The following is a 1,097,606-nucleotide window of genomic DNA, read 5'->3' on the forward strand; positions in this document are numbered from 1 at the left end:
AGAATAAGGGGTAGGTCATTTAGGACAGAGTTAAGGAAGAACAACTTCTCCCAGAGAGTTGTCGGGGTCTGGAATACACTGCCTTGGAAGGTAGTGGAGGCCAATTCTCTGGATGCTTTCAAGAAGGAGCTAGATAGGTATCTTATGGATAGGGGAATCAAGGGATATGGGGACAAGGCAGGAACCGGGTATTGATAGTAGTTGATCAGCCATGATCTCAAAATGGTGCAGGCTCGAAGGGCCGAATGTTCTACTTCTGCACCTATTGTCTATTGTCTTTTGTCTTCCCCACCAGTGATGTCAGGCAGACTGGCCTGTATTTCCCTGGCTTGTTCTTGTTACTCTTCTTAAACAACAGAATAATATTAGCTACCTTCCAGTCTTCAGAAACCTCATCAGTGGCTAATGATGAAGCAGATATCTCTGCCAGGGCCTCTGCAGTTTCTTTTCTAGCCTGTCACAAAGTCTGAGAACAAAATCAGTCAGGGTCTAGGAATTTATCCAGCTTAAAGGATTGTAAGACTGCAAAAGCCTCTGCCCCTCCCCCCGTTAATATGAATGTTATCGAAAACATCTCCATTTGCTATACTTGTCTAATTAACACTGAGGAAAAGTATTTGATAACAAACTCACCCATCTCCTGTGGCTTGAGACACTGCTGGGTCTACTGATCTCTAAAGGGACCTACTCTCTCTCTAGACCCTGAAGCAGACTGAAGGAATTGTGTTGCACGATTAATTTGTGTCTTTGAAAGGAAGACGGACACCATTTTTTATCATTTATTGCATCCAGCAAAGCTAATCATGCTTTTCAATATTTAGATATATCTCAAGCATAAATATTCTGGACTCTTTAGACTTGTGCAGAGTCATAAATTAATCCACAACTACATCCTACCAGGAGATGTACAACTGGCATAACACAGGAGGGAGCAGGCTCCAAGGTTTTGACAGTTGCACTGGAGGAGGAGGAAGAAAGTAAGGAAGGTGCTCAGTTTTGCAGCCTGAAAATCTTGTATACATGATTAAAATGACATAGAAACATATGAATACGGAAGCAAATGCCAGGATCTGGATGGAGAATAGTTTAACTGTTTAATATAGTTGTTTAGAGATAGGAGATGCACTATCAACTGTAACCTACCAAATATATCTTTAAACTTGGAAATTTCTCAATTCAATATGCCCACACCACTCATTACGAATCTTTACCAATCAGGAAACATAACTAATGAGGCTATGCTCACATTTAGCATTGCTGTATTCCAATACCACCCTTCAAACATGCATCTCTCTCTCTCTCATACAGATGGCACAGAACCAGACAAATTGACATGAATTGCAGAGAATTAAATGCAGGAGGCTCCCTTTTAACTGGTAATGTCAGTTCCAGCCTGCATAATGGACTAATGAACATGGTCAATGGCAATGTGGACTTTTTCTCTGATCCTGTTCCGCAACCAGTGAATGTTTTTGGTGGTCTTAAAGATCTTGAGATGTTTCACCCCGTTTGAGAGAATTGCTTTTAGGGATTGTGGCTAGTTATGGTCTCTACCTCAGAGCCACACATAGCTTTCTGCTCTTCCTAACTTTGCCGGTTTTGCACAGTGGCCCTCTGATCATCACCCTTAACTCTTTTCATATTGCAATCTGACAGCAAGTAGCTACGGAGAAAATTTGCCATCAGCAGTAGCTCCTTCAGCACTTGACATACAGATTTCTTCAATCGGTAAACAAAAACGAAGACAGCCCTGTATATTCCTACAACTATAATAACAATCAAAAGAATTTGACCAGCTACTAACCTGTGATCACTCACAGATGACTTTAAATAGCACTGGACATTTGGTCCTTCCTGCTGTGTTCAGCTGTGTAAGATTAAGAGAAGACCTTAATTGGAGTGTTGAATTTCAAAACAGCAATGCTGGTGCTAGATCTATTATATCACAGTCTGCTGACTTTGTATATTACTGAGGAGAAGATGAACTAAGAGATAATATAAATCTAATTTAGCTAAGTATAGATTAACAAGATTAGTCAGCGTGAGTTTGTTAACAGAAGGTCAAATCTTAACTTAAAATGTTTGAGGAGATAGTAAGGAGGACCTGTGAGGGAAATGCATTTGATTAAGTTCACATAGTGATGCACCATCAATAACTCACACTGAGACGTAAGGCGAGATATCGGCTTTTATTGACTGGAAGAAGGAACCAGGAGTGAGTGTCCATCATACTATGACCTGGAGACTGAGGCCGAGCGTCAGGCCTCAGATCGCCTTTATACAGGGGCCTGTGGGAGGAGCAGGGGCGTGTCCAGACAGGCACATAGTTCATCACACATAGGTTTTAGTAAGAGGCATGGCAGATTGATAAAAAGGTTCGTAGAGTTATACAGCACAGAAACAGCCCTTTGGCTGAACTTACCCTTGGCATTGAAGGTCCCTGTCTGATCTAACCCCATTTGCCCATGTTTGGCCCAGATTCCTCCAGATCTTCCCTATCTATGTACCTGTCCAGGAACCCAGTACTTGTATCCCCAAATCTTTCTACAACATTCTCCAGTTTTTTTAAATTTGATATCTATGGTTTTTAGGAATTCCAAAAAATATGGATTTATGTAGAAAAATGGACATGAGACAACTATCAATTATCAACTTATTGAACTTTGGAGAAATATCCAGTAGTCATAAATAAAGTGTCTACATATAAAGTGTTTGGACTTAATTGTTGAGATCATAATTAAGAATGTTCAGCTGATGCCAAATTAGTGATGAGGTTAATGGCAGGGAAGAAAATTATAGTGACAGGAAGATGATAATGTACTGGTCAGGTGGGAAAATCTGGAAAATGCAGTTAATACAGAAATGGGAAGGTATGGATATGGGTAGGACGTGTATGGCAAGATAATACAGTTCAATGTAGGGTGCCGCAGTCAAATAGAAAGATTTGAGGTGCATGTTGTGAAGCCAGTAAAACTGGTAATTAAGAAGGTGCATGAGAAACCTGCCTTTGCAGCCAGAGGCACAGAACAAGACAGGACGAATCAACTGTATAAAACACAAGCTGTGTCGTTTTCATCACCACACAACAGGAGGCTTAGGGAGGTAAAGAGCTTCAGAAGGATTTAGCAAGAGGTGGAAAAAGGAGTGAGTAGGTTCTGGTTGCTTCCTTATAACTAAAGGAGACTGAGCAAAGATTTAAACAAGATGTATCAAGTTATGAAGGGCCAAGGGAAGATGAACAGTAAAGCAAAGGAACCTCTGCAGATAAGACACTGGATATAAAGGACGTCTATGATTTCAACTCCCTGAACAGCCTCACATGGAATGTACCTCAGGGCCAAAGTATTCAGTCACTACTGCAGAAGCAAGACCTAGGAGGAGGGATTGCTGGACAAGTAGCTGAGCCCACAGTAGGGGAAGTCACCAGCGAAGCACACATCCCATTGTTGGGTCACTTCTGGCCAAAACCTTTCTCTGAGTTGGAATTGATTAAGGGTTCAATAATCAGAGAACGTATTAAAATCACAGACTGTCATCTCCTGACATTTCTTGGCTTGCACACAACTCGGGATTTTTAACTGCTTACCCACATGGTGCCAGCAGCTGCCAGGCAGGACTCAAAGTGGCTCCATATACATTTGAAAGGAGATGTTGTACTTACAGGCATGTGAAAGTGCAATTCCCAGATGTCAGAACAGTCATCAAATTGCTGCCGTACTGTTCTTCAATTAAACAAAATCATTGCAAATGCATCTAATTTGCATTCAAATGATCCGGGACAGCAAATTGATAAATATTAAGAAAGTGATCATCTTAAAGTGATGCCTTAGCAATGTTGTAACCCTGCTCATTAAGGTGAGTTGGCTAAGCACTCAAGTTACTCAGAGGGAATTGCTCTTTATTCAGTTGTTTCAGTTTTGTTCAGTGGCTGAATTCCTTTGGCACATGAAAAGCAAGCCAAATTCTTGGCTCCCACAATCCTGCGCACCCATTTCCCCTCACACGGATTGATGTGGTATCCCTGACACGAGGATCTTCGGAGCACTTGAGAGGGTGGTGTTGAACTGCACTGACTTCCCATCGGAAGTGAGAATAAAGGCAAGCTATTTATTAAACAAGTTAAAATGCTTTGGACTTCTTCCCTGATTTTCAGCTGGACAGCTCTGGTGTAAGTGGGTTGCAACAAATTAATCATAGTGAAACAATTGTCTGTTTTTTCTATTTCATCCATTTAAAAAATGTTGATTTAATTATCAGTCACTTTATTTTACCCCGCACAAGGGCAAGATCAAACCCCAAACCAATTAAAATCATAGACAATGGGTCTGCTCTCAGTTGTGTTGGCGAGCTTCAATCAAATCAAGGGCTGGGTATTTAAGAGAAGTAAGGAAGTGAATGGTCATGTTCCACCAGCTGGGAAACCCAAAATACTGGGAAAGGATGGTGCTGCTGGGTTTAATAGCACTGTGTTATGACACTGCTTTACTTTTTCTTGGCTGACAATATCCACTTTGAGGGTGTGTGCAGCTGCCAGATGGGGAAGCCCAGGGTAAGGGTTCCAGCTGCTGGAGGCCATCTCAAGCAGTGTAAATGATTGAGGTTATTACAGGATAGGGTTTGGAGCATGGCAGATAGAGGGGAGAGGTCATGAAAGAGATGTTGGGTCAGAGAATGATCTCGGCAGATACTGAGTGCGATTTTGAAGAGGTTTCCTTGCCCCACAGAGCTAAAAGGGTGCATACTGATGGACCTAATGTTTCTGTCTGTGTTTAACTGTTCATGGCACCTGAGCCAGAAATGCTCATTCAAAAGACCTGGTCACAGTCTGAGGACATTGCTATTAACTAACAATTAATGACCCACTTCACAGAGCTGACTTCTCAGACTCCCACCGACCATTTTTGAACAGGAAACAGTGGATGAAAGCAATATTAAACATTCCATACTCCCCAAAACTCACCTACTCTAAAGTGGCCAGGAATTAAAATCTTCATTTTGACTGGACTGGTGCATTGCTTTCTTCCCTCTTCTATTATTTTACGGCCTAATTCAAAGTTATTGAAATATCCCCTCCTTCCTTAGTCTATCACCAAGTCAGCTTCTCCACCCAGGAAGCCGAACCATCTCAATAGTTTTGACTCACTACCAAACAATCCAGTCCTATAAGCCCAATCTTCTTCTCTGTCAGCTGTTTCCCAAAGCCCTGAATCATGGACAACTGAAGCCTCTTCCATTCCCATCCCAACTCTACTGGTCCCTCCAACCTTTCATCCTAATGCCCATCTGCCTTCGTTTCATTGTTAATTCAGTTGCAAATTTACCAAGTACAACATTTCTACAGTGACTGTAACTAAAAGAACTAATTCACTTTTAAAGCATCTGGGAATTTTGAAGTTCTTAAAAGTGTTCTTTAAATGCATTTACTTTTTGTTGCCAGTGATAAGGAATTTAGATTGGGTCTGACAGAAAAACTGAGCCTGTATACCAGAGTTCTGCTATGGAGTGCAAAAATAAGACAGCTTGCTGCCAACAACCGGCCCAGCGGGTGAGCAGTGTGTCTCTGGCAGGTGATAGTGGAACATGGAATGTGAAAAGTGAAGCATTGACTTCAGCTGCCTGCAGCATGAAGGTACAGCCTGTGTACCAGGTCAACTGACAGCCAACATTCCTGTTTACATCTCAAGCAAATGCTAGGAGGGTCATTACTATAACGTGTTAAAATTTCATTATTATTAAAATGCCCAAAAGGCCTTCAAAGCTTCACTCTGTATGCATTTACCTTGCAATTTCAATGATGCCTTGATTATAATGCATCAATCAAAAATTATGGGAAGCAGAGATTATGTTTGAATATTGGAAAAGTGGACCATGAGCCTTGGTATAACTGAAGCAATAAACATCAGTAGCAAATAGTCCAATGAGTTGAACCATACATCGACAAAGGAAGATGGGAGGTGTTTTCTGGGGCTGAATCCTCCAGTCCCAGAACACAACTGCTGGAGTTCATTGGGACTACACTTCAGGCTGTTTCATCATTGACCTTCCTTCCATCATAAAGTCAAACGTGGGGATCTTTACTGATGATCACACCATGTTCAATTCTGTTCACAATTCTTCAACAAATTTGAGTAGGCCATGCCTGCATGCAGTAAGACCCAGACAAAGATTCCAGTAGTAGCAAACAACATCCATTCTGCAAAAGACTGTAACCACTTCCAACAAGAGAACTTAGTCATCTATCCTTGATATTCAATGGCACTGCCATTGCCAAGTACCCACTCATCAATATCTTGGGGGGGCATCACTATTGACCTGAAATTCAACTGCACAGAATCACTATAGGAGCACAATTAGTAATAGACTAGGACAACTTCGCTGCTCCAAAGAGTGCTATATCAGGTCATTCTTACCCTCAGCCATTAGGCTCTATAATGAGTCAACCTATAGCCAGGGAAGCCATGACCTCCTTCTGTTAGGTTGTTTGTGGTAACTTATTTTTTATTTTTTCTACTTCTCTTCTAATATTTATATCTGTGCACTTGTCATGCTACTGTGACACTATAATTTCCTTTGGGATCACTAAAATATCTATCTATCTACAAAAGGCACAAGTCAGGGGAGTGACTGACTATTCTCCACCTGAAAGATTGAAAGCCTCAAGACAAGCTAGGTCAAAACAACCTGCTTTAACCCACTTTCTACCTGTCAGCGTTAATTTATTGAACAGATAACCTTGTTTACTGTTTATCTCCATAGTCATCCCAGCTTTACCCTGCCAGAAACACCCCTGCCCATGTCCCTGCACTTCTTTTGATTCCATGTTTTGATGAATGGCCCTGGACCTAAAACATTAGCCCTGTTGCTTTTACCACAGGTGCAGTCTGACTTGAGCATTTCCAGCTTTCTCTACCTTACTTCAAATTTCCAGTATCTACAGATGTCTTTTTATATAATTTTCAAAATGGATTGCTTTATTTGCACTTCATCTCTCACCTTAAAGCATTTGATTCTTCCACCACCTGTTTGTAGAAGCACAGTATGACCATTTATAAAATGCACTACCATTAAGTTGCTGTGGTTACTTGAACATCACCTCTTAAAGCTATGATCTCCATCTTCAGGAAGAACAAGAACATTAGGTGTATGAAAACACCACATGGACCATGTTATCCTCCAAGCTGCAAACCTTTCTGCCATGGGAATACAGTATATTACCTCTCCATCACTCAGTCTAAATCCTGGAGCTCCTTCCATTGCAGAATTATGCAAGTCCCTTCAGCAGATTAGGAAGTCAGCCCCTCAGCACCTTCCTAGGGCAATTATTGGTGTGTATTAACTGCAGTGTTTGGGCAGCGAAGCCTATTTCCACAAGCCATCCATATTTAAGCTACTCAGTTAAGGATTTTACAGCATGAATATGTTCCTCTAGAGCAGGTGTTCCCAGTATGGATCCATGGACCCCCCTCAGACAATGGCATACAGAAGATTGGGAACCCCTGCTCTAGATTTAGAAGAAACTTGACATCATCAAGCCAATCACCACAATAATTTATCAACCATCAGACCCAGTATGTTCAGTCTGTGCTGTTGCTCTTTCAACCTGTCTTCTTTACACTATTTCTGAGGACCATTGAGTCCAAATTAATATTTGAACATTTCAACCTCCATCTATTCTCAATTGCAAATGCTGTTCCAAACTGCATTTGTGAGGCAGGGCTGCTTCACAACGAGAAAGCCTCAGACTCTATTTAATGGTTTGAAAATACATTTTACTAACATTGCTGTGCATTTACTCAGTATATCTGATTCTAATGCCGAGCAATAAATCTGTTCAGCAGCAAAAGCAACATCATCTGGATTCTGTCAAACAGATGGGAGCGTCACAATAAATGCCAGACTCCAGTGTTTCTTCCAAGCACTTACAGATCCCAAGATAATACGTACTGAAGATGGAAAAGTATTTTTGTTAATGATATTACAAAAGGAATGGGGTCAGTTGTAGGAAATACATCATTTTTCAAGTCTGACTAATCTAAAGCCATGGAACAAGAAATGAGTTCCATGTAAGGAAAGTATGTTACTTGGAGTCTGTTGTGATGGTATGATTTTTTTTAAACAGTTGCTTTTTCATCAGCCCTTTTCTTGGAATGTAAAACAGAATCTAAAGTTACATTTCTACAAATCTACATTTCAAGGTTTAGCAGCTGAAAATCAATGCTCATCTGGTTTTCTTCCATGGGTTTTCACTGTGGCATTTTAATTTTCCCAAGAAGTTAATGAAGGTAACACATGCACTGTGAAGTAAATAAGTCACATGAAAAATGGCATGCGCTGGAGAATGGGAAACAGACATCTCCAATGTAAGACTTTGCATTCCATACTGTTTTCACAGATGATCTCATGCAATATGCAGGCATGTCTGAAATGTAGATTTGGGCTTTTAGAAACTTTAGATTCTTTCTTTCATTCCAAGATAATGGCCGATGAATCAGAATCAGAATCAGCTTTAATATCATCGGCATATGTCATGAAATCTGTTAACTTAGCAGCAGCAGTAGCATGCAATATATAATAATAGAGAAAAAAACTGTGAATTGTAGTATGAATATATACATATAAACTAGTAAAATTAGATAAGGAAACAAAAGTAGTGAAATAGTGTTCGTGTGTTCAATGCCCATTCAGAAATCGATGGCAGAGGGGAAGAAGCTGCTCCTGAATCATTGACTGTGGTGTGCCATCAGGCTTTTGTACCTCCTTCCTGATGGTAGCAATGAGAAGAGGGCATGTCCTGGGTGAGGGGTGAACTTAATGATGGAGGTGCCTTTCTGAGGCACCATTCCTTGAAGATGTCTTGGATACTATGGAGGCTAATGGTCATGCTGAAGCAGACTAAGTTTACAACTCACAGCAGCTTACTTCGACCTTGTGCAGTAGCCCCCCACCCCCCCCCCATCCCAGACAGTGATGTAGCCAGTTAGAATGCCCCTCATGGTACATCTGTAGAAATTTACAAGTGTTTTTGATGATATACCAAATCTCCTCAAACTCTCCTGAAATACAGCCGCTGTATTACGTTGGGTTGGGTCCAGGTTAGTTCAATGGTTGAATGGGCAGCTGTTAAAAATTTATAGTATCAAACCTCCTGTCAGTAAAGTACATCTTTGCATGGAACTCATTTCTGGGCTATGTAGATTTCTATTAACTTGGCTTGAAAATTGATGTATTTCTCACAACTGGCCTCATTCCTTTTCTGAAGTTTCTGATGAACTATTGCTAAAAAGTTGGCAAAGCCCAGAAATCATTGGACTTGTTTCACACTGGATGATTGTGGCCAATCTCCAATGATTGTGGCCTCTGTCTTACTGGGGTCCATCTTGAGCTTGCCATTGCAGATGATGAAGCCCAAAAATGAAATAGTGGTTACGTGAAATTTGGACTTCCCCAGCTTTAGGTAAAGTCCATGATCAAGAAGTCTCTTTAGGATGCCTCTGATTTGAGTGATGTGCTTCTCCATGGACTTGGATAAAATTAGGATGTTATCCAAGTAGACGAAGGTGTAATTATGGAGAGCATCCTGGAGCACGTCATTTATAAATGTCTGGAAAACTGCCGGTGCAATCACAGGACGAAAGGTGGTTGGATGTGGTCTTCCACTCATCAACCTCCTTTATATGAATCAGGTTGTATGCACTCTGCAAGTCTAGCTTCGAGAATACTCCTGCCCCTTGGAGAGTCTTGAAGGCGGTGTTCATGGGTGGAAGAGGGTAACGATTCTCGATCGTTATGTGATTCTGTCCTCTATAATCAATGCAGGGCTGCAGGCTCCTATTCCTTTCTGCACGAGGAAGAAGCCAGCACCAGCTGGAGAGGTGGAGGGCCAAATGAGTCCCAAGGCGACAGCCTCCTTTAGGTACTCCTCCGTAGCACTTCTCTCTCAGCCTGAGAGTGTGTATAATCGACCCTGTGGAGGATAAGTACCTGGCATTGATCTATTGGGTCAGTGTGGTGGAAGAGTTGAGGCCTTTCCCTTTATGAATATCTCTTCCTAATCCTTGTAGACAGAAGGGATTTTGTGCTGATTTGGGCTGCGGCATTTACCCTCAAACCTTCCTTGAGGATGACTCCTAAGACTCCATTGGTAGTGGGAATCTCTCTCATTGGTCCACAACAGTCTTTAGTGAAAACAGAGACCAAATCAGAGTCCAAATCTTTATCCATCTCCTCAGACACCAGCAGCGAGGCGTGATAAATGGCCCCTGTGCTCCTGGGACTAGGCCTCAAGGGTCTCCATTTTGTAGCCTTCCCCTTAGATGGGACCTGGCAACTGGAGCCCTTTGGCTTAGCTGCTAGAGTTCCAGACTGCTTGGACACCTCCTTGGCATGCTCCTGTACTAGAGATTTAGTTCCTGTGCACCCCTGACTGGACAGGGTTGGGACTCACACAGACTTATTGGCTGGGGCCTGTTGGTCTTCCCTTGTAGGCAGGACAGGGTTTCCTAAAGGCTCCAGGTTACACTGAGCAGAAGTCTGATCCCTTGTTGGCTGCTGGTCTGGGGAGGATCTGGGAGTCGGAACACCTAGCCAAAAATACAACTTCTTGCAGCGACTGGACAATGCAATGATCCTCCCTTCCTTCCTTCCAGTTCACAGAAGGGTTAGGCTGGGTCAGCCAAGGGTGCCTAAGGATCAGGGATATGTGAGGAGACTCAATGATATAGAAACTAATGTCCTCCACATGATCCTCTATCCTCATCTGCAAGACCAACGTCTGCTGTTGGATCTTCCTGGAACCATGTGGATGGCCGTCTAAGACAATTACAAGCATGGGTTGACTCAACACCTGCCATGGTGTTTTGAGCTGATGGGTGGTTCCCAAGTCCAGGAAATTTCCCGCTGCCCCAGAGTCCAAAAAAGCATTTACCTCTTGTCAGTTCATCCCTAGAAGATCTCTGCACTCAGTATGACACCAAATTCAGTGAGCAAACATGAGGAAATCTGCAGATGCTGGAAATTCAAACAACACACACAAAATGCTGGTGGAACACAGCAGGCCAGGCAGCATCTATAGGGAGAAGCACTGTCGATGAAGGGTCTTGACGAAGGGTCTCGGCCTGAAACATCGACAGTGCTTCTCCTTGTAGATGCTGCCTGGCCTGCTGTGTCCCACCAGCATTTTGTGTGTGTTGTCCAAATTCAGTGAGGTTGGGGGTAGTGGCTACTACTGTCACAGTCATTCTGACTCTGGACGGTCTGAACAGCTCTCCCAACAGCTGCAGCTTTGGGCGATCAGCCCACATGTGACCTGCTTCCCCGAAGTAAAGGCAGCAACGTCATCTCTGACGCTGGAACCTCTCCTCGGCAGAGATTCTTATGCAGCCAGGTTGCATGGGCTCGACAGGATCCTGAGCAGGAGATGGGCTGGGCATGCTTGGGATCAGTTGGGGAGGTGGAACAATGAGGTCAGCTAGCCCTCTTCAACCTCTTGATGTTATCCCACTTACACTCTGCCAGATGATTATTGAGACAAATGGATTGGTTCATCAGAACCTCTAAGTCCTTGGCTGGTTCTTCCAAGGTGAGGGCCTTCTTCATTTTATCTTGGAGTCCGTGGCGGTACAGTGTGGTCAGGACTGTTCCAGCTATTCTCTTGAGCCAAAGTTTGAAATTCAATCGCTTAGTCAGCTGTTTTCTTCCACCCTGTCGAATCTTCATCAGACAGTCCGAGGCTCGGCTGGCTCCGGCAGAATGATGGAATGCCTTCTTCATAGCGGCCATGAATTCCTCTGAATCCTCTGACCTCCATTTCCAATGCCCGGTGGCCCAGGCCAGGGCTTTTCCAGTCAGAAACGAGATAATGAAGGCCGCCTTTCCTGCTCCGAAGGGAACCGGGTCAGCTGGAGTTGAAATACTAATGAACATCGAATGAGGACACTGCAGCACGAACCCAGATCACCATCAAATCTCTCCAGGGTTGGAAGATGGACTGGCTCTGCAGAGTGACCGGCAGCCTCACCTGAGGGACTTTGGCTTTTTCCCTGCAGAAGTTGGCACATGGTGGGCTGGAGGTCATGTATCTCCATGCTTTCTGTCTAAAATATTTTTGCTGTGGCTGGCCACAGCAGACAGAAGTCTCCGATACCCTGCTGAGTCCATGTTGGCTCAATTGTACGATGACGGGAGTCGCTTGGTCCCAAATGCTGGAGTACCTAAGGCTAAGATCGAGACATGGTTTCAAACTGGTTCGAGAACCAGGGCAGAAAACACATGCTAGACGAGTAGGCTTACGATTGAGCTCTGAACCTCAGTGTTCAATCCTCGGCACCCAGTTAGTGGGACTCTCCTGAATCTTTAAAGGGGCCTCACCAGCTATCCATACTCCAGAGAGTTAGAGCAACTGAACCTCAGAAGCTGGCGCAGATGGGTATATCTTGGAACATAAAGTGTCTGAAAAGTAATTGTGCCATGTCTGATTGTTTCCATTGCATCACAAGCAAAAAGCACCCAAAATCTGTATCAGACAGTGGAAGTGCTCAGTGGATGTCACTATCCTCCATCAGGTTTGCTGAGGTACTATGTGGGTCTTCCAGCAATTTCATGGAAAATGAATCAGCAAATTTTCCTCGAGTGACCTTTCTCCCTTGCCACTCTGCCCATGACCTTGTTTTAACCCTCTGACAACCAACTCAGACTACTACCTCCTTGCTGGAAAGTATTGTGAAGTTGAGCCTTCCAGGTCTTCTAGACCTGCATATGGTCTTATCAACTATGCTGCAGGCATAGCAAGACACTATACAGGAGCACTGGAATAAGAAGTGTCAAGCATGAAATGAATGCACAGTGGTAATGACTTGATGATCCTATGGATGTTGTCATGGTTGGGTAAATTCAGTAGATACGGTTTGGAAGGTTGATTTGGTATTGCATTGTAAAGTGTGCTTGTCTGCAACTGCAAGAAGGCAAGGTGGGAACTGTAATAATTTAGATCAGGGCAATTTAGATTATAGGGCATAATTGTCTCTATAAATTAGGAAGAAATTAAAACTTTGCTCACTTTGTTACGTATCCCGTAACTGGATAACTTACCAGCAAAGATAGAAAGGTCTGTTGAAGTCTGATGTCACTATTTTCAAATGTTTTTATTTATAAGGGGGCACAAAAGTAAGGTTAATACAAACATTCAGATAACTCACGTCGTCAATACTCAATCTAAAGCGCGGGTATAGTACTAATCATCATTAAGAAGTGAGCTCTACTGTTGTCTAGGGGTTAATATATTGTCCGTTGGAAATATAAAAGTCACTCAGAAGTCTGCAGACTTCAGTCTTTTGGGAATCGCTGGGTTTCACGTGAGGCGACCGAGAGAGAGAGATTGGGGGAGAAGAGGAAAAACTTGCCGTGTCTTTATGAAGCTTCCGTGGAATTGGGGGAGCGTTGGTTCCCTTTCCCCGATGTTAGTTAAAAGCGGTTTTCCGTGATTCCAGCCACAAATTCCAATCCCGGAATCTAACACACGTGGCTTCCTTCAAAATGGCTTCCCGCTACTGTGGGATTACTCTCGTGTCTTCTGGGTGCGTCTGAGGGGGCTGTCCCCCTGAGACCCTCCTTTATACTTCCTCACGGGGTCGCAGGTGTCAATCAGGTTGGGATGATGCAATCTCTCTCTCAACCAGCCCACCTTGCCCGAGGGCTTTTCATGTGGTCTCCATGAGACAATAGTCACTGTCGCCTTATTTTGCATCTCGGGTGGAACGTGCAATTCGGCACATTTCTCTCTCTCTCTCTCTCTCTCTCTTCCTGGGTCTACTGACCCCCCCCCCCCCCCCCCGGACGGGTGCTCTTGCGATTTTCTCAAAGGAGGGGGCTGGGATCATAACAACATTGGCTAAAACAGAGTACTTAATTTGGAGCCAAACTATAGTATAGTTTTATTCATCCAAGTACAGAAGTTGCAGTGGACACTCACAAGAAGAGTGAATCATAATTCGTCTGTGTACTAGGTATTGGTCACCATAATTTTCTGCCCTAAGGTTGAAGACAGCCAGAAATTCAAGATGTGAAATCTTTGTGTTTCCTGAACATCTGTATATCCCAATGTGGGATGTTGGGTAGTCATTGCTGATTTACATCACCAGGAAGACTCACATTCTGGAACCACTATCGCGATTTGGTGAAGAAGATAAATTTGGATTTGCTGGAAGGAAGGATCATCTTTTTAATGTTTGATGGTCCATTTTGAAAAAATGTGATCGCAATTCTTCAGCGGTTTGATCGGGGCAAGACTGTGCTAGCACGCGGACATCTGCCAGTGAGGACAGTGAGAAGAATTTAAAAGGAGATGGTTATTTCTTCAGCGGTTTGATTGGGGCATAACTGCACAAGTGTGTGGACGTCGAGACCAGTTTTCAAGCGAGAAGAGTTTAAAAGGAGACAGATTTATAGAGCAGGTGACAGAGTACAGGGAGACAGGGTAGGAAGGCTTTAGCTCAATGGGTCTTCAGTAATAACGGGTCAAGGTGAGGTAGGTCTCCTGTGTAGAGTACAGACAGGAAGAATGTGTGTGAGGCCTGTGTTCCGTGCTTGACGTCAGATGTGGGAAGTCCAGGAGACTCCCAGCCTCCCGGATGGCCACATCTGTGCCAGGTGTGTCGAGCTGCAGCTCCTTAGGGACCGTGGTAGGGAACTGGAGATGCAGCTCGATGACTTTCATCTGGTCAGGGAAAGTGAGGAATTGATAGAGAGGAACTATAGGCAGGTAGTCACACCGGGGCCTGGGGATACCGATAACTGGGTAACAGTCAGGAGAGGGAGGGGCAGGAGTCTGACACTAGAGAGCACCCCTGTGGCAGTACCTCTGGGGGAAGAAACAGTGGCCGTGCCTCTGGCACAGAGTCTGGCCCTGTGGCTCAGAAGGATAGGGAAAGGAAGAGAATGGCAGAAATGATAGGGAACTTTATAGTTAGGGGGTCAGACGGTGAATTCTGTGGATGCAGGAAAGAAGTACGGATGGTAGTTTGCCTCCCAGGTGCCAGGTCTGGGAAGTTTCTGATCGTGTCCACGATATCCTGAAGTGGGAAGGAGAACAGCCAGAGGTCGGGGTACATATTGGTACCAATGACATAGGCAAGAAAAGGGAGGAGGTCCTGAAAGCAGACTACAGGGAGTTAGGAAGGAAGTTGAGAAGCAGGACAACAAAGGTAGTAATCTCGGGATTACTGCCCGTGCTACATGGCAGTGAGTATAGGAATAGAATGAGGTGGAGGATAAATGAGTGGCTGAGGGATTGGAGCAGGGGGCAGGGATTCAGATTTCTGGATCATTGGGGTCTCTTTTGTGGCAGGAATGACCTGTACAAAAAGGACGGGTTGCACTTGAATCCCAAGGGGACCAATATCCTGGCGGGGAGGTTTGCTAAGGCTCTTGGGGAGAGTTTAAACTGGGACTGCTGTGGGTGGGAACCAAACTGAAGAGACAGAGGAAGAGATGGTTGGCTCACAAATAGAGAAAGCTTGGAGACAGTGCGAGAGGGGAGGATAGGCAGGTGATAGAGAAGGGATGCAATCAGACTGATGGTTTGAGATGTGTCTGTTTTAGTGCAAGGAGTATTATGAACAAAGCAGATGAGCTTAGAGCGTGGATCAGTACTTGGAGCTATGATGTTGTCACCATTATAGAGACTTGGATGGCTCAGGGGCAGGAATGGTTACTTTGAGTGCCAGGCTTCAGATGTTTCAGAAAGGATAGGGGGGGAGGCAAAAGAGGTGGGGGCATGGCACTGTTGATCATGGCTGCAGAAAAGGAGGAAGACACGGAGGGATTGTCTGCGGAGTGTCTGTGGGTGGAAGTTAGGTACAGGAAGGGGTCAATAACTCTACTGGGTGTTTGTTATAGACTACCCAATAGTAACAGGGACATTGAGGAGCAGATGGGGAGACAGATTCAGGAAAGGTGTAATAATAACAGGGTTGTCGTGGTGGAAGATTTTAATTTCTCAAATATCAAATGGCCTGTCCCTAGAGTGAGGGGTTTAGGTGGAATGGAGTTTGTTAAGTGTGTTCAGGAAAGTTTCTGGACACAATATGTAGATAACGCTGTAAGAGGAGAGGCAGCACTTGATTGAGTATTGGAAAATTAACTTGGTCAGGTGTCAGATATCTCAGTGGGAGAGCATTTTGGAGATAGTGATCACGATTCTATCTCCTTTACCATAGCATTGGAGAGGGGTAGGAACAGACAAGTTAGGAAAGTGCTTAATTGGAGTAAGGGGAAATATGAGGCTATCAGACAGGAACTTGGAAGCATAAATTGGGAACAGATGTTCTTAGGGATATCTATGGAAGAAATGTGGCAAATGTTCAGGGGATATTTGCATTGCATTCTGCATAGGTATGTTCCAAAGAGACAGGGGAAGGATGGTAGGGTACAGGAACCATGGTGTACAAAGGCTGTTGTAAATATAGTCAAGAAGAAAAGAAAAGCATACAGAAGGGTCAAAAAGCTAGGTAATGATAGAGATCTAGAAAATTATAAGGCTAAGCAGGAAGGAGCTTAAGAATAAAATTAGGAGAGCCAGAAGGGGCCATGAGAAGGCCTTAGTGAACAGGATTAAGGAAAACCCTAAGGAATTCTACAAATATGTGAAGAACAAGAGGATAAGACATGCAAGAATAGGACCAATCAAGTGTGACAGTGGAACCAGGGGAGGTAGTGGAGGTACCTGATGAATACATTGCTTCAGTATTCACCATGGAAAAGGATCTTGGTGAATGTAGGGATGACTTACAGTGGACTGAAAAGCTTGAGCATGTAGATATTAAGAAAGGGAATGTACTGGAGCTTTTGGAAAGCATCAAGTTGGATAAGTCACCAGGACCGGACGAGATGTACCCCAGGCTACTGTGGGAGGCGAGGAAGGAAATTGCCGAGTCTCTGGCGATGATCTTTGCATCATCATTGGGGATGGGAGAGGTTCCAGAGGATTGGAGGGTTGCAGATGTTGTTTCATTATTCAAGAAAGGGAATAGAGATAGCCCAGGAAATTACAGGCCAGTGAGTCTTACTTCTGTTGTTGGTAACTTGATGGAGAAGAACCTGACAGGCAGGATTTATGAACATTTGGAGAGGCATAATATGATTAGGAATCATCAGAATGGCTTTGTGAAAGGCAGGTCGTGCCTTATGAGCTTGACTGAATTTTTTGAGGATGTGACTAAACACGTTGATGAAGGAAGAGCAGTAGATGTAGTGTATATGGATTTCAGCAAGGCATTTGATAAGGTACCCCATGCAAGGCTTATTGAGAAAGTAAGGAGGCATGGGATCCAAGGGGACATTACTTTGTGGATCCAGAATTGGCTTGTTCAAAGAAGGCAAAGAGTGGTTGTAGACGGGTCATATTCTGCATGGAGGCCGGTCACCAGTGGTGTGTCTCAGGCACCTGTTCTGGGACCCCTGCTCTTTGTGATTTTTATAAATGACCTAGGTGAAGCAGTGGAGGGATGGGTTAGTAAATTTGCTGATGACACAAAGGTTGGAGGTGTTGTGGATAGTGTGGAAAGCTGTCAGAGTTTACAGCAGGACATTGATAGGATGCAAAACTGGATTGAGAAGCGATAGATGGAGTTCAACCCAGATAAGTGTGAGGTGGTTCATTTTGGTAGGTCAAATATGATGGTAGAATATAGTATTAATGGTAAGACTGTTGGCAGTGTGGAGGATTAGAGGGATCTTGGGGTCCGAGTCCATAGGACACTCAAAGCTGCTGCGCAGGTTGATTCTGTGGTTAAGAAAGGATATGGTGCATTGGCCTTCATCAATTGTGGGATTGAGTTTAGGAGCTGAGAGGTAATGTTGCAGCTACATAGGACCCTGGTCAGACCCCACTTGGTGTACTGTGCTCAGTTCTGGTCGCCTCACTACAGGAAGGACGTGGAAGCCATAGAAAGGGTGCAGAGGAGATTTACAAGGATGTTGCCTGGATTGGGGAGCATGCCTTATGAGAATAGTTGAGTGAACTCAGCCTTTTCTCCTTGGAGCAACAGAGGATGAGAGGTGACCTGATAGAGGTGTACAAGATGATGAAAGGCATTGATTGTGTGGATAGTCAGAGGCTTTTTTCCAGGGCTGAAATGGCTAGCACAAGTGGGCACAGTTTTATGGTGCTTGGAAGTGGGTTCAGAGGAGATGTCAGGGATAAGTTTCTTTACGCAGACAGTGGTGAGTGCATGGGATGGGCTGCCGGCGATGGTGGTGGAGGCGGATACAATAGGGTCTTTTAAGAGACTCCTGGACAGGTACATGGAGCTTAGAAAAATAGAGGGCTATGGGTAACCCTGTGTAATTTCTAAGGTAAGGACGTGTTTGGCACAACTTTGAGGGTCAAAGCGCCTGTATTATGCTCTAGGTTTTCTATGCTTCTATGTAGCTCCGTATCGGAACCCCGTCCTCCTAAAACAACATCAAAAGACATACCCATCTGCTACACTCAGCTTCTATATCATTGGCAAAGCCATTCAGGCCCTGCAACATGCCGACAGCCATGGTTGCATTTCTGGCATTTGTCTCTCAGCAAGTAGAAGTTGACTTCTTCTTGGATATGTCTTGCTGGACAAGTTACTGAAGTGGATGCCTGAGAATGCTATCTGAACTCCATTGTATCTGCACTAAATATTCGTGCAAATAAGCTGGCAACATAAATGTACTGTAACTTGTACAAAACAGTGAGATTGTATTTTATGATCCTTTCATCTCTCTCTGGTGGTCTCAGTTACTCAGCCCTCCATTTGCTCAAACTGCATGTAGAGAATCTCTATATTGCTTAGCTGACTTGATTTGCATGGAACAATAAGAAAGGAAAATCCTGAGGATGTCTTGAAACTGATTTGGATGCTAAGCCTTTTGTGTCTGCAGACAACAGATTTTTCTGGGGCAGTGGCAAAAGCCTTGTTGATGCTTGATGAGAGAATTTCTCCTTCTTATCAGTCCTCGTTTAGATCTTGTTTTAGTTTTGATGTAGTCTGATGGCGAAAATCACTTTGTTGCAGTCTTCCCTCTTCAAATCTCACTTCGGATATTGCAAAGCCATTGAATTTTCTTATTTTCGAGCAGTAGGTCCATTCCTTCTAACAAAAAATCTTGTAGAGAGCCTAATCTACATAACTAATGATCCCATATTGAAGTTAATAATTTATGGGGTTGGTTCACAGACCATAATTCATTGTAACTCTTTCACACGGGAACAACTACCCCACAAAGAATTCTATTTTCTATGCCTTATTTTTTCACTCAAAGTTTCAGTTAGCTTTGAACGTTCTGCTTACAAACACGGGAATGCTGCTAAATAAATCAAAACTGATGATTCTGTGTTTGGAGATGTATATTTCAAAAAAAGATGACATTTCCCTTTACATATTTTCTCTGCCATGCAGTCTGCTGAGTAGGTTATATTTAGCATTCAGACACCTAAGATGTATATTCTGAAGTAATTTAAGTAACACGTGCAAACTTAAAGTTTATTGGTTAAATTCAAAAGAAACCTGAAGTGAAAGCGGAAGGTGTTGGAAAGACTCAGGAGATATTTGTGGGTCAGTCATTGTTAGCTTGCTAAGTTCTTTCTATCACTGTCTGTTTTTATTTCAGATTTCCAGCATCTGTGGTTGAGTTGTTTGCTTATATGGTCTGGATGGTACCATTCAATGAATAAGTTTACAAACTTACTATCTGATTCAATAACCATTGTTTTCTAACAGTTTAAGAAGATAAGAATATTTCATAGTCAGTCTCAAAGGTGCAACATTATGCAGCTCTTGACTCTAGGTCAAACGATTGTAAGTCTCTATTCTATTAACTTCAGTGTGAAGTTGATTTCTGGAATTACTTTAAAATAATTAAGTTTTTCTTTGTGCTGTATCATCCTATGTTCATTCCACACTGTGAGTGGAATGAAAGTGAATTTACCTCTTTTTCTTTTCTGTGTACCTCACTTAAAGGGAGTTTCAGTTCATCCTGTATAGCTTGACGTATAGTCACCTTATGCACTGTTAGTCATATTACACAACATTTAATTCTCAAGCTTTTTTTCTTAGAACTGTTGAAAGAATTTTTTTTCTGGAAATGGTCTGCTGCAGGGGAAACAAAGATCTTGAAAACTCATGGATAAATTGCAAAATCTGTTTCTCATTAGATCTGCTATGCTTTGCAAATCAGGGTCAAGTTTCCCAGTAAAAATGGGCCCAGCTGGAATATATTAACTGAGTCTTGCACCACAAACTGGTGATACTGTTAATTGGTGATCAGTTGATCACTGCAATTAAGTACCCTGAAAACAAACCCACCTGACATAATCTTAAAGCAGGAAATGTGAACAAAATGATCTAAGTTGGAGAAGCAAAATGACAGCTCACCATCTGGGTGGCAAGAAATGTGATTTCCTTTAACATGTGAGGATGTACTGAATGGAGAAAAAAGCTACTGATGAACACACTTTGAAATATATTGCTCCCAATGGAAGCATTTATTTTCAGCACCTCCGTCAGAGGCAATATTCACTCGCAATAACATAAGCAAGGAGTCAGAAATGCTCCTGGAGAATTAGATAACTTGAAAGGTTGTTTCTCCCCATGTGGTTGGAGGAAAACTCTCAAATGTTGCGGAAAAAAAATGCTTTGGTAACAGGAATGTTGTATTTCTAGGCCAAGAATATACAAGTTAACAATCCAGATTTTTCAATGCTGACCTCCAGACCTCTCTCAATATTAGATCAAGCCGATAGGCTTGTCACATTCTTATTTACAGTATGTGCGATTCAGTTAGTGTTGTCACTTGTCTTCTGTACCTGACAATCAGTTGAACTACAGCAAATCTAGAGTGGCCGGACCACTTTCAAATTGAGGATCCCCATCCATAATAGACTGTAAATTCCACAAAAAGGTGCAGTAATCCTTAACTCCCATATGTGCCCATTCCTTGCTCATGTAATCACGCGAGCAATACAATGAAACTGCTTCCAGTGCAACTGGTAGTGCGTGACTAATCCAGGTACACAATTAAATGTATTTGACAGACAGTTGTACGGGCCTGTGGACTAGAAAAAGGCTCTTGTTTGTGTGCCCGCGCTGCTCTGTTTAGTGGAAACAGATGGGTAAAAATGGCTTTAGGCCAGTGGTAAAAATACTAGAGATGAGAAGTCATTGCAGCTTAAACAGAGATTGTCAGTTTAGAACTGAATGTATGAAAGCTGATGGAAGTGCTTTCTGTTAAAATACTACATTGCATAACAACAAACTTGTTATGGTTAAATGTTTTTTAACTATTTGCTAACAAATGTCATTTTAACATACTATTCATCTAATTTTTAAATGGCCAAGATATTCATTGACTACGATTATATAACAGAAAATAAACAGTAGGTGCAGGAGTAGGCCATTCGGCTCTTCTAGCCAGCACCGCCATTCACTGTGATCAGGGCTGATCATACACAAACAGAACCCCGTTCCTGCCCTCTCCCCATATCCCTTGACCCCGCTATCTATAAGAGCTCTATCTAACTCTCTCTTGAATGCATCCAGAGACTTGGCCTCCACTGCTTTCTTGGGCAGAGCATTCCACATATCCACCACTCTCTGGGTGAAAAAGTTTTTCTGCATCTTTGTACTAAATGGCCTACCCCTTATTCTTAAACTGTGGCCTCTATTTCTGGACTCACCCATCAGCGGGAACATGCTTCCTGCCTCCAGTGTGTCCAATCCCTTAATAATCTTATATGTTTCAATCAGATCCCCTCTCATCCTTCTAAATTCCAGTGTATACAAGCCCAGTCGCTCCAATCTTTCAACATATGACAGTCCCGCCATTCCGTGAATTAACCTTGTGAGCCTATGCTGCACTCCCTCAATAGCAAGAATGTCCTTCCTCAAATTTGGAGACAAAACTGCACACAATACTCCAGGTGGGGTCTCACCAGGAATATTAAATGTTACTTATATTAAAATGATAGCCTAGTTACTTTAGTAGTACTTATGCTGGTTTACAAATTCTGACATGGATTTAATACATAAATAAATTTCAGCATGGGTCCTTGCCACTGAATAGTTCTGGAAAGACATGTGCAGTTATAAATCAGAACCTTCATCCAAAAGCAAGTTTCTGGAGATGCTGGAAATTTGAAATAAAACCCAGAAACTGCTGGAATTACTCTGTAGGTAAAGTGAAAGAAGAAAAAGTAATTAATGATTTTTTTCTCAGAACTTTCATAAGATGATATGAAGCTGGGTAGTCATGTGAACTGTAAGGAGGATACAATGAGGTTTCAGGAGCATATTAACAGGCTAATTAAATAGGTTAGGACACGGGAAATGCAATATAATATGGGAAAACAGGAAGGAATCCACTATGGAATGAAAAATAGAAAAACAGATCATATATTAAATGGTGACAGATTAAAAATAGTGAGATTTCAAAGGGACCAAACTGTTCCTGAACAGCAGAACTAGAAGTTAAAATGAAGTTAAGAAAGCAAGCAGAATATTAGACTGAACTACAATAATTTATATAGGAGCTTGTGAGAACACTATGAATATTGTTTGCAGATCTTGCTTCCCTTCTGAAGGAAGATATAATTTCAGCAAAGAGAGGAGAGAGTAATGAAAGCTCACCAGGTTATCAGAAAGGATAGTCTGGCAGGACGTGTACTCAGTAGAATCCAGGAAAATAAGAATTGACCTCTGAAACACATAAACTTCCCATGGGACCTGACTGCGTAGATGCAAGATTGGTGTTTTCTCTGGCTGGTGTGTCTAGAATTAGGAAACACAGTTTAAAATAAAAGGTTGGCTGTCATGTTTGAGAGCAAAAAAAAAATAACTTCACCAGTTTGGTAGTAAATCTTTGGAACTTTTTTTTAACCCAAGAAAGCAATGGAAGCTCAGTCACTGAGGATATTTATAACAAGTTTTTCTAAACCAAGCTATCATGGGATATGAGGGATATGGGAATGCACAGAATCAATAATAAGTTATGAAAAGTAAATTATGTTTGACTATAGATAGGCATCCGTTAGTCTTGTGAGATCATGGATTTGCGCCTTGGAAGGTTTCCAGGTGCAGGCCTGGGCAGGGTTGTATGGGAGATCGGCAGTTGCCCAAGCTGCAGGCCTTCCCCTCTCCATGCCACCAATGTTGTCCAAGGGAAGGGCACTAGGACCCATGCAGCTTGGCACCAGTGTTGTCGCAGAGCAATGTGTTGTTAAGTGCCTTGCTCAAGGACACATTGTGCTGCCTCAGCTGAGGCTCGAACCAGTGACCTTCAGATCACTAGACCGATGCCTTATCCACTAGGCCACGTGCCAACACATGTTTGACTAACTTACTGGAATTTATGACAAGGTGACTAACAGAATAGATAAAGGGAAACAGAGACTGCAGCATATTTGGATTTTCAGGAAGGACTTTGATAAAATCCCATAGGGTACTTGTCTTGATGATAATATATTGACATGCTCATTGGACAGACAACAAAGAATGTGAATAGAAACATAGAAACATAGAAAACCTGCATCATTTTACAGGGCCTTCGGCCCATAAAGTTGTGCTGAACATGTCCCTATCTTAGAAATCACTAGGCTTACCCATAGCCCTCTATTTTACTAAGCTCCATGTACCTATCTAAAAGTCTCTTAAAAGACCCTATTGTATCCACCTCCACCACCATTGTCAGCAGCCCATTCCATGTACTCACCACCCTTTGAGTAAAAAACTTGCCCCCGACATCTCCTCAGCACCTTTAACCTATGTCCTCTTGTGGCAGTCATTTCATCCCTGAGAAAAAGCCTCTGATTATCCACACAATCAATGCCTCTCAGCATCTTATACACCTCTATCAGGTCACCTCTCACCCTCTGTTGCTCCAAGGAGAAAAGGCTGAGTGCACTCAACCTATTCTCATAAGGCATGCACCCCAATCCAGGCAACATCCTTGTAAATCTCCTCTGCACCATTTCTATGGCTTCCACATCCTTCCTGTAGTGAGGTGACCAGAACTGAGCACAGTACTCCAAGTGGGGTCTGATCAGGGTCCTATATAGCTGCAACATTACCTCTCGGCTCCTAAATTCAATTCCATGATTGATGAAGGCCAATACACCATATGCCTTCTTAACCACAGAGTCAACCTGCGCAGCTGCTTTGAGTGTCCTATGGATTTAGACCCCAAGATTCCACTGATCCTCCACACTGCCAAGAGTCTTACCATTAATACTATATTCTGCCATCATATTTGACCTATCAAAATGAACCATTTCACATTTGTCTGGGTTGACATCCATCTGCCACTTCTCAGCCCAGATTTGCATCCTATCAATGTCCCGTTGTAACCTCTGACAGCCCTCCACAGTATCCACAACACCTCCAACACTTGTGTCATCAGCAAACTTACTAACCCATCCCTCCACTTCCTCATCCAGGCTATTTATGAAAATGACGAAGAGTAAAGGTCCTAGAACAGATCCCTGAGGCACACCACTGGTCACTGACTTCCATCCATTTTGATTGGCAGACTGTGTTGAATGGCATACCACTGAGAGCGGCTCTCAAGCCGTTAAACTCAGAATTAAAAGCAACAATTTGGTTGAAGAGATCAATATTACATTTCTAAACTTGCTGTTGATACTAAAGTAGTGGAATTGTAAGTGGGGAACAGAATATAATGTGTCTTAATGGACATAGAGATAAGCTGAGTGAGGAGGGGTGAACATGATCTGGGAATACTGGTCCATGATACATTGAAAGTTGCATCACAGGTTGATAGGGTTGTAAAGAAAGCTTTTGGAACATTGGCCTTCATAAATCAAAGTATTGAGTACAGGAGATGGGATATTATATTGAGGTTCTATAAGACATTGGAGAAGCCTAATTTGTAGTATTATGTGCAATTTTGATCACCTACCTACAAGAAAGATGTATATAAGTTTGAAAGAGCAGAGATAAAATGTTGCTGAGTCTGTAGGACTTGAGTTATAAGGAAATATTGAATTGATTAGGACTTTATTCCTAGGATGTAGAAGATTGAGAGGAGATTTGATAGGGGCACACAAAATTATGAAGGGTATAGATAGGGTAAATGAAAGCAGGCTTTTTCCACTGCGGGTGGGTGGGACTACAACTAGAGGTCATGAGCTAAGGGTAAAAGGTAAAAAGTTTAAGGGGAGATGTCTTCGCTCAGAGGGTTATGAGAGGATAGAACAAGTTGCCAGTGGAAGTGGTGGAAGCAAGCTTGATTTCAATACTTAAAACAGTTTGGATAGGTACATCGATGTTAGGGTTATGGAGGGCTAGGGTCCTGGTGAAGGTTGATGGGAGCAGCCTGTATAGATGGTTCAGCATGAACTAATGGGCTGAAAGGCCTGTTTCTGTGCTGTACTTCTCTATGACTCAAGGACTTTATGACTGATGCAAATTAATATGGAAAAATATGAAGTTATCCTCTTTTGAATACAAAACATAAAAGTAGAGTTTGTTTTAATAGTGAAAGCGGGAAAGTAATGTGGGTGTACAAAGGAACTTGGATGTCTTTGCACATAAGGTATTGAAAATCAGCAGAGAAACCATGTGGTTACACAACATGGAAAGCCCTTCACCTTTCTGACACTGTGATGACCATGGAGGACCTTTATAATAATTTACTAACTTGATACACTCAATATTTAAAAAATATGTTTGCCTCTAATTTAAATATACTCAGCAACTGAATCTCCACAAGTTACTTGGGTAGAAAATTCTAAGGATTTGCTACCATTTGATCAAAATGGTTGTCATCATATTTTGAGTCTATGACTTTGACACATATGCATCTGTGCTGCCAAGCCCAACAAGAAAATATCAATGGAGAACAGAATGGAGGGCAACTTGGAAAGAAAATCTTTCTAACAATTGGTATCAGTAGCATTGCACTTTGTGATGTCTGTCCAAGTTTTGTATGTTTATACGGATGGGACACAGGCCAAACAGGAGTGAAATCAGGAAGCACATTTTCACACACATGCCAGAGTAAATGTGAAACTTGTCTCCCAAAACACTGCAGCTGTAGTGTGGAAATGAACAAGATAATATCCATTCCCTCCTCCATCTGGCTCCATTTACCCATCATCCCCTGCATTGTTGTTTCCATACCAGGCCATAGAGCAACCAGTTAAGATACTCTCCACTGTGTATCTGCAGAAGCACAGTAGAATATATATTCAGTTCAGTGCTGTCATCTATATACTAGCACAATAGCATAACGGTCAGCTCAACACTATTACAGCTCAGGCTGTTGGAGTTTGGAGTTTCTGTATGTCTTTCCCATGGAATAGACCATAAAACCATATAATATAGGAGCAGAATTAGGCGGCTTGGCCCATGGAGTTTGCTCTGCCATTTCATCATGGCTGATCCAATTTTCCTCTCAACCCCAGTCTCCTGCCTTCTCCCAATATTACCTTATGCCCTGACCAATCAAGAACCTAATGACCTCTGCCTTAAATATACTTAAAAACTTGGCTTCCATAGCTGCCCATGGCAAATAATTCCACAGATTCACTACTCTCTGGCTTAAGAAATTCCTCCTCATCTCTGTTGTAAAAGGATGCCCCTCTCTTCTGAGTCTGTGTCTTCTGGTCTTGGACTCTCCAACCATAGGAAACATCCCCTCCACATCCAATCTAGCAAGGCCTTTCACTATTTGATAGGTTTCAATGAAGCTACCCCCCTATTTTCCTGAATTCCAGTGAATATAGGCCTGGAGCCATCAAATACTCTTCACCTGACAATTATTCAATACTGGAATTATTTTCATGAACCTCCTTTGAACACTTTCCAGTTTCAGGACATCCTTTCTGAGATAAGGGGCCCAAAATTGCTCACAATTCTCCAAGTGAGGCCTCATCAGTGCTTTATAAACTCTTAACATTATATCCTTGCTTTTATATTTTAGTCCTCTTGTAATGAATGCTAACATTGCATTTGCCTTCCTCACCACAGACTGCAAATTAACCTTTAGGGAATCTTGCACAATGACTCCCAATCCCCTTTGTGCCTCAGCTTTCTGTATTTTCTCTCCATTTAGAAAATGGTCAACCTTTTCATTTCTTCTACCAAAGTGCATGACTATACACTTCCTAACACTGTATTCCATCTGCCATTTCTTTGCCCATTCTCCAAATCTGTCTAAGTCCTTCTGTGGCCTTTCTACTTCCTTAATCCTACGTGCCCTTCCACCTATCTTCATATCGTCTGCAAATTTTACAACAAAGCCATCAGTTCCATCATCCAAGTAATTGACATAGAATGTAAATAGACATGGTTTCAACCCAAACTCCTTTGGAACACCACTAGTCACCTCAGCCAACCAGAAAAGGCTCTCTTTATTCCCACTCTTTTTCCCCTGCCAATCAGCCACTGCTTTATCCATGCTAGAATCTTTTCTGTAATACTCTAGGCTCGTAACTTGTAAAGCAGCCTCATGAGTGGCACCTTGTCAAAGGCCTTTTGAAAATCCAAGAACACAACATCAGCCAATGCTCCTTTGTCTATCCTGCTTGTTAGTTCTTCAAAGAATTCTAACACATTTATTAGGCAAGATTTTCCCTTGAGGAAACAATGCTGACCACAGCCTATTTTATCATGTGTCACCAAGTCCCCTGAGACTTCATCCTTAATAAACAACTTCAATACTTTCCCATCCATTGAGGTCAGACTAACTGGCCTATAGTTTCCTTTCTTCTGCTTCTCTCACTTCTTGAAGAGCGGAGTGACATTTGTGATTTTGCAGTCTACCGGAACCATTTCAGAATCCAGTGATTCTTGAAAGATCATCACTAATGCCTCCACAATCTCTTCAGCCACCACTTTCAGAACCCTGGGGTGTACACCATCTGGTCCTTATAACTTATCTATCTTCACACCTTTCAGTTTCCCAAGAACCTTCTCTCTAATTACCTGGAATTTCCATCATACTGCTCGTGTCTTCCATGGTGAAGACCGATGCAAAGTGTGGATTCAGTACATCTACTATTTCATTGTCCTCCATTCCTACCTCTCCAGCATCATTTTCCAGTTGCTTGATATCCACTTTCACCTCTCTGTTACACTCCATGTATCTGAAGAAACTTCTGTTATCCTTTTTAATATTATTAGCTAGCTTATTTTCGTATTCCTTCTGAATGACTTTTTTAGTTGCCTCCTGTTGGTTTTTAAAAGCTTTCCAATCCTTTAACTTCCCACTAAGTTTTGCTCTATTATGTGCTTTCTCTTTGGTTTTTTTTGTTGGTTTTGACTTCTCTTGTTAACCATGGTTGTGTCATCTTGACTTTAGAATACTTCTTCCTCTTTGGGACGTATATATCCTCTGCTTGTCAAATTTCTTCCAGAAGTTCCAGCCATTGCTGCTCTGCTGTCATCCCTGCCAGTGTTCTTTTCCAATCAATTCTGGCCACCTCCTCATTGTACAACACCCAGTCCAGAATAGCCGATCCCCTAGTGGTCTCAACCACGAACTGCTCTGAAAAGCCGTCTCATAGGCATTCTAGAAATTACCCCTCTCGGAATCCAGCACCAATCTGACTTTTCCAATCTACCTGCATATTGAAATCCCCATGACTTTTGTACCATTGCCCTTATAACATGCATTTTCTATCTCCTGTTGCAATTTGTGGACCAAATCTTACCACTGTTTGGGTGTCTGTATACTACTCCCATCAGGGTCTTTTTACCCTTGCAGTTCCTCAGCTCTATTCACAATGATTCAACACCTTCCAACCCTTTGTCACCTCTTTCTAATGATTTGATTTCATACTTTATCAACAGAGCAACGCCATCCCCTCTGCCTTCCTGCCTGTCTTTTCGATAGAATGTGTATCCTCCCGAACATTAATCTCCCAGCTGTAATCTTCTTTCAGCTATGATCCAGTGATGCTTACAACATCATACCTGCCAATCTGCAACTGTGCTGCAAGTTCATCTACCTTATACTGCACATATTCAAATAGAACACTATTATATTTGATAGCCTCAGGAGTCCTGTATTCACCCTTTTCGACCTTGTTCACCTTTTACATTGCAACTCATCCTGTTAACTACAGTTTTTCCTCACTACACATTGCCCCTGTTTGTAAACCAACTTAGGACATTAGTTGCACCACATCCAACCTTTTGATTCCTGACTTTGTCTGATATCTTACCAAAATCTGCCTCCTCAATCTCGCCATTAATTGCTCTGGCACACTGGTTCCCATCCCCCCGGAACTCTAGTTTAAACCGCACCTTGCTGCATTAATAAATCTTCCTGCTAGGATATTAGTTCCCGCTCCAATTCAGAAGCAAGCCACCCATTCTGTACAGGTCCCACCTTCCCTGGAAGAGAGCTAAGGATCCAAAAATCTTATGTCCTCCCTCCTATACCAAATCCTCAGCCACGTATTAAACTGTATAATCTTCTTAGATCTGGCCTTACTAGCACATGGCATGGGTAGCAATCCTGAGATCACAACCCTGGAGGTCCTGCTCTCCCATTTTAAGAAAGCTGAGGATTCTGTCTGGGATGTCCCAGATCCAGGCAGCTGTGAGGCATCATACAATTCGGGGATCTCATCCTCGTCCACAGAACCTCCTTCCCGTTCCTCTAATTAACAAATCACTTATCACCACAATGTGCCTTTTCTCCAATCTTTCCTTTTGAGTAACAGAGACAGACTCAGTGCCAGAGATAGGGCAACAGTATGCCCCAACAGTATTCAAAGTGATATATCCGTTGTTGAGAGGAATGGACACAAGGGCACTCTGCACTGGCTCCTTAACCCTTTTTCCCTTCCTGACCTTGGAAGGTCCTTTCCTATCCTGCACCTTGGGTGTAACTACCTCTCTCTATGTCCTGTCTATTACCCCTTCAGCCTCCTCAGTGATCCAGAGTTTATCCAGTTCAAGCTCTAACTCCTTAACGTGGGTTGTTAGAAGCTGCAGCTGGATGCACTTCTCGCAGTTGTAGTCATCAGAGAAGCTGGAGGTCTCCTTGCCTTCCAAATCCCACAAGAAGAGCATTGCACTATCCTGACTGGCATCTCTACAGTCCTAGCTGAGCAACTATAAAGAAGGGAAGGAGAAAAAAAACTTAACCTTGAGCTTTTCTTTTCATGCTTTCTCTGACTGAAGTCTCAAAGAGCTAAAGTTAGCCACTCTGACTGTCAACTCAGATGATGACCGCTGCGACGATAGGCAGACAATGATGGCGGGTTTCACCCCTGATTTCTGTGTTAAACTGCAATTAGCATAGTTCCTGCAGAGGTTCGACCTGCCATGTCACAGCCTTGAACAGCACTCCACTCTTCTTGGACAGCCACAGTGCAGCTGCATTAGAAACTGCCATAGAAGTAAGGGGAAATACATAAGAGATAACACCTCTCTATGTGTGTGTGTGTGTGTGTGTGTGTGTGGCCATCCAAACCATCTCCGCTGTCATCATTATCACAGGTTGAATCCCAACCTGAGCAGTTCCACATCAATGGCACACATTATTCAGGTAGAGACTACAGAGCGTACGATTTTAAAGTCTGCCCTCAGCTCCGTGAGATCTATGTAATCAATGTATTAAATATGTATAACAGAGAAATCAGGCATCAGTGCACCTGCACAGGCTTTAATTTACACCTCCAGTCTTTACTAGACTGGCTCTTCTGCATGTCTCACCCAGATTAAGACAGGATTCTGTTCCTGAGAACTGTTCATGACCCTAACAGTTTGCAAGTCACAAATGTAACTGCCTGGCAATACATTAAAAAAATATCATTGGCTAACCAAGGGCATTTAACTCAACCATTCAGATATTGCCATGAGCCGAAATCCCACAAGGCTGAAGAGGCCTGCAGCCATGCTGCAGCTGGCAAATCCATTTTGCATCTCCAAAATGCTTGTTCGTATAAGCAAGCGATATATAAATCAGGAGAAGACATATTAGACATTGGGTTTGCCAGTGCTGCAGACCAAAATCTCATGCTGGCTCTCTCAGAAGGATTTTGGCAAAAACTACCTCTGAACTTTCTAATAATTCATGAGACATGTATCTAATTTCAGATGCTGGTGTAAGATGGATAATAACAAACTACAGTGGATTCTTGGTTTTATTTACTCTTTGCCTGATTTTTTTTTTTGCAATTCATTTTCAATGGAAAAGAAATTAGGAGAGGTGTAGCACAGGCTGCTGACTCATGATCATCCAGATGATATTATGACACTATTACATCACTAAGAAATGTAAAATTAGACTTTATCTCTGCCCCACTTGCAACCCCCTGCTCTTCCCACCCCACATCTGTAGCCAAGGACCAGAAGGTCTTAATTAACATCCAAAATTAATCAGAGTAAGAGTATATCCTTCAATGATCTGTAGTTCAATGGCAAATTGCGTCTTGACAATATAATTTCACTCCTGGTGAAATAATACCCCTGATGTTATTACCACAGATTCCAAAGAGCTTTTCTACAAAGTTTATTCACAGTATATCCAGGAACAATTTGTTCTGCGTTACTTTGAAGCTGACAATTCATTCTCACTAATATGTTGTGAATACTTTCAGTTAAAAATAATCCACTTGTACTATTCTGGAGGACATTAACATTTCTAATACATACTATTGATATTAATTTTGTGTTAAAACTTAAATACCTTATAGCCACCATCAACCAGATTTTAACTCGTATTTATTAATGCTAGTTGATTATTCTAGTATTAAAGTGTTGCCTTGAGAAGTAATGAATTATGCAGTGTTGTTTCATGCTCTCTGTTGGTTACCTTGTGATCATCAGCCCAACCTTTACTGCTTTCAGTCATTGAGCTGCACAGCACAGAAATGGGTCCTTTGCCCGACCTTGTCCATGCTAACCTTTTTTTTAATCTACCTACACTAACCCATTTGCCCATATTAGAATTGTATTCTTCAATGTTGTGGACATTTAAGTGTTTGTCTAAACATTTCTTAAATGTAGTTACTTCATCTGAATCCGCCACCTCATTTGGCAACATGTTCCAAATATCAAAGCTCCTCTGCTTTAAAAAAAAACTTCTCTTCAAATCCCCTTCCTCTGACCTTAAACCTATGCCAACATATTTTAATACTTTTACCACAAGAAAGAGATTCTGACTATGCACCCTATTTATGTCCCTCTTAATCTTACACATATTTTTCAATTCACCACTTAGTCTCCTTTGCTCCAGGGAAAACCACCATCATTCTGGTAATGATAACTGACCCAATTGATAACCACTTTGCAGCACTGACTTCAACAATCATAAAATGCTTTGAGCGGTTGGTAATGGATCATATAAAATCCCACCTTCCACCTACTTTAGACCCTTTCCTGTTTGCCTACCACTCAAACTGGCCCACTGATGATGCCATAGCCTCAGCGCTTCACTCCGTCCTGTCCCACCTCAAAAATGATGCCTCATAACCCAAGATGTTGTTCATCAACTTCAGCTCAGCATTTAACATGATCATCCCCCTAAGAGGCTGGTGGGTAAATTGTCCTCGTTGGGACTCAATGCCCCTCTCTACAACTGGATCTTGCTCTTCTTGATGGGAAGACCCCGGTCAGTCTGAGTTGGCACCAACATCTCAAGTTGCATCATGCTGAGCACTGGTGCCCCCCTAGGCTGTGCACGCTGCTGACTCACGACTGCACTGCCGGATCCAGCTAAAACTGCATTATCAGTTTCATTGATGATATAGCAGTGGTTGGCTTCATCAGCAACAATGATGAGTCAGCACACAGAGCGAAGGCAGAGAGGTAGAGCAAAACAACCTGAGTCCAAACATGGACAAGACAAGAGAGATGATTGTGGACTTCATTGCATGTCAATGGCTCTGCCAAGGAGAAAGTGAAGAGCACAAAGGTCCTTGGTGTGCACATTACAGACGACCTAACTGGGACCCACAACACCTCCTCACTAGTCACTAGGAAGGTACGGTAGAATTCACACTTCCTAAGGAGACTGAGGTATGGAAGGCTCCCTGCCCCCATTCTAACACTATCTACAGAAACACCATCGATAGTGTCCTGTCTGGCCGTATCATTGTGCAATACAGAAGCTGCAAGGCATTGGTCCACAAGACTCTACATAAGGTACTAAGAACAGCGAAGACAATCAGCAGGGTCTCCCCCCCCCCCCCCCCACCTCACCTTCTATTTGTTTCATGAATCCGGAGCATTGTATATGAAGGGCTAGATCATTGTTGAGGATCCCTACCACACATCCCACCAAAATCTTGGACCCATTACCATCAGGAAGAAGGTACAGGAACATTAGAACTAGGATTGTTTACTGGTAACAGCTTCTTTCCACATGCTACAAGAGTAATGAATACCCTTGCCACCACTGTGCAAAGTCTAAACCTTTTCCCTGTATCCTCTGGCAGCTAGGATCTCCCAATGGCTATCTAGTAGTCTTGGTAGACTCCAACTTGACGGTATCAATATGAAACTTACTATCTTCTGGTAATTATTTCCCTCAGCTCCTCCTCCCCACCCCATTTGTTATACCTTTATCTCTCTGGCCTCATTACCCTTTCTCTTTCCTCTTCCCCACCATCACTCCCATCTTCCTCTCACTTCTTCTTGAACTCCAGGTCTACAGTCCACTCCCTTCAGATATCATCATTTTTTAGTTCTTTGCCTCTTCCAGCTATCACCTCCCAGCTTCTTGTATTGTTCCAAAACCCCACCCTCACCCAGCTCCCCATCTTACCCCTCTCACTTGAGTCCACTTATCCACCAATTTGTTCTCCTCACCATCCCTCCATCCTTTTATTCTGTCTTCTGTGCCCTTTGTTTCCAGCCCAGATGTAGGGTCTCAGCCCAAAATATCAATTGTCCACTTCCCTCAATATGTGCTGCCTGAGCTGCTGAGTTCCCCAGCAACTTCTGTGTTTGTTGCTCCAGTCTTTCTTGTGAAACAAAATCAAAATTGTAAATAATTCTACCTGGAATTTGAATTATAATCAATTTTGTAGAAAGCTGAAAGTACTCACATAGAATATGATGGGGGGGGGGGGGGTCAAATTAATTAGATTCAACAAATCAAGGATTTTGTTGCTATGCTCTGGATGGAATTAATAATAACGGCAAGACACAAGAGAAAATCTGCAGATGCTGGAAATCCAAGTAACACACAAAAAATGCTGGAGGAAGTTTGCAAACCAGGCAGCATCTATAGAAAAAAAACAGTTGACATTTTGGGCCAATACACTTCGGCAGGACCTTAGCCAAGATGTTGACTGTACTCCTTTCCATAGATGCTGTCTGGCCTGCTGAGCTCCTCCAGCATTTTGTGTGTGTTGCTTTAATTATAAACATTATGTTTTCTCTGATATATTATTTCAGCAAATTCAAAATAAAAGTAAGGACTACTTCATCTCTGAAAATGGAAAGAAAATAATCACAGACGTTTGGAATACTGTTTGCACATTGCAACACATTCTGCCATCTCACACTTCTGCCTTTGCCTTCTGTCTCATTTTTAAAAAATTCATCACTTTCTCTAAAGTGTATTTCCCCAGCAGTAGGAGTTTTTGGATATCCTCACAGTGTTTTCACATGTAATCTTTTTCTTAAACATATCTGCAATGTGCCCTTAAGATTGTGCAGCTGGAACTCCACAGTCAAGTACAATTTAACAGTTGTGCAGTGTAATTCTTATTTCTATCGTAAAAGTCAGGGCTACTGAAGACTCCAGTAATTCACTGTCCAACAGTAAGTAGTCAGTCAGCTTCCAGGTTTTTACCATTGCTTGCCTGTAACTGGATGTTAATGGATGAAAGTGGTCCAGAACGAGTGTGCTGCCAATTCTTCTACTTTCTTCTAGTTAGTCTGGCCACACTCGGTAGCTCAACATGTGTGAAATTCACACCCTATCATTCCATAAGTCTCCATTTGGTTTGGCAAGTACAGTGAGTTTTTAGTTGTCTTGTTTATTATTAGGACTTGTTAGGGTTATACAGTGATTCGAGTTTCCCCAAAGTAGTTCTGACTGCAGGAGAGAAAAATAAACACAACAAGGTGCATTATTTTCCTGCAAAGTCACAAAGGTAAAATGGAAAAATAATGCAATCAGACTGATGAAATTCAGGTTGGGTAGGAATGTCAAGCAGGTTAAAGGAAGTTGGCTATCTATTACATATCTAATTGATTAGTCCAAATGGAATGGAAAATCTGATAGAATCTATAGATGACAGATGATCAGTTTCTACGCTGAGTTCACCTCAGTTGTGTTGAGTTTCATAACTCTTCTCTTCAGGTGCCATACAGCTAATATTCTGGTAGTTTTGGGAAATGATAAATTAGCGATGCATGATGCAATGAGAGTGAAAATGTTCACCAATTTCAGGGACTTAATATCAGTTTGAAACAATCTTGCATTTTAGATGAGTTCAATAGACATGCAGACCCATTTAATTTGGCAAAATGTTGTGAATCTGTTGGTGTTTTGTTCAATGCATTTCTTCTAACTGCAGGACTTAGCAAAGCTAGAAGGGGACATGAGATCCTTAGCGAGCAGAATTAAGGAAAACCTTAAGGCATTCTACACATACTTGAAGAACAGGAGGATGACTAGAGTGAGTGTAGAATTGATCAGAAATAAAAGAGTAAACACATGCCTGGAGTCTGAGGAGATAGGGAAGGTCCTTAATAAATATTTTGCTTCAGTATTCACCAGTGAGAAGGGCTTTGGTGAATGTGATGCCAAAGTAAAACAACCTCATGTGCTGGAAATGTTGATGTTTAGGAACTTTTGAAAGATGTGAGGATAGATAGGTCCCTGGGGGTTGATGGGGAGTTTCAGGAAACGAGGAAAGAGATTGCTGTGCCATTGCTAATGACCTTTGTGAACTCACTGGCAACAGGACTAGTACCAGAAGACTGGAAAGCAAATATAATTCTTTCGTTCAAGAAAGGGACAAGGGATAAATCTGGGAATCATAGACCAGTGAGCTTTACATTAGTACTGGGCAAACTACTGCAGTGATTTCCTAGAGAGAGGACTTATGAGCATTTGGAGAAGCAAAGTATGATTAGGGATAGTCAGCATGGCTTTGTGAGGAGCCGGCCCTGATCCAAGAGTTTGATTGACTCATTGAGGAAGTCAGGAGGAATGGGATCAACAGAAACGATCCCATCCTTCAAGATGGAATCTGTTGTTCATTGGTGCCATTGTGGGTGCACTAAGCAGTATCTTAAGGTCCAGTTGCTTGAACTCTAAACACTTGTGCAAATTCCTTAACAATTTTTTGCCAAGACTTAAAGGTTCCCTTGACTATTTATTTCTGACATCTGAGATGCTCATGGAGCTGTAAGCACTGAGGACCTCTATATTAATCAAATTAAAATTTTGAGTATGGAGGGAATCAGAGTACTCATCCTTGTGCCAGGTTTGCCAGAGGTTCAGTAAACCTTCCTAAAGTAATGACTTCCAGCAATTGTTCTCAGTAATATATACTTAATTTTCAGAAGATGCAGGCATGGCTTCAGTGCCAGTTAGATACAGATGCTGCTAATCACTTCTGAAATTATACCATGTGGATATGTACTGCGAAGCCAAACAGCCCAATTGTTGGTTGTTGAATGAACAGTCAATATAATGGATAAATCTCAGGTGTGAGTAATAGCAGATCAATCTGGTGAGGACCCCCTGTTCATTGGAATTTCAATGCATAGGTTCCAGCACAATTGAATTTATTCCTAATGCTATTTTATCAGGGAGCACTTGGTATGCTATTCAAGACAGTTCCATGTAGATGCAACTGAGCCTGTGAGTAAATGTCTATTGATAAAGATACCTGTATCCTACTGGATGAAATAGTTTTAAAGTAGATTTATTACTTACCAGCTTGGTGTCAAACTAAATGCTATAATTTTACCACTTTAAAAAAAATACTGATCACCATGATGAAGCTGGCAATGTTCTTTCCAAGAACTTTAAAACTTATGTCATAAGATGTCACTATGGCTTGAAAGAGACTTCAAATCTGGTGAACAGTAATTGATTTGAAAACATTTCAGAACAATATTTTCAATAGAAATTTCCACTTGTACTCTGAATTTATAATGTTAACAGCTGATTTTTTGGCATTGTATGTGCTTTGAGGGTGGTGTGGAGGAGATTCACTAACTTGAGTTTGGAGGATTGGAGTGGTGGTTTATGAGTAGTCTAGGATTATGCTCACTGGAATTCAGGAAAATGAGAGGGAATCTTCAAGTTCAACTTTGTTTAATTTTCATTCTTATAAAAACACAAAATTATAAAAGGGATAGATGATGGAGGAAAGTTTTTTTTCACTAGTAAGTGAGACCAGAACTAGGAGACATAAGCTCAAGATTTGTAGGAATGGGTTTAGGATGGATATGAGAAATTGCTTTTCTCAGAGAGTAGTGAAATTGTCTGCCCGGTGAAGCAGTAGAGGCTATCATTAAAAGTATTTAAGACACAATTAGATTTTTTTGCAAAATGGGGAATTAAAGGTTACAGAGAAAGATATTTGGGTGTAATTGAATTGTAGGTGAGCCCAGCTATGACATTGTTGAATGGTGGAGTAGGTTCACCAGGCTTGTGTTTTTATAATGGATGGTATAAATGAAAGAAACAGCTGGAACATAAATGGTACAGGAACACATTCCATCTATTTAGCCAAGAAGGTTATTCTTTTAAAATGTGAGTCTGATATGACTTTGTAATATCTTTTGAGGGATTTCTCTAGTGTTAAAACTCCTTTGTTAGAACTCCTTCCAAAGCTGTTCAACTGTAAATTATAAAACAGATATTCAAATAGCTGGGAACTCTATCAACAAATTTGGAGCATTTGATAAGTTGATGAAAATCATTATAGGGAATTCTTTCAGTCCCCAGCCTGTCAATTTCTTTCACTCTGTCTTTTGCTATTTGTTTCAAACATAATTAAAAAAAATTGGAACTATTTTGAATGTGCTGAAGCAGAGACAGCTCTTGCTTGTTGCTAAGCAACCAAGCATACTGTGAATAGTATTGAGCTTTTGCTTTCTTTGTTTTGGGTTTGGTCTTGGATGGAAGGAATGTCAATGTGAAACTGATTTCTCACCCGAGAAACTGTCAACCCTCACCATTTGAGAATGAGGCTGTAATCTATAAAGTTACAGCAATGTATTTTGTCATGCCAATTCTATAATACTAAAATATCAACCATGACTAGTTTCCTGTTCAGTAGTGGAAATCTCCACTCAGTTATAATTGTTTTGAAGCAACTTTTTCCAATGTTTGATTTTAAAAAAAAGACAAAAATGAATGGATGAGGACCATTAGATTGACCACCTTTTCAAAAGGAATAAAAGGAGAATGCCTGATTTTGTTTGAGATCAGTGAGTGTAGTCCAAATTCCTCGTGGAAAGCAACAATAGATTTGAAAATTATACAATTCCGCAGCTAAACCGATTCTCCTGCCATTGTTAAAATATTTTGGCCCAAGAGACACTGTGATGTGCATAGCCTGATAGGAGAAGTGAGAACACGATCACATGAAGATCATAGATAGCATCAGAAACTATTGCCCACTCCCACTTTCAATTCGTCATCACTATCCTAAGGCCTCAAGTGCAGTCATAATATTGGCACTCTTGTGGCAGACTCTAGAACACTAGTATGAACTTGCTATAACTACAAATCTAAAACCATAGATGTGCTAAAGCTCTCAGCATGAAACCAGTCTGCATTTACTTATTCAAGTGCTCAAGTCTTTTGTTTGTTGAATGGCAGATTACAAAATGTAACCATACTGTTCAAAATGAATGTTACTGAACTACCTCAAGGTGAAATATTTGAGGCAAATGCCATTGTTTCTACAGAATTGCCACTAAATTCCTTCTCCCAATATACAAAAAAAGCAATGTACTGTGTTATTCTTGCTAATGAATACCCAAAGGATAAGTCTGGTATAAATCAAAGTTGGCTGAAGTTCCTTCCTTGACCAAAACAATTCTACAAAGTTCACGATCCCCAAATGAGACTGTTTATAGACTGCCTGAAAGCCAGAATGACTAACATTTTTATCCAACAGCTGTTCAAATGATAGATGAGAGACAGCCTATACAGTTTAGTAAATGCGTATAGGTTACCCAAAATGTGTGTATGTGGCAAACTTCTAGGAAGATTAAGAGTAGAGGTTCATCCTTTATTTTAAAAAAAGTGAACCTGACAAGTAGTGAGAAGAATAAAAATAGCATGGTGGTGTGTATTTAAGTTAAGTTACAGGCTGATATTTTCTTTAGAAAAGAGCAGTATATAAGAGATGGAGGCTTTATGGTCAATGTACTTTGACAATAGTTCTTGTGGTAGGTTCCTGGGGTGTAAATCTCAGGATTGTCTTGACTACAAAACAGATGAGCTGGAATTCCCTCTCTGAGAAGCCTGTGAATATTTGAAGATTTCTACCCCAGAAGGATGTATATTCGGAGTAATTAGATATATTTATGCCTAAACTAGATAGAATTTTGGACTCACACGAGGACTCACTCAGAATCTGCAGATGCTGGAAATTCAAACAACAATTCAAACAACAAAGTTTAGTCCTGACGAAGGGTCTCGGCCCAAAACGTCGACAGTGCTTCTCCTTATAGATGTTGCCTGGCCTGCTGTGTTCCACCAGCATTTTGTGTGTGTAGAATTTTGGACTACAGGGGAAATAAAGATTATGGGAGTTGGTCTTAAAAGTACAATTGAGTCTGTAAGCCAGATCAACAATAATTACGTTGGAAAATGGAACAAGTTGACATGAGAAGGTGCTCTGATCTCTTGCGTTCTTAGTAAAATATATTCTTCAGATTTCCATGTTGGTTCTTTTCAAGCGAGCATGCGTTTAACACTTAATTGTGACATCATCAGAATATTTATGTATCATTACTGTATTGTTACAAGAATCAGTTTATTTGGATTTTCAGCTGCTTTACAAACCTTCTCCTTGATTCTATCGATCATATAATTGGAAGAAGGACAACTTTTACTCTGCTTTGATAGTTCATTTGCAGTGTGAACAGAACAGTTTAAAAGAGACCTGTTACCTACAAAAGCAAATGATTCCATCCAGATAGTCGACACCACAGAAATACATAAGTAATATTAGTGTCAATTCTTTTTATCTAGTAATAGTTAATACATCAAAACAAACATTTTAATCTATTTTTTCTAGAACCTCCATTATAAGCTATTAGAAGTGCTGATTGGTTTCAAGAGTAGAATAAAAATTATAGAATTACTGAGGAATTATTTCTTGATATTATGATATCCAATAATTTCCTGAAATCCTATGTTTTCTGTCTCTGAGGTTGACGTGAGAGCATCCCTCAGGAGGGTGAATCCACGAAGAGCATCCGGGCCAGACAGGGTACCTAACCAAGTATGAAAGACCTGTGTTGACCAACTGACTGGAGTTTTCACTGACACCTATAACCCCTTGGTTTGGCAGTGTGTGTTACCCAATGACATAGCTACTCCTGTTAGAGGGGCACCTTGGACCTGCTCCAATTTGTCTACTGGAGCAATGGGTCCACAGCAGATGTTGTCTCATTTGCTCCTCACTCTACTCTGGAACATCTGGACAGCAAAGATGCATACACCAGGATGCTCTTTACCAACTACCATCATCCCCTCAAAAGTAATCAATAAGCTCCAAGACCTTGGTCTCAATAGCTCCGTATGCAATTGGATACTGGATTTCCTCACTTGCAGACCCCAGTCAGTTCAGATTGGCAAAAAATCTCCTCACGATCTCCATCAATACAGGTTCACCACAGGGCTGTGTACTTCATTCACTGCTCTACTTGCTTTATACTTGTGTGGCTAAACACAGCTCCAAAGGCAAATTCAAGTTTGCTGATGAGACAACTGCTCTAGGCCAAATCAAAGGTAACAATGAATCAGTATGCAGGAGGGAGATTGAAAATCTGGCTGAATGGTGCCGTGACAACAATCTCTTACTCAATATCAGCAAGATCAAGGAGTTGATTATTGACTTCAGGAGAGGGAAACTGGAGGTCCATGAGCTAGTCCTGATTGAAGGATCAGAGGTGGAGAGGGTCAGCAACTTAAAATTCCTCAGTGTTATTATTTCAGAGGACCTGTTCTGTGCCCAGCACACAAGTGCAATTACAAAGAAAGCATCTCAGTGCCTCTGGTTCCTTGGGAATTTGCGGAGATTCAACATGACATCTAATACTTTGACAAAGTCCTATAGATGTGTAATGCAGAGTATATTGACTGATTGCATCACAGCCTGGAATGGAAACACCAATGGCCCTAAAGGAAAATCCTACAAAGAGAAGTAGATTTGGCCCAGTCTGTCAAGGGTAAAGCCCTCCCAACCATTGAGCACGTCTACATAACGTGCTGCCTCAGGAAAGCAACATCCACCATCAGGTACTCCACCACCAGGACATGTTCTCTTCTCACTGCTGCCATCAGGAAAAAGGTACAGGAGCCTCAACCATCAAGCTCTTGAACCAAAAAGGATAGCTTCACTTGCCCCATCATTGAAATGTTCCTACAACCAATGGACAAATTTTCAGGGACTCATCATCTGTTGAAAGGCATGGACAGAGTGGATGTGGCAAAGTTCTTTCCCATGGTGGGGGAATCTAGTACAAGAGGACATGACTTGAAGATTGCAGGGTGCCCATTCAGAACAGAGGTGCAAAAGATTTTTTTGCCAGAGGGTGGTGAATCAATGGAATTTGTTGCCATGGGTGGTAGTGGAAGCCAAGTCATTGAGTGTATTTAAGGCAGAGATTGATAAGTATCTGAGTAGTCAGGGCACCAAAGGTTATGCTGAGAAGGTGGGGGAATGGGACTAAAGGGGAGATTGGATCAGCTCATGATGAAATGGCGGAGCAGACTCGATGGGCTGAATGGCCGACTTCTGCTCCTTTGCTTTTAAAAAAAACTCATGTTCTGGATATTTGTTGTTTCTTCATATTTGTACAGTTCATCTTCTGTACACTGAAAGCTCAAGTTGATGTAGTCTTTCATTGATTCTGTTATGGTATTATTTTAAAGTTATTGCTGTGTGCATACATCTACTGATGCTTCTGGACACATCAGTGATGTTGCTGGAATCATCGGGTGTTTTGGGTCCTTCAATATCATACACCCTCCTCCAGGTGACCCAGCCGGGGCTGATCAGACCCCAGCTTGTGTCCAGATGGCTAGCTACACATGACTCCATGGCTCCCCTCTCTTGAGCCACAGCCACCTTGAGGCCCTCTCTGCCGCATCGGTGGTACTGCGGATGGCTCTCCTCTTCCTCTCTCCCTCGATGCCCAACTTGCTGAAGGCTCTGGCTAAGGAATGGGCTGTGAATCCCGTACATCCAACCTCCAATGGGAGACACTTCACTCTCCATCCAGCCTGCTGGCAGTTTTTGACCAGTCCTGTGTACTTGGAGAGCTTCCTTTCAAAGGCCTCTTCCAAGTGATCTTCCCAAGGGACTGTCAACTCCAGCATCACCACCTGCTTCGTAGACTCAGACACAACGACAATGTCTGGTCTCGGGGTGGCTGCAATTGGGGAAATTCAGCTATCGTTTGAGGTCCACCAACAGCTGCCAGTCCCTTGCACAGGTCAGGATACCTGCAGATGTTCTTTTGGCAGGTATTGGCTGCTCCCCAGCTCTGACAAAGGCAATGGTCTGCTTGGAGGATCGGGACCACTTCACCTACTTAACTCCTGTGCTGATGGCTTCAGCGATAGTCTTCAGGACCTGATCATGCCCCCATTGGTACCGTCCCTCACCAAATGCCCTTGTGCAGCTGCTGAGGATGTGCTCCAGGATTCCTCACTTGGAGCACAGTGGGCACGCTGATGACTCTGCTTTGCCCCAAGTGTGCAGGTTTGATGGGCTTGGAAGCACATCGTACACTGCCAGGATGAGAAATTGGATGCGGTGTGGCTCGGCTTTCCAAAGCTCAGCCCAGGTCACTTTCCACTGCATTTTCCCATCTTGTCCAAGCTCCCTGTTGCTTCATTCCCACCGCCTTGCAGGTTCTCGTCTCCTCCACTGCTGCTCTCACCTCCTCCTGAACTAGGTGATGCCTTTCCTTCCCTCTGAGGGTGTCTATTTGGGGAGTTGGAAAGGATCGTAGCCCAGCTTGGCCTCGTGACCACTCCCACTGGCCTCCTGTGATGCAGCCTTTCCTCTGCTTCCTGCCCACTTCCTGCCAGTCCTCACCTGGATCCCTGCTCTAGCCTCCTTCGGATCACTTGAGTCCCTGTACTGTATCACTTCTCTGGCTCTTGTTACCTTGAATTCCTCCTCCAGGGATTTGAAGGGCAGTTGTAGTTTGTTGTGGTGTCCATACAGTGCGATGCTGCTCAGGCTCTTTGGCAGCCCCAGCCATCTCCTGAGGTGCTTGCTGACCCTCCTCTCTAAGGTTTTGACTATCGAGATCGGAACTGCATAGATGAGGAGGGGCCGCAGGGTTCTGGGAAGAATGCCATGTTGACACACCCAGGCTTTGAACTTCCCAGGTAGGCCAGACTTTTCCACAGATTTCAGCCAGCCATCCAACTCAGAGCAGGTCACCCGAATGGATGCCATGTCCCTTAGAGAGCGGTCAAAAACCTCACCCGAGCTCTTGACTGGCTTTTCTGTGATGGTTAGGATGGCTGTGCCTGCGATGCTGAACCGGAACTTGTTCTCCACCTTCCCTTTCCTCAGCACCATTGATCTAGATCTGGCTGGTTTGAAACGCATCCGGGCCCACTCCACCAGCTTTAAGTCCCTGTAGAATCCATCGGCAGCCTGGGGCTGATTCTGTGGTGACTGTGAGGTCATCCATGAATGCCCTGATGGGTGGTTGCCATTGAGTGGAATTCATTCTGGGCCCTCTGCACTCTGGCTCAGCAGACTTGGTGAGCATGTTCATGGCTAGGGAGAACAGTGTCACTGAGAGTGCACCCTGTGATGATGCCGACCTCCACCCTGCGCAGCTTGAGTATACCAACAAGAAAATAAACATCTGGGTTGTATATGGTGACATGCATGTACTTTGATAATAAATTATTGAACTTTGTTTAATAGTTCAATAAGATGTTTTAATAAAATTCATTCAATGTTTCTATCCTGGGGATAAGGCAATTATTATTGAAATAAAGTGGTCATGTATGTGCTATACTACAGCCAATCATGTCCATCAATATTTGAAGATTGACATTCCATGTGTCACTGGGTCCTTAATGAATAGTAGGGCAATAAAATAATCAATTGTGTATGATTCTTCTTATATTAAAAAAAAATCCAAATTGCAGATTTAATTGATCTCTGGAAGGTCAAAGGGAGGTCCAAAAGACACTATGCTTTCAATTTTACAGACAGGCATACTTTATTGATCCTGAGGGAAATTGGGTTTCGTTACAGCCGCGCCAACCAAAAATAATGAAGAAATAGAGCAATATAAAACCATAAATAATTAAATAATAATAAGTTAATTATGCCAAGTGGAAATAAGTCCAGGACCAACCTTATTGGCTCAGGGTGTCTGACACTCCGAGGGAGGAGTTGTAAAGTTTGATGGCCACAGGCAGTAATGACTTCCTATGACGTTCAGTGTTACATCTCGGTGGAATGAGTCTCTGGCTGAACGTACTCCTGTGCCTAACCAGTACATTATGGAGTGGATGGGAGTCATTGTCCAAGATGGCATGCAACTTGGACAGCATCCTCTTTTTAGACACCACCATCAGAGAGTCCAGTTCCACCCCCACGACATCACTGGCCTTATGAATGAGTTTGTTGATTTTGTTGGTGTCTGCTACCCTCAGCCTGCTGCCCCAGCACACAACAGCAAACATGATAGCAGTGGCCACCATAGCCTCGTAGAACATCCTCAGCATCATCAGGCAGATGTTAAAGGACCTCAGTCTCCTCAGGAAATACAGGGTTCTGCCCCTTCTTGTAGACAGCCTCAGTGTTCTTTTACCAATCCAGTTTATTGTCAATTCATATCCCCAGGTATTTGTAATCCTCCACCATGTCCACACTGACCCCTTGAATGGAAACAGGGGTCACTGGTACCTTAGCCCTCCTCAGGTCCACCACCAGCTCCTTAGTCTTTTTCACATTTTCACGTTAATAGGCTAAAAGAAATACTTATAATTGTAGTATAACAATATTTTCATTGTTCCAAACTCCTCATACACTTGTCCTTCCAAATCGTAAATTCTTTTAGTCCTATCAGCCTCAGATATCTGTATTCCTCCAATTACAACTTCTTGAACATCTTTCCCCCCCCCCCCCCCACCCCACCCCATTTTCTTCACTGCTTTAGGTGACAGTGTGGCTTCTGACTTCTCTTCCTAACATCAGACAGTAAGGTCAGATAACACAAGAGAAGAACAGGGAGATGGGCAAATAGTTTTGGATTTAGTCCTAACTTGACTGTTTGCTATCCATTTGCTTTCTTTCTCATTTTCCCTCTTTCATGATCTCTCTTCTTGAACTCTTTCCTTACTCTTCCCTTTTTCTCCTCCGGCTCCCTACTTTTGATGTCTTGTCTATCTCTTTCAGTTTCTTGTTCTGTCTTTTTTCCCTAGTGTCCTCCCCCTCATACCTTTCCCACTTCATGTCTCCACCTGGTAGGTTCAATTTCATTCTTACACCACGTGGCAGTTTAGTAACTGGGAAGTCTGGCAGTCTGAGCAATTGGATTGCAGGGGGTTTGGTGTAGGGTGGTGCTGGTCCTAACTTTTGATGTCCTAATAATTACTGGGGGACCTGGGGTGAATGGGGATTGGTGGTGGGCTAGTTAGGAAGTGGGTTGGAATGGTTGGGGTGTGGAGTTTGCAGGGAAGGGGAAGATTCCGAGGCTCATTAGTTTCCCATGTGTCCGGGTAAAGTGATTACGAAGAATAATGTCAAGCTGGTTTATTTTTGGAAATCCTCTATGAAACCTTCCTTCCCAGCAGCAAAGATAATTCGCACTTTAAAAATGTTAACCTGTTAATATGTAATTACATTAACTGCACTTAATGTGATTGGTTGTAACAGAGGTTGTATATTGAAAATATTACTGGTGTGACTGCTGAGACTCCACTTAATTTGGTGTTGTGACAACTAAACTCAATTCCTCAACTCACGCAAAGGGGATTTTCAAACTGTCTGTCCACCACCCCACCCCAAACATGTCTGTTTGCCTTAATTTCTTATTGACTGTTCTGCTCTGTTTGAATTTTGAAGTTTTAGGATTAACTGTTGTTGATTCTATTGCTCAATGGAGATCTGTTTGCATTAGCAACTTGATATAGAAGTGATTCATGAGAATGGAAGCTTGGAAATGATCATGGGAGTCTACAGAATGTCTTCCAGAGTCCAATTTCTTATCTTGCTCAGTACACAGGTAATTCCAATGTTTAAACTGTACTTGTTACAAAATCAATAAACCAGAGGATAAAGAAAAAACATAGAAACTTGTTGAACAGGAGAATCCATAGATGTCAAACTCCTTACAGAGCTTGATAACGTGAAAATCATGCTTAATATAACAGATGCATGACAGACAGAGCTTCTCAGAACTATATGATGTGGAGGAGGATAATCATCTTTCCAATGTCCTCACTAAGATGGGTGACATAATTGATCGTGCAATCAGCCAGTCTGGCTCTCCTGGGAAAACCAAAGGACAGGATGTACTTTAGAATGGAAGAACACAGATTGTTTCTGACAGTTCTGGATAAATAAATCAAACTACAGAAATTTGATGTAGAGGAGCACAATCTCTTATGTAGGGGTGCTAATCTTCGGATTCTTCTGAACAGGAGTGAGTAAAATCCCCTTGAAGTTGATGAGTGAATTTATTGAATGGGAATCATTTTGTTGTTGGACGGACTGGGGAGGGGAGAAGGTGCTGCTTGTGCATGTAAAATGTATAATTTCCTAATCTCTTTAAAGAATAGCAGTGCAGGAAAAACTGGGAAACGTGGCACTCTAGCTGTAGACATTTTACTTGCAGCAGTAGTTCTGACATTCAAATGAAGTCAAGTTTATTGTCACCTTTGCACGTACAGTGAAACATGGGTGCCATGGAAAAACCTGAGTCAGCATTGCGGGCTAATAGGTACAGACAACATGTTGGACAGAAATTATACAAGAAAGTGAAGAGGAAAGAAGATCTTGGTGCAAAAAAGCATTTATTATTGCTTAAGAATAACCAACTGCCTTTAAATTGAACCTGCTTTGAAGGGGGTCAAAACATCAATTAACTCAACACCAAATGACAAGATGCAGACTATAAAGCTCATGTAACTTTGCAAATAACCCTCAATAGGGGAAAAGATAAAATGCCCATAACAATGTTTGGCTTTGGTCAAGTTTGCTAGGATCCCAGTCCACTTTATATCCACCTACTACTATTCAAAATAAGTTTTAATACCTAATTCTCACTAACTCCACATCTACCACTTATCTCCAATTTCTCCTGAAGTAACTAAGTGCTGATTGACTTCAGAGGGTAATCACATTAATGTTCAACAGGAGTCACATACAGTATATTTGCACCGTATAGGGGGATTTATTTTGTTAACTGATTTTAGTGAATGGATTATTTTCTTTAATAATTCATCAGGTTTACTTTGACTAATTCCAGCTTTTTACTATCTAATTAAATGGTTGGTAACATTACATCAACACGTGGTATGTGACTGATGGAATGATCAGTTTTGACTTGTAGTGGAAATTGAGATTGTCCTTTTCCACTCGTCAGGATATTCAATGAGATGAATGTTTCTTCTATACACTTCTCAAGTATTAACTGTCATATTGAAGGTTTTTCAGTTGTATTGACATGAATTGGGCTGTACAGAATTCTGACAGTTTCTATTCTTTACACATGTGAACATAACTAAGGTATGCTGAATGTCATACTTTCAATAGTACATAGAAATGTTACTGAATGTTAATGTACATTACTTAAAATAAAGATAAATACTATTGAGAAATATTTCAGAAATATCTTGCTTTATAATTTGCACAACAAATTTATAATCAAATCAAAAATGTTTAATTTTACTGGAAAACAGTGTGGCTTCAGAGATGGTCTGTAAGAGTAAAACCAGGCTTGTGAATCAGTTATCTGCCATAAACCCTTGATAAATCCTGCACAAAATTACAAATGACGCAGAGAATGCAGAATCTACTTTGTAACACAACACACATAAAGGTCATCATGTTATGAAGCAATAACATTTTAAGCTTAAAGTTTTGACTTGTCGTGCAGCTTGATATGGTGCCATAGTATCAAGGGACAGGATCAGTTTTAGAATCAATGTGGGTGGTGCTTAGAAGGTGTTGGATATATTGATGGTCTGCTACACTGGATCCTTATCAATATTTTTGGATGACTATAATGCAAGTCTGACCTTATTGCTTGCAAACTTGTAACTTGAAATCTGTTCATCATCCTTCCAGATACTGTACTCTGAAGCAGGTTTCCGACAGTTTTTATGCCATGGACTACCATTAACGGAGGAGTCCATTGACCCCAGGTTGGGAAACCCTGCTCTGAAGTTGCATGTGGAGAATTGTTTTGCAAATATAACTATATCTTCAAAGATTCTACAAGAGTATTTAGATACAAGTGCATTTGTAGATTAATAAAATGAGTTGACTGCTGGTTTAAAAGTCCAGTACCTTCCTCCTTTGAAGAGCAGGGGAACCTTGAACTAAATTGAGTTTTGATCTAAGAAACTTGCAGCAGTGGGTGACACTCATAGTAATCCTTATAGTACAGGTAAGACTGTTATGAGTGCTGAAAAGAGCTGATGGAAATGGGGTGCAGAGTTAACCACTCCCCCCCCCCACCCTTTGAGAACTATGAACTATTGCTATTGCCATGCTGCTAAAGAAAGAGAGAGAGGGAGGAAGCACAGAGGCAGGAACATCTGCTACAGATAAGAGAGAGAGAGACACACACATTTGATTTATGTATTATGGCTTCACTGTTTACCTTTCGCTACAAGGACGTTACTTTGCTTGTTAACATTCCTGAGGAGACAGCAGGAGTGGCCTAGTTTGATGGACATGGTCATTTTGAGCTGATGGATGACTGGTACCTTGTCAGTGGGGATAAAAGACAAGTGTGGGGAGACACTCTCAGACACACCAGTGGACACTGACAGAGTGTTGTGCACCCACAGGAAGGTGGGGGCTTCGAGGACCGAACCAGGAGATCGGTCAATAAAGCTCTGCAGCTGCTCAATCTCTTGCTTGCTCTCTCTCTCTCCATCAAATTACAATACAACTGCAACTACCTCAGCACACATGAACTGAACTCTATATTCTCTTATGACAATTCATTTACCCCTAGACATTGATAGAGCTTGTTTGTTATTGTTAATTATTATTCCTACACTTCTAGGTTTATTGTTGCCAACCTGTTTTATATGTATGTTTGCATTTGTGAAACTGTATTGTGTAGTTTTACTAATAAACACCTTTAGTTTTCGGTACCACCGGACTCCAATGGATTCTTCTATTTCTGCTGGTCTGTAAACCCAGTTACGGGGTACGTAACAAGACATTTGAAAAATGCAAGATGATTTAAATCAGACAAATGATGTACGGTATTCTTCACTGATGTACCAGAACTTGAATGAATGGATAGCAAGCACCTAATTTATTAGTAACCTCAATTTGTCACATTCAGTAGATAGATGCAAGATGGCGGCGTGACGCAGCGCGCAGCGGCCACTCCAAGAATGAATATCTGTTATCTGTAAGTAGGGGCCGTGTACAATCCTGATTTGATGGAGACGGACGGGTGAAGCACGGAGGAACATCTGGTGAAACTTTTGAAATGCCTGTTTCGCTGCCGCTGCTACTGTGCAATCGGAAAAAATCTCCGGGAGGAAGGCCCCGAATCCTCGGCTTTGCCTGTTGCTTGGCGGCCGGGGCCGGGGTCGAAGCGCTCGGCAGAGATGGTGCTCAGGGTCGGAGGGCTGGTCGGAGGCTCGAAGTTTTTGGACGGACTCGGAGTTGGCTGTGGTCGGAGCTCCCAAAGTGCCGTATCGGCAAGCTGCGGCGCTGGAGGTTCATGGCAGGAAGAGTTTTTCTTCCTTCTACCGTCTGCGTGAGATGATGGGCTGTCAGGACTTTGAGACTTTATTTTAAACTGTGCCATGGACTGCTCTTTATCAGAGTATGGTATTTGCACTGTTGAAACTGTTAACTATAACTATATGTAACTATATGATTTTGTGTAGGTCCTGTAGCTTTAGGTTTGTCTTTGGGTTTGTAGTTTCTTTCTGGGGAATGTGCTAAAATGATAGCGTGATATTGATACCCAGCAGCCTCTCCAGACTCTGGATTGGGGATTACCAAACGTTATGTGGTTTTTCTTGTGTGGTCTCTTTTGTGCTTTTTCGTGATATCATTCCAGAGAATGTTGTCTCATTTTTTTAACTGCATTGTACTTGTGGTTTATAAATGACAATAAACTGAATCTGAATCCTACGGAGTTGGATCTTGCCAAATAGTTTTCAGTTCATCATGGACATAGGTAATTATCTGTGTAGTCAAGTTGATCTTCCTGTCACCACAGCTGTTAAAGAGATTAATTGATGTACCAAAACACTTCCATTAAAATGTGAAGTTGAAATTTGTCTAAGTGTAGCTTTATAAATCCATTCTATTCTCTATCCTTTCACCATTGCAGCTGCTTAGGAAAAGAGATGGAAGAGGGGACCAGCACTAAATAAACATTTGATCAATGAGATAGAATTTGAGCAGAGAAACTCGGTTGGTTCTTTGCGATACAAAATTCTCAGTCCCATGTGGCAAATCCAAAATGGCAGCCTCCAATGTACTTTTGTAATTTCTGTATTTTCAGGCAGGTAGCAACAAAAAAAAAACAAGCAGCTTTTCTCCCAGTTTGACAATGTGGCAGAATATCACTTGTCCAAGCAAATATAATTGCTGTTATTCTATTTAGATGATATTAATGAAACTTAAGGTGTAGGTAGTGAGAGTTTGAATTTCACGGTATAACTCGGATGAGGACTTCCTAGCTATCACCACGGTGATTGATCAGATGACTCTGGAAGATGAAGAAGCAGATCTACATACAGACTCTGATAAAATGAACTTGCAGTCTAGTTTAAAGGAGACATGACAAAGTGGCAATTAAAGGAAAATGCCCTAGTAAAAATTAAAGAAAATTCAGACAAAGTAAAATCCAAAGTTACGACTGTACACAAGTGTGAGACTCGGCAATGGGATCTCGGTGAAAAAGTGTGTGTCCAAAATTGTATTTTCTACATGTAGAAGATGGAACAGTACAACACAGGAATAGGCCTGTCAGTCCAGTGTTGTGCCAAACCTGTTGTGTCTGCTCAACTACGTATATATTGAATAAATGCATGTACACAGGAGACGGCATCAGCCGGTGTATTCACATTGCATTGAGGGAGGGAAAACTATGCACAGACAACAGAACAATATGTAGTTCTGAGGGAGGGTATCACTATTCTAAAAGAAATGGATCCATATGTTACACTTCCTTCCCCTTTAGATTAATGCAACATAAAACTGCATGCACAAAACATTCAATTTCCCTTTTTATTAAACCCATATTGAAATAAACATGCTTGCACAATAACAGTTCATAACTAACTGCACAGTTCTAAAGGTTTAGTCCTTTGGGTGGCACTCTATTGCTTTCAGGATAGTGCCTTTGGAGCTAAGCAGTGGCATCAGGTTTGGTAGATGTCTTGTCTCGGACAACATTCTTGGTTTCTGGTGTAACATTGCTGTCAGTGATATCCTCACAGGTAAGTCTGGTGACTGTCTTGTAGGATGCATTCAACTCGGGTCTGTTCTTCGGTTGAACATTCAGTATTTGGTCCACAGGACATCTCCATGTCTGATCAACATATATAAGATCCTGGTCAGACCCCACTTGGAGTACTTAGCTCAATTCTATTCGCCTCACGACAAGAAAGACATGGAAACTATAGAAAGGGTGCAGAGGAGATTTACAAGGATGTGGCCTGGAATGGGGAGCATGCCTTATGAGAATAGGTTGAGTGAACTTGGCCTTCTCTCCTTGGAGTGATGGAGGATGAGAGGTGACCTGATCGAGGTGTACAAGATGATGAGAGGCATTGATCATGTGGATAGACAGAGGCTTTTTCCCAGGGCTGAAATGGCTAGCACAAGAGGGCAGAGTTTTAAGGTGCTTGGAAGTGGTTACAGAGGAGATATCAGGGGTAAGTTTTTTTTTTACACAGAGTGGTGAGCACATGGAATGGGCAGCCGGCGGCAGTGGTAGAGTCAGAAACGATAGGGTCTTTTAAGAGACTCCTGGATGGCTACATGGAGCTTAGAAAAATAGAGGGCTATAGGTAGAGCCCAGATAGTTCTAAGGTATGGACATGTTTGGTACAGCTTTGTGGGCCGAAGGGCCTGGATTGTGCAGTATATTTTCTATGTTTCTATCCACTGTGTACATTAGTACTCCAGTTCTTGTAGCTATCCTACCAGATGCCCACTTATCACCTTGGTAATAATACGCAAGGACTTCCTGTCACCAATTTGTTGTGTCTGTGCACTACATTTATATTAAATAAAAGCATGCATGTGGGAGATGGCTTGAACTGGTGTAGTCACAGTGCAGCGAGAGGGAGAGCAATAAGTATGCGCAGACAACAGATGTATGTATGTATGTATGTAGTGCTAAGTGGGGAGGGGGTCATTGCTCTAAAAGAAATAGATCCATACATTAGAAAACTAATTAAATTAGTAATCATACACATGAGTTGGGTGGGAAAAGGGAAGGAGTATAAACTAGAAGATGATGGGTGAAGCTGAGTGGGGGAGGGGAAGGTATAAACAGAGTTGGAAAGGGCTGGAGAAGAAGGGATCGGATAGTAGAGGAGAGTGGACCATGGGAGAAAGGGAAGGAGGAGAGCTGGGAGGGGGGGGGAAGGTGAGAAGAGTTGAGAGGGGAGCCAGAGTGGGGAATGAATACTAGAGGAGGGGGAGGAAAAATTATTGGAGAAATTAATGTTCATGACAACAGTTTGGAACCTACCTGGACAGAATATCATATCCAATTGAATTAATCCCTTCCATTTTCCTCATTCATGTGCCTATCTAAATGTCTCTTGAAAGTCTATAATGTATCTGCCTCTACCACCATCCTGAGCAGCACATTCCGGGCACCTGTCACACAGTTTTTATCATTTAAAAAACAATTGCCCCTCACATCTCCTTTGAACTTGCCCCTTTTCACCTTAAATGCATGTCCTCTGATATCAGACATTTCAATCCTGGGAGAGAGATGCCTTTTGTCTGCTCTACCTATGCCCCTCATAATCTTATACATGTCTAATGGGTCTCCCCTCAGCCTCTGCCAGTCCAGAGGAAATAGCCCAAGTTTGTCCAATCTCTCATTGTAGAACACACCCTCTAATCCAGGCAGCATCCTGGTAAACCTCTTCTGCAGCCTCTCCAAAGCCTCAACACCCTTCCCAAAATAGGAAGGCCAGAACTGCATGCAATTCTCCAGATGCAGCCTGGCTAGTGTTTTATAAATCTGCAACACAACTTCCTGATTTTTGAACACTCTGCCTCAACTAATAAAGGCAAGAATGCCATATGCATTTTCAACCACCTATGTGTAGCCATTTTCAGGGATCTATGAACTTGGACACAAAGGTCTGTCTGTTGACAGTCCTGCCTACAAACATGGGAAATGAGGTTGGAATGTCCATGTCGAACAGATGATCAGAATTAGAAATATACCTGAATGACAAATGCAATCCTGTAAGGGGTCCACATGTACATCTTTGTAATAGTGCAGAGGGGATGAGGAAGCGCAGAAGAATTGGCTAAGTTGCAGCATATAATAATGAACAGTGACCTTGATTAGTTTTTGTTACTACCTGCCTGAAAATATAGAACTCTATTTACAACTGTACAATCCTGGCCAAAAATATTTATTTTAATAGCTATCCATTACTGAAGATGCATTGAATTTGTTAAGAAATATAATTGTGGACTCATTGGTAGATAATCATCTATATTTACTTTGTTATTTTTAGCATAGTGGTATATCAATGTTGGACTAATGCTAAGGAAACAAAATGTGTGACACATTCATAATTTGCTTAGGGTGTTTGTGACTAGACAAATGTGATTTTTGATTGTGATTTTTAAATTAATGGGTTAGTTCAAAGATAACACTTAAATGTGTCTTTTGGAATAATCTCTTTTTTATATTTCATGTATTTACTTAAAACTAATATCCTTCTTACAAAAATAATTTTGAACTAATTGATGATTATTTTGAGGAATATTACCTTGTGATAGACGTGAACAGTTCTGACCTTATTTCCAATGCATACCAAATACCTGAGGGAATGCGCATTCTAGTCCTTTGTTTAGTTATTAAGCCTAAATCCTTTATAAATTGAAACAAAACTTATGAACCCTTAAGCTACGTTCATTGCATTCACTTTCTGTGTATTAACATGATACCAATTGGAGAAAACGTATAAAATCACAACTGGGATATTTTACGTAATGTATAATCATAATGTATTTTTGTTGCTTGTGCTTTTACAGATTTTCTAGTCTTGTGTTTTCCATTTTTTTTAAGGGATACCCAAGGTAAACAATAATATGAACATACGGTGTAACAGGAAGTGCAACCACTGCTTTAGACTGCCAAAACATGTTTACAATTGCTAATTTTGGTGATGAATTCAGATAACTGCAGATACTGTCAATGCTGGTGCAAGTTTATTTTTCCAAAGATTCAGATTCTTATAGGACATGCATGCTGATTGACCTGGTGAGTTCCTTCAACAGTTTGTTTTATTTCCTCGGACATGCTGACTGGTTATATTTGGCTGGCATTCCTTTCTAGAATAAAGGTACAGCAAGTTATTATTAATGCATAAATGGTAGATTACATTCAGACCACAAACAAATATGTGGTTAAACTAGAATTCCCTAAGTTGCTGCATCTTTAGTTTAAGTTAAAGTAAGTACTCTCTCATCACCTGACTCTCAATTAACTAATATTGAATAGAAGGAAGTTCTTGTGTAAGGGTTAGGAAATATATAAACATTTGTCCTTAAGATATAGGAGCAGAATTAGGCCTCTTGGCCTATTGAATTTGCTCCATCATGGCTGATTTATTATCCCTCTCAACCCCATTCTCCTGCCTTCTCTCTGTAACCCTTGACATCCTGTCTAAGAAATTGTGCTCTAAATATATTCAATGATTTGACTTCTACATCTATCATTGGCAATGAATTCCACAGATTCACCACCTTCTGGCTAAAGAAATTCCTTCTCATTTCTGTTCTAAAAGACCATCCTTCTATTCTGATACTGTCTCCTCTGATCTAGAGTCATCCACTATAGGAACCATCCTGCCCTAACCAACTCTGGCTAGGTCTTTCAATATCTGATGGGTTTCAAAGAGAATCTTTCCCCCCCCCCGCTTCCTCCCCACCCCCCCCCATTCGTCTGGACTCTAGTACGTAAAAGCCCAGAGCCATCAAACACTTCTCGTACATTAACTTTCATTCCCAGAATCATTCTTGTGAACCTCCTCTAGATCCTCTACAGAGCCAGTGTATCTTTCCTTACATAAGGGGCCCAAAACTCTTCGCAATACTGCAAGTGCAATCTGGTCAATGCTGTAGCAAGCTTCAGCATCACATCATTGCTTGTATTCTAGTCCTCAAAGTGATTGCTAACATTGCATTTGCCTGCCTTACCACCTACTGAACCTGCAAATTGAATTCTTTATTTCTCACAACTTTTTTTTTAAAATTTTTTTTATTAGTTTTTCAAAACATTTTACAAATTAAAAACCCCAAATCCCAATGAGGAACATTAAAACAGTACAAAATTAAGCATACAATAACAATATGTTACAAAGGAAGAGAATTTAGCAAAAAAAAAGCACCTAAATTAAAGACAAGTAAGCTTAGTGTCCTCCCCAAGCCCCACAACACAAGAAAAAACAACAGCAACTCCAGACCAACTACATCACAAATACTCTCCCAGACTGTGAATACACTCAGCAACAGAGGATAATAATGCCTTCTACCAGAAAAAAAAGGAGCTGAAAGCAAGGGACCAAAGAGAAAAAAAACCCTAGTCAAGAGGAAGGTTATGAAAGTACTCGATAAAAGGTCCCCAGACCTTATGGAACTTTAGATCCGAATTGAGAACTGAATAATGAATTTTTTCGAGGTCCAAACAGGCCATGATGTCGTTAAGCCATTGAGCATGAGTGGGCGGGGCAGCATCTCTCCATCTGAGGAGGATCAAGCGTCTAGCCAGAAGAGAGGCAAAGGGTAATATTCGGCATTTGATCTGACCCAGACATAAATCTGTCTCGCCCCAAAAACTGAACAGAGCAATTAAGGGGTTTGGTTCTAGGTGCTGATTCAGAATACACGATAACGTAGTGAAGACATCTTTCCAGAATTTCTCCAAGCTAGAACAGAACCAGTACATATGGATGAGAGAGGCCACGCCCCTCTTGCATTTATCACAGAGTGGACTAACGCTAGGGTAGAATCGAGATAGTTTAGATTTAGACATATGGGCTCTATGAACAATCTTAAACTGTAAAAGGCAGTGGCGAGCACAAAGAGAGGTTGAGTTAACCGATTTGAGAACTGAATCCCAGCTCTCCTCAGATAAGGAGATATTTAAATCCTGCTCCCAGGCCATTTTGATTTTATCCATGGGGGCCCATCGTAAGGCCGCTAGTTTATCTCGGATGATTGATATTAAGCCTTTACCTAGTGGATTCATGGAAAGAAATAGGTCCATAGCATTTTTCGCAGGCATTTCAGGGAAGTTAGGAATTAAAGAAGCAATAAAGTGTCGGATTTGGAGATATCTGAAAAAATGAGCATTGGGCAGATCGAACTTAACAGAGAGCTGCTGAAAAGAAGCGAAGCGATTATCAATGAAAAGATCTTCAAAATGTCTAATGCCCTTCCTATACCAAACCTGGAATGCTGAATCGTATGTAGTAGGTAAAAAAAGGTGATTATGAGCAATAGGGCTGGAAACGGAAAACCCCTGGAAACCATAGCATTTCCTGATCTGAGCCCATATACGCCAAGTGTGTCTAACAAGAGGATTAGCTATTGATCTGGGCAGACTACTAGGGAGTGCAGAGCCAAGAGGTGCAGAGATAGATAATTCTTTAGTGGAGCTCAGCTCCATCGCCACCCAGTTAGAGCACTCGGGTTGGCCATGGAAGAAAGACCAGAAGGTAGCACAACGTAAATTAGCTGCCCAATAATATAAACGAAAGTTAGGTAAAGCCATGCCACCCTCTTTTTTAGATTTTTGGAGATGGATTTTATTAATTCTAGAGCGCTTATTCTGCCACAGATATGACAAAATAATAGAGTCTAAGGAATCAAAAAAAGATTTAGGAATAAAAATTGGGATAGATTGAAATAGGTATAAAAATTTGGGGAGAACATACATTTTAACGACATTAATATGACCTACCAAAGACATAGAGGTGACCATTGTACCAGTCTCTGTTTTATAGCATATGAAAGATTGGCAAAGTTTTCATGAAAGAGATCTTTAAACTTCCTTGTGACTGTAATTCCAAGATAAGTAAATTGATTATGGACTACTTTAAAAGGGAGATCACGAAATGTTAGTTCTTGTGCTTATTTCTCACAACCTTTACATACATGAGGAGTAAAAAATCTTTGTGGTACGTCTCTGTTTAAATGTGCAATTTGTAGTAATTTGTAATAAATAGTATGTTCAACAGGACAGTCAATATAGTATAGAATTACAATTGTATCAGCATGAATTATTCAGTCTGATGGCTTGGTAGAAGAAGCTGTCCCGGAGCATGTTGGTCTTGGCTTTTATGTTGCGGTACCATTTCACGGATGGTAGCAGCTGGAACAGTTTGTGGTTGGGCTGACTCAGGTCCCCAGTGATCTTTCTGGCCTTTCTACACAACTGTGTCTGTAAATGTCCTGAATAGTGGGAAGTTCACATCTACAGATGTGCTGGGCTGTCTGCACCACTCTCTGCAGAGTCCTGCAACTGGAGGAGGTACAGTTCCCATACCAGGTCGTGATGCAGTCAGTCAGGATACTCTCAGTTGTACCCCTGTAGAAAGTTCTTAGGATTTGGGAACGCATACCAAAATCTTCGGTGAAGTGTATGCTGAGGAATTTAAAGCTGTTCACCCTCTCAACCCCAGATCCATTGATATCTATAGGGGTTAGCCTGTCTCCATTCCTCCTGTAATCCACAACCAGCTCCTTTGTTTTTGTGACACTGAGGGAGAGGCTGTTTTCTTGACACCACTGCCTCAGGGTGATGATTTCTCTGAAGGCTGCCTCATTATTATTTGAGATGAGGCCAATCAGTGCAGCATCATCAGCAAATTTAATTAGCAGATTGGAGCTGTGGGTGGCGCCATAGTCATGGGTATACAGAGAGTGAAGGAGGGGGCTTAGGACACAACCCTGAGGGGCTCCTGTATTGAGAGTCAGAGGGGCAGAGGTGAGGGAGCACACTCTTTCCACCTGCTGGTGATATGACAGGAAGTCCAGGATCCAGCTGCACAAGGCAGGGTCAAGGCCGAGGTCTCTGAGTTTCTTGTCAAGCCTGGAGGGAATTATAGTGTTGAATGCTGAACTGTAGTCCAAGAAGAGCATTCTCACATAAGCATCCTTCCCCAGATGGGTAAGCCAGCGTGTAGAGCATTGGCTATTGTATCGTCTGTCGCACTTAAGCTTCAGGGAATCCTGCATGAGGTTTCCCAAGTTCCTTTGCACCCCTGATTTTTGAATTTTCTCCTAAGTTAGAACATGCCTTTATTCTCCAGCAAAGTGCATGACCATACACTTCCCAACACTGTATTCCATCTGCCACTTCTTTGCCCATTCTCCCAAATTTTCCAAGTACTTCTTCAGACTCTGCTTTCCTCAGTGCTACATACCCCTCCACCTGTCTTTGATTTGTCTGAAAAGTTGCCCACAATACTATCAATTCCATCATCCAAGACGTCAACACATAGTGCGAAAGGAAGTGGTCTCAAGATCCTTGTGGAATGCCACTTGTCACCGGCAGTCAACCAGAATTGGCCCACTTTATTCCATCTCTTTGCCTCCTGTCAATTAGCCTACCATGGGCTCTTATCTTGTGTAGCACCCTCGTGCAGCACCTTGTTAAAGGCTTTCTGAAAATCCAAGTAAACAACATCCACTGAGTCTCGTTTGTATATCCTGCTTATTATTTCCTCAAACAATTCCAAGTGGTTTGTTCGGTATGATTTCCCCTTGAGGAAACCATGCTAACTTTGACTTTATCATATGCTTCCAAGTACCCAGAAACCTCAGCCTTCCCAACCACTGATGTCAAGCTAACTGGCCTACAAGTTTCCTTTCTTCTGCCTCCCTCCCTTAAAGAGAGGAATGACATTTGCAATTTTCCAGTCCTCCAGAACCATTCCAGAATCTAATGATTCTTGAAAGATCATTGCTAGTGCCTCCATAATCTCTTCAGCTAGCTCTTTCAGAACCCTGGGGAGTCATCCATCTGATCCAGGTGACTTGTCTACCTTCAGACCATTCGGCTTCCCAAGCACCTTTTTAGTAATAGCAGCTACACTCACTTCTGCACTCCCTAACACTCAAGTTTATGACATACTGCTGGTGTCCTCCACAGTGAAGACTGGTGCAAAATACTTGCGTTTGGCTGTCATTTTTGTCCCTATTACTAGCTCTCCATTATAATTTTCCAGCTAAAAAATATCCATTCTTGCCTCTTTCACTCTTTATACACCTGTGGGGGTGAGGGGGGGACTTTTGGTATCTTTTACCTTAATGTTGTCATAGTATTAAACATTAATTTACTTCTCTTGGTATTAAACAATTATGTGATGACTACTCAGTAAACCTTCTAGCACTGAGATCAATCATCACAAATGCAAAGACTTATTCCTTCAGCTATCACTTATCACAAGAAATATTAAACGTGTAATATTTTATATTACAGTCCTGACGAAGGGTCTTGGCCTGAAATGTCGACAGTGCTTCTCCCTATAGATGCTGCCTGGCTTGTTGCTTTCCACCAGCGTTTTGTGTGTTGTTTGAATTTCCAGCATCTGCAGATTTCCTCGTGTTTTATATTTTATATTTGCTTTTTCTGAAAATGTTATTATTTTCTCTCCCTAAATCTTTCCTTCACCTTTTCATACCTCTTCTGACATTGAATTCTGCATTCTAATTTTAGATTCTATGGCTAAGGGCAGCTCCAATGCCACCTTCAAATTGGCCAATGACACGATTGTTGCTGGACAAATCACAGGTGCTGATGAGAGGACGTCTGGTTGACTGGCACTGCAGAGACCTCTCACTCAATATCAGCAACACTAAAGAGCTGACTGTTGACTTCAGGAAATGGAAGGAGGATGATTGTGCACCAGTCAACATGGGGGTGGGGGAATTGGCAGTATAAAGAATCAGCGCTTTAAATCCCTGTGAGTTAACATATCGGATGGTCTGTCCTGGGCTCAGCACATATATGAAATCATAAGGACAGCACACTCGCATCCTTTGTTTTGAGGTTTAGCTTATCAACAGATGCTATTGAACCTGCACAGATATCCAGTAGAAAGTGTAATGAGGGCATTACTGTGATTAAACAGCACACTGACAGGGTAAACCAGAAACCATGGCTGATGGCAGAGGTTCATACACTGCTTAGTGATTGGGATGCAGCCTTCAGATTGGAGGGACAGGGTGACTCTAAGGTAGCAAGAGCCTCGGCTCCTGAGCCATTAGGAGTGCAAAGTGTGAGTATGTGAATACACACAGAAAATTCAGACACCTCCATGATACCAGGGGCACGTGGTACATTTGGCAAGATCGTGAGTCCATGTTGCACATCATCCTTTCCTGATGGACTGAATGCTTGCTATGCATGATTTGACCAATTGAATGATGTGCCATAAAGGAAAGCCCTCTCTCTTCCAGAGAAACAGGCACCCTGTCTGGCTGCAGCTGAGCCAAGGAGGACCCTAGCCAGGGTAAACCCACGCAAAGCTGCGGGGCTGAACAAGAAGCTGGCCAGGTCCCGAGAGACTGTGCAGTTCAGCTAATGAAGGTCTTGAAAGGCATCTCTAATATCTGTCCTCCAAGAGAACCACAGCATTATCGTGGTTTGGAGGCTTGTGTGACTCAATGACCCAAAGAGCTCTGTTGGCTGGAGTCAGGGCTATATGCTTTGGCTCTTGGTAGGGTCACCAAACAGATCGAAGGGTAGAGGACACGAATGGTCTACTGATCCTCCGGGTTCAGGAGTTCAGCTCAACAAAATCATTAAGGAAATGGCAATGAAGGTTCCTTCCACATCCGAGGCTTTCCTGAGTCTTCACACAGGACCTCAGGATTTGTATGACTGACAGTAGTGAAAACTGAGAGGAAGCAGCTGACATGATGAGGGAAGCCTGGAAAACTGCCAGAGATGTAGGACCTTCATTGCTGCCCGAAACACCAGTGGCTTTACAGGCAGTAAGCTATTATCTCCCTGAAACATTCTACTGTCCGTGCAGGCTTCAAGACAGCCACCATCATTCTGGTGCCCAAGAGAGCAATGGTAACTGTCCCATTGGCAGTAACTTCAGCAATCATGAAGTGCTTTGAGTGGATAGCAATAGCTCAGATAAAATCTCACCTTCCGGCTACATTGGACCCTGTCCCGTTCGCTTACCACTCAAACTGGTCCATCAGTGATGACATAGCCTCAGCCCTCCAATCCATCCTCCCACCTAGAAAATGGGATGTTTTTCAACTTCAGCTCAGCATTTTAACATGATCGTCCCTCGGAGGAAGGTGGGTAAACTATCCTGTCGGGACTCGACACCTCTCTGTAACTGGATCTTGGACTTCTTGATGGACGGACTCTGGCCTGTCGGCATGAGCAGCAACATCTCGTGCTGCTCCATTAGTCCCCCTGGGCTGTGAGCTCAGCCCACTACTGTTCACGCTACTGACTCAGGACTGCACTGCCAGATTCAGCTCAAATTTCATCAAGTTCGCTGATGATACCACAGTGGTTAGCCTTATCAGCAACAATGATGAATTGAGAGGCTTCTCACATGGTGTGAGAACAACAACCTGATTCTCAGCGTGGGCAAGGCAAGAGAGATGATAATGGGCTTCAGGAAGGCACAGTTCAACTATTCTCCATTACATATTAATAACTCTAACCTGGACCCACAACACTGCTTATCAAGAATAATGAACACCCTGCTACCACTGAGGTCTGTCACTGGGTCAGCAAGCTGTTTGCTTGTGTTACACTTCACTACATGAATTGCATTTTATTAACTTATTTGCAGTACAATATTTTTGGTTTATATGCTGTGTGTGATATGTTTGGGTGCACAGTGTTCTGGAGGTACATTGTTTCATTTGGTTCCGGTCAAATCATTTTTTATTGTTATTTTGACCATAACTGCTGTTACAGTACACAGTAAAAACGAGACAACGTTTTTCAGGACCATGGTGCTACATGAAACAGTACAAAAACTAGACTGAACTACATAAAAACAATACAGAAAAAACTAAACTAGACAACAGACCTAGGACTGCATAAAGTGCACAAAACAGTGCAGGCATTACAATAAATAATAAACAAGACAATAGGCACAGTAGAGGGCAGTAAGTTGGTGTAAGTTGTATGTACATCTACAGTCAGTTGACAATGAATTTGAAGGTGAACTTGCATACTGGTCTGGTACAACAATTCAAATTCATAGGGATGTCTGAAGCCGCAGAATGTAGAGGACTCTGCCTAACACATCATAAGCACATCTCATCCCACCATCCAGGTCATGCCATTATTTTGTAGCTGTCATCGGAAAGGAGGTACAGAAGTCCTACACTAGCAACTTCAAAAGCAGCTACTTCCCTTCAACTATTTGGTCTTTGAATCAACGAGCAAAATCCTAATCATGGCAATTGTGTTTTTTCTTGTTTAAAAACTATGATTTTTTTCTTGTGAATGTCCCTTAACAGTAGTATTGCAGGCAAATATCATTTAAGTTTTTCATTGCACCTGTGCATGTGTGTATCTGACAATAAACTCGACTTTTGCCTTTAGTTTGCCAACTTCGTATCGCCTTTGACCTGTTGATTTCAGAACCCTTCAGATGGATTGATTAAGGAGGTTCAAAGTCCGGTTCCTTGTCATAATCGTGTGTTCATGTATGCACAGGGAGAATGATGAACTCATTTGCAGCAGCATCAAAGGCATACAAAGCAGAATTCACAAATGAAACAAATTTTACAGTAAAAATAAAACTGGAATGAAAGAAAACAAGCTCCATTTTAGTGCAAAGTTGTTGGTGGTCATAGTTTTACTCAATTTTGCTAAGCCTTTATGATTAGAGTCTTGCCAGTTAATTCAAGAACCAGATAATTAAAGGGAAGTAGCTGTTCTTGAAAGTGGTGGTCTGAAACTTTAGGCCTCTATACCTCCTGCCAGATGGGACGGCAAAAAGAAAAAAAGCATGGTGGGATTCTTTGATGGATATGGCCTTCTTGAGGCAGTGCCTCCTGTAGATACTACCAGTGCTGGGGAAGGATATGCCTGTAGATATTACTGGTGGTGGGGAAGGATATGCCTGCTGTATTGGGTAAAGGTCACCCCACTACTCTGCACATTTGTATTGCCATACCAGACCATGAGGCAACCAGTCTGGGTACTTGCAACAGTACATCTACAGAGGTTTGTAGAATGTTTGATAAGATAAACCTCCTTAATTTCATAAAAGATGCTGGTGCACTTTTATGATTGTCTCTGTTTGCTAGCCTGGGATAGGTTGTCCAACATGTTAACACCCAGGAATTTAAAGCTGCTGACTGTCTCCACTGCCAATTCACCAACATAGACTGGCACATGTTCTCTCTTCTTCCCCTTCCTAGAGTCAAACAACAGCTGTTTTAGTTTTGCTGATGTTGAGCAGATGTGTGTGGCATTCTTTCAGATACAAGATGCAATTTTCGTTCCTCAGTTCTGTTTAGCTCAGACTTCCTATTCAAAAAAATATTTAAATTCCAAGTGTACAAAGGCAAGTTTAATTAATGACAAATATAATTAGTTTCTATAGCAAAATGTGGTTTGTAATATGTACTGAAGATGAATTGTTCTCTTCCCTCAGTATCATTACATTAACCAAATAACCTTCATCTCCTAAGTACATAGACGCTCCCTGTTCAGCCGAAGCTGGAAAACCGCATACTTTCACAAAATACGTAATAGTCATCAGTGATCTTTAATCATATCATTTCCATTCTGCGATGACTCAGTTAGAAGTTGAGCCATGCAGAGTATAAGGCAAGTACAGAGAATGCTAGAAATGCTTGGCCTGTCAGGCCATATCTGTGGGAAGAGAAACAGGGCTAGTGGTTCAGCATTTCCAGCAAATTCTATTTTTAATTTAGATTTCCAGATCAAGATAGAAACTTAGAAAACCTAAAGCACAATACAGGCCCTTCGGCCCACAATGCTGTGCCGAACATGTATGTACTTTAGAAATTATGTCGGATTACCTATAGCCCTCTATTTTTCTAAGCTCCATGTACCTATCCAGGAGTCTCTTAAAGGACCCTATCGTATCCGCCTCTACCACCATCGCCAGCAGCCCATTCCACGCACTCACCATTCTCTGCATCTGTTTTTTTAAAAAGAACTTACCCCTGACATCTCTTCTGAACCTACTTCTAAGCACCTTAAAACTGTGCCCTCTCGTGTTAGCTATTTCAGCCCCGGGAAAAAGCCTCTGACTATCCACACAATCAATGTCTCTCATCAATGCAGATTTTACTTTGATTTTCAGAAAATAATGTAAATGTTTTGAATCTTGGATTGAGCTGAGCTAGTTGAACTTGTAGAATAACGGTAGGAAAGTTATTAACATGGAATTAACTCCAGCTCTGCTGAATTGGGGTAAGAATGAAATGCCCACAGGGTAATTGGGTGGCTGATGGAAGTGGAGTGTGAGATAATTTGATTTATACTTTGAGTTTAGAACTCATGTGTTTTACAATGAATTGTTCCAACTCTAAGCAAAGAAAATGGAAGATTGAAAGCAAGTGTATTAAATTATCATTTATTGTGGTTGGCATCTTTTTTGCTCCAACTGGTTAATTCTAATCTTGCCTCTTTCCCTCTATTCTAACTTCAAAGAGCTGAAAATATTATTCAAATGTTGGTCCTCAGTTTGAGTGAATAAACTTGCATTCATCTTAGAAATGTTGCACAATGTCATAATTTGAATGGAGAGAGAGAGAGGTTTATTTCATTCTACAAGATTTGTTCTGCAGGAACAAATAAATGCAGGTGGATGTTTAGAAGTGGGTAAGTTGCTCACGTGCTTCACAAGTTGTCTCAAAGTAATGATACCAGTTTGGGAATAATCTTCAGGTACCTTTTATATTGCACCCATGTAGTTAGTGGGATATACATGAGAAAGTCTGCAGACGCTGGAAATCTGGAGCAACACACAAGCTGCTGGAGAAACTCAGCAGGTCAGGCAGCATCAATGGAAATGAATAAACTTCTGATGTTTCAGTCCGAGAGCCACTTTCAGGTTTGAAAAGGCAGAGGCAAGTTGCCATTATAAAAAGGTGAGAGGAGGGGAAGGAGGATGGCTGGAAGGTGATAGGTCAAGCCAGCTGGGTGGGAAAGGACTGGAGAAGGAGGAATCTGATAGGAGAGAGAGGAGAGTGGATCACAGGAGAAGGGGACCCAGGAGGAGGAGACAGGCAGGTGAAAAGAGGCAAGAGTGGGAATAGCAGAGACCAGAGGAAGGGATTTTTTTTTAAACTGGAAGGAGAAATTGATATGCCATCCAGTTAAAGGCTACCCAGACAGAATATAAGCTGTTGCTCCTCCACCCTGAGGGTAGACTCTTCTTGGCATGAGAAGACGGACCAACATGTCAGAACATGAATGGGAATTGAAATTAAAATGTTTTACAGCTGCCAAGTTCTGCTTTTGGTGGAAGGAGCGGAGGTGATGAAGGATCGAGTGTGTGTGTGTGTACCATCTCTCTGCCACTTTTTGGCTTGCTTCCCTTTGATCTGGTTTCATCCTGCATTCCAAATGTGTGCTTGTTAATTGACTAACACAAGTTACCGTTGTGCGGGCTCAGAGCAAAGGAATAAAAAGCACTTGACAAGTATGTGTGAGCAAAGGTATGTTGCAGGGCACAGGAAAATTGAGCAAGGAGACTAATCAAAATTGTTCTCTGGAAAGTGGTGTGGATCTGATGGGCTGAGTGGCCCCTTTCTGTATTATTATAAACAAATTGCCTGCTATTCTGATTTTGGTGTTCTTAACACTGAATGAATTCCTGTACAATTGTTTCCATATCATCTGAGGATGGGAACCATGTTTGCTCCTTTGGTCACCTGCCCTTTGTTTTGTGGATGTTTAATAGATGGGGCACGTGGAGAATCAATATCTTTTTACCACTATTGGGAAGACTGACTTTCTTAACTCTCTCCAAATATTACTTGTTACATTAGGTCGGCAAGAAAAAAATGCTTTCAAAGCAAGATTGCAGGAACACTTTAAAGGACTGTTACATCTGATGGATTTTGTATGCATATACAGTATATATTTCCATAACAATGGTGCTCCCTGGAGTTGTTTTTCTATATTCAATTGTGTAAAACATGGTGACAAGTTGACATCTTGTTTTGTATTTCAGCCAGTTTTTGCCTCATCAACAAATAAAAATGGGAGAGAAATAAATGCTGGGTCCATTGTTGTTTATCATTTATAATGATTTAGATGTAGTAAACTGGATCGGCAAATTTACAGGTACTAAAACTGGGAGTAAAAGGGACAGTGAGGAAGGCAATCAAAGCTGAAAAATAGTAGCGGAAATTTAATGTGGACAAGTGTGAGGTGTTGCTCTTTGGAAAGACAAAGGTGAACAGAAGGGCACTCAGGAGTGTGCACTAACAAAGGATTCTGGGAATACAGATCCACAATTCCTTGAAAATGGCATCACAGGTACAACATGGTCAAAGTGAAAGCGCTTGGCACATTGGCCTTCATTAATGAGGGCGATGAATATAGAATTTGGAATATTGTGTTCACCTATCTACAAGAGGGGTATAAATAAGCTTTCTAGAGCACAGAAAATTGTTGTTGGGACTTGATCTGTGTTTATAGGAAAAGGTTGAATAGGTTGTATATGGTGACATGTACTTTGATACTTTACTTTGAAGAGGGCAGAGCTTAGTGATGATGGTGCTAAATGGCGACATCCTTGACAATAAGATATAGGAGATATTCAGTCATGAGCTGATCCTGTTCTTCCAGTCATCCCCACTCCCCTGCTTTCTCCCCATAATCTTTCTTGCCCTAGCTAATCAAGAACCTATGTATCTCTGCCTTAAATTCACCCAGTGACTTGGCCTCCACGTCTGCTTGTGGTAACAAATTCCACAGATTTACCACCCTCTGACTAAAGTAACTTCTCCACATCTCTGTTCTAAATGGATCTCTGTTCTTCAATCCTGAAGTTGTGCCCTCTTGTCCTAGACTCCCCATGGGAAATAACTTTGTCATATCTAATCTGTTTAGATCTTTTAACATTCAGAATGTTTCTGTGATCCCCCCTCATTCTCCTGAACTCCAGGGAATACAGCCCAAGAGCTGCCAGATGTTCGTCATAAGGTAACCCTCTCATTCCTGGAATCATTCTCGTGAATCTTCTCTGAACCCTCTCCAATGTCTGTCTATCCTTTCTAAAATAAGGAGCCCAAAACTGCACACAATACTTCAAGTGTGGTCTCACGAGTGCCTTATAGAGCCTCAACATCACATCCCGGCTCTTATATTCTATACCTGTAGAAATGAATGCCAACATTGCATTCGCCTTCTTCACCACCGACTCAACCTGCAGGTTAACCTTTAGGGTATCCTGCATCAGGACTCCCAAGTCTCTTTGCATCTCTGCATTTTGAATTCTCTCCCCATCTAAATAATAGTCTGCTCGTATATTTCTTCCATCAAAGTGCATGACCATACACTTTCCAACATTGTATTTCACTTGCTACTTCTTTGCCCATTCCCCTAAACTATCTCAGTCTCTCTGCAGGCTCTCTGTTTCCTCAGCAGTACCTGTTCCTCCACCCATCTTTGTATCATTGGTAAATTTAGTTACAAATCCATTAATATTGTAATCCAAATCATTGACATACATCGTAAAAAGCAGCAGTCCCAACACCAACCCCTGTGGAACTCCACTGGTAACCAGCAGCCAGCCAGAATAGGATCCCTGTATTCCCATTCTCTATTTTCTGCTGATCAGCCAGTGCTCCACTCATGCTAGTTACTTCCCTGTAATCCCATGGGCTCTTATCTTGCTAAGCAGCCTCATGTGCAGCACCTTGTCAAAGGTCTTCTGAAAACCAAATACAGCACATCTTCTGCATCTCCTTTGTTTACCCTGCTTGTAATTTCCTCAAAAAATTGCAGTAGGTTAGTTAGGCAGGATTTTCCTTTCAGGAAACCATGCTGGCTTTGGCTTAACTTGTCATGTGCCTCCAGGTATTCCGTAATCTCATCCCTAACAATCGATTCCACCAACTTCCCAACCACTGATATAAGGCTAACTGGTCTTAGTTTCCTTTCTGCTGCCTACCACCCTTCTTAAATAGCAGAGAAACATTTGCAATTTTCCAGTCATCCAGTACAATGCCAGAATCTATCGATTCTTGAAAGATCATTGTTAATCCCTCCGCAGTCTCTCCAGCTACTTCTTTCAGAACCCAAGAGTGCATTGAATCAGGTCCAGGAGATTTATCCACCCTCAGACCATTAAGCTCCCTGAGCACATTCTCAGTCGTAATTTTCACTGCACAAACTTCACTTCCCTGACACTCTTGAATATCTGGTATACTGTGGATGTCTTCCACTGTGAAGAGTAATGCAAAATACACATTCAGTTCCTCTGCCATCTGTGTCTCTCACTACAATATCTCCAGCATCATTTGTATTGGTCCTATATCTACCCTTGTCTCTTTAACCCTTTATATACTTAAAAAGGCTTTTAGTATCTTCCCAATCCTTTATCTTCCCAATTCTCTATCATGCTTTTTTTTTGCTGGTGGGGCAGGGGATCATTGTCTTGCTGCTGCTGGGGGTTGATTTCGGGTTCTAATGTTTTAACTGTCATTCTTTCTTTGGGGCACTCCTCTTCTTGTGGATGTTTGTGAAAGAAAAGAACTTCAGAATGTATATTGTACACATTCCCCTGGCATAAATGTATCTATTGAAACTTTATTTCCTGGAGGGCAGCAGAATGGAGGGGAGATCTCAGATTTGTACAAAACTGAGGGGTATAGATAGGGTGAATGCCTCCAGGTAGGATGAGACTAGAACTAGGGATAACACATTTGGGTTGAAATGTGAAACATTAAAGGGGCATCTGAGGGTGAACTTCTACACTCAGACTATGATGCAAGGGTACAACGACCTGCCAGCGGAAGTGGTAGATATGGGTTTAATTGAAACATTTAATTGGAGTGATGCAAATCTTGTGTAACAGAGTTAAATAGATGGTAAGTATTAAGAGTCATAGAGCACTACAGCACAAACACAGGCCCTTTGGCCCATTTAGTCCATGGTGATCAGATTTCTGCCAATTCCAGGATTATGATCCAGTTGCAGGTAGGTGGGAATTGGCAGAAATCTGATCACCATGGACTAGATGGGCCAAAGGGCCTGTGTTTGTGCTGTAGTGCTCTATGACTCTTAATACTTACCATCTATTTAACTCTGTTACACAAAATTTGCATCACTCCAGTCCTCCTCCATGTTACCTTACCACACCCCACCCTTCTGCTTCTAATTCAACCTGTAGTCAGTTACATGGAGAAATTGGATAACCGTGCAATATCTTAGCTCTGGTCAATGGTTGGAAAATCTACTGAAACTAATATCCATTACCTCACTCCTTATTTTATCTACTGCAGTTTGGACAATTTGCAAAGTGGGCCAGTAATCTTGCTTTTTTTAATGCGATGTTTGCCTATTAGAAAACTGCCTGAGCACTGAAGAAATAAGCAATTACTTTGTGAGTACAATCACACTGCATGTTCGTGGAAGTTTTTCTTGAAAGAATACTTATTTCTGCTTTGAGTGATTTTTCTCCTGGAGACTGCAAAACTCTGCTGGAACTCATTATCAGATCCCTGTGGACATGAAAGAAAAATTGTAAATTCTGAGAAGTCCTGAAGAAATGGGATACTGGGTATAGGGTTACAAACTAACAATGGTGGCTAAATCCAGTTGTATCCTCCCCTTTTCCCACAGTGGACTAACTCGCAGAAGTCTTTTGTTTATTATACATTGACTGAGAGGTTGGAGAAAAAACCCAGCAGTGCAGGGGGTGAAGTAACTGCTTGGCACTGAACTCAAAACCGCACGGGGATTACAGTACTGATGAAAAGTTCCAGTAAAAACAAAAAAGGAGCTTTTTTTTCTTCTTCAAGCCATGCATTTCCTTTATGGCAATTTTATTTAAAGAATGTGTTTTTGGTACTGCCTTGGCTGTCTGACTAACCCTCACGGGGTGTGTCTGCGGTTTGCTCCACACAGTAACTCTTTTGTTTATGAACTGCCGCCAAAAATACAAAGGTGAAGTGTTTGTATAAACAACACGTTTGACCATACTAAAAAAAAATGCTAGTGCGGGGTGCTCAATCAAAACAAAGTTCTTAATCACATCGTGTCCCAACAATATTTAAAAATAATGTTTTATTTTTTAAATTTAGAGATATAGCATGGTAACAGGAACCTCTGGTCCAACGAGCCCATGTTGCCAAATTATATCCATGTGACCAATTAACCTAGTAGCCCATATGTCTTTGGAGAGTGGCAGGAAGCCCTAGCACCTGGAAGACACCCAAGTAGTCACAGGGAGAACACACAAACTCCTGACAGACAGGGGTGGGAAGTGAACCCAGGTTGCTGGCACTGTGCTAACATTACACTAACCGCTATTCTACCATGCCAGTACTGTCAGTATGCAGACTGCTATCCACTGCCAATGTTTTCAGAGCACTACAGAGCGACACCCCAGCCTTGTCCTGTTGATCCAGCAGAGTGATACAGGGAGCAAAATGTATTTAGCAATACAGCATGATAACAGGTCCTTCTGGCCCAATGGGCCCATGTCACCCAATTACACCCCCCTAACTGCTCAACCTGTCACACTGTATGGCTTTGATGTGGGAGGAAACTGATGCACATGAGCGTGCAAACTCCTTGCAGACAGCAGTGGGAAGTCAACCCAGGTTTCTGATGCTGTATGCTATGCAACCATTCCACCCCTGCTTCATGTCAAGTAGTCCATTCTTAATATATGGTCCCCACATAAGGGATGTATCAGATAAGAACAGATATTACAGTTGATCTTAGCCAAAGGCCGAGAAGCGATCTCCTTCGCTGCCTTGCAGTCATACCCACCCACGGGGAAAGGGTTCGGGAGTAAACTCCGAGGAAGAAATCCAGAGTCGGGGTTTCTGAGGCAGTTTGATGTTTACAACTTCACTCTAGCAACCTCAGTGACGACACTGGTGCCAAGCTGTATCGGTGCTTGCCCTCCCCTTGGACTTATATCAGTGACGTGGAGAGGGGGAACCACTGCATGGGCAACAGCTGGTTCTTCAAATCTTCCTGTCCAGGTTTGTACCCTGGAGAGGACACAATCCATCAGAGGCACGAACCCACGATTCCCTGGGATTGACGGCTGCCTGCTAGTCACCAAGCTCCTGTTAGCCGTGTGGCTGTGACCGTGGTCTTGTTCAGCTGGTGCGTTGGCACTTGGAGCCAGAATGAGCAGCTCATAGTGCCGAGGGATTTCATCATCTCCCAGAAAACATTCTTCAGGGCACTGTGGGCTCCAAAGGTTAGAGACAGCTTAGACTGGCCAATACCTGGATTGTGAGAAAGGTCCACTGGTGATCTACTATCAAGTGTATGTTGAGAAAATGCACTTCCTTTCTTTTGAACCACAGTTGTGCATTGGCAGTGGGAATTCTATCAATTGAATGAGTGCAACCTACGACTCTGCAATTCAGGGAAGCCTACATGAGCAGAAAAAGCTGATGACTGCTCTGCTGTCTTTTGTAGGCTCGAGACAATAGACAAAATCTCTTTTTGAAATGAAAGCATCAACAGCCCCCTTAATGTAGAGGTTAGAGACTAGCTCAATTCTCAGGCTTATTTCAGCAGCTGCTGACTGAATAATCCTGAGGCTAGGAAGTTAATAGTGACAGCAGAAATCGAGGCACTTTTGAGTTTGTATTCATGATTTTCTGAGGTCACTCTGCCTTGCGGAAGCATCATTATTTCTCGAAGAAGAGTAGAGAAGTCATCCTTTTAGCATCACCCTTTTGACTTTTAGCACTTTCATCATGACTATAAGAAACTGCAGAATGTTATGAACACAGCTCAGTCCATCACAGGAACCAGCCTCCCCTACATAGACTCTGTACTTCTCAATGCTTCATTTAAAACAGCCAATATAATAAAAGACCCCACCTGGCTCACATTGTCTCTTCTAACTCCTCCGATCAGGCAGAAGCTATAAAAGGCTTGAAACTATGAGCTACCAGGCTCAAGAACAGTTTCTCTCTCACTGTTATCATTCTTTTGAATAGACTTGTTCAGTATGTCGTGGCCTCATAATCTATCTTGTTAAGAACTTATACTTTATTGGTTGACTGCACAGCAGTTTTTGGTAGCTTTTACACTTTATTCTGCATTTTTATTGTATTATCTTATTCCAGTTAAATGCACTGCAAAATGATTTGATCTGTATAAACAGTATGCAAGATAAGTTTTTCACCGGATCTTGGTACAAGAACTTTGTTCCCACTGAAACTTGTGATTGAGTATTGGGTGCTGATTGCTTCAAAAGGATGCATCCTCAAGAGGCCCTGGAAAATGTCTTTTGTACACCTGTGTTATCTATGAACAGAAATGTTGGCATTGTGTATTGAATATTTCAGTAATATTTGAGTAATACTGTAACTATATTGCTTGTTGTTTAACATAGCTAGACAAATAAAGTATGTGAACATTATAGGTCATCACACCATGTAATAGCGTGTTAGAAGAATGTGAATGGCATGTGTCATCACACCATGTGATAAGTGTGTGCCTCGCTTAACGTAAACAGAGTTTGAAAATGCAACAACGTGGGCACATACAAGGATGATGTCAGGCAGGTAAAAATTGCACAGGGATACAAAGATCAGGTCGGACATACAAGGATCATATCGGCAGAGAAAAGTAATTGCACGGGGAAGAGATAAAAGACAAAAAGTCAAGTTAGTTTCGAAAAGAGCACTAATCTGCATTCTGTTGATGAAAAATCTGATAATGGTGAGAGTGACACAGGACTGGGTAGCCAATGTGGAAACTAACAATAGACAAGCAACATGGCTTACACCAGAAGTGAGCGGTAAATTAATTAAAATGGGATTGGACACTGGTTCAGCTGTTTCAGTCATTCCACAACATGAGTTTGAAAGGCATTTCAATGATACTAAGTCCAATGGGAATGACATTCATAACAGTGAAATACAGCAGCCAACAAGCCATGCTGAGCTAAAGACAGGACGACTAGCGTTGTGGGGACATGATTGGCTGAGACAACAGCAACTGGATTAGAAATCCAATTGCATGCCACATCCCCGGCAATTAAGTCATATGACAGAAAACTAAGAAACAAACTGGATGATTCCACAACAGTCTCCCTGCTGATTACCATGAACCGCTGCCCTAAGTGGTACAAACAGGTGTTGGTGCCAACCTCTGTGCCCCAGTTGGGAAGAATGTTGGACCAAGGAAGGACTGTGCCACTCAGAGGAATTGAGAAAGTGACAAAAGCAGTAGTCCGGCTACAAAAGTTTTTGTAGCCAACATATCTGAGAAAGCTTCTGATGTGCTGATCAGGCAGTGACTTGCGAAATGTGGCTTGGATTTAAGCTGGAAGAAAGTTCAAGGAGTTTCAAGAAATTTGCAAGCATTTGGCTCTTGTAGGTATAAAGAAGCACAAACTACACTGTGTGCATTAAAGTTAATGCATGAACTTCAAGTGGGAGTCAAACAGCTACTTATAAAACTAGATATAAAGACTGAAGCCCAGGTGGAGGAATAGAAGACCAAAAAGAAAGGAGCCAATGGGAATACAAAAACAAAGGATTCATCAGAGGATATTGATGATGAGGATCCAAGGAAAGAGATCAGATCATAAAAGAAACAATTAGTGAGAAAATACTCCAGTGACCTAAATGAACCTTCCTGAGATCAAGATGCACATCCTAGAAAGATGAAAAAGGAAAAGAAAGAGGAAGACAACATAAGTGCTATGGAAATAGAAAAAGATAAGTGACACCTAATTTCTTGAAATTAGAAAATTAAGGGATACTCACAAGAAACTAGAAGAGGAAAAAGAAAGGCAAGAAAGAGAGCAGAAATGAAAGCATGAGTGGAATCAGGACAGTGGGAGAGAACCAAATATAAGGAAAGGCAGTGTGATGGAAAGGGATCAAGAGCAGGCAAAAGACAGACAAAGAAGCCGAGACCAGGAGAGAAGCAAGGATCAAAGTAGATCAAGAGAAAAGCTGAGAAAAGGAGAGGAAAGGTGTCCAGAGCTGTCAGAACCACTTCCAGCAGTTTTAGTGTCAACTCCTCGAGCCACCATGGAGCAAGGCCTCAGAACCAGAGAATGTTTTCACAGCTGCAAGCCTCAGCTTCAAAGCAGAGTGATCTCCCTTGTCAGGAAAGATGTCATCCCACAAGAGTAAGAAAGCCTGCACTGCAGTTAAATCTTTCGCAACACACAAAATGCTGGAGGAATTCATCAGGCCAGGCAGCATCTGTAGAAGAGTACAGTCAACGTTTTGGGCCGAGACCTTTCGGCAGGACTGGAGAGAAAAAGCTGAGGAGTAGATTTAAAAGGTGGGCAGAGGGGAGAGAGAAACATAAGGTGATGGGTGAAACCTGAAGGGGGAGGGATGAAGTAAAGAGCTGGGAAGTTGATTGATGAAAGAGATAGAAAACCATGGAAGAAAGAAAGTGGGGGAGGAGCACCAGAGAGGAGGCGATGGGCGGGCAAGGAGATGAGGCGAGAGAGGGAAAAGAGGATGGGGAATGGTGAAAGAGTGGTGGCGGGGGCACGACCAGAAGTTTGAAAAATCGATGTTTATGCCAGCAGGTTGGAGACTACCCATACAGAATATAAGGCATTGTTCCTCCAGCCTAAGTGTGGCCTCATCATGACAGAGGAGGAGGCCATGTATAGGTATATCGGAATGGGAAGTGGAATTAAAATGGGTGGCCACTGGGAGATCCTTTTGTTTCTGGTGGAATTAAATCTTTTGGCCTGAATGGGACATTAATATTTACTACACCCCGGATGTCTATATAATAGTTGTATTATATAGTTAGCATATATAGTAATGGTATACAAGTTGAGATGCATTCTATTTTGAGTTGGAGTTTATAGCTGAGCAAGGAGGAGTGTGGTGTATTGAAAAATTCAGTAATATTTGAGCAATATTGTAAATGTATTGTTTGATTAAGCATTCTTTGTTTAAACAATTAAAGTAAAAACAAAGTTAGACTGTTATTCCTGGATATATATTTTGCTTTTAATTGGTTTTATGTTTTGGAGTTACAAATTATAAACATTACAGAAGGTCCTGACAAATATCCATTGTAAGTCAGTAATGGAAGCAGCCAAGTGCTTGACGATGTGAGAAAGGGTCAGCATGTAATGCAAATCAGGAGACTTCAAAATGGTACTTTTAGCAGTTTGACCACAATTGGAAGGTTAGTGTGATTGACTAAGTAACATTTCTGGGATTCAGTTTTAGTAAAATCTGATTGTTCCACAAATGAAGAAACTTGCCATGGTTCAGACCAATGTGGTTGAAGTATTCCTAATGACAAATTTTGATTGTTGTACCATTGGTGTCATCTGGATGAGTTACACACTGGAAAAAAAATTGCAATTCAACATGAAAATTTTGATATTAAAGGAGAATATGTTGTCATTTCCAAAAATTGACATTCAAAAGCACAATTATTTTAACATGATTCTCAAAAGAAAAACATTGTTTGCAGTTGTATATATGAATTTTTAGTGGATGGACTTTTCTCTCTTTCGGGTCAGAAAGTAAATCTACTTTAAATTGGCAAAAATACTTTAAATTCATGAGACAACTGTTGTCTCCAGTTGTAATATTCAGTTCCATAATTAGATACAGACTATTTTAGTCATGGAGTGTAAAAATTTATAAGGACTGATTGAAAGATTGTGTTACCATGTTTTATTCATTTACTCTGGTTATGCTCATAGTTAACAATCATCGCTTCCTTTTTGACTCAGCAAAGAAATGCCTTGAATGCTGTAATCCTTATGTACATACACCAGATTTAACCTTTGGTCTATACTGAATTAATTGATCTCATCAGTGAAATAGTTGGATACTTCAAATTCTGACACAGTGAGGGTGAAAAATGATCTAGAATGTCCTCCTTTGTCTATTTTGCGGGGAAGTAAAATTACAGAGATGTCTGAATAATGATTTTGTTTCCTGCTGTCTTGCTGTTCTCTGAACTCGTAGCCAAAAAAAACATAGACACTGGAGGTTTGAGTTCTATGAATCTGCATTATCAGGTGAAACCCTTTTCACTGGTAAATATCAGAAAGGCATAGTTCATAATTGGAAAATGCCAATAAATGACATGGATTTCTTGTGGTGGATTACAAGTGAGCACTGTTTGAGCCTGTCGAAGATGTCATAGGAAAAGAATACTGCAAGGTGAGAAAGATTGAGTTCGTACAAAAAAACCCGATCTAACCTCAGGACATCTGGAAGTGCTTTGCAGCTAACGTAAGAAGTTTGACAGCTAATGGTAGACAACAAGATCTTGCTGAAATGAATTGTAGTCATCCTCACTCAGTGCTGAGACCAGTAAATGAGTAATGGGAGATAAATGGGGGTGGTTTATTTTGATCCTCAATGCCGGATCTGTAGAGAACCATTGGCAAACTGAAGTGCATGGACTAACTTGATTTGATTTCCATATCTGTGCATTGCAGCATGGAAAATGGGATTGAGCTGACATCTGCTCAAAACTTCAGGCAGCACACTAACATCCTGAGCAGAGGGCCAGAGCATTTTGTATCTGATCTCTGTTTTACAGCTGCTGGGGTGGTTTGTACACAACTCCATTCATTTGAAAAGAGTCACTGCTTTTGATAGCAATAGTACAGTTAACATACTCTAATTTCTTTTTCTTACATGTATCTTGATGTTTTAAACTCAGTTATGGTAATTTAATATGCTTTTAAACAAATTAAAGGTTTCAAAGTACATTTAAAGTCAGAGGAAAGGGTTAACTCAACCTCTCTTTGTGCTCGCCATTGCCTTTTACAGTTTAAGATTGTTCATAGAGCCCATTTGTCTAAATCTAAACTATCTCAATTCTACCCTAACATTAGTCCGCTTTGTGATAAATGCAAGGGGGCGAGGCCTCTCTCATTCATATGTACTGGTTCTGTCCTAGCTTGGAGAAATTTTGGAAAGATGTCTTCACTACGTTATCGTATATTCTGAATCAGCACCTAGAACCAAACCCCTTAATTGCTTTGTTCAGTTTCTGGGGTGAGGCAGATTTACGTCTGAGTCCGACCAAATGCCGAATATTTTCCTTTGCCTCTCTCCTGGCTAGACGCTTGATCCTCCTTAGATAGAGAGATGTTGCCCCGCCCACTCATGCTCAATGGCTTAATGACAATATGGCCTGCTTGGACCTTGAAAAAATCCATTATTCAGTTCTTAATTCGGATTTAAAGTTCCATAAGGTCTGGGGACCTTTTATCGAGTACTTTCATAACCTTCCTCTTGACTAGGGTTTTTTTTTCTTTTTTTCGGTCCCTTGCTTTCAGCTCCTTTTTTTTTCTGGTAGTAGGCATTATTATCCTCGGTTGCTAAGTGTATTCACAGTCTGGGAGTTTGGCTGTCCTGATTTATATTCTCTATATTGTGTAGTTGGTCTGGAGTTTTTTTTATTGTGTTGTGGGGTTGGGGGAGGATATAAGTTTACTTGTCTTCAATTTAGGTGCTTTTTTAAAAAAAATTCTCTTTCTTTGTATCATATTGTCATTGTATGCTTAATTTTGCACTGTATTAATGTTCCTCATTCTGATTTGGGGTTTTTTAAATTTGTAAAATGTATAAAAAAACTAATAAAAAAAAGTCAGAGGAATGTATACAATATACATCCTGAAATTCTTTTTCTTCGCAGATATCCACGAAAACAAAAGAGTGCCCCCAAAGAATGAACGACAGTTAAACGTTAGAACCCCAAAGTCCCACGAGCTCCCCCCCCCCTCATGCGCACAATCAGTAGCAAGCAACGATCCCCCTCCCCCCACTGGGAAACACAAGGATCGGCACCCGCCACCAAGCACTCAAGCATGAGCAAGGCAACAGCAAAGACAGACTTGCAGTACTTCAAAGACCACATTGTTCACCTGGCATTCGACATTCCACAGGCTCTCTCTCCCTAGTAAAGGAGAGAGCTGTCTCTGTTTCACAGCAAGAGGGGAGACATAGCAAACAACTCGTTGGGGGCTTACGATGTCCATTGTGTAGCTTTTTCCGGGCCCCATGCCCAAAGATCTTAGGTCTCCGGGCACACAGCCTTAGATCTTCCATCTCCCATGACACACCAGTCTTCTGTTCGTACACTGACCTCTAATTTCCCACCCCCCCATTTCCAGAGCCACGAATACTTGGTCCTCCGAAAGTGAGCAGAGCTCTTAAGCTGAGCCCTAGGCATGCCAAACAATGGTTAGTTGTGAAACTCTGAGAGTGGGCCCCATTCCCACAAGCAACCATAGTCAGCGTGTAACTCCAGGCCAGGGTCTTCAAAACAACCCTGAAAGGGAAAAATAGAGATATGAAAGATGGAAATAGAGCTGTTTCTGAAGTTGCAAGCAAAGGAGTCGCCGTTAGGCACCATTAATTCTCCTAAGCTCTGCCTTCCATATACAAGTACATTATATTTTAATTGAACTTTTTTTTGAAAGGCTAAAGAACTTGGTTGGAAAGCTGGGGAGGATGCAGAATAGATTCATGGGAATGTTACCCAGACTGGAGGGCTTAAGATATAAGAAAACATTGTATAAAATGGGAAAGTTTTTCCTGAAGTGACAGAGGATGTCCTGGTAGGGAAAAGTTGCTAAATAATATCAGGGGCATTGTAGGCTAGGTAGCTGCAGTCTTTTATCCAAGGCAGGGGAATCTATAACTAGGCAGATACATTTTAAAGGGGTTCTGAGAGAAAAGATTTTCACATAGAAGTTGGTGGGCAGGTATATGGATTAAGATGCCAGAGAAGGTTGTACAAACAGGTACAACTATAGCCCTTAAAAAATCATTTGGGCACAGATACATGGACAGGACTTGGTTAGAGGGATATAGGCGAAAGTCTTGCATATAGATTGGAGTGGATAGGCACTTTGGTTGGCTTGGATGAGTTGGGCCAAAGGGATGTTTTATGCTCTATAACTCTGGGAAAGTGTGAATCTAAAAACCATTAAAACATTAAGAAATAATATTTAGGAAAGATTAGAACAAAGTAAATAAGAAAATAATACGTGACTAAACTTAACATCTTCAAAATCTGCAGGTCTGGAGACACCATTTAAAAGAATCCTACATCAGACCTGGTTGCTAGGGGACTTTCAGAATCTCAGCACATCTGGGCTCTGCTGTTAGACTCCACGAGGACTTGGCTACTGTAGTGGAGTGGCAGATGCCTTGTACGGAACAGGGAACAGCTGAACATCAACCGTTCCCCCGACTCATTGTCTGCAGCATGCACAGTTTGGCTCGACATCTTCTGAGACGTCTTTACCACCTGATCTGTTGATCTGTGAATTCTTAAAGACTGTGACTCTTGCCACAATTGTCATGATTTGTTTGCTGAATCGGTTACTAGGAGCCTGAGTGGCTTTTATTTGCCTTACTGGGTCCCATTTGAGAAATCTTTGTTTTGATGAAGGATCTTCAATGTAACTGGTTAATTCCATTGCCTTTCCACAAATGATGCTGAATGTAGAACATTGGGACAACATAATGCAGGACCACTCCCTTTAGCACAGACTCCACTGGAGTCTGTGCTTACCATGACGTTGGTTTAAACTACGCATCTGATTGCACTTGTTCTATATTTCTCCATTGCCTACTTGTTCATATGTCTGTCAAAATACTTCTTAAAAGTTGCTATTGTATATATTTTCACTTCTTCCCCGGCAGCACATTCCTGGCAACTAATACTCTCAGTAAAGTGAAATTTGATTCCTAAAGCTTCTTCAAACTTCCCCCTCTCATCTTAAAGCTGTGTCCTCTAACATTTAATATATCTGCTCAGGGTAAACTGCTGTATCTACCCATATGAGGGTTACCCTATGAGGAATGCCTGGCAGCTCTTGGGCTGTATTCCCTCTTGTTCAGGAATGTAAAAAGGCCTGAACAGATTAGATATGGCTAAGTTATTTCCTATGGTAGGGGAGTCTAGGACAAGAGGGCACGACTTCAGGATTGAAGGACATCCATTTAGAACAGATGCAGAGAAATTACTTTAGTTAGAGGGTGGTAAATCTGTGGAATTTGTTGCCACGAGCGGCTGTGGAAGTCAAGTCATTGGGTGCATTTAAGGCAGAAATAGATAGGTTCTTGATTAGCCAGGGCATCAAAGAGTATGGGGAGAAGGCAGGGGAATGGGGATGACTGGAAGAATTGGATCAGCCCAAAGTTGAATGGCAGAGTAGACTCGAGTAGATTCTGTATCTTATCAAAGGAGTCGCCATTTAGTGCCATCATCACTAAGCTCCACCCTCTTCAAAATTCAAAGTAAATTTATTAACAAAGTACATATATGTCACCATATACAACCTATGTCTTACTGAATTATTTGACAAACCTCCCCACTATCCACAACTCTGCCAATTTCTGCCAACTGATGCGTTTTGGATGTGGATGTCATAAAAGCCTCTCTCAATCTTCTCTCACAAGCTCCTGCTTTAATTTGTTGCAATTAACCTTCCCCCAAGTTAGCACTCCCCCCGCCCCCATGTCTAGTCTTATCTTTATTCGTAACTATATAAAAATGTACAGTGTTATGATAATTGATCCCAAAACACTGAAATGCTGATCACTTGGCCAGGCTCATTCCTTAAGGTCTAATATGACCCTTTCCCTGGCTGGTTGCAAGCAACTCCCCTGGATGCATCTAAAAAATTCCACCTCATTTCAGCCACTGGACCGAAGGGAGTCCACAGTCAACATTGGGGAAATTAAAGTCATCCTCTGCAAACTATCCTGTTGTTTTTACATCAAGCCAAATTTGTCTAAATATATGTTCCTCTATAAGTTTTCGGGTGGCCTATGGGATAACTCTGTCATAGTGACTGCGCCTTTCTTATTCCTGAGCTCTACCCATATTGCCTCACAGGATGAGCCCTCTAGAACGTCCTCTCTAAGCACAACTGTGACATTTTTCCTGATCAGTAGGGCAAGTCCCCCTCCTCTTTTTATCCCTCTTTAACATATCAGAAAATTGTGAACCCTGAAATGTTGAGCTGCCAGTCCTGCCCTTCTACGCCTTTGTTCATTCTTGATAAGGTATAGGGATTGATTGATTGATCGATATGGTCTCCCCAGGATCATAAGATTGTCACTCACGGAGGATCTTCTAATTTCATTTTAGATCTCTTGGATGGATGCATAAATAAAACATTTCAAATTTCAAGTTCAAGCACGCCAATGTCTTCTGTTGAGTTAATGATTGTGAAAGCATGAAATCCCTAATTTTTTTCTCAGCTACCCACACACCTCCCATGGCTCGTCAACATGCTCCTGTCTGTTTTAGTGATCTGAACTGGTTGCTAGGAGCCTTGGTTTTTTTTTTGCCACACTTGATCTCCTATAGGAATCATGAGGTTTTACCTGGAAGCTCCTCCCATTGATGTTGCTGAGATAAAAATATGCACAAACATAAGCACATATATTTCATCTGTAATGTTTATCGAAGGTTATGGTTAAAATTTGTTGCAGTTATAACTGCTGCAATGGGGGTCAGTAATGTAGAGTGGTGACTGAAAGACTGCAATCACAGCTGGAGTAGTGGACCATTGATCTTGAAACATGACCTCAAATCTCACCATGGCAACTGGGGAATGTAAATTTAAGTAATTCATAACTATGGTATTAAAGTGAAAACCAGTCTCATTTATAATAAATATAAAATTACCAGATTATTGGAAAATAAAGCATCTAATTCACTAATGTCCTTCAGGGAAGAAATTCTTTTAGCATTACTTGCTCTGGCTTGTATGTGACTCCAAATACACAACAATCTGTTTGATATGTAACATTTTCTCAGTTTGGGAATGATTAAGAATGAAAATAAATGCTGGAATTGCCAGCAATATCCAATTCTGTAAAAGATTAAGTAAGATTTCTATTTCAACACCATTTATGGCATAAAACATAATTTAAATATAACTTGGGCTCCTATTTTTGCTACTAGCTTTAGAACTTTGCAGACTTTCTCCTTGAGGATCTCCCTTAGACGTAGATAATTCTGCTGTTTGAACAGAATTCTAAATGTACTAGGAGAACTCAAAATATTCTGTGAAATGCTTCAATAATGCCTGATAAGTTTGATCAAGCAGACATGAAATAAGTTAAATTTTGATATTATCATAAATTGAAGAGCACAACCAATATTTAGGCATAGACCCTGAATTTGAAACTTTATTGAATACAATCTCCAAGCTTATCACTACTCTGAGAGAAAAGCAAAATTAATATTTCCAATGAAAAGATATTGGTCTGAAAAGTTAATACTGTGTCTGCCCCTCTGGATGCTGCTTGGGTATAATTTGCATTATCGGTTTTAATTTTATATTTCCATGCAGCTATGATAATTAGGCTTTGAAAAGATCTTGTTTCATTTTTTGAGGAAGCCCAGTCCATTTCCAATTCACATCAATATGAAAATACAGGGCCAGTTCAGAATCCCCATGCTTTGTTGCAGATTTATTATCTACACTAATGGCTAAATTAGTTGGGTTTTGAATTGAGTGTCAAGTTTCCCAGGTTGTCCACCTATATAAAAGGGCAAGCAAGCACTTTATAGTCCTTGAGTGATTCAGTGTGCTAAGAAGCTCTTTGGTCGAGTTTACCTACACTGACCAGGTGGCTCACCTGAGTTATTCCCAGTTTAGCTAGTTTATTTATTTCAATTAAAGATTAATTATCTGGAGACATGACAATGTATAGAAACTGGTATACTATTAATATCCATAATCTTAATGTGGGTAAATAAGAAAGAGGAATTTTATTTTAAGTTGTGAACAACTTTGGAAAGAAATGTTATTAAATTAAACCTGATTTTTAAGAACAGGGGGTTCAAACAAGTTCTCCAAGTTTCCCCAGTTTAAATCATTTGAAGTTCAATGTCTGTTCAAAAATTAATGAAATTAAATCTTACTAAAATTCCAATTTACTGCTCCAAATCTCTGCAATCATTGCGCCTGGTTGTAGGTGCTCAGTTACTAGGATACAACAAAATTTCAAGTCTCTCTCATTACTCCAACCATGGATGTTAATTTACCATAATTAATGACAAACAATTCATTTTCAAAAGAAAGCAGCTAAGATTAGACATTATTAAAGTGAGAAAGTCAAAATATATTATTGACACATACAAATTATTATTTCAATTTCAGACATGTTCACTGCAAAATGTGTTTGTTTTCAAAATTATTCAATGTTTTTTCCTCCAGCAATCTGTTTCTCTCTGTTGCTTTTAAGTGTTTATCATAAGTAATTCATAGTTATAATAGAGTATGCAAGACAACTGCCCTTGTTGAAACTTCTAACTGTATGGAAAGCTTATTCTTTCAATGCTATGTTGTACTACTTTAACTTTTGGCAAAATGGTAGTCATTTACACTCAATATATAAAGCAACTAAAGACCATTTCATTACATTTTTCAAGAAGCAAGTGATAGAAAGCAAAGTTGATGGATAAATTGTTGATTTGAAACAAAATTCTATTGCATGCATATCCCTTTTGAAACTAATGGTGGAGATAGCAATGCAGTGAGTTAGAATATTATTTTTCAATTATAACCCCTCTGTTTCAATCCAGTCAGACAGATGGAATTAAAGTCTCTTCACTCTTGACAGCTGTTACAAATTCTATGTGAAATTAGTTTTGGCACTCTGAAACTGATTCCCCATGAACAGGAAGCTACAAAACAAAATTGGCAAAACTTTCAAACTAAAGTGCTCTTAAGGGTGCCTGCTGGATTAATGAAAATATCTCATGCGCTTATTCAGACTTTTCCTAAAGTTGGGGTAGGGTGGTCAATGTTAATGGAATCTAGTCCAAACAACAACACAGAACACTTCCTTTCTTTTTTAAGTCTTGGTTTTAGTCATTCCTGAGAGCATATTGAAAATAGTTGTAATCAAAGCTCAAAGTAAATTTATTATCAAAGTACTTATGTCACCATAAACAAACCCAATGTTTGTTTTCTTGTGGACATAATTCAATAGCCATAATAGAATCAATGAAAGACTCCACCCAACAGAATGGACATCCAGTGTGCAAAAGACAACTGTGCAAATACAAAAAAGCAAGTTATTGCTGCCACAGATCTTTACCAAGATTTGCAAGAATGAAATTGTATTGAAGACATCCAGCAAAAAATGACTGTTTCAATTGTATGGTTTTAAATGACTACATGAGTACTTTTCTAGTTCTAGTTATTGAAACAAAGGTATTATTAATAAGTAGGGAAATTCCTTAAGAATAAAATGCCATGTATAAAATAGAATACCAGAATGGAAATCTCTGGGCAACACATAGCATCTGCATCCAGCATCAGAAGATTTTCTCTTGTTTGTGATGGAAGTCACTGATAAAGCATCATTGATGGAAACCTCGTTTTGGGAAATTCTGTTACATATGTTGTGAATTCTTATGAAATAATTTTTTTTAGATTTTTGGGAAGGTTTGTGATATTAAAAGGTACCATGTAAAATTTGACAGGTATAATTATTTGGTGAAATTTTTAAATATTATAAATTTCAGTAGTTAAGGGTTTGTAAGTTTTTAATTTGGTTCTTGAACAAATCATGATGAATAAATGTATTAGAATTTATTCAATGCTACATTTGACATCTGCAGTTTCATTATAAAAAATGGTACATGCATACAAAATGCACTTTGAACATAGAACAGTACAGCAAAGCAACAGGTCCTTTGGTTCATGATGTCTGTGCTGACCACGATGCCAATTTAAAATGCATGTCTATCCACACAAGGTTATGTTCCTCATGTTTCCTGCCTGTTTCCCTATAGTATCTGTTTAAATGTCTCTTAAGTTGATGCTATCTTATCTGCTTTCATCACTTCTTTTGGCAATGCATTCCAAGCACCAACCGCTCTTACTTGTGTAAAGAAATGCCTCCTAAATCTCATTAAAATTTCCCTCTTTCACCTTAAGCCTATATCCACTAGTATTTGAAGTTTCAGCTCTCTAATCCAGATAACATCCTGACAAACCACTTTTGCACCCTCTACAAAACCTCGGCATTCTTCCTGTAATGCAAAGACCAGAACTGCAGCTACACCATGAGTTCCTGAATTCTTATCCCCTCAACACCTTGAGAAAGGTTATTTTGAAGATATCAGTAAATAGCTTTTGACAGAATTCAGAGGAAGACCTTGGAAATTGACTCCATTGTGCAATTAACAGCCAGTGTCTGCAAGTCCATTACAGAAAGTTGACTACAGGCTAATGGCAGGGGGAAATATTGGCACAGGCATTTACAACATGAAGAATGACCAAAAATAGTGAAAACAGAATGCATTCTTTATAGACAGGAATTATGCAGCAATATGTAAAATGTTAAGGGAGCATATTACGGCACATGATCACACAAGATTCTACAGATGATGGAATTCTCGAGCAACAAACACACAGGGCTGGAGGAACTCAGCAGGTCAGGCAGCATCTATGGAGAGGAATACACAGATGATGTTTTAGGCTCAGGTCCTTCATCCAGACTGGAAAGGAAGAAGACAAAATAAGAAGATTAGTGGGAGGAGAAGGGATACAAGCTGACAGGTGATGGGTGAAACCAGATGAGGGGGAAGGTGGGTGGATGTGGGAGGGGTTGTGAAGTAAGAAGCATGGAGGGAAGAGGGAAAGGCGGAAGAAGAAGGGATCTGATAGGAATGGATCATGGAAGAAAGGGAAGGGAGAGGGGAACTAGAGAGAAGTGATGGGCAGGAGAGAGAAGAGAAGAGATGAGAGTGTAAACAATGGGAAATGAATAAAGAGAGTGGGGTGTGGGTGAAATGACCAGAAGCTGGAGAAATCAGTCTTCATGCAGTCAGGTTGGAAGTTAACCAAATGGAATCCTCAGTGGATTCCATCTGGCCTTATTATGGCAGGAGAGCAGGCCATGGGTACGGTAGAGCAGAGGCATGCCGGAACGGAGTGTGGAATTGAAATGTGTGGCCACTAGGACGGTTTGATTTAAGAGTATTTCCAGCAGTTTCTCTTTATTATGTAAAAGTCGGATTGCTTATAATTAGATTATCCATTTAAACAGCATTCATGCCTTCTACAGTGCATGACAGTGATTTGTACAGTAGTTCAGAATCATAATCCATTTAGTTAATTCATTACATAGCTGAAGTATTAAAATAGCCAACAGCTTCTCTGATTATTACATTTACTGTAATTCATATTTGTTTTACTGTAATCAACATATATTAAGAAATAGAATCATAGAGTCCTTACAGACCCTCAGACTATTGAGTCAAATACTTCACATTTTTAAACACACATCTGCATTGCATATGGTTGTGTCATATTTTAAACACAAACAGTATATTACAGATTTTGGTAGTTTTTTTTTAAAGTTTGTCTCAGATATTCAATTCCATATCAGTTGTATATTGTATCTGTATTTTAGTGGGTGTCTTTGGATGGTCATGTAGTATTTCTGTGTTGACATTAAAATCCAAAAATTATTTTTTCCCAAATGAAAAACAACCATAGAAAATCCAGCTTGTGATTAAAAAAAAAATGAACAGAATAAATGGGGTCATAGGCAAGAATGCAAATGACCATAACTTGTTCATGCAGCATGGAAAAGAACTGAATTGCATGGTTATAAATGGAAGTCATAAACATTCTAAATCTTTCAAGCATTGTGAATGATGCTGCATTTTTAGTGTAATTCTTTTTTTGTAACGTATTTTTTATTGAAGTTCATCAAACATTTCCATGAGATGTATTTCGGATATTGTATATATATATCATATATTCATATTTGCCACAAATCTCCACATAATATTTGTCTGAGGCATACACTTAGAGAAAAGAGAGGAAATAAAGAACAAGTGAAAGGAGAAAACTATGTACAAGTAGGGGGTGACTTTTTTAATAACATTCATTAATTTGTGAGAATAAAAACTGGCCTATGAGGTGTTATGTAGTTAAACCATTTTTCCCAGTATGAATCAAATTGTTCCAACTTGTGATTAGCAGATGCTGCTGTCTTCTCCATTTTGTAAATGTTCATTGTAATTTCCATCCATGTATTTAAAGTTGGGCTCTCCTGTGATAACCATTTCCTAGTAAGAGTCTTTTTACCTGCCACCAACAGTATATCCATTAAATATTTATCTCTTTTCAACCATTCTTGAGGTATATACCCAAAATATATGGTTTTACTTTCTAAGGGTATTTCACATTTAAAAACGTCTTGTAGGGCATTGTGTATCCCACTCCAATAGTCTTTGATAATGAGGCAATTCCAGAAAATATGATAATGGTTTGCATTTTGATTTAAACAATTTCTCCAGCAAACAGGGAGCTTACTATCATAATGGGATTTCTGAGAGGGTGTAATAAAATATTTTATCAAAATTTTCCATCCAAACTCCCTCCATTTCTGTGAACTGGTACACTTCCATTGATATCTCCATATTATTGTCCATTCTTCCTCATATAATTATCCCTCCTGCCTTCTCCCATTTTGTGTTAATGTATGGTCGAATGTGTTTTAAGATTCGACAAACCCTTATACATGCTTGAAATGATTCTACTACCATTATCTGAATTATATGCTTTTCTAAATAGCTCTATCAAACATGTACTTGACTTGTTTACATTTTAAACCCTCCTATTAACATACTGTCGCATCTGCAAATACCAATAAGTCTTATTTTTCTAATAAGTGATTCTCTTTAAGCATTTCAAAACTTAAAGAGTGTTCCTTCTTCCATTATATTGCAAAGAACTGTTATTCCTTTAGCTGTCCAGTCCTTAAATCTAGCATCCAGTTTATTCGGTGTAAAATCCAAGTCATTTGCACACCATTTAAGAATTGCATTAACTCCCTCTAGTTTATATCTTTTTGTAGTAGTTTTCCATATTTTAAGAGTCCATTTCACCCATGGGTTATCAGTAGTATTTATGTAACTTTGTAGGTTGTCAGCCAAAATTGCCTGTATGGGGATGGAAAGTATCCTCTCTTCAATATTTTTCCATTGAGTGTCATATGATGGGTTGCACCAGCATATCACAGCTCTCAACTGTGCTGAAAAATAATAATCTCTAAGAGAAGGTAGGCCCCATTCCTCCTTTTCCTTGGCTAATTGCAAAGTTTTGGGACAAACTCTAGGCCTTTTACCCTACCATATATATCTTGATAACATCTTGTTCCATTCATTGAATTGATTTTGGTTAATCTCTATTAGTATGGTCTGAAAGAGATATAATAGTCTGGGCAATATATTCACTTTAATGGATTCAATCCTTGAACTGAGACTAAAAAAAAAGGCATTAGGTTTCATCTTGTTATATCTTCCTTAATTTTTTATATATAGGCTGATAATTACATTCTGATAATTTTGCTGAATCTTTTGGCATAATGATGCCCAAATATTTGAAAGACTCTGTTTGCCATGCCCAGGGATATCTATTTCCAATTTCTCTTAGTGGGCTATAGTTATATGAAAGTAATTGGGTTTTATCTATTTTGATTTTGTATCCTGATAATTGACCATGTTGTTCAAAGGATTACATCAATTTAGGTAAAGAGTATGTTGGTTGCCTTAGATAGATCAGAATGTCATCCACGTAACAGGCCAATTTATGCTCTGTCCCTTTAATAGTAATCCCCTGATATCTTCATTTTGTCTGATGAATTGAGCTAATGGTTCCAGATATAATGCGAAGAATAGTGGTGACCATGCACAACCCTTTCCAGGGTAAAACTATTTGATAAATATCTATCGATTTTAATCCTAGCAGAAGGATTGTCATATAGTGCCAGTTTAGTTTTAATAATTGTGTCATGTAGAACAAACGTATATAAAACTCTGTAAAGGAAATTCCAATTAACCGAATCAAATGCCTTTTTAGCAACCATGCTAATCACTATTGCTTCAATTTAATTTTTTTGTATATGATCCATAATGTGAAGTGTTTTTTGTATATTGTCTTGTGTTTGGAGTTGTTGTATAAAACCTGTCTGATCAGTATGTATCAGTATGGGTAGAAACTCTTCTATTCGTTTGGCCACGATGGGAGGTAAATATTCTATAGTCTATATTAAGAATGGACATTGTTCTAAATGACCCACATTGCATTTTAGCCTTGCGTTCTTTCGGTATAGCTGAGATTATCGCCTCCTTCCAGCTGGGTGGCATTTGTGCCTTTTTCTTAGAGCCCAGTTCAGTGTGGAGAGTAGAACAGGAATTAACTCATTTTAAAATTCTTTATACCACTCTGCTGTATACCCATCTGATCCTGGTGACCTACTAATATGTAGTTTTTAGTTCAGCTTCAGTAATGTCAGCAGTCATCGTTCTATTTTGTTCTTCACTTAAAGTGAGTAACTCAAGAGAATTCAAGAAGGTGTCAATTTGGGTTATGCTTCCCCCTGGAACTTTGGAATATGGAGTTTCGCAAAGCACTTCAAAAGCTTATTGAATTTCACTTAGCTTATTTATTTTTATCACTTTTGTTCTTGGATCCCTAATTCTATGAATTGTATTTTCTGCTATTTTTTTTCCAGTTTCCACGCCAGTATTTTAATAGATTTAGATCCAATTTCATAGTGTCTCTGTTTCAGAAACATTAATTTTTCCCTGATTTCTTGTGTAGCCAAACTATAAATTTCATTCCTAATTTTTATAATTTCCTCTAATGTATCCTGTGCCAAACTCTATTTGTGTTTTTTTCTCTTCCTTCAGCTTATTTTGTAATTCCTCTCATGTTTTATACCCTTTTTTTATATGAAGATATTGCAAAAATTTTCCCTCTTAAGACAGCCTTCAGAGTATCCCATAGAATGGGAAGTGAAACCTCTCCATTATCATTGAATTCTAAGTAAAGACCAATTTCTTTTTTAACTTGTTCCTTAAAATAGGGATCATTGAGTAGACTTGAATTTAGTTTCCAAATAGGACTCTTTGGTTGTAGGTCAAAATCAACAGATAAATATATAGGTGCATGGTCACTTACATCTATTGCAATTGCACAGGTGTTTATTTTGTCTTTATCATTTCCAAATGTTATGAAATAGTCTATTCTTGTATATAAAGAATGGTGAGCAGAATAATGAGTGTAATCCCTTCTGTCGGGGAAAAGGTCCCTCCATATATCAATTAGACCAACATCCTCAAAAAGTGTATTAACTTTCTTATGTAAGGATTTTGTTTCATAGGTTTTTCTATTGGAAGAGTCTAACTTTAGTTGTGATTGTAAATTTAAGTCTCTCCCACATATCAAGAGACCTTCTGTTTCCGTTACCATAATATTAGTTATTTTCTGGAAGAAACTAATATCACTTACTGGGGGTGCATATATATTCAATAGAATAACTGAATTTCCGTCTATATTCCCCCTTACCAGAATATATCTGCCCTCCTTATCTTCCATTTCAAATACTTTTTCAAAATTTATTGACACTTTCGAAATTAGTCAGACCTTATGGCTCTTCTGGATGGGGTGAGGTCTGTCTTTCTGAAAACTCACAGTCTCTTCCTGATGTTCTCCTCTCACCCTCGTCCCATCCCCTGCTTTCTCGATTCTCTCACTATTTCCCAAGCAGAGCGGGATAGCTGCTCAGCTATGCTTTCCCTCGGTTTGATCACACTGACAGGGAACCCTCTGTCTATCATGTCTGCAGTCATCACTTTCACTGTCTGACACAGCTGCATCCCGTCTTCATAAAACATTCACGGTTTAGCAGGGTATGGAATTTGGAAACAATTTTTTTTTTTGTTTTAATACTCACTTCCCTTCAGAATATTCCTTATGTTTCTGCAAGACCGCTGGGGGGCGGGGCGGGTAATCTTGATCAAAATATGTTAATTTCCCATTCAAAAATACCACCTTCTTTCCCCAGGCCTTGTGCCGAATCTCTGCTTTGGTTTTGTACTGAAGGAATCTGATTATTATTGACCCTGGCTTATCTACCGTGTCTCCAGAAGGGCTCGGGACGAGTGCATGGTGTGCTTGCTCATTGTCAAGTTCTGTAGTTGGGAGAATCTCCAGCGTGTCCCATAGTAACTTTTCTACAAACTCCACCATAGATAACCCCTCTGCTCCTTTGGGAACATTATATATCCTGATATTCTTCTGTCGTGACCTTCATTCTTGGTCGAGTAGTTCATTTTCTTGTTGATTTAACACTTTTATCATCTTTCTTAGCATCTGTTCCATGTTTTGAATGCGATCTTCCACCTTTTCAATTCGTGTCTCTGCCACCGCTATTTTTTGATTAACGTTGGTGAGCTCTGACTTGATATAATTTAATTGCTGTTTTATTTCTTTTTGGAATACCCATACCTCTTCCAGAACTTTTACTAAATTTGCTGCTTCGCCTGAACGAGGCCCAGCGTCAGCCTCACTACCACGTGCTTGTGTAAGAGAGACGCTCATTGCACTACCCCTTGTCCACAGGCTCCGCAGTGATGTTTTTTTTTTAATCTCCATTCCTTTTCCCCATTCTTGTCCCCCTTACCAGTTCAGATATCTTGTATTTTCTGGATTAACAAGGCAAAATGAGCGTTTTTCAAGAGGAGCTGTTATTTTAGACTGCCATTCTGGACAATGACGTCACCAGAACCTGTTTAGTGTAATTCTAAGTTGCTCTGAGTAGACGGACTGTTCTTTTGACTATCTGTAGATTCTGTGTTGTTGCAAATACCATAATGCTGTGATGAAAGAAAATGTTGGAAATCTGAAATAAAAATAGAAATATTTGGAAAGTCAGGCAACACTTGTGTCTTTGAGCAGAAATATTGACTCTTGTTTTACTTCCCAAAGATGTTGTCTGAGCTTTTCCTACATTTTGTGTATCTGTTGTCATGGTGATGGTTATAAAGCATGGGAACAGGCCCTTCAGCCTAACTCATCTAGGACAAGCAGGATATTTACCTGAACTAGTCCCATCTGCCTGCCTTTTTCCTATATCCTTCTATGTTTTCCCATACACGTATTTCCTTATGTCTTTTAAACATTATAACTGTATACAGCTCTGAAGCTTCATCTGGCACCTTGTTCCATCTACCCTCCACTCTGTGTGAAAAAGTTTCCCTTCATCTCCTTTTCAAATTTTTACCCTCAACTTATATCTACAGTATATCCTCTAATTTTAGTCTTTCCAACTGTGAGAGAAAGACTGAATATCCAACTTATCTCAACCTATCTATTCCTCTTTTGATTCTATTTACATACATGAGGTCACTCAACAACCTCCATGGGAAAAAAAAAACAACAGCTTATTGGACCTCACCTTAAGTTCTCCCAGTTCTGGTAACATCCTTGTGAATCCTTTCTGTCCCCTAATGATATACCTTCCATAGCTGGGCAACTGGAACTGCACACAGTACTGTGTGTGTTCTCATCAACAACTTGTCCAGTTCTAATTTGACATCCCAAACATAAGATAATCTGTGAATACTGGAAATCTTGAGCAATGTACACAAAATAGTGGAGGAACTCAACAAGTCAGGCAGCATCTATAGAGGGGAATAAACGTTTTGAGCCAAAACCCTTCATCAGTGTCTTAGTCCAAACTCTCGTATTCAGAGCCTTGACTAACGAATATAAGCATGTTTCTCCACTTTTAGGCAACTAGGTATCAGTACTTCTTGGTCTCAATTTTCTACCACACTCTCTGGCGTCCTACCATCTACACTGTAAGTTCTGCCCTGGCTTAACCGATCAAAATGTAACACATTGCACTTGTCCAAGTTACATTTCAATTGCCATCTCTTGGCCTGATTCCCCAGTTCAAACTGATTCTGTTATAATCTTGGATATCCTTCTTTACTGTTCTCACCACCAGCAGTTTTGGTGTAATCTGCAAACTTGCTAAGCTTGCTAAAATATTGTCATTAAAATCAAGAATATGGATGACAAACAACAATGGACACTATAGTCTCAGGTCTCCAATCTGATTAATAACAATCCTCTACTTCTACCTTCTTGACTCCTCAATGAAACCATTTTTGGATCCATTGGGATAGTTCACCCTGAATCCCTTGTGATTTAACATTCCAAACTAGCCTACCATGAGGGACCTTGTCAAAAGCCTTGCTAACATCTGTGTAGACAATGGCTAATCCCACCTATTGTGCCCGTCCTGATCAACCTTCCTTGTCACATTTTCAAAAACTCATATTCATAAGATACAATTTTCCACATACAGAGCTATGTTGACTGTTCCTAATCAGTCTTTGTCTTTCCAAATGCTGGTAGATCCTGTCCACCTGAACCTCCTCCAGTAATTTTCCCTCTACTGGCCCATGGATCCATGGTTCCTCCCTGTAGCCCTTCTTAAACAAGAACACAATGGTAGTGACCCTACGGTTCTCCAGTACCTCACCCATGGCTAAAGATGATGCAAATAACTCTATCTGGACCCTTACAATTTCTTCCCCATCTCCCTACAATACGTTAGACTACATTTGATCGGGCACTAGGATTTATCGCATTAACTTACCCTGACACCATCAGCACCTTTTCATTTGTAAAGTGGATTTGTTCAAATCCAACCGCTTTGGGCTGTTGCTGATATTCTGGGTACAATATAAGTGGGAATTGTTTTGGTTGCAATATTCTCTGTAAACTCCAGAGACTGTTACATGTGAAAATCCCAGGAGATCAGCAGTTTCTGAAACCACTCAAACCACCCTGTCTGGCAGCAACAATTCTAATGTTTGGTCTGAACAACAGCTGAAACTTTTGATCACGTGTATGCTTTATGCATTGAGTTGCTGCCACATGATTGGCTGATTAGATATTTGCATTAATGAGCAGGTGTACGTGTACCTTATAAGTGGGCCCCTGAGTGTATATAGTATCCTGTGGCAAACCAGTCTAAAACCCAGCAACAGGTTTGTTATGCATGCTGATGATTGCCAGCTCTTCCTCATCACCACCCCACTTGACCATTTCTCTGCTTTTAAGTCTGTCATGCAGTACTATATGAGCAGAAATGTCTCCAACCACATATTATTTTGACTTGCTATTGGTCATAAACTCTCCAGGTGAATAGTTATACACCTACCCATTGCAGATTCATTGTTGACATCTTGGGCTTGTACACTAGTTTTGAACCTCAGTGGGAAGGCCTTGTGCTGGAGGAGATGCCATGTCATGATGTCACATCGGGGAGATAGAATAAACTTTGTGAGTGAACGCTGTGAAGAATTAACAGTCCCAATCTCCTGCCATCATTTTCAAAGTAATCTGTAATTTCTTTCTGCCTGACAACCTTTAGACATTTCCATGGTTCTGCTAATTCTGACTCCTGGCTTCTCTCTGAGTTTTAATTGCCCTGCTATAGATGGCCACAACTTCAGCTGGCAGCACTCAAAGCTCTGAAGTTTCTGCTTAATCTTCTCTTCTTCATTACCTCTATTTTAATCTCTCAGCATCATCTTTGACCAAGCTTCACACGCCATTAAGCCATCATGTTTTGTGTGAATCTCTGCCTTGGGCTGTTTTGCTGTTAATGGTAATGTAATTTTTAGTTGGACTGTGGTTTGCTTTAGGAATAACCAACCACCTTTGAGACAATGGGAATGCCCTGGCAGCATCGGAAATATTCTGGTCTTTGGGGCCACCTGCTGGTCAATTGCTGAAAGTGAATCAACTTGTCAAAAATATTTACAGTAGTATGAAAAGTAATGGGCCAGAACTAGCTGCCAGCATGTGCCTGCCATTAACATATGTGTTAAGTACAGACTTACCTCGTGATTTTATTAACACTAGCAGGGTTACTACTCATAACAGACATTGCAGGGTTTTGCACAACATTAAAATGAAGATGTGATGTGCCATCCTAGTGATGTTGCAGTACTTTGATGCAGCACAGTGAAGAAAAACAGCAAGCAATAGAAAGAACTAAACAATCTCACAACCAATAGATCAGATAGAAGTTAACAAGTTTCACGACATATGCCGATGATATTAATTCTGATTCTGATCCTTAGTCCTACCACATCTAACTGTAAATGATGTTGGAAAATTTAAACAGCTAACAGACAAAGAGGCTCCAATAAAATCCCCTTTCTCAGGGATTGTAGAACCATGCATTTAGGTGCTTATGAAAAGGCTGGAGCCATTCAGAATCATTTACAGCCTGGAGAGAGAAGAGATAATCCATCTAGGCTTCCTCTTGCTATCCCACATCACAGAAGCCATTATTAAGCCAATATGATTCACTCCATGTGATATCGAGAAGTGATTGAGATTAGAGATTAAGGCAAACATCACAGGACTGGACCAAATCTCCACATGAGTACTTAAGGCCTGCTTTAGAACTACCTGCACTTGCAGCTAACAAGTTCAGCACAGTTAGAACATTACCCAATAATGTGGCTATGTCCTAGTTCACAAGAAAAAAGAACAAAACCAATCTGACCAAATGCTACTCAATCATTCCACTCTCAATGATCTACAATGGGCGGAAATCTTTGTCAAGACATTTATTAAGTGGCAATTGTTTACCAATAACTTACTCAGCAATGCCCCATTTGGATTTGCCTTTGAACTCCAGAATTCAGAAGTGCTGAACTCAAGATGAAATGGGAGTCATTGCAGATGATGGGATTAAAGTGGCTTTGTAAAGATGAATTCAGTGGGCATCAAAGAGGAAACATTCCAGTAGTCTGCGTGAGGATCAGTGTAACCCTATTGTTGCTCTGACTGACTTTTTGATCTCTTTCTGCCCTGTTGAGTGCTCCCAAGAATAGGTTTTAATTGATCAGTTTCAAAATTGTTAAAAAAAGTCAATGAAACGATCAATAAAATGTAAGTGATTAATATGTTAACATTTAAAATAATTGCATTTTTAAAACATTCAACCTAACTCAACTAATTCAAAACTCAGTTTGTGGACGACTGACTTCCACACCAGATCACTAGGATGGAGACACCTGTCTGTGAATTTTGACAATGGGGTGGTCTTCGCCTGTCCCTATTACATGGTATGAGCAAATGAAGTCCTGGTGCAGGGGCAAGGAGGTCCAGAATAAATTATCACCGGACTTCACTGCCTGCAGTCAGCATGGAGATGTGCATGAACACACATGCAATCGTTGCGCATGTACAAAGTCTCACCATCTCTGTCTGTACAGAGTCAGCATTCACACAAACATGGACATGCATGTACCTGCAAGTTACACACAAAGTTTTTAGGAATACTTTGCCTCTGCATCCTTATATTTATTCTATCCTTTACAGCAATTCATCTACATTCAAATGAATGGATTTTATGATTTGATCCTAGCAATTTTCTGGTGTGATTTCTAGATTATTGCAACAAATTTATGGACTGCTTTTGGACTCCAAGGGGAACTGAAAGCCACAGTGCGACTGAGAAACCGTGAGGAAAGTTTGGCCAATATGCTTCTGAGATCAGTGTCAATACGGAAGTCTACATTTTCTGATGCTTACAAAGGTGAATAATGGAAATTCTGTGCAGGTTGTGGTTCAGTGGAAAATCGCAATATTCTTAAATCTGAAGTGGAGTGTGGGAGTTGGTGAGAATGGTTGATGGAGTCAATTATCTTTTCAACCAGGAAATTAAAATCAAATTTCACTTAACATCTTAAATGCGTTAAAATGCTGAAAAAGATCAGAACGTACAAGAATAATGTTAAAACTGAAGGACCAATAGCACTGGAAAAAATATATACACTGTATACAATTAATATACTTTTTATTATATTCAAAATAGGTTTTGAAATAAGTGTATAAGTAATAACGCATAAAAGTTAGATCTTTCAATTTAATTAAATTATTAGATTGTAAGAGTCACTCCACTCTTTAAGAAAAGAGGAAATCAAAGGACAGAGGCCATTTAGCTTAGTGGTTGGTTAGATGCTTGCTTCCATTATTAAGGATGAGGTTTCAGTGTACTTGGAGACAGATGATATTATCGGTCAAAGTTAGCATGGTTTTCTTAAGGGGAAATCTTGCCTGACAAATGCGTTAGAAATTTTTTTTGGTGGTAATAACATAAAGGATTGACAAAGATGTTGTTTACTTGGACTTTCAAAAGGGCTTGGACAACGTGCCGCATATGAGGCAGCTGAACAAGTTAAGAGCCCTTGGCGCTACAGAGAAGATACTAGCATGGGTAGAAGACTGGCTGACTGGCAGAAGGCAAAGAGTAGGAATAAAAGGGAGCTTTTCTGCTGGGCTACATGAATAATTGAGTTCTGCATGGGTCAGTGTTGGGGCCACTTTTCACGTTTTATATTAATGAACTAGATGACAGAATTGATGGCTTTGTGGCTAAGTTTGTGGTTGATATAAAGATAGATGGAAGGGACAGGTGGTGTTGAAGAAACAGGGAGTCTGCAGAGAAACTTGGACAGATCGGTTGTGCACTTTGGTAGAAGGAATACAGGCATAGACTATTTTCTAAACAGAAAATTCAGAAATCAGGTCTGCAGAGAGACCTGGGAGTCCTCATGCAGGACTCCCTAAAGGTTGTAAATTCAATGATAGTATTCATTTTGAGAGGACCAGTATATAAAAGCAAAGCTGAAGCTTTGTAAGGCATCGTTCGTACCACATTTGGAGTATTGTTAGCAGTTTCGGGCATCATAGCTAAGAAAGTATGTTCTGGCATTGGATCGAGGTCAGAGAAGTTTACGAGAATGATTCTTGGCTGCAGTGATAAACATATGAGGAACATTTGATGGCACTGGGCCTGTACTCTCCGGAGTTTATAAGAATGATGGGGTGGGGGGGATGGAATCTCATTGAAACACTGAATTTCAGTGAGGCCTATGTTTCAATTGAAAATTTCAATGAATTTTCAAAAGGCCTAGATAGAGTTGACGTGGATAGGATGTATCAAAGACAATAGACAATAGGTGCAGAAGTAGACCCTCGAGTCTGCACCGCCATTCTGAGATCATGGCTGATCATTCACTATCAATACCCAGTCCCTGCCTTGTCCCCATATCCCTTGATTCCCCTATCCATCAGATATCTATCTAGCTCCTTCTTGAAAGCATCCAGAGAATTGGCCTCCACCATCTTCCGAGGCAGTGCATTCCACACCTCCACAACTCTCTGGGAGAAGAAGTTCTTCCTCAACTCTGTTTTAAATAACTGACCTGTTATTCTCAATCCATGCCCTCTGGTACTGGACTCTCCCAACATCTGGAACATATTTCCTGCCTCAATCCTATCAAATCCTTTAATTATCTTAAACGTTTCAATCAGATCCCCTCTCAATCTCCTCAATTCCAGCGTGTACAAGCCCAATCTCTCCAATCTCTCTGCGTAAGACAGCCCTGCCATCCCAGGAATCAACCTAGTGAATCTACACTGCACTTCCTCAATTGCCAGAATGTCCTTCCTTAAACCTGGAGACCAAAACTGTACACAATATTCCAGGTGTGGTCTCACCAGGGCCCTGTAAAAATGCAAAAGGACATCCTTGCTCTTGTACTCAATTCCCCTTGTAATAAAGGCCAACATTCCATTTGCCCTCTTCACTGCCTGTTGCACTTGCTCATTCACCTTCATTGACTGATGAACGAGGACTCCTAGGTCTCTTTGCATTTCTCCCTTACCTAACTCTACACCGTTCAGACAATACTCTGCCCTCTTGTTCCTGCTTCCAAAGTGGATAACTTCACATTTATTCACATTGAATGACATCTGCCAAGTATCTGCCCACTCACCCAGCCTATCCAAGTCTCCCTGTATTCTCCTAACGTCCTCTTCGCATGTCACACTGCCACCCAGTTTAGTATCATCAGCAAACTTGCTGATATAGTTTTCAATGCCCTCATCTAAATCATTGACATAAATCGTAAAGAGCTGTGGTCCCAATACAGAGCCCTGTGGTACCCCACTAGTCACCTCCAGCCAGTCCGAGAAACACCCTTCACTGCTACCTTTTGCTTTCTATCTGCCAACCAGTTTTCTATCCATGTTGAAACCCTACCCCCAATGCCATGAGCTCGGATTTTACTCACCAATCTCCTATGTGGCACCTTATCGAATGCCTTCTGAAAATAAGAGTTGGAGAAAAGAGAGTTGCAGAGTCTGAGACCAGAGGGCACAGCCTCAGAATGTCCCTTCAGAACAGAAATGAAGAGGATTTCTTCAGCCATCATGTGGTGAATATGTAGTATTCATTTCCACAGGTATCTGTGGAGGTCAAAGGTCGATAGGTTCTTGCTTGATAAGGTTGTCAAAGGTTATGGGGAGAAGGTAAGAGACTGGGGTTTAGAGGGAAGATAAATCAGCCATAATTATATGGTGGAACAGACTCGATGGGCAGAATGGCCTATTTCTTGTTCAATATCTCATAGTCTTACTTTTTGGGGGTTGGAATGGATAGTAAAATGTCATTGTAAACTCACCTAATGCACATTTTCAGGATATTTTACAGCAGGAATAGGTCATGTGTTTCTCGGGGTTGAAATGGGACAATATATTAAGGTATGTATAGTGTATTCATTTCTATTGTTCGCACTGCACTTTATTACATAATGCATAGCGGGTTTAGTGCGTGTAACCAACAATGAATCGGCACTCTCCCTAGTTCTTGATTTCTGACAATTACTCTGGAAATGGCTCTGAAAGGAGAAGGTACAAACATCGCACAGCAACTTCTGAATTCCTCGTTTCACTGCGCACATCGCATTGTTACTGCCGTCCTGACGTTAAGTGCTTAAACTATTCGTAGCAGGCATGTCCGGAAGTTGTGGGCATGTTAAGGTATGAATGAGACGGATCCAGACTTTATACTTAGATCTCTGACAAATAAACTATCCCAGCCCCTTAGATTTGGAATAGAAATTTCTGGCAAAATGCAATTACAATAGAGTCATAAAAATATTATTTTATAGTGTTTCGGCCCTTTAGTCGTGCCCTATAATCTATAAAGTTGCTAGGTCCCGGCTTGAGGCGTTGGGTCATTAAGTCAATGTTATCAAACGTTCAGATTTCGAACAAATTCGAGTAAAACGACTGAAAGCAGGAGAACTTTCCTGGAACGCATGTCGTTTCCCTCCAGGACCTAATATCGGCTGGAACAGCCGATTTGCAATGGTGCAGCCGTCCTCAGGTTTCGGAAAGAAACATTGTCCTGTTAATGCAACCGCACGGTGAGCCGCCAGGACGGAGCCGGGAGCTGCGGTGAGGCCTGGGGTAGAAGCGGCGCATTCGTGCGCTCTCCGGGGGTCACCTTTAACTCAGCTGCTTCTCGGCGTGAGCGTCGCCCCCAGAAAGATGTGCCGCAGCGGAGCCGCTGGGCGACTGCAGAGCGCACCCCTGCCGACCTATGAACTCGCCTTCTACCTTGCCATCACTGTTGGATGCCACCTGTACTCATTCTACCAGCTGTTCGAAGTCTCCAGAAGTAAGGGCACTTCATTTTTCTGTAGGGGGAACGCTCCCTGTTATAACTCCTATGCTACATTAAAGTTGCAGAAGTTGTACCTTCTTTGTAACAACACCCACAAAATGCTGGTGGAACACAGTGGGCCAGGCAGCATCTACCTTCTTTGTAGTATGGGTTAAGTTTTTCCTAAGTACTCTATCTGTTACTATCAGAACACTAGAGTAGAGAGGAAGGATTGAATTAAAGGCTTGGGAATTTGAAATAACAGAAAATGGAGCATGTACACAAACTGTCAAATTCTGTAAGAAGTAACTCGGGAGGGTACTCACCGGAATGTTCCCTCTTTGCCTGCTGACTCGTGTTCTGATTGCAGAATCAGATTTCATATCACCGGCATGTGTTGTGGAATTTGTGGCAGCAGTACATTGCTGTACACAATAATACAAACTGTGAATTACTCTCTCTGTATAAAATATATTTAAAAGAATAATGAGGGGGTGTTCATGGGTTCAACGTCCATTCAGAAATCGGATGGCAGAGGGGAAGAAGCTGTTCCTGAATCATTGAGTGTTTGCCTTCAGGCTCCTGTACCTCCTCCCTGATGATAGCAATGGGAAGAGCGTATGTCCTAGGTGATGGGCGTCCTTAATGATGGATACCTCCTTTGAGGCTCAGCTCTTTGAGGATGACCTTGATGCTGGGGAGGCGAGTGCTCATGATGGAGCTGACTGAGTTTACTGTTTTCTGCAGCTTATTTTGATCCAGCTCAGTGTTGATGCAGCCAGTTAGGATGCTCTCCAGGGTACATCTGTAGAAATTTACAAGCATGTTCGGTGACATATCAGATCTGAAAATCCAAATGAAATATAGCCACTGTTGTGCCTTCTTTTGAATCTTTTAATCAACTCATTTCTCAATTATATCTCCCCTTTATGCATAAAAGGGAAGTGCAGGTTCATTTTGCTTCTTTATTTAGTCATTTTTGTTTCAGTGGGATAAAAGCAAAATTGTTAGTGTTTAATTGTGTCTTAAGTTTAATCAAAGTGTCTTCAAAAACATACAGAGTCTTCCCAAACCAGAAGCTCTGGATGAATCAGGATTTAAGCAGTCTGCTGAGAGCTAGATCTGCGGTGTCGAATCCAGAACCCTGCGAGAAGTTCAGATAGGCCATCGTTAGAGCGAAAAGACGATTCTGTGTGAAGTTCGAGATACAATCGGATGTTGTGCCGGGGTTTGTGCGTTACTTCCTCCAAGGCAAACCCTGACTGCAGAAATGGCAGTGATGCTTCATTCCCTGATGAGCTCAATGCTTTTTATGCATACTTTGGAAGGGAGAATAACACGGCGCCTGTGCGAATCCCCACAGCCTCTGGCAAACTTGTGATCTCTGTCTTGGAAGCTGACGACAGACCATCTTTCAAGAGGGTTAACCTTTGCGAGTTGTCTGGCCCCAATGGTGCACCTGCTAGTGTACTGAAAATCTGTGCTGCTCAACCAGTTGGAGGGTTCAAAGACATCTTTGACCTCTCACTGTTCCACGCTGCTTCAAAAGGGCATCGATCATACCAGTACCCAGGAAGAACAGGGTGAGCTGCCTCAAGAACTATCATCGGGTAGCACTCACTTATACTGTGAGTACGTGCATCGAGAGGTTGGTCTTGCCTAGAATTAACTCCTGCCTGAGCAAGAATCTGGACCTGCTGCAGTTTGCCTGCCCTGATAACAGGTCTACAGTGGATGCAAACTCACTGGCTTTCCACTTGACTCTGGAACATGCAGACAGCAGCAAAACATGCATCAGGCTGCAGTTTATTGATTACATCTGGGTGTATAAACGCACAGTATTAATCAACAAGCTTCTAAACCTGGGCCTCTACACCACCCTCTGCAATTGGATCTTTGACTTCCTTATTGGAGACAACAGTCAATACGGATTATTGATAATATCTCCTCCTCGTTGACTCTGTGGGTACACTTCAGGAACGTGTGCTTAACCTACTGCAGTATTCTCTCTATACTCATGACTGTGTCGCTAGGTTTCGCTCAAACACCAACTATGAATTTGCTGATGACACCACTGTTGTTGGCAGAATCTCAGGTGGTTTTGGAGTGAGATTGGTTGGTTGAGTGGTGTTGCAACAACAACCTCACACTCAACATCAGCAGGACCTAGGAACTAATTGTGGAGTTCAGGAAGGAGAAGTTGAGAGAACACACGTCAGTCCTTATTCAGGGCTCAGCAGAGAGCAGCGTTAAGTTCTTGGATGTGTCAGCATCTCAGAGGATCTGCTCTGGCCCAACACGTTGATGTACTCGTGAAGAAGATACTCCGGTGACTATATTCTTCAAGAGTTTGAGGAGATTTGGAATGTCACCAAGGACTTGTAGCAAATTTCTGTAGATGTTCGGTGAAACACATTCTGAGTGGTCTTTTTGCAGCCTGGTATGGAAGCTGCAGTGCACAGGGTTGCAGGATGATTGTAGACTTGCCCAGTTCCATCACAAGCACAGCTCTTCCTGCCGTTGAGGACACTTTCAAGAGGCACTGCCTCCAGAAGTTGGCATCCGTCATCAAGGACACTCACCATCTGGGACATGCCCTCTTCACATTACCTAACTTTGGGGAGGAGGTGCAGGAGGCTGAAGTTCACTTTTAATTACCATTCAGCCATGCGTGAATACAGGCAAACAAACCCTTGTTCTTCTGGGGCCAAGGTGCAAAACACAGTACCAACAGCCATACACTGTACAAGACACAGGTCGCACACATATCACACACAAAAAGGCAAGTAAACATACAGTCGGGCAGAAACTTAGCCCAAATCCCTGAGTGGCATGTCCTGTAAATTGATGGTGCGTGGGTGTAATTGGCAAGAACAAGCAGTTCTCAGCAGTCTGCAGATGAACATATGCTTGCATGCAATCCAGCTTGTCATTCCACCGATCGAACATTGGAGGGCAGCACTGATGGGAGAGGCCAGCACCCAACCCAGCATGGATGCCACGCTACACCACCTTTGCCATCTCCTCTCCTGGGCTGCTGCAACAGGCCAGCCCGTGATTTGATGCCTGGGCCTCACTGCAACCAAGTCCGTGCAGCTCGCCCTCCTTCTGTCTCACCAATAAGCAAGGGAAATGGACTTGCAGCATTTTACATTATCAATGTTCTGCAGGATCTTGCGATCGCAAGAGAAATGTCACTGTTGGACTGCACGCTGCCTTTGTGCATCGACTTTGATGCCTTCCTGCAACAAGCAGTAACGTGGTCCATATCAAGTTCAGCTCCTTCAGCTCCATGAGCAGTTTGCTGATGAAGTTGACTTGCAGTACAGGCAGTCCCCGGGTTACAAACGAGATCCGTTCCTAAGTCTGTCTTTAAGTCAAATTTGTAGGTAAGTCAGAACAGGTACATACAGTTCTTATTTATGGTCAGTTAGTCAAATGTTTGTCTTAAGATATAGTATATATTTTACCTTTCAATGCAGAGCTTTTCCTTTTCTCGTCATAAATGGCCCTGTAGCAGCTGAGGTCCTCGGTAACTGTATGGTAAACTTTGGTGAACCTCTCTGTATTAGGATCTTGCTCCTCTAACTTTGCCATCCCTGCTTCAATGTGACGAAAGGCTTCAGCTAACTCTTTCATCAAAAACATTTTCCGTTCTGGAGTTTTTAAGTCCCAGTCTTCTTCCTCAAATGCTATCATCACTTTATCCTTTAAAATTGTTCCGATCGTTGACTGACGTAGCCTAACGCTTTTCCAATGACTGATGGCATTTCACCTCTTTCCGATCGCTTTATTATTTCCACTTTTATTTTCAATTGTCAACGTTTTTCTTTGATGCATCACCAGCACTTGCATCGGATTTATGCTTTGGAAGCATGGTTACAAGGGTAAATAAGAGAAAAATTTAAGCCAAATACAAAGTTACACGCTCAACACAGTGTTAACGGCAGCATGATCTGACAAAATGGCGGACAGCGTTCTTCCTTGAGCTGACGAACTGCTGAAGCCGCGCAATGTTTTCATGAGTGTCACAAAGTAGTGTGTGCATTCGTTACTACGAACCATTGTATTTAACTCTAATTTTTAATGTAATAGGCTCTTTGGCAGTCCATTCATGAGTACGAGTTGTCCGAAAGTCGGACGTTCGTAACCCGGGGACTACCTGTATCTGAACGTCCAGCATTGTCTTACAATCATAAAAAAAATGTTTAAGAGCCACACTCAAAGTTTCAAGAACAGCTTCTTCCCCTCTGCCCCCAGTTTTCAGAAAGATGCATGAACACTACCACTTTATTCATCATTTGCTTTATTTATTTGTTTATTTTTAAACTTATAGTAATTTGTCTGTCTTGCTGCTGCGAATCGATAAATTTCACAACAAATGACCGTGATAATAAACCTGATTCTGATCATGATAAATTATACAGTTGTTATTATGCAAAGTTGAATTTATAGATCTGACATTAGTGCTACTCCCATTGGAAAGGAGACAAATCTCAAATTTGTGTATAGTATATATGTGCATGAATGACAAGTTGTGTGGAGTAATTCTAAAATATGTCACTAGAGGGCAGATCTTGACTGCACTATACTAAAATTTTATTGCTAATTGCACTGATTTAACTTTTTGTCTTAATTGGCTGGATTAATGTTTGTCGGTGTTGTTTCAGGATTTCTCAGATCTATTTCCTATATTTATGTTTAAAAGGAACCCTTTTCATCAGTGGACCAGTTTCTATTCATTCTGCATTCGAGGTGTTTCTTTTTCTTGCTGCTCCCTCAACCACTTCCCCTGCCATTCCTGGTTAAAAGACAGATTTAATACTGCATTGCATTTCTTTGTTGAGGCATAGCTAGAGGCAGCACTTAGGGTTATCACAGTGCCACAGACTTAAAATATTTTGTTTTTTTATCAATTATTTATTTAGTTTTTTAGAAAATACAACCGAGATATCATTGTGTACATTTAAGGCTGTTCCTGGGGAACAAATGGGTGGTTTAATGTTAAATGCATGCTGAGTAAATTATTACTCTCATTTGTTCCAGCAATCTGGACGTATTGATCTACTTTCCTCAGGTTGGCCAGTGTTTTAAATCAATCAGGAGGTTTCTTGGAAGGGGGCCAGTCCAGTCCCTCCATTGCAGCCATACTGATGGATTGTTTGCATTACACTTGGCATCTATATGCGTTGGACAAATGCCAATTGAACCATCAATTACTAACTTCGATATGTATTTTTAAGAAATACCTGTACTGCAGAGCTATGTTTGTCTCTCTCCCTCGTGCTGTTGTGTGTAAGAATGGACACAGCATGCATTTCTGAGGAAATCTGCAGATACTGGAAATTCAAGCAACACACACAAAATGCTGGTGGAATGTGGCATGCATTTACTGGTTTCAGTGAAGAAAGTAAGCAAAGTTCTTATTGATGACTTAATTGTGTTAGCACTGCGATCCTGTAGAAAAGATGCTAAATCAGAATAAAGCTGGAAAATGGCAAATTGTTTGTTGTTATCCTGTATAATAGGCTGCAAGACTGATTAAGCAGACAAATAGTGGATGAACATTTAATTTAGAGAACTGTGAAAATATATGCTCCCTCTGAGGTGTCAGGGAAGGCAATGTTGTCCAAATTACTCTCTTCTCAAGGGTTTGCAGGAAGTCATGGACCTGGATGCAGAAGCAAATGGAAGCAGTATTTGGCTAGCAGGCCCTACTACACTTCAATATGATCAGAGCTGACCTATACAGGCCTTAATTCCCGTTTTAGTTCCCTATGACTCTATGTCCTTGATCTTTCAAATATTTATCTATCTCCACCTCAGATATATCTCATGATCCGGCCCCCACCTTTCTTGGTACAGAGAATTCCACAGATTTCCTACACTCTGAGAGACACTTGAATTGGCAAGGCATAGAAGGATATGGAGTAGGTTAAAAGATCAGCACAACATAGTGGGCCGAAGGGCCTGTGCAGTGCTGTGACATCCTGTGTTCTTTCTAATGTAGGTAAGTTACTGGAGAACATTCTGAGGAACATAATAATAAATCACTTGGAAAGATAGGAGATGGTTAGGAACAGTCAGCATGGCTCATCAATATGATCAAGCTTTTTGAAGAAATAACCAAAAAGGAAAGGATAGTGTACATAGAATGTTGCTTGAATTTCCAGCATCTGCAGATTTCCTCGTGTGTACATAGTATGTGTACATTTTTGTAAGGCCTTTGATAAGGAGACACACAACACTGCAGATGATGGAATCTGGAGCAACAGTTTTGCATGGCAAGCTCAATGGAAAGTTAGATTGCACGTAATCCAGGGAAAGCCATCAAATTGGATACACAATCAGCTTGATGGTAGAAAGCAGAAGGTGGTGGTGAAGGCTGCTTTTTGAACTGGAGGCCTGTTAACTAACGTTATGCCTTGGGTCAGTGCTAGGCCCATTGTTACTTGTCATCTGTATCAATGATTTGGATGAGAATGTACTGAGCATACAGAAATCACGACGATTCTAAAATAGCTTGCGTCGCAAACGTTGAGGTTAGTTATCAAGAATTACAATGAGATCTTGATCACAGGGAAAGTGAGCCAAGGAATGGCAAGTGGACAAATCCCGGTAAGACTTTCACAGTGAATGGGCAGGCCCTGGAGGGTATTGTAGAACAGGGATGTAGCTGTTATAAAAGCATTATTCCTTTAAAGAGGTGTCACAGCAGAACGGGGTGGTGAGAAGGCTTTTGGCACACCAGCCGTCATAAGTCAGGGAGTGTAGAGAAATGATTGTGATGCATTTGCACTTTAGTAAGACATCTGACGGCATTCCCCATGGTAGGGTCATTCAGAAAGGCACTTGGACAGGAAAAGTTTTGAGGTATATGCATGAAACTCAGGCAGATTGGACTAGCTTAGTTGGGAATCTTGGCTGGTATGGACCAGTTGGGTTGAAAGGCATGACTTTTATACCTGTGCAGGCAAAAAGATGGTTGATATTTTGGGGTGATACTCTGCACATTCCTGATGCAAGATTTTGACCTAAAATGTTGACCATCCCTTTGTCCCCACAGATACTACTTCACTCACATTTTTTTTTGTTCTGGATTCCAGCATCTGTAGTCTCTTGTGTCTCCATAGATGTTAATCTAATTGACCTATAGTTCTCCCTATGCCCTGTAATATTAGACTCTCCTAGTCTGGGAAAAGGATTGTGACTATCCACCTGATCATGATTTTATTAACCTCATGAAGATCTCCCCTCAGGCTCCTTGGACCTAGGGTAAACAGTCCCAGCCTTTCTGGCCTTGCCATTCTTCCTTTATTGGGCAAAGGGGTCACATTTGTTAGTTTCAAATCTTCTGTTACCCTGCCAGAATTTAGCAAGTTAGAAAATTTTCAATCAGTTGGTGCACTACCTCCACGGCCACTTCCTTTAAAATCCTTGGGAGCAGATCACTGTCTTGAGGTGATTTGTCTGCCTTTAGCATTGTGAGTTTCTCTGATACTTTATCTAATTGTGAAGCTCCTCCTTGTTATACGAGATTAGCTCATCTGCTTTGTTAAGGGTATTTGCAAAATCCTTGATAGTAAAGACAGATGCAAAAAGTTGATGTAATCTCCCTGTCTCTCTCTCTCTCTCTCTCTCTCTCTCTGTCTTTCTCCCCCTCTCTCTGTCTCCCTCTCCCTCTCTATCTCTGTATCACTCTCTCACTCTCTCTCTTTCTCTCTCTCTTACTCTCATATACAAACCGTAGTTTCTTTGCTTCTTTAATTCAACAGCCTTGTTCTCTCAAGGTCCTCCATTTCTCAGCCATCATCTTCTTATTTATCTATCCATGGTAATTCTTACTGTTTGTTTTGATGTTACATACAAGCTTTCTCTCAAAATCAATTTTCTGCTTTCACGCAAGCTTTTTAATTTCTTGCTCTGGGAATACTAAATCAAATCAATTTAAAATTATCTTTGACCTTCTTTGTTAACCACAGATTGTGCCTCTTTCTTATAGAATCCCTCTTTCTAAATGAGATAACTTCTTGCTAAGCATGAAGGAACTGCCACTGTAAATCTACTGACCTCTGTCAGCTTATTTTTTCTCAGTTCACTGTAGATAACTTCACCTTCAAACTAATTATTAATTGAGTAAAGCAAGTGGTTTTGGTCGTGTAGTATTCACCCTCAAACTCGATTTTGAATTCTATGATATTGTGGTCACTGCCTCCCGAGGGAGCTTTAACCACAAAATCTCTTATTAATACCTCTCCATTTCTCCTAACCAAGTCTGAAATAGCCTGATTCTTGGTAGGGTCCTTATCATACCACTCTATAAGAAACAATCCCTGATACTTTCTGCATATTTTTCTTTGATAAAGACAGTGCTAGTTTGGTTTGTCAATATAACGTGTAGGTTCGGATCTCCCATTACAATTGCAGTTCTCTTCAAACATGCTGTCCATGTTTTCCCAGTTATTCTTTTCTCTTTCAAGAGGTCACATTTTGGAGGCCTGCCACCTGTGTACCTTTCCCTTGCTATTCATGATTTCAACCCAAACCAATTCCACATTAAGATACACTGCCTCTGCGTTGTGACTCAACACCACTTTGATACATTCCTTGATTAACAACACTAAACTGCCTCGTTTTTCTTTGGCCTGCTCTTTTGGAACATTTTACCCTGAAATATTGAGTTCCCAGTCCTGGTCATGCTGCAGTCACACGGCCATAATAGCTGTTAGATCACAATCATATGGTGATATTTTATCCGATGCTTGCATTCAATTAAAGACTATAAAGAGCATAGAAAAGTATAGCACAGAACGGGCTTTTGGCCCACAGTGTTGTGCTGTGCAGGCCTATATAAATTACTTCATGTCCATAACCTATTTTTTCTTACATCCACCTGCCTATCTATGAGTCTTTAAAATGTCCCTGTTTGTGTCTGCCTCTACCAAAGCCCCAGCAGTACATTCCAGGCACCCACCACTCTGTGTAGATAACTGATCTCTGACGTTTCCCCTAAACTTTTGTTTGCTCACCTGGAGCAAATATCCTCTGGTTTTGGAGACTGCCGTCCTAGGAGAAAGGTGGTGGCTGTCTGCTCTATCTCAGCCCTTCGTAAACTTATACACCTTTGCAAAGTCACTTTGCATCCTCTGTCACTCCAAAGGAAAGCCCCAGGTCACACAACTATTCTTCAATATGACATGCTCTCTAATCAGACAGCATCCTGGTAAATATCCTCTGCATCGTTTCTAACGTTATAGGAGTCTGCTACAGTTCACTTGTAACCTCTGTTTTATTTACCCTTTCCAAGTGGTTCAGGTGATTATATTAGATAATTGAACGTGCATAAACTGTTTAAAGTATCAGGGCTTGCTGAGGGAATACTCAGCAAGCTTTGAGTACAAAGCCGGGAAGTTGTGTTGAAACTTTGTGTAATAGCAGTGATTATACTTTAGGAAGGATATGACAATCCAAGGGAGTGTTTTTTTTAAATTTATTCGTTTACGGGATGTGGGCATCGCCAGCTAAGCCAGCATTTATTGCCCCTCCCCGGTTGCCCTTGAGAAGGTGGTGATGAGTGTGCAGTATTCAAGACTGGTTCTCCTTGGTTCTGTTCTGTAACCAGTTCCCTTCCTGGATAGTTTGCAGGTTGGCTGTGATTAAGCTACCCACACTGCAGAAAGAAGAAGCCGGCAGCCCGGCAGCTGGCAGGTTTATACTGCTGGTGTCCCAGGTGCTCGATTCTATGTATGGGTGGACATAACTCCAATGTTCAGTAGTTGGAAAGCAGCCGTGTAACCAAAGTGCAAGCAGGATCAATCTGTGGCTCCGGAAGGAAGTTATTTGGTACTCGAAGGAGAACAGTTTCCAGGATTGTGGGGAAAGAGCAGAGGAGGGGGACTCTCCTCACCATAGGAGGGGGCAGCATGGCCTCCTTCTGTACTGGGTCAATATGCTGATTTGATTTCTGTAATAGAAAGTAGAAGTTAATTGGTATGTCTCGGTAAGCACATTCCTTTTTTATCCTCATTGACTACACTAGGGTTTTTTTTGGTTAGGATGGGTTTTATTTCAGATCTAGAGGTGAGGCTAGCACAATTTGTAATTTCAACCATGAATTTCAGCACCTGCCCATGGAATATTGGGTACTGAAGGATGAAAATTGCTGCCCGATTTGGAATGCTTTTCTAGAAACTGGTATCTCATTAATGGCTATTCCTTTTTAATGGCAAGGAAGTTCTTAACTACCGTCAAAGAGCTCTGGGCACTGAAATTTAACAGTAAACAATGTGGGAATTCTTTAGATTATTGTTTCTTTTGATATTTAAAAATATACACTTTCTCTCTTAACCCATTTATTCCATTTCTATATTTATTTTGCTTTGCATACTTGATTTGAACAAATTATTCTGGGTGACTTTCTCAGTTGGACTTTGTGCTACTTTTCATTTCTGGTTAAAAAGACATGATTGATTATAATTCACATAGAAACATAGAAAATAGGTGAAGGAGTAGGCCGTTTGGCCCTTCGAGCCTGCACCGCCATTCAGTATGATCATGGCTGATCATCCAACTCAGAACCCTGTACCTGCTTTCTCTCCATACCCCCTGATCCCTTTAGCCACAAGGGCCATATCTAACTTCCTCTTAAATATAGCCAATGAACTGGCCTCAACTGTTTCCTGTGGCAGAGAATTCCACAGATTCACCACTCTCTGTGTGAAGAAATTTTTCCTCATCTCGGTCCTAAAAGGCTTCCCCTTTATCCTTAAACTGTGACCCCTCATTCTGGACTTCCCCAACATCGGAAACAATCTTCCTGTATCTAGCCTGTCCAATCCCTTTAGAATTTTATACGTTTCAATAAGATCCCCCCTCAATCTTCTAAATTCCAGTGAGTATAAGCCTAGTCGATCCAGTCTTTCTTCATATGAAAGTCCTGCCATCCCAGGAATCAATTTGGTGAACCTTCTCTGTATTCCCTGTATGGCAAGAATGTCTTTCCTCAGATTAGGGGACCAAAACTGCACACAATACTCTAGGTGCGGTCTCACCAAGGCCTTGTACAACTGCAGTAGAACCTTCCTGCTCCTATACTCAAATCCTTTTGCTATTAATGCCAACATACCATTTGCCTTTTTCACCGCCTGCTGTACCTGCATGCCCACCTTCAATGACTGGTGTACAATGACACCCAGGTCTCGTTGCACCTCCCCTTTTCCTAATCTGCCAGCGTTCAGATAATAATCTGTTTTCCTGTTCTTGCAACCAAAGTGGATAAACTCACATTTATCCACATTAAATTGCATCTGCCATGAATTTTCCCACTCACCTAACCTATCCAAGTCACCCTGCATCCTCTTAGCATCCTCCTCACAGCTAACACCGCTGCCCAGCTTCGTGTCATCCGCAAACTTGGAGATGCTGCATTTAATTCCCTCGTCTAAATCATTAGTATATTGTAAACAACTGGGGTCCCAGCACTGAGCCTTGCGGTAACCCACTAGTCACTGCCTGCCATTCTGAAAAGGTCCCGTTTACTCCCACTCTTTGCTTCCTGTCTGCCAACCAATTCTCTATCCACATCAATACCATACCCGCAATACCGTGTGCTTTAAGTTTGCACACTAATCTCCTGTGTGGGACCTTGTCAATAGCCTTTTGAAAATCTAAATATATCACAACCACTGGCTCTCCCCTATCCACCCTACTAGTTCCATCTTCAAAAAATTCTATAAGATTCGTCAGACATGATTTTCCTTTCACAAATCCATGCTGACTTTGTCCGATGATTTCACCTCTTTCCAAATGCTCTGGCGTGGTGTTATTTTCCATTGTGACTTCTCTGGACATCAATGAATTCTGATAAAACTGATCAATACGCAACAAAAGGCAAACACAGCTACCGGTGAAATTCATGCCTTGAACAGAGGGATATGATGTGGATTTTGGCCATCAATCATTCCAGCTGTTACTGCAAGAGTTTCTCTAGGTAGTGTCCTTGACCCACCAGTGCTTCAACAAAGGTATTCTTTCTGTCACAAGGTGAGAAGTGGAACTGGAGAACTGATTGCATAAAGTGCAGTTCCATTCTCAATTCCTCAGCTATTGTCACAGACCATGCCCACAGGCCGCACGATGTAGACACCAAATGGGCATGAGTGCTAAGAGACAAGTAACATTTGTGCTGCAGAAGTGTAAGACAATGGCCATTTCCAAAAGAAGGGAGTTCAACCGCCTACCTTTGACATTACAGTGTTATATGGTCAACTCATTCTCCAGGTTTACTCTGACCCAGGTCAACTGGACCGACTATAAGAAAGATAGCAGCTACAAGAATAGGACAGAAGATTATTATCTTATGATGAGTGACTCCTTGTGATACCCTAAGGTGTAAGACATTCATATTTTCCACTACCAGTGTGGTTGTATTATGTGCCATCTATGCTGCAGTTAGCATCCAAACTACTCTGACAGCACTTGAGACTTTACCACCAAGAAACTCGTCTGACATGAAAATATTATGTCCTGGTTTGGAAATGTATTGCAGGCTGTGATCTGGAATGGAAATACATTGCTGGGTATAAATCCTGACGTGTCATTCATAGCACAACAGTGGGAATACCGCCACCAGGGGGTTGCCGCTGTTCAAAATAACGGCTCACCACCACTCCTTTGCTAATGGGCGATAAATGCTGTTCATACCAGTGATATCCGATCTCAAATAATGAATGCAATGACAGAAAGGACCATCTAGCGTAAGGGCTCTGAAATGTCCCATCAAATCCAGGCCACTATTCCTGCATAATCGTGGCATGTATCATTCATAAAAGAATTGATGTTGAATATTTTGATGTGAAGTAGTTGGGGTGTACTCTGGAGTTATGGAATATAGGCAATATTAATTTGGACGGCAACCAGTCTGAAGATTTGAATGTGGATTGTAGATTGATTTTGAAGTACAGCTCAGAACAATGGCATTCTTGGAGCTGCAGAATTCAAACCAAGAAATACTCATTGAACTGAGATGTCTGCATGAATGCAGATCAGAGACAAAGGTGATTCGCAGTCATTTTGGATGTCTGGAATGTTGCTGTGAAGATGGAGCTGTTTGAAAATCATCTGTAATTCAAAGGAAGCATTATGGATACATTGTAACTATAGAATTGTCCTGCTGTTACCTTTGATCTTTAGCATATTAAAAATGTCATGCAATATTAGATCAGGGAGCTTCTTCTAGGAGTGTCTCTGGGATGATGCCTTCTCGTGTTCTGAATAAATACAGGGATCTGTTCTGGGACCCTTACTCTGTGTGATTTTTATAAGTGACCTGGATAAGGAAGTGGAGGGATGGTTTAGTAAGTTTGCTGATGACACATAGGGTGGAGATGTTGTGGATAATGTAGAGTGCTGTCAGAGGTTACAGCGGGACATTGATAGAATGCAAAACTGGGCTGAGAAGTGGCAGATGGAGTTCAACCCAGAGAAGTGTGAGGTGATTCATTTTGGTAGGTCAAATGTGATGGGAGAATATAGTGGTAATACTCTTGGCAGTGTGGAGGATCAGAGGGACCTTGGGGTCTGAGTCCATAGGGCGCTCAAAGCAGCTGCACAGGTTGACTCTGTGGTTAAGAAGGCATACGGTGTATTGGCCTTCATCAATTGTGGAATTGAATTTAGGAGCCGAGAGGTAATGTTGCAGCTATATAGGACCCTGGTCAGACACCACTTGGAGTACTGTGCTCAGTTCTGGTTGCCTCACTACAGGAAGGATGTGGAAGCCATAGAAATGGTGCAGAGGAGATTTACAAGGATGTTGCCTGGATTGGGGAGCATGCCTTATGAGAATAGGTTGAAGTGATGGAGGATGAGAGGTGACTTGATAGAGGTTTATAAGATGATGAGAGGCATTGATCATGTGGATAGTCAAGAGGCTTTTTCCCAGGGCTGAAATGGTTGCCACAAGAGGACACAGGTTTAAGGTGTTTGGGAGTAGGTACAGAGGAGATGTCAGGGGTAAGTTTTTTACGCAGAGAGTGGTGAGTGTGTGGAATGGGCTGCCGGCAACAGTGGTGGAGGCGGATACGATAGGGTCTTTTAAGAGACTTTTGGATAGGTACATGGAGCTTAGAAAAATAGAGGGCTTTGGGTAAGCCTAGTAATTTCTGAGGTAGGGCACAACTTTGTGGGCCGAAGGGCCTGTATTGTGCTGTAGGTTTTCTACATTTCTATGTTTCTATATCACCAGCTTCAGTGTCTCCCAGTGACTTTGATCACAGTCACTACAAAATGAAATGAAAATGATCAGGATAGAAGCTTAAGAGCTAGGAGCCTTTGGAAATGTTGCACGCAGCAGTAAATTCTGTCCAAATATTTCAGTCTACTTTCTGAATTGTAATAATTTACTATCAACTTTATATCTTTCAAAAAATCAATGTTCTTTTTTAAACTCTGCTGTATCACTCACTCCCTCTCCTCATGTCCCATATTTCCTAAGAGGAATTGCCTTCCTCGGGACAGCATTTCATAACTGCTGGTGAAAGGCTGATAATCTGGGCTACAGAATACTTTATATTCTTAGCAGAAGCCAGTGAATAGTTTGACTTGCATGTTCATTGCCGTGTCCTTTGATAATTATTTATTCTCCTTAACGTGCATAGCGACTACCAAGCTACAGAGGCAACAAAGCATTGTTACTTTGAACGCACATTAAATATGACAGGTTAATTGAAAATTTAAATTTTTGAGAAAAACTGGCAGGCAGTGCTTTATTTCAAGTAACGATTCTGGTGTTAATAATTCAAAATTATTCTTAAAGTGTTATAACTGTGAAATACTACAGATGCTGAAAATCTGAAATCCTGTTCGAAGCGCTGAGCAGATTAAGCAGCACCTACAGAAAATAGAAACATTTAAGATTGACTACCCACTTTCATCAGGATTTTGTATATCCTTAGTCTCACTTAATACATATATTCAGAATCAGCTCAGAATGAAAAGTTGTTAAATCTTCATTGGATGTATTATAAGAGTTTTGGACAAGGTTTCTACACATTTGTAAGGCAACATTTTAAAAGAATCATGAACGGTGTACTTTTTTCTGTTACAGATTCTGAATAACAGCAGGATTTAAAATCTCATTGAGTACAGTCTCACTGCACACAACGTAGGAACTCCTTTCATGCTTACCCTTTGTGAAGATTATTTCTGCACAGTAATTTTTGTTTAAAACCATGCTCTCTTCTCAGACTTTAATTCTGTATGAAATTTTCAAACACTTCATATTTGTATGTATCCTGAAAATCTAGCGATTAATTGAAGGTCACATCTTATTGTAAAAAGACAATTCTGACAGATTATTTCCTAAACTTGTTCATCAAGCAGGTGACTATGCACCTGTGTATACAGTAAACTTATTCCAGAGTGAGGGAATCATTAAACCTTAGCTTGAATCATGTCAGAGTGAATTATTGGAGTCACCTGTATTTTTTGTGGGTGATGAACCAGCTTTTCTTGACAACATCTGTTGAGTCTGTTGCAAGCTTCCTCCGGATCAGCTGTATGTCTGGTCTATTAAACTCAAGAGTCTTGTTATTTGATTATGTGTATTTCAATGAGTTGGGGTAAATTTGCCCTTGGTAACTATGTCAAAAACATTTTTCTGACAGAAGAGTGAGGAAGTTCTCCCTGATACCTTGGCCAATACTTATTTCTCAACCATTATCTCTGAAACCAGATTATCTGTCATTACCCCTTGCTCTTTGGTGGTTCGTGCTGATTATAAGTTAGTCAGCTTTTGTGTTTATAAGAAAATGTATACAAGAGGATACCACCTGCCTCACTATTCAAATAAACATGGTTGATAAGCCTCAGACTTAAACTCCTCTTCTGTGTCCATTTCCCTTAATACCCTGAACTTTCAAAAACTTATTTAAAGTGGAGGTAGATGCCTCCAGTGATCTGACTTTCACACATTCAGGGCAAAGAATTTCAGAAATTTACCTCTTTTTATAAGAAGAATTGGCTACCTCTTAATTGTGTAGATGTCTGCTTGTTTGGACACACTAGTGGAAACATGTCAACAGGTATCTCGTCACATCACTTGGGATCTGGTGTATTTCAATCCCCCCTCATTTTTCTGAACCCCAAAGACTACATTTCAAACTTCTTTAGCCTCTTCTGATAAATCATCCCTCTCATTCCAGGAATTAGACCGTGACTCTCTCTTGAATTTCTTCCAGTGCTGCTGAATCCTTTCAGTAAAATAAAGGGAACAGAATTGTCCATAGTACTCCCTCCAGATGTGGCCTCACTAAGTCTCTTTACAATTGTAATAATAAACTATTTCTTAACTGCACCCCATCCCCCACTATAAAGTCTAATTCACTATAGCACTTATCTTCTTAATCACCTGCTGAATATCTGTTGAACTTCTGTGATTGAAGCACCTATATGTTGTAATCTTGATTTTATTTTATGATCTGTGGGACTTGTGACAATGTGAATGACATGACGCCCACGCGACACACAAAGGGCTGGAGGAGGCTCAAGCAGCATCTATGAAGGGAAATGTATAGTTGAGTTTTTTGGGGGGGAAGAGCTTTAATCTGAACTTGCACAAATGCATGTTTATCTATGTTTTCACCATTACTACGATTATGAATATCCCAAATAACAGACAGGAAAGTACGTTACATAAAATACTGACATGATTTGCTACAGAATATATACAATCATAATTACCCAATTTCCACTGAATCGACACAAGGCACTTCCCTAGAGCATGAAAAGAAAATATCAAGAAATGACTTGTTTTAAAAACTGGATTTACTCAACATCCACTGACAAATGGTTTTAGTTATGGACTACACTTTATTGTCACCAAACAATTGATACTAGAGTGTACAATCATCACAGTGATATTTGATTTTGCACTTCGCACTCCCTGAAGTACCAAACGAACAATAATAAAATAGAATATAATAAAAATATAAATTATAAATCATAATTAGAAAAAGTAAGGTAGTGCAAGTCAGGTCCAGATATTTGGAAGGTACGGCCCAGATCCGGGTCAGGATCCATTCAGCAGTCTTATCACAGTTGGAAAGAAACTGTTCCCAAATCTGGTTGTCCTTCAAGCTCCTGAACCTTCTCCCGGAGAGAAGAGGGACAAAAAGTGTGTTGGCTGGGTGGGTTGTGTTCTTGATTATCCTGGCAGCGTGCGATGTAAAGTGAGTCCAAGGTTGGAAGATTGGTTTGTGTGATATACTGGGCTATGTTCACGATCTTCTGCAGCTTCTTCCGGTCTTGGACAGGACAACTTCCATACCAGGTTGTGATGCACCCTAGAAGAATGCTTTTTACGGTGCACCTATAAAAATTAGTGAGGGTCTTAGGGGACAGGCCAAATTTCTTCAGCTTTCTCAGGAAGTAAAGGCGCTAGTGAGCCTTCTTGTCAGTGGACTCTGATTGGTTAGACCAAGTCAGGTCATCTGTGATATTCACCCTGAGGAACTTAAAGCTTTTGACCTGTTCCATCTGCGCACCACTGATATAGATAGGGTTGTGCGGTCCGCTACTCCTTCTGAAGTCAACAACCAATTCCTTTGTTTTGCTGACGTTGAGGGACAGATTATTGTCTTCACACCATGCCACCAGGTTCTTAATTTCCTCTCTATATGCAGGCTCATCATTACCCAAGATACGGCCTACAATTGTGGTGTCATCAGCAAACTTTTCTATCGAGTTTGATGGAAACTTGGCTACACAATCTTGGGTGTACAGTGAGTACAGCAGGGGGCTGAGTACACAGCCTTGTGGGGCACCAGTGCTCAGAGTGATTGTAGAGGAGAGCTTGTCCCCTATTTTTACAGCCGGGGTCCTGTCTGTGAGGAAGTTGAAGATCCAGCTGCAGATCTGAGTGCTAAGACCCAGGTTCCGGAGCTTAGGAATCAGTTTATTAATGAACCAGATCTTAGTTATGGACAATTATTATTGACACTAGCTGTCTGATGATATGTAAATTTGAACATATTTGTTGTATCACGGTCATTTATTGTCTAAAGAGATTAAATTTGTTTGTTGCTTTGACTCGTGTTATTCTATTGAAATTCAAATAAACAGCCTGATGTTATAAATGAGGCATTAGAAGGAGTCCTGAATTTGTTATTTAGAAATTCATTTTAAGTAATAAGTTCACAACTTCTTATAAAGCCTCACTGTTGGTCCACTTGGTTACATTACTGAATGACTTGTACTGTGTCTATTTATCTTTTCAAGAGAAAGCCAAGTTGGATGGGCTAAATGTTTTTCAAAAATAATCATCTTTATGATCACAGGAATTATTTTAAATATCTAATATACCCCTGTGTATTGCTGTTTAGAGAACTGCTGGTTTGCTCTCCTTTGAATTTTCATATACTGTACTGTACTATACTGTAAATTGATGAGATTCTTGTCAAGAATTCACACCATTGGCCCACCAGCATCTGTGTTTTGCCTACTACGATTCTTTGTCGTCCTTCTGATGTATCGATGGTTTTTTAACATGTATCACCTGTGGACAACTTGTGTTTAAAACAACCCAATTATACGCATATTTACTTAATGCTCCACCAGAGTTGTTTCAAGGTTAATTCAGACATATTTATTTTAGGAACAATATTTACAGTTGGATATTTATTGTGGAAAAAGTTTGATAATAAACTTGGGAAGTAACGACGATAGTTTTCTCCTTGCTTTCGCTGACGGTCGAATATCCTTCCGGAAGTACAGCTTTCACAAGACCAGTAAAGCATTTACAGTGACGGGCAACTTCACAGCTGCATGATGGGTAGCAGCTTGACTTCAGAGACACTGTCAATGTTGAATAAAGAATGAAGGAACTGAAATCAACTATAATGATTTTAGTGAAAAATTATATGTGAAATGTTGTGTCACATTAGAGTTTTATTGGAATTAATTACCAGTGATGGCAAGAGATAGGTGTAGTGCAAACTAGTAAACCAAGTTTATTGTCTTATGTATTTTATGTGATAATAACAGTCAATAGTACTCCTTGTTCCTCTGTGATCTTATAATATGCTCATAACAGGCTTGGCTATGAGCTAATGAAAACTTGGTTAATGCTGCTGGGTCTGTCTTCCTACATTGCCGTCTATTCCTTCATAATGTGCTATTTGTTTCTTGCTTCAACTGCTCGTTGCCAAGAAGTAGGTCGAGCACTGACTCAGTGATCTGATACTTTATGAACCAGCTTTCTTAACTATTTTTGTCTCTGAATTCCAGATATACTGATTACAACAAAAAAGTTCAGCAGCTAGATTTATTTATGTTCGCATTGTTCTTTATTTCAGACTGTTAATTAAGACTCAAGCCAAGAAACAAATTTTATAATTGGCTTGGAATTTTCTCACATTGGATTCTGAACATGCGTTTTATTTCTAACAGTTTATGAGAAAGACCTTGACTCTGAATTTGGATTTGAAAATGGATTCTTCATTTGGGGTTTTAAGAAGGTAATTGGACCCATTTAATAATTATGTTGGCTTGTCTTTGCAGAATCTGTTTTGATTGTAACTCAAGCTATACAGGTGTCCCCCACTTTATGCATGTTCACTTTACGCCGCTTCAGTTTTACGAAAGACCTGCATTAGTAACCTGTTTTCGCATTACAGTTGGCCCTCCTTATCCGCGGGGGATTGGTTCCGGGACCCCTCACGGATACCAAAATTTGCGGATGCTCAAGTCCCTTATTCAACCTGTCTCAATCCGGTGGATCTTAGGACCCAGTGGAACCCCAGACCTTATTTAACCTGTCTGAGTGCGGTGGACATTAGGACCCAGCGCCAGAGCTCTGAATGTGCAGTGTTTCTGTTCGCGAAAATAATCACGATCATGATTGAAAATAAAGTGGAAATAATAAAGTGATTGGAAAGAGGTGAAACACCATCGGTCATTGGAAAAGCGCTAGGCTACGTAGGTCAAAGATTGGAACAATTTTAAAGTGAGAAAGGCTCTGCTCCAATGAAAGCTACAATTATTACGAAGCAACGCAGTGGTTTAATTATTGGGTTTTGGGTTTTTGGATTTTTGATCTTCTACATCAACCCGGCATGATGGAGAGTGCACTCCATAGCGATCTGTCACTAGATCGAACTCGGAAACTTCCCGAGCCTGGCGCTGAAACATATGTTCTTAAGTGTTTTATATGCATAGAAAGGTAAAATATATACTATATGCAAATGCAAACGTTTGACTAACTGACACTAAATAATACCAGATGTATGTGTTCCGACTTACTTAGTAAGAGAACTTCCAATTTTTTTCAATCCCGATGCACGATAACCCACGCACATCCTCCTGTATACTTTAAATTATCTCTAGATTACTTATAATACCTAATACAATGTAAATGCTATGTAAAATAGTTGTTATACTGCATTGTTTAGGGAATAATGACAGGAAAAAAAAATCTGTACATGCTCGAACAACAAGTGCTGGAAGAGCACTTCTGGGTTTTTGCGATTCATGGTTGGTTGAATTTGTGCATGCGGAATCTGCAGATAAGGAGGGCCAATTGTACAAAGAGGATTTTCGCATTTACGAAAATTTTTCCCATATAAATTAAAGGTTTTTCGCTTTACACTATTTCAGCTTAAGAAAGGTTTCATAGGAATGCTCCACCTTTGTAAGAGGAGGGGGAACACCTGTACTAACAAACTTGGGATACTCAATAACAGATATACATTTCTTCCAAAGTGTGTTGATTGGTTTATTTAAATGCATTGTTCAGTCATATTCTTTTGGCATTAATAAGACTACTGTCACTTGTAGCTTTTGGTTAGGACACTTGCCTTTGACTATGAGTTTTGCAGATTTAAGACCTGCTTCAGAGATTTGAGCATTGACTAAAGGGTGACTGTGCAGTTCCAGGAGACTTTTGCATCACTGCTGCTACTCTCATTTAGCTAAAAGGCTCCATGTTCTCTCTCCTGTGATATTAAGAATGCCTTGTCCTATGTTAAAGAAGAATAGATAAGGGCCAAATGCAGTGTTTATCCATCAACCAACATTGTCTGCACTTTGGGATCTTGGCTCCTGCTACCCTTAAGTATCACTTTGTATCTTTATAAATGCAAGATTAAATTCTACTTTATCTACACTTTGGATATGACTTTATGTTACACAAAAGACTTGCTCATAACATTAATTAAACAAAGCACAAAATATAATGATTAGAAGTGTGAAAAAACTTGTCGGGGTGGAAAGGTGGACATCCTCTTCTGAATTTTCAGAATTGGAAAATATATTTAGCCAATACTGAGGTGAAATAATTTAGAAAGTTTAGACAGGTTTTCAAACACACATGTTCTGAAAAGAACATGAAAGAAATCCATATTAACGTGCTAAGAGGAAATAATCAATGTATGCTAAATGGATTCAGCAACAGCAAGACAGACATTCATTTTGTGCTGTTAATTAAGGAAATATATCCTAAGATGTTACCAGAGAAGGAATCAAGCATTGATAGACACTGAGCCAAAAGGGAAGTATTAAGGAGTTGACTAAAAGCTTGGTCATTAAGATAGGTTTTGGAAAGAAAGTGGTGGAACATGTAGTCTAGGAAGTTGAAGGCACATATGTCTAGTGGGATCAGTGTTTGGAAAATATTGTGAATAAAAACTAATAAATAGTAGTTGATGGACAGTTATATTAAAAAATTCTTCCATTAATCCAATTAAAGCTCCTACAAAAATCTATCCTTGGGAAATCTCAAGAAAACCTGGCTCACATTAATTCCATTTATTTGCAGATTTGATGCCTAATTGACCCTGTACTCTCTGTAGAGCACATGCAGTTGTGGAGGAAGGAAACCAAAATGGGTCAATATCCAGTATTTATTCTCTGTACTTACTAATAGCTGCTGATGAAAAGTGTGCATGTGCTCAAGAAATTTGTGTGGAAATGGAATATACCTTGTCTGTGATGCTGATTATTATTTCCTTTCTGCTGTTCTGGCAAAGAAACAAAAATATATTGGTTGTTGCATTTGTTAAGATATTTTAGAGAACTCATCCTTGCTTTTCAGGACCCAACAGACTTTGAATGGAGCTTTTGGACAGAGTGGGTAAAGAAGTTGTTGCTGTGGACTCTCCTTGGTCACATAATCGTTTCACAAGTGTCCAATGCCTTCTTTCCAAAGGTTTGTATTATTAAAGTGGTATTACTGGGGAGCTCAGTGATCGGGTAGGGTGGTGCCTTTCTGAGAAAAAAAAACCTTATCTAGCTTTGTATATTTTTTCTACTGGCACATATGCCTTCTTTTTAACAAAACATAGTGTGTATAATGAATTTCAATGTACTATTTCAAAGTGTAAAAATTTATATTAGATTAAGCTCAAAGGAAATGAGTTATGTGCTGTTAATTTGCTAGTAGTTATGAAAATATGCAAATGCACAGGGGGTATGCTTAAAATATGTGTGTGTGTGTATGTATGTATGTATGAACGCACATATATTTTAATACGGCATTTGTTTTTGAAATTATAGAGTCATAGCAAAGTACAGCCCAGAAACAGGTCCTTTGGCTCATCTAGTCCATACCAAAACCATTTAAACTGACTACTCCCATCGCCCTGCACCGGGGTCATAGTACTCCATATCTCTACTATCCGTGTACCTATTCAAACTTCTCTCAGATAGTGAAATCAAGATTGCGTGTGCCTCTTGTGCTGGCAGCTCATTCCAAGCTCTCATGACCCTCTGAGTGAAGAAGTTTCCCCTCATGTTCCCCTTAAATTTTTCACCTTTCACCCCTAACACATGACCTCTGGTTGAAGTCCCACCCAAAGTCAGTGGAAAAAGCCTGCTTGCATTAACCCTATCTATATCCCTCATAATATTATATACCTCTATCAAATATGCTCTCAAACTTCTGCTTTATAAGGAATACAGTCCAAACTATTCAATCATTCCTTATAACTCAGGTCCTCCAGACCTGGCAACATCCTTGTAAATTTTTTCTGTACTCTTTCAACCTTGTTTATGATTATGAATTCCAAAATGGATATCATTACATTGAAAAATCATGCAGTTAACTACTTCTAAGGACTGAATAGAGTGAAACTACCATATAATTTTGTAATCCAATTTCCAATTGCTTATTTCTTATATTGTGACATTATTATTTTAATAATTTATGCTCTTTCACTTCATAAACTGACAATTAGTATTTTATATATTTAACAAATTCTACTAAAACAAATTTGAATCTTAAGGTTGCTATCTTTCAGAAGTATTAAAATACAACTTGCTTGCACCAACGCACAAGAGAAGCAGGGCTATGAGGAAAGGTTGAAGGTATTTTCACAATAGTAATATAAGAATTCTTTCTCTTCAGTTTAGGATGTGGTTGTTTATGATCTATGGGATGTTGGCCTGTTTCATTACAGTTGGCTATAAAGGTCAGGCAGTAATAATGCTGCACTTGCTCATCTCCTTTGCTGTGGCCCAGTTGCGAGTGCCTGTGTTTTCCTGGCTCTGCTCAGTTTTACTGCTGTACAGCTTACAAATTGACTCTCTTGGAAGAATTCTGGTAAGAATGTGAAATATAAATGTGCAGAAAAGCTGATAAATCTTGATTTTATAGACTTTCTGAAATCAATAATAAAACTAGTGAACGACTACTTAATTACTAATTATGCTTCACTTATTTTGCAGATAATTCTGCAGCTTATAAACTGCTTCTAGAATCAGCTGGCCTACTTTGCCATTGTTAATTATAAGCATGCGCATAAAACAACAAATTACTTAGAATATCACATGGTGTATTGTTATTGGCTTCTTATTGTCGCAAGAACCAAGCCTGTCTTGCATGCTGTTATACAGATCAAATCATTGCACAGAGCATTAGACCATAAGATATAGGAACAGAATTAGGCCATTTGGCCCATCGAGTCTGCTCCGCCATTTCATCATGCAGTGAGCTAGAACAAGTTAATAACAATGCAAACTGAAGTGTAAGAGCTTTCAGAAGAAACTGCAGTGCAGGTAAGGGATAAAGTGCAAGGTCGTAACGAGGTAGCTCAGAAGAGTCCATCTTATTATACGAGAAGTCCAATTTCATGAGAGTGATATGAAGTGGAAGAGGTGATTGACAGATTTAGGTAACGTGCTATTAAATAGGTAATCACAAGGCTTCATGATAACATTCACTAAAAACAAAATACAAAAATAACAGACTATTCTATCCCTTGGACCTATTCCACCACCTTTGTCTTCAATTTTTAACTGACTCTAAGTGACGACATTTATTTGTATCTCTATCTGAATATTTTGCAATAGAGTAATGCACACAGTGTGCTGGAGGAACTCAGTGGGTCAGGCAGCATCTATGGATGGGAATAAACAGTCAACATTTCAGGCTGAGACCCTTCATCAGGATAGAGAACTTCATCTCAGCCCGAACCACAGGCTGTTTATTCCCATCCAGAGATGATGCTTGAGCTGCTGAGTTGCTCTGGCACATTGTGTGTATTGCTCTAGATTTCCAGTATCCTCAGTACCCTTTGTGTCTTTTGAGGCAGTGACCTATGATTCTAGTTATGCCACCAGCAGAATTATCAAGCCTCATAAAGATTTTTCTATGTGTCAATGAGACCTTTGTTCATTCTTATAACTTAAAACGGAATAAGCCCAGTCTGCTTAATTCTCCTCATAGTGAAGCCACTTGTATCAGGAGAGATCTGGTTCCCCTTGTTTGTGTATCTCTTAATCCGAGTCTGTTCAGGCCAAGCAGTCCTGCAGAAAATATTCCACTTGAAGTGTGACCAGGAGCCCACATATATCAAGAAGAGATCTTTATTTTTGTATCAAAACACACTTCGTAATAAATGCAAGTGTAACTTTTGCCTTATCTGTCAGTGATTTGGGTAGAAGGGCATCCAGGTGCCTCTGAGTGCCAGCGACTTTCAATCTCCTTTTGTCACTTTGGTCTTAATGTACATTAAGTTTATTTTAATGTAATGTATATATTGGTTCCAGCCAGGTTCCTGACAATATCTTTAAAACATTATTTAATAATTGTAAAATATTAAAAATATTATAAAATATTTGAAGTTAGATAACAACACTTTCTTGTTTCAAAGTATGTGAGGTTTTGTTTTTCTTGAAAACATTATGCAATTTGACAATCTGTTAAGGTGCACAATTTGTCTGTCTTATTCAGAAAGACAGTTGTTATTGATCTGGCTGAGGACACCGTTCTTTAATAATTTACCTTTCTGCTTCTTGGCAGTGTTCTTTATAGAGTAAACTTCATTTCGCATTTCCTGCCATAGTAGAAGGAATCCCTGTCATAAGCCCGAGAGTTTACCTTCAGCTGTGCATCCAGGTTTGCTGACATTATAAACTAAGCTGTGAAATGTTTGCGAAATGTTTGGGTGCAAGTAGTGGCAGATTGGATCATGATCCAAATTAATTTATCTATTACGGTAAAAAGAATAGTAAAATAGAAAGTGAGACAAATTTGTCATTAATTGGATTGTAGGGATCATAAATACTTATTAGAAAATGAATATGCAAATACATATCAAGTGATTGGGAAAACAGTAGTCTGTTGGCCTTTACTCAAGAGGCTTGGTTATTAAGGGTAAGGAAAATTTGTTACACTATATATGACTTCGGGCCCATAGATAAGTATAGCACATAGTTTTTTCTCACCCTGCCCGAGGAAGAATATGGAGTGGATGGTGCTGGGAGTGTGAGCCAGAAGTTTTTTAGATGATTCCTGGAATGCTAGGCTATTTAGTGAGAGGAGGTTGAGTTGAATGAGTCTTTATTTTCCTCAAGTTTAAATTCAAGTTTATTGTCATTCAACCATATGTGAGTATACCGCCAAACAAAACACCATTTCTGCAGACGGAGCTGCTCAGTACAGTACGTATAACCCACACACAATGCATAAAGTAATAGTAACATGAATTAACAAATAATAAGCTGTATTTATGGCACAAGGTATACATGTTAGTAGTGTAGTGCTACTGGTGCTTCAGACGTGGTAAGATCTGGATGGTGGCAGAGAGTTCAGTCATATCACAGCCTTGGGGAAGAAGCTGTTTCCCATCCTAGCAATCCTAATGCGACGGTACCTCCTGCCTGATGGTAGGGAATTAAACAGATTGTTGGACGGATGGGAGGGTTTTCTGTGATTTAACTTTAAAAAGTGATCTCACTAAAACAAAATTTTTGGTAGGTAGGGTTGGTTCATAACAACCCTTTTTCTGGTTGAAGAATCTGTAATTACGATTACTAGCTTCACAGTAAGGGGATAACTGTTGAGTACTATTTGGGTACTAAGAAAATCGGGATATAGCTAGAATGGCTGAGTGGAATGCGTATGGAGTTACATCCATGGACTAATTGAATGAAGGACCAAGTTTAGTGAGGTTATGGACCATTGTTCCTTTTAGGTGCTTGTGTTTTATGTGAGCAGTAATTTATAATTAATTTGTGTATGGAACTACTTTGAAGAATGCAGATAGATTATAAGTGCATTCCCAGTTCATATTAGACATAATCTATATAGGTTATATATAATAATAGTAATTTTAATTGGGTATTTCTGTATATTCAGAATTAGATGGAATGGAGGCCTAGTGATGTGGCTTTCACTATTTTCACAGGATGTCTGAAGTTCATTTTATTACAGTGGTTGCATTGTGAGTAGTTTTTGCCCCATATCTAAGAAAGGGTGTGCTGGCATTGGAGACGGTTTAGAGGAGGTTCACAAGAATGATTCCTTGGAATTAAAGGGTTAATTTGATGGCTCTGGGCCTGTACTCACTGGATTTTTGAAGAATGAAGGGGGATCTCTTTGAAACCTATTGAATATTGAAAAATTGAGTGGACGTGGAGAGGATGTTTCCTATAGTGGGGCAGTTTAGGAATAGAGGGCACAGCCTCAGAATGCAGAGATGAGAAGGAATTGCTTTAGCCAGAGAGTGATAAATCTCCGGAATTCCTTGCCACAGATGTAGAGGCAAGTCATTGGGTTTATTTAAAGCAGAGTTTGCTTGATTAGTCAGGGCATCAAAGCTTACTAGGAAAAGGCAGAAGAATGGAATTGAGAGGGATAATAATTCAGCAATGGTGGAGCAGACTCAATGGGCTGAATAGCTTAATTCTGCTCCAATGTTTTATGCATTAACAGAAGAATCTTTGTCTAAATATGTTCGAATTTCTATTTCCAGTTTGCATAATTTGGAGATAACTGTATTTGTGTCCAGGCCTCAGAAGGGTATTGTGGCCAATTATTTTAATTTTAAAGAAATTGATAACAGAATGTTCTTGATCAATAAAATAAATGTTTAAACTCCACTTCATATACAACAATATCCTTTCACATAGTTTAAAAATGGGAAAAAACCATTGTGAAAAAGAAAACACTTGTTTCTTCTTTCTGGCAAGATACAGCACCTCTGAGATTATACATTCTACTCTTGGTGCTTAGGATTCCATGAGATACTCACTGATCTTCACATTGTGAAGGACCTCGCAGATATACTTTTCCTTCTAACGCTGATCATCGTGTCTCACATACACTGTGAAACTTGGTTCACATAATGAGGACATTGTATAATATTGTCTGCCATAATAATGGCTTTGGCCGTTATGCATAGTTGCTTGTTCATTCTGTAAGTGGGGTGTTGTACAGTTTTCCTATTGACCAGAAGATTTTTAAAAGACTGATTGCACATGCTTCAAAATACTGACAGGTTAGGTAAACCCGTTCCGACTGAGAGTTCTGTGATTGAAGCAAAGAGCAGAGGCATGAAATATAAATGGACCTTGATTGAGAATAAAGACAAGGAATGGCAATTACTTTTGCTGTTTCCAAAATTGAAATCTGGAGGCAAATTAGTGGCACACTCGAACTGGCTGTAATTGAAGGAGAGCAAAGGTAAATGTGCTCATCAGTACTGCACACACACATGCCTTGCAGAGCTCAACAAGTATGTAATCCTCAGCAGTGACGGACCCACACATCCTGGGAGTACCATTTCATGCTTGATGTTAAAAATGCATGGTGATTGCAAATGAAGGTGGTGGATGTGGGACAGCAACCAGTAACTGTAGCTCCCAGCTTAGAGATTTCTTTCAGCCTTTGCAGCCAGGGATGTATAGTTTCCAAAAATCATGTGTGTTCTTTTGCACTAAATGAGTTACTGCACTGCCACAGTGCTTTTCCCTGTGATCAGAAACCATATGAGCACCAGTTGAGGCAACATTTTTTCTCTTGAACACTGCCAGATTAATAGGGGGATGATTTGACCATTGTCTGTTGTAGCTGAAGTCTATCAGCCCCCCAAGCTCCGTATCTTTTTTGGGTGAAGATATTGCCGCCAGCTCCTTTATGATTCCTTGTCCTTCACATCCATTCAGTGTGCTGTTACCAGGAAAAAAATGCCCATGTATCGCAATAACTGAGATTAAAATAATTTCTTAGCTACAGAGAGAAGTAAAAGTGCTAATGCAGCATAAACAACCAACGCATAAAATAAGATGTTGCAAGCAGAAATGAAAATGCAAACAAGCAAAAATCTCCCGAGGCAAACGATGGCTTGGATTTCAGGTTTTATAATGGACAAGCAGTATATAGTAGTCATGCCCGAAGGCAGCAATTGTGGCATCATAATCAATTCATTGGCCTTATTCATCCTAAAAGTTGCTAGTTATCTCCACCTCCTACTGCTAGTGTGATTTTCAGCTGTTGACAGACCCTTGGAAGTGGGTGTAGCTGAGACACAGGAACTGATTTATTAAAGCTATCATCATGGATATGAATGTTGCAAATTCAAAATCCAACTTAAAGAATTGTGTGAAATTTAAATAGAGCATTTGCCAAGATTTTCTTTCTATTCATGTTGAGTCCAGTAGGTGGGGATGGAGTTCATTACAGTTTCATTCAAGGAGACTGGGGTGCTGGTCCTCCTCCACTGAAGCTAAAGTATTTCTCATTAACTATTAGTGCAGTTTGGAAAACTAGACAAAGGATGCTGTAATAATTGAAGAGACATTATGATTATAGAAAAGATCTATTACTTACAGTATAAATCAGTAATTCTTTAGGAAACATTTGAGCTTATAGTTCTGGGTAGTACTGACTTTCTAAGCGGGCAAGATTAGTTTCTTTTTTAGGATTCAGCAGTCTATTTGTAATCTTAACTTTTACAGAATCCAGCACAGATCCAGAAGAACAGTTAGTATTTCATCTAGAAATGTATGCATAATTTATGTTCCTATTGGCCGGCTGGTTTGGAAGATCTAATTAAAATGCCCTGCAAGTTCTATCATCTACAGCAATGGTTTTTTTGTGGCTACTGATAGTTTTACCAGGAACCTGATCACTTGCTGCATTGTCAGGGATATCACGGTTTTCTTCTTAGACTTTGGTGGCACATCGATGAAAGCACGAGTTGCATACAATGCCATACAATGGTTTTCAACATATGTTTGGACACTAACTAGTTGCCATTACTTTAGGTCCTTGCCTTGACAACACGCATAAGTCTCATCGATGCAATTTATAGGGAGTTTTGAAAACTTGCTTTCCGTTTTCATTCTGCAAGCCGAGCATCCCATTTACTACTAAATTACTCGTGCAGTACAGCAAAAATTCTGTTGTTCTTTGTAAAACATATAAGCTAAACCTACACACTCAAGTTTAAATCTGCCTTTACTTTAATACTCATCTGGCCTTGGTTTAGCAATCAGGATTATCTTTGAGCGGGGAAGTAGAGTTCTGCTGGAAGCCCACATTGGCTACGTGGCTCTTCAGTTGGGGACTATACATGGGGATTGTCCTAAGTCGCCTGTGTCTAGCTGAGATAAATATGAAGGTGAGCCCTGCTTGTCCAGGGTCAGTGCCTCTGACCAGAATTGCTGGTGTTCAGCTGATAAAACTCCACTGAATTTTGACTTCTCTGTGTATGCTGCTGAATCCCCGGAATCCAGTTATAAAGAACAGTGACTGGTTTTTCGATTACTTCATTATAACTTGGTTGCAAGTAATAAGTAACACAGTTCTATTCAAAATCTCATTGCCTTTCCGGATTATGAATAGGACTGTGCTTTTAAAGTTTTATGTTCATGGTAGCTAACTGATACTTGCTTTTTGATTCAGAAACGCTGGTATGAGACAGAGAATGAATATTTCCTGCTGTTATTCTGCTTGGCTCTTTGCAATCTACGTTACACAAGCTTTTGTCTGGAGTATTGCTGGGACCATGGCTCTCCTCAGAGGCATTGTCGATCCTTCTGTTGGCTGCTGGCTTACGTTTTCTATTATCCTGTATTTCACAATGGACCCATCATATGCTATGATGACTTTAATAAACAGGTGAGTTCACCTATTCACACATTTTTGGAAGCAGATCAAAACACAAAAATACAACTGCAGATGCTGTGGATCAAAGAATACGTACACGACACTGGAAGAACTCAGCGCTGCCTGACCTGCTGAGTTCTTCCAGCGTCGTGTACATATTCTTTGGAAGCAGATCACCTGCTTTAAAATATAAAGCTGGAACTTATGGTATCAAATATTGTGGTGTGTTGTAGCCAAAGTGTTTTCAAATATACCAAAGGGACCATGTTGATATTAGCCAGTTTTTAGTAAATCGTTTTTACAATGTTGCTCAAACATTTTGTTTTAAATAGCTCATTTGGGATGCTGGTTGTTAAATTGGCCATATAGCAATAGTTACTAGACTTGAAATGCATTACATAAATGCAGTTTATATTTGTATTTAATTGGGAACAGTAACCATGGCTGGCGGTGCTGCTACCATTTTGGACTTTTCTAGCTTTCTGTCTTTACTTTTGAAACTCCCTGACTTGTGACACAGCTACAACATTTTAAATGCTACTTCAAAACTTCAGTGTGTTTGTTTCCCACTGGTAATTCGGGTATTTGTGAAAGAGAAATACCATGGAAGCATAACAGAAGCATATGAATAAATACAGTTTATTGAATTCTGACGGCAACTAAGCTACGTTTCTGGGGAATGGAAGGGTATTCAGCTCAGGGCCTCCAGGAACAATACTGTTTAATCTTCTCTATCATTGCAAAATGAAACACATGTGCTTAACTACAACAAGCTTGTGGACAGTTTTATAAACTTCTCTCTGAAGATGGAAGAATATCCAAATAGAGCAGAAGACCTCAACACCTAAAAGTAAAGGAATTGAGTATTATCTCTGATTTCAAGATGAGTTAGCTGTTCCTAAACTGTTCTCACTTGTCTGAATGAATTGCTAGAGCTTGCTTTTCAGCAGAGGGCTTGTTTTTCTTTCTGGTGTACGTGAATTAAAAAAACAAATCAGAATTTGGGCACTCTACAGCACTGTGGGGGAACTTGACAGTCAAATGAACCTACATACCCAAAATGCTGGTGGAACGCAGCAGGCCAGGCAGCATCTATAGGGAGAAGCGCTGGCGACATTTCGGGCCGAGACCCTTCATCAGGACTAACTGAAAGGAAAGATCACCAGTCAAATTAACCTGATGGTTGAAGATCTATGATAATAAACAAGTGGACAGCTTACAAATCATTAATGTAAGACTGGTTAACAAGTGTAGGAGGCACACTAGAAGTTGGCCTAGTAATCAGACAAAGCAATTGGGAATTTTTTAAACATAGGAAAACATACCATTGCCTCACTTTCAGAGGAGACTGAAGAGTGTTGGGCTTTGCACATCCATACTCACATCATTCTACAGACGTGCAGTTGAGAGCATCCCAAAGAGCAGTATCTCTGCATGGTATGGAAAATGCACTGTGTCAGACAGGAAGACTCCACAACTGGTAGTCAAAACTGCCCAGCTCGTCACTGGTACCAGTGTACCTGCCATCAAGGACGTGTAGACAGAAAGGCAGCGGTAAAGGGCCTGTAACATCATGAAGGATTCCACTCATCCTGCTCATTGACTGTTTGTGGCACTCCCATCAGGAAGGAGGCTGCATAGCATCCACACCAGGACCAACAGACTCAAAACAATTACTTTCCCCAGGCAGTAAGGCTGAACAACACCTACACCCAGTAACTTACCCCTTCAGTTTCCCAACTACTACTAACTTCATCATTTCCTATCTATCACCTGATGTACAGACAATCCTGTGCCTAGTGTCACTTTATGGACATACAGTCAATCTACGTATATTTATAAGCTATCATGTCTTTATATTTATTGTATATTATTATTATAGAACATAGTAGTCTACAGCACATTACAAGTCCTTCAGCCACAATATTGTGCCAACCAAGTAATCTACTCTAGAAATTGCCTAGAATTACCCTGCCGCATAGCCCTCTATTTCTCCAACTTCTATGTATCTATCCAAGGGTCTCTTAAAAGACCCTATTGCATCCACCTCCACCACCATGGCCAGCAATGTATTCCACATACCCACCACTCTTTGTGTGAGAAACTTAAACCCTTGACATCCCCTCTACCTTCTTCCAAGCACCTTAAAACTATGCTCTCTCGTTCTAGCCATTTCAGCCCTGGGAAAAAGCCTCTGACTATCCACATGATCAATGCCTCTCATCATCTGGTCACCTCTATCAGGTCACCTCTCATCCTCTGTCACTCTAAGGAGAAAAGGCCGAGTTCACTCAACCTATTCTCATAAGGCATGCTCCCCAATCCAGGCAACATCCTTGTAAATCTCCTCTGCACACTTTCTATAGCTTCCACATCCTTCCTGTAGTGAGGTGACTAGAACTAAGCACAGTACTCCAAGTGGGGTCTGACCAAGGTCTTGTATAGCTGTAATATTACTTCATGGCTCTTGAAATCAATCCCATGGTGTTCCTTATCTTATTGAGTTGTTTTGTTGTGTGCATCGGATCCGGTGTAACAATTATTTTGTTTTCCTTTACACTTGTGTACTGGAAATAACATTAAACAATCTTGAATGTTAAACAATCTTCTTGTTGTTTGAATCATTGTTCAATGCCAGAATTTTCTAGTTACAATGGGTTTATAAGGCATGTTTTCAGAATAAAGGAGGTATAATAAACTGCAAAACATCTGAAACGATGCACAAACACATTTCTTTAAATGTGTTGCACTTTTTATACATGGGTACTACTTGTCCAGATTAAAGGGAAATACAGATGTCAAAAGCAAAACAATTTACTTGATTGCTTTTCTACGCTTGTATTTGGAATCACTCATTTTTATCTTTCAAATGGCAGATGCAGAGAACAGAGACATCTGTGCCAAAAGCAGATCTTGTGCGCTTGTTCCTGGGTGCAGTGCGCATTTTCTTCTGGTGGTGGCTCACCGAGTCCATGCTTCACTTCATGTACATTCACGCCATCCAGCATCAAGAAATGATACTGGAATCTGCTTCTTATTGGACATTAGGTTAGTGTAATGCTTCTATTTAATGAAAAGGGCAATAAATTTTCTTAGCAAAAAAGCTGCATTTTATAATATTTGTAATCCTGAGTATTGGCTCTTTTTGTATTATGGGTATCTGGTGGTTTGAAAGTAAATGATTCTATGTGATTCTGAATTGAAAATCTATGGCTTGACAACAGGATGCTGGAGTGGAATTGTTAAATTCAAAAATTGACAGCGTCGTTTATTTAGTAACTTTGTAGTGAAGCATCATAAAATGCTTCATAGCTCCATGATCGGGCAAGAATGAGTGAGTCAAAGCTGGAGACATCGGGAGTGGGTGACCAAAGTGATGATTTTGTAAGGGTTTGTCACATTTTGTAATTGTATGAAGCAGAAAAACTCTACCTAAATGTGACAGGGAGAAAATAACGTGATTGGTGTCAAAGGGATTAGCTAGATCTATGGCTTTGACATATTTATTGCTGTGGTTTGCAAGGAAAGGAAATTTATTTCTTTAATTTATACATGTTCAAATACCACTATATCTCAGCATAATAGTTATGAACTGAAGCAGTCCAAATAAAGAGAGAAATAATGGAGGAAGAAATTGATAGATATTTATTTACCTCAGCTTATCACCTGAACAGAGGCATGTTATAGAGGCAATTCGTTCGTTCATTATGTGCCATGTTTTCTGATGTAGGTGATCACGGTCTTTCCATTTTTCTACACAAGTGGTTTGCCATTGCCTTCTTCTGGGCAGTGTCTTGGCAAGATAGGTAACCGCATCTACCATCTGCACTTTTCAGAGACTGTCTGTGGTGTCAGTGGTCGCAAAACCAGGACTTGTGATATGAACCAGCTGCTCATACAACCATCCACTACCTGCTCCCATGGCTTCACGTGACCCTTACCTGGGGGGGCTAAGCAGGTGATGCATCTTGCCCAATAGTGTCAACTCCTTTGATAGAGACATATCTCCATCCCGACACCCTATATACATAGTATTCTATATAATACAACTTCTAAATAGACATCCACAGCATAATAAATTTTAAATTGTCCCATTCAGGCCTAAATTTTTAACCACTGTAGATGTACCACCACCCTTCCATGGTGGAGACTATTATACATGTGAAATAAAATGCCATGGTTTTGAAGAAATGTTTTGTACTAGGTGTTGATGTACAGTCCAACAAAATATGATGTATATAATGCCCCTGTTTATAATGAAGGCAAAAGTTAAACCAAAGGCAAGAGTGTAGTAACATCTGCGAGAGGGCAATGTGATTTTTCTTAGACCATAAGTCATGTGAGCAGAATTAGACCACTTGGCCTATTGAGTCTTCTCTGCCATTCAATCATGGTGGATACTTTTTTTTCTCTCCTCTGTCCAACTCCCTGTAACCTTTGATGCCATGAACATATCAATCTCTGTTTTAAGTACACCCAGTGACCTGGCCTCCATAGCTGCCTGTGGTAACAAATTCCACATATTTACCACTGCTGGCTAAAGAAATTTCTCCGTATTTGTGTTTTAAGTGGATGTCCCTCTACCCTGAGACTGTGCCCTCTTGTCCTAGACTCGCTCACCATGGGAAACATCCTTTCCACATCTACTCTGTTAAGGCCTTTCAACATGCGAAAGGTTTCAATGAGATCCCCTCCTCATGCTTCTAAATTCCAGTTACTACAGGCCCACAGCCATCAAACTTTCTTCATATGTTAAGCCTTTCATTCCTGGAATCATCCTTGTGAACCTCCTTTGAACCCTCTCCAATGCCAGTGAGTGTTTTCTTAGATGTAACCCCAAACTGCTCAAGATACTCAAGGTGAGGCCTCACCAGTGCCTTATAAAGCCTCAGCATCACATCATTGCTCTTATATTCTAGACCTCTTGAAATGAATGCTAACATGGCATTTGCCTTCCTCACCACTGACTCAACCTGCACGTTAACCTTCATGGTGTGCTGCACAAGGACTCCCAAGTCCCTTTGCATCTCAGATTTTGGTATTTTCTCTCTGCTTAGAACATAGTCTGCTCATTTATTTCTTCTACCAAAGTGTATGACCATGCATTTTCCAACATTGTATTTCATTTGACACTTTCTTGCCCATTCTCCTAATCTGAGTCAAAGGTCCAAAGGTCAAATTTAATGTCAGAGAAATGTATACATCTTGAAATGCTTTTTCTTTACAAACATCCACAAAAACAGAGAAGTGCCCCAAAGAATGAACGACAGTTAAACGTGAGAACCCCAGAGTACCCCCCCAGTTCCCCCCTCCCACACATAAGCGGCAGCAAGCAACGATCCCCCCTCACCCCCACCAGCAAAAATAAATGCACATCGGTACCATCACTGAGCCCAAGCATGTGTTAAGCCATAGCAAAAACACAGACCAAAGTTACCCCAAAAGCTTCGAATTTCATCCGACAATTGACAAACCAAAGGTTCTCTCTCTCCCTGGCAAGGGAGAGGGAAGTGTCCTGCATTTTTATAACAACAACCGACTAGTTTACAATCTTAAAAGGCCGTTTCATCGCTTTTTTTGTAAAGTCCTTCTGCATCCTACCTGTTTCCTGAACGCTACCTGCCCCTCCACCAATCATCGTATCATCTGTAAACTTGGCATCAAAGCCATCTATTCCATCATCTAAATCATTTATATACTGCATAAAGAGAACTGGTCCCAACACCGACCCCTGCAGAACACCACTCGTCACTGGCAGCCAACCAGAAAAGGATCCTTTTATTCCTTCTTGCTGCCTCTTACTGATCAGCCAGTGCTCTTGCTGTGCTGGTAACTTTCCAGTAATACCATGGGCTCTTAACTTGGTAAGCAGCCTCATGTGTGACATCTTGTCAAACGCCTTTTCAGCATCGAAATATACAACATCCACTGCACTCCCGTTATCCATCCTACTTGCAATCTCCTCAAAGAATTCCAACAGGTTCATCAGGCAGGATTTTCCCCTAAGAAAACCAGACTGACTTCGCTCTATCTTGTCCTGTGTCACCAAGTACTCCATAACCTCCTCCTTAACAATTGACACCAACATGTTCTCAACCACTGAGGTCAAATGATGATTTTTGAAACATTGTCTGAAAGCTGATTGTTGATAGAATTTACAATGCCAAGCAACAAAGCGTGAGATGGGAGATATTTAAAATGTGATTGGTTCAAATGCTCTTTTGATTTTGGGTTTATAAGATACTGTACAGACATTTCTGGCTTTATGATATACCAGTCCAACAGTATAATATTGAAGTACCTTATTTATGCAGGTAACTTCAAGTTTAAATGATCTAAAAGAGGATCATTTAACTGATGTGAGCAATGATCAACAAGTTGGATACTGTATATGAGTTTGTTAATACACATAATTGTTGAGTCTAGTTCAGGAAATTCATTACTTTTATGGTTTCTTATTGAAAGTTTAAAAAGTGTTGTTTGTGCTCTTTTGGGTGAGTGGTTAGTACAAGAGAATGCAATGTACCATTAAAGGCATCTGATCTGGTGTTGAATGTGTATATCGGGGACAGGCAACCCATGAGTAGATGTAGAGTAAAGCTCCCTTTAATCACAGAATAACATACTTTTAGTACAATCTCGGAAGAGCAGTCTGCTGTGCCAATGAAGCTCTGCTTAATTTAAAATATCTTTCACCCCGTGGCTTCTTTATGAGTTGTCAGTTAATTACAAGTGCAGGACAAATTTTTTTTAAACAAGCTGTCAGTTATACTAAGATGCACTTTAACCTCAGTAATTTGGTTTTATTTCAATCCCTGAAGCCATTAACTTTGAAGCAAGAAAAGCATGGAATGAATTATACAATTAGGTAATGCAAATAATGATTTTTGAAAGGCACACGAGTAAATCTGCAGATGCTGGAAATAAATAAAAACACAAAATGCTGGCAGAACTCAGCAGACCAGACAGCATCTACGGAAGGAGGTAGTGACGACATTTCAGGCCGAAACCCTTCATCAAGAGTGAAGTATCATGGGGTGGTCGAGGGGGGATAAGAAGTGGGGGGAGGGATGAAATAGAGAGCTGGGAAGTGATAGGCTGGAGGGAAATGGGTTAGGGGGAAGGTGGAGAATTATGGGAAGTAAAAGAGAAAGAAAGGTAGGGCTGGGGGGAGATTATAGTGAGGGGAGAAAAGATAGAGAAAGAGAACCAGACTAAAATAATAGATATGGATGTGGTAAGGGGGGTCAGGGGTATCAACGGAGATCTGTGATTTGGATGTTCATGCCGGCAGGTAGGAGGCTACCTAGGCGGGAGATAAGGTATTGCTCCATCGACCTGCATGTGGCCTCATCTTGACGGTAGAGGAGGCCATGGACAGGCATGTCGGAGTGGGAGTGGTCTGTGGAATTGAAGTGTGTGGCCACAGGGAGATCCCGCCACTGCTGGAGGACTGAGCGCCGGTGCTCCCGATGTGGCCATTTATACATTGGGGAGACCCGCCGCAGACTGGGAGACCATTTCGCCGAACACTGGCACTCAGTCCTCCAGCAGTGGCGGGATCTCCCTGTGGCCACACACTTCAATTCCACAGACCACTCCCACTCCGACATGTCTGTCTATGGCCTCCTCTCCCATCAAGATGAGGCCACACGCAGGTCGATGGAGCAATACCTTATCTCCCACCTAGGTAGCCTCCTACCTGCCGGCATGAACATCCAACTCACAGACCTCTGTTGATACCCCTGTCCCCCCTTACCCCCATCCCTATATTATTTTAGTCTGGTTCTCTTTCTCTCTCTTCCCCCCCCCCCACTATAATCTCCCCCCAGCCCTACCTTTCTTTCTCTTTTATTTCCCATAATTCTCCACCTTCCCCCTAGCCCATTTCCCTCCAGCCTATCACTTCCCAGCTCTCTACTTCATCCCTCCCCCCACTTCTTATCCCCTCTCTGCCGTCCCATGTTACTTCACTCCTGATGAAGGGTTTCGGCCCGAAACATCATCACTGCCTCCTCCCATAGATGCCGTCTGGCCTGCTGAGTTCTGCCAGCATTTTGTGTTTTTATTTAATGATTTTTGAAACATTGGATTACAGATAATTAACCTGATTGAGCACCTGAGCATGACTGATTTGCTCAGCAAACAATCTATTAGTTTTAATTTGGCATTCCTGATGGAAGCAATTCTACGGTGTGGAAGTAGTGAAGCCTTAATTGATGAAGTTGATTTTGTTCCTTTTCCCTACTGGAAAAATAAATATATTTTTCTGGCATTACTGGAGTTAGATCCTCCATTTTGAATGTCCTTTGATCATGTTCCTTCTGCAGACAATGGAAGCTGCTTATTATAACAAAAGGAAAGATGCTACTCTTCCCTGGCATGTATGGTCTCTGGAAAATAAAACTGAAGACTTCAGAGCAAGATTGTGGTACCAGCGGGACAGTGCTTCACAGAAAGATGGCTAGCCCCAGCCATTTCGGACAAAAGCTACAGCTCGGATGCTTCACCATCCACTGATAAGACAGGACAGATTACTCTTTTAAAGGTAGAGGAGTATGTTTCATGTTAACTCATCATCATGCTCAGTCATGGCACTTCTGCCTCAATCCTGCTCACCTGATCTAGAACATCTAGCTGTCAAGTGTTGAGTATTTTATCTGTCGAGGGAGATCTCTCCCGTTAACTTGGTAGTAGTGAACTGTCCTTCTCAGACCAATATCAGGCAGGCATTGCAGGAGCTGAGTACCATGATCAGCAATCATGAAACAACAAACCTAATTTCAACCAGGCCAGCTCGAAGAAGTATCTAAACACTTACCACCAACATATCGCCTGTGGAACCAGAGCTGCCAACCCACTTGATTACTGTTATACCACCATTAAGATCACTTACTGTGCCATTCCATGCTCACACTTTAGGAGGTCTGATCATCTGACTGTACTTCTACTCCCAGCGTACTGGTGGTGACAGCACTGTGGTATGGACAAAGAAGTTATGGTCAATGGAGGCAGTGGAGCAACTTGCAGAACTGCTTTGCATCAGTGGACTGGACAATATTCAGGGATTCATCTTGGAATCTGAATGAATACACTGCAGTTGCTAGTGACTTCATCAAGACCTGTATGGATGAGTGTGTGCTTCAAGAACTTACCAAACATATCCAAACCAGAAGCTGTGGATGAACTATGAGATTTATAGTCTGCTGAGGTCTAGATCTGTGGCATTCAAGACCGGTGATCCAGAACTCTACAAGGTGCAGGTACAACCTACAAAAGACTATTTTGAGAGCTATAAGACAATTCTGATTAAAGTTGGATCAACATGGATTTGTGCGTGGAAGGTCATGTTTGACAAATCTTATCGAAATTTTTGAAAAGGTTACCAGGAAAGTTGACGAGGGTAAAGCAGTGGATGTTATCTATATGGACTTCAGTAAGGCCTTTGTCAAGGTTCCACACGGAAGGTTAGTTAGGAAGGTTGAATTGTTAGGTATTGATATTGAAGTAGTAAAATGGATTCAACAGTGGCTGGATGGGAGATGCCAGAGAGTAGTGGTGGATAACTGTTTGTCAGGTTGGAGGCCGGTGACCAGTGATGTGCCTCAGGAATCTGTATTGGGTCCAATGTTGTTTGTCATATACATTAATGATCTGGATGATGGGGTGATAAATTGGATTAGTAAGTATGCAGATGATACTAAGATAGGTGGTGTTGTGGATAATGAAGTAGGTTTTCAAAGTTTGCAGAGAGATTTAGGCCAGTTAGAAGAGTGGGCTGAAAGACAGCAGATGGAGTTTAATGCTGATAAGTGTCAGGTGCTACATTTTGATAGGACTAATCAAAATAGGACATATATGGTAAATGGTAGGGCATTGAGGAATGCAGTAGGACAGAGTGATCTAGGAATAATGGTGCATAGTTCACTGAAGGTGGAATCACATGTGGGTAGGGTGGTGAAGAGAGCTTTTGGTATGCTGGCCTTTATAAATCAGAGCATTGAGTATAGGAGTTGGGATGTAATGTTAAAATTGTACAAGGCATTGGTGAGGCCGAATTTGGAGTATTGTGTACAGTTCTGGTCACCAAATTATAAGAAAGATGTCAACAAAATAGAGAGAGTACAGAGGAGATTTACTAGAATGTTACCTGGGTTTTAGCACCTTAGTTACAGAGAAAGGTTAAACAGGTTAGGTCTTTATACTTTGGAGCGTAGAAGGTTGAGGGGGGACTTGATAAGAGGTATTTAAAATCATGAGGGGGATAGATAGAGTTGATATGGATAGGCTTTTCCCATTGAGAGTAGGGGAGATTCAAACAAGAGGACCTGAGAGTTAAGGGGCAAAAGTTTAAGGGTAACACGAGGGGGAACTTCTTTACTCAGAGAGTGGTAGCTGTGTGGAACGAGCTTCCAGTAGAAGTGGTAGAGGCAAGTTCGATTTTGTCATTTAAAAAAAATTGGATAGGTATACAGACAGGAAAGGAATGGAGGGTTATGGGCTGAGTGCAGGTTGGTGGGTCTAGGTGAGAGTAAGCATTCGGCACGGACTAGAAGGGCCGAGATGGCCTGTTTCCGTGCTGTAATTGTTCTATGATTATATGGAAGTTGGAGATGGAATCAAAGCAAGTTAGCTCTGGCAGGGTTTGCAGGCCATAATTCCTACAAAGTGAAATCTAAAATCATGAAGGGCTGTGATGCCTTAGTCCCAGATGAGCGCAAAGCTTTTAAGGACACTTTTGAAAGGGAGAATAAAACTGCACCTCTGCGAATCTCTGCAGCATCTGATGACCCTGTGATCTCGGTCTTGGAGCACTTTTCAAGGGGGTGAACCCTTACATGGTCCTGATTGTACAGCTACAAGATTATTCTTGGAATAGCCCAAAAGTTGAAAATAACAAGTGGATTCCAGCCTCATGTTCATTCCTAGTATTTTATAGCAGAGTGAGTTGTGTGGAGATGGTAATTTTCCATTTTTCTAGGCATTGAGAAATAAGCAAATAAAAATGACAAAAGTTTTCTGAAAATCCTTCAAAATATGATAAATAATAGTATTGCACTCAACACAGTGAAAACATTCTGGAGATGCTTCCAGTTATCAGTGGTGTTATTGGAATCTTACGTTTTCAAGCTGGAGACTGGGCAAGTTTTATTCGTATTTGGAAAATAGCTCAAAGCAAATTGAATTTTCCAACCTTTGACATTGATTCCTGAAATTATAAATTATGTTAATGATTCTTTTTTTTTGATACATTTTCCAATTCTGCCCTGATTGCATTGACAGAACTGACGAAAACCTGGATCTTGTGCATTGAACTATAGTGGCAATGGTTTTGTACAACTCATTTACCTCTCCTATCCTTTATAAAATTGGAAATTATCTAGTGGGGGAAAAGGTATAATCCACAAATATTGCATTTCAGAGCTGTTGTTATAGAAACATAGAAAACTTACAGCACAATACAGGCCTTTCAGCCCACAATGCTGTGCCAAACATGTACTTACTTTAGAAATTACCTTAGGTTACCCATGGCCCTCTATTTTTCTAAGCTCCATGTATATTTAGGATTATGAAATGTGGATTACAAGTTCATTACTTGTTCCAGAATATTTAAATGTCTCCTGTCATACCTGTAAAATGATACTAAATATATTGCTATCTAAATGGCAATGAAATATTGACAAGGAAAATGGAACTACTATGAAGCTTAAAAGTTGAAAGTGCAGTGCTTCTGGAATTAGCATTCAGAGAGCATTTGTGGGAATGAATGTACTCGTTGAATCATCTCCAGAAGGGTCAGTATGTGCTGTTTTTGAAAGGTGACAATGGCATAATGCGCTCTTGGTGGCTGAATGAATGTGAGCAATATGGCCATGTCAGGCAGGCTGCCTGGATGTCTTTATAAACTGGGAACTTTTGATTACTTTTTTTTATGATTGGGCTTTGACTATTGTAACGGATCAGCACTTTTTGGGGAATTAGCACTCTGTGAGCACTACCAGGGGCCAATATAGAGGAGCCCAGTAACAGAAAGTGTTCATTGTTGCCTGAACAAGTTACACTGTAGTCCAGACTGAGTTAGCACTTTCTATTAGTAATTGTTGCCTGTGGTTATCCCCTGCCTTTTATTTCCTGACATGTGTGGATTTCTGCTTAGCTGCCTGAGCATATTGGAAACCCTCAGCAATGCAGGGCTTCTAATGACCCACTGGATAAATCCAGCCCTGGAAGTTTTTTGATGGCTTATAAAGCCCAGACCCAGCTTTGCCAGCTGTCAAGACAAACAGACAGGCCATTATAGATTTTTTTAAAATGAATTAAAAATTATGATCTAGGTTTACTTTACTGTGAAAGTATTGGAGACTTGGAGAACTGGTGAATAAAGCATCAATAGACTTCAAGAATATAGGGCCAAGCTGATAGACGCGACAACATAATTCAAATTTAATGCAGAAAGTTGTCACAAACACCAGAAAATCTACAAATGTTGGAAATCCAAGCAACACACACAAAATGCTGGAGAAACTAAGCAGGCCAGGCAGCATCTTTGGAGAAGAGTAAACAGTTGATGTTTCAGCCCCTCATCAGAACCGACATACTGTAGCTCATGTAACAAAAAGTGTTCAGAGTTGCCCGGACAAGTTACACGGCCCTGCTGAAGGGTCTCGGCCTGAAACATTGACTGTACTCTTTACCACAGATGCTGCCTAGCCTGCGGAGTTCCTCCAGAATTTTGTGTGTGTTGCAGAAAATGTGTAGTTTTATATTTTGGCAGAATGAACGAGAGCAGTGAAAGCAGGAGAGCACAACCAAACATTTTACAAGCACAGATGCATCTGGGGATATTAATCAATAAAAATGGCAGGGCAGCACAATTGTGAAAGCATTTTAAAAATATGGAACTATGGGCTTTATAGGTATATGCATAGATTAAAAGGACAAGAATATTTTGCCTATTTCTAGGCATCACACTTAAGCAAAGTAAGAGGGTGTGATAGATATGCATTGTTTTTTTTTCTCTCTGCTAAGCTTAGTTTGCTAACACAGTACCTGAATCTTCAAGGGATAGTTTCAAAGAGTTGTTTTTGAGTAACTTAAATTCCCAACCAGTTTTCCTTTGTTCAGTTTCTTGTCATAAACAAGAGCCTGTCATTAATTCTTAATGTAAGTTGCAAGAAATAATCAATCTGTACATAAAAGAACAGCTTTGCGAACAGACAGCACTGTCTATAGAGCACAAACTGCTGGCCATCAGCACAGGGTTGGGTTTTCAAGAGATGTAGTGTAAGACAATGGGGTTATGTTCATTGGGCCTGCATCAAACCAGACAACATTGGATAAGTTACTTTATTCAAGGAAGCGTGCAGGCCAGTCTGATACTATCACTTAGCACATCAAATAGCTGATCCATTAATAGTTGGGAGATCTGTGTACTCAGAGTGCGAGCACTCACAGCATTAATTTTAGGGTGTCTAGGACTCTTTCCCCAGAAGTTTTTAGACCATATGTGTGAACTTCTCAGCAAAATTATCTGAAAAAATGTCACGTGTGAAGTTACCAATTATAAGTGTAAGAGAGTGGTTAGGCTTGTTAGAAATAGTCAAGGAATGACAAGAAAAATGACTGAAAGATGGAGTAACTGGAATCAAATCCTCTGCCTTTGATTTCTGTGATAGATTATTCATTTGTCCACAACTCATTGTTATCTCTTTTTATTTTATAGGAAACCCTGTGTGTTTTAGAAATTGTTTGAAATTTGGAAGACTTTTATAGAATAGAAATCCTCTGAGTTTTAAATGTGTTTTGACAATTTTATGTAAATTTAAACATGTATCACTAAAATGAACTGTGTTAAATGCTACTTTGTTAGCTGGGAGTATCTCCTCCTTAGTAAGGAGTGGTGCCCCATGCTCAAATGTGGGTATTGGCAGCTGAACTCGGTGTAGAAAATGAAATTATCTAGCCTTTGAAGAACAGGTGGCTGTGGCACTTTAGTAAGGCCACCCAGAGCTATCTACTGTATATCAGATTGGGTGTTAAGATCTTTGAGTTCAGAACTTCACGGACAGCAAACCCAATACCATCACAAGAGATAAATGACCTGGGTTGTGTAGTCAGACTGGAATTGTGTACAAGAGTGAGATATGCCAACTAGTGGAATGGCGCCACAGCAACAATCTGGCACTCAATGTCAGTAAGACAAAAGAACTGATTGTGGATTTCAGGAAGGGCAAGACGAAGGAACACATACCAATCCTCATAGAGGGATCAGAAGTGGAGAGAGTGAGCAGCTTCAAGTTCCTGGGTGTCAAGATCTTTGAGGATCTAACTTGGTCCCAACGTGTCGATGTAGTTAGGAGGCAAGACAGTGGCTATACTTTATTAGGAGTTTGAAGAGATTTGGCAAGTTAACAAATACACTCAAAAACTTCTATAGACGTACCGTGGAGAGCATTCTGACAGGCTGCACCACTGTCTGGTATGGAGGGGCTACTGCACGGGACTAAAAGAAGCTGCAGAGGGTTGTAAATCTAGTCAGCTCCATCTTGGGTACTAGCTTACGAAGTACCCAGGTCATCTTTAGGAAGCGGTGTCTCAAAAAGGCAACGTCCATTATTAAGGACCTCCAGCACCCAGAACGTGCCCTTTTCTCACTGTTACCATCAGGTAGGAGATACAGAAGCCTGAAGGCACACCATCAGCAATTCAGGAACAGCTTCTTCCCCTCTGCCATCCAATTCCTAAATGGACATTGAAACTTTGGGCACTGCCTCACTTTTTTTTAATATACAGTATTTCTGTTTATGCACTTTTTAAAATCTATTCAATACACGTAATTGGTTTACTTGTTTATTTATTATTATTTTAATTTTATTTATTACTGTTATTTTTTTCTCTGCTAGATTAAGTATTGCATTGAACTACTGCTGCTAAATTAACAAATTTCACATCACATGTCGATGATAATACTGTAAATCTGATTCTGAATTGTAAGTGCTTCTCGTTAAAGATGCTGCATGGCCTGCTGTGTTCCACCAGCATTTTGTGTGTGTTGTCTGAATTGTAAGGGTTGGTTTTGGAATAGATGACATTGGAAGACAATTTAAAATTACATACTTCATGTTCTACACAAATACACTGTGAAAAACTGTTTGCGTTGGTGAAAGGTTTAGAGCACATAAAATAACATGGCTAAAATCTACAATGTGTTGGCAGGGTAGCATAGGGGGCTGATTCAATCATAACATTTAAGAAAGAAATGGACAGGTATAACATATATATGTATAAGATGATGAGATGCATTGATTTTGTGGATAGTCAGAGGCTTTTTCCCAGGGCTGAAATGACTAACATGAGAGGGCACACTTTTAAGGTGCTGGGGAGTAGGTACAGAGAAGGTGTCAGGGGTATGTTTTTTACGCAGAGAGTGGTGAGTGTGTGGAATGGGCTGCCTGCTACAGTGGTAGAGGCACCTTAGGTAATTTCTAAAGTAAGTTCATGTTTGGCACAGCATTGTGGGCCAAAGGTCCTGTATGGTGCTGTAGGTTTTCTATGTTTCTAAGTACACAAAAAAGAAACAAAATAAAGGAGATATTAGGAAAGAATAGGTCTTGCTTGCTGTTTCATCAAGCTGGTACATATTTGATGGAACCAATGGCATCTTATGATGTGCCTCCTGCAATTCTGTGAAATAATCAACAAAATATTCAGAAGGTTCCTTTAAATCATTAGAAGCATTGAACAAACCACAATTAATTAAATTGAAGGATCTTCCTTTATAGCCTGCAGCCACTTTACCTCAGTGATATCAATTAGGTCATGGATCCTGAACCAATTCCAGACTGGCACATGCTGGGAGAGTAACCTATGTTTTTTCACACTGGTAAACACTGGGAATTGCAGCAAGAACGAGCTCTGCAGCTATAATCCTTGGGGAGGTCAAGTATTTAGAAAGTTGCAATTTGGTAGCAAAATCTTGGCCATTGGCATTATTTGTTAGGTAAAACTAATTTGCTTTTTGCTTACTTCAGACTTAAATTTAAATACATTCTTGTTCTAACCCGAATAAGTACATACGCTGTCACCTTATGCTAACCTCACTGAGATAGATAACATCATTTGCGGCCCTAATCTTCAACTGGATATGTTTCCAAGGGTATCATGTTGATCATTTGGAGATGGAAAAGACTCATTTTTATACATTTCATAACCTAAGAATATCTTCAAAATGCATTTCTGAAAATTAAATAAATGCTCTTGAACAGTAGTCCTTGAAAATAGTTCCTTAAATATGTAGATAGGAATGCAATGACTTCGAGAGGCTTTGGTTGCAGTTCTAATTGCAAACTGAATAGTGAATATATTTATGAAGCTGGAGGAGATTTCAGGATAGGAAGAGTTTGTTGAAGTTTATTGTGAACAGCAGTACAACTCTGACTTTTAAAAGTTCAGTAACCACTACAACTAATACAATATAAGGCACTGAAAGTTTTACAAGGAATTACAAAAATATGTAAAATAACAGAAAATGAAATTTCTCTTTGCTCTTAGCAATCTTAACTTAATTTCATCTGCAAACTTGTTGACCAAGCCTTGGTGTGCATTTGCATCCAAGTCATTGATATAAATAATGAATAACGAGGATTGAAACACTGACCACTGCAGACCCCTCTCGTCACTGGCCTCCAGTCTGAGAAACAACCTTCAACTACTGCCCTCTGTTTCCTACCTCTGACTAATTTTGAATTCACCTAACTCTCCCCGGATTCCATGGGACCTAACCTTCCAGACCAGCCTACCAGGCAGCACCTAGACAAAGGCCTTGCCAAAGTCCAGATAAACAACATCTACCGCCCTACCTCATCTATGTTTTTAGTTACATCTTCAAAACAATTCTCTGAGGGATTTGTCAAAAATGACTTTTGGTCATGCTGACCCTCTGAATCAGTCTGTCTGTCCATGGGCTGTCAGATCCTGTTCTTCAGAATTCTCTCCAGTAAAGGTGGCGCTGGCATACATCAGCGACTCTCTATGGGCTACAGAAAATTTTTTTAAATATACTTCTTTTGAACTAATTTCACTGCAATCTGCAGCATGTAAATTTCCTCTTAATTATTATAAAATTACATCAATGATCTTCAGATCTCACGATTGATGATCGAATGCGGAGAAGAAGTAATGAGCTCCAGCGGAGCGAGAGCGGTGCCTTTAAGGGTCAACTACGGCAGGAGAGGCAGTATTCAAGCCAGGTTGAAGCACAGAGGGATGAGGCCTCCTCTACCCAACATCTTGTTGGCGACTGTGCAATCGCTGGAAAATAAGATTGATGGCAAGGCTGCTGTATCAGAGTCAGATCTCAATTGAAACTTGATTAGCAGTGAATATACCGGATGTAGCAATCCGGCTGGAAGGTTTTACAATTTTCAGGATGGATTGAACTGTGGATCTGATGAGGAAAAGTGGCGACATGTGCTTTTTAGTCAATTCTCGTTGGTGTATGAACATTGGGGTTATGTTGACTCCTTGTTCCCCTGACTTAGAACACCTAATGATTAATTGTAGACCATTCTATTTGCCTCAGGAATTCCCATCCATGATTCTGACCGCAGTTTCCATACCACCAGCGGACAATTATAAGCAAGCACTTGTGAAACTACATGATGTCATCGACAGGCAAGAAATAGCCCAACCCCATGCATTTTAAATTATAGTGAGTGACTCCAACCAGGCATGTTTGAAGAAAATCCTGCCCAATTATCACCAGCATATAATCAGCATGCAAATCTAGTTCCAACACACTAGACCATGATAAGGAATGCCTGTTGTTCCTTCCTGAGACTGCATTTTGGCAAATCAGATCATTTGGCTGTACTCCTGCTACCTACATACATGCAGAGCATAAAGATCAAGGCTTCAGAGATCAAGACAACTAAAAGGTGGTTGCAGGAGGCAGAAGGAGAATTACAAGATTGTCTTGAATCAGTGGACTTCGCTATGTTCAAGAATTCATCTGAAGATCTGAATGACTACACCAGGATTGTAACAGACATTATTAAAACAGGTGTAGATGAGTGTGTTCCCATGAAATTGTTCAGGCTTTACCACAATCAGAAGCTCTGCATGAACCATGATATTCAAAATTTGCTGAGAGCCAGATCAGAAGCATTCAAGTCTGGAGATCAAGAATGCTATAAGAGATGTGGGTATAATTTCCAGAAAGCCATCTTTTGGGCAAAGTGGAGATTCTGGACTGGACTTGAATGCCATAACCTCCCACAAAGTTAAATCTTGTGACATAGGGGACAGCAGTGTGCTGCTTCCAGATGAGCTCAGTGCCTTCTATGCTTGTTTCAACAGCCAGATCAGGGAGGATCCATTGTCTACTGATGATCCTTTGCTCTCAGTATCTGAAGATGACATGTCGGCTGGCTTCAAGAGATTGAATCCAAGAAGGCATTAAATCTAGATAGAGTACCTGGCCAAGAACTGAAGACCTGTGCTGACAAACTGGCTGGTGTCTTCACAGATATCTTCAACCTCTTGCTCTGGAAGAGTGTGAATCATACCGGTGCTAAGGAAGAGCATGGGAACCTGCGTCAATGACTATCACCCAGTGGCATTTACATCCATGGTGATAAAGTGTTTTGAGAGGCTGGTGTTGAAGCATGTCAGCTCCTAGCTGAGTGGTGACTTGGATTCACTCCAGTTTGTTGACTGAAACACCAGGTTTACAACAGATGCCATCTCATTAGCTCTTCACTCAACCCTGGAACATCTGGACAACAAAGGTGCATACATTAAGATGCTCTTTATCGATTACAACTCAACATTTAATATTAGCATCATACCGTGGTCTCACTTTAAAGGACTCTTTATTTTGTTATTTCATGCTCTTGCTATTTATTGCTATTTATTTATATTTGCCTTTGCTCAGTTTGTTGTTCATTGATCCTGTTTACAGTTATTGTTCTATAGATTTGCTAAATATGCTCACAGGAAAAAGTATCTCCAGGTTGTATGTGGTGACATGTATGTACTCGTAATAAATTTTTCTTTGAACTTCCCAACACTGATGTCAGGTTGACTGGCCTGAAGTTTCCTGGCTTGTCCTTGTTACCCTTCTTAAACAAAAGAACAAGATTAAGCACCTTCCACTCTTCCGGAACTTCATCAGTGACTAATAATATAATAAATCTTTGCAAGAGCCTCTGAAATTTCTTCTCTAGCTTCCATCAAAATTGAAAGATGCACTCAGTCTGCCCTTGAGGATTTCTCTATCGTAACACATGTTAAGGCTGCGTATGCTTCCTCCCTGGTATAATGAATGGCCTCTAAAACTTCTCCACTTGTTTGCCTTATCTCTTCAGCAAACATGGTTTTCTCCTCAGTAAGCACAGAGGAGATGTATATTTTTAAAATATCCTGCCCATCTCCTGTGGCTCTAGACAGAGACAATCCCTGGTGGTCTTTAAAGAAACCTACCAGCCACCCTTTTACTCTTAATAGCTATGGAACCTCTTGGGATTTTCCTTAACCTTATGTGCTAGATCTATCTTGTACCTTTTCTTTCCTCTCCTTATTTATTTCTTAAGAAAATTTTTAATCTTTTTTATTGTCATCAAGGGATTCACTTCCCCCAATATTCCAAACCCAATGTATGTTCCCATCTTTTTCTTCACCAGATCAGATCCGATCTTTTTCTTGATCAGCTAAAATCCGTTAAACTTTTCAGGTTTACTCCTCACCCAAACGGTATCATGTTGTCTCTCAATGCTTGATGTCACGCTCTTTTAAGCTGCCCACTTGCCTTTCAATCCCTTCAAATGGGCCAACCTAGTTGACCCCTGCTGGACCCTGCCCAGCTCCCCCAGTTCAGTTCAGGAAGCCGTAGACCTGTCCTATCCTTTTCCAGCACTGTCTGCCTTGCTCCCAAAGAGGAGGACAGTTCCTTTGTTTTGCTGACTTTGAGGTGAAGGTTGATATCTTGACACGTTGACATAACACTTTCTGTCTCCTTCCTCCCAAAAGTATTTTTAAAGATGCACACCAAGATTAATTTTTAAATGGCATTTGTTTTCTAGGAGTTAATTGCATTCCTTTATTTGGGTTTTGGTTGCTGTATTATTTGATCAAAGTCCTTTATTTTAACCCTACAGCAAGCTGTTGCTTTCATCTTATTTCAACTGAAAATTTGAATGACATTTTGCAAGATAAGCTCCAATGTCCTTGTGGAGTGGTCATAGCTAATATTAAACATTCATTTTACTTCATTGATAATATCGAGGCTTAGCTGTTTTTTATGTCATAAGGTGTTTCCTTGCTGGGTTTTAAAAAGTTTCATGGAAAATAAGTAATTATCCATTTCAGATCACAAGAAGACACCAATATGAAAGGCCCAAGCTTTGCTCTGTTAACTTGAAATGATCAAAATCTCTGTTCTCTCCATTGATTCTACTATGCTTTGAGGCCAAATGTTGTTTGATAACATTTGACTACTATATTTTGAAATATATTGCTTTATTAAAGGTGCCATTTAAGTGAAATGTTGCATTTGTCTAACTGGATTTTGAGAGAGGAACAGTTGAAATAAAAATAATTTGTATATTTTTTTTCCAAGGTGGCCTTGGGTTTGCTCATACATTATTCTTCTATCTGAAGTATCTGCTGCTTTATGGCATTCCATCAATTATCATGTATCTGGATGGTATTGAAGCACCAAGATTGCCAAGGTGCACCAGCAGCCTGTACAGTTTTACAGGAACATGGAGGTAAATTATATACAGCACTTTTTTTTTGTTGAAAGTGAAGATTAGGAATGAAATGATGTTCTTGTTGAGGCAGTGCTTCATTCACTCTATCGTCCTTTAACGCAAGGCTGGACCTTGCTGATGGAAGGTACAAATGAGAGTCCTCAGATGTATCTGAAGTATTGTCCAGTGATGATGTGATGTTGACTCTGAACGAGATGAGGAGATATTAGGGAAAATTGCTAAAATATTAATAGGGGAAGAGGCTTTAAGGAATTGAAGGAAGAACCAGTTAAAGAGGTAGATATTGAGAGGGGAATCCCATAGCTTAGGGTCTCATCAACAAAAAGCATGACTGGTGATGGTGAAGGAATTAAATTCTGCAGATGTCAATGTTCAGAGGTGGAACAGATTACAGAAGTAGGGATAGGTGAAACTAGGAAAGAGTTTGGAAAACAAATATTTTGAGAATTTCTAATTCCAGGCAAGAAAAGTGAATCAACTGTTTTGAATGGGGAGCTGTAAGGAGAGTAGGAACCTATTAGTCGTCATTGATAAGATCAATGATAGTATTGGATGGGGAGATAATTGGAGAGGTGTTTATGATCATGGATTGTTAAGAATTGTATAGTTCTATCAGGTGTCCTTTAGCCTCCAATATTCCAGAGCAGGGGTTCCCATCCTTTTTTCTGCCATGGACCAATGTCATTAAGCAAGTGGTCTGTGGACCCCAGGTTGGGGACCCCTGCTCTTGAGTAAATATCCCAAGTTTTTCCAATTAACACATGCTGACTAATCCAGCCAGCTTCCTGGTAAATGTCTTCTGTGCCCTTCTAATGCCACCGTTTCCTAATGGGATTACCAAAGTTTTGTTCAATACTCCAGATGTGGCCAACTGGAACTTTATAAATCTGAAACAAAGCTTCCTGACTCTTGACATCAAAGCAGACATAATTCAATTAGAATTCTCTCTCTCTCTCTCTCTCTCTCTCTCTCTCTCCCTCTCACAACATGGGATCACACTAGCTATTCCCCAATCTGCAGGGACCATTTTTGAAGATAATAGTGGCAGCATCCACTCTTGCGATAACTAGCCTCTTTCAAAAAGGTAGAACATCGGGTCCTCAGGAATCAGTGGAATTTTGGAAAAAGGTGTCTATCCCAAGCGATGATGGTGACTTCAGAATGAATATTTCCTTGCTTATAAGCAGCAAGTTGTAATTTCAACATAATTTATTGAAGGCATTGCTTGAAAAGGAAAATTTGTGCATTTGTCAGTTCAAACTAGTTATCACAATGCTCCGTGCTAGCCCAGTATCAGTTGCCTGCATTCAAAAGCAGTCTCCTGATGATCACTCCTCAGCCGACACAGGTGGGCTGTGAATACCTCATCGCAGCTGCAGCCCCTTTGAGTCAATGACCCTTAGAAAGAGAGAGATCTTGATTGCCTGTTCATTGTGCAATTGCAGCTGTAGCTGCTTCTGCTGAAAATGCAAGTACATTTCAGAGTGGTGTGCTCTCCACTCAAGTAGTTGGTAGCCTTCTGTGTAACCAACAGTGTTTTGTTCTTTCAAAGTGTCTCTTTTTGGTCGCAACTTCAAAGGAAGCTGTGTAAGTAGAATCTGCTAACTGCCAAAGCGGTATGAGTGCACGTATTCACATGTAAGGACTCATGCAAATTTGATAATTCCTACCTAATGCTCTGAATGTGAAATTAATTGATTTTAATTTAAATATATTCATCCCCACTCTGTCAGCCCAGCATATTTCTCTGAACTCTACCTCCTCAACTCCCCACATTTTTTTTGCTATCCCCTCATGTTTTCTCACATGCCTTCTCTGTCTTTTCCCGTTTCTTCCACACTGCCTTTCTGTCCATTTGGCCTTTTAACCCATCTTCTTGTTCTCCCAGCATTCTGTCCCTCCCTCTCCATTGTCTTTCTGTGTAGTTGGACTGCTAGTCTCAGCAATTATGAAAGGGTAAGAAAGTAAAAAAAAAAGTTAGAGTGCAGTCAGTTGTTTTGTGTTGTTTCCAGGTAGTCTGCTTACTCCTAATGCCCACAGATCTTGGTTTCACTCTTCTACTATTTCTATGAGTCTGTAAACTATTTACCATTAGCCAGAGAATTTGTTCTAACTCTAGATTCTGCAGACAGAATAGCAGAGGTGTTCAGCAGGGAAGTCTCCAGTTTATGCATAATCCTCTTTGGAGAACTCTATACATTAGCATAGGCACAGCTGTCAGGTCCAATAATGGCAACTTTAGGTGTAATGTACGCTTCAGACAGTGCCAGTTCTGCATTCTGGGACATCTGGATGCAAGTAATTCCCATTAACAACCGTACATTGCCACTTAAATTGTAGGCTAGTTGTTTCATCCTTAAAGATTTAATGGAACTATAGGAGTTTGAATAATTTAACAAAACATCTTGAGAGTGACTCTTGAAGTTCATTCTATTCTAAATTTATCTTAATTGTTGTTTTTCCCACTCCAGGGAGTTCGATGTTGGACTACACCGCTGGCTGGTTAGGTAAAGTACAACTTTTTAATTTGTATTATCTGTCAACTGACAAATTTCTTGTCCTTTTCAATTAGTGGGTTCTGGAAAATGTGGATTCACATCATACAAGTCTTTTTCTTTCAGTTTTATGTAATGCATTGTGATGCTCAATCAAGTGAAAATTAACTGTCTAATTTTCAAATCAGAAAGCTGAAAACTGTCTTTTTAATGTAATGCAGCAAGTCATTATTTGAATTGTATAATGTTGAATTTCCTGTGAATGTAGTTTCAGGTACGTTATTTTTTGAATGTGCAGCCCTATTAGCCAAGATGTTTTCTCAGTCACATTGCATTTCACTCACAATAAAGTTGATTTTGCAGGGTCAAACGCTGATACTTTGGCCTGTGCCCCTGTGCTGATGTTGTCTTTTTCTATTGGAATGTTTGTCAGTTTATTCCCTGTGAAGTCCATCCTTTGCAATTACTTGACATGCCAAATTTGCCCTTGTACATTCAAGGAATGCGGTGAACGCACAAGCTGATTTTGACCTTTATTTGAATATTTCTTGTATTGCTGTGAGGTGTTCAATATTTCGAAGCTTCTATAAATTGGATGGGATGCAGTGCAGATTTAAGTGTTTGTATATTCAAGGAGTACTGGTCAAAAGCCTACGTGATGCAATCTGCTCTTCTAAACTGAAATGTTCAGCTAATTTTTAATTTTTTTTAAAGAAAATTACATAAAATGAATAGAATAATAGAGTAATGAAAATTAATATTAGCCCTCCCCCCTTCCCTTAACCCTCCCCTCCTTAACATCCCTGTCGAAAGAAAAGAGAGAAGAAAGAAAGAAGGATTGCCTGGTTATCAGAGGATCCCCACATGCTCCATGGAGTTCAAAATAACTTTAGTATATATCTTTATTTTTTCCCCAAATAACTAATAATTTTATCTTCAAAGGACCTATATATTTAATCCTATCTTTTGTAGATAAGGGTGCCAAATTTTCAAAAATACATCCGTTACGTACCCCATAACTGGGTCACTTACCAGCAAAGATAGAGAGGTCCGTTGAAGTCTGATGATACTATTTTTAACAGTATTTATTGATAAAAATACACAAATAATATCAATGCAAACATACAGATAATATACATCGTCAATACTAAGTCTAAAAGCGCGGGTATAAAAATAATCACTAAGAAATAGCTCTGTTGTTGTCTAGGGGATGATGTATTGTCCGATGGAAATATAAAAGTCACTCAAGTTCATGCAGGCTGCAGCCTTTGGTTGGAGTCGAGAGAGAGTTTAAAACTTGCCCATTCCTTTTATGATGTCAATCCTTCGAGAGTCGTTGGGGCTGATTTCTCCTTTGTTTTAGCTAAAGCTGTTCTTCTGTGGTAAGGCCCACCAATTCCGAGGCAAATGGAAAAGGACGCACGTGGGCTTTTCCGCCGGCTGTCGCTATTACGGGATTTCTAGTGTTTCTTCTGGTGCGTCTAAAGGGGCCGTTCCCCAGACCCTCTTTTATCCTGACTCACAGGGTCTCAGATGTCAATCAGGTTGGGAGGACGCCACCCCTCAACCAGCCCACTTTTGGTCATTCCCTGAGGGCTTCAAATAAATAGCACAGTACTCAATACACAATTCCGTCTCCAAGAGACAATGGCCGTTTCCCGTGGCTTTGTATCGCTGAGGGGTCAGGACATTCCAAACCCCTTTGTGGATTCTGCGTGTCTTTCCCTCATTTCCTGGGTCTCCTGACCCGAATTAATAGCGATCTTGCGATTCTCAAAAAGGAGGGGGGCTACTTTGGACCCTTCAGCCACTCAGAGTTGGGGCACAGGCGTAACACATCATATTCATTTCTTAAATTATAAGTAATTTTTTCAAGTGGAATGCAGCTATATATTTCATTATTCCAACGGTCCATAGTTAAGTATGAATCTGCTAGCTTTTTGGGCTACTGCCAATGTAATTTTTATAATTTTTTTCTGATATTTATTCAATTTAGCTTTCGGTATTATCCCTTCAATATCGCCTAATAAAAATAATATTGGGCTCTGTGGAAGTTGTATTCCAATAATTTGTTCCAGTAAAAGTCTTAGATTTATCCAAAAAGGTTTAATTTTAAAACAAGACCAAGTAGAGTGTAAAAAAAAAGTACCGATTTCTTGATTACATCGGAAACATTGGTCAGATAAATTTGGTTTTAATCTATTTATTTTTTGTGGTGTAATATATAATTGATGTAAAAAATTGTATTGTACCTATCTAAGTCGGACATTTATTGTATTTGTCATACTTTCAAGACAGTTTTGACCAATTTTTTCATCAATCTTAATATTCAAATCAGTTTCCCACTTTTGTCTTGACATGAATTCCTGCTTTAATTGTCTGTTTTTGAATCAAATTATACATACAAGACGTAAATTTTTAAATTTTTCCTTTTTGAATTAAGCTAATGTGAAGTACATTGTGCATTGGCTGAATGCAAAAGCTGGACTCCAACAGTAATGTAGAGTAAAATCTAGATTGCTGCTCAAAGCTGACTGGAAATTAACAGGTTTTGTATTTCCAGGAGTCCTGAAGGCAATCAAGACACCTGGGAGTAGTGGAGTGTAACTTTAATGACTTGGTTGCAATGTTACATGTTTGGTGAACATGTGCAAGTGGTATACTGTATTGGTTTATCATTATCACATGTAATGAGGAACAGTGCATGCCATCCATGCAGATTATTTCATTACAACAGTGCACTGCTGTAATTCAGGGGAAAACTATTACAGAATGCAGAATGTAGTGTTATAAACACAGTGCAATTGAGGGAGACGATAAAGTGCAAGGCCATCTTATTGTCATAGAAATAAGGTGTAAAAGAGGAAGAAGTTTATAGTAGAATTAATGAGTAGATCTGCAGAGAAAAGCTTGCAAGCTCCAGTGCCATTGATTCTTATTAATGTTAAAGCTATAGAAAACAAGCAGCTTGCCACTGTTTTGAAGGAGTTCTAGATCAGTAAATACCTTTTCAAATACCATGACTCTTCAAACTGTAATCTCTTTAACCTCGAGCAATCTTTAATTCACCATTTGAGCAGTGAACTATGAATAAGGACTCTCACCTTACATCCATTTGACCTACATCACATTTCACTGTTTTAACACTTAATACAGTCTCAACCATAAAACACAGCAAACATGCAATACCAGGGAGCCATATTGTCTATATTGATCACACAGCATACATAGATACAATTCTTAGCTCTTTCAGGACTAGATGATGCAAAATCAGAAAAAGCAGCAGTTACGCAGAGTCCATAAAGAAACTGGTTTTGACAATTATTAGGATACCTGTAGAGAATATGGCCAGAAGTGAGGCTAAGGATGACATAATCTCCTTCCTCATCTTGCTTCTCACATTTTGTCTTGCTCATCCCACTTTTCCCCCATCACTCCCACCATCCAATCTTGCATTTGACACCTTCAAACTCCACAATGGCCAGATAGGGCAGGAATACAAGGAGGTCAACATTCTATTCCAAACTGTCGCACCATGAAGAGTTGGCACTTAAAGAATAACACAAAGATAAGCTCTGGACATGGGTTGCCAACAGCCTGGCTGGTGGTGAAGTGAGTCAGTCATCAGCTTCCTAGACAGTATGTTAGCTTATGTGTTCTCTTGCGGAAAACTCTGTTGATGGTTTGATTAGTGTTGGCAATGAGGTTCTTGGTGTATTCGAAAACCTGCTAGAGAGCTTGCCTTCGTTTACAGATTCTGGCACTAATTTTAGATTCAGATTTACTTATCACATGTACATCAAAGCGTACAGTGAAATTGGTTGTTTGCATTTATAATCAGCACACCCAAGGATGTGTCTGGGGGCAACTTAAGAGTGTCATCACACATTCAGTGCCAAAGTAGCACACTGACAATATTCCACAGACCATAAAACATCAGAGCAGAATTTGACCTTCTAGCCAATGAGTCTGCTCTGCCATTCCACTGTGGCTGATTATTTTCCCTCTCAACCCCATTCTCGTGCCTTTTCCCCATAACGTGTGATGTTCTCACTAATTAAGAACTCATCAACTCATTAATATTCCCGATGACTTGGCATCCACAGCCATTTGTGGCAATGAATCCCACAGAGTCACCACATCCTGGCTAAGGAAATTCCTCAAGGGATATCCATCTATTCTGAGGTTGTGCCCTCTGGTCCTATACTCACCCACTACTGGAAGCATCCTCTCCACATCTCCCTAGGCTTGGACACTTGAATTTCGCATCCTGCTTCTATGCAGTCAACCAACTTTCTGCTCAGGGCTGCAGGTTAGCTCAGTTTGGTCCACTTTGTCTGAAATCTATCTGATGTTTGCAAATCCTACATGTATGTAGAATCGTAATATACAAACCTGAAGCACTGGTCAGTGGCACACCACAGAACCATTCCTTTTGGTCCACCCACCATGTCTGCACTAACCAGATAGCCAGTTGAAACAATTCCTATCTGACCATACATGATCAGTCTATGTGTCTCTTAAATTCCCTGCTTGTTCATATCTGTCTAATTGCCTTTTAAATATTAACACTGTCCTCACCCGCGTCTCTTCCATTTCGCACACACCACTTCCTCCCACCTCCCCACCAGGGATAGGGTTCCTCTTGCCCTTACTTACCTCCCTACTAGCTTCTGCATCCAGCACATAATTCTCCATAACTTCTCCCATCTCCACTGGGATCCCACCACCAAGCACGTGTCTCCCTCTTCCCCATTTTCCGCTTTCCACTGGAATTGCTCCTGAAGTGACTCCCTTGTCCATCCGTCCCTCCCCACTGGTCTCCCTCCTGGTACTTATCCTTGCAAGCAGAACAAGTGCCCTACCTGCCCCTACACCTCCTCCCTCACTGCCATTCTCGGCCCCAAACTGTCTTTCCAGGTGAGTGGACACCTCACCTGTGAGTCTGTTGGGAGCATTACTGTATCTGGTGCTCCCGGTATGGCCTCCTGTATATATCAGTTAGACCTGACATAGATTGGGAGACTGTTTCACCGAGCACCTATGCTCCATCCGTCAGAAAGAGTGAGATTTCCCGGTGGCCACCGATTTCAATTCTACTTCCCACTCCCATTCTGACATGTCAGTCCATGGCCTTCTCTACTGCTACGATGAAGCCACACTTAGGTTGGAGGAACAACACCTTATATTCTGTTTGGGTAGCCTCCAACCTGATGGCATGAACATTGCGTTCTCAAACTTACAGCAATTCTGCCCCGCACCCGCCCCCCCATCCTTACACCATTCCCAATTCTTATTTCCTGCTCTTACCTTATCTCCTTGCCTGCCCATGACTTCCCTCTGGTGTTCCTACCTCTTCCCTTTCTTCCATGGTCTTCTACCCTCTTCTATCAGATTCCCCCTCCTCCAGCTCTTTTATCTCTTTCACCTATCAACTTCCCAGCTCCATTCTTCATGCCTCCCCCTCTCCCGGTTTCACCTGTCACCTATCACCTTGTACGACTTTCCCTCTCCTCACCACCTTGCTCTGATCTCATCTTTTTTATCCCCCGGTCCTGATGAAGGGTCTTGTCCTGATACGTCAACTGTTTGCTCTTCCATAGGTGCTGCCTGGCCTGCTGAATTCCTTCAGCATTTTGTGTGTGTTGCTTAAACATTACTGTTGTTTTTTGATTTTATGACTTTCTCAGGTTTTACTTTATTCAAAATAAAATTATTTACAATAAACCATTCAATGACTCTCAATCCTTTACAGACATTACCATTACATTCTATACATTCCACACTTCCAGCAACTCACCTGCCACTCTGTTGGTTCACCTTTACCTACCATTGTAGAGGAGTGTATTCCCTACCACCCAACCCCTCCCACTCCCACGGGAGAAGAGCCCTAAACCGTCCTTCCCCACCGGGCCCTTGCGGTGGCTGCACCAATTTTCAGTGCGTCCCTCAGCACGTACTTCTGCAGCTGAGAATGTGCCAGTCGGCAGCATTCTGCCACGGACATCTCCATGTGCTGGTAGACCATCAAGTTTCGGGCTGACCAAAGAGCGTCTTTCACTGAGTTGATCTGCCAGCAGCACCGGATGTTTGTCTCTGTGTGCATCCCCGGGAACAGCCCATAGATCAGCGAGTCCTCTGTTACACAGCTGCTGAGGATGAAGTGTGACACCATCCCTCCTATCCTCCTCCATGCCTTCTCTGCGAACCCACAGTGTGCAAAGAGGTGGGTGCGTTCTAAGTGCCATCTATTCTTTGTAAATAAAAAAATCTTGTCTCACACATCTTCTTTAAATTTTTCCCCTGTCACCTTAAAGTTGTGCCTTCTAGTTTTAGACATTTCCACAATGGGATAAGGACTTTATCCACCTTATCTATGTCTCTCATAATTGTATCTACTACCATGGTCTGAAACCTTATCGCTACACAGCTAATTGCTTTTCATAGGATCAACATCTTGCGAACCTGCACAAATTTCTATTGGAGATTATAATTGCTTTTATCCTCAGCCAACCCACCATCTTTTGCTTTTTGACCTTGATGCAATGTTCACAGGTTGATAATCCTACCCTACTTGAGTAGCACTGAGACAGTGGGAGACGGGAATCCTGTTCAAACAACGTTCAAGTGTCTGGACCACCGTGCGATTGTTGAAGACTTTAATAAGCCTCAGGCAGAGTGTCAGATATTGTTGAGTTCTGCTTCAGTTGCACAGAGTTGCATTCCGGAATCTGCATCTGGAGGTGGAAAAGCAATAGTTATTTGATGAGGTAGCCATGGGAAAATCAGGTTATACAGCAGAAAGAAAAGCTGCTTTAGCATCTGATATCAGGATGAATTAGGTACAATGTTATTGGCATATGTTGTGAAATTTGTTGTTTTGCAGCAGTAGTACATTGCAATACATAATAATAAACTGTAAATTACAATAAGTAATATATTTTTAAAAAATAATAATTGGTTTAAAAAGAGCAAAAAAATTGAGGTGGTGGTCATGGATTCATTGTCCGTTCAGAAATCTGATGGCAGAGGGGAAGAAACTGTCCCTAAAGTGTTGAGTGGGTGTCATTAGGCTCCAGCACCACCATCTTGATGGTAGCAATGAGAAGAGGATATGTCCTGAATGATGGGGGTCCTGAATAATGGATGCTGCCATTTTGAGGCATTAACTTTTGAAGATCTCTTTCTGCTGGGGAGTCGAGTGCCCATAATTGAGTTGGCTGAGTTCATGACTTTCTGCCACTTGTTCCAATCCTGTGCAGTCACCCCTCCACACCCAATGGTTATACATGCCCTCCATGGTATATCTGTGGAAATTTGCATGAGTCTTTGGCAATGTACCAAGTCTGCTCAAACCCCTAATTGAAATATAGCTGCTGTCATACATTTTTTTTGTAATTGCATCATTATGCTGGGCCCAGGATAGATCTTCAGAGATGTTGACACCAAGGAACTTTAAACTGCTCACCCTTTCCACTGCCGAAGCCTCAATGAGGACTGGTGGGTGTCCTCTCGACTTTTCCTTCTTGAAGTCCACAATTAATTCCTTGGGCTTGGTGGTGAAGGTTGTTGCTACACCATAAGAGATCTGTTCACACTTCAACAATTTTCACAACTTGGTCTGACTTTCTTCAGAGCCCCTCCAAGTAAGGATGTCATAGATCAGTATGATCTCCAATGATTATCAGTGATAAGTATTCTACATTGCTCAAGTGATTTTTTTTAAAACAGGTTTAAAATCACAAACAAGGGAAAATCTGCAAATGCTGGAAATCTAAGCAACACACACAAAATGCTGGAGGAACAGCACATTACAGCCCCTTCAGCCCACAATGTTGTGCCAACCATGAAACTGCCTAGAATTTCCCTACCCCATAGACTTCTATTTTTCTAAGGCCCATGTACCTAAGAGTCTCATCAAAGACCCTATGCAAGCATCTATGTAAAAGGGCATGTGAATGTTTCAGGCTGAGACCCTTTAGCAGGACTGGTTTAAAATCATATCATTGCCATATCACCATCCAAATGGTGACAGCACTATCACAAAATAAAGCAAAAATTGCCATTTTTTAAAATTGAGGACAGCTATAAATAGCAACTTTTCAATCCTGAGTAGTTGTGGAGTAATACAAATATAGTAGGAAATGTATAGAGTGGCAATAATAACTACATAATTTGCTCTTTTTGTATTAACTATTCCGCATGAAGATCGGCTAAAATTGATTTAGTTTTTGTTACATTGAAAGTTGAAACTTAACAAGGCTTAATGATCTTGCTGCACTGCATGGAATTATAAAATAATCAAAGAGGCCACTTGGCCCATTATGTCTATGCCAGCTTTCGGCCAAAAGCAAGTTTCTAGTTCCCCCCCATCCCCAACTTTTCCTTCACAGAGCTCCATCATATTTCCATTTAACATTTCTGCTGGTAGTGCATTCCAAATTCCATACATGGGCTATGTTTAAAAAAAAAACCCTGTTTCTCCCAATGCCATTCTTAGTCTTCTTCCCTTTTATGTTTGTGACCTTTAATCCTTGAACCGTTCACCACAGGAAATGGTTTCTGACGGTTGACACTGTCCAGGCCTCTCATCATTTTATGCACTTCTGTAAGATCTCCCTTCAGAGACAAGTACCTCTTCCACTCAACCATTGTAACTTCCTGCCTCATCCCAAGAACCATCATTGTAAATCTTTTCTGGAACTTTCTAATGTTTTCAAGTCCTCTTATGGACATAATAATGTAGTTGAGGCCAGGCCAGTTTTAGGGAGATTTAGCATAACGTCACTGTATAAATGGATGTATCATGGTTACAAAGTGGTAGTACTTATGGGAAAAGGCAGTAATCATCAGAACATGTGAGCCATGAAGTATAAATTTCTGTTGTAGACTTGATTATTGACATCAGTATTTATTGGTCACCACTTAGATATATCAAGTCTCAGTGACGACAAACTGAATATATTTGAATTGTAATGAAAGAGAATTGATTTCTCTTGATTTAAAAGGGGAATTACCTTCATTAGATTGTGTATTACAGAAATTTCCTTTGATATTCTCCCTGTAAACCAATCTGAATAATAGAGAAATATGCACAGGAAAATCACTTTCACTCTGCCAGTCTCTTCAACAGAGCTATGAAGAATTTTATGATGATCGAAGTAAAGGAATATACTCTACTTAGTATCTCTAATCTCTTATTTTTCTACTGCTGTCATCCAAACCCCTCTGGTGCTTACGTGCACTGTTTTGCTCCCATGCAGTAACCAGTTCTCATGAGTTTCATCCGATATTGGAACGGGCTTAGTCGACAAAATTAACACCATTATCCAAAGCTCAATTCTGGTGTTTATAAGTGAATTTATTTCTATGGCTCCATAATTTAAAAAATATTTGCAATAAAGTTAGTCAAATGTGACCAATGTTTATTGAAGTATGAGATGCTTGAAGGTTTCAATTGATCTATCTTAAAGTGCTCTGACATTTTAACATTGTTGGAAGGTTTATTGCTGACAATGTACTCTCTACCTCATTCATTGCCTCGTATTCAAAAGATACTATAAGCTACTTGATTAATATCAAATAATGGCTAAATGTATTTATAGTGTTTGTTTCACTGAGGAAATGTCTCAGTGATTTGTACACCAAAAATTATTTTGGTAAGTTATAAACTAGGCAAATGCGATAGCTGTTCTTAATCATATACATTCTACTATTAATGACCCAGATCAACTCAGCTGATCTTAATTATAACCTTTTGTCCCTGTACAGTGACACTTAAAACTTAAGCATCCTTCTCTGGTTATCTTCCTGATACATCTTTGAGTTCAGTAAATGGATCTGGATGATGACTTGGTGAAGCCTTGAATGTTCCCTCATTAAAGGCAAACCAGGATAGAGAACTAAAGCGCTCACTATTTTTCATGTTCGAGTTTTTCTGCATTCAGAACCATTTAAAATATTAAAATGAAAGTTTTAATTTTTAAATTAAGTTAATTAAAGCATAGACACACTTTTTGTGTTTAATTTTCAAGCAAAATTGTTTGTGAAGATAAGACAGCTAAGTTGATCGTATCCCAGACCTTCACCAGAGAAACATACTGATATTTTCAAGACAGATATTTGATCTGGGGCAATAACTAATTGTAAAAATAATGCGAAATGGAAGATAATGCATGATAGGAGAAGCTTAAATGACCAGATGTTACATGTCTGCTCTTTTTGTTGTTATTGCATTGCTCCTAATGAGAGTTAAATAACAGCTTCACAAGAGCAAAATCAGGTTTCACACGTATCTGAAGAAAGTTGCTTACTAGATTTGATGATTTTTTAAAAATGAGTGTTCGCAGATCAAGGCAGACAAAATCAACTCTTGTCATTTGATAATCAGCATGAACACTAGTTTATTTGGTGTTTGTTAATCTAACAGCAAATGCTTTTGCAAAGCATGGATATGCAAAAATGTCAGCTATACTGTAATGCTGCCACATAATCTTTGTTCTGAAATGCACAAATGAACCCATATTACTGTTCATTAACACCTGTCTAATTTGTCCAAACAAATGTTTTTAGTCTGATTTTAAGTTGTTCAATCCAGACTCAGAATTGCATTTAGGCTTCAAGTAAAGCTATTCCATTATGTCTTCAAAGCATTGAATTTATATAATGTACATCCTGCCATTTCTATTAATGGAAATACGCATAAAATACCCCAGCTTTCTGTAAATGTGCTAACAGAAGACTGATAACCATGGTAAAAAAAAAACCTCCTCTGAATTGAGAGAAGTGCAGTGCAGGAATCCTTGTCAACCTCTGTTTTTGTTTCATCTTTTGAGTGAATGAAACTGATTCACTTATTGCCAATCAAATCTACTATGTCTCTTTTGAACCCTCTCCAGTTTTTATCAATGCACACAGAGAAAGCATCCTGTTCAGATGCTGCATGGCTTACTGTGGCAACTGCTCTGCCCATGACCACAAGAAACTACAGAGAATTGTGGATGCAGCTCAGCCTATCACAGTCCTCCATGGACTCCCCCTGCACTTCTCACTGCTTCAGTAAAGCAGCCAGCATATTTAAAGATCCCGCCCAAGCTCACTATTCTCTCTCCCACCCCTACACTCCCCACCACCCTGATCCGGCAGAAGATTAAAAAAAACCTCGAAGCACATTCCACCAGGCTCAAGACAGTTCTAACCTGCTGTTATAAGCCTGTTGAATGGTTCATTAATAAGGCAGGTTAGACTCTTGACCTCACAATGTACCTTGTTGTGATCTTGCACCTTATTGCACTGAACTTTCTCGATACTGTCACATTTTATATTTTACCTTGTACTACCTCAATGCACATAATGAATTGATCTGAAAGGATGTTATGCAAAACAGGTTTTTCACTGTATCTTGGTACATGTGACAGTAATAAACCAATTTACCAATTTAATCTTTAGCTTTTCTTGTTTCCCTTTTTGCTTTCTTGCCTTCTAAAGGCCTTGTTGATTGGTTCATTGGTGTTTATCTGTCACATTAAAGGAAATTTTTGTTGTCTTTGGTATGTCATTGTGTTGACCTTTAACACTTGAAGCTTTTTTTTAATGTAGTCTTCTGTTCATAAATTCTTAAGAGTGCCATGTTTTTTGAAATAAAACTCAATAGAAATAAAGGCTAAACATAAAAGGAGCCTTGTTTTATCAGATGTTATCCAAGCACAATCTCAATTTTATATCTAATGGTTTTACCTGGTGCTGGATAATGCAAATTTCATGCAAAGTTCTCTTGGACCGGAGCATCCATGCCAATCACTTCTGTTCCTTTTGAGACTGTTCTGTCTTCAGCTTATTTACTGTAGGTTATGAGAAGGACAATCTTTTACCTTTCTGAGCAAGAGCTGGTGGTACATACAGTATGTCTCTGATAATACATGCTGGGAAATAACATTTTAATTCAGATTTAAAGGACCGACTGTGGGGTTGGGTGGAACACAACTCTTTCTGTTTTATTTTTCTATTTTGTAAATAATATTTTGTTAGAAGTGGTCTTTGATTTTTGATCCAATATTAAGAACTGAACTGTTTTTTGCACCTAATGAAGATTTGTGTGATGGAAGTTCAAAGTAAATTTTTTTTCAAAGTACAGTTACATCACCATAAATAGTACAACCCTGAGATTCGCTTTCTTGTGTATAAGAAACACAGTAGAATCAATGAAAGAGCACACCAACAGGATGGACAAACAATCAATGTGCAAAGGACAACAAACCCTGCAAAAACAAAAGAGAAGAAACAATAAATAAGCAATAAATATTGAGAACATGAGATGAAGAGTCCTTGGAAGTGAGTTGATAGGTTGTGGGACAGTTCAGTGATTCGTTGAGTAAAGGTAACCCCTCTGGTTCAAGAGCTAACGGATGAGGGGTAATAACTGTTCCTGAACCTGGTGTTGTGAGTTCTGAGGCTCCTGTACCACCTGCCTGATGGCAGCAGCAAGAAGAGAACATGACCAGAGTGGTGGGGTCCCTGATGATGAATGCTGCTTTCCTGCAACACTTCTCCGTGTAGGTGTGCTTGTTGGTGGGGAGGCTTTACCTGTGATTGACTGGGCCATATTCCCTACTTCTTTTAGAATTTTCCATTCAAGGGCTGAGGCAACCAGTCAGTAAATTCTCCACCACACATCTATAGAAGTTTATCATATTTTTAGATGTCATGCTGAATGTTCGCAAACTTCTAAGGAAATAGAGGTGCTGCCATGCTGTTTTTGTAATTGCACTTGCATGTTGAACCAAGGACAGTTCCTCTGAAATGGTAACACCGAAGATTTTAAAGTTGCTGATCTCTTCACTTCTGATCCCCTGATTGGCTCTTTGTCTTCTGGTTTCCTCCTCCTGAAGCCAATAGTCAGCAAGACCAAGGAGCTGATATTGAGTGAGAGGTTTTTGTTGTGGCACCACTCAGCTAGATTTTCGGTCTTCCTTCTATATGCTGATTCGTTACCACCTTTGATTCAGCCAATGGCAGTGGTGTCATCAGCAAACTTAAATATGACATTGGAGCTTTGCTTAGCCTCACAGTCATAACGGTAAAGTGAGTAGAGCAGGGGACTAAGCGCACAGCGTTGTGGTGTATCTGTGCTGGTGGAGATTGGGGAAGAGATGTTTTTGCCAATCTAACTGACTGGGGTCTGCAAGTGAGGAAATTGAAGATCCAATTGCATAAGGACGTATTGAGGCCAAGATCTTGAAGCTTATTAATTAGTTTTGAGGGGATGATAGTGTTGAATTCTGAGCTGGAGTCAATAAGGAGCATCCTGATGTATGTACCTTTTCTGTCTAGATGCTCCAGGTTTGAGTGAAGAGCCAATGAAATGGCATCTGCTGATGTGCTTTTCACAAAAATAAGCAGTACAATTATGATTATTTTTATTAAAAATGAATAATAAATTTAAATTAAAAATTAATAATAAGATCAACAGGGAATCTTGAACAATATGCAGGAAAGTGATGAAGGGTGGTGGGCTGAAACATTGACTCTTTATTTCTTTCCATAGATGCTGCCTGACCTGAGTTCCTTCAGCATTTTGTTTTTGTTGCTCTGGATTTCTAGCATCTGCAGAAACTCTTGTGTTCTTAAAAAACTGTTTTCTCTAATTGTTAGTTCTCTAGTTTGGCCTTGCAGGAACTCCAAAGCATTTGTATAATTAGAAGTGACAGTATGAAATTTTCAAATTCGTCTCGGGCTTTCCAGGGTATATTCAGGGCAGATGACTCCATTGGCTGAGCTGTTGAGCACTGGCTCTGAAATGGATGTATGGATTTGGTTCAGTAATGTAGTGCTGAGGCCAATGATAGTGGTCTTGTTATATGGTGAAGCAGATATGATGGGCTGAATGAACTACTCATGTTATCTCTTAAACATGTTTTCCACTAGACATGAAATAAATACCTTTTTGCAGATCACAGTTGGCTTTCTTGTTCAAAATTTTACTGCCAGCTATATTATTTAAGGAGATCTTAACCTACTACTTTGGGCTCTTTCCCCTCAGTATCTTCCTTTGCCTCTCTCCAACAAAACATTCAGCTGCATTGCATTGTGCTTTTATTCATGTGCAGTTCAATGTCATTGTAAAATAAAATATTCAGGAGAATTGCAGACTTCATGCAACTCATGTTAAATCTGTGACTTTTTTGTTGTGCCCTTCATCTGAAGTGCAAACAGAGAGCCAAACCTTGCAAGGGCATCCACAATTTGAATGCAAGCATAAGCTCTACTGCTTGAAGCTCACTTTCCGTGGGTCACAGTGCTTATGAAGCATGCTTCATTATTTATTATCTTCACATCTTTCAGATGCTGCTGTAAAAAGGCTTTCTCCTTACAAGTCACAAAAAAATGTGTAGATAATGCTCTCAAACCTTTCATTACTTGTAACTGATTTGTTACCTTTTATCATCCCGAACATATTTTTAATATATTTTTTGTGGTCGTTGCATTTTATTTTTGGACAGTTCCTGCATTATGAGAAGCAGGATAATGGGGTATCCCTTGAGCAGGATAATTTGTAAAGCTCCATTTGTCAACTGTAAAGCTCTTGTATATCAGTCAGAGTTGTCCCATCTTCTGTTTTTAGATTTGCAGTCCATTATAAAGCTGCCGTATATTAAAAGTAGATCTGAATCTCTTTGTAAATTTCTTGCTCGTACTTGTGAATAGTCTTTCTGTACTGCTGCCTTACTCACTGAAATTAAGAGTGCTGAACCTTTCAAAATAATATGAGCTAGTAAGCTTGTTTGCATTTCTATGAACAGATGTTCATATTGTTATGAAACAGCTGGGTTATTTTTGATTTGTTGTTTCAAAGTCAACCTTGGCAATAGCCAGTGCCCTTGAAAAGTTCCCTTGCACAAATCTGGCATGTCAACTTGATCAATTTTTTAAATGTAGAGAGGATTCCAACAGATTGGGACCAGGGCATTTTTGCCCAGTTAAGCAGCTGCCAAAGTTTCATGAAAATAATTAAAAAGGTACAAAAAATACAAGCTACAGTTTGACTGAGTAACAATTGTCTTTAAATGAAACACAGAACAAATTAGAACACTATCAAGATGACTGTGGTACTATAAAACTGTTTACTTATTCCTAATTGTTATCGATGGAGGAATTCATCCAGTGTACACTGCTGCAGTCTTTTGAATGACTAAATGAACAAAACCAGCATGGTGTAATGGATAGTCTTCATACAATGCATCCTTCAAATCTTCATTTTCATTGTAAGATTCAAGATAATTGTCAATACCTTCAAATTCTTTGTAGTTCCAAATTTATTAAAGTACTGAAATGGTTTTGATATGAAAATCAGGTTTATTATCACCAGCATGTGTTGTGACATTTGTTAACTTAGCAGCAGCAGTTCAATGTAAGACATAATATTGAAGAATAAATAGATAAGTAAATCAATTGCAGTATAGTGAATAGATTAAAAATTGAGCAAAAACAGAAATAATATATATTAAAACAGTGAGGTAGTGTTCATGGGTTCAGTGTCCATTTAGGAATCGGGTGGCAGAGAGGAAGAAGCTGTTTCCTGAATTGCTGAGTGTGTGCCTTCAAGCTTCTATACTTCCTACCTGATGGTAACAGTGGGAAAAGAGCATGCCCTGGGTGCTGGGAGTCCTCAATAATGGACGCTGCATTTCTGAGACCCGGCTTCTTGAAGGCATCCTGGGTACTTTGTAGGCTAGTACCTAAGATGGAGTCAAATAAATCTACGACCCTCTGCAGCTTCTTTCAGTCCTGTGCAGTAACACCCCCCCCCCATACCATACAGTAATGCATCCTGTCAGAATGCTCTCCATGTTACATCTATAGAAGTTTTTGAATTTTTTGGTGACATACCAAATCTCTTCAAACCCCTAATGAAGTATAGTCGCTGTCTTGCCTTCATCATAGCTGCATCAATATGTTGTGACCAGTTAGATCCTCCGAGATCTTGACATCCGGGAACTTGAAACTGCTCACTCTCTCCACTTCTGATCCTTTCATGAGGATTGGTATGTGTTCCTTCATCTTACCCTTCCTGAAGTCCACAATCAGTTTTTTAGTCTTACTGACGTTGAGTGTAAGTTTGTTGTTGCGACACCACTCCACCAGTTGGTATATCTTGCTCCTGCGCGCCTTTTCATCTCCATCTGAGATTCTGCCAGCAATGATTGTGTCATCAGCAAATTTATAGATGTATTTCACCTTCACTCACGGCCTCCTGTTATCTCCAAGCCTAAATGCTTGAAACCACAATAAGCAAAACAATTCTGAATTGTCTTGCTGCTTATTTCTTGAAAACTGACAGTGACAAAGATCACTGGAGTTTGAAAGACATTTAGACAGATACATGGCTACATAGTGATCTTTAAAGTGATATGGGCTGAATGCATACAAATTTAATGGACAGGCACGCGCAATTGATGCTATTTAAAAACTGTTCCCTCTAAGCATGGTGTAATGTCTAATAGCCACACAAGTGCACATGACTGAAGCTAGTTAGAAACTTGGGCAACTGTCTCCTGTCCCAATTAAGTGGCCAAGTGTCCCAAATGAAGAAAGGGATTCCTGGCTATTTTCTCTAATAGTTTTTGTTCTTTAAAAGTGGTCCCAAATAATTGACTGCACTGATTAACCGATGGCCCAATTATGCAATGTACATGAAAGCACACATTAAAATCTAAACAACACACACAAAATGCTGGAGCAAATCAGCAGGCCAGTCAGCATCTATGGAAAAGAGTACAGTCGATGTTTTGGGCTGAGACCCTTCAGCAGGACTGGAGGAAAAAAAATGAGTTGATTCAAAAGATGGGGGAGTGGAGGGAGAAATACAAGGTGGTAGATGAAATCGGGTGGGGGAGGGGATGAAGTAAAGAGCTGAGGAGTGGACTGGTGAAAGAGAACAGGGATGGAGAAGGGGTAATCTGATAGGAGAGGACAGAAAATCACGGAAGGAAGAAAGGTGGGTAGGAGCACCAGAGGGTGTTGATGGGTAGACAAGGAGATAAGGTAAGAGAGGGAAAAGGGAATAGTGAAGAGTGGGAAGTTCAAGAAATCGATGTTTATGCCATCAGTTTGGAGGCTATCCAGATGGAATATAAGGAGTTGTTCCTCCAACGTGAGTGTGGCCTTGTCGTGATAGTAGAGGAGGCAAAGGATTGACATATGGGAATGGGAAGTGGAATTAAAATGGGTGGCAACTGGGAAATTCTGCATCTTCTGGCAGACAGAGCGTAGGTGTTTGGCCAAGTAGTCTCCCAACCTAAGTTGCGTCTCACCGACGTACAGGAGGAGCACCAGACACAGTATATGACCCCTACAGACTCGCAGGCAAAGTGTCACCTGGAGGAACTGTCTGGGGCCCTGGATGGTATTGAGGAAGGATGTGTAGGGGCAGGTGTAGCACTTGTTCTGTTTGTGAGGGTAAGTGCAAGGAGGGAGATCAGCGGGGAGGGACGAATAGACAAGGGAGTCATGCAGGGAGCGATCACTGTGGAAAGCAGATAGTGGCAGGGAGGGAAAGATGTGCTTGGTAGTGGGATCCAGTTGGGGGTGACAGAAGTTACGGAAAAATTTAAAGTTAAGTATTAAGGTCCTAGTGCTTTAGGATATCTTAAATCTCACCTCTTTGGCTAATCCTTTAGTCATCTGACCTACTTTAGAGTTTTCAAGTCATAGAGTTGTACAGCATACAAGCAGGCCTTCGGCCATCATGTGTATCTATACAAGAGTTAGATGACATGTAAGCAGGTTCTTCATCCAACTTGTTGACCTGAATTGTCTATCAAATATGCTTGCATTCAGCCCATATCATTTTGTAGCCATGAATCTGGCTAAATGTCTTTCAAACTGTGATTGCACACACCTATACAGCTTCCTTCGGCAAACTGTTCTATATATTCGCCACCCATTTTATGGACAAGTTTTCCTTTGTGTATTTTCAAATCTTTCTCCTATCACTATAAATTTACGTTCCTCGAGTTTTAGACATTCCTACCCTTGGGGGGAAAAAGGCTTTATGCAGTTTTTCTACATGTGTCTCACCAATGACTTGAATGGTTGCAACATGACATCTCGACTCTTGTACTCAGAGCACTGACTGATAAAAACAAACATGTCAATTCTTTCACCATCCTGTCTACCTGTGTACCTTCAGTCTCTGCTAGAATATGAAAGGACTATAAAATTCATGGTGTACAATGACAGCTTGCAGACCTTCACTTGTCATTGATGTGATTTCTGAAAGAAAGCTTGAGAAAAACTCTTTTGAATCCTTAGGAATTTTAATTTAAAACTAATGCAGATGTATTTTTAACTGTGAAAACATGATAAGCCCAATCATATTTTGGGCAGTATTCACTTTTATCCAAATATATTTTTATTACTGAATTTCCTCCTGGGATTCTTCAATAGGAAAGCTCACATATCATAAAGAAAAATATGTCTTGTGAATTTTCATAAAGCAAATCCTTTTTTCCATTGAGTTCCCGAATTACAAGTGAATATATTGGAAAATTTTCTTATTCTCAGCAATGACATCCAGGTGTTTTGTACTTTAATGAAGGAATTCTTGATCATATTGTTGGCAGAAATGAAGGGGATCTTGTTTTAATTCATACATTCATTTATAGACACATTTGTTGGTTATATCACATTTTTGTATTTATTATTTACCCTCCTCCCCTCCTCCACCCACACACCAAAAAATGAGTGAATTTTAGTCCATATTTCAAATATTTGGGTACTGACTGACTTGTGAATTCTTTAAGGATGAATTTTCTTTAGCTGAATTGATGTTATGGGTGGGAGGTACTTTTCTGAAGTTTAATTAATACCTATTTTCTTACTCTGCAGGCCTTTTGCAAATGAATGAACTGAAAAGCAGTAATGTGGTTAATGCAAAATTTTAATTTGTCAAAAAGAGAAATATAAGTCCAAAACGTCTCCCTAGAGATGCTGCCTGGCCTGCTGAGTTCCACCAGCATTTTGTGTGTGTAGCATATTAATTTGTTTGTGACATGACAATGCTAACTGATTAGTTTATTTTTCAATGTTATGATTATTTATATACGTTTGAGAGTTCAGAATACCATGAACTGAATATTTGAATGGCAAAGCAGTAAAGTAGTAGGAATAGTTGAGACTTAATATGAATATATGCTTTAGTTAATCTGTCATTAGTTAACTATTTTTTGATAGTCTTATTTTGTCTATACTGTATATCCTCTGTCAGTTGAAATTGTTTCCTGCATAAAGGTATAGTCTGTTTCAAACTGGGTAGGCCTGGTAGGTTGATTTGGAACTTATGTGGTTAATATTTTTAAAAGAAATAGTTTTGACATCCTTCAAAAACTTAAAAGATACAAGAGCTAGTTATTCCGATGTAAGAATGGGAAGCAGATGTCGTCCAAAGGGATCTCTTTGTCATTATACCATCATCTGCACTGCACTAACTGTGTTAATACATGTAACTTGCTTGAAGAAGTATTTTGAGCTATTCACTGCAATTGTGTAGATAATTACCTCTGACGAAGCTTTCCTAGTCTATGGCAGCCAAACAGTGACAATAGATTGTTGTTCTTGATAGCTGCCTTAGCTCTGCAGATGTTGCTGTCCATCCATATTTTGGGTTTTTAAAGGCATTCACTTTGATGAGAAGACATTTCCACTTGGTCTTTAATGTACAGCACAGGAACTGGCCCTTCAGTTAAATTAGTACAGTAACCAAATGGGCAACCTAACTAATCCCCTCTGTCTACTCAGTGACCATCTCCTTCCACTTAGATTCATGTGCCTATCCAAATGTCTCTTCAAAGTCGCATGCATCTGCCTCTACCACTACTCCAGACAACGCATTCCATGACCCACCATTTTGTTTTTCTTTAAAAAAAAACCTGCCCCTCCTATCTCCTTTGAAATGACCTCCTCTCACCTTAAATGTATGCCCTCTGGTATTAGACATTTCAACGCTGGGAAAATGATACTGTCTCCCTACTATATCCATGCCTCCTATAATCTTATAAACCTCTACTAGATCTCCCCTTAGCCTCCTCCAGTCAGGCGGAAAACAACCCAAGTACACGCCCTCTAATCCAGGCAGCATGATGGAAAACATCTTCCGCACCCTCTGCAAAGCCTCAACATTCTTCGTATAACAGGACGACCAGAACTGTATGCAATACTCCACATCTGGCTTAATTAGAGTTTAATAAAGCTGCAATATAACTTCCTGACTTTTGAATTCAGTGCCTCGACTAATAGAGGCAAGAATGCCACTTCAACCACCGTATCAATCTGTGTGGCTACTTTCTGGAAGCTATGAACCAAGGTTTCTCTGCTCATCAACACTGTTAAGGGTCTTGCCCCTAACTGTGCACTGTCTTTTTACATTTGACCTACAAAGGTGTAGCATTTCACATTTGTTTGGATTAAACTCCATCTGCCATTTCTCCTCCCATAACTGCAGCTGATCTATTTCCCACTGTGTTCTTTGCCAGTCATCTACACTATCCACAACACCACCACACTTTGTATCATCTGCAAACTTACTAACACACCCACTTATGTTTACATCCAGGTTATTTATATATGTCACAAACTGCAGAGGTTCCAGTACAGATCCTTGTGAAACACCACTAATCACAGACCTCCAGCGAGCAGCGCTCCCTTCAACTGCCACTCTCTGACTTTTGTTGGCATGCCAGTTCTGAATCCAAGCAGCCAACAAACCTTGGAGCCCACACATCTTAATCTTCTGGATGAATCTCCCATGAGGGACCTTGTCAAATGTTTTACTAAAATCCATGCAAACAATATGTACAGCTCTTCCTTCATCGATCACCCTCATCACCTCATCAAAAAAACTCAATCGACCCACCCCGCACAATGCCATTCTGGTTCTCCCTAATTAGGCCATGGGTCTCCAAATGCTCATTAATCCTACCACTAATAATTCTCTTCAGTAATTTCCCTACCACTGATGTGAGACTCACCAGTCTATAGTTTCCAGGATTAATCCTGGTTAACTTCTTGAATAATGGAGCAATTAGTACCTTGCCTGTGGCTAGAGAGGACATGATGATATTGGTCAAGGTCCCAGCAATCTATTCCCTCTCTCCCCCCTCTCTCCCCCCTCTCTCCCCCCCCACTCCCCCCCCACTCTCCCCCCACTCTCCCCCCACTCTCCCCCCACTCTCCCCCCCTCTCTCCCCCCCTCTCTCCCCCCCTCTCTCCCCCCCTCTCTCCCCCCCTCTCTCCCCCCCTCTCTCCCCCCCTCTCTCCCCCCCTCTCTCCCCCCCTCTCTCCCCCCCTCTCTCCCCCCCTCTCTCCCCCCCTCTCTCCCCCCCTCTCTCCCCCCCTCTCTCCCCCCCTCTCTCCCCCCCTCCCCCCCCCCTCCCCCCCCCTCTCCCCCCCCATCAGACTCTGGGGACTTATCCACCTTAATGCTTTTTAAGGGAGCCACATCATCCTCCTCCTGTACTTCAAAATGCCCTACCATATTAATACGTTTGACACAGATATCCCTATCCTCTGCACCCTTCTTCTTGGAAAATATTGATGTACAGTGCTTATTAATGACCTCACCCACCCACATCTTCCATCTCCAAGAAAATGTCCCTCCCTTTAACCTTAAGTGGTCCTACCCTCTCCCAAGTTACCCTCTTGCTCTTGATGTATGTATAGAATGCCATGGTGTTCTCTTTAATCCTACCTGCCAAGGACATTTCATGGCTCCTCTTGGCTTTCTTCTTGGCTTTCCTAATTTCCTTGAGTTCTTTTCTGGCTTCCTTATAATTCTCAAGAGCTCTGTTGGAAACTGGCTTCCTAAGCTTTACATACTTTACCTTTTTCCTCCTGACTAAATTCATCACCTCTCTCTCAAGGTTGTCTTAGTTTGTCATTCTTGTCCTTCCTTCTGAGAGGAATATATCTGTCCTGTACTCTTTGCAGTTAGCTTTTAAACATCCTCCACATGTTGGACATGGACTTGCCCAAGAACAGCTGTTCCAGATTAACTCTCTCCAATTCCTGCCTAACACTCTCATAATTTGTTCTGCTCCAATTTAATAATTTCCCGCAAGGTCCAAATTTTCCTTTGTCTATAGCTATCTTATAACTTCAGCAGTTGTAGTCACTATTTTCTAACAGCTCATCACCTGGCCAAGCTCATTACACTAGCTCCCGTACAGCCCCTTCTCCAAGAAGCACCTAACACATTCTACTCCATGTAAACCTCTTGTACTCAGAAGCTCTCAATTCATATTAGGAAAGTTGAAGTCCCCCATGACAACAATCCTATTGTTTTTACACTTTTCTTTAATCTGCCTGCATATCTGTTCCTCAATACTCTGGTGGCTATTGGGGGATGGAGGTCTGTAGAACAGTCCCACCAAAGTAATTGCACCCTTCCTATTTTTCAGTTCTACCTATATAGACTCAGTGAATGTGCCTTTCATTATGTCTCCTCTGAGTGTAGCTGTGATATTGTTTAGTAATTCAATTCTCCCACCCCCCTTTAACTCCCTCTCTAATTTTTCTCGAAACCTTCGAAACTCTGGGACGTAAAGCACCCATTCCTGTCCCTGTCCCAACTAAGTCTGTAATGGCCACAACATCATAATTCCATGTACCGATCCATGCTCTTAAGTTTATCACCTTTACCCATAATACTCCTAGCATTAAAAGCTATCTGTCCTTTCATATCTATTACTTTGCTCCTGCCTGTTTTTACTGACCATGATGTCTAGCTTCCCCTGTATCCCTTCACTTTCTGACCTGGTGCTCTGGTTCTGATCTCCTTGCCAAACTGATTTAAACCTCTCGGCCAGGATTTTAGTTTCAGGTGCAACTTGTCACTCTTCTACAGGTCTCCCTTGCCCCAGAAGAAGTTCCAATAATTCATGAAACTGAAACCTGCACCAGTTCCTCAGCCACCTATTCATCTGTGCTGTCATTCTATTCCTGCCCTGAGTAGCACCTGCCACTGGGAGTAATCCTGAGCGTAATACCTTGGATATCCTACAGCTGGCAGCTTCTTTTCTAACTCCTTATACTCGCTGTGCAGGATTTCTTCTCCCTTCCTACCTGTATCATTAGAGCTATTGTGCACCACAAATTCTGGCAGCTCATCCTCCCCCTTGAGAATATTCTGCAGCCGCTCTGAGACATCCTGGGAGGCAACATGCCGTCCTAGCTTCCCTGTATTGGCTGTGGGTTCTCTTCTTCGTTTCCCTAATTATCAAGTCTCCTTTCACTATTGCTCTGCCTGACAATATTCTTTGTTAACCTTCTAAATTCTTTCAGTTTCCTCAGTTAATTCAGCATATTTCTGGTGTTTTTCACTTATTATTAATTTATGTATCTTACGTGTGTTTGGAATGGCAGACTCTTTTTTTTTTACTTGTTTATCCTGTAATATTATATGGAGCCGGTTATTATAGATTGTCCTATCTGTAGTAGCAGATCAGCCGTAGTATAATTTGTAGGACTCTGACTCTAAAACTGGATCAGGCTCGAATTTATAGCAAGATATGGTGTCTTTTATGAGTTTGTATCTGAAAGCAAGAGTTTAGTGAATGAGGTTTGGCATTTGATTGGGCTTATGTAAGTAATCAGATTGAATTAAACTGCTGCAGTATCCTGTAATGTGTTGAATTCTTGTTTCTCTTGGCATTTTCTTCATTTACTATCTTGAATTTGTTGGTCCTTTATTATGTATTTTAGATGATTATTTTCTGTTAACCATCTGGTCCTGTATTGCCACAAGGAACCCTCTGTTTCTGAGAAGATCTCTCCAACTCTGAGCCAGGCATTCAATGTTTCCTTGTCGATATCCAGTCTGCTCATTGCTGATTTATTTATTATTATTGTTATTTCTTCTTTCTTTGTGTATTTGCAAAATTTGTTGTCTTTTGCACAGTTTGTCAGCCTGTTAGTGCGGTCTATTGTTGTTTCTATTATGGTAACTGGATTTATTGCGTATGTCCACATGAAAATTAATTTCAGGGTTGTGTACGGTGACTTATATTTACTTTGAACTTTGAAGAAATGATTTACAAGCTTACATAATCCTACCCTTTAAAAGTAAAAAGACAAATTGATAATTACAATATCCTTCCTCAGAAAAATTCTAAATTAAATTACGCTGTGAAATCTGGTGTTTTGGTCAGTATGTGGTGACCCATTTTCCAGCGCACTCAAACCGGCTCACAAAATGGCAGAGAGGCCAGCCCCAAAAAGGGTGCCAGGCCTTCTTCACCAGCAAGGGGAAAAGCCTGCGTGTGGGAAGGGACTGTGAATATGCGCCCCCCCCACAGCATTCCCGCCCGGGGAGGATGGAAACGGGAAGGCTTAAAAGTGAGGCCATGAAGTTTGAATAAATCTTTTATGCAACTGCAACTCACCGTCAGCGTGTCGTTATTCCAGCGCTGTGTGTAGCATACCACTACAATTGGTGACCCTGACGGCCCAAACGATATTTGGACTGAAGAGGAACGACGCCGCATCTGTTCATGCGGTTTCATTAAAACTGCCAAGCTTCTGGACGCTGCGACCTCACCTAAGGTTCTAACAAGCAGAAGCCCCATTCCACATTCGGCAGATAACCTTGGATGCCACACGTTACTACTACGTGGTGAGCTCCCTCGACCAGGGGACAGCCACCCAGGTTGAGGAGTTCATACAGTTGCCCCCGGAGGACGGCAAATACACAGCATTCAAAGCCCTGCTCATAAGGACTGTCACGGTGCGAGCGAGCCACCCGCTTACTGCACCTGGATGGTTTGGGAGACAGGCTGCCGTCGGCATTAATGAGCGAGATGTTGGCCCTGGCAGAAGGACACAAGCCCTGCCTCATGTTTGAGCAGGCATTCCTGGAGCAGCTGCCCGAGGACATACGCCTGCTGCTGTCTGACGCGGATTTCAGTGACCCCCGAAAGGTGGCAGCCCAGGCAGATGTGCTGTGGAAAGCCAAGAAGGAGAGTGGGGCGTCCGTCGCACAGATCACCAAGCCATGCACCCAGCAGCAGACCAGACCAGGCCCGGCAGCAGAGCCCACAAAACCCAGAGGCAGGAGTACAGAGGCCAATGAACAATGGTGCTTCTACCACCAAAGGTGGGGCGCAGAAGCCCGCTGCTGTAGCCCGCCCTGCAACTTCCCAGGAAATACCAGGGCCAGCCGCCGCTGATGGCTACAGCGGCTGGCCATCAGGATAACCTCCTGTATGTCTGGGACAAACAGTCGGGACGCTGCTTTTAGGTCGACACCAGAGCTGAGATCAGTGTCTTACCTCCGACGAGTTTCGGCACTTCACCAGCAAGGGGAAAAGCCCGTGCGCGGGAAGGGACTGTGAATATGCGGGGAGGGTGGAAACGGGAAGGCTTAAAAGTGAGGCCGCAAAATTTGAATAAATCTTTTATGCAACTGCAACTCACTGTCTGCGTGTTGTTATTTCCAGCGCTGTGTGTAGCACACCGTTACAAGTATTGTATTTATAAAGTAAGTAATGTTTAGCGCTTTAGATTCATGTCCTGACAGAAGCAGAATTGACTGCAACTGGTGTAATTTGAAGTGAATTGTCTCCATTAAGTCTATTACTGTAATGTTATCAAATAATGTTGAGTATGAAATGTTAATTTGTCCCACAATTTTTGAATGTTTGATACCATCATGTTTTGAATTGTACTGCTGCTGTAAAGCTAACAAATTTCACGACATATGCCGGTGACGTTAAACCTGGTTCTGATTCTTTTATGAAGGTGATTACGTAGTTTTTACCTAATTGCCAGTGGTGGTGTGATCTTTGCACCAATTGGCTGTTGAATTATGATCATAATCACATTTAAGAAGCTTTTCTTTCGGTGTATTTTCAATTCTGGATGTCCCAGGGTGGTGAAAACCTATGATTTAAAGTCAAAAATTCAAACTTTCTCTTTAAGCCAACCATTAGTTCATAAAATTGTTTTTTTTTAAATCATTTGTCCCACTGTATTCCAAACTATGTTATTCAACACCAGGATTATTATAATTATTGATACAAAAGGTACCAAAGTTGAATTTTCATAAATATTCTGTAAATTTTATGATGCTTTATTTAACTGTGGTTAAACAGTACAAGTGCTGTTTGCACATCTCTCTGAGGTTTGGATTGTATTTCCAATAAGTTACAACTGACAAGAAGAGAGATTCAGTCCCATCATTTTAATTTCTTGCACTTATATAATTTTCTTTTCATACAGGATTTTTTGTTATAAGATATTTTTAAAAATGCTTGGCTTTGTCCTCCTATCAAGCATCTCTGAATTATAGGTTATCACTATCCTAGTTTATAACTGAGGTTATCCTTATTATCTGCATCTCAGCAGGTGACAAGATATTGTGTCAGAATAACACAAAATGTCTGAAACCCAGATCTTTCACAAAGTCTGTTAAGCATTCAAATGTGTTGTTTTCAATGAAGAATTTTTGCTTAAATTAAACAGAAAACAATAGAAAGTTTCAGCAGAAACATGAATGTCTTAATGAGGTAGGTTAATATTTATAAAACCTCAGTGTCATGCATACTTTGTAAGACTTTCTGCTTTAGTGCTTGCTGTGACTTTTTAACACGATGCTGCAGGTTTTGCATGATGTCTCACTGCAGTTTTTGGTTTAAAATGAAATTAATGCAACTTACTTCATAACCACAATGAACCTTGCAGTAGCGGTTGCAAGGGTTCTCCATGATGAGGCCCTGCAAATCAAAAGAACCTTCCGTACCATGGGGAGGCAAAGCAAGTCCTGGTAACAAAATTAATACAAAACATGTTGATTGCTGGCTAAATTATGCACCAGGATTCTTAATTTTTATAAATAATTTTGAGTAATTTTTAAATATTCAAAACCATTCAAAGATTTATTTAAGCAAGGTATAAATCAGTTTTCGCTGAACTATATAAACTCCAGTTTTGAACAGTTTGGTGTGTGTATGTGTGTGTGTGTGTGTGTGTGTGTGTGTGTGTGTGTGTGTGTGTGTGTGTGTGATACACACACAACCAAATGGAACAACTTTTTATCTGAAAACAGTGCACCCACAAAACATGTATTATATACAGCACAGAAATCAAAATATTACCATAAACAAGTTAATAAAATATAATTCAAAATGTGTGTAGTGCACATCACAGGTAGAAAATAAACTGAACACGAGACAGTAAAACACCTCCAAGAGGACTACAGCCTTCTCATGTTTTGGAGGCTTGTGTGCCTTAATGACCCGGAAAGATGTGTTGGCTGGAGTCAGGGCCTTATGCTTTGGCTCTTGGTAGGGTCACCCATACCAAACAGGTCAAAGGGCAGAGGCCAGACTAAAAGTGGCCCACCAGTCCTCCAGGTCCAGGGGTTCAGCTAACAACTCTAACTGATCAAACAAAACTGTTACAGAAACAGCAGTGAAGAATCCTTCTACATTTGTGTACGACGGTATTCCTGAATCTCTACTCAGGACCTGCATGGCTGATAGTAGTAAAAATGAGAGGAAGCTATTGACACTATGAAGGAAGCCTTGAACACTGCCAAGACCAAGACCAAAACTGGTTTCTGGAATGTACGAACCATGTACAACAGTTGCAAGCTAGCACAAGTAACTGCAGAAATACGTTGTTCCAACCTACTATAGTGGGTGTCAGTGAAAGCAGTTGGGGTCTGGCAAACAAAAGGCAGCAACTGCTGAAACAGCTATAAACTCGGGAAGCGAAGAGGTCAGCGTCATGATGGCATTGCTGTCATTTTGAAGAAAGGCATTAAGAAGTGTTTGCTGGAGTGGAAACCAAATAACATTACACTGATGTGAATCAGACTGAAAGGGAAGCAAGTAAACAGGACTGGTCCAGTGTTATGCTCCAACTAACGATAGTGACATGGAAGAGAAGGATATCTTCCACAAACAGCTGGTAGAAGACATCCTTTTCTTCTGTCACTATCTTGAGGTAGAATTAACACCATACCATGAAATAATCATCGTCTTGGGAGATCTAAAGGTCAAAGCGGGAAATAACAACTCACACTTCACTAGGGTCAGGGGCACGATGAATAACAATGGTGAAAGACTGGTGGAATTCTGTACTGTGAACAATCTGGTCAGAGAAGGATACATGCCGTGAAATCCACAAACTGACATGGTGCATACCCAAAGGACACAGCCAGATTGGCTATTTGATGATCAATGGTGTGTGGAGACTAGCCTTGCAGGATGTAAAGGTGAAATGAGACACAGAAACAGGAAGTGGTCACCACCTTGTTGCGGCAGTGATGAAACTCAAGCTGAGAAGCACTGGGACCGTTGCGCGTGTACAGAGATGTTTTGAGGTCGAGAAGCTGAAGGGCAGCAGTGTGAGATCTGCATTCTTCATTCAACTTGAGAATAGGTTTCAAGCCTTGCAAGACCTTGAAGAGGATGTGTCAGTAGACAAGATTGATGGTTGCCTCAGTCGTCAAGGAGAACACTGAAGCTTGTCTATTATACAGAGCTGGAAAGAAGAACAAAGAATGGATAGAGCAGGAAACATGGACAGCCTTAGAAGAAAGGCAGAAAATTAAGAAGCAAAAAGTGCGAAATACAAAGTTAACACAACTTAAGGAGAAACTTCAACCAGCATACGCTGAAGCTAACAAAAATGTGAAGAGTCTTGTGAGAAAGGGTGAGAGAGGCTACATGGAAGGCATTGCAGTGCAGGCCAATTGAGGTGATCGGGGAAATATAAACACAATTTCACAATGTGGTAAATTCCAGGCCAGAATGGTCTGTTTTTGACAACTGAGAAAAAGCAAGACACATGATGGACAGAATATTGTGGAGAATCTCTGAAAAGAGCACCACCAGATGAAGAACCTGGCATATAAGAGGCAGCAGGGGAACTTATCATCAACACAGATCCGCCCAAGAAAGGAGATTATTGGTGTGATTTAATCACTAAAGAACACCAAAGCTCTAGGACTTGACAATTTGAACACTGAACTGTTCAAAGCTGATCAAGAAGTTGCAATAGCCAGTCTGCAACCACTGCTTAGTATAATCTGGGAATGGGGACAAGTATCCAAGAACTGGACAAAGGGAGCCATTGTTAGGATGCCCATGAAAGGAGCACTAAGTGAATGTAACAACTGGCATGGCATCAGATTTTTGTCAGTGCCCAGATTGTTAGATTCTTACCAAAGACATTGATCAAAGGAATACAGATGCTGCTGATGTGTGCTTAAGGAATGAGCAAGCTGGCCTCTGGAAGAAGAGGCTGTGTCGACTAGGTCTTCATGTTGCGTAACATCATAGAGCAGTGCACAGAGTGGCAGTGATAAATGTCTGTGAGATGGGTGGTAGGGATCCTCAACAATGCTTGAGTGCTCCATCTGCAACACTCCCAATAAGTGTCACACGTAGGAGCGAGGAAGACCCCGGCAGACCTCTCACTGGTTATTACAATCCTCTGTAGGGTCCTATGGTGCAATACCTTAGTGTCTGAAGTATGTACTTAAATTTATACATGCAGTATGCGCATTATCAAGCCAAATACAGATCTTTTAAAAATATCAATAACACATTGTTCTGTATCTGAAAGTCTTTTTAATTTCTAAACTTTTCATTGGGTTGATTATGTCTATCTTCCATTTATATACAAGGATAAGTGGTGTTTGAGTCGCTTGCACACGTAATAGAAGTTTGGGCATTTACTCAATGTTTCCTCTTGGATATCAGTGAAATGTAAATACTGAACGTATTACTATAATTTTCTCATAATGATTAGGCCATTGAGTTGGAAAGTGTACATTGCAAATGATGTGCTAATATGTATTTGGGGTTGGGGCTGCTCTCAGGTTGGTATTGAAGAAACATGTCCAAAACCTATTATGCTTTGAAGTTTTAAAGAAGATTGATGGAATTATATGGTTGGTTTGGAGTGATTTGTTATGAAATGTGCTGGCATGTCCAAGAGAGTGCCCCCACCCCAGTACTTTGGTATTGGCTTGGATACCTAGAACGAGGATCAGAGAATAGAGAACCAGCTCCACCTCCTCACCCTCCAAACATACTAGAGAGAGAAGTCAAGGACGTAATAGCAGAACACTTAGATAACCAACCCACTGTAAAAAGGAGCAGTTGAATGTGTCTGCTTTACACCCATTGAAACCTCTTCCAGGTCCATATCCAAGCTGTTTACTGGCATTTAATTGTGGTCTAGTGTTGCAGCACCACCATCAAACATGTTTAGCTTGAGTCATTGACAGATGCTAAAAGTCACTTGTACATAGGTTTGCCTTTCTTAATTTTAGACCTTGCACCTAAATTCGGTTGCATAGCTCATTAACAAATCTCTCTGGCGATCCATCCCATAGGGTGATGATGGTTCCTTTCAGTCAGTTAGTGGGGTTTGATATGTGCGTCCTGGAGTGGCCGTACAGGCCAATCCTTGACAGCCACTGCTTGCCACGTGCTTGGCAGGTGAAGCCTGGAGGGGCAGCAGGGGCAGAAGCTCTGTTGTGGGGCTTCCTGTGCCTTTCCTCTGTTGCCTCTATGAGCTTGTTCTCAGCAGCGTCCACACCTTTTCTGATGGCATCCCTCCACTGTGAGCGATCTTGAGCCAGATCCTCCCATGTTGATGGGGCAATGTCAGCTTTCTTGAGGCTCCTGTGCAGAACATCCTTGTACCACAGTTGCTGGCCTCTTCGTTTTCGGGTACCACTGGACAGTTGGCTGTACAAGACGTCCTTGGGCAGACTTCCGTCAGGCATTCTGACAACATGTCCTGCCCAGAGCGGATGGGCTGACATCACCAAGGTTTAAACTGCTGGCATTCCAGCTTAGGAGAAGACCGTGGTACTGGAGACCTTGTCTTGCCAGGTGATCTTCATCAGAGAACATAGGTGACACTGCTGCAGTTGGTCAAGCTGGCTTGAGTGACTCTGATATGGGCACCACGTCTCACATCCATATAGCAAGGCTGATATGACAGCAGCCCTGTATACCTTGCACCTGGTGGCCAACCTGATGTTCTGTGACCAAACTCAATCTTTCAGCTGACCAAAGGCAAAGCAGGCTTTTCTGGTTCTTGACTCAATCTCTACATCCAGGGAAGCTGAGGATGTTATTATGCTGCCCAGGTGACAAAACTTGTTGACAGCATTGAGACGGGTGTCATCAATGAGGACAGTTTGTTCTTCGTAGCTTGAGCCAGGAGCTGGTTGGTACAAAACTTGTGGCTTTTTCAGACTGATTGTCAGTCCAAAGCTCTTGGCTGCACTGACAAAGCGACTGGTGATCTCCTGAAAGAGAGTGGGCAACCAGTGCACAGTCATCAGCAAACTTTAGCTCATGCGCCACGATGTCCTTGACTTTTGTTTCTGCTCTCAGTCTTGCGAGGTTGAGGAGCCGCTATCAACCCTCATTTGTAGGAAGACCCCCTGACTTCAGGTCTGATGTGGCATCTGGAAGAACAGCAGCGAAGGATAGTCCAGAGTAGGAGCCAAAACACAACCCTATTTATGCCATTCCTGATGGGAAATGGGTCTGACTTGTTGATGCGGCCTTCCATGCCTTCATGGAACTGATGGATGATGTTGGTTAGGCGTGGGGGGGGGGGGGGGGAACCGAATTTTGGTAGAAGCTTCCACAGGCCATCTCTACCAACAGTGTCAAACACTTTGGTTAGATCAACAGATGTCATGTCAAATCAAGTCAAGTCGCTTTTATTGTCGTTTCAACCATAACTGCTGGTACAGTACACAGTAAAAATGAAACAACGTTCCGCCAGGACCATGGTGCTACGTGAAACAACACAAAACTATACTAGACTACGTGAAACAACACAAAACTATACTAGACTACGTGAAACAACACAAAACTATACTAGACTACGTGAAACAACACAAAACTATACTAGACTACCTGAAACAACACAATACTACACTGGACTACGTGAAACAACACAAAACTATACTAGACTACCTGAAACAACACAATACTACACTAGACTACGTGAAACAACACAAAAGGTACATTAGACTTCAGACCTACACAGGACTACATAAAGTGCACAAAACAGTGCAAGACAATACAATGATTAATAAACAAGACAATAAGCACAATAAAGGGCAAATTATAATATAAATGATGTAAATGTAAACAATGTTTTAGCAGGAATTGAGAAAGAAATGAGCAAAAATTGCAAAGGGAGTGGAGTGGTGTTCAGTTGAGTGTGTGTGTGTAAGTTGGTGTGGCATAGGGACTTCTCTGCTGCTCAACACATCTCTCTTGGAGCTGCCTCAGTGAGAAGATCACGTCCACTGTACTACGCCCTGTTGGAAAACCACATTGGCTTTCTGGAGGGATGTTGTCACTGATGTTGGACACCAAGCGTCTAAGGATGATCTATATGAGGCATTTTCCCGCAACTGACAGAAGAGAGATGCCATGATGATTGTAGCATTTTCTCTTGTCTCCCTTGTTCTTGTAGATGGTCACGTCTGATGCGTCTTTAACATCTTGTGGTAGTTCTGCAGCTCCCCACAACTTTGAACAGCTGATGCAGGCATGATGTCAGGGTGTTACCACCATACTGGTAGATCTTGGCTGCAATACCACCAGACCCTGGTGCTTTGTTGGGTTTTAGCTGTTTGATGGCTTTGATGACCTCGCGAAGAGGAGGGGGAGCATCTAGCTCAAACAGTATGTGTTGAGGGTGTACTCTGCCCAGTGCTTCATCGGTGATGGTTCCTGGTCTGTTCAGCAGCTCGTGGAAGTGTTCTTGCTGTCTTTTCATGTGCTCTGACTTCTCAGTGAAGATGGATGTACTGTCCTTGATCAGCAATTGTGCGGTGCCTTCTTTTGATGGACAATACACAACATTGATTGCTTCATAGAAGCTTCTTGAGTCATTACAGCCAGTGAAGGCTTGTAACTCCTTGGCCTTGTTTGCCCACCACTGGTCTTTCACAGCTCTGAGCTGCCTCTGCAAAGTTGATTTTTCACTCAAAAAGGCACGTTTATTGGAACTTGAGTTTGGGTGTGGAAGAAGAGCCTGGTGTGCAGCTGCCTAAGCTCTTAGAAGGTCTTGCACAGATTGGTTGCTCTCATCAAACCAGTTCTGATGCTTGTGCTTGACTTTCCCCAAGGTGTCCTGGGCAGCACTGTAGACCATTTCTTTGAAGGCGTTCCAGCGCTCAGTAATATCGTCTGGTAGATTCTCAACCAGTCTGCTTAGAGCAGTTTCCATAGAGGATTTCACGGTGTCAGCACACTCAGTGTTTCAGTTTGGTGGTGTTCAGCTTTTTGGGTGGTTTGGCAGCATTCAGTCTGCATGGAGGTTTGATCAATAGACAGAGATCCTACCACACCATTTGATGATCAGTTGAGCACTCAGCTCCACGCTTAACTCTGGTGATACCAACGTCAGAGATGTCTCTTTGTCGGGTGATGACATAGTCAATGAGATGCCTGCTTTTAGATCGTGGATGCACCCATGTGCATTTGAGCTTGTCTGGCAATCTGAACAGTGTGTTAGTGATGTACAGTTTGAATCCTGTGCACATCGAGAGGAGCAGTAGACTGTTACCATTACTCTTGCCAACCCCTTGGCGTCCAATCACACCAGGCCACACAGTGGACTCCTTGCCAACCCGAGCATTAAAGTCTCCCAGCAACTGCAGTTTATCAGAAGTTGCCACGCTACTGATGGTGGTTTTTGGCACACTGTAGAATACCTCCTTGATTTCACTGGGATTAGTCAGAGTTGGGGCGTAAACGTTGACTATGGTGAGGTGGCGCTTTCCTTGCAGAGGTGTACGCAAGGTCTGGATTCGGTCATTTACAGCCACAGGCAGGGTTGGTAGCTTTGCTGTGAAGCAGTTCTTGATAGCCAAGCACACACCAGATTCTCTTCATTCTTCTTTCAGCCTGCCAGACCAGAAGAATGTGTACCCTACTTTCTCTTCACAAAGCGCACCCTCTCCAGCAAGTCGGGACTCAAGGAGAGCCACAATGTCCACGTTATAGTTCTCGAGCGCACGAGCAACAAGTGCAGTGCGTCTGTCTGGGCGATCAGAGTTAGCGTTGTCCAACAGAGTTTGTCTGTTCCATGAGGCGACGATCAGATTCTGTTTGTGATTCTTACCGCTAGAGTTGGACGACCCGCCAGCCGCGGCAGGCTGGCCAGGTTGGTGTGAGTGGGCTTTGTTTGAGCCACCTTTTCTAGGCCCTTCCCTAATTGTAGGGTGAGCAGAGCCTCCCTAACAGGGCTGCTCAGACGCAGAGGGTGCTGCCTCACCGGATCTCCGCTCTGTCATCCACGTGCGACGCCTCACCGGACCTCCGCTCTGTCATCCACGTGCGACGCCTCACCGGACCTCCGCTCTGTCATCCACGTGCGACGCCTCGCCGGACCTCCGCTCTGTCATCCACGTGCGACGCCTCGCCGGACCTCCGCTCTGTCATCCACGTGCGACGCCTCGCCGGACCTCCGCTCTGTCATCCACGTGCGACGCCTCGCCGGACCTCCGCTCTGTCATCCACGTGCGACGCCTCGCCGGACCTCCGCTCTGTGATCCATGTGCAACCACTCTCCCCCTGTCGTCTGCATGCAGGCCGGTGATTACGGCTCCTGGCTGGTCAAGACTACCGCTTCGCCACTTGTCCGTTGCTGCAAGACTGGGGTGTGTTGAGGGTACCCCACTCTTCAGAACGGAACAGCGTGCGTGTGAATGGATTTTAGGTGAGTAGGGGGTTGCACAGTCCAGACCCACCCTCTCGACATCCCCTCTGGATCCAGCAGCATGGTGGGGTCCAAGACTGCTGGGGGAAGTTCTGTTGCAGTGAATGGCCAGACCAAGCTTCAATGCCCCTTCTGCGCTTCACAGCACTTGTTTGCTCGATGGCCGTTGACCCTACGAGAGGGTTCATCTTCTCTTTGACAGGTCTTGTTTTTGGTCTTGCAGGGTGTCTAGCCACCCTCCTCTCCAGGCAAGCCTGGTGAGGGAGCCGGCTTAGTCTCCAGGGGCGACAGGTAGTACTGGGTCACATGTTACCAGTGGCACTCAGACGAGATATGGGGTTAGTGCAGAAAGGTAAACTTCTGATTTGCCGAGCTTGCACACAAAGAGTTAATGGACTTGTTTAATACTGGTTGAGCATATCTTTGGGTGAGTGGAATCGCCACTTTCATATTACAACCTTCATACTGTGTTGATCTTTGTCTTCTGGAAGGTCCAATATCCTTGTGAAATTGCTTGGGTTGGTTTAATCCAATAAGGCAGGGGCATGGGAACCAGAGTGATAGTGCTGAAGATGGGATAGTTGGTTTATAAACAGAGGCAGTGTATAGTGAGACTGCTAGCAAGGAGAGGCTAATGATAGAGCAGATTTGCAGTTAACAGGATGACTTGCAACGTAAAAGGCAGACAAAATTGAAAAGGACTGTACAGGACTGAAGGTGTTATATTTGAATGCATACAGTATATGGATTAAGCTTGATAAGTTTGCAGCACGGTTGCAGATTGACATTTATTATTATGTTGTGGGCATCGCTGAATCATAGCTGAAAGAAGATTGTAGCTGAGAGCTTAATGTCCAAGGATATACATTTATTGAAAGGACAGGCAGGAAGGCAGAGGAGGTGGTGTTGCTCTTTGGTAAAAATGAAATCAAATCATTAGAAAGAAGTAACAGAGGGCCGGAAGGTATCAAGGTGGAGTGAATAGAATTACAGAGGCTTGGGATAGCCAGAGCAGTAATGGCTGGAATTTCTGGAAGCAATTCAGAAGGCACAGGATATACATCCCAAAAAGGGGGGTATTCTAAAGGCAAGATGATACAACTGTGGCTAACAAGAGAAGTCAAGGCTAACATAAAAGCAAAGAACAGAGGGCCAGAAGGTATTACAATGGAGTGAATGGAATTACAGAGGCTAATAGAGTGAAAATTAGTGGGAAGTTAGAAGATTGGGGAGCTTTTAAAAACCAACAGAAGACAACTTTAAAAAAGTCATTAAAAAGGTAAAGATGGAATACAAAAGTAAGCTAGCCAATGATATTAAAGAAGATACTAAAAGTTTTTTCAGATAGATAAAGTGTAAAAGAGAGGCGTGAGTGGATATTGTACCACTGAAAAACAATGATAGAGAAGTGGTAGTGGGGAACAAGGAACAAAATATTTTTAGTCCTGATGAAGGGTCTCGGCCTGAAACGTCGACAGTGCTTCTCATTATAGATGCTGCCTGGCCTGCTGTGTTCCACCAGCATTTTGTGTGTGTTGTTTGAATTCCAGCATCTGCAGATTTCCTCGTGTTTGCTCACAAAATATTTTGCATAAGTTTTCATTGTGGAAGACACTAGCAATGTAGTGGGAGTTCCTGGGGTCGTGAAATATGTGAAGTTAGCATTGCTTTGAAGAAGGTTCTCAGGAAGCTGGAAGGTCTGAAGGTGGTAAGTCACCTGGACCAGATGGTGTGCACCCCATGGTTCTGAAAGAGGTGGTTGAAGAGATTGTGGAGGCATTAATAATTCTATTTTGAGAATGACTAGATTCTGGAAGACTGGAAAGTTGCAAATGTCACTCCACTCTTCAAGAAGGGAGAGAGGCAGAAGAAAGGAAATTATAGAGCAGTTATTCTGACCTTAGTGGTTGGGAAGATTTTGGAGTCGATTGTCAAGGATGTCGTTGCAGGGTACTTGGAGGCACATGATAAAGTAAGATGTAGATAGCTTGGATTCTTCAGGGGAAAATCATGCCTGACAAACCTGTTGTATTCTTTGAAGAAATAACAAGCAGGATAGACAAAGGAATTCAGTTGATGTGTGTTTGGATTTTCAGAAAGCCTTTGACAAGGTGCCACATGTGAAGCGGTTTAACAAGTTAAGCGCCCACGGTATTATAGAAGTGATTCTAGCGTAGAGAAAGCAGTGGCTAATTGGCAGGAGGGAAAGAGTGGGAATAAAGGGATCCTTTTCTGGTTGGCTGCCAGTGACTAGTGGTTTTAAAGAGCAAACACGAGAAAATCTGCAGATGCTGAAAATTCAAACAACACACACAAAATGCTGGTGACAAAGGGTCTCGGCCCGAAACGTTGACAGTGCTTCTCCTTATAGATGCTGCCTGGCCTGCTGTGTTCCACCAGCATTTTGTGTGTGTTGAGTGACTAGTGGTGTTCCACAGGGGTCTGTGTTAGAACCGATTCTTTTAATTCCATCATTTGGATGATGGATTTAATGGCTTTGTTGCAAAGTTTGCAGGCAATACAAAAGATAGCTGAAGGAGCAGGTAGTTTTGAGAAAGTAGAGTGGTTACAAAGGGACTTGGATAGATTAGGGCAGGGGTCAGCAACCTTTACCACTGAAAGAGCCACTTGGACCCGTTTCCCACAGAAAAGAAAACACTGGGAGCCGCAAAACCCGTTTGACATTTAAAATGAAATAACACTGCATACAACGTTTTTTTTGCCTTTATGCTATGTATAAACAAACTATAATGTGTTGCATTTATGAAATTGATGAACTCCTGCAGAGAAAACGAAATTACATTTCTGCATGCAACAAAAACATTTTGAACTCCGAAAAAAAGACGTTGGGTTGAAAGTTACTTTTAAGTAAAATATTCAATGTCTATTTGAGTCCTTCTTGTATTTATGAAAAACGCCGAACTTAAATTTTCCGCCAGCAGCAAACCAAAAATAACGTCAGCCAGCTGTCATCCTGAAAAATGAACGGACTATTTCACTGAACAATGAAAAAATATGAATATAAGTAAAATAATAGGCAATTAAAATATTTATCATACTTGGTTAATGGGATTTCTGCTCCTGGACCTCAGCGCACAGCGTCTGCACATCAGGGCTGTATGATGTCACCTTCATCTTTACACAGGATCGCAAGCTGTCATCTGTGAGGTTTTCAATATCACTCCATTTGTGTTTCTGAGCAAGAACGGCCTTCTGACGGGCAACATCTTCAAGGTCTGCTGTCAAGCGTCTAAACCTGGACACCCATATGTCTTTGTCGGCTATGTCGGCCAGTTCCATCTCAAGATCAGGTTGACTCACACCTGCCAATGCAGTCGTATTCAGTAGGGAAGGATCGATGCTTAAGGGAGTGACCGGGAAGGATAATGTGTTTTTTTTCCTCTCTGAACTCACAGAAGCGTTTCCCAAACGATGTTTGCATTGCGATGATTGCAGAATGTAAATACTCCGAAATTATCATGTCGTGACCTTGTTTGAACTCTCTCAAATTGGGGAAGTGAGACAAAGTGCCTTTCTGTAAATCTCTGGCAAGCACTGTCAACTTGCGCTCGAATGCCAAAACATCCTCCAACATGTGCAGGGCTGTACGTCCTTTCCCCTGAAGAGCTGTGTTCAGCGTGTTCAGGTGCGCTGTCATGTCTACCATGAAGTGTAGCTTTTCCAGCCACTCTGGCTGTTCCAGCTCAGGAAAGGTGAGCCCTTTGCTGCCCAGGAAAGTTTTCACTTCTTCCAGACACGCAACAAAGCGTTTCAGCACCTTCCGTCTGGACAGCCAGCGATAAAAACACGTTGTAGCGGTGTCAGTAAACTGCAGTCAAAGATAGCTTTATTTGAACTAAACAGCCTTGCTTTTAAGCCTCCCTCAACCCAGCCCCCATGGACGCAGATGCTGCAAAAGACGCGTACTCACAAACCCCCGTAGGCTATCTCCCTTAGCCGGAATGCTGGCTAATTGTGAGCCGTTTCGGATGTCGCTACACTTAGGTTGTACAAGATCACCATAATTACATTTCAAAAGCTAACAAACTAACATAAAATACATTTTAATTAAATACTGACCAATTATTTCCCAAAGCCACAGGGAGCCGCAGCACAGAGGTGAAAGAGCCACAAATGGCTCGGGAGCCGCAGGTTGCCGACCCCCGGATTAGGGGAAGTGGCAGGTGGAATACCGTGTCGAGAAGTGTGTGGTCATGCACTTTGGTAAAAGAAATGAAAGGTTTGACTATTTTCTAAATGGAGAGAAATTACAAAAAAAAAAGAGGTGCAAAGGAATTGAGAGTTGTGCAGGATTCCCTAAAGGTTCATTTGCAGGTTGAGTTTGTGGTGAGGAAGGCAAGTGCAATGTTAGCCTTCATTTCAGAAGGACTTGAATATAAAAGTAAGGATGTAATGTTGAAGCTTTAATAAGTACTGGTGAGGCCTCACTTGGAGTATTGTGAGCGTTTTTGGACCCCTTATCTTAGAAAGGATGTGCTGAAACTGGAGAGTGTTCAAAGGGGGCTCACAAAAATGATGTCAGGATTGAATGGCGTGCCGTATGAAGAGCATTTGATGGGTCTGGGTCTGTATTTACTAGAATTCAGAAGAATGTGAGGTGCCCTCATGGGAACCTATTGAATGGTGAAAGGCCTTAATAAAGTGGATGTGAAGAGGATGTTTCCTTTAGTGAGAAGAGTCTAAATAAGACTAGAGGACAGAGCCTCCGAATAGAGGAGTGTCCTTTTAGAATAGAGTTGAGGAATTTCTTTAACCAGAGAGTGGTGAATCGGTGGATTTCTTTGCCACAGGCAGTTGTGAAAACCAGGTCTTTATGTATATTTAAGGCAAAGGTTCATCGATTCTTGACTGGTCAGGGCATGCAGAGATACAGGGAGAAGGCAGGAGATTAGGGCTGAGAGGAAAATTTGATGAGCTGTGATGAAATGGCAGCACAGACTCAATGGGACCCAATGGCCTAATTCTGCTCCTACATCATTGGGCTAGTATAGTGAGATAGCAAGTAAAGCCAAGCTCTTGCTGCTCCAGTGACCTGGATTCAATCTTGACTTCTGATACCCTGTGTGTGTTTTCCAAGATCTTCCTTCAACTGTATGGGAGTTACCTGAGTGTTTTGGTTTCCTTCCACTTCCCAAAGACATGGAAGTTGACAGGTTAATTAGCCACTGCAAATTGCCCCTGTTGTGTGGATGACTGGTAGAATTCAGGCTGGGAGACAGGAAGAGAACTGGTGGGATTATGGGATGAATAAATAAAGAATAGGATAAAAATTGATTGACTATACCTCTTCCTACCCTGTCTCCTGTGTTATAAAAAAAGCTATTCCGTTTTCTCAGTTCCTTCATGCCCACCACATCTGTTCCCAGGATGAGGCTTACCTTTCCAAGACATCAAGGATGTTCCTCTCCTTCAAAAAATGAGGTTTCCCTTCCTCCACCATTGTTGTTGCCCTCACCTGCATCTCCTCCTTTTCCCTGGTATCCATTTTCATCCCATCTTCCCAATGCCTTCACAGCGATGGAATTCATCTTTTCTGTTACCTACCACCCCATGAGCATCCACAACTTATGCCATCTTAAATGGTATCCTTCCACAAAGCACATCTTAACCTCCCTCCCTCTCCTCACTTTCTGCAGGGATTGCTCCCTCTGTGATTCCCTGGTCCACGCTAATTTCCCTCCTGGCACAGACCTGCAAGCAGCCAAAGTGCTCCACCTGCTCATTTACTTCCTCCCTCACTTCCATTCCTGCCTTCGAACGGTTCTTCCATGTGAGACAGCACTTCACCTGCGAATCTGCTGGGTCACCTTTTGTATCTGATGCTCTCAATTCCTCTACTTTGTTGAGACCCATTGTAATTTGGGGGACTGCTTCATTGAGAAACTCTGTTTTGTCTGCCAAAAGCAAAATCTCCTGGTGACCCAACACTTTACCTCTGATTCCCATTCCTGATCCAACATGACAGCCCGTGTCTTCTGCCTCTTGTGCCATGATGCGTCTACCCTAAGGGTGGAGGAGCAACACCTTATATTCTGTTTGCATAGCCGCTAATCTGATGGCGTGAATATTGATTTCTCTTTGTAAAAAAAAATCATTTTCCTTCCCCTCTTCTTTTATTCTCCACTCTGGCCTCTTAACTCTCATCACCTGCCTATCACATCTCCCTCAAGCCCCTCCTCCCCTTTCCCCTTTGGTCCACTCTCATCTATCATTCCTTCACCTCCAGCCCTTTACCTTTCCCACCCACCTGGCTATCTCACCTCTCATCATCTGGCTATCTTCCTTCCTCTCCCCCACCTTTGAAATCTGGTGTCTTCCTCTGAAGGGAAACCATTTGTTCATTCCCAACCTGCTGAGTTCCTCCTGCATTTTGTGTAGGTTGCTTTGGATTTCCAGCATCTGCAGAAATTTCTTGTGTTTACGATTTTAAAAATGGTTGATGGTCAGAATGGACTCCAGGCTTAAAGATGAAAATTTAAACAGCACAACTGTCTGCACATGTTCTAAATCAGAATCTGATTTATTATCACTGACTTGAGTGACATAAAATTTGTTGTGCTCAGGCAGCAGTAGAGTGCAAAGTCAAGATTGCTCTAAATTATAGAAACAAATAGTGCATAAAAAAAGGAATAATGAGTTAGTGTCTGCATTCATGGATTGTTCAGAAACCTGATGGCAGAAGGGAAGAAACTGTGTCTGGATCATCGAGTGTCATTCTTCAGTCTCTTGTACCTCCTCCATGACGGTAGTGACAAGAAGAGGGCATGTCTGGGATAGTGAGGGGCGTTAGTGAGAGATACTGATACTGCCTTCTAAAGGAACCACCCCTGGAAGATCTTGATGATGGGGAAGATTGTACCTAGATCTTCCAAGCTATTGATTAATTCCTTGCCTGTTGAAATGCCTCTCGTATCTGCTTCCACAACCTTTCCTAGCAGCATGTTCCAGGCAACTTCCACTGTGTAAGGAAAAAAAAAACATGCAGTTAGCAACTTGCCACAATAATCTCTTTTCCCTCTTACCTTAAAATGTTGCCCTTTAGTATTTGGCATATCGATCCTGGACACAGCTAACAAATTCTGCCCCATTTGAGCCTCTTGCATTAATAGAGTCCCAGTTGATACTGAGGGCATTAGTCACCCACCAACTACCCCCCTTGTTTGTACCTCTTTCCATTATTTGTCTACATACTGTTTCTCTATCTCATTGAGAGGCTAGAAGTATAATCCCAATGTAGTGATTGTTCTAAATAAAATACTTTATGGGAACAGTTACTTTCATTTTCCTGAACAATATGATGTTCATGAAAGTACAGCAGGAGAAAATTAGAAGTGAAATTTCTGTGGCACAGTGAAGGCTGCCAGTTTTTTATATAACAAAGTTTTTGTTGTACCATAACTATGGCAGTAATTACGGAAGCTAGATGAAGAGGGGAAAAGGGGGAAATGGCAGCCATGGACAGACTAGAGGGAATGGTTCAAGATGGATCTGTGTGGTTCACAATTTCTAAATGTTTGCAGAAGCAGTTTTTTTCAAAGTTTAAGAAAATTATCATGATGGAAAATTCTTAAGATACATGGATAAATCAGGTATCCTAACTCAAAACAGCAACAGCTCCTATTAAATCTCTTAAGTACCAGACCATGTGCATATTTGTGCACACATGCTTTGAATGCCTTTTCTTCTCCCTAGATGGGCATCATTTTGGAACAGCTTCCCACAAGGGTGGCGTTAAATTCACTTAAATGTTTGCAGGACTGAATAATCATACAGCATTAAACAACACAAATTTCTTGCTATAAGGTATTTATGTTCTTAAAACGCCCCGCTATTAAGACATTGGGTAATATTTTAAGTGTGCCAGAGGATAAATAACATTACTTTGCTTCACCATTCCATTTCCACTTTGACCTAATTGGCCTCTTACAATTTTGTAATGAAGCCCAGTGTTCTGGCCACCTCACTACAGGAAGGATGTGGATGCTATAGAGAGAGAGTGCAGAGGAGATTTACAAGCATATTGCCTGCAATGGTGGGTGTACCTTATGTGAATAGTTGAGCGAACTTGGCCTTTTTTTCCTTGGAGTGACGGAGGATTAGAGGTGACCTGATAGAGGTGTATGAGATGATGAGGGGCATTGATCGTGTGGATAGTCAGAGGCTTTTTGCCAGGGCTGAAATGGCTAACATGAGGGGTCATAGTTTTAATGTGCTTGGAAGTAGCTACAGGGGTAAGTTTTTCACACAGAGAATGGTGGGTGCAACGAATGCACTACCAGCGACAGTGGTGGAGGTGGATACAATAGGGTCTTTTAAGAGACTCTTGGATATGTACATGGAGCTTAGAAAAATAGAGGGCTATGGGGTAGGAAAATTCCAGGCAGTTTCTAGAGTTGGTTACGTGTTTGGCACAACATTGTGGGCCAAAGGGCCTGTAATGTGCTGTAGAGTTCTATGTTCTAAACACAAAAAACAGTATCTCAGATTGTCCGGAGTTGCTATGTTTCCTCTCTTCCATTCAATTCACCTCTCTTTGTGTTTACTGTTCCTCTGGATGTTTACAGTCCTTCATGTTTCCTTGGCAGATGCCAATCTGTACCATTCTTTTTTTTTCTTGGCTTTTGCCCAATCATGGGCATCCTCTTTCTGTCTCTGCCCTTTCTCTGTAGATTAAAACATGCCTGTTTTTCAACTTTTCATAGATCTGAAGAAAAAGAATTGACCTGAAGCATTAACGTAGTACTTCTAAACCAATAGACTATTCTGTTAATTAAGCATGCATACATTTGAAAATGTAGCATTCCATATTACAGACTTGCTGGATAATGACAAAATAGTCTACTTGGTCTTAAAAAAAAATATTTTTAGATTTCTTCTTAAGCAAAATATACCCCTCAAAGCACGAGTCACGTGGGTGTCTCCTGTCTCATTTTGATTTTGTCTGCAAGCTGGAGCTGAACATGTACAATACTAAAAATAGATTGTTCTGGAACAGGGTGCAGCAAGCATTTGGAAACTGGAAATCCACAGAATAAAATGTAAATAGTTTTGTTGTACACACTAATGTATTATTTTGCATGATTCATGTAATACAGTGCATTGTTACATGCTGCTACAAATTGCACTATTTTGAGAATCTGGGTTTGAAGATAAATGAATGCACTTTGTTTAAATTGGAAATCAGGGTTTCATAAAGTCTGCGTTTAAGGCATAAAAATGATGCTGTCAGAAAATTAAAAATAAGTAATTTATTCTGTCTTGTAAACTAGAATGAGAAACACTGAAATGGTGTAGATTTGAATGTATTTTAGCTATATATGTGCAAAGATTTGTTTCATTAAATGTGTAGTGACCTGCTGGAACAGATTTCTTGCTCATTAAAAAGACCTCCACGGTTTTTGTGCAATTAGTGGATAGTCTCCTTTATTCATAATATCTGCTGTTAATGATTTTATTAAAGCTTCTTTTAAGTTATCTGTCATACTGCAAATTCCTACTGGTTTACAAATGCAACTGTATCTTTTGCTAATGTCTCACCTACATCAGAGATTCCATGATTGTACCTCATTATCCTTTTCAGTTGCTTTCCTCCTCCCATTTTTTTCCCCTTTAATGCTAGAGCTTAAATGCAACCAAGTAATACAAGAGATTCTGCGGATGCTGGAAATCTAGACCAACACACACAAAATGCTGAAGGAACTCAGCAGGTCAGGCAGAATCTCTCCAAATGAATAACTAGTCAACGGTTTGGGCTGGGTCCCTTCATCAGGACTGGAAAGGAAGAGGGAAGATATTAGAATAAAAAGGTGGGGGGAGGGGAAGGAGGACAAGCTAGAAGTTGAAGCCAGGTGGGTGGGAGAGGGGGATGAAGTATGAAGCTGGGTGGTGATAGGTGGAAAAGGCAAAGTGCTGGAGATGAAGGAATCTGATGGGCAGAGGAGAGTGGATCATGGGAGAGAGGGGAGGAAGAGGGGCACCAGGGGGAGGAGATAAGCAGGTAAGAAAAAGAGGTAAAAGGCTGGAGAAGGAAAGGGCTCAAAATGTATTACCAGAAGGTGAAATCAATGTTCATGCCAACAGATTGGAGGCTACCTGGATGGTATGAGGTGATGCTTGTCCACCCTGAGAGTGACCTCTTTGTGGCTGAAGAGGAGGTCACGGACCAACACATGGAGTGGGAATACAATTCAAATGGTTGACCACGGGGAAATTTTGCTTTTTGTAGATGGAGTAGAGGTGCTCGATAAAGCGGACCCCTAATTTATGTCGGATTTCACCAATGTAGAGAAGGCTGCATAAGGAGTACCAGATACAGTGAAAAATAGGGAGTTATCATCAACAGACTCGACCGAGATATACAGTTCTTTGTCATCAGCGTAACTGTGGAAATTGTCTTGCGAAGCACACAGCCTGCCCAGTGTAGACAACCAGGTGTAGCAATGTCTCAGTACTGGATTCTTTGGCCTGGGAAATGTCATAGATTGTTGTGTACTTATCCTTATGCTGAATTTAGTGAACTTTGTAAAGATGGCATAAACAATCGGCTAAGTGCATGTACACCCAGCTGCAATACTGGTGGAAATGTGTGTCTCATTGATTATGTGTATTACTGATATCAAAGATACTTTTACACTGTATCTCATGGTTACAACCTTAGAACAGAATTTACTTCAGTGTGAAGCTGTTTATTCTTTTTTTGATATTTGCATTTATGTCAAAAGATTCAGGTGCTTTATCCCCTTTGAAACTCAGATAAAGGGAAATCCAGCAAGAGTAGTTTAAAAGAAATTGCAAAACCATGCTTGGCTGTTTGAAGTGTTGAACCCTGAAAATGGGTAACACTATTTGCTGCTTGAAAGTTAATTATTGGTGGGAATGAGACCGTCATCAAGGACTTTACCCAGTTTTACTCCAGGAATTAATGTCAGAGAAAGATCAAAGTAAGTTTATTCTCAAAGTACATGTATGTCACCTGATACGATCCTGAGATTTGTTTTCTTGTGGCATACTCAATCAATCCAATAACTACAATAGGGTCAAGGCAGGACCACACCCACTAGGACAGTCATCCAGTGTACAAAACACAACAAATTCTGCAAATACAAACAAAAATAATGATAATAAATATCAAGAACATGAAGTGAAGAGACCTTGAAAGTGAGGCCATAGGTTGTACAAACAGTTCCGTGACGGGGCAAGAGGAGTGAAGTTATCCCCTCTGGTTCAAAGGGCTGATAGTAGAGGAGTAATAACTGTTTCTGAATCTGGTGGTGTGAGTCATGAAACTCCTGTACCTTCTTGATGGCAGCGTCGAGATGAGAGCATGACCTGTCATGCAGTGGTCCCTGTTGATGGACGCCACTTTCCTGCAATAACACTCAATGGTGGGGACGGCTTTACCTGTGATACACTGGCACATATCCACTACTTTTTATTGTAGGACACAGTAGATGACCCAACTGATTTGCAGGTGAAATTTTACCTCACCTGGGGCACTGAATGGACCTGAGGGAGGAGGTGAATAAGCAGCTGTAGTATTTCACACAAAATGCTGGAGGAACTCAGCAGGCCAGGCAGCATCTATGTAAAAGAGTAAGTAGTCAATTTTTCAGGCCAAGATCCTTCATGGGGAATGGAAAGGAAGAGGAGAAGTCTAAATAAGAAGGTGGGGGTGGAGAGAAAAAAGTACAAGGTAGTAACTGGAAGAGGGGGAGGGGTGAAGCAAAGAGCAGGGAAGTTGATTGGTGAAAGAGATAAAGGGCTGGACATGGGGGAATCTGATAGGAGAGGACAGAAGATTATGGAAGAAAGGGAAGAGGGAGGTGTACCAGAGGGGAGTGATGGGCAGGCAAGGAGACAAGGTGAGATAGGGAGACAGGAGAATGGCGAGGGGTGGGGGGGGGGGGAACCATGGGTATCTGAGAAATTGATGTTCATGCCATCAGGCCTGAGGCTACCCAGAAGGAATATCAGATGCCACTTCTCCAACTCAAGTGTGGCCCCATCACAGCAGAAGAGGATTGACAAGTTGGAGTCGGAATGGGAAGCAGAATTAAAATGGAGGGCTACTGGGAGGTCCCGCTTTTTGTGGCGTACGGACTGAAGGTGCTCGGCTTCAGGCCTGATGCATGAACACAAGAGCCATCCCTTCCGTGTTCGGTTGCAGCATGACGCAAACCTGTGGCCTTTTTCATGGAGCTTGTGCAGTGAGTGCACCCGGCTTCTGTACTACTTTCAGCATATACTCAATGTGGGATGTGCAGTGAATGCACCCGGCTTCTGTACTACTTTCAGCGTATGCTCAATGTGGGATGTGCAGTGAATGCACCCGGCTTCTGTACTACTTTCAGCGTATGCTCAATGTGGGATGTGCAGTGAATGCACCCGGCTTCTGTACTACTTTCAGCGTATGCTCAATGTGGGATGTGCCAATTGGCAGCAATTACTTGTAGACATCTCAGTTTTCAGGAAAACCAGAATTAAACTTTCAGTCAGTTGACCTTTCATCACAAATTGATGTTTGTATCAATACGTGCCCCTTGGAGCAGCCGTAGAGCACAAAGTTCTGTGTTACGCAATCACTCAGGACAAGCCTTGACAAAGGCCACTGCACCCCTCTTCATACCTTTTATGTAAGCACAGGTCCAGAAAGAGACAGCCAGCCATCTCATCAGCTGCTTCAGGAGCTGATGATCTGAGAATCTGACTGTGTAGGAAGGATGTGCTCCTCTCACCACCATGCATGTGAAGTCTTAGAGCTGGTGTTTTGACACTTTGCTGGTCAGCTCAAGGAACTATACCGGTTGATTCACCGTCTCCTTCATCTCTGGACGATTGTGCTGACCATACCTGATGGATTTGTGGTCAAAAGTGTTTTTCTGCAGGATCTTTAAGGAATAGCACACGCAGAATGAAACATTGCTCAGTTACAAGGGCAAATTCATGCTTTGTAACAACAGGGACAGGCAGAAGTACAGCACACAGTAATACTTGGTATTTGCATGCTTGGATTAAACAACAATGATTCCACCTGATTTGAAGAGGATGTGTGTTATCAAGCTGATTAACCTCAGGGCATTTGTGAATTGTATCTTGCTGGGTCATTCCTTGTCCTTCTACCTTACAAGCAAACATTTAAAAAGAATTTTTTTGCAAAAATATAACAAATTGTTGAACTTTCCCAAGCATTCATCTGGCCAAATTATGCCAATGGTTTCCAATCTTTAAGTATTAATTAACAGCTGTGAAACCCAACCTCTAGACTCTCAGATTAAAATGACAAAGGATATGGGAATATGGAAATAAAATTCAGCACAAGAGCCTTGTCATCTTCCAGTAGAGTAGGCAGGATTAATATCGAGATTGTTTTTTGTTATCAATGCAGTCATACTTTCACTTGCCCTATTTCTTTCAGTATATCTCCTTAATTTAACAATGAAGGGCCCTTATTTTAATGTATTGTGGTTGTATTAATTACAAATGCATATCTTGTTCCTATAGGTACATATATGTTCCTTTGGGAGGCTCTCGACATGGCTTAATAAGAATGATGTTCTCCTCTGCATTGGCCTTCAGCTTTGTATGCTACTGGCATGGTGGCCACAGCTTCATGATAAACTGGGCAACCATGAACTGGGTTGGAGTAATGATGGAAAATCTACTGAAGATGATCTGTTTTCTTTCACCTGCTCAAGAAATCATTGTAAGTGCTAACTCTGTGTATTCACTAAAATAACTGGGGCACAAATTTAACTTCCATTTTAAAATGCTTGTAATTTGAATTTAGAAATGCTTTTATCATTTTCACACTGATGTGGAATTGTAAGGGTAGTTAATTACCTAATATATCAGTATCTCAATTAACCAATCTTTCTCCATATCAATGCGATGTAAAACATCTTTTATGAGATAAATTTGAGTTAATTGCAAAGTAATGAATATTGATCCTTGCTGTGCTTATTAAGTTAAAAATTGCTTAGTAATCATCACCACAGCAGCACTTGAAATCTTAATCTCAAATGTATACAGATATTGAAAATCTAATTTAGCTGAGGAGAGAAGATAATTTTATATTGTACTTAATGATAATTATTGTACTTACTGCCTCTAGTGTGCATGTTTTGGACCTTGAGTTCCAAAGTTGTGTTGACAGTGCTTGCATATACATGATCGTATTAATGTGGATGTTAGTATGTGCAATGAATGTTCTGTGGAATTTTGTAGAGCTGGTAGATCGGAATACAGGTTGAATACCTCTTATCCGAACTCCTAAAATCCGAAATTTAATTCTTTTTATTTAACACTGACATGACATCAGAACTGGAAAATTCCACAAAACACCAGGCAGTTTCCCAGGTGATGCACAGGTCTCTGAACAGCACAGACGGTTCAGAGAAGTGACCTCACACAAGTTAATACAAATAGAAAAACACTGCATAAAGCAAAAAATGAAGATCTCAGTCATGTATCATCAGTGTCAGAGTGATATGCCTCTTAACGATACGCTGATCATGAAACAAGTAAAGATCTATCATGACGAACTGAAAACTGAAGGTAATTGTGAATATTCAGCAGGCATAAATTTAAGAAAAGGCACAGCATTAATTTTTTAAAGTGACTGCTGATCGCAAAAATTTAACACCGGAGCAAGTCTATGATGCTGATTGTTTTTATATCTTACATAATGACATTAAATTTTTAAAGCATCACGATGAAAATTGAACATGGGAACAAGTCTACAATGTTGATTGTTTTTTATACCTTACATAAATCCTTAAAAAAAATACTGTAACCATTTTAATCAATTCACCCCATCGTAGGTAGAGACTGAAAGCCTGATATTGTTTGCTATTGTTCAACCAGCTGGTTCAGTAATTCTGATGCTGATTTTGTTACCCTTCACACATTATATTTTTATTATATGACTGGTATGTGATCATTTTTACTGGTAAATACATAAGGGTGATGAACAAGCATACTGGTAGTACATAAATTTGGAGTCATAAGTTTTGGTGATCCCAAATGATCTCATTTTACTGTATATTCCAAAATCCGAAAAATTCCAAAACATTTCCGGACCCAAGCATCTTGGATAAGGGTTATTCAGTCAATTTGCAGTCCTGCATTTCTTGAGCTATGATCCAGCCAATGGGAACTCTTGATCTGACCAAGCCCATTCAGTATACTGAAAGGACCCTGCCAAATGACTTACTTATCAATGACTTAGTTACTTGATTTCTTTCCAGTAGCAGAATGATTGGCCAGGATTCCTCACTTAAAGGCATCTGCACATCTAAAGTGTGGATGTATGTCAGTCTGGGTTCAATTGCTCAACTACTTTGTTTTGTGGCGATTTGGAGCTGCCATATAACACTGTAATTTAATACTTTGCACTTGTTAGTGTTAAATAAACCTCCCCTCCAGTGACTGCATCCATACTACCTGGTGCCTCTGGAAAACAGTTCACAATCAAGGACGCCCAATGTCCAGTCATTCTTTTCCCCAGTCTCCCAGAACAATCCAGAATTGTGCAGTCTCCATACCCCTTTGATGGCAGCCCACACAGTGGGATGCAGAGGGAGAGTGGATAGGTGGTACATCTATGGTACTGCATAAGACAGTAACAGCAACCCCTCCACAGTTTTGGTTCAGATCAAGGATCCCATTTTAGAAAGGGTATACCCCTTGCAGCCAGTGATTTGCCTGACGACCACATACCCGGTAAGTACCATGAACAGGATTGAGAGGATCACTGGTAGTATAGGCATTGCATGTACTGTTACTGAAGTCTAGTCCCGTTCATGAGTTACAGTACCATACTTCACCCCTATCTACAAAGCAGCTTCAGGGCTGGGTGGGTGGAGGTGGGTTATGCAATCATTGCAAGTATTTTGATGCCATTCCTCAAAGCAGTTGAATTGGCAAGTGTCGTTCCACTGGGCAGTGCTCCCTTTACAGTTCTAATTTCATTATCAAAGTAAAACACAAAATCAAACTCACTACGACCCAGGGGTATAAACACATCGGCAATCCTTCTTTCAAATGCAGTGGTCCTCTAAAGTACACCCATCAACCTGACTGGTTAGCATGTGACGCACCTTCACATCCAAGGCAAAGGAAAGTGTTGGGATACTTCTGCATTTAGGCAGGAAAAAAGGGTTTCCCTGGTCCGGTGGCACCATTGCCTTAACATGTGAGGTGTTTAACCACGTCGACTCTCTTTGGATCCTTGAAGCAGGAAATGTGGTCAACAACACTTGGAATGGACCTTTCCTGCAGTGCTCCAGGCAGTTCTTTCGTAGTCTGCAGCCAGCTTGATCTTCTTGATTTCAAGTACCTGTTGATGAGAACCTTTATGATCTTATGATAATGCTAAGTAATACTGCAGTGTGCTTTTGCTCATAATATGGATGTCCATCTGTTTAATTAAAAAGGGAGGGGTGACTGGCAAGTGCATGGGACATCCCATAATTTTCTCATGCAGAGATAGGCCTGATACACAGTGCAGTGCAGTGTTGTGGGAGCCACTGGAATTGCGTTTGGTCAATTTAACTTGGCCTTGTTGTGCAATTTAACTAACCTGCATTCCAGAGCCCCATTCTGTCTTTCAGCTGCCCCACAAGACGGAGGGTGGAAAGGGCATGTGACATGATTTTTACACAACAAGTCTTTTGTCAACTGCTGTATAACTTTACTGGTAAAGTGAGGACTGATTTTACTTGAGACTTTCACAGAGATCCCAAACCTAGTAATAAATTCTGGTAATCACAGTTAGTTACAGCATCATTTCTATAAGTTTGATAAGCTTCAGACAAGAGTGGCGTCTCAATATCTTCCACCTTTGCAGCCTGAGATGCACACTTGACATCAAGTGGACTGACCGAGTCACCAACAATGAAGACCTGGCCCGCGCCCAGATACCCAGCCTCTTCACCCTGCTCCAACAATGCCGTCTCCGCTGGCTGGGCCACGTACACCGCATGTCAGACGGGAAGATCCCGAAAGACCTGCTATACAGGGAACTGGCCTCCGGCAAGAGAGCACAAGGGCGGCCCCATCTTCGTTTCAAAGATGTCTGCAAGACAGACATGAAGTCACTGAATATGAACATTGAGAGGTGGGAGGACATTCTCACTGGAGGCTGGAACTACTCAGAGGTCTAAAAAGAGAAGAGAAGCTGAGTCTTGCTGCTGAAGAAAAGCGCACTTGTGGGAAAAACAGCACCAAGACAACACCGGAGTACAGCACCTTCAAGTGCAGTCGCTGCAGAGGAGACTGTCACTCCCGTGTGGGCCTCTACAGCCACAACAGACACTGCTCTACCAACACAGACTGAAGCAAGACTTTCCAGGTGCAGATCCATGGTCTTGCAAGACTAACAGATGCCATCATCATCATCAATAAGCTTTTACCCATGGGCATAACAAACAATAACTAGTGCATAATCACAACTTGTACGTTTAGGCAACTGCATAAAGGCCATTTGGAGATGCACAGATGAATTCGGGGGAGGGCCCAGCTGTGGCAGATACCAACAGTGTCATTCAAGATTATGACTCTTGCAAATCAAACAGTTGCTGCTACTTTTCTTACTATGGTCGAGAATCTCTCATTTTCGATTATACCCATTATCCTTTATAGTTTTGCAAATAGTGTTCTTTAGTCCATAAAGTCCTTTCAGCCACTGACACATCACATTGTAATTGTATCAGTTCATCAAAGAATTTGGAAAGTATAGGCAGCCTGATCACATTGGAGTGCTGGGTGGCCATAAACGTTTGCTGTTGCTGCTTTCGCAAGAGAGTCTGCTTGTTTCTTCCCTCTAGTTATTTCATCCTTCCCGCAGTATGAGCCGCATAATTTATAATTACAGCAATAGTAGAGTGGATTCTGATTAATTGGACCATCAGTTAATTTGGACAGCCACTTATTTGGGACAACTCTTAAAGATCAAAAACTAATTGAGAAAATAGCCGTGATTCCCTTCATTTATTTGGGACACCATTGCACTTAATAGGGGCAGGAGACTTGCCAAACAGGTTCTGACTAGCATCAGTTGTGTGAACTTGTGTGACCATCAGACTGTGCGTAAGGTGCATCTGTTGTGTGTGTTTGTATTCAAAAAGCAGTTATTTTTGTCACTGACCATTAGTAAGAAACAAGCAGTAAGACAATTCAGAACTGTTTTGCTCTCTGCGGTTTCAAGCACTCAGGCTTGGAGGTGTCAGAAACACCGGGAGTGAAAATGAAATGATTTCACTAATTCAGCAAATTTGGAACTATGAGGAATTTGAAGATGTCGACAGTCATCTTGAATATTACAATGAAAATGAAGATTTGGAGAATACGATATTCGATAGTATTGTATGAAGACAATCCATTATCTGCACTATGTACACTGGATGAATTCCTCTGATAACTATTAGGAACTAATACACAATAGTGGTACTATTCGTGGACTAATTAGTTCTTTGTTTCTTTAAATATATAATTTGTTACTCAGCTTGCACTTTTTTAATATGCTTTTTAACTATTTCCATGAAACGTTGGCTAATTGAGAAAGCTGTTTAGCAGGATAGAACCAGACTACAGCGCACAGTGAGGACTGCCGAGCGCATCATTGGAGCCTCCCTGCCCTCTATTGTGGACCTGTACTCTTCCAGGTTGAAGAAGAGGGCGGGGAACATCATAAAGGACTCCTCCCATCCTGCGCACGGACTGTTTGAACTGCTTCTGTCTGGTAGGCGCTTCAGATCCCTCCAGACTAAGACTAATAGGCACTGGAGAAGTTTTTTCCCTACTGCGGTCACTTTGCTGAACAGTTAACTGCTGGTTAACTGTTGGCTAATTATTACTTGGATTGCACTACCTGTATGTATAATCTATATTTTCATTTATATTTATCATTATTATTGTTATGAGCAGAGAGACAACATCTGCTGGAAGTAAATTCCTTGTATGTACTTGGCGATTAAATTCTGATTCTGTTTAATTAGGCCAAAGTGTACCCTATGTGTCCCAGTTAATCAGAGTCCACTGTAATTGAAAAACAGGAAAAGGTTCATAGTTAATTCATCGTGTTTTATCAGAGTTCTGAAGAGGTGCGTAATCTACATATTGTCCATTGTCATGTGCTGCTCATAAATATTTACACAACTTCATCTGCAAGGAGGCAGACTTTTGTTCAGGTAAGAAGGTTCAGGTGCTTGAGCAAACAGGAAGGAATGTTAACACTCACAAAACACAGGAGGAATTCAGCAGGTCAGGCAGCATCTATGGAAATAAATAAACAGTCGATGTTTTGGGCCAATATCCTTTCTCAGGTCTGGAAAGGAAGGGGGAAGATGCCAGAATAAAATGGTGGATGGTGGTAAGGAGGATAGCTAGAAGGTGATAGGTGAAGCCAGGTGGGTGGGAAAAATAAAAGGCTGGAGAGGAAGGAATCTGATAGGAGAGGAAGGTGGAACATAGCAGAAAGAGGAGGAGGGGCGTTTCCAGGAGAAGAAGATAGGCAGGTGATATGACAAGCAACTCATACAAAATGCAGGAGTAACTCAGCAGCCCATGCAGTTCTACCGAAGTGTTTTGGCCTGAAACGTTGACTGTACTCTTTTCCATAGATGCTGCCTGGCCTGCTGAGTCCCTCCAGCATTTTGTCTGTGTTGCTCTTTCATGTCAAAGTGAAAACAGATCCCTACAAAATGAACTAATCTAATTACAAATATAAAACACAAAATAATTGATTGCATAAGTATTAACCCCCTCCCCCTTTTAATATGACACATCGAATCATCATTGGTGCAGCCAATTGGTTTTGGAAGTCACATAATTAGTTAAATTGAGATCACCTGTGTGCAGTGAAGGTGTTTCGATTGATTGCAGTGAAAATACACCTGTGTCTGGAAGGTCCAACGTCTGTACCCTGGCAAAAGCTATACCATGAAGACAACAGAACACTCTAAGCAACTCTGCAAAAAGGTTTTTGAGGAGATGGATACAAGAAAATTTCCAAGTCTCTGAATATCCGTTGGAGTACAGTTAAGTCAATCATCAAGAAAGAAAATGGTACAGCTGTAAATCTGCTTTGGGCAGGCCGTCCTCAAAAACTGAGTGACCATGCAAGAAGGGGACTAATGAGGGAGGCCACCAAGAGACCTGTGACAACTCAGGAGGAGTTACAAGCTTCAGTGGCTGAGATGAGAGAGACTGTGCAAACAACTGTTGCCCAGATGCTTTATGGGAGAAAGGCAACTGTTGAGACAAACTCACATGAAATCTCAGCTAGAGCTTGCCAGAAGGCACGTGGGAGACTCTGAAGCCAGCAGGAAGAAGGTTCTATGGCTTGCTGAAACCGAAATTGAACTTTCTGGCCATCAGACTAAATGCTATGTTTGGCATAAGCCAAACACCGCACAAAATCAAAAATACACCATCCCTATCAGGAAGTATGATGGCTACATCATGGCTATGGAGATGCTTTACTGCAGCAGGCCCTTGAAGGCTTGTGAAGGTTGAGGGTAAAATGAATGCAGCAAAATCCAGGGAAATCCTGATGCAGTCTGCAAGAGAACTGTGACTTGGGCAAAGATTTGTTTTCCAGCAAGACAATGGCCCCAAGTCTTAAAGATAAAATTTCACATTAATGGCTTAAAAACAGTGAAGTTAATGTCCTGGAGTGGTTGTCAGAGTCCAGAACTCAACCCAATTGAGAATTTGTGGCTGGACTTAAAATGGGCTGTTCACTCACAATCCCCATGCAACGTGAGAGAGCTTGAGCAGTTTTGTAAAGAAAAAAGGGGAAAAATACAGTGTCCAGATGTTCAAAGCTGATAGAGACCTATCCACACAGGCACAAGGTGCATCCAGTAAATACTGACTTGAAGGGGGTGAGTAATTATGCAATTAATTATTTGTTTAATAATAGTAATAAATTTAAATCAACTTGTAGAAATTTGTTTTCGCTTTGACACAAAAAAAGTCTTTTCTGTTAATCAGTGTCAAAAAGCCAAATTAAATCCACTTTAAATCACTGCTGTAAAACAATAAAACGTGAAAACTTCTGGGGGGGGGGGGGGTGAATACTTTTTTTAGGCACTGTACATTGGTGGCATTTTACAACGGGCAGAGTTAAATTTGTACAAATTCTTAAGTACAGTTTGGGAACAGATTATTACTTAAAGTAATCGTGGTCTGTGGTGGAGGTGGAAGCTCGGCATGATGGAGCTTGAGATGTTGCTGCAAACTTGGACTGACACGAGTCTTTCCATCAAGGTGTCCAAGATCCAGTAACGGAGAGGGGTGTTGGGTCCCAACGAGGACAGAGTATCCAACAGCCTCTGACGGATGAGTGAAGTCGGTGAACATCATCCTGGTGCTTGAGGCATTGTTTTCGAGCTGGGACAAAATGGAGAGCCCAAGCCTATGGCATCATCAGTGGACTGGTTTGAGTGGCAGGCAAACTAGAAAGGGCCCAATGTAGTTGGAAGGTGGGATTTTAATACAATGTATTCCCAGCCGCTCAAAGCAATTCACGATAACCCAGTGGCACTTTTTTTAATATGCTAATCTACTGCGCGAGGAAAACATTTTCTTAGATCTCCTGCTGCTTCAGTTCAAGGTACATTTAAATAAACATTTCCCTCGTGCCCTCTGCATCCCTCCACCTCCCATCTCACGTTGGGCAACTGGGAACAGTCATGTTTGGCAGGGTGCTGGTTAACACTGGCCTCACCAAGTGATCGAAGGAGGATTACTTGGCGTGGGCCTTGTTGAAACCATGCCTGGGGAAAGCAGGGGTATAGCAGGTTATAGTCATCTTGTTCATTCTCAGACTCTGGTGTCAGTGTTTCTTTTCAAACACTTCTTCCTCCCCTCTTTCTCCCAACCCCCCCACCCCCCACACACTTTCTTACTCCGTGTCTTCATCTTTTTTTGCAGTCCTGATGAGGGGTCTCAGCCTGAAACATGGACTGTACTCTTTCCCATAGATGCTGCCTGGCCTGCTGAGTTCCTCCAGCATTTTGTGTGTGTTGCTTGGATTCCCAGCATCTGCAGGTTTTCTCTTGTTTGTGATTGTACTTTGCGTCTCTTCTTTCTGTGCCTTTTCCTTCTTTAACTTTGATTCATTTTCACATTCAGGGTGCACACAGACGCCCACATGTTGTAATTAACTTTTTTTAAAACCAGATTCTTCCTGCGGGACCCAAACCAGACCAGTGCGACTTCATCATTCGTGCAGGACCAAACTTATTCTTGTGCTTCCTGCAGGACCTGACCCGGACCAGGGCATTCCTTTTTTAACGTGCTCGAGTGACACTCTGTCTGGACTGTGGCATTCCCCATTTAATGTTACAGCTTTCCTGTGTTGGCAACTAAGGTGCTGGCTTAACTTGACTGCGCCACGCAGCAGCAGACTCAGTCCCTTGCTCAAATACGAGCAGCCAGGATTTAGATCTGATCGGCAATCAGGGCTGAATTTCTTTGTCCCAGACTAGTCGTCTTAGTGGAATCGTCAAGTAACTGTCGTCACGGATGATAAAATAAAGCACACACACTCTTACGACTCAAACATACTTTATTTTACGTGCACAAGGAGAACAGCATGCCCCCTGTCACTACTACACTGTTCTTGATTCTAAACAGATAAATGCTATTTTTGTGTAGGATTGACTAGCAGTTATGGATAGAGGTGCTAAAATCAATCGAAACTACGAGGTCAGAACCCATGACACTTTGAGTTAACAAAGCAATTGTCCTGGGTGTGTTTGCATCCTTCCATTATTCCTATCTCATCTGTACTGAGCAGGGTGTCTCCAGTGACTTCACTTCCAAGGTCTCTCTTGTCTGGGTTTGACTATATATTGCCACTATATCCTTGCCTGGACGTTGTCCATAACTCTCGCTTTACTCCAACTCCCATAGCCTGAATCAGATTCAGGCCAGCTTCTAGTCCATTGTTATCAGATCATTCAGCAGACCTCCTGTAAACTAAAAGATGAACTTTTGAACTCGGAATCTACCTCCTCATGACCCATTAGTACATTGAAGATGAGTGATATGACTTGTGGCCCGAGCAGCTGGTAGTGAGGTAGCTGCCAAAATTTCAGGAATTCTGATAAGAGTTTGTAAGTTGGGAAGAGCATTGTTAGGAACAAAACAACAGCTGAACGACAGTGGTGGGGCTCATCACTAGCAACAGTCAGACAGCCTATAGAGAGGAGGTGGGAGAGCTTTGAGGTTTGGTACCAGGTAAATAACCTCTTCCTCAATGTCAACAAGGCACAGAAGGTAGTTGACTTAAGGAGAATTCACACCTCTCTACACTGGCGGCACAGTAGTGGATACTGTGAGGCATTTCAAATGCCTGGGAGGGCACTTCTCACAACCTCGCATGGTCCCAGAATACGTCCTGCACAATCAAGAAAGCTCACCGATACCTCTACTTTCTGAGAAGGCTGAAGACAGCTGGACCGTGCACATTATGACCTTCTACAAACGCACAGCGGAGAGCATCCTAACATGCTGCATTACTACACTGCACTGCTGTGGAAAGGAGGGCTCGACAGCAGGTAGTCAAAATTTGCCCAATGTATCAGCGGCACCAGCAGACCTGCCTGCCACCAGGGACGTGTGAACAGAAAGGTGCTGGAAAATAGGCCAGCAATATCATGAGGCATCTCACCCACCCTGCTCATGGACTCTTTGTTCCTCTCCCATCAGGGAGGAGACTGCAGAGCATCCACACCAGGACCATCAGACACGAAAACAGTTACTTTCTCCAAGCAGAAAAGGTCAAAACCTCCACACACTAGCCCACCCCACCACCATTACTTTATCATTTCCTGTCACAGTCATCTTAGGTACTCACACTCTGTACCTAATGTCACTTTGTGTACATGTGATATGTACTTACATTTATTACTTTTTATTATTGTATTATTTATCTTTTTGTGGGGTTTTTTTGTCCTGCATCAGATTCGAAGTAGCAATTATTTAGTTTTCCTTCATACTTGTGTGTACTTGAAATGACATTAAACAATCTTGAACCTTTGATATTTTGGATTAGCTTTGTTAGGCTCTTTCTTTGTTTATTTACAGTCATGGTGAATTTTCAGTAAATTTCTACTGGACATGTGAAGAAAAGACATATTGTATATTCCTATCCAGGGAGTCCCTGTGTTATGAATATTTGAGTTGCATCCATATGAGCTTCTAGAATAAATTCAAAAGCTATAAGTTCATTCTGACAAATGGCTCAACTAATATTCTTTCTGCACTTTTAGTAAACTTTCTTATCATTCTTGTCTTATTTTGATGCATTATTACTTATGGTTATGATATCACATGATTTTTTAATGTGTATTTTCTGGCTTGTGGACAAAATCAACTTTTAAGGAAGACTGCAAGACCAGAATCTCTTATCAGGGGTGGCTTGTATGTGTTCAGAACACTAAGGATTTTAGAAAATTATCAAATCAATCTCATTAATGAATTAGAAGTCTTGAGGTGGTTTTAAAATATCCAAGTCTATTGCCTGCCTTTGAAAGGAAAGTAAACTTGATAAATTATTCATTTTTTGTGAATTTAATGAGTAAGGGAGTGTTAAAGTAACTCGTTGTGCATTGGTGCTGGTTAAAGTGGTTTGTTTTGCATATTTGTGCTGATTTTGATGTAAGAATCAGTACCATGGAATTAGCAGGAGTAGCTGCTTGCTACACATGCATCCTGTAGGCTTAGGATAGTATTGTCAACTATCAGAAGGTTGTTGGTTCAGTTCCCATTCCAGAGACTTGAGCACAAATATCTAGCTCACCAAAGTGCTGTTGAGTAAGCATTGCCCTGAAAAAGTATCATCTCTTATGTGGGACAGTAAACCTAATCTCAACATGTTAATGGAATATATGTAAGCGATGTGTTCTATACTATTATTAAATGCTGTTCATTTATTTATTATCAAAGCAGGTATCCAGATTTGTTTTTCTCCAGATAGCCACAAAGCAAAGAAAGAACATGAAAGACATTCAGAGAGGAACATCAAACCCACCCTCCCACTCCCCCATATAAAAAAAGAACGGCATCAACCTCCTAAAACCCCCCTCTCCCTGCATGAAACAGAACAGGAACAACCCCTGCCCTGCATAAAAACTGCCAGAACATCAACCCCCAAGCACCCTCCCCTGACACAACCAAACAGGAAAGGAACAGATGATGTCAAAAAAAAAACACAATATGAAAACCATAAGTCTGGAAAAGTACACAGTCCATAAATGCAATATTCTAGTCCATAAGTGCAGAACCACCGTACCATCCTACAATATCATTGACATTCATCAGAAGAGAGGAGCACCAGACGAGACAGAGGCTTACCTGCCCACCACAGTGCAAGTCCGCTCACAGACTCCACCTTCAGCAGCGATCAAAAGGCAAGCAGGCAGGCGGCACGAAAACAAGTGCACACATCTGTTGTGTTTTTATGTGTAAATTACTCAGAGTTTTGCACTTTCTTATGACCATTAGGAAACTGGACCAGGCATTTACAGCCATAATTCATTGTCTCTTTTATTACAAACACATGACAAACTTGAGTATATGACTTATGAGGGGTGATTGAAATATTTGTGTCCTAAGATAGAAGAGGTCAATTTTAGAAAACCTAGCACATTTATTTTTCAACATCGTCCCCTACATAGTCTCCTACATTTACACACTTAGTCCTGTGGTCTTGGAGCATACGGACCTCCAGAAAGTGTCCACAGATGGGTGATTGATAAGTTTGTGGCCTAAGGTAGGAGGAGATGAGTTATACAGCTCTCATTACATGCACATGCAGGTCAACTCTGAGTGATTATGCAGAAAGTTTGAAGTTAATAACTCATGTCCTTCTACCTTAGGACACAAACTTATCAATCATCCTTATTGAAGAACTTAAGTATATGACTTACGGGGGTGATTGATATATTGATATATATCTGATATTAACTGATGAGTTATTAATCTCAAACTGTTGAAAAATAAATGTGCTAAGTTTTCTAAAATTGACTCCTTCTGCCTTAGGCCATGAACTTATCAATCATCCTTATTGAAGTTTAATCATAGAATATTTATAGCTAAAGGGCCGTCATGTCAATGCCAGTTGACCAAAAGCTCTACAGCCAAATCTCAGCTCCCTCAGAATCATTTGGTTCATAGCCCTGTAGGTTATGACTCTTCAAATACGTATATAAATACAGTACAGTGAGTTCCAGATGTTTGCTACCCTCTGAGAAATGCTTTCCTTGTCTCTCCTCTAATACTTCCACTTGTATTTTACCTTTTTAGTCTGCTTGAGCTGTCCTAATACTTTACACTTCAATTGCAGCTCCTCTTGGATCAGTAGGTCATGCCTTAAAACCTGTGTAAATATATCACTATAAAAAGATCATGTCAAGCTGAAAGAGGAAGGGAAATGCACATGATTTAAGGTCTAGGATATTGTATTAATGTTGCAAAAATACCTCCTATGAAATTTTTATCAGGTGTTGTCATGCCTTTGTAAAGACTGTCTTCCATAACCTGATGAGTGGTGCTCCTAGATCTCTAGTCTAGGCTCTGACGATGAGACTTAGTGCCACCAAATCATGGTGCACTATTGGATCTGCTCCATATTTGACAGGGACTTGAGAAACTGAGTTACAGAGAAAGGTTGTATAGGTTAGGACTTTATTCCCTGGAGCACAGAAGAATGAAGGGAGATTTGACAGAGGTATATAAAATTATGATGGGTATAGATCAGGGGTCGGCAACCCGCGGCTCCGGAGCTGCATGCGACTCTTTCAGTTCTGTGCTGCGGCTCCCCGTGGTTTGTTAGTTTTTGAAATGTAATTCGAAATTTGAAGATTATGGTGATCTTGTACAATCTAAAAACGTTGTGGAGACCCCATTTCCTGGCACATCCGAACCGGCTCACAATTAGCCACCGTTCCGGCTAAGGGAGATAGCCTACGGGGGTTTGTGAGTACGTGTCTTTTGGAGCATCCGCACCCACGGGGACGGGTTGAGGGAGGCTTTAAAGCAAGGCTGTTTAGTTCGAATAAAGTTACCTTTGACTGCAGTGTCTTTATTTTAGCGCTGCGTGTAGCACACCTCTACAACGTGTTTTTTATCGCTATTAATATACATCACCACTGCCAATGCCTGACACCCGCCAGTGCGCGCTTTCTTTTAATTCTTCGATCCAAGGTAGGCTAACTATGGAGTAACCTTCAACCCAACGTCTTTTTTTCGGAGTTCAAAATGTTTTTGTTGCATGCAGAAATGTAATTTCGTTTTCTCTGCAGGAGTTCATCAATTTCATAAATGCAACACATTATAGTTTGTTTATACATAGCATGAAGGCAAAAAAAAAACCGTTGTATGCAGTGTTATTTCATTTTAAATGTCAAACGGGTTTTGTGGCTCCCAGTGTTTTCTTTTCTGTGGGAAATGGGTCCATATTGGCTCTTTCAGTGGTAAACATTGCCGACCCCTGGTATAGATAGAGTGAATGCAAGCAGGCTTTTTCCACTGAGGCTAGGGGAGACATGGGTTAAGGGTGAAGGGGATTAAGTTTAAAGGGAAATTGGGGGGGGGGGGCGCTTCTTCACACAGCAAGTGGTGGGAGTGTGGAATGAGCTGCCAGATAAAGTCGTAAATGCGGGCTCATTTTTAACATTTAAGAAAATCTTGGACAGGTACGTGGATGAGAGGTGTATGGAGGGATATGGTCCAGGTGCAGGTCAGTGGGACTAGGCAGAAAAATGGTTCGGCACAGCCAAGAAGGGCCAAAAGGCCTGTTTCTGTAAAGGCCTGTAATGTTCTCTGGTTCTAAGTCTGCTCCAGGGAACCACGCACCGTTATCCCTCCTCCTTCCTGTGAAGTGCTGTTTCAGTAACATCTACCGACCTTCCCCATTGGCTATTGGCTTCCATGGGGAGGTCATTACATCCATTTCCAACGTTCAGGTTTTGAATGAAGTAACACCTGCTGTTTCAGGATGAATGCGAAATTCGCAGTTCAAGCTTTCATGCTCAGGAGAGGAGCATGGACCTGAACTGTGCATTTTCTATTTTGCAACTGCTCACTGGAACCCAGGTGCTGGTTCTTCAAAAGCAAGAATGTCCATTTTTTTTTCTTTGTTTCTTCTTATTTGTCCTTGATATGAAATGCAATGCCTATGAAAATTGCCTGGGATCTAGTTCCGAGGCAGCAGTGCATAAATTTTGTGAATGCAATGTTTGATTCATCAATAAGCATGAAAGAAGAATTTAAGTCCATGTTTGAGCCATAATTGCCAGTTTTATAAATATTAGTATTCTCCTTATGACAGTGTTCATGTTGAGCTGGCGGTCAAGCTGGAATGTAATGGCAGGAACAGTTTTCTCTATTATAATAGTGTTACGAGCCCCGTAACTAGGTCACTTACCAGCAAAGATAGAGAGGTCTGTTGAAGTCTGATGGTAATATTTTAACAGTATTTATTGATAAAAATACACAAAAATAATATCAATGCAAACATACGGATAATATACTTCGTCAATACTAAATCTAAAAGTGCGGGTATAATAATAATCAATAAGAAATAGCTCTTATCGTTGTCTAGGGGATAACGTATTGTCCGATGGAAATATAAAAGTCACTAGCTCATTCAGGCTGCAGCTGTTGGTTGGAGTCAAGAGAGAGATGTTTTAAACTTGCCAGCTTGTCCTTTTTATGATGTCGATCCTTCGAGAGTTCCGTTTTTGGTAGTCGGTCCTTTAGCTAAGCCGTTCCGTGGAACACTCGTCATCCGGGCAAGGATGGACACACACACACACACGAGTCTCCACCGGCTGTCGCTATTAAACGCTGTCACAGGATTTCTAGCGTTTCTCCTGGTGCGTCTGAAGGGGTTGTTCCCCAGACCCTCTTTTATCCTTACTCACGGGGTCTCAGATGTCAATCAGGTTGGGATGATGCAATCCCTCAACCAGCCCACTCTGGTCATTGCCTGTGGGCTTCAATGAAAAGTACAGTACTCAATACACAAACCGTCTCCAAGAGATAATGGCCACTATCCGTGGCTTTGTCTCTCGGAGGCCCAGGACACATTCCAAACCTTGAGGATTCTGTGTGTCTCTCTATCATTTCCTGGATCCCAGACCCGAATTAGTAGCGATCTTGCGATTCTCAAAAAGGAGGGGGCTACTTTGTACCCTTCGGCCCCTCAGAGTTGTGGCACGTTCGTAACAATGGATTTTCTCTGTCACTGCTCACAAAATTAAGTGAGATTGTAAAATTAACCCAGTGGTACACTAGTAGACTAACAAAATTTAAAAAGGCTGGACCAACATAATGGATGAATAAAAGAATAAAGTATGAATGAATCAGCTTGAAATTTAAATCAGTTGGCTAGATGGAGGGAAAATATTGATTTGGAATAGATTCTGAGTGGAAAATGTATGAGAAAATGACTAAGGATGGCTGAACCCTGATTTCTCATTGTTTTAATGTTTGTTTGTCTTAAGGGAAGATTTTTATCAAGCAGAATGCAGCGTCGAGCTCATGGAGTCTTGGGAAGTGTTGCTACTACCCTACTCATATTATCCAATTTGGTATTTCTTTGTGGCAATGAAGTGGGGAAGATCTATTGGAACAGAACATTCATACAAGGTAACCAGAACCAAAGAAGTGGTATTTGCTAAGACATTTTGTTTTCTTAAGCTAAAGGGGACTTCAATTCGGAAATAATTAATTCCAAATGTATTGATACAGTAGAAGACCTGTGTTAATTATTTGGAGGAAAGGGTGTTATATGCTTTTTGATCATAATTGTTAGCTCTAAACATGTTATTAAAGCAGAGAACATTGATAGTCTTTCTTAGATTCAGCTAATTTGCATCAAACAGTTAAACAATAAGATTTTTAAATTAGTCTTACAATGCAAACAGCACATACCAAAAAGGGTGCGAGAAAAGTTGATGGAATTATTGATTGAATATTTTCAGCTATTAAGTTTTATTCTAAGCAGATATATAATTTCAATTTCTTGATAATTTGGCTTTATTTCTTAAATCCTTCACATACATGAGCAGTAAAAATCTTTGTTATGTCTCTGTCTGAATGTGCAATGTGTCAATTATAATAATTTGTAATAAATAGTATGTACGGTAAGATGTACAACAGAGCAGTCATTATAGCTTCGAAATACAATTGTGTCAGCGTGAGTTAATCAGTCTGATGACCTGGTGGAAGAAGCTGTCTCGAAGCCTGTTGGTCCTGGCTTTTAATGCTGCGGTACTGTTTCCCGGATAGTGACAGCTGAAACAGTTGTTATTGGGGTGACTTGGGTCCCAAATGATCCTTTGGGCCCTTTTTATGCACCTTTCACTGTAAATGTCCTGAATAGTGGAAAGTTCACATCCGTGGATACACTGGGCTGTCTGCACCACTCTCTGCAGAGTCCTGCGATTGAGGGAAGTACAGTTCCCATACCAGGCAGTGATGCAGCCAGTCGGAGCACTCTCAATTGTAATGGTTGTTTGTTTGCTGTTTCCATTTTTTTTGTTCTGCTTCTGTATAGGACCAAATATTTAAAAGAACACTTGTATAGAGGATTGTTGAACTGAAGTTGTTTTATAGGGATCTTTTGCTCTTTGGATGTGTTTCTAAAATGCTGGTCAATGTAAAATGTATTTGAGATATCAAACCATAAGTAGGAGGAATGGTTCACTCTGTCATTCAAGTAGGTAATTGCTCCTCTTCTCAACTCCATCCATCATGGCATAATCCCATATTTTTGTATATTTTTACTGGGTAAGAGTGCCAAATCTCAGGCTAGAGAGCTCCAAATGTCTCATTTTATTTTGGTTAGTGATAGTCGAATAGTATTCATTGATCATTGAGCAATGTGAATAAGGGATATGTGATCACAGCAGTTTGGAAATACTCTTTAGAGAACGTGTATAATGTGATTGTAGCTGAAGAGTGCAATAACTCACTCTACTGCTACAATTGCATTTTCTAGATGATTGATTGTTTAGCTACAGAATAATCTACTGAATATTAATTTGTTACCAATGCAAAGTGGATATAGCTAGTAGTAAAATGAAGTCTACATTCGAGCAGATGACTGAATTACTTTGGTCAATAATCAAATTTTTGTGAATTTTTTTTTAACAAAAAGCTTCTCAATTGCAGTATCTTTTCTACTTATGGATATTGTTACCAAAACGTTAACTTACAAATGCTGCATGTGGTAGTATATCATCCAGCTGATGGCAATGTAACAGGTCCAATGAAGTTCCGGGAATTAGTTTAGTACTAAATGCAATCCTCTCAACAGTGATCAAATGGTTGCGGCATCTTAAGCAAATCAATTAAGCATGGCAGACGCTGTCATTCAAATGTTTTGCTTTTGAGGTAAGTGGAAGTTATTTATGAATGTGACTAAGTGTGAAGTGGGACATAGCATCTCCTGGATTTTCAGAGAGATTGAATTGCCAGCAATCCAGTAATCTTCCCACCATTTGACATTGGTTCATTAGCTCTGCTGTTCATGCTGTTCTGATCTATCATCTTAACTTCAACATTGTTTCAACGTTTTAAAGTAGTTGATATATTTTAATGCTAAACTTATTGAGTTCACTGAAATGATAATGTTATATACATAAATATCTGGACAGTTGCCATGGATTTTGGAAAGGAGAAATTTCTTTTTAAACAGCATGTTTCATAATGTCGGAGACCCATGACACTTCAGTTATAAATTGCTTGTGCATGGATGGTCACTTTTCTAAAATCTGTAACATACTCTTCTAGATAAGAAATCTTGAAATAGAAGCAGTGGTCCCCAACCATCAGGCCGCGGACCACTGTAGTAAAGCATAGATGTAAGGTTTAAAGGCTTAAATATTATACATATAAAATGTTGCCTGTTAACTGCTGTTTAACATGAAACTTCTTTTGAAAGTTATTTCAAAAAGTTATCTAAAGTTTTGGATGTGCTGGCATTTGAGCCGGTGCACTCCACTGGGGGCAGCGTAGCTCAGTTGTGGTTAACTGAAGATTTCCATAGACTGAAGAGTCCAGACTATATACATATATTGTATATTTTGTTATTTGTATTTTACTCATTTTCTATTTGTGCTTGTATATGCGAAGACTGAGCCTGAGGCCATGGTGTTGCCTGGCATGAGTTGGGGCTAGTGCATTCCATTGTGGTTGACTGATATACATGCATATTCTGTGTCGTCGTGTTTTTTCTGATACTCTGTATGTGCTTGTTTTCTTGTATGTGTGAGGATTGGGCCTCAGGCCGTGGTGTCGTGTGGGGGGGGGGGGGGAATGCATTGGACCGGTGTGTGCAATGTTGCTGCTGCCCTGCAGTATTTGCTTATTGTGGTCGACTGTGGATTGATGGTGCTGGTAGTCGGACTGTTTCATTGTGTGGTTGTGATACCATTTGTGCTTGCTATCTTGTGTGTGCTTTGTGCAATATGTGACTTTTGGTACTGTGTTTTGCACCTTGACCCCGTCTCATGTTGTGCTATCTCATTTGGCTGTATTCATGGGTATCTACATATGGTTGAATGAGAGTTAAACTTGAATTGAATTCAATTAGGTTTTTAGTTCAGTTGCTGTCTCTCCCCCTCTTTCCATAACTCCCACTCCACTCCAGAAATGAAGGGATCATTAAATTGTCAAAGCAGTACTTTAAAAAAAAAACTCCACCACTTGAAAAAGGTTTAATTGGTAGGGTCTTGTTTAAGAAAGGAAATAGGAATAAATAGGAATGGAAATTATTGACCAGCGAGTCTTACTTCAGTGGTGAGCAATCTATTGGAGAGAATTCTTAGAAACAGTATTTACGAGCATCTGGAGAAGCATAGTCTTATAAGCGATAGTCAGCATGGCTTTGTGGTTTGCAGGTAATGCCTCATGAGCCCAATTGAGGTGTTTGAGGATGACAAATGATCCTTAAAACAAATTAATGAAGTGGTGTACTGTATATAGATTTTAATTTTAGTAAGGCGAAAGGCCAGGATCTCCATGGTGGGCTCATCCAGAAAGTTGAGGCATGTGATCCATAGAAACTTGGCTGTGTGGATTCACAGTCAGCTTGTCCACAGATGGCAGGGTGCACTAGTAATTCTGCCTGAAAGTTGGTGACCACTGGTGTTCCACAGGATCTGTTCTGAAACTCCGGCTCTTTGTGATCGTTATAAATGAAGTGGAAGGGTAGGCTAGTAGGCTTGCCGATGACTTGGAGATTGTAGGTGTTATGAGTACAAAAAAAGTTTGTCTTCAGTTCCGACAGGATAGAGATCGGATGAATAGTTGTGCAGAGATGTGGCAGATGGAATTCTATGTAGAAAAGTTTTAAGTGCTACACTGTGGAAGGTCAAACTTGAAGGCTAAGTAGAAGGTTAATGGCAGGATTCCTAGCAGTGTTGAGGAACAGAGGAGTCTTGGGGTCCAAGTTGATAGATCCCTCAAAGTTATCATGCAAGTCGACAGGATGGTTGAGAAGGCCTAAGGAGTGCTGGCCCTCATTGGTTGGGGGACTGAGCCACTCAGGGATGTGGGTATATTATGCTTTTTGTGACTGTTTTTCTGCTGTTGTAATTATATGTGCTGTGTGTGACTGTTGGTACTGTGTTTGCACCTTGGCCCTGGAGGAGCGCAGTTCTCTTTGGCTGCCCTTTCTTGGGTACTAGCCGACAAAGTACCCAGGACATCTTCAAGGAGTGGTATCTCAGAAGGGCAATGTCCATGATTAAGGACCTCCAGCACCCAGGGCATGCCCTTTTCTCACTGTTACCACCAGGTAGGAGGTACAGGAGTCTGAAGGCATACATTCAGCGATTCAGGAACAGTTTCTTCCCCTCTGCCATCTGATTCCTAAATGGATATTGAACCATTCGACACTACCTCACTTTTTTAAAATATATAGTATTTCTGCTTTTTGCATAATTTTTAATCTATTGAATATATGTATACTGTATAAATTATACTGAGTAAGATGTACTTATTTATTATTTATATTTTTCTATATTATGTATTGCATTGAACTGCTGCTACTAAGTTAACAAATTTCACGTAACTTGAACTTAACATGAAAATGCTATAAAACTCTGGTTCGACCACACTTTGAGTATTGTGTTCAGTTGTGATTGTCTCATTGTAGGAAAGATCTGGGAGCTTAAAAGGTAGTGAAGAGGAGAGTGGCGAAAATGTCTTATCAAGAAAGGTTGAGAGGCATACAGCTTTTCTCTTTGGAATGACAGTCATCCCTTTAAAGTGAGTGGAGGGAAGTTTCATGGAGATGTCAAAGGTAGTTTTATTTTTTTAACAGGCTGATGGGTTCTGACGGTGGTGGTAGAGGCTGATACAATAGGAACTCTTTTAAAGGCTCTTTGGGCACATGGGTGTAGGGAAAATGGAGGGTTATGGGCTCTGTAAGATTCATAATGGGTAGGTGTATATAGGTCAGCACAGCATCGTGGGCTGAAGGGACTGTACTGTACTGATCGCTAACCTGGGAATTACGATGCATGTGGAAGATGTTATCAGCTGAACCATACAAGTGGCCTTTGGTCACAGCTAACCTGCACACTTGATGCCCAGTTTGTTTTTGCTATGACCACTTCTCTATAAACCTCCTGATAGCTTTGGTTCAAACATGAACAAAAACATTACATTCGAGATGAGAGTGACGGCTCTTGGTTGCATATGACTGTATTTCCAAGTGGCCTTGTCAAACTGAAGTCATAGACATCAAGGAGGAGGCTCTCCAGTGGTTGGAATACACAGTGGAAGATGCTGGTGATTGTTGAGCCTAGTCCCAGGACAATACTGAAGGAGTGGCTCAGAGCAGTGTCCTAGATGCAACCATCTGCAACTGCTTTGTCAATAATCTTACAGCTTCAATTGTGCATTAATTGGCAAACATCACTAGTTCTTATCCTATATTCAATTCCAATTGCAATGCTTCAGTCCATGATCCATGTAGAGACAACATTTAGTCATGCCCTGAAAATTGGCAAGTAGAATACACAGTACAAGTGCTAGCCAATGACAGTTCTCAATAACGTTGAATCTTACCATCTGTCTTTGACATTGACTAGTACTATTATCAGTTAACGCTTCTGCATTGTTTGTGGCTGTAGTGTATGTCGTCTACAAAATGAGTAATTATTAATCACCATGGCTCCTACTTCCCATTGGAAAGTATAAAGGGTTATTCATTCAGGGCCCCAAACAGGTGAGGCAACACTTCACCCATGAATCTGTTGGGGACATATACTGTGTCCGGTGCTCCTGTATATCGGTGATACCCGACATAGATTGGGAGACAGTTTTGGCGAGCACCTTTGCTCTGTCAGCCAGAAGAAGTGGGATCTCCCAGTAGCCACCCATTTTAATCCCACTTCCCACTCCCATTCCTGTATGTCAATCTATGACTTCCTCTACCATCATGATTAGGCCATACTCTGGCTGGAGAAACAACACCTTGAGCCTGGGTAGCCTCCAACTGATGGCATGAACATTGATTTCTCGAACTTCCGGTTATGCCCCCCACCCCTTCACCATAACCCATCCCTTTTCCCTCTCTCTCACCTCATTGCCTCCCTCTGGTGCTCCGCCGTGCTTTTCTTTCCTCCTTGGCCTTCTGTCCTCTCCAATCAGACTCCCCATTCTCTAGCCCTGTATCTCTTTCACCAACTAACTTCCCAGATCTTGATTTCATTCCTCCCCCCTTGGTTTTACATATCACCTTATGTTTTTCTCTCTTCCCTCCCCCACCTTTTAAATTTACTTCTCATCTTTTTTTCTCCAGTCCTGATGAAGGGTCTCAGCCCGAAACGTCGACTGTATTCTTTTCCATAGATGCAGCCTGGCCTGCTGAGTTCTTCCAGCATTTTGTGTGTGTTGCTCGGATTTCCAGCATCTGCAGATTTTCTTTTGTTAATCATCACTAGTGCTATTTCCTGTATGACTTAGAAACGTATAATTATTCCTTCATTTGTGTCAGACCTAAATCGTGGAACATCGACCAAACTCTAACATGAGAGCATATTCACCAGAAAGAATACAACTGCAAAGGGAAGCTTGCCATTTCTTTCATGAGGGCTATTAAGGGAGGGCATTAAATGCTGGCTCTGCATCCTGAAAAACATTTTAAAGTAGTTTTTTTCCATTCAATAATCAAAATTAATAACTTGTATCTATCCTTAGCCAGTATTTTATCCAGAACTGTTTACACCAATCCAACAAAAGTTATTTAGTTCTTGGGGATTGGCAGCATAATTGTTGAGGCCATATTTGTGTCTGTTGAGAAATCTTTTCTAACTTGATTAAGTTAAAAAGGGCTTGATGTCAGGATTGAAGCACGTCCTTTTAGAACTTTAGTCAGAGGGTGGTAAATCTGTGGAATTTGTTGCCACGAGTGGCTGTGGAGGTCAAGGGTTTGGGTGTATTTAAGGCAGAGATGGATAGGTTATTGATTAGCCAGGACATCAAAGGGTATGGGGTGAAGGCAAGAGAGTGGGGATAACTGGTTGAAGTGGATCAGCCCATGATTGAATAGCAGAGCAGACCTGATGGGCCAAATGGGCCTAAATCTTAGGGTCATATGGTCAACAGACAGCATTGGGTATTGAGGTAGAACTCATAACCGCATCGAATGATTTGGAGGCTTGTGATCATGCCTAAATGTTACCAGGTTGAAACCCACCCCACTTCAACCAGTCACCAACTCCTTTTCTTCAATATCCTAAGTTCGGTCTAGTGCTATTGAAAATATCAATCAAAGTAATTATGTGAGCAAATATGTTTTTATGCACAATACTGTTTTGTTGACTATTGTTGTATTGAGTATTTGTTGTAGTCAATTAAGTTATACAAAGAATGTCCTCTGTACTCTGATAATTGAATCATTTTTGGAAATAGCAGGCAGGATAGATAAAGAATAGTCAGAGGATGTTGTCTCCTTAGGTTTTAAGAAGGCCTTTGGCAAGGTGCCACACATGAGACTCCTAAACAAGATAAGAGGCCATGGTGATGCAGGAAAGATACTAGGCTGGACAAAAGATTGGGTGATTGGCAGAAGAAAAGAATAGGAATGAGCAGGGCCTTTTTTTGGTTCGCTGCCAGTGACTAGCGTTCGCAGGTGAGGGTGTTGGGTCTGCTACTTTTCAAGTGACACATTAATAATACAGGTAATGGAATTGATATCTTTGTGGGCAAGTATGCAGTTGATATAAAGATAGGTGATGGAGAAGGTAGTGTTGAGGATTGGGGGTCTGCAGAGGGACAGATTAAGATAATGGACAAAGAAGTGGCAGATAAGAGTACAGTGTAATGTAGGAAAATGTATGGTCATGCACGTTGGTCAAAGGAATAAAGGTGTACACTATTTTCTAAACGGAGAGCAAATTCAGAAATCAGAAGTGCAAAGAGACTTGGTAGCCATAGTGCAGGAAAGTTGTCCTTTAGAACTGAGATGGGGAGTAATTTCTTCGGCCACTGGGTGGTGAATCTGTGGAATTTGTTGCCACAGATGGCTATGGAGATGTCCTCTTTTGTATTATTGGCTAGCTTACTTTAACATTTCATCTTATCTCTCATTGTTTTTTTTAATTGCCCTCTGTTTGTTTTTAAAAGCTTCCCAATCTTCTAGCTTCCCACTAATTTTTGCTATGTTGTCTGCCCTATCTTTTATTTTGATGTTGTATTTGACTTCCCTTGTCAGCCACGATTGCCCTGTCCTCCCTTTAGAATGTTTCTTCTTCCTTGAGTGATTTCCAGATTACTCCCAGAAACTCCAATGACTGCTGTTCTATTGTCATCCCTGCTATTGTCACCTTCCAATCAACTTGGCCAGAAACTCTTTCATGCCTCTATTGTTCCATTTATTCCACTGAAATATTGATACACCAATTTTAGCTTCTCCCTCTCAACTGTAAGGTGAGTTCAATCATATCATGATCACTACCTCCTAAGGGTTCCGTTACCTTTAGCGCCCAAAGCAAATTAGTTTCATTATATAGCACCCAATCCAAAATTGGTTTTTCCCTCGTGGGCTTGACCCCGCTGCTCTAAAGAATTCTACAAATTATTTCTCTTGAGATCCAGCACCAACCTGATTTTCCCACTCTACCTGCATATTGAAATTTCCCATGACCATTGTAACATTGCCCTTTTTTACATGCCTTTTCTGTCTCCTGTTGACATTTTTCTACCCCATGTTCTGCCCACATTTCAATGGCCTGAATATACTGTAACCCCCATCAGGGTCTTATTTCTCTTGCAGTAAAGATCTTTGATAACGATGCCTGTAATAGTTGTCATTTCATTGATGATAGCGTTTAATCCTAGACCCAAAAATGAACTAAGCTTCTGACATTGAAATTTGTCTTTGCACTTGCCTCAGATGTTAATTCTCAGAAACATTCAAAGGCTGAGTAACTGACACTGGAAATTTGACAGGAGCTTTTGGGAGCCGTAGCCTAGTTGTGAACTTCAGTGCAATTTACAGAACACTTTACGAAATAGAAAAAAATGTCAAATCATTCAAAACAAATCTGTCACAGCTCTAAAAGCTGACAAATCAAGAGGTAGCTGACATGAATGTAAACTGTTGTAAGGCAATAATGTTCACACTAATTCGTTCATGAGATGGCAATCTGCTGTCCCATCTGTATTTGTGCATAAGTGCGAGATTCCCTGATCCTATGAAAAAGAGCAAAAAGGTTAGCCAGGTATCCTGAATAATATTTACCTCTAAATCAATAAAACTAAATGATAGAGCAGTTTTTTTAAACGTTTGCTGTGTTCAAATTAGCTGCTGTGTTTTTCCACATCATAATAGTGATTATATTTCTTAAACATAAGAAACCAAGGACTGGGATATACTATTCAACTCCCAGTATGATCTCACTGGATACCATGTCCTGCTGTCTCACCATACCCTGGGATGCCTTTTGTGTTTAGAAATCTATCTACCTCCAAATATTTTTAGCAACTTGGACTCCTTTCGTGGCAGAGAACTCTCCAGGTTCTGAGGGACCAAGTTGCTCACATTGATGAAGTGTGAAGAGATTCACTTTGGAATGTCATACTTGAAGGGAGGATTCCTAGCAGTGAGGGGAGGATGAGAGGGAAATTGGGGTCCACACGCATAGATCCTTCAAAGCTGCTGCACAAGTTGATAAGTTTATTAAGAAGGTGTATTGTTTTGTTTGCTTTCATTAGTCAGAGGATTGAGATCAAGAGCTGCAACATAATATTGCAGTTCCATAAAACTCTGGTTGGACTACATGGAGTATTATTTTCAGTTCTGATCAACTCATTACAGGAAGGAGGTGGAAGCATTAGAGAGGTGATTTACCAGGATGCTGCCATGTCGCATGAGTATAGGTTGAGTGAGCTATTGCTTTTCCCTTTGGAGCGACGGGGGATGAAAGTTGACTTGACGGAGGTGTATAAGAAAATAAAGCATAGATAGACTGGACAGCCAGTGCCTTTTTCCCAGGGTGATAGTGGCTAATATGAGTGGGCATAATTTTAAAGTGATTGGAGGTAAGTTTCAAGGGGCTGTCACAGCAAGTTTGTTTACTTTTACAGTTACATTGGTATGTACGTGGAACACTGCCAGGAGTGGTGGTAGAGGCAGGTACATTCAGAACTCTTATGAGATTCTTAGGTAGGTATGTGGATGATTGAGTAATAGGCAGTCTGTGGGAGTGAAGGGTTAGATTGATCTTAGAGCAGGTTAAATGGTTGGCACAACACTGTAGGCCAAAGTGCCTGTACTGTCCCTTCCTCCATTGATGCTGCCCTCATCTGCATCTCCTCCATTTCCCGGATATCCTTGTTAACCCCTTCTTCGCACTGCCTTAAAAAGGTAGAGGTCCTCTTATCTTCACCTATCACCACATGAGCCTCCAATTAAACACATCATTCTCCACAAATTCCACAATCTTCCATGGGATCCTACCACCAATCACATTTTTATATTCTCCCCATCTCCACTTTCTGCAGGGATAACTCCCTCTGTGACTCACGTGTCCAATCATCCCGACCCACTAATCTCCCTCCTGGCACATTTCCCTACACCTGCCCATTCACTTCCTACCTCACCTCTACTCAGCACCCCAAACAGTCCTTCCAGGTGAGGTAAGACTTCACCTGTAAATCTGCTGGGGTTGTCTATTGTATCTAGTGCTCCTGATGAAGCCTCCTCTACATTAGTGCGGCCAGATGGAAAATGGGGTCCACTCTGTCAAGCATCTCTACTCCATCTGCCAAAAGCAGAATTCCCTGCTGGCCAACCATTTTGATTCCTATCCCCATTCCTGTTCTGAAATGTCAGTCCATGGCCTCCTCTTCTGCCATGCTGAGGCCACTTTCGGGGTGGAGGAACAACACTTCATATTCCAGCTAGGTACTCTCCAAGTTAATGGCATGAACATTGATTTCTTTTGGTAATTTTTGTTTCTCTTTTAATTCCCTCCCACTTCCCTCATCTATTCCCCACTCTGGCCTCTTGCCTGTTTTCCTTACCTGCCTATCACCTCCTCCTGGTGCCCCTTCTTCTTTTTCTCCCATGGTCCACTCTCCGCTCTTGTCAGATGCTGCCTTCTCCAGCTCTTTACCTTTCTCAACCACCTGTCTTCACCTATCACCTTTTAGCCTGCCCCCTTTCCCCTCACACACCTTTTTATTCTGGCGCCTTCCACCATCCTTTGCAATCCTGATGAAGGGTCCTGGCCCAAAACATTGACTATTTATTCACTTTCATAGATACTGCCTGATCTGCAGAGCTCTTCCAGCATTTGGTGTGTGTTATGCTGGAATTCTAGCATCTGCAGAATCTCTTGTGTTTGTGCTGTATGGTTCCATGTTCTGCCAGAATCCTGAATGTCCGACACCATATTCTGTGACTGTGAGCCTCTCTGCATCCAGCCTGTCAAAACGTGTTTCACTCTTTGAAATGTATGGCCCTGTGGAATCTTTCTTAATAGTAAGGATATGTTTCCTTTTGTGGGTGGCTAATTTAAGATTGAAAGGGTGTGTAATGTTTACTGGGAGTCATGGTTCTTTGAAATTCTCTTCCTTGAGGGATGATAAATGTAGAGTTGAATACTTTTAATTCAAGGTACATCAACCTTTGATAAGCTAAGGGGAGATGGGTTATTAAAGGTAGGCTGGTTGCAGTCAGATGATTCATGATTTAACTGAATGGATGACTAGGCTGGGGACTTGAGTGCCCAACTCTTGCTCATAATTTGTATAGTCATATATGTCATTGTTTCCATCCTTTATAACTTTGCAACAGAGGAATTCCTTGGCCCAATGGGCTGAGAGAATAGATCAAGAGGTAATCTTGTTTGCTCAAGATAGAAGATCAATGTAAGACACCATTATTGGCAATGTGTGAGGATCACTAGCTGTGTCGTAAGAAAGAGGCTTTCTTTGAAATGTATGTAAAGGCAATTTAATTGATCTCATGAGAACCAGACTCCACAGCCTAGTCGTCAGTTGTGCACGTACACTAGTGTGATTGGTGATGCAATCTCGCAGCTGAAAAGACTCTGTGACAATGTTACAGTGTTGTGAGCACAGTTTCCATAATGTCCAGTGGACTTCCTATATTGAACCCAAAGGAATCTTGTTTAATTGGTAGAGCCAGAATTTTCAAAGACGAATTAGGACTTTAAATGACTGGGGTGTTGTTTTCATTTGTGCATTTGTCATTATTGTGCCCTGATGCCAAAACAGCTCGTAAAAACCAGAAGCCAGCAGTCCTTAAAAGTGCTCAAAATATCATTTGCCTTGGCTGAGGCACTACCTTCTGAAATAACTGCAAAAAGGCCCAGTTATTGCTGATCTTCATGACAATTTTTTGGCACCTTTCAGGAATTAATTCATATTGGGTCTTAGGGTTAAGTTGGTGCTGTAGAGAATTCTTCTGTTAGTTTTTCTCTGTTTTATTTTAGGCAAATACAGTATGAGTTCGGGAGGTTGTTATATCTGCGTTATCAACTGCATTTGTATTCTGGCGTTATTAATTATGTACTCTCAAGCTCTCTGTATTTTTTCTATGTTCTGTTTGAAAATTAATAAAAAGTTTTAAAAGCAATAAGGAGTACTCTACCATTCCAATTAATTAATCAGCTGAGGAGGACCTTGTTTGATCGTACGGTAGCAGAATGCCATAATAGCTTATTGCTTATAAAATGGATCTTGAGATTCTCTCAAGTATGAAACTCAGTTTATGCAAGTTGTAAACATAGTGAAAAATTGTCCAGTTAAAGGACCAATCTTAATGGAAATTATGTATTTTTAAGCAGCTTGTGTGGAACACTGTATTGTGAAGACAATTGTAAAGAATGTAAGGAGGTTTCTATTGAACTTCCCTATTCTGGCTATCGAGGAACAAACAATCTGCTTAAGGAACTCAACAGGCTAACAACATCAGAGGTGGGGGGGAGAAGTCAAAACCCTGCATCAGTACTGAAGGGAAGATGGTCAATACAGAGAGAAGGGGATTGGTGAGCAGGCGCCGGAAGTGCTTTGTGGACAACTGACAGGAAAAGTGCACCTTGGGCAATGGGAGAGAAGATTGGATACAGCTATTGAAAAGTGAGAAGCAGGCATATATGTTTATCTGATAAGTTAAAGGATGTGGTCACTAGGGGATAGGTGAAGTTGTATCTTCTGATCTCTCTTGGCCATTGAGCTCCATATTGAGCAGCCCCAGGACAAGAAATCCCATGAAACAATCAATACTTTGCTCAGAGATTTGCAGTGTACTTTTGTAGCCAGCCACTAAATCTGATGAGCCATTTGTTCTGAATCATCTATACCCATGCAATGAGTGGCCAGCTTTGAATAAATTACACTGCCTCAATTCACATGACATTTCTCACATCAAGTCCTGTTAGAATCCCAATCACTATTGACCAATTCACTGTTATGTGGCCTTTTCATCATGTGGCAAAAAGTTAAAGTTTGTCCCAAGTCTTATTCCGTGGCGTGAAGTGACCGAGAGTATGAGACTACCCCCGACCCCCCACCCCGGATAGGACGCCAGTCTATCGTGAGGTTAACCCCCAGCATTTTGCTGTTACCCATTTTCAGCTGGGACTGGAGCAATGTGTGGTTAAGTGCCTTGCTCAAGGATACAACACGCTACCTCGGCTGGGGCTCGAACTCACGACCTATCATGTAGACTGGTAATAAAATATCCTCATTGCAACATATTCTCAGAGTACTTATTGCACCTGATCCCCTTCAACAAAGCAGGTTGGACTACATATATAATGCAGAAAATAAGATCCATTCTCTGTTTTGTCTCAGTAATTTTGCAAAATTCTTTGTGCTTTTTAATCTCTGACCATAAATAATTAAATGGGGGGGGGGGTGGTTAATGGCTTAAGGAACAAATAAACAAAATGGCACACTACATTATTTCATAACTTTGTCAAAGTAGGTTCCTGCTGACTGTGACAAACCTGCTACCCATTTCTTTTGCAAGCTTAAACTGTTGTCCAGCCTTAATTAATCTGGTCCTAATGTGGAGGTCCCTTTTTATTTGTTCTGGGCTCCATAGAATCCCGAGGCATGGTCTGGGTGGTAACAAGGCCACGGGTGATTCAGTGAAAATGACCTGTCCTGAAACATCCCCAGCTCTCTGTGACAAGCTGAGGGAGTGGCTTTACTGGTTGCTGTGAACCTGAAAAGGTTTAACATGTTCCTATTACTATAACCCTGAATTCTGTGTTGCCTCCTTGATCATCGCTCTTTCGGACCCTGATATCACCTTATCATCAAGTTCTATTTGCTAATACTGCTTTTATACAGATGTTTTATGCATGTACTAAATTTTATTTTTCTTCTCATCCAATCCTCTACTGTATTACCATAATTTCACCTTTATTATTATGGTTGCTGTTCTCCCGTGGCCTTTAAATTCCCGTTGACTGCTTTGTTCCATTTTGTAGTAATTCTGGTCAATAATGACAGAGATTAAATTTTAACATACAGTACTGGAGATAGCATAATTTCCTTTTATAATATGGTTTTATTAATGTTTTTCTTGTGAATGTTTGTGTATCTCCTCATGGTTATCTAAATTAATCACGAGGGTGACGGGTAAGTAGAACAAGCTGCTGGAGGAAGTGGGCAGAGAGTGGATACAGTTTAAACATTTTGAAGGGTGTTTGAAGAAGTTCATGGACAGGATAGATATAGAAGGATATGGGCCACGTGCAGTTAAATTAAATCAAATTGAGTTTATAGTAATATGCACAATGACACTGGGCTGCAGGTAGAACGGATAACTTGCAGGCAGGTTGAAATGGGACAAGTTCAGAAGGGCAGCTTGGTTGGACGAGACAAGTTAAGCCAAAAGGCGTGTTTCTGTGATGTATATTCTGTGACTCAAACAGGTGTAGATTATGGAAGCCAAAGGTATTGGATACTTTTTGGGTTTTGTATGCTGTTATTAATGGATTGACTGCATAAGTACTTCATAGGAAATATTATGAGGTAAATGTATTCCCAACCTGTAATCAAATTCAGCAATAAAAAAAATGTAGAGAATATTTTTTTAATACGAAGAGAGGTGAATAAAGAGGAACAGTAGGGATGCTTCTGCCCTTCAGAAGGATAGTTTGAGAGTGAAAATTCAGCAATGAATTCCTAATTCTCTATCTGTTGGAAACATGGGATCCCAAAGGGGAGCACAAAAATTTAATATCATACTACAAAACTGCGAAAAGAGAGAATAGTATAAATACAGCATATAAAACATGATGTGAATTGGTTGCCTATGAGAAGAATGAGTTTCCAATGGACAGTTTAATTTCCACACCTATCAATCAACAGATTAATTTTGATTTCACAGTAGGAATTTTACTTTCATAACAAGGTATTATTTCTGACTTTTAAAAAAATTTTTATACAAAAATTATATTCCAAGTTAATGACTATCCATCTTTATCAATAACACCTTCTGTTTATAGCTAAGGTAACAACAAAGGAAATTGAAATATGGTATTTAAGATTCTTTTTTAGCCTGGAGGTGAGCTTTATGTTGAACCATGTGATAACTACTTCTGTGTCTCCCTGCTGACCTGCAGCTTTTTGCCTGCATGACTTTTAGTAGGGTTTTGTCCAGATGCAGCCTAGCTGACAAATTCACAATCTTCAATTCCATTTGCAATTCTGCAATAAAAAGTGACCCAATCGTGACTGCAGGTGGCAAATCGAGACACTCAGTACAGGGGCTGGATGACCCTCTATTCGGAGACTGTGCCCTCTGGTCTTAGACTCCCCCACTATAAGAAACTTCCTTTCTATATCCATTCTATGCCTTTCAATCTTCAATAGGTTTCAATGAGATTCCCCCTTCATTCTTCTAAATTCCAGCGAGTACAGGATCAGTACAATCAAGCGCTCCTCATACGATAACCCTTTCATTCCTGGAATTATTCTCGTGAACTTCCTCTGAACCCTTTCCAATGTGTACACATCATTTCTTAGATAAGGTGCCCACAACTGCTGTCAGTGCTCTGTGATGCCTCACCAGTGCCTTAAGAGCACTGTACTCAACATTATATCCTTGCATTTATATTCTAGTCCTCTTAAAATGAATGACATCATTGCATTTGCCTTCCTTATCACTGACTCACCCTTTAGGAAATTATGCACAAGGACTCCCAAGTCTCTTTGCACTCAAAGTTTTGAGTTTTCTGCCCATTTAGAAAATATGCCAAGCTTTTGTTCCTTTTAAGGAAGTTATCATTTCACAGAGATATACAGCATGGAAACAGGCCATTCAGCACAACAAATCCATGCTGAACAAGATGCCTATCTATGTTCATCCCATTTGCTTGCATTTGGCCCGTATCCCTTTAAGACTTTACCATGTACTGTACTGTGCAAAAGTCAGGCATATATATAGAGTTAAGGTGCCTAAGACTTTTGACAGTACTGTAGTAATTTTCTACCAAAGTGAATGACTGTACGATTTCTGATACTGTATTCCATCTGCCGCTTTTTTGCTCATTCCCTTAATCTGTTTGTCCTTCTGTAGTCTTCCTGCTCCCTCAACATGACCTTCCCCTCCAATTGCTCTTAGACCTCATCCTTAACAATCAACTCCATCATCTTCCCAACCACTGAGTTCAGGCTAACTAGCCTGTTGTTTCCTTTCTTCTACCTCCCTCCCTTCTTGAAGAGTGGAGTGACACTTGCAATTTTCCAGTCATCTGGAATCGTGATTCAAGTCATTCTTGAAAACTTATTACTTGTGCCTCCACAATTTTATCAGCTACCTCTTTCAGAACCCTGGGATGTCAGACATCTGATCCAGATGACTTGCATACCTTCTGATCTTTCAGCTTCCCAAGTACCTTCTTCCCAATAGCATTGCACTCACTTCTGCCTCCAACACTCTTGAACTTCATGTATACCGCTCGTGCCTTCCATAGTGAAGGCAGATGCAAAGCACTTATTCAGTTCATCTGCCATTTCCTTGTCCCCCATTACTACCTCTCCAACATCTTTTGTAGCAATATGATATCTACTGTTGACTCTCTTTTATTCTTTATATGTCTGAAAGTATTTTTGGTATCCTCTTTGATATTATTGGCTAGCTTAACTTCATATTTCATCTTTTCTCTTTAGTTGCCTTCTGTTGCTTTTTAAAAGATTCCCAATTCTCTAACACCCCACTAACTTTTGCTCTACTGTATGTCCTCTCGATTGCTATAATGTTATCTTTGACTTCCCTTGTAAGTCAAAGTTGTGTCATCATGCTTTAATAATACTTCTGCTTTGGGATGTATTTATCCTGTGCCTTCTGAATTTCACCCAGAAACTCCAACCACTGTCGTCCCTGCTTGTGTCCAATCTACTTTGGCCAGCTCCTCTCTCATGCCTAAATAAAACTGATACATCTGACTTTAGCTTCTCCCTCTCAAGCTGCAGGGTGAAGTCATATTATGATCACTGTCTTCTTGGGGTTTCTTTCGATTAGGCCCCTTAATCACACCCGTTACAGAACAGCTGGTGAATTCAACCACAAGCTGCTTTAAAAAAAAGTTTCATAGGCACTATACAAATTTTCTCTCTTGGGATCCAACACCAACCGTATTTTCCCAATCTACCTGCAAATTGAAATCCCCCATGACTATTGTAATATTGCCCTTTTGACATGTGTGTTCTACCTCCCATTGTAGTTTGTAGCCCACATCCTGGATCCTGTTTGGAGGCTGGTATACAACTCCCATCAGGGGCTTTTTACCCTTGAAGTTTCTAAATTCCACTCACAAGGATTTTACATCTTCCGATTCTACTTTACAGTGTATCACCTCTTTCTAAGGATTTGATTTCAGTTTTTACCAACAGAGCCACGCCAGCCCTCTGTCTACCATCCTGTCTTTTCGATACAATGTGTATCCCTGAATGTTAAGCTACGAACTATGACCTTTCAGCCACGGCTCAGTATTGGCCACAACCTCATACCTACCGATCTCGAACAGAGCTTCAAGGTGATCTATTCTGTTTACTGCATGCATTCATATATAACACTTTTAGTCCTGTATTCGTCACCCTTTTTGATTTTATCCCCATGTTACGCTGCAGCTTATCCCACTGACTGCAATTCTGCCCCATCATCTGCCTGTCCTTCCTGACAGTCTTACTGCACACTGTATCTAGTTGTATATGAACTGCCCCATTCTCAGCTCCAGAGGAGATCACAATGATCCAGAAATCTGAAGCCCTGGCACATGGCACAGGCAGCAATCCTGGAGGTCCTGCATTTCAGCTTTCTACCTAACTCTCTAACTGTTCTCTTCAGTCTACGCTTACAGTACAGAAGGAAACAATTTGGATATTCATGTCAGCCAGCTCTTTACTAAAGCCTATCCTTAAACTGATCCCATTGGCCTGGGTTCTCATCCTCATTCTGGATCTTCCTGTCCTTCAACTCATTCTTCCCTACAAATGGTCCTTGCCTCAATAACTCGCTGTAGGAATTCACTCCATTCTTTGAGACCACTTCAAATAATTAAAGTTAAATGATAAAATTACTGTAAATTTAGTTCCATGTTTCACAGTAGTGATATTAACTGAATATTGTACTGCATTTGGACAGTTTGATAACATGGTGGAGATGACTTTGCACATGGATAAATCAGATCTTTTGCTGCATGCCTTTTACTTCAATTGTTCACTAAAGCAAGTAATTTGGAGTTTGTATGTATAAGATTAGCACACTGTAGCCTGCCAATTATAAAACATTCCTCTCATGCCAGCACATTGAAAAATGGACTTTTTTTCCATAATTAATTAGTCTGAAGAACTGATCTCTCTAATGTGCCATATTTTTGTTTGTAAACAAAGTTTTAATTGTCATTATTTAATTGGTTTAGCAGATCAAAGTGAACTGTTTGCAATTCTGCAAATCACTTCTTATGATTCAAATCTGCCGTGGGAGTTGAATAAAAGTTAATGTTCTACTGGTTTCCTGTTCAAATTTAACAAAAGATAAACCATTATATAGCTGACTTAACTTCAAAAACATATGGAAAACTTTATTACAATGCAGGTCCCAAAGCAAATAATTCCTGCTCCCAAAAGTGAAAGCTTGCAGAAATTGATGAACAGTGACTATATAGTTCTGACTGGTATCTCTCAGGAATGGAAATTGATAGATTGTTCTCACTGTCGTGTTTCTTGAAGGACCTCATTTGAAGAACCTTGCTGCACCTTGTGCAATGTGCTTTTTAATTATGAGAGACTGAGTTTGCTGGTGCAAAGAGTTAGCTTAGCCTGTGATGACCATCTTGTATTGAGCTAAATCCATTTATGGTATCAAACTAATTTTCTTTGGTTTGCCATTTGGTTCTTTCCATTAAAATAGATTTAGCCTTGGAACTTTCCTGTGTGTCTTATCACAATTATGTCTGCCCTGTCTACTAGACAGACTTATTTTTCCTTATATATTTGATCTCATCTCCCTACTCCATTTCTATCACTACAAACCAACTTGGTCTCCCCATTCCCTTACCAAATTTCTTTAAACCTTCCCCAATAACATTTGCAATCCTCTGCAAGGATGTTGGACCCATTCAACATTGAGGATTTGTATACTTGGCTATAGTGCAACAGATTGTGGAAGGCTAACTCGTCTACTGGTAACCGCACAGAGTCCGCGTGTTGTTTAGCCGCGGTGCCAGATCTGCTCTTGATGTATTCCATTTAACTGAAGGTTTGTTCCCACAAGGGGTCTGTGGTGGGAATACTGTCATGACAGGAAATAGGACAGTACAGCACAAAGCAATGCTTTTTGCCTGCAATGAATCATTTGGGGAGGGTGAGATCAGGTTTTTGCTGGTCATGTTTCTAAACTGACCATCTACTGCAGATCCAGGTCAGCTCAGAATGAAGTGGCACATCAATCTCTTTCTTATGGGTCTGTGGAGTGACATAAAGGCAAAATTGATCAAGGATAGCAGATTTTATATGCTGAAGGACTGCTTCAAATAGATGGTTACCACTGGGGAATCTGCTTATTTTTTTATTTCCAGAATACTTAATGGAGTGCACTCTAGATAATAGAGTGCGTCTTTGATTTGTGAATAAAATTCAATAGTTCTGTTTGTAATAAATGTTCCAATAAAAATCATCAAATGTGCAATATCTTCTTGAGTGTATTTTCAACATGACATCCTAGGCCCTAGGGATGAAGTAAACATACATTAAAAGCTTCTTGAAAAAACTAACAACGTTAGATTAAATCCAGCTACGTTTTCCTTTCTTTAATTTACAACTATTTGAAAATCTTAGTTGTATTCATCTACTTTACTATTGCTCCAGTCTCTGATGGATATTGCCAGTAATTATCAAAAGTAAATTGCGTGTTTAATTTTTAAAGAGACTTCTTTCCAGTGAATTGTGTCAGGGTAAAATTCTTGCTTACTGAGTTAGTAGCATAAGGGCTAACCTGTCCACCTAATCCAAGAGCAAGGTTGGTTCGATTTCAGTGCTGGCCAGTTTGGTGATGTCGTGTACAGGTAACATATCGATGTGACAGGGCCCAGGTCCTAGTGCGGGGAACCACCCAGTGTTTGAACAATTTAAACGCTGGGACACATGGACTGAACAGGCAGGGTATTGGGACCAGAAGCAAGGGTTGGGCCAGTTCTGCTCACTCCTCCGCGATGTTTACCCCACTCCCCATGGCACTAAGGCTGTGAGACTACTCCTTATGTTCCCTGTTTTGTGACAGACGAATCTCAGGGTTGTATAATTTTTGCATACTTTGATAATAAATGTACCTTGAACTTATTATTGTCACATGTACTGAAGTGCAGTGCAAAATATTTTGCATGGTATCCATAAAGATCACTGCATCAGTTTGATAAATTTAATAAAGCAAGTGAAATTAGCTTGTTGATTTTCATTGCATTGTTCAAAATAATTCTTTCTAAATAATAACAAAGATTAACTTAACCACCACAAGCCAGACTTCCCAGTGGCCAAACATTTTAATTCCCATTCCCATTCCTGTTCCAATGTGTAAATCCATTGCCTCCTCTTGTGCCAAGATGAGGACACCCACAGGGTGGAGGAGCAATGTGTTATATTCTGTCTGAGTAGACTCCAATCTGATGATATGAATATCAATTTCTCCTTCCAGTGAACAAATATTCCCACCTCCCACTCCCTATTCCCCACTCTGACTTTTTACTTCTTCTCACTTGCCTAACACTTCCCCCTGGGTCCCCTTCTCCTTCCCTTTCTCCTATTGTGCACTCTCCTATCAGATTTCTTCTCCAGCCCTTAACCTTTCCCACCCACATGGCTTCATCTACCTTCTAGCTAGCCTCTTTCCCTCCCCATTTTTTAATTCAGACATTCACTCCTTCCCTCTCAGTCCTAAGGGAGAATCATGGCCTGACACATCGACTGTTTACCCTTTTCCATAGATGCTGCCTGACATGCTGAGTTCCTCCAGCATTTTGTGTGTGTTGCTTTATATTATAACACCCTGTCTACCCTTTATCTGTGAAAGCCTTTCTGTTTTGGGTTCTCTATGTTGAATGTCTCAGATATTTTTGTTCTGAAGATTAAGGATTCAATTTAGATCCTGTTGTGTTTCAAATTAGATCCTGTTGCTGAGTGTCCCACACTTTACTAGAATTTTTCTGGCAAAGGAAGCCACTGTGAAGGTCTTTAAGTAAATAGTCACATTGAAACATCTCTTACACATGACCCATTTGTGCTGCGAACAAAAACAGAAAAGTTCCCAGAAAGTGTGAGAAGTGGCAAAGTAATTCTAATTGATTTAGGGTTTCCCATGATAGCTGAAACCCTTAAATTATGTATAAGACAGAAAAATTCCAAGATAGTAACATTCATTGTCTTATCGGTAAACATCAAAAGGCATATTGGTTTCTGGGAAGAGGACTGGGAATACTACATAAACATTTTTTATGCTACATAATTATCTTTTCTACTTTGGTAAAAATTATTTATTTTTTAATACACTTCTTTTGGGTCTCAGCCGCTCACTATTCTAGTTTAGGGATGTCGTCGATTCAGCTTAGAGCAGATGATCTGCTGCAAAAGTGGGTGAGCTTGTGGTGTATGATTAGATAGATGGATTGAAATTAGCTAAGGTGAAGACAAAGTGGAGTGTTTTGGGCAATCCAGCCTGTCGCAATCAAAGTCCGATCTTATGAAATCCTCAATTTTTGCAATATTGCAGGTTTGTGAGACTTAGTGTTACTTGTAGTGATGACATTGATCGTAATGTCATTTTACTATAAATAATTCTCAGAAAGCTTACCATTTCACATAGATGGGCACAGCTTTCCAAATTGAGTACTAGTTTTATATGGTGGACTGTTCCCACTTTTGGCTCACCACATTGATAAGGTTAGATTCAATTTCTGGCATGTGTGATTAATGATCTCCAATTATCTCTTGATTGAAGATTGATCCCTTTAGATACATTTCCTTTATTTCCTTCTCCTCACTTTAATACTCTTGTTCCTCCCTGGTGTATAATACTCTGTACTATGAGGTCTTTTGTTGTATAAAAATCATGCTGACTAGATAAATACTTCCCCATGATGCCTGAATACATTATTCGATCGATACTTCATCTGTTCTCAATCCAAACCAAACGTCGGTAAAAATTTGTAAATGAAGTTGAGTCTCCTGAGCAATCACATGACGGAGAAAATAATTCAAGAGCTAAAGGAAGGTAAAATACTCCAAGGACAACCCATCTTCATATAGATTATTTTCCCTACGTCTAATATACCAGATATATTCCCAACGAACTCTAGATTAGCCAAGCATGATTCGGTTTTGTAGGTCCATGCTGGTTTCACTCAGTCATACTGCTATTTGAATTGTCTTAATATCACAACCTTATAATAAGTTTCTGTTTTTAGCCTGCTGTTGACATTTGGCTTACAAGTCAGCAAATCCTCATGTTCTGCCTTCCTTTTTTTTTTGAAATAATGGTGATCTCACTTTCTATTGTTTAATCTCTGTGAGCAATTCCAACACAATATTTATTGAATTTTAGGAGCTGGTAATAACTGTAGCAACCATCTTTTAAATTCTGTAGAGTTGATTATAGGTACTTGGGATTTATCGGTTTTTCAGCTCATTAACTCCTTTCAGCATCTTTCGAAAAACGAGTTTAGATAACTTCCACAAAGTTCCTGAGGCATAATGTGGCACAGATTTGTGGTGTTAGTCAGATAATGAACCCTAGGATGTGTTCATTCTCTGCACAGACAGCCCCATGCCAGACCAAGACCACCACCTTGCCTTTTCTTTCAGCTCCAACATTAGCATCTTATATTCATATGAGCATGATAAAAGGGGACAGGGCAAAGCACGGGATACGTCTTGAAAAATATTTCTTTATCTTCAGCACATCATTTGTGCTGAATTATCACTGCATTGTACTGCCATAAAACAACAAATTTCATGACCAGTTAGTGGATAATGAACCTGATTCTGATTGAACAATGGGCTGAAGCCAGTATAATTCTTAAAAATAAGAGATGGTACAAATGAAGTAGCAGTTTAGCTGACCAACTAGAACTGATTAATTTTAATTTCACTGAACACGATGATGGACACATCGATGTATCATATTCAAATTAAGCACAGAAAGTGTAGCTCTATCATGTCCATTTGAGGTGCCAGTCTACAATAATGTGGATTTCTATTTGCATAACTTCAATCTGTGATGTAAAAAAGGGTCATAGTTTCAGATGCTTATAACTATAAATTCATATTATAAAGTGGAATTTATGCTTGCCAGTTTTATTACATTAATGTATGATGTTTGTTAGTTATTGCCTCTGGGCTTTAATTTGGTACATAGAAAATGCATTTTGAATGCAATTATTTTCTCATACAATTTTTAATGATATTTTTGAACAACAAAGGGGACAGAATTTTCTCTCTATAGAAAACATTCAGTCCTGAGAACGATTCATCTGCTGCCAACACAAGCTTTCTGCACTGTACAATCATTTCAGAAAGACATCTTCTTAGTTGCCTAATTTTGAAACTGATGTCAAATTATGTTGAATTTTTTGGAGGAGGCACTTGAACACTTTTCCATTTAACACGGGTTGTCAAAGCAACCTCTGCACTGCTTGTCTGTGCTACATAGCTCTTTGTCTCCTTGTTCTGAAGGTCTATTAGGGCCAGTGTTGAATGTTCAAGATGCCCTTATACACATCTGATTTTTGCAATAAATATGTAATTTTACAAAATGCCATGTATTGAAAACAAACAAAACATGAATGGTTTTGAACTGTTTTTGGAAGTTGGCTAGCTGGCAGGAAGAGCAGTCTGTTTTTAAATTCAGAAGACATCTCTTTTACTTTCATCAGTGACTGAGCATTCAACTCAAAATGACAAAATCAGGTAAATCAGATTTTACAATCCATATTGTGTGCTCAGTTGCTTTAAGATGCATCATTAATATTTCAAAAGAATGAAATCTTGAAAAAGTATGAATGACAATAGCTTTTGGGATTATTTTGTGATGGTAGAATAGCATACCAGAATAGGTATATTTTGTGTAAATTATGGATGGAGTTAGCCATGTAAAATAGTAAGAAGGATTGTCTGTGAAAAGAAGCATTTCCTAATGGATTAGAATTTTTTTTTTCATTGCAAAGGTGAAACTTTATTTTGTAATCATCAATTCCTAGGAAACGCTTACTATTCTGTACTACCTATTAACAAATATTTTGTTATTTTAGGCTGATGAGCTAGTGATGCATTCTGAAATTTCCTTGTTTTATCGAGATACAGCATGAGCAGGCCCCTCAAGACACACTGCCCAGCACCCCCTGATTTAACCTTCCCTAATCACAGGACTATTGACAATGGCCGGGTAAGCTACCAACCAGGAAACACACACAGAATGCTGGAGGAACTTAGCAAGCCAGGCAGCATCTATGGGAAAAAAAAGTACAGTTTCGTGCCAAGCCCCTTTGGCAGGACCTACCAACCAGAATGCTTTTGGACTGTGGGAGCAAATTGGAGCACGTGGTCACTGGGAGAACGTACAAACTCCTTACAGCCAGTGGTGGGAGTTGAACCTGGGTCGCCCCTACTGTAAAATGTTGTGCTAAACTACCATACCAGCCACACCCCTGCCATCTTATGAAAGCAGAACTCATTTGTAAATTTAGTTTATAAAATTGTAAATGCCCATTTTTCTTTATATTTCCTCCTTTACCTTTTTGTCACTTCGTGTGGCTCAATTAATTTCAGAAGTTTGGATAATATATTTGGAAATTCTTTTCAGCAAGTGGAGAAGGCAGAGCTTTCAAATGGGGCTTTAATTGTCGTCAAAGTGTTGCAGAGTAACTGATGGTAATGAAGCAGTTAGAGATAACTTGCTGTCTGAGGATGAATTAAGGTTAGCTGCTCCAGCAGTGATCCTCAGCTAGTGGTTGGAAAGGAACAGATGGTCAAGTATACATGAACAAGAGTTACCATTTTGGGAATAATTGATTTAATGCCAATGTTTCATGACACTTGATTATTTAAACTTAGTGAAGATATTAGCAATCATCCTGCCTCAAGTAGTTCAAGTTTCTGCTTTCAGCCACGAATCTTGGCCAGGTGGTATCTGCAGAATGCCATGAAGCATTGTCATAAAATCAGCCAGGGCCCTTGTTCTAATATGGATAGCTGATGGTTCACTAGGCCACATTCCTACCCAGTAAGAGCCTGCCTTAAAATAACATTGAGTGCTATCACATAGATTTGCAGCACACTACAGCTCAAAAACAGGCCCTTCAGCCCATCTAGTCTGTGCCAAACCATTAATCTGCCTAGTCCCATTGACGTGCACATGGACCGTAGGCTTCAATACCTGTCCAATTATCTCAATCAAACTTGCATCTACCACTTGCTTTTGTAGCTCATTCCACACTCTTACCACCCCGAGTGAAGAAGTTGCCCCTTGTGTTCCTCTTAAATGTTTCATCTTTCACTCTTAACCCATGACCTCCAGCTGTAGTCTCACACAACTTCAATGGAAAAAGTTTGTTTGCATTTACCATATCTATACCACTCATAATTTTGTATACCTCTATCAAATCCCCTCTCAATCTTCTACACTCTAGGAAATAAAGTCCTAAACTATTCAATCTTTCCCTGTAACTCAGGTCCTTAAGAACTGGCAACATCCTTATAAATTTTCTCTGCACTCTTTCAATCTTATTTACATCTTTCCTAGAGGTAGCTGACCAAAACGGAACACAAATAAGGCCTAACCAATGTCCTGTACAATTTCAACATTACATCCCAACTCCAGTACTCAAAACATTAAGTTATGAAAGGCAATGTGCCATTAGCCTACTTTATGACCCCATCTACCTGTGCACCACTTTTAAGGAATTATGGATCTCTGTTACCAGAACCCTCTGTTCTACAGCATTCCTCAGTGCCTTACCCTGGTTATTCCTCCCAGAGTGCCAACACTTCATACTTGACTGCGTTAAATTCTGCCTGTATTTTATCAGCCCATTTTCCTAGCATGTCCGTCCGCTCCGGCTGCAAGCTTTGATAGTCTTCCTCGCTATCTATTACACCCCTAATTTTGGTGTCATTCGCAAATTTGCTGATCGATTTTACCACATTACCATCCAGATCATTGATATATATGACAGGCAACAATGGACCCTGCATCGACTTTGCAGCACTCCACTAGTCACAGGCTTCCAATCAGAGAGCTAACCATGTTTCTGGCTTCTCCTGTGAAGCCAATGTCTCATTCAGTTTACTACTTCATCTTGAATGCCAAGCAACTGAAAATCCTTGAACAACCTCCCATGTGGGGCCTTGTAAAATGCCTTTCTAATTTCCATGTAGACAACATCCGCAGCTTTGCCTTCAGCAACTTTCCTGGTAGCTTCCTCAAAAAACTCTAATATTGTTTAGACATGATCTACCATGCACAAAGTCATGTTGACAATCCCTAATTGGTCCCAGTCTATCCAAATAATTGTATATCCAGTCCCTTGGAATACCTTCTAATAACTTTCCCATAATTGATGGCAGGCTCACGGGCCTAAAATTTCCTGTTTTATTCCTAGGGCCTTTCTTAAACAATGGAACAACATGAGCTATTCTCCAGTCCTCCAGCGCCTCACCCGTGGCTGAGAATGCTTTAAGTAACTCTGCTAGGGCCGCTGCAATTTCTGCACTAGCCTCCCGCAGGATCTGAGGGAACACCTTGTCAGGTTCTAGGGATTTATCGACCCAATCTTGCCTCAAGACAGCAAACACCGCCTCCTCTGTAATCTGTATCGGGTCCATTCACTTGCTGCTGCTTTGCCTCACTCTGACTCTGTGTCCATCTCCCGAGTAAATACTGTTGCAAAAAATCCTTTCAAGATCTCGCCCATCTCTTTCAACTCCACCAGTAGATGACCACTCTGATCTTCCCAAGGATTAATTTTGTCCCTTGCCATCCTTTTACTCTTGATATATCTGTAGAAGGCCTTGGAACCTTCTTTACCTTGTCTGCTAGAGCAACCTCACGATTTCCTCAAGTGTTCTGTTGTGTTTTTTATGCTTCTCAATTACCTCGTGTGTTCCTCTCTGCCTATACCAGCTACACACTTACTTTTTCTTAAACGGGTCCTTAATATCTCTCGAAAACCAGATTTCCCTAAACCTGTTATCCTTGCAGTTTATTCTGACAGGAACATACAAACTCTATCGCTCTCAAAATTTCGCTTTAGAAGGCCTTCCACTTTCCAAGTATTCCTTTCCCAGAAAACAACCTGTCCCAATCCACACATGCCACATCCTTTCTGATACCATCAAAATTAACCTTTCTCCAAATTAGAATCTCAACCAAGGACCAGATAACCTTTTTCAATAATAACCTTGAAACTAATGGCATTGTGGTCACCAGGTGCAAAGTGTTCCCCTGCACAAGCTTCTGTCACTTGCCCAGTCTCATTCCCTAATAGGAGATCTAGTACCGCACAGTCTCCAGTTAGGCTTCTTTGTACTGAATAAGGAAACTTTCCTGAACACAATTGACAAACTCTTTCCCATTCAGTCTTTTGCAGTATGGGAGTCCCAGTCAATACGTGGAAAGTTAAAATCACCTACTATTTCAAACCTTTGTTTCTTACAAGAGTCTGTGATCTCCCTGTAAACTTGCCCCTTTAAATCCTGTGGACTGCAGGGTGGTCTATAATATAATCTCATTAATGTGGTCATGCCTTTCTTGTTTCTCGTTTCTACCCATAAAGTCTCACCTAGATGAGTTCTCCGGTCTGTCCTAACTGAGCACTGCTGTGACATTTTTCCTGACTAGTAATCCTTCCTGCTCTATCACGTCTAAAATGAAGGAATCCTGGAACATTGAGCTGCCAGCAAGTCTTAATAATGGCAACAATGTCTTAATTCCACGTGCCCAAGTTCATCCACCTTTTTTAGAGTACTCCTTATGATGTCATATACGTAGCTCAGAATATTAGTCCCACCATGCTCAACCTTTTGATTCCTGACTTTGTATGTAGGCTTATCAACATCTTTCTGCACAGCCACTCCACTGTCTGATCTGGTGCTCTGGTTCCCATCCCCCTGCAACTCTAGTTGAAATCCCTCTGTGCAGCAAGATCAAACCTTCCCTCTAGGAAATTAGTCCCTCTCAAGTCCACATGCAAACTATCCTTTCTGTACAAATCTCATCTTCCCTGGAAGAGAGCCTAATGATCCAAAAATATGAAGCCTGCCCTCCCTCCTGCATCTTCTTCTTAACTGTATGATCTTCCTATTCCTGGCCTCACTAGCATGTGGCTTGGGTATCAATACTGAGACCCTGGGGGTCCTGTCCTTTAAGGTAGCACTTAACTCACTTTTCAGGATGTTGTCACTATACTACCCATGACATTGATACCAACAAGGACCACAATCTCTGGCTGCTCACCCTCCCACTTAAGAATCTGGGGAGTCGAACCAAGATGTCCTTGACCCTGGCACCCAGGAAGCCACATAACACATGTGAATCTTGTTCTCGTCGACAGAGCCTCCTTTCTGTTCCACTCGTCCATGAGTCCACTATCACTAACTGTCATCTCTTCTTTCCCCCACTTTATTCCTTCTGAGCCACAGAGCCAGGGAGCTTGCCTCTGATTGGTCATCTCCACCCTCCTCTCCCCCCCCCCCCCCCCACCTGCTCAGATTTTTAAAAAACTCTCTCTCCCTCTGTGCAATCCAATGTCTCCTCAGGAAATGTGTCATGTAAAACGCTGCACCCTTTCTTGGTATCATGCAGGACTTAGGAATGATGCTGTGATCCTTTGAAAACAAACCTCAGGATCCTCTCTTAAGCTACATGACAGCTGTGCACTCCACAAAACTGAAAGAAAATCTCAAAAGAATGAGTGGCACTTTTAATTCAAGGAGTAAATGTGTCTCTGTCTTGCTCCCAGTTACTCCCACATTACACAGGAGTTATACACTTGATCTTACCTACTCCCCTCGCATCCCTGGGAGCTGACCTCACAGCCTCCAGAAAGTCAGGGACGACAGAAGGATAGTACACATCAGTAGCATCATGAATTTCTGTAGTATCTATAGTTTTGAGTTTTTATTTTGGGGAAAAAAGAAATTTGAGGATACTGAGTTGCAAAAATATGTTTTCATTGTTCATGAAGTTTTACCATTTGACCTCACATTTAACGGTAATTGGTCTGAAATTTCAGAATTGTAATATAGAATCAGAGAAATTAGATCAATTATGTCAAATGAAAGTCAAAAGCTCTGAGAGTTTAATTGTGAAAATTACTAAGTGACTGAACAAATATTATGTTTTTGTTTCTTGGCCCATGCAATCTATTTAATTTTAGTAATTGTCATTATTGTTGCAGACAATATTTCCTTGATGTTTTGATTTTGTCAAGTGGCTTTCTGGAGCTTAGAGAATTTGTATCACTTCTGAGAACAGTTGACAGTCTCTTAAAAAGACTCCCTGGATACTGCTATCTGTACATGGATGTCTGAATATCTGATGTTTTGTGTCACTGTTTGAAAACAAGCTATGGGTATCTGCGCTCTTCCTCCCCTGCCTGGCATCTCTTTGGAACTGAATACATTTTCTTTATTCCCTCATGGTTTAATTAGTTAACTGATTGCATTCATACAAAATACAGAGAAAGAAGCTGTAATACAGAATTGTGATTATTTTACTGCTTCAATTAACAGTGCTTTCCATTTTCAAGATCATGCCTTGTAGTTAATGAACAACAGAAAGATCTTGCAGTCTTTAATAGTCCTAACTTAATAAACATTGTAAGGATTGAGATTTGATGGTGATGTTAGATTATAACTTTTTTTGTTATACCTTTTCCATTCGTAACAAGGTGGATGAATTCAATGTGCAGATAGTTATTAATGAATATGATATTGTTGGGATCACAGAGACATGGCTCCAGGGTGACCAAGGATGGGAGCTCAACATCCAGGGATACTCAATATTCAGGAGGGATAGACAGGAAAGGGGTAGCATTGCTGGTTAGAGAGGAGATTAATGCAATAGAAAGGAAGGACATTAGCCTGGAGGATGTGGAATCGATATGGGTAGAGCTGCATAACACTAAGGGGCAGAAAACACTGGTGGGAGTTGTATACAGGCCACCTAACAGTAGTAGTGAGGTTGGGGGTGGCATTAAACAGGAAATTAGAAATGCGTGCAATAAAGGAACAGTAGTTATAATGGGTGACTTCTATCTACATATAGATTGGGTGAACCAAATTGGTAAGGGTGCTGAGGAAGAGGATTTCTTGGAAGGTATGCGGGATGGTTTTCTGAACCAACATGTCGAGGAACCAACTAGAGAGCAGGCCATTCTAGATTGGGTATTGAGCAATGAGGAAGGGTTAGTTAGCAATCTTGTCGTGTGAGGCCCCTTGGGTAAGAGTGACCATAATATGGTGGAATTCTTCATTAAGATGGAGAGTGACATAGTTAATTCAGAAACAAAGGTTCTGAACTTAAAGAAGGGTAACTTTGAAGGTATGAGACGTGAATTAGCTAAGATAGACTGGCAAATGATACTTAAAGGCTTGACGGTGGATATGCAATGGCAAGCATTTAAAGATTGCATGGATGAACTACAACAATTGTTCATCCCAGTTTGGCAAAAGAATAAACCAGGGAAGGTAGTGCACCCATGGCTGACAAGGGAAATTAGGGATAGTATCAAGTCCAAAGAAGAAACATATAAATTTGCAAAAAAAAAAGTGGCACACCTGAGGACTGGGAGAAATTCAGAGACCAGCAGAGGAGGACAAAGGGCTTAATTAAGAAAGGGAAAAAAGATTATGAGAGAAAGCTGGCAGGGAACATAAAAACTGACCGTAAAAGCTTTTATAGATATGTGAAAAGAAAAAGATTGGTCAAGACAAATGTAGGTCCTTTACAGTCAGAAGCAGGTGAATTGATCATAGGGAACAAAGACATGGCAGACCTATTGACTAACTACTTTGGTTCTGTCTTCACTAAGGAGGACATAAATAATCTTTAGGAAATAGTAAGGGACCTAGGATCTAGTGAGATGGAGGAACTGAGGGAAATGCATGTTAGTAGGGAAGTGGTGTTAGGTAAATTGAAGGAATTAAAGGCAGATAAATCCCCAGGGCCAGATGGTCTGCATCCCAGAGTGCTTAAGTAAGTACCCCAAGAAATAGTGGATGCATTAGTGATAATTTTTCAAAACTCCTTAGATTCTGGATTAGTTCCTGAGGATTGGAGGGTGGCTAATGTAACCCCACTTTTTAAAAAAGGAAGGAGAGAGAAACCGGGGAATTATAGACTGGTGAGTCTGACATCGGTGGTGGGGAAAATGCTAGAGTCGGTTATCAAACATGTGATAACAGCACATTTGGAAAGAGGTGAAATCGTCGGACAAAGTCAGCATGGATTTGTGAAAGGAAAATCATGTCTGACGAATCTTATAGAATTTTTTGAAGATGTAACTAGTAGAGTGGATGGGGAGAGCCAGTGGATGTGATATATTTAGATTTTCAAAAGGCTTTTGACAAGGTCCCACACAGGAGATTAGTGTGCAAACTTAAAGCACATGGTATTGGGGGTATGGTATTGATGTGGATAGAGAATTGGTTGGCAGACAGGAGGCAAAGAGTGGGAGTAAACGGGACCTTTTCAGAATGGCAGGCAGTGACTAGTGGGGTACCGCAAGGCTCAGTGCTGGGACACCAGTTGTTTACAATATATATTAATGATTTAGACGAGGGAATTAAATGCAGCATCTCCAAGTTTGCGGATGACACGAAGCTGGGTGGCGGTGTTAGCTGTGAGGAGGATGCTAAGAGGATGCAGGGTGACTTGGATAGGTTAGGTGAGTGGGCAAATTCATGGCAGGTGCAATTTAATGTGGATAAATGTGAGGTTATCCACTTTGGTTGCAAGAACAGGAAAACATTATTATCTGAATGGTGGCCGATTAGGAACAGGGGAGATGCAATGAGACCTGGATATCATTGTACACCAGTCATTGAAGGTGAGCATGCAGATACAGCAGGTGGTGAAAAAGGCAAATGGTATGTTGGCATTCATAGCAAAAGGATTTGAGTACAGGAGCAGGGAGGTTCTACTGCAGTTGTACAAGGCCTTGGTGAGACCGCACCGAGTATTATGTGCAGTTTTGGTCCCCTAATCTGAGGACAGACATTCTTGCCATAGAGGGAGTACAAAGAAGGTTCACCAGATTGATTCCTGGGATGGCAGGACTTTCATATGAAGAAAGACTGGATCGACTAGGCTTATACTCACTGGAATTTAGAAGATTGAGGGGGGATCTTATTGAAACGTATAAAATTCTAAAGGGACTGGACAGGCTAGATGCAGGAAGATTGTTTCTGATGTTGGGGAAGTCCAGAATGAGGGGTCACAGTTTAAGGATAAAGGGGAGTCCTTTTAGGACCGAGATGAGGAAAAACTTCTTCACACAGAGAGTGGTGAACCTGTGGAATTCTCTGCCACAGGAAACCGTTGAGGCCGGTTCATTGGCTATATTTAAGAGGAAGAGATATGGCCCTTGTGGCTAAAGGGATCAGGGGGTATGGAGAGAAAGCAGGTACAGGGTTCTGAGTTGGATGATCAGCCATGATCATACTGAATGGCGGTGCAGGCTCGAAGCGCCAGATGGCCTACTCCTGCACCTATTTTATATGTTTCTATGAGATTAAAATGCCTATTATCGCGTGCCCAACCTCATGTTCTCTGAGCAAACTCTTCATGTACAACTCAAATTAGTGGACGACACTTCTGCCAGCTGCTGACAGAGGTGAATCTATGTCAGAGACAAGTTTAAATCATTTGGGGGGAAAGGTGAATACTTGGATTACAGAAACATAAACTATGTACAGAAAGAAGGCACTTAACTCCATGCTAGTACAGGCTCTTTGAAAGCCATTTAATTTCCTCCTACAACCTACCCTTTTCTCCATAAATTGTAGATGTTCTCTTCAATTATAACTGAAGTATATACTTATATAACTGATAATTAATTGCTTGTCCAACTGCGTTTTGCAATATTGTTTGTAACCTGATCCTCAGGTTGTTACAGGGTTCCATTCCTGAGAACTGTTTGAAACCTGCACTATTGATAAGTCAGAAATGAACAAAAACAGTGTGTGAGAGAGGATCACAGATACAACTGAGATGGGAGAGTGAGCAGATGTGGGAACAGCACCTGCTAGATGGCCTCACAGTTGTGGTGAATGAGCAAATCCCTTTGGAGCTCCCAGTTCTGCTTGGCTTGCCTCAGCCTGGCATGAGTGATGGGGGGAGGGGGAGGATGGGTGGAAGGGTGAGGATGGGTGGGGGCTGCATGTGCAACAGAGTGTACTGCCAATGGCGAAGTGGGTGATGAGAGAAGATGTGCAGGAATGCCTGGTGATAAGTGCTTTCAGGCTTTTGTACCTTCTGGCCAAAGGAGATGATGGGGTAAGAAGGGAGAATGTCTGGGCTGGCTTGGGTCTTCGATTATACTGGTGCTTTACTGAAACAATGAGAGCTGTAGACAAATTTCATAGAAGAGAAGCTGGGTCCCATGATGTGCTGAGCTGTGTTCACAATTCTCTACAGTTTCTTGAGGTTGCATGAAGAAAATAGTTCCCATGCAAAGCCATTATGCATCCAGACAGAGTGATTTCTATGCTGCAACAAAAAAAAAATGTTTTCTGTTGACGGGGATGTGCCAAATTTCTGGAGTCTCCTGAGGAAGTGGAGGCACTGCTGAGCTTTCTTGTCCATAACGTCAACGTAGTTACACCAGGAGTTACACTGCTGATCAAAATAAACCGGAGTTGTGCCAAGCGTCTCATCTGGCACTTTGTTGAACTGTATGAGCAACTGAGCAGCCACCCCTGTTTACTGGTCCCATTGTCAAAGGGAGCAGTTCCTTCCTCCTTGGTCAACAACACACACAAAATGCTGGTGGAACACAGCAGGCCAGGCAGCATCAATAGGGAGAGGCGCTGTCGACGTTTCAGTCCGAGACCCTTCATCAGGACTAACTGAAAGGAAAGATCGTAAGATTTTTGAAAGTAGTGGGGGGAGGGGGAAATGCGAAATGACAGGAGAAGACCGGAAGGGGTGGGATGAAGCTAAGAGCTGGAAAGGTGATTGGCGAAAGTGATACAGAGCTGGAGAAGGGAAAGGATCATGGGACGGGAGGCCTCGGGAGAAGTGGGGGGGGGGGGGGGGAAGCACCAGAGGGAGATGGAGAACAGGCAAACAACTAAATATGTCAGGGATGGGGTAAGAAGGGGAAGAGAGGCATTAACAGAAGTTAGGGAAATCAATGTTCATGCCATCAGGTTGGAGGCTACCCAGCCGGTATATAAGGTTGTTGTTCTTCCAACCTGAGTTTGGATTCATTTTGACAATAGAGGAGGCCATGGATAGACATATCAGAATGGGAATGGGACGTGGAATTAAAATGTGTGGCCACTGGGAGATCCTGCTTTTTCTGGCGGACCAAGTGTATGTGTTCAGTGAAACGGTCTCCCAGTCTGCGTCAGGTCTCACCAATATATAAAAGACTACATCGGGAGCACTGGATGCAGTATACCACACCAGCCGACTCACAGGTGAAGTGTCGCCTCACCTGGAAGGACTGTCTGGGGCCCTGAATGGTGGTGAGGGAGGAAGTGTAAGGGCAGGTGTAGCACTTGTTTTGTTTACAAGGATAAGTGCCAGGAGGGAAATTGGTGGGAAGGGATGGGGGGGACGAGTGGACAAGGGAGTCGCGTAGGGAGTGATCCCTGCGAAAAGCAGAAAAGGGGGGAGGGAAAAATGTGCTTAGTAGTGGGATCCCTTTGGAGGTGGCGGAAGTTATGGAGAATTAAATGTTGGACCTGGAGGCTGGTGGGGTGGTAGGTAAGGACAAAGGGAACTCTATCCCGAGTGGGCTGGCGGGTGGATGGGGTGAAGGCAGATGTGTGGGAAATGGGAGAGATGCGTTTGAGAGCAGAGTTGATGGTGGACGAAGGGAAGCCCCTCATCCTGAGGCTTTTCATTCCAGGATGAAGGAGATGTCTTCTTTTTTTAAACAAAGGGGCTTCCCCTTCTGATTAGATTAGCATTAATTGGGGTTGTGTGGGGCAGTGTGGCTCGAGGGGCCACAAGGGCCTATACCGTGCTGCGTTGTGAAATTAATAAATAAAGGAACAGAGTCAGTTGTAATTACACAGCACTATCGGTTAATTAAAGGTACGATGATAGAATACAGAAACAGCAGACAAATCAAAAGCAAAGTCTTCACTGTGAGGAGGTTGGAGTCCAAAAATAAGGAAGAACTGCTTCAATTCTGGACTACTGAATTGGTAGCTACGAAACCTGGGCATGATAGTATAGAGTAAAAGAGGCTTGAAGAGACATTTCTTTAAGCTGTGCCAGCAATCTGAAATTAGATGATTTCCTACAAAAGAGCATGTGAGCCAGTGCCCATGTTGTTGTTAGTACTGCATTGCAACACCGTGTCACACATTGCTTAAATAAAAGCGCTTTCATGTATCAGAGAAATATAGTTTTCCTCTTGCACTCCTCTGATGCTAACTGTGTCTGCCTATGCCTTGGAAAGGGTTTGATGCATTGGGGGTGGGGGGGGGGTGAGTCAATTGCTTTAGTTATCTTGAGCTCATTCATATTTTTGGTATTTAAATGACTTATCCAGCTGAATTTTTGGTTGAAGCTGGATTCCATATTGACAGTATGGGATTGTGTAATGCCTAAGGTAAGTGTTTAGATTCTTTCCTGTTGGAGATGATCATTGTTTGGCATCTTTCTGGTGCAGATGTTACTTGCCCAATATCAGCTCCTGTGTGCAAATGTGGAGGAATTGGAAAAAAATTGTGTAGCGCAGTTATCAGCGAACATTCTCACTTCGAGCCTCACAATCGAACAAAGCCACTGATAAAATAGTTAAAAATGGTAGGGCTTATGACACTTCAGGAGAAATGTCTGCCATGGTGCCTGTAAGACCATAAGACATAGGAGAAGAATTGGGGTATTCGGCTCATTGAGTCTGCTCCACCATTCCATCATGGCTAATTTATTATTCCTCTCAACCCCAATCTCCTGCCTTCTCCAGAAATGATCAACCTTTACTGTGATTGTGTCACTAAAAAGACACCGAAGCTGGTGATATGGAAGACTTTGTTTATTTTGACAAGCAAGCAATCTCATGGAGACACTCTCAGTAGAGGCTCATAAACCCAAGGGTAAGGCAAGCTGAGATTATTTGTATAGCACTTTTCAAACACAAGGCAGTTCTAAGTGCTTATATAAAAATCAAACATCAAATTTCAGACAATAAAAACGAGAATAAAATCACACAAAAAATAGATGTGATAAAGATTTAAAAAAAGGAATAAAAGTTACAATGCAGGAGATCCTAACTAAAAGCTACAGTGAAAAAAAGATTTAAGCCTCGATTTAAAAGAGCTTAGAGTTGGGGCAGACTTCAGATTCTGTGGAATTTTATTATGTGGAGTGTAGTAACTAAGAGTTGCTGCAGCATGTTTAGTTTTGACTGTGGGGATGGTAAGCAGAACTACCCCAGATGTAGCAAGAGATCGGAGATGTATTTTGACCCTACACCATTTGGTGTTTTATAAACCAGTAGTAATACTTTAAAAGTTAATCTTCTGATGGACAGGAAGCCAGTGAGAAATGGGTGATGTGTTCTACTTTCTTGTTCTCAGTGAGGACTCCAGTAGCAGTGTTCTGAATGAGCTGCAGCTGTCTGAGGGATTTTTACAGAGAACGGTGAAAGCATGATTACTGTAGTCAAGCCTACTAAAAATGTATGGACAAATTTTTCTAGACCTTGCTGAGACATAAGCCCTTTAATTCTCACTAAATTTTTAAGATGGTAGTAGGCTGACTTTGTAATTGTCTTAATGTGGCAATTAAAATTTAATTTGGAGTCCATCACAAAGGACTCTGGCTTGGTTTGTGGTCTGTAATGCCAGAGATTCTAAGTAAGCACTGACTTTTAATCATTTTTTTTGGCACCAAAAACAATTATTTCTTTGTTTAACTGGAGCAAATCTTGGCTCTTCCAATCAGTGATTTGTTCAATACAGTTTTTTTAATGACACTGTTGTATAAATCTGAGTGTCCGCTGCTTAATTAAGGTGTGATATTTTGTTGCTTACCATGATTTGAGCTAGAGGAAGCATGTGTATGTTAAACAGAAGAGGCGCTAGTACGGACCCTTATGCCACTCCACATGTCATTTTTGTTCGGTCAGATATGTAGCTACTAATCGATACAAAATAGTTCCTGTCCTGTAAATATGATTTAATCCACTGTTTGTACAGATTTCCAGTCTGTCCAGTAATATGCTGTGGTCAACTCTGTCAAAAGCAGCATTAAGATCCAGTAAAACCAAAACTGAAGTTTTACCATCATTATGGTACATCACATTTTTATACCTTTAAAATTAAAGTTAACAATGGGTGATTCAATACAATTTCAATAGTTATAATGACATTGTTTACTTCAGTACCTTGGGTTGACAAATGGTTCCTTCGACGTACGTATTTACCGTAGAAGCACATTGGAATTGTTAAAGCGCCTATGTAGGTTCACCTTTGTTGGGAGAAAATAATTAGGACAGATAATTATTTATTTATTATATTCTAAAAACTTCAGATGACAGAGAGCCAGAAACTCAAAAGTAATATTATCGGGACTGTGCCTGAGTGCATAGATATCCTGAGTACACAAAAACTATTGATTGCCTATACCTATGGCCATGTTTGATACGCTAAATGATAACAACAGTCTGGTCTACCACCTTGAACTCAAATCAAAATGTGCAAATTACTTAGTGCATGTTGCCTGGTTTGATGGAGGACAGTTAGCACAACCCCTTTGACTTAACGTTTGACTCATGCATATGCAAACATCTCATGGTCAACATTCTGCAAACTATATCTCTTAGTCAGTGGCCTTGTAAACTGCAAGCAGTACACTGAAGTTAAAATAAAAGCTGACGACTGGGTCTTGCTTGAATTAATACCTGCTGTAGTCGTATAACTCATGAATACTATCTAATAGGCTCCACAGCCGTCCAAGGTAATGAATTCCGCAGATTCACCATCCTTTGGCTAAAGAAATTCCTCCTCACCTCTGTTCTGAAAGAACATTCTTGTATACAGAGTCTGTGCTCTCTAGAACTAGACTCTTCCACTATATTGGAGTTTCCTTTCCACATCGACTCTACCTAGGCCTTTCAAAATTCAAAGAGATCACTGCTTATTCTTCTAAGCTCCAGTGAGTACAGGCCTAGAGCCATCAGACACTCCTCATAAGTTTACCCTTTCATTCAGGAATTATTCTCATAAGCCTCCTGTGGACCCTATGCAAGCATATATTTTCTTAGATAAGCTGCCCAATATGTTCACAGTACTCCAGGTGCAGTCTGACCAATGCTTTAGTACTACATCTTTACTTTTATAACCTAGTCTGTTCGGAATGAATTCTAACTTTGCATTTGCCTTCCTTACCATCGACTCAACCTGCAATTTAACCTTTTGGCAATCCTGCACGAAGGCTCTTCTGAATCCTGAACTTTCTCCCCATTTAGAAAATAGCCCACATCTTTATTTAAAACCACCGTATCCTTACTGAGTCCAGTCAGCAATAAAGCACAGGAGAGTTTGGTACCATCTCTGGTGGGAATGTCATCAAACAAAAAAACAATAGTGGATTCGGCCCAGTCTATCTGAATGCAAACTTGTAATTCACCCTAGATCCCATTCTCCTTTATCTTCTGAATCAACCAGCTATTCAGTACTTCATTAAATGCCTTACTAAAGTCCATGAAGGTAACATTTATTGTCTTCCCATCATCAAGCACCTTTGTCACCTCCTCAAAAAAACTCAGTCAAGTTTGAAAGTCTTGATCTACTCTGTGCAAAGCCATGCTGACTGTCAAAGTTCAGAGCAGAGTTATTATCAAAGTACGTATACGTCACCACATACATCCTTGAGTTTCATTTCAATGTGTGCGATTATGGGCAATCACAGTAAATACAAGAAAAACAATAGAATCAATGGAAGTTCACACACAACAGGATGGACAAACAACCAATGTGCAAAAGACAACAAACTGTGCAAATACAAAAGGAAAGAGAAAAAAAAATAGGCAATAAATATCAAGAGCATCAGATGAAGAGTCCTTGGGAGTGAGTCCTTGGGTTGTGGGAACAGTTTCTTGATGGGGTGAGTGAAGTTAACCCCTCTGGTTCAAGAGTCTGATGGTTGAGGGGTAATAACTTCCTGAACCAAGTGATGTGGGTCCTGAAGCTCCTGTTCCCTCCACCTGATTACAACAGAGAGCTTTGCCAGGATGGTTGGGTCCTTGATGATCAATGCTGCTTTCCTGCAACAGCCCTCCATGTAGATGTGCTGAATGGTGGGGAGGATTTTACTTGTGATGGACTGGACCGTATCCACTACTTTTTGTAGGATTTTCCATTCAAGGGCACTGGTGTTTCCATAGCAAGCTGTACATAGGCTGTATGCTTATGAGGCATATTCTCTCCCTCAACTCATCTATACTGTCTGGCAGAAGTCTTGCATACACACAAGGCTATACACATTATAGCTTGGGAACCTCAGCCATAAGTACAAAGTGAGTAGAGCAGTGGGCTAAGCACACGGTCTCATGGTCCATTTGTGTTGATGAAGATAGTGGAGGAGATGTTGCCATTCTGAACTAATTGGGGTCTGCATATGAGAGGATTGAAGATCCAGTTCCTCGAGGAGGTATTGAGGTCTGGGTCCTGATTAGTTTTGAGGGGATGGTAGTATTGAATGCCGATCTGTAATCAATGAAGACCATCCTGCAGTTTGAATCTTCACTGTCCTCATGTTCCCGGGTTATGTGAAGAGCCAATGAAATGGCATCTGCTGTTGACTTGTTGTGACAGTAAACAAATTGTTAAGTTTCATTGCCAACCTCTCAGAGCACTTCGTCACTGTGGATGTAAGTGCTACTGGATGAGAGTCAATAAGACAGGCCATGCTTTGCCAAATGTGCATAAATTCTACTCCTCAGTACCCTCTCCAATAGCTTCCTTACGACTGACATGAGGCTCCCAATCCTATAGTTACCTGGATTATCCCCCTTTCGCTTTTTGGACAAAAGCACAATATTTGCTACTCTCTGGTGCTCCAGTACCCCGCCTGTTGCCAGTGAGAGCACAAAGACCTTTGTTAAAGATGTAGCTATCTCCTCACTTGCTTCTTTCAGTATTCTGGGAATATATGCCATCAGGCTTTGAGGAAGTCCTCAAAGGATCTTCTGAATGTTTTTCAGAAGACCCAGCACTAGCTCCTCCTTAATCTCAAAATGTCCCAGCACATTAGCGTGACCTACTCTGCCTTCACTATTCTCCAAATCCAAGAGAATCTGCAGATACTGGAAATCTTGAGGAAAATAGGCAAAGTGCTGGAGGAACTCGGCAGGTCAGGAAGCATCTATGAAGAGGAATAAAAATGCAGACTGTTTATTCCTCTCTACAGATGCTGTCTGGCATCACCATCCTCCAAATCCTTCTCTTTAGTAAATGCTGGCACAAAAGTACTCATTGAGTACTCCAGCCACTTGCTGTGACTCCAGGCACAGAAAACTCCTTTATCCCTCAGTGGGCCTATCCTTGCCTGTTACCCTCTTTTTTTTCTAATATAGATATAAAATGCCTTTGAATTCCCCTGATTCTACTCACCAAGGATGTTTTGGCCTTCCTAATTGCCTGCAGTAGCATTTTGAGACGTTTCAAGGACCCAGTCTAAGTTTAGTTTTGTAAATCTTGCATATGCTTCCTTTTCCTTCCCCATCTCTCAGGTCATCTGGGGTTCCCTTGCCTTATCATCATTGTCTTACTCTTAAACTGATCCTGAACTCTGATCAGCTGGTATTTAAACAATATTGAAGTTCGACATGGACTTGTCTGACAGCAGCTGATCCCAATCAAATCCTGTTTTATCCTGTCATAATTTGCCCTTCCCTAATTTAGCACCTTTCGATAAACTGTCTACGTATCTGTATCTCTCCTTCTCGGTGTCTATTGGGGGTTTTATAGTATAATCCTATCAGTGTAATTAGCCCTTTCTTATTTCAAGCTCTACCCATACTGTTCCTGTGGATGAATCATCCGGTCGTCTCTCTTTCTTGAATACTGCTGTGAGGTTCTCCCTTATTGGTAGTGCAACACCCCCACCTCTTTTACCCCACTCTCCATCATGTCTAAAACAATGAAGCTCAGGAATGTTGAGCTGCCTGGTCTTTCCCTCCCGGGAGCAACATCACATGTTTTTAGAGAGTTCTGGGCGAGAGAGAAAAGTGAATTGATGATAGTTTTGTAATGTTTCTTTGTGGTATCCCTATTGTTGTAGAATAACAGACAGGATATAGAAATTGAAATGTGTTTTGACCAATGCAGTAATAGTACATCTTGAGATGTGTTGTAAGCTATAAAAAAAAATTAGGTAGTTGTCCTGATTAACACAGATTGTAAATAGTTTTCCTGATAGTTATGTGTTTAATGGATCAGGACATGAAACTTTTGATACAATTGTTAAGAGTTGGGATGGTGTATTTATCGATCTTGTGGCATTGTATCCATGACTTGCAATTTTCTCTTTCTCCCATGAATGGTCAAGTTCAAATTTATTGTCATGGCTTCTTTGCTGATGGTTGACTTTGCCTGCTTGTGTGAATCCTTGCTGACACAGCAGAGTGATGCCAGGTGCCTGCTGAGACAGGAGGGAGTGGCCAGTTTGATGGACATGGACATGATCAATTGATACTGGTACCCCGGCTGGGGAGATAAAAGACGAGTCTGCTGGGACACAAGCAGATACGCCACTGGACACTGAACGAGTGTTGTGCACCCACAGGAAGGTGGGGGCTTGGAGGATCGATTTGGGGGAATCGGTCCAAAGCTCACAGTGTGCAAAGGCAGGCTGGTGGGGGCTTGTGTGTGTGTCCATCCTCACCTAGGTGACGAGTCTACCACTGAAGAATGGTCTGGCCTGGAACAGAGGGGTCATAATCGGTGACCACAATGGTGCAACGGAACAAGAAGACAATGGAAGGTTTGCCTGCTGCAGCTGCTCATCTCTCTCTCTCTCTCCAACATCACAACAGCAACTACCTCAACCCAAACTGAACTGAACTCTGCTTTATCTTAAGATTATTCATTTAACCCTAGACTACGATAGACCTTGGTTTTGATTCTTATTCCTACACTCCTGTGTTTATCATTGCTAACCTTTTTTAATATGTATATTTGCATTTTTGATACTGTATAACTTAGTTTACTAATAAACACCTTTAGTTACAGTACCACCAGACTCCAACGTATCATTCCATTTCTGCTGGTTTGGTAAACCGGTCATGGGGTATGTAACATCACAAACAGCACTAAAACAAAATATTACCATAAGTAAGTTAATCAAATGTAAATCTGTTGCTTGAGGTTGTCTTGATACTCTCTGCACTTCCTATTAATGTCTCCACAGTGTCTTAAGATCAGAGTTAGCAATTTTTACCAAGACTTGTAGAAAGCTCTCAACCTTTGGAATGATTCCCACTGCTATTTGCAGATGAGATTTCCTAGCATGGGCTAAAATCATCTTAAGCAAGTGTGAATTACAGCTCGCCATTCAGAACATGGAATGTGTATGTGGACTGTGTCAATAAACAATGCATTTTTATTGTCTGAACAATGAAATGGCAACAATGAAGGCAAGGGATATGTTTGTATGGACTGCACCAAATTCCAAGTCACTTCTTTAATTACACTTTGTGGCGCATACTATATTCTTTAGTGCTATGCAGTTGCTTATACAGTATGTTCTAATTATGGCCTCCTTGACTGCTCAAACTTAATCCATTAGAACAATGTCCTATATTGTGAATAGTGGTATTCCACAGGGATCTGTAACATGATCTCTGCGGTTTGTGATGTATGTAAATGACCTGGATGAAAGTGAAGGTAGATGGGTTATTCAAGTCTGCAGTTGATGCAAAGATTGGTGTTGTGGATGGTGTACAAAGACTGGCAAAAGATACGGTGGGTATAGATCTGTTGCAGATATGCATGAAGAAATGGAGAGATCAAATGTAAGGGGATAATACACTGTCAGTGGCAAAGGACTCAGCAGTGTTGTTGTGCAGAGGGATCCTAGTCCAGAGCTCCCTGAGACTGGCTGCTCTGAGGATGGTGTATGGCACGTTGCTATTTCAATTAGGAGTCGGGAAACTAGACTGCAGCTTTATAAAACTCTAGTTCGGCCACAACTAGAGAATTGCATTCAAATCTGATTAGCCCAGTATAGAAAGGACATGGAGGCTTTGGAGAGGGTGCAGAAGAGGCTTATGAGGATACTGCCAGGATTAGTGGACAATGCTATGAGGAGAGGTTGGACAAACAACTGGAGCTTATGGAACATCTAAAAGAGATTGACAGGAGTACAAGGAGCAGAGACAGGTCAGACAGTCTCTTTTTTCCAGAGTTGATATGTCTTAGACTAGAAGGCATGTACTTATGGTGAGCAGAGCAAGCTTTTATTTAGAGATTGGTGGATGCATGGAGTGCACTGCCAGGGATGGTGGTGGAGGCAAATACCGTAGCACAGGGGTTCCCAACCATTTTTATCCCATGGACCCCTGCTGTTAACTGAGGGTTCCATGGACCCCAGGTTGGGAACCCCTGTGATAGAGGCTTTCAAAGCGCTCTTAGATAGGCCCGTGACTGTGCAAAGGATGGAGGAATATGGGTATTGTATAGACAAAAGGGATCAGTTCAGACATTTCAATACTTATTAGTTCAGTGCAATATCATGGGGCAAAGGGCCTATTCCTGTGCTATGTCCAAAAGAACAGTACAGCATACAAACAGGTTATTTGACCAAACATGCTGTCAAATTAAAATAAGTGTCTGTGTTCTCCACGCTATTAATATTTTGTGTAGAATGCCACATTATGCTAAAAAAATAATTAATAGTTGTTGTATTTACATTCCACTCTGAAAGTAAATGCTCGATATTCTTCCAGAGATGTGGAATCTACGAGTACACAGACACTCCAGCTGTGATCTATCAATGTTTACTATTGAATCATCATTGTTTTGCCTTTATATCCTTTTAATGCTAAATTCCTATGACTTTTTTTGCATCTATATTATCCTATGCTGCCTCAATTTTTTGCTAACTTGCTTTCCTCAAATTCTGAAGGTTCAAAAGTAAATTTTATTGTCAAAGTATGCATGTACAATACATCTCTGATATGTCTCCTCCAGATATCCATGAAATACAGATAGAACATGAGTGTTGATGAAAGAAAAGACATCTACGACTTACCCCCCAAAAAAAATCCCAAAAGAAACAAAACTTGCAGGACCCAAAACTTCCCCCCTCCAGCAGCAAGAAACAGGCACAGTAGCAATCACTTATCCCTGCACATAACAATCCCCAATCCTTGAAACCTTCACTTGCAGAAAAGATTTGCGGCAGACCACCAAACCCCCAACCCCCTCCTCTTACACACAGAGCATCCACTTGCCAACCAGCCACAAGAAAGAAAACACTGAAAAGTTGAAGGAAACCAGTATAGTGTAGTCTAAAATTCTCTGCTCTTTGATAGTACTGTATGTGGTACTTTTGAATTATGATTTCAATAGTAATGCTTCTTTAAAGATGCATCACTTTGCAAGAAGAATTATTCATTCTATCAATTTTTTCCTCAATTTTCAGATCTTAATTGTTTTTTAATTTCCTTCGGTTTTCTAAATTATTATTTATCTGTCCAATTTTAGTATTATCAATAGGTTTCAGTGGTATCTTTGGGGATGTATCCAAGCTACAGGTATGTGAAGTAAACAGCATTAGTCTAAAACTTCCATCTTGATGCACACTACATTAGATAATTGTACAGTATATTTTTCCCTTTTCACATCTTCTAGGTCTAATCTACCCCACTAAATCCATATTTCATCTTCCATTAATATTCTTCCAAGAAGAAGCATGTCAAATGCTCTCTTAAACTTAATACAACTATAATGAAATTCTCCACTTTGTTTTCATAATTTTATCAAAGAATTCAAAGGTTATAAAGTGCAGTTTTCTACTGAGAAGTTCACACTGCCACCTCTCATCTATTTTTTGGTCTCAAAGCAACAGTGAAGTATTCGCATTCTGTTATTTATGCTTGGTCACTTGTGGAATTATTCAAGGACCACAGACTTGGTTAAAGCCAAGTTTATGTCAGGCAAGTTATGGTATTCACCATTAGCTTTGTGTAATTTAATCTGTTATCTGAGTCAGCATTGAAATGCACCAAAGGTTATTTTTATGCAGTAAATTTGAACTAAACTCACCTCAGATAGGTCAACTTTGGCATTACGAGCATCAATAACATTTAACTGTGAAAATCAAAAAGGTTTTTGAAGCCTCATCGATTCTTGTTCCACATCATTCATCCATTTATAACATTGTTTTATTTTCCCTGTTTTTCTGTCTCTTTATGCAAGTCTTGATCTGCTCTGCAGTTCACAGCTCCTACATTCTTTTGTCTATGGTTTAGTTTTACCTTATCAGAACCATCTCACTCTTCTGTTCTCTCTGCAGCTTTCCAAACTTATTTTACCTCTCCATTTCTGATGAAGGGCCTCTGAAGTGAAATATAGGCTCTGGTTCTCTTCCTACAGATACGGCCTCATCTGCTGAGTATATCTAGCATTTTATGTTTTTTTTACTTTAAGCAGCATGGTTGTTAATAATCAACCTTCTTTGTACTGAACATTGATATTTACATTTGGGATAGCTGCTTATTCAGTTATTGTCTTTAGAGATTTTAATTCGTCAAATGCAAAATCATATTTTTTGTGTTTCTATTTCATTTTCCTGTATCTCTCAATTCAATCTCCTAATTTATTTCTCTTTTTTTTTACCTGATTTTGAATTGCATTCACTCATTCCAATGTACAGTTCATTCTCCACCCTTTTGCCATTAAATCACAGTTCATCAATCTGAGGAAATGTGCATTTCTGTGTCCTGTTCATTGAAGTTCAGGTACTGCCATTTCTTAGTGGTGCACTTATAGTAGTTTAGTGGGTGAATTGTTCTTTCTTTCTTTTTCAATCTTTTTATTAAATTTCATATATAAAAAAAAACAACACATAATAATGAATAGATTACAGATTCAATAAACTTGAGATTACATTAGTAATAGGATAATAATATCCTATTAAAACATCCATCAACAAAAGGTACATAAATCAATCAAGTCTATATAAATATATATGAAAAAAAAATAATCATCAAAAAAAGAAAAAAAAATTGAGATTATATATGAGAAAAAATATATATTGAAAAAAAAATACTAAACTATAACTAGCATGGGCAATAATAGTACTTTATAAATATATGAAGGTGTCAAGAAAAGAACTCCGGAACTCCATACCTGAACAAGGATAAGTAGAGAAAAGGATCTGAAATAGGCCAAATTAATTCATATGAAAGTGTCGAATAAATGGTCCCCAGGTTTCTTCAAATTTAATTGAAGAATCAAAGATAGTGCTTCTGATTTTTTCCAAACTCAAATAAGAAATAGTTTGGGAGAACCACTGAAATGTAGTAGGAGGATTTACTTCTTTCCAGTTTTGTAATATAGACCTTCTGGCCATTAATGTTACAAAGGCAATCATTCGTCTGATTGAAGGGGAAAGCTGATTGCCATCTTCATTTGGTATACCGAAAATTGCAGTAATAAAATGGGGTTGTAAATCGATATTCCATACTGAGGAAATGACATCAAAAATGTCCTTCCAATAGTTATGTAAAGTGGGACATGTCCAAAACATGTGAATCAATGAAGCCACTTCTAAGTGACATCTGTCACATTGAGGATTAATATGCGAATAAAATCGGGCAAGCTTATCTTTAGACATATAAGCTCTATGTACAATTTTAAATTGTATTAAAGCATGTTTAGCACAAATAGAGGAGGAATTAACCATTTGTAAAATTTTTTCCCATTTATCTGTTGATATATTACATCGAAGTTCTTTTTCCCATTCTTGTCTAATTCTATCCGATATTTCTGGCTGTATCTTCATAATCATGTTAAGGGTGAATTGTTTGTAGCTGTAGGGTGGTGAAACAAATTTTACTAAGTAGGCATTATTAGATCTTCTGCTATAGCAATATCAGGCCCATGAGGATTATTTTAACCTGAGCAACAGGAGGCTACAGATTGAGAGAAAGTAGTTAAAAAAAAAATAAACCTAAGAATGCAGGAACTGGTCTACTTTGCCATTCAGCATCACAGCTAATCCAGCCCTCATCATCAGATCTCTTCTTCTTTTGGACTGCTCCCAGGACAACCATCAGCTTCACTATTCTTACTAACCTTCTCTCTTCCCCACACCCATCACTGGACCTTGCTGTCAACCAGTGCCAGAATTTTTGGGTTCTAGCAAAGCAAAGTTGGAAAAAACTGAGAACAACATTATCAGACTTGCTATAAAGAGACGGTACAGGAGTGGTGCCAGACATACCCATCACCTGCTGATGCTGAAGGCTGCAACAGTATTTGCACACACAGCAGACAATACCTGTAGTAAAGTGGACTGATATCACAATTAACAGATCATATCAAAGCTGTGCAGTCCTATCACAATTGTGAGCCTCGTACAAACAAAATGCCAACAGCGAAATCATTTATTCTCCAACAGTAGGAAACTCTTGCAGAACATAAGTAATTTCCATGTTGACCTATTCCTGAGGTTCAAGCTTTTGCTGAAGATGGCCTTGAACTTGAGTCACAGCTCTCGTTGCCAGTAGGCAACAGGGAATATCTGGAGCAACACACAGAATGTTTGAGGAACATAGCATCTATGAAGGGGAAGGAATAGTTGACTTTGCAGGCTGAGGCCCTTCATCAGGACCCAAAAGGAAGAGTGCATAAGCCAGAATAAAAAGGTAGGGGGAGGGATAGGAGCACCAGCTGGCATCCTGCATATTCATATGTAATAAGTGAGTCCAAATGGATGGGGTGGTGGGAAATGAAAGGAAATCTAAGACTGTGTGAAATTAAATGTGCAAAGGTGGAAGAGATAAAGGGCTGAAGAAGGAGTTTAATAGGAGAAGACACTAGACCATGGAATAAAGGAAAGGAGAATGGGAATGCTGGGTACAAGAAAGGTCATGGGTGCAACATCAGTAGAGTCATCCTTCAGAACTGACCAACCTGTAGGTAAATTTTTCCAGTACAGCTGCAAGACTATATTCTTCCTTGAAATGTGGAAAATTAGCTAATTGGGTGCTGTCCATAAAACAGCAATCTAACCCTGCTAATTACTTCCCTTTTAGTATAAGCTCATTCAGTAACAAAGCAATGAATGATGTCACAGACAGTATTATCATCCTGCACACTCACATGTGAACTTCGTTAGTTTTAGTCCAACAGAACCACTCAGCTCCAAACATCATGAACTGGGCCTGAGGAGTTCCAATATAAAAATGAGATCAGACTGATAGCCTTTATCTCAATTTCGGTGGAGGAATTGGTTAATTTTTCATAGTTTTTGTTTTATGAATTCTCTCCTTCCCCTTTCACATCAACTTTTTTGAGCATTCATTAACATCACCATCTTGTTCAAACTTTGTAGCTAATTTTATATTCTGGATATTCCATAGTCCTCAAGAGTTTGAGTTTTTCAGGATCAGCTATTGCCTGCCCACCCTCAAAATATTCCCTCCCCATTGCCTCTCCTACATCATCTCAGAAACACATGTCCCATTATGTCTAGATGCCTTGATCTGCTGTTTTATCACCCCCACCTTCCAATTACCTTTCAATTCTTTATCCACCTCACTCCCCCGAACAGCTTCCACTTCCACATTTTAGATCTGTTAACTCCTTCTTAAAGATACGATGGACCTTAAATTTAATCAGCGTATCCCTCATTCCCTCTAATATTCTTCTGATATTTCAGGATTACCCTGAGGGATAATGAAACTCTACACCCTCCTCCTCAATTACAGTGCAAGGAGAACTTGGACTTTTTCCACATTTAATTTATTGTTCTAGTATATTTAATGATATTTGAGAGTCTATCTGTGTTGTGGATAAAGCTTAGTAGAATCAGCTTATGATCTTAAACAATAGCCTTTGGAAACTGATGACAACATAGGATTACAGTCATGGAGCATTTTGATGATGAGAAATGATTCACTACAGACACAGATCTTATTTTAAATGGAGGTAAGCTAACCACTTCTAAGTAGCTTGACTCGAGAATAAAACCCCGGAAAAAACATTATAGATTATTATCTGGGTACTAATATAACTGGAAGCAAAAAATGGAAATGTTGTGTCTGTGCAAGATTGCAAATCAATTAAATAAAATCATGCATGTGGTAGATAGCTTTAACTGGTGTATTCACATTGCAGTGAGAGCAAGAGGGAACAATGCACATGCGTACATGACAGCACATGCGCAGACAATAGATCAGTAGTAATGCTGGGGGGACACGTCATCGCTATAAAAGAAAAGGATCCATATTTTACACTTCTTTCCCCTTTAGGTTAATACACCATGAAGCTGTATATGTACAAACCATTCTATTTCCCTTTCAAAAATCCATATTCAAAATTTCACAATAACAGTCCGTAACTAACTTCACAGTTCTGAAGGTTTGGTGCCTTGGGTGGTGCTCTGATTCTTCCAGGATCGTTCCTCTGGACTTGTGGACTGGTATCAGGTTTGGCAGGTCCTTGTTGCACTTCTGGACCAGTGGTGTGGCATCAGGTTTGATAGGTGTCTTCTCGGCTTCCGGTGTCATGTTGCTGCCAGTGACATGATCATCACTGAGAGGTAAATCTGGTGACTGTAATGCATCCATCTTATTGGATGCCTTTGACTCACGTGTGTTCTTCGGTTGAGCGTCTAGTATCTGGTCCACGTGATGTCAGCACGTCTGATCTCCAACATCAGTGGTTCAGTTCTAGTTGCTGTCCTACTGGGTGTCCACTTGTCTTTTCAGTGATCACGCACTAGGACTTCCTCTTCAATCTCAAAGCTTCTTGCTGCTTCACTTGAAACTGGTTGAACTATTGATTCTGCACTTCCCTCCATAGGTCTGGTTTCAGGAGGTCTATGCAAGATCTCAGATTCATGTTCGTGAACAGCATTGCAGGAGTTTGATTTGTCGTCAGATGAACAGAGTTCTGATACACAAAAAGGAAGTTGTCTACCTTGTGCTATAGAGAAATGTCCTCCTTGTCTATCACTTTAATGGACCTTGAAGGTTTGCATAAACCTTCCAGCTAACCCATTCATTGTTGGGTGGTGAGGAGCTGACTTGAAATGTCTGATGCCATTTTTTCTTCATGAACAGTTGGAATTCTTCTGATGTATATTGTGGTCCGTTGTCGCGCACAATTTTTTTCTGTTAAGGAATTTTTGGTGAAGATAGTCCTCAGAGCAGAGACAGTCGCTGCTGACATGGTTGACTTCATTGGTATAACCTCCGGCCACTTTGAATGAGCCTCCACGGCAATCAGATTCATGGAGTCCATGAATGGCCCAGCAAAGTCAGTATATACTTTTTGCCATGATGACGACAGCCACTCCCAGGGCTGTGGGAGTGCACTTTGAACTTTTTGGCAGCCCAAACAGCTTTTGGTCAAGTCTTCAATCTGTCTGTCTATTCTGGGCCTCCACATGTGGCTCCAGGCAAGACTCTTCATCTCGACTGTACCCAGCTATCCTTCATGCAGATTTTCTCTCACCATGGTGTGCAGTTAAGAGGGAAGCACAACCTGAGATCCACATATCAGCGTTCTTTGACATCCCAACAGTTGGTCTTGTCTCACTGAGAACTCTGGAAACGTAGGGTTACTGTGAGCTGGCCATCGTTGCATGCTGATAGCATTAACTTCTGACATTCCTGGTTTCTCTTTGTTTTTTAGAATTTGTTACCAGCGTCTGGTCCACCAATACGGTGTGGAACACCTCTGCTGGGTCGCAGGATGAAGACTTTTCTTCTTCAGTTGCCAGTCGTGGAAAATGTGACAAGCTGACAGCGTTGCTGTGTTGTTTGGTACCCTTGCACTCTATGTCCTAAGAGTGGGCTCCTAGGAACAGTGCCCAACATTGTAACAGGTAGCAGGCAGCACTGGAATTCCCTTCCTGGGATTGAAAATGAACACAAGAGGCTGCTGATCTGTCTCTAGCGTAAACTTTTGTCCATAGAGGTAGTAGTGGAACTTCTTTATTCCCCAATCTAAACTAAGGGTCTCTCAGTTGATCTGTGCATAGTTGAGTTCTACACTCGCCAGTGATCTTGCAGTGAATTCAATCAGGCATTCAGATACAACTTTCATAACGTGACAAAACTGTTCCGATGCCATAAGGGGGTGCATGGCACGCCAGTCTGATGGACAGAGAGGGGTCATAATGGGTGAGCAGTTCATCTGATGTTATTGATCTCTTTATTTCCTTGAATGCTCTTTCACATCTTTCTGACCGTTCCCACCTTGCTCCTGTCTGCAACAGTGTGTTCAATGGGTACAGCACTCTAGCAATGTTTGGGAGAAGCCGGTGGTAGTAGTTTACAAAGCCCAAGTATGACCTCAGTTGTGATATGTTTTTTGGTTTGGGTGCCTGTAGCACTGCTTCATTGTTCTCTTGTGAATTACGTAAACCATGTTTGTCAATGGCATGTTTACAATATGAGATTTCATTCTTGAGAAACTTTCATTTCTTGCTGCACACAGACCACACTCACTCAGCCTGGTAAGCACTTTACCAGGATTCTGGAGATGCTCTTGCCAGTCACAATGATGCCATCAAGGTAACACTGTGTTCCTGGGGTGTCTTGGAGCACTTGGTCCATTGCTCTTTGCCAAATTACTGGAGCTGCTGAGTGTTGATTGTGAGGAACTCCTCAGTCTCCATTTGCAGATAGGCTTCTGACAAGTTGATCTTTGAAAACTTCTCCCCACCAGCCAAAGATGTCTTATATTCATGGCAGGGGATACTGCAGAATATGCGGCACCGGGTTGATGCTGACCTTGAAATCCCACATATGCAAACAACTCCGGCCTTCCCCTTCTTGATCACTGGGACAATGGGCGTGGACCAATCACTCTGAAGTTGAGCAGCCACTTTAGGGCGTAGTGCTTGAAGCACTCGACGTGCGTTATGGAATCTTGGTGTTACTGTTTCATCCAGTTCAATTCTGGCCTTCATGCCTTTGAGTTTACCAATCCCCTTCTCAAACACCTTCTCACTAGCATTAAGCTGCTGGGCCAGTGTCTGGTTAGTGCTATCATTTGGACTACTGTTGCCTGTTGATGTCACACTGAGAGCTTTGATTGAGTGCTTGTCTAGCTGGATTTTTCTTAACCATTCATGTTTGAAAAGTGCTGACCCTCCACTTTTCAATACTGTTATGGACCCCGTAACTGGGTTACTTACCAGCAAAGATAGAGGCGTCTGGTGATGCTATTCTTAACAGTATTTATTAGTAAAAATACACAAAAATAATATCAATGCAAATATACAGATAATATACGTCGTCAATACTAAACCTAAAAGTGGGGGTATAATAATAATCAATAAGAAATAAGCTCTATCATTGTCTAGGGGATAATGAATTGTCCAATGGAAATCTAAAGTTCATTTCAGTTCATACAGGCTCCCGTTGTTTGTTTGTCGCTGTGTTGCAATTGTTTGAGAGAAAGAGAGATAGAAGAATGGGAACAGTTACTGCTAAGTGTTTTGCCAACCTTTATGACTTCGATCTGTTGGTGTCTCGTTGTTGTGGCCGTTCAAGTGTGACCTCTCCTTTAGCTAAACCGTTCTTCCGTGATGAGCCCGCCACCCAGGCAAGGGAGGACACACACGAGCTCTCACCGGCTTCACTATAAAACGCTGTCACGGGATTTCTAGCGTTTCTCCTGGTGTGTCTAAGGGGTGTTCCCCAGACTCGTCTTTTATCCTCACTCTCGGGGTCTCAGATGTCAATCAGGTTGGGATGATGCAATCCCTCAACCAGACCACTCTGGTTGTCCCCTGAGGGGTTTCAATAAATAGTACAGTACTCAATACACAATTCCTTCTCCAAGAGACAATAGCAGTAATCAGTGGTTCCATTCCACTTTTGTTAGGAGGCATTCCCCTACCTTGCGTATTCGGCGTTGTCTATGGTAACTGCCTTTGCTGTGATCCTGCATCTCGCTCTCTCATTATTGACATGATATGTGTATCTCTCATTTCCTGGGTCTCATACCCGAAATACTAGCGATCCTGCGATTCTCAAAAAGGAGGTGGGGGGTGTCTTTGCACCCTTTGGCCCCTCAGAGCTGCTCCACATTCGTAACAATACATAAAGCTCTTGCTGCTGTGTTTGCCTCCATATGTCACATTTACTTTCATTTTATCTTTGACAGAAATTTTTTCACTGTGTAAGTCTTTAGCATCACTGAGGTCTTCTCTAATGGTATCTTACAAAACAGACTGTTGTAGTCAGCCTTTAGAATTATGGACAAAGCTGACCCTGTATCCAGCCAGCTCTATTTTCAGTTTTACACCAGACATATCTATTGTGATCCAGATGATTTTGTGATTTGCAGTTCTCGGCATGAAAGTTCATCTTTGTTGTCTGATTCTGTTTTAAAGTCGGTAACTTCATGCATTTGCTTAGTTTTGTGTTTGAGACTTTTCACTGGGTTGTGCTTCCTGTCTGCCTTGCACAACATTTTCTCTATGTGATTCTTTCTGCAGACTCTTTCTTTGAACTAACAGTCATGGGAAGATTTGCACCATTCAGGGACAAACTGTGCATTTCACATTCTGACCTTTTCTGTAGATCTGCTGCATCCTTTGCTGCTGTTTCTAATGCTATTGCAATGCCTGTTCTAAGGTGAGGTCTCTTTTGGACAGTATCCTCTTTTGAGTGCTTTGACTATGCATGCCACATACAAGCTTGTCCTTTAATGCATCAGAAAATTCAAGTCTAAAGTCACAGTACTGGGAAAGTTTGTGCAGTTCTGCAATGCATTCAGAAACGCTTTTTCACCTTTTGACTGGTTCCTTTTGAAAAATATAAATCTCTTAACCATTACCAGAGGTTTAGGGCTCAAGTGATTTTGCAAAATAGTCACAGTTTCATTAAACATCTTGCTGGCTTTGCAGGAGTTACTTGGTTGCATAAGAGACTGTACCTCCTTGAGCCTATTAAGCTATGAAGTGTAGGAGCTTACATTTGCTCCTCCACGTTGTTCACATTGCAGTTCAGCACAGCCCTCTCAATATACGATGCCCAGCCTTTAGGGCTATCACACTCATCAACTTTCCTGACTGAAGCCATCACCACATTATTTTCACTTTAAATTCAGCGTCTTTCTCTGTTACTATGCACTGTACTCACACCTTTATGAGTAACTGCTTTCTCTGTGCTGTCTAACCGTCAGTGTTTTGTCCTGTAATTGTGCCATAACTGTTGGTGCAGTTCATGATAATTTCTGACATTCTGGTTCATACTCATTGCTAATTTGTTGTGCCTGTGCACAACTACATATCAATTAAATAACAGCACGCACATGGGAGATGGCTTTAACTGGAGCGAGAGAAATGGATCCATATATTAGAAGAAATTCTGCAAAAGGCCAGGCAGCATTTGTGGAGAGTAACGGGTAATGTTTTAGCTCTGAAATCCTTCATCATGTTCAGTAGGTCATGCACACAGATGCTGCCTGACTTGCTGAGTGTTTTCTCAGAAGCACAGAAAACCTACAGCACAATACAGGTCCTTCGGCCCACAAAGCTGTGCCGAACATGTCTTTACCTTAGAAATTACCTAGGGTTACCCATAGCCCCCTATTTTTCTAAGTTCCATGTACCTATCCAGGAGTCTCTTAAAAGACCCTATAGTCGCCAGCAGCCCTTTTCACACACTTACCACTCTTTGTGTAAAACAACAACTTTTTAGTACTTTTAGTATTAAAAGTACTTTTTTAAGTACTTTAAAGGATGATTTAGCACTTTTAGTACTTTAGTACTTACTTTAAGGATTATATAGGTTGGCACAACATGGAGGGCTGAAGGGTCTGTACTGTGCTGTAGTGTTCTATGGTTTAACTTACCCCTGACATCTCCTCTGAACCTACTTCCAAGCACTTTAAAACTATGCCCTCTCATGCTAGCCGTTTCAGCCCTGGGAAAAAGCCTCTGACTATCCACACAATCAATGCCTCTCATCATCTTGTACACCTCTATCAGGTCACCTCTCATCCTCCGTTGCTCTATGGAGAAAAGACCAAGTTCACTCAACCTATTCTCAAAAGGCATGCTCCCCAATCCAGGCAACATCCTTGTAAATCTCCTCTACACCCTTTCTATGGCTTCCACATCCTTCCTGTAGTGAGGCGACCAGAACTGAGCATAGTACTCCAAGTTGGGTCTGACCAGGGCCCTATATAGCTGCAGCATTACCTGTCTGCTCTTAAACTCAATCCCATGATTGATGAAGGTCAATGCACTGTATGCCTTCTTAACCACAGAGTTAACTTGCGCAGCAGCTTTGAGTGTCCTATGGACCCGATCCCAAGATCCCTCTGATCTTCCACACTGCCAAGCGTCTTGCCATTAATACTATACTCTGCCATCATATTTGACCTACCAAAATGAACCACTTCACACTTATCTGGGTTGAACTCCATCTGCCACTTCTCAGCCCAGTTTTGCATCCTATCAATGTCCCGCTGTAACCTCTGACAGCCCTCCACACTCTGCACAGCACCCCCAACCTTTATGTCATCAACAAATTTGCTAACCCATTCCTCCACTTCCTCATCCAGGTCATTTATTAAAAATCTCGAAGAGTAGGGGTTCTAGAGCAGACCCCTGAGGCACATCACTAGTGACCGACCTCCATGCAGAATATGGACCCGTCTACAACCACTCTTTGCCTTCTGTTGGCAAGCCAATTCCAGATCCACAAAGCAATGTCCCTTGGATTCCATGCCTCCTTACTTTCTCAATAAGCCTTGCATGGGGTACCTTATCAAATGCCTTGTTGAAATCCATATGCACTTCTTGCTTCAGATTTCCAGTACCCTCAGTTCCTGTGATCTGCAAGTGCAACTTTGAAGTACCAGTCTGGAACTTGTGCTGTTATAAAGAACATGAATTACATGGCTTCCCAGAATTAGATACCCATGCCACCGGAGCTATATTGATAATATTCACCAAGCTGCTGAAGTCAGAGGTTCAGAAAAAAAGCTACAAAGTTAAGGGAAAATTTTTTGTACATCTTTATGAATTAAGTGAAAGTCTGCATTCATATTTCTCTCGGGCTTGGATTTGGCCTTTTAGGCTGATTCCAGGTTTGCTATCAGATGCCAGAAGTATCTGGTCTGATGGCTGCTGATCTGCCTTTTGATATTTGGGATGGAGGTTCTCTAAATACTGACTTTCGTGATTATCTTCTTTTTTGCCCTTGACCTTTTAATGGGGTCAGAAAATTCATAGCAGGATTTCCCATTAAATGTTGACACATAACATATCCAGGTCTTGACCAAATTTACAATGTATTGACTGACTATTGCCCAAATTAGCATGGGAGAATGGAAGCTTATCACAAGATTTTAGAGATCACAATCTTTATCTTTCACATCTGAGATTGAACTTTACTATTCAGTGCAATTAACATGAAGGTCAGCACTTGAAATATCAAAACTGCCATCTCCATCCTTTTCCTGTGTCCACTGAGCTCTGTTTAATATCTAATTATCCAGTTGTACTACTTGGTTAATGAAACTTAACAGCTAACTTCAAAGATCATATCTTGGAATCCTGTGCAACGACAGTGTTGTCTCCAAAAATCAAGCCCTTCCATTTCCTCCCAGGAGTGTATCTTGAAGGGTGAATGAATCATCTGGTTAATTTGTGACATTTTGAATGCTGCTGAAAGAAAAGCACAAGGAACTCATCATAATAGGATGCAAAACTGGGCTGAGAAGTGATAGAGGGAGTTCAACGCAGGTAAGTGTGAGGTGGTTCATTTTGGTAGGTCAAATATGATGACAGAATATAGTATTAATGGTAAGACTCGTGGCAATGTGGAGGATCAGAGGGATCTTGGGGTCCAAGTCCATAAGATGCACAAAGTTGCTGTGCAGGTTGACTCTGTGGTTAAGAAAACATATTGGCCTTCATCAATCATGGGATTGAGTTCAGGAGCCAAGAGGTAATGTTGCAGCTGTATAGGACCCTGGTCAAACCCCATTAAGAGTACTGTGCTCAGTTCTGGTCGCCTCACTATAGAAAGGATGCGGAAACCATAGAAAGAGTTCAGAGAAAATTTACGTGGATGTTGCCTGGATTGGGGAGCATGCTTTATGAGAATAGGTTGAGTGAACCCAGCCTTTTTTCCTTGGAACAACGGAGGATGAGAGGTGACCTGATGGAGGTGTAAAAGATGATAAGCATTGATCATGCGGAGAGTCAGAGACTTTTTCCTAGGGCTGAAATGACTAGCATGAGAGGGCACAGTTTTAAGGTGCTTGGAAGTAGGTACAGAGGAGATGTCAGGGTAGGTTTTCTTGCGCAGAGAGTGATGGGTGCGTGGAATGGGCTGCCAGCGATGGTGTTGGAGGTGGAAACGGTAGTGTCTTCAAAGAGACTCCTGGACAGGTACATGGAGCTCAGAAAAATAGAGGGCTTTGGGTATCTCTAGGTAATATCTAAGGTAAGGGCATGTTCGGCACAGCTTTGTGGGCTGAAGGGCCTGTTTTGAGCCATTGGTTTTCTATGTTTCTATGAAATTAAAGCATCATTAAACTTTTAACAGCTCAAACCTGAATTTGGGTGCAAGAGTTTGCACATTCTCCATGTGATCACATGGGTTCCTCCAGATGCTTCACTTCTTCCCACATTCCAAAGATGTCTGGATCGGTAGGTTTATTTTGGCCACTGTAAATTGCCTTCGGTGGTTAATATGAGGCGGCACACCTTTAAGGTGATTGGAAAGAAAGTAAAGGTGGTCATGGCAGAAGTATTTGTTTTTACACAGAGAGTGCTGGGTGCATGGAACAACCTGTCAGGGTTACAGATACATTGGGGATATTAAAGAGAACCTTGGATAGGCACATGAACGATAGAAAAATGGAGGGCAATATAGGACGGAAGGATTCGATTGATCTTAGAGTAGGTTGAAAGATTAGCACAACATAGTGTGCCGAAGTGCCTTTACTGTGCTGTAATGTTTTATGTTTGATTGTGTAGGTGAGTAAGTTTGGATAACATTGGTGGGGCTATAGGAGGCAGCCTACACTTGATAGGCTAAAATTGCCTACTTCTATGAGGTAAAGAAATATAGAACCATGGAATAATTGTCCATAAATATTGTATTGTTCAAAGCTGGCAAGAGTTAAAATCCACAGGAAACAGATATTTCTGTAAAAGATTCACTAGAGTTACAATGAGAAGCTAGGAGAGCACCTGGGGAATTTCAGCATGCATGATAGTTTCTGCCTTTCCTAATTGCTTGATTTCTGTTTTCTCCTGCCTATTTCTATGTCCCTCTACATCCAGTTAAGTGTCTGTTCTGCTCTACAAGCCTTTCAGTTCTTTGGATTTCACCATATTTCCCCTAATGCACCTAATGCACATCCCAGTGTTAATTGCTTTATCAGTGGAAGCAACACCTCCAGTTGTCTACTCCTAAACCTCTGAGTTTGCCTGATGTTCCTCCACCTTTTTTGTCTTTAAAGATTCTCCTTAAAATTTACCTGCATGACCTGGTTAGGGGGAATCGGAGCTTGCTACCGCTATTTCTGACAGCTCTTGGGAACTGCATTGTTTAAGATTAGAGATGTCACATGAATGTAAATTTTCACTGTCACACGAAAGGAAAACAGCAAATATTGACTAGCTGCCAGTCATACACTTGACAGGTCATAAAAGTTCCACAAGTAGAAAATGTGTCTTCATGATTTTCAGAGTTAATCGGGGACTTCAGAAGCAGACAGACAGGGAGAAGGACAATAAGAAATTCTACTTAAATCCTAACAAAACTATTTCAATTACAGTTTAACTTTTTGAAATACAGTGGATTCTGGTTAATTGGCCATCAGGGCAGCTGCTTATTTTGGACAACTCTGAAAGAACAAAAATTAATCAGGCAAATAGCTGGATTCCCTTCGTTTTTTGGGAACATTGTCTCTTAATTGGGGCAGGCGACTTGTTGAACTGGTTCTAACTAGCGTCAGCCTTGAGCACTTGTGTGGTTGTCAGACTCTACCCTGTCCTTCGAGCCAGCTGTTTTTAACTAGCTTCAGTTGCATGCATTGTGTTCAAAGAGCAGTGATTTTTGTCACCAAGAGATGGCAAGAAATAAGCAGTAAGACACTTCAGAACTCTTTTGTTCACTGCGGTTTCAAACGATGAGGCTTGGAGATGCCAAAAATGGCTGGGTGTGAAAATGAAACGATTTCACTGCTTCAACGAGTTAGGAACTACAAGGAATTTAAAGTCATTGCCAATCGTCTTGAATGTTACAGTAAAAATGAATAGTATTGTACGAAGGCAGTCCATTTTCTACACCAGGTGTCGATGCTGATTTTGTTCATTGCGTACATAATAAATTCCTCTGTCAATAACGAATACAGTACACAGTTTTATAGTACTGTAGTACTATTGATGTTGTTCTAATTTGTTCTGTATCTCATTTAAGTGCATAATTTGTTACTCAGTTTGTCTTTTTTATTCCTGTTTAATTATTTCCAGGAAACGTCAGCTAATTGGGGCAGCTGTTTAAATGGCCCAAAATGTACTGCTCCTGATGTTCCCAATTAACGGAAATCCACTGTATACCTAAAAGGAGTTTGAGATTTTGTGAGCTGTTGCTAATGATGATTTTAAAAAGAGAGGTCGTTTGCTAGACTTTAAGGTTGTTGGGTAATTAGGCACTTGGCAAGGACCAATAGAAACAAGTGAGGTTTGAGTGGAGCAGCCATTGTGTGAGTTGTCCAGCATTGGAATGCGTAGCTGAGGCTTTACCGCAAGAAACTGCAGCGGGTATTTTTCTGGTAGATATCTAGTTCACACTGTTAAAGCAATAGAAATAACATAGTGGAGTGTCCCTCTTACAGGATGTGAGAAGTCCCCTGTATTCCTGAACACTGCAATTACAAGAAGTACATCCAACTGAAAGTTTTTACTGACTGCTATAGAGAGCTGGAGCTGGATGATCTCTGGATATTTTGGGATGCTGAAGTGTTGATTGATAGGAGATACAGGAAGGTAGTTACGTTTAAGGTGCAGGGCACAGGTATCTGGGTGGACTGTCAGGAGAGGGAAAGGGGATAGGCAACCAGTGCAAGATATTGCTGTGTCTGTTCCCCTCAGTAGCAAGTCAATGTGTTCATAAAATGCTAGTGAATGAAAATCAGATATCCTGCAGATCCTGGAAATCCTAAATAAAAATTTAAAGAATTCTGAAATAAAAGTTCAGCAGGACATGTAGTGCCTGTGGAAAGAGGAACAGTCAAACTTTTGGGTCTGTGATCCTTTGTTAGAATCCTAGTGTTTGGTAGATATTGAATAAGCTGATTGATGCAGTTTTTAAGTTCATAGACTTGCTATAAAGCAATCAGTGTCCACAAATGATAGAGAAATAATGAAAAAGAATCTGATTAAGGATTTCCTAACCTGGGTAATCTCTGAAGAACATTATTTGAAAATGAATGTGAATCATCTGTAATGAGTAAATACATGAAAATTTTATACAGAAGTATAATTACAATGAAATGCCAACATTGTATGATGGAAGTTACTGATAAAATGTGAACCGAACCTTGGATTTGAGAAACCTAAAATAAGCAAATGGAAAAGGATATGAGGATTTCATTGTGAAATGTGCTTGTGTGGATTAATCTAGATTCAATCAGTTTACAAATGTTAACACTGTAGATGAAGGCCTTTGATTATGAGGGTTTGAAGATAAATCTACACATTATTTTGCAAGTCTATCTTGTAACTTTAGTGGCAGCTCTTTCAATTGACAGTATCATGATCACATCTAATTTATGAAGCATCTTTTTCACCCTGTAACATGCTATATATTTGTTAGTATTTGGTTTATTTGGAATAGGACAGTCATTATGATTGAAGTAATTTCTTGTAAAGTTGTAATTGTTTTTATTCACAGTTCAATTTTTAAAAAGTTATTGTAATGAATAATAAAGCATATTTAATAGTATAAAAGATAATTATTGATACCAGTACTGTATTTTTTAAAAAAAACAAATATCAGAATCAGGTTTATTATCACCAGCATGTGTCGTGAAATTAGTTAACTTAGCAGCAGCAGTTCAATGCAATACATAATACAGAAGAAGAAGAAAAAAATAGTAATAAATAAATCAATCAATTGCAATATATGTATATTGAATCGATTAAAAATTTGCAAAAAACAGAAATAATATATATTTTTAATATAGTGAGGTAGTGTTCACGGGTTCAATGTCCATTTAGGAACCGGATGGCAGAGGGGAAGAATCTGTTCCTGAATTGCTGAGCGTGTGCCTTCGGGCTTCTGTACCTCCTACCTGATGGCAACAGTGAGAAAAGGGCATGTCCTGAGTGCTGGAGGTCTTTAATAATGGATGCTGTCTTTCTGAGACACCGCTCCCTAAAGATGTCCTGGGTATTTTGTAGGCTCGTACCCAAGATGGAGCTGACAAGATTTACAACGTTCTGCATCCTTTTTTTGGTCCTGTGCAGTAGTCTCCCCATACTAGACAGTGATGCAGTTGTCAGAATGCTCTCCACGGTACATCTGTAGAAGTTTTTGAGTGTATTTGTTGACATACCAAATCTTTTCAAACTCCAAATGAAGTATAGTCACTGTCTTGCCTTCTTTATAACTGCATCGATATGTTGGGGCCAGGTTAGGTCCTCAGAGATCTTGACACCCAGGAACTTGAAACTGCTCACTCACTCCACACCTGATTCCTCTGTGAGGATTGGTATGTGCTCCTTTTTCTTACCCTTCCTGAAGTCCACAACATCTTACTGATGTTGAATGCCAGGTTGTTGCTGCACCACTCCACTAGTTGGCATATCTAGCTCTTGTACACCCTCTCGTCTCCATCTGAGATTCTACCAACAATGGTTGTATTGTCAGCAAATTTACAGATGGTATTTGAACTATGCCTAGCCACACAGTGATGGGTATAGAGAGAGTAGAGCAGTGAGCTAAGCACACACTCCTGAGGTGCGCCAGTGTTGATCATCAGCGAGGAGGAGATATTATCATCAACCTGCACAGATTGTGGTCTTCCAGATATTAGAAACTAGATCTGTTAAGGAATATTAACTGAACTGTTAAGGAATGTTTTTTGTTATAAGCAGATTACTTTCAATGCATGTGTGCCCATTGATTATGTATGCAGTTCCCAAGCTATTTTAATATCTTTAACCCCATCAGATATTGTAATATGTTGTGTTTCTTAGGAATTTAAAAAGCATTGTTGAACTGAGCAAAATACGCCAAACCAGCTTCTAAGAGGAAATTTAATACAATTTATTTTTATCAAGATGAGGTGTCCATGCATGACTGCTAACTGAAATAACAGCTTGGTGCAGAATGATGAAGGAAGGCAACAGAAATTCGCCATTAGTTAAATTCATGTAGAAACACATTTTTATATTTACTCTATAGCTAACTCTGGTTCCTCCCTCTGCTGAACTTTAGTGGACTGCTTTTATGTACAGTTGTAAATTAGAAATCAAATCAAATTGAGTTTAATTATCATTCAGCCATACATAGATACAGCCGAACGAAGCAGTGTTCCTCTGGGGCCAAGGTGCACATTCAAAATATCGTGCAAAGAAAGCATATTTGCGTGAATAAAAACGTTTATAGCTTCTCTGGAGACTATATCACTCTGTAATTAATGTATATTCTTATACATGCTCGGAGGAATTAATATTAATTAAAGTGCTTGATTCAAGAACATTCTCCTAAGTCAAATTGGGGAGTTTAATTACTTTTCTAAAAGTAGATTAAACTGAAGGGACTAATGGCATCTAAATGACTTATCTAGCACAGATCAATCCTGCTATAGCAGTCCTATGTGCTTCATGAGTATGTATGCTTTTAACAGCAATGTTTTAGTTTTGCCAAACATTTCTAATTCATGTCATCTGATGAAATATAGCCTCAAAACATTTACTAGAATAGTCTCTTTCAATTCTAATGTTTTTATGTTTTTATGTTTTTAACAATATTACAATTTTTTTTATCTGTTACTGCTATTTGCAGTCCTAGTCTCACACTTTTAAAATGCATGCTTGCTATCCAGGATTAACTAATGCTCAAGGACAGTTCCATGCATGCTCAGAACCACTTTTAGTCTCAGTGCTGTGAGGAGTTGTTGACCCGAGGACATTTATCTCCTATCACTGTTCACTTCAGATGTTGAAGAAAGTCAGATATATCAATGTGCTGTTGTCTATCAACTCTGGAGTAATGTACCTGCTGCTTAGCTTCACCTTATCATGAATTGAAATTAGTATGGCCATTGCCTTAATGGCAATAATGAGATTTACAACAGTTTGGTTTCTTTGAACAAACCTTTTGAAATAGAGAGTTTGGACCAGTGAGAGAAATCCAGGCTGTTCTGTAACATGATAGAAAATACCTCCATTGTTGCTACGTGCTCCGTCATAGTGCTCAGTGTTCCAAACATATCTTGCAAAACTGATATACTTGCTGAAATCTTCAGCAAATGCAGAGAGTACAATCTCAGGACGTGGACATGACAAAAGAAATAGACTTTTGAGGAATCTAAATGCACTAGTGATTTTACATTCTCCTGATATCCCTGAGGATTTGGTAAGATTCAACCTTATGGCATGAAGAGTCAGGCATAAACTGGACTCTGTTCCACTGCACTCGGAATAATATCTAAATGGATAATCTATGAACTGTCTCCACATTCCTCAGTAACAAGTAAATGAGCAAGTCGAAAATGTAGACAAGCTGCCAGTGGAAATAGACCCTTACAGCTGAAGAAAGTTATTTGATGCGTAGGCCGGATTTGTCTCATGCAGTGTAAACTCAATTATCTTTCTAAAGAGCTTGTTGCAGACAGACTAGCTCAAGTGCAAACAACGCACTCACAAAGAGCATTGTAGATCATTTGTCTTGTGGAGATTGAGACAATATCTGTCAAGGTGCAAAACTATCATTGTAATTGTCCTCGATGTTAAGGTGTGTGATACACTTTGATTTTATCTGAATTCTTAAAGATCCAGTTCATCAGTTATTTAAAAAATTACACATCATTGTATGGGTTTTATTAGTTAAAGGTTTTCATCATGTTGGTGAGGGATTGATTATGGGGAAATGTTTAATTTGTTTTAATTAAAGGTTCTGGTATTTTTAACCAGGTGATGAGTATGTAGCAATCGAACCAAGACATTTCTGTTAGTGCCCTCCAGTACTGACCCTGCTTTATTTTGAAAGTGAGAATTTATTTTATATTGAAACATCCATTGGAATCAGATATTCTGGAAGATTTATTTGTTATTTCCTGTTTGGCCCTGCTGTTGTGCCCTGGAGAGCTTTCTATTTTGATACAGCAAGCAATAAAACTCTGACATCCATAGAGATATAAAACATGCCATTATCCCAAGCTTTCTAGTCCTTTGATATGAAGGAAGGCCTTCCCCACTCCCCTAGAGATGGAAGAATTGGATCAGCCCAAGACTGAATGGCAGAGCAGACTTGTTGGGCCAAACGTCCTACTTCTGCTCCTATATCTCCTGATCTTAAACTTTTTGCCCATTAGGCTGTTTGGGCATTGAAAATGCAGTTCAGAGAAATGTGTGAGGCAAAGAATATAGATTTTAAGTGAAAATGTTAACAATATTTGAACCATACAGATTTGATTGTGAAGCAACACACACAGCAGGTCAGGCAACATCCAGGGAAATGAATAGATAGTCAACATTTCAGGCCTGGACCTTTCTTCCGCACTGAAAAGGAAGGGGGAAGGTGCCAGTATTTAAAAGGGTGGGGGAGGGATAGGAGGCTAGCTAGCAGGTGATAGGTGAAGCCAGGTGGGAAAGGTCAAGGAATGAAAATAAGAAGTGTGATAGGAGAGAAGAGTGGACCTTAAGAGAAAGGGAAGGAGGAGGAGACCCAAAGGGAAGTCGTAAGCAGGTGAGAAGAGGTGAACAGTCAGAATGGGGAATTTGTTTACTAGATATTCCTGACATCAGGTTGGAGACTACCCAGACGGAATGCAATGTGTTACTCCTCCACCCTGGGAGTGGCCACATCGTGGCACAAAAGAGGAGGCCATGGAACAACCCATCTGAATGGGAATCGGAATTAAAATATTTGGCCACTGGGAAGACCCAGTTGTGGTGGATGATACGCAGGTGCTCAACGAAGAGGCCCCCAATTTACGCTGGGTCTCACCAATGTCGGAGGCACCACCAGGACTCCAGGAGTTTCACAGGTGAAGTGTTGCCTCACCTGGAAGAATTGCCTGGGGCCTTGAATGGAGGTGAGGGAGGAGATGAATGGGCAGGTGTAGCACTTAAGCCACTAGCGGAAATGAGTGCTGGGAGGGAAATTTTTGGGAAGGGAATCACAGAGAGAGCAATTCCTGTGGAAAGTGTCGGGTCAGAGGGTAAAGATATGTTTAGTGGTAGGATCCCTTCAGAGATGGCGGAAACTGTGGAGGATGATGTGTTGGATACGGAGGCTGATGGGGTGGTAGGTAAGGACAAGGGGAACTCTATCACTGTTGAGGATGTGAGAAGGTGGGGTGAGCATGGATACATGGGAAATGGAGGAGATGCAAGTGAGGGCAACATCATTAGTAGAGGGAGAGAAACCCTGTTCTTTAAATAAGGAGGACCTCTCTGATGTCCTGGAATGGAAAGCTGAGTCCTGGAAACAGATGCGATGGAGGGAAAGAAACTGAGAAAAAGGAATCACATTTTTACAGGAGATGGGATAGGAAGAGATATAGTCGAGATAACTGGGAGAATTGGTAGGTTCATAAAAAAAAGTTGGCTGACAGTTTGTCTCCAGAGATGGAAACAGATTAGGAAAGGGGAGAAATGGACCTAGTGAATGTAAGGGCAGGGTGGAAGTTCAGGTTCAGGTTTATTATCACCGGCACGTGACATGAAATTTGTTAACTTGGCAGCAGCAGCAGTTCAATGCAATACATAATCTAGAAGAGAAAAATAATAAATAAAAAACCCCAACAATAATAAATAAATAAATAAATAAATCGATTGCAGTGTACATGTATTGAAGTTGGGGGTAAAGTTGATAAAATTGATAAGCTAGTATGTGTGTGTGAAACAGCATCTGTCAAAGCAGTCATTGATGTAGTGGAGGAAGAGCTGGGAAGTACAACCGGGGAAGGCTTTGAACATGGACTGTTCTACTTAGCCATTGAAAAGGAAATGGAGCCCATGCAGGCGCCCATGGCTACCCCTCAAGTCTGGAGAAAGTGTGAAGAACTGAAGGACAAATTGTTCAGGATGATGACCAGTTCTGCCAGACTAAGGAGGGTGGTGGTGGACGGGGATTGATTGGTTATTTCATCAAGAAAGGAGTGGAGTGCTTGGAGGCCCTGATGGGGGATAGAAGTGTATAGGGACTGAACATTCATGGGGAAGGTGTGGCTGCCAGGGTCAGGGAATTGAAAGGTACTAAAGAAATAGAGGGCATGAGAAGCGTTGCGGATATAGGTGGGATGGGACTAAACCAAATGGGACAGAATAGAACCGAGTCATGGGGATATGCGTTCAGTGGGGCAGGAGCAAGCAGAGACTATAGACCTATCCAGACAGCTGTTTTTGGATCTTGGGTAGGATGTAAAAGCAAGCAGTGCAGGGTAAAGTAAGTATGAGTTTAGTGGCAGTGGATGAGAGTCCAATGGAGGGGGTGAGGTCAGTGATAGTGTTGGAGACAAATTTCTGATGGTCTGGAGTGGGGTCCTTTTTGAGAAGGAGGTATGAGGGAGGGCCTCAGCAAAGTAGAGGTCACTGCGCCACATGACAACGGCACCCTCTTTTTTTATGGGTTTGATGGTGAAGTTGGGATTGGCACAGAGAGAGCAGAGAACAGTGTTCAGAGAGGGCAAGGTTGGAGGAGGGGAGAGGAGTGCTGAAGTCAAAATCTGTTGTCGGCAATTCGAGATGAAAAGATCCAGAGCAGGCAGAGAACTAGTGCGGGTGCTGATGAGGAGTAGGGTTGAAGATGGGAGAAGGGTCATCAGCAAGAGGTGTGGAATTCTTGCCAGAGAAGTTGGCTTGGAGACAGAGGTGACTGCAGAATAGCTCAACGTTATAGCAGGGGTGGAACTCACCGAGGTACAGGCGAAGGGGGTCAAAGGTGAGGCCCTTATTGAGGACAGAATGTCCTCTTTAGTGAGGGGGAGTTCCGAGGGATTTGTGAAGACATGGCAAGGATTTGAGTTGGGATCAAATGGGGGAAGAGAGAGCTGGTAGCACCAGAGGGAAAAGCAAGGTTGGGATGTTCAGGGAAGGTGGGGTGGGAGGAAGATCTCCAAAGCCATCCTCCCCTTCCTTGATCTCTCTGTCTCCATCCCTAGAGACAAACTATCAACCAACATCTTTTATGAGCCTACTAATTCCCGTGGCAATCTTGACTATGTCTCTTCCCACCCTAGCGAGCTTCATTCCCCTCGCCCAACCTTTTTATTCTGACACCTTTCCCTTTCCTTCTCAGTCCTGAAGAAAGGTCTCAGCCCAAAACATCAACTGTTCATTCATTTCCATAGATACTGCCTGAACTGCTGAGCTCCTCCAGCGTTTTGTGTGTGTTGCTTTGGATTTCCAGCATCTGCAGATTTTCTCTTGTTCATGATCTGGTTGTGAAGATGTTTTTTAAATTGCGCTTCAAATTTGGGGAAGATTTGTGAGGACAATTATTGATTATATCTGATTGACTTTCTTACTCACGAGAGAGTTGAAGAAAGGATGCTTGCATATTTAGAGGTTTTTTTCCAGATTTTTGTAAGAAGACATTTTTCTGTTATGTGAACTCTGTATCCATGATATCTGTATCAAAACCAAACATGATGTCATCTCTGCAATGATCAAGAGCAATGTCCACAAGAAGGTCAAATAAATATCTCTTTCAGGGTTTGGTGGAAATCCCAGGAGATAAGTACGTGGTAATTTATATTACATTATGTGCTTGCAATCAAATTACAGTCGGCTTTAAGCTTCCATTAGAAGAATATTGCAAATGCACAAGAAAGAATTGTGTTCCACATGGCAACACAATTAATTGGCAAAGCAATAAAATGTGATTGTTTAATTTTTTTCTAGAAAATGTTTTGTATTGTGATAATCTCATGAACATTTATTAACATATCTGAAAATAGGATTGCATGCAAAGTTAACATTAACAAGGATGTCCAGTCACTGATTAAAACTTTTTAAAATCCATACGGAAGCATTTAATCACTTCTTTCATTATCATAGTGTGTGAGTCAATTAAATTGATTTAAAAATACCAAAACTCATGTACACCTGAGAATTAATGCAATTAAAAACAGCATTCCTGAGTTGTTGATATCAGCAAAACCTGACATGCAAGTGTTAAATGCACCGCTTAAATCTGAGATGGATTTGGAAACAGACTGCATGTATCTCAGAGAATTGAGAACGAAAACTTCATTCTAGAGTAGAATATTTTCACATCTAGATAGCAGAGAACAATACTGATAGTCATTGCCGTACTAACAGTATCTATCACTAGTAAAGCAAAAAAGAGCAGAAAAGGATAAAACCCTTATTTATTATAAACAATATCAGATAGCGAGAGATTCAAACGAGCGCTGCTTATAATTTACAGTGAAAGCTGAACTCGATTCTGTTTTTAGAATATAATCACTCAATGTACACAGTACTCTGTGTCATTGCTATTATTGCCATATCAGTCCTGTTGCAAGGGTTTGTGGGATGACTTTAAACATTTTGAATCTGACCTGTAAGGTGATGTGTCAAGTTTATGATCATGGTGCCACAGATGAACCATTTCTGGAGATTAATACAGTTTTCATTTTAACAAGAGTAGCCTGTGTTAAATTGTTAACAATAATTCACAAGTGACATGATTGCAGTATTCTTACGAATGAAATTTTGGATTTGAGAAATTGACTTCTTCATTGTGACTCATTTGTATTTGCAGAGCATCATTAATCATTGTGAAATATGAAGGGACTTGTTTCTATTGATCATTCTGGCAGATCTTTACTCTTAGTTACAGTGCCAAATAGCTATTTTGGTGGATGCAATTCAGCAAAGCCAGCTTTCACATAGTTTGTATTAGTGTTTAGCAGAAAACACATAAGCTCTGTGAAATGCTAATCCACATCTTAGCCTCATCAATTATTCCGTTAAACTAAGATCTATTACAGTTTTCAGAATCCTACTGAACCTCATCATAAAGCAGTCATGGAGTTTTGGATATACCTACTCAAAAGCTTCTAGTTTTCCTACAGATTCTTCAACAGTGTTGCCTTATAGTTAGCCTCTCTGATCCCTTTTTCTGAACAGGTTGAGTACCTTTTATCCAAGATGTTTGCGGCTAGACGTGTCTTGGATTTCAGATTTCAGAATATATAATGAGATAGCATGACTCTGACTCTGAATTTCTGTACTGACCATAAGCAATCTTTGCCTTGCACTTGCTCATCACACATAGAGTAAAAAATTATTACATACCTTAAATAGAATGTGGGCAGCATTGTAGGAATACCTGAATCAGCTGTTAAACAACAACAGAAGCAAGCTTTCAGTATCCATCTACAATGCCATGAATTGATTACAAGGTTGCAGTACACTGTATTTATATTGTCCTTTTTAGTTTAGGATTTATGTAAGGTGTAAGACAGTTGTTCTGGTGTTAGAGTTTCATTAACAATGCTTTAAAAATTTAATGCTGTTAAGTAAGGTATAAAAATAATCAGCTTCATAAACTTGTTCTGGTACTAGATTTTCATCATCAGCAAACACTTTAAAAATTTAATGCCGTGCCTTTTCTTAAATTTCTGCAACCAGCCTGCTGAATTTTCACAATTACCTTCAGTTTTCAGTTTGTCATGATAGATCTTTCCTTGTTTCATAATCAGCATATCATTAAGTAGTATACGTTCATTCCAACAATAATACACGATTGAAATCTTAACTTTTAATTTTATGGAGTGTTTTTCTATTTTCCATTGACTTCAGATCATTAACACGTGAGGTTTCTTCTCATAACTGTTTATGATGCGCAGAGTCCTGGACGTTGTCTGGGTAACTTCCCAGTGTCCTGTGGAATTTTCCATTTGCAACATCATGTCAGTGCTAAAAAAAAATCAGATTTCAGAGGTTTTTTAGAATTTTGGAGAAGGAATACTGAACCTATATTTTAATGGGACACCTTATTATCCATTCCTCTGTAAACTGGAATGCTGCATTATTATCCTACAGCAGCACACACAAAATGTTGGAGGAACTCAGGAGGTCTGGCAGCATCTATGGAAATGAGCAAACAGTCAAGATTTCAGGTTGCAACATTGACTATTTATTCATTTCTATAGATGCTGCCTGACCTCCTGAGATCCCCTAGCATCTTGTGTGTATTGCTCTGGATTTCCATATCTGAAGAACCACTTGTGTTTATCACCATCTTCTACCTGCAACTTCAATGTTATGGCCATTTGGGTTATGGAAATTCATCCTCACAGAATTCACAAATCACAACCCAAAGATTTGAGGTTTGGAATAAAATTCACTCTCTCACAATTTGTGAGGAAACAAAAATCAATCAAGACAAAATTTATTTTGTTTCCCCTTACCCTATCTCAACCCCTGACATGCATAAGGTTATGTGAACTATACTTATGCTGAGTTTTGCCACAATCATTTGTGAAATTTGAGAAATTTAAAGTAAAAGAGAAATATTGAACTTCATTGTTTGGGTCCTCCTGAAAAATGTTCCTGTTTATTAATTTTACAGTTTGACTAGGCTTTCTATAACAGATCATATTTTTAAAATCAGCAACTTTTACTTTGTCCAGTCAAAGTTATTAATCCAATCTCTTTACACACAGAAGAAAAAAATAATGTAGACCATCTGGCTTTTAATATTATTAAATTTCCCCCAATTAATGTTTGTTTCTGATAGCAATTTTAAAAAGTTGCAGATGTTGGAAATCAGGAATAAAAACAAATCGAAATGCTGGAAGCATTCAGCAGGTCACGTTGAAAAGAGAAATACTGTAGTTAAAGTTTCCAGTCCAGGTCCTTTTATCAAAATTTGGAAGGGGAGAAAGCAAGAGGAGCAGAGAAGATGGGGGAGATGGAGCAGACTGAGGTTGAGTTAATTCTGATTTTTGGTGGAGGCTAGCTAATTGTAATTTGTTCCTGTCATTTTGAAGCTTAATTTAAGTGCATGTTGAGGTTTCAGCTTTGTCATGGAACAAAAACATTGTGATTTTTCCTTTATTCATGATTGACCATATTTAACATTGCAACTTTAAGCACGGATGGAATGTATTTAACCAGATGAATACATTTTCTGATTCTGCAGGGCATTCAGCAGTATGATTCTTTCATACTGGAGCAAGTTCTGTAGTACTTGACTTTCAAGTTTGATTATTAAATAAATGCATCCAACTAGGTGTATGCAGAAATGGGTAAGTTGTTCTTTTCAAACAGTTTACATTGTAGCAGATTAAATTCAAGGTGAAAAATTATGTCAGCATCTTCCATTTACTGTATATATCTTATAGAAAAGCACTGCAGAGCTGAGCTGTCAGTGCAAAGCTGTGAACCCAATGAGATATGATTCTTGACTTTCTCCTCTGAGAGGTTACTGACACTCTTACTTAGACTAAAGCTGGAATGGGTGCATAGCTTAATTGTAGAAACTGCAAATGTCCGCACTGATAAATAGTTCAAATTAATGGTATCCATGAAATGTGTGTCTGCTAGGGGTGAGTTACAAATAATTTTATTCCAAACATTGCCAAGCAGAGAAATAATGCATGTGTTTTAATATATGGACTTGTTGGTGCATATTTGTGATTACATGCCAAAGGCTTGTGATGAGTCACCTGAAATGGCTTTGGTGACCTACTTCGCTCGGGGTGAATTGGTTTTAAGACTTCTCTCTATTTTCCTGAGAAATTGTTATGGGAGTGCTGCAGAAGTGGTACATTTAATCAGTAGTCTTTACTGATTGATGGCCACACTGTGCTCCCTTAAGGTTGTGGTGAATAAGCAGAGAAATGACATCAAGCACAAGGGAATAGTATACTGATCACATTGTTTTAAATCCATTCATTAGACGAGGGCTTACTGGAAAGGTCAACGTTTATTGTCCATGTCAGTGTACTCTCAAGAATGCAGAGGTGATCAGTTCCGTCACAGTAGCGTAGGAACTTGTGTGAGTATGACGGGCAGATAAAGGAACTACAATGAGCTGGATCTACCACCCACAACATGGCTTTTTCCAGAAGTTCAAGGCCAAAACACTTGATTCTCCGCACCCTTCATACAGAGCGTGTTTTGAGAGTGCTGGGTGCTGCTGAGGCTTCACCCCAGAGTTCCCTGTTGGCTTTTGCCATCTCAATCATTGTTGGGGGCATTTTAAAACAGTTCCAATTAATTTAATTAATTAACAATACTTACATAATTAAGAGCAATGTGAGAAACTGATAGATAATTTAACAGTTAAAGTAATTAAAATAATTTGCTTCCGTCCACTCATTTTTTTTTCTAATAGGGCAACAAACTTCATTTAAATGAGTGAAGCCACTGAGTACACTGAGCAGCCCTACAAAGTGAGAGATCGAATGTGTTGGCATCTGATCTCCCTTTTGGGCTATTATTTTTTGTGGAGTGTGCACAAAGGTTAGAGTGAGTTGAGCTGCACCAGATGGCTGGTGATCCTCAATGGACTGCCAGCTCAATTTGATTCATTACTTTTGAAGATCAAGATGGTGTGTGTATCATACAACAGCTTGGGTGCCACAGTTTTCCATTATAACAGTTGTCACTGTTTGTCTAGCTGGTGCAGAGTCTGGAAGTTGGGTCGTCCTATCATTGAAGTATTTGTGAACTCCCACAGTGCATCTGGTAAACTGTACACTGTCCTGTCATGGTGTGCCAGTGGTGGGGGCGAGGGTTTTAACTTGGGAATGAGTGTAATGAAAGAGGCTGCTTTACCCTTCATGGTTTCGGGCTTGAATGCAACTCCAGCTGTACTTATTCAGGCAAGTGAAGAATATTCCATCACGTTCTTAATTTTTGTGCCCTGTAGTGATTGAAAGTTTTAAGGAGTTGCTAAGAAGAGTCACGTTTGATTGGCCACTATATCTGAGAGGCTGATATATTTTGTCCTTCAAGGTATCATTGTTGATAGATTTGATCACAACACCGTTGTGGAGTGTTTCTTGCATTGGAAGTAAAGTTATTTAATTCTACGGGAGGCTTAGAGCATTTGCTACATTCAGAATGCTGAAGAATTAATGCTCCTCTTAGTGAAGATTTTGATAGACTAGTTTTTGCTAGGGAAAGCAGAAACTATTTTTGTCATGATGGGTTCATGTATGTATCTGTTTCAATTTTGTTGCAGCAGGCGTTGATGAAAATGTAAAAACAGATTTGTCAGAGTATGGGGCTGGTATCTTCCATTGATACTGATACTGAATTACTGCTAGCAGCGCAGATGTTCTGATAAGGGAATTGAGTAAATAACAAAGGACCAGGAATTATTATACAGTGATGTAATACCATAAAAGTGAGAGATTACAATAACCTTAGTATAATACTATGACCTCTTTTGATCTCTCCATCCTATGAGCTAAGCCTTGCAATAGAACTCCCAACTGCCTAGTTGGATCCTGGACTTCCTGGCAGATCGCTGGCAGGTGGTAAGAGTGGGCTCCCTCACCTCTGCCCCTCTGACCCTCAACACAGGTGCCCCTCCTTTACTCTCAGTATACCCATGATTGTGTCACCACCCACAGCTCCAATCTGCTAATTAAATTTGCTGACAAACCACACTGATTGGTCAAATAATAATGAGTCAGCCTAGAGAGGAGGTCATCACCCAGACACAGTGGTGTCAAGAAAACAACCTCTCCCTCAATGTCGCAAAACCAAACGAGGTGGTTGTAAACTACAGAAGGAATGGAGACAGACTAACCCCTATAGACATCAATGGATCTGGGGTTGAGAGGGTGAACAGTTTTAAGTTCCTCAGCATAAACATCACTGAGGATCTCACGTGGTCTGTACATAACGACTGTGTGGTGAAAAAGGCACATTAACACCTCTTTCACTCAGACGGTTGAAGAAGTTTGGTAAGGGCCCCCAGATCCTAAGAACTTTCTATCGGCGCACAATTGAGAGCATCCTGACTGGCTGCATCACTGCCTGGTCTGGGAACTGTACTTCCCTCAATTGCAGTATTCTGCAGAGAGTGGTGTGGACAGCCCAGCTCATCTGTAGTTGTGAACTTCCCACTATTAAGGCCATTTAAAAAGACAGATGTGTAAAAAGGGCCCAAAAGGTCATTGGGGACCCAAGTCACCCCAACTACAAACTGTTCTCGCTGCTACCATCTGGGAAATGATACCACAGCATAAAAGCTAAGACCAACTGGCTCCGGGACAGCTTCTTCCACCAGGCCGTCAGACTGAGTAATTCATGTGGATGCTACTGTATTTCTATATAGACAATCCTGTTGTACATAACATTTATTATAAGTTACTATAATTGCACTTTGCACATTTGAGCGGAGATGTAACTAACGTAAAGATTTTTACTCATGTATTTGAAGATGTAAGTAATAAAGTCTGCTGGGTGTTTTTTATAGACCACCCAATAGTAACAGGGACATCGAGGAGCAGATAAGGAGACGGATTCTGAAAAAGAGTAATAATAACAGGGTTATTGAGGTGGGAGATTCTAATTTCCCAAATATTGAATGGTATCTCCCTAGAGTGAGGGGTTTAGTTAGGGTAGAGTTTACACTGGAAGGTTTCTTGATGCAATATGTTGATAAGCCAACAAGAGGAGAGACTGTACTTGATCTGGTATTGGGAAATGAACCTGATTAGGTGTCAGGTCTCTCAGTGGGAGAGCATTTTGGAAATAGTGATCACAATTCTATCTCATTTACAATAACATTGGAGAGGGATAGGAACAGACAAGTTAGGGAAACGTTTAATTCGAGTAAGGGGAAATATGAGGGTATTAGGCAGGAACTTGGAAGTAAAATTGGAAACAGATGTTCTCAGGGAAACGTACAAAAGAGATGTGGCAAATGTTCAGGGGATATTTGCATGGGGTTCAGAGTAGGTACATTCCAATGAGACATGGAAAGGATGGTAGAGTACAAGATCTGTGGTATACAAAGGCTGTTGTAAATCTAGTCAAGAAGAAAAGAAGAGCTTATGAAAGGTTCAAAAAACTAGCTTATGATAGGAATCTATAAAATTATAAGGCTAGCAGGAAGGAGCTTAGGAATGAAATTAGGAGAGCCAGAAGGGGCCATAAGAAGGCCTTGGTGGACAAGATTAAGAAAAACCCCAAGGCATTCTACAAGTATGCGAAGAGTAAGAGGATAAGATGTGAGAGAATAGGACCAATCAAGTGTGACAGTGGAAAAGTGTGTATGGAACCAGAGGAGATAGCGGAGGTACTTAATGAATACTTCAGTATTCGCTATGGAAAAGGATCTTGGTGATTGTAGTGCAGACTTGCAGCAGACTGAAAAGCTTGAGCATGTAGATATTAAGAAAGAGGATGTACTAGAGCTTTTGAAAAGCATCAAGTTGGATAAGTCACCGGGACCGGATGGGATGTACCCCAGGCTACTGTAGGAAGCGAGGGGGGAGATTGCTGAGCCTCTGACAATGATCTTTGCATCATCAATGAGGACAGGAGAGGTTCCAAAGGATTGGAGGGTTGCAGATGTTGTTCCCTTATTCAAGAAAGGGAGTAGGGATAGCCCAGGAAATTATAGGCCAGTGGGTCTTAGTTCAGTGGTTGGTAAGTTGATAGAAAAGATCCCGAGAGGCAGGATTTATGAACATCTGGGGAGGCGTAATATGATTAGGTACAGTCAGCATGATTTTGTCAAAGACAGGTCATGCTTTACAACCCTGAATTAATTTTTTGAGGATGTGACTAAACACATTGATGAAGGTAGAGCCATAGATGTAGTGAATATGGAATTTAGCAAGGCATTTGACAAGGTACCCCCATGCAAGGCTTATTGAGAAAGTAAGGAGGCATGGGATCCAAGGGACCTTGCTTTGTGGATCCAGAACTGGCTTGCCCACAGAAGGCAAAGAGTGGTTGTAGACGGGTTCTATTCTACATGGAGGCCAGTGACCAGTGGTGAGCCTCAGGGACCTGTTCTGGGACCCCTACTCTTTGTAATTTTTATAAATGACCTGGATGAAGAAGTGGAGGGATGGTTTAGTAAATTTGCTGATGAAACAAAGGTTGGGGGTGTTGTGGATAGTGTGGAGGGCTTTCAGAGGTTACAACAAGACATTGATAGGATGCAAAACTGGGCTGAGAAGTGGCAGATGGAGTTTAACCCAGATAATTGTGAGGTGGTTCATCTTGGTAGATCAAGAATGATGGTAGAATATAGTATTAATGCTAAGACTCTTGGCAGTGTGGAGGATCAGAGGGGTCTTGGGGTCCTGGTCCATAGGACACTTAAAGCAGCTGAGCAGGTTGACTCTGTGGTTAAGAAGGCATACAGTGCATTGCCCTTCATCAATCGTAGAATTGAGTTTAAGAGCCAAGAGGTAATATTGCAGCTATTTAGGACCCTGGTCAGACCTCATTTGGAGTACTGTACTGTTCACCTCACTACAGGAAGGATGTGGAAACCATAAAAAGGGTACAGAGGAAATTTATAAGGATGTTGCCTGGATTGGGGAGCAAGCCTTATGAGAATAGGTTGAGTGAACTCAGCCATTTCTCCTTGGTGCAACACAGGATGAGAGGTGACCTAATAGAGGTGTTCAAGATGATGAGAGACAATAATTGTGTGGATAGTCAGAGGCTTTTCCCCATGGCTGAAATAGCTAGCACAAGACGGCGCAGGTTTAAGGTGCTTGGAAGTAGGTACAGAGGAGATGTCAGTTAAGTTTTTTACGCAGAGAGTGGTGAGTGCACTGAATGGGGTGGTGGCGGTGGAGGTGGAAACGATAGGGTCTTTTAGGAGACTCTGGATGGCTACATGGAGCTTAGAAAAATAGAGGGCTATGTGTAAAGCCTAGGTAGTTCTAAGGTAGGGCCTGTATTGTGCTGTAGGTTTTCTATATTTCTAAGTCAATTCAATTCGATTCAGTCTCATGGATCAATCTTTTGATGAACTGATGAGGCACATCTATTGGTAACCTTTCTTTGACAGTAGTATCTTTGTGGCTGAAAGCTCTTACTTCTATGGTAAAATTTATTAGCATCAATAATTGCAGATCCCCTATTGATTTGACACTTTGCACTCCACACTATTCTGCTCATGGCTTGAGAGGGACACACAGCATCAGACACAGACCAGAGTCTCCAATTACTGCTGCTTTTTTTATTTGAATAAAGTACCTAAAGTACTCTTTTTGATTATTTTCCCTAATTTCTTGGCCTTTGACTACATTGTGAATATTGTTGACATGTGAATGGTTAAACACTAGGTGGGGTAGGGGAGGTGAGTGTCAGATAAAAAAAATTGTCAAATGTAATCACGAACAAATCTCCACCTTCTCTTCACTTCACTCCATTCCCAGTGTTTGTATATCTATAGAGTATCTAGTTCTGCCATATCTTGCTAAGACATGATTCTGGGAATGAACGAGTTAACATATGAAGAGCAATTAATTGGTCCAGGCCTGAACTTGCTGGAATTTAGAAGAATGCAGGGTGATCTCATTGAAACTTAGCAAATGCGGCAAGGCCTATATAGACTGGATATGGTGAGGATGTTTCCTATAGCGAGGGAGTCTCGGACCAGAGGGTACAGCTTCAGAATAGTGGGACGTCCATTTAGAACTGAGATGAGGAGGAATACCTTCAGCCAGAGGGTGATTTATTGCCACAGCCACTGTGGAGGCCAAGTCATTGGATATAGTTAAAGTAGAGGTTGATAGGTTCTTGATTAGTCAGGGTGTTTAAGGCTGTGGGGAGAAGGCTGAAGAATATTTTTGAGAGGAATAAAAAAATCAACCAGGATGAAATGGTAGATTACACTTGATGGGCTGAATGGCCTAATTCTGTTCCTATGACTTATGGCCTTATGGACATTTACAGGCAGGTTCTGGATTTAGACTATCAGATTTAGACATAGCAGAATTAAACCATCTTGGCCTATCGAGTCTATTCTGCCATTTAACCATGGCTGATCCTTTTTTTCTCCTCCTCAACCCCAGTTCCTGGCCTCTCCCATAACCTTTGCCATGTCCAATCAAGAACCTATCAGTCTCTGCCTTAAGTACACCCAACTATCTGGCCTCCATAGCTGCATGTGGCCACAAATTCAGCACTATTTGGCTAAAGAAATTTCTCTGCATTTCTGTTTTGAAAGTGCACAGCTCTATCCTGAGGCTGAACTCTCCCACCATGGGAAACATCTTTTCCATATCTACTCTGTCTTGACCTTTCAACATTGCAAAGGTTTCAATGAGATTCTCCCTCCTCCTCCACCATCCTTCTGAATTCCCACGAGTACAGACCCGGAGCCATCAAATGTTCCTTGTATGATGATCCTTTCATTCCTAGTCTTCATTTGTGGTCAGTGGAAATGGACTTATCATTTATAGATAACAGTCCATTTCCACTGCATGGACATGTTAATGTAGTTATAGGTAGTCACTCCTGCAGATAAAATGACAACGATAAGGTATAAGCTGTTCCCCACACTTAATCCCTGGTGAACTTTGATCTCAGCCAGGCTAATGGTTGAGCAGAAGCTGTCAGAGATGAATCTACCTTTGGTCTTTGTGCAGTCTCAGCATGAGCAGTTGCTGCATGTTGAGCTCACTTCTTTGCTTCTATTGGCGTCAATGGAAACAAATGTCACAGGGTGAATACAACCAGTAGTTGGCAGCCAAGTACTGGTTTAATTCTCACAATGAGTTTATTCCCTTTGGTCATTGTCTGTTTTCTTACTGATAGCCACGTTTGGTCTGGAACAGTCTCAGGCAATATCATTGTAGATTCAAAACGAAGGCAAGTACAGTGATGCAAGATGGGTGCATGGCAGCAATCGACACCTGACCTGTTCAGAGAACCTTTCCATATTGAAGGAATTTTTTGCTACAGCAATTTTTTCACTTGAATTTATTGCATATTTTTATTTCCTCTTGACTTTGACCTTCTGTGAAACTTCTCTGTTTCTTAACACGACACTCTATACCATGAGTATTAATCACATCACCATGAGTATTAGTTGCGCAGGTCACAAAGCCAAGCTCTTTCCAATTACAAATGAATTTTGTGCATGGCATTCTCTTCCCACAGCTGTAACCTTGCTACTTTAATCGTAAGTTTTCCAGTGAAGAAAACTCTGTCAGTATATCCCAGTTGAAAAAATAATGTTAAAACAAGTCAACAGTAAAAACAAATGCTGGAAAAGAAAGGGTCAGGCAACATAAGATATAGGAGCAGAATTAGGCCATTGGGTCCATCAAGCCTGCTCTGCCATTTCATCATGGCTGATCTAATTTTCCTCTCAGCCCCGATCACCTGCCTTCTCCCTATATCCCTTCATGCCCTGACCAATCAAGAATTTATCAACCTTTGCCTTAAACATAAATAAAGATTTTGCCTCTACAGCTGCCTATGGCAAAGAATTCCACAGTTAGACCACTCTCTGGCTAAAGAATTTTTTCCTTGTGTCCATTCTGAAAAGATGCCCATCTCTTCTGAGGCTGTGTCCTCTGGTGTCAGACACTCCCACCATAGGAAACATCCACTCTATCAAGGCCTTTCATCAATCAATGGATTTCAGTCAGGTCAACCCTCATTTTTCTGAATTCTTCTGAATACAGGCTCTTCATATGACAAGCCATTCAATCCAGAAATCATTTTCATGAACCTCCTTTGAACCTTCTCCAGGTTCAGCACATCCTTTCTAAATAAGGTGCCTAAACAGCTCTCAATACTCCAAGTGAAGCCTCACCAGTGCTTTTTAAAATCTCAACATTACATCCTTGCTTTTATATTGTAGTCCTCTTGAAATGAATGTTAACGTTGTAGCGGTGTGCTACATGCAGCGCTGAAATAACGACACGTAGTCGATGAGCTGCAGTTGCAAAAGAGATTTATTCAAACTGTGCGGCCTCGCTTTAAAGCCTTCCTGATCCCGCCCTCCCCGGGTGGGAATGCTGTAAGGGGCACGTATTCACAGTCCCGTCCCACGCGTGGGCTTTTCCCCTTGCTGGTGAAGTAGGCTTGGCGCCCTTTTTGGGACTGGCCTCAATGCTGGCGCACGCCGATTTGTGAGCCGGTTCGAGTGCGCTGGGAAGTGGGTCGCCACATAACCACCCCCCCAGAACTGGCGATACACCCTGCAATGTCCACAGTCTGGGCCGGACTCTGTTTGGGAGGTCTGCCTCTACATTGTGGTGCCGGAATCTCGACCGGCTGCGCCACGTTCACGTGGGCCGGTTTGAGTCGGTCCACCGTGAAAACCACCTCTCTCCCCCAAATGTCCAGCACGAATGTGGACCCGTTGTTTCTGATCACTGTAAACGGCCCCTCGTAGGGCCAATGTAGGGTGCCCAATGTCTTCCCTGTCGTACAAAAACGAACTTGGAGTTTAGCAGGTCTTTGGGTACGCAGGTCGGGTTCTGCCCATGCTGCGACATGGGTATGGGGGCCAGGTTACCGAGCCTCTCGCGTAGTCTGTCCAGGACTGCTGCGGGTTCTTCCTCTTGCCCCCTCGGGGCTGGTATGAACTCCCCTGGGACGACCAGGAGTGCGCCGTACACCAACTCGGCCGACAAGGTGTGCAGATCTTCTTTGGGCGCCTTGTGGATTCTGAGCAGGACCCAGGGAAGCTCGACCATCCAGTTAGGCCCTTTGAGGCGGGCCATGAGAGCGGACTTCAGGTGACGGTGGAAACGCTCCACCAGGCCGTTCGTCTGTGGGTGGTAGGCAGTTGTGTGGTGCAGCTGTGTCCCCAAAAGGCTGGCCATAGCTGACCACAGGCTGGAGGTGAACTGGGCGCCTCTTTCGGAGGTAATGTGGGCCGGTACACCAAAGCGAGATACCCAGGTGGCGATCAGTGCCCGGGCGCAAGATTCAGAGGTGGTGTCGGTGAGCGGGACCGCCTTTGGCCATCTTGTGAACCGGTCCATGATAGTCAGGAGGTGTCGCACTCTGCGTGACACTGGCAGGGGGCACACGATATCCACATGAATGTGGTCGAAACTCCGGTGGGTGGGGTGGAACTGCTACGGCAGAGCTTTGGTGTGCCGCTGCACCTTGGCTGTTTGGCAGTGCATGCACGTTTTGGCCCATTCACTGACCTGCTTGCGGAGTCTGTGCCAAACGAACCTGCTGGAGACCATCCGGATGGTTGTCTTGATGGAGGGGTGTGCTAAGTTATGAATGGAGTTGAAAATGTGCCGCTGCCGGGACGATAGGGCGGGGTTGGCCAGTGGTGATGTCACAGAGTAGGGTCCTCTCACCTGGGCCTACGGGGAGGTCCTGGAGCTGCAAACCAGAGACTGCGGTTCTGTAACTTGGGATATCCTCATCTGCCTGCTGCGCCTCTGCCAATGCTTCATAGTCTACCCCCTGGGACAGGGCTTGGATGTTAGGGCGAGAGAGGGCGTCTGCCATGGCTTTCTCCTTTCCTGAGACATGCTGGACATCCATCATGTATTCGGAGATGTAGGACAGATGTTGCTGCTGGCGGGACGACCAGGGATCGGACACCTTCGTGAACGCAAAGGTAAGCGGTTTGTGGTCCGTGAACGCGGTGAGGGGCCTACTTTCCAAGAAGTACCTGAAATGCCAGATTGCCAGGTATAGCTCCAACAGCTCCCGGTCAAAAGCACTGTATTTGAGCTCGGGTGGTCGCAGGTGTTTGCTGAAAAATGCCAGGGGTTGCCAGCGACCCTCGATGAGTTGTTCCAGCACCCCACTGACTGCCGTGTTAGATGCGTCCACTGTGAGGGCGGTAGGGACGTCCATTCTGGGGTGCACTAGCATCGCGGCATTTGCCAAGGCTTCTTTCGTTTTAATGAAAGCGGCGGCGGACTCCTCGTCCCAGGTAATGTCCTTGCCCTTACCCGACATCAGGGCGAATAGGGGGCGGGCAGCTGAAGGGAGGAAGCGGTGGTAGAAATTTACCATAACCACGAATTCCTGAAGGCCTTTGATTGTGTTGGGTCGGGGGAAATGGCGGACTGCGTCTACCTTAGCAGGCAGAGGGGTTGCCCCGTCTTAATAATCCTGTGGCCCAGGAAGTCGATGGTGTCAAGCCCGAACTGGCATTTGGCCGGGTTGATTGTCAGGCCGTATTCACTCAGTCGGGTGTAGAGTTGACGGAGGTGGGACAGATGCTCCTGACAACTGCTGCTGGCTATGAGGATGTCATCCAAATAGATGAAAGCGAAATCCAGGTCGCGTCCCACCATGTCCATTAACCGCTCAAACGTCTGTGCGGCATTCTTTAAGCCGAACGGCATGCGGAGGAACTCGAAAAGGCCGAAAGGGGTGATCAGTGCCGTTTTGGGGACGTCGTCTGGATGCATCGGGATTTGATGGTATCCCCGGACGAGGTCCACCTTGGAGAAGATCCGTGCGCCGTGCAGGTTTGCTGCAAAGTCCTGAATGTGCGGCGCAGGGTAGCGGTCCGGTGTTGTAGCCTCGTTCAGTCTGTGGTAGTCGCCGCATGGTCTCCAGCCCCCCGTCGCTTTGGGCACCATGTGCAGGGGGGAGGCCCATGGGCTGTCGGATCGCCGTATGATCCCCAATTCCTCCATCCTCTTGAGCCCCTACTTCGCCAGTCGGAGCTTGTCCGGGGGAAGCCTTCGAGCACGGGCGTGGAAGGGTGGTCCCTGTGTCGGGATGTGGTGCTGTACGCCGTGTCTGGGCGTGGCCGCTGTGAACTGCGGTGCCAGAACCGATGGGAACTCCGCCAGGACCCTGGTGAAGTCGTTGTCAGACAGGGTGATGGAGTCTAGGTGTGGGGCTGGCAACTGGGCTTCACCCAGGGAGAATGTTTGAAAGGTCTTGGCGTGGACCAATCTCTTCCTTGGCAGGTCAACCAGTAGGCTGTGAGCCCGCAAAAAATCCGCGCCCAGGAGTGGTTGGGCTACGGCGGCCAGTGTGAAGTCCCACGTGAACTGGCTGGAGCCGAACTGTAGCCGCACCGTACGGGTGCCGTAGGTCCTTACTGTGCTGCTGTTCGCGCCCCTCAGGGTGGGAACCGTGCCCTGTTGCGGGTGTCGTAACTTGTCGGAGGTAAGACGCTGATCTCGGCTCCGGTGTCGACCAAAAAGCAGCGTCCCGACCGTTTGTCCCAGACATACAGGAGGCTATCCCGATGGCCAGCCGCCATAGCCACCAGCAGCAGCTGGCCTTGACGTTTCCCGGGAACTTGCAGGGCGGGCTACAGTGGTGGGCTTCTACGCCCCACCGCTGGTGGTAGAAGCACCATTGTTCATTGGCCTCCTCACCCCTACCTCCAGGGTTAGTGGGCTCTGCTGCCGGGCCTGGTCTGGTCTGCTGCAGTGAGCGTGGCCTGGTGATCTGTGCGACGGACGTCCCACTCTCCTTCTTGGCGATCCACAGCAAGTCCGCCCGGGCTGCCACCTTCCGGGGGTCGCTGAAATCCGCGTCAGACAGCAGCAGGCGTATGTCCTCGGGCAGCTGCTCCAGGAATGCCTGCTCAAACATGAGGCAGGGCTTGTGTCCTCTGGCCAGAGACAGCATCTCGTTCATCAAAGCCGGTGGCGGTCTGTCTCCCAAACCATCCAGGTGCAGTAAGCGGGCAGCTTGCTCGCGCCGTGAGAGTTCGAAAGTCCTTATGAGCAGGGCTTTGAATTCTGTGTACTTGTCGTCTGCTGGGGGAGATTGTATGTACTCCTCAACCTGGGCCGCTGTGTCCTGGTTGAGGGAGCTCACCATGTAGTAGTAACGTGTGTCCTCTGAGGTTATCTGCCCAATGTGGAATTGGGCTTCTGCTTGCTGGAACCACAGGTGAGGTCGCAACGTCCAGAAGCTTGGTAGTTTTAATGAAACTGCATGAACAGATGCGGCGTCGTTCATCTTCGGCTCAAATATCGTTTGGGCCGTCGGGGTCACCAATTGTAGCGGTGTGCTACACGCAGCGCTGAAGTAACGACATGGAGTCGATGAGCTGCGGTTGCAAAAGAGATTTATTTGAACTTCGCGGCCTCGCTTTAAAGCCTTCCTGATCCCACCCTCCCCAGGCGGGAATGCGTATTCACAGTCCCATCCTGTGCGCGGGCTTTTCCCCTTGCTGGTGAAGCAGACTTGGCGCCCTTTTTGTACTGGCCTCAATGCCGGCGCGCGCCGATTTGTGAGCCGGTTCGAGTGCGCTGGGAAGTGGGTTGCCACAACGTCACATTAGTCTTCCTGCAAATTAACCTTTAGGAAATCTTGCACCAAGGCTCCCTAGTCCCTTTTCACCTCAGTTTTTTTGGAATTTGCAATTTTCCAGTCTTCCGCAACCATACCACAATTTAGTTGATTCTTGAAATATTATTACTAATGCCTCTACAATCTCTTCAGCCACCACTTTCAGAACCCTGATCCAGATGACTTATCTACCTTCAGATCTTTCAGTTTCACAAGAACCTCTCTCTAGTAATAGTAACTTCACACGCCTAATGACTGCTGACACTTGGATCTTCCACTGTACTGCTAGTGTCTTCCACAGTGAAGGCTAATGCAAAATATTTATTTAGTTTATCCACCATTTCCTTGTCCACCATTACTATCTCTCCAGAATCGTTTTTCAGCAGTCTGCTATCCACTCTCACCTCCTTTTATATATCTGAAGAAATTTTTGGTATCATTTATCGGGAAAAGAATCTGAGTCAACATTTCCAGTCAAATTCCCTCCATCAGAACAAGAAAGGAGAGAAAATGTTAGTAGATCAAACTGCAGGGAGGGTGGAAGAGGGAGATGAGTGAAACAAAAGGTTGATGCCAGGGTTCCACTGCAGAAAAGGTCTAAACAAGGTCATGTGTTCGACAGGTTGATAGGGAGAAAGAGCAGAATCCTATATTCATACAACAATCAAAGAAGCTAGAAAGTGAGAACACAAATGAAGTGTAAGAGTTGTGAATGTAGATCAGCAGGATATATCCAGCAGTTACCACTGTGTAAACAGGGAGAGGAAACCTGAGCTAATATCACAGTTGGATGGCGTGGCCCATTCTGAGGCAGACAGAAGAAGTGGAATTACCTGAAGCTGTTGAATTTAATATTAAACCTGGAAACCTCTAACATGCTCAGCGGGAAGGTGCACTGCTGTTCTTCAAGCTTATGGTGGGCCTTGTTATAATACTGCAGAAGATTACAGACTGCTCAGCGTGGAAGTGTGAAGGAGATTTAAAATGGCAGGCAATCAGAAGCTCAGGGTCACCCTTGCAGAATGTATGCAGGCACCCTGTGAAGTGGTCATTCAATCTGTGAGTGGTTTCTCCATTGTGAAGGAGATTACAACCTGAGTACCCAGTGTAGTGGAATAGACAGGAAAAAGTGCAAGGAGATTGCTGATTCGTCTGGAGGAATATTTTAGAGTTCAAAGTACATTTATATGTACTACATACAACCTTGAGATTGGTCTCCTTCCATGCAACCACAAAACAAAGAACCCATTAAAAAGAAGACTGTCAAACACCAAATCTGCAGAAAATAAAACAAATTGTGAAACACTAAAAGTGAGCAAATAACATCAGAACTGAAGTTCACTGAAGTTCACAAAAGTGAGTCCATAGCCACGAAGCCAGTCTTTGCTGCAGCCATTCCAGGAGTCCATTAGTGGCAGGACACAGACTCAGTTCAGCACAGAGATGAATAAACCTCGTCGAGCAGCTGGCCTGTTCCCCTCCTTCGGCCACAACACTCTAAACCTTTTCAGTCAGGCCCAGTACAACTTCGTCACTAGTCAGGTGGTTTTTCACTCTTGGACACATGCCCTATCCCTTTGTTACACTCTCGGGACCCGGACCCCACTGCATCGATTCAGCCCCTACCTGATCTTTGTAATCTGGCCTGGTGCTTTAGTCGGTTGAACCTTGGGTCCTTTCTCACTCTTGGATCTGGACCCTGCCACCTCGACTCTGCCTCAAATCCACTCTGCTCACCTCAATTCTGCCATATTGAAATACTTCCAAGCCAGTCTAGCAATGGCCAAACATAGACTGATTCCCTACTTCTAGGCCCAGGCCTTTTCTACTTGATTCAGCCTGTACCTGCTACGTCACACCATCCTGCACCTTTGAAACTTCAGTTCAAAGCTTGAAAATGCCAGGTTCAAAATGTTCAGCTCCGAAAGCGAAGTAACAGGCTATTGAATGCAGTGATAGTTTCCAAGAAAAAGTATGATTAATACTGTAATTTACAGTTTTCCTTGCTGCCAACAAGTCATCACAGTGCTTTGCCAGTGACATCTTAAACTGGAACCAGTCTCTTTCTTTTCAGATCTTTTTATTATTATTTTTATCCAAAATACAAGAGGACATCGAAGTTAGTAATGCTTACAATGTCTCAAAAGAGAAAAAAAAAACTAAGGATTGAAAAATCTGGTGAAACAAATAAAAGAGAAAAAAAGAAAAAAAACCTACTAAAGCAAAAAAAAAAGTGAGAAAAATAAGAACCCATTGGGTGTTCAACCCCGGAGCCATGTGTCATACAAAAAGCTTCTAAAGGTAAACATCAAACCGCCAGCAAAAAAAATGATACCAGAATTTACAATTAGATCGTGGAGGAAATCTATCAATTAACTCAAATGGTAGTAACGAGCAAACGAACCCATCTTTTCTCAAAATCAAACATAGATTCGAAGGTTCAACTTCTAATTGTCTCCGAACTAAGAAATAACATCGCTTGAGAGAACCATTGTGACAGAGTGGGAGCCGACATATCCTTCCACTTCAACAGAATGGCCCTCCTAGCTGTCAATGTAACAAGCACAATAACACATTAGTCAGACAAAGAAATACCACAGATATTTTGAGGTATTATTCCAAAGAGCACCAGTCTCTGAGTGGGTGATCACTTTGCTGTTTGCACAGGCTGACCCTGATCCTATTATAACGAGGCAAAGTTGAAGCTGAGGAGCAGCCTTTTTTCCAGCTATTAGGGTTCAATTTCCTCCGCTGTTTATAAGTTTGCATGTTCTTCCCTTGAGCTTTAAATTTCTTAGTGTTATCATGTCAGAGGACCTACCCTGGGTGCAGCACCTAAGTGCAATTATGAAAAAAGCACGGGAGCTTTTCTACCTAGGAGTTTGTGAAGATTCAGCATGACGTCTAAAACTTTGACAAACTTCTATAGATGTGTGGTGACGAGTGTATTGACTGGCTGCATCACAGTCTGGTATGAAAACACCAACGCCCTTGAATGGAAAATCCAACAAAATGTATTGGATTTGACCCAGTCCGTCACAGGTAAACCCATCCATCACTGAACACAACTACACAGAGTGCTACCACAGGAAAGCAGCATCCATCACCAGGGATCCCCACCACCCAGGCCATGCTCTCTTCCCACTGCTGCCATTAGCTGAAAGAAATGCTGCTCCTCAGCCTTCAGCTGAGCCTTGTTGTAATAGCAGTGTGTAAAGGAGCCTCAGAATTCACACCACTAAGTTCAGGAATAGTTGTCATCCCTCAACCGTTAGGCTCTTGAACCAGAGGGGATAACTCACCCCATCACTGCACTGCTCCCACAACCTATGGACTCACTTTCAAGGACTCTTCAATATTTATTGCTTATTTATTATATATTTTTTCTTTTTTGTATTTGCAGTTTGTTGTCATTTGCGCAGGTTGCTTGTCCTGTTGGGTGTGGTCTTTCATTGATTCTATTGCGTTTCTTGGATTTACTGTGTATGCCCCCAAGAAATCTAATGTTAGGGTTGTACATAGCGACATGTAAGTACTTTGATAATAAACTTACTTTGACCGCATGGGTTTCCTCTGGGTGTTCCAGTTTCCTCCCACATTCCAAAGCTGTATAGTTTAGGGTCAGTAGGTTGTGAGCATGCAATGTTGGCTAGAAACACAATGACACCTGCAGGTTGCCCTCAGCATATTCCCAGACTGTGCTGGTTGTTGACACAAAACAACACATTTCGCTGGAGGTGTTTCGAAGTACATGTGACAAATAAAGCTAATTTCTTTATCTACACTTCATAGTCTTCTAGACTGTATATCACATTTGACAACTTCAACGTTTTCTCTGTCTACCAGAACGGGCCAAGTCATCCATCAGTTTCTGTCTCACCTTCATTGCAGTGTGAATTGCTGGGCACGTTCTGCTACTCTGCATTTTGTAGCTCGTACATTTCTTTGAGTGCTCGCTCTCATTCTGCTTGTATCACGTCTGTCTCCCTAGCTGTCCCCATTAACTCAGATGGTTATAACAGCAGTGTGTCAGATAACTGGAAGCTCGGTCAGCCTGCGCAGACAGCGAAGTGGTCACCCATTCAGAGAACGGTTCTAGTTTAGGACAGTGCTGGTGAAGCACAGCAACGACGTGTTGGCAGCAAAGAAAACTATAAATTACAATATTAATCTGAACTATAACTTCACTCAATAGTCTGTAATTTCACTTTCGGAGTTGAGCCGACCCTACCAGAGATATTTTTTGTCTTGCCCGTCCTTCTAGTTTCACTCCTGCTTGATACTACTAGTTCTGACAAAGGCTCTGGACCTGAAGTCTTTCAAACCAGTAAATGGCATCTCTAAAAGTTAACGATTTTAGAAAATTAAATAATGTTTTTCAAATTACTAAAAGGAGATTGTATCTTCATCAATTCTTATCTTGGGATTCATGAAAATCATTTAAGTAGAGTTAAGTGTTCACCGCAACTGTGTAAATTCTAGTTCATTTTAGCCTGCCCTTTGCAACTGAACGAAGGTGTTCTTCTCCTTCCTTCAGAATTCTATACTTCAGTATCATAATATTAACAATAGCATTTGTGAATGTTAATATATTCCATTATTATAGTGGATAGGTCTGGATCACTGTTCAAGGTCTGCCAAGATCGCTAGGAAACTTGAAACCCATTCAATTAAATAAATTTGAAATATTGAACTAATACCTGTAAATGTAAATATTTAACTGTTGGATTAACATAGAACATAGAAATCTACAGCACATTACAGGTCCTTTGGCCCACAATGTTGTGCCAACGATGTACATTAATGATTTAGATGAAGGGATTAAAAGTAACATTAGCAAATTTGCCAATGACACAAAGCTGGGTGGCAGTGTGAAATGTCAGGAGGATGTTATGAGAATGCAGGGTGACTTGGACAGGTTGGGTGAGTGGGCAAATGTATGGCAGATGCAGTTTAATGTGGATAAATGTGAGGTTATCCACTTTGGTGGCAAGAACAGGAAGGCAGATTACTATCTAAATGGAGTCAAGTTAGGAAAAGGGGAAGTACAAAGAGATCTCGGTGTTCTTGTACGTCAGTCAATGAAAGCAAACATGCAGGTACAGCAGGCAGTGAAGAAAGCTAATGGCATGCTGGCCTTTATAACAGGAGGAATTGAGTATAGAAGTAAAGAGGTCCTTCTGCAGCTGTACAGAGCCCTGGTGAGACCCCACCTGGAGTATTGTGTGCAGTTTTGTCTCCAAATTTGAGGAAGGACATTCTTGCTATTGAGAGAGTGCAGCGTAGGTTCACAAGGTTAATTCCCGGAATGGCGGAACTGTCATATGTTGAAAGATTGGAGCGACTGGGCTTGTATACACTGGAATTTAGAAGGATGAGAGGGGATCTGATTGAAACATAGAAGATTATTAAGGGATTGGACACACTGGAGGCAGGAAGCATGTTCCCGCTGATGGGTGAGTCCAGAACTAGAGGCCACAGTTTAAGATAAGGGGTAGGCCATTTAGAACAGAGATGTGGTAAAACTCTTTCACCCAGAGAGAGGTGGATATGTGGAATGCTCTGCCCCAGAAGGCAGTGGAGGACAAATCTCTGGATGCATTCAAGAGAGAGTTAGATAGAGCTCTTATAGATAGCGGGGTCAAGGGATATGGGGAGAGAGCAGGAACTGGGTACTGATTGTGTATGATCAGCCATGATCACAGTGAATGGCGGTGCTGGCTAGAAGGACTGAATGGCCTACTGCTGCACCTATTGTCTATTGCCTATAACCTACTCTAGAAATTGTCTAGAATTTCCCTAGCGCATAGCCCTCTATTTTTCTAAGCTCCGTGTATCTATCTAAGAGGCTCTTAAAAAACCCTATTGTATCTGCTTCCAACATCGTCGCCGGCAGTGCATTCCACACACCCACCAGTCTCTGTGTGAAAAACTTACCCCTTACATCCCCTTGGTACCTATTTCCAAGCACCTGAAAACTATGCACCCCCACGTTAGCCATTTCAGCCCTGGGAAAAAGATCAATGCCCCTCATCATCTTATACACCTCTAGCAAGTCACCTCTCATCCTCCATTGCTCTAAGGAGAAAAGGCCAAGTTCACTCAACCTATTCTCATTAGGTACGCCCTCCAATCCAGGCAGCATCCTTGTAAATCTCCTCTTCACCTTTCTATAGTTTCCACATCCTTCCTGTAGTGAGGTGACCAGAAATGAACACTGTACTCCAAGTGGGGTCTGGCCAAGGTTTTATATAGCTGTAACATTACCTCATGGCTCTTGAACTTAATCCCACAATTGATGAATGCCAACACACCATACACCTTCTTAACAACATTGTCAACCTGCACAGCAACTTTGAGTGCTCTATGGACATGGACCCCAAAACCTCTCAAATCCTCCACATTGCCAAGATTCTTACTATTAATATTATGTTCTGTTTTCAAATTTGACCTACCAAAATGAACCACTTCACACTTATCTGGGTTGAAGTCCATCTGCCACGTCTCAGCCAAATTCTGCATCCTATCGATGTCCCACTGTGACTTCTGTCAGCCCTCTACACTATCCACAACACCACCAACCTTTGTGTCATCAGCACAGTTACTAACCCACCCTTCTACTTGTAACGTTTCATTGTTTTCATTAATGCCAGATCAGTATTGGTAATCGGATTTGCTTGCCCACTGCCTATATGTAACTCCAGACCAAAATACAACAAAGCTTTCAATCTCCGGAGTGGTGTACAAAGGTTGTATCTTTGCTTGCTTAGTTGGCATGTCTCAGGGACTGAAGAATTGATATTGATGATTGTGAACATCTGTTGGATATTCCTTTGCTTAAATAAAATTCTGATTTTTTGAAGCCACAATTGCAGCACCAATGTGCTTGAGTAAACATAAAATATAGTGGACTACTGTGACCCTAGAGTCTGTCCTTTAGATCCTGCTTGCTGATTGCAGTTGAGATAGCAGCTGTTATCAAAGTCGGTGGGATTGGAAAATGTTCTCATTCTGAACAGTGTTGCACAGAATCTGAGGAAGACTTGCTTTCTAACTAATAACTAATTATAACATTATAACTAATGTTATACTAATTCTGTCAGAATATTAAAAAATAAAGTAGAAAATATGGTCACACAAAAAGGGTTACCGAGTAATACTCTATGGAAACAGGCCCCCTCGCCCAACTGGTCCATACCAACCCCAGCATTCTCCAACTCAGCCCAAATGTCTGCACTTGGCCAATAACCTTCTAAGCCCCAGCTCTCCATGTACCTATTCAAATGCCTCTTTAATGTTGCAGTTATATCCACTTCAATCACTTCCTCTGGCAGCTCATTTCAGGTTCTCAAAGTTCAAAGTAAGTTTATCATCAAAGTAGATATACCATATACTGCCTTGAGATTCATTTTCTTATAAGTATTTGCAGGAAAAAAATACGATAGAATTTTACAAAAAATAATAAATAAGCAGGCAAAGACTGACAACCAATGTGCAAAAGAAGACAAACTGTAAATCAAAATAAGAGCAAAAACTTAGAGTTCTTGAAAGTGCATCTGTAGGTCATAGAATAGTTTCAGAGTTGTGACTGAAGTTCGCCACACTGATACAGGAGCCTGATGGTTGTTCCTAAACCTGGTGGTGCTCTCTTTTCCTGAGCCTACGGGTATGATACAGAGGTCGTACACATAGGTGTTGACTGTGCGGGCGTGACAACTGACTGAGGTACTGACCCAGTGGTCTAAGCTGACTGAACAGCAGCCGTAAGCCTGTGGTTGGCTGACATGAAGTTAACAGAAGCTGGTGTTTCTCTCCTGTGCGATGTCTCAGCCCTCGCACCGTAGCACCCGGAATCTGGAGGTGGACTGTTTCTAACTCCATTGATGGCCTCTCACTTCTGGGCCAGAAGGCCTCACTGGAATTGTTGCAGTGAAGTTTGTGTGGCATGGCCTGAGAATGGACGTGCAGCCTTTGCTGAGTGCCGGGGGCAAAAATTAACCATCACGTTCGGTCGCCATTGGCACCTTTTTGAGAGGACAATAAAGAAGATTGTTACGGTTTTCCATAAATTTGAAACCCCTCTGATGTTTTATTTATGAAGGTCATGATACCTTCTGCACGATGGTTGTAGTGAGTTGTGGACATGGCCTGGATGGTAGGGTTCTATAATGGATGTGCTTTATTTAGAGATACAGCATGAAACAGGCTCTTCTGGCCCAGTGCCCAGCAACCCACCTATTTAACCCTGGCCTAATCACAGGACAATTTACAATGACCAATTAGCCTACTAACCAGTACATCCTTACAGATGGCACTGGAATTGAACTCCGAACTTTGGCACCCTGAACTGCAATAGTGTCATGCTGACTGCTACGCTACTGTGGCACCCCTGTGTGACAGCATCTAAATGTACTCAATGGTGGGGTGGACTTTGTAATGGACTGCTTTGTATCCACCATTTTTTTGTAGCATTTTCCATTCCTGGGTATCGGTGTTTCCGTATCAATCTGTGATGCACCAAGTTAGGATCCTCTCCACTCTGCATCTGTAGGTGCTGGAAATCTTGAGCGACACACACAAAATACTGAAGGAACTCAGCAGGCCAGGCAACATCTATAGAGAGGAATAAACAGTTGATGTTTTGGACCAAGACCCTTCATCAGGACTGGAAAGGAAGGGGAAAGAAGTCAATGAGAAGGTGGAGGGGGAGGAAGGAGTACAAGCTAGCAGCTGATAGGTGAAACAAGGTGAGTGGGAAGGTGGGTGGGCAGGAGGGGGGGAGGAAGTAAGACACTGTGATGGGCCTGTATTCACTAGAATTCAGAAGAATGAGGAGAGACCTCATTATAACCTATCGAATGGTAAAAGGACTTGATAGAGTAGAGAGGATGTTTCCTATGGTGGGAGAGTCTAAGACCAGAGGACACAGCCTCAGAATAGAGGGAAATCCTTTTAGAATGGAGATAAGGAGAAATTTCTTCAGCCAGTGAGTGGTGAATCTGTGGAATTCTTTGCCACAGGCAGCTGTGGAGGCCAAGTCTTTATGTATGTTTAAGGCAGAAGTTGATAGATTCTTGATTGGTCAGGGCATGAAGAGATATGGAAGAAGGCAGAAGATTGGGGCTGAGAGGAAAATCGGATCAGCCATGATGAAATGGTGGAGCAGACACGATGAGCCAAATGGCCTAATTCTGCTCCTATATCTTATGGTCTTATAGGTGGGAGAAGTAAAAGAGCTGAGGAAGAAGGCATCTCTGACAGGAAGTACAGTGGAACAAGGAAAAAAGGGAAGGAGGAGGGGCACCAGAGGGGAAGGAAGGGATGAGAAGAGCATGAGAATTAGGAATGGTAAAAGGAGTGGGGCTGGTGGAAAAAATTACCGGAAATCATGGAAATTGATGTTCATGCCATCTGGTTAGAGGCTCCCTAAACAGCATAAGAGGTGTTGCCCCTCCTAACTCATCATGGCAGTAGAGGAGGCCATGGACCGATGTGTGGGATGGTAAGTCAAATTGAAATTGTAGGCACTGGGAAATTCTGCCTTTTGTGGTGAATGGAGAGAAGGTGCTCAATCTTTGAGCTGCCCTGGGCTTATTGGACACAGTTAATAACCTTGACAGACTCACGGGGTGTTTCCGCACCTGGATGTTTGTCAGTGTTTTTGGGACATGCTGAACCTACATGAACTTCTAAGAAAGTAGAAGCAATATCGTGCTGCCTTTGTGATAATACTTACTGGTCCCAGAACAGATCCTCTGATATGTTGATGCCAAAGAATTTTTAAAGCTACTGACTCACTCCACCACTCATCTTTGTAAAGAAGTTACCTCTCAGGTCTCTTTCAAATCCCTTCCCTTTTGTATCTTTGGTCGATTTTAATTTTCTGGACTCATGATTTAATAAATATTTCTACAGTAAAGTACAAGTCCCTTTGTTGAACAATGCGTATTTCCGAGTTATTTTTGTGTTACCTAATTAGTTAGTGCCCAATTTACTGAATAGTTTCCATTATCTTTGTTTACTTTACAACTAAACCCTTTATATTCCAGTAATATATTGGAAGACTGTAACAGTAAGATATTGGAAGACTGTAGTAGTAATATATTGGAAGCAAATCCATGGATATTACCAACAGCTGACTTCAACAGTATTGCATTTTGACCTAAGCTGAATATGTTGTTAATGCAGCAGTATATTAATCTATTGAATGAACAAGTGCTGGTATTATACACATAAAGCAGAGGAGGAATGAAAATGAGAAACATAATCTTCAGGAATGACTCGGGCATTATTTCAGTCGGATATATAAGAGGAACACACATATGCATTTTATTCATATTGAATGGCTGGAGATCACTTTTACCTACTGACCAGCACCCATGCCAAGCCTGGTGAAGATGGATGATTCTGGATAACAACCCAGAAATTTATTGCTGAGACCAAGAGAAGAACTCATTCTGCTAATTTCCTAAGACTTCCCCACTAACTTCCACCATATAATAAGATTATCAGTGAGCTTATTAAAAAATTGCATGGTAAAGTTGTTATGCTGTATGAAGGAAGATGGAAGAACTGTTTTACATGCGTACTGCTCAGCTGAACCAATTTTTTTTTGTAGTGTTGACACGTTCATGATTTCACACCATGATTCCCAGTCTCTCCAGGGGGACCACATACTTTTTCCAGAGGGTTAGAACGTGAACATGGAACAGCACAGTACAGACCCTTCGACCCATGATTTTGTGCCTACTTCTTAATCTGCTACAAGATCAATCTAACGCCTCCCTCCCATATAACCAACCATTTTTCTTTCATTAATAGTCTCTGAAACCTATTGCTTCCTTTGGCAATGTCACTGGTTTTAAGCTGTGTAAGATTTTAAGCTAGTTTTAAGATGTATACTGCATCTTTTAAGTGATTGTCCTTGGCCATCACACCATGATAGTGTCTGCATGGCACTCTGCTTTTGATTTATCTTCAATATATAGAAGACAGAACTATAAACAATCGCAGATGCCTTTGTTGTTGTAATTGAAAACTATGCCTTTGTTATACAGCGCAGCATCTGATCAGTGTTGGCAATTGAAAGACTATTTTAAAAATATATAGCAATTATAAATGTTATGCTTGCACTGAATAACTGAGTACTATTTCTGTGATACCTGTGTTTTTATGATCCCTATTTTTAAAATCCTTTTTGATGTATCTGACATCACATGTGATCAATGATAATCCATTACCATCACCATTTGGATCAAGCTTTGTTGTGTAAAGTATATGGCCTTTTCCTCCAAGGTCTTGTAGTCTCGGTCTTTAAATCAAAGTGCCTAAGCAATAATGATTTTCTGACCAATTGGACTGAGTGTGCTGCAAAAGACATGCATTACTTAGTTGGTTTAAAAGAACATTGTTTAAATCGTGACCTTTTGTGGAAAATAGAATGGATTTGGGCAAGTACATCATTGATTCGGTAACTCCGCACTGAAGACCACGTTGGAGACTTTAAGTAAACTCCGACACATCGATTCCACACTGATATTTTTTAAACTGCCAATAATGCATGAAAGGGTTGGTTTAAAGATGTTGTTACCAACGTGATCAACAAGAACTTGTTCCTGCCATTTGCTTAATATCGTCAAATCTAAAAAGTTAGGAATGATTTGCTTTGCTTCAACTCCATTATTCCCTTTTAATTTATTTACATAACACCATCCCTTTGCCTGTGGAATTTCTTATATCTCCTTTTACACAACTAGCACTAACTTTCAGCAGCTTCTTGATGCAAGACCATGCTAGTCTTTTGTTGCTACGATCAGCAGCTATTCTTTATCATCAGTCTAGGACATGGGACACCTTGAATTTGTGAAGTGCCCAACAGCTCGTTGCTGATAGAGAAATCTGGGAGGCCACAGGAGAAATGGCAGAACAAACTCGTGGCACTGGGGATTCTAATCAGCTGCTTCTATTTCTCTCCCATTAATCAGTATCCCACATGTTGCCTTGTGCCCTGCTGGCTGTGTCTGGCATTGGGCAGATGCTTGCTGTGCAAAGACTCTCACAGGCTCCAGAATTCAAAAGAAGCCACAAAAACAGCAGGGATCTGATCACCTTTCATTCATTTACTTCGGTTAATGGTACAAGGGTTGCAAAAGGTGTGAATTCTAGTGAGCAAAAGAGTCCTTGTTCATGGTTGCAGTAGGTTAATTCGAGTGGACATTTTACAAAATAATAGTTACAGTTGTGATTTTTTGGATTACTTTAGCTGTTGACCCCACATGTAGATTTGTGCTTATTAAACAGTCTTGTTTGGAATGATGAATGTCGAAGTTGGGATGAAGCAGAATATGCATGGATCCTAACAGACATTCTGTGTTGGGAGGAGATGGGGAGAGAAAGTGATGTCAGCAAAATACATTTATTGAAGATTTAACTGCAAAACTAATTAAATATAAATTAAGATTTATATTTAGACTTAGATATTCCGGAATCATGCGCACGATCCTTGTGGTAAGGTAGATTTATTGCTTATGTCTTGCAGGTTGGCCGTGGACACCGCTCGTAGTTTTGGGATATTTCTACTGCTACACCCAAGTAGGAATTGAATATGACAGAATCAAAAAATAAATCCTTTGGGTTTTTTTTGTTTGTATCATGAAGTGAAAATGGTAGTCCTGACCATATTTTGTTTGTGCTTAGATGTTAAAATACAAGACACATTTTCATTATGAATAATATTTCGAGTACATTCCTATCTCTCTGTTTGATATGCTGCTGAGTAAATTTTTATACATTTTCTGTACTGAATAAGGTATTTGATCATTGTAGAATGCTTTAGTGCTCTTTGAAATAACATCTTTTTAAAAAAAAATATTGCACTGCTCTTTTAAAATCTTTTATTTGATGCTTTCAGTCATTTAGGCACGTTAATGCAGGTACATGAAACTCCATTGCATAATATTTTGCCATTATCAATACATTAACAAATGTGGAATTTCATACAAACCGTTCCATATATTTTATAAATGTGTGCATGATTCTAAACCAACACTTTATTCGTGGAGGATAAGGCTTATGAGCCAGCTTTCACTAGTAGCTTGTGAGCTACTTTGAGAGACTCAGTTAAGATTAGAATTGCTTCATATAGCTGGAGATTAATGCGAGTTAGTACACCAGTTAAGTAAGATATACAGTATCTGATTACCCTATCTCAAAGAAGATTTAAGGAATGGAATTAAATTACAACAAAATTATTGGAATTAATCTGAAACATATGCAATATTGAGATGTTAAATCAAAGTGGGTCTAAAATATCATTATTCTTTGCTATATTTTGTCCATTTTGCTGGAGAAAAATCAGCTTGACAATTTTAAACTAACTTTCATTAATCAAATGGTAACTATTCTAGCAGAACAGGTGCTACAGCCTGACTACCATTCAGGGCCCCAAACAGTGCTTCCAGGTGAGGCAACACTTTCACCTTTGCGTCGTTGAGGTCATGTGTGTTGGCCTCCGTTAGTCTTGATAGACCATGGATTTGCGCCTTGGAAAGTTTCCAAGGTGCAAGCCTGGGCAGGGTTTTTTTTATGGAAGACTGGCAGTTGCCCAAGCTTCAAGCCACCGATGTTGTTCCACCGGTGTCGTCGCAGAGCAATGTGTGGTTAAGTGCCTCGTTCAAGAACACACACGCAGCCTCAGCCAAGGCTCGAACTAGCGACCTTCCGATCACTAGATGAACGCCTTAACCACTTGGCCACGCGCCAGCACATCATATACTGTGTCAAGTGCGGCCTTTTGTATACCGGTGAGACCCAACATAGACTGGGAGACTGCTCCACTAAGCAGCTACACTCTGTTCACCAGAAAATGCGGGATCTCCCAGTGGCCAACCATTTTAATTCCACTTCCCATTTCCATTCTGATATATATATCCATGGCCTCCTCTACTGTCGCAATGAGGCCACACACAGGTTGGAGGAACAACACTTCATATTCTGTCTGGGTAGCCTCCAGCTGGCACGAATATTGATTTCAGTGTGCTTCCAGTAATGCCTCCCCCTCACCATTCTCCATCCCCATTTCCCTCTCATCTCTTTGCTTGCCTCCCTCTAGTGCTCCTCCCTCCTTTCTTTCTTCCATGGCCTTCTGACCTCTCCAATTGGATTACCCCTTCTCCAGCCCTGTATCTCTTTCACCAATCAACTTCCCAACAATGTACTTCACCCCTCCCCCTTTCAGTTTCACCTATCACCTTGTGTTTCTCCCTCCCCTCTCCTCATCTTTCTACTCTACTGCTCATCTTTTTTTCTCCAGTCCTTTTGCAGAGTTTCAGACCGATACATCGACTGTACTCTTTTCCATAGATGCTGCCTGGCCTAATGAGTTCCTCCAGCATTTTGTGTCTGTTGCTGGGTTGCCAAGGAGATGACCTATAGATGAAGTCACCCAGTTTTACAAGACTTGACAAACATGTTCAAGTGACAGATGAGGGCTGAATATAAGAACATAAGGTCATAAGACAAAGGAGCAGAACTAGGCCATTTGTCCCTTTGAGTCTGCTCTCCCATTCCATCATGGCTGATTTATTATTCCTTTCAACTCCATTCATCTGCCTTCTTCCCATGACACCCTTGTTGATCAAGAACCTATCAATCTCTGCTTTAAATATACCCAATGACTTGGCCTCCACAACCATCTGTGGCATTGAATTCCACAGACTCGCCACCCTCTGGCTAAAGAAATTCATTTCTCTTCTAAAGAGCATCCTTGTATTCTTAGGCCTTTCAATATTCGATAGGTTTCAATATGATACCTGCTTATTCTACTAAACTCCAGCCTAGAGCCATCAAACACTCCTCATAGTTAACCCTTTCATTTCTGGGATCGTTCTGGTGATCCTCCTCTGGACCTTGTCCAATGCCAGCACTTCCTCTCTTAGATAAGAGGCCCAAAACTGCTCATAATACTGCAAGTGGGGTCTGACCAATGAAGTGCATCTGGACACAGATCATGTTGGTGTTCTGCCAGTAAACCCAAGGACACATCCTATGATGAAATGGAAGGTCAATTGCACCAAGAGTTGATTTTCTGACTTCTGTATTTGACAGCGTACATGTGGATCTTTAAGTGTATTAAGTGATAACCATTTAAGGTTTAGTGTTTTTCTATGTAATTGCAATCAGCTCCTTGTAGCCCATTTGTTTCTTATAATATGATATGTTAGAACTTGTTATAAAATTTCAATTATCAAACTTGAATGTGGACTTCAAGAAGGGGAAGTTGAGAGAACACACACCGGTCCTCATTGAGGGATCAGTGGTGAAAATGCGGAGTAGCTTCAAGTTTCTGGGTTTTCCAAGGATCTGTGCTGGGACCAACACATTAATGAAGAAGACACACCTGCAGCTCTATTTTAGATCGTTTGAAGAGATTTGGTCTGTCAGCAAAAACTTGCAAATTTCTACAGATGGACGATGGAGAGCAAGCATCATGTAAAGAATCACGAGGCTGCAGAGAGCTGTTGACTCTGCCAGCTCCATCACAGGTGTAACCCTCCCCACCACTGAGGACATCTTCAATCGGCAGTGACTCAAGAAGCCAGCATCCATCGTTAAAGACCTTCACCATCCAGGATATACTATTCTTGTTAGTACCATCAGTGAGAAGGTAATATGTGCTATTTGTGCTACAAAACAACAAATTATTACCATCTACCCCATCACTCCAGTTTCCATCCTCCTGCCAAATTAGTTAAACCCTCTCCAACAGCTCTAGCAAACCTGTGTCGCAAGGATATTGGTTCCCCTCGAGTTCAGGTCATAACTTCCCCAGAAGAGATCTTGATCCAAAAATCTGAAACCCTGCCTCCTGCAGCTATTCCTTATCCAAACAATCTCCTGTCTGCTCTTAACTATGGAAACCCCTATCACTCCTGCACCCTTTCTCTCCCCCTTCTGAGCCACAGAGCTGGACTCAATGCCAGAGCCCAGTTCCTGCAGCTTCTCCCTGGTGTGTCATACCACCCCCCAACAATATCCAAAGCAGAGTTCTTATTGTTGAGATGAACAACCAAAGGGTACTCTGCACTGACTACCCTTTCTCGTTCTCTCATCACTCAACTATGTGCCTCCTGCAACTTATGGGTGACCCTGTCGCCCCTATCATTTCCTCGTCTCACATATGAGCCAAAGATCATCTAGCTGCAGCTACAGTTGCTTAAAAGAGTCACTAAGGAGCTGCAGCTTAATGCACTTGGTGCCGATTTAGTTATCAGAGAGGCTGGAGATCCCCACATCGCACACAAAGAACATACCCCTAACTTGGATTCATTCTTTCCATACTAGCTATGCACTCAAAGGCAAAGAAAGAAGGAAAAAAATTACTAGAAACTTTGCTCCTCAAACTATTTAAGCCCTACAAGTATGTGATGAGCAAGAGGATAAGACATGAAAGAGTAGGACCTATCAAGTGTGACAGTGGGAAAGTGTGTATGGGAACAGAGGAAATAGTAGAGGTACTTAATGAATACTTTACTTCAGTATTCACTATGGAAAAGGATCTTGGTGATTGTAGTGATGACTTTCAGCAGACTGAAAAGCTTGAGCATGTAGATATTAAGAAAGTGTGTGTGCTGGAGCTATTGGAAAGCATCAAACTGGATAAGTTACCAGGACAGACAAGATGTACCCCAGGCTACTGTGGAAGGGGAGGGAGGAGATTGCTGAGCCTCTGGCGATGATCTTTGCATCATGAATGATGGGGATGGGAGAGGTTCTGGAGGATTGGAGGGTTGCAGATGTTGTTCCTTTATTCAAGAAAGGGAGTAGAGATAGCTCAGGAAATTATAGACCAGTGAGTCTTTCCTCAGTGGTTGGTAAGTTGATGGAGAAGATCCTGAGAGGCAGGATTTATGAACATTTGGAGAGGTATATGATTAGGAATAGTCAGCATGGCTTTGTCAGGGGCAGGTTGTGCCTTACGAGCCTGATTGAATTTTTTGAGGATGTGACAGAACACATTGATGAAGGAAGAGCAGTAGATGTAGTGTATATGGATTTCAGCAAGGCATTTGATAAGGTACCCTATGCAAGGCTTATTGAGAAAGTAAAGAAGCCTGGGATCCAAGGGGACATTGCTCTGTGGATCCAGAATTGGCTTGCCCACAGAAAGCAAAGAGTGGTTGTAGACAGGTCATATTCTGCATGGAGGTGGGTCACCAGTGGTGTGCTTCAGGGATCTGTTGTGGGACCCTTACACTCCATGATTTTTATAAATGGCCTGGATTAGGAAGTGGAGGGATGGGTTAGTAAGTTTGCTGATGACACAAAGGTTGGGGGTGTTGTGGATAGTGTGGAGGGCTGTCAGAGGTTGCAGCAGGACATTGATAGGATGCCAAACTGGGCTGAGAAGTGGCAGATGGAGTTCAACCCAGATAAGTGTGAGGTGGTTCATTTTGGTAGTTCAGATATGATGGCAGAATATAGTATTAATAGTAAGACTCTTGGCAGTGTGAAAGATCAGAGGGATCTTGGAGTCTGAGTCCATAGGACGCTCAAAGCAGCTGCGCAGGTTGATTCTGTGGTTAAGAAGGCGTATGGTGTATTGGCCTTCATCAATCGTGGAATTGAATTTAGGAGCCTAGAGGTAATGTTGCAGCTATATAGGACCCTGATCAGACCCCACTTGGAGTACTGTGCTCAGTTCTGGTCGCCTCACTACAGGAAGGATGTGGAAGCCATAGAAATGGTGCAGAGGAGATTTACAAGGATGCTGCCTGGATTGGGGAGCATGCTTTATGAGAATAGGTTGAGTGAACTCAGCCTTTTATCCTTGGAGCGACGGAGGATGAGAGGAGACCTGATAGAGGTGTGTAAGATGATGAGAGGCATTGATCGTGTGGATAGTCAGAGGCTTTTTCCCAGGGCTGAAATGGTTGCCGCAAGAGGAGACAGGTTTGAGGTGCTGGGGAGTAGGTACAGAGGAGATGTCAGGGGTAAGTTTTTACTCAGAGAGTGGTGAGTGTGTGGAATGGGCTGCCAGCAATGGAGGTGGAGGCGGATATGATAGAGTATTTTAAGAGACTTTTAGATAGGTACATGGAGCTTAGTAAAATAGAGGGCTTTAGGTAAGCCTAGTAAAATGCTGGAGGAACTCAACAGGCTAGGCAGCATCTAGGAAACGAGTACAGTCAACGTTTCGGGCCGATACCCTTCCGCAGGACTGGAGAAAACAAACTGATTAGATTTTAAAAGTGGGGGTGGGGAGAGGGAAACACAAGGTGATAAGGGTAAGGGGATGAAGTAAATTGGTAAAAGAGACAGAAGGTCATGGAAAAAAGAAAAGGGGAAGAGGCAGGCAATGGGTGGGCAAGGAGCTAATGTGAGAGAGGAGAAGGGGGTGGGAAATGGTGAAGGAGAATGTGATGGAGACATTACTTGAAGTTCATTTTGTGTGTCAAATTTCAGTACAAATAGCCTTTTGCTTATTTGGAGAGGTTTCCAATTTCAGCAGAAGGCTCGAAATACTTAAAACAAAGGTTACCCCTATACATGACACTTGGGGAAACAATCTTATGGGTGCCCACTGAGAAAGCATTCCAAGAGAAATGAATAGTCAGTACTTTAAACAGGTCTAGATGTTGATTGTCATTTCAGTTCATTTTACTTCTTCTCTCTCTCGCTTGGTGTGACATCCGTTATGTTTGTGCTTGGTTTTTGCTTGGCCTTTAAATTTTCCAACATCCCAAAGCACTACTTTCAACTGGTGCTGCAGAAACTTGCGTTATACAAAAGAAAGTTGTTATTACTGATATAGGCATTGCCTTTAATTTAAGAAACAGCATTACAATATGATTTAATTTCACTCAATAAGGTAAGCTGATTAGTCTTGAATTTTTGGTAGTATTGAGATATGATTGTTCAGCTACATGAAACCTACCTCTCATTGCCTTATTGGCTTTTAGTTCAGCCAGAATATTTTACAATAAACCGATCTCCGTTCTGAAACAATTAAATCTGCAAGTTTATAGTGCTTACTTTCAACTTAAGATATGATGAAGTATTTTCAGTCAATGAAATAGGTTTTTAACTGCTGTAAAATTGCTGTTATGAAAGATTACCATGGTAAAGAGAAATTTTTTTTCAAATTTTAACCATAAGCAAATTACGACAAATTTTTTGTAAAAAAATGATAATGTGGGCCATTTAACATGAACACAATCAACATTTCATAATTTATGCACAAGCAAAGCTTCTATATGAGTAAAATATTCTTTATTTTTGTAAATAAAGTTTACATAGCTTTATAAATCAAACAATTTGTGCTTCATGTCCCATTTTATTATAGGAATAAATATGATGTGCATAAATTCTGCTTAACGTTGCAAAACTGTTACATATGCCACTACAGGCAGCTTTCCTGGCTGACCACAAAAATAATTCCTGAACTTTTCAGTACATTTGTCATGCTCATGGTAATATATGTGGAGTTATGGTAATGATAAAAGTGTATACTTAGACTGAAACCAGTGTTGTAGGTAATTTGGTGCTTCTTTGACTAGAAAAGAAAATAAGTGAAGCACGTACCTACGAAGCTCTAACACTACTGCATTATGCAGATCATGCAAAAATTAAACTAAATAAAAACAGAATTTCTTTGAGGACAAGTATTAGACTTTTTCCCAGTCACGTCGAAGGCTGGTTTTGTCCTTTAGATATCTCCCACAATTCTAAAATTTGAGCCATTTATTGTTAAAGCATTTATATTCTTAATCTTCAGTGTCTTATCAACAGCCTGTTGCTTCTGTACAGTATTAATCTGTTGATGTCACTTTAAATCAGGTAATTAATTTCTTATGAGAATGTCCAGGCATTTTGTGCTGCTAAAACAAATTCAGACAGTGTATTGCTCATTTACTGTGTGTACACTTTTTCTGATGCAATACAATAAAAAGGTTTACAGCAGCAAGATTAAAACAATGATTAGAAACTTGTATCAATTCATTCTACTGCCTACTTAAAATCAATATAAGGTTCTTGGAAATCAAAATTCTTATGTTGAAGCAATGTGCTCTGCTGAACTATTAAAATATACACTAATAATTAAAGCATGTTTTTAAAATACCTCCTTTGCAGTCTTGATTATATCATATGGTAGCATCTATTGATTTATCTTAAGCTAAAGAATAAAGATTATTGTGGAAAAGTTACTTGGAAATAAATGCAATTAGTTTAGCTAAGACTTGGGTATGATCTCAGTTGCTATCTTTTGATAATTTAACTTTTATTTGATGAATGTAAACATCAAGCAAGTTTAATTAAAAGTTTTATTACCTATGTTATTGAATCCTGTTCAACCACCCTTTTTACATTCCAATCATTTGAAATTATCTATTATGGACATTCTGGGAAGAATTAAGTATTGTGCAGAACCACGATTTACCTTAGTTGGAACAGTATAAATAATTTAAAGAGTACTAAATATCATGAACAAAACTGAAACTAGATTCATTATTTGCAGTATTCAAAGAAAAACTATTTATAACTTTTTTATTGTTCCCTCTTACTCCAGGATCAGCCTCCTCGCTAAATTGGAGTATGTAGGCCTGCTTCAATTTGGTCTTTCAGGTGTTGGATGCTCTGTAATCCTTACTGTTGAAGAGTATCTTCTTTCGGCACATTCAGGTCAGCATACGAGTCATTGCAGTAGATTCTTGGGAAAATCAGTTGTTTATTGAATGATTTCTCCAAGCTCATTTTTGCAAATTATCAACACTTAAATTTTAAATTGTTGCATTCAACTTCATGGTGGAACAAGATACTTAATTTTTGTACTTCTGTAATAAATTTTTTGCTGCCAGCAGGATCATCCAGGATGCTGCAAAAACATCTAGATTCCATGGCAACTTTTAAGATGGTGTATGTAACTACATTAGTTACTTTAATTAGTGGAGGTGTTTGATGATTATTTTTGGGAGAACTTTATATTTAGGACTTGTCTCCTCGAACTTGTATAATCTAAAATTCTTCCACTGCTCATAAGACCTTGACAATGAATTCATGATAATAATTCCTTTTGTATTTGAATAACAATGTCTATTTCCACAAAGTGACAGAGGTGGATAAGTCATTAAGACAAAAGTTTGATATGTCTGCTTAACGTGAAGGTTAGCATGTTTAGTATCACTAATGCGAGAATTTGGGCTACAGACATTAATCTGCCAGTATACATTATGAAATTGTTTAGATGTTCCAAGTTATTGCAGCATCTTTACTGGAGGATGAAAAATTATACAAGGTTCTCTGCCCTGATGAACAAAATTGCTATGTATACCCAATGAGTATAAAGGGGTCTTGGTACTGAAGCTCCATATTTAAGAGGTTTTTTGTATTAACTATCCAAGAACCATACATTAAGAATAGCCATAGGATACAAGATACCGGAGAACCCCTGCATCTTTGGAATCATCTGGTATAAATTGGTCGCTTCAGAAGGAAAAATTCCAGCTGTGGTGTCAGAAAACTGCAAACAAAAACAGTAGAACAGTAAAATAAGCAATCCTTACGGGAAACAATTTTCACACTGAATTTTTGCATTTTTAAAAAAAATGCACTTCAATTTGAGCTGCTTTAAAAAAAAGGTTAGAGTTTTAGAGTAAAGCCACAAAGAGCAATAGTTATGCGCGACCTCAGCTATTGCCAAAACAAATGCTTAGACATATTTTTGCTCTTTAAAGCCAATGAGGTACAAATAGCTTAAATAGCACTATGTTCTACGGTCATAAAAACAAAATAAACTTTGGTAAATAATTAATCTACGGAATATAGTGCAGATTTGTAAAAATCACCATTTTTTTTGTTTGCACCTGTGAAATAGAGAGGCTGAATCACATAGAAGAAAGAATCCTGCATTACCCAAATTAATTATCCAAAAAAGTGTGGCAGTTACCTTTTGTGATAAGATGTAAAAAGCCAGCATGTCAAAGATATTTTAGATTGTGTATTCATAATTTCATCACTTTTAAACTGATCATCATATATTCACCAGCAAATCGGCAAAATCTGTAGTATTTTTAGTCTTCATTCTGTAAATGTGGCAATCATACACATCTATTTGTGTATGCTTCCTAGGAAAATCATGAATAAACAAGATTACATCCCACCATTCCATTGTCAAGCTAAGTCAATTTTCTCATTGTATTTTATTTTGTATTAATGTAAAGACTGGTTCAGTTAGAACTGCTGATCTTCCTTCTCAGACTCTGGGGTTGTTGGTCTCGATATTTCAAACACTTCCTGTGGTGAATGTGTGGATCTTGCATTTAATATTCTCAGTATTTCTGAAAGTTGTTTTTCAATGTTGGTGATCTTGTTATTAAGTGATTTGATGTCTTGTTTCAGCTCATTCTTTACTTCCAGTATGGTAGCTTGAAGAGTCTGTTCGGGAATTGGACAAAAAGTGTGCTTTGCCTCCGTAAGCACTGGGCTTCTGTCCTGAGGGCTCCGTGTTTCCCCTGCATTGTCTAATCTCAAATCACTCTTTGTGATGCCACTGTCAAATGAGTCTGTTTTTCTCAGAGACATCTCTTCATGTGCTTTAGTTCGTTCTGGCAAAGTTTCCATGGATTCTGCCTTGGACACTTTATTCCAATTTTCTGCTTTGGAACCAGAGTCTTTAAATTTTGATGAATCCTTGCGCTTAGTGGACTCACTAGATTGCCTAGCATTTGCAAACTGCTCAGATGTTGGAGCTTGCAACTTATCTTGGTCTGATATCTCTGCTGACGCTCTTACCACTTGCGAAGGGATTGGAGTTGCAGGACTTTCTGTAACTGTAACTACACTGGTTGTTGCTGCTGCATCCATCACAGGGCTTTGTAATTGTGAAGGACCTTTCTCCACATCCTCAGTTTCTTTTAATCGCTCTGCTGCCAAGCGTGCTTCTTTCTGCTGTCTGAACCTTTGGAAAAGTCTGCGGACTGGATGATCAGGAGGTAGGTTTAAGGGTGCCTCATTCTTTCTCCTCATCCTTTCTTCTTCTTCACGCTTCACATCACTGATTTTTCTGAACACAATCTGTACCAATGAAGAATGGTAAAAGTCAGATTAATAGATCTATGTGCATCTTCCATGGTGTTATGGTTAAAGCTGTGACATTAGTGGTACAGAGCGACAAAGATTATATTTAGCTTCTGGTGCATTATGGTAACATACTGTTTTATACTATTATACCTTTTTAATGTCTTGCAACTTTGATCTTTCTCTCTTGCTGATGTATCTATGAAATAGCACTGATTTAAGATTCTAATGAAAAATCGCTGACCTGCAAAGTTAATTCAAACAATTGATCTGGCCTATTGTGTTTTTATTACCTATCTAGAAGTTGGTCAAATCCATAGATCACAGAAAAAAGCAAGTTGTGCCTTTTTCTCACTGTTACCATCAGGTAGGAGGTACAGTAGCTTTGAAGGCACACAGTCAGCGATTCAGGAACAGCTTCTTCCCCTCTGCCATCCGATTCTTAAATGTACATTTAATCTGTGAACACTACCTCACTTTTCAAATATATATTATTTCTGTTTTTGGCACCATTTCTAATCTATTGAATATACATATATTACAATGTATTTATTTATTTTGCTTTCTGTATTATGTATTGCACTGAACTGCTGTTTCTGAGGTGCCAAATTTCACGACACATGCTGGTGATGATAAACCTGCTTCTGAAAGTGTATGCCATCTTCCTTTGGTCAGTCAGAGCAAGGAGTATGACAGTTAGGAATGAAGCTGTAGAAAAATTTTGTTTGGATACATTTGGAGTACTGTATGCAGCTCTGGTTGTTTCATTACACAAAGGATGTGGAGGCTCTGGAGAGGATGCAAGAGTGGTTGGACAAACTTGTGTTCTCTGGAGTTTTGGAGACTGAGGGGAGACACAATAGAGATTTATTAAACTATGGGAAGCATAAATAGAGTAGATAGAGTTTTCTCCCCACAGGGTAGAAATGTCAAATGCTAGAGTATGTAGCTTTAAGGAGACAGGGAGAAAGTTGAAAGGACTTGTGCAGGGTAAATTCAGAGAGTGGTAGGGCCTCAAACATGCTCGGGGTGGTGGGGTAAGCAGGCATGATAATGGAATTTGTGACATTTACGGCAGACAATGAATGCGTGGGGAATTGAGGGATAGGGACCATGTACAGGCAGATACTTTTGTCAAATCTGGCAACATGGTCGGCACAGACATTGTGGGCTGAAGGGCCTTTTCCTGTACAATACTGTTTTTTCTCCAATACAAATAGCATTTTGTATTACAGAATTAACTAGACATGTTATGTACTTCACTTTTCTTTTACATACACTAGTTCAATTCTTCAAATATAGTCAACACTTGCTGCTTTGCTTAATGCTGTTAAATCCCATCATGGACAAATCTCTTGTTACTACCATATATATATTCAGTGATCACTTTATTAGATACACCTTCAGAACCCGGCATGGTCCACTGTTGCTGTAGCCTTTGAGGCTCAATGTCTTGTGTGTTCAGAGATGCTCTTCTGCACACCTCTGTTGTAAACCGTGGTTATTTGAGTTAATGTCACCTTCCTGTCAGCTTGAACCAGTATGGTCATTCTTCTTTGACCTCCCTCAGTAATAAGATGTTTTCACCACAGAACTGCCGCTCACTGGATGTTTGTTGTTTTTTGTACCATCCTCTACAAACTCTAGAGATTATGTGTGAAAATCCCAGATCAGCAGTATCTGACATACTCAAACTACCTGTTTAGCATCGACAATCATTCCATGGTCATATTCACTTAGATCACATTTCTCCTCCATTGTGATATTTGGTCTGAATAACAACTGAACCTCTTGACCATGCCTGCATGCTTTTCTGCATTGAGTTGCTGCCACGTGATTGGCTGATCGCATGGCTGATTGAAAAAGAAGCAATATATATAGTACAATGTTAAGGGTAATGATCAGCAAAAAATCTGCAGGTTTACGTACATAAAATTTGTCAAGGCAAGTTGAGAAGGAAAGGGATTATTACCTTTAATAATAGAGGGATGCAGTATAAAACACCAGATAATACCTGACCTAACTACTACATGCGTTTTCTGTTTTATTCCAACATCTTGAAATCAGTTCATTTGTTTCTGAGTATACCTGACAGGATTTTCATCTGATGCACATCAGGCATAATTTTTTATGACTAAACTGCAGTTTCAGCTTTTTCAAATTTTCCATTGAGGAGAACTGACAGTGGGCACTCAACTGGCAGCATACTTATTTATAAGGTTTTTTTTCACTTCTCCAATCTTTCTTTGACTATGAAAGTTTAACCCTAGTACTCCCTTTCTTTGCAATTGTACTATATTGAATTCTAGGTACCATATAAAAGTACATCATGTTTAAAATATAAATCTTGATAGCGGCAGCTTCTGGCAAATCTGTTTTATTTTGGAGCATAAAACAAACCACTGGAGGAATTTAATGGATCAAACAGCATGCTTGCAAGGAGAGGTAAGTGAATTAGGAATTCATGACAGGATTCCCCTGTGGCCATTCCCTCAGCAACCCGTTTACCTTTGGATACTGCCGCGGGAGGGGGTGAAGACCCGTCAGTACAAGGCACAGCAGCCAGGTGACACTGTTGCCAGCTCTGAGGCTCAACAGGGAATGATAATATCAGGCATTGTGGTGGTTACAGGAGACTCGATAGGGGGATAGAAATGAGATTCTGTGGCTGCAAAGGAGACACCAGGATGGTGTGTGCCTGCCAAGTGCTAGGATCAGGATGTAATGGTATTCTCAAGGGGGAGGATGAACAGCCAGAGGTCGTGGTGCATGTTGGCACCAATGACATAGGCAGCAAAGAGAAAGAGGTCCTGCGGAATGATTAGAGTTAGGAAAGAGGCTGAAGAGATGGACTTCCAAGGTAGTAATGTCCAGATTACTCCCTGTGCCACAGGCTGATGCAGATAGGAAAGGGGTGGGGGTGGGGGGAGACAGCACAGATGAATGAGTGGCTGAGGAGATGGTGCAGGGGACAGGGTCTCATGTTCTTGAATCAATGGAACCTTTAATGAGGAAGGGTGACCTGTACAAAAGGGATGAGTTGCAGTTGAACTGGAGAGGAACCAAGATCCTGGCCAGGAGGTTTGCTAATCAGGAGAGATAAAACTAACAGTATTAAGCAAGTAGAATTAAGATGAATCCCGAGGCATTCTATACATACATCAAGAGCAAGAGGGTAACTAAGGAGAGGGTAAGACAATTAAAAGATAAAGAGGGGAACATTTGCTTGAATGCAGAGAATGTGAGTGAGTTAGTGAGTATTTTGCTTCAGTATTTACCAAAGAAAAGGATATGGAGGACCAGGCGATCACTGTTGAGTGCATAAATATGTTAGAGTGTTTAGAGGTGAAGGAGGAGGAAGTGTTGGATATCCTAATGATCATTAATGTGGATGTCTCCAGGGCCTGATGGGATTTACACCAGGTTTTTAAATGAGACAAGAGACAAGATTTTTGTGTCCTTGATCAGTATCTTAATATCCTCTCCAGGCAGCGTCCTGGAGGATTGGTGAGTCACGAATGAATTTAAGGAGGGAACGGAGGAAAATCCTGGAAACTATAGCCTGGTGAGTCTCAAGTCAGCTGTAGGGAAATTGCTTGCGAGGATTCTTAGAGACAGAATATATGGCCTAATTAGGGAAGGCCAGCGTGGCTGTGTGTGAAGCAGGTCGTGTCTTACCATCTTGATTTGAGTTTTTTGACAAGACGTTGGGAGACATTGATGAGGGTAGGATAGTGGATGTTGTCTACATGTATTTTCGTATGTCAAGGGCAACTAATCCAGAAGGTTAAGATGCATGGGGTCCATAGCAAATTGGCTGATTGGATTCAGAATTGGCTTGTGCAGAGAAGAGACGGAGGGTAGTGGTTGAAGGGTCTTGTTTGAACTGGAGGTCTATAAATACAGCAGTTCTGCAAGGATCTGTGCTGGGACCTCTTTTGTTTGTAGTGTACATAAATTACCTGGCTGAAAATGTAGATGGGTGGGTTAGTAAATTTCAGAATCAGGTTTATTATTACCAGTATGTGATGTGAAACTTGTTAACTTAGCAGCAGCAGTTGTTTAATACAATACATAATACAGGAAAAAAAAAACAAAATATAATAATAAGTAAATCAATTACATTGAATAGATTAAAAATCATGCAAAAGACAGAAATACTATATTAAAAAGAGTGAGGGTTCAATGTCCATTTAGGAATCGGATGGTGGAGAGGAAGAAGCTGTTCCTGAATCGCTGAGTGTGTGCCTTCAGACTTCTGTACCTCCTACCTGATGGTAACAGTGAGCACCCAGCATGCCCTGGGTGCTGGAGGTCCTTAATAATGGGTGCTGCCTTTCTGAAACACTGCTCTTTGAAGATGTCCTGAGTAATTTGTAGACTAGTACCCAAGATGGAGCTGACTAAATTTACAACCCTCTGCAGGTTCTTTTGGTCCTGTACAGTAGCCCCCCACCCATACCAGACATTGATGCAGCCTGACAAGATGCTTTCTACGAATCTACAGAAGCTTTTGTGTATTTATTGACATACCAAATCTCTTGAAACTCCCAATTAAGTATAGCCGCTGTCTTGCCTCCTTTATAACTGCATTTATATGTTGGGACCAGGTTAGATCCTCAAGAGATCTTGACACCCTGGAACTTGAAACTGCTCACTCTCTCCACTTCTGATCCCTCTGAGGGTTGGTAAGTGTTCCTTCATCTTGCCCTTCCTGAAGTCCACAATCAGCTCTTTGTTCTTACTAACGTTGAGTGCCAGGTTGTTGCTGCAGCACCACTCCACTAGTTGGCATATTTCACTCCTGTATGCCCTCTCGTAACCAACTGAGATTTTACCAACAAATGTTGTATCGTCAACAAATTTATAGATGGTATTTGAGCTATGCCTAACCACATAGTCATGGGTATATAGAGAGTAGAGCAGTGGACTAAGCACATTTCCTTGAAGTTGCACCATTGTTGATCGTCAGTGAGGAGGGGTGTTATCACCAATCCGCACAGATCGTCGTCTTCTGGTTAGGAAGTCAAGGATCGAATTGCAGAGGGAGGTACAGAGGCCCAGGTTCTGCAACTTCTTAATCAGGATTGTGGGAATGATGGATTGCAGATGATAACTAGGTTGGTGGTGTCTTGGACAGTATAGAAGACTGGTAAAAAATACAGCACAATATAGATCAGTTGCAGATATGGGCAGAGAAGTGGCAGATGGAGTTTAATCCAGATAAATATGAAATAATTGCACCATGGTAGGTCAAATGCTAGGAGACAGCAATTTGTCCTTAACAGTGCTGCTGAGCAGAGAGATCTTGGGATCAATATTCATAGTTCCTTGAAAGTGGCTACACTAGGTCGAGAAAGTGGTTAAGGCTTATGGAATACTTGCTTTTATTAGTCATGCAACTGAGTTCAAAAATCCAGAAGTTATGATGTAATGTTACAGAACTCTGGTTAGGCCACATCTGGAGTACTGAGTTCATCCAGTTTTTTTGTACATCTTGGTTTACCAGGATGCTGCCTGGTCTGGAAGGCATTTGCTATCACGAGAGGCTGGATAAATTTGGGTGGTTTCCCTCTGGAGTGATGGAGGCTGATGGGAGATTTGATAGTGGTTTATAAGATTATGAGAGACAGAGAAGACAGAGAGTATCTGGTTCCCAGAGCAGAAATGTCTAATACCAGAGTGCATGCATTGAAGGTGAGAGTGATAGGTTCAAAGGGGGGGGGGTGTGAAGGATAATTTTGTTTTTACTCAGAGTGATGGATGTGCTGTTTGGTGTGGTGTTAGAGGCTTTTAAGAGCTGTTTAGATAGGCACATGGATGAGAGGAAGATGAAGGGACATGGACATTGTGTAGGTAGGAAGGATTACTGTTTGGCTGTTTTAAATTTGCTTTTTAGCTGGTTTGGCATGACATTATGAGCTGAAAGTCCTGTTCCTATGTTGTCCTGTGTTCTATGAAATGTTTACTTGTTAGTTCAGTAGTTCAGGTGCCTTGCCATTCGGCATGGGCGATCATGTCTCTCCATCCATCATGGTCCCTGACCCTCCGAATTGTAGTTGTTGCCTCCCGTTTCTAACTGCGATGTTAATCCATTTATCATTCTCATTCTCTCTCTGCATCTGCTTATTTTTCCTTCCAACTTTCCAGCTGTAACTAAATGTTCTAATGTCTCTCTTCGCATGATGTGTCCAAAGAATTTTGATCGCTGTTTTCTGATTTTTTAAAAATAATGTACATTTTGTTTTCATTCTCTGTAGAACTTCTTCGTTGGTTATCCTGTCCGTATATGATATGCATAGCATTCTTCTGAGGAACCACATCTTTGCTGCATTAATTCTTTTTTCCATTGCATTTGTGATGGTCCATGACTCGTATCCATACATCAACATAGGAAGACTGTAGCAGCTGAGAGTTCTAAGGCGGATGTCAATTGCTATTTTCTTGTTCGTTAGGATGTTTCTCATTTCTGTAAATGCTGTTCTTACCATTGCTATTCTTGCTTTTATGTCTGTTTCGCATTTGCCATCAGATGTTACCCATGATCCAAGGTACCTGAAGTTGTGAACTTGTTTCAGGATTTCATTTCCCAATACGATCCTACAATCTGGGATATCAGGTTTCTTTGATATTGCCATTACTTCAGTTTTCTTTTTGTTTAAGGTTAGGTCAAGTCTTTCGCCCTCTGTGTTGATGGTAGATACTAGATTCTGTAAATTTACCACTGTTTGCTATCAGTACTGTATCATCCGCATAGCGGAGGTTGTTGATATTGAATCCTCCTGTACTTATTCCAGGTAGGTCTTGTATGGTTCTCATGATGTTTGCACTATACAGGGAAAGCAGGTCTGGTGACAGAACACAATCCTGTCTGACTCCTCGCTTTATTGGCTGATATTCACGAATCTCATTGTCTATCTGTATGGGTGCACTTTGTTGCCAGTAGAGATTCCAGATTATTCTTGGATCTTTTCTGTCAATATTAATATCTTTAAGTATTTTCATGATGACTTGGTGTTTCACTGTGTCAAAGGCTTTTGTGTAGTCAAGGAAACAGAATTATAGGTCTTGTTGTACTTCTATTGGCCTTTCGATAATATTCCTGAGAATATAAGTGACATTTGATGTTCCCTTGCCTTTGACAAAACCGCACTGTTCTTCACTGATCTCTGGTTAAATTTTGTTTCTTATTCTGAGCATGATGATTCTGAGTAGAATTTTTGTGAGGTGGCTCATTAAACTAGTTGTTCTGTGTTGTCCACACTCTGCTGCACCTGGTTTCTTTGGCAGTGCAATGAATACTGCCTTTAAAAGATCTTCTGGTACTTTGCCACTGTTGTATATCCTATTCAGTAAGATTGTTAATTTCTCTACACCAAAATCATCTAGTGCTTCATGGAGTTCAACCAGAATGTTAGCCGGTCCTGATGATTTCCCCTTTCACATTTTCTTCAGAGCATGTTCCACTTCTTCTTTCAGTATTGCTGGGCCCTTGTTGTTGTTGCCACTATCAAAGTTGTCCTCTCGGTCTTTGTTGTCATATGGATCTTTGATGTATTCTGACCATCTTTGCATTATTTTTCCTTTTTCCACAATTGTAGATCTGTCTTTTGCTTTTTATTCATCCTGTTGCTGCCCTGCTTTTCTTCTGATTTGTGACCTCTTTGACCTCGTTGTGCATACGTTTGCTGTTGTTGGTGTTCTGCAATTGTTCTATTAACTCACATTTGTCCTTAAGCCACTTTTCTTTTGCTTCCTTGCACTTGGTTGTTATCTGTGCATGCAAGGATACGTAGGATTCTTCGTTTTCCTTACATTTTCTTCTTTGTTCCATAGGATTCAGAATTTCTTCTGTCATCCATTTCTTTTTAGCTTTTTTCTGTTGTTTGGGAATCACCTCTTGTGTTACGCTGTCTCTGAGGCTTTCCCATTGCTGTTCTATAATGGTGATGTTTTGTAGAGCCTCGAAATTGTTCTTCACTGTTACTTGGAATTCATTTTTGATGTCACTGTTTTTTCTCAAAAGTCCCAAATTCAGATTTGGCTCCTCTCTTGGTCTTTTAAGCTTTCTGAGTCTCAGATACATCACATTGATTATTGGTACGTGATCACTGTAGCAGACTGCACCCAGGTATGTTTTGCACAATTTCAGAGCATTTCTATACCTTCTCCTTATAAGCACGTAATTAATCTGGTTTCTGGTGTTATCCCCTGGGTTCTTCCATATCAATATTTTTCTCAGGTGTTGCTTGAGGACGATGTTACCTATTATATCATCTTTTTTTGTGACCCATGTAGCTAAATGTTCAGCCCTCTCATTTCTCTCATCTATGCCATAAGGCCCAATATTGTTGTCGTCCCTGGTCTTGCCTACTTTTGCATTGAAGTCACTTGAATTTTCTGAGCTTTACATTGTCTTAATGCTGTTTCTAGTTCGTCATCAAATTGTTTAATGTTTTCTTCACTGCTGTCTGCTGTTGGGGCATAAACTTGAATGATGTTAATGTCAAAAGGTTTTGCATGTAGTTTCATTCGATCTGATATTGTCCAATAGCCTTTTATTGATTTTGCATGTTTTTCATCTAACATAATTCCAACACCTTTTTCATGTATTTCTCCTCCTGAGTAAATGACAGTATATCCCCCTGAGCTTGTTTTACCAGCTCCTTTCCATCTCACCTCACACATTCACAAGATGTTGATTTTTAATCTTTCCATTTCCTGTTTGATATTGTCTAGTTTACCAGGTTGGTTAAGGGTTCTTACATTCCAGCTTGCTAGTCTGAGCTTCTTTGCTTTTAATTTGCCAACAGTCGCTGGAGAACGGTCGAGGTTCACCTGTGGCGCATGCGATCCTCTACCAGATGAAGCTCCTTCGGTGACGGCTCCATTCACATCTTTGAGCTGAGATGGTTTCCCTGTCTCAAATGGATCTGCTTTGATGTTACAAAGAGATTCTCTAAAGTCCTCCATTATGTTTCAGGTGTTGCTACATCAAGCTTCCTGAATCAGTCCTTAATTGTATACTTAACTCAAAAGGAGTACAAAGATTGGGAACAGATGTTCTCAGGGAATGTACGGAAGAAATGTGGCAAATGTTCAGGGGATATTCGCGTGGAGTTCTGCATAGGTACGTTCCAATGAGACAGGGAAAGGATTGATGGTAAGGTACAGGAACTGTGGTGTACAAAAGCTGTTGTAAATCTAGTCAAGAAGAAGAGCTTATGAAAGCTTCAAAAAACTAGGTAATGATAGAGATTTCGAAGATTATAAGGCTAACAGGAAGGAGCTTAAGAAAGAAATTAGGAAAGCCAGAAGTGGCCATGAGAAGGCCTTGGCGGACAGGATTAAGGAAAACCCCAAGGCATTCTACAAGTACGGTCGGCCCTCCTTATTCACAGGGGTTTGGTTCTTGGACTTCCTGCAGATACCAAAAAACACGGATGCTCAAGTCCCTCATCTAAAATGGTGTAGTATTTGCATATAACCTACGCACATCCTCCTGTATACTTTGAATCATCTCTAGATTACTTATACAATGTAAATGCTATGTAAAAAGTTGTTATACTGTATTGTTTAGGGAATAATGACAAGAAAAAGAAGTCTGTACACGAGACACAACGTGAACAATATTCAAACAATCAGTGCTGGAGAGAGAACTTCCGGGTTTTCCCAATCCACAGTTGGTTGAATCTGCGCATGCGGAACCCGTGGATAAGGAGGGCCAACTGTATGTGATGAGTAAGAGGATAAGACATGAGAGAATAGGACCAATCAAGTGTGATAGTGGAAAAGTGTGCTTGGAACTGAAAGAGATAGAGGAGGTAATGAGTACTTTGCTTCAGTATTCAGTACGGAAAAGGATCTTGGTGATTGTAGGGATGACTTGCAGCGGACTGAAAAGCTTGAGCATGTAGATATTAAGAAAGTGTGTGTGCTGGAGCTATTGGAAAGCATCAAACTGGATAAGTCACCTGGACAGGACAAGATGTACCCCAGGCTACTGTGGAAGGGGAGGGAGGAGATTGCTGAGCCTCTGGCGATGATCTTTGCATCATGAATGATGGGGATGGGAGAGGTTCTGGAGGATTGGAGAGTTGCAGATGTTGTTCTCTTATTCAAGAAAGGGAGTAGAGATACCCATGAATTTATAGACTAGTGAGTCTTACTTCAGTGATGGGTAAATTGATGGAGAAGATCCTGAGAGGCAGGATTTATGAACATTTGGAGAGGTATAATATGATTAGGAATAGTCAGCATGGCTTTGTCAGGGGCAGGTTGTGCCTTACAATTTTTGTAATTTTTCAAGGATGTAATTAAACACATTCATAAAGGTAGAGCGGTAGATGTAGTGTATATGGATTTCAGCGAGGCATTTGATAAGGTACCCTATGCAAGGCTCATTGAGAAAGTAAGGAGGCATGGGATCCAAGAGGACATGGCTTTGTGGATCCAGAACTGGCTTGCCCACAGAAGGCAGAGTGGTTGTAGACAGGTCATATTCTATATGGAGGTCAGTCACCAGTGGTGTGCCTCAGGGATCTGTTCTGGGACCCCTTCTCTTTGTGATTTTTATAAATGACCTAGATGAGGAAGTGGAGGGATGGGTTAGTAAATTTGCTGATGACACAAAGGTTGGGGGTGTTGTGGATAGTGTGGATGTCTGTCAGAGGTTACAGCAGGACATTGAAAGGATGCAAAACTGGGCTGAGAAGTGGCAGATGGTATTCAACCCAGGTAATTGTGAGGTGGTTCATTCTGCTGGGTCAAAAATGATGGCAGAATATAGTATTAATGGTAAGACTCTTGGCAGTGTGGAGAATCAGAGGGATCTTGGGGCCCGTGTCCATAGGACACTCAAAGCTGCTACTCAGTTTGACTCTGTGGTTAAGAAGGCATACGGTGTATTGGCCTTCATCAATCGTGGAATTGAATTTAAGAGCCAAGAGGTAATGTTACAGCTATATAGGACCCTAGTCAGACTGCACTTGGAGTACTGTGCTCAGTTCTGGTCGCCTCACTACAGGAAAGATGTGGAAACTTTAGAAAGGGTGCAGAGGAGATTTACAAGGATGTTGCCTGGATTGGGGAACATGCCTTACGAGAATAAGTTGAGTGAACTCGGCCTTTTCTCCTTGGAGCGACAGAGGATGAGAGGTGAGCTGATAGAGGTGTATCAGATGATGAGGGGCATTGATCGTGTGGATAGTCAGAGGCCTTTTCTGAAATGACTAACAAGAGAGGGCACAGTTTGAAGGTATGGAGATGTCAGGAGGAAGTTTTTTTTTTACACAAAGAGTGGTGAATGCGTGGAATGGGCTGCCGGCGATGGTGGTGGAGGCAGATACAATAAGGTCTTTTAAGAGACTCCTGGACAGGTACACGGAGCTCAGAAAAATAGAGGGCTATGGGTAACCCTAGGTAATTTCTAAGGTAAGGACATGTTCAGCACTGCTTTGAAGAGCCTGTATTGTGTTGTAGGTTTTCTATGATGATAACCTCTGCTATCATTCTCTCTTATGATTACAGTGTTTTCCCCTTCTTCAGTTCTCACTTCACCTACCATTAAATTCTATTCATCCTGAGATAGTATCTCCCATTCCCACCCTTTTTTTGCCCACTGGAAGGATCGTTCCTTAGAGAATATTTTCCCAAGATCTTTTGAGTGAAACAGCTTTTGTGTTATTTCAATTGCTGTTGGCCTTGGAAGGTTTCTTCAACAACCGTTGTTCCATGTGCATTCATATCTTACGTAACCTAGTTCAACACCAACACCCTTGCATTCCTATCTGTTCACTCTTTTGATCTATTTCTTCACAAAAGCATCACAGTCCTCAGTACCTCAATCTTTTTTACTTCCTTAGCATTTTGTGGTACTTTCTACAACCTGTGTTTAGTATATTCAGCTTGACATTATCACTAGTCACAGAGCAGTGGGTACCAAGAATAGTTAGAACTCACTGTGTTTAGAACAAGGTCCAGAAGAGGGAAATTGACATTTTGCTTAGATTTATTCACTTTGATGTATCAGGAGGAAAATGAGTGGTTTGGATACAGAGGGCAATACGGGAAATGCCAGGATTGTGGAGGAATTGATTAATTTGAGATTCACATTATCATTGATTTCACGAGTTTATTGCTTTTGTATTGCCTGATACAGCAGGAACAATGGAGAGAGTAATGAGTAATGGTCGGATGGGAATAGAGTATCATACTAACACTTTGATGGGTGGAGGAAAGAATACAATTGCAGGCAGGGGTTTTAATTCAAGAGCTTGGAGTAGGGAATTCTGGAGATTATCTAGACCTGCAAAATTAAAACAGATTGGGCCCTGGACAATGCAGAATCACAGGAAACTTACAGTGAGGAATATGTCTATTTTGTACATCTATGCCTTGGAATAGCTATCCAACCACTTTAACCTACCAACTTGCTATTTAGGAGACAAAGAGGAAGATTTTGTTCTTTTGATATAATATATGAATTGAAATATTTTAAAATAACTTTGGTAGCTTTTCTTTTCATTTAAATGCTTGAATTTGTTTTTTCAAGTTATTTACTTCTTTATTTATATCTTTTAAAGGCCCAGATGTAGCTCAGAAAAATAAGGACATTCAGGAAATGTGGTTTACAATCCCAGGCAGCACCATCTACTCCATGGTGTTTTATTCCTCATTGTTCATTATTTTGCCCCTTAAATACCTTTTCACTCCTTATTGAGGTAGCCCTTGTATCTTTCAAAAGTATACTGCTACTCCATTAAGCAAATAGATTGTCATTTCCACAACAGATTCGAGATTCTGCAATGCTGGAGGAACTCTGCAAGTCAGGCAGCATCTATGGAAGGGAATAAATAGTCAACGTTTCAGGGCAAAACCCTTCATCTGCTTGACTTGCTGAGTTCCTTCAGCATTTTGAGTGGATTGTCATTTAATTAAATTTCCTAACTTCTATCTACAGTTTATTCCATTACCTCCTTTCTGATTTCCGTTCAGTTTCATAATAAATAAAATGTTAACAAATCATCTGTCATTTTAGCCGTACAATTTCCATAGTATCTCAGATTTTTAGTACTTGCAATTATTTGATAAGATATATAGACAGCTACCTAGAAAGTATTCGATGTGGTGATTCATAAAAAGCTTACTGCCCCAGTTAAGAGCACATAGGATTAGCGGCTATATATTCAATAGTTAGATGGTTCCATTTACTATCAGAATTTGTACAACATATACAACCTGAAATTCTTGCTCTTCACAGACATCCACAGAAGAGTACCCCAAAGAATGAGTGACAGTAAAAATGTTGGATGCCTAAACCCCCTTATCCCCCCTCCCAGGCACAAGCAGCAGCAAAGTATCGACTCACCCCATTCCCCACATTTCAGCAAAAAGCATCAACACCAATTATCCAGCAAGCAAGCAATAGCAAAGCCCCAAGAGAGATCATGATCTGCAGTACAAGAAAAACTAATTGTTCAACTGAGAATTCAACATACACCAGATGCTCTCTCCCCCTAATAAAGGGGCAGAGGGGTGTCGCTCAGTAAGAGAGGAGAGAAAAACAAAACAGCTTGCTGAGTTTGGTTAGTGAAATAGCTAACTAACAGAAAGCACAATTAAGATAAATATATCATTTTCAAATCCACAAACAGGATCATCCAGTTATTGGTACTTGGAATGTTGCCAAAGTTGCTCATGATACAAATGTAGGTGAGTTAGCAAACTGTAAGGATAGAAAGTGCCTATAACAGCATAGCAAGAGATTATGCTGAATAGAATAATGGGGTAAATGTACAATTATTCACATGGATGAATGAAATAAAAAGTAAATTATTATTTAAACAGACAGAGACCACAAACTATTGTGATACCAATTGATCTAGGGTGTCAGATCATGAAACATAATAATGTACAGGTACCAGAAAGCTAATAGAATGGTGGTCTTCATAGTGTTGGTTATGGAGTGTCAAAAACTGGTGAAAGCACACCTGGAGTATTGCATTCAATTTTGATCTCCATATCAAAGAAGGGTGAGCTTCCCTTTCGGAGCACCCAGGTGGAGTTCTGGGATGAAGGAATTGATGTATAAGCTAAGACTAAACAGACTGGGCTTCTTTCGAGTGGGGTGATCCTATTAGAACAAGGGTTTCCCTACATCTGATCTCCCCTTCCAGCCATAGTAAGTACTTGGGTGGTTCAGCTGAATTGCTAGTTAATGGAGATGCCCAGGATACTGTACACCCTTCTTTCACCAGGTTAGCAATGGTGGGTAAAACAGAAATAATAATGCCTTTAAATGCCAAGTATAAGTGAATGGTGTGTGTGTTGTTGGAGGTGCAAATTCTCTAGTGTAAAGATGTATGGAATTCATGGTTGTTTGGATTCAGAATTGCTTTGCTCATAGAAGACTGAAAGTTGTGGTGAATGGGTATTATTCTGGCTGGAGGTCTGTGACCATGGTATCCTGTAAGTGTTAGTATTGAAACCTCTGTTGCTTGTGCTGTATATAAAAGACTTGGATAAAAATGTAGGTGAGTGGGTTAATAAATTTGTAAATAATACAAAGCTTTGGAATTGTAGACAGAGAAGACGATCAAAGGATACAGTAGAATACAGACTAATTACAGATACAGGCAGAGAAAATGGCAGATGGACTTAAATCCAGACAAATGAGGATTTGCACTCTGGGAGGTCAAATGTTGCGGTAAGTATATAGGATTCTTAACAGCATTAATGTTCAGGGGGATCTTGGGATCCAAGTCCTCCTGAGACTGACAATGCAAGGGTGATAAAGAAGATGTTTGGTATCAAAAGGACACAAGAGATTGTCCAGATGCTGGAATCATGAACATCAGACACAAATGTCTGGTGGAACTAGGCAGGTCAGGTAGCATCTATGGAGAGAAATGAACAGTCAACATTTTGGACTGAGACCCTTCAGGTTGGCATAGCGTATTGCTTTCAATCAGTCAAGGCATCAGTATAAAAGTAAGAAAGGTATGTTGCAGCTGTATAAAACTTCAGTTGGATCCTAACTGGAGAATTGTGGGGTGCAGTTTTGGTTTCCCTTTACAGGAGGTGGCTTTGAAAAGGTACAGAAGAGATTTACTAGGATGCTAATTGAATTAGACAATATGAGAGGTTAGGGAAACTTGGGTTCTTTTCTCTGGAGTGTTGGAGGTTGAGGGTACCTAATAGGAAGTTTATAAGATTTTGAGAGGCCTAAGTAGAGTAGACAGTCAGAATAATTTTCCCAAAGCAGAAATGTCAAATACTAAAGCACATGCATTAGGGTGAGAGGAGAAAATTTAAGGTGATGTGCAGGGCTTGTACTGTCTACATGGAGAGTGGTAGATGCCTGGAACATAGAATAATACGGTACAAACTCTTAGCCCATGATGTTGTGCTTACATTTTAACCTACCCCAAGATCAACCTACCTTTCCCTCCCACATAACCCTCTATTTTTCTTTCATCTGTGTGCCTATCTGCTTCTACCACCACCCCAGCAGTGTGTTCCATGCACCCACCACTCTGTGTAAAAAAAAACTTATGGACAAGAGATCTTATGTAATTTTCTATATTGTCCTGCAGATGCCAGTCTAGTAATTGTACTGCATCAGCTTGACCAGAGGTACTCCTGGTTCTGCATTTGTTTCATAAATCAACGTAATGAGTACAGGAGATGGGACGTTATGGTGAAGTTGCATAAGGTGTTGGTGAGGCCTCATGTGGAGTATTGTGTGCAGTTGTGGTCACCTACCTACAGAAAAGAGATGGATGGTAGAAGTATGGAGGGCTATGGTCCTGGTGCATTGATAGGAGTAGGCAGTTTAAATGGTTTCAGCATGGACTAGTTGGGCTGAAGGGCCTGTTCCTGTACTGTACTTATCCATGACTCTGACATCCCCCTTATACTTCCCTCCAATCACCTTAAAAGTATGTCATCATGTATTAGCTATTGCCACCCTAGGAAAGAAAGGTGCTGCTTCTCCACTATATCTAAGCCTTTCATTATCTTTACTTTCTATTAAGTCTCCTCTCATCCTTGTCTGCTCTAAAGAAAAATGCCATAACCCATCAACCTTTCCGCATAAGGCATGTTATCTAATTCATGCAGCATCCTGATAAATCTCATCTTCACTCTCTCTAAAGCCCTGCATCCTTCCTATAATGAGGTGACCAAACTGATTACAATTCTCCAAGTATGGTCATACCAATTTTTATAGAGCTGCTATAGTACCTCATGGCTCTTTAACTCAGCGCCCTGACTAATGAAGGCTAACACACCATATGTCTTCTTAACCACTATGTCAACACGAGTACAACTTTGAGGGATCTGTAGACTTGGACCCAAAGATCCCCCTGTTCTTCCACACAGCTAAGAATGGTTGCCAGAGGTGATGGTGGAAACATTTAAGACATTTTTAGATAAATACATGACTATGTAGGGAATGAAGAGATTAACCTAATTTAGCATTGTGTTTGATGCTAAAGTTGTGGGCAAAATGGCCTATTCCTGTATTGCACAGTTCTATGATCTAAAGGTATTTGCCACTTTCAAACTAGACCTGTTGTCTTTGGTCCTGTTGCATTCAGATGTGGACTGCTTCATTTGCTGAGAGGCTGTAATTGGAATTGAACTTCTTATTTCTCAACAGATATCTCCACTTCTCTCCTTAAAATGGAAGGGAATTCATTGTTAATCATTTTGAAAAAAAATAAGGTCTGAGGAAAGGTGCCATGATGTCCTGCAGCTGGGAATGATTCATCTCCAACAAACACAACCAGAGTACTTTGGGATAATTAAGATTCCAGCTACTAGAATGTTTTTACTTTAATTCCCACTGACCAGATTAAGCAGGGTTCCTCAATACCATCCTCTATTAAATGTCATAGTTTGACACTCGCCTCACCATTGTATTACAGTTCTAAGGGCCATCTTTTCAAACTTGATCTAATGAGATTCGAAGTAGAAGTGAAAAGATTACTGTTGAGAATGTGCCTCTTGATAACACGTTCATTCATTAGTTTGGTTGAATTTAGCCTGTTTCAGTGGACTGGAGACTTTGTCCAGTTTTCCACATTGTCTTCTGGATGCCAATTTGGTAATTGTACTGGATCAGCTTAACTGGAGGCACTGCTGGTCAGACATTTGCTCTATTTTCTGGTTTCCAATTTCATTGCTGTCTCCAAAGCTATCAGTTGAGATGTGGCATGTGTTGAATTGCCTGAAAATAGGTCGCTTGATGGGAACAGTAGAAAGTACAGAGATCATTTCTCTAACTAGCATTTTCATCTAAACACCAACCTCTGGGCAGAGTACACTCCATCTACAACCGCGTTCTGCCTTCTTTGGGCAAACCAATTCTGAATCCACATGGCCAAGTTTCCATGGCTTCTGACTTTCTGAATGAGTCCAGCATGGGGAACCTTATGAAAGGTCTGACTGAAACCCACAACCAGTGCTCAAACTTCATCATTGTGCCTTGTCACATCCTTAAAGAATTCAATCCAGCTCATGAGAAACAGCCTGGTCCTCACCTCACAAAGCCATGTTGACTATGCCTAATCAGACTATGTAATTAGGTCGCGTCTCATCAGTGGGAGAGAAAATGTTCTCTGACCTGAAACTTTGACTCTGCTTCTTTTCCCACAAATACATCTGAGGATTTCCAGCATTTTTTTGTTTGTTTTAGATTTCTACCATCTGCAAATTATGTTGAATTTCACGTTGCTGATATAATTAAGGTAATTTCTATTTATCTTCATTAGGTAAAGTCTATAAACAAAGAGAACTGTTATTTGTCTCAATACTATTGTCTTGAAATTATCAGCTGCACAGAACATGTGCAAAAAGTCTTATACAATTGCCTGTGGTTTAAAATATTCCTAGACAGGCACAAACCATGACTTACTAGGAATGTGAGGCAGTTTCATTTGCAACGATTAATGTTTGACTCTGAATCCATAGCAAGTTAAACTGGTCTAAAACTGTAAAAAGTTCATTTTTATTATATTTGCTCAGAGTGAAATCTACAATGAACTAGTGCATTAAATATATTTAATGTTAGTTTTACATAGATTTGGTTTACTTGACACAATTATTAAAACTATACAGGCACTATATGACAATCCTACTACTAGGATTAAAATCAATAGAGATTTATCAAGTAGTTTTACCCTAGAAAGAGGCCTGAGACAGTGTTGTGCATGGTCACCGCTACTCTTTGCATTATATCTGGAACCACTAGCTCAATACATCAGACAAAATGAAGATATCAGGGGAATTACTATTAAAGGGACAGCATAAATTGGCCTGTTACACAGATGACATTTTGATCTATTTAGGGCAATCAACATACTCTTTACCTAAATTGATGCAATCCTTTGAACACTATTGTCAATTATCAGGATGCAATTATTCACACATATATAAAAAAAATTAAGGAAGATATAACAAGATGGAATTTAATTCCTTTTTTAATCTCAATTCAAGGATTGAATCCATTAAAATGAATATATTGCCCAGACTATTATATCTCTTTCAGACCGTACTAATAGAGATTAACCAAAATCAATTCAATGAATGGAACAAGACATTATCAAGATATATATGGCAAGGTAAAAGGCCTAGAATTTGTCTCAAAACTTTGCAATTAGCCAAGGAAAAGGTGGCGGGGGGGGGGGGGGGGGGGTGGTCTACCTTCTCTTAGAGATTATTATTTTTCAGCACAGTTGAGAGCTGTGATATGCTGGTGCAACCCATCATATGACACTCAATGGAAAAATATTGGAGAGGATACTTTCCATGCGCATACAGGCAATTTTGGCTGATAACAACCTACAAAGTTACATAAATACTACTGATAACCCATGGGTGAAATGGACTCTTAAAATACGGAAAACTACTACAAAAAGATATAAACTAGAGGGAGTTAATGCAATTCTTAAATGTTGTGCAAATGACTTGGATTTTACACGGAATAAACTGGATCTAGATTTAAGGACTGGACAACTAAAGGAATAACACCTCTTTGCAATATAATGAAAGAAGGAACACTGTTCAGTTTTGAAATGCTTAAAGAGAAACACTTATTAGAAAAACAAGACCTTTATCAGTATTTGCAGATGCGACAGTATGTTAATAGGAGGGTTAAAAATGTAACCAAGTACATGCTTGATAGAGCTATTTAGAAAAGCATATTATTCAGATAATGGTAGTAGAATCTTTTCAAGCGTGTATAAAAACACATTAGACTTCATACATTAAAACAAATTGGGAAAAGAAGGGAGGGATAATTATATCTGAGGAAGAATGGACAATAATATGGAGGTATCAATGGAAGTGTACCAGTTCACAGAAATGGAGGGAGTTTGGATAGAAAAACTTGATATGTTATTACACCCTCTCAGAAATCCCACTATGATAGTAACCTCCCTGTTTGCTATTGTGAAATAGGGAAATCAAAATACAAATTATTATCATATTTCCTGGGATTGCCCCATTATCAAAGATACAGAATGCCCTACAAGACATTTTTAAATGAAATACCCTTAGAAAGTAAGACCATATATTTTGGGTATATACCTTAAGAATGGTTGAAAAGAGATAAATATTTAATGAATATACTGTTGGTGGCTGGTAAAAAGACTCTTACCAGGAAATAGTTATCACAGGAGAGCCCAACTTTAAATGCATGGATGGAATTACAATGAACATTTACAAAATGGAGAAGATAACAGCATCTGTTAATCATAAGTTGGAACATTTTGATTCATACTGGGGAAAGTGGTTTAAGTACATAACACCTCATAGGTCTGATTTTATTTTCACAAATCAAAGAATATGTTGTATAAAAAAATCACTCCCTACTTGTATATAGTTTTCTCCTTTCACTTGTTCTATCTTTCCTCTCTTTCTCTAAATGTATACCTCAGATAAATACAATGTAGAGATTTGTGGCAAATATGAATATATGATATATATGTACAGCATCTGAAATACATTTTATGGAAATGTTTATTTGATGTTGAACCAATAAAAAAAAATTACAAAAAATATTTAATGTTTCAGTCATCAATCTTTAGCAAAATTTACAATGTAAAACCAGTGCAAAATGAAACCATCTGATTAGCCTAATTTTAATGAATGAAAATACCAGTTTAAAAAATTTACAAACCTATTTTCTCATTATATTGCAGTTCAATCATTAGTTCCCTAATTTCTTTTTTAAATCATTCAGATCTGAAAATAGAATCTTTGATATGTTTTCCCCAACAGCTCTAGCTTAATTTGTAGAGCCTCCATAAAGACCCATAAACAGTTTAAATTAGCAGAAAGCTCCAGTGAAAATCAATGTATACTGGAAGTGCCTTTTGTTGGAGACTATTTCGAGCTTGCTATTATTAAACTAGAGGGTTGTGGATGCTTGCATTGTGCTGCAGGTTACTTGCTTACAATTCCTTGCTCACTTTATCCCAATATTAGGAAACTATACCAACATGAAGTTGCAATTAATGAGAACCTCCAGGCGAATGTGGACTACTACAAAGTGTAGCAGATTATGATCTGCTTCAGAAATTTGGCTTCACTGAAATCAATGAAAACATTGCGAAGCCTATCTACTGACGAAGGACAAATTTCTATCTTTCACCTGCAACAATATTTTCGTTTTGATTGAATTTGAATTTTGCAGAAGAACAAGATTTTTAAGTGGGATTAAGCTCTGCTCTGCTGTACATCAAGTTCACAGTTCACCGGACACCTCAGCCCCATTTTCCGCACTGCTTCCATATACTTTGATTTATTTAATGTCCAGAAATGTATTGATGTTTTGAACAAAGCTAATGATTGTGTTTTTTTCACCCCAAAGATCTGTGGAAAGGCAAACATTTAGCATTTCTTTTTTCTGAGACTGTGACCACTGCTAGGGGAAACTATGTTCCCTATATCATCCTGTTAAGATCTATAAGCATTTTGTAAGTTTAAATGAGATTATATCTCATTCCTAAATTCCAGAGAATAAAAATCAGTCAATCACTCCTCGTATCTGGCATCTACCATCACAAGAACCAGTCTGAGAAATCTTCATTATACTCTCTCAAACTTTTTTGGAAAAGGAGATTAAAACAAGACAAAATGCCCCAACATGGATTTCCCAGGACTGGACACCATCTATTCCAGCAGACTCAGGAGGAAAGCAATCAGCATAACCGGAGACACCACATACCCCGGCCACTCCCTGTTTGACCCACTGCCGTTCAGCAAAAGGTTCAGGACACTAAAAACCAGAACAAATATACTGAGGAACAGCTTCTACCCCAGAGCTGTGGCCTCCATCACACCACTCCCACAAAGCAATGACTGAAACTGTGAGCACACACATGCACACACAAGGACTCAAATACTTATACTAACAGCACTTTGCGCATTACTGGGATATTCTGGTGCTGCTGCAATTTATTTTCTGCTACTTATCTATTTAATACTGTTTTTCTATTACTGTCTTGTTTTTATCTACCACTTTGTTTGATTGCCTGAGAGTAACCCAAATAGAGTTTCATTCATATGTATAATGACAATAAAGATCATTCAATTGAATTCAATTTTACCAGCACCCCAAATATTTCCACCAATAAATCGAATAATCTTATAATAAAGTTCAACATTTCATTTGACATACTTATTGCCTGCTCCACCTACATGTTACCTCTCAATGACGTATATGAAGACACAAAGGTCTCATTGAATACCAACATTTTCCATTGTCACCATTGAGAACTCTGCTTTTCTGATTTGTGCATTAAAGTCAATAGTCTCACATTTTCCACAACATAATCCATCTGATATGTGCTCACTTAGTTTATCTGCATCTCCTTGCAGATACAGATAACTTAGTTTAGAACATAGAAATCTACAACAACAATACAGGTCCTTCGACCCACAATGTTGTGCCGACCATGTAATCTACTCTTGAAACTGCCTAGAATTTCCCTAGTGCATAGCCCTCTATTTTTCTAAGCTCCATGTACCTATCTAAGAGGCTCTTAAAAGTCCCCTTTCGTATCCGCTTCCACCACCATCGCCAGCAGTACATTCCATGCGCCCGCCACTGTGTGAAAAACTTACCCCTGACGTCCCCTCTGTAACAACTTCCAAGCACCTTAAAACTATGCCCAGAAATAGGTACCAGGGAGTTTAATATCATCATGAAATTTGGAAATATGGCATTTGGTCCCCACATGCCATATCACTAAAAATAAATTCTTTTGAATATCAGTTGTTTTCTCAATTAATATTCAGGAAAGGGCATACATTGAACATACCTCAAACAATGAGGTGTATCCAAAGCAAACGGGCAAGTTATGCATTAAATTTGTTAACAAACAATAATTATTCTTTTTAGTTTTAATGTCAACTTAATCTTGGTGTTTCTAACTTTTTCATTTCTACTTCCCTTTTTAACAAGTTGGTCATCAAATTTTTTTAAAAAGTAAAATGTTTGTTCAAGATCTTGGGTGAATTCTCATCTATCGATGTTTTAGAAATGCAAATATAAATAATTCGCTAGGAATGATTATTTAATTTGAATATGGTGCAAAATGTTAACACTTTTTGAATGGAGTGTACAGTAGGTGGCTGTTTTGAGGTCTTTTAAAGATGAACACTTCAATTTCCAAAATAGGAAGAAAAAAAAAACTTACTTATATTCTGGAATTCCAGGTTTAGTGTTTCTCTGATTATTTACCCACTACTTGACATGTTTAACTTTTCAGAATTAAAGACAAAATATTTCTTGACACCTTAGGACATTATTGAGGTTGTAAAGTGAGAAATGTGCCACTAAGGCCATTCAATTAAGCAAGAGCCAATTTTTTTGAGTTTTTAGTTTCCTGATCTCCAAGGAATAGCTTGCCAAACCTCTCTCCCTTTAACTTAGTCCTGGCAACATTCTTATAAATCTTCTTTGCATCCATTCCAGCTTAATAATTTCTTCATATAACTGAAACAGTACACTGCATTCCTGGTGCAATCTCACCAACATCTTGTACAACTGCTGCATAATTCCAGACTCCTATTGCTGATGCCCTGACTGGTGAAGACCAGTGTATTAAGTGCCTCCTTCACAACTGTGTCTAACTGTGATGCCTCTTTTACATGTACACCTTGCCCCCTCTGTTCTACAATGATCCTCAGAGCTCTACCCTTCACACTGGAAGTCCAATCCTGCTTTGACGTAACAAAATACAACACATCACACTTTTCTGAATTGAGTGCAATTTGCCATTCCTCAACCCAATTACAACACTGATCAAATTCTGCCATTTTTATAGCCGCCTTCACTGACTACAATACCACTTATTTTAGTATTCTTTGCAAACGTAATGTGGAAAGATGACTGCAGACCAAAAGATTAGTTAGGATTTCATCAATGGGAGAACTTTACAAAAGAATATGTTAGGGCTGTAGACTTTGTTAGTTTTAGTTTCATACAAAGTTATTTTTAAAAAATTGAAGAGATATAATGTAGAGTATTTAGCCAGAGCATAGGGGGAACGTGTGCTATGTACCTAATTCTACTTTGCATTCTACTATTCTTTATCCTTGGATTAAACCCTTTCAGAAATATAGATACAAAGTATAAATTAACAGATGCATTTTACTGAAGTAGACAAAATGGTATGTTTTGTAGTCAAATTAATACATGGAAACATTGCTTAGGAATCTGCTCTATGACCATAAGACATAGGAGCAGAATTAGGCCATTTACCCATCGAACCTTCTCCACCACTTCACCAGGGATGATTCATTATCCCTCTCAACTCCATGCTCCTGCCTTCTCCCCCTAACCTTTGACACTCTGATTAATCAAGAACCTACCAACCTCCGCCTTACATATACCCAATGACTTGGCCTGCACCACTATCTGTGGCAAAGAATTCCACAGGTTCCCCAGTCGCAGGCTGCAGAAGTTTTCCCCTCATCATTGTTCCAATTGGCTATCCTTCTGTTCTGGAGCTGTACAATAAAAAAACATCCTGTCCACTTCCACTCTAGCTAGACCTTTCAATATTTGATAGGATTCAATGAAATTCTTCTCTTCCCCCTCACCCTCCAATTCTTCTAAATTCTAATGAGTACAGGCCCAGAGCCATCAAATGCTCCTCATATGTTACCCCTTTCATTCCTGGCATCAGTATTATGTTGGGTTAAGGTTGGATTTTAGAAACAATTTTTTTTTGATACAATGTAATAAACGTGAACTCACTTGCTCTGTGACTGATTTAGAAGGATTTACATTTGTGCCTGATGTGGTTATTGAGAAAGCATTTAATATCTTCAAAGATCAGAAAAAACCCCAAATCCTATCTGCACTGATAACACCTTTGGATTGAAAGAAACTAATTGGTCAGGGTTTAAGTTGTACAGAAGAAAAACAACATTTAGTCTGTGACCCTTCAAATCTCATGCTTAGTGCCAGATAAAATAGCAAACTGTTTAACTGCCATTCATTTTCAATATTTACTCAATTTGGAAACTCAATTTAAGGGCTGTATTGTTGGAAGATTTGGACATAGGGAAGAACAAATAACCATGGAAATCTACTAAACTTCTACTGGCGAAGGCATATTTTTAGCTTCTAATTAAAAAAACAGTGGAAACACTAAGCAGGTCATTCAATCACAATGCAGAGGTTAATTGTGTTAATATTTTGGTTCTAATGAAAAGTCAGAACTCTACGGATGCTACACAACTTGTCAGAAAAGTATACGGTTCTTTTTCATTTTTCATATCACTATCTTCCACAGTCACTTGCTTTAAAATACAGTGTTACTCATTTAATAAATAAAACACAAATATTATACATCGTCCACGTGGTTCTAAAGGGAATGGGGCCAATATCTGTCTCTGCTCAGTGGGTGTCTGCTTATACCTGTAAGTGGACCAGAAGCAAGTCAAAAGCTTAAAGTAAAGAAACACTGGGATGCATACATTCTAATTTTCATGTGCACTTCCAACTAAGCAAGATCCAGTGTAAAATACTCAAATGTAGACCAGTTGATGTTACTGGGCCAAACCATTCTATATTCCTTGTATACAAACATTAACATAGTTACCTCCTCAAACTGGTTACAAACCATGACCAATTTCATCAACCTCCTAGGTATGATCAATATATTTGTGAGCACTAAAATTTGAGGTCTGTGGAGGCCGTAGGAAAGGGAACTTAAATCTCAGAAACCGTAGCTTATACGATGGGTAGACACCAATCATTGGGGTACCACAGACTTGTTCTCCTCTCATGCCCATGGACAATGGAATAGAGAAAGGGGGGGGAAGGGGAGGGGGATTTTCATTTTGTTCTATGCAATGCATTCTCAGTAGTTAAAGTTATCAGGAAGAATACATTCTCCATAATCCCAGGAAAATTGTAATCCACTGATAAAGGTAAAGATGCACAGGAAGGGCCAAGTGAAAGATTTATTCAGTGTAAGTTAAAAATTAAATAGCTGCTGATATGAGGAATTCAAAATCACTGTACAATGTAATTTCTTTCCTAAAATTTATTTGGTTTTGTTTTAAACACTTCTACACCAGTTCATTAATGTTAAATATCTTTGTTCATTCTGTAATCTATTGCTTTAAATATTAGCTGTCTGGCTGCTCCCTCACATTCCTGATCTGCTAGTTGAATAACACACTTATGTGGTCAAGGATGAGGTTTTTGCACAGTTGAAATTTCATTCTGCCCCATCAGTTCCTTGTTGAAACTCAAAAGGTAAAATCTAACAAACTCCCCAATACAAGAAACCATGCAATTTCAGAAGGAATTTCCCATTTACACAAGTCTTCTGTGCCCAGTAGTTCATGGACAATGCTGAATTATCTTCAGTGCAGCTGTATATTTATCCTCATGATTGTACAGAGTATTTCTCATTCTGAAGAATTTATGCACATTTAACATTGAAGAGGCAAATGAAGATTTATTATTTACTGGTTTGAGAGTAATTCTAATTTGCAATTGTATCTTAGATTAACAGCTGAGATCCAATTAATGTTGCTATCATCTGTTAAAAATAATTATTTTTCAGAAGTAATTAATCAAAATATATTTTAATTAAATATTGACTCTATCACTTTTTGTTGAAATGATGTTCTAAAGCCTGCAGGCCTCCCAGCAGGATAGGTTAGGACTGTGACCCATTTATACAACATATAAATAATGCATTAGCAGTGTAATGTTGGATGAAGTAGTTCACAGGAAGTAGACTGATCTCAAGAGAAGATGAAATGCATAGTGGTAAAGAAATCAGTTTTCAAATGGGTTTGAAAGCAAGAAAAACCCTGAACATCTTTCTCTGATTTCTTTTGCAGATGCATGCTACAAATTTTTGCAGAAATTATGTAGGTCTTTAAAACCCTTACAAATACTTAAAGTATTATTGACATTTATCACACAGTTCAAATTAGCACCTAAATTTTCCAAAAATAAATATGCTGTAAAGCTCCACTTATTGTGCATTTGTGCATAAACTCAAGGAATTGTGGAAACTTAAAAAGCAGCCATTTATCAATAATGAAAAATAGTGGACTAGAACAATCAACCTGTTGGGGGTGAGGAAAGATCCCTCCTATAAGATATCTAAAACATTTGTTTGGATTTCATCTTTCAAAATTACTATTAATAAAACAGACATGTATTTGTATATCTATGTCAACCTGATAGAGAGTGAGACACTGTAATGTGCCTAGAATACTGAAAAATAAACTCCTGTTGAAAATGCCGTTTCATAGTAAGCCATTGAAATTCATAAACACGAGATTCTGCAGATGCTGGAGAGTAACTCGTACAAAATGCTGGAGGTATTCAGCAGGTCTGCATAGACCTGATGAAGGGCTTTGGCCCAAAAATTCAGCATTTTATTCCTCTCCATAGATGCTGCCTGACCTGCTGAGATCCTCCAGCATTTTGTGTAAGCCAGTGAAAGTTTTGTTTGAGGGAGTAGTACTGGGAAATTCAAATCAGTGGTCCGCAGAGTTGCTGGCCTAAAAGAGAGCTCATAAGTACATTACTTGAAGAGACCTAGCTAAAGGAGGTTCTCAGAATTAGACTCCAGCTGAAGCAGGTCTCAAGTGGTATGAAGGCCTGTATTTATGCAAGTAGCACAAAGGTGGTGCAGACCAGGCAAACACAGGAGTCCCCAAGTGGAATGCTGAACATATGGTGCACATCATTAGCCATCAATAAGTATGCCTTGGCTCATCCATCACTATATCACATGCTCAAAAGATCCAAGAGTAAAATCCTAAGCTTTGTGCAACTCACGTAATAAGCCTCTGATTTTAAAGTACATTTTATTTTCCTGAGTTTGAATTTTCATTTAGTGCACAAAAATGCAGTAATACCCATCATGCTGCTGAGCAATACCTGAAAATATTACAAACATGAAATGCGTAAGCAACACACACAAAATGCCGGAGCGAGTAAACAGTCGATGTTTTGGGCCGAGACCCTTCTTCAGGACTTGAATAAATGTATAAAATTCCACAGTTGTACTGTATATCTACATATACTGCCACAGTAGCATAGCAGTCAGCATGATGCTATTACAGCTCAGGGTCTTCTGGAGTTCTGAGTTCAATTCCGGCACCGTTCTGTAAGCAGCCACTGCACATCCTCCCTGTGGAATGCGTGGGTTTCTTCTGGGTCCACCCACAGTCCAAAGACATACCGGGTAGGTTAACTGGTCATTGTAAATTGTCCTGTGATTAGGTTAGAGTTAAATTGGGGCTTGTTGGGTGTTGCTGGGGCAGTGTGGTTCAAAAATAAATATAAATAAAATGAATTTGCATTACCATGCAAACTCTAGCTCTGATACTCTCAAAATTGGCACTATTAAGAGATACAAGTTTAGTACTTCCTCCTTCATGACAATGTTAGTGACTCCGTTGTACCATAATCATCTTATTCAAATGCCCAATTTGATGTGCACTAGAAATACAATTGATTATTTTCTACAGCCAACTTTTTTTCCAGTGGAATACATTAAATATTGATTTCCTCCCTTTTAAAGCATTGTGCTGTGCACCCGATGTATTTTTAATCAGAACAGAGGGAAAATGAAAAATATCATACACTTAAAGAATTAAGAATATTGTAGGTTAATTAATTATTAATATCCATGCTGCCACTGAAACCTGTATCTTTCAAAGGTACTCAAGAAATGAAAAGATGCCAAAAATAACTTCCCTGGAATTTCACATCTTTAATCATTGGTATTGTTTGTTCTTCATGAAGATCAATTTTTCCAAAGATAGAATGGAATGTAGCAATTCACCAATTTACTTCAGAGTCTTTTCCTGTTTGAGTCAGGCCCATACAAGCCCCCAGAATAGATTTATGTTGGGAAACAAAATAAAATGCTATTTTCCCTGAATCACACGATCTTTGCTGGATTTGTTTATTTTTAATTTAGCAATACAGCACGGAGTTGGCCCTTCAAACCACACCGTCCCCGCATTCCCATTACCCTGATTAACCCTAACCTAATCAATGGACAAGTTACTATGACCAGTTAACCTACCGGTATGTCTTTGGGCTGTGAGAGGAAACCAGAGCACCTGGAGAAAAGGCATGCATTCCACAGGGGGACATACAGCCTCCTTACAGATGACGTCGGAGTTGAACTCTGACGCCCTGAGCTGTTAATAGCATTGCACTAACCACTACTCTACTGTGGATCTAAGATGAATATATCACGCTCAGCTGCATTAATATGCATTTACCATGGTTTATTGCACTGTTTACCTATTGCTATTTTCATTAATAACAAGTGCTTTCAGGTAAATTACTAATACTGGAATTTAAAAGCTTCGTGCAAGCTGTAATTAATAAAATTTCAATCATGTTCATGATTAATATTATCAAGAAGGATTTTTGAAGACTTTTCTGATTTAGGTTCTTGTATGAATTTCCTTCACTTTTTGATATTGGCCCTTTGAGGTCCTTTGAGCATAGAGGAATTTCACCAATAGAAGGAAGGTACAAACCTTGCTATCAACTGTTTGCATTTGTATTCCGGCCTTATTAATTATGTACTCTCAAGCTCTCTGTATTTGTTTTTTTCTATGATCTGTTTGAAAATTAATAAAAAGATTTAAAAAGAAAGAAAGAAGGTACAAACCTAATATTTAAAATACATATTCTTGTAAACTCTGAGTTTTATGACACAAGAATCTTTTCTGGAAAATTACCAGCAAGTATTAATAGAGTTCCTTTGTTAAATATTTTAATGAAGATGGCTTCTATTAGAATAGAAAAAAATCTTCAAGCATTCATACACAAATATTTTGAAGCAACATTTTGATAACTAAAACCACAAACATTAAGAAGTGATAAAAGACAGGATTCTAGCACCATAAACATGATTCTTCATGTGGAACTCTGGAAAATGGAAACCATAGTTTCTCTGCAAATTTTCCTTTTCAGAATTATGTCTATTATTAAAGGGTAACGAAGGAGAGAATAGGATTCTTGAAGGATAAATGTTGTCAGTGTATTGAGCAGCAGGAGCTGGGTGAACTCTTAAACAAATGTTTCTGATCAGAGAATGCCATAGAATTATCTCTGCCCAAAGAAGCAGTGGAGGCTACCTCAGAAAATATGTTTAGGACAAGATTGGTAGATTTTTGCATAGTAAGGGAATTAAAGGTTATGGGGAAAAGGAAGGTTAAGCGGAATGAGGCTATAGTCAGATCTGCCATGATCTTATTGAATGGCGGAGCAGGCTTGATGGACAAAATTGCCTACTTCTGCTCCTATTTCTTATGTACTTTGTAATTCAGGTAAGAGAAAAGTGATATCTTGAAGCATATCCTCATTACAAAAGGGTCTTAAGGTGTGTAAAGGTGGATAAATCTGCAGACATGACCAAGTGTATCTTTGGATATTGTGGCAAGGTAGGGGAGAAATTGCTTGGGCCCAGGCAGAAATATTTGTAGGGTTGCTCGCCAAACCTCAAGGCTCCGCGAACAACCCTACAAACAAGCAGCCAGCCTGAGCTACGAATCTCTTTTATTTCAGAAATATTTGTATCATCTGTTAGCAATGGGCAAGACTAAAGAGCGAGTAATGCTATGCCTTTATTAGAGAATGATTTCAAGGACAGGACAAGGACTATCTGCCGGAATAACAAACACAAAATGCTGGAGGAACATTTTGGGCCAGGTTTCATCAGGACAGGTTTCCAGAATCTGCAGAATTTCTTGTGTTTATGGTAAACCACCTTCCTCATTTCAGTGGTGGGAAAGTTTATGGAGGGATTCCAAGAGACAGACTATACCTGCCTTTGGAGAGGCAAGAACTGATTAGCAATCATTGGCATGGCTTTGTACAGAGGGAATCATGTATTTGACTGGGTTTTGTTTTTGAAGAGGTCACCAGGAAGTTTGAGAAGGGCAGGATGGGCAAATAGCAGTTGATGTTTTGGGTCAAGACCCCTCATGCGAAGTGGAAATAAAGGGAAAAAAAATCCAGAATAAAGTGGTGAGGGAGGGGAATGAGTACAAGCTGGTAGGTGGAAGGTGGGTGGGGGAGGGGAGAATAAAGAAAGAAGCTGGGAGACGATATCTGAAAGATGTAAAGGGCCAAATAAATTTAATAGGGTGGGCCACGGAAGAAAGGGAAGGGAGGTGATGGACAGGTGAGCAGAAGAGAGAAGAGTATGGCGGGGAGGGGGGTGAATTTTCAGATTGGAGGTCTGTAACCAGTAGTGTGGCACAGGGATTGAGACTGGGTCCACTGCTGTTCATCATATATATTAAATGATTTAGATGAGAAAGTAGACAAGAGACTGCAGATGCTGGAATTTGGAACAAAACACCAAAAGCTGTAAGAATCCAGTGGGTCAGACAGCATGTATGGAAAGAAATGGACATTTCAGGTACAGACTATTAATCTGAACTACTGGTCTTAACTTGAAATGTCAGCTGTCTATTTCTCTCCCTAGGTGCTGCCGGACATGCTGAATTCCTCCAGCTTAGTGTGCTGGATGAGAACCAAGTTGGCTTGATTAGTAACCTTGCAAGTGACACCAAATTTGTGAGCGTTGTGGATGGTGATCCTGATCAGGTGGGAAGTGGACCACAGAATGGCAAATGGAATTTAACACTGACAATCGCAAGCTGGTGCATTTTGGCAAATTAAGTCATTGTAATACTTGCACAGTAAATGGTAGGACACTAGAAAGCACAGTATAATGAAGAGACATATTGTTTGCTGTAAACAGGCAGGGCAGTGACTCACGTGTTTGACACATTTTTTCTTGATCAGTCAGGGTGCTGAGTGCATAAGTTAGGATGTCATGTTATAAGGCTTTGTGAGTCCAAACATGAAGTATCGGGTGCAGTTTTAATCCCTAGCGATAGGAAAGTCATTAAACTGGGAAGCACATAAATAAGGTAAATACTCACAGTCTTTTTTCCCTGACAGATGGAGGGTAAAATTAGAGAGCATAGTTTAAGGTGAGAGGTGAAAGATTTGAGGGGTAACCACAAAAGGTGGAGGGTATGTGAATGGGCAGCCAGAGGAAGCCAGATACAGATACAATGTTTAAAAGACATTAGATTCCTACGCAGAAGGGAATGATTTGAAAGGGATATAGGCCTAGCTTAAGTAGGCAACTTGGTCAGCATGGGTGAGTTGGGCTGTGGGGCGTTACTCTGTGCTATATAACTGTATGACACTAAAATAAGAATGATGTCTCAGAATGGGGTCTGAAAGGGTCCAAATTTCTGAAAATTTGGAGCCCTTATTTACAAAAGACAGGATTAAATATATAGATGCTCTGAAGATGAAACAATTGGTTATTAGGGGAAAGAAATAAATATACATATTAAAGTTATTACGAATTCCATGGAGCATGTGGAGATCTTCCAACAACCAGGCAATCTTTCTTTCTTTCTTTCTTTTTTTTCTATAGGGCAGTTAGGGGGGAGGGGTTAAGGGTTATATATATTGTTTTTTTCATACTTTGTAACCATTTAAAAATGCAATAAAAAAAAGTTTAAAAAAAAAAGAATGGGGTCCTATACACCAATAATTTCATTTTACTCTGCCAGAATAATTTGAAGAACTTCATTAGTTTATAAACCAACTACGCCAGACATTATAAAGTTAAACAGAATTACAAAAACTTTACAACTGATTGTGTCTTAGAAATCAGTATGTAAAGAATACAGCTATCCCAAGAAAACATGTCTCAAAGAATGATAAAGAGCATGGTAAATAAAATAAATAGATTTTTATATCCCCTATTGTATTAGTATAACTCAAACTGCTTATTAATAAAAACAGGTAAAACATTTGTTTAATCAAGAATTGTATAATTATTAAACAATGGACAACACTGAACATAAATCTAAAATCACCTTGTATTATATCCACTTGCAAGGCAGAAGAAGTGGAAATTGATTTATTCTATTTTAGTGGATTATGGTTAATTGGGCTATCATTTAATCAGGGCAGCTGCTTATTTGGGACAACACTTGAAGGGTCAAAACTAATTAAGAAGATAGCCAAGATTTCCTTTGTTTATTTGGGACATTATACCGCTTAATTGGGTTAGAAGACTGTGGCTGAACAGTTTCTACTAATGTAAACTGTTGGGGAGGGTCTCAACTAATTTGGCAGGGGGATGGGAAATGGAGTGATAGGGCAGAGGATGGAGCATTCAATATACAAGTAAATGCAGTGAGACTGTGAGGAAGGAAGGATAGACTGCAATCAGTGGGATGAGATAAAACGTAACAGGGTGCCAAAATCAAAAAGGGTGATGTATATAGGACTGAAAATGTTATATTTGAATGCATGCAGTATACAGAATAAGGTAGATGATTTTGAAGCATAGTTGGAGGTTGCCATCTCAGAGTCATGACTGAAAGAAGATCATCGTTGGGAGCTTAACATCCAATGATACACATTGCATTGAAAAATCCAGCTGGTGTTTGATCCTGAGAGAAGAAATTTGTAGAATACCTGCAAGATGGCTTTTTGGAGCAGTTTGTGGTTGAGCCCACTAGTAGAATGACAATTCTGGATTGAGTGTTATGCAATGACCCAAATTTGATTTGGAAATTTTAAGTAAAGGAGCCCTTGGGAGGCAGTTATTATAAGATGATAGAATTTACTCTGCATTTGAGAATGAAAAGCCAAATTCAGATGTATCAGTATTACAGTGGAGTAAAAGGAATTACAGAGGCATGAGAGAGGAGCTGGCCAAAGTCGATTTGAAGGGGACACTAGCAGGAATGATGGTAGATCAGCAATGGCTAGTGTTTCTGGGGGTAATTAAAAAGGCACAGGAAAGATACATCCCAAAGATAAATAAGTATTCTAAAGTGGGGATGAGGCAAACATGGCTGACAAGGTAAGTCAAATACAGAATAATAGCAAAAGAGGGAGCATATAATATAGCAAAAATTAGTGGGAAGGTAGGGGATTGGGAAACTTAAAAAAGATCAACAGAAGGCAACTAAAAAAGCCATAAAAAGAGAAAAATAAAATATGACGGCAACTAATCAATTATATTAAAGAGGATACATGGTTTTTTTTAGATATACAAAGAGTAAAAGAAAGGTGAGAGTGTTCTATTGGACTGCTGGGAAATGAAATTGGAGTAGTAGTAATAGGGAACAAAGAAATGGTGGAGGGGCTTAATAAGTAATTTGCATCAGTATCCTGTGTGGAAGACACTAGCAGAAAGCCAGAAATACAAGACTGTTGGGTGCAGAAGTGAGAGTGAAAGTGGAAGTGCTCGGGAAGCCGAAAAGTCTTAAAATAGACAAGTCACCTGGAAAGATGAACTACACCACAAGGTTCCTGAAAAGGTAGCTGAAGAGATTGTGGAGGCATTGATAATCTTTCAAGAATTACTAGGTTCTGGAATGGTTCCTGAGGACTAGACAACTTCAAATGTCTCTCCAGTCTTTCAGAAGGGAGGGAAGCAGAAGTAAGGGCATTATAAGCCAATTAGCCTGACACTGTGGTTGGAAAGATGTTGGAGTCTACTATTAAGGATGAGTTTTGGGGTACCTAGAGGCACATGATAAAACAGACTAGTCAACATGCTTTTAAAAACTGAAATCTTGACTGACAAATCTGTTGGAATCCTTTGAGGAAAAAACAACAGGAGAGACAAAAGAGAGTCAGTGGATGTTGCTTATTTGAATTTTCAGAAGGCCTTTGGCAAGGCATCACACAAGGCTGCTTAACAAAATAAGTGCTCATGGTATTATGAGAAATGCACAAATGAATGCAAGATTAGCTGATTGGCAGGAGGCAAAGAGTGGGAATAAAGGGGGTTACTGGTTGGCTGTCAGTGACCAATGGAGTGCTACAGGGATTGGTATTGGGACTGCTTCTTCTCACTTTGTATGTCAATATTTGGATGAAGGAAATGATGGCTTTGTGCCCAGGTTGATGGACAAGATAGCTCGAAAGGCAAGTAATATTGAGGAACTATGCTGTCTACAGAAGCACTTAGACAGATTGGAGGAATGGGCAAAGAAGTGGCAGATGGAATATAATGGAGGGAAGTGCATGGTCATGCACTTTAGCAGAAGGAATAAAGGTGTAGGCCATTTTGTTAATGAGGAGAAAATTCAAAAATCAGAGGTGCAGAGGTACTTGGGAGTCCTCATGCAGGATCCCCTAAAGGTTAACTTGCAGGTTGAGTCAGTGGTAAGGACAGCAAATACAATGTTAGCATTCATTTCGAGAGCAACACACACAAAATACTGGAGGAACTCAGCAGGCCAGGCTGGAAAAGAGTAAACAGTCAACATTTCAGGCCAAGACCCTTCATCAGGGCTGAAAGGAAAAGATGAGGCCAGAGTAAGGAGGTGGAGCGAGGGGAGGAAGAAATACAAGGTGGTAGATAGGTGAAACCAGGAGAGGGGAGGGGGAGAAGTGAAGAGCTGGGAAGCTGTTTGGTGAAAGAGATAAAGGGCTGGAGACAGGAGAATATGATGGGAGAGGACAGAAGGCCATTGGAATAAAAGGTAAGGAGGAGCACCAGCAGGAGATGGTGGACAGGTAAGAAGATGAAGTGAGAGAGGGAAATGGAAATTAGGCTACTGCTCCACTTGCTCTGTACCACACTGAGCAGCCATTTCCCTGCTCAAGCATCAGTGCTTTGCCTTGCTTAAGATAGCATGGATCAGAACCTTGGCTATCTTTGCTGTAAACAGCATAGATTGGAGACCCTTGTTTTTCTCCCCTCCCGGCAATTCCTGTTCCATTTTGTTGCATCACACTCCACCAAGTACACCCCATCCAACACTGTAGTCAGGATCAATTGTCACAATGAACAGATTCTCATAACCTATGGTGATTTGGGAAACAGCTTTATGTCATTCTGGATTTTTAAAAAAGCACAGCAACTTCTCAACAAAAGGACTAATTTTTAAAATCATAGCTAGGAATGCCTCAGTTGGTCCATAAAGAATAAAAAGGCCTGACTGGCATTTCTGGAAGTGAGTTGGGAGCTGTCAATTTGATGTTGAAAGTACATCATCCAAGACAATAACACTAACACCGATCCGAGCATAAAGTCAGATCATTGAGGTACTTTGGTTATAGTGCCTGTAATTCTGTCACATATTTTTAAAAATGTCATCTTGACCATCTTAGAAGCACATAACTCATATTGCATAGAGTTCAGCAAATAGCAGTTTTATATAACCTGAAATTAATCACAAAGTAACTATCTGACAAGTTACTACATCAACATGTATTCTATCTAATTATGGATATTTTGGGAAAGATGTGAATATTTCCATTCTTTCTGGTTATTAATGTTTACATGTTATACAGAACAATATTAAATTTATCTAACTTAATGATTGTGGTAGACTAAATTGAGAAAAGAATAGAACATATTAATAAGAATAATTCCAAATTGAAATAATTTGACCCCTAACTATTGCGTCTATGTCTATGAATTGATCAGAAGTCAGAAATATGTTAAGAAGCTGGAAGAAATTAAAGGGGTAAACCTTCATCTTTACCATTTGAAGCATGTATTTTCAATTCCTTGTTTAAGTGTATGTACCTCCTATAATTGAAGTGATGTTGGGAGTACAAAATACACAAATATGGTATTTCAGCCATGCAAAATGATAATGGAGAGATATCTGCAGAATCAATAATATACTAGAAATCTACATTTGAATGTTTTGTCTGAACTAATGACCTCATACTATCCTTTACCTATCAGCTTGCTAGGACTTCAACAAGAGATCCTTGTATCTTCTTTAGCCACAGGCAAAGTCCCAAGGGACTGGGGAAAAGCCAACAAGGATGATTAATTGGAATAAAGTAGCAAATTACAAATGAATCTTGCGGCAGTGAGAGAGAAATTATTGGAGAAGGTTGTCTACTAGCATCTGAAGGAGCACAGGCTTATTTTGGATAGTCATCGTGGCTTTGTATGAGGGGACATCATGTTTTACTAAGATTTTTTGAGGCAGATGATAATTGATGAAAGAAGGGCAGTGGTTGTGGTAGACATGGACTTCAGCAAAACATTCATCAGGGTCCCTCATGTCATTCTGATCCCGAAGATTAAGGCTCATGGGCTCCACAGTGGCTTGATGGTTTGAGTGCAAGACTGGCATGGCCATAGAGACCAAGGGTAGCAATGGAGGGGTGTGATCCTAAATGGAGTCTGTGACAGTGGTGTTCTACGTGGATCAGTGCTAGGACCTTTGTTATATGTGATATACATAAATTATGCATATGAATATTTAGGTGGGCTAATAAGTTTGCAGATGGCACAAAAAATCACCAAAGTTGCAGGTAGAGAGGACGTTTGTTAAAGGACGTAGCAAGATATAGGTCAGTTTATATTAAGTAGGATGGGTGGATAAACAGCAGATGGTGGTTAATCTGTACAGGTACTTTGTCAGCTCATATGTAAGAGGACAGCATACAATAAATGGCAAACCCCTCAGAGCACTGATGTACAAATCCATAGCTGCTGGCACATGGCAACAGCATTACATAAGGTGGCAAAAGTGGCATATGGCATACTTACTTTCATCAGTCAGGGCACTGACTAAAATTTGGTAAGACAGATTGCCAAATAAGACTTTATTTAGGTCACGTTTGGAGTATCATGTGCAGTTTGCTTTCCACATTATATGGAGGTTTTAGAGAGTGTGCAGAAGTGATCCACCTACATGCCAACTGGATTTGAGCAAGTTTTCCAAGTCTATCCAAACAAGGACTGGTAGACAAACTTGGATAGTTTTCTCTGCAGCACTGAAAGTCAATGTATGATTTGATTGTGAGGAATTTGTGAGAAGGCAGGAGTTAACAGAATGTCTAGGTAAGCATAGATTGCTGATAGAGAGCAGACAGCCCAGACAAGAATTATCTTTGAAGAGCATCGCTTCTTTTTACATTTCCATTTTGGCCTAGGTAGACAAGATAAGAAGGGTGCAAAGCATAAAACAATGGAGGGACAATTGTTTTACTAACTTCAAATTATCATTAGTTGTTAGCTTGTAGTTTCTATTGACTTTGAATATCTCTACTGTGAATGGCAATTGATATTGCAAATAAGGAATTCAAACATACAAATTTAGCCAGAAGGTCAATTATCAAAACTGCTCATCAATTCTGTATACAAATAACATTACTCTGTTCTGAGTGGTGATGGGTTGTGTTGTTCTCCTTGTACACGAATAAAGTACAATTTGAGGAATGAATGCAAGTTTTCAGAGTCCAGTTAATCGGCAACAACAATTGAAGTATAAAAAACTAAGAGAGGCATAGATAGATAATATACTTAAAGTCATTTTCTCCAGGGTGGAACTGTCAATACCAGAGGGCATAGCTGTAAAGTGAGAGGGAAAAATTTAAAGAGGTTTATGAGGCAAGAATTACTATTTTTTAAAAAAACACAGAGAGTGGTCGGTGCCTGTAACGTGCTACATGAAAGCAGATAGGTTAGTAATATTTAAGAGGCATTTTGACAGAAAATGGAGGGATACAGACCACATACAGGCAAATTGGAGTTGTTAAATTGACGTCATGATCAGAACAGACATTGTGGGTGAGAGTGGCTGTTTCTGCTTGGTACAATGCTATGTCTAGATGATCTTTGGAAAATCCTGCTTTTACCTTTCATAAGAAAATACTGCCTTCTTCTAAAATAGGATTTATACAAAATGAAAAATAAAATTACTTCTTTCCAATAATAGATCTTGACATGTATTTATACAGTACTATTCCAGACCTTAGAATGTCCTAAAGTATTTACAATCAGATTCATAATTTGGAAGTATTGTCATTGTTTTAATATGTAAAAAAAGGCCAGTTTGTGCAAAGGTCCCACAAATAGCAATATGATAATGATGCCTGATTTTAGTAATTTTATTTAAAGAATATATTTTCACAGGTATATTTGGAAGCTCTGTTTGAAGGAAGAATATAGGGTTAACAGAAGGATTCTTAAAGACCATACAAGACATAGGAGCAGAATTAGGCCAAGTAACCCATTGAGTCTGCTCTGCCATTCATTCATGGCTGATTTATTCTCTCTCGACCACATTCTCCAGCCTTCTCCCAGTAACCTTTGACATCCAGACTAATCAGGAACCTATCAACCTCCGCTTTAAATATTCCCAAGGACTTGGCCTCCACAGCCTTCTGTGGCAATGAATTCCACAGATTCACCTTTCAATGTTCAATAGGTTTCAGTGAGATCCCCCACCATTCTTCTAAAGTCCAGTGAATACAGGCCAGGAGCTATCAAATGCTATCCATGTTAACCCTTTCATTCCTGGAATTATTCTCATGAACCTCCTCTGAACTTTCTTTAATGCCAGCATTTCTTTTCCCTGGATGAGGGGCCCAAAACTGATCTTGAGGTCCATGTCAATAGATATCTCAAAGCTGTCATGCAAGTTAATGGGGAGATTAATAAGGCCTTTGGGTGTGACCTTCCTGAGTTGAGGGATCAATTTGAAAAGCCTTGAGGTAATGTTGCAGCTCTGTAAAACCCTGGTGAGTCCATTTTTGGAATATTGTGTTCAGTTTTGAACACAGTTCATTTCAGTCTCATAAAAAGAAGGATGTGGAAAGTGTGTTCTTTGTAATTGTATCAATATATTGTGTGCAGGACAGATATTTGAAGATGTTGATACACAGGAATGTGAAAATGATCATTCCTTCCTCTACTGATCCTTCATAGAGCGTTGGTCTGCATTCCCTTGACTTCCCCTTCCTGAAGTCCACAATCAATTCCTTAGTCTTACTGATGTCAACAGCAAGGTTGACATAGCAACACCACTCAATCAGCTGATCTATTTGAACCATGTACACCATCTCATCACTTTCTGTAATTCTGCCATCAGTAGTTGTGTCAGCGGGAAATTCAGAGATGGTGTTTGAGCTGTGCCTAGCCACATTGTTGTGGGTGTAGAGATGGTAGAGCAGTGGGATAAGCATGCATCCTGGAGGAGCACCAGTTTTGTCTGCCATTGAGGAGATGTCATTTCCGATCTGCACTGATTAAGGTCTCCCAATGAGAAAGTCAAGGATATAGTTGCAGGAGGTGGTACAGAGGCCCAGGTTTTGGTGCTTGTTGATTAGGACTGAGGGTATGATTGTGTTGAACACCGAGCTGTAATCAATAAACTGCAGCCTGACATAGATATTGCTATTGTGCAGCTGATTCAAGGTGAGTGGAGAGTCAGTGAGATTGCATCTGTTATTACAGAAACGATATGGAAGCTTTAGCGAGGGTGTAGAAGAGATTTACCAGGATCCTGCCTGTAATAGAGAACATACAGTTCTGTACAAAAGTCTTATGCATATGTAAAAAAAAAACCTGCAAAGTGAAGATGCTTTCAAAACTAATGAAATATAATGTTTCTAAATATGAAAACAATTACTATAAAGAGCAGTAAAGAGTAAAAAAAAAACTAAATCAAATTAATATTCAATGTGACCACTCTTTTCCTTTAAAACTGCATCAATTCTCTTAGGTACACTGTCAAGCAATTTTATGAGGGAAAAAACTTTTTTTTAAAGCAGGATACCAAAAGTTTTTTCAGTTATATTGAGTAAAAGGGAGGTGAGAGTTGATATTGGATCACTAAAAAATGATGCTGGTGAGGTAGTAATGGGGGAACAAAGAAATGGCAGATGAACTTAATGGCTACTTTGCATCGGTCTTCACTGTGGAAGACACTAGCAGTATGCCAGACGTCTGTGAGTGTCAAGGATTCAGGAGTGAGTGTCATTGCTATTACAAAGGAAAAAGTGTGAGGCAACCTCTCAGGTCTTAAGGCAGATAAGTCACCTAGACCAGTTGGATAACATCCCAGAGTCCTGAGAGAGGTTGCTGAAGAGATAATGGATGCATTTGGTCATGACGTTTCAAGAATCACTTGATTCTGGCATGGTTCTGGAGGTCTGTAATATTGCAAATGTCACTCCACTCTAAGAATGGAAGGCGGCAAAAGAGAGGAAATTATGGACCAGTTAGCCTAACCGCAGTGGTTGGGAAAGAGTTGAAGTCGACTATTAAGGATGAGGTTTTGGGGTACTTAGAGAGTAATGATAAAATAAATCAAAGTCAGCATGGTTTCTGTAAAGGGAAATCTTGTCTGACAAATCTATTTGAGTTCTTCAAGGAAGTAACAAGCATAGTGGACAAAGGAGTGCGAGTGGATGCCATTTACTTGGATTTTCAGAAGGCATTTGATAAGGGCCACACATGAGACTGCTTAAAATATAAAATCTTGTGGCAGTACTGGAGAGACTGGCATGAATAGTGTATTGGTTGATGAAGTAGGAGGCAGCGAGTGAGAATAAAAGGGGCTATTTCTGGTTGGTGCCACTTCCTCAGGGGTCAATATTGGGACTGCTACTTTTCACATTGTTTGTCAATGATTTGGATAAAGGAATTGATGGCTTTGTGGCAAAGTTTACGGCTGATACGAAGACAGGTGGAGGAGAAGGCAGTTCTGAGGAAGCAATGTGATTGCAGGACAGAAAAATTGGAAGAACTGGCAAAAAAAAAGTGGCTAATGAAATACAGTGTTGGGAAAATATAATGATAATACATTTTGGTAAAAGGAACAATAGTTTGGACTATTATCTGAATGGGGAGAAGGTTCAATCATCCGAGGTGCAGAGGGACTTGGGAGCCTGTGTGCAAAACTCCCAGAAGGTCACTTTACAGTTCGAGTCTGTGGTAAAGAAGGCAAGCACAATGTTGGCATTTATTTCAAGGGGAATAGAATATAGGAAATACTCTAAGGAGATACAGCAAGGAGATAATACTGAGCCTTTATAAGACACTAGTCAGGCCGCACTTGGAGTATTGTTAACAGTTTTGGGCCCCATGTCGCCGAAAGGATGTGTCATCTTTGGAGAGAGTCCAGAAGAGGCTCACGAGGATTATTCTGGGAAAGAAGAGGTTAGCATAAGAGGAGCGTTTGGCAGCTTTGGGCCTATACTCACTAGAATATAGAAGAATGCGGTAGGATTGAAATCTGTCGAATATTGAAAGGTCTAGATAGGTTGGATGTGGAGAGGATATTTCCTATGGTGGTAGTATCCAGACCTAGAGGGCACAGCCTCAAAATTGAGGGGCAGCCCTTTAGAACAGAGGTAAGAAGAAATTTTTTAGCCAGAGAGTACTAAATCCATGAAACGTTCTGCCATAGAATGCAGTGGAGGCCAAATTCATGGGTATATTTAAGGCAGAAGTTGATAGTTTCCTGATGGGTCAGGGCATCAAAGGATATAGCGAGAAGGCAGGTATATGGGATTGAGTGGGATGTGAGTGGGAACAGCAGAGCAGACTGATGGGCTAAATGGCCTAATTCTTCTCCTATGTCTTATGGTTTTATGGTCTAAAATCAACTGGTAGGTTGCTCCAAGCATCTTGGAGAACTTGCCATGGTTCTTCTGCAGTCTTTGGCTTCTGTCTTCTCCAGGTAATCCCAGACAGCCTTAATGATGTTGAGATCAGGGGTCTGTGGAGGCCATACTATATCTAAAACCCTATAAAAAAACTTTTACATAGTACTTATCTTATGAGGATATGCTAAATGAGCTAGGGCTTTGGAATGAAGGAGGAATCGGAATCAGGCTTAATATCACTGGCAGATGTCATGAAATTTATTGTTTTGCAGCAGCAACACAGTTCAATATGTAAAAGATAATTTGATAGAATGTACACAAGATGATAAAAGGCAAAGATCGAATGGATAGCTATTGGCTTTTTTCCAGAATGGTAATGGCTAATAGCAAGGAGCATAATTTTAAGGTGATTGGAGGAAAGTACTTCTCTGTCAAAAATAAAATTGTAGGTGATACGGAGACTATTCTAACCTTAAAATCATACAGTATGGAATAGCACTTTGTTAAAGCCTTTAAATGTTAATCTGTACTCCTCATCATTCTGATTCACATGTCAATGGAGTGCCAAGGGAGAGCTGCATTGTTCAGGTGCCATAATTTTTATGAGATATTATTTTAAAAAGCATCTTCTGTCATCGGTGGATGTGAGAGGCAAGTTTTATTTACACAGAGGGTGGTGGGTATGTGGAACATCCTGCCAGGAGTGATGGTAGAGGCAGATACGTTTATTTAGAAAAACTCTTAGATAGGCACATGGTTTAAAGTTAAATGGGGGGGGGGGAGGTATGTAAGATGGAAGGGCTAGATTTTAAGGTTAGAATAATCCTCCTATAACCTACAATTTTATTTTATGCCCATTTTAGTACTAACAATTCCAAATTATCTGTTTTCTTTCCATTTGATAATAACTCACTTTTGATGGAGATATTGAAGCAGAAAATTAAGCACTGAAAGCTTTGAAACAGTCCATTGTATGTCACTTGCGAAATACTCTGAAACTTGTTGGTAATGCTGGCAATTTCATGGTGAACTGCTTGGTTTATAGTACCTGTAATTCCGTTACATTTTCAAATTTTTAAGCCTATTTCAAATACAGAACCTGCCGTTTGGAGACATTGACTCATAGAAAAGAAGAGCACAGAAACAGACTCTTCAGCCCATCTAGTCCATGCTGACCCATTTAAACTGCTCTGGCACTGTAGCTCTCAACATCTCTACTATCCACGTACCTATTCGAATTTTCTTAAGCATTGATATCGAACTCGCATGCACCACTTGCACTGGCAGCTCACGACCCTCTGAGTGAAGAAGTTTCCCCTCATGTTCCCTTTAAACTTTTCACCTTTCAACCTTGATCCATGATCTCTAGTTGATCACTTCAACATGGAAGCCCTTTTAACAGTTGCAGAAGATCTCTATACTACAACTCTCGTGAATTGTTTACATCATTCTTGGGAGATTAACATAGTCAATTTACCATGGAATTGCCTAGAACGATGGACAGGGTAATTCTTCTTATCTTCCACTTAGCTAAATATCAACTATAGACAGTGAATTCTTTAATAATGAAAAGACAAATTTCCACAGGCCTTTCACATACATTATCCATTTCAGACATCAATGGCAGTAGTGACAGAATCCTGACTACAAAAGCCAGGACCTCTCAGAAACTGATCAGCTGAGAGAAAATGGACAGAATTTAAATTACATCCAGACACTCCACCTTCTCACAACAGCTGAGGACTTTTATCTGACTGACATTCAAGTTGTATCACTATGTCCTCTGCATCTCTGAAATCTTCATTAATCTTAACCTTGCCATCTTCTGAGGCAAAACTACTTGCATTGTCTTTAACAGTCGTAACTGTTTAGACATTGTTCTCTGATCACCAAAATATATCCTGCAGCTAACAGTCTGTTCAACTGAACAGTTGCCTCTGTCTTTGATGCCTGAGCGCTCAAGAGATCTTTAAATCCTCTCTCACTGGCACTCGTTCTGGAGCCATCTGCGCCACTACATATGGGGATGCACTCTTGAACTGATCAGGTGAATGTCTGCTGTAGTCATTCACTGTCAGATATGAATAGGCAAGAGATCATCAGTGTAAGCCTGACCCCTTACTGTCCTCTTCCTTAGGAACCCCAGTGTTACAATGGATATATTCAGTGGCCACTTTATTAGATACATCTTTCTAGTACTGGTTGGGACACCTGCCCCTTGAACAGCCTGAATTCTTCATGGCATTGATTCAACGAGGTGTTGGAAACAAATTTCTGTTTCATTTGATATCAATCTTAATGGATCACAGAATGTCCTTACCAACAGGATATCTATTCATCTCCATAGATGCTGCCTGACTTGCTTAGTTCCTTCAGTGTTTTGTGTGTATCGAGTTAACACTTTACATCAACTCAACTGGAGACAAAAACACCACGCAACAACATTTTGAGATAAGAACGTGTAAAACAATAACCTGCTGTTTAAAGGGAAAATAAAGAATTTGAACAAGTCCTTCCTGCATCCAAGGCATACATTAATGATTAATGTACGGATAGTTTTAGAGGTGATTTTTATTATTTTCTCCTGGTATAATGATTACTTCCATTTTGATCTGCGCTGTCCAGAAAACACCCATTATTTCTATCAATAGCTGCCATTTAGTATAGAATCAAAATTCCGTGACATTAATAGGACTACACTGTTACTTTGTCATTTTGTTTTCAAGTCAGTACTACATTGAGTGTCTAGTTAAGGATCATATTAGTTCTATAGGAACTGTGCAAACACAGGACCTACCCTACCCCACTCTACTCCTTGCTGTCAGCCACCACAACCCAACTTTTAGCTCAGAACTGATATCTTCTATCTGACATCCTGAGGTGAACTACATATACCTGTCTGGACACGCCCCCTGCTGACTGCTCCGGTGGCTCCTCCCACAGTCCCCTGTCTAAAGGCGATCAAGGCCTGAGCCCGGGCTTCTCAGTCTCCAGGATGTAGTATGGTGGTCACTCACTGCTTGTTCTTTCTTCCAGTCAATAAAAGCCGTTATCTCACCTTTACTTCTCAGAGTGAGTTATTGATGGTGCATCACATCCTGCAGCTCATCAGTTTAAATTAAGTGTGGTGAACTACGTGTGCCTGTCTGGACACGCCCCCTGCTGACTGCTCCTGTGGCTCCTCCCACAGACCCCTGTATAAAGGTGATTGAGGTCTGAGCCCGGCCTCAGTCTCCAGGATGTAGTATGGTGGCCACTCACTGCTGGTTCCTTCTTCCAGTCAATAAAATTGATGCACCATCAATAACTCACTCTGAGACGTAAAGGCGAGATATCGGCTTTTATTGACTGGAAGAAGGAACAAGCAGTGAGTGGCCACCATACTACATCCTGGAGACTGAGAGGCCAGGCTCAGGCCTCAATCGCCTTTATACAGGGATCTGTGGGAGAAGCCACAGGAGCAGTCAGCAGGGGGTGTGTCCAGACAGGCACACGTAGTTCACCACATTAAGACTGGGACCTGAAATTCAAGGTGCTACCAGAATGGCAGCCAGTTAGTTAGAAAGACAAAACCTACAACAATGCAACTGGAACAGCCAACCTACTTCACACATCTTTGATAACATAGTTCCATCACACACTGCTATAATAAAATGATCCTATCTAATTATACCAGCTTTCCACTGGCAGGTAGGTTAGTCTAGTGTTCATTCAAAAACAGTTTTTTTTCCTTTAAATAAGGAGTATTTATATTTTTAAATGCTGCACTCAGTAACCACTGATCCTTATACAATTACTTTCAGGTTCATAGTTTTAGTAGTATCCAAGTTTCAAAAAAATAGTACATACATTTATGTTCTTACAATGTCAAAATTTAATAACCTACCAATTTCAGCTAAAAAGTGCTAACATGACGTATATAATCAGAACATTTCAAGAACTTCACTGAATGAGAGAAAATTATAAACTTCATTTTAACTGCTTATGAATTTTAACATATTTAAAGTTGACATATTGCATACAATTCTCTGAACACCAGGAGCACGTCTTAAGAACTCACACACCATGATTTTGTGAACACTTGATATTCAGACAAAAAACTGAATGTGGCACACTTCCAGTTACCTGATAGTTGGAAACAACGTGGAACCACTTGAAACATACTCCTCAAGTATGTTTGAAAAATCTGCCCGTCAGCAAAATCATGTTGGTAAGAAGCCGGGGAATGTAATTTCTCAAAGCAGAAGTGCTCAGGAAGGGTGACAGATTTAAAGGTACTACATTGTCTGCTAGACATTGATAATCTTTTTAGGCAGATATAGGATGATTGGCTTCAACTTAGATTTGGATTCTGAGCCAACTCTCTCACTGGTGGGACTGGAGGTTTTAATGATGTACTGTTCTCCTCACTTCTTAAAACAGGGTTCTTTTGCAGCACTGGCTGCAAACTAAATTACACTAGTGCAAGGTGCAACTGATGTTGTACATTTTTAGAATTAGCATGTTTTAGTTAAATTAGTGGAGCTGGGATCCATTCCCAAGCACCCAGACCCTCCTCTTGTTTTAGTATGACTTACTCTACAATCCCTATATAACCTCCTGACCCACCAAGTGGCTCATGATATTGTATTGACTCCAAACTGCAAATGCTAACATTCTCTCCCCCATGATTTCCTGAGACCTTATCCCAGGTCTTGAACTTGTCTCAGCAGCTGCCTAGAAAACATGGCTTTTTCATTTGGTTACTAAAAATATCAGTTTTGTTGCAGCAAGTTCACACCCTGCTAAGTTGATTGGTTCACCAAGCAATGTTCTCAACCTTGGCTTCCCTGGCACAAATAGATTTCTTGGTCCCTATCTTTAAGTTATTCTGTTGAACCATGGCTGCATTTATTTAAGATCATATTTCATTTCCAATGTAACAATAGGCCATTAGGAATAGGGGTAGAATTAGGCCATTGAGCCCATCGAGTCTACTACATTCCACCATAGCTGTTTTATTATCCCTCTCAAACCCAGTCTCCTGCCTTCTCCCTGCAACCTTTGATGTCCCTGAATAATCAAGAACCTACCAACCTCTGCTTCAAATATACTCAAAGATTTCGCACCCACAGCTGTCAGTGACAATTAATTCTACAGATTCACTACCGGCTGGTTAAAGAAATTCTTCCTCATCTCAGTTCCAAATGGATGTCCCTCAATTCTGAGGCTGTGCCTTCTGGTCCTAGACTCACTCACTAAGGAAACATCTTCTCCACATCCACTCTGTCTAGGCTTTTCAGTACTCGAGGGGTTTCAATTAGATCCCCACTCAAAATGCATGACCATACACTTCTCTACACTAGATTCCATTCGCCACTTCTTTGGTCACCCTCCTATCTAAGTCCTTTTGAAGACTCTTGCTTCTTCAACACTACTTGTCAGTCCAGCTAATTTCATATCATCCACAAACCTGGCTACAAAGCTATCAATTCCCATCATCCAGATCATTGAAATAAAAGGTGAAAAGTAATCCCAACACTGGTCCCTGCCACTAGTCACCGGCAGCCAACCAGAGAAGGCCCTCTATATTCTTACTCTTTAACCTCCTGCCAGTCAGCCAATCTTCTATCCATGCAGGTATTTTTCCTGTAATAACACGGAATCTTATCTTGTTAAGCGGCCTCAAGTGCGGCACCTTGTCAAATTCCTGCTGAAAATCTAAGTAAACAACATCCACCGACTCTCTTGCCTGTTATTTCCTCAAAAAATTATGACAGCTTTGTCAGGCAAGATTTCCCCTTAAAGAAACCATGCTGACTTTGGCCTATTTTATCATTTGTCTCCAAGTAACCTTAAACCTCACCCTTAATAATGGATGCCAAAATCTTCCCAATCACTGATGTTGGGTCAACTGGCCTATAATTTTTTTTCTTCTACCCCCCTCCCTTCTTAAAGAGCAGAGAGAATTTGAAAATTCCCAGTCCTCTGCAACCATTCCAGAATCCAGTCATTCTTGAAAGACTATTACTAATGCCTCCATAATCTCTTCAGCTACCTCTTTCAGAATCTAGGGTACAGTCCATCTGGTCCAGGAGACATATCTACCTTCAGACTATTCAGCTTCCCAAGCACATTCTCCTCAGTATTAGCAACAACACTCACATTTGCCCCCTGACACTCTCAAGTTTCTGGCATACAGTAAAGAGTGATGCAAAATTCTTCCTCTCTGGCATCATTTTCCAGCAGTTCAATATTCACTCTCACCTCTTTTTGACTCTTAATATATCTGGAAAAAAAAACTTTAGGTCACCTCTTTTATATTATTGGCTGCCTTCCCCTTCATAGTTCATGTTATTTTCCTCCTTGTGGCTTTTGAGTTGTCTTCTGTTGGTTTTTAAAAGCTTCCCAATCCTCTATCTTCCCATTAATTTTTGCTATATTATATGCTGTCTCTTTTACTTTTATACTGGCCTTGACTTCCCTCATCAGCCACGTTGCCTCATCCTTCTTTTACAATACTTCACCTTAGGGAATTATCCACCCTATGTCTTCTGTGCCCCAGAAATTCAGGCCATTGTTGTTCTACTACCATCCCTAATAATGTCTACTTCCAATTAACTTTGGCCAGCTTCTCTCTCATGCCTCCGTTAATTACCTTTACACCATTGTAATGCTGATACATCTGACATAAGCTTCTCCCTCTCAAACTGCAAGGTGAAGTCAATCATATTATTATCACTGCCTCCTAAGGCTTCCTTTACATTCTCCCCATTCAAACCTGGTTCATTACAAAATACCCTATCCAGAATTGCCTGTCCCTTAGTGGGTTCAATCTCAAACTGCTCTTAAAAGACAAATGTTCATCCTACAAATTCCCTCTCTAGGGATCCAGCACCAACCTAATTTTCTGAATCTACCTGAATATTGATAGTCCCCCATCACTATCATAAGGTTGTCCTTTTTACATGCCTTTTCTATCTCCCTTGTAATTTCTATCCCATATTCTGGTTACCATTCAGAGGCCTGTATACAACTTCCATCAGGGTCTTTACCTTTGCAGTTTCTTAACTCTACAACTTCTGATCCTCTTTGATTTTTTTTTAAACCAACAGAGCCACTCCACCCCCTTTGCCTACTTGCCTGTCCCCTTGATACAATCTGTATTCTTGGATGTTCACCTCCCAGCTATGACTTTCTTTCAGCCATGACTCAGTGACACCCACAACATCAACAAAGCCTGTTGAGTCAATGTTTGACCACTCTAACCCTGAACTGCTCCAACAATGGCCGCTCCATTTACATCTCCCTTCTTTTTATATCGACTCAAATAAAACTCACTCCTGACGAGACAACTTCTTTTCAAATGGCATGCACACTGCAGTAATGTCTTTCTCTCAGTCACTACTTCAATTTATGATTCAATCCTGATGGGAATTATTCTTTTTGAATGCCTCCCGCACTGCAACATTGTCTTTCTCTCTCACTTGCTACTCAGCTTTATAAGGCGCAAGAGAAGCAGAGTAAAAGAAGTGCAGAAAATAGATGGAGAGCATTGCAAAGAAACTTTGGAATTGGAGATGACAATAAAGTATGTGTCAATCATTATACTCCATGGATCTACTGCAATTTAAGAAATCCAGCAAAACTTGGAGGCTGGATAACACTGCTAATTGCCACTCGAGCCACACTAGATAAAGAATTGGAATCAGTTTTATTATCAACGACATGTGTCATGAAATTTGTTAACTTAGCAGCAGCAGTTTAATGCAATACATGATAATATAGAAAAAATATATAACTAAATCAATTACATAAAGTATATATGTGTACAAAATAGATTAACAATAGTGCAAAAACAGAAATAACATATTTAAAAAATGGGTTCAATGTCAATTTAGGAATTGTGTTGCAGAGGGGAAGAAGCTGTTCCTGAATCACTGAGTGTGTGCCTTCAGGCTTCTATACCTACTTCCTGATGGTAACAGTGTGAAGAGAGCATTTCCTGGATGATGGGTGTCCTTAATAATGGACACCACCTTTCTGAGACAATGTGTCTTAGATACTACAGAGGCTAGTACCCAAGATGGCTCTGACTAATTTTACAATTTTCTGTAGCTTCTTTCGGTCTTGTGCAGTAGTGTTCCCCCCACCCCCATATCAGACAGTGATTCAGCCTGTCAGAATTTTTTCCACGCTATGTCTATGAAGTTTTCGAGTGTTTGACATGACAATCCAAATCTCCTCAAACTCCTAATGAAATGTAGCTGCTGTCTTGCTTTCTTTATAGCTGGATCAACGTGTTAGGAACAGATTAGATCCTCAGAGGTCCTGAAATTGCATACTCTCTCCACTTCTGACTCCTCTACAAGGATTGGTATGTGTTCCCATGTCTTACCCTCCCTGAAGTCCACAATGAGCTCTTTGGGCTTTCTGATATTGAGTGTCAGGTTGTTGCTCCAACACCACTCAACAAGCTGGTATATCTCACTTCTGTACGCCCTCTCTTCTCCATCTGAGATTCTGCCAACAATGATTGTATCATCAGCAAATTTATAGATGGTATTAGAGCTAAACCTAGCCACACAGTCATGGGTGTAGAGGGAGAAAAGGAGTGGGTTAAGCATACACCCCTGAGGTGCGCCAGTGTTGATCATCAGCAAGGAGGAGATATTATCACCAAACTATACAGATTGTGGTCTTTTCAATAGGAAGTCAAGGATCCAATGAGATTGCATCTGCAGTACAGCTACTGTGGTGATAGGCAAATTGCAGTGTGCCCAGGTCCTTGCAGACACAAGAGTTAATTCTGGCCAGCCCAACCTCTCAGAGCGTTTCAATACTACTCTCCTCAAAGTGATGCAACTGACCAGGCAAATACATTTCTCAACTACATCTAGGTTAGTATTTCACTGACTTTTTTTGTGACCTATCTGTTCTTTCTGAGAGGGCATAGCATCTATCAGAGCAAAATTGCGTAGGTGTGAGGAGAGAAAGACCTGTTTCACAACCTTGCTTAGTCAATTATCTGGACTCAATTTTAAAGTTTTGTACAGCTGAGGATCCAATATTCACCTAATTAGATACATTTTTTTATCATGAGAAAGCTAATTTTAATACATGATGCATTTTTTCCTTTCCAGAATTAACAAATGATGCAGATATATTCTGGGAAGTAGCCTCACAGGCACATCACTGGTTTGGTGCTCAGTCAAGTTGCCTTTTGTCTTTGACAGTGATGAACAAGCTATAGGATGAACATTTGCAAGTTCATTGGTATACAGTACATTCAGAGCCTCTGTCTTTAATATATATTGTATTTGCTTTTCTATCTGATCCCATGTACACTAAAATCAGGAAAACATACAGTACATTGGAGTATGAAGCAAATATATTCACAAAAATAAGTTACAAAACTGGATTATTTCTGCAGAGATTTCAAGTAGCTTTAAGCAACTGGCTAGATAAACACCAAATAGCCATTTTCATTTGAGGTTACAAATAAGGAGAATCAGAACTGCTGAGGACAACACAGGACATTCAGTTATTCCAGTTGCTGCTCATTGAGATCCATTATCATAAGAGAACCTTCATTAATTACACAAGATGAGAAGGAGACAGCCAATCTCATCATCACAAAAGTTGGAAATGGCTGCTTGCCAGAACCTAATGGATTAACCAGCCACCTTGCTTGGTAGTGAAGATTCAAAGTCATGGCAGAGAGCTTCATAAAGATTTCAATCTTTCTCCAATTATTAAATACACCATGATTTATAATCTAGTTCTTGTACCTTTGATAATGGAATTATTGCAAAGAAGATCTGATATCTGAAGAGAAGGCATCTACTGAAATTAGCATAAGCATTTAAATCTGATTTCAAAAGAACATTGTAATTACAAAGTATTAAGGCGTATTACCTTAATCTTATGAATGTGACCTTTATTTTTCAAGTAGATTGGGGACGTTTATGACTTGCACACAATTCTTCAGCATACAAGTGAAACAATGAATTTGCCAAAACAGGCAGGTATGCTTGAACATGTCAACATGAAGAAAGAGAATTTGATGAATCTTTTGAAAAAACATTAGGATAGCTAAGTCCCTGGGGCAAACAGGATATATGAAGAAGATTCTTAAACAGGATTTACAAGCATTTGGAGAAGCATAGTCTGATTAGGTTTAGTCAGCATGTCTTTATGGGGGGGGGGGGGGGCGGGTCATGCCTCATAAGTCTGATTGAATTATTTGAGCAGGTGACAAAGCACTTTGATGAAGGTAAACATTTGATGTGGTGTATATAAATTTTAGTAAGGCATTAGAAGGTATTATAAGGTTCCAGATGGTAGGCTCATTCACAAAATCTGGAGACATAAGATCCAGGGAAACGTGGCTGTGTGGATACAGAATTGGCTTACCCATAGAAGGCAAAGGGTGGTTGTAGATGGAGGGTGTTCTGCCTCCAGGTTGGGAAGGTACAGGCATCCATTATTAACCATATAACAATTACAGCATGGAAACAGGCCATCTCGGCCCTTCTAGTCCATGCCGAATGCTAACTCTCACCTAATCCCACTGACCCACACTCAGCCCATAACCCTCCATTCCTTTCCTGTCCATATACCTATCCAATTTTGCTTTAAATGACAATACCGAACCTGCCTCTACCACTTCTTCTGGAAGCTCATTCCACACAGCTACCATTCTCTGAGTAAAGAAATTCCCCCTCATGTTACCCTTAAACTTTTGCCCCCTAACTCTCAACTCATGTCTTCTTGTTTGAATCTCCCCTACACACAATGGAAAAAGCCTATCCATGTCAACTCTATCTATCCCCCTCATAATTTTAAATACCTCTATCAAGTCCCCTCTCAACCTTCTACGCTCCAAAGAATAAAGACCTAACTTGTTCAATCTTTCCCTGTAACTTAGGTGCTGAAACCCAGGTAACATTCTAGTAAATCTTCTCTGTACTCTCTCTATTTTGTTGACATATTTCCTATAATTCGGTGACCAGAACTGTATACAATACTCCAAATTCGGCCTTACCAATGCCTTGTACAATTTTAACATTACATCCCAACTCCTATACTCAATGCTCTGATTTATAAAGGCCAACATACTAAAAGCTTTCTTCACCACCCTATCCACATGAGATTCCACCTTCAGAGAACCATTATTCCTAGATCATTCTGTTCTACTGCATTCTTCAATGCCCTACCATTTACCATGCATGTCCTATTTGGATTATTCCTACCAAAATGTAGCACCTCACACTTATCAGCATTAAACTCCATCTGCCATTGCTCAGCCCACTCTTCTAACTGGCCTAAATCTCTCTGCAAGATTTGAAAACCTACTTCATTATCCAGAATGCCATCTACCTTAGTATCATATGCATTCTTACTAATCCAATTTACCACCCCATCATCCAGATCATTAATGTATATGACAAACAACATTGGACCCAGTACAGATCCCTGAGGCACTTCACTAATCACCGGCCTCCAACCTGACAAACAGTTATCCACCACTACTCTCTGGCATCTCCCATCCAGCCACTGTTGAATCCATTTTACTACTTCAATATTAATACCTAACGATTGAACCTTCCTAACTAATCTTCCGCGCGGAACCTTGTCAAAGGCCTTACTGAAGTCCATGTAGACAACATCCACTGCTTTACCCTCGTCAAATTTCCTCGTAACCTCTTCAAAAAATTCAATAAGATTTGTTAAATGTGACCTTCCACACACAAATCCATGTTGACTGTTCCTAATCAGACCCTGTCTATCCAGATAATTATATATACCATCTGTAAAAATACTTTCCATTAATTTACCCACCACTGATGTCAAACTGACAGGCCTATAATTGCTAGGTTTACTCTTAGAACCCTTTTTAAACAATGGAACCACATGAGCAATACGCCAATCCTCCGGCACCATCCCCGTTTTTAATGACATTTGAAATCTTTCTGACAGAGCCCCTGTTATTTCTACACTAACCTCCCTCAAGGTCCTAGGGAATATCCTGTCAGGACCCGGAGATTTATCCACTTTTATATTCCTTAAAAGCACCAGTACTTCTTCCTCTTTCATCATCATAGTTTCCATAGCTTCCCTACTTGTTTCCCCAACCTTACACAATTCAATATCCTTCTCCTTAGTGAATACCGAAGGAAAAAAAGTTGTTCAAAATCTCCCCCTTCTCTTTCAGCTCCACACATAGCTGTCCACTCTGATTCTCTAATGGACCAATTTTATCCCTCACTTTTGCTATTAATATAACTGTAGAAATACTTTGGATTTATTTTCACCTTACTTGCCAAAGCAACCTCGTATCTTCTTTTAGCTTTTCTAATTTCTTTCTTAAGATTCTTCTTACATTCTTTACATTCCTCGAGCACCTCATTTACTCCATGCTGCCTATATTTATTGTAGATATCTCTCTTTTTCCTAACCAAGTTCCCAATATCCCTTGAAAACCATGGCTCTCTCAAACTTTTAACCTTTCCTTTCAACCTAACAAGAACATAAAGATTCTGTACCCTCAATATTTCACCTTTAAATGACCTCCATTTCTCTATTACATCCTTCCCATAAAACAAACTGTCCCAATCCACTCCTTCTAAATCCTTTCGCATCGCCTCAACTTTAGCCTTTTCTCCAATCAAAAATCTCAACCCTGGGTCCAGTTCTATCCTTCTCCATAATTATATTGAAACTAATGGCATTGTGATCACTGGACCTGAAGTGCTCCCCAACACATACCTTCATCAACTGACCTATTTCATTCCCTAACAGAAGATCCAACACTGCCCCTTCTCTAGTTGGTACCTCTATGTATTGCTGCAAAAAACTATCCTGCACACATTTTACAAACGCCAAACCATCCAGCCCTTTTATAGTATAAGTTTCCCAGTCTATGTGTGGAAAATTAAAATCTCCCACAATCACAACCCTGTGCTTACTACAAATATCTGCTATCTCCTTGCAAATTTGCTCATCCAATTTTCACTCCCCATTAGGTGGTCTATTATACACTTCTATAAGTGTTACTACACCTTTCCCATTCCTCAATTCCACCCAAATAGTCTCCCTAGACGAGCCCTCTAATCTATCCTGCCAGAGCACCACTGTAATATTTTCTCTGACAAGCAATGCAACACCTGCCCCTCTTGTCCCTCTGTTTCTATCACACCTGAAGCAATGAAATCCAGGAATATTTAATTGCCAATCACACCCCTCCCTAAACCATGTTTCACTAATAGCTACAACATCATATTTCCAGGTATAAGTCCATGCTCTAAGCTCATCCGCCTTTCTTACAATGCTCATAGCATTAAAATAAAAGCATTTAAGAAATTCTCCACCTCTTCCTCTCTGTTTATCTCTAACAGTACAAAGAACATTACTGTCTTCTTTTTCTTCCTTCTCCCATACATCTGTTCCTACACTCTGGTTCCCCTCCCCCCCCCCCCCCCCTCAGATCTAGTTTAAATCCACTGGAGCCTCTTGAGCAAACTTACCTGCAAGAATATTTGTCCCCCTCCAGTTCAGATGTAAACTGTCCTGCCTGAACAGGTCCCACCTTCCCTGGAAAACTGCCCAATTATCTATAAATCTGAAGCCCTCCCTCCTGCACCATGTCTTCAGCTACGTGTTGATCTGCACTATCTTACTATTTCTAAACCCACCTGCACGTGGCACTGGTAGCAATCCTGAGATTGCTATCCTGGAGGTCCTGTCCTTTAACTTGGCACCTAGCTCCCTAAACTCACCTTTCAGGACCTCCTCACTCTCCCTACCCACGTCATTGGTCCCTACATGGACCACAACATTCAGCTGCTCACCCTCCCTCTTGAGAATACTGAGAACTCGATCCAAGATCTCGTGGACCCTGGCACCAGGGAGGCAGCAGACCATCCGGAATTCTTGATCTCTTCCACAGAACCTCCTATCTGTCCCCCTAACTATCAAATCCCCTATCACTACTGCTCTCCTCTTTTCCCTCCTTCCCTTCTGAGCTGAAGGTCCAGTCTCGGTGCCAGAGACGCAACCACTGCAACTTGTCCCTGGTAGGTCGTCCCCACCAACAGTATTCAAAACAGTATACTTATTGTTGATGGGACAGCCACAGGGTTGCTCTGCTCTTCCTGTCTATTCCCCTTCCCTCTCCTGACAGTCACCCAACTACCTGTCTCCTGACTCCTAGGGGTGACCATCTCCCTGAAACTCCTGTCCATTTCTGCCTCTGCCTCCCAAATAATCTGAAGTTCATCCAGCTCCAGCTGCAGTTCCCTAACACGGTTTGTCAGGAGCTGCAGCTGGATGCACCTTTTGCAGGTGTAGTCATCAGGGACAGCTGTGCTTGCCCTGACTTCCCACATATTGCAGACAGAACACTCAACTGCCCTAACTGCTGCCTCCATTACCTACTCCTAATCTAATTAGATTAATTAAAGGAGCTTACCCGGCCTTACGTCACCTGGAGTGAAGCTCGTACTCAGCCTCTGTTTGTTATTTAAATTCTCCCACTGCCTCACGTGCTTAAAGATGAGATTTCAGGGTACTTAGAGGCACATGATAAAATAGGCCAAAGTTTGCAAGGTTTCCTCACAAAGACATGTTGCCTGACTAATCTATTGGAATTCTTTGAGAAAATAACAGGCAGAATAGCCAAAGGAGAGTCAGTGGATGTTGTTTTCTTGGATTTTCAGAAGGTCTTAAAGAGCCCATGGTATTGCAGGAAAGATAATAGCATGGATAGGCTGACTGGCAGGAGGCAAAGAATAAGAATTAGGGAGCCTTTTGTAAAAATCAGTGTTGGGACCCCCTTTTTATTTTGCATGATATGTCAATGATTCAGATAAAGGAATTTACAGCGTCGTGGCAACGTTAGTGGATAGTACAAAGATAGGTGCAGGGGTAGGTAGTCTGCAGACGGATTTGGACAGATTGTGAGTAAGAGCAGAGAGGTGGCAGATGGAGTATACTGTAAAGAAGTGTATGATCATGCACTTTGGTAGAAGGAATTAAGGTGTGGACTATTTTTTATTGGGGAGAAATTCAAAAATCAAAGGTACAAAGGGACTTGTGAATACTAGAGTAGGATTCCCTTCAGGTTAACTTGCAGATGGAGTCCATGGCAAGGAAGGCAAATTACCACACTTGAAGTTTTGTGCTCCTTATCTAGGAAAGGGTCCAGAGGAGGTTCAAGTAAAAGGTTCCAGGAACGAAAGGGTTAAGATATGAGGAGTGTTTGATTGCTCTGGACCTGTACTTGTTGTTTAGAAGAGTGAGGGATATATATGTCATTAAAGTTATCAAATATTGAAACACCTGGATAGAGTGGATTTGCGGAGGATGTTTCCTATAGTGGTGGAGTTATAGAGAGGACATTGTCTCAGAATTGAAGGGCATCCATTCTGAACAAAGATGAGGAGGAATTTCTTTATCAAGAGGATGTGAATTTGTGGAATTCATTGCCACAGGTGGCTATGGAGGCGAAGTCATTGTGTACATTTAAAACAGAGGTTGATTAGTCAGGACATCAAAGTTATGGGTGGAAGGCAGGAAAATGGGATTGAGAGCGAGAAAATGGGATTGCTCCCATGTTCTCTAATATTATGGAAAAAAGGCTTTTGAATAAGGAGAGGGAGATGAGGATCAAGGGAAAATTAAGACATCTTAAAGAAAGTCTTTGGAAGTCTTGTTATCACATATACATTAGCTGGGAGAGTTGAAGGGTCCCCTGAAAGAAGCTATTGGTGAGTAGATGTAGTCAGGATAGCTGTGGGAGTCAGTTGATATAAAATGCATGCTTGTCGTCTCCTGAGGTAGAAATAGATGGAAATGACAAGGATGGGATGAGTCAGTTATCAATTCTGTGAACATGGAGTATGTGTGGAAATTGCCAGCTAAGGCAATGAAATGCTTAGCTTCTATGCATGACCAGAAAGCAGCATCAATAAAACCATCAATGTAAGAGAGGAAGCTCTGAGGAAGAGAACCCAAATAAAAGTGAAACATCCCTTGATGAAGGGTTTCGGGCTGAAACGTCATCACTGCCTCCTCCCATAGATGCTGTCCGGCCTGCTGAGTTCTGCCAGCATTTTGTGTTTTTATTTAGAAGTGAAACAGTGACTGTTGCGCATCTCCTTTGCTTCAATTTGTAAATGACATATTGGTAGAAATGTGGAGCCAAGATTATCAGAATCATTTGACAGCCAGTTGGACTGAGTGGGAATGGGGAAATTACGATGTACATGGATGGATGGTAATATAGAGCTGAACTAGCTTCTTAATTTTAAATTATTTCATGACATGCATAGTTGACTCATTAATATTTTGGTGGCTTTACTAGTAGTTGAACTTTAGAGACAAAGTTTTTTGCCACATGTATATCAAAACATACAGTGAAATGCGTCAATGACTAACACAGTTCGAATGCGTGCTAGGGGCAACCTGTAAGTGTTGCCAGGTATCTGGCGACAATATAGTACAGTATGTCACAATTCAGTAGCCCATATGTCTTTGGAAAGTGGGAGGAAACTGGAGCACTGGAGGAAATGCACGTTTTCACGAGGAGAACATACAAACTCCTTCCAGATAGTGGCAGGAATTGAGCACCAATTGTTGATATGATGATGTTAGGTTAATAGCTGTATTATTGTGCTCCCTATTTTGTGATGCATGCACTTTAGCCAAGAAATAAGATCAAAAACAATCTGGTGCAGGAATTATATTGAAAAATTTGTTCAAGTAATTAAAAAATTCACATTCAAATTATTTTTTACAGCATAATTTGATATTGTGCAAGCCTTTATCAGGTTTTAAAATGATAATGTGTTTAATTATGGTTTGTGTGAAAGATTAAAACCTCTCTATGAACTCCCCTTTGCGTGAGATTAGTAGAGATATTCATCCATTTTCAGTTGGGTCAGCACTTGCATTGAGATAGCCCACAGAGGATTTTACTGCAGATATTAAAGATTTGCTTGTTGAAGTCACGTGAACAATGGGAGCATTGCTTCTGTTAATAAGTTGCATTTTAGACCCTCATAACCAAAGACTGGAATAAACATTTACCTGAATAACTTAAACTTAATAGATAAGGATTATGAAGGCAGATTCAATACTCACAATTCATATAAGGATGACATTTTACTGAAACTAAGTGCAAATAGTCTTCCTTCCTTCTTACAAAAGAGGAAAGTTAACAAATAGATATCAGAAACTAATTAACTGGTATTATTCTAACAGAAGGCTCACAATTTATAGCTGTAATTAGAACCATGATAATAGAGAATCTATTATGTGACTGAAGCTATTCTTTGCTACTTCACTGTTAAAGCATTCACTACTTTTCCATTTCATGAGGTTTTTTTTCAATGAATATTTGAAATTATATCATTAGCAGTTCTCAAATGACAGAACAAATTCTCAGTCTCTATCCTTGGTTAATACATGGCAGTGTTTATACTGGCGGCATGGAGTTCTTATACCAAGCTCAGAATAAAACAGAACTGAAAGAAGCTATTCAACCCACTCTTTGCGTGCTAGCTCTTTGCAACTTGGTCCTTTTCAAATACATATTAAATTCCCTTTCAATTATACTACTGAATCTACTTCCACCAGTGTTTCAGATCGTAACTCAATGCATAAATCAAATTGCCTTCTTTGCCAATTATCCTTACAGGAGTTACCCCGTCTCAGCTGGAAGTAGTTTATTCTTACTTAGTCTCTCAAAATTTTGATTCTTTCAAACACAACAGAGAGCGATACCAGATTCTCACCAATGTCTTTTCTAAAGTCATGCTCTTAACTTTGTACAGATTCCAACCAACTACTCATTTATACAGGTGCACCTTAATGTCCTTGCACACACACTTTATGAGTCATTTATTATTCCAAATATGCAGTATAGATTTCTGTTGAACCAGCTTTATCATCTTATCCCGGAGCTATCAAGGATTAATGCATCTGCTGCCTCAAATTAAAGTATACCCTTTAAAGTTGTACTGTTTAATTTGAAATTCATTTAGAAGTGATTTGTAATGATTATGTTCAGTTTATAATTAATGAATTCATTTATAAAAATTGTAGGACTTCACAGTTTTAAAATATTTGGTCATCTCACTGTACAAATAAAATGTACTCTTAGTAGCCTAGTATATACTACTTATTCTCTGTAATGGATAATATTTAGAGCAGGTTGAATCAGTTGTTTTCTAATGCTTCTTTGGATAAAGAATGCATTAAAACTTTTTTTTATTTACCTCAGATATTAACAATTAATCCAGCTGAATAAATATAATTTATACCTTTCTCATTTTAAATAGTCTGCTCCCAGCTAGTCTTTCATAATGAAATGTAAATGGGTCCCAAAAACATGAAACTTAAGTATTAATTTACTCTGGAGAAAATCACTCAGAAGGTTTCTGCATTTTCCTCATAAAATAATTTCACAAATTCCGGAAATCACTGAAGCATTTTTGGATGAGGGATTAAGCACAAGCATCCTACTGATATACAGAAAGAAATCCATCAGAGTCTAGCCTCCCAGTGGAACTCCTGCAGGGCCATGTAGGAGAACATTTTCATGGAACAGCTGCTGTTAGATTCTGCTATAATTAAGTCAAATATGGAATACATATTCCAGAAAGTATTTCTGAATCAAGTTAACAGTATATATAAATATTAGGATGTAAATGTACATTTTATTACAGGTGATTTCTTATGAATTCCTGCAGAATAATGTAGCTCAGAAGCCAGCCACTCAGCTCACTACACCAGCTCTCTGATTGAGCTTTTCCTCTGTTCCCACACCCCTCAAGTGCCTTCTAAAAGCTTTCCTTTCAATCTCTAATCAAATCCCTTTCAAAAGTTACTTTTGGATGAGACTCCATAGCTCCCAGTAAGAGCAGTAGAAACAATAATAATTCAGTGTTTCAAAGACTTCCTCATGACACCTCAGGATAGTTTCCCAATCTCCTAAATCAATGTTCTTCTGAACTAACTCATTCACCATTGGAATCAATTTTAACTTATTTGTACTACCAGAACTACTTAATCATTTTCACCTTTCTACGAGCACTATGGCTAATAAAACTCTTCAGTCTTTTTCAGAACCAATCACAAACCTGACTACTACTATTAAGATTTTGCATAGTGTCCTTGCTTTCATATCCCATGCCTCTATCAATAAACATATAGATTTAACAAGAAATTTATCAACAACCTGACCGTCAGTATGGACAAGAAAAACAGAGATGATGGTGGACTTCAGGAAGGCACAGGTTTTCAATGATGAATGAATACCCTGCTATCACAAACGCTTCTTCACTAGGATAGGGAGTTATTTATCATTTACTGTTTATCTGAGCTGCACACTTCACATGCATTTCAAATTTTATTCTATTAATTTATTTGTGGTAATATTTTGTTCTGTGCGCTGTGCCAGATATACAGGTTTCCCCCATTATCCGAAGGTAGAGCGTTCCTATGAAACCTTTCATAAGCCGAAATGGCGTAAAGCAAAGAAGCAATTGCCATTAAATTACATGGGAAAAATTTTTGAGCATTCCCAGACCCAAAAAAATAACCTACCAAATCATACCAAATAGCACATAAAACCTAAAATAACACTATCATATAGTAAAAGCTGGAAAGATAAGATAAATGCACTGCCTATATAAAGTGAAAATAATGTATGTACAGTGTAGTTTCGCTTACCAGGATCAGGAAGATTTAGCCAAAACCGATTTGTAGAAAAAAAATTACGTACATGCATGTGCACTCACCTGCCCGCGCAAGGCTTCACGGTCATGGTAGTCTTTCTTGAGGTAAACACAAGTTTAAAGTGAGCACCTTTTCTCATAAAATCGAAAATCCTCTTCGGATTTCTTTCCAGTTAGCAAAAACAGGTACTAATGTAGGCCTTTCATAAAAGCGAAGTGGCATAAAGCGAACTTTTGTAAAGTGGGGGACACCTGTATATATACTGGTTACGCCATGGTCACGAGGAACATTGTTTCATTTGATCGTGTATATGTACATTTAGATGACAATAAACAAATTTGACTCCTTAACTGTACAGCCAAGCAAGCACATTGCACGTCTATAAAACTAGGAAAATCATTTGGCCCCTTCTGTCCCAAATGAATGTCAGGGCTTGCCTATGTTCTTTCACCATTAAATTTACTATTTAGTTTATATTTTCTCATTACATTCAGTTCAGAGTGTGTTTTAATTCATACTCCTCTGAACTAAGTTTCATCTGTCACCTGTCTTCACAATTGTTTGCATTGTCTATAAACTGCAATTCTAAATACCATGTAATTTGCAAAATATGAAATTATGCACTGTAAATTTAAATCCAGCCCAAACAATGCCAAACAATGGGTAATGTCACAGTATCCTTCTGTGACCTCCACTGCTCACTGTTTCTATTAGTCAATATTGTATCCATGCTGACAATATTTTTGAAATGAATTTTTTTTTTGAACGTCTACTACAGGCATAGTTAAACAATGCCCAAAATGAGCAGTGCGAGCTGCCTTAATGACATCATCCAATAGCACTCACGTCCACGGTGATGAAGTGCATTGAAAGGTTGAACATAACTAGAATCAATCCCTGCTTCAGTACGGGCCAGGACCCACTCTAATTTGCCTATCGCCACAACAGACCTGTGGTGGATGCAATCTCAATGGCTCTCCACGTGGCCTTGGATCACCTGGACAATAGAAATGCCTACATCAGGATGCTATTTATTAACCATAGCTCAACACTTAACACCATCATTCCTATAGTCCTGATTGAAAAGCTACAAAACCTGGGTCTCTGCACCTCCTTCTGCAACTGGAACCTCGACTTCCTAACCAGAAGACCACAATCTGTGCAGATTGATGATAACATCTCTATCTCGCTGACAATCAATGTTAGCACACCCTCAGTGGTGTGTGCTTAGCCCAGTGCTCTACTCTCTCTACATCCATGACTGTGTGGCTAGGCACAGCTCAAAAACAATCTGTAAATTTGCTGATGATACAGTCATGTTGGCAGAATATCAGATGGTGATGAGAGTGCATACAGGAGCCAGCTAATTGAGTGGTGTCACTGCAACAACCTTGCATTCAACATCAGTAAGACGAAAGAACTGACTATGGATTTCAGAAGGGTAAGACAAGGGAACAGAAATCAATCCTCAAAGAAGGATCAGAAGTGGAGCGAGTGAGCAATTTCAAGTTCCTGGGAGTCAATATCTCTGAGGACCTAACCTGGTCCCAAGAATTCAATACAGTTATATAGAAGGCAAGACAGCAGCTGTATTTCATTAGAAGATTGAGGATTTTAGGTTTGTCACCTAAAACACTTGAAAATGTTTACACATGTACCAGGGAGAGCACCCTGACTGGCTGCATCACCATCTGGTACAGTGGTGGGGGGTGATGCTACTGCACAGGAATGAAATAAACTGCAGAGGGTTGTAAATTTAGTCAGTTCCATCTTGGGCTCTAGCCTACAAAATACCCAAGACATCTTCAAGGAACAGTGTCTCAGAGAGGCAATGTCCATTATTAAGGACCCCCAGTACCCAGGGCATGCCCTTTTCTCACTGTTACCATCAGGTAGGAGATACCAAAGCCCAAAGGCACACACACAGCAATTCAGGAACAGCATCTTCCCTCTGTCATCCGATTGAACCCTTGGACACCACCTCACTACTTTTTTATTTCTGTTTTTGCACTACTTATTTAATATTAACATATATTTACTGTAGTTCAGTTTGTCTATATTTATCATGTATTGCTTTGTACTGTTGCCACAAAGTTAACAAATTTCATGACATATGCAAATGATATTAAACCTGATTCTGATTCTGATCAGCATGTCATTGTTAATATTTCCCAGCTCTTTCTGAACCTGGGTGCCATTGGAATTAGACTAAGTTATTTCATTAAATCAGTCATACAGCACAGAAAAAGGCCCTTCAGCCCATCAAGTCAATTCCATCGACCAGAACCCATCTATAAATTACAACACATGGTCTGTAGCTACTGCTTACCTACTTAATTGGCAAGAACATTTAATACTTACAAGTGAGTCACAAAACATGACAAGAAATATCTAGGCTTGCATCACTGAAGCATACATGAAATATTAAGGGCTTAATTGTGACCAAACGACCTCTTAACACTGAAACTCACCCTTCAGCTGTGGAGTGCTCTACCTTTAGACTTTAACTATTGTTAAAGATTTCATAACATATGATCTTTCTGGAGCATTGTGACGATGATAGACTAAGTTGCATGGGAGCAAACTTTGTTGATCACTCCCAAGATAACTTGGTCTTCCCAATGCATTGCAGGTTTGGGCCCGTGTCAACATAGTTCGTTGATTGTATTTGATCCTTCTGTCACCTCTACAAACATCCCACCTTCAGGTCATAAGTGATTGCCCTGTCCCTCATCATTTATATCTTCACCCTGAACCTGAGTTCCAACCAGACTCTCTTTGTTTTGCCACTTCCATCAGAGCACTGGCTGTAGTTATTCTTCTCAAACCCAATTGCAGTTGTTCTCCACTCCCTGCCTTCAGCAACTGTATCTCACCCTATCCCTATCCCTCCACCCACACCCACTATGTACGGTAAGGATCTGATGAGGCCTACTAGTTCCTTCCTCTCTTCCTTCACTGAACTAATCATCAGTCCTAACTCATGTGCAAATATCTTTGAAGACTAAAATATAAAACTCCCAGTTGTGCACAAGGCCATTGCTTTCTAAGTAGTAACCATTTCTGTCCAAATGTTCTCCTACTGAAACACTTTTCAGACACTTTCCTAAGAAAAAGCTGCAGCATGGTTTTTCGCTTCACTTGAACATCAAATCGGAGAAGTACTGTTGCACACATTCCAATTCTCCCTTCTCTTTGCCCTTCATATTTCTATGATTCCGCTCTAGTTAAGACTAATATACTTAAACATTTCTTAAGATTTATTCCCTACAATTGGAAGCAATACAGACTTTGTAGGCAATATCCATGATACGAACATCAAAGCCACATTTAATGAAAATGTCTAACTTGTGTAAATGAATAATGTAGGAGGAGAATCAGAACTAGTCTCAAAAGATTGACAACGTGGAATCCAAGGCTTAAACAAATAAGGTAAATTAAATCAGGAAGAAAATCCTCAAAGCATGTGCTCTGCTGTATCTAGAATCTACTGAACATTACTGTCATTACATTTGATAAAATTTATTAGGAGACATGATTCTTTTTCAATGATATTGATTCCTAATCTTTCAATGAAATGTTACAAACGTCTCTTATCCTACCAACAATGCTAACTCGAAGCTAACAAGGATAACATTTTATTTTTCCTAGTGGTTGCCTGAACTACATATTTTAATTTATTCAAAGTTATCGCTAACAAGCTACACACAAATTTTGATGATATTTGCATGAGCTTTTTTTTTTACACAGAAGTATAACTAGGTTACGAATCTCAAATTTCTGGTGATGTTGAGTATAACCTTCATCAAGTAATTTGAAAGCAAACTCTAACCAAGGCTAGGACATGTTTCCATATATCATAACACAACGATGGCCAGGATTTTCCAGAATATGCTGTGCCCACACTCGCATCTAATGTTCCTCATTCCCTAGAAATTGCCTTCTTCCTAACAAGGTTAATTACAGTGGCCTAGATAGTTCTGGAGCCAAGTGGAGAAGCTCTGAATAGGAATTGGAGATCCATCACAGAAGGGCCAGAAAATCCATGTCCACATAACTCCTCAGGAAGACTTTGACAGCCGGAGAAAAAAGACACCCCCAGCTATTAAAACTGTGAAGATTTTCTGGGTGTCTCTGACATACACCCAGAAAGCAGAACATAGAACAATACAGCACAAAAAACGGCTCCTCAAACCACAATGGTGCGTCATACCAATTAATCTCATAGCACTAATTGACTAATCCCTGCCACCGGCACATGGTCCATATCACTCTGTTCTCTGCCTTTTCCTATAAGAGCCTCTTCAATGCCTCCTCCGCATCTGCCTTCACCAACGATCCGAGCAATGCTTTCCTGGCACTCACTTTAATGCATGCCTGAGTAAAAGCTATCTACTGTGCCTCTCTTATTTTTATAATCTGAAGGCCAAGGCTGCTATGCCACTCTATCACAATGATAACATTAAGAAAAGTAATTACTGAAGTAGGGAAATACCATCAGGGAGGAGGCACGTCAGCAGCGATATTTCAATAGGAGCTTGAGGAGATTTGTTTTGTCACCAAAGACTAGCAAATTTCTTCAAATACATCGTGGAGAACATTCTGACTGCAGCGTTATCATCTGTTTCGGAGGCGCCAGTGTACAGGATTGGGAAACGCTGCAGAGGATTGTAAACGTAAGCCAGCTCCATCATGGCTTCTAGCCTCCTCACTGCCAAAGACATATTCAAAAGGTGATGCCTCATGAAAGCAGATTCACCTTTAAGCACCCTCACCCATCTTGGACACGCCCTCTTTCATTATTACCATCAGGAGGAGAGACGGTCTTCGGAACAGCTTCTTCTCTCTGCCGTTAGATTTTTGAATGGCCCAGGAACCCATGAATACTACCTCACTCTTTTGCTCTTTTTGCACTGATTATTTTATTACATATAATTGTAATTTTATGCATTGTACTGTACAATGGCATGGCATATGTCAGTGATAATAAAATTGATCCTGATAATTCCGATATGATTTGGCTCTCAAATCTCTGGCAAAATGCAACTGGACTGATCATTCAGAGCAACACAAACTAAATGCTGGAGGAACTCAGCAGGCAAGGCAGCATCTATTGAAATGAATAGTCACTCAGATTTCTAATAGTAATGAATATTTGAAATATAAAATTTCAAAGATTATTTTGTTCTATTATTGTATTAACTTTTATTTGTTAGCAATAAATCAAGACTCTGATTCAATTTAGATTGTTTCCTTTCCAGATGTCCCAATTAAAAGTACATATCAACTTATATTTATGCAGACCTAGGAATGAAGTTAAGGTGACGACGATTTACAACAGTCTCAAAATGTCATGTATCTTTAATGTTTTTCCAGGATGGAATTTGTTTATAAAGAACTGTGCATTAATATTCAAGGCCACTTTTTCCCTCCAAGCATCAATTGATATATTATTTTCTCAAAATCTGCTACTTCACTACATTTACTTATTACATATTTATCTTAACCGACATCATCATTCACCCCTAGCGTTCATTCTCACAGATTTTGTTGCCTTGAATTTTTTTGCAACATCTATTAGATCTGAAGCCAGTTGTTTTGTGCCTGTGCAAAAGTTACATTTGGAAGTTGAGAATAGCACTCAACCTACAAATATCTGAGGTGAACAATTAGTTGCCTTTATCATTTAGGGAAACATCCATTTACACGATTCACTACTTTATACATGTCAATCATCACAATTTATTTATTCTTATACTCTCAATTCAACACCAAAGATTGATCCTTATAACCTGCCACTTAGGGTGCAGGCTTTATAAGAATGTTTTTATGTTAGCATTCACTGTATTTATTTTGTCTATCTTCTCTGTAATTTTCTCGAAGGATAAGCTTTATTTATCCATGCTGATCTTAACCACTGCTGAGAAAGACATAAAATTATCACAAATCCAAATGAGTCATTTCATGATTTATCTTCACAAAGTATTTGTGAAACACGATAAATCATGAACTGAAAGATATTAAAATCAATTGGTTCCTAGTAAAGAAACAGTTGGTGAAATCGGCTGCTGTTTCATGCCGAAGGCTTTCAGCTCTGCACACTGTCACTATCTCGGCACTAATGGCATCTGCTCTGTGGGGAAACAACACACTGAAGAAGCAGTATTCACAGGTGTAATCTTTCATAAGTGCTTTTGCTACTGTTGTCAAGGTGATGGAGTCAAATTTCAAGTTTCAGCAGCAGCTGGTTTGAACATGCAGAGAGATATACTCCAGAGAATCCACGATTTCAGGAGGTTAAGTCAGAGTGTAATGCTTTGTACTCAAACAAAGCAGCTTACATGGAGCTTGGTCTCCAATACTAGTATTGGATCAGACAGAAAGGTTTGAACAACATAGCTGAAAAACTAAATAAGTATTTTGTATCGGCCTTCATTACCAAAATCTCAGAAGACCGGGTAATGTTGATTATGGACACAGTGAAAACTAGAAAGGAGGTGTTGGCTCAAGGATTGGAGATGCAGATGTTTTAAAAACTACTTTTTGATAAAGTAGTAAGGCAAAACTCAGAAATGATTACTTTTGATCTGGACTTCCAAATTTAGTAGAAAGATAATCAATGCCTTGAAAAGGGAATTAGATAGGTATTTGACAGAATAATTTGCAGAACTGTGGTTAAAAAAAAATAGATTGACAAGATTGCAATGACAAGAGCTGGCATTCATTTGATTGGGAGAACAGCCTCCTTCCATGCCAAAAAAAAATCAAAGCTCAACTTCTTTTGATGCGCCAGTGATATGCTGAGTTTAGCATTAACATCTATTGCTCCAATTTCCATAAATGTGCACAAAGTTGGGACAAAAACATATTAAAATAGCACCATGACATTTTATACACCAATTCACGTGCAGAAGTACACCTGAAAAGTTCCCACTGAGAGCTGTATTCAGAACTTGAAGCAACCATGCCGTTCTGCTGTTAAAAATACTTCCCTCCACGGACAGCCCAGACCGTTTACAGAAAAGTATGGCACAGAGGTGAGGGTAAACACAGAGGAAGCAGTGACCTCAGCTATGTATGGTCACTCCTGTATGTGATCCGATACAGTGTTCAATTTCTGTGTAGCTGATGGCTCCACAATGAAGTACAAGCTGATCAGCTGAGCAGGTATACAGAAGTGCATAACGAAGTAACATTGTGATTATACTGCAAGGTTGGCCCATTATAAACAGAGAGTCCGCAGATGCTGGAAATCAAGAGTAACACACACAATGCTGGAAGAACTCGCTGGTCAGGCAGCATCTATGGAGGGAAATAATTAGTCAGCATCTTGGGCCAAGACAGTTAGATGGGACTGGAAGGGATGGAGGAAGAACAAGCCAGAATCAGAAGGTGAACAGGGGGAAAAGAAGTTAGCAAGACAGGTGAAGCCAAGTGAGGGGAAAGTTGGGTGGGTGGCGTGAGAATCTGAGAGGTGATAGGTGGAAAAAGAGAAGGGCTGAAGAAGGAGATGTCTGATAGAAGAGGAGAGCAGACTATGGGAGAAAGGGAAGGAAGGGAGGCATGTGATGAGCAGGTTAGGAGAAGCTAAGAGGCAAGAGGGGAGCCAGAGTGGGGAATGGAAAAGAGAGAACATGGTGGGGGGGGGGGGATGGTTGAAGTGTCTGGAAATTAGAAAAATCAATGTTCATGCCACCAGGTTGAAGGCTACCCATTCAGAATATGAGGTGTTGCTCCTTGAACCTGATGATGGCTTCATTGTGGCAGTAGAAGAGGCCATGGACTGACATGTTAAAATGGGCATGGAAAGTAGGAGTAAAGTGAGTGGCCAGCAAGTAATCCCACCTGTTGCAGTGGACAGAGCCAAGGTGCTCAACATCACAAGGTTGGCACATTCAGGAGGAAATCTGCAGATACTGGAAGTCCAAGCAAGACATACAAAATGTTGGAGGAAATCAGCAGGCCAGGCAACATCTGTGTAAGAGTTCAGTTGATGTTTCAGGCTGAGACCCTTCAGCAGGACCCATCAGCGTGTCTGAAACGTCAACTGTGCTCTTTTCCACAGATGCAGCCTGACCTGATGAGTTGCTCCAACATTTTGTATGTGAAGGTTGGCACACTGTTATGTTACGTTACGTTACTAACCTTGCACCTTCATCAAAGATATATCACAAACTCTGCACTCAGTTGTCAAAACTGACGGTGTTCCATGAAAGGAGCCCTATTGGAGAGCAGCTCACTTATAAAGGAAAACAAAGTGGCAACTTTTACCATCTTTTTGATTTATTTTTCAGTATCTGGGAATTACTAGCCAGGTTGTCATTTTTTTTTGCCTATCATTAATTGCCCATAGACATGTGGAGCCAAGGCACCTTCTTGAACTGCTGCAGTCCTTCCACTGGGGAGTGTTGGGGAGACTGTACCAGGATTGATGTAAATGCCAGCCTTAGATCAGTGAGGCTAAGGACAAGTAGGTTTATCCCTTGTTTGCTCTGATCACCATCTGCTGCAGACCCAGTCTGGCAGTCATGTCCTTCAGGACTTGGCCAACATGGTCAGTGGTGGTGCCAGCAAGCAACACTAATCCCCTACACAAAGTATGCTTTGTGCCCTTGCTTACTTTCCGTGTTTGTTCTAAGTGTTGTTCAGCTCATAGGATCAGAGCCGCGGTTTGGCAGTAAAACATTTATTAGTCTATGCTTACTAGACTGCTGGTGTCACATCCTCATCACCTGCCTTTTTACTACCAGTTATTTTTTTAAAGGGTTGTGAAGTCTGCCAAGGAAAGGCAAAAAAAAACTGATAAGCAGAATAAAATTGCAATGGAATACAATGGATTACAAATGAAAAAGAAAACATCAATATACTCCATGTATCATGTTCAAGTATCTAAGTTGTTAAAGAGTAGACACTTATGATTCACACTTTTCATCACTTCTGGACCAGTATGTACCTTACAATGAAGCCCTTTGAAGTTGTTTTAAAGTATGTATTGCAGCAGATAATTTGCACCAGCTGAGCTCTAATAGAACCAAAAAGCAGGCCACTCAGCCCATCAGGTACCTGACAATTCTAATCCCACTTTGCAGCACTCAGCCAATACCATTCGATACCATGCATTTTAGGAGCTCATCTAAATATTTATTACATGTTGAGGGAGTATTGCTTCCACATCCTACAAGTAGTCTGTTTCAAACTTTAATTAATCTCTGGGTGAAAAATATTCGTACTCAGATCCCCATAAATCTCCTTAGCTAAACTTAAACCCATGCTCTCTGGTTATATCCCACTATGCCATGGGAAAAGCTTTTCACTATCTACCCCTTATAATGTTGAATGCTGACATCAATCAGGTCTGTCTTCTCCACTTCAAATAGAGATAAACTCAGTCTACTATTTTTCTCTACACAGCTGAAATCCCCCATTCCAGGTAACATCTTGGTAAATCTCTGCTGTACACCTGCAGTGTATTCACATCCTTCCTTCAGCATGGAAACCAGAATAGAAACATAGAAAACCTACTGCACAATACAGCCCTTTGGCCCACAAAGTTGTGCCGAACATGTCCCTACCTTAGAAATTATTAGGCTTCCCTATAGCCCTCTATTTTACTTAGTTCCATGTACCTATCCAAAAGTCTCTTAAAAGACCCTATCGTATCTGCCTCCACCACTGTTGCCAGCAGCCCATTCCATGCACTCACCACTCTCTGAGTAAAAAATTTACCCCTGACATCTCCTCTGTACCTACTCCCCAGCAACTTAAACCTGTGTCCTCCTGTGGCAACCATTTCAGCCCTGGGAAAAAGCCTCTGACTATCCACACGATCAATGCCTCTCATCATCTTATACACCTCTATCAGGACACCTCTCATCCTCCGTCGCTCCAAGGAGAAAAGCCGAGCTCACTCAAAATTATTCTCAAGGCATGCTCCCCAATCCAGGCAACATTCTTGTAAATCTCCTCTTTCTATGGCTTCCACATCCTTCCTATAGTGAGGTGACCAGAACTGAGCACAGTACTCCAAGTGGGGTCTGACCAGGGTCCTATATAGCTGCAACATTACCTCTCGGCTCCTAAATTCAATTCCACGATTGATGACGGCCAATGCACCATGTGCCTTCTTAAACACAGTGTCAACCTGCGCAGCTGCTTTGAGCGTCCTATGTACTCAGACTCCAAGATCCCTCTGATCCTGCACACTGCCAGGAGTGTTACCATTAATACCATTAATTCTGCCAACATATTTGACTTAACAAAATGAACCACATCATACTTATCTGGGTTGAACTCCATCTGCCACTTCTCAGCCCGGTTTTGCATCCTATCAGTGTCACCCAGAATGACACCCAGTATTACAGATTTGCCTTAACAATACTTTAGATAATTGTACCATAACCTCCACATGCTTAAATTCTACAATATGCTCCGGCTAAAGAAAACAAGTATTCTATTTGCCTTCTTAATGGTCTTTTCTGCCTGTGCTGCTGCCTTCAGGAATACATGGGCACGTATGCAAAGATCCTTGTTCTTCTGCAAGCTTTAACCAAAGGAAAAATATTGGCCAAGGCTTGCTAGTTTTCTAAATGGTGTCATGGATCTACTACATCGATGTCAAACCCAACAGATATTTATTCTGTACAATAAAAATGATCTCACCATCTACCTTGTCATGGGTCTTGCACCGTACTTGTCTACCTGCACTGCACTTCCTCTGTAAATATTACTATATAACTATCTTCTGCATCCTGTTATTGCTTATCCCTTTGTTCTTCAATGTACTTGTATTTGGAATGGACTGTATGGGTGACATGCAAAACAAAGTTTTTCACTCTATCTCTGTACATGTGACAATAATAAACCAATTAATAATATTACCAGTGCAAAATTTCCTTAATATCACACCTAACACCATTGTAGACTTTGGTACTCAAGTCTTTCAGTGAATCTTTAACATAAAACCTTCTAAATCAAATGTAAGAATGCTATCAAATAAGCAACAAGCTTGAAGGACTTTAATAGATTGGTGCTAAACATGTCTGGTCAGTGCAGAACCACAATTATCAAAGGCATTAGCATATTGTCAAAGAGTTATTAAAAAGATAAGATACAATAAAGAGAAATTTGTAATCAGACAAGAGAGCATTAGACAAGTTAAGGCATTGAAAGCTTATAGATCTGCAGAACCTGCCATCTTGAATTGCAAGGTTTTAAAGTGATGGTTATGGATAAAATGGTTGCTACATTCCAAAATTCCATACTATCTAGGCCTATTTCAACAGATTGGAAGCTAACAAATGTAACATCACTTTTATTTAAAGCAAGGAGAGGAAACACAGAGAACTACATACATCATCAGTGGTGGGTAAATTAATGGAAAGTATTCGTAGAGATGGTATATATAATTATCTGGATTGACAGGGTCTGATTAGGAACAGTCAACATGGATTTGTGCATGGAAGGTCATGTTTGACAAATCTTGTTGAATTTTTTGAAGAGGTTACGAGGAAAGTTGATGAGGGTAAAGCAGTGGATGTTGTCTACATGGACTTCAGTAAAGCCTTTGACAAGGTTCCACACGGAAGGTTAGTTAGGAAGGTTCAATCATTAGATATTAATATTGAAGTAGTAAAATGGATTCAACAGTGGCTGGATGGGAGATGCCAGAGAGTAGTGGTGGAAAACTGTTTGTCAGGTTGGAGGCCGGTAACTAGTGGCATGCCTCAGGGATGTGTACTGGGTCCAATGTTGTTTGTCATATATATTAATGATCTGGATTATGGGGTGATAAATTGGATGCAGGGAGATTTAGGCCAGTTAGAAGAGTGGGCTGAACGATGGCAGATGGATAATGCTGATAAGTGATCAGTGTGAGGTGCTACATTTTGGTAGGAATAATCCAAATAGGACATACATGGTAAATTGTAGGCATTGAAGAATGCAGTAGAACAGAATGATCTAGGAATAATGATGCATAGTTCCCTGAAGGTGGAATCTCATGTAGATAGGGTGGTGAAGAAAGCTTTTGGTTTGTTGGCCTTTATAAATCAGAGTTGGGATGTGAAGTTAAAATTGTACAAAGCATTGGTAAGGCCGAATTTGGAATATTGTGTACAGTTCTGGTCACCGAATTATAGGAAAAATGTCAAGAAAACAGAGGGAGTACAGGGAAGATTTACTAGAATATTACCTGGGTTTCAGCACCTAAGCTACAGGGAAAGGTTGAACAAGTTAGGTCTTTATTCTTTGGAGCATAGAAAGTTGAGGGGGACTTGATAGAGGTATTTAAAATTGTCAGGGGGATAGATAGAGTTGACGTGGATAGGTTTTTTCTATTGATAGTAGGGAAGAATCAAACAAGAGGACATGAGTTGAGAGTTAGGGGGCAAAAGTTTAAGGGTAACACGAGGGGGAATTTCTTTACTCAGAGAATGGTAGCTGTGTGGAACGAGCTTCCAGTAGAAGTGGTAGAGGCAGGTTCAGTATTGTCATTTAAAGGAAAATTGGATAGATATATGGACAGGAAAGGAATGGAGGGTTATGGGCTGAGTGCGGGCCAGTGGGACTAGGTGAGAGTAAGCATTCGGCACGGACTATAAGGGCCTAGATGGCCTGTTTCCATGCTGTAATTGTTATATGGTTATATGGTTATATCTAGTCTGTCGAAGATAATAGGGAAAAATGCTAGAATTGAAAAGTAAGTGAATAGAAGATGCCCAGAAAGTGATGAAATTAGCTGAATCATGGAATTATGAAAGGAAAAGCCTCTTAGTTAAATCTGTTAAAGGCGTTGAGACAATAAGTAGCAGAATAGATAAGGTGGAACTAGATGATATTGGGTATTTGGACTTCCAGAAGGCTTTGGATAAAAGAAAAGGCTTCTGATTATCCAACAGGTTATTTAACATAATGAGTGCAATTGAGGTTAGGTTTAATATCTCAACAAGAACTGTTAATGGGCAAAGAACAAACAGTAATAATAAACAAGTCAGTTTGGGGTTGGGAGACTGTCAATGGAGCACCATGCCCCAACTATTTAGTAATTTGAAGGAAGGGACCAAGGGTAAAATATACAGGGTTGTTCATGATACAAAGTTGTGTGGGATTAGATGGATTGTAAAAAATAATTCAGGGAGACTTCAGAAGGATAGGTTAAATGAATGGGCAAGGACTTCAGAGGCATGATTTTGCAAAGGTATACAAAATATCGAATATTTGCTAAAAAGGTTAGACTAGAAAACAACTACAAATTAACTTGTTCAAACACGAGGAAGAAACAGCTTTTGTTTACTGACTTAAGATAATTGTACAGGGAATTCTGTCTTCCACGTGGGCATCAAACAACATTTGGAATTAAGCCCCCTTGCAGAGCAAAAGAAAAATGTTCTATTCATTTAGAAACAATTACATGCAGAGTAGGATTTTTCTGGATGGATGAATCAAGAAGGGCAAAATGATGTTCCTTATCCCCTTGTAGCTCAATCTTGTGGTGTAATATCGAGTGATTAATCAATCAATTCCTGGTCAAAGTGCCAAAGAACATTAGAAACACAAGAGACAGCAGATGCTGAAATCTGGAGCAACGAACAGTCATGGTGAAGGAGTTTGAACCCACAGAAGCTGCTTGAATTACTAAGTTCTTCCAGGAGTTTGCTGCCAAAGTATATTAACGTGTTTGCATATTTTAACAGAGTACCCTTTAAGGGAAATGTTTTAATAATTCTGCAAGAGACAATTGAATGAGATATGTTGTATAGTATGAAAAAGCATACGACAGTATATGAATGTTGATAAATAAGGCCACCTCATTCTACAATGTCAACAGCATTACTTAAATGGTCACAAAGGTTTATATAGATGTGTGGTTGATTGCAAAAGATAAGAAAACAATAAACATAAACATTTATTAAAAGGCTTTTACTGAATGGAATACTTATAGAATTGAAGATAAAGGGATTGCTGGAGCAACATTTCCTAGCAATATTAAAACTATGTTCAACAATTATTGTGTAATTTGAAATGTGGACACGAGTCCAAAGCATCTTTAAGACAAAGACAATGAGCATGGACTATGAGAGACTAAAACCATATCAAATTTTCAACCTTTAAGAACTAATATAAACACTGTAGGTTTTGAATCCTGATCATTAATTGTTTGATTTAAATATCTTACAGTAAATATTACAAACAGCAATATTGATAAATTTTAAAACTTTATTGAAAAAGTAACCAAAATGTATTTAAGGTTGTGATATATAATAAAGTACTTGCATCGACTTAAGCCTGCACCCATTCGACTAAATGTGGGACAGCAGCAGAAACCCCACTTTCGATTCTGGTCATTAGCCTTTTGATCCCACTCGTCAGTAGCCTGATCAATTTTAAATCTTTGGCTTTTATTTTTATAATTGATTGCAAAATCCCTCAAGGATATCCTCCTGCTAAAAATGTTAAAATCTCATTAGAAAATTAAAAACCTATAAAACATATGCGATGTGTGCTTACAGCTTCACATATTGGCCATTCGATCATTTAAGTAATGGATGATTTTCGCTCCAAAGAAAACAATACCAACTTTTCTGGTGATGCCCGTTATCCCTGGTACCATTCTCACAAATCTGTTCCTCTTTTGGACCTATAAATCCTCTCTAAAATGTTTTGGACAAAACAGCCTTCTCAAGATGTAGGCTAACTAGTGTTTAGTACAAGTCCAGCATAACGTCCCTGGTTTTGTATCCCATGCCTTAATTTATGAATCACAAAACTTGATCTGCTTTACAATGATATAGTCCTGTCCAAATACAGGCAAGTGGAACAAGCTTAGCTGGGCATTTGGTCAGCATGAACTGATGAGTCCAAAAGGCTCATTTCCATGCTACCACATCTTCTGTGCCCTTATCCAAGTCATTCCTATAAATTGTAATCAGGTCAGGTCCACAGATCCCAGTAGCGCACCACACATTACCAAGCAGAGAAAGATCTGTTTGTATTGACTATCCTGTTAGCCAGCTAATCATCCATTCATGCCACAAAAGTTAACTTTACATGCTAACTTTGTTGCAACACCTTCTGAAAAGTATAGAAATCCACTGGTTCCCTCCTTATCCACCGCACATTTAACATTTTCAGAGAACATTAAACTACCATCTCAATGATAATCGTCATTTTGTCTTAGACCATAAGACAAAGGAGCAGAAGTCGGCCATTTGGCCCATCGAGTCTACTCTGTAACTTTATCATGAGCTGATCCATTCTCCCATTCATTCCCACTCCCCTGCCTTCTCCCCATAACCTTTGATGTCCTGGCTACTCAGACACCTATCAATCTCTGCCTTAAATACACCCAATGACCCGACCTCCACTGCCGCCCGTGGCAACAAATTCCACAGATTCACCACCCTCTGGCTAAAAAAAATTTCTTCGCATCTCTGTTCTGAATAGGCGCCCTTCAGTCCTTAAGTCATGTCCTCTCATACTAGTCTCCCCCACCATGGAAAACAACTTTACCACATCCATTCTGTCCATGCCTTTCAACATTCAAAATGTTTCAATGAGGTCCCCCCTCATTCTTCTAAACCCCAAGGAGTACAGTCCAAGAGCAGTCAAACGTTCCTCATATGTTAACCTTCTCATTCCCGGAATCATTGTGGTGAATCTTCTCTGAACCCTCTCCAACTTCAGCACATCCTTTCTTAAATAAGGAGCCCAAAATGTGGTCCTATGGTCTTAGTTGAACCACATTGAACTTACTAACAATGGCATCAGATCTGTGTTGAATCATAAGACTATATGACACAGGTGAAGAATAAGGCCATTTGGCCCATTCTCTGTACCTCCATTTCATTATGGCTGATTTATTATCCCTCTCAAGCCTATTTTCCTGCCTTCTCCCCATTATCGTTGACAACTGTACTAATCAAGAACCTATCAACCTCCACTTTAAATATACCCAATGACTTGGGCGCCACAGCTGTCTGTGGCAAAGATCCCCAGGTTCACCACCTTCTGGCTAAAGAAATACTTCCTCATCTCTGTTCTAAAGGGACGTCCCTCTATTCTGAGGCTGTGCCCTCTGGCCTTAGACTCTCCACCATAAGAAACATCCTCTCCACACAATGTTATTCTGCACATTTGAGCTCTTTCAGGTGCATAGTTGCAGAGCACATAGAACAGTACAGAACAGGAATAGGCTTGTAAGTTAAATTAGATTAGATCATTGTCCATGCATGTCTCAGGGAGATAATTTTGGATTTCAACAATAGCTAGGCAAATCAAAAGTCAAAGTAGAAGGCCATATGATGCCCTGGCAAATGGAGTTTAAAGTCTGGAAAAGTAAGGTCATACACTTTGGTAAGTGGAATTCAAAGGCAGATCATCTAATATAGAAGAGTACAGCACAGGAACAGGCCAGAGTAAGCCCCTTTCACCACCACCCTCTGTTTTCTATGGGAAGCCAGTTCTGAATGCAAATGGCCAATTCACCATGGATCCCATGCATCTTAATCGTCTAGAAGAGCCACCCATGAGAGACCTTGTCAAACACCTTTCTAAAATCCATGTAGACAACACTCACAACTCCACCTTCATCAATCATCCTCGTCACTTTGTCAAAATACTCATTCAGGCTAGTAGGTTACAACTTGCCCTGCTCAAGACCCTGCTGGCTCTCTCTAATTAGCCCATGGTTTTTCAGACACTCATAAATCCACTCCCTAAGAATTCTCTCCAGTAACTTCCCTATCACTGATGTGAGTCTCGCCGATCTATAGTTTCCAGGATTATCTCTGGTTCCTTTCTTGAATAATCAATAACATTAACTACTAGCGAGCCCTCCGAGAACTAAAGAAGCTAAAGAGGACCCAGAAATATTGGTCAAGGTCCCAGCAATCCCTTTACTTGCCTCTCTCAATAACCTGGCACATATCCCATCATGCCCTGGGAACTTATTCACTGTAATGCTCTTTAATAGACCCAGCACTATCTCCTCCTCTACCTCAAAATGCCCTAGCCTATTAATACTCTCAGCATTGACATCCCTATCCTCCATGTCCTTCTCCTCAGTAACTACTGATGTAAAGTACTTAATAAAGACTTCACCCACATCCAAGCAAATGTTCCCCCCTTATCCTTGATTTGTCTCACCCTCTCCCTAGTTACACTCTTGCTCTTGATGTTTGTATAAAAAGTAAACAAAAGAAATTTGTGATCTTTATGTTCTAACCATTTTTCAGTTAAGTTTTATTTTTCCTGAAAAATGTTGGGTCACAATTAAAATGTTGGTCTATGTAGGTTTTTGATCTTCTGAAACCTACATGGACATCAACCTTTATAATATTTAACTACTTGTTAAGGAATCTGCTTTGGTAGTTATTCTATTAATCTTGTTATATTAAAAATAGACAGCATATTTTCAGCTGCCACTGTAACAATCTGCATCAGGCTTTTTTTTCACAAGCCCATTGGAAGTCATAAAGCTTAAATATTGGCTATTTGTTGAAAAAAAACACTTTACTGTGACAGCTGAATAAAATCACATGTAAATTATTCAGGCGGTCATTTGACAAATAAATATTTTATCCTTATGTGCATATTCTAAAAATGAAAATAAATGTGGCAGACCTCCTGGAAGTCTTTCATAATCAATGTAGGTAAAGTGATGTTGTGACGTTTTGATGCAAGTGCAATGTCAATGTTAATTACTTCAGTCCGTGAGGCTATGTAAATATGTGTACTTTTAACTTTGTGAATCAAATAGTCATAAGGAGATAAAATTTAATGTTTTAAGTGTGTTTGTTTGAGTAAGGTTATGCTGATGCCCCAGTAGTTGGCATATTAGAATAACATAGCGTGATGTGACTAACACAGAGAAACCAACAACTTCCTCATCTTAAAAAAAAAGAAACAATAGGCTCCAAGTCACTCTACCCAATTGTATTCATATCTTTCCCAATAGATTTTAGTAAAAAAAAACAAAGGCATGTTGGGAGATCACCTGGTTAGCACTCAAATGGGATAACAAGACTCCCAGAATGACAGGACAAACCTTTCTGCTCACAATGTTGTGCCAAACCTATTAAACCAATGACTTCCAATTAATCTAATTCCTCCTTCCCACACATTGACTACATTCCTCCCTTTTCTGCATATTCAAGGATTTATCCAAGAGCCTTTTAAGTGTTTCTATGCTATTTGCCTCTACTGTCACCCCTTGCAGTGAAATATTAGGCCACAAAAACATGCTTCCCAACTCCTTTGTACTTTCCCTTCTCACTTTAAATATATACCCTCAAATAGTACATATTTCATTTCTGGGTAAGAGATACTGGTTGTCTATGCCTCACATAATTCTATAAACTTCTATCTATTCTCCCCTCTCTGCCAATCCAGAGAAAATAGTCCCAGTTTGTCCAATTTCTCCTCATAGCACATGTCCTCCAAACCAGGTAGCACCTAGTGAACCTTGTCTTCACCCTCTCCAAAGTCCCCATATCGTTCCTATAATTATATGACCCAAATGCAATATTCTAGATGTGGCCTAAGGAGAGTTTTAAAGACTTGAGATCACTGGTCTATAATTTCCAGAATTATCCTTATTTTTTTTTCATGACCAGACAGGCAAAATTAAGTGCCCGCCAATCCTCTGGTACCACACCAGTGACTAGCAAAGAAACAAAGATTTTAGTCAAGGCCCCAATAATCACTCCTTTTGACTCTCTCAATAACTTGGGGTATATCTTATCAGGCCCTGGGGATTTATCCACTTAATGCTTTTCAAGGCACTTAACACTATTTCATTATTCTAATTTATTTCATAATTCTATATTTCATTGGGAGTTTGAAGAGATTTGGAATATCACCAAAGACTAGGAACTTTCTATGGATCACTGTGGAGAGCATTCTGACCGGGTGCATTATGGAGGGACTAATACAGAGGATCCAAAAAAGCTGCTTTTTCAGGATTGAGGGCTGTAAACTCAGCCAGCTCCATCATGGGCACTAGCCTCCGGAACACTGAGAACATCTTCAAAAGGTGATGCTTCAAGAGGGCCGCATCCATTATTAAAGACCCCCACCACCCAAGAGAGGCCAACTACTCAATGCTATCATTAGGGAGGATGTTCAGAAGCCTCAAGACATAGGCTCCTGTGCTTTAGGAACAGCTCTTCATCTCTATCATCTGGTTTCTAAGTGGTCCATGATCTCATGAACACCATCTCAACATTTTGCTCTCTTTTTTGCATTACTTTTAAAAAAACTTATTTGGTTGTATTCATGGGGATTCATGTATGGTTAAATGATAATTAAACTTCAACTTAACTTCAAGATCAAGTTTAATTATCATTTAACCATTCATGAATATCCAAGAATTCAGGCAAATGAGATAGCATTCTTCTGGGGCCAAGCTACAGAGAACAATACCAACAGTCATACACAGGATAATGCAGATTTAACACATATAGCAGAAAATACACAGTCACTAAGCGACACGTCCCATAGATTGATGTTATCGGAAAAACAACATTCAATCATCTGCAGACAAACACACGCAATTCAGCTCGTCTTCCATTGAGCTGGAAAACAAATTTCATGACATAAGTCAGTAATAATAAACCTGATTCTAATTTTGATTCCTAACCTTGAAATGGCCAAGCATCTACGTATGTCCACTCTGATCTCACTATCCTCTAAATCTTTCGCCTCAGTAAATACTGATGCGAATTACTAATTTGGGATCTCACACACATCCTGTGTCCTTAAGTAAAGGTTTCTTCTTTAATCACTGCATAGTTTTCCCCTCTCCCTTGTTATCCTTTGCTTGTGAATATAAACTAAACAAACAAACTCCAAATTGTTTCTGCCAATTAAAATCAATCTAAACTTGCAAAGGATACTTTGAATATCTTCAGTGTCTATTGTTACTATTGCTGAGAAATTCTGATTTCCTTTTTAACTCACACTTCAAGACTTGCACTCAAATTAATCTTTCACTAAGATCTCACCATTGCAATAAACCACGTCTACCCTTTCAGCAACCTTTGGATCCCTCAGGTTGTAATAGCCCCAGGTGGTAGTGCCGATAAGCTCCCAAAGGCACGCGCCTCAAAGAACTCCTGGCCTTCAGGTTTGGCTTAGCTACTAAGCAGGGAAGAACTGTTTCTGCTGACAGAAGGGGCAAAGGCATTTGATTACTGGTGCCTTAAAATGAGCACTTCAAGCAAATTGAACTTGTCAGCCATGGTTGCCAGGTCTCCTCAGAAACTCTGATCTCAAACTGGCACTACCTTGCAGCTGATACCCACTCATGGGAAAGACTCCGGGAGTAAACCCCGAGGAAAAATCCAGAGCTGGAGTCCCTGAGGCAGTCCTCAGTTGAGTTCAAAACTGACTGGCAATTCCAGTGACGCCGATGGTGCCAAACTGTCAGTCTCTGCCATTCCTTTGGATTCATCAACTGTGTGGTGAGGGGGAGCATGCTACATGGGCAACAGCTTGCCCTCCATTTCATATTTTCCTGGTTTGCGTAGCACATAGACAGCTGGGACGCAACATCCATGGTCGATCCCGGCCAACTGAGGGTCTCAATCTACACTTCAGCAAATATTTGCTCAACAAATAACTTATTTAATCTGATTCTTTTCTAACGAAAAATTTGCTCAGTGCACTTAAATTCTCCCAATATGGCTGCACTTGAATAAACTCACCAATTACTGATCTGCTACCAGGCAATGAGCTGCCATTTTTTAAACAATGTGCACAAGTACAAAGACATCAGACAGCAAGTTATCAATTTAAGAACTGGCACGTGGACAATAATGCCACTGCTAACTTGCTGTCCTCCCAAATGGACTTGCTCTGGTTGGGAAATCAGCAAGGTCCATGGTTGCATCATGGCCTGGTATGGAAACCCCAATGCCCTTGAGCAGAAAATCTAGCATGACGTCTAAAATTTTGACAACTTCTCCCGAGGTGTGGTGGAAAGTATATTGACTAGTTGCGTCATGGCCCAGTACGGAAACACCGGTCCCCTTGAATGAAAAACAGTTAAAGCCCTCCCCACCATTGAGCAGATCTACATGGAGAGCTGTCACAGGAAAGCAGCATCCATCATCCCTGGATCCACACCGCCCAGGCTATGCTTCCTTCTCGCTGCTACCATCAGGAACATGGTACAGGTACCTCAGGACCCACACCACCATGTTCAGGAACAGTTATTACCACTCAACCATTAGGCTCTTGTACCAGTGAGGGCAACATCACCCACCATCACTGAACTGTTCCCACAACTTATGGCCTCAGATTCAAGGACTCTTTATCTCATGTTCCTGATATTTATTGCTCTTTTTCCTTTTGTCTTTGAATAGTTTGTTGTTTTTTGCAAATTGGTTGTTTGTCCATCCTGTTGGGCGGGGTATTTCATTGATTCCATTCCATTTCAAATTTACTGTGTATGCCCACAAGAAAATGAATCTCAAGGTTGCATATGGTGATGTACATGTACTTTGATAATAAATTTACTTTGAACCTTTAAGTTCCTACCTTATCAAGCATCACTCTGAAATCTGCCAGTGAGTGTTAGTCAGCATATCACTCTAGTCTCATCTTCCTCCACTAAAATCTTTTTGATGCTAAGTACCATACCAGATTTTCTTCCTAGGGGAAACCTACCTCCAGCTTTCTGTGTTCAACGTAAAGTTAATACATGAATTCGGTTCATCATCTAAAGAAGAATAAGTTGCTCCAGGAATGCAAATAAAACCACAAAGCCTAATTTTCTTTGTTGCCAACATACACATTTAAAAACACAATTTTTTTTGCGGAGATCAAAGCATTCATCAGCGCAGCTTTATTCCACCATGATGACTGCCAGGAAGTGGCTACATTCATACAGTTACAATTTAGCTCAATTTGCATTAGCCTTAGTTGTGCAACCACTTTGTCGTCCAAGTCAATAGAGGGTTTACGCTGCATTCAAAAATGTCTGGCATTACCTAAGCTGATACAGTAGATGCTGAAAAGCATGGTGTTGTGGAAGATGGCTTTCAGATGAGATACAAGTCTAGCTTCTTTTTTGCCTCATGCTATTAATCAAACAACAGGGACATTCTCATTATATTGAGAAGAACATCTGTCACTCAACAATCATTAATATCATATAAAACACTTTGAAAAATCATATTGCAAATGTTGGAAATCTGAAGTAAAATAGGAAATGCAGTTCTGCTGAAGGGTTATTGACCTGAAATGTCAGCTTTGATCGTCTTTCAACATATGATGTCTGATCCACTGAATGTTTGAACATCTTTTGTTTTTATATGGTGTTCTTTTGTCCTCAGAATTCATTTAATTTAATAGTACGAAAATTAAATATATATTGAAAGTATGTTAGACATCTATTCAGAATTTACCCCATTCACAATATTATTTTAATGTTGATCATGTTATTGTGAATCACAGAGAAGCTCAAACAATTGATTCTTGCCCTGATTTTTCTTTCATTGAAAGCCATTACAAAAATATACTTAATAAGCACAATCATTTTCACTCTTTGGTCATTTCAATTGTCTTTCTTATTGAAACAAATTCTGAATTGTTTCCTTTTGTTATTTCCACACCTTTTTTCCTCTGCATTTTAAAATTAAAACTAGCCAGAGAGTAAAATAATCATGAAAATTACAGCAACACATTATTTACAAAACTCAGTCAATGTAACTGAATAAACAATACTCAAGCTGCCCTCTCAATTATAATGATTGACATATTATTTTATTGCACAACCTAGCAGGAAGGGAGATAAAAACTTCGTAGGACAAAGACAAACATAACTGTTATAACATAACAGAGGGTCACTTTCCCTCATTTCAGACACAGTGTCATTTTATTTTGGCAGATAAAATTTGTACAAGACCATGAAGAGAAAAAGAATGAAATGAAGGTGTGTGGGGTGTGGGGTTGTGGACAATGATGGGTCATACTTCAGTTTGCTGCGATCTCCCAATAGCAGAAAGATATAAAAGGTAGTAAGAGTCTGTGTTTCTGAATGTTATTCAATAATTCCTATTTTGAAGGGCACTCAGCAGTTTCACCCAATGATCATATGGGTGAATTATGATGAGAATTTACCATTGTGGTGAGCTAATCAGATTAGATTAGGGGAATATTTATGCTTTAATATAGTTTCAATAATATTTTTAACAGTAAGAAAATTGGAAGTACATATGAGATTCATATCTAATCACAGATCAGGCAGCATCTATGGAAATGAATAAACAGTCAACATTTCAGGGTGAGGCTCTTCTTCAGTCCTGTTTTTTTTTTCCATAGACGCTACCTGACCTGCTGAGTTCCTCCTGCATTTTGTGCACGTTGCTTTGAATTTCATCAGGTTAGAGTAGCATGCCTTGTACATGGTTTGGAACTGGTACATTAGTCCTAGTGGGACTAATCAACAGCCAAAAGGACATATTTATAGTTTTTGTTTCTGTTGAGGTATAAAGAGCACAGTTGCCTAATTAGTCTCAACTGTTGACTGTTTATCAAAATAAAGGCACAACTTGAAATAACATATTATTTGCTGATATTTAAATTGATCATAGAATAGAATATTGCAGAAAAATACTAAAATATACATGATGATATCCATGTAGAAAATTAACAAACTTTATACCGGCAATGGAAAGTATTGAATTGTTTCCGCCTGATTAAAGAGGGAAATTTAAAGTAGAAGATATGCAGGAGTATAAACTACAAGAGACTATGGCTATTATTGTGAGTGCATGTAATCTTCACTTATTCCCCCCAACCACAGATGTTTCAACTTGCAACATTACGTGAAATTAAAGACAGTTTTAATCACCTGAACCAAGAACAGGTACTGCATTAGTCATTCAAGAAACCCTTTTCACCTTATATTATCAAAAGCCTTAACTCATATTGTTTTATTTAGACCTCCAAAATGAAGATTGTTGGGAACTTTCATTTCTCGTATGATGACAGCCTTTGGCATTAACCTTTTATTAAAGACTCGCTTCGAGATTACTGTAGGAATCCTGTTTGGGTCAGAAATGCAAATGATTGAATATGAATTTACTATGCCTGAAGGAGAAAACATCAGGCAACTAAGCATAAACAACTGAAGTGACATAACCATTGCAACACTATCTAGGTTAATGAGCATCTATGAATATTAATATATGTAATATCAACAGGGTGAATAACTTATCAGCCTGACATCATTACTAATGCAGCTAAAACAATATTTTGGAAAATAAATAGCACACAGAAAAATGTAAACTATTTTATCTTTCTTAAAATCATTTACATTGGAAAGAGCACTTCTGAATGTGTCAGAGATCAGAAAAATAAATGTTTAAGAAACATTTTTATGAGCAAACTGAAATATGGAGGGATTACATTTCTGGAAAAGTTTTTATCATGATCTTCTACAACATAAGCCTACTTTTCCCCGTGTTATATTACAACCATGGATCGGGTGCAGAGTATTCTGAAGGGAGAGGGTGAACAGCCAGAAGTCTTGATACATGTTGGTACCAATGACATAGGTAGAAAAAGGGAGGAGGTCCTGAAGAGAGAATTCAGGGATTTGGGTAGGAAGCTGAAAAGCAGGACCTCCAGGGTAGTCATCTCAGAATTGGTGCTAACAAATGCAAGAATAGCATAATCAGGCATATTAATGTGTGGCTGAGAGACTGGTGTAGAGGACAGGGCTTCGGGTTCCTGGATCATCAGAGCCTCTTCTGGGGAGGTACGACCTGTACTAAAAGGACGGGCTACACCTGAACCCAAAGGGGTCCAATATCCGAGCAGGCAGGTTTAATAGAGCTCTTTGAGAGGGTTTAAACTAATTTGGCAGGGGGCTGGGAACCGAAGTGATAGGGCTGAGGAAGGGGAAAACAGAATTAAATCAAAGATAGAGTATAGCAGAGATGATAGAAAGGGCTGGCAGGAGATGAGGCATAATCCCAGCCAGTGGGATGAGGTACAGGGCAATAGAGGCATGGTGCAGTTAAAACAGAAAGCAACAAATACTGAACAGAAAATGTTATGTTTGAATATATGCAGCATAAAAAATAAAATGGACGATCTTGAAATTCAGCTACAGATTGGCGAGTTAAGGACCCTAATGGCAGTTGTATACAGGCCTCCAAACAGCAGCTGGGATGTGGATTATAAATTAAAGCAGGAGATAGAAAAGGTGTGTCAGAAGGGCAATGTCATGATAATCGTTGGTGATTTTAACATTAAAATGGATTGGGAAAACCAGGCCAGTACTGGACCTCAAGAGAGAGAACTCGTAAAATGTCCAAGGGAAGGCTTTTTAGAACAGCTTGTTGTTGAGCCCACTAGGGGATCAGCTGTGCTGGATTGGGTGGTGTGCAGTGATCTAAAGGTGATATGGGAGCTCAAGGCTAAGGAGCCCTTTGGGAACAGTGATCACAATATGATCGAGTTCACTTTGAAATTTGAGGAGAAACCAAATTCCAATGTGCCGGTATTTCAGTGGAATAAAGGAAACTACAATGGCATGAGAGGGGAATTGGCCAAGGTTGACTGGAAAGAGACACTAGCAGGAAGGACAGTAGAGAAGCAATGGCTGGAGTTTCTGTGAAAAATGAGGGAAGTACAAGACAGATATATTCCAAATAAGAAGAAATTTTCAAACGGAAGAAGGACACTACCTTGGCTGACAAGCGAAGTCAGAGCCAAAGTAAAAGCAAAAGAGAGGGCATACAAGGATGCCAAAACTAGTGGGAAGATAGAGGATTGCAAAACTTTTAAAAAATTGCAAAAGGCAACTAAGGAAGTCATTGGGATGGAAAAATTAAATTATGAAAAGAAGCTGGTGACTAATATCAAAGAAGATATTGAAAGCTTTTTTTAAGTGTATAAAGGGTAGATATAGGACCGATAGAAAATGATGCTGGAGATACTATAATTAGAGATGTAGAAATGGTAGAGGAACCGAATGCATATTTTGCGTCAGTCTCCACAGTGGAAGATATCGGCAGTATACTGGACATTCAAGAATGTTAGGGAAGTGAAGTATGTGCAGTGAAAATTACGACTGAGAAGGTGCTCAGGAAGTTTTATGGTCTGAGAGTGGATAAATTTCCTGGACCTGATGGAATGCGCCCTCGGGTTCTGAAGGAAGTAGCTGGAGAGATTGCAGAGGCATTAACAATGATCTTTCAAGAATCGATAGATTCTGGCATTGTACCAGATGACTGGAAAATTGCAAACATTACTCTGTTACATCAGTGGTTGGAAAGTTGTTGGAATCGATAGTTAGGGATGAGATTACGGTGTACCTGGAGGCACATGACAAGATAGGCCAAAGCCAGCATGGCTTCCTGAAAGGAGAAACCTGCCTGACAAACCTACTGCAATTCTTTGAGGGAATTACAAGCAGGGTAGACAAAGGAAATGCAGCAGATGTGGTGTACTTTGATTTTCAGAAGGCCTTTGACAAGGTGCCACACATGAGGCTGCTTAGCAAGATAGGAGCCCATGGGATTACATAGGAGTTACAAGCATGGGTGGAGCATTGGCTGGTTGGCAGAAAACAGAGAGTGGGATTGAACAGATCCTATTTGGCTGGCTTCCATTTTCCAGTGGAGTTCCACAGGGGTCGGTGTTGGGACCACTGCTTTTTACGAAGTATATCAATGATTTGGACTATGGGATTAATGGATTTGTGGCTAAATTTGCCAATGATACAAAGATAGGTGGAGTAGCAGGTAGTGTTGAGGAAACAGACAGCCTACAGAGAGACATAGATAGTTTAGGGGAATGGGCAAAGAACTGACAAATGAAATACATTGTTGGAAAGTATATGGTCGTGCACTTTGGTGGAAGAAATAAACTGGCAGACTATTATTTAGATGGGAAAGACTTCAAAATGCAGAGATACAAAGGTTAACCTCCAGGTTGAGTCAGAGGTGAAGAAGGCAAATGCAATGTTGGCATTCATTTCTAGAGGTAGGGATGTGATGTTGAGGCTCTATAAGGCACCTGTGAGACAACACTTGGAGTATTGTGTGCAGTTTTGGTCTCCTTAATTTAGAAAGGATATACTGACATTGGAGTGTGTTCAGAGAAGATTCACATGAATGATTCCAGGAATGAAAGGGTTACCATATGAGGAACGTCTGGCAGCCCTTTGGTTGTATTCCCTGGAGTTCAGGAGAATGAGGGGGGATTTCATAGAAACAGTCCTAATGTTAAAAGGCCTGAACGGTTTAGATTTGGCAAAGTTATTTCCTATGGTAGGGGAGTCTCGGAGAAGAAGGCACAACTTCAGGATTGAAGAATGTCCACTTAGAACAGAAATGCGGAGAAATTACTTTAGTCAGAGAGTGGTATATCTGTGGAATTTGTTGCCACGAGTGGCTGTGGAGGCCAAGTCATTGGGTGCATTTAAGGCAGAGATAGATAGGTCCTTGATTAGTCAGGGCATCAAAAGGGTATGGGGAGAAGGCAGAGGAGTGGGGATGAATGGAAGAATTGGATCAGCCCATAATTGAATGGTGGAGCTGACACAATGGGCCAAATGGCCTACTTCTGCTCCTGTATCTTATGGTCTTATAAGCAGAGAAGTGTTCCTATGGGCTGTTTTTTTCATATTAATTCAATTTATTTTTAAAGACAAAGGAACTCGCTATTGTTATTTTATGGCTAATACCAAAATTAGACTTGGGGATGGAAAACACCCCTGTAAAACAAAACAAATTTTGTCATCTTTTATTTTCAGTCAATCAGTTCTTTGTTCAATGATGTCACCATGTCAACTGCATTGGCAGTCACTGCAAAGACTCACCTCTGCGTTTCACGATAAACTTATTGTGATGCTCGGATGCGAGGGTTTTGCTGTACTCTTGTTCCCCTGATCAGGAACATGCAATGATTCAGTTACAACCATCTTACTTGTCAAGAGAGTTCACCATTATCCTAAACACAGTTCATATATCACCAGAAGCCATAGTTAATCATGCATTCGAGATACTGAATGCTGTTATCACCAAACAAGAAATACCCACCCCAATGCATTTCATAGTTGGGGACCTCATTCAGGATTGTTTGAAGAAATCTTTGCCCAATTATTATCAGCATATAACCTCTAGCCCCAGGGGTCCCAACACACTTAACCACTGCGATACTAGGATAAGGAATGCCTACCATTCTATACCTCAAACGCATTTCAGGAATTTGAATTTATGTCCTATTCCTACCTGACAGAGGCCAAAGAGCAAAGCTCCAGAGATAAGGACAACAAAGTGGTGGTTGAGGGGGACAAAAGAGTGGCTAAGCGATTGCTTTGAGTCAGTGGACTGACCGCGTTCGTGGACTGATCAGAGGATCTGAATGAATACACCAGGGTTGTAATATTTAAGTAATATTTGTACATATTTTGCTTGATTAAGCATGCTTTGTTGGTTTAAATCATTTATATGCAAAAGTACCAGAATGATAAGCATTATTATCCCAGCATGTCATACATGTGTGCACTTCACTTAAAGTAAAACTAAACTAATACACGCATCTCCCTGCTCCATGTTCTTCTTCAACTAGTTTCATGTTTTAAAGTTACAAAACATAACAGAGGAAGAAACCAGAGGTCTATGTGCCAGTCTCATCAGGGGATCAGAGGTAGAGTCATCAACTTCAAATTCCTGGGTGTTACAACTTCAGAGGACCCAATATGGACCCAGCAAGCAAGTGCAATTACATAGAAAGCCTGGCAGCACCTGTACATCCTTTGAAGTTTGTGATGATTTGGCATGACATGTAAAACTTTGACAACTTCTGGAGAGTATATTGACTGGTTGTGTCATGGCCCAGTCTGGAAACACCAGTCCCCTTGAATGGAAAATCCTATGAAAAGTACTGGGTATAGCCCTCCCCACCACTGAGCATATCTGCATGGAATGCTGTCACAGCAAAGCAGCATTCATCATCCCTGGATTCCCACGACCCAGGCCATGCTCTCTTCTTGCTGCTGCCATCAGCAAAGAGGGCACAGGAACTTCAGGACCCACACCACCAGGTTCAAGATCAGTTATTACCCTTCAACCACCAGGTTCTTGAACTAGTGGGATAACTTCATTTGCTCCATCACTGAATTATTCCCACAACCTATGGACTCACTTTTAGGACTCTTCATCTCATTTTCTCGATGGTTAGTACAGCCTTTCATTTTTTTCTATTATGTTTCTTGGATTTACTGTGTCTGACTGCAAGTAAACTAATCTCAGGATCATATATGGTGACATAAATTTACTTAGAACTTTTGAAATAAGGGATTGAGTAGTGTGTAGTTCAATTGGTTATTAACATCTATAGAATGTATAATGATTGGTATTTTATATATCCAAGTAAGAAATGTGAAAGTCTATAAGCTTTCAATTAGTCAATATTTGCATTATTAGATTATCAGAATTATCAATTCTGAGCTGATGTTTTAGAACCGTTTCGGGACAGGGCTGAACTGTTCTTCTTGTAAACACATAAATCAACAGTGATTTAGAAATGAGTGCAAGTTGTCGGAGTCCAGTTGCAGGCTCACACTAAAGTCATTTTTAAAGACAGTTTTTTTTCATAAAAGATAACACTCTGTCTAGCTGAAGGTGTAAATTGCAAATCTCAATGATATTTAGTTCTGATTGTCCCCAAGTCCATGTATTTTCAGGCGGCCATGAGCCAAAACATGAGCTAGAAATCCTCCAGTCATAATCACCTGACAGAGAAATGAAAAGGAAAAGGTGCTGCAAAACACAGCAGGTATAGCAGTTCTGTGCAGAGAGCAATATGATTAACATCTCAAGTCGATCACCATTCATCAGCAATGCGGAAAATTAAACTTGAATCAAGTTTTAAGAGGGGATGTGACTAAGTAAAATTTACGAAGTGTAAGTTGCATTGGTGTTTCCACAACAGGCTGTGATGCAGCCAATCAATATACTCTCCACTTCACATCTACAGAAATTTGTCGAAGTTTTAGATGTCATGCCAAATCTTCGCAAACTCCTAGGAAGTAGAGGTGCTGCCATGCTTTCTTCGTAATTGCACTTATGTGCTGGGTCAGGACAGGTCTTCCAAAATAATGACACCAAGGAATTTAAAGTTGCTAACCCCCTCCATCTCTGATCCTCCAATGAGGACAGATCATGGTTTCCTCCTCCTGAAGCCAATAATCAGCTCCTCGATCTTGCTGATATTGAGTGAGAGGTTGTTGTTATGACCCAACTCAGCCAGGTTCTCAATCTCCCTCCTTTTTCATGATTCAGCCTGCGACAGTGGTGCCATCAGCAAACTTGATTATGGCATTGCAGCTGTACTTAGGCACACAGTCATAAGTATAAAGTTACAAAGTGAGTAGAACAGGGGACTAAGCACACAGCTTTAAGGTGCGCCTGTACTGATGGAGATGGTGTTGCCAATTTAAACTGACGAGGGTCTGCAAGTGGTGAAATCCAGGATCCAATTGCACAAGGAGGTATTGATGCCAAGGTCTTGGACCTTGTAGATTTTTTTGAGGGGATGATGGTAGTCAAAAAAGAGCATCTTGATATATGTACCTTTGCTGTCCAGATGTTCCAGGATTGCGTGAAGAGCTGAGATTGCATTCGCTGTGGACCTGGTGTGACGTTAAGCAAATTGGAACAGATCCAAGCTGCTTCTTAAGCAGGAGCAGATACGTTTCAGCATCAAGCTCTCAATGTACCTTATCACTGTGGATGCAAGTGCTACTGGGTGACAATCATTGAGACAGGTCACCACGCTATTCTTGGGCATTGGTACACTTGAAGCCTGCTTGAAGCAGGTGGGTACCACTCATTGCCAAAAGTGAGCAGTTAAAGATCTCCGGGAAGACGCCAGCCAGTTGATCAGCACAGTTCTTTAGCACTTGAATTGCCGAGGGATAGTCGACTATGGACCAATAACTGGGCTATTGGATTAATATAGAAAGGTTCCTACTAGACAGTATGGGTATATTAGGATGAATGGCCTATTTCGATACTGTACAATTCTATTTTAAAATGCATACCAAGTCCTTAAGTGCTCATCAATGAATCCAACAATTCCAGATAACCAGCCATTCCAATCTTGTCTTTCCAGCATTCATTTTGTGTTCTTTTTCACCCATCTCCTCTTTTTCAGTTTTCATTAACCTCCTTTCCTTTATACCTCTTTCAGACAAATTTTACCATTCTTTTCCAGTAGTCTCCACTATCACTTCTCTCATTTAATCTCTCCTAGTTTTCTTCACTTTTCTTCCCTCCACACCTCCCTCTAACTCAGCATTTTAAACTTGCTTTATAACTAATTGATGAAAGATAATCACATTATAGGTCATTTCAGCTTATTCTCTACAGATACTGCACAACCCACTGAACATTTTTCTGTTTTTATTTCAGATGAACAGCATCTACAGCATTTTGATGATCTAACAAAAAGCTTGGAAAGCACTACCCCCCAGATGCAAAGACCTTACATCTTATTTTATTGAGAAGTACACGGCAATACCAGCATATGCATATTTCCTTTTAACCATCCTTAGTTGGAAATAGATCACTTTCCTTCACTATCACCCAGTCCAAAATAAACTGTTGATCCAACAACAGAGTTGCAGTATCTTCACCAGAAGTACTACAGTTGTTCGAGAATTGCAGATCACCATCAACTTCTTAAGGGCAAGTTGATGCCTTTAAACAAAAGACAAAGTGTAACATTGAAAACATACCCATTACCAAATGACTCCACCTTATTCTTCAGACCTTTGCTCGCGCAAAGGATTAAAACATTACATCCTGTTTCACTTTTAAAATACCATACAATGGATATTTTTGGAAGAAAGTGCAAACTACAGATTTTTGCTTGAAATTTGTTGTCTGTTGCTCAGTAGTGAATTACATTAACTGCACAGAAAAATAAAGTAGGAGGCTTATGTCATGTCACAACATGAGTGGTGAGAACAAAGAGCCAAGAACGCTATCTGGAATATCCACGCTCTAGCTTTCATGTAAGGTAGGTATCCACCCATTGATTATTTAAGTTAAACACACACACACAAACCTGCCTTTAACTGGGCATTGTAAGGTATCAAGCAGATTTGCTGGTCAGGCAGCATCTGTAGTGACAGGCAGAGTTAGGCTTCAATCTCTCACCTTTCATCAGAAGTGAATGGAACAAGTTCAGAAATGCTTGATTAAACATCATTAATCTGTAATGTTAACTTTGCTTCTCTCTGCACAAATGGACCAGAACTTGTTGAGTACTGAGAAGACAGTCTGCTTTGAGTTTAAATATCTAGAATCTCTGGTGTTCTGCTGTTCTCTCATTTTATTACAGAATTAGTTCTTTCAAAACAGAAATGTGGCTCAGCACTAGAGATCTGTATGGAGAGAACATTATCAGCTCCCTGAATTGTTTTCATAAATCAAAAGAATCCATGTTAGATATTGATAAAATAGATTATATAAGTACTCTGGTAAGGGTAATCCAGCAAACTACTGATAACTAAAGTTGAAATTAACTTACTCAGTAAAGTGTAAACTCAGTGCAGGAGAAAGCTTGATTCTTACTTTCGAAAAATAGCTGATTACCTCAAAATGTACTTGAGATTTCTTGTATTGTCAAATTGATTGGATCCTGATATGTAGACTGGCATTATACGCGGCATGAAAATGAGCAAGAGTTGCTGCTGCTTGAAAATTCTCTGGCAGAAAAGCAGAGCCCTTCAGAGTTAAACTGAAGGCAATTGGGACGAGAGGGTGAGCAGTGTGTTTCTCATCACTCAAATTATATTTTCTTGTCATATTCACCACTCAGTGGATGAAAATACACCTGCAAAACTGACAAAAACTGTACAAAATCTCAGTATTTTTCCTACGTGTCTGTTAAGAATATTGTCAACTGGTTTCAGGTTGGAAGAGTTGTAGAAATCAGGGTTTTGCTCTGAAGATATGAGGTTTTGGGAAAACAGATGTAGGGTGAAATTAAATTTGCTGTATACACATTCAATAAGTCTCTTTTTACTCAACAATTGCTAAGGTTCAGCTATGAAGTACAACTTTATAAAATCTTTGAATTGTGTTTATCTGGATCTTAAATCAATAAATATGCAATAACAACAGACATTTTGCTGCTGTATATGCTGTAGAATATTGCTACAACTCTACCCTTCAAACACTTTCCTTATTCATCTTTTCTAATTGCTTTCTTGCTGAAAATTTGGCTCTAATAATCAAATGATGCTGGATTTACCTTAAATCTGAAAATTGTTTCATGGCATGGATTCAAACTCAGGGCAAAGCAGTAACAATAGATAGAAAACAAGAACTGGCAAAGACAGTAGCACTAAAAAAAAGATCGATTAGGTGAGGGGAAAAGTATTTTAAGAGGAAAATGTCACACCCATCTTTTCCCCAGGTTTGTGGGATGTGTGAAGGGTATCTCTGTAAAACAGAAAAGATAAAAATTGCAGTTCTTTTGTATCAACAGGCAATAAGCCATATCACCGCACTGCAGGAGAGAAAAGAAAGATTTATAGAGTAGCAACTGCACCAGTCGTAAATGCAATCAAAGCCACAGCTCTGATATTGCATCCTCTGCTCACATTTTATTACAAGGCGAGTAAATGGCTCCCTTGGTATTTATTGCATGCTGTGAATACAACATTATATTTTCCACATTGCAGAATAACTGAATTACTAACAGGCAGAGAGGTTTTAAATATAAATGCAATTTCCTTTACTTCCCTTTTCTGCATTAAATATTTAAACAAAATCTTAAATGATTTTGCCTATCAAAGGAATTTCACATTTTAACTGTGTTACAAATCATTAGAAATACAACATTCAGCAGAGTTACAAAGAAGCAAGAGGCATCTTCGATATTTGTAATTATCACTAGTCAAATATTATTTTCATGTGTGTACTATATAGTCCAGTCACTACAAAAATATATCGATATTTATGAATTTCTAATAATGGTATACATCAACTTTTTAAAAAAATACTACAGGTTAAATTACAGAAAATCATTAGTTTTTTTACCACAAGTTTTCATTTCAGAAAAGTGCATGAACACTACCTCATTCCATTATTTTTAATTTTGTATTTTATAGTAATTTTCTATCTTGTCACTGAACTGTTTCTACAAAACAACAAGCTTCACAGTGATAATAGACATGATTCTGATCATTACACCTAATTCCATTATTTATGGGTAAAACTAGCAAGCTTTGTTCATTGCAATAATACAGTCTAGGCTATGTGGAAAATTACTGATTGGATTGAGAAGCTCCACATTGGAAGGGGCTGAGATGACTATCCACTTAAAAAAAAATCATATCCTACAAGGCAGTGATAATAAACCTGATTCTGACCTCAGCACTTTGTCACCCTTTATGCAACCATATTGTTGACATCAACCAACAAATTACTTGTCTCCATGGAAAGCCTCTTAAAATCGTTGCATTTGATTAAACCCCCATTAGACCAGAAGACATTAATTTAGAGGTTCTCAATGATTTTTATATCATAGACCAATACCCCTGCCCTAAGACACAAGAGCAAAATGAGGCCATTTGGTCCATCAAGTCTGCACTGCCATTCCACCATGGCTGATCCCTCTCAACCGCATTTCTCCCCATAACCTTTGACATAATGATTAATCAAGAACCTGTCAACCTCCGCCTTAAATATACCCAATGAATTGGCCTTCACAGCTATCTGTGACAAAGAATTTCACAGATTCACCACCAACTGACTAAAAGAAATACCCCCTCATCTCTGTTCTAAACAGATGTCCCTTGATTCTGAGGTTATGCCGCCTGGTCATAGACTTTTCCCACTATGTGAAACATCCTCTCCACAACCACTCTATCCGGGCCTTTCATTATTCGATAGGTTTCACTGAGATTCCCCCTCTTTGTCCTAAACTCCAGAGCCCAGAGCCATTAATTGCTCCTCATATGTTAACCGTTCATTCCTGTGATCCTTCTCGTGAACCTCCTCTGCACTCTCTCCAATGCCAGCACATCTTCTCATGGATACAAGGCACAAATCTGCTCACAATACTCCAAATGCTGTCTGATCAGTGCCTTATAATTAAACACAGAATAGGCCCTTCAGCTCATGATGTTTGTGCTGACCATTATACCAATTTAAACCAAACATTTAACTGCATTTGGTCTGTATCCCTCCCTCAATTCCCTGCCTGTTCCTCTGTATTTCTAAATGTATTAAGACACTGCTGTCAAATCTGCTTTGACCACATCCCCCAGCAGCACATTCAAGGGAATATCGCTGTGTGTGAAAAGACCTGCCTTGTAGATCTCCTTTAAGCTTTTCCCCAAGTCATCTTAAATCTATGGCCTCTAGAATTTGATATTTTCACCCTGGAGAAAAAAAACATTTCTTTTATGACTCTCAAGATGTTATATATTCTCTCAGGTCACCCCTCAGCCTCTGACACTGAAACAACCCAAGACTATCTAACATTTCCTTATTGCTAATACTCTCTAACCTAGGCAACACACTGGTGAACCTCGTTTCCACCCACTCCAAAGCCTTCACCATCCTTTCAGTAATGTGGCGACCAGAACTGCACATAACACTCCTCATGTGACCCAACCAAAGTTTTATGCAGCTGCAACATTTCTTCCCAAATTTATATCCTAATGGTCAGAGACCTCAAGTCAAAATTCGACTTTTCCACCACTACATTCTGTCAGAATCACAATCAGAATATCAAAATATGATCAACACATATTTTGAAATTTGATGTTGGGCAGCAACAATACAGTGTAAATACATAAAAATTATTACAAATTACAAAAACAAATAAATAGCGCAACGGGGGGAGGGATAATGAAGCAGTGTTCATGGGCTTGTGGACTGTTCATTCAGAAATCTTATAGCCAAGGGGAAGAAGCTGTTTCTAAAATCTGAGTGTGGGTCTTCAGGCTCCTGAATCTCCTCCCCAATAGTAGCATTGTGAACAAAGCATGTCCTTCATGGTAAAGGTCTTTCATGAGACCTGCTGCCTTCTTGAGACACCTCCTCTTGAAAATGTCCTCGATGGAGAGACTTGTGCTCATGATGAGCTGCAGTCTTTATTGATCCTGTACACCTTCAATGGCCAAGCCAATATTCAGTCCAATCTACCAGATCTCCATGGACCCTACGGGGCTTGCCATGAGGGACTTTGGGAAAAGCTTTACCAAAGATCAGGTTTAAAACATCCATTGCCGTATCCTCATCAATCATCGCGATTACCTCCTCAAAATTCTTAACCGTCGGTTAAACATGACATCCCCTGCACAAAGCCATGCTGTCCATCCCTAATAGATAGACATATCCTGGTATGAGTTGATTCTATCCCTAAGAATAGGGCTTTTGAAGGATGAGGGGAGACTTCACAGATGTACAAGCTAGAATGAGCAGAGAAAAGTGGCCAGCAAGCACCATTTTCCCAGTGTGGCAATGGCTAACACAAGAAGGCATTCTTCAAAGGAGATTAGAGGAAAATGTAGAGGAGAACCTCATGAATAATTTAATTTTTAATCACACACAGAGCATAGTAAGTGCATGCACAGCACTGCTGGGGGTGCAGTTGAGGCAGATGCATTAGGGACATTTAACAGACCATTAGATAGGCACATGAATGAAAAAAATACTCTGTGGGAGGGAAGAGTTACATTGATTTTGAAGTGGTTGCAAGTTCAGCACAACATCATGGGCTAAAATTCCTGCATTGTGCTGTATTATTCTATGTTCTATGAATCTTCTCCAAAGTGTTCCCCCTACCACTGATGCAAGGCTCACAAGTGTATCATTTAAACAACAGGAGGTATTATATGGAGACTGGTAAATTGATGGCTGATGCCCACAACATGGGTGCACATAGAGCCAACTGTATATGACTGAGGATGGCCCAGTTCTTTTCAACCCAGTAGTTCACAATCCAATCAGCACGTTTTCCACACAACCTGGACTGTTCACTTGTAATGCACAAAGTTGGCTCATGGCCCAGAAGATATGTCCACTCAACATGCAAGCCACTTTACAGCACTGCACCTATTTACAAAGAACTGGTAAACTGGGTAGTACGTCAGAGCGGAACTTTACTTTTAAACATGGAACTGCTTTGTGAACTTCACTTGCCACTTGTTGCTTCTTCGCTGCATTGCTGATTTAAGAGAAATTAAATTCTTAAAGTTTCTACTTCCTCACTGGATGCAGCAGGTTACCAATATGAGAACACAGACAGGCATTTGGACCATGATATTGTGCCAGTCCGGATGTTAGTACATGCTGGGTCCTCCTCCTGTGTATCGACCATATCCCTACATCCCCTTCATATTCCTATGTCTATGCAAAAGCCTATTAAACTATAACAAACTACCTGCTTCCAGTATTACCCCTGTAAATACCTGGCACCTTTCACTCTATACATAAAAAAATCTTGCCCTCACATTGCTTTTAAACATCCCCCTTCCACCCACCCATCCCCAAATCTTAAAAAAATGTCCTCTGGTGTTTGATATTTCAACCCTAAGGAAAATATTCTGACCATCTGTTCTATCTAAAGGTTTGCCTAACCTTTCATTGTCGTTCATATTTCTGAACTTAGTAAATCTCTTCTGCACCCTTTCCACAGTGTCCACATCCCTTCCTAAAAATGGTCACCAGAACTGTACACAATACTCCAGTGTGGTCTGACTAAAATTTCAAATAGCTGCTACACGACTTCTTTATTCCTACACTCAACATTCCTAGCAATGAAGGCAGGAAGGCCATACTCCTTTCCACCTTTTCCACTTACATTAACATGCTCATTAAGCTGTGCACAGGAACTGGAACTAGGGGATATAACCAATATTTAGTCATGGAGAGGAAGTAGATTTAGGACAGAGTTGAGGAGAAACTGCTTTTCCCAGAAAGTATTGAATCTGTGGAATTCTCTGCCCAAAGAAGCAATAGAATCTACTTCATAGGATCACTTTTGTTTTATAATCTCTGCTCGAGCTGTTATGTCTTCTTCCACTAGTCACTTAAACTTAAGCAATCTCCCTCAAAAGAAAATTGGCAGGTCAATTTAACTACACTACTGAACTGTGGAACTCAATATCTAAAGCTATAAAGGGATGCAGACTCCACTGGTATTTTTAAATGTCAGCTCAAAACCTATTTATTTAACCTTGCTTTTAACTCATATCACTGTCTTTTATTTTGATGTTTACACCTTGTCCCATTGTAAAACACTTTGAGCTCAATCGTTATATGAAAAGTGCTCCATAAATAAGTTATTTATATAAAGTATTTTAAGATGTAGATAGGTTGTTTGCGTTGTATGGGAATTAGAGGTTAAAGGAAAAAGTATGTAGAGCTGAATCTATGGCAAAATCAGCTGTGTTCTTATTGAATGGCAGAGCAGGCTCAATGAGCCAGACGGCTATCTCCTGCTCTTATTTCTTATGTACCTATAGACCCCAAGATCCCTCTGTCCCAGTGTCATTAAGGGACCAACCATTAACCGTATACATTTTCCTTTCATTTGACCTCCCAAAGTGAAACACCTCACACTTGCCTGGATTAAACTCCATCTGCCACTTCTCTGCCTCATATCTGCAAGTGAACTATATCCTGTTACATTCTTTGATAGTTATTTATACTCTCCACAACTCCACTGATCATTGTCCAATACTGATGGCAGTCTACATCCCACCTCTGATGGGCATGAAGCATGCACTCAGTGTACTAAACACTGTGATTGACAGCCTTGAAACAGGATACCCTGAGACCCTTTTCATCATCGCTGGCGACTTACTTCAATTAGGCCAATCTCAAAAGTGTGCTCTGAGAATACTAGCAGCATATTCTCCTGGTCTTTGATGGGACCATTGCTATACAAACATCAAGGGTGCCCACCGAACCACCCTGTCTACTTTCATAAATCAGACCACCAGGCTGTGCTCCTTCACTCTCCTACAAAAACAGGCTGAAATGAGAGGAACCAGTACAGAAATCCTGAGAAAATATGAGCTTCTATGTGATTGCTTTGAGTCAGTAAATTTGTCCACGTTCAAAGACTCAGCTGCCAGCCTAGATGAGCATATCACCACCATCATAGACTTAATCAGCAAATCCATTGAGCATTGTGTACCAAAGAGAGCAACCCAAGTGTCCCCAAACAGGAAACTATGGTTGAATTGGGAGACCAACTCCCTATTGAAGCAACTGCAGCATTCTATTCCTGACTTTTACAATAAATCATGATACAACATTTGAAAAATTATCTTTAAGAAATGCTAAGCGACAACTCACATCCAAAATCGAGTCCCAGACCAGCTCTCAGTTGTTGCAGATTTTACATGCCATAATGGATTACAAACTTAATTCCAGCAGCACAAAATTCTTTGAACACAAATTTGATAAGAATGAAAACTTGTGACTTGATTCCTGCTTTCAGTGGGATTTGTACAGGCCTAATTTCTTAAATTCCTCCAAAAACCACAATGTTGTCATTGGGCTTGGAGGCTTGTATGCCTCAGCAACCCAGAGAGCTATATTAGCTAGAGACAGGGCCTTGTGCTTTGGCCCTTGGTAGGAACACTCATCCCAAACAGGTCAAAGGGTAAAAGCCAGACTAAGAATGGACAACTGATCCTCCAGGTCTGGGGGTTCAACTCAGGGATAACAACCCTGGCTGGTCAAAATGCCAATGGTGTAATGTGCAGAAAGTAAGTAATATCCTAAACTGAACTGAAAGTTTACTTCATTGATAAATCATTACAAAACATGTCTGATATACTCAATATCAGCAACAGAAGCCAACTGGGGACTCTGTAGACATGCAAGGCCTCACTGGGATGACGATTTGGCTTCAGACCATTCATTCTTGTTTGAATGGTCAATAATCTGTTTTTTCACCAATTCTGCTGTCAATGTTGCTTAAAAGGTGGGGTTGGAGTCTTAATGTTTGGAGCAAAACTGAGGTAAAGGTAATGACATAAATGTGTCCTTGTGGATTTACCCACCCTGCACAGTCCTGGCACTATTATCCTCCTTCAAAAGTAACTGCTTTTGTCACAGGTAGTACACGTGAAGCCAACTTCCACTACACTTGCACTTCTGTGTTAGCCACACTAACTATGACCCAAGTTTGGTAGGCAAGTTTCAGAGAAAGTGACCATTTTCATTGACATTATCCCATTACCCTTATTGTAAGCTCTCCAATTGTGCATGCTCATACAAAGCCATAGTCTATTGTTTTGGCATTCCACCCGACTGCCCCCTAAAATGTTTTCCTCCAGTAAGGGAGCATGGAAGTTGCAACAATCCTTTACTGTTGTAGCGGGAAATCCACAGGAACATGCTGATCCTTCTTTTCACTGGTGCAGGAAGAGTTACATCATTAATTTCAGTAGAAGGGAATTGTTTATACGGGTCAACGCAATTAACAAATAAATAAGATATATATTTTTTAAAAGATTTAATATTGTGTTAATAGGGTAAGACAAACTTATTTAGAAAGTATTGACTAGTGAGATTTATACTTATTTTACATTTTTGATCATGATCCAATGCAAGCTTGTGAAGAAGGAAAGTTAGAAATTTTCAGTACTGTGTATTCAACTCTAAACAGAAAAAATATTCAGTGCAGTCATTTAAGAAGCCTGTTTTAGACTTATAAGAAACAAGACATTTAGAGTACAACTGCTTGAAAAACTATTCTCATTTTGGGAACTACATGTAATTTCTGATTGATTCAAGTACTTCACATTAACATTTTAACCTGAGGATATGCTATATATTCAATCTAATGCATTCCATTTAATTACTTTCATACTCGTTAAACAATGTGCTCTCAGACACATAAAACTTTAGTTTCTGCTACTTTTGGAAAGTATATAATTATTAAATTGATATATATTTTGTCTATAATTTGATCACACAATTAACTTTATAGACTAACATTTCAAATTGGCCTAATCTATTCATATTATATTTCTGTGTACGTTATTTTAACATAGTCATTAACCAGTTGTTTGAGTGGACTAATACCCAAACAATCAGTACAGCAAGTATAATTTTGAGAAAAGTTCTGGGAAGGGAAAACTAACCACTTTTTTGCCATAATATGCCTAGGTATGTTAAATCCAGATATAGATATATGTATTCATTCCAAATTTTGAACATTGCATCATCTTCATTCAATTTTTACCAAGATATAAACAGAAGAATGTCAAATACATTTTACCCTATTCCATTATATTTCTACACTTAAAAATAATCTAATATGCATCTTACTTGACGAATATGCATCTCACTAAGATCAAAATCACAAAAGGCCCATATGCTTAATTGCATAATAATGCTTGATAGCACTGAAACAAAATTGTTCCCTTCAAGTTGTATCAGCAGTAAATCTTAAACTTGTTATCCAACACTTAAGTCTAACTGTGGTATTTTCTTCAACATGTGTTAACATCACGAAAGCATGTGGGTGTGATATAGGGCAACAGTGAATGCTGGTGGCATCAGAAAGCTGAAGGGCAAATCAAAACTGTTTATAAAAATACAAAGACTTAGTTCTTTTCTGAGTGTATATAGCACAGATGTTATTCCTTTTGAAAAACGCTGTTAAAATATGTTGAAGGAAAAAGAGCTCGTTTATAATAAAAGGAAATCTTACCCTTTTCCGAAGATTATACGTCAGTATAAGGTTCCTTGAAAAGGAGTTTGCAAAGGCTGTATAGAATTCCAGAACTTTCTGCAAGGCATCTCTTTTGATAACATGAAGATCACAATATGTCAAAGCTCTGACATTGACGCATGATTGAGCAAGGGTATTTTCCTTCCAGAAAACATCTCCAAAGACATCTCCTTTCCCTGGGCAAATAAAAAAATATGATGGAGGTACAGATTTGATTAGACATTTTTGCATGCACAGACATTTTTTTTTAAAATTTCATTTTCTTTCTGTAATGATTTTCTATATGTGTGCATGCAGATATTTGTGTGAAAATGCAAACACTCTAGACTCAATAATTTAAAATTTTGTAGCCTGGGGGAAAGTTTTCACCGGATTACAAAAAAAACATGTGATCTGTTAGGTAGTTAATATTTGTGAAAGTGATTAACAAATGCTGTCAAATTTCATGATGCCAAATGGACAACCACTATGTGGTTATAATAAAAAAGTAACATCATTTCATATACAATTTGCAATGTATCATTGCTAGGAGCATTTGAACAATAGGAATACTTTACTTGCTATATGCTTATTGACAATATAATAATTATTTTGCTTATTCACACTGTACAGTTAGAAATTGACAGACTTACTGCAGAAGATTTTGAGATATATTCTAAACTAAAATACTAAGGTACTTAGCACTGTGATCTGGGCCAGCTGAGATGGGGCTAAATTATGGGAAATACAAAAGTATTCCATATGAATTGCTGTGAGATGCAGAACAACAGAACACAAAACAATAAATTTCTCAATATATGCCTGTGATATTAAACCTGATTTTAATTCTGATTGATAACATTAGCATTAGCTGATGGTCATGTTAACAAGCCCAGGTCAGCAACACAAAACTACACCGGTTCATATCCGGCCATGCAGTTTGAAGTTATTCTCTGGAAAAATCTGGAATAAAAAATAATACCAGTTTGTCATAAACATCCCACAGAGTCATATACAGCTTTTAGGAAACAATATCAGTAAAAAGGACTTATCTGAGGTCATATTCCTGAGAGGATGCAAGAAATATTAATTTCATAAAAGTGCTCAAAATCATCAAGGGTCCAGATAAAGTAAACAAAAAAAAACAGAAGCTGTGGAAGGGCTGAGAACCAGTGGGCATAGCTTTAGGATGATTACAAAAAGTAGCTGGATGGGAAAAATAATATGCTAAAGCAACACACACAAAATATTGGAGGAAATCAGCAGGCCTGGCAGCATCTATGGGAAAAAGGAAATAGTCGATGTTTCAGGCCATGACCTTTCATCAGGATTCCTGATCTCCTGATGGTAAAAAGATCTCTTGACCTAACCTGCGCTTGCTGAACAAGTCCTTCAGCAGACTCAGTGCTTCTTCAATACTACCTACACTCCATGTCCCCCCCGCCCCACCTATCCAGTTGCCTGACATTATCTTCCTGCTCCAGCTTGGGTCGCTACCAGTGCAAAAGGGAATTAGATGATTTACCTTGACTCAAACTCCTGAATGAGGAAAGCAGACAATAGATCTCCAGCAATTAAGCCATCAACAGACGAGTGTAAAGAGGTGTATGCAGATTTCACATGTCCCCCTCTAAGAAAAATTACTTTCTACCCTCTCCAGCTGAAAAATTCTGGGATTAATCATGATCAGAATATCTGCTGAGTTTGATTTGATCTGGGAAAGACTGGTTGGTTACCAGTAATCCCAACCAGAAGTTTTCTTATCACTGCATTACAATATCAAACCAGTATTTATTTTGTGTAGCAGAATATTAATGATGTGAAGCAGCAGTAAGACAATTCTGCTTTGAATTGCATTTTCAGTGATAATGAAAACCCAAAGCTCAATGACAATATTCATATTGAAAAAGTCCTGTTAAAGTTAGCTTTGGTTACATTTTGATGCCATGTTCAAACTAATTTCATTAATTGCAGTAATAGTGTTTTAAACATGAAGACAATTTGCTCAGTGTTTATGCTAGAGTTGTTTGGGAGGGTTGATACTGATTTGTCAGGGGAATGGGAACTGGAGTGAAAAGTGCTGAGGTTGAGGAATTTGGTTTACAAACAGAGGCAGTGTGACTGCTAGCAATGAGAAGCTTATGATAGGGCAAAACTGCAGTTAACACGATGTTACTATGTAAAAGGTGGACAAAATTGAAAAGGATGAACACAGGACTGAAGGTTTTATATTTGAATGCATACAGTATACGGAATAAGGCAGATGAACTTGTTGCACAGTTGCAGATGGCATTTATGATGTTATGGGCATCACTGAACCATGGCAGAAAGAAGATTATAGCTGGGAGCTTAATGTCCAAGGATACACACTGCATCAGAAGGAAAGGCAGGTAAGCAGAGGGGGTGGTGTTGCTCTGTTGATTAAAAAAAACACAAAATCAAACATTAGAAAGAGGCTTGGAAGATGTTGAATCGTTGTGAGCAAAGCTGAGGAAATGTAAGGATAAAAAGACCATGGGAATTATATGCAGATTACAACCAGTGGGAAAAATGTGCCCTACAAATTACAATAGGAAATAGAAAATACGTGACAAAAGGGCATGTTACAATAGATCACTGGGAATTTCAATATGTAGGTAGACTGGAAAATCAGATTGGTGCTGAATCCCAAGAGAGGGAATTCCTAGAATGCCTATGAAATGGCTTTTTAAGAGCAGCTCATGGTTGAATACACTAGGGCAGAGGTCGGCAACCTGCGGCTCCAGAGCCACATGCGGCTCTTTGATCTCTGTGATGCGGCTCCCCGTGGTTTGTTAGCTTTTGAAATGTAATTCGAAATTTGAAGATTATGGTGATCTTGTACAATATGAAAACTTTGCTGAGACACCGTTTCCTGGCACATCCGAACCGGCTTACAATTAGCCACCGTTCCGACTAAGGGAGATAGCCTACGGGGGTTTGTGAGTACATGTCTTTTGGAGCATCCGCGCCCACGGGGACGGGTTGAGGGAGGCTTTAAAGCAAGGCTGTTTAGTTCGAATAAAGTTACCTTTGACTGCAGTCTTTATTTTAGCGCTGCGTGTAGCGCTACACCGCTACAACGTGTTTTTTATCGCTATTAATATACATCACAACTGCCAATGCCTGACACCCGCCAGTGCGCGCTTTCTTTTAATTCTTCGATCCAAGGTAGGCTACCTATGTAGTAACCTTCAACCCAACGTCTTTTTTTCGGAGTTCAAAATGTTTTTGTTGCATGCAGAAATGTAATTTCGTTTTCTCTGCAGGAGTTCATCAATTTCAAAAATGCAACACATTATAGTTTGTTTATACATAGCATAAAGGCAAAAAAAAACCCCGTTGTATGCAGTGTTATTTCATTTTGTGGCTCCCAGTGTTTTCTTTTCTGTGGGAAATGGGTCCATATTGGCTCTTTTAGTGGTAAACGTTGCCGACCCCTGCACTAGGGGATCATCTACTCTGGATTGGGTGTTGTGTAGTTGATTAGAGAGGTTATATGAAGCAATCCTTAGCGGGAAAGTGGTCATAATATGATTGAATGCACCCTGAATTTTGAGAAGGATAAGCTAAAGACAGATGTATCAGTATTACAGTGGAGTAAAGGGAATTACAGAGGCCTGAGAGAGGAGCTGGCCAAAATTGATTGGAAAAGAACACTGGTAGGGATGACGGCAGAGCAGCAATGGCCGGAATTTCTGAATGTAATTTCAGAAGGTAGAGGATATATACATTCCAAAGATGAAGAAGTATTTTAAAGGAAAGCAGTCACAACCGTGGCTGACAACAGAAATCAAAGCCAACATAAAAGCCAAAGAGAAGGCATGTAATACAGCAAAAATTAGTATGAGTGGGAAGTCAGAGGACTGCAAAGCTATTTAAAACCAACAGAAGACAACTAAAGAAATCATTAAGGAGGAAAAGATGGAATATGAAAGTAAACAAGCCAAAAATATTAAAGAAGATATCAAAAGTGTCTTCAGATACATAAAGTGTAGAAGAGAGGTGAGAGTAGATATCAGACTGCTGGAAAATGATGCTAGAGAGGTAGTAATGGGGGTTAAGGAAATGGTGGATGAACTGAATAAGTACTTTGCATCGGCCTTCAGAATGGAAGACACTAGCAGCATACTGGAAGTTCAAGAGTGTAAGGGGGCAGAAGTGTGTGAAGTTGCCATTACTAGGGAGAAGGTTCTTGGGAAACTGAAAGGTCTGAAGGTAGACAATTCACCTGGACCAGGTCGTGCACACCCCAGGGTTCTGAAAGAGGTGGCTGAAGAGGTTGTGGAGGTGGCATCTTTCAAGAATCAGTAGATTCTGGAATGGTTCCTGAAGACTGGAAAATTGCAAATGGCACACCACCCTTCAAGAAGGGAGAGAGATAGAAGAAAGGAAATTATAGCAACACACACAAAATGAACCAAGGGTCTTGGCCTGAAACGTCAACTGTATGAAGACTGTAGTTCTTTCTATAGATGCTGGGCCTGCTGTGTTCCACCAGCATTTTGTGTGTGCTGCTTGAATTTCCAGCATCTGCAGATTTCCTCGTGTTTGCAAGGGAAATTATAGGCCAGTTAGTCTGATCTCAGTGGTTGGGAAGATGTTGGAGTTGATGGTTAAGGATGAGGTTTTGGGGTACTTGGAGGCACATGATAAAATAGGCTATTGTCAGCATGGTTTCTTCAAGGGAAAATCTTGCCCAACAAACTTTTTGGAATTCTTTGAAGAAATAACAAGCAGGATAGACAAAAAACAATCAGTGGATTTTGTGTACTTAGATTTTTAGAAGGCCTTTGACAAGATGCCACAGATGAAGCTGCTTAACAAGCGTCCATGGAATTACAGGAAAGATACTAGCATGGATAAAGATGTGGTTGATTGGCAGAAGCAAAGATTGGGAATAAAGGGAGCCTTTTCTGGTTGGCTGCCATTGACTAGGGTGTTCCACAGGGGCTTGTGTTGAGACTGCTTCTTTTTATGTTACATGTTAATGACTTAGAATTCAGAATCAGAATCAGGTTTATTATCACCGGCATATGATGTGAAATTTGTTAACTTAGCAGCAGCAGTTCAATGCAATACATAGTCTAGCAGAGAGGAAGAGAAAAAAAACAAATAATAAACAAGTAAATCGATTGCATATATTGATTAGATTATTTAAAAAAATGTGCAAAACAGAAATACTGTATATTTTAAAAAGTTAGGTGGTGTCCAAAGCTTCAAAGTCCACTTAGGAATCAGATGGCAGAGGGGAAGAAGCTGTTCCTGAATCGCTGAGTGTGTGCCTTCAGGCTTCTGTATATCCTGCCTGATGGTAACAGTGAGAACAGGGCATGCCCTGGGTGCTGGAGGTCCTTAATGATGGACGCTGCCTTTTTGAGACACCACTCCCTAAAGATGTCCTGGGTACTTTGCAGGCTAGTGCCCAAGATGGAGTTGACTAGATTTACAACCTTCTGCAGCTTCTTTTGGTCCCCTGCAGTAGCACCCCCCACACCAGACAGTGATGCAGCCTGTCAGAATGCCCTCCACAGTACGTCTATAGAAGTTTTTGAGTGTATTTGTTGACATGTCAAATCGCTTCAAACTCCTAATGAAGTATAGCTGCTGCCTTGCCTTCTTTATGTCCACATCAATATGTTGGGACCAGGTTATGTTCCCTGAAGGCTTGTCTTTAGAGATATTGAAGGCACAGGTTGATAATTGATAGCTTTGTTTCAAAGCTTGTGAACAATACAAAGATAGGTGAAGGGGTGGCTGCTTTGAGGAAGTAGAGAGGCTACAGAAGGACTTAGACAGATTGGGAGAATGGGCAAAGAAGTGGCAGATGGAATACAGTGTCGGGAAGTGTATGATCATGCACTTTGGTAGAGGACTGAAAAGGATAGACTATTTTTTAAATGGAGAAAAAACTCAAACGTCTGAGCAGGATTCCCTAAAGGTAAATTCGCAAGTTGAGTTTGTGGTGAGGAAGACAAATGCAAAGTTAGCATTCAGTTCAAGATGACTAGAATATAAAAGCAAGGATATAATGTTGAGGGTTTATAAAGCACTGGTCAGGCCTCACTTGGAATACTGTGAGCAGATTTGGGCTCCTTATCTAAGAAAGGATGTGCTGAGAGGGCTCAAAAGAGGATTATAAAAATGAGTCCAGGAGTGAATGGCTTGTCATATGAAGAGCATTTAATGGTTCTGGGCCTATACTCATTGGAACTCAGAAAAATGAGGGGTCACCTAATTGACACCTATCAAATGTTGAAAGGCCTCAATAGAGTGGATGTGGAGAGGACGTTTCCTGTAGTGGGACAGCCCAAGTCCAGAGGACACAGCCTCAGAATAGAAGGGTGCCCTTTTAGAATGGAGATGTGGAGGAATTTCTTTAGCCAGAGAGTGGTGAATCTGAGGAATTTGTTGCCACAGACAGCTGTGGAGGCCCAAGTCTTTAGGTGTATTTAAGGCACAGGTTGATAAATTCTTGATTAGTCAGGGCATGAAGGGATATGGGGAGAAGATCTGAGATTGGTACTGTGTGGGAAAATAGATCGGCCATGATGAAATGGCAGAGCATACTCAATGGGCCAAATGGCTTAATTCTGCTCCTATATCTTATGGTCTTATTTAGATAAACACCTAATTAAAAATAATTAACATTAGTAAGGATTTTGTGACAAGTGGTGATATGATGGTAATCAACATTGAACTCATTGAAAAATTGCCCCAAGAATTCAATGGGTTTTTATAATTTTTCAGCTCGAATACATACAGAGGTTTTGTGATGACCAAGAATAGTGAAACATTCAAACAGGAGAAATCAGGGTGAAGCCTGTTGCTCAAGATATTAAAAGAGCCTGGATAAAGATGAACTTTTTAAAAGTAATTTATAGGAAGTTAAGTTTAAGAAATGCATATGGATTAAACAAAAAAGTTGAAATGCTACAACATTCGTAAAAAAAAGAGTTTGTAGTAACACAAAACAGAATAATCAGAATATAACACAATTATTTTTAGATGAACTATACATCTCACACTCATGGAATTAGATTTTTAAGGCTAGAGAGTTAATTATCATTATCTGTTACTGTCTACTATTAACACCACTTACATTTCTCTCAACAGCACATACATTTTTGTTTACAGTGAGAATCGCACATAAACAGCTTGAAATTCTCATTAAATCACTGACTCTTGCTTTGATGCAGATAGCATTTTGTAGGAGCAGGATATTGGAGGCATTCACATTTCCACATTTAACTGGTTTCTGCAGACACACAAAGTTTCAGTCGGGATTTCAAAGTAACAGTAGCAGGCACTGGCAGGTATATCAGCATTACCACAGCAAATTCTGGGCCATTAGATTTAAACAATTTATGTATCTATGTCATGTATAGATTATTTTCACCCACTTTATAACAAACACAACAAATACTATCAGATACAAAAGGAATAATTACTAAAAATCCATAAATTTAAAGCAGATGGGTATTTAAATGTGTTATTTGAAATACACAATACAGCTTATGTATAGGTCCTAGCTAAAATTGGCGCTACCTATAAATTAATAAAAGTAATTTAAATCCATACGGATGTACGGTGGACAGATTTTGAAATGGTTGCATCACCATCTGGTATGAAGGGGCCTCTGCACAACATCAGAAAAAACTGCAGAGGGTGTTCATGATGCCAACTCCATAATCCACACTAGCCTCACCACCGAGGAAATCTTTAAAAGGTGGCATCCATCATTAAGAACCCTCATCAGCCAGGACTTGCCTTTTCATTATTACCATCAGAGAGTAGGTACAGGAAAAATGACACTCAACATGTTAGGAACGGTTCTTCCCTTCCACTATCTGATTTCTGAACCCACGAACACTACCTCACTATTTTTGCTCCCCTTTAACTCTGCTTAACTTGTATGTAGTAATTATTTATATAAACATATACATATTTCTTAGTTTATAGCCCATTTTATGTATTGCACAGTACTGCTGTTGCAAAACAACAAATGTCATGACATATATCAGTGATAATAAACTTGATTTTAGGTGTATACCTGAGAAATTACTACTTTCCCTTACAAGTTCTGGCTTTAATCGACAATATTTTTCTTGCATCATTCCCTGTTCTCCGAATGTTCTTTCATCAGGAGATCAGCAAGGCCTAGAAACCAGCAGGACTTTAGCGATATAATTTGTCTCACCCTCTAAATGACCTTAAATAATTACCATTAACTTCTCACATACATAAAAAAGGTCACCACTTTCTTTCCTATAGTTTCAGCAAAAATAAGTCATGAGATAGGTATCTCACCAGTTTCTGACAAATTTTCACTTCCTGGGGGAAGTGTTCAATATTTGCCTCACTTACACAGTTGCATATTTCCACAATAGAGAAGGTAGTATTAGCTAAGTGACAGGTTCTTTCAAAGTTTCCACTATATGCAACAAAGGGTTTTTGCTTCAAGTTTTACTTAGGGGCTTATACAAAATAAATCCATATGATATGCAGTAAAATTAACAAGTGCAATAACATTGGTCTTCAAGGAGATCAATGCAATTTTACTACATACTAAATGATAAAGACCTATGATGTGACATAAAACACCCTTCTAGTTTTCAGACAGATTGATGGCAAGTTGATGAAGTCACCCTGGACTTGCCAGTCTTTGCTGATGTACTGATGTTTGCAAGCAAGGCTTTGGAATTGACGAAAGTGCACCAGCAAAGGTTTTCAAGAAGTTTTCAGTTTCGTATCTCTTTCTCTTCAAACATTTTCTAAAGCTGAAGTTTGTGACAAACAGAAATAATCAAGAGACAGACATCTCAAGACTGGTTTGTTGCATCTTATTTTAGAGTTCATTAGAAAGTCTGGCAGCCTCTGATTCTGCGGAATACCCAATCTCGTAATTTTTTTTCCCAGAAATGGATCATCAACTAATACATTTTTTCTATGGAACAATGAGGTTCTAACTTGTTCCTGGGTTCTTGGACCCGTTATATCCCAAGTACTCTGCTCAGAGGGAGTCATTCTTACAGGAGCTGCACAGTGTATTTGCTGAAGTGATTTAGCAATAGACTATTGTTTATTGACAACAGCACAGCCTACAATATTATAATTCCAAGCAAACTCACCTCAAAACTCCTAGACCCAGTATCAAGCCAGTGATCCTTGACTTTCTAACCAACACACCATAATCAGAATGTAGTACCACCTCTACCACATATGCAGTACCTCAGCCATGATTATCATCAACGGGGTGCCCTACAAAGTTGTGTCCTCAGCCCCCTATATACATGACTACGTGGCCATATAATGCTTTAACTTCATCTGCAAGTTTGCAGATGATAGCACTGTCGTGGGCTGTATCTCAAATAACAATGAGTCAGAATCCAGGAATGAGACAGAAAGCTTGGTAACATGATGTCATGACAACAACCTTTCCCTCAATGTCAGCAAAACAAAAGAAGCGGTCACTGATTTCACAAAGAGGAACGTGCACATGCAGCAGTCAACATTAATGGTTAAGAGCATCTAGTTGCTAGGAGTGAGCGTTATCAGTAGCCTGGCCTGGTATGATTACATAGACACCATGACCCAGAAATCTCACTAATGTCTCTACTTCCTTAGGAGGCTAAAGAAATTTAGCAAGTGCCCATCATCCTGTCAGGAAGTAGTCTGGCTCGATGTGGCAATGGCTCTGCACGCAAGTGCAAGAAACTGCAGAGTTGTGGACACGGCACAGCACAGAAATCAGCCTCACTCCATGGAATCTGTCAATGCTTTTTACTGCATCAGTAAAGCAGCCAAAGAACACACCCACCCTGGACAAATGCTGCCCATCTCCCAGAGATACAAGAATATGAAAGCACATATCACCAGACTCAAGGATGTTCTACCCTGCAGTGGTAACTATTGAATGGTTCCCTGGTGCAATAAAATACTCTTGACCTCACAATCAGCCTCATTACAATCATGCACCTTCTTACCTACCTACACTGCACTTTCTCTGTTGCTATTACATTTTATTCTGAATTCCGGTATTGTCATGTGATGCAGAGAATGGTTGCTCAACTTAGATACCTGCTGTTATAGAACAGGATGTGTATGAAGTACATGGATCAAAGGAAACATCTAGTGGTGATTGGAATAAAGATCAGAATCAGATTTAATATCACTGGCACAATATATATTTTTTCTCACCCCTTTTGAGTGGTGTGTATGTGTATTTTTTCTTCAGTCTTGGTTCCACTACCAGAGGCCTCAGACCTAGAGGGTTTGGAGCAGTATTCTTGCTGCCCCGAGCAGAGTGCTCTTCTGGACTGAGGTCTGAAATGATGTTCCCGGGATTTGTTGGAGCCACTGCTCCGTCCAGGTGTCACAGCTCCAAGTGTTTCTGTCACCACTGGGATTACTCTGGCTTTGACTTTCCACATCCTTTCTATCTGATCTTTCAAGTTCTAGTATTTCTCCAGCTTCTCATATTCTTCCTTCCTGATGTTACTGTCATTTGGAATTGCCACATCTATTACTATTGCTTTCTTCTGTTCCTTGTCCAGTATTACTATGTCTGGTTGGTTGGCCCGTACCTGCTTGTCAGTCTGTATCCTGAAGTCCCCCGGGATCTTAGTTCTGTCATTCTCTACTACCTTCTCAAGTGTTTCCCATTTGGACTTGGGAGAGTCCAGTCCATACTCAGTGCAGATGCCCCTGTACACAATTCCTGCAGCTTGGCTGTGCCATTCAGTGTATGCCGTCTTCCCCCGCATCTTGCAGCTTGCTGCTACGTGGACGGTTTCAGCGGATTCCTTGCACAATCTGCATTTTGTGTCTTGTTTGCCGCGATAGACGCCTGCTTCTATCGCTCGTGTTCAGCACTTGTTCTTGTACAGACATGAGCAGCACCTCTGTGCTGTCCCACAGCCCTGCCATTTTCAGCCATTGGTAAAACTTTTTTTTAATGTCAGCTACCTCTGAAATCTGGCAATGGTATGTCCTGTGCAGTGACAAGTCCTGCCATAACCTCTAGTCCTCTGGCTCTGCTTCCTAAAATTCCATTTCCATGTCTCCTGCCTGTTGTCTGAGGTAATCCTCCAAGTAGGTCAACCTTAGTGGCCATCTTCCTGACATACTCAAGGATGTTTTGCCTTTCGTCCAGGAATGTAGCCTTGATACTTCCAAGTCCCATCCTCCTTTGTTCTGATGGGTGCACAGTCACTCAACATTGCACTTCGGATGGAATCCTCCATGTATTGTTAGTGTTTTGATGTCAGTGGCTTCCAGTTCGTTCCTTGGTCAGCACATTGTTACAGCTGGCAATCTGATGACTGGTAGAGCAAGTGTGTTGATGGTTCTGATCTTGTTCTTCCCATTCAACTGGCTCTTAGGACCTGTCTCACTCTTTGGAGGTGCTTGGATGTTGTAGCCTTCCACGTGTCCTCATCATGGGTCTGATGCACCTGCAGGATTCCTTGTAGCCATCCTGTATGTCTAGTATGTGGCCTTCAAGTAACTCAACTCCTTCAGTCTTGAAGAGTTCAGCTCTAGTCAGTTCCATCTGGCTGCACTTTTCCAGTCCAAATGACATCCTGACGTCTCTGCTGTACACCCCTGTCAGGTAGATTAGAGAGATAATGTTTCTTTCACTTCTGGCATACAGCTTGATGTCATCCACATACAGGAGGAAGCTGATGGTCACTCCACTCTTGATCCTGTACCCATGCCCACTCTGTGAGATGGTAGCAACAAGAAGTGGGAAAGTCCTGGGTGATGTGGGTCCTTAATGATGAATGGTGCCTTTTTGAGGCATCACCTTTAAAAGGTGCCATCAAGGCTGGGGAGACTACTCCCCATGATGGAGCTGCTGAGTTTACAACTTACTGCAGCTTTTTCCAATCCTGTGCAGTGGGCCCTCAATACCAGATGGTGATGCAACCTGTTAAAATGTTCTCCACAATACATCCATAGATATTTGTAAGTGTCTTTCACAACATACCAATTCTCTGCAAACTCTTAATGAAACACAAACACTGTTTTGTCTTCTTTGTAATTTCATCATTGTGTTGGGCCAAGAATAGATCTTCAAAGATGTTGACATATCTTTTGAATAAAGATTTAAGCTGCAACTCTAAAATGTCCAATTATACAGGAATTGCATAACAGACCATGAGTTCAGTGAGGGAGAATTTCATCTTGATTTCTGCTGAAGACTGCAGCACCTGTGGCAAGAACTGTGTAGATATGATCAAGAGAGGCACAGAAGTGCTTACAGGAATTGGTGGACTGAACCATTAATAGAGATTCATTGATGAATGTGAATAAGCCATGGCCATCACTGATTTCATCAAGACCAGAGTGAATGGGTGCATGTCCTTGAGAACATTGAACATATTCACAAACAGAGGCCTGGAAGAACTAGAAGATTTCCAGTCAACTGAGGGCTAAATCTGTGGTTTTCAAGACTGATGATCTAGAATCCTACAAGCAGTCCAGGTATGTCCTAAGGAAAGACATTGTGAGATCAAAATGACAACTCCAAGTGAAATATTAATGCACTACAAAGAAGGCATGACAGCAGCTTTATTTCATTAGTAGTTTGAGTAGAAATGTTATGACACTCACAAATTTCTACAGATTTATTGCGGAGAGCATTCTAACTGATTACATCACTGTCTGGTATGGAGGGGCCACTGCAAAGGGTCAGAAAAAGCTGCAGAAAGTTATAAACTCAGCCAGCTCCATCATGGGCACTAGCCTCCCCAGCATCAAGGACACCTTCAAAAGGCAAAGCCTGAAAAAAGGTTGCATCCAAAGATCAAAGTAAATTTATCATCAAATTATGTGCAAATCACCATATGCAACTCTGAGATGCATTTTCTTGTGAGCATACTCAATAATAACCCCAATCAACAAAAGGCCACCCAACATGGGTGTTCAACCAGAGCGCAGAAGACAAACTGTGACCCCCATCACTCAGGACATGCTCTCTTCACATTGCTACAACCAAGGTAGAGATACAGGAGCCTGAAGACACACACTCAATGTTTCAGGAACAGCTTCTTCCCATCCACCGACAGATTTCTGAATGGACAAGTAACCGATTAACACTGCCCCAGTACTTTTCCTTCCTCTCTTGCACTACTTATTTAATTTAATTCTTCTTTTTTATATATACCTCATTGTATTTTATAGTTTTTATTATCTATCACGAGGTACTGCAGCCACAAAACAACAAATTTCACAACAAATGCCCGAGATATTAAACTTGGTTGTGAATCTGAAATCAGGAACAGGATTGAATGCATGACATCTTTGTGACGGTTTGCATACCTTTATTTCTTATAAGGTAAAACCTAACAGCATAAATAGCAGTGATGCTTCACTCCCCAATGTGCTCAATGCTTTATATGCATGCTCTGAAAGCATGAACACCACCACAACGTAATGAATCCCCAGAGCATTCAGTGATCCTGTGATCTCCATCTGGGAGGCCAGTGTCCAGATATTCTTCAAGAGGGTGGGCCCTCACAAGGCATCACGCCTGATGGTATACTGGCAGCATATTGAAAACCTGTGCAAGCTGACAGAGAAAAAGATTCTTGGATGTGCTCAAAGATTCTTGATATGGAATAGTCCCAAGGGCTCCTGGAATACATACTAGGCCTGCACAAGTTCAAAGTACATTATCAAAGTATGCACACGTTATACATAACCTTGGGATTCATCTCCTCACAGGCAACCATGAAACAAGATCTCAAAAACACCATTAAAAAAAAACAACAAACACTCAATGTGGGGAGGGGGAAATTAGTAGATAGTGCAAAGATTAAAAGCAAGCAATTAGCATTCAGAGTGAAGCTTGAGTCCACAGACACAAAGCATGGAGCAGCCCTGCACCCTCAGCCTCAGTTCAGCACACAGTGGAGCAAAAGATGAAGGAGGCCACAGACACGCAGCCTGCAGCAGGTCACCAGCGTCAGACTCAGAGCAGAGCTAACCTCACAGAACAGCAAGCAGAACCAACCCAACTCTCGCCTCCAGGTCCAGATGCCACCCTGAAATGTTGCTTCTCCGCTTTGATTGCTCATGGACCAGAGATTTCCTGGAATCATTGGAACTATTACACGTCAAGGAAGATTTAAGCATAACCTTGAATTTTTTTATCTGTCAGTTTGCTAATCTCCTGGCTTTACAAGTCTCAGGACAGTTTGCATGACAAGTAATGCATTCCATTTCAATTTACATCAGGCATCAATTAGAGATTTCACAAAGACACAAATGCAATGTAAAAGCATAGAAAACCTACAGCACAATACAGGCCCTTTGGCCCAGAAAGCTGTGCCAACCATCCTTACCTTAGAACTACCTAGGCTTACACATAGCCCTCTATTTTTCTGAGTTCCATGTACCCATCCAGGAGTCTCTTTTAAGACTCTATCATTTCTGCCTACACCACTGCCATCGGCAGCCCATTCAATGCACTCACTACTCTCTGTGTAAAAAAATTACCCCTGAACATCTCCTCTGAACCTTCTTCCAAGCGCCTTAAAACTATGCCCTCTCATGCTATCCATTTCAGCTCTGGGAAAAAGCCTCTGACTATCCACTTGATCAATGCCGCTCATTATCTTGTACACCTCTATCAGGCCACCTCCCATCCTCCATCGCTTCAAAGAGAAATAGCCGAGTTCACTCAACCTATTCTCAAAAGGCATGCTCCCCAATCCAGGCAACATCCTTGTAAATCTAATGTAATATAGTTAATTTCATAGTCAATTGCATCCTTTACCATCACGCATTGATTCCTCTTTATTTACATGCTTAACGGTGTTACAACAAAGAAAGCAATTTATCTTAGAATTAAATTAAAGTAGCAACATGATTTCCAAGAAACTGGCACGTCCAGACTTTACTACAGTTTCAATTGACATGTCTAGTTACTGTCTGAAACAAAGCTTAATGACAACTACCATAGTGTGGTATCAAACATTTCATCACAATGGACATCAATGGACCTTGCAAGTGGGTTTATAACTATGCCAGTAATCATCATTACACCGGACAATACACCAGCCTAGTAGTCATCATAGGAAAGCTATGAGCATCTGCCCACCAAGTAGATCCACTGAAACCTCCAGTCAGTTTGCCACTTCACCTTAGTTTCCTCTGAGGACCTGAGCTATAATTATTACACAGTATAAACTTGGTGGCGTCCACATTTTATGCAGTACTGAAAAACACAGCACACTGAACTTAACTTACTTGCCCATTTTTGTTCTTAGAAGAAATATCAAAGGGATGGCCCTCTGCTTATTTGGCTGAAGATGTCATCAATGGAATCTCTAATTAGGTTGTAAGCAAATAAAGACTTAAAAAATTTTGTTCAGGACCAGTCAATAGTGCAAATGTTGATTAACAAGGGTGTATTTGCAATTTAGCAGCCAATTCACATTTCCACTAATGAAAATAAACCACCAGAAATCAGTAGAAGCTGTTCTGCAGAAGGGAATGGCATGCCTTCTTTGACCAAATTGGATCTGCTCTGTGGTTGATGGGGTAAGGAAAATTAAGCATGGCTTAAGCCTGAAGTCAAGCAGATGAATCCAACAGAAAAAGGAACTGTGCCTCGTTGTAGATGGGGACAGTGTGGCTAAAGAAAGGATCCTGCCAATGAACTGGGTATCGTGACCCAGGACTAAAGCTAAATACAGGGGAATGGCCAAGTAATGTGTGAGTGGGAATCATAATCAAAATTCCATGAGGTCTAAAGAATCAAAGGAGTGCAAGTCTGAGGTAGGAGTGTCAGAAGGATAGAGCCTGGGAAGATTTCTGGGTGGAGATGACGGGTTGGGTAGGAGGGGAGAAATGGGGTAAACTATAGAGGAGGATAGTCAGAAAGATGCAGTGTTAGTAAATGACTTGCCTGTCTAAGGTCCCAGTTTAGTTTTACACCATGAAAAATGCATTTGCTATTCCTGGGACAGCTTAATTTGAACTCATCACAAGAGTTTAAAATGAGTGCATGGGGAGAATGGTGTCATCCTGAGACAAGTGATGTTGGGGTGCAAGTGTGACTTACTTTCAGAGCTCTCAATCAAATATCCAAAGAGATGCAAAAATGTTTCTTCTGGTATCCCACCCTGAAAAGATTTCGAACTCCATTGACCTGAAAAAGCACAGGACTACACAACTGAATTTCTGTGTCTGAATCTTTATTTCAAAGATACAGCAGCCGGAACTATTTCTGCAAATGAGGATAATATAATGCATTCAAGATAATTAGCACTATAATTCAAAAAATGCTTTGATCATTTCTATCATAAATGAATATCCAGCTAATATCTCATTACATTTCCATCAATTTCTGCAGCTGATTGAGTTATTCTCAGAGATCATTCAACTCTCCCTAAACAGTAGATTACCTGCTCATTATTCTGGCTTAAATTTATCACATTAAACTAAAATTAACACAGTTCTCTATATATCATTTTAATTCAGTTAAGCAATTCAGTAAATTATGTCATTCAAATTCTTTTATTCAATGCAAGATTATGTTACGCCTGCAGCCCCCTCCTTTTTGAGAATCGCAGGATTGCTATTGATTTGGGTCAGGAGACCCAGGAAATGAGAGACACTCAAAATGTCTTGACCCTCCCCCCCTGGCAATATACAGCTACAGGAAACGGCCATTGTCTCCTGGAGACGGAATTGTGTATTACAATACTCTGCTACGTGGAAGCCCTCAGGCAAAGTGGGCTGGTTGAGGGAGGGATTGCATTCTCCCAACCTGATTGACATCTGAGACCCTGTGAGTCAGGTTAAAAGAGGGTCTGTGGGAACAGCCCCTCAGACGCACCAGAAGAAACGCTAGCGATCCCGTAATAGCGGAAGTCGGTAGGGAGGCCACGTGCGTTCGGTTCCATTTGCACCGGAACCGGTGTCCTTTACCACAGAAGAACAGCTTTTAGCTAACAACGGAGAAACCAACTCCCAACGACTCTCGAAGGATTGACATCATAAAAGGACTGGGCAAGTTTTAACCCGTCTTTCTCTCAAACCAAAATGCTGCAGCTTGAACGAACTAACAGTGACTTTTATATTTCCATCGGACAATACATTATCCCCTAGACAACGATAGAGCTATTTCTTATTGATTATTATTATACCCGCACTTTTAGATTTAGTATTGACGACGTATATTATCTGTATGTTTGCATTGATATTATTTTTGTGTATCTTTATCAATAAATACTGTTAAAAATAGTACCATCAGACTTCAACGGACCTCTCTATCTTTGCTGGTAAGTGACCCAGTTACGGGTTTCGTAATGTTACGTACTCGTGACACATGACAGTGGTACCCTTGTCACATGACTGGGGTTGAAGCTGTACTGGACTTGAGGTAATGGTCTTGTGATGGTGGGGTGATGTCATTTTCCCGCCAGTAGAGATCATGTGACAGGTTTTTTTTTGTTTGTTTTTTTTTACAGGTTATAAAAGGAAGACCCCACCCTGTGAGGAGGGGCAGTTCGTGGCTGGATTTGCCAAGTTGACTTCATGCCACTGCGTGATTTAATGTGATGTTGCAGTTTAGTTGAAAGATGAAGTTTTATCTAATGCCTAAAGTTTAAAAGGTCATTACCAGCAGGTTCTTTACAATACTGGTAGTTTGAGAATCAGTGGAGAGTGAAGATTGGAGTTTGGGAGTTAAAGATCGAGGAGAATCTATTTTCGACGGTGAAACGGGTTCGACCTTATTTAATCCTTATTCGGAAAGGAATTCGTTGACTATTCTCGTGTTAATCTCTGCGGGCTAGAAGAAGATTGAGGACAGTGTGATAAAGGAAAGGTCAGTGCCTTTAAGCCGTTTCGTTTCGTAAATTCTTCGTGGGAAAAGTTCGATGTCGGGGATCGAAGCAAAACGACGTGAAAGAGAATTTAAATCATCTTATAAAGTCTCTCCTTTTAAATGGACTGTGAACATTTTTGAACTTTTGGCAATACTACTTTAAAGAACTGTTTGAGCTGCATCGCTTTAAGAACTGTTTAAGCTGCCGAACAGCAGCTGTTTCCAGTTACGTTAGTGTTTGTTTACTTTTGGGGGGTTTGTTTTCAGTGTTTAATAAAAGTGTTGTTTGTCATAAAATCCCTTGCCTAACTCATATTTATTGTTGCCTGAATACGTAACAATTATATACTCTTGCTTATATAAAAATGCTTGCATTTATGTTTTGCTTAGACGACATTAGGACATTTAATACATAATAGTCATTGAGGTACCCTTGAAATATTGTGATTATCTTTTAAAATATACAAAGCATTACCAGTGAATCAGAGCACGTTCAAAATATGAAATCTCCTAAATCTACAAATTGCTTGCTGAACTGCAAGTTGATCATGTAATTTTCTCAACGTTCAACACAAACACCCCATCTAACCTCACCATCAAGTTTTAAGAGCTAGGCCCCTGTATCTCCCTCTGCAAATGGATATTTCCTCATCGGCAGACATCACTGACCATCTACACAGGTGCACCTCAGGGCTACATGCTAATTTCACAGCACTACCCCTACACCCTCACTGTTCCAATGACATATCCAAATTTGACAATGACACCACTGCTGTTGGATGAATCACACATGGCAATGAGTCAACATACAGGAGTGAGATAAGACAAGTGGTTAAGAGGTGCTGCAATAACAACCTCACACTCAATGTCAGTAAAACTGAAATATCTGGCCAACTTCAGCAAGGGGAAAGAGGGCAAACATTTGTTAGTCTACATTGGTGGATCGGCTGTGCGGAGGGTCATCAGCTTTAAATTCCTGGGCATTAATATATTGGATGACTTGTCCTGAACCTAGCATGTATATGCAATCTTAGTAAAGGCATACCATTGCCGTTCCTTTGTTAAATGATAAATTCAGCACATCACCAAACTCTCAGACAAACTAGGTATCTTTGAAAGTATTCTGACTGGTTGAATTATTGTTTGCTACAGAAATTCAAATACGCAGGAATGTAAGAAACTGAAGAGTCCAACAGTTTCATTTAATATCAGAGAACTGCATACAAAATGCATCCTGAAATTCTTTTCCTTCACAGACATACTCAAAAACAGAGGAGTGCCCCAAAGAATAAGTGACAGTTAAAATATTAGAACCCAAAAGCACCCCCACTCCCCCCTCACACTTGCAAGCAGCAAAGAAACAACCCTCCTGCACCCCTTCTGCAAAAAGCATCAGCACCCTCCACCCACCAAGCATGCAACAGCAAAGCCCCCAACAAAAACCATGATCTGCAGTACAACAAGAACTAATCGTTCACCTGACAATTTGACAGTATATTCAGCCCAATACATCACTGGCACATCCCACCCCACCATCAAAAGTAGGGGCTTTTTGATGACAGATGTTACTTCCTTGCACTGCCTCAAGGTGACAACATCTATCATCCAAATTCCCCAGGGTTCTGTTTGATTCTAGCTTACTAAGTTTGCATACTTTTCATTTTTCTTCTTGACTGAATTCATCACATCTCTCGACATCTAGGGTTCTCTTATCTTGTCATCCTAGTCCTTCCTTCTGACTGGAACATACCTATTCTGTCCTCCGTGTCACTGGTCTTTAAATACCTTCCATATGTCAGGTGCGGACTTGTCCAAAATCAGCTGTTCCCAAATAACACTCCCTAGTTCCTGGCTAATGCTCTCGTAATTTTCCCTGCTCCAATTTAACACTGTCCTGCAAGGTCCATATTTATCCTTCATTTAAATCTTTAGGAGTTGTGGTACTGTTCACTAACTACTCACCCACTGAAAGATCAATCAATTGGATCACTATTCAACACCATGTCTAGTCTAGCCCCTTTTCGTGTTGGACGATCTACATTTTGATTTAAGAAACCCTCCTGGATGCACCTAACAAATTCTGCTCCATCTAAACCTCTTGCACTAAGGAGGTCCCAATTTACATTAGGGAAGTTGAAATCCCCCATGACAACAATCTACTGTGCCGCACCAATGGCTTTTGGGATTGGTTGGTAAAGGAAGACACTGAAATAAAGCTAGAGGAAAAGAATTTTAACAAAGATGAAGTTTTCACTCCAAGTAAGAACCAGGACGATGGGATGGTGGAATCCTGATTGGACGAGGACTAATTGTTTGGGAGGGATGGATAACGGGTATAAATACCACCGGACTTAGACATGCTCAGGCATCATCCTTGATGAAAATGTCAGAGTTTGTCATTGAAACGTCAGTTAAAATCGATACCTGTACCTAGATGGAAGCCCTCGAGTTCATTCATCTCCATTTCTCTACTTTCTGACCCGGTGCTCTCTTCCCATTTCCCCCTCCCTCACCCCCACCCACCAAGTGGGAAGAGCCTTTTAATCAGTGAAATTCAGTGCTATCTGGTGTTCTAGTGTATGAATCACAAGAAGTTAGCAGTCATGTCCAACAAATGCTATAGGCAGCAAAAAGTATTTCAATCATTATTGCAAAGGCATTGGAGGTTAAGAACCTGGAGGTTTTGCTACAGCTATAAGGGCTGTTGGTGAAGACACACCTGAAATACTGTGCACTGTTTTGTGCCCCAAACCTATAAAAGGGTAAGTAGCATTGGATCAATCTGAAGGACGTTCATCAGATTAACTCTTGGGATGAAGATCATGTCACATGTCATTCACGTTGAGTTGGTAAATTGGATATAGTATTGTCTATAGCATTTTCTGATTTTATTTCAGATTTTCAGCTTCTTCAGTTACCTGCAGAAGATATCCAAAAGAGGACAGTTTTTCCAAAGTACAACATCCCTGCTAACACTGGCCCAGAACAGTTTGGAGAAACATCGTTCAAGTTGGCACTGAGAACCAAAAACCCACTGAAAGTGACAGAAGCAGCACATCAACTCCCAAAACTACCCACATTTCCCTTAGTAAGCACCTTCCAATTAAATGTAATAGAGTCAGTTCATCTCACAATAGCCTCATTATTCACCCCAGAATCCACTGAACTAGAGTAGAAGCATATCCACCTCAATCACAGAAAAGTTACTGTAGAAAGAGCAAGACTCCAGCACTCTTGTAATACTTCACCCATTTTGATGTTATTCCATAGCCACCACTGATTCATTTATTGTAAAGTCAGTCTTTGATCCATTTTCAAATTTTCATTTTGAGCTCGCACCATTTTCAGATCCTGAAAAGAATCTTTATTGAGGAACTGTATTGAAGGCTTTCCTGTATTGAGGTGACACCTCCCAGATTGAACAAAAAAATTAAATACAAAAGCTTTGAAAAAGTAATTTTACAAACAATTGATTTTTTTTTTTGCTTTCTGTCCATTCCCAATAATGAAGGGCAAAGCAGAAATGCTGAATGGCACCTGCTGGAATCTTTCACCATTGACTCCTTGATGGACCTTAATGTCAACAGGAATGCTGAACGATTGCATCACTGAGGACAAAGAATATTTAACTATATAACAACTTATTAGTAAGGTATAAATCACCTTTAAATCTAATCCAAGCTCTAAAACATCACGAGCCCGTTACCTTACTTGTGATCAGAATGCCCCAAAATATAGTCAGAGTCACTGAACACTACAGACAGAAACAGGCACTTCAGCCCATCTAGTGCATGCCAAACTATTTAATAATATGGGAATTGTTACTGTGTTCAGGCCTTTTTAACTACAGTTTCTACAGGAGTTCATTGCAAGAACTGCAAATGACTCTGTTCTTACAACTAGCTTTGCACAAGGATATGCTCTGTTTCTACTTCCTCTCTCTTCGAAGATGCAAGTTTTCTGCATGTTAGTTTGCCTTCTAACTCTAGGACATTGTTTCCTAGGGTGTGAGAGTATGATCATGATATTGTGTCAGACCTCTGCAGTGGCAAATTGACACCCTTCAGATTAGCAGCATTTCTTTCAATAGATCAATGACGGGTCAGAGATTCTCACAAGTCAGTGGAGATGTTACACTCACTTTTTTAAAAAAATGACAGACAGACATACTTTATTGATCCCGAGGGAGATTGGGTTTTGTTACAGACGCACCAACCAAGAATAGTGTAGACAATATAGAACCATAAATAATTAAATAATAATAAGTAAATTATGCCAAGTGGAAATAAGTCCAGGACCAGCCTATTGGCTCAGGGTGTCTGACACTCCGAGGGAGGAGTTGTAAAGTTTGATGGCCACAGGCAGGAATGACTTCCTATGACACTCAGTGTTGCATCTCGGTGGAATGAGTCTCTGGCTGAATGTACTCCTGTGCCTAACCAGTACATTATGGAGTGGATGGGAGTCATTGTCCAAGATGGCATGCAACTTGGACAGCATCCTCTTTTCAGACACCACTGTAAGAGAGTCCAGCTCCACCCCCACATCACTGGCCTTATGAATGAGTTTGTTGATTCTGTTGGTGTCTGCTACCCTCAGCCTGCTGCCCCAGCACACAACAGCAAACGTGATAGCACTGGCCACCACAGACTCGTAGAACATCCTCAGCATCGTCCAGCAGATGTTAAAGGACCTCAGTCTCCTCAGGAAGTACAGACGGCTCTGACCCTTCTTGTAGACAGCCTCAGTGTTCTTTGACCAGTTCAGTTTATTGTCAATTCATATCCCAAGGTATCTGTAATCCTCCCCCATGTCCACACTGACCACTTGAATGGAAACAAGGGTCACCGGTGCCTTAGCCTTCCTCAGGTCCACCACCAGCTCTTTAGTCTTTTTCACATTAAGCTGCAGATGATTCTGCTCGCACCATGTGACAAAGTTACCCACCGTAGCCCTGTACTCTGCCTCATCTCCCTTGCTGATGCATCCAACTATGGCAGAGTCATCAGAAAACTTCTGAAGATGGCAAAACTCTGTGCAGTAGTTGAAGTCTGAGGTGTAGATGGTGAAGAGAAAGGGAGACAGGACAGTCCCCTGTGGAACCCCAGTGCTGCTGACCACTGTCTGACAGACAGTAAATGGAAGCTTTATGAATATTTTTGATTCATTTCCTCTGCCCTTGATGCACCATCAATAACTCACTCTGAGACGCAAGGCGAGAAAACGGCTTTTATTAACTGGAAGAAGGAACCAGGAGTGAGTGACCATCATACTACGTCCTGGAGACTGAGAGAGAGCATAGGCTTCAGATCGCCTTTATACAGGGGTCTGTGGGAGGAGCCACAGGAGCAGTCAGCAGGGGGCATGTCCAGACAGGCACACGTAGTTCACCACAGCCCTCCTGTGAATCTTCATATGACAGAGCTCTGAGAGCATATCTCTTTTCAAGAGTCTGGTGTCAGAATAATGTGCCTGAAAAACTCTTTTCTTCCAACGGCCAAAGGCTGTACCGGCACACAGAAGGCAGAGTACATTTTATCATCAACCACTAGCTGCTGAGGTGTGCTACTAATAAATGGGAAGTGTTCTGTTGTTTTTTAGTGTATCATGGAGGACCTTCATTACTGGGGGGCAGTGTATGTAGTTCTGTAGATGTGCAAGGCTTATTCGCTCATATTTCAGTGAGTAAATCAACCAGGACTTAGAGCTCAGCTTCTAAACATTGAAGTGATGATGATATACTCTGAACAGTTTCCCATTACCCTGTCCATTAGGCTGACTCCACAGGGAGATTGTTGGAAGAATAGTGCCAATTGAGAAAAAGTGCTGCAGCCTTGCATGACACAAGTCTGCACTAGTGTCAGGATCACTGTGGACCCATTGAAGTTTATATGCCATCACGTGCAGATGTAGTGGGAGGGGACTTACTGCAAACCATCACATTTATGATGGATGTTCCACCATCCCTCTCAATTGGAGGAGTGTTTTTGAAAGTAAAACAGACCAAATATTGCAGTTGAAAATTCCAAAAATCTGGTGTTGGAAATCTGGAACAAAAACAGCAGGTGCTTGGAAAGCTCTGATCAGGATTTTTAAAAAGCAGTTCATATTTCTATTGAGATATTCTTCCATCTGTTCACAGAAGCAGCTCTACAGGCACTAGAAGGTAGAATTCCAAAAGTAAACCCATAACCTAAAGAATGGCTGATAGGTAGAAAAAGAGTCCAGCAACATATTAACAGAAGTGACTTGCATCAAATCTACGGTGCTGTCGAGGCCATCTATGATCTGAGCCCAAATGTTCATTCAAATGAAGATGAAGAAAGGGAGTGAAGCTCTTCTCTCAAGCAGTATGCTTGCTAAAGTTCTGAAACTGAGACCAACTTAAATCACAAATTCTACATCAGTAGAGTTTAGAGAAACTACAGCCATTTATTATTCATAGGAAAAGTACAAGTGCATTTTTTATGACAGCCAGTTAAAATTTAATATTAATAATCAACAGTAACAACTCCCCCTTGAACTGAGAAATTCAATCCTAACTAAACTGGGACAGCGCGGTAGCATTGTCGTTAGCACAATGCTTTACAGTGCCAGCGACCCAGTTCAATTCCTGCCACTGTCTGCAAGGAGTTTGTACATTCTCCCTGTGACAGTCTGGGTTTCCTCCGGATGCTCCAGTTTCCTCCCACAGTCCAAAGATGTACTGGCTGATAGACTGTAAACTGTCCTAAGGTTTGGCTAGGGTTAAATTGGGTGTGCGAAGCTGCACAGCTCAAAGGGCCAGAAGGACCTATTCTGCATTGTATCTCAATAAAATAACTTCCCAGGACATATTAAACTAGAGAGCAACCAGGAACTTCTGTAAAGAATTAACTACAATTTGTATATAAATGTACTAAATGAAATTTAATGTAAGTAGGAGATATATTTAACATTTGATGCAAGTGCCATGAAAATAGTAACACAATATTCAATGTATGGCATGTCAGACTGCATTAATGGAACATCAAACAGAATATTATTAAGTCAACGGAATAAATCAACAGATGAAATTACAATTTACTACAAATTATAACCAATGTTCAAAACCAGACCAGAAAAGTGATTCAGAACTACCAAGAGGCAAAAAACATGTTTTCAAAAAATTAAATTCTTGACAATGATGGCAAAAAAAAAACAGTAAACTCTACAGACTCAAAGTACTCTATTAAAAAGTAACAGTGACATCTTAGTTGTACTTCTGGGCTACCTGAAGACTGGAGTTTAAATGAGAGTTAACAACTTGGGAAATTGGTTTCATCCAATGGTTAAAATAATTAATCAAATTGGGTATAAATGATCAGTAAATGAGCAAGTTCCTAAAAATGAATGGATAGTATCCTTCATGTTCACTTCTCCGAAGGACCCACCACTCTGTATTGAAAAAGTCCCTTGGACTCTCCTCCTTTCACCTTAAATGAGTGGCTTTGTGTATTAGTATACTACCCTGTCTATACCACTCAGTTTTATACACCTCTATCAGATCTCCCCTCTGCCACTCTAGAGAAAACAACTGGAATTGCATTCTGAGGGAAAATGCAGCAGTGTGACCCAGTACTGCCTGAGGTGAATGAGAAATAACCTGATGGAAGCATGGAATTTTGAGAGGGATTGATGGAATTGATTCCTCTGCCTGAAGAGTCCAAAGTTCAAGCTCTATTTGAGGTTAAAGGCCCCCGACTAAAAATTAAACTTAATCCTTTAGAATCCATTGTGATAATGGATACTCATTCAGCCATCACATAAATTTGAAATGATTGATCTTTGAACAACAAGTAGTCGTCGTTTAGGAGCTGGGTGGATTTTTCAACCTGAAGTGGAAAATCTGATCATATGGTAGACAAGTTTGAGGGAATCTGAGGAAGATTTTTTTTTACCCAGAAGTAATTTGGGTTGCTTGAGGAAGTGGTGAAAACAGACACTCTCAAAACATTTAACAAGTATCTGGATGAATACCAAAACCACCAAAACATAGAAAGCTATGGACATAGCAGACCCAGTGTTCAATTCTATACTGTATCGCTCTAACTCCAACTTACTTCCTTATTGATTGAGATACAGTGTGGAATAGGCCTTTCCAGCCCTTCGAGCCAAGCCACCCAGCAACCCCCAATGTAACTCCAGCCTAATCACATGATAATTTATAGACAATAGGTGCAGAAGTAGACCATTCGGCCCCTCGAGTCTGCACCGCCATTCTGAGATCATGGCTGATCATTAACTATCAACACCCAGTCCCTGCCTTGTCCACATATCCCTTGATTCCCCTATCCATCAGATATCTATCTAGCTCCTTCTTGAAAGCATCCAGAGAATTGGCCTCCCCCGTCTTCCGAGGCAGTGCATTCTACACCTCCACAACTCTCTGGGAGAAGAAGTTTTTCCTCAACTCTGTTTTAAATAACTAACCTCTTATTCTCAAACCATGCCCTCTGGTACTGGACTTTCCCAACATCTGGAACATATTTCCTGCCTCAATCCTATCAAATCCTTTAATTATCTTAAACGTTTCAATCAGATCCCCTCTCAATCTCCTCAATTCCAGTGTGTATAATTTATAATGACCAATTAACCTACAAAATAATACATCCTTTGGCTGCAGAAGGAAACCGGGCCACCCAGAGAAAACACACGCATTCCATGGGGAGGATGTGCACACTCCTTACAGATGACATTCTTAATGCGTTTAAATTTGACATTTTGATTTCCAAGTAATTTCCCTTTTCTTCAAGGGAACTGTGGTACTTGCAAGATTTTTTTTGCCTATAGATGAGTGCTCCTTCATAATGCACCTTGCATCTGGTAACCTTCCAAAGAAAAGATTTTTGTCCCAGTAATTTGGACTAGGTTTATAGTTGGCTCAGATCGTCAGAAGGAAATAATACCTTGGGCCATCTGACTACGAACAAGATATCTGTTCCATAATTTCCATCAAATATCATGTTGAAACCATGCCACCAGAATGCTAAACATCAATTTACATAAAGGAATTACATAACCTGGTTACCTCAGTCTTTCTAAGGTGTTTCTGTTCAAGTGGTGTTCATTCTGAGAAAGGGACAGCTCGAATACAAATTTGGGCTGAGACCTAATCAAGCACTATTTAATTACAAAATGTTGGAGGAACTCAGTAGGTCAGGTAGTATCTATGGAAGAAAAGGAACAGTGATTGTTTCAAGCTGACACACTTATTCAGCAATGGAAAGAAAAGAGGCAGGAGCCTCTGGATCCTCTAACATTTCACCTGTATTTCTCAAGGATTCCAGCATCTGCAGAATTCCGTGTTTACTATTTAATCAACTCCTATTCTTTAAATGGTACAACTAGAGAATCAAGCCAAATGTAACTAATGAAAGAAAACTGAATTATTATTTCATACAACTGAAGCATTGAAAACAATAGACTGAACATAGAAACAGAATGTTACATCGTTATAGAAAGTGTGGTGAATAAAATGAGACCATCTGTAACTGAACAGTAATTTAAAGGCTAGAAGGTTAAAGGCTTGGGACATTACCAGCACAAGCTCGATTTAACAGACACAAGTGTATTTCTGGTCTAATATCACATGCATTCGGTTGTGCTGGATCAAAAATTGATAGCAGCACACCTACAACTAAAGTTGCCACAACGATGAAGAATTCACAGATTTTCAGGTCATTAATATACTGCTGATTTGGTGCCTGCTCTAAAATTTCATCCCTGAATTCACTAACTAGCGCACTCTCTTAACATTATATGTTGGATCATTCATTACGCCCCAGAGAAGACAACACGACCAGCAGCCTTAATTAACAGGGTCATCAAATACTGCAAGGCAAATTGGTGTCTATTACTTCTTCCTATCAGCATTTCCAATTCATTTCAAACCATAATCTTGAGAAGGCAACAGTGAACTGTCCTTTTGAGCCACCAGAGTCCTTAGGTGACAGCCATCAGGCAGGTTATTCCCAGATTTTAATCCATTTAAAATGGAGGATCAGTTGTTAGCAAATCAGGTTGGACCTGAATGGGCAAAGATCTGGCAGGTGGCCAGATATACTATCTACACTAAGGTAGGTGGTGTTGTGGATAATGAAGTAGGTTTTCAAAGCTTGCAGAGAGTTTTAGGCCAGTTAGAAGAGTGGGCTGAACAATGGCAGATGGAGTTTAATGCTGATAAGTGTGAGGTGCTACATTTTGGTAGGACTAATCAAAATAGGACATACATGGTAAATGGTAGGGCATTGAGGAACACAGTAAAACAGAGTGATCTAGGAATAATGATGCATAATTCCCTAAAGGTGGAATCTCATGTGGATAGGGTGGTGAAGAAAGCTTTTGGTATGCTGGCCTTTATAAATCAGAGCATTGAGTATAGGAGGCAAACACGAGGAAATCTGCAGATGCTGGAAATTCAAGCAACACACACAAAATGCTGGTTCAACACAGCAGGCCAGGCAGCATCTATAGGGAGAAGCGCTGTTGACGTTTTGGGCCAAGACCCTTCATCCTGATGAAGGGTCTCGGCCCAAAACGTCGACAGCACTTCTCCCTATAGATGCTGCCTGGCCAATTGAGTATAGGAGATGGGATGTAATGTCAAAATTGTACAAGGCACTGGTGAGGCCAAATTTGGAGTATTGTGTACAGTTCTGGTCACAGAATTATAGGAAAGATGTCAACAAAATAGAGAGAGTACAGAGGAGATTTACTAGAATGTTATCTGGGTTTCAGCACCTAAGTTACAGAGAAAGGTTGAACAAGTTAGGTCTTTATTCTTTGGAGTGTAGAAGGTTGAGGGGGCAGTTGATAGAGGTATTTAAAATTATGAGGGGGATAGATAGAGTTGACGTGGATAGGCTTTTTCCATTGAGAGTAGAGGAGATTCAAACAAGAGGACATGTTTAGAGTTAAGGGGCAAAAGTTTAGGGGTAACACGAGGGGGAACTTCTTTACTCAGAGAGTGGTAGCTGTGTGGAACGAGCTTCCAGTAGAAGTGGTAGAGGCAGGTTCGATTTTGTCATTTAAAAAAAATTGGATAGGTATATGGACAGGAAATGAATGGAGGGTTATGGGCTGAGTGCAGGTCGGTGGGACTAGGTGAGAGTAAGCGTTCGGCACGGACTAGAAGGGCTGAGATGGTCTGTTTCCGTGCTGTAGTTGTTACATGATTACATAGGTGATAGCAGCATTCAGACCTACCTTGCGTTGAGGAGCAGGACTTTCAGCTGCTTAGAAACTATCTACAGCTTATAAACCAAAACTGCAGCAGAATAAGAGGGGAAACAGAGGGTTAGTTACAGGAATCCAATCGACTCAGTTGTGTCAGCCCCATTATTGGTCGGTATCTCAGCAATAGCTGCCTCAAAGGTAGTAAGCTCTGTCACAGTTTCATCAACAGCTGCTCTTACAATAGCTGAATAAAAGATGGCATGGGCAAGCTATGGAAAACAAATGCAAAATTTGCAGCCTTGCCTTTTCCTGAAAGAGTGAGATGATTTTATAAATATCAGATTAATGTTCTGACAAAAAGATTATTGATAGGTGAATGATGTCGGCCTGGTGCATAAAGTTTCACCTGAGACTAGAGATATTGCTGGCAGGATGTGGCATTAACAATACACTCATTAACGTTGCCATGTTCACCAAACATTTTGTCCTACTGCCTCCAAATCCTCAGTGTTTACTCCTAGCATTAGTCACAGTAGTTAACTGCTTCCATTACTTCTGGAGAGCCTCCTGTGGACACACTCATTAACTCCTCCTACCCAGATCAAGATCCCCAGCCAGAGCGTAGCATGCTCTCCTGTAATTTATTTGCCAGAATTTCTTAAGACGCCTCTCACTGGAGAAGTATTTGCTGCAGTTACTGGGCACCTCCCCTTCACAAGCTCGATCTGACTTGAACTAGCTCTGGGTTCTCACGATGCTGGCTTGTTATGTGCGAACTAGAGAAATGAATCATGAACAGTGTGGCTCATGCAGCAATTATGAGCAGGTGATACAAACTTATACTGGAAAAAAGGCCAGGACTAATCACAAATCATGATTCCTACATCATCTCACCCAGAGGCCACTATTTTAAACAAGTTTCTTTCTAACACGAAAGCACACTCTGCGCAGCAAGATAACTTGAGCTGCTTGGTATTTAAATTTTCATTTCATAGGCTATGGATTTAATGTTAGCTCATAGAACAATCTCATCTATATCATTCCTCTATTTATTTCGCTCATACTATCCTCATTAACTGCTGATCTCCAACCACCCACATGCAATAAAGGTAATTTAAAACAACCAATTTATCTATTTTCCAGCAAGCCTTTGAAAAGTAGGAAAGAGAGAAACCAAAAGGAAGCCTGTAGAATCTTGAACATGTAATCTTTACATGGACAGCGATGTAGGTCAGAATCAAGCTTGGAATCCTGAAGCTCTGAGGCACCAATGTTATTTACCGTGCCACCTGACACCCATTCCAACTCTAAATTTCATTGCACAAACTGAAGGTGGATTTGTTGCTGTTGGTCCTCTTCACGCCTTGTGGCACATCAGGCAGCAACCTTGCCATTTCTTTAGCATTTTTGTCTGGTTTTCACGAGGCAGAGTTTCTACCTTGATGCTCAACCCTGCACAGATGAAAAGTATGCAAGGAGACGGCCATATTCAAACCTGGGCCCACCCACCTTGAAGTCCAGTGCAGATGCCACAACTCCACCAGCTGACTTTTTTTGTAAAAAAAGGTGGTTTTACAATACATTAAAATCGCATATCCCAAGCATTAATATGTGGATTCTGATTACCAAAAGTTAGTGAAGTATTCTTAAACTGAAATGCCTAGTAGAATCGAATCAGGTTTATTATCACTGCCTTGTGCAATGTGCAATATGCTGCTTTGTGGCAGCAGTACAGTGCAAACAGGAATAACAAGTTAGTGTTCATGAACCACTCAGAAATCTGTTGGCAGAGGAGAAAAAGCTGTTTCTGAATCAATGAGTGTCGGTCTTCAAGGTTCTGTAACTCCCCCCTGATAGTAATAATAAGAGGGCATGTCATGGCTGGTGAGAATGCTAACAGAATGGTGCCGCCTTCTTGATGTGCCACCTCTTCAAGATGTCCTCGATGGAGGTGAGGCTTGAGCCTGTGATGCACCTGGCCAAGTCTGCAGCCTCTTGCGATCACGTGCATTGGAGGCTCTGTACCAGGCTATGGTGCAAACAGTCAGAACCCTCTCCACTTTACATCTACTGACATTCGTAAAAGTCTTTGATGACATACCAAATCTCCTTGAGCTCCTAACAGAGCCACTGAGATGCCCTCTTTGTGATTGCACAAGTGTGTTGGGGTCAGGACAGATCTTTCAAGATATTGACAAGCAGGAACTTGAAGTTGCTCAACTTTTCCACTGCTGGCCTCTCAATAAAGACTGGGTTCATTCTCCTGACCTCCCCTTCCCAAGGTCCATAATCAATAACTTGGGTACTTGGGTCATGCCAACACTGAGTGTGAGGTTATTGCTGCGCCACCACTAAACCAGCCAAACTCACCATTGTCTGGGTCTTCGTCACGTTATGAGACATTATGTTAAAATGATTTAGAAGGTTCAGTTATTGGATAGAACTTTTCTGTCCGCTGTAGAAAAGACATGCAAGAGATTCACCTTGATGTTGCCTGGAATGGAACACTTCAGTGATGAGGAGAGCTGGAGAGCTCAATCTGCTTCCCCTGCAGCAGAAGGAAGTTAAAGTGGCAGACGATGAGATATATAAAATTATGAGGGGTATAGACAGGATAGACTTCAGGAAACATTTCCTCATATCAGAGATAGATAAAACTAGAGGACATACATTTAAATAAATGGTTAACAAATACAGATGGGACACAAGGAGGGATTTGGTCACCTGGGGAATGGAATGCCCTGTTTGAGAAAGTGATGGAGACAAAATCGTTGACAGTATTTAAAAAGTGTCTACATGAGCATTTAAAACAGCCTAGTCATAAAAAGCTATGGGCCAAACACTGGAAGATAGGTTTAACATGGATGGGTGTCCACTGATCAGAGTGGATGTGATAGGCAAATAACCTGTTTCAAGTGCCAAGATTTTGTCTCGTGCAGAGTCATAAATGCAAACACAATGACAAGTTGAGGATAAACATGCAAGTGCAATAAACAGTTGGTCAGAATGCAATTCTAGACAATGTTTTATTTATAGTGTAAGCCCTATAAGCACAAATCAGAAACTAGTTAGAGGGCAGACCTTCATTTTTCACCCTACATTGACATTACTGAATAGCATTTCAACGGAGGATTTCAGATAGAGGTCATCATTATATAGTCCTGCAGGGACAGTGATAATCAAATGAAAGCATTGTCCCTAGAACATCCAAACTTTTCATTTGGACAGCATAAATGGGCCATTTGCTTCGAAGGTACTACTCATTTTTCTATCGACGGCAGGGGTGACTTAGAATTGCAATTGCATAGAAAAAAAAAATCAAACTACATGCTTTATTGGTAGATAACAACATTAAAACTAAAAGTTAAGCCAACTATATTCATGAAGCCAACCCAATTAGATCACTGAAATGGAAAACTGGACAGTCTTAATGATGCTCTGTCAAATTAGAGTCCATGCACTAAATATGATAAATTGATCCATAAACTCTTGCATTAGTATTTTAAATTTATCATATCAGTATTTCACAAAATTTGATGCATTTGTAGATGAAGTATTGCAGGGTGAGAAAACTGCTCCCCTCCTCTAAAAGATTCATACATAACATTGCATCATTGATCACTCTTTGTCCTGCTCTTCTCCATTAAATTCATTTTCTTTAGCTTCCGATCACCTTTCTACAATCCATAATCATCTTCTTCTGCAACTCTTGACACTGACACTTCAAAAATATTCCAGCATTCTGTCCCTAGTCATCAAAATAAGGTAGCATCTGGACATTCAAATTTTGTCTGTGATCAGCACATCACACTTCCCTCAATGTCCTTCTGTGCCTTGCTGAAAAGCAACTCACTTAAAGTAACTTGCATATGATTTTTTTCCTATTGTTCTATCATCTCATACTAATACTGCATTCTCCTATTCTTCAGTTCAGTATTTTATAAATAATATTTATTTATTTTCCAATGTTAATCCTTCCCAAAAGATGCACATCAGTAATCTCCTCTAGTTCTGATAAGGATTCTATTAACCAAACGTAAAGTGTTTCACCTTCTTAGATGAAACTATAAAATATTCATCTTCATCACCCTCCACTCACTCAACATCGAAGGAGACCATTCACCCCATCAAATCTATGCTGGATTATTTTCCCTGTGAGCTACTCTCCCCACAATCCCATTAAGTTCCATCAAGAGAAAATTTACAACAGAGAGCTTACAAACTAACCATTACATTTTTGGGTTGTGTGTGTTAAGCAAAGCATCTGGGTGAAGCCCATGCAGGCCACAGAGAAGATGTCAACTCTTCACAGACTGCACTAGAGATGAGGACTGAACCTGAATGGCTGGTGCAGTTCTACAAGCTGCATCGCTGTTAGGTAGACTTGTTTCATTCGGTAGAATATGAAACAACATTTACATTTGTAAAATAACATTCCTTTACATTTGTCCTTCAAGTATATTTAATAACAAGGACTACACTACATATTCAAGGTATTTTTCCTCAAAGGATCAGTCAAAAGACCTCAGTTAGCATGACTCCAGCTTTGCACAAAAATTACAATAAAGGGGAAAAAAATCTGATTTTAAAATCAAATTGTGCAGTACTGCAGTATACATCACTTTATAACTGAAAGCCAAAATATGTCATAGATGCTACTTGAAGCAAATTTGATCTGATTTGAATATACTGAATCACTTGGACACTCTAGGCTGACACTTGCAGAACTGAATTTTAAGTGGTAAAAGTACTGACCAAACCAATTATATTAGTTCATTATCATGCCAATCTTTGTGTCATCCTTTGGGAAGGTAATTAGCAATGCTAGAAACAGCAGTTGAAGATCTATTTCCAGAAAACAACGGCATCAAATTCATGCTGAGGTAGGGGATGCAAGGCAAAGACTCAAAGGCAAACCAATAATGAGTAACTTAAGTACTTAAAAGGTAATCAATTGGAACTGCACTTTTCCACTGACACAAACAAATGCAGAAATGAAAGTTTGGTGCATTGAACTGCTTAATACAAAGTCCCTTGAATTTAGTGGTTTCTTAGTCACTACTTAGTCCCATGCAAAACACAGAAATGACTAGTGGCAATGGAATTTCAACATTTATTCATTTGCATTGCTAAAACATTTCAAACTGATAACCCGATGTTTAGACCATGATATTTAAACTACATGCATCATTTTACTCTTATCCTTAGCTTACTTCAGTCATGGCCACCTCAGGCCAACACTGGGCAGGCACTGGAGGAGCTGAGCAATGTAATCAGCAGGCACAAAATTGTGCACCCTGATGCCTTCACAATCATTGCGAGAGATTTCAATCAGGCCAGCTTGAAGTCACCTCTGAACAACTACCACTAACATATCACCTGTGGAACCAGAGGAGCCAACACACTTGACCACTGACATACCACCAATGAGAATGCTTATCATGCCATCAAAGACTTTCACACTTTGGAAAGTCCGATCACCCGGCTGTATCCCTACTCCCAGAATACAGGCAGAAACTAAAGGCCACAGCACCAGTGGTGAGGACCAAGAAGGGTATGGTTCAGGGGTCAAAGGACTGCATTGAGTCAGAGGGCTGGTCAGAATTCTGGAACTCATCTTTGAGTCTGTACGAATGCACCACAGTTGTCACTGACTTCATCAAGACTGATGTGGATGAGATGCACCTTTGAGACATATTGGAAATACCCAAGCCAAAACCTGTGAATGAACCAAGAGACTTGTACTCTGCTGCAGGATAGATCTGTGGCATTCAAGATCAGTGATCTCGAACTATACAAGAAATCCAGGTACAACCTACAGAAGGCTATTTTAAGGGTTAAAAAAAATATTCCAATTGAGGTTAGAGACAGAATCAGATGTACACCAGCTCTGGCAGGTTTTGCAGGCCATTACTTCCTACAAAGCAAAACCTAACATCATGAATGGCTGTGATGCTCCATTCCCAATTGAGCTCAGTGCCTTTCATGCACGCTTTGAAAGGGAGAATAAAACTACACCCAAGGGAATCACTGCAATATCTGGTGACACTGTGATCTGTCTCAGAGGCTGACGTCAGAACATCTTTCAAGAAGGTGAAGCCTCACCAGGCATCAGGCTCTGATAGCAGGGCACTGAAAACTGGTGCCAACCAACTGGCAAGAGTGTTTAAGGACATCTTCAATCTCTCACTACTACAGCTGGTCTTCAAATGGGTGAAAATCATACCTGTGCCCAAGAAGAGCGGGGTGGGCTGCCTCAATGACTATCGCTCAATGACACTCACATTTACTGTGAGGAAATGCTTTGAGAGGTTTGTCATGCCTAGAATCAACTCCTTTCTAAGGACCTGTACCAGCTGTAAAGTGCCTATTGCCACAACAAGTCTATGACAGATGCAGTCTCACTGGCACCCCGCTCAGCCTTGAATCACCTGGACAATAGTACCTATGTCAGGCTGTTGTTTATTCACTACTACTCAGCATTCAACAAAATCATACCCTCAGTTCTAATCAACAAATTCCAGATCTTGGGCCTCAGTATTTCCCTCTGCAACAGAATCTTTGACTTCTTCACTGGGAGAGCTCAGTCCATGAGGAATGGAAGCAGCATCTCTTCCTTGCCGGCAATGAACACTGGCACACCTCAAGGATGTGTGCTTAGTCCACCGCTCTACTCTCTCTACACCTACAATTGTGTGGCAAGGCACAGCCCAAACACAATCTAAAAATTTGCTGATGACACAACTTTTGCTGGCAGAATTTCAGATGGTGATGAGGAGGCGTATGGGAGCAAGATAGTTCAGCTGATTGACTAGTGTCACAGCAACAAACTTGTACTCAGTGTCAGTAAGACCAAGAAATGAATTGTAGTCTACAGGAAGGGGAAGTCGAGGGAGCCCACACCAGTCCTCATCGCGAAATCAGAAGTGGAAAGAGTGAGCAGTTTCAAGATCCTGGGTGTCAGCATTCTGAAGATCTGTCCTGGGCCCAACATGTTGATACAAATACAAAGAAGGCACAACAGCGACTATATTTCATTAGGAGTTTGAGCTGAATTGGTATGTCACCAAAGACACTCACAAATTTCTATAGATATACTGTGGAGAGCATTCTGACTGGTTGCGTCACTGTCTGGTGTGGAGGGGCCACTGCACAGGGTCAGGAAAAGCTGCAGCAAGTTGAAAACTCAGCCAGCTCCATCATGGGCAGTAGCTTTCTTAGCATCGAGGACAGCTTCAAAAGCCGATGCCTCAAAAAGGCTGAATCCATCAAATGTTTATGTCACCATATACAACCCTGAGGGATTAAGGACCACCTCCCCCCCCCCCAATCACCCAAGACATATCTTCCTCTCATTACTACCATCAAGGAGAAGGTACAGCAGCCTGAAGACACCCACTCAATGTTTCAGGAACAGCTTCTTCTCCTCCTCCATCAGATTTCTCAATGGACAATGAACCCATGGACACAACCTCAATATTTTCCCCCTTTTTATATTGCTTGATTAATTTCATTTTCTTTGTTTTATAAATATATATTATAATTTACAGCTTTCATTATGTATTGCACTGCTGTACTTCTGCAAAACAACGAATTTCACAACAAACTATATGCCAGTGATATTAAACCTGATTCATGTTGTGCATTCATGACCAAGAAACTTAGTGCACAGTAACATGCCAATGAAATAGAGCAGCTATGACATGGGTAAGAAAGTTATACATTATATTTATCCATAAATGTTTTACAGAAGATCATATTAACCTTCAGTCTTAAAATGCATGAAGGTTTGTTGTACTTGGATGATTTACTTGTTAACAAATAAACTCTTCTCGGGCTTCCAGCTGGGTACAGGTATCTATTATAACCAATAATTCAATGACCAACTCTGCCATCTTCATCGGGGATTTTTGCTACTTGTTACTTGAAACTGTACCTACCTGAGTTTTACTTACCTTTTCATATCCCAACTTAAGCTCGCGTAAGCTTATTATGTACTCTCTGTGTATTTAGTATTTTAGAAACATAGAAAACCTACAGCACAATACAGTCCCTTCAGCCCACAAAGTTGTGCCGAATATGTCCCTACCTTAGAAATTACCAGGCTTACGTATCGCCCTCTATTTTTCTAAACTCCATGTACCTATCCAGAAGTCTCTTAAAAGATCCTATCGTATCCGCCTCCACCACTGTTGCCAGCAGCCCATTCCACACATTCACCACTCTCTGCGTAAAAACTTACCGGACATCTCCTCTGTACCTACTCCCCAGCATCTTAAAAATGTGTCCTCTTGTGGCAACCATTTCAGTCCTGAGAAAAAGCCTCTGACTATCCACACGATCAATGCCTGTCATCATCTTATACACCTCTATCAGGTCACCCCTCACCCTCGATCACTCCAGAGAGAAAAGGCCGAGTTCACTCAACCTATTCTCATAAGGCATGCTCCCCAATCCAGGCAACATCCTTGTAAATCTCTTCTGCACCCTTTCTATGATTTCCACATCCTTCCTGTAGTAAGGCGACCAGAACTGAGCACAGTACTCCAAGTGGGGACTGACCAGGGTCCTATGTAGCTGCAACATTACCTCTCGGCTCCTAAATGCAATTCCACGATTGGTGAAGGCCAATACACTGTATTCCTTCTTAACCACAGAATCAACCTGTGCAGCTGCTTTGAGCGCCCTATGGACTCAGACCCCAATATCCCTCTGATCCTCCACACTGCCAAGAGTCTTACTATTAATACTATATTCTGTCATCATATTTGACCTACCAAAATAAACCACTTCACACTTACTCCATCTGCCAATTCACAGCCCAGTTTTGCATCCTATCAATGTCCTGCTGTAACCTTTGACAGCCCGCCACACTATCTACAACACCTCTAACCTTTGTGTCATCAGAAAACTTGATAACCCATCCCTCCACTTCCTCATCCACGTCATTTATAAAAATCACAAAGAGTAAGGGACTCAGAACAGATCCCTGAGGCACACCACTGGTCACTGACCTCCATGCAGAATATAACCTGTCTACAACCATTCTTTGCCTTCTGTGGGCAAGCCAGTTCTGGATCCACAAAGCAGTGTCCCTTGGATCCCATGCCTCCTTACTTTCTCAATAAGCCTTGCATGGGGTACCTTATCAGTTGCTGAAATCCATATACACTACATCTACTGCTCTTACTTCATCAATGTGTTTAGTCACATCCTCAAAATACTCTATCAGGCTCGTAAGGCCACAACCTGCCCTTGACAAAGTCATGCTGATTATTCCTAATCATATTATACCTCTCCAAATGTTCATAAATCCTGCCTCTCAGGATCTTCTTCATCAACTTACCAGCCACTGAGGTAAGACTCACTGGTCAATGATTTCCTGGGCTGTCTGTACTCCCTTTCTTGAATAAAGGAACAACATCGGCAACCCTCCAATCCTCTGGAACCTCTACCGTCCCCATTGATAATTCAAAGATCATCACCAGAGGCTCAGCAACCTCCTCCCTCGCCTCCCACAGCAGCCTGGGGTACATCTCATCCAGTCCGGACGACTTATCCAACTTGATGCTTTCCAAAACCTCCAAGACATCCTCTTTGGAACTTTAATTGTTTTGACTCACATTTATGAATGGTCTACTCTGAGCTTTACCATTACAAGGGAGGTACATTATAAATGTCATCCATTGTAGTGTATGCTAAATATGAACACTTGTCTGGTTTTATGTAACAAATTATGGAGAAGACTATCTATATAAACCCATGGGATTTTGACATGTATCATGAAACGCACATCAAGTGTTAATCGAGTGACAAGAATCATGTCAATTCTATTGCAGTAGTGTTATAACCTAACTTGAATCTCACCTACAGTGCCAGCAATTTGTGGCTTAGAAATTGTGGTTCACTGGAACTATCCCTAAAGCTCAGAGCCAGCAGGTCCATTAGTTACAGAAATAGGATATTTAACTATAGGATCTTGTTCTATTATTCAAATGAGATAGCAGTTGATGTGTAATTTAACACCAAATTTTCACTATTACTCTCATCTTCCTTACATTACCATTAAACAAAATGTTTCGAGTAGCTCCGCTTCGACATAAATACCTGCAGGACAGTAGTGGTTAGATCAGGCCTACAGGAGCTTCTCTGATGAATCCACTCTGTCTCCAGCTAATAACAATTTTCTAATCAGTTCACTGAACTTGTCTTCAGTTCTTTGTACATCGTTAGTTAGCAGTCTAATGGGGGACTTTATTAAATACCATCTGGTCCAAATAAATAGCTCTCATTTCCACTCTTCAAATTAAATACAACCAAGTTTGTCAGATCTGACCCATAATCTATATATCCATGTAGGATCTGTAGGCGAAGCTGAAAGTAATCAAGAAGAAAATAACAAGCATGACAGACAAAGGAGCATCGTGGATGTTGTTAACTTGGATTTTCAGAAGGTCTCTGACAAGGTGCTGCACACGAGGCTGTTTAACAAGACAAGAGTCCTTGGTATTACAGGAAAGGTACTATCATAGATTGAAGATTGGCTGAATGGCAGGAGGCAAAGAGTGCGAATAAAAGGGGCTTCTTTATGTTGGCTGCCAGTAACTAGTGGTGTTCCATAGGGGACTGTATTGGGACCAATTCTTTTTAAGTTATACATCAATGATTTGGCTTTATGGTCATGTTTGCAGATGATACAAAGATAGATGAAGGGGTAAGAAATGTTAAGAGAGGGAGTCTGCAGATGGACTTAAACAGATTGGGAGAATAGGCAAAGAAGAGGCAAATGGAATATAGTGTAGGGAAGTGTATGGTCATGCACTTTGAGAGAAGGAATATAGGGATAGACTATTTTCTAAATGGGGAGAAAATTCAAAAGTTTTCTTCATATTTTTTCAACTGATTATTTTAAGTATCAAATACTGAGCATAAAAAGGAACCATTATACTTCAACCCAATATTTGCAGACTGGTAAAAATCAGAACTCTAATTATCCAGTGTATTATAATTAATTATTCAGTCAAGCTCCACAACCTGAACAAAAAAAAGATAGTTATGTACAGAGTACTTCTTAGCACAGAAATAATTTCAAGAAACATCTATGCTGCACCAGATATACAGCACATTGTTACTAAACTAAGCTTCTTTCTATCATCCAGACTGGCAACTTATACCACTATTAAGCTATCTTAAATTAAAATTATTGTTTTATTAGTAGACAATTGTCTTATTACCCAAATGCCATCTTTGCAACCAAAAATTGGAAGCCAAATGCACAACATGGCAAATGAGTGCTTTACTGACTAGCCTTCAATGCCATGAAGACTGTTGTTAAATTTAGCACCAACAAATAATATGTGAAGGCTTTCTGAATTTTAGAAACTGAAAAAGATATCTGGCAGTAGAAACTGCATAAACCCACAAATTTCTACTTCACAATTTCTATTCAGAGTTATTTTGGATCAATATATTAAATTTGACAAGCAATCATCAAATCAAGTATCAATTGACAATTGGAAATGACACATTGAAACATTTTCTCATTGAAAATATTTCCAAAACTATTCACTATCTGGGTCCACTACTTCACAATACAGGTATTATCTAACATTTAACCACAGAAAAATCTAGCGATAAGTACACAATATGTCACACTAAGTGTAATTGATCATGGGATTAGCTTTCATATTTTATCCTTGATTGGTTGATTATTTGCAAATTACAGATAAACTGTAAAGTAATAAAAACATACTGGGCTGGCCACATAAGTCATGAGCTTCTTGATTTCAATCGATAAGTTCACAACAGCTAAATCTCAGAGGAGGTGCTTGTAATTATTGGAGCATGAACTGGATCAATAGTATGTCTAATTCCTGTGTGAAAATTAACACAGATTTAAAAAATGAATGTGTTTCTTATGTGATACATAGATTACTTAAAGGACCCAAGGCTGCAAAAGCAGAAAGAAAAATAACAGCACTCTGTTCATTTATATAGATGTTTTCCCTGATTTTAGGGAATGTTGTCCTCATTGAAGTTAGTGTTACTTTACATACAACTCTTGGACAGAAGATTAGAAAAATGTTGAGACTTTTTTTTCCATAGCATTTATGGAAATGGAAACAGTGCAACTTTGACCAGTTTTCTTTTTACCATTTCCAATGTAGCATCTTTGGCTTGAACTTTTAAACTGATTTTCTTTCCACAAATGCTACCTGTCCTGTAAGTATTTCAGCAGTTTCTGCTTTTGCTTTAGAATTTTAGCATTTGTAGATTTTTTGGATTTTCCTTATATACACTCTAGAACTTAGAAGACTGATAGGAGGCTTGATTGAAGTATACAAAATTCTGAGTCATCTTGTCAGTGTGGACAAAATCATGAGGAAAGTAACTGGTTATTTAAATTAATGAAGGAGTGTTCTTCAACCCACACTCAGACAGTTTGGAAAACACTTCCTCAAAGGCAGCAGAAAGAGTCTTTGAATACTCTGAAGGACTCCTGATAGCCCACAGAATAAAAGATGATCATATACAGATAGGAAGGCAGAGTTGAGGTTACAATCAGTCAATAATCCAATTAAATGCTGGAGTGGACTTGAAAGGCCTAATCCTGCTCCTAATTTATTTGCTTGTGTTTTAGTCAGATTTCAAATGCCAAGATTACTTATTTCACACAAGAATAAAAGCAGGGTCACCTTACAAATAACAAATTTACCATTAAAGTAATCTTTAAAATATTTTAATTATATCCATTTGAAAATAAAATTTTAAAATTTAACAGCCAAATGAAGGTTTAAAGTGTAGATGGAGAATTTCAAATGATTTCTGGTACAGGTACAAAATAGGCGTCAGTATGGTTCAGTGGCAGCTGGTAGCAGAGCAATACTATTTGAAGGCAGTTTTTGTCTCTAAAAGAGGAATTGCAATTCTATTTACAACTAAATATAGAAATAGTAGTTGGAGAATTTCTACAAGGTCGTAGGTATTTCATTCAGTGTTCTAAATGTCATTATGGAGCTGTTCTTCTTAGCTACGGGAAAAGAAGTGTCAAGGCAAATATCTATAAGCAGTAAGAGATGACACAACAAGTGAGCATTGTGTTTCTGGCCTGGCTTAAAGCTGAAAGTCCTAACATTTGTGCTGTTCTGTTTCGCTGTAGTGCCAGTATTAACAAGACTCCATCATTCTCCCATCCCAGTTACTGTCTGCCACTCCTGCCAAAGCTTTCTTCTGCGTCGGCTTGCAAGTTCTAAGTCACAATGAGCCTCAAAATTATCATACAGATTTTGCCCTCCATCTGATCACTTTTCTACACCATCCAAATTATGCTAAGAAGTCGCTTCAACACCTTTTCACTTGACACATTGTAAAAATTCCTTTATTTATGCAGACAAAAACAACACACAATACCAGGAAGCTCACAAGGCCTCTAGTCGTTTGACTTCTAGAGGCAACATTTGAACCAAGATTCTCACTGATCTATGATATGTGATACTTCCTTGTTTTGGCTATCTTATAATTTCTTTCATTTCTCATAGAACTTTTTCTTGAGTGTGCTTTTGAATTGCCACTGGTCTCTTCCAGCCTTATCACAAATAACTAATCCACTTACTGCACAGGACAATGAAGCAATTTCCTCTTGGGCACTGTGCTTATCTTAGCAGGCATTTGTTGAATGAAAGGCCCGTATTTAACATCAAGCAGGCACAGGGGCTGTAGAATGAACAGTGAGAGTCTCAGTTCTCCTGCAGTGACACAGATGTCAGCCTTGAGTAAATTATGGTTGTATACTAACAATTTCTCAGTCTACTTTCTAATTGGCACTCCATGTCAGCATGTAGGATCCCACTTCTAACATGTTTGGGGTCATCATGAAATACGTAGAAACAACAGAATCAATGTGAAGAAGTTGTGAGTACTTTTAACCACAATATGCAGCAGGAACCTCAATACTGAAGATGGAATCTCAGACTGTTGCCACAGTGGTTCTAAATGAGGATATCTTTTCCAACTCGTAAAACTATGGTAAATGGATAGGATAATGCAAACAATTGAACACTTGTACTCCATTCTCATGCAAAGTACTAGCATTACAAAGAAACTACCTCATACAAATGACTGTAGTCACATGAGGACAGCACACCCATTCTGAGTGAGTGAGCAGACACATTGATTTCAACCGGGTTAAACTGCCATATCTAAAATGCTGACGACTGCAGTACTCTGAAAACCACAGGTCTCAAGATCATCCACTGTTCCATCTCAAATGCCTCCATATGTAAACTCAGCCATTTAACATCTGAAATATCACCAGGTTAGGCAAGTAAGCACTCAGAACAGGGTATGAGCTTTGCTTAATTAGGAAATTTAGTCTTTGAGCTTGCTTGTCTCAAATAAAAACACACCATTGGGAATTGGGGCAGAGCTGACTCAGGCTGATGGTTCGATATGCCTGGTGTTGAGTACTATAGTCACACTAATGTTGAACTTGGTGTCACTCTTCCAAAGGGTGCAGGCAGCATGTTAGATTGCAAGCAGCAGGAATCTTTCAACATTCCTATGAATCTTCAATATGTTTTGCTGACCTTTCTGACTCTGTGTTCAGGTGGCTGGAAGAAACGCCTTCTCTGGGGGAGCAAAAATATTACGGAACACGCTGCAAGCTATGGGAAATCTGGTGAGTCATTTCCACAACAAAACAAATTGGTGGACCTTAGCATCAGAATATCAACAGCTTTCTCAGCCTGTTTGAAGTTGGAAACTAATAATTCATTGCACCTGCTTGGATCCATAAATACTTACCATGAACCACACACTTAACAGATCCACTTATCCAAACATAAGTCTGACTGAAGAACACACTGGAGGAGACGGGAGGAGGGTTAGTTAGGTAAAAATCAAGGACAGGTATAGGATAAAAGCATTATTGCAAATGCCAGGAAAGCTCCTTTGCTTGTTACCGCACACCAGCAAAATGTCAAATGAACAGAGGACACTTCTTCTGATATTACCACAGAGTTTTAGATGTGAAGTATTCAAAAGCTGTAAGCACATGTAGATAAACTTTGTCCCACATGTGGAAAGGCAGACATTCCACCGTAAAGCTCGGTGTTCTGACAACACTGCCTCCTTGAAGAAAGCGAATATTTTCTTGAATATTTTCAAGCCCGGTTGTCACATCATTGATGCAGCAATGAATTTCTGTTGACCAGAATCACTAATGCCACCCTCTTCAAGGTTGGAATGACCCTGAAGTGTACACATCCAGGACTATACGAAGCTTCAAAGCCACAGGAAATAAAATGACAAATGCCAGGGTCACGCACTAGTGCAACGAAGCATCATGGTATCCCTGGTGAGTTCATCTGCCAGACATGTAGTTGCTCAGTTGATTCTGTATACTTGGTGCATTTTGAAATAATTCTAGCATCTCATTTTATTCCAATTTCTCCCAGCAACTGTGGTAAGCCACAAACCTGCCCTCAATTCATTCTGCTGCAAACACAACAGCACAACTATTTTGGTGAATATCTTGCCCTGGAAATTAAAAGCTTTCCCACTACATACCGCACGGTCTGCGAGTTCAGGCCAGCGATGGGCAGTTGGAGGACTGTGGTCCGCATGTCTCAGAGTCCAGGGCCAAGGACCGGAGGTCAGGAGCCCGGGGGCGGCCTGACCTGGGGTTGGAGGCCTGTTTGTGTGCGTGAGTGGATGGGTGGGTGGGAAAAGGGCTTTTGTGCTGTTGTCTTTTTTTCTGGTGTTACTACTTGAGTTATTCTGCTGAGCATTGTGGGCATTTTGGTACCAGTATGTGTTGTGACACTCGTGGGCTGCTCTCAGTTGTGTTTGTTGTTAACACACGTAATGACTTTCATTGTTTCAGTGTACATGTGATAAATAAATGAAGTTCAATCAACATCGGAACCTTAAATGGCGCAGTCAGTCAAACGTTGCTTATACATAGGAACTTAAGCCTAGCACGCAAGTGCAAATACGAAGAAAGCATGGCAGTACCACTACTTCCTTAGAACTTTGAAAAGATTCGGTATGACATCTAAAATTTTGACAAATTTTGAAAACTGGCACCTGCATTGCAAAACGTTTTCAGTTAATTGAAGTATAAAGAATGGCATCACAATCAGTGCTAACCAATCAATTGTTCCACCAATCTAGGGCATATAGGCTCCAACTAATCTTATTTAAAAGCAGTTGCTAAGGAATCTTACCTTGAACGTCTAACAGGAGATTGTGGCGGCTCATTTCCTAGCGTATGCGAACCGACTCACAATTAGATAGCCTACGGGGGTTTGCGAGCACAGAGCTTTGGAGCCTCTTCGCCATGGGGGGCCGGTTGACAGAGGCTTAAAAGTGAGGCTGAAGTTTTCGAATAAAGTTTTTCCTTCGACTGCAGTTACCGACTCCGTGTCGTAATTTTAGCGCTGCTTGTAGCACACCGCTACAATTGGTGACCCCGACGGTCCAAACGATTTTTGGACCAGAAATGACCGACGCCGCCTCTGTTCATGCGGTTTCGTTGACACTGCCGGGTTTCTGGACACAGCGCCCGGACCTATGGTTCCAGCAAGCCGAAGCCCAATTCCACGTTCGCCGGATCACCTCAGAAGACACCCGCTACTACTACGTGGTGGGCTCCCTCGACCAGGACACAGCTGCCCAGGTCGCGGAGTTCGTACAGTCGCCCCCGGCAGACGGCAAGTACACGGAATTCAAAGCCCTGCTCCTCAGGATTTTCGGACTCTCACGGCGCGAGCGGGCTGCCCGTTTACTGCACCTGGATGGCTTGGGCGACAGACCTCCATCGGCTTTAATGAACGAGATGTTGTCTCTGGCCGAGGGACACACAGGCCTCATGTTTGAGCAGGCATTCCTGGAGCAGCTGCCCGAGGACATACGCCTGCTGCTGTCCGACGCGGATTTCAGTGACCCCCGGAAGGTGGCAGCCCGGGCGGACTTGCTGTGGAACGCCAAAAAGGTGAGCGGGGCGTCCATCGCACAGATCTCCCAGCCACGCTCCCGGCAGCAAACCAGTCCAGGCCCGGCCGCAGAGCCTGCCAACCCCCGGCCCAATGAACACTGGTGCTTCTACCACCAGCGGTGGGGCGCAGAAGCCCGCCGTTGTCGCCCACCCTGCAAGTTCCCGGGAAACGCCAGGGCCAGCCGCCGCTGATGGCTACGGCGGCTGGCCATCGGGATAGCCTCCTGTATGTGTGGGATAGCAGGTCGGGACGCCGCTTTTTGGTCGATACTGGGGCTGAGGTCAGCGTTTTACCTCCGACAAGTTACGACACTCGCAGCAGGGCACCGGGTCCCCCCCTGAGGGCCGTGAATGGCAGCACAGTAAGGACCTATGGCACCCGTCAGGTGCAGCTACAGTTCGGCCCCAGCCAGTTCACGTGGGACTTCACACTGGCCGCCGTAGCCCAACCGCTTCTGGGTGCGGATTTTTTGCGAGCTCACAGCCTGCTGGTTGACCTGCCCAGGAAGAGACTGGTACACGCCGAGACCTTTCAGACGTTCTCCCTGGGCGCGGCCCAGTTGCCAGCCCCTCACCTCGGCTCCATCATGCTGTCCGACAACGACTTCACCAGGGTCCTGGCGGAGTTCCCATCGGTTCTGGCACCGCAGTTCACAGCAGCCATGCCCAGGCACGGCGTACAGCACCACATCCCGACACAGGGACCACCCCTCCATGCCCATGCTCGGCGGCTTCCCCCAGACAAGCTCCGACTGGCGAAGGAGGAGTTCCAGAGAATGGAGGAATTGGGGATCATCCGGCGGTCCGACAGCCCCTGGGCTTCCCCCCTGCACATGGTGCCCAAAGCGACGGGGGGCTGGAGACCGTGCGGCGACTACCGCAGGCTGAACGAGGCTAAAACACCGGACCGCTACCCTGTGCCGCACATTCAGGACTTTGCGGCAAACCTGCACGGCACCCGGATCTTCTCCAAGGTCGACCTTGTCCGAGGGTACCATCAAATCCCGATGCATCCTGACGACGTCCCCAAGACGGCTCTCATCACCCCGTTTGGCCTCTTCGAGTTCCTCCGCATGCCGTTCGGCCTGAAGAATGCCGCACAGACGTTCCAGCGGTTAATGGACGCGGTGGGACGGGACCTGGACTTCGCGTTCATCTATTTGGATGACATCCTCATAGCCAGCGGCAGTCGTCAGGAGCATCTGTCCCACCTCCGTCAACTCTGCGCCCGACTGAGTGAGTACGGTCTTACAATCAACCCTGCCAAATGCCAGTTCGGACTTGATACCATTGACTTCCTGGGCCACAGGATTACTAAAGACGGGGCAACCCCTCTGCCCGCTAAGGTAGATGCGGTCCGCCACTTCCCCCGACCCACCACGGTCAAAGGCCTTCAGGAATTCGTAGGTATGGTCAATTTCTACCGCCGCTTCCTCCCTTCAGCTGCCCGGATCATGCGCCCCCTGTTCGCCCTGATGTCGGGTCCGAGCAAGGACATTACCTGGGACGAGGAGTCCGCCGCCGCTTTCGTTCAAACGAAGGAAGCTTTGGCTGACGCCGCAATGCTAGTACATCCCAGAATGGACACCCCTACCGCCCTCACAGTGGACGCATCAAACACGGCAGTCGGTGGGGTGCTGGAGCAGCTCATCGCAGGTCGCTGGCAACCCCTGGCGTTTTTCAGCAAACACCTGCGGCCACCCGAGCTCAAGTACAGTGCTTTTGACCGGGAACTGTTGGCGCTCTACCTGGCAATCCGGCATTTCAGGTACTTCCTAGAAGGTCGGCCCTTCACCGCGTTCACGGACCACAAACCGCTTACCTTTGCGTTTACGAAAGCATCCGACCCCTGGTCATCCCGCCAGCAACGCCACCTGTCCTACATCTCTGAATACACAACGGATGTCCGGCACGTCTCGGGTAAGGACAATGTCGTGGCGGATGCGCTCTCTCGCCTTAACATTCCTTCCCTTTCCCAAGGGGTAGACTTTGAGGCACTGGCAGAGGCACAGCAGGTAGATGAGGAGATTCCGAGTTACAGGACTGCAGTCTCTGGTTTGCAGCTCCAGGACCTCCCCGTGGGCCCAGGTGAGAGGACCCTACTCTGTGACGTCGCCACCAACCAGCCCCGTCCGGTCGTCCCCGCAGCCTGGCGGCGACGTGTTTTCGACTCCATTCATAACTTGGCGCATCCCTCCATCCGGACAACTGTCCGGATGGTTTCCAGCAGGTTCGTTTGGCACGGACTCCGCAAACAGGTCAGTGAATGGGCCAGGACGTGCATGCACTGCCAGACGGCCAAGGTTCAGCGGCACACCAAAGCCCCACCGCAGCAGTTCCATCCCACCCACCGGCGTTTCGACCACATTCATGTGGATATCGTGGGCCCCCTGCCAGTGTCGCGCGGAGCGCGTTACCTCCTGACTATCGTGGACCGGTTCACAAGATGGCCGGAGGCGGTCCCGCTCACCGACACCACCTCCGAATCTTGCGCCCGAGCCCTGATCGCCACCTGGATATCCCGCTTTGGTGTACCAGCCCACATTACCTCCGACAGAGGCGCCCAGTTCACCTCCAGCCTGTGGTCAGCTATGGCCAGCCTTTTGGGGACTCAGCTGCACCACACCACTGCCTACCACCCACAGTCGAACGGGCTAGTGGAGCGTTTCCACCGTCACCTGAAGTCGGCCCTCATGGCCCGCCTGCGAGGAGCCAACTGGGCGGACGAGCTTCCCTGGGTCCTTCTCGGCATCCGCACAGCGCCCAAGGACGACCTGCACGCCTCGTCGGCTGAGTTGGTATACGGCGCGCCCCTGGCCGTCCCCGGGGAGTTCCTACCAGCCCCGAGGGGGCAAGAGGAAGAACCCGCTGCAGTCCTGGGCAGACTTCGCGAGAAGCTCGGTAACCTGGCCCCCATACCCACTTCACAGCATGGGCGGCACCCGACCTGCGTACCCAAAGACCTACGGAACTGTAAGTTTGTGTTTGTACGAAGGGGCGGGCATCGGCCACCGCTGCAGCGGCCATACGAGGGGCCGTTTACGGTGCTCCGGAACAACGGGTCCACGTTCGTGCTGGACGTTGGGGGGAAGGAGGAGGTTTTCACGGTGGACCGCCTCAAGCCGGCCCATGTGGACCTGGCGCAACCGGCCGAGTTTCCGGCGCCTCGGCGCAGAGGCCGACCTCCCAAGCAGGTTCTGGCCCAGGCTGTGGACATTGGGGGGTGTATCGCCGGTTCTGGGGGGGGGTTATGTGGCGGCTCATTTCCTAGCGTATGCGAACCGACTCACAATTAGATAGCCTACGGGGGTTTGCGAGCACAGAGCTTTGGAGCCTCTTCGCCATGGGGGGCCGGTTGACAGAGGCTTAAAAGTGAGGCTGAAGTTTTCGAATAAAGTTTTTCCTTCGACTGCAGTTACCGACTCCGTGTCGTAATTTTAGCGCTGCTTGTAGCACACCGCTACAAGATAATCATTTTGAAATACAAAATTTAAAAGTAAATCTGAAGTGAATGAGTTCATAGAGTCATGTGCATATCTATGTGTGCATGCACTTTAAAGTGCAACTCAAGACAACACAAAAGACCCAGTTGGTGAAGCTTTGCCTCCCAACTCCAGCAACCACATTTCAATCATTCAGTGTTGCCTGAGGTGGAATTTTGCACTTTTTCCCAATGACCTCATGGATTTCCACCCACTACCCAAAATCATTCAGGTTCATAGACCAATTGGTAGTAAACTGGATGAAGGATTAGAATCCAGAGAGAATTGATGGCAGAGTAAGGAGAATAAAACTAAAGTAACAAACAATCTGCTGGAGTAACCCAGTGGGTCAAACAGCTTCTGTGGGTTTTTCCAATGCGTGTTAATTTTTGGGTTAAAATACAATTCCTGTTGTTCCACTTGCTGAGCTCCTTCAGCAGACTGCTTACTGCTCCAGATTCCATCTGTTGTCCCGTGTCTCTAAAATAAAACTGGATTAGTATGGAATTAGTATAAATGATGCCTAATGCTCAGCGTGGATTCAATACGCTATATGTTTCTATAAAATAAAGGACTTCATGACTATGTTTGGCCAATATTTGTAAGCTTTGCCATTGTTATAACAGAAAAATAGTCACTTCTAGCAAATCTGCTGTTGGATATTTGTGCTGTTCCAAATCACGTAATGTTTTCTACATTACTAGTTATGAAATGTGACAAGTATTTAAATGGCTGTACAGGACGTAGAGACAGACTGAGGTTATAAAAAGTGCTATGTAATAGCATTTTGTTAGCTTTATAATATCTGCTTCCCACCTTCCCAGCCTACTTACATCAAACCACCGCAAGCACAACTTTATTTTTAAAATAGAAAATCGTTTACTGTTGGAACCAAAACAAAATACTAGTCGGTTCCCCTTATCCGCGGGTTCCACATGCGCGGATTCAACCAACCGAGGATCAGGAAAACCGGAAGTTCTCTCTCCAGCACTCGTTGTCTGAGCATGTACAGACTATTTTTTCTTGTCATTATTCCCTAAACAGTGCAGTATAACAACTATTTACATTGTATTAGATATTATAAGTAATCTAGAGATGATTTTAAAGTACAAGCAGTCCCCGGGTTATGAACAAGTACCATTCCTGAGTCCGTCTTTAAGTCGGATTTGAAATTGGAACAGTTACATCTGGTATAGTATATATTTTATCATTCTATGCATATAAAACACTTAAGAAATGTATGTATTTCAATAATTAAAACACTGTGTTGCTTAGTAATAATTGTAGCTTTCATTGGGGCAGGGCCTTTCACATGCTCCGTTAAAATTGTTCCGATCGTTGACCAACTGTAGCCTAATGCTTTTCCAATGACTAATGGTGTTTCAACTTTCTGATTGCTTTATTACTTCCACTTTATTTTCAATCATGATCATCATTATTTTCATGAACAGAAGCACTGCTGATTCAGAGCTGTACCACTGGGTCCTAATGTCCACCACACTGAGACGGTTAAAAAAGGTCCGGAGTTCTGCTGGGTCCTAAAGTCCACTGCACTGAGACAGGTTAAATAAGGGACTTGAGCATCCTCATTTTTTGGTATCCGCGGAGGGTCCTGAAACCAATCCCCCACGGATAAGGAGGGCCGACTGAACTCTATCAACAACCATTTTTGTTCAGTGCAGATTTAATCGATGCATTATGTATTCTGTTTTACTGGCAATAAAGCCAATTGACAGTTCTCAGATATTCTTGATGTTTTATTTTTCATAATGTATTCTATCATTAATCTTCAAAGCAAACAAGTTACTAACAGGTTGACTCCTAAATAGTTTAATGTTAGTCTATCATCCACAAAAATTAATCTTAATCAATACCATATGTTCAAGTCTTACCTAGGATAGCAACAACTTCGTCATCTTGAATTACTTCCAAGGACCCAGAAACCACAAAGCAAAGGTTGTCAACACTTTCACCTGCGTGATATATTAAATCTCCTGGAGCACTATGAATGGTCTGAAACTCCATTGCCAGAGCTCGTAAACAGCCATCACTTGCGAGCCGAAAAGCAGGATGCTCTTTGAACACTTTACGATTCAGGTGAACACAAATGTCTGCACGCATATCCTTAGGACATATTTCTAGAACCTAAAATAGGAAAACAAAGACAAATAAATCAATTTGTAATTCATAACTTAAGTTCAGTTGAAACTCTCTGGTCTGGCAACTTCTGTGGCCCAGCATGTATGCAGATCTTTACTAATTAACTAATTCTAATTAAGAGCAAATTGAGATCTAAAATTAACTAAGATGCATATTAAACTGTTGCTAATGAACTTCCCAGTGCAACTTCTGCAATCTCAGCTGGAAGCTGTCTCAGCCAACAGCTTTTCCGATTTAAGGAATCTTCAGGTTATGGAAATTTCTTGAAAACCTACACGACCCTGGGAGTGTCTACACTTAAAAATTGTGGTTCTTCTGTTCAGAGGAAGATGATCATGTGTCATTTCTTAGGTCTGCATTTCTGTGGTCCAACAATCCTTCCCATTATTGACAGAGCTGTTTTTTTAATCTCTCATATCTACATTCAGCCTATGGGTTAGATCCAAAATTTGAAAACAATAGTGACTTATTCATGATGTATTTTCTAGAAAGAAAATACAACCAAAATCAATGTCACCATTAGCAAACAAAATTTGCAATGCTGGATCTGTACCTCAACTGTACATAAGGAGGCGCATAGCTTAAGATTTAATCAATTGCTATTGGAGTGATAGTTTACACATAAAATGGTGGAACCTCGTATTCTTGTAATACAGGTCACCTCGGATACTCGAATCACCAACACCGGCGCCCCCCAGGGGTGTGTCCTCTCTCCACTGCTGTTCTCCCTCTACACCAATGACTGCACCTCCTCCAACCCCTATGTGAAGCTTTTGAAGTTTGCAGACGACACCACCGTCATCGGACTCATCCAGAACAGTGAAGAGTCTGCATATCAACAGCAGGTGGACCAACTGGCGCTCTGGTGCATTCGGAACAATCTGGAGCTGAACAAGCTCAAGACAAAGGAGATGATAGTGGATTTCAGGAGACATCCTCCCGTTATGTCCCCCCTCACAGTCCTCAGCAGCCCTGTGTCCACCGTGGAGAACTTCAGGTTCCTGGGAACCACCATCTCTCAATATCTGAAGTGGGAGCAGAACATCAGCTCCATCCTGAAGAAGGCCCAGCAGCGGATGTACTTCCTGTGGCTCTTGAGGAAATATGGTCTGCCTCAGGAATTGCTGCTGCAGTTCTATACTGCAGTCATTGAGTCTGTCCTGTGCACCTCCATCACTGTGTGGTTTGGAGCCGCCACCAAGCAGGATAGAACCAGACTACAGCGCACAGTGAGGACTGCCGAGCACATCATTGGAGCCTCCCTGCCCTCTATTGTGGACCTGTACTCTTCCAGGTTGAAGAAGAGGGCGGGGAACATCATAAAGGACTCCTTCCATCCTGCGCACGGACTGTTTGAACTGCTTCCGTCTGGTAGGCGCTTAAGATCCCTCCAGACTAAAACTAATAGGCACTGGAGAAGTTTTTTCCCTACTGCAGTCACTTTGCTGAACAGTTAACTGCCGGTTAACTGTTGGCTAACTATTACTTGGATTGCACTACCTGTATGTATAATCTATATTTTCATTTATATTTATCATTATTATTGTTATGAGCAGAGAGACAACATCTGCCGGAAGTAAATTCCTTGTATGTGCACAGGTACTTGGCGATTAAAGCTCGATTCTGATTCTGATTATGTTGAATATCTGAAGGTTTTCTTTGTCCTGTTGTCTCGTGAGCTGCATAATTGGGAAAAGTTATAAATTACCTTCCATGACCATTTTAGATTATTTCACAAAATTAAGATCTACCACTTTTTTTTTTATATGGCTCTGGAGAATATTTCCTTTCTTATACTCAAATCAGTAATCTCTTTTCACTTTAAGGATTCTAATCAGATAGGAGGCTGCTGCAAGCAGAGATCCAGCTGAGTAGGAGAGAAATTACAACTTGGCGATTCATGATAGGTGGTTGCAAGGATGCAATGCCCAGCAGGAAGCAAGGAATTAAGATTTGGAGTGTGTCAGTCAGAACAGGTACCTAAAGGATATTGCATTTGGTTTGGAGACCTAAAAGATGGGAGATTCGTAAGTTGGCAATAGAATGTGTCCACAGCTGAGAGGATAGCCCTTTGCATTAATACATTTTGCTGTCTATAAAAATATAAACTAAGTAGTGATGACACCAATTTTTATCAAAAGATATTATAAAGCAATAAAACTTCTGCTTTTCTTTTGCTCTTTTTTTTTTACTTTTTATACCTTTTCAGTATCAATTCCTTTTGACATTGACCAAGTCGAAACAATGTAGTCCATGACACGTTCACTCAAGCCTTTGGGCACCTGATAAAGCTTCAAAAAGTCTCGGACGCAGTTCAACATCTCGTGGTATCTGTTGCTGTTAGCATACATTTGTTGGAAGATCGTTGTCACGTTACCAAATATGGTTGCATACAAGAGAGCTGCAAACAAAAGATAGCTTTTATAAGCAAATTTACAGTTATAAACCAACAGGGAAATAAAGGACAAAAAATGGAACTTTGATATTTAAGTTTAATATGGGAAAGGAAAGTCATGTGTTTGAACAAAGAAGAAGGGAAAAATTTAAACATATTAAATAGGTTTTACAATGTACTATTCACACGATTGATAAATAAATGGAATCATTTGTTGGAAATGGACACACACTCACACACACACAGCAACAGCAGGAAGTTAAAGAAGGAACATAGAAAATGGTGGATATCAAAAATTTGATTTCCAATATTCTGGTAACCGCACAACAGCTTTAGAGCAGTTGGAGGTACAAGAGACTGCAGATGCTAGATTCCAGAACAAATAGAAATTGTTGGAAGAATCAAGCGGTGTCAGAAAGAGTCAATGTTTTGGGCCGAGGCCCTGCATCAGGCATGAGAGGCACATGAAGTGGATCTTGAAGCCTCACTCCCAAGCTGTCCTGATGACCCTTTGACAGTTAGGGAATTTAGAAACCCAAATTAACAGCAACAACAATAAAAAGAAAATAAAAACACAATGCCTCATTAATCTCTGACCTACATTTAAAGATACTCAGTTAGCATCTATATCAGTAAATTCTCAAGAAATTGGAATATTTTATTTAGGAACAATAAAAACATACAAAAGGTTTTCCCATACACAGTGCATTGTGAGCAAATGTCCACCTTTGGAAACTTCCCTCAATACACACAGTTATTACACTTTTAATTACAGGTGGTGATCCCACTACCAAGTACATCTTTCCCTCCCCCCCCCCCCCCCACTTCTGCTTTCTGCAGGGATCGCTCCCTACGCGATTCCCTTGTCCATTCGTTCTGTTCCCCCCCCCCCCCCCCCCACTTTCCACTGATCTCCCTCCTGGCACTTAGCCTTGTAAGCGGAACAAGTGCTACACCTGCCCTTACACTTCCTCCCTCACCACCATTCAGGGCCCCAGACAGTCCTTCCAGGTGAGGCAATACTTCACCTGTGAGTTGGATGGTGTGGTATACTGTGTCCGGTGCTCCCGGTGCGGCCTTTTATATATTGGTGAGACCCGACTCAGACTGGGAGACCGTTTCGCTGAACACCTACGCTCTGTTTGTCAGAGAAAGCAGAATCTCCCACATTTTAATTCCATGTTCCATTCCCATTCTTCTTATAGATGCTGCCTGGCCTGCTGTATTCCACCAGCATTTTGTGTGTGTTGGTGTTGCTTCACATGGTATAACAATGGTAAAAGATTCCATACATACTGAGCAGCCATGCTCAATATTCCATTGAAACAACATGTATAAGCTTATTGACTTTACTAAATAAAAATCTGCACTTAAAAAGAGCAATACTCCAGTTTGAGAAACATCATTAATTTTCTGAGTGAGGTTGGAGGCAACATCAGACGCAAGACAACTCTGGCAGGTTCTGCAAGACATTACTTCCTACAAAGCAAAACTCAATAGCATGAAAGGCAGTGATGCTTCTCAACCAGATGAGCTCAATGCCTTTTATGCCCACTTGGAAAGAGAGAACGTAGCTACAGCTGTGAAGATCCCTGCTGTACCCAGTGACCATGAGATCTCCGTCTCGGAGGCCAATGTTAGGCTGTCTCTAAGGAGGATGAATCTTTGCATGGCAGCAGGCCCCAATAGGGTATCTGGTGAGGCTCTGAAGACTTGGGCCAACCAACTGATGGGAGTATTCAAAGACATTTTCAATCTCTCACTGCTACAGTTGGAAGTTCCCACGTGCTTCAAAAAAAGCAACACTTATACAAGTGCCTTATAAGTGTAGTGTGAACTGCCTTAATGACAATTGCCCAGCAGCGCTCACATCTACAGTGATGAAGTGCTTTGAGAGGTTGGTCATGGCTAGAATGAACTCCTGCCTCAGCAAGGACCTGGACCCACTGCACTTTGCCTATCGCCACAATAGGTTCTACAGCAGGCACAATCTCAATGGCTCCTCACACAGCCTTAGATCACCTGGACAACTCAGGATGACTATAGTTCAGTGGTTAACACTATCATTCCCATAGTCCTGATCGATAAGCTACAGAATCTGGGCCTCTGTGCCTCCCTCTGCAACTGGATCCTCGACTTCCTAACCAGAAGACCACAATCTGTGTGGATTGGTGATAATATCTCCTCCTCACTGACAATTAACAGTGGTGTACCTCAGGGGTGTTTGCTTAGCCCACTGCTCTACTCTCTCTATACCCATGACTGTGTGGCTAGGTACATCTTAAATACCATCTATAAATTTGCTGATGATGTAACCATTGTTGGCAGAATCTCAGATGGTGATGAGAGGGCATACAGGAGCGAGATATACCAACTAGTGGAGTGGTGTCACAGCAACAACCTGGCACTCAATTTCAGTAAGACAGAAGAGCTGATTGTGGACTTCAGAAAGGGTAGGATGAGGGAACACGAACCGATCCTTAGAGAAGATTCGGAAGTGGGAGAGGGAGCAATTTCAGGTTCCGGGTATCAAGCTCTTTGAGGAACTAACCTGGTGGCAACATATCAATGCAGCCGTAAAGAAAGAAAGAGAGTGGCTCTACTTTACTAGGAGTTTGAAGAGATATGAGTTGTCAACTAAAACACTCAAGAACTTCTATAAATGTACCATGGATAGCATCATTGTCTGGTATGGAGTGGCTTCTGCATAGGACTGAAAGAAGCTACAGAAAGTTGTACAAAAAGTGAGCTCCATCTTGGGTACTAGCCTCCATAGTATTCATGTTATCTTCAAGGCACGGTGCCTCAGAAAGGTGACCATCCATAATTAAGGACCCCTATCACTCAGGGCATGCCCTCATCTCATTGTTACTATTAGAAAGGAGGTACAGAAGCCTGAAGGCACACACTCAGCAATTCAGGAACAGCTTCTTCCCCTCTGCCAGAACACTGGATTCCTAAATGGACATTGAACCCATGGGCACTTTTTTTATTATTTCTGTTTTTGCACTATTTCTAATCTATTCAATATACATGTATATACTTACTGTAATTAATGTACTTATTTGTTTCCTTTCCACGTTATCATGTATTGCAATGAACTGCTGCTGCACCTCGTTTAAGCACACTGACAACACAGCAAGCCCTTAGCTTAGATTTTGTGTGATGCTCTTCATTGAAATTTACATCCTGAATCTATTTGATCAAAGTCATTACATCAGGCTCACACTTCAGCAACAGATTAACATTGTGTGTTGTCATATATCACTTTCAATCCCACTTTCTCACATAAATCGACTTATTTCACAAACATTATTAAAATTTACCAAGCTGTTGTATTTGGATGCAATTTACTCTTCCCAGATTTCAACCCTTTCAAAGTAGTCAGAACAGATTTGGAAGAAGAAATAGATTCAGACAGTGCTTGTTTACTGGGAGCTTTTGAGAGTCAAAAATGTGACATTTATGGCATATGTACACACTTCGGACAGAAGTCACAGTTGGTGTCATGTTGAAGAAGATACTGGCACATTGTCAAAACACACAGCATTTACTGCCCATGGAATGGATCCATCTTGTCCAGACTCACGACCTTTGCAGCCCCACTTCATTCCTCTCCAGCCACTGACAGAAGTAGCCACCCTGCCAATAGGTTAATCAACAATCCTTGATGGCTGTATTCTATAAAAGGAGCAACCAATGATATCACCAGAGAAAGCAAATGGAGACCACCAGGAACATTTTATACATTGCAACTGAAAATCCCAGGTGAGACTTGATCCCCTTTTGCCCAATCAATACAAGATCATGACAGACCATAGTATCAGGGCCCAACAAAGACCAGATAACTGGAGACCAGAGCTGAGACCCAAGGTAAGTTGACCAGATCCAGGTCCAATCTTCTGGGCCCAATATTGATAATCAGGTCCAAATCAAGCTCCAAAACCAGGTGTACTGCACGAATGCACACTGCAAAGCTGATACAATATGGGCAGCCACAGGACTGATGCTGCGTACACTAGTGTACATTCTTAGTGGGCATGGTTCCATCACTGTACGTAACTGGGATATGCCAAGTGGAAAGGAACATTATGAAGGCAGTGAGTGAAGAAGCATAGATACAAAACATGGGGGAGCAAGGAGGCAATAGGGTAAATAATACTTAAACATTTAACTAAAAATTATCTGGTCCTAGAAGTAGTTTGTAAATTTGGCTTTCCCTACACACTACTTGGGCACCAATGTGATTTAGGCACCGACGACTCATAGGACAGATGCTCAGCAGGCATAGCAATAATCAATTGGAAACAAATGCCGGCATTTTGTTTATTGCTCCAACTAAGACCCCCTCAGATATACACAATTGAGCGTACGCTCAGCTTCTGCACTGTCCTTTCTCAAAGGCAGCAGTGGAGCTGATAATTAACTTTCTGCGGAGGAGACTGTGGACAACTTCCATCCAATAACCTTGTGCACGAGGACCTGACTGCAGAGGCCCACAGCATCTAACATCTTCTCAGCGTGGGCAGCAGCAGGCTAGGCTGGCTGGCATGCAATAATAAGGAACTGTGGGTGGAGTGAGAGGATGTTGTCTTCCTGTGCCAGGATAGCGCTTATGCACTCCATGAATAGCTGCCATTCCCAAGAGCCGGCATTCCTGCCTTCACTCTAACTTGTTACTGCTGACTGAAGTCATAAACAACATTGTTTCACAACAGATATGAATATGGGTCACTAAATATTATATAAAATTATTTGAGTGGAGAGCTCATCTAAGTTGTATTGCTGGCAACATGTGCAATTTGTGATAATTACTTCTCTGCCAAGTGCTTGCTGGTGCAGTAAAAGATCCAATTCCTGCTTCCTTTGCTATGTGACATGTCATTAGACGTGGGCAATCATGGTCTTTCTATGACCATGATTGCTCTTGGCAATTTTTTCTACAGAAGGGATTTGCCATTGCCCTCTTCTGGGCAGTGTCTTTACATTACCAATACTTTTCAGAGACTGAATGCCTGGCATCAGTGGTCACATAACCAGGACTTGCAATATGCACAAGCTGCTCATATGACCCTCCGCCACCTGCTTCCATAGCTTCACGTGACCCTGATCAGGGGGCTAAGCAAGTGCTACACCTTGCCCAACTGTAGGCCAGAAGAGTGAAAGAGCACCTCACACCTTCTTTGCTAAAGACGGATCTCCACTCCACCACCCAAATTCCAGATTAAGAGAGGTCTTTATAGCTAAGTGATTAGGGATAGAGAATTGACAATTGCTTTCAAACAAGCCCCAGTCCTCAGGGGCTAGACATTTGGCATTAAGTTCCATAGCTACCCACTTCTACTGCCTCCCTGTGTAGTCTTGGTGTGGAGACTGAAGCCACGCTGCTGTTCTTTCCCATTCTTCCCAGGATTACTGTGGTTGTAGGTTCTGCCACTTCTCCAGCCACAATGCATCCACTGCATTGAACAGCATAATGGAGTGCCACTAAGTTTTAATTCGTGCAAAATCTAGGCCCTAATGGATGCAAAAGCTGAGACAATGATTTTTGTTATCTAAATTGGACAACCGGAGAAAGGATAATGACACTGAAATGAGACCTGTGAGTGAGTTTGGCCTGCTTGAAAATTAGACCAAACCTATCCCAACAAGGCATCGCTATCCGAGTGTTGTTAGGTGGTCCTTCTCATCATTCACCACAATTTCTCCAAAGCTTCTGCAATCATCCAAAATTGCAATTGATAAATGAAAAAAAATCTATGAAAATTTGACTGAGTTCCACTTTGCACTCAGTAGATGCAATGAATTTGATAATTTTATAAAGAGCTCCAAAATTAGTAAAAAAATTATATCTTGAGAATATGATTTATTGGTTGTGAGAGATACAAGCATTCAGCCAATAGATGCAGATATGACACCAGAAACACATCACCACAAAGACATTCAAAATATCAAAAGAGTTCAAAGTCAGGTTCATGGCCAAGAAAACCTCTTCTCACTGCTGCCAAATATCAGGAATCTATTAAGGCACAAATAGAGTTGGAATGTAAAATTTGTCAACAGCTCAGCTTTGTTAACTATGGTTCTGGCAGTCCAAAGTGTCCCCCGAAATATCATCAAATCAGATGGCATGGTTCGGTGCTCCAGGATCCCTATTCCAACAGGATCAAACCTCCAGCAGAATTACTGGCAAACAGCTTGAGTAAGCAATTTCTGCATCTGGTCCCATTCATGTGGAACTTGTACATTAGGTTGTGATCATGTACAGTTTGCCCAGATGCAGAGTTTCCTCCCATATCTCAAGGACAAAGAAATGTTGGTTGCTAGATTAATTGCCTATTGTAAAATTTCCAGCAATGTATGTGGGTTCAAAGTACAGTACATTTATTATCAAAGTATGTATACAACATACAACCTTGAGATTCATCTCCTTGCGGGCAGCCACGGAACAAGGAAACACAATTGAACTGTTCATATTAAAAAAAAAGCACACAAAGATCGTCAAACTCCCAATGTGGGAAAAAAGGAACAAATTGTGCAAGCAATAAAAGAGTAAATAAATAACACAGAATACGAATCGCAGAGTGCCCAGTATTAATCCACAACCGCAGAGCCAGTTCAGTGTTCTAGCGAGTACTGATGGTTGCAGGCCAGAGCTGCAGACAGTTCAGCACTGCAGCAAATAAACCTCACAGAGGAGTGAGCTGAACACCAGATCATCCTACACCCTTGGCCTTGATCTCTTTAATTTGGCTCATTGCTTAAATCATCCAAATATTGGTTCATTTTTCACTTTTGGGCCCAGCTCCACCACTTCAATCAGGCATCCACACCAGCACTGGGTCTATATCTGTCTATTTCATTGCTTAAGTGTGTATCTAACGTCCTCTTAAAATAATAATTGTATCTGGCAACTATCTCCTCTGGCAGCAGGTTCCAGATATCATCCACGGTGTTAAAAAAAAAACAGAAATCTGCTTAGACTTGTTCCTTTTATCTTAAACCTATATCCTCTTATTTTTGATAGCTCCAACATGGGAAAAGATTCTGACTCCTACTCTTCTATTTTTGTCTCTCTCTGCAGGAAAAGCAAGACCAAACCAGCCAATCTCTCCCAATCCAGGCAACTTCCTGATCAATCTCTCCTGCACACTCTCATCCTTCCTCTTGTGACGCAACTGGAACTGCAAATGTGGCCAATCAGCATTTTGTAAAGTTGCAACGGAAATTTGAACTTGTATATTTTCTGTTCAAACCTACAATGGCAAGCTTCCTGCGTGCCTTCATTGCCCTAACTATTAGTCAGGGAGATATTGACTTGAACCGCAAAGACCCTCCGCTCATCAACCATTTACTGCATACTTTCTTACTAATCAGGCATCCTTCACTCACATCCAGATTATTTGCATATATCACAAATTGGTCTACTCTGAACTAAACTACTTCCTGCATACTTCCAATCTCCTCTGCAACCCTTCCACAGCTTTGTAAATTACTTTAACTCAGGCTATTCTAGGGGCTGTCAAAATTTATCTGCTGGCAGCCACACTGCACATCCATTCCATGCACCAATTAGATCAGTGATAGATAAATGACAGTACAAGCTCTCCACACCTGAAATTTGGACCAGACACGGCATTTCGCACTTACCAGTGCCCAACCCATCTAAAAACTACTCCTTGTATACTCATAACCAGGTTCTGTCTAACTTCATCTACAACAGGGGTGCCCAAGGTTTTTTATGCCACTAAGCAAGGGGTCCATGGACCCCCAGGTTAGGAACCCCTGATCTACGAGTTTGTGGATGTTACCAGAGTAGTGGGCTGTTTCTCAAATACCGATGAGTTAGAGTTTTGGAAGGAGACAGAGTCTCATGACATAGTGTCATCACAACCTTTTCCTCAATATCAGCAAAACAAAAGAGCTGGTCATTGACTTCAGGAAGAAAGGCAGTGCATATGCTCTAGTCTACATTAACTGAGAGGGTTGAGGGCCTCAAGTTCCTCTAAATGGACATCACCAGTCCAACCATGTAGATGCCATGACAAAGACGGCTCAGCAATACCTCAACTTCCTCATGGGCTAAGGGAATCCGGTGTGTCCCCATTCACCTTTACCATTTTTTTTTAAATCAATAAAACCACAGGAAGCATCCTATCTAAATGCATCACAGCTCGGAATGGCAACTGCTCTGCTTATAACCATAAAAATTGCAGAGAGTTTTGGACATAGCTCAGCAAGTCATGGAAATCAGCCCCCCCCCCCCCACCCCATGGACTTTGTCTGGACTTCTTGGTGCATCAGAAAAACTTCCAGCATCATCAAAGACCCCACACACCCTAGACATTCTCCCTTCTCCCCTATCTCATTGGGTAAAAGATAGAAAAGCCTGATATACTATATGTTTACCAACTTCCACTGATTCTCCCTGTTATGTCCTCAAAGAATTCCAACAGCTTTGTGGGACAAGATTTCCCCTTAAGGAAACCATGCTGACTTTGGCCTGTTTTATCATGTGCCTCCAAGTATCCTGAAACCTTAAAGAATCCTTAATAATCAACTCCAACATCTTCCCAACTATTGAAGTCAGGCTAACAGGCCTATAATTTTCTTTCTTCTGCCTCCCTAAAGAGTTGAGTGGCATTTGCAATTTTCCAGTCCTCCAGAATGAAGTGATCCTTGAAAAATCACTACAAACATGTCCACAATCTCTTCAACTACTTCTTTCAGAACCCTGTGGTGTAGTCCATCTGGCCCAGGTGACCTATCTACCTTCAGACTCTTCAGCTTCCCGAGAACCATCTCCTTAGTAATAGCAATTACAGTCACTTCTGCCCTCTGACACTCTCAAATTTCTGGCATACTGCTAGTGTATCGGAAGTGCTAATCCAAATGACGAAGAGAGAGAGAAAAAAATCATTCCAATGTAGCATGACAACTGCCAAATAATCTGAGGATTTCTTAAAGCACCAATGATATACATATTCCCTGTACTATAAAACTGTCAAACATTCAGAGAAGCTTGGCCAGCCATACAGATGCCAGAGAAGAGCAATCATTCCCAGTCAAAAGCAGGACCCAAATACCTGTAGTCACAATACTCAAGGCAGTACTCAAATTGGAAGCAGTGTGGTTTGAACTCCAATGCCCACAGGACTATCCTTTGGAGTTAATTGGTGGGATTTGCCCTATTTGCTTCCCCAAAGAATAACCAAGTCCATCAGAAAACTTTAGTCAGGTTGATTATTCCAAATGAATGCTGACATGGCTGTATCAAGAGCAGTTTGTTTTTGAGCTTCTGCGGCTTTGCACGCATTTCCAGCCATTTGATTCTGAGTTAACACTTCTCCTTAGCTTTCATTGCAGTCAAAGATTCTCCCAAGATTTTCTTGGACAGAATTGGGAGTTTTAGGCTAAATCGCAGCTTTTGGGTGACATCGTTATTAGAGGAATGACATTCAACAATTGGGAGCAGCCTTGAGATCCGCCTGGGTCTTGCGGAGAGACTGAAAAGCTGGGAGATGGACAGATAGGGTGGAGGCCCAGTGTTCTGTGTGACTGTCTGTAAGAAAGTGAATCTCGAAGTAGTATATGGTAATTATGCTATACAGACTTTGGCTTTTGAAGTTTTTGAAGGGAAGAAGGGAGTGATCAAGAATAGAGTCAAGTGAAGCAAGAGGGAAGGGTCTCAAGAGAGGAGTCATTTACCAATTCGGATAATTTGAGCAAGGTTGTGGCCGTGTCAGTGAAGAAATGAGTGGGATATGTGTATACTTGCCTGCATATGCACATTTATGTAGGTTCCAAGTCTGCTCAACAGAGCTTTATTTCCAATCATCTTGGACCTCTTCACCAATGTACCAAAACTGGTGTTAATGAAGCACTGTATGTTGGAAGGGTTTGTGCCCAAGCATCCTCTATACATCAGTAAGAGTAGAATAAAGTTACTTTCAATTCAGAGGATTCTGAATATTAATGTGGAAATATGGCAAGCACAATTTGGAGACTATGGATTTTCAGCGAACTCAATTAATTGACCAGTCTTTTCATGGATGGCAAAAGGAACGAACAAGAACAGCAAGCACACCAGCTAACCAGCTGAAAACTAAGAAATTTCACCACATCCCAAATCTGCAAAACTGGTTTGAAGAAAAATCATGCAGATGTAATTCATAATAATATTAGAAAAGAAATTATGGAAGTTTATGCCAAATATTTACAAAAAGATAACTAAGCTTTAATACAAGTATTGCCTCCTATTTGCAGTACCTGCTTTTGGGAAATGATTAAAACATTCAATATAGTGCAGGAGAAACTAGTACAATTATCACTGATAAGGACCTTCAGTTGCTAGACCAGCACAGATTGCCCTGAGAGCACAGAAAGTTCAGATGTGATTTGACAAAGGAATCCAAAACTATTGGTTGTGATCAAGTAAGTAATGAAAAATAGCTTGCAGTATCACAAAGATCAGTAACCATGGAACACAAATTTGAAATGATTGCCAAATGCACTAGAGCAAGGAGAGGTAATAAGATTTTAAACAGAGCTGCTCGATTTGGAATGAATTGCCCTAAAGGGTATTGGATGTTGATTGAATTGTAATGTGCAAAAGAGAAATAGATTAATACATGAAGGGAAATAGAACTAACATGCTAATATGGTAAGGAATAGCAAAGTAGGATTAATTAGTATTTCCATCATACAGCTGTCAGCTGCAGAAGCTATGACAGGCCATCCAATTTATTTTCATGCAATGCAATTCAAAGATTCAAACATGATCTGTGCTTAAAGATTAGTCAAACCACGTGAGAACCCACCTCAAGTGCAGGAATCATTTAGTGCAATATTCCCTGAAGATTAACTTGCAGGTTGATTCAGTGGTAAAGAAGGCAAATGCAATGCAGGCACTGATCAAGAGAATTACAATATAAAAAAGGATGTAATGCTGAGGCTTTATAAAGCATTGGTCAAAACACTTTCAGAGTAATGTGAAGAGCTTTGTGTCCCATGTCTAAGAAAGGGTATGCTGGGATTAGAGATGGTCCAGAGGAGGTTCAAGAGAATGATCCCGAGAATGCAATATGGGCAGTGATAGAATTATATAAAGAGCATTTGATGGCTCTGGGCTTGTATTCACTGGAATTTAGAAGAATGAGGGGGGAATCTCATTGAACTCTACCAAATATTGAAAGGCCTAGATAGAACAGACACCTCCTTTTTCACTAGTTATGATTGCTTGAACTTGAATGAACCCCATTCAACGTGTAACCTCACAGTATCTTATATACATTTTCAGTTATGTAGCCCCCATTCATTCTCAACTACACAGGGCAATCTCGCTCTGTCTTTCCTCATGGTACTCTTCCTAGCCAGAAATCAATGAAGCCCATGCTGCAATGTTACACGTATGAAAGTTTTTTTGCAAAATCTATAAACGGTATTCTAGATATAATCTTCCCAAGGCACATATAATTGCAGCAAGACTTCCATCATTTTGAATTCCAAACCACTTTGCAATAAAATACCACATGTTAGTAGCCTTCTTAATTACCAGCCTCTTAACTTGTATAATGAAACAGGATATTAAGATCCCCAAGCTTGCTTTGTTTTTTTTTTAAAATGGCATTTTATATTCTTCCAACCAATGATCAGAACCAACCAATGATCAGAACTTTTCCACAAAAGTAAACTTAACTTTACCCATTCCAATGTCCTCTTCATGGGTCTCTTTCCAACTTGGGTTGAATACAGCATTGATATTCAAATTAACATTCATTATTTCTGATTGTAAATTCACCACTGGTCTTTTAGCACCCCTTTAGAAGCAGACTAGCAACACAAAAGATACCAATTTATTGCTGTCTGTACTTCAGCCAATCTGTATACCCATAGTAAGAGACTCTACAGGTGCAGGAAATCTTGAGCAACAGAAGCAAAATGCTGGGAGAGCTCAGCAAGTCGGGCAGCATTTTTGGAAAGGAATAAGCAGTCAGTGTTTCAGACCCAGCTCCTTCATCAGGGACCATGTTATTTTTTGTAAACTAAGCCAGAAAGCTTTATTTTACATAAAAAGCTTTGGTATATTTCTTCATCAGGTGCACTTTGAAAATCCAAATTTATTATGCATTACTTCCCAAATAACTTGCCACTAACATTCTTGGAAGTTCAGATGTTTCAAATGATTTTCTTTTTACTGAATCACTTCTTTTGAAAACAAAGGACAGCACACAAGAGTACAACATAGAATAAATAGAGATTTAGTGCATCATTGAGAATAATTTATGGATTTCTGCATTAATCCTTATGAACAGAAACACCACCGCTATTGCATCATTTTTAAATTGTAATATCAAGCGATAAATAGTTTTTTTAAAGCCAACTTAATGCTTTTTAAAAAGATCAAGCCATAATATATATAAAAATATTTTGCTTCAGAAATGATTAAGTTCCAGACATCAAACAGCAAATTAGAGCCAAATTTCCAATATTCACCACAATAGGAGGTGCTTCTCTGTAACCATTGTCTCACTATAGAGGTCAGCAATGTGTTTGCATAGAATACAAAACCACAAAAGCTATCATAGAGATGCAGAGATATTAGGCAGGTCACAGCTAGAGTACCTTTGTGGTAGCAACACTGCAGAGAATATGTGAAAGCACTGAAGAGAGTAGAGGAGATTTATAAAGATGATGTTGCCAGAGCTATATCATTGTACTTATTAGCAGAGGCCAGAATAGGGTTTTCTTTGTATTTTGAACAACGGAATCCAGGGGAAAAAAAATTATGCTAGATGAAATTCATCAGAAGCCTAGAGGAGATGAAACAAAAAGGAACCACTTCATGTGATAGCAAATTCTGTAATTAACTCAAAGTTATATACATATCGAATTATGTATGTAACTATATACTACTGTGGGATTCAACTTCTTGCAGACATTTACAGGGAAAAAATAGAGTTTAGAATAAACTACATAAAGACTGTCATAAAGCAATGTGCAAAAGGCAAACTGTAAATAAAAATAATGAGAACAAGTTATAAAGAGTGAGTCTGTAGATCTCAGACAGTCCTGATGTCGACTGTACTTCTTCCTATAGGTGCTGCCTGCATTTTGTGTGTGTTGTCTGTAGATCACAGAATCAGTTCAGAGTATTGGTGAATGAAATTACCCACGCCGATTCAGGAGCCTGTCGTTGTAACGTAATAACTGCTCCTGAACCTAGTTGTGTGGGAAACAAGGCTTCTGTATCTCTACTGATGGGAGTAGCAATAAGAAGAGGGCATGGCCTGAATGATGGGGGTCTTTGATCATTGATGCTGCTTTCTTGTTAGGCATTGTTGATCACAACTTTATCTGTGATGGACTGGGCCATCACTTTCGGTAGCGCTTTCTTCTCATTGGCAATGGCATTTCCATACAAAGCCATTATACAACCAGTCAGGATGTTCTTCACTGTACACCTATAGATGTTTGTCAAAGTCTCTGGAACCGAGTTAGAAAGTGGAGGTGCTATCGTTCCTTCAGGATGACATTTATATGTTGTCCCAGGACAGATCCTCTGAAGTGTCTACACCAAGGAGTTTAAAACCACTGGTCCTCTCTACTGACCCTAGGAGGTCTAGCACTTAAATTATTAGATACCAAATTGAAAGCAAACTGAACAAAAAGTGGTTGGGGTTTTTAACCCATCTTTAGAAAGGATGGTAAAGTTAGGAACACACACTACATCATAAATAATCATGGTGAGCACTTTAAGGACATTTATCTGTTGGCCCTGAACCAAGTAAAAGAAATAGTTTGAAATGGATAACATTGTGTTTATTCCTCCGCGACTTGTCATAGAGTCATAGAGCACTGTTGCAAAGAAACGGGCCCTTTGGCCCAGACTTGTGTAGCCTATTTATCCTGCAGAAACCACTTAGTGTCTGAAACTGTATCATAAAGTAATATTGTAGGCAAAAAGGTGTTTAACTTCAAATACAGAAAAATGGAACTTATCCAGGGGAGTCCTTGTACGCTTTGATTAATGATGAGGTTAATTTGGGAAATGAATCATAATTATCAGATAATATTGTTAATGAACAACCTCAAAACTTCAAAACTAAATTTGCAGTGCATTTTTCCCATTTGAAACATAAAACCAAAGAGCACTCACAGGTAGATAAGGTCATAGAGAGACCTTTTAGCACACTGACCTTCAAAAATCAAAATCTTGTGTACAGGAATATTGTGTTGAAGTTGAAAAAGACATTGCTGAGACTTAATTTGGAGTACTGTGTCTAGTTTTGCTCATCTACCTGCAGAAAAGATCTAAGTAAGATTGAAAGAGTGCAGAGAAAATTTATAAGGATGTTGTCAGGACTTGAGGACCTGAGTTAGAGGGAAAGGTTGAATAGGTTGGGACTTTATTCCCTAGAATGTAGAAGATTGAGTGTAGATTTGATAGTGGTAAAAAAAAAGTAAATGGGGGCATAGTTAGGGTAAATACGAGCAGGTTCTTTCCACTGAGGATGGGTGAGACTACAACTAGAGATCATGGGCTAAGGTTGAAGTGTGAAAGGTGAAAGATGAAATGTTTAAAGGGAACACGAGGGGGAATTGCTTCACTCAAAGAGTGTGGAACGATCTGCCAGCAAAAGTTGTGGATGCAGGTTTGATTTCAACATCTAAGAGAAATTTGGATATGTACCGTACATAGATGGGAGGGGTATGGTGGGCTATGGTCCAGGTGCAAGTCAATGGTTCTAGGCATGAACTAGAATGACCAAAGGGCCTGTTTCTGTGCTGCAGTACTCTGACTCTATGACTCTTTGAAACCTCAAGCATGGCTTGATGAAATGAAGAACTTCCTCAGAAATTCAACATTTTTTATTTTATTCAATGTAAGGCTTTACAAAACTTCTAGTAACAAAGTCATATATCAATATTCAAACAAATGTGGTTAAATTCATCACAGAAAATTCTATGTTGGTACTAGTACTATATTCTAGTTAACTCTAAGCAAAAGACTACCTATATTAGAAATCTGAAAGAAAATGCTGGAAATACTTAGTAGCTCAGATAGTATCAACAAAAGGGAAAAATTAATATTTAATTTCAATGACTATTGACTAGAGCTAAGTTTACAAACATTCTGATGAAATATCATAGGCCTGAAATGTTAACCATTTTTCTCTCCACAGGTGCTGCCTATAGCATCTGTTAGGTATCAAAAATATAATTTGTTTTGTTAATAATTCTTAACATACACTATTAATATACTGTACATGTCCACTTTGATACACAGTACAATCCTGGTATACCACAGTGCACAGAGTGGATGAACCAGGAGATCCACTCCCTACCGAAGCCTAGGACCTCACATTCAAGTCATCTGACACGGACCGGTCTGTGGTCAGGGACAAGAGGGGTGTGACTGTGAGTGAGGCAGGCAGTGGGATCCCAGAGACAGCGCTGGAGGAGCCTCAGCCCTTGAGCTTGTCCAACAAGGTCTGAGATTCTTGCTCCCTGTGTGGATGAGACTGGGGGCTGTAGGAAGGATGAGCAATCAAACTGTGGTACTGTGGTTCAGGGAGCCATTGGTGGGGGGAGGGGGGAGAGAGAAGAGAAATGTAGTGGTAATTGGAGATAGTATGGTCAGGTGAATAGACAAAGTTCTCTATTGCAAGGACAGAGTGTCCCGAAGGCTGTGTTGCCTGCCTGGTGGCCAGGTTCGTGACATCTTATCTGTCTTGCAGAGGAATTTGCAGTGGGAGGGGAAAGATCCAGTTGTCATAGTCCACGTGGATATCAACTATGTAGGTAGAATGAATAAAGAGGTTCTGCTGAGGGAATTTGAGCAGCACGGGACTAAATTAGAAAGCAGAACCAAAAAGGTGGTAATCTTTGGATTACTACCTGGGCCACGTGCAAATTGGCACAGGGTTAAGATTAGAAAGTTATATGTGTGACTCAAGGATTGGTCTGGGAGAAGTGGGTTTGAATTCATGGGAACCTGGCACCAGTATTGGGAAGGAGGGAGCTGGACCAATGGGATGGGCTCCACCCCCTGAACCATGAGGGGACCTGGATCCTGGTGAATCGCAGAACTAGGGCTGTGGATAGGGCTTTAAACTAAATAGCAGGGGGATGGGTTCAACAGATTGGGGAAGTATCGATAAAGTGAAAAATGTGGGTGACGATAAAGTAAAAGCAAAAAAAAACCAGATAGGTAAGGGTAAAATGCAGAAAAGTCAAGTGCATAAGAGATTACTGGATTTTAAAGGCACAATGAGTGCAAGGAAACTTGCACTTGTTGACCAAGGGAATGTCGGTAGTACTTGTAACAAGGTCAGTGAACTTGTGGCACAAATCAGTATAAAGGGGTATAATTTAGTGGTCATTACAGAAATGTGGTTGCAGGGTGGAGAGGATTGGGAATTAAATATCCAAGGATATCAGTTAATACAGAAGTACCGGCAGGATGGTAAGGGAGGTGGGGTAGTAGTAATAATTAAAGATGAGATCAGGGCCCTAGATACAAGATCTAAGGAGCAGAGTGTTGAATCCATTTGGGTAGAGATTAGGAATAGTAAAAGGAAAACGTCATTGGCGGGAGTTGTCTATCAGCAACCTAATAATAACGTCACAATGGCACAGGTAATGAACCAAGAAATATCTGAGGCATGTAAGGATGGAACAGCAGTTATTATGGGGTCAGTGACTTGCAGATAGATTGCATGAATCAAGTTGGTCGAAGCAGTCTTGAGGACTTCATAGAATGCATACGTGATAGCTTTCTTGAACAGCATGTTACTGAGCCTTCAAGGGAAAATGATATCTTGGCTCTGGTCCTGTGCAATGATACAGGTAAAATTAGCAATCTTGTAGTTAGGGATCCTCTTGGAAAGAATGATCACAGTATGATTGAGTTTCTCATATGAATGGAGGGTGCAATAGTTCAATCTAAAACCAGTGTGTTATGCCTAAACAAGGGAGACTACAATGGGATGAGGGAGGAGTCTGATAGGCTAGACTGGCAACAGTCTCTGTGGTGGGATGGTTAAGAAACAGTGAAACATTTCAAAGAGATCTTTCATGGTGCTCAACAAACGTACATTCCAGTTAAAAGCAAGAACAGTAAGGCTGGGGAGAGCCAGTCATGGATAACTAAGGAAATAAAGGAAGGCATCAAACCAAAAGCTCATGCATACAAAGTCACCAACAGTAGTGGGAAACTGGAAGATTGCAAAAACTTTAAAAAGCAAAAGCAATAAAGAAACGGAAGATCAATTATGAAAATAAACTAGCACAAAAGGTAAAAATGGATAGTAAAAGATTTAATAATTATATAAAGCGGAAAAGGCTGGCCAAAGTGAACATAGGTCCCTTGGAGGGCGAGAATGGGGAATGGATATTGGGTAATGAGGAAATGACAGAGGCTTTGAGTGACTATTTTGCGTCAGTCTTCATGGTGGAGGACATGTCTAACATGCCAAAAAGAGATGATATGGATGCAATGGGAGGTGAGGACCTCCATACAATAGCAATAACTAAAGAGGTAGTGCTAAGCAAAATTGTGGGTCTAAAGATAGACAAGTCCCCTGGTCCTGAATGAATGCATCTCAGGGTACTGAAGGAAATGACAGAGGTCATAGTAGAGGCTTTGGTGACAATTTACCAAAATTCTCTGGATGCTGGGCAAATCCTAGAGGACTGAAAGAAAGCAAATGTCATACCACTGTTCAAAAAAGGATGTGGGCAAAAGCCCCACATCTGTAATTGGGAAAATTCTTTAAGCTATAATTAAAGAAGAGTGCGACATCTAGAAAGAAATGGATCCATCAGACAGACACAGCAAGAGCTCACCAAAGGCAGGTCCTGTTTGATAAACTTACTGGAGTTTTTTTTTTGAGGGTATAACAAGCACAGTGGATAGAAGGGAAAAGATGGACATTATTTACTTGGATTTCCAGAAAGCATTCAATAAGATGACACATAAAAGACTTACCCATAGGATAAGAGTGCATCGAGTTGGGGGTGATGTATAGTATATGCATGGATAGAAGATTGGATAACCTTCTATGCACGCTTTGAAAAGGGAGAATACAACTACAGCTGTGAAGATCCCTGCTGCACCTGATGACCCTGTGATCTCCATCTCAGAGGCCAATATTAGGCTGTCTTTAAGGAGAGTGAACCCTCACAAGGCAGAAGGTCCCAATGGAGTACCTGGTAAGGCTCTGAAAACCCGTGCCATCTAATTAGCAGGAGTATTCAGAGTTTTCAACCTCTCACTGCTATGGGTGGAAGTTCCCACTTGCTTCAAAAAGGCAACAATTATACCAGTGCCTAAGAATAATCTGGGCTGCCTTAATGACTATCACCTAGTAGCACTCACATCGACAATGATGAAATGCTTTGAGAGGTTGGTCATGACTAGACTGAACTCCTGCCTCAGCAAAGACCTGGACCCATTGCAAATTTGCCTATCGCCACAACAGGTCAACAACAGACACAATTTCAATGGCTCTCCACACGGCTTTAGACCACCTGGACAACACAAACACATACACTCTATCCCCCTTACATGCGCCTACAGACAATGCATTTTCACAGTTGTGCGTCGAACCTATTTCTACCAAATTCTCCTTAAATGCATCCAAAACTCACAGTTATGCATGCGTGTGCAGTGGAGTCTGCGAGGCTGTTGACCGACCAGTACTGTGTGGGACGAGACACACCGCTTTCCTGCCAGAACAAGCCATGGGCACATGCCTCACAGTCTCACTCACACCAGTCTCGCATTGGTAGTGGCAATGTGTGGATGTGCGATCTTGCACTCTTAAGCTTTTGTTGTCATTACCTACGGTGCAGTGATTTTGTGCTTGAAATATTTAACCATGCCTCCTAAGCATTTCAAGTCTTGGGCCATCGGCCAAGTGGCAGAGAACTGCTTTAACACTAGAAAAAAAGTTAGAAGTTATAAACAGGGCCGCATCAGGTGAAGGTAACACAGCTCAGGGACGTTACTTTGGCCTGGGAGAGTCCATGATCAGGAACATAAAGAAAAATGCTGAGAAAATAAAAAGTGCAGAGATTGATTCATCTCAAGTGTCTTCAAAGATTGTTACCAAAGTGCATAACCAGATTATGACAAAAATGGAGAAAATTTGTACATTGAGCATGAAACAAAGAAAAAAAGACACTCAGTTCCGATCATCTTCGTGTGAAAGCTTAGGAAATTTATGATTGCCTTTGTTCAGAGGCTAGTGAGGAAGTGTCAAGTGATATTGTTAGTTTAATGCAGGTAAGAGATGGTTTTCTAAGTTTGTTAATCATCAGAGGCTTCACAACTTAGCTGTACTGACCACAAAGCTGCTGAACGCTACTCTTTGCAGTTGCAGGCTATGATAGCCGAGTTAGGCATCACACCAAAGCAAGTGTTTAATGCAAACAAGACCGGGCTTTTTTGGAAGCATATGCGGAAATGCACTTACATAAGTAAGGATGAAAAGACTGTCAGGTTTCAAGGCAGCAAAGGATAGGTTGAGTCTGCTTATGTGCTCCAATGCTGAAGGAGACTGTAAGATGAAGCCTCTCGTAGTTTATTATTCACTAAACCCCCGTGCTCTTGAGTAAGAATATGCTTCCTGTCCACTGGGCAGCTAACAAGAAAGCATGGGTCACTTGTCAAGTCTTTGTAGATTGGTCTGTTAATCATTTTGCTGTTGAGGCTGAACGCTACTGCCGAGAACAGAATCTTGCCTTTAAAGTTCTTTTGTTGCTTGACAATGCGCCAGCCCATCCTAAACATTTGGATAGCATTCATCTTAATGTAACAGTGCGTTACCTGCCTCCTAACACAATATCACTGATTCAACCTCTCAACCATGGTGTTTTATCCACGTTCAAGGCGTATGTTTTTTTCGGTGAACCATCTCTCAGATGCTGCAAGCAAGAGATGATTTTGAAAATCCCGGGAGATTACCAATGGTGAGGGAGTGCTGGAAATCCTTCAACATCAGACATGCCACCAACAACATTGATGAATCCTGGAAAGTGGTCAGGTCTTCCACTCTCAATGGAGGGAGGAAATCAATTTGGGTAGAGTGTCAAGGGGTTTCCTGCCTTCACTGCAGCTGTCCGGGATTGTGTGGCCCTGAGCCATAAAATTGGTGGGGAGCGATTCTCAGATCTCAAGGCTGCTGACGTGGTAGAACTCCTGGATTCTCATGATGAATTAAGTGCGGATGACCTTCTGCATTTAACTCAGATTGAAGGTGATAACTACGATGGAGAAGAAAGTGTCGAGTTGCAGGTGAAGGATTTTACGGTGAAGCAACTGGCAGAATTCTTTAAGGCTGCGGAACACTTGGCACAAATGACGATGGACATGGACCCAAGTTTAGAATGGAGTCAGCATTTCAGTCATTCCCTGCAGTCAATCCTTCTTCCCTACAAGCAGATTTATGCTGAAAAACAAAATGCTGCCAAACAAACAACCCTCACCACCTCAAACCACACCAACTTCACCTCCACCTGAGCACTCCACACTTGTCGCATCTCCTGCTACCAGCATTTTTGGAAGTTCCACTAACTTGCCAGAGAGTTCTGTGAGTCTTCCTTCATCCCTTGATGTCCTAGAAAATCCTGACAACACATAACCATCCACCTCATCCATGTAAAGCTGCCCAACACCACTGCACAACCACTCAACTCCTAGAGCCTACACACCTGCCACCGTTGGTGAGGACTGTACACCCGAGTATGTTAACTTCCAATGATTTATTACACTGAATATTACCTTAAATTGATTAAATATAATACAAATGTTGCCTTGTGGTATTGCTTCTGTGTCGTATTGGTATGAAAATATGAATTACAGATAAAACATATTTAGGAAGCCCTCCAGAACGCATCCCTATTTTCTCCATTTAAATAATTATTCACATAATGCATTTTCCATACTGCGAGGAATGTATCCCTCACATATAACTGGGATAAGGTGTACATCAGGATGCTGTTCATCAACTATAGCTCAGTATTTAATACCATCATTCCCACAATCCTGATAGAGAAGTTGCAGAACCTGGGCCTCTGTACCTCCCTCTGCAATTGGATCCTTGACTTCCTAACCAGAAGACCACAATCTGTGTGGATTGGTGATAACATCTCCTCCTTGCTGACAATCAATGCTAGCACACCTCAGGGGTGTGTGAATCTTCACCTCAGAGTGGTGAATCAGTGGAATTCTCTGCCCAATGAAGCAGTGGAGGCTACCTCAGTAAATATATTTAAGACAAGGCTGGATTGATTTTTGCATAGTAGGGGAACTAAGGGTTGCGGGGAAAAGGCAGGTAGGTGGAGAGGAGTCCATGGCCAGATTACTCATGATCTTATTGAGTGGCAGAGCAGGCTCGACTGGCCAGATGGCCGACTCCTGCTCCTATTTCTCATATTCTTATAAGAAGTAGCTTTATGGAGTTTGTATTTCTTTCAGAGGTATCAAGAGCCAATACCATTCCAAAGATTGAGTCCCAGACCAGCCATAAGTTATAGCAGGAATAACATGCTATAACAGGCTATAAGACAATGTCAGGCAACATTGCCAACACCAACGCATCCCATTCCAATTAACTCAACGTATTTATGGCACGTTTTGAACAAAGAGGTTCGGAATATCACTGTCCATACTGACAGCATTAAATGCACCTAAACCCACAGTCACCATTGCGGACGCAAGTGCAGTCTTTCGGAGCGTGAACCCACAGAAGGCATCTGGCCCGAACTGGTCCTTGGCTTTGTTCTTCGATCATGACAAATCAGATGGATCACACGACTAATCTGCAGAGATGTTTTTAACCACTACTTCCTTCAGTCTGAGGTTCTTACCTAGCAGAGGTAGGCTACTACTACACTGTACCAAAAAAAAAATGCTAATATGCCTTAATAACTAAGGCCCATTGCCCCTGACAGCCATCATTGTTAAGTACTTCAAGGGGCCGGTCAGGGTACATGTTAACTCCAGTCTCCCAGGCAACCTCAACCACCGAATTTTGGCGACAGCTGAAACATAGCCATGGCAGATGGCACCTCCCACGCTCTACAGTGATCTCCGGAGCACTTGGACAGTAAAGAAACCTACATTAGACAATAGTTTAATGACTACAACTCCACCTTCAATACTATAACTCCAAACAAAAACATTTCCAACCTCATAGACCTGGAATTCAATGTCTCTCTTTGCAATTGGATGCTGGACTTCCTGATCAGCAGACTGCATCGGTAAGAATAGGCAACAACAGCTCTGCCATGATCACCCTCAATAATCGTTCCCCACCAGGCTGCATCTTCAGCCCCTACTCTTCTTCCTATACCACTCGCAACAGATTCTGGCCCTAACTCCATCTACAATTTTGCAGATGGTGCCACCACAGTGGGCTGTATCTCAATAAACATTGACTCAGAGAAGGAGATGGAGCTAGGTGACATGGTGTCGTGACAATGACTTTTCCCTCAATGTCAGCAAAACAAAAGAGCTAGTCATTGACCTTAGAAAGGAGGTCAGTGCACATACTCCTGTCTACATCTACTGTGTTAAGGTTGAGGGATTCAACTTCTAAGTGTGGACAACAGAAAAAACCTATCCTGGTCCAACCATGTCGATGTCCCTGCCAAAATAATTCACTAATATTTCTCTGCCTCAGAAGGCTAAAGGAATTTGGCATTCCACTTTGCCCCTCGCCATTTTTTTAAATAAAATAAACGCACCATAGAAAGCATTCTATTTGAAAGCAACATGGATGGCAACTGTTTGCACAGGTCAGCAAATCACAGAAACCACAACTCCCCCATGAACTTTATCTGTACTTCATGGACTCAGTAAAGCAGTTAACATAATCAAAGATCCCTCCCAGCATAGACATTCTCTCTTCTCCCCCTTCCCATCAGGCAGAAGAGTCAAAAGCCTGAAAATACAAACCAGCAGGCTCAAGGACAGCTTCTATCCCACTGTTATAAAACTACTAATGATCCCCTAGAACAACATAACAGTTCTAGGCCGCAAATCACCCTCCTTATGACCTTGTAACTTATTGCACTACACTTTCTCTGTAAGAATAACACTTTATTCTGTGCTCTGTTATTGTTTTATTTTTGCTACCTGGATGCACTGTTGTAATAAATTGATCTGTATGAAAGACAAGTTTTTCACTTTACCTCGGTACACTTGACAATAATAAACCAATCTAATACATTTAGATCAAAATAAAATGTGACTCTAACTTAAGCAATAACAATGAATTGTCAATTACTGTTAGAAAATTCTGAAAAGATCAGAAGGAAATTAGTATTGGTTTACTGTTGTTATATATACCAAGATACAGTGAAAAGTTTGCTTTGTATACTATTCATACCAAACAAATCATTACATGGTGCATTGAAGTAGAACAAGGTAAAGCAACAACAGAATGCAGAATGAAGAGTACCAGAGACAGAGAAAGCACAGTGCAGGTAGACAATAAGGTGCAAGATCATAACAAGATAGATTAAAGTCAAGAATCCGTTTTATCATTTGAGAGATCCATTCAGGAGTCTTAGGATTGGAGGATCATCAGGGTCATCAATTATGCTAGCTGCTTTACTGAAACAGTGAGAAGTGTAGAAAAAGTCCATGGTGCAGAGACTGTTTCCCATAATATGCTGAGCTGTAACCACAACTCTCTGCAGTTTCCTGCAGTTCCACACAAAGCAATTACCATACCAAGCTAACACATACAAAATGCTGGAGGAACTCCGCAGGTCAGGCAGTATCTATGGAAAGGAATAAGCAGCTGACGTTTCAGACTGAGTCCCTTCATGAGGGCTGGAAAGGAATGGGAAGAAGTCAGAATAAGAAGGTGGGGTGGTGAGAAAGTGTACGAGTTGGAAGATGATAGGGAAAGCCAAGTGGATGGGGGATGAAGTGAGAAGCAGGGAGGTGATAGATGGAAAAGATAATGGAATCTGAGAGTGGACCATGAGAGAAAGAGGAGGAGGGGGTCATGGGTAGGTGAGGAGAAGGGAAGAGCTAAGAGGGAAGCCAGAGTGGGGAATGGAAGGAGGAGGAAGAATGGGAGGGGAGGTTACAGAAATCAATGTTCATGCCAACAGGTTAGAGGCTACCCAGACAGAAAATGAGGTGCTGCTCCTCCAACCTAGAGTGGCCTCATCATGGTAACAGAGGAGGCCATGAACCATCAGGACAGAATGGGAACGTAGATTGGAATTAGAACTGTTGGTCGCCAGGAAATCCTGCTTGTTGCAATGGAGTGAAGGTGCTCAACAAAGTAGTTCCCCCAATCTACGTCAGATCACACCAATGTAGATGACACCGGATACAGTAGACGGCCCCAGCAGGTGCACAGGTGAAGTGTTGATTCACCTGGAAGGACTGTTATGATCCCTGATTGGTGGTGGAGGAGGAGGTGAATGGGCAATTGTAGCACCTCTTGCACTTACAAGGCTAAGTGTCTGGGGGGAGATCAGTGTGGAGGGTCAAATGGAAAAAGGAATCATGAAGAGAGCAATCTGTGTGGAAAGTGAGAGGTAAAGATGCGTTTGCCTGTAGGATGCCATTGAAGATTGTGGACTTAGTCAAGAATGATTTGTTGGATACTGGGCTCATGGTGTAGTAGGTGAGGAAAAGAGGAAATTCATCCCTGTTAAGGATGTGGAAAAATGGTGTGAGGGCAGATGTCTAGGAAATGGAGGAGATGTGGCTGAAGGAAGCATCAATAGTGGAGGAAAGGGAACCCTGTTCCTTGAAGGACATCTCTGATGTTCTGAAAGGGAAAGCCTCATTCTGGGAACAGATGCAGTGGTGACGGAGGAGCTGAGAAAGGGGAATGGCATTTTTCAGGTGATGGGGTAGGAAGAAGCATCAAGATAGCTGTGAGTCAGTAGGTTTATAAAAGAGATCAGTAGACAGTTTGGCTCCATAGGTGGAGACAGAGACAGAGGTGTCAGAAATAGACAGGGAGAATTCAAGGACAGGGTAGAAATTGAAGGCAAAGTTGATGAAATTGATGAGCTCAGCATCAGTGCATGAAGCAGCACCAATGCAGTCATTAATGTAATGTAGAAAGAGTTGGGGAGTATTACCAGCGAAGACGGAACAAGGACTGTACCAGGTAGCCAACAAAAGGGCCAGCATACTGGAGCCCATGCGGGTGCCCATGGCTGCACCTAGGGTTTGAAGAAAGTGGGAGAAGCCAAGAAGGAAATTGCTGACTGAAAGGACCAGCTCACCAGATAGAGGAAGGAGGTGGTGGAGGGGAAAAGGTCAGGTTTGTTGTCAAGAAAGAACAGAGAGCTTTAACGCCTTGTTGTTGGGGGACAGAAGTGTTTTGTGATTGGACATCCGTGGTGAAACTGAGGTGATCAAAGTCAGGGAAATGAAGGTTGTTGAAGAGGCCATACCAAGTTGTCACGCATCAGTCAGAATGATTTCTATGGTGCATCAATAAGATTTGGTAAGGTTAAACAGAAACATGCCTCCTGAGAAAGTAGGAGTATTCATGAGCTTGTTTGGCTGTGATTCGTTGAGGATGGATCAGGACGGGGGATTGATAATGTTCACTCCTTTAGGAACTTGGTTTCAACTTCAACATCATTGACATAAACAGAAGCACGTACACCACTCTTCATCCTGAGGACAAGGACTACAGGCTAGAAGGTGATAGGTCAAGCCAGGTGGATGGGGGAAGAGGGAATGAAATAAGAAGCTGGGAGGTGACAGGTGGAAAGGCAAAGGGCTGCAGAAGAAATCTGATAGGACAGGAGAGTGGACCATGGAGGTAAAGGGAAAGAGGAGGGGCACCAAGGGGAACCAAGGAGAAGAGTTAAGTGAGGAGTCAGAGGGGGAAATGAAAGCAGGGGGATGAGGGAGGGGGAAAATTACCAGAAGATAGTGAAATCGATGCTCATGTCACCAAGCTAGAGGCTACGCAGACAGAATATGAGGTGTTGCTCCTCCGACCTGAGAGTAGCCTCATCACGGCAGTAGAGGAAGCAATGGACCAACACATCAGAAAGGGAATGGGGGTGGAAATTAAAACTGTTGGCCACTGGGAAATTCTGCTTTTTACGGGTAGAGTGGAAGTGCTGGACAAAGCAGTTCCCCAATTTACATTGGGTCTCACCAATGTGGAGGAGGCCCCATCAGGAGCACCGGATAGGCTCAGCAACCCCAACAGATTTACAGATGAAGTGTTGACTCACCTGAAAGGACTGTTAGGGGCCCTGGAGGCAGTGAATGGGAAGGTGTAGCACTCCCCCACTTGCAGGGATAAATGCCAAGAGGGAGATGAGTTGGGAGGGATGAATAGACAACAATATCACAGAGGGAGTGATCCGAGTAGAGAGTAAGGTGGGGGCAGGTTAAGGTGTTTGGTGGTAGAGGTTGCAAAGAATGATGTGCTGGATGGGCAGGCTCTTAGGTTGGTAGACAAGTACAAAAGAAACTCTATCCCTGTTCAGACTGCAGGAAGATGGGGTTGGGCAGACGTCCAGGAAATAGAGGCAAGATACAGGCGAGAACAGCATCAATGGTGGAGGAAGTGGTATTGTCAAGATAGCTGAGAGAGTTAGTAGGCTTATTAACCTTAATGATCATCCATCTTTCAAGCATAAGCCATTCAATCCATCAACTTCATCTCAATGTTTCGGGGTATAATCTTTTCTTTTCCCTTCACTCTTCCAACACAAAAACTGTCCTTCACAAACACTAGAACCTTAAAAGAAAATGCAAAGCTACAAGTATTTGAAGCAACACTTAAACTGTCTGTTGGACAAACTCCATAGGTCGAGCAGTATCATTGGGAAGAAGTAAACTGTTGAAATATCAGGTCAACACAGAAGACTACAAGAGAAACATTAACAATGTCTTTCCTCCCACTGATACTGCATGACCTACTGAGTTTCTCCAGCAGATTGAGTGTTGCACCAGTCAATAGCATTTGCATACTTTGGTGTGTCCATTTCATAAATATTTAAACCTACTCTTGGATTATACAATCATGTGTAATTTGTCAAATGTGTATCTCAACTGAACAAAAAGAGAGTTAGTATTTGATGTGCTAAAACCCAAGTTCTATAAAGACATAAATAAACCCATCTTAAACTTTGTTCATTCCCTCCCCACCCCCCACAAAAATCACTGAACTTCTAATTTGTAGTTTTGTTAAAATGATAAAGCCTTAGATAGGTGGCTGGAAATCATCAGTTGACAAGAATTTCAATTTATATCAAGAGTCCTATTTTATGTCTGATATGGGATTATCATTCCTTTTGTCAGATCCAGTCATTCAATATTCATATAATTTACTGTAGCCAGTACATCTGGAAATACAATTAATTGGTGTATATTGACAGAGTGCAGTTTTACTAAGTAAAATATTTCTTTACTCTGATTAGTACAGAAGCAAAAAAAACTCCAACTCCTAAAAAACCCCCAACAAAAACATTTAGAAAAATCTGATTCATTCTCCCCAATGGAGCAGGGGGAGGTATAATTTAACAGATAGCCTAACTAGTCTAAGTAATCATAGTGTACTTCACTACAGTGATCTGCCTACTCAGTGAAAACCTTGTAATATAACAATAAAAGTTGTCAATTACATATTAAGTACAGAAACCAAAATACAGTCTTATGAATTACTTCATCCACTTTTCAACTTACATTATTTGATAGAAAATAACAACTTACTTTAAATAGTGACCTGTCCAGAATGTTTAAGCTCTGAGTCTGTACTTACTGAGTCTTTAACTCTCAGCTGCTACAGATTTGTCTTGTTATTGGTGAATTATTACATAATTTACTTGAATGGGCTTCTTAACAAGTATCTAAATTACTGGCTTGAAAATCAAGACAAGCTTGTTCATTCAGGTGTTTCTGTTTATGTTTCAAAGTTTCAGGTGACTATTCAGAAAAGATTACCAGACAAAGTATCAATATTCACATCTAAGATGATTTCTATCATTTTAGCCTTAGAATAGATCTAAGAAGCGCACTCTGATCATATACTTCTGTGCTCTGATTCATTCTCAGTTTTGACATCTAGTAAAACAGGAGTTTCAAATCGTAGGCCAGACATTGTTCTTGAGATTGGACGTCTATTGAGTCTACAGGGCCTAGGCTTCTTATGGATCCCTGCCCATGTTTGGATCGACGGAAATGAAATTCTAACCAAGCAATCATTTAAAATTAAGGCTATAAATGTAATGGTTCCTTTGCATAAAGGGGGAGGTGAAATTCATAATTAAATAGTCTATTCCATCACTGTGGCACCGAAGGTGGAATAACAAAAAGAAATGACATTTATATACTAAATGGATGGTGGGATCTAAGCTAGAAAGTCGATATAAAAGGAGGGTAGAAGTTATACTTACACATTTACATATTGGGCATATTAAATTGAATAATTCCTTGTTCAGAATTAAATGCATGATATGGGTATTTGTAGGGAGTACACCTGTCATGAAACAGTGCAGCATATATTGTTTGAATGCTGTTCGCGTGGTGCAAAGGAAATAACTAATTACTAAATTGAGATCTTCAGGGCAGACAGTTTAGCACAGAAAATATGTTAGGATATTGCTTGCATTGTAATGTATATAAGTGCATATTTGACTTTCCAAAAAGCATTGAATTTTTTGAAATGATTTCACCTTTTTTGGAGAGATGAATTTAACGGGTATACTTCCCGTCTCTTTGCTCCACACCCCAGCTCAGTAGGTGGGTGTAGTGCACCTTGCGTTTTTCTGCCAACTGCCATTAAACTTTACAGGAAGAAGAACAAGACAAGCTTTCTATCAGGCAAATCCAATTAAACTGTTTCCTGTTAGCCTATGCTTAATGTGCTCTTGGGCATAAACTCAGATTACCTGCACAAAATAGTTCCTAATGGACACAAATGAGAAGCTGCATCCATATTTTCAGTAAGTGGCTGTAAGAAGCTGTATATTAGATTGCTGCAAGCTAAATTATAAATATTAACAATACCGTAGGCTCTTCTTGGTGTATTAGGAAATGAAAGTCAATAAAAATGTACATTGAGGATTCAATTGTATTTGAAGTGTATCTTTTATCCATGGCGCCATTTAAATAAACCTGCTAGTCTTGAAGACAACTAAGCCTCTGTTGTAGTCGGGAACTAACAAGATTGCATAATGAGGGGCAGAGATAAGAGTAAATGTACTCATTCTTTATCACAGGACTGGGGAATCAAGAATTAGTTGGCATATGCTTAAGGTGTGAGGGGAAAGATTTAATAAGAACATGAGGGGCATATTTGTTTTACACACAAAGAGTGATATGTTTGTGAAATGAGCTGCTAGAGGAAATGGTTGAGACAGTTTCTATAACCATTTATAAAAGTCATTTGGACAGGGCCATCAAGTGGACCAAACACTGGCAAATGAGACTAACTTGGAAAAGGTGTTTTGTTCAGCATGGAGCAGTTTGGTCAAAGGGCTTGTTTTGGTGATGTATCACTCTATGACCCTACCTGCTAGAATCAACAACAAATTCAGATTATGGAGCACCTTTAAATTGGCAAAGCCTCCAAAGACACGTCAGAGGATAACGCTGTTAATGCTGATGTAAGAAATATTATGGCAAATGGAAGGCAAAAGTGTTGGCCTAATCAGTAATGCTCACATTCCATAAGTTACTACATTTTTAAAATAACCAAAAGCTTGATCAAATAGCTTGGATTCGGGGTAGGCTCTGGAGTCCTAGTTGGGGTTGGAGGAAAGGACTGAGCCTGCCATTGGGAGTTGTGCTCAGGCAGGAAGTGACAGTGAAGACAGAGGTAGTGAGCAGATGTGGGATGAGGTGATAGAAGCTGTACGGAGGAAGGCAAATGGCAGGTTTCTGGAAAATGGAAAAATAAGCATCTAACTGAGGATTGTAGTGGCTTATCATCTGGTGATGAAGGCAGTAGACAGGATTTTAATAAAAGAAGGAAGGAAGTGTTCAAGGTTTTGTTGAGATTTGAATGTGGACCTGTATCAAAATTAGAAAATTTTTGGTTTAGTGAATTTTTCATTATCATCTCCCATTCTCCTTAATTTTTTTTTATCCCTTCCATGACTGATAAAGTCTTTAAAGATTGAGATGAACTAGGTATTAAGTGTTTTTGAGACCTATTTATCTCAGGATCTCTTGCTTCATTTGACCAACTGTCAACTAAATTTGCACTGCCAAAAACACATTTTTACAGATACCTTCAAATTAGAGATTTTCTACATTTCCAATTAGCTACTTTTCTTATAGGTCCTGTTAAAAATTTACTGGATGATCTTTTAAATTTAAAACCTTTTGTTATTGGTATCTATAACTTGTTGATTGATTCTAGACAAGACTTTTTAGATAAAATAAAAAAAGCTTGGGAGGATGACCTAAATTGTCAGATTTCTGATGATATATGGAATAAAATTCTTAAACGGATTAATAAATCATCTTTTTGTGCGCATCATTCTCTTCTACAATTTAAAGTAGTTCATAGAGCTTACATTTCTAAACAGAAGCTATCCAGTTTTTACCTGAATGTTTCTCCACTTTGTAATAAGTGCAACTCTGCTGATGCCTCTTTAATTCATATGTTTTGGTTTTGCCCTACAATTGAAAAGTTTTGGCAGGAAGTATATCATACCTTCTCACAACTTTTTAGGGTCCAATTTGACCCAAATCCCCTTACTGCCTTGTTTGGTATTATTGCAAATGAAGATATAACTTTAAATACTCGTAACCTATAGGTTTTAATTTTTACCTCTCTTTTAGCAAGAAGAGCAATCTTGCTGAAATGGAAGGAGTCTACCCCTCCTACACACCTTCAATGGCGACATGATATTGTCTTATTTAAATTTAGAAAAGATCCGCTGCTCAGCCTTAAATTCGAAACAATCTTTTTATGATATTTGGGGACCTTTCCTAAATTACTTTTCCAATTTATAAAGTTCAACAGTGCACAGACTTTTATGTATATTTTTATCTTCTCTCCTTAAGTGAATATGTCTTTTTTTCTAATTATCCATTGTCATCCATCAGCTTTTTTCTTTGGTAGTTGGTAGGGGGTTGACTTTTTTTAATATAAAAAATTTCTTTTATGATATATGACTTATCTTTAAATTTTGATTACAGAGTGGTATACCTATTTTAATGCTATAACATTTTGATCAATTTTATTACAATATATGAATGTACACAAGTTATGTTGAGATGTGTTGCACTCTGTAAATATTGGGTTTTTTCTTCTGAATAAAAATATTGTAAAAAGAAAAGAAAAAAGGTTTCACCTGGTAAAAATGATAATTATTATAATATGTTTACATAGTTATCAGATTTGGAACCGATGCTGCTTTTGAAATTCTTTAAAACAATATGGATTGAAGGGTGACTTCCTGCTTTGTGGAAGTTAATGATTATTATCTCTATATGGAAACTTGGTAAGGATCAATTAGATCCCTCCAGTCATAGACCAATTTCACTAACTTCATGTGTATATAAGACAATGTCATAAATGGTTTGGGATAATGTAAGATAATGGAATCAAAGCTTTCTTATTTTATGGAAAATAATGGAAAATTAGCCGCATACCAATCTGGATTTTGTAAAGGGAGAATGACCATGGACTCGGTGTTAAGCTTGGAATCTGATATTCATAAGGCCCAAGTTAATAAAGAATCAGTGGTAATGTCTGTGGAAAAGAGTACAGTCAACATTTCAGGCCAAAACCTCTAATGTACTCTTTACCATAGATGCTGCCCGGTCTGCTGAGTTCCTCCAACATTTTGTACGTGTTGCTTGGATATCCGGCATTTGCAAATTTTCTCTTATTTGTGAAAGAATTAATGGTAACAGTTTTCTTTCTTTGAAACCTTATATGTCATAGACACAAGGTTTGTTGCTTAAACAGGAAATGATGACAATAGGTGGTAGAATATTCAACTGGATTTAAGATTTTTTATGTGATGAGTGGGAACAACATTCTGTAAAGAGTACAAGATAAAGAATCAGACTCCACATGGGAGTGTGTGTTACTCATTCCTATTTAATATTATAATTATAACCATATAACAATTACAGCACGGAAACAGGCCATCTCGGCCCTTCTAGTCCGTGCCAAACGCTTACTCTCACCTAGTCCCGCTGATCTGCACTCAGCCCATAACCCTCCATTCCTTTCCTGTCCATATACCTATCCAATTTTACTTGAAATTACAATATCGAACCTGCCTCTACCACTTCTACTAAAAGCTCGTTCCACACAGCTACCACTCTCTGAGTAAAAAAATTCCCCCTCGTGTTACTTCTAAACTTTTGCCCCCTAACTCACAACTCATGTCCTCTTGTTTGAATCTCCCCTACTCTCAATGGAAAAAGCCTATCCATATCAACTCTATCTATCCCCCTCAATTTTAAATACCTCTATCAAGTCCCCCCCCCCCACAACCTTCTACGCTCCAAAGAATAAAGACCTAACTTGTTCAACCTTCCCTGTAACTTAGATGCTGAAACCCAGGTAACATTCTAGTAAAGCTTCTCTACTCTCTCTATTTTGTTGACATCTTTCCTATAATTCAGAGACCAGAACTGTACAGAATACTCCAAATTTGGCCTTACCAATGCCTTGTACAGTTTTAACATTACATCCCAACTCCTATACTCAATGCTCTGATTTATAAAGGCCAGCATACCAAAAGCTTTCTTCACCACCCTATCCACATGAGATTCCACCTTCAGGGAACTATGCACCATTATTCCTAGATCACTTTGTTCTCCTGCATTCTTCAATGCTGTACCATTTACCATGTATGTCCTATTTTGATTATTCCTACCAAAATGTAGCACCTCACACTTATCAGCATTAAACTCCATCTGCCATCATTCAGCCCACTCTTCTAACTGGCCTAAATCTCTCTGCAAGCTTTGAAAACCTACTTCATTATCCACAACACCACATATCTTAGTATCATCTGCATACTTACTAATCTAGTTTACCACACTATCATCCAGATCATTAATTTATATGACAAACAACATTGGACTCATTACAGATCCCTGAGGCACACAACTAGTCACCGGCCTCCAACCTGACAAACAATTATCCACCACTACTCTCTGGCATCTCCCATCCAGCCACTGTTGAATCCATTTCACTATTTCAATATTAATATCTAACAATTGAACCTTCCTAACTAACCTTCCATGTGGAACCTTGTCAAAGGCCTTACTGAAGTCCATATAGACAACATCCACTGCCTTACCCTCGTCAGCTTCCCTAGTAACCTCTTCAAAAAATTCAATAAGATTTGTCAAACATGACCTTCCACGCACAAATCCATGTTGACTGTTCCTAATCAGACCCTGTCTATCCAGATAATTATATACCATCTCTAAGAATACTTTCTATTAATATACCCACCACTGACGTCAAACTGACAGGCCTATAATTGCTAGGTTTACTCTTAGAACCCTTTTTAAACAATGGAACCACATGAGCAATACGCCACTCCTCCGGCACCATCCCCATTTCTAATGACATTTGAAGTATTTCTGTCAGAGCCCCTGCTATTTCTACAGTAACTTCCCTCAAGGTCCTAGGGGATATCCCCGTCAGGACCCAGAGATTTATCCACTTTTATATTCCTTAAAAGCACCAGTACTTCCTCCTCTTTAACCATCATAGTTTCCATAACTTCCCTACTTGTTTCCCTTATCTTGCACAATTCAATATCCTTCTCCTTAGTGAATACCGATGAAAAGAAATTGTTCAAAATCTCCCCAATCTTTTTTGGCTCCAAACATAGCTGTCCATTCTGATTCTCTAAGGGACCAATTTTATCCCTCACTATCCTTCAGCTATTAAGATAATTGTAGGAACCCTTTGGATTTATTTTCACCTTACTTGCCAAAGCAACCTCGTATCTTCTTTTAGATTTTCTAATTTCTTTCTTAAGATTCTTCTTACATTCTTTACATTCCTCGAGCACCTCATTTACTCCATGCTGCCTATATTTATTGTAGATCTCTCTCTTTTTCCAAATCAAGTTTCCAATATCCCTTGAAAACCATGGCTCTCTCAAACTTTTAACCTTCCCTTTCAACCTAACAGGAACATAAAGATTCTGTACCCCCAAAATTTCACCTTTCAATGTCCTCCATTTCTCTATTACATCCTTCCCATAAAACAATTTGTCCCAATCCACTCCTTCTAAATCCTTTTGCATCTCCTCAAAGTTGGCCCTTCTCCAATCAAAAATCTCAACCCTGGGTCCAGTCCTATCCTTCTCCATAATTATATTGAAACTAATGGCATTGTGATCACTGGACCTGAAGTGCTCCCCAACACATACCTTTGTCACCTAACCTGTCTCATTCCCTAACAGGAGATCCAACACTGCCCCTTCTTTAGTTGGTACCTCTATGTATTGCTGCAAAAAACTATCCTGCACACATTTTACAAACTCCAAACCATCCAGCCCTTTTATAGTATGGGTTTCCCAGTCTATGTGTGGAAAATTAAAATCTCCCACAATCACAACCCTGTGTTTACTACAAATGTCTGATATCTCCTTACAAATTTGCTCCTCCAATTCTTGCTCCCATTAGGTGGTCTTTAATACACTTCTGTAAGTGCTACTACACTTTTCTCATTCCTCAATTCCACCCAAATAGTCTCCCAAGGTGAGCTCTCTAATCTATCCTGCCAGAGCACCGCTGTAATATTTTCTCTGACAAGCAATGCACCACCTCCCCCTCTTGTCCCTCCGATTCTATCACACCTGAAGCAACACATGGTGCAAACTATCACAAATGGTGCAAACAACTTTACTATCTTATTTTTCTTCCTTCTCCCATACACCTGTCCCTACACTCTGGTTCCCCTCCTCCCCTTGTATCAAGTTTAAATCCACTGCAGCCTCTCTAGCAAACCTATCTGCAAGAATATTTGTCCCCCTCTAGTTCAGATGTAAACCGTCCCACCGGAACATGTCCCACCTCCCCTGGAAAACTGCCCAGTTATCTATAAATCTGAAGACCTCCCTCCTGCACCATGTCTTCAGCCATGTGTTGATCTGCGCTAGATCACTATTTCTAAATCTGCCTGCACGTGGCACTGTTAACAATCCTGAGATTGCTATCCTGAATGTCCTGTCCTTTAACTTGGTGCATAACTCCCTAAACTCACCTTTCAGGACTCCTCACTCTTCCTACCCACGTCATTGGTCCCTACATGGATCATGACATCTGGCTGCTTAATAATATTTTCTTAAATGTAATGTTCAGACTTTTCCAAATCATTATATGCTGATGATGGTGCAGTGTGAAAGAGAGGCAGGAATATAAATTATCTAGTTAGGAAAATGTAGGCAGCTAATAATGAAGTGGAGGGTGGGGGTTTAAATTTTCTGTGCAAAAACTCAAGTTATTTGTTTTCCTAAAAGGAAACTACATTCACAATTGATCTCAAGTTATATGGTAAATCTCTTAATCAAGAGTCAGTGGTAAAGTTCCTTGGTATGTGAATGGACACAAGGCTAACATAGAAGGTACACGTGAATAAAATTCTAAAGAAGTGTTATAAAGCCCTTAATGTGCTCAGGTGCTTAGCTGGGTGTGATTGTGGTGTGTGTCAGAGCTCACTTAAACAAAAGTATATTGTTTTAATCAGATCTGTCTTTGATTATGGATGGGTTGCCTATGCATCAGCCTCACTAGCGATCTTAAAGCCTCTAGGTAAAGTTCAATCTCAAGCATTAAGATTATGTTGTTGTGCTATTAAATCATCCCCAATTTCAGCATGACTGTGTGAAGTACCCTTACACCTACACAGGTTACATTTAGCACTGGTTTATTGCATTAACGTAACAGGACATAAAGTTGGCCGTCAAATACTGACAAGATTAGTACAGTGGTAGGAGCACTGTATTCATAAAGCCTTCAGTTTGGGTGGGTGGGAAATGAATGCGCACAAAATCTTGGGTTGTTTAATGTGGAATATGGTCCCAGTGTACCCGTTTCTGTCACACCTCCATGGAATTTGCCTTTGTCTGTGGCTGATTTCAGCCTTCAAGAAGAAGAATGTTTGTATATCAGAGGCACAGGAAGTTCAGCAATATATGCAAGGCAGATATTATGGCTTCTTACATATCTACACGTACACAGATTGTTCAAAAGATCCAGCGACAGGTCGTACAGGTGTTTCTGTCTATGATTCAAAGTTTCGGGTCTATATTAAGGAAAGATTATCAGACAAAGTATCAGTACTCATGTCTGAGATGTTTGCTATCATTTTAGCCTGAGAATCGGTCTAAGAAGTCTGTCTGATTATGTATTTCTGTGCTCTGATTCATTCTTGATCTTTGACATCTATTAAAATAGGTATTTCAAATTGTAGGCTAGACGTTCTTCTTGTGATTGGACATCTATTGAGGCTAGGGGGCCTAGGCTTGTGTATACTTTTCTTATGGATCTCTACCCATGTGGGGATTAAAGGAAGAGAGGTGGAGGGCATTCTTACAGAGCAATCATTTAAAATTAAGGATATAAATGTAATGGGTTCCTTTACATAAAGAGGAGCTGAAATTCCCTTAAGTAGTCTATTTGATCACTATGGCTACATAGTTGGGATAAGGGAAAGAAAGGATAGCATTTATATAAAATTCGGAGGATGATGGGAACTCAACTGGTAGATGGATATAAAAGCAGGGAAGAAATTATACTTACACATTTACATATTGGACATATTAGGTTGAATAATTCCTTGTTCAGAATTAAATGCATGATATGAGCATTCGTAAGGAGTACACTTGTCATGAAACAGTGCAGCATATATTGTTTGAATGCAGTTCGTGCGAAATGTAAAGGAAATATCTAATACTAAATTGAGATCTCTGTGGCAGGCAGTTTAACATGGAAAATACATTAGGATATCACTGTCATAGTAATGTACATATGTGCATATTTGACTTTTTGAAAGCACTGGACTTTGATATGATTTGAATATTTTGGGTGGAGAGAAATTTAATGGATGTACTTCCCATCACTTTTTTCTATACTCTAACACAATAGGTGGTGGTAATGCACCTTACGTTGGACTGCCAACCACCTTTAAACTTTACAAGAAGATAAAATACCTTTATCTTAAGAGCAAGCAGACACAGAGAAGTGGACTGATAAGCCGTTAAGTAGTCACAAGGTATCAACTTACTTTCAAGGACTCTTCATTTCATCTTCTCTATTTATTGTTTATTTATTATTATTATTATTATTATTCCTCTTTTTCTATTTGCACAGATTGGTGTCTGTTGCACTTGGTTGTTGGTCTGTCTTGTATGCAGTTTTTCATTGATTTTATTGAGTTTTTTGTTTTTAATTTACTGTGAATGCCTGCAAGAAAATGAACCTCAAGGTAGCATATGGTGACATACTGTATGTGTACTTTGATAAATAATTTACTTTATACTATTGAACTCTGAACTGAGTTCCTGAGCTAAGAATGTGGCAACTGAAGGTAGCTTGACAGCTGAAAGCACAGCTGCAGTTGTACAACAATTAAATTGTGGAATTGAACAAGAAGCCTTAATTAGATATTACTGGGTTTGTTGAGATATAAGGAATATAGATTATAAGACATAGGAGCAGAATTAGGCCATCTGGCCCATCAAGTCTGCTCCACCATTCTATCATGACTGATTTATTATCCCTCTCAACTCCATTTTCCTGCCTTCCACCCCCCCCCCGTAACCTTTGATGCCCTGATTAATCAAGAACCAATCAACCCTCACCTTAAATATACTGAATTTGCCTGCGCCGCTGTTTGTGGCAATGAATTCTTCTGATTCACTATCTTATGGCTAAAGAAATGCTCTTCATCTCTTCTCTAAGTTGACAGCCCTCAATGCTGAGGCATTGCCCTTTGGTTCCAGACTCCCCCACTACAGGAAATATCCTCTCCACATTTACTCTATCTAGGCCGCTCAACATTCGATAAGTTTCAATAAGATTTGTCCCCCTCCCCTTCATTCTTCTAAATTCTAGCGAGTAGACGCAATACAATCAAATGCTCTTCATATGTTAACCTTTTCATTCCCAGGATCATTCTCATGAACCCCTTCTGGACCCTCTCCAATGCCAGCTCATCTTTTCTTAGATAAGGGGCCTATAACTACTCACAATACTCCAAGTGCAGTCTGCTCAGTACTTTTGTATTCTTGTCCTCTCAAAATTAATGTTAACATTGCATTTGCCTTCCTTACCAACGACTCAACCTGCAAGTTAACCTTTAGGGAATCCTGCACAAGGACTCCCAAGTTCCTTTGCATCTCTGATTTTTTAAAATTTTCTCCCCATTTAGAAAACAGTCCACAGCTTCATTCCTTCTGCCAAAGATAAGGACCATGCACTTCCCTGTACCATGTTCCATCTGCCACTTATTTGCCCATTCCCCTAATCTGTCCAAATCCATCTGCAGAAACCCTGCTTCCTCAACATTACCTGCCCCTCCACCCATCTTTGTATGGTCCATAAACTTGGCCACAAAGACATTAATTCCTTCATCCAAATCACTGACATCCTGTATAACATGAAAAGAAGGGGTCCCAACACTGACCCCTGCGACACACCACAAGTCACCATCAGACAACCAGAAAATGGCCCCCTTTACTCCCACTCTTTGCCTCAGCCAATCTTTCATCCACGCTAGTATCTTTTCTGTAATAGCATGGGCTCTTATCTTGTTAAGCAGCCTCATGTGCGACACCTCGTCCAAGGCCTTCTGAAAATCCAAATCAACAACATCCACTGACTCTCCTTCGTCTATTCTGGCTGTTATTTCCTCAAAATTGGAATATATAGTAAGGGTGATCAAAATCATAAGAAATGGAAATTTTTTAATCAAACCTGAAGGTCACATATCAGTGTTTTTGTGCCTCCAACTCTGCTCAAACTATCAAAGGGAGCATCCTCGGTTTCAGTCAGTTTACAAGATAAAGCTGAATCTGACAAATGCATCTTCAGCAGGGCAAACACCTTCCTTACATTCTCCAGTGACAATGTGAGCAAAACAAGTACTATACATTTACGATTTAAGAAATTATGTAAAGAACTTTAGTTTACCAACAGTATCTTTCAACATGCAATTACTGCTGTGAATTGCAAGGACTTCCAGTGTATTAGCACACAGACGGTCAGATCAGAAAAAGCCAATAAAGGTTGTTTACACAATCCCTTAGTAAAATTAAGTTGTATCATTCAGGACTGTTGTGGGTTGAAAGAGAAAACAATGAGGAAAGCTGAACGAGGAAGAAACTGTGGACCATCACCTTCCACCGTGCAAATTATATTCTGAAAATTATCATGACAATAGCTATAGTAACCAAGGAAACTGATACGTCAAATTTTCTGAAATAAAATCTATGTCTACTTCCATGAAGTCTCTTACACATTATCTATGATACCTGCTCCAGATTTACTTTAATGTTATCTAGAGTGCTGAAAACATAATTCCTACAAATCTGTGTCTTAAAGTTTCTGGTAGTTTTCAGCAGAGTAAATATCTTCATCTTACTCTTCATGTCCATGTACAGCAGTACATTACTATATTGCACTATTGAAAACTTAAATAACGTGTTTTTAAACAATAAGTGCATATGAGAGAAAGGGGCATACTTTCCATAATTTATAACAGTTATACATGGAAGGCATTATGTTTGAAATGAGTGGCCATATTTATTTGGGAAACCTGTACATTTGAAGAAGTAAAGATTTTGGTCATTTTCTGATTTTTAATTTGTTTTAATTTGTAAATTCCATGGTATTTTGTACCAATAATAACTAAGTCTTGGTGGGGGGGGGGGTCATTAGTTTTTTTATTAATGCAAGTGTTGCTTTTAAATTAATTATATCCTACTCCATTCACATAAATTAATTAGCATCATGATTATGAAATCTATGGAGAAATACTGCATGTAGTAAACCGTTTGTGAGTACTTACAGCCAATCATCATCATAGCCACTGCAAAAATCTTCTCGCCGTCAGTGGTTGGAGCAATGTTACCGAACCCAATACTGGTGAGGCTGGTCATTGTGAAGTACAGTGAGGCAATGTACACAGAGTCTTTACTTGGTCCACCTTCCCACTTTTCTGTTCCACTTGTATTAAAATGATATGGCATTCCTATGGTTTCTCCCAACTGATATAGCCAGCTTTCAGTTCTGACTCTGTTTAATTCTTCATCGATCACTTCATAATCCCCGATGCTGTACCAGATGCAAGCCAACCAGTGAGCGGCAAGTCCAAAGACACACACAAGAAGCACCAGCACAGCTGCTCCATATTCAATGTAATGGTCCAACTTTCGTGCTACTCGGCCTAAACGAAGAAGCCTCACAACTTTCAGAGAGCTGAAGAGACTGCTGATACCCTGCAACAACCAAACAGTATGTATGAATGTACATGTACTGAAATTATTACTGACAGAACGTTTTAACTATCTCAAAGGCCATATACATCAGAATTGTTTTATTTTATTTTTGTACTGCTTACGTACATTTTAAAAAAAAAGAGGTTTGGACATCACAGGAGGTACCTAATGGAAGATAAGGACTGCAATGGAATGAGCAGCCTTTCCAGAGAGATAGGAAATAAAAGATTGTGGAGCAAAAGAACAAGCTATTAAGGGAACACAATGGCAGCATCTGCAGAGGGAAACCATTTTAGTCATGACCAGTCCAGATGAATGTCTTGAACTAAAATATCAACTATCCATTTCCCTTGACAGATGATGCCTGGCTAGCTGAGTTCCTTCAGCGGTTTTATGCTCCAGATTGCAGCATCTGCAGTCTGTTTGTCCAAGATTATGATTGGGAGGAAGAAATGTTCTTATGCATACTATTATAATGTTTTGCACTTCCTTGAAGTACTTATGTATGGAATGATCTGTCGGGATGACATGCAGCCAAAAGCTCATCGCGGTATCTCAGTACATACAACAATAATAAACCAATTGTCAATTAGTGGTACAGTTCCTGGCACGGGTCACAATTTTCTTACAGTACGGGAACAAATAAATTGAACAGAGAGAAACTTACAATTTGATAACTCTAGAACTCTGGGCATTGCCTAAAAATTAAACCTTATAGTTTCAAGAAAGGTATTATAAAACTTTTATACAGGTTCAGCATCCTGATAATGACATGCTCAGTTGATAAAATCAAATCTCAAAGTGACAGATTTTTGTGGTCATTAAAGGGATACTGGGCAAAGAATATGATTAGACCATATAGCAGCCTTGATCTACAAATGGTAGAATAGACTTGTGGGGGGAAATGCCTTAAACTGGGCCGCATTCAAATGAGGAGCTATCAAAGGGGGAAGCAAGTGATCAGTGCTGGAGGAATGTGTTGGTGGAGTGGGCGATAGGTGCTCTTGAGAAAGGGAGCGAGATACTGCGGCCAGAGGTGTGAAAGGATATTGCAGGAGAAATGAGACATCAGGTTTCTGCAGCATCTATTGAATTTAATTCATAATTCCCAAAAACATTGTGGGTGCCCAAATAAAATATGCCAATAAAGAACCCTGCCCCTTCCAGATAGGACAATCTCAATACTCAAAAACCCACTGTCACAAAAATGACAAAGAACACAGCAGGCTGTGAACATATTCCATATTCACTTCTTAATTTACAACCACTCCATCCATCTCAACCTTCTTTTGCCTATCAGAATAATTGTTAATACTCAAACTGGAGTTTTTCACTTTACTTTTATTCTTATTAAGATACAAATACCTCCATTTGGCTGAGGTGTGAAAATGTACGTCTGTTTGCCTATGCAAATCTAAACCCTGTAACAGACTAATTTAAATAATTAAGGACAGTTTCAACTTTCAAGGAGGTAAAACAGAGTATTACCAAAAGATTGAAGTAAAGAGGCAAAATACCTAAATCACAGTAAGTTATGACTATTGGGTCCTCAATGTGGAATAGCAAGTAAGAATGAGTCATTTTAGTTTATGGAATAAATCAAAATATCTTTTATAACTCAATTGCACTCACAAATATGATGATCATATTATTCCTGCATTTTTGTGTAACCTTAAGAACATATTTTTTTAAATGCAGAAGCATTAGCTGAAATTCTATATTTCATGAGTGAATTGCTATTCCTATTTTCACAGTTTTCAACAGTTTAGCAACTGGCACCTACCCAACCATTTTCACAGAATTATTGGAAATTATATCATTATAGAAAAAGCCAAGCAATTTTTAATGCTGTCTACAACCCCATGTTGTGTTGTGTGGGCAAACAAATTGTGAAAATGCTTTAAAACTGTATAAAATATGCTAAAAATGACACAATGATTACATTATAAAAAATAGTACACATTAGTATGCTGACTGGAATTAAATTATTTCATTTGATAATAAGTAAACAAACTAAGCTTTAAGAGGTTAAGGCACACTTTTATACTCTGAAACTATACCATCCTTACTCCAAATTCATTATATACTCTGAGCAGTGAACAAAGCAAAATTAAAACAACATTTTCTACAAATACCAATACCTAGTAATTCAAGGAAAGGATTTAAAAGTGTAACTCATTATTATTTTCAACTACTAAAGAAAGCACATTAAACATATATTAGAAAACACAAAGCCTACTTTAGTTAGAGCACGATGGTTCCAATTCTTCACAGCCCATTGGGCATTTAGAAGAGGATCAAGTCACATAATTAAAGTAGCATGCAAATGGAAAAAGTAGAAGGCAAAAGGGAAAAATTTATAAAGGAGCATTTGTAACACAATGCAAGTGTCATAAATTATTGTAACACAATATAAAAAAACAATTTTCCATATGACAAATCAATGCAAAATAAGGTGAAATACCATAATTAGTGATAGCACAATTTAGAACTTTGCATTCATTTCAAAATGTCTGGACCATAATTAAACCTGAAATCAACTTAAAAGATACAATTCAAACTTCCTAGCAGTCTTGTTCTCAGTGGAAAGACACTTAATATATATGCAGATTAGGAAAAAACAGGGATTTCCTCTAAGTTCAGCAAACAACTCATTGTTAATTAATATTTTTAATGTGGAACAATTTAATGGATACAGACAATTTTAAAAGTTCCTGTGAGAAGTCATACCATCAGGAACAGTTAACAGAATTAAACAGAGAGAAAACAAAACACAAGAATGCACAGGAAGATTGGAGCCAGAGTTGGCAGCAGTCTCCTGCAACCACCCAGAACACACACACAAAGCCTATCCCACCAGTCTGAATGATGATGACAAATTGGTGCCGTCCTCTGTTTCAAAGGTAAGAGAACAGATAAAGTCCTGTAATATGTGCTTAGGAAACAAGGTAGTCATTAAAAATCAGGACGTCAATGACTGTAATCTCTGCATTGCTTCTGGTGCCATGAGCTAATGAAGTACCAGGATAGAAGGACAGGTCAGATGTGTGGCTGAAGGGATGGAAGAGGAGGTGCTTTAAGTGCCTTGGTCATTGAGACCATTTCTGGAAAGGATGGGACCTGTAGAAGCAGGATGGGTTGCACCTTAACCAGAGGGAGCTCAACATTCTTGCTATGTTCACTTGTATTGAAAGGACAGGCAGGAAGGCAGGGAGGCAACATTGCTCTGCTGGTAAAAACTGAAATCATGTCCTTAGAAAGAGGTGACATGGGGTCAGAAGATGGTGAATCATTGTGGATAGAGCTAAGGAACTGCAAGGGTAAAAAGACCTTGATGGGAGTTGTATACAGACCCACAAACAGCAGCTGCATTGGGAGACAGAAAATAGATTACAAAAGGGCAATGTTACAATAGTCATGGAGGATTTCAATATGCAGGTGGATTGGGAAAATCAGATTGGTGCTGGATTCCAAGAGGAGGAGTTTCTAGAATGCCTATGAGATGGCTTTTCAGAGTAGTTTAGGGTTGAGCCCACTAGGGGAAAGGCTATTCTGGATTGGGTGCTGTGCAATGAACTGGAATTAGTGGAAGCATCTCTATATCTACCCTTAAGGTCAATTATAAACGAGTGGTGGAAGTGGCAGGTGTCAGGGGTCAGGGAGTGTGTGACGTTCTCATAACTAGAGAGGCGGTTCTTGGGAAACTGAAAGGATTGAAGGTAGATAAGTCACCTGAACCAGATGGTATACATCCCAGGGTTCTGAAAGAGGTGGCTGAAAAGATTGTAGGGGCATTAGTAATGATTTTTCAACTATCGCTAGATTCTGGAATGGTACCGGTAGATGGGATAATTGCAAATGTCACTCCACTGTTCAAGACGAGAGAGAGGCAGAAGAAAGGAAATTACAGGCCAGTTAGTCTGACCTCAGTAGTTGGGAAGATGTTGGAGTCAATTATTAAGGATGAGGTCTCTGGGTACTTTTGGAGGCACAGGATAAAATAGGCCATAGGCAATATGGTTTCTTTGAGGGAAAATCTTGCCTGACAAATCTGTTGGAATTATTTTTTAGAACTAACAAGCTAGAAGGACAAAGGAGAATCTGTGGATGTTATGTGTTTGGATTTTCAGAAGGCCTTTGACAAGTTGCCACACATGAGTCTGCTTAACAAACCAGGAGCCCACAGTATTACAGAAAGGATTCTAGCATGGATAATATAGATTAGCAAGGGACAAAGAGTGAGAATAAAGGGAGCCTTTTCTGACTGGCTGCTGGTGACTAGGGGTGTTTCACAGAGGTCTGTGTTGGCACCAATTCTTTTTATATGTCAATGATATCAATGATGGAATTGATGGCTTTGTTTCCAGACAATAGGAAGAGAAGAGGAGGGGCAGGTAGATTTGAGGAAGAGAAGAGGCTCCTAAAGGACTTAGACAGATTAGGAGAATGGTCAATGAAATGGCAGATGGAATACAGTGTTGGGAAGTATATGCTCATGCATCTTAGTAGAAGAAATGAACGGGTTGACTGTTTTCTAAATGGAGAGAAAGTACAAAAAAAAAGAGGCACAAAGGGACTTGGGAGTCCTTGTGCAGGATTCCCTAAAGGTAAATTTGTAGGTTGAGCCTGTGGTGAGGAAGGCAAATGCAAAGTTAGCACTCATTTCAAGAGGACTGGAATATAAAAGCAAGGATGTCATTTTGCGACTTTATTAAGCACTGGTGAGACCTCACCTGGATTATTGTGAGCAGTTTTTGGCCCCTCAGAAAGGATGCACTGAAACTGGAAGGGGTTCAAAGGAAGTTCATGAAAATTATTTCAGGACTGAATGGCTTGTCATATGAAGAGTGTTTGAGGCTCTGGGCCTGGATTCACTAGAATTCAGAAGAATGAGGGGTGACCTCATTGAAACCTATCGAATGGTGAAAGGCCTTGATAGAGTGGATGTGGGGCAGATGTTTTCTATGGTGGGAGAGTCTAAGACCAGAGGACATAGCCTCAGGATAGGTGGGTATCCATTATTGAAGACCTCCAGCACCCAGGGCATGCTCTTTTCTCACTGTTACCATCAGTTAGGAGGTACAGAAGCCTGAAGGCACATGGCGATTCAGGAACAGCTTCTTCTCCTCTGCCATCCAATTCCTAAATGGACATTGAATCTTTGGACACTACCTCACTTTTTTTTAAATATATGGTATTTCTATTTTTGCACTTTCTAACCTATTCAATATACATAACTGAATTACTTGTTTATTTTTTTAAAAATTATTTAATATTATTTTTATTTCTTCTTTTTTCTCTGCTAGATTATGTATTGTACTGAACTGTTGCTGCTGAGTTAACAAATTTCACGTCACACGCCGGTGATAATAAACTTGATTCTGATTCTGATTAAGGGATACAGGGAGAAGGCAGATGATTAGGGCTGAGAGGAAAATTGGATCAGCCATGATGAAATAGTGGAGCCGACTCGATAGGCCATTTGGCCTAATTCTGCTCCTATGTCTTACGGTCTTGTCAATTCCTTTTGGAAGTCTAAATATGCTACATCTACAAGTTCCCTTCTGTCACCTCCCTTTGAGCAATTATACTTTATGAAAGTAGGTTTGATTTTATTCAGCTTTCCTGTGTGATTAATTATTTCCTGCTTGATTATTTATCCTAGCATCTTGCTAAAAGTAAAAGTCAAACTGACTGTCCACACCTCTGTCTTCCTTCCTTTTTGAAAAAGGAAATGCACTGGCTCTTTTCAAATCTTCATTCCAGATCTTACTGAGTTTTGAAAAATTTCAGCCAATGTATCCACTATCTCTGCAGCCATTTCCTTTAAAACCCTTGGATGCAGGCCATTAATCCTGCTGATTTATCCACTTTTAAACTAAGGAATTTCTCAAATACTTTATCCTTTGACTTTTAGAAGTCCCTGAATGTTATCCAAAATTAGCTCGTCCATTATCTTATCAATATTTGCAGAGACTAATAAAAATTAAACACGAAAAACATTTGCTAACGTATCTATCAGTTTGCAAAATGCATTTGAGTGTTCGAATTCTAATTCTTGGAGTAACATGTAATGTTCAGTGAGGCTCAATGGGTAGCATAATCCATGTTATGCTTCAGAATATAGTTCTAATATACACGACGGTGGTATTCAATTCAGAATAATGGTTTGTGGATTCCAAATAAAATTTCAATTTTTCAGTGGTTCCAGGGAATGGCTATCCAAAACTAACTCCTCCAATTTAGAACACATCTAGGTGAATTTTCTCTGCATTCTCTCAAGTGCCATCACATCCTTTCTATAGCATGGCAACCAGAATTACATATAACACATCAAAAGCAGCTTCACCAGTGTCTTGTAAAGTTGCAACATAACACTGCAACTCTTATATATATTCTGTGATCTGACCTTTGAAGGAACAAATTTGTTGATTACCCTGCACAGAGAGTGAAGGTGAAAATAACCTCCCCTAAATCATTCCTCAACTGCAAGGATTTATTTCACCTCTAATTGTCCTCCTTCCTGAAAACAGCAAGTTCAGCTTTGCATTTACCTGCATGTTCACTGAAAGAAATCAATTGACTAAGGATCTGATTAAGTTACAGAGGGTGCAAGTAAGACTCACAAGGATGTTGCTGGGACTGCAGGGTTTGAGTTACAAAGAAAGATTCGATGGGGTGGTACTGCTTTATCTGGAATAAAGGAGGCTGTGGGGTGACTTTATAGAGATTTATAAAATTGAGGGTCATAAATAAGGCGGATGATCTTTTTCCGAGTGTGGGTGAGTCTAAAACTAGACAGTATAGGTTAACATATGGGGGAAAGATTTAAAGGGATCCTCTGGAGCAGGCTTTGCACATGGTGGGTGGTAGTTATATGGTATGAGCTAACAAAGGAAGATGTAGGGGCAAGTAAAATAACATTTCAAAGACCTTTGGGCAGGTTGATAGTTAGGAAAGGTTTAGAAGGAAATAAGCTCAAAAGCAGGCAATTAGAATTAGCTCAGGAAAGATTCTTCAACATGGATAGGTTGGGCTGAAGGGCATATTTCAGTGCATTATAATTCCATGAATCTCTGGCTTTCATAAAAAACACATTTCAGTAAGAATGATTGAAAACACTCTGGATTTTAAAAAAGATATATTTTCCTCTTTCTACACTGGATCTGAAGTAAGTCACTTGATTCCTGAAATATATTTTGATTTAAAAAAATTAATTCAGAGAATAACTTTTCATATACTCACCTCATCAACATTCTCAAAGGCGTTGATAACATCATATGGCAAACAGGAGAGGAGATCTATTACAAACCAAGTCTTCAAGTAGTTCATGCGGATGAGTTTAGGATCTGAAATTACTTCCCCTGCTGGCCCAACAAAAGTCGTATGAAAATTGAGGACAATGTCTACCAAAAAGATTACATCAACTATGCTGTCAACCACCAACCAAGTCACATTGTTTTGTTTGGTCTTGAAGGAGACATTGTATGGAACCATGATTGCAGTGTAGAAGGTCAGGATCAGAATAATCCAATCCCAGGAAGTTTTGAATGCACAGTAATGCAGGATTATATGGGGTGGAGTCTTTGGTGCTTCTTGTTTGTACTGTGGAAGAATCTCAGAACCAAGCTGTAAAACCTGCATGGAAAAGACACAACCAAAATATATCATTATTAGATATTAACATACTAACATTAGTAACTTTTAATCAATATAGTATACTTCAGAAGTGTGAACATAGCAGCAGATCAGCTATTTCTCTTTGGCAAGTGATTTGGAAACAAGTGCCTGAGAAATGACAACAGTGGACAATCCTGTGTTAGACCTGACAAAGGATCAAAGATCCCATTCTAATGGAGATTCTCAGCCTACGTGAAAATTGTGTTTAACTCGTTTACTTTGGGGATAATAATGGTGGCAAAGAAATGGCAGGCAAACTGAATAAGTATTTTAAAACAGACTTCACTGTGGAAATTCACAAAGAGTGTCAGAGGACAGAAGTGAATGTAGTCAAGAATACTAAGGAGTAGGTCCTTGGGAAGCTGAAAGGTCTGCAGATAGATGTCACCCTGAACAGATGAACTAAACCACACAAGATTAGGAGGATGAGCAAAGAAATGGCAGGTGTAAACAGTGCAGGGAAGTGTATGAATATGCACATTGTTAAAAGGTATAAAGGTGTAAACTATTTCCTAAAGAAGGAGCAAATTCAGGAATCAGAGGTGTAAAGGGTCTTGGGAGCCCTAGTGCAGGATTCCCTGAAGGTTAACTTACAGGTCGAGTTGGTAGTAAAGAAGTCAAATGCAATGTTAGCATTCATTTCTAGAAGACTATAATATAAGGGCAATATGTATTCCAGTACTCACTGGACTATAGGCCCAGAAGCAGAAGAACGAGAAGCATTGGTGGTGGGGTGGGAGTGCAACCTCAATGAAATCTATCAAATACTGAAAGGCCTAGATAGAGTGGTTATGCAGAGAGGGTTTCCAATAATGGGAGGCATTAGGGCCAGAGGGAACAGCCCTCAGAATACAAGGATGACCCTTTAGAGCAAATAGGAGGAAGAATTTCTTTAATCAGAGAGCGGTAAATTTGTAGAATTCATTGCCACAGACAGCTATGGAGGTCAAGTAATTGGCTATACCTGTATTTAAATTGGAGATTGATAGATTCTTCATTAGTTTGGGAACTAGAAGTTATGGGAAGAAGGAAGAACGTAGCTGAGAGTAAAATATAATTCAGCCATGATCAAATGGCAGAGTAGACTCAATAGGCCAATTAACCTAATTTTGCTCCTATGTCTTATGGTATTATGGTCTTTAAATCATGTTTGGTATGTGTGACTTAATGTTTAAAAACTCAAATTATAGTCTTTTTTTCCAACATATTTACATTAACCTTAATAGTTTGCAAATTTTCCGGGATATGAAAAACATTTTAAACTCTTCAAAATTGCAGACTTTGACAAAAAGAAATGTTGCACCCCCACACTCCCATAGTCTATTCTCCATCCCTCTATCTTTGTGCATCAAAGCCTGCCAGAGATGTCCAGTGACGTCAGCAATACTGTTACGAATGAAGGGAGCAAAGCCACCCCCACCTTTTTGAGAATCGCAAAATCGCTATTATTTCGGGTCTGATACCCAGGAAATGAGAGAGATACACAGCATGACAGTAATGAGAGAGACACAGGATAACAGCAAAGGCAGTTGTTATAGACAACGCAGAATACACAAGGTGGAATGTCTCCTATTGACAAAGAGAGAGATTACTGCTATTGTCTCTTGAAGGAGGAATTGTGTATTGAGTACTGTACTATTCATTGAAACCCCTCGGGGGGCAACCAGAGGGGTCTGGTTGAGGGATTGCATCATCCCAACCTGATTGACACCTGAGACCCTGTGAGTGAGGATAAAAGTAGGGTCTGGGAAACACCCCTCAGACGCACCAGGAGAAACGCTATGAGACCGGTGGGGGCTTGTGTGTGTGTCCACCCTTGCCTGGGTGATAAGTCTTCCACGGAACGGTCTAGCTAAAGGACGGAAACGGATCAAGATCATAACAAGGAAAATCGGCAAGTTTTTCTCTCTCTCTTTCTCCAACAATTGCCACACAGTGATCAGCAATGATGGCAGCCTGTAGGAACTGAACTGAACTTTATATTTCCATCGGACAATTCATTATCCCTGAGACAACGATAGAGCTTATTTCTTATTGATTATTATTATACCCGTGCTTTTAGATCCCTGAAAAGGTACCAGCTAGTGAGAAGGTTCAGTTAGAGTTGGAAAAATTGAGGCTGGACGCGGAACAGAGGAAGAGGGAGCATGAAATTAGGTTAAAACAGCTGGAAGCAGCTGAAAAGCAGAGGGAGCATGAAATTAGGTTAAAACAGCTGGAAGCAGCTGAAAAGGAGAAGGAAAGCTGAAAAGGAGAAGCAAAGAGCTGAAGAGCAGAGGGAGTATGAGGAGAAGGAGAAACAGAGGCAGCATGAGCTGGACATGGAGAAGTTAAAGCAAGAGCGAAGAGCTCCAGGGGCAGATCGAGAGGAGAGATTTAATGTTAGTAGGGAGATTAGGTTAATACCTCCGTTCGAAGAGACAGATGTTGATAGTTATTTCTTGCATTTTGAAAAGGTGGCAGTGAGTCAGAAGTGGCCCAGAGATCAGTTGTTACAAAGTGTGTTAAAAGGGAAGGCACAACAAGCATATGCAGCGTTGTCTGTGGACAAGCATGTGAATTATGAGGAAGTAAAAGAGGCCATTCTCCGGACCTATGAATTAATACCTGAAGCCTATAGACAAAAGTTCAGAGGTTTAAAGAAAGTGTGGAATCAGACGTATGCAGAGTTTGCCTATGAGAAGGGTGTGCTCTTGGATCGTTGGTGTGCAGCAGAAATGGTGGAAGAAGATTTTCAGCGTTTCAGGGAGTTAATTCTGATTGAGGAATTTAAAGGTTGTGTTTCAGATGATATCCAGATGTATTTGAACGAGAAGCCGAATAAGTCCATATCTGAATTTGCCAGGTTCGCAGATGAATATGCTCTAACCCACAAGACAAAGTTTTCCTCGAATAAGAGTTACCAGAGAGACTGTGGGAATGGTAGAGAAAGCCCGCCGGCTAAGGGAGAAACTAAGCCGGGAACTAGTGGTAAAAATAAGGAGGAAGAAAGGCAAGCTGGCAGGAGGGTTCCTGGCTTGACCTGTTTTAATTGTGGAAATGTGGGTCATATTGCATCTAAGTGCTTTGCTCCAAGGAAGGAGACAGGAAAAGGGAAAGCAGCAGTCCCTACAGGCTGTATTGAGTCGATCAGCAAATCGACGAGGAAGCCCCAGGTAGATAGAATATGAGAGGGGCGTGAGAAATTTATTTCAGAAGGGACCGTGTCTGTGAAAGAGGGAGAAACACCAGTTCCAGTGTGGATCTGGAGAAATACTGGAGCTGAGCAGTCATTGATTCTCAGTAAGGTACTAAATTTTGGTCCTGAGATGGGAGAGGTAGCTTTGAGAGGCATAGAAAAGGGACAGAAGCTGTACCTTTGCATAGGATCATTATAAATTGTGATCTGGTATCTGGACCAGTTGAAATAGGGGTGCGATCAGAATTCCTGAAAGAAGGCGTGAACATCCTTCCTGGTAATGATTTAGCCGGGGGTGAGGTTTGGTCAGCAATGAAGCTGACGAGCCAGCCTGTAAGTGTTGAGGACCCGCCCCTAGATTCCAAGATCTATCCCGCATGTGCAATCACTCGCAGCATGTCGAGAAAGGCAGCTGAGAAAGAGACCAGTTTAAATGAGTCCTGTGTGGATTAGGCTGAGACGTTTTTATCGACCTTGTACCAAGAGGGGTTAGAGGATGGTAAAACGGAGAATAGGGAGGTGAAAGAGAGTAAGGGAGAGGAGGTAGACCTACCCTTAGCCAGGAGGAAATTTACAGAGGCACGGAGTAAAAATGAGAAACAGATAAGGCTGTTAGAAGGTCCAGGGTTGGACATGGATGATCTGTCTGGCTTGACAGAACTGTTTGAAGAAGTTGAAGTGTTCCCAATAATGAAATGAGGGCAGTCCTAGATGAAAAGGATGCCATTACCTTGAAGGAGTCTGCTGGGTTGGCAGATGAGGTTGTTTCAGACCACAGGGTTGAGTTTACTCTGGAAGGGAGTTGGCCAGAGAGTAACTGGGAGGATCAGGGGAACTTAGAATTTGAAAAGGGGATGGGTATTGAAAGCCTGGAAGAGGCAGATGTCCCGTTTGAGTGTGTTCAAGATGTGGATGCACGTGGTACTGAACCTAGTAATGGAACTCAGGAAAAGTCTGAGATATCTGATTCAGTTAAAAAGGAATGCAGTCCTTGTGGGTCAGATGGACTTGGTTCAGTGAAGAAAGGGTTATTGGTATTAGTGAGAAGCGAGAATTCCCAGTTGTTTGTGTTCGAAGGTGTGTTAAAAGTTAGTGAGGAGATAAAAGGTGGTGAGGTAAATATTATTATTGAAGGAGAAGGGAAAAGTGTAGTTCCTAAATTGAATGAAGAAAATTTAAAGTCTGGATTGGCGTCAGAAGCAGTAACCAGGCTGAAGGAACAATGGCTTGTTACCAAGGTGCCTGTGAATCAATTAAAGTTTGATTTGGAATGTAAAGGTGCCCCACTCGCTAATGTTATTCAAGGGTGTGCTGTGAAGAGGCAGAATTTGAAATGTTTGGACAAAGAGGGATCACTTGCAGATACTAAACTGAAAACTAATAGAATGAAGGGTCCTGAAGATAAAATTAATGACTTGCTTAAAAATAAAGAATTGTGTGGAAGTTCAGAAGATGGGCTAAGTTTGGAAAACATTGTTGATAAAATAACTCCTATGAAAGGAGCATGCAAAAGCCTATTCCACACTGGTAAGCAAGCTAACCACTTGAGAATTAACTGGAAAAGGGGTGGAGGTTGAAAAATGCCACTTTAAATAATAGAATCTGGTTTTAAGGGATTTCGACAAAGCATGTAAATAATAAAGACAACACCATGGAAGATTGACTGTTAAGTTTGAAAGTAAAATAAAGATGAGTATTTGCATAAGCTTTTGTAATATACACGTAAGCTAAGATCACAACTCTTTAGTTTTGTTTTGCTGAAGAAAAGGAATAAAAAAATGGGTGGTTATTAAATTGGAGTCTGATGCTCAGGAATTTATTAAGGTACAAGATATTAAGATATTAAAGGAAATGACAATGTAATCACTAACTGTTTAGGTGCTAAATTGAATGTATAACTGTATTACTCTGTAGTGAAAAAAACTCTTTTGTATTGTGTTAGATTCTGAAATTCTGTAAGACTCTGTATTAGTTAATTTTTCCCTGTGGTAAAAATCCTTAGAAGGATGGGGGTGTTACAAATGAAGGGAGCAAAGTCCCCGCCCCCCTTTTTGAGAATCGCAAAATCGCTATTATTTCGGGTCTGATACCCAGGAAATGAGAGAGATACACAGCATGTCAGTAATGAGAGAGACACAGGATAACAGCAAAGGCAGTTGTTATAGACAACGCAGAATACACAAGGTGGAATGTCTCCTATTGACAAAGAGAGAGATTACTGCTATTGTCTCTTGAAGGAGGAGTTGTGTATTGAGTACTGTACTATTCATTGAAACCCCTCAGGGGGCAACCAGAGGGGTCTGGTTGAGGGATTGCATCATGCTGCTGGATGCCAGCATTAGCCCAATGGGTGAAAGCTGACTGTGTTGTAGTAATTAAGCCTACTGGGTTCTCAACCAGGAAAACCATCTTGTGCTCAGATGGCCAAATAATTTAACCTCAAATGAATACTGCCCCATACAGGAAATTTTGTGCAAGCACTAGCAGAAAGAAAATGGCACACTCTACAACACTCGGGTGTCTTTTCAACTTCAAAGTCGGTCCTTTCATCCAACCCTTTACAATTTAAAATTGAATTAATATAAAATAATATATTTTGGAAATATTAGTAAGTCAAGCAGTTAGTAAATAAGTCAAGTGTTAGAAGGTCAATTCTGATGAAAGGTAATTGACTTGAAATATTAACTCTGCTTCTCTCTCCCCAGATGCTGCCCAACCTGCTGAGTACTTCCAGCAATTTCTGATTTTATTTCAGATTTCCAGCATCTGCAATTATTTTACATCATTATGGATTATTTTGGGTTTTTCAGTTGAAATGAAACCTTGGAAATGTGGAAACAGTTTGAAAGGACAATTGAGTACATGACATAAGAGTAAGATGTTCTTACTAATTTCATGTAAAGCTTTGGGGTGCAAACTAACAATCAGAACAGCACATAGTACATAGTCACCCAGGAGAATCTGAGTGTAAAACCAACAGCTCAGGAGATACAAGAAGATGCAAAACATTCAGATGCCCAGATCAATGCAATCACAATGGGAAGGTCTTATACGTCTTATTGTGCAGTATGGATTAGGTTATGAAACCTGATCATTGCATTGCTAAAGAATAAAAATTGCCTTAAAATAGGCAAAGGCAGAGTCATTTAATGATATTCTATGAGTAACATATTGCATATGCAGAAACCTAAAAAGGACCAATATTCTTAAAATACTCAGCAACTCGGGTAGCATCTATAAAGAAAGAAACAGAGAGAATGTTTCAGTTCAATTTCCTTTCCTCAGAATTCATATTAAGTTCCATGAAAGTACACTGACATGAAAAGTCAGTATTATTTCTCTCTCCATGATTACCTAACCAGCTTATCATTTCCAATATTTTCTGCTCTTATTCCTTTGAGATATAATGTATTGGAATATCTCTTATAGAGATCATAATGCACAAGATTTCTTATAACATACTTATGTTCTCCAATGGACACTAACCACTATTCCACTCCCTCCCCTACAAAAAAAGTACGATTCAGCTTTTACTTAAGTTTTTAAAAGATAAATTCTCAACTTCTTATTGGTTTCAATAATTTCAAGTATTCAGGGATCACTGAGTTTTCCACAGTCAAATCCTTAAAGGTCAGTAATGTTATTGTATGTTCCTCTGTGTAGACATATCAGAGTTTAAGGGTGTAAAAGTGATTGCTCGTAATCATCAATAATACTCCTCAATAATGTTTTCAGATATCAGTGTATTTGTTGGCACTGATAAAATCCCATCCACTTTTACATATCCAGAAAAGCATGACTAACAACCTCTACCAAACAGCTTGGCTAAGTATATAAAAAAAAACTAAAGTTATCAAATTTGAGCAGCAATTATATCTGGGATCACTGAGCTGTAACACCAACCATATTTCAAAGATTAAGTAGAATTCCAATTTTAACACATATGAGGAAGAGACATCAAATCACAGATAAAGTTGTACTAATTGGTGATTTCAACTTCCCCTCATATTGACTGTTCTGCCTGAGTGCTAAGGGATTAGATGGAGCAGAATTTGTTAAATGTGTCCAAGGAAGTTCTATGAAGCAATATATAGATGACTGTACAAGAGAAGGGAAATTCCTCTTCGGAAATGAGGCTGGACAAGTAGTTAATGTGTCAATGGGAGAGCCATTTGGGACCAGTGAATATGATTCCATTAATTTCATGGCACATCATGGACTGGATAGGACTGGTTCTCAAGTTAAAGTCCTAAGACTAATTTGATCGCATGATACAGGAACTTTCAAAAGTCGACAGGAGAAACTGTTTGTTAAAGAGATGTCCTAAAGTAGGAGTAAACTTAAGAAGGAAGTTAGAAGGGCAAAAAGGGGGAATGAGATAGTTTCGGCAGTTCAAGGAAAGGAGGATCCTAAGAAGGACCTGTTTCTATGCTAAATTAAACAAGTGAAGATGACAACATGTATCATGTTTTAAATAATTCATAACATCAGAGGTTTTCAAACAGTAAATTGAAAGGAGAGCAGTACGTGTATTGCTATTCATCTTGATGATAAAGGTATGTGCATGTTCTGTTCAGAAAACTGGTAATTGCTAATCTCAGCTTTGCAACAAGGACTTCAAAGCACGAAGTGTTTGAAGTAATAGCAGTTCTGAAATCTTAGCAGAATTTTTACCATGGAAACCAATTATTAGTGTCACCTAAGAATCATATCAGTAAATCAAAAAGAGCTAAACGTCACAGGGTAAGTGCTTAATAGCATCCACTTTTTAAATACACATTTTTGTAATATAGTTTAAAATGTTATATTATGCTGAAGCCCGTTTCTAAAGTACACCTTACAATCCAGTGATCAGTGATTAACATTCAATAAAATTATATTTGCATAATACTCATAATAATTTTCTTTTGTGTCCTGATTCCATTTTAGTTCTCTCATTATTTACAATGCAAGATTCAGGTACAATTATTTGTCATTTAATAGCACAAATTTAATTCCACAACAATCTTTGATGCAAACCAAAACATTTTCAGCAAACTAAATTTAGGAAGTAGTGGACAGCATGATTTCAGATAGAAATTTAAAATCTCCTTAACATACTGTATAATGAATTACTATGGAAAATAGTGACAGACAAATATATCAGCCATCTTTGTATACTGACTGTGAGATGAATGAACATCGACGTCAGTAACTCAGAGCTGAAAATTTATCTCTGGCTGCTCACAGACAGGAAAAGTACCAGCAAAACATTGCAATTTTATATTTTGATAATGAAAATTTTTGAAGACTTTGAACAATGATTAAGAAAGCATAAAATGGCAGAATATCATTTTGTCAGATTATATTTACTGCATTCGGTACCAGAATTTAAAGAGAATACTCCCGCTTTGAAGCAGAAAGCTGTAATTTCAAACCCCACTCCAGAAAATCAAGCACAAAGTCAACAGAGAGACTTTAGCATCTACTGAATGTGAAGAGGTGCAAACTTTTGAGATGTTAATTTAACCCTTACGTCTTCTCTCAATGAATGATATAGGCCTCATACTACTATTTTGAAGGAGGGCAGAGGACTTCTTCCCAGGATTCTGGTGAGTATTTAATCCTCAGTTTCAGAATTATAGAATTGTTCGGGTACAGGAATAAGTCCTTTCAGTCTATTCAGTCCTTAGCCTCTTGACAGCAAGCCTGTCAGTGACATTTTCCTGCTCTTTCCTGACATCCCCACAAAATTATTCCATTTTAAACATCTTTCCAATTTCCTTTGAAGGCACTGATTTATTCTTCTTCCACTGCTCTTACTGGTGATGAAATACAGATTCTAACTGTTCTAAGTAAAAATGTTTTTTTTTAATTTCCTCACATCTTTTGCCCAAAACTTTAAACACGAACCCCAGGTCTTTGAACATCTTCCAAAAGAAATAACGTTACTCTATCTAACCTATCTAAACCTGCCATTATCTTCTGTACTTGTATCAAAACTCCTTCTTATCTTATTGCCAAGAGGAACAATCTTATTCCTTTAAGCTTGCAGCTGAATTCCCACATTCTAGTAAATCTTTTCCTTTCTTTCTTTCTAAATCTTTTTATTAATATTAGTAATATGGACAGAATACAGATGATATATTGATAAAGAAATTACCAACATACACATTCCATTACATATGAAAAAAAACATACATAATAGTTACAATATAAATGAGTTTACCAAGACATAAGCCATAAGATATATGTATGGACATAGTAAATCTAAATATTTCATAATGTATAATATAAAAAAACAGAAAAAAGAAAAAAAACAAAAAAAAATTTTTATAATGCAGAACTAGCTAATCTAATCTAATAACTATAACTAATAAGTAATATAAAAGAAAAAAAACAAAAGAGAAGGGAAAAAAAAGTGGGCTGTTTATAATATCTCACAAAAATAAGTATTCATCAATGCCGTCACTTCCGGTCCTCTCAAAATACATAAGCTAAAAGCTGGGAAATCAAATGAACTTGGCACAGGGTCATATTACATCATATGAAAATGTTGAATAAATGGTCTCCATAACTTTTCAAATTTAATAGAAGTCTCAAAAGTACCACTTCTAATTTTTTCTAAATTTAAACATAACATAGTTTGAGAGAACCAATTAAATACAGTGGGAGGATCAATTTCTTTCCAATTCAACAATATAGATCTTCTAGCCATCAGAGTTAGAAATGCAATCATTCGACGGGCTGAAGAAGATAAATGCAGTGAGTCTAAAATTGGTAAACCAAAAATTGCGGTAATAGGATGAGGTTGTAAATCGATATTCAAAACCGCAGAAATAATATCAAAAATATCTTTCCAATATTTCTCCAAAAATGAACACGACCAAAACATGTGAGTTAAAGACGCAATTTCAGAATGACATCTATCACAAATAGGACTTATATGAGAGGAAAAATGAGCTAATTTATCCTTGGACATATGGGCCCTATGTACAACCTTAAATTGTATTAGTGAATGTTTGGCACATAACGATGATGTATTAACTAATTGAAGAATTCTATCCCAATTCTCACTAGAAATACTAAAACTAAGCTCTCTTTCCCAATTCTGTTTAGTCTTATAAAGAGGCTCTGAACGTATCTTCATAATTATATTATAAAGTTTTGAAATAAACCCTTTTTGAAAAGGGTCTAATTCAAATAAACTCTCCAAAGTAACTGAAGGCACAAAATTTGGAAACGTAGAGGGTACAGAACTTAAAAAATGTCTAATCTGTAAATATCTAAAAAAATGAAATCTCGGCAAGTTATATTTGTTGGATAATTGTTCAAAAGACATGAAACAATTATCTAAAAATAAATCAGAAAATCTTAGTAATCCCTTAGTTTTCCAAGCTGAATAAGCTTGATCTATAACGGAAGGGTGAAAAAAACAATTAGATACAATAGGACTATTTAAAACGAATTGAGTCAACCCAAAAAATCTCCGAAATTGAAACCATATACGCAATGTATGTTTAACGGGTTGTCAATTCGTTTCGGCAGTTTAGAAAGAGCAAAAGGGAGAGAAGTCCCTAAAATAGAACCCAAAGCATAAGCTGATACCGATTTAGTTTCTAAACTCACCCAACAAAGGCCAAAAGATCCACCCCCATCTTTCAACCAACATAACAAATATCTAATATTAACTGCCCAATAGTAAAATCTGAAATTAGGTAATGCTAACCCGCCTTCCTTTTTTGTCTTCTGTAAATATGTTTTACCTAACCATATATATGAAGAAATTTTAGAGTCAACATTAGTAAAAAAAAGATTTCGGGATAAAAATTGGTATCGCTGAATTCCCACATTCTAGTAAATCTTTTCCTAACTCTCTCCAGGGCTTGATATCCTTTCTGCTGCCTAGAATATTCACTTGTGTCCTTATCAGTGCTTTAGGTAGATGTGTACTATGCTTGATCCATCTCAGTCTCCTCCAGGATTTCCCAGCATGATGGATGTCAGTCTCCAACCAATTAGATTCACTGCACGTGATATCAAGAGAAGGCTAAAGGCAATGGATACAGCAATGGCTATAGGTCCTGACAACATTCTAACCGTACTACTGTGGACTTGTGCTCCAAGACTTGAAATGTCCTTGGCCAAACTGATACAGTACAGCTGCAATACTGCTATCCACTAAACAATGTGAAGAACTGCCCAGGTACGTCCTGTTCACAAGAGCGAGGATCAATCCGGCCCAGCCGATTATCGCCCTATCAGTCTATTTTTGAACATCAGCAATGTACAACACTGCTATCAAGCAGCTCTTGCTCTGCAGCACTCTGTTCACAGAAGTTCCCTCTGGGCACCACTAAAGTCACCCAGCTCCTGACTCATTGCAGCCTTAGTGTAAACCTTGGACAATGGCCCTCAGCTCCAGAGATGATGTGAGCGTAGCTGCCCTTGATGTCAAGCCAGCATTTGACTGAGTATGGCATCAAAGCACCCTAGCTAAACTGGAGTCAGTGGGCATCAAGGGGAATTCCTCTGCTGGTGGTTGGAGGTCAATCATCTCAGCCACAGGACATCTCTGCAGGAGTTCCTCAGGGTAATTCCTAGGCCCTACCATATTCATTTGCTTAATGAAGCAGCAGAGTATGGTTGAGCCTAGAACAACAAGTGATGACCTTTCTTCAACTGAAACCTCAGAACTAGGGAGGGTCACTATTGATTACACAATGTTCAGCACCACTTGTGCCTCCTCAGATAAGGAAGCAGTCCGCACTGAAATGCAGCAAAACACGGACAATATCCAGGCCACACCACAAAAGTACCAGCAATGGCAATATCCAGTAAGAGAAAATCCAGCCACCACCCCCAACCTTCAATGGCAATATAATGCAATGAATCCCCACATCAATATCCGGGGGATTACTATAGTTCAGAAAATGAACCGAAATTTTTACACAATAGTCTGTAAGAACTGATCATAGAGAAGAAATGCTGCAGCACTTCCTAACTCCATAAAGCCTGCCCACCACCTACAAGGAGTGTGACAGAACAGCTTTCACTTGCCTGGATGAGTGCAAGTTCAACAACACTCAAGAAACGCAACACCGTACAGACGTCGCAGCTCACTTGACCAACAACCCGCCACAACCATTCACTCACACACAGGAGCTGCAGCAACTCACTAGGTTCCTAAGACAGCACGTTCCTAACCTATGACCTCAGCTAGAAATGTGAGGGCAGCCCAAGCATAGGAATGCCACAGCCTGGAGGTTGTCCTGCAAGCCACGCACCAAGCTGACTTGGAAATTATCATGACTGAATCTCTCTCCCTAATCACAGTGCAGCTATACCTGCACCTCAAGAACTGCAGCTCACCATCACCTACTCAAGGATAGTGGACAATCAAATGCTGGTTCAGCCCACAAAGCTCACATCTCTTGAATGAAGTGAAAATCAAAATTAACACAACTTTTCTCCTTTTGTACTATGACATATATAGTATGAAGGATTCCATATCCTTTATTAGCCACTTAGTCAATACGTCATGTAGCTTTCAAAGATTTATGCACATGTACACCCTGTTCCTGCATACTCTATAAGACAATGCTATATGGTTTATAGTAACTCATCTTACTCTTTTAATTGAATAGATAATTTCACCATGTTAAATTTCATTTGCCACTTGATTTTTGGTAATTGATTGCTATCCTCCTCATTGTTTATGACACTTTGAAATATTACACCACTTGAACTTTTGCATTTTACCCTGTTCAACTACTTCCTTTGGAAAGTAGTTGATTGACTGCAAACTGACTAAAATATCCCATGGTTATGAAAATGTTAGACAGAGCCAAATTATTCCTTTATCACCTACACAATAAGGAAAAGACTAACTTGTTTGACATAATTTCACAACCATTTTTTTATTAGTAGCCTCACCTCAGCCAGCCGTGAGTGCTTGTGTATACTTTCTCCTTTATGCACAGCGGGAGCAAGTTGTTGTAAAACACCTCTGCTGCTTGTGAGTGCCCTTGTCAGACGAGCAAATTTACCCCAGCCTGCAGATACACGAAGCAGTTTCAAAATCACACCATCCACCAACCAGTAATAAACACACAAGAAAATATGAAACAAGAAAAGACTGTATAAATTTGTCTATTTATCATAACGGAGTCAACCACTTCTATTATCCATGAAAGGAAGAAATATAAATGCCTTTCTGATCCTACTTGTCAAGTTAAATTGCTGGGCCAGATTGCACTAGCACCTGCAGCAGATAATGAATAGAGACAAGTCTATCGCAATGTGTACATCATCACTCTTTGGCTTCTGCACTGGCACAATGCAATGCAGAAATGTAGATGTCTACATTCAATCTCTTGCTCAATGGTGGGTCCACCAGCACTCTAAAACTTACTGAGCAAAGAGGCCAGATACATCTAGTAATTGGTTCCTCATCTTTACATTCACCAATGTGGTCACATTTTGTGTGGCTCTATTTGTTTGGACAGGTGACTAGCCTGCATGCAAAATGTGTGATCAACTAAGTTTCTTCATTATCTTTCTATATTTCATTTTACATTTATAAATGTAATTAATTTGTAACAGTTTGTAATATATAATTATTTCATTAGTTTCATTTTTAATTAAATATTGATATCAATTTTAACTGCTTTGGGGTGCTTCATACACTGCTGAAGGCCGTCAGGGTACCGCAGAGGATGAGGCCTTGCCCAGAGGCCTGGCTGATTTTGTAGCACACTCTGGTGGTGGAAAGCATTCTGACTGGCTGCATCACCATGTGGCATTGGGGGTGGGGTTTACGGCATAGGATCGAAATAAGTTGCAGAAAATTGTGAAATTAGTCTGCTCCATCATGGATACCAGCCTCAACACTGATAAGGAGCGGTGCCTTTGGAAGACAGTGTCCACCATTAAGGATTCCCACCACCCAAGACAGCCTTCTTCACACTGTTACCATCAGGAAGGAGGTAAAGAAGCCTGAAAACACATACACAGTGATTCTTGAAAAGCTTCTTCCCCTCTGCCGTCCGATTTCTAAATGGACAATGAACCCATGAACACTACCTCACTACTTTTTTGTTTCTGCCATTTTGCATGACTTATTTTAACTTAGCAATTGAATATGTAACTCTGTTTTATTCTCTATATTTATTTATCATGTATTTCATTGTACTGCTGCTGTGTAGTTAACAAATTTCATGATGATATTATGGTGATACTAAACCTGATTCTGAATCTGTAGGATGGCTCTAGAAATGCAGTCATGAAATAGCTGAGTTTATGTGTCCATGGAGCCAGCACAGGATGATTGGTAACATGAGTCAAGCATTCTACAATCCAAAACTATAACTGATTGAATGGAAAAATTACTCTATTGTTGCCTGCTGATTTTCCCAGATTTCAAATGCAGAAGTTTCTTTTAAAGTTCTGTGAACGATACCAGCAACGTCCATGAGATTTTTTAAATAAATGAATAAAAAATTCTGCAGAGTAGTCAAACATCAGACACTCTAAAATTATTTAGATCAATAAATTTTTTATGCTCTATGAAATAGAATTTTATCCTAAACTCAACCAAATTGAATAAGCTCAATCAAATTGCTTCTGATGTGCCTATCCACATTCTCACGCAGACTCATTCAGTAATGTCAATTTTCTTATCAATATGAATTCTTCACGAGATTTTATTTAGTGCTTATGCAATTAACAAACAACACAATTGTGTGCAAAAGCAGAACTTAATTAAGGGTTAATTAAGAGGAATTGGGGAAAAGGCAGGTAGGTGGGGATGAGTCCATGGCGAGATCAGCCATGATCTTACTGAATGGCGGAGCAGGCTTGACGGGCCAGATGGCCGACTCCTGCTCCTATTTCTTATGTTCTTCTGTTCTTAACGTAAAGAGTCCATTCATGTCTGAACCATTAACTGTTTCCTTGTAATTTTTTCTCATCATCTTCGGTGATCACAACTTCACTCCTCTGATCAGTAAGCATTCCTTTCTAAAATGCACCCAAGGTTTTTTTGAGTCTTTCCCAGAGATAAATAATCGTGACTTTCTTCAGTTCAACAATTTAACTTCTCTGCATCTTTCCCATGATCTGTTTTCCAGCGTTAAGCTCTTTTACCCTGATATCCCTCCCAATAATGTTCTTCAAGCATTAGCTTCTTGCTCTGTGTCATGCTAATGTGATAAGACTATTGGCTCAGATTTTGTCCTACTTACTCAAATCTAACATGCTTGGCAGGTAACTCATTACATAGACCAAAACACTTATACTGCTAACTTAAATTGGCACCATTTTGACATATTCTATTACAGTCATTCCCTTCATTCTACACATTAGCTCCCCCCACCATTCTATTGAAAACCAACTTTCATTTTTTGCATTCCAACTTTGATAAAGCACCATAGACCTGAAACACTGACTGTTTCTCTTTCTACAGACACTCCATGACCCGTTGAGGTATTCAAGCATTTCCTTTTATTATTTCAAATTCAGGAGCACCTTTTCATACTGTGATTGAAGATCATTTCTAAGCTCTTTAATATTTTTAAATGGTTGAATTTTAATTACCTCCAAGGGAGTACAATTTATAATTCAAATGTCAAAAAGGTTAGAACAGTTACCTTTGGATGAATCATCTTCAATTGGTTGTTTGAAAGCTGTGATATCACTGAAGGTGCAAAGAAATAATACCACTTTGTCTTGTTCATTCCGGATAGGAGCTATCTTCATAAAGAACCAAACTGGGGTCCCTATCAAAATGAACAGTTAAGATGTCAAATGTACCTTTTCCTTTGTGCTACATGCTGTGCACATACTGAATGTGCACATAACCATTAATAAGAGAATATACATCTAATACATCAAAGAGAATATAGAATTCATTAAAGTAAAAAGAATGGCCTGCTAAATAAAGTGTAATCATACTGAAAGAGATATTTTGTGTCTGTGTTTTAAATACACTGGTGAAAGCATTGACTACCTGTGCATGAACATTGGGATATACAGATTTAATTTCCATCATGAGCTATTTTGAGCATACTGCTTTATGCATTCTCAGCACATTCCTCACCGTGCTCCTTTAAGGTACTGCAATAGATCCATATAGAGACTTATGAGTTTCAATCTACATTAACCAGTTTCATTAAATATGAATTCTAAACTCAGCTTGAAAGAGCGACATACAGTCTTTTTTGTTTTTGAACAAAAAACAAGTTTAATAAAAAGCAAATGCATGAAAAGGAAACATAAATTATATAAATGGATCAAAACACTTCTTGGTGAAGAAATCAGATGGAAAGATAATTTTTCTATTTTTGGTGTTGTCAGCTTTAGAACCTTTATATTAAATTAGTTTTACAGCATCAATTTACTTTTTAAAAACTGAACGCATTTCCTGCAAACATGACACAATGCTGTTAAAAATTATGATTGATTAATGTTCTGCTCAGAAATTGTGACATCTTGTGTAACACATTTGATATATGTGTTTAATCAAGATAAAAATATGCCATATATTTGTAAGAATACTAAAAAGCATGATATTCTTGCAAAGTACACCTAAATGAAAAGTAATTATTTAGCATGAACCAAATGAAATACCCATTTCTTAATTGTGTTCACTTATATTATCTAAATTTCTGTCAAAATTAAATCTATATTATGAATTTTTGATGACATTTAAAATAGGTTCTGAATTAAATATTTTACTTACTGTTCTTTTTATACATGAGGATTTCAAACGAGTTGATCTCATAGTTTTCAAATGTTTGTTGTACTTTTTCAGTTGTTTCTTTGTCTGTTAATTCCCCAAACATGAAGCTACGAACATAAATTAAAATTGAAATGTAATTAGAATGCTGGTAAATATTGGTAACTTGGTGAACACCACCACATTAAATTTGATTATTGGTATACACAGCTTCAAAAGAGCAAATGTAAAACATAACATTATATACAATTTCACATTTAACATTTCCATCTTTCACTTCAATTCTGAGTTCCTTGTTTTTTTTTATTTTGCTCTTGTTAAAAACACCAGGCTGAGGTAACACTGAACCCCACAGAATAACAGTTGTTTAACAGCAGTGCTCTACCAAGAGTACTGATCTCCCTGGGATGCTTTGGTGGCTCCTACACAGGCAATACGTAACCCATTGCAAAAGTGTGCAAAGTTCCCACGCATCACAGCAACCTTTCAAAGACTACTGAACATAACCTTAGATATGGTGGATAAGAGCACAGACAAGTTCAACACTGATGACATCAGATTTCAAAAATCTCCTGACAAATGTGGTTTCGCCTCTTGCCTAAAAAATTAGGTGGTGAACTGCTAATACCGAATTGGACTGACCATCTCCAGGAACAAAAAGCAGAATCAAAAATCATAAACGTTATTCCATCATTCTTTCTTTTTGTAAATTTGCTACTCAGACTTCTAATTGGAACTATGCTCCAAAAAATCTTTCTGTGTGGAACTTCTTTAATGAAAAAGTCAAGCACACACAGTCCTTTTATAAAGCGACTCTTAAATTAGAGTTAGGTTCCCACATCAATTACTTTTGATTTTTCTTTCCTAAGTCTTGAATGCTTAATCAGAAGACCATTCTTTTGAAGCTGATGTACCCCGTGGAAGACTCACAGGATATTCCTTGTACATCAAAGCCACTTCAGAAATGAAAGCTCTATTCCAGTAATTACAAAGCCACCCCATACCTTTTTTAATTTTCAAAAGATGTGATTACACCATGCACTGCATGAAAGTAAATTTGGACAGCACTGGAAAACGTGTTAGAATCATATAGCACAACTGGCCAGTCCCATTTACATAATGTCCAACTAAATTCTAAAGAGTAACCTCCCTTACAGTTCTGTGATCAGCCACTATTAACTGCATCATTGCTCACTTTGATGCACCATAACAAGACCTAACTTTGTGACTGACCACTGTCAGTCGAAAATAGTTAATACAGGTTACCTCTCAGGTTTTTCCATCTCTTAAAGAGAAATTACTGTGTAGCTGCAATGAGTGACAGAAGTTCTTTCAGAAATTTTAGTAGCTTCCTGGTAGCCATGTCTGAATGGGCACTCCAATTTTCAGACATAAATCTCCGAGGACTTGTTTGACTTTGGGAAAAGGAGGAAAGAGGACCTTTCCCACAGGATGTCAAGAAGTCCATCAGTGACCTTCTCCACAGGTAGTTACCTTCTCCACAGGTAGTTACCAGCCTTCCATCAGTTGTATTGCTGTCAATAGGAGAGCAACGGGTACAATTTGCAAACTACGTCCCTCAAAGCAAGGGCATGCACAAGGCACTGGAGGGAATGACCAGTTGACATTTTTAATTATGACTCATGACAGTATTTGGTTTAGTGTCAGTTGTGGCCAAGGGGGCACAGAGATAACAAGCAATAAAGAATAAGAAAGATAAGGTGTGAAATGTGGAGACTTGTTTATATACGTTGGCATGGTTCATCCAGAAAATACATCATTTAGAGGTTATCTCTGATTCTTTTGATGGGCTGCTACATTTTTTTCAGCATTACAATCTTGGTTAAGCTACTTCCATGGCACTGTTAGGTATGAGGTTTGAGGACATTAAAAATAGAGGAAGTTCATTTAGCATCAATGTCAATATTCTATGATGTTCGGAAGTGAATCCATAGGTGGTTACATTACTATACACTTGCTTTCCTTTGCCCTGTTGTTGGTAGTAATCATACATTTAAAAGATGCAGTCCAAGGATTAGCTGAAGTAAATTTTATTGATGGTACACACGTAAGAATGTAAGAATATAAGAAAAAGGAAGAGAAATCCTGTGGTTGATCTTCTCCCTGATTCCTTTTATATATTAAAAAATCAATATTTTAAAAAATGAATAAACATTGTGACTGAGCCTCCACAACCCTCCAGGTAGAAAATTCCAAAGATTCACTGTCTTCTTGGTAAAGAAATTTCCGCTCATCTCAGTATTAAATGGCCTAATCTTTATTCTGAAACTGTGCCACCTGGTCCTAGACTCCTCAGTCTGAGGTAACATCCTCTCTGCATGCAGCTAAGATCTCATTCTTCTGAAAGCCAAAGAACACATTCCCAGACTACTCAATTTCCCCTCTTATAGCAAATCTGCCAGCCCTGAAAACAGTCATGTAATTTTCCCTGTATTCCCTCTAAGGCAAGTACATCCTATCTTACATTATAAAAATTAGAATGAAAAAGTGTGTCTTGGACTAAATCTTGCTCTACGGGGTTTCAGCAGCAGGAAAATACAAAACACTCATCTGGGAGTGGGGAGAGAAAGGACAAGAGAGAGGGAGAGGGAGTGAATGAGGTGGTAGGGGAGGGAGGAGGGAGAGAATGAGGTGGGTAGGGGAAGGAAGAAGAGAAAGAAAGAGAGAAATGAAGTGTGAAAAGGAAGAAGACAGCAAAAGATGAGGGAGAGTGGGCATGATAGATAAAGTAAAAGATATAAGGGTTGTGGAGAAGGAGTAATGGAAGGGGAAGATAATGTGGAGTAACAGAGAGCTGACAAAGGGTCTCTGCCCAAAATGTAGATGGTTTACTCTTTTCCATATATGCTGCCTGGCCTGCTGAGTTCCTCCAGCATCTTGTGTGTGTTGCTCTGGATTTCCAGCATCTGCAGATTTTCTTGTGTTGTGAAACAGAGAGGTGATAGGGGTTACAGAGGAAAAGAGAGAGATAGAGTACAGAGGGCGTGAGAGAGCTGACTGAGGGAAAGAAAGCAATTGTTCAAATATTACAGATGACAGTATGCATTTCTGAAGAGATTAAGCTTACCAGACCAAAACATGCAACAAAACATATGCTCTGTTCTCTAACCTACAGCTTCGATTACAATACGTCAGGTGTTAGTTGCTCTGAATGAAGCTCAACCACAGGCTTCGATGTTGAATCCCCAAGCAAAACATATTGCTATGTACATTCAAACAAACAACTGTATGTAAGTTGCAAGTGAATATTAATGTAAAATTTGTTCTAGAAAATCATTTGTTTTCATACAAATTAGTATGATGCAGTAGAGTACATTTTACTTCGAGAAAAAAAATAAAATGCCATCACATCTTTAAATACCTGCAAGTGCTACTCTTCTGCATAACTTCTGCTCGATGATATCCAGATAATTTGCAGAACCCATCATTACTGTACACAATAGGCCAGTCCACGATCTGGGCATTCCCAAGTACAAAATTTGTGTCTGTAGGAGAAGAAAATAGAGTTCTATAAAAAAATGATTTATTTATAGAAAGTAGCTATCATTAATTCAATAAAATCCTAGCACCGTTCACTTTAAAGCAGATAATTTCTAATAAGTTACTAGAAGGATGGAATAATACTCTAATTTTCAAATGCAACAGAGAAATATTTGTCACAAACAAGAGAAAATCTGCAGATGCTGAAAATCCAGGCAACACACACAAAATGCTGGAGGAACTCAGCAGGTCAGGCAGCATCTATGGAAAAGAGTACAGTCGACGTTTCAGGCCGAGAAATTGTTGTGGTAGGATTGTTGCTTCATGAATATGAATAATCTGGACATTGTTATGGAGAAGCTCTATCAAAATCTGGCAAAAAAAGTCATATGACAATGACTGTATGTACCTGTGCAGAATATTAACAGATCTAGGAGGCTGTGTAGAAAAATGTAAACGTAAATTAGAAGGAGAGAAATATGAAGAAATGCTTTTCCAGAGGAGGCATAAAGGAAACAAATAAAGATCTTGGAGAAGCAGAGAGATTTAATATATTTTGACTTCACTTTGCAGGAGATGTGCAGAATTAATTCATCCAGCTCACTTAATCCCTCAGGACCAGTAGAGGAAAGTAGGGTCAACACAGAGAAAAAATAATGGAGTGAAGGTGACGGGCAGGCACTCTCTAGTTCAGTAAAAGCAAATACAGAACTGGATTTGGAAAGGTAGTTCATGCCTGGCAAGCCTTAATGAACATTCAAATAAATGGCAGGTGAAATTAGTGATATTGTAGGGTAATGTAGTTGGTGGAAACATATAGAATTCACCACCACTGACATTAGGTTGGGTTCACTTTAAGAGGCTAGTCTGTTATGATGAGGTAATTACATAAAGGACTTTTACCATGCACTGTGTTCAGTTTTTGGTGTTTAATAAATGAATCGTTACTGTTTTTCAAACATAAATGGCCTCGGCTGTTTTATTTGTGAAAACGTACAATGTTAATTGTGTGGTCTTCAAATCCCCCATTAGTTAATGTCCCTAATGTCCCATATGTCTCATTAAACAACATGGAGACAAAACAGAAAAAAGGGTAGTTAAAAGAAGACTGAAGGTGTTGTACTTGGACGCATACAGTATATAAATAATGTAGATGATCTTGTAATACAGTTAGAAATTGGCAGGTATGACATTGCACACATCACTGAGTTGTAGCTGACAGAACACTGGGGCAGCACTGTAGAATTGCAGTTGATGTAACAGCATTACAGTGTCAGACACCAGGGCTCAATTCTGCCACTGTCTCTAGCTGAACACCTTATACCATTGGCCATTAGTTAGTTTGCCCTGCAGCATTTGCTCATTCAATCGTCATTATTGCAACTGATAACAGTGAAGTGAGGAAAGCTGAACAAGGTAACCAACAAGGTATGCACCTCCTTAATCAAGTAAATATGGGATGCAAACAGCAGAAGTGCTGCGAAGATGGGTGAATTAAAGCAGGTGAAAATGTCAAATCAGGAAGAGAAAATATAAATAAAACGAAACTGAATTGAGAACGCAGAATTGGAAAAGAAACAAAAAAATTACCATTTCAAATAATACATTTTTTAAAATCTACAAAGTACAATTTAAAAACTTAAGAATCTAAATTACACAGTTTATAGTTAAAATTCAGTGACAGATGAGTTGATTGGCAGATATCAACATGCAATCACACCACATAAAATGTACTCCAACCTGTAATAACCATCCTGAAGTCAAGTTATTTCATATCTAATCAATACAAACAATATTCAATGCATGTCAGTTGTGAAGCGAAGAGCCAAATGCAGTGGAGTGGGGAAACTCTGACAGTAACTTTTTTAACAATGGCATTGAACAGATAACTAGTGATAACTACTTCACGGTTAATTGACTGCAGTGTTTGCACATATCATAGTAAGGCAGTACTTAGTATATCATGCTCAGGTCTTTACATCCTACTATGAGTAATGTCAGCAGTATGTAGATTAAGATGATATCAGGGGTTTATATCATGCTACTATACTCAACTTGATCTCAGGTTTATCAAAAACATATAGAAGTATGTTGAGGATGCACTTTTCTTTGTGATACCCGCTTAAAATGAGTGTTTTTGACTGATATAGAAGTTTCATGGAAGGGAAAAATAGTAAAGTCTAAATTATATTAAAATGTGTATATTACCTACAGATTAATGTAAGCATTTAGGTATAAAAATACTGCATTTAATTCATTTATTACATTACATTACTTCTGCTAAATTTGACAATTTATATAAAAGAAGATACATAATCAGAGTTTTATAAAATATCTTAAGGAGATGTTGACAGGAAATGAAAAAGTTGACTACATTTTACCCAAATCTTTTTATTCATCTCGAAAGACTATCAAGCCTCAGTTAACATATCATCTAAAAGTATTGAACTAACACTTTAAATTATGCTTTGGAGTTCTAAAAAGGGCCTAAAGCCATAAATTCCAGGTGTAAAGATATCAGGGTTAATAAGAAAGCCAGACCCTATTTAACAATTTTAAAATTCCATGAGATTACATTCGAAATATGTTCTGCAATAATTCTTGTGAAAAAGAGTTTATATAACTTGTGAAAGCTTGCATACAAGTACATACAAAAGGGAAATTAAATTATCTTGCCATGGTTTACAGTCATTAGTGATATGTCTAGATTTAATGCCCTTCTCCAGTCACCCTGGAGTGGTGAGTGTATTTTTCTATTGTGGCAACCTATTTGGTAAAATTTACACTTGTGTTTTTAAAGTCCAACAATGTTCCTTAGTTGGCAAGTTTACAGACATGGCAAGAATCCACTATGCTCTGATAAATATTACATCATACTAACACTGAAAATTTCAACAGCTTCTGAGCAATTGAGCAGTAGTCATTATGACACCTATCAACATAACACCTATTGAGGGAGAAAAGGTTCCTTTAAAATTAATAGAATTGGTAGAGTAATTGCATGTGAATTTTAACCATTTCAAGTATTCTAAAATCAAATTTCGTATTGCTTATTTCTCTCTATAAATAAACATATTTATATATTTTAAACTCATATTTATTATAAACAATGAATAGAGTTTCCAGAAAAGGTAAATGATCTAAGTCAAACTGTCTGTTTTAAAGTGCAATTCCATCTACATAGCCTTGCATCATCTACCACCCACCCTTTGGTCAGGGTTGCAACAGCTTGCTTTAGTTTGCTGTGAGCTGTGGGAATGCTGTAGCACCCTCTACAGAGTCTGCAAGATCTGTGTGAACAGAGAAACTAACTGCGTATCTAAATAAATCCAGTTGATGTGTTGTGAAGTGATCAGAAAGTAGACATTAGAATTGAAAGCCAAATCAAAATGAAAAATAAGGAGAAGGAAAAAACTGTATTAAAGGGAAGTGAAAAAAGACCATAAAATTTGTTTTCATCTTAAGAAATCACTGGGCCAGGAGTCAAAAAGGAAATAATCATTTACGAAATGGAATATAATCGAATCAGACCAACATGATTTAACAAAAGATAAAGCATTTGATAAATTTGTTAATTCAATGAGGATATAACTGGAAGAAATCCATAAAGGAGAATCTTGAGATGCAGTGTATTTAGAGTTCAAGAAGGTATTTGACAAGATGCCACATTAGAGGTTGATATAAACATTAACAACTCATGGTATTTGAAGAAATATGTTAACATGGACTGAAAAATGGACCAATAAACAAGTAGCAGAGAGTTGGAATTAACTGATGTTTCAAATTGGATGTAATTCGTGGAGTACCCAGGGATCAATTCTTTAATTTTTATATTAAAAACCTGGAGGAGGAGACAGATTGGAGCAAAAAGTGGATTATAATCTAGACAAAAAGACTGCGAATAAGTAACATATAGAAGATCCTAGGCTTTTTTGTACATGAACAGTTAGCAGGCAGGTTCAACAGGTAGTTCAGTATATAAACAATATGTTAACATTTATTGAATAGTGGGTGGAGTTTAAAATTAGGGAGGTTTTTACAGTTATACTGGCTGCTGGTGAGGCCATAAGCAGAAATCCACATCCAGTTTTGGTCCACTTATCTAAAAACGTAGCGTCAGAGGCAGTCTAAAGGAGACCCACTAAACTAATTCCTGAGATGAGAGGATTATTCTATAAAGACTGTCAAAATATTTGGATCTATATATTTTGGAGTTTAAAATGTGAGAATAACCATATTTGAGACATTGAGACATATAAAATCATGAGGAGATTTGACAGGGTAAATGTTGAGACGTTTTCATGAGTAGAAGAATCCCAAAAGAGAGAACACAAGCACAGGATAAGCGATGGATATTTAAAAAGGAGGTGTACAAATATTTCTTTTCACAGAGGATAGTGAATCCCTCCCAAAGAGGGTTGCAGAAGATAGACAATGACAATTAGAAGTAGTTAAATGGGTACACAAAGGAGTTGAGGCCAGTGTAGATCAGCCAAGATCATATTGAATGGTGGGCAGGCATGGTGGGCCTGTTGGCCTATTCCTACTCTTATTTTCTTGAGTGATCTTGGGCTCAATTAAAACCCCAAGGAATGAGACTTTTAATTCTTAATTTTTCAGTCCAAGAGTATCTGACAACAGTTAACATATAATAAAAAGTTACTTAGCCTGAAATGAGCAAGAGAAACTTTCTGTGTTATCATTAGATCATTTTTACCGCGCAAGGTACTTCATGGTACAACAGTGAGCCTATTGGGAACATGCCATTTCATCAAAGCTATCTGCTCTCATCTTCAGTTGCAGTGCAATTTCAACATAATTAAACCATTTGACTGTTGAAGGTAAACATTATAACCACATAACCCAAAGGAATTCTCAATTACATATTTCCCTCCCTCTTTCAGAGATGTTAACACATAATCACAGGCAGCAGAAACCAGCTTGAGGGTAATGGCCTGCCTCCAACTTATAATAATTAACCGGGTATGGCCAATGCCAAAACTGTAGCTATCGCCAGGGCTGAAGCTATTGTAGCTGACGATATTCACATGCTGGTTCTTTCCTCCCATTTCTCCATCATCTCAAATACTTCCATGACTAAGCTGCTGCTAATGATCTGCGCATATATTTCTTTCTTACTCTTCTCTGTTACTCTCTCCTTTCTCCTGGTTATAAATGTATACTTTATTATTTAGTTACAGAGGATCTGTAACTAAACCAGACAGTTGAAGAACATCATGCTATCGATATCATGATTAATAGCCACTTCACATTTGGCAGCAACTGATCTGTACACAAGCTTTAAAGTCAGCAAAAAAATGGATTTCAGCACCTGTTAGATAACTTCATGTGGACAAGTATGCAAAAAAACACTGAGGATGGTGTAACTTTCAAAAACAAACACACAATTTGTTGATAACCAATCTGTTCAAATATAACAATGAGAGAGAGAATGGGTTGGAGAGAAAGAGAAAAGGGCATTTGGATGTAAGATGATATAAAGAGGGTGTAGGTTAGACCATGGAAGATGATATTAAAGAGTGTATAGGTTAGAGCATGGAAGATGATATAAAGAGAGTGTAGGTTAGCGCATGGAAGGCCATATGGAAGTAGGAGAGCAGAGCATGTCCAGGGACCTTTGATTATGTTGGCTGTTTTACTGAGGCAGTGAGAAGTGTAGCAAGTCCATGGATGATAGGCTGCTTCCCATGATGTGTTGAGCTGTGTTCTCAGTGCAGTTTCTTGCAGTCATGGGCAGAGCTGTTGTCATACTGAGACATGATGCATCCAGATAGAATGTTTTTTATGGATCACCAATCAAAATTGGTAAGGGTCGGTGGGTCTCCCTCCTCTACTCTGACTCATCATTATTTGTGATTCTGCCCGCTACAGTGATGTTACCTACAAAATTGTGGATGGAGTTAGAGCAGATTTCAGCTAGGCAGCCATGAGTGTATAGCAAGTAGAGTAGGGGGCTATGGACTCAGCCTTGTGGGTCAGCAGTGATGTGAATGATCATGGCAGAGGTTACTGATTGCAGTCTACCGATCAGGAAATCAAGGATTCAACTGCAAAGAGAGATATTGAGTCCCAGGTCTAGGAGTCTGCAGACGAGTTCGATTGGACTTAAAGTATGAAGGCAGACCTGTGGTCAATAAACAATTGAAGCACTCAGCTATATCAACCCATGTTTGTCTAGGGGAAACCACCATCAGCCCACCAAACTGTGTCTCACGTTTGCGTAGATGCTGCGTAATGCACCCCGGTACAACCCACAACGTAAAATATCAGGCAGTACACAACGTACATTTAACCTTCCACACTTTATGAATTTTACTGTGACTATGGGGTTAGTAGAGAAACAAAAATATAAAATTTTTTAAAAGTGCCAAGAATAAGGATTACACAGTTCGTGCACAAGGTTGGAGCTCACGCAATATCCTCCATCCACCATTCGATTTCCTCCTAACTCCACCTCCTCGGACTGGGACCAACCACAGTGGTCTACCAGAGTGCTTCCAGCAAGTCCTTCCTCTTTGCCTCTCCTCGCCGATCTCCCCTGCACTCACCCAGGTTCCCACACATACAGATCGAATAACATGACTTCCATTGGTTAGTTCCCCGTTATCTATAATTATAACCCAAATATTTCAGCTACAAAGAACATTCCCTCATCAGTTTACACTACAGAGGCCATTTTATTATTAGCAGTTAACAGTTAACATTACAGTTAATATTACTGAGAACCCTACACAATAGTCTTACATAAGCTGCTTTACTATCTAGATGCTCCAGAGATGAGTGCAGGGACCTATTTCAGAAGCATACAAATAGCAGTGGGCCAAGGTTGTCTGGGAGGATGAAGTCAATGTATTTCTCTTTAAGCATTTCATGACTGTGGATGTCAAAGCCACTGGGCACTCATCATTCAGGCTGTTAACCCTATTCTTCTTAAAGCAGGTGAGAACTGCAGACTGAAGTAGGAAGAGATTAAAAATGTCTTCAAATACCCCCACCAGCTGATCTTAAATATCAAAGTGTGTTTGCATACTTCAAAGAAAATATGTTCATGCAACCAGACACCAGGAAAAAGTTTCGGAAGTACATTAAAGATTTCCTTTCTAGACATTATGGAGAAGTCCTGAAACACCCAGTGCAACAGATATAATGAAAAATTACTGAAACTTTCATCTCCAGAGGGATCAATCCAGGAATTGAGTGCATGAAGTAATTATGTTCTATCATAATAGAATTAAGGGTGAATAAGTGTTTTTACTTCTCTAAAATTCTTCTTGCTTTCCCCACATAACTCTCAAAAATCATCTTTCATAAGAACATAAGAAATAAGGTGCAGGAGTCGGCCATTTGGCCTGGCAAGCCTGCTCCGCCATCCAATAAGATCATGGCTGATTTGGTCATGGACTCATCTCCATCTACCTGCCTTTTCCCCATATCCCTTAATTCCCCTAATATGCAAAAATCTATCCAACCTTAAATATATTAAATATATTTACTTAATATATAGTCTTAAATATGTTTACTGAGGTAGCCTCCACTACTTCATTGGACAGATTCACCACCCTCTGGAAAAAGCAGTTCCTCCTCATCTCCTCCCTAAATCTACTCCCGTGAATCTTGAGAATCTCTCACATACATGTGTAAACAACTTTCCTGTCTCTTTCTTATCTATTTCTTTCATAATTTTATATGTCTGTATAAGATCTCCTCTCATTCTTCTGAATTCCAGCAAGTACAGTCCCAGGCAACTCAATCTCTCCTCATAGACTAACCCCCTCCTCTCTGGAATCAACCCGGTGAACTTCCTCTGCATCACCTCCAAAGCCAGTATATCCTCCTTCAAGTAAGGAGACCAGAACTGCACACAGTACTCCAGGTGTGGCCTCACCAGTACACTGTACAGTTGCAGCATAACCTCCCTGCTCTTAAATTCAATCCCTCTAGCAATGAAGGCCAACATTCCACTTGCCTTCTTGATAGCCTGCTGCATCTGCAAACTAACCTTGTGCAACTGATGCACAAGCACTCCCAAGTCCCTCTGCACAGCAGGATGCTGCAATTTTTTACCATTAAATTGATAATCTGCTCTTTAATTTTTCATTTCAAATTGGATAACCTTGCATTTACCAACACTGTACTCCATCTGTCAGACGCTTGCCCACTTACTTAACCTATGTACATCTCTCTACAGACTGTCCGTATCTTCTGTACAATTTACTTTTCCACTCAATTTAGTGTATCAGCAAACTTCGATACACTACATACTCGCCCCCCTCTTCCAGATCGTTTACCTCTATCATGAACAGTTGAGGACCCAGCACCGACCGCTGCGGGACACCACTCACCACTGACTACCAACCAGAGTAAATCCCATGTATCCCAACTCTCTGCTTTCTATCAGTTAACTAATGCTCTATCCATGCTAACGCATCATCCCCAAGTCTATGCATCCTTATCTTATGGATAAATCTTTATGCAGCACTTTATCAAATGCCTTCTGGAAATCCAAGTAAATAACATCCATCTGTTGCCCTCTAACCACTGCACTCATTACATCCTCAACGAACTCCAGTATGTTTGTCAAACAGGATCTGCCTTTGCTGGATCCCTGCTGTGTCAACCTGATGCATCCAGTTCTTTCCAGGCGCTTCACTATTTCTTCCTTAATGATTTCTGAAAGACTTTACCGCCTTTACTGAAACCACTGTGCCAGAGTAGCAGAGAAATTAATAAATATTTTGAGTAAAGTCCTACAAGTGACAAAGAAATTTACCATAACATTGTGCTTGGAAATTGAATCGTCATCTGTATCACACTTGATATGTTCATCCATTGTATAGCTGATTTTTCACAGACTACATTGTCAAAATGTCAGGAGAATATTTTCAATTTCTTTAATGAAGAATGGAAGAACGAAAGAAACAGTGGTTGTTCATGTTAAGAAGCTTAGCAGTTTGCAGGTGAGAAAAGGCCACAAAAGAAATGGTGTTTCATCAACTGCTCAGTGGCCTCCCTTGTTCCATTTCGTTGTGCTTTCGTTGCAGATGCAGTCCTCCATCGTCAGTGCTTTGTTCTATAGCAATCTCCAAGGGTCCTTGGCTGTGATGGTATATAACTGCCACTACATGGTGGGATTGATGAGGGGTGTCAACAACTAGGAATGGGGAGATGAGGAGTATGTAATAAGGGTAGGTCGGTTGGAAGAAGTGGGGGAGAAATTGTTGAGTTTGTAATAAAATGAAGGCACTGTTGCAGCTCCTAGCACATATGGCACAAGCACATATTCTCTATCTGCACTGATCACTCACTAATTGAACATTATTGATGGAGTAGCAACCCTTTCTGTTTGCAAATTATTTTGACTCACCTTCAACGTTAGAGAAATAAATCAGTAGGCAAGTTTACAAAGTAACTAGCAAGCACAGAATAACAAATGTATATTTCAACCTCGCAAATTAAGTGACAGGAAGAAACAGCATAAATGAGAAAAAATTGTCCCTTTTCCAAGCATATCTAATAGACACTAATAAGGTGATTTGGAACCCACAAAAACGATCTTCACAAAACAGAATCGGGAATTGATCAGAAAAGACAGGAAATTTAAGAATAATACAGTAGGAGAGCATTCTACTGATTTTAAGGATTAAAATCAGCTATGAATTCTGTAGGTTAAAAGACGAAGGAACACATAGAGAGATCAGAAATGGAGAGAGTGAACAGCTTCAAGTTCCTGGGTGTCAAGATCCCTGAGGATCTAACCTGTTCCCAGCATATTGATATAGTCATAAAGAAGGCAGAGACTGAAGCGATTTGGCATGTCAACAAATACCTGTACACTCAAAAACTTCTATAGTTGCACCGTGGAGAGCACTCTGACAGGCTGCATCACTGACTGGTGTGGAGGGGCTACTGCACAGGACCGAAAGAAGCTGCAGAAGTTTGTAAATCTAGTCAGCACCATCTTGGGTACCAGAGGACATCTTTAGGAAGCGGTGTCTCAGAAAGGCAGCGTACTTTATTAAAGGCCTCCAGCACCCAGGGCATGCACTTTTCTCACTGTTACCATCAGGAGATACAGAAGCCTGAAGGCACACACTCAGCAATTCAGGAACAGTTTCTTCCCCTCTGCCATCCAATTCCTAAATGGAGTTTGAAGCTTTGGACACTACCTCACTTTTTTTTAATATACAGCATTTCTGTTTTTGCACATTTTAAAATAATCTATTCAATATACGTAATTGATTTACTTGTTTTTTTTCTCTCTCTGCTAGATTATGTATTGCATTGAACAGCTGCTGCTAAGTTAACTAATTTCACGTAACATGTCGGTGATAATAAACCTGATTCTGATTCTAATTCTGAGATATTGATTCCAGAAAAAAGAACAAATAATGAGGTGCTGACAGTGAAACCAAAAAAGGCAAAATGGGAGAATGCTTTGAAAAGTAAAAGCAGGAACAGTGGCAAATGGATGAAAAGGTAATAATGAGTTCAATTAAAAGTTAGCAATAAACAATCTAATTAGAAGGCACCATAGGGGAATAAATAATGAAAGATAAAACTGAATCTAAATAAAACAGCATGCAAAAAGCATTTAAACCAAGGAGGACAAAATCGAACACAAAAGAAGAATCTATAAATAAAGTCAGGAAGACAAAGAGGTAGTACAAAACTAAATTGCAAAGATATATAAAAAAACAATGAAGCATGCAATGCACAGATGCATAACAACTAAAGTGAGAATGAGGCGCCAAGAATTTTTATGGGTTGACAGCATACCACTTTGTCTCAGTTTTTACTGAACAAGCTAGTAAAAAGGGACTGCGGGTCTGACAACCAATGCAATTGTACAGAGAAAATAATTGACAGAATAGCAAAAACTATATAAGGATAAAAGGGAAAAACTTTAGAGCCAGGTTCATTCTCAAGAAAAGTAGGAAGGAAATAACAAAGGTGCTCTATTAATTTAAAGATCAGTAGCACAGAGGAAACTACCGGAGTATTGGCAGACAGCTAATGTTATTACAAAGTGAACAAAAATTGGTAGAACAAAACCTGGAAACCACAGAGCATTTAGCTCAACATGAGTCAGAAAATATTAACAGCTCAGCTTAGTTCCAAAAACCTACTCATGCTTAACCAACTGATGGCATTCTTTGAGGAAGAGGGAAGAGTAGGCATGGATAATGCAGTCATGGGTAATAGATTTCTAAAAGGGCTTTGATGTGGTACCCCATTGTGAGCTCATGATTAGGGCTGAGGATTAGACAGTTGGAGAAAAAGTGCGGAAGGGGCAATAAATAGGTTGAAAAAATACCAATCTCTGGTACTAAAAACTGAGGGAAGATGGAATGTGATACTCCACAATGATCACTGTCATACATTATTAGCAATGATGTTTAAGCATTTGAAATGGGTGTGTCCCATATCCTGATTTCACCAAAAGGAATAACAATAAATACCAGAACTCATCATTAATAAGGGAAAAATATCACATAACTCCATTACTTCCATTGCACAGGAAAATGTAAAACTCGGGAAGTTGGTGTGCATAAGCAACAAAAAAAGCAAATACTGAAATTTAGAAATAAAAAAGAAAATATTGAAGATATTCAGCAGGCCAGATTGCGACAGAATCAGAATTAATACTTCAAGCTAAATGACCTTTCATTAAAACAGGAAAAGTGAGATAACCAACATGTTTTAAATTGCAAAGAGGTGAAGAGAATAAAGGGGATGTTAGTGATGGACAGTAGACAGAGATTGTCTAAGTAACACATATATGGTTGATACAGTGTAAGAAAAGGTGCGGAGTGCTTGTTAATCACAGTTACTTTGTCTGGAAGAGTGTAAAAAGAGGAAGATGAATGAATCTGGTAAGCAGAAAAAAAAGCATTGCTGAAACTGTGAGATAACACAGTTGTTGCTGAACCTGAAACAAAAGAAAATGCTGGAACCACTAAGATAAGACATCATCGATGACAACAGATGGGAATTCACTAATAAGAGAAAGAAAAGTCATTTTAGAAGCACGGTGTGAAAAGTTTTGAAATTAGAATAGATACGATGGAGCCAGAGAAATTAACAAGACTGGAATTGAATCCTTGTAACAGGCAGAATGGAAGCAGGTGTATCAAGAGAGAAGTGGGAATCTGTGTGCTTCTGATGAATATTGACAAATGTCCAAGCTCTATTGTTCCTTCCAAAGACACATAAATTCAGTACTGCCCAAGAGATTCAGCATTCAAAATCATTCTGTGGCAATTATCTAATAGCATCAGGGATGCCTTCAAAAGGCGATGTCTAAAAAAGGTGGTATCCATTATTAATTACCCCCATCACCCAAGACATGCCCTCTTTGCATTGCTGCTATCAAGGAGGAGGTACCGGAGTCTGAAGACACATACTCCACATTTCAGGAACAATTTCCTCCCTTCTGCCATCAGATTTCTGAATGGACATTGAATCCATGACCACTACCTCACTATATTGGTGCAATAATAACAGGGTTGTCATGAGGGGAAATTTTATTTCCCCAGTATTGATTGGCATTTCCCTGGAGCAAGGGGTTTAAATGGAGTGGAGTTTGTTAGGCATGTTCAGTAAGGTTTTCTGACACAATATGTAGATAAGCCTACAAGAGGAGAGGCTGGACTTGATCTGGTATTGGGAAATGAACCTGATCAGGTGTCAGGTCTCTCAGTGGGAGAACATTTCAAAGATAGTGATAACAATCCTATCTCCTTTACCATAGGATTGGAGAGAGATAGGAGCAGACAAGTCAGGAAGATGTTTAATTGGAGTTATGGGATATATAAAGCTATCAGGCAGGAACTTGGAAGCATAAATTGGGAGTAAATGTTCTCAGGGAAATGTACGGCAAAAATGCAGCAAATGTTCAGGCGATATTTGCATGATGTTCTGCATAGGTATGTTCTTATGAGACGGGAAGGATGGTAGGCTACAGGAACCATATTGTACAAAGGCTGTAGAAAATCTAGTCAAGAAGAAAAGAAAAACTTATGAAAGGGTCAAAAAACTAGGTAATGATCGAGATCTAGAAAATTATATGGCTAGCAGGAAGGATCTTCAGAATGAGATTAGGAGAGCCAGAAGGGGCTATGAGAAAGTCTTGGTGAGCAGGATTAAGGAAAACCCTACAAGTATGTAGGGCTCTACAAGTATGTGAAGAACAAGAGGATAAGGCATAAGAGAATAGGATCAATCAAGTGTAACAGTGGCAAAGTGTGTATGGAACCAGGGGAGGTAGCGGAGGTACTTAATGAATACTTTACTTCAGTATTCACCACGGAAAAGGACCTTCAAGTTATTCAAGAAAGGGAGTAGGGATACCCTAGGAAATTATGGACCAGTGAGTCTTAGTCAGAGGTTGGTAAGTGGATGGAGAGAATTATGAGGGGCAGGATTTATGAACATTTGGAAAGGTATAACTTGATTAGGAATAGTCAGCATGGCTTTTTCAAAAAGGTGCCTTTGTCTTAAGTGCCTTATGAGCCTGATGGAATTTTTTGAGGATGTGACTAAACAGATTGATGAAGGTCGAACAGTAGATGTAGTGTATATGGATTTCAGCAAGGCATTTGATAAGGTACCCCATGTAAAGTGTATTGAGAAAGTAAGGAGGCATGGGATCCAAGGGGACCTTGCTTTGAAGATCCAGAATTGGCTTTCCCACAATAGGCAAAGAGTGGTTGTAGACGGGTCATATTCTACATGGAGGTCAGTCACCAGTGGTGTTCCTCAGGGATCTGTTCTGGGACCCCTTCTCTTGATTTTTATAATGACCTGTATGAGGAAGTGGATGGATGGGTCAGTAAATTTGCTGATGACACAAAGGTTGGGGTGTTGTGGACAGTGTGGACGGGTGTCAGAAGTTACAGCGTGACATTGATTGGAGGCAAAACTGGGCTGAGAAGTGGCAGATGGAGTTCAACCCAGATAATTGTGAGATGGTTCATTTTGGTAAGTCAAATATGATGGCAGAGTATAGTATTAATATTAAGACTCTTGGCAGTGTGGAGGATCAGAGGGATATTGGAATCCGAGTCCACAGGACACTCAAAGCTGCTTCACAGGTTGACTGCATGGTTGAGAAGGCATATGGGGTATTGACCTTCATCAATCGTGGGATTGAGTTCAAGAGGCGAGAGGTAATGTTGCAGCTATATAGGGCCCTGGTCAGACCCCACTTGAAGTACTGTGCTCAATTCTGGTCATCTCACTACGGGAAGGATGTGGAAACTATAGAAAGGGTGCAGAGATTTACAAGGATGTTGCCTGGATTGGGGAGCATGCCTTATGAGAATAGTTTGAGTGAACTCGGCCTTTTTACCTTGGAGCAATGGAGGATGAGAGCAGACCTGATAGAGGTGTATAAGATGATGAGAGGCATTGATCGTGTGGATAGTCAGAGGCTTTTTCCCAAGGCTGAAATGGCTAGCACCAGAGGACACAGTTTTATGGTACTTGGGAGTAGGTACAGAGGAGATGTCAGAGGTAAGTTTTTTATACAGAGAATCGTGAGTGCATAGAATGGGCTGCCGGTGACGGTAGTGGAGGTGGATAAAATAGTGTCTTTTAAGAGACTCTATTTAGGTTCATGGAGATTAGAAAAATAGGGGGCTATGGGTAACGCTAGGTAATTTCTAAAGTAAGAGCATGTTTGGCACAGCATTGTGGGCTGAAGGGCCTATATTGTGCTGTAGGTTTTCTATGTTTCTCCTATGTTTATATTTTCCTCTCTTTTTCCACTGCATACTGGCCTATGAATGCTACTACACCAGATGGTAATGCTAGATAGTTTTACCTGTATTACATCATCAAATATCTTGATCATGATCTCACAACTACAAACTTCAGTAACACCTGATAATTGAATTTATACTTTTCTCTTTGCACACTTGGGAAATGCAATAAACATAGTTTGGGACAGTTTTTGTGCTTTAGGGGGCCTAGCGCTCCATCTGTAGACTCTCCTTAGCTTTTATCTCCATCCAAATTGACTCCACTATCTGTTCTTCTGTATCAAGGTTATCTCACTACTGCCCATCTTTTATTGTCACAGTGAACACTCCTTTACTTTCTAATATCAGCTTTAGATACCAGTCATGTTTCAGAAATACTTATCATACCAACTCTCTTGTCATGAAAATAAAGACTCCCAGACTTGATTCATTGTTAAAAGGTTTTATGAATATGCTTCTCCTCTGCCTTCCTCTCTCTCCTTCACTCTGAATCCTATTCTACCTTCCTTTACCCACTTAACCCAATCTTTATCTTACCATCTATATGATTTGGATAATAAATTAAATATCTTGGCTAACACCTCTTTCCTGGTCTCATTAAGGGTATTTCAATTTGATCCGTAAAGGAAATATTCTTTTATTTAAAGACAAAAGAGATGACAGATGCTGGAATCAGCAACAAAACAAACACGGAATGCTGAAGCAACTCAGCAGGTCAAGAGGCAATATCTGTAAATCAATGTTCGAGTCAAGACCCTGCAGCAGTCCAGATGCACAGTCACAATCTGAAATACTGTCTTATACCTTTTTCTTTCACAGATTCTTTTGACCTGCTGGGTTCTTCCAGAATTCTGGGGTTGGGGGCATTGTTTGCTCCGCGAACATAGCACACTGATTCTCTTGCTGATTGGTTCCTGTAGGTTGTGATGCAAAAGGCCCACAGAAAGCCTATAGCTGAGTGCAAGTGTAACAAACAACTGGCCCCATTCATTTGCCACTTACTACAAAAACTAGTCCATTATCAAATATGCATATGATATCACACTGAGGATTACTGTTAACTGAAAGGAAGAATGGAATATATTAAGACTTGGGAACAATTGTAAAAAATTTAAATGCTAAATGAATTTTAACACTAGTAACATAAGGGAATACACATTAAGAGAAATTACAGTCAGAAAAAAATGCACATTACATAATGAGGAACTAAACATAGAGAAGTACATTAATCCCAGGATGCAGATGAAAAGTTTTTCAAATCAATATTCCATTGTAGCAATACAATTAAAAATATTAACAAAGAATTACATTCCTTCTAAAGGGCTATGGAATTCAAAAATAATGATTAAACCTTTCCAGGGCACGAATCTGGCTTCACCTTCAATACTGTGCAGAGCTTTGGGCTCCCTTTCATTAAGAAAATTTCAAACTGGTCAAGGAAATGCAAAAACGTATTACAGAGAGATTACCAATGGAGGGAGGAATTCAGCTATCAGAGAGATTAAATAGGTTTGCACTTTTGGGGGTCTGAAAAGCTATAAATTGGTTGGTCATGGTAGATATGAAGACAATAGTCTAGAAAGTGAACCATGCCTGAAAACGTGAGTTCAAACAGTATTGCACAAAGCTCATGACAGCTTCAAGTGAAACTGTTCTCACAGCAACTTATGCAAGGCTCAAGGCCCAAATCTGAATAGTTTGTTTAATTATGCACAAAGGGTTTTCTTCAGAGAACGACCGAGGAAGGAGGAGACAGCTGTAAGTACATAGGGAGGACTGGGGAAGTGGAATGATCAGAGATGATTAATAAACTTGAGTGGCTGGGCAAGAGGACTGCACAGAGAACGGGGATTAATAGGAGACCTGGGGAGAAAATCAGAGTAAATGGAGAAAAATTGATGGTCACTGAAAACAGCAGAGAGTGGTGGGGAAATGATTACTCGGAAAATCAAAGCCAGCAGAATAGGGTTGTGCTAACAAGCAGGCTTATGTTTCCTCTATCCAAAGTTTCATGAGGTCTCAACTCTCCCACTCAGATTTGCTTCAGCGTGTGAGGCCCTTGCTGCACATATTGACCCTAATGTATGCTGCATGCTTTACGACTTTACTCCTTATTGCCAACAGAGTCTTTATGCATATACATCTTCTCCACAGAGGGCTCAAAAAAACATCCAGAAATGCACCACCAATATATGGTTTCAATAAATGTTTGTTCTGCAGTGTACAAAAATATTGCATTAAATGTTAGAATTTCTGGGCCATTATTTCCACTTGAAAGGAGATATAAAAATTTGGATCCTTAAATAAAAGACAGGCAATAATTAATCTAATGAGCAAATAAGGAGAAATTTCTTTTTTCAGAGAATGATTATAACATGTAACTATCACAGGAAGTGGTTTCCGAAAATAGCTTTGATTCATTCAAAAAGAAACAAGACAAAATAAATAGCAGTAAAAAGATATTCTACAAATCTGATTGGAAATGGAGAGAATCAAAGGAAACATGTGTCATTTAAACATTGGTATAGTTACTGAGCTGTAGGTCTGGAGTATTTATTCAAATTTATGTTCCTGGCCACACTTCTAGGTTGCCTCTGCTAAAGTGGTGATGTAATCTCACGATTTCAATGCTATTATTTTAGCAGATAACCAATAACCACAGGATAATTTTTTTGAGTATTCACAAACCCCATTTTTCTTTGCCATTTTACTAACAAACTAGCAAATACAGTATATTAAAATACACTAGAAGAGAGCACCGCCATATGAGATCACATGACTACCAACAGTGTCTATTACTCATTTAGAACCTACAACACAGACAGTCCCTTCAGCTCACCAATGCAAATTTCCTCCTGCATTTGACCTCCTGAAGTGTAACACCTCACACTTTGAATTAAATTCCATCTCTCATTTCACTGCCCAGATTTCCAACTGATCTGCACCATGCTGCATCCTTTCAATAATCTTCCTCACTATCCACAAATCTTCCTTGTCATCTGCAAGCTTACTAATCAACCTGCCTGCATTTTCATTCAGACAGTACTATAAATGACAATGTCTGGGATTAACTAGGGAGTTGGTTCTAATAATTTCACAAGCATGGTAGTGTAGCAGTTGGTATAATGCTTCACAGCACCAACAATTGGGATTCAATTCCTGCCTCTGTTTGTAAGGAGTTTGCATGTTCTCTGCATGATCATGCGGATTTCACCTGGGTGCTCCGGTTTTCTCCCACATACATTCCAAAGATGTACGGCTAGTAAGTTGCGGACACACTATGTTGGTGTCGGAAGTATGGTGACACTTGTGGGCTGCCCCCAGCACATCCACAGACTGTGTTGGTTGATGATGTATTTCACTGTATGTTATGTTTCAATGTACATGCAACAAATAAAGATAATCTTTGATCATTTTCTATTTAGTAATGAATTCAAGTAGTACATCTGAATTTGCATCTAATTATGGGACTATCGGCCAATGTATTGGACAACCCTGATGCAAGAGACAACTCAATCATATATGATCTCAATTAAGGCTTTACATGTCTAGGTTAAGTTGACTTACTTTTTACCCATGGCTCACTTGATACAATCCTTGCCTTTGAAACAATACTTCAAAGCCCACTACAGAGACTTCAGCTCTAAAATCTAACCTAATACTTCAGAACAACATTGAAGTCTCCTACAAGGTTGGAAGCCCAACTGCTGAATGTTATACAAAGATTTTTTTGATTCACTCACCTGGATGTAAAACCAATAACATATGTGTGTTAGCTGCATCCTAGCCCATATTTATCCTTCGATCTTCATTACTAAATTCTTATTAGACAATGTCTCAAGACAGGGAATTCCTTGCTTACACTCTACTTTCTTGGGGTAAAAGGTAGCTTATGTGCACTTTTCAAGCTAAGTGGCATGGGTGCATAGCCATGCAGTAACTGAAATGCTCCCACGCACATAGCCTTTGTTGCTGCATAGCTGGAATTTTATTTTATATGATGTTAATATAATTTTGAAATTATGCTAATTGTTTTAAAATCTATGTTAATATAATTCTGGAATAAGCTGCAACTAATTATGTATTAATGAATATAATCCATAAATTTTCTAAATAACAAACATACCACAACCTTTAATTTGAAACATTATAGAGCTTCAATGTATTTACATTGTTAGTGTATCAAGTTACAAAACTGTTACAAATTGTAACAATAACACAGAATGGAAGTCGATAGCTCATTGTTACAAGCCACTGGTCCGCTGAACACTGACGCCATCTAGTCAAAACTTTTTAATTTTGACATTGTGCCTGTCAGTTTTTTTGACTGCCTGACATCGTTTATTTGTGTTGTGAGTCGTGGTTTGTATTTGTTTGATGCATATATTACAAAACAGACATTTAAAATGCCGACAACAACACACACAAAATGCTGGTAGAACACAGCAGGCTAGGTAGCATCTATAGGGAGAAGCGCTGTCGACATTTCAAGCCGAGACCCTTCATCAGGACTAACCGAAAGGAAAGGTAGAGATTTAAAATGCCACACTGTTTTCAAGCCATGTAAATTTTTTCTACTCAAAGCAATGTTGGTCTGTGCAGCTGTAAAAAAATAGCTGGAACGTTTCTATAAGGACAATGAGGTGGACTACAGACTCTTGCAAAATTGGGGCAGAAGGTAAACGGTGATAAAGCATGGTAGGTAGTTCATAAAGTAGTCACTGATGTCATTATCAAATTGCTACTTGCAGGAGCTTGCTGTGATCAAGTTGTTTGATGCATTCCATGCAAAGTTCACTATTTAAAACGGGCTTTATTGACTGTAATTACTTTAGGATGTCCTGCAATAATGAAAATCCAAGCCTTTCAGCCTTTACTTTCTATTTTTAGAGAAACCACAATAGATCTAAATTACACACTGTCCCAGGAAACCTGAAACTAATCTCAATTAAAATCAATAAAGTGGAACGTGAGATTCATGAGATACTGATATCGACATTGTGCCTTTCTTTGTGTATTCGATGCAGTCATCAACAACCTAAAAGCTGCTACAAATATTGATAAATAGTCTGTATAAAACCTATGCAAGCAATTTAACAATTTATCACACAGTTACAAAAGTCATGTCCTGGATCATCTGCTGAGTTGCAAACCATCAAACCTGTCCATCACATCTCTGCTAAATCCACTGCTTAACACACACACAAAGTGCTGGAGGAACTCAGCGAGTTGTAGCATCACAGGTGAGAAATAAACAGTTGTTATTTTGGGTTGAGAACCTTCATCAGGACTGGAAAGGAACAGGACAGAAGCCAGGATAAGAAGGTGTGAGGAGGAGAACGCAAACAGGCTGGTGACAGGTGGGACCAGATAAGGGGGATGGTTACTGAGTTGGGGAGATATTATTTTAAACTCTACACAAATAAAAACAATGCTGATTGATCTGTGAATACCTTGTTCTCAACATTGTTGCATGACAGCCCTGGTTGGAAACATGTACACCAAATTACACCTGAACCTCTTTATGTGTGACCTAAATAAAGCAAACGGATGAAGAAAAGCAAATTTTGTACTGTATTAGGGAGAATGATGGATCAGGCATGGACTTGAAGTAGAAGAGACAAGTGGGAACTAACTGCTAGGGGTAAGAGGACTTTTGAAGATAAAGAGCGAAGCATTTAGATGGAAATCATGGACAGAATCACAATGCAGACCATCACTGATTTTGCTTTGTTAATGCACGATAGTTGTAGGTTGGATTCTGGCACCAGAAAGCTGGATAAGGCTTTGAAATTCATTTTAAAGTTCTGGCATCTGCTTATGCCAACTGCACATTGCATCAATATATCACAAAACTTATTTCAGCACCACCACCCCAACCCCCCACAACCCAATATCCCCCCTCCCCCGGTCAACCTCCAAGGGTGTATATATACAGGACATCTGATTATGAAAGAACACAACAATTTATTTGATCATATATTGAAACTATTTACATACACACACATACACACACACACACACACACACACACACACACACACACACACACACACACACACACACATATAAATTCCTTGTTGAGTATTTTGTTGGCAGTCTCAATGCTAATAGCTAAATGCTAATGCAAATAGCTTTTCTATTTCTTTTGCAAACTTTCCTTGTACTGTGATGTGGCTTGCTTGGCAGATTTGAGCATTTTGCCAGAAGTCTCAACCTCATAACAGTCTGTGCCAATGAATTTGTTCATTTTACAAGATATCAGATTCAGAATAATATTAGCTACGCTAATGAATGAATGACACCTGTTAAACTCACCTCAACAGTCATTTAACCCACCATGGGCAATAGAAAAGTCACTGTCGCAAACAGTGCAGCGAGCAACACTGTCATTATTTTTGACCCCTATTAGGCAGGGGTACACTTTAGTGTAGTCTGGGGTGAAGTACGTTTTACATTTTCTTTTTTTGGAACATTCTGCCGTGGCGCTGCAGGACACTAAACTGAACTGATGGACAATGAAAGAGAGAGAGGGGTCGACTGTAAAGCCCGCCCACAGAGAAAACTGATAGGTCTAGTCAGCACAAAGAGAGACCAATCAGGATGAATCTCTCTCTCTCTCTCTCTCTCTCTCTTCCCCCCCCTTCCACCCCTCTCCCTCTTCCCCTCCCCTCCCCTTCCTCTTCCCCTTCCCCTCCCTCTCCCTCTTCCCCCCCCCCACCCCACCCCTAGAACGGGCAAATATGAGCCATCAACAGCCAAGAGAATGGCAGAGGAGACAAGAGCATCACCGCTGTCTCCAACTTCAAGTATTTTTTTAAACTTTAATAAATATTGTGTACCACACACCATTAGCAGACGTTGGAGTGTGTATATCTAGAGAGAGATTTCAAAAGAAGAAAATGGGGGCAGTTGGGACACTCTGTGTGCCACACACCACTAGGAGATACTAGAGTGTACGTAGCAAGAGAGAGTTACCAAAAGAAGCAAGCAGGGCCAGTTAGGACTTTCTTAGCACCAAACATCACGAGATGTGGGAGTGTGCGTAGTGAGAGATTTCAAATGAAGCAAAAGGGGACAGTTGGGACATCCAGTGTGCCACACACATACCAGGAGATGTTGAGAGTACGCGTAGCAAGAGAGATTTCAAAGAAGAAATTGGGGCAGTTGGGACATACTGTATACTGCACTTCACTTAGAGACATTTGAGTGCGTGGGATTGGGAACTTCACCAGGTCCAATAAAATGAATTTAGGTTTAAGCGGAGTGGGGAGTGCAGGTTTTGGGCTCACAGAGGCTTCAACAAGTAGAGCTGGAAGCTGTAGGTAGATCTTTTTTGTTTAATTTTTCTTCATTTCTTTCTTACTGCACAGTTAGTGCATTGGGGGTGTCAGGCAGGATAGTGGACTGTGCGAAGGAAGGTAAGTCTCCAGAGACTCTGACAACTATGCCTGCAAAAAGTACACCCAGCTGCAGCTTCTTACAGACCGTGTTAAGGAACTGGAGCTGGAGCTGGATGAACTCTGGATCATTCTGGAGACTGAGGGGTTGGCTGAGAGTACATAAAGGGAGTTAGTTGCACACAGGTCAGTGGCTGACCAGCAGGAGAGGGGAGAGGGGAGAGGGAACGAGAAAGGCAACATCTATGGCTGCTCCCCTCTATAACAGGTATACTACTGTGCATACTGTGGGAATGAAGGGAAGGGTCGTAATGAGAGTTTTTGGCCCATTGGCCTTTATAAATCAAGCTACTGAGTACAGGAGTTGGGATGTTATGTTCAATTTGTATAAAACATTGGTAAGGCCTAATTTGGAGTATTCTGGTCACCTACCTACAGGAAAGATATCAATAACATTGAAAGAGTACAGAGAAAATTTACAAGAATGTTGCCAGGACTTAGTTACTGTGAGCGCCACAGTAGTGTAATAGTTAAAACAACACTATTACAGATTGGGACGTCACAGTACAGAATCCAATACCAGTGTTCCCCATAAGGAGATTATACATCCTCCTCTTGGAATGCATGGAATTCCTCCAGGTGCTCTGGTTTCCTCCCACAGTCCAAAGATGTACCAGTTAGTAGGTTAATTGATTATTATAAATTATCCCAGATTAGGCTAGAGTTAATTCAGAAGTTTCCGGCAGCATGGCTCAAAGGGCCAGAAGAGCCACATTGTATTTCTAAATAAATAAATAGATCGATAGATAAATAGGGAGAAAGTTGAATAGGTTATTCTCTAGAGCCTAGAAGATTGAGGGGAGATTTGATAGAGGTATGTCAAGTTATGAGGGGTATAAATAGGATAAATGCAAGCAGGCTCTTTCCACTGAGATTGAGTGTCACTGGAGTCAGAAGTCATGGGTCAAGGGTGAAAGGTGAAATGTTTAACGGGTACATGAGGGAAAACTTCTTCACTCAAAGAGTGGTGTGAGTGTTGAACGATCTGCCAGCAAAAGTGGTGGATGCAGGCTTGATTTCAATGTCTAAGAGAAATTCCGATAGGTGCATGGATGGGCGGGGTATGGAAGGCTATGGCTGAGGTGCAGGTCAATGGGACTAGGCTGAAGGGCCTGGTTCTGTGACTCTATGACTCCATGAACAAAAACCTACCTAGTCTTCATTGGCTGCCAGCCTTCAATTAAAGATCCACTAAGTGGGTTGCTGGTGACCTTCACAGATTGCAGGGAGCAGGCCCCACCTACTTTAATGAAACAGACTCTGAAACAGGTGTTCGGCACCAGTAAACAACATGCAACAGGCCAGGTAGTTGTGGTTCTATAGCAGCTGCAGGTGCAATCCTAACGATGATATGGAACAGAGAGAAAGGAATAGATACTGTACAAAATAGGGAAATCAAGCCCTTATCATCAAATTTTCCAATGCTGAACAGGTTAAACAGTCTAGTAAATGAAACTTAAAAGAAGCATTTGAAGATACCAGTTCTGACAAACTGGTTGAACTGTAACTTTTAGGAGATGTCATTTGGATGTCTGACAAAGTGCACACTGAGAAATGGGACTCTAAGGTAATAAAGTGTGAGAAATCATTCCAGCTGAATCTAATTGGTTTAGGGAAAAGTACAAATCATTTACCAGCATTAAAATATGCCTTGAAAACTATTTAAAAATCTATTTATTTCATAGCTGGGGGCATGGAGAAATATTAATACAAAGTGGAGAAAAATTTAAATGTTTGTAATTCTTTGCAAATGTTATACTTTGAATCCTGCCTGATGCCAATCAAAATGATACATTCACTCCTTGACATTCACAGTTTATGTGACTTTACTTGGATTCTCTAAAACAACATCAGAAAAAAACTTTGATGAGAATATCTCCATGTAACTTCTTTTAAAAAACAGTTCCACAGAAAATGACCCCTGTATATTTGTCACATGCGCCACATGGTTTCATTCTTATCCATTGTTCTACCTCTATCACTGCTCCTGCCTCCTTCAATCCAGTTGAATGTTTTATATGACAAAGTTATTTCTATCCTCTCTTGAACAAATCACTTTATGTCCACCTAAGTGAAGGGTCAGATATCATTTATAAAGACTGCCCATTACCAAGTAGCAGACAAATCAATATACAATTAACTGAGACAATATTAATGAATGATATAAATTTATTACTTTAAAAGATCAATAACTGACTACACTTAATCATGGAAACTGTACAATTTGATACTGTTTCTATTCTTGGATATGTTATAAAAAAACCATTGGTTTACTAATCACCATTTTCTATTATGAAAATTATTTTTAAAAATAAAGTAATTCCCATCAAAGTAATACAATTTTAATTTTGCAAAGGACAGCAGAAACACAACCACCAATAAGACATGAAAGAATAAAGTATAGCTCAAGTTGACAAAGCTGTTGTTTTGTTCAAATGAACATTCCTTTAGGTTGGGTACTAGAACAGAGAATAGAGCTTAAAAGTGTAAGTTTGAAAGCAAATACTTTATTGGCTCATGCCTACCACAAAGATGTGAAAGTTCACAAGATAACAAGTACAAAATGACCCTAAAATAAAAGACAGGATTCTTTCAGCAAATGCATCTTTTTGCTTCAGATCTGTTAGGCGGTGACATTATGTCATTATTCTCAGTCCTTTTATCAATACATCATCTTGAGAAATGCTTGTTCTCTGAAAAGTTCATACTTTTCAATTTACCAATAACTCAGAACAAAAAAAAAGTGACAGGCAAACCAGCAGTCATAATTTATTAATGGCCGATGAAATAGTTTATTTATTAGTTTTGAAATCAGAATACCTATTTGTAACTATAGGGGATGGATAGCCGAGCAAGTTTCCTGCAGGAACGAATGCATCGAGAACAAAGCGTATTGATCTTGTCTCTTTCCTTGACTAACCCGTCCGGTTTTCAGGATTAAAGCAACAATATTATTAGTTACTGCATACAATGAATTCGAATCATTTGCAAATTTAAACAATTACATTCAAATCTGGTCAGAACATTCTTCCTTACAGGATAAATTTGAATCTTCAGTTTACTCCGCGACCTTAACAATGTTTGAGCTTCCAATGCTAGAGAAAACAGAACCAAAACTCACGACCACTTCTCATACAAGGATTTTCAAATTCCCTATCTACAAAGTGTATTGAGGTGTAATGTACATCATTCCCAGAATGTATACTTTCGAAACTAAACTTTATGGCTCTAAACTATAAATTCCACAATGTCCTTCTAAATCAGCAAGAATCACAAAATTTATAGTGAGCTCGTAATTTGTTTAAATAATTTATTTTTCTAAACAGGATCTGATCTGTAACTCAGTTAAGTCGATTTTAAGCAAAACAAAATACTGGGGGGCTTCTGAAGTTTCGTTAAGTATGGACTACCAAAGAGTAGCATCCAAATAGAACATTCCACCTTAAATAGTTCCTTTGCCAGCAGATCGAAGTTGCAAATTGACCGCGTTGCTATTTGTACGACCTGTGCAATCATACAAACTAGGCTGTTAACAGAACCCAGCTAGATGGGAAAACCCCCGCTGCAACGAAACAAAAAGAAAGCCGCACGAAAAATCACCACAATCTAACAACAATGCTTCTCCTTGATCATGCAGTGTCGCTGTCTACTGACCGTATTGCTATAGTAATCGCTGTTCCAAAACGATTACGCTATTAACATTCTAACACTAAAACAGAGGTGCAAATATGTTCAAAAATCTCTGTCTCACTGTGGGTCCAAGCAATGCGCTGCATTATCAAAGGTGCACAGGTGATGTGTATGAAAAGATTTCAGTTTTATCCTTGGCTGATGTGCCTTTCACTTGGAGCGGAATAAATGAGAGCAGCGCAACAAAAACATCAGCATCGTGATATTCATAAAAAAGCGTTTTCCCGCTTCATTTGGGAAGTGGATTCGTACTCGGCGTATTCTGCCACATCCCGAAAATTAGGGAAACGTTTCAAAATCTTGTTAAAATAAGATTGTTTGGGGCACTCAATGCCCAGCACTACAACGTTCCTACCCATAATCCAGAGTTTACATCTTTGACTGCAAAAACTTGCAGTGTTTTCAGGCTGACAGCCTGCTGCATTAAATGCTCACTGATCTTAAACACTGCAGGATGCACGATTTCAATTTGTGCTTTCAAAGCATTTTCTCTACCCCGTAACCCCTGGTTCCATTCCCGATAATGGAGAGCGTGGGAATAAGACAGGATGGGAATGGAAATCGCAAAACAATTCAGGTCAAGGAATGGATTCTAGATACTGCACTTACAGTGTGTGCCAACCCCCCTGCAGAACGTGGACATCAGCCCATATACTACTGCTGATGCTGCATTCACACTGGAATTAAATCACAGAGTATTTCCCTGGAACTTGTAATGAGGGTCCTCTGGGATACCCGTAAATAGGGTAAGGAACACCCTAGAAACACATAGCAAGACGGAGGCATTCTTTAAAAACAGAACAAAATCACACTTTTGTTTTTGGGCAATATATACCCAACTTTTAAGAACAAGGATGGAGAGACTCTTCCTGCTTACCATTGGATCGCCGGACAATATTCTCCAAAAAAGTATTTTGTGGGGCAACAAGTCCTTTCCTTCCCCCCGCCATTCTCTTTTCTCAGTGGTAATGCTGCAGTGGCCGAGCTAGTGCGATGGATGGGGCGATCGGGATGCAGGGCTGCAGCAGCTCTCGATCTTCCCAGCTCATGGTAACAGCGCAGACTGTGCGTGGGGCGAGGAGCTCGGTGAAGCCTTGTCTACCTCCCCCGCCTTCTCGTGCCCCTGCTCGGCGCGCTACGCCGCGAGAGCGCGCATCCTCGGCAAACTCCGGGAGCGAGTTTGGACAGGAGCGAGCGAGCGTGCTTTCTCCACTCCCCCACCAGTTCCCAGTAAATGCAGCACAACACCACGGTGCACACGCTTCACCTAATCCCGTCTCTTTCTCTTCGCCTGCTGTCCTGTGTTCGTCTACCTGAGAGCGAACGAAGGCAACATCAGCATCTTATATAAATGTGGCGAGCCTCGCCGGCACAAAACAAGCCTTTGCTTATACTGTATCTCACTATTTATAATATAGTTGTATGAGTTTCTAATCCCATCTCTTACTTGTCATCAAGGTAGCTTTCTCATACATAAATACTACAAATGGGCGCACAAATTGCCGTGGGGTAGATGAGGCGGAGGTCAGGTGTAAAAAGGGAATGGATCAACTTTCATCAAATGAATGTTCCTTTGAATCAACGCTCGACAGCGTGAGAACAAAACTCGTGGAGAGCAAATAATCAGGATTGTTGATGTAAATTGCAATGATGTTGATGGTATGTAACTTTCGGTCATCTTTTCCTGGGATCAGAGAGAAAAGAAAAATTAAATGACAGGATCCATCGTTGGCAATACCTTTCCAGTTCGACCAATGATGGATCCTAACATTTTTTCTTCATACTTTGACGTTTTTTTAAATTTTGTATGGAACATTTCCTGGTTAAATATAATCAGTAAATGCTCCGCTGTAGTTTGGCCAAACTTAGGACACCTAACATCTTTGCCAATTATGTACATTAGTTAAAAGAGTTATTAATGGCTAGCAGGTTTCAGTTCAGTTGGATGCCAACTGGGATAAATATACAAAGTCCCTAATAAACAGGTAACATCACTACTCTCCGAGAAGCAGGCTTGATAGAAACATAGAAAACCTGCAGCACAATATAGGCCCTTCGGCCCACAAAGCTGTGCCAAACATGTTCTTACCTTAGAACTACCTAGGCTTACCCATAGCCCTCTATTTTTCTAAGCTCCATGTACCTATCCAGGAGTCTCTTAAAATACCCTATCATTTCCACTTCCACCATGACCGCTGGCAGCCCAGTCCACAACTAAGAGCACAGCTCAATGTCTGCTCTAACTTCTCCACCAGTGTACTAGTCTGATAGTGTGTGTGCAAAAACTTTAAAATCAACAAAACACCACAGATGCTGGAAAACGGGAATAAAAGCAGAAACTTATTGGAAGCACAAAGCAGGTCAGACAACATCGGTGGGAAGGGTGACACATTGATGCAGTAGTTAGAGATGTGGTCTCATGAATTGAGTGACTTGGATTTGATCCAAACCTCCGGTTCTGTCTGTGTGGGGTTTGCAAGTCCTCCTAGTTATCATGTACATTTCTCCTAGATGCTCCATTTTCTTCCCACATCCCAAAGATGTGCCAGTTGAAATGCTGAATTGCTGAGGTAATTGCTGTAGGCTGGGGGAGTGTGGGCAGTGGGATGAAGGGAACAAGGGGAACTATAAGGTGGAAAGGTATAAATTACAGGGAAACAAATAGGGATTGATGGGATTGCTCCAACAGCTGGCTGAATGGCCTCCTGTGCTAATGAAAGAAAAACTTAGAAAGAGAGAGAAGGTTAATGTCTCAGATCAAAGGTGTTAAATTTGTTTCTCTTTCTGCAGATGCTTCCTAACTTGCGGAATGTGTTTTTTTTTGTTTTTATTGTACATTAACAAGCAAACTCTCCAAACAATATGCATTTGGATTATGCATTCTTGAACAATGAAGTCTATTATGAATGTGAAGCAACTCTGAGGGGCCGAAGGGTACAAAGTCGCCCCCTCCTTTTTGAGAATCGCAAGATCGCTATTAATTCAGGTCTGGGACCCAGGAAATGAGAGACACACACAGAATACACAACCAGGTGGAATGTGTCCTGACCTCAGCGGAACAGAACCACTGATAATGGCCGTTGTCTCTTGGAGAAGGAATTGTGTATTGAGTACTGTACTATTCGTTGAAATCTCTCAGGGGGACAACCAGAGTGGTCTGGTTGAGGGATTGTATCATCCCAACTTGATTGACATCTGAGACCCTGTGAGTAAGGATAAAAGAGGGTCTGGGGAAAAACCCCTTTAGACACACCAGGAGAAATGCTAGAAATCCCATGACAGCGTTTGATAGCGACAGCTCGTGTGTGTCCTCCCTTGCCTGGGGTGGCGAGCTCACCACAGAAGAACGGTTTAGCTAAAGGAGAGGCCACAAGTGAACGGCCACAACAACGGGACTCCTGGCGGATCGAAATTGTCAAGGAAAGCCGGCAAGTTTTTCTCCAAATTTCTCTCTCTCGCTCTCCAACAATTGCAACCCAGCGGTCCCCAACGGCTGCAGCCTGCATGAACTGAGTGAACTTTATATTTCCATCGGACAATACATTATCCCCTAGACAACGATAGAGCTTATTTCTTATTGATTATTATTATACCCGCACTTTCAGATTTAGTATTGATGGCGTATATTATCTGTATATTTGCATTGATATTATTTGTGTGTATTTTTACTAATAAATACTGTTAAAAATAGTATCATCAGACTTCAATGGACGTCTCCATCTTTGCTGGTAAGTTACCCAGTTACGGGGTTCGTAACAAGTCCACTCCTCTTAGAATGTCTTTTGATTGTTGTTTCTAATCTACTATTAAATTTGATTCATGTAAAATTTCTTAAGGACTTTTCAAATGAATAGAACTTTATAAACGGAGCTAATTTTCATTGTAATTCTCTCTTTTACAACATGCTAAATTTCTTCACATATTATTAATGTAAAAATAAAGGAGCATTCTTGTTTCTGCATCAAGCCTAATATCTGTGTTAATATACATAACAGAACTTTAGCTACATAAACTGGAAAGTCGTACAGTACATTGACCTCTACAGCAACACATATTCAACCAGCTCATTGTCAGATCAATACATAGAAGCTCAGTCAGTGAAAATGTTGATCCTTACAAATTTTCTGAAATGTTAAAATATGCAGATACCCAGAAAAATAATTAATAACAGATTTGTAATCATTCAAATTTTATCTAAGGCAAAACCTCTACTTCCTCTATTTTCTTAGGAGTTTGCAAAGATTTGAATGACCTCTAATACTTTGACAAACTTCTATAGATGTGTGGTGGAGAGTATATTCACTGGTTGTATCAAGGTCTGGAATAGAAACAGCAATGCCCTCAAATGGAAAATCCTACAAAAGTAATCCCAGTCCATCAAGAGTAAAGCCCTTCCCACAATTGTGTATATCCATACAGAGAGCAGGATTGCAGCTTCCATCATCAAGGACCCTCACCACTCAGGACATGCTCTCTTGGCACTGTTGCCATCAAGAAAATGGTACAGGAGCCTCATGACCCACACCATCAGGTACAGCAACAGCTATTACCCCTCAACCTTCAGGCTCTTGAACCGAGGGGTTAACTTCATTCAACTTCACTCGCCCACCACTGAACTGTTCACACAACCTATGGATTCACCTTCAAGGACTCTTCATTTCACGTGCTTTATGTTTATTAATTATTTATATATTATTTCTTTTTCTTTTGTATTTGCACAGTTTGTTTCCTTATGCACATGGGTTGTTTGTCTGTCCTTTTGGGTACAGTCTTTCATTGATACAATTATCCCAATTTGTCTGTGTATTTTATCATCTGCTGTCCTCCTGTTGCAGAAGATGGTGAGTCTCTGAAATTTTCTATGCCATAAGTTGGGAAAACTAGTTCACAGGAGGCATTTAATGAGGGGATAAATAAACTGAAAAATCAAAGAATGGAAGGCTATGGGGAATTGACAGAAAATGAACTGAGGCCTGGTGCAGATTGGTCACGTTAAATAGTGAGACTAGCTTGAAGAGCCAGGTAACTTACTCCTATTCCAGGGCCAGCAATAGCTAACACAAGGGGCATAATTTTAAAGGCAATTGGAGGAAAGTATAGAGGGGAAGTCAGAGGTAGGTTTTTTTTACATAGAGAGTGGTAAGTGTGTGGAACAGTAGAGGCAGCTATATTAGAGACATTTAAGAAACTTAGATAGGCACATACAGTGGATGACAGAAAAATGGAGGGCTATGTGGGAGGAAAGTGGTAGATTGATCCTGGAATAGGTTTAAAGGTCAGCACAACATCATGGTCTGAAGGTCCTATGTTGTGCTGTGCTGCTCTATGTTCTAACTTTGCATTCATGATGGCATGCCAGTTGTGATCCTAACAAATGAATCATCAAACACTCAATACAAAATGCATACCGCGGTTAAGCAAAACTATGCCATCACACCAAGGGATGGAATAGTGGTGCAGCTAATAGAGCTGCAGCTTCACAGCACCAGCATCCTAGGTACAATCCTGATCTCAGATGCTGTCTGTGTGGAATATATAATATTCTCTCTTTGACCATATGGGCTTCCTTGGGTGCTCTCACTTCTTTCCACATCCCGTTGGTGAGTGGGGTGAGAGATGAATTGGCCACTGTAAATTTCCCCTGGTGCTTGGTTGAGTGGTGAATCTAAGGGTACTTGCTAGAAATGTGGGGAGAACAAAATGGGATTAGTATAACTGGGTATATCATGATCAGTATGAACAGAATGGGCTGAAGGTGTGTTTCTGCTCTGTATGCTTCTACAACAATAGTTCTTCTTGCAAATATTGCACCTCAACTCCAACAAGCTTCCCAGTGGAGTGACATTAATTTGTAGGATGAATGATAGATGTTCAATTATGTCATTTCCAATCTAAAATCAATTACTGAATTATAGTACACAGTGTTACTTGCAAATGTGCAGATTTGGAGACTGAGTTCCATTGAGTCACCATTGACTCCTTCACTGAAGGAAAACAAACTTGCCTTACATTAAACACCTGAAAGTGTCCACCAACACCACCCTGTGACAATCAAGATATATTGCAAATGCATGGAAAATGTGGACCTCATTTTGGATGTCATCATTCACTGAAAAAAGATGTTGGTAATAAAATTAAGCTCTACCTTGATGTACAAGCAGGCTTTGACTTAATGTAGAAAATGTACCCAAAGATTTGAAACCCAGCACCAAACTCATTGTCTGCTAAGCAACAGAGATTGTTGTTCTTCTGTTTGCTTCAGAGACATGGACAACCTTTGGCACTGGAAATGTATCACCAATGTTGATACTGCAATAACCTGAAAATTTATTAATATAACAGTTGAACCAACATCAGCCTGTAATCCCAGGTGAACATTTCCAGCACTGAGTCTTTGCTTATACTCAACCAGTCCAGTGGCATAGCCATATTGTCCTCGTGTCTGGCACAAGACTCCAAAGTCAACATGCTAATCTGAGCGATTTCCAGGAGTACAATAAAAATGTTTAAAGTTTTCTTTAACAAATCTTACATCCTCAACAGCTCCTGGAAATCCCTCATTCATGACGGCTCAAAATGGAGAAGGAACATCCAGAAAGGCAATGAACACTTAGTATATTTACAATGGGAGTGTGCAGCATCATCAGCTACACAGCAGTCTTGTGAAGTACCATCTGTCCCATCTCAGAATCCTCAGATTAGGAGAGATATCAAGGATAAAAGAAGATAAAAGATGCACACTTCATATCACCCAGAAAACAACTACAAATTGCTGATGCATTTTTTTTAAATGGCACTCTTTCATATTTCAGAACATGTTGTTCTTCTATTGACTATATAATGTACCTTGTATAAATTGAATGGAAGTTTAGCAAGGTAAAAGGTAACTCTAATTTTTTTGAGTTTGCAACATTATTTGCAATATATAAAATAATTCTCCATTCTTATCCTTCACTTGAATGATTAACGGAGATTGTTTACCCAAGTAATGAGAATAAGTGATGCATAGCTCCATACAAGCAGTACTTTACTGGGAGCATTCAGGCTACCAGTAGTTACATTATCTATTTCAAAAAAGAAGTGGCGCTGCTTGCAGCTGCGTCCTCCTGATCTCAGAATAAAAAGAGTATTTTGGTTTTAGCTTGATTGACAAATTGTTTTTCTACTTCACCTTTTTTGCAAGCAACATGCAAGTTTCTTTCTTATCATACAATTGAATTATTGCATGTCAGATCACATCCTGTTCTCAAAGTCTGAATAAAACACAATAAGAATAAAAGACTATACTTTAAAGGTAGTGCTTGAAATCCATGGATGACAATACATAACAGCATATTTTAGAAAGTGCAAAGGTACAGGGAGCAAAATTATTTGCTAATTGATATTTTATGCAATATCAAGCATTTGTGGATTACATCACACTTTCAAAGATTCAAAGTACAGTTATTATCAAAGTAAGTATACAGCATACAACCCTGAGATTCATCTTCCCACAGTCAAGAAAAAAAAGAAAACTATAGAAACTGTTCAAAGAAAAACATCAAACCCCCAACATGCAAGAAAAAGACCAATCACACAAACAGTAAAAAAGCAAGAAGAACACAGAATATTAAACATCAAACCACAAAGTCAATTAAACAGTCCAGGAATGTTCAGTTTCAGTTCAGTTCAGTTCAATCTAGCACTTTCAAGAATTTATCAGTATTTATACATACTTATGATTACAAGTCTGAAACATGACTTGGATAACTATCAATTAATAATTAATCATCTGATTTCAAATAAGAGAATTCCAACCTTCCACTGAATGTTGTTTAACGGTAACATCTTTCTAACAGATATAAATCACCTTACATTAATTTACATTAAGATACAATTTGTCAATCATTAACTGATACATCAAACTATCCCAAATTGCTTCAATTAACTGTTTTCTTTGTATTTTGTTCTCTTTCACAAAATTATATTAACTAACTGATTTCAATTTTCCTGGTAAGCATCAGCTTCCTGCTTCAGCAAACACTGCTAAAATCTGTTAATTTTACAGAAAATATTCATCTATACATGCAATCTGCAAGTCATTCCAGAATGATATTATTAAAGATTTCCACATATTTCATGTATTCACAATAGAAGTGAGCTTACAGGAATTCGTCATTCCCCTCAGCAATTCTGGATGAGAAAGAAGAGGCCAAATATAACTACATAATTTAACCTAAGTAGTGGTAGAATTGGGAAGCCTTCCGGTAATAGAGTTTATCATTATCTAACTGCATGTTGTGAAAGTGTGACATTGCCCCAGTCCACATCAGACTTTATGTTCTTTTCCAAAATTATCATGGGAAATTGGAGGAGTCTTCAAAGCAGTCTTATTACCTAATTTCAGGCACTTTTTAAATACTCAGAAACATCTCTTTCAAACTCCTGCCTGCTGCAAGCTGAGCTCTGGCAAGAGCACTTTTGATAACAGAAGTGCCATGGATCCTGTCGTATATAAATAATGTCCCACATCCAAGGAAAGGGATTTAATAGGCTTCTGCTATTCATCTCGAAGAGGGGAATATAATTTAAGTTTCAACATAAATCAGATTTGCTCCTTTTTTACTGAGAAATATTCTAAGGCCATGAAATATAGTGCAGAATACTGTTCATTACAAATGTCTTGTGAACCCACAACTCCCCAGCAACATTCTAGGTTAGCCAGCTGTGGTCCTGTGCAAAATGTGCAGGGTTTAAAATAAAATATTATGATAACAGTTGATAAATAGTAATGAGTCACTAGGTGTACTTTATTGAAGTACACTATGTACTGATTATAACTGCTTCCTGGAACATTGTGCTTGAATTTACTAATAATGCCAGCTCTTGCATTCTGATAAGATTTGTTTTTTCCTAAATACACATTCTGTGTTTTATTATTCATATATCCTGTAGTAACACATGCATATTATTAATGTTATAATTTATCAATTTAATATTAGAAATAGGAATATTGGAACATGAATAGACTATGCACTATGCAAATGTTACAGTATTCAATGAGTTCATGACTCATATTTATATACTGTGGATTTTGGTTCATTGGGCCACCAGTTAAGAGGTGAAGCCATTTGATTTAGACAACTGTTAACGAACAAAAACTAAATCAAGAAAGTAGCCAGAATTCCCTTTGTTTATTTGGGACACTATGCTGCTTAATTGGAACTGGAGATTGTTGCCAAACAGTTTCTAACTAAAATCAGTCTCATGCATTTGTGCGGCTGTTAGACGCTACACCATGCTGAGTGCAATCAGTTTTTAAATAGTATCAATTGCATGTGTTTGTGTTTAGAAGGCTGAGATTTTTGTCACTGATAGTTGACGAGAAATAAGCAGATCTGTTTGGCTTATCACGGCTTCAGGCATTCAGGCTTTGAAATGCCAGAGACCTCCAGGAGTGAAAGTGAAATAATTCCACTTCTTCAACAAGTTAGGAACTATGAGGAATTTGAAGGCACTGACAATCATCTTGAATGTTACAATGAAAATGAAGATTTAGATGATGCAGCCATCTCAAGCATTGTATGAAGGCAGTTCTTTATCTGCAGTAGGTGTCTGAGCAGATTTAGTTCACTTACAGTTTATCATAAGAACACAGCAGAATAATTCCTCTGTTGATAACTATTAGAAACTAATACACAAATTTATAATACTGTAGAGGTATTGGTAGTGTTCTAATTTGTTCTGTATTTCATTTAAAGACATTAATTGTTGCTCAGTTAAGTGGTCGTTGTTCTTTAACTATTTCAATCAAACTTTGGCTAATTGGGGCAGCCATTTAATTGAGCCAAAATGTACTGGTCACAATGTGTCCCAGTTAACTAGAATCCACTGTACTCATATTTTTCCAAATACCTGAATATCTTTGGTCATTAAAAATCTTTCAATGTCAGATTTTGAATTTACTATTGACTTAACATCAATTGCTATCTGCAAAAAAGATTTCCATATTCCCCAAACCTAAAAACTGGATGCATTAATAACATTTTTATACACATGATAAAAGCCACTTGGTACAGGTTTTAGTGCAATTGCATCAATTTCTGGTGTAAGTCCCACGCATCAGAAAACTGAATCAAGAATGTCTGCCACTTTTTCAAATACCATTCACAAATGTCAAGGCATTAATCAATATGCATGTGCCTATTTTAGGGGATTGCAGAATTGTATTTTCCATTGTCTCTTGATGGTGCAAACCTCAGAAGGGGATCAATGGGCCATAACATCGCTTGTCAGCTGTAATTCACATTGTAGAATGCTGTGAATCACCACTCTTCCTACTTTCCCTCACTTCCTCTGCAGGCTTTGTACGACTAGACTGAGGCTAGTCTGGAAAGTGTGCTTTGATTGGCTTCCTAGCAGTCAGCATTGGAAAGATAAGGCAGCAACAGGTACTACAGGCAATTATCATTGAAAAACATCCAGACAGCCACTGAAATGAATAAATAAGGTTGAAAGTCACCTCAGTGATATCATCACCAGGATTTCACCAATTCCCTGATTGTGCCTTGACGGTTCCTTGATTGGATGCTAGTGCCTCACATAGGATCAATTTGGCATACAAAAGAAGAGCAAGTTACACTTTTCAGGCATCTGTCAATAACATCATTCCCGAAAAGAGCAAGTTTTAATTTTGTTGAACAGAGTCTTGTAACCCAAGATTCCCCAACCTATATGATTTCTGTTCTTCTACCCTATCTGTTAATTTTTTTAAATTTTAATTACTGTATCTCTTAACTTTCTTTATTCCAGAATATAAAACATCAGTTTCAATCATCATCTCTCCTCATAATTTAACAATTGGAGTATAGATTCAATTCTGGGATGTCAATGCTACGGTCTATTTGTGTGTCTTTCTTAATGAGTGATGTAGCCAAACAGTTCAAACCATTTAAACGCAAGATGTTCTGAAGATGCTGCAAATCCAGACTAACACATAAAATTTTGGAGGAACTCAGCAGATCAGACAGCACCTGTGGATATATAAACAGTCAATGTTTCAGGCCAAGACCCTTCATCGGGACTGGAAAGTTAGAAGGAGGGGAAGGAGTACAAGCTGGCAGGTAATAGGTGAAGAAAGGTGAGGGAATAAGTGGGTGAACAGTGGTAAGGGATGAAGTAAAAAGCTGGAAGGTGATAGTTGGAAAAGATAAAAGGGTGAAGAAGAAGGAATCTGATAGGGGAGGACAGAGGATAATGGGTGAAAGGGAAAGATGAGGGGCACCAGAGGGAGGTGAGGAGGAGAGGAGGAGTTCATTCACAATTTTCCAAGCATGACTGAACCAGACCGTCATGGTATAAATCTATAGGCCTATTATCTCACCGATTTTAGATTGTTCAAATATTAGTGGTTTCATTTCACCTTTTAACAAACTTTAATCTTGGGTAAGTTTTTTTTCCCCTTAGCTGTTACATTATGCAAGATTCCTGGTCAATTTAATACTTTTTCTAAAACTTCAAACCAATTCCTTTTTCACTGTTTTTCTAGTAGTAACTAAAATAAATTTTGGTAATTAGATTTTAATTTTTTTCATTTTGATTTAAACTTTCACTTGGATCATCTAACACAATGTGTATATCTGCAATTTAAGGGCAATATGTATTACGTGTATTAACCAGAACTTTTAAAAAGTTCTACAATGCTTTTCACCCTGAAGAGTCACAGTAGTATATGAAATTGTGTAAACAAGTAAAAATCTGTTTCCTTAAACTGTGTGACAAAATTAGAGCAGCGATAAACATTTGATTAATCATTGAACAAAAATAAAACCAACTGGCATAAAAAAAACAACAAATTAACTCTGAGTTCATTTTCTGTACAGTCTGTCTCCTGCAAATATCCACATTGTGAAGAGATGGGCTTGCATTATAACTCTGAGACTTAGATTTTTTAAATCATCTGGCAGCAGGAGAGAAAAAGAAAAGCATGCTGTCTGTTCTTTGTCACCAAAATAAAACAATAACAAAGGAAAATCTTCTCGTAGGAAATATTGCCAACCCATGCTGTTTTAAAGGTCTATAACATCTGTTACACAGTATGAACTAAACCTGCATTATGTGATTTGTTTTATAAATTCCGTTCCAGTTGGAATGGAATCAGTTAATGTGCAATTCAGATTACCATTGTTCAGTCAATATAAACAACAGTATATTTCTTGAAAAGCTGATTTCAGTTCTACAGACTCAAACCACTGAATACTAACTTACTAATTGCATAATTCCTGCTTATATTTCATTGAAGCATAAGAAGAGGAGTTGCCCCAGTGTCTTATGGTGTCCATCTCTTTTCCCCATACTTCAAGCTTATGACCTAAAATTTTCAATTTATTGCCTATTGTGGCAATATTAGCCATGTGCCACATTTTAACTCTGGTGTTAATGATTAACCTGTAGCAGCCCAATGTGTTCAATCACACCATACCACCCACCCCCTCCCCCCCCCCCCCACCACCTAGCTGGTCACTTGAACAAACTCGTTGTTGAATCCACGCAAAATAAAAATCTACATTATTGTTTGGTAGAGGAGTATTTCACTTCTACCTTCTCATGTCTTATAAAATGAACCAGGAATTAATCAAATGTAAATTTATGAGTGCATACGTAATTATATGGATCTCCAAGTAAATTTTTAAATGTACATGCCAACCTCTATATCTATTTCTTAACTACTAGTTGCCTCTGGTGCAGCTGCAGGCGATGGAACATACCCATCAATATATTGCTGCCAGTGCATCGAGAAGATTACTTGGACTTGTTTTAATTATGCTCAGTAATGCTGTCCTTATTTCTGTCATCAAACGTTAATCTATGACACAGATATCTTTTGTGCCATTTATATTTTTTCTGTATATTATTTTAGATTGATCAAGATTACAGCTGCAAATGCAGTTGCAAATTTTATCATTAGATTTGCATTAAGCATCCAGTCATAATCCTGCAGGGCATCCAGCAAATGTGTCTGAGGTATTGACTAGGACTTAGATGTCGGAAATCTTGGCCACCACGGCATGTATATGGGAAGGTTTGCTTGGCGTAGTATCTATATTAGTCCAATTCTACGATGCCAGAGAGAGACAAAGTTTGGTATTTTCCTCCTCCTATTTTTTCATTGTAGTTGCATGTTCCACCTACCTTTCAGTTCCCTAAAGGGCCACATTCTGGGAGCTTGGGAGCATCTGAAATTTTGGTTAGAATACAACGGAATTCTCGTGCAAATGCAAATCTTTTTTTCCCCAGGGGGCAATAAAAATAATGCAGCTGTGGATGTTTAATTCACTGAATCTAGGTCACTCTTTTACAATTCTAAATTATTTCACTCTTTCTCTAATTATTGAACACCAGCATTGTTTTAATATGTACAATACAAGGGATTTGATGGTTGTAGACAGAGTTAACAACAATGACACACATTTCGAAAGTAAGACTGAACTAACTTGTAAACAGCAGTAAAAGAAACTGAGAAAATCTCCTCATTAAGGATACTTGCTGCTTCTCATTCTCCCAGCAAATCCAAGTTAATTTTCATTGTACGTGCTAACACTTCTTATCAGTGTAACTGAGTAACACAGTGAGGAAAATTTGCTTATCCTACATTCCCAGAAGAAGAAAAAACACAAAATGCTGGCAGAACTCAGCAGGCCAGACAGCATCTATGGGAGGAGGTAATAACGATGTTTCGGGCCGAAACCCTTCATCAGGAGTGAAATAACGTGGGATGGTCGAGGGGGGATAAGAAGTGGGGGGAGGGATAAAGTAGAGAGCTGGGAAGTGATAGGCTGGAGGGAAATGGGCTGGGGGGAAGGTGGAGAATTATGAGAAATAATAATAATAAGCCCATTTCCCTCCAGCCTATCACTTCCCAGCTCTCTACTTTATCCCTCCCCCCACTTCTTATCCCCCCTCGACAATCCCATGTTACTTCACTCCTGATGAAGGGTTTCGGCCCGAAACATCGTTATTACCTCCTCCCATAGATGCTGTCAGGCCTGCTGAGTCGTGCCAACATTTTGTGTTTTTTATTTATTTCCAGCATCTGCAGATTCACTTGTGTTCCCAGAAGAATGCCTAATTTGAAAGAAAAGTAAGTAAAAACTGGATTGCAACAAGGTAGCCACATATTGTGCAACCGAACATGTCTATCTTTCCAATATAGCCAGCCATTTCTGTTGCTTTTTAAAATTTATTTTTATCACCCGGTACTCATGGTTTATGAACCCGTGGCCATACTTGTTGCTTGTTAATTTTGTCTGTTTAATTCGAACATCTCTCCATCCTCCCTAAGAAAACAGTGCAGCACTCCAATGGGTAGGTGGTCACCTCAGGTTCATTTTAAAACTTTGTCACTGCCACTGTTATGGTTCCAAAACTAATTGAAAGAAAAACACAGGATCTAGGATCTGTGTCTACTTAGCTTTTCTTTTCCTTTTCATTAGTGAGATGTTCACATTTGACATGGTGGTGTAATGACGTATGATATTCATGTACTTCTCACATAATGCATTATGTAATCAGAAGAATGCTTCATCAAGCAATACATTTACAATATTCCTCAAATGCTACTGAAATATTGATTACATATCTCATCAAAACCATATAATAACAGTAAGACATCTTTATCTCATACTTGCCCTCTCACTCAGCTGGTATATATCAACTTGAAGATTCTTCACATCCTCATCCCTGCTTACAATTCTACCTAGTTTTGTATCTTCAGCAAATCTGGAAATATGAGATTCAGTTCCATCAGCAAGACTGACAGAGTTTCAGATTATGGAACTTACAAGATTTGCTGACTTTCCACATGTACCTTGTCCCTCAACAACCCATCAAAACCTTGCAGCTCTCGTACATGAACATTTTCATTTAATTCCCTCCCAAGACAGAGGTTTACATCAGAAATGGCACATTGCAGAAGATTAATGGAGTGCTTGGTAGGGCTCTGAAAACCTGTGCCAACCAGCTGGCAGCGGTGTCCAAAAGACATTTTAAATCTCTCATTGCTCTGATTGGAAGTTCCCAACTGCTTCAAAAAAAAGGGCAACAATTATATCAGTGCCCAAGAAGAGCAAGGTGAACTGCCTTAATGACAATCGTCCAGTAGCGCTCCTATCTACAGTGGTGAAGTGCTTTGGGAGGTTGGTTATGGCTAGAGTTAACTCCTGTCCCAGCAAGGACCTGGGCCCACTGCAATTTACTCTCTCTACACCTATGATAGTGTGGCTAGTCACAGCTCAAATGTCATCTATAAATTTGCTGACGCCTATTGTCGGCAGAATTTCAGATGGTGAGAAGAGGGCATACGAGAGCGAGATATATCCATTAATTGAGTGGTCACAGCAACAACTTTGCACTCAGCATCAGTAAAACCAAAAAACTGATTGTGGACTTCAAGAAGGGTAAGACGAGGGAGCACATACCAGTCATTATAGAGAGATCAGAAGTGGAAAGTGTGAGCAATTTCAAGTTTCTGGACGTCAATGAGGATCTAACCTGGACCTAACATAATGATGCCGCTTCTAAGAAGGCATGGCAGGAGCTATATTTTTTCAGGAATTTGAGGAGATTTGGAATGCCACTAAAAGTACTTGTAATTTTCTACAGATGTACTGTGGAGCACATTCTAAATGGCTGCATCACCATCTGGTATGGTGGGAGGGGGGGTGTTGACATAAGCTGCAGAGAATTGTAAACTTATTCATCTCCATTATGGGTACGAACCTCTGTAGCATCCAGGACATCTTCAAGGAGCGATGCCTCAAAAAGGTGGTATCCATCATTAAGGATCCTCATCCTCATTGCTACCATCAGGTAGGAGGTACAGAAGACTGAAGGCACACATTCAATGATTCAGGAACAGCTTCTTCCCCTTTTTGAATGGACATTGAACCCATGAACACTACCTCACTACTTTTTTATTTCCATTTTCACACCAGTAATTTTTATTTAACTATTATAAACTGTGATTAACATTTTTCTATTATTATCTTTTGCACTGTACTAGTGCTGCAAAGGCAACAGATTTCACAATATACGCCGGTGATATTAAATCTGACTCTGATTCTGACTTCATGTCTCTGCTAGCAACCTCCTCCATATTACATATGCCTTTCATAAGAGTCCCTGTCTCAGAAGCGACTATGACAGAGTGAATGTCGAAAAGAGAAGGGTGAAATCTTGAGGAGGAAAATAAGCTGGCACTCAGATGTAATCAGTTGCTGGCACGCATATCCAGATCTCACAATGAAGAGTGCAGCAGCCAGTTGGCTAAATCCTCAGTGGGAAGGCATCATTCAAATGAGGAATAGCCTGAAGCACATAGCATTCATTTTTATATTAAAGTTTCTGAAGGCAGCCAGTGCAACAATGCCAAAATCCACCCACAAAATTTCTAGTTCCACCCAGATGATATTGGGTAAAATAAAAAATAGATGAATTTAATTTTTTTTGAAGTGGAAGTAAAACAAAATAGACCTCTTGGTATCCCTGCATTTTAGCATCCAATATGTGGGTTTATAGCTCTGAGTACCACATTACAGTGATCCTGTGTGGTTGTAGTCTACCTACTGAAAGACTCTTCCTAACAGTGGACTTGATGATCTCCGAGAAGCTCTTGGGCCAGTTTCAGACTGCTCCCAATTAAATTAGTTTCAGATGCTGGATGTGGTATTTGTGTGCTGCTGCACTCGGTGAATTAGTGCCCACTTGAAGGTATCATCAATGTCCCAAACTGCAATGGGTCATCTCCAAGACGACTGGGTAAAAAAAAAATTTGCAATGGTCTGATGGCACCCAAAGCACTCCGCTACTGTATTAGTCCCCAAAATCATTACTGAATTCAGTCTACTTCCTGGAAGCAGCTCTGTGCATGATGAGTACAGGACTCTGAACACAATAAAGATGCATCCAAGTGGAGAGCACCTGTGTTTGCTCCTACAGGATGATCTCAAACATGCCTTAACTATTCTCCAGCAGGAAAGCAGCCTGTTCACACAGGGCTTCTCTCTGCTTAAGTAGAAGAGCAATGTTGCGCTGTATCTCTTTGTTCATGCCAATCCGAGAGATGCACATGCACCGCATCCTTAGCTCCTGAACTTAGTGCCAAAAGATGCATGTCTGTGTACACTTTGATCAGAAGTCTGCTCCCAGCTGGCAGCTCAGGGCATATTGTTGCTTCACAAGCATGGCATTGCAGAGTTGTGAGTGCCCAAAACAGCACCCATGTGGCAGAAATGACACGCATCGGAATCAGGGCAGAATGGCATAGATGCTTCACCCATTGCGTATGACACTTCACTAAGCTGATTAATGGTGTTGGTGAAATCCTGGCTCCACATAAACGGTTGTCACAACTTGGAGATGGATTTATATTTGCTCCTTCTTATCTCCTGCCTTTGGTTGAGCTGAGAGCACTTGCAGCATTCATGCATCAGCCCTCGTTGAAGGGGCATCCCACACGCAGCTACTCACCTAACTGAAGTGTACTGATGTAATGAGCACAACAATACAAACTCTCCCTCCATTAATCCTGATGTAGGATCCTGATCAGGAATCTACTATTCCTGATGTAGGATCTCAGCTAGAAGCACTGATCATCCTTTCACCTCCACAGACACTGTTTGACCGACCAACTTGCTCCAGCAGTTTGTTTTTCCTCCAGATTTTAGCATCTGCAGCCTCCTGAAGAACTACTACATCTAATTCCCTTTGGAATCTTCCATATTACAGTCCAATCCAGCACGATTTACCACAAAGTTTACTTCACTCAGTGGAACTTGCAAAATCCTTCAATTCAACGTAATTACTGTCAAATTCTTTCACCTATATTAGAGAGAATAAAGAGATAGAAAAGAAATGAAAAGATATAGAAATTATGTAGAGAAACAAGGTTTTACAGATTGCTCCAGATATTTACTTGCATTGTGTTTATATAATGATTACTTTCTGATGATTCAGAAGTCTTTTGAAGAGAATTCAATAACAGCAATGAAATTTTTAAACACACATTTACTGAAACTAAAAGAGAAAGACCTGTTAGGGAAGTTAAAAATTTGGACTGGTTGATAATAAGTCAATAGGCAATCTATGTCTACTTAACAAAAGACAGAGACAAGGAACTGAAGATCATCACCAGTAGAACGAAGAGAGGCGTTTGGAGAAGTCCTTTATAGGTTCAGTTAATTTGTAGATCATTTGTACTGTTAAATCATTTTAAAAAGTAAAATATTAAATGCAGGGAATAATCCCTGATCCCAAATAGAGAATCCTGCTGTGCACCTGGTGTAAGAGCTGAGGGTTTATGATAATGAACCTTATGTGAATGCCTAGAAGACTTTCTTTTGCTCCCTATTTTCAATTTGTTAATTCATTATTCAATATCTAATTACATTAAATTCTTGCAATAGCAAGATTTGTTCAACATTTCAAGGTATAGCTCATAGAAAGCTCATTGACCTTACTTGTAGGACTTGAGTCTACAAACAAAACTAAATGTCCACATGGCCATTGGTCGTCAATCCTGATGCAAGCCTGTGACATTTAAACAAGGTACAAGTACCATGTCGTAAAAGCAAACCACTATCATATGAGGCACCTGAGGAAACTGATGAAAATAAAATGCAGAGGTGCAAGTCACCAAGGGTTTAACATGGACAGACAGTCCAAACACCCAAAGTCCACAGATAATATCACAGATAAGGAATCAAACCATGTCTCTTGCTCAGTGTGTTACAGTTTAAAGAATAGATTACCCTGACCATGTCTTCCAGATATAAAACGAGTGAATGCAAAATAAGATTTTTTCACAGTGATGCACCATGAATAACTCACACTGAGACGTAAGGCGAGATATCGGGTTTTATTGACTGGAAGAAGGAACCAGGAGTGAGTGTCCATCATACTATGTCCTGGAGACTGAGGCCGAGCGTCAGGCCTCAGATCGCCTTTATACAGGGGCCTGTGGGAGGAGCCACAGGAGCAGTCAGCAGGGGGCGTGTCCAGACAGGCACATAGTTCACCACACACAGGAAGCTAAAGTAAGGAAAGATTACTCAGGGAGACCAAAATAAATGTTTCAGTATTGACCTGGAGTATTGAGAGGGTCTTGTTATATTCATCTGGATTAGCTTCATTCATACTGAATCTATAGTCCATAGACAAAGGAGAATTACTGATGCAGAGTATAAGCAGACCCAAAATAACTTTTCATGCTCAGTATATTACAGCGAGTTTAAATCACATATTACCCTGATCAGTCATGGTAATCATTGAGATCAAACCAACACAATTGTCATCATCATCTTTGAGAATGAAGGACGAATGAACATGCACAAGTGCATTAGATTCATTGCATCTACATTTATATATTGAAACTAACAAGTTTCCTTAGTTTTATACTTAAAATCCAAAGATGGGTGCATGAATCCTAGACGATAATTGCAATTTACTTCCTACTTTAGTGAAGTTTTCCAACATTGCTAACAATGAAAAAGCTAAACTTATAAAATTATGTATTCATATCTGAAAACTAAAAGGCATAACAATTATCTTTCATTGTGATAGAAAGAAAGAAAGGAAATGTGATAGAACTTAAATTTATTTGGTGCCTATCAAATCCTTAAAACAACCTCAAAGCACATCATAGCCAACAACACACAAATTGCTGATGGAACGCAGCAGGCCAGGCAGCATCTATAGGGAGAAGCACTGTCGACATTTCGGGCTGAGACGCTTTTTTAGGACTGAAGAAGGGTCTCAGCCCGAAACGTCGTCAGTGCTGCTCCCTATAGACGCTGCCTGGCCTGCTGCGTTCTACCAGCATTTTGTGTGTGTTGCTTGAATTTCCAGTATCTGCAGATTTCCTCGTGTCATAGCCAACAACATACTTCTAAAATGTATTTGTCTAGCAGCCAGTTACAATATTGCACAATCCCATATAATAATACAAACACCAGGTTATTTGAATTACTATATTTCCCAGAACACATATTCAGATTGATGCAAAAATATACTGTAACTGATGTCACTTTAAGGAATACTTTTATTATTTACATGATTTTTTTTCTCAGCACATTGACTGTTTGACAGTCTTCTTTTTTTAATGGGTTCTGTTGGGTTTCTTTGCCTATAAGAAGATGAATCTCGGGGTTGTACATAGTAAACATATTTTGATAAATAAATGTTCTTTGTACTTTGAATACAAACACCTATGTCAGGATGCTGCTAATTGACTATAGCTCAGCATTAAATTCCCACAGTGCTGATTGAGAAGTTGCAGAACCTGGGCCTCTGTACCTCCCTCTGCAATTGGATCCTCAATTTCCTACCTGGAAGATCACAATCTGTGTGGATTGGTAATAACATATCCTCCTCGCTGACATTTAAAACTGGTGCACCTCAGGGGTGTGTGCTAAGCCCACTGTTCTACTCTCTCTATACCCATAACTGTGTGGCTAGGCACAGCTCAAATACCATCTATAAATATGCTGATGATACAACCATTATTGGTAGAATCTCAGATGGAGACAAGAGGGTGTACAGGAGAGAGATATGCCAACTAGTGGAGTGATGTCGCAGCAACAACCTTGCACTCAACATCAGTAAGACAAAAGAGCTGATTGTGGACTTCAGGAAGAGTAAGAAGAAGGAACACACACAAATCCTCACAGAGGAATTGGAAGTGGAGAGAGTGAGCAGTTTTAAGTTCCTGGATGTCAAGTTCTCTGAGGACCTAACCTGGTCCCAACATATTGAAGCAGTGAGAAAGAAGGCAAGCCAGCTGCTGTACTTTATTAGGAGTTTGAAGAGATTTGGCATGTCAACAAAAATACTCAAGAACTTCTATAGATGTACCATGGGGAGCATTCTGACAGGCTGCATCACTGTCTGGTATGGGCGGGGTGGGGGTTGCTACTGCACAGGACTGAAAGAAGCTGCAGTGGGTTGTAAATTTAGTCAGCTCCATCTTGGGCACTAGCCTACAAAGTACCCAGGACAACTTCAAGGAGCGGTGTTTCAGAAAGGCAGCATCCATTATTAAGGACCTCCAGCACCCAGCGCATGCCCTTTTCTCACTGTTACCATCAGGTAGGAGATACCGAAGCCCAAAGGCACACACACAGCAATTCAGGAACAACTTCTTCCCCTCTGCCATCCGATTGAACCCTTGGACACCACCTCACTACTTTTTTTTATTTTTGTTTTTGCACTACTTATTTAATATTAACATATATACTTACTGTAATTCAGTTTTTTGTCTATATTTATCATGTATTGCTTTGAACTGTTGCCACAAAGTGAACAAATTTCATGACGTATGCAAATGATATTAAACCGGATTCTGATTAGTATGCCATTGTTAATATTTCCCAGCTGCCATTCGATTCCTAAATGGACATTGAACCAGTGGACACCACCTCACTTCTTTAATACATATTATTTCTGCTTTTTGCACAATTTTTAATCTATTCAATATACATATACTGTAATTAATTTACTATTTATTATTGCAATTTTTATTTCTTCTTCTTCTGTATTATGTATTGCATTGAACTGCTGCTGCTAAGTTAACAAATTTCATGATGCATGCCGGTGACAATAAACCAGATTCTGAATCTATTTCTACAATTGTAACAGATTGCAATGCAATTTTTCTGAGATTCTTTGTGAAAATGTGCCATCTGCTGGCTATTAGAGCAAAACAAAGCCACTGGGGTGCCAATGAGAAAAGTAGAATATTGAACATAAAACATAGAACTGAACAGCACAGGAACACATCCTTTGGCCCAAAATGCCTCTGCTGAACATAATACCAATTTAACTTAATGTCAGCTGCCTGCACATGGTTAAATGCTACTGTCACATCTGCATCTACCAATTTCCCGAGCAGTACGTTCCAAGTATCCACTCACTGTGTTAAAAACTTACCTCACAAATCTCCTTAAAAGGTTTTCCCCCTCACCTTAAACCCACACCCTCTAATATTTGGTATTTCCTCCTTGGGGGTGGGGGGGGGGAACTCTATTCAAATTCTGCGTCTCATAATTTGATATGCCACTATCAGGTCGCCTCTCAGCCATCAAGTTTATCCAACCTCTCCTTATATTAAACAATATCTAAACCAGGGAATATCCTAGTGAATGGCCTTTACATCCTCTTCATAGTCCCCATGTAATTCTTGCAACCAGAACTACATGGAACTCTAAATGTGGCATAACCAGAGTTGTATATAGCTGCAACATAGCTTTTTGGCTCTTGAACTCAATGCCTAATGAAGACAAGCATGCCATCTGCCTTCCTTACCACTCAAGCTAACGTGTTGCCTCTTTCAGGAAGTTATAAGCTTGCACTCCAAGATCCCTCTGTACATCAATGCTCCTAATGTTTCTGACATTTACTGTATATTTTCCTTTTGTATTTGACCTCACAAAAAGCAACACCTCACACTTGCCTAGATAACATTCCATTTCGCATTTCTCTGCTCACATTCCCAATTGGTTACATCCCACTGAATCCTTTGACAAACTTCAATATGCACAGCTCCACCAATTTTGATGTCAGCTGCAAACTTACCAAGAAGTGAACATACAATTGTTGTCAAAATCATTTATATATATCGGAGACAACAAAAGTCCCAACAGTGATCCTTGTGGAGCACTATTGGTCACAGATCTACAGTTGGAATAATACCCCTCTGTCATTACCCTTTATCTTTCATTCTTAATCCAATCTGCTTAGTCTCCATGGAGCACATGTGCCTTAATTTTCTGAATCATCCCACCATGAGAAACTTCACCAATTGCTTTACTAGGGTCTATGTAGACAAAATTCACTGTCCTACATCTTCGTCACTCCTCAAAAAACTTTATCAAGTTTGTAAGGTATGACCTACCAAGCCAGAACCAAATTGATCCTATCCCTAAGAATCTTCTCTAATAATTTCCATTCCACTGATGTAAATCTCATTGGCCTTTAATATTCCCTTTTTAAACAATAGAACAAAGCTGGTGTTTTCCTGGCACTGTGATCTCACCTGTAGCTAAATAAAGATACAGTATGAAGATCTCTGTTAAGGCCCCAGTAATAGCTTTTCTTATCTCCCTGAGTAGCCTAGGATAGATCTCACAGGCCCTGGAGAATATCCTCCTTAATGTTCTTCAAAAGGCCCAACAGCATGCCCTTCTTGAGATCGAGATGCCCTGGAAAATCAGCCAACATGAGGTGCCTTGTTAGATGTACCCTGATCTCATTGTCTTCCATGTCCTTTGCCTTGGTGAAGTATTCACACTGCCCATTTCCTCAGGTTCCAGGTATAAATTCCCTCTTTTGTTTTTGAGTAGCAAATCATCCGGGAATTTTACCATGGCCACAGAAACATGCAAAATTCTTTCAGCTGGATTATGCTTTGGGCATATATTTGCCTCATAAAGAAGACCACTAAATATCTTAAATGTTTGCCAGAATAGAACTGGTTGTGTTAAGAGAAAATACCAGATATTTCTGACCTATGGAGCTTGGCAAGCAGGATTAGGCAGAATACTAAGGCATTCTACGTATATACCAAGAACAAGAGGATAATTGGTTCTACCATAGAATGCCTTATCATTCTCTGGCATGACAAAGGTGAATAATGAATGTAGAACTTGTGGATGTTGTTTACATGGATTTTAATAAGGCGTTTGAATAGGGCCCTTAGAACCATAGAACATTACAGTACAGAAACAGGCCTTTTGGCCCTTCTTGGCTGTGCCGAACCATTTTTCTGCCTAGTCCCCCTGACCTGCACCTGGACCATATCCCTCCATACACCTCTCATCCATGTACCTGTCCAAGTTTTTCTTAAATGCTAAAAGTGAACCTGCATTTACCACTTCATCTGGCAGCTCATTCCACACTCCCACCACTCTCTGCGTGAAGATGCCCCCTCTAATGTTCCCTTTAAACTTTTCCCCCTTCACCCTTAACCCATGTCCTCTGGTTTTTTTCTCCCCTAGCCTCAGTGGAAAAACTGTAAGAACTGCACGCAAGACATGCTTTTCACTATTTATTGGTACTTGACAATAATTAACCAATTCCAACACTGACAGCAAACCTCGGGGTGAAAACATTGCCCCACAAATCCCTTTTAGATCTTTCCTCTCTCACGTTAAACCCCTGGCCTCTGGTTTTGAATCTCCTTACCCTTGTCCTTTGAGATCTCGGGAACTGGTCTACAACTCAAATTCAAACTCCTCTAACCAGTTGCCCCGGAATCTGGATTTCCACCCCAAATTTTGCGATAGACGTTGCCGAGTGATTAAGGTGATGGATTTCATTAGAGTTTCCCTGCACAGGTTTAAGTCCTGCTGACTACAGAAGCAGCAGGTCTATCAGGTTAACTAGTCTGCCTGTCTAATTTTGGGTGGCACTGTAGCACAGTGGTTTGCATAATGGTATTACAGCACCAGGGATCTGGATTCAATTCCCATTATTGTCTGTAATGCTTTCATACGTTCTCTAGTTCCACCCGGGTCTCCTCTGGGCCACCCGGGTCTCCTCTGGGTGCTCCAGCCTCCTCCCACATCCTGAAGGTAGTTGGTTAATTGGTTACATCGAAGTAATTGGCCGATGTGAATGTTGTTCTGGATTTCCAGCGTCTGCAGAACCTCTTGTGTTTATGCAGTACCATGGAGGAGAACTGTGGAAATTTTAAAATGCTCACTTCAGGAGTGGCTAAAGGGATTAAACTGCAAATTCGGGAAGATCATTCAGAAGATTGAGATGCATGGGTCCACAGTAAATTGGCCATTGGATTTTAAATAGGCCTACCAACAGAAGACAAGAGGATGGTGGTCAATGAGATTTACTCAGGCTGGAGATCCATGACTAGTTTTGTTCAACGGATCCATTGTGAGACTTCTGCAATTTTTGAAAAATATACTGTACTTGACTTGGAGGGAAATGTAGTTAGATGGGTTAGTAAGTTTGCAGATTAAATGTATAGGGACACCACACTGAAAAATGATCTTGTGCTTTCCAGGCGTTTATGACGAAGAAACTCTTCTCAGGCTTCCAGCCGGGTACACACATCAATTTTAATTAATGTTTCAATGACAAACTCTGCCATCTTCATCGGGAATGATGCCTGGGCATGTCTAGTCCGCTGGTATTTATACCTCTGTCTTCCATCCCTCCTGATTAGTTAGCCCTCATCCAATCAGGCTGCCCCACATTGCTTACAATCGAATTCCAGTTCTTACCTAGAGCAAAACCTTTGTATTTGTTAAAATTCTTTTCCTCTAGTTATACTTCAATGGCTTTCTTTCCCACGCAGTCCCAAACACCATTGCTTTGGCACAGAAAATCAATCAGGTCGTTATAAGGGCCGACAGAAAAACCAGGAAAGCTAACAACAAGGAGGAACCCATCATTACTGACTGTCTTCCCAATATTTCCACGGTTTCTGGAAGGATTGCCAGGATCCTGAAGAAATACTAGATTAATGGCATCCGCATACTCGTAAGGAAGCTCAAATCACAGTGTAACCTGGGACTCAGGACAGCTGGCATTTACAGGATTCCCTGAGAATGCGGAGCAGTGTATATCAGCCAGATGGGATGAATGGTGGAAAACCACATCAAGGAACATTGAAGGTGTATCTATTTGGGCTACCTAGAGATATTGGTGGTAATAAGAATATAAAAACACAAGAAATAGGAGGAAGTGTAGGCCATCAGGCCCATTGAACCTGCCCCATCATTCAATAAAATCATGGCTGATCTGTCTGTAAACTTAGCTCCATCTACCTGCTTTTTCCCCATAATCCTTAATTCCCTTACTATGTAAAAATCTATCTAACTGTATCTTAAATATATTTATCTATGCAGAACATTACATTCGCAATGGCCTTAGGATTGACTTCAAAGGCACAAAACTACTGTGTTGTGCCAATGGTTTTGGGACCACCTGGTAAAGGAAGCCATTGAAATAAAACCAGAGGAAAAGAATTTTAACAAAGAACAAGATGTTGCTTTAAGTAAGAACTAGAATTCGATTGCAAGCAAGGTGGGAGAGCAGCAATCTGATTGGAAGAGGACTAACCAATCAGGAAAAATGGACGATGGGGGTATAAATACTACCAGAATAGACATGCCCTGATAAAGATAGCAGAGTTTGTCATCGAAACATCAGTTAAAATCAATACTTGTACCTGGCTGGAAGCTCAAGAAGAGTTTATTTGGGACAGTACACTGTTAATGGCAAGGTCCTTAACACTGTTGATGTACACTGGGAACTTGGGGTAAAAATTTAAGCTCCTTGAAAGTACCTACATGGGTTAATAAGGTGGTGAAGATGGCATGTGGCAAGCTTGATTTTATTAGTCAAAGCACTGAGTGCAAGAGTCAGGAAGCCTTATTGAAGCTTTATAAAACTTTAGTTTGGCCACATTCTGTTCTGGTTGTCCCTTTAAGGCTTTGGAGGAGGTGCAAGAGAAACTTACAGGTTGTTTCCTGGATTAGAGGCTGTATGCTATAAGAAAAGGCTGCATGAACTTAGGTAGTTTTCTCTGAAGCAGAAGAGGCTGAGGGGAGATATAATAGAGATTTATAAGATCATGAAAGGCATTGATAGAGTAGACAGAGAGTATCTTTTGTTCAGGGTTGAAATGTCTAATACTAAAGGACTTGCATTTAAGATGAGATGGAATATCTCACATCAAGTGCCTGGCTCATCCTTTTGCAGGGTTCCCTAAAGTTTAACTTGCAGGTTCAGTCGGTGGTGAGGAAGGCAAATGCAATGTTAGCATTCGTTTCGTGGTGACTTGAATGTAAAAGCAAGGATGTAATGCTGAGGTTTTATAAGCTGTTGTCAGACTGCACTTGGAGTATTGTGAACAGTTTGGGGCAAAGATTTACTGGCATTGAAAAGAGTCCAGAGCAGGTTTGCAAGAATGATCCCATCAATGAAATGGTCAACGTACGAGGTGCATTTGATGGCTCTGGGCTTGTACTCACTGGAACAATAGAAGAGTGACCGGGGATCTTACTGAAACCCATTGAATATTGAAAGACCTGGATACGGTGGATGCGGTAGGATATTTTCTATATTGGGGAGTCTAGGACCAGAGGGTGTAATGATATGACATGTAAGAACGTGATTGGAGAGAGTTCTGAGCATGCGCAGGAATGATAGAAAGATCAAGAATCATGGTATTGTAAATGTGTTGTGGTTGTTGTTAAATAAAAGTTTTATTTCTTTCAGAAGATGTTTCTTTATTAGTAACCCATGGTATGTATGAATATAAAGAACACAACATGGTGTCAGAAGTTGGTCTGGAAGAATAATACGTTTCCTAATACAGGAGAATTGAAGATAATTTTCTGAAAAAAGAGTTCATACTGTTTTGGCGTTTGCTAACAGTTTTACAAATGGATGGTTTGCAGCCTCCATCAACACTTCAAATGTCTGGGAACATAGCTGAGAACTGGAGAAAATTTAAGCAACATTTTGAATTGAATTTATTGGCGATCGATATGGATTGAAAACTGGAAAAAACGAAAGCTGCGCTTCTACTCCACATAATAGGTGATGACGCAATTGAGGTATATAGTAATTTTATTTTTGAAAATGGAGATAATTTAAAGTTAAAATTCATAATGGGCAAATTTGAAGCATTTTGTATACCAAAGCATAATGTGATGAATGAGCTGTATAGATTTTTTGCATGCACGCAGAGAGCTGGTGAAACTATTGATCAATATGCTACTGAGTTGAGATATTGGAGTAAAACATGCAAGTTTGGAGAACTGACAGACTCTCTCATTAAAGACAGAATTGTTTGTGGCATTCTGGATAATGGTCTGAGAGAAAGACTGTTAAGAGAACAAGACTTAGACTTGGAAAAAGCTTTGATGCTCTGCAAAGCTTCGCAAACAGTGGCATCACAGGCTAAAGAACTTTTCATTGAGAGCTGTGAGGAAGTGCAAACTTATTAGAAAAAATAATAAAACAATGACAAAACCAACAGAGGGCAAAACGTCATCTGAGAGAAAAAAAGCTATGTGATTGCTGTGGGTGGCAGCATCAGCCAAAACAGTGTCCAGCGAATGGGAAAATGTGCAACGACTGCGGTAAGAGTGATCAATTTTCATGCTGTTGCAGAAGTAGAAGGAAAATAAAACAAGTAAATGCAGTGCTTGAAAATGAACTTGAAGAGTTTTATATAGATGTGCTTTGTGAAAACGAAGTAAGAATGACTGGACTATGCCATTGCAAGTGAGTCAAAACAATATTCTGGTTAAACTTGATACTGGAGCACAAGTAAATGTTCTTGCAGAATCTGAATTTAATGCATTAAACCAAGACCAAAGTTTCATAAGACAAATATAAAAGTAACTGGGCTTTCAGGTGCAGACATTCCAGTTAAAGGAACATGTGTGGCAAAAGTATCACACAAAAATATTGTGCACACGCTTTCATTTGTGGTGGTACCAAGGAATATACAGTCAATACTGGGTTTATCTGCCTGTGAGAGACTGAATTTGGTGAAAAGAATTTTAGTCCTGGACAGTGACACAGAGTCAAATTACAGTGACCTGAAAAAAGAGTATGAGGACTTGTTCAAAGGGCTTGGTTGTCTTCCAGGAGAGCACACGATTAAAATTGACACAATGCCACCCGGAGTACATCCATGTAGAAAAGTGCCTTTTGCATTATGTCATCAACTGAAAACAGAGCTTGACGGAATGGAACTGCTAGGAGTCATAAAAAAAATTGATGATCCAACTGAATGGGTCAATTCACTTGTCATTGTTGATAAGAAAAATGGAAAGCTGAGGATTTGTTTAGATCCAAGAGACTTGAATCGGGCCATAAAAGAGAACATTTCAAATTGCCTACTCGTGAAGGGATTATGTCACAGTTTGCTAATGCAAAGTACTTTCGTAAATTAGACGCATCTTCTGGATTCTGGCAACTTAAACTAGATGAACTGAGTTCAAAGTCATGTACCTTTAACACTCCCTTTGCCAGATGTTGTTTTCTTCGGCTTCTGTTTGGAATTGCATCAGTTCCTGAAGTGTACCATGAAACCATTCACATGCTATATGAACACATTGAGGGCGTGGATACTTCCATGGACAATATTGTTGTTTGGGGATCATCTAAACAAGAGCACAATGCCAGACTCAGACAAGTCTTTGAGGCAACACGCAAGGCAAACCTGAAGTTGATTAAAGACAAATGTCAGCTTGGAGTGACTGAACTTACCTCTGCGGGTGATATCATCAGCAAAGAGGGTGTGCGTCCTGATCCATTGAAGGTTTGTGCTATTGAGAACATGCCAAGACCGCAATGTAAAAAGGATGTTCAAAGGTTCATGGGAATCATCAACTAGATGGGAAAATTCATACCCAAACTTTCAGAACAGCTTTCTCCATTGAGGCAGCTAACAGAAAAGAAAAACAAATGGAGCTGGAATCATGAACTGGAGAAGGCATGGCAAAATCTCAAGGAAGTGCTCACAAAAGAACTTGTGTTGAAATTCTATGTTGCTGAGAGACCCATCAAAATCTCATGTGATGCAACTCAAGCAGGCTTAGGAGCAATATTACTCCAGAAACATGATAAGGAATGGCTACCTCATGGCATAGGAATGGCATATGCATCTCATTCATTATCTAATCCAGAAACAAAGTATACCCAAATTGAAACATAATTGCTCTGCATTATGTTTGCTTGTGAGAGATTTCAGCAATCTGTGTCATGGCAATCTATTGATGTTGAAATTGATCATAAGCTGTTGATTGCATTGTTTCACAGACCTTTTGAATTTTTTGAAGAAGTTACGAGGAATGTTGACGAGGGTAAGGCAATGGATGTAGTCTATATGGACTTCAGCAAGGCCTTTGACAAAGTTCCACATGGAAGGTTAGTTAAGAAGGTTCAGTCGTTAGGTATTAATGCTGGAGTAATAAAATGGATTCAACAGTGGCTAGATGGGAGATGCCAGAGAGTAGTGGTGGATAATTGTTTATCGGGATGGAGGCCGGTGACTAGCGGGGTGCCTCAGGGATCTGTTTTGGGCCCAATGTTGTTTGCAATATACATAAATGATCTGGATGATGGGGTGGTCAATTGGATTAGTTAAGTATGCCGATGATACTAAGATAGGAGGTGTTGTGGATAATGAGGTGGGTTTTCAAAGCTTGCAGGGAGATTTATGCCGGTTAGTAGAATGGGCTGAATGTTGGCCGATGGAGTTTAATGCTGAGAAGTGTGAGGTTCTACATTTTGGCAGGAATAATCCAAATAGAACATACAGGGTAAGTGGCAGGGCATTGAGGAATGCAGTGGAACAGAGAGATCTAGGAATAACAGTGCATAGTTCCCTGAAGGTGGAATCTCATGTAGATAGGGTGGTGAAGAAGGCTTTTAGAACGCTGGCCTTTATAAATCAGAGCATTGAGTACAGAAGTTGGGATGTAATGTTAAAATTGTACAAGGCATTGGTAAGGCCAAATTTGGAATATTGTGTACAGTTCTGGTCACCGAATTATAGGAAAGATATCAATAAATTCGAGAGAGTGCAGAGACGATTTACTAGGATGTTACCTGGGTTTCAGCACTTAAGTTACAGAGAAAGGTTGAACAAGTTAGGTCTCTATTCATTGGAGCGTAGAAGGTTGAGGGGGGATTTGATCGAGGTATTTAAAATTTTGAGAGGGATAGATAGAGTTGACGTGAATAGGCTGTTTCCATTGAGAGTAGGGGAGATTCAAACGAGAGGACATGATTTGAGAGTTGGGGGCAAAAGTTTAAGGGAAACACGAGGGGGTATTTCTTTATTCAGAGAGTGATAGCTGTGTGGAATGAGCTTCCTGTAGAAGTAGTAGAGGCCAGTTCAGTTGTGTCATTTAAGGTAAAATTGGATAGGTATATGGACAGGAAAGGAGTGGAGGGTTATGGGCTGAGTGCGGGTAGGTGGGACTAGGTGAGATTAAGAATTCAGCATGGACTAGGAGGGCCGAGATGGCCTGTTTCCGTGCTGTGATTGTTATATATGGTTATATGGTTTAAGTGACTGTCCTTTGCAGATTCAGCAAATGATGATCAAATTGCAAAGATATGTCCTACACACCTGGAAAATTCATGTACACGGCTGACACGCTTTCCAGAGCTGTGGATGCAATAACAAAAGACAGTCACGGGAACACTGTTGATGTTCAGGCATTTGTTGATATGATCATAGAGACTGTACCTGTTGCTCCCGAAAAGTTGGAACTGCTGTGTTTTGAGACAGAGAAGGACAAAATTCTCTGTCAGGTAATACAAGTGATGATGGATGGATGGTCAGATAATAAGCATGACTGTACCTCAGAAGTACAAGAATATTGGAACCACAGATCAGAACTTTCTGTTGTAGATGGGATATTATACAAAGGTAGCAGAATTGCGATTCCTAAAAGTCTCCAAAAAGAACTGCTTGGGAAAATTCATGAAGGTCACCTAGGTATTGAAAAATGTAGGAGAAGGGGGCGGGAAGTGATGTTTTGGCCCAGGATGAATCATTTCCTCTAGCTCAACGCAGGGTCATCTACTAGAGACCTCAGCCTTGGAATCACACATTCATTGCCATTTTTGTTATTATTTGTGTTTCTTGGTTCTTATTTGTTCAGGGAGTAGATCGATTAAGTTTTATTCTAATTTCAATGATACATTGACAGATAAATACAGATGGCTAAGGACAAGGTAAAATTCATTTCTTTTAATGTCAATGGGCTATTAAATCCAATCAAACATAAGAGAATTTTATCCAATTTGGAACAATTTGATTCATACTGGGGAAAATGGTTTAACTACATAATGCCTCATAGGCCTGATTTTATTCTCACAAATCAAGGAATCTGTTGTAAAAAAAAAAGAGATCACTCCTACTTGTACATAGTTCTTTCCTTTTGCTTGTTTTTTCTTTCCACTCTTTTCTATAAGTGTGTACCTCAGATAAATTGTGGAGATTTGTAATATATATGATTATATGATATATATGTACAATGTCTGAAATACATCTTATGGAAATGTTTAATGATGAACTTCAATAAAAAAAATTACAAAAAAAAGAAATTGCAGAATCGGTGTCTTCTTGTCAAATATGCCTTAAGTACCAACCTAGCAACCCTAAGAAGCCACTGCATCCACATCCTAGTCCTCAGAGACCTGATCAGATGGTAGGCATTGATCTGTTTGTAACTGACAACAAAGATTATCTATTAATAACAGATTACTAATTGTATCCTGAAGTGTGTGGTCTGAGCAGAACGACAGCAGAGAATGTAATTACATGCATGAAATCAGTTTTTTCCAGACATGGTGTACCTGATGAAGTTTCCACAATTCAATGGTGAATGCATGAGACATTTTGCTCATGAATGGGGCTTTGTTCATACAACATCCAGTCCATTTTTCCCTCAGTCCAATGGATTAGATGAGAAATCGGAAGGAATTGTCAAGAAACTGATGCATAAAGCAAAAGATCGTGGAGGTGATTTTTATAAAGCTTTGTTAGCCTATTGCAGTACTCCACTTGAATGTGGATTTTTGCCTGCTCAGCTCTTGATGAGACGCTGTTTGAGATCCAATCTGCCAATGGATGAGAGCCTTCTGAGAACAGAGGGAGGTGAACAAGTGAAAAAATGGAAAGATGAACACAAAGCAAAGCAGAAAACATATTTTGACAGATGTTCTCATAAATTACCTGAACTACACCAAGGAGATGAAGTAATGATACAAGACAAAATGAACACGTGGACACAGAAAGCTATAATACTTGAAGTACAACCCTGATCATACATGGTTCAAACAGAAGAAGGATCAATGTTAAGAAGAAATCGCAAAGACCTCAAGAAAGAGCCAACTTCAGAATTTCAGTTAACTGATGCAGACCAGACGAAATATGAAAATAACAATGAAACACAAGAACTGCATGAACCACTTAGAAGATCTACTCGTGTTCGTAAACCCCCAGAGAGACTGATAGAGACATGTTAAATTATGCATTTTCTCTGTTCAATGTTGCTAATTTTTTTCTTTTTAAGGAAAGGAAGAGGTGGTGATATCACGTGTAAGAACGTGATTGGAGAGACTTCTGAGCATCCGCAGGGATGATAGAAAGATTGAGAAACATGGTATTGTAAGCTCGTTGTGGTTGTTGTTAAATAAAAGTTCTATTTCTTCCAGAAGATGTTTCTTTATTAGTAACCCACGGTACGTATGAATATAAAGAACACAACAGAGAGCACAGCCTCAGTGTAGAGGGACATCTATTTAGAACAGAGATGAAATGGAATGTCTTTAGCTAGATGGTGGCTATATGGAAATCATTGCACAGTGACAAAAGTCATTGGATATATTTAAAGTGGAGGTTGATAGGTTCTTGATTAGTTAGGCATCAAGGGTTATTGGGAAGAGGCAGAAGAATGTTGTTGAGAAGGATAATAAATTAGTCATGATGGAATGGCAGAGTAGACTAGATGGGCCAAATAGCCTAATTCTGCTCCTATGTCTTATGGTCTTGTCGTCCTATGGTCTAATGGAGTAAGTTCAAAACAAAGTGGGGCAAGGTTTTTTTTACACAGAAAATGGTGGGTGCCTGAAATACGCTTCTGTGGGTTGGTATGGAAACAACTACAATGGAGGTGTTTAAAAAGTTTTTAGATAAGCGCATGAATGTGTGGGAAACAGAGCTTTATGGACATTACATAAGCAGAAGTGATTAGTTTAGTTACTTGCTAATTTAATTAGTTCACACAACAACAATGGAGCTTACATGGAAATTATCTTTCAGCCTCAAGTAAAACCATGATCTTTCCACCTCTTTCCACCTTTTGCCTTATCTTGAGGACCTCAAAATTCCCTGCCTTGTCTAATATACTGTAGGTCTTAGATTAGGAATCATTTGTGAGGTAATTTAATAAGAACTTTTCTTCCAAATAATCTATAAAGTGGAAAGTGAATTTCCATTTAGTAACATCTTCACATTTTCTGAATGAATGAAATTCAATAAATACCTGTTTTCTAGAAAACTTGTTTGATAGCATCTACTTTCATAAAATTATCTTAAAGTTATATATTTTAAACTTGGAATTGATGGATCAAATCTTGGCTTAATTTCATTAAATTTGAAACATTTACAAATCATAGAAGAAATGATTCTAATGGTTTCAAATGTTATTTAATTCCAGCATTATAAACTAAAGGTAATATCAAGTTTGGCAACATTTATAGAGAGAAACAGAGGGAACAGTTTAAATTAATAATCTTTTGTGAACTCTATATTTTGAACATTAAAATTTGCTAATAAAGTTCTTAGTACATTTGTAATTCTAGCATTCTGTTTTGAATTGCTGACTTTAATTGTTAAAATTTAACTGCATTAAATTCTGATTTTAATTGCTCCACCTTTAGTGGTTATGATATTAGGTCAGGTCTTACATTCTGGAGACCCCTTCTTTAAAAGACACACACACACACACACACACACACTCCTTAAATCGCACGTCTTTGACAAAGATTGGTCACTTTTCCAGATCTTTCATATTCTGATAATACTCTATTAAGCCACTTGAATTATTTCATTACATTAGAAGTTCTACATAAATACATGATGCTCAAATTTGTTTGGAAAAGTACAGCAAACATTACTAGTTGCAAGTAATTTAAAGTTCAGAAGTATTGAAATGAGCATCATAGAACATAGAACAGTACAAAACAGGAACAGGCCCTTCAGCCCATACGCTGTGCTAAACCAATTACAACAGTAACCCAAGCGAACCAATCCCTTCTGCCTACATAATGTCCATATCCTTCCATTCCTTGCACATTCATATGCCTATTTAAGTGCCTCTTGCACACTTCAATTGTATTTTCTCTACCACAACCCCAAGCAGTGCATTCCAGGCACCAAGCACTCTCAGTGTAAAACACTTATTTCACATCTCCTTTGAACTTAATCCATTTCAGCTTAAACATATGTCCCTTGTTATTAGATATTTCAATGCGGAGGAAAATATACTGTCTGTCTTCTCTAAACCTTCCTGATAAACCTCTTCTGCACACTACAAGGTCTCAACATCCTTTCTTTAATGGGGTGACCAAGAACTGAATGGAATACTCCAGATTCAGCCAAACTAGAGTTTTATAAAGCCGCAAGCATAATTTCCCAACACAAATTCAATTCTTCACCTCATAAAGCAAGAATGCCATATGCCTCCTTTACCACTCTATCAACTTGTGCAGCTCCTATTTGATGAGCAAAAAAAATCTTTAGGTAAGATCATTTATGCAAATTTATTAAAATAAAATCTATAACCACCATCCATTATTTCTCCCACTATAAAAGCCACCCTTCAATCTATCCCTTCAATTTGCAGTACTTATCAGATCTATCAAGGCAGGAACTGGGTATTGTTAGTGAATGATCAGCCATGATCTCAGAATGGCGGTGCAGACTCGAGGGGCCGAATGGTCTACTTCTGCACCTATTGTCTATTGTCTATTATCTAGTCCAGTTGCTTCTCGCTGTACCAAGTGCAAGCAATATTGACAGAAGCAGCAACCTTTTTGCAATCTGCCCACAGTGTCTCTAGGTATCCACCAGGTGGTGCTCAAGACCAATTGATGATCAGTCCTTCCTCCTATCCAAAGGATAAATGGCAGGTCCCATTGATTTTAGGAGTTAAGAAACTTTCTCTCTCCTTAATATAGAAAAATATTATTATAAAATACTGCTTGGAATGATTGAAAACACACTGCTTTTGATCATGCTTTATATCATCTCAGGATGTCCCAAAGAGTTTCACAGCCAAAAAAGTACTTTTTGTAGAGAAGTTACTGTTTTAATGCAAGAAATACAGAAGGCACTTTCCAAGTTCCTATCATCATCATTAAGATACCAACTAGATAATCTATTATTTTCTCAGGGGATGTTGCTTTAAAGTTAAATTACTCAGGACAGGAACATCTTCCTTACTTCTATATTAAATGAAATCATGAGATATTCTTGACCACCTGTAAAGGCAGACAGAGCCTTGGTTTTTCCCATCATTCCAAGATAACAGCTCCAATGGTGCCTCAGTAACCTCAGTACCACAGTGGCACATCATCCTGTTTGCATTGTGCCCTGTCCTTGATTTGAGCTTGAATCCATAACCTTTTGACTTCAGCAAGAGAGTGTTACCCATCTTGGACATATTTACGGAATAAGACAAACAAAATGCTGGAGGAACTCAGCAGGTCAGGTACGGAAACAAATAACTAGTCGACATTTTGGGTCAAGGCTCTCACTGTCCAAGTAACTGCTAACTGTGTCCTTGATTGGCGTTTGTAGAGCTTTCCTGTCGTTAAAACAACTGGTCTGAATTAATGTATCACAAACAAGAGAAAATCTGTAGATGCTGAAAACCCAAGCAACACACACACAAAATGCTGGAGGAACTCAGCAGGTCAGGCAGCATCTACAGAAAAGAGTACAGTCAAAGTTTCGGCTGAGGCCATTCATCAGGATTGTGTATTAGTGCAGTGGTCCCCAACCACCAGGCTGCGGACCGGTACCGGACTGCAAAGCATGTGCTACCAGGCCATGAGGAAACAATATGATTTGGCAATATGAAACAATATGAGTCAGCTGGACCTTTCCTCATTCCCTGTTGCACCCACTGTTGAACTTGAATGCACGCGAGGTCATTATCCACGCAAGCTCATCAGTTGCCTAAATACGGTGATACCCTCACGCTAGGGATCACTGGTTGGCCTCAATTAACCGGACGCCTCACGTGGCCAACGGGAAGTGCCGACGCTACTGGTCTAGAGTGCAGACAGATGGGCGCCACTTCTAAGCCTGTTTAACACACCGAATGTTCGTGGGGAACCCAGTGCTAAAATATTGTTTCATAAGTAGCAGAGCAGCTCCCTCGCTGTGATCTACTGAAAGTCATCCCTCGAGCCAAACTTTTGTCGGCTGATAGATCCTACAAGGGGGGTGGGTGTGTGTCCTGTCTCACTCCTCTCTCAGTCGCTCGCTCGCTTCAGACTGCGACTGCGGCGGCCCCGGCACGGGGACCTCCAGCCCTTACCTTGTCCTCTCACCCCACCCACGACCAGCCACACCTGGTCAAGGCATCTGGTGGCGGATGAGCGCTGTCTAATGAGGCATTGAAGTCCTCAAAACTCAAAAGTCAAAGCACCCTGCACTTAAAGACAAACCCACTGAGTTTTTTGAGCGTAAAAAAAACGTGAGCAAGCGGGACAGAAGCAAGTGCTGATAGCCATGGACACAAAATTGTGGAATAGACTGGACATAAGAAACCCCCTTCAAGTGTCGCTGTATTCCGGTCGTGATTAACACCACCACCACCCCCCGCCACCGGTCAGCAAGAATATTGTCAATATTAAACCGATCCACGGTGCAAAGAAGTTTGGTGACCCCTGTATTAGTGTACAGGTAGTCCCTGAATTACGAACGTCTGACTTACGGACAACTCGTACTTACGAACCAAGGAAGAAGAACGCCGTCCGCCATTTTAAGTCAGATCACAACACTGTCCGCCATTTTAAGTCATTGCCGTTGACACTGTGTTGAGTGCATAACTTTGTATTTGGCTTAAATTTTTCTTAGCAAGGTTGATCCTGACCCCGCACCCCCCGCCCCTGTTTTGGTTGGCTGGAGGCGCAGTGAGATCAGCACCGGGCTGGAGAACAGAGGTGCCCGAGTTCGATCCAGTGACAGACCACTCCTGTGCCGGGTTGATGTCGATCCAGTGACTCCCGTACCATCCATGCTGGGTTGATGTCGAGCTCGCAACTCGACATCACAAAAAAAACACTGCCACCTGTGGTGAACTACATATACCTGTCTGGACACGCCCCCTGCTGACTGCTCCTGTGGCTCCTCCCACAGACCCCTGTATAAAGGTGATTGAGGCCTGAGCCCGGCCTCTCAGTCTCCAGGATGTAGTATGGTGGTCACTCACTGCTTGTTCCTTCTTCCAGTCAATAAAAGCCGATATCTCAGTACCGACTGAAGGCCACATTTCCCTATCTGGATAACATCACCATCTGTAGTTGCGACTGGTCGGATCACGACGCCAACCTCCAACGATTTTTCCAAGTGGCCGAAGCTCTGAACCTTACTTACAACAGGGACAAGTGTGTGTTCGGAACCACCCGTCTCACTATCCTTGGGTATGTCGTGGAAAATGGGGTCATTGGCCCTGATCCCGACCGTATGCGCCCCCTGTTAGAACTCCCTCTTCCCATCACCCTCAAGGCCCTCAGACGGTGCCTGGGTTTTTTTTTCCTTTTATGCCCAATGGGTCCCCCATTACGCAGACAAGGCCCGCCCCCTGGTCAAGTCTACCACTTTTCCCCTCTCTGCTGAGGCCTGCGCAGCCTTCAGCTGCATTAAAGGGGACATTGCCAAAGCAACGATGTATGTGGTGGACGAGACCATTCCCTTCCAAGTAAAGTGTGACGCCTCCGATTTCGCACTGGCTGCTACCCTCAATCAGGAAGGCAGGCCAGTAGCATTCTTTTCTCGTACCCTTCAAGGCTCTGTTCGGATATCCCTGCTATATCCACAGTGATAGAGGGTCCTCCTTTATGAGTGACGAGCTGTGCCAGTACCTGCTGGCTAGGGGCATTGCTACTAGTCGGACCACAAGTTATAATCCCCGGGGAAATGGACAGGTGGAGAGGGAGAATGCCACAGTGTGGAAGGCCACACTTTTAGCCCTTAAGTCAAAAGGGTTGCCGGTCTCTCGATGGCAGGAGGTCCTCCCTGTTATGTACGTCCACCAATGCCACCCCTCACGAACGCCTATTCTCTTTTCCCAGGAAGTCTGTCACTGGGACCACCCCACCAGTTTGGCTGACGTCCCCGGGGCCAGTGCTGCTCCGGCAACATGTGAGGAGTGATAAATACTCCTCGCTGGTCGAGAGGGTTCACCTTCTACATGCGAACCCCCAGTATGCCTACGTGGTCTTACCTGATGGGCAGGAGGACACGGTCTCTGTCCATGACCTGGCGCCCGCAGGAGCAGCAGACCACTACCCTGAACACTCCCCGGTAACTATGAACCCTGTACCCGAGATGACACTGCACACACCAGGCCCTAAACAGTCTCCTCACGACACTCATATACCGGGCATTTCGTACACGTATATACCAGGCACCTCGCACACGCATGAGGGATCACTGACGCCTAGTGGGCTGACACCTCCAGTTAGACCGGAACCAGCACAACCTCCGTCTCCGGTGCAATCACCACCGGCACCTGTGCAATCATCACCACCGGCACCTGTGCAATCACCACCGGCACCTGTGCAATCATCACCACCGGCACCTGTGCAATCACCACCGGCACCTGTGCAATCACCACCACCGGCACCTGTGCAATCATCACCACCGGCACCTGTGCAATCACCACCGGCACCTGTGCAATCACCACCGGCACCTGTGCAATCACCACCACCGGCACCTGTGCAATCACCACCACCGGCACCTGTGCAATCATCACCACCGGCACCTGTGCAATCACCACCGGCACCTGTGCAATCATCACCACCGGCACCTGTGCAATCATCACCACCGGCACCTGTGCAATCACCACCGGCACCTGTGCAATCACCACCACCGGCACCTGTGCAATCACCACCACCGGCACCTGTGCAATCACCACCGGCATCTGTGCAATCACCACCACCGGCACCTGTGCAATCACCACCGGCACCTGTGCGATCACCACCACCGGCACCTGTGCAATCACCACCGGCACCTGTGCGATCACCACCACCGGCACCTGTGCAATCACCACCGGCACCTGTGCAATCATCACCACCGGCACCTGTGCAATCACCACCGGCACCTGTGCAATCACCACCACCGGCTCCTGTGCAATCACCACCGGCACCTGTGCAATCACCACCACCGGCTCCTGTGCAATCACCACCACCGGCTCCTGTGCAATCACCACCGGCTCCTGTGCAATCACCACCGGCACCTGTGCGATCACCACCGGCACCTGTGCAATCATCACCACCGGCACCTGTGCAATCATCACCACCGGCACCTGTGCAATCACCACCGGCACCTGTGCAATCATCACCACCGGCACCTGTGCAATCACCACCACCGGCATCTGTGCAATCACCACCGGCACCTGTGCAATCATCACCACCGGCACCTGTGCAATCATCACCACCGGCACCTGTGCAATCACCACCGGCACCTGTGCAATCATCACCACCGGCATCTGTGCAATCATCACCACCGGCACCTGTGCAATCACAGCCGGTGCTACGTAGATCGCAGTGACAGATTCAACCACCTGGTAGACTTAACCTGTAAGAAACTACGCGAGGGTGAATGTGGTGAACTACATATACCTGTCTGGACACGCCCCCTGCTGACTGCTCCTGTGGCTCCTCCCACAGACCCCTGCATAAAGGCGATTGAGGCCTGAGCCCTGCCTCTCAGTCTCCAGGATGTAGTATGGTGGTCACTCACTGCTGGTTCCTTCTTCCAGTCAATAAAAGCCGATATCTCACCTTTACGTCTCAGAGTGAGTTATTGATGGTGCATCACCACCTCCAGTTTAAATTCCCATGCCGAATATTGTGGAGGATCAAATACCCAAACCCAGCACAGCCCCCACTTGTCCCATTTAACCTGTCTCACTGCGGTGGACTTTAGGACCTGGGGAATTCAGTGCGGTGGTCCTTAGGACCCAGCGGACCTCAGGAGCCGGCGGAGCTCGGGACCTGCCGCCTGCAGTGTTTCTGTTCTGTTGACGGGAGGCGATCGTGATTGAACATAAAGTGGAAATAATAAAGCGATTGGAAAGAGGTGAAACACCATTGATCATTAGAAAAGCATTAGGCTACAGTTGGTCAATGATCAGAATAATTTTAAAAGATAAAGTGAGAATAATGGAGCATGCGAAAGGCCCTGCCCCGATGAAAGCTACAATTACTACTAAGCAACACAATGGTTTAGTTATTGGAATACATATGTTTCTTAAGTGTTTTATATGCATAGAAAGGTAAAATATATACTATATACTAAGACAAACGCTTGACTAACTGACGTTAAATAAGTTTGTAAGACTTGATTCTTTAGATATTTGAAAGATTATGACAGCCACGTACCTATAGAATTATATCAACAGCAAAGTAAAATTAAGCAGCAACTGATATTTAAACATTTAATGACCCTTTTAGTGTCTAGTTATGGATCACATTAAATCTCATCTTATTGCTGCACTGGACACTTTCTCATCCACTTATCACTCAGATCAGTCCACTGATGATACCACAGCCTCTGCACTGCACTTTGTCCTGAGCACTGGAAAATGGTGCCTTATACGTCAGGATGTTGTTTATCAACTTCAGCTCAGTGTTTAATATGAAGCCAGCAGGTAAACTGTCCTTGATAAACTTCTTTCTATAACTAGATCCTGGACCTCTTGTCAGAAATCTCACGGTCGGTCCACGTTGGCGGAAACATCTCTAGCTCTATCACGCTGGGCACCGGTGTTCTCCAGGGATACATGCTCAGCCCACTGCTGTTCACGCTGCTGACACATGGACTGCACTGCAAAATCCAGTTCAAACAAAATCATCAAGTTTGCTGATGACTCAACAATGGTTGGCCTCATCAACAATGATGACAAGATGGCACGCAGGAAGGAGGTACAGTAGCTGGTAGAATAATGCAAGCAGAACAGCTTGAGTCTCAATGTGGACAAAACCAAACGGACAATTGTGGACTTTAGCTGAGCACACCTCACTACACATACATACACGGCTCTTCCATGGAGAGTTGGGAGCACCAAGTTTCTAGGAGTGTACATAGCAGGTGTTCTCACCTGGTCCCACAAAACCACTTCTTTGGACAAGAAAGGACTTCCTGAGGAGATTGGGGGAAGTGAGGCTCAAACTCTTTCATTCGACCCAATGTTTACAGGAGCACTATCAAGAGTGTCCTGACCTGCTACATCACTCACCTTGGCGGCTCACTGCTGTAGACTCACTTTTGAGGATTCTGCGGTTTGACATTTAATGTTCTATATGTTATTTGTTTCCTTTCTGTTGTTTGCATGATTTGTTTTTTTCCACACGTTTGATGGTCTTGTGTGGGGTTTTTCGATGAATAGGTTGTATGGTGTTTCTTTGTTTTGTGCTTGCCTGCAAGAAAATAAAATAGACAATAGGTGCAGAAGTAGACCATTCGGCCCCTCGAGTCTGCACCGCCATTCTGAGATCATGGCTGATCATTCACTATCAATACCCAGTCCCTGCCTTGTCCCCATATCCCTTGATTCCCCTATCCATCAGATATCTATCTAGCTCCTTCTTGAAAGCATCCAGAGAATTGGCCTCCACCATCTTCCGAGGCAGTGCATTCCACACCTCCACAACTCTCTGGGAGAAGAAGTTCTTCCTCAACTCTGTTTTAAATAACTGACCTGTTATTCTCAATCTATGCCCTCTGGTACTGGACTCTCCCAACATCTGGAACATATTTCCTGCCTCAATCTTATCAAATCCTTTAATTAACTTAAACGTTTCAATTTGATCCCCTCTCAATCTCCTCAATTCCAGTGTGTACAAGCCCAATCTCTCCAATCTCTCAGCGTAAGACAGCCCTGCCATCCCAGGAATCAACCTAGTGAATCTACACTGCACTTCCTCTACAGCCAGGATGTCCTTCCTCAAACCTGGAGACCAAAACTGTACACAATATTCCAGGTGTGGTCTCACCAGGGCCCTGTAAAAATGCAAAAGGACATCTTTGCTCTTGTACTCAATTCCCCTTGTAATAAAGGCCAACATTCCATTTGCCCTCTTCACTGCCTGTTGCACTTGCTCATTCACCTTCATTGACTGGTGAACGAGGACTCCTAGGTCTCTTTGCATTTCTCCCTTACCTAACTCTACACCGTTCAGACAATACTCTGCCCTCTTGTTCCTGCTTCCAAAGTGGATAACTTCACATTTATTCACATTGAATGACATCTGCCAAGTATCTGCCCACTCACCCAGCCTATCCAAGTCTCCCTGTATTCTCCTAACGTCCTCTTCGCATGTCACACTGCCACCCAGTTTAGTATCGTCAGCAAACTTGCTGATATGGTTTTCAATGCCCTCATCTCAATCATTGACATAAATCGTAAAGAGCTGTGGTCCCAATACAGAGCCCTGTGGTACCCCACTAGTCACCTCCAGCCATTCCGAGAAACACCCATTCACTGCTACCCTTTGCTTTCTATCTGCCAACCAGTTTTCTATCCATGTTGAAACCCTGCCCCCAATGCCATGAGCTCTGATTTTACTCACCAATCTCCTATGTGGCACCTTATCGAATGCCTTCTGAAAATCTAGGTACACAACATCCACTAGCTTACCCTCGTCTAACATCCCTGTTACACCCTCAAAAAACTCCAACAGATTAGTCAAGCATGATTTGCCCTTGGTAAATCCATGCTGGCTCGGCCTAATCCTATTACTGCCATCAAGATGTGCCACTATTTCGTCCTTAATAATGGACTCAAGCATCTTCCCCACGACTGACGTTAGGCTAACAGGGCGATAGTTCTCCGTTTTCTCCTTCCCTCCCTTCTTGAAAAGCGGAATAACATTAGCCACTCTCTAATCTTCAGGAACTGATCCTGAATCTAAGGAACATTGGAAAATGATTACCAATGCATCCGCAATTTCCTGAGCCACCTCTTTTAGAACCCTCGGATACAGACCATCTGGACCCGGGGATTTATTAGCCTTCAGTCCTACCAGTCTACTCATCACAGTTTCTTTCCTAATGTCAATCTGTCTCAATTCCTCTGATATCTTATGACCCTGGCCCATCCATACATCTGGGAGATTGCTTGTGTCCTCCCTGGTGAAGACAGATCTAAAGTACGCATTAAATTCTGTTGCCATTTCCCTGTTTCCCATAACAATTTCTCCCAATTCATTCTTCAAGGGGCCAACATTGTTCTTAACTATCTTCTTTCTCTTCACATAGCTAAAAAAGCTTTTGCTATCCCCTTTTATATTCCTGGCTAGACTCTCATACCTGATTTTTTCTCTCCGTATTGCTTTTTTAGTTAAGATCTGCTGTTCCTTAAAACTTTCCCAATCATCTGTATTCCCACTCATCTTAGCCCTGTCATACTTCTTTTTCTTTAATGCTATACAATCTCTGACTTCCTTTGTCAACCACTGTGGCCCCTTCCCCCTTTTTGAATCCTTCCTTCTCATTGGAATGAACTGCTTTTGCATCTTTTGTATTATGCCCAAGAATATCTGCCACTGCTGATCCACTGTCTTTCCTGCCAGGGCATCCGCCCATTTAACTTTGGCCAGCTCTTCCCTAATGGCTCCGTAGTCTCCTTTATTTAATTGCAACACTGACACCTCTGATCTGCCCTTATCCCTCTCAAATTGTAGATAAAAACTTATCATGTTATGATCACTACTTCCTAATGGCTCCTTTACTTCAAGATCACTTATCAATTCCTGTTCATTACACATCACCAAGTCCAAAATAGCCTCGTTCCTGGTTGGCTCAAGCACAAGCTGTTCCAAAAATACATCCCTTAGACACTCCACAAACTCCCTATCCTGGGGTCCAGCACCTACCTGATTCTCCCAGTTCACCTGCATGTTGAAATCTCCCATAACGACTGCATTACCTTTAGCACATGTCAATGTTAACTCCCTAATCAACTTGTACCCAATATCCACGCTACTGTTTGGTGGCCTGTACACAACACCCATTAGGGTTTTTTTACTCTTACTGTTCCTCAGCTCAATCCACACAGACTCTACTTCCCCTGTTCCCAAGTCACCTCTTGCTAAGGACTGAATCTCATTCCTCACCAACAGGGCCACCCAACCCCCTCTTCCCATATTTCTGTCTCTATGATAGCACGTATACCCTGGTACACTCAATTCCCAGGTCTGATCCCCTTGCAGCCATGTCTCCATTATCCCAACAATATCATAGTTCCCCATTTTCATCTGAGCTTCAAGCTCATCTGTCTTATTTCTGACACTACGCGCATTTAAGTATAGAATTCTTAGCCCATTCCTCCTCTCTTTACTTAAAACACTGTCTATTGTACCTAACCCAGCTCCTTGAACTTCCATCGGGCTAATTGCACCTTGAATTTTGATGACCTTCTCAAGATCACCCAAACTTTCTACACATTTAACCCCATGCTCCTTCTGACCAACCCTCTGTACATGTAGCTTTTCCAACACATGTTCTGTCTCACCTTTCTCCTTTACACAATTAATATTTGGGAAACGTGTATTCCCCACCTGTCCCTTATCCTTCATCATATCATCTTCTCTCGTAATCTGGATCCCTGCCCCCTGCACATCTAGTTTAAAGCCCCCCGAACAGTACTGGCAAACATTCCTGCAAGAATGTTAGTACCCCTCCGGTTCAGATGTAGACCGTCCCTTCGAAACAGATCCCAATGTCCCTGGAACAAAGACCAATTATCTAAAAACCTGAACCCTTCCTTCCTGCACCATGCTCTCAGCCTCGTATTAATGTGCATAATCATTCTATTCTTCGCCTCACTCGCACGTGGCACAGGTAGCAATCCCGAGATTGTCACCCTGGAAGTCCTGCCTTTCAGCTTCCCTCCTAACTCCCTAAACTCTCTAAGCAGGACCCCCTCACTCACCTTACCTACATCGTTGGTCCCTACAAGGACCACTACATCTGGGTTCATGGCCTCGTTCTGAAGAATAGCCTGCACCCGATCTGAGATGTCCCGGACCCTGGCACCAGGGAGACAACATACCATCCGAGACTCCCGATCTGCCCCACAAAATCTCCTATCTACCCCCCTGACTATAGAATCCCCTAAAACTATCGCTCTCTTCTCTTCCCTCCTCCTCTTTCTAGTTGAGGGTTCAACCTCTGTGCCAGAGGCAGGACCACTACAACTCATTCCTGGTAGGTCATCCCCATCAACAGTATCCAGTACGGTATACTTATTGTTAATGGGAATGGCCGCAGGGGTGCTCTGCTCTCTCTGCCTGCTCCCCCGCCTCTCTGGACTGTCACCCATCTGTCTACTTCTTGGATTTTTGGTGTGAGTACCTCCTGACAACTCCTATCTATCTCTGCCTCTGCCTCCCGAATGATCCATAGTTCATCCAGCTCCCGCTCCAACTCCCTAACTCAGGCTGATAGGAGCTGCTGCTGGATGCACCTTTTGCAGGTGTGGTCATCAGGGACAATTGTGCTCACCCTGCATACTGCATACGGAGCACACCACTGCTCTGACTGTCTCCCCCATACCTGAACTGGATTGATAGAATAAGTCTAAAAAGCACCGAGCGACCTTACCTTCTACCCCTCAGCGAGCAATCACACAGGCTTACCGAAGTCCCCTTACGCCGAAGCCCACTTAGCCAAAGCCCAGGACTCTGCTTCCACGGACTCCGCTGCCCGCTCTGAAAAGAAGTCCTGCCTTTTAAAGTGCGCGCTCAGGGTTCTATACTGTATATGTTGATAATAAACATACTTTGAACTTTGGTATGGGAACTGCAAAGCATCTAACTACAGGTTCCTACCAGAGATTGTGGGTTCTGCTGAGAAGATCACTGGGGTCTCTGTTTCCACCTATTGAGATGTTTATCAGGACCACTGTGCATGTAAGGCCCTAAGCATAGTCAATAATCCAACAATCTCTTTAACTCCCTCCCATCAGCATGTGGTACCGTAGCATTAGGACAAGAACTGTTAGGATAGGAAACCGCTTTTTCCTTCAGGCCATAAAACTACTGATTTCCCTGCCACCACCCTGGTCTCATCACATATGAAGCGTCAGTAACAGTACACTGTTACAAATACAAGAAATTCTGCAGATGCTGGAAATCCAAAGCAACATACTAGGCAGGCAGGCAGCAGTTATGAAAACAGTTGATATTTTGGGCCGAGACCCTTCATCAGGACCTGTAAAACATCAACTATTTACTCTTTTCCATAGATGCTGCCTGGCCTGCTGAGATCCTCCAGCATTTTGTGTGTATTATGTTTCACTGTTTACTTTTTAATTTGTGTCATAAATGCACCTTATTATTTGTTAATTTATTTATGGTAATATTACTTTATGTGAATTGTGCATGTTGTATGTACTCTGTTGTGTACCTTGGTGCTGAAGTGCATTGTTTCATTTAGCAGCATACATGTGTTTGGTTGAATGACAGTGAACTGAACTTGAAGTTAAATTAGAGCATGGCTAATTTTGATGTCATAAATTAGAAACTTGTAAAAGTTAATTGGAAGAGGCTGTAACCAAGTCAAAGGACATACAGCAAGTAGGAAGCTTTTAAAAGTGGGATGGGAGGAATGTAGGCCCAGCATGTTCCTGTTAGAGTGTACAGCAAATGTGGCCAAGATGGGAGGAACCTGGTTGATGAAGGATATCAAGGCTCTGATCATGAAAAACAAGACGACATATGTCAGGTAGCATAAAACTTCTAGGACATATTTAAGAAGGAAATCAAAGAGGGCAAAAAGAGGACATGAGGTAAGTTGACAGATATATAAAAGAAATTTTAAGAGGTTCAATAAATATATGAAGACCAAGAGAGTAGCTAAGGAGGGAATATATCCCATTAAAGATTAATATAGTCATCTATACGTGCAGCTGCAGGAGAAGTGTGAAATCATAAATGAGTATTTCTCACAGTGAAGAAGGTCATGGAAGTTAAGGTATTCATGAAGAGAACAACGTTACCTTGTAAAAAAAATCCACATTCAGAAGAAGAGGTGCTGGCAGTCTTATCGTGTGTAAAGATGAATAAATCCCTAGGACTTGACCAAGTATGGGATATTGACAACTTTCCTCACTATCTATAACTCCAATAGTTTTTGTGCTGTCTCCAAACTTACTAAACAACCTACCTGTATTTTCATTGAAATCATTTATATAGAGACCCCAGCATGATCTTTGTGGAAAATCACTGTTGAGAGACTACCATTCAGAATACCACCTCTCCACCACTACTCTCAATATTCTAAGGCAATCCAGTTTTGAATTCAATCTATCAAATCTCCATGGATATCATGTGCCTAAATGCTTTAGAGAGTCTGTGTAAATAACATCTTCTGCCCTGACTCAACAATTATCTTTATCACCTCCTCAATAATCTCAATTAGGTTTGTAAGACCACTCCCACCATACTGATTATCCCTATTAAGTGGATGTGAGCACTTTTATTGATGTGAGTAGATCATATTCTAAGAATCTGCTTCAATAATTTCTCTACCACAAATGCAAGGCTCACTGGACTATAATCTCCTGGTTTATCTTTCTTGTTCTTCTTAAATAGAAGTATAGCTCTTCTCCAGTTCTCTGAGATCTTACCTGTAACTAAAAAGGATACAAAGTTCTCTGTCAAGGCCCAAACAATTTCCTCTCTTGCCTCTCTCAATTTCCTGAGATAGCTAACATAAGGCTCATCCACCTTATTAGTCTTCAAGAATGCCAACACCTCCTCCTTCTTGCTACCAACATGTCATAGAATATCAACATTACCCATCACTGATCACATTATCCTCCATATGCTTCATCTTGATGAGTACTAATAAAGTTATGTATTCATTTGTTAATTGATCCATTTCCTATGGTGCAATGGATAAATTCCCTCCTTTGTCCTTGAGTGGGCCTATCCTCTCCCTAGTTACCATTTTGTTTCTAACGTATATAAACCTTGAACATTGGTGCTTCATAAAGGAGCCATCCAACGCATTTTGTTTCTCCAGTGTAAAAAAGACCGTACCATATTGTGAACAGTAGATTGAGAGAAGTGCATCATTGAATTGTTTGGTTTTCTGGAAAGAGAAGGACTGGTGATGCATCTCCTGCATTTGTAGAGGAAATTAAGGGGAAATGATCATTCATGATATTGAAAAGGGAGAAGGAGGAAAATATGTCTGATGATGGAATCCCAATGAAGGTGACAGAAATTGCAAAGAAGATCTGCTGAGGTGAAGACTGGTGGGGTGAAAATTGAAAAGCTGGGGAACCTTCTCTTTGTCTCAAGAAAAAAATGGGATGAAAAAGAGATGTAGGAAGTAGATGACATGCAGCAAAATGCTCTGCTGGCAACAGTAGATGGGATGTCGAGGTTTAGAAAAATTATAAACATCTCAAAGGCAGCTGTGTGAAAAGATGGGATGGAGACAGTGGAACTAGAAGAATAGAATGGAGTTTCAAAAGACACAGGGTGAGCAGAAGGATAGCCAAGGAAGCTGTGGGAGTCTGTGGGCTATTATGATGCTTTCTGCTCACCTAAACTGAGATGATGAAGGAAAAAAATCAGAGGAGGGCTGTGTGAAGGTGAAAGTAAAATCAATTTGGCAGCAAAAATGATGTTTTTTTGAGTTGTGTTTGAATGCAGGAAGTACCACTAGTGCAATTATCACTAATTCCAAAAAAAAAGAGTTGAGGAAAGGGACCTGAGAAAGACTGAAACAGTCTGTTTCAGACAATCTACAAAAAAGATGGGGGTAGCTGGGGTCCATGTGAATTCCTACAGTCACACCTTCAATTTGAAGAAAGTAAGTGGTTGACAGAGAAAGTATACCCGAACAAGGGAATGTGTAACTGGTTGGGGCTTTGTTGCAGGAAGGCTCTCAAACTATCCTGGTACAGGGATGGAGGTACAAAGTGATTATGCATGGAGATGAGCCAACTAAGAGCAGGAAATTGGAAACAATCAAAGTGGTCCCTGGACCAACCATCTTCAAGTCAAGTCAAGTCACTTTTTATTGTCATTTCAACCACAACCGCTGGTACAGTACACAGTAAAACCGAGACGTTTTTCAGGACTATGGTGCTACATAAAACAGTACAAAAACGACACTGAACTACCTAAAAACAACACAGAAAAAAACTACACTAGACTACAGACTTACCCAGGACTGCATAAAGTGCACAAAACAGTGCAGGCATTACAATAAATAATAAGGAAGACAATAGGCTCAGTAGAGGGCAGTAGGTTGGTGTCAGTCCAGGCTCTTGGTATTGAGGAGTCTGATGGCTTGGGGAAGAAACTGTTACATTGTCTGGTCATGAGAGCCCGAATGCTTTGGTGCCTTTTCCCAGATGGCAGGAGGGAGGAGAGTTTGTATGAGGGGTGTCTGGGGTCCTTCATAATGCTGTTTGCTTTGCGGATGCAGTGTGTGGTGTAAATGTCTGTAATGGCGGGAAGAGAGACCCCGATGATATTCTCAGCTGACCTCACTATCCGCTACAGGGTCTTGTGATCTGAGATGTTGCAATTTCCGAATCAGGCAGTGATGCAGCTGCTCAGGATGCTCTCAATACAACCCCTGTAGAATGTGATGAGGATGGGGGGTAAGAGATGGACTTTCCTCAGCCTTCACCGAAAGTAGAGACACTGCATTCTTTGCTATGGAACTGGTGAGATTCTCCACCAGGTGAACACCAAGAAATTTGGTGCTCTTTGTGAAATTTGGTGCCGAGGAGCCGATGTTCAGCGGAGAGTGATCGCTCCGTGCCCTCCTGAAGTCAACAACCATCTCTTTTGTTTTGTTCACATTCAGAGACAGGTTGTTGGCTTTGCACCAGTCTGTTAGCCACTGCACCTCCTCTCTGTATACAGATTCGTTGTTCTTGCTGATGAGACCCACCACGTTTGTGTCATCGGTGAACTTGATGATGTGGTTCGAGCTGTGTGTTGCAGCACAGTCGTGGGTCAGCAGAGTGAACAGCAGTGGACTCAGCACACAGCCGTGGGGGGCCCCCGTGCTCAGTGTGATGGTATTGGAGATGCTGTTCCCGAACCGAACTGATTGAGGTCTCCAGTCAGTAAGTCTAGGATCCAGTTGCAGAGGGAGGTGTTCAGGCCCAGTAGGCTCAGCTTTCCAATCAGTTTCTGAGAAATGATTGTGTTGAATGCTGAACTGAAGTCTATGAACAGCATTTGAATGTACATGTCTTTTTTGTCCAGGTATGGGTTAGGGCCAGGTGGAGGGTGATAGCAATGGCGTCATCTGTTGAACGGTTGGGACGGTATGCGAACTGCAGGGGGTCCAGTGAGGGGGGCAGCAGGGTCTTGATATGCCTCATGACAAGCCTCTCGAAACACTTCATGATGATGGATGTGAGTGCAACGGGACGGTAGTCATTGAGGCAGGACACTGAAGACTTCTTCGGCATGGGGATGATTGTGGTGGCCTTGAAGCATGTTGGAACAATGGTGCTGCTCAGGGAGATGTTGAAGATGTCAGTGAGAGCATCTGCTAGCTCGTCTGCAGTTTCTCTAAGCACTCTGCCAGGAATATTGTCTGGTCCAGCAGCCTTCTGTGGGTTGACCCTGCACAGGCGAGACACAGCACCTGGTCATTTGCAGGAGCTGTTGTATCAATTATTTTCCTTCCATCATAACAGTAGAATTGAGAATGTTTTCTCTTGATTGCCCAAATATTAAATCCATTTACGATGCCTCAGCAGTAGAACAGCCCCTACCTGCATGCAACATTCAGATCTGGGCTGGTAGGTACACGTAACATTTGATCTACAAAAATGCTGGGAAATTAAATTCTCCAGCTACCACTTACCCTTGATACTCAATGCCCCCACCATCAATGTACTCTTTGACCAGAAGATAAGCTGCACTGTTGATATGAATACTATTGACATGAGCAGGTCAAAAACCGGGTATTCAGTGACAAGTAATTCAACTTCAGACATCCAAAGCCATTTCCACTTTTTGTAGTACATAAATCGGTAATACTCCCCATTTGCCCAAATGAGTACATTACAAACAACTATGAAGAAGCTTGACAGTATGCAGGGTAAATAGCTCATACGATCTTCCACTTACTTGGTAATTCACTCCACTATCTGCAGACTAGGTGTGCCATCTACAAATTGATTTGCATTTGGTCACCCTGTCTTTTCTCCAAGAGAACCTCCAACACTCTGCACTGCCTAGAACCAAAGACGGTGGGGGTTCCAGGCACATGGCAGTAAACCACCTTGCAGGTTCCTCTCCACGTCTCATACCATTCCAGTTTGAAAGTATGTATGTCACCAACCTTTCATCTTTTCTGAGTTTACATCCTGGAACTCAATATCCAAGCACACTGTGGAAGAACCATCACAAAATTTCTTTCAATAGTATTGGTTTTACCATATTAGACCATGATGAAACCAGTCAGGATACTCCCCACTGTGCATCTATAGAAGTTTATCAAAGTTTTAGATGACTTGCTCAATCTTCACAAACTTCTAAGAAAGTAGAAGTGCTGCTGTAATTTGTTTGTAATGGCGGATCCAGTACAGATCCTCTCAAATGATGACACTGATGAATTTAGAGTTGCTGACTTTCTCCACCTTTGATGAGGACTGGCTCATGGACCTTGGGCTTCCTCCTCCTCTGGTCAATAATCAGCTCTTTGGTTTTGCTGACATGGAATGAGAAACTCCTGTTGTGGCACCATTTAGCCAGATTTTCAATCTCCCTTCAATATGCTGATTCGTCACCAGCTTTAATTCTGCCAACAGTGGTGTTGTCAGCAAACTGAAATATGACATTGGAACGGCGGATAACATTTCAGTATCCTGCCAGGTGTCATGATGGTTTCATATGGCATCAGTTATCTTGGCCCAATCAGAGGAAAAAAACAGATGGAAAACAAATTCAAGTTCAAGTTTATTGTCATAACCCAGGGTATAAATGCCATAAAAATTTGGCTTTTGCAGCAGATGCACAGAACATTATAAGCTTAAGTTAAATACATTTAGATTAACAAAAATTATGCATAACATACACAGCAAAACAAACAGTAATAACATTACAGTATTAGTTTAAGTTGGGAGAAATACAGTGTGAGGTAGAAAATATGGATGGTTGGGGTCCTAATAATTTTGCTTTCCTGACACATTGGGCTAGGTGTCCTCAGTGTTAGGGAGGTCTGTATTCATGATGGAACCGGCTGAGTTCAACATTCTCTGAAGCCTCTTGCATTCCCAGGTGATAGTGCAAACAGCCAGAATAACTTTACACTGTACATTTGTAGAAGTTTGTCAGGGTTTTCTTTAACATGTTGATTCTTCTTGAACTTCTAAGATAGTAGAGACACTGGCATACCTCCTTTTTGTTTGTATTTATGTGTTGGACCCACGTAAAAAACTTCTGAGATGTTGACATCCAAAAGCTTGAAGTTGCTCACTCTTTCCCACTGCAGACACTTCAATAAGGACTGGTGTTAGCTTGCCTGACTTCCCCTTGAAGTCCACGATCAGCTCCTTGATAACTTTGACTACAAGGTTATTGTTATGGCACCACTCAACCATCTGATCTACTTCACTTCTCTGGCAGTGAAGTAGAGCAGACTTGATGGGCCAGATGGCCTAATTCTGCTCCTAAGTTATATGGTCTTATGATCTCCACCTCCTCATCACCACCTATGATTCTGCCAAAAAACTTATCAATGATGTTCCTATGCTTAGCCACATCTTTGAAGGTATAGAGAGTAGAGCAGGGGCTATGTACACAGCCTGAGCTGTGCCTGTGTTAGTGGTCTGTGAGGAGGAGATGAAGTTTCCATCCTTTACATTATGGTCTCCTAGTGAGGAAGTCAAGGATACAAATGCAGAGAGAGGTACAAAGGCCCGAATCTTGGAGCTTGACAATGTTGAGGATATAATGGTGTTGAACGCTGAGGTGTAGTCAATGAACAACATCCTGACATATCTGTTCAGGCTGTCCAGATTGTCAAAAGAGTGGTTACCAAGCAGTATAGCATCTGTACACTGTAGTTAGATGAATTGAAGGAGAGCCAAGTCTTTGTTGAGGCAAGAGTTATCTCAAACCATAAATAACTTCTCAAAGCACTTCATTATAATAGATGTAAGTGCTACCAGAAAGTATTCACTGAGGCAGGTCACCCTGCTCTTCTTGGAAACCGTTACAGTTGACATCAGCTTGAAGCAAGTAGAAACCTTCAAGCACATATGTGAGAGGTTGAGTAAAGCTCCCAGCATAATCAGAGAACCCATCTGCCATGGACATTCACTCTTCTTCCATCTTCCATTGGACGGAACATAGAACAGCCTGACAATATGTACCACTGGGTTCACGGACAATTCCTATGCCCCTGTTATAAGACTAATAAATATTTCCCTTGTACAGTAAGTTGGACTCTTGACCTCACAATCTACCTCATTATGGCCTTGCACCTTATTATTTACTAGCTCTGCACTTTGTTCTTCACTGCTATGTTTTTTAACTTGTTCTGTGTAATGATCTGATTTGCATAACCTTGAGACAATAGAAGTATTCACTCGATTTAGTACATGTGACAATAATAAATCAATTTTGGGCCCTCACAAGTCTGTGTACCTGGTCGAGTACTAAAGACCTGCACTGACCAATTGGCTGGATTATTCAGGAAGATTGGAATTGAAATTGATTTATTATTGTCATATGTACCGAATCAAGTGAATACTTCTCTTGTTTCAAGCTCATGCAAATCAGATCATTACACAGAACAAGGTAACAAGGTAAAAAAATATAGCAATGAAGAACAAAGTGTAACAGAGAAAGTGCAGAGCTAGTAACAATAAGGTACAAGGCCATAATGAGGTAGATTGTGAGGTCAGGAGTCCAACTCTGGACCATGAGTCTTGATAGACCTTAGGTTCATCCAGGGCTTCAAGGTTAGGAGGATCCAATACATTTTCACTGACACAGTCTCATCCACACAGGAAGGACTTGATGAAAACCATAAGGCATGGGAGCAGAATTAGGCCATTCAGCCCATCATCTCCCTCCAATGACAACACATCTTTTCTGAGATATGGGGCCCAAAACTGTTGACAATGCTCCAAGTGCAGCCTGACTCGTGTCTTATAAAGGCTCAGCATTATCTCCTTGCTTTTATATTCTATTCCCCTTGAAATAAATGCGAACTTGCCTTCTTTATCACAGACATAACTGTAAATTAACTTTCTGAGAGTTTTGCACGACGATTCCTCCTCTGCACCTCTGATGTTTGAACCTTCTCCCCATTTAAATAATAGTCCACAATATTGTTCCTTTTACCAAAATGCATTATCATACATTTCCCAACACTGTATTCCATCTGCCACAATTTTGTCCATTCTTCCATTTTGTCTAAGTTCTGCTGTGATCACATTGCTTCCTCAGCACTACCTACCCCTCCACCTATCTTTGTATCATGAAGCTGGTGATGACTGTAGCATATTTGTACATATCTGTTGATGAGTCCCTACATGTTGTCCAGTCCACCAATTCAAAGAAATCCTGTATTTGCTCCTCCAACTCCCTCGCCATCTTGGTCCTCTGTACTGATGCCCCACTCTTTAGTCACTGCCTGTATACAGAAAGCAGAGGCACAGCTAGATGGTCAGATTTCCTGGAGTGCATGCATGGGATGGCTCAATAGGTACACTTATCGGTCATATAACAGTGGTCAAATATGTTTCCAAGGTGTTGCAGGTGACATACAGGTAGTAAAGCAGAGGCTTCTTCAAACTAGTCTAGTTGAAGACTGTGTGTTGATGGGGGTGGCATTCAAGTGTACTGTTTCATGCCTCTTAATCACAGCATAAGTGCTGAGACTATTTTACATACCAGCTAGTAGTGTATAGGAGGTTTCAGATCCCTAGAGTCTAGTTTATAAATGTTTACTATCTATTGATTAGCACTTGTCAGCTTTCTCCAGTAACCATTTGGGAATGAATATCAGATCTTTAGGAGTTTGTTTAGTCTATTCTTTCAATAAGCCCATGGGGAAATAAAGCTGTCTTTGTTATTCTAATTTGACTCTACCTGACTTATAAGCCTGATGTGCTAGCAGGCAAAAAGACCAAGTTGTCTGCATTAGGGTCTCTTGTGGTTTAAAGTTTAGACTGCATCTGTTTTCTTTAGATATACATAGTAGTGAAAAAGGGTTTATTTATTCCTGAGAGATAAGAGGAGTCTCGATTTTAGACTTCCTGTGTCTGTTTTCCTAATCTTTGAATTTTTTTACCAAGTAAGTTTCTGAGACAATATCTATTTTTTGACTGGATGGAAAACAAGTTTTAATGAATCAAGCCATGTAAAACTCTAGCTGTTATGAAACAATAAGTTGTATGATTTACTATGAAAAATATAGGGACATTTAAGGTAGGCAAGACAAGCCAAACAAGACAGCAACGTAAGACCAAGATAACAGCAAATCAGATAGTAGCAAATGAATACCAATATTCAAGTTTTGAATTCACTTATTTTCATGATCAAACTATGTTATAATAGAAGAATTAGAGTACAAATTTGCTTTGAACATTGAATTCAGTCTATTTTAAGAGTTCATTAGCTACATTCACCAATACTACATTTCTGCTACTCCAAGACCAAACTCCCTCTTTGAGGGAGTAGATTCAAAAAATAACAGTATATGTTTATAGATGAATTATTTCAATAGTTCTGTAAACCTCTAAAGAATGATTCCCATGATCACGTGAAACACCTAATTTCTTGCGATGGTTATAAGATTGGACTTCTCTTATTTGATCTGTTAAGATCAAATAACTTGAATAATTTAAACATATTCACACTGTATTGTCCGAATGTACGTCGATCCTTGCTCATTGCTTGTTTTGAATTCATTGTGGGTAGCACAGCAGGTAGCAGATGGTCTCTTGCCTGAGGATGCCTGCCAAAGTAATTTTGTTTGTCGTTTTCCTTCCCAATTAACACAAATATTTGTCCTATTCATGTGCCAAGCTGAAGTTATATTGATCTTTAAAAGGGATAGTTGATCAGAACTACAGAGGAATACCTGGATTGATAACATAGTGCACTTCTCCAAGGGCAATGAAAGAGAAAACTTGGCTTTTTGCTGCCAAGTGTTCTTGCTTACATTTTATTTTATCTCTGCCCAGTAGAAGCCTGTAATTACGGTGATTTCACTGAAAACCATTTCTTGTGCACCTCATGGTGGAATACCAATATATACAACATAAATGTGTAGAAAAGTGCCACATAACTTAAGTACCTGCAAAATAATTTTTATCCTCATCCATAAACTTTTAATTGCCTATCTTGAGAAAATCATAAGACATTTGTAATTGAGAAAACAGTGCAATTGAAAAAGGTGACAGCAGCGAAATCAGTGAAAGAAAAATCTATTGACAGATAAAGTTCAATTACAAGACTTAGATTCGGAATTGCATTCAAAGCACAATATAAAGACTTCAGTTAATTCTTTGGGAATCACTTGTGCTTCTTGTACGTAGCACTCTGATTGTGTACAGCTCTACAGCCTGTATATTCAAGAGTGTACAACAAACCTGTCCATAATAAATTTTTGCAATATTTACATGTATTTTTAAATGAAAGAGTTGAACAATTTTTTGCTTGATAATGAAAAGAAGGAATAAAGCCTTATAAGTCTATAAGTACTTTCCATTATGCAGGTTAACAGCCATTGTCTTTTAGCCAAATTGTTTTACAGCCATCGACTTACCCTTAAACTGTACTTACTGAAGACCTGCAAGAACTTATTTGCAGCCCTCATGTATGTTTCTTTTTCTGTGTGTGATAAAGAAGACAAAGCTCTAACCATATCCAGCAGAATAATAAATAAAAGTTTTACATTAAATGTGACAGGCATCTAAATTAAAAAGGAAGTATAATGCTCAGAGCCAAAATGCTCCATTACAACTTTGTATGTAAAAAATTTTCATATCCAACAGCCGATTCACATCTGTGACAAGAGCCAGATTTATGGAAGTGAGCTTCCCTTTTCGTGCATAGATCTTCATGGGATCTAAACTATATTGTTTTATCACATGTATGCCATTATCACTTGGTATGTCATTTTATTTAATAATAAAGTTAGTTTCTTTCACACAATAATATCAAATCCTTGTTACAAGTGTGTGAAAGGACCTTGTCAACAATATTGTCCATAATTAAAGGAATTCTTGTCAAAAGAGTTAGTCATTTATCAATAGTTATTTTGAGTATCAATAATGATTTTGAGTATTGAAGAATGAGCAGCTGGTCAGCAGATTGCTCCAATCTCTTTGGTGCTTACAATACACTTAAACATTTATTGAAATAGTCCTGTTAATTTTGATATACAACTATTTTCACCATCTCTTTGGCTAAACGAGCCAAATCTCCTCAGAACACTTTTGCACAGAATTTATTGCTTTCCTACAACCAGTGTAACTTTATATCCTTCTAAAATGTCCAAAGAATCTCTTTATTATTTCAGACAAAAACTATGAAAAGTTGGAAAGGACACAAACTACAGGCCATTGAGAAAAAATTACTTTTCCTTCCTTTTCATCTTTAACTGAAATATTTCACACTTCACTGTGATACATTCTTCCCTTCTCAGCCCAAGGGTCAAAATGTTTTAATAACTACAAGACTATTTTACGATCCAGCACGAAGTCAGCTTTGGCAAGAAACTATTACGAGGAATAGCAATCAACATATTGCTCCACAATAAATGAAAATCAAAGAACTGTAGATGCTAAAAATTTGGAAATAAAAACACAAACTACTGAGAACAATCAGCAGCTGGGGCTGGATCCGTGGAAAAGAGAAACAAAGATAATATTCAGATCACAAACATTCTCTCAGTACTTTTGTTGCCTAACTTTATTTTTCCCACGGAGTTTACACTTACAAACACTAATTTTGGTGACAGACACTTTTAATAAGGGAAGATGATTGTAATTTTATATCAGAAATCTAACTAACCATATCTGAATTGCCCCTCAGTCTTCGTGTGTTCTATATGTACTCAATTTTCCTTTTCCAATCACTACTGGAATGCTTGACAAATATTGAAAGTGTGATTGCAGCTCAGGGTTCAATTGAATGACAGTAACCATGACACTGCCTTAACCTACACAAAAAGAAAGCATCCTTGCAAAAAGTAACAGATACAAATTGAGGAATTAATTGTAATGCACTATAAATTATCAATGTGCTAGCTGAATGTGAGTTACCTTTGCAACCACCATTTAAGGTAATCAATGACTGACAAAATTTCTTTGAGTTCCAGTACCAACAATATGGACATCTGCAGCATTAATATGGAAGAACACTTCATTTGAAGTGTAAAGGCAAAGCAGGTCTGGGAACTGCTGAAATATGACAATGTTAAATCACAGGGGACAGTATATTACACACTTAACCTTTGCAGTAAAGTGGAGGAGGAGGGGAAATGAACGGCCAGTGCAGAGTACACCTGTGGCAGGTCGGCTGTGGTTATTTAAAAAGGGAGCTTCGAGGGTGTTTGTCCATTGTACGTGACCTATTAATGGCGTCAACAGACCTCTAGAACTAGATAAATTACAGAAGGGATAAACAGAGTGGCCACTGTCGGGAGTAGTCCAGTGGCATCAGTAGAAGTGACAGGCTTTGGTTCAAAAGAGGCTTCAGCTCGGAAGAGGCATAAAGCGTCTGTGTAGGTTTCCTTTCTATCTTTTTTCCCCCTCTACTGTACCAGTTAAATGGCTGTGGTGTGTTCTTCATGCTGGATATTGGAGTCTTGAGAGTCTCAGAGTCTCCCGGGGAACTACATCTGCGTGAAGTGCATCGAGCTGCAGATCGTTGAAAACCGTGTTGGGGATCTGGAGCAGCAAATGGATGACCTTTGGCTTGTACAGGAGAGTGAGGATATAATTGATCTAAGTTACAGGGAAGTCATCACCCCAAAGTTGCAGGAGGCGAGTAGCTGGGTGACTGTCAGGAGAAATGGAATTATGCAGTTAGAGCAGAGCACACCTGTGGCCATTCCCCTCAAAAACAAGTATACTGCTTTGAATACTTCTATAGGGCATGACCTCTCAGGGGAATGCCACAGCAACCAGATTACGGGTATTGGGCATAGGTCCGTGATGCAGAAGAAGAAGAGAGAGAAGAAGGGAGCAGTAGTGATAGGGGACTCGATAGTGAAGGGAACAGACAGAAGATTTTGTGGACGTGAATGGTATGTTGCCTTCCAGGTGCCAGGGTCAGGGATGTCTCAGATCACATCCATAGCATTTTGGAGAGGGAGGGAGACCAGCCAGATGTCTTGGTACATATTGGTACCAATGACATAAGAAGGAAAAGCAAAGAGGTCCTGAAAAGAGAATTTAGAGAGCTTGGTAGAAAGCTGAGAAGCAGGATAGTAATTTCTGGATTACTGCCTGTGCCATGCACCAGTGAGGGTAGAAACAGGATGTTTTGGCAGATAAATGCATGGCTGAGAAGCTGGTGAAGGGGGCAGGGCTTCAGGTTTTTGGATCATTGCGGCTTCTGTCAAAATGATCTGTCAAAAGTGACGGGTTGCACCTGAACCCGAGGGGGACCAATATTCTCGGGGGCAGGTTTGTTAGAGCTGTTGGGGAGGGTTTAAACTAACTTGGCAAGGGGGTGGGAACCAGAGGGAAGGGACTCAGTAAAGGACAGATGGTAAAAACATAAAGATAGCGTGAAGTCAGATTGTCAGGAAGGACAAGCAGGTGATGGGACTTAGTTGCAGCCAACAAGCTGAGTATCAAATCACTAAGGATGCAGAATCAGAAAGGATAGTAAATACGGTACTCAAGGTGTGGTACCTTAGTGCACATAGTATACGAAATAAGGTGGATAATCTTATTGCAATATTACAGATTGCCAGGTATGATGTTGTGGCCGTCACTGAATCGTGGCTGAAGGATGGGTGTAGTTGGGAGCTGAATGATTACATTGGAGGGATAGGAAGGGTAGGCAGAGGGGGTGGGGATGGCTCGACTGGTATCAAATTGGCAAAAAGATGTGACATAGGATCAGAAGATGTTAAATCCTTGTGGGTTGAGTTAAGAAACTGCAAGGGTAAAAGGACGTTGATGGCAGTTATATACAGGCCTCCCAACAGTAGCTGGAAGGTGGACAACAGGTTACAGAAAATAGAAAAGGCATGTCAAAAGGGCAATGTTATGGTAGTCATGGGAGATTTTAACATGCAAGTCGATTAGAAAAATCAGGTTGGTAATTGATCTCCAGAGTGATTTTGTTGAATGCCTAAGAAATAGCTTTTTAGAGTAATTTGTCGTTGAGCCTATTAGGGGATCAGCTATACTGGATTGGGTGTCATGTAATGAACTGGAGGTGATTAGGGAGCTTAAGTTAAAAGAACCCTTAGGAACCAGTGATCACAAGATGATTGTGTTCAACTTGAAATTTGATGGGGAGAAAGGAAAGTCTGACATAGCAGTATTTCAGTGGAGTAAGGGAAATTATAGTGATATGAGAGAGGAGTTGGCCGAAGTAAATTGGAAGGAGCTGCTGGCAGGGATGTTAGCAGAGCAGCAATGGCATGTGTTTCTGGGAGAAATGAGGAAAGGACATGTGTATTCCAAAAACAAAGAAATACTCAAATGGTAAAAAAGTACAACCGTGGCTGACAAGGGAAGTCAAAGCTATTGTAAAAGCAAAAGAAAGAGCATACAACAAGGCAAATATTTGTGGTAAGATAGAGGATTGGGAAGTTTTTAAAAACCTACAGAGAGCAACTAAAATAAATTAGAAAGGAAAATATGAAATATGAAAGCAAGCTAGCAAATAATATCAAAGTGGATAGCAAAACCTTTTTTAAGTCCGTTACAAATAAAAGAGAGACGAGAGCGGATATAGGACCGTGAGAAAATGAGGCAGGAGAAGTGAGCGGTGATCTAATTAAAACCTATCAAATGATTAAAGGACTTGTTAGAGTGGATATGGAGACGATGTTTCCTGTGGTGGGATTGTCTCAGACCAGAGGACACAACCTCAATATAGATGAGCATCCTTTTAGAATGGAGATGAGGAGGAATTTCTTCAGCCAGAGAGTGGAATTCGTTGGCACGGGCAGCTGTGGAGGCCAAGTCTTTATGTATATTTAAGGTAAAGGTTGATAGATTCTTGATGGTTCAAGGCACGAAGGTCTTATGTTTGCATATTTATTATTTCGGTGATATTTGAGTCGTCGTGGTTGAGGATGATGGTCTTCATTCCATTTCCACGGAGCGAAGATGCCTCTTCGTGTATTTGTTTAACGTGTACTCAATGTTGCACTCCAAGAAGCACACGATACCTCAAATCAACCAACTGATTCCAATGGCATAGAAACCACGACGATTGGAGCTGATGGATTTGTTGCAGCCTTCATCCGCCTTCACAGCCATTGAGTTCGAAGTAACTTTGTCCGCCTGTTCCACCGTTGAGGTCTTGGTTGGATTGTTCTTTGTCAGGGACCTCACCCTCAAACTTACTGCCATGGGTGACCCTACCAGGAGCATAGCTCCAGATGGCAGCACTTTCATGATCTCAGGACCACACAAGCTTCTCCACCACGACAAGGTGACCATCCATGGAGAAGGATATTTGAGTATTATTGTAAATATACTGTTTGATTAAGCATTCTTGTTCATTTAAATAATTCATTATGGTTTATAACTAAAAACCCATGAATTGGATATGTCATGGAGCTACCACTTGATAAGTGCATGCCTCATCTAAAGTAAGAATCAAACTAGTCATGCATTACCTCCAGGCTCCATGTTTTTCTTTTAATTATGTGTTTAGTTTTGGCATTACAAAACATAACAGTGGTGATGAGGAAGTTTAAGTGAATGTGAGATGGCTACCTACTTGTTGAAATGCAGCAAGATATCAGAGTTTTAAGCAAGCACAGCAAGACAAGTTTTTTTTTTAAAGTGCATTGAAAAACAAACCAGTTAAAATAAAACAGTGCAGCATGTGCTTCTTCAAGAAGAGGTTATTTTGCGTTAACATAAATGACAGACAAATTCACAGGTTCATAAACAGTGAGTACCGGTGATAATAATCATGAAAAATTAGCAGAAATGGCTAGCTACATTGGAAAGATTAACACACTTGATTACATGACAGACAACTGGATTTTGGATACTGAGTGAATTGAGCAATACTTCAAAGCAAACGAAATAGCCAATGAGAAATGAATGCCAGTTTTGCTGAGTGCATTGGATTTAAAAGCATACAGTTTGCTTAGAGGTTTGACTGCTCTGCCAAAACTGGCTGAAATGAGCTTTGCTGATATCCTGAAAGTAATGCAGGAGCTTTAGGAACTGAAGCCATTGTTGATTGCAGAACTCTAGGCTTCATGAGCAGAATCAAAAGGAAGGGAGCCCACATCAGTGATTGTGCCCAAAATGAAGAAATTGCTAAGCATTTTCAGGTCAATAATGGGCTTAATAATGCATTGAGAGATTGTTTAGTTTGTGGAATCTTCCAAGAAAACATTCAAAAACAGCTGCTAACTGAAGCACAACTGATGACATAGCTGTATTGCTGAAATCAGCAGAGAGAGATACAATTGAGTTGCAGTCAGGAATTAAAGAGAGTGTGAACAAAATTGTGAAGTCTAAACAGAAATCTGCCTGGATGAACAGATTGTGTTATTGTTGTAGCATGGACTCATATACACCAGACCAATGTAGGCCTAAAGGTGAAACTTTCAGAAAATGCAACAAAGTAGGACACATACAAAGAGTATGTCAGGAAAACAAAACTAAATGGAATGCACATGGAAGAGCAAAAGATAAAAAGTCAAGTTGTAGTTTTGAAAAGAGCACTAATCTGAAAGTTGTTGATAATGATGAGAGTGATACAGGACTGAGTTGCAATGAGATTTAAAATGTGAAAACTAATAATAGACAAGCAATATGATTTATGCCAGAAATTAATTAAAATTGAATTGGACACTGGCTCAGCTGTTTGATTCATTCCACAAAATGAGTTTGAATGGCATTTCAAAGATACTCAACTGAAGCCTGCAGATATCCATCTAAGAACTTATACTGGAGAAAAGATAACTCCTGTGGGAATGACATTCGTAACAATGAAATACAAAAACCAACAAGCCACATAGGGCTTGTATGTGTTAAAAACTGGAGGACCAGTGTTGTGGGGGCATAATCGGCTGAGACAACTACAACTTGATCGGCTATCCATCCACAATTTGCATGCCACGTTCAACTGAAAACAAATTAAGAAAGGTACTGGATGATGCCACAACTGTCTCCATGCTGTACACTATGAACCATGCCCAACAGAGGGCAAATAGGTGTTAATGCCAAACTCTGTGCCTCTGTTTGGAAAGCATATTGGACCAAAGAAGGATCATGCTGCTCAGAGGAATCATGAAAGTGACGAAAGCAGTGGTCAAACTACAACAGTTTTTATAGGCAACATATCTGAGAAAACTTCTGATATATTAATCAAGCAGTTACTTGTGAAATGTGGCTTAGCTCAAAGCTGGAAGAGAGTTCAAGGAGCTTCAGGAAAATTGCAAGCATTCAGTTTTTGTGAGTATAAAGAACCAGGATTTATTTTGTGTGCATTAAGGTTATTGCATTAACCTTAATTGTATCACAGATATTGCAACTGGATGAATGGAAGACCATAAAGAAGGATGTCAATGAAGATATGAAAACAGGGGATTAGTCAGATGATGTTGTGGATGAGGAAACCAAGAGGAGAGGTCAAATCGTAAAGCGTGCAATAGAAAGATTAATAAAAGAATACTTCAGTGAACTTAGTGTACCTTCCCAAGAAAGAAGAAAAAAGAAAATGAAGAGGACAATGATGTAAATGCTATAGAAATGGAAGACAATAAATGAGAACTAATTTTTCAAGAAATTAGCAAATTCTGAGATACAAGAAACTAAAAGAAAAAGGAAGGTGAGAAAAAGACATGCAGTTGAAAGGAGAGAAAAGATAGAGAAAGGATATGAGTGAGAAAGAGAAAGGCATGAGAGAGAAGGAACTTGAGAAAAAAAAGAGTGTGGAGACAAGAGTGTGAGTGGGATCAGGACTGTGAATGAGATCATGATAGGGACTTTGAGAGAACCAAGGATTAGGAATGGAAATGCAACCAAGAAAAGAATCAAGTGAGGGATTATGAGAGAGAAAGAAGCAGGTACTGGGAGAGAAGCAAGTGAAACACATTGGTTTCCTTGGCTGTGTAAGTCTAGGGAAGACAACCTCCAACCCCACCAAACCCTTGAGACCGAAGCACGCTGAGTCCCACCCTAACCCTGGTTTGTGTAGATGCTGTGTAATTTTCTACCCCATCACAAATTAATGCCACTAAATAGCAGACAGTACACTGCATAGGATTAAAGGAATTATTTATGAATCTTAACTGAAGAGTTACTAAAGAATAACAAAAAGAAAAGGGCCCATTCTAATTAAACAGTCAAATATGCACAAGTTGGAGCTCATCTTGATGTTCTCTGTCACTCATGCGCTGGGCCCTCGGTCAACGTGAAAACACACACCACCTTCTGAATGTCACTCGCAATCCATCTTGAACAAACACAATTCTTTCCAGCGTCTTCTCTTTTCATCTCCTCACAAACAAAACCCCAAGCCCAACCTTAGTGTCCCTCGCCAGAGAAACCTCCCCTTAATCTGACCATCCTAACTGGATGGCACACATTTCTCCTCATCACTTATCTTCCACAGTAACCCAAACAAGCATGAAAACAGAACGGACTGCTCTTACAGAACTGCCAGAATGAAATACATACAGCATAACAGTAAAAATATGGGCCAGGGCATTACACAAGGATCGATGGACGTTCTGGAATCTGAAGTTGTTTCATAGCCACAAGTCTCAACTGCTGAGCAGAGTGATCTCCCTTGTTAGGATAAACATTATCCCACAAGAGTAAGAGAGGCTCCACCAAAATTAAATCTTTACGGTTGAATGGGACAATTTAAAATTTACTTTGCTGTGGATATCTATAGATTAGTTGTATTATACAGAATGTTTCATAAGTTGTAATGCATTCTATATTGAGTTGGTGTTTATAGTTAAGCAGGGAGGAGTGTTGTGTATTTAATATTTTAGTCGTATTTCAGTATACTGTAAATATATTGCTTTATTAAGCATTTTTATTTAAATAATTCATTGTGGATTATATATAAAAATGTGAATTGCATACAGTATATTGTAATGCTACCACATGATACCGGCGCACCTGGCACTTATCTCAACAACACAAATGTGGGATACCAATGGTCAGATGTCAGATGTTGAGCCAGCAAACCAGCATGGTGGCTGGTTTATCCCGTAATTCAGGTCCTCAAGTCCTGACCACACTCTTTCAAGCTTCAAAGTTTAAAGTTCGAAGTAAATTTATTATCAAGTTTATCAAATATTTCCATGAGACTCATTTTCTTGCTGGCATACTCAATAAATCCATAATCGAATTATAGCCATGATACTCCAAATTCCGACTCTCTAACATCTTATACAATTTCAGTATAACATCCTAACTCCTTGACTCAATATCCTTATTTATAAAGGCCAAAGTTTCAAAATTTCTCTTCACCATCCTGTTTACTTGTGGTTTGATATTATTCAATGGAAATAATTTTTCACTACTCTTTAATGTAGATAGTTGAAGTTTTTTCTGCCTCTGAATCTACGGATGTAATGATTCTAAATGTGTGAGTTAGAATCAAAGGGGAGATTGTTAGAATCATCTGTGTTTTATGTTTTAATAAAATATTAGTTGAGTTTATGCAAGACTAAAATCGCAGTTCTTACTGACACACAATTTGCATTTTTAACAAACGCATAAATATTTCACAATGTGATGTTTGGCTCCACCTACTGGTGGAGAAGTGGTATAGCAGTTACATAACTTCTTCACCTTTTTCATTGGCTAATTGTTAGAACATGACATATATGCTATGGCTGTGTTTCTCTAATTGGTCCTTTGTTTCTCAGAAATGTGGCCTTATCTGAAGTATAAAACTGCCAGACCTTGCAAAGGTGCCATTTTTTTCTTGTTCTCTGCCTGTTCTTCTAGTTTCATAACCTCTGTACCTGCTTATTTGTTCAAATTTTAAAATAAATGATCATGAAGCAATACATTTTCACTCATTCTTGGACTCCTAAAAGAACCTGGGGATCAAAAAACCACCAGATCCCATAGGAATTGAAAGGATTAAAAACATGTAAAAATTCCTTTTTGCATGAGGAAGATCTCATAGGTACATTGCCCAAGGATAATACATCCAGAAGGCATTGTTGTTTTTAGAGTAAGACAGACTCAAACTCCAAGAAGAAATGTTGCTTCTGCTGTATTTTAGTTGTAATATTTGTGCTTATATTAATATTGTAAAGTTTTGCATATTTACCATATGCTTTCTCAGAGACAAAGTCGCATTTACTACAGAAATTGTCTCATCTGGCTCATATACCCCTGAAACTTATTGACTCAGAAATTATATCGAATTAAGTGGATCTGCAAGCAATGCTGGCTCTAATTTAAATATCATGAAATAAATGGCCCTTACCTCTTGGCCATATGTTAACTACCACACTGGAACTCTTAAATCTTGTCTCTGGCAAAGTGATTATTCCTGTCCACTCATACATTGACTCTGACAGCCTTGTAGATGAAATAAACATAGATTTGTAAACAAACCATCTGCAGGTACGATGAATAACACACCATTCTGAAAGAAACCAGCTCAGATATTGAAGGCAAGTTAATAGAGGAATCCCTTAACATGGATCCCACCACTCTTGAAGAAAAGCATAGGCACTGTAGTGTCAATGAATGGTCCCACTTAAAGAACATGACATTGAAATTGTTAGATTAGAGTATTGTGAAAGATTATTTTTTATGAAGTATTTTCAATTAGATGGATATCTTACTGCACTTTCCCTTTATGACCGGCAAGTATATGAACATATTGCTATGAAGATTGTAGACATTTCCATTTCTTAAATTATGGCCACTATTCCAATCCAATGTTAAGTATCAATAAACAGGACAATTATCTGGATTTCGGTGTTATATTCTAAATGGTTCAGCAAAGCCCTTGATCTGGGTTTTTACATCAGATGATAAGATAGAAAGATGCACTAGCCTGTCGAATGATTGCATTTCTAACTCTGATGGCTAGAAGATCTATATTGTTGAATTGGAAAGAAATTGATCCTCCCACTGTATGTAATTGGTTCTCTCAAACTATGTTATGTTTAAATTTAGAAAAAATTAGAAGTGGTACTTTTGAGACTTCTATTAAATTTGAAAAGTTATGGAGACCATTTATTCAACATTTTCATATGATGTAATATGACCCTGTGCCAAGTTCATTTGATTTCCCAGCTTTCAGCTGATGTATTTTGAGAGGACCGGAATTGACGGCATTGATGAATACTTATTTTTGTGAGATATTATAAACAGCCCGCTTTTTTTTTCCTTCTCTTTTGTTTTTTTTTCTTTTATATTACTTATTAGTTATAGTTATTAGATTAGATTAGCTAGTTCTGCATTATATAAATTTTTTTTGTTTTTTTTTCTTTCTTTTTTCTGTTTTTTTTTATATTATACATTATGAAATATTTAGATTTACTATGTCCATACATATATCTTATGGCTTATGTCTTGGTAAACTCATTTATATTGTAACTATTATGTATGTTTTTTTTATATGTAATGGAATGTGTATGTTGGTAATTTCTTTATCAATATATCATCTGTATTCTGTCCATATTACTAATATTAATAAAAAGATTTAGAAAGAAAGAAAGAAAGAAAGAAAGAAAGAAAGAAAGATGCACTGAAGCAGAATGTATGATAAAATAAAAATGCTTTCTTCCCTGCTCAACTGAAATTGATAAATCCAATGAACTTTTTAGCTATTTTAGTTCCATAGACTACTGTATTTATCCAGATTTCTTACTTGACCTTAATCAGTCTTCAATAGTTTATGCTGTGGTGTGAATAATACCTTAGTGACAATTATTTCAGAATTATTGGTGTCTTTGTGAATTCATTGATACTTCAGATAGACTTTGACTACAAGCTGAAAACAGGGAAACGAGTCACAAATTTTATTGTAGGAGACCAATTGATGATGCTAAATTTTGCACTTACACAGATAACATCACTCCCCAGATAGACAAAGTTACATACGAAGACAAACCTTCAATTATTGCTGTGAATTCAATCGCATGACTTGGCCATAAACAATTTTCATGATTTAAAATAAATAAAGTAACCCGTACAGCCATGACAGTGCTCACTCTCATAATAGCACTGAGGAGATCCTTTGGTTCACTCAGAAGGTAGAAATTTCTGATGACAGAAGTTGTTCAGACGTACTGCTCTCCAAGTATCACCACTTTTTTTTAGTTTACAGAGGAAATGACTTGGAGCAATTTTATGAGTTAATCTATGACAGAATCTCAAGACGGAATGCAAGTCCAATTTTTGGATGCAACAAAGAATATTTTAGGACTTGATATTTGTCAAGAATGGCTAGGAGAAACTCAGTCAAATTAATAGAATATTCCTCTATATATTCGGAGAGTCACTGAACTGACACAATCAGATGAGTGAGGCACCTCATTTCACAAGTTTCTTTTTCAGTTTCAGTCTAAGCCCCTGACTGGCTAACACTCAAGCTGAAACAATTGCAAAGACATTTCCAACTGTTGCAAATTTAGTTTCTGCAGCAGCAAATACAGTGTCTGGATGGACTGATGCTACTTTAAATTGGTTTGAAGAATTTTTTGTTTGCAATTTCCCAATGGACAATTCCCCTAGACATCAGAATTATTGTTTTGGTAGGGATCTTTTTGCTGAAATGTTGAAGCCTGCAAGGATGGAAGTTTGGCAATTTCTGCTTTTTGTATATAACAGCTCCACTACTAAGACTCTGTTAACTCTCATACCTCAGCCGCTCTATCATAGGTTATCCCTTGTATGGCTGCTTTGCTATCCCCTGCCTTGTACTTGCCTCTTTACCTATTCTGCTGGTTTGTCCTCAACCCTGCAAGAGTGACAAACAAGGACTTTGCTGATCATGTTACTCTTGCTCCTCTCCTTTTCCTAGTCCTGATCACTACGTTGCATTCAGGTCTGCATGCTTCTTGCCTCATTTTGGGGGTGGGGGGAGGTTTGGGATGTGTCTATCATGAACAATTGGACTAAAAACACAATCTCCTATAAAGGATGAATTGACAAACATTTTTTACTTAACTATTTTGATGTTGTACATTTCCTTTTTGACATAGGTTATATATATATGCACATACACACACATATATATAATTGTTAAGATTTTATATCATGTAATTTGTAAATCTGTTGTTCACTGCTAAAGGTTGTATTATATTACCATAGTTTATATCTTTGATTTTTATATTCAAACTATCTATCTTAGTATAATTTGTGGGTTATGTTATACAATGGCAAAAGACTTAACAGGAGGAGAAAGAGAGCTACCCCTGAGGAATGCCATACTCCTGATAAGTCTTTTCATATGTTTGATTATGTTTTCTTGGAAACAGAGATACAATTCTAGGGTGTTACATTTTCTAACTTCAAAAGATTAAATTAATTCAAATGGGAATCATGAGAGTCTGAAAATACAAGTGTAGTTCGAGTCTACTTTTAAGCAAGGTGCACATATCACAAGGTAGCGTGATGATGCATGCAATTAACATATTTTTTACATATAATCCATAATTTATTAAATAAACAAGAACAAGAATGCTTACTCAACCAAAATATATATAAGATTACTCAAATTGTATTGAAATAATAAATACACAATACTCACCCTGCTTAGCTATAAACTCCAACTCAATGTAGAATGCATCTCAACTTATATACACAGTATATTATATAATACAGCTACTATTTACAGACACCCAAACACAGTAATTTTTTTAAATTGCCCCATTCAGGCTTAAAGATTTAATTGCTGTGAAGAATTTCTTACTCTTTTGAGATAACGTTGTTCCCTGATAAGTGGGATCATTCTGCTTCGCAGATGGTACTTGTAGGTGTGAAACAGTTTCAGGTTCTGGGATATCTACCATGGTGGTTGCAGGAGCTGACTCTCGGAGATTGTAGGAAGTGATTCTGACAGTGGTGGCACTGTTCTTTTTCTTCTTCAGGTCTGTACATCTTGATCTTGGGAAGGTGCATTTAGTTCACTGGAGTATTCTCTTATTAATCCTTCTATTGCTCCCTTTATCATCTGATCTTTCTTCTTGGTTTCCTCATCCACAACATTTTATGATGAATCCTCCATTTTTTGCATCTCCATTCATCCAGCTGGACTTCAGTCATTGCATTTACTTCTACAAATGGCTTTTTGTTTCCCTCTTGTAGTTCATGCAATAACCTTAATGCACATAGAGTAGATTCTGGTTCTTTATATTCACAAAAGCCAAATGCTTGCAAATTTTCTGAAGGTCCTTGAACTCTTTGCCAACCTAAAAGTAAGCCTCATTTTGCAAGTAATTGCTTGAATAACGTATCAGAAGCTTTCTCAGATATGTTGCCTACGAAAACAGTTGTAGTGGGACCACTGTTTTTGTTACTTTCTTGCTTCCTCTGAGCAGCATCGTCCTTCCTTGGTCCAATATGCTTTCTTACCAAGGCACAGAGTTTGGCATCGATGCTTGTTTGTCCTCGGTTGGTTAACGGTTCATGGTGTTTGGCATGGAGACAGTTGTAGCATCATCCAGTACCTTTCTTAATTCTCTTCCAGTTGACTTCATTGTTGGGAATGTGGTATGCAACTATTGATGGATCTCCAATCAAGTTGTAGTTATCTCGGCCAATCATATCTCCACAATGCTGGTCCTCCTGGTTTTACCACAAACAAGCTCAATGTGGCTTGTTGGTTGTTGTATTTCACAGTTACAGATGTCATTTCCACAGGAGTTATCTTTTCTCCAGGATAAGTTCTTAGATGGATATCTGCAAGCTTCCGGTTGGTGACTTTGAAATGTCATTCAAGCTCATTTTGGAGAATGACTGAAACAGCTGAACTAGTGTTTAGTTCCATTTTAATTAATTTGCTTTTCACTTTTGGGGTAAGCCATATTGCTTGCCTCCTGTTTCCAAATTGAAAACCTCAAGAGTACCCGGTCCTGTTTAACTCCCATTATTATCAGAGTTTTCATCAATAACATGCAGATTTATGCTCTTTTTGAAACTGCAACTTGGCCCTTTAGCCTTTCCTCTTTCCTGTGCAGTCCACTTATTTGTCTGCCTGTCATGCTCTTTGTATGTGTCCTACTTTATTGCATTCTCTGTAAGTTTTGCCTTTAACTCTGCAATTGTTTGGTGTATGTGAACCTCGGCCACAACAGTTACACAATTGGTTTGGCCGGGCCTGTACCTGTTTAGATGATACAATTTTGTTCATGCTCACTTTAATTCCTGATTGCAACTCAAGTGCAGCCCTGGCTGCGGTTTCCATTGAGTCAGCGATTTCCACTGCTCATTTGAATACAAGATGCACTTCAGCTAGTAGATATTTTTGAATGCTTTTTTGCAAGATTCCACAAAACTAAACAATCCCTCGGTGTATCATTAAGCCCATTACTAAAATGACAATGCTCAGACAATCTCATCAATTCAGCCACATATGCTAAACTTAACTCCTTTTTTTTTAATTCTGTTTATGAAACGTAAAGAGTTCTGCAATCAACAATGGCTTTGGTTCTAAATGTTATTTTACAAGAGCAGCAAAGCTTATTTCTGATGGCTTGGTTGTAACAGTTAAACTTTGATGTAAGCTGTATGCCTTTAAAACCAATGCACTTAGCAAAATTGACACTCACTTTTCATTGGCTTATTAATTTGCTTCAATATACTGTTCCAATAGCTCAGTATGTATGAGCCAATTACTTGTTCTGTAATCAAACTCATCAAGAAAAAATGTGTTTTGTGGTAGGATTCCACAAAGAAGTTGCAGAGAGTGATGTGTTGGATGCAGAAGCTCATGGGGTGAGGACGAGAGGAACTCCCTCACTTTTAAGGTAGCAAGAAGATGGGGTGAACTGAGATGTCCAGGAACTGGAGGAGATGCAAAAAGGGCAACATCAATAACAGAAGGAGGAAAACCCTGTGCTTTGAAGGAGGAGGACATTACTAATATCCTGGAAAGGAAAACATTATCCTGGGAAGAATGCAACAGAGATGAAGGAACTATAAAAAGAGAATAGCATTTTCACATGAGACAGGATGGATATCTATGGTCAAGATAGCCGTGAGAATCGGCAGGTTTATAAGAGATGTCAGTGAACAGTTTGTCTCCTGAGTAGGAGACAGAGAGATTGCAAAGGAGAGAGAGGTGTCAGAAGTGGACCAAGTGAATTTTAGGGCAGGGTGATTTGGAAGCAAAATTGATGAAATTGAAAAGCTCAGCATAGGTGCTTGAAGCAGCATGATGCAGTCATCAGTGTCATGGAGAAAAAGTTGGGAGCATTACCAGGGAAGGCTTAGAACATAGACTGTTCCATGAAGGCAAAGAAAAAGCAGGCTTAGATTGGACCCATGCAGGTGACCATGGCTACCACTTCAGTTTGGATACAAGAATACTTCAATCTCTGGGTGCCACTAATTGACTAGAGATATTGAGGCTCTGATCAAGGACAAGAAGGAAACATGCACTGTACATAGACATTTGGGAACTAGTGAACATTTTAATGACTACAAGAATTGTAGGGCTGTACTTAAATGAGAAGTCAGGAAAACAGAAGGTGTTTTGAGAAGGATATAGCAATCAAGGTGAGGCAAAATAACAAGAGATTCTACAGGTATATTAAGGGTAAAAGGGCAAAGAGCTGAATTCCTTCTTCACTATCTTATTTGTGACACTGCTTTCGGCAAACTACACACTTGCTCTCCAGATCCTTCTGTTCCATAACACTCCCCGGGGCCATACCATTCACTGCATAATTCCTACCCAAGTTTATTCTCCCAAATTCAATACCTCACGTTTACCTGGATTGAAGGCCATTTATCAGTTCTTAGTCTACATACATAGCTGATCAAGATTCTCCAATAATTTTTCATAACCTAAATTATTTAATACACCAACCTGCTTTAATGTCATCTGCAAAGTTACTAAGTATGCCTTGTCTGTCTCCAAGTCCTTTATATTCAATTAGTGGCCATTATATTAGGTGCACCTGTACACCTGCTCATTAATCCAAATATCTAATCAGCCAATCGTGTGGCAGCAACTCAATGGATTAAAGCATGCAGACCTGGTCAAGAAATTCAGTTTTGTTCAGACCAAACATCAGAAGGGGGAGGAAATGTGACCTAAGTGACTATGATTGTTGGTGCCAGACAGAGTGGTTTAAGTATCTCAAAATCTGCTAATCTCCCAGGATTTTCACACACAACAGTCTCTATTCTAGAGTTTACAGATAATGGTGCACAAAACAAAAAGCATACAGCAAGCGGCAGTTCAAAGGGTGAAAATGTCTTGTTAATGAGAGAGGTCAGAGAGGAATAGCCTGACTGGTTCAAGCTGACAGGAAAGTGACAGTTACAACTAAGGTGTGTAGAAGAGCATTTCTGAATGCACAAAATGTTGAATCTTGAAGTAGATGGGCTACTGCAGAAGGAGATCAAGCATACACTCGGTGGCCACTTTATTAGCTATAGAAGCTACTTAATAAAGTGACCACTAAGTATAGATTACTAAATAACGAAGGTCCCAGCACCAACCCCTGTGGCATATTAGTAAACACAGGCCTCTAGTCCATGAAGCAACCCTTGACCATCATCCACTGCTTCCTTCCGCTGAGCTACTTATGAATCCAATCCGCTATCGTCCTCTGGATCCCATGCAATCAAACTTTCCAGACTAGCCTGTCATTGACAATGTTCACTGCCCTACTCTCATCTCTCATCTTGTTTGCCTCCTTGAAGAACTGTAAGAGATATTTCAAACAATACTTTTCATCCACAAAGCAATGCTGACCATCTTGAATCAGGCCCTGTCATTCCAGATGTTTGTAGATACTGTCCCTCATAACCCACCACCACAATAAACCTGTGGGGTACTGGTTTGTTTTGGTCACCATGTTATAGGAAAGATATTATCAAACTAGAAAGCATGGAGAAAAGTGCAGAAAGATTTACCAGGATGTTGCCCGGACTTGGGAGCATGAGTTATAAGTAGAGATTGCGTAGCCTACACCATTCTCTGTGGTATGTAGGAAATTGATTGGTGACCTGATCGAGCGATATAAGGTCTTGAGGTGCATAGACAGAATGAATGCACATAGTTTTTTTTCCTAGGATAGGGGAGCAAGAAACAATATAGTTTTAAGATCAGAGTTGAGAGATTTAAAAGGGACATTAGGGTAGCTTCTTCAAGCAAAAGATGATGCATGTTTGAAGTGAATTGCAAGAAATAGTGCTTGAGGCAGAACGTTAGTAACATTTAAAAAGTTATTTAGATAGTTATATGGATGGGAATATTTAGAGGGCTACTGGTCAATATGAGCAGATGGGTCTAGCTCACTGGGTAACACAGTTGGCATTTGGACTGAAAGGCTCACTTCAATACTGAATGACTCTATGGAAATTGGGACTACCAGCTCAAAGTAAAGGATCAGCCATTCTGACAAAGCAGAGAAAGTATCACTCTATACGTAGGTTAGTCAATTTTAGGAACTTCTGAAGTTGCCTGTTTGGTTCAGTTGCTAAGTATATTCAAGACAGAGATTTAAAGATTTTCATATCTTAAGGGAGTCAAGGGAAAGTGGCATTAAGAATAAAAAGTCAGACATGATTTTATTGAATGACACATTTAGCATTTGGGGCTGAATAGCTTATTCTTGTTTATATTCCTTATTTGCTTATGCTTATATGATAAAATATTAATATTTTTGTTTCATGCCTATATAACTTCTAATGATGTTGTAATGATTTTGAATAAATTCACATTGTCTGCCCCATCACTGTAACTTCTTCCAGTCCTACAACATACTTCTTTGCATTTACCAGAAAGCTTGATTGTCCTCTCAGCTAATACACACTTACACACCGAGAATAGTTTCCTTCGGATAGGATACTGCAAGAGGACAGTTGTTCCAATCCCCAGGTAGATAAAACTGAGACCAGTTCAACGTGACATTTCCTTGCTTCAGATGAGGGTAGCCAGAACAGACTGACGTGAACTTGAATCAGTTGCCGGATAATGAAAAGGTTTGAATCATCACAACATTGGAACAGAATATGAGCTGCAGAGCAGAGTGAAAGCAATTTCTAACAATAAGTGTGCCAGGGAATAATTCCAAACCTTTTGCCACCTTGATCCAATGGCTGAAGACCAGATATCAAAAACACAACATTCAAATGTAGGAAATGTTCAAACTATGCTCATCCTCAATAATGGACACTATCATCTTTTCAACCACTAAAGTCAGGCTAACCGGCCTATTGTTTTCTGGACTTTGCCTCCCTCTCCTAAAGAATGGAGTGGCATTTGCAATTTTCTAGTACTCAGGAACCTTCCAGAATCCTTGAAATATCATGACTAATGCCTCTATGGTCTCTTCATCTACCTCTTTCAGAACCCTGGGGTGTAGTCCATCAGGTCCAGTTGTCTTAACTATCTTCAAACCTTTCAGTTTCCCAAGCACCTTCTCCTGAGCAATCAAATTTCTGGCGTGCTGCTGGTGTTTTCCATAGTGTAGACTGTTGCAAAATGCTCAATCTGTTTGTCTGCTAACTCTCCAACGTCCCCTCTTGTTTCTCTTTTACTCTTTATACACCTGGTAAAACTTTTGGTATCGTCTTTTGTATTAATGGCCAGCTTACATTTATATTTCCATACTATACACCGTATTATTCTATACTATAAATGCCCTGAACTCAGCTGAGGTAATTTGATCACTTTGCTTTTATTTTAACTGGTGCTTCAATGTAAAACTGTCAGTCTTAATCTATTTAATACCACTTAGCTTCCCGAATTGATTTAAAAAAACAATTTGATAACGTTTTATTTCACCCGACCGCTACATATTTATCCTACGGGCATTTTCTTGGAATAAGACAATAGTAAACTTGAGTATCTAGAAAACTCGATCTAGTAAACTCTACCTTTGTTACTAAATCAGAAATTAGGTTTGCATAATTTACGTAATGTCGACAGAAAGGGTGTCTATGCATGACTTATAGATGATCACTATAAACAATGATTTACAAGTGAGAGAAAAAAATTCATTCAAGGAGATGTTTTGTTTTTATTGATTTTTGTAGTATCCTAACTGATCGCAAACAACTTAACGCATTCAAATTAGTTGAATTCCCCGAATCTTAATGTAGTCATTATTCGTTTTTTCTCTATGCCTTTCAGTCGAACTTTTAAACCTTTAATTTATTTCGATCTTATATACCACCAGCTTTACAGAATTCGCATACTGAACAATATATGCTCCAACCTTGTGCCTTAGTTGCAAAGTATGAGAATGGGCAGCTGTACGTTCAGCCAAGCTGATATAGCAATCACGCGCACATATCACTGACATTGTTTGGTAAACAAGAGTATACGCTCTTTTCAAGTGTAAAAAAACTCAGTTTTGATCTTTTGTGCTTTTTTTTTAAAGCCATCTCACCGTTGATGGGCGCTGTGACAGCTCTGCTTCCGCAGGGGTGGAACAAAGAATAAAAAGAGTCCGAGGCATAAGTCTGAGTAAGGAAGAAGACGCTGCTTCGCCCACACAATACTTGGGAGATAATTTCCTACAGAGCTGTGGAGACCCGAACTGTGTCCCTGGGACAACGTGAGGGTATGGGAGGGGCGGTGGTAGGCTGGTGTTGGTATGGGGCAGCGGAGCGATAGCGGCTGTTTCTCTCTGTGCTGAGGCTGCCTGCCTTGCCTGCTCCTAGTTGTTGTGAGCTGGAAGCAGCGCCGAGCAGAGCCAATAATAACTTTCGCCGCTTTCCTCCTCGCATCCTTTCACCCTAAGATGCCTGGAATGATGGAGAAAGGCTCGGAGTACTTGGGCAAAGGACGATCGAACGGCACCAAGAGCCCCGCTGGCGCTTCTTCCAATGGACATTATTCTGAGGAGAGTGGCAGTGACGACGAGCACGGTGGTAGCCTCGAACGCTATGCGAAAAAATATCAAACTTCTTTTGTAAACCTTGGAGTCTTTAAACCCCGATTTAGTCGATGTCGGTAACTCGACGCTAGTCAAGTTTTATTTTAGATCATACTTACGGGTGATTTATTATCTTTTTGTTTGGTTATTGTTGCAGATGTCGGAATGCGAGTGGGCTCTGACTATCAGGCATCCATTCCGGAATTTAACCCTGGTAAATAATCGTTTTCATCGGTAATAACGGTATTAACGTTGCGGGGTAACTGATGTGAGCCCCGATTGTTCTGGAAGTGGGGGCGAGGGTGACTGGATTAGCCTCGACTCAGCTGCAAGTGCCTGCTCCAGCCCGGGCTGGAGGGCGGGGTTAGGGGGAGTTGCTTGGCAGTGAGTTTCCCCACTCCGGGGCTGGCTGGCTAACTCCTGAGAGCGGCCGGGCTGGTGAGAGGGCGCGGGGGGCTCGAGTCGCGGGGCACCGAGCGCCCTTGGGGTGCGCAACGAGCTCTTTAAATAGGCGAGCGAGGCGGGACATGCGCAGTGAGGCGGCCTGAGAGTGAGGCTCCGGCTGGGGATGCTGCTGCCCGGGTGCCGCTTGTTCCTCTCCTCGGTCCGTCGCCCACTACTCAACTGCACACTGCAGTTCAGAATCGTTGTGAATTGCTTTGCGCGCTGCCCCTCCCCCGAGGCGATTGCCGGCAACCCGGAGGAGGTGAAACTGCACGCTTGTGAGCTGCTGATGGGTTAAAGAGACAATGCAAACAAAAAGACTTGCACTTCGTGTGCGACCATTTATGTCACTTTCAGAACGTGCCAGGGAGCTTCACAGCCAATGAAATATTTCTGAAGTGTGGTCATTGTAAAGTAGGAAATGTGGTTGCACTACTCCGTAAGGTTTTGTAGGCACCAATGTGATGATATTTACCAGCTAAACAGTTTTAGTCATTGAGGATAAGACAAAACATTGAGACTTGTAAATGAATTTTAAAATTTCAAAATGTTATGAAAACATGTCAATACTGTATATATAATATTTAATGCTGTATGAATTTACATTGCGAGTTTGTATTAGTATTGATTAAGCTTGTTTGATCCAAAGCAACTAATGTTTGTCAGAGTTGTATTGCCATTACCATTTCTCAAGATGCTGATAAGTACATAAAGGTACTGCCTGGTTTAGAATAAAATCATACAAATTACATTGAAATTATCTAAAAAATGCAAACCATTCATGATGGTGGTAGCTGTTTGCAATAATTTTAATGGTGAAGTATTGTAGAATTCATATTATCCAGGGTGTGTTGTGCTTGACATGTACCAGTTAATGTAAAATGCCAGAGAAGTACTCTCTTGGTGCTGTTTCTCAGTTGGCCTGGCTGCACTTTGAAATGTTGTCATCTGAATATGTTGTGTTGTAAAGTGCTGGATAATGTCATGTGCTTTAGATAAATCAAATATAAAGATGTCACATTTCCTTCAAACCAGGGATGGTAGATCCAAAATTGATATTACTGCTTTTCAGGCATTACTGAAGAAGTTTCTACGTAGGTGTATTTTGGCCCCTTGTTGAATTGGTCAAGAATGAATGAGCCTGCTCAGCTCTGGATTCTTCAGTAATCGGTCTTCATGTACTTTGGACATACTGAGGAGCAGGAATTCTCTTGACTTTGTAGCTCATCCTCAGCTTTCCTGGGATTAATCCTCATTACTCTTCCCTATTAATCAAGACAGATGTCACGTGCTAATTAGGTTGAAATTGAATTGGCAGTAGAATAAGTTCCCTGTGGAAGCATAACATTCATCACCAGCTTGCTCATTTTAATGAGCCCTGATTTTCAGATGCTGCTTGACTTGAGGGAAAAAAATTTAGCATTTTCTGTTTTTATCTTTGATTTCCAGTATCTGCAGTTTTTTTTGCTTTCAAGAAAACCAGGTTCCCACAAAATTGAGAATTTATTTTAGACTTGAAATGTTAACTATTTATCTGTTAACAGATACTGTGAAACTTGGGACTAATATTTGTAAGGAAGCTATTAATTGAAGTATGTGAATATATCGTTATAACATTTCTAGAGCTCACAAAAATTATGTTTTGGTCTTAGAAATCATAAATCAAAACTGTTGCCATTTATCTTGATAGATGCCTTCTGATTTCTTTGACCACATTCAAATGTATTTTTATTTATGGATAGCAGTGTCTGTTTTTTTTGTCTTCATTGTAGAACAGATGAACAGTTGTTATTGTTAAGGTGGAATGTCTAGCATCTGAAACAAAGATGAGATCTTTGGTATTTTCAAGTTGGTGAACAAGGTGAATTTCATTAGAGAAGAGAAATTTCTGAAAGTAGAGAGGGGCAGAACTGGAGAGAAAATTCTGAGAACTATTTACCAGTGAGACTTGTGTCAATGGTAGGCAAATTATTGGAGAGGATTCTTAGAGACAGAATTTATGAGAATTGGAGAAGCATTGTCTAATTCAGGATGGTCAACACATCTTTGTGATGAGCCTCACGAGCTTGACTAAATACTTTGAAGAAATAACAAAACAAATTGAAGGCAAAGCATACGTATATGATGCTGGAAGAACCCAGCAGGTCAGGCAGCATCTGTGAGAAAAGAGTAGCCAACGTTTCGGGTCGAGACCCTTCATCAGGAATGGGGGGGAGAGGGCTGAAGCCCAGTAATAGAGATAGGGGAGGGGGAAGGGCTAGAGGTGCCAGGTGGAGAACCAATCAGAGGAAGGATAAAGGGGGGAGGGGATAAGCATGAAAGAACTGTAGAGATAAAGGAGCAGAAAGTTGAAAGGGGAGAGAGGCAGAGAGGAACCTAGGATAGGGGAAGGGGGAGGGAATTACTGGAAATTGGAGAATTCAATGTTCATACCAGCCGGCTAGAGGCTACCCAGATGGTAGATGAGATGTTGCTCCTCCAAACTGAGTTTGGTCTCATCATGGCAGTACAGGAGGCCATGTATGGACCTATTTAGATGGGAATGAAAGGCAGAGTTGAAGTGGGTGGCAACCGGGAGGTCCTGTCTATTGTGACAGACGGAGCGGAGGTGCTTGACAAAGCGGTCCCCCGGTCTGCGTCGGGTCTCGCCGATGTAGAGGAGGCCGCACCGGATGCAATAGACAACTCCAGCAGACTTGCAGGTGAAGTGTTGCCTCACCTGGAAGGACTGTCTGGGGCTCAGAATGGGGGGAGGTGTAGGGACAGGTGTAGCATTTGCGCTTACAGTGTTAAGTGCCAGGTGGGAGTTCTGTGGGGAGGGACATGTGGACCAGGTAGTCGCGAGGGAACGATTGCTGCGAAAAGCTGAGAGGGGTAGGGAGGGAAAGATGTGCTGGGTGGTGGGGTCCTGTTGAAGGTGGCGGAAGTTGCGGAGGATAATGTGTTGGATCTGGAGGCTGGTGGGGTGGTAGGTGAACCAACCGGATCCAACACATTATCCAGAAAAGTCAGGAAATATGGGATCCAGGGAAACTTGGCCATGTGGATTCTGAATTGGCTTGCCCACAGAAGGCAGAGAGTGGTAGTAGATGGTGCATATTCTGCCTGGAGACAGTGACTGGTGGTGTTCAGCAGAGATCTGTTCTGAGACCCCTGCTGTTTATGATTTTTATACATGACTTGGATGAGGAGTGTAAGTTTGCAGATGACATGAAGGTTGGTGGTGTTGTGGATAGTGTGGAATGTTGTTGTAGGTAATTGATTGGAAGCAGAGCTGGGCTGAGAAGTGGTAGATGAGGTTCAATCCCGAAAATAGGGAAGTAATTGACTTTGCACGGTCGAACTTAAAGGTAGAATACAAGGTTAATGCGTTGATTCTTAACAGTGTGGATGAACAATATTTTGCAGTCCACATCCAAAATCTTTCAAAGTTGCAGTGCAAGTTGATAGGGTGGTTGAGAAGGTCTATAGTTCCTTGTCAGAAGGGATTAGTAGCTTTTATTTATAATATGATTATGAAAATACAACCAGAGATATCTGATAGAATTAAACAACAATGGGAAAAAGAACTTCGATACAATATATCAATAGATAAATGGGAAAAAATTTTACAAATGGTTAATTCTTCTATATGTGCTAAACATGCTTTAATACAATTTAAAATTGTACATAGAGCTTATATGTCTAAAGATAAACTTGCTCGATTTTATTCTCATATTAACCCTCAATGTGACAGATGTCATTCAGAAGTGGCTTCATTGACCCACATGTTTTGGTCATGTCCCACTTTACATAACTATTGGAAGGACATATTTGTTACCATTTCCTCAATTTGGAACATCGATTTACAACCTCATTTTATTACTGCAATTTTTGGTATACCAAATGAGGATGGTAATCAGTTTTCTCCTTCAATCAGACGAATGATTGCTTTTGTAACATTAATGGCCAGAAGGTCTATATTACAAAATTGGAAAGAAGTAAATCCTCCTACCACGTCTCAGTGGCTTTTTCAAACTATTTCTTATCTGAGTTTGGAAAAAATTAGAAGCACTATTTTTGACTCATCAATTAAATTTGAAGAAACTTGGGGACCGTTCATTCGACATTTTCATATGAATTAATTTGGCCTTTTCCAGACCTTCTTTCTGCTTATTCTTGTTCAGGTATGGAGTTCCGGAGTTCTTTGACACTATCATATACTTACAAACTGTTATTATTGCCCATTTTAGTTTAGTGTTTTTTTCCATATATATTCTCTTTTATATATTTTCAAATTTTTTTTTCTTTTTCTTTTGACGATTATTTTTTGTTTTTTATATATAATTATATAGACTTGATTGATTAATGTACTTTTTTTGTTGATGTTCAATAGGATATTATTATCTTATTATTAATGTAATTTCAAGTCTATTGTATTCATAACCTATTCATTATTATGTTATGTTTTTTTTATATTTATATGAAACTCAATAAAAAGATTGAAAAAGAAAGAAAAGAGAAGGTCTATAGTGTGTTGGCCTTCAGTAGTCGGGGAATTGAGTTCTATGAGGTAATGTTGCAGCTCTGTAAAACTCGGGTTATACCACACTTGAAATATTGAAATATGAGGTGTCTGGTCACCTCATTATAGGAAGGATGTGGGAGCTTTAGAGAGAGTACATAGGAGATTTACCAGGATACTGCCTTGGTTAGAGAGGGTGTCTTGTGAGGATGGGCCGGTTGAACTAGAGCTTTTCTCTTTGGAATGAAGGCCAATGATTGGTGACTTGATCGAGGTGTACACAACCTCTGTGCTGGTACTCCACTCAAGTCTGTCATCCAGGTACATCCCCGAGTACTTGTAGGTCCTCACCACATCCGTGCCCTCATCTTCATTTATAACAGGGAGCAATGCAGGCTTAGTCTTCCTAAAGTCCATCAGCATCTCCTTTGCCTGACTCATGTTGAGCTGCAGATAATTCAGTTTGCACCATTTGACAAAGTCCTCCACCAGGGCCTGATACAGTAAAATCAGTTTTTTTTTTCTCCACAGTAGAAATGGCTAATAGGAGGAGGCAAAAATATTTGGAAGAAAGTATAGGTGGGATGTCAAAGCTAGATTTGTCAAATGGGTACCACAGTGGCACAAAATTGTTCCAGCTTGGGGGTGTTGGAAGTTTGGAGTTCATTTCTGATGTCATCTGTAAGGTCCTCCCCATGAAATGCATGCATTTTCTCTTGGTCCTCCTGTCCAAAGACGTACCAGTTCGTAGGTTAACTGGTCACTGTAAATCGTCCCGTGATTCAGGCTGGGTTTAAAGCAGGGGTTGTTGGCACTGTGGGTCAAAGGGCCTATTACACGCTGTATCAATAAATAAATTAATATTTTTTTATGCTGCGAGTGGTGAATATGTGGAATGCACTGCTGGGATGGTGCAGAGGCAGGTACATTTGGCCATTTGTGAGATTCTTGGGTACATAGATGAAAGAAAAATGGAGGGCTACGTGGGAGAGAAGGGTTAGATTGATTCTGCAGTAGGCTAAAGGCTGCCATAACATCTATTTCATCTGTTGTGATTATGGTGATTATACTCTAATTTTGACATAATCAGAGAAGATGCCTTTCATACATTAGTTAATAATCTCTGCAATGGCATTTTCTCCGATTGCAACAAAGATCATCTCTCTTCCTTTTCCTTGATAGTCTTGTTTTGTATGAACATAACATCTGTGCATCCAGTCTTCTGAAGTAAAGAATTCCAAAGGTTCACCAGCCTCTGATGAAATTTCTCCTCACCTCAGCGGTTAGCACAGCGCTTTACAGTGTCACCGATCAGGGTTCAATTCAAGCCTCTGTAAGGAGTTTTTGCAATCTCCCCATGAACCCATGAGCTTCCTCTGGGTGCTCTGATGTATGCATTAGGGAAATTACTGGAAATGCTCAGGGCAGTCTGCATCTGTAGGAGAAAAACCAAGTTAATGCTTTGTAATGCTTTCGGAACTGAGAGTGAGAGAAAGCAAGGCCATTATGTTGCGGGGAGAGTGTGGGGGTGGGAATGTCTCTGGAACTGGGGTGACTATGGGGCTAACGTGTAGAGAAGGTAATTTGGTTAATGAGTGAATATATGCAGTTAGAAAAAATGTAGCAAACAAGAAAATCTGCAGATGCTGGAAGACAAAGTAATATGCAAAATGCTGGAGGAACTTAGCAGGCCAGGCAGAATCTATGGAAAAGAGTTAACTGTCAACATCTTGGGCCAGGACCTTTCATCAGTTGGCCTGCTGAGTTGCTCCTGTATTTTTTGTGTATTGCTGTTGAATTCAATATTGAGTCCAGAAGGTTGCAATTTGTCCAGGTGCTGTTCCTCAGTTTACAATAAGCCTCCTTGAAACTGAGTGTGAGGCGACAAATAGGAGTGGGGTGGTGAATGGTTTCTGTGTAATTGAGTATCGGGAATTGCAACAAAATCAAAAACAAAAAAAGAACTACTGTTACTACAATCAGATGTGGGGGGAAAAACTACTGTACCTCTGAGTAGAAAGTGCATTAGAAAAAAGATAATTTATTTAGTGGTTGTGACATTTTGTGTTCAAGGCATGACCATGATAGCTGAAACTAATTAAGCAAATCATTTTGAAATTTTCTTTAATAGGTGCTACAAAATACAGTGATAAAGAAATTGGTGGTATGCTAGTTTGGTCTCCATATCACATAATTCCAGATGTAAAATGTAAGTAATTCAATTATCATGTTTTAACATGGTATATTAATATCACATTTGTTGTCATAATTTACTCTTACATAATTGCTTTCAGGGAATGAACATTTCATTGATCTAAAGGGATTGTTTTTTCAAAATTGTCTTGATCAGAGAGATTGGTCAACATAGTATTTAGTTTCTACAATACTAATAGAATTTTTAAATGGCAACCTTTGGGATTGTAGTGAGCACTGTGGAAATACACAAGAGGAGAAAATTTACATTTTATGTACTGTGGAAAGATTCTGTGCAGAGGCCCTTTCAAGAAACCTTGGATCTTTCATTCAGATACCAAAAACACGAAAGAAGTCTTACTTTTTTTAAGTTATTGTGCTTACCAACATAACTTTATCTTTCACTGTGAAGTAATTAAATTTTCTTGACCCTTTTAATAGGTCAGATTTGTTGCAATTTGTGTATAATTTAGTAAACTTGAGAAATAAATTGAATCTTTTTACTTCATGGGTGTGTTACTTGTAATATCCATGGTACAGGATATTATAATGGTTTTTTAATGCTGTAGATTTAATTGTTGAGTACTGCTCAGTTGATTTAAACTAATTGGTTAGGAATCTTATAAGATTTGATTGTACTTCTCATTTTTAGGTTAGAATTCCAAAAAAAAGTGCTTCAGGTTTGCTACTCATTGGCCATTAACTACGAATTTTTGGAGAATATGATGCCTTTCCCTTGTCCACATTTAACCAAGCCAGATAACTATTTGCCTTTAGCATTAAATTCAGTTCATGAGGTTAATGATTAAAACATAAAGTGGATCGTCTATTTTGAAATATTTAAACATTTACTTGAGGAGCTCTTTGCACTAAATAACTTTTAGAATATTCTAGGAACAGCTAAATTACATTGTTGCATGTCTCTACTTTCATCTGTTACTTATGGACCAATGAGGAACTCCGTGATGTATTTGCTACTCTTAAACAAGACAAAATAGAATCCTTAATGCTTTTTTGTTCATAATCATCAACAACTAAGTTGATGGATTTAACACTTTTGCCTCAATAGATGTGATGTGGACTTAAGTGGCTGTTTAATGCCCACTTTCTAAAAGCTCCATAAGTTGCATTGAAATGCCTGATAATTGATCAAATAACATCTGTGGAGAGAGCAACAGTGTAAACTGGATAAAAGGATGTCAGTCTGACATGCTGCTCTTCTTTCCCTTTCCCAAGGTGCAGAGAGACACTGAATATTTTGTTTTTATTTTGGAATTCTGATTTTTACTTTTTAATATTAGATGTTTATTCGAAAGGTAACTCTGAGAAACAAGATATATAATGGACGGCAGCTAAAACAGTTGCTTACTTCTTTAGTGGCCAATGGCTGCATGAAGTCAATTAGGAATCTAAAATAACCGAAATTGCATTTTTGGTTATTGAAAGGAAATGTGGGGGCAGTGTATATACCATTTTAAACAAATGGCAACAAAACTAAATGCGATGTTAAATGTATTGGAGTCAAACATGAGGGAAGTCACTCTAATCTAAGAACAAAGGAAAGTATTCAGACTTAAATGATCTGTTGACTAGATCAACAAATAAAATCACTTCAAATGTTTTACAGCCCTTCTCACTTTAACCTGCTGCATGTGGTGATAAATGTCATTTCTAACTACTGTATGACTGGAGCTGTGATGACAGAAGCCAGATAGAGCAGGAGATGAAGCTTCACAGGCTGAACTTGGTGCTCCTTGAATTCAGCATTACTGATCATTGTTGGGGTGGTATTCACTCTGATAGGAGACTCATAAGTTGCCCTTCATTTAGGTGTGCAGCCTGAAGAAGCCCAGTACCTTTTTACCATGAGGCCAGGAGAAATGTGAATGTTCAGTTTCAGATTCATGTATTTATCACATGTACATTGATTTTATGTATTGTGCGGAAATTGAGGCCTTGTGATGCATGAGCAAAAAAAAGTTTTATCACGAAGCCATGACATCAGTCATAGATAAATGAATGGAGAAAGTAAAGCAGTGGGAAATTGTACCTCACTATGTACTGATATTAGTTTATTATGCTGCTGTAGTTGCCCTCAATTAATACAATGTTCTTTCACCAGGACAAGTGCATTACACCCTGTATAGGCTAATCTTTACTTGGGTGTTGATATGTCCAGTCATTTATTTTTTTCATTTATGACATAAATTTTACATGTATTCTTCTTAAGATGTAACATGCACTTCTGTTACCAGCTGTGATTTTAATTTTTGCTATGTTCAGAAGCATTAATAGACAATGTTCTTAGGTGGCCTGGGTTTGGTTCAAGGTTAGTTGTTAGACAGCTGACTGTGTTATTGATACTATGTAAATGCACATTATCATGGGGTGGGTTGTCTTATTTTTAAAAAAAAAGTTGAACATGCTGGGCTTGACTGAAGGATGAAAGGAAATTGAAGTATTATAGGACGCTGAATGTTCTTGAAAAGGTGGATGTGGAGAACATGTTGTTATGGAAGAATCTAGAAGTAGGGGTTACAGTTTTAAAGTTGGGTTCATCCACTTAAGATGTAGATGTAGCGAAGTTTTTCTCAGTTGAGAGCTTTTGGAATTTTTTTCTTCAAACAATGTTTGCAGCAAATATTTTTAAGGCAGAAGTAGATATTCATAATAACTAGGCGGTGGAAAGGTTACCAGCAATGCAGAGCTGAGATTATAATCCGATCAACCATAATCTTATTAAATAAACTTGAAGGACTTGATGGTGAGTGGTTTACTCCTGTTCCTCATTCATATGCTGATTAGGTCTGTTAAAGGTAAGATTGCAGTAATCCAAGTTGAAATTCAGAAAAATAAATCCTTTTTGAATATTGCTTTGCTACAATGGCAAATTATTATTTTTGTGGAATGTTATGGATACTTGATAGCAGGTAATGATGAGTTGAAAAAAGTTCAAAGTAAATTTATTATCAAAGAACTGTACATGTATTTCACCATATACAACCCTGAGATTTGTTTTCTTGCAGTGTACAAAAGACAACAAACTGCAAATACAAAAGAAACAAAAAGTAATAATAAACACAATAAACAAGATAAATAAGCAATAAATATCAAGAACATGAGATGAAGTGTTCTTGAAACTGTGGGAACAGTTACTGATGGGGCAAGTGAAGTTATCCCTCTCATTCAAGAGCCTGTTGGTTGAGGAGTAGTTTCTGAACCTGATGGTGTGAGTCCTGAGGCTCCTGTACCTTCTTCCTGATGGTAACAGCAAGAAGAGTGCATGACCTGGCTGGTGAAGGTCCCTGATGATAGATGCTGTTTTCCTGTGACAACACTCTCTATAGAAAAACTCAATGGTGGGGAGGCTTTACCTGTGATGGACTGGGCTCTATCCACTACTTTTTGTAGAAGTTTCCATTCAAGGGCATTGGTGTTTCCATACCAGGCTGTGATGTAGCCAGTCAGTGAACACTCCACCATGCATCTATAGAAGTTTGTCAAAGTTTTAGATGTCATGTGGAATCTTCACAAACTTAAAGGAAGTAGAGGCACTGCCATGCTTTCTTGTAATTGCATTTGCATGCTGGGCCCAGGACATGTCCTCTGAAATGATACCACCCAGAATTTACAGTTAATGGCTCTTTCCATCTTTGATCCCTGGTCAGGACTGGCTCATGGACTTCCAATTTCCTCCACCTCGTCAATAATAAGCTCTTTGGTCTTGCTGAATAAGAGGTTGTTGTTTTGGCTCCACCTATCTAGATTTTCAATCTCCTTCCTATAAGCTGAGCTGATATGTCACCACATTTGATGTGACCAACTACAATGGTGGTGTCAGCAAACTTTTATATGGCATTAGAGCTGTGCTTAGTGTGTAGTCATAAGTGTAAAGCAAATAGAGCCAGGAGCTAATCACCCAGCTTTGTGGTGCACCTGTGCTGATGGAGATTGTGGAGGAGATGATGTTGCCAATCCGAACTTACTGGGGTCTGCAAGTGAGGAAATCAAAGATCAAATTGCACAAGGAGGTATTGAGGCCAAGGGTCTTGAAGCTTACTGACAGTGTTGAATGCCAAGCTATGGTCAATAAGAAGCATCCTGAAGTGTGAAGATGTACTGTTTTATAATTTGGCAAAATCAATTTTGAATAGGTGATGTTAGATTAACAATGCCATAAAGATTCCTTAAATTAACTTGAACATGGGAATCGGGTTGAATCATTGGGAACTTTCTGAATCAACGTTTGATCTATACTCTTATGATTCTATTATTTAACTTGGAGTGTGGGAGCCATTGGGTAGGTTAAGCATCATAAAGAAAAAATGTTACCAATAAACATCAGATCCGTTAGCATCTTAAGTGAAATTGTCCATCACATTAGGGAAGTTGAGATTTTCTCTTGAGATGACCATCAGACTTGTGTAAGAAAACTGTAAATTTGCAGCTTTAAGCTATTCTTATACTTTATGAAAGGGATGAAGATTATGGATGACTTTCATTGAAAAAAAGAGATGTTTATTAATGAAGCCAGATGGGCATGTATACAACTATCGGCACAACCAAGTGGGCACCATGGTAGCATAGATTTAGCAGGACACTATTACAATTTGGGATATTGGAGTTCTGATATCAATTCTGGTGCAGTCTTCAAGGAGTTTGTACATTCTCCCTTTGACCATGTGGGTTTCCTCTTGGTGCTCTGGTTTCCTTCCAGAGTCCAAAGATGTTCTGGTTAGTATGTTAATTGATCATTGTAAATTGTCCTATGATTAGGCTAGGGTTAAATAGGTGGGTTGTTGGGTGGCGCAGCTTGTTGGGCTGGAAGGTCCTGTACTGCTATGAAAAATAAGTCGGGTGCAACATCAGACAATGGCAATGTTAACCTTCCTCTGGTCATTTCAACTGTGAGGCTTAACTTTGGAGGAGTACACTTCAGTAACAGTTCCGGCCAGCAATTTTGTCGAGTTTTGAAAATGATCCTCTGTTGGTAATAATGAACCTTAGTGAAATTTGTATTTAAAAACATTATCATTCCCTTGCAACACATTCCAAATATTGTGGCTTTGTTGATTCGAATGGCAAGTGAGACAGAAAATCAACAAAACTACCTCCTCATTGTTATGAAGTACAGGCCAGTTTTTGAAATGTTCCTCAAGAAGCAGCTTTGAAAATAATATGTATATCTTGCCCATAATTAACATTGACAATTGCACAAGGCTTAACCAGTAAACATTTGTTCCTTCTCCTGTTTTGCACTCTAAAACAATTTGTGACAATTTGAAACTCAAAAGTTTTCCTTTCAGCATCCTTCTTATAAATACAAAAATATGTGATGTCAATAGTCCATATTGCTTTAAAAAAAACTCCTTGCAGCCCTACATGTGTAGACTTGCTGGTCACTCTCTTCAAGTACACATCTAAATAATTTGTATATTCTAAACTGTTAATAATGTTTAGAGCAAATTACTGTGCAGTGAGGTCAATAAACTATTCTTTTTGTTCAGAAAGCCCAAGAGCCTTAGAGGTTTGGACTGTCTTAACTGGATCAAAGGAAGCTGAGGGGTTTATAAAATCACACGAGGCACAGATAAGATGGCACCATACAGTCTTTCTCCCAGAATATGAGGGTGTTAAAACTAGATGGGAAAGATTTAAAATGGATATGAGGGACAATTTCTCACATAGAGGATTATATATAAATGAGCTGTCACAGGCAGTAGTAGAGAAGAGTACAGTTAGAACATTTAAAAGACACTTGGACAGGTTTTTAAATGGATGAGCTTTAGAGGGATGTGGGCCAAATGCAGGCAAATGGAACTAGTTCAAGTGAAACTCTTGGTCAGCTCAGATGAGTTGGGCTGAAAGGCCTGTCTCCATGCAGTGTTACTGTCTCTTAACTCAATTTTCATGAGATTTATTTGTGCTTTTTGTTCTGTCATCACAGCTCATTGCCTAAGAATTGTCTCACAACATATAGTGTCAGAAATATTTTCCTATCCTAACTACTGTTGTCATTAAGATCCCATTGATAGTAGCTGAAATTTTGAATGGAGATTGTTTATCTTAAAGACTTCCGGATGCTTTGTGTAGAAGTGTTCAATGTCAATATTGATCATCATATCAGGACATTATAATGAATACCAACAAATGCCTGAACTGTGCCTGTATTTTATTGGAGGGTGGGGAAAGCAATTGCATTGAGTTTTACTTACTCTTGTTTTGTTTATATAGTGGATGAGTATATTGCAGTAGCAAAGGAAAAACATGGCTACAATGTGGAACAGGTTAGTAATGAACTATTCTAGTGGTTTATTTAGAAAGTTGAATACAATCTGTCTTTTTTTGGTTTTTCTTTTTCCAGTAGTTTTCATTGAATATAAAAATTTATCACACTTTGATCTTTATGTTATTTTTAATATTCTCCATGTTTTGCTGTTGGATCACAAAGGGATTTGAGAAAACCTATAAATTATATTGCCGGTGGTGTGGCACCTATACCAGACATCAGGGTGAGAGGTCCCGGATTCGAATCCTGCCAGCTCCTTACACGAATTCCACCCGTGCTGTGTTGAGCATTGAGCTAGCGATTCGGCCTTGCAAAGCAGACAGACGCTAAAGAGTTGCCACCCGACGCACCAAATGAGGTGCGGAAGGAACTTTTAAAAATTAAATTGTTTTACTATATTATGCCCATAAGATGCAACAAGTTTATCTGTAGCACAGTGTTTCCATTTTGCATCAATAAACTTCTGCAAAGCTGAACTTGAATAAAACTGATCGCTGTAAAACATGGAGATCTGTATAATTCGGAAATGAAATTAAATGTGAAGTAAATATCTGCAAAGTTACACATGCATAAATATTCCCATTTTCAATCCACTATATGCACTCAGTGGCCACTTTATTAGGTACAGCTGTATACACGCTTGTTAAAGTAATATAATCAGCCAGTCAAGTGGCAACAACCTCAATGCATAAAGTCATGCAGATATGGTCAAGAGATCCAGTTGTTTTCAGACCCAACATTAGAATGGGAAAGAAATGTGATCTATCTACTTTGACCATGAAAAGATTGTTGGTGCCAGATGGGGTGGTGTGAGTTACACAGAAACTGCTGATCTGGGATTTTCATACATAACAATCTCTAGAGTTTACAGAGATAGAACTAAAAATAAAGATCCAGTGAGCTGCAGTTTTCTGTGCAAGAATGCCTTGTTAGCAAGAGTTTAGAGGAGAATGACCAGACTGGTTCAAGCTGACAAGAAGATGACAATAAGTCACAACAGTGGTGTGCAGAAGACCATGAGCGTAGAGAAATACACACAAAAAAAGTAAAATCATAATGTAGAGTGAGAAGCTCTAGCTTCCTTATATAATGTATTTAGTCAGGTAATTGGCCAGGGTATCTGCTGAAGTGGAAATTACACACAAATCACTTGGATTACAAGGCAGATGTTTTCACTGCTGCTTGCTGTAGAGTGATCTTGAGTGCTTGAATGTTTGGATAAAGCCAAAATCAGCTATTTTTGTGTTATCCACTGTCCTCACTCACCCGCAGAAGAAGGATGCTAATGTTAGAATTCTGTTCTTGGATTACAGTTCATTCAACACTATGCATCTCCCCAGGCTCAACAAGAAGCTCAGAGACCTCAGCCTGAACCCCGTCTTGTGCAGCTAGATCCTGGATTTCCCTGTCAGTTCACCGGCAGAAGTTTAGAATGGGCGCCCTCACCTCTGCTCCTCTGACCCTCACACAAGAGCCTCCCAGAGCTGTGTCCTGAGCCCCCTCCTCAACTCCCTATACACCCACGACTGTTACCATGCACAGCTCCAGTCTGCTTATCAAGTTATAGGTGACACAACACTGATGGGTTTTATTTCCAACAATAATGAGACAGCCTACAGAGGAGAAGTCAATGCCCTGATACAGTGAGGCCAAGAAAATAACCTTTCATTGTCGATAAAATGAAGGAGTTGATCATGGATTACAGGAGGAATGGAGACAGACTAGCCCCTATTGACATCTATGGGACTGTAGTTGAGAGGGTGAGTGGTTTCAAGTTCCTCGGTATACACATCACCGAGGATCTCACCCTGAACTGTACATACTGGCTGTGTAGTGAAAGAAGCACAACAGTGCCTCTTTCACCTCTGATGGCTGAAGAGGCTTGGCATGAGTCCCCAAGTCCTCATGACTTTCAACAGGGGCACCATTGAGAGCATTCTGACTGGCTGTGTCACCACCTGGTATGGGAATTGTTACTAGCCTCAAATTGTAGGGCACTGCAGAGAGTGGGTCAGATGGCCCAGTGCATCTGTGGATGTGAACTTTCCCCTATTCAGGACATTTACAGCAGCAGTTGCATTTTTTTTTAAAAAAGAGCCTAGAGGATCATCAGGGACTCCAGCCACACCAACCACAAACTGTTTCAGCTGCTTCTGTTTGGCAAACGTTACTGCAGCATTAAGGCCAGGACCAACAGACTCCCAACATAGCTGTTTTCACCAGGCCATCAGATTTATCAATACACATTGATCTGATTGCATATCTGACTGTACATGCATGTTTACAAAACAATTATGTATACAATCGTAGTGTTTGGGCAATATCCTCCCACATTAGGATTTCTTATTGTACCAGCAACAGAGATGTAATATAAGGGTTTTTACACCCTCATGTTGTGAGATGGATGCAAGAAATAAAAAATTCTAACTTCTCAATTGTACCCTCTGATTGAATAGTTGCTGATGGCAGGTGATTAAATTTTGCAGGGATGCTGTAAATGACAAGCACACTAAGAAATGGGGAAGTTCAAGTGAAGTTCAATTCAGCGTCAATTTTTTTTCATCTCTATGGCTGGATTGAGAGACTTGGGCATTAAAAGCAGTAGCTAAGAGTTGTCAGGGCAGAAGAAAGGGATTTACTGGTAGAGATGACAGCTGATAAATGAAAGTACAATCATGTGAGAATGGTTTAGAAGGTTGAAGTGAAATTGTTTCTGTCCCTTGCCCTATAGTCAAAATTGGACAAGAATTTGTGCCTTACTTAAGTTTGTTGGCCATCTTGTATCTCGAGAATAAAAGGATGTCCCTTTAAAACAGATTATGATGAATTTCTTTAACCAAGGTGGTGAACATGTGGAATACATTGCTGCAGGTCTGCCACCTTCAACAGGACCCTACCAACAAACACATCTTTAGCTTCCCCGCCCCCACCCTACTCTGCCTTCCACAGGTTTCACTCCCTCCGATATTCTGTTGTCTATTCATCCTTCTGTCCTCATCTCCCTCCTGGCACTTATCCCTGCAAGTGGCAGAAATGCTACACCTGCTCGTTCACTTCCTCCCTCACCACCATTCAGGGCCCCAAGCAGTCATTCCAGGTGATGCAAATCTGTTGGTGTTATCTACTGTATCTGGCGCTCTCAGTGCGGTCTCCTCTACATAGGTGGACTGCTTTGTTGAGCACCTCAGTTCCATCTGCAAAAAGTGGAACTTCCTAGTGACCAACCATTTCAGTTCCTATTTCCTTTCCCATTCCAACATGTTGGTACATGGTCTCCTGTTCTGCCATGTTGGAGCCACTCTTAGGTTGTAGGAGAAACACCTCGTATTCTGTCTATGTAGCTTCTAACTTGATGGCATGAACATCAATTTCTCCAACTTCTGGTATTTTCCCCTCCCCCTTCTCCTCTTCTTTTACCCACTCTGGCCTCTTATCTCTTCTCGTTTGCCTATCTCCACACCCCACTGATGTCCACCCCCCCTTCCCTTTCTCCCATGATCTACTCTCCTGTCAGATTCCTTCTGTAGCCCCTTTGCCTTTTCTTTCCACTTATCACCTCTCAGCTTCTAACTTCATCTGCCCTCCCCCAGACACCTGGCTTCAGCAATCACCTTCTAGCTTGTCCTCCTCCTTCTCCAACCCCCCCGCCACTCTTATTCTGGCTTCTTACCCCTTCCTTACCAGTCCTGTTGAAGGGTCTCAGCCTGAAATGTTGACTGTTAATTTATTTCCATAGATGCTGTCTCACCTGCTGAGTTCCACCAGCATTTAGTAAGTGTTGCTCTGGTTTGCATCTGCAAGATCTCTTGTATTTAAAGTAGGTGTTAATAGGTTCTTGATTAGTAAATGCTTCAATGATTATGTGGAATAGGCAGGAAAATGTGGTTGAGGGGGAAAATAAATCAGCCATAATCAAATGGCAGAGCAGACTTGATGGGCTGAATGACCTGATTCAGGTCCTATGTTTTATGGTCTAAGAATAGTTTGATCTGTTGCCCCACTTGTCCCATCCTCATCTTTTTGAAAGCTTAATATTCAATTTCAATTTTTTTTCAATGTGGTCCTCAGACTCGTGTTGGGGAGCATAAAATACTCAGTTTGTATAATGAGGTTCAGTATCTCTGGGAGAAAGGGAAATAGTGAAAGTGGAGGAAGCAAGATTTGTTGGCTGCGTAACCTAAGTGCTTAAAATAGTGTAGTATTAGGAGCATTCTTGTGTTGGGAGAAATTGGAGTTTTGTGAATTTCATGATATTCCTGTATTAAAAGTAACTCATTCACACCTTTTATTTTGAGAGCCTTTGAAATAAGTAAATGTCTTGATTCTTTAGAGCTTTCAATTTGCCATAGGTTGGAGTTTAAATTTGGGTTAACAAACAATGCACAAATTTCAAGGTCGTTTCTTAATATATTTTTACTTTGCATATACCTCACATAGGCTTTGGGAATGTTATTCTGGCACAAACACAACATTGAGAAGTCATTGGCGGACTTGCCTAACTTCACCCCTTTTCCAGATGAATGGACTGTTGAAGATAAGGTCCTCTTTGAACAGGCCTTCAGCTTTCATGGAAAGAGCTTTCACAGAATTCAGCAGATGGTAACTGAACCTTTTTATAGTTTTCTTTTAAACTTTCTAATAACCTGCTTTCCATAGAGGTGACAAAGGGCTGTAAAGTGCTGCATGGTGTAGAAAATGCTCAATTAATAAGTGATGAGAGGCTAACTCTGTTTAACACATGAGGAAATCTGCAGATGCTGGAAAGGCAAGCAACACACACAAAATGCTGGTGGAATGCAGCAAGCCAGGCAGCATCTATAGGAAGAAGAACAGTTGACGTTTGGGGCCGAGACCCTTCGTCAGGACTAATTGAAAGAAGAGATTTGGGGGGGGTGGGAGAGAGTACGAAATGATAGGAGAAGACAGGAGGGAGAGGGATGAAGCTAAGAGCTGGAAAATTGATTGGCAAAAGGGATAGAGCTGGAGAAGAGAAAGGATCATGGGACGGGAGGCCTAGGGAGAAAGAAAGGGGGAGGGGAGCACCCGAGGGAGATGGAGAACAGGCAAGGGGTGATTCTGAGAGGGACAGGGAGAGGGAAAAAGAAAAACAAGGGAGAAAAAAATAAGGGATGGAATAAGAAGGGGAGGAGGGGCATTAATGGAAGTTAAGAGAAATCAATTTTCATGCTATCAGGTTGGAGGCTACACAGATGGAATACAAGGTGACCTACACTCTGTCCACCAGAGAAAGCAGGATCTCCCAATGGCCACACATTTTAATTCCACGTCCCATTCCCATTCTAATATGTCTATCCATGGCCGCCTCTACTGTCAAGATGAAGCCACACTCAGGTTGGAGGAACAATACCTTATATTCCGTCTGGGTAGCCTCCAACCAGATGACATGAACATTGATTTCTCTAACTTCCGTTAATGCCCCTCCTCCCCTTATCCCTTATTTATGTATTTTTTTTTCCTCTTGTTTTTCTTTTCCTCCCACTCTTTCTCTGTCCCTCTCACAATCACTCCTTGCCTGCTCTCCATCTCCCTCTGCTAAGTGAAATATCCTTTTATTAGAGATTTGAGGAATTATTTTATGATTTTGGTTTGGCTTGACTGTTTCCATTTCCCATTCTCGTTGTGATGCCACACAAGTTCACTTTCTAGGATTTTGACCTTTGCCCCCCTTGTATCATGTTTCAGTTACCAGATAAGTCAATTGCAAGTTTAGTGAAGTACTACTATTCATGGAAAAAGACTCGATCACGAACAAGTTTAATGGATCGGCAAGCACGAAAATTAGCTAATAGAAACAATCAAGATGAAAGGTGAGATCAGAAAGATGATTATTACTTTGGAACTCGTATTACTATTTGTAGAAACAACTTAAATTATTTAACACTTGTGCTACGTCACACTAACTTCCATTAGAAGCAAGACCTGGCTTCTTGGATTTTCATACCTGCTGCATTTAGTAAGGTCAAGTCACAGAGACAAATTCACCCTGGGAATTCGGATCGCAGTTCTCCCAGCTATTCTGACATCAGATATGAAACTTTTGTTCTGTAGCAGCCCACTGAAGCTTATTTCCCCTCGTAGAGTTATCAAAAGCAACATCTTCAAAGTAATTGATGTGTAATGCAGGAAAAGGCTATTTATGGATCATTTTACTTTAGCTTCATTCTCCACCACTCACCAACTTTCCTTTAATCCCTTTAATATCTGCCTGCAGGAGTTTTCAATTGATGACACTGGCCCAACCAATAGACCTGTGAAGAGTATGGATACATGGAAAATGTTGTTACTGCCTAAAATGATGGTGCATATTAATAATATGTTGAAAAAACTCTTGTCTGCCCAAACTGTTCCCTGGGTGCATTGCAAGGTTTAGTACAGTGGGTATCAAGATTCAAGAGTTTTGTTGCACATTGCAGAATATCATTATAAAAAGGGAAAGCCTTGCCACCTTTATGGCAAGCAACAAAAGAGGGAGGAGACAAACTATAGTGCCCCTTCTACTTGGGTGATAAGTAAGGAACTAATTCACCCTAAATTTCCCATTTGCCAACAGTCTCTTTCCTCTTCTCATCTCAGTGTTGCTAATCATAAAGTCTTGTCCACAATACAGAAATAAAAGCTACACAGATAGAACCAAATTCGAAAACTCATTCCTGCATTATTTTGTTACTTGTTAAGATGGTGCTGAGGTGCGGTCTCTATCGAGTTTGCAGCTCAGATTTTTTTCAGGGAGTTTCTGTCCGAATGAAAGGTAAAGGCAACAGGTTTAGGGAACCTCAGTTTTCAGGAGATTCTGAGGCCCTGGTTAAGTAAAAGGAAGGACATAGCATTTACAGACAGGTCGGAACAAACTAAGTACTTCAGGTGTGTGTCAAGTACAAAGAGAACATGCAAATCAGGAGAGCTAAAAGAAGGCATGAGGTTGCCCCAGCAGACAAGGTGAAGGAGAATCCTAAGGCTTCTACAGAGCAATGGGGTTGCCAAGGGGACAAAATTGGTCCTCTAGGAGATCAGAATGGTAGTCTATGTGAGGATCCTAAAGAGATGGGTAAGAATGGATTTTTTTGCATCTATATTGACTCAGGAAATGGACACAGGGCCTATAAAAATGAGGCAATGTCATGGACATTATACAGCTTACAGAGAAGGATGTGCTTGTTATTGTAAAGGAAATTGGGTTGGATAAAACCCCAGGGTCTAACCAGGTATTCCCTCGGAGCCAGTGGGAGACAAGTACAGAAATTGCAGGGACCCTAGCAGAGATATTTAAATTATCCTTTGTGACGGGTGAGGTACCGGAGGTTTGGAGGAATATTCTAAGAATAATCTAGAAAATTACAGGCTAATGAGCCTGACATCAGTAGTGGGAAAGTTATTGGAAGGTATTGTAAGGGGCCAGGTATGAGTATTTGGATAGACAGGGTCTGATTAGGAATAATTAGCATGGTTTTGCGCATGGTAATTTGTGACTTACCAATCTTAGAGTTTTTCGAGGAAGTTGCCAGGAAAGTTGATGAAGGCAATGTAGTGGATGTTGTCTACATGGACGTTTGACAAGGTCCCATACTAGAGGTTGGTGAGGAAGGTTTAGTCACTTGGCATTCAAGAGGAGGTAGTAAATTAGATTAGATATTGACTTTGTGAGACAGGCCAGAGGGTGGTAGTAAGTGGTTACCACTGTGACTGGAGGCCTGTAACTAGTGATATGCTGCAGAGATTGTCCCTGGGTCTGTCGTCGTAGGTCCCAGTCAGATCCAATGATCTGGATGATAAAGCGGTTAACTGGATCATCATATTTGCAGATGTCACCAAGATTGGGGTTTAGTGGACAGCGAGGAAGACTATCAGAGCCTGCAGCAGGATTTGGACCAGCTGGAAAAATGGGCTGAACAATAGTATATGGAATTTAATGCACACAAGTGTGAGGTGTTACATTTTGGGAGGTCACTCAGAGTTGGTCTTACTCAGTGAATGGTAGGGCATTGAGAAGGGAAATCGAGAGTAAAAAGAGGTCATAGGAAAGCTTTGGCAGATATGCGAAAGGAGAATCCTAAGAGATTATACAAGTACAGTGCCTACAAAAAGTATTCACCTCCTTGAAAGTTTTCATGTTTTATTGTTTTACAATATTGAATCACAGTGGATTTAATTTGGCTTCTTTGACACTGATCAACAGTAAAGATTCTGTCATGTCAAAGTGAAAATACGTTTCTACAAATTAGTCTAAATTTATTACAATTATTAAACAAAGAATAATTCATTGTATAAGTACTCAACAGTGCATGTGCAGTCTCTCCCATTTCAGCCACTGAACCTTGTAACCCCTCCAAAGTTGTCAGTGGTCTCTTGATAGCTTCCCTCACTTGTTCTCTTTTTGCATGGTCACTCTTTTTTTGAGGATAGCCTGCTCTAGGCAGATTTACAGCTGTAAATCTTTTCATTTTCGTTTCTTGATGATTGTCGTAACACCCAAGGGACATTCAGTGACTTGGAAATTTTCTTGTATTTATCTCCTGACTTAAGCTTTTCAATAATCTTTTTAGTAAATTACTTGGAGTGTTCTTTTGTTTTCATGGTGTAGTTTTTGCCAGGATACTGACTCACCAGCAGTCAGACCTTCCAGATACAGGTGTATTTTTACTACTATCAATTGAAGTACCTTCACTGCACATAGGTAATCTCCATTTAACTAATTATATTACTTCCAAAACCAATTTGCTGCACCAGTGATTATTTTGTGTGTCATATTAAAGGGGGTGAATACTTAATACTATCAGTTGTTCTGTGGTTTATATTTATAAGTAAATTAGATCACTTTGTAGGGATCTCTTTTGCTTTAACATGAAAGAACTTTATCTGTTGATCATTGTCAAAAAAAAGCCACATTAAATTCACTGTGGTTCAATGTTGTGAAAAAATAAAACATGAAAAATTCAGGGGGCTTTGTTTTGTGGAAAATCACAATTGTTTGAGGAATTTGAATTGTTCGAAGAGGTGATGAAGAGGATTTGACAAGGACAGGGAGGTAGAAGTTGTCAGTGGGGTCTTCACTGACAAGATCCTGCAAGGTAGGGGATTTTGGAAGGTTAGCTCACATGGGATCCAGGGAGAGTTAATTAATTGAATACAAAATTAGCTTGGTGGAAGGAGTCACAGGGAGGTAGTGGATGCCCAAGACCAGTTGTGTGCCATCGGTATCAATGCTGGGTCTACTTAGCAACTTGGATGGGAATGTGTGTGGCGTGATTGGTATGTCCGTGGAATTTTTTTGGGTGTAGTCGAAAGAAGGTTTAGGTTTCAACAGCATTGAGCTGGACTACAGAATTGGGCTAAGGACTAGCATATTAATCTTAACTCAGACAAGTGTAAAGTGTTGCATTTTTGTCAGTTTAAACCAGGGCAAAGTGATAAGTTTGTAGAGAGTATTGTCGAACAAAGAGAGCAAGAGCATCAATCCCTAGTGATACAGTGGTGCGAAAGACATTTAGTATGCTTGCAATTATTAGTCAAGGCATTGAATACAGGAATTAGGGCATAGTATATCAATAAAAGTAGGTATTCTGGTTGCTCTGCTATAGGAGGGATGTCATTAATCTGGAAAGCGGGCAGAAAAGATTCACAAAGATGTTATGGGATTCACAAGATCACAAGACAAAGGAGCAGAAGTAGGCCATTCAGCCCACCGGGTCTACTCCACCACTCCACCATGAGCTAAACTGTTCTCCCATCTAATTCCAATTTCTGGCTTTTTCCCCATATTCCTTGATACCCTGACTAATTAGATACTTATCAATCTCCTCCTTAAACACCCTCAATGATTGGGCCTCCACAGCTGTATGTGGCAACAAATTCCATAAATCCACGACCCACTGGCTAAAAAAATTTCTCCTCATCTCTGTTCTAAATGAGTATCCTCTAATTCTCAGACTGTGGCCTTTTGTCCTGGACTAACCCACCAAGGGAAGCAGCCTTTCCACATCTACTCTGTCCAACCCTTTCAACATCTGAAATGTTTCTGAGATCCCCTCTCATTATTCTATACTCTAAGGAATACAGTCCAAGAGCCGACAAACGTTCCTCATATGTTAACACCTGCATTCCAGGGATCATCCTCGTAAATCTTCTCTGAGCTCTCTTGCAATGTCAGTACATCCCTTTTGAGATAGGGGACCCAAAACTGCACACAGCATTCCAAATGAGGTCTCATCAGTGCCCCATAGAGCCTCATCAACACTTCCTTACTTTTGTACACTATTCCTCTTGAAATGAATGCCAACATAGCGATCCAACTTGGTGGTTAATCTTTAGGGTATCCTGCACGAGGACCCCCAAGTCCCTTTGCACTTATGATTTTTGAATTTTCTCCCCATCTAAATAATAATCTGCCCAATTATTTCTTCTTCCAAAATATATAACCATACATTTCTGAACATTGTTTCTCATCTGCCGTTTCTTTGTCCACTCTCCTAAACTGACCAAGTTTCTCTGCAACCTTTCCATTTCTTCAGCACTTCCTGTGTCTCCACCTATCTTGGTGTCATCTGCAAACTTAGCCACAAAACCATTTAATCCATAATCTAAATCATCGATATACAGTGTAAAAAGAAGCGGCCCCAACACTGACCCCTGCAAAACACCGCTAGTAACTGCCAACCAGCCAGAATAGTATCTCTTTATTTCCACCCTTTGCTTACTGCCTTTCAGTCAATGCTCCACCCATTCCAATATCTTTCCTGTAATTCCATGGGCTCTCATCTTATTAAGCAGCCTCTTATGTGGCACCTTCTAGAAGGCCTTTTGAAAATCCAAATACACAACATCCACAGCCTCTCCCTTGTTAATCTTATTTGTGATTACCTCAAAAAATTCTAATAGGTTGGTGAGGCAGGATCTTCCCTTCATGAAACCGTGCTGGCTTGGGCCAGTCTTGTCATGCATCTCAAGGTATTTCATAGCCTCATCCTTGAGGATGGACTCCAATAACTTTCTAATTGCAGATGTCAGACTAATAGGTCTGTAATTTTCTTTTTGCTGCCTCCTTCCTTTCTTAAACAGCAGAACTATATTTGCGACCTTCCAGTCCACCAGAACCGTGCCAGAGTCTATTGATTCCTGGAAGATCATTTCCAATGCAGCCACAATCTCCAAAGCCGCCACCTTTAGAACCCATGGGTGCACTTCATCTGGTCCGGGAGACTTATCTATCCTTAGTCCATTTAGCTTTCCAAGCACTTTCTCTTTGGTAATCTTGACTAATTAATTCTATTTCCTGAGACCTCTGGTTATTAGGTATGTTGCTAATGTCTTCCACTGTGAAGACTGATGCAAAATACTCATTTATTTCCTCTGCCACCTCTTTGTTACCCATTATAATTTCTCTAGCATCATTTTCAATCGGTCCTACATCTACCCATGTCACTCTTTTACTCTTCATATATTTTTAAAAAACTCATAGTATCCTTTTTTATATTAATTGCCAAATTCCTTTCATAATTCATCTTTTCTTTCTTAATGACTTTGTTAGTTTCCTTCTGTAAGTTTTTAAAAGTCGTCCAGTCCTGACTTTTTCCACTAATTTTTGCTTCCTTGTAAGCCGTCTCTTTTGCTTTTATTTTTAGTCTTAACCTCTCTAGTTAGCTACATTTGTGTCATTTTTCCATTCATGATTTTCTTTTTTCTTGGAATATATTTTTCCTACACTTTCCTTATCTCTGCTCTACCATCCCTCCATCTAGCTTACTTTTCCAATCAACTTGGGCCAGTTCCTCTCTCATACCACTGTAATTTCCTTTGTTCCACTGAAATATCAATACACCTGATACCAGCTTCTCCTTTTCAAATTTGCATGGCTTGAGTTATAAGGCAAAACTGTATAGCTTGGAACTATTTACCCTGGAGCAGGAGATTGAGAGGTGGCCTTATTGAGATTTAATTTTTAAGGGGCACAGATAAGTTAGATGGTTTGCAGTCATTTTCCCAAATTGGGAGAGTCTCTTTCATGTAGAGAGTTGTTGTATTTGGAATGGGCTCTGTTCACCTCAGATATTGAGGATAATCACAGATGTAATACATGGAATACATTGTGAATTATACTTTAATATCAGAACTTCATGTAATGGATGACAAGGCAAAACTGAACTGACTTTAAAAATACAGGGGAAAAAAACTTGTTTTTTTTTCCCTGAACTGCAGGCCAATGCCTACCACTTTTAACTTTTCACTAATTAGAGCTTCCAGCAGTACTAATTATTTGATCTATGTATACTGGGACAATGAAAGAACGGATTGCTCAACGTAGCAACTGTTCAGTGTCCATGCTACTAAAATCTTCCTCTAGGGAATATCTGATATTCCTTTCATGAGTTGGATAATCAATTGGAACAACTGTCATAGAGCCGTCTGGCATGGAAACGGGGCTCAAATCCCACTGAGTCTGTGGCAACTATCAAGTACCTACTTTTACTGATACCATTTTATTCTCCCTGTATTACCATCTTGCCAGTGCTGCAGCCATATAAAGCCAGGGTAATCTATAGTAGCCAATTAGCCAACCAAACTGTTTGTGTTTGGGATAAAGCCGGTGAGAGCATTTACAGAGGTGATGTGTAAACTCTCGGAAGACAGCACCCAAAGTCGGTCAAACACTGATTACCAGAGTGTGTGTGTGTGTGTGTGTGTGTGTGCGCGTGTGTGTGTGTATAGTTGCTGATATTTACACTAGATCTTTGATTTCAGTGATGATGGAATGGAGGAAGGAGCTGCAAATGACGTGAATGACAGTGATTATGACCCCACTAAAGAAGCTAAAAAGGAGGTAATAAATTTTGTAAATATAACTATACTGAACTTTCGCTACAGCATCATTGGCATGGCAGTGAAAGCCTTTAAGCAATCTTGACGTTGTGAGACATGATAAAAGCTGAAACTCAGAAATCTGGAGCTTCTATGACCACATATTCTTATACATAATGTTTGTCAATATCATAAAGCCTCAGGGCTTCCCTGCGGAAACAGTCTTTTTAATCTTATGACTTATTAAATAATATAAGTGTAAAAAATTTTAGAGTTCGTTCAGTGCAAGTAGAAATGGTATTCCTTATTCAGTAACTTTCTTTTCTGTATATGTCTGAAGAGATGAAACCAGTATTAAACACGATACAAGTTGGTACTGTTTGCCTAGCTGTAGTGAAAACAAAATATAGTTCACAAATAAATGACTTGGTGGAACCTAGATTATAATGAATATCCCTTGGATCATTTTGAAGATCTGCTTGCACTGTCATAAGACATGGAATAAATCCCTATTTTCTTACTCAAATGCCTTGGTGCAACATCTTAAAAGAATTCAGGTTTCCACATGAAGTACATTTTACTCGTGCCAGGGCAAACAGTGATGTGCAAATTACTCAGAAATATCTTTAAAGAGATAAGCACCATGTGCAGTGGGACTCTGTATATGGGATCTGATATCTTAAAGATTACTAATGTCTGCTGTTAGGTTCTTACTGGTTGATCTCCCAGCCCTCTGGGGTCACTCTCCCTCTACCCTCCAGTTTGTGTGAAATTGAACTGAGTGAGTTCCTATCAGCAATCATATTTAGTGGTTAATTCTTGGTGGGGAAAAACATCCCAAAGTTATTTTGTACTGCGTTGTGACAAATTTTGTAATTTTGTTTGTTGAAGAGCCTAACATCAGTAGTGGGGAAGATGCTAGAGTCCATTATTAAAGATGAAATAGTGGCATATCTAGATAGCAGTGATAGGATTGGGCAGAGTCAGCATGGATTTACCAAGGGTAAATCATGTTTGACTAATCTATTGGGAGTTTTTCGAGGATGTAACCAGGAAGTTAGACAAGGGAGATCCAGTGGATGTAGTGTACTTTGATTTTCAGAAGGCATTTGATAAGGTCCCACATAGGAGATTGGTGGGTAAAATCAAAGCTCATGGCATTGGGGGGAAGACATTGACATGGATAGAAAACTGGTTGGCAGATAGAAAGCAAAGGGTAGCGGTGAATGGGTGTTTCTCGGAATGGTAGGTGGTGACTAGTTGGGTGCCACAGGGCTTGGTATTGGGACCACAGCTGTTTATGAATTACGTCAACGATTTAGATGAAGGCATTGAGAATAACATCAGCAAGTTTGCTGATGATACTAAGCTGGGTGGCAGTGTGACATGTGATGAGGATGTTAGGAGAATTCAGGGTGACTTGGATAGGCTGGGTGAGTGGGCAGATACGTGGCAGATGACGTTTAATGTGAATAAGTGTGAGGTTATCCACTTTGGGAGTAAGAACAGGAAGGCAGATTATTATCTGAACGATTTAGAGTTAGGTAAGGGAGAAATACAAAGAGATCTAGGAGTCCTTGTTCATCAGTCACTGAAGGTGAATGAGCAAGTGCAGCAGGCAGTGAAGAAGGCTAATGGAATGTTGGCCTTTATTACAAAGGGAATTGAGTACAAGAGCAAGGAAATCCTCTTGCATTTGTACAGGGCCCTGGTGAGACCACACCTGGAGTATTGTGTACAGTTTTGGTCTCCAGGGTTAAGGAAGGACATCCTGGCTGTAGAGGAAGTGCAACGTAGATTCACGAAGTTAATTCCTGGGATGTCCGGACTGTCTTATGCAGAGAGGTTAGAGAGACTGGGCTTGTACACGCTGGAATTAAGGAGACTGAGAGGGGATCTGATTGCAACATATAAGATTATTAAGGGATTGAACAAGATAGAGGCAGGAAATACGTTCCAGTTGCTGGGAGAGTCCAGTACCAGAGGGCATGGTTTGAAAATAAGGGGTAGGTCATTTAGGACAGAGTTAAGGAAAAACTTCTTCTCCGAGAGAGTTGTGGGGGTGTGGAATGCACTGCCTCGGAAGGCAGTGGAGGCCAATTCTCTGGATGCTTTCAAGAAGGAGCTAGATAGGTATCTTATGGATAGGGGAATCAAGGGATATGGGGACAAAGCAGGAACTGGGTATTGACAGTAGATGATCAGCCATGATGTCAAAATGGCAGTGCAGGCTTGAAGGGCCGAATGGTCTACTTCTGCACCTATTGTCTCTTGTCGAAGAGGACTTGCAACAATGGTTTAGTGCATTCAAGATGGATACAGTCTAATTTCAAAGTGGTAGGGAATCAGAACTTGAGTGAGGTACTTAATAATGTTACCTTGTCATCTTCTTCATGCAATATCATCAAAATTTGGTCTTGTTCACCATATGCGCAAATGCATTCAGCAACTGAATTGTTAAATAGACTATGTCTCTGAATATTCATTCATTTGCTTTCTGTGTGCTCATCCCCAGTCCCCATCACAATTTTTGTTCAAGCAGATCTATTTATGTACAAGTTGACAAAGTAATTATTGTCTACTTAAAGGTGTCATCAGTTTCCAGACCATTTGTGTCAGGTGTCTCTTTGCTGTGTGCTGTTCTAGCTGAGGGTGGTCTTATCTGCTTACAATGTTGCATCTTGCAATTTCAAAACTAATTGCTGCTTGGAAATATAAAGAATGGTAAATTGTGTATTATTGATTGTCATATGTACCAAGGTACAGTGAAAATCTTGGCTTGCATACTGTTCATACGGATCAATTCATTACAACAGTACATTGAGGTAGTACAGGGTAAGGTAATAACAGTGCAGTGTAAAATGTACAAATTGCAGTGTAGGTAGTCAGTAAGGTGTGAGATCATAACGAAGTAGATTATGCGGTCAACCGTCCATTTTGCTGTATTTGGGAACCATTCAATAGTCTTATGATAGTAGTATAGAAGCTGTACTCAAGCCTGGTGCTACGTGCTTTCATACTTCCGTGCCTTTTTCCCGATGGGAAGGGGTAAAAGAGAATGTCCAGGATGGGTGAGATCTTTGAATATATTCGCGGCAAGAAATTTATCATTTCAAAATATTCACTCATTTTAAATTTCAGATTCCAGGAATTTACACACAATTGCTGTATACAGATTATTTTATTTCCTCTTGTATATTGATATACAGTCATTTGTCCCCTAGTCCCATGCCATGGGTTAGAATTAGTAGTTTATTATTGTCACCTGTACCAAGATACAGTGGAAAAACTTATCTTGTATACACTGTTTATACAGATCAAATCATATACAGGGCGCTGAGTTAGAATAAGGTAAAACGAGAACAATGCTGAATAAAGTGTAAAAGTTACTGAAAAAATACAGTGCAGGTAAACAAAAAGAGCAAGGTTATAATACGGTAGATAGTGGGACAACACTATCAGAATCATATAACAGAATCAGGTGTATTATCACTGGCATGTAACATGAAATTTGTTACCGTAGCAGTACAATGTAATACTTAATATAGAAGAAAAAAACAAAGTTTAATAATAAAAAATAAATCAATTACAATATGCATATATGAAATAGATTAAAAATTGTGCCACAAACCAGAAATACTATATATTGAAAAAGTGAGGTAGTGCTCATGGGTTCAATGTCCATTTAGGAATCAGATGGCAGAGGGGAAGAAGCTGTTCCTGAATCGCTGAGTGTGTGCCTTCAGGCTTCTGTACCTCCTAGCCTATGGCAGCAATGAGAAAAGGGCATGCCCTTGGATGCTGGAGGTCCGTAATAATGGACACTGCCTTTCTGAGACACCGTTCCTTGAAGATGTTCTGGGTACTTTGTAGGCTAGTACCCAAGATGAAGCTGACTAGATTTACAATCTTCTGCAGCTTCTTTCGGTCCTGTGCAGTAGACTTTCCATACCAGACAGTGATAAAGTCTGTCAGAATGTTCTCCACAGTACATCTATAGAAGTTTTTGGGTGTATATGTTGACATACCAAATCTCTTCAAACTCTTAAGGAAGTATAGTCACTGCGTTGCCTTCTTTATAACTTCATCAGTATGTTAGATCCTCAGAGATCTTGACACCCAGGAACTTGAAACTGCTCACTCTCTCCACAAGTATTGGAACGCGTTCCTTTATCTTATCCTTTCAGAAGTCCACAATCAGCCCTTCTGTCCTACTGATGATGTGCCAGGTTGTTGCTGCAACACCACTCCACTAGTTGTGGCATATCTCACTCCTGTATGCCCTCTCCTCATCACCTGAGATCCTACCAACAATGGTTGTATTGTCAACAAATTTATAGATAGTACTTGAACTATGCCTAGCCACACAGTCATGAGTATAGAGAGAGTGGAGCAGTGGGCTAAGCACACTCTCCTGAGGTGCGCCAGTGTTGATCATCAGCGAGGAGGAGATGTTATCATCAATCTGCACAGATTGTGGTCTTCCGGTTAGGAAGTCGAGGATCCAATTGCAGAGGGAGGTACTAGAGGCCCAGGTTCTACAACTTCTCAATCAGGATTGTGGGACTGATAGTATTAAATGCTGAGCTATAGTCGATGAACAGCATCCTGACATAGGTGTCTGTGATGTCCAGGTGGTCTAAAGCCATGTGAAGAGCCACTGAGATTGCATCTGCTGCTGACCTATTGTGGCGATAGGCAAATAGCAGTGGGTCCAGGTCTTTGCTGAGGGAGGAGTTCATTCTAGTCATGACCAACCTCTCAGAGTATTTCATTACTAGATGTGAGAGCTACCGGGTGATAGTCAGTAAGGCAGCTCACATTATTCTTCTTGGGCACTGGTATAATTGTCACCTTTTTGAAGCAAATGGGAACTTGCACCCGTAGCAGTAAGAGGTTGAAAATGTCCTTAAATAATTCCACCAGTTGGTTGGCACAGGTTTTCAGAGTCTTACCAGGTACTCTTAGCAGGACCTTTCACTCTCTTTAAAAATAGCCTAACATCGGCCTCTGAGACAAGAGATCACAGGGTCATCAGGTGCAGCAGGGATCTTCACAGCTGTAGTTGTATTCTCCCTTTCAAAGCAGGCATAGAAGGTGTTAAGTTCATTTAGTAGTGAAGTATAGCTGCCATTCATGCTATTCCGTTTCGCTTTGTAGGAAGTAATATCTTGCAAACCCTGCCAGAGATGTTGTGCATCCGATGTCGTCTCCAACCTCGTTTGAAATTCGTCTCCTTGCCTTTGAAATAGCCCTCCACAAATCATACCTGGTTTTCTGGTACAGGCCTGGGTTGTCAGATTTGAATGCCACAGATCTAGCCTTCAGCAGGTGACATACCTGCTGATTCATCCATGGCTTTTGGTTTGGGAATGTATAGTAAGTTTTTGTAGGCGCGCACTGATCCACGCAGGTTTTAATGAAGTCGGTAACAACTGCAGCATACTCATCCAGGTTCGAAAGTGAATCCCTGAATACAATCTAGTCCACTGATCCAAAGCAGTCCTGTAAGTGCTTCTGGGCTTCCTTGTCCATACCTTCTTGGTCCTCATTACTGGTGCTTCAGTCTTCAGTCTCTGCCTAAACTTCGGGAGTAGAAGTACAGCCAGGTGATCAGACTTCCAGAAGTGAGGGCGTGGAATAGCACGGTAGGCACTCTTGATGGTGGTGTAATAATGGTCCTGTGTGTTGTTTCTTCTGGTTTTGCAAGTGATCTGTTGATGGTAATTGCTTAGTGATTTTTTTTCAAACTGGTCTGGTTAAAATCTCTCAAAACAATGGTGAAGGTGTTAGGGTGCATTGTTTTGTGCATGTTGATCCCATTGCTTAGACCATCTAAAGCCTGATTGACGTTGGCCTGAGGTGAAATGTATACTGCTACCAAAATGACCCTGGAGATCTCTTGTGGTAGGTAAAAAGCACGGCACTTAACTATAGATATTCCAGGTCTGATGAGCAGAATTGGAATAGCACTGGTATATTTGTGCATCAAGAAGAGTTGATCATGAAGCATACTCTTCTTGAGAGACACTATAGATCTATCCTGAAGGTGTATAGTAAACCTGTCAATCTGAATCACTGCACCCAGTACGGAAGGGGTTAACCAGGATTCCATGAAACAAAGGATGCACGGTCCTAATGCCCCTCTGATTCAGCACCCTAGCTCTGAGATTATCAATTTTATCCACCAGAGACTGCACGCTTGCCATCAAGGTGGTCAGTATTGGGAGTTTAAAACCCTGTTTCCTTAAATGCAGTCGTATCCCCGATCTGTAACCGCATTTCCTACATGGGCCCTTCTGTCCACAATCTTGTTTCTGTCAGTTTTAAGCACCGATAGTTTGTTTAAATGCATTAAGACATTGTTATTGACTGTACTGACCTTGGAGCTTTTTAGCTGTGTCAGGCTGAAACAAGAATATTTAATTGTATCCATTGAGAGTACTGCTGCTACTCGAGTTGCCCTTAGGCACCCTGAAGATCCAGTCAAGAGTGATTGGTAGATTAGAAGCTCTCCTTGACCCTGGTGGTACATACTTGCAAGCTTTTGCATCTTCTGCCCATTGGGAGTGGGGGAGAAGAGAGAATGTCTGGGGCAGTTGGGGTTGATGTAGTTTGCTGGCAAATATTTACGTTTAGGCATTTAAATATTTTAATGTTTTTGTTAGTGTATGGTTTTGCTTTTAAAACCTATATACCTAGGGGTTACATTGGATGCAAAAGAGAGCATCTTAGTGGGGTCTACTTTTATTGTTATCTGCAGGAATTCTATACACTATCATTTTCAGATAACAAGATGTTAACGTAAATTTAAGCATGGTTAAAAATAACTCTTACTTCCAATATCCTTTGTCTCATATTGTCTCAATATGCTTTGTCTCATTTGTAACGTATACCTGCAATCTTGTGTGCATTTTATTATTAGGGAAATCCTGATCCACCTGTGCAGGTCAGCAGAGTTGGCTCGGTCAGACGTGAGCTTCCAAGTTTGCAGCATCGTCACCACCCATTACGATCCAAGTGTCGACCACCAAAAGGAATGTATCTTAGTCAAGAAGATGTTGGAGCCATGTCCTGCAGCCCAAATGCAGCAAGTACCATTCTTAGACAACTTGATATGGAACTAATCTCATTGAAACGCCAGGTATTTGGATACCTGTAGTGTAGTTATAACATTCCAAAGAACTAAATTTTGATACTTGTATACTTTGGATAATCTTAATTACAGATAAATTTTCATAACAAAAATACAATCTTGATACTGCTAAAACTTATTACTCTAGCAAGTGTAAGTTCACAACAAAAGTATAAATTAAATCATTAGAACCAGGTTTTCATTTATTTTGCATCTTAAGCTTTGCTTTTCAATCCAATAATCCCCAAATATTGGCTAATTTGTAGCAAATTTAAATCATAGGGAGAAATTTGTCTTTTAACTGTTTGCACTAAATGTGCAATATACAGGTTGAGCATCCCTCATCCAAAATGCTTGCCACTGGACGTATTTTGGATTTTTTTCAGATTTTGGAGTATTTGCATCTATATAATGAAATACCTTGGTGATAGGACCTATCTCTGAACATGAAATCCATTTACATTACATATATAGCTTACTCATGTATCTGGAAGGTAGTTTTATATAATGTTTAATAATTCTATCCACAAAAACAATTACTTGTACAAACCCCATTTCTAGAAAAGTTGGGATATTTTCCAAAATGCAATAAAAACAAAAATCTGTGATATGTTAATTCACGTGAACCTTTATTTAACTGACAAAAGTACAAAAAAAAGATCATCAATAGTTTTACATAGAAACATAGAAAATAGGTGCAGGAAGAGGCCATTCGGCCCTTCGAGCCTGCACCACCATTCAGTATGATCATGGCTGATCATCCAACTCAAAACCCTGTACCTGCTTTCTCTCCATACCCCCGATCCCTTTAGCCACAAGGGCCATATAAAGAGTAAAAGTTCCTCTTTACTGACCAACTTAATTGTATTTTGTAAATATACACAAATTTAGAATTTGATGGCTGCAACACACTCAACAAAAGCTGGGACAGAGTTAAAATAAGATTGAAAACTGCACAGAATATTCAAGTAACACTGGTTTGGAAGACTCCACATTAAGCAGGCTAATTGGTAGCAAGTGAGGTATCATGACTGGGTATAAAAGTAGTGTCCATCAAAGGCTCAGTCTTTGCAAGCAAGGATGGGTCATGGCTCACCCCTTTGTGCCAAAATTCATGAGAGAATTGTTAGTCAGTTCAAAAGGAACATTTCCCAATGCAAGATTGCAGAGAATTAAGATCTTTCTAAATCTACAGTACATAATATTGTGAAAGGATTCAGAGAATTCAGAGTCATCTCAGTGCATAAAGGGCAAGGTCGGAAACCACTGTTGAATGCGCGTGATCTTCGAGCCCTCAGGCGGCACTGCCTAAGAAACCGTCATGCTACTGTGACAATTATAGCCACCTGGGCTCGGGAGTACTTCGGAAAACTATTGTCACTTAACAGAGTCTGTCGCTGCATCTTGAAACAGTATTACGCAAGGAGGAAGGCATACATCAACTCTATGCAGAAACGCCGGCGAGTTCTCTGGGCCCGAGTTCATCTCAGATGGACCGAAAGACTGTGGAACCGTGTGCTGTGGTCAGATGAGTCCACATTTCAGCTAATTTTCTGAAAAAACGGGTGTCGAGTTCTCTGTGCCAAAGATGAAAATGACCATCCTGATTGTTATCAGCGAAAGGTACAAAAGCCGGCATCTGTGATGGTATGGGGGTGCATCAGTGCCCACGGCATGGGTGAGTTGCATGTATGTGAAGGTACCATTGACTCTGAGGCATTTATTAGGATTTTAGAGAGACATATGTTGCCATCAAGGCAACGTTTCTTCCCGGGACGTCCACGCTTATTTCAGCAGGACAATGCCAGACCACATTCTGCACGGGCTACAACAGCGTGCCTTTGTTGACACAGACTGCATGTGCTTGACTGGCCTGCTGCCAGTCCAGGTCTATCACCTATTGAAAATGTATGGCGCATCATGGAGACGAGAATCAGACAGCGGAGACCATGGACTGGTGAGCAGCTGAAGTCTTATGTCAAGCAAGAATGGACAAAATTTCCAATTGAAAATTTACTACAATTAGTATCCTCAGTTCCAAAATGATTAAAAAGTGTTATTAAAAGGAAAGGTGATGTAACACAATGGTAAACATGCCTCTGTCCCAACTTTTGTTGAGTGTGTTGCAGCCATCAAATTCTAAATTTGTGTATATTTACAAAATACAATTAAGTTGGTCAGTAAAACTATTGAAAATGTTTTCTTCGTACTTTTGTCAGTTAAATAAAGGCTCACGTGAATTAACATATCACAGATTTTTGTTTTTATTGCATTTTGGAAAATATCCCAACTGTTCTGGAAATGGGGTTTGTATATTAAGCCATCAGAAAGGTAAGCTATCATTACCTCGGACACCCAGGTAGACAGCCAGTGGCTGTTTGATATTACCATCATTTCCGACTCTGAATTTATGTGCTACCGGTAAGTAGTCTTTGTCTTTCACTTGTTCATAACACTATGTACTGATGCAGCCATTCACTGATGATTTTGGCAAAGTCATCAAAAAATTTCTCTGCTGTTTCATGATCAGTAGACTCTTTATCATCACAGATACTTTAAAATTTAATGCTATGCCTTTTCTTAAATTTCTGCAACCAACCTGCTGAAAATTCATCAAGTTACCTTCTAGTTTTTTAGTTCATCATGCTAGATCTTTCATGATCGGCATATGTTGACTCTGAAGTTGACAAATCCACTCTTTCAATACATAATTGAGATCTTCCTGTTTCATGCACTGTTTTTCTATTCATTAAATTCTGTTCTTTCCATATCTCAAGTCACTTCTCAGAACGCCTGTAGTGCACAAAGACCTGCACATTGCCTGGTATTTTTCCAGTGTCTTGTGGAATTTCCATTTGTGAGGTCATGTCAGCGCTCAAAAACTGATTTCATATAAGGGGTGCTCAACTTGTATTAGCAACAGTATGTTGTACTGTATTGCCAAAATTGACTTCAAAGGAACTGCAATTTGGAGGCAAAGTGCATTACATTATTTCAACTGCTGTATCCACCCTGCAAGACTTCAAAAAAAAACTGGATTGGTGGAGTATTGCCCATTTCAGGTGAAATGTCAGATCAATGACATTTTGCCTGTTTTAAACAGATGAAATGATCCCCTGGTAGTGTTTTAATTTTAATTACTTAGAGATAAAGTGTGAATAGGCCCTTCCAGCCAATAAGCTGCACCACCCAGCAGCCCACCTATTTAATCTTAGTCTAATCACAGGACAATTTAAAATGATCAATTAACCTTCAAACTGGTCTTTGGAATGTGGGAGGAAACTCGAGCACCTGGTGAACAAACAAGCTCCTTACGGACTGTGTCAGAATTGAACTCCATACTCCTGTCCTAATCCTGGAGATATTTCTCATTTGTTGACCGGACTTCAATTTCAGATTTAGTGCCACCAAAATGGATTTATCTCTTCGCTGTTTGTGAAATCTGTGCATAAAATGGCAGCCACAGAAGTCAATTTGTTAAATGACACCACTTCAAAAAATTTTCATTGGTGTTGAAGTAGATGGGAATTTTGATGTAAGGAAAGCTTTTTCCTTATGTACAACCAGAATACTTCAAGCATGAGATTTTTCAGATGCTGGAAATCCAAAACAACACACACAAAATGCTGGAAGAACTCAGCAGGTCAGGTGGCAGTTTTGCAAATGAATGAACAGTCGACGTTTTGGGCCAAGACCCTTTATCGGGACTGGAAAGGAAGGAAGAAGATGCCAGAATAAGAAGGTGGGATGAGGAGAAGTAGGACAAGTTAGAAAGTGATAGGTGAAGCCAGATGGGTGGGGGGAATGTAGTAAGAAGCATATAGGAAGTGGAATGGGAAAAGGCATTTAGCTGGAGAAGGAATCAGATAGAAGAGAATAGACCATGGGGGAAAGGAAAGGAGACAGGGCCTCAAGGGGATGTGATAGGCAGCTGAGAAGAAGAGGTTAGAAGCCAGAGTGGGGAATAGAAGAAGAAGAAGGATATGGGAGAAATTGATTTTCATACTATCAAGTTGGAGGCTAGACAGAATATGAGGTGTTGCTCCTCCAAACTGAGAATGGCCTCGAGGCAGAATGGGGTGCCATAGACCAACATGTCAGAACAGGAATGGGGATAGGAATTAACTGATTGGCCACTGGGAAATTCTGCTTTTTGTGGATGGAATGTTGGTGCTAGACAACGCTAGACTTCCAGTCTCTAATGTAGAGAATGCTGTATCAGGAGCACCAGATAAAGGAGACAGCCACAATAAATTTGCAGATGGAAGTGCTGCTGTGACTGGGAAGTTCAGTTGGGGCCCTGAATAGAGGTGAATGACAGTTGTAGCACTTCTGCCACTTGCAGGGATAAGTGCTGGGGGAGATCAGTGGGGAGGGACAAGTGGGCAAGGAGTCACATTGAGAGCAATCTCTGCAGTAAGTGGTGGGACAGCGGCGGTGAGTGGGGTGGTAAAGATATGATTAGTGGTAGGATCCCTTTGAAAATGAAGGAAGTTGCGAAGAATGATATGTTGGATGCCGAGACTTATGGGATATTAAGTCAGGACTAGAACGCTCTCACTGTTAAGATGGATGATGACTGCGTTGGTGCTGTTTCGTGCACCCATGTTGCATTAATTAACTTCGTCAACTCTGCCTCAACTTTCACCCTGCCCTTAAATTAACTTGTTCCTTCTCTGACCTCTCTGTCTGTCTCTCTCTCGCGTGTCTGTCGTTGTGTCTCTGCCTGTCTCTATCTCTGGAACTATCTACTGAGATCTTTTATAAACCTACTTCCATGGCTATCTTGACCTTGCCTCTTCCCACCCTATATTGTGAAAAAAAAATTATATTCTTAGATCCTTCGTCTGCACCCATCTTTTTCCAAGATGAGGCTTTACCTTCCAGGCCCCTTCAAAGAGTGGGGTTTACCTTCCTCCATTATTAATGTTGCCCTCTGCCATTGGAGATGCCCTCCTTCATCCCTTGGAGATCCGTGCTCACCCCATTCCCACGGCCTTGACAGGGCCAGAGTTCCTTTGGTCCTTGCCTACCACTTCATGAGCTTCCACATCTAACACATCCTTCTCGGCTACTTCCACTATCTTCAAATCGACCCTGTCACCAAACACATCTTTACCAACCCCTCCCTCCCCCACCCCAATGTGGCCTCTTCTACATTGTTGAGACCAACATCAACTGGAGGACTGCTTTGTCAAGCACCTCCACTCCATCTGCAAAAGGTGGAATTTCCTATTGGCCAACTATTATAATTCCTATACCCATTACTATTCTGACATCTCAGTCCATGACTTCCTCTTTTGTCATGATGAGGTAGGTCACTCTTCAGGTTGGAAAATCAAACTGATGGTATGAATATCAACTTCTCCTTTTGGTAATTTTTTTACCCTTCTTTGGCCATTCCCTACTTTAGTCTCTTGCCTCTTTTCACTTTCCTATCATCACCCCTAGTGTTCCTTCTTCCCATTCTCCCATGGACCACTCTTGTCTCTTATCATATTCCTTCTTCAGCCCTTTGCTTTTTTGGATTATCACCTACCAGTTTCTTACTTCATTTTCCACCCTCCTCACTCTCACCCAACTGGCTTCATGTATCACTTTATAGCTTGTCCTCCTTCCCCTCTCACTTTCCCCCTTCCTTTCTGGTCCAAAACGTTAATTGTTGATTCATTTCCATAGATGGTGGCTGAAAATGTAGTTGAGTGGATTAGTAAAGATTAGCGGTGTTGTGGGTAGCATAGAAGACTAACAAAGAATACAGAGGGATATAGATAAATAGATCAGTTCCAGATATGGACTGAAAAATGACATGGAGTTTAACACAGACAAATATGAAGTGTTGCACACTGGTAGGTCGAAATGTAAAGCAACAGCATACTGTTAATGGCAAACCCTTAACAGTGTTGATGAGCAGAAGAGGTTTACCACGTTGCTTCCTGGATTAGAGGGCAGGTGGTATGATGAGAGGTTGGGCAAACTTGAGTTGTTTTTGCTAGAGCAATGGAGACTAAGGGGAGGTTTGATAGAGGTCACTAAGACTATGAGAGGCATAGCTAGAGTGGGCAGACAGTATCTTTTTCAGCAGGTTTGTAATGGCTAATAATGGCTAGAGAGCATGCATTTAAGAGGAGGTAATTTCAAAGGAGGTGTAAGGAGCAAGTTTTTTACAGAGAGTGGTGGGTGCCTGGAATGCACTGCCTCGGGTAGTGGTAGAGGCAGATGCATTAAGAGACATTTAGATAGGCACAGGAATATGAGGAAAATAGAAGGATACTGTATGGACATTGTGAGGCCAGTTGATTACTAATTGATTGGTTCGACACAACATTGTGGGCTGAAGAGCCTGTTCCTGTGCTGTACTCTATATTAGATGATAATGTTCCAAATTCACTTTTTGAATTAAATCTCTTAATATTACCTGTAATGCAAGTCAAACGAACAACTGACTACTTTGGCTGTCCACCTGTGAGTGGAGTAAGAGACATGGTCAGTTGCATACATGAGCATACACAGACTTTACAAGAAAGAACACCATTAGAGCAAAGAAAAATCTATTGCAGTGCATTTTCTAAGGTAGTAATTATGGTTGTGCAGGTCAGTTCAAGGATGGAATGGATGAAGTGAAATAACCTTTCTTGAATCCAGTGGTGTGGAACTTCAAGCTTCTGTATTTCTTGCATAAAGGTAGCTGAAAGAAGGTGGCTTGGCCAGGATGGTAGGAAGTTTGGATGATAGATGTTGTCACCTTGAGGCAGTGCAAGAAAGTTACATCTGTCATCAAGAAGCCCCTACTTTTGATGATGGGGTGGGATGTGCCAGTGATGTATTGGGCTGAATATACTAATCAGAATCAGATTTAATATCACCAGCATATGTCATGAAATTTCTATGGAATTTCTTACATTCAGGCATATTTAAATTGCTGTAACAGACTATGATTCGACCAGTCTGGATACTTGCATCAGTACCTAGTTTGGTGGCATGCTAAATTTAACATTCTAACGAAGTAAAGGCCTTCCATAAGATTACATCTATGTGCTGGTCCAGCATAGTTCATGCGATATGTTAATACCTAGGAATTTAAAGCTGATGACCCTCTGCACTGCTGATCCACCACTGTAGACTGGCATATGTTTGTTCTCTTTCCCCTTCCTGAATCAGTATTTTTTTTTAGTTTTACTGACATTGAGAAAGAGGTTGTTAAATTGCGGCACCTCTCAACCAGTTGTCCTATTGCACTCCTATATGGTGGCTGACTCATTGCCACCTGTGATTCATCCAACAACAGTGGTGTCATTGGCGAATTTGTATGTCATTGGAACTGTGCTTAGTTAGTCATATGGGTATAGGGGATAGAGCAGGAAACTGCGAACTTACTAACCTATCCATCTACATTTTCATCCAGCATTTATGAAAATGAATCAACGGTCGACGTTTCAAGCTGAGACTCTCCTTCAGGACTGGAAAAGATGGGGGAGGACACCAGAATAAAAAAAAGGTGGGGGGAGGGGAAGGAGGATGAGCTAGAAAGTGATAGGTGAAGACAGGTGGGGGGGGGGAAGGTAAAGGGCTGGAGAAGTGGTATCTGATAGGAGAGGAAAGTGCACCAAGGGAGAAGGAGGGGCATCAGGGGAAGGTGTGGAGAAGAGGTAAGAGGCCAGAGTGGGGAATAGAAGAAGGGGGAGGGGGAATATCAGGAGAAATAGATGTCATGCCATCATTTAGAAGCTACCTCGGTGGAATATGGAGTGTTTCTCCTCCACCCTGAGAGTGGCCACATCATGACACATCATTGACCAAAATGCCGGAATGGGGATATAAATTAAAATGGTTGGCTTTCACATCCTCCGGACACCTCTGGCAAATAGTTATCAGATGGATAGATTGATGGACTAAATTCATGAATATTGTGTGTATTGATGACATTTGTTGATTTATGAATACCAAAGGAATTCTTGGCTAATTAGTCCTTTCTGAAGTGGGGGTGGGTAAATTGGCAGGTAACCTTTGATCTTCTCAGATTTAAACTTGGCTCTTTTAAAATCTGCTGAAGGTTCTTTGATGCCAACATACCACATAAGTTAGAATTTGAGTTGTTCGCACACCAAGATTAGTACTGTCTCTATAGTTATCAGTGATTGAGCATTTCCCTTTGGAAAATGAATGGGGGTGAAAGCGTGGGTTGGTAGGCAAATGCAGAAAGCTTTGGACTTCTTGTAAGAGTGCCTACTTTTTCACTGAAGTAAACTCCGCAGAAGTGGCGAAGCATGAAAACAACATTTTAAAGAAAAATGATGAATTTATACAGTTTTGAAATTCTTTTTATTGGGGAAAATACTTTGCTTAAAATTACGGTAGTGATTGATTTGTACAACAGTATAACACAGGAACTGGCCCTTTGTGTATATGGATATACACAAATCCATATCCTTACATTCTCTGAAAATTAATGAACCTATTTAAAAGCCTCCTAAATGCCTCTATTGTATTTGCCTCCACTACTACCCCTAGTAATACTTTCCATGAACCCACTCTTTTAAAATAAAAACTTGCCCATATCTCTGTAGAATTTCGCCCTATCACTTCAAATGCATGTTTTCTAGTCTTAGACAGTTGAATCCTGAGAAAGTTATCAGCTGTCCACCGATGTCTCACATAATCTAATAAACTGTTAGATCTGCCCTCAACCTCTTTCGCTGCAAAAAAAAACACAACCCAGTTTGTTCAGCCTCTGCATATTTCCTACTAGAATTGACTGCAATATCCCAGCTAGGGCCTAACTAGACTTATAGGTATGATTATATTTAACACAAAAATATCTGTTACTGTGTCCGGAGTATCATCACACTTAACCAAATGTCACCATGCCTTTTAATAACTAAATATGGTTTGACATAAGTTCATTCAAATTATTGTAATTTAGTTTGTTCATGATGATTTGATTGCTAAGATACAATGAATGCCCTAGTATTGATATATTATTATCTTAATTATAATAAATAAATTTATTTATAACGGGAGATTTCACTGAACATAAATGGAATGTGTGTTGTCGCCTCAGTTCCCTATTCTCCCTCACATCCTTCTTGCAGCCATTTCTGAGTTTGGATGTCTTCAAAAGTAAAACCTTTTTTCAACTTCATGCAACTATGTATATACTCTTGACATCTTGGCTTTGAAAATTAAAATCATTATTATAGCTACATTTTAAGAATGGCCTATATTGATTTCAATAACCTAGAGAAAATTATGCTACCATAATTTTTTAATGAGTTTATTTATGAAAGACAACTAAAAGTCTAATTTTGAAATGGTTCTCAGGTACAAAATGCCAAGCAAGTTAACAGTGCATTGAAGCTGAAATTAGAAGGAGGTATAGAAGAATTCAAACCACCTGAGGTAAATGATACGATGCTTAAAATTTCACAAACAATGCAATAATGTCTTGTTACGTCTAGGGTTTTACATTTTACAGTTTTATGTATTGTGAAAATGAATGGATACACCGTTAATGTAAGTGGTATTTCCTTTGTGTATTAACATTTTTACTAAATTTTGACATGGGCACTGTGTGTCCTGTTTAAAAATGTCTACTAGGAAGGAGCAAGAGGTGGAAGGTGAGAACGAGAATTTGTATACGAATTTACCACATTTTCGGTGTAGGTGGGTTTCATCATTTGTTGGGTAGAACTACATATGAAATGCACACAAAATGCATTTGGTGCTTAAAAAATACCCAAGAACTTGCATGAAGTGGCGTATGCAAATCAGATAGTGACATCAGAAGAGACTGATTTAGGTGTTCCATGCAACACCAGACTGCAAGATTTTATGGGTTTTTTTTATTATTTGTAGGCTTGTGTATTGTTTTCGTGGTTAAATCTGACATTTCATTGTTTTGGTAATATAGATCAGCTTTTTGGTAGCTTGATGATTTACTTCTCTAGAACGTATTGGATGCCAGGTCTGCTTCAAATCTTGTTCCTGGAAAATTGCATTTCATCCATCTTTGCATGAGATAAGCATGTACTATGTGTAGCATTGACCAAAAATATGTTCGCAATGGTGGTACACTTACAGAATCTACTTCTAGGTTCATCAACATGGATGCTGTTGGAAGCTGCTAAGTCACTGCTACACTGGTCACTGAGAAGGTGTCAATCAATAAAGGAGCTGTCTATATTACAGCCATAGGAAAACCTGCATAAAAGGGTTTTGATGAAAGGGAGCAATGACCCTTGCAAGGAGGCAACAGTGGTATGTGTGTCTGCCTAATCAAGTCCCATGATATGAATGCCTCACGTCACTGCAAGAAGTGGGATGATCAAATTGATCGAAATCACAAGTGAAGCTTTAATATGAATTGTATAAGAAATCAAGATCAAGATTTCCCTTGACTTGAGCTTTAAAAACTGAAGCTGGCAGATGCTGTGAAAAAGACACACAGTGCAAATGGGAAACTGATCATCATCTTGACAATGAACAGAAGATTGTGTTACATACAAAAGTTTCAGTTGTACTGGCAAAAGAGGAATTGTGCAGTACGGAGTGGGTGAAGTCATTAGGCACGAGACAACCACTGAGAAAATGTCAGCAGTATTAAGGAGACTTTAGCATGGAAGTGTCCAAGCAAAGTTCTCAACAACTGAGATCATGGCTGGAAATGATCATTGATTTTACCTCACGGGTAAAAACAACTTTACGCAACTGCACATGAAAATTGGGTGTGAATGGATCCATTAAGGCACCAGTCTTTCTTTTCATTTTTAACATTACACATTTCAAGCAGAGTTTAGAGAGGATTTGTTTTCTCCATTTTTTTTCCCAGTAAGCAATTAATTCTCTTGAGTCTCATTTTCCATTGTTTTGCCCACTCACTTTGTACAAACCCTTTGTGTAATTTCTGAACTGCTTCCCATTTTTTTAAATAGGTATTATTTGCAAAATAAATTTAATCAATTTGATCTCTGAAGACGGCCTATCTACTGATATCTACTATAAGCCTACAGACTCTCACAGCTACCTGGACTATTCCTCTTCCCACTGTCTCTTGCAAAAAGGCTATCCCCTTCTCACAATTCCTCCGTCTCTGCCCCATCAGCTCTCAGGATGAGACTTTTCATTCTAGGGTGAAGGAAGTGTCTTCCTTTTTTAAACAAAGGGACTTCCCTTCGTCCACCATCAACTCTGCTCTCAAATGCATCTCTCCCATTTCCCACACATCTGCCCTCACCCCATCCACCCGCCACCCCACTTGGGATAGGGTTCCCCTTGTCCTTACCTACCAGCCTTCAGGTCCAACATATAATTCTCCGTAACTTCCGCCACCTCCAACGGGATCCCACTACCAAACACATTTTTCCCTTTCCACCCCCACTTCTGCTTTTCGCAGGGATTGCTCCCTACGTGACTCCCTTGTCCACTCGTCCCCCCCATCCCTTCCCACCGATCTCAGTCCTGGCACTTATCCTTGTAAACGGAACAAGTGCTACACCTGCCCTTACACTTCCTCCCTCACCACCATTCAGGGCCCCAGACAGTCCTTCCTGGTGAGGCGACACTTCACCTGTGAGTCGGCTGGTGTGGTATACTGCGTCCGGTGCTCCCGGTGTGGCCTTTTATATATTGATGAGACCCGACGCAGACTGGGAGACTGTTTCACTGAGCACCTATGCTCTGTCCGCGAGAAAGCAGGATCTCCCAGTGGCCACACGTTTTAATTCCACGTCCCATTCCCATTCTGATATGTCTGTCCATGGCCTCATCTACTGTCAAGATGAAGCCACACTCAAGTTGGAGGAACAACACCTTATATACCGGCTGGGTAGCCTCCAACCTGATGGCATGAACATTGACTTCTCTAACTTCTGTTAATGCCCCTCCTCCCCTTCTTACTCCATCCCTGACATACTTAGTTCTGTGCCTGTTCTCCATCTCCCTCTGGTGCTTCTTCCCCCCCCCCCCCCCCCCCACCCCCCTTTCACCTGAGGCCTCCCGTCCCATGATCCTTTCCCTTCTCCAGCTCTGTATCACTTTCGCTAATCACCTTTCCAGCTCTTAGCTTCATCCCACCCCCTCTGGTCTTCTCCTATCATTTCACATTTCCCCCTCCCCCCACTACTTCCAAATCTCTTACTAGCTTTCCTTTCGGTTAGTCCTGACGAAGGGTCTCGGCCCGAAACTTCGACAGCGCTTCTCCGTATAGATGCTGCCTGGCCTGCTGTGTTCTCCCAGCATTTTGTGTGTGTTGTTTTAATCAATTTGATTTGGTTTTTAATTTAATATATGTAAATTAGATATTGCATTATGTTTTCCAAATGGTCACCCCTGCCCCTTCAAATAACAATTCTTTTCACAAAAATCTAAATTTATCATTTGTTAATTTCTTGTTCTTTTATCCTCATTAGTTTGGAGCTTGATTAATAGCTTATTTTGTTAAAACTGCATATAAAGGTCCAGTTCCATCATTTTTTTAGATCTCCCTGCAATGTTATTTTCCTCCTCAAAGATATCAGAAATATTAATCTGGTAATATCTGCCATACTAAATTGATCTTAATTACCATTACTTAACAGCATAACAAGAACAACAGGAGATCTTCAGATTTGGAAATATTATAATACTATTTGTAATTTTAGCCGGATGTTCTGCTAAAGTAATTTTATTTCCCTTTTGGGGGACTAATCCATCATAATTAGTAGTACCTCCAGTCAACAATCGGAACAATTTTAAAGGATAAAGTGAGAAAGGCTGTGCCCCGATGAAAACTACAATTATTACCAAACAATGCAGTGGTTTAATTATTGAGTTTTGGGTTTTTGATCCGCCACATCAACCCAGCACGTTGGAGAGTGCACTCCATAGTGATCTGTCACTAGTTCGAACTTGCAAACTTGCGTTCCTGAGCCCGGTGCTGAAACATATGTTCTTAAATGTTTTATATGCATAGAAAGGTAAAATATATACTATATACGAAGACAAACGTTTGACTAACTGACACTAAATAATACTGGATGTACCTGTTCCGACTTATTTAGTAAGATAACTTCCAATTTTTTTTTTGATCTTGATCCACGATAACCTACACACATCCTCCCGTATACTTTAAATCATCTCTAGATTACTTATAATACCTAATACAATGTAAATGCTATGTAAAATAATTGTTATACTGCATTGTTTAGGGAATAATGACAAGAAAAAAAGTCTGTACATGCTCGAATAACAAGTGCTGGAGGAGCATTTGAGGGTTTTCGTGATTCGCGCATGCGGAATCCGTGGATAAGGAGGGCTGACTGTACTTGGATTTGCAGAAGGTCTTTGACAAGGTGCCACATATGAGTCTGCTTAACAAGTTAAGAGCCCGTGGTATTACAGGCTAGATACTAATATGGATAAAGCAGTGTCTGATTGCCAGGAGGCAAAGATTGGGAATAAAGGGAGTCTTTTCTGTTTGGTTGCCGGTGTCTAGTGATGTTCCACAGGGGTCTGTGTTGGAACTGCTTTGTTTTACGTTATATGTCATTGACTTGGATGACGGACAATACATCTAGGTAGTTTTGAGAAAGTAGAGAGATTACAAAAGGACTTAGATTAGGAGAATGGGCAAAGAAGTGGCAGATGGAATGCAGTGTAAGGAAGTGTATGGCCGTAGACTTTGGTAGAAGAACTGAAAGTGTAGACTATTCTCTGAATGGGGAGAAAATAGAAAAATCTGAGGTGAAAAAGGATCTTGAAAGTCCTTGTGCAGGATTCCCTAAAGGCTAATTTGCAGGTTAAGGCTATAATGAGGAAGGCAAATGCGATATTAGTATTCATTTCGAGAGAACTAGAATATAAAACCAAGGATGTAATGCTGAAGCTTTATGAAGCACTGATAAGGCTTCACTTGGAATATTGTGAGCAGTTTTGGGCCCCTTTATCTTAAAAAGGATGTGTTGACACTGGAGAGGGTTGAAAAGAGGTTCACAAAAACAATTTCATTATTAAACGCTCGTCATATGAAGAGCCTTTGATAGTTCTGGGCCTGTAATCTCAAGAGATCAGAAGAATGACCGGTGACTTAATTGAAACCTGTCAAATGCTGAAAGGCCTTGGTAAGAGTAGATGTGGAGAGGATTTTTCCTCTGGTGGGAGAGTTTAAGACCAGAGGACACACCCTCAGAATAGAGCAGCGTCCTTTTAGGAAGAAGATGAGGGGGAAATTTCTTCAACCCACAGACAGCTGTGGAGGCCAAGTCTTTGGGTATATTTAAGGCAAAGGTTTAACTCAGTCAGGGCATGAAGGGATATGGAGAGAAGGCAAGAGATTGTGATTGAGAGGAAAAATTAATCGGCCATGAGGGAATGTCGGTACAGACTCAAGGGGTAAATGCCCTAATTCTGCTCTTGTATATTATGGTCTAAGATAAATTCAGTCTATTTGAATTTACTGTTTTGCATTTTAACATGAGTTAGAATTTAACAGTTCTGGCTGCAGATTTCACAACGGGCCTATATAAAACTAAAATGGTTAATTGCAGGTGAAATGCAAATTCTTAATGCAGCTTAACATTTCAAGTTGCAGGTCCAAGTGTTGCAGCTTTTGAAATGTTCAAAAACTTCTAATTTATTCGAGGTTTATTTTGTCAGGATTAGAGGGCAAAATTGGAAGGGCAGAAAGCCCTGTAAGCAAGTGTTGAACCAGTAGGAATATTGCAATGACAGAATGTTATTTGCATTATTGTGTCCTGTTGGTTAGATTAATGTAATAATGATATGGTTATGATATATTGTAAAACTTGTTCGGCTCTTGTCATTTAATTAATCATATAATCTAGAACTTAAAAACAAAACACTAACCTCAATTACAGTGAACATGGAATGAGTGGATTATTGTGTAACATTCATCTAATTCACTAACACATGTTAGTGAAGAAAATTTGCTGCCATTACTCAGTCCAGCCAGTGGGTGCCTCTAGGCTTACAACAGTGCAGTTGACTTTAACTGCCTTCTAAAATTGTTCAACTGGTCATTCTGTTGTATTAAATATGATATAATTTAAAACTGGATAGAGTTCTTGGTACTGGAGTTCTACACAATTTTATGGAAACAGCTTCCATCAGAAGTGCTGAATGGGTGATCACCTGAAGTTCATCAACACAGAGTATATTCTTTATACATTTAATATAACAGCAAAGTGAGCAAGTTGCATCAAAATCAGTGGGATGAGCTAAAACCCTAGGGATAGATCAGAAGGCACAAGCTCCAGAGCTCCTCATTTTTGATTTCAGAAATGAACACCGGGTTCTAAAGGTGAAGTATAGGTTAAATTCCAGAGGTGAGATGAAATTGATTTCCCTTGACATCAAGGTTCCATTTAATAAATTGAGATGCCAAGTAGCCCTGATAAAATTGGAATTGTGGGGAATCAAAGGGGAAACCCCAGTGGCTGAAACATTGTCTTCCACAAAAAATGATTATGATTGTTGTAAGTCAATTATTCAAACCACAAAATAGTGTGTTCAGCCGAGACATCTTCGACTGGTTTATCAATGACAGTCTATAATAATAAAATCAGCTGAAAATATTAGTTAATGATATACAGTTGTGTTACTGAAGGTTCTGACCTTGGAAAATTTGCCTGCATATAGTAAGATATTAATGTACTTATTATGTAGCATATAATATTGGTACTGTTGAGGTGCTATTCCTTGAAGGATAGTATAGCCACGAGAATTGGTATTTAGTGCCAAGAATACCAGTATCAAAATTGTAGGAATTGCTATTAGCCAACAAATTCACTAGACCAGCCTGAAAATCTTCAAATGTTTACAGCACAGAAGTCCATTTAGTTTCTTCAAGAGAAATCTAGCCTGTACTGCTTCTCGCATGCCTGCAAATCTTTTCCTTTCAAATACTGCTTCGGAGAGTTTCAACTGGCATTGCAGGGGAATGGGAACCAGAGTACCAAGGCATCTTGTGGAGTGTTTGTGGAGAAAGTAGATGTTAAGCATTCAGAGAAGGGCAGGAACCAAAGTACTGAGCGTGGTGGGACTCGTGTTCTGAGGTGCAATTATTACAATGCAACGAATATTGTAAGTAAGGCAGGTAAGCTTGGTGGAGCAGCATGAGGAATTAAGATATTGTAGTAATTAGTGAGACTTGGCTGCAGGAGGGGCAAGACTAGCATCTCAATATTCCAGGGTTCCATTGTTTTAGACATGATAAAGGGGGAGGGGTAGCATTACTCGTCAGGGAAAATGTAAAGGTCATGCTTAGATAGGACAGACTGGAGGGCTTGTCTACTGAGACTTTATGGGTGGAATGAGGAATAAGAAGGGTGAGCATGTTAAAGGGATTATATTATAGACTAATATCCAATAGTGAGTGGGATTGAGAGGAGCAGATTTGTTAAGAGATACAGGACCCAACTAGAGAGAGTGCAATACTGTATTTCCTATTAGGAACAAGTTAGGGTAGGTAATAGAAGTGTGTGGAGGGGAGCACTTTGAATCTAGTGATCATTATTCCATTTGTTTCAAGATAATTATGGAGAAGGATAGAACTGGTCCTCAGGTTGAGATTCTAATGTGATCCACTTGAAGATCAGTGTTGTTAAAAAAAGATATTTTACATCTTTATTTACGTGGGAGATGGACACAGAGTCTATAGAACTGAGGCAAAAATAGTAGTGAAGTCATGATTACCGAAGAGGATTTGCTTGCTGGCTTGAGGCACATTAGGGTGGATAAGTCCCTAGGGCCTGACAAGTCCTTGTGGGGGTGGGTGAGGGCTAGTGCAGAAATAGCAGGGACCCTGGCAGAAGTATTTAAAATGTCCTTAGCCATGGGTAAGGTGCCTGAGGACTGGAGGATAGCTAAATTTCAGTTGTCCAAGATGGGCTGTAAAAATAAGCCAGGAAATTATAGGTCGGTGGGCCTGATGCCTTTAGTGGGTAAATTGTTGAAAGGGATTCCAGGAGACTGGATATGTAAGTATTTGGATAAATGGGGCGTGATTAGGGTTAGTCATCATGGCTTTGTGCATGGTAATCTTTTAGTGTTTTTCAAGTGGTTACCAGAAAAGTTGATAATGGAATGGCACTGAACATTGTCAAAGATCTTGCTAAATCAATGTAGACAAAGTCCTGCATGGGAGGTTGATCAAGAAGGTTAAGTTGTTTGGCATTCAGGATGAAGTAGTAAATCTGATTGAACATTGGCTTAACAGGAGAAGCCAGGGAATGGTAGCAGATAATGTGGGCTGCCTTAATGACTATCACCCGGCAGCACTCACATCGACAGTGATGAAATGCTTTGAGAGGTTGGTCCTGACTAGACTGAACTCCTGCCTCAGCAAGGACCTGGACCCAATGCAATTTGCTTATTGCCAGAATAGGTCAACAGCAGACGCAATCTCAATGGCCCTCCACGTGGCTTTGGACCACCTGGACAACACAGAGACCTATGTCAGGATGCTGTTCATCGACTATAGCTCAGCATTTAATACCATCATTCCCACAATCCTGATTGAGAAGTTGCAGAATCTGGGCCTCTGTACCTCCCTCTGCAATTGTGTCCTTGACTTCTGAACTGGAAGACCACAATCTGTGCAGATTGGTGATAACAAATCCTCCTCACTGACAATCAACACTGGCGCACCTCAGGGTGTGTGCTTAGCTCACTGCTCTACTTTCTATATACATATGACTGTGTGGCTAGGCATAGCTCAAATACCATCTATAAATTTGATGCATCAAATAAATTTGATTACAACCATTGCTGGTAGAATCTCAGGTGGTGATGAGAGGGCGTACAGGAGTGAGATATGCCAACTAGTGGACTGGTGCCACAGCAACAACCTGGCATTCGTGTGGACTAAAGGAATGGTAAGACGAACACATACCAATCCTCATTGAGGGATCAGAAGTGGAGAGAGTGAACAGCTTCAAGTTCCTGGGTGTCAAGATCTCTGAGGATCTAACCTGGTCCCAGCATATCGCTGTAATTATAAAGAAGGCAAGACAGTGGCCATACTTTATTAGGAATTTGAAGAGATTTGGCATGTCAACAAATACACTCAAAAACTTCTGTAGTTGTACCATGGAGTGCATTCTGACAGGCGGCATCAATGTCTGGTATGGAGGGGATACTGCACAGGATCGAAAGAAGCTGCAGAAGGTTGTAAATCTAGTCAACTCCATTTTGGGTACTAGCCTACAAAGTACCCAGGACATCTTCAGGGTGTGGTGTAAAGAAGTGTTTGTTATTAAGGACCTCCAGCACCCAGCGCATGCCCTTTTCTCACTGTTACTCTCAGGTAGGAGGTACAGGAGCTGAAGGCACACACTCAGCGACTCAGGAACAGCTTCTTCCCCTCTACCATCCAATTCCTAAATAGACATTGAATCTTTGAACACTACCTCATTTTTTTTAATATACAGTATTTCTGTTTTTACACTTTTTAAAATCTATTCAATATATTCAATTGATTTACTTGTTTATTAATACTTTTATTTTCTCTGTGCTAGATTATGTATTGCATTGAACTGCTGCTGCTAAGTTAACAAATTTCAAGTCACATGTCAGTGATAATAAATCTGATTCTGATTCAGATGGCTACCTCTCCTACTAGATGACTATGACTAGTTGTGTGCCACAGTGATTGATCTGTTCTTATGTTAACAACTGGATGGTAAATTGGATCTTCAAATTTGCAGATGACTCCAATTTGGGGGTGTAGTTTACAGTGAGGAAAAGTATCAAAAGCTTGCAGTAGGATATTAACCAACTGGGAAAAATGGGTTAAAACATGACAGACTAGACTTGAGACTGGAGCTCTAGGAGAGTGAAAGGTGAAATACTTAGGGGAATCTGAGAGGCACTTTTTTCACTCTGAGTGGTACAAGTGTGAAACGAGTTTCCAGCAGAAATGGTGGGTGCAGGTTCATTTGCAACATTTAAGAGAAATTTAGGTAAGTATATGGATGGGAGAGGTATCAAAGGCTAAGGTCCAGGTGTAGGGTTGGTGGAATAAGGCAGAACAACAGTTCAGCATGAACTTGATGGATCAAAGGACGCTTTACTGTGGTATAGCGCTCTGTGACTTATCCAGTTTCCTTTTGAGTGCTAGGATAGAATCTGATCATTCTGTTTCCCCTGGCTGCATATTCCAAATTAGAACATAGAAATCTACAGCACATTACTGGCCCTTCAGCCGACAATGTTGTGTCGTCCATGTAACCTCCTCTAGAAACCTGCCTGGAATTATCCTACTGCATAGCCTTCTATTTTTGTAATTTCCATGTACCTATCCAAGAGTCTCTTAAAAGACTCTATTGTATCCCCCTTCACCACCGTCGTTGGCAGTACATTCCACGCACTCACCACTTCCTGGAAAAACTTACCCTTGATATCACCTCTGTACCTATTTCCAAGCACCTTAAAACTATGCCCCCTTGTGTTAGCCATTTCAGCCCTGGGAAAAAGCCTCTGGCTATCCACACGATCAATGCCTTTCATCATCTTGTACACCTCTATCATAATGTCACCTCTCCTCCACTGTCGCTCCAAGAAGAAAAGGTCAAGTTCACTCAACCGGTTCTCATAAGGCAGTGCTCCAATCCAGGCAACATCCTTGTAAATCTCCTCTGCACGTTTTCAACCCAGCAAAAAGAAGAGGATTTTCTTCATATCATTTTTGGCTCTTCAGCAAATCATCTTCATCTGCCTTTTATTGGTCACTCTGTTGAAACAGTATTCCTCTACCAATTCTGTCTAGATTTTCAAGTCACTGATTTGAGTATTATGTTACTGTTGGTGACATTAATGTTTTATTCTGTTTATGTTACTAAAATCTAGATAATTTCCAGAAGGAAATTTGTTTTAAAAAAATCAGTCCTTTCTTAAAATGTAGCTCTGGAAAAATCATTAATCATTTGGATCCATTTCAGATGCCCTTGTAATTCATAATTGGCACACTGCCTGCACCAGATTTTGTACTAAAAGTATTACAAGTTTTCTGAAGTTGTCAATAATGATGTACAACTGACGTATATTTTTCAATTTTGTTTAGTCAACTCAGAAAATCAATGCACGCTGGACAACGGAGGAGCAGCTGCTTGCAGTTCAAGGTGGGCTTCATCTGAAGGCCTAAATCTGAAGCTGGGATTTATAGATATTTATAGTTTATAAATATTTTTGAGTCAATCAAAAAATTCCCAAGGTCCCTTGACTTTACAGAACACTCAAAACTTTTTTATACCCTTCCACTTGGCCAACAGCATTATTGAGAAAAATTAGGTATTTTTTCTATATATTTATTTTTTGTTTTTTATTGTTACTGGTATTTTTAATATCTGAGGTTAAAATGACAAGTACAAGGAATTGGACTATACAATTTTGTGTTGAAAGATGCAGCATAATTTACTAGTGAATGTTTTAACAGATGAATTTATGCTGACTTTTAAATCATAAAAATATCATGGGATCAGTTTATTTACATCTGCCTTTTTGGCAAACATGAATACACATTAATTAGATGTTTGGGTATAAATTTGTCTGGTTACTTGTGTTAAACAAAAAAAATTGAATATGCAGAGCTGAATAAAAGGTAGAAGAACTTATGCATACATTTAGAATTAAGTACTTACCTTCATCCCTAACACACCCACAAGGTCACAAACTGTACTGGTATTTAAAAGCAGCAGTATGTTAGATGTACAGACTGTAAAGCACACACAAAGATCTTATCGTGACATTAAAATCTTAAGTAAAATGAATCTGGTCTGGAGAACCAATGTTGACTTCAAATTTGAGCTAGAAGGGAGTAGGTATCATTTGAATTTGCTCTATTTTATTCATGCTTACAACATTGAAGGAGGCAGTTTAGACTTAGTAGGTCCATGCTGTCTCTCAGAGAATTCCTATTTTCCACTAGATTTTTTTGCAGCTATTCTCCCCAGATTTCTATCACCTTACTCTAGATTTTATCACTCACCAATAGACAAGGGACAATTTATGGTTTAGAATTTATTTTATGCTTCTTAATGCCGTATAATATTAATTTGCAGATGACTGGTGCAGTCAGGATCAGACTATATGAGACATTTCAAGACCACATCTGTGTTCACACATGTTTGAGCTCCAACACAGTTAAACCATTTTTGTTTCTTCACAGCTGTGATACTTTTCTGTTTCCTGTGTTATCTATTCTATAGCATTTGGAATTAGTTGACCAGTTATTGAAATGGATGCAAATGATGGGGATTGGTTACTGTAACTACTTCCAATTGAGCTGAGACTGTTCAAGTTCTATCCTTGCTGCAAAATTGGAAGTATTTTCCAGTTTTGTTCTGTAACTATCCTCCAATAAAGTCTAGTGTCTATTGCATTGTTCCTTTGTTTTAAAAAAAAGCTGCAAAACATGGGTATTTTTAATATTGGGTTTAATTAACTAAGAAGTCAAAAGCTATTTTTCATTTACCATTTTTACATTTGACCTCAATCAGGAGGTTTGGCATTATAATGATCTTGACTATAATAGGTTGAATTACTTAGTGATAGTCTCTTAGCTTGGAATGGACGGACTCTTACTCTTTCAGTTTCATTAATGCCGGGACTTTAGTATTCTAAAAAATTCTCAAGATTATAAATATATTAACAATTTTCTACATAATTTACACATGCTAATGATGTTATTTAATTTTAATTCTATAATTTCTGAGATTAATGTTGTGATTTTTAACAATTATTTCCCCTTTTAATGCTTAACAATTGGGAGAAGAGTTTACATTGTGTGACTTGCAGGTGTCCGCAAATATGGAAAGGATTTCCAAGCTATCGCAGATGTAATTGGAAACAAAACCGTCGGCCAAGTGAAGAATTTTTTTGTTAACTACAGACGTCGTTTTAATCTTGAAGAAGTCTTGCAGGAATGGGAAGCGGAGCAAGGAACGCAAGAATCGAATGGAGTTTCAACCACACCAGGGGAGGAAAGAAAGCCTGCTTTGAATTCTCTTGCATCTAAAAGTCCAGATGTAGAAGAAGAGGTAGTGTTCTTTAACATCTTTACCTTTTTATCAACTGTTTTTCTTAGAACTTAGAAATAAGTTAAATATGTTCATCTGGCAAGATCCTTTTGGCACCGATGCTTGCTTTGGAATAATCACAAAAAAAAATCAATGGTTTTTGAAGACTAGAATTTATATAAATCATCCACACAGGGTAAATCTAATAATCTAATAGCCTAAAATTAACACCTAATGTAAAGAAAGTAAACAAAAAAATAGAAGTTTTGTGCACAGAATTTTATAAAATAAATCACACGGATATGTTAAAATACACTCATTGGCCACTTTTATTAGGTATACAAATCACCAATCACGTGGTAACAGCTCGGTGCATAAAAGCATGCAGACATCATTAAGACGTTCAGTTGTTGTTCAAACCAAACCTCAGAATAGGGAAGAAATGACTGACTTTTATTGTGGAATTATTGTTGGTGCCGGACACTGATTTGAGTATCTCAGAAACTGCTGATCTCTTGGGATTTACATGCACAACAGTCTCTAGAGTTTACAGAGTTTGGTGCAAAAACAAAAAAAAATCCAGAGAGAGGGAGTTCTGTGGCTGAAATGCTTTGTTAGTGAGAATGGTCATAGGAGTATAGCCAGACTGGTTCAAGATGAAAGGAATAACCATGCTTTTCAACAATGGTGTGCAGAACAGCATCTCTGAATGCACAATGTGTTGGATCTTGAAGTGGATGGGCTACAGCAGCTTACGACCACAAACGTACTCTCAGTGCCCTCGTTATTAGGTAGAGGAAGTACCTAATGAAGTGACCACTTAACTGACAAGTATATCCAAGAGCTTCTGTATTTTCCAACACCAAATTTTCATCAATCCCAGCCGAACACTATTTTATATATATCTTTATGATACTGAAAGGTTAATGACATTATTGATCAATTTAGAAAAATAAATAATTGAGCCTTTTAAAAGAGAGAAATAATATAACTTCTTATTGTTTGTCTTTTATCTTGAAGATTAGTGGTCACAATTTGCTGAAGAAGAGGTTAAAGCAATCTGATTAGAAGCTATACCTGTATCTCATTACTTGCATGACTGCTGTAGTGTTTGAAATGCACATTACATACTGATAGTAGTTTTCAGTATAATCAGTGAAAGGCTGCTTAGATTCAAACTTGTTTTATTACCATTACTTATCTGAGGGCCTTGTGAGAGAAAGGCTGGTTGTTCTGAGGAAGTCGAGACGAGCTCAGTCTGTTTGAACTCTCAGGGCAAGAAATATTGGGAGTCTTGTATGATGAGCGGTAGGGCACTGTGGAATGTAGTAGAACAGAAGGATCTGGGAATACAGATCTGTAATTCCTTGAAAGTGGTGTCACAGATAGGTGTAAAGAAAGCTTTTGCCACACTGGCCTTTGGAAATCAGGAGTTGGGGTGTTATGTTGAAATTGTGCAAGATGTTGATGAGGCTTAATTTGGAGTATTGTGTGCGGTTTTGATCACCAACCTCTATAGGAAAGATGTAAATAAGATTGAAAGTGTGCAGAGGAAATTGACAAGGATGTTGTTGGGACTTGAGTTACAGGGAAAGGTTGAATAGGTTAGGATTTTATTCCATAGAACATAAGATTGAGGTGAGATTTGATAGAGGTATACAAAATAATGAGGGGTATAGATAGGGTAAATGTAAGTAGGCTTAATCCACTGAGGTTGGGTGAGACTACAACTAGAGGTCATGGTTTGACGGTGAAAAGTGAAATGTTTAAGGGAAACATGAAGGGGAAATTCTCTACTCAGAGGGTGGTGAGATATGGAACAAGCTGTCAGCACAAGTGGTGAATGCTAGAGTTGATTTCAACATTTAAGAGTAATTTGGATAGATACATGGATGAGTGGGGTACAGAATGCTATGGTCAGAATTCAGGTCAATGGGACTAGATGGATTAATGGTTTGGCCCATCTAGTCTGTGCCAAAAGGCTGGTTTCTGTGCTGTAAAGTTCTGTGACTCTTCCTGCCATGCTTAGTTCCTGACTGTTGCTACCCACGTGGTTAATGAGGTATCCAGTTGGATTAGCCTCGATCTATGAAAACAAAGCCCATCTTCAGAGATTTCTAATGTAGGCCCTTATTGCTGCAAGCTGGAAGACTAGTAAATTGGAGTTTCAATAAGGTATTCATTGTTATAGGGAAAGTTTCTACTTTTAAAACTAATCCCTCAGAAGCTGTTTTGCAATCCATAGGCTAGTACATTTTCGTTCCCCCTCCCCAATACAAAATTGTTGGAATGTTTCCTTTGGGAACTGGTATATAATGTATAAAATGCCCTAGGATTCTCAAAACTTTTGTACCAGTGCTTAAACTCAGAGACTAAGCTTTTAAAACAGGGATCCCAAACAGAAGACCGTATGACCCTAACCCTTTAAAGGTAGGGTGGGAGTGCCTTGGCTTTTACAGTTACCCAGGCAGAATTTTGATCATGCACAGTGTTAATGAGGCTTGGTAAAATTGAAGTTTAAGAGAATCATGGGGAAAAACTCCTTTCTGTCTGAAGGCATAGCTAGCACAATGGTTGTTCTTTGGAAGATAATTGTCATAGTCACAGGACATTACAGAACTACTTCAGGGTGATGGCCATGGTTCTTGCTTCTATAGCCACCAGTGTACTCTTTGTATCATAAATAATAGCCTATATTCTTCACCATGTGCATTTCCTCAGATAATGAAGCAGTTAGTGTGTGTGTGCAGGAAAATCTGTTAAACTTTTAGCTTTGGGTTTTTGAGGTGTTAGCTCCTTGGACAGCATCTTCCAAACCCATGACCTCCATCAATTAGAAAGACAAGGGCAGCAAAAGCACGGCAACACCACAAACCATTTTGGAGTTGCTCTTCAAGCCATTCACCATCCTGACTTGGAAATACATCACTGTTCCTTCACTGTTACCTTGTGGATATTTTGGAACACCTTTCTTGGAACGAATATTGTCATATTTACTAAGATGCAGTGAAAAGCTTGTATTGCATACTGTTCATACTGATCAAATCATTTCTAGTAGAATAAGGTAAAACAATAACATTGAAGAAGAGAAACTGCAGTGCAGGTAAACACCAAAGCTCAAATCATAATGATGTAGATTGTGAGGTCAGAAGTCCCAACTTATCATACCATTCAATAGTCTTGTATCAGTGGGATAGAAACTGTCCTTGAGCCTGGTGATACGTCCTTTCAGGATTTTGTACCTGCTGCCCAATGGGAGAGCTGGTGTCTTTTATTTTGCTGGCTACTTTTACCAATTTCTATCCACATGTGTACAATTTCTTGTGGTCATGGGTAGAGCAGTTGCCATACCAAACTGTTGTGCATTCAGATAGGATGCTTTAATGGTACACTGATAAAATTTGGTAAGGGCCGATGGGAACATGCTAAATCCTGAACAGTATTATGGTTATACCCACTCCTCAAGGTCTGCAACAGTTCAAGAGGACAGCTCTATGTCACCTTTTCAAGGGTAATTAAATACTTCTCAATTTAAAGTCCACATTTGCTTGAAAGAATAAAAAAAACTCTAAAATGAATTGTACACAAATAGCAGGCAATGCACATTGCAACATTTAGAAAATACTTTAGAAAGACAGTAGTTAGCCTTGCCAGTGATGCAGCTTTTTGTAAATAATAATAAGCAATGTCAGTAATAATCATACAAAGAACTGTAATTTCATCAAACTTTGACTCCTTTTTGTGCATGAAACTTATTATGTTCTTTTCACTTTTCTTTCCTCTGCCTCCTTAAATATAACTGTGTCACCATGCTTCATTATATTTTAGAACCAGTAAAGATGGAATATGAGTTTCTTATAGTTTAATTATGATGAAGCACTGGAACTACTTAATATGCAGTACTGTGCTGAAGTCTTGGGTACCATAGGTTTTTTATATAAATTTTGTTTTAGATGTATTAGCGTGTCAGTAGAAAAGAGCAAATTTAATTGACGAACATTTATTTCACAAAAAAAAATCAGATGTCATAGAGAATGTTACGTGTATAGAAACCGGGAGTGGGAGGGGTGAAGCAAAGAGCTGGGAAGTTGATTAGTGAGAGACACAGTGCTGGAGAAAGGAATCTAATGGGAGAAGGCAGGATCTCCAGGATAATAATATCTGGATTGCTACCCATGCCACATGCTAGTGATGATAGAAACAGGATGATTTGGCAGATAAATGTGTGGCTTTGAAACTGGTGCAGGGGGTGGAGCTTCAGGTTTTGGATCGTTAGGATCTCTCCTGGGAGAGGTATGACCTGTAAAAAAAGGGACAGGTTGCACCTGAACCAAAGGGGGACCAATATTCTCGTGGGCAGGTTTGTTAGAGCTGTTGGGGAGGTTTAAGCTAATTTGACGGGGGTGGGAACCAGAATGAAGGGACTTGGGATAGGACGGATGGTAAAAAAGCAAAGATAGCATGCAGTCAGACTGTCAGGAAGAGCAGGCAGATGATAGAACAGAATTGCAGCCAGCACAGTGAGTATCAGTGCTTTGGCGATGCAAAGCCAAAAAGGGTAGCAAGTACAACACTCAGTAATGCTCATGGTATCAGAAACAAGGTAGATGATCTTGTTGCACTATTACAGATTGTCAGGTATGATGTGCCCATCACTGAATCATGGCTAAAAGATAGTGTTGTCACAAGGGGGATGTGGAGACTGGACCCAAATGCAGGATACAGGCTCTGAAGTACTAGGAGCAGGACATGAATAACTAAAGGATAGAACAAGATGGGGACTGTGGCATACAACGGTGATCCTGGGGTTCAGAGAGTTCATGGCGAAGGCAGGACCCTGGCTAGGCTAAAGGATGGGTCGATGGGACAAGGAATGCTGGGAGGATAGTCCCCTGGGCGGGCCACATTACTTCTGGGCAAGGCCCAGCCTCCCAGGCAGGAACATAGGGGCCTGGGCAGTTTGCGGGACACCTGGGCAGGATGCGGGGCACAACCCATCTCAAGTGAGGGGTAGGAAAGGGTCAGGGTCCTCAGGACAGGCCGCCTCCCAGGGAGGAACACGGGGGCCTGGGCAAGATGTGGAGCACCTGGGCAGGTTGCAGGGCACCACCCATCAGAAGAGATGGGTAGGAAAGGGTCAGAGTCCCCCTGCTGGGCAACAGCAGCCCAGCCTGCTTACCCGACAGAGGCAAGGGATCAGAAGGGAGCTCGGTCCAGGGTGACTACAAGAACAGACTTACAGAACTAGATGATTAACAGTGGGTACTGCAAGCCAGGGTCAAAACAGGGATAGCCAGGCGAACAGCACATCGACATGAACAAGACAAACCAGACAGAACAGCAGGTACAGGACAAAACAGGTTCAGAGCAGGACAACCCCCCTTATATCCACCTGTAAGCCGATAGGTCTCAGGTGCACCTCCTTAAGCCAAGATGATCCTATTTGGGCTTAAGGGTGAAAGGAGGGACGGCTACAAGACCCGGAGTCCGCGGACCAGATCAAGACCTGGAAAGCGGGCTCCGGACCGGACCATAACAGGTGTAGTTGGGAGCTGGAAGTCCCAAGGTTACATGTTGTATTGGAGGGATAGGAAGGTAGGCAGAGGGTGTGGTATGGCTCTGCTGGTAAAGAATTGCATCAAATCATTAGGAAGGTGTGACATAGGATTGAAAGATATTGAATTCTTGTGGGTTGAGTTGAGAAACGGCAAGGGTAAAAGGACCCTGATGGCAGTTATATACAGGCCTCTCAACAGTAGCTGGGATGTGGACCACAGATTACAACTGGAAATAGAACAGGCATATCAAAAGGGCAATGTTATGATAGTCATGGGAGATTTTAACATGCATGTTGATTAGGGAAAATCAGGTTGGTAATGGGTCTCAAGAGACTTGAATTTGTTAAATACCTATGAGATGGCTTTTTAGAGCAGTTTGTCGTCTAGGGGATTAGCTATGCTGGATTGAACTGGAGTTGATAGGGGAGCTTGAGGTTAAAGAGCCCTTAGTAGCTGCTGATCTCAAAATGATTGATTTCAACTGGAATTTGATAGGGAGAAAGTAAAGTCTGATGGAGCAACATTTTGATGGAGTAAAGGAAATTACAGTGATATGAGAGAGGAGTTGGCAAAAGTAAATCAGAAGGAGCTGCTGGCAGGGATGGTAACAGAGCAGCAATGGCATGAGTTTCTGGGAAAAATGCAGGACAGATGTATTCCAAAAACAAAGAAATACTTAAATGGCAAAATAGTACAGGTAGTCCCCGAGTTACGAACATCCGACTTACGAGCTGAGGAAGGAGAACGCCGTCTGCCATTTTAAGCCGGATTGTGACGCTGTCCGCCATTTTAAGTCATTGCTGTTGACACTGTGTTGAGTGTTTAACTTTGTATTTGGCTTAAATTTTTCTTAGTAAGATTCACCCTGACCCCGCCCCCCTCCCCCCCCCCCCCCCCCCGTTCCGGTCGGCTGGTGGCGCAGTGAGATCAATGCTGGGCTGAAGAATGGAGTTTCCCGAGTTCAATCCAGTGATAGACCGTTCCCGTCCCGGATTGATGTCGACCTAGTGTTTCCATACCATCTGTGCTGGGTTGATGTTGCAACTCGACCTCATTTAAAAAAAACACTGCCACCTCCAGTTTAAATTCCCCCGCGGAATATTGTGGATGATCAAATACCCAAACCCAGCACAGCCCCCACTTGTTCCATTTAGCCTGTCTCAATGCAGTGGTCCTTAGGACCCAGCGGACCTCGGGAGCAGGTCGGGAGCCACTGCCCGCAGTGTTTCTGTTCCATTGATGGGAAGCGATTGCGATTGAAAATAAAGTGGAAATAATAAAGCATTTGGAAAGAGGTGAAACGCCGTCGGTCATTGGAAAAACTTTAGGCTACAGTCGGTCAACGATCGGAACAATTTTAAAGGATAACGGATAAAGTGAGAATAATGAAGCATTTGAAAGGCCCTGCCCCGATGAAAGCTACAATTATTACTAAGCAACACTGTAGTTTAATTATTGGAGTAAATACATTTTTTAAGTGTTTTATATGCATAGAAAGGTAAAATATATACTAAGACAAACATTTGACTAACTGACGCTAAATAATACCGGATGTACTTGTTCTGACTTGTGTACAAATCCGACTTAAAGACAGACTCAGGAACGGAACTCGTACGTAACCCGGGGACTGCCTGTACAACTGTGGCTGACAAAGGAAGTCAAAGCTAATGAAAAAACAAGACAGGGCGTAGAGCAAAGCAAAAATTAGTGGGAAGATAGAGGATTGGGAAGCTTTAAAAACCTACAGAGAGCAACTAAAAGAAACATTAGAAGAGAAAGGATGAAATGTGAAAGCAAGCTAGCAAATAATATCAAAGAGGATAGTGGAAGCTTTTTCAAGTGTGTAAAAAATATATATAATAAGATGAGAGTGGATATAGGATTGCTAGAAAATGAGGCTGGAGAAATAATAACAGCGGGACAAGGGGATGGCAGATGAACTAAATGAGTATTTTGCATCAGTCTTCACTGTGCCAGATGTGTGTGAAGGAGGAGATGTGAGTGCAGTTACAAGGGAGAAGGTGCTCAAAAAGCTGAAAGACCTAAGCGTACATAAGTCACCTGGACCAGATGAACGGCACCCTAGAGTTCTGAAAAAGGTAGTGGTACAGATTGTGGAGGCATTATCAATGATCTTTCAAAATTCGTTGGATTCTAGCATGGTTCCCTTAAGGGAATATTTTGTCTGAGGAAACTGTGGGAATTCTTTGAGGAGATTACAAGTAGGATATATGAAGGGGATGCAGTGGATATTTGGACTTTCAGAAGGCATTTGACTAAGTGCCATACATGAGGCTGCTTACCAAGTTAAGAGCTCGTGGAAAGTTAATAACATTGTTAGAGTATTGGCTGATTGGTAGGAGGCAGTGAGTGGGGAATAGTGGTGTTTCTCAGGGATCGGTGTTGGGACCGCTTTTTATGCTGTATTTCAATGATTTAGATGATGGAAGAGATGGCTTCATTGCCAAGTTTGCTAATAATACGAAGATTGGTGGAGGGGCAGATAGTTATTGAGGAAACGAGTAGGCTGCAGGACAGATTAGGAGAATGGGCAAGTAAGTGGCAAATGAAATACAATGTTGGAAAATGCATGGTCATGGTAACTGCCAGGTCCTTGGGTGTATTTAAGGCAGAGATTGATAGGTTCTTGATTGGACATGGCATCAAAAGTTATGGAAAGAAGGCCAGAGAATGGAGTTGAGCAGGGGAGAAAAGGATCAGTCATGATTGAATGGCGGAGCAGGCTCGATGGACCAAATAGCCTAATTCTGCTCCTTTGTCTTCTGGTCTTGTGGACAGAAGGCCCTGGAAGAAAGAAAAGGGGGAGGAGCATCAGAGCTGGGCAGGCAAGGAGATAAGGTGAGAGAGGGGAAAAGGAATTGGGGAATGGTGAAGGAGGGGTGGTGGGCCACTACCAGAAGTTTTTGAGAAATCGATGTTCATGTGATCAGGTTGGAGGCTACCCATTCAGAATATAAGGTTTTGTTTCTCCAACCTGAATGTGGCCTCATCACAACAGGTGAAGAGGCTATAGATAAACATGTCAGAATAGGAATGTGAAGTAGAATTCGCTACTGTCACGAGGAGACCACATTTGGGTTGGAGGAGCTTCCGCTCATGCCACCTCCCCCTCTACTATTCCCCATCTCCTTTTTCCTTTTGCACCTTATCTCCTAGCCTGCCCATCACTAGTGCTCCTTCCCCCTTTTCTTTCTGCCCTCTGCCCTCTCCTAGTAGATTCCCCCTTCTCTAGCCCTGTATCTTTCACAAATCAACTACCCAGCTCTTTATTCACCCCTCCCCTCCCAGTTACACCTATCACTTTGTTTCTCCCAACCTTCTCCCCACCTTTTAACTCTACTCCTCATCCTTTTTTTTATTCCTCATCCTTTTTTTTATTCCTCCAGATGAAGGGTCTTGGCCTGAACCATCAACTGTACTGTTTTCCATAGATGCTGCCTGGCTTGCTGAGTTTCTCTAGTATTTTGTATGTGTTGCTTGGATTTCCAGCATCTGCAGATTTTCTCTTGTTTGTATTAAGTAATAGACCACTTTTCAAATTTTTTAAAAACTTGATTACTTTGTCAGTATATAACTCAGTGCATGACTAAACAAAGATTACAAACAATGATTAATGGTATATAAAGTTGTGGGTGTAGAAGATGGGACAGTTTAACCACTAAATCATTCATTCTTACACCAATGCAAAGTGAGCATAGCAACCAGAAAAATAAGGTGGTCATCGTGCACAACAAGATAACTCCCAAGCAGAAATTTTGCGGCAGACATGAGTTTTAAGATGTGCTCTCCAAGCACTTCTGAAGAAGGACAAAGAAACAGTCATTGTTGAAGACCAGAAACACAGTGTCTGGCAACAGAAGCTGAGTGTAGCAGATGAGAGCCACGTCAAACTGGCATCCCATTTAAATTGGTGGAAGTCCAACACTCCTATCAGCTCTGAACTCTCAAAAACCACTGGAAACCAAGTACACCCCTGTACAGTCCAGGGAAGTCTTTATAGAAGTGGTTTTCATGGAAGAGTTGCCAAAGAGCTCCTTTGCAGTGGAAACAAAGGCAAGAAAACTCACCGGTGGATAATAAACACGGACTGGGGTTCTGAACAATGGCAGCGAGTGCTCTGGGCTGATGAGTCAAGATTTGAAATTTTTGGCAGCTTGTCTGTGGAGAAGCTGGAGAGCACTACATGGATGAGTATCTGCATTCAACAGTAAAGCACGGTGGAGGTTCCCTACAAATGGAGTTGCAAATGGAGTTGATAATCCGGTCAGAATTAATGGAAACCTCAGTGCTGAGAAGTACACACAGATTTTTATCCATCACGCAATACTATTAGGGATGTGTCTGATCAGCCCCAACTTCATTCTGCAGCAGGACAAGTCAAGTTTATTGCCATTTACCTATACACATGTATGTAACATGTATAACTATATAGAAACGAGGCATTTCTCCAAACCAGGGTGTAAAGCACAGTAGTATATGTAACACGATAACTTATGAAGGCAAGGATAAAATATACAGATGAATCACTTATAAATAACAAACTAAAGTGCATAAATTAAATATAGTAAGGTACGGAACAGATTAACCGTGACACTCCGAAGGCAATGTGGCAGGGACTTCTGAAATGTAATGGCCTGAGGGAAGAAACTGTTTCCCGTCCTGACCATTCTTGTTTTGTGCATTATAGTCACCTGTTGATGGTAGAAAGTGAAAAAGTATGCTGGTTGGAAGGGTGGGATCCTTAATAATACTAAGGGCCCTGTGTGCACAGATGGTAGGGACTCCTATAATAGAAACATAGAAGATCTACAGCACTATACAGGTCCATCGGCCCACAAAGCTGTGCCAAACATGTCCTTACCTTAGAAATTATCTCGGGTTACCCATAGCCCTCTATTTTTCTAAGCTCCATGTATCTATCCAGAAGTCTCTTAAAAGACCCTATCATATCTGCCTCCACCACCATCACTGGCAGCCCATTCCACGCACTCACCACTCTCTGTGTTTTAAACAACAAACTAACTTACCCCTGTCATCCTCTGTACCCACTTCCAAGCACCTTAAAACTGTGCCCTCTTGTGCTGGACATTTCAGCCCTGGGAATAGGCCTCTGACTATCCACACGATCAATGTCTCTCATCGTCTTGTACACCTCTATTAGGTCACCTCTCATCCTCAGTCGCTCCAAGGAGAAAAGGCCCGTGTTCTCTCAACCTTTTCTCATAAGGCATGCTCCCCAATCCAGGTAACATCCTTGTAAATCTCCTCTACACCCTTTCTATCTTTTCCACATACTTCCTGTAGTGAGGTGATTAGAACTGAGCACAGTACTCCAAGTGGGGTCTGACCAGGGTCCTATATAGCTGCAACATTATCTCTGGGCTCCTAAACTCAATCCCACGGTTGATGAAGCCCAATGCACCATCTGCCACCTTAACCACAGAGTGAACCTGCACAGAGTGAACCCTCGGACCCTCTGATCCTCCACGGTGCCAAGAGTCTTACCATTAATACTATATTCTGCCATCATATTTTACCTACCAAAATGAACCACCTCACACCTAACTGGGTTGAACCCCTTCTGCCATTTCTCAGCCCAGTTTTGCATCCTATCAATATCCCACTGTAACCTCTGACAGCCCTCCATACTATACCCAACATCCCCAACCTTTGCATTATCAGCAAGTTTACTAACCCATCCCTCCACTTCCTCATCCAGGTCATTTATAAAAATCACAAAGAGTAGGGTTCCCAGAACAGATCCCTGAGGTACACCACTGGTCACTGACCTCCATGCAGAAGATGATCCATCTACAACCACTCTTTGCCTTCTGTGGGCAAGCTAGTTCTGGATCCACAACACAATGTCCCCTAGATCCCTTCCTCCTTACTTTCTCAATAAGCCTTGCAAGAGGTACCTTATCAAATGCCTTGCTGAAATCCATATACACTACATCTACTGCTCTACCTTCATCAACGTGTTTGGTCACATCCTCAAAAAAGTCAATTAAGTTTGTAAGGCATGACCTGCCTTTGACAAAGTCACGCTGACTATTCCTAATCAAAGACACTCTCAGCTGTTCTCACAGTCCTTGTAGGGACATCTAGTTCGATGCTCAGTAGCTCCCATACCAGATGGAGATGCTGCTTGTCAGGACGCTTTCAATGGTGCACCAGTAAAATGTAGTTAAATGACCCCACACAGCTAAGGTTAAAAGGAACTGTCTTTAGTGAAATGGAAAATAAGGAGTTCTGCATCAGACGGTATGGTCTCCACAGAGCCCTGATCTCAACATCATCGAGGCTCTCTGGGATTACCTGGAGAGACAGAAGCAAGCAAGACAGCAAAAGTCTACAGAAGAATTGTGGCAAGTTCTCCAAGGTGCTTGGAACAACCTACCAGCTAGCTTCCTTATAAAACTGCATGACAGTGTACCTAAGAGAATTGATGTAGTTTTAAAGGTCATACCAAATATTGAGTTGGTTTAGTTTTTATTGTTTACTGCTTTTCATTTTTTTTATTTACAAACTTTTAAAATTATTTTTAAAGCATCTTTGCTTTACAAAATGCTTTTGCACAGTACCTTGTTGAAATAGTGCTAAATTTGAAACTGACTGAAATGGCGATGCTTTGCTGTGAGATACAAATAATTAACCTTTCTTTTGCAGATCCCATCACCTCCTGTCTCTGCTCCAGTTCCTCCAACACCTGTTACCGTAGCTGTTACATGTGTGGCTACATTAAATCAGCCTCCTCCACTGCTTCGACCAGTGCTTCCTGCAGCTCCTGCTCTTCATCGTCAACCACCTCCACTCCAGCAACAAACTCGTTTTCTACAGCCAAGACCAACCCTTAACCAGCCTCCACCACCATTAATTCGCCCAAATAACCCTATTCCACCCCGTTTGAATCCTAGGCCAGTACTACAGCAACCTCCATCACTGATTGGAATTCAATCTGAATCACAATCTTCATCCTTGCATTGACCTGATTTTTAAAAAAATAATTGCTTGTGTGGCTTGGTTTAACTCAAGATGCTTCACATAATCCCAAATTCATCACCCAAGAAGACTATTTAACACTATCTAATTGTTTCTCAGTGTCCTCTACATTTCTCAAGTTCTTCATTTTGATGAATTGAACTGTTAACAACACAAACATTTAAATTAGTTTGTTTATTATATATGTGTACATAGCATTTTGTAAAAGAAAAAAAAGGCCAGTAGGTTTGAAGAACTTACAAAAATGTTTCTAGGACAGTTATTTATGGAATTTGATGCATCAAGGCATTTGTTTTCTTTTGCCCTATATTAATTTATTATCTTTGAAAATAGTGTTCATTTAATGAAGGTGAAAACATCATGAACCCTTTAAGATTGTATTGTACAAAATGCAATCTTTTGACATTGTATTTTTTTATGGTTAAAGTTTTTTGAATTCAACAGCATTAAACTCCTGGTTATATTAATCAAAACCTTAGACCGAAGGAAGTGTCCTTAATTTTGTTCGAACACCATCTGATTAGATTGAAATTAATCATGATTTAAACTGAACATTGTAAAATTATTAATTTGGTTTTGATACCAAAGAGGTGCACTTGCTTTAAGATAACTCCAGAAAACTTACATAATTTGAATTCCAATAAAATTAGCTGTGTTACATCTCATTAATATTTTTGCCATTTCTCCTATTTTTTAAAAATATCAATTTATAAGCTTATTAGGTACTGAACTGCAGCATTTACTGCATTCTTTGTAGCATACAAATATTTTAAATTCATATTTTTTAATTAATTTTTAACTAAAACTAACACAATACATGTAGTGAATCCAATTCACACTGACAAAAGAATCAGTAATGGTCCATTCATCATGTTATCAAATTAATCTATCATCATTGATTTTGATAATAAGTCCTCGAACAGCTATGCCAAGCCAATAGATCGTGTATCTGAGTTACAAGAGTGTGAAGAGATGCTGTGATACATCTTTGAACTTTGCCAGTTATTAATCTGGCTGTTAGACTGAACCATAGACTACAGCTGGATACTTCAGAAGGGAAGATTGCCAAGAAAGCCTAGGCACAATTGCCTTACCCTAATAAAAATGTGCCTCTGTATGCCTGCTGAAGGTGATGATCATAACTAAGAAGATCTTGCATTCCCAACTGAAGGAGACTCAAATGTAGATCGAGTCTTGCAGGGAAATAAATGAGGGGAGGGTATGGGGCAGTTTTTCCAAATAGTTACTTTTTATTAAAAATGGCTTGAGACTATTAATATGCATTAACACTTGTTTATTTTTCAGTGTAAGATGTTTGAAAATACTAAAATAAAATTATACTGTAATTTGATTTAGAAGATAGCACAAAGAACCTATAAAACCTCAACGTTCTTTAGTTTACTGTATATATTGACATGGGTTTGTTTTAATTTAGTTTTAGCTTTCAGTTTAAAGGATTTGTACTATTTGTGCATGTACAGTCAGAGCTTCCTTATTTATCTGTTTAGTCAGTACATTTTGCATGCATTTCAAGTAGTATTTTTAGTGTAATAAATTGTGCACTAGCTTCTTTGCTGTAATAAACCTCTATCTGGAATTGCTTTTTTTTTTGTATTTTATGAAGAATTGTTCCAATGGTGTGACAATAAAAATGCTGTTATTAAAGGGCTCTTCCTGGAGTGTGACAAAACTGTAATTCTGTTGATAGCAGCTTATTAAATATTGCTGAGAAAAACATTTTAATTTCTGCAGTTTTCCTTTAAGACTAGCCAATTTTGAATGTGGATTGGAAAACTTTTTAAATGGGCCATTTTGGTCTAGATTCTTCATGTAATATGTACTGGTTGAGTACTGCTTATCTGAAATTTTTGGGGCCACAAGTGTTTGGGATTTTGGAATATATAATGAGATAGCTTGGGATAGGCATCATTAACAATTCTGAATTTATGTGCTGCCAGTAAGCAGTCTTTGTTTTATACTGTTCATCACACATCTAAACTTAAAAGTAAAAATTATTATATACCATTGATGTGTGCAGGGTAACAAAAATAGCACTGCAGCATCAGGAGAATATCTGAATCAGCTACTGAACAACAGTAAACAGGTTTTCAGTTTCCACGTACAATGCTGTGTTTTGATTAAAAGGTTACATTGTACAGTATTTGTAATTTACTTTTTTGGGGTTTTATGTAAGGTATCAAAACAATCAGTATAGACTTGTTCTGGTGTTAAATTTTCTTCAGCAACTATCTGAATTTTTCTTCTGCTTTGTGCTCAGCAGACACTTTATCTTGCTGATATTTATAAATTACCTTTGATTTTCAGTTCTTTGTAATAGATCTTTGCTTGTTTCATGCCCAGCATACCATTAAGCAGCATATGTTTACTCCAATGCTTACAAATCCATCCTTTCAGTACAGTACAATATGGAGATCTTCATTTTTCACTTTATGCAGTGTTTTTCTATTTTTCATTAACTTCTGTTCATTACATATGTGAGGTCACTTATCAGAACTATCTCTGGTGTGCAGAGGCCTGCACGTAGCCTGGGAACCTATGCAGTGCCTTGTTGAATTTTCCATTTGTGATATGTCAGTACTCAAAAAGGGATTTTGGAATTCCAAATGAGTACTCAAATTGTACCTATTCAGCACATCAGGTTCTATGCCGATCTATTCCTCATGATCCTTCACCTTGCTCTTGTATTCTGCATTATACTAGCACAAAGGTATAAGCGAGGAAGTTTTAAAAATCTACTTTCTTGCTTATAATTTTCTTTCTTCTAAGTGGGCCATCAATGTGAAATTCTGCACATAACTGCTGCTCAAATTGCTGAGAGCTTACAATAGCTACCATCTGAACACATCCAAAATTTATGCATTTCTGGGTCTTAAAATGCTGGGACTGCTTCTTATTCTCTCTTCTACCCCATTCCTTTCCGGTTCTGATGATGAATCTCATCCCAAAAGGTGTGTTGATCTGGGCTTAAAGCATCTGCAGAATTTCTTGTGTTATAACTAATTGCCATTCTTACAAATCTAACACAAAAGGCTTCAAGAACCTGCAACTAGTGATTTTAAGTTATTAAAGTTGCATGAAAATGCTTTTTGAGAAACGACAATTTTCTTAGGAAATTAATGACATTTTAAAAAATTGCAATTATGGACCAAATCATGCAAGCACATGGTTGAAATCATCACCTCTATAAGAAAGGCTATTTTCTCTGGAATTGCAAGAAATGAACTGATAATGTGCATTATGGCGAGAAGGGTTTGATAGTGTTGGGAGTTGGGGTATTAAAAATCAAATCTAAATTTCTTAAAAATCTTATAAATGCAGTAATAGAATCTTGGTAAAACATTAAAGACTGGTTAGAATGTGAACTTATGTAAGGCAGTGCAGAGAGACTCAGCATTTTATTCTGATTACCTTTTATCAGAATATTCCATCATTTTCCATGTACTACAATCAAAAGACTGAAAAGTTTATGAGTGGAGCTAAACTGAGATTCTTAATACAAGGGAACAATGGGGACCTGTAAGGTAAAAAGGCAGATTGAATAGATGGCAGTAAATGCATTTTGAAGTGATCGTGCCAAGAAAGTAAATCGTGAATATAGTTCTGCTAAGAAAATTAAAGACTACTACAATGCTTGTGAAGTCAGCAATTTTCTTTCGATCTTCTCTCACTGTAAACACCAAGTAGGTATCGTGCACCTGCAGGGACATCGGACAACACAAAAGGCCTCTGGATGTAACTTAGCTGGTTTTCAATTGTGGGAATTCAAGTCCACATAGCAGAGGTAAGACTTTGTTGTAACAAAGGTGTTTTGGATGAGAGAATCTAGGACTAGGAGTCAGTGAAAGAGATTTTCTTTAAGTAAATTGCCTTGGTATAAAAGATGTTCTCTTTTCCTTTGATCAACACGTCTCCCAAATCCAATGTTTCAAAATCAACTTTGAAATCCTAATATCCAACTTGCCACTATCCCTCATCTTAAAATAATTTCACACTCTACCTTAACTAGTGTCCTGACCCTCTGTAGAAAATCTCTTAAGCACATGAAGTGCATCAGGATGATTCTAAACTAGTGGAGTTAATCACAGACATAGGAAGATTATGGCTGTCCAGATTATCTCTAATTCTCTTACTTGTCCTCATTTGAACACTGTAGATGCACTTTCACAATGACAATATTTCACAATTAAAGCAGGTCTCCATAAACCTTAACATTTCCTCTGCTGTGTATCATTAAGTTCTTCCTAATTGGCTGGCACACGAGAAAAACTGATTCACTATATGCAGTGCAATCATCAACTAATTTGGCAGCAGACAACTTTTGTTGCTGAATAGAGTTCCTTCAGCGTGCTGTACTGCCTCAGTTGTAATTGATAAAGGCAGACTGCTACTAGGCATTAACATGAAATACTGATCACATTACTTTGGTCACACACCATTTGGAGGTTCAGAGAGTGGAAATCCTTTCAGTTTTGGAATACAGCATGATTTTCCTATGCACCTCAAAACAGTTTGCGCAAACAAACATGGGCATCTTGGATTGTGGCCTGCCATCTTAGCAAAAGAGCATGAAAGGTGGAGGCAAAAATGGTGTATTCTGAAGGGAAAATAAAGAAACTGCTGGAGGAAGCAGTGTCAAACAACTGTGGAGTCAACAGGTTTGTCAAGACTGCATCAGGACTAAGTGTAGAAGGGAGATAGAAAAGAGATGGATGAAGAAGGGGTTGGCACGTGATAGGTGCAAACTGGTGAGGTGGGAGTTTATGAACAGATGGAGCCAGCAAACAGTAGTTGGAGGGTGACAGGTAGAAACAGATAAGGAAAGATAGAAAAAGTATGGGGGGGGGGGGGGTGTCAGAACCAGTAGGGTGAGGGAGAGTGCAGGTTGATAACTGGAAGTAAGAGGTTGCAAATGCTGGAAACTAATGAGCTGTGATAGCAGAAACCAGATAAGAGATGGGTGAGGGCCAGATGAGGTATATGGATGATTGTCGGATGAAAATAGTTGTGGGGGGAAGGGCAAGGTAAGGTGGCTGGCTCACAGATGAAGAGAGAAAAGAGCATAGGCATGTGGATTATGTGAAGCTGGAAAATTCAATGTTCATACCATTGGGTTGTAAACTACCCAGACAGAACATAAGATATTTTTTCTCTTTTTTAATATAGGTGTCTTAATACAAAGAAACCTTAAAACTATGCTCAAAAGAGGTTCATGTCACATTTGCCTTGTTCCTGACTACCCTATACAGTAAAAGTGTTGTTTCAACTCTGCAGCAGTCACTTTGATATTCACCACCAAGGTAATCTTTATTGTGCTCTAAGTTTGTAGTTGTTGCTGCAGCTTGTGGCAAAGTTTAGTTAAGGACAACCTTATGGGAGTGTAGATGGAGGCTGGATTGGACTACTGCTCCCTGTGCACTCTGGGCAGGTACAAATAGCTTGTTAAGAGTCCTTATCTTCAGAGCTTCCCTATATCTGCAGTATTTTATCATTTTGGTGATTTGGTTTAACTCTGAATACTATAAATTTTGCGCAGAAATACTTGAAATACAGCTGCAAGGCCCTCAAATCTAAAATTCCTTCACCTAACCTCTCCATTACGAGTGCTAAACCGCTGATTAAAACTTACTTCTTTCACCAGGCATATATGATCATTAGCCCAGAGTCCCTTTTTTCTGGCCCCATGTCAAATGTTCTTATGAGGCACTTGGGATCTTTTATTACACTAGAGTAACACTGAACTCCTAGAGCATTAAGTCACTGGTGACAAAGTTAAAGTAGTTGGCTTTAAAATAAAACAACACAGATGGTCACAGCTAAGATTAAAGGACTAAAGGCAACTCAGGACTACAAGAGAGGTGAAGATTTGGAAGAGGGTACAGAAAATGCAGCCTGAATTAGAGGGTATGTGCTGCAAGAAGAGGTTGGACAACTTGGGGGGGCTTTTCTGATGCAGCGGAGGGTGAGAGGGAGGGAGACAGGACAGAAGTTCATAAGATTATGAGAAAAGAAATAGACGAGTAGAAAACTGGTATCTTTTTACCCCGGGGTTGAAATAGAGATCATGCATTTTAGATGAGAGGGTAAGACGTGCATTTAAGATGATAGGGTGAAAGTTCAAAGGAAATGTATGGGACTCATTTTGCTTTAAAAACACAGAGAGTTGGGGGTGCCTAGAATGTGCTGCCATGGGTTCTGGTGGAGGCAGATTCATGGAAACCTTTTAAGAGACCTTCAGATAAGTACCTGAATATGCAGAGGATAGAGGGAAATTGACATTGTGTATGCAGACATTTAGTTACTAGTTCAGTATGTTATAAAGCCATAAGATATAGGAACAGATTTAGGCCATTTGGTTCATCGAGTCATCAGGGTTGATGTCGGTCGGCAGCCAGGTCAGCGTTGTTTGCACCCGGCGTGGCTGTCACTCTTCACAGAAAGTCTGAGTTTGTGTAGCCGCTCTCTTCAATGTTGTTGAGAGGAAGTTTTCCAAATACTGAGATCTATATAATTATTGGACTGTAGTTTATATTGGTCACCTTCAGTTTTCTGTGCTTTCTTTCTTATTGCCAACAGGCAGATGGGTGATACGTTACGTTTTGTGCGAGGGATGGGTTGGGGGTTTGGGGTCTGATGTTCTTGTTGGTGTTTTTCTGTGTGAGTGGTCTGTTAGATTACGTGTGAGAGAGGAGTTAGGGGGTTTGATACTATTATCACAGTTTTTTTTTGAGGGAGAGGATTTGGGTTTGATATTTAAGCTTTTTTTCTAAGGAAGTGGGTTGGGGGTTTGTGGTTTGATGTTTTAGCTGCTGTTTTCCATGTAGGCGAACTATTATTTTTTTGTGGGGGGGTGGTGGATGGTCTAGGTTTTGTGAGTTTTGTTTCTTTTTTTCATAAGGAGGGCCTGATGTCTTTCAACAACCCCTGTGTTTTTTCTGTATTTCATGACTATCAGGAGAAAATGAATATCAGAGTGGTATTGTACATGCATACTTTGACAAAACAATGAACCTTTAAACCTTTGAACTCCTTTTGCTGCACTGTTATACTGATACATCTGACTTCAGCTTTTTCTCAAACTGCAAAGTGAATTCTATCATATTATGATCACCTGCTCCTCAGGGTTCCTTTACCTTAAGCTCTCTAATCAATTCTGGTTCATTGCACAATAATCAATTCAGAATAGCTGATCCCCTAGCTGCTCTAAAAAGCCAATTCATAGGCATTCTAGAAACTCCCCCTCTTGAGATCCTGCACCAACCTGTTTTTTCAGATCTACCTGCATATTGAAATCCCCCAAGACCATCACAACATTGCCCTTCTGTCTCCTGTTGTAATTTGTAGACTCAAGAGTTCTGTGACCAGTAACTCACCTCTTAATTCCCCAAAGCCAAGAATGGAATCGAGAGTATGATGGAATAATCTGTGCTTGCCTGGATGAGAATTGAGCTACTCTAAAGAAGCTCAATATCATAAATACATAGCAGCCCACTTGACAGGAACCCCATCGACATCATTCATTCACTCCACCACCAGCACACAGTAGAGCTGCATGATGCACTGCAGCAACTCAGCAAGACTCCTTGGACAAAACTTCCCAAACCTCTATAGCTAGGACAAGGGCAGCAAAAGTGTGGGAAATACCATTCAATTACCCTCCACTTCAATCACCATCTTGACTTGGGGCAAAATCCTGTAACTCTTTTCCCAACAACATTCAGGGTATCCCCACAGTTCAAGAAAGCAGTTCATCACCACTTTCTCAAGAGCAGCTAGATATGGGCAATTAAATGCTGGCTCAGCCTTCAAACACACACGTTCCCTGAGCTGCCAGTTCTGAGTCCAATTGTCTTAAGACAACTAAGTGTTTTAAAAGTTCACAGCTGATAGTGATCTTTAATTTTCATCGTCACCTTTCTACTAAGCCTTAATCTCCAAATATGGAGCCTTTCCACTGTAAATTTCCACACTTCTAAATATAAGTGTTGTATATGTGCCTTAGCCATTCATCATCAGGGAGAAAGTGGTGTCTCCATTTTCCCAGTGAGCGGAGAGACATAACAAACAACTCACTGATTTACGATGTCAAACGTCTGTTATGTCTCTTTTTTTGAGCTCTGTGCCTGAAGATCGCAAAGATCCCGGGTCAGCAGGCACACAGCCGCAGATATCCCAGCTCCCCTGATGAGACACAGGTCTCCTGTCGTGACACCGACCCTCGATCTGCCCATTTTCAGAACCACGAGACCCTAGGCTTCTGAATTCGAGCTGGAGTCTTATGCTGAGCCATTGGCATGCCAAACAGCAGCAAGTTATAGAACCCCGAGAGCGGGACCCATTTCCGCAAAGAACTGTAGTCAGCATGTAACTCCAGGTCAGGGTCTTCAAAAGAACCCTGAAAGGGAAAAAAATAGAGATATTAAAGATGGAAATAATGCTCCTCACACGTGGCTTTCTTACTATTTACTATTTACACAAATACAACAAACTGAGTTCCTCCAAACTATAATAAATCAATTACAGTATATATATATATATATAGAGAGAGAGAGAGAGAGAGAGAGGGAGTAGATTAAAAAAAAGTGCAAAAAACAGAAATACTGTATATCTTTAAAAAGTGAGATAGTGTCTAAGGGTTCAATGTTCATTTAGGAATCAGATGGCAGAGGGGAAAAAGCTGTTCCTGAATCACTGAGTGTGTGCCCTTAGGCTTCTGTACCTCCTACCTGATGGTAACAGTGAGAAAAGGGCATGCCCTGGGTGCTGGATGTCCTTAATAATGGATGCTGTCATTCTGAGACACTGCTCCCTGAAGATGTCCTGGGTACTTTGTAGGCTAGTACCGAAGATGGAGCTGACTAAATTTACAACCCTCTGCAGCTTGTCAAGTCAAGTCACTTTTATTGTCATTTCGACCACAACTGCTATGTACAGTACATAGTAAAAATGAGACATTTTTCAGGACCATGGTGTTACATGACACAGTACAAAAACTAGACTGAACTATGTAAAAAATGGAAAAAAAAAACTACATTAGACCACAGACCTACCCAGGACTGCATAAAGTGCACAAAACAGTGCAGGCATTACAATAAATAATAAACAAGACAATAGGGCAGTAAGGTGTTGATCCAGGCTCTGGATATTGAGTCTGATAGCTTGGGGGAAGAAACTGTTACATAATCTGGCCGTGAGAGCCTGAATGCTTCGGTGCCTTTTCCCAGATGGCAGGAGGGAGATTAATTTGCGTGGAGTCCTTCATAATGCTGTTTGCTTTGTGGATGCAGCATGTAGTGTAAATGTCCGTGATAGCGGGAAGAGAGAGCCCGATGATCTTCTCAGCTGACCTCACTATCCGCTGCAGGGTCTTGCAATCCGAGATGGTGCAATTTCTGAACCAGGCAGTGATGCAGCTGCTCAGGATGCTCTCAATACAACCCCTGTAGAATGTGATGAGGATGGGGGAGGGGGGGTTGGGAGATGGACTTTCCTCAGCCTTTGCAGAAAGTAGTGATGCTGCTGGGCTTTCTTTGCTATGGAGCTGGTGTTGAAGGACCAGGTGAGATTCTCCATCAGGTGAACACCAAGAAATTTGGTGCTCTTAACGATCTTTACCGAGGAGCCGTCGATGTACAGCGGGGAGTGGTTGCTCCGTGCCCTCCTGAAGTCAACAAGCATCTCTTTTGTTTTGTTCACATTCAGAGACAGGTTGGCTGCACCAGTCCGTTAGCTGCTGCTCCTCCTCTCTTTAGGCTGACACATCGTTCTTACTGATGAGACCCACCATGGTCGTGTCATCGGCGAACTTGATGATGTGGTTCGAGTTGTGTGTTGCAGCACAGTCGTGGATCAGCAGAGTGAACAGCAGTGGACTGAGCACACAGCCCTGGGGTCCCCATGCTCAGTATGATGGTGTTGGAGATGCTGCTCCAAATCTGGACTGACTGTGGTCTCCCAGTCAGTAAGTCTTCTTATCACTTGGGTTCTTTATCCATACAAATAACAACTACAGATGCCAGTCTTCTTATTAGTGATTGCTTATTATCACAATCATTGCTGTTATTCCTTATTAATGATTGGTTCAAAAAGTTTAATAATTCAGGTGTGACTCACTCTCGGCAAAGCTTCTGAAAAAGCAAAATAAAACTACAGACAATTGAAAACAGAAAGTTGGGAATATTCAACAGTTCGGGCAGCACCTATGGAGAAAGAAGAGTTAATTCTTCAGGTTTATCTCAACAAAGAGATTCTGGCTTTTTCAGTGGCATGTTGAAGATCTTTGTTGTCTATGCTTTTTAACAAATGTTAATAGCTTGCCAATATCTGATATGCTCCATGGCATTATTGTACCTTTAAGAGTAGAGTATGAGGTGGTATGATCTTTAATATATAGATCTACCATTGGTTGAGATCCTACGCACAGATGCTTTTAATTGATTGCAGCTTAGCATTCAACATCATACTACCGAACAAGCTGACTGTCAAGCTCCACAATCTAGGTCTTAGCATATCAACCTGTAATTGGATCTTAGCCTTCCTCACTAATCGTACCCAGAATGTGAAACACATCAATCCCCATAACTCTGACCACCAGTGCCCTGTAGGGATGCGTACTGAGCCCACTTCTCTACTCCCTCTGCCTGTAATTGCATTTCTGCTCATGCTACAAACTCATTCATCAAATTTGCAGATGGCACAACTGGGATTGGGCTAATCACAAACAATAATGAATCTGCATGTAGTGAGGAAGTGCTGAAACTATCCCACAAAATGCTGGAGTAACTCAGCAGTCCTGCTGAAGGGTCTCGGCCTAAAATGTCGACTACTCTTTTGCACAGATGCTGCCTGACCGGCTGAGTTCCTCCAGCATCTTGTGTGTGTTGCTTGGAATTCCAGCATCTGCAGATTTTCCCTTGTTTGTGCTGAAACTGTCTGATTGGTGCAGGAACCCCAATCTATCACTCAATGTCAAGAAGACAAAAGAAATAATAATTGACTTCAGGAAGGCAAGAGGTCCCAAACAAGCCCTACTATTATAAATGGTGAAGTAGCAGAGAGGGTCTCCAGTTACAAGATTTTGGGGATGAACATCACCAAGGAGCTCTCTCGGTCCGTCAACACAACCTCGATCATAGGGAGGGCACAACGTCAACTATACTACCTGAAGTGCTTAAGGAGAGTTAATCTGCCTCAGAAATTGCTGGCCAACTTTTATCAATGTTTGATGGATGATAGTATGCAAAATGATGGATGATAGTATACAAAATGATAGTATGGTACTCTAACTGCAGCAAGTCAGATCACAAAGCACTCCAACTGGTGATTAGGGTGGCTCAACAAATCACTGGGACTCTACTACCGAACTTGGAGACTATCTACAACTCTCAATGTCTAATGCTTGCTCATAACATCATTAAAGACCCATTGCATCCCAGACACTGTCTTTTCAATCTCCTGCCAAGTGGTAGTAGATACAGAAATATCTTAGACTGAAAAACAGCTTCTTCCCAAGGATTGTTGTGCTACACTCTAGCTTACAAATGGCCTTTGAGTTTTATGAACTATCAAAGTCACATATTACATGTAAATATGGGATTTTTTAAAATTTAAGCTATACTGTATGCATTACAAATATCTTTTGCATGGACTAGAGTAGCACTATAATCTCATTGTCTTGAGCAAAGACAATAAAGTTCTATTCTTTTCTCAGAAAATGATAAAATCTACATGTTATTTGTTTGCCTTACAAGCAACAATACCAATGAATGTAATGAATGCAGTCTAACAGTGATAGTGCATTAACCGCATTCCTATGGTTCTCTTCTGTGTCCTCAATGCTGCCTGTTGTCTCACACAGTCACTTCCTGGACCACATAGTCACAATATATTCCTTCTCCTGATCACCTTCCTACCTTTGTTTTGCTTCCACACAGGATTGCCAAGGACTGAGATGCAGGTGCATGATTGCATAAACTTACACTTTTCCTCTTGTTTCCCATTATATTATGGCCCTCTACACCAGTGGCACGCCTTGTTCATTCTGTTCCCGCTTTACAATAACCTCGTCTCAGCACCCTATCCTCACTGTGTTTTCTGCAGTAGTTGCTCTCAGTAAAGTGGGACCAGGAAGTATAAAAATTGCTCTGCCCACATAGTCACTTCTATTTCAAATAAAGGAACAAAATAACAAAACTCAGATGAGCTGAACTGGAATAAAATTGAAAGGCGAATACCAGGAACATGACAGAAGGAAAAAGGAAGCTTCACACAGAACTCCTCACTGTGATAATCAAAAACAAAAAATGCTGGAACCAGATGGAAATAGAAAAGAAGTTAATATTAAAGGTCAAACGTCATTCTTTTTTCTGACCTGCTGAGTGTTTCCAAAACTTTATGATTTTGTTTCAAATTTCCAGCAACGAGACTATTACAAACATGCCATCGAGCAAATGTTATTCAGGTTCAACTTCAAATTTATTGTCATTCCACCTGATACACAATTGTTGTCATCGTTCCTTACCACATCTTGAGGTGTGTCAGGCAGGCAACCTTGTTGGTTCTTCGGCATTTTTGTCTGTTTTTACGAGGCCGAGTTGCTAGCTCAACGGTCAACCCAAAACGGATGGAAGACGTGCAGGGAGCTGGCTGGATTTGAACCTGGCACCATTCGCCTTGAAGTCAGGTGAAGATGCCACACTACCAGCTAGCTATATACATGTATACAGCCAAACAAAACAATGTCCCTCCAGATCAAGGCACACAACCCAGTATATATAACTCACACACAACATTACACAAATAACATATATTCCATAAGATTGACATTCAGCGTAAGGTGCATTTACAAGTTAAAAGTGTTGCAGCCAATTCCTTCAGTAATGTAATTTATATAAATTAATTGATTCTGAAACCTCAGCTACCCATTCCCCACATTTTAAAACTCCTACTCTATATGCAAATTGTCTCTCTCCTAAGGAGCCTCCATGAGATCCACCTCTCCAATCAAGCTATTGATTCTTTTTAATCTTTCCTTCTTTGGCTGGGCGGGCGTCCATTGTTTCTACTATGATCCCATGAAGTACATTTGGATTTACTTTTCCACATTAAGTGCTCTGTAAACGCAAATAGTTACTGGTTTCCTGTGGTATTTTATGTTCTCCATATAAATAAGAATCTGCAAGAACCTCCTTCAGGCGGAGTGAGTTTGTGATTGGACAGCGGAAGCAGCTCTTAGTCTTTGGTTCTATTATAAATGCACATGCAAATTAATAGTGGAAACCACCTAATTCAGATTACATTTGTGTTCTTCATTAGTGGCCTTGCTTTGCGAGCCTCTCCTAACGGAGGGAAGGAATATTAGCAAGACACGCTTATAGTGGCTTATTTGAATATGCAGCGTCAAGATCCATAATGGCAACATTTGACGGTAATGCAAATATGATTTATTGACAGATGGTAATACTGTGGCTTTATGTACAGTTAAATGGCGAAAGTAAAAAAAAGCCAACTCAAAATCTAGAGGTAGACCGTGGTCGTGTCTCTCCTTTTACAGTCAGTTTCGTTTTAAATGTTAAGAGGATGTGATACTTCCTGAAACAATGTGTGATCGTGCCTTCGGAGTGCTGGGCGGCGTACTGAGTTCAGCCCGAGCCCGTTTCGACCGCATGCGTAAGGTAAGAGGGACTCGGGTCCGGGATCCGTTGGATCATGGTGAGAAGTGGATTGCTGCTGAATGCTGGCGATCCGATCTTGATGTGAACAACATCATCCCGATTTCACTGGCGAATTTCAGGAGAAACCTATTAGTTCCAGACATGGAACAATTATTACACATTGAAGCTTTTAAACTGCTGGAGTGGAATTCGGGGACAGCTCAGCTCTTGGGGATCTCATTCGCCTTTAAAATGGCGCGGATCGCACTCTCCAAGCAATGCTATGTTTATTGTGAATTCTTTTTCATTATAGAAATGCTCTATGCAAATTAGCTTATACTTTGACCTCGGACAAAGCCATCATTTTGTCCGTTTAGTGGAACTGGCTGACCCCCCCCCCCCGCCCCCACCATTTACATTAACCTTGAAGTGGCTTTGGTGATTGGCACTAGAAAATTCCTTATACACTGGTAATCACAGTACCGATGCTATTTCCAGATATCACAATTAACACATTCATTTTTACTGTATAACTTGAGTCTGCCAAAATGCTTTAAGTGAAGGGAAACTATATTGAAATATGTTTATCAGAAATCTAGAGATTGCAATTGGTGGTGTCGATTTGTATATTGGGCTTGCCCGTTTATTTCCCACTATAATACAGGTTGAGTACCCCCCCCCCCCGTCCGAAATTCCAAAATCCAAAAACCTCCGACATCTGATTTTTTTGAGCGCTGACATGGCGTCATGAATGGAAAATTCCACAAGGCGCTGGGAATGTTCCCAGGCGACAGACAGGTCTGAAAAGTAACCTCGTGTGTAATGAACAGAAGCTGGTGACAATTAGAAAAACGCTGCATAAAACGAAATAGGAAGATCATAACGAATAGTGTCAGCGTCGCAGTGAGCATATGCCGCTTAACGGTATGCTGACCATGAAACAAGCAAACATCTACCAAAATGAACTGACAAATGAAGGTAATTGTGAATATTCAGCAGGCTTGTTGCAGAAATTTAAGAAATGGCACAGCATCAAATTTTTAAAGCGTTTGCTGATCGCGCAATTCTTGCGCCAGAAAAAGTCAACAAAGCTAATTGTTTTATACCTTACATAAAACATATTGTAACATTTTAATCAGAACACGGCATCATGGTAAGTGAAGACTGAAAGTCTGCTGCTGTTTAGTGTAGTTTCACAGCTGATTCAGGCATTCCCCTGATGCCGCCGTTCTGCCTTTTTTTTTACCCTTCATACGTTATATATCCATTATATTAATGACATGTAGTATTTTTACTGTTAGTGATGAACAGATGTGAGGCAAAGACTGCTTACCAGCAGCACATAAATTGACAGTTGGAAAGGATGACCATCCTAAGCTATCTCATTGTATATTTTAAAATCAAAAATCTAAAACTCTTCGGGGCCCCAGGCATTTCGGATAAGGGTGCTCAACCTGTATTAGCTACCGGTTAAGATGTGAACTGAAGTAGTGAGCAGACTAGGTCACAGGAAAATTTACTGTTACTCCCAAGGTTCGTTGTTGAATGTGAATTATTCAGCAAGATCATGGATCTGCTAGTCCAGTTAGTCTGCGCAGCTGATATAATTCGTTACCAATGGGCATTATTTGTTGCTAGATCTGATCTGGAAGATTAAGATGCATGCTCTATCATTGGCGACTTGGTAGTGAGTTCACAATTGCTTGGCTTCACAAGACAGAGGGCCATGATGGAGGGATGTCATTCTGACTGGAGGTCGCGTTGCTCATGGATCAGAGCTTGAAATGGACTGATTAGTAAGTCAGTGGTTGGCACAAAAATTGGTAGAGTTGTGTATAGTGAGGAAGGCTGCCCAAGATTTTAGTGGGATATTCAGATAGTTGGAAATGTGAGCAAAGAATTGTCAGATAGAGTTTAATCCTGGTATGTTTACTTTTTTCCAGAATTTACCCTCACGTGCTCAATTCTTCGATATAATGTAAAGGTACAGCACAGGAACAGGATGCCCCACAATGTCTGTGCTGCCCATCAAGTAAAATTAAAACTAAACTTATCCAACTACATATGACCCATATCCCTCCATTCCCTGCATGCTCATGTGCTTGTCTAAATGCTTCTCATTTCCCATAATTGGTTTTATTCCCAGCACTACCCCTGAAAGCAAGTTCCAGGACCCTTAGGAGCAAAAATTTTCAGAAGGATTTTGCAGTCTGTAAAAGAGGCCACACAATTAGAGTGATAAAGAAAGCATGCTTTCATCTGTGAGGGTGTTAGGTACAAGTGTCAAGAAGTCATATTGCAGCTGTAGAAAACTTTGGTGAGGTCACATTTTGAGTCAGGTGATCATCTGTCATTGCGTGACTATAGGAAGGACATTGTGGCTTTGGAGAAGGTGCAGAAGTTCACTCAGTTGCTGACTGGATCAGAGAGTATTAACTATAAGGAAAGATTGAACTAACTTGAAACGTTTTCTCTGGAGCACTGGAGCTGAGGGCAGATGTGGTGAAAGGTTAATACAGTATGAAATGCATGGATAGCATAATTCTCAGGAATACTAGTGGACAGTGTTCTGGTGAGATCTAGAATGTTTAAAGCAGTTGGGTGGGGTAAGTTTTTTCCCCCAACCAGGGAGTGCTGGTGCCTGGAACTTGCTTTCAGGGTAGTGCTGGGAACAAAACCAGTTATGGATCAATGGAAAAGAGTATTCAGTCGACTTTTCAGGCTGAGACCCCTCTGCTGGACTGAAGAAGGTTCCTGGCCTGAAACTTTGACTGTTTATTCTTTTCCATAGATGCTGCCCAGCCTGCTAAAGTTCCTCCAGCATTTTGTGTGTGTTGCTTTGAATTTCCAGATCTGCAGACTTTCTTGTGTTTATAAGAAAAAAGATTTGATGTTTAGTTTGTTATCATCTAAGAGTGTTGTGTACAAACCTATTCTCAAATATTATCTGGAATTAGATCTTTCAATCCTACCAGTTATAAACAGTAAAAGCCATGTGAAACATTTAAAACAGCAAAATCATATCACAGTGAGTCAATCTTCATTGAATAAGCAATGGCCTAGGAATTGGCTTGTGTGTAAATTCAGGCATTAACTCAAACTTGTGTCCTTGTAACCATTGCATCATCATTTACAGGTAGATAGCTGGCTGCACATTAAGGAAAGGAGATAATCAAGGAAGTGTGAGTGAAGGCCAGTAGAGTCACAATGCTAATTTGGGAAGAGAACTCCATTTCCTGTACTTCCATGTTCAAATAAAATACTGTTTCTGGCAGTTTCTCTAATGCCTACTGGTTTAGCTGACCTAAGTGAAGGAGAGGGAATTTCCTATCAGGCCAACCCAAGTCTAGTTGTTACAAATGGGGGTTACTCTTAATCTTTCATGAAATGTCCATGCTTACAGTACATAGATGTTAAGGAGTCCAATTGTCACTTCAGTTGTTAATTCCCTTTAATATATTAATCAACACTATGGGAATGTACATGCCAAAGTGATTGGGGTACCCAGTCACATCTTCACCCTTTCAATGGGAAAACCAACTTTTTGTCAACATAGTTTATTAAGGAATCAGTTTTACTTCTAATTTGAAATTCATTGCAATCAAAAATAAGAAGAAATAAAATGATTAAAAATAAGAAAAATGGATATTCAGCTCTATCAATTCATAATAACACAATAGAATTTGCCCAGTATTGGTAAAAAGGTTTATTATTCTCACACATAATGAGGTACAGTGAAAAACTTGTTTTTCATCCATACAGACCATTCAGTACAACAGTTCACAATAAAAGATTACAGAATAAACTGATACAGTTATAGAGAAAGTGCATTGCAGGTAGACAATAAGGTGCAAGGTCATAACAAGGTAGATTTTTGTCTCTATATTGTCTTTTGAATTTTTTGATGAACTTCTCAATCACCTTGTAATCAGTGATGGATTTTAGTTTGCCTATTAAACAAATTTAAATTCCTCATCATTGCTTTCAGATCCTGCTCCGACTCACCTGTTCTTATCTCTGCAGCTTCCTCCAGTTCTGAAAACTTACAAAAATTCTGTGACATTTTGTTGTGACATAAACTGTTCATCCATTGATCCTTAGCCAGCAGTTTCTAGGGCTTAAATCCTCCTTAACCCTCCTTAACCTCCCTCTATCCTTCAGGTGTTCTTAAATTATTGGTTGCTCTTGAGCTGGCCAGGGTGAAGATAATTGGACAAGTCTCCCATCAGTCAAACCTAGTGATGACGCTTTAGTGAGTGACTGAGGTTGTTTGATCTGCACATAATTCATCATAAACCATCAATCATTTACTGCATTTTATAAGATGCTGCTCTGCTATTATCTGGATAAGTTGCTGTAGTTTTTATCTTTAGTCTGTTTTCTGACTTAACTGATTTTGCTCAGTGAATTGTTATGAATTATTTGCCAACACCCACTCCTTCTTTGCCAGCTGTTTCATATGTGATAGCATCAAGGCAGCATAGAAGGAAGCCACATCCCAACTCCAGAGCAATCCAGTCAGTCCCACTTCCCCACATGTTTATTTCCTGTCTTTTCAATTTCCTTTTAAAATAATTGATTGAGTTCACTCTGACCATTCTCACTAACTAAATGCTGGAGGAACTCGGCAGGTCAGGCAGCATCCATGGGGAGGAATTGATGGTTTGGGCCAAGTCCCTTCATCAGGACTGGAATGGAAGGGGGAAGAAGTTTTTTCTCTAAAAACTAGTATCCTCCTTCTGAATTTTTAGTCCTTTGCTGCCCATTTCTAAAATGTTCCTTGCTCTCAAGAATTTCTTCTTATGTGATACTCTTCCCAATTTGGATTGATCAGTCAATATATACACTCAGTGGCTTCTTTATTAGATACACCGGTATGTCTGCTTATTAACGCAAATATTTAATCAGCCAATCATATGGCAGCAACTCAATGAATAAAAGCATGCAGACATGATCAAGAGGTTCAGTTGTTGTTCAGAATGAGGAAGAAATGATTGACCATGGAATGATTGTTGGTGCTAGATGAGGTGGTTTGTGTATCTCCGAAACTGCTGATTCCCGGAAGTAGATGTCTTGCTCGGGAAAGACCTAGCAGGTGGGGATGTGTACCCAGCAGTGAAGCTGAATAGCAAGCCTACCAGGAATGAGGACCCGCCCATAGTTTCTGAAGTTAATCCCGCCTACGCAGTAACTTGAAGCATGGCCAGAAAAGCGGCAGAGACAGGCGCCAGTTTAAATGAGTCCAGCGTTGATTTAGCTGAGATGTTTTTACCGGCCCTGTACCAAGAGGGGTTAGAGGGTGGTAAAACGGAGAATAGTAAGTTTCTCTCGAGTTTACAGAGAATGGTGCAAAAAAAAAACACCCCAAAAAATAATGAACAGCGATTCTGTGGGTGAAAATGGCTTGTTATTAATAGAGTTTAGAGGAGAATGGCCAGATTGGTTCAAGCTGAGAAGAAGGCGACAGTAACTAAGGTAATCATGAGTTACAAAAGTGGTGTGCAGAAGAGTATCTCTTGAACCTTGAAGTGGATGGGCCACAGCAGTGGAAGAAAACATACTGGGTTCCACTCATGTGGCCAATAATGTACCTAATAAGATGGCCACTGGATGTAGACTAAGGTCTCTCTAGTTCCCTTCATGCATGTACTTGATAGTTCCCCATTTATACTTTGGCCTATTGATAAACCACAATTTGGACGCCTGTGGATTACTCCCATCCATGTATCCTTTCCCCAGTTACTCAGTATTTCCACCCAGATTGATTTTACATTAGTATCCACTATATCTGCACTATACTGTGATATCTTCATTGATTAAGAACACTACTCAACATTCTTTCCCTTCAGACCTAAAATATATTGCCTCTAGTACTTATGCCAGCAACTTAATTGGAACAGCTTTTGATCCGTGGTATATACCTATCGTAATATCATATACTGCTATCAAATTTCCCAGCAACTCCTTGGTTCTAAGAACAACTCCAGCTTCTTCATGCTCAGCTGGATGAGCACTGGAATCATTCTGGTAAATCACGTATTTCCCAAAGTGTGGCAACCAAGTGGATGCATCAATCTAACTTTAAAAAGTGTCAAATGTTGTCTGATTGTATTCCTGATGTGGCACTTTTGATTTTGTTACATTGAAGGCAATCCAAGACTTGAAAGTTTAACTTTGGATTTAACTGAATTTGTTTGCTTTTCCTTCATCTCGTGTTAGTGAGGCAAGATAAAGATTGGTAGCCTTACTCATTTGTTAATACCAGCAAAAGTTACCTTAATTTCATGCCAGGAATTAGTATGGATTTTACAAATTTAATATGGAGATTAGTTGGAGCTGGCACCACAGAGGCTTTATTCAATTCCATAGGCAACAGAAAACTGATCAAGGTAGCTAAAACTGCTTATTGAATTAACCTATGCATCCCTTATGAGTTGGAGTGCTCCTGTGGTGCATGAGAAATGTGATTTGGTCTTGCACCACCCCCGAACAACCTCTGCAAAGGCACCTATCATATGCAACCCATCTTGTTTATGCACAATTCACACAATGCATTCTTTATCAAGATGACTCAGTAGCATTTACATATTCAAATAACTCTCTCTGTCCCTAACTAAATATCTTTCAAAAATAACTTAATGGGATATTTTAGAAAGATAGCATCAAAATTGCAAGACTCGAATGTAGAAAAAAAAGCTGCTTTATTTCTGAAATGTATGTACATTAGGTTATGAGACAAATTATGATACTGTACATGTTTGTAACTTCACCCTAACATAAAACAATGTAACCCGTAACTTAAGTAGACAAAACTGCCCTTCAGTAAGCCTTCAATATTTTTTGGGAAAAGGAGGTCTCATCCTTGACAAACAAGAGAAAAGCTGGAGATGCTGAAAACCCAAGCAGCACAAGCAAAATGCTGGAGGAACTCAGCAGAGTTTCTGTATTTCTTGCAGTCTATAAGCTTGGAGTTGGGATGTTTGCAACTCTGCTGTAGCACTATTAGCTTTAAAATAAAGTTGTTTGCTTATAAACCCACAGGAAGTTGAACACAATGTTCACAGGTTTTACAATAATACTCTAATTCATCAAGATATAAGATTTAAGATTTAAAATTATAATCTAAATACATATATTTATGCCTATTTATTATCAATATTAATTTGTTTTGCTAATAAATTATCAAAATAGAAATTTTAAAAATGATGTACCCACAACTCTGGATTTTATCATAGCACGGTCTATTATTCCAGGCAAACGAATTGCAAGTAAATGAGTAAGACTTGATGGTGCTACTAACATAATCTCCTCTTTATGACCATGCAGCAGTAGATGGTGTCAGAATAAGGCAGAAGATTTGCAATCAGTTGCAAAGCAATAATGCTCAGAATTGACCTGTCACATTCCCCACTCAGATTTAGTTGTTGCTTTGGTGAGAATTTCCAATTTTCCGGCATTTAATGCTGGTATCAGTAGAATTCTCATACACAGTAAACTAGAAGGAAAATTATATTTCTGAAACACTAAAAAACTAGAATTTGGCAATATTAAGGAAGAAACAAAAATCATTAACTTCTGTAAAATAGATGTTTACATTTTAATATCCAGATTTGGAATATTTCTGATGAACTCTCTCTCACACACATATTAACTCTCTCTGCAACTGGCCAATACCATAAATTCAAATGATCCACCCCTCTTTCCCCCTCCCCCCCCCCACTCCTCTGGAGGAAGTTGCAAAGAGCACCGTATACTTTGGAGAAAGGATTAAATCCGAACGGCAATACCGTAATTATAGATTCCACATTGCACTGCAATTTGGTAATTACTATGAGGTTTGCTGAGTAAAAAGAGAGCGAACATTAATTATTTTATCATGCTTTTTACTGGAATCGTTGGTCCCAGTATTACTTCGCAAGTTCATTTCTGTGCAGTAAAGCTCGCTCTTACTCTTTCAGAATTGATCACTGCTTGTTGCGGCAACAACAGCTTGCCATTTTCATCATCAGTACTCTACACAAACTACCTAAACAGGAGTCATGGATAACTTGAGCGTTGTGAATGCCACATACAATTTAACGGTGACAACTTTTCTCAGTAAATATTCTATTCAAGAAAATGCTCTGGAATATCTTCCAGTGTTTCTGAAGAACACTTTATTGAATTACGGGAATTTAGATAAACCTGTATTTTTGTTTTTATTTTCAGTCTGGTTGAAACCTGCTACGTTCCAAGTAGTAGCCAATAATAATCTGCAACCTCTGTAATATAAACGCTGTAAGCGTGAAGTGTTCTTGACTCCTTCCTGCTGTTTTGGCTGGCGTTGACAACTAGGTGAATTGGGTTTTCCAGCAATCTGAGCTGTAGCAGAGTTTGATAGGTGGCCTTCATGCTGCGACCGTACTCGTCGCTGCTTGGATTGAGTTTTTTGCTGACAGTGCTGCGGATGTGGTGACGCTGCGGCTTCCTGGGATTGGGCGGAGAGCACGGGGATTTCCGATCATTTCATGCAGTCGGCCCCCGACTGCTGGCGAGCGTGTATGCGCTTCCTACCCAGCCCTCACGTGGGCTTTGGCCAATTGCAGTACACGTTGACTTTCAAAATAAACACATCTTTCCATTGCGGGGTGGAGGGGAGAAACAAGGAAGCGTTTTTTCCCCCTGAGTTAAAGTCTGAAAATAGTGATTTTCGGGACTTGGGCACTTATTTAGGGAAAAATAAATGATTAACTATTGGAAATGATATTAAGGAAAAATACATAGAGGAAATGTGAACAGCCGTCACTTTTTCTTTTAAAGATCTGTAGATTGGTATCTTTTTAAAGTAGCTTTTGCAGTATTACACTGGTTTCGGGCACAATTCTTTCAGTGAAAACTATTTGAAAAGGTTAACCACATAATCCCGTCGTGATCTGCATCGTAAACCTGGGTGGGAGAAGGGAGGCCGGGACTTGGGTACGGTTTTAGACAAATAGGTAATGGACGTCCAGCGGGTTATGGTAATATACAGAATGTCCCAGGACACATCAATTTATCTCTGTCTGGATTTACGGGCCACCCCGTCCACTGAGACTGATAACTTAAAATTCATAATGAAGAAACTTAAGTTTTAATGATGAACCACAAAGAAAACGTTTCATCACAGGAGCAACCGTTGTTAATGCCAAATCACCCTCCACCCCCCCCCCCCCCCACACACACACATGCATTCTTCTACCAGTGAGTCACTGGGTGGTTATTAGGAATGGTACAAGTCAAAGCTAACCTAATGGTATCGAAGTCCATTGCAGCATCCCAATAGCCATGTGGTGGACATTGGCAACCATCAGAAATGGGGAAAAAATTAAATACAACTACTTAATTCGTTACTATGTATGTCGATAGCTAATGATAATGTTATAGCAGTAGTTCCATCTCCCTAAACCAGATGGGCTATGCTGAGACCACATCTGATCTTTGGGCTTAACCCCATGGTCATAAACAATGTCTGATTTTAGCATAAAAGTGAGTTGATGAAAGTTTCCCTCCCAAAGTTACTATTGCTATTTTTTTCTTTAGAAATACCAACATACCTGCTATGTTTTTACCTCATTTTTGTATTTCAGTTCTTACCAAATGTGCTAATTTTATGTTCTTGATACATAGAATGGCCGAGGAAACAACTGTGTGCAATAGAGGTTATAGCAAAGTACAGGTGGGTACCATAGGTTTAAATTGAAGGAAAGGGATGGTTAATTTGTGTTTATTGTGAAGTATACCAGTAAGTGCAAGGGGATACTGAATTAGATTCCTAAATGCTGAAATACACAATTCATAATTTAACTTGTCTGTCATTTTCCCTTCAAGTCAGGGATTCCCAATCCAGGACACAGGGACCCCTTGCTTAATGGTATTGGTCCATGGCATAAACAAGGTTGGGAAACCCTGCTTTAAGTGGTACTAAAAAAGGGGAATACCAAGTTGGCTTTAATACAAAAATGTAAAACAGAAGCACAGAAAAGAAAAAAAGATTAAATTTAAACTTTACTCTCTGAGTAAAGCAGTTCCCCCTTGTATTACCCCTAACATTAGGAATGTTTCAAATGCTTTACTAAATTCCATGTGTACAACGTCCACTGTCCTTCCCTCATCCATCATCTTCATCTTAACTGAAGTTCTTGTATAACCATATAACAATTACAGCGTGGAAACAGGCCATCTCGGCCCTTCTAGTCCGTGCCGAACGCTTACTCTCACCTAGTCCTACCGACCTGCACTCAGCCCATAACCCTCCATTCCTTTCCTGTCCATATATCTATCCAATTTTAATTTAAATGATAATGCTGAACCTGCCTCTACCACTTCTACTGGAAGCTGGTTCCACACAGCTACCACTCTGAATAAAGAAATTCCCCCTCATGTTACCCCTAAACTTTTGCCCCCTAACTCTTAACTCATGTCCTCTTGTTTGAATCTCCCCTACAATCAATGGAAAAAACCTATCCACGTCAACTCTATCTATCCCCCCTCATAATTTTAAATACCTCTATCAAGTCCCCCCTCAACCTTCTACACTCCAAAGAATTAAGACCTAACTTGTTCAACCTTTCTCTGTAACTTAGGTGCTGAAACCCAGGTAACATTCTAGTAAATCTTTTCTGTACTCTCTCTATTTTGTTGACATCTTTCCTGTAATTCGGTGACCAGAACTGTACACAATACTCCAAATTCGGCCTTACCAATGCCTTGTACAATTTTAACATTACATCCCAACTCCTATACTCAATGCTCTGATTTATAAAGGCCAGCATACCAACAGCTTTCTTCACCACCCTATCCACATGAGATTCCACCTTCAGGGAACTATGCACCATTATTACTAGATCACTCTGTTCTACTGCATTCTTCAATGCCCTACCATTTACCATGTATGTCCTATTTTGATTAGCCCTACCAAAATGTAGCACCTCACACTTATCAGCATTAAACTCTATCTGCCATCTTTCAGCCCACTCTTCTAACTGGCCTAAATCTCTCTGCCAGCTTTGAAAACCTACTTCATTATCCACAACGCCACCTATCTTAGTATCATCTGCATACTTACTAATCCAATTTACCACCCCATCATCCAGATCATTAATGTATATGACAAACAACATTGGACCCAGTACAGATCCCTGAGGCACACAACTAGTCACCGGCCTCATCCTGACAGTTTTCCACCACTACTCTCTGGCATCTCCCATCCAGCCACTGTTGAATCCATTTTACTACTTCAATATTTTTCTTTCTGGCTCTCTTAAATACTAGTATGCTACATGAGCCCAGCAGCAGGGTGATGAGGACTGTTTCATTCACTGGTAATTCTGAAATCTTCACACACCCAAGGCCAACTGATAGAATGCTGCATATTTCAACATCAAAAATAGGCTGCACAGTGCATCTTTTGGAGGATGGGGCCAAGGTCTGTAATGGAAGCTGAAAATATCCAGCAAGTTGGGGAAACATCTGAATTTACGAGATCACTGACTGGGAGCATTAACTTGTGCTGAGTAGTTGTATTTCATTTCAGATTTGTATAAATTGATTTGGGTCCTTGTTGTGTTTGGGAGTGGGCGGTATAATGGAGACATACAGTTTGAATGAAATGTGGAGATTGGGATTGGGTTTGACATTTTGTATGTGGGATTGTGGGGGAGTGATGGAACAGATGAGAAATTGGTATTCCTGTTGCAGAGATTAGGATTGATGGTGGTAGAGGGAGACGATGTGATTGGTGATGATTAGGGTCTGAAATTTGTGTGGTTGCTGAATCGTGGAATTGGGAGTGAAAATAACAGGTGGTAGTTCGGGAGAGGGAGGCAGAAGGTAAGGAGGCTGCTCTGTAGAAGTAGGCCTAGAGTTATAGAAATAGAAACAGGCTCTTCAGAACAACTATTCCATGCCGACCACAATTTCCATCTAAACTGATAGTTCTGATGGATGAAAGTTGGTAACTAACCTATTTGGCAGGCTTCTTGCTCTATATTGCCCAGGGTGCCCCCAGGACAGTAAGGTCCTCATTCCCTTGCAGCAGATCGGAAGGACCATTCATCCCATGTATTCCTGATGTGACTAATACAGCAGGGTGCAAGTGTGACTGATGTCCAGAAGAGCCCAGTTGCATTTTCTGAAACAACATTGATGATCCAAGAAGTAGTGATTTTTGATCTCAACAGAATCAAGGAGAAGCATTTTAAGTAAATAAAATCCTAGGTAGGCCACTTGCTATTTTGTGTGAGAGTTTTAAAATCAAGAAAATGGAAAAGTTCTAATAATGCAATGATAGTTACCATTAAATGAAAATGTACTTGCTCTCCTCTCCTCACTTGAACTAATAATACTTATTCAGCCTTTCAGATTTCTGGGTAGAGTTACTGGCAGATGTCGTTTTAGGGATTTGACAAGGTGAAAGAGTGCTGTAAGTAACCTCTGGATCTTTACAAAACTGTTACAATTAGTGCCAGGGGTTTTATTTGGAAACTTTTTTGAAAGACTATGTGCAGTGAATATTCTTGGAGTGGCTGGCAACCTGAAAGTTTGTTTGTTGTGAATGGCAGAATGAAATTTATTTTAAATTGTAAAGACTGGGAGAGATGCTGGATGTGGTTTTTAAGATAATGGACAGGCACTGTTCAGTTGAAACATACTTCAGTTAATGAGTGAAGTTACTGATGTAGAGAGGGGAGGAGCTCGAAGGAAATTTCCAGCTGAAGTCTAACACATTGGGAACTTCACACTTCCCTAACCCAGGAACAAGAAAAACTCTTATAATAGATCAATTTATACCTTCATTGAGATGAATCAAACTGTTCTAAATGGCTTTCATGAAGGAGTTTTCCAGTGTGTGTACAGAACTTGTTAGGACATCGGAAGAAACTTGTTGAACATATTACATATTAATTTATTGCATAAATTAAACCATTTAGCCCTTTTAGGAGTTTTGTCCCAATGTTATGTAAATAGCAGATTTGAAATGGATTGATACTACTTACAGTTTAACGATGTATGTATGAATGGAGGCTCCTCCATAGAATCATGTTAAATTAACCTCCATAATGTGTAACTTTTAATTCTTGGGAATTGTGAGATTTCCTTGCAACATTCCTGAGACATTCCTGACAACAAAACTTTAACAGTTATTGAATCAATCTTAGGTTGTATTTACATTCTATTAATAATCTTTTAAACACTCTTTAGGTTTGTTGAGCAACAGAACGCTGATGGCCTCCAAAGAAATTCCTGGTGTCAGATCAAGTGTGTTTATTCGTCAAGATAGTTCCAACACATCACTGTCTTTAGGGTTTGACCCTCATCAGGATGGATTAAATCTTCAATTTGTGGAACCACTAGAAGATCGGTACAAATGTGTCACTTGCTCCTTTGTTCTATGTAATCCTTACCAGACTGGATGTGGGCATCGATTTTGTGAAAACTGTATTGCAGATTTAATGTAAGTATTAACATCATCATTGATATCCATTTCCACTTAGCTGAATTTCCACATCGGTACTGCAATTTGCTGATGAATGCATAATATTCCATTCTTTTCACAATCCCCTCAAAAATGAAGTAGTGCACCATCACTGCTTCCACGCTGAGTAAAATTCATGTACAAGTTAGTAGGTTGGTATTTCCACTGCACAAGTGCTAGTTAGTGATCATCTTCAATAGGAGAGGGTCCAGTCATTTATCCTTGACATAATGTTGACCTCTAACAATCACCTGAGGGGAGGGGTTCAAACAACTTTACTGGACCTGTCAATAAATATTGTGACTTCAGGAGCAGATCAGAGGCTGAATATCCCACAGTGATGCTGATCTCCTGACCTCGCAAGCCTTTCTACAATGCACTTCAGAAATATGGTGGGGTACTGAAACTCAACAAGACAGAGAAGTTGACGGTCTCCAAATAAAAATAGAAACTGCTGGAAATAATCAATAGAGCAAGCTGTGTGTTTACAATATTTTCAGTTTTTATAGCTGTTTTGTTTCATTTGCCTGGGTGAGTTTAACTCTGGCAATAATGCAGAAAGTTCAGGACAAAGTTCAGGACCATTTCATTTGCACCCTATCCAGACCAAAACCTTTCTCTCCCCACTTTCGAACTACGGTGGCTGCAATCTGTGACATTTATGAAATGCTACTCGCAAACACTACACTGAGTTCACTTACCCTGCCCAAGAATGTCATAATCAAGAAGTATATAGGCACAGGCTGACTGTAGCCTGCTTTATGCCACATCGCATTTGGCTTGGAATTACATTGCTGTCTCTTAAGTCCTCAAATCCCCCCCCCCCCCCCACTCAATAACACTGTAACACTGAGCATTATTTTCACCTGGAGGAGTACAGTATGCAGTCAGAGGTGGAGGTGGAATCAAATGCAGTTATGTCTAAGAGGCAATAAGGCAGGCACTTGTAGAGCAAGGTAGAGAAGAATACGGTGTTAAGACAGGCAAAAACATGGCCATGGTTTCAGTGAGCTGAAGTGCCTGATTTTGTGGTGTATGACTCTTTGACTATAATTACCATTCAAAGTAAAACTGGACAAAAATGCTCAGCTGTGCCTTATCCTGTAAATACATTTTTTAAAACTTACTCTATTAGAAATCTGCTCTTTGCTCTTAGGTACTATATAATTTTGGTGTATTTAATTCCAGAATTTAAGAGTAAATGCCTTTACTCTTTCATCACATACAGGAACAGAGACATTTGTTTTTCCCCTTTTCTTGGTGAAGTATGGCTCATTCGGTGATGACAAGTTGTAGCCGAAATAGTTGAATACATCCAACTATTCTGTTTTTGTTTTAAATGTTATAGGATTACTGAATATTAATTCAAAATAAATTTATTATCAAAGTACATATGCACCACCATATAAAACCCGGAGATTCATTTTCTTGCGGGAATAAATCCATAATAGAATAATAACCATGGTAGGATCAATGAAAGACCGCACTGGCTTGGGCTCTTCAACCAATATGCAAAAGAAAACAAACTGTCCAATGAATGAATAAACAAACAAACAAACAAACAAGCAAGCAGCAACCATTGAGAACATGAGATGAAGAGTCCTTGAAAGTGAGTCTATAGGTTTTAGGGGAAGTTCAGTGATGGTGCAAGTGAACTTATCTCCACTGGTTCAAATGCTGATGTTTAAGAGGTAATAACTGTTACTGAACCTTCTGGTATAAGTCCTGAGGCTCCTGTACCACCTTTCCGATGGCAGCAGCGAGAAGAGAGCATTTTCTGGGTGGGGGGGGGGGGGTTCCCACGATGGATTTTGCTTTCCTGTGACAACATTTCACGTAGATCTGCTCAATGGTGGGACAGTATGGTGCATAATTCTATACCAGGGGTTCTCAATCTGGAGTCAATGGACCCCTTGATTAATGGTATTGGTCCATAGCATAAAGAAGGTTGGGAACGCCTGTTCTATACTATTAATTAATTATGGTGGTTTAAAATCATAGAATTGATTATATGAGATCATTTTGTGGAGGTATAAACAGTAAAACCATGCATAGCATGAAGTTATACAAGGAAAGTTTTTGATCTTGTGGACAATTGATTTTGTGTATTTTATTACCTAATTATTTCTTTTGTTTTTAAAATGCTTCCTAGAGAGTCAAAACCTATTGGCTTTTGTCCTATTGGTCATGAAGAGATTCATCCAAATTTGGTAAGATAAAGTTATAAACATTTTATGGGAAAACAAAGTTAATCAGAGCCATGAAATTCTTCTGATTGGGGAAATAAGGTGATAATCTTAAAAATAATACTCTTGAAAGAATCCACATTCAAAGCTGTACATTTTCAAGATTTGTTCCTCACAATGAAGTACTGCAAAATTGAATAAAACATTTCTTGTTTGTTGAAAGAATAAGTTCACTCAGTTTTGAGAAATGTATGTGTCATTTAGAAAAATGCTAGTTCAGTGAAATAATTTTGCAGATGTTGGCTGCTCTTTGTGTCCTCACACTAATATACCATGCCTAGGAACGGAAGGTCACACTTTGGGTTAGTGGTAATGGGTCCCTGAACTCTGTTGTATTGACTGGAAGTAGTTACTGTTGTAAAGGGTAGGAGGGAATGTGAAACATTAAGGAGTACAGCAACACAATAAGGAACCTTCAGCTCAAGATGTTGTGCTGAACGATATGAACCAACCCCATGATCAAATTAAACCCTCCCTCCTACATAGCCCACACCCCTCAATTTTTCTTTCATCCGTGTGGTTAAGCTTATTAAATACCCTTAATGTAACTGCCTCATCCCTGGCAGTGTATTCCCACTTAGGATGTCTCCCCTAATCTTTTCTCCGCTTACCTTAAAAGGATATCTTCTGGTATTAGCCATTGTGTTCCTGGGGAGAAAATGGCACTGGCTCCCCACTCTGTGCCTCTTATAATCATGCACACCTCTATCAAGTCACTCCTCATCCTCCTTTGCTCCAAAAGGAAAAGCCCAAGCTCATTCAACCTTTCTACATAAGATGTGGTTTCCAATCCAGGCAACATTCTGGTGCATCCCTTCCACACCCTTTCAATATTTGTGAGACATGATTCCTAAATATGGGTATGGATTCAGTTGGGGAAATGTCACATCTGTAATCAGTTAGTGTTTTCAAGAGATAAGATAGTATGTGTGTAACTTGCCCATATTATACTGCTCACATGTTATACTGTCCATATTATATGCAACTGCAATATATCTTCCAATGAATAGAAAAATAGACTAAAGAGCATCCCAAAGGCAGAAGGAACATAGAACATAGAATAGTACAGCACAGTACAGGCCCTGAGGCCCACAATGTTGTGATGACCCTTAAACCCTGCCTCAAATATAACCCCACCTCCACCTTAGATTCCTCCATATGCCTGTCTAGTAGTCTCTTAAATTTCACTAGTGAATCTGCCTCCACCACTGACTCAGGTAGTGCATTCCATGCACCAACCACTCTCTGAGTGAAAAACTTTCCTCTGATATCCCCATTGAACTTCCCACCCCTTACCTTAAAGCCATGTGCTCTTGTATTGAGCAGTGGTGCCCTGGGGAAGAGGCGCTAGCTGTCCACTCTACCTATTCCACTTAATATCTTGTATACCTCTATCATGTCTCCTTCTCTGCAAAGAGTAAAGCCCTAGCTCCTTTAATCTCTGATCATAATACATACTCTCTAAACCAGGCAGCATCCTGGTAAAACTCCTCTGTACCCTTTCCAATGCTTCCACATCCTTCCTATAGTGAGGCAACCAGAACTGGACACGGTACTCCAAGTGTGGCCTAACCAGAGTTTTATAGAGCTGCATCATTACCTTGCGACTCTTAAACTCTATCCCTCGACTTATGAAAGCTAACACCTCATAAGCTTTCTTAACTACCCTATCTACCTGTGAGGCAACTTTCAGGGATCTGTGGACATGTACCCCCAGATCCCTCTGCTCCTCCACACTCCCAAGTATCCTGCCATTTACTTTGTACACTGCCTTGGGGTTTATCCTTCCAAAGTGTACCAGCTCACACTTCTCCAGTTTGAACTCCATCTGCCACTTCTCAGCCCACTTCTGCATCCTATCAATGTCTCTCTGCAATCTCCAACAATTCTATACACTATCCACAACACCACCAACCTTTGTGTCGTCTGCAAAATTGCCAACCCATCCTTCTACCCCCACATCCAGGTCATTAATAAAAATCATGAAAAGTAGAGGTCCCAGAACCGATCCTTGTGGGACACCACTAGTCACAACCCTCCATTCCGAATAAACTCACTCCACAATGACCCTCTGCTTTCTGCCAATTCGGAATCCACCTGGCCAAACTTCCCTGGATCCCATGCCTTTTGACTTTTTGAATAAGCCTACCATGTGGAACCTTGTCAGATACCTTACTAAAATCCATGTAGATCACATCCACTGCTCTACCCTTATCTATATGCCTGGTCACCTCCTTAAAGAACTCTATCAGGCTTATTAGACATGAACTGCCCTTCACAAAGCCATGCTGACTGTCCCTGATCAGACCATGATTCTCTAAATGCCTACAGATCCTATCTCTAAGAATCTTTTTCAACAGCTTTCCCATCACAGACATAAGGCTCACTGGTCTGTAATTACCCGAACTATCTCTACTACCTTTTTTGAACAAGGGAACAACATTCGCCTCCCTCCAATCTTCCGGTACCTTTCCTGTGGACAACAAGGACATAAAGATCCTAGCCAGAGGCTCAGCAATCTCTTCCCTCGCCCTGTGGAGCAGCCTGGGGAATATTCCATCAGGCCCCGGGAACTTATCTGTCCTAATGTATTTTAACAACTCCAACACCTCCTCTCCCTTAATGTCAATATGCTCCAGAACATCAACCTCACTCGTATTGTCCTCACCATCATCAAGGTCCCTCTCATTGGTGAATACCGAAGAGAAGTCTTGAGGACCTCGCTCACTTCCACAACCTCCAGGCACATCTTGCCACTTTTATCTCTAATCAGTCCTACCTTCACTCCTGTCATCCTTTCGTCATTCACATGATTAAAGAATGCCTTGAGGTTTTCCTTTACCCTACTCGCCAAAACCTTCTCATGCTCCCTTCTTGCTCTCCTCAGCCCCTTCTTGAGCTCTTTTCTTGCTACCCTATATTGCTCAAAAGACCCATCTGATCCTTGCTTCCTAAACCTCATGTATGCTCCCTTCTTCCACCTGACTAGATTTTCCACTTCACTTGTCACCCATGATTCCTTCACCCTACCATTCTTTATCTTCCTCACCAGGACAAATTTATCTCTAACGACCTGCAAGAGATCTCTAAACATCGACCACATGTCCATAGTACACTTCCCTGCAAAAACATCATCCCAATCCACACACACAAGATCTAGCCTTATAGCCTCATAATTTGCCCTTCCCCAATTAAAAATTTTCCTGTCCTCTCTGATTCTATCCTTTTGCATGATAATGCTAAAGGCCAGGGAGCGGTGATCACTGTCCCCCAGATGCTCACCCACTGACAGATCTGTGACCTGACCCGGTTTGTTACCTAATACTAGATCTAGTATGGCATTCCCCCTAGTCGGCTTGTCAACATACTGTGACAGGAATCCATCCTGGACACAATTAACAAACTCTGCCCCATCTGAACCCTTGGAACTAATCAAGTGTCAATCAATATTAGGGAAGTTAAAGTCACCCATGATAACAACCCTGTTATTTTTGCAGTTTCCAAAATCTGCCTCCCAATCTGCTCCTCAGTATCTCTGCTGCTACCAGGGGGCCTATAGAATACCCCCAGTAGAGTAACTGCTCCCTTCCTGTTCCTGACTTCCACCCATACTGACTCAAAAGAGGATCCTGCTACATTACCCATCCTTTCTGTAGCTGTATTAGTATCCCTGACCAGTAATGCCACCCCTCCTCCCCTTTTCTCCCCCCCCCCATCCCTTTTAAAGCACTGAAATCCAGGAATATTGAGAATCCATTCCTGCCCTGGTGCCAGCCAAGTCTCTGTAATGGCCACTACATCATAATTCCATGTATGTATCCAAGCTCTCAGTTCATCACCTTTGTTCCTGATGCTTCTTGCATTGAAGTACACGCACTTTAGCCCTTCTATCTTACTACCTTTACACCCTTTATTCTGCTGCTCTTTCCTCAAAACATAGCAGAAGTCAAACCAAAGAAGGAAGATGGGTAACTAAAAGTTTGTTAATAAGTTTGGCTTTAAGGCATATCTTAATTGATGAGCTGAAAGAATATGAATAAAGGGATCCTTTTCTGGTTGGCTGCCAGTGACTAGTGGTGTTCCACAGGAGTCTGTGTTGGGACTGCTTTTTATGTCATACGTCAGTGATCTGGATGTTTGAATTGTTTTTTGGCCACGTTTGTGGACGATGTGAAGGTAGGTGGAGGAGCAGGTATTATTGAGGAAGCAGAGAGGCTATAGAAGGATTTGGACAGATTAAGAGAATGGGCAAAAATGTGGCAGATGGAATACAATGTCAGGAGGTGTATGGTCATATGCTTTGGTAGAAGAAATAAAAGTGTAGAATATTTTCTAAATGGAGAGAAAATTCAAAGCTCTGATTTGCAAAGGAACTTGGGAGTCCTCATGCTGGATTCCCCCAATGTTAGTTTGCGGGTGGTGTTAGTGGTGAGTGATGCACCATCAATAACTCACACTGAGACGTAAGGCGAGATATCGGCTTTTATTGACTGGAAGAAGGAACCAGGAGTGAGTGTCCATCATACTATGTCCTGGAGACTGAGGCCGAGTGTCAGGCCTCAGATCGCCTTTATACAGGGGCCTGTGGGAGGAGCCACAGGAGCAGTCAGCAGGGGGCATGTCCAGACAGGCACATAGTTCACCACATTCACCCCCCCTTTATTTGAAAGAGTCCCCATGTGGCGAAGTTTCTTACAAGTCAAGTCTATCAGGTGGTCGAATCTGTTACTGCAATCTACGTAGCACCGGCTGTGATTGCATGGATGCCGGCAACATTGGTGATTGTACAGGGGACGGAGGTTGCGCTTGTTTCTGCCCACTAGGCGCCGGTGATCCCTCACGCATGTGCAAGGCGCCTGGTATAAATGCGTACGAAACGCCCGGTATACAAGTGTCGTGAGGAGTCTGTGTAGGGCCTGGTGAGTACGGTGTCACCTCTGGTGCAGGGTTCATAGTTACCGGAGAGCCTTCTGGGTAGTGGTCTGCTGCACCTGCGGGTGCCAGGTCGCGGATGGAGACCGTGTCCTCCCGCCCATCAGGTAAGACCACGTAAGCATACTGGGGGTTTGCATGTAGAAGGTGAACCCTCTCTACCAGCGGGGAGTATTTATTGCTCCTCACATGTTTCCGGAGCAGCACTGGCCCCGGGGACGTCAGCCAAACTGGTAGGGTGGTCCCAGTGACAGACTTCCTGGGAAAAGAGAATAGGCGTTCGTGAGGGGTGGCATTGGTGGATGTACATAACAGAGAGCGGATAGAGTGCAGTGCCTCAGGGAGGACCTCCTGCCATCGAGAGACCGGCAACCCTTTTGACTTAAGGGCTAAAAGTGTGGCCTTCCACACTGTGGCATTCTCCCGCTCCACCTGGCCATTAACCCGGGGATTATAACTCGTGGTCCGACTGGTAGCAATGCCCCTAGCTAGCAAGTACTGGCGCAGCTCCTCACTCATAAAGGAGGACCCTCTATCACTGTGGATATAGCAGGGATACCCGAACAGAGTGAAGAGCTGGCGCAGGGCTTTTATGACGGACGTGGCAGTGGTGTCGGGGCAGGGGATGGCAAAGGGGAACCGTGAGTACTCGTCGATAACACTGAGAAAATAGACATTGCGGTCAGTGGAGGGAAGGGGGCCCTTAAAGTCAACACTCAGTCGTTCAAAAGGGCGGGTGGCCTTGACAAGCTGTGCCGTGTCAGGACGGTAGAAGTGCGGTTTGCACTCAGTGCAAATTTGGCAGTCCCTGGTCATCGTCCTGATGTCCTCCAGGGAGTACGGCAGGTTCCGAGCTTTCACAAAATGGTAAAATCGGGTGACCCCCGGATGGCAAAGTTGTGCATGAAGGGTGTACAGCTGGTCGAGCTGTGCGCTAGCACATGTTCCCCGGGATAGGGCATCAGGGAGCTCATTGAGTCTGCCAGGCCGGTACAGGATATCATAGGTGTAGGTGGAGAGTTCTATTCTCCACCGCAAAATCTTATCATTTTTGATTTTGCCCCGCTGTTGGTTGCTGAACAGGAACGCAACCGAGCGCTGGTCAGTCAGCAAGGTGAACCTTTTGCCAGCAAGATAGTGCCTCCAGTGCCTAACAGCCTCCACTATGGCCTGGGCTTCTTTCTCCACCGCGGAGTGCCGAATTTCGGAGCCTTGGAGGGTGCGAGAAAAGAATGCTACTGGTCTGCCTTCCTGATTGAGGGTAGCAGCCAGAGCAAAATCGGAGGCATCACACTCCACTTGGAAGGGAGCGGTCTCGTCCACGGCATGCATCGTAGCTTTGGCAATGTCCTCTTTAATGCAGCTGAAGGCCGCGCGGGCCTCAGCAGAGAGGGGAAACGAGGTAGACTTGACCAGGGGGCGTGCCTTGTCTGCGTAATGGGGGACCCATTGGGCGTAATAGGAAAAAAAACCCAGGCACCGTCTGAGGGCCTTGAGAGTGGTGGGAAGAGGGAGTTCTAACAGGGGGCGCATACGTTCGGGATCAGGGCCAATAACCCCGTTTTCCACGACATACCCAAGTATAGCAAGGCGAGTGGTTCCAAACACACACTTGTCCCTGTTATAAGTAAGGTTCAGAGCTTCGGCTACTTGGAGAAATCGTTGGAGGTTGGCGTCGTGATCTGGCCTGTCGTGACCACAGATGGTGATGTTATCCAGATAGGGAAATGTGGCCTGCAGTTGGTACTGGTCCGCCATCCAGTCCATTTCCCTCTGGAAGACAGAGACACCATTCGTGACACCGAAAGGGACGCGCAGGAAGTGATAGAGCCTGCCGCCCGCCTCGAAGGCGGTGTAGGGGCGGTCCTCTGGGCAGATGGGAAGCTCGTGGAATGGCGACTGGCGGCGGCGTTGGCGAATTCGCTTCCAGGAGCCGGCGGTGGCGGGGTCTGAGGTGTCCACGGAACCGGCGGGGAATCGCGCGACTGGACAGCGTCAGCATTATGCAAAGCAGCTTCTAGAGCGTTGGCCGTCTCCATCGCCGAGCTTAAGGTAAGGTCGGCATTTTCCAGCAGCCGCTGGCGCATGTACACTGACCTCAGTCCCGTCACAAAAGCGTCTCGCACCAGCAGCTCCGCATGCTGTTCTGCCGTGAGTGTCTTGCAGTCACAAGATCGGACGAGTGTCTGTAGTGCTCGGAGAAACTCAGCACACGATTCGCCAGGCCACTGTTGCCGGGTAGCTAAACGACGTCTTGCATAGACAGTGTTCACCGGCCGCAGGTACTGTCTTTTGAGGGCGTCCAGTGCCCCATCGTAGGTCGGCAGGTCCCGGATAATGGAGTAAACTTTGGGGGTGACCCTTGAGAGTAGGATTCTGTGCATAACGGTGGGTTCAGTTGCACGAACCTCCTCCAAGTACGATTGGAAGCATGCAAGCCAGTGTTCAAAAGCGAGAGCTGCGTCAGGGTCTTGAGGGTCCAAATCCAACCTTTCTGGACGCAAAACGGTTTCCATGTTTTAAAACTTCCAGTCAATAAAGTTGATGCACCATCAATAACTCACTCTGAGACGTAAGGCGAGATATCGGCTTTTATTGACTGGAAGAAGGAACCAGGAGTGAGTGTCCATCATACTATGTCCTGGAGACTGAGGCCAAGCATCAGGCCTCAGATCGCCTTTATACAGGGGCCTGTGGGAGGAGCCACAGGAGCAGTCAGCAGGGGGCGTGTCCAGACAGGCACATAGTTCACCACAGTGAGGAAGGCAAATGCGATGTTAGCATTCATTTTGAGAAGACTAGAGTATAAAAGCAAGGCTGTAATACTGAGACTTTATAAGGCACAAGCAAGGCCTCACCTGGAGTATTGTGAGCAGTTCTGGGCCCTTTATCTAAGAAAGGATGTGCTGAAACTGGAGAGGGTTCATATGAGGTTCACAAAAGTGATTTCGGGTTTGAAAGGCTTATATGAGGAGTGTTTGATGGCTCTGGGCCTATACTCACTGGGGTTCAGAAGAATGGGGGTGGGGGGATCTTGTCAAATGTTGGAAGTCCTCAATAAAATGGATGTGAAGAGGATTTTTCCTATGGTGGGGGAGTCTAAGACTGGAGGACACAGCCACAGAATATGGGGCATCCTTTTAGAACAGAAGTGAGGAGGAATTTCTTTAGCCAGAGAGTGGTGAATCTGTGGAATTCATTGCCCTAGGCAGCCGTGGAGGCAAAGTCATTGGGTATATTTAAGGCAAGAGTTTGATAGATTCTTAATTAGTCAGGGCACAAAGGCATATGGGGAGAAGGCAGGAGGTTACATCTAAGAGGGAATATGGATTAGCCATGATGAAATTGCAGACCACACTCAATGAGCCAAATGGCCTTATTCTGCTCCTATACCTTATGCTCCATATTTGCAATATATATCCAACATTGCATTCTCAGATTATCAAATGCATTGAACATGGCACTGCTTAATGATAAGTTAGAATAAGGCCACTGTTCTTTATTAACTTCTGATGTTTCTCATCTGTTCTCAGAGAAAATCCTCCAGCATTAACAGATTCTCAATTTGTCCCTCAATAATCTTCAATTGCATCACATCAAGTGAATTATTTTGAATTCTATTATAGTTACATCTGCAAATGAAAATAACTACTTGTGCTGAGGAATAGATGTTTCCCCCCCTCCCCTTACCTTACATAATTTGGCCATCTATGAGTTAGTAACTGCTTTCAAATGAAATCACTTTTGAACAGGGAAAGCATGTCCTTTGTGAAGGTTCTTAAAAGTTTTGCTGTTTGAATCTTGGAGATATACGCTAGTAACTTATATTTAGCATTGTACAGTATACAGCATTAAAAGATTAGCTAAGAACAAGTGAAATGCTTTATTCAGAATGACCTGTAATAGGAAATTGATATTTAGATGGAATTACATAGACTATTTGCTTTTGATTAATTCTATAAGTAAATTTGAATATTTCCAGCTAAATTTAATAATTTTTTTAAAAGATATTTAAAGATAACTGCTGCAAGAGGGAAGTGTGGAATTTGATGGTATACTGTAAAAATGCACCAGACTGCAGTGTAACTGCATCTTTTGGACGTTTAGGGGTAAGTTCTGTGGAAGTACTTTCATAATTTTCACAACTATCTGCAGATTATCCATGTTTGGAGACAGCAATAAGATTCTGCCATTTGTTTCAAAACCACTTCAAAATCTACGTATCATACTCATGTCTCTCCTCTCAAATGGAAGGCATTCATTAACAAATATGATGATTATACTTCTGTATTCCTAGATGATATCATGATCTGCTAAAAATTTGAAAATGTTATTACATTCAAACAGTTGAAATTGTTTACTGGAAAAGGAATATGAGAGGCTGTAGGCTAAATTTTGAATGTGGAAAATGTAAGTGGTTTGCAGTCCTTTCAATGATTAAAATGCTTAACATTTTGGAGTGGGTATAAAACTCTCTTCAAAGGCACTCATTTCCACTTTAATCAAGCAGTCTGAATGGTGGGCAGCCAATCATGGAAAGAGGGTCTGTAATTGTATATCATAATGAGGCCTGCCTTGATTTTAATTGTTTTACTAATTTTAATGACAATCAGCTGGCTTTCCCAAGACTTAGTATACTGGCAGCTGACAGCTGTTGGAATTGGCTTATTCTGTGAAGTAAAACCATCAACACTGATTAAGGATTAGGAGGACATGTTGTGTTTCCTCTTCTGTTACACAGGTACATTCACCATTGCAAACCTACTTGTTCCCTTATGATTGGATGCCCCACAGTATAAAATTGGAATACCATCAACCCTGTTTGCTAACTGGAGACCTATCTTAAATTTAATGGTTTAAAGTCAGGCTAAGGCATGCTACTGAAGCAGAAGAAAGAATGTATAACATATTTCTGAGTCTTTGTGCCTTTGGAGTATTTGATGGTGAAATTAAAAAGGATAAAACTTTTCTACAATGATAAATTCATTTCATTTAATGTGAATTATGTAGCAGATCAAAATTCCATGACATGCTTACAAGCTATTTTCTCATTTTAGGATCACCTTAAAAAATGTCAGTTTGAAACGATAACATGCGTCAATGGTTGCGATGCTACCTTGCGAAGAAAAGATTTAGTTGATCATTTGCAAACAGTGTGTGAATATAGGGAAGAAGCCTGTCAATATTGTAAAGTGACTTTAGTTTTTAAAAACATTAAGGTAATGTTCCATTCAAAAAAGTAATCTTTTTCTTTTGTGGGGGAGAGGAGTGGTACATTGGTACTTCATAATTTTGTGTGATAAAAGATCAAGTATGCAGCTATGTGCTTATCTCTCCATTTATTTGGCTTGATATTCATTTCCTCTTCCTGCCCCAATACTTCTCTGACTATTCTCCCTGTGTGAGCCTTGAGTCAGTGATTTAACTCTGAATCAGGAGGTTCAGAAGGACTTTCTCCAAGACTGGAATAGCCGTGACTGAGCCACCGTGCTCCATTGAAGGAGAGGTATAGTCGCTTTTTCAAAGGACTTTACAACCAAGGCAAATTTTCCTCTTGGGTTGACATGAAAGATCCAAGGCAAAGTACTCTACTTTGATCAATGCACATCCCTCAATTACAGATGGATTTACCCATAGAGCCACAGTAACCACTTCAAAGGAAAGTTATAAATAATTGTAAAGCAGGTTGGAATGTTTTAAAGGTAAGGGAAGTAGTTTATACAGACAAAACCTCTTTTAGATGGCAAGTATTGGGGGAGTTCTCCCTGAGGATAAATACAGTGGATTCTAGTTAATTGGGCCACGTTGGGACCAGTACATTTTGACCTAATAAAGTGGGGGCCCCAATTAACCAAAGTTTCATGGAAATAGTTAAGTATAAAAAAGACAAACTGAGTAATAAATTATGTATTTAAATAAAAAACAGAACAAATTAGAACACTACTAACAGAACTACAGTACTGTAAAACTACATTAGCTCTTAATGGTTATTGTTGGAGGAATTGATGCCTTGTGCTCTGCATTCTTTTAATTGTAAATGAACAAAATCAGTGTAGAAAATGTACTGCCTTGTACAATCCTTTCAATGACTGCATCCTCCAAATCTTCATTTTCATTGTAGCTCTCAAGATGTTTGTTTGTTGATACTTATAAATAATTTGTTGTTCCTAAACTGTTGAAGTAGTGAAATCGTTTCATTTTCTGGCATCTCCAAATCTCAATACTTGAAACCGCAGTGAGCATAACAGTTCTGAATTGTGTTGCTGCTTATTTCTCGTCATCTATTCGTGACAATAATCTCTGATTTTTGAAAACAACTTGTCGTGACCTAAAACTGTTCACTCTAAGCACAGTGTTGTGTCCAATGGCCACAAAAGTGCAGATGACTGGCATTAGTTAGAAACTGTTCGGCAACAGTCTGCTGCCCCACTTAAGCAATTTTATGTCCCATATAAACAAAAAGAATCCCAGTTATTTTCTTGATGAATTTTTGTTCTTTAAGTGTTGGCCCAAATAAGCAGCTGCCCTGATTTAACCAAAGACCCAATTAACCTGAATCCGCTGTATATCTTTCTGGTAGTGTTGCTGGATAAAACAAACAAAGAATGTTAGATAGTTTTCCCTCCTTCCCACAGGGCTCCAAAGACAATTACACCTTGCGATTAAGGTAAAATGGTATAAATTAGAAATCCAACCTTACACTATCATAACTTACTATCATAATGTGGTTAGTACAGAGGGAAGTGTACTGGGACAGGGAACTCAGTGCTCAGACTGAGGACATGCTGACGTCATATTGAATGCTGATCTTTTTGTAAGTGTGAGGCCTAACGTTGAAGTTAATCACATGGCGAGCTCCATTTTAAAGTAAGATTATTTAATATGAATAGCACATGATTGGCTCAGATTGATGCTTTTCTGTTTAAGGAACATGAAGTCGTCACATGTCCGAAGTATCCAATTAATTGCACAAACAATTGTGGTGAAAGTTTTATAAGAAGTGAGGTAAGCAATATTTTAAATACTACAGAAATTTTCAACACCATTTAAAAATGTAAAACATTAAAAGGTAACTAATAAATAGATTAAAGATAAAAGTTTGTGATGTTTATCGCTGTAGAAATATAGAAAGTCCTTTATTAACAGTTATGGTTTGAAACTAATCTTCAAATATTGATAGTCTAGCACAGGGGTTCCCAATCTGGGGTCCATGGATATATAACAGTGTTGGTCCATTGTATAAAAAAGGTTGAGAGCCACTGATCTAGACGAAGTTAGTTTGATAAGTGGTTGAGGCACACGGTGGTATAGAAGAATGGATTCTGTCCATGCAGACTGATGACATAATATAATTAACAGACTTTTGACTGAATGATTCCCTGTCAAGATATTTTGCAGGAATTGCAATCAGGTAAAGATGAATATCTTGATGGATCTTAGGGCATAAGAGTAATTAGTTTAAATAACTTAGGCTCTCTAACTGAACAAGAAGGTCTCTTCAAAAGTTGTTTGTAAGAAGAATGTGTTAGGGTCCGGTCCGGAGCCCACCTTCCGTGTCTTGCTCGGGTCCGCAGACTGCGGACTCCAGGCCTTGCAGCCAGCCCTCCTGTCACCTGGAGCCATTGGATCATCTTGGCTTAAGGAGGTACACCTGTCACCTATTAGGGGGCAGGTGTTTATAAGGGGCTCGGGGATTGAGCCTAGTTTGGGGGGGGGGGGGTTGTCCTGCTCCGAAGCCGGCTTAATCCATTCTGTCCCTGGTCCGCCGGCTCCGAATCCCGCTCTGTACCTGGTACACCGGCTCCGAATCCCGCTCTGTACCCGGTACACCGGCTCCAAATCCCGCTCTGTACCCGGTCCGCCGGCTCTGAATCCTGTTGTGTTCCCGGTCCGCCGGCTCTGAATCCTGCTGTGTACCTGGTCCACCGGCTCTGAATCCTGCTATGTACCCGTTTTACCCGCTCCAGATCCTGCTCTGCTCTGGTTGCCGGCCTGCTCTGTATCTGTTCTGTCTGGTTGGTCTTGTTCCCCTGCTTCTCTGGTGTGCGCTGGTCCCGCTGTTCCGCCTTATTCACCTTGCCCGCGCTGTCACGCTGTCGGTTGCCTTTCCCAATTTACTGGTGTATCATGGTAGACCTGCTGCTCACCCTGGACCCAGCTCCCTTCTGTTCCCTTGCCTCCGTCGGGTGAGCCAGGCCATTGCCGTTACCGCTCGGGTGGTTCTGTCCCTTCCTGTCCCTTGCCTCCGTTGGGGAAGCCAGGCCATCTGCCGTTACCCGGCGGAGGGACTCCGTTCCCTTTCTACCCCTCACCTCAGATGGGATACTCCCGCACCTGCCCAGGTGTCAACGCCTTGCCCCGGCCTCCGTGTTTCCGTCTGGGAGGCGGCCCTGCCCGGGATCCATGTGGCCCGCCCTGAGGACTCTGACCCGTCCCACCCCTTGCTCCTTACAGGTTGTGCCCGCACCTGCCTAGGTGTTCCTTATAGAAAAGTTCCCTTATAACATATTTAGATAACTCTAGCAATTTGCATACACTGGTGTTTCAAAATGTTCATGTTTTTGTATAGCTTGATACACACCTGACCATCTGTCCAGAAAGTGAAGTGGAATGTAGCTACAAAAAATATGGTTGCCATGCCAGGGTAAGAAGGAAAATTGATGTTCAAATGAAAAGTATTCATCAAAGATCATAAAACCATGTGTAATTTTGGTGTTATTTCTACAGGAAAAACGGAGGAAGATCGTGGAGCATGAGCACTCTTGCTTAAATGAACATTTATTGCTTGTTGTTAGAAACAATAATAAGTTGGAAGGACAGGTAATACAATTTGAAAGACATTTTGTTTCACATCAATGCTACCAGATACCAGTGACTCCAAAAATGCCATTCTCTACCCTCAACTTGATCCTAAATTCCTCCTTGATACTTCAAGATCTTGAGTTACCCATTCTCAGACATCTCCACTTACAGCTTCTTAGCCCCATGACTCCTTGTCATTCACAAATCTCTAGAATTACTCCCTCTGAGGGCAACTCTCATTAGTATTAATTTATTGCTCCCTGCTGTCTATCTGGTGTCTCTGAAAACAAGATTTCTTCTACTACACTTAATTTCTGACACCGTCCTTATCTAATGAATCCTCTTCTTTCAGGTCCCTGGAGTCATCCCTACATTCCCAGTAAGACCTTTCTCACTGCTTTTTGATAGTCTGGTGCTATCTGACCCAGGATCTTCTCAGCATTTCAAACCCCATTCTAGTCATTTCTGCAATAGCCTCCTCTCAGAGGGCTTTTAGAGCATACAGCAGGAACTAATACTAATAATCATTTACCAACATAATGGTGCTTGACATAAATCTCATTGTAAAACTTTTGATGGACTATGAGAAATCAATTTTCACAAGGTTTATTAGAAGGAAAGAGCACCTGCAAAGCACATTCCATGCCATCAGATACTCATAATATTCAAAGCCCTAAGTTGTTTGGTTTTGTGGTTTTGAAGGTAAATGTGGTAGCTCATTTTCCCTCAATGTAACCTTTTTAAAAAAACTTTTAAGATGGTATACCTGCATTGATACAAGTTGGCCTTCATCATTGAGTTTAGTAATAGGAACATGAGTTGCTTAGGTTTTTGGTGAGGCCACATTGGAGTATTACACTCTAAAGGAAAGACATTGTCAAGCTGGAGAGGGTGCAGAAGAGATTTGCAAGGATGCTGCCTGGATTAGAGAGCCTGTTTTATAGGGAGAGGTTTGCCACACTGTATCTTTACTTCCCTGGATTGCAGGAGAATGAAAGGTGACCTCATAGAAATTTGTAAGTTGACATGGGTATGCATACAGTGGACGGACATGGGCTTATCCCCAGGGTTTCGGAGTCCAAAACTAAAGGGCACCGATAAGAGATAAGAGGGAGATTTAAGAGTTCTGAGAAGTAACTTCTTTATGTAGAATTGGTTCTAATAATAATGTTTTTTAAAATTAATAAGTATTAGTTATTGATAAACGCTTTTCAAATTTGGCTTTTCCATTTAGAGTCATAGAGTAGTAAACAAGCTCTTTGGCCCAACTCGTCCATGCTGACCATAACATCCTCCCTGTTAGTCTCAGTTGCCCATGTTTGGCCCATAATCCTGCAAGCAATTTCTCGCCACGTACCTGCCCAAATGCCTCTTAAATGTTGCCTCAACCACTTCATCTGGCATCTCATTACCTGTGTAGAGCAGTTTGCTCTCAGGTCTCTTAAATTTCTCTCCTCTTATCTTGTATGAGTACCCTCTAGTTTTGAACTCTCCAACCCTGGGAAAAGACTACGACTCGCCATCTGATCCATACCTTTTATGATTGAGATCCGTTGTGGCCTCTTCTCCCTACAAGCCTCTTCTCTTCTCCCTACAAGCATCCTCATAAACGTCTTCCACACCCTCTCCAGCTTGACAATGAATTTCTGGTAATAGGGTGACCAAAACAGTGCACAATACTCCAAGTGCAGTCTCAACAACTACTAGTATAACTGCAACATTACGTCCCTACTCCTAAAATGCCTTGAATGATGAAAGCCAGCATGTTAAATGACATTTTCACTCCCCGCTGCCGTCGACTTGTGTGGCCACTTTCAGCAAACTGTGCGCTTGTTCTCCTAGATCCCTCTTGTTCCACAACACTCATCGGTGCCCTGTCATTCACTACGTAGGTACTGTCCTGGTTTGAAGGCACATGTAAGTTGAAAACCATTTGCCATTGCTCAGCCCATCTCCTTAGCTATGTTTCATTTTTTTTTCCCTTCACAGATACTGGATCTACAAAAAACATTATGTGACAGGAACCACATTATCAGTCAGTTGGAAGAACAAATCAACAAACTTGACAGTAAGGTCGCACAATTAAGTGAGCTGATTTCTAAAAATGATGACGAAGTTGTAAGAACACAGGTACAAAATTACTCTGCATGTTTTATATTTTTATAAATAACTGATATTATGTTGGTGTATACTATAAATGTATTATGTGCAATAGGTGTAATACTTTATTAAATGGTACTAGTTAAAAGTTTTTATATATTCCTTTATACCTGTAACCTTAGAGTTGGATGATAAATGTCACTTGAGGGTGGCTTCTAGAATTGTTGGTTTCTTGCCATGCCTCCTTTGAGATCCAGTCTGTTTCCTCCGGGTCCTCCGACCTCCCAACACGGAGAGCGCTCGAAGGATGGGCAAGCTGTTGTTTGAACGGTAACTTCACCCCTGTGTGGCTGTTCTCTGTCTCCCCCACTGTATGAGTCAGTGCAGTTTGTTCCCATCCACCCTGCTCAACAGAACCGGCATGCAGCACGTGGAGTGCTTGGGGGCGGGGGAGGGGTGGAATCTCAGTCCATCAGACGGTGGTGAAGGGTCTCAGCCCATAACAGTTGACGTTTTGGGCTGAGACCCTTCATCAGGACTGGCTTATGTGGGCAAATGGGACTAGTTTTGGTAGGCATCTTGGTCTCTATGGTTGAGTTGGGCTGAAGGGCCTGTTTCTATGTTGAATGACACTATGACGAGGAGATTATGCTGTGCTTAATGTATAATCATCACCATGTGAGTTGTTGCTTTTAGTCATCCAAGAACTGGGGAGTCAGTCTCCACCCATATTTGAAATATGTATCGGTTGGTAGGTTAATTGGTCACATAGTGAAATTGTGGGGATGCAGGCTCATTAGGCCACACAGGCCTGTTACTGCGCTGTGTCTCTGAACCTCTAACCTTTGTACCTGGGTAACTAGCTTGTTTATGCTCGAATAACAAAGGAATCTGTGTTTTGAAGAGGACTGAGTTCCGACAACACCATCAAAGTAAATTATATTACCAGTTGCATTTTGTGCATTTTATTGAACAGCAAGAAGGTTTAAATAAATAAAATACACAGCTCATTTCATTTCCTGGTTCCAAAACCAGGTTAAATCCGTTGCAGTTTTCAATTGTGCTTCTGAGCACATATTTAATATTTGCCTCAGATCATTGTTGCGTAGTGTTTCAAACTAGAAGGATAAGCTTAAAATGAGGAAGGAAAGATATAAAATAGATCTGGTGGTCAGAAGAAGTGGTAGAAACAGAAAACATTTGGGCAAGTTCATGGAAAACAAGGGGTTAGGGAGGTATGGGCCAATTGCAGAAAACTTGGATTTATGTAGATAAGGGATCTTGATCAGCATGGATGATTGGACTGAAGGGCCTGTTTCTCTATGACTGAATCTAACAATGTCCCATGATTAAAAGTAGATGACTATGATGTAATTTCTTCATGCTTCCCCAATGTGAATCATCCAGTAATTATAATGACAATGACAGCTTTTGCCAAATGTGAAGGCCATCATTTTGGGACAGGACTTCATATCAGCTGATTTTCCACTGCTCTAACTGCTCACCCTCACTGGGCTGTGTGCTCATGTTGCATTGGTGTTTGTTAAGCACCTCACTTTGTGGCTGCTCAGAGGACGGGTATGAGTTGTGTCAATGACAAGAGTGCAGTTTAACAAAAAAAACACCTTAATCTGTGCAAGAATAAAAGTAGTTTTATTTGAAACCAGTGTCCTTATTTTTGTAACTGCTAATTTTGACTTGCTCAGCCTAGTCCTTGGGGCAGAGGAAATCCTGTGGACAGCCTCATTACTGCAGGCAACTGTCTTTCCCTCACGTTCCAGCTGAGGTTAAATGTCTAGTATTTGGATCTGGGATCAATCTAGGTCTGCATCTTTCATCTGCAGCACGATGAACATCTTGGGCACAAACGAGCAGAAACATTTCTACCATAGATCAATGGTCACACTATCTCCAGGTGACTGGCGAATGCTACACTAAATAATCGTGGGAGTCATGGTATTCTCTGATGGTTAAGCCTCAGCTCTGTGGGGTAAAGATGGTGGCATCTCAGAGTGTGCACCCTGCAGATACTTTAACCTGTTCTGTGTGGACAATTTACTAGTACCAATAGAAACTATGTTCTGAAGACTTCACTGTCAGCATCCACTCTTCAACAAAACAACTTAGAAAATAAGGAAAGCATGCTTAAAACCTCAGCAGCCATATATTTTCCTATTTTAATTTAATGTTTATATTTTTAAAATTTTGAGAAGTTAACATCTCATTTATCTCCATAGCAATACCAAAGGTAATATGAGTCAAATTACAATAACTGAGCTTGACATTTCAATCATCTTCCTTTCCATGTTGTTTACTCTTCTTAGTAATCTTAGAAATAGCAAAGATGTAGAAAATCTATATTTAGTCCATTGTAGGAATGGTAAAACAACAAAAGCTGGAAACTCCCCTGGCTGACAGTCTGCTCCATATCTCAAACAATACGAAGCAAAATATGTTTGCTGTGAATCTTAAGATTCTGAAGTTTATTCTATTCATACATAAAACATTATTTCTTTAATTATTTTACTCAATTTGGGCTGAGAAGTGAGGCTATGCACTACATGAGGCACAGCACAGAGGAGCCTAAGTTTGACTTTTTTAAAATCTGCTAGGGGATTAAAATATGTAACCCATTTATTCTAAATCTCTAATTCATTATGCTTGAGAAGATGTGATGTGACATATCACCATACAAGTGCGAGCATTTAATTAGAGTGGCCACATCAAGACCATTTGATTTTAAGTACATATGGCTTAGATTTTATTGACACCTAGAACCATCGAACAGTACAGCACAGAAACAGGCCTTTTGGCCCTTCTTGGCTGCGCCAAACCATTGTTATGCCTACTCCCACTGACCTGCACCTGGGCCATATCCCTCCAAACCCCTCTCATCCATATACCTGTCCCAAGTTTTTCTTAAATGTCAAAGGTGAGCCCGCATTCACCATTTCATCTGGCAGCTCATTCCACACTCCCACCACTTTCTGCATGAAGAAGCCCCCCCATTGTTCCCTTTAAACTTTTCCCCCTTCACCCTTAACCCATGACCTCTGGTTTTTTTCTCCCCTGGCCTCAGTGGGAAAGCCTGCTTGCATTCACTCTGCCTATACCCATCATAATTTTATATACCTCTATTAAATCTCCCCTCATTTTTCTATGCTCCAGGGAATAAAGTCCTAACCTATTCAACCTTTCTCTGGAACTCAGTTTCTCAAGTCCCAGCAACATCCTTGTAAACCTTCTCTGCACTCTTTCAATCTTATTAATATCCTTCCTGTAATTAGGTGACCAAAACTGTACACAATACTTCAAATTCAGTCTCACCAATGTCTTGTACAACCTCACCATTACATTCTAACTCTTATACTCAAGACTTTGATTTATAAAGGCCAATGTACCAAAAGCTCTCTTTACAACCCTATCTACTTGTGATGCCACTTTTAGGGAATTATGTATCTGTACTCCCAGATCCCTCTGTTCTACTGCACTCCTCAGTGTCCAACCATTTACCTTGTATGTTCTACCTTGGTTTGGCCTTCTGAAGTGCAATACCTCACACTTGTCCACATTAAAATCCATCTGCCATTTTTCTGGCCATTCCTCCAACTGGTCCAAATCCCTCTGCAAGCTTTGAAAACCTTCCTCACTGTCCACTACACCTCCAATCTTTGTATCATCAGCAAATTTGCTGATCCAATTTGCCACATTATCGTCCAGATCAGTGATATAGATGACAAATAACAATGGACCCAGCAATAATCCCTGTGGCACACCACTAGTCACAGGTCTCCACTCAGAGCAGCAATCCTCCACTACCACTCTCTGGCTTCTTCCATTAAGCCAATGTCTAATCCAATTTATTACCTCTCCACGTATACCTAGTGACTGAATCTTCCTAACTAACATCCATGCGGGACCTTGTCAAAGGCCTTGCTGAAGTCCACGTATACAACATCCACTTTCCTGGTAACTTCCTCGAAAAACTCTAATAGATTAGTTAAACATGACCTACCATGCACAAAGTCATGATGACTGTTTCTAATAAGTCCCTGTCTATCCAAATACTTGTAGATCCTATCTCTTAGTATTCCTTACAATAATTTACCTACTACCGATGTCAAACTTACTGGCCTATAATTTCCCGGCTTACTTTTTGAGCCTTTTTTAAACAACAGAACTACATGAACGATCCTCCAATCCTCTGGCACCTGACCTGTGGATATCAACATTTTAAATATTTCTGCCAGGGCCCCTGCAATTTCAACACTAGTCTCCCTCAAGGTCTGAGGGAATCCCCTGTCAGGTCCTGGGAATTTATCTACTCTGATTTGCCTCAAGACAGCAATCTGTATGTTCCATGACCTCCCTACTTGTTTGCCTTGTTTCCATAGACTCCATTCCAGTTTCCTTAGTAGATGCAAAAAACCTATTTAATATCTCTCCCATTTCTTTTGGTTCCATACATAGCCGACCACTCTGATCTTCAAGAGGGCCAATTTTATCCCTTACTATCCTTTTGCTCTTAACATACCTGTAGAAGCTCTTAGGATTATCCTTCACCCTGACTGCCAAAGCAACCTCATGTCTTCTTTTAGCCCTCCTGATTTCTTTCTTAAGTATTTTCTTACTCTTTTTATACTCCTCAAGCATCTTATTTCCTCCCGGTTGCCTGTACATATCCCTCGAGAACCAAGGTTCCTTATTCTTATTCGTTTTGCCTTTAATCCTGACAGGAACATACAAACTCTGCACTCTCAAAATTTCTCCTTTAAAGGCCTCCCACTTCCCAATCACATCCTTGCCAGAGAACAACCTGTCCTAATCTACGCTTTTTAGATCCTTTCTCATTTCTTCAAATTTGGCCTTTTTCCGGTTTAGAACCTCAACCCGAGGACCAGACCTGTCTTTATCCATGATCAAGTTGAAACTAATGACGTTATGATCACTGGAACCAAAGTGTTCCCCTACACACGCTTCTGTCACCTGCCCTAACTCATTTCCTAATAAGAGATCTAATATTGCATCCTCCCTAGTTGGTACATCTATATATTGATTTAGAAAACTTTCCTGAACACATTTCACAAACTCTAACCCATCTAGGCCTAAGAGGAAAAAAATTACAAAATAGAGCTGGATAAAACGGTCCTGATGAAAAGTCTTTATACAGAATGTCAGCTGTTTATTTCCCTCCATAGATGCTGCCTGGCTTGCTGAGTTCCTCCAGCATTTTGTGTGTGTTGCTCAGTGTGAAATGAAATTATTCCTATGCACATACTTTAAGTTGAAAATCAATTTTAAGGTCTTTAATCAAAACAATATTTAACTGGACACATGTCATAAACAGAACAATCCACCATGTACTGAATATTTACTGTTATTCCACACCTATTTATTTCTTCTATAAAATGTACAAAATCAATATCTTGATAGTCTTCAAGAATTCTTCAGCTGCAAATTAGGTTGTTAATGTCTTAAACATAGTGCTGTTTAAATAATGAAAGAGTTAACCATTCTTTATCTTTGATTTGTATTAACTATTATTGTACAATTTCCATTAAACAGAAAATTCTGGCTGGTCATGCTGACAAAATAATAACTATTGAGCAACAGTCACAACAATTTTGCAGAAGATTAGATCAAGAAAGAAATAATGAAGTAGCAGCATTGAAGGAAGTCATTCATGTATTGAAGGAAAAAGTGGAATGTGCTGAAAATAACATTGCATCATTGGGTCTGTACTCTACTCACAATCTGATTATTTCCTTAAATAATATAACTTGTACATCTTTTATTTAATGTTCATGTACATTTTGTGTGAATTTGTTAAGATTTTTGTCAATTTACAAGCCAAATGTAAACTGCCTAAAATCTGCCCAAAATGATGTTGGGGTTGGGAATTAAACTTATTTAGTATTGGTACATTCAGTAAAACCATAAATGTATTAGAAACATATTTAATACAACATGTCAGTTCAATGGTTAACTCCGAATAGCACAAAATACATTCTTTGAGAGAAAATGCTAATTGTGCAGGCATCTTTCTTTATAATATTTATGATTTAGAACCAGTTCAGCGAGATATGAATTCTTTTTAACATTAAGAACTCACAATAATAGATGCTGAAGAATTTCCTAGTGTAACAATGTGTACTTAAAGTGGGCATCAAATGTAGCAAATTTAGTGGATTCAATTAATACATAGGTCAGAAAGTTCTATGGTGATGTGAATTCCGACACTATGCAGTATAGATCTTGAGGGGCCTCAGATTCTTGATTCACTGGCTGTTGAACTGCACACTCTTTCACTTTACCCAACAAAAAATTGTCAGACTAAATCAATATATCTTGAAGATTTTAATTGTTTCAACATCAACAGTTTTTAGGGGAGAAAAGTCCTTGTATCTTCTGGGCAAAAAAATATTCTTCAATCTAATTTTCTTCCAAAATGTCCAGCTCCTATTTTTAGGATTGTGCTGTGTAGTTCTGGATTTCCCCACCCGAGGAAGGGACTTGATTTAGAAGGAACTGAAATTCATCATGGCCCTAGGGATGACAGACAGCTTATTAGTTTGATTATATATAATTTTTTTATGTATGACATGTCCATTTCAAGATGTACTTACCCAGAAGAAACACATCAAAATTTATTAATATGAACTCATTATTGTGTTAAGGTTATAAAGGATGATAACTGTACAGCTAATCCTATCAATGTTATTTGCTTTGAACACTCTCACTCTCTAGCATCTGGCGACTCAGTTGCCCAATCCAACTTCCCCTGTTTCTCAGTTTGGCCAGCTCTATAATGCAACACTACCAAGTGTTTGCAATTTTGTATGCGTCAGAGGAACTGAATTGGTCGATCGCGTCACCCAGTTTGTTCTGCTTTTGAAGTTGGAAATGCAGTGGAAGTAATTCTCAAAAATAATATAATATCATAATATTAATAATATTAATTCATAATATCTGAAGTAATATTGTGTTATATTTAACAATATTTTGATAACCATGAGTCATGAACTAATTACATTGTGTATATTATTTCTACTTTAGTGTCTTTTGAGCCATGCCTGAAGCAACATGAATCATTGTTAAGTGCTCATAAGAAGCTACTGGAAGCGACAAATGAAAGATTTCGAGTTTTAGAAGCAACTGGCTATAATGGCAAACTGATTTGGAAGATCTCCAACTACAGAAGGAGAAAGCAGGAAGCAGCAGAGGGAATGGCTATTTCTCTTTTCAGCCAGCCCTTTTACACAAGCCGCTGTGGATACAGACTGTGTGCTCGGGCATATTTAAATGGAGATGGAGCAGGCAAAGGAACTCATTTATCATTGTTTTTTGTTGTTATGAAAGGTGAGTTTGACTCTCTGTTAACGTGGCCATTTAAACAGAAGGTGACTCTCACACTGCTTGACCAGAGCCCGAAAAAACATCACATAGTGGACCTCTTTAAGGCCGATGCCAACAGCACCAGCTTTAAAAGACCCATTTCAGAAATGAATATAGCATCTGGATGTCCTCGATTTGTGTCTCATGCAGTACTCGAAGGTGGGAAGACAGGGACATTTATAAAAGATGACACATTATTCATCAAGGTCAGCGTGGATTTAACCGATCTTGAAGATCAATAGAAGAACTTATAAAATACTTTTTCAAAAAGCTAATGGAGTCATATTGAAAATCAATTCTTCAACATTGAGCATTATGTTACTATATTTTATTAAATATTCAGGTGCCATAAAACTAATATAATTTGTAATTATTGTGAATATTTTTATTTTTCTATTAAATGCAGATCTCTTATGTATATGAAGATTTTGTATGAATGCTGATTATTTGCATTGTTCATCTGGTGTGATTATTGTTAAATCTAATCAGACAAATACCACTTAAGACACACAGACATAGAAATTCAATATTGATGGTTGCACATTGTGGCCATAAAAGTCATGGAGGATAAACAAAATGGATGTCCAAATACTGAATGGCCTTAACTTCAACCTGGTGGCTGCTTGGAACCATCGTAGGCCTGACTTCTATTATGGCACAAGCATCCTATAGATGTTCCAGATTCATTGTGGAATTTGCCTGCAGGACAATGGGGCCCAATGTTTGGTTTATCATTATCATTACTTGGTTTACAAGCAGGTTAACCAGCAGATCATCAAGGTTCCATTGGAGGCTATAATGTGGTTTTCTATTTATAACACCTAGTGGCCTGCACTCAGTTACCCACCTCTGCTGATCTTCTCTGCTCATCTCTCACCCAAGGTGTTTGAAGATTATTATCAATTGGACAAGCAACTCAAATTCCACCTGGTTACGGTGCCAAGTTTGATCAACTATTACAATCTGGTCCAATGCCATTTTGGGTCTTTTTGCATAGTGCCTCTTCCTGTGTAAACCACATGCAATTTGACATAGATTCTGATACTAATAAATCTGTGTACCATAAATTTAAAAAATTACCTATGTTAAGAAAACACAGCCATATTAACTTAGAGGTGTTTCATTTATGTCAATCGAAATATACAAGGAATTAAAAAATACCTATTTTTGAAATTCTGTTCCAACATTAGTCAGTACGTGTAGTGTAAGGGAAAAAGACAAGTGATGCAATTAAAATACAAATAGTTTTGGTTATGAATGACAGCACCTTTTGGAAATAGCTGGTAGTTATTGAAATCTATAAAGTCCAGGTAACTTCTTACATGGTATTTAAATCGTCTGCATTGTTTAAATCTTAGCGAAAGTCAGACTTTGACAGATCTAAATTGGAATACAATTCCTGAGAATAGACTTATCATAAAATAAGAACTTCACATATTTTTAAGAAATGTATTGTCAGGACTTTGCACATTTAACAAATATGTAATTTTTTTGTAAACATGGCAGCATTGTCTCTTTATAGATGCTGCCTGACAGGCTGAGTATTTCCAACAATTTTCATTCTTAGTTCAAATTTCCAGCTTATGCATTTTTTTGGCTTTTCTATTGTAAACATCTAAGCGGCTGGTGGTGTAGCGGCATTTGCATTGGACTTCGAGGTGAGTGGTCTCAGGTTCGAATCTGGCCAGCCCCTTGAATGCTTTTCACCTGTACTGTGTAGAGTGTTGAGCTAGCAACTCAGCCTCATGATAAAAACAGACAAAAATGCTAAAGAAACTGCAAGGTCACCATCTGATGTGTCACAAGGTATGGAAAGGACCAACACTGTAAACACGTTCAATAAATTTCTCAGTTAAAGACAAAACCATCAGTGTTGTTGGAGGTTGCCTTGCTGTGTTGAAGACAAGAAGAACCTTATGGAGATGTGGACAACAATTCCTAAGCAAAGAGGTTTAAGGAAAAAGTTTTGATTCTCTCTCCTTGGGACACTAACACCAAGTGAATTAGCATTGTTAATAAAAATAAAAACATTCTTAAGAGTAGACTAAAATATTGGCAATCCCTGCATCTAAAGGGAAAACGAAGACTTTAAAATATAACAAGTATTTGTTCAAAAAGTTAAAAGGGTCTAGTGCAGGGCAACAAAAGCATTGGCCTTTTACCTCTTCTCACCTGCCTATTCCTGGGTCCCCCACCCCTTTCCCTTTCTCCTATGGTCCACTCTCCACTCCTCACAAGCCCTTTAACTTTCCCACCCACCTGCCTTCATCTTCCAGCTAGCCTCCATCCCTTCCCCTCCCTTCCTTTTTACTCTTGCATCTTCCCCCTTCCTTCTCAGTCCTAAAAAAGGGCCTGGTCCCGAAATGTTAACTGTTTATTTATTTCTGTAGATGCTGCCTGACCTGCTGAATCCCTTCAGCATTTTGTGTGTGTTGCTTTGGATTTCTAGCATCTCCAGACTTTCTTCTGATTATGAAAAGCATTGGTATATTATCATAAGATTTTGGTCACCACAATCATACTTCATTTCTCAAATGTGATCTCAAGTAAATTGGTGGTTGCAGAGCCAAAGACCAAATCTTGTAATGATATTCCAATACTCAGGTATGTAGCTTATGAAGTCAGCTGAGAAGTCAGCCCATATCCAATTCTCTCCTGATGTGTTGCTGCAAACAGCTACAGTTCTCTCCTGCAATCTGACTATTTTGTCAGCGGCAGTCTAAATGTTCTGTCTGCATGAATTCTAGTTCCTGCACATGAGATCAAGAGAAATAGAAGTGATTTGTGATGTTTCCAGGCAACACATTTGAACATATTAGGTGTTATGCATTGGGCCTAAACTCCTTCCTAAGACTTGTCTCTGCTGTGGAACATTATGATGATTGAACATCAAGTATATTCATTAGTGAGTAATTCAATTATATTCCATTACTCTTGTGAATTCCAATCCGGGGGGGGGGGGGCGGAGGGGACAGAAAACAAAAGGAAACAACAACAGCTGCAGTTGGAGAGAACCTAAATAGAAGTGGATATGTTCAGAGAAATCTCATCTATTAACAGTATACAAGGCAAGGACATGCCGATGTAGTTGTTAATGGAGCAGTGCAATTTCTAAGGTCTCATTTTCCTAAGGGCACCAGGTCAAGGATCATATCAGCTCCTGCAACAAGACCAGTAGCAATGCTTCAAAAATGACACATTCAAGGTCGCTGTGGTCTTCGGCCTTTGTCACCTGTCTCCTTCCTTAAGCCCAAGCGATAACCAATAAAGTCAGACAGTCTGCAGTCTGCCCTTACATTTAGTTGCAGCTGGTGTCTTGGGCACAGCAAACATTGCCATCGCATTCCTCGCAGAGAACCAGCTTAAGAATTGCATACATACCCGGAACGTCACCTGCTGTCCTCTGGCAATTATAGCCGTCCAGGAGCTGCTATATAACCTAAAATATCTCGCGGTCACTATCCCACAGGGTGTCTGACGACATGCATTTAAAGGATCATCCATCTATCATTATTTGATTGGGGTCCAATGACTGTCATTTAACAGGAGGATCACAACTGCAATTCTGGATGCACTGGAGGCCATTTAGACGCAAAATAGATTCCTTTGAACAGCAGCCTTCTTCCTAAACACAAATCAAAACAGAAATAACCTGTTGACATAAGCCTTTCTCCGTGGTGCTGGATTCCCAGTTTGGAAACTTCCACCAGGAAAGAGTTAAAATTCCTCGCTACCGTACGCTCGGTGGGAGCTGGGCGCATGTCACCGTATCACAAAGAATCCAAACCTCCAACAATCGAGGTCACGTTTTCAGTGAAACCAAAACAATCTGGGCTGACTCCCAGACCAGTGCACAGCGACTTCGCGAGGACTCGACGGAGGTTCGTCTATTTTAACCAGCAAGCAGAACCCGTGTGCCGTAACCATGTGGAAACTAAAACGTGAGTCTTGCTTACAGTATTTGATCGCAATTGTTACGAAAGCAAATTGAAATGTGAGATCGTCAAGACCTTTAAACTCCTGAAAAGCAAACCAATGAAATATAGTATTAACGACACAATAATTGGCAGGCTCCGCGGGGTCAAGGGAATTGCTGGAGTGAAATGGACAAGATCCATTGAAGTTGTTCTAGTGGCAGTGGCGGGTTGCAATGAGTTTGAAACTGTGTAGAGATCGATCATGTATAATCCCTCTTTAAAAATGTTTTTGTTTTGCATGAAGCGTTGGACTGAAGTTTGAAGTTCATTTGTTGTTTCCAACAGCTCCGATCGAGTTGCCACTCAGTCTCAAGTACAACCACATTTTGGAGGTTTGTGTTCTGAAATAAACAAGACCGACGTTCTTCACCTATTCTGTAGACAAACAAGGGGAAATTACAACTGTGCGTTCCACGTATTTACTTGTGAAGCATACGTGCGGTTGCCATCGGCAAGAATGCTTGATTATTTGGTCTGCTTTTAAACAACTTGCCATATATTTCAGATCTTCATAGATGAGCAGCGCGGACACGCCGTCTGAATGATGATAATTTCAGACTTTAGAGAGAATCTGTTTAAGATAGGATGGTCAGTGTAGGTTCGATAACATCGGCAGTGGCTGTTTAAGTGGAACGAATCACAACACATAACATTGTCATGTAATCACAGTCATTTATACATTTTCAAAGTCCTCGCTGATTCCTCTTTTGGTCCCTCCACCTCTTTAGTCTGGCGACCTCCCCTCTGCTTTTCAGTCCAGAAAGTCAGCTGTCCACTGGCTGAGCTCCTCCAGCTCATTGTGCGACGTCTTATGTCCAATGTCAGCAAATTCCATAATCAGCGCATAGATCGCCGACGATCTGGGAGGTACAGAATTTTTATGGTACAGGAAGCTATTTGACCCATCGAGTCCAAGCAAACCAATCCCACAATTCACATGCCTGACTCTCTCCATAACCATAAATTAATCATTCTCAAGTGCCCTGTTCAATTCTCTTTTCAAAGGCACCGATCTACCGTTACTATGACGTGCATTGAATTCTAGATCATAACTACTCCGGATATTTTTTAAGTTCCCATTATTGAAGTTAGAACAACTAAGCACCCTCACACTGCTGGGTGTCATGTTGATTGTAATAAGAATGCATTTTTGATTGCTTTGCAATACAGTAATATTGAACCATAGATCTGATTTGAACTATGCTTAAATAAACCTGGAATATAAAGCTAGCATCAATAATTATAACACATAACTGCAAAACTCATAAAAATGCATCATCTTCACTAATAACCATTGCTGTTCTCACACATTTTCACCTATATGTAACTCTGATTTAAGAACAGTTACAGCTGCTGTTAACTGCCCTTTGAAATGGTTTAGCAAAGCACTCAATTTACAGTTAGAATTGAGCTATAAATGTTGGCGCAGGTATGGATGTTGTATGAATAAGTACAAAGAATGTATTTTCTATGAGCCAAAACAGCATCAATAATCTGTGTTTGTGAGCAAGGGCTTCTTGAGAAATTCCCCATGTTAAAATGGCTTTGAAGATGTTCCCATCATACAAAATTCATCAATCAAATGTTTATTTTTTATCAGCCTTACACTTTAATTATGTGTAGAAAGACATTTAATATGCCTAGTAAGACAGTCAATAGGTACTACCTTGCATCCTATGCGATTGATATCCTGCACTTCAAGTCATTTAAATCAATCCTATCAATACTGTTGAAGATGAGGAAATAGCACCAATTCCTGATAACACAAGACAAGATATTTCTCAAGAAGGCCATTGCACAGAAAGGCAAAGTATTTTGTATATTTATAGGTTTCAAATACATGCTGTCATCATTGCAGCCTTAGATGTGTTGGTTTTTAACTCAAATGATACATTTCACTATATCTTTCAATATACACGTTAATTAAATCTGAATTTCTATTTATTCATAGGGTAAGGATATTACTGTGTGGCCTGAATTGGGTAGCCTGCAAAGTTATTTAAGCTCTGGGACAAGAGTGAAATATTGTACATTATCTCTTAAAAATATAATAACTATCTGATAGAAGTGGGATTAAAATCCATAGGGAAAAGTATCAGCTGAGATGATAGAGTATTCACGGTTCACTGGTTCTGTAACAATTGGGCAGGCGGAGTTGGGGTTGGGTCAATGAAGGGAGAGAGCTCCGCCTTCCATCCTTTAGCATTTAAAATATATTTTTATATTAAGAATCAGAATCGGGTTTATTATCACCGGCATGTGACGTGAAAACTGTTAACTTAGCAGCAGCAGTTCAATGCAATACATCATGTAGAAGAGAAAAATAATAATAATAATAAATACACAAGTAAATCAATTACAATATATATATATATTGAATAGATTAAAAACATGCAAAAAACAGAAATACTGTATTTTAAAAAGAAGTAAGGTAGTGTCCAAGGGTTCAATGTCCATTTAGGAATGGGACGGCAGAGGAGAAGAAGCTGTTCCTGAATCGCTGAGTGTGTGTCAATAGACAATAGACAATAGGTGCAGAAATAGACCATTCGGCCCCTCGAGTCTGCACCGCCATTCTGAGATCATGGCTGATCATTCACTGTCTTTAGGCTTCTGTACCTCCTTCCTGATGGTAACAGTGAAAAAGGGCCTGCCCTGGGTATCAAAGGTACTGTATTGGTCATGAAGTTGTACAGCTCAGATATAGGCCCTTCAGTCCTCAGAATTGATGCTGTCCCTTTTTGTCCATCTACCTGCATTCGGATCATATCCTTCTATGCTTTGCCTGTTCAAGTGTCCTTGTGCTAATATGGCTGTTCATAATTTTAGAAATTAACTCCACGTGATATTGAAATTAATATTAAAAAATTGTCAGCTGAAGAAGAATTTCCAAACTTGTGCAAAAATCAGACCTGTATGGCAAATGTTCTTACAATCCAAATGTACAAAAGACTGAGGAACCGGGCAACTCAAAGTGGCTTCACACTAGATGATGTAATCCAACCTGGTGTAGATAATCCTGGTAAGAGACTTTTTATATGAATAATTACTTAGAGTTTCATTCAGTAAAATAATATTGCTATGCACTTGATTTTCATAACTGAATAATTTGTAAACTCTCTATTTGTGATTCTATTGAGATTTTAAAGACCAGTTTCAATGCTTTGCCTTTCATTAGTCATCGGTATTTAGTAGTTGCCTATACTGACAATGTATTCCTTGATTTTTGTTCATGTAATGTTTGAGTATAGACCTGCAAATTTTTAGGAGTTATATGGAATAAATGATCCTTTCAGGACTAATATTGTGCGAAGTGTTATTGCGTTTGGACTATTTTACCAAATAATATTTCAATTATGTCAATCTTTTAATATTAAAAAAGAACACAAGTGTGTTATCTGCAGTATTATAAGTATTTAGTTGACATTGGTATTTTGTTTATAGAGCATTCCTGTGTGAGGACAACAGGGTGTGTGGCTGGAGATGCAGAATCATATACTGTCTTCATGCAGTTCTTTGATCCTCTCATTGAACTTTATCACAGTGGTTACAAGATATCCGAAAAGCATAAGAGTGACATGAATCCAGAAAACTTAAAGGTAGCTTTTTAAAACTAACTGTGATATTTTTGCACCATCTTTCATTAGATGACAATTGTATATAAAATGTAAATATGTTATTCAGACCATTAAGCAGGCTAATTCTGCACCCTTTAGTCTTTTACTGATCATAACTGCTTATGATTTTTCAAATTACTAACCCCCAGCTCACAAGATACGCGCTTCCTGCTATAGCAAACAGTGACCCGTCTCTCCCTTTATTGACCTATCCCCAACACTGCCCAATTAGCAGAGAATGAATCAACAATGGATCCTTCATCTCAGCTGCTACTTTTCCCTTTGGCTCTCAATCCCACTTCTATCAGATAGATATTATACTTATATAAGAGTTAATCTGCAATGTTCCTCCCTAAAACCTTTATCCTATAATTCCTCTCATCTTCCACAACCTCCTAAAAAGTTTTTTTCTAACATCTTTATCACCTCAGCCAGTCCACTTCCTACATTTGACCACCACATGTGAAGTATCTTGTTGAATGAAATGCACCACAAAACTTCTATTGTTCACGTAATGTGGGCCACACAGGCAAGGCTACTATTTAATATTTACCTCTAAATGTCCTTGAAGATGACATCTCCTTGCAAAACTTTTATTCTTGCTTTGAAAGGGAGAATTAACCTACAGCTTTGAGGATTCCTGTACCAGCTAGTGACCCTGTGATTTTTGTCTCAGAGGCCAACATCAGGCTGTCTTTCAGGAGGGTGAACCCCCGCAAGGCAGCAGGCCCTGATGGAGTACCTGTTAAGGCTCTGAAAACTAGTGCCAAACAACTGGTGGGAGTGTTCAAAGACATTTTCAATCTCTCACTGCTACAGTCAGAAGTTCCCATCTGCTTCAAAAGGGCTACAGTTATACCAGTGCCCAAGAAGAGCAGTATGAGCTGCCTTAACGACTATCACCCAGTAGCACTCAGTTCTATAACGATGAAGTGCTCTGAGAGATTGGTCATGGCTAGAATGAACTCCTGCCTCAGCAAGGACCTGGACCTACTGCAATGTGCCTATCAACACAATAGGTCTACGGTACGTGCGATCTCATTGGCTTTCCACATGACTTTGGTTCACCTGGACCATAGAAATACCTATGTCAGCATGATGTTTATTGACCATAGCTCAGCATGAAACACCATCATTCCTACAGTCCTGATCAATAAGCTACAGAACCTCTTTCTGCAACTGGATCCTGGACTTCCTAACTGGAAGACATATCTAGGTGGATTGGTAATAACATCTCCACTTCACTGACAATCAACACTGATGCACCACAGGGATGTGTGCTTAGTTCTACTCTCTCTACACCCATGATTGCATGGCCAGGCACAGTGCAAATGCCATTTATAAATTTGCTGATGATACAATCATTGTTGGCAGAATCACAGATGGAGATGAGAGGGTGTACAGGAGCGAGATATACCAGCTAGTTGAGTGATATTGCAGCAACAACCTTGCACTTAATGTCAGTAAGACCAAAGAACTGATTGTGGACTTCTAAAATGGTAAGATAAGGGAACACAAACCAAACCTCATAGAAGGATTAAAAGTGGAGAGAGTGAGTGATTTCAAGTTCCTGGGTGTCAATATCTCTGAGGACCTAAACTGTATGCAACATATTGATGCAGCTATAAAGAAGTCAAGACTGTGGCTTTCTTTCATTTGGAGTTTGAGGAGATTTGATTTGTCAACTAAAATAATCGAAAACTACTGCAAATATACTGTGGAGAGCATTCTGACTGGCTGCATCACCATCTGGTATCGGGGAGGGGCTACTGCACAAGATTGAAGGAAGTTGCAGAAACTGGTAAAATTAGTTAGCTCCATCAGGGGCACTAGCCCTCTGTAGTATCCAAGACATCTTCAAGGAGCGGTGCCTTAGGAAGGCAGCATCCATCATTACGGACCCTCACCACCTAGGACATGCCCTCTTCTCATTGCTACCATTGAGAAGGAGGTACAGAAGCCTGAAGACACATACTTAATGATTCAGGAACAGCTTCTTTCCCCTTGCCATCCGATTTCTCAACAGACATTGAAACCATGAACACTACCTCACTGCTTTTTTAATTCTTTTTTTTGCATTACCTATTTAATTTAACTATTTGATACACACACACACATATAAAACTATAATTCATAGTTTTTTCTATATTATCATGCATTGCATTGTACTGCTGCTGCAAAGTTTACAAATTTCACGACATATGCCAGTGATATTAAACCTGATTCTAATTCTGAAATTAGTCCACCTATTGCCTTCTGAGGTAGAGAATTCCATAGGTTCTCTTCACATATCACACTGAAATGCTTGACCCCATACCTGAAAGGGAACCACTCAGACCATAAGAACATAAGAAATGGGAGCAGGAGCAGGCCATCTGGCCCCTTGAGTTTGCTCTGCCAGTCAATAAGATCATGGCTGATCTGGCCATGGACTCATCCACACCTACCTGCCTTTTCTCCATAACCCTTACCTCCCCTACAATGCAAAAATCTATACTACCTTGTCTTAAATATATTTGCTTCACTGGGCAGAGAATTCCACAGATTCACCACACTCAGGGAAAAGCGGTTCTTCCTCATCTCTGTCCAAAATCCACTTCCCTGAATCTTGAGGCTCTGTCCCCTAGTTCTAGTCTCACCTACCAGCGCAAACAACCTTCCTGCCTCTATCTTATCTATACCTTTCATAATTTTATATGTTTCTATATGATCTCCTCTCATTCTTCTGAATCCCAACAAGTACAGTCCCAGGCAACTCAATCTCTCCTCATAGTCTAACCTCCTCACCTCTGGAATCAACCTGGTGAACCTTCTCCGCACCACCTCCAAAGCCAGTATATCCTTCCTCAAGTAAGGAAACCAGAACTGCACTCAGTACTCCAGACGTGGCCTCACCAGTACCCTGTACAGTTGCAGCATAATCTCCCTGCTCTTAAATTCAATCCCTCTAGCAATGGCCAACATTCCATTTGCCTTCTTGATAGCCTGCTGCACCTGCAAAGCAACCTTTTGTGATTCATGCAGAAGCACTCCCAAATCCCTCTGCACAGCAGCATGCTGCAATCTTTTACAATTTAAATAATAATCTGCTCTTTCATTTTTCCTTCCAAAGTGGATGACCTCACATTTACCAACATTGTATTCCATCTGCCAGACCCTTGCCCACTCACTTAACCTATCTATATCTCTCTACAGACTCTCCATATTTTCTGTACAATTTGCTTTTCCACTCAATTTAGTGTTATCAGAAAACAGATACATTACACTTGGTCCCCTCTTCCAGGTAGTTAATGTATATCATGAACAGTTGTGGGCCCAGCACCAACCCCTGTGGCACACCGCTCATCACTGATTGCCAACTAGAATAATACCCATGTGTGCCAACTCACTGCTTTCTATTAGTTAACCAGTCCCCTGTCCATGCTAATACATCACCCCAACTCTTTGCATTCCAGTTCAGGAGACCACTCATTCAAGAGTCGCTATTTTCACCTCTACCCCCACTGTAGCTGGGGGAAGCATTTTCTCCACATTGAATCAATTTAGAACAGTCAATTTTTATGATTCCGTGCAGTTCCCTTCTTCTAAACTCTAGTAATTCAGACCAACTAACCACCTCAGACAAAATTTCTGCCATTCCAACAGCCTAGGAATCAGACTGACAATCATTAACTCTTCTCCCTCTTTGGCAAATATATCCTTTCCTGGGTAAGGAGACTAAAGCTGTAGACTCAAAAATATAACTGATTCTGCAGATACTGGAATCTGTCCATTGCCCCCACCAACACAATAAGGCCAAACTCAGGTTGGAGGAGTAACACCTTGTACTTTGTCTTGGTAGCCTCCTACCTGATGGCAAGATCATTAATTTCTCCAACTTCCAGTAATTTCCCCCTTCACTCCCCCTTCTGTCTTTTCCCATTCCCTACTCTGTTTCTCCTCTTGCCCCTTCTCTTCTCACCTGCCCATCACCTCCCTCTGGTTTCCATCCTCCTCCCTTTTATTCATGGTCCACTATCCTCTCCTGTCAGATTTCTTCTTCAGCTCTTTACCTCATCTGTTTATTTCCCTCCATAGATGCTGCTGACTTGCTGAGTCCTTCCTGCATTTTGTGTGTGTTGCTGAAAACAACAATCAAGGTGTGATCTCACCAGCTCCCTCTTTTGCAATGAAGGTCAAAGTACCGTTTGGCTTCTTAACTACTCACTGGATCTGCAGGTTTGCTTTCAGTGACCGATGTAGAAGCACACCACGGTGCCTTATTTCCCAGACTTTCTCTCAGTTTTACTTCTTTGCCATTGATTCCGTATACTTTCCCAGTCACTTAACTTGCCTGCAGCACCTTGAAACCTTTTTGCAGGCTCCTTACAATTTGCAGTTCCACTGGATTTCATGTCGTTGTCAAATGTAGAAATATTACACTTAATTCCTTCATACAAATCACCAATGTACATTGTGAATAGCTGGGACTCAAGCATTCATTTCTGTGGTGCCTCATTAATCATGTTTTCACGCTGAGAAAGACCCACATATTCCTACTCTGTTCCCTCTCTGCTGACCAATTCTCTGCCCATGCTGGTAGATTATGCCCATGTGCACACTAATCTTTGATCTGGGACTTTGTCAAAAATCTCCTCTTGCAGGCGAGACAATGCTGGAGGTTATCTCCTTGAGCAGTTTCATGAGTGGTCTTCCATAGGCTCCTTCACTGTAATTATCATCTGAGTCATGCAGAGGTGGATGATCAGACCTCCGGGGAGCTGACCGTTCGCTGGGCCTGGCTGCAGTGTTTTCATGCTTTCTGGACATAAACCCTACTGCTAAACTACTCAGTAACATCTGTAATGCATGGTAACTGAGATGGTGGATAGCAGTGTCAGATTGACCGATGTGTCGTCCTTTTCCTCCCCCTTGGAATGGGACAACTCCATTGCTGGGCTGTAGCTGATGGTTTTGCCTGAAATTTCTGACATGAGGAAAGGCAACAAGATGCGTTCACATTGATGGGCAGAGGCAGTAGGGAAGGGCAGAAGTTCATGAGAAGAGAAGAACGTAAATGTGGAGAAAAGTTGATGGAAGCACACTACACTCTTTATGTTAACTGTTCTTCAATGAGCCACAGACTCTGTAGTGGACAAATCATGAATACCAGAACCCTGTGTGCGCTCCAGACAGCTCAACCTCTAAACCTAGATCAGCTGCTACTGTATGTAGTTTTCTGTAAGAGAGGAAAGATTGCTGCAACACACACAAAATGCTGGTGGAACGCAGCAGGCCAGGCAGCATCTATAGGGAGAAGCAATGTCGATGTTTCCGGCCAAGACCCTTCGTCAGGACTAACTGAAAGATAGTAAGAGATTTGAAAGTAGGAGGGGGAGGGGAAAATGCAAAATGATAGGAGAAGACTGGAGGGGGTGGGGTGAAGCTGAGAGCCGGAAAGGTGATTGGCAAAAGGGATACAGAGCTGGAAGAAGGGAAAGGATCATGGGACGGGAGGCCTCGGGAGAAAGAAAGGGGGAGGGGAGCACCAGAGGGAGATGGAGACCAGGCAGAGTGATGGGCAGAAAGAAAAAAAAAGGAGGGGGAAAAATACTAAATATATCAAGGATGGGGTAAGAAGGGGAGGAGGGGCATTAATGAAAGTTAGAGAAGTCAATGTTCATGCCATCAGGTTGGAGGCTACCCAGCCGGTATATAACGTGTTGTTCCTCCAACTTGAGTGTGGCTTCATCTTGACAGTAGAGGAGGCCATGGATAGACATATCAGAATGGGAATGGGACGTGGAATTAAAATGTGTGGCCACTGGGAGATCCTGCTTTCTCTGGCGGACAGAGCATAGGTGTTCAGTGAAACGGTCTCCCAGTCTGCGTCTGGTCTCACCAATATAGAAAAGGCCACACTGGGAGCACCGGACGCAGTATACCACACCAGCCGACTCACAGGTAAAGTGTCGCCTCACCTGGAAGGACCGTCTGGGGCCCTGAATGGTGGCGAGGGAGGAAGTGTAAGGGCAGGTGTAGCACTTGTTTCGCTTGCAAGGATAAGAGATTAGTGGGAAGGGATGGGGGGGGTGAATGGTCAAGGGAGTCATGTAGGGAGTGATCCCTGTGGAAAGCAGAAAGGTGGGGAGGGAAAGATGTGCTTGGTAGTGGGATCCCATTGGAGGTGGCGGAAGTTACGGCGAATTATACGTTGGATCCGGAGGCTGGTGGGGTGGTAGGTGAGGACAAGGGGGACACTATCCCGAGTGGGGTGGTGGGCGGATGGGGTGAGGGCAGATGTGAGGGAAATGGGAGAGATGCGTTTGAGAGCAGGGTTGATGGTGGAAGAAGGGAAGCCCCTTAGTTTAAAAAAGGAAGACATCTCCTTCATCCTGGAATGAAAAGCCTCATCCTGAGAGCAGATGCAGCGGAGACGGAGGAATTGTGAGAAGGGGATAGCATTTTTGCAAGAGACAGGGTGGGAAGAGGAATAGTCCAGGTAGCTGTGAGAGTCTGTAGGCTTATAATAGACATCAGTGGATAGGCCATCTACAGAGATGGAGACAGAAAGATCAAGAAAGGGGAGGGAGGTGTCAGAAATAGACCAGGTAAATTTGAGGGCAGGGTGAAAGTTGGAGGCAAAGTTAATGAAGTCACCGAGCTCTGCATGTGTGCAGGAGGCTGTGCCAACGCAGGAAAGAGTGTGTGTGTGTGTGTGTGTGTGTGTGTGTGTGTGTGTGTGTGTGTGTGTGTGTGTGTGTGTGTGTGTGTGTGTGTGTGTGTGTGTGTGTGTCAGAGAGATAAATTTACATGTTTGTCCAGCTGAAAAGGGTGTGTAAGTTGTGCGATGTTCGGTACGGTATGTGTAATGTTGAAGTGGAAGTGATTGCGGCAGTGGGGCCTTTAGCAGGTGGCATTTATTCCTAATCAGATGGAAGAAGTCATAACTCTTCTGGGACATTACTGGCATCTTTGATTTCTCTGACCACCTTTCTGTTTGTTTTGCAGAAGGGAGTTAATGGAGTGTGTTTATGTTCTTTTTTGTAGGCATCCTTTATTTTCCCAGCAAACTGCCAGCATCAAAATAATACAGGAGGTCCGATTTAGTGCTCGTCTTCCCTTTAAGAAGGACAGGCTCGTTGTCAATTAATGCTGAATAGCTTCAATGAGTCTTCAGGACTCCAGGAGTCATTCCACTCTCGTGTGATCGAAGCGTGCAAATCCTAATGCAATATCTCGCATTAGTAGCACCGGGATAAACTTGCATACTCAATGCCGCAGCGTGGCGCGACTTTGTATATGTTTCAGGCGCATTTGAATTACTGCACCCTTTTTAAGTATTTAGTTAATACGATTACTTTACCGAGCTCGCTTTTCTCCCTGGCAGGGTGGAGATGATCTAGATGGACAATATGTGCTGGCGTGCCGAGTGAGCACAGGACGCAATGTGGACGACTTCAGTTTCCCACCCCACTGCAGCCGCGGGGAGAGACGTGCACTGGAAAAGCTTGCAATTGCAGGTGATTATTTCTGTTTAAAGCTGGACACAGTTCTAATTATAAAAAGCTTTAAAATCCCTTTATTCCATCTTTTATACTTCCTGGAGTTTAAAAAATCTAAATTATTGTACTTATGGAAAGAATTCCATCACCATCTGGTGGGCATTTGGGGGAAAACATTACAGCTGTTATACAAGTCAAACCAACTGAAAGGGCAAACGTTCTTTGTTGATCTGTCAGCTTAAAATAACTTGAGTATTTCTGTGCTATTTTTATCTGTTGTCATTTGAAAGGTAGTTGGAAGCTGCTGAAATATTCTCTATCATTGTTTAACTTGTTCCCATGTGACCATACAATCTAAAATAGTGGTGGACCATTATAAGCAAGAATATAGATAATCACTGACTTTTGAAGTTAAGAAATTGTCTTCATTTTACTCTAATTTAGCAGAACAGAAAATCTCTTAGCAGGTCACAACGCAATTTTCAAATAAGTTCTGTCTGAATATCACACTCTCTAAAGTCATCAGTTGTTGTGTTTTTGAACAGATCTCGAGATTCAAGATTGTTTAATGTCATTTTTTTGTACACAGGCATAAAGGAGAATTAAATAATTGTTACTCTGGATCTGATCCAGCACAAAAAAAACCCCAAAAATACAGAACTCAGTAATAACAATTAAAAAAACACAGTAAATATAAATACATAAGATAGCTTATATACATTGATTGTATGTCTGTAAAGTGACACTAGGCATAAGGTGACAGGAAATAATAAAGTGGTGGTGGAGTTATTGGGTGGAAATGTTGATCAGCCTTACTGCTTGGGGAAAGTAACTGACTTTGAGTCTGGTGGTGCTGATGTGGATGCTACATACCCTCCTCCCTAATGGGTGTGGGGCAAACAGTCTATGAGTAGGTTGGATAACATCCTTCATGATGTCACTGGCCCTTTTCTGTATACAGTATATGGCCTTGATGTTGGGTAGGCCAGTGCTTGCGATACATTGGGCAGTTTTTACTTGCAGTGCAGTTTCTGTACCAAGCAGAGATGCAGCTTGTCAGGATGCTCTCCATTGTAGAATGACACGAGTGAATATAGATGTGCATAGTCCAGCTCTCTTCAGTAACCTCAGAAAGTAGAACTTTCCTGACTGTGTAGGATGTGTTGTGGAACCATGAGAGGCTGTGTGTGATGTGCACGCCCAGGAGTGTAAAACTGCTCGCAGTTTCCACCAACTTGCCTCCAGTGTAAAGGGTGTGTGGGTGACTTGAGTTCTCCTGAAGTTGATATCCATCTCCTTTGTCTTGTTGACACTGAGGAAGCTACAATGGTGTCCGGAGCTGGAGTTCTTATTCAACCCATCATAATAAGAGAAACTGCTTTAGCATAATCTGTTGGTTTCATCTGGCAATTATTTCCCTCGTGAAAGTAATGTAACATATTAAAATAGATTGTTAGTAAATGAAATCCATTTAAATGCAAATGATGCCAAAATTTATTCAACCTATATTTTTAAATTGTATTAATTCATGCTTTTTAGTTGTTTTGTTTGAGACTTTATCTGCAGAAATTATATTTACTTATAGTGAAGACTTTGCCAAAAGCAGTTAATTCCTGGTGTTGTGTTCACATCTTGTTATAGCATTCTGTAGTTAAATAAAGTTTCTATCCAATTAGATGGCAGAGAATTATTAGTTTTCAGTATGACCAGATGCTTGCATGAATTAGCTGCATGCTATTTAGCTACTGTGTTTACCCACATAGAATAAAGATTATGTTTCAAAACAACTAACACAATGATTGTGAAATTCTTTTGGATACACTGAGGACTAGGTGTTAGAAGGCATTTGTATTTTTACTTATAGTAATTATATTTATATTTATATATCTTAAGCTTCCTCTGTCAAATGAATGAAAAAGTTTAAGTAGGTCATATCTTAGTTATCCACTCTTCAGGAAGGGAGAGAAACAGTAGAAAGGAAACTATAGGCCAGTTAGTCTGACCTCAGTGAAGATGATGGAGTCAATTATTAAGGATGAAGTCTCAGGGTACTTGGAGGCACAGGATAAAATAGGCTGTAGTCAGCATGATTTCCTCAATGGAAAACCTTGCCTGACAAATTTTTTGGAATTCTTTGAAGAAGTAACAGCAGAATAGACAAAGAAGAATCAGTGGATGTTGTGTACTTGGAATCTCAGAAGGTCTTTGACAAGGTGTCATAAGTGAGGCAGCCTAACAAGACTAAAACTACGAGAGCATGGTATTATAGGAAATATTCCAGCAAGGATAAAACAGTGGCTGACTGGCAGGAGGCAAAGAGAGAGGATAAAGGGAGACTTTTCTGGCTGGCTGCCAGTGACTAATGGTATTCCACAGGGGTCTGTGTTGGGACTGATTCTTTATAAGTTATATGTCAATGATTGGATGATAGAATTGATAGCTTTGGTGAAAAGCTTGCTGATGATATGAGAATAGGTGGAGGGGCAGGTAGTTTTGAGGAAGTAGAGAGGCTACAGAAAGAGCAAACATGAGGAAATCTGCAGATGTTGGAAATTCAAACAACACACACAAATGCTGGTGGAACACAGCAGGCCAGGCAGCATCTATAAGGAGAAGCGCTGTCGACGTTTCGGGCTGAGACCCTTTGTCAGGTCTAACTGAAAGGAAAGATAGTAAGAGATTTGAAAGTAGTGGGGGGAGGGGGAAACGTGAAATGATAGGAGAAGACCGGAAGGGGTGGGATGAAGCTAAGAGCTGGAAAGGTGATTGGCGAAAGTGATACAGAGCTGGAGAAGGGAAAGGATCATGGGACGGGAGACCTCGGGAGAAAGAAATGGGGTGGGGGGGGGGTAGCACCAGAGGGAGATGGAGAACAGGGAAACAACTAAATATGTCAGGGATGGGGTAAGAAGGGGAAGAGGGGCATTAACAGAAGTTAGAGAAGTCAATGTTCATGCCATCAGGTTGGAGGCTACCCAGCCGGTATATAAGGTGTTGTTCCTCCAACCTGAGTTTGGATTCATTTTGACACTACAGTAGAATCCAAACTCAGGTTGGAGGAACAACACCTTATATACCGGCTGGGTAGCCTCCAACCTGATGGCATGAACATTGACTTCTCTAACTTCTGTTAATGCCCCTCCTGCCCTTCTTACCCCATCCCTGACATATTTAGTTGTTTCCCTGTTCTCCATCTCCCTCTGGTGCTTCCCCCCCCCCCCCCACTTTCTTTCTCCTGAGGCCTCCCGTCCCATGATCCTTTCCCTTCTCCAGCTCTGTATCACTTTCGCCAATCACCTTTCCAGCTCTCAGCTTCATCCCTCCTCCTCTGGTCTTCTCCTATCATTTCACATTTCCCCCTCCCCCCACTACTTCCAAATCTCTTACTATCTTTCCTTTCAGTTAGTCCTGACGAAGGGTCTCGGCCTGAAACGTCAACAGTACTTCTCCTTATAGATGCTGCCTGGCCTGCTGTGTTCCACCAGCATTTTGTGTGTGTTGTAGGCTACAGAACGAGTTGGACAGGTTAGGAGAATACGATGTTGGGAAGTGTATGTTCATGCACTTTGGTAGAAGAAATGAAAGGGTTTATTATTTTCTAAATGGAGAGAAAATACAAAAAACTGAGGTGCAAAGAGACTTGGGAGTCGTTGTGCAGGATTCCTTAAAGGTTAATTTGCGGGTTGAGTCAGCAGTGAGGAAGGCAAATGCGATGTTAGCATTCATTTCAAGAGGATTAGAATATATAAGCAAGGATGTAATGCTGAGACTTTATAAAGCAGTGCTGAGGCTTCACTTGGACTATTGTGAGCAGCTTAGAAAGTATGTGCTGAAACTGGAGAGGGTTCAGAGGCAGTTCATGAAAATGATTCCAGGATTGAATGGCTTGTTATATGAAGAGTATCTGATGGCTCTGGGCCTGTTTTCACTAGAATTCAGACAAATGAGGGGTGACCTTGTTGAAACTTATTGAATGGTGAAAGGCCTTTAATAGAATGGATGTGGAGAGGATGTTTCCTATGATGGAAGAATCTAAGACCAGAGGACACAGCCTCAGAATATAGGGGCATCCTTTTAGGATGGAGATGAGGAATTTCTTTAGCCTGTTATGAAGCCCATAACTGGGTCACTTACCAGCAAAGATAGAGAGGTCCGTTGAAGTCTGATGATACGATTTTTAACAGTATTTATTAGTGAAAATACACAAAAATATCAATGCAAATATACAGATAATATACGTCGTCAATACTAAGTCTAACAGTGCGGGTATAATAATAATCAATAAGAAATAAGCTCTATCGTTGTCTAGGGGATAATGTATTGTCCGATTGGAAATATAAAGTTCAGGCAGGCTGCAGCCTTTGGGGACCGCTGGGTTTGCAATGGTTGGAGAGAGAGGGAGAGGGAGAGGGAGAAGGAGGGGGAGAGGGAGATTTGGAGAAAAACTTGCCGGCTTTCCTTTTATGATTTCGATCCGTCGGAGTCTCGTTAATGTGGCCGTTCACTTGTGGCCTCTCCTTTAGCTAAAGCCGTTCTTCTGTGGTGAGCCCGCCAATCCCAGGCAAGCGAAGGGCGCACACGAGTCCCCACCGGCTGTTGCTATTAAACACTGTCACGGGATTTCTAGCGTTTCTCCTGGTGAGTCTAAAGGGGTTGTTCCCCAGACCCTCTTTTATCCTTACTCACGGGGTCTCAGATGTCAATCAGGTTGGGATGATGCAATCCTTCAACCAGTCCACTCTGGTCGTCCCCTGAGGGTTTCAATGAATAGTACAGTACTCAATACACAATTCCGTCTCCAAGAGATAATGGCCGTTATCCGTGGCTTTGTTTCGCTGAGGCCAGGACACATTCCAAACCTTGTGGATTCTGCGTGTCTCTCTCTCATTTCCTGGGTCCCAGACCCGAATTAATAGCGATCTTGCGATTCTCAAAAAGGAGGGTGCGACTTTGTACCCTTCGGCCCCTCAGAGTTGCAGCACATTCGTAACACCCCCTTCCTTCTAAGATTTTTACCACCGGTAAAAATGAATTAATACAGAGTCTTACAGGATTTCAGAATCTAACACAATACAAGAGGTTTTTTTTCACTACAGAGTAATACAGTTATACATTTAATTCAGCATCTAAACAGTTAGCGATTACATTTGTCACTTCCTTTAATATCTTAAAATCTTGTACCTTAATAAATTCTTGTAGCATCAGACTCCAAGTTAATAACCACCGATTTTTTTTATTCCTTTCCTTCAGCAAACAAAAAAGTAAAGAGTTGTGATCTTAGCTTATGTGTATACTACAAAAGTTCATGCAAATACTAATCTTTATGTTACTTTCAAACTTAACAGTCAATCTTCCATGTGGTTGTCTTTATTAATCACATGCTTTGTCAAAACACCAGATCCTGTTATTTAAAATGACATCCCGTCAACCCTCGCCCCTTTTCCAGTTAACTCCCATGCGGTTAACTTGCATACTAGTGTGGAATAGGCTTTCGCATGCTCCTTTCATAGGAGTTATTTTAGCAACAATGTGTTCCAAACTTAGACCATTTTCCAAATTTCCACCCAATTCTTTAATTTTAAGCAAGTTGTTAGTTTTATCTTCAGAACCCTTCTGCCTCTTCACAGCACTCTCTTGAGTAACAACAGCGTGTGGGGCACCTTTACATTCCTGTAATTGATCCGCAGGCACCGTGTTACCAAGCCATTGTCTCTGTAGCCTGGTTGCTGCTTCTGACATCAATCCAGACTTTAAATTTTCTTCATTCAATTTAGGAACTACACTTTTCCCCTTTCCTTCAATAATAATATTCACCTCACCACCTTTTATCTCCTCACTAACTTTTAACACACCTTCGAACACAAACAACTGGGAATTCTCGCTTCCCACTAGTACCACAGTTAACCCTTTCTTCACTGAACCAAGTCCATCTGACCCACAAGGACTGCATCCCTTTTCAACTGAATCAAATACCTTAGACTTTTTCTGAGCTCCATTACTAGGTTCAGTACCACGTGCATCCACATTTTGAACACAGTCAAATGGGACATCTGCCTCTTCCAGGCTTTCAATACCCGTCCCCTTTTCAAATTCTAAGTTCCCCTGATCCTCCCAGTTACTCTCTGGGCAACTCCCTTCCGGAGTAAACTCAACCCCGCGGGCTGAAACAACCTCACCTGTGAACCCAGCAGACTTCTTCAAGATAATGGCATCCTTTTCATCTAGGACTGCCCTCATTTCATTATTGGGAACACATTTAAAATTTTCAACTTCTTCAAACAGTTCTGCCAAACCAGACAGATCATCCATGTCCAACCCTGGACCTTTTAACAGCCTTATCTCTCATCTTTACTCCGTGCCTCTATAAATTTCCTTCTGGCTAAGGGCAGGTCTACCCCCTCTCCCTTATTCTCTTTCACTTTCCTATTCTCCATTTTACCACCCTACAACTCCTCTTGGTACAAGGTCGGTAAAAATGTCTTGGCCAAATCGATACTGGCCTGATTTAAACTGGTCTCTTTCTCAGCTGCCTTTTCCGACATGCTGTGAGTGATCGTGCATGCGGGATAGATCTTTGAATCTAGGGGTGGGTCCTCAACACTTACAGGCTGGCTCGGCAGCTCCATGGCTGACCAAACATCACCACCAGCTAAATTGTTACCCAGAAGGATGTCTACATCAGTTCTCGGAAATTCTGATCGCACCCCTATTTCAACTGGTCCAGATACCAGCTCACAATTTATAATGATCCTATGCGAAGGCACCGCTTCTGTCCCTTTTTCCTATGCCTCTCAAAGCTACCTCTCCAGTCTGAGGACCAAAATCTAGCACCGTACTGCGAATCAATGACAGTTCAGCTCCCATGTCTCTCCAGATCCGCACTGGAACTGGTGTGTCTCCCTCTTTCACAGACACGGTTCCTTTTGAAATACATTTCTCAGACCCCTCTCATATTCTGTCTACCTGGGGCTTTCTCGTCGATTTACTGATCACCACAATACATCCTGTAGGGACTGCTGCTTTCCATTTTCCTGTCTTCTTCCTTGGAGCAAGGCACTTAGATGCAATATGACCCACTTTTCCACAATTAAAACAGGTCAAGCCAGGACCTCTCCTGCCGTCTTGCCTTTCCTCCTCCTCAATTTTACCACTAGCTCCCGGCTGGATCTCTGCCTCAGCCGGCGTGCTTTCTTTACCATTCCCATGGTCTCTCTGGTAACTTTTATTCGAGGAAAACTTTGTCTTGTGGGTTAGGGCTTATTCATCTGCGAACCTAGCAAATTCGGAGATGGACTTATTCGGCTTCTCTTTCAAATACATCTGGATATCATCCGAAACACAACCTTTAAATTCCTCAATCAGAATTAACTCCTTGAGACGCCAAAAATCTTCTTCCACCATCGACACCCTTCTCATAGGCAAACTATGCATACGTCTGATTCCACCCTTTCTTTAAATTTCTGAACTTTTGTCTATATGCTTCAGGTACCAATTCATAGGTCTGAAGAATGGCCTCCTTTACTCCCTCATAATTCTCAGACTCCTCCACCTCCATGGACAATGCCGCATATGCCCGTTGTGCCTTCCCTTTTAACACGCTTTGTAACAACGCCACCCACTGATCTCTGGGCCACTTCTGACTCACTGCCACCTTTTCAAAATGCAGGAAATAACTATCAACATCCGTCTCCTCGAACGGAGGTACTAACCTAAACTCCCGACTAACATTAAACCTCTCCTCTCGGTCTGGCCCTTGAGCTCTTCGCTCTTGCCTTAACTTTTCCATGTCCAAGTCATGTTGCCTCTGTTTCTCCTTTTCAGCTCTCTCCTCTTCTTCGGCCCTTTCCTTCTCTTTTTCAGCTGCTTCCAGCTGTTTTAACTTAATTTCATGTTCCAACCTTAATTTCTCCAACTCTAACTGAGCCGTCCCACTAGCTGGTACCTTTTCAGGGATATTTTTCAATACCTCAGCCGAAAACACATTCTTCACAATATAATACTGAGTTATGGCCCTCTGCACGTCCTGCTTTTTCATCGACAACCTCACCTCTGTGAGATTTAGTCCTTTCGCAATATTTATCAAGTCCGACTTTATGGCCACCTCTAGTGCCTCCAGAGTCGGGTTTTCTATAAATTCATCCACGTCCATCTTTGCTGGTTTCCCGTCTGGTTACCCACGCAACCAGACCCATGTTTGGACTTAAAAGCCCGATTCACTGGCCCTCCAATTTGGTATCAAATCTCGAGACGAGGCCCCCACTTTGTTATGAACCCCGTAACTGGGTCACTTACCAGCAAAGACAGAGAGGTCCGTTGAAGTCTGATGATAAGATTTTTAACAGTATTTATTAGTAAGAATACACAAAAATAATATCAATGCAAACATACAGATAATATACATCGTCAATACTAAATCTAAAAGTGCGGGTATAATAATAATTAATAAGAAGTAAGCTCTATTGTTGTCTAGGGGATAATGTATTGTCCGATGGAAATATAAAGTTCACTCAGTTCATGCAGGCTGCAGCCTTTGGGGACCACTGGGTTTGCAATGGTTGGAGAAAGAGAGAGAGAGAATTTGGAGAAAAACTTGCCGGCTTTTCCTTTTATGATTTCGATCCATCGGAGTCTTGTTGCTGCGGCCGTTCACTTGTGGCCTCTCCTTTTGCTAAAGCCGTTCTTCCATGGTGAGCCTGCCAATCCCAGGCAAGGGAAAGATGCACACGAGCCCCCACCGGCTGTCGCTATTAAACGCTGTCACGGGATTTCTAGCGTTTCTCCTGGTGCGTCTAAAGGGGTTGTTCCCCAGACCCTCTTTTATCCTTACTCACGGGGTCTCAGATGTCAATCAGGTTGGAATGATGCAATCCCTCAACCAGCCCACTCTGGTCGTCCCCTGAGGGGCTTCAATGAATAGTACAGTACTCAATACACAATTCCGTCTCCAAGAGACAATGGCTGTTATCAGTGGCTTTTTTTTCTGAGGCCAGGACACATTCCAAACCTTGTGGATTCTGGAGATGTCTCTCTCATTTCCTGGGTCCCAGACCCGAATTAATAGCGATCTTGCAATTCTCAAAAAGGAGGGGGTGACTTTGTACCCTTCGGCCCCTCAGAGTTGCGTCACATTCGTAACAAGCCAGAGAGTGGTGAATCTGTGAAATTCTTGGCCACAGGAAGATGTGGAGGCTATGTCTTTACGTATATTTAAGGCAGAGGTTGATAGATTCTTTATTGGTCAGGGCATGAAGGGATACGGAGAGAAGGCAGAAGATTGGGACTGAGAGGAAAATTGGATCAGCCATGATGAAATGGTGGAGAAGACCCAATGGGCCAAATAGCCTGATTCTGCTCATATATTTTATGGTCTTATAACAATTTTGAATTATAGATTTCTTCCTTTCACATATGTTTACTAAATTATCAAGTTTCTCTGTCTACTAAATTGACAAGTTTCTCCATGGTAGGCTCATTCACAAAGTCAGGAGGCATGGGATCCAGGGAAGCTTGGCTGCTTGGATTCAGAATTGGCTTGCCCACAGATGGCAGAGGGTAGAAGCAGATGGAGAATATTCTATCTTGGGGTCCAAGGCTCTAGGTTCTTCACAGTTGCTGTGCAAGTTGACAGGGTGGTTAAGAACATGTAAAACATGATGGCCTTCATTAGTTGGGGGACTGAATTCAAGAGCTGAGAGGTAATGTTGCAGCTCTACAAAACTGTAGTTGGATAAACCACATTTCAACCGTTGTGTTCAGTTTTGGTCACCTCATTATAGAAAGGTGGTGGAAGTTTCAGAGAAGGTGTAGAGGAGATTTGTAAGGATGCTGCCTGGATTGGAGAGCATGTCTTTTGAGGATAGGCTGAGTGAGCTAGAATTTTTCTCTTTAGAGCAAAGGATGAGATTATTTGATAGAGGTGTACAAGCTGATAAGAGGGACAGGTTGAATGGACAACTAGAATGTTTTTCCCAGGGCAGAAATGGCTAATATGAGAGGGCATAATTTTAATGAGAATGGAGTATAGGGCGTATGCCAGAGGTAAATTTCTTTGCACGTAGGGTGGTGAGTGCATGAAATATGCTGCGGCATAGTGGTAGAGGCAGATACATTAGGGTCATTTATGAGACACTTGGCTAGCCCTCCATCAATGTGCCTATGTGTGATGGAAGGGCAAGACTGATCTCAGAGTAGGTTAATAGGTCAGCACACCATTTTGGGCTGAATGGCCTGTAATGTGTTCTATGTTCTAAATTGTGATGTATAATCAAATTCCAGCTCTTACCTAGAGCAAGACCTTCATCTTTGTTGAAATTCTTTACCTCTAGCTTCATTTCAATAATTTCCTTTACCAGGCGGTCCCAAAAGCCTTTGGCGCGACACAGTAGTTTTGTGCTGTCAAAGTCAATCCTATGGCCGGTGTGAATGCAATGTTCTTCTACCACCGATTTCTCCGGGTAACCCAAATAGATACACTTCCTCTGCTCCTTAATGCAGGTTTCCACCGTGCATCCCATCTGGCCAGTATACGCTGCTTCACATTCACAGGGAATCTGGTAAATGCCAGCTGACCAGAGTCCTAGGTCATCTTTGATCTGCATAAGCTGTGATTTGAGGTTTTTTCTTAAACAGGTTTGTAGATAGTATTAATCTGGTATTTCTTCAGGATTCTGGTGATCCTTCCAGAAACCATTGAAACATAGGGAAGAGGGGTGGTAGTGATGGTTCCTCCTCGTTGTTAGGTTTCCTGGTTTACCTGTTGGCCTTTTAGAGCCCGTTTGATTTCATTCACCTTGTAGCCATTCTGTAGGAACATTGTGCATAATTGTCTTATTTCCTCGGGGAGATTCTCCGGGTCCGAACTAGCTTTTGCATGGTTAATTGAAGTAGAACAAACCACACATTAGGAGGCATGATGGTGGCTTTTATTGTTAAGGTACATCCGTGTGACTGGGTTTCGATAGATGTCATGCATGAAGCTACCGTCCAGTTACCGTTGTATTAGAATGTCCAGGAATTGGGGGGGGGGGGGGAGGGCAACCATTTTAACAAAGATTAAGATTTCACTCTAAAAACTGGAATCTGATTGTAAACAAAGTGGGAGAGCAGAAAACTGATTGGATGATGACTATCCAATCAGAGGGCTGGACTATAGGGGTATAAATACCACAGGACTTAGACATGCCCAGGTATCATCCCTGATGAAGATGATAGAGTTTGTCATCGAAACATTGGTTATAATTGATACCTATACCAAGCTGGAAACCTGAGAAGAGTTTATTTGTCACATACGCCAGGAAAGCACTAGATCATTTTATTTTTGGCCAGAAAATTACCAGAAAAGGACTTTCCTGCACTCACCGATTTTCATCAAGACCATGCACTGTTCAAAAAAAATTCATATCACATCAAAACAAGTCCAGTTTTTGATCTTTAATCCTTTCACTAGCACATCCTATCTTTCTTTTTTAATAATAGAATATTTCACTGTATTAGTATTATCTCATGTAACAGTTAGTCTCCAGGCAATCCGCCTCATCAAACCTCTTGCATTTAATGCATTCAGAAGTCTTGCCCTGTGTGGTGTCTCTTTTACTTTTTCCCGTTGCTTCATCTACCAGTGATTCCTCTCTTCATCTGGTGTTCATTAATACAATTAAGTATATTACAAGTAGAACGTGGATTCAGCCTATTGATCTGAACAGTCCATGTTTATATTCAACGTTCTCACAAGTCGTAGTCCTAATTCCACATACCCATATTTTTCCTGTATCTATTTGCACTCTTTACTATCAAATATATTGCTATGTGGTTTCTAATTCAATCAGGAGCCTCAAAATGGCCTTGCAAATGTGTGTGCAAAAGCACAGTTCTCCTGTTATTGTTCTAGATCTCATAGATGTAATATTATATCTATGTTCTCATTCCAAATCTTTTAGCCATTTGCTCCATCTATTCAAGCCCATTCCCTCTGAAGCATAAATATTTTTAAATTCTTGTTTATTCTCTCCTGTTGAATAATGAGTGCTTCAATTTTACAAGTTTTATGCTTGCATTTACTCCTATCAGAGAGCATCCTTTTTATTCTGTGGTGTACTGTTTTTATTATGTCAACGTCTTTCTAATAGAAAAGAGCCCAAAACTGCTCTCTCCATTCTTGCTAAAATTTGTATATTCTCCATTCTGTTTTCAGGTTACCTTTTTGACTAAATTATTGTTAGTAGTAAATCATAAACACTACAAAGTCTGCAGATACTGGAAATCCAAATCAACACACACAAAATGCTGAGCAGCTCAGGCAGCATCCATGGAAATGAATGAACAGTTGATGTTTTGGGCTGAGATCCTTCATCAGTAAGCAGCTGATGTTCTGAGCTGAAACACTTCATCACTGAAATGTCAACAGTAATTTCCACAGATGTTGCCTGACCTGCAGAGTTCCTGATGAAGGGACTCAGTCCGAAATGTTGATCATTTAGTCTTTTCCATAGATGTGGCCTGGCCTGCTGAGTTTCTCCTGCACTTTGTGTGTGTTAGGTGGGGAAGGTTAAGGGCTGGAGAGGAAGGAAACTGAGGAGAGTGGACTATAGGAGAAGGGGATCCAGGTGGAGGTGATAGGCAGGTGAGAAGAGTAAGAGGCCAGAGTGAGAAATAGAAGAAGAGGGGAGGGAGAAATCAATATTCATACCATTAAGTCAGAGGCTATTCAGATTACCCACTTAGTTAGTAGTATTAGTTTTTTTCTGTTTCTACCTTGCACTGTTACCATTTCAGTTCATTCTATGCTCTGCTCAAATTTTCCAGACATAATCTTTCTATACAATATCTTATGACTGAGGAGCAAACTATTTTTATTGGAAGTCAGAATAAGGTGGTCGATCTTAAAAGTTGGCAACTGACCACCATTCTATCCAAGTGATGAATTTGACAATTTGACTAATCTATCAATGATTGCTTTTAAGTTTATAGATATTTATTACTGCTAATCATGTCTATTGTTGCTCTGAATATTTAAAAATGTGCTGACTGCCATGCAGCCTTTTTTAATGCAACTGTTTCCAATATTTGACAGTTTAAACCTGAATTCCCAATATGGTGTCTTCACATTGCCTACTGGCTAAAAAGCTACTTGGCTGTCACCTAACAATTTTGTCTGTTTCACTACTTTTCCCCAGAGTACTGTCCTTTGTAGTTTTATATTTATAATTAACAGTTTTTGTTTTAGATTTGTACATTTTGCCAAAGTGTAAAAGAATTTGCATTTCAACTGAATGGCTTTGACTTCCCTATGAGCATTGATATTTTTGTTCAAGTCCCTGTGGTTTCTTTGTGACTTACTTTAGGAGACTTTGAAATGCATTTATTAGAAAGGGAAGAAGCTGGGAAGTTGCCAGTTTCCTGCAGAGTCCAGCTCTTCCCTGACAGCTGAATAGCAGTGGGGAGCGTTCCACTTCTACAGTTTGTACATTACGCTCTTATCTTTGCTGTTGCTACTAAGTAGATACCAGCCTCAGGGCAGAGCCTCAATTAAGTGAATGTCCGCCAGCAGTTCCTTTGATCTTGAACTACAATCAATGAACATGGGACTGGAAAGCAGCTACAACATGGTCTAGGTTAATTCTACAGATGTATATGGGGTTGACCCGAGGGTGTGGAATAGAGAATGTATTAGCTGTTTTATGAGAGTATTCCAAATTATTTTATTCAGAAATGAAATTATTGTGTCATTTGAGTTTAAAGGTGTCAGCCCATAGAAAATACCAGATGTTTCTCTGTTTAGAATGTAATTAAATGATTGATTTATAACTTTACTGGACCATGGCAAATTTACAACATAGAAGGAAGACTCGTCTCCACCTTGGTAAAAAAAAACAGCATTGAACTAATCCTTTTAACATATAGTATGCGGCTATTCAGGCCACAGCTCTTCAAGTACGTGTACAAGTTATTTTTAAATGTGATGAGGTTTACTGTTTCTGCCACCCTTTCAGGCAGTGAACCCCAGTCTCCTATGCACAGGGTGCAATAATTTCTCTCTTACCTTGTCTTGTCATACAGTGTGGAAGCAGGCCTCTTGGTTCACGCTGAGGAAGATTCCCATCCAACTAGTCCTACTTGCCCATGTTTGGCCCTATCCACGTTAATCAAATCCTAATACTTCTGCAAATCACTTTAAATCTTTGTTGCCCAATTTTAACCCCAGTAAGGGAGGTGAGTTCTTCCAATTTACTCTTTGCAGGTCCTTTCCTTAACTTGATTGATTTGTCTTTGTCTCTTTTTCTAAAGAAAATAACCCTAGTTTATTTAATATTTACCCATTGCTACTATTTGTCAGGTAGTTTAATGTCCTCATAAATCACTTCTATGCCTTCTCTACTGTAATCATATCTTCCCTGTAATGTGATCAAAGCTGTGTTCATGCTGAAGCTGTGGCCTAACTAGCAATGTATAGTTTTTGCAAACCCTTCCTGCTCATAAATTCTATCATGGCCAATAAAAGAAATCATCCCATTTGTTTTTACATCTCCTTATTGACCTTTCGAGATCTATGGATGTACATATTCACAAACAAGAGAAAATCTGCAGATGCAGGAAACCCACTCAATCCTGCTGAAGGGCTTTGGCCCAAAACATCGACTGTACCCTTTTCCATAGATGCTGCCTAGCCTGCTGAGTTCCTCCAGTATTTTGGATGTATACTTTCTCCTTGTTTCTTCATAGAATACAATGTCAGGACTTTCATCATATATTCCATTGCCTTGTTGAACATCTCAGAGTGAATAGATTAAATTTTATTTGCCCTTTATCTGCCCTGCTGACCAGACTCTGTATCTTGCTGTGGTTTAAAATTTTCTTCCTAACTGCCACCACATTGTTAATCTTTACCATTTCCTGCATAATTCATCAATTTGTGTGAGAGAAAGCCAGGGACTGAGTACCGAGTGGAATATAAAAGCATTTAAAAAAATCTGCTTTTCCAATTGAAGCTATCCTGACTATGTCTCTTTCCATCAACTTTGATCAAATCTATCATCCGTAGCCCTCAATGGACTGAATGATGAATTTAAGGGCACTTATCACTCATTGAAGAACTTGAGTGAAGAAGACCATCGGAGTCTGACTGATGCTGGAATTCTTACTGATTATATTGTTACTCCAAAGATGCTTTCATCTGGAATGGCCAGAGATTGGCCAGATGCACGGGGAGTCTGGTAGGTGTACCTTTTAAAATCCAGCATGTTTGCTAAATAGTCAGTGATCTCAATTGATTGATAAACAATGACACTTCTGAATAAGTTTCCCTATGTTTTTGAGCCATTTATCGAATTCCTCTTACACATTGACATTTCACATCTATTTTAAATATACTTACAGCTTTTCAACCTGGTGAGCATCTTTGGAATAGAGTATTAAAGGCTGGGAAGGAGAACAATTGATTTAGTGACCTAGTGGCAACTTAAATGAAATACGGGGAACAAAAGGATCAAAAGGAGGTTTAGCATTAGACTATAATCAACTAGCAGCACAGCTTGGAGAAATCCAATGGGTAGTTTGCCCAGCAACCAGCTTGACCGTTGTCACTAGGAAACCCAGGAGAAATAGAAAACGCAGAATAGCTTATGCAGCTTGGCTCTTTTTGGGGTAAATAAATATAAATTTGTGTGAGTAGGGTGTGTTAAATTGTTATAATTCCTTATAATTTCTCCAACATGCAATGTTCAAAACTTTATAGTTATTGCTTTCACAATACGTAAAGAATTTCTGATTTTTCTTGAATCAAATGATTTTATTGGTATAAAGTTGAATGTTACTGTGATAATAACATTAATTTTATTAAAAACCTAAGTATGCGATCTAATTAGTATTATGATTGGTAGCTGGGGATAATAGATTAACAATGATGCTATTATACTTGGCAAAGTATTGAGTTGTTGGCTTCCGTGGCTTCTCAAGACTGTTGCTTACATTCTAAACTACTCACACTATTATCCATCCAATTAAGAACCAAATTATGTTTAAGAGCATAAGATATAGGAGTGGAATTAAGCCATTTGGCGTATCAAGTCTGATCTGCCATTTGATCACGACTGAGCCAATTTTCCTCTTGGGCCCCCAATCTCCCCATATCCCTTCATGCCCTGTCCAATCAAGAATGAATATATATATATAGACTTGGCCTCCATAGTTGCCCGGGGCAAAGAATTCCACAGAAAAGACTCCCATTATTCCCACTCTTTGCCTCCAGCTAATCAGCCGCTGCTTTATCCATGCTAGAATCTTTCCTGTAACACCAGGCTCATAGCTTAAGCAATCTTATATATGGCACCTTGTCACAGATCTTCTGAAAATCCAAGCACACAACATCCACTGTCTATTATAGAAACCGAAAACCTACAGCACAATACAGGCCCTTTGGCCCACAAAGCTGTGCTGAACATGTCTTATTACCTAGGGTTACCTATTGCCCTCTTTTTCTAAGCTCCATGTACCTATCCGGGAATCTCTTAAAAAAAAAACCCCATCGTATCCGCCTCCACCATCGTCGCTGGCAGCCCATTCCATGCACTCACCACTCTGAGTAAAAAAACTTACCCCTGACTTCTCCTCCGAACCTACTTCCAAGCACCTTAAAACTGTGTCCTCTGGTGCTAGCCATTTCAGCCCTAGGAAAAAGCCTCTGACTATCCATATGAACAATGACTCTCATTATCTTATACACTTCAATCAGGTCACCTCTCATCCTCTGTCACTCCAAGGAAAAAAGGTAGAATTCACTCAACCTATTCTCATAAGGCATGTTCCCCAATCCAGGCAACATCCTTGTAAATCTCCTCTGCACCCTATGGTTTCCACGTCCTTCCCGTAGTGAGGAAACCAGAACTGAGCACAGTCCTCCAAGTGGGGTCTGACCAGGGTCCTATATAGCTGCAACATTACCTCTCAGCTCTTCCCACGATTGATGAAGGCCAATGCACTGTATGCCTTCTTAACCACAAAGTCAACCTGTGCAGCAGCTTTGAGTGTCCAATGGACTTGGACCCCAAGATCCCTCTGATACTCCACACTGCCAAGAATCTTGCCATTAATACTATATTCTGCCATCATATTTAACCTACCAAAATGAACCACCTTACACTTATCTGGGTTGAACTCCATCTGCCACTTCTCAGCCCAGTTTTGCATCCTATCAATGTCCCGCTGTAACCTCTGACAGCCCTCCACACTATCCACAAGACACCCAACCTCTGCGTCATCAGCAAATTTACTAACCCATCCTTCCACTTCCTCATCCAGATCATTTATAAAAATCAGAGTAGGGGACCCAGAACAGATCCCTGAGGCACACCACTGGTGACCGACCTCCTTGCAGAATATGACCCATCTACAACCACTCTTTGCCTTCTATGGGTAAGCCAATTCTGTATCCACAAAGCAAAGTCCCCTCAGATCCCATGCCTCCTTACTTTCTCAATAAGCCTTGCATAGGGTCCCTTATCAAATGACTTGCTGAAATCCATGTACACTACATCTACTGCTCTACCTTTATCAATGCTTGTTATTTCTTCAAAGAATTCCAACAGATTTGTCAGGCAAGACTTTCCCTTGAGAAAGCTATGCTGACAATGGCCTGTTTTATCATGCTCTCCAAGTACCCTGAGACTCCAACATCTTGCCAAAGAGGTCAGACTAACTTGCCTATAATTTCCTTTCTTTTGCCTCTCCCGTTCTGAAGAGTGGAGTGACATTTGCAATTTTCCCAGTCTTCTGCAACCATTCCAGAATTTAGTGATTCTAGAAAGATCATTACTAAATGCCTCCACAATCTCTTCAGCAACTTCTTTCAGAACTCTGGGGTGTACACTATCTGGTCCAGGTGACTTATTTACCTTTAGGCCTCAAGTAACTTCTGGTATCCTCTTTAATATTGTTGGCTAGCTTATTTTTGTATTCCACCTTTACCTTTTTAATGACTTTTTAAACTTGCTTCTGTTGGCTTTTAAAAGCTTTCCAATCCTTTAGCTTCCCATTAACTTTTGCTCCATTATATGCCCTCTCTTCAGCTTTTACTTTGACTTCCTTTGTTAGCCACTGTGGTGTCACCTTTCCTTTAGAATACTAATTCCTCTTTGGGATCCATATATTCAGTGCCTTCCAAATTGCTGCCAGAAATTTCAGCCGTTGCTGCTTTATTGTCATCCCTGCCAGTGTTCTTTTCCAATCAATTTTGTCCAGATCCTATCTAGTGCCTCTGTAATTCCCTTTATTCCACTGTAATACTGATATATCTGACTTTAGCTTCTTATTCTCAAATTTCAAGATGATTTCATATCACTTGCCCCTAAGGCTTCTTTAACTTAAGGACTCTAATCAATTCAGGTTCATTGCACAACACCCAATCCAGAATAACTGATCATCTAGTGGGCTCAACCACATAGGCATTTTAAAAACTCCCCCTCCTGGAATCCAGCACCAACCTGATTTTCCCAATCTACCTGCGTGGCTATTGTAATTTTGCCCTATTGGCCCACATTTTCTATCTCCCGTTGTAATTTGTAGGCCACATCCTTACTACTGTTTGGGGGACTGTGTACAACTTCCATCAGGGTCTTTTTACCCTTGCAGTTCCTTAGCTCTATCCACAATGATTCAACACCTTCCAACCCTTTGTCATATTTTTCTAAGGATTTGATTTCATTTTTTAACCATCATAGCAACACTACCCCGTCTTCCTGCCTGTCCTTGAAATATAATGTGTATCCTTGGACACTGAACATGTAAGCATCTCTCAGCCACAATTCAGTTATGTCTACTTCACACCTGCCAATCTGCAACTGTGCTGCAAGTTCATCTTGTTCTGTATACTGCACACATTCAAATCCTGTATTCACCTTTTTCAATTTTGTCTACCTTTTAACGTTGCAATTCATCCTGTTGACTGCAATTTTGCCCTAGCAACAGCGATTCTTCACTACACAATGCCTTTGTTTGTAAATCAGCCAACTCATCTTAAGCACAATTCTCCACCTTTCTTACAATACCTGTATTGAAACACAGGCAGCTCAAGACACTAGTCCCACCATGCTCAACCTTTTGATTCCTAACTTTGTCTGAGGTTTTATCTGACTCCACAATCTCTCCACTAAATGTACTGGCACTCTGGTTCCCATCCCCCAGCAACTCTAGCTCAAACCTCACTGCGCATCGTTAACAACCTTCCCACTAGGATATTAGTTCCCTTCCAGTTTAGGTGCAAGCCGTCCCTTCTGTACAGGTCTCCCCTTCCCTAGAAGAGAGCCCAATGATCCAAATATCTTTAGCCCTCTCTCTTACACCAACTTCTCAGCCATGTATTAAACTGTATAATCTTCCTAGTTCTGGCCTCACTAGCATGTGGCACTGCTAGCAATCCTGAAATTAGAACCCCGGAGGTCCTGCCCTTTAATTTAGCACCTAACTCCCTGTGCAAAACCTCATCACTCATCCTACCAATGTTATTGGTACCTGCATGGACCATGACTTCTGCCTGTGCACCCTCCCACTTAAGAATACTGAGGACTCTATCTGAGATATCCTGGACCCTGGCACCTGGGAGGAAACTTATCATCCAGGAATCTAGTTTGCGCACACAGAACCTCATGTCCATCCCTCTAACTAAAGAATCCCCTATCACCACACTGTGCCTCTTCTTCCCCCTTTCTTCCTGAATCACAGAACAACTTATTCCAGTGATGTAAACCATTTTAGTAAAAAAAATGTTAGATGAACCAATAGCTTTGCATGAGTAGAGATGAGGAGATACAGAGTCTCCTATGTGGACCAATTTTTTTGACATATAAAAAAAACCTTTGATTAATCAGATAGAATCCCATTTGACTTCAAAGATACAAATGATGAATTTGCATTTTACAGGCACAATGATATGAAAAATTTTATTGTTTGGGTCAATAAAGAAGACCACCTTCGTATTAGTTCTATGCAACAGGGAGGGAATCTGAAACAAGCTTTTGTACAGTATTGTTTGGGTCTTAAAAAGGTAAGTAAAACCTCCATTTTTAAATATTAACTCTAGGTGTTAATCACTGCTGTACTGCATTTAAACAATGAAAACAGTTTAGAATAATATATTCCTTTTAAGGCATAGAAATTGAGGTCTGGCTACCAAGTGAAAATATTTGTAATATTGCAAAGAGAGGAATAAAGCTGCAGATTGGAAACATTTTAGAATTCACCAACCAAGAAATTGATAAGGAAAGGGAAAGGAGAATGCAAGACTAACTTAGTTAGGACCCCAAAAGTTCCTACTGACATAATTAAGAAAATAAATCATTTGTTAATTTAGGTCCCTAATTGACCGCATGAGCATAGGCAAAGAAATTAAATATTTTATTTGCATTGAGGAAGCAAAGTAAAGCACTGGGGAAACACAGAAAACAAGCCTAAAATGAAGAAGCTGAAAGAAACCACAGTAAAAGTAAGGTGTAGAGTAAGCTAACAACATTGAAAACCACTAAAAACCCAGATTCTGATGATCTGCATTCCAAGGTTTAAAATGAAAGGCTATAGAGATGATGGGTACACATTTTGACTTCCAAAAATATTTTGATTCTCAAACAGTGATTGTAGGGAGCAAATATAAAACAGGGAGAGATGAAATGGATTACAAGTTATGCTGATGTCAATTGAGTTGAAAAATTATAACTGGCAACAGTATGCTTAGAAAATAGGTAAGGTTCCACTGCAGACACTGGAATCTGGAGCAACCATCTGTTGGAGGAACTTGATGGAGTAGCATCAATGGGGAAAAAGGAGTTGTCAAAGTTTTACAGAACTCTACAATTCCTTACCTCCTACAGATTCTGCCCCTGAATTTCTCCAGTAGATTACATTGCTGAAGGCTGGTAGAACATAGAACAGTACAGCTCAATATGGGCTCTTCAGCCCATGATGTTGTGCCTACCTTAGTCATTAAAGATATTGAGGGGAGATGTAGGTTTATCCGGGGAAAGAAGCACTGAGGTTAAAGACCACTCGTGTTTTTGAATGGCATAGAAGGCACGAGGATCTGATTGGCTGGCTTGGTGTGCGTGTGTGTTGTCAAGAACCAAAATACAAATGAACTTATTTTGGCAGAAATGCCTGAAGATTGTCACAAATTTAAACTCTGGAAGAGAAATTTCATTAGATAGTGCTAACACTAGGTATTGCATAACTTTGCAGGTTCTGCCTAGATTGTAGCCAAAAGCTTTGCTACATTATATCTTAAAATATATACACCACTGGAGAATCTTAAATAAAGGAAATATAAGTAAAATTAGGAAGTAAAATGCAAATACAGTTCATTACTTCACTTCTTTAAATCACAAATTTCAAATAACATTCCACAAGCAGAGACCTGGTATTCCCAAGCCTGACTCTTATTTCCTCTACTGGCTGGAAAAACAGTGAACCCTGGAAGCCAAACAGATCAGGAAGAGAAGGAAAAAGAAAAAAAAATAACATCTCAACAAACCAATAAAAATGAACACTTGGTATTGGCCTTCGATATTATTTTGTTAATGAAGCCAGACTAAAGAATATTTGCTGATGACCACCATAACATCATACATTTTCAGAAGACTGAGATATAACCAATTGTTTATCTAGCTTGAAGAAATATACCATCAGAAAAAGCACACCTTCATCTGGAAAGATAACCTAGGTTACGTGTTGACTTGCCCTTCTGAACTTGGAACAGGCATGCAGGCAAGTGTGCACATTAGGCTGAAGTACATCAGTAAGCATGAGAAGTTTGATGAGATCTTGCAGCGACTACGTCTGGAAAAAAACTTCACTGGTACGAAATTAAAAATTCCTTATAAAATTACTAATTCAGTAACTACTTGAATTTAAACAAATGGTGAGTAGCACAAAGTTGGAAAGCTTTGTTGAACTGTTATTAACAATCTGGATTTATTAAACCAAGTTTACGTCATAATATACTGACCCTTACCTTACAGCAGGAAAAATCCATTTCTTAAAAGTTCTCCCATTTCTCATCTGTATTGATCAGTATATATTCCATTTGTTGGCAATATATTTATGACTCTACACTAATATATTGCACAATGCCTATCCATACATTTGCACCATGCTGAATCTATTGAACTTTATTCTCCATTCAAAATTAACATGTACCTCTATTGTCATAATATGTTCACTTCAGACAGTCTGACTGGAGTGCTTTTAAACACCTTACTTTTAAATATCATATACTTTAATACATTTCTGTTAGTATTAAATTTTCCACTCCTATCAATCATCACTCATGACTTCTGTTTCTCTTTTGCCATTCAAGAACAGAACAATAAATAAAAGTCTATGTAGGGAGTGCACAACAAAAGAGCACCTGTGCAGAGAGAAGCATAATTTATATTTCAATCATCAATTTGGAATGTCAACTCTGCTTCATTTTCACTGAAGTTACTTCTCTTAAATGTTTCCAGCAACTTCAGTTTATATCTTAGCTTTCTAGCATCCACGGAATTTTGATTTTGTAGTTCAGTATTGTTCTTCGATTCTGTCTTATTAGTCCTGCACCATCTCTTCCACAACACTTTGAACCTCTCATCAGACTTCCACCTCTCCCTCACTTGCCACAGCCCCAGCAAAATAACATGCCCTACCTGTTGAATCCAATTCATCCTCACACCTTCCCTGCAGTCTCTGACATAGTAATTGTACAATTTTTTTCCTTTTACTAATTATCTCAGTGAGAACTGCTTTTTTGAGGTTCTGCCCAATCTGTTAAATCATTACGATCATGAAGTATGTTTATTTGCTTCCAATTTGCATAGATTTCCGAAGAATTTACTTTGGCTTCTTTGCCATCCTGCCAAGTATTCAATATTTCAGCCCAGTATTTAAAAAAAATTCTCTTACCTGTTACTTCTGCATCATATTCAATGAATTCATTAACCTGTTTACTGTAACAAGTTACTTGTAATTGATGAAACTTTGGGTATATTTATTATTTTTTTCTAGGTGCTGCCCTTGTTTCCACTGAAAGTGAAGTCTGTGATATCTCTAACACAGATCGAATAGGTATCTCTGAAGTTCAACTTTTGCAGCTTGTTGTCGATGGCATTAAACTGCTGATAAACATGGATAAACATATTGAACAAGGAAAACCTATTCATGAACTTATTCCTGCTCAGAAATAAATGTATATTCAGTAAATTTAGTGAGATGAAATTTTCTTCAAAGATGTGATGTGAAACATTTCATGTTATGAGACACTAATGATAAAATATTTGTAGACTAAACACAGCATTACACAATACTTAAAAACTTAAATTTTCCAGTTGCATTTGTCACTATTTTATATATGCTTGAAATAAAACACCAGTTCATAATTCCATGCATACGTGTGTTTTTATATTACAAAAGATAATTCTATATTCACCTTTTGTTTATATCAACACTATCAGCGGTGGTAGGTTTTCTAATTATCTAAGGCAGAAACCCAGAGCAATAATTTAAAAAAACCAATGTAGTTAAGGTTGGGAATATTTAATTTTCATGTTTAACAGATACTATTTCATCAGGACCAGTGGAATACAAGTACAATATCCTTGATAACGATCATAAACTTATTCTGAACACGACAGGCCATTTCATGCAGTTTAGAGATCACAAAACCCATGGAATTTACAATTATCAGAAAGCATCTTAAAAAAATCTTTCTGCATTATGTTTAAAAAAAATGGCTTCAGATTCCCCACTTTTTTGTTGTATTTAAGTGGTTTAGATGATCTTCAATGTACTTTGCTGCAGGGAAAGTTGCAGCTCTGGCAGTCTTGAAAGCTTCCCACTGCTCAGCTCTGCGTTGCTTTGCATGACCTTTTTCTTGTTCCTTTGTCATCCAAGGGTGGCTGAGCCAGTATTCTGTCTCCTTTTCAATCTCCAACCTCTGAAGTACATTGCGCTTCATTTGCCACGTAATCTTTCTCGGACGTCTGTATTTCCCTATCCATTGTTTGCCTGGTATTCCTTTTCGAAGCAAAAATGCTGTAAGAAACATTTTGCTACAACTTTACCTTAAAAGAAACAGTAAACAACAATAATCGGAATGTGATCTCTAAACATTAAATATTCGAATACAAACGGAATCTCAAATACCAAAAAATCAATGCAAACAACTGGTGAACAGCTAAAGTTCAGCAGGTGACCCTAAGCTCTTCTTGTACTTTAAGATTTCCCAGATGTTTTGCGGCCAATTAATTACTATGAAATATTGCCATTTCTATGTAGAGAAATATGGCCAGACATTTGTATATTGCCAGGAACAAGTTGATCTGTTTCAAGACTTGGTATATTTTCATGATTCTATGAATATGACAATTTCCCAATAAACTGGGAACTTTTGTATTTGGCTGAGACGATATACTAGGCCTGTCAAAAACATAGCCCTTGCTAATATTAGTCTTTCTATTTTGTGGCAAGCAGGACACTAAACCAGAACCTTCATAGTTACCCATCTCCATTCAACTAAAGAAAGTTGTTATTTATTTTAGAGTGTTATGGAAAGGTGCAGAATTATAAACTCTGCAAAGTTCAAAGTAACTAAGCAAGAAAGTAAGTCCTATTTATTCAAGAGTTTTCTTGCTACAAGAAACAAATAAGTTAGAAAAGCCTTTGATGTACAGACGCAAACACGAGAAAATCTGCATATGCTGGAAATCCAAAATGCTGGTGGAAAGCAGCAGGCCAGGCAGCATCTATAGGAAGAAGTACAGTCGATGTTTTGGGTCAAGACACTTAGTCAGGACCCTTTGATGTACAGCATTTGATTTTGTATTTTGGGAATATAACCTAAAGTTGTAACCTACAGCTGCAGGCTTAAGGTGGCCATGGTCACATAGTAATTAGTGCAACACTTTACAGCAATGGACATCACCAATTGCTGTTCCATTCTCACTGATGTCTATAAGGAACTTCTATGGTACACCCATGTCCGAGTGAGCTTCCTCCAGGTGCTCCAGTTTCTTCCCACATTCTGAAGACTATGGTTAGGAATCAGGAGTGTCGGTGAGCTACGTTAGTGCCAGAAGCACGGCAATATTTGCAAGCTGCTGCCAGCACAATTCTCGCACTTACTTGTTGAGGCAAAGTGACAACTTTACCTTAAAGTTTTTCACTATATGTTTTGATGTACAGGTGACAAAACTAAATCTTTAAACCTTTCTTTGTGGAAATAGAAAACTATGCTGATAAAAGCTTTATACTGGAACAAAGCCTACCTGGAGCTGTAAATTTCAAAGCAACTGACATCTTGCATCTAACTTTATGAACAGTTGTTAGAAGCATATTATAAATCAGTGGTTCTCCATATTTACTGTCCACATACAGCCCATTCATTATGAACATTTTCAAAGAAGATCCATCTCTGCAACCTACTGCCCATTCTCACCTTTTCTCTGTAAAGATGATTTTGCTTCTTAAATTGGTATCATATCTCTCACAGCTTAATACGCAAGCTGCTTCTGTTGCACATCACTGAAATAAAGTTAATGGGAGACACCAATGAGATTCCTTGAGGTGCATTATTCTCATCAGCAACTTCTTAAACCCTCTACATATCTCTTCAGTTTCTGCTAACTTTTCAATATCATACTCAAGTGACATACATTGTATAAGCACAGCCCCTTCAGTCCTTAATAAACAAGACACTTGTCCCAAGAGAAATTCTTTAAGGGCATTTGATTTTCTTTGGGATGCTGCATCTCAAAAGATGACATAGTTTCTTATGTACAGTGCTGTACGCTGTTCAGATACTTCAGTTGAGAATGATTAACATCCACATAACATTTCGTTCAAATAAAATATTAGAAGTTAAATACAATATTAAATGCTCCAATAGAATACAACTGTGTATGCCTTCTTCTAACATGCACAAGTTGTTAAGGTTCCGAACAGAACCGTAGAGAACATAGAGGTCCATGAGCCAATCCTCCTCGGGTGATCAGATGTGGAGGGGAGTCAGCAACTTTAAATCCCTTGCTACTAGCATTTCAGAGGATCTGTCCTGGACTCAGCATGCAAGTACATTACGAGAAAAGCATAGCTGAGTCTCCACTTAGAAGTTTGCGAAGATTTGGCATGACATCTAAAATTTTTAAAAACTTCTTTAGATGTGTAGTGGAGAGTATATTGATGAGTTGCATTACAGCCTGATACGTAAACACCAATGCGCTTGAATGGAAAATCCTACAAAAAGTAGCCCAGTCCATCACGGGTTAAACTCTCCCCACCACTGAGCACATCTACATGAAGCACTGTTGCAGTAAAGCAGCATTCATTGCCAGGGACCCCCACCGCCCAGGTCATGCACTCTACTTGACGCTGCCATCAGGAAGGTGGTACAGGAACCTCAGGACTCACACCACTAGGTTCAATAACAGTTAGTACCCCTCAGCCATCTGGCTCTTGAAATAGTGGGGATAACTTCCTTTGGCCCATCATTGGAATGTTCCTAAAAACTATCAAGAGTCTTCATCTTATGCTCTCGATATTTATTATTTTTATTACTTTTCTTTCTTTTGTATTTGCACACTGGTTGTTTGTCTACCCTGTTGGGTGCAGTCTTCCATTGATTCTATTACGGCTCTTGGACTTATTGAGTGTGCCTGCCAGAAATGAACGTAATAACATACATGTACTTTGGTAATAAATTTACTTTGACTTTTGATATCAAAATATTCCAATTCTACTGAGGGAAGAGGGTCATCACTCTCTACAAAAGGCTTCATACACTGCTTTAGCTTCTCCAACATCATTTAATAGATTTATTAACCATTTGAGGTAATAGTTGTCCTGGAACCAACTGTCATTTATGAAAGGCAGTTCCACTTGTAAAAAGTGCCTCAGTTTTGGAATTGTTTCCTCCCTTCACTTCTGAACAGTCTTGCTATGTCACCAGGTTCAAGTCTGAATGAACAGACACACTGTGAATACTTATGAATAGCCTGAAGACTTCAAGCAAATCTTACCTTAACCTGTGGGATTCAGGAAATAAAACCCTTCCTTACCTCAAGGATATACTGTTTGTCAGAAAGGAGGAGACGGCATTAGGCCACTGTTCTACTCTCTCTACACTCAGGGCTTTGTGGCTATGCATAACTTAAACGCAATTTATAAATTTGCAGATGACACCACTGTTGGTGAAATTTTAGATGGCAAGGAGCTGGTATACAGGAGTGAGAGATCAACACTCAAAATACTGGAGAAACTCAGCAAGTCAGGCAGCAAACTTAGAGGGGAATAAACAGATGTCGTTTTGGTCCAAGACTCTTCTTCAGGACTGGTGTTTCTACCAACAGCGAGTGCACAGAACAATACGAGTTAGTTGTTAGTTAGTTAGTTAGCACAGTACGAGCTAGTTGGTCGAAATGTTTTTGCACTATACTGCTGCCGCAAAACAAATTTCACGTCATATAATACAGCGATAAAAAAGAACTAATTCTGAATTGGCCCAGCATCTTACTAACCAATCGAATGAACCTGCGCTACGATACCCCAGCAGTCGTACACAGACTGACTACTTGGCCCAGCAGCACCTTCTTCCTGCCTCGTTTTCTACCGATACCATAAGCAATTCAGAACTGAGGAAACTGAAGGGCTTATTCTCCCAGAGGTGTCGCCAGAAGTGCACTGCGCTTCATCAGAACAGCTAAGGCAGAAACTGCACATGCAGGAAGTCAAATCCCGTACTCACCTCCACCGGGCGACTGCCCGCAGGGCGCCACCTCTTCATAAGCTCGAGCTTGATTGGCTCAAACTGCCACAAGGTGCGCAGATATTATTGGTTGCTTTCAGTTCCCGTAGTAATAAGCTCTGCAATTGGTGGGTGACACGCCTGCTCGGTGGTTTGCGGCAGGTGACGGGGAAGAGGGTAGCGGATCACGGCGGTAGCAGAGCGACGTCTTCCCTGGACCGTCAAAGATCTGACGCGATTCTGCAACACATCGTCAGAACCCCAGATGGGTCGTCTTCCAACTGGTTTCGGGTCCGCCCACCTCTCCCCAGCACCCGCATCCTCTTCGACCACCTGGTAGTCCCATTTAAGCACTCCACCCATCCCAACCGACTGCACAACGCCACAAACCATCCCGTGTCTCACTGCCCGTCGCCCTGTCACCTTGATCATCCACCAGCCGACCGTGCCATTCCACGCACCCATCCAGTATCAAGCCGCAAACAATCCCACCACCATCTCTCTTCCTGACACTGTATTTGCTTTAGGTCAAGCCACTGAGAACTTATTCTTTCATCCACTTGTTATTTATGACTTACTGTTTACACAAAACCAATTCCACTGCCATCTAAAGTTAGAATGTCACACTGCAACCCCTTAGCTCTTATAGTTCGCAACACCTGCGCTGACCATCAAGCTCCGCTCTAATTAACCCCACGTTTCCTCTCACATCCCCATCAAGTCCGCCAGACATCCCCCCCCCCCATCCAATTTTTCGCCACGTATCTACTGGCAACCAATGAACATACCGACCAGCATCTCTTTGAAGAAACCAATGCTGTCATGTGGAGAACATCGCGATCCAGCCCACATTTCTGCAATTGTACATTAGCAACAATAGCCACTGACCACTGTGTTGCACTTGTCTCTTCAGTAACATTCTGTTTGCCCCACACTTGTTCGATATTATCTACTCAAAACCAACCAGCTCTACTCACATAAATCCAGATCTCGCCACCCAGTTAGTATTTGTCTCTGCTATTCGGCTTCATTTCCTCAATACATTTTGTTTGCAGTCCTCAGGAAAAACTCTTCTGACATAAAATACATTCTCCATTCTATCTGATTCCCATGGCATCTTAATATTAACTTGTCAAGAGAAATGTTTGAAGATAGGCAAAGGATATTTTAATTCTATAAATATGAGCCAAATTTTGATCCAGATGTTCAGTTGATGAATTAGTACATACTGTACCGTAGAAGGGTCTCAGCCCAAAATGGCAACAGTTTATTTATTTCCATAGATCCACCATTTTGTGTGTACTGTACCATTTAGGATGTTATGGATACAGTCCTAATTAGTTTAAAAATCAGTTTAATTAGTTTAAATCTCAACCTAAGTAGTTTACAAATTGTAACTACAGTTTAAAGGTAAGAACAAAATCCCACCTTGGCACAGTTATACATCAACGTTTGAAAACATGAACAGCTCAAAAACAATGCCTTGGGATAAAGGACAGATGACAACATTACAGAACAGGAAAGAGGCAGTATTGATGACATTATTTGAAGAGAAATGGAGGCTCAGTTCAAGGATACCAAGGTTGTGAAAAATCTGGTTTCGCTTTGGACAATTCCAGAAAGCAATTTCTATTAAAAGCAAAATACTGCAAATGCTGGAAAATGAAATAGGAAATGGAAATACTCATCATTGGGTGAGAAAACAATTTAGCATTATCATTTAGTTACCTCTCTGAACCCAGTTCCACTGTAATGCTATTGCCTGAAAAAATTAGCTCTCTGTTCCTCTTCGCCGCTTCCTGTTCCTCTCTGTTCTGTACATTGGCCTGCTAAGTATTTCTAGTATTCTGCTTTTTTGAAATTTTCTTTGACTAATAGATCTAAATCTAAAATTAACATAGTGACTTTTAATTTAGTGATTTCACACATCAATAAATATTCAAAGCAAATGAGATCTTTAAAATTAAAAGATTGTTGTATAATAAATAATTGACAAAATGCCATATTACAGAGAGCAATCTTGATTAAAAGCAAAATATTGAATAATATTTATTTGTTCTATTTAGTTGCCATATAAACAAGTTTATTTTATGATAATGTAAGCCGCAAAACTATAATGTACAAAAATTTGGTCCCATTCGCCACATTGTACAAAGGATGGACTGTTGCTTTCTTCTCTACTTGGACAATACTGTCCATTACTAATGTAATATTCAAGTTTCTTTATAAGGTTACTTTCTTAAATATGCCATTTTTACATAACGTAAGGAATGTAATCTGGTTTAAACAAATTAATAGAGAATGTAAATAAAAGAATGAATGCTCTTCTATCTTGACATCCAATGATCTTAAGAAAACAATCCTATGAAAAGGTTAAAATGAAGTAAAACTTACACCATGTTCCAGTCATTTCAAATTTGTTTTAATATCTTGCACCAGTGAAAATGTATCCATGTACCTTGCACTGAGCTCCTCTCATTTAACATAAAGGGGAGGGGCAAAGTATGACTGTCCAAGCATCTTCTAAGACAGCAAGTTCAACATCATTCTGAAACACAACCATCACTGGAAATAAGCTACATTACAGAGTATTTACAATCCAAAGCTTCAACCTAAGATTGCTGAATGTTTAGGCAATCACAGACTTAGTTTACCTTCTGATAATCAGAGTGCATATCTGATCACAACATGTATATTGACAGGGTTCGATTACTTTTCCAAATTGTCACGAGTGCAGACAGGGTCAAATGCTAATATTACAATAATTACAACATAAAATACAATTGCACAATTAACCTACATGGTTAATTTGGTACAAAACATGTATTAAATGTACCATTACTAGTGGTTTTACATTGTACATCACTAGTAATAAAGGAAAAAAATCCTTTAATTTGTGAAAGCCTAATAATTACAATGCACATTACCGGTATACTGTCCTGGAATAATTACAGGAAATCTGGTAAACTATTCAGTACAAGAGATTACAGTTAGGGTAGGAAATCATACCATTTAACATGTGAGCTTTACTATATTATACACGATTTGAAAATGTGAATGGTGCGTATTTGTGATCTCACAGAGCACAAACAAAATGATGAGGACCATCATCCTGAAAGGTGAATGATATTTCCTGAGCAACTTTTCCAAAGCTGTTTTGTGCTATTAATGACAATATCATAATATGGAGGGAATCATATTGGGCATCCAGATAACAAAAGATCATAATGGCTTCAGTTTTGTGGTCGAGTGGAAAGGGGAGATCAAATTTCAGTAATATGAAATCACAAACTTTTATTTATCTAACACCCAAAATGTATTTAGTGCTAAAGAATTTCAAGCTCAAAAACACATGGAACACTAAAATGAGCATTTCTGTACATAAATCAGGACACAACTATACAGTACCTGTAGATGTTAGGTATTACTTTTTATTGTACAACTATATGAACATAAGCTGTGACAATGCTCAATATACTTACCTGTACATGTGGAAATAAGATCACAATTCGTTAAAGCTAATTCACAATAAGCCATACGGATCCAGGTTTTACAATTTATAATCACAATATATATAACCTTATTGCGACGGAAATTTCTAACCGTTTATTGGTATGAGGGAGGAAGTGGGATTGGTGGCAAAACTCACGCACATTAGCAATAATACCAGTACATTCATGAGTGAATTGTATATCATACAAGAAACTTCCCTGATCTCATATTATAGTTTTTCTTCACAACTTCAGCTCATTAGCAATTTTGGATGCAATGTTCTTGAATGCTATAGACGTTCCTGATATTCGCTTAAAACGAACACCATTTAGAGACAAACGTGGCAACTTGCAGACCTCCATTTCCCATTGAACCAAGTTGTCCTGTCGAGCATCGCCATGAACACAGAACAAAAGGAACCTTTCTCGTTGCTCATAGTCACAGTTATTAGCATCCAGCACCTTTCGAATCTCTCGCATCATATCATTGGGATCCATTGAACTAGTTGTCTTCATGCTCCATGTGAACCTCAAAGACCTTGGTTTTGCATCTTTGCTGTCATCTCTTTCTTTGTCCTTTGGTTCTCCTGACATACTCCTGAAAGTGGAGACATATCAGTTGTACAGACATAATAGATATAGAATCTTGGCCTGCTTTTATCATATTTCATATCACCATATGAAGATAATCTAAAAAAGCACTGCAACTCTCACAAGCTACTCTGGTATGAGTAACATGTATTTAGTAACTACGTTGTAGGATAAAACAGTTTTGCAATTTGCAGCTGAAGCAGTAAGAGTTACTTTGAAGAAAGCTCAGCTAAAACACCATACAGAGGTTATTTGGCCAGCTTTAGTATTTTTCTGCTCATTTCATTGTAAGGATATTATGGCTTATATGCAAATATTAAATGGTGCTACATTTAAATAATATTTTTATTTCATATTTGAGTTCAGATACTAAATATTGGTGTTAAAGTCATTACATTTTGAACTACTATATTACTACTATTTGTCCTGTGGAAGGTTTATAAAGACAAAGCTAGACTTCTGTGGGATATACTTCCATTATGTGGTTAAGAACATGATACAAATTAATTTAGAACTCCAGGTACTATAGACACTGGAAACCAATTAATAAAAGCAATTAGTTCCATTAATGCTTTTTATGCAAAACACCAATCATCTCTCAAATTAACTTTAAAATATTATTTGTTGTCCTAAGGTTAATTTTAACAGTTTGTCTTTGTAATAGTTAACATACTGTACATGATACATGAAAATCCCAAAATTACACCCTTTCATTTTCCAATCATTTATCCATTATACCCATAACAATTTGGGAAATATATAAATATTCCAAACTATTAAGTATTTTAACAGCTTCATTATTACAATCAGGACTTCTATCATGATAATGTTCATGCAAGAGTGAAAAGGTCCAAGGTCCACGATTGCCCTTTACAATGACATTAGACTATTCTTATCTATCAATTTCTATCAGTTAGTTTACAACATAAATCAGTTAGTTTACAGCCAGTTACTGTAAACACTTGTAACTTTGGGAACTCAAGTTTCACTTTTCAAAGTATGCTGTAATTACTTTCATATTTCATATATTTCTTATACCATATCCCAACATCCATTCAATGTTCATTTTATAGTGGAAAGAGCTTTTTCTTGAGAAGATGGATCCTAACAGCAACAGCAGTGTAGGTAACAAGTTTGACATAATATTGGTTGAATTTTTTTTTAAATGAGATTCCACAGTTTTATTGGACCCTTTATGGATTTTCCAAGTTAGCTGTCAGAGTTGTAACTCAAGTAATTAGGCCTTTTTGACACAAATTATCAGTGCGGTGTTACAACCAGATTAATTTTAAATCAGTGACTCAAACTTCACTGGAAACTCTTCAGATGGGCATGCAGGTGTTTCCCTTTGCTCAAATCACTGGGAGTTCACCAAAAATGTTTGGCAATTTATGGTAAATTGGCATACAGTACCTCTGCAAAATTATTGCATATTCAAGAACCCATAAAGCAGGTGTCATAAACAGTGCCAATTTCCCAGCATATTTTTTTGCATATAAATAGAACTAAAACAATCTACAAAAATCTTGTGGAACAACACAAATTTGATCTTATAAGCCATCCTTCTGTTATCTAGTATGGATGACGGATTTTATATTGTGATTACCAAATATTCTTGTACTCCCTTCCAACAATAAGTGAATCACTAATCAAAATCCTCCAGTCAGGAAAGAGAAATCTTGAATGTGAACTGTAATCTAAGCAATTATTGCAAATGTGGAAGGACCAGAAACAGTCTCATTGCTGATGAAGGTCATTAACGTTTTAACTATACTAGCAATACTGAAGTTTCTCTTGGGCCAGAGATAAAATGCTATTAGGATGAGGGGTCTGGAATATGAGGTCAAAATAAAAAAAATGTTCTACTGCATTTCACTTGATATTATAAATTTATGAGATAATGCTTGGCTAAAATTCAACCTTTGACATTGAATTTATGAAACCAGAGATGACAATACTGTATATACCATGGTTATTCCTGTAAACAGTCTCATATTCTGAAGGAGCCTTTAGTATTGATTCACATTTCAGTCAAGAATACCCTTGTGAGTTGTGCTGCTGCTTCTCTTTATGCAGTAGAGATAAAGAAAAAAATGCCTTTTGCTATACTTCCATTCTTCAACCATTGGTGTTCTTAATGATCTCTACATGACTGTCTCCCACCCCTCACCAGCAATAACTTATATGCTGCTCCTTTGCAACAACATTTAAAAATCCTGTTTCTATAGTCTGCCAAAGACATAAAGCAACACCTTACTGCCATTTATCCTGATCACTGCAACATCTCTGAAGTTACTGACTTCTCAAAATACAGTATGACAAGCAGAAATTTATTTCAACTACTGGGAGAGTTTAAAGCTACAGACACCAATTTCATTGCTCCAACTCTGGTCACAAATCCATGCCAACACTAAGACCACTTAGTGTTACCCTTTTGATGGAATCCAACTTTGCCTCTGCTCATCTGCTGCAGAACCCTCATCTATGCCTTTAAAACTTACTTATCTGACTATTCTAACAGAATAGTGGCTAACCTCACATACCCTCAGTGAGTTTGAATCATCTGATTATTCCCCTTGAATATTAACACATCAGATCCCATTCAACCACAGCTAGAATGCTGGAGGAACTCAGGAGATCAGGCAGCATCTTACCCAGACTCGTTATAGTTTATAATGTGCTGACTTGCACTCTACCTTGGGTACGAGTTGAGTTTAAATCCTCAACATTTTTTTCAATGCCCTTTCCCTCTTTATTACTGCCAGCTCTTCCAGTGCTGTTACAGCAAAATTTGGCTCCCTCATTTCTGCCCTCCTGCATTCCTGCATTTCCATCATTTCACCTGGTGGCTTTGCTTTCAATGGCCAAAATTCTCTGGAATTTCCTTCCCTGTTTTCCTATTTTACAATGCATTATAAAAGCCTACATTTTCATAATTCATCTGGCCCTTTCCTAACATCTTTAACATAGCACCGTGTCAAATTTAGTTTCTTAATTATCCTGTGAAATTCTAGGGGATATTTAATAGTGTTAGGTGTGCTACAAATATGGAAGTTGATGTTCATAATAAAGGATGGACAAAATGGCTAGCAAAAACGCCAACCGTTGCAGTCTCCAAAATATACAATTTATCTTCAGCTTGTTGGAATAGCATTAACAATTTTAACAAGTGGCCCACTATTTTATTCAAAATATAGGGTATCATTTAGTTAGAAAGCGCAGTTTCCATTTAATGCTTCACAACAAACTTCAGTTTGGGGAAGGACAACTATCAAACAACATGTCTATTATTGATATGTTCAAGAAATGTGTGTTTATCTTTAAAATCTATGTCAGAAAATGTTTACTTAAAACTTTTTGATGCTTTGTTGTCTTTTTATTGCACATTAATGAATGCCCTTCCCTTTCCAGAGAAAAGAAATGCACTAAAACGCATACCATATTCTTGCTAAAAAAAAAATGGTGACCTTCACCAACACAATTTCAGCAAGCAGAATAATCATGACACATGACAATAATAGCAGTGGCACCTCACCTTGCAGTGTCAGCTCTGCCACTGCCTTCAACTTCGCTCGGGCCCCTCAAAAGCAATCAGAATTAAGGTTCAGTGCAAATAGAGGAAACAAGATAACATATTAGTGGTCTGAAAATAAAGTTGTGAATCCAGATCCCAAATACATGACAGCAAATCAACACCATGGGTTTTTAAAAAACTACACAAAAACAAACAAGTCAAAATTTAATACTTCCTGAACATGGTCAACTGTTATAGTCTTCATTTAGGACTTCAAGGTCTGGACCATTGTTGTGCAAGCAGGTTAAAAGCAAGTGGAGGAAAGAAATCCATCTGCATCCAAAAATGAATCTTCAGTATTTGTATTTAGCATCAATACAGTTATTTGACTAGGTAGCTAAACACCATTTTTATGGCTTAAAATCAATGTAACAAACTAAAACATTTTATAACCCTGGAAAACATAATCCATCATAAATAGAATGAAACAACACATCTGCTGGCAAAACTTACTATAACATCTACTGTATCAAGCAGTTTGTTGTATTGTAGTAAGTGTCAAGATAAACTTGAATTTGCTCAAAGAATATCACCCCGTTGCAGACACTAAAAACACAGATTTGCTCTCCTCCTCCTCCTCCATTTCCCACAAAATGAACTTAAAGTTACACAAGTTAAATTTATGCTTTGCATCTTTTCCAACTACAAGACAGAAAAAAACAGGAACTCAGTTTGAGCAAAGGTAGTTGTTTAACTGAGTTAGAACCCTGACTTCCAATGTTAAAAATTCACAACCATCATTCTTCGGTTCATTTTCTTCATTCTCAACTTTTACACTTCTTCCACTATTAAGTTTGTTTTGGAATTGATACATGTTGCACAATACCTATAAAAAGTATTCAGTCCCCTTGGAAGTTTTCATGTTCTACTGTTTTATGACATTGAATCACAGCAGATTTAATTTGGCTTTTTTTTTTGACACTGAGCAACAGAAAGAGATTCCTTCATGTCAAAGTGAAAACTGAATTCTGCAAAGTGATCTAAATTAATTATAAATATAAAACACAAAATAATCGATTGCATAAGTATTCTCCCCCTTTAATATGACACATCAAATCATCACTGGTGCAGCCAATAGTTTTTAGAAGTCACGTAATTAGTTGAGACCATAAGATACAGGAGCAGAAGTAGGCCATTTGGCCCATCGAGTCTGCTCCGCCATTCAATCATGAGCTGATTCCATTCTTCCACTCATCCTCACTCCTCTGCCTTCTCCCCATAACCCTCTGAAGAGAGGGTTATGTCCCCATTACCCTCTGAAGAGAGGGTTATGGGGAGAATTCCCCAAGCCCTGGCTAATCAAGAACCTATTTACCTCTGCCTTAACTGCACCCAGTGACTTGGCCTCCACAGCCATTCATGGCAACAAATTCCACAGATTTACTACCCTCTGACTAAAGTAATTTCTCCACATCTCTGTTCTAAATGGATGTCCTTCAATCCTGAAGTCGTGCCCTCTTGTCCTAGACGCCCCTACCATGGGAAATAACTTTGCCATATCTAATCTGTTCAGGCCTTTTAACATTTGGAATGTTTCTATGAGATTCCCTCCTCATTCTCCTGAACTCCGGGGAATACAGCCTAAGAGCTGCAGACGGCCAGTTAAAAGGAGATCACCTGTGTGCAGTCAGGGTGTTTCAATTGATTGCAGTGAAAATACACCTGTGTTTGGAAGGTCTGTCTGCTGGTGAGTCAGTATCCTGGTAAAAACTACATCATGAAGACAAAAGAACACTCCAAGTACCCCTGCAAAAAAGTTATTGTACAAGTCAGGAGAGGAATACAAGAAAATTTCCAAGTTACTGAATATCCCTTGGAATACAGTTAAGCCAATCATCAAGAAATGGGATGGCTGCGATGGGACAGACTGCGCGTACAACAACCGTTGCCCGGGTGCTTCGCCAGTCACAGCTTTATGGGACAGTGGCAAAAAGAAAGCTACTGTTGAAAAAAAACTCACATGAAATCTTGGCTAAAATTTGCCGGAAGGCATGAGGCAGACTCTGAAGTCAGCTGGAAGATGGTTTCATCAGTCTATAGAACCTAAGTTGAGCTTTTTGACCATCAGACTAAAAACTGTTTGGCAGAAGGACACTCCACATCATCAAAAGCACACCATCCCTACCATGAAACCTGGTAGTGGCTGCATTATGCTCTGGGATGCTTCACTGAAGCAGGCCCCGGAAGGTTTGAGAAGATACAGGGCAAAATGGATGCAGAAAAATACAGGGAAATCCGGGACGAACCCTAATGTACTCTGCAAGAGAACTGCAACTTGGGAGAAGAAATGTTTTCCAGCAAGACAATGACACCAAGCATCAATCCAAAGTTATATTGGAGTGGCTTAAAGACAACAATGTCCTGGAATGGCCAAGTCAGAGTCCAGACCTCAATCTAATTGAGAATGTGTGACTGGACTTCAAAAGGGCTGTTCACTTACGATCCCCATGCAATCTGACAGAGCTTGTGCAGTTTTGTAAAGAAGAATGGGGTAAATTACAGCATCCAGATGTGCAAAGCTGATAGAGACTTATCCACACAGACTCAAGGCTATAATTGCTGCTGAAGGTACATCTATTAAATACTGACTTGAAGGTGATGAGTAATTATGCAATCAATTATTTTGTGTTTAATAACTGCAATAAATTTAGACCAATTTGTAGAAATTTGTCTTCAGTTTGACACGAAAGAATCATTTCTGTTGATCAGTATCAAGAAAGCTAAATTAAATCGTGTGATTCAATGCTATAAAACAACAAAACATGAAAACTTTCAAAGAGGATGAATATTTTTTAAAGGCACTATGTGATAAATACACATTGTAATTTAAGCAAATTAATTATTGTTTCTTATAAACTGGCATACTTCATGGCACATGTAGGCATGCCACTAGAAAGAACTATTTAGCACTTTGTGTTACCACATGCTATTAAGCCAAACTTCTTTCAATACGTTCAGATTACTCCTTATGTGAAGATCTGGAAATAACTTTCTAGCATTTAAAAAAAATCTGTTTTTAAGTACTAAAGAGATGAAAAAGGATCAACTCCCATCTGAAATGTTAAACCTTCTTTTCTTCAATTGTTTTTTATATATAACTTTATTTTTTATTCACACTAATTACTGTTGCAGCAATGCACTTCATCCTTTTAACTACTATATGTAAATCAAAATCGCTGCATAATCACTGGGAATACAAATGACTATGATACTTTTTAAACAAGGGATTTTAAAAGGTTTGGTGGAAAGAACAAAAGACTATCACTTCAAGGAGTCATCAGAGAATCAATAAATACCTACAATTGACTGCTAGGTTGACAAGAAATTATTTTGAAGTAGAGGAGAATACAGCTGTTTGGCAAGATACTAAAACTGCAGGAAGTTCTGGATTAACGAAGCAAAAGGAATAGTTAAAAAAAAGTGGGTTGACTGACTTTCTGTACCATTTAGGACTGCAGTAATTTGTCAGCACTCTTTTCTGTGGTGCATCATTGTGCATTCAAGCTGCACCTCCTGAAAGGAGCACTTCAAAGGAATGCCATAGACCAGATTTTAATTGTTGCAATAAACATTAAGTGAAGGTTCTAATTATTTCCACACACATTGAAGATCTTAGAACATTACAGACATATTTCTAAAGATAATTCAGGACACTGGGATATGCATACATTCGGACAAAATGGCATCAAGCTGTGTTAGCGGTCAGGCTGGCACTGTAAAGCATTATACTAACTGTTGCAGTTGTACATTACTTAAAAATTGTTTAAAAATCAGTGACTGACACAAAATTGGGAGGTCATTCCTTGAAATTTCCCTCCCTCAAGCATTGCAGAATGCAAGAATACAGCTTGCTGATACACCTTCCTAAACAAAGCAAAACAAGAGAGGAATACACATTAATTGTTCTTACATAATACCTGAGAGGCATCCTTGGGGCAGAGTGCCTCTTCTTTCTGCTTAAAAACAAACCATGCTGCAAAAGGAAACAGTTTAATTGTATGATGATATTATACTAAAGAAAGCAGTTCAGCATTTGAATCACAATTAATGCAAATTATACAATGAACGGCCTCATCAGCAATGTTAAAAATCCAAAGCAATGAGGAAGAGTTTAACAGTAATTGGGACAGAAGAGGGAACAAGGATATTTCAATATTTACTGTGCTTCCTTAACCTAATTCTGTCACATAAAGCTAATTACACTACATATAATGCAATGGTAATGCTTGCAGGAAGTACGTTAAATAAACTAACAATGAATCACAATTTATGCCTCATCTATCAAAATATACAACTCTTCTGCATTGTTAATACAATTTACTTTTTTATCTAAGAAAACCCTAACCCTTCATCAGGTCACAGCCTGAAGTGTCGACTGTTTATTCCTATCCATAGATGCTGTCAGAACTGCTGAGCTCCTCCAGCACTTTGTGTGTATTGCTTTAGATTTCCAGAATCAGCAGTACCACTTTTGACCAATGTATCAAATCACCTTGGATTCCATGTTCCTTAATCTTTTAGATGAGGGCTAACATTAGGAATGTTTCAAATGCTTTACTAAATTCCATGTGTACAACATCCACTGTCCTTCCCTCATCCATCATCTTCTTCTTAACTGAAGTTCTTGTATAACCATATAACAATTACAGCACGGAAACAGGCCGTCTCGGCCCTTCTAGTCTGTGCCGAACGCTTACTCTCACCTAGTCCCACTGATCTGCACTCAGCCCATAACCCTCCATTCTTTTCCTGTCCACATACCAATCCAATTTTAATTTAAATGACAATGCCGAACCTGCCTCTACCACTTCTACTGGAAGCTCGTTCCTCACAGCTAACACTCTCTGAGTAAAGAAATTCCCCCTTGTGTTACCCCTAAACTTTTGCCCCCTAACTCTCAACTCACATCCTCTTGTTTGAATCTCCACTACTCTCAATGGAAAAAGCCTATCCACGTCAACTCTATCTATCCCCCTCATAATTTTAAATACCTCTATCAAGTCCCCCTCAACCTTTTATGCTCCAAAGAATAAAGACCTAACTTGTTCAACCTTTCTGTGTAACTTAGGTGCTGAAACCCAGGTAACATTCTAGTCAATCTTCTCTACTCTCTCTATTTTGTTGACATCTTTCCTGTAATTCGGTGACCAGAACTGGACACAATACTCCAAATTTGGCCTTACCAATGCCTTGTACAATTTTAACATTACATTCCAACTCCTATACTCAATGCTCTGATTTATAAAGGCCAGCATACCAAAAGCTTTCTTCACCATCCCTATCCACATGAGATTCCACCTTCAGGGAGCTAAGCTCCATTATTCCGAGATCACTCTGTTCTACTGCATTCTTCAATGCCCTACCATTTACCATGTATGTCCTATTTGGATTATTCCTACCAAAATGTAGCACCTAACACTTATCAGCATTAAACTCCATCTGCCATTGTTTAGCCCACTCTTCTAACTGACCTCAATCTCTCTGCAAGCTTTGAAAACCTACTTCATTATCCACAACGCCTCCTACCTTAGTAAAATCTGAATACTTATTAATCCAATTTACCACCCCATCATCCAGATCATTAACGTATATGACAAACAACATTGGACCCAGTACAGATCCCTGAGGCACACCACTAGTCACCGGCCTCCAACCTGACAAACAGTTATCCACCACTACTCTCCAGCATCTCCCATCCAGCCACTGTTGAATCCACTTTACTACTTCAATATTAATACCTAACGATTGAACCTTTCTAACTAACCTTCTGTGCGGTACTTTGTCAAAGGCCTTCCTGAAGTCCATATAGACAACATCCACTGCTTTACCCTCGTCAACTTTCCTCATAACCTCTTCAAAAAAATTCAATACGATTTGTCAAACATGACCTTCAACGCACAAATCCATGTTGACTATTCCTAATCAGACCCTGTCTATCCAGATAATTATATATACCATCTCTAAGAATACTCTCAATTAATTTACCCTCCACTGACGTCAAACTGACAGGCCTATAATTGCTAGTTTTACTCTCAGAACCCTTTTTAAACAATGGAACCACATGAGCAATACGCCAATCCTCCAGCACCATTCCAGTTTCTAATGACCTTTGAAATATTCCTGTCAGAGCCCCTGCTATTTCTGCACCAACCTCCCTCAAGGTCCTAGGGAATATCCTGTCAGGATCCGAAGATTTATGCACTTTTATATTCCTTAAAAGAGCCAGTACTTCCTCCTCTTTAATCGTCATAGTTTCCATTACCTCCCTACTTGTTTCCCTTACCTTACACAATTCAATATCCTTCTCCTTAGTGAATACCGAAGAAAATAAATTGTTCAAAATCTCCCCCAATCCTTTTGGCTCCACACATAGCTGTCCACTGGGATTCTCTAAGGGACTAATTTTATCCCTCACTATCCTTTTGCTATTAATATAACTGTAGAAAGCCTCTGGATTTATTTTCACCTTATTTAGATCTAGGAATAACAGTGCATAGTTCCCTGAAGGTGGAGTCTCATGTAGATAGGGTGGTGAAGAAGGCTTTTGGAACGCTGGCCTTTATAAATCAAAGCATTGAGTACAGAAGTTGGGATGTAATGTTAAAATTGTACAAGGCATTGGTAAGGCCAAATTTGGAATATTGTGTACAGTTCTGGTCACCGAATTATAGGAAAGATATCAATAAATTCGAGAGAGTGCAGAGACGATTTACTAGGATGTTACCTGGGTTTCAGCCCTTAAGTTACAGAGAAAGGTTGAACAAGTTAGGTCTCTATTCATTGGAGTGTAGAAGGTTGAGGGGGGATTTGATCGAGGTATTTAAAATTTTGAGAGGGATAGATAGAGTTGACGTGAATAGGCTGTTTCCATTGAGAGTAGGGGAGATTCAAACGAGAGGACATGATTTGAGAGTAAGGGGGCAGAAGTTTAAGGGAAACACGAGGGGGTATTTCTTTACTCAGAGAGTGATAGCTGTGTGGAATGAGCTTCCTGTAGAAGTAGTAGAGGCCAGTTCAGTTGTGTCATTTAAGGTAAAATTGGATAGGTATATGGACAGGAAAGGAGTGGAGGGTTATGGGCTGAGTGCGGGTAGGTGGGACTAGGTGAGATTAAGGGTTCGGCACGGACTAGGAGGGCCGAGATGGCCTGTTTCCGTGCTGTGATTGTTATATGGTTATATGGTTATTTGCCAAAGCAACCTTGTATCTTCATATACAGTATCCACTGCCCTAACCTCAATCATCTTCATGACCTCAAAAAAAAGCCAATGAAATTTGTAAAAGATGATTCCTCACAGTAATGTTGTGCTTAGATGTGAGTAGATCCAAACTTTTCAATAATTTTCCTGCCACTGGCATAAGGTAAGCAGGCCTATAATTTCCTGCATGTCCCTTTTGTCCTTCTTCAGCAAGGGAACAACATTCTCACGTCCTCTGGAGCCTCTTCTGTCGTGGAGGAGCATATCAAGATCTGTGTCAAAGCTGAAGCAATCTCCCCTTTCAATAACCTGGGAAATAATCTGCTTTCAAGAAGGAGCTAGATAGATATCTGATGGATAGGGGAATCAAGGGATATGGGGACAAGGCAGGGACTGGGTATTGATAGTGAATGATCAGCCATGATCTCAGAATGGCGGTGCAGACTCGAGGGGCCGAATGGTCTACTTCTGCACCTATTGTCTATTGTATCTATTGAAAGCCCTGAGGACTGTACCACCTTAATGGTCTTCAAGAGACCCAACACCTCCTGCTTCTTGGAACCAACGTGAATCACATTCTTGCTGGTCTTTATTGGAAATGGATTGAACTATATGTTAAGAAAACCTATTGTAGAATCATTGATGAACAACTGTTATCTTAAAGTAAATTTAAAGGAACCTCTAAACTACTATAAACACTAACAGTCAAAAATCAAAACAGTAAATCTGCTGCTAGAATATGGTGCCTTCATCCAAGTGAGTTGGGGAGGGTGGTGCTTGGATGGTTATTACAATTTTGTTACACATATTTCAGAACATAAACGGATTATTAAAGTTTAGGAATAATTAAAAACCTACCTGCGGGCAAATTTGGATGTGATCTTGCTTATGATACCAGTTGAAGTTCCTCTTCGAGCTTGTGAAAGGGCACCAGTGTCATGTGACAGTGTTGGTGAAGCTGGTGGTCCATTGTACGTGGCAGTGTGGCGTTCCCGCAGCTGTCCCCCATGAAAAGTGCTTCGGCTAGAGCTACCTCTGGGGAAGCGGGTTCGATCTGGAGTTGCAGTGCTAATACTATGTGCAGAAGGGGAAGCAGCAGGTACCCTTTGAGCTGCAGAGCTAAATTAGGAAAGAAAATATCAGTGCACTTGCAATCCGAAATTCAAAGTAAATTTATTATCGAACTATGTAAATGTCACCACATACTACCCTGAGATTGTTTTTCTTGCGGCATTCACAGTAGAACAAAGAAATACAATAGAATCAATAAGAAGCTACACACAAACAAAAACTGCCAGGAAACCAATGTGCAAGAAATCCTGTGAAAATATAAAATAATACATAGTACCTGAACACGAGTTCATCTATATAAGTTTGTCAACATTTTAGATGACAAGTCAAATCTCCACAAACTTCTAAGAAAATAGAACTACTACTGCACGTTCTCTGAAAAGGCATTCACACGCTGGTCCCAGATATGCTAATACACAGGCTGTCCATTTGATAAAAGATGTTCAATTGTCCAACATATTTTCTCCACACTTTTAAATGGCAAGCCTAAAAAATGGGAACAACACACACAAAATGCTGGTGGAACACAGCAGGCCAGGCAGCACCTATAAGGAGAAGCACTGTCAACGTTTCGGGCCGAGACCCTTCGTCAGGACTAGAAAATGGGGTTTGGATTTTAAAAAACGCGGCACAAATTTGTTCAAATAGACAATTTATCTTTACAATGATATCTGATGGGTGGCTAATTGGTCCATAAAGAACTATTATTAAACTAATTATCTATTTTTTTTCCACATTTAAAGTCCCAGTGAAGTTAAGATTCATCTATACTAGGACAATCTGGAAACTAACTAGGGAATAAATGCTTGTCCTCAATCATTTTTTTCCCCATTCATTTACAGTCTGGTAATATATACAAGTATTTTGCTATGTTGAAAATATCATGAACTTGAAATATTAACTAATTTTCTCTCTCCACAGAATATGCCAGACCTACTTCTGCTTAAACTGTAATGAACATAAGAATAGATATAGCAATAATTTAGATGTTGGAGGATACCTGAATGAAGATGCTACAAAGGAGAAACTATTAAACTATTAATTTTCCAAAAGAAAATCTCTAATTCATAATCTCTTTTCTCAAAAGTAGTCAGAATATGAGCGTGAATTTAGATTTAATTCTGAATTCTGCTACAAGGGGAGATTCTTTTTGTCCTGTGTTTTTAGTTCCATGTGAAACTTCAATTAGGAATAAAAGAAAGACTATGGAGGCTATAGATCTCATAGCACTCATATCAATGTATCAAAACACTTGCAGATTCCATCGCATCTAGAAAAGAATGATAATTCTCAGGTAGGATTTCTAAAATTAGATTCAAAAGTGCTGCACATTTCTTGAGTCAGTCTCTCACTTTGCTGAAGTTTTCTATGTTTGGAATTTTGTAAATACTTACCTGGATCGGTAACCTTCACTGCCATCATCTATGGAAGGCAGAGTGACCTTGATTGGATGACCAGAAGCTGACATTGATTTCTGGTGTCGAGGGCGGGCTGAAGGTACTCCAGAAGATCCTGCAGGACTTGCGATGGATGTGGAAGTACTGCTTGCACAAGCAGACATTTCAGTTAGGCTTATGGGTTAAGGCAAAAGAAAGATAGAAGCCAAAATGTAACAGAAAAACTAGGGTGAAAAAATTATTTTTTTTATTAGGGGTCCTCATACAACCATGATGTACGATTTACTCATGGTCCCAATGTTGATCCTACAATGCTAGCCAGAAAGGTTCTCCAAGCTTCATTTGTTCAACAATTTACATCTATATACTACAATGTGAGATTGACATTTAAATTTTATCTACAGTACCATACAAAAGTCTTGGGCAAATATAGTTGGGGCACCTAAGAATTTTGCACAGTACTGTAGTAATTTTATGTACTGCACTGTATTGCTGCCCCTGCCACATAAAAACAAACAAATTTATGCTATACGTGAGTGATGACAAACCCAATTCAGATTTCGTTCTATTTTGTGGACTGAGAGTGGGAAGTGGACAGGGAGAGGGGAATCATGGTTGGGAAAAGGGGAAAGGAAAGGGGAGGAAGCAGGAAGCACCAGAGAGTCATTCTGTGATGATAAATAAAACAATTGTTTCCAATCAAATGACCTTGTCTGGTGCTTCAGGGCTGGGTGTATCTGCACCTGTGCCACCGTTGTCTCTCGTACTCCCTCGTACTCTGCTACCTGCCCCTCCACCAGCGCTTCACCCTCACCACTTCCAACATCTGTTGTTGATACCACTGTTGTGGGCTGTATTAAAGGTAGTGATGAATTAGCATACAGGAGGGAGATTGAAAACTTGGCTGAGTGGTGTAATAACATCAACCTCTCACTCAGTGTCAACGAGACCAAGGAAATGATTGTAGACTTCAGGAGAGGGAATCCAGATGTCCATGAGCCAGTAATCATTGGAGGTGGAGAGGGTCAGTAACTTTAAATTCCTGGGTGTCACTATCTCAGAGGACCTGTCCTAGACCCATCATATAAATATAACTGAGCATGACAGTGCCTCTACTTCTTTAGGAGTCTGTGGAGATTCAGCATGTCATTTAAAACCCTGTCAAGCTTCTATAGATGCTGACTGGCTGCATTATGGCCTGGGATGGGGACACCAATGCCTTTGAGTGGAAAATCCTACCAAAAGTAGGTGATTCAGCCCAGTACATCATGGATAAAACCCTCCTAACCATTGAGTACATCTATAGGTAACGTTGCTATAGAAAAGCAGCATCCATCAACATGGATCCTCACCACCCAGGCCATGCTCTTTTGCTCATTGTTGCCCTCAGGCAGGAGTTACAACTGCCTCAAGACTTGCACCACCAGGTTCAAGAACAGTTACTACCCCTCAACCATCAGGCTCTTAAATAAAAGTAGAATACTACACTGATTCCACTTCTGGTGTTCCCACAACCCATGGTCTCACTTTAAGGACTGTTTAACTTGTTATTTCATGCTCCTCGTTTATTACTGTTTATTTATATTTGCATTTGCACAGTCTGTTGTCCATAGATCCTGTTTACAGTTACTGTTCTACAAATTTGCTAAGTATGCCCACCAAGGAAGAATCTCAGGGTTGTACATGGTGACATGCAAGTACTCTGATAATAAATTTTACTTTGATATGTATATAAATCCTTAAGTTAACTTTGTTTCTAATCATTACCTACCGTGCTCTAAAAAAAAGTGTAAAGGATGGTGTTCCATGGAAGTGGAAACTGTTTCTGAACAGCTACATTTACTTAATCTCAATTACTCCACATCTCAACGTTGGATTAGTTTTCACAGTCATAAAGCACTTACACAGGGCAGTTTGACCACCCTCCCTCCTGTATTTTCATTCCCCATTTTGATTACCCACACTCTTTATCTCACCTGCCCAATACCTCCCTCTGGTTCCCCTCTCTTTTTCTTCCATGGTCCACTGTCCTTTCCTGTTAGATTCCTTCTACTTCAGCCCTTTACCTCTTCCACCTACCCATCCCAGCTTCTTACCACTATGGAACACCTTCTTCCTAACCTCGTTCCACCTATCAATGGCTAGCTTGTATTCCTTTCCTTTTTCCCACCTTCCTTTCCAGTCCTGATGATGGGTCTGAGCCCAAAACGTCTCCTGTCTATTCCTGACCATTGATGCTGCCCGACTTACTGAGTTTCTCCAGTATCTTGTGTATGTTGCTCAAGATTTCCAGCATCTACAGAATCTCGTGTGTTGACAAAATACCTATTCTAATCCCGAAATTGGTGCAGCCTTTATGCTTCAGCAAATTAAGTACTTATCTAGAAGCTCTTTAAATGTTAAGAAACTCTGCATCGACCATGCACTTAGGTATTTGAGATTCCGACCAAACTCTGGGTGAAAGTTCTTCATGTTCCATCTAAATCTCTGATCTAGGCTCTATGTTAACCTCTAACCTCTGGTCTGGAGGACATCTACTCTAGGAAAATATTTCAGATCATCTTCCTAATTTTGCTCTTCATTATTTTGTGCATCTCCATCAGCTCCTCCAAGCTCAGCTGTACAGTCTCTTCATAAATAAAACATTTCATCATAGCAATACTCTTGTTAAACTCCTCTACATACTCTCTACCTCAATAACAATACTTCATTGGAGAGCTTCCTGTCCAAACTACTACTCTCTCAGGTTATCTCAAATTTTCTTGTGCTACATTTTGAAACTGAGCACCCTATACTGAAGTTAATAATAATAGAAGACCCATAGTTCTACCATGGATTGCCAGCAGCCTGACTACTTACATACAGAACACATTCTTTCAGCAGTTCTCATTTACTCTCCTTTAAACAATTTCTTTACTGTAATCCTACATTTACATAACTTTAATCGGCAAGCATGCTATGTAACACTACATTGAATGTCTATAGAGAATCTACAAACAGAACATCCACCATATTTCTTTTATGAATACAATTATGCTCTCATTTAAAAAAAGCTTTTTCATGTGCTGATTGTCCTGAATTAATTGTCATTTACCCGTTCAACTGCAGCCTTCTCTTTCTGTGAGTCAGAAGCATTTCAAATGGCCTAAGCATATTAGTCCACATCATTTACTATTGCACGTAACTGGTTATATTTGCAATGACATGTTCCAATTTGAAGTCTGTTAGCTGTGCATTTCATTCACATTAATCAATTATAACTCAACAAAGTGAACTTTAATCTTCTTATCCTATCAGTATCACCATCACCACACCAGACACTTTGCATTGTACCATGCCATTATAAATTCACAAATTAAATTTCTGCTTCATCTTGTAGTAATTAAGTGATTTGAATCTTATTCTCATTATATATGCATGTTGAAGATGATGCTACTTGAATGCCTTTGCATAGGCAGCTGTAATGCCCTGGCTAAGGTTTTCACTGCTACGTATAGCTTTCTGTAAAAGGAGTGTGTCCTGCTGGTAGAATGTTTTGGTTTTGGCTAAAGATAAAGGGCAATGATGTTCAATTTAGGAATGTTGTATCAGCCAATCAGGATGATGGAATTGGGAGAAAGTTCAGAAAGCGCTGAGCGGAGAGAGATTTCTGATGTACTTTGGGGGGTTCGTGGTCTTTTGGCGGGAGATGTGGAGAAGAAATGACTGGGAGAGATGGCCATAGGATGTGATTGAAAGAGGTGCTTTGAGAGATGAATGAATCCTAGATAGAAAGTTCTACTGGTGATTGGTGATGAGAATTCAGTGCCATGAGTTATGGTCATACCTAGCTTTAGGACAATGTGAACTCCAACGGCATGTGCACATTTAGACTGGTTAACTGTAATGGACCCTTTTAGTTTTCCCTTCCCACCCCTCTTAATAACTGTTTGATAAAGCTGAAATTAGTAAATACACTTTCTTCATAATTGTATGCAGTGTACAATCTATTATTTCTTGCCAACTGATAATTGAAACATCCAAACTTTCCTGTTTGGTTGAACCCAAATTATACTGACCCTAGATATATACTGTTTAAGAAAGGTGGCCTTCTAACAAACCAAGTTTGCGTACAACCCCAGTGAGGGGGTTTCACAGCCAAACGTAGGAAAATTTAAAATAACATTAAAACCAAATTAAAGTATAGAATTTACACAGGTAACATTTAAGCATTTAGCAACAAAAAATGAGAATGTGATCAATTTCATGGAACAAATATTGCTGGTATTTAGTCACAGCACTGTATTTGTAAAAAAAATAATGATCTTAAATTTGTAATAACTTATTGCAAACATATAATCATAATGCCACTTAATTCAGCAAATATGAAAAATCACTGAGCCATTTTACAATATTGTTATATTATGAATTCTGGATCCTCACCTGCTGTCTTTTCCATTCTGCACCGCAGAATACCGATCTCCAGTGGATCGCTCGCAAACATAAGTGTTTCTTCTTGTCATACCTGGAACCATGTTGTTCTGATACAAGAAAGAAATTACCTTCAGATAGGTATATTTTTGGGAAAATACACCAAGTTTTAGATTCTTGTTCTTATAATTTCAAATATTAGAAACATTATTTCAAATTTATTGCAACTAAAATACTTGTAAACATTTAATACAACCATTGTAACAGACAAACTTTAGAGTTTTTTTTATAATTGCCAAGTTTGTTCGATTTCTTTAATGCTTATAAGATTCAGAATTAATTCCACATTACATCCACCAATTAGTTGTGTTACTGCTAATATTAGAACTTTTTAAAAGCTTTTCCCTTCATCACTGAGTTTTTAACTATAAGACTGGAAGATTACAGTTAGATATACCAGTGAAAAGAATGAACTGGTTTAAGGCAAGAAAATATCCCATGTGCACTTTTATTACTTTCAGTCTGCACTTGAGTTTTGCTTCAGAATGATAAGGTAAATGGTCTGGAACTGTAGAGGCTAAGGTCTGTTATCTGAGGATTGGATATCAACTATGACCATCAGCATCCTCTTTTCCGATTAAGATAAGAGGAACAGACAGTACCGTGTAACATAATAGTCCCAGGATTCCTCTTGATGGATAGCATCCCTACTGTAAGCACACAATGAACAAGAGTAAAAGACGAATTTTGAGTCCATTCCATACTAATACAGAGCTTGAGGGATAGGAAAAATCAAATTAAATATGTAACACGCACAAAATGCTGGATGAACTCAGCAGGTCAGGCAGTATTTATGGAAAAAAGTAAACAGTTGACATTTCTGACCAAGACCCTTTATCAGGAGTGGAAAGGAAGGAGGAAGAAGCTAGAATAAGGTGGAAGGAGGTGAAGCAATACAAGGTGAGTCGAGGTAAGGTGGAAGGTGTCATGGTGGTGTGGGGAGGGGGGGATGAAGCAAGAAACAGTCCTTCCTTTTCAGTCCTGATAGAGGGTCTCAGACTGAAATATCGATTGTTTATTTCCCTCCATGCACACTACCTGATCTGCTGAGTTCCATCCAGAATTTTGTGTACATTGCTGAAGATTTCCCAGCATCCACAGAATCTTGTGTGTTTAAATCAAAATGCAACTTTGTCAAATATAATTGCTGCTTACACTTGGACCAGTCATAGATTTCTTCCTTTCAAGACCTGCAAGTGGGCTTGCAGGGACATCCGCTTTGGAACCCACAGCGGTGCGAGCCAGGTCCTTGTCCCACTCTTCCTTCTGCTCACTTTCGACACTGTTTGCTTGAGTTCGCTTGGTGTATGACACAGCAGGTGGGATTGATGGACCAGCTGTAAAAAAACAAAAGGACAGCATGGCAAGAGATCAGTTTAGCTGCACTTGTGCAAAATTGCAAGCACTTTCTTTTAGGCTGGATGTATTTCAAGGCACATGAAATTCATTATGGCTGGACATGTAATGGCATACAAGAGCACAAAAATGAAGGGAGCAGTAAAGCAGTGAAAGGTAAACATTACAAGAACCAATTTCACATGATTTCTTTTTCTAACTTCAACTAAGAAAGTTACCATAAAAAAAGACGGGCTGATAAAAGCATTGACCAGCCATACTGTGATTATAGCATTTTATTTTGGTACCTTTATGAGCGTCAAGCTATTATAATTAACTAAAATTAATTACTCAATTATCCCTGTAGAATTTCTCTTCTGATAAAGCTAAATCACTTTGTTATTGTCAGCTGATGCTTTGTTTATGAATTACACAAGTCAGAAGATTTACGTTTCTCAATATTAAAATGGGATCTAGTCATTTGAGAGTTATCAGAAACACACAGGAAGCCAAAGACCAATGAAGAAAAATACAACACAAACAATAATAACTCCAGTGAAAGCTTATGTAATCTTTCACCCAACAGCTGCTTAACTGCTCTCCAGTGCCAACAGATGATTTTATAATTTCATGTTTTCAAGGTCAGATTTTTTTTTGCTTATTTATTTATATTCATTTACTTAGCATCCTATTCATTGTTATTAAAGCAACAAAACACACACACATGTCACTTAATTAGGTGCTGGATTGACTTAGACTTAATTTCTACCAAAATATACTGGTTTGATTAAAAATCATGAAATATAAAAGCTTATAAATCAGAATACCCTATTTGCCAATGCAGTATTTCAGAGAGAACTTTCCACTCAGAAGGATGATGGACATGATATAATCAGGACTAGTTTTTAGTAATTAAAAATAACAGGTAATTTAACAATAAAAATATCTTCCAGTAACTACGTACTTCTTGTTAATTAGATTAAGTAGCCATTTGATAATTTGTTTTTCTAAATCAATGGAAAATTGTGGAAAAGATTTTCTTGAATTAGGAAGTTATAAATTCCTCCTGAAATAATATAATGATCATCTCCAGCACCTAAAAATGCTTATAATTTTCAAATTACAAAATCTTCAGCTACATTTAAAACAAAGCATACTGCTGCAAACTTAGGTAAAACTACCCAAATAGGAATGCACAACAACATACCAGACAGCACCTGGGGAAAATAAATATTCAGGCTATTGTTTGAATGGTTCATTTGACCATAATCTCCAACAGATGCTGAATGGTTTCTGCTGTATTTTCAGATTTCTATTTTTAGTTTAACTTGAAAACCTAATTTTAAAAATTCTTTTATCCTACAATAACTATCACCCAAGTTAACATTTATGCAAAACTGAATTCACTGAAGTAGTACAAGTGCTTATGAGAATTTTTATACTGCTGTATGTTTTCTACTTTATCTGTCCAATGACAATTATGTAATAACATTTAAAAATAGCTTACTTGATTTAAATTATTAAATGATTAAAATGACCTTCCCAACTAACACTAATGTATGAAAATATAAAGTAAATGTCTACCAATAAAGGAAGAGAGAATGCTATTTTTTTTAAAACCACTCTACAAATTTGCTTTACAAGAATAAAATTCAGATGTGTTACCAGGCATGACTGAGAGGTTGAATGGAAATCCAACATTTGAACCAATTCAGGTTTTTATCTGCTAGTGATACAGGTTAATAAACCTGCTGAAATAACAATACTATTCTCCAAAAATTAATACTGCACAGACAGTAATCATTAATTAGGTTTTTTATCAGGCTAGAGTGATTCAATTAAAATTAGATGGTCCACATTTGCAATCCAGCAGGGACAGACAGAATCCATCTGACTGATAAGATTGATAAAGAATTACTTTGGGAAGACACTGAATATCAAATTTTCACCGAAAAATGCATGCATAGACAGAAACAATGAACTTAGTCCAAATATACTCTGAAACAAGCAATTGGATTGAATTAAATTTTAAGAAGATTTGGTAGTCCAGAATAGCACACTAAGGCACTGCACACTCAAAATTCAAATGTGCCATGTTACTTTACATGTTTGAATGTCATCCCCACCATGATCACTAAACCGCCGCTGTTTCTGATTCGCTGATATACTGCGCTGGACCTTCGAATGTGCAGGGGACTGTGTAGAGCTGTTGTTGAGATCGCTATTGGGTCGAGACCTTTGACACAGGTTACTGCTGGATACAGATTCACTGCCTTCAAACTGGAAGTTTGAAAAGGAAAGTTGTTAAAATTATTTTTTTGAAACATTATATCTTTATCTGTTTTTACTGAATCAAGAAAAAAATCCTTCCCACCACATTTTCACTGTTTCCAATGTTCTGAACCAATGTATCACACAAGATGATGAAAATATATTGTAATTGACTTTTCACAGTACTTGTAACACCTGCCTGTACCTGACAAAGATGTGTCAGTGATTTCCGTACTGTGTGGATTGTTGAATTTTCCTAAATGAAAATTTGCTCTAAAAGTCCTCTCAGAACTTATGGGGGGAAAATCTGCAGAACATTTTGTGCAAATTAAGGTTACACAAAACAAATGAGATAAATACCCAATTTTTAAAAAATGTCTTAGAACAACATAGTGATTATATTCAAAGAATTCTCCTGCATTTCCTCAAAAAAATGTTATATGATCATTTATGTCCAAAACAGTTTGTACTACATTGAAGTATCATGTTGATTCTTAATCCTAGTCCAACTACCTCCTATACTACTCAAACAAATAACATAAAGCATTAGGAACAGCTCTATATCATCCCACTCAGCATTATAACCTGACAGACTCAACACCTAAATTCAGTTAAACTAGCTTCTCAATCTTATATTGCACACTTTTAATACTGATTGTTTAGTTTGCTCTGTCGCTCTCCAGCTGTTTGAGACTTCATTCCAATGTAGTCACATCTACAATGGAGAAAACAAACAGTTTGGGTGTCCACTTTGAAGAGCAGCTGATTTCAGTCCACAAGATTACCCCGAGTTTCCTATTGCCCCCTCCCCACACCTCACCTGCATTCTGACCAGTTTGTTACAATAAGGCCCCAATGTAATCTGAGGAACTGCAGCCTCTCATCTTCTCTGTGGGCGCATTGTGATCTTCTGGACTCAATATTGAAACTCTCTGGCTGTAAGTAACTCACTCTTTCTTTCTTTCTAACAGTTTCAGAATTGACTATTCTGCCAGTCCTCAGTCTGTGATTTTGCCTTAGATTTTCTCAATTTATTAGTAAGACCATGGAGTTCGGAGTAGTTTTTTTTTGCTCTTGTTTCAGATTTCTAGCATCTGCAGTATTTTTTCATTCGTCTCCTATTTATACCTTATCCATTCATACACTACTACCGTCTTTTAATCACTAAAATATTAGTCACTTGCATTATTCTTTCCTTGTCTCTACCCTTCACAGATCTTCTTTCTGTTCTCTCTACCTTCCCTCCTTTCTGCTTAGAACTTGTTTTAATTATTTCTCTCTCCAGTTCTGATTGCAGGATCAACCACCAAAATGATAGCTCTCTTTTTTTTAATCAGAAATGCTTCCTGACCAGCTGAGCATCTCCAGCTGTTGTGCATTCATCTGGAGTTGTACTCTATACCCCTTACAATAAAGCAATGTTCCAGCTGTCTCTGTGCCTACAAGTTAAAATTCCACCTCTTATGAAATAGCAAACAAAAACACTATCTACAAAAATATTGTTAGGCCAATTGGGTAGTCAGATGTGTTCTGTAGGTATACAAATAACAAAATGGAGGAATTAGGCCTATAAGAACAAAACTGAAAATCTGCACATGGATGTCAAGGGTAGTGTCAAGATGGTACTTTGCATTGGCCTTCCAAATTAATAGTGAAGTAAATGATGCTTGAGACACTGAATAATTAAAAAACTGGAAGCAAGGAAGAATTAGAAAATTTTAAATAGGCACATCACCAGGAAGAAGTGGAATTTTGTGGCAAGTATAGGAGGACACTACAGGAATACTAACTAAAATGTTTCTTTGTCCTTTTCATCCAGGATTAATGTCAAAAGACTGGAAATGTACTCGCTTGGTCAAAAAAGGTGAATAAGGATAAACCCAGTAACAATAGGGGCAACGATTTAACTTTGATGGTGTGAAATCAGAGGCTTTGGGGACAAGATCACCAGAAACTTGGAGGGTAATGGATTATTTAGACAAATCAGGATGGATTTGTTGCCAAGGTCATTTCATGGAAAATTTTTGCACCGCTGATTTTTTTCTGATTTTCTCTCCTAAACTCCCCACAAATCTTACTAAAAAGTCTTGAGAGGTACTGTACATAAAATAGTCTAAAGAGTGTATGGAATGTTGGCCTTTGAATATAAAAGATTAGAATAAAAGTTGGTGGAGGCAATATCACATCTTTGGGAAGCATTACACTGAAGGGAGGGTATTTTGACCACGAAGAACTTATCAGATTTATCAGAATGGCATCTGGATTTGTGGATTAAAGAAAATTAATTAGGTGCAAAATTAAACTGTGATCTCATGAAAAGTTTCAAGGAATCAGAAAGTCTTATGATTGAGAGTCCATACCTAGAGCACAGAATTTCAAAAAAAGAGCTAGGTCTTTCAAGAGTTAAGTTGGGAGACATTTTTATTTGCTTTTGCTCTCAAATATCAATTGGCCCTAGGACAAATATTAATTTCAAATCCAAGATTGGAAGGTAATTATTAACCAAGAATACAATGACAATGCATGATCTTATTGAATGACGGAACAAATCTGAACTCCTTTTCCTATCCTCTTAGGATGAAGCATGATTTTCTCAGCCCAAGTACTTTCTAGCCATCAACTTTTGCCTAATTTTGATATGCATAGAGCAAGTGGGGCAAAGAAGAAAAACAATTGCTTTGCAAGAGAGGTTGAATAGTCTGGTGTAGAGTTGAAATATTGATTAAGATAAAGATGCATTGGGGATAAAATAATGCAGTAGCCATTTCAATAGGGAAATCTGTTCTTCTGTCAAGGGCAGCTATGGAGAAACTATCAGTATCTTCATACGGATGAACTGCTTCTGGTTTCTGAATAGATTATTATGAAGCTTACCTCTGGAGGTTTCCTGCCTAATAATAGATAGCAGGCCATGACTTCATCATACTTCTGTCCCACAAGGGATTGAGTAATTTCTTCTCTTGGAAAACCCATAGTGATCATCGTTTCTGTAAACAAAGCAAGAATTACAATGTAAAAAAAATGTTGTCTGAATAAGTACATTCAATGAAATATTCTCCTCATAACCACAATGCTGCAGCAAATTAATTGCCTGAGCTTGGTTTTAGCAAAAGGAAATTTCAAAAAACACAAAGCCCAATAAATAATAAGACTTTTCCCCTTATCCTTAATGTATTTATAATAAGCCACATGTGATATTTATATAATTGCAATGTATTTCAGTGGATCAACAAATCAAGACACACCATTCATGCAAAATTAGAAGACGTACCTATTCGTTTGGGATCACTGTAGTCAGGTTCTGGTTCACTGTATGGTTTTAATTCCTCCTCCTCAAAACCAACGTTCATCCATCTATCCTTCATAATTTGCTGTTTAAAACAGTCAACAATTTAAATGATTTTACCGTTGCAAAGTTTCAAATATGACATAAATAACGATAGAGTCTGGAAAACTAGGAAATGATATACAATATAGAGCATTAACAAAATACAGGTTTCAAAATATCTCACTTACTTCCAAACTGCCTCGTTTGGCAGGATTTAATACCAGGAGTTTTTTGAGCAAGTTTTCACAGTCAGTTGACATGTAGAAAGGAATACGATATTTTCCTCGCAACACTCTTTCCCTTAATTCCTGGTTAGAGGGACAGAAATATAAGAATAGAAGAAATCATGACACCTATACTTAACCTCAAGACAGAATCAAGACCCTCAAATGTTTGGTTCAAAAATCCTTCAAATTTAAGGCAACGAGACTAAGATAAAATATAGACATCCTCTTGTGCATTCTTTTCTGATTTTAGTTTTTTTGGGAAGGGGGGGGGGAATGAGAGTGTATTAAATCCCGAAACTTTGGTCGATAACCTGTTTATCATCCATTGAGGCACAAGGTCAAAAATGTTCTGCCAAATACACAGGCTTTTACTTATCCAAGCTCCACTGCTCATTTGGCCTTCTTCACACAACAGAAGATGAGAATCATAAATGAGAATTCCTTAGGAAAAGGCGAGATGGGGAAGCCAGTTGAAAACTGGAAAAGGCTGGACTGACCTGGATGGGAACTGGTTCAGGAAGTTGGAGTGTACTGCAGGCCATACAGAGCTTTGCATTCAATATCATGGCTGGTCCTCAAGCTTCAATACCTTACTTAATCACACTACTCCTTGATTTTTTGTTCATGTCTAAAAATTAATTGACTGTTGAGAATGCATTCAATAGCCAAGTATTCAAGGCTCTTGGGGTGGAGAATTTAAAATATTCACAACTTTCTGAATAAAGAAATTTCTCTTTATCTTGGTTCTAAATGGCCATCTTGTCATTCTGAGACAATGCTTCTTTATTCTTAGACTCTTGATTCATAACCTTGTTGAGTCTCACAATGTTATCCTTTAATTTGATTACCCCTCATTTTTCTGAACTGAAGTGAATAAATTTCAGCCCTTCTCAATCTTCATTTTATTGCCACTGCCACTGGGTAGAAATAGGATGATTTGGCAGATAAATGTGTGGCTGAGAAGCTGCTGCACAGGACAGGGCTTCAGGTTCTTGGATCATTGGGATCTCTTCTGGGGGAGGTATGACCTGTTCAAAAGTGACGAGTTGCTCCTGAACTCGAGAGGGACCAATATTCTTGGGGGCGGGTTTGTTAGAGCTGTTGGGGAGGGTTTAAACTAACTTGGTGAGGGGTGAGAACCAGAATGAAAGGACAGATGGTAAAAAAGTAAAGACAGCATACAGTCAGATTGCCAGGAAGGGCAGACAGGTGATGGGAATTAGTTGTAGCCAACAGGCTGAGAATCAAATTAATAGGGATGCAGTCAGAAAGGATAGCAAATATGGTACTCAAGGTGTTGTATTTAAATGCATGTAGTATAAGAAATAAGGTGGATGATCTTGTTGCAATATTGCAGATTGCCAGGTATGAAGTTGTGGCCATAACTGAATCGTGGCTGAAGGATGGTTGTAGTGGGAGCTGAATGTCTAAGGTTACACGTTATATCGGAGGGATAGGAAGGAAGGCAGAGAGGGTGGTGTGGCTCTAGTGGTAAAGAATGACATCAAATCAGTAGAAAGATGTGACACATGATTGAAAGATGTTGAATCCTTGTGGGCTGAGTTAAGAAATTGCAAGGGTAGAAGTATGTTGATGGTAGTTATTTCCAAGCCTCCCAACAGTGGCTGGGAGGTGGACCACAGGTTACAATAGGAAATAGAAAAGGCAAGTTAAAAGGGCAATGTTATGGTAGTCATCAGAGATTTTAACATGCAGGTCGATTGGGAAAATTAGGTTGGAAATGGATCTCAAGAGAGTGAGTTTGTTGAATGCCTAAGAGATAGCTTTGGAGCAGTTTGTCGTTGAGCCTACTAGGGGATCAGCTATACTAGTTTGGGTGTTATGTAATGAACCAGAGGTGATTAGGGAGCTTAAGGTAAAAGAACCCTTAGGAACCAGTGATCACAAGATGAGTGTTCAACTTGAAATTTGATAGGGAGGAGGTAAAGTCTGAGTTAGCTGTATTTCAGTGGAGTAAGGAAAATTACAGTGGAATGAGAGTGGGTATTTTGCACCAGTCTTCACTGTGGAAGACACCAGCAGTATGCCTGATGTTGTGGAGTGTGAAGGAGCAGAAGTGGGCGCAGCTACTGTTACACGAGAGAAGGTGCTCAAAAACCAGAAATACCTAAAGGTACATAAATCACCCTAGGGTTCTGAAAGAGGTAGGATTAGAAATGATCTTTCAAAAACCATTGGACTCCAGCATGGTGCCAGAGGACTGGAAAGTTGCAAATGTTACACCACTCTTTAAGAAAGGAGGAAGGCAGCAAAAAGGAAATTATAGACCAGTTAGCCTGACCTCAGTGGCTGGGAAGATGTTAAGAGTCAATAGTTGAGGATGAGTTGATGGAGTACTTGGTGACATAGGACAAGATAGTACAAAGTCAGCATGATTTCCTTCAGGGAAAATCCTGGCTGACAAACCTGTTGGAATTCTTTGAGGAGATTACAAATAGGATAGATAAAGGGGATGCAGTGAATGTTGTATATTTGGACTTCCAGAAGCCTTTGACAAAGTGCCACACGTGAGGCTACTTAGCAAATTAAGAGCCCACGGTATTACAGGAAAGTTGCTAACATGGTTGGAGCATTGGTTGATTGGTAGGAGGCAGCGAGTGGGAATAAAATGATCCTTTTTCTGGTTGGCTGCCAATGACTATTGGTGTTCCTCAGGGGTTGGTTCAGCAGATATATATGAAGATTGGTGGAGGGGCATGTAGTGTTGAAGAAATGGGTAGGCTGCAAAGGACTTAGGCAGATTTGGAGAATGGGCAAGAAAGTGTCAAATGAAATACAATGATGAAAATGCAATGTCATGCACTTTGGTGGTAGAAGTAAATGAGTAGATTAATTTCTAAATGGAGAGAAAATCCAGGAATCTGAGATGCAAAGGGACTTGGGAGACCTCATGCAGAACACCCTGAAGGTTAACTTGCAGGTTGAATCGATAATGAGGAAGGCAAATGCCATGTTCGCATTCATTTCAAGAGGTCTAGAATACAAGAGCAGGGATGTAATGTCGAGGCTTTATAAGGCACTGGTGAGGCCTCACCTTGCGTATTGTGAACAGTTTTGGGCACCTCATCTTAGAAAAGATGTGCTGGCATTGGAGAGTGTACAGAAGAGGTTCACAAGGATGATTCCAGGAATGAAAGGGTATTGTTATGTCTGCAGCCCCCTCCTTTGTGAGAATCACAAGAGCACTAGTTGAGGGGGGGGTCAGTAGACCCAGGAAGTGGGAGAGAGAGAGAGACGTGCCAAATACTGCGTTCCACCGGGATGCAAAATAAGGCAACATTGACTATTGTCTCATGGAGACCACGTGTAAAGCCCTTGGGCAAAGTGGGCTGGTTGAGAGAGAGATTGCATCATCCCAACCTGATTGACACCTGCGACCCCGTGAGGAAGTATAAAAGAGGGTCTGGGGGGGGACAACACCTTCAGATGCACCAAGAAGACACGCTAGCGATCCCGTCGTAGCGGGAAGCCATTTTGAAGGAAGCCACGTGAGTTAGATTCTGGGCCTGGAATCTGTGGCTGGAATCACGTAAAACCGCTTTTAGCTAATAACGGGGAAGCCCGCTCCCCTGATTCAACGGATTTGCTTCATAAAGACCTGGGCAAGTTTTTCTTCTCTCGCCAACAAGTGAAAACCCAGCACCCCCCCACCCCCCAAAGCCAGAAGCCTGCAGGAATTTGAGTGACTTTTATATTTCCCTCGGACACTAATTTATCCCCTAGACAAATGATCGAGCTGTTTTCTTATTGATGGTTATTATTAGACCCGCGCTTTTAGATTAAGTAGTGACTACGTAAATTTGAGTGTTTGCATTAATCTTACGTTTGTGCCCCTTTCATAAATAAAGACTTGTAAAAATAGTACCATCAGACTTCAACGGACCTCTCTATCTTTGCTGGTAAGTGATCCCGTTATGGGATTTCATAATAGTATCATATCAGGAACATTTGATGGCTCTGGGTCTGTACTTGTTGGAATTCAGAAAAATGAGGGGGGATCTCATTGAAACTTTTCAAATGTTGATGGGCCTAAACAGAGTAGATGTGGAAAGGTAATTTCCCATGATGGGAGAGTCTATGACAAGTGGGCACAGCCTTAGGCTAGAGGTGTGCCCTTTCTAAACAGAGAGGCAGAGAAATTTCTTTAGCCAAAGGGTGGTGAATTTGTGAAATTTGCTGCCGCATGCAGCTGTGGAGGCCAGGTCGTTGGATGTATTTAAGGCAGAGATTGATAGGTTGGACATGGCATCAAAGGTAACGGGGGGGGGGGGGGGGGGGGAGGCTGGGAATTGTGGCTGAAGAGAAGAGAAAAAAAGATCAACCATGTTTGAATGGCAGAGCAGATTCGATGGGCCAGATGGTCTAATTCTGCTCCTGCGTCTTACGGTCTTATGTTCTTTCTTACATATCAGTGCTGAAACTGGACACCTTATTCCAGGTGTGCTTTCATAAAAGAAGTGGACAATGTAGAACATAAGAAATAGAACACAAAAACATAAAAAAGGCTTCCTTATACTTGTAAACTGGCAACAAAGGCTAATAAACCACCTGCCTGCCTAATTACTTCCACGTCAGTAAGTTGGTTTCATGTCACATGTAGAATCTCACTCCAGTCCCTCTTCACACCAATATTAATAGTTACTTGGCACTTCTAAAAATCTGTGTTTCTCTTAAGCCAGTCAATATATACAATAGTATTTATTTCTATTCTGATTTCTGTTCTTTAAAGAAACCTCCATGCATGTTAACCTATTATCTTAAATGCTGCAACCTCATATTCAGAATTAACCTTTCATGAAACATTTTATTGAACACCTACAATCCAAGTAGACCACGTCTACTACTTTTCCTTCCATTTACATCACCAGCTATGAGGTTATAGGTTTAGATTTCACAAAATGATTTACTTGCTGTTAATCTGTGCTCACTAGTTGAAAATGAATTTCAATGTATCTGGTTACCACTTTAATAATGGATTTAAGCAGTTTCACAATGATTGCAGAAGATCTTTCTTCATAAATGTCCATTAAAAACAATGCTACAACTCTACCTTTAGCAATTTTATTGGTAAAGTCTATTTCCTTCAAATGATAAGAATGTTAGAATATCTAGTTCCTAACCTTGTACACTAGGGTTCTGATTTAGCTAAATCTTAGAAAGGTCATAGGAACAGCTGATTGTGGGAGTGTGGAGTGCTAGAGATAGGGGTTAGGATAGGGGTTCAGACAAGAAAGAATGACCACTTTGGAAGATAGAAAAGGATTATGGTTTGAGAGAAAGGAACAAGAGTTCAGAGTTTAGGTGCAGTGGGACTAAAGAACTGGGCAGCGGCAGGGGCACTGTTCAATGAGCCAGAATTGAGGAAGTGGGAGTTTGGGGTCACTGATTACTGAATTAAATGAAACTAGTTGATCAGGGCTCCATGCACAGGAAAGAGACAAGTTTATAATACAGTGTCATCCAAGGGAAGGAGGGAGTGAAAGGTGGTGTGATCAGCTGCTGGTTGTCATAAGTCTTCCTTCAGAGGGTATGGAGCATTCCTACTCCTGCTCAATACCCAAGACACATATGCCATTGAGCCAACAGTTTCCTCTCCATTTTAACTGCTAGATTTTCTAAATCTTGGTAATTTGTATGATAATATTAAATGGAAATCAGACTTCCAAAGGTACTTGAAGTGCCTGATTTTATTAAATGAAGAAATGTAACACCTATCCACAGCACATCATTTACATCCCCTTGAAGCAGTGATTTTGCAAGCAGGAGACTCAGTTCTCAACATTACATTTTGAATTTTCTCTTATATGGAGCAGTGAGTGACGTGGGGCTTGGTAATATGCTTCAACTTCAAGGTCAATCACTTCCATGAAACAAATTTGTGGTTGCCGTACTTTGAAAAAAAATCAGGAGAAAACTTTCTACATTGTTGCCAATACAAATGAGTGCCAAATCAATAAATTTTAACACTAATGTATCCAAAACCAATGCCTCTTTTTCATTATATTCTACTCAGCAAGCCTCTGAAGAACAAAGATCATTGCCAAACCACTAAAGAAAAGCACCTCAAGGAAAAATCTTGGCAATAGAATTTAAAGACAAGCTAATCTTGCTACGAAATGTGATGCTTCACCATTAAAAAAATAACCTCATAAGCTTGTTTGAAGTGCCAACAACAGACATGGTGAGTCCACTTGAGAACTACAACAAAATGATAGGATATCACTTATCAAGAAATTAAATAACCAATTCAAATAAATTTTACCTAAAGAGTTACAAGAACAATGAAAATATCTGTGGTGATTTAAGAGGAACCTGGACAAGCATGTGCAGGAAGAAAGGCGGTGGCTATCCAAATAAAGTAAGGAGAGGAAGAATGGGAGCTCAAATGGAGCATAAATACAAGTACGGCTGATTGTGCTGCATATCTGGATTGAATTAAAAAAGATCATCTATATTGTAGATTGTATACAATTATGTAAAGGGAAAGATAATTTTTATAGAAAGATTACCTTTAAATTTTGCCCATCAAAAGGCAAAGATCCGCTAACTAATGTGTAAAGGATGACGCCGAGACTCCAAACATCTACCTCTGGGCCATCATATTTTTTTCCTTGAAAAAGCTCTGGTGCTGCATATGGTGGACTTCCACAAAATGTGTCTAATTTGCTACCAATTGTAAATTCATTACTAAAGCCAAAATCTGCAATTTTTATATTCATATCTGCATCAAGCAGCAAATTTTCTGCCTGAAAAAAAGGAAACATCAAATGTTTACTTTTGTCAATATTTACAAATTACCAAATAACTGATGTATGAACAAAACCTTACACTGAGGCAGTTGCAAATACATAAAACAGAATCACAAAATTCTTTTTAGTTTTAGGTACCTTGAGATCTCTATGTACAATACACTTCTGATGACAGTATTCTACCGACGAAACAATCTGAAACAAACATCAGAACAATTCAGAAATATTTCCAACATACATATGCTACACTGTTATTTCATTGAGATAGCAGTTATACATTACCACAAATATCAAATTTAGTGATGTGTCTGATTAACTCATAACACTGACACAAGTTCATTTTCAAGATAAAAAGACAATGCTGAGAAAAAATGACTGAAAGGAGATGTAAAAGAGAATGGACATGTTTATGTACAGTAAAGAGGATTATACAATTCAGTTGTAAGGGGCACTTGACTAAACTACTCTTCAGTTCTTAGCTCTTTTTAAGAATGTTTTAATTTCATGTTTCAAGTTTACAATATGAGCCAACATCAAAATCTGAGCAAAATTGCATTCCTGATTAGCATTTGAGTCAATGAATTAAAACATGCTAGTCAGGACAGGAAAAGGATGATGGTACAGATGAATGAGTGGCTGAGGAAGTGGAGCAGGGACATGGTTTTAGATTTATGGATCTTTGGGATCTCTTCTGGGAAAGGTGTGACCTGTACAAAAGGGATAGGTTACTCCTGAACTTGAGATGGACCAATATCCTTAAAGACAAGTTTGCTAGAGCTGTTGGGGAGGGTAGAAACTAAGTTGGCAGGGTGATGGGAACTGGAGTAATAGGGCTGAGGATGGGGCAGTTGGTATGCAAGTCAATGCAGTGTGTTTTAAGACTGAGAATGAACAGACAGATGATAGGGCAAAATTGCAGTCAGTGGGATGAGGTAAAATGGGAACAAAAATTGAAAAGGATGATGAATACAGGACTGAAGCTGTTATATTTGAATGCATGCAATATATGGAATAAGGCAGATAATCTTGTAGTGTAGTTAGAGATTGGTAGGTATTACTTTGTGGGTATCACTGAGATGTGGCTGAACTAAAATCATAGTTGGAATCTTAACATCCAAGGATACACATTACATTGCAAGGACAGGCAGGCAGGCTGAGGGGCTGGGTTGGCTCTGTTGGTAAAAAAAGAAATCAAATCCTTAGAAAGAGGTGACACAGGATTGGAGGATGTAGAATCCCCACGGGTAAAGTTAAAAAGTTGCAAAGGTAAAAAGCCCCTGATGGGATTTATTTACAGGCTCCCGAACAGTCCCCAGGATGTGGGATATAACTTTCAATGGGAAATAGAAATGGCACATAATAGGGGCAATGTTATGATAGTCGTAGGTATTTCAATATGGAGGTAGATTGGGGGGGGGGGGGGAAGAGGGGAAAATCAGGTTGTGCTGGATCCTAAAAGAGGGAATTAGTAGAATGCCTATGAGATGGCTTTTTAGAGCAGTTTATGGTTGAGCCCACTAGGGGAAAGGCTATTCTGGATTGGGTATTGTGCAATGAATCAGATTTGATTTGTGAACTTGAGGTAAAGGAACTCTTGGGAAGCAGTGATCATAACCCTGCATCTTGAGAAGAAGAAGATAAAGTCAGATGTATCAGTATTATATTACAATGAAGTAAATGGAATTACAGAGGCCAGAGAGAGGAGGTGGCTAAAGTTGATTGGAAGGGGTTACTAGCTGGGTGACGACAGAACAGCAATGGTTGGAGTTTCTGAGAGCGATTTGGAAGGCATAGGGAAGAGACATCCCAAAGATGAAGAAGCATTCTAAAGGGAGGATGAGGCAACTGTGACTGAGAAGGGAAGCCAAGGACTGCATAAGAGCAAAAGAGAATATAATACGGCAAACATTAGAGAGAATTCAGAAGCTTTTATAAACCAACGGAAGACAACTAAAAACAACCATAACAAAAGAAAAAAAAAAGAAATATGAAGGTAAGCTAGCCAAGAATATCAAAGAGGTTACCTGAAGTATCTTCAGATATATAATGCGAAAAGAGAGGAGAGTGTGGATATTGGACTTCTGGAGAGGTAGCAATGGTAGACAAATAAATGGCGGAAAAACTTAGAGCAATTTGCATCAATCTTCACTGTGGAAACACTAATAGTAAGCCAGCAATTCAAGAGTGTCAGGGGGCAGAATGAGTGCAGTTGCAAAGGAGAAGATACTTGGGAAGCTGAAACACCTGAAGTTAAATAAATCATCTGTAGTTCAAATGAACTACACCACAGCTCTAGCAAACTTGCCTATAAGGAGGTAGTTAAGAGATTGTGGAGACATCAGTAATAATCTTACAAGAATCACTGGATTCTGGAATACTAGAAAATTTCAAATGTCACTCTACTCCTCAAAGAGAGGAAGGCAGAAGAAAGGAAATTATAGGCCAGTTAGCCTGACTTCAGTAGCTTGGAAGATGTCAGTGCCCATTATTACAAATGTTTCGGGGTACTTAGAGGAGCATGTAAAGTAGCCAAAGTCAGCATGATTTCCTTCAGGGGAAATCTTTCCTGATAATTCTGTTGGAATTCTTTGAGGAAACAACAGGCAGGATAGAGTCGGCGGATGTGGTTTACCTGGATTTTCAGAAGGCCTTTGACAAGGTGCTGCACATGAGGCTGCTTAACAAAATATGAGCCCATGGCATTACAGGAAAGATAACAGGATGGATGGAAGATTGGCTGATTGGCACAGGAGATGAAGCGTTGGAATAAAAGGGGCATATTCTGGTTGGCTGCTGGTGACAAGTAGTGTTTCACAGGGGTTGGTATGAGCACCACTTCTTTTCATGTTAACAATTGGGATGACATCATTGTATTATCAACAAACTTGCCACAAAGCCATCAAACATAGTTCGAGGGGAAGGTAGTGTTGAGGAAGCAGAACGTCTGCAAAAAGACTCGGACAAATTGGAACAATGGGCAAAAAAGTGGCAATAGAAGATAGTGTAGGAAACTATATGGTCATGTACTTTTGTAGAAGAAATAAAGGCATGGACTATTTTCTAAACGGGGCAAAAATTCAAAATTCAAAGGCTCAAAGGGTCCTGGGAATCCTCATGCAGGATTCCCTAAAAGTTAACTTGCAGGCTGAGTTGGTGGTAAGTAAGACAAATGAAATGCTAACTCTCATTTCAGGAGCACTAGAATATAAGAATGATAGAATGGGGCTTTATGAGGCTTTGGTCAGACTGCACATGGAGAATTATAAGCAGTTTTAGGCTCCTTATCAAAGGAAAGATGTGATGTGCTGAAATTGGAGAGAGTCCAGAGGAGGTTTACAAGAATGATTCTGAAAATGAAAGGGTTAATGTATGAGGAACATTTGTTGACTCTGGGCTTGTACTCCCTGGCGTTTAGAAGGGTGGCAGGGGAAATCTCATTGAAACCTACCAAATATTGAAAGACCTAGACAGAGTGGATATGGAGAGGATGCTTCCTATAGTGGTGAGTCTTAGACCAGAGGGCAGTGTCAGAGCAGGGGGATGTCCATTTAGAACAGAGATGAGGAATTTCTTTAGCCAGAGGATGGTGAATCTGTGGAGTTCATTGCCACAGATGGCTGCGGAGGGCAAGCCATTGAGTATATTTAAAGAGGTTGACAGATTCTTGATCAGTCAGGGCATCAAAGGTTACGGGGAGAAGGCGGGAGAATGGGGTTCACAGGGATAATAAATCAGTCATGATAGAATGGCAGAGAGAATCAATGGGCTGAGTGGTCTAATTCTGCTCCTATGTCTTATGGTCTGTCACATCTGCAAAGTGATATTAGGTTTGAAAAGGTCTTGGGTACACCACATCTGGACCCTATATCTAAGGAAGGATTTGTTGGCATTAGAGAGGGTCAAGAGGTTTATAAGAATGATCCCAGTAATGAAAGCATGTTATATATGAAGAGAATTCGGTGGCTTTGGGCTTGTATTTGCTGTAATTTAGAAAATGGGGGGAGGGGTCTCATTGATACCCACTGAATATTGAAAGTCCTGGATAGAGTGGACATGAAAAGGATGTTTCTATATTGTGGGAGGGTATAGCATCTGAGACCACAGTCTCAGAACAGAAGGGTCTCCCTTTAGAGCAAAGATATGGAGTAACTTCTTTAACCAGACTGTGGTGAATCTGTGGAATTCATTGCCATAGATGGCTACGGAAGCCAAGTCATTGGATATATTTAAATCGAAGGTTGATAGGTTCTTGATTAGTAAGGATGTCAAAGATATGAGTTGGTAGGTTTTTGCCAGATGTATTTTTTTTTTACATATCTGCAATGATGCATTTTGAAGTACTACTCATACATAATGAATGATGGGGCAATTGAGGAACAGCAGGATAATGATGCAAAAGCCTAAGGGATCCTGAAGGTGGCAGTACAGATAGGTAGGTTGGTGAAAAAGGTCTATGGAATGATGGGCATAGAGCACAAGTGCAAAGACGTCTTGGTCCAAATCTATAAAGTATTGATTAGGCCATAAATAGAATACTGGATGCAGTTTTGGTCAGCACACTGTATGAAGGACATGATAGCAGTAGAGAGAGTACAGAGGAGATTCTGTTTGGGCTGTAATGTTTTATTTACTGGATAAGCTAAGTTTATATTCCTTTGAGCAGAAGGTGTGAGGGGGGCCTGACTGAGGTGTACAAAATTATGAGCAGCATGAATAATAAGAAATTTTCCCCCACAACAAAAGTGCCCAAGACCAGAATAAGAATATTCTTTCTATGGAGGGAGCTCAGTGAAGGATCAGCAGACAGATTCTTGAGATGCAGGACAGATATATGAGGAGAAATTGCGCCAATTAGCCTCATATTCTGTTGAGTTATGAAGGATGAATGGGGATCTTTTAAAAACTAACCAAGCAGACCAAGACCAGAAGATGCAATCGGAGGATAAATTATAAGCAATTTAGGAGTAAGATAAGCAGAATTTTATTTTCCCAAAAAGCAGTTGAAGCCAAATCATTAAAAATATACAAGGATGAGTTATTTGTTTTTCTCAGGATAGAATTATCATAGAAAACAGGAAGAAAGCTGGAAAAAAAGGAACTGAATTTGGATGATCAACCAAGATCATCTGAGGGAAGGATAATATTTTAGTTATTTTATAGATATGACATATCTCATAGGGTTTTTTTTGCAAAAGATCCCTGAATAAATATTAAATATACAACTCTGCAGAAATGCTTTGTGTGAGGTGTCCTCTAATGTAAATGCTTCATAGTCGATGAATTATGTTTGGCCATTCTGTTTTAAGATAAAGCACATATAAATTGATACACAGATGTCAAAAATGAAAATAAATGATCAGTTAATTTATTCTAATTTTAATGATAAAGCAATATTCCTCTACTTTACTAACACCCGCTTTCACAAACGTTCAGGAAATATTGTAAATGACATAACGGGGTGACAAAACCTGAATTTAATAGGCTGCCTTAAAGCTGGAGAAGTCCAAAAGGACTTCCTCCTGCCATTTACATTTAAACAATGCTGTGCACATACATTTTGTTTCTGAAATATCAGCAAAATTAGATACTTTGATCTACAATTTAAGACTATAGTGCTCCCAAATGCTAAGCTGAAACATTATAATAGTTTTGTAAAATAAGTTTTTTCTGTTTTTATGTGTAATGTATAGTTACATTCTTTAAATTATCTGTTCATCTAAATGTAGCATAATGAATCTATAACAATTTTAGTGAAAACAATTGAAGGTAATTCCTATTGACCTTTGGGTCTAAACTTCTAAATTTCTGCTAACCCTATTAGACCTTAAACCTTTATTGTTTCAGTGAATATTATACTTGTAGCTTTCATCTTTCCCCAAAATTTCAATCCACTTTTTAATAACAGAACACCCAGTCTTCCAGTTACTGCTGACCCAATCTCTCTTACAATTTCATCATTATCTTCCGATATAAATAAAATATTTTGTTGATTCACTGGCCCACATAAAATTAATTGGTGGCAAAGGCTGAAGATAATGATTTTTTGTATTTCCATACTCAATTTGTTGATCTCACAGACTGGGTAGTAAACAGTCTGACAAGGCATCAGAGATTGTAAGAAAGTTAGGGCAGCGTGGTATTATGTATACATAGAGATACTCCACATTTCTGTGGATGGTATTTTCAAGATATAGTAAGTCTTTGAAGAGGAGGAGATAACAACAGAGATCACTGCACTATTGGTAACACTGACATCTTGCTTAACAGTACATTTCTCAGGAACATAGTGAATGAAATTCTTGTTAATTCTTGTAAATTTTCTCTGCACATCTTTCCTGTCAGAAGGTGACCAGAACTGCAGACAATACTCCAAATTGGGACTCACCAGGGTCCCATACAACTTGAAACATAGCATTCCAACTTCTGTACTCAGTACATTGACTTTTTAATCAACCTTCAATGTCAATTTCAAGGAATTACTGATCTATATTCCCTCTGTTCTACAGTACTCCTCAGTGCTCTATTGCTCACTGTTTAAGTCTGACCCTTGCTTATCCTCCCAAAGAGCAAGATTTGGTGTTCCAGTGTACCATATCTTCTTTAAATCACACTTTGAAACCTGGCAGCTTAGTTTGCAAGCTTATACAAAACAATCTTTAACAATTCACAGTTAATGTCATAAAAATTAAACCTAAATTCTTATGTAATTACACCCAACTCACCTGTCTAAACTTTGCCCTTGCTTCTTTTTCTTTCATTCTTCCATGTGCAACTAAGTAATCAAAAACTTCTCCTACATTGCAAGGATGTAAAAGGAGAAAGCATGTTTACTGAATGCACAGTCTAATATTAAACTTCTTCCCAAACATGTTCACTTTTCAGGGCTCTATACAAATGAACTCTGAAAAGCAAAGGGGTAGAAATATATCCTTCATCGCTTGCATTACACATGCAGCTGCAACTTCCCAAAATTTGGATCCATTATTCAGCGACCAAGGACAAATTTCAACCACAAAAGACTTTTTGGCTAGCTTTATCACAGTCCATGTTTGTTGGACCTTAGAATTACCAACACTAAGTTAAATGTACAAAGGAAGGACAGTCTCACTTCCACTTAAGAGTGAAAATAAAACACTTTAAAGCTTGCTGGAGATCCTTGACTGGAAGACAGCCACTGAATTAACTTAGCACCAAATCAACAGATAAACAGCTGAGGAATATAACACAAACCCACTTACATTGATTAAAATAATACATGGACAATTAAGAAACAATCAACAGCAGGTGCACCATATAGCTGTAGGCAAAATATATGCATCAGTTAGCAATACTACAAAAAATAGGCTAGGCAATTTATTTTTAATTCCATGAAATAAAATGATAAGTGACAGTCATCAAAAAACAAGTTACAGGTCAAATATGAAAGACAGCATCACAGAAATTTTCTTCAAATATTTAAAGTGACAATTTGAGGAAAACTGGTTTTAAAGCTTTTTATTGGTTGTGCTACTCTATATACTGTTCAACTATGAAGTGATCAAAATTAACAAATGGCACAGCCCCTCACACTAATAATGTATGCAAAAAAAAGTCACTTCAGATTTACACTCCATTTACAACTAAATGCAGATTATCTTCTCAAATTCCTTGAATAGTCTGTGCTCATGCAAAAAAAATATAATTAGAAGGGACCAAAGTAATTCAAGGTAAAAGTCTTACAAGTTTCCTGTTTAAACTGTGTGCCTTCCAGATTGATGACAAAGCTGAATGGATAAGTTTTACGGAGATTCAGTGATACAGAGGTTCACAGCAGGAGTTGAATTTCAAAGAGTAAAAAGTGGCAGTTTTATCTTTAAGTGGGACAAAGCTTGAAACACAATATACGTTGTGGCAGTCTGGTGTATCTGGTGTAACATTACTGCATTCCAATGCATTTTTCTTGTAGATATTTTTAGATAAAAGTTGATGCAAAGGACATTTTGCTGGCATTAGAAGTTTTACTGTCACGTTATTTAAACATGATTTTACCCTACCATTTTCTGAGGCAGAGATCTAAAGGAAACTGCTAGAAGAATTTAATGGATTTAGGTTTGTTAATGGATAAGAAACTTTGTATACAAAAGAGGAACATCTGTATGTGCCCATGTTTGTTACTTAAAGATAATTTGACCCAAATTGATTTGTCATCATTTAGTTATTTGCTGAGGATGAGAACAAAATTCTTTAACTTTTAACTCTCAACAGAAAAAGCACAAGTATAAGATACACCAAAATGTGAAGATTAAATTAAGTTGAATCTTTAAGGAAACCGCATCTCCTCCGTTTCCCAGTCATCTGCCTTTGCCCCATCTTTGCGCTGTCTTAAGGTGCTTAGAGGTGCACTTGTCTTCACCTATCACTGCATAAGACTCTGCATCAAACATATAATCCGTCGTCATTTGTGCAATCTTCAACAGGTCTCTACATCTTTACCACTCCCCACCTCCCCCTCCAACTCCCATAGGGATTATTCTCTTCATGATTCCCTTGTACATCCTTGCTGCTGCACTAATCTCCCTCCTGGCGTTTAAGTGCAGAAGTACTACACTTGCCCATTCACCTCCATTCAGGACCTCAAACTGTCCTTACAGTTGAGGCACCACAATACCTGTGAATCTGTTAGGGTCATTTACTCATCTGGTGCTCCCAATGTGGCTTCCTCTACATTGGTGAGACCCAACGTAGATCAGGGGACCCCTTTACCGAGCACCTCTGTTCCACCTGGATTTCCTGGTGGCTAACCATTTTAATTCCTATCCCCATTCCCATTTTGACATATTGGCCGATGCTCTCCTCTTCTGCCATGATGAGGCCACTCAGGTTGGAGGAGCAACGACTCAAATTTCATCTAGGTATTCACTAATCTGACTGCACAAACATCGATTTTCCCCCCAACTTCTGGTAATTATTTCCCCTCCCCCTTTCTTCTTTAATTCCCCTCTCTCACCTCTTACTGCTTCTCCTCACCTGCCTATCACCTCTCCCTGATACCCCTCCTCCTTCCCTTTCTACTATGGTCCACTCTCCTCTCCCAGCATATTTCTTCCTCACCAGCCCTTTACCTACAGCACCTAACTTCAAACTCCCCTCCCCCCACCCACCTGGGTTCAACTATCACCTTCTAGCTTGTCCTCCTTCTCCACCGCACACCTCCTTCTGTTGCCATCTTTCTCCTTTTCTTTCCAGTACTGTTCAAAGATCTCAGCCCGAAATGTCAACAATTTATTCATTCCTATAGATGCTGCCCAACCTGTTGAGTTCCTCAAGCATTTTGTATGTTGCTTGGATTTCCAGCAACTGCAGAATCTCTTGTGTTTATTAAATAAATTAATGTGCAAACAATAAAGGGAATTAATTTCCAAGGGACCACTAGGAGCATTACACTCCCCCCCCCCCAATACAAAGCAATAATGTTAAACTGTTTACTAATTTTCTAATCACAAACAAGAGAAAATCTGCAGATGCTGGAAATCCAGTTGTGTGTGTGACTAATTTTCTAAACTCATCATTCCTCAACAGATCCATAACTACGCACACCATACTGGAAGGATTGCTGATATTGGTATCAAACTGTACTTTCAGGTGCCCTAACAGCTAAATTGGAACCAGGCTATTCAGAAACAGGTTTCTTACAGAAATCAAAAGGAGATTATACCAAAAACTTAATTTTGAAATATCCAAAAAGGGATAAAGTTCGGAAAAGATAACCAACGATGCTGAAAAAATATTTCTTTTGATTTTAAAAGTACATTTAACAGAACTACTTGAATAAAGTGAGTGATACAAATCCAACATTATTTCAGTGAGATCTTCTCCTTGTGGAAACCACATATTACAAGAAACAGCCAAAGCCTAAACTTACCCCCACTTGCATACTCCATAATTAAATACAGCGTCTTCTCAGTTTCAATTACTTCAAATAATTTCACTGGAAGAGGAGAAGATTGCTTATAAACAACAGTAATGAACTAATTATTGAAAAAGTAATCACCATGGAAATAAATTATTCTGATACTGTCAGCAGCAGTACCATAACAGTTAAAAAACATAAACTCTAAAAGCAAAGTAACTAGTAAAAAAAAACCTTATGTTTGAATTCAATACTACCTTTGAAAGATTTAAGCATTTAAGCTGGATGTAGATGGGGGTTTAACTTTTCCCCATTTTTGTATTTCAAAGATATTTGAATTTCATCATGATATTGCAATGTTAATGACAAACGTCTGCGTCACTCTGACCAAGTTTCAGTGGTCACAGATATGTATTTTTTGAAGGTTTCGTATTTGAAAAATAAATTTGCTTCAGTATCTATGCACAGTATGTATTTGAATCCACTAGCATGCTCTGCAAAACATACATTTAAATAATGAAAATATACAGTGGAAAGAGAAACAGAATTTTGTTTAAGGTTGGAAATCTATCACCAGAACATGCACAATGTGGAAAAGTTAGAAATAGAAAATGCTTTAAGTTGAAGAGAATGGGAAATGTTTTAAGTTGAACAGAAAAAGGAATGTTTGTGGTTGGCTGGAGATCAAGACAGATTGAATGACAAGTGTTCGTTGTGATACCAATTGAGGAATGGCTATAAAGGCTTGTATTCCCAGGCACACTTCTTCCAGGAGCTTTAGATATTGGGGGATGGAAGAAAATAGGAGAGAAAGAATGCAAAGATTCTGATTTATGGGATATGAACTGAAGAAGCTGAAATTAAAACTGCTAATGCTGTGAACATCATTGCACTTTTCAGATAGTCAGCACCCATCTATTTCAAATATATCCATCTTCTACTCTCAGTCAGTCCTATGTCCTCTTATCCTCCCCTGAAATTGCTAAATTAATGATTTAAACAATGGCTGTTATCCCCTCAGAAATTGAATATCTTCAAGTGCGTGGCAATTAGTAATTTCTCTACCTGTTTGGGGTAGCAAGATAGTTATCATAATTGAGACGGATCCTGTTGTGCTCTCTTTAAAAGATTTTTTTTCCCCAATTGACATGACAGATTTATTCATCAATTTCATCACAGAAGGCAATAAGACTAAAAACCTGATAAATTCCAAGGACTTGATTATTAGCATTCCAGAGTTATCTCTGAATTGGTCACGGAGATAAACCTGTGCTCTGGTTATGGAGATAATGTTTACTCTGGTTACCATCTTCCAAAATTCTGTAAGATTCTGGAATATTCTGCAGTTTGGAGGGAAGCAAATATGACCCTATTATTAAAGATAGAAAATAATGACTGAGAAGTGTTGTACTGGACTTATGAAAGAGAAACTATGTTTAATGAATCATCTGGAGTACTTTGAGAATGCGTCTAGAAGAGTAGATGAGCAGGGAACTAGTGAGTGTAGTGCATTTGACCATAAGATATAAGAGAATTAGGCCATTTGGCCCATCAAGTCTACTCCATTTTATTATGGCTGAGCCAAGTTTCTTCTCAGCCCCAGTCTCCTGTCTTCTTCCCATATCCCTCATGCCTTGACCAATCAAGAATCTATCAACCTCTACCTTAAATATGCAGAAAGACTTGGCCTCCACAGCCACCTGTGGCAAAGAATTCCACTGATCCACCACTCTCTTGATAAAGAAAATTCCTTAGCTCCATTCTACAGGACGCTTCTCTATTCTGAGGCTGTGTCCCTCTAGTCTTGAGACTCTCCAAGAATAGGAAACATTCTCGGTGCCTCATGCCTTCAAGGCCTTTCACCATTTGATAGATTGGATTGTTAGAAGGCTTTATATAATGTTCAACATAGGAATTTGCTGAATAAACACAGAGCACTTGGAATTCAAGTTAATATACTATACACAAATAGACTAAGAGTTTGTTAACAGACAGAAACTAAAGAGTTGAAATAAACAGACCTCTCTTGCTTTGAGAGGCTGTGACGAGGTCTTTGTGGTCCAGCTATTAATAACCTATATCAACAAAATTTGTTTAGAGGACTAAATGTAATATTTCCAAGTCTGAATCAGAATCAAAGTCTTAGAATCACACAGCACAAAAATAGGTATTTCAGCCGACCTTGCCCATACCAATCATCAAGTGCCCATCACATTCAGCAGCACTCAAATATTTTATAATCTTCTGTGCCTTGGCAATTTAAGGGATAATTCAAATAGTTTTAAAATGTTGTGAAAATACCTGCCTCCACCACCTTTTCAAGCAGTACTGAGAGGTCTGCACGGAGCACTGGTTGTGTTCAAATTTGGATTTCTAGATATTGGGGGCATTAGGACATCTAGTGACAGGGCTGAAAATGGTGTTGAGTATGTTATGAGTATCATGTATGTTACTGAATAGTGAAAATGGCTAGGGGCTGACTCCAGATCCCAATTCTTATGTTATCACATACAGAACTTTCTTTTGTCATCTCAATGAACTGGAAAGTCAGGTACTGACTGCTTATTGATGATTAACTGTTAAAGAGTGAAAATTCCACAAGAATCACATAGTTCACTGAATCCACTGTAATCACTTCCATCACCTTTCAGTGGAGAGTGGTTGCTATTCCAATGAAATGTTATAACAAGTCAAACCCTGTAATTTATGCCTGTAATCAATTTGTTAGAAAAAAAACAATAAAAATACTTTCATCAATACACCCTGATGCAACAATCTTGGTGAAAGAAAGCATGTGATATATATTCTACAGGCTACTACTTTCAATCATGGAGGTGGGTTTTGGTCAAAGAAGACTTTAGAAGTATGATGTCCTCAAATTACTGATATGAATGTATTTTAAGCCTTTTAACAAAGGCTTTAGAGCTACTTCCCAAGAGAAGTTTTTAAACTAAGAGGAATAACATTGGATACAAGAGTGCTAGCATTTCCCAGGAGACCTTGATAAAACCAAAGCTAAGATTAAAGATAGTTTTGCCATGATACTCTAAAAATAATTTTTTAATGCTGCTGAATGTTGATAAATCTATGAGGAAATTGACACACATGGTTGTCCTTCTGTGAACTTGGGTGAAGCATATGCCATTCCCACGTGCTTTGCATCTTTACTTCTCACTTCCCTACAGATATAACTGGAGCTGAGTTATTTGGTCTTCCTCAGCATGATCCACGTGATTAACAAATGGATAATCTTGGTTTGGTGACTGTTACTGAGAATTGGAGAATGTTTACCATTATATTTTCCCTGCTTCTGTAGCTTTTGTGGGTGGAATAGTAAAAGAAAATGTGTACTTAAATAGTTCAGTTGTTTCTGCTATAACAAAAGGATGCAGGCTGCAAAGATAACCTAGAAATACCCAATAAATTACACATAGAGTAACATTCCTCAACTCTGGACCCTTGTTGAGCTTATCAACTTTGCCTTCAACTTCCACCCTTCCCTCAAATTTACATGGTCCATCTTGGACACCTCTCTCCCCTTTCTTGATTTCTCAGTCTCCACCTCTGGGTGCAGCTTGTCTACTGATATCTTTTTATAAACCTACTGATTCTCACAACTATTTTGAGTATACCTTCTCCCACCCTGTAAGTTGTAAAATTGCTACCCCTTTTCTCAGTTCCTGTTATCAGGATGAGGCTTTCCATTCCAAAAAATCTGAGAGGTCCCCCTTCTTCAAAGAATAGGATCTTCCTTCTACAACCATTGTTGTGGCCCTCACCCGCATCTCCTCCATTAATTGGACATCCTCTCGCACTCCATCTTTCTGTCACAATAACTGGGATAGAGTTTAGCTTGTTCTTACCTATCTCCCCATGAGCCTCCACATCCAACATATTCTCTGCAACATATGCTATCTTTAACAGGATCCTCCCACTAAACTCATCTTTCCCTCCTCCCACTCTCCACTTTCTCTATATATGTGACTCCCTTGTCCACTCATCACTTCCCACTGATCTCCCTCCTGACATTTACCCCTGCAAGCAGGACAAGTGTGGCAAATGCCCCTACATCTCTTCTCTCACAACTATTCAGGGCCTCAAACAATCTTTCCAGGTGAGGCGACACCTCCCCTATGAGTGTACCAGGGTTGTCTATTGTATCTGGTGTTCCTGGTGTAACCTACTCTGCATTGGCGAGATCCAACAAAGATTTGGGAACCTCTTTGTTGAGCACCTTCGCTTTGTCCACCACAAAGGGCAAGTTTTCCTGGTGGCCATACATTTTAAGTCTACTCATTCCAATTCTGACATATCAGTCCATGTCCTTTTCTATTGTCATGTTGAGACACTCTCACGTTGGAGCAGCAGCACATTATATTCCGTCGATGTGGCCTCCAACCCTACTGCATGAACATCTGTTTCTCTAACATCTGGTAATTTTATGCCTTCCCCCTTCTCTTTTTCCATTCCCCATTCTGGCTCCCCTCTTATCTCTTCTCTTGCACATCAATCCATCTGGGGCCCCTCCTCCTTCCCTTTCTCTCACAGTCCAATCTCCTCTCTTATCAGACTACTTTGTCTACAGCCCTTTGCCTCTTCTACCCATCACCTCCCAGCTTCTCAATTCATCCCCCACCCTCACTCTCCTACCTCCCCCCACTTAACTGGTTTCATCCATCACTTGCCAGCTGGTACTCCTTCCTCTCCACTGGTTATCCTCTCATCCCTCAGTTATCCTCCCCTGCCATCACCTCCCTCCTTCCCGGTGTTCTATGGTCCATTGTCCCCCTCTTATTAGATTCCTTCTTCTTCAGCCCTCTCCCTCTTTGACCTATCTCCTCCCAGCTTCTTTACCTCATTCCCCCCCCCCCCCCCACTGGGCACCCACCTTCCTCCTCACCTGGCTTCACCTCTCACCCGCCAGTTTGTACTACTTTCCCTCCCCTAATATTCTTTTTCTGGTTTCTTCCCCCTTTCTGTCCAGTCCTGATGAAGGGTCTCAGCTTGAAACATCGACTGTCTATTCCTCTCCATAGATGCTGCCTGATATGCTGAGTTCCTCCAGCATTTTGTTTTCTTGCTCCGGGTTTTCAGCATCTCCAAAACTCCTATGCTTAATAAAACTCTACTGAAAATGTCTTGTTGCCATACAAGTTACCTGTTATGTCCTGAGACAGGAAGGTTTAATGCTCAATGAAACTCGTATGTATATTATTTTTCTAAGAATTATTTTAAGAAACACACTGCAATAACTATTCTAAGTAGGCACAAATACTTTTAAAAGTCCTGGGATTCAATCTATTACACAAGTCTTATTTTTCTAAAAGAAGTACTGAGTTAAAAAGAATGCAATAAGAAGTAGATGTGGGAGAGGTGTATGAGGTGTCAAATCAGAAAAACAAAAACCATAAATTCAAGATTGAACATTGGAAACTCATGTCAGAGAAACATCTTACCATACAACTCATAAGATTTGCTATCTTTATTAGCCAAAGTCAAACACAATAGAAAACCTGACAAACCTACTGCAATTCTTTGAGGAAATTACAAGCAGGGTAGACAAAGGAGATGTAGTAGATGTGGTTTACTTGGATTTTCAGAAGGCCTTTGACAAGGTGCTGCACATGAGGCTGCTTAGCAAGGTAAGAGCCCATGGAATTACTGGGAAGTTACTAGCATGGGTGGAGCATTGGTTGGGTGGTAGAAAACTGAGTGGGAATAAAGGGATCCTATTCTGGCTAGCTGCCGGTTACCAGTGCAGTTCCACAGGGGTCAGTGTTGGGACTGCTGCTTTTTATGATGTATGTCGATGATTTGGACTATGGGATTAATGGATTTGTGGCTAAATTTGCCAATGATACAAAGATAGGTGGAGAAGTGGGTAGTGTTGAGGAAACAGAGAGCCTGCTGAGAGAGTTTAGTGGAATGGGCAAAGAAGTGGCAAATGAAATACAATGTTGGTAAGTGTATGGTCATGCACTTCGGTGGAAGAAATAAATGCACAGATTATTTAGATGGGGAGAGAATTCAAAATGCAGAGATGAAAAGGGACTTGGGAGTCCTTGTGCATGATACCCTAAAGGTTAACCTCCAGGTTGAGTAGTTTGTGAAGAAGGCGAATGCAATGTTGGCATTCATTTCTACAGGTATAGAATATAAGAGCAGGGATGTGATGTTGGGGCTCTATAAGGCACTCGTGAGACCACACTTGGAGTATTGTGTGCAGTTTTGGGCTGGTTATTTTAGAAAGGATATAATGACATTGGAAAGGGTTCAGAGTAGATTCACGAAAATGATTCCAGGAATGAAAGGGTTACCATATGAGAAACGTCTGGCAGCTCTTGGGCTGTATTCCTTGGAGTTCAGGAGAATGAAGGGAGATCTCATAGAAACATTCTGAATGTTAAAAGTCCTGAATAAATTAGATATGGAAAAGTTTTTTTCCCCATGGTAAAAAAGTTTTTTTCCAAAGCTTCTTCCCAGGACAAGAAAGCACGACTTCAGGATTGAAGGACAAACAATTACAACAGAGTTGCTGAGAAATTACTTTAGTCAGAGGGTGGTAAATCTGTGGAATTTGTTGCCACAAGCAGCTGCGGAGGCCAAGTCGTTAGGTGTATTTAAGGCAATTAATTTAAGTGATAGATAGGTTCTTGATTAACCAGAGCATCAAAGGGTATGGGTGAAGGCCACGGGACTAAATGGTGATGCAGACTCGATGGGCTGAATGGCCTACTTCTGCTCCTATATCTTATGGTCTTATAAAACTAAGTTTGCAAATATAATGGTGGAGCCTCCCCACTAGTCTGATGTGCACCATCTTCAGCCTTTTCAGGAGAGACTTTTCTATGTCAGAAAACTAATTCACATATTGTGTGACGCTGACAATTTAGTTAACTCTTGCCTGACAAAGAAAGCTGCACAATACAAAGATATATAAGCAGATAGATCATATCCAATTTCTACACTACTCTAATTTCAGCTAGCAGTGCTGAATGGGGACCTTAGCACCTAGTGCTCAAAATTCAGCTACACTTGTCAGAGATCTCCATTAATTAAAAAATGACAGTGACTTTGGATTTTAGCTACGGATTAAAGTAATTTTTTTTAAAATTATGAGATAGGGAGGATAATCTCAATCCTTTCTCCACAGTAGAGTAGGGATAGGAAAGGAAACAGCTGAAGGGGCCTCAGGGTAAGTTTTACCATACAGAGGGTGGTGTGTATATATATATAACAAGTTGAAAGGTACAATTACAATGTTTTAAAAATAAATCATCTGGACAGCCATATGGATAGGCAAATTTTAGAGGGATAAGGGCCAAAAGCAGGAAAATGGAATTCAGAGTCAGGCTTTTTGGTTATGCACACCTCTCACTCCTCAGGGTCTCCAATAATGAATTGCCACAGCCAATGAAACAAAACCCAACCTGAGACACTGGATTCGGAATAGGCAGATTTTATAAAGTGAGCAAAAATTTTGTAAGAAAAAGCTGATAAAATACAGAGCACCTCTTACAAATATTTATCATATTTTGAATGGAGAAAGATGGTGAATAGACCTGTAGAATTAAAAAAAAGATGATCTCATGGAAGAGTACAATTACTATTATAAGTTATGATAAGTATATATTCCAAAATGAGTAATATTAAACCTTACCTATATTGGGATGATTCAAAATCTTCATAATTCTTACTTCTCGAAAGAGCTATTAAAATTAAAAAATAATGTTAGAAATGTGCATTTTCTTTTAAAAATAACACTGCAGACAGTTCTCCATTTTAGTATAAACTTCTGAAACTCATCATGAAGCCATCTGTGCAATAGAGTACAATACAAGGAGCATCTATTTTTGATCTTCAACAAAAGACTGGGATTAGTGTCAAAAGAAACATAATGCAGAACAGAACTATTCAGTGTACTAATACACAAGCTCTTTCACCTTTGCAACCTTGTTTTTGAATCCAGCCCGAGGGAGGACTTTCCGTGATACAGTTGCATGCAAAAGTACTTTAACACTGAAGTGCAACTGCAAAGTAGTATTGTAATTGGTATTTGGAGATGATCTGAAACTCAGGACATGAACTGTATTATAATTGGCAGCAAAGCAATAAGAATCTCTGCAGATCTCATATAATTTGCCTCCTAACTTTTATGCTTGACTGAAGGTATTCAAGAACTCAAATTGAACTGCAGCACCTGGAAACTACATGCAACTTAAAGATAAGAGAAAAATCCTTGTCATACCTGCTTAATCCTAAAATAGATCAGCTTTAGGTGACATGGTTAACCTGCTTCTTTGTTACTGAACACAATAATCCACCCAAACATTTAATGTTTGTCAAATGAATCAGGAATCTAAATGTTATTGCTATTCGATGATTATTTGTAATCTGATTGCATCTGAAGTGAATTAAGTCAACTCAATTTCTTTATCCTTTTTCTATGTGTTATCAACTTTTTATTTCATCTTTTTAATTTCACGTCATATTGGATTTCTCAGAAATATCATCATATGTTTCTTGTTGAATGAACTACTTTTAAATACTTTATCTATTCTGTGAGACAGCATGCCAGTAACCTTGTACAAATTGACATCTTGCAAAGCATCAAGATGATGTCCAGTTAGTTTCATTTTTACATAGGTCATAACAGTTGGCTGAAATTGCAGGAGATCGCCATACTTCTCTTAGGATAATGCCATTTTTCCATTATAGACACTTAAAGAGTTAGAAGAGATCTCAGAACAGTCTTCCATAAAAAATCTTGGCTGCATAGGAAACCACTACAAAACAGCTTTGGAGGTACAAGAGACTGCAGGTCCTGGAATCTGGAGCAACAAGTAACATGCAGGAGGAATTCATGGGTCCAACACCATCTGTTGTGTTGGGAGTTGGCAGGAAGAGAGGAAGAATGTCTTACAAAACTCTTATCAAAGGGAGGAGAAAAACTTTGTCAACGGCTGCATGCCATAGACACACTCTGCAATGGAGAATAAATGGAGATAAAAGAGACTACAGATAGTAAGAGGTGAATGATCATCAAATTTATAGGAAATTCAGCAGATTGCTATGGCCAATTACTCCCACAAAATCTCCTGCTAAGCTTTATTTTTTTTTGGTTCTCTTGTCTAGCTTGCACTTCAGTTGTAATAAAATCAATTCATAAAACATTGAGGTCAGAACTCACCATTATCATGGAGTAAATATGACAGTGAATGCACACTTGTGCATTTACAATCAAACATGCAGAAGTTACAGTCCAACTCAATGCATGCTGATCTCTGCAGATCAATTCATTACTTTATTATAATCATTCTATTATTTATATTTCAATTCTAAGATTGAAAGATAAAGAAAGAAGGAAGATAAAGAATGGTAGTGTGAAGGAACTATGGGTGACAAATGAAGTGGAAAATCTAGTCAGGTGGAAGAAGGCAGCATACATGAGGTTTAGGAAGCAAGGATCAGATGGGTCTATTGAGGAATATAGAGTAGTAAGAAAGGAGCTTAAGAAGGGACTGAGAAGAGCAAGAAGGGGGCATGAGAAGGCCTTGGTGAGTAGGGTAAAGGAAAACCCCAAGGCATTCTTCAATTATGTGAAGAACAAAAGGATGACAGGAGTGAAGGTAGGACCGATTAGAGATAAAAGTGGGAAGATGTGCCTGGAGGCCGTGGAAGTGAGCAAGGTCCTCAATGAAGACTTCTCTTCAGTATTCACCAATGAGAGGGACCTTGATGATGGTGAGGACAATACAAGTGAGGTTGATGTTCTGGAGCATGTTGATATTAAGGGAAAGGAGGTGTTGGGAGTAGTTAAAATACATTCGGACGGATAAGTCCCCGGGGCCTGACGGAATATTCCCCAGGCTGCTATATGAGGCCAGGGAAGAGATTGCTGAGCCTCTGGCTAGGATTTTTATGTCCTCGTTGTCCACAGGAATGGTACCGGAGGATTGGAGGGAGGCAAATGTTGTCCCCTTGTTCAAAAAAGGTAGTAGGGATAGTCCGGATAATTATAGAACAGTGAGCCTTACGTCTGTGGTGGGAAAGCTGTTGGAAAAGATTCTTAGAGATAGGATCTATGGGCATTTAGAGAATCATGGTCTGATTAGGGACAGTCAGCATGGCTTTGCGAAGGACAGATCATGCCTAACAAGCCTGATAGAGTTCTTTGAGGAGGTGATCAGGCATTTAGATGAGGGTAGTGCAGTTGATGTGATCTGCATGGATTTTAGTAAGGCATTTGACAAGGTTCCACACAGTAGGCTTATTCAGAAAATCAGAAGGCATGGGATCCAGAGAAGTTTGGCCAGGTGGATTCAGAATTGGCTTGCCTGCAGAAGGCAGAGGGTCATGGTGGAGGGAGTACATTCAGATTGGAGGGTTGTGACTAGTGGGGTCCCACAGGATCTGTTCTGGGACCTCTACTTTTTGTGATTTTTATTAATGACCTGGATGTGGGGGTAGATGGGTGGGTTGGCAAGTTTGCAGATGACACAAAGGTTGGTGCTGTTGTAGTTAGTGTAGTGGATTGTCAAAGATTGCAGAGAGACATTGATAGGATGCAGAAGTGGGCTGACAAGTGGCAGATGGAGTTCAACCCGGAGAAATGTGAGGTGGTACACTTTGGAAGGACAAACTCCAAGGCAGAGTACAAAGTAAATGGCAGGATACTAGGTAGTGTGGAGGAGCAGAAGGATCTGGGGATACATGTCCACAGATCCCTGAAAGCTGCTTCACAGGTAGATAGGGTAGTTAAGAGAGCTTATGGGGTGTTAGCTTTCATAAGTCGAGGGATAGAGTTTAAGAGATGCAGTGTAATGATGCAGCTCTATAAAACTCTAGTTAGGCCACACTTGGATTACTGTGTCCATTTCTGGTCGCCTCACTATTGGAAGGATGTGGAAGCATTGGAAAGGGTACAGAGGAGATTTACCAGGATGCTGCCTGGTTTAGAGAGTATGGATTATGATCAGAGATTAAGGGAGCTAGGGCTTTACTCTTTGGAGAGAAGGAGGATGAGAGGAGACATGATAGAGGTGTACAAGATATTAAGAGGAATAGACAGAGTGGACAGCCAGCGCCTCTTCCCCAGGGCACCACTGCTCAATACAAGAGGACATGGCTTTAAGGTAAGGGGAGGGAAGTTCAAGGAGGATATTAGAGGAAGTTATTTCACTCAGAGAGTGGTTGGTGTGTGGAATGCACTGCCTGAGTCAGTGGAGGAGGCTGATACACTAGTGAAGTTTAAGAAACTACTTGACAAGTATATGGAGGAATTTAAGGTGGGGGGTTATATGGGAGGCAGGGATTGAGGGTCGGCACAACATTGTGGGCCGAAGGGCCTGTAATGTGCTTTATTGTTCTATGTTCTAAGATGGCCTCATTATCTGCCAATACTGTACTTTGTTACTGTAACACTTTATTACTCCGTGTTCTGTTATTGCATTCTTTTGCACTACCTAAATGCACAGCTGTTATGAAATGATCACCATGGATGGCATGCATTTCAAAAATTTTTCAGTGTCTCAGTACATGTGACAATAATGAACCCATTAACCAATTTGTATGTCATTTCTCAACAATAAATAACTAGTCAACAAGACTGAGAATCCCCACATGACAGAGTAACGTGAAAAGAAATTCCACTCCTCATGTGATAGCTCAAGAAGATCTAAACACCCCATTTTTTCCTCTGCAAAATGCACATCCCCATAGATAAACATATTATGAAGAATCCACCTTCTAATTAAGGTGATTGTCCACCAAGATGGCTGTACATCATCTGAATAAATGTGTCAAGGATTCATTTAATCACATACTGCAGTCAGAGATATCAGCAAAGTAGGACAAGGGTGACTAGTGTGCCTCAATTGAATTTAAATATTTTAGTTACATAATTTGATGGTGATGATTACAATGTAGAGAGGATGACTGATTTTGTCGGTTCTTCTCCATGGCCTCAGGCCCCTGATGCTCTTGCTGCTTGCAATGCAATGTAACACACAATAGTGAAATCTGCACACCCATGTTTGTAGAGATGCAACATTCCTAGTGCTCTGCATTGGGACTTCCCCGATAGTCCTGAACTGTCTCATGATCTATGACTCACTCAAAGCGGTCACCAGGACACCTCTGGTAACATGGTTCTGCCAGAAAGATCACAACTGAATCACCCAGGCAACAAGCAGCTCAAGAGAGAAATGATGGTGAAAATGCTCCACTTCATATTGGTAGAGGCAAAAATGCTTGCTTAATGAATAACAACATCTCTAGATTTGCAGCTGGCATTAGGAAGAAGTCAACCATACCAATGTGCATTGTGTACAGAAGAGACTGTCCAATTTGATTTCACCTGTAAATATTTGCCATTCTGGGCAAAAATTAATATTGTGCAACCAATGCTGAAAAACAGGCACTACCTGGTCCAATTACTGGGCTTGTATGTCACAGTATACTGGACGAGGTGTCATTCTGGTGCACAGAGCAGACTTGGTCTAGTGGACATTGTGCTGGAAATGGTCCAGTTGGATAAATAGAGCAAGCTGCTGCTCTCAAATACTCACAAGATGTCTGGGCAACTGTCAACATGATGAACATTTAAGTTTCATTCCTGAAAAATCTGGATAACTATTTTGTTATTGTAACTATGCAAACAGTTAAGGTAAACCTCTAGGTTACAAAGATCAACAAAGCTTTTTTCTAAGACACTAAAGGTATGGTTGGTATCCTCTCCTATATGAAGAAAGAAAGATAACAGACAAGGGGCAGTACAGAGGCCTTCATCTATCCAGATTCATTCCCAATCTCTGGTACAGTCTGGAATTTGCATGTTCTCCTAGTAACCACATTGGTTAACTCTGATTTAGCCCCACACACCAAAGATGTGTTGGTTGGTCGGCAAATTGGCAACTGTAAATTGCCCCTAATTTAGGAGATTCACAGAGAACTGGTAAACACATAAATATAATAAAGGTTATCCAAGTGGGAGAACCTGATTTTTCAGAATTGCTGAGAGCTGTCATAAACCGGATAGGTAGACTAGCTTTTACTATGTAGTAAGAAAATACTTTAAAGGTGATTCTAATAACTCCTTTATTTCAAATATTTGCCATTTTACAAAGTTACCTTGATTACTTTTCTACTTAGCTGTGTTCTCTGGTTTTCTTGCACATTAGAACATCTGTTGAAGTTAGAATAATTTTATTATCTTTGCCAATATGGGCTGTTGCCATGAATTTTGAGCGTGGAATCAGTGCATCTGGAATCAGCCCGACTGGTTGAAAAATTGCCGCAAAGGAGTTCCTTTCCATGTAGCCAGTCTATAACACTATTAACTTATTTTGAAATATTTAGAGCAACCAAGAAGAAAACTGGTATATCAAATTAATCAAAACTTAAGTTTGAATAAACTGTCAACAATACATTACTACTATTTCAAAATGGGCTTACTGAGAGAAACAAAAATTCTTATTGTTATAGGTGACATTGCACAATGGGATTTATTCCTGTGCATGGCAATATGCATAGAAACATTCAATCAAAGGTTGTCACTGCTTTTGTGTAATCACAAGCAATATTGTACATTAGTTCACATATTAACATAGAAAATGGGAGCAGGAGTAGGCCATTCGGCCCTTCAAGCCTGCACAACCATTCAGTATGATCATGGCTGATCATCCAACTCAGAACTCTGTACCTGCTTTCTCTCCATACCCCCTGATCCCTTTAGCCACAAGGGCCATATCTAACTCTAGGTTAGATAAATCTCTAGACATAAATCTCTAGGTTAAAAAGATCAATCAACCTTCTTCTTAAGTTACTGACAGTATGGTTGTTGTACTTGCTAATGAAAGTAAGTTGCGACAAGCACACAAGGAGGCTACAAAGGAACACAGATGGGCTATGTGAGATGGTAAAGATTCGGTAATGAAGTATAATGTGGGAATATGTGGAAGTATTTTGGCAGGAAATATGAAAAAGTTATCTAATTGGTGTGAGGGTGCAAAGCTCTGAGAAGCAGAAGGATTCTTGTGCTCTACTTCACAATTCATAAAAAGTACAGCAAATTATTAAGAAAATGAACAGTGCTATTGTTTATTAGACCACAAGCCTATGATATAGGAGCAGAACTAGGCCATTTGGCCTATCAAGTCTGCTCCGCCATTTCATCATGCCTGATCCATTTCCTTCAGCTCCAATCTCCCACCTTCTCCCCGTTCCACTTCATCCCTTATCGTGAGGTTATGCTATTATTAAGATCAAAGTTCAAAAGCTCAAAGTAAATTTACAACCAAAGCGCAGATGCATCACCACATACAATTCTGAGATTCATTTTTAAAAATTTACTTACACAGCATGGAGTTGGCCCTTTTAGCACTTTAAGCCATGCTGCTCAGCAACCCCTGATTTAATCCTAGCCTAATCATGAGATGATTTACAATGACCAATTAACCGAAGCACAGAGGAAACACACGTGGTCACAGGGAGAATGTACAAACTCTTTCCAGGCAGCAGTGAGAACTGAACCTTTATTCCCTTTAGAGCATTGTGCTAACCACTGCACTACCATGCCACCCCACAATAGCATACTCAATGCAAGCATTCTTCTTCAGGGACATCTTCAATAACTTAAATAACCATAATAATAGTGATGAAGTATTTTGAGAGGCTGGTGTTGAAGCACATCAGCTCCTGTCTCAATTGTGACTTGGATCCACTCCAATTCATCTACAAACAAAAGGTCTACAGCAGATGGCTCTTCACACAACCCTGGAACATCTGGACAGCAAAGCCGCATACAGCAGGATGCTTTTTTATTAATTACAGCTGGGCATTTAACACCACCATCCCCTCAAAACTAATCAGTAAGCTTCAAGACCTAGGCCTCAATACCCCCTTGTGAAATTGGATCCAGCATTTCACTTATAGAATCCAGTCAGCTCAAATTGGCAAAAACGTCTCCTCCACAATCTCCATCAGCACAGGAATACTGCAGGTATGTGTACTTAACTCCCAGCTCTACTCGCTTTACACCTATGATTGTGTGGCTAAGTACATCTCCAACACTATACAGGTGTGCTGATGAAACCACTGTTGTGGGCTGTATCAAAGGGGGGAGATGAATCAACATACAGGAGGGAGATTGAAAATTTAGCTGAGTGGCATAACAACAACAACCTCTCACTCAATGACAATAAGACTGAGGAACTGATCCACTTTGGAAGGAAAAACTGGTAAAAAAAAATATTGCAGCATGCTTCTGTGCAGAGGGACTTGGGAGTGCTTTTGCATGAATCACACAAGGTTGGTTTGCAGGTACAACAGGCTTTCAAGAAGGCAAATAGAATGTTTGAAATAGCAAACAGAATTGCTAGAGGGATTGAAATTAAGAGTAGGGAGATTATGCTACAACTATACAGGGTAATAGTGAGGCCACACCTGGAGTACTGCATTCATTTCTGGTCTCCTTACTTGAGGAAGAATATACTGGTTTTGGAGGCAGTGCAGAGGAGGTTCACCAGGTTGATGTTAGAGATGAGGGGGTTAGACTATGAGGAGAAGTTGAGTATCGCCTAGAAATGTACGTGCTGGAATTCAGAAGAATGAAAGGAGAGCTTATAGAAACATAGAATTATGAAAGGGATAGATAAGATAGAGGCAGGAAAGTAGTTTCCACTAATTGTGAGACTAGAACTTGGGGACATAGCCTCAATATTCAGGGGAGTAGATTTAGCACGGAGATGAGGAGGAACTGCTTTTCCCAGAGAGTGGTGAATCTGTGAAATTCTCTGCCCAATGAAGCAGTGGAGGCTACCTCAGTAAATATATTTAAGATAACATTAGACAGATTTTTGTATGGTAGGGGAATTAAGGGTTATGGGGAAAAGGCAAGTAGGTGGAGATGAGTTCATGGCGAGATCAGTCATGATCTTATTGAATGGTAGCGTGAATCCTGAGGTTCCTGTACCACCTTCTTGATGGCAGCCACAAGAAGAGAGCATGACCTTGGTGGTAGGGGGCCCCAATGATAGATTCTGCTTTCCTTCAACACCACTTTGTGTAGATGTACTCAGTGGGGGGGGGGAAAGGGCTTTACCTGTAATGGACCGGGCCGTATCCACTGCTTTCATAGAATTTTCCATTCAAGTGTATTGGTGTTTCTCCACCAGGCTGTGATGCAGCCAATCAATATACTCTCCACTACACAACTATTTGCAAAGTTTTAGAAGTCATGCTGAATCTTTGCAAACTCCTAAGGAAGTAGAGGTGCTGCTATGCTTTCTTCGTCATCGCACTTACATGCTTGGCTCAGGACAGATATCCGAAACAAAAACACCAAGGAATTTAAAATTGCTAACTCCCTCTAGCTTTGATCCTGTGAAGAAGACTGGCTCATGGACCTCTAGACTCTTCCTCCTTAAGTCAATAATCAGCTCCTTGGTCTTGCTGACATTGAGTGAGAGGTTGTTGTTGTGACACCACTCAGCCCGATTTTCAATCTTCCTCCTATATGCTGATTCATTAAGATAGTGGTGTTGTCAGCAAATGTAAGCATGATATTATCTATGCTTAGCCACACAGTCACAAATGTAAAGCGAGTAGAGCAGAGGGCTAAGAACACAGTCTTGTGCAGCACTTGTGCTGATGGAGATTGTGGAGGAAAAGTTGCCAATTCGATCTGACTGGGGTCTGCAATTGAGGAATTTGAGGATCGAATTGCACGAGGTATTGTGCTCAAGGTCCTGAAGCTTATTGATTATTTTTTCAGGGTGATGGTATTGAATACTGAGCTGTAGTCAATAAAGAACATCCTAATGTATGTATCTTTGCTGTCCTAGCATTCCAGGGTTGAGTAAGGAGCCAATGAGATGGTATCTACTGTGGATCTGTAGCTTCAATAGGGAAACTGGAGTGGATCCAAGTATATTTCATCAACAACCTCTCAAAACACTTCATCACTGTGGATGTAAGTGCTACTGGACGATAGTCAGTGAGGCAGGTTACCATGTTCTTAAGCAATGGTATAATTGAAGCCTGCTTGGAGCAAGTGGGCATCTTAGAATGCTGAAACAAGAGGTTAAAGATCTCAGCGAACACTCCAGCGAGTTGATCAGCACAAGATTTTTGTACTTGGCCAGGTACCCCATCTGGTTCACCCTCCTGAAAGAAGAAGTCACGTCGGCCTCAGAGACTGAAATCGCAGGATCATTCAGGGCTGTGGGAGTTTGTGATGGTCCTTCCATGTTTCAATGCTCAAAGAGAGCACAGAAAGCACGGAGTTCATCTGGAAGCGAAGCCCTGTTGTCAACTACATTGCTTAATTTCACATTGTAAGAGGTGATAGTATTCAAGCCTTACAACAACATTCAAGTATTCTTCATTCACACTTTATCTGGAATTGCCACTTTGCTCGTGAAATGGCTTTCCAGAGATTGAACTTCTGTATCTTTTTTGGTCACCAGACTTGAATGCCTCTGTTCTGACCCTCAGTAGATTGTTCATCCAGGGCTTCTGGTTGGGGAAGCTGCTGAATGATTTTGTGGGGACACTCTTGTCTACAACTGGTTTTATAATGTCTGAGACAATCATGCTATATTCATTTTGATCCACAGATGAGTCCTCAAACATGGCCCAGTCCACTGACTCGAAGCAATCCTGTAGCCTCTCCTCTGCCTCCTGCGACCACCTTTTTGTTGTCCTAATCTCTGCAGCCTTGGTATAATAATTGATGAGATCACATCTGGAGTACAGCTTTCAGTACAGTGTATCATTCCTCAGTAGCGATGAAGAGGCATACAGGAGTGAAGTAGATCAGCTGGTTGAGTAGGAGTCCCAATACACAGGATCAAAAGAGGCTGCAGAGGGGTGCTGACTCAGCTGCTCCATCACAGGTACAACCCTCCCTACTGAGGACACGTTCAAGGGCTGGTGTCTTTGAGGTGCTATTAAGGACACTCACCATCTGGGATATGCCCTCTTCAAGCTACTACCATTGGGGGGAGGTAAAGGAGTCTGAGGACCCTTACCGAATACTTTAGGAACAGCTTTTTCCCCTCTGCCATTAGTCTTCTGAATGGTCCATAAACCTATGAACACTACCTTGCTATTCCTCTTTTGCACTATTCATTTATTTCTGTAACTTACAATAATTTTTTTTGTCTTGCACTGCACTGCTTTGCAAAGCAACAAGTTTCACAACGTACATCAGTGATAATAAACCTGATTCATTTCTGACATTTAGAGTTCCTGAATTATCCCCATTTTTGAGGAACCGTTAATCATAATTATTTTAACAAATTTAAACTCTGTGTGCATTGGTTTAAGAAATAAAACATTCTGCAAATCAGTCAGCATTTTTATGGTAGCAGGATAACTGAGTTTGGACTTGTGGAGAATTAAGACACCACCCTCTCTTTAATAAACAAAACTGAACTGAAATTCACTGAGGGTCATGCGTATGCCATGCATCATTTCCCCTAGTTCAGTTTGGTCGTTGCATCTAAAACCTCTCAAGAACTTCTGGAATCTTCGATGCAAACTTCTACATCTACAGTTGTAGCATTCTTTTCATAATCAAGCTTGTAAAACAGTTTTTTTAAAAACTTCTTTTGGCTGAAGTTAGGATTTAACAACAGGGGGTCAGGTAAGCATTGAGAGCTGCTGAGAGGATCATCAGAGTCTCTCTTCCACTCATCTGAGATATTTGTCAGGAGTACTGCACACACAGGGCCTTTTGTACTGTCAATTATCCCTTCCATCTGTTCAATAAGCTTCTTGACTCCTTACTAACAGACAGGAGGTACCAGAGCATCAGGAAGGGGAACAGCTTCTTCTCCCAGGCCGTGAGACTACTGTCTCTACCCACTTCTCATCATGTATGAAGTGCCAGTAGCATTGTACTGTTTACTTATTAAACATGCAGCAAATGAGCCTTATTATTTGTGGTAACATTAATTTGTGTGTTGTGTGTGAGTTATATGTACTGTATTGTGCACTTTGATCTGGCGGAACATTGTTTAATTTGGAAGTATACAATGCATACAGTTGAAATGATAATAAACATGAACTTGATGGTTTCAGGTGACTGATAAGAACATCAAGCATGACCAGCTATGCACACAAGAGCTGAGAGTTTGCAGACATCACCAATTTTACAGTTTTGTTACCTGGATCAAGACACATAGCAAAGGAAGAGCAACAAAGGACGGACTTTTTTTCAATTTACTGGACCAACAAGGGGATGCAGGAATAATTAGACCTGCAGTTGCACAAGTTATAACACTATTGAGAGATAGTACAGTATTCTGCTTTACCTTTAATTGATCAGTGACAGCTGCATTCATCTCAATGATCTTGAAGTATTCTCTGGAGTGAAGTCACATGATTGTTTCTTTCAGTGGAAGTATAAATAGATTTTCAAAAGACAGTCTTAGTGACCCTCAAGTTTTTGATAATGGTTTTGGTTTTTTGATACTGAATATGAAAGTGAATTTGCTGTTCATGAAAACATGATCCTAATATTTGCTATAAAATTGTTTGCTTTGAGGATTTTTTTGGCTTTATACAAGTTATTTGTACTGTAGAATGGTATACAAGTTCTGCTTATATTTTAAACATTTAGGAAGTGCTGCTTCCAAGCTCCAAGTGTAGATCAATGGAGATTGCTGCAATAATGGCTTTACTGCCGATAATGGAAATATACATTACGGACAAAATGAGCCAACAATACACTATTGTACTTTAGTGGGACTGTTAAGTACCTTATGGCATATATACAAGAAAAGGTAAGACAGTTGTTCATGTTGGATTGCTAGAAGAGCTGATATACCATGGAATCCGGTTAATTGGGCATACAGTTAATTGTGACAGCCACTAAATTGGGACAACTCTTATAGAACAAAAAAAAATCAAGAAAACAGCTGGGATTTCCTTGATTTATTTGGGACACTATACCAGCAGTTGTTTGCACTTGTGAAGCCATCGGACACTACACTGTGCCAAGAGTGAGGTCTTAAATAACATCAGTTGCATGTGTTTGTGTTCAAATAGCAGTGATTTTTGTCATGAATAGTTTACGGGAAGTAAGCAGTAAGACAATTCAGAACTGTTTTGCTCACTGCATTTTCAAGCATTCAGGCTTGGGGATGCCAAAACTGGTTGTGAGTATAAATGAAATTATTTCACCATTTCAACATGTTAGGGTCGAAACAGAATTTTTTCACATCTATAGATTTTTAAAACCTTATTATTTTTATTGAACACAAACAAAAACAAAAACAGAAACACTAAACATATACAACAAAGCCAGGGAATCACACATAAGCAGCAACAAATATATAGTTATAAACTTTAAATGTACAAACAAGAAAATCCACTCTAAATACTGTCGGACAGAAGGCACTATATCTAAAAGGAGTCACAAAACAGAAACATTTACAGAGATAACCCGAAATGTTGACAAATTTGTACAGTCTTTACAGCTTTCTGGTTATGGGAAGTTTTCAGAGTATTAACTACACAGAATTTGAAGGTATCGACAACTATCTTGAATGTTACAAAGAAAATGAAGATTTGGAAGATGCAATCTTCAAAAGCATTGTATGAAGTCAGTCCATTATCTGTATACATGTCTGTGCTGACCTTGTTCATTTACAGTCAATCAAAAGAACGTAACAGTGTATACTGGATAAATTCCTCCATCAATAACTATTAGGAACAAATAGGTAGTTTTATAGTACTGTAATAGTATTGGAAGGTTCTGATATGTTCTGTGTTTAATTTAAAAATATAATTTGTTACTCAGTTACATGGTAGCTTGTCTTTTTTATACTTTTTAACTATTTCCATGAAACTTTGGCTAATTGGGGCAGCTGCTTAATTGGGCCAAAACGTACTAGTCCTTATGTGTCTCAATTAACCAGAATCCACTGTATAACATTTTAATTATCTTCACATCACTGTTTGACCAGATATGATGAAGCTTTGTATGAATCAGCAATGTCATTCCATGTATGCAAGATTATTATTGGTATCAAAGAAATGAGACTAAGTGGAAAAAAATATTGCAAGCCAGCTTTATTCAAGTCAGCTTCTGTAACTGGATATTAGTTCACTCCTGAAACAAAAAAGTGTACTGTGGTCAGATCAACAGACTGGATGCGTTATCAGCTGCATCTCCCTTTCATTCATTGAAAGTAATATTGCTAAATACATTTTAGGATTTAAAACACTGCTTTTAATTGAGAGAATTGTTGCCACTGGAAATTGATGGTTCTAGTCCAGGCTTTCAATCACAATTATTAGCATTCTTTTAAAAATGTTTATCAACTTCCTAAAATACTATTTTCATTTTTTTATATATATATATTTGCCACTTCTTTTCCTGCCTTATGGCCAGACAGCATAGAAACAGGCCCTTTGGCCTATCACATCTATGCAGGGCACCATGTCTCAATCTATACTAATCCTGTTTACCAGTACTTAATCTGTAACCGCCTCTGATGGTCCATAGCTGTATCACATCCAATGCTTATCACTGTTATCAGAGTGGTGCAATTACACAAACAATATCTATTTTTGGCAACCTTATAACAGGCACGATTTAAATCAATGGGTTTAAAGATCACTTAGAGTCTGCAATAATCTGGATTACACTCTTGATGAAACATAGATCTGTAACTCTCAGTAGCAAATGCACAAGTTACTCATTTCCACAGCCAGCTTAATCCAGTCTCAGAGACCACAAACTCAAAATATCAACACTCACAAGCAGTGATGCCCTAACTTTTCAATGTTATTGCTATCTACAAAAGTCAAGGAAAGGCCATCATTGGAGAATGTTTATAATACAAAGATGATGTGTGGAAACAAACCTGAACGGGGAGTTGGAAAAAAATCTCCCAATTAAGAAGGAAACTAAAAGATAAATGTTTTTCATCAATGTGTACAGAAAAAGTGAAATACTTCTACTGAAATTTTAAATCCTGAAGTACTAGTCTGAACAAAATATTGCAATAAAAATTCTGATTTTCAAATATGAATATAATGAACCATTGGTTGATCTTTTCAGTCCCTGATGCTTCCTTTAATTGATTTTCACGTTGATCTGGTTTGTAAAGCATTTATCGATATGCTTCAATAACATTCACTCAGACCAGTGGTTTCTCTTTACCCTTCAACAATATTTGGATAACAGTTTCAATATATAATGAAAAATTTCTAGGCTTTATTCAGACAATTACTTTTAGGAGTTTTGTTTGAAAGAAGGAGATTACATGTGCTCGTATATCAGCACAAAAAGAAAACTGCAATTGCATGATCTGGGTGTTGCTTTCCAGGCCAATATTTATTGTCCATTTTTAAACTGTCCTTGACAAAGTGGGAGTAAACTGCCTTCTTGAACTGCTACAATCCCTTGGTTGTAGATACAATACTATTGAGGTATGATTGCTGAGACTTAGCACCAATGAAGGAAGAGGCAACATAGATCAGTACAGCACAGGAAGAGGCCCTTTGGCCCATGATGTCCTGTTGAACTAATTAGTTGTTGAATGCCTAACCAAACTAATCCCTTCTATGGACACAATGTCCACAGCCTTCCATTTCCTAGACATTCATACCCCTATCTACTTGAATGTCTCTATAAGACTAGACACTCCAGGCACCCACCACTCTGTGTAAAAAGCTTGGCCCACACATCTCTTTTGACCTTGCTCCCTCTCACCATAAATTCATGCTCTCTGGTATTTGACATTTCAACCCTGGGAAAATGATACCAGCTGTTTATCTATGCTGCTCATAATCTTATAACCCTCTATTAGAGCTCCCTTCAGTCAACTTCACTCCAAACAAAACAACCCAAGTTGGTCCAACCTCTCCTTATAGCTCATGCCCTCTATCCAGGCAGTATCCTGGAAATCTCCTCTGCACCATCTCCAAAGCCTTGATATCCTTCCTATAATGGAGCTACCCGAATCAATGCAATACTCCAGATGCAGCCCAAGTAGATTTTTATAATGCTGCAACACATCTTTCTAAGTCTTGAACTGAATTTCTTCACTAATAAAAACAAGCATGCCACCTTCTTTATCACTTGTCAACCTTTGTTGCTGTTTTCAAGTTGGACCCCAAGACCCCTTTGCACATCAGCATTGTTAAGAGTCCTGCCATTAACAGAGTACTTACTGCCTATTTATATTTGATCTCCTGAATTCTTCTATCATTTCCCCACCTATATCTGCAACTGATCTATATCCTGCTGTACCCTTTGTGAATCTTCTATATCATCCATAACATCACCAATCTTGGAATTGGAATTGATTTATTGTTGTCATGTGTATGGAGACTCCACCTCCTGCGACATGCCTTGGTTTCTTTGCTACAATGAGGAAGGAGGCTCAGAAGCCTCAGCGATTCAGGAACAGATTCTTCCCTTCTGCTCTCTGATTTCTGAATGGACATTCAATCCATGAACACTACCTCACTACTTTTTCATTTTTACTTTTGCACTACTTATTTAATTTAACTATTATATATTTATTGCAAATCATGACTTTTTTCCTTTACTATGTATTGCATTGTACAGCTGCCACAAAGACAACAAATTGCATAACATATGCTGGTGATATTAAACCCAAGTCTGCTTCTGATAGAGTGAAACACTCATCTTACATACAGCTCATACTGATCAAATTATTACACAGTGCACTGAGGTAGAACAAAGTAAAACAAAAACAGAATGCCAAATAAAGTACTACAGATACAGAGAAGGTGCAGACCAGGTAAACAAGTACAAGATGATAGTAGATTGAGAGATGAAGAGTCTATCTTTGTATCTTTGCATCATCTGCAAATTTACTAACCCAATCTATGTTTACATCCAGGATGTTAGAGCTGTTCTCATCCAGGCCAGTGAACATTAGTCTATCCCACTCCGGTCTTAAGCCTTGAGATAGTACAAAGACTTTGGGCTGCTAAGAAGTGAATCAATGGCTGTAAAATCACAAACAATTGATCTGCTCTTTAAAAGACAGTATTTGAGTTCAATAATGACCCTCATTGCATTAGAATCTTTGACATTGAGAGTAAATGACAGTGACATCACTGAATTTCAGATAGATGGCTAGTCTCACCTCTTGGGAGGCCTTTTTTCCTGACACTCTCATGGTAAAGAAGGTATTTGCAACATTCCAACCAATGTGCTTTGCTTGCTGAGAAGATGTGGACAGGATGGAACATTACACAATCCCAGAGCATTCCCATTTCTGACCTGAGGACAGAATGAAGATGCGATACACAATTGCCTGGAGGCCAAACGGTCTCCAGATATGAAATAATTTTCCATTTAACTGCTCGAGTTAAACAAAAGCCTAAAAAGTGTAACTTAAAATTCAGAGAAATTAGTATAGTGTTTCATTTCCAGCATTTTCTTGTCATGGTTTTCAAGAACAAAGCCTCAGTTGAATTAATTCCAATCAACAGTCAAATTCTGAACCAATTACGAATGTGGCAAACATGCATGATCTTGTTGATAAGAAAGGTATACAAAAATTAAATCACTTTAACACAAATAAATATATAGACAAAATTCCGTTTCAAGAGCCTGTTTTCAGAGCTGTTCAAGCAGCTCACAACTTTATCATAGGGAAAGGAAAAATAATATTTGATTATGCTCATTCAATGAGGAGCATAAAAGTATTGTCCCTGAGACAGCATGGAGCAGAATATTGGAATCAAATCACAACAGAATAAATTACGAATGCTGAAAATCTTCAATAAAACTGAAAACTGAAAAACTCGGTCAGGCAGCATCTCTGGAGAGAGAAAAAAAAAATCAATAATCGCCTGATGAAATCTCTCCTAGCTATTTTCCACTCTACAGAATAGTTCAGTATTTTCTGGTTTTACTGTTATTTTGTCAGTGCCCAATGCAACAACTTTCCCAGGTACAGTAAAAGGCCACTGGGCCCCTCAAACCTGTTGAACCCTTGCACCTTCCACAGGGCTTGACTGATCGGGCAGCATGGTAGCATAGCGGTAAGAACATTGCTTTACAGCACCAGTGACCGTGTGGGTTTCCTCCCACATCCCAAAGACATACGGGTTAGTCTGTTAATTGGCCACATGGGTCTAACTGTGTGGGAAGAGGGTCATTGTGCTGTAAAGTCCTGTTACCATGTTGCACCTCCAAATTAGAAATAGGGACATGGTTGCCAGGATTTGGTGAGTTTAGGAGATTAGAGTAAAAGCTAGTTTAAAGAATCGGGTGTCAGTGGTGATGAACTTGAACAGATTAGATTCCACTTTCATTTTATTTTTAATGAACTGAATAGCAACAGGTTCAGATATGTCAAGGAAAATGAAGAACGATGCATTATCACATTCAAAGTTACATGGAATATTCAGACAGGCTGTTTCAAAAACTATAATGTGGGTGTAAACCTAAATGAATGCATTCACAAATAGAGTTGCAGTTTTGTCAGGGTTCATGCAGTTGGGAAGTGCATGAAAAAAATAACATTCAAGAACTTCAAAGAGAGTTTAGAAATACCATCTCTCTTCATTTGCAAGGATTCAAAGGCCAAAGTAATAAATAAGTTACCACTTCAGATGGAAATACAGAGAAATAAAACAAAGGGCCAAAATATAATTTGTCAAGCAGGAAGAGAACCAGAGTGACAGGTCAGAGGATGGAGTAAAGGTAGATGCAGAGTGTATGAGACCATGAGGAAGGATAGACCGTGGATAGTGTATCAGGAAGGATAGATAGTGGATAGTGTATAACTGGAGTCAGTTAGATGGGTTGAAATGTGCCTATTTTAAATCAATGCAAGAAGTGTCAGGAACAAGAGTGATAACCTTAGAGCATAGATGAGTACATGGAACATTGTGACCATTACAGAGATGTGGCTGTTACAAAGGCAGGAAAGGCTGTGAGATATTCCATGGTTTAGATATTTCAAAAAGGGACCGAGAGGAAGGTTAAAAAAAATGTCAGGAGTGGCATTGCTCATCAGGGATAGTATCATGGCTGCAGAAAGGGAGGACGTCACAAAAGGATCATCTACTGAGTCAGTCTAGGTGGAAGTCAGAGATAGAAAGGGAGAAATCCGGATTCAGCAGCCGCTCTGGGTTCAAACAAAGGTGTAATTTTTCTTCCTTCAAGTTCCCCCCCACCACTATATATGCGGCTATACCGCATGTGGTATATATATATATATCCATCCATATCCATGATGAATAACTACTTTAGCCAAAGACTGTGACACCACAAGCAGCAGTTGAAATGAATGGCATTTTAACGGAAGACACAAACACACAAAAGTGAAAAAAATACATTATGTTGATGGAGTGAGATAGAGAGGGGTGAGGAGTTATTGTTTATGATGCATGAACACTTAAATTGGACAATTTAATTTGCTTCTAAATTTCACATTTTATGTAATTCCACATGAATGCTTTGGACTAATTTGAGAAATTGAAGTTGTTCAACTAGTTTATAAAAATTACTGCCATATTACTCAAGTTTCCATATAACTCTTTCTACAGAGTCTTCAAATTAAGTCTCTTGGAAAGGGTCTGTCCAGAACTGGTTGCTTATTCTTTCATGATTTAATGAACAGAAAATATGCACAATTCAGAATGATATTGTTGAACAGTAAACTATATGAACAACACAACTCTGTGAAATTGGAACTAATGTTCCAAAAGTCTGGATTTTGAGGATTTTTTAAATAAACAAAAGTAATCAAAATTTGTAGCTGCCTCACAGTGGTACAGCTACTAATTTCTGCAGATTTCTACAGATGTACTGTGGGAGAGCATTCTAACTGGCTGCCACTGTGATACAGGTACAAATTTCTGCAGATTTCTACAGATGCAACATGGGGAGCATTTCAACTGGCTACATCAGTTAGTACGGGGGGAGAGGCACCGCACAGGATCAAAATAAGCTGCAAAGAGTTGTGAACTCAGTCAGCTCCCTAGCATCCAGGCCATCTTCATGGAGCGATGCCTCAGAAAGGCTGTATCAATCACTGAGGACCACCAGCATCCAGGATATGCCCTCTTCTCATTGCTACAATCAGGGAGGAGATACAGAAACCTGATGGCACACATTCAATTCAGGAATAGTTTCTTCCCTTCTGCCATCCGATTTCTGAATGGATATTGAACCCATGAAAACTACAGATTCATGTATAAAAAACGTTTCAGAGGAAACAGGAGCAAGTACAGGCAAATGGCACCTGCTCAGATTGATACCGTGATTGGCATAAAGGGGCAAAGGGACTACTAAAATGCTATATGACTCTGAGCTGGGTAAATAGGACTGTTAATATTTAGTAAGACTCCAAATTTTTAAATTAAATTAAATATTTTATGTTCTTAATCTCATGCTTTATCTTATTTGAATCTCTGATTTTTTTTTAAAACATAATTTGCAATTTGTATGATTTCTTCAACATGACTGGCTGCTCATCCTGTTTAATGATGCATTGTTGCAGAATGACACACATCCACCACAGCTGACAGAGAAATGAAATTTATTATATAAAAGGGAAAATCTTTAAGCCAAAGGATCATTGTGGGTAACTTGGCCCAATGTGAATACATAATCATTCATGAAATTTGTCTTTAAACAGACAGTAATCTTCCAGATATGGTTAACTTTCCATGAATGTTTAAGTTTTCAGTTGCCAGGTTTCAGAGTTAAATAGAATGCAGCAATACAACTTTACAAATTTATTTGCTTAAAGGGGCAGTGAATTATTTTGTAACACTGGAATTCTGAAGAACGTCTCAAAGTAAATATTTAACAGTCAATATAAATCTGTGTTTTTTAAGATTCAGTATTTATTTATATTTTGCATTTTGGCAACTAAAGTGTGCCAAAGGGTCTATAAGCCCAACAACTTACTTCTGTGTGAGTCTTACTTCAGTGTTTGGTAAGCTGATGGAGAAGATCCTGAGAAGCAGCATTTATGAACATTTGGAGAGGCATATTATGATTAGGGATAGTCAGCATGGCTTTGTCAAAGGCAGGTCATGCCTTACGAGCCTGATTGAATTTTCTGAGGATGTGACTAAAGATTTTGATGAAGGTAGAGCAATAGATGTAGTGTATATGGATTTCAGCAAGGTACCGTAAATTCCGGACTATAAGCTGCTACTTTTTTCCCACGCTTTGAACACTGCGGCAACACTGCGGCCTATACTACGGTGCGGCTAATACATGTTATTTTTTCATGCCGCCAAAAACATTTTGCCTCGTAACAGTAGACCAATAAAATTGATGAGTAGTTCACAGAGGTCCAATGAAATTGTACGATAAATTAAGCGCACTTTCACAATTAAATTATTGTCAGTCATTTGTACTCACCCTCATCAACATGGAAAACACTCAAAGAAAAGCATATGATGCAGCTTTTAAGTTAAAGGCGATCAATCTGGCGGTTGAAGAAGGAAATCGAGCTGCTGCACATAATCTTGGCATAAATAAATCGATGTTGAGACGGTGGAGATGCCAGCGTGAAGAACTGAGTCAATGCAAAAAGACGACAAAAGCTTTCGGAGGTAATCATAGCAGATGGCCCGAACTTGAAAACTTTCTTGAAGACTGGGTTAACACACAGAGAGCAGGCGGCCGTAGTGTTTCCACCATGCAGATCAGACTGAAGGCTAAGGCAATCGCCACCAAAATGAAAATCGATGATTTTAGAGGTGGGCCATCGTGGTGTTTTAGATTTATGAGACGAAAAGGCCTGTACGTCAGGGTACGCACGACTCTGTGTCAGCAGCTCCCTCCCGACCACGAGGAAAAGCTTGCTAACTTCCGCACATTCACTCAAACAAAGATAGCGGAGAATTCCATCGGGCCAGATGATATCATAAATATGGATGAAGTACCTTTGACGTTTGACCTGCCTCTCACTCGGACTGTTAATAAAAAAGGTGACTCGTCCATCACACTGAAAACAAGTGGCCATGAGAGAACGCATTTTACTTGTGTTCTGAGCTGCACAGCATCCGGACTAAAGCTTCCACCGATGGTGATTTTTTAAGCGGCTGACAATGAAAGTTCAGTGAAAGCTGCCATCAAGAGTACAAACTCAATTCCAGCTGTGATTCCTGGGGGCACCACGAAGTATTTGCAGCTGTTGGACATCAGCATGAACCGGGCATTTAAAGTGGCGCTGCGCGTTGAGTGGGAGGCTTGGATGACGAGCGGCGAGAAATCCTTTACCAAAACAGGATGCATGCGAAGAGCATCTTTAACGCAAGTCTGCCAGTGGATCCTAAATGCGTGGAGCCGTGTCACAACATCCACCATCACCAGCGGGTTTCGAAAGGCTAGACTGCTGCGTGATGAAGAGGACCGTGTGCGCTCAAGTGAGAGCGACAACGAAGAAACTGAAGTGAGTGACGAGATCCTGAGGTTTTATTCAATTCGGACACTGAAGAAGAGGATTTTGATGGTTTTAGTGCGCAGGAGGAAGATGAAGAAGGCGATCAATAACTTTTCCTGGTAGGCTGCAGTATATATATTTTTTTTTACCAGTCGTTAGGAGATATTGGAATGTTGTTCGTGCACTGTTCAGTAAAAAAGTATACGCAACGTAATTTGTGTGTTACCGATACGTATGTATATTTAAAAGTAGCTGTGTTACAGGCACTGTTCGAAAAAAAGCATTTGCAATATATATTTGTTTATGTTACCATACGGATTTAATTAAAAGTTAAAAAATCCTCACGTGTAATATCTTTCTGTGTAAATATCTCATATTACAACGTGGGACACCTGCGGCTTAAAATCCGGTGCGGCTTGTACAAGTACAAAATTGATTTTCTTTCTAAAATTAGAGCGTGCGGCTTTTAATCAGGTGCACTCTGTAGTCCGGAATCTACTGTACTTGATAAGGTACCACATGCAAGACTTACTGAGAAAGTAAAGAGGCACAGGATCCAAGGGGATCTTGCTTTGTGTATCCAGAACTGGCTTGCCCACAGAAGGTAAAGAGTGGTTGTAGATGGGCCATATTCTGCATGGAGGTCAGTGACCAGTGGTGTGCCTCAGGAATCTGCTCTGGGAAACCTTCTCTTCGTGATTTTTATAAATGACCTGGATGAGGAAATGGAGGGATGGGTTAGTAAATTTGCAGATGACATAAATGTTGGAGGTGTTGTGGATAGTGTGGAGGGCTGTCAGAGGTAACAGCGAGACACTGATCGAATACAAAACTGGGCTGAGAAATTGCAGATCATTTTGGTAGGTCAAAGATATTGGCAGAATATCGTATTATTGGTAAGACTGTTGGCTCTGTGGAGGATCAGAAGGGGGTGCGAGTCCATAGGACACTCAAAGCTGCTGCGTAGGTTAACTCTGTGGTTAAGGCGGCATATGCTGCATTGGCTTTCATCAACCATGGGACTGAGTTCAAGAGTCAAGAGGTAATGTTGCAGCTATATAGGACCCTGGTCAGACCCCACTTGGAGTATATGCTCAGTTCTGGTCACCTCACTATAGGAAGGATGTGGAAACTATAGAAAGGGTGCAGAGGAAATTTACAAATATATTACCTGGATTGCAGAGCATGCCTTATGAGAATAGGTTGAGTGAACTTGGCCTTTTCTTCTTTGAGCAATGGAGAATAAGAGGCAACCTGATAGAGGTGTACAAGATGATGAGAGGCATTGATCCTGTGGATAGTCAAAAGCTTTTTCTTCCAAGGCTGAAATGGCTAACACGAGATGGTACAGTTTTAAGGTGCTTGGAAGTAGGTACAGAGGAGATGTCATGGGTAAGTTTTTTTTTAAAAACACACAAGAGTGATGAGTTCACGGAATGGGCTGCCAGCGACAGTGGTGGAGTTGGATACAATAGGGTATTGGATAGGTATGTGGAGCTTAGAAAAATAGAGGATTATGAGTAACTCTAGGTAATTTCTAAAGTAAGTACATGTAAGTACAACGGAAAGATACAGCCAGTGCTGTCTCTCAAAATCCACCAAATACATCGAGTGGGGAAGGACCTTTGAATAAAGGCACCTCTCAATTCTGTAACCTCCCAAGGAATGCCGACACCAACTCTCACCCCTAGAACTAACCGAATGAGTCACCAGTTTGCCGCCTATGTACTATATCCTTTTTTTCGGTAAAGGGTCTAAAATTGTGCATAGCATTTCAAATGTGGCCTCAACAACATCCTATCCAACTGTAATAATGTAGTTTGCCTATTTAGCTACTTGTTGGTCCTACCTGCTAACTTTAGGATTAATGTTCCAGAATGCTCAGATCCCTCTGAATCTCTCACTTCCTGTCTCTCTTCATTTAGCTAATAATCCATCTTTGATTCCTCTTATTAAAGGTTTCCGTTTCACCTTTTATGTCAATTTTAAAACTTGATTTTTTTAAAAACATAGTGAAAGGCTGCCTGCAAAGTGAACATTTTTAAAGCTACATGGATTTGCTGGTAGATTAGTGCAATGAGAGCCAAATTATCTAGTTTCAGACCACAAGTGATGATGGCCCCAAACGATTCCTATTGTGTAGTTGTTTGCTTTATTAACTTTGAACACACTCAATGGTGCTGTGTGATATACTCTTCATGCACTATTGAACAATGAAATATTTACATTGTAGATATACTCCTTTAAGACAACTAGACTACTAATATCAATGACTCCAACCACCACATCAATAAGAACATTAAAGGCAGGCCCAAAAGTGATGAGTCTTTGAGATTTCAATTAAGATACTGATTGGGGAAAAAATGGCATCAACTAAAGATCATACATTAAGAAATAATCCCTGACATCATCAACATCCTTTCAAGTTTATGAAATTTATTTGGTTGACCTAAGGCAACCTATGTAAAATAGGAAATGAGTCAGCTAAATTTCTCACAGCAATACCAAAATGACCAATGCAGTTGTTTTTCTGAGGTTTGCTCCTAGATAAATTTTGATAAAAACATTGCTCGATTTTCCCTTTTCTTGAACAACATTCAGAAACTTACAATGTCCACATAAGGTTGGATTATATACTGAATTCTCTAAAGTGGAGTTAAAACTTCCTATAAATGACATTTCAGTTGACAAGGAATTGGGACAGAAGAAAGGAAGGAAAAGAGGGTAAATAAGTTCGAAACTTGACAAAAATGGAATAAGAAGTGCAACAACAAAGTGATGCCAATGTACCCTCTGGTATTTGTAGAACAATGAATTCTTTGTAACTGGTAACAATTTGGAATCATAATGAAATTGTTATTAATCTTGCCATGTCTGACAATTTAAGACAAAAGAATGGAATGGAATATTTCCAAGAATAGTTAATCAAATTTGTTTGGAAGAAAGGGACAGTGGAGCTTTTCACAGCTCATTAAACACCACCAGAAGATTACAAAATAGTTAGGAATTAGACTTATTTGGCTGACATTCATATTAAAATATTGGAATCCACAGCAGAGCAAATAGTTAAACAGATCAAATAATATTAAAAACTTATATACAGTGCAGCTGCTCACATTAAAAATTCAAGTGTCTTTTGATCAATGAGCAATAAACTAATGATGGTAACCCTATAAGACATTTTGTGTTCAATTTCACAAAACAGGGGAAAAATAATGCTCAATGGAAAACTGTGAGAAAATAGTAAGATGTCTTTCCATATTTGGTCAATTAATTTTCCAAATCTCTAAGATCAGTGTTACTGAATTTAACTGAGCGAGTTTTAAAGATATCTATCCTGTATACATGCATAGCATGATGTCTTGCTAAAGCAGCACAAATTGAAATGTGGCCTCACAGGCATACTTGAAGGTGGCAAATATCAGCTGATCTATGAAACTTGTAATTGGTTATCTCTAATCAAATATTCACTTGTTAACTGTGATCAACAGAAATTAACACTACAGGAAGGACGTGGAAACCATAGAAAGGGTGCAAAGGAGATTTACAGGGATGTTGCCTGGATTGGGGGGCATGCCTTATGAAAACAGGTTGAGTGAACTCGGCCTTTTCTCCTTGGAGCAATGGAGGATGAGAGGTGACCTGTATAAGATGATGAGAGGCATTGATCGTGTGGATAGTCAGAGGCTTTTTCCCAGGGCTGAAATGGTTGCCACAAGAGGACATAGGTTTAAGGTGCTGGGGGGGGGTAGGTACAGAGGAGATGTCAGGGGTAAGTTTTTTTACTCAGAGTGCTGAGTGCATGGAATGGGCTGCCGGTAACGGTGGTGGAGGTGGATACGATAGGGCGTTTTAAGAGACTTCTGGACAGGTACATGGAGCTTAGAAAAATAGAGTGCTATGGGTAACCCTAGGTAATTTCTAAGGCAGGGACAAGTTCAGTGCAACTTTATGGGCCGAAAGGCCTGTAGGTTTTCTATGTTTCCATGTAGAAAGTTTTCTTGCCTTTCCATCAGTTTCTTCATAGGGTATTGGTTTAAATCCAGGACAGAAACATGAGCATATAAGGTTAACTGCACCTTACAGTGGCTCCTTCTTTCATCTCAGACACCTGTCTCATAGAAGGGAAAGGCAGTGCATAATACAGAGGAATATTATCCCTCGTCCACATCACAAAAACAAAACCAGTATTCATCTCAGTGCTGATTTGAGGCCTTGAAGGCCTTCAATTCCCTGCACTACATCTACGGCTTTACTTCAAGTGGTACTTCATTTGCTGTAAAGCAATTTGAGCCATCTTGTTTTGTAATTCATAATTTATAAGCAATATTCTTTCATTTAAAATACCATTGAGAAATTGGTGACTTAGCATAGGCGGCAACTAAATCACAGCATTCATTACTAGTTCAGCAATGGTATCACATTTTCACATTGATTAACTACTGGATATACATGACCATGCAGTTGAGAAAGGATAGGTGGACTGAAGGGCAGATTTGGAAGTGAACTCTGGCTGTGGGAGGAGAATGAATAAAAATTGGGGGGGGGAGGGGAATGAAGAGTATAGGAAGGAGGAGCCAAGGATGGGCACAGGGAAGAAGTGGGAATGAGGTAGTTGGGGAAGTAGAAGCAAGAGGCATAATCGTGCTTGTGGTCCTACCAGATGTAGCACCTGGAAGTGAAGGGGTCAATGAGTAATACAGAAACAAAATTCAAATCAAATCTATGCACATCTTTCAGAGATTCAACTCTCTCTGGACTACCATCAGTTCAGTGATTTCCCAAGGCACGCAGTAAAACCACAACCTGTGGACACCAACTGCATTGAAATGAACCTAATGGAAATCATCAACCAATGGTTGATACAAATAGTTCTTATGTTTTACTTTAAGAAAATAGTGTAGGGGGCTGAAAATCCAAAGAATAAGATGGTTGGTGTTTGCTTGTATTGTGGACATTTATTTTTAAGATTTTCAATGATATGAATCATATCAAGAATGATCAGTTTAAGTGTCCTGGTTTAAGGTCAGGGCATGAAGGGATACAGGTAGAAGGCAGGAGATTGAGACTGAGAGCAAAATTGGATCAGCCATGATGAAACGGCGGTGCAGGCCTAACTCTGCTCCTACACCTTACGTTCAAATGCACGTTTCGTCAAAGAATTCGGCAAGACCCTATTTCATCCAATCTGAATGAACTCGCTAACTGATGTCAAACTGCAAGTAATTCCATCCAGTTGGCACAAGTCTATTGAGTTATCCGAACTAATTTCATTCCCAATATGAACCAGCAAACAGAACAAGCTTTCATCCTTGAACCTCAATGGATTTAAGAAAATCATTGTTGAACTCACCTGCTCCAACCACAGAAGGGTTGCCTTGACTGTAGACAGAGTTTGTTTTAAATAAAATTATTCCCCATTTACAGGTGTTACAATTCAAACCTATTTTTGAGGTAAAGCCATAAATTTAGCCAAAATGAAGATATACTTTCTCTTTGACATCTATACAAAGGCTAAGAATATCACTACTGTCTGATTATATGCAACACTGCCATAAAAAGTTATGAAACATTCACATCTCTAAATATTTGTTCAAATATTAGATGTGCGTCTTCAAGCCATCATGTCTGAACTAAGTTACTGTAGTTATATACTACTGTTCTAATCATTCAGATTGCATTTGAAAACAAGACATCAATTGAAATAAGCCTAGCTTTTAAAGTATCCTGTTATATTGTATTCAACCTGTATATTAATAGGATCGCCAAATGGAAATTTGTAATATAAAGGTTACTCAAATTACTATTAACATTAAAACAAATAGCTTAGTATAAACAACACAAGTCAATTTATTGGGAACTGATGAATAATGCTGATTATTCAGCATTATGATGATTTTCAGGTTTGCCATTCTACTATTATGCAAAAATATTTCATTAATCAGGAAGCAAAGTATAAAACTGGCCACTTAGTTCAACAAATTCCAAAATGGCATTCAACATATTAGTGCCAGAGGCCATATTGTCGAGGGTGTTTGCACAAACATAGCTGAAGATCACTGCAGGGTAAGCAAATTATCACAGAACAGAGCACACAATGGCGATTGGCACGATTGACAATAAAACTGTTGTTTTGGAACTCAATCTCGGTACAGGTTGACTTTCTCTAATCCGGCAGCACTGGGACCTGTGGATTGCTGGGTTAGTGAAAATGCAGAATTACAGAAGGATCACGTTAAGCAATAAGCTAATCGCCTCATCATACCTTTAAAATGTCATGCAAATCAGTACAAGTTAGATAATAATGAAACAGAAATATTAAATGAGTAGCAAGTAGAAATTTGAAATTACAGTTGCGCAGAATATTTGAAATCAGTGCTGGATTCTCGAAGGAACCAGATTACAGGTAGTCGGATTAGTGAAGGTCAACTGTTAATCTTCCCTACTACTAAACATAAGCTCAGCATCATGAAAGGACTATTTGAAAAGATCATCAACTATATGCAGCCCAGCTGATGTCTGATTTAATGCAGTAATTTGTATGATGGTGCAAATGTGTCACACAAAATATCTGAACACTAACTAGAGCATTGGGTCAGATGCTGAAGGAATTTAAGCTTACTTTAAGGTCTCAAAATAAACTAGTTCCTTGCAAAAACTGGTGATAAAGCACACATTCCACTTGAAGTTTAGTTTGACTGGGTAAGTGAGCAAAGGTGGCTTAGAAAATGATCAGCTACTGGTAGAAGGATAAGAAAGTTGAGACAAAGGGCACCCAGAAAACTACATTTGACAGAAGTGTTCAGAAGCAATTCCTCACCAAGAGGCAACGTGAAATTTCCTCACTGACATCACATTGTCAAAATGAGGAAGCAAAGACATTAAAAATGAAATGAACTGACATCCTATGTCCTGGCAGTCATCACAAAGCCCTTGATCTGTAGCAATCCATGGGCCACCAGCACTTGAGTAATATTCCATCCAAATACATTTAGGGGGGCTTCCATCTGAGAAATTGTATCAGGAGTACCTAAAATGAAGTCTATTGTAAAGAATTTGTGAACCAGGATCTCATATGCAGTGGAAGAAACACATTCTATCACATCCGATATACATTCAGGAGGTCTTTGACAAGATGCCACATGAAACTGCTAAACAAGATGAGAGTCCATGGTATTACAGGAAATATACTAACATGGATAGAAGATTGGATGACTGGGAGGAGGCAAAGAATGGGGAAAAAGAGGGCTGACAGTGACAGGTGGTGTTCCACATGGCTGGTTTTGGGACCACTTCTTTTTTACATAGCGTGTCAATGTTTTGGATGATGGGTTAATGGCTTTGTGGCCAAGTTTACAGATGATTCAAAGATAGTTGGGGGTGGGGGGGTGAGCAGATAGTGTTAAGGAAGCAGGGAGTCTGCAGAAGAACTTGGACAGGCTAGGTAGGAGAATGGGAAACGAAGTGGCAGATGTAATATCGTGTCGGGAAGTGTATGGTCGTACACTATGGTAGAAGGAATAAACCTGTAGATTATTTTCTAAATGGGGAGAAAATTTAAAAAAAAAATCAGAGGTGCAAAGGGACTTGGGAGTCCTTGTGCAGAGTTCCCTAAAGGTTAACTGCAGGTCGAGTTGGTGGTAAGGAAGGTAAATGCAAAGTTAGCATTCATTTCATGAGGAGTAGAAATATACTATGAAAAGAAGGATGTAATGCTGATGCTTCATTAATTGCACACGGAGTATCATGTACAGCTTTGGGCCCCTTATCTAAGAAAGGATACGGTGGTATTAGGGAAGGCCCGGAGGTGGCTCTCGAGAACAATTTTGGGAATAAAAGGGTTAATGGATGAGGAGTTTTTGGTGGATCTGGACCTATACTCATTGCAGTTCAGAAGAATGGGGTGGTGGGGGGGTGGATCTCATTGAAACCTATCGAATACTGAAAGGCCTAGATAGAGTGATGTGGAGAGCAAGTTTTCTATAGTGGAGGACACTGGGACAAGAGGCACAGCATCAGAATAGAATGTTGTCTCTTTAGAACAGAGATAAGAAGGAACTTCTTTAGCCGGAGGCTGGTGAATCTGTGGAACTCATTACCACATAAGGCTGTGGAGGCCAAATCATTAGGTATATTTAAAGCGGAGGTTGATTCGTAAGGGCATCAAATATTACATGGAGAAGGCAGGCGAATGGGGTTGAGGGGGATAATAAATCAGCTATGATTGAGTAGTGAAGCCTAATTCTGCTCAAAGTCTTTTGGTCTTGTATATCTTTTGCAAATAGACCGGATCAAAGCTATTCGGATAGCATTTAGCTTGTATTTTACGGTTGGTTAAATGTCTAAGTGGTCTTTCATTGATTCTGTTATGGTTATTATTCTATTATAGATTTATTGATTATGCCCACGAGAGAATGAATCTCAGGGTTGTATATGTAGTTTGATAATAAACTTACTTTGAACTTTGCTCAGAAAAGTTAAGTCCTGAATTGTGGTTTCCACACGCATTTTACTGGAGTTTTCCGATTTAGTCCTCCCTGACTCAGCCTTTTTATTCACTTTGCAGTCTTACTGAGCAATAATCACTTCTGTAACATATCTCTTGCTTCCGCCATTTATGTGGCTATAAAATATCCACTCTTGCATTCTTATGAATGTTTATTGATTTATAGATGTTTATAGACATCAATATTGGGAATGCAGTTGACAGTGAGGAAGGCTATCTGGATCAGCTGGAGAAATGCAGACAAGAGTGAGGTTTTGCACTTTGGGAGTACAAATTAGGGTAGGACTTACACAGTGAGGAGTGTGGCAGAGCAGAGGCATTTGGCAATACAGATCTATAATTCTTTGAAAGCAGTGCTGCCAGGTAGATAAGGTCATGAAGAGAGCATGTGGCTCATTGGCCTTCACAAATCAAAGTACTGAGCAAAGAAGTTGGGATGTTATGTTGAAGTTGTATAACATCGGTGAGACCTAATTTGTGTACAGCAATGGTCATCAACCTACAGGAAAGATGTCAATAAGATTGAAAGAGTGCAGAGAAAATTTACAAGGATTTGCCAGGACTTGAGGACCTGAGTTACAGGGAAAGGTTGAATAGGTTAGGCCTTTATTTCCTGGAGCATAGGAGAATGAGGGGTGATTGATTTAAGTATACAAAATGATAAGGGGTCAGATAAGGTAAATGCAAGCAGGTTTTTTTAAAACCACTAAGGTTGGATGAGATTGGAACTAGAGATCATGGACTAAGAGTGAAAGGTGAAATGTTTAAGGGGAACATGATGGAGAACTTCTTTACTCAGAGGCTGGTGAGACTGTGGCACGAGCTGAGCGGAAGTGATGGATATGGGTTCAATTACAACATTTAGTAGAAATTTGGATGGGTACATGGATGGGAGGAGTGTGGAGGATAATGGTCTGGGTGAAGGTCAATGGAATGAGATAGATTAATAGTTTGATATAAATTATTTGGGCTGAAGGGCCCATTTCTGTGCTTTTACTATTCTATGACTCAAATTGAATTGCATTGTAGTAAATAATTAGATATTCTCATGCAGCATGCATGTATCCAAACAACAAATGTAAGATACTACAAATAGAAAGGCACCTTGGGACACTGGAGTGCATTTATTGCCATAAGATTTTCTACTAGAATTGCTTTGCTATTAATCATTTAAGATATCATTGCTGTAGTGACTAGTGGTGTTCCACAGGGGTCTGTGTTGGGACTCCTTTTTAAGTTGTATGTCAATGATTTGGATAACAGAGTTATAAGCTTTGTAGCTGAGTTTGAGAATTATACGAAAATAGGTGGGGGTGCAGGTAGTTTTGAAGAAGCAGAGGCTACAGAACTTAGAAAGATTAGGAGAATGGGCAAAGAAGTTGCAGATGGAATACAGTGTTGGGTTGTGTATGGTCATGCACTTCGGTACAAGCAGGCGTGGAGGTCAAGTCATTGGGTACACTTAATGCAGAGGTTGATAGGTTCTTGATTAGTCAGGGCATGACGGGATTATGGGGCAGGAGATTGGGCTGAGAGGGAAATAGATTAACGATGATGAAATGGCTCGATGGGCCAAATGGGTTAATTATGCACCTATATCTTATGGTCTTATGAGGAGCACTGCAGTCCAGCTGTTGACCAACAAATCCAATTACCCTGGATTAACCCTGACCTTTGATGCTGTCTGTGTACAGTTTGTACATTCTCCTCATGATTGTGCAGGTTTTCTCTGGCACTCTGGTTTCACCCTCTTCCCAAAGGGGTGCATAATAAAATGCACCTATTTTGTTGGTGTGTGGTGGAACCTGGGGAGGAGTTGATGGGAATGCTGGGAGAACAGATAAAAGGAAAAGTGGGAGAATGCAATTTCTTTGTGAGCCACCAGCTCATATGGTCATCTTTGAACATGGGAAGGAGTATTTAATTTTAACAGCAGCAAGATCATTTACCCTCGAAGGATCATTAAGATATTCTTCAAAGTATCTCTTTCTCATCAATCATGAGTTGCCTCAGTGATTCACTTCTGGCAAGATAACTTTGCACCAGCACCATTTCCTGCTTCTCTGTGATAATCAGTCTGCTTGTCATATGACTGAAATAATCTTTTCCTGTAACAATTTTGCAGCATTTTACAAGCCAAATTTAGACAGGCAGATGGTGGGGGGGGTAGATCCAAATAGGTTGCCAACATAAACCATAGAAGCACCGCTTCAGATTATTATGAACAACTCATTCACTGTAACCTATACATTTAAATGGTTATTACAGATCAAGATTTTGCAATTCCAGCACTACCCAATGCAGAAAGGTAGTCCTTGTCACAGCTCTAAAGACAAAATGTTGTACATCTAAGAAACAGTTGGGTTTCTAAATTTGGGCTTCAAGATCCATCATAAGTGACAGAATTCTGCTAAACCCAGCTTCATAATTCATGACTCTTGATGTTCCACATCAATTCTATCGACTATACTCATCAAAACCACCTGACTAGGACAGTATCAAGCTAATGAAGTTGAATTTTGAAAGTGGTTACAAAAATTACATATAATTCTTGATTGGACAACCAGAAATTAAAAATTAACTTCTAGTTCTCTCTTCATGATGGTACAGTACTTCAGAACCCTACACAATATTGGTTTGAGAAAAACATGGGTAAAAGGGAAGGAGCGTGCAGGAGAGGTTACAGTGATCTCCCAAATAAAGAATAAAACAAAATGTTTTGAAATGGATATGCATTTAACTTAATACAAGCTGGAGACAAAATTGAAAAGGGTGCTGAATACAGGAATGAAGGCTTTATATTTGAATGCATGCAGTATACATAATAACTTAGATGGTCTTGTAACACAGTTAGACATTGTGGGCATCACTGAGTCGTGGCTGAAGAAAAGATCGCAGCTAGGAGCTAAATATCCAAGGGTACACATTGTTTTGAAAGGACAAACGGGTGGGCAGATGGGGTGGGGTGCAGGTCTTGTAGCTTTAATTTTTGGTCTTGTTTTGTCTGCTGAGTTTGGAGCTCCTTTCCAGGGAACGCACTAAGATGGTAGCGCGATATTAATACGCAGCAGCCTCTCTGGACTCTGGAATGGGGATTGCCAAACATTATGTGGATTTTCTGGTGTAGTCTGTTTTGTCATATGCTTTTGTGATATCATTCTGGAGGAACTGCATTGCAGTTGTGGTTTCTAAATGACAATAAGTTGCATCTGAATCTGAAAAAAGACCCTAATGGGAGTTCTATACAGGCCTCTCAAAAGTAGCCAGAATATAAGAAATAAAAAAAGCATGTAAAATGGGCAATATTACAATGGTCGTTGGGTTTTTCAATGTGCCGATAGATGGGAAAATCAGATTGAGAAGGAATTTAAGAGAAGGAAATTGTAGAGTGCCTACATGATGGCTTTTTAGAGCAGCTTGTGTTCGAGCTCACAAGGGAAAAGGCAACTCTGGATTGGGTGTTTTGTAATGAACCAGTTTGATTAAGGAGATGAAGGTAAAGGAACACTTAGGAGCCAGTGATCACAATATGATGAAATTAACCTCAGATACACAAGGAGCAAAATAGATGAAAGAATGGATATTAGACCACTAGAAAATAATGCTGCAGAGTTAGTAACACAGGACTAAAAATTGCAAGATGAACTGAATAAGTATTTTGTTTCAGTCTTCACTGTAGAAGACACCAGTAGCATGCCAGAGATTTGAGATAGTGTCAGAGGGAGGAGGCCTGTGTCTTCGATACTACCAAGGAGAAACCTGAAATGTCACAAAGTAGATAAGACACCTGGACCAAGTCTCAAGGTTCTGAAAGATGTCGCTGAAGAGATTATGAGGCTGTAACGAAGTAGAGATTCTTCAAAGAATCAATACATTCTGGACTGGTTCAGGAGGACTGAAAAATTACAAATATTACTCCACTCTTTAAGAAAGGAGGGAAGCAAAAGATGGGAAATTAAAGTCAGTTAGCCTTGCTTCAGTGGTTGGGAAAAGAGGCTTCAGTGGCTTCAGAAAGGAGGAGGGTGTGCATGGATTAAGTTAACTCATCCCGTTATGCCAACAGAAAATAAATAAAATACCTCTTTCCCGGGAGAGCAAGGATCTTAACCTAAAAGACATAGAATTGTCTGGTGAAAGCTGCAAGTCACAGGGCCAATCGATCTCCTATCATCCAGGAGCAATTGGAGAAGAATTAAAGAAAAGAAGATGTGCATAGAAAGGACACACACTGCATAAGCCAAGTACCAGGCAAGCGCTAATGTGGATTTCCCAGGGAAAGTGGAAGCTGGCCAAAGATGCCTGGTAATGCAACCTAGAAGCAGACACCAAGAAGATGGGGTCAATTTCAAAGAATAGCCCAGGACAGTGGATTCTGATGAGCTACTGTTTGTGGTCTAGGCTCCAGTAGGAGTAATGGGCCTAACTAAATTTCTGGTTGTCTATCTATGACTAGTCATGTTCCATAGGGCTCAGTGTTGGGTCCATTACTTTTCATGTTAAACAGTATGTTAATGATCTGGATGATAGAATTGATGGCTATTTAGCCACATTTGCAGGAAATACAATAATTGGTGGAAGGGCAGGTAGTGTTGAGGAGGCAGGGAGTCTGTAGGAGAACTTGGACAGATTAGGAAAATGTGCAAAGATGTGGCAGATGGAATACAGTGTAGGAAAGTGTACGGTCATGTATGTTGACAGATGGAATAAAGGCATTAACTATTTTCTAAACGGGGAGCCAATTCAGAGATTGGATGTGCAAAGGGACTTGGGAGAACTAGTGCAGGATTTCCTAAAGCTTAACTTGTAGGTTAAGTCAGTAATAAGGAAGGCAAATGCAAAGATAGCATTCATTTTGAGAGGACAAGAGTATAAAAGCAAGGATATAATTATGAAGCTCGAAAAGGCATTGGTTGGACTACATTTGGAGCATTGTGAGCAGTTCGGGCTTCATATGGATGCACTGGCATTGGAGAGAAGTCTATGAGAATGACCCTGAGAATGAAAAGTCTATGTAAGAGGAGCGTATGATGGCTCTGGGTCTGTACTTGCTGGAACTTAGAAGAATGAGGGGGAATTTAATTTAAATCTGCAAAATATTTGAAAGGCCTAGATAGAATAGAAGTGCAGAGGATGTTTCCAGTAATGAGACTGACTTGAACTGGAGGGCATAGTCTCAGAATAGAAGGACATCACTTTAGAACAGAGATGAGGAACAATTTCTTTAGCCAGAGGGTGGTGAATCCTTGGGATTCATTGCCACATACAGCTGTGGAGACCAAGTTATTTGGTATATTTAAAGCAGAAGTTGATAGGTTCTTGATTAGGAAAGTACCAAAGGTTATGAAAAGAAAGCAGGAAAATGGTTTTGAAAAGGGAATATATATGAGCCATGATTGAATGGGGCAAACTTGAAGAGCTGAATGGCCTAATTCTGCTCCCATGTTTTATGGCTTTATTACTCTAATGTTGGAAAATGTCCAGTTATGGAAAATATACAAAAAGATTAATGTTTGGCTAAACACAGAGCTGTATAAAATAATAGTGTTGAAATCAGATCATCTCATATTGTATGGATGTTTGCAGTTTTTAAAAAGAAATTTCCAGCTGTAATGGCTTTGACAGCTGGTTGACAGCCTGCCACATTATGTTGACACAGGATTCATCAGGCAAAAATGAACGATTATTTACACAAAAAAATTACTATCATCTAAATAAAACATGTTTTCATTTTTGGACGAATTGTCCATCTTTGGAAATAAGTAAAGTTACCCTGTGACAAATAAGGTTTGATTTCAAGAGCTGTCCACTAATTCTCACTGTTCTAGTTCATGTGCAATTGATTTAATTAAGCTCCAAAGCAGAACACTACATTCAAATGAGGAATTCTGCTGCTGCATGTGTGCAACAGAAGCCAATTTAGTGTGGCTCGACCAACGGAAATCAGATTGGCAGGCAGTCATGAAGTCACGCTAATGGTTACCTTGGAGATCATTCTTATCAGCTGCCAAAGGATAAATTGTATTGAGTAGAATGGGAATAGAGATTAAGTATACAAAATTCAGCAGTTTGAATGCATAAGCTTTTAAACATTACTGTATTAAAATATCCAGAATCAGGATGATATAAAAATAATAATTTGAATTTAAATTTGTTTCCTTGAATGAGATTGCAGTATAAATTTTCTTAATTTCTAATAGTACAGGTAATCATCCATGAAATCTGATCTAATCTTTTTTCTGTTGACCTTAGAAATTATAAAATAAAAAAGTATTCTCAAAATCTACAGAAAGGCTTTGATAGCTGAGACTAGTAAGTACATACAATCAAGATCCAATAAAAATGTCAAAATACAGCTGGTTGATCCAATTGTTATCTTCCTCTTTCAAGAACTGTGTTGATGACGGTGAATTACAACCATCGCTAATACCAAAAAGCACTGAATACTATTATTGAGAAAATAAGACACTGCAAAATCACCACAGCTTTGAGATGCTCGAGCGCTTCAAGTACCTAGCTGTGATATCACAAACTGTCTTTGCTGGTTTAACCACGTAGACGCCATGGCTAACAAAGCAGACTAGCATCTTCCTTTCTCGGGAAGCTCAAGAAATCTGGCCTGTCCCCATTGATCCTCACCAGTATTTTTTCCCCACAGGAGGTATCGTGACTTGGTCAGGTAAATGCTCTGTCTTAGACTGCAGGAAGTTATGGACACAATTCAATAATACATCATGTAAGCCAGCCTCCCCTCCATGGATTCTATTTATACGTCTCATCGCCTTGCTAAAGCAGCGAAGGGAACTCTCACACTCCCCCTCCCCACCTAGACATTCTCTCTTCTCTCCCCTTCCATCAGGCAGAAGATACAAAAGCTTGAAAGCACATGACACCATATTCAAGAACAATCTCTATCCTGCTGTTACAAGACTATTGAATGGACTCTAGACCTCAAAACCTCCCTCAACATGCACCTTATTGTTTACCTGCTCTGAGTTTATTTGTAACTGTAGCACTATAGTCTGCATTCTTTTATTGCTTTACACCAAAGGTTGGTATATGATCTAACTGCTCCAATGTTTTCTATGACAATAATAAACCAATTTACCAATTTAAGATGTTCCGGTTACTCAGTAACTCTCAACAACTCACTCAAAACCAGTGACTGAATGCATTGTATTGAGACTGCATTCAATTGATAGTTCTATTTACACCAGAAAACATCAAGTGCAATGTGATATTTATTCTTGTGTGAGCATAGGAGAAGACAGGATTCAGCTGCCACAAAAGCTGAAGGTACAAGCTTGTATGCATGGCATCACACGATTTCCTAACCAAGATTCTCATCCTGTAGTTTACTGAAAAGTGTTTAATTTCCTGATGGATTTTTGACGACAATGTGTCAACTTTATAGCTTTGATCTTTGTTTTCAAGTTTGTTCATTGCCTCCCTACCTGTAAACTTTGCTGGTCCTAAAATAAGCACATTCCAGTTGTGCCCTCCTACTTCATTGCTTCATCATCAGTGGTCTTGCACTGAACTACTTAGGACCTTTGCTAATAGTACTCCTTGTTAAAACTTTATTTGCCCCCTCTCCTCTTCTGGTGCTAGGTTTTAAACTCTCCTTGGCCAAACTTTTGGCCAGGCCATCTAACTTAAATTCTCTTCAAGTGACCCCATTGTCACTTTCATATGATTATACTACTTTGAATCTTCATGGGATACTGAATGACATATAAGTATTTTTTAAAATCCTGTTCTACTACAAAAAAGATATAATTTAGTGTACGTATTTAAAATGTAACAGGTGAAAGTGAAGCACTGAACAATTGATATGAACAAAGGCCATCTCTTCTAGAATAGCAATGTGCATTTTATCTTGTCCAGTCACCAACTAAACTCCTCTGTTCATGAAATAGTTTACAGAATTCAAGTAGCAAAATATCACACTATCTGAGAGCAATTATTCAGTGTGAATGTTCCCATATTCTGCAGCATGTACAAAGATGTCTGCATTGATCAATAGAATACTGAGTTTAAATAATTCACAAGTGAACTAGATCAAATCTTTTTAAAGAACAAATCGGCACAGGAATAAAACAAGCTTGAGCCTGGCTACAAAGAGCTTTAAAATGTAAACTGGCATCGTCTAATTTGAATTTTTAATCTGGCTTTTTATGCAGATCAGACAACTCATCATTTTATTTACTACCCATTATTTATTTCACACTAACATTGGACAAGAATCATAAGCACACAATCTCATTGAATGAACTGTTTTCTGTAATTCCCTGCAGAATAGCTGAAAAGGATTTTAAGCAACAAAGTGAAACCAACAGCAGCACCAGTTAACTAGAGCACACGTGCCACCCCAACCGTATCTGGTGCAGTTACGCTTGGACAGCAAATTAAATAAACACACAAACATACAATTGTTAGTTACTGGTTCCTTAAAGAGAACAAATCACCAGCTTGCATTAACATACCTCTCATGTTATGATATAGCAGATCCAGTAAAAACAAATTATTCCATTTGTCATTTAAGAAAGAGTAAATAGGACAGTGGGAAGAGAATTAGGTAATTTAGGATTTGGGAGGTGAAAATGTACATTTAATCAGCACAGTGAGGAAAAGAACCAGATAACACGAACAAGGTAGTGACAATTATCCAAATTTTACTGGAGTAAACTGAGGTACTGATACTTCAGGGTGAAATCACACAAATCAGTAATTAAAATGGGCACTTTTCGTCACGAGGATAGTACACATTTATGTATCTGATCATTAGGCGTACTTGTAGTGGTGACATTACTCAATGTGTAATACAAGTTTCAGTCCATATCGACTATAGCTCAGCATTTGATACCATCATTCCCACAATCCTGATTCGAGAGGTTTCAGATCCTGGGCCTCTGTACCTCCCTCTGCAATTGGATCCTCAACTTCCTAACCAGAAGACCACAATCTGTGTGGATTGGTGATAACATCTCCTCCTCGCTGACCATCAAACTGGGTGCACTTCAGGGGTGTGTGCTTAGCCCATTGCTCCACTCTCTCTATACCCATGACTGTGTGGCTAGGCATAACTCAAATATTATCTATAAATTTGCTGATGATACAACCATTGTTGGTCGAACCTCAGATGGAGACGAGAGGGTATATAGGAGAGAGTTATGCCAACTAGTGGAGTGCTGCTGCTTGGCACTCAATGTCAATAAGACAAAAGAGCTGATTGTGGACTTCCAGAAGGGCAAGACGAGAGGGATCAGAAGTGGAGAGAGTGAACAGTTTCAAGTTCTTAAATATCAAGATCTCTGAGGATCTAACCTGGTCCCAATATATCAATGCAGTTATAAAGAAGGCAAGACAACGACCATACTTCATTAGGAGTTTGAAGAGATTTGGTATGTCAACAAATACACTCAAAAACTTCTATAGATGTACCACGGAGAGCATTCTGACAGGATGCATCACTGTCTCGTATGGGGAGGAGGGAGAGAGAGAGAGAGAGGGGGAGAGAAAGAGAGAGAGGGGGAGAGAGAGAGAGGGAGGGGGAGAGAGAGAGAGGGAGGGGGAGAGAGAGAGAGGGGGGAGAGAGAGAGAGGGAGGGGGAGAGAGAGAGAGGGAGGGGGAGAGAGAGAGAGGGAGGGGAGAGAGAGAGAGGGAGGGGGGGAGAGAGAGAGGGAGGGGGAGAGAGAGAGGGAGGGGGAGAGAGAGAGAGGGAGGGGGAGAGAGAGAGAGGGAGGGGGAGAGAAGAGAGGGAGGGGGAGAGAGAGAGGGGAGGGGAGTGGAGAGAGAGGAGGGGGAGGGGAGAGAGAGAGGGGGAGGGGGAGGAGAGAGAGAGGGGGAGGGGAGAGAGAGAGGGGAGGGGGAGGGGAGAGAGAGAGGGGAGGGGGAGAGAGAGAGAGGGGAGGGGGAGAGAGAGAGGGGGAGGGGGAGAGAGAGAGGGGGAGGGGGAGAGAGAGAGGGGGAGGGGAGAGAGAGAGGGGGAGGGGAGAGAGAGAGAGAGAGGGAGGGGGGAGAGAGAGAGAGGGAGGGGGAGAGAGAGAGGGAGGGGGAGAGAGAGAGAGGGAGGGGGAGAGAGAGAGAGGGAGGGGGAGAGAGAGAGAGAGGGGGGAGAGAGAGAGAGGGAGGGGGAGAGAGAGAGGGAGGGGGAGAGAGAGAGAGGGAGGGGGAGAGAGAGAGAGGGAGGGGGAGAGAGAGAGAGGGAGAGGGGGAGAGAGAGAGAGGGAGGGGGAGAGAGAGAGAGAGGGAGGGGGGAGAGAGAGAGAGGGAGGGGGAGAGAGAGAGAGGGGGGAGAGAGAGAGGGAGGGGGAGAGAAAGAGAGGGAGGGGGAGAGAAAAGAGAGGGAGGGGGAGAGAAAGAGAGGGAGGGGGAGAGAAAGAGAGGGAGGGGGAGAGAGAGAGAGGGAGGGGGAGAGAGAGAGAGGGAGGGGGAGAGAGAGAGAAGGAGGGGGAGAGAAAGAGAGGGAGGGGGGAGAGAAAGAGAGGGAGGGGAGAAAGAGAGGGAGGGGGGAGAGAAAGAGAGGGAGGGGGAGAGAAAGAGAGGGAGGGGGAGAGAAAGAGAGGGGAGGGGGAGAGAAAGAGAGGGAGGGAGAGAAAGAGAGGGAGGGGGAGAGAAAGAGAGGGAGGGGGAGAGAAAGAGAGGGAGGGGGAGAGAAAGAGAGGGAGGGGAGAGAAAGAGAGGGAGGGGAGAGAAAGAGAGGGAGGGGGAGAGAAAGAGAGGGAGGGGGAGAGAGAGAGGGAGGGGGAGAGAGAGAGGGAGGGGGAGAGAGAGAGGGAGGGGAGAGAGAGAGTGGGAGGGGAGAGAGAGAGGGAGGGGGAGAGAGAGAGGGAGGGGGAGAGAGAGAGGGAGTGGGAGATGAGAGAGGGAGGGGGAGAGAGAGAGGAGGGGGAGGGAGAGAGGGAGGGGGAGGGAGAGAGGAGGGGAGGGAGAGAGGGAGGGGGAGGGAGAGAGAGAGAGGGAGGGAGGTTTCTGCACAGGTTTGAAAGAAGCTGTGGAGGGTTGTAAATTTAGTTAGCTCCATCTTGGGTATTAGCCTACAAAGCACCCAGGACATCTTCAAGGAGAGGTATCTCAGAAAGGCAGCATCCACTATTAAGGATCCCCAGCACTCAGGGCATGCCCTTTTCTCACTGTTACCACCAGGTAGGAGGTACAGAAGCCTGAAGGCACACACTCAGTAACTGAGGAACAGCTTCTTCCCCTCTGCCATCTGATTCTTAAATGGACATTGAATCTTTGGACACTGCTTCACCTTTTAAAAAAAAATACAGTATTTCTGTTTTTTTGCACAATTTTTAATCTATTCAATATACATATACTGTGATTGATTTACTTATTTATTATTATCTTACTTTGTTTTTTTTTTCTTCCATATTATGTATTGCATTGAACTGCTGTTGCTAAGTTAACACTTTTCACATCACATGCCGGTGATAATAAACCTGATTCTGAATCTGTTCTGAAATCAAAGACCAAAGTTCCACATTTGTTCAATATGAAAGAATCTCAGAAGAACTAGAAACACGGTGTGCCACACTTGCTTTGCTCAAAATTCAAGGGATATCTGCTTATATCAGGATAGTTCACAATGAAATTTATACAACTCTCTGGAGACTGCTTCAATATCTGTACACAAACTGCCCAAAAAGTACTTCTTGAAGTACGTGATTTTAAGAAAATAATTTTACATGTGGCTCAATGACATTTAGGAAGTACCAACATTGTGGGGCTAGCTTGGCAGTTGACTCTGGGAAAATGGCTGATCCTGGAGAAGACACAGAAATGCACTAAACTGAAGACCCTTTCCCCTCCAGCTTGTCTCTGTCCTCTGTCTACCGATGTGATGCTGGAGTCTGATTGCCAGAAAGATCTTTTCAGTGTCATGTTCTACAAATCAGCGTAGATGTCCATCATGAAGTTTTAGGGCATCAAAGAAGTACAATCCAATTCCTTCCGAGTCAACAGAGTTGTGAACCCAACTTTGTAAAATTATTTGGCATCACGGATTGACCATAAGACCAAGGAGCAGAAGTCGGCCATTCGGACCATCGAGTCTGCTCCTCCATTTCATCATGAGCTGATTCAATCTCCCCTTTAGTCCCATTCCCCCGCCTTCTCACCATAACCTTTGATGCCCTGACTACTCAGATACCAATCAATCTCTGCCTTAAATACACCCAATGACTTGGCCTCCACTGCCGCCCGTGGCAACAAATTCCATAGATTCACCACCCTCTGGCTAAAAAAATTTTTTCACATCTCTTTTCTGAATGGGCACCCTGCAATCCTCAAGTCATGTCCTCTTGTACTAGACTCCCCCACCATGGGAAACAACTTTACCACATCCATTCTGTCCATGCCTTTCAACATTTGAAATGTTTCTATGAGGACCCCCTCTTTCTTCTAAACTCCAAGGAGTACAGTCCAAGAGCGGTCAAACGTTCCTCATATGTTAACCCTCTCATTCCCAGAATCATTCCAGTGAATCTTCTTTGAACCCTCTCCAACGTCAGCACATCTTTTCTTAAATAAGGAGCCCAAAACTGCACACAGTATTCCAAGTGAGATCTTACCAGTGCCTTATAGAGCCTCAACATCACATCCCTGCTCCTATACTCTATTCCTCTAGAAATGAATGCCAACATTACATTCGCCTTCTTCACCACTGACTCAACCTGGAGGTTAATCTTAAAGGTATCTTGCACGAGGACTCGCAAGTCCATTGCATCTCAGAACTTTGAATTCTCTCCCCATTTAAATAATAGTCTGCCTGTTTATTTCTTCTCTAAAATGCATGACCATACACTTTACGACATTGTAATTCATTTGCTACTTCTTTGCCCATTCCTCCAATCTATCCAAATCTCTCTGCAAACTCTGCTTCCTCAGCACTACCGGCCCCTCCACCTACCTTTGTATCATCAGCAAACTTAGCCACAAAGCCATCTATTCCATAATCCAAATTGTTGACATACAACATAAAAAGAAGCAGCCCCAACACGGACCCCTGTGGAACACCACTGGTATCCGGCAGCCAACCAGAATGGGATCCCTTTATTCCCACTCTCTGTTTTCTGCCAATCAACCAATGCTGTAGCCACGTATGTAACTTTCCCGTAATGCCATGGGCTCTTATCTTGTTTAGCAGCCTCATGTGCGGCACCATCGATTGTTTGAGTGGTGATTGATTACAAAGGCAAGCTAGGATGTTTCCTAACTTACAGGGAGTTAAGAATTTTTGAGCAGATATTTAGACACCCAACCATCAAAATTTCAAAGTTAGTGGATCAATGAACTGTTGCTACTTAGAGATAACTGTAATTCAAAAAAAAATAGGATATTGTACTTCAGTTGTACAGAGCTTTGCTGAGAATCTATCCGGAAAGCTGCATCAGCTTTGGGGACTAAACCATGCACTTTCTGGCCTAGCAGAAGACATAGTTAATACTTGCTACAATTATACCAGTTAAAAATATTAGACAATAAAGAAATTAAAACAAACTTAGTTTGTACTTCAGTGGGTTTAAAAGGGACATCGTATTTAAAATTAATAAAAACTATGTGCAGAGGCTGTTTCCTCTAAGGGAATCCTGAGCCAAGGAATGGTATTGAAATTGGATCTCTTGTTCAGTTACTTCACAAATTCTTTGTTTAAAATTCCTAAATTGGCATAATAAGTAAAAGGACTGCAGACAGATCAGTAATTATGTCTCCAAAACTTCTGCTACAGAGCTCAGACTTTCACACAAAAGGCAGCTGAAATCTGGAATATGAAGTTTGAAGACGTATTAAATGCTGGGTTCAAACTAGAATAAAAATGAATGATCCAAACTGAGTTAAAGGTCAGCCACAGTCAAAATGAATACTAGGACAGGACTGAGGGACTAAATGGCCAATTTCCATTCCTATAATAAATGATCCAAGGCACAAATCGGCAAACAAAGCAGGGAATGCTGCAAGTACTCAGCAGGTTAGTCGGTATCAGTGGGAAAGAATCAGGCTCATCACCACGGGTTAAAACAATTGGAGTTCTGATGAAGGGTCATGTCCAGAACTATTACTACCACTTTGGAAAATTCCTTGATCATAGATCAACATTATTTAAAAGCACAACATGGGAGCTGTCTGAAAAAGCATACATTATAGTTCCAAATGAAAGAGTTAGTGTAAAATTCTTCAACTTACAACTTAAGATCCTACAACTGAAAAGGAATCATTACAAACAACTTAATTATCAAAGCTCTTGAGAATTTGTGCATAATGTAATACAGGTTTCAATAACAGTAGTTGTTGCTAACCAAGAGTAATTTTTACTGCTTTGTAAAATCTTTCTCAAATAGTGTTGGCAAGCTGAAGTGGACCAAGCTCCGGCATTTAAATCACCAAAAGTGCAATAACAGTCTAGATGTTAGTCAGCTTACTTTTTATACACACAAGATTCTGCAGATGTTAGAAATGCTGGCATCTTGATGAAGGAACACAGCCCAAAATATCATCTCCTAATTCCTCTCCATGGTTGCCGCCTGACCTGCCAAGTTCCTTCAGCATTTTGTAGGAGTTGCTCTGGTTTAATTTTTTTTTACATTGGGTTTCTCAGATGCATTATCCACGTGCCTTTTGTAATGCTGACTATCTGCCTGCCTTAAAAACAAGGTATGGACCAACTTTTAGCTGGGGTACCACAAGATGCCATGGCAAGCAGTGAAACTGTTTATACTAACGTTGCATACTGATGTAGGCTAATGTTAAGGATGCTTACAGCTCCTCTCCCCTCCCCCCACCGGGAAGGTCAGATCACAACCTGGTGCATCTCAAACCCTGCTATGTGCCTCTGGTGAAGAGTAAACTTACAACCTCATGGTCAGTGAGGAAATGGTCGGGGGAGGCTTATGAGGCACTCCAGGATTGTTTTGAGGCGACAGACTGGTAGGCCCCCTGTGAGCCACATGGAGAGGCCATTGATGGGCTCACAGAGTGCATCACTGGTTACATCAACTTCTTTGTGGACTGCAATGTTCCGGCAAGAACTGTTCTTTGTTATTCAAGTAACAAGCCATGGGTAACAAAGGGCATTAAGGACATCCTGAACGTTAAAAAGAGGGTGTTTAGAGATGGAAATAGGGAGGTGCTGAGGACAGTTACAGAGGGACCTGAAAGCCAAGATCAGGGAGGCTAAAGACAGGTATAGGAGGAAGCTTGAGTGGAAACTCCAGCAGAACAACATGAGAGAGGTCTGGATTGGGATGAGGACCATCACTGGGTTCCGGCAAACCAGCAACAGAGGAGCTGAAGGCAGTGCGGACAGGGCCAACGAACTTAACCTGTTCTTCAATAGATTTGACACTGTGGCTCCTAACCATCCCCCACATGATTCATCTGTTGTCGGTCCCCAACTAACACATACTCCACTCTCCCTTCCTACCCCTCCTCACAGCCCCCCACCCTGCTCTTGTGACTACACCCCTCCCTCAACTGAAACCACCATGGTGGGCGTCACAGCTGAACAGGTGAGAAGACAGTTGAAACGTCTCCATCCAAGCAAGGCTGCAGGCCCGGATCGTGACAGCCCCAGGGTGCTCAAAGCCTGTGCCCCTCCCAGCTATGTGGAGTACTTCACCATGTCTTCAGCCTGAGCTTGAGTCTCCAGAGGGCTCCTGTGCTGTGGAAGACATCCTGCCTCATTCCTGTACTGAAGACGCTGCGCCCCAGTGGCTCCAATGACTACAGACCGGCGACATTGACCTCCCACATCATGAAGACCCTGGAGAGACTTGTTCTAAAGCAGCTCCGGCCTATGGTTAGGCCACACTTAGACCCCCTCCAGTTCGCCTATCAGCCTTGACTAGGAGTTGATGATGCCATCGTCTACCTGCTGAACCATGTCTACGCCCACCTAGACAAGCCGGCGAGCACTGTGAGGGTCATGTTTTGTGACTTCTCCAGTGCATTCAACACCATCCACCCTTCTCTGCTGGGTGAGAAGCTGGCAGTGATGTAGGTGGATGCTTTCCTGGTGTCATGGATTATTGATTACCTGACTGGCAGACCACAGTACGTGCACTTGCAACACTGTGTGTCAGACAGAGTGGTCAGCAGCACTGGGGCTCCACAGGGGACTGTCCTGTCTCTCTTTCTCTTCACCATCTACACCTCGGACTTCAGCTACAACACAGTGTCTTGCCATCTTCAGAAGTTTTCTGATGACTCTTCCATAGTTAGATGCATCAGAAAGGGAGATGAGGCTGAGTACAGGGCTAAGGTGGGAAACTTTGTCACATGGTGTGAGCAGAATCATCTGCAGCTTAATGTAAAAAAGACTAAGGAGCTGGTGATGGACCTGAGGAGGGCTAAGGCACCGGTCCAAGGGGTCAGTGTGGACATAGTGGAGGATTACAAATACCTCGGGATACAAATAGACAATAAACTGGACTGGTCAAAGAACACTGAGGCTGTCTACAAGAAGGGTCAGAGCCGTCTCTATTTCCTGAGGAGACTGAGGTCCTTTAATATCTGCCGGACGATGCTGAGGATGTTCTACGAGGCTGTGGTGGCCAGTGCTATCATGTTTGCTGTTGTGTGCTGGGGCAGCAGGCTGAGGGTAGCAGACACCAACAGAATCAACAAATTCATTCATAAGGCTAGTGATGTTGTGGGGGTGGAACTGAACTCTCTGACGGTGGTGTCTGAAAAGAGGATGTTGTCCAAGTTGCATGCCATTTTGGACAATGACTCCCATCCACTCCATAATGTACTGGTTAGGCACAGGAGTACATTCAGCCAGAGACTCATTCCACCGAGATACAACACTGAGCATCATAGGAAGTCATTCTTACCTGTGGCCATCAAACTTTACAACTCCTCCCCCAGAGAGTCAGACGCCCTGAGCCAATAGGCTGGTCCTGGACTTATTTCCACTTGGCATGATTAACATGATTATTTAATTATTTATGGCTTTATATTGCTATATTTCTTCACTATTCTTGGTTGGTATGGCTGTAACAAAACCCAATTTCCCTCTGGATCAATAAAGTATGTCTGTCTGTCTGTCTACCAGATCAGTGAGATCTTCTGGACTGGTTTTGAATGCCCAAAGGAACAGAAAAGAACTTCTATTTCCCCCTCCCTAGTTTTGACCTTGCTGTTTATTCTGTTTCTGAGCCTTGCTCAGAAGATTTCAAAGTAACATCTTGTCACCGTGCTCTAAGCATCATAAATGTGAGCCCAAACCACCATCCATAAAAATGGGGAAACCTTACTTGTCATATTCTATCCCCCAACTTCATTCACTAAAACCTTCCCAAATAATGAACATATTGCTAATCTCTTTAAAAAATCTTCAAAATTAACCTAAAAATTAATTATTTCTGGATAAACTCCTGTTACAAAAATTATGAAATTAATATTCAAACATCTGATTTAATAAACAAGTGTTCCACCCAGGCACAGAATCAATATATTTGTTGCTGGGGATACAGAATGTTCTGACATAGTACGAGGGGTGATTGATAAGTTTGTGTCCTAAGGTAGAAGGAATCAATTTTAGAAAGCCTAGCACATTTATTTTTCAACATAGTCCCCTCCTACATTTACACATTTAGTTCAGCGGTCGTGGAGCATACGGATCTTGGACCTCCAGAAAGTGTCCACAGCATGGGTGATTGATAAGTTCATGGCCTAAGGTAGAAGGAGATGAGTTATGCCGCTCTCATTATACACATGCAGGGTCAACTCTTTGAGTGATTAAGCAGAAAGTTTGAAGTTAATAACTCATCTCCTTCTACCTTAGGCCACAAACTTATCAATCACCCACTTTCTGGAGGTCCAAGATCCGTATGCTCCACGACCGCTGGACTAAGTGTGTAAATGTAGGAGGGGACTATGTTGAAAAACAAATGTGCTAGGCTTTCTAAAATTGAATCCTTCTCCCTTAGACCATAAACTTACCAATCACCCCTTGTACTGTATTGATTTTATGCTCATTCCCTTAAGGACGTGTGCTTCGCCCACTACTCTCCTCTCTCTACACCCACAATTGTGTGGCTAGGCTCAGCTGAAAGGCCATAAATAAATTTGCTTATGATATCACTATTGTTGGCAGAATTTCATATGGTGATGAGGCGTAGAGGAGAGAGATTGAGCAGCTGGTTGGGTGGTGTCACAGCAGCAACCTTGAACTCAACATTAATAAGAACAAGGAATTGATTGTCGACTTCAGGAAGGGGAAGTCCAGGGAATACACACCAGTCCTCATTGAGGGAACAGAATTGGGAAGGGTGAGCAGTTTCAAGTTCCTATGTGTCAGCATCTCAGAAGATCTATCCTGGGCCCAACATACAATTGAAGAAGGCATAACAGTGGCTAATATTTCATGTGGAGTTTGAAGAGAACTGGTATGTCACCAACGACACTCATACATTTCCAACGACATACTATGGAGAACATTCTAACTGGTTCCATCACCATCTGGTATGGTGGGGCCACCCCACAGGATTGAAAAAAGCTGCAGTAAGTTGTGAACTTGGTCAACTCCATCATGAGCACTGCCCTCCCCAGCATCCAGGATACCTTCAAAAGGCAACGTCTCCCAAAAAACAGGCTGCATCCATCATTAAGGGTCCCCATCACCCTGGACATGCCCTCTTGTCATTGCTGCCATCAAGGATGTGGTATAGGAGGCTGAAGGCACTCATTCAATGTTTCATGAACAACTTCTTTCCTACCACCATCATATTTCCAAATGGACAATGAACCCATGAACACTATCTCAGTAATTTAGTTTTTATTGCACTGCAAATACTTCCCCCTTTCTGTACTTATTGAATTTTAAAATATATATTTTGTGATTTAGTTTTTATGTATTGCAATGTACTGCTGCCAGAAAACAACAGATTTCACATATGCCAGTGATATTAAATCAGACTCTGATATACATACACACATACATACACAAAAAACCCAATTCAGCACTACAGATTATACTAAGGCTTGCATTTCATAAAGGTATCCAGTAATTGCATCAGAGAACTTCTCAATTCAGTACTTCTGGTTACTTTAAAAAAAATCAACTGTGTTACACCAGCATTTTGCGTGAACTGTAGCATCAAGCTCACATTGATGCAAAGATAATCTGAGTTCCTTCCATTGGATGGAAAGTTCCACCTCCTCTCTGCTATAGATAACGTTAGAGTGTCTCAACCTAGCTTTGTCTAAAAGTAGCTCCACAGCAAAATGTTGGCCACCAACCAAAATAAATGAAGCACTTGGAAGCAAGTATCATCTGAGCAAGTCAGGAATTTGAGGAAACATACAGAATGGTTTATCGTCTCGAAGGAGAGTTACCTGTTTCACATACTCGAACTAGAGCTGCTTAGTAACATTAGGATTGATTTTTTTTAAATAGTTAAGAAAAAAAAACTCCATCACTTCGAACTGTTATTTACATGGTGAGTAATAGTAAAATTCGAATGTGCACAAACTGTGAAAGATTTACTATAAATAAAAAAGGATTTAAATAAATGCATATTTAAATGCACAAAATATTATTTACACAAAAATGCTGCAAATCAGCTGCTATTAACAAGATACCTGGGGTGGGCAACAGATTACCATATTATCATTCTATAGTAAATATTGAATACAGGTTCACAATCCCAGTTCAACTGTTAATCAACGTAGAAGATTAAGTAGCCAATGCAATTTGAGCAAATTTTCCCCGCTATTCAAAGATTTTTAACGGCCGTTTTTCAAAAGCAATTTCAATTAAATTAATCAAAATTGTATCTCTAAGTATTTTCCAACCATAAGGCATTAGTACGTTCTCCCTGTGACTATGTGAACTTCCTCAGGGTGCTTCAGTTTGCTCCCACATTCCGAAGACATACAGTTAAGGTTAGTGAGTTGTGGACATGCTATGTTTTCACTGGAAGTGTAGCGACACTTGCCCAGCATGATCCTCTCTGATTTGATTTGACGCAAACGACACATTTTGACGTACGTGTGAGAAATAAAGCCAATTACCAAGGAGGATAATGGATAACTGGAACACATTTGGGATATGGGATGAAACTGGAACACCTGGAAGAAATCCACGCAGTCTCAGGGAAAACAAGCTTCACACAGAGTGCATTAGGCTTGGGTGAAAGATAAGCAAGATTGAATAGGTGCTATAATCAGATTGATGGAATTATTCTGACTGCTGACATGGATCGATGGGCTAAATGCTCTCATTGTATCCTACAGAATGAGAAAAATCTTCCAAATTCAAATCTACAGAATATACTAGGACTAATGAATTTCACTACGGTAACATTACCCTGTTCTTACACCAACAAAAAGCTCTTCCTTTACATTTGTTACCACTAGTTCTGACTGTTCCAATGGATTTTGTGATGTCTAATATGGCTACATGATTATTCCATAATTTCAAATAATTCAGAACTCTGCTTTGAATATTGATATTTGTGTAAAGCCCTCTTAACCACAGCCTCTGTCTTACTTTGTTTCTATCAAGTAACACATCAATTTGCTCATACTACTACAGTTTTCTCTCTTTTCCTTCATTATCCTGAGGTATCTGTTCTTTTCCAGTTCAAGCCATCACAAAGCCCTAAATGTTATTCTTGTAGATGCTCCTCAAAATATACCTCAATCTACTCGCTCAAGCTCTTTATGGCGCTGTGCCAAACAGGCAAATACCTTGAAATATATTACCATATTAACAGGAATATAACTATTATAATGGGAATAACTTTGTTGCAGCAATATTTCTCCCATGTTATATCCTGCAGGATTTAAATTACAGTTTTCTTTCTGATGGTTTTTACTGTGTTCTTCCACTTTACCTCAGTTTGGAACTGGTCAATAAATATTCTAATTGTGCATATTCACCACACTCAATTTGCATGGATCTTCAAGTTTTTTTTACTGCCACCAAAGCAGGGTTCAGATATCAATTCCATTAAATGCCTTTGTACACTGCTCTTTTGCTATTCTGATTATGCAGTCTTGAATTAACATATTAGATGAGAATATATTCAAATGAGATCAGTGGTGCAATAGCAGTGAAGTTGCTTGTATAGCACCGGGGAAAAGTCAGCATGAAATTTACATATCATCATATCATTGTTGTTGACACAGGTAATAGCGAAGTAATTGAACCCAACATAGAACTATGAGAATTATTTTTGAAACTTTTTTAAAAAATGGATTTCAGATTCCACATCCTGGGAGTTGGTTCTTATTGCTTCTGGGAGCCTGGGCCAGTAATAGTATTCACTCTCCTGGAACTTCTTACTCAGTCGTTGGCAAGAAGGGCTTTTTAGAAGCAATTTAGGTATGAATTAAGGGCCTTTACATGGTAGCTAATCAGCAGCAAAGGGTGGAGCAGAATAAAGCTGCACGTGAGAATAGACTGCACATTTTTGAATGAAAAAAGGCACACATCTGTATTTTAAAGATGAGCAGATTAGAATAGGGTGCTATGCCAAAAGAATTGAGAATCTCTGTTCTCAGATTTGCAGCTGTGGCTACTTGCAGTGTAATTTGGGAAATGGGTAATCATTTGAGCAGGTCCTGTATTTGTTCCCCACATTGGTTACTTTAATAGCTGCTACTTTTTCAAGATGAATAATCAGCTAACACTCATAGGACAAAAAAAAATGAAGAGGAAGCTAGGAAATGACCAAGGGAATGAAATCTTTTTAACATTGGGGTGACAGCTGAGGCACAGTGCCATCACTGCCCACGTGGCCAATTGGATTTGCTTTATTAGAAGGTTTCTTGCCATGAATAAAGTGCTTAATTTCACTGGTTTGCAGGTCTGACTGGGTTAAACGGTGTCAGCTTCTCTGCTTCCTATCCCCAAATTTATTGCCTTTTCTTCAAGTACCCCTGCAATAAACACCCTTGAAATGAGGCACTGAAATAGTCATAGGCCTCCAGTTGAGTTAATTGGCATCAACACACTAAACTAAGAATATTGGTGCTTTCCTGACACTCCTCTAGCTGTCTGCTCAGCCTCAAGATCAGATTGATTTTAAATGGCTCAATTGTAATTTCCAACATCCCAGCACATTATTTCCATTCTACATGGTCTTTATCCAAAAGCAATTCGAATGTCCTGACCCATGATATTGCAGGGCACAGAACAAGTAGTTAACTTCCCAGCCCTTTGAGTGTATTGTACCATTCAATTAAGTTATGTTACTGCAGTCCAGCTTTATGATCTTGTGCTTGTGATGATCTTACAAAAATCTATCTGCCACAACCTTAAAAGCTCCAATGTTTCACATCTGCAGCTATTTGAGAAAGTGATCCAGATTTCTACCACCATTTTTATGAAATGGAGCGTCTTAAGCAGTATTTATATATTAATACATTGGAATAAACTCTGCTTAACCTCCAAACAGATCAAAAAAACAATGCAGTTTAATGCCCAGAAGTTTTTAGCACGGAGATTTTGAAGCAATAATTTAAGAAATCATGGAATCATAGAACACTACAGCACTGACACAGGCCTTTGGCCAATCTAGTCCTTGCCTCAGTGTTATTCTGCCTAGTCTTAGCGACCTGCACCTGGCCCATAGCCCTCCATACCTCTCCCATCCATGGTACTTATCCAAGCATCTCTTAAATGTTTTCATCGAGCTTGGATCCACCACTTCTGCTAGCTGCTCGTTCCACACTCACACCACCCTCTGTTTTGAAAACTTTAATTTTTTTCTCCTCTTTCTTAAATTTCAAGTAAAGTATCTTTAAATCAGAAATGTTGAGAATTGGTCTGTGTACTGGTTCATTTATACTAGAGGACAAATTTGCCAATTTACATTTATTCCATAATATCAGAACAATTACCGCTTTCATAACAATATATTGAAACAGAGGCACGTGAAATAAAAGCTTGATAATCATCTCTTTTATATGATTTCAACAAATTGCAAATTTCAAGACCGCAGCAATATATAGACTAATTACTTTAAATCTTCATTATGTTTCTATTTGGCAGCATCTGTTATTAGATTTAGGGCACCTTCATATGTATGATCAAGAGAATGGGACATAATTCTAAAATTAATGTAAGACGCAAGTTCCTACTATTAAAAGCTTTGCTTCTTCACTTTATTACCTTGTTCTTGCCTACTTGATATCTGTTCATCTAAAATGGACAGCTTGATCCCCACTGCATATTTTATTATAAGAATCTGCTACCGAGACATTCTGTGTTCATATATTTTTCATAATAATGATTTAATCAGAAGGTACTTTCATATTAAAACTGGCCAATTTGTTATTCAAGGAAATGAGATCATGAGAATTATTAATCTCTGGAATTAAATCTATAGTTCATGGTACCAAGGTTATGCTCAGATATGTTTTTTCTGATCTGGTTTGTAATCGCAACCATATTTTACTCATAATTTAAAAAAAATCTTACTATACTTTTTTTAAAATTTAAAAGGGAAAAAATTAAAAGAAAACCAGACTGAAAATTAAACAACCAGTCCCAAATGATGAAATCTATCATTCCATTCATTTCTTTACCATTTGGTCTCTCTCCATTCGCTTCTTATGAAGATACTAGTGAACCCTGAGAGGAATTCTCCTCAAAAATGATGACCTAAGCATTTAGGAAGCTTTGTCAGGGTGTAACTTCTAGAAGGATTATAATTACAATGTGCAAACTAAAAGTCCATTTCCAATAGTGATGTGCAAAGAATTTTACGGGGGGGGGGGGGGGAGAGAGAAAGAGTAGATGAAGCCTACAGTATTAATCTCTCTCTCTCTCTCTCATCTAGTTGTAATACAATATTCAGTGTGCCTTACCTATAAATATCCTGATATTGCAGAAATTTGGCTATCAGAACTGAATCTTCAACTAAACATATTTCTCCACATAATAACACTGCACTAGAATCCAAAATGACAAAATCTAGAAATTAAAGAGTAACTGTAAATTCTCATTATCATTTAAATTCCAATTATCATATGGCATTATGCAGATGTTTATACAAAGTCATAGTGAAATGACCCAGGTGAAAATGGTGTTCTTGGTTAGAAAAATATGGAGTTTCATGTTCTGAATGAAAAATAACTGGGACATCTTCATTGCATGCTGCTGTAATTATTCTCCATTTGTTTAGAAACTATTAATTACTGTTTCTTCCATTCCTAACCAAGTTGCTATTTGAATTTTTTAAAAATGGGCCAAATGGTGTTCTTGTCATTTATAAATTTGCACATTTCTTTTACTAAGTTTATAGGCCTCGTTTAGTGTCTGATAACAAGTACCACTTTTACAGAATTCCAAATATTTTAACAATGGCAGCAGTGTCTTTGTCCCAATAACCTTTGAAATATTTAGACCCTCCTTATAATTTCTCCTTGAATATGACTGTTGATCCTGTGGGGTAATTTTAATCATTGTGTTTGCTGTACTTGGCAATGTATTTATCCTGAGAGTTTTATTCAATGACGCTAAAGGATTACTTTACGCTTGAGTGCGTTTGCTCTGCCAAGTCTGAGGCACTAAGCAGACTCAATCCTTGTACTTCCTTTGCTTCCTCAAATTAAGTTGGAAAAGGATTGGCAACATTTTCAAAGTGAAATTGTATATTGATCCACCCATTTAGTGTGCTGTAGAACCAGCTCAAAAATGCCTGAGTCACGCAAAAGAGTTATCTATCATGGACTTCCCAACAAACATTCTTCGGGTGACCATCTATCACTTTGTCAACAAAGTTATCATTATTTAGCAACGTAATGAATTTAAAACATCCCAAGCATTTCATGCTGTCATTGCCAAACAGAATTTGGTAGTGGTACACATAAGGAGATATTAATGATGCAGCTTAAGGAATTGCCTTAAAAGTAGGAAAGAGATATTTTGACACCAAGAAGGTTTATGGACGGAATCTCAAAGTTAAGAGGCAAATCAGAAATTGGGCTGAGGAGATTTAAATTCCATCAGGCTTATGAAAGGTTCAAAGGAAGCAGCCAGGAATGCTTTGGAGGGGCGAGCAACAGTACAAATGAAGGTTTCAGCAGTTCCATAGTGCATTGAAAAGAAAATCATCGCTTCTTGCACTCAGCCACAATAGGCAGAGACTTATTTTCTGGAATTTAATAGAATCGATGCAACTAAGAAACTGACAGGGTAAATGTCATGATGCTGCTTCCCCTTGTTGAGGAGCTTCAACGTAAGGAGAAATTATCTCATAACATTGGGTTAAACATTTGTGTCTGACATTTGAGGAAACTTCTGCAGTTCTTTCTGTATTCCCTTAAAGGATCTGGGAATAAAGTCATTAAACATTCTCAAGGGCAAGTCTGATAAATGTTCAATACCGTCACCTCTCCATATTAATCACCAAGCTTCTAAACCTGGGACTCTGTATCACCCCCTGCAACTGAATCCTTGACTTCCTCATTGGGAAACCTCAGTCAGTGCAGATTGGTCATAACATCTAAAGATAAGGATCCTCATAGTTGCTTTATTTGTCACATGTATATCAAGATATCAAAACATAACTGCAAAGTGCTTTGTTTGCATCGACGCCCAACACGGAGAATGTGCTGGGAGCAGCGGCAGTACCATAATGCTGCCGGCAGCAGGAAAGCATGCCCAAAACCTACTAATCCACACACATTTGGATGTACACCTCCTCTTCACTGACACAGGCACACCTCAAGGGTGAATGCTTAGCCCAATGCTCTGCTCTATTGACACTCATAACTGTGGAACTAAGTACAGCTTAAACACCACTTATAGACTTGCAGATGACACCACTGTTGTAAAATCTCAGATGGTAATCTGGAAGCATTCAGGCGTGAGACAGATTGGTTGTGTCGCAACAACAGTCTTGCACTCAACCTAAGCAAGACAAAGGAATTGATTCTAGATTTCAGGAAGGGGAAGTAGGAAGAGCACACACCAGTCCTCATTGAAGGAGTCATTGATGGGCAGGGTGAGCAGCTTCATGTTCCTGAATTTCAACATCTCCAAAGATCTGTCATGTATCCAAAACGTTGATACATTGACAAAGTGGCTCTATTTTGTTAGGAACTTGAGAAGATCTGGCATGTCACCAAAGATTGGCAAATTTTTATAGATGTATGGAGGAGAATATTCTGCCCAGTTGCATCACAGCCTGGTATGCAGACCCCTATGCACAGGACCACAGCAGCTTGCAGAGCATTGCAGAATCAGCCAGTTCATTGGCGGCACAGCCCTCCATATCATCAGGGATGATCTTCAAGAAGCAGAGCCTCCAAAAGGTGGCATCCCTTATCATCAGGGATATACCTTCTTGTTACTACTCTCAAGGGTGAGGTACAGGAGTTTGAAGATCCACATTCAACAATTCAGGAACAATGTCTTTCCCTCCTCCATCAGATTTCTGAATGGTCCAGTGAAGCCACAAACACCACTCAGTATTTCTTTAATTTTGCATTATTTTTGCAGTTTATCGTGATTTTATGACTTTGCACTGTACTGCTGTCACAAAACAACAAATTTCATAGCTCACAACATTGTGATAATAAACTTGATTCGAATTCCAAAGAAAAGTTAAGGGATATGGGGACAGAACAGAAACATTAAAATGAACTGCATTCTTGTCAAATGGTGCAGCAGATTTGAGGAGACATGTTTATAGAAGCAGCTTCAACTTAAATTAGTATAATCTTCCTTTCTCTGTTTACCTGCTGCTAAATATAATAAAAGTACAATAATATGCCACCTACTGGAATTTGGTGGGCTTACTGCCGGGTTTGTCAGACTATTAGATATTACTTCTATGAACACACTTTGAATTTACTTTTGACTTGACGTTACATACTCGTGCAATATTTTTTCAGTGAACCAGATTAGTTTAAACAAAATAAATATCCATGAGTTTAAAGGGAAGACAGGAAACACAAACTATCATGTTTAAAGGTAGCTTGGCAAACAAAGACCCACTGTGTTTAAAAGGTGTATGGCAGAAATACTCTGTTGAATTGAAAGCAGCATGGTAAAGGGTCCTTGGGAACTTATAAGGAGTATTGTATACAAAGCCCCATTGAGTTTGTAAGGAGTGTGGGAATAGGCCCTGATGAGTTTAAGGGAAGCTGGATAGAGTGCCCCAGTGTGCTTATAAGTTCTGCAGAAAACAACTCCAATGAGTTTATAAGCAGCATGGAATGAGGCCCAGGGAATTTAAAGGGAGCATGGGAAACATTACCCAGTGAACCAGATGCTAAAGCATAAAGATTTTCAAATAATCAAGATAGCACATTACCAGAGCTTTACTGTATGACTGATAGAAATGGAGGGGGCATTCAGTTTTATCAGATTGATAAGGTTTGATCTAGGGCTTGATTAATCTGACCCAATAGATGTCCATAATTTACTCCAAAGATGAAACTGTAACATACGCTTCTCCCAGTTCTCTGCTGAGCCAGTCAAACTCTCCATTGAGTTCAGCATTGAGATTGTTGCAGACTTTATGCCACTCAGCATTCATGAACACTGTTCAAACTACCTTTAGAGCCATACACCCCCAAAGCCTGTTTTTCATCGAACATAAATCCTGCCAGAAATGTCATCATAGGTTACTGCCAGCAAATGTATGTAGGATTTAATTGATAAAATTAATACTAATTTACTGTCTTCAAAATATGGGCAGTCATTCCAGTGAATGAAATTATTACATCTGAATAAAACATTTTCTTTCCACTTAATTTATTATTTTTTTCAACAAATTACATTTTTATTTTGGAAATTACAGGGATCTTTGCCACAGGAAGTAAGAATGGCTGTAGTGAAAACTTACCGTAACATTTGGCAGACCACTTGACCAATATCCTACTTTTTTTTTTAAAAAAAAGAGCTATTATTTAAAAAAGCAGGATGAAATGATCCACTTATGGTTACTCTGGGACAATTGCAAAGCAGCTGTAAAATTCTATGTGGAAGTAAGATAACCCTTCGAATGTGTCATGAAATCAACATCAAAAACTAGCAAAGCTTGGATTTAATGCAGTTCATGTGCACAATTTAATAATATGCAGAACTTTTTTTTAAACTTATATCATCTAAATTGCACTTGAGCAAGCCTCCCATCTTGATACTCCAGTCCAGATGGCACTCCCCAACATTTCCTCAGCTGACGTCTTTCAGATAGTCCACTAGACTATTTATTTCACTAAGTGTATGTCTTCTCTTCATCTTAAATGTGTTTTTGGACTGTTAGTGACTACAATTTACAGTTTGGAGATCGACTGAGTGGTCACCATGCTGTCTCAGAGAACATACCGGGAGTCAAGCATGGGCTTCGGAGCAAAGCTTAGAGACAGGGTGCAAGCCCACAATCAACTCCATTTTGCCAAGTGAAGCATCAAGAAAGACTAAAGCATTGAGGCGAATGTGGAAGGCAAGCGAGTATTCAGCCCCGATTACCTGCCTCTCACTGTCCTGTGACAGATCAGTTGTCTATGGGTGATGGCCTATTACTCGCTGTTGCCGGATAAGGAGTCTGTGTGGCCACACATCTCCTTCACCGCTTACCCTCTCTGTTCGAGTCGTCTCCCCTGAGAATATTGGAGTATATTATGAAGTTCTGCGATTTATGGACTGGGCTTTTTTTCAGTTCTATGTCTATTGAATTCTGTGTTTTTGCCCATTCTTTCTGGCTGTCACCTGAGCAATTTAAATTTGGCGCGATTTGTAAGTTTTTTTTTGTGCAGGGGATTGGGGTCTGATGTTCTCACAGTTCATGGATTTGTTTTTCTGGGTGGGATTTGATACATTTGTCATTGGGATTTAAATTTAGGGTGATTTCAAGTTTTTTTGTGTGGTGCTGCTGTTTGATCTTTTTCTTCGAACAATTCCATGTTTATTTTTGTTTGATAGCTAGATGGAGAAAACAAATCTTAGAGGTGTATACGGCACACATTCTTTCATAATAAATTAACATTTGAACCTCCCAGCACACCCAAATGCTAGTTCCAGATGGATACAGAAACCCCATTCCTTCCAGTAACTCATTCAGTCTGAAACCTCTGAGAACTAATCAAATCCACAGCATTCACACTGGTACCAACAATAGAGCCAAGAAAAGAGATGCAGTCTAGAAGAGCTAAAAAGCATGACCTCAAGGGTATTAATCTTTGGATTGTTTCCTGTGCACACACCAGTGAGGATAGGAACAGGTTGATATGGCAGTAGACAGAGTTGGTGCAGGGGGTAGGGTTTCAAATTTGTGGATCATTGTGACCTCTTCAAGGGAAGATACAACCTGTACAAAAGGGATGGGTTACATCTCAACTCAAGGGGGAAAAATGCTCCTGATGGCAGATTTGTTCGAGCTGTTGGAGAGAATTTAACCTTAGTTGGCAGGGAGGTGGGAACCAGAAAGATGAATCAGATGATGAAGCAGTTGGTGTAAAGGAAGATGTAGTGTGTAGAGAACACACAGGAAGGATACACAGTGAATTGGGCATAAATGCAGTCAGTTAGAAGGGTTGAAAAGTGTCTACTTGAATGTAAATAGTATTAGGAGCAAGTGTGATGAACTTAGAGCATGGGTTGGTGGTCGAGACAGATACATGAGGGTCATTTAAGATACTCTTAGATAGGCATGTGGATGAATGAGAAATGGATGGGTTATGTGGGAGGGAAGGGTTAGACTGATCTTGAAGCAGGCCCAGAGGCCGAACTGCCCAAGCACAAAATGGACAATCCAGACCCTTATGGTAAAATGCAATTATAAATCTGCAGGGAAAATGTAAATAATGATTACCTTTAAAAAAAAATAGGAACACAAGAGACAGGGCAGGTGTTGCTCCTTTATGGCTACTTGAGCCTGCTGCACCATTCAATGTCATGGTTAACCTGATGCCTTGGCCACTTCATGTCTTATTGCCATATATACATTGATTTCCTTCAATTTCACTTTTGAATATATTTAATAATTCAGCGCCAACAGCCCTCTCGGGCAGAGAATTTCAAAGATTCACTGTACAGAGTTAAAATAAATGTCATTCTCTCAGAACTAAATTACCAACTTCAAAAGAGAATCCGACTTAATTTTCAAGACATGGTAGGATGGAATAAATCGAAAGCAAGTTTAACTGACACTTCTAGTTCACTGCTTTCTTCCAGGTATTAAGATCAGTTGTACATGAAAGTTCTTTATATCTTCCCATTGATACACTCCTCTTTGAGGCAAGGAAATGAAAGGGTGAAGGAATCTTGGCTGACAGGAGAGGTAGAACATGTAGTCAAGAAGGAAAAAGCATACTTACTGTTTAGGAAGTAAAGTTCAGACAGGGCTGTTCAGAGTTATAAAGGTAGCCAGGAAGGAGGTTAAGAAGGGACTTAAGAGAGCTATAAGGGACATGAAGCGGCCCTTGCTGAATAGGTGAATACTCTGTTTCAGTATTCGATACGGAGACAGATCTTTACAAATGCGAGTTTAAATGTAAAACAGGTTACTGTACTACAGCATGCTGAGGTTAAGAAAGAGGAAGTGCTGGAACTTCTGAAAAATATTGGGACAGATATGTCCCTGGTGCTGGATGGGATATACCACAGGTTACAAGAAGAAGAGAAGGAAGAGATGACTGCATTGCATTGTTGGTAGTGATCTTTGTATCCTCACTGGCCACAGGAGTAGTAGCAGAAAATTAAAGAATGGCTATCAAGGAGCCTCTTAGATGCTTTTATCATGTGTTCCACCACCACCACTGCTGGCAAGACATTCCTGGCACCCACTACTCCGTAAAAATAACTTGCTCTGCACATATCCTCGAACTTGCTTTGTCCTGTCTTAAATGCATGTCCTCTGGTATTAGACATTTCAACCCTGAGAAAAAAATACTGGCTGTCTATACCAGCACTTTCAATCTCATGAACTCTCAGGTCTCCTCTTAGCCTCTACCCCTCCAGAAGAAACAATTCATGTGTGTCCAACCTCTCCTCATATAGCACATGCCCTATAATTCAGGCAGCGCCCTGGTAAACCCCTTCCAAACCCTCCACATCTTTCCTGTAATACGATGACCAGAAATGAATGCAATTCTCCAGAGTGATATTTATGGGAACTTTTTCCTTTTGTCAGCAAGCAATTAGCAATGTTAGGTTTAAAAAAGAAATCCCAAAAGTCAGAACATGGAAAAGGGAGCTTAAAAAAAGAGCCATCTGGATTAGACATGACATCAGGATCTGACATGGCTGTGGCATTCCACTGTCAGTTAACCAGCTAAGTTCTACTTGGAATAATGCTTAGGTGGTGTAGCAGGGAGAGCAAGTCTTTGTATAGCTTTGACTTCAATTTAATAACTATCTTTTTAAATCCCTCCAAAGCTTCACTTTACCCTTGATCTGTTAACTTCCCTAGCTCTAAGATTATCTGTAAACTTCCCTAAATTTTAAGATTATTTTTATTTGAAATCTCCATGATTGCCCCCCACCACTAATCTAGTCCTTGTATACTCTAAACTATAATTAATTCAAAGTTGTGGCTCTCCTTTCAGCTGAGTAGGCCATAGGCATTAGAATTTCTTTTTCAAACCTCGTTGGCTTTCCCTCCCCCTTTAAAATCCTTACAATAAAATGTTGCCTTTTTGACCCTGCATCTGTCTTAGGGTCTCCTATTATGGCTCACTATCAAATTTGACTGAACAGTTGTGCTGTGAAGTCTGTTGAAGTGCACCATGCAAGCGTAGGCTGTGGTTGCTGAGGTTTCCGCGGTGGAATCCAAGATGGAGGAAAAAAAACTTAAAATGAATTTCTTGCAAAAAGGAGACTTGTAGTGAAGCACCATCAGAAAACATGGGATGCACCTCTATTCTAACAATTTAAAAAAACATTTTTTTAAATGAATACTTAAAATGTGCAATCATTATCAATTAGCATCCATGTATTTTTAGTGTGATGCCATTTACGGCTCTTTGTATATCATCCCACTAATTTCAGTCTGATCTCATCATAACTGCCCACACCACTGGGATGGAGCCTCTCCGCAGGATACAACAAATGAAAGTTATGGTTTTTTTTGTTCATTTGGTTTGGGCTATTTTTAAACTTACAAGTAGGGCATTCCTTGCTGACAGTAACAAGTAATCTGCTTCTTAGATGCCTTTCCCAAATCCATCATCACTACTACTCGAGATTTACTAAGTACAAGTTACCTTAGCTTTAAAATACACTCCACTGTGATTCCATCTCAATGTGTTGAAGCTGTATGAGGAAGTGTACTCAATCACTGACCACATTCAGGCAAAGTAAAGCGCACCATGAGCAACTTTCCCAGAACTTTCATGCATCCTATACAATGTGTCATTATTCCAAGTTGGTTCAAATCAGTTTTTGTTATTTACAAATTCACAGCACAAACCTAGCTCCAGATTGCAAATTATAATGTACAATCTTTTCCAATGTTTACTATATTCTGTCTCAGCATTTTTAAAGTTGATACTAGTTTCCATTAATCTTTATTAACTTATCCAATCCACACAGTACAATAGTTTAGAATGTATAACACATTAAACAGAAAATAATTTGATTGTTGCCTTGTTTCAGATTGAACTAAAACCTTGTTCCATGAGTGTTCACTACATGTTATATAACCAGACTGAGGATGAACTTTTAGCATTATTTTGGAGCAACTCATCTGAATCCCTAAAATATAGGCTTTCACAAATCATGAAGAGAGAGGCAATTAGCACAGCAGATCACTTGGAGTATCAATGTAAGCTCAGGATATTATGAGAAAATAAAGCTACATTGCTTCCTTCCAATCACAGCCAACCATTAAACCACCAAGAGTGCTTTTTATTATCTGAATTCCTGTGGTTAATTACTCTGAAATACCAAATGGGGTACATTATTATTTTGCTTCTTTACCAAGCATAAGTCATTGTCCATTTATGTTCATTTGGGAAAGGAATAGACCACTTTAGCCCCCTCAGACCTACGAAACCATTCAGCAAAATCATGACCTGTAACGACTACTGCAATTATCCCAGAATCAATCAGACAAGTTTGATTCAGGTAAAATACTAGCTGTACATTCAAAGAGTATTACCTATAAAGAGAAGTTGTTTGCAGATTGAGAGACAACAACCGGACAAATACCAAGTCATAGTGTCAATCAAATCACACAGCACAGAAACAGACAGTTTGGAACAACTGGTCCATGCCAAGCAAGATTCTCAACTAAACACTGCAGATTCTGGAAATCCAAGGCAAAACACACAAAATGCTGGAGGAAATCAGCAGGTCAGGCAGCATTCATGGAAACAATCAGTCAACCTTTCAGGCAGAGACCCTTCTTCTGGACTGGAAAGGAAGGGGAGTGACGCCAATATAAAAACATGGAGGAGGGGATGGAGGATAGCATGGAGGTGAGGGAGGAAGTGAATGGGCAGGTGTAGCACTTTGGCCACTTTTAGGGATAAGTCCCAGGAGGGACAAATGGACAAGGGAATCACGGAGGGAGCAATCCCCATGGAATGCAGATAGACTGGGGAGGAAAATATGGAGCTAGTGGAAGTTACGAAGAATGATGTGTTGGATGTGAAGGCTCATGGAGTGGCAAGTAAGGACAGAGGAACTGTAGCACTGTTAAGGTGGTGGGAAGATGGGGTGTGTGTAGATGTTTGGGAAAAGGAGGAGATGCAGGTGAGGGCAGCATCAATGGTGAAGGAAGAGAAAACCCCATTCTTTGGATGAGGAGGATACATCTGAGGTCCTGGAAAGGAAAGCCACATCCAAGGAATAAATTCAGCAGAGGCGAAGGAACTGAGAAAGGGGAATACCATTTTTTTTTAAAAACAGGAGACAGGGTGGTAATAGGTACAGCAAAGATAGTGTGGAAATCAGTAGGTTTATAAAAGATGTTAGCTGACGGTTTGTCTCCAGAGATGGAGACAGAGAGATTGAGAAAGGGTTGTGAGGTATCAGAAATGGACTAAATGAATTTAGGGGCAGGGTAGAGGTTGGAGGCAAAGTTGATGAAATTGATCAACTCATAAAATTGATGGGTGCATGAAGCAGTCAATGTAATGGAGGAAGAGTTGGAGCATGGACTGTTCCATGCAGCCAACATAAAAGACAAGCATAGCTGGGGCACATGGGCACCCCTCAAGCCTGTAGAAAGTGAGAGGAGCTGAAGGAAAAATTGTTGAAGGAGAGGGCCAGTTGACCATAAGGTTCTCATCTAGCCCCATTTGTCCACATTTGGCCGATGTTTCTATAACCTTTCCTATTCATGTGAATGCACAAGCAACTTTTAAATGTTGTTGATGTACTTGCCTCAACATCCACTGCTTGTAATTGATGTACTTTCCCCCCCCCCCCCCTAAATGTTCACATACCAACAGTTCTGCCAATGTTTCATTTTAGGAAAAATTTCAGAAAAATCTCATTTTGTACCACAACTCAGATTTTACTTATTTTGTCTAATTGCCTTAAAAAGCAGCTTGGCCTCTAGGGATTATGAAGGAACAATGAATAGCACATATAATAATTTTCTGGCAGTGCAAGAAGCTCCACATGTCACCCCCTGCTCTGGTACTATATAAAGTCCCAAGGTCAATCCCATCCCTTTTGACAGAAAGCAAAGGAAAGTGATAGCATCCTAAACCCCCATCGAAACTATTGCTCTAGAAGGGCTGATGATTGGATAATTGGTGCCTATGGCAACAGCAAGCAATAAGGAAGAGTAATCCCTCCCATTTTGCACATTATAAAAGTAGTTTAGGAATATTCCAAAATCGTATAGATTCGGAAGGGATACAGCTAGAAGAGACCAATGTATAACAGTTATATTGGGACAGTAAACAACCAGTTGTATGCTCAAGCGATATGAAATTGTGAAGTAATATTAATTCATAATAAATAAACTAATGCTGGAGATAGTGGCGTGTCTGTGAACAGAGAAACGTTATCAGGCAGATAACATTTCAAAATTCAAGGTTGTTTTAAATGTCATTTCTAGTACACTAGTGTAAAGGAACAAAATAATTGTTACTCCAAATCCGATGCAGCATATATAAAACATACTATGATAAAGAACGTAATAATAAAAAGCACAAGAAATATGCTGTAAATACACAAGGTAGCTTATTGTACATAGATTGATATGTACGTAAAGTGATGCTAGGTACAGGAGGGACTGACAGAAAATGATAAAGTAGTACTGGTGAAAGGTGGGTTCCTGAGTGGAAGTACTGATCAGCCTCACCTCTTGGGGAAAGTAACTGTTTTTGAGTCTGGAGGTCCTGGAATGTATACTATGCCAGTTAGTTTAATAAATTTTATTAATTGACGTAATCTGTAAAATTCAGTAGGCATATTGGTTTCTGAGAGGAAAACAACTGGAGCTAGCAAACAGCATTTTTTTTAAATGCTTTTAAGTCATGACAATTAAGTGCAACTATGGGCTGTGTTACCATGCAAACTATTTTTCATTGCGTGCACATTCCTTGCTGCACCAATTCTCATTCTCAAATCCAAGATGTATGGCTGGATTGGTGTGGGGAATCTGTTGGAGAAACAATTGAGTCCTGGACCTGGAATGCCCAAGTGGGGTGGGGGGGGGGGGGGATGGGAAGCCTTGGAAGTGGCAAAGAGGCAGGTCAGAAACCCCTGAGTCGACAGTTTCCGGAATATTACAATTTAGGCAAGGCCTTAAGCATGCAAAGAAACTTAGACAGTTAATGTTGTAAAATGACATGAAATTAGTATTTGTTCTCGCACCTATCTGGTCATATGTAAAAGAACTGCACTATACCATGAAACTTCAGAAGAGTCTCAGGAATTCAACAGACTCATTCATTAAAAGCAGACAGAAAAAAACAACCTTGAAATGAGGCAGTTAACTGTTAGCATTTATATTTACAAACAGAAGCAGGGAAAATGTATCTAAGGGAGTTACGAACAAGAAAATATCTGCAAAAGCTGCAAATCAGCAGGCCAGGCAGCATTTATGGAAAAGAGTAAACAGTTGATGTTTTGGGCTGAGACACTTCATCAGGACTGGGAAAAAAAGATGAGCAGTCGGAGTAAGAAGGTGGGGGAGGGGACAGAGAAACGCAAAATGATAGGTAAAACAGAGGGGAAGGTTGAGGTAAAGAGATTGGTGAAAGAGATAAAGGGCTGGAAAGCGGGAATCTAATACGAGAGGACAGAAGGCCATGGAAGATGGCCTAATGGAGTTAATTATTCCTCGTAGGTAAGTCTCAAGACTTTTAGAACATACTCGGAGATTCGATTGATTGTGAAATCCAGGAGATTGGCCTGGTGGAACAGCTACGACACTATCTCACAGATGTGAGACAGTGCCCTTGGGTCTTTAAGTCACAGTCCCTCTCAATCCGTGTGCTGCCCTGCCAGGAGTGAGCCCCTGCCCTCCAGTGGTGCTAATCCAGCTGTGAATCATCGTCCAGCAAGGTGTAGAAGTGTTTTCCTTGAGGGCTGACGTTGAGCTCAGGGGTGAAATCATCAGTAAACTTAAGTATGGCATTACAGCTGTGCTTAGCCTCACAGGCAGAAGAATAAAGCAAGGAGAGCAGGGGTTAAGCATACAGCCTTGTGGTGCACTTCTGCTAAGGGAGATTGTGGAGGAACTGACTGCAAGTGAGGAAATAGATCCAGTTGCACAAGGAATCAGATTCAGGCTTATTATCACCGGCATGTGGCATGAAATTTGTTAACTTAGCAGCAGCAGTTCAATGCAAAACATAATCTAGCAGAGAAAAAAATAAATCAATTAGTATACGAATATTGAATAGATTACATTTGTGCAAAAAACCCAGAAATACACATTTTAAAAAGCGAGGTAGTGTTCAAGGAGTATTGAGGCCTAGACTTGAAGCTTATTGATTAGCTTTGAGGGATTGACAGTATTGAATGCTGAGCTGTAGTCAATGAAAAGCATCCTGCAGAATGCACCTTTGCTGTCCAGATGTTCCAGAACTGAGCGAAGAGCCACTGAGATGACATCTGCCACTGACCTGTCATGACAGCAGACAAATTGGAATGGTTCCATGTCACTTCTCAGGCAGGAGTTGATAATGTTTCGCCACTGACCTCTCAAAGAACTTCATCACAGATGGAATCGCGACTGGCCAATAGCCACTGAAGCAGTGCTCCACCACCTTCTTCGGGGCCAGTATAACTGAAAGCTGCTTGAAACAAGTGGGTACCTCAGATTGCTGAAGTGAGAGGTTAAAGATATCGATGAACACTCGAGCCAGATGATCAGCACAGCTCTCTCCACTTCCTCTGCTGTCATCCTTTTGCCTGCACAGGTTCCTGATACAACAGCACTATCAGCAACTTAGCTCTCTCTATAATTGATATAAACGACCCCATCTGGGTCTGATTCTATTAGTTTTCTCATTCCTGGGGACGCTTCCTGAGTGACAGGTGCTGTACATTGTACACGTGATGTAGCTGAATCTGTAAAAACACACAGGCATAGAAAGCTGTGACTTCTCCACTACCTAGCTCAAATCCTTGGATGGCCCACATGGCAAAAGCTTATCTGGTAAAGTATGAGACAACAGGCAAGACAGAAAGTGTAATGAAGTTTGCTTAGATGTTGCAAATACTTAGGATGGTGGCACATGGTTAGAAAAAGAACTGGCCTGCATATGAAAAGGTGTGTGCGATATGAACTGGAAAATTAGTTCTATAAACAGTGCAACATGAAAATGGCCTTTAGATTCACAAAATGAAAATAAGCCATACAGGATCATATTCGGAAACATACTTTAACTTAATGTAGTTGCTGCCACTGAGCTCAGCCTAGTTTAATGAGACTCAATGTAGTTTTATTTAAAAATATCTGTACATTCATTATGTTCTCAAAGCAACCCATCAATCAGAAGGCAGTGAAATTGAGAGCAATGAATCACTTGCTATGGCTATACAAAAGATGACACAGATGCCAGCTAGGGGGTACGTTGTGAAGGCAGTGAACTCAAAGATGAGAGAGGCATGTCTATTACATTACAGCAGCAGACTAGAAAGATGTCAAACCCATACTTGTAAATATTACACTCAGCTAGATGGAACTGATAAAAGTACCCCATGATAGAATCTCAAAGACTGCTTCAACACAAATATTCACCTACTCAACTCATAGATCATTCAGCTATTGTTCATGTAACAGGGAAATTAAGTGCAAAACAATGCTAAAAGACAAATGGAGAGAGACCATCAAAGACAAGAGCACTATCACAGTAGCACTTTCACAGATTCACCATGTGTAGATGGAGAGAATTTTCTCAGCTGTGAAGGAAGTCACACACATGAATCGCCAGGTCAGAGTGGGTCAAGAGGGAGGAGGAGGAGGAGGATATCCCACAGCAGAGGAGCAGGTGCCATCTCAGGAAAGCCTCTTTAAAAGACTTATGGGTCAGAAGCAGATATTGAGTTAACATAGGGTACAACCGCATGTTAACACTGTACAATATCTTAGCTCAGCCACCGGAAGACCACAAGGGCAACAGTCGGAAGAACTGTTAGTTAATTCTAGCATCGTGATAGCTAAAGGCCAGGCTGCAATCTAGATTAAGCTAGAGACCCCCAAAAAATTCACTATCTATTTCCCTGACTTGCTGCATTCCTCCAGATTCTATGCTCCAAGTTCAAGATCACTTGTGACTCCGAAGTGATAATTTTGGTTGCTTTTCTTTTCTGTTTCATTTTTATATTATTAGCCATTGTTCAATATAAAAGAACTGTTAGTCTCATTCTATAATCTTGAAGTGTGGCTCATATAACTTTTGTTGAGCACCTTTTAAGATCTGCAGCAAATAGCTCAGAAAAGAAATGGTCAGAACCAGTTTGTCAGTCTAGAAATAAACCGCAACAAGGATGTGGTCCCTTCATAAATTCTTCATTCATTTAGTAAAGAACTTATGCTCTTCACTTGAGTCAGCCTATTTTCTAGCATTAAAGCCACTGAAGCACTTAACTTTAACTCTTCACTTCATAAGTTGACAAGCTCAACGGATAAAAAATTGTAACAGGGTAAAGCCAACAGCCAATTGTGTCAGTGAATTAGGTTTTAAATCATCTTGCAAACAAAGAAATAGGCAACAACAGAAATACTTTGCACTGTGATCCAATTTTACACATCAACACAAGCTGAACTCACTAGCACAGCGTCTCATTGCTTTCTACTGCTTTAAGAGCTCAACTCCAGTTATGTCACTTAAAACCTCTGGTTAATCAATACATTCCTCCATATGTGCTGCTATGCTGACAAAATGTATGCACAAATATACATTTTTCTCAAAAAGTGTTTTTACACTGAATGCAATTGAAAAGACCTATTTAATTGGGCAATCTATTTATAAAAGGTATCAAAGTCCAAAAAAATACAGCAAGAAATATTCCGGATTGTGGTGAATATTGGTAGTGCGGGTTGAGGTGTTTGATGTTGTGGCTTGCAGGCATTTCATCACCAGTTTAGGTGACATCCTCACTGTGCAGCTGTTGGTGTTTCTCACTGGGTGTGCCTTTGTTTATATCCACTCCTGTTTGCTTGCCTCTGTCCTGATTGGTTACCCCTTCCAGCTGACCTTCGAATTCCATTGGCTTGCATTTCTTTGGCTCTTAGGGGTTCGGAGAGGGTGTCTATTTCGTTGTTTGTTTATGGAGTTAGAAAAGAACCATGCTTCTAAAAATTCTCGTACCTGCTTCATGTTTACCTGTGCCAGAATCTTCAAGAGAGCCAAAGAAATGCAAGCCAATAAAATTCAAAGATCAACTGAAGGGGTTGCCAATCACGACATAGGCAAGCGAACGGGAACCTTCGTAAACCTGATTACTCCTAGAGCTAAACACCAAAAACTGCAGGCTGAAGATGACACCTCGACTGGTGATGAAATGTCTGCAAGCTAATTACCAAGCTCAGTGAACACCACAAACCAAGAAATATTTCTTTCCTCTGCACAAATTCAAATATTTTTATCATTTTAAAGTTCAATACAGAAGTAACTATTAACTTGCATAAATAGGGAATAACTAATGTAATACACTCCTTTTGAGAACCATTAGGGATATTAATAGTAAAATGAGGGTATGCAGCACTGTAATTTAAATTATTTGTAATTTTGTAATACAATAGATTACAGTTGATTGTGCCATCAGTTAATCTGAGCAGCTGCTTATTTGGGATAACTCTTAAGTAAGAAAAAGTAATTGGAAAAAAAAACTGGGATTCCCTTCTATTATTTGGGACACTCAGCCACTTAATTGGGACAGCAGCCTGTGGCTGAACAGTTTCTAACTAGCGTCAGTTGTGTGTGCTAGTGTGCCAGTTAAGCACTACAACATAGAACCATAGAAAACCTACAGCACAATACAGGCCCTTCAGCCCACAATGCTGTGCCAAACATGAACTTACTTTAGAAATGACCTAAGGTTACCCATAGCTCTCTATTAATCTAAGCTCCATGTACCTGTCCAGGAGTTTCTTAAAAGACCCTATCGTATCCGCCTCCACTACTGTCGCTGGCAGCCCATTCCACGCACTCACCACTCTGCGTAAAAAATTCCTATCCCTGACATCCCTATACCGGCTTCCAAGCACCTTAAAACTGTGCCCTCTCGAGCTAGCCACTTCAGCCCTGGGAAAAAGCCTCTGAATATCCACACAATCAATGCCTCTCATCACCTGATACACCTCTATCAGGTCACCCCTCACCCTCCATCACACCAAAGAAAAAAAGCCGAGTTCACTCAACCTATTCTCATAAGGCATGTTCCCCAATCCAGGTAACATCCTTGTAAATCTCCTCTGCACCCTTTCTATGATTTTCACATCCTTCCTGTAGTGAGGTGACCAGAACTGAGCACAATACTCCAAGTGGGGTCTGACCAGGGTCCTATATAGCTGCAAAACATGCTTAGAGTAAACAGTTTTTAAAATAGTGCCAGTTGTGTGCACTTGTGTTTGAACAGCAGTGATTTTTAATCACTTACCGTTGGCATAAGGAGATAAGCATTAAGACAATTCAGAACTGTTTTGCTCACTGCAATTTCAAGTATTCAGGCTTGGAGATGCCAGAAGCAGCCAGGAGTGAAAAGGAAATGATTTCACTACCTCAACAAGTTAGAAACTACGAAGAATTGGGAGGTATTGACAAACTTCTTGAATGTTACAATCAAAGTGAAGTTTTGGAGGATACAGCAGTCAAAAGTGCTGTCTGAAGGTAGTCTATTATCTGCATGAGGTACCTGTTCTGATTTTGTTCATTTACAGTCAAGTAAAACAAGGCAATTTACACTTGATGAATTCCTCCATCAATATCTATTAGGAGCTAATAGTTTTACAGTACTGTAGTAGTGTTAGTAGAGTTCTAATTTGTTGTGCATTTCTTTTAAATCCATAATTTGTCACTCAGTTAACTACTTCCAAGAAACTTTGGCCAATTGGGGCAGCTGCCTGATTGGGCCAAAATGTAGTTGTCCCAGTTAATCACAATTCAATCTATTGACAATGAAGCATCTATATTCTGCTGGGAGTAACAAAGCACAAGAAATAAATGCAGGGGTTAGTTGTATGGCTCTTCCATCTTATGATGGAGATTATCCTAGAGCCACATATCCCTTGATTTTCTTCATGAATAAAAATCTATCTACCTCCAACTTGAATGGGCTCAACAGCATTCACAGCCCTCTAGGGCAAGGTATTTTAAAGTTTTTCAATTATCCCTGTAAAGGACATTCCTCCTTTCATTCTTTATGCTCATCTGTGAGAGGCTGGGTTTATAATAACTGCAATTGAAGTAACAACAATTTTCCCAGATTTTGTGTGTAATATTAAAGCGTTTTTCTTAGTGAGGAGTATTATTGGACAATGATTGCATGAGCAATCAATTCTCTTTTCTAAAACAGCAACATATTACTATAATTGCCTGGATACAATTATACCTATTTTGTTCATAAAACTGTGCAATATACTTAGATATGAACCACAGAGAAAAGCAGGAAAATGGGACTGAATGGATTTGTCTACAAATATCTAGTGCAGCCATCATTGGCCAATTTGCCTCATTAGTGCTGTTATGCTTCTGCAGACCCTTAACGGTTTACAAATGCCCAATACACAAACAAGCGCTTGAGAATACAGTGGGATGCTGGAGATGGATTTGGCTGCTGTCGGGTATATTTTCTTATGCCACCCCTCTCCTCATTTCCACACCAATGAAGGGCTGGATTGAGCTAAGAAGAGTTGCATCAAGTTAACTCACTGAGTCAGTGAGGCCAGTTGGCAGCTGCTCTTCCTGCACGTGCTTACTCCCCTGTCATAGCTCCTTCTGTGATCCGAGCCCACACTTTGTTTCTGTTCATTTCTAACCTACAATTGTTATGAACAATTCTCAGGAATTGAGTGCTGTTATAACCTGGGAATTGCCTGTTGGCAATTATATGTAGTGTAGTTACTGCTCTCAGGACCAGGTTTAATATCACTGGCACATGTCATGAAATTTATTGGTTTGCAGCAGCCAAACATTGTAATACACAGTAATAAAAACTATAAATTAAATAAATAAAGAGAGTTCATGCATTCATTGTCTATTTAGAAATCTGATGGTGGAGGCCAAGAAGCTGTTGCTGAAATGCTGAGTGTCTCTCTTCAGGCTCATGTACCTCCTCACTGAGGGTAGCAATAAGAAGAGGGCACGTCTTGGGTTGGGTGATGGGGTCCTTAAGGATGGATGCCACTTGTTTCTGAGGTGTCTCCTCTTGAAGGCACCCACAATGCTGGGGAAGCTTGCACCCAAGATGGAGCTGGCTAAGTTTACAATTTATAACGTGCCAACCTCAAAAGCTCTCGGCTCTTTCCGTGACTAAACTGTCACTAATCATGTGGAAGAGTTACAATTTTCTATCCACGTTTGCTGAATCAATCATAGAACTTCAATTTAAGGCTTTCCTCCATATGTTTGAAGTGTTAAATCCTACAATGAAAGCTTTTAACATAGAAAAGCAATCCCCAGTGTCCTCCAACATCCACGTCTTCAACTTTTCCATCTAATCCAAACAATTACTCAGCATCAAGCTCTACTGAAATGTATCTCTCTGTAGGACCATTTTTCCTGCAAATATACAAAATGTTGAGAAGTCTCAGCATGTTTCCAGGCATATCTGTTGCTAACTGTCATTTTTAAACTTAATTTTGGTGTTCATCTTTTCAATGATCTGCAAGAACCATATGCTCAAGGACATATAATAATCATAAATAGATACAGTGACAGTCAGTGAAGCATGACATTGTCACTTTATACTTGTATTCAAGAATCATAAAAAATGCCCATGTTCAAAAAAAAAGATGGAGAAATTACTTTATATATATATATATATAATAGACAAGAATAGAACATAGCAGTATAGCACAGAAACAGGCCATTCAGCCCACAAATATTAAGCTGAACCAGCTAAAAAGCAAATCACTAACACTAATCCCTCCAATCTGCACAATAACCATATCTCTCCATCTTCCTTACATCCATATGCCTATTCAAACATCTCTTAAAAGCCTCTAATGTATTTACCTGTACCACCTTACCAAGCACATTCCAAGCATCCATGACTCCAAGGAAAAAGAAACTTGCCCCTCACACCCATCTCTAAACCAATTCGATCACTTTCAATGCATAGCCTCTCGACCCAGGGAAACCGATACTCTCTGTCCACTCTACGCCTCTCATAATCGTGTAAACCTCTATCAGATCTCCTCCGAACCTCCGGCAATCCAGTGAAAGCAACCCAAGTTTATCCAGCCTCTCATGACAGTACAGGCCCTTGAAAACAGGGAGCATCTGGCAAACCTCTTCTGCACTCTCTCCAAAACCTCAACATCCTTCCTATAGTGGGGCAACCAGAACTGTACACAAAACTCTAGATGTGGCCTAACCAGTGTTTTACAGAGTTCCAACATAACCTCCTGACTTTTGAATTCAATGCCTTGACCAACAGAAGCAAGCATTCCATAAGCTTTAGCCGCCTTATCGACCTGTGTAGCCACTTTCAAGGAGTTATGAACTTGGATCTCAAGATCTCTCTGCTCAGCCACACTGTTAAGGATATTGTCCTTAACATTTGCCCTACTGAGGTGCAACACCTCACATTTATATGGGTTAAACTCCACCTGCCATTTCTCAACCCAAATCTGCAATGATCAATATCGTGCTTTATTCTTTGCCAGTCTTCTGCACCATCTCCATCAATCTTGGTATCATCCAAAAATTTACTAACCCACCTATTTACATTTTCACCCAGGTCACTTATATATCACAAATAGCAGAGATTTTAGTACAGATTCCTGCAGAAGTCTGCTAATTACAGACCTCCAGCTCGAATAAGACCCTTCAAGCATTACCCCGTCTTCTATGTGCAAGCCACTTCTGAACCCAAACAGCCAATTCACCACAGCATCTTCATCTTCGGGATTTGCCTCCTGTGAGGGACTTCGTCAAATGCCTTACCTGAAATCTAAGTAAACATCTATTGCCCTACCCTCATCAATCTCTCATCATCTTGTCAAAAATCTCAAACAAATAGCTAAGGCATGACCTGCCATGCTGGCTCTCCCCAATTAGGCCACAAGTTTTCAAGTGCTCATATATATTACAGTATCCCCAAGAATTTTCTCCAGCAGTTTTCCTACAAATGATGTGAGACTCACTGGTCTGTAGTTCCCAGGATTGTCCCTTGTTCACTTCCTAAATAGATGTACAACATTAGCCATTCACCAATCCTCCAGGACCTCACCTGTGGTTAGAGAGGACATGAAGATACTGGCCGAGGGCCCAGCAATCTCATCTTTTGCCTCCTACAATAACTTAGGGTAAATTTCAACAGGCCCTGTTAAAACTTATAAATTAATACTTAATAGTTAGTAATAAATAAATAAATAAACCTTAATGAATAAATAGTTAATAAATTAATACTTATTAGGAGGCCCAACACTTCTTCCTCCTTGACCTCTAAATGTCCTAACTTATTTATACATTCAGCACTGATCCCCGGTCCTCAATATCCTTGTCCTTTGTAAATACTGAAGCAAAGCACTCATTAAGTACTTCAGTCACATTCTCTGCATCTAAGCAAATGTTCCCTCTTTATCCTCGAATGGTCCCACCTTTCCCTTGACACACACACACACACACACACACACACACACACAATGTCCTGACAGTCACCTTAATTTTACTTGCCAGTGACTTTTCATGCCCCTCCTGGATTTCTTTATGCCCTTCTTTAGTTCCTTTCTAGCCTCTTTATACCCCTCACGAGCTTCGTTTGATCCCAACTTCCGAAGCTTTAAATACTTTTCCTTTTTCTTCTTGAAGAAATCCATCATCTCTCTGGACATCCAAGGTTCTCTTAATATTCCATCCCCATCCTTCTTTCTAACAGGAACATATCTTTCTTGTACTCTGTACAATCTTTCTTTAAACAGCCTCCAACTTGTCAGAGAAAAGTTGTTCCTGATTAACACTTCATAGCTCCTCCCTAATGCCCCCATAATTTGCCCTACTCCAATTTAAAACTCTCACGCAAGAAGCACACCTATCCTTAGCTTTAGCTATTCTGAAAGTTACAGAGCTGTGGTCTCTGTTCCCCAACTGCTCATCTACTGAAAGGTCAGTCACCTGGCTTGGCTCATTACCCAACACCAGGTCCAGTACAGCCCTTCCTCTTGTTGGACCATTGACATATTGATTTAAGAAGCTTTCTTGGATACACTTAAACAAGAGAAAATCTACAGATGCTGGAATCTGAGCAACACACACAAAATGTTGGAAGAACTCAGCAGGCCAGGCAGCATCTATGGAAAAAAAGTACAGTCAGTGTTTTGGGCTGAAATCCTTCAGCAGGAATGTTGACTGTACTTTTTTCCCCACGGATGCTGCCTGGCCTGCTGAGTTCCTCGAGCATTTTGAATACAGTTAAATTCTGCTGCATCTAAACCCCTTACACTAAGATTGTCCCAGTTTGCATTAGGGAAGTTGAACAACTTCTGACATGACAACAACTTAAAAAAAAACATTTCCTTAATCTAATTACATATCCATTCCTCAATGCCCCGGTGGCTATTAGAGGGCCTGTAGCACAATCCCATAAATGTGACTGCACCCTTCCTATTACTGAGTTCCACCGAAAATTCACTTTGTCTCACCCTCCATTATGTCTCCACTGAGGGCAGCTGTGCTATTGTCCCTGATGAGTAATTTACCTCCTTCTCTGTCTTCTCTAAAACTTCAAAAACCTGGCACATTTACCCATTCCTGCCCCTCTCAACCAAGTTTCAGTAAAGGCTACAACATCATAGTTCCATGTACTGATTAATGCTCTAAGTTAATCACCCTTACCTATAATACTCCCAGCATTAAAATATACACACTTCAAACCATCCAACCCATCACACCTACTATTTCGATTTTGCCTTTCCACACTTTCCCTGACATCTTCCTTCTGGTCTAATCCTTGCCTTACTAACCTGGTGCTCCAGTTCCCAGCTCCCTGCAAAACTATTTTAAATCCTTGAATCATAATGGTTATTTGGTTTGCCATAATCTTACTGAAGATATCTAGAGATTTTATATTTCTATTTACCAAATCAAGATTATTTTAGATCTAATCACAGTAATGACAATTTAGATTATGTTCTGCAGCTAAGATGACAAAAGCATTTTTGAGATAAAACACCTTGAAACATACAAATAAAACATTTGGTAACAATCTGCAGTTAACATATATTATGTAGATATTGATGCAAAGTTATTGCATTACATTTTATGAAATATTTTTCCAACTCATTTCCAAAATTTGGCAATCCCTACATCTGTTCATTTAACTGTATTCTGTCTCTCCCTTCTCCAGCATTTGCCTAAGCCAGACTTACATATTCATTTAATAACTGTGTATAGCATATGGATTGGTAGGAAATAATCTGGCATCCAGTCATTTGAGACTGCTAAAAATAGAGTTCAACTTGTACCATCAGCTTGTTTGCTGAGTATCCAGTAACTGGAGCATGAGTTGCAGATCATTAGCTCTGAAAATTTATCTTTGAAAGAAACCAATGTTATCATATTCTAAATAAAACACCAAAAACAGCATTTTCAGAAGAATTTGTAAAGAAAATTATGCCACATATTAAATAAATACAAATTTTATTTCAAAAATCAAGTTTATAAGGCATTTTCTTTCAAAATTCCTCAATATATCAAAATAATTATGTTTCAAGCTTATTGTATTTTTGAAACAAATAATTGAAAGACCTGGAATTAACTTGCCTTCTTCATCCTTCAAAGTCTTGGATCTTTCAATTGTCACGCAAATCTTATGAGTTTTGCCAGTCATTCAACGGGAATATTTTTCTGACAACCTTTCATGCTGAACCAAATAAATAAATCATTTGCTTGGAGACATATTTTTGTCTAACACTGTGTGGCCCCCAACATCATACTGTGAAATAGGTTAAGGCTTGGTGTTAACATGGAGAGTAAAATTCATTCTTAGCCTAGTGCTTTACTACAGTGCCTTGCACCAGAGAGACAAACAGCATCTGTGGCTTATGTCATCCTGGCCTTCTTACTGAAAATGCTTTGCAGGGAAAAGCAGCCTGGTGAAAATAATGAAAGCAAACAAACAGTTTCCCTACTTCCACAGCCTTTTCTTGACACAACAGTACCTACATGTATTCACGACAAATAAAGGAAAGTCAAAACACAACACAAGGGACAATGGAACTGGAAAAGAAAAGGGCAGGATGGCATCAAGTAGGTTGTAAGGAACACACAAGTTCGACACAGAAACTCACATGTAATGACTTCTCAATACTTCCAGTAAACTGCCTTACTAACATAATCTGTACCAATATTCATTAATTACAGAGATTCTGTTCTGGACATTTGTTGGCTTTGAGACATTCTGCAGCTTCCCAAAACACTTTCTACACACAGCTAGAGAGAAACTGCAGGCACACATTCATCAAATAGATAAGCACATGGATGCTAGGAAAACAAAAGCCACGTAGGAAGGGTTAGATTGATCTTAGAGTAGGTTATAAGGTCAGCAGAGCATCATGGGCCGAAGGGCCTGTACTGTTATTTTCTCTTTTCTATGCTCGAAATATCTTCCTACTGTCAAAGCCACACATGATTTGTTTTGTTTTTCTCTTCTTTTAAAGTAAACTTTCAGATGATATTTGCATTATTCAATGATGGTTAATGAATTTCCAGTTACCTGTAGTGGACAGATCAAAATTTCCTTTGCTTACTTCTGTCTGCTCACTGATGTCTAAGGTACAGAAGCCACGTACTTTGATAAACATTATCAAAATTAAAGCACTATGGGCTATATTTGTATTTTGAGTCAATTTTTAAACTGGATCAACATTAATGATGCTCAAAAATGTATACTAAAACTATTTAAGATGGTGGGTCATGGATAGTGGCACAAGCGGTAAAATTGAAAAATGTTGGGATGTACAGTAAGCCAGTTTTGGTCACATTTGTATTTTGTTAAGGGAATAATGCAGCTCAATATTTTAGAGTGCTGCTTCTTTAAATAATTAACCCAGACTTTTATCCAGTGAGCCACTGCTTTGCTCTAGGTCAGGATGAGCAAATGGGATAATAATAGCCCACACATGCCGTCCATCATGATATCCTGTGCTGTTTGGTGAGCAAATAGGTCCTTCTGCAGTTCAGTGGAAATAGGGTGCAGCAGTTTGTTGAATTACATACAACTCTAACATGAATTACAGAATTTTGGAACTCTATTTTAAGTTCAGAACCACTTTCTATGGCAGCAATGTGAGCTAGTACAATTCTTCCAATTTGTACGAAAACATGGAATTGCTACCTAGAAAGATAAGATAAATTGCAGGAGCAGAATTATGTCAACCCATTTGGTTAAGACTGATTTATTTTTCCCCTTAACATTTGACACCCAGATAAATCAAAAACCTACTGACATCTGCTTTAAATACGCCCAATGTCTTGGCTTCCACAAGGGTCGTACGGCAATGAATTCCATAGATTCACCATGCTCGAACTAAAGAAATTGCTCCTCATCACTTCTATAAAAGTACAGGATATCCTTTATTCTGAGACCGTGCCCTCTGGTCTGAGACTCTCCTGCCATACAAAATATCCCCTCCACATCCACTCTACCTAGGCCTTTCAATATTCAATACGTTTCATGAGATATGATCACAAGACTATAAGATATAGGAGAATTAGGCCATTTAGCCCATTGTGTCTGTTCTGCCATTTCATCATGGCTGATCCAGTTTTTCTCTCAGCCCCAATCTCCTGCTGTCTTCCAGTATCGCTTCATGTCTTGACCAATCAAGGATCTATCAACATCTGCCTCCAACATACGTAAAGCTGTGGCCCGTGGCAAAGAGTTCCACAGATTCACCACACTCTGGCTACAGAAATTCTTCCTCATCTCCATTCTAAAAAGAACACCCCTCTATTCTGAGGCTGTGCCCTCTGGTGCCATAGACTCTCCCACCATAGAAAACATCCTCTCTGCATCCACTCTATCAAAGCTTTTTAACCATTTGATAGGTTTCAAAGAGCTCACCCTGCATTGTTCTGAATTCTAGTGAATACAAGCGTAGAGCATCATACGAAAAGCCACTCAATCCTAGAATCATGTTCATGAACCTCCTTTGAAAACTCTCCAGTTTCGGCACATCCTTTCTAAGGGGTCCAAAACCGCTCACAATACTCCAAGTGAGGCCTCACCAGTGCTTTATAAAGTTTCAACATTGCATCCTTACTCTTATATTCTAATCCTCTTGAAATTGTCTGCATATCTTCATATCGTCTGTAAACAAAGCTATCAATTTAATTATCCAAATCACTGACATATAACACTAAAAGAACTGGTCCCTTCACAGACCCCTATGGAACACTGGGATACAGGTAACCAGAGAAGGATCCCTTTATACCCACTTTTTGCTGCCTGCTGATTAGCTATTGCTTTATCTATACTAGAATCTTTCCTGTAATACCATAGGTTCATAGATTGTTAAGCAGCCTCATGTGTTGCACCTTGTCAAAGGCCTTCTGAAAATCCAAATACACAACATCAGCCGATCCTCCTTTGTCTATTTGTTTGTTATTTCTTCAAGGAATTCCAGCAGATTTATCAGGCAAGATTTTCCCCTCGACAAAATCATACTGACTCCAGCCTATTTTATCACGTTCCTACAAGTACCCAAGTACCCAGTGACCTTAATAATCAACTCCAACATCTTCCCATTCACTGAATTTGAACTAATTAGCATATAGTTTCCTTTCTACTGCCTCCCTCCCTTCTTAGAGTGACATTTACAATTTACCAGGCTTCTGGAACCGTTCCGCAATCTACTGATTCTTGAAAGAACATTCCGATCCATGATCTCTTCAGCCACCTCTTTCAGAACTCTAGGGTGTACACCATCTAGTCCAGGGATTGTCTACCTTTAGAACTTTCATTTTCCACAAGAACATTCTCTCTGGTTATGATAACTTCACACACTTCGTGTCCCCTGATGCCTGGAACTTCTACCATACAGCTAGTGTCTTCCAGAGAGAAGAATGATCCCTCCTTGTTCTTTAGAACTCCAGCAAGTAGAGGCACAGAGCCAACAAACACAACTCAAACTTTAATTCTTTCATTTCGTGAATCATTCTAATGAACTTCTCTGGACCCACTCCGAAGCAGAATCAGGTTTATTATCACCGGCACGTGTTGTGAAATTGAGTTATGTAGCCCAAAACGGCTCATAAAACTGGTAATGCAGTCTGACCAATGCCTTATAGAGCCTCAGCATTACATCCTTGTTTTTATATTCTAGTCCTCTGGAAACGAATGCTAACATTTGCCTTCCCTTACTACCAACTCAACCTGAAAGTTAATCTTCAGGGAATTCTACATGAAGATTCTCAAGTCCCTTTGAATCTCTTGATTTCTTAAGTTGCTCCCTGTTTAGAAAATACTCTATGCCTTTATTCCTTCTCCCAAAGATTATTATCATTCACTTCCCTGCACTGTATTACATCTGCTACTTCTTTGCTCATTCTCCTTATCTCTCCAAGTCCTTCTGCAGATTCCCACTTCCTCAACAGTCCTTGCCTCTCCACCCGTCTTCAAATTGTCTGCAAAGTTGGTTAAAAAGGCATCAGTTCCTTATTGTTAATGCTTATAATTGTGGTCAGACTGCACTTGGAATATTGTGAGCAGCTTTGGATCCCTTATCAAAGAAAGGAAGTGCTGGCATTGGTAGGTTCAGAGAACATTAGAAACATAGAAAACCTCCAGCACAATACAGGCCCTTTGGTCCACAAAGTTGTGCTGAACACGTCCCTACCTTAGAAATTATTGGGCTTACCCATAGCCCTCTATTTTTCCAAGCTCCAGGTACCTATCCAAAAGTCTCTTTTAAAAGACCCTATCGTATCTGCCTCCACCACTGTCGCCAGCAGCCCATTCCACACACTCACCACTCTCTACATTAAAACTTACCCCTGACATCTCCTCTGTACCTACTTCCAAGCACCTTAAACCTGTGTCCTCTTGTGGCAACCATTTCAGCCCTGTGAAAAAGTCTCTGACTATCCACACAATCAATGCCTCTCATTATCTTATACACCTCTATCAGGTCACCTCTCATCCTCTGTCACTCCAAGGAGAAAAGGCCGAGTTCACTCAACCTATTCTCATAAGGCATGCTCCCCAATCCACATCCTTGTAAATCTCCTCTGCACCCTTTCTATGGTTTCCACATCCTTCCTGTAGTGAGGTAACCAGAACTGACACAGTACTCCAAATGGGGTTAATGAGAATCATCCTATGAAACGAAGGATTATTACAAGAGGAGCATTTAATGGCTCTGGGCCTTTACTCACAGTAGTTTAGAAGAATGAGAGAGGACCTCTTTGAAATCAATCGATATTGAAATGACTAGATAGACTGGAAACAGAGAGGAGGTTTCCTTTAGTGGGGGAGTCTAGGACCAGACGGCATAATGTCAGAGTAGAGGGGTGTTCACTTAGAGCAGAGATAGAGGGAAATTTCTTTAGCTAGAGGGAAGTGAATTTATGGAATTCATTGCAGCAGATGGCTATGGAGACCAAATTATACCATTGGGTATAATTAAAGAAGTTGATAGCTTCTTGATTAGTAAGAATGTCAAAGATTACAGGGAGAATGCAGAAGGATGGGGTTGAGAGGGATAATAAATCAGCCATGAACAAATTGTGTACCAGACTCAATGGGTTGAATGAAGTATTTCTATTCCCAAGTCTTATGGTATTGTACATCTTACTCGGATGAAATTGATACAAGCAGGAAATTTTGAAATTTGAAGTGACAATTCCAAATCCAATTTTCAACTGCAGGTTAAATTATTTAGTACTTATTGAAGTTTAAAAGAATGTTAAGAAACTTGCTTCCAAGGTGGCTTCCACAAACCAATTTGTACTTCACAACTACTGCCGACTAAGAAAAATATGAGTTGAACTTGTAACTGCCAAATTCACTAAACTTATATAATGGAATCAATGTTGTCAGATACCATTTTCTGTTTAAGGTTAAAAAGTGATTTTTTTTAAAAATTATATGAAAATTAAAAGAGCAAAACAATCACTATAAAAAATGTTATTCTTTATTATAATGTACAATGAGATGTAAAATGTACTCTGCTTCAAGTACTCCGGAAGGAAATACTGCACTCTTGCTTTTCTTCAATAGCTTTCCACATGGTCTTTTTGCATTTTCCCCTCAAACCTTAAAATAAACTACGTAGCAGATTTCATTACCAATATCACAAACAAGAGGAAATCTGCAGATACTGGAAATCCAAGCAACACACACAAAATGCTCGGGTTTTGGCCCAAAACGTCGACTGTGCTTTTTTCCCCACAGCTGCTGTTTGGCCTGTGGAGTTCCTCCAGCATTTTGCTTTGAACAAACCAAATGTTTTAGGGTTTTCCAAGAAATTGACAAAAATAAAACTTACATTCTGTTAAATAATTCAACATAACTGACATTTCTTTTGATGAAATGCAATGTTACATAAATTAAATGGTGCATTTACAATACAACAAATCAGATGCATAAAAGGTGCAGAATTTTTTCCAATCATGAACAAGAGAAAATCTGCAGATGCTGGGAATCTGAGTAACACATACAAAATGCTGGGAGCAAACCAGAATTATTTTTTTCTTTTTTTTTTAAAGTTGCATTATCAAAGATGCAACCTTAAGCATGCAAGATACTGAGCTGTAACTCTCCAGCGTCTCCTTTGCCTTTAGGATGTCAATATTTTTGAAGCCAACAGTCTGTGAACCATAATTTCCACCTGTTGAACACTGGAAAGGCAAGAGCTCCATTCGATACCCTACCCCTATCCAATCCTTCAGCACTCAAATCATCTGGACTAGAAATTCCTGTTACACCATGGTAATCTGAATGTGATGTAGCTACATACTCTTGAAAAGCAAGCCCTGATGGGCATTTACTAACAATCACACATTCAACAATTGTGACCAAGGACAAATTTCTACTTGGTTATTGGATAGAATTAATAAATTTTATATTGGTACCGAGTAATGATTTCAGTTTCCTGAATCAGCTCTGCATTCAATTTCATTGTGGCTAATCATTATCTCACTACACTTACTGAGTTCCATGTCTGCTGTGATTGATCTCAATCCTGAAATTTCACTTGACTCAGCAGTCACAAAAGTTGGAGAGTGCATCACCTTAAAAAAAAATCTAGCATCATCATAAGTTCCTTTATTGGGATTTAAGTACAGTCAATTATCTTGATTTCTGTCATCGGGGAAGACATTTCTTCATTATTAGTCTACCAGCTCAATTGAAATTCACTGATTGTGACCTTTAACCTCTAAAATGAAAGAAATTCAAGCCTCTGGTCCTGATTGGCAGGTATGACGTTGTGGGCATCAACTAGTCATGGCTAAAAGAAGATCATAGTTGGGAGGTGAATATTCAAGGATATACATTATATCAAAAGGACAGCAGGTCAGCAGAGGGAAGCTGCAGCTCCATTAGCAAAGAATGAAATCAAGTTCTTAAAAGTAGGTGGCATAGGATTAGAAGATATAGAATCCTTGTCGGTAGAGTTGAGAAACTGCAAGAGTAAAAGGACCCTGATGGGAGTTATATACAGACCTACAAGCAGTGACCAAGATATGGGACACGAATGACAATGGGAGATAGAAAAGTCATGCAAGATTTCAATATGCAGCTGAAGTGCTGGATTCCAAAAGAGGAAATTTTTTTTAGAGCAGCTTGTAGTTGATTCCAATGAAGGAAAGGCAGTTTTCTACTGGGTGTTGGTAATGAACCAGATTTGATTAGGGAATTTAAGGTAAAGGAATCCTTAGGAGATAGGGATCATAATATGATAGGACTTACCTTGTAATTTGAGAGGGAGGAAATTAAGTCAGCTGTATCAGTATTACAGAGACATGAGAGAGCTGCTGGTCAAAGTTGATTACAACGGGACGCTAGCAGATGACCAGCAAAACTGCAATAGCTGGAATTTCTGTGAGAAATTCAGAAGGTGCAGGATAGATACATAGATCCCCAAGATGAAGTTGTATTCTAAAGGGAGGATGAGGCAACCGTAATTGACAGGACAGAATAAAAGCAAAAGGGAGGGCATATAGTATAGTAAAAATTACTGTAATGTTAGATGTTTGGGGAGCTTTTAAAAAGCAAAAGAAGGCAACTAAAAAGCCATAGGGAGAGGAAAGATGAAATATAAAGGGCAAGCTAGCCCATCATACAAGTGTTATTTCCCAGATACATAAAGAGTAAATGAGAAGCAAAAGTGGATATCGGACCACTAGAAAATGATGCTGAATAGATAGTAATGGGAGACAAGGACATTATACAAATTAAATATGTAGTGCAAAGAGAGAGCAAAATAAATAAGAAAAAAAAGAGGCTGTGAACATGGGTTTATTGTCCAATCAGTAATTCAACTTTGGAGAAAAAGCAGCTGTCCTCGAGATATTGAGTGTGTCTCTTTAGGCTCCTCTACTTCCATATTGATGGCAGCAATGAGAAGAGGGCACACCCTTGGTGATGAGGGTCCTTCATGATAGATGCCTCCTTTATGAGACATTGCCTTTGGAAGGTGTCCTCAATGCTGGGGAGGTTATGCCCAATATGGAACTAGATGAGTTACAAATTTCTGCAGCTTTTTTTGATCCTGTGCAATGGTCCCTCCATACCAGATGGCGATGCAACCAATTAGACTGCTCCCTCAGGTACATCTGTAGAAATTTGCAGGAGTCTTTGATGACACCAAATCTCCTCAAACTCCTAATGAAATGTAGCTACAGCTGTGCCTCCTTTGTAACTGCATCAGTACGCTGGGCCCAAGATGGATCTTCAGAGATGTAGCTCACAGGAACTTGAAACTGCTCACTGCTGATCCCTCAATGAGGACTGGTGTGTGTTCCCCTTGACATCTCCTTCCTGAAACCCACAAACAATTCCTTGGTCTTACTAACATTGAGTGCAAGGTTGAGACAGAGGCAGAGAAAAGCAGTGGGCTCAGGAGGAGATGTTATTTCTGATCTGCACTTGCTATGATCTCCTGATGAGGAGTCCAAGGATCCAGCTGCAAAGGGAGGTACGGAGGCACAGGCTTTGGAGCCTGTTGTTCAGAACCAAGGGTATGATTCTGTTGAATGCACAGTTGTAATCAATAAACAGCAAGCTGTCAGGGGTATTGCTGGTGTCCAGGTGATCCAAAGCAGAATGGAGAGCCAGTGATAGGCATATTACAGCAGGTCCACATCTGTTTTTAGGCAGGAGTTGATTATAGCCATGACCAACCTCTCAAAGCACCTTATTATAGTAGATGTGAGTGCAACTTGGTGACAGTCATTGAGGCAGCTCACCCTGCTCTTCTTGAGCTCTGGCATGATTGTCACCCTCTGAAGCCGGGGGATCGGACTTTCCAAAGTGTGGACATGGGCCAGCACTGGCAAGTGTTCTTGATTGTGCTAACAGTCGTCAACTGTGTTTGCACCTCTGGGTCCACAGGTGATATGCTGGTGGAAGTTGATCAGAGACTTTTTCAAGCTGCCCTGGTAGAAGTACCCTGCAATGGTAGGGGAGGCATCAGAATGCACTATCTCGTGACTACTAATTACAGTACTCAGCTCCTCCAGTGCCTGCGTGACACTGGCTGAGGGTGGGGGTGCAATGCACACCCTTAACAGCATGACAGCAAAAAACTCCCAGAGCAGATAAAATGGACAGTGGACTATTTGTTCCAGGTTGGGTGAGCAGGATTGAAACAGTACCTGCCATTTGCTCACCATGATGAGCTAATCATAAAGTAGATTCCACCTTGCTCACCTTTGCTCAGATGTCCTGTCTTTTCTCTAGATGGTAAAGCCCTCTGGCTGCAATCCTGCATCTGAAATGGCGAGGGCAAGTACTGTTTCTATGAAGCAAAGCACACGGCAGGTCCTGATGTCTCTCTGGTATTGCAATCTTTTGAGGTCCTCAAATTTATTTTCCAGTGACAGTCCACTCGACAGCAGAATAGTTGGAAGTGCGTGTGTGTGGGGAAGGGGGAGGTCTAAGGGCTCTTCATTTTAGTCGCACCTGCAACCCAGCAAGCCTTCCTCGCTATCTTTTCTTGAAAGGGGAACTATACTCATAGTCAGAATCTGCAGTTCGGGGTTCACCGATTTAAATATCTATTGATCCCTAAAGAACCTATAACTGTGACTGTGGATTTCATCTGTAGTCGTCCTAAATGGGAATAATTGGTGCTTCCCTTCAGAGCTAAATGCAGAGTCGTCACTTATTGACGCCATCTTGGAGGCAAAAGGTAGGAAATTTTAGGCCAATTAACCCAACTTCAGTGGTTCGGAAGATGTTGGAGTTTATTATTAAGGATGCCATTTCAGAATAATTGGAGGCACATGACAGAATAGGCTAAAGTCAGCATAGTTTCCTTAAGGAGAAGTCTGCCTGATAAATCTGTTGGAATGGTTTGAAAAATTAGCAAGCAGGATAGCCAAAAGAGATACCGTTTACTTGGATTTTCTGTAGGCCTTTGACAAGCTGCCACACATGAGGTTGCTTAACAAGATAAGAGCCTAGGGTATTACAGAAAAGATACCAGCATGTATAGAAGATTGGCTAACTAGCAGGAGGCAAACAAAAAATGGGAAGAAGGAGCCATTTTCTTGTTGGCTACTAGTGACAATCATAATTCTGCAAGGGTTGATGTTGAGAATACCTCTTTTCATGTTATATGTCAATGATTTGGATGATGGAATTGATGGGTTTGTGGCCAGGTTTGTAGATGATATGAAGATACATGGAGGGGCAGGTAGTGTTGAGGAAGCAGGGAGTCTGCAGAAGGACTGACAGATTGGGAGAATGGGCAAAGAAGCGGTAGATGGAATACAGTGTTTTAGGAAGTGTATGGTCATGCACTTTGGTAGAAGGAATAAAATGGTACAGTCTATTTTCAAAAAGGGGAGAAAATTTAAACATCAGAGCTGCAAAGGGACTTGGGAGTCCTTGTGCAGGATTCCCTAAAGGTTAACTTGCTGGTCGAGTTGGTGGTAAGGAAGGCAAATGCAATGTTAGCAAGCATTTCAAGAGGACTAAAATATAAAAGATGAGGCTTTATATGGCTTTGGTCACACCACAAAGAATGGGGGGGGGGCAAAATCTCATTGAAGCCCCTTGAATATTGCAAGGACTAGATAGAATAGATGTAGAAAGGATGTTTTCTATCATGAAGGAGTCTAGGACCAGTGGGCACAGCTTAAGAATAAAGGGATATTCTGCTCCAATGTTTTATATCCAAGTGGTCATTGTGTATATCTGTAAACAGAAAGCAAGAGTGCTGAAGAACCTAAGCAAGTACAGTACTATAGGTGATAGTCAGATTGACTAGCCAAGCTATACTGGTGAAAAAAAACACAAAATGCTGGAGGAACTCAGGCCAGGCAGCATACAGTTGACATTTCGGTCTGACACCCTTCTCCATTTTGATTTTTGGATTTGGAACTACCAAGATGATGGTCAAAGTACATTTAAAGTATGTATGCTTTAAACAACCTCGAGATTCGTCTCCTTACAGTCAGCCACAAAATAAAGAAACCCAACTCATTAAAAAAAGACAAACACCCAAAAACCCAACTTGCATAAAAAAAAAACCAAGTCATGCAAGCAATAAAAGTAAGCAAAAAGCATTCAGAACTGAAGCTCACAAATGTAAGGTCACAGACAGGAAGCCAGGCATCACTGCAGCTGATTCAGGAGCAGGTCACAGCCTCAGTTCAGTGCAGAGACAAGTAAACCTTGTGAAGCACCAATCTGAGCCAGCTCGTCCCTTGCCTCCAGCCCAGACCTTTTCAATCTGGCCTGGCACTTAAATCGTCCAAACATCGGGTCATTCCTCGCTCTCAGATCAGGGTCTGGCTGCTTCAATATACTCTCTGGCCTGGGCCCCACTGCCTCTAATCGTCCCAGTGGATGCTTAAATCAATTAAACATTGGGTCTTTTCTTACTAGTCTCCATCTCACCTCAGTTCTGTCATATCCAATTGTCTTCAAGTCCACTTCAGCAATGGCCAAGCATTGGCTCATTCCCTGCTTTTGGGCTTTTGCCATTTCAATTTGGCTTGTACACAGAATGCTGCAACTATCCTCCACCTTCAAAACTTCTACTCACACTCCAAAAAATGCCAGGTTGTACAGGCAGTTCAACAGCTCAACTCCGAAAAAGAAGTTACAGGCTATTGTTTGCAGTGATTGTTTACCGGGGGAAAATAAAACTGTTATTAATAAAATAGTTAGCTCATGTAAGACATCATTCAAAGATTGATAAATCTAGTAAATATTCCTAGTTCTCATCTATACTTACTGATTGTACCTTATAAAGTTAATACCTTTCATAATCTCTTGTATTATTAATAAACATCATTTCACTGCAAATCAGGTCCAGGGTCATTTGTTCTGCAGCATTTAGCAATACTCATATCCAATTCTTGCCAAAAACTTTATTCAGAACTTTTGTATTTGAATTATATCAGCAAAATTCTAGAAGAAGACCCTCTTCCCTGGTCTGGATCTTCAGCAGAATTTCCCCACTTTGTCCCTGTGATCCATCTTTATTTCTGCATGATAAACAGCTTCAGGCTCTTGGACATTAGCTTATCAGATAATATAACCTGGGCCCAACATATTGATGCAATCATGAAGCTGGCACATCAGTGGCTTAACATCATTAGCAGTTTGAGGAAATTTCTGTCACCAAAGGCTCTAGTAAATTCCTACAGATGTACAATAGAGAGCATTCTATCTGCTGGCATCACCTCCTGGTGTAGATCTGATGCACAGAATCAAAAGGGGCTGCAGAGGGCTCTGGATTCAGTCAGTTTCATCATGGGCACAGGCCCCCTCACCATTGAGGAAATCTGTGAAAGGCAATGTCATCAGGAGGCAGCATCCATCATTAAAGATGCTCACCATCCACAATACATCTTCTTCTCATTACTACCATCAGGGAGGAAGTATGAAGCCTCAAGACCTTTTTGACCTCATTGTTTTAGGAAGAGCTTCTTCCCCTCTGCCATCAGATTACTGAATGGTCCATGAACCCATTCTCACCATCTTTTTATTCCTCTTTTGACCCATTTATTGTAACTCATAGTAATTTTTATTGTCTTGCCTTGTAGTACTGCCATAAAACAACATATTTCATGACATATGTCAGTGATAATAAAGCTGATTCTATTTATTTTCCCATTTGGCAACAGAACACATGGAAATTATGCTTAAACAGCAATTATTAATGGTGACTGGCCCATCTCTCCACTCAATTTTTCCAAATCCATAACCCACTGTCTACCTTGTGTGGTACAGTGAGATGGAAATTTCTTCAACTGAACATCAGCCACTATTTCAGACACACTTTAGAAACTGTGTTTCCCACCATCCCCAACCCCTTCGCTGCAAACTCCAAGCAGCATCCTGCTTAATCTGGGCACAAACTCAGTTTCAGTCTTGAATTTTAATCTCCACATTCTCTGCCATCAACAGTATGGTCATTTGACTTACAAAGTATTAAATCCTTCATATCCACCAAACAACTCCCCACCCTATAATTTGGGGACTTTCAAATCACATAATAAACTGTCATAAAAATAGTTTCATTTTTTCCTTTGATTATTAAGTGACTTTGGGAGAAATCAGAAACATCGGGCATCATGATAGTGTAGTTGTTAGCACAATGCTTTACAGTACCAATGACTCGTGTTCAATTCCGTCCACTGGCGGTAAAGAGTTTGTATGTTCTCCCCCGACCACGAGGATTTTCTCCAGTTTCCTCCCACAGTCCAAAGAAATACCAGTTGGTACGTTAATTGGTCATTGAAATTTTCCTGTGATTAGGCTAGGATTAAATTGTGGGTCTGCTGGGCAGCATGGCTCAATGGACTGGAAGAGTCTATTCCGGGTGGATCTCAATAAAATAAAAGAAACAAAATCTACTGAATATCAGAATGTTTTACCCTCTGCAGTTTTCCAAAAAACGACTTTTGTTATCCGTGTGAATACTTGAATCCCGATCACAAACTTGGTTTTTGATTAAGCTAATTTTGAAAACCAACGCAACTGCCAGCAAGCATGTAGCGGGCCATTTTAAACAGGAGCTTCATTTTCTTTATTTATTTACTCTTACCTATGTCAACTGGACATTCCAAATAGAGGCAATAGTTCAATAAATGAGTTTTAGGTTATCAGGGTCACTGAAATATCAGGTGTCATGTCACCAATCAAGCAAAGTCTTTCAAAAAGATCACAGGTCCAAATATTTGAAAAGGCAAAACAACCAAGAGTTTTTAAAACAAACAAAGTGATTGCCACTCTCAACAACTGGGACTTGTGTTCCTCCCTTCCAAAGTACATGACCAGTGGAAATTTCTCCATCACTGTTAATCTATGCAATTTGCATCGATATTCAGCCTACTGGTTAATGGAAAAAGATGCACATGCTCCAGCATTTTCCTTCACACTGATGTAATACATCTTGACCCAATTCAGTAGTGTGCTCTACAAAACTGAATAATCAAGATGTACTATTCCTTCCAAACTATCACTAACAAATACTGCAGAGCTGTATTAAAACACAGACACCTTTCCAATCTTTAATGGGAAAATATAGTCCTAATTGGGAAAAAAAGACTTTATAATGCATTAATAAACAGATTGATCTTCATATCCATTAATGGGCAAGAAGATCAATCTGTTTATTAATGCATTACAAAAGGCACTTAAGTGAGGAAGGCCATCAATACTTGCAGTAGGATCTGGACTACCTGAGAAAATGGCAGATGGAATTTATTGCAGACAAGTGTGAGGTGTTGGGAGTACAACTAGGTCTTACACAGTGAGTGGGGGAGCACTGAGAAGTGCAGTACAAGAGGGATCCAGAAACACAGATTTCTTGAAAGCAGCATCATGGGTAGATAGGGTCATAAAGAGAGCCTTGGCCACATTGACCTTCATAAATCAAAGTGATGGGTATAGAGTTGGCATGCAATGTTGAAGTTGTACAAGACGTTAGTGAGGCCTAATTTGGAGTATTGTGTGCAGTTCTAGTCACCTACCTTCAGGACAGGTATCAATTAGTTTGAAAGATCACTGAGAAAATTTAAAAGGATGTTCACCTGGACTTGAGGATCTGAGTTATAGGCTGTGTTCAAAGGTTGAATAGGTTCAAAGGTTCAAGGACTTTATCTCCTTGGAGATGAGGGGAGATTTGATGGAAATAAGGGGAGATTTGACAGAGATACAGAAAATTATGAGGGGTATAGACAGGGTAAATGGAAGCAGTCCCCCTCCCACTGACACTGGGTGAGACTAGAACTAGAGGTCATGGGGTTCAAGGTGAAAGGTGAAATGTTTATGAAGAACATGAGTGAAATAAGCTGATAGTGGACATGGTGGATGCAGGATCAACTTCAACACTTGAGTGAAGTTTAGACAAGTGCACAGATGGAAGATTTATGGAGGACTAAGGTTTGGGTGCAGGTCAAAGGAGTAGGCAAATTAATGGCTTGCATAGACTAGATGGGCCAAAGTTCCTGTTTCTGTGCTGTAGTGTTCTATGACTAATGGCTTTGCATTTTTATTGCATACATAATTTATTGCTGATACCTGGGGAAAAAAATACTTTTCTACCTGAGGTTTTGTTGCAGGACTCTATCCAAGTTGTATGATTTATATACATGTTATATATTTATATTATTTTCACACACAAATAAATACAAATTTTTTGGATAAAATAAATATTTAATGCAAGTTTACAACTTTCGGTGTAACTATCTCAAAAATAAATTACACCATTAAAAATAAAAATTAGCAATTGATCATTTAATTTTACCAACTGCAATAAAGCAAGTGCGTGGGAGATTGGAGGTTCTAGACTGTCAGATTTTCTGTAATTTTGGTTTTAATTCCAATTAATATTACAAACACACTTTTTCTTTTTAAAAAACAGAACGTACACCATAGTTTAAATAAATTTTCCAGAGAACCTAGCATGCTTAGTGTGGGAAAGAGAACCCAGAGCATTACAACCGCATGTGGAAACAGGTCCCCCGTGAGTTTCAAGCCATAAAACCAGACCAAGTTCAAGTTCAAATTTAATTGTCATTCAACCATACAGATGAATAGTGCCAAACAAAGTAGCGTTCCTCTGGGGCCAAGGTGCAAAACACAGAACAGTCACACCCATCACATATTATTATGGTAGCAGAAAACATATTTACATTTTTTTTAAAAGAAGTACAGCCCAACTCCAAGTGCCACAGCCTGTATATATATATATGGTATATGGATGTTCATCTAGCACAAGGTTTCTGGAAGAAAGCAGTTCCTCACCACACACAGTGCAGCAGCAGCAGGCCAAGGCAATACAGCTCATCTTCCACTGAGTGAACACTGGACAGCGGCACCGATGGGAGAGAGGGGTGAGCCCCCAGACCACAGGGGAATCCAGTGGCACTGATCCATCTCTAGTAACTCCTTCCTCAGTGGCCACAACAGCAACCCTGAGGCATGACTGAAAGCCTGGTCCACACCACAACTGAGGCCACACAACTCCCCCATCTTCGGTCTCGACCGTGGACATGTGAATCTGACTTGCAGTGTTCTACATTACTATTGTCCAACAGGGTGCTGCAATCGCAACAACAAAATAAAAGTTCAAGACTATCTCCTGCACTGTCCTCCGAGCACTGCCAGTGATGCTTTCTTCCCTGGGTGGCTGAAGCAGGCTGCAATACAGTGTGGAACAAGTCCAGCTCCACCACGGACAAGCAGCTCGCTAGTGAGGTAGACCTGCAGTACTTGATGTTCTTGATAACCAGCAGTGCCTTGCAATCATCAAAAGGACATAAAGGACAAACAATCACACTTTTGTTTGGACCTAGAGAGCGTAGTGCGTCCAAGTGCCCTGCCATCTTACAGAAAGAGAAGTTTAAAGAGGTGTCCTTTGAGAGGAGCATGTAAACCCCAGGGTCAGGTGTAGTGAGGGGAGCACAAAGACCTAGGGCCGTGATGTGTTGCGGGATGTGATGACTTCAATATCCTATGAAGCAGGTACTAAACCATCTGCAATTCTGAACAATCACAGAGCAGATCATCAACTTTACTATAGTTTGTTTGCAAAATTACAGAGAACTGCTCCAGAAAGCACCACTTCCCCAAAATTATTTTATTTTATTAATGTTACTGTGAACACATTCCATGGAAGGACACAAAGGCATCCAACTACCAGCTCTAGAATTATACATTTTGCCAGGGTTTCTCAGACACATTCATAGCAATTTCTTTTACTGTAACGATCCAGATTGCTTTGGGATTCCTTTGCCTAAACAATATGACCGAGAAGTAGGCCATCATTCCCCCTTGAAAAGTGGGCCACATTCTTCAAGACAAAGGCGGCAGATTTTATTGGATAACGTGCAGTAGTATTACTGCCATCTCTTAGGCAACAAGAACCCGCAATGAGCTCCAATGTCCTGCACTGGTTGCCAGGATCACTGATAAATTCTGTCTGCCTCACCAGCTCCTCCCATGACTTTTTCTTTACAATTGCACTCTTGTTTCAAAACTTGTGAAACCCAAGTTTGACTTCACCAAATCACTATTTTGATTTACTTCTGTTACTGTTTCCCACCCCACTGAGTTCTGCAGTCTAGGGCTTGGCCATTTGCCTTCGCTAAGGATAAAGCCAGGTTTAAGTGGTCAGTGTTCAACAAAAGAACCAAAAGTTGTACAGTCTCTGCTCCTTTACAGGATGGAAATTCAATAAATGAAAAACAACAAAAATGTAAGATTAGCAAGATTAAGAAATAATTACACAAAAGGTCTGAACTCATCCATTCAACTGAAGCTCAGACCCAATACATCTCTTAGCGTGCTCACGTAACAAAAACTTCACATCAGTAATTACCCGTCGAAAGACTGTGCTGATATGACTTGTACAGTTAATTCTTTTTTAATTAAAAATATACTTTATTCAAAAATAAAATTATGTACAATAAACCATTCAATGACTCAGTCCTTTACAAACATTTCCATTACAGTCTTTACAGTTAATTAAATATCCAAATAGAAACAATGTCCCTTATTTTTGGATTTTTTTCCCGCCAAGTTAAGAATGGGGAGTCAACAATTGAAATGTCTCACATGTTATTTGCATTAAGTATCATCTGTTTTTTTGTGGTGCAGTTTCAGAAAAGAATGGGATATCTCCTTAAGAAAAGGAGGTACGAATTCTCCCTTGAATAACCACATTGCGCTGATTTCATTAGGCAGCTTTTGAAACGCAATCAAATCAGGCAAGTGAGAACAGCATTCACTGGGTCAGAAGAGGATCTTATGACAATAATCACTGTCCCTACTTCACTACCCAGTAAAAAGGTAACTATTGCAGAACCATTTGGGGGGGGGGGGTGGAGAAAAAAAAACACTTTTCAGCAACAAATTTTACTGAAAAGCAGCTGATCAGCTTAAGACCACAAGACATATGAGCAGAATTACACAATTTGGCCCATTGAGACTGCTTAACTATTTCATCATGTCTGATTCATTTCCCTCTCAACCCCATTTTCCTCCTTCTCCCTGTATCCCTGCCTGCCCTGAACATTCAAGAAACTATCAACCTCTGCCTTAAATACACCTAGTAAACTGGCCTCCACAGCCGCCTGTGGCAACAAATTCCACAGATTCATCATTTTCTGACTAAAAAAATGTACCTCCTTATCTCTGTTCTAAATGGACAGTCTTCTATTCTGAGGCTGTGCCCTCCGGTCCTAGACTCCCCCACCAAACGAAACATCCTCTTTACATCTACTCTATCAAGGCCTTTCAATATTCAATAAGTTGCAATGAGATTCCCCCCCCCCCGCCCCCGTTCTTCTACATTCTAGCGAGTACAGGTCGAGAGCCTTCAAACTCTGCTCATGTGTAACCCTCTCTTTGCTGGAATCATTCTCGTAATCCTTCTCTGAACCCTCTCCAAAGCCAGCATATCCTTTCTTAGATAAGGAGTCCAAAACTGCTCACAATACTCCATGTGAACAAAGCAGCACACAAAAAAATGCTGGAGGAACTCAGCAGGCCAGGCAGCATCGATGGACAAGAGTAAACAGTCGACATTTTGGGCCGAAACCCTTCAGCAGGACTGGAGGGAAAAAAAATGTGGAGTCAGCATTAGAAGGTGGGGGAGGGGAGGAAGAAACACAAGGTGATAGGTGAACTTGGGAGGGGTGAAGTAAAGAGCTAGGAAGTTGATTGGTGAAAGAGATACAGGGCTGGAGAAGGGGGAAATCTAACAAGAGAGAACAGAAGGCCATGTAAGAAAGCAAAAAGGGGGAGAAGCACCAGAGGGAGGCAGTGGGCAGGCAAGAAGATATGGTGAGAGCGGGAAAAGAGGAAGGGGACTGGAGGAGGGGTGAGTGCCATTACCAGAAGTTTGAGAAATCGACGTATATGCCATCAAGTTGGAGTCTACCCAGATGGAATCCAAGTGGTTGTTCCTCCAACCCAAGTATGGCTTCATTGCAACAGTACAGGGGGGCTTGGATGGACATGTTGGAATGGGTATGGTAAGTAGAACTAAAATGGGTGGCCAATGGGAGATCTTGCTTTTCTGGCAGACGGAGTGTAGGTGTTCAGCGAGGCAATCTCCCAATCTATGTCAGGTCTCACCAATATACAAGAAGCCACACTAGGAGCACTGGATGATCCCAACAGACTCACAGGTGAAGTAACTGTCTGTCAAGGTGAGGCAACACTTCTGAAATGCAACATCTGATTCTCCTTTGTCTATCCTGCCCATTATTTCTTCAAAGAACTCCAACACATTTTTCAGGCAAGGTTATACCTTACAAAAACTATGCTGACTTTGGCCTATTTTGTAATGTGCCTCCAAGTACCCCGAAATCTCATTCTAAACAATCATCTCGAACACTTCCCCAATCACTGAAGGCTGGCTAACTGCCCTATAGTTTCCTTTCTACTTCCTCCCTCCCTTGAAGATTGAAGTGAAATTTGCAATTTTCCAGTCCTCTGGAACCATGCCAGGATCTCATGATTCTTGAAAGCTCATTCCTGATGCCTCCACAATCTCTTCAGCTACCTCTTTCAGAACCGTGGGGTGTAATCTTCAGGTCCAGGTGACTTATCTACCTTCAGACCATTCAGTTTCTGAAGCACAATCGCCGTAGTAATAGCAACTTCACTCCCTTCTGCCTCTTGACACACTCAAACTTCCTGCACACTACTGCCGTCTTCCATAGTGAAGATTCATGCAAAATACTTATTCATTTCATCCACCAATTTCCTTGTCCCAGTTACTATCTCTCCAGCGTAATTTTCCAGTAGTTCAATATCTACTCTCACCTCTTTCTTTTTACTCTTTATGTATCTGAAAAATAATTTGTATTCTTTTAGATTATTGGCTAGCTTACATTTCATTACCCCACCCATAGTTCTCTTAGTTACTTCATTTTTTTTTAAATTTCCCAGTCCTCTAACTTCCGACTAATTTTATATGCCTTCTCTTTTGGTTTTATGTTGGCTTTGACTTTGTTTGACAGCCATGGTTGTATTATCATGCCTTTAGAATATTTCCTCTTCTTTGGGATGTACCTATCCTGCACCTTCCAAATTGATCTGAGAAACTCCAGCCATTGCTGCTCCACAATTATCCCTGCCGGTGTCTCCTTCCAATCAACTCTGGCCAGCTCCCTCCTAGCTCTGCAATTCTCTTTACACAACTCTAACACTGATACATCTGCCTTTTTCTGCTTCTCATATTGCAGGGTGAATTCTATCATATTATGATCATTGATTCACAAGCGTTCCTTTACCTTAAGCTTCCTAATCATATCTGTTTTGTTACACAACACCAAATTCAGAATTGCCGATCCCCTAGTGGGCTCAACCACAAACTGCTCCAAAAGCCATCTTGCAGGCATGCCACAAGTTCTCTCTTGGGATCCAGCATCAATCTGAAACTCTGCCCTAGTTTCTCAGCTACGCATTCATCTGCCAAATTATCCTATTTTTGCCCCCACTGGTGTGTTGCCCAGACAGCAATCCTGTTTTTCCAGTTTTCTATCTAGCTCTCTAAATTCCCTTTTTAGATTCCTATGTCATCGGTACCAAAATGTATCAAGATAACTGGATGTTCAACCTTCCCTTTAGAATGTCGAGGACGTGATCCAAGTCATCCCTTACCCTGGCACCTGGGAGGCAAAAATATCATTTGAGTCTCTCTACCGCATCCACAGTCTCTCCTATCTATTCCTGGAACTCTGGAAACTCCTATCATTGCATTCTTCCTCTGTACCCTTCACTTCTGAGCCACAGCATCAGACTCTGTGCCAGAGAGCGAGTTGCTGCGACTCCCCCCCCCCCAACCCCACACCGCTCCCCACACCAAACAGTATCCAAAACAATCTACTTGTTATTGAGGGGAACAACCACAAAAGAATGCTGTACCAGCTGCTATTTCCCTTCCCTCCACTGACAGTCACCCATTCAGTCACCTCCTGCAATCTAGGGGCAACAACCTCCTTATTGCTCCCATTGACAATCTCCTCAGTTTCCCTTATGAGCCGAAGGTCATCAAGTTCCTTAACATGTTCTGAGGAGTTGCAGCTTGGTGCACCTAGTACAGATGTGGTTATCAGGGAGGCTGGAAGTTCCCACATCTCACACCAAAAACAGAACACAGTACCTGGAGCTATTCTTACTGCCTAACTACACACTTACAGATAAGGAGCAAGACAATGCTTATCAGATACTTGCGTCACCCAAGCCTGTTGAGCCAAAGCCAAAAGCCTAAAGCCTACCCAACCTAACAGTGCCCCCACTCCAACAAAGGCCACTCAACTTGCCTGCCTTATTTTTATTTGATCTTGCTAATGAATCTTATACTCTGAATGGCCACTGTTCCAGGTCTACTCATCTTCAACTTAGCACAATAATCCAGTTTATGACTTTATAAAAGTCAGATAATTATTACAGAAATTGCCTCTCCTCTTGAATCTCCTTCAGCAAAGTCCATGGTGACAAAGGTATTTCTGCTCCATGACATTAATTTCTCAAACTACGCTGTTTCCATCAGCTTTTCTCCTCCCATTGCAGGCAATCCCGATGCTTTACACCACATGTGGTGTAAGAGGTAGACATACAATTGAAAGGAGTGTGCATACAGGTAGCAATAATAACAACTCACCATCAAAGACCACTTAAGAGAAAGGAGAAAAATACTTAAAAAAACACACAATTCTTTGTCTCTTAAGTATCTGAACAACTGCCATGTGAAGTAAAAGGGTGTGTAATAGTGTTCCGGCATGTTTTGCTTACTATAATCTAAGTCACATCATCAGCATAGCATTACTGACAAACTTCATAAAAATATTTGCATTTTATAACATGCCGTATCCTTTGAACTTTTCAAACAGTGACATGTTTTATGCAATTCTGAAACAATGTGCCATAAACAGAAATTACACCAATAGGTAGCTTACTATCATTCCAACAGATACAGCATTTCTCTGATGATTTATGTCTGAAGGAATTATCTTTTATGATTAATTTGCAGATGGAATGTGTTTATCTCTTCACTAGTTTCACTTAGAATCTGAACTGAGAACCTCAAGATGTAGCTTAAGAGAGGTAACATTACATTTTAAAAACACTGTATTTTGGATAACCAGGTAGGACAATATAAACGTATCAGGATCTATGATGCTGGAGAACTCTATTGTAGTAAACAAATAAACTGTGATAATATACACTATTCAATAAATAAAGTGCTCATGAATTCCACACACCATCTCTAAATACTAAATAAAACATTTTGGCAATGGCTGCTTTATATTTAGAAAAATTACTTTACTTTTTTTTTTACAACTTTGTATTATGATACCTGTATTGAAATGAAGAACAAACTCATTTTAAATCAATTTAGCCAAAAAAAACTTAACATATGTATTTCTGGATAAAGTTATTTAAACAGTGCAATAAGCATTTCACATCCAGAAAAGTTCTCAATTAAAATACAGTGTTTAAGCTTGACTGCACCAACCTGAAATAAAAATGGAAGAAAAGGAAGTCGCCCATTTATCCCTTTGACCTTTAGGTTAAATCCTGGATGAGAATATTTCAACTATTATTTGACTTAGCAACAGCAAAGCTTACTACCATTTTGCCACACAATTACATATAAATTATAGCAAATCTATGCTCTAGTTCATGTACACCTCAGCATACACACATAAAGCCATCAAGTCAAATGTGCGTCACAGGTGGCTGCAAGATGATAAATACATCATTTGAGAGAACATGAAAACAATTTAACACTGCTACGCATCTGAACAACTAACTCGCTGGTTGTACCTCTGATATCATGGGATACTGGTATTTTGTTGCTGCCTTCAACCACAAAAAAAGAGCCAGTCATAACTACATTGCAAATATCAGTTTAATTGAAAATGATAAAACAAAAAGTAGAACAGCTTGGATAATTAGTAAATAGTTTTAAAAATTACTCTTTCAATTTCTCAAGAATCCAATTTCAACCTAGTTCTGTAGATACATTCACAATATCCATCATGAACAAATTGTAGGGAAAAATTAAAACATTAAAGACAGCAATTGGAAGTAAAAATCAATATTAAAACTACAATTAAAATACTTGAAGGCAAGCTGAAAAAGAGTAAACTATGAAAGCCAAAAGCTAAAACCAAGCCTTTATTGAACACATCTTTTCAGAAAGCTGTGTCTCTGACTTTTATCTTTACAAGCTTTTTTAAAAAAAAGCAGTCAAGTAATTACTGTTAGTTATAACTGAACAATTTATATCAGACATTTCATACCTTTTATATTGCAGAACAAGAGATTGCTTTGTCTTACTGCTCGCTCATATGATAAATATGGTCAATAACAAATGTGGCTAACTGTGATGAATAGAATTCTCCATCAGTGATCTTGCCATAATCATTCAATTGCGGAATGCTAAAGAATTCAGCTATTATTAATGGTACAAGATCTTCTTCACAGCACAAAGTAAATCAAAATACTATTGCATTTTATACATACAATTTCCACACAATTAATCAACTGCTTTTGGCTATACATTTTAAGCTCCTAGGTAGGATATGTTTTGTGTTGCGAAAATGAAGTACAATTTATTTTAGACACCAGTGTCACTGAATTATACAAAAATCTATCATATAGTGTATGGTATCATAAAAACTGCAGAGTCCATGTAGCCCAAAGCAGCCAGACTAACGCCCTTCCCAACTCTTGGCCTGCAGCCTTTATTCCAGTACTTCTCAAATATGAAGAGTTTCTATCACCTTAACAGCCCACTGTTAACTTGTACTTTCCAAAATGATGATTACACCCCACGAAGGGTTCCTAATAATTCCCAGCCTGCAGTAAGAGGCTGCACCCTACTTTGTTTTTTAAATAACAGTATTGAATCCTCTTTGCCAGAGTTGATTGCAAAATCAGAGTCAGCACTTCTGCTGCTTCATCCACTACCCAATAGCTTGGAATACACTTTATCCAAGTCAGACAATGTTTAAAAGATGCTAAACCTCTTACAATTTTATCTCCCACTTCTTTATATTCAGCACCACTGCTAAAAGGAGGCTAACTCATTAAAATATCATTTCCATTCACAACATATTCCTTACATCAAGGTCTTCTGGCAGGGGAGATTTGAGCAAGTTGCAATATAGACAGCATGATGCCGAATGCACACGAACACACAAAAATAAAAGGGGCACTAACAGTAACTGAGCAGCCAACTGGTTGATTCATGGTTATGGCTGAGCGAGAAACACCAAAAGAATCAGATTGGGAGCAGACCAGCTCAAGAAAAACTACTTTCTCACATTCACATGCAGCCAATCTGCTGAGTCAAGATTTAACATTGCTGGCCCCGGCTGAAAACACAACATAGTGAGTGAGGCTGTGGGTTAATCCAAGGTCAAGCAGCTTTGCAGCATTTCTCCACCAGGCCTGAGTCACCGTTTCCTCTACAATGAATAGCTATGTTCTACTAAGAGCTCCACCCTTTCTTTCGTGAGGTTCATTGAGCAGCCCCAAAATAAAGAAAATCCCAGATTATGCGTGTTTTTTTAAACCTTATGTTTCGACTACTTTAAAAGAAAATCTCGGAGGGACTACATTGAACAAAGACAATTTTATTTGCACCATCATGGATTGTTCTTAGTTTTGAGAATTTTATACACAAAATAAAGGAATGCAACTCTTAATTCTTTAATTTAAAAAGACATTATGTTATTGAAAACATTGAATATAATTATCTTTCTTCAGTAAAGCTGCATTAATTTAAAGCTATAATATTTTCAAGATACAAGAATTAGGAATACAATTGCCTTCTACAATTGCTCTGTCTACCGTGATGTCAGCTTCTGAACTGGCAACCAATAATTAATCTCCTCTGGTGATCAACTGATTCTTGCCAATGAGGGTTTAGCCTTATGATGATATAATTGGTTGAAACCTATCAAATTAAAATTCTGGGAGCTTAACTCACTGAAGACAATAGTTCGAAATGTAATGACTCAGATAGGCAGTGCATGACTCGTTCCTCAGCTTGGTTTATATAGATCTGGGGATCCTATCAGGAAAGGGGACCAGCCATTGTGTGTCTAAATGGGTGGACATGAAGGACCCAATTCTTTAGCAAATGAAACAATAGCCATTATGAAGAAATTAACCATTCTTCTACAACTAAAGCAAATTAAATTTAAAAGATAGCTGAAGAAATTAACTGCAATGAGGAAAATTTTATTTGCTTAAAGATGGCAATGTAGTGCCAACTTAAGCACAGCTCTATTTAGTAAGAGTAACATTACACTTCTAATTGTCCGTCTTTATAATCCCATGAACCATTCCCACCTATCCATATTATTTGTAATTCATTTGCTCAGATAGTTATTTATTTCAATATACTCATAGCCTGCATATGTTGGAAATCTAAAATAAAAGTAGAAAAAGTTGGAAATGCTTGGCAATGTAAGCAACTTTAGGAAGAGAAGCAAAGTAAAGGTTTGAAACCAAAGTCCCTTGTCAGCTTCCCCTCTCCCTCCTTTTCAGCATTTTTGATGAAACTCTCCCCTTCACAACTCACTAATCCACTACCACAAAACATCCTCCTTCTGGCACTTCCCCTTGCAACCTCAGACATCCAAAACTTATCCTTTCACCTATTTTTTTTTAAACCATCAAAACAGGGACCCAAACAGTCTGCCCAGTTGAAGCAATGATGCACTTGCACTGCCAATCCAGCGCATTGCATTCAGAATTCAATACGGCTCCATTCCATTATGAGGCTGTGTCTTCTGGTCTTGGACACTCCTACCACAGGAAACATCCTATGCACTTCTACTCTATGAAGGCCTTTCACTATCTGATAAATTTCTATGATGTCACCATTCATCCTTCTGAATTCTAGTGAATATAGGCCTAGAGCCATCAAACGCTCTTCATATTTCAAGCCATTTAATCCTGGTCATTTTTGTGACCCTCCTTTGAATCTTCTCTAGGCCAACCTTTTAACCTATAAGATCTATCTAACACTTCCCTCCCAAATAGTCCTCCAGTTTTCTTTCATCCATGTGCCTATCGAAGAGAACTTCAAATAACTTGATTTCTCTGTGTCTATCAGTCACCCATGTGTAATATTGGTTCAGCTTACTTGTTTTTAATTCTTTTTCTTCTCTGGAAGTGGAGGACATGCCCAGCCTGACATGTCTTGCTGATCTGCATTTCATAACTCCTACAGTCTTTTGTCTATGTTCTCACCCTCCAACTGCTCCCCTTTCCTCATTGACCGAATAAACGTGTTTACAGCTTATTGCCATGGTTTTCAGTTAGGGACATCAGACCCCCTCACTCTCCCTGCAGTTTACAAGCTTTTTTTCCCTTCTGCCTAGTTCTGACAAAGGCTTGTATATGGACAACAATGGAATACAAGGAATAATGAGATTTACTAAATAACAGTAGACACAAGGGGCTTTAGGAACAACATATGTGCTCATTGCTTCGCTGGTGAAAATAGGTGAGTAGGTAGTAAGCACTAAGAATGTTAAGCAAGCAACATTTCTCAGCTTTTTAAACTTGTATTCAACATTCTGTCATATCTGACAGAAGCAAATCCTGAAACAGATCTTACTTTACATTTGAACATGAGAATTGTTTCAAGTGTCATTGTTTTTCTTTGATCTCCACTTTCAGCTGAAAGAAAGTAGTAATAGAAGCCCATTCCATGTTTAACTTCACACTAAACAAGCGACAGGATTTTAAATCAAGTGTTCCCAACCAAGGGTCCACTGACACCTTGCTTAATAGAACTGGCCCATGGCATAAAAAAGGTTTGGCATCCCTGTTTTAAATGTTTTTAGTTCTCTGATCCACGGGTAACAATAAAATAGTGGGTCCCATACATTCAACATTCTGGACTATTCAGCGTTGCTAGATGCCTGGAAATACAGTTGTTCGTCAGTAATCTTCTTTAAAACTGTCAAGTCAATAACTGCAAAATTAAAATCAGACTACTAATTAACAATATCTTTGGCCCCTGTCCTTGCCTTCCATCTTCATCAACAACCACATCCTGTCTCAGGGCATGTTCCCATTCAAATCACAGAATAGGCAATACATTCCTTACAACTGCACCCTCCCCCAGCTCCCCACCACTCCTTCCTTTGCCACTATGTAGGAACACAGACTTTTCTGCCAGATGCTGACTATGTAATGTCCAACATAATGATAAAATCAAATGCAGATCGGTGACTGATTTGCTGTGCTCTAGAGTGACCCTGAGCATCCAGTTAATTGTCATTTCAATTCTCCATCCCATCCTCACTGAGGGCTCTTTGCCTTGCTTAAAGTAAACTTGATTACATCTACATTTTCACTCTCATGAGTTTCTTTGAATTAATGTAATGTTTTGAAGTTACATAACACTGGTGACGAGGTATTTTAAAATGAATCCGAGACGGCTACTGACCTGTTAAATGGAGCTAGGTGCTCAAAATAAAACAAAACACAGCAGGATCATCAGCGAGTAAAAGGGTACTGCAGCCGTCAACATGTTCTTCAGATGAGAAGACATGATTGAGTTTTTTGTTAAAGCAGTAAACAGAGGTATTCAGAGTTCAAACTGTGAGTACCGGGTAATACAAATAAAATCAGAAATGGCTGGTCGCATCGGAAAAATTGATGAGTTTGATTACACAACGGATAATTGGCTCATGTATACAGAATTATTGGAACAGTATTTTGAAGCAATAATCAATGAGAAGGGAGTGCAAATTTTGTTAAGTGCATTAGGGTTAAAGGCATGCAGTTTGCTTTGAAGCTTGACTGCTCCAGCCAAACCTACAGAAGTGAACTTTGCTGCTTTTGTTAAAGTGACACAAGAACACTTAGAACCAAAGCCACTGTTGACTCAGAGCACTTTAGGCTTCATAAGCGGAATCAAACAGAATGGCAGCCTGTTTCGGTATATGTGGCTGAAATTAAGAGATTGTCAAAGCATTATCAGTTCAATAATGGGCTTAACAATATACAGAGTCTTAAAAGAAAGTGTTAAAATTGGCTCCTAACTGAAGCACAGCTTACATTCAAACGAGCAATGTAAATCGCTACATTAATGGAAACCGCAGACAGAGATGCAAATGTTGCAGTCAGAAATGAAAGTGAGCGTGAATAAAGATGCAGCGTCCAAATAGAAACCAGCTTAGCCAAAGCATCTTGTATTGAGTTGGAGTTTATAGCTAAGCAGGGAGGGGTGTTGTATATTTAGTATTTCAAGTAATCTTACATGTGTGTGTGTATAATGTATAAATTGATTATGCATTCTTGTTTAAATAACTACAGGTTATATGTAAAAATGTTCATTGCATGCATCATCACACTACCACCTGATACACGTGTGCCCCGTTTAAAGTAAACTCGAATTACACTCATATTTTTGGACTCCTGTGTGTTTCTTTGAATTAATGTTTTGAAGTTACAAAACACAATGCAAATAGTTGGAATTATGCCACATAATTATAGAAAACTATAATAAGTTAGACTAGGGGGTCCCAACAAAAGGTCTATGGACTCCTCGGTTAATGGTGGGGGTCCATGGTATATTAAAAAAGGTTGAGAACCCCTGGGTTAGAGCATACCTGTGGTACTGTGATTAGTTCTGAGCTCAGAACTTTGAAAGAACAAACAGATATTGGAAGCCACACCATTTTGATTACCAAAGTGATATCTGGACTCCCAAGTTAGAAGCAGTTATAACAACAAGGAGCTAATTCTCTGTAGTTTAGAATGTTATAATGGTGTTGATTTGAACGCGATACGATTGAAAAAAAATTCAGATATTAAAATGGTTACCTTTTTAAGTCGTTTGGAAAGCTTGAACTAGGAAACATAACAATTCAAAATTAATGCAACGCCTCTTAAAGAATGACATTTCAAAACACTTTTCACACACAAAAGGATAGCAGAAATTGGGACCCCTTTCCACATACAATTGTTGACAGACTAACAGAATTTTGGTATCCAAAAGCTATTAAAATGATAAGTGGCAAATATTTATATGGAGTTACCCCAGAGATTACCCACAGCTTTATTGAAGGCAGGAGTATTAGTTGTTCACTTGCACCTCATTAGGGCAATCATTCCCAAAAACTGAACCTCAGTACCAAAATTTTCCTGCGAAACAAATACCACAAAACAAACTGAACTAAATTTTTTTTTAGGTTGAGCAGTCGGTTTTCCTTTCAATTGCTCACAGTCTCTTTCTCAATAGCTTAAAATCATCAGTTTTCAGAAAAGAGTATTGCATGTTTTTGATTTGTTGGTGGGGGGGGGGGTGTCAAGATTTTGTAAAGATAAATTTGTACCAAGAAAATTTGTTGGAAGCATTAGGACAAAAAGATCGTCGCTCTCTTCCCCCAGCATTAAATAAAGGTTTAACTAAGATTCCCGGGACTAGCAGACCGGGAATTTTAAATGGATAGAGCTTGAGCTGCCCAATGGGATGTCATTAAAGCCTTCTTTGAGAATTATGTCCTACTGAATTAGCATCTTAATATTTCTTCATTTTTATTTGCTTGGATTTTCCTCTCCTGAAGCTTAATTAGGAGAGTTCAAGTTTAATGGTCACTCATTCATATACAAATACAGCCAAACAAGAGTGTTACCCTGGGGCCAAGGTGCAAAACACAATACCAACAGGCATGCACAGCACAAGGCACATAAAATAGTAAGCACATAAGGTATCAATAAAATACAGTCACACAAAAACATTAATAAATCTCTTCATTTTTTAATTTTATGATTAGAAAGCTCTAATGACAAATGTAAATAATTATTGCAACTTAGACAGCTAATCAGATGAGACATCATTCCTTGATCAAATAGCATTACATGAAAGTACATACAAAATCAAGTTAATGCTGTATAGATTCGTCTTATCAGTGTTCTATAGAAACATCTGTTACACTGTGGTTAACTGTGACAAAAATTAACTGCCCAAATCCTCCTAAAACAATACATCTATAAATCAATCCATGATCATTACACTTGATAGACAATGGAACTGCTACAATACCCTATGTGGCCTCAGAATCAACTTATTCATTCTTCAATCTTTTAAACTAAACTTCTCATTTTACTATCATAAGCTGACAGCCAAATAAAAATCACGCCTCACAGCCATGATGAAACAACAGTATGGTAATTCCATCAACAAACAATGAGGTTCTGATAAATAGTCCCATGTCCTTCAATATGCACTAACTTAAACATAGCAATTCCACATTTCAGCAGAAACTGGTTCGATTTAAAATCAAATTTAACTTGCTAAAGCTACCTTTAAATCTGCAGTGGAGCCTTTGATAGGGTCATAGTCACAGAGCACTATAGCAGAGAAACAGGCCCTTCAGCCCATCTAATTCATTCCAGCCTGGTCAGAATCAGATTTAATATCACTGGCATATGTTGTGAAATTTGTTGTTTAGTAGCAGCAGTACATTGCAATACATAATATCTACAAGTTACATTATGTACATTACACTGCAAAAGTCTTCTACATACAAGGGTGTCCAAGATATTTGTCGAGCACTGTACTAATTTATGCATTGCACTGTACTGTTGCCACACAAAAAAAAATCAAGACAAATGTGAGTGATGATAAACATGATTCTGATACGGGTCTCTATTGTGGACTGAGAATAGGAAGAGGGCAGGTGGGGGGGGGGAATCATAGTTGGGGAAAAGATGTCGAGAGGAGGGAGTGAAAAAACACTAGAGAGACTGTCTGTAATGGTCAATAAACCAATTGTTTGGAATCAGATGATCTTCTCTAGTGTCTCCAGGATGGGTGTGTGCTTTCAGGTTCCTGTATATCCTTCCTGATGGCAGCAATAGGAGGGCATAACCTGGGTGATGGTGGCCCTTAATGATGGAAGGTCTTCGACCTAGTCCCATTGACCTGCAATTGGACCACAGCTCTCCATACTCCTCTCATCCAGCTTCCTACCAAAACATCTCTTGAACATTACAATTCCTATCTCCAGTTTATTTTTCCTTCCTTCAAATGAATCAAATGGACCAAAGCCTACTCAAGAACATGATGGCCAAGATATACCAGTAGAATTAAGACAGTCAGCCTACTAAGTCTACTGTCATTCCTAATCAAGAACGGATCATTCCCGGTCTTAAATACGTTCACTTGGTGGGGCATCCAAAACCTGCTGTGGCAACAAATTCCACAGATTTACCACCTCCAGCTGAAGAAACTCAACCTTTCCAGGGCCAGCACACCTTTCCTTAGATACAAGGCCCAAAATTGCTCACAATATTCCAAATGCAGTCTGACTAATGCCTTATAAAGCCTAAACAGTACATCCTTAATTTTATATTCTAGTCCTCTTGAAATACTAACAATATACTTGCCTTCCTTACTGCCAACTCAACTTCACGTTAACCTCAAGAAAATTCTGAACTAGACCTCCCAACGAGGCCAATTTTCTTGTATCTTCAATGTCCAAACAGTGGAAGGAGCAGCATTGCTGATATAAATGTCCTTCATAATATTTACTCTTATCCTCATTTTATTGCAATTCCCTGACAGCTGTCTGCCTCATTTCCCCTTTCTTGCATAACTACTCTCATTCACATTGTCTTTTTTCAGGTGCCCTTGGATTAGCTTTAGATCTAGTATCCCTATTATCGTTTGATCCTTTTATTTTAGAAAAATACACATACAAACATGAAAACCAACATGGAAACATGCAAATAGACTAAACACAAAGTTGCAACTGGTACTTGAATCATCTAATACAAGTAGCATTGAACAGTGGGCTGAAGGCTTATCACTATGTATCTATGTTGATGTTAGATGAGAATGTTGTTGCCTGCAATATTTAACAGGATCTCCTTTGATAGAAGATTAAATCTAACTTAACAGTAACTTCAAAATAAACTTGAAAACAAGAACTCATCTTGGATTTGATATCCCAAGTTGTACAAACAATGACCCAAATCCATGTACTTGCCAATAGCATGGCAAGGCACAATCATGGTTTTGAAGCAGCCCAACACCTCTTCTAGTTAGCTCAGAAGATAAATGCCCAACATATTGTAATGGTAAATGCACCGCTACAGTTTTTTCAAGATTCTGTGTAAATTTGCTTCTGCTTAATCCCCCTCTGCAGATTGTGCAGGGGAAAAGGGGAAAGAAAACAACAAGTCATCATGTAAGTAAGTAACAATGATCAGAGATGTTCTTTGCATTCATACACAAGATGTCAGCTGAAATCATATCTGCAGTCACATCAAATGAATGGCATTGGAAGAAGCAGTAAACAAGTATTGTCTGTCAACCTTTCCTATATTTCCAGCTATAGGTAAAATGTCAGATTTTTGCTACTTGCAATTAACACCGTTCCCCCACAATACCTACATTGCTTTTGGATTTACCAACACAAGGCATTTCCTTTAAACAATGTACTCTTAAACATTTTAAAAACACCAGAAAGCTTTCATTGCTATGATTTGTTATTATGAATAATTGACTGCCCAGGAATTTACAGGCCAGGATGGACAGAAGGAAAAAAAGCATGTACTTAAAACCACAAAACACCAGATTTCTAAGTCATCAAGAAAATATATATATATATATTTTGTTTGTACACTGGAATTCTACACTATATTGTACAAAATCAATTGATTATTAAAGCCATCTTAAATGTATTTTTAAGTACAGAAAAATGAGAAAATTGACAAGAAAATATGGTATTCTTTGGCAAAATGAGAAGAAATGCTCAAAAGAAGTCAATTTCCTCATGTCAGCTCTCTCCTCCCCCAAACTTTTTTTTTGTATTCCAAGCATTTCTTTCTTAAAAATTGATTGATTGTCCATTGTGCAAGTCCCAAATACATGAACTCCTTTCTAAAACAAAATGCACTAATCTCTACCAAGTTCTTAAATGTACGATTCTTGTATACATTTACCACAATTATAAAACGTTATATGCCAATTAAAACAAAGTATATGCGGTTTTGTTTCTAACCTGGGGCTATAAAATTACAACCACCTGGCAACCTGTGAACTTCCCCCAACACATACCAATTAAACTCTGACTGATCTCACTTGATGTGAACTACTTACCTATTTGAAATCCAGAAACGCAAGGGACAGTCAAGTAAGCAGCTAAACTAATTGTAAAATACTGTAATGAAGTTTCTATACATCATAAAATTAACAGGAAACAAGAAAAATATTAAATCAAATTAATATTTGGTGTGACCACCTTTTAAAACTTCATCAACTTTCTCAGGAACACTGCCGTGCAGTTTTATAAGAATATCAGCTGGTAAGATGTTCCTAGCATCTTGGAGAACTTGCCACAGTTCTGCAGACATCGTCTCACTTGCTTCTGTCTCTCCAGGTAAATCCAGACAGCTTCAATGATGTTGAGATCAGGGCTCTGTGGAGACCATACCATCTGTTGCAGAACTCCTTGTTCTTTATTTTGCTGAAGATAGTTCTTTATGAGAGTTTGGGATCATTGTCCTACCGTAGAATGAAGTTGGGACTGATCAAATGGCTCCCCGATGGTGTGATGGACGAGAATCTGCTTATACTTCTCAGCATTGAGGATTCCATTAATTCTGACCAGATGACCAAATGCATTTGCAGAAATGCAGCCCCAACCCTGTAGAGAATCTCTGCCGTACTTCACTGTTGGCAACAGACACCCATCCATCCATGTAGTGCTCTCCAGCTCTTCTGTGGACAAACTGCATCCTGTTTGAACCAGAAATTTCAAAATTTGACTCACTAGTCCGGAACACTTGTTACCCTTGTTCAGCAACCCAGTTCTTGTGTTTTTGTACTTAGCAGAGTCTCTTTGCTTCGCTTCCACTTCAGAGGAATAGTTTTTTGGCAGCAACTCTTCCATGAAGACCACTTCCGAAAAGACTTCTCTGTACTGTTGAGCAGTGTACTTGGGTTCCAGTGGTTTTTGAGAGTTCAGAGATGATCGCAGTGCTGGACTTCTTTACATTTAGAAGGGACATCAGTTTGAGGCATCTCTTGTCAGCTACACTCAGTTTCCTTGGCTGACCACTGTGTTTCTGATCCTCAGTCTTGCCCATTTCTTTGATCTTCTTCAGAAAAGCTTGGTCAGAACATCTTAAAACTCCTGACTGCTGCAAAATTTCAGCATGGGATAAAACCTTGCTGATGTAAGATGACCACCTTGTGTCTTGTTGCTATGCTCACTCCAGTCCTGGTGTGAGATTAAACTACCATGTCTGCCACACCTTTAATTTGGTTGTCCTTCGTCCAGCTTGATTCCTTCTACACCTGTTTCAGTTCAAAGTTCAAATATTATCAGAGTACATACATGTCACCAAATACACCATGAGATTCTCTTCCCTGCAGGCATACTCAGCAAACCTATAGAGTAATAACTACTACAAGATTCAATAAAAGATCAACCAGAGTGCAGAAGACAACAGACAGTGCAAGTGCAAATATAAATAAATAACAATAAATAATGAGAGCATGAAATAACAAGGTAAAGAATACTTACAGTCAAATCACTGGTTGTGAGAATGTCGCAATAGATGGGTAGGTGAGTGGAGTTACTCCCTTTTGTTCAAGAACCTGATGGTTGAGTATCCTAAACAGTAACAGTAACTGTACTCGAATCTGGTGGTGCGAGTCCTGAGGCTCTTGTACCTTCTACCTGATGGCTGCACTGAGAAAAGGGTATGGCCTGGTTGTGAGGGTCTTTGATAATGGATACTGCTTTCTTATGACAATGTTTCACGTAGATGAGCTCAATATTTGGAAGGCTTTAGCTATGATGGACTAGGTCAAATTCACTACCTTTTGTAGAAATTTCTATTCAAAGATTTTGGTGTTCCCATACCTGGCCATGATGCAGCCAGTCAACATATTCCCCACTACACATCTATAGAAGTTTGTTAAATTTTTTGATGTCATACTGAATCTCCGCAAACTCCTAAGTAGAGGCACTGTCATGCTTTTTTAGCCATTAATTTTACATGCTGGGTCCAGGGCAGGTCCTCTGAAATAGTAACACACAGGAACTTAAAAGTTACTGACCTTCTCCAGCTCTGTTCTTCCAATGAGGACTGTCTCATGGACCTTTAGTTTTCCTCTCAAGTCTAGAATCAGATTCTTTGTCATGCTGACATTGAATGGGAGGTTATTGTTATGGCATCACTCAGCCAAAATTTGCCTCTTGGATGCTGAATCATCACCATCTTTGATACGGCCTATAACAGTGGTGTCATCAGCAAACTTGAACATGGTGTTGGAGCTGTACTTGCCACATGGTCACATGTGTAAAATGAATACAGCAGGGGGCTAAGCATACAGCCTTGTGGTACACCTTGTTGAAGGAGATCATGGAGGAGACGTATTTGCCAATCCAATCTGGCTGGGGTTGACAAGTGAGGAAATCCAGGACCTAATTGCACAAGGGAATATGGAGGCCCAGGTCTCAAGAGTTTCCCGATTAGTTTTGAGGGAATGATGGTATTAAAATCTGATCTGTAACACATGACGAGCATCCTGATGTATGCATCTTAGCTGTCCAGATGTTCCAGGGTTTGTGAAGAGCCAAGAAGCTGGCATCTGCTGTGGACCTGTCGTTCCAGTTGGCAAATTGGAGTGGATCCAAGTCGCCTCTCAGGTTTCATCACCAGTCTCTCAAAACATTTAATCACTGTGGATGTAAGCGCAACTGGGCAATTGTCATTAAGGAAGGCCACCATGTTTTTATTGGGCGCCAGTATAATTGAAGCCTGCTTGAAGCAGGTAGGTACCTCACACAATCAGTTTAGTTCATTCACAACATTATGTTATTGATCATTAGCACCCATTTGTTATCTTTGTTTAATCATGCACTGGGCTATATACCTACAAAGTAATCACATTTCAATTTGGAAAATCGTTAATACTTAAAATGTTTCATTCTTTAATGAAGTACAAGACTTCCTCTGTAACATTTAATATTTTGGGAAATGAACATCTGGACATCTAAAATTTGCTCTTTTCTACTGGCACACTAATGCAGAAGACAAAAATAAACACCTAAAACAAAATTTATATTACCAAAAACCTAGGGTGCTAAGACTTTTACACAATGGATGCAGAGCTTATGAAAACTTGATCCTCTGACTGGAACAGCATGCCTCAACTAAAAAGTTTTAACTGCCTCTTACATTAGTTAAAAGCTCCACCTCGACTCAAAGCAGTTACTGAGGAACCTGGCAACTTCAATTTTCTGATGAGGTCATGGATTCATACAGCCCGGAAACAGACTCTTTGGTGCAAGTTGTCCACTGAGCTTGTGCCATCTACCTGCATTCAACTCATTTTGCTCTGAACCCTTTCCATCCATGTTATTTATGCAGATGAATTTTAATTGCTCCTGAAGTACATGCCTCAACCACTATTTCAGGCAGCTCACTCCAAATCTGCACTACCCTTTCTGTGAAGAACCTGTTGCTGATGTCCCTCTTAAATGTCTCACCTCTCATTTTAAACTTGCACATTCTTGCTCATTAACAGGAAAAGAACAGGAACAGGCTCCTCATGATCTCATATCACTCATTATGTTTACAACTATGGGGGTGCCACAATAGCATAACAGTTAACGTAACACTATTACAGTGCCTGTGTCCCAAATCCAATTCCAACACTGCCCGCGAGGATTTTCTCTTGTGACTGTGTGTGTTTTCTCTGGGTGCTTCGGTTTCTTTTCACATTCCAAAGATGTACGGGTCAATAGGTGTAATTGCTCACATGGGTGTAATTGGGCAGGACTGGCTCATTGGGCCAGAAGGGTGTATTATTCTTCAGTATATCTAAATAAATAATACACCAATAATGTAACCCCCGAATCTCCTACAGTCCACCAAACAAAGTCTTAGTTTACACAACCTCTATTTGTCACTCAAGCCCTGCAAGTCCAGGCCATGTCCTGGTCAATCTTTTCTGCACCCTTTTTCTAATTTAGTAACATCTTTTCTATCATAGTGTAACGAAAACTGTACACAATACTCCAAGTGTGGCTTCACCAACATCTTGTGCATCATAACTTCCCAATTTCTGTACTCAATGTTCTGACTGATGAAGACCAGTGTGCCAACACCTTCTTCATCACTGTAACTGCTTATGGCACTGCTTTCCGTGAACTGTGCATCTGCACTCAGATCCCTCTATTCCATAGCACTCCTCAGGTCAGTACCTTTCACTGTACAAATCCTCCCTGATGGGATTTCCCAAACTGTAATACCTCACATTTGTCTGGATAGAAAGACATTTGCTAATCCTCAGTACCTACCCAATCTAGATATAGATATACATAGAGATACACATTTTATAACCTTCCACGTTATCTACATCACCTGCTTTAGTATCAACAACAGATTTACTAACCATGCCAAACATTCACATCCAAATCATTTGCATAAATTACAACTAACAAAGGTCCCAAAGCCAACTGCTGTGGCATGCTACTAAACACAGGCCTCCAATTTCAGAAACAACCCTCACACATCACCCTCCATTTCCTACCACTGAAACAATTACAAATCCAATTCACCATCTCTCCAGAGTCCACGCAACATAAACTTCCAAATTAGCAGCTCTGTGTTTAAAAACTTGTCATATCTCTTTGAACTTGCACCTTCTCACCTTAAATGCATATCCTCCAGTATCAGACATTTCAATCCCAAGATAAAGCTACCAGCTGAATCCTATGCCTTCCCCAATCTTGTAAACTTCCATCAGATCTCCCATCAGCCCTTTCTAATCCAGAGAAAATACCCTAGATTGTCCAACCTCTCCTTATAGTAACATTCTCTTTAATCAAGGCAGCATCTAGGTAAAATTCTCCTGCACCACATCCAAAGTCTCCACATTCTTCTTTTAATGGGATGACCAGAATTAAATGCAATACAATACTCCAGATGTACCCAATTGGAAATTTATAAATCTGCAACATACAGTAACTTCCTGATTTTTATAATTAGTGTCTCAACTAATAATGGCAAGCATGCATTCAACCTGTGAAGCCATTTTCAGGCATCTATGGACTTGGACCCCAAGATATCTCCGTATACCAACACTGTTAAAGGTCTTGCCATTAACAGGGTACTATTTACTATTAATATCCCAAAGTGTAACACTTAAGATTTGGCTGCCATTCATCTGCCATTTTTCTGCCCATATCTGTAACCAATCTATATCCCACTGTTCCCTTTGGAAATCTTCTTTACTAACCACACCACCATCAATCTGTGTATCACCTGCAAAATTACTAACTCACCCATCTACTTTTTTCAAGAAGTTTAAAAAAAAAGTTGCCCAGCATATTTCAATTAAATGATTATTCAGAAACCACTCTATGGGCACAAGATTTGCTACTGAAACATCAGCAAGCAAAAGGACACATTCTATTCAAAACACAGCCTGTGTCATAAGATTTTTAAATATTATTTATTGAGATATAGTGCAAAATAGGCCCTTCTGACCCTCCGAGCCACACTGCCCAGCAATCCCCCAATTTAATCCTAGCCTGATCATGGGACAATTTACGGCAACTAATTAACCTACCAACAAGAAGGTCCTTGGCTGTAGAAGGAAACTGAAGCACCGGGAGGATACCCACACAGTCACGAGGGGAAAATGTACAAACTCCTTACAGGCAGTGGTGGGAATTCTACCCAGATCACCTGTACATTGCTAACCACTATGCTGCTTAATGAAACATAGAACTATTATAGGATTTGCAACTGCATCATGTATATATGATGTTTGTGCACATACACAGTGCAGTTAGAGTAGAATTACAAATGTACAGTGGACAGCATTCTGACTGGTTGAATCACTGTCTGGCATGGGCCACAATGCACTGGATGAACAAAAAAATGCAGAGGGCTGTAGACTCAACCAGCTCCATTCATGGACACTAGCCTCCCCACTACTGAGGACATCTTCAAAAGGTGGGCCTTAAGGTGGCACCCCCTTGAAGGACCCTCACAATCCAGGACATGCCCTCTTCTCATTACTACCATCAGGGAGGAGGCACAGGAGCATGAAGACACACACTCAACGTTTTAGGAACAGCTTCTTCCCCTCCCCATCAGATTTCAGAACAGTCCATGAACACTATCTTACCATTTTACTGTCCTTTTACACTATTTTTAAATATTTCTTAAAGTAATGTAATTTTATGTATTGTATTGTATTGCTGCAGCAAAACAAATTTCACAACACATGGCAATAACAAAAAACCTGCTTGTGATTCTGTAGGCACACACTCATTGTTTTAATAACAACTTCTATCAATCCGACAGATTTCTGAGCAGTCTATGAAAATCTTCTTGCTATTTTGCTCATTTTACACTATTTATTTTCATATTTCTTAGTAACCTATCATTTATGTATTGCACTGTATTGCTGGCACAAAGCAAATTTCACAACATATATCAGTAATAATAAACCAATTGTGAATAAACCAGTTACACAGTTTAGAAACTCCTTTTGCTCCCCCCATATCCACTGCACTACCTGTGTTTAGACTAAGGACTGCATACATAGCACAAACATAAGACACTGTTAATGGATTTCAAAAAGCCTTATGAATAGCAGTTTAAGAAAATTATTAAATTTAAAAAATTAAATTTATTGTACTAAAATACTTTACAAATTCAACACTGTGAGAGAAAGGAGCCTATAAAAAAATAAATAATTATAGCAATGTCTGAAATAGATTGAGTTAACATAGTATGTTCATTAACATAATTTTCCTTTAAAACTTCTTATAATTTCTCTTGCATCTGAACAAACTACTCCCAATTTTACTTCAGGATTAGATATCATTTATTAGCTTTCATTTAGATCACAAATTTTATTCACTGAAATAATTGGGTACAAACAGATGAAGACATAATATTCAGGCTGCAGATTTCCTTTAGAGCCATAGTATAACAAAAAAATTACAATAAATGGCTTAAGCCATAAATATTGTAGAAATGAGAGACAAATGTTGTTAAGTTCACCTCTCAAAGTCCAACTCTATGTCCCCATCGTGAGAGGTAGAAATTGGTAAGGCCGGCCAACAGGGCTCTGGCGAAGCTGTACAGACTAATCCCCTGTACAGTGGATGCATTGGACTGCAGAAGTGTCGATGAACTTTAACCACAGCATCAACTTCAGAGGACGATGGAGGTTGGAGGTTATCAATCGCCTGTGCTCCACTTAGGAGCCAAGGGTCCAAGTACAGTGAAGGTCACTATAGCCATTGTGTGAATACCAAAATCCAGTCTAATGCACACTTGCACAATTCAGCTCTGCTGTGAATTATACTGGAAGTTGTTACACTGAAACGATTAATAAGTCCTCCCATAATATTTATCAGAAGTGTGCAGATTATAAGATTTATTAGCATATATACTTGATTTGATGCCAGCGTTGCCATCATGGAGATCAATGTTGAATCACACCCTTTCTTCAAACACAGCTACATATGCTAAGTATGGGAAGGAACCCCATTGCTAACACTCTATCTCACCAATTCCTTTCTGCAACAAAACTATTTAGAAGATGTTATTAATAGCAATGGGCAATTGCTGGGTGATTTTGGCTGTTGCTGCAATTCCATAAATATTTTGTGTATTGAGATGTTTTAATGCAATGTGACAAATGCTAATAGCTTTTTTTTTGCTTTCAAGGTTTCTGCACAAGCAGTTATCAAACATAAATGTAAATATAGCATTTCCATCATGACTGAGAGAATTAGTAAACTAAGCAAGGCAGGTCACTGGAAGACTAAAGTAAGGAGAAAGCAAGCAGTCAAGAGACCATTAAAAACCAAGTGTTTATGAACTCTCCAACATATCTGGAAGATGCAGGCTCTGGATACCTGGGTTGCCTGCTGTATACCCGGACACTTCCAAGGGTCAAAACTGCTGTCTCTGGCAAGTATACCAGCTACTAGACAAGATAATAATTGCACTCAGTAAAAAAAAAACACCAAGCCACAACATGTCACAATTGTTAAATGGAACTTGTGGCACTGCAGGATAACATCAAAAGGCACTATTGTGCCTCCAATTCAGTACGAGCTTACAGTCTGTAATACGCTTTACTCAGGAAAGAAATAGCATTTCTTTTCCTCCTGCCACGTAGAGGTAACATTTTGTCCCTGAGGATTGCAAACTTTTAGTACCACATACCACTGAGAAGGGCCTTGGCCCAAAAGGTCGACTGTTTATTCATTTCCATAGATGGTGTCTGACCTGCTGAGTTTTTTCAGCATTTTGTATGTGTTACTGAAGCATACATATTGCTTTATAGACAATACGTGGTAATTCTGCTGCTTGAGCTTTGTGCAAGTCGTGATCGAATTTGAAGGGTTCAGTCCTGGACATCAAGGGCTATCCATCGGCAGCAGAACCTTTATTTCAAATGCATAACCCAATCACATGATTCTGGAATGCATACACTGAGCTCAATTTCACAATGTGACAAATTAAACCTCATAGAAACAATATTTCCACTGCCTGCCCTGATCTGGAGTTGCCGTGCAGTACCTAGTATGGTGGCATTGAGATTTGAGATCCTCTATTGGCTGTTGTGCAACTTGTACAGTCCGGCCATGCAAATCTGCTATGCAATCAAGAGAATGAAGTGGAGGAGGAAATTGGAAGAGAATGGAAAACTGCTTAGATGAAACACTTTCTTCCTGGGTTGTCTGTGACAAACTAACTGGAGTGTATAACTGGTTAGTACAATCTCAGGTAAGCAAATAAACAAAAATAAAAATTGTGTGTGCTGGAAAGAGGAAATAAAAAACAGAAAATGGTGGAAGAGAGCTTAGCAGGTCAAACATCATCTGTGAAAGCAAGCCAATCTTTTCTTCGATGTAAACCGCTGAGTTTTCCAACCCTAGCCATCAGCTGCCTGGTAAGACAACATGCAAAAGTAAAGCGAACAAAATAGAAATACTCCAAACCAAAGTTATAACTGAGATTATGTCACACTGATTACAACCACAAGCTAATCAATCTTGTACAGTTCACTGGTCTGGTGTGTTTTTGCTTCAAAACGATCCTTAGCTGCAATTCTCCTGTAGCCCCAGCTGAAAGAGAAGGGTGCTTCCGAAGATCAACACAAGCAACTCAATGACCCTGCCATTGCCCCTGCTGACTGAGCACAAGAAACTGCCATTCATGACCCAGCAGAATCTCTGGTGGGGAAGCTGGAGTGGCAAACTGAATGCTGCTCTGAGGTAGGATCAAGTTCCACATAGCCACAGCCACTGCCCCAAAGCAATACTTCAGCAATACTTGTTCCCAACTGGGAGAACAACTTCTCAACCTGAAAAGCTCCTTCATCACTGTTCCAGACCCATGAAAGCCAACTTATGTTAGATATTAATTTGTTTTCCCTCCTTCCCAATTCTGATGAAAGATCCTCAGCCTGATGTGTTAAATGTGTTTCTGCTTCACAGATACTACTTGATCTCCTGAGTTTCCAACACATTCTGTTTTCACCTCATGGTAACAACCATCTGAGCCATCATTGCGACAACTTGGGCTTATCTGAGCAATCTGAGCTTTCGTTGTCAAGCTTTACGCCAGCATTGAGAAATTGCTGCTTTTGCAAAGGAAATTATTGCATAAACCAGATATTGCACTGTAGTTGAGCACATCTGTGTACAGTTGGGCATTGCTTCTGGGCAGATAAGGACCACAAGACACAGGAGTAGAATTAGCTGATCCACAATCCCAATCAACTCCATGCACTTGTCTTCTCGTCATATCCTTTAATGTCCTGACTGATCAGGAAACCATCAACTTCCACCTTAAAACAGATCCATGGACTTGGCCTTCATACCGTCTGTAGCAGAGCATTCCACAGGTTTGCTACTCTCTGGCTAAAATAATTCCTCCCCAACTCTGTTCTAAAGGGTTATCCTTATTGAGGCTGTGCCACCCACCATTGGAAACATCCTCTCCACATCCACCCCATCTAGTCCATTCAATATCTGGTAGGTTTCAACGAGATTCCCCTACATTCTTCTAAATTCCAGTGAGTACAGGCCCAAAGCTGCCAAATGCTCCTCAAATGTTAACCCTTTCATTCTCGGAATCATCCTTATGAAACTTCTCTAGATTCTCCCCAATGACAACACATCCTTTCTGAGATATGGGGCCCAAAACTGTTGACAATACTCCAAATGTGGCCTGACTAGTCTCTTATAAAGCCTCAGCATTATCTCCTTGCTTTTATCTTCTATTCCCTTTGAAATAAAGAAGGCAAATGGAATGTTGGCATTTATCACAGATTCAACCTGTAAATTAACCTTCTGGGAGCCTTGCATGATGACTCCCAAGTCCCTCTGCCCATCTGATGTTTGAACCTTCTCCCCATCTAAATAATAGTCCACAGTATTGTTCCTTTTACCAAACAGCATTATCATAAATTTCTGAACATTGTATTCCATCTGGCACTATTTTTTGCCCATTCTTCCAATTTGTCCAAGTCCTGCTGCAATGGTTTTGCTTCCTCAGCACTACCTAAATGGGATGCTTTGCCACAATGCCATCAATTCCATTATCCAAATCATAGACAAAATTGTAAAAAGCAGCAGTCCCGATGCTGACCCCCTGAGGTGCACCGTTATATATACACGGTCTTCTATTTCCTGCTGCATTGCTTGAGATGCAGCTCAGATTAAGTATCCATCAGTTCTCTCAATATTACTTCTTTCTTGCAGAATCTCTACGTGAAGGAACAATATTTGCTGTAGTAACACTCAATACAACAAAAAATAGATTCCTCAGCTTTCCCAACAGCCACAATGCAAAAGAGTCAGGTGACTAGTAGAAAATTCCATTTTTGATGTTCATGGGAGCAGTAGATATGTCTCACAAGGACAGTTACAGTTTTTTGACTAAACCTCATAAAAAGGGATTCTAACAAGAAAATAAATATAACAATCCTGCAGTCAAATTAAACATCGCTAAATTAATTGATCTTTTTTGCATGCATTTTCATACCACTTACACAAGGAAGCTCTGGGTTCAGACAGTTGAACCCACTTATCATTCCGCTTCCCCATAACTTCATATAATTAAGAACTTCATCACTAAACTACAAGACCATAAGGCATAGGAGCAGAATTATGCTATTCAGCCATTGAGTCTGCTCTGCCTTTTAATCATGGCTGATTTAATTTTCCTCTCAACCCTATGTCTCTGCCTTCTCCCTGTAACCTTTGACACCCTTACTAATCACAAACCTATCAACCTCCACTTTTAATATACCCACTGACTTGTCCTCCACAGCCATCTGCAGCAATCAATTCCACAGATTCACCACCCTCTGGCTGAAGAAATTCCTCCTCATCTCTGTACTAAAAGGGCATCACTTTAATCTGAGCTGAGCCCTCTGGTCCTAGACTCCCGTACCATTGGAAATAGCTTCTCCACATCCATTCTATCTAGGCCTTTCAATATGTTTCAATGAGATCCCCCTCATTCTTCTAAACACCAGTAAGTACAGGCCCAGAGCCAAAAGCTCCTTATACATTAACCTTTTTATTCCCAGGATTATTCTCGATAACCTTATCTGGACCATCTCCAATGGTAGCACATCCTTTCTCAAATAAGGGACCAAAAACTGTTCACAATATTCAATGTGCAGCCTGACTAATGTCTTATACAGCTTTAGCATTACATCTTTGCATTTATTTTTCTAGCCCTCTTCAAATGAATGCTAACATTATGTAGTCTTATCACTGACTCAAGCTGCAAGTTAATCTTTAGGGAATCCTGTATGAGGAATCCCAAGTCCCTTTGCACTTGCAATTTCTGAATTCTTTCTCATTTAGAAAATAGTCTACAACTTTATTCATTTTACCAAAGTGTATGACCATAGTCTTCCCAACACTAATACTCAAGCAGTTTCTGAGAGGCTACATTGGTAGATTTTGCATATTATATTCATCAATAAGTTAATTGCACAAGATATTTATGATATTCAAGATATGAGTAAATATTACAACACAAGAATATAGATTATGACCATTACACGCTATTAATTTACAGCACACAGACACCTGAAACATTATGTAACTTTGTTTCAAGCAAATTGTCAAACTGCAGACAAATACACTAAAACAAAATATTTTAAAAATATTGAGCCTGTAGCACAACTTAAGTGCAGATGTCATGAGCCTACATTTGTACTTCACACAATCTTAGTCCCTTACTTTTGAGTCACAAGCTGAAGAATTCAGAAAAGTGTTGCCCTTGTCGCATCTATATTGTGAAACTGACTTTCCGAAAGTTGAAAAGTACTGAAATGCACATAATGAGTAATTTACAGACATAACATTATATCAGTATTTCATGGTAGATTCTTTATAAACTATTGTCAAACCTCATAACTTGCTTACATATTAATACCTTGATCAAAGTTAATCGGTACACAATATCAATCAACAATCTGTGAAGATATATGGTAATACTTAGCACTTCACCTCAAAAAGCACAAAATTTTGCATAAGTAGTGTTCTTTTTAGCACCATATAGAAATTTTTGACTAATATCTTGTGCTTAACTGTTCTCACAAAACCAATATTCCGCAGATCTATCTTTTGTATGTTCCCTTCCCACTATATGAATGAACCAATCTCAAAAGCAGTTTAACACCTCTCAAGATATATACAGCAATGATTAACACTGGTCTTACCAACAAAAAATATCCTTCTATAATTCTGCAACAGATTTCTGTTGACAAAATAGAATCACGTGAACAAGCTATTCTGGATCCCTTAGATCATTAAATTTGCAACTTAATTTTCACAACATACTACTCTAACACAAAACAGGCATCTTCAGTAAATAAAATTCCAGTACTCTGAGGTGCCTTCTCTTTTAACCTCTTTAAAAAAAAACTATTTTCATAGATATGCCAAAGTAGATTTATATCTCATGTCCAGTAAATGCTAATGTACACACAAATGAAGAGTTGCAATCATGCTCTTGAGTTGATAATCCACTATGGGATTTAAACAATATTGTTCACATAATGATTGGCGTAACTGCAATATAATAACATTCTTCTATACAATAATATTCAACCCCCCCCCCCCCCCCCCAGTTGAATGGCTTGTAACTGTAACCACCCATCCTCTGCAAACAATACAGGCATGTGAAACAAATTTTCTGTTTGTATCCAGTTGGTACTTGCTTAATAAGACATGGTACACTAACATTACTTCAAGCCTATTTTGACACAATTTCCAATTTCACGAAGTTATATTTCCCTTTGTCAATAAAGTATATGCAATCACAAAACAAAAATTCCTTATATTTTCTCTGCTTGTCTCCATGAAAGCAGCAGTGAATATTAACTTATGATTAAAGAAAGCCTTACCTTTTGTAGACTGGTAGGATTGAGCTGAGTTTTGTCAATTATTTTAACAGCAACCTGAAAAAGATTTTGACAGTAATTAACAGAATGATTATTTCATTATTTTTACATTTAAAATATTTTAGCTAAAATGCATGTACTCTTCGATGAATAGCATTAGTATTCATTTTATTCTTAGCCATTGGTTTAAGTTTCATAATCATCTGACATTCAAATATGCCCCACTCAAAAAAAAACCAAGCATCTTGGGAAAAGCACCTGTAAGGTTCAGTCCAGGAATTTATTTAGAAGCTGAGACTTAAACATTTTCCTTTCATTGAAAAAAAACAAATCATTTTCTCTTAAATTATCCTATGTTAATCTTCAACAGGCAGAATCTTTAAAATCAGAAATAGTTTTGCTTCTAATATAATTGACAAAAATATGGCTAAAATGAAGATCAGGAAGCAAATCTATAGTTTCATTAGTAGCATTCCTCTTTACATCTTAAATATCTTAGAACACCAACAATGATTCTGATGTCACTTCAGAAGTATCTCGGAAAATCTTGCTGCATCCACCAAAAGATACCAGAGATAAGGAACAGAACAGCGACATTTGAACTTCTTCGGCCTACTTATTATCAATGTGGACCACAAGCCTGCTTCACTCTGCCATTGGCATGCCAAAACTATCAGCATGAATGCCTCAGCCTTTGCAGGTCAATAGAAACAACAAATGATATGCAGAGGAACTCAAATAAGATTATTAAAACTTCAAAAAGTCTGTTAGTGAAATACGTGTATACAAAATTAAGAAATGACAAAATAGTTACAATAGAACAGGAATGGATATGAGATTCTGATAGAGGCTGAAATAAACTAAATAAAACTCACTTCCCTTCCAGTTAGAACATGTCGTGCTAATTTTACTTTTGCAAAGTTTCCCTTGCCGATAGTCTTTAGCAGCCTATAATTTCCAACGTGGGGTTGCTCTTCGGTCGTAGATGCCACCGAGTTCCTACATCGTGGCAGATTTTGCCTGCTACTTGATTTGGAGGGCTGGCTTTGTGATTCACCATATCCATCAAGTGAAGTGTGCTGGAAGAGTAGATGCATATTATTTTAATCATTTCATGTTAATCAGGTGTGCGGTTTAAATGTACATTTTAATTGCTTGCAACAACTTAGATTTACCATACCAGTATTTTTCATAATAATCCATATAACTGTCACATTAATGCTCAGCAATTCTGCTGCAACAATGAGGACTTGGATGACTTCAGCATTATTGGTTCATTCCACCAAAGCATAAATGATTAAGAATGGCACAATGCAACTCATCACTGACAAAATGAATCATTAATTGTTTTTTTAAAAAGTACCCATTTGGGGAGGGGAGCAACATACACACACTGAAGATTAGCCTATTAGTGATAAAATAGACCAACAATATTTTGGACTTGGGTCAGGCTGGTGTGTAGTCCACCTGACCCTTAACCTTCCCAGTGAGTCGTCAGTTTTGAATAGTCATCAACCTATATTCCTCCTTGAAATATGCCAGGAGTAAGTGAACGAATTATGAAATAAACATTAGCAGTAATGCCGATTGTAATCTGCATATTGAAAACTCCCACAATAATATATCAAACTGAAAGATACTGCGTCAGTCCGAAGTCTGCATTGAGCGACACTAAACCGGGTCGGAGCTCTTTTGTGGTCCTTGTCATTGGGCTGCACCCCATAGTCAAAGGCAGCCTTAAAAGGATATTTCAGGATTGTAAGGGTACGAGGGATGGTTGTGAGTGAGCACACCACGCAAATGGCAGGCAGGTTTTTAAATTCAGTCTGAATGAAAGAATCACTCCACGGGAAATAATAAAACGCTTCTGCTAGCAAAGCTGGGGAGAGAGGCCTGTGTGCCTGACGAAGCGGGCGAGTCGGAGCCTCTGTCCGCTGCTCTCTCTCTCTCTCTCTGGGATTTTTTTTCTTTTGCTGGATCCATCTCTGAGAATCCCCCGCGCCGCCGCCGCATCCCTCACAGCCACAAATACCCCTGCTCATTCGGACAGCGGCTCTCAAGCTCTCGGCTGACCCAGTCGCCTTAAAAGTAGCATCGTTTTTTAAAAAGAAACATAATTTCACTCACATTTTCTGTGTCTCGCTCATTCACTGTGGGCAATGGCGTTCTAGTCGACATTTTGGCTTCCACTGAGTGCAGAGGCCGAATCTTCCCCTGTCCTTCTTCAGCCTTTTTTCCCCTTGTTTTGTTGTTGCTGTTTTTGTTTTGTCTTTTCAAACGAAGGAAGGATCCGCCGGCTGAAGGGAACGTTCGCTTACATGTCGGGTAGGAAATCCTCCATTACTGGCCGGGCATCTATTGGTTAGTGAGGAAGGTGGGGAGGGGAGGCTAGACGGATAGAGGAGAAATCAGTATGAATTGAAATTGGAGAGACAGAGAAAGAGGAGGGATGGAAGAGAAGGAAGGAAGATGGGTCTGGGGAGGGGGGAGGGGATGAGACAGAAGCCGTTGAAACTCGGGTGTACTTGTCACCACCGACAGCCAGGAAGGACTGAGAGGGAGTTTGCGAGCCTACATGCACTCTGGAGAGCCAGTGCATACAACGAGAGAGCAATCCCAGCGGCAGCCGGCTACAGTAGGAAACCCTTCCATTTGCACCGCAGGCACTCTCTTTTATACTCTCTTTTTCCATGGACTTTCAGCGAAGGGGGCCCAAGAAGTGACCAATCTGCATTCCTTCAAATGAAAACCGGTACGAAAAAAATGAAGATGTAATCTGATATGTGTTAGATTATCACTAACTATTATTTTAGTGCTTTTTTACAATCTGGGCAGATATTAATAAAAATCGACACGTGCACAAAATAAAGTGTTCTAAACATCTTTTGTTTTGTTCCAAAGAGATTAAGGATCTAAATTGCTTTTATTCCAGACAATTGGTATAAAGGTGCAAAAACAACGGATAAAAAAATGTTTTCAGGCTATTTCCCATTTTCTCCCGGTGAGATGATTTTGTGCATAAATTTATTCATACAGCGAGTTAAAGAAGGTCACTTATGAAATGACCCTTAACATCCATCATTGCATTCCATTGGGATACAATAAATCTGGAAGAAATTCGTGAATTTTACCAATGACCAGTGTGTGTCATTGTTAATTTGTTACTAAGATTCTGGTGTTCAGCAAATCCGCTTCATTGCAAAATACCAAGTGAATTTAAAACTTTACATGCAAATAGTCGTTTCACAAATCCACATGGGTCACACGTAGGACGGGGCATAAATTTAAGGATGCATGATTACGCAATTCTCAATCTCTGCTCGAGATTGAAAGGATTTCCGTCAAAAGACGAGATTCCTAGAAAGTCCTACGTGAAATGGCAATCCTGAAATGTATATTTTGTGACCACGAACATTGAATACGATTACTTAATTGTTTTTTTAATATTCGTGGTTATTATTCAACGTCTAATCCTGGGGAAAGTAGTAACCCGCAAGGAGATTATGATCAGACCTCGGGGAAGCATTGTCAGACGGGTGAAATGGACAGACAGGTGACAGAAGAAATTTAATGCAGCGAAGTGTGATGTGAAGCATGGGGGTTGGGTGGAGAGAGGAAGAAGACAAAATCGGCCTATTTTATTTAGACTTAATGGCCATTGAGATCTGGCTATTCCTAAATTCAAATTAGCACAAAAAACTGTAAATAAGGAATATTAAGAAAAAGTTATAAATAATGGCACAAAGTGATCATACCCGCACACAGCTTGCATGTTGTATTTATTAATGGTTGTTATACTTTGAAGAATGTAGAGCAGCTTTATCAAGTTGGTTCATAGGGAGATTGTTTCTGTTGAAAGATTTAACTGAGGTGTTCAAATTATGGGTATTTTTCATACTTTGGAATGGTGCTGATTTCAGTGGAAGGCAGGTTGGTAGTTGCAGGAAATGTTGAAATAGGCAAACATCAATAACTAGATCTTTTTGTATGTAGTAATTGGTTACAGTTTGGAAGATATAAGGCTGGTGACAATTATTCAGCAAGATAATTTGGTATTTCTTTATGTACTTAAGGAAAATTTTGCAGGATCATGGCCCCAGTGCAACTAATGGCCCTTTTCTTTCAAAGTAACAACGTAACTCAATGGACACAGTGGCTTCATTCTGTGCAATACACCAAATATATAAAAAAAAAAGTCGATTTATGTTGAAGATAGCAAAGAACAAATCTAAAATGCTCAATATGTGTTTATCGGATGATCACAATCTCTTGCCATAATTACTAAGGCTGTTAAACAAGTTGTACAAATTCTTTGATCATTATAACATTGAGATTTAATTCAACAAGGAGATCTTCAGAGAGTAAATCTATCTTGGGGAGTATGGCCACTGCCTGTTAAAATTAGCAATCCTGCTGCAACAGTTACAATCAACCTTTCCATTGATTTACTTTGTTTTACTTTGGAATGTTTTTATATGTCTCAAGTTGTTTATATTACTTAGCTATTTGTTGCACAATCAAAGACTCGATATAACCAAAAGTAGCAGTGATCCCTATCTGTATAAGTTAAGCTTTATGTGCTTATGAAGCAGTCTATTTTTCTTTAGAAGAATTGAGAGGATGAATGTTGAGACATGATGTTTTTACTTCTATCATTATGTATTAACCAAGTCACAAATAGTCTGAGAATGCACTATCTTCCACCAACTTTGAACTCTTTGGCAAAACTGCAATTGTACTATATGCTATTGACCTCTCAGAGGGTTTGTCAAGTGTAGTCAATTCACATATAAGCCTCACACCATACACATATTTTCTACTTTGTACACAATTCATGGCGAAGAGGTCATATTTGCAAAGTTAAGCCAACAAATAATGTTTGGAAATTTAGAAGATTTTTTTTTTAAAGGATTGCATTTATGTGGAAAACATTATCCCTATGGATTGTGAATTCAGAAATCATGAGGTGTCTTTAGAAGTCACTCATATACTTTGATCAGTAAAAAAAAGTATTAGAAATCTATTGAGGCAGTAAAGGTTTTCAACTTTTTTAAACTAATAGCATGCAATGTGCATTCCATGAAAAAGAACAATTTTCATTGAGTTGCATTAATTGCACCTGCAGTATATTTTAAATCAAGAATTGGTGTGAGTTATGAAATTATATTTACTGTAATGGCCCACAATCAGAATAAAGTTTACACAGCTTATAATGGCTTACAAGCAAAAAAAAATCTGCAGAAGTCCAAGCAACATGCACATAACGCTGGAGGAACTCCAGGCAGCATCTGTGGAAAAGTCGACCTTTCAGGCGGAGACCCTTCAGCAGGACTGGAGAAAAAATGATGAGGAGCAAAGTTAAAAGGTGGGAAGAGGAGGAAGAAACACAAGGTGATAGGTGAAACTGGGAGGGGGTGAAGTAAAGAGCTGGGTAGCTGATTGGTGAAAGAGATACAGGGCTGGAGAAGGGGGAATCTGATAGGAGAGCACAGAAGGCCATGGAAGAAAGAAAAGGGTGGGTGGAGCACCAGAGGGTGGCAATGGGCAGGCAAGGGGATAAGGTGAGAGAGGGAAAAGGGGATGGGACTGGTGAAGGACAGCCATTGCCGAAATGGCATTATAATGGCTTATTTGCCTAGCTTACAAAAAATACAAGTTGTAGCCAGTGGCAGGAGTGGTGCTGGCTGTGATGGGTGGAGTGGGGAGAAGGGGCTGTTTTAAGAAGACTGATTGTTTTTTTTCTGAGCCTGCACTACACTACATTTAGAACCGTCATTCACCTGGCCCTGACACATCTAGAGAACAAGGACAGTTTCGTCAGAATGCTGTTTCTGGATTTCAGTTTGGCATTCAACACTTTTGTCTCGCAGACCTTGATGAACAATCTCCTAATCCTCAGTTTAAATACACCACTGTTCAAATGGGTGATGGACTTCTGGACAAACAGACCTCAGATGGCCAGGAGGCACAAATACTCCTCCGTCCCCTTCATGCTCAACATGGGTTCTCCCTACCATTGTGTGCTGAGCACATTGATGTGCATTCTGTTCATATATGACCGCAGGGAGAAGCAACCAAGCAATCACATCATCAAGTTCTCTGATGACACAACAGTGGTGGGGCTCATCACCAACAACGAGGAGACCGCCTACAAAGAGTGAGAGGAAGAGCTCAAGGCCTGGTGCCAGGCAAATAACCTCTTCCTCAATGTCAACAAGAGAAAAGAAATGGTTACAAGCACAAAACTCTGGAGATGCTGGAAATCCAAAGCAACACACACAAAATGCTGGAGGAACTCAGTAAGTCAGGCAGCAACTATGGAAAAGAGTAAACAGTCAACATTTCAGACCAAGAGCTTTCATCAGGACACTTCATCAGTCCTGATGAAGGGTTTGGGCCTGAAATGTCAACTGTTTACTTTGTTCCAAGTAAATGGTATCGACTTCAGGAGAACTCATACCCTCCACACCCCCCATCTTTACATTGGCTGCACAGCAGAGGAAACTGCAATCAGTTTCAAACGTTTGGGAGTCTATAGCGCACACAACCTCTCATGGTCACAGAATACATCCTACACAGTCAAAGCTCACCAATGCCTCTACTTTCTGAGGAGGCTGAAATAGCTGGACTTTGCACCCATTCTCATGTCATTCTATAGGTGCACAGTAGAGAGCATCTGGACAAGCTGCATCACTGCTTGGTACAAAAACGGCACTCTATCAGACAGGAATGCTCTACGATGGGTAGTTAAATCTGCCCAATACATCACTTCCACCAGCCTACCCACCATCAAGGACACATATACAGAAAAGTGCTGGGAAAAAGGTCAGTGACATCCTGAAGGTTCCCATCCACCTTGCTCATGGGCTGTTTGTTCCATTCCCATCAGGGAGGAGGCTATATAGCATCTACACCAGGACCACCAGTCCAAAAATCAATTACTTTCCCCAAGCAGTAAAGCTGATCAACAATTCCACCCACTAAGACTGCAAGCACGTTAGTACGTATTTCCCATCAATCACCCAATGTACTGCCTAGTGTTTAATGTACATAAAATTAATTGCTCTATATAAGCTATCTTATGTAGTTATTTCTATTTATTGTGTTCTTTATTTTTTGAGATTCTTCTGTGCTGCATTGGATCCAGAGTAACAATAATTTTGTTTTCCTCAAACTTGTTTATAGGAAATGACATTAAATGATCTTGAATCTTGAACTGAATTGTTAATGGTCAAAGCCATGAGTGACAGTGCAATAAATAAATAAATAGATAGATAGATAGATAGATAGATAGATAAATAAATAAATAAGAAAGAAAGAAAGAAAGAAAGAAAGACCTGATATACACAAATTCCCTTGTCAACTTGAAGGAATTTCCAGGAAAAAAGTTAATAATTAAGCGACTTGCCTTGTTATGAAAATTAATCACTATAAGCGTAAAATATTCAGTCTTACAAAAGAATTTACAGTTAATGGTAAGCCGATAGACATGATTGCTTTTGAAGTTATAAATGTTATTCAGTAGCAAGGCAGTATTATAGTATAAGGAGTAGACCAGAGGAAGGTTTTTTTTAAACAGTAAGCGTTAGCTGTGTGGTCAGTGGTAGAGGCAGAGTCATTAGGGGCATTTAAGAGACTCTTGGACGGCTACGTGAGAGTGAAGGGTTAGACCAGGGGTCAGCAACCTTTACCACTGAAAGAGCCACTTGGACCCGTTTCCCACAGAAAAGAAAACACTGGGAGCCGCAAAACCCGTTTGACATTTAAAATGAAATAACACTGCATACAACGTTTTGTTTTGCCTTTATGCTATGTATAAACATACTATAATGTGTTGCATTTATGAAATTGATGAACTCCTGCAGAGAAAACGAAATTACATTTCTGCATGCAACAAAAACATTTTGAACTCCGAAAAAAAGACGTTGGTTTGAAGGTTACTTTTAAGTAAAATACTCAACGTCTATTTGAGTCCTTCTTGTATTTATGAAAAACGCCAAACTTAAATTTGCCGCCAGCAGCAAACCAAAAATAACGTCAGCCAGCTGTCAACCTGAAAAATAAAAGGACTATTTCACTGAACAATGAAAACATATGAATATACGTAAAGTAATAGGCAATTAAAATATTTATCATACTTGTTCAGGTTGACTCACACCTGACAATGCAGTCGTATTCAGTAGGGATGGATCGATACTTAGGGGAGTGACTGGGAAGGATAATGTGTTTTTTTCCTCTCTGAACTCACAGAAGCGTTTCCCAAACGATGTTTGCATTGCGATGATTGCAGAATGTAAATACTCCAAATTTATCATGTCGTGACCTTGTTTGAACTCTCTCAAATTGGGGAAGTGAGACAATGTGCCTTTCTGTAAATCTCTGGCAAGCAACGTCAACTTGCACTCGAATGCCAAAACATCCTCCAACATGTGCAGGGCTGTACGTCCTTACCCCATTGAAGAGCTGTGTTCAGCGTGTTCAGGTGCGCTGTCATGTCTACCATGAAGTGTAGCTTTTCCAGCCACTCTGGCTGTTCCAGCTCGGGAAAGTTGAGCCCTTTGCTGCCCAGGAAAGTTTTCACTTCTTCCAGACACGCGACAAAGCGTTTCAGCACCTCCCCTCTGGACAGCCAGCGATAAAAACATGTTGTAGCGGTGTGCTACACACAGTCAGTAAACTGCAGTCAAAGATAGCTTTATTCGAACTAAACAGCCTTGCTTTTAAGCCTCACTCAACCCGCCCCCCCCCATGGGCGCGGATGCTGCAAAAGACACGTACTCACAAGCCCCCGTAGGCTATCTCCCTTAGCCTGAACGCTGTCTAATTGTGAGCCGGTTCGGATGTGTCAGGAAATGGGTCACCACAACGTCTTATTTAGATTGTACAAGATCACCATAATCTTCAAATTTAGATTTACATTTCAAAAACTAACAAACTAACATAAAATACATTTTAATTAAATACTGACCATGTAGCGGTGTGCTACACGCAGCGCTAAAATTACGACACGGAGTCGGTAACTGCAGTCGAAGGAAAAAACTTTATTCGAAATCTTCAGCCTCACTTTTAAGCCTCCCTCAACCTGCCCCCCATGGCGCAGAGGCTCCAAAGCTCTGTGCTCGCAAACCCCTGTAGGCTATCTAATTGTGAGTCGGTTCGGATGTGCCAGGAAAAGGGTCGCCACAACCAATTATTTCCCAAAGCAACAGGGAGCCGCAGCACAGACGTAAAAGAGCCACATGTGGCTCCGGAGCCGTGGGTTGCCGACCCCCGGGTTAGACGAAGGTTATAGGCACTTTTGCACAACATTGTGTGCCAAAGTGCCTATACTTTGCTAGGCTATTCTATCCTGTAATAACATGGCTTACATTTGAGATGATTAATGATATAAAAAAGATGACTTCACAGTTACCTTCACCTGGTACTTACGAAATATTCTCGCTGAAGTTTCATGAAGTAATTCTTGACAAGAAAATGTGTTCATTATTGTCTGATGCATTTTCTTACCATTAACTTAATATGCCTTTTTGCTTAAGTCTCATAATCTATCAGTTGCGACACACAATTCTGTAATCACCTGTTGTTGTTTTATTTTTTGACAGTTTTTTTTCTCCCTAAATCTAATGGCCTTGTAAGTACATAGAACCTAGAAATCTACAGTACATTACAGGCCCTTCAGCCCACAATGTTGTGCCAACCATTTAACCTACTCTAGAGAATGCCTAGAATTTCCCGAACGCATTATCCTCTATTTTCCTAAGCTCCATGTACCTATCTAAGAAGCTCTTAAAAGACCCTATTGTATCCAGGTAATATTCAGAAGCTTTTAACTTTAGCTTAATGAAGCAATAAATTCATTTTAAAGCATAGATTCTTTAATCTTTTGATGATTGAAGCAAAGTTAATCACAATGTCAAGGCATTTCAGATGTTACAAAGTATCATTTTTGCATTTTAAAAGATAGAGCAATGTATTAAAGAAAATCAAAGATGTTCCTTATCTAAAAAAGATTTGTTGCTTGATTTAATCAGTCTCTAGTCTGTGCAAATTTGACTATGTTATGGAGAATATTTTACAAGTCAAACAAGTCAGAAACTCAGCTGAAGGCTTAAGAACCTCATATAGGTGGTGACCAACTTCTTCCTCCTGGTTGGACTGGGTTAATGTCTGAAGACTTAATATTTCGATTACATAATCATTCTATATTTTACAATGTCATAAAATTGAAGGTACGTTTTTTAAATATAGCGAATTCCAGTTAATTGGGGCAACCACTTATTTGGGACAAAGAACACAAACTAATGAAGAAAATAGCTTTGATTCCCTTTGTTTATTTGGGATACCATGCCAACTAATTGGGACAGGAGACTGAGGCAAACAGTTTCTAACTAGCGTCAGTCACGTGTACTTGTGCAGCCATTTATACCGTGCTTAGAATGAACAATTGTTAAATAGCATGTTGCATGTGTTGGTGTTCAAAAAGCAGTGATTTTTGCCACTGGTACTTGGTGAGAAATTAGCAGTAAGACAATTCAGAAATGTTTTACTCACTGTAGCTTCAAGCATTCAGGCTTGGAGATGCCAGAAACATCCAGAAGTGAAAGGAAACAATTTTGCTACTTCCAACAAGTTAGGAACAACAAAGGATTTGAAGGTATTGACAATCATCTTAAATGTTACCTTTAGTCTCCACTGGACACTTGGCTCTCACCTCCAAGTTGCTGTTTGCATGCAACAGCAGCTACACCCCAGCACGACTCTTCAACAGGCAAGCTAAAGCAGATGAGGGTAGCTGGCAGGTCTTGTACCCCAATGAGATGAGGATATGCCTGTCTTAGCATGCAAAGCCAGGTCTGGCAGACTTACAGTGAGTGGATGAGACTTACAGTGAGACACAACAGCTAGGAAGGCGGTTTTGCAACACTCTATGGGGAGTGAAGGGGATGATGAGGCACAGAAGAAATCATGGTCAAACACTGCAACCAAGGAAGACCCAGTTGTGACAACTATTGATTACGATTAAAGTGGATTTCCAAGATTGAGAGAGTGTAACTACCCCAGTGCAATGGGGTTTCCACTTTAAAAGCTCTCCTGCACAAGTTTCCTGTCATCATCTGATACGATGGACAACTGCCAGTAGTATTAATAGTGTTCTAATTTGTTCTGTACTTAATTTAAATACATAATTTGTTACATACATAGTTTGTCTTTTTTATACCCTTTTAACTTTTTCCATGAAACCTTGGTTAATCATGACAGCTGCTCAATTGAGCCAAAATGTGTCTCAACTTACTGGAAATCACTGTATATAATAACATTATCTTTCATTAAGTGCCTAGATTCTAAATACATTTACCCAAAAAGTGTGAAAGTTGAATCTGAAGGCAGAATAAGTCCTGTTTTTTATTAGTCCAGATCTCTGGATGATTAACCAAATAACATAAAGTAAGACAGTTAATGGCAGAATTCTTAACCTTGTGGAGGACAGGGATCTTGGGGTTCTTGGGATCCCTGAAGTTGAGCGAATTGTTAAGAAGGCATATGGTGTGATGGCCTTTAGTAGTCAGGAAATTGTGTTCAAGAGCCTTGAGGTAATGTTGCGCCTCCATGAAACCCTGGTTAGACCTACAATTGGAATATTGTGTCACTTCATCATAGGAAAGATGTAGAAGCTTTAGAGAGGGTGCAGAGTAGATTTACCAGAATGCTGCCTGGATTGGGGAGCATGTCTTATGAGGATAGGTTGAGCGAGTTAGGGCTTTTCTGGTTGAGAGTTGACTTGATAGAGGTGTACGGGGCACAGGTTGAGTAGATAGAGATTTTTCTCCCCTGTGGAAATGGCTAATACAAGGAGACAAAACTTCAAGGTGATTTGAGGAAAGTTTTGGGGGGATGTCAGTTTTTTTACGCAACATGTTGGATGCGTGGAACGTCTTGCCTGGGATGGTGGTGGACGCAGGTGCATTTAAGGAGCACTTAGATATGCACATTGATGTTAAAATATTGGAGGGCTATGTAGGAGGGAAGGATTAGGTTGATCGTAGAGTAGGCTTAAGAGTCAGCACAACATCATGGGCTGAAGTCATGTACTGTGCTGTAATGATCTAAATATTTTTCAACACCTCTATAGTTACAGTTCAAATTTATGCACTCATGAGCAATTGCAAAAATCTGGTAAGTGATGGTCCTGTGAATGGAAGCAAACCAAAAAAAAGCAGTAAGTTCCTTTGCAGTTGGACTCAACAGCTTCTACAGTGAATCTCCTAGGATGAAGTACATGTTTCTGATCTTCCTTGCAGTCCCAACAAGTGGAAGTGATTCTTCAGGACAGTTGTTAATGGTGCAGTGCTACATTGCCTACACTTTGAGCAGTAAATCCAAGTTTTCAATTAATTTTATCTTCAATCAGGCAATATGATTTTCCTTCTGTCAACAGTGGTTTTCTGTGTATATATTAGTGACAGAAAATTCTGGCATTAGGGCTTTATAATACAAAGGTGTACACACATTAAAATTTCTGCATTTTATATTTTCTGTAATTAGTTATTTAATTTTATACTCTGTATGTACAATTATTGTAAATATTGGAGAAAATGAAATTTCTAATTAATACCACATATATCTGAAATTAAATAGAATATGCATTTGGTCATTGAATCTGGCATCAGATGCAAGAATGAAAAAATACCTGCAAAATAACACAATTCTAAATGCACAGATTTTATGATCTTCAATAATAACATGAGATTCTTAACATGAGATTTGCCAATGGTCAGATGCCCCAACTGGCAGAAGGTTCAATGGTAGGTGTCTTCTATAACAGAACAATTGTTATAAGTAACTTAATATCATGTTATACTATTTTCAAATATAAACATTCATTTGATAGGAATTAGTATGGCTAATTAATGTTTTGAGGAAAATCTGCTGAAATCTGAATAGGCAAGTGTAATATTGCACTTGTTTCCAGCATTGTATATGTTCCAAACTCTACCTGGTGATGATGTGCTTTCCCTTGTTTTGGTAAACCACATTGTGTATTTTCTAAAAAATTCTTATTTCCTTTACTATTATTTTTGGATTCTTCAGAGTTCGCTGGATAAGCAAGCTTTTTCAATAATACATTATATTCACTGGTCAGGAAAGTGTGCTTTTGAAGTACGGCTTCTGCAAATGTGTTTCATTAGATGAGCACGAGTTATAATGAGCAGGAGTAAACCATCTCTATTTATGTTACTAGGTTAATCATCCAGAGGTCTGGGCTAATAAAACACATGGCTATATCAATTTGTGCATTTAAATCTGGGTAAAATAGACCAGGAATAAATAGTTGGTTGTAGTGATTGTGAAGGAGTCAGATTAGTATAGAAATTGAGCCAGTTCACTAAGTCAACTTTCTCTATTTTAGTCTTCCTGTAGTTTTAGAGCCACAACAACATGTATATGTTACTCTGAACTTGCCACTAAGTCACTAGTTGAGTGATAACACTGACTTCTGAGTCTGATAAAAGAAAATCCCAGAGATTTTAGTAAAGCAGAGATTTGTGGTAGACTGTCCAGCAGAAGGGTCTCGGCCCGAAACATTGAGCATTGAGCAGTTGCTGTCATACAAGTTCACAGGGATCCTGAGCATCCCACAGGTGAGATGGTCAAAGGCATTGAAGAATTCTTGCAGGCAACAAATTTTTAACATAATGATCCAACATTTTACAAGGTGCCAAGATATTTGTAATCTTCTTTGTTGAACAAAGCTTTGAAGAGGAACTGCAGAGAGTTCAAGAATAGTATAGATCCTGTGAGGAGTAATCTTCAGTAATACCCAGTAACACCCTCTAGTACTGTATTGCTCATTACCACTCTGTGTATAAGGTGTTGGCTGTCCACTGTATCTCATTATCTTATACACCTCTTTCAAATCACCTCTCATCCTTCTTTGCTCTAAAGAGGAAAGCCATCTTGGAATTTACATCATAGGCTTGAATTCTGCATCCACATGGTTACTTGCACTTAATAATCATTGTAAAACAGTCTCACTAACAGCTCCTTGGTCTTTAGCACTGCATCACTCATTGAAATTCAGATTCAACTGCAAACATTGCCTGTTTCTGGCAGAGGAACTGTGGTGAAGAAAGTAAGGATTGGAGATCATGTGGTTTCAAATCTGCTGTCCCCAATCTGTTTAGATTGTGTTTAAATCTGTTTAAAATGTTTAGAGTGGGTTAGATAAAGTTTTAGTTAATGAGTTGAACAAAAATGTCCACTTAAGTTTTGAACATCTGATAGCAGTATTAATTGGTAGCCAAATGACAAGTAATGGGACCATTAAAATTTGAAGCTTCCCATTGTTCATCAGTGGCAGAGAGTGTCTCAGGAGTAAGCCAGCATAATAATATTTCATTACAATGGAAGACAGTAGGCGACCAGAAATACAAGCAGTGAATATGTGAATTCCCTGCTGAGGTTTTCTTAAAGCTGCAATTTATATGGTATATCTGCTTAACATAAAATTTTGAAAATTATAATAGGTCTTCAGATACATCACAGCAACAAAACAAAACAGCAAAGGCACTTATGAATGTACAATTTTAAGTCATCATCATATCTAATTATACCATGTCATACCTATAGATATGATGATTTAAAATTGTACATCCATAAGTGCCTTTGCTGTTTTGGTATGATATGGTATAATTATACATATTGTTCTGGTAGAAACTGGCAGTGAGGAAGTGTGTTGGTTACCCTGCTGTTGGTATTCATGGAGTTGAATATGGAAGAGTGATTGGATTATCAAAATAACCCTGCTGTTTACTTTAGCATCTCTTAAGCCATTTACTCCTCATTTTTTCTTATTTCTGAAGTAATGGCACAGCTGACAATAACAAACTATCCAAGGATTTAATGATGATTTAAAACCGCTAGACAATGCATTAAATAAAGTTTCAAATAAAATTATATTTGTATTTGAGATAGAATCCCACCTTTGAAAATATATTTGAATCCATAACCCTCTTTGAGCTTACGGGGTTCAATTGCCGGTGCTGTCTATAATGAGTTTATACTTCTCTCCATGATCACGTGGGTCTCCTCTTGCATTCCAGCAACATACAGATTAGGATTAGTAAATTATGTACAATGTAGGCTGCCTAAAGCACATCCTCGGACATGTCAGTCCATGGCCATTTCTGCCACGATGCGGCCACCTTTGGCATAGAGGAGCAACTCCTTATATTCCGTCTGGGCAGCCTCCAACCTAACGGCATGAATATCATTTTCTCCTTCTTGTAAAAAAAAATCCCTCCCCCTCCCCTCCTCTTCTATTCTCCACTCAGGTCTCTTACCTCTTTCTCTACCAGTCAATCACCTCCCCCTGGTGCCCATCCTCCTTCCCTTTCTCCTCTCTTATCAGATTTCATCATCTCCAGCCCTTTACATTTCCCATCCATTGATTGGCTTCATCTATTTCCTTCTAGCTATTCCCCCTTCTCCTCCCCTCACCTTTATAATCTGGTGTCTTCCTCCTTTCTTTCCAGTCTTGAAGAAGTGTCTTGTCCTGAAGCATTGTCTGTTGCTTGTTTCCATGGATGCTGCCCAACCTGCTCAGTTCCTTGAGCATTTTGTGTGTGATGCTTTGGATTTCCAGGAGCTGCAAAATTTCTCATTGTTACCATTTGTTAATACGTGCTTTCAAGTTTTGGACTAAATGATGGTATGTTCCAGGTGCCCATGTTCTATTATATTTGCAACCATTGATGCTCTGACAAGAAAAATCACATTTTCAGTCCTAAATTTGCATACATTTTAACTGATATCATTTGTATTAAACTATTTGCTAAACTCAGCGGTCAAGAAAGTTGAGAAGAAGAATTAGACTGTGCATCAAATCATCCAATGACCCTTGCTGGAAAGTGAGTCTAGCTTCTTCTTGTGACGCCTGCCATGGGAATTTAGTCTGTTATGGCTATGTTAAAATGGTAGCCTGGCGCCAAAAGCACTGTGGATTAACCAAAGTCTGTGTTTTAAGACAAAGTGGTTTGGGGTATCAAAAATGATTTTGGGATATGATACCCGATTGTGAAGAACTTATACATGAACAGAACTTAACACAGGCCTGATTTCAAAGTAAGTAGAAATATTATTGGAGAAAAAAAGGAACAGGTTATGCCAGATGATAAGTCATATACAAATCTGAATACTTTTAAAAATTAAAATATTCCCTAAATTAAATACAAAATGGTCAGTGCTTTTATGTTAGAGTGATGAATTTTAAAATAGATCTCAGGGAAATTATGATCAGAACAAGTAAGGAAATCATTGTTTTAAAAATAATCTGCTGCTGAAGAGCAATCATTTAAAACTCATTGAAGTTGAATTCTTAAAAATGCCTGACTAAATGTTGACTTGCTTATCAAACTAGGTTAATCCACACAAAATCTCAATTCCGAAATGTCTATTTAGGCTTGTTTTACCTTTTAAACACAAGTAAAGTCCACATATGTAATACAATATCTCTTTTCTTAACCTTCTCCTAAGTCTCTCTCCCATTGTAATTGGTGACAATTGTGAAACATTGAGAAAAAGTTAGCTGTGTTGTTTTATAACGGTTTGCTGGTGCAGACTCAACTAGCTCCATCACGGGTGCAAATCTCCCCACCATCAAGGTGATCTTCAAGAGATACTGCAGCTTTGTAGAACATGAGTTGGGCTGCACCCGGAGTATCACATACAGTTCCGGCTGCTCCATTATAGGAAGGAGGTTGAGACTTTGGAGAGGGTGCAGAAGAGGTTTACCAGGATTTTGCCTGGATTAGCAGGCACAAGAGGAGTGGTGGAGGCTGAGGGGAGATCCAACAGAGGTTTATATGATTATGAGAGGCATAGATAGAGTAGACAGAGTGTACCTTTATCCCCAGTGTTGAAATGTCTAATACAATCATAAGGACATGGAGGTAAGGTGAGAGGGAGTAATTTCAAAGAAGATGTGAGGGGCAGAGGTATTATATGCAGAGAGTGGTGGGTGCCTGGAATTCACTGCCTGAGGTGGTGGTGGGGGTGGAGGCCAAAAAGAATATTAGGGACTTTTAAGAGACACTTCAGTGTGAGGAAAATGGAAGGTTAAGGGCACTGTGTAGGCAGAAGAGATTAGTTGGTTTGGCACTACGCTGTGGGCTGAAGAGCCTGTCCCTGTGAGTATTGTTCAATGTTCTATGAAGACACACACTCAGGAGTTTAGCTTCTTTCATCATCCCTTTGTCATCAGATTTCCAAATGGTCCATAAACCCATTAACACTACCTCAGTATTCATTTTTTTGCACTCTATTTATTTTTAAATTTATAGTAACTTTATGTCTTGCACTGTACTGCTGCCAAAAAAAAAACAGATTTCACAACATATAAATCAGTGATAATAAACCTGATTCTGGTGTGATTGAAAGACTTATTTATTTATTTCACTTTGCAGCTGCCAATCAAACAAATTGTTTTCAGATCCTATTGGTTCATGAAAAATATATGAATACTAATAGGATTGTTTTTAAATGTTCACATTTTAGTATGTTGGTATGTTGAAAATAATCTGCTGTTGACAGACTAAAATTATTGCAAACTGAATAATTTTCCAAGAGCTGTATGGGTGAATTGTAGCAGATCTGTAAAGGTTCAATAAATAAATTCAAATTAAAAAGGTAGTAATTTCTGGACAGGGTCATAATTTCTTGATTGCCGCCGGTGCCACATGCCAGTGAGGGTAGAAGCAGGATGATTTGGCAGGTTAATGCAAGGCTGAGAAGCTGATGCAGGGGCAGGGCTTCAGATTCCTGGATAATTGGGATCTCATTTGGGGAGGTATAACCTGTATAAAAGTTACGGGTTGCAGCTGAACCCAAAGGCATTGAATATTCTTGCGAGCTGGTTTGTTAGAGCTGTTTGGGAGGGTTTAAACTAATTTGGCAGAGGGTGGGGGGATGTGGGAACCAGAGTGCAGGGACTCAGGATATGACGGATGGTAAAAATGCTAAGCTAGCATGCAAAGTCAGACTGTTAGGAAGGACAAGCAGATAATAGGACAAAATTGCAGCCAGCAGGGTGAGTATCAGTGCTTTGGGGATGCAGAATCAAAAAGGATAGCAAATGCAGCAGTCAAAGTGTTATAGCTCAACGCATGATTTTGTTGCATTATTGCAGATTGTCAGGTATGATGTTGTGGCCATCACTGAATCGTGGCTGAAGGATAATTGTAGCTGAGAGCTAAATATCCAAGGTTACATGTTGTATCAGAGGGATAGGAAGTTCAGCAGAGGGGGTGGCATGGCTCTGCTGGTAAAGAATGGCATTAAATCAGTAGAAAGATATGACATATGATCGGAAGATGTTGACTCCTTGTGGTTTGAGTTAAGAAACTGCAAGGGTGAAAGGACCCATGTGGCAGTTACGTACAGGCCTCCCAACAGTAGCTGGGATGTGGACCACAGATTACAATGGGAAATAGAAAAGGCGGGTCTAAAGGGTAATCATGGAAGATTTCAAAATGCAGGTTGATTGGGAAAATCAGGTTGGAAATGGATCTCAAGAGAGTGAGTTTGTTAAATGCCTAAGAGATAGCTTTTAAGAGCGGTTTGCCATTGAGCCTACTAGAGCATCAGCTATATTAAATTGGATGTTATGTAATGAACCAGAGGTGATGAGGGAGCTTAAGGTAAACAAGCCCTTAGGAGGCAGTGATCACAATATGATTGAGTTAACTTCAAATTTGATATGGAGAAAGCAAAGTCTGTTGTAGCAGTATTTCAGTGGAGTAAAGGAAATTACAGTGGTATGAGAGAGGATTTTTCAAAGTAAATTGGAAGGAGCTGCTGGCAGGGATGACAGCAGACCAGCAATGGTGTGAGTTTCTGGGGAAAATGAGGAAGGTGCAGGATAGATGCATTCCAAAAACAAAGAAATACTCAAATGGCAGAATAATAGATCCTTGTCTGACAGGAGAAATCAAAACTAATATAAAAACAAAAGGGAGGGTATACACCAAAGCAAAATTTAGTGGGAAGATAGAGAATTGGGAAGCTTTCAAAAACCTACAGAAAGCACCACAGAAGCATCAGGAGGGAAAGGATGAAATATGAAAGCAAGCTAGCAAGCAATATCAAAGTGGATAGTAAAAGCTTTTTCAAGTATGTAAAAAATAAAAGAGAGATGAGAGTGGATAGAGGACCTCTAGAAAATGAGGCTGGAGAAATAATAACCAGGGACAAGGAGATGGCAGATGAACTAAATGAGTATTTTACATCAGTCTTCACTGTGGAAGACCCTAGTAGTGTGCCAGATGTTGAAGGGTGTGAGGTAAGAGAAGTGAGTGCAGTTACTATTACAAGGGGTGAAGGTGTTCAAAAAGCTGAAAGACCTGAGGGTATATAAGTCATCCAGACCAGATGAACTGCACCCTAGTTTTCTGAATGAGGTAGCGGTAGAGATTGTAGAGGCATTAGTAATGATCTTTTAAGAATCTTTGGACTCTCGCATGGTGCCAGAAGACTGGTAAATTGCAAATATCACTCTGCCCTTTAATAAAGAAGAAAGGCAGCAGAAAGGAAATTATAGACTGGTTAGCCTGACCTCAGTGGTTGGAAAGATGCAGTCAATTGTTAAGGATGAGGTTATGGAGTTTTTGGTGACACAGGACAAGATAAGACAAAGTCAGCCTGGTTTCTGTAAGGGAAAATCTTGTCTGAAGAACCTGTTGAAATTCTTTGAGGAGATTATAACTAGGGTAGATAAAGGGGATGCAGTGGATGTTGTGTATTTGGACTTTCAGAAAGCCTTTGACAAGGTGCCACACATGAGGACTGCTTACCAAGTTAAGAGCTCATGTTATTACAGGAATGTTACTGGCATGGTGAGAGCATTGGCTGATTGGTAGGAGGCAGTGAGTGGGAATAAAAGGATCCTTTTCTGGTTAGCTGCCAATGACTCGTTGTGTTCCGCAGGGTTCAGTGTTGGGACTGCTTTTTATGCTGAGTGTATATCAATGATTTAGATGATGGAATAGATGGCTTTGTTGCCAAGTTTGCAGATGATATGAAGATTAGCAGAGGAGCAGATAGAAATGAGGAAACAGGTAGGCTGCAGAAAGGCTTAGGCAGATCAAGAGAATAGGCAAGAAAGTGGTAAATGAAATACAATGTTGGAAAATGGATGGCCTTGCCCTTTGGTAGTAGAAATAAATATGCAGACTATTTTCTAAATGGGGAGAAAATGCAAAAATCTGAGTTACAAAGGGACCTGGGAGTCCTTGCGCAGGATGCCCTAAAGGTTAACTTGCAGGTTGAGTCGGTGGTGAGGAAGGCAAATGCCATGTTAGCATTCATTTCAAGAAGTCCTGAATACAGGAGCAGGGATGTGATACTGAGGCACTATAAGGCACTGGTGAGACCTCACCTTGAGTATTGTGAACAGTTTTGGGTTCCTCATGTAAGAAAGAATGTGCTGGCATTGGAGAGGGTTCAGTGGAGGTTCACAAGGATGATTCCGGGAATGAAAAAGTTATCATATGAGGAACATTTGATGGCTCTGGGTCTGTACTCGCTGGAAGTTAGAAGGATGAGGGAATTTTTGAATATTTAAACGCCTAAACAGAATAGATGTGGAAAGGATGTCTCCGATGGTGGGGGAGTCTAGGACAAGAAGTCACAGCTCCAGGATATAGGGGTGTCCATTTAAAACAGAGGTGTGGAGAAATTTCTTTCGCCAGGGGTGGTGAATTTGTGGAATTTGTTACCACAGAGAGCTGTAGAGGCCAGGTTGCTGGGTGTGTTTAAGACAGAGCTTGATAAGATTTTGATTGGACACAACATCAAAGGTTATGGGGAGAAGGCCATTGAGTGGGGCTGAGGACGGGAAAAATTGAATGGCAGAGCAGACATGATGGGTCAAATGGCATAATTCTGCTCCTATGTCTTATGAACTTATGGTCTAAAAAAACCCTGCAGGTTCTAGAAACCTGAGCTAAAAGCAGAAAATGCTGGAAGCACTCATTGGGTCTGCCAGCATTTGTGGAAAGAGAAACAGGGCAGGCATTTCAGGTCAAAGTTCCTTCTGCCAGGAAAGAGAGAAAGAAAAGGTTAATTTTAATTTGCTTAGCGAATGGAAGAGTATAGATAGAACAATGGCAATATTATCCATTTGGGAAGTATTTTGGCCGGCAGGGTAGAGGTACCTCTCTCCCAAAGGAGGTGTAAGGCTTTCCTTCCTTCCACTTGCCTGCAGGTCTCCCTTGGGCAAGGTGTAGTACCTGTGTAGGGTCACATGAAGCCATGGGAGCAGCAACAGGTTGGTTGTATCACCAGTCCTGATTATGCAACCAATGATGCCAAGCAGACCATTGCTGAAGGATCACCCCTCTTGTATAAACGCTGCCCAGAAGAAGGCAAAGGCAAACCACTTCTGTAGTAGTATTTGTCAAGAACAGTCATGGTCATGGAAAGACCATGATCACATACCTCATAGAACATGGCACATTATGATGATGATGGGCAATATTGGGGTGGGGATGGAGGCAGGCCTCGGGAGTCTTATTACGTGATTGTGATCTTGTGTGTGTTTATTGCGTGTGACTGTTGGTAATGTATCTTTACACCTTGACCCCATAGTAACACTGTCTCATTTGGCTGTCTTCATATATGGTTAAATGACAATTAAACTTGAATTGAATTGACTTGAATTTAGATTCACTTGACTGATCAACTACTGAGAGCTGTTAATGATTGAGAACATGACCAAGTGAACATAAAAGTGGTGAAAAGCTGAGCTGTAGGAATTGCCCAGTAGGCCAGGCACTGGAGAAAGAGAGCCAGCTGAGCCAACATTATAAATGAGCAGCAGACAGACCACTTCTGAAACCAACGGAGAAAGCATGGTACCAGACATTATTGACTTTGGAAAATCAGATGGCAGATGTCATGGTTCTGCTGGGTCTGGTTATTACCATGCAAGAGGCTTAAGAATGACATGTCAAAGGGAATTGGATGGACAATTAAAGAATCAGGGTCATTGGTACAATTGAATACAACTGTTCCGTGAAGTGATTTTTCAGTGTGCTTTTGGTTTCTGCACTGTCGGGAGATCATATTGTGAACAGTAAATGCAATACACTAGGTTAGATAAAGCACAAGTGGATTGTTGAAATCTCCAGATTGTGGGAAAGGAAGAGATGAGAGGACAGGGGCCGCATCTCCTACAGTTATTTAGGAAGTGCCGTAGAAAGGAAGTCATTGATAAAGACAGAAAGCAAATGAGGGAGTCACAAAGGGAATGATCCTTCACTATAGTGGCAGTGAGGTGAGGAGAGATTATTCTGGTGTCAGACCTTGGTGTTTCATTTTAAATAATGGTGATTCTTAATATACCATGATCCTTTCCCATATTGTTTAGCGTTACAGCACCATATGACATGAACAGTAAATTAATTTGTTTCAAAAGAATAAGAGAAAGGGCTACTGTATTTGAGCTTGTGTTTTCATTCAGTTAGAGGTTTGCCTGTGTGGTCCCATCTTTTTGGGACTTTGAATTTTTACACCTACATATCCACTTCTTGTTCCAGTTCATATGAACACTCAGAATTGCTGAACAAGAGAATGCAGAGGCCCATCTTGTCATGTTTACCTTGGGATGTTGAATGATCTTATCAATGAAACCTCTGTTATGGAATGAGCTGTTGACAACAACTTTGCCCCTATTTGTCCTTCTGTGCAAGGATAATCCAACTCCCTAACTCTACACATCACACTGGTGGCTCAGATGTGTGTTGAGAGTCCAAAATTTATGCTTATTCTCTTTTATTTCTACTTCTGCAATACTTGAAATCATAAACTGAAATTGTGCAGATTGTAAAGCATGTAATTATCTCTGTTGTAACCATACACAAGCTTGTACTGTTGATGTCATAGTGCTTTCAATTGCTCCTGACAAGGTTTCTCTGCCTCCATTTCAGTCTTCAATATGTTGGTCTTACTGTTGTGACTAATAGAATCTTTGGAATGCAAATATCCTGCATCCATTCTAACTGCCCAACCCAGTACAGTTGTGCTGAATTAAACCACAACTTTGATCAGTGTGGTGCTACACATCTCAAACACACCAATGTTTGGATTCCTGTCCTGCGGTAGAATAAATACTATTTTTCAAAGACAGTGCAGATAAAAAAGCATCAAGGCTTGAATTATTCCAGTGTTTGCGTAAATGTTACAGCCATAAAATAGTGCAGGTGGAATGCCTGCTTTCAAAAGCACAACATGCCCATTCCATGGATTCTTTTTTTTTTTTAATAATTTTTTATTGCATTTTTAAATGATTCTTGATCAAATGTCCAAAACTTTATCAATTCAGCTACAATAAAACCTGAAATGATGTGAGGAAAACTCCAGTGGCAGAGAGCTTTAAAAAACGATAGAAATTTCTCCCTGATGACATGTGCTAAATGTGCAATGCAGAAATGACGGTGTTACTTGCTTTCTAAGTTTGGTTCCATTGCTAACAAGAGAAGTGAATTTCAGAAGCCGAACACAACATGAAGTGGTCACTATATTGTGCATTTGGGCAAGCGATTCAGATCAAAATTTCTTTGCTATACTCCAATGTTATCTTTTCCCACTCATGTACCTACCATGTTACATACTTCAATTTTTTTTAAGTGTCACATCCTAAAATATCTTTTTTGACAGTTCTCAATGACAAAATGTTTAATTGCACAGAAGCTCTTAATCCAATAGAGGCACATAAAACAATAAAAGGAAAATATTGGCTCAAATTAGTTGTAAATGTGACAGATGCTAAGTTTTCTTATTAGCTGGTTTTAGATTTTACATATTTAGTTTTGAAATTATAATGCAGTGGGTGTTAAAATTATGTTGGATCTCTTTAACAGTGGTCTGATGTAGGAAAAATATTAGTTCTACCGAAACTATCAGCTAAAATAGTCTCTGAAAACCAGGACATAATTATAGACAGTAGACAGTAGACAATAGGCGCAGGAGTAGGCCGTTCGGCCCTTTGAGCCAGCACTGCCATTCAATGTGATTATGGCTGATCATCCACAATCAGTACCCTGTTCCTGCCTTCTCCCCATATCCCTTGACTTTAAGAGCTCGATCAAACTCTTTCTTGACAGCATCCATGGAATTGGCCTCCACTGCCTTCTGAGGCAGAGCATTCCATAGATCCACAACTCTCTGGGTGAATAAGTTTTTCCTCAACTCCATTCTAAATGGCCTATGCCTTATTCTTAAACTGTGGCCTCTGGTTCTGGACTCCACCAACATCGGGAACATGTTTCCTGACTCTAGCGTGTCCAATCCCTTAATAATCTTATATGTTTCAATCAGATCCCCTCTCAATCTTCTAAATTCCAGTGTATACAAGCCCAGTCGCTCCAATCTTTCAACATATGACAGTCCCGTGATCCTGGGAATCAACCTCGTGAACCTACGCTGCACTCCTTCAATAGCAAGAATGTCCTACCTCAAATTTGGAGACCAAAATTGAACACAATACTCCAGGTGTGGTCTCACCAGGGCCCTGTACAACTGCAGAAGGACCTCTTTGCTCCTATACTCAACTCCCCTTGTTATGAAGGCCAACATGTCATCAGCTTTCTTCACTGCCTGCTGTACCTGCATGCTTACTTTCAGTGACTGATAAACAAGGACACCTAGATCTCGTTGTACTTCCCCCTTTCCTAACTTGACACCATTCAGATAGTATTATGCCTTCCTGTTCTTGCCACCAAAGTGGATAACCTCACATTTATCCACATTAAACTGCATCTGCCCACTTACCAAATCTGTCCAAGTCACCTTGCATTCTCCTAACATCCTCTTCATATTTCACACTGCCACCCAGCTTTGTGTCATCGGCAAATTTGCTAATGTTACTTTTAATCCCTTCATCTAAATCATTAATCATTATTGTAAATAGCTGCCTTGCACCAAGCTTTGCAGTGCCCCACTAGTCACTGCCTGCCATTCTGAAAAGGACCCGTTAGTGCCTACTCTTTGTTTTCAGTCTGCCAACTAATTTTCTATCCATGTCAGTACCCTATCTCCAATACCAGGTGCTCTAATTTTGCCCACTAATCTCCTGTGTGGGACTTTATCAAAGGCTTTCTGAAAGTCCAGGTGTGGGGACTACATCCACTGGCTCTCCCTTGTCCATTTTCATAGTTACATGCTCAAAAAATTCCAGAAGATTAGTCAAGCATGATTTCCCCTTCGTAAATCCATGTTGACTCAGACCGATCCCTTTACTGCTATCCAAATGTGCCACTATTTCATCTTTTATAATAGACTCCAGCGTCTTCCCCACTACTGATGTCAGGCTAACTGGTCTATAATTCCCTGTGTTCTCTCTCCCTCCTTTCTTAAAACGTGGGATAACATTAGCTACCCTCCAACCCTCAGTAACTGATCCTGAATCTATAGAACATTGGAAAATGATTACCAATGCATCTACAATTTCTAGAGCCACCTCCTTAAGTTCCCTGGTATGCAGACCACCAGGCCCTGGGGATTTATCAGCCTTCAGTCCCATCAGTGTACCCTAATGTGAATTTCCTGCAGTTCCTCCGTTACCCTAGGTCCTCTGGCTACTATTACATCTACACTAATCTATACATTTAGTATAACTTGGTGAGTTGTTCACTAAAACTTCATGCAATTAAATAAATACAAGTGATTTTGCAGATGCTGGAAATCAGGAGCAACACACACAAAACACGGGAGGAACTCAGTAAGTCAGGCAGTATCTCAGGACTGACGAAGGGTCTCGGTTCAAGACCAGCTCAAGACATCAACTACCTATTTATTTCCATAGTTTCTGCCAGGCCAGATAAGTCCCTCCAGTACTTTCTGTGTGTTAAATGAAATTGCATCTTTGGGAATTTCTTTATCTCCACATTTTCAAATCTATTTTCTCACCATTCCAAACATAGCAAAATTTTTCAATTGTATTATTACTGTTGTAGGCTGTGTATCAACCATGGTGAAACCTTGAAGCTGTTGTTACCTACATGTTCAACTATTTTAGTGATGCCATGGTCACATCGTCATCTTTCTGTCCAGAGCATTATCAAATCTTGCTCATCTGTCACTCTCATACATAGAGATAGACAGTCTCTCCATCAGATCAGATTTAAAATTCTCATCCTTGTGTTCACATGCATCCATAGGCTTGATCCTTTCTATGCTTGCAACATATATTACAGTCCACAATTTTATTAACAAGCAAAGCACCTTTTATGACTCTCACTTACCATTGTCAGGAGTGTCTTCAGTAGTGGAAGCTCTAAACTCTGGAACACCCGTCTGAATTGTTCTGTCTCTAAATTTCCTTTCTCCTTTGAAAGCATCTTTAAAACCTATGACTTTCTTTGGTGTGAAACCTATTTCTCTGTGTTTATCTTGGAAAAGTGTGTTGGATTACCTCCAGCTCCTTTGAGCTTATGTCATTTCTCCTCATATCCTTGGTTTTGGTTTAATGCCTGTTTTTATTTTGTTACTTTCCTGTGAAACATGTTAAAATACTTCCTATGTACGTAAGTGCTAAGTATCGTCATTGCTACCTTGGGATGTCTATCCAGATGTCACTGTTGTAAATTAAAGCATTTTCTGTATTAATGGTAATCTGTACGTTATAGTGCTGCAGCATCAAAACTTGATAATTCCCAAAATCTGAGGAAAATATTTTGCTATAAAAGTCCCCACAGCTGAAGGAACAATAGTGATAATTCTTCAAAACCACAGAGGCTCTAAGTGAATTGAAAACTGAACTATGCAACGAAAGAGATTATGTTTCTAAAGGAAATAAAAACTGAAGCAAGCAGCACGCTTTTGTAATGGAAGTGCCGGAGGGTTTTGTGGATAAACTAACTGATGGTTTTGAGTGTTGGCTTACAAACATAAAAGGCAAGTGCATTTCTTTGTGGGTAGCTGTAAGCTGCGTGGGTTTCACTTGGAATTTCTTTTATGACGTTTTATGTTTTGGTGAAGAATGAAGGGACACTAATTTCCAGTTAGAAGAAAACAAAATTAAATAAATAAGACTTATAGTCCTGTAATGGATATCTATGAGCATTCTAGTAATGTGTCAACTGCAGAAAACTATCAATTGCGTCAGTATTAGCTTAAAACTCTTCTAAATGACAGGTTTGTTGATTAGGAGCTGCAATACTCTTGTGTGAGCAAGGTAGATCTAAATCTGTGTACATCTTGATCAGTTTCTTTTCAGGAATTTCCCAGGAAAGTTTTCCGACAATTAATCTGACAATTTAATTGAGTTCATGAGTATATCATCTTGGTGACATGAGTGTTTTGTGATGTAAAATGATTTAGCATACGTCTTATATAAGAAAGAGAACAATGGTTTATTGTAGCACTCCTTGTTCCGATATACCAGTTAGGAAGTTATGCTCAGCTCTACTGGAGTAGCAGCTACTGACAGCCAGAACATAAAGTACACAGAGGAAGTCAGAGAATGGAGCTACTTATTTTCATCTTAACGTCACTCCTGTAATATTAAAAAAGTAATATTCCATTATTATTTTTAATCAGAAATGTGTGAGTTATCATATTGTAGTAATTGTAATGAGAATATCTAATTTAAATATGATTGTAAAATCCCTAATTTTATTTGAATGTAAAAGCAGTTCTGTCCTTTTATTCTGCCTGTTTTGTTAGGAAATTCATACCTCTGAAGAAATACAAACAATCCAAACAGTACTTGGCACCATTATCATTACTCATCCTAATTGTGTTCTACATCTTCTATAGAGTCTAACCCCTTTTCATAGCAATGCAGATAAAGATATTAATTCCCAGTTCTCCTGAAACTACAAGAGATTCTGCAAATGCTGGAAATCCAGAGCAACACACACACAAGTTGCTGGAGGAACTCAGCAGGTCAGGCAGCATCTATGGAAATGAATAAAAGTCAAGCTTCCCCTTTTGTTACGAGATGCACCAAAGCTTGCCAGCATCCGGGGTTTAGATGCTGTAACTCTCCGGAGCATGGAGAGCTGGCGTGGCCCCTTTAAGGGTTCAACACCATCCTGCAAATTGGCAATCATGTTTGGGGTGCCAAGAATTGAGTAATTAAAGAGCAGCCAAATGGAGCCTTAGAGCTCTATCAGAAGCCCGACTGGTGATATTGTCCAGCATTTGTTTTGTGCTCAGTTCTCGATCCAGGTTGATACCACATTTCAATCCTTGCTCCAGATACTCCAACATTTGGGTCCAAACCATCCTCTGGTCACACCATCCCATACCAGTCCTGATGAAGGAGTTCGGCATGAAATGTCGACTATTAGTCATTTCCATAGATGCTGCCTGACTTGCTGAGTTCCTCCAGGATTTTAATTCTCAGCTTCAGATTCCAGATGGAGTACCTGGTAAGGCTCTGTAAACTTGTGCCGACCAACTAGCAGGAATATTCAAAGACATTTTCAATCTCTCATTGTTATGGTCAGAAGTTCACACTTGCTTCAAAAGGGCAACAATTATACCAGTGCTCAAGAAGAGCGGTACAAGCTGTCTGAATGACTATCACCCAGCAGCACTCACATCTACGCTGATGAAATACTTTGAGAGGTTTTTCATGGGTAGACTCAACTCCTGTCTCAGTAAGGATCTGGACCCACTGCAATTTGCCAATCACCTCAATAGGTCTATGACAGATGCAATTTCAGTGGCTCCCCACGTGGCCTTGATGACCTGGACAATCCAACTACCTATGTCAGGATGCTGGTATTTGACTGTAGCTCAGCATTAAACGCCATCACTCCTACAGTTTTGATCAAAAAGCTACAGAATCTGGTCCTCTGTACCACCCTCTGCAATGGATCCTCGACTTACTAACTGGAAGATCACAACCAGTGCGGACTGGAAATAACCATCTCCACCTCACTGACAAGCAACACTGGCACACTTCAGGGGCATATGCTTAGCCTACTGCTCTACTCTCTCTACACCCATGACTGTGGCTATGTATAGTGCAAATGCATCTGTATATTTGCTTATTATACAACTATTGTTGGCAGAATCTCAGAGGGTGTACAGGAGCAAGATATACTAGCTAGTTGAATGGTGTCATAGCAACAACCTTGCACTCAATAAGACCAAAGAGCTCATTGGGTTCTTCAGAAAGGGTAGAATGAGAGAGCACAAACTAATCCTCAAAGAGTCAGATGTGGAGTGAGTGAGCAATTTCAAGTTCCTGGGTGTCAATATCTCTGAGGACCTCGCCTGGTCGCAACATATTGCTGCAGCTATAAAGAAGGCAAGACAGCTGCTATATTTCATTCGCAGTTTGAGAAAATTTGATTTGTCTCCTGAAACACTTGAAAACTTCTACAGATGTACTGTGGAGAGCATTCTGACTGGCTGCATCACTGTCTGATTGTTGACAGCATGGAGTGGGGGCTGCTACTGCACAGGATCGAAGTACATTGCTGAAACTTGTAAAATTAGTCTGCCTCATCATGGCTGCTAGCCTCTGCAGTATCCAAGACATTTTCAAGGAGTGATGCCTCAGGAAGGCAGCATCCATCATTGAGGAGCTCCACCCGCAGGACATGCCCTCTTCTCATTGTTACTGTCAGGAAGTAGGGACAGAAGCTTAAAGGTACACACGGAGCGATTCAGGAATAGTTTTTTCTCCTCTGCCATCCAATTTCTAAATGGACATTGAAACCATGAACACTACCTCATCACTTTTCAAAAATTATTTCTGTTTCTGCACCACTTATTTTAACTTAACTATTTAATAGATGTGTGTACTTACTTTAATTCAGTTCTTTTTTGATATGTACCAAGTACCTGCTGTAAATTAAACAAATTTCACAACATACGCTGGTGATATTAAACCTGATTCTGATTCTGTGCACACAAGTCCCTCTGTCCTTCGGTATTCCCACCATTCATTGTTCTAACCTTTTGAAACTTCCTCGTATGCATCAGCACACATGTATTGGGGTTTATTCAATGTGCCACAGTTCCAGCCAGCTTATAAGTTAATCAATATTATTGTGCAACCTAAGACTTTCCTCTGTGTAAATTACTCAGCAATTGATCTTAGAGAAAGTTGAAAAGTCGGCACAACATTGTAGACCGAAGTGCCTGTAATGTATTATAATGTTTTATAATCTCTGTTCCATGTTCAGTTTTTGTGTCATCAGCAAACTTATTAATCATGCCTCTCATATTTGTATCCAAAACATGTTAATTTTAACCTTATAATAAGTAGGAGAAAGGAAAGGTCTTAGGGTAAGATGGTTGCATGCTTGGTCACAGTGGCCTCTCTGGGTTCAAGCAAATGTGTAATGATTGGCCTTTACATCTTTTTTAAGATTGAAAGACAGCACTGGACATTAGGAACATCAAGTGCTGCAGGTCTACATCAGGAGAGAGTTGCTGGATAGCGATGGAGCTGGACTTGATGCGTACCATTCTGTGAAGCAGGTGAATGGTCCAACAGATGGAGCAAATGATTGCCTTGGACGTTTTTCTTGTGATTGCAAAACCGTGCTGGACATTGGTAATATAGAATATGGCAAGTCCGATTCAATGGTTCATTGGTGTGGTAGCTGCGTGGCCTCGGTTATTGCACAGACCAGACCCTCATGCCACAGGGGTCGTCTGTTGCAGCCACTCTGGGAGGAGACTCTGGAGGCAAACTGGGAGAAAATAGAGGCATGGCAGACATCTTGGAGTCTGTGATTGGTTCATGCTGGCCCTTCCTGTTGGTGCTGCCCTCCAGTGGTTGCTGGGTGGAAGACAAGCTGCATGGCATTCGTCTGCGGCTGCATTGGCGTGTGATGAGGAATTGCTGAGTGCTTGTTCTTGCAGAAATGTTGCTCCAGCATAACATCCCATGTACCAGCAATCTATAGGCATGACACTCTGAGACTTGGGCTATATTCCTTCATATACTGTGCACCTTCAGTCCTGCAGAAGGGTGTCAGCTCAAAATACTGACTGCTTATTCATTTCCATAGCTGCTGCCTGACCTGCTGAATTCCTCCAGCATTTTGTGTGTGTTGCTGGAGCTACATTATTTTTTGTGTCCCTATGTGTTTCTGCTTTCATGTGTGTTACATGTACCGTGTGCTTTGCGTGACTGTTGATACTGTGCTTTACACCTTAGCCCTGGAGGAATGCTATTTCGTTTGGCTGCATTCATGTGCATGGCTGAATGACAATTAAACTTGAACTTGAAAAGAAGTATCATCTCCAGTTATGAGGTAGCACTCTTGCTTCTGCTTTAGAAAACTGCCAAAAAGAGCGAGAAAGCTTCAGGATTGCCACTTCAACACTCCACTGTCCGAGGCCCCTTCCACTTCAGATGAGACATTTAAATTCCCACGAGCCCTGTTGGTTCACAGGCAAAATGCACAAAAGAACCAATGATTTTCCCAGTGGTCTGACAAATATTTATCTTTTAAACACCTTCAAAGTCAGTTTGCAGGCCTTCTGCCAAGTTGTGTTTATTTTTACAGGACAATTTTCTTGAAATTGGCTGACTAGTCAAAGGTCTACTGTAATCTAAATTCACTCATTAGGGTTTGAATGTCTGCAATCTTTTGTGTCGTCCTGAAGAACTTTCAAAGTCAAAGTATGTACGTATCTCCATATACCACCTTGAGATTCATTTTCTTGCCGGCATTTACAGGAAAATAAAGAAATGTAATCGAATTTATGAAAATCATACATAAGCTAGGACTGACAAACAAACAATGTGCAAAAGAAGACAAATAGTGCAAATAAAAAAATAGTAAGGACACAAGTAGTAGAGTCCTTGAAAATTAATCTGCAGTTTATGGCATCAGCTCAGAGTTGAAGTGAGTGAAGTTATCCACGCTAGTTCAGTGGCTTGATGGTTGTAGGATAATAATTGTTCCTGAACCTGGGAATGTGGGACCTAAGACTCCTGTACCTCATGTTCCATGATAGTAGTGTGAGAAGAGTGTGGCCTGGATAGTGGAGGTCCTTGTTTAGCTTTCTTGTTTAGCATTCAAAAGTTCAAAGTGCATGGTAACTTTATTATCAAAGTACCTATACATAACCATATACAACCCTGAGATTCATTTCCTTGTAGGCAATTACAGTAAATACAAAAGGCACAGTAGAACCACCAACCGGATGGACAACAACCAATGTTCAAAAAAATCTGTACTAATACAAAAAGAAAGAGAAGAAGAAAAAATAAATAAGCGATAAATATTGTGAACATGAGCTGAAGAGTCCTTGAGGGTGAGTCCATATGTTATGTGTACAGTATGGTGATGGGTCGAGGGAAGGTACCTCCTCTTGTTCAAGAACCTGATGGTTGAGGGATAATAACTGTTCCTCAACCAGATGGTGTGAGTCCTGAAGCTCCTGTACCTTCTTCCTGATGGTGGCAGTGAGAATAGGACATGGTCTGAATGGTGGAGTTCCTTTGTGAAGGATGCTGCTTTCCTGCAAAGTGTTCCTTGTACATGTACTCAATAGTGGGGAGGGCATTGCCTGTGATGGCCCACTTTCTGAAGACTTTTCTAATGCTGCACATTGCTGTTTCCATACCAGGCCATGATGCATACATTCAGGATACTCTCCACTGAGCATCTATAGTTGTTTGTGAAAGTTTTAGATGATATGCTGAATCTACGCAAACTTTGAAGAAAGTAGAGATGCAGTCAGGCTTTCTTTAAGATGACACTTGTAAAGATGACACTTGTATGCTGGTCCCAGGACAGATCTTCTGATGTGAATACACCAAGGAATTTAATGTTACTGAATCTCCAGCTCTGATCTCCTGGTAAAGACTGGCTCGTGGACGGCTTCTTCCTCCTGTAGTTGATAGTCAGCTCTTTGGCCTTTCTGATGCAGAATGAGATTGTTATTGTGGCATCATTCAACCAGATCTTCAATCTCTCTCCTATATGCCGTTTTGAGATTGTCTTGGATCTTAGTAATTAGTTTTGACAGTATGATGGTGTTGAACACTGAACTGTAGTCAATGAGGATTATTCTGATGTATGCATCGTTCTTGTCCAGATGATCCAGAGCTGAATGTAGAGCCAATGAAACGGCACATGCTATTGTAATGGTAGGCAAATTGGAGAGGGGAATGGGCCACTCCTCAGGCAGGAATTGATAGGCTTCATGACAAACCTTGCAAAGCACTTAATCACAGTGGATGTAAGTGCTACTGGATGACAGTCACTAAGGTAGGTTACCACATTCGTTTTAGGTACCGGTATGATTGAAGCCTGTTTGAAGCAGGTGGCCACCTAAGCAAGAGGTTGAACTTTGCACTTGAAGACAATTTTACCCACACAACTGGTCACACACCCAAACAATAAAATCACCAGTGTTTTATCACTAATATTGTGTTTTGATGTAGAAATTAAAATTGTAATTATTTCTTATGTACAAAGTCATCAGTAGGAATGTTTTCGATAGGTAGTGCCCAACCTGATGGCATGAACATCAATTTCTCTAACATCTACCAATTTCTCTCCCCCCTCCATAGCTCTCTATTTTAATTCACTGTTCAGTCTCCTCTCTTACCCCTTCTTTTCTCACCTGTCCATCACCTCCCTCTCATGATCAGCTGTCCTCCCCTATCAGATTCTTGCTTCTTTAGCCCTTTACCTCTTCCACTTATCACTTCCCAGCTTCTTACTTCATCCCTCTTCTTCACCCACCCACCTCCCCCCTCACCTGGTTGCATCTATCACCTGCAGCTTGGATTCTGCTTCCTCTACCCCCCCCCCCCCGCCAAACTTATTCTGGCTTCTTCCCCCTTCTTTTCCAGTCCTGATGAAGGACTAAACATCGACTGTATATTCTCCTCCATAGATGCTGCCTGACCTGCTGAGTCCCTCCAGCATTTTGTGTGTGTGTTGCTCTGCATTTCCTGCATCTGCAGAATCTCTTGTGTTTATCAGTCGGTATGTTTCATTATTCTTTAAAAAGCCTTTCATTAATTTCAATCCACTCCATGAAACTGATGGCAACTAGTAGTTTCATGTGCAAGTAGACACAGAGAGAAAGAAGCTGCAGACAGTGATACTACATTTCTACTTTAGTATAATCTGTAGTAGTACAATCTAGGTAGGATTGTTGTGAACTTCAACATATTATGCAAAAACCATTGAAATTATTAATTAATTGAAGATATAATTATTGAATGTTTTGTACCATAAGTACAAGTGAGTAGATCATCTGGTCCCAAATAACCTATTTTAAGTACATTATTGAACTTTGCAGAATAATTATTTCATAAATCCAATAATTTTAAAATAGTACAATAGTTTTAAAAATTTAGTTATGACCTTTCAACTTCTATGTTTATCCATACGTGTATCTCAGTTCTTCTCATATCTTTGTAAAAGTGTTTTAATGTGATAATATTGAATTGATTTGAATTGAATGAAATTGAATTGACTTTATTTCTTACATCCTTCACGTACACGAGAAGTAAAAATCTTTACATTACGTCTCCGTCTAAATGTGCAATGTGCAATCATAGTAATTTATAATAAATAGAACAGTCAATGTAACATAGAAATACACTCAAACCAGCTTGAGTTAATCAGTCTGATGGCCTGGTGGAAGAAGCTGTCCCAGAGCCTGTTGGTCCTGGCTTTTATGCTGCGGTACCGTTTCCCGGATGGTAGCAGCTGGAATAGATGGTGATTGAGGTGACTCAGGTCCCCAATAATCCTTCAGGCCCTTTTTACACACCTGTCTGTGTAAATGTCCTGAATCATGGGAAGTTCACAACTACAGATGCTCTGGGCTGTCTGCACCACTCTGCAGAATCCTGCGATTAAGGGAAGTAAAGTCCCATACCAGGCAGTGAAGCAGCCAGTCAGGATGCTCTCAATTGTGCCCTGTAGAAAGTTCTTGGGATTTGGGGGCCCATACCAAATTTTCTCAACTGTCTGAGGTGAAAGAGGCACTGTTGTACCTTTTTCACCACACAGCTGTTGTGTCCAGACCACGTGAGGTCATTGGTGATGTAGATGCCGAGGAACTTCAAGCTGTTTACCCTCTCAACCTCAGATCCATTGATATCTATAGGGTTCGCCTGTCTCCATTCCTCCTGTAATCCACAACCAGCTCCTTTGTTTTTGTGACATTGAGGGAGAGGTTGTTTTCTTGACACCACTGTGTCAGAGAGATGACTTCTTCCCTGTAGGCCACCTCGTTATTATTTGAGATAAGGCCAATCAATATAGTGTTATCGGCAAATTTAATTAGCAGATTAGAGCTGTTGTTGGTGACACATTCATGGGTATAAAGGGAGTAAAGGAGGAGAGTTAGTACACAGCCCTGAGGGGCTTCTGTGTTGAGACTCAGAGGGTTGGAGGTGCGGGAGCCCACTCTCACCACCTACCGGCGACCTGACAGGAAGTCCAGGATCCAGCTGCACAGGGCAGGGTCAAGGCCAAGGTCTCTGAGCTTCCTGTCTTATCTGGATGGAATTACGGTGTTGAATGCTGAACTGTAGTCCAAGAACAGCATTCTCATATAAATATTCTTCTTCTCCAGATGTGTAAAGACGGTGTGTAGAGCTGTGGCTATTGTGTCGTCTGTTGATCAGTTTTGTTGGTAGGTGAATTGTAGGGATTCAGTTTGGGTGGTAGCAAGCTGCAGATGTGATCCTTGACCAGCCTGTCAAATTATTTGCTCATTATTGAGGTGAGTGCGACAGGACACCAGTCATTCAGACATGTTACCTTGGTCTTTTTTGGTACAGGGACAATGGTGGATAATTTGAAGCAGGAGGGCACTCTACACTGGGAAAGGGAGAGATTAAAAATGTCTGTAAACACACCTGCCAGTTGTGCTGCGCACATCCTGAGTACTTGCCCTGGGATGCCGTCTGGTCCCGCAGCCTGGCGACTGTCCACTCGTTGGTTAGCCTCGGAGATGACCAGGTTGCAGGTTGTAACGGTGGCTTTCCTCGGAGGCTCAGAGTTAGCAACATCAAACCGAGCGTAAAAACGATTGAGCTCATCTGGGAGTGAAGCCACGATGTCGGCGGCACCACAACGTTTGGCTTTGAAATCAGTGATGGTATGCAACCCTCGCCACAAGTCATAAATGGTCTTTTTAATTTCCTGGATTGTGGCATGTCAGGATTCTTCAAACTAAGTGCTCACTACTGAAGGTATTTACTGGGCTTGAGCGTCAGAAAAGGAGAAATCCATGCCACAGAACCTGTAAACACTTTGTGAGGCCATTTCGTTGAGATCAGTGAGATCAGATTTTTCACCACTGACCAAAAATCCAAGTATTTGCTTTATAACATGTGACAGAAATTACTATTGCCTTCCAATATAATGAACAAATAGCTCTGTATGATTTTAAAGCCGTTTACAGGCACTTAAAATTGTGTATCTTGGAGGTCAACCAAATACTCCAGATAAAAATACAATTTCTTCATGAAAATTTATTTTGATCATTTTAATCAAACTGTACCAAAGTAGATATATCTTCCACAAAAGCTTTCATATCCATAAACTGTTAATTATAAATTGTGCCTAATGCATTTAATGACCCATATTTTTAAGTTATCTTTTAGTTTATGTCTGTGAAAGCCTACTGTACACAATTTGTGGTGTCTCCTATTTTACGCCAGTGGCTGTTTCAAACATATTTTTGGCTGTAAAGTTCTTTGTGATTTCCTTTGTGTAAGATTTTATATAAATTATTTTCTTTTTGATTGCTGTATGTTGTAAATGAAAGTTCAACCCTACCATTCAATTTCAAGCATTGCCTTTCTAAGAATGTTAATACAATAAAGTGCAAACCTCTCCAAGAGCTACACAAATTTACTTTATTATTCATAACTCATATTAAATTATTCCACTGATGAACTCCAGCAATTTAATGCTATGATATTAACAATGCTGTTATTACAATCATTTCCAAACAGCTGCATTTATCCACATTTGCTGGATTTTGTATTCAAGCCTGTGTGAATGTCACAACAAAACATATTTTACGCTACTGGAAATGTTGACTCTGTTTCTCTTTTAATAGATGCTAACTAATCTGTATGAGTATTTACAGTATTTTCTATTTTATTTCAGATTTCCATCATCTGCAAATTTGTATTCTCATTAATTATCAGGTTAATGTAATTTCCCATAAGTCCATGATTCAAGATTAGAATTAGGCTGTTTGGCCTAACACTGCTCTACCATGCAATCATGGCCGATTTCTTTTTCACCGCCTTTCTCCTGCCTTATACCCATAACTCTTAACCCCTTTACCATCAAGCACTTATAAACATCTGCTTTAAATATGTCCAATAACTTGACCTCTAATGCCCTACATGATAACAAATTCAATGGATTCATCAACCTCTGGCTGAAGAAATTCCTTCCCATCTTGATTTTAAAGGAACATTCCTTTAATCTGAGGCTGTGCCCTCAAGTCCTAGACTCCCCTACTAACACAAACACCATCTCCACATCCACTTTATCAAGCCATTCAGTATCCAGAAAATTTCAATGAGATCCCCATTCATTCTTCTGAACCCCATCAGGCACAGGCCCAGAGCCATCAACCACTCCTCATGATTCCTGGGATCATTCATGTGAACCTCCTCTGGACCTACTCCAGGGCCAGTATATTCTTCCTTAGATAAAATCGCTCAGAATATTCCATATGCGGTTTGACCAATGCCTTGTGAAGCCTCAGCAATACATCATTGTTTTTATATTCGAGTTCTGTCAAAATGAATGCTGACACTGTATTTCCTTCCTTACTACCAACTCAATCTGTAAATTAATATTGAGGGAATCCTGAACTAGGATTCCAAAGTTGCTTTGCAACTTTGATCTCTGAACTTTCTCCCTATTTAGACAATAGTCAACACCTTTGTTCTTCCTACCAAAGTGCAGAACCTGAACACTTCCCATCTGCCACTTATTAGCCTCCTCTCGCAACCTGTCCAAATCCTTCTGCAGACTCCCTGCCTCTGTGATATTATCTGTCCATCCACTATCTTGGGTATCATCTGCAAACTTGGCCACAAAACCGTCTGTTCTTTCATTCACATCATTTATGTATAAGCAAAAAAGTTGTGATCCACGCTTAAACGGGTACTGCTGTGTTTCCTCGGATTCCCAGTCATTCTGAATCCTGTGTTTGATACTGCTGTCTACCATCGTGCACTGCACCTTCACATATGCTTTACAAAAAAAAGGAAGAAAGTTAAAGCATTCACCATTTTGGCATCTGATGTTTTGTTGGAAACATTAATAAATGAATTTATTGATGATACAACCATTGTTGGCAGAATTTCAGTTGATGACAAGAGGTTGTATACCAACTAGTTGAGTGGTGTTGCAGCAACTGCTTTGCACTCAGCATCAGTAAAACCAAAGAGCTGATTGTGGTCTTCAGAAAAGCTGAGACGAGGGAGCACACACCAGTCCTCATAGAGAGATCAGAAGTGGAAAGAGTGAGCAATTTCAAGTTCCTGAGTGTTAATATCTCCGAGAATCATAGCGATGTAGACAGGGCAGTGGCAATGCTTCATTAGGAGCATGAGGAGACTCACAAACCTCTACAGATGCACCATGGAGAACATCCTAACTGGCTGCATCCCTGTCTGGTATGGTGGGTTACTACTACACAGGATCACTGTAGAGAGTTGTAAACTTAGTCAGTTCCATCATGGCACTAGCCTCCGTAGCATCCAGGACATCTTCAAGGAGTGATGCCTCAAAAAGACGGCATCCATCATTAAGGACACCCATCACCCAGGACATATTCTTTTCTCTTTGCTACCAACAGAAAAGAGGTACAGCAGCCTGAAGGCACACACTTAGTGATACAGAATCAGCTTCTTCCACCTCCAGCCCCTCAACTACTGCCATCTGATTTCTGAATGGGCATTGAACATGACCTCATTGCTTTTTTATTTCTATTCTTGCACTACTTATTTAATTTAACTAATATATACACATATATAGTACTTAATATATATCTATATATATACTTACTATAATTTACAGATTTTTTTCTAGTATTATGGATTGCATTATACTGCTTCTGCAAGGTTAACAAATTTCATGACATATGCCAGAGATATTAAACCTGATTCTAATTCTGAAATTACTGTATATCAAGGAAAACATTTCAAAATATTTTTGTAACTTTAAGTAAATTTTGAAACTCTAAATTTTATAATAAAAGGCAGGTTCATAATCCAGAAAATATAAAACTGCTCAGAAAAATTTTCTAGCTTTGGAGCATCTATAAAATGTATTTCTTTCTTGACTTGACAATGCTGTGTAATTTATTTTCCCTGGTTTTGCTTTCTTGGCTTCTGTTCTACCTATAAATGAGAAGGTGAGAGCAAGGTAGTCCTCAATTTTTAGATGAATTAATTTAAGCGAACTGCTTACAGTGCCTGAAAGATGAATAACCAAAGGGTACATATTTAATGCAATGGCAATATAAGATTTTTTATGCTTTTGGGACTGGTTATGATATGGAACATGTTGTCTGCTAAGATGTGTTATGAATGTGCAGCAACTCTGAAGGGGCGAAGGGTACAAAGTTGCCCCCTCCTTTTTGAGAATCACAAGATTGCTATTAATTCGGGTCTGGGACCCAGGAAATGAGAGAGAGACATGCAGAATCCACAAGGTTTGGAATGTGTCCTGGCCTCAGCAAAAAAAAAGCCACTGATAATGGCTATTGTCTCTTGGAGATGGAATTGTGTATTGAGTACTGTACTATTCATTGAAGCCCCTCAGGGGACGACCAGAGTTGGCTGGTTGAGGGATTGTATCATCCCAACCTGATTGACATCTGAGACCCCATGAGTAAAGATGAAAGAGGGTCTGGGGAACAATCCCTTTAGACGCACTAGGAGAAATGCTAGAAATCCCGTGACAGTGTTTAATAGTGACAGCCGGTGGAGGGCTCGTGTGCGTCCTCCCTTGCCTGGGTTGGCAGCCTCACCACGGAAGAACGGCTTAGCCAAAGCAGAGGCCACAAGTGAACGGCCACACCAACAGGACTCCTGACAGATCGAAATCATAAAAGGAAAGCCGGCAAGATTTTCTCCCAAATCTCTCTCTCTCTCCAATCATTGAAAACCCAGCGGTCCCCAAAGGCTGCAGCCTGCATGAACTGAGTGAACTTTATATTTCCATCGGACAATACATTATCCCCTAGACAACGATAGAGCTTATTTCTTATTGATCATTATTATACCCGCACTTTTAGATTTAGTATTGATAACGTATATTATCTGTATGTTTGCATTGATATTATTTTTGTGTATTTTTACCAATAAATACTGTTAAAAATAGTATCATCAGACTTTAACGGACCTCTCTATCTTTGCTGGTAAGTGACCCAGTTACGGGGTTCGTAACAGATACTATAAACAAATTCCACTGTACATTTCAGATGATTAGTTATTTGAAGTAGTAAAATGGGGCAGACTCAGTATTTGCTTTACAAAAGAATTAAAGCAGAAACCAGAGGTTGAATGGGCTTCTTGTACTATGCTAATTTTATCTTATAGTTCAAAGATTCACTCAATTAGATTCATGGCTGTAGATTTTACACTTACCTCTCCTGATTGCAGGTTAACATTTTTTGAACTTCACAGGAAGGACAACAAGTTTATTAAATCCACATTTGATCAGTGTACAACTTAATGATACGCCACATCAAATTGCATAATTTCCTTACTTAGGTGTTGTACTTGCCATGAATATTATCCAGACTTTTCAGCTCAATAATCAAAACTGAGTCTGCCTTTCATGGGAAGAACAGAAAGGAATATTATGGGATTTTCATATGAAATGGAAAAGATGGTTGAATCGGTTATGGAAATCTTCAGGCAACAATTCATTAAATGTAAACAAGTGTATGGAATAGGAACAGGAGTAGGCTATCTGACCCTCCAAGCCTGTTCCCCTGTTCATTAGTACAACTGCTGATCTACCCAAAAGCTACTTTCAATTACTTTACAAATTAGACTCAGAAACAAGTTTATTGTCACTGACCGGATTATGTCATGAAATCTGCTATTTTGTAGCAGCAGTGCAGTACAAGACATACAAATTATACTTGCTTAGCACACTGCTCTGTATTCTCTAAATTCATGACTGAATTCTAGGCACATCTCAAACACTATCTGTACATTCACCGATGGCACCAGTGTTGTTGGCGGAATCTCAGATATCAGCAAGGAACTGTACAAGAGTGAAATAGATTAGGTGGCTGAGTGGTGTCACAACAAGCTTGCCCTCAAAGTCAGCAAGACCAAGGAATTGAATGTGGACTTCAGGAAGGGTGAAGTTGGGAGAATACACACCAGTCTTTATTGAGCATTGTGGTGGAAGGGGTGAGCTTTAAGTCCCTGGGTGTCAACAGCTTCGAGGATCTACATTGGGCCCCACACTTCAATTCAATCATGAAGAAGGTACACTAGTGGCTTTATTTCATTAGGAGATTGAGGAGATTTGGCATATCACTAAAAATTCTTGCAGATTTCTACAGATGTACAGTGGAGGGCATTCTGATATAATTCTGTTATTGTTTTACCTTGTTCTACCCCAATGAACTGTGTAATGATTTGATCTGTATGAATAATATGCACGGCGAGCTCTTCACATGTGACAATAACCAAACATCCAACTAAAGAATGTTGTAATATGAGTATTATTAAAAGTAAGATAATACTAATCGGGGAGCTGTTGGTAGGAAGAGGCGGGATCCGGGGTTGGCGGGGTCTTTACTTCCGCTCTTTCTACTCCCAGTATGCATTGTATATAGTTCCTCCACCCAGGCCGCACGAGGTACCTGGAAGCCTCTGTATTGTAAGTCTCATTTGCCGTCCCAGATAAAGATGCTCTTTTGGCCATCAAGTTGTCGAGTGGTCTTTTTGTAAAGTAGAAGTTTCCACATATTTTTGGCGACGAGGTAAACCGGGTTTGTGGATGGGTCGGCCCCGTTTTGAAAAGGAGCTATGAGCAGATGGGGAGCCTTGTGTTTGGATGGCTACGTTCGGAAATATCAGTGAGTTCAAGAAGCGGACCGAGGACTGGTCCGAGTATGAGGAAAGGTTGAGCCACTTTTTCTGTGCTAATGGAATTACTGAGGAGGCTAAGAAACACTCTATTCTCCTGAGTGTGTTTTAAGCCCAGGTCAGTGCCCTTTGCCATGAAAGGCAAAGTCGAGGCGGAGCTGGAACGTTTACAGGGGCTGGGCATCATTGAGTCCATCCAGTTTTCAAGGTGGGCGGTTCCTATTGTTCCAGCTTTGAAGGCGGATAAAACGGTGAGGATATGTGGGGACTACAAGCTTACAGTGAATCAGGTCTCTAAGCTGGAGGAGTACCCATTGCCACGGGTGGATGACCTGTTTGCGACCCTGTCAGGGGGTAAGCTGTTCACAAAGCTGGACATGAGCCACGCCTACCAACAGCTGCTGCTCGACGAGGATTCAAAGGAGTACGTCATCATCAATATGCACAAGGGTTTATTCAAATACAATCACCTGGTGTCTGGAGTGGCGTCTAGCCTCGCCATTTTCCAAAGGACAATGGACTCTTTGCTGCAGGGGATTCCGCACGTAGCAGTGTATCTTGATGATATTTTGATCACAGGAGCCATGGAGGAGGAGCATCTGGCTAGCTTAGAACAGGTGCTGAAGAGACTCTCAGATGCAAGGCTGCAGTTGAAACGTGGAAAACATGAGTTACTGGATCTGAGTGTGACCTACCTGGGACACAAGATTACAGCTGAGGAGCTTTGCCCAGTGGAGGAAAAAGTGAGAGCTATCAAGGAGGCCCCAAGCCCCAGGAGCGTCACTGAACTCAGATCATTTTTGGGCATGGTGAATTATTATGGGAAGTTTCTTCTGAACCTCTCAAAGATTTTGGCCCCACTGTATAGGCTGCTTCACCATGACACTAGGTGGCGGTGGGCTGAAGAGCACGAGGAAGAGGCCCAGGAAGGAGGAAGGAGGATCTTTCAAGAAAGTGAAAGCGAAGCTGCTTGTTCACTATGACCCAGACAAGGAGATCACCCTTTCATGTGACGCTTCACCCTATGGAGTCGGGGCATTTCTCTCACACGGAATGGAGGACCGTTCAGAGAAGCCTATTGATTTTGCTTCACGTACCCTGATGGCTGCTGAGAAGGGATATTCACAGCTAGACAAAGAAGGTCTGGCCATTGCTTTTGTGGTCAAACGTTTTCATCAGTACCCCTATAGACGTGCATTCACAATTTATACGGACCATAAACTACTGATGAGCCTTTTTAGTGAGACCAGATGCATCGCACTGCTAGCCTCAGCCAGGATACAGCGTTGGGCTCTCACATTGTCAGCTGACCAGTGTACTATCGTGTACAGAGCGGGTGGGGATAATGCAAACACCGATGCGCTGAGTCGACTCCCTTTACCTGAGATGCCTGTTACTACAAATGTGCCTCCAGAGACTGTGTTTTCATTGGAGAGGCTGTCAGAGACACCTGTAGAGGCGACCCAGATCAAGCAATGGACAGAGAGAGACCCGGTCCTGTCTCAAGACAAGACTTTCCTTTTACAAGGTTGGCCCAGAGTTGCAGAAGGAGAAGAAACGAGGCCTTACGCCGAACTGAGTCTACAAGATGGCTGCATTTTCTGGGGGGCGAGGGTCATTGTGCCTCCCCCTGGCCGTTCACAGATTGTGGAGGAAATTCATGAGACTCATCCAGGTGAGACTCGAATGAAAAGCCTTGCAAGATCCTACGTCCGGTGGCCAAGAATGGATCAGGATCTGGAGAACAAGGTAAAATCGTGCACGCAATGTCAGACCAATCAGAACATGCCACCACCAGCTCCTTTGCACCCATGGGAGTGGCCAGTCTACCCCTGGTCTAGGCTACATTTGGACTTTGCTGGCCCCTTTATGGGACAGATGTTTCTTGTAATGGTAGATGTGCATTCCAAATGGATCGAAGCTCACATCATGAGCAATATCACAGCCTCCTCAACCCTAGACAAACTCAGGCAAGTGTTTGCAGTCCACGGGTTGCCTGACACTCTGGTCACTGATAATGGCCCGATTTTCACCAGTGAGCTGTTCAGTGAGTTCATGCGGCAGAATGGCATTCGTCACATTCGGACGGCCCCTTTCCACCCAGCCTCAAATGGTTTAGCTGAACAGGCTGTTCAGACAGTGAGGGAAGACCTGAAGCGGATGACAGGGGACTCTCTTAGTACCTGGCTTTCATGTTTCCTGTTTAAATACCACCTCACTCCACAGACTATGACTGCATGCACTCCAGCAGAGATGCTGTTGAGGCGTAGGCCCAAGTCAAGATTGGACCTGCTGCGCCCGAACATGAAGGCAAAAGTGGAGAGAAAGCAGGAAAAGCAGAAGGAGGGACATGATCAACACATTTGAGAGAAACAGTTAAAACCAGATGACAATGTCTATGTGAGAAACAATCAGCAATGGCTACCTGGTGTTATTCTTAAGCAGAGTGGACCAGACTCCTATGTTGTTAAGCTGACTGATGGGCGTGTTTTCCGCAGACATCAGGACCATGTGAGCCTGCGTCATGATTCCAGCTCAGAGGTAGACAGTTCCATGGAGTTTCCAATGGTGAGACAGACTACTGGGGAAGCGTGTCCACCAGTGACTTTGCTCGAGGGAGAGACACTGGCAGAGGGGGCAGAGTCCCCTGAAGAGGATGGACATTTTCACCTGGACACACAGACCCCTCTCGTGTCCCCAACACTAGATCCACCCAAAACATCCTCACCATAGGTGCCTGTTGGGTCACCGGGGGTAGTGCGTAGATCGCAGCGCCCTCGCAAACCTCCTGACAGACTGAATCTTTGACTGGATAGTTTCTTTTGTTGCTAGATTGAATGTTGAATTTGCCATGTTTTTTTAAGGTGTTTTTGTATAAGTGACCTGTTGCTAACGATACCACTGTTTTTATTTCCCAGTTCTTCTATATTTGGGGAATGTTGGATTTTAAAGGGGGAGAAGTGAGTATTATTAAAAGTAAGTTAGTACTAATCGGGAAGCTGTTGGTAGGAAGAGGCGGGATCCAGGGTTGGCGGGGTCTTTACTTCTGCTCTTTTTACTCCCAGTACACATTGTATATAGTTCCTCCACCCAGGCCGCACGAGGTACCTGGAAGCCTCTGTATTGTGAATATCATTTGCCGTCCCAGATAAAGATGCTCTTTTGGCCATCAAATTGTCGAGTGGTCTTTTTGTAAAGTAGAAGTTAACACCAAGAACATCTCTGTCAACAGATTTCTGAACGGTCCATGAATCACTATTCTTCTTTCACACCATTTATTTATTTACGTGCATGTTTGTAAGTTTATTTGTTTATTTACTTATTGTAACTTTAGTAATTTGTCTTGTGCTGTACTGCTGTCAGAAAACGACAAATTTCATGACATATGTCAGTAATAATGAACCTGATTCTGATTCTGCTTTTGAATTTTGTACAGGTTAATCAGATCTTTTTTTTTAATTCTGGAGAATGCAATTCTCACCTATTCACTCTCTAGTCATATAGCTAATCTGCCAAGCATGAAACTTGCTGAGTGAATTTTTGCTGCACTCCCTTCATGGCAAATGTATTTTTTCTTGGAAGTGTAACAAGTCTGTATGCAATATTCTCGGAGCATTCTCACCAAAATCTTATTCAATTCCGTAATACCGTATCCATTTTTTACTGGATTTTAAAGGATTTATATTGGTCGTTTTTCTTTAATGCTTTTGCAACATAGAGCAAAATATCTATTGACATTCCATTCATTTTCTCCATAATGTTTTTGTAAGGCATCACTGTTAGCAATGGTTAAGTAGGTGGCGTTCTCATTTCTGAGGTAGATCCCAGCTGATATCAGTCTGAAGAGTTAAATTTCTTTCTTTCTCCGCTCATGTAGCCTGGTCTCCTGAGTACTCCCAGTATCTCCCTCTTCACTTTATCTACGACCATTGGACTAATTGGACATCACAGCTGCCCCTGCTTTCCACTCAAGTACATGCTTTGCCGTGGTAGTTAATTCGTAGTGATTTGAAGTAGAATACAAAATTATTACCTGTCCCTGCATTTTTGTAATACTGATACCAACTAAAATGCTCAGTAATATCAGTTAATCTAGACAAATCCAAGAATAGAACGTGATTTTCCCTGTGCTTTACAGCTTTTGATTAAACCACGTTGTTTAATTAGCTAGAGCCAAAAGGCTAACTGTGGAATTACAATGTAGTTATCAGAACATAGATGATACTGTACTTTACGATCAGTGTACTGTTACTGTGTGTGCCAGGTAAAGGAAAGCAAAATAAAAATCTATTGTGAAAATTAGGAATGTCTGTTTCAATGCAACAGTTCAGCTAATGATTATCATTTGCTTAAAGCCAACATGATCTGTATGACACGACTAGGTCTGTTTATTTCAATTGCTCACCTGAAGGGGAATTTACTGTGAGTCAGGTTTGCACTAAGTGCTTCCAAACTACCTGACATCAAAGACTATACAGTGGAGTCTGAATTGGCAGGAATAACAGTGGGTGTGACCATAGACTGTGGGAAATGAAAAAAAGCAAAGGGAGCCTTGGTGCAGAATTGCTCTTTCAACATGTAGTTGTAGAATCACACAGCACAGAAACATGCCTTTTGGACTAATTGATTCATACTAATTGAGATTTGCATCTAAAATGGTCCCATTTGACCACATTTAGCCCATGCCGCTCTAAAACTTTCCTATCCATGTATCTGTCCAAGTACCTTTAAAATGTTGTAAATGTGCCTGACTCAGCCTTTTTCTCAGGCAGCTGGTTCCATGTACTGAGCACTCTCAGGATGAAACAAATTGCCCCGAGGTTCCTATTAAAGTTTTTCTCCTCTTACCATAAACCTGTGCTCTTGATTTCCCAACCAAGGGAAAAAAAAGACTGCGCATTCATCATTACTTTTATATATCTCTGTAAAATCACTTCTTCTTCTCTGACACGCCATTGAAAATATCCCAGCCTGCTCAATCTATCTCCATAACTCAATCCATCAGGCCCTAGTAACATCCTTGTAAATCTCCTGTGCATCATGCGAGTCCCTGGAGGACTGTTGTTCCATTATTCATGAAGGGAAGTAGGGATAATACTGGGAAGTATAAACCTGTGAATCTCATGTAGAGGTGAGGATATTCCTGGAGGAGGTTCTTAGGGATAGGATTTATGAGCATTTAGAAACCCTTAACCTTATTAGGGACAATCAACATGGCTTTGTCTGAGACAAGTCTTGCAAACTTGAATGAGTTTTTTGAGGAGGTTACGAAGGTGATTGATGAAGGTAGGATGTTGCCTACATGGATTTTACTAAAGAGTTTGGCAAAGCCTCCCTAGGAGGCTCATCAAGAAGATTAAGGTGCAAGGGATCCATGGTGAATTGGCCATTTGATTTCAGAATTGGATTGCCCACAGATGACAGTGTGTTGTAGTCAATGGCACTTATTCTGGCTGGCCATCTGTGACTAGTTGTGTTCCATAGGGATCTGTGCTATTTGTGATACATCTTCCTCAGAGATGAACAGAGCCTGGAAGTCGCAGCAAGGTGAGGGTTAAGGTAGTGTGCTAACCAAGATAGTATGCCAACAGTGTGCAATCACCCATGGTGAGCATGGGCCTTGATAGCCAAACTGTTCCTTGTACAGCATGGGACCCAAGGACACGAGGCATGTCAATGCAAGGATGCAAATGAAGGATTGAAAGGCACACTCTAGCTATTGGACAATTGTCTGACTGATTTAACATGTAGGGTTTATCATTTATTAACTCCTGAAAAGTGTATTGTGATTGGTACTTACATATGCAAGTAAGGAGTTAGAAAGCGCACAAGGTCTCTGATCGGGTCAATATACACATGTATAAAAATTGTCAATTCTGAGCCGTCATTTCAGAACAGTTTGGTGACAGGGATGAACTGTTTTTGAGCACAAGTAAATAAGGTGGAAATGAGAAATGAGTGTATGTTGTCAGAGTCCAGTTTTTCAACGATGAATAGATACTTAAATAGAATAGACAGCATTCATCTATTTTCCAGTGTTGAAATATCTAATAATTCAGTTCGAATCCCACAACTCAACTATCGGTCAGAGGAAAGCTTTTGCGTATCTTGGGCTGGAGAGGCCTGGCAGTGCTCATCCCTCTCCAGGCCCGACCACAGCCGATGTCCTCCAACTTGGTGGCTTGCCCTGTTCTCGAACAATGGCCATTGTAGTTCTTAGGGGAACTCATCAGCCCTGGCCGTTGACTTCATCAATGAGGTCCTTCGCCAGCTGAAGTGGTGTACTGGGCTGTGCCACTTGGAGGCAGAAGTGAAAGATTTAGGAGAAGGATGAGGACCAGGGATGCCTGTTCCCCCTGCTAGGTAGAGTACAGCTGCCAGTCATCAAAGGTACTACCTTTATCCAGAGCCCCGTACACCTCATAACAAAATCCAATGTCTAATATTGAGTATGCCCCCAAGGAAGGGAATCTCAGTGTTGTATATGGTGACATACAGTATATGTACTGTGATAACAAACTTACTTTGAACTTCTGAACAAAGGACATGCATTTAAGGTGAGAGGGGGTTAAGTTCAAAGGAAATGTGTGAGGCAAGTTTATTACACAAAGAGTGGTGGATGCCTGGAATGTGGGAGGGCTGGAGGCATTGAAAAGGCACTTACATAGATAGACACAAGGATGTGCAGGAAATGAAAGGATATGAGCATTAAGTAGACAGAAGGAATTAGTTTAGTTCGACATTTGATTACTAATTTAATCAGCTCAGCACAACAAAGTGGACCCAATGGTCTATTCCTGTGTGGTACTGTTCTGTGTCTATATTTTATGTTGTAAAGCATAGGTTTAAGATGAGAGGAAGGAGTTTGTGTTTATTTTGGAATACACTGCCAGATCTGGCAGTAGAGTCAGATACAGTCCTTACATTTAAGAGGAAAATAGGCAGGGACATAAGTAGGCAAGGCATAGAATAATGCAGTCCTAACATGGGCAAATGGGTTAGTATAGAGGGGCAGAAAGGTCAGCATGGACCCAAGAGGCTGCTTCTGTGCTGTACAACTTTTATAACTGGTGGAGTTCCGCAGCAGTCTGGGTTGGGGCTGCTTCTTTTTACGTTGTATGTCAATGAATTGGATGTTGGAATCGGTGGCTCTATATCATCCGAAAACTTGGCAAGTTGTGCAGGGGAAGCAGGGAAATTGAAAAAGACTGAGACAAATGCGGAGAATGGGCAAAGAAATGGCAGTTAGAATACAGTGATGAGAAGTGTATCGTCATGTACTTCTGTAGAAGGAATAAAAGCACAAACTAGTTTCTAAACGGGGAGAAAATTTAAAAACCTGAGGTGCAAAGGGAGTTGGGAGTCATTGTGCAGAATTCCCTAAAGATTAGTTTGCAGGTTGAGTCAGTGGTGAGGAAGACAATTGCAGTATTGGCATTCCTTTCAAGAAGATTAGAATATAAAAGCAAGGATGTAATGCCGAGGTTTTATATGGCACTGGTGAGGCCTCACTTGGAGTATTGCGAGTAGTTTTGGGCCTCTTTTTTAAAAAGGATGTGCTGACATTGGAGAGATTCAGAAGAGGTTCATGAGAATGATCCTGGGAATGAAAGAGTTAAAGTACAAGGAGTAATTGAAGGCTCTGGGCCTGTATTTGCAGAAATTTAGAAGAGTGAGAGAGGATATAATTGAAACCTATCAATAGTTGAAAGTCTTAGATAGACTGGATATGGAGAAGATGTTTCCTCTGGTGGGGGAGTCTAGGACCAGTGGATACAGCCTCAGAATGGAGGGACATCCATTTAGAATGGAGATGAGGAGGAATTTCTTTAGCCAGAGGGTGGTGAATCTGTGAAATTCATTGCCTCAGGTGGTTGTGGAGCCAGGTCACTGGTTGTATTTAAGTCAGAGGTTGATAGGTTCTTGATTAGTCAGGGCATGGAGGGTTAGAGGGAGGAGGCAGGAGAATGAGGTTGAGGGGAAATGGATCAGCCATGGTGAAATAGCAGAGCAGACTCAGTGGAGCAGATGGTTTAATTCTGCTCCTATGTCTTACTGTCTTATGGTCTTGTCCATTGCTTGTCAGAGAAAATACTATAGCGGTGCTTTGGCAGGATAGATTAGAGGGCTCATCTAGCAAGACTATTTGGGTGGAATTGAGGAATGGAAAAGGTGTAGTAACACTTATAGGGGTGTATTATAGACCACCTAATGGGGAGCGAGAATTGGAGGAGCAAATTTGTAAGGAGATAGCAGATATTTGTAGTAAGCACAGGGTTGTGATTGTGGGAGATTTTAATTTTATACACATAGATTGGGAAGCCCATTCTGTAAAAGGGCTGGATGGTTTGGAGTTTGTAAAATGTGTGCAGGATAGTTTTTTGCAGCAATACATAGAGGTACCGACTAGAGAAGGGGCAGTGTTGGATCTCCTGTCAGGGAATGAGATAGGTCAGGTGACGGGCATATGTGTTGGGGAGCACTTCGGGTCCAGTGATCACAATACTATTAGTTTCAGTATAATTATGGAGAAGGATAGGACTGGACCCAGGGTTGAGATTTTTGATTGGAGAAAGGCTAACTTTGAGGAGATGTGAAAGGATTTAGAAGGAGTGGATTGGGACAATTTGTTTTATGGGAAGGATATAATAGAGAAATGGAGGTCATTTAAAGGTGAAATTTTGAGGGTACAGAATCTTTATGTTCCTGTTAGGTTGAAAGGAAAGGTTAAAAGTTTGAGAGAAACATGGTTTTCAAGGGATATTGGAAATTTGGTTTGGAAATGAGGGATATCTACAATAAATATAGGCAGCATGGAGTAAATGAGGTGCTCGAGGAATATAAAGAATGTAAAAAGAATCTTAAGAAAGAAATTAGAAAAGCTAAAAGAATATATGAGGTTGCTTTGGCAAGTAAGGTGAAAATAAATCCGAAGGGTTTCTACAGTTATATTAATAGCAAAAAGGATAGTGAGGGATAAAATTGGCCCCTTAGAGAATCAGAGTGGACAGCTATGTGTGGAACCGAAAGAGATGGGGGAGATTTTGAACAATTTCTTTTGTTCGGTATTCATTAAGGAGAAGGATATTGAATTGTGTAAGGTAAGGGAAACAAGTAGGGAAATAATGGAAACTATGACAATTAAAGAGGAGGAAGTACTGGCTCTTTTAAGGAATATAAAAGTGCATAAATCTCTGGATCCTGACAGGATATTCCCTAGGACCTTGAGGGAAGTTGGTGTAGAAATAGCAGGGGGTCTGACAGGAATATTTCAAATGTCATTAGAAACTGGAATGGTGCCGGAGGATTGGCGTATTGGTCATGTGGTTCCATTGTTTAAAAAGGGTTCTAAGAGTAAAACTAGCAATTATAGGCCTGTCAGTTTGACGTCAGTGGTGGATAAATTAATGGAGAGTATTCGTAGAGATGGTATATATAATTATCTGGATAGACAGGGTCTGATTAGGAATAGTCAGCATGGATTTGTGCGTGGAAGGTCATGTTTGACAAATCGTATTGAATTTTTTTGAAGAGGTTACAAGGAAAGTTGACGAGGGTAAAGCAGTGGATGTTGTCTATATGGACTTCAGGAAGGCCTTTGACAAGATTCCGCATGGAAGGTTAGTTAGAAAGGTTCAATCGTTAGGTATTAATATTGAAGTAGTAAAATGGATTCAATAGTGGCTGGATGGGAGATGCTGGAGAGTAGTGGTGGATAACTGTTTGTCAGGTTGGAGGCCAGTGACTAGTGGTGTGCCTCAGGGATCTGTACTGGGTCCAATATTGTTCGTCATATACATTAATGATCTGGATGATGGGGTGGTAAATTGGATTAATAAGTATTCAGATGATACTAAGGTAGGAGGCGTTGTGGATAATGAAGTAGGTTTTCAAAGCTTGCAGAGAGATTTAGGCCAGTTAGAAGAGTGGGCTGAACGATGGCAGATGGAGTTTAATGCTGATAAGTGTTAGGTGCTACATTTTGGTAGGAATAATCCAAATAGGACATACATGGTAAATGGTAGGGCATTGAAGAATGCAGTAGAACAGAGTGATCTCGGAATAGTGGAGCTTAGTTCACTGAAGGTGGAATCTCGTGGATAGGGTGGTGAAGAAAGCTTTTGGTATGTTGGCCTTTATAAATCAGAGCATTGAGTATAGGAGTTGGGATGTAATGTTAAAATTGTACAATGCATTGGTAAGGCCGAATTTGGAGTATTGTGTACAGTTCTGGTCACCAAATTATAGGAAAGATATCAACAAAATAGAGAGAGTACAGAGAAGATTTACTAGAATGTTACCTGGGTTTCAGCACCTAAGTTACAGAGAAATGTTGAACAAGTTAGGTCTTTATTCTTTCAAACGTAGAAGGTTGAAGGGGGACTTGATAGAGCTATTTAAAATTATGAGGGGGGGTAGATAGATTTGACGTAGATAGGCTTTTTCCATTGAGAGAAGGGGAGATTCAAACAAGAGGACATGATTTGAGAGTTAGGGGGCAAAAGTTTAGAGGTATCATGAGGGGGAATTTCTTTACTCAGAAAGTAGTAGCTATTGGAATGAGCTTCCAGCAGAAGTGGTAGAGGCAGGTTCGGTATTGCCATTTAAAGTAAAATTGGATAGGTATATGGATATGAAATGAATGGAGGGTTATGGGCTGAGTGCGGGCCATTGGGACTCGGTGAGTGTAAGCATCAGCACGGACTAGAAGGGCCGAGATGGCCTATTTCCATGCTGTAACTGTTATATGGTTATATGGTCTATTTTTAAAAAATAATTGTGAAAATTAAAAGATGTGCATTGTCCCAGAGGTTACATGGTGAACTAACCTTCTGATTTCCTTCTTGTATCTTACAAGATGTCACTGTTAGGGCTTTTACAGGAATGGGCAACAGCCTTTCACAATGGAAGTAGTATTATCTTTTAGATAATTGGATAAAATGTACGATTGATCAAACATTTCAGCGAAATTCTATCAGATCGTTAACCTGATTTACAATGAAGTCTCTCAAGGCCAGAATCCTAGGTCAGGGGTGACTTCTCTGACAAAAATATCCACAGCCTTGATTGCCATTTGCTCCTACTCAGTCTGACTCAATACTCAACCAGGTGCTTGTTACTCAAATATCTTATGAAATTACACTAAGAATGGGCGTGAAGAACATAACATAATAATCATAACATTTAGGAGATCCAGTAAGTGATATCAGACTTCAACAAGAAGAGCGAGCAACACTGAGGTAAGGTGAGGGTAGGTTCCTATCTTTTTTGTCACTTTCTTATTCCTCGGAGTTTTTTTAGTTATGGCAGGTGAGCTCAGCCTTGTGTCATGTTCCTTCTGCGCTCTGTGGAAACCATGACAACCATGTGTGCAGGAAATATGACCAACAGTAATTGCTGACAGCCCTGGAGCTGTGCATGGATTCACCCTGGATCATCCGTAATGCTGAGAATGTTGTGGATAACTGATCGGGATACTGTTGGGGGAGATGGCAATCATAGCCAAGATCATGGCACCATAAGTGGCTCTGCTGCACAGGAGGGCAGCAAGAAAATTGGCAGAGCTGTCATGGTTGGGGGATCCATGATAAAAGGAATAGACAGGAACTCCTGTGGCTGCAAACGGGCTCTCAGTTGGTGTGTTAGCTCCCAGGTGCAAAGGTCAGGGATGTCTCAGAGTAGCTGCAGGGCCTACTGGAAGAGGAGGGTGAGCAGCCAGCTGTTGAGTAGTTGCCACTAGTATAGGGAAAGGTAGAATGAGGTCCTGCAGGCTGAATTTATGGAGCTAGGAGATAAATTAAAATCAAGGACCCTGAAGGGTAATAATCTGAGGCTTGCTGTCTGTGCCGTGTGCTAGCCAGCGTAGGAATAGCATAATAGTTAGAATGAATATGTGGCTTGAGCATTGATGCAGGAGGGAGGATTTCGAATTCCTGGAGCATTGGAACCGGTTCTAGAGGAAGTGGGACGAGCACACACTGTGCAATCTGCACCTGGGCAGGTCCGGGATCAATGTACCAGAGGGATTGTTTGCAAGTGCTGTTGGGGAGGGTTTAAACTTGTATGGCAGGAGAACATGAATCCAGGCAGAAAGACAGAGCAAAGCAATGCGAAGTGAGAAAAGTGGAAAAGTTAGTATGGAATGCAGAAAAGTCAAATGCAAAAGATACACAGATTCCTGTATTCTAAGGATCAATACGTGCAAGAGCAATTTATCTGAATACCTGTATTATTCAAAATGAGATCAGTGGACATGTGGCATTAGTTAGTACAAAGTGATATGATTTAGTGGCTATTACATAAATATGCTAGACAATGCAGGAAGGAGGGGGAAAAAATCACTGATGGAAGTTGCCAATAGGCCACTGAATAATAAAATTGTAGTGACATGGACATGCTCTTTCTTCATCAATGTGTTTAGTCACATCCTCAAAAATTTCTATCAGGCTCATAAGGCACAATCTGCCCTTGACAAAGCCATGCTGACTATTCCTAATCATATTATACCTCTCCAAATGTTCATAAATCCTGCCTCTCAGGATCTTCTCCATCAAATTACCAACCACTAAGGTAAGAATCACTGGTCTATAATTTCCTGGGCTATCTCTACTCCCTGTCTTAAATAAAGGAACAACATCTGCAACCCTCCAATCCTCCAGAACCTCTCCCATCCCCATTGATGATGCAAAGATCATCGCCAGAGGCTCAGCAATCTCCTCCCTCACCTCCCACAGTAGCCTGGGGTACATCTCATCTGGTCCCGGCGATTTATCCAACTTGATGCTTTTCAAAAGCTCCAGCACATCCTCTTTCATAATATCTACATGCTCAAGCTTTTCAGTCTGCTGCAAGTCATCACTACAATCACCAAGATCCTTTTCCATAGTGAATACTGCAGTAAACTGTTCATTAAGTACTTCTGCTATTTCCTCTGGTTTCATACACACTTTCCCACTGTCACACTTGATAGGTCCTATTCTTTCACGTCTTATCCTCTTGCTCTTCACATACTTATAGAATGCTTTGAGATTTTCCTTAATCCTGCCCACTAAGGCCTTCTCATGGCCCCTTCTGGCTCTCCTAATTTCCAACTTAAACTCCTTCCTGTTAGCCTTATAATCTTCTAGATCTCTAACATTACCTAGCTCTCTGAACCTTCTGTAAGCTTTTCTTTTCTTCTTGATGAGATTTATTACCGCCTTTGTACACCACAATTCCTGTGCTTTAATCCTTTTCGCCCCTTATGGGGCATAGGGCCTCAAGAAAAGTCCTCCACTTCCTGCGATCTCTAGCAGATGTTTTTGCAGTCTCCCAAGTTTGGCTGGCGGCTTTCAGTTCATCTGAAAGCCTACGCCTCCAGGTTTGCTTTTGTTACAGAAACCGTCAGCAATTCCTGTACCCTACCATAACTTCCCTGTCTCATTGGAACGTACCTATGCAGAACTCCACACAAATATCCCCTGAACATTTGCCACATTTCTTCCTTTTCCCTGAGAACATCTGATCCCAATTTAAGCTTCCAATTTCCTGCCTGATAGCCTCATAATTCCTCTTACTCCAATTAAACGCTTTTCTAACTTGTCTGTTCCTATCTCTCTCCAATGCTATTGTAAAGGAGATAGAATTATAATCACTATCTCCAAAAAGCTCTCCCATTGAGAGATCTGACACCTGACCACGTTCATTTCCCAATGCCAGATCAAGTACAGCCTCTCCTCTTGTAGGCTTATCTACATATTGTGTCAAGAAACCTTCCTGAACCCACTTAACAAACTCCACCCCATCTAAACCCTTTGCTCTGGGGAGATGCCAATCGATATTTGGGAAATTAAAATCTCCCATCACGACAACTCTTATTATTAAACCTTTCTAGGATCTATCTGCTCCTCAATATCCCTGTTATTATTGGGCGGCCTATAAAGAACACCCAGTAGAGTTATTGACCCCTTCCTGTTCCTAACCTCCACCCACAGAGACTCCGTAGACAATCCCTCCATGGCATCCACCTTTTCTGCAGCCGTGACATTATCTCTGCTCAACAGTGCCACGCCCCACCTCTTTTGCTTCCCTCTATGTCCTTTCTGAAACATCTAAAAGCTGGCACTTAAAGTAACTAATCCTGTCCCTGAGCCATCCAAATTTCTGTAATGGCCACCACGTCATTGCTCCAAGTACTGATCCACACTCTAAGCTCATCCGCTTTGTTCACAACAGTCCTTGCGTTAAAATAGACACATCTCAAACCTTCGGTCTGAGCGCATCCCTTCTCTATCACCTGCCTATCCTCCCGCACACACTGTCTACAAGCTTTGTCTATTTGTTAGCCAACCACCTCTTCTCCAGTCTCTTCAGTTCAGTTCCCACCCCCCAACAATTCTAGTTTAAACTCTCCCCAGTAGCCTTAGCAAACCTCCCCAGCAGGATATTGATCCCCCGGGATTCAAGTGCAACCCATCCTTGCATCTGTGATAGCTTTCTTGAGTAGCATGTTAGAACCTACAAAGGAAAATGCTGTCTTGCATTTGGTAATGCAAGACACTGATATAATTATTGCCTTTTTGAAGCAAGTGGGAACTTCTACTATTTGGTTGGTTAAATCTCTAATAAAAATGGAGGTGCAATAGTTCATTCTAAAACCAGCATATTATGACTAAACAAGGGAGACTACAATGGGATAAAGGAGGAATTGGCTAGAGTAGACTGCGAACACAGGCTATATCGTGGGACAGTTGTGGAACTATGGAAGACTTTCAAAGAGTTTTTCACGGTGTTGAACAGAAGTATATTCCAGTTAGAAGTAAGGACAGTAAGTGTGGGGAGAACCAGCCTTAGATAACTAAGGAAATAAAAGTTCATGCATATAATGTCGTCAGGAGCAGTGGGAAATGTGATTGGGAAAATTTAGAAAATCAACAAAGAACCATAAATTAAACAATAAGTAAAGGGAAGATAGACGATGAAAGTAAACGAGCACACAGTATAAAACATAATAAAAGCTTTTATAATTATATAAAGCAGAAAAGTGTGGCTGCAGTGAATGTACTGTAGGCCTCTTGTAAAATGAAAAGAGGGATTTAATATTGGGTAACGTGCAAATGGTTGATGCCTTGAATGACAATTTTCAGTCTTATGTAAATTCACATTTAACATGCCAAAGGGAGATTTTGTGGATGTGATAAGTATTGAGGTCTTCATTATAATTATTGTCATTTAAAGAGGTGATAATGAGCAAACTAGTGGGCTTAAAGGTAGACAATTCCCCTGGTCCAGGTTACTGAAAGAAATGGCAGAAGTTATAGTTGGCATATTTGTAATCGTTTACCAAAATTCACTGAAATCTGGGCATGTCCTGGTGTATTGGAGGACAGTAAATGCCACACCAACAGTTAAAATGGACGTAATGATGCACCATCAATAACTCTTGGAGACGTGAGGTGAAATATAGGCTTGTATTGGCTGGAAGAAAGAACAAGCAGCAAGTGACCACCACACTGCATCCTGGAGACTGAGGCCGGGGCGGTGTCCCCAATCGCCTTTATACTGGGGTCTGTTGGAGGAGCCACAGGAGCAGTCAGCGGGGGGGCGTGTATATGTAGTTCACCACACGTAAGCAAAAGGCAGGGAACTATAGGCCAGTTAGCTTAATGTCAATGGCCAGGAAAATGCTTGAAGCTATCATTAAGGAAGAGTCATCTGGATAGAAGTCCATCAAGCACACACAGAATGGATTCATGAAGGGCGTGTCTCTGAGCACAGTGTTAGAAGTGAGCAAGTGGATGTTGTATACTTGGATTTCCAGAAGGCTTTTTGATAAGGTGCCACATTAAAGACTTATCCATAAGATAAGGATACTTGGAGTTGGAATGATGTATTCACATGGATAGGGGATTGGTTAATAAATAGAGTGCAGTAAGTTAGAATAAATGGGTGTTTCTCAGGTTGGCAGTTTATGGTGAGTAGAGTGCCACAGGGCCTGCAGAGGACGTTCATGAGGTTGATTTTGAAGCTGAGGAGAGATGAGGAGAGATTTTGAGTCTCGTGGGACTATATTCACTGGAATTCAGAGGAATAAGAGGGGTTTTTATTGAAACATAAAATTATGAAAGGGATAGGTAAGATAGAGGCAAGAAAGTTGTTTCCACTGTTCAGTGAGACTAGAAATAGGGGACATAGCCTCAAGATTCAAGGCAATAGATTTAGAACAGAGAAGAGGGGAAACTGCTTTTCCCAGACAGTCGTGAATCTGTGGAATTCCCTGTCATTGGAATCAGTAGAGGCTACCTCATTAAATATATTTAAGATACAGTTAACTAAGATTTTGGATAGCAGGGAAATTAAGGTTCATGGGGAAAATGCAGGTAAGTGGGGCTGAATTTATGGCCAATCAACAATAATCTTATTGAATGGTTGAGCAGGCTCGACAAGCCAGATAGCCTACTAAAGCATCTATTTCTTATGTTCTTATCTATCTGGCCCTTTAAGCCCACTTTATCCTGATCAGGAGCACAGTTTATGTTCCAGCTCAGCTTCTTTTTCCTGCACAATCCTTATTATTCCTTGATTTCTTTAATATCCAAGAGTTCATTGATCTGTGTTTTTCAGTCAAGCTAAGTCTTCGTGGCTCTCTGGGTAGAGAATTCCAATTCATTCATTCATTCATTCATCCATTCTGAGTTAAGAAATTTCTCTTCAATTTAGTCTGAAACAGTTGATGGTTTATTCTGATTCTGTGATTCTTGGTTCTAAACATCTCAGCTAGGGTAAAGAGCCACATACTGAGCCTTGTGTTAGTGCTTCCACTACTTGGTAATGTCATTTTATAAAAAATTATAAAAGTGAGAAAATGTATATTTGGATATCAACTGTATAATTAGCAGGAAAGAATTTATCTTACTTTTTTTATAACCTCAGTATATCCTCAGGGACTTTACAATTAACCTAAAAGTATAATTGTAGAGACTCCACAATCTGATTTAAATTGGCAACCATTTTTTCAAGCACCAAAGTCCCACCAAAGTTAATATTCCAAAATTGTAATGAAAATTGTTGTACCTGATTGTCTTTGTGCATTACTTTTGTTTTTGATTTTCTTTGTGTTTTTGATGAATCTAAAGAACGTTTAGATAGTTTAATTCCACAAAAGCATTTTATTTAGAAAAAGAAAAATAAATCACCATAGTTTTTTCCAGAAAACTATATTGAATAAAACTGTCCAAAAAACTAATTACGTACGTAAATGGAGAAGAATAATACAAAGTTAACAAGACACGGATCATTTGAGCACTCCATTGTCAAATTAAGCCTCTCTAAAATTAATTACAGATGCAGAAAGTGAGCACTCCAATTCCAGCCAAAATAGACAGAAAATTATGTTTGGTTTCACTTCAGCTCATAATTAAATAAAACCAGACATGCTTTTAGCAAGACGATAGCAGGCTGAATGAAAACGTATGCCTCAAAGTCCTGATGGATTTAGAAATGGCTCTGATTTAGTTAAAAGCCACTTTGGTAGACTTTACAACCACCGAGTGCCTGTTCTGCTTGTGCCATCATCATCAGGGATTGGAGATGTACCCTCATATCTCTGGAGCAAATGTGCATGACCCATTAATTAGATTAGAAGGAAATTTTACATACAGACTAAGTCAAAATCCTCCGTGCACATGGATATAAATGAAGATGTCCTAAATGGATGATTTAAGGCTGTATTCTACTCCACTCTGTCATATTTAATTTTGTGTCTCAAATACAATTCCGTCAAATTTTAAATCAAGCAGAATATTTTTCAAATTAAATGGCAACCTACTCAGCACTTTGGACACAATGAGCTGCTGAAACAGAGCACCTTGAAGGACCATTCCTAGAATTTAGAACTGAGGCATTTTGGTGGGTTAAATGTCTGCCACATAGCAGCAACATGATGAAAGCATGGTCGCTTTGCTTAAATGAATGCTTGTGACTGCTTATTCTCCTTAAGAAGCATTAAAACTGAGCCAGTGTGTTTCACAGCTGCTGCTACTTGTCAAAAGCTTCTAGCATCAATGTAACTATAGTTTAGCAGAAAAAGCTGGAAGTATTCAGCAGGTCAGACAGATTCTGTGGAAAGAGGTACAGTTATTGTTCCATTTGTGAAACCTTTCATCTGAACTGAAAAATATGAAAAAAAATTAGTTAAAATTACAAGGGAATCTGCAGAAATCTTCAAAGATTCAAAGTACATTTATTACAAAATGTGTATATAAAATACAACTCTGGGATTTGTCCTTCCGTGGGCAGCTATGAAACAAAGAAACAGTATGGAAACCGTTCAAGAAAATATCAGACACTCAATGCGCAAAAAAAGAATAAATTGCGCAAACAGCAAGAAGCAATTTCATCAGATACAAATGAGTTCTACTAATTAAAATAACATATACAAGTAATGCAAGTAATTTTGAGTTGATGTACTTTGGCAGATTATATAAGGCTTTGGGCCAAGAGCTGTAAGGTGTGATTAATCAGAGTAACTCCTCTTTTGACCAGCCTGGACGCAATGAGCCAAGTGGCCTCTTTCTGAGTAAAGTAAGAACATCAGACTGTAAGACCTAGGAAGAGAATTAGCCCATTTGGCCCATCGAACCTAATCCTCCATTCAGTCGTGGCAGATTTATTTTCCCTCTCAATCCCATTCTCCCAACTTCTCCCTGTAACCTTTGATGCCCTTACTAATCACGAACCTATCAACCTCTGCTTTAAATATACCCAATGACTTAACCTCCACAGCTATTTTTTAGCAATGAGAAACAAGAAGCAGGAGTGAGAACAGATTAATTGCTCCCACAAGTCTGCTCCCTGTACAATAAGATTATGGCTGATCCAAGCTTTGCCTCAACACCGCTTTCCTGCTGTCTCCACATACCCTTTGATTGCCTTCTAAATGTTTCAGAATCCCCACCTTGAATATTTTCAGTGAAATCACCTCCACGTCTTCTTCGAACAGTTTGGTTACAGTACACCTGGACCTTTATGTCATTAATATTGATTGAGAATAGTTGAGGCTAAATACTGATATCTGTGGTGTCCCATTAGTAATTGACTGCCAATTTAACTTTTTGTTTTCTGACAGTTACGCAATTTCTTATCCATGTGAAAATGTTACCCGCACTCCCATGCATTCTTATCTTGTGCAGTATGCTTTCATGTGGCACATTATTAAATGTCTTCTGGAATTCCAAAACTACTCAATATATTGGTTGCACTCTTGTTTATCACGTCCTCAAACAGCTCTAATGAATTTGTTAAACATGACACTTTTGTAAAACAGTTGATTTTTTTTATTCCATTTGCCATTTGATAGTGGAGATATGGCAATACCAAATTTCCATTAAAGACTACTTTTGTCTGGAATATGTCACTGTGGTACAAGTAACAGCATAGCATGATTTGGACCAATGTTATAATAAATGTTGTTGAATGGATTTTACATTTGCAGCAAAACATTTACATGTAGCAAATATTACAGAAACGAAAAATGACTGCAGCTGAGTGTTCAGCACAATCGTACCCTCAGTTCTAATCAACAAGCTGCAAAACCTGGGCCTCTGTGCCTCCTTCTGCAACTGGATCCCTGTCTTTCTCACTGGGAGACCACAGTCAGTGTGGATCAGAAGTAACATCTCCTCCTCACTGACAACCAACATTGGCGCACCTCAAGGAGTTGAGCTTAGCGCACTGCTGTACTCTCTCTCCACCTGCAATGGTGTATCTAGGCACACAAACACCATCTATAAATTTGCTGACAACACAACTATTGTCGGCAGAATTTCAGATGGAGACCAGGAGGCGTACAGGAGTGAGATAGATCAGCCGATTGAATGGTGTTACAACAACCTTGCACTCAACATCAGTGAGACCAACCAATTGATTGTGGACTTCAGGAAGGGGAAATTGAGAGAACACACACCTGCCCTCATTGAGGGATCAGAAATGGAAAGGGTGAGCAGTTTCAAGCTCCTGGGTGTCAACATCTCTGAGGATCTATCCTGGGCTCAACATATTGATGCAATTACAAAGAAGGCATGACAGTGACTATATTTCATTAGGAGTTTGCGGAGAATTTATATGTCAGCAAAGACACTTGCAAATTTCTACAGATGTACCATGGGGAGCATTCTAACTGGTTGCATCACCTTCTGACGTGGAGAAGCCACAGTACAGGATCAGAAAAAGCTGCAAAAGGCGGCGAACTCAGCCTGCTCCCTCATGGGCGCTAACACTGAGAACACTTTCAAAAGGTCTCACTTCAAAAACGGGGCATCCATTATTAAGGATGATGGATCCATCACCCAGGAGATGCTCTTTTGTCATTGCTACCATCAATATTTCAGGAACAGATTCTTCCCTGCCATTAGATTTCTGAATGGACAATTAACAGTACCATGATCACTATCTCAGTCTTTTCCCCCTCTCTTTCTGCACTGCTAACTTAATTTAATTTTTATATACTGTACTGTATACTTACTGTAAGTTATAGTTTTTATTATTATGTACTGCTGCTGGAAAACAACATCATATACCAGTTATATTAAAGCTGATTCTGATTCTGAATGCATCATGTTTTGTGAAAATTTCTAGTATTTTACATGATTTCAAGATTAACACAATAATGCTGATGCATCTGAAATATTCACAGAACTACTTTGTACAAATGGCACAAAATCTTTTGACTTAATATAATCTCCCCCACCCCCAACAAAGGAACACCAAAAACTTGAGAATAACCAACACTTTAATTGCAAAAATAAATTGTAAGGATACATTATCAGTATTTTAACGAATTGGAAAGACAAGGGAAATGTAAATAGTAAAGAAATTTTGAGTAACCTTTCTTAGTTATTACAATCTCTGAAATTTCTACTGCATTACTGGCATTGGAGTACACTATTGAATTTTCTTCCCCCTTCAAGTACATAATAGAAAATACGATTGGATCCATCTAGCAATGGTCTCACATTGCAAACCGCAGCTAAAAAATTCCCTGTTCATCAACACATGTCACTAAATATAGTTCAGTGGCTAAATTTCTATGGATCCTGGATGTTAAGTGGAAAGTCTAAACTGACATAAATGTACTACTCTTAAAGCTAACAAATCACACATTAAATTCTGGAAATTTTCCTTCCAAATTATTTATTTTACCTGTATGTTAACTTTCATTGATATGTGTGAAATTCTCCGAGGTTCTCTTGATTAACAACACCCCCAACCTTTCAATGATTTAAAAAATAACATATTTTGTGTTCCTGCTACAGTGACATCAATTTCTCCTCATTATATTCTATCCATATGTCCTTTCTCATTCATTAACTCCCTGGAATTTCCCTGCTTCCCCTTCACAGCCCCCACAACCTAACCTTGTGTATTTTGTATGTTTCTCAAAAGGCAATGATGAGAACATATTGTAGAAGCTTGAATAGATGACAAAATCTTTGAGTCACTCAACCCTTTAAAAATATCATAGCAACACACACAAGATACTGGTGAAACTCAACCATGTGTGTGTGTGCTTGGATTTCCAGCACCTGCAGATTTTCTCTTGTTTGGGAATAATACCATTGATAATTTTTTTTTGATATTTCCATGCCTAGAAATCAGGCTCAATTCCTCACGCATAGAAGACAACATGTTTTTGTTGCTCAAAGCAACAAAATGTATTTTCTATCCATTTTCAGCATAAGACCTGGCCATCAGGAATCTGAATTGTTCACTGTTGAGTCCCATTCCTCTTCAAGCAGCTTTCATGTGTTTTCATCATTCCTGCATGTGATAAAAAGGAGAAAGATCATCCTGGACGTTGGAGAGATGTTGACCGGGTAGATGCAGAGAGGCTTTTTTTTTAATGGCTAAAGCCTTGAACTGAAGTCAAGGCTTCATGTGAAAGGATCAGCTATTGAGATAGGAAAAATATTATTCATTCAGAGGACTGTGAATCATTGGAATTATCAACCCCAAGTAGCTGTAGATGCATTTTATAGTTTATGCTTTTTGTACCCTACAAATGTAACACACTGATTTACAAAATGAGAGACACATAAAGTAGTTAATTTTAGGCCATTTAGCTAGGCCTCTGTTGTTGGGGAAATGCTGGAATCCATCATTCAGAAATAGTGGCAATGCTTTTCAAAAATCATGATTTCAATCAAATAGAATCAATAAGGGTTTACAAAAGAGAAATGGTACTTGTCAAATTTATTGGTGTTCTTTGAGTCTGTAATGAGCAGGATGGATAAAATGAAACTGGTACATGTCATGTACTCGGATTTGAAACATGTTTTATTCAGAGCTGTGTAAAAAGTTACTACTCAAGCTCGGTCTCATTGCTCCAGGTAGATAAGGATTGGGCAGACTAATAACAAATGGAGAGCTGAGATTAATGAATCACTTTTCAAGTTGGCAAGTTTTAACAAGTAGAATGCTACAGGCATGAGTGCTGAGGTCTCAACTATTTGTAATCTTGACTTAGATGAAAGGACTGAGTCAAATTGATGGTGGAAAAGCCAATTGTCACAGAATCAGAGGGTTTTACAACATGGAATCAGGCCATTTGGCTGAATTCTCCAATGTGGCCAAGGCAAATCAGAATTAGAATGTCTCTAACGTTGCTCTACTCTTTAAGAATGGAGGGAATCAGAATCAGGTTTAATACCTTTGGTATAATTTATGTCATGAAATTTGATCTTTTGCTTCAGCAGCACAGTGCAATGCATCATAAAAATCTATAAATTACAAATAGAAATATATATATTAAATTAAATAAGTAGTGTAAAATAAAGAGAAAAATAGTAGTGTGATAGTGTAAATGAGTTCATTGTCCATTCAGAAAATCTGATGATGATTGGGAAGAAGCTGTTCTTGAAACAGCGTGTGTGTCTTTAGGCTCCTGTACCTCCTCCTTGATGGTAGCAATGAGAAGAGGGCACGTCCTGGGTGATGGGGGTCCCTAATGATGGATGCTGCCTCTTTGAGGCATGGCTTTTTGAAGACGCCCTGTGTGGTGAACTACATATACCTGTCTGGACACCCCCCACCCCCCAGCTGACTGCTCCTGTGGCTCCTCCCACAGACCCCTGTATAAAGGCGATTGGAGGCACTGCTCCTCCCTCAGTCTCCAGGATGTTGTGTGGTGGTCACTTGCTGCTTGTGCTTTCTTCCAGCCAATAAAAGCCTACCTTAACTCACGTATCCAAGAGTTATTGATGGTGCATCACCCTGGTTGCTGTGGAGGCTAGTGCCCATGATGGAGCTGGTTGAGTTTGCAACTTTCTGCAGCTTTTTCTGATCCTGTGCAGAGACCCCAGACCATCATTGATGTGTATCCAACGGTTATACAACTAGTTAGAATGTTCTCCATGGTACATCTGTAGAAATTCGCTGGAATCTTTTCTGAGAGTATTGTTGCTGTCTTGCCTTCTTTGTAACTGCATCACTATGTTGGGCCAGGATAAATCCTCAAAGATGTTGACACCCAGGAGCTAGAAACTGCTCACCCTTTCCACTGCAGATCCCTTGATGAAGGCTAATATGTGTTCCCTCGATTTCCTCTTTGCTGAAGTTTTACTGGCATTGTGTGAAAGGTTGTTGCAACACCACTTAAATAGCTGAGGTATCTCACTCCTGTACACCTTTTATCACCACCTGAAATTCTGCCAAAAATAGATGTGTCATTGGCAAACTTATAAATGGTGTTTGAGCTGTGGTTAGCCACACGGTCATGGGTGTAGTGTAGAGCAGCGGGCAAGTACTCATCCTTGACCTGTTCCAGTGTTGGTTGTCAGCAACCAGGAGATCATATTTCCAATCTGCACTGACTGTGGTACAGAGGTGCAGGTTTTGGAGGCTGTTGATTAGTACTGAGGGTATGGTAGTGCTGCACACTGAGCTGTAATCAATAAAGAGCAGCCTGACGTAGGTATTGCTATTGCCCAGATGATCCAAGGCAGAGTGGAGAGCCGGTGAGATTGCATCTGCAGCAGACCTCTAGTGACCTTTTCTCCTTGGAGTGATGGAGCATGAGAGCTGACCTGATGGAGGTGTATAAGATGATGCGAGGAATTGATCGTGTGGATAGTCAGAGGCTTTTTTCACGGGGCTGAAGTGGCTAGCACAAGAGGACATAGTTTTAAGATGCTTGGAAGTAGATACAGAGCAGATGTCAGGGGTACGTTTTTTACGCAGAGAGTGGTGAGTGCATGGAATGGGCTGCTGATGACAGTGGTGGAGGTGGATATGATAGTGTCTTTTAAGAGGCTCCTGGATAGGTACATGGAGCTTAGAAAAATAGGGGGCTAAGGGTAACCCTAGCTAATTTCTAAAGTAAGTACATGTTTGGCACAGCATTGTGGGCTGAAGGGCCTGTATTGTGCTGTAGGTTTTCTATGTTTCTCTGTGGCGATAGGCAAATTGCCTTCATGAGCTAAATCCATTTGCCTGCATTTGTCCCATATCCCTCTACATCTTTTGTATCAATGGAACATGTCCTAGTGTTTTTTAAACATTGTAATTATACTGGCCTCTGGCTGTTCATTCCATAACCCACTGCCTTTTGCATGAAAAAGATGGCCCTCAAGCCCCTTTTAAACCCTTTCCCTCTAAGCTCCTTGATTTACACACACCAGTAATTTCTTCCTTGCTTCCCACAACATCAGCCATTTGACACAATTGGTCATACCCCAGGGATTTTTCCGTCTTTATTTATGCATCTCAAGGCCAGCGATGCCTTTAGTTTCATCATATTAATATGCTTCTGGACAGAAATATTCGTATCTCTTAACTCCCTAGCTTCCATGACCTTCTTCACAGTAAATACAGATGAAAAATATTCTTTGAAGACATCGCTCATTGCCTGGGCTCCATGCATTACTGAATTGTGAGGACATAAAGAGTCTGGAAAGGGATGTGAGTGGGGGACGGGTGGAGGGGACTTTGTTCTTAAATCACTGGACGAAAACATGCAGGTGTAACATGTGGAAACAAAATCATTCCCTTTGGTCGGAAGATTGAAAAGAAGAATTAAATACAGGGAATTAGAGGAAATCAGGAAACTGTGGTACAGGGAGTTTTGGGTGTCAACATAAATGAGATGCATATATATAGCATGCAAACACAGAAAATAATTGGGAATTAAAATTGGATGTTTTGGAGAAACCAGAACCAAGGGGCATAGTTTCAGAATAAGGGGGTCATCTGTTTAAGACAGGCTGAAGGTTTTCTCTCACAGAACTTCATCTTTGGCATTGTGCAAGCTAAATCATTGAATATATTCATGGCTGAAGAAGACATTTTTTTGAGATTGATGATGAACAGGCTAGAAAGTGAAATGAAGCCAAGACTGGTTTAGCCATGGTCTTATTGAGTTTCACACAAGCAGGAAAGGCTGTATGGTCTACACCTGCTCCTATTTTTTAGTTCACTTGCATTTCCAAAATTTTGTTCTAATGATTTGAATGGAACAGAATTTCAGATGCGTAAATCATGCATAATTATTTGTATGCATAAATTTCTACTGCAGTAACTGATGTAGAAAATACTAAATCAAAATACTGTTTGAAATTAAATTATAGAAGTAGGATAAAGAGGCACAAGTACAAAGGGATGTCATTTGATTCATGTTAGTTCCAGATATCAGATGATTTGGAGCTTAGATACAGATCAACTGTGTTCTAACTGGATGATCGAGAGTCTTTAAGGACAGCATTGCCTTTTCCTGTCGCTGTGTTCCAACTAATAGGCGACTTTAAGGCTGATCTCAGGATCATGCCGATTTGTGCAGAGTGCTTGAGGCCAAGGTTCCTGGAATGGTATTTAATAGCCAGATAGATGTGGGTTCCGGAGGTGTGTTGAGGTGTCTGAGTGGATGAATTAAGAATAACATATCATATCCATAAGTATCATTTGATATTCATTCAATTTGCAGTCATCAAATATTTTTTCTACATTCATTCTTTGAACTGAAAAATAAGGTAGCTTAGTTCATCATTCTGTGATTTCTAACTGCAAATTTAGAAATGCTGTTTATTTCTTCTTTCCTAAGTTTAGCAACTCTCCATAGGCACATTTTTAAGCTGAAAAAATCAGAATACTACTGAAAGCATTTTGTAAGTTAAAAAGTCAGAAATGCAATTCTCCAATTTTGGTCCAAATTAGGATGCACTATTGCCATCTGTGTTGTCAGAAACATTATACAATATAATTAGAACATCCTTTGTGCAGAAATCTCTTATGAAGATAAAATGATTTTCAAAAATCCAAAGAAAGCACAAGTGCTGTTATCCTATTGTTCTCACCTATGTTTCAAAGTCTCTCAGTGCTTTCATCCTCTCCAATCTCTGTAATCACTTCCAGGCCTACCACCCTCCAAAACATTTGGATGCACTAATTCAGCACTTTTGCTCATTCCTGAATTTGGTGCCTCCAATGTTAATGTTTGTGTCTTCAGCAGCCAAGGCTTGCGACTCCAGAGTTCTTTACCCTGTGATTCTAAGGCTACATCCACACTAGACCGGATAATTTTGAAAACACCGGTTTCACGTAAAAACGATAGGCGTCCACACTATGAGTTTTTGAAAACATCTCTGTCCACATTGAAGCGGAGATTTCGGTGAATCTCCTCCTACTGCGCGTGCACAGGACACATCTACCGAAAACAAGCAATATGTTGGGTGTCGAATCTCGCCGTAAAAGTGCGCATTTGTGTAGTTACAAACTAGAAAAACTTAAAACGACGGACAGCTGTTGAGTCTCACGCAGGAGAACTTAAAAGTAAAATAAAACAAATACTGGAGCGTACGGAGGCAACAGACAGGGAGTTCATGGACAGATTGACCCGGCTGATGATGAACATTGAAAAACTGATTAACTCTGTTGCATTAATAAAGCACCTTGTTAAATGTATAAATGTTTGAATGTCTGCATCAGTATTATCTTGTATTTCCATACAATGTTACATTAGGCTGTTACACATCTATTGTCAGAGAAGTACTTGTATAAATAGGTACACCACCTTCATACGAGCAAGGACAGAAAACAGGGCAAAGTGAGTATACTTACTTATTCAGTAAGTTATGGGTCAAAGTATCTGGTGAGTACATTTCTAACTCTTCTGGCTTCAGTCTTGTTGCCGTCTGTTCTGAAATTGTTAGGTTGCGTTCAAGAAAAAAAATGAAATAGCGCACTGCCATCTAATAGGTTTTCAGATTTCTCCGGTTACCTCGTCCACACTGATCTACCTGAGCAGCGTTTTCAAAAATACCCACCCTGGAAAGCGTTTCTGAAATGCTCCGGTTTCGGGGGATGAAAACGCCATTTTAGTATGGACGGAGGGTACAATGAAGAGAAAAAGCTTCGGTTACGGATTTATCTGGTGTAGTGTGGACATAGCCTAAGATGAAGATGTTGCCAGAGGTTAGCTAATCCAGGTCTTTTATTTCTTGGAATCACGAGAACAAATGGTGACATTATAGAAATGTTATAGAAATTTTAAAGACCTATAAAGGTATAATTTCTCCCCTTTAATTGAATATACTCAATGGACACTTTCTAAATGGTCACCTATGTCGATGTCATTGATAGGTTGAATAAATGCTATAAAAATGGTTATTCTACCAAAATTTTTATATATATTTCAAGCACTTCCCTCTTTTGTTCCAAAAACATTTTTTGATAAAATAGATTCTCTGATTTTTTCTCATGTTTGGAATAATGAAAGCTCTAGAGTGAATAAACTTTTATTGCAAAAATCAAAAAAAGATGGAGGACTGGCTTTACCAAACTTTAGATTTTATTATTGGGCAATTAATATTTGTTATATTACTTTTTGGATTTACGACACAGACGACCAAGATCGCCCTTCATGGTTACAGTTGGAGGAAAATTCAGTAATGGGGTTTTTGTTGGCTTCTTTATTAGGAGCTCCCCTTCTGATTTCACTCTCCAGAATAGGTAGACAAGCTCTCAACCCTATTGTTAAACATACTTTAAAAATTTGGTTTCAATTTCGTAGATTTTTTGAATTAAATGATTTTCTGCTTTCTAGTAATGTTTATTCTAATTTCTTTTTTAAACCATCAACTTTGGATAAGGCTTTTTTAACATGGAAAATTAAGGGAATTAAAACTTTTTTAGATTTGTTTTTACAAGACTGTTTAATGTCTTTTTCACAGTTAATGGATAAATATGATATCTCGAATACATATTTTTTGAGATATTTACAGGCTAGGAATTTTTTACGTGATTTTTTACCAAATTACCCCTCGGCCTGCTCTTCAAATTTGGCTTATGTTATTTTTCAGTTTAAACCTTTTCAAAAACGATTAATAGCTATCATTTATAAACAGTTAATGAATGCTCGCATGTCGCCTAATGATAGGGTTCAACGTACCTGGGAAGTAGAACTTCAACATTCACTTTCAGATGATCAATGGAGTAAAATTTATTATTTAGTCAATAATTCATCTATCTGTGCACGCCATATCTTAGTTCAGTTTAAGATAGTACACAGGGCCCATACGTCCAAAGATAAATTGGTGCATATTGTTCCTGATATAAGCCCTATTTGTGACAGATGTAATGTGGAAATGGCTACTCTAACTCACACGTTTTGGTCATGTGTAAGTTTAAACAATTTTTGGAGGGATGTGTTTGGAATATTATCTAAAGTTATAGATGTGGATGTTCAACCTAATCCACTTACAGCAATTTTTGGGATTATTCCAGAGGAAGCAAGCAAAGTGTCTGCTTCTGCCCAACATATGATAGCTTTTTCAACTTTACTGGCTGGGAGAGCTATTTTGCTGCACTGGAAAGAATCCAACCCACCTACTGTTTTGTATTGGCTCTCCTCCATTATGTCATGTCTAAGCTTGGAGAAAATTATAAGCCGGACATTTGATACATCCTTTAATTTTGAACAAGTCTGGCAACCGTTTATTCAATATTTTCACATGATTTAATTCTATTTATTTATTTATTTATTTATTTATTTACTTTTCTTTATTCTCTTTGGGGAAAATCCTTATCCGTGAAGGTTCGGAGATGACTGGAAGGATTTTTTCTTTCTCTTTTTAAATTTTTTTAAATCCTCAATTGGACTGCCCAATCTTTCTTTTTTTCTTTCTTTTTTTTTGTTTCGGTTTAGTTAGTGGGTTTTTTTTTACCTTTATCAATAAATTTTCAAAAAAAAAAGATATGTTCAAGATAATGAGAGGCATAGGTAAGTTAAGTAGTAGGAGTTTTAAACCCAGGATGGGGGAGTCTAAAACTAGGGGGCATAGATTTAGGGTGAGATGGGAGAGATTCAAAAGGACTTGAGGGGCAGTTTCTTCATGCAGATGGAATGAGCTGCCAGAAAAGTGGCTGTGGCAGGCATAACGGTATTTGAAAAGTCTTGTATAGTTGCATGGTGGGGCACAGCTTAGAGTGATATGGGCCGAACACAGGAAATTGAGACTAGCAGGATGGGCACTGTGATCAGTATTATTCCTTGGTCAAAGGGCCTGTATCCATCCTGTATTGCTTTTTGCCTGTAAGACATTACTTTCAACCCATATCTTTGATCAAGCTTTTGACCATTTTTCCCTCATATCTCCTTGCAGCTTTGTGTCCAATTTTATTTGATGATGCTGCTGATCATATTCTTGGAAGTATGATCCTTTAAAAAGTGAACAATTCTTCCTTACCTAATACACAGAAATAAATGGTTAAAAAGCTATGTCTGGACTGCTACAAAACTGGGTTAAATATTCAAGAAAATTCACTGACATAGATATTGAAATGTGAATTAGACATGTTGGAACTTCTTCGTGAAAAGAATCCAAAACTTTTTCAATTTGGCATGTTATGCCAAAAAGTTGCAAAAATAATTTCTGGGCCAATCAGTAATCAATTTACTGCTGTTATTTTTTAGTGTAAGACTTTGGTGTCTAGTCAAGATGGAGCCTGCATGCAATGCTCCTTTGGTTGATGTCTTCTGAATAGATCATGAAACTGTATATTTCACTTCCTTTATGTTCTGTTTGTTTGCTTTTGTCTTGAATGTGGATCTGGAACTGCTGGAGCATGTGATTTTTAGTTTGGAAATTGTTTGGGTGTTTCAGTCTCTGAGGTGGTTCTTGGAGGCAGAGGCAGTACGCAGGAACCTCGTGACGAGAAGGCTGTGAGGTGCTTGCTTTTTTGTCGGTGAGGGATCGCTCTGCTACAGATAGGGAAAGTGTTGCACAGGTTTTCTGTGTTTTGGCTGTGGACTTTTTTCAGTCTGACAGTCTGATGGTTTTTTTTTTGTATTCTGTTTTTTGTTCAAACTTTTTCATTGTTTTGTTTGTGGGAGAGGGGGAATTTGGAGGTTGATGTACCAGCTCTATTTTTGTTCTTTTTTTTGTTTGGGGAGGGGGGATTTAGGGGTTGATGATTGTGCTGCCATTCTTTTCTTTCTTGGTTTAGTGGCTATCTGGAGAAGAAAAATTCAGAGTTGTATACTTTGATAATAAGTTAACCTTTAAACCTTTGAACCTTGCAATGTAAAGTAAGTTTTAAAATTATTGTAATGTATGTGCCATTTTGTGGTTTCATTTGATAATATAGATAAAATTAATGCTGAAATATACATCACTTGTTTGAGCAAATATCAGTGGAATAACAATGGATATTTGTATTATCTTTAAGGAAAAATTAGACTCTTACTGCTGAATTCCCTAAAGGGTAACTTCCAGGTTAAGGGAGGCAATTACAATGCAAGCATGAATTTTTAGAGGACTGGAATATTAAAGCAAAGATGGAATTCTGAAGCTTTATAGTGCATTGGACAGACCACACGGAGCATTGTGGGCCCCATATGTAAGAAACAATGTGCTGACATTGGAGAGGGTCCATCAGAGGTTTTTGAGAATGATCCCAGAAATGAAAGATTTAACTTATGAGAAGGATTTGATTGCTCTGGATCTGTACTCGCTGGAGTTTGAAGAATCAGCTTATCTAATTTAAACCTACCATATGTTGAAAGGCCGAGATAAAGTTCATGTGGAGAGGATGTTTCCAACAGCAGAGGAGTCCACAACCTCAGAATAGAGGGCACCCTTTTACGTCAGAGGTGAGGAGAACAGGACAAATTTGTTTAGCCAGAGAGAGATGAATCTGTGGAATTCATTGCCACAGATGGCAGTGGAGGCCAAGTCTTTTTGCACATTTAAAAAAGGGAAGTTGAAAGATTCTTGATTAGTAAAGGTTACAGGGTAAAGACAAAAAATGGGATAGAGAGCAAAATCAGCCATCACTGTAGACTACTTAATAAGAGAAATAAACTTGTGAGTAAAGCATTGAATAATAATAAAACTAACAAAATGCCATTTATCTTTAAATTTAATAAATGTTTCAAATATACAAATAAGGCCATACCTAAGTTGTGGGAAGAATTTTAAGTGTTGTGGCTGAATTGCGGACAATTGTGAAAAAGTAGTATTTATTTTAATTTATTGAGGTAATTTACAAATGTCAGTCGGTGCGTTCTTTTCTGAGGATAGGAAAACAGTTTCAGTTACCAAACCACTTATTAAGCTTAAAACTATTAAATACTGCCATTCCACCAAACCTATGTAGAGTTTTACCTGAGTTACTGTTTCATTTTCAGTATACATTACTAGTGCACCACTCTTCATTTTCATCTCCATTTATGTGATTGCTTTGTTTTGCTGCAGAAACAGGTGGGTCTGCGATCTTGGATTGGGAAGTGGGAATGATGAAAGCGGGAAGCCACAGAACCCAGAAGTGAGTGAATTAGAAGATTGTCCCATTGTGACAGAACCCTTGATGTGGTGAAATCCGCAGTTTTCACATTGTCACAACTTAAGTCACTTACGTAAAAAGAATAAGATTTATAAAGTGTGATACATGTTGAGAAAAGTGATGTTCTCCACCAGCTATGACTTAAAACAAAATGTTAGTAGTGTTCAGCAGGTCACACCAAAGGCTGCTGCCTTCAATTTAGATTATGCTGCTTTTCTCATTGTTCCAGTTCTAGCGCTGAGATGTTGATCTGAAACATTGTCTCTGTTTTTCCTCCACATATACTGTCTGACCTGAAGAGTAGTTCTGACATTTAGCACCTGCAGTATGTTGCTCCAACAAGAGGCAGCTTGATTGAAGGTTGCTGTACTTGTCATTTAACCATTTAACATATCAAAGAATTACATTGGCACATTCAGTAAATAAATAATTGTCCCCTTTAGTTTCTAACTTTTCTTCCTTCCTTTTCAGATAGGTTTTGATTCCTTGTTAGATTGGCTTATTTAAATGAAAAACATGAGTAATTAAAGTGTTAAACTAAAGTAAAATAGTTCCTAAAAGTAGATTGAATGCCTAATTGTTAACCAAATCTGCAGGCTGACATAACCATTAAACCAGCAGTCTTGGATCCTACACTCTGCTGGCTAAGGGACTGTTAGTGGGTGTGAGACACTGCTGGGTTACCCCAGTAAGAATGGACTCTGCTGACGCCTTGTGGAGGCCAGTGAAATGGTGCAGTGACAGGTGACCTGAAGCCCCGCACTTCTACTTTCAGCTGTTCATAGAAACCTCTCATTTCCTAAAGTTTCAAAGCTTGATCAGAACCACTGACACCCCTAGCAAGATTTGTTATTGCAACAACTATTTGAAAAAGGGAAGGTGAAAAGACAGAAAAGAAGAGGGATGCAGATTTAAGCAACACACACAAAATGCTGGTGGAATGCAGCAGGCCTGGCAGCATCTATAGGGAGAAGCACTGTCGACGTTTCGGGCCAAGACCCTTCCAGGACGAACTGAAAGGAAAGATAGTAAGAGATTTGAAAGTTGGGGGGAGGGGAAAATGTGAAATGATAGGAGAAGACCAGAGGGGGTGGGATGAAGCTAAGAGCTGGAAAGGTGATTGGCAAAAGGGATACAGAGCTGGAGAAGGGAAAGGATCGTGGGACGGGAGGCCTAGGGAGAGAGAAAGGGGGAGGGGAGCACTAGAGGGAGATGGAGAACAGCAGAGAGATGGGCAGAGAGAGAAAGAAAAGGAGGGGGGAAAAAAGCTAAATATATCAGGGATGGGTAAGGAGGGGCATTAATGGAAGTTAGAGAAGTCAATGTCCATGCCATCAGGTTGGAGGCTACCCAGCCGGTATATAAGGTGTTGTTCCTCCAACCTGAGTATGGCTTCATCTTGACAGTAGAGGAGGCCATGGATAGACATATCAGAATGGGAATGGGACGTGGAATTAAAATGTGTGGCTACTGGGAGATCCTGCTTTCTCTGGCGGATGGAACGTAGTTGTTCAGTGAAACGGTCTCCCAGTCTGTGTCAAGTCTCACCAATATATAAAAGGCCACACCGGGAGCACCAGACGCAGTATACTGCACCAGCCGACTCACAGGTGAAGTATCACCTCACCTGGAAGGACTGTCTGGGGCCCTGAATGGTGGTGAGGGAGGAAGTGTAAGGGCAGGTGTAGCACTTGTTCCGTTTACAAGGATAAGTGCCAGGAAGGAGATCAGTGGGAAGGGATGGGGGGGGGGGGGGGTGGTTGAATGGACAAGGGAGTCGCATAGGGATGCAGATTTACTTTATTTTACTGATATTTTACTGATTGTACCGTTTTAATTCTTTCATGTGTTTAACAATTCAATTCATAAGTAAAGCAATTTGCAGCCAAGTTACAGCTGGCTGAAGCAAAAATCTGCAGGTGCTGGAAATCCTGGGTTTGATTCATGCTGCTGTCTGTGAGGAGGTTGTTCACTCTTCCCGAGACTGTGTGGGTTTGCTCCAGGTACTTCAGTTCCTTACGCATTCCAAAGACCTATGGTTAGAGTGAGCAAGCTGTGGGCATACTGTGTTGGCACTGGAAGTGTGCCAAGACTTGTGAGCTGCCCAGCTCAGATCTTGCTGATTGGTTTAGAAACATAGAAACATAGGTGAAGGAGTAGGCCATTCAGCCCTTCGAGCCTGCACCGCCATTCAGTATGATCATGGCTGATAATCCAACACAGAACCCTGTACCGGTTTTCTCTCCAAACCCCCTGATCCCTTTAGCCACAAGGGCCATATCTAACTTCCTCTTAAATATAGCCAATGAACTGGCCTCAACTGTTTCCTGTGGCAGAGAATTCCACAGATTCACCACTCTCTGTATGAAGAAGTTTTTCCTCATCTCGGTCCTAAAAGGCTTCCCCATTATCTTTAAACTGTGACCCCTCGTTCTGGACTTCCCCAACATCAGAAACAATCTTCCTGCATCTAGCCTGTCCAATCCCTTTAGAATTTTATACGTTTCAATAAGATCCCCCCTCAATCTTCTAAATTCCAGTGAGTATAAGCCTAGTCGATCCAGTCTTTCTTCATATGAAAGTCCTGCCATCCCAGGAATCAATCTGGTGAACCTTCTCTGTACTCCCTCTATGGCAAGAATGACTTTCCTCAGATTAGGGGACCAAAACTGCACACAATATTCTAGGTGTGGTCTCAACAAGGCCTTGTACAACTGCAGTAGAACCTCCCTGCTCCTGTATTCAAATCCTTTTGCTATGAATGCCAAAATACCATTTGCCTTTTTCACTGCCTGCTGTACCTGCATGCCCACCTTCAATGACTGGTGTACAATGTCACCCAGATCTCGTTGCATCTCTCCTTTTCCTAATCAGCCACCGTTCAGGTAATAATCTGTTTTCCTGTTTTTGCAACCAAAGTGGATAACCTCACATTTATCCACATTAAATTGCATCTGCCATGAATTTACCCACTCACCTAACCTATCCAAGTCACCCTGCACCCTCTTAGCATCCTCCTCACAGCTAACACCGCCGCCCAGCTTCGTGTCATCCGCAAACTTGGAGATGCTGCATTTAATTCCCTCGTCTAAATCATTAATATATATTGTAAACAACTGGGGTCCCAGCACTGAGCCTTGTGGTACCCCACTAGTCACTGCCTGCCATTCTGAAAAGGTCCTGTTTACTCCCACTCTTTGCTTCCTGTCTGCCAACCAATTCTCTATCCACATCAATACCATACCCCCAATACTGTGTGCTTTAAGTTTGCACACTAATCTCCTGTGTGGGACCTTGTCAGAAGCCTTTTGAAAATCTAAATATACCACATCCACTGGCTCTCCCCTATCTACTCTACTAGTTACATCTTCAAAAAATTCTATAAGATTCGTCAGACATGATTTTCCTTTCACAAATCCATGCTGACTTTGTCCGATGATTTTTCCTCTTTCCAAATGTGCTGTTATCACATCTTTGATAACCGACTCTAGCATCTTCCTCACCACCAATGTCAGACTAACTGGTCTATAATTACCTGGTTTCTTTCTCCCTCCTTTTTAAAAAAGTGGGGTTACATTAGCCACCCTCCAATCCTCAGGAACTAATCCAGAATCTAAGGAGTTTTGAAAAATTTTCACTAATGCATTCAATATTTCTTGGGCTACTTCCTTAAGGACTCTGGGATGCAGACTATCTGGCCCTGGGGATTTATCTGCCTTTAATCCCTTCAATTTACCTAACACCACTTCCCTACTAACATGTATTTCCCTCAGTTCCTCCATCTCACTAGACCCTCGGTCCCTTACTATTTCTGGAAGATTATTTATGTCCTCCTTCGTGAAGACAGAACCAAAGTAGTTATTCAATTGGTCTGCCATGTCCTTGCTTCCTATGATCAATTCACCTGTTTCTGACTGTAAAGGACCTACATTTGTCTTTTGAAACTTTCTCCTTTGAAAGGAACTTACCTCACTTGGAATGAATACTTATCATGGGCAGATTTGTGAGAGCTGTTGAGGAGGGTTTAAACAAATCTGACAGTGTGGTGGGAACCTGAGTGAATGGACTCAAGATAGGATGGATGGTAAAAATGCAAAGAGCATGCAGTCAAACTGTCAGGAAGGGCAGGCAGATGGTAGGACAAAATTGCAGCCAGTTGGGTGAGTATCAGTGCATTAGGGATATAGAATCAATAAGGATAGCAATTACAATAATCAAATTGTTATAGCTCAATGCATGGAGTACAGTTGGATGATCTTGTTGCACTTTTACAGATTGCCAGGTATGATGTTGTAGCCATCAGTGAATCGTGGCTGAAGGATGGTTGTAGTTGGGAGCTGAATGTCCAAGGCTGCACATTGTTTTGGAGGGATAGGAAGGTAGGTGGAAGGGGTGGTGTGGCCCTGCTGACAAAGAATAGAAAAAGACATTAGATAAATGTGGCATAGTTGAGTTGAACTTGAAATTTGATAGGGAGAAAGTAGAGTCTGACATAGCAGTATTTCAGTGGAGTAAAGGAAATTACAGTTGTATGAGAGAGGAGCTGGCCAAAGTAAATTGGAAGCAGATACCAGCAGGGATGGCAGCAGAGCAGCAATGGTGTGAGTTTCTGAGAAAAATGAGGAAGGTGCAGGACAGATGTATTCCAGAAATGAAGTAATACTTAAATGGTAAAATAGTCCAACCGTGGCTGACAAGGACAATCAAAGCTAATATAAAAGCAAAAGACAGGGCATACAACAAGGCAGAAATTAGTGGGAAGATAGAGGATTGGGAACTTTTAAAAACCTACAGAAAGCAACTAGAAGAATCATTAGGAGGGAAAAGATGAAATATGAAAGCTAGCTAACAAACAATATCAAGGTGGATAGAAAAAGCTTTTTCAGGTATATACAAAATAAATGAGAGATGAAAGTGGATGTAGGACCATTAGAAAATGAGGCCGGAGAAATAATAACAGGGGACAAGGAGATGGCAGATGAACTAAATGAGTATTTTGCATCAGCCTTCATTGTGGGGAGACACTAGCAGTGTGCCAGATATTGAAGGGTGTGAGGTAAAAGAAGTGGGTGCAATTACTATTACAAGGGAGAAGGTGCTCAAAAAGCTGGAAAGTTTAAAGGTGCATAAGTCATCTGGACCAGATGAACTGCACCCTAGGGTTCTAAAAGAGGTAGCAGTAGAGATTGTGGAGGAATTAGTAATGATCTTTCAAGAATCATTGGACACTGACACATTTCCAGAAGACTGGAAAATTACAAATGTCAGTCCAGTCTTTAAGAAAGGAGAGAGGCAGCTGAAAGGAAATTATAGACTAGTTAGCCTGGCTTCAATGGTTGGGAAGATATTGGAGTCAATTGTTAAGGATGAGGTTATGGAGCACTTGATGGCACAGGGCAAGATAGGACAAAGTCAGCATGGTTTCCTTAAGGGAATATCTTGCTTGATGAACCTGTTGGTATTCTTTGAGGAGATTATAAGTAGGATAGATAAAGTGGATGCAGTGGATATTGTGTATTTGGATTTTCAGAAGGCCTTTGACAAGGTGCCACACGTGAAGCTGCTTAACAAGTTAAGAGACCATGGTATTAAAGGAGGATTACTAGCATGGTTAGAGCATTGGCTAATTGGAAGGAGGCAGTGAGGGGGAATTAAAGGATCCTTTTCTGGTTGTCTGCCAGTGACTAGCAGTGTTCTGCAGGAGTTGGTGTTGGGACCACTTCTTTTTATGCTGTATATCAATGATATAGATGATGGAATAGATGGCTTTGTTGCCAAATTTGCAGATGATACAAAGATTGGTGGAGGAGCAGGTAGTGTTGGGGAATTAGGAAGGCTGCAAAAGGACTTGGACAGATTAGGAGAATGGGCAAGAAAGTGGCAAATGAAATACAATGTTGGAAAATCCATGGTCATGCACTTAGGTAGAAGAAATAAATGTACAATTTTTTCTAAACAGAGAGTAAATCCGAAATTCTGAGATGCAAAGGGACTTGAGCGACCTTGTACAGAACAACCTATAGGTTAGCTTGCTGGCTGAGTTGGTGGAGAGGAAGGCAAAGGCAATCTTAGCATTCATTTCAAGAGGTCTAGAATCCAAGAGCAGGGATGCCATGCTGAGGCTTTATAAGACACTGGTGAGGCCTCACCTTGCGTATTGTGAATAGTTTCGGGCTCCTTATCTAAGAAAAGATTTGCTGGCATTGGAGAGGGTTCAGAGGAGATTCACAAGGATGATTCCAGGAATTAAAGTGTTTTTCATATGAGGAATGTTTGATAGTCCTGGGCCTGTACTTGCTGGAATTTAGAAGGATGAATCCCATTGAGACTTTTCAAACTTTGAAAGGTCTAGACAGAGTAGGTGGAAATGATGTTTCCCATGGTGGGGGAGTCTGGGGCAAGAGGGCACAGCCTCAGGATAGAGGGGTGTCCATTTAAAATAAGATGTGGAGAAATCCCTTTAGCTAGAGGGTGGTGAATTTGTGGAATTTGTTAACACAGGCAGCTGTGGAGGCCAGGTCATTAGGTGTATTTAAGGTTCTTGACTGGCCATGACTGGGAGAGTGGGTCTGTGGAGGGGAGAAAAGGATCAGCCATGATTAAATGGCGGAGCAGACTCGATGGGCCAAATGGCCTAATTCTGCTGCTATGTCTTATGGTCTTATAAAGTTAACCTTAATCTCTCCTGTCTTTCAGCTGTGGAGAAAAAGCAGGTACAATATTTAAGATAAACATCTCTTCTCTGAAAGGATGCAGAACCTGAGCAATTACACACAGAAGGCAAAAACACTGCATGTGCAGGGAGGTTAAAATACAAACAAAAATGCTGGAAATACTTAGCAAGGTTTAGCCAGTGAGAAATAAAGTAATGGGTTTGATTATATAGTACTATCAACTGGCTTGTTACAGGGATGTGTTGTGAGATGTACCTGATGTCTATTAGCTGTACATCAGTCAGAAATGAAAATACGGAGTTACTGTCTGAATAGCTGCAGGCGTAAATACCCAATTTATTTTTCAGTATTGTAATCCTATTATATGGTCAATCTTTGGCTCTTTTTTGGATCTCTTTGTCTCCATCTCGGGAGATAGGCTAGATAATAGCATCATTATGTCTATTTGCTCTCACAGCTACTTCGGTTAATCTTCATCCTATCCTGCCTCCTGTAAGTATTCTACTCCCTTCTCCCTGTTCCTTCATCTCTATCATATTTGCTCTGATGCTGAGACTTTCTACATTGGTACATTTGAAATGTCTTCCTCCTTCCTGAACTGTGGCTACCTCTCTACCACTGCTAGCAAATCTGATGACTACGTTTGATCTTTTTCACATGACCCTGCTCTCAATCCATCTCCTCTAGGACAGACTAAAGATAGAGTTCCCCTCCTCAGCTTCCAACTCAATAGCATCCACATTCAATGGACCTATATCTCAACCTCCAAAGAGATTCCGCTACCCAACACGCCTTCCCCTCTCCTCCCCCTTCAATATTTCACGAGCACTCTCTAGTCCACTCTTCCATTCCCATCAATGACCCTCCTTAAGGCACTTTCCCTTGGAACTACAGGCATGCAAGATTTTCCCAATTCATATCTTCCCCTCCCTCCACCCAAAGATCCAAACTGTCTGCCTGGTGAAGCAGCAAATTCACTTACATTTACTCCACTCTCATGCACTGCATCTGGTGTTCACAGTGTGAAGCCAAATGCAGATTGGGTGACTGCTTTGTGAAGCACCAATGTTTAGTCCACAAGAGTGACTCTGAGTTTCCTGTTCCCTTCCACTTCTTCATCCCACTCTCACTCTGACCAATCTGTCTTTTACAACAAGGCCCAATGCAAGGCTGAGGAACAGAAAAGCATCTTCTATTTGCAGCATTCGTAGACTTAATATTGAATTCTATAATTTCAGGCAGCTTGATTCCTGTCTGTATCATTGTCCATCTACTATACTGGCTCAGCTTTTTTGTTTTTTTTTTCCTCTCTGGGTGATGAGAATATACATAGTGTGAACCGCTGGGCTTTTCTTTATGCTCTGTATTTCACAACATCCACAGTCTTTAGTCTATGTTCTTTTGATCATGTTATACTTTCTAAATCAGTGGTCCCCAAACTTTTCTTATGTTATGGACCCCTAGTGTATCCATAGACCCTAGTTTGGGGACCCCTGCTCCAGATGCTCCCATTCACATTGACTTTATTTGCAACTTACCCCCAAAATCAGCCCCAGAGACCCTCCCGTGAGCTTGCTATGTTGATGCCGGAAGGATGACGATGTTTGTCTGCTGTTCCTAGCACAATCCTCATTGATTTGATTTGATTTGACACAAATGCTGCATTGCAATATTTCAATGTACACATGACAAACACAGCTAATCACCTTCATCTTCCCTGCAACTTAACAAGCTTCTTTTGCCTGCTGGAGACACAAGAGACTAAATGCCAGAATGTGGAGCAGTGGATCTGGTCCTGATGCAGGCTTTCAACCTGAAACATCTCCTCACAGATGCTGCTCAACCTGCTGAGCTCCTCCAGCAGATAGTTTGCTGCTTCCTTTCTGTTTCTTTTCCTGGTTCTGACGAAAAGTCTGTACCATTTACTCTATTTTTCTTCCCACAGATGTGGCCTGATCACAGTATTTCCAAAATTTTCTCTTTTACTTTATTGTATGCAGGAAGTTGTTTGCACCAGAAATTTGAATCAAGTTAGTGGATGCTGGAGAGCTCCCACTCAATTCAAAACAGCCCCCATGTGAGGCCCAGATTCAAAGAGAATAATGAAGCAGATCTGATTTTACTTCCAGTCCCTATAAAGAAATAAGATTGATTATGAGGAATAGATATAATGACCTGGCCTTTAACATTATCCTAGTAAATAAAGGACACTGTGAATTCAGAATCAGCATCAGACTTTAATCGCCAAGTACCTGTGCACATACAAGGAATTTACTTCCGGCCGATGTTGTCTCTCTGCTCATAACAATAATAATGATAAATATAAATGAAAATATAGATTATACATACAGGTAGTGCAATCCAAGTAATAGTTAGCCGACGGTTAACCGGCAGTTAACTGTTCAGCAAAGTGACCGCAGTAGGGAGAAAACTTCTCCAGTGCCTATTAGTCTTAGTCTGGAGGGATCTGAACTGCCTACCAGGAGGAAGCAGTTCAAACAGTCCATGCGCAGGATGGGAGGAGTCCTTTATGAGGTTCCCCACCCTCTTCTTCAACCTGGAAGAGTACAGGTCCACAATAGAGGGCAGGGAGGCTGCAATGATGCGCTCGGCAGTCCTCACTGTGCGCTGTAGTCTGGTTCTATCCTGCTTGGTGGCGGCTCCAAACCACACAGTGATGGAGGTGCACAGGACAGACTCAATGACTGCAGTGTAGAACTGCAGCAGCAATTCCTGAGGCAGACCATATTTCCTCAAGAGCCACAGGAAGTACATCCGCTGCTGGGCCTTCTTCAGGATGGAGCTGATGTTCTGCTCCCACTTCAGATCCTGAGAGATGGTGGCTCCCAGGAACCTGAAGTTCTCCATGGTGGACACAGGGCTGCCGAGGACTGTGAGGGGGGACATAACGGGGAGATGTCTCCTGAAATCCACTATCATCTCCTTTGTCTTGAGTGTGTTCAGCTCCAGATTGTTCTGACTGCACTAGAGCGCCAGTTGGTCCACCTGCTGTCGATATGCAGACTCTTCACTGTTCTGGATGAGTCCGATGACGGTGGTGTCGTCTGCAAACTTCAAAAGCTTCACATAGGGGTTGGAGGAGGTGCAGTCATTGGTGTAGAGGGAGAACAGCAGTGGAGAGAGGACACACCCCTGGGGGGCGCCGGTGTTGGTGATTCGAGTATCCGAGGTGACCTGTCCCATCCTTACCTGCTGACTTCTGTTGGTCAGGAAGCTGTAAATCCAATCGCAGAGGTCAGGTGGCACAGTGAGGTGAGACAATGTGGAGCAGAGGGTATGAGGGACAATGGTGTTAAACGCCAAACTGAAATCCACAAACAGCATCCGAGCATGGGTCCCAGGACGATCCAGATGTTGCAGGATATAGTGCAGTCCCAGATTGACTGCATCGTCTACTGACCTATTTGCCCGGTAGGCAAACTGCAGGGGATCCAGCAGGCTGCTGATGAGGGTCTTCAGGTGGTTCGACACCAAGCGTTCAAAGGATTTCATGACCACAGATGTCAGTGCGACAGGTCTGTAGTCGTTCAGTCCTGTGATGGTGGGTTTCTTGGGGACCAGGATGATGGTAGAGCGCTTGAAGCAAGTCGGAACCGCACTCAGCTCCAGAGATCTATTAAAGAGCTGAGTGAAGATGGGAGCCAGCTGATCAGCACAGGCTCGTAGACAGGAGGGGGAGAGTTCAGAAGGGAATGACTTTCCTTTACAAGTCACTTCAACATCTAAGCTGATTTTGCCAATTTATTTTGAAAAAAATATGTTGATGTTTTAGTACATAAACAGAAAAGGATATCCACTCTAAACGGAGCTGGCATCGGTGAACTGCATGACGTTGAATAAGTGTCATTGTTATTAGTGTCTGTTTATTGTGTAAAGGACAGAAATAAGTTCTGATCACTGAGCAGATACAAGGATGAGTGACAAGCAAAGACTAGAGGAATCTTATGGTCAGCTGTATAGAACTGCAAATCTGCAACATTCAAGTTAAAATTAAAAATATGAGTAAAGATATTAACAGAATAAATTTAGGGAAACTGATGTCATGGAGACAAGAATCCCAGAATCATTTGAGAAAGAAATACATCACATCATATGTGATAACCTGTTGTTTCATGATAGGCCGGTCCCAGATTTATACAGGCTTAGTGAGAGTCACGAGTGAGTTGAGTGACATCTCCTGGTGCATGAGTCACTCTGTTCTGTTGCTGGACATCACTTGGAGTATTATGGCCAGTTGAATTCAATCTGATTTAGGGATAGGGATGCCATCTTTTGGGGGGGGGGCGGTGTGTATGTGTGTGTGTGTGTGTGTGTGTGTGTGTGTGTGTGTGTGTGTGTGTGTGTGTGTGTGTGTGTGTGTGTGTGTGTGTGTGTGTGTGTGTGTGTGTGTGTGTGTGTGTTTTTCTTTTAAGCAGTAAATTAATATGATTTGAATAACTTTGCTTATTCTTAATTAATCTATGTCCTTGTACCTTTTCCAGGACTAGTACATACTTTTTTCTGTGCAATAGCTACAGAGTGGCTCTAAGGCTAGCAAACAAAGCTGGTTAGATTGTGACATAAAACAATAATATCAGAACTTGTTAAGCAGAAACAGAGTAGTTTTGTACTGGTTTCAAAAGTAGCTTACAGGTCTTGATTAGTACATGGTTCATAGTTGAATATTACTTATTACACCGGAGAGCCATGTACCTTATATCCACTATTAATGAATTGGTGATGACAAATTTGCATGAAGTATGAGGTATTGTTGATTATGAGGACTGAAGCAAACTCAACTAAACTATTGCTATGACAGTTAAATTGGAACAAAGTGAGCAGGAAATATAGGTAATTATTAAGAATGGGAAGTTTGGGATTGTGGAGGAATTGATTGATTTTGGCTCCCAAGGCACAAGCTGTGAGAAGTCTGAAGTAAAAACAGAACAGTTGGAAATACAAAACAGAGCAGGCAATGTTTTAAGTAAGGCTATCAATAAGAAGCACGGAACTTTATGAAGAGCTATGGAATATTAAAGTTGAGCATCAATGGTGCAACAGTATAAAATTTTATTGAAGTGGCAAAGAAGGAAAGCTGCACTGATTTACTTATAGGCTGCATAATAATATGAAATGCAAATACAAAGAATGCCTTGAAAAAATAAGGTTGCTTTAATTCAGACAAAGGAGATTACAGGGCAAGTTCAACCGAACTATTTTGCATGACCGAGGAATTCAAAACATTGAGAGTAAAGGCTAACTATGAGAGATTGTAACATACAGAACAGAAAAGATATTTTTAAACACTAAAGAGTTTATAATTATGTTGTGTACTTCCTGAGATAGTGACTGGAGAATGGGTGAGTTATTTACTTAAATTGGAATTTCATCAGAGATGGTTCAGCACTGTTATAGATTCCAGTGCTCTACTTGGAGATTAAGACTTTTTGTATTAGACTGGCTTTCTGAGTACAGCCAGTACTTTGAAATTTATTATGTAATTTGTCTCACTGCTGTTTGGGAAATTGTACCTGCAGGAAATGATTTTTATACTTGCCTATAGTAATGCTATATTTGCATATAATATTTTCAGAAATAATTATTAAACAGAAAACATTTCAATATTTTTCTGGAAGACATGGATAGATGTGATACAAGAGTTTAGGGAATTTTGTGTACATTCATGGTCATGATAAAATGTTTTGAAAAACATTAAAATGGATATATCGCAAGGGTAAGATGGATCTATTGCAGGACACTGAAGGAAGCAAGGGAGGAAATTGTTGGTGGATTGATAGAGACCTCGGTATCTTCAATATGTTCAAAGGTTAATTGATTATCAAAGTATGTATGCAAAATGCAACTCTGAGATTTGTCTTCTCCAGATATCCACAAAACATAGAAAAAACATGGAAGTGAGTACAAAGTGAAAACAGCAAACTTCCCCAGCACAAAAAAAGAATGGCAACATGATCATTAACCCCTGCAATCCCCCCTGCACAAAAAACTAATAAAATACAGTAGGATCACCAACCTCCAAACTCCCCTCCCCTGAACAAAATGCAACATAACATCGACCGTAACCCTCCCATATAAAACGTTGTTATGTTTCCCTGGATAACTTACCAGCAAAGATAGAGAGGTCTGTTGAAGTCTGATGTCACTATTTTCAAACGTTTTTATTTATAAAGGGGCACAAAAGTAAGGTTAATACAAACATTCAGATAATGCACGTCGTCAATACTCAATCTAAAGCGCGGGTATAGTACTAATCATCATTAAGAAATAATCTCGACTGTTGTCTAGGGGATAATATATTGTCCGTTGGAAATATAAGAGAAGTCTGCAGACTTTAGCCTTTCGGGGAATCGCTGGGTTTCACGTGTTTTAGAGGGATCGGTGAAAAACGAAAAAAAACTTGCCCGGGTCTTTATGAAGCCACTCTGTAAAATCAGGGGAACGTTGTTTCCTCGTTGTTAGTTCGAAGTCCTTCTCGGTATTATCAGCCACCCGCTCCCCAGGCAAAGGAGTTAGGAGCGCACGTGGCGTTGAGTGGCTTCCAGCTATTACGGGAGCACTGAGCGAGGGTGTCCTTCTGGTGCGTCGCTGGGGTACTGCCTCCTGCAGTCCCCTTTTATCTTGACTTGCAGAGTTGTAGATGTCCATCAAAGTAGGGTGATGCAATCCCCACCCCCACATTGCCCGAGGGTGTCCATATCCGTGGTAGCTGTCACGTAGCAGGGACATGCACGTCACACAGGTGCCTCTAAGAGCAATGGCCAAAACCGTTGCATTGTCTCTTACTTCCTGGATCCGAGACCCGAGTTAATAGTTATCTTGCGATTCTCCGGAAGGAGGGGGCTGCTCCCGCCCCTTTGGCCCCTCAGAGCTGTGGTACATTCATAACAACATAATGAGAACAGTGACCCTCCCAAACCACCCTGTCCTGCAGAAAACACAACAAGAACATAAACACCCAAGCCCCCTCCCTCCGTACCAAGAGGAAACAAAACAGAACGGGTGAAAACACAGAATATAAAAATTTTAAGTCTGAAAAAGTCCACAGATCATAGTCCAAATTGAAACTGAGTCGAACATCGGCTTGTGCCATGTCTCAAAGTTCCTTTGCCTCGATGCGCTGGGGCTTTGAGCTCGAGCTCGCATCTACAAGTTTAGCCTAGACTGAAGTGCCAGCGGAATGGAAAATAACTGATGTTGTTCCTTTGTTCAAGAAGGGCCACAGGGATGATCTAGGACATTATAGATCAATGAGCTTTACATCAGTGGTAGGAAAATTAATGGAGAAGATTTTTAGCGACAGGATTACTTGTATTTGGAAAATCACTTACTTACTGGGGATAATCAGCATGGCTTTGTGTAGAAAAGGTCCTGTCTTAGAAATATGATAAAATTGTTTGAGGAAGTGATGAAGATGATTGAGGAGGGTAGGGCAGTGGATACAGGAATTCAGTAAATCATTTGACAAGGTCCCTCGGTGTAGGTGGGTCCAGAAGATGAAGTCACTTGTGATCCAGGGTTGGTTGTTAAATTACACACAGATCAGAGAAATGGAAGATGGAACAGATGGAGTGAAACCTGACTCGAGAACATGGTGAGGCCCCAAATCAAAGAAGAGGTGAGATGTTTCCTAGGGACGGTGGCTTATCTGGCTGCTTATCCCTCGACTATCTGCTGCGTCATCGAAATGAGTGGCTTTGGTCCCACAAGAAGAGGAGTGTTTCCAGAGACTGAAAAGAATCCTAACTTGTGAGGAGGCCATGCTGAAGTTTTATGATCTGGAGAGGTTTACTAGGGTGATGCACTCTGGTATGTCTTGGAGCAGTACTACTGCAGACCGTGATGACACATAGCAACTTGTGGCCTGTGACTCAGAAGATTTAACAAGTGCTGAAGCCACCTATGCACAGATAGAGAAAGAGCTTTTTGCTAGTACATATGCATGCAAAAGGTTCCATCAGTATATCTGTGAACAAACCTTTGAGGTGGAGACAGACCATAAACCACTGGTCTCAATTACGTCCAAACCACTGACTGTCCCATGAGGATACAGCACATGTTGATAAGGCTGCAGAAATATGATATGAAGATGATCTACTCAACAGGAAAATATATATTTGCAGTTGATGCACTCTCTCAAGCAATCAACAAGAAAGAAAAGAGTGACCAAGAAATTCATGTAGATATACGTTCCCATGATTGTCACCTCCCTTCCAGTATCTCCCAACAGAACAGAGAAGACTAGGACAGCAGCAGGAACAGATGAAACAATGGAAGTACTCAAAGAGACAATACAGAAAGGATGGCCAGCAACTAAGAATGACTGTCAAGTGTGTATTTGGGATTATTGCAGAGCTGAACAATCAGTGGTGGAAGTTGTCTTCAAAGGGAACAGGTTTATGATTCCAGTGAACACAATGCAAGGAAATGCTCCAGGAGATACTGTACTTGGTGAGGAAAAAAGTAAACAAAATGTTTGTGAAGTAATGTACTGGGCAAGAATGAACCAAGACATCAGCCAGACCATTCCTTCATGTGAGATCTGTCTTACCTACAGACCAAAGCAGCAAGCAGAACCAGACAGGGCATACTTCAGAGTTGGAGAAGATTTGTTTGAATGTAATGGGAAGAGTCACATTGTTGTATCAGACTACTTTTCCAATTACCCAGCTGTTGCAACATTGCAATCAACATCCAGCAAAGCAGTCATCACCTTCTTGAAAACTGTGCTTGCAAGGCAAGCAGTTCCATATGAAGTAGTATCAGACAATGGTCCACAATTTTCAAGCAGTGAATTTGAGTCCTTTGCCAATGACTGGGGGTTTCAACATATAACTTCAAGCACCCCCCCCCCCATCACCCAAAATCCAACGGCATGGCCGAGAGTTCAGTCAACGTAGTGAAGGGTCACGTGAAGAAAGTGCAAGATGGACAAGAAAATTTCCACTAAAGTCTGATGATTTACAGTGCCACTTCAGAATGCCCTTTTACCACCCAAATGCTAATGTACTAACCTTCCAAGTGCATGAAAACTTGTTGACCCCTAAGAGCATAAAAGGTCAAATTGGCTAAAGTAAAAGGGAAGGAGAAACAGAAACAGGATCATGACACAACTGCAAAATGCCTACCAGTCCTGAAGCCTGAAGATCAAGTGCGAATCCAAATTTCTGGCACATGGTCCATGCAAGGATATGTGCAAGAGGAAATTGCACCACATTCCTACGAGATCTAGATGGAGTGAGGAACTGTGTGGATCTACAAACACAGCTCCAACCCATGAACTTACTGATGCTTTGCCTCACTTCTAAAGACTATATGTCTATTTCCTGAGTAAATATAGGTGCAAAAAAATTCATTTAATATCTCCCCCATCTCTTTCAGTTCCACACATTGATTACCACTCTAATCTTCCAGAGGACCAATTTTATCCCTTGCTATCCTTTTGCTATTAAGATATCTGTAGAAGCCCCAAGGATTCTTCTTTACATTCTCTACAAGGGCAACCTCATGCCTTTTTGCCTACCTGGCTTCCTTCTTAAGTGTTCTCTTGCATTTTTTATACTCCTCAAGTACCTCATTTGTTCCTGCCTGCCATGCACCTCCTTCATGTTCTTAACCAAGACCTCAATATCTTATTTTTAAGGTAGCTTATTTTTATTCTTTCTTTCTTCTCTTCTAATATTTGTATATCTGTGCATTTATAATACTACTGTCACACTGTAATTTCCTTTGGGATCAATAAAGTATTGATTAAAGTATTGAGGGCTCTGAGTAACCCTAGGTAATTTCCAAGGTAAGGACGTGTTCGGTACAGCTTTGTGGGCCGAAGGGCCTGTATTGTGCTGTAGGTTTTTCTATGTTTCTATGTTCTATGTATCTATCTATCCACCCATGTGAGATCTCTCAAAAAACAAGGTTCCCTAAACTTATTATCCTTGCCTTGATGAGAATGTACAGACTCCGTACTCTTAAGATTTCACTTTTGAAGGTCTCTCACTTACCAAGTACATCTTTGCCAGCAAACAACCTGTCCCACTTGCCAGATCCTTTCTGATACCATCAAAATTGGCCTCTCTACAAGTAAAAATCTCAACCCGAGAACCAGATCTATCCTTTTCCATAATTACCCTGAAACTAATGGCATTATGATCACTAGTTGCAAAGTGTTCTCCTACACAAACTTCTGCCACCTGCCCTGTCTCATTCTTTAAAAGAGATCTAGTATTGCACTTTCTCTAGTTGGGACATCTACAGTATGCACTGATTAAGGAAATTTTCCTGAATACATTTGACAAGCTCTTTCCCATTCATTCCTTTTATAGTATGGGATTCCCAGTCAATATGAGCAAAGCTAAGATCACCTATTATCACACTCTTATGTTTCTTTCAACAGTCTGCAATCTCTCTAGAAATGTACTGCATTTAATCCCATGGACTGTTGGGTGGTTTATGAGATAATCCCATTAACATGGTCATACCTTGCTTATTCCTTAGTTCTATCCATAAAGCCTTGCTAGACAAGCTCTCCAGTCTGTCCTGACTGAACATTGCCATGACATGTACCCTGACTACTAATGCTGCCCCATCCCCTGTAGTGTATTTAATATTTCAGTAATATTTGAGAGATATTGTCAATATATTGTTTGATTAAGCATTCTTTATTAACATAATTTATTATGGGTTATATTTAAAAAAAGCACATGAATGGCATATGTCATATGTGAGTGCCTCACAAAAGAAAATCTAAGTAGACAAAACATAACCTGCCGTGTTCAAGGTGTTCAAGTTTGAAAAAGCATGCACGTGTTTCTTTGGAAGGGAGAGAAAGAGCCGAGTTTTTAAATAAGGCAGAAAACTGATGAAATTATCAAGCAACACACACAAAATGCTGGTGGAACGCAGCAGGTCAGGCAGCATCTATAGGGAGAAGTGCTGTCGGCATTTCGGGTCAAGACCCTTCGTCAGGACTAACTGAAAGGAAAGATAGTAAGAGATTTGAAAATAGTAGGGGAAGGGGAAAATGCGAAATGATAGGAGAAGACCGGAGGGGGTGGGGTGAAACTGAGAGCCGGAAAGGTGATTGGCAAAAGGGATACAGAGCTAGAGAAGGGAAAGGATCATGGGACGGGAGGCCTAGGGAGAAAGAAAGGGAGAGGGGAGCACAAGGGGGAGATGGAGAACAGGCAGAGTGATGGGCAGAAAGAGAGAAAAAAAAGGAGGGGTGGGGAAAAAACTAAATATAACAGGGATGGGGTAAGAAGGGGAGGAGGGTCATTAATGGAAGTTAGTGAAGTCAATGTTCATGCCATCAGGTTGGAGGCTACCCAGCCAGTATATAAGGTGTTGTTCCTCCAACCTGAGTGTGGCTTCATCTTGACAGTAGAGGAGGCCATGGATAGACATATCAGAATGGGAATGGGATGTGGAATTAAATTATCAAGCAATCTGTATAGCCATGGGCTCATCAACAGCGAGTACCAGGTAAAGATAATAATAGTAATAATAAATATAGCAAATTCAATAAACACACTATGCCTATATAAACATACTCTTTTGGCATAATATCTTGGTCCAAAACCGATCTGGAAAATTTACAAAGAAAAGTAAGAACTGAAATGACAAATTTTAGAAAACATTATGTACGCTTCAATGCGCTTGGATTAATACTACTTAGGACAGAAGGGGTAAGAGGAATAACAGGCAGTAAAAATCTACACAACAGTCAGATAAAACTTCTGAGGATGTACTTTCATGAACAAAAACGGGTTTCAGCACTCCACGTGAGCATAACCAATTCTGATAAAAAGTATACACCAAAGTTCAAAGTACATACATTTATTATCAGAGTACATACACGTCAGCACGTCCAACCCTGAGATTCTTTTTCCATGGGTATACTTGGCAAATCTATAGAACAGAAGCTGTAAACTGTAAACATCAGATACAATAAAATGTAAACAAACTGCAAATGCAGGTGTAGATACTGTAAAGAGCAATAAACTTAAATGAGTGCATGGCCCAGGAAAAATGAAGAAATTATCACTATTGAAGAAAAAGTTAACCAATGGATGAGCATGAACCTCCATGGAAGATATCCCTGCAATCTGAACAGACTAGATGTTGACAAGGAAGCAATGAATGGGAGACATCATTCCAGAAACAGAAGGGTTCCCTGTGGCAAAACAGGGCCAGGTGGTTGACACAAAAAAAAATCAAAAATACATAATAAAAGATCAACAAATTCAAGATGAGAAATGTAGAAAATGCCAAAGTAAACCAGAAACAATCAAAGACATTACAGGATCCTATAGCAGTTTAACACAAGCCTGATCTAGTTTTAGAGTCAGAATACCACAAATTACATTATGACTGATCAGTAATTACAGATGGGACAATCCATAATATCCATCTGCATATAATAATACTGGACAAACAAGCAAGAACAACTTACTTAATAGATACAGCCATTCCAAACACACAAAACTTCCAGAAATCAGTAAGTGAAAGACACCAGAAACATGCTGAATTAAAAGCAGAAAGTGAAAGACTTTAGAACATGAACAGGTTATACGTTGAGCCAATAGTAATATCAAAGCCTGTCCAGTTCCTTACACCATCCGTGATAAAGCAGCCAGTGAACTAGATCATATGGAGGCTGAACAAAGTTTTTTCCAGCATGATTGGACAATGCCAGTGGTTCCAGTAGCCAAGACAATTAGGTCTGTCAGGATCTGTGGTGATTTTAAGGTCACCATCAACCCAGGACTAAAAGTAGATCAATACCCTATGCCTAGAATAGTAGATATCTTTACTAAAGTTTCTGGAAGGAAATACTTCAGCAAGGTGAACTTAGCTGAGGCCTACCTAGAGAAGGAGATGGAAGAAAATTTCAAAGTATTTCTCACAATAAACACTCACAAATGACTTTTGAAGTAGCATCTGCACCTGCACACTGGCTGCTCAGGCACCCAGTATTACCTGGATGACATCATTGTTTCTAGTCAGGATCACAAGGAACACCTCGAAAATCTGAAGACAGTGATAAAAGATTGGAAAATTATGTTCTCGGAGCACAATGTAAAACCTGCGAATTCTTTAAACCAAACATCACATACAGTGGTCACACCGCTGATGCACAAGGTTCACACAAATGTGCTGAGCAAATTCAAGCACTGATGGATGTCCCAAGGCCAAAGAATGTGTCACGGTTGTGGTCTTTTTTAGGATTTGTCTATTACTATAACAAGTTCCTTCCAATCCTGGCTGCTGTGCCCAACCCTTGAACTCACTACAGATTGAGAAGAAATAGCAGTGGACAAAGCAGAGTGAGGTAGCTTTCTAAAAGGCAAAGGAAATCAGAATTAGAATCCGAATCAGAATCAGGTTTATTATCACCGACATGTTACGTGAACTTGTTAACTTAGCAGTAGCAGTTCAATGCAATACATAATATAGAAGAAAAAATAAATATAAATAATTAAATCTTATTCAATATACTTTATACAATATACGTATATGAAAAGATTAAAAATTGTGCAAAAAAGAGGATTAAATATATTAGAAAGAAGTGAGGTGGTGTCCAAGGGTTCAATGTCCATTTAGGAATTGGATGGCAGAGGGGAAGAAGCTGTTCCTGAATTGCTGAGTGTGTGCCTTCAGGCTTCTGTACCTCCTACCTGATGGTAACAATGAGAAAAGGGCACGACCTGGGTGCTGGAGGTCCTTAATAATGGACGCTGCCTTTCTGAGACACAGCTCCTTGAAGATATCCTGGGTACTTTGTAGGCTAGTGCCCAAGATAGAGCTGACTAAATTTACAACCCTTTGCAGCTTATTTCGGTCCTGTGCAGTACCCCCTCCATACCAGCCAGTGTTGCAGCCTGTCAGAAAGCTCTCCACGAGACATCTATAGAAGTTTTTGAGTGTATTTGTTGACATACAAATCTCTTCAAACTCCTAATAAAGTATAGCTGCTGTCTTGCCTTCTTTATAACTGCATCAATATGTTGGGACCAGGTTAGATCCTCAGACATCTTGACACCCAGGAACTTGAAACAGCTCACATTCACCACTTTTGATCCCTCTATGAGGATTGGCATATGTTCCTTCATCTTACCGTTCCGGAAGTCCATAATCAGCTCTTTCATCTTCATAACATGTTAAGTGCCGGGTTGTTGCTGCGGCACCATTCCACTAGTTGGCATCTCACTCCTGTACGTCCTCTTGTCACCACCTGAGATTCTACCAACAATGGTTGTATCATCAGCAAATTTATAGATGGTACCTGAGTTATGCCTAGCCACACAGTTATGGGTATATAGGAAGTAGAGCAGTGGGCTAAACACACACCCCACCAGTGTTGGTCATCAGTGAGGAGGAGATATTATCACCAATCCGCACAGATTGTGGCCTTCTGGTAAGGAAGTTGAGGATCCAATTGCAGAGGCAGGTACAGAGACCCAGGTTCGGTAACTTCTCAATCAGGATAGTGGGAGTGATGATATTAAATGCTGAGCTTTAGTTGATGAACAGCATCCTGATGTAGGTGTTTGTGTTGTCCAGGTGGTCTAAAGTCACAATGGAGAGCCATTAAGATTGCATCTGCCATCTGTCAGTGGTGACATCAGATGCTGTGCTCACACATTATCATCCATATCATCCAGTGAAGTGTGCCTTATGGTAAATGTAGATGCAATAATGTCACATGAGTGTTGAAAATGAACCCCTCCTTTCCAGCACATTCCCTTACCACTGCAAGGGGGGCCAGACAGTTCGGCTTTTGAACACTCCGTCCTCCGTCCAGCGCCACCTCGAGCCAGATGTTAATTTGTCCTCCTTTTTTGAGTTTGACTAAAAAACTTAGATAAATTACCTCAGGTATACTTAGAACAGTGGGAACTGAAAGCTATAACAACCGTTAAGGTACTTTTATTATATGTAGTTGCCATTGTCAACACTGCTGCTGATGCAGTGTACGAGTCAGGTCAATGCGTCTGAGAGGGTCAGTCTGCCCAAGGCCGCCACCGCAGTGGAGAGTGGTTGACATTTTTTATCTTGTTTCAAGCCCCTAAGAAAATGCCAAAAAGAAAGCCTATATTTAACCATGAATGGGCCAAACAATTTGGATTTATTGCTAAAAGCAGAAAAAATGACTTTCAAGTTTTTTGTACACTATGCCGTTGTGATGTGGAGATTAAGGGAAAAGCTGCAGCTGAATGACACGCTGTGGTGAACTACATATGTGATTGTGGAGTAAAAGTTGACAAAGAAATATACAGTGACTCATTAATAGTGAAAGGTGTAACATGTGGGAAAACTAAAACAAAAGCTCTGTGTGAAAATATTCTAGCACTGTATTCTGTACAAAAGCATGTGGAGTATATCAAAGAACATGGCTTGCCCTTTTCAGTAGCAACTGATGCTTCTTACAAAGGCGCAACACCGTGTTTCCCAATACTTGTGAGATACTTTCATTTTGAGAAGGGAGTGCACCATGTGTTACTTGACTTTTACAGTGATAACAATGAATCATCAGAGGACATAACAAATCAGCTACTGGTTAAACTGGAGATGTCAAGTCTGGATCTGAATAAAGCATCTGCATACAAAGCATCTGACAACGCAAGTATAAACTATATAAACACAACAGTGTTTATCAAAAACTGAGAATGGCTCAGAAGAACATGTTTGCTGCAAATTGTCTGGCCCATATTTTGCACAATGCAACAAGATTTGCTACAGGAAAACTGGAAATTGATGTTGAAAATATTGTGCTCAAAGTGTACAACCATTTCAGCATCTCAGCTTAAAGAACAGCACAGTTAAAGGAATTCTGTGAATTCGTGGATGTTGATAATTGTAATCTGTTAAGGCATGTTGTGACTAGATTGCTCTCTCTTTTGCCATCTATTGACAGAATACTTCAGTGCTGGGAAGTCCTAAAAAGTTATTTTTACTTTACTTTATTGTCACCAAACAATTGATACTAGAGCGTACAATCATCACAGTGATGTTTGATATTGCGCTTTGCACTCCCTGGAGTACAAATCAATGTAAATATAATAAAAATTTGAGTTATAAATCATAATTAGGAAATAGAAAAGGGGAAGTAAGGTAGCGCAAAAAAAAAACCCCAAGAGACAGGTCCGGATATTTGGAAGTTTCGGCCCAGATCCGGGTCAGGATCCGTTCAGCAGTCTTATCACAGGTGGAAAGAAGCTGTTCCCAAATCTGGCCGTACGAATCTTCAAGCTCCTGAACAAAAAGTGTGTTTTCAGTGTCTAGGAGAGGAGGAGTGCCCCAAGGTGCTTTGGAGATGAAGGAAATGCCTGTGAATCGTCAGAGATCTGTTTCTTCTTCCTCAGTCATACTCTTAAATTGTTCTCAGACACTATTGAAGCACTAGAAGCCAAGTCATTCAGCATAATATCAGTATTTAAGCTCATGGCTGAACTGAAAAGCAAACTTGAGAGAAGAGTAAAGGACTGTTATTTTTTTGGCTTTGCAGTGAACACCAAGCTTAGCCAGCCTACCCCTGATGTGTCTAAGAAATGTAAAGCAGACTTCATTGTTTTCTATGAAAGAGCCAGAAAGTACTGAAGTGACAGATAGGACTTCTCTGAAATCAGCTTTCATAACAAAGTGTCAAAATTGAGCCTAATGAGTGCCATACCTTTCGGAGAATTCTGTGATGCAGTCAAGGCCTGTAACCTTCAAGATATTGATATGGGTGAATTATATGAAGAGCATGGGGTGTGGAGGCAATTATCAATACTCCTGAGGTGGTAGATAGCCATAGTGAAGAATGTTATCTCAAGCTGTTCAGTAAAACTGAGGTCTCTTTTACAAACCTGAAGAAGGTGAGTGCTTATATCTTCTCTATTCCGTGCAGCAATGCTCACACAGAACGAGTTTTTTCAATATGACCTCAGCTTGGAGAAACGAGGGAGACCGTCTGCAAGTGGACTCAGTCGAAGCAGAGCTCCAAATATGTAACAACTTCTCAGAAGAGTGCCCAGCCACGTATAAAAACCTCCTGGCCAACAGAAAAATCCTGGAGATGGCAAGTAAAGGGCAGAAATACAAAATATAGACATCCATACTTGTCAGTCCATGGTAGGATACTTCCTTTAGCTCGTGAATTAAGCATATCTGCTTCAGCAGCAGTAAAAATGAATATTCATTTCTTTCAGTTCTTTATTTATACTGTATGAATGCATGTATGTAATATGCAGAATGATGAATCATTGGAATAGGAAAAAGGGCTCTGGCAGGAAATCACTGATTAATGATAAAATAGCTAGGGTTATGCTGGATTTACATAGGCAAAAAAGTATCATGTTAGAATTTTCATTTAATAAAATAACTAAAGTGATCATCTGTTTGCATTTGTTGTTTTTGCAATACGGTTTAAATTTTATAAAAATTTTTTTTTGAAACACACTATATATATATGGTAACCTATGACCACGTATGCAATGTCCTCCTTTTTGGAAATTTGGAAATTGCCACCCTAACCACTGCAGATATAAAATTCACCCAGATTGACAGAGTAAGTCTGGTTTGGGGTGTGAAGTGTTTCAACCAGTATTTGTATGGGGAAGAGTTTACCCTCATTACTGATCATCAACCTCTGGTGTCCCTTTTCAGTCCTAGAAGGGTGTTCCACTAACAGCAGCAGTTTGAATGCAGAGATGGGCTCTGATTCTTGGAGGGCATAGTTACAAGATTAAATTCAAGAGGACAACTAATCATGGAAATGCTAATTGATTGTCCTGTTTACCCTTGGAAAAGGAAATATCAAAAAACTTTACAAAAGAGGTTACTTCTCTTGAAGTATTTTCCCTAATGCAAATTGAAATTCTCTATTCTGGCGGAGGTGACCCGAAGACAAACCAGGGAAGGCTGCACACTCGCTGCGGGCTACATGGCCACCCAGAATGGCCGGAATGTGTAGCAGAAATTCCAGTCCCTCACTTTCACCAGCGCCGGGATGAACTTGGCTCTGATGGGGGTTGCCTTATGTGGGTATTGAAAGTTGTTGTACCTGAAGCTGAGAGCTAAAGTGTTGGAGGAGCTATGTCAACAAGGCATGGTCGAAATGAAAGCGTTGGTTCGAAGCTATTTCTGGTGCCTTGGGATCGATCAGCAAACCGGAAATTTTGCCACGTACTGTTCAGAATGGCAATGTCCAGAAGATGGCAAGAGCAGTGCCTCTCATCTCCATCCCTGGGAATGACCTGCATTGACCTGGCAGAATGACACCCCCCCCCCCCCCCCCGTCAGGAAAGACATTATCCCACTAGACTAAGAAATCCATACGGTATTTAAATCTTTAGGTCTTAATGGGACAACTTAATATTTACCATGTGGTGGATATATATATATGGAGCAATATGTTATATATTTGAGATGCATTCTATATTGAGCTGGAGTTTATAGCTAAGCAGGGAGGAATTTAGTGTATTTAATATTTAAGTAGTATTTGAGCAAAATTGTAAATATATTGCTTGATTAAGCATTTTGATTGTTTACATAATTCATTACGGGTTTCATGTACAGTATGATGTACATGTAGCATGCGTCATTACACCATTACGTTATATGTGAATGCCTCACTAAAGAAAATCTACGTAGAGAAAACGTATCCCGGCTCCTGTGTTTTTCTTTCGGTTATATTCTGGAGTTACAAAACATAGCATCCTCCTTTAGTTACCTTTCCTCCGCCCGCAATGTCACCTCTAAAATAACGGACCCCCGGACACATTTAGATCTACACTCTACATGGAGGAATGGAGTGATGTGAACCATATAGGCAGGAGGATTTAGTTTAGGTTGACATCAAG

At 40.3% G+C, this 1,097,606-nt stretch overlaps 7 protein-coding genes and 1 non-coding gene across 32 annotated transcripts; 4 read left to right on the forward strand and 4 right to left on the reverse strand.

Annotated features, from left to right (window-relative positions):
- Positions 1-71,391: 71,391 nt before the first annotated feature.
- LOC132403329 (U2 spliceosomal RNA) lies at positions 71,392-71,577 on the reverse strand. Its single transcript, XR_009515236.1, has one exon. It is a non-coding gene; the product is annotated as a U2 spliceosomal RNA (small nuclear RNA).
- A 28,956-nt stretch (positions 71,578-100,533) lies between these two features.
- hhat (hedgehog acyltransferase) lies at positions 100,534-326,581 on the forward strand. 2 transcript variants are annotated; one of them, XM_059985793.1, is made up of 12 exons: positions 100,534-101,182; positions 120,614-120,681; positions 123,255-123,368; positions 124,566-124,760; positions 131,349-131,564; positions 134,429-134,600; positions 152,170-152,320; positions 154,795-154,830; positions 203,107-203,308; positions 219,126-219,270; positions 317,004-317,056; positions 325,032-326,581. In XM_059985793.1, exons 1-12 carry the CDS (start codon positions 101,053-101,055, stop codon positions 325,047-325,049), a joined length of 1,500 nt encoding a protein of 499 aa, XP_059841776.1. In that variant the 5' UTR covers positions 100,534-101,052; the 3' UTR covers positions 325,050-326,581. The 2 variants fall into 2 exon arrangements, with proteins under 2 accessions (XP_059841776.1, XP_059841775.1); XM_059985792.1 differs by lacking the exon at positions 325,032-326,581 and adding an exon at positions 319,930-324,574.
- Positions 320,328-580,437, reverse strand: kcnh1a (potassium voltage-gated channel, subfamily H (eag-related), member 1a). 2 transcript variants are annotated; one of them, XM_059985791.1, is made up of 12 exons: positions 580,365-580,437; positions 553,436-553,559; positions 550,057-550,163; positions 548,966-549,094; positions 546,252-546,370; positions 532,724-533,116; positions 525,049-525,478; positions 484,830-485,029; positions 482,361-482,613; positions 430,932-431,128; positions 326,721-327,535; positions 320,328-320,368 (listed from the first exon to the last, which is right to left on the reverse strand). In XM_059985791.1, exons 1-12 carry the CDS (start codon positions 580,435-580,437, stop codon positions 320,344-320,346), a joined length of 2,865 nt encoding a protein of 954 aa, XP_059841774.1. In that variant the 3' UTR covers positions 320,328-320,343. The 2 variants fall into 2 exon arrangements, with proteins under 2 accessions (XP_059841774.1, XP_059841773.1); XM_059985790.1 differs by lacking the exon at positions 320,328-320,368 and having other exon boundaries at positions 326,693-327,535.
- A 76,848-nt stretch (positions 580,438-657,285) lies between these two features.
- On the forward strand, positions 657,286-727,240 carry rcor3 (REST corepressor 3). 5 transcript variants are annotated; one of them, XM_059985795.1, is made up of 12 exons: positions 657,286-657,612; positions 657,697-657,753; positions 664,619-664,696; positions 670,915-670,967; positions 675,407-675,568; positions 676,673-676,797; positions 683,723-683,801; positions 690,705-690,869; positions 700,236-700,313; positions 710,971-711,028; positions 712,704-712,945; positions 725,173-727,240. In XM_059985795.1, exons 1-12 carry the CDS (start codon positions 657,405-657,407, stop codon positions 725,488-725,490), a joined length of 1,623 nt encoding a protein of 540 aa, XP_059841778.1. In that variant the 5' UTR covers positions 657,286-657,404; the 3' UTR covers positions 725,491-727,240. The 5 variants fall into 5 exon arrangements, with proteins under 5 accessions (XP_059841778.1, XP_059841777.1, XP_059841779.1 ...); XM_059985794.1 differs by having other exon boundaries at positions 657,287-657,612; positions 690,705-690,923; XM_059985796.1 differs by having other exon boundaries at positions 657,288-657,534; positions 690,705-690,923.
- An 11,570-nt stretch (positions 727,241-738,810) lies between these two features.
- On the forward strand, positions 738,811-779,446 carry LOC132402804 (TNF receptor-associated factor 5-like). 11 transcript variants are annotated; one of them, XM_059985804.1, is made up of 13 exons: positions 738,839-738,949; positions 748,821-748,869; positions 751,546-751,614; positions 752,394-752,646; positions 754,820-754,877; positions 763,853-763,954; positions 764,903-765,064; positions 766,773-766,850; positions 768,415-768,489; positions 768,573-768,665; positions 770,637-770,777; positions 776,313-776,481; positions 777,804-779,435. In XM_059985804.1, exons 4-13 carry the CDS (start codon positions 752,417-752,419, stop codon positions 778,382-778,384), a joined length of 1,689 nt encoding a protein of 562 aa, XP_059841787.1. In that variant the 5' UTR covers positions 738,839-738,949; positions 748,821-748,869; positions 751,546-751,614; positions 752,394-752,416; the 3' UTR covers positions 778,385-779,435. The 11 variants fall into 11 exon arrangements, with proteins under 11 accessions (XP_059841783.1, XP_059841787.1, XP_059841792.1 ...); XM_059985805.1 differs by lacking the exon at positions 738,839-738,949 and adding an exon at positions 739,182-739,196; XM_059985802.1 differs by lacking the exon at positions 738,839-738,949 and adding an exon at positions 747,134-747,256.
- A 2,143-nt stretch (positions 779,447-781,589) lies between these two features.
- On the forward strand, positions 781,590-816,477 carry LOC132402806 (creatine kinase M-type-like). Of its 3 annotated transcripts, none has more exons than XM_059985811.1 (9): positions 781,602-782,083; positions 782,364-782,451; positions 784,949-785,141; positions 785,564-785,718; positions 793,106-793,238; positions 808,258-808,429; positions 813,129-813,252; positions 814,863-815,052; positions 816,240-816,477. In XM_059985811.1, the coding sequence occupies exons 1-9, from the start codon at positions 781,902-781,904 to the stop codon at positions 816,416-816,418; spliced, it is 1,416 nt and encodes a 471-aa protein (XP_059841794.1). In that variant the 5' UTR covers positions 781,602-781,901; the 3' UTR covers positions 816,419-816,477. The 3 variants fall into 3 exon arrangements, with proteins under 3 accessions (XP_059841796.1, XP_059841794.1, XP_059841795.1); XM_059985812.1 differs by having other exon boundaries at positions 781,957-782,083; positions 782,405-782,451; XM_059985813.1 differs by lacking the exon at positions 814,863-815,052 and having other exon boundaries at positions 781,590-782,083; positions 816,240-816,438.
- A 133-nt stretch (positions 816,478-816,610) lies between these two features.
- mrpl57 (mitochondrial ribosomal protein L57) lies at positions 816,611-821,030 on the reverse strand. Of its 3 annotated transcripts, none has more exons than XM_059985814.1 (3): positions 820,972-821,030; positions 818,668-818,753; positions 816,611-817,294 (listed from the first exon to the last, which is right to left on the reverse strand). In XM_059985814.1, exon 3 carries the CDS (start codon positions 817,276-817,278, stop codon positions 816,967-816,969), a length of 312 nt encoding a protein of 103 aa, XP_059841797.1. In that variant the 5' UTR covers positions 817,279-817,294; positions 818,668-818,753; positions 820,972-821,030; the 3' UTR covers positions 816,611-816,966. The 3 variants fall into 3 exon arrangements, with proteins under 3 accessions (XP_059841797.1, XP_059841798.1, XP_059841799.1); XM_059985815.1 differs by lacking the exon at positions 820,972-821,030 and adding an exon at positions 820,745-820,907; XM_059985816.1 differs by lacking the exon at positions 818,668-818,753 and having other exon boundaries at positions 820,972-821,019.
- A 3,220-nt stretch (positions 821,031-824,250) lies between these two features.
- mark1 (MAP/microtubule affinity-regulating kinase 1) lies at positions 824,251-1,001,017 on the reverse strand. Of its 5 annotated transcripts, none has more exons than XM_059985819.1 (19): positions 1,000,288-1,001,017; positions 999,036-999,239; positions 998,164-998,217; positions 980,553-980,579; positions 874,245-874,293; positions 866,597-866,662; positions 863,418-863,488; positions 856,834-856,890; positions 856,456-856,692; positions 849,887-850,006; positions 849,642-849,741; positions 849,245-849,357; positions 846,226-846,379; positions 843,920-844,101; positions 842,717-842,814; positions 838,292-838,438; positions 836,685-836,945; positions 828,589-828,633; positions 824,251-825,060 (listed from the first exon to the last, which is right to left on the reverse strand). In XM_059985819.1, exons 1-19 carry the CDS (start codon positions 1,000,336-1,000,338, stop codon positions 824,706-824,708), a joined length of 2,391 nt encoding a protein of 796 aa, XP_059841802.1. In that variant the 5' UTR covers positions 1,000,339-1,001,017; the 3' UTR covers positions 824,251-824,705. The 5 variants fall into 5 exon arrangements, with proteins under 5 accessions (XP_059841802.1, XP_059841800.1, XP_059841801.1 ...); XM_059985817.1 differs by having other exon boundaries at positions 838,292-838,468; XM_059985818.1 differs by lacking the exon at positions 980,553-980,579 and having other exon boundaries at positions 838,292-838,468.
- Positions 1,001,018-1,097,606: the final 96,589 nt, after the last annotated feature.

The sequence above is a fragment of the Hypanus sabinus genome, chromosome 12 (assembly GCF_030144855.1).
Source record: "Hypanus sabinus isolate sHypSab1 chromosome 12, sHypSab1.hap1, whole genome shotgun sequence".
Lineage (NCBI taxonomy): Eukaryota > Metazoa > Chordata > Chondrichthyes > Myliobatiformes > Dasyatidae > Hypanus > Hypanus sabinus.

Coding starts and splice junctions, on each gene's coding strand:
- hhat (XM_059985792.1), top strand. CDS start 101,053: ATGTGCCGCAGCGGAGCCGCTGGGCGACTGCAGAGCGCACCCCTGCCG. Junction 203,309..219,125: donor CACCTGCTCAAGAAATCATT/GTAAGTGCTAAC, acceptor GTTTGTCTTAAG/GGAAGATTTTTATCAAGCAG. Junction 317,057..319,929: donor ATTTCTACTGCTACACCCAA/GTAGGAATTGAA, acceptor AAATTTCTACAG/ATGGACGATGGAGAGCAAGC.
- kcnh1a (XM_059985790.1), bottom strand. CDS start 580,437: ATGGCGGGGGGAAGGAAAGGACTTGTTGCCCCACAAAATACTTTTTTG. Junction 546,371..548,965: donor TGAAGATGATTCATCCAAAG/GTAACTGTTCTA, acceptor GTGTATCTGCAG/GCTGGGGTAAATTTGCTCGT. Junction 482,614..484,829: donor AAGGAATTGATACTGAAAAG/GTATAAAAAGTA, acceptor TTCCTATTTTAG/GTTCTAGAAATATGTCCTAA.
- rcor3 (XM_059985794.1), top strand. CDS start 657,405: ATGCCTGGAATGATGGAGAAAGGCTCGGAGTACTTGGGCAAAGGACGA. Junction 676,798..683,722: donor AGAAACAATCAAGATGAAAG/GTGAGATCAGAA, acceptor CTTTGATTTCAG/TGATGATGGAATGGAGGAAG. Junction 690,924..700,235: donor TAATCTCATTGAAACGCCAG/GTATTTGGATAC, acceptor AATGGTTCTCAG/GTACAAAATGCCAAGCAAGT.
- LOC132402804 (XM_059985799.1), top strand. CDS start 740,087: ATGCCGCTTAACGGTATGCTGACCATGAAACAAGCAAACATCTACCAA. Junction 768,490..768,572: donor AATATGGTTGCCATGCCAGG/GTAAGAAGGAAA, acceptor TTATTTCTACAG/GAAAAACGGAGGAAGATCGT. Junction 776,482..777,803: donor AAATAACATTGCATCATTGG/GTCTGTACTCTA, acceptor TTTCTACTTTAG/TGTCTTTTGAGCCATGCCTG.
- LOC132402806 (XM_059985811.1), top strand. CDS start 781,902: ATGTCACCGTATCACAAAGAATCCAAACCTCCAACAATCGAGGTCACG. Junction 793,239..808,257: donor GGAAAAGCTTGCAATTGCAG/GTGATTATTTCT, acceptor TATCATCCGTAG/CCCTCAATGGACTGAATGAT. Junction 813,253..814,862: donor ATTGTTTGGGTCTTAAAAAG/GTAAGTAAAACC, acceptor TTGTTTATCTAG/CTTGAAGAAATATACCATCA.
- mrpl57 (XM_059985814.1), bottom strand. CDS start 817,278: ATGTTTCTTACAGCATTTTTGCTTCGAAAAGGAATACCAGGCAAACAA.
- mark1 (XM_059985817.1), bottom strand. CDS start 1,000,338: ATGTCGACTAGAACGCCATTGCCCACAGTGAATGAGCGAGACACAGAA. Junction 842,815..843,919: donor AATCTATGACTGGTCCAAGT/GTAAGCAGCAAT, acceptor TTCTTGTATCAG/AACAACATGGTTCCAGGTAT. Junction 836,946..838,291: donor AGTGAAGGTTACCGATCCAG/GTAAGTATTTAC, acceptor TTCCTAATTTAG/CTCTGCAGCTCAAAGGGTAC.